Source organism: Mesocricetus auratus, unplaced genomic scaffold, assembly GCF_017639785.1.
Source record: "Mesocricetus auratus isolate SY011 unplaced genomic scaffold, BCM_Maur_2.0 Super-Scaffold_100004, whole genome shotgun sequence".
In the NCBI taxonomy this organism is placed as follows: Eukaryota; Metazoa; Chordata; class Mammalia; order Rodentia; family Cricetidae; genus Mesocricetus; species Mesocricetus auratus.
In genome coordinates, this window is record NW_024429189.1 from 35,824,967 (window position 1) to 36,742,573 (window position 917,607).

At 37.7% G+C, this 917,607-nt stretch overlaps 2 protein-coding genes, 2 long non-coding RNA genes and 1 pseudogene across 8 annotated transcripts; 2 read left to right on the forward strand and 3 right to left on the reverse strand.

Annotated features, from left to right (window-relative positions):
• Positions 1-167,685: 167,685 nt before the first annotated feature.
• On the forward strand, positions 167,686-253,390 carry Xirp2 (xin actin binding repeat containing 2). 2 transcript variants are annotated; one of them, XM_013119849.3, is made up of 9 exons: positions 167,686-167,885; positions 201,813-201,961; positions 206,796-206,933; positions 233,643-233,729; positions 234,111-234,183; positions 235,421-235,551; positions 236,304-245,634; positions 247,644-247,777; positions 251,536-251,673. In XM_013119849.3, exons 2-8 carry the CDS (start codon positions 201,905-201,907, stop codon positions 247,736-247,738), a joined length of 9,912 nt encoding a protein of 3,303 aa, XP_012975303.1. In that variant the 5' UTR covers positions 167,686-167,885; positions 201,813-201,904; the 3' UTR covers positions 247,739-247,777; positions 251,536-251,673. The 2 variants fall into 2 exon arrangements, with proteins under 2 accessions (XP_012975303.1, XP_040601428.1); XM_040745494.1 differs by lacking the exon at positions 236,304-245,634 and having other exon boundaries at positions 167,712-167,885; positions 251,536-253,390.
• A 43,419-nt stretch (positions 253,391-296,809) lies between these two features.
• Positions 296,810-857,348, forward strand: B3galt1 (beta-1,3-galactosyltransferase 1). 4 transcript variants are annotated; one of them, XR_005877172.1, is made up of 7 exons: positions 296,810-297,133; positions 472,644-472,747; positions 599,586-599,650; positions 720,876-720,923; positions 804,724-804,848; positions 852,444-853,743; positions 854,335-857,348. XR_005877172.1 is itself a non-coding variant. In XM_040745497.1 (7 exons), the coding sequence occupies exon 7, from the start codon at positions 852,673-852,675 to the stop codon at positions 853,651-853,653; it is 981 nt and encodes a 326-aa protein (XP_040601431.1). In that variant the 5' UTR covers positions 296,810-297,133; positions 472,644-472,747; positions 599,586-599,650; positions 720,876-720,923; positions 740,296-740,337; positions 804,724-804,848; positions 852,444-852,672; the 3' UTR covers positions 853,654-857,348. The 4 variants fall into 4 exon arrangements, 3 of the variants coding, with proteins under 3 accessions (XP_040601431.1, XP_040601432.1, XP_040601430.1); XM_040745497.1 differs by adding an exon at positions 740,296-740,337 and having other exon boundaries at positions 852,444-857,348; XM_040745498.1 differs by having other exon boundaries at positions 296,810-297,138; positions 852,444-857,348.
• On the reverse strand, positions 432,335-434,623 carry LOC101844869 (annotated as a pseudogene).
• On the reverse strand, positions 642,295-751,574 carry LOC121140371. The gene is made up of 5 exons (XR_005877173.1): positions 750,856-751,574; positions 749,712-749,793; positions 675,327-675,430; positions 643,868-643,929; positions 642,295-642,695 (listed from the first exon to the last, which is right to left on the reverse strand). It is a non-coding gene; the product is annotated as an uncharacterized LOC121140371 (long non-coding RNA).
• LOC121140372 lies at positions 772,157-777,092 on the reverse strand. The gene is made up of 2 exons (XR_005877174.1): positions 777,052-777,092; positions 772,157-772,440 (listed from the first exon to the last, which is right to left on the reverse strand). It is a non-coding gene; the product is annotated as an uncharacterized LOC121140372 (long non-coding RNA).
• Positions 857,349-917,607: the final 60,259 nt, after the last annotated feature.

Consider the following 917,607-nt stretch of genomic DNA (forward strand, 5'->3'; position numbering starts at 1 on the left):
GATTCTCATTTCCCCTATTCTACCCCCACCCCCTCAACTTCCTGTTCCCCCATGACCAACTCCCTTCCTCTTTACCCCCTCTATTCTTCCCAGGTCCCACTCCCCCCCTCCCCTCGCCGTGTTCCCCATCCATTCAGAGGATCTTGTCTCCATCCTCTTCTCTTGGGTACTATGCATATATGCATATCTTTTAGGTTCTTTCCTGTTTCCCAGACTCTCTATCTGTGGAAGTGCAGACTGGCACTATCCTGATCCATGTCTAAAATCCATATATAAGTGAGTACATACCATGTTTGTCTTTTTGCAACTGGGTTACCTCACTCAGGATGGTTTCTTCCAGTGCTATCCATTTCCCTGCAAATTTCAAGATTCCATTTTTTTTTCTGCGGAGTAATACTCCATTCTGTAAATGTACCACATTTTCTCTATCCACTCTTCAGTTGAGGGGCATCTAGGTTGCTTCCAGGTTCTGGCTATTACAAACAATGCTGCTATGAACATAGTGGAGCAGATGCCCTTGTTGTATGAACCTGCCTCATTTGGATAAATGCCTAAGAGTGGAATTGCTGGGTCTAGTGGTAGATTAATTCCCATTTTCCTGAGGAATCTCCATACTGATTTCCAAAGAGGCTGTATGAGTCGGCATTCCCACCAGCAGTGGAGGAGTGTTCCTCTCTCTCCACATCCTCTCCAGCATAAATTGTCTTTGGTGTTTTTGATTCTAGCCATTCTGACAGGAGTAAGATGGTATCTCAGAGTTGTTTTGATTTGCATTTCCCTGATGGCTAAGGATGTTGAGCACTTTCTTAAGTGTCTCTTGGCCATTTTAGCCTCCTCTACTGAGAATTCTCTATTTAGCTCTGTACCCCACCTTTCAAGTGGATCCTTTGGTGTTTTGGTAACCCCCCTGTTTTAAAAATAAAAGAATTCAAAATGTTAGAAGTATTTTTCCTGAACAATCTTATGCCCCTCAAATCAAACTCGGGCATCTTGCAGTGGCATGTAAAGACATCTGGGTCAATATTACTGAAACAGAATCACAGTGAGTCTCCAACATGAGGTAATTGCAAAGAACCTTATCTGATGAGGTATTTGGATATGTAACAGACCTTGCACTTGACAAATAACCAGAGTTCATAGCTGTCTTTTCTCACAGCCACAAGGTTGGGTACAGTAACTTTAAGGCTGGATTTTATTTACTATGTGAACATCCTTTCTCTCTAGACATTCTTTCATTATCTTGTTTTAATTTCTCCCTATCTATACTGCCTTGTGTTCAGTGAATCATGTTTCATTTGTTTAAATTCATGAGATCTCTGTTCATGGCAGAGAAGCCCGCAGTGGCTCTGATTGATTTAATACCAAAACAAATCAGATACCATATTTATGATGCTTAAGACTAGCTCATTAATCAAATATTACATAGGGTTGGTCTCAGAACCACTATTAGCATAATGTACCATTGCTTGAAATTAATACACAGATGTATTACACTGTGGTTACAATTATGATATTTCAATAGTTTATTGGTCTTTAAAGTATAAAATTATGTTCCTATGAACTGCATGGTTAAAATAATCTAACTCAATCTCAAATTCCTGCTCTTTTTTCCTTCCCTTCCCTTTCCCACACTCTTGTGTTTTAGTGAGTAGAAACTGAACATCAGACTGCACAAGTTGTAGGAAAGAATAAGTTATCAAGGCAAATGGTAGCTAATTGCATACAAATACTTCTACAGACTTAATGCGTGACAGCATCTAAATATTTCAATAAATTATTTCACACTGGCTAGATTGAATTGGAAATGCAAACCAAATTCTAAAGGTAGTATAAACAGCTTGATTAAAGTAGGTATCTGCATACAGTACTTATTTATGTAGTCACTGAAGTGCCCTCCCTGGTTGTTTTGCTACTTGAAGGATCTTCCTAGAATCTCAAGTACTTGTTGACACTAAGGGAAAAACTAATTTGCTCCCCATTATAGTATCTGTCTTCACAGTCTCATGCTTAATTGTGTTGAAGTCTTGGGAGTAGTTCCTGGCTTTTATGCAAGGGAAAATAAGAGTTGAGTTGTTACTTTTGACAGCTCACAGATAAAAACCTGATGGAAAATAGTTTGGAAATCTGAATTAAATCTAGATCATAAAAACTTTAATTAGTAGGAGCATAATTATAGGAAAGTACTGTAGAATAAAATCTAAGTTGTATTAAAATACTTTTCAACTGAATTGAAGATAAGGGGAACAAAATCAGATTTTATACTTTAATCAATTTCTTTAAATTACTGCCCTGTACTGAATTCTGTAATTTAAAATTAAATGCAGGAATAGAAGCTCATTTTTATTTGTTGTTTGCTTGCTTGAAGTAATTTGATAGGGCAACTTTGATCATGGTTAAAGCAGTCTAATAAATTTTGAAGCAGTCATGTCACTAATTATTAAAATGTGCAGAGGATGTAAAAATCTCTCAAGTCATTGAGTATTTTCTAATTAAGTAAGCCAATATCACAAGCATTCATAGCCCAGTGCCCTACTTAGTGTATATAGTCAGTGGTACTTAGGAGTGTGAACACAGTCTAGATTTCCTCTTACTTTGTTCTAAAACCCTCTCCACAGTGACATTAACAAAGATATAACAAAAAAAACAGTGGACAATGGGAGGTAACTAGGAGCACTCGTTTATTATCACTCTACACCAATAAAGTCATTTATAAGGTTAACGTTCTCTTGATTTTTAAGGAAAATATTTTCTGTGCATGGTGAGGTTCCCATGTTTCTAGATTCTATAAAGGAAGGACCCCCACATATATAAATGTCTAAAGGAACAGTAAAACAACTACCAATCTCTATTCTCTTCATTACTTAAAAAATGACTTGTATTTAAAACAAACAAATAAACAAACAAAAATACCAAGGAAACACGTTGCAAATGTTGTGAGTTCCTTTCAGCATGAGAAACTGACAAATCCTTCATGTCCCATTCACTTAGTTTTGGTTTTACTCATTTGTTTAATTTTTGCCATGGGTTTGACAAAATTCCATTGGTGGCTCTAGCTTAACAATCCCTGCAGCAGAGCTGGAATGCTACTGAGATCTTTCCAAACCAGCACACGACTGCTGTCCTTACCACACACTCCAGCCATACTGGACCGGTTATCATCTCAGACAAGAGCGTGTTTCAGAGAGCACAGGTTTGAGCTGGAGGAGATGTGGGTGGAGGACAGAAATTTTCATCTGGAAAAGGGTCTGAGGAAACAGTGTGATTTATACAAAAAATATTGAAACCGTATTTTCTTAAACTCTACCTGAAACATACTTTCAGTATTTCTAAGGCATTATGATCTTTGGACTTTTTGGAGTTAATTTTGTTTTTGAGTTTAAAAAGCTTTAGCAAACTTGTTCTGAAAATTGATCATGTATTAGGAAGGTGGGCTCCACAACTAGTATTATGAAGTCCTGAGTACCATTTGCACTTTGCAAATCACTCTATTAAAACTGATCAAGATTGAGACAACGACATGTTTTAGCTTAGATAATATGTGAACTCCTGATGCTGTAATATGATAGCATTAAACTCATGATCTAAGTTATTTAAGAAAAGCTCAGTAGAGATATGAAAAAAAACCTCTTTGAAAACTTTGAAATTATGACAAACATATGTAGGACTACACAAATTTCACACCTCTTCTTACCTAATACTTTTTTACCTTCATCAACCCCAGTCCTTCTCAGATTAATAGTAGTCTCCCCATGGGACAGGGTGAGCTATAGTCTTCCAAAGAACTGCGTTCTCTCACAGTTTTAATAAGTAAAAGTGTTAAGAGAAGCTTTTGCTTGAGAGGAGCCTTCCCGCCCGCCTGGTTCCAGATCCGCATCAGTCCCAAATAAACACACAGGAGGCTATATTAATTATGAAGCTGTTGGCCTTGCTTGTTTCTAACTGGCTAGCTCTGACTTAAGTAATTACCCCATAATTGTTAATCTAAGTATGTCTCTTACCGGAGAGGTTTCCGGGCTTCCTACCCCAATGACGTTACATGTCGACTCCCGGTGTTTGTCCTTCCCAGAGTTCTCCTGGACTCCTAGTCCCTCCTATCTTGGTTCCCTATAGGCTCAACAGTACTTTATTGACAAATGCACAGGACTTCCCCCAACATAAAAGTGTCTAAAACATGAAAGATCATTTATGTTCACCCTTTTTCTGCTTCTCTGCTTCAGAAACCATTGTTCTGAGTGGCTCATTTTACATAAAAATTTAATTTTAGATGAAGACTAGGCTTCAATAAGTAGATAATGAAGTCTCTAGAACAGACAATTAAAACAAACGATAAAGTCTTTAGTTTCATCATGTCCTGTGCATTTTTAGTACACAAATATGTACCAAGACAAATTCTAGTCTATAAATTGTATAAGTATTTCCATAGATCAAGTTGTATTAAACTATTATTGCTAGGATACACATATGTCAAGTAACTGTACAACTATAAAGTAAATGAAATGTTTTTTTTTACAAAAAAACTTTACCACTTCCGGAACTGACTCGAGAACCTCTAACTGCTGTGCAGGCATTATGATAGAAACAAATATGAACACATTTCTGTCATTCCACACTGTGAGAATTTATAGAAGAACAATAAACTCATGATGTGTGGGGTTTTCAATGATGCAATTTGCCAGACAATAAAACTTTCCTTGATAACCCCAGGTAAGAAAGAAGAACACAGGTTCTTATACTCCAATCTCAGGGAATAATGTTAATTCTCAGAACATGCATTACACATTAGCACATATATGAGTGTGTGTGTGTATATATATATATGTTTTACATAGTATGTACATATGTGTGTGCAAGTATGTGTCTATACATGTATGTGATTGTACATATATACATATGTATGCATATGTACCTATAGTATATATATGTATATGCATCTATATAATATGTGTTATATGTATGTATGATATATAAACATATATATACATATATGTTTGTGTTTATTATATAGTGGCTATAAAGGTCAATGGACTACAGCAGAGTTTGAGGAGTTTCAGAAATCCTTAGGAACAGGAAAACAGATGAAGATGAAAAATCAAATTTGTCCTGATAAGGATCTGTACCCAGTGCCAAAAAATCAGGGAGAAGCTGTGGGACTGATTCAAGCCACTGCTGGTCACAGGTTGGAGAGCAGAGCTGTAGAGCTGGATCCAATTACAGAGAAAAGGAGCCAGAATAGGTCTAAATAAAAGAATAGACAGCATTCCTGGTGAGACAAAAAATAGGATCAGCAGACAACACTTGAGTAGGAAATACCAACAGCAGGGACCATGCTGAACTCAAGTCCAGGGGGCAATCTCTTGTTACACACACAGACTGGTCAAAAGACAGTAGCACAAATTCTAATTGGTTTTAAAAATAAAAACCTAGAGTCAATATAGGGGATAATGCTGAAAGATCAGAGAAGCAGAACAGCCAGCCACTAGTTCTTACCAAGGCTGATTCCTCAGAGCAAAGGAGAGACCCTGTCCCTATGAATCCTCAGACTGAATGCTGTCTCTATGAAACCTCAGACTGAAAGCTCCGAGATCCTGTCTCCTCCTGCAGTATATTCCCCTCTCCACACAGCCACATCTCTCCTGTCTCCACCTCCCTAGTCCTGAAGTTAAAGGCATGTGATGCCAGGTGCTGGGATCAAAATGTGAACTCTGTTTCCCTTTTAGACTGATCCAATCTCATGTATCCCAGGGTGGCCTTGAACTCTGTCTCTATCACCCGAGTGATGGGATTAAAGGTGTAAGCTACCACTGCCTGGCCTCTGTGACTAACTAGTATGGCTAGCACTGCACTCAAAGATTTATTTGTTAGATCACAAGTAAAATATCACCATAGAAGACAGATAAGTACAGCAATTGCCATCACAGTGCTGGGTGTCTAAACCCATGTGGGGTCCAGGTGAGGGAGTTGTGTCCTTTCCATGGTTTGAAATATCTGATAAGTTCATGAGCCTGTTTGGTTTCCCTAATATGATGTTAATACTCCCATGTGGATGTTACAGTCTCGTGTGAAACTTCTAAGGTGTATCTTTTATATTCCTGGCAATAAACAATATATAAGTTTGTTCCATGTGAATGGTGCCATTCATCCATCTACCCAGGTACAGGGTCACCCTCTTTACTCACAATGGAGAATGGAAGAAAAGTGGAATCTAAGAATTGTGCACAATCTGAGAAAATATGATTATATTTTACAAAACGTAATGTAATTTAGAGCAATGTACAGACACAACCCAATCTTAACACTAATAAGGACAGTACTGTCTCTGCTCTGCTATATCACACAAATATCACCTATTTTAGAAATTTTTGGAACATGAAAATGCACTGTGTGCATCACATTTCCTCAAGCAGAATGCAGGCTAATGCAACTGCCTTTTCCAGAGTTCAATATTCAAGAGAAGCACAGTCCTATTGACAACTCCCAGGATATCCCCTGGGAGTTTATACTCAGGATATAGCAATGGTATAAACATGTATGAATGGGGCATGGATTGAGCAAATCTAGATAAAAAGTTTTACTCTTTGATTTGGCTAACTAGATCAAAATTTTTACTCTTTTATTTAGCTAACATGGTATCATTTTTCCGAAAGGACCTGGAATAATCAATGAGTTCTGAAGCTATTGTAGGTGCTCAGGAGGGAAGGTATTGGCTGTTGCCTTCAGCACCAGGGCTGTAGAAAGGACCCTAATTCTGAACTCAGACTTTTCTCCCACTGCTTTCTCATGATATTCTTATAGCCTCTCAAAACATATCTGTCTCCCTTGATTTTAATTAGTTCTGGGATTATGTGCCAGTCAATTAATCTCTTGCTCTGTTGACCAGACATCAATGTTTTCAAGAAACAAAAACAATCATGTTGCAATCTGACAAAAATACATTGAAAGACTCCTATATGTTTGAAAGCAAATTATATGGATTACCACAAAATAATATTTTCATTATAATTTAATCATAAAAAAGTAACAATGCATTAAGCGTATCATTATAAGCAACAGATATATTTATATAAATTTATATAAATATCTACATATAAGTCACATGTATATTTGACAGTCAGTATGTAGGCACTGGAAATAACATGTGTGTGGGCCTAAGAAAGAACACTTGAACTAAACATACAAAGCTAATCTTAATAGTTAATAGCAAAATCGCTTCTATGCTTTGGATTAAAAACAAGTGCAATAATCAGTAACTAAAACTACAAATGTTCCATCCTATAAAATGATGAAAACATTACAAACCTACTGGCAAATAAAATGTATATGGAATTTTAATATAACACACATGTATTCATCCTACTATGAAACATAATGATTTAGAATTAAAGTGTTAACACAATCACATTTCTAAGTGGCATTTCTCTTAAGATGCTAACTTTCTGAATGACTAAAATGTCTATCCGTGGTTAACAAGAAAGATGACATGTGATAGAGTTGTTCAATTAAATGCTATTCAATAATAAATTATTAATTCATGATATGACATTGGTGATCTTATAAACTGTGATGCTAACAAAATACAGTAATAGTATTACATTCTCACAAAAGCTCAGAAACTGGATGAAAAAAACCAAAATACCAAAAGAAGTATAGTGTGATTTTCCTAAGAAAATGTAAAGAAATATGATTCCACTCAGATAAGGAGCTAAAGTCTGTTGTGAGTAATGAGTGCACTACAGTATAGTGAATTTTCACTTCAAGCAACCATTCATTTGTAATACACAAAGATAACTAAAATTTGAGATTTCTGGGAAGAGTCTAGATTAACTAACTGAACTCTTGTATCTTAGATGTATTCATAGTTATATTGCACAAAGTAAAGTCTGTTGTGTTTTCGTTTTTTTGTGCAGTGTGTATGTGTACTTGTGGTCATCGTTTTAAATAATTTGAAATGTTGGTAATAATATGAGTGGCCTGCAGTTTTTGTGGTCAGTTGTGTCCTCTGGTGTAAGTAGGGTGTCTCTGCTGTTCTTTTGGGTGCCTACATGGCCTCTGATAATGGAGGGGTCTTCCACCAGAGTTGTGGGCTGGGATATAGTGATAAGGAGAGTAGGGACATTGGGGAAATGGCTGGGTGGACTCTGAGGAAATGTTGACAGTCTGAGGGTGGGGTCTTACCTGGGGTTCTGGGTACCTGCATGGGAATTAAGAGCTAAGAGAGAGATCCCAAAGGACAGTAGTTTAGACAGATTAGCCACTTACTCTTCTTCTAGGGAAAACAGTCCAAGGCAGAGAGTTATCACTCCCAAGCCCCATCTCACTCTGAAGTCATCTATTGACGCAGAAATATAGCATTTACTGCAACAAGGTTAAGAGACATATTATTCTGTAGACAAACAAAGATTTAGGTTACTCCAAATTCCATAATTAAGTGTAACAGCTTGTGGATGGAGTTTCTGTTCTGCCTGGTCCCACAGCAGTTTAGGCCCAAATAAACACAGAAACTTATAGTGATTATAAACTGTTTGACCCATGAATCTGGCTTTGTATTGTCTAGCACTCTCTTAAATATTAACCCCTTTCTATTAATCTATGTATCTTCATGTGGATTTTGCTTACCAGAGAATGCTCCAGCATGTAACTCCTTCAGCAGCTACATGGAATCTGTTGGTGGCTCACTCCCTATATATTTTAATCCCAGAATTTGCAAAACAGAGGCAGGTTGATCTCTGTGAGTGTAAGGTCAGCCTGGGATACAAAATGAGTTCCAGGATAGGCTCCAAAGCTACACAGAGAAACTCGGTATGGAAAAACTAAAAATAAATAAATATTAAATAAATATAAAGTAGCTTCCAGCCTGTTGGTTGCCTTCATCAAAAGATTGTCACAACACATACATATACAAATACACACTTCTGAAGGAGGTACATGAAAAAGTACACAACTTAAGGTCAAAGTTATGCATTAGCTTATTAGTTAAAGCTGATTGTGTGTGAAACTCAAAGCATGGTAAGGTTGCTAAAGTTGTTCTCTTAAAGGAAGGCTAAAGTACCCAGTAGGACAGCAGAATTTTTCCTCAATATATGTTTTTATTTAAATTAGAAACATGAATGCTGCACATGTCAATCCCAGCTCTCTCTCCCACCTCTCCTCCCTTGTCCCTGCACCAGCCCCCAACCCAATCTCCACATCATTCCCCAGGGAGGGGGAGGCCCTCCTTGGGGGGATCTACAGAGTCTGCCATTTCATCCAGGGCATGACCTAGGCCCTTCTCCATGCGTCCAGGCTGAGAGACCATCCCTCTATTTGGAATGGGCTCCCAAAGATCAATCATACACCATGGTATACACTGATCTACTACCCAATGCCCCAGTGATTTCTGTGGCCTCCTCACTGAGACTACATTCATGGAGATCAGGCCCCTGTTGGCCTCTCAGTCATCAGTCTGGGACTCAAGAGCTCCCCCTTATCCAGTCAGCTGTCTTTGTGGGTTTCACCGTCAGGGTCTTGACCCCTTTTCTCATCACTCCTCCATCTCTGTCACTAGGTTCCAGGAGTTCAGTTCAGTGTTTAGCTGTGGGTATCTGTCTCTGTTTCCATCAGTCACTGGATGAAGGTTCTAGGATGGCATATAGGTTAGTCATCAACCTTATCATCAAGGAGGGCCTATTAATATAGTCTCTTCACTATTGCTTAATTTGCCAGTTGGTGTTATCCGTGTAGATCTCTAGAAAGCTCACTAGTGTCAGCTCTCTCCTCAAACCTATAATGACTCCATCTATTATGGTATCTCTCATCCTGCTCTCCTCTATTCTTACCTCGACTCAACCTTCCTGCTCCCCCATGCCTTCTTCTCCTCTCATCCCCCTCTCTTTTTCCTGGTTCCCTCTCCCCTCCCCAGATGTTCCTAATCTGCTCAGGAGATCTTGCCTCATTCCACTTCTCTGGGGTGTCATGCATCTCTCTTGGGAACCTCCGTTTTTCCCAGACTCACTGGCATTGGGATTGTAGGCTGACACTCCCCTGATCCATATCTAAAATCGATATATGTGTGAGTACATACCATGTTTGTCTTTTTGTGTCTGGGTTACCTCACTCAGGATAGTTTCCTCTAGTGCCTTCCATTTGCCTGCAAATGTCAAGATTCCATTGTTTTTTCCTCTGAGTAGTACATTGTGTAAATGTACCACATTTTCTCTATCCAGTCTTCAGTTGTGGGGCATCTAGGTTGCTTCCATGATCTAGCTATTACATATAAGGCTGCTATGAACATAATGGAACAGTCATCCTTGCTGTGTGAATGGGCATCTTTTGCCTAAGAGTGGAATTGCTGGGTACATAGTATTAAGTCACATTCCTAAATTGGTTCTTTGGTGCAGCAAAAATGCAGTCTCTTTGGAGTTCAAGAGATATTTTCAGAAAAATGTATCACAGATGGAGACATGTGGCCTGGAAGTTTGATATTGTAGCTTAAAGGGTTCACAGCTGAGAAAGACATGAAGGCATTTCTTCTCTAAGAGTTTTCACATCCATCACTGATGGGGAAGTCCTGTGTGTATGTCAATAAAGCACTTTTGGCCAATAGGGAAGCAAGATAGATGGGACTAGGAGTCGAGGAGTACTCTGGGAAGGAGAAACACAGGGAGTCATGATGTAGCTGCCATAGGTATAATAAGTCCAGACCCATTCTCCGGTAAGAGAAATACTTAGATTAACAATTATGGAGTAAACACTTAAGTCAGAGCTAACCAGTAAGAAACAAGCAAGGCCAACAGCTTCATAATTAATACAGCGTCTTGTATGTTATTATGGGACTACAATGTGGCAGGGGCCAGGCGACTGGTAGGGAAAAACCAAAGTGGCTGGCAAGGAAACGTCTTTACTCAACACATCACCTTTCAGAAATATGCAATTTAGCCAGTAGAGGAGAAAGCATCCACTTCAGTTCTAGATGAGTTCTCTGTGTCCTGTAGTCAAAGTACATAATATTTTCAGCAAGAGGGTCTTTTCAGTTAGTTATGGTAGACAACATAAAGGAATGGCAAGAACCTGCATTTCTTTGAAAACCTCTAGGGTTTAGGACCAACAGCTTACAAAGGGTATATATTAAAACTCATAAATGGAGAATATATGTTCATTTACAGTTGTGATTCAATAAGTGGATGTACCAAGTGATTTAATATAATGATTACCTTTGTGTTTATGAATGAGCCTGATGGTAAACACAATGTATATTTTATACATGCAATTTAACTGTACATGGTTTTCTGGAATAGGGCTTGAATATAAAATGCAATCTTTTAAGGCAATCAAAGTGCTCCATGTTGCACTTATGAAAAAGAGATTGTTTCTTATTCCCATATTCATCAGGTAAACTCTATCTTGAGACATTTTTTAAATCAAGCCATGTAGATAGAATCATATAAATGATTTAAGGTCTCTTCTAGGGAAACTTTTTATCAAGTTGAATTTCTCATCAAGTCATTGACTTTATAACCCATGTAAGATGTTACTGCACTGTAAAATAGTGTGCCTACTCAACACCTGATTTCCCTTTGAAACTGTGTTGGCAACTGCCTGTGTTATATCTTCTTCTTAATGTGATTGCTAGCTATTCACTATGTATTGATATGTAAGTAGAATTACAAACAATTCTCAGAATCCAAAGTGGTTGGAGAGACAGAACTGAAGAGTAGTGGTTTATTTGGGAGAATAGAAGAGACTGCTCAATTTTCTTAGACTACAATAATGAATATCAACTTATTGCTTCTCATTCCATTATAAATGCCCCAATACACATGGCTTTGTGATGATGAATCAGTAGGTACTTAGACACATTCCAGAGAGTTGTAAAGGATAGTCATTAAAATGACTAGGAAATTATATGAATTGGATACAGATGCAACAACAAACAAACTGATTAATTGCAGAGAGTAACAGGTAAATCCAGTGGAGAAGATGAAGGGTGGTTTTGTTTTTGTTCTCACAAATGGGCAAAGCACATTGGAGATGTGGAGTAATAGACTCAGGCAAATATTGGCAATGCTGATCTGGTGCTGTACTGACCATGGACCTAGAACTCCAATGTGTGATCATAGGTATATGAATAAACCATACTGTCACTGAGTTTTTCTATATATAAAAACAAAGAAAATATAAATTTGATAAATATGATTAATAGTGCCAGTCTCATAGCAATATACAGTTAGTGCTATCGTCTCTGAGAAAAATGTCAGACAGTTGAAAGAGCTCATTGTTACATGTGTAGCTTTTAGTTTTTTGTTTTTGTTTTTAATGATCTAAAAATGTTAGCTGAAAGTTGTCTTTCTATGAGGAATTGTTTTATTCTGTTTTTCTCCTTCAATGTAAATAGTTTTTTTCTGTTATCTTACAATTTAGGTAGCTCACCTTTCACTCATTTGGCTATTCTCATGGAACGTCAATGGTAAAGGAACTGAAAGGTAATATACATATCTTTTTTTCATACAGGGAGAATTCCATCTCAAGCTACTCTGTCTTCTACAGTGATTACTTCACATCCCATAATACTTTGGCAGGAACACATCTATTTCCCACAACTTTTTTTATTTAAAAACATTATTCTTCATTTTCTACACCAACCCAGTCCCGCCTTCCTCCACTTCTCCCACCATCCAGCTCCCCTCTTCCCACCCCCATTCCACTCCTCAGATAGGGTAAGGCCTAGCAATGTCTAGCAAACCAAGTTGAGGCAGGAAAATGTCCCTCCCACCCTGTATCAAGGCTGAGCAAGGTATCCCACCACAAGAAATGGGCTCCAAAAAGTCAGTTCATGTACCTGGGATAGGTCTTAGTGCTGCTGCTATGTCCTCCTCCCACAACATATCAAGCCACATAACTGTTACCCACATTCAGAATGTCTAGTTCAATCTCAAGCAGTTTCCCAGCTGTCAGTTCATAGCTCATTAGCTCCCACAAGCTTGGGTCAGTTGTCTCTTAGGTTTTCCCCATAATGTTGTTGACACTCCCCCACCCTGTTCATATCTCTTCCATCTCTTCAACTTAATTCCAGGTACTCATCCCAGTGCTTGACTGCGAGTCACTGCATCTGCTTCCATCAGTTACTAGATGTAGGTTCTATGGTGACAATTAGGGTAGTCACTAATATGATTAAAGGTGAAGGCCCATTCAGACACCCTCTCCACTATTGCTTGGAGTCTTAGCTGGTGTCATCCTTGTAGATTCCTGAGAATTTCTCTAGGACCAGGCTTCTCCCTAGCCCCATAATGGATCCTCTGTCAAGATATTGTTTTCAATGATCCGCTCCTCTGTCCTTCCCCCAACACAGTCTACATGATCTTTCATGTTCCCATCCTACTTCACCTAACTTCTATCCACTCCCAGTTTACCCAGGAGGTGTTAACTATTTTCCCTTCCTGGGGGCCCTCAATGTGTATCCCTCTTAGGGTCCCTCTTTTTACCTAGCTTCTCTGAGGTTGTAGATTGTAACCTTGTTATCCTATCCTATTAAAAGTGAATACATATTTTTGTCTTTCTGGGTCTGGGTTGCCTTACTCAGGATGTTTTTCTATAGTTCCATCCATTTGCCTGAAAATTTTATGATGTCATTTTTTTACCACTACTTAGTGTAAATATACCACATTTTTTAATGAATTCTTTAGTTGAGGGGCATCTAGGTTGTTTCCAGGTTCTGACTATCACAAATAATGCTGCTATGAACATAGTTGAATAAATGTCCTTGTGGTATGATTGTGCATCCTTTGGGTGTGTGCCCAAGAGTAGTGTTGCTGGGTCTTGAGGTAGATTGATTCCCAGTTTTCTGAGAAAATATACTGATTTCCAAAGTGGCTGTACAAGTTTGCACTCCAACCAGTAATGAGGGAGTGTTCCCCTTAATTCACATCCTCTTATCTCTAGAATAAGCTGTAATCTATCTTTTTGATCTTAGCCATTCTTATGGGTGTAAGATGTCATCTCAGAGTTGTTTTGATCTATATTTCTAGTTCCCACAACTATTTTTGGGGGGTTTTCAAGACAGGGTTTCTCTGTATTGTTTTGGAGGCTGTCCTGGAATGTATTCTATAGACCACGCTGACCTCAAACTCATAGAGATCCTCTTGCCTTTTCCTTCCAAGTGCTGGGATTAAAGGCATGCACCACCAATGATCAGTTTTCCTATAACTTTTTAAAGTAGAAATATTCCTAAAGATTGATGTGATTATCATCTTGACTCAGGAGACCATAACCTTGTGTGTTTACTGGTAGCACCTGTATTTCTCCTCTCACTAGCATCTTTAATATGTATCACCAACGATTTAAAACTAAATGAGTGTGTATGTACCTGATGTATAATAAATAAATAAACAAACAAATAAATAAAGCTGTCTCTTTCATTAAAAAATCAAGTCTTGAGAAGTGATACCTGGAGAGAACCAGATAAAATAAGGAATACAGATGCCTTCCCTGGACTAGTACAATAATTTATTTTTGTGCATTTGGAATGAAAAGTTTCTCCATATAGCTCTGCAGATAGGAGCCAAGTGCAGTTATGTGATTAGATTTTTAATCCCATTTACTCTAAATGCTTCTCATAAGACCTATATTTACAGTATGTGTACTGATTTATAAATGGAAAGGAAAGGGAATGTGATGAAATGTTTCCTCCATTTTGCATGGGAATCTAAGAAAGGAGTACATAGGAAAGCTATGGAGAGCGCTTCATTTAAAATTTACTTATCATGATTACATATGCTTTGGGATACACAAATCCTCATAACCACTCTGAAATTGCATTCTGGAATAGGGTGTCATCCTCAAATTCATTCTTTGTAGTTGAACTTTGACATCTTTGTTGTACTTTTGGTAGTTGGGCTACAAATTCATGCATGAAAGAAAATAAGTCTCCCAGTTTAAAAGTTTTTATCTCAGAGGGTATAAATCCAACAACCCTTTCTGTATTTCCAGACAAGGTCTATTAAACACAAACCTGACCCTGTGGAACTGATAAACACTGCCATTTTAAGGAAATGGAGATGAATTGTGCCTGAGGTTTAGAAAACGATAAAGGATAATTGAGTAAATTAAAAATAGTTTCAAATAACAATTATAATAGTGCATCATTATTTTCACTGTGGTATTCTCTGTTGCTCAGCTACAATATGAGAATTTCCACTGTAACTAATCTTACTATTTGAAAAATGCTTAGCAATAAACCTATTTTACTCTGTATAGTATCTATTAGTTGTAAGCATAATGAGATAAAAGTAATATTGTTGTCAATTTTACAACTTGGTAGAGAGAGGATATCTTAATTGAACAGTGAAAATCTTGAGACAAAAAGAATAAGTGGAAAATAAAATGCCAACAATAATAGCCTCTTATGTAAAGCCCAGATAGCAAGGAGAAGAATAAAAGATGAGAGGAAGATCAAGTATGTGAATCACCCATTTTCTTAGGGCAGTCAGAGTTACAAAACAAAAGGCAAAAGAATGGATCTAAAAGTTAGATCTGGAACCTCATGCTGAAATCCCATTGGATCTGTCTTTGAGCCACTATATTTGCTGATTATGTCACAAGGGAGTCTCATCCATTTCAAACTGAAAATAATTATTGAAAGGGAAAATTTGTAAGGAGTAATGAATATGTGTCAAATATCCTATGAATCCCAGATTTCAAGACATCTTTTTTTTTTAAGTAAACTTAAGTTAGCATGGAAATCATAGCTTCGTTGGGTATTTTATTCATACATACCACTCAGAAAAATTGGAATCAAGATGATTATCTCACTAGAAGTAGACATCACATAATTAATAGTTGTAAAATACTTAATAGTGAAAGTCAAGTCTGAAGCCTTTATCAGTGAAAGCAGAATTGAGATTCTTCTGAGCCTCCTACTTGGAAGCACTTATTGTTACATTGACACCCTTCTGACCTTTGTCTTGTTCAGGCTTGTATTAAATGCATTGGCAGGACACTAGCTTGTGCCCTCAGAGGCCCATTATTGCCATTAGAGAGCTCAGTTTAAGTACCATCATTGCATCAGATTGCTGTACTTGCCTAATTAGCATAGCATGAATATGAAGAGTTCTGCTAATACAAAGTGCCACTGCACACTCTGGTTCCCTGGGTCTGTCTATGCCACAGATTTGCTGGCAAACTTGCAGTTAAGAGATTTCTTTGCAGACATCAGTGTTAACCCTTACTTCTGGGTGAAAAGAGCAGAACCATTAACAAGGAGAGTTGAGCCATTTTGTAATAATTGCCATTTAGAACTTGTTCTTCCACAGACAGATAATGACCTTCCCAACATCAAAAGGGGCTATGCCAGAGAACATTTAAGCATGCTTCGTCTACATTTATGAGAATGTCATCAGTAGACTTTCAGACTACTTAATGAAGATGCTTTAGTTGGATGCCAGTGAATTTTCATGCTGTGGGGTTGTCTATACATCAGCTACTTTTGAAATATCAGAAACAACTTCAAATCTGAAAGATAGATTTTTGTTCATTATTTTGTTCGTTTCTTTGTTTGTTTTGCCACTCCGATAACTTTAGTTGAGCCAATATCAGTAATTCAAGATATGAAGACCTCTGACTTTCCAAGTAAAAATTCTCAGTCTCCTTAAATTCTATTACAAATAGCTCAAACATTTTAACAGGGATATTAGCTGTTTTCTATAAAAGGTTACATATAGGAACAACATCCATATATCCACCTTAGAACAGAATATGGTAAATTTTCCCCATATTCTAGTATCCAAATACAAAGCTAACAACTTAGCAAGAAAATGAGAAAAAAACCAAATACAGTACAATCTGTAATACAATTTTTATCATATTCCCATAACATCATCCAATATCTGAATTAACTGTATTTTGACAATCTTCCTTACATTCATTCACTGATTTTAACTGAGAGAGTTTCGGGCTCATAGGAACCATCTACCATTCCTAAGGAGTTGCATGAGCAGGGAAAAGAGACTAAACAAGTTAATGGGGTAATCTGGAATGGAATGTGGTGTTAATGAAGGCAATACAGAGTGTTAATGAAAAGATTTGTTGGAGGAGAGAATGTTTCACAAGGGACTGTAAGTGAAGGGGATGTTTAGACAGAGACCTCACTGAGCCATCACACAAAGACTTTGGATAAGAGAAAACCATACGGAACAATTAGAAACAATTAGTCTGGTAAAAGCACTAAGAAAAACACGAGATAGGTGTAAGCGTTTCAGATCGGGATGGAACAGGAGTGAGTCACAGAATACTGAGTGTTACACAGATCAGGTGGAATGGTATCCTGGAGCTTGGAAGCCAAGGACCATCACAGGCTGCAGTAAGCTTAGCAGCTTACAGCCTCGCCTCAGAGAAAGGCTTCCCTGGTGTATAGGCTCCACTCCAACAGGACAGGGTCTTCTAGCCAGGGATGTTCGCCTAGTGTAGCAGTTTTGCTCGGTAGAAGGTTTCTCCGGCGAAGTTGCTACAGAGAGCGGAGAGCTGGGAGCAAAGTGTAACAACTCCGCTCTGCCAAGGGAATGTATCCGGAGCAAATGTTACAGCCCGGGCTGCTCTGCTCTGCTCTGCCCAGGGTTGCTTCTGCTCTGTCATCTCTGCAAAAGATCTTCACCCAAAGCTCATTGAAGGGGTTTATTGGAAGGGAAGAATCCAGGAGAGTGGCTGCCCTCTGCCAGAGTGGCAGAGGACAGCCAGGTAGCAGGAACAGACACAAGCTGAACAGACACAGGGTTTATATAGGGCTTCCAGGGTGGGGATTGGTCAGATTTTAGTGCTGAGCTCAGATTGGCTAGAGCTCTGCTCAAGGATATGTTAGTTTTCTGTACAGGATTAGGGTCACACTTGGCTCTGGTTTCAAGTCCAAAGTGTGTTTCTTTCTCTGGTCTTTTTTAGCCTTTTGGCTCTAATTTTAGGGCCAGGGTGCATTTCTTTCACTGACTCTGATTCCAGGGACAAAGTGTGTTCTTTTGGCACTGGTTTCAGGGTCAGGGTACATTTCTTTAGTTCCGGATTGCAGGGTCAAAGTGTGTTTCTTTGGCTCTGCTCAGGGTGTGTTTCTTTGACTGGTCCCTTTTCCCTACAATAGGGATAAAGAAACTTCCAGAAAGAAAACAGAATAGCTGACTCAGTTAAGGAAAATACTAAATTTTCAAATAAGAAATCAATTAGGGGAGGAGAGCTTATATGATGGAGAATTGTGATTAATGGTAAGGATGCTTTACTTTATTTTGAAACCACTGAAAGGCCTGAGACTTTTCTGTTGTTTGTTTCTTTTTATTTGTTTTTATAAATGTTGACAATATTAAGACCTTTTTAGAAGCGAGTTTCCTTTTTTTTAATTGAAAATTGTTCTTTTTTTCATACAATATATTCTGATTGTGGCCTCTCCTTTCAGTTCCTCCCTCCCATCCAGATTCACACCTTTTCTGTCTCTCCTTATAAAACAAGCAGGCATCTATGGGCTATTAATACAATTAAATAAAACAGAAACTAAACCCTAAGAAAACAAACAGAAGAGAAATAGCCAAAAATAAAAGCACAAGAAATGAATATAGACTCAAAGCCAAACGTGTTTGAAGAGATAAACATTTTTACACACATAGGAATACAATAAAATCACAAAATGAGAAGTTATAATATATATGATAAGGACCTTTAAAGTTAAAAAAAAAGACTCACCATTATCAGAGACGCCATGGGGTTTGTTTTCTGTTGGCATGGGACCTACCCTTAAGAATGGTTTCTTTTTCCAGTGAGACTTCCTCAGAGAAAAATAATTTCTCATTTGCAAATAGCTAGTAACTGGTAATTGCTTCTGGATTAGAAATGGGGGCATATAAATGATTTTTCATTTTCAATATATTTTAAAACTAATGATTTGATCTGGAAATTTGAATTATAAATAAGTATGTACTTCAAGCTTGACTTACTAACTACAACTTTTGCTCAGATAACAAACTACATGCATTTGTTTGATGCTGGTATTATACACATGTTTGTTATATAACTTTTGGATGTATTTAGTATGTTTACATATGAACATGTAGTTGCAGACAGTCCTTGGCATCTGTGGCTTCTATATCTATCTACTGATACTGAATCAAAAATATTTTAGAAAATTCACCCACAGTGAACATAATTTCCTTGTAATTAATCTCTAAATGATGTAGTATAACAACTGCTTAAAACTGATATCTTTGTTTTATGCAATATGAGTAAAGTGATGGTTTCAGTTACACAGAGGATGGTTACTGATTACAATAAATTACTGTGCCATTTTATAAGCATGATTGAACAAACAGCATTTTTTTCTCTATGGGAATCTTGGAATTGTTTGTTTCTTGTACTAATACTGAGGTAAGTAAACAGATAGGAAAAGATGTTATCACCCTTTGCTCTTGTACCTAATATGTATCCTTATTTTCCTTTATGTTCCTCCTCTAACCTCACTTTTGATATCTTATTTTGATTTCCCTCCATGTTATAGCTGTGCTCTTCTTTGAACAGTTCTTTTAATATAGTTTTTGGTTTTTATTTGCTCCACTTAATTGTGGTACTGCAAAGAGACAGATATAAGACATGGAAGAGTAAAATCTCTCTGTTTATTGGGTTGTTAGGGTGATAAGAAAGTTTGCAACACAAAGACCATGCAGACAGGCATGCTGACTTACTCTCCAGCACCTTGTTATGGGGTATATGGCATATGGGCCATAAATATAAATGTCATCTAGAACTCTGTCAAAATTTCAGGCACAACTCAACATCTAATCAGTCCGATTGCAGTTTTTGACAAGGTGCTTATATGACTCGTATGAATCATGAGGTTTAGGGTCATTGTTTCTAGTAAATACATTGCTTTGCTATACACTACACATTGTTCTTCTTTCTTTGAATTCCATCACAACTTGTGGCTTATCACAGCCTTACCCTAAATATCATAGTTGTGAGATAAAAATCATTTCACCACTCTATTTAAAGCTACACATATATATATATATGAAATATGCAAGAAATTTTCATAAAAGATAAAAATATCACTAGATCCCAATTCTCCAGCTCAAGTAAAAAGAATTGCTTTAAGATATTGGTAAGCACCTGGGCAGTGGTAGTTCACACCTTTTATCCCAGCACTTGGGAAGCAGAGGTAGGCAGAATCCTGTAAGTTCAAGGCCAGCCTAGTCTACAGAGCAAGTGCGAGCACATACTCCAAAGCTACACAGAGAAACCCTGTCTTGAAAAACAAAACAACAACAACAAAAAGATACTGGTATATTGGTAATCCTCCTTGGGTTAGGAAACCAAATTTCTCAAATTACACGAAATTATTCAAAGCAATCATTGTTGTGTGTTCTATATAAACTTCTTATAAAGTGAACACACATTACTGAGTCATTGAGCACCTTTTGTTGGACTATAATGCTGATATGGTTGCTTGAGTGTGTAGTGTGTGTGTGTGTGTGTGTATGTCTGTGTGATCTTTTTGTGTGATGTATGACTGTGAGTGTACAGGTACAGTAAATGTACATACAGAGGCTACAGAAAGATCTCCAGTGTCTTCCAACTTCACTCTGGCTTATTGCCTGTAGATACAGTCTCCCACTACACTAGAAACCCCAATTCCCTTCACTCTGGCTAGACTGACCAGCCAATGAGTTCTAAGTTTGACTTAATTATTTTATTTAAAAATTATAATCCACAAATGATATGTTGCTAAACCATGTCAATTTATTTATTTATTTATTTTGGTGTTTCGAGACAGGGTTTCTCTGTATTGTTTTGGAGGCTGTCGGTCCAGCCTGGCCTCGAACTCATAGAGATCCACCTGTCTCTGCCTCCCAAGTGCTGGGATTAAAGGCGTGCGCCACCACCGCCCGGCTCCATGTCAATTTATTTGTTGATCTTATTTGTCCTTGCAAGGTAGTCTAGGATCCTCTGAAAGCATAGAGACTACTCTGTAGTCAGATACTAGGTAAGAAATTATATATTCTGTTCATAAGTAGCCTTGCATAGATATATAATTTTCTGAGAACCATTTTGTATGTGCTTATGATGAGGAGTATGACTATCAATATTGAAATATTTCACTTCAAAAATAATACTTGTATTATTTAAGTCATATTTCACATGACTATGTCATATTAAAAGGAAAATAATTTCATTTATATAATTGTAAAGATCATAGTGATGACCATTAGGTCATTAGATCCACACTAGGAAATAAATGGTTATAAACCATTAACTTGTGTAAACTATTGTACATTTTATGAATATCAAATACTTGGGATGAAGTGATGAAGATACTCCCTGTTAGAGCTATAAAAATAGAGAGAAATTCTCAGGAAATGATCACAGGACCTTAAGGTTAGAGGAAGTAGCTAATCTAAATCTGTTGCAATGTCATTTAGGGTCTCACATACAGTAGGCAAGTGCTTGGCCCCTGAGCTATAAACACAGCTTCAAGTTATTTTTACAGAAAAATAAATATAAAAAATAACATCCATTTTCCAGCAGACTTCTATGTTTTGCATGCTCATCACTTTCAAGAATATACACAAATCATGGTAAACACTTTAAAGATGACTGGATGCTACCATTCCATGCTTGCATAAACTAGCCCATTAATATGTGAAAATATTTTAATCAAGAGAAACACAGCATTCATTGTTCTGTATCATCACACTGATAACTTGCCAAAATTCATTAATATCATTTATGAAATCCATATTCTTTTTCCCCAAAGGAGATTATATAATAAAAGAGACAAAGCAAAGCCATGCAGAGTTTTGTCATGGCAGTGGCTGCATTTTTGTGCAGTACATCTCCATGTGTCCACATTGTCCTTAGACTTCATGATGGGAGCATCATGGTATCTGAAGTTCCTGAGACTATTTTATTCTCCAGTCACAACCAGAGGGTGAAGAAAACCACTGGGTGGAAATTTGAAGAAACTTTAATGGGAATAAAGGAAATAGATGTCATCCCCTGAAGCAATCATATCAGTGAGATGATGGAATCTGTTTCATCCAACCTTAAGACCATGACACATTAAATTGTATCATAACGGGTTTTGAAGAGCAACAACCATTGTGAATATTCATCAACTATACAATGTACAAAAACAGGGCATGATTAAAGTGGTCTTTAAATTTAACAATTAAGAACGTACTAATATCAAATTTGAGAATCCCTTAAAATTTGTTAAAAATCCTACTGGGTTTTATAGTGCCTTCTGTAGTATGAGCAAAATAAATCTTATTACATTAGAAAAAGAGCCCCCTTTCAATCATTGTTCCTTTAAAGCAGTTGGAATTTTAGAGCTTTAAATATAAATTTTCTAAAAATATTTTAAAGCATCTCAAATGGGAAGCAATTTCATGCTTGCTTTTTAAAGAATCTATTCAAAGGCCTCATTAAAACCATTCATTTAAATAATCTCCTGGATGCTCATTATACTATGTCCTTTGGGAGAAAAAATAAAATATGAACTTCTGCCAGAAAGCAAATGAAGGGAACAAATGTTAAATGCAAAAGGTTAGTCCTTCATGAAAAGAGTTCAGAAAATGATCAACTATCCCTGGGCCCCAAAAACCTCTTCCTGGAAATATTTATACACGTATAGAACAGCAAATTAAAAGAAGAAAAAGATAAAAAATAAATATAAAACATCATCATGAAATGATAGTAACTATTAGCATGGGAACATTTTAGTTTTTTGCTTTTGGTTCCAAGTGAACCGATGGATCGAAGTGTGTGCACACAGTGCTAACAATCTGCACACACCTAAACAAGGATCCCAGAATGGAAGAGAATGCTATGGAAAATGGCAGTGACTATGTGCATTTTACCTAAAATCTTCATCGAGGGTACACGGTTAATATTCATTGTGTTCCCTTACTTTTAAAAACTGTTATGGCTTTGACAGTTTCCGTAGAGAGGACATAAGTCTTTAAGATGATTCAATTTATCTTCTGGGAATGGGTTTTAAAGTGATAATTCCTTTACATTGATTTCTGGCCTACACACAGAATTAGCATAATTTTATTTTGTTCCTGATTGTGTCTTAGATGACAAAGCCAGATTAAATATAGTTGTTTTTCCTTAGTTTCTCACAGTTGCATTTTTTGCAGTCCCCCCTTTAAAGTTTCTGTGGCATGACAAGAATGGGACAATGGTGGAGAGATAGACTGATCATCTCCATTTTATTTTCTTCTTTTTCAAATGCCATTAGGAGCTATTCCCATTTCTACATGTCCTTTATCCCAAGAACATTGTTTCTTCCCAGGGAGAGCAGCTGAGAGACTCACAGGAGACTAGAAGAAATGTAAAGTCACTGGGAACTTGAATAGGGAGCATTCTAAAGAAAATGACAACTGTTTTAAAGAAACTCACAGTGATCCTAATGAAATATCAGTAATGTGTTCTTTCATTAGTTGAGAAAATCAATTTAAAAATTCGTATTCATAAGTATATTATATAATACTAAGATATAATGCCTTGATAAGTAAAATATACTGATAAAGAATATATATGTGTAATCTCCATATATATATATGTATATAATCTTTTTCAAAACTTCATGAGTTACTTTCATTTTCTCATATATAATAGATGGCAAGAAGTCATCCTGAGTTTTAAGTTAGTTACATCCTTTGAAGTAAACTGTAGGACATGGAGATATAGCTCAACAGAAGAGAATGTCAATAGCATGCCTGGGACCTTAGGTTGGTTGGTTGGTTAGTTAGTTAGTTAATTAGTTAGTTGATTTAGTTACTTAAACAGGTGAAATACATCTTTAGGAAATGTGAGAGTTAAGGAAGAACCCAAGTATTGTGAATGAACCAGAAACAAATGTGAATCATTAGAAGAAAATACCTGGGGAATTTTTTTATCATTTCACTCTTTCTTAACTACAAATCTCTACCTCTGAGTGTTTCATAAAATGGTAAATTTACTTTAATATTTTCCCATTTTAATTTATTTCCTCTCTCTTGCAATATATATATAACTCATCGAAACAAGAACAGAATGGTTTTGCCTATTGTTTTTAGAACTTGATATTGTACCTGATTCATTGGATAATTCACTAATTTTTTTGGTGATTAAATTAAAACTTACATAAAAATTCCAGTCATGTAGGAGATATTTAAAGAAATAGAGGTTGGATGTTTAAGCTACTGGCTGGGTTACTCTGATACTAACAAGGAGCGTTTTTTTTTAAATTCAAATATTTTGGTCCATTAGAGCACAACATGGTTTAATTACTTTTGATATTTCCACTCCCTGCTCACTCACTTTCTTCAACAACCTTGCAATTTATGAGCCTATAAGTGAAAGAATTTACTTCCTTAGTATAATTAGTTTTTTTAATGTACACCATTATTCTGATATCTTGACATTTTTCTTGGTAGACATTTTTCATTGGCTTGTTTGAAATTATTCTACAAAATGAAATATTGTCCTGTGTAATTGAATTCATGATTATATTATAAAATTAAAGTTTTTGTATTCATTTAGGAAATTATTTTTAATAATCAAAATTTTGTAGAGAGGAGAGCAAAATAGCATGTACATAGTTGTAAGAGTAGTTAGCAACTTGGGCTAAAGTACTATTTATAGGAAGTTTAGTAGCACTATACCACTTCTACATGTGTATATCAGTAAATATACATGAAGGAAATTGGATGTGAGCTCAAAGACATGTGTTGTAAGTTGAATATTTATGTAAGTTTAGGACAAAAGCATATAACCCAATGGTAGAATATGTCCCTTTATAAGAGGGAGAGACCAGAGCCCATCTCTTTCTCTGTCTCTCTCTGTCTCTCTCTCTCTCTCTTGTATGCATGCATGTTTGTGTGTATGTCTGTATGTGTGTGTGTGTGTGTGTGTGTGTGTGTGTGTGTGTGTGTGTGTGTGTGTGTATACATATGTATATATTGGAGGCAAACCAGGAATAGGGCCCTAACAAATGACTGAATTTAGCTGTGGAAAATAGTTGTTGTATATGCATACAATGTGGCATTCAATTGCAACAGCATAGAGTGATTTGCAAAACTTATTTGTGCTTCCTTTCTCCTGTCCCTGAGTGATCTTATGAAAATGAATGATTGGCAGCTTGGTGATGCCAATGGGAAAGTGACCATGATGTATATACCAGCTTAAACAGCATCTCGACCTATTACTACATCACATTTCCAGACTAGAAAAGATTCTGGATGGAAGAAATGAGAATGGATTCTGGGCTAATGTAGGTTAGAGTCCACTAAAGCATGGTCAATAGTCTACTCATTAAATATTTTTAGTAAAACACAGTTACACGTGATGCCACAATGAAGGCAGCGGGGAACTTTGCCTCAATATAAATTCCTGTCTGACAGAAAACTGGAGCTCACAGTGACAAGAAGTTGCTGTCCCAGAAAGATTCTATTCTTACTGAGACAGGGAGGCTTTGGGAATAGCTTTCCTAAAGGCTATATCTTCATCCCTGTTTCCTCTCTCTCCATTCAGACTCAAGGCACAGCAGTTAACAACTGAGAATTGTAAATCCAAGCCCAGAATTGATTTTGGCAGAAGTAAAGTGGAAACTTTGGTAATTAAATATTTTGTATCCTGTGTATTTTAAAAATTCATCAGTACTTGTCTAATGAAGTGAATTACGGCAGTACACTTCTCCCTCGGAGTGATTTTTCACGATGCTTTTGTTTTAGAACAACTTTTTTTTTCTAGGAAATTCTTTAAAGAGCCAAGTGATTCTGCCTTGAATTGCTGCTGCTTTCACACCATCTGATCTGTCAGACTTTCATTTCCTCTCCTAACATTGGCCACACTTGGAAATCAAAAAGTTCCTCACGGAAGGGTACTGTGGTGTTGAATTCAGCAGACACAATATTTTAAGAATAAATAATGAAGTGAAACTCGATATCTTAAATTTCTATACAATCGTTATCAGAAAATTCCAAGAAAACCATTTTGTCTTTGGTGTCATCCACTGGAAAATGCTGTATTCAACTTGGGAGTGTTGCAGTCATCCATGGCCTGACTTCGGTGTGGCCTGAGTCTTGCTAAGTGGGTAGAGTCAGTCTTTGTCACAGGTGAGTGTGCAGAAGTTACCCCAATTAACTCCCTGGGCAAAACCACAGAGCACCATGGTCTTGGAGCAGGACCTAGGCTCAGGTCAGACTGGCTGTAATTACTGATCGAATGTCTCTGCAGTTCTAGTTGATATATCTGGCTTTTAACAAAGGGTGTTTCACCTTAGGAGCCATAGAAGCACTATGGAATCTGAGTCTCAGACTTCAGAACTGGAGTATGCATTCTGCTAATACTTCACTAATTTGGAAGTTCTCTTTTAAATAATTTAAGTCATTAAAGAAAAATCTTGGCCCAAAGCATATAGGCATATGTTCACTTCTCAGTAAATACTTCTGAAAATATTTAATTATTTCCAGACAGATGATTCCATTAATTTTTCCTTGAAGTTGTAGGTACATTCATGCCTGATGTTTATTTATCTTTGGAAAACCACATGATATTATAATATGAAGTTTAAAATTGGATAAGTGAGGTGTTCTAATGTTAATAATGGTGCTGTCTCTTAGGCTAATCCGTCAGTAAAAAAATGAATTTAGCATGAATTGAAAAAAATCACCCAAAGAACTAACTGTAAAGAGACAAGGACATATTTTTACACTGAAGAGAGAAACTCTCTAAAAGCAGTATCTCTTTACGTAACATTTACCCTAAATTCACTGCTTTACTATAGTACAAAGTGGGCAGAGAGATGCAGGCATCTCCAGTTATCTCCTATCCTAAGGTTTCAGAGAACAGAGTTAACCATGAACTGGAACCGCAGCAAATGACAAATGCCATCCTCAGGGCAAACAGTGACCCCAGGTTTGAATTGTGCACCAGCCTCTCAGGCAACCCTTACCCATTGCCCACAGGAGCATGCAGAGGAGGAGGGCTGTGAATACAGCCTAACAAAATCGTAAATGTACATAGATGTTCTGCTAATTTTGGGGATATTTTAAGTCACTTGCATGGTTCTCAGTGTGACCATGGCAGTATTATCCCGTGCCACATGTGAAAAGTTTAGGCACATCTTCTAGAGAATCTAGTGGGGTCAATCAGAAATTAATATGATCCTAAATTAAGTTATTTTTATTTTAAAAATTAAACGATCTATGTAAGCCTTAAAAAGTCATATGGTAGGATTTATGAAGGAATTACGTAGATATACATAATTACCTATTAAATTTAGGTAGAATTGTGAATATACATGGATATGAAATTATATTCACTAATCTGATAATTTTTGTAAAGTGGTATGATACTAATTTTAAACTGATCACTATAAGGATAAATATATAAATATTACTAATCTAATAAATAAAAGATAATATTTTAAAATCTAAAAGGAATCAAAGTATACTGGGTACGATCATGTCATATATGAAATAGGATAGAAATAACAAAGTAGAGAAACAGATGGGACACTTTTTAAAAACGCAAATCAAGCATACTTTTTCTAGCCCATCTAATGTATTTCAGGCTTCTGCAAAGTGGTGTGTGTGTGTGTGTGTGTGTGTGTGTGCGCACGCGTTTGTTTTGTTTTGTTTTGTTGAGATTATGATTATATTTCTTCCTTCCCTTTCTTCCTTCTCAACACTTCCATATAAACTTCCTTGCTCTCTTTCAAATTAATTGCCACTTTTCTCATTATTGTTATTACATGTATATATGTATATACACACACATTCAGACATGCATACACACACACGCACACACACACACACACACACACACACACACACACACACACCTAAATATAAACTTTTCAGTCTGTGTAATGTTACCCATAAGAGTTTTCAGGCCTGACCATTTGGTATTGGAAGAACAATTGGTGTAATCTTCCCTGGGGAGGATTACTTCTCCAGCTCTCATCATTCTTTAGTTGCCTGTAGTCCTTTGTGAAAGGTTGAGGCCTCCTGAGCTTTTCCCATTCAGTCTGGGAATCATTGTTGCCATTGTTGAACTCTGATTTGGGCAGCCATATTGATGAGATTTAATGGATGTCACTTCTGACGTTACTGGGAGACAAAACATCATTGATCCTCCTTGTGCCTTTGACTCTTACAATGTTTCTGACCTGTCTTCCTAAATTTTACCTGAACCTTAGGTGTGAGAATGTCTGTAGATATATCCACTGGGGCTGGGTTACAAAGCTCTGCATTTTTAGTGGCTGTGGTTTTCTGTAGTTGTCTCTGTCTTTTAGTCCTCAAATCATTCCACTGTTCTTGTTTGCCAATGATGCTTTCAATGGTGTTTCTATTTCATTTATCAATTCTTTCATTTTCAATTTTTCTGCTTGGTGCACACAGCTGAATTGCTTTTCTGAAACATCCTCCCTGATCAGGAATGTTTTTTTTCCTCCAGCTTATTCTTCCATCCACTTTGGTAACTTCCTTGTCTTGATCTTGAACAGAGTTCATTATTTTTTTCCTAGGGCCTGATTTAAATTCCTCATCTGTTTGTTTGAGTTCTTTATTTGTTAACTGATAGTTTTAAAAGTAAGATTCTGTGCCCCCCATCCCTGTGGTAGTGAAAGCTGTCTCATAATGTCTGTGTTTTATTGCTATGTTTTGTTCTTCTGCTAGAGTTTATATAGCTTCTGGCTGTAGTCTTCCTACTTTTCCACTGTTTTTTTTTATTGTTTCATTTTTTGTGAGCCTTCCTGGTGGGTTGGCTTTACATGAATTTATGAGTACGGTAAAGCTGGCTGCAGTGACAACAATGATGGTTTGACAGAACTCCCTTCCCAATGTTTGATCATAGAATGTCCTAAAACTACAATAAGAGACACTAGTTACTAGAAACTCTTAAAAATATGTCTAAATTATTTATAATTGGAATATTCTAGAAAAAACCTTGGATTAGAAGGCAGAAAGATTGTAAGAGCTATGCTGGGCATGGAAGACCACAAGCAGGAAACAAGGCCTTTTAGACTCAACAAGATTAATGAACATATGAACAGTACTGTTTGTACTGTTTTAGTTCTTAATTTTTAAAATTTAATTTATTTATTTATTTTTGGTTTTTAGAGACAGGGTTTCTCTTTATTGCTTTGCAACCTCTCCTGAAAATTGCTCTGTAGAGCAGTCTGGCCTCGAACTCACAGAGATCTGCCTGCCTCTGCCTCCTGAGTGCTGGAATATAAAGGCACTGGATCTATTCATCCCTAGTACACAAATGGGCTTTGGGAGCCCATTCCTTATGGAGGGATACTCTCTCAGCCTAGATACACAGAGGGTGGCCTTGGTCCTGCCCCAAATTATGTGACAGACTTGATGATCCCCATGGGAGGCCTTACTCTCCCTGAGGAGTGGATGGGGGTGGAATCGGGGATCAGGTCGTGGGAGGAATGGGAGGGAGGGAGAACTGGGATTGGTAAAATAAGATTGTCTTTAAATAAAAATAGTTTAAAATTATTTAAACTTAATAATCTGAGTTAGTATATTGCATATTAAATTTATCAAGTAATTTTCACATCATCCTAATCCCTACTCTGAGCCTTCAGGATTTAAGCTGTTTCTTGTTCAAGTGCTGGAATAAAATGTAACTACTAATATTAAAAAAATGTTTGGACTGGAGCTCTTATGCCATTGTCCACATAAATGATAAGTGATCTTAGAGGCACATCTCTAATTCCAGAAAGAGAAAATGGGATACAGGAGCAAACTGGCTAAGTAATGTAGCAAAATTAGTGAGGTCTGAGTTCCAGTGAGAGAAATTACTTCAATACACAAGGTGAAGAAAAATGAAGGAAAAGAAAAAGCTAGCATCAATTTCTGGCTCCTGTGTAGTACATGCAATCATATACACATGTATACCTGCATGTTCACACTTACATGACCAAACAAATTTAAATGCACACATCACACCAAAAGAAATTGTTTTGTTTACTAATTTCATTTTATTTGTTTTCTTTTTTATTTAAAAAGTAGTTTTCATTTTACATCCAGTCCCAGTTCTTCCTTTCCTCACCTTCTCCTGGCCCCCCTCCACTTCCCACCCTTCCCACCTCTATCCACTCCTCAGAGGGAGGTGGCTTTCCTTAGGGAATCAACAAAGTCTGACATAACAAGTTGAGGCAGCACCAAGCCCTTCCCCCCTGTATCAAGGCTGAACATGGTATAGGGAATGGGCTCCAAAAAGTCAGTTCATATACCTGGGATAGGTCCTGTGCTATTGCCAGTCCCCTTCCCCCCCCTCCCCTGCCATGACAGATCAAGCCACAGAACTGTCACCCAGAGAGTCTAGTTTGATCCCATGCAGCTTCCCCAGCTTTAAGTCCATAGTCTGTGAGCTCCCAGTAGCTCAGGTCAGCTGTCTCAATGGTTTTCCTCACCAGCATCTTGACACTCCCTAGTTCATATGAACTCTAGGAGCTCAGCCCGGTGCTTGGCTATGGGTCACTGTATCTGCTTCCATCAGTTATTTGATTAAGGTTCTGTTATGGCAATTAGGGTATCAAGATATTTCTTTCATTACTCTCCCACTCTGTTTCTTCTCCAACTAGATCTTCTTGGTCACTCATGTTTCCATCCACCGTCCCTTCTCTTCTACTCCCTCTCCCAGTTTACCCAGGAGATCTTAACTAGTTTCCCTTCCTGGGGCCTATGGTGTATTATTATATATTCACCACATGAAATCTAAAATTAATAATTTGCTATATTTGTGTTATATCTTACCAACTTTTATCTATTTATCAGGTTGTTAGCTCATTTTATAATATTTTTGGCATTATAACTCAAAACGAATAGCAATAAGCAAATCTAACCTCTTATTGCAAACAATAAAAACAAAAATAAAGATGAAAACAGGATTGGGAAGGAACTGGATTTATATATGCAGCAAGAGAAGCTTCTCATTGAAAGATGGTTGCTGGAACAAAGGCCTGAAACCCTGGAACTCTACACACCCACAGATTCCAGGCCATTTTACAGAGATAACCAGGCACAAATAACAGACATGGAGTATTAATCAAGGAGTATCTTACCTTAAGAACAAGGAAAATTAATCATCAGAGAAGTTCCTCCTGCAGTAGATGGGAACAAATAAAGATACCTACTACTGGACGGTGAGTGGAAATTGAGGATTGCGGAACTCAGGTCTAAATGGGATATCTCCATCCAATGCCACCACTCAGGACTCAGGGAACGCCTTGGATTAGGAGACAGAAAGATTGTAAGAGCTATGCTGGGCATGGAAGACCACAAGCAGGAAACAAGGCCTTTTAGACTCAACAAGATTAATGAACATATGAACTCACATAGACTGTGGTAGCATATACAGGGCTTGACAGATGATGTACCAGCCCAGTGAAGAAAAGTGGAAAGTGGACACAAGTCCTCCATATTGCAGAAGCTATCTACAATTAATAATCTCTCTGAAAGGAAAAATTAGTTTTCTTCAAAGGAGTGTCACTGTGGAATACAAACCACACTTAAGGGCAGGACTTATGTGTTTCATACCTACCAGAAAATGGCCAAACAAAAAAACCATTCAATGTGATTCCTGCAGGGTTTTGGCTTATAATGTTTTATCTAAGTGTTTCCATTTTGCTTTACTTTTTTTAACATTATAGATATTTTGCTTATATGTATTTCTGATTTTATGTTTTTTGTGTGTACAAGTATGTAACTCTGTTTCTGTATGTTTCTTGTGCTTTTCTTTGGCCCTTTTTATGTTTGTTTTTTTTGTCATATTTGAATGAAGTGAGGACATGACTGCTCCAAGGACTGGTTGCAGGTCAAGTTTTTATTAGAGATAAGGAGAGTACAGTCAGAAGCCCTGAAAGGGTCCAGAGGAAGGAGAGAAAGCATTAGACTAAGCATGGTCAGTAGACTGAACCAAACATGAGTGGACAGGCACAGGGAGCAAGAGAGGATGAAAAGAGAGGTTGGGCAAAGGAGACCAAGACAGAGCCAAGAAGGTGAATGGCAGACAGGATAGGTTTATGTAGAAGTGGGAAGTTAGGGGATGGGGAGCCCATGAGCTGGAGAAGTTTAGGGTTGGGGCAGGGTGAGAAGACCAGACAAGAGCCAGGTTGCCAGCATGGACTCTGCAGCAGGCCCTTGCAATGCTGACAGAGCTTGGAGGCCAGCATGTGCTTCAAAGTGTATGCTAAAAGGCACTACAGCTAGACAATTGTCCTGAATTTCTTTATGACCTGACACCATTCCTGTTTACTTGTTTGTTGGATAGTTTGTTTTTTAGGTGTCTAATTGTTTTCTTATGAGTGAAAGCAAGAAAATGGATTTGGGTCAGTGGGGAGGTGGAAGGATCTGGGAAGAGTTGGGGGAAGGGAACCATGACCTGAATATATTGTAGGGAAAGTACATATTTTAGATTTTTTTTAAAAAGAAAGGAGCATATTTATATTCGGTATCCTATTTAGCAAAGGTACCTAAATATAAGCTATAACATTATCTTATTGTCAATATACTTTATTGATGGGGAATCATCTTTTGTGTATAAATTTGTCTTATTGGTTGATGAATAAAGCACTGTTGACAAATAGGGAAGCATAATAGGTGTGACTGGGAGATGTGGCAGATTCTGGGAAACAGAAACACAGTCAGTCACTATGTAGGACTCAAGAGGATTAAGAAGATGTCTGTACCCTTTCTCCTGTAAGAGAAGACCATATGGAAATACTCTAAGATTAGCAGTTATGGGTTGATATTAAGTCAGATCTAGCCAACAAGAAATCATAGCAAATGGCCAACAGCTTTGTAATTAATATAGTGTCTTGTGTGTTATTTGGGGGCTAAAGATGCCACAGGACCCTGGCAGGAATTCCGCAACACTTTATAGGTAACGGGCTATGTTTATGATCCAGCCCTAATTCATGTTTTATGTGTGCAGCAAAATCATTTATTTTTGTCTAATGTAAACTATTTTTTCAAAATTGTTGAAAATGTTCCTTAACCCATAGGGAATTTAAATGACCACATAGGTGTGAATTTGTTTCTCTTTACTCAGTTGTGTTTCATCAATCTGCTTCAAGCATTAACATGAACTTTACCAGTTTCCTTTTTCTTGTGGCACTATACAATGTAATCAGCAGACACCTGACATCTTCCAACTTGATTTCTTCTCATTAAGATTGCTTTGGATATCTTTGTTCCTTGAATTCTACGATCTTTTCAGGACTACCTTATCAATAAATACAACGAAGACTGGTCAAGTGAGAATAGGCTAGTGGTAAATGACTAGATTGTTTTACTGAGAACTGACAATATTGATTCCTCCACACCAGGATGGCACTTTCAAAACTCATTTCTGCTTTTCTTGTCTTCAGCAAAAAACAGTTAACTTATATTTGGATCTTTCCAATGCTTTTCAAAATATGAGGAAATCTGTGATTCACTAGAGAAAATAAATCATTTAGTGAAATACCATTGGCTTGACATAATCTCACTTAGCTTTGAAGGCTCAGAGAGCTCAAATGAAATCTTGTTTTAAAATAAATATATTTCCTAATTTTATTTAGTAATATTTTCTAAAGATATATTCTAAACTTTAGCCTTTATATATGCAAAAATAAATACTCACATGCACTCTAAGATAAATTTGTTCATAAGCAAACACATTCTGAAAACATATTTTATTTTGGATAAGCTTAAGTTTTTTAATGCATTCCTGGGCATCAGTTATAAAAGTTACATTTGAAAAGTTCACAGTATATAAAGGAAGATATATTAGTGGAAATCTGAGTTAAATGAAGCAAAAAGTACTTCTAATGATGATAAAGTTGCTGGTGACAAAGATGCTTGTAAAATCTTTGAAAAATATTGTTGCATGAGTTGGATTTTTGTCACACAAATAGGAATCCTGACATCTGGGTTAGTGAATTAGACAAAAGCCATATCATCCATATGATTACACATTGGTGGGATAATACTGAGTTCGTAAAAATGACTCAAAGTTCACTTTTTAAAATTATTTTCAACTGCTGTGTTAAATACCTTGAACCATAAACCAAGTGATCTCATATAATCATAGTCATTCTAATTTATTCACAGTTTCATTGAGTGTAATAATTGCCTGTGTGTTCTGTACTCTCCAGAGACCTTGTTCCAAGATGTGCTAAATGATTATTTAGTTTTCTTTTCATCCTTTGGAAAAGTTAGTCACTAATCAATATTGATTGGAGTAATACTGACCACATGATGCAACTATTTTTCCACTTTTGTCATCACAAAAAATGGAAATCAATTAGAATAGTTAACAATTAAAGCATTTACAGCCATAGATAAGTAACCCAGCAACAGGCATGACCAAGAAAGAGAAAAATGTAATCTGCTTACCAGAACTGTGAGTATGCGCATGACTCAAATATGTCACTTATATTACCTAACTAGCTAACATTGCTAACATGTGGTACTTAGAGTATTACTTTAAAAAAGAAATTTCCATCATTGTTACAATGTCTTTACCTAAATTACCAAGCATTGACTTGACTGATCTGGGTGCATTGTGATGTTGGGAATTCATGGTAACATCTCTAAAAGCAAAACTTCTAATGCTTTCAGGCTTCAGAGCCCAACAAAAGGAATGTTCATATTTCCAAATCAAGTGTCTAGTCATTTGTGAAGAGAAGACTGAAAGAGCATGGGACAAAATTAAGATATTGTTTAAAGGATTAGATATCCACCTTTATTTTCATGCTACTGAAAAGAAAGGGCTAGCACAGAAAAAAGACTGCCTTGGAGAAGGGATCACACTCTGCAAGAAACCAGCTGTGGAGTAGTTAACCATAATTGTCAACTGGATAGGGTTTTGAATCACCTAGAAGACAAGCCACAGGGCAATTCTGTAAAATGTTATATAGATTAGATTACCTTCCGGTCATGCCCTTGAAAGATGATCTAGATAGAAGTGGGAAGGTATGCACACTACAGGCAGCAACATTATATAGCATGGCTTCCGACACTGAATAAAAAGGAGAGAGAAAGCTAAACAGCAGCATTGGTTGCTTTCTGCTTTCTGGATGTAGATGCACTGTGACCAGCCACCTTCCTGCTCCTGCTTCATGGTTTCCCTGCCATGATACAATGTATTCAGAAGACAGACAACTAAAAAACAAACCAGAATAGGACAGGATGAGCAAACAGAAAAGAAAACATGAACCAAAGAAAACTCACAACAAACACACACACATGAAGATACAACACATGGCACAAACCTCTCTCTCTGACATTGGGGGAATGAAAATCAAAAGTACTTTGAGATTTCATCTTACACTAGTAAGAATGGCTAATGCCAGTCCCTGCTGTTGAGGATATCAGGTAAGGGGAACATTCTTCCATTGCTGGTGGAGTCAAACCTTGTATAGCCACTATGGAAAGCAGTGTGTCAGTTCTTTAGGAAGCTTGGGATTGACCTACCTCAATCAAGATCTTGCTGTGCCACTCTTGGGTTTATACACAAATATCACTTCATACTATTAAAGAAATGCTTGATCAAACATGTTCATCGTTGCTCTGAAAGACCTGAAGTAAGCAGGCTTCAGGCTGAATACTCCAGTGAAGTTCAGAGCTCAATAAACAAACTGTTGGATGCAAACCGCTAGAGGTTTATTGTTCACACAGGCATCTGTGGGCGATTCAGCAGCTTGGCTAACTGAACGCGCCAGGCCCTAGGACAACTTTCTTTTTATATACATAATTTTGGCAAGCAAAGTAATAGGGGTATTCTAAGGAGTGGAGCTACCGCAGGTGCAGATCTGGGCAAGCAATAGGGGATTGTCAAAAGCGTGGGCATAACTCATCCTCCTTGGAGAAACCACAAGGTCAGATTTACACTTATCTGTACAGCCTGCCGGTTTCCTTCATTAGCACTCTGGATCTGACGTTCTTTCCAATCAGAATTGGTTCCCTGCTTAGGGGAATGGACCTTGGGGAATTTTCCACTGAGGAGACCTTCTGAGTCTCAAAAAAATGGGGGGGGCATATTGAGATTTTTCAGCACTATGCATAACAGACAGATATTATAAGTAATCTGTCTGTCAACAGAAAAATGGGTCAGTAAAATTTGGTACATTTACATAATGGACTATTACTCAGATGTAGAAACAAAAATCATGAAATTCACAGTAAATAAATGGAACTAAAAAAAATGAGTCAGAGTGAGGTAACCGAGACCTCAAAGAAATATAAGGAGAGACAGGTTAAAATTAAAAAACATTTGAGAGTTCATATGGAAACCTATTATAGTAGAAGCTTCTTAAAATGCATTTATATATGAAAGAAATCTAAGTGAAATCACCAAATAAGGGGAGAGAAAGCCCCACCTCTATATCTCTCTGTACCAAATGTAACCTCCAGTGGTAGGAGTGGGTTACTGTTGAAGAGGTCCTTTCCCACCAGCCTGGTCCTGCAGCCATCTTGCCCCAAATAAGCATACAGACACTATAATAGTTATAAAACTGTTGGCCAGCGACTAGGGTTTCTTATTGGCTACCTCTCTCTTAATTATTGACCCATTTCTATTAATCTAAGTACTTCCATGTGGTCTTACTGGAGAATGCCTGGTGCATCTTCTCTTCCCAGGCTCTACATGATGACTCTATCTGCCTACATATCCCAGAATTCTCCTCATATCCTATACTTGTGTCTGGCCAATCAGCCAATCAGTGTTTTATTCATCAACCAATAAAAGAGACCTTGCTTCGGGTTACACCTAATGCTGGCCAAAGGAGTCCCATTCAAACCCCATTGTATCTTTTGGTTTCCATAATTTCCTTAATCAATCCTTATCCTTTGCCCCACAACACATTTCAGTAACCTACTCTAAGTTGCTGGAGGTAAACTAGAAAAATAGTGCCCAAGATCAAAAAGGTTTGGTGATCAGTAGCAATACACATTCAAAGAAACCTGGTCCGTGAAAGTCTTCTCTGTGAAATCTGTCTTATCATCTATGAAATTAGTGATGGCATTAGCATTTTCTATTATATTAACTTTAAAGAAACTGAGAAAAAGTCCTTCTGGGTCTTCTACGAAATTAAAAATAGATTTCAATTTCTTCATCTCTTATAAAATGGAGATAAAAGGCACCATAAAAACAATTATCGTAGAGCAATTTTGTTATAAAACTGATTTTAAAATATAATTTTCAGAGTAGACACTGAATACTGCTGATCTTTTATGCTGTTAATGAAATTTGAAGGATATTGGGAATATAAGGAAATTCCCTGCACTCAGCTGTTTCCTTGGGGAATCATGTGACCTCTTCTTCCAAATTGTCTAGTATCATTTTGGTCTCAAACTTGTGCTTACACAGTTCCCAGGTCTTTCTTCTTCTATTTTTAACTCACTTAAAACTGCCTTTTATCTTTCTAGACTCATGTCTTCATTAACAATGCTTGATAGCTCCCTCTCTCTCTTTCTCCTATGCCACTCATATGCCTGTTGAATAATATGACTGAGGCCAGTCATAGTACCTTGTAATTGCTACTTGATGTGTTGAGTTCCCAGCAAAGCACTAAGCTCCTTGAAGTAAATGGCTGAGTTTTCTTCTTTCAATTTCCCTAGTCTTTTTGAGAAATCATGATACATAGAGGCATATAGTAATTATTTGTGAGAATTGAATGAATCCATCAGAGAAAATAAAGTAGCTTCAAATCCTAAAATTTACAAACCAGACTGGTTCATAGCATTTGTAAATGTAAGGAAACTTATATGATATATAATAGAGTATATTTCACACTTCACAATTCCATATATATAGCATCATACAAAACACTATAGTTATCCTGACACTCTTATTCATCCCCTAACTCATAGGAAGCTTTAGTTGTCTGTATGTGAACCTGGTCTCACACACATTCAAACTTTGAATAATAATGCTTCTATTCTGCTGGAATCTATCATCATTTAAAGATTAACCTTTCTTCTTCCATTTCCAGAATGACTATGCTTCAAAATATGAACATTGTTTGCCCACATATCATTTCGTTTGAACAAAAAGATTTGAATACAAAAATGTAACTAAAATGGATATTGCACGATTTGTCAAAGAAAATAATAAAGTTGTTTGTTTTGTTTTGTAAGATGGAAGATGCCTACCCTTGTCATACATCGCGGCCAGCTCTACATATGTGATGATGATCAAAATGTATTTGTCAGTAATGCATTTCAAAGTGGAAAGGTTAGGTTCAAGAGGTTTCAGCAGATGGCTACTTCTCCAAAATAGTATTCAGACTTTAACACATTTCTGAAATTGTTTTAGTTATTGTTTGCCAGCCAAATTAAAATATAGGCAAATAAAGCAATATTATTAGCAAATATACTGTAAATAAAACACTTAATGGAATTAATATAATTTTGCCATTGAAATTTATCACAAAATGACAAATTACTACTAAAATTCATGACAAACATTAATTAAGAAGAAAATGGCAAATCTTTTTCATCACTGTAATCATTTTATGACAAATCAGAGTGCTCAACCAAAGCATAAAAGATTAAAAATTCAAAAAGACTTATCAATGTCAGTGTTAAATATGTGAAACCTATGCCCTAGCGCTTATACTAGGCCTTCTTTTTAATAATCTAAGAAAATACTTTCTGAACTGAGACTTGTATTCACTCTTAGTTACCCAGGCAAATAATTCTTCATAAACTATACAGGCAGTAGCTGTGCATGGTATGTTATGATTGTTTGGAATCCCGGGACTTGGAACACAATGGTACAGTGAGCTTGCGGACAGCCAGGTGCAAAACAAGTTCCAAGATAACATGTGCTCAATATAGAGAACCATGTATTACATAGAGACAGAGACAGAGAAACCCAAAGACAGGGGGAGAAACACACACACACACACACACACACACACACACACACACAGAGAGAAACAGAGAGAGAACAAAAGTAAATAATTATAATTATAATTCAGGTAATGAAACTAAAACTAAAATGTATTTTAATGTGGTAAGTTTTCTTTGTTTAAGGTAATCATGGCTCAAAGCTAAGTAATTATATATAATGCGTATTTTATTATAATTTTGGCACTAAACTCAAATAGTAATAAGAAACTCACAGGCCAAGTTATACCAATAACTACAGTTATTACTGAACTGTTATGATTCTATACATGTAATCCTAAGAGAATCAAGTGAAAATTTGAGAGCATGAGACAGTGGAGAAACATGATCCCACATTATCTTTTATGCCTACAGCATTCCAAACCAATATAGACTTAGCTGTTTTATGTTCAGTTCCTAGTTCCAGCATTCTTATTTACTGTTGTTTTGATGGCTCCAACTTATAATAGTCTGTTTGCTTTTGTAGTTAGTAAATTTTATAGAGAGCACATATTACTTGAGGCATTTTGATTAGGAATATTTTCCTTCAAACCTTCAAACCTACCTTTATTTGTTTTGTTTTTGTTTTACATGCACAGAAGTAATCTGTGGCTTGGAGTCTCTGCATTTATTACTATTATTGCCTGATTAGATGATTGATAGCACTTAGTAGCGTAAGTCTGTGCCTGTGACTACGTGGGAAGCTTTTCATTGGAAATTCTTGGGTATAAAAATAGAATTAATTGTAAATACCATTTTTCACATAAAGGAGCAGTAAATAAATGTATGTGCTTGTGTACATATGTATGGGTATGGGTGTGTGTGTGTGTGTCTGTGTGTGTGTGTGTAGTATATATCTTGAGAACTGGAATGGTAATTTACCATGTGTATATTCCAAAATAAAACAATAGAAGAAATTAGACTTTGTTGTTGTCATTGTTGATACTATTCATTGGTAAAGGAAAAATACCTTCAAGCTGAATCCCTGAATAAATCATAACTAAAATGGGTTATTTCTGTTTTCTTCTAATGGTTTCCCCCATTTCTTATATTTCAGTTTGAATATTATTAATGCTTTTAAACTTGCAAGCAATGTAAAAGTTTCTGAAATGGAAAATTTGCTGGTCATCTTATGGGTGAAAATCCTGAATTTTTGTTTCTTTTTTCAAAACTTAATTAAAATTTAAGCACACTGTCTCTCCTTCTCTTAACTCCTATTCTTTGTGTTAACCATTGTTATAGGCATATAGAAATGTATCAGCATATAAACAAACCTGCAGAGTCCATTCTGCGTTGAATGTGTGTCTGTTATTCTAATAACGGCCACTTGGTATTTTATAACCAATGAGGGGGCTTGTGTCTAGAGAGGAATAATTATCCCCTCTTCAACAGTGTCATTAATCACCTATACCTCTTTAGCTGATGGAAGAGCCTCTTAAATGCCCCCATCTACATCAGAATGTCAAATGGTACTTGGAATTGTTCAAGTCTCATTTAAGCAATAATGTCCCAAAGGTTTTATGGGTGTACCTGCCTTGTTATTGTAACAAGACACAGTTCCACACATTTCCTGGTGCTCTGGCTTTAACAAACTTTTCTTGTCCCCTTTTGTGATGCTTCCTGAGTCTTGGGCACAGGAGCTATGTTATAGATGTGCCATTTGGGGCTCTGCACCACAGGGTCAATTTTCAGTAGTTCTCTGCCTTATAATCAGTTGTGACCTTTCTAATGGTCTCCATCTTCTCCAAAGAAGTTTCTTTGATGAGGGTGTGGGTGTGAAAATAAGTATTTAAAATGAAAATAAGAGTTATTATACTGGCTTAAGAAAATTGTGGCACGGTGGTAGTAGATTCTACTCTAAGATGCATGCCTAGCTAGCCATGTATGTTGGCTGGGTGTATAATACCAGATGTGATTTCCATCAGATTAGTTGGATTTTGAGTACAATAACTAACAGCAAAGAAGTCATTCCCAAAGACTAAGTAGGCTCCACACAAGTTCTCACGCAGAATGTACATGCTAATTTAGTCTTGTATGATCTACTACATATACAATTTTAGAATTTATACCTCACTTAAGGAGCAGCTCTGCCTTTATTGAACCTACTACTGTAAACTAACAATCATTTATAGAAGATTTAACTTAAAATAATTTTAACTATAAAAGCATCCATGAAATCATGGAGCAGTCAACAAAGTACCACAAGATATAATTGTCCTGTTAAGAACATTCCCTCTTAGCACTGGTGAGCAAAGCTTAGAAGCATATCAAATATTTCTCATGTGATTTCTATAAGGGATGGTGAGCATTTTCTACAAATTTTATGCAGTTGATATTTTTTATACTGGCCTTTTAAAGGAAGCTATTTTAGGAAAAAAGTTCACTGAGAGCTCAGAAAGAACTTTATATCTGTTAAATCACTTTATAGCAACAATATTCACTTTATATTAACTTAAAATATTTAATAGTATAAACTAGGCAAATGTAACAGATGATTAATTCACATTTGAATGTGTGATCACAAAAATCCCAACACTGATATTAGTATAAAATTTTCTTTGCCAAGTAATTTTCTGTCATTCACATAAAAAGCTCCAAAGTTTCGAAAGGTAAAAATATTTCATAAGAACTATTAGCAAACACATTAGACAAACATGATTGAGGAAATTGGAATTGTTGCTTTTAATATCTTTACTAATTCACTGTGTCTTCTTTGGAAAAGAAAAATAATTTCAAATGGCTACCTCTTGAATCAAGATGGCCCACATAATAGTAATTTGTTAAAAGGGGAATTATATGGCAGATAATACGTTTTGTTTCTCTTCAAGAAACCTAAATAATCATTCTATAGTGTTTCCCAGGCTACTACTTTTCAAATTGCATCTCTAAATTACTTAGATTTCTAAACATCCTTCAAGGAATGAATTAGATAAGGATTTGTTTGTTGACTTGGTAATTTGAACTGTGGCCAATGATATTTCAGGGGTGCATGTTCTTCTGAGACGAAAATCACATGTCTCTTTCTCTATAGTCCTGTCTGTGGATGTTCAAATCCATAGATAAGTTCAACATAATGAGAACCCTGGTTATGCAGAGAAACTTCACTCCAAATACCTCTTCTTTATCCTGAGTTACATTTGTCCAAGCAAGCTGAATGACAGTTCATCTTTCTCTTTACCATTTTTTCTAATAATAGGTAGTCTCCCTAGCATTGTTCAATTTCTCCTAATAATTGATACAAATTTTTGCCTTGGTTTTGAGTGTAACTATGCATAAGACTCTGATAGTCAGTTAAGGAATGGAAAAAATAAAAGAAAAACAAAAACAGAGGTATAAAGCATATTCCACATTTGGCTTGATTTGTTTAACTTCGGCTATCACTATGAGCAAAATCTGCCCTAACACAGTTGCCAATCTAACAAGACAAAGAAATGCAAAATCCCTAACCCAGCTTGCAATTTAGAACCTGCCCAACCAAGTGCAATATAGATCCACCATAAAGACAACAAGGAGCAATAAATGATTATTGTTTAATCTACAAATTTTCATTGTAGCACATGTTAAATTTTATTTAGCAATTCATAGTGCTGTGTTAGTATGGTGTAGGATTTATAAATTTAAATGTAATTCATATGAAACCACCTTCTCATTTGTTCAAAGTTAAATACTAGAAAAAGTTTATGTGAAATCTTTTTAGGTGTGGTCCTCATGGTATTAGGTATTAGTGGTAATTCATGGTACCACTTCAAACATTAAAATTCCCATGTCTTATTCAAAAGCATAAATAGGGAAAAATAAATACTGTATCAAGATGTGGTTGACTGAGTAAAGGAGCCTGCTTCCAAACCTTGTAACCTGGGTTCAGTCCCTCGGATTCACATGGTGGGAGAAGGTAACCACCTCTGGAAAGTAACTTCTAACACACACACACACACACACACACACACACACACACACACACACACACAAATAACATGCAACAGTTTTAAGAAATGACATAAATGAAATAGTTGGCAAAATCACATGGAAATTCTGATTATTATTTTCCCTCATGTTTAGTTTGATATTTTATTTACAATTATACAATGAATTCTTTAAAAGTAAAATTATGTAAAAGAGAAATGTCTTAGTTCTGCAAGTAGTCTAAGCAAGGTTTTTCAGTGAGGATAAATAAACAACTTCAACACAAATGCCAAAGATAACATCAGGAGCTATTCTTTCCCAAATAATAGCCCATTTGTCGAAGACCATATCATTGATTCTTAAAATATGTAATTAGTTCTGGAAGTAGTGATAACCATTAATAAGCTGATTAGAGACTTCAATTTGATTATGTTGCCAATAAACAATATTTCAAATTTTTTACCATTTCACACATGTAATTAATATTAAACTGTGGTCATAAAAGTGTTGCTTGCAAAATATCAACTCGGCAAAATTACCATATTAGAAATAATGTCATTACCTAGTGATTGCTTATTAATTACATTATAAAATACAGAAGTTTTCCTCCCACAAATATCCTGTGATTTTTGCCAATTTTTGAAATAAAAACAAAATAGCCTCTAAAAGTGAAAATTAGTTAAGCTTCCATAGACAGACTTTCAGATATCCCTGTGTTTCATGGCTTTACTATGTTGGTGGTAATTCCTCCTCACTAAGATGCTGCAATTTGCCAAAAATGAACACAGCAAAATGAATAACATTAGGATTAGAGAACGAATACTCTTCTCACTGCTTTAGATGTTACTTCAGTAGGTCTTATTTCTTTACTACATTATGTTAATCAACCACATGCTAAAAATATACTTTAATACCAATAACATAACTTGATGTTTAACATATACCTTTAAAATATTTATTTGGTTTTTGTTAGTCTAAAATAGTGTTATTTGGAAATCTGTCATCATATTATTCACTCCAAGAAAGTTACACTTCCTAATATTAATACTCTCTAGGAGATTATGGGGGCTAGTTACATTCTAACTATCACACAGATATAAAAATAAGTGAAGAGAACCACTCAGACAACTAATCATTTATAATCTTTATAAATCAGATAAGAATTTATTTTTAACAATGCATCATTTGGGCAAATCAATGAGTTGGACACAGTATCAGGTACTGACTTTACTGGACTTTTCTTTCCCATCAGCTAACTCCAAAATAACCACACAGAGACTTATTATTAATAATAAATGCTCAATCAATAGCTTAGGCTTTTTACTAACTTGGTCTTACAACTTGAAATAACTCGTTTCTGTTAATTTACATGATGCTATGTGACTGGTTACCTCATTTTCTATGCATACTGATCCCTCTGTGTCTGGCTAGTGATTCTGACCTTCTTTTCCATGTTCTCTCAGTCTGCTCAGTCTGCCTCTGCCCTACAAACTCTTCCAGCCAAGCCATTGGCCAGGAAACTCTTTATGGAACCAATTAGAGCAACAAACCTTCATAGTTTACAAAAGGATTAACCCACAACAACTGACTATCAACAGTGCAGCAGTTATCATACTGGTTTAATTTTAATTTGAGTAAGTTGAAATCAACAGAGCTGGACCCCCAAGGGTTAAAGACAACAACCATACAAATATTTAAATGTCAGTAATTTTGCAACATTACATATCTAGACACTTTTCATGTCACATGATAAAACCACGTTTTTCTTCTATATTTCAAAAATGGAAATTGTCTTTGCTTAAATTTAATTTCTAATGTATTTTATTATTACTTCATGAAGTTTATAAGTTTCTGGCTTTCTTATATGTAATCTTTATCTCACAAGTTAAAATTCATGGGAGTAAAAATATGTATCAAGGCATTAGGTCTGATATCTTACACATAGTATTTTTAAATAAATGTTTATCTAGTGAATAAAATATTAATTAATGGATATAATATTAAATAATTTTTGGAACTGTCAGTAAAAAGAAAGATGATAATATTTTCTCTAATAAATAGCTGTTAAATAATCAAATGCAGTTAGTGTGATATCCATGTATCTTGGGACAGACCTGTATCCATTGATGCTTTGATTGCCAGATGCTCATTGTTTATTAAATTTGTAGTTTATGGAATTTGAAAAGACAACTTGTTAATGAATTTGAATATGTCTCATATCATTGTATATTATATTTCTCCTACTGAATAATTCATAACAAAACAAATAGCTTTGAAGCAGAAATATCAAGAGAGAAAGTATATCTATATTGCAAAGACAAGAAAACAAAGATGTAATTTGATTAAATTGTAGTGCTTATGAATTATAAGTATATATTATGTAAAAGTGCGCCTCATGTATTCTTACCACAACCATTTGTGCAAAACTTGCATAAAGAAACAGATGGAAAAGAGGAGAATGTGTTGCTGTAGAATTTTCACAGTTAACATAGAAGATAGGAATATGACATCTAACCTTGTTACTGTATACAATACAGTTTACCAGGAAATTCATTCCATGTGGAGAAACGTAGTTAGTGCTAGCCCAGACCCAGCAGAAATGAAAATTTCTAACAAGATGGAGTTTTAAAGAAGTAGGGATGAGATCTCACCAGAACAATTGATTGTAGCTTACAAACATGTTTGAGAGCAATTGAATTGTCTGTACCAAACCAAATGACACAAAAATAACATTGGAAATAAAGGACTTTAAATGAGTCTCTAATGTTTGACCTTTACCCTCAAAGCAATGGAAAGTTGTTAGAGGATTTTAGGTGTTAAAGAACAAAGAGAAATTCATGATTATATCAATAACTCCACTTGAAGCTACAAATGAGAGTAAATACAAAAATATGTTTAAACATGCTTTTTGACTCTATGCAAATGAATTGTGTCTGCAAAGAATTTCAATCTGTATTAAAACAAATCAAATAAGTAAAAATAGAAGTATAAAACACATGGTCCATAAAAGAGCACAGCTAGGCTAATGTCAGATTTTAAATTATGTTATTCTAGGATTTATAATTAATTCCAGGAAAGATATTATACATCATAAAATCTCCCCATATCAAAAGTTATCGAATGATAAGAAAAAGTCTTTGATAAAGTTTGGCAATGTATTCTAATTATATGAAGTAGTTCTTTTGTTAGGATGTCTACAAAACTCTATATAGTGTACTTTGAGCATATTTATCCCCACTTCTTTCTCTAAACCCTCTCATACTCACCAAATGATATGTCTTCTACATTTGAGTCTTCATTATTCATGGAAAAATCTAGACTGAGAAAACACAATCCTTCTGACTCTGGCTTACCTTGTTGAGCATGGTGACCTCTGTCCCACTTACTTTCCTATAGATGATATAACAGTATTCTTCCATGAAGATGGGTGTGTCTTGGTAAATAAACCACGGTATAGCCTTTCAACTGTTAATGTGTACCTAGGCAGAGTCTACAATATTATTGTGAGTAATGCCTAGCAAGGCTGTCATAGTTAGGGATTCTATTGCGGTGAAGGGACTCCATGACCACAGCAACTCTTAGAAGGGAAAACAGTTAATAGGCTATCTTACGTTTTCATTGGTTCAGTCCATTATCATTATGGTGATACAAGGCAGCATGTAAGTAGACATGGTGCTACAGGTATCTAAGGGTTCTGCATCTTTTTTTAACCTTTTATTATTTATTTAAATTGGAAACAATCTTGCTTCACATGTCACTTCAAGTTCCCTCGACCTCCCTCCTCCCCACTCTACCAACCTCTCAACCCCCACATCCAATGCCCACCCAACTCTCCAGGGAGAGTGAGGCCCTTCATGGGGGATCTCCAAAGTCGACATATCATCCTAGGCAGGGTGTAGGCCATCCCCCATGGATCCAGCCTGAGAGAGCATCCCTCTATTTGGAATGGGCTCCTGAAGTCCATTCAGATGCCAGGGATAAATACTGATCTAGCACCTGAGGCCCTAAAGATTGCGAAGACCTCCTCACTGGCACCCACGTTCAGGGGTTCTGGATCAGTCCTATGCTGGTCATACCTTCTCTTAGTTCCTTTGTTTCTTTGTTAATTTTCTGTCTGGAGGTCCTGTTTAGTGGTGAGAGTGGGGTGTTGAAGTCTCCCACTATAACTGTGTGAGGTCTTATGTGTAATTTGAGTTTTAGGTTTTAGTAATATTTCTTTAACGAACATGGGTGCCTTTGTATTTGGGGCATAGATGTTCAGAATTGAGGCATCTTCCTAATGGATTTTTCATGTAATGAATATGAAATGACCTTCTTCATCTCTTTTGATTGATTTTAGTTTAGCTGTGGGTATCTGCTTCTGGTTCCATCAGTCACTGAATGAAGGCTCTAGGATGGCACATAAGGTAGTTATCAATCTCATTATAGGGAAAGGGCATTTAGGTAGCCTCTCCACTACTGCTAAGTTTGCCAGTTGGTGTCTTCCTTGTAGATTTCTGAAAATCACACTAGTGCCAGATTTCTGCACTAATCCTTAAAACAAAACAAAAAATAACATGCATTCTATAACTTTCTTCAGAAGATACCATAGCCAAGGGCAAGGGTACTGTCTTTTGTTTGTTTGCAGTAATGATCACTACAGGTTAAAAAGACATCATTACTTCTGTCAAAGACACCAGGCAGTGTCATGGCATGCTCTCATCATGTAGAGATGTAGGAGATGAGACATAAAGACATGATAGTCTCTAGGGGACTGAAGAATTTGGAAATTTTGGGAATTATTTAGAATAAGTGAAACACTTGGAAGTAATTAACAGATTAAGCTTATCCAGTATATAATACAAAAAGCTGTAGAAAGATTGACACTGTACATTACTGAGGAGTCAATGCAGCTGTTATCTTCTAGGAGATTATCATAGAGGAAAATGTTTTTCTGACATAAAATGATCAAATATCTGAAAAATACTACACAGTTTTTCTTGTGTAAGCATTATTCTGCTAGGTGTGGCCATATGCACCAGCAGCTCCTACTTCTCAGACTCAAGGAAAGGATACAGTGTGTTCAAAGACAGCTTGGTCCACATAGTGAGGTCCTGTCTTACAGAACAACAATGAAAAATATGTCTTCGTGAAATATCTAGCTATTTGCTCAAATGTCTGTTTCCTGAGCCATATCTGAACTCAGCCTGGTTTTAATATACATCTGGTTTATATCAGAGGAGTGCTGTGTGGTGTAAATTCTGCTTAGGCCTGCCTGTCTGATCTGTTCTCAACACCACCATTGTAGAAGTGTTTATATAATATAATATAATGCCTCCATCTTTAAGAATATAAAATTCCTTACAATAACCATTGTGTTGATTTTTATTCATCACTGTCTTGCAGAATTTGTTATTGTGCATGACATGTTTTACATTCTCCATATTATTCTTGTGCCAATATAAGAAAAAGAGGTCTGTTGTTGAAACAATTGTCATAATATGTTTTGGGTACCTTTTTGTAAGGTAGAAAGCAGTGAAAAATAATGTTGAAAATCTTTCTACTTCTGCTTTACATACATGGCAAGTCATGTTTGAAGATGTCAAGGACTTTTTCAATATTGTAAATGAATAAATGGGTGACAAAAAACCCATATGTTATGGAAGAAAGAATATAGTTTTGCAAAGTCTCTCAAGTCTTTGAAAAAATGCAGACAAAGGAGTCTAGTAAGTGCAAGGCAAGAAAGAAACTATATTGGAGGAAATATGGCAAAACCATTACAAAAAGAACAGACCCTTCCACCTGGTTGCTGATGAGGGCTGTTCTTCTGTGGAAACAGAATGTGTTTCTGTCATTTACATTTTTAAGATACAAAACATGATATCACCATGAGATTGTTCAGCTGGATGATGGGCAAGGTAGTCCCTACAGAGGCAAAAAGTGACTACATGGTGTGCTATTTGCAGCCAAAACAGAATGCATAAAAGGCAATGGCTGCAAAGGAGACCAAACATTACAGCTAAAGGCCCATGGCTTTCCTGTCAGTGACAGAAGAGAAGCTCCTTAGGGTGAACTGAAAACACCATTAAAATTTCAACACAGCTGTATGTACCTTTTTACTTGTGATATTTGTTTTTCTTGTTTAAAGAATAACATTTCATAAAATTTAAAGTGAAATACACTGCTGCTTCCCAGCTCTTTTCATAGTCTTGTTAGCCCTCTCCTACTCCTTCTCATTGCTTTAAAATTGTTTACTTTTTACTTCAGTAACTGCAAAAAGGATAAGAAAGTTTATAAGAGAGCTATGAAGAAGACACACTGGACTGAGGTTTAATCTATTTGAATGCCACATGCCTGGAGAAAAGGAGTTGAAATAATTATGTAATAAACAATGGCTTCACATAAAAACATCATCTTACTTATCTAATTTGTTAATCATTTGATATTTGAAAAGTACTGAGAAATGTTTTATGTTGCTAAAGCTAGTAACTAATAAATAATAAGACTGATTTTAACCCAAATTAATCATGTGCCTGGGAATCACAATCATTATTATGTAGAAAATACAGCTATTTTCCCTAAAATAAATTTTTTGGGTTTGGATTATCAGCTATAAAAAAAATAAATTATAGAAATGAATCACAAAGTTTTTGAAAGTTAAAGCATCATAGTAAAGGTGAACATGAGGGATCGAGAAGGTCAAATTTGGGCAAGGACACAGGAAGAGCAAGGAAAGAGTTATCTTTACAGAGGGAGCTACTGTGGAGTTCATGACAAACCTAATATAGGGAAATTACCGGGATGCCACAAGGATGACCCCAGCTAAGAATCTAAGAAATAGTGGAGATGGTACCTTAAATTCCCTTCCCCTGCAACCAAATTGATGACTATCTTAATTGTCATCAAAGAACTTTCATCCAGTAACTGATGGAAGCAGATCCAAGGATTCACAGCTAAGCTCTGGGCCAAAATACTAGAGTCCAGTCTTAGAGAGGAAGGAGAGACAGTGTGAGCAATAGGTCAAGAGCATGATGGGAAAAGCCACAGAAACAGCTGCCCCAAGCAGGTGGGAGCTCAGTGACTCCAGAAGGACAGCTGGGGAACCTGCATGAAAAGAAACTAGGCCCCCTGGATGTGGGTGACAGTTGGGTGGCTTGGGCAGTTTGTGTGGACACTAGCAGGGGAACCAGTATTTATTCCTAGTGCACGACCTGGCTTTTTTGAACTCATTCTCTATGCAAGGATACCTTGCTCAGCCTAGATATATGAGAGAGGGCCTTGGTCCTGTTTCAAATGATGTGACAGAATTTGATGATTACCCATGAGAGGCCTCATCCTCTCTGAGGAGAAGATGGGGGTTATGGTGAGTAGAAGGTAAGGTGAGTGGGAGAATGAGAGAGAGGGAACTGATATTGGTATGTAAAAGAAGATTGTTTTAAAAATAAAAAATAAATTTCAAATCATTGAAAATATGGTCCACATGATAAACTTTAGAACTGAAGTGAGATTATACAGTGTTTAACACAGGCTCAAAAGATTTCAAAAGATTAAATAACCAATAAATTGTCTTGCTGAAAACTGTTTCCAACTTAGAATTTTTAATATATAATTAACCTTGTGTAACATTGTTATAACAATGCAGGATTAACAGGTAAGAGTGAGGTTGGAGTTTTAATAGTGAAGCAGATATATCTGTAAGATTGGGAACTAGCTTATGAATATATAGTATACTTCTAAGAAAAAATGTACTAAAATTTCTTAAAATATAACAGTATATATGTTCATAACCTTTAGTAAAAGTGCAATTAGAGAAGCAATTAGATTATTTTTCAAAACACATATTTTAAATAAAATCTTTACATGAATTTTGCAAACAAAAAGACCTAGTCCTTTCAAATATTCGTAGTAGAGTGTCAGAATATCTTCTGAAGAAGTAATATTTCCAAAACAGTTGAAGCTATTTTTAATATTTGGTACATACCAAGCATAGTGACTCACATCTTTAATCCTAGCATTTGGAAGGAAGTGGCACGTGTAACTTTATGAGATCAAGGCCAGTCTGGTGAGTTCCATGACAACCAAGACTACATAGTGGGACTCTGTCTCACAAGATACATACGTACATACATACATACATACATATGTACATTTCACAGTAGAAAATTCTATAAGATTCTTCTCTTAAAATTATGTAATGATTTAACAAAGTGAAAATAATGAAAACGACAAAGACACAAAGTATTGAATAAGTGTATGATGCACTACACTAATTAAAATGTTTAGTTGTGTGGGAATTTTGTTGTAATAGATACCTTTTTGTTTGTTTATTCTTGAGGTAGAATGGGCTCTGCCACATTCAGCTAGATATCTGTTTATTCAAATTTTATAGATGAGTACTGCATTTAGATCATTTCCCTCTCTCATTCTTGCACTTCTCCTCCTCTCAAGTCTTCCTACTCCCTCTCAAATTCATGATTTCATTTTTAATTATTATAGGTGTGTGTATGTGTGAGTGTGTGTGTGTGTGTGTGTGTGTGTGTAAATATAGCCTACTGATTCCATTCACTGTTGCAAGCAGGTGTAGGCATATGTATTTAGGACTGACCACTTAGGATTGGAGAACCTACCAGGAGGCTTGTTCTTGTAGAAGAATGATTCTCCCTTTCTTACCAGTCATTAATTGCCTGTAGCTCTTTATCTAGGTGTAGAGTCCTCCAGATTTCCCTATCCACAATGACATGTCAACTAGTGCTTTCATTGTACCAATCCTGTTCAGGCAACCACATTACTGAGATTTCACTGGTGCAGCTCCCATATCTTACATATAAGACACTGTCTTACAGCAGACATCCTGGTTCTCTGGTTCTCATGATCTTTCTCCCTTGAGCTTTAGATTTAGGGGTGCTATTATAGATGTATCACTTGTGGTTGGTCACTCCATAGTCAGTTGTTCACTTTATGTTTTTGGTTTCAGATAAAGTGTCATGGTCTCCTATGCTCCAAAAAGCTACTTCTTTGATAAGAGGTGAGAATGACCCTTATCTGGGCATAAAAATGAGAATGTATAATGTAGTTAGCACTTTATCACTCCTTCTTATCTTTTGAGAAGTTGATAAATGTATATAAAGAAATATCATCTCATCCAACCTCTAGTTCCAACTCTAGCTCCTCACATACCTTTCTGACATACGTCATTTTCAACTTCAAGTTTTTTTCTTGCGTCATACTGAGTCCAATCACTGCTTATTATTTCAGAGAATCATGGAGTTGCTCTGGTTTAATTGCCTTGAAAGCCATGTGTCACAGATTTGTTTGCTTGTTTTTTTTTAGCCTAGAGTCCATGACTTCTAGGTCACTATGTGTCTTTCAGTTCCTGAGAAACCAAAGGACTCCCTAAGGCAGTGAAACATTGAGGTCACCTGTGTTTCTCTTTGTGCCTTAGAAGTAAATGAAACATAGAGAAATTTGACAGGACACGTTGTGGTAGACATTAAACTTGTATATCCTGTATAGCATGAAAACATCATAGTATCCTGGAAACTACCATTATATTCTATTTCTGATAGGGTTATAAAAAGTCTAATTGCTAGCAGTAAACTTCTCTCAGCCTCAGTCTTGTTAGGTTCCTCCATCTTGGCATGGTTAATACTCATTTCTCATCCACCTTACCAGGTAACATTGGCCCAATAAATAAGCCCTGTACATCTTATTTGTACATAGGTGTAAGGCCACACAATAGAGCATGAGAAACATAGCACTCATTAGTCACACCTTCAAACAAGGAAACTCTACTGCCCAAACAGCTGTCAACTGCCATGAGTCCCTCAGCAAAGGGCCTGGAGAATTCATCCCCCATCTTTGTTTGAGTTTGTCTGGGTTGATCTCCTGATGGTCTTGTGCAGATAACCACAGCTGCTGTGAATTCTTGAGTGTGTAGGTCAAGCTGTGCCCAGAATAGCAATTCACAGCACTCACCCCATCCTCCAACTCTTACATTCTTTCTGTATCCTTACCTGTGTATCTCTAATATTCCCTGATCCATGCAGGGCAAGAGGAGGTCAATAAAGTTATCTCATTTATGACTGAACATTTACAGTCTTTTATTCTCAGGACTAAATAGAAGTAAATCTCTGCACTGACTGATGCTTGCTGTAAAAGTTTCTCTAATGACTATTAGAAGTGACCATGTATATTGGTAAAAGCATAAATTTTTAGATGACGTTTTGACATGACCATTTAGCAAACAACAATAGTAGGTACTAACCTGGAGTCTATGACCTCTAAGTTTCTAATAGCAGTTCATGAAATTCATTTTTCAAAAGGTTTATAGTATTGCTTACTTCTTTTCATCTTCCCTCCTTTACTCTTCTCTCTCATCCCCCTCTCTATTTAATCCTCTTACTCTACTTTCCCTTTTATCTGTCCATAACATTATATTCTGCAGCCCAGAAGCTTCTTGTTACCATGATTGATTTTTTATATGCAGCATCTGTTTCTCCACTGAATTCATATGTAACTTCACTTTTCCATGTTTATCCTTTAACTACTTTTCTTCTGAAAATTCAAGACAAGAAATCACTCAGCAGCATCTTGTGTCTCAGAACGCAATCACATGTTATCTAGCCTGTCAGTCTGGATATGCTTACTTAGGTCGTCCTCATTAGCAGCCCCTCTAAAACAGGCAACTGCAAATCTCCAGCGTCCTATTATTTCCAATTCATCAATTGGATCTTACATGAAGATTAAAAATTAACACACTAATCGTAAAACTTCTTGTCAGTTGTTCTTCTTTCTTGGTGGTAGAACTGACATCAGGACATCAATTAAAATGTAACATTTATCAGCCAACTTGCTTCTCAGCTAATTCTCTGGAAACCTTCTCTCCAGTCAAAATGCCCCATAGGACTGCATCTTATTTCTAATCCAGTATTTTGTTTCTTTGCCTATGTTTTTTTGTGAGAATTTATCACTTCTGTTACTAAACATGTAGATATTCATGAAAATACATCACATCAAAAATGTTAGTTAATGATCTTCATAAGCATTTTTATTTTCTTGGGTATATTATTCCAATGCATCTAAAATCACAAAGTATAACTTTTCAACATAAAACAAATAATGAAAGAAAACATTTTATATGGTGATGTTCTGTTTGTTACAGTCCCATTCTTAGGTGGGTGAGGGGAAAATATTTGAATATCATTCTTATTTTGTATATCATATAAAGTACTAAACAAGATACTGAATCAAACATCTATGAGTTCAGTGTTTTGAACTGAACCTCTTGCAGTTCAGTTTTGTGTCCTCTTTGTAGATGATTGTAACCATTATGTATCTGAAGCTTTGTTTTTAAAGTGTCAAAGCTTTTTGAATTTTATGTATCCTTTTGTGTGTATTTTAGTTTTAGTTTCTAAAATGCCAATTTCTTAATTTTCAGTTAAATTTATTTCATAAATTTATATCTAAATTTTTACTTATTGGTGGGTTACCATAACACCTCATTATAAGTGTGCATTGTATAATGAGTAAACATATCAACTAGAACATTTAGATTTTCTTTATGATGGAAACACTGTGAATTCTCTTCTAGCTTTTTCAAATGAACAATTTATTATGATTATGATTATGATTATCTACTGTCACCTTACTAAAAGGAAAATGGTGACTTTTGATTTCCCCAACCAAGTAGAAAAGAAACCTTCAGACAAAACCTGCTTTAAAAAGAGTCCAATAATCCTCAAAAGTGAAAGTATTCTTTTACACAAGTTAAGATCATTCATTGGCTAAAAGTAAGACAAAGATGGCTTTGATCTGTATGTGTACTTGAATACATTAATGTCCAGGGTGGGATGTCAGTCAAATGCAATCCAGGAAGTGGGAGATCTAAACGGATTCTAATGCCTGCCATAGTGCATGTCTTATAATACACACCAGACTTCAACACATGCTTCTGAGATTGTTTCCATGGATTTCATGAAGATGGGAAACAAATGAAACAAGCTGTAGTCCCTTTCCTGATGTGAATTTCACTTCTATAACTAGTATGATTGTGCCTTGCTTTGTAATCTGTTGAAACACCTGAACTCCAACCTGCCCATATCTTATTGGATACTCTGGTTATGAGCCAAATATTTTTTCTGCAGGTCTGAATCAAGAGAGTTTAAGTGGATGACATGAAGGCTCTGATTGTCTACATTGTGTTTAAGAGATGTGCTATCATCTTTGCACTTATTTGTTAAGTCCTTTGACACAGCAGCTACTTTCTATCATCATCTTACTAAAAAGGAAAATGGTAACTATTTAAAAAGCTCACTATGATCTAGGAGCATGGCTATTCTGTAACATAATGCATCAATTTCTGGCAACCAAGCCATTAGACCTGAATATCTGAAATGTATAAAGAAACAAAGTGTTTTCATCATTAGCAACTACATTAAGGGAGGCTGTCCTTACTTTAACTTTAATCCCTGCACCCAAGTACAATCTTATGAGATATGATGCATACAGAAACTTCTGAGTAAAGTTATATCCCACATTGTGAATAGTGGTGTTCCTTTTTCCCCAAGGTATTACCACCCAAGTTTCACTTTTCTTACATATTTATATTACAGTTTTTGCTCTATCATGCCCACTGATCATAGACAGAGCACCATGCTCTAGTATATCACTTCTTCACAACTGTGTTAGTTGCTATTATTTTTTAAAAGATGCCTGAAAGAAACAATTTATAAGAAAAAAGATAAATTTGGCACGCTATTTGAGGGGCTATAGTTTACTGTGACAGAATATGTATGGTGGTTGGTGTTTGATGTAACACACAGATGTGACGGCAAGAACAGGAAGCTGCTTGCTCACACTTCAGTGGACTAGGAAGCATATCAGATGATCAGCCACTAATAACATCAGACCATCACCCCTGCAACCTACCTCCCAGTGATTGAGTTCCACTACCACAGCTTGACCTTCTAAAGAACCACAACTTCCCATCATCGCCTTCTGGAAACAAAATTTTCAAACACATGAGCATGTGGGTGACTCTTTAAATCATAGCATCCTCTTTGTTCTCAAATAAATCCCTTGGTGGCATGGCATTTTATACCAACAAATCATTAATCCCAGAAATTCTGATGCACTTGACAGATTAAGAACCTACTGTGGGAATGATTTTAAATAAGCATCATCTAAATCCAAATTACAATACCCTTGGATACAAAAGGAAACTCATGGCAGATCCACAGGCAGTAGGTTTTCTTAAACACACACCTTGTAATTCACCCTTGTAATGGCACATTTTCACAGGGTAGCTATCTCTAAGTCTCACATCAATGTAAATTCAAGCCTTCCCTCTGTCCAGCAATCCTTGAAATGCCTAAGTAGTGTCCTGTCTTTAGTGTAAAAAAATCTTTCTAAATAAACATAGTTCCCTTGGGAGGAAGGATTGGTGGTATCAAATATATACTCAACACATTATAACAGAATAACTCTGCCTATGGACACAGCCATTCTTTAATGAGGTAGTTTTATGTCTAAAAAGTCTATTTGATCAAGAATTGAGCAACACGTAAATACATACCTTGGAGTGATTAACCTCATCTATTGTTCTCCATGCTTCCCCTTTTTGTTGTTTTTGTTATAGCCGACAACTTCCATTTTAGCTGCCTGTCTGGTTTGTTACATAAATCCCCTTCCCTATTGAGCTTCTCCAGCTCTCTATTAAACTCCCTATGGTCCAAAACATCCCCTTGCCTTTCTAATTCATCACAATAATTGCAGTCTTATGCAATTAGTGTGCTACTGCTGGCACCTAGTTTCAGTTACTGAGAGAGAGGGTTTATTTCTTCATCATGTAAGTGACCTCAGCTCTGTGATTGCCTCTCAAGATTCATTCCTAACCTGCACAGTAAAGTCATGACTGAACTTTATGATGGTGCTGGCAGATGTCCTAAGGGCATTCTGATGACCTTCCTCAGGCGTGTGCTCTATGTAAATTACTATGGAATGAAAACTTCTGTTAGAGTCTTCAGTATAGCATTATATATCTAACCCAAGTACCATAGTCTGCTTATTAATTCCTCTAGTATATTCCTGGGAAACCCAGGAATTTCAACTGTCCTTAGCGCAAGGCACTGATTCACCTAGAGCCATGGAATGACTACATTCATGTAAGCCTCTAAAATTATGTCAGAATCCATTAAGAAACTCTGAGTCCTCGACTCCCAAAAAGCACCTTAATCTGAATGAATTCTTAGTGACTAATCATTCATTTTCTCTATTTTCAAAGTTCAACTGTAGAAATACTTTATTCTCTTCTTTCAGTAATGAAATAACTGAAATCACTCAGGTATATTCTGGACTGGATGATGTTGGATTTAATTTGGCCCATGGAAAGGGAGACAGGAGTAGGCTTTGAGAACTATGTCTGCTCCTTTGTATGAAAAGTCCCCGCAGTTCTAGCACATTGAAGTTTCCAGTTCTAACTACAAAAAGAAGGGCCTGCTCAGCAAGCCCTGATGATTCAGTATCCTGTCACATGATAATATCTTCCTGGACTCCAAGGATGCACTCTTCCATAACAGGAACTAAACAAACAAACAAGCTGTGCAAAATACCTCATTGGTAACTTAACGGTTCTCATGACAGCCTTCTGCTTTTTATAAAATTGCTGACTTTCTTATCCATTTGTAAGCACCATATTCAAGATTCTGCTGCCTAGTGGAGCTGGAACAATGAAATCTTTGCCAGTTTTCTGTCTTTCACTGCCTCAGCCTGGCTGTCCTGAAACTTGTTCTGTAGACCAGGCTCACCTCAAACTCAGAGACCGGCAAGTCTCTGCCTTCCAAGCTCTAGTATGAAGGGCATTCACCATCACACCTGGTTTTAAACTTTTTTTGAGTTTTTTTTTCCACAAATTGGAAACTTAGCTTCATGGGAAAACTTGCTCTGAGGATACCACTCCCTTCACTAAATCCATTTATCTCCTTGAAAATAGGATTTAGTTCCATTCCACTTCCTGGTGTTCTTTTTCTCTTAAAAATGTACTTTTTATAATTTACCCTGTTCAGCTTGCTCCTTTCAATATAAATCTCCATTAGAGGTACCACTAATACCACTAATATCCACAGGACAGATTCTTTCTAGGCTGTTTTGAGATTTCCTCCTCCAATGAAATCAGTCCAAAATTCTTTACTTTAGCCCTAACATAGACTCTTTGGACATGGACAAAAGCCAGTCAGTTTCTTCACCATAATATCAAAAAAAATTATCTCTAGGCAACATACTAAAATTCTTCTCTGAACCTCCTTGAGTGTGACCCCGAAAATTCAAAAAACTCATAGTACTTCTGTGTTCCATACTTCTACTAGTATAGTCGATTAAGCGGGGCTTAAGGCATTCAAATACTTTCATAAACCAAAATACCAAAGTCCATTTCCTCCAAACAAACACATTATCCAACATATCACAGCAATACACCAGTCTCTTGAACCATCTTCAGGTTGTCTAAGAATCAGACCAACAAATTGTCATAAAAGTGGCATATGTCTAAAATAATTAAAAGATACATAAGAAGAAGAAAAAATAAAGGACATCATTTGCAATATAACGAGAGGTTTGAAATATGAAGAAGGAAAAGGGAAAAGTGAGATCTGATAGAAAGATGCACGGACATCAGGACATCTGCACAAGGGTCTGTGAGGCCTACTATGTGTAAAGAAAACATGAACTACGAGAGTTACTGTCCTTACAGTAACAAATCATCATAAGTACGCCAGGGGTGTTCATGAGAAAATTGGGACAAGGCGAGAAAAGGGTGGCCTTCATGTGTGCACAGACACAAGTCTTCAGGGGTGGTTGGTGAGGATGTCAGTCAACATCTCGTACAAGAATATCTGAGAAGCACATTTTTTTTGGCCAGCAGAGACTTGAAGAACCATTCCCATCATTTTCTGACATTTACCGATAATTTAAAATTTACTTTAGTGTTTATTTCCACTGAGAAACCATCTCTTCCTGCTTCCTTTCTCTTTCCTATATCCTTAAAACACACAAAGCTTTAATCCTTCCCCCAGGATCTCAATGAACACAATTGCTTCTGTGCTTTAATCTTTTATATGAACATCTGGAGGACAGGATTTTTTTTTCACTTTTAAAATCCAATTTCTAAAGGCACAGTGAATGTTGAATAAGTGTTCTCTAAATGAATAAATATATATCTGAGGGATCAAAATAGATATGCTTAGGATAAGCACTAAAAGGGTCATAAGATTAAAAACAAAGCACCAAGAAAACTTTAGTATCTTTCTGTAAGAACTACATTCAATATATTAAGAATATCTAAGAGTCAACCTATTGAAAGAATCATGCTGTATTAACAAGATATACACTTTAATTACAAGGAAGTAACCCTGGTAATATCATGAATGAGAAAGGTCAACCAAGGAAATAAATGACAACAGAGAGTGCAAAGAATAGATAATGCCATCTCAAAGCGAAAGAACTTGGAAGTGTAAATACATCAGGCTCTGACCTCTTTGTTACAAATCTGATCTCTGGGACAGAGAGGTTGTCAGAGAATTTTTTTTTACTTGTTAAAGAAGACAAAGAAATTGAAAAAGAACAAGGCAATGGAATAAGTATCACATATACTCAAGAATCTAGGTGGGGATAAGACCTTCAGTCTGGAAATTTGACTTGGCTTGTGGTATTGGCATTCATTGTTAAGTGGCAGCCAGCTCAGAAGATTTTTTCTGCTTATTAAAGCAATATTAATCTTAAGAATTTCATATACTTGTATTTTTAATAATAAGACATTTGCTAAAAATATCATGAAGTGAGTTATGTTTACCCAGGGCTATGAATTACTGAAGTCATTACTTTCCTCATTTGAAAAAATCACTTTTATGAATGCATTAAAATGTAGATACATTTACAACAGTAATTTTCTATTCTCAACTAATTGCTTCATTTGAAGTAAGATGATGTTTCTAAAAGCTTATGTTTTTGTTTTCTAGCTCTCCATACACATGCTATAGCTCACAAATGAAATATTATCTTTAAGGAAATAAATATTATTTTCAGTCATTCTCTTAAGCATGAACAAGACCATAATCAAAAACTTGCACTGATCAGTTTCTTCCCATCTAAATTAGAGTGTATACCCTATCCAAAGAGTTCCATGAAATTTTTGTGAAGGCAAAACTAAAAGTGTAAAGAGAAACCTAGGATGAAGAAAACTTATTCCAGCTATCTGGATCTTTTGAACCAGAGTGCACCAATGGATGCTGTAGTTATTTGCATAATACGAAGTAATATGCTTACATAGGGTTTGGATTTTCAAATAATAATTAAACAGAAAAAATAGCCAATCAAAAAATGAAGACAAGTATACTGTTTTCTTCCTCCACCAATTCAGATCATTATTTAAGCATTTTAGCATTTAAGATGAACTTGAGTTTGTGTATGCATGTGAATAGTATAGTATATGTTTTCTATAATATCATACATGGAAGAATGTTTTATTATGGTTTCTTAAATATAAGAATCCATTTGTTGAGAAAAAATATGGCTCTCCTATCTTACAGTTGATGATTCAAGTTTTTATCTCAGCTCAAGGTTTACTTTGAAAATCCTTCTAAACCACTTAATAGAGGATTTTTTTTTGTTCCACGGATGGATTCCTGTCTTATTTCTTGTTTCATTAACTTGATATGTTTATTGTGGTAACAACCTTATTGCTTCAAACAAGTAATATTTATTGCAAATTCCTACATTCTATTTTTAATAAAGTTTTATTTTAAACTGTAATTGTACAAATTGTTCACGAGAAGCAATCAATTCTTGTGATGGTCTTCAGAATATGACTCTTGAATCTATCTGGCTACGGTAATCCATGAGGCTGGTCTCCCTCATTCCTCTGGCTTTTGTCCCAGGTTACTTCTCTGCTGTTGTGACAAAACACTGGTCAAACAATGGGAAGGAAAGGGTTTATTTCAGCTTACAGTTTACAGCTTACAGACTATTACTAGAAAAAGCCAAGTGAAGAACTCAAGCAGGAACCTAGTACAAGGAACTGAAGCACAAACCATGGAGATCAGCTGCTTCCTCTGACTTACTCATCATCTTTTCTTCTACACCCCAGGTCTGCCTGCTTAGAGATAGTTCTGTCTATAGTGGGCTGGGTGTTCCTACATTAGTGGTTAAGAAAATACACCCCAGACATGTCCACAACCCATTCTGATGGAGGAGGATACCTCAGTTAAGGTTCTATCTTCCAGGTGACTATAGTCTGTGTAAAGTTGACAAGCACTGAGCACACAATGCTTTACATAAATACTATATTATGAATATTTAAAAAAATTATCTTGACACCTTCAATACCCCAAAGATTATAATTTATTAGTAAATATGAATTTCTATGATTTATTGATGCAAATATTACCCTTATTTGTGAGTATTGAGATATTATCTGAAGATCTGTTCAGAAAGAATTTAGTTTGGGGATTTTTCTTTCCATTATGTAATCAGAACACAATATTTAGTAAAAAAATTCCTTATTGCTTTCTTGCTTTTTTCCAATACATAAACAGTAGGTTTAGAATAATAAATGTTTATTATTATTTTAAAAATATGAATGCCTTGTATTTGTTCTGATATCAAGAATTGATAGTAATATTTTCTTGGTGATTTTTAGGTCATTGCTACTAGTACCATCCTCATTCATCTTAAAGTATTAGCCTTCACTACTCTGTTTGTAAAATACCTAACATTAAAGCAATAATGAGTATTTAGGAATTACATAATTATGAGCTCCCCCTTGTTCTGCCTGGTCTTGATCTCTTTGCTAATAGCTGGGAAACCAGCATAGGACCTATCCAGACGCCCTGAGCATGGGTGTCAGTTAGGAGACCTGGGCATTCTATAGGGTCTCTGGTAGTGGATCAGTATTTATCCCTAGTGGGAATGGAATTTGGGAGCCCACTCCACATAGACGTATATTTACATGCAAATCCCAGCTCCCTCTCCCTCACCTCCTTGCCTGCCCTCATTTAATCCCATATCCCATCCTCTTTCTGCTTCCCAGGAAGGATGAGGCCTTTGATGGGGGATCTTCAGAGTCTGTCATATCATGTGGAGAAGGGTCTAGGTCCTCCCCGATGTGTCTAGACTGAGAGAGTATCCCTTTATTTGGAATGGGATAAATACTGATCCACCACCAGAGGTCCCATAGATTGCCCAGGACTCTAAAATGACACTCACATTTTAGGGGTCTGGATCGGTCCTATGCGGGTTTTGCAGCTGTCAGTCTGAGGTCCATGAGCTTCTCATTGTTCAGGTCAGCAGTGCCTGTGGGTTTCTCAAACCTGGTCTTGACCCCTGTGCTCATCACTCCTCCCTCTCTGCAACTGGATTCCAGGAGTTCAATTCAGTGTTTACCTGTGTCTGCTTCTTCTTCCATCAGATACTGGATGAAGGCTCTGTAAGGTAATCATCAATCTCATTATTGGGGAAGGGCATTTAAGGCAGGTTCTCCACTATTGCTTTGATTCTTAGCTGGGGTCATCCTTGTGGATCCATGGACATTTCCTAGTGCCGGATTACTCTTTAAATCTTTAATAGCTCCTTCTATTATGGTATCTCTTACCTTGCTCTTCTCTATTCTTCCCCTAGCTCAGTCTTCCTGCTCACTCATGTCCTCCTCTCCCATTCTATTCCCACCTTCTTTCTCCTAACTTCTTTTCCTCTTACCCTATACTTCCAATTAATTTAGGAAACCTTGTCCCTTTTCCCTTCTCGAAAGAACCATGTTTGTTTCCCTTAGGGTCCTCCATTTTTACTAGCTGCTCTGGAAGTGTGGATTGTAAACTGGTAATCCTTTGCTCTATGTCTAAAATCCATATATGATAGACTACATACCATGTTTGTCTATTTGTCACTGGGCTGCCTCACTCTGGATGGTTTCTTTTAGTTCCATTTATTTGCTTGCAAATTTCAAGATTCCATTGTTTTTTTTTTTTCTGCTGAGTATTACTCCATTGTGAAAACTGTACTATATTTTCTTTATCCATTCTTCAGCTGAGGGGCATTTAGGTTGCTTCCAGATTCTGGCTATTACAAATAATGCTGCTATGCACATAGTTGAACCAATACCCTTGCTGTATGAATGTGCATCTATTGGGTATAAGCCTAAGAGTTAAATTGCTGGATCTTGTGGTAGACTGATTCCCATTTTCCTGAGGAATCTCCGCGCTGATTTCCAAAGTGGCAGTACAAGTTTGCACTCCCAGCAGCAGTGGAGGAATATTCCCCTTTCTCTATAGCCTCTCCAGCATCATGTGATTTCCTTATCACTTCGCTTATCCAGTGGATGACATTGATGGATTTTTGCATGTTGAACCATTCCTGCATCCCTCAGATTCAGCCTCCTTGACCAGGTGGATGAGTTTTCTGATGTGTTCTTGGATTCGATTTGCCAGTATTTTATTGAGTATTTGTGTATCAATGTTTATGAGGGATACTGGTCTGTAGTTCTCTTTCTTGGTTGTTTTCTGGTGGCTTGTGTACCAAGGTAATTGAAGCCTTGTAAAAAGAGTATGTAAATGGCCTTACTGATTCTATTGTATGGAATACTTTGAGAAGAATTGTTATTAGCTGATCTTTGAATTTCTGGTAGAATTCTGCACTGAAACCATCTAACCCTAGGTTGTTTTTTTTTTTTTTGGGTTGGGAGACTTTTGATGACTGTTTCTATTTTATTAGGTGTCACAGGTCTATTTAAATGGCTTATGTGTTCTTGATTTAATTTTGGTGAGTGATATCTATTCAGAAAATTGTCCATTTTCTTTAGATTTTCGAATTTTGTGGAGTACAGGTTTTCAAAGTATGTGGTGATGATTCTCTGGATTTCCTCAGTGTCTGTTGTTATTTACCCTTTTCATTTCTGGTTTCATTGCATGTTCTCTCTATGCCTTTTTGTCAGGTTGTATAAAGGTTTGTCCATCTTCTTGATTTTCTCAAAGAAACAACTCTCCATTACATTGATTCTTTGTATTGTTTCCTGTTTCTACTTTATTGACTTCAGCCCTCAATTTGATTATTTCCTGTCATCTACTCCTCCTGGGTGAGTTTTCTTCTTTTTGTTCTAACGCTTTCATTTGTGCTGTTAATTTTCTAGTGTGACTCTTCTCCATGTTCTTCATGTGGGCACTTAGTGCTATGAATTTTCCTCTTAGCACTGCCTTCAAAGTCTTCCAATAGTTTTGCTATATTGTGTTTTCATTCTCATTGAATTCTAGGAAGACTTTAATTTCTTTCTTGATCCAAGAAAGGTGCAATTGTTCATTGTTCAATTTTCATGAGTCTGTAGGGTTTTTTCAATTTTTGTTGTTGAATTCTAACTTTAAAATCTGGGGGTCTGATAAGATTCAGGCGGTGATTCCTATTTTTTGTACCTATTAAGGTTGATTATATTGCTGAGTATGTGGTGGATTTTAGAGAAGATACCATGTGGCACTAAGAAGAAGCTATATTCTTTTGTGTTTGGATGGAATGTCCTATAGACACCTTTTTAAACCCAATTGGGTCATAACTTCTATTAGTTCCTTTGTTATTTTGTCAAGTTTCTTTCGGGTGGTCCTGTCTAGTTGTGAGAGTGGGGTGTTGAAGTCTCCCACTAGAAGTAAGTATGTGAGGTTTTATATATGATTTGAGTTTAAGTAATGTTTCTTTTACAAGTGTGGATGCCTTTGTACTTGGGTTATAGCTGTTCAAAATTGAGACTTCATTGTGATGGATTTTTCCTGTGATGAATATGAAATGCCTCCTTCTGCACTTTTTGTTGATTTCATTTTAAAGTTAAATTTGTTAGAAATTATGATTGCTACACCTGCTTCTTTCCTGGGTCCATTTTATTGGAAAATCTTCCCCAACCCTTAACTCTGTGATACCATCTATCTTTGAAGTTGAGGTGTGCTTCTTGTATGAAACAGAAGGATGGATTCTGTCTTTTTATCCATTCTGTAATCCTGTGTCTTTATATAGGTGATTTAAGACCATTAATATTGAGATATATTAATGACCATTAATTGTTCATTCTTGTTTATTTTGGATTTGGTGGTGGTGGTGTTGTGTGTGGATTTCCACCACTTTTTACTTTTTGCTGTTGGTAAATTGGGATTATCTATTGCCTATATTTTTATGAATCTAGTTAAATTCCTTGGGTTGGAGTTTTCCTTCCAGACCTTTCAGACAGAATGGAGTAGTGAATATGTATTGTTTAAATCTGGTTTTGTTGTGGAATATATTGTTTTATCCATCTTTAGTTATTTAAAGCTTTGCTGGGTATAGTAGTCTGTGCTGGCATCTGATGTCTCGTAGTGTTGGTAAAATATTTATCCAGCATATTCTGGCTTTCATAGTTTCCATGGAGAAGACAGGTGCAATTCTGATATGTCTGACTTTAAGTTTCTTAGTCTTTTTCATGTGCTGCTCTTAATATTCTTTCTTTTTTCTGTATGTTTGGGGTTTTGTTTATTATGTGGCAAGGGGACTTTTGTTGTGGTTCACTCTATTATGTGTTCTGTAAGCTTCTTGTACTTTCATTGGCATGTCTTTCTTTAGGCAGGGAAAGTTTTCTTCTATGATTTTGTTAAATATGTTTTCTGCATCTTTGAGGTGGGTTTCTTCACTTTCTTCCATACCTATTATTCTTAGGTTTGGTTTTATCATGGTGTCCCATTTTCCTGGAAATTTTTTGTTAGAGATTTGTTGGACTTAATATTTTTGTTGTTGATGGGTGTATCTTCAGTACTTGAAATTCACTCTTACATTTCTTATATTCTGTTGGTTGTGCTTCCATCAGTAGTTCCTGATCATTTATCCATCTTTTTTAATTCCAGCATTCCCTCAGACTGCATTTTTATTGCCTCTATTTCAGCTTTCAACACTTGCACTGTTTGAATTGTTTCTTGCAATTTTCGGTTTCTTTTCCTGCATTTCTTGAATTTTTGTTTGTTTTTTTTCTTCCATTTCTTTAAAGGTTTTCTCATTAACTCTTTGGGGGTGTCTATCATCTTGATAAAGTTGTTTTAGGTTCATTCTTTTCTGCTTCATTTGTTTTGGGATCTTCAGGTCTTGCTGGGGTGGAGTCCCTAGACTCTGTGACATCATATTGATCTTTCTGTTGTTGACTGTGCTCTTTTTTTTGTTTTTTGGTTTTTTTTTTGGTTTTACGAGACGGGGTTTCTCTGTATTGTTTTGAAGGCTGCCGGTCCAGCCCGGCCTCGAACTCACAGCTATCCTCCTGCCTCTGCCTCCTGAGTGCTGGGATTAAAGGCATGTGCCACCACCGCCCAGCGTTGACTGTGTTCTTACACTGTTGTCTCCCCATCCCTTCTCCTGGTGGGTATTGGTGGGGTCTCTCTCTTTTCTGATGGGTGCAGGCAGGTCCAATACTCAGAAAGCTCTCCTCTTCCCATGGGTGGAAATGGGATTAGGATGCTGGCACTCTCTGAATTTGCTGGTCCACTGGGATAGGTTCCCTAGAGCATAGTCCCCAGACCTCAGGAGTTTCCAGCAGGGCTCCAGAATGTAAGCCCATGCTTACCCCCTCCAGTTGGTTGAGGTAGGACTAGGACACTGGCAAGCTCAGGATGGGGTGGCCCACCAAGGGGTATTTCCCAGTGCACAGTCCTTGAGGCTCAGGAGGCTCCAGGAGGGCACTGGAAGTCAGACCTTAAACCCTCATGCCTGCCCTTTTAATTCCTTTCTAGCTATCATTTACAAGTAATTTGCCTTTGCATCTCCAAAGTAATTTAAAATTTACGTTAGTTTTTCTATCTTATTACTGCCATGGTTTTGTCTTTTATCTCTCTCTCTCACACACACAGAGAACTGCTAACCAGGACTCTCATGTGTGGTACTAATATTATCCATGAGAGTGCCACTCTACTCTAGATTATGAATTCTGGAAATTCTGCTTAATTCATTTGTTTTATTCCCAGTTTTCCTGAATATTTAATTAAAAGTTACTTTAAATTTTGATATCATGATTATGTACAATATTATCCAGTCTATTGGAGAATACATAGATTCTGGAGGATGCTGCTTTCCTTCTAAAAAGATTCACTGTTTTCTTCTACAGGCAAATAGAAAGCAGTAAACCCTATGGAATGCAAGGGTGAAACTGTCCTAAGCAGGACTTCAATATTCTGCTTGATGAGGCTTGAACCGTGACTATGCTCGTGTCCCCTGATCACTAATGGACTTCCACAGAAGTTTGTTGTTTTTTTGTTTTTGTCAGTTTCTGGTTGCTTTCTATATTAAAGTCTCATTTACCAAAACAAACAAACAAAAACAACAACAACAAAAAACAACACCTTTAAGAAAACATCATCAATGCAAAAACTGGAATGCTATTCTTAGTTGTGTTTACCACCCTCACCCACCCCCGCCCCCCATAATCTTGCTTTGAATTTCTGGCCTATGGTGCTTCTGTGGATAGCATTTTTTTCCTCTAGGGCACTATAATGTGGATGAAAGCCCCGCCCCCTGCCTTGGTCTTCTAGATCATTGGCTGCTGTCCAACTTTCTTACTTATTATCAAAAAAATTAAGACTAAGCAAATGTCAATGGGAAGTAAATATGTGAAGTATTAAATTCACTCCAATGAGATAATTTCTTTCTCCCTGTCTTTCTCCCTGTCTATCTCTCTTCTCTGTCTATACACACACACACACACACACACACACACACACACACACACACAAACGCACACACACACACACACACACACACTCATCACTTATGTTTCTGTGCTGTTTGGAACACCTTTAAACACAATATTTTTACTATTATTATTATTAGTGTTAATTAATTCTACAAATTAAGAGAGTTATTATGATATTTCCACACCTCATGCTTAAATAATGCTCTCATGTCCATTTGTCTTCTTTCCTAACAGTAATTTTCCAATATGTGGTAGAATATGCAATATTTGTCTTTGTGTCACACCTAGCTTTTAGCCATGATTCTCTAACTGTTCTCTGTGTTAACGGTGGCTTGCTAATGGATTCTACTATCACATTCATGTAATTAGTGCCAAACGTATTTAAAACTATTTTTACTTTTAAATTTTGTCCATATTCAGTTTACTAGCAGAAGAAACCCAGTGTTATATTTAGCCAATAAAAATATTATCCATCTTTCACTTTCATATTAAAAAAAATTAAGGACAGGTTCCTATAGTTTTTATAACTTCTCTAGATTCACTTTATATGTTATATAGACTTTAGCTGTAAAAATGAAAAGAATTTAGCTCATTTTTCTTCATCTAAAATATGTTGATACTCCTTTACAGATCCTATTTTACAACTTCTGTGTCCATAATTTAAAAATGTTAGCACAAGTAACAACTTTTTACACTCACAATTTGTTTTTAAGTGAAAATTTTGGAATTATTTTGCTTGCTTCTCCAGCTTTGTACTGGGGAATTTGCTTCTTCAAGTGCTTTTTTTTCTCAAAGTTCCAGTGAGTTCAGAGGAAGAGATGTTTGCAACCAGTAGGTAGGCAAATAAAGAATTGTAGTGTGGAGTTCAATAAAAGTAGTAATGGAAACTTTGGCATATGCTGTGCCTCACTAGGAGTCGCTGAAGACAGTGGTGGTTGCTTTACTTTAACTATGACTACTTACAAAATGATAGATTTAAGATTTCACATGCCCTCGGGCTTCAATTTGGGAGAAGCCATCTCAGAAATGAGTTTTAAATGCTGGCTGAGTTGTCACAGATTATGGCTATATGTAATGACTTGAACACTTGACAGTTTAAGGCATCTGAGGTATCTGTATGAAACAGTATGTAACTCTTTTTTGGTAGCCAGCTACCTGTTTATTTGAGGTTTTGCTTTCTTATAAGTTCTTTGTACAATTATTGAGGTATAACTACCACAGGACCTTGATTCTTGCTATTTTTTTCTTAAAAGCTACCATTCATTTGCTACAGACAAAGATAACACAGCTTCTTAGATGGGACTTTTGCAGTTACCCCATATAAATCACTAGTGTTTCCAGGCTACTTGGTTATTGCATGTTAAAGCAATAGTCATATGAATTCTGTGAAAACAAAGGCTTTAGTTAATATATATTTAAGACAATGTACTTACAATTAATTGTCTCTGCGTCTTATCTGTGTCATTATCCAAGAAAAACCAAAGTGATGGCCATACTAAAAGTAGGAAACATGAATCACATTCCTAGGAATTTATCACAACTCAAAAATGCTAGATTTTGCTTGACATTACAGAAGAGAATTGCTGAAATGGTGAATATACAAGTCCTGATGATGTAAATTAAAGAAGTGTAGACTAAGGGAAGAGGGAGCCCTGGATTGCTTCCTGTAGACCATGCTGTTAGAACTAAGAATGGAAGCTAGGATATCTAAAATCTAGGTGATAATCCAGTTAGCTGTAGAACAGAAAATTTAGTGGGAGGGTAAAGCTGGACATTTACCCCCAACCCCTGTGTGTTTATGTGCTCACACTATAATCCTCCTTCACATTTCAACACAAACCATCTGGCCAACTTGTGTGAGAACTTGATGAAGGCTTTATAGCTCACACGAGCTAGAAACAATGCCACATATAAAATCTGCCAGACACTTGCGTAATTTTATACTGCCAGTGTTCACAATTAGCATACATACCATTAACAGTGTACCATCTATTTCGACTCCTGTAAATTCTTTGTATATAAATACCATGGACTGTAAACTTGTATTGTGCATGAGGCTTTTAACAATCACTTGTGCATAACAGACATTAAATAAATGGTTTCCAATAAATATGTGGACAATTAAAATTTAAACAAATTATTTTATTGTGTTTCGTAGGCAAATGTATGTTCTGCTTTCTCCTTTCAACTTGATTCTTTTATACAACTTTTAATTCATCCATGTTAAAGGAAAGCTTTAAGACAATGTAACAAAATGGTACCTTTTGACTAAATTAAGGTGTTAAATATGATTAGATTCTGATCACTATTTGCCTGCCTTTTAGATGGAAGTTTCTGTCCTGTCTGGTCCTGCTGCCATTCAGTCCCAAATAAACACATAGAGCTTAAATTAATTGTAAGTTGTTTGGCATATTGCTTAGGCTTATTGCTAACAAATTCTTATAACATAAATTAACCCATAATACTTATCTATGTTTAGCCATGGGGCTTGGTACCTTTTCTCAATAATACATTCTCATCTTGCATCCTCTGTGTGTGGCTGGCCACTGCATCTCTGTCTTTTCTCTTCTCAGAATTCTTCTAGTCTGGTAGCCTTTCTTGTACTTCTTGCCTAGCTACTGGACAATCAACATTATATTAAAACAATACGAATGGCACATCTTTACCGTGAACAAGATGATTATCCCATATCACCTTGTTTAAATAGTCTTATTATCTAATAAAAGCATATCCATAACCAAGGTAGTCTATTTCAGAAAACTTGTTCAGTCATCTCAGGAGAGATTTTAAATGATAATCCATTGAATGATAGTAAATTATATGGTTCTTCTCTAACTGATTTGCATTTAGAATACAGATGATGATACGGGATGAAAAATAAGCTGTTGTGTTATAATCTACCTTGAAAAGCTGCTATACAGGGAGTGTTTCCTTGATTTGATTGTCCTTTTGAGTGTTGAGGAAGACTTGAAGTTAATCGTTTTCTTACTAAGAAATGGAAAGTAGAGTGATGTCTATAAGTGAAGGATATAAAGCACAAAGCTATGCAAAACAGAACCTTTCTCTTCAAGGATGTTATATTCTGGTAAGAAAAACTGTTAAATTGGAGCCACTGTATTAACATGGTCCATACTCAAGATGACCTTTAAAAAGTGCTCTTATTATTACAAATAAGAAGTGTAGCATGAACAATAAAAACCCAGAGACAGATATTGGGGCTAAAGCTGAAGATTAGAGAAGCAAAGTGGTCAGCCTCTAGAGCAGTTGCTAGCTTTGGACTCTGAATTTCAGACAAGTTTCATTCATTAGATCATAATCAAAAAGTAACTGTTTGCTTTTAACATACAAGAAAATCACAAACACAGAGGTTATTTTGTACTTCATTGTATTTGCTATTAAAAATAAATCTATTGGAGTGACTTTTAAGGAGTGGACAGTTAGTACATTAACCCTGGCTAGCCCATTTAAATTTTATTAGTTTTTAATGATTTATTTGTTACATTCTCTAAGAGCATAAACACAAATGTGGGGTGTAATAGAAACTATTGCACCATTAATTGTGTCATGCTGGTATTACCCTCAATGACCAATTCTACTTAAATGGTCAAAAGTATTAACGTGGATTGTTTAGGCTTCAAGACTGTTTTTGTTTTTTGTTTTTTGATTTTTTTGGTTTTTCGAGACAGGGTTTCTCTGTAGCTTTAGAGGCTGTCCTGGAACTAGCTCTTATAGACCAGGCTGGCCTCGAACTCACAGAGATCTGCCTGCCTCTGCCTCCCGAGTGCTGGGATTGAAGGTGTGTGCCACCAACGCCCAGCTCAAGATTAATTTTTAAAGTGAAATAATCACCATATTCCCCTTGGATACATTACAAATGGCAATTTAATCATTATTTTTATTGAATATACTAGACATATTCATTTGAATCTCTTATATAAAGATTATCCAACCACTGAAGAATAGTAGGTCCAGATAAGAAATTAGATTAGGTTGTGATACATAAAGAAAAGTGACATGCACCACTGTAAAATAGAATAAATATTCTAACAAAAATACACTCTTAAATTACTTATAGGTTTGTTCTTTAATTTAAAAAAGAAAGCCTTTATTTCTACTCTGACATCCAATTACCATACCACTTACCATAGATACTACTTACCACAGATAAAATTGTATTAGATAGAGCTAGCTATCTTAAAGTCTAACTTAGTTTTCCATTAATTCAAGCTTTTTAAATTGCATGTACCTATAGGAGTTAAAAATAAATTGCAGCTTTCTGCTGACAGTGTATTGGTCTATGTATTCATACTGTGGGATTCTGTGTGTAGTACCTGTTGTAAATATGAGAATATGCAGGTTCATAGAAAAGACAAATTTCCTAAACAAACACACAGAGACTTATGATTACTTATAAATGACCTGGCCTTAGCTTGGCTTATTCCTAGCCAGTTTTTCGTAAATTAAGTCATCCAGTATACCTTTTGCATCTGGGCTTTTACCTTCCTTTATTCTACATGTCTACTTTCTTTCTTAATCTGTGGCTGGATATGTAGCTGGGGGGCTGCCCCCCCTGTGTCCTCCTCTCCTTCCCCCTTTTCTCTCACCTCCCTCTTCTCATCTTTCTACTTATTTTGTCTGCCTTCCTGCCCTGCCTATCCTTTCTCCTGCCTAGCTATTGACAGCTCATCCCTTTATTAGAAGAAGCAGTTATTTTAGACAGGCAAAGTAGCATGGCTTCACAGAGTGAAACAAATACAACCTAAGTGAACACATCACATTTTTTCATCATTAAACAAATATTCCACGGCATGTGACACACCTTAACCTAATATTCCACCAAAACTAGTCTCTCTCTTCTCTCTCTCTCTCTCTCTCTCTCTCTCTCTCTCTCTCTCTCTCTCTCTCTCTCTCTCTCTCTCTCTCTCTGTGTGTGTGTGTGTGTGTCACTGTCTCTGTTTCTCTCTCTTACTGTTTTTCCTTTATATCTAATTTTAAAATCAACAGGACTCCACATCTTGATGTAACAATGGCGTGTTAGCACATCAGAAACCTCAAATGAGGTGTGGTGGTCCATACTATGGACCCCCAAAATTCTGCAATGTCACAGGAGCTTATCCTCATCTACATGTTTATTGGAATGTGTGTGCTATGAATTTGATATATAGCTTAATTTTTCACTGACAAAATATGACATTCATATATATATATTCAAATATCATAAATAACATGCTTCAGTACATCATTTGACATTGTTAAACACACTGGAACATGTTTAGGGTTTTAATTTTTCCATCTGGATCTGTTTTGTTTTTACTGTGTATAGCTCTTTTGTCTTATCTGCACTAACAAAAACCTACGAAGCAGCATGGCTAGGCTCTCAGCTACGGCTTTTGTGGCTGGCTTTGCCCACTTCTCCAACAATGAAAGCCAAGCCTAAGGCTCATGGTCCTGGTCAGAGGTGAGTGACTGAAAACTGTATTCAACCCCCCACCCCCAAGTTCTAGAATGCCAGTGTCATGCAATACTTCACATGATATTTGGGTCTTTTTACTAATATTTGTATTTTAAGCCTAATCTTTATGAGATCAATGGCCAAGTAATGTATTTACTTCAATATTAGTATCTGGCAGAGTTTCAACTATAACACAACTATCAAATAAAAATCAGATAGTGACCACTATATATTAGAAAGTCAACTACAAAGCTCCAACTTTATATATAATTCCTCCCTTTGTTGTGTGTGTGCTATGTTGAAAATAACTAGTTTTGTGGCGAGTGGGTCATTTTATTTCAAACACTTGTCATTCATCATGTTTTGTTCAAATCATTCTGTACAGTTCTGGGGTCATTAAACATTAAATTTTCTGTTTTCAATTACTGCTCTTTGACATTTTACATTCTTTCTGATTCTCAAAATATCAATCATCAAGAGTGCATTACTTATGATGTGTTTGTGACTGTGATAGTTTGGAAGAATAAAATATTCTTTTTTATGTATAAATTTTATTTAAATTAGGAACATTCTTATTTTACATATCAGTCACAGTTGCCTCTCCTTACCATACTTCCATTCCCCCCATCAACCCCACAGCCTATCCCATCTCCTATTCACTCCCCAGGGAGGGTGAGTCCTTCCATGAGGAATCAATAAAGTCTGTCAAGTCATTTGGGGCAGGACTTAGGTCCTCCTCTATGTATCTTGGCTAAGAGAGTATCTCTCCATGGGAAATGGACTCCCAAAGTCCTCTCGTGCACTAGGGATACATCCTGGTTCCACTGCCAGAGGCCCCATAAGCTGCCCAGTGCTCCTAAATGACACCCACATTCAAGGGGCCATGTTTGGTCCTATGTTGATAACCCAGCTGTCAGACTGGGGTCCATGAGTTCCCACTTGCTCAGATGAGCTGTTTCTGTGGATTTTCCCAGCGTGGACTTTACCCTTTTGTTCCCTAATCTTCCCTCTCTGAAACTGGATTCCAGGAGTTTGGCTCAGTGCTTGGCTGTCAATCTTTGCTTCTGCTTCCATCAGCTATTGGATAAAGGCTCTAGGATGGCAATTAAGGTAGTCATCAATCTCATTATAGGGGAAGGGCATCAAAGGCAGTCTCTCTACCACTGCCTAGATTCTTAGTTGGGGTTATCCCTGTGACTTCCCTACCATTTCCTCTGTGCCAGACCACTCTCCAAAACTGTACTGGCTCACTTTATTGAGGCAACTCCTTTTTTGTCCTCCTCTATTCCTCCCCTGTCTCAGTCCTCCTGTTCTCCTACCCTCTTTCTTCCCACCTCCCTTTTCCATCTCCCTCCACTCTCCACCATGTTTCCAATTTGCTCAGGTGTTCTTGTCCTCCTCCCCTTCTTTGGGAGACCATGGGTTGTTCTCTTGCAGTCCTTCCTGTATCCTGGCTCATCTGGCAGCGTGGATTGTAGGCTGGTAATCCTTTGCTCTATGTCTAAAAACCATATATGAGTGAGCACATACCATGTTTTTCTTTTTGTGACTGGGTTACCTCACTCAGGATGGTTTCTTCTAGTTCTACCTATTTGTACCCCACTTTTTAGTTGAATTATTTGGTGTTTGGTGACTTGCTTCTTGAGTTCTTTGTAATTTTGGAAATCAGCCCTCTATCTGATGTGGGGATAGAGAAGATCTTTTCCCATTGTGTGGGATGCCGTTTTGTCTTGTTGACTATATCTTTTGCCTTATAGAAGTTTCTCAGTTTCAGGAGGTCTCATTTTTTAATTGTCAATCTCAGTGTCTGCAAATTGCCTTAGGTTCAGGAAGTGATCTCCTGTGCCATTTCATTCAAGGGTACCTCCAATATTCTCGTCTAAGAGTTTCAGTGTGACTGAATTTATGTTTAGGTCTTTGATCCATTTGGACTTAAGTTTTGTGCATGGTGATAGATTTGCATCTATCTGCAGTCTTCTACATGCCAGCATCCAGTTATGCCAGCACCATTTGTTGAAGATGCTTTCTTTTTTCTACTGTATGGTTTTAGCATTTTTGTCTTAAGTTGGGAAAGTTTTCTTCTATTATTTTGTTAAATATGTTTTCTGCTCCTTTGAGGTAGATTTCTTCACCTTCTTCTATACCTATTATTCTTGGGTTTTGGTCTTTTCACGGTGTCCCATATTTCCTGGATATTTTGTGTTAGGGATTTGATAGACTTAAGATTTTCTTTGGGCAATGAATCTATTTCCCCTAGTGTATCTTCAAAACAGGAGATTCTGTCTTCCACCTCTTGTATTCTGCTGGTTATGCTTGTATCTGTAGTACCTGACCATTTGCCCAGCATATCTATTTCCAGCCTTTCTTCAGACTGTGGTTTTTTTTGTCAGCTTTCAACCCTTGTACTTTTGAATTGTTTCTTGTAATTTGTGCTTTGACTTTTCCTCTATTTCTTGCATTTGTTGAAGTTTTTGGTTTGTTTTTTCTTCCATGTCTTTAAGGTATTTTCTCATATCTTCTTTGAGGTCCTCTATTATTTTCATGAAGTTGCTTTTAAGGTCTTTCTCATCTGCTTCGTCAGCAATGGACTGTTCAGGTCTTGCGGGTGTAGATTCTCTAGTTTCTGGTGGGGGTCATATTGGATTTTCTGTTGGTGGGTGTGTTTTTGTATTGTCTCCTTCCCATCATTTCTTCCTGTGGGTGCAGAAGGAGTCTCTTCCTCCCCTGGTGGGTATGTGACCCCTTTTCAGTGGGTGGGAGCATGTCAATACCCTGGTGGCTTTCCTCTTGCGTGGATGTATACATGGATGTATGGGTTAATATGAGGGTCTTCAATTCAGTTTCATAGGTCCACTTGTCTATTTTGTGCCAATACCAAGCTGTGTTCATTACTACAGTTCTGTAGTAGAGCTTGAAGGCAGGGATGGTATTGCCTCCTAAAGTTCCTTTATTCTACAATGGTTGTTTGAACTATCCTGGGTCTTTTGTTTTCCCATATAAAGTTGAGAATTGTCCTTTCAAGATCTGTGTATAATTGTGCTAGGATTTTCATAGTAATTGCATTAAATCTGTAGATCGCTTTTGGTAAGATTGCTATTTTTACTATGTTGATCCTACTTATCCAAGAGCATGGAATATTTTTCCATTTTCTGGTATCTTCTCTAATTTTCTTCTTTAAAGACTCAAAGTTCTTGTTATACAGGACTTTCGCTTATTTGGATAGCATTACCCCAAGGTATTTTATGTTGTTTGTGGCTATTTTAAAGGGAGGTGTTTCTCTGATTTCTTTCTCAGCCCATTTATTATCAGTATATACTACTGAGTTAATTGTATCCTGCTACTTGAGTTTCTCTCTATTTAGTTTGATGTTGGCTGTTTGCTTGCTGCATATTGCCTTTATTATGCTTTTGCATGTTCCTGTTATCCCTGGTCTCCGCAAGATCTTTATCAAGAAGGGATGCTGAATTTTGTCACAGGATTTTTCAGCATCTGGTGAGATGATCATGGGGTTTTTCTTTTTCAGATTGTTTATATGGTTTATGTTACATTGATGAATCTTCATATGTTGAACAATTCCTGAATCCCTGGGATGAAATCTACTTGATCATAGTGGATAATATTTCTGATGTCTTCTTGGATTCTATTTGCCAGTATTTTATTGAGTATTTTCGCATCAATGTTCATGGGGGAGATTAGTCTATAGTTCATTATATTAGTTGTGTCTTTTTGTGGTTTGGGTACCAAGATAATTGAAGCCTTGTAAAAAGAGTTTGTCAATGGTGCTTCTGCTTCTATTGTGTGGAACAATTTGAAGAGTATCGGTATTAGCTTTTCTTTGAATGTCTGATAGAATTCTTCACTGAAACCATCTTGCCCTGGACTTTTTTTGGTTGCAAGTCTTTTGATGAATGCTTCTATTTCCTTAGGGTTTATAGGTTTATTTAAATTGCGTATCTGCACTTGATTTAATTTTGATAAGTGATATACATCGAGAAAATTATTCATTTCCTTTAGTTTTTCCAAATTTGTGGAATACAGGTTTTTGAAGTATGATCTGATGATTCTCTGGATTTCCCCAGTATCTGTTGTTGTGTCCCCTTTTTCATTTCTGATTTTTCTAGCTTGCATGTTCTCTCTCTCTGCCTTTTGGTTTTTGTGAATAAAGGTTTGTCTATCTTGTTGATTTTCTCAAAGAACCAACTCTTTTTTCCATTGATTCTTTGTATTCTTTTCTTTGTTTCTAATTTATTGTTTTCAGCTCTCAATTTGAGTATTTCCTGGTGTCTACTCCTCCTGGGTGAATTTTCTTCTTTTTATTCTAGAACTTTCAGGTGTTCTGTTAATTCTCTAGTGTGGCTGTTCTCCAGTTTCTTCATGTGGTCACTTAGTACTATGAACTTTCCCCTTAGCACTGCTTTCAGATTGTTCCATAAGCTTGAATATGTTGTTCATTTTCATTCAATTCTTTGGAGTCTTTGATTTCTTTCTTTATTTCTTCCTTTACCCAGGAGTAATGCAGTTGAGCATTGTTCAATTTCCATGAGTTTATGGGGTTTCTGCAATTTGTGTTGCTGTTGAATTCTAATTTTAAGCCATGTTGTTCTGATAAGATATAGGGTGTTATTCCAATGTTTTTTAAAAATCTGTTGTGGTTTGCTTTATTAACGAGTATGTGGTTGATTTTATAGAAGGTTTCCTGTGGCTCTGAGAAGAGGGAATATTCTCTTGTGTTTGGACAGAATGTTCTATAGATGTCTGTTAAACTAAGTTGGGTCATAACGTCTGTTAGTTCTTTTATTTCTTTGTTAAGTTTCTGTCAGGTAGTCCTGTCCAGTGGAGAGAGTAGGGTGTTGAATAAGGGTAGGATTTAATGTGTGATTTGTGTTTTAGTAATGTTTATTTTACTAATGTACTTCTTTTGTATTTGATGCATAGATGTTCAGAATTGAGACTTCATCTTGATGAATTTTTCCTGTAATGAATATGAAATGACCTTTTCATCTCTTTTGATTAATTTTAATTTGAAGTCCAATTTGTTAGATATTAGGATAGCTATACCTGCTTGCTTCTTTGGGCCATTTGATTAGAAAAATCTTTTCCCAACACTTAACTCTGAGATAACGTCTGTGTTTGAAGGTGATGTGTATTTCTTGTATGCAGCAGAAGGATGGATTCTGTTTTCATTCTGTTAGCCTGTTTTTATAGGTGAGTTAAGACCACTGATATTGAGAGATATTAATTACCATTGTTTGTTGATTCTTGTTTGGGATTTGGTTTTGGTGGTATTATTTTGTATGAGATTTTTCCCCTATTTCTGGCTTTTGGTAAAGAGGGATTATCTATTGTCTATGTGTTTGTGAGTGTAGTTACCTTCCTTGGTTTAGAGTTTTCTTTCCATAACTTTCTATAGGGCTGGATTTGTGGATATGTTTTGTGTAAATCTGGTTTTGTCATGGAATACACTGTTTTTGCCACTTATAGTAATTGAGAATTTTGCTGGGTATAGGAATCTGGGCTGGCATCTGTGGTCTCTTAGTGTTTGTAGAACATATATCCAGGACTTTCTAGCTTTCATAGTTTCTGTGGAGAAGTCTGCTGTAATTCTAATAGGTCTGTCTTTATATGTTACTTGGCCATTTTCCTTCACTGTTCTTAATATTCTGTATGTTTCATGTTTTCATTATCATATGACAAGGGGACTTTTATTGGTCCTTCTTCAGTTTGGGAAAGTTTTCTTCTATAATTATGTTGAATATGTTTTCTGCACCTTTGAGCTGTGCTTCTTTGCCTTCTTCTATACCTATTATTCTTAGGATTGATCTTTTCATGGTGTCCCATATTTCCTGGATATTTTGTGTTATGGATTTGTTGAATTTAAGATTTTCTTTGGTTGATGAATCTATTTCCTCTAGTTTATCTTCAGACCTGACTTTTGTCTTCCATCTCTTATATTTTATTGGTTATGCTTGCATCTGTAGTTTTTGATCATTTACCCAGCTTTTCTATTTCCAGCATTCACTCAGACTGTGTTTTATTTATTGTCTCTATTTCAGTTTTCAGGTCTTGATCTGTTTGACTTGTTTCCTTCATCTGTTTGATTGTGGATTTTTCTTGGCTTTTCCTGCTTTCTTTAAGAGATTTGCTGATTTCTTGCATTTTTTGGTTTGTTTTTTCTTCCGTTTATTTAAGGGATTTTCTCATATCCTCTTTGAGCACCTCTATCATTTTCATGCAGTTGTTTTTAAGGTCATTCTCTTCTGTTTCATCTGCATTAGGATTTTCTGGTCTTGCTGGTTTAGAGGCCCTAGACTCTGGTGGTGTCATATAAGTCTTTCTGTTTTTGGATGTGTTCTTATACTGTTGTCTTCCCATCTCTTCTTCCAGTGGGAATAGGTGGGCTCTCTCTCTCTCTCTCCTCTTAGTTATGGGTTCAAGGCTCTATCCTCTCCTCTCTCCCAGATGGTGCATGGACAAGACAGGAATAATGGCAGCTGATGTTGAATGTTTTGTTCTTCCTCCAGGTCTCTCTCTCTCTCTCTCTCTCTCTCTCTCTCTCTCTCTCTCTCTCTCTCTCTCTCTCCTTTCTCTACCAGAGGATGGAGAGGCAAGAAAGGAATAGTGGCTAATGATTTTGGCTGCTTTGTACTGCCTCCAGCTCCCTGTGAAGGATTCAGTGGCAGAAATGGTGTGCAGCCACAGTTCAGATGACTCAAAGAGGTAGAGTTGGGCTAGAAGAGCCCCTGGGACTCACCTGTCTACTGGAGGATGGAAGGGTAATATAGGATTGGCAGCCAATGATGCTGGCTGCTTTGTTCTGCCTCCATGACCCTCTCTCTGTCAGAGAGTGGGGACAATGAATCAAATAAAATATTCTTTCAGGCAGAGGTTTACATTAAAACACACTAAAAATTGTGACATTTTAATAGTTTCTTAAACTTGTACTTCACCTAAGTAATCTGTATCAGAAGAAAAATGTTGTACTGAATTAAAAAATTCTAGAAATATATTTGAATTGCAATTGCAGCATTTTATACAAAGTTCTAAGTCTAAAATTCAATAAGCATCAATCTAATGGCCACAGACTATTTTGAATTGACTACTTTCAAAACTACACAAGTGTAGTTTTATAATAATTTTACTTTTGAGATCCAAAATATTTAGAAAACAAAGTTTTCTCTCCAATTATTGCAGTTATTTTATTTGCACTGACTATGACACATACTCAGAAAGCTCTGGTCATTGAAGATCTGGGTGTTGTAAGAAGGTAATTAGCATCTGTACTTAATATTTGATCAAGGCTCTTATTAGATAATTGAACTGATGCCATAGTGATTAATATGTGTTCTGTGGTCAAATGGGATCAAGACCAGCATTTATTCAAACTTTTATTTGCTTTGTCATACTTGAAATAATCTCTATTGACAAGGTAATACATATAATTTACTAGAACAAATCCTTTGTTTGTCTGTCTGTCTGTCTGTCTCTGTCTATGTCTCTTTCTCTCCTTCAAAATCACAGGACTTCAAAGGTGATAGTATTTGAAATTCATCAGAATGGATTATTATGAATCTTTTTGCAGTAATAACAGATTTTATTAAGCTCACACTTTCTATGGATTGAATTTACTATAGCTAGCTCTGGTGTTCTTCTGATGTCTGAGTTCAACTACACTAATTCATGCATCCTCAGTTCTTACAGGTGAGGAGTCATGGTAAAACATATAATGATTGATACTTCATGTCACTTCTAGTTCTTTTTGTCATACTGCAGTACCTTACCAAATTTAGAACATCCATTCATATCTTTAATAGACTCTATGTCCATTATAAGTGAGAATTATACAAAACAAAATGACAAATAAAAACTAAAAAAAATCAAACAGTAGTGTGGAGTAGATAAAAATAAAAATTGAAATTCAAGAGCAACAGACATAAAATGATCACCAGGAAACTCTCTTCTTAGTGATTCTCTTTCTAGATATAAAAAGCTAATAATTTATAGGATAATTAAATTATGAAAACATCCTTTTATAAGGAGATATTTCCATCACCCTCCCTTGGGGGAATGAGGGAGTATTGGGAGGTTAGTGGGAAGGCATGGGAGGAGGGGAGGGAAAGGGAGAGGGACTTGAGATTGACATGTGAAGCAACCATGTTTCTAATTTAAATTTAAAAAGAAAAAGAAAAATTATGTTGTATAAATCATTTAATTTAGCAAAGTGATATAATTAATATTGTTTGCTAATCTTGTGCAAAATGAGAAAATTATGGTGGTATTATACTGTATGACTTAAATAAAATTATATTACACAGTCATAGTGACAAAAGCACCTTGTCATCATATATGTGGGCTCAGCATTCTTATAACATTTTATTTACTTATGTGTCCACACATTAAGCTATGTGTGGAATGATAAGTCAGAAGAGAAGCAGGTGGATAAGTTCATATATGGGACAGAAGACATATAGAGTTAATTCATTTTTCACAACATATTGAAAATGTGCATTGAAGAAAATAAAACGTGTTCAATAAATTTTCCTGGAAAATTAAAATCTTCACATGGAAGACAAAATTAAACACAAAATAAAAACATGTCAAAAACCTCCATAAGACTGAACACCTAAAACTTGTGTGCCCATTTACATAATATTAATTCCACTAGACATGAACATAGAAGATTTTCAGCTGAGAGTGTCTTCCTTAATTTATTTCCTCATAGATTTAAATTTTTCATTGTAGAAGTCTTTCACCTACCTGGAGAGGTTTATTTTGAGGCTGTTGTTGAGATTGTTGTGTCTGGTGTTATTGGGAATGGCTTTATTTCCCTGATGTCTGTCTTAGCATGCTTATTTGTTACATATAAAAAAATTACTGAGTTTTGTAAGTTAATTCATATCCTACCACATTATTTAAAACCCTCTAGAAGGGTTTTCATGGAATTTTGAGGGTTTCTCATTTTGAATAGCATATCATTGACAAAAAGAAATATATGCATTTCCCCTCCAAGTACCAACCAGGCCAGAGCCTGCTTAGCTTCCAAGATCAGATGAGATCCGATGCATACAGGGTGATATGCCTGGAGACATCCTGATATTAACCAAAACACCTACGAACACTTGCTTTTCAAAAAAGAAGCAAAAATTATACTATGGAAAAAAAGATAGCATCTTCAACAAATGGTGACAGCATGACTGGATGCTGGCATGTAAAAGACTACAGATACAGCAAAGTGGCAGGCTACAAGATCAACTCAAGAAAATCAGTAGCCCTACTATATACAGATGATAAAAGGGCTGAAAGAGAAATCAGAGAAACATCACCCTTTACAATTGCCACAAACAACATAAAATACCTTGGGGTAACGCTAACCAAACAAGTGAAAGACCTGTATCGTAAGAACTTTGAATCTTTAAAGAAAGAAATTAAAGAAGCCCTCAGAAAATGGAAAGATCTCCCATGCTCTTGGATAGGTAGGATCAATGTAGTAAAAATGGCAATCCTGCCAAAAGCAATCTACAGATTCAATGCAATCCCCATTAAAATCCCAGCACAGTTCTTCACAGACCTTGAAAGAACAATAATCAATTTTGTATGGAAAAACAAAAGACCCAGGATAGCCAAAACAACCCTGTTCAACAAGGCAACGTCCGGAGGCATCACCATCCCTGACCTCAAGCTCTATTATAGAGCTATAGTCCTGAAAACAGCTTGGTATTGGCACAAAAATAGACAGGTAGACCAATGGAATCGAATTGAAAACCCGGGTATTAACCCACACACGTACGAACATCTGATCTTTGACAAAGAAGCTAAAAATATACAATGGAATAAAGAAAGCATCTTCAACAAATGGTGCTGGCATAATTGGAGACTGGCATGTAGAAGAATGCAGATCGATCCATGTCTATCGCCATGCACAAAACTTAAGTCCAAATGGATCAAAGACCTCAACATAAATCCAGCCACACTGAACCTCTTAGAAGAGAAAGTGGGTGGTACCCTTGAACGAATTGGTACAGGAGACAGCTTCCTGAACATAACACCAGTAGCACAGGCAGTAAGATCAACAATCAATAAATGGGACCTACTGAAACTGAGAAGCTTCTGTAAGGCAAAGGACACAGTCAGCAAGACAAAAAGGCAGCCCACAGAATGGGAAAAAATATTCACTAATCCCACATCTGACAGAGGGTTGATCTCCAAAATTTACAAAGAACTCAAGAAGCAAGTCTCCAAAACACCAAAGGACCCTATTAAAAAGTGGGCTGCAGAACTAAATAGAGAGTTTTCAATAGAGGAGTCTAAAATGGCTGACAGGCACTTGAGAAAGTGCTCAACATCCTTAGCCATCCGGGAAATGCAAATCAAAACAACTCTCAGATACCATCTCACCCCTGTCAGAATGGCTAAAATCAAAAACACCAATGACAATTTTTGCTGTAGAGGATGTGGTGAAAGGGGGACACTCCTCCATTGCTGGTGGGAGTGCCAACTGGTCCAGCCACTTTGGAAATCAGTGTGGAGATTCCTCAGAAAAATGGGAATAAACCTACCACAAGACCCAGCAACTCCACTCTTAGGCATATATCCAAAAGATGCCCATTCATACAACAAAGATGTCTGTTCCACTATGTTCATAGCAGCTTTATTTGTAATTGCCAGAACGTGGAAGCAACCTAGATGTCCCTCACCTGAGGAGTGGATAGAGAAAATGTGGTACATCTACACAATGGAGTACTATTCAGCAGAAAAAAATAATGGAATCATGAGATTCGCAGGCAAATGGATGACACTAGAAGAAACCATCCTGAGTGAGGTAACCCAGTCACAAAAAGAGAAACATGGCATGTACTCTCTCATATATGGATTTTAGACATAGATCTGGGGAGTGCCAGCCTACAATCCTATGGCCAGAGAGTCTGGGAAACAGAAACTTTATTTAGTGGCTGTTCGAAGAAGAAGCAGACTCCCTTGGTTAAATACTGAGCTGAACTCAAGAAAGCCAGTAACAGAGAGGGAGGACTGATGATCAAAGGGATTAAGACTGGGCTGGTCTAACCCCCAGAAACAGTTGACCAGACAAAGGTTAACTCTTGAATCCCAGGCATTAGCCTGGGAAGTCAGCATGGGACTGATCAAGACCCCCTGAATCTGAGTGTCAGTGAAGAGGCCTAGGGATTCTATTGAGCCTTGGGCAGCAGATCAGTACCCATCCCAAGTATACACACGGACTTTGGACTCCAATAGAACAATGTGAGGTGCACTCTCACCCTGAACTTTTGGGAAAGGGTCTAGGCCCTGCCCTATATGAAATGACACACTATGGACACCCCCATGGAGGGCCTCACCCTCCCTGGAGAAATGAGGGGATAACGGGGGGGGGGGGAGGGCACGGGAGGAAGGGAGGGAATGGGAGAGGGACCTGGAACTAACTTGTGAAGCAACCTTGATTCTTATCTAAATTTAAACTGGAAAATAAAAAAAAAAGACTACAGATAGATCCATCTTTATCACGTGCACAAAACTTAAGTTCAAATGGATCAAACACCTCAATATAAATCTAGCCACACTGATACTCTTAGAAGAGAAAGTTAGAGATACCCATGAATAAACTGGTACAGGACACTGCTTCCTGAACACAACACCAGTGGCACAAACACTGATATTGACAATTAATAAATGGAACCTCCTGAAACTGAGAAGGACACAGTTAACAAGACAAAAAGGCAGCCCACAGAATGGGAAAAGATATTCATTAACCCCACAACTGACAGAAGGCTGATCTCCAAAATTTACAAAGAACTCAAGAAGCAAGTCTCCAAAACACCAAAGGATGCAATTAAAAAGTGGGATACAGAACTAAATAGAGAATTCTCAACAGAGGAGTCTAAAATGGCTGAGAGACACTTAAGAAAGTGCTCAACATCCTTAATCATTAGGGAAATGCAAATCAAAACAACTCTGAGACATCATCTTACTCCTGCCAAAATGGCTAAAATCAAAAACAACAATAACAGCTTATGCTGGAGAGGATGTGGAGAAAGGGGAACACTCCTCCATTGCTGGTTGGAGTGCAAACTTGTACAGCCACTTAGGAAATCAGTATGGAGATTCCTCAGAAAAATGGGACTCAGTCTACCAAAAGGCTCAACAATTCCACTCTGAGGCATATACCCAAAAGAAGCATATTCATACAACAAGGATGTCTGTTCTCCTCTGTGGACAGCAGCATTACTTTCAATAGCCAGATCCTGGAAGCAACCTTGATGCCCCACAACTGAAGAGTGGATAGAGAAAATGTGGTACATTTACACAGTGAAGTACTACTCAGCAGAAAAAAAAACCCAATAGAATCTTGAAATTTCCAGGCAAATGGATGGCACTAGAAAAAGCCATCCTGAGTGAGGTAACCCAGTCACAAAAAGACCAACATGGTCTGTACTCACTCATATATGGATTTTAGACAGCCTGCAATCCCATTGCCAGTGACTCTGGGAAACAGGGAGGTTCCTAACAGAGATATGCGTGATACCCCAAAGAAGGGGAATGAGGCAAGATCCCCTAAGCATATTGGGAGTATGCAGGGAGGGGAGATGGAACCCGGTAAAAGATATGGGGAGAAGAGGAAGGGAAAGGAAGACATGGGTGAGCAGGAAATTTGAGTCGGGGGAAGAATAGAGGAGAGCAGGATGAGAGATACTATAGTAGAGGGAGTCATAGGTTTGAGGAGAGAGCTGATACTAGTGGGATTTTCAGAGATCTACAAGGATGAAACCAACTGGCAAACTAAGCAATAGTGGAGAGACTACATTAATTGCTCCTCCCTGACAGTGACATTGATAACTACCTTATATACCATCCTAGAACTTTCATCCAGTAGCTGATGGATGTAGAGGCAGATAACCACAGTTAAACACAGAACTGTACTCCTGGAACCCAGTGACAGAGAGGGAGGAGTAATGAGCAAAGGGGTCAAGACCATGCTGGTGAAACCCACAGAGACAGCTGACCTGACAAGGGGGAGCTCTTGAACCCCAGACTGTTGGCTGAGAGGCTAGCATGGGACTGATACAGACCCCCTGAATATAGTGTCATTGAGGAGGCCTCAGCAATCTCTGGGACCTTGTGTAGTAGATCAGTGTTTACCATGGCATAAGAATGAAATTTGGGAGCCCATTTCGCATTAAGGGATGATCTCTCATCCTGGACACATGGGGGAAGGCCTAGGCCCTGCCACAAATAAAATGACAGATTCTAGAGACCTCCCATGGAGGGCCTCACCCTCCCTGAGGAAAGGTGTGGTGATAGGGTGGGCGGCTGGGGAGGCTTGGGAGGCTGGCGGAGAGACAAGGGAGGAGGGGTGGGAGAGGGAACTGGGACTGACATGTGAAGCAAGTATGTTTCTAATTTAAATTTTAAAATATATTGGTAAAGAAACAGTAATTTAGGTTGCTGAGATGACTCAAGTAAAATATTTGCCATACAAACCTGATGACCAGGACTTGATTCCTGGAAACCCCTGTGCAAGGAGAATATTGACTCCTAAAAGCTGTCTTCTGCCCTCCACAGACATGTGTACACACACATACACACACACACACACACACACACACTAATAATAGTAATAGTATAAATAATAATAATTATAATAAACCATCTACATAAAAAAGAAATAAATGTGTTTACCCACATAGCCACAGATGAGCATAGCTCTCAACCCTCATCAGAGGGGTTTCCTATGGCAGTGGACAGTGGATTTCACAGCAACGCACAGCTAATCAAAGAGAAGAAAGTAAGTGATTCTGGGGGAATGAGCAGCTGCAAATGTGACATTTGTGTTACCTATTCCACCCAAGCCAAAAGTATAATAATAATAATTGAATGGGAATCTGAAAGCTTGGAAGAGCCTAAGATTGAAGGCTTTTTCAAAATATTTTTATAGAATTGACACTCATGTGTGCACGGTAGCTGTGGAAACCTATGTAAGACCTTGATATGAATAAATCTCTCAACATTCCAGAACAGGGTGGGTCACAATGTCCCAACACTAGCTTAGCAGTTAATGACTACTAAGGGAATCAGAGTCAGAATCAGGGAAAGTGGATGTGATTGCTAGTAGCTTGACCATGCCTCATTGGGTTTCCCAACCTGTACGTGGATACAGCAATACTAACTGAACTTTGTAGATTGTATAGAAAGTTGATTGGGGGAATTATTGCAGGGTCTGAATAACTTGGAAGGAGAGTGGGGTTAGCAATAATTGAAACGCATTATTGGTTTGTATGATATTCTTATTAAACAGATGAATAAATAAAACACACAAAAATACAAGCTATGTCTTACGATCTCACAGGACATGATTTTCTGAATGAAACTCTAAAAGCTCATGAAAATAACTATAACTATTAAGTTAAAACCTATAATATTAAAAGGCTTTGCTCAGCAGGGGAAAAATAAACAGAGTGAATAGAAAACATACAAAAAAGAAGACAAGCTTTGTTAGATATATGGATAACTAGGTACATGTGTTTAAGTAGACGTATTTAGACATAATCAAGGAAAAGCAAATCAAAGCTACGCATTGCATCTCACCCCATTATCAAATTCTGGAGAGTATACCAGACAAAACAAAGCCTTATCTGTGAAAAATATGTCAGTTCATCTTCTATGAAAAACAGTATGGATGTTCTTTAATATATGTATATATTAAGGAATATAATACATTAATATATATTAAAGAATTTAATATGCAATATATTAATATAAATTTAAGAATTTGGTATGCAACATATATTAATGAATTTAATATATAATATACATTAAAGAACATCCATACTGTTTTTCATAGATGATGAACACACACACTCACACACACACACACACACACGTCTATCTAAGTATATTTTGTTAATCTTGAAATCTTACCTAATATTATGAGTTTGATTATTGCAGATGACTATTTAACTGTATTTCTTAATTAGACATTATATTTTTAAATAAGCTGCATAAGCAGAATACTCCAAATGAGAGTAAAATATACATACAGTATAACAAAAATAACCTTAAATTTGTATCAATAAACCAAAATTCATAGCTAGTTAAGAGTTGCTTTTTAGATTAAAGTAGATTCAGTAATTGACCTTCTTATCTCGTCATTTTTATATTACATCCCCCTTTTTTCCTTAAAAAGAGATTATTGAATTTAAGTTTTCCCAGACCATAACTAATATCAAACAACCCCCTTTAAGTGATGACAAGTATCCATAACCCATCTTTTGGAAATGCTTCCTGTTATTTGGAGGCACTGACATCTCGGGGGAACATTGAGAAAATCAGGATAATTGTTAAGTCTTGGCTAGAGCAATCTGTGAGGCTTCCTTGAAGATGTTCTAGATGCAGAACTCTGAAGAAACTGCAACAGAGGTACTCTGAGATGTGGGATCAGCTTGGTCATCCATTTTCATGGTGTCTGGTCCCCTTTCTCCAAAAACACATACACTTTTAAAGATAGTCTACATATCTGAATTAATGCAAGTATAGATTGTATGTTGCACACAGCTAGCCAAAGATGATTATTTTGTTTTATGTTTGGTAGGCTAAATGTGTTATATGTCTTGTAACTTTTCTAGGTTTATTTCTTTATGTCTGTAGACAGGATTTCCATGGTTTCTACCTCAATCAACTTTGATATCTATTACTATTGAAGGACTATGAACTGCTTTACATATTCTGTGGAAATAAAAACAAAACATATTCTCCAAAGCAACATCTTTTTTATTCCATTTTTGAATCCAAAACATTGTTAAAATGTATAGGTCCATTTAATCCAGCAGCTTCTTAATCAAATGTCTCTTAGCAGCTTTGGCTCATTCATCAGCAATCAAAAAATTTAAAGAAAACATCATAATATAGAGTATCCAAATTCTCTTTGTATTTTTCTTCTTTATGTGGCTTTTTTCCCTTTATATAACTTTAATTTTTCTTTAAAGGATTTATTATTTTTAAACTATGACTCTCTATACCCTTTCTCTTTTCTCTCCCAAGCCTATGTACATTTTTAAACACACAGCAACCCATTTATAGTTTTTTTTTTCCAATCTGGATCTGTCTTTATTGCGTACTTGTAATATTTTCTGTCTACATGAGCAAAATTTAAACCCACCATGTGACTTAGCTCACAGTGTGATAGCAGGGCTTGGGGTGATACCTCAAAGTCCTAGGCAGCTAGGAGGCATATTTGTGTACTACTGACTTCACGAAAGACATGTGACTAGGAGGCCACATTTGGTTCTGTTTTTGTGTGTTTAGAAACTGTTTTTAAAGCTTACTCAGATTTTATGTGGATGTAGGTACTGCATATGTGGGCACCATTTGTAGGTGGGGTTTTCTGTGCCAGGAGCCTGTTCCCAAATAACCACACAGAGACATTTTATTACTTATAAATGCTTGGCTAATAGCTTGGGCTTGCTACTAACCAGCTCTTACAACATAAATTAACATGTATTCTTATCTATGCTCTAACATATTGTGGTGACTTTTTTCAGCATGGTATGTTCATCTCCATCTACCTCTGCATCCAGTTGGCAACTTTGCTTTCCTTCTTCCCTGGGCTCTATTTTTGTCCACAAGTCCTGCCTAATAACTACCTGCCTAGCTACTGGGTGTGTAACCCTTCATTAAACCAGTGAGAGCCACAAATATTCATTGTACACAGCACAGGTGTAAAGTGAATAGGTATTCTTATCAATTATTGCAGAATATACTTACCTTGACAAAGAATAAAAACTGATAAATTATTTTATCTCCAAATTTGCATGTTTCACCTAAGCTTGAAACAAAAGAAAAATGTTACAGTGTAGGTGCAGTTTATTAAACATGTATAAGGATTAAAAGGAATAATTGTACTAAATATGAACCAGAAACAAATGGTTAACTGATTGAATGCAACTGATATCACATTAATCAGTAGGCATGCTATTTTCTCAATTTACATATGTGGTAAGGCAAAAAAGAAAGTGTTCTCTGATATTCTGGACTAGATACCCTAGGATTTAATTTCATATAAAATGCATTAACATATTTGTCAATTAAAATAAGACTCAATTTTATAATCATGCTTTAAACTGTGAGCTCTTCTTTTACAAATATATCAGACCTTTTCTGTCAACTTTGTTAGCTTACTTATCTTCACACTTAACAAGTAAAATCATTTTTAACATGTATAGTATGAAGAATTAGGCCAGTTCTTTTTACAGAGTGCCTTAATTGGAAGCGTTTTAATAGGAAAAGTATGTAACAGCGGGGGTGGCAGTGACTGAAGAAGCTGAGAACAGGGTTTATTGATGGGGTTGGACTTGTAGGTCACAGGGGAAAAATAAAAGAGGACAATCTTCTCATTTCCTGCTAGAAGCCTGAAGTTATAAAATCAATGCTCAAACATAAATGTGAAATTGCATTTTTATGGATATATTTCAGCTAGTTGATTTAAGCAGTTGTTTGTTCATTCCTATGTGTTTCACTCAGTACACTAAAGTCACAATACACATCTCTAGACACCGGAAGTCCTTCTGTTTAAATTGCTAGGATAAAATTTAAAGCTCCCTTCTAAATAAATACTGCATGCTCCCAGTTAATGTAAACTGTACATGTTGCCTTTTCCTTCTGCAAGTCCTTCTCCAAGAGATATGACAGAATGGTTTTCAGTGAGCTCTGCATTCCAAATCACTGTGCTAACATTTAGCAGCTACTATTGTGAACTTTAGCCCTCACTGAAGGTTGCTGAGTATTTGTTTCTTCAGTAACAAAACACAAATAATAACAAAAGTTCTCTTGCTGATATTTGATTTTCTTTTCTAGGATAAACAGGTCTGAAGCGTTCTTTGGTACTGAAAGTATCAGATGTCCCTCCCTCACATCTTTTTTGTGATTTATAAGGAAGATAGCTTTGATTGCATAACTGAGGATGAGTTGAGTATGCCTGGGAGTCATCAGACTTGAGAAAGTAAATGAATTTAGACATGCTCCTCATCAAATAGTAGAATGGTATTAAAGCTCTTATGATAGGAAGAATGGAAAACAGACATGATTTTCTTGGAATCTTGTTTAGTCTTAAGCAGTTAAAACATTCTGACTTTCCATCTGTAAATTAATTCTGATAATAATACTGTCTCATAGAGTGCCTTCAAATTCAAATGAAGAATTACTAATAATAATTAGCAAGAACATCATAACTATCATTGTCATCCCCCAGGGTAAACTTTAGCCAAGCTAATCTGTTTCAAGATCCAAAATAATAATGTATGGGTAGGAGACTTCCTTTCCTTTTTGCTCTTCCTGGGAAATCATGTCAAGATTTCACCAACTAGCTGGGTGAGATGTCACATGCCTAGGAAACAGAGGCAGGAAGATTGCTACAAGTGTGAGAGTCCATTGTTATACATTGTGAGTTCTAGAACAACAATGGCTATGTCACATAACCATGTCTGAAACACGAACCAAAAGGAAATAAAAAAAAACAGATCACTACTTGAATTTTATAAGCATAGGAATGAATGAGTGAAACCAGCATAGAAGGAGAACATAGTCATTCTTTGTTAGCCACAAAATAATAAGGTCAGGAATATCTGGGTTGCTTATCAGTCTTAGAACAGTTCATGATTACTCAAGAAACAGTGGCTGTAATTATTACCAGTGAGTCTATTATCTGCTCTCTGCCAAGCCCAGAAAGCTGAAGAAGATGTGGACTCTGCAAAGAACTTCAATCATTTGCAACAGTGGTTTCTTTGGCAGATTGACAGTTTACAATCACTTGGGCTTAACATAATGATACAGTGTTTTTTTTGTGGCTGTTTAACTAAAATAAAGACAACCACAAATCCTGTAGGATTTTCTGCTCCATCAGAAGCAAAGAAACAAGCAAAAGTACATTGGGAAAGCGGGATTCGATTATTTATCACCGTTCTCAGAGCTTAATATCTCACCATCTTGACAGATTGTGGGATTTAAGTGGGCAGAGTACTTCACATTCTGGAAGAAATGTGAAAACAAAAGTCAACCACATCAGAGGCAAAGTGAAAAAGAATTCACAGAAACCCAGTAGTCCAATTTGTCTGTGTCTAGTGTTGGGAAGAAAACAAGGTGTGTATGCAAATGGTTTGAAATACATGATGAACTTGAATGAAAATGTCCTTGAAGCCCAAAACTGTCTGAAATAAGTAGCTCATTAATAATTAAAAGATAAAAGGATATGTTACTACAAAAATATCACTATATACAGAGGGTCACAAAGAATATTTTGAAAAAATATATACTCCAGTGAATTGGAAAACCTAGAAAAAAAATGAATAAAATTCTAGATACATATAATCTCCCAAACTTGAACCACCACCATATTAAGTGAAGTAAACAAGACTCAGTAAGCAGTCCATAATTTTTTCTCGTGTATTTTTCAAGACAGTCTTCCTGGGTATCCATGGCTTATCTAAAACTCATCATGCATGAGAAACGAAAAAGGCATTTAGGGAGGAAGAATGAAACTGAGAAAAGGATGCATGGCGAAAAGAGAGTAATGGGAGAGAACATAAAAATACAATTTATGCATGTGTCAAAAGACAATAAGAAAGAACAGTATTTTGTATAGTTAATAAATACTCAAATAAAATGTATTCATTGAGTTACATTTTTCTTTAATTGATTTCTATTTTTCTGCATTAATTTTTACTTCCTTACTGGAAACTAACTCTATGCTTTTTCTTGGTTTGTAGATAGATCCAAAAAAATCAACTGGTGTCCAGGTTTTTTTAATATTTTAATTTTTTATTATTTTAATTTTAAATAGCTGACCTTACATGTCAATCCCAGTTCCCTCTCCCTCCCCTCCTCCCGCACCCCCCACCATCCTGCCCAGCCTCCCACCCTAATGCCATTTCCCTCCACATAGGGGATATCTAGAGTCTGTCATTTCACTCAGGGTAGGGTCCAGGCACTTCCCTAAGAGTCCAGGCTGAGAGCATCCCTCTTTATGTCATGGACACACGGTGTCTGTTTGTATGCCAGGGATAAACACTGATCCACTGCCCAGGGCCCCATAGATTGCCCAGGCCTCCTCACTGACTCTCACATTCAGGGGTTCTGGATCAGTCCCATGCTGGCCTCCCCGCTGTCGGTCTGGGGTACAAGAGCTCTCCCCTGTTCAGATCAGCTGTCTCTGCTGGTTTTGCCAGCCCATTCTTTGCCAATTTGCTCATCGCTCCTCTCTCTCTGTCACTGGGTTCCATGGGTTCATTTCAGTGTTTAACTGTGGGTGTTTGTCTCTGTTTCCATCAGTCACTGCATGAAGGCTCCAGGATGGTTATAGACATCAAGTTCATTATCAGGAATGGGCATTCAAGGTGGTCTCTCCATTATTGCTTTGCTTTCCAGTTAGTGTCATCCCTTTAGATCACTAGAGGTCACACTGGTGCCTGATCTGTCTTCAAACCTATGATTCCCTCTTCCCCCTATTCTACCCCCCACTCAACCTTTTTAAAAATTTTCTAATGAAGTAATTATTATTTTCTTCAAGAACTGCCTAAGATACATCTTTATGATATTATACTTTATCTTCAGCTTTCAAAACATTTTTTCTTGTGCTATTTTGTTGCTCAGAAATTAACTGCTCAATAGTTAAAAATTTTAGGAATATTTCTCTTACTAATTTCTAGTTTTATTTCATTGTGTTAGGATACCACATTTCACATGATTGCTATCATTTTATATTTACTGGGACTTTCTTTGTGGGTCACAATATGATCTGCTTGGCATGACACTTTTTGTGTACTTAACAATGCTGGTTTGGGAAGAAGTGAACTACATATCTCAGATTGGATAAATGTGTCAATATTGTTCAAGTGAATCGCATGTTTATAGATTTTCCTTATACTGATTTGATTAATGATGAAAACAGAAGATTGTAATTCCCAACTGTAATTGCCAGAAATGCTCTGCCTTTCTTGTGCTCAGTCCTTGTGTATTTTGCATGTGTAAGAATTACTTTGTCACCACAACTGGCAGATATGTGACAGTTGTGTAGCTTGGTCTTCTTTTGGGATTCCTAATGGTGGCTGTTAGGCTAACTCTGATTCTTTTGCTAGCATTTGGGAATCCATTCCTCATACTGGGTAACCTTGCCCAGCCTTAAAAGATAGTAGGTGCTCAGCCTTATTACACCCTGATATGCCTTATGTTGTTGACATCCATGGGAGGTTTGCCCTTATTTAAATAGAAATAGATAAGTGGATCCTGGAGGAGTGTTGCAGAAAGGTGGGAGGGCGGGGACTGGGAGGAAACGAGGGAGGGAAACTGCAGTCAGGATACAAAATAAATTAAGAATAATTGCTTCGTCTTTTGATGATGGCTGTTTAATTATATAGTGTCTCTTTTTACTATTAAAAATCTTCCTTATTTCAAAACTATTTACAACTCATATTAATGCAGATGCTTCAACTACTTTTTAGTATATTTTCAAGGTTTAGGATTTTTTGTTAATCTATTTTTTAATCTTGGTTATTTATATTTCAAGTGGTTTTCCAATAGAAGATCTACAGCTTTTTGGTTTATTTATTAATTGAATGACTTATTTCATTTGTAATTATGTCTAGTTGCAGGTATATCTGTGTGTGTGGGTGTGTATACCTAACTGTAGAGGTCTGCAGAGGCCAGATGATGGCATCAGAACTCCTGTAACTGTAGATATCCTGCTACAGTTGTTGTCACTAGTCTTTCCAATGCAATATTTTTGTGGGAGTAGGCTACAATATCCCTTTGATAATAAAATATACATTATTTTATCCTTTACAGTTAAATACTGTCAAGGAAGTGAAGAGGATGGCTTGTCTCTCTACTACAGATGAGAAAACAAAATTATGCATTTCTTGTGGAATACTATCACAGTCCCTCCCTCAATGGGGTAAATATTGAACTAATGTAAAATTCAGCTATCTCATACTTGGGTTTGAAATTAAGATACTAAAGGAATATATATTTCCATATTCATTGGATCCACTGTAGCTAAAAAGAATTTTAAAATGTCTGTTAATGGTTGTTATAGCTTGATTATGAAATGGCCATCAGAGATTCTTACATCTTGGCTTGCTTTCCCAGCTGCTGGCGCTACTTGATGAAGTAGGTACAGGAAAATTTAAGAGGAGCCTGTCTGGAGGAAGCATATTGCAAGTTGTTTCTGCCTTGACACCTTCCCACATTCCCTCCAATTTTCCTGGTCACCATGAGGGGATCAGTCTTATTCTTCCACACCTGCAAGGACAGGACTTTATACCATATATCATCCCTCACCACAGGGTGAGTTGACCATGTACTGAAACCTGTATGGGCCCAAAGTATGGGTCCAAATGAGAATTCCTTTCTTTAACACTATCTTAGATATTCATCACAATGATGAATTCTGTTAACATAATGCATCCACTAGTGTATAAAGCATGCAGTATTAGATTATATTCACTGTTGTACATTTAATGTCAACTGTTGAAATATATCTTTACCCATTTTCATTCTGCTTCTATATTGCTGGTTCTCAGGGATTTGATTAAGATACACAGTTCTGAGGGATTTGATTAAGATACACCTGAATGTGGTGAAATGCTTATGCCCCATGGTGTCACCCAGACCCCAGAGTCCATGAGTCTAGAGTTATCAAAAGTTTGGATTCTCCTCATCCATTATATGCTGAAAAGTTTGCTGCACCTCTATTCTTTACATTTTTTCCTAAGACTCCAATTCCATTTTTTTATTTCCTGATTATACTGAGTTCCTGATAAACTGTATACTTAGGTCCCTATCTCTTTTCTTCTGACTTATTTTTAAGACTTTCAATTACTTTTTCAAGTTCACTGATCTGTCATTGTTTAAGGAATATTTAATCCCCTCTCTGTTTAACTCCAACCAAGCTAGTTTTCATTTTGTATACTATCATTTCTATCTTTATGTTTTTCCTTTTAGCTGCCTATGGTATTCATTCTTCTGAGGCAGGGGAATTTTGAGTCTACAGCTTGTCTGGATTATATCACAAGACAATCTCATAGGAGAAAAAGAAAGGAAGAAAGAAAGAAATTTCCATTGGTATTCCTTAGCTTTATTGTGTTCATGCTTTCTTCTACCATCTCAAGTGTGCATGTGTGTGCCTGTGCGTGGGTATATGTGTATGTATGTATCTATGTAAACTACTAAGATATACATAGTAGATCAGTCTTTAGACTGTGATTTATTTACTATAGATTAAAACTTACTTAAAGATTTTCCAAATCTTCCTAGAAATCTCCAAAATTCAATAATGATGCACCTTTCTTTTCTGAAGTTCTGAAAATAGTTCAGCTACTAGTTCCTAAAACTTCCTCTGTTCACTTTTTTCATCCACTCTCTCTACCGTTTATCCTGTAAGCCATGTTAGTCCTTTTATCTTAGACATTTTGTACATTGCTTGCTTTCATATATTGTTTACTTTTATAGTGTTGGGGATCAAACTCAGGACCTCTTGGGTGTCATGGAAGGCTTTATCACTAGACTGTCCCAAATTGTAATATATAGCTTTCAGTTTCCCATAATGCAATTCATTGATCTTCTCTATGTTGCTTAAAGTACTTAAAGTGTATCAAAATAGGTAACTATATGTAGAATCTCCCCACTTAAGCCATTGCCATTTATCCAGAATTTTTAATCAAAGGCAACATGCAACCCCAGATCTTTTCTAAATCCAGCACTCTAATCTTTGTTTTATCAGAATTCTAGAAGTTATGCTTTGCTTTCCACGGACTTCCTGCGTAGATCTTTTATACTCTCCTTGCCTATTGCATCTCTGGCATTTGGAGAAATTCCTGAGTAGAATATTGGCTCTCTACATAAAGTCTGTAACCACACAAACACACACACACACACACACACACACACATACACACACACACACACACACACACACACACCACCACCACCACCACCACCACACCACTTTGATGCAGAGTCCCAGCATACCCTCCAGAATAACCTTACAAATACCATTTTTCATGGTTAATTCCCCTTTGCCATTTAATTTCTCCATTTGTCATTGCTTGTACAATTCTCCGCTTGCATCTAACAGCTGACCTCCATATTTTATTCCACTTTCTTGAGTTTCCCAGTGAAGGATGACTGCTGCTTACTATCCTGCCTGTCCAACTGAGAACACATCTCCTTAAGATGGCTCAATATTTAAAGAAAATTTCATCAGTATAGACTCCCAGAATATGACCTCACCCTATATTCTATGCAAAACTGAAATGTGAGCAAAGTGTACTAACATTCCATCTTAACCGGCTGAATGGTCTGGATATTCTCCCAGGGTCCCTGCTTAAACTCTTCTGTCCTAGTTCTCCGCTTGAAGTGAGAGACCTGATAACACTTCTCTTCTATCATGTGCTCTTTGATATTCGGGACTGAGTTTTGCTTGAATTTAAATTCCCCATGCCTCATAGCTCAGGGTTCTACAAATAGCAAAAAACTCAATAAATATTTGATGTTCTCAGTTGAATAGCCTATACTTAGTGTTTTGGTACCCTTTACCCTTTATGTCTGTGACCTCCTAATACAGGAAAGTTCAGTTCCAGATAAGTCTTTTTTCAGTTAGATTTTTTTCCAGGCAAAAGCATCTGAGCTCTCCAACCTTTGGGTTAGCCACACAGGACCAGAAAAGTAGAAAATCACACATATAAATGAATTTTAGTTAGCTAGCAAGCTACTGAAATAAAAATATTTATCTTTCACATATTTACAATTTAATGACTGGATTTAGTTTAGAATTTAGCATTTATGCATATTGTTCTTTAAATATCAATAGAACCTCAAGTAGTTGTTTCTTATCCATCAATAGAAATAAACTTTCTATTTTTTTGTTCTTTTATAAGTTTTATCATATAAGTAGATAATATTTCTACCAGTAGAGAGTCTGTGATTGATATTCATATTAGGTGCAGGGAAAGCTGTTAAATGTATACCATGATTGGTGAAATTTTTCTTTAAGACACAAGTTCATCAGCTGGGAGGTGGACACCATTAATCCCAGCACTTGGGAGGCAGAGGCAGGTGTATCTCTGTGAGTTCAAGTCCAGCCTGGTCTACAGAGCTAGTACCAAGACAGCTAGAGTTCTTACACAGAAACACCCTGTCTCCAAAAAGCAAACAAACAAAAAGAAACGAGTTCATCTTGATGCACTTTTGCTAAATTGATTAAAAATACTAAAGAAATAACAGTTGATACTAACAAATTTGCCTCTTGGATTCTTATGATGTTGGCATTATTGTACTAAGTAACTGCACAAATTACATTTTATTGAAAGTTCACAGTAGCATAATGAGATAGATAGGCACTCTTACCATGCTCAATTTATGTAGCAGCCTACCTAACAAACATCCAGCAGGTTTCAGGATAAATGCACACTTTATTTGAATTGAGAAATCTATGTGCTTGATACTAAGAATCTTTCGTTGTGTGCTTAAAACATGAAATCAGCAGCAATGAATTCATAGGGAAGAAACCAAAATGAATCAAAATGTTATACATATGGTATCTTGAAGGTTGAACTATACTAAATTAATATTACATAAATTAACCTGTGTGAAATCTTACATGGAAACATATTACTAAGAAAGTGATTCATTATACCATAGCAAACCAGAATCCTATAGGCAAATAAATCATTTTCAGCCTTATTCTGAATCTCTCTCTCTCTCTCTCTCTCTCTCTCTCTCTCTCTCTCTCTCTCTCTCTCTGCGTGTGTGTGTGTGTGTGTGTGTGTGTGTGTGTGTGTAAATCATGAAGCTTCCTTTCCCCTTGGGTTGCAGTAAATGGAGAGATGAACAACTCCTTAAGTGTTCATCCCTAATATAATCACCTGTACCAAGCCTTCTCCCAACACACACAGACACACACACACACACATGCACACACTCACCAAAGATTAGGGAAGTCTTAAGGAAGTGGAAAGAATTTAAGAGACAGGTGATGAGAAGAGTTTTCTGTTTCCTGGAGTGACTTTGTTAACAATCATGAATTTACAGAAGCACTGGTTACTTGCATAAGACTGGTAGAGGACCAAGCTAGCCTAAATTACAGTAGAGGTATGGTGGTCTCTCTAGGCTCCAAGCAGTATGGAGGGCTATTGACATGTGATAGTTTGTCCTATGAGAGAGAACCATTCTTTTTTGAGGATGTGGCAACTGATAGGATTTCTCTTCTCCAGTAGATGCCACCACACCCATCCACAAATAGGCAACAATAACTGAATTTAGTGGGTTATTTATTTTTATTTTGTGATTCAATTATGAGTTAGATATTTGTAAACTATGTAATACAGATTATGTAATGAATCTATTTAACATGTATAACATGTTTTTAATGTGGTTGTTTTGTATGTATGTGTGGGTACATACATATGTATAAATTTTTCTAAGCAGAAAAAGTGAGTATTTTCTTAAAAAATGATTTATTCATGAATATTTTATTGGGAAATATAAGTATAAAACAGTGTTCTTTTGCAGTGTCATTTATATAATGTGATAAAATAAAAATATATAAGAAAATGCAGAGAATTAATAAATTGCCATTCCCTTTCTGGATGATCTTCCCTTCATTTTCTTCCTGGTTGAATGTACTTCTTAGCATTAAAATATGTTCTTCTCCTGCCATGGACCTGATCAAATCTCTTAGCTACAGGATTCTTCAGCACTCTCTTGTCTGTTGCTACAGCAATGAATAATCCCTTTATAAGACGTGACTTGTGTTACCATCACAATCAGATAATTATACGACACTCTCTATTCTCAGCCTAAGAATTGCATCACACACTCAATAAGTGCAGTTGAGCTGTGTGATTTCCCAAGACAAAGCTTTCTTCCCAAAGTATCTAATAAGAGGGTATTAGTTCAATTCCCCAATCAGTGTGTACAGTGTGAGTATTATCTGTTTATGTTTAAGGTCATGTTAAAATTTCCAATCATAAAAATGTAGCATTTATGTTTCCTTTAGGAAAGGGAATGGCATGAAGCCTCTATCTGTGAGACATTTAGCCTAAACATGCAAAGGGCCACACATTTTGAGTATAGAATATGTCCAATACATGAAAAAATTTCCAAGATTAAACTATCTGAAGCATTCTTCAGGTCCCAATTTATTCTCTGGGATAATGACAGCAAGAAAAGATTGAGGAAAAAAATCATATAAACATGAAGCCCTTAGTAAGCTCAAACAATTGTTTTGACATGAATCTAAGATAATTATAGCAATTTACTGTAAACACCTTCCAAGTAATCATTAATTTGAGCTTCCCACATTGGAGTTATCATTTTTAATGCAGTTTCTCCTTTTTTATGAGTTGTCCAATTAGTTTTTGTATTTGACCCTTAGTTTCTTAACTTTTGTCTGCCTTATATTTCTCTAGCAAGAGATTTGCTAATATAAAAATATATAAATATCACAAAATAATCACTTTAACATAATTTAAAAATATTTTACATTTTGCTTTTAATTCTGTTTATGTGGGTGTATGGTACACATAAGTGCACGCCGGTAGAGGGCAGAAAAGGACATTGAACACTGTGGCACTGGCATTGCAAGAGGTTGTAGGCCACCAGATGTGAGTGCTGGAAATTAATTTCAGTCCTCTGCAAGAGCAGTATGTGTTCTTAACTGTTGAGCCGTCTCCCCATCCCTGATAATTACTTTATAATTTGAAAAAAATTACTATAGAATAGTGATTATCAGATTCTTAATTTACTTGTAAAAAGACTACTAAACAAACAGACATTCCATGTAAAAATGTATGCTGCTGTTTCTTAGATGACTCCTACATACACATACTCATGTGATTCAGACACATTCCTTGGATTCACTTGCTTGTGTCTGTCATTTGATTTCATTTCAGATTTTGTCATGACCTTTGATATATTGGTGATCATATACCACTACTGTCTTGTTTATTATTTAGTGCTTCATCAATATGCCATATCCCCTTACAAACAAGTGACTCTCTGGTAAGCCTACTAGAATTAGAGGTACCACCGAGGAACAATAAATTTAATTTAGGAAGGAATCTATCAGTCAAAATTTCTAGGTGCTCATAAACATGAAATACTTTGATATATACAGCATCTGAACCAAGAAGGCTACCTTCTTCTTTTATATTACTAAAAGTAAACAATGTTCTCATTGTTAAAAATGGCAAAACATAATCTTAAATGGAAAACACCTTTAATTTAGTACTTAATCTTTGAAACTCAAAATAAATCAAAGTTTTAAGTATTTAGCTCAGTTTAAATTAAATTAAAATCCTTTCATCACTGTGAGTTGGCATTGAACTAGTTAAAAGCTCTGTTGCTCAAGAGTATATGTGTTAAACTCTACAAGACCTTGCCATACCATTGTATACACTTGAGACAGTCACAGGCAACAGGAGAGAAAACTCTTTGATGTATCTAAATCTGAATTTGTGCCTGGCTTCATCATTCACTAGAAAGTTGATCAGGGGCAAAGAGTTAATTTCTCTGGGATGATGCCTGGTCTATTAGTCTGAATTAGCAATATGTACCTAAAACAGTTTTCAGGGTTAAATGAGAAAGCCATGGGACATTCAGCTAAAGGTAGTCACCATTATACCCATTTCCAGGGTTTTCTCAGTCTTTTTAATTTTCTTTATTTAGTCATTTTCTAAACATTAGAAAATTCAGAATTCGCTAGGCGTGGTGGCATACGCCTTTAATACCAGCACTAGGGAGGCAGGGGTAGGTGGATCTCTGTGAGTTTGAGACCAGCCTGGTCTACAGATGAGTTCCAGGACAAGTTCCAAAATACAGAGAAACCCTGTCTCGAAAAACCAAAAAAAAAAAAAAAGAAAAAGAAAAAGAAAATTCAGAATTCTTCCATTTATTATACTCAGTAATGAATAATATTTTCCTCACAAAATTTGTTGTTTTAATATTTTAAGATGTCATACAATTTTAAAATTAATGTTTCCATACTTAATATTTTATGAAACTGTTTAAAAGTAAATGAATTGGACCAGGAATACTAAATTCTAGTTTTTAGTATTACATTTACATGGCTTACTCAAGAAATTACTTCTGAGGTTTGCTTAGTGTGCGTGGTGGTGAGAGTGAACCCAGGACTTTGTAAAGAGAAGCTTTTTCTTTGAGAGGAAAGCCTTCCTGCCAGCCTGGTTCTAGAGCCACATCAGTCCCAAATAAACACACAGGAGGCTATATTAATTATGAAGCTGTTGGCCTTGCTTGTTTCTTACTGGCTAGCTCTGACTTAAGTAATTACCCCATCATTGTTATTCTAAGTATGTCTCTTACCAGAGAATAGTTCCGGGCTTCCTATCCCACAGCGTCACATGTCAAACTCTCCTGTGTTTCTCCTTCCCAGAATCCTCCTGGACTCCTAGTCCCACCTATCTAGATTCCTATTGGCTTAACAGTGCTTTATTGACAAAAGACTTCCCCAACATCTCCTCTTTTCTGTTTAAACAAAAAGAAAGGTCTTAACTTTAACATAGTCAAATTGTATATGACAGGACAGTTATCAAATAAGAACATAGTTACAATATTTTAGCAAGATTTAAAGAAAATATCATCCATCCCATCCTTGTGAGTCCAAAGTTCTATATGTAGCTTATCTTTTATCATAACTAAGGAAAACTATAATTATAACTATCTGTCTTCAACTCCATCAAAGAACACAGAAGGATAATATATAAACACTAGGATTGACAGAGATATCTTATTGCCTGGACAGTCACCCAAAGTTCCTCTGTAACATTGGGGCATCCATCTTCAGCCCATAGACCACAATGTGTCCAGAAGACTTCTCAGCAAAGCAGGAAATTTCAAACTGTCCATCTGCATTGGCAGTCTGTCAGTCATTTTTCTGTGTCCTGCAGAAAGTCTGGTATACTCTTCCATGAATCAGGAACCCTGTAAGACTGAGTTCAACAGTCACTTTCCCATGGGTCCTGCATGTCCAGTTTATGCAGCAACAGTCAAAGAGTACAGGCAAGAGTAGTTTCTTGCCCAAATGGCTAATCTTGTCATGTTGAAAGCAAACTCCATAACGAGTTTCTTCGATGCCCATCTACCTCTCAGACGTAATTGGTGCCGCCAGGAGCAGACATTTCTCATTGTCAAGAAAAACCCTAAACCATTTTAAATGCCATTTTTCTGAAGGTCTTTAAGAGGTTTGAAGACTATCTATCTGTCTCAAATATATTTGTGTATATCTAGAAAACCTAACTTACCTAACTATAAGTTCTGACTATTATAAGTAACTATCTATAATCTGTATTTAATTACGCATTACATTTTAAAAGATCAATATAAGCACAATACTTAATCAAGAGGAGAAATATACGCATCACAAAATTGACCTTGAATTTGTATCAATAAATGAAAAACCATACTATACCATAATTCCCCTTTTTACCATTAACAAGAGATCGGCTGTGATCATTAGCCAATTATAAACAACCCCTTTAAATGAAAATAAAGATTTATAAACAAGATGGGAATTAGGACGTCGCTCATTCCAAACTGTTTCGTGCTGGAAGGGGGCGCTGTTCATACCATGGGGATCATGACAAAACTCAGAAACCTGTATAAGTCCGTATTTTGAGGGTCTGTAAAGCTGCATCATCTTAGCTGTTTTAGTTGTTGGTTCACTGCTTCTGGGGGTCTTGGTTCGTCAAACCACAGAAGCCTGGAAGGAATCCTCAGCTTTTCATTTTCTGTAGAAACATAAGTAAAATCTCCTTTCCCAAGTAACATATCATTATACTTAAATTTTGAAGTCAAGGCATTTTTAAAAGATAGAAGTTGGATTAATTTAACAGCATTTATAATCAAGTGTACTTTAGCAGCAGTTCCTTCCTGAGCAATGAAAAAACCAAAAAACACAATAGCATACAGTATCCAGACTTTCTGTGTATTTTCCATCTTTACGTGGCTTATTTATTTATCTATTATTATTATTACTCTATTTCTTTCACTTTTATTTATTTTTTTCCGAGACAGGGTTTCTCTTTGGAAATCTGCCTGCCTCTGCCTCTGGAGCAATTCCTACCGGTGTGAGCCACCACAGCCAGCTTCTTTATTTTCTCTCTCAATCTGACATATAATTTTAAACACACTGTAAACGTTTAGAGGCTTTTCTTTATCCAAGTCTGACTTTACATTAAATCTTTATGTTTTTCTGGCCACGTGTCTTATCTGTTAAAATCGCGGCAGTTTAAACTGCCTTTTCTTTTTTTCAAGATGGCGGGCGTAAGCGTGATTTCAACTTACAGCCTCAGTCCATGCTGACATCCAGCAAAAGCTGCCACTTCCAGCTATACGTACACACCTTTCAATTGTTAGCAGAGTCTCTTAAAACAACCTTGGTGGGTTTTTTTTCTTTTAATGCCGAGTCAGGAAGACTAACTTAAACCAGCCGCGAGTCTCTGCTTGCTGCTAACAAAACAGAGCCCACCTGAGAAAATGCTGCTACGAAAAATCTGAGCTTCTCTCCATTCTTCTGTTTCTAAAATTCCTTTAAAGCTTTTGTCATTCTACGTGGAAATTCAATCCTGCTTCTGACAACCATTTTGTAAAGAGAAGCTTTTTCTTTGAGAGGAAAGCCTTCCCGCCAGCCTGGTTCTAGAGCTGCATCACTCCCAAATAAACACACAGGAGGCTATATTAATTATGAAGCTATTGGCTTTTTATTAATGGTGTTGGTAGACGATCTTTCAAAACAACCTAGTATTTATTATGCCATGAGGTTATTAGAGACCAGTCTTATGCAGATCTTTAATGAAAAGGAGCAAGCTGAGTAAGGAAAAATACAAAATGTGAAGTTTGAAGAGAAAAAGAGAACTAAGAATTGGAATGGAACTAAGTCCTGTGTTCAAGGAAATAGACAGATTAAAGAAAAACTGATGCTAAATGGAATAAAGGATATGGTGACTTCATATTTTTCAGCTGTGAAAGGGAATTAAGGTTGTAGACCTCTCAATTTCTCTTCTAGTACCGTGTCTACCTACAGGGTGCCATTCTACCCTCCATGATGAAAACTTGCTAAACTTGTGAAATTATATGCAAGTCCAAACTAAATATCTTCTTTTAAGAGGGTTGCCTTGGTGATGATGTCTCTGCACAGCAACAGAACACTGATTAATACAATATGACACCACAGGTTTGCTTACTGCTAAAGCACTTTTGCTACTGTTTAAAAGGAAGAAAAAGCAGTTGAAACAAAGGACATAGAAGAGTACAGAAAGCAAGAAGGATAACAAGACAGAGGAAGAAAGGAGAGGAACAGGGGCGAGAAAGCAGCAGAAGCAGAGAGAGAGGGAGGGAGGAGGAAGAAAGCGGGGAGCAGGGAGGCAGGGAGAAGAGAAGGGGGAAGAAGAGGGGAGATGGAAAGGCTGAGAAATGTGGCAATAAAAGACCTCCTGCCTACTCACTGAGCCTTTCACATCACACTACAAATCATCAAAAGAAGGTTTGGCCGTCCATTTTGCTTATTGGTGACTGTGAGCATTTACATTCTCTGATCATTTTAAATATTATAACTTAAATTCAAAACAAATGACATAAAAGATATTTCAAAATTATGTTTTCCTTTAACAAAACCCTGCTGTTTGTGGATGCCTGGTGAGTGCCTGTTTCCCCTACTGCAGAGCAGGCAATATTTACTGAAGTCTTCTCTGAAGGAAAGAGGTCAGCAATCCTAGAATGCATCCTTAATAAAACACAGAGCATGGTTTCATGAGAGTGAGCAACAGATGTTTGCTAACAGTCACAAAAAAGAGTGGTTCATTACTATAGCTCTTTTTAAAAAAGAACTATAAAAAAATCTCAAAACATTGTGAGCTCCAGTGACAAGCAAAAGTGAAGGTGACATTTCTGAAGGGATTTATATGGCATCAAAGCAATATCTTTGCTAGCGTAACTCCAATCTTTTATTTTAATGCTGACTCTTGGAGTCTTTGATATACAGCTGAAGTTAGAAAAAGAGTGAAGGAGGTGAATACATTGTCTTAAAGTGCATGGTGAATTTCCAGAAAACATTAGTTGTCTGTTATAGTCAAGTAAAAACTCTAAAAGAGAAAAATCATAAACTTGTGAAATGAATGAAAAAAATTAAACACAGGCAGCTAATTCACCAGAAAGCAATTGCAGACTGGAGAGGGTTTTTATTTAAGAAAGACAAGGTCATTGTCCTCATCTTTATTTACCATCAAAAACTGCCAAGTGCTGGTTCTTTGCATCTTGGTGGTACTTTGTTAGACTTCAGGTTAAGAGGTCTGTGCACATTGTTAGCATGTGTAAATGTGATAATTATTGTTGAAAGGAAAGCTCTGCCATGCTCACCTTCGTTGAATATAGATCTCTGTGTAAAGAGCACCAAGAAAACGCTTTTCTGTGTTAGATAATAGTCACTGTGCTTATTTACTTATTTTTATGTCATTTTTACACATTATTCAGGTGACCTTTGTCAGACTGCTTTTAAAGGCTAGTATTTCAAATCATTTTAATGAAAGTGTATGCTTCCCTGATATTATGGTAATTATCACTCTTTTCTTGTTGTCTATATTAAATTATTTATCCAACAAACAATCTTAACAGTGTCTATTACCAGACAGCTGTTAGTCCAGACACAGAAGACAGAATAGTTGAAAAGAAAAGCTAAACTCACACTGTTTAACAGCTGACATTTAAGTGGGGAGACATAAAGTAAATAAAAACATAAACTCTGTGTCACAAAGAAGAATGGAGAATGCAGAGGCCATAAGAGCTGCATAGACTGGTTGGTGATAGTGAATACAGAGAGCATGGTCCGGAACTGCCGGGCTTGTATCCAAGAACACATCCAAAAACTGTGAGGGGGCTCATCATGTGGAATTCTGGGGACAGAGTGCTTCAGTCTCAGAGAACAGCAAGTACTGAAGTCTGGAGGGAGGAGCATGCTCAGGGTATCAGAGAAATGGAACTCTGCTGAGGCTTTGGGCTTTTTCATCCGGAAGCTGTGAATGGTCATGAGAAGAAAGGTAGCCATGCCTTGGCATTGGCTTTTGTCATAGTTACTTTTCTTCTTGCTATAGTGGCAAAATGCTTGACAAAACAAATATAAGAGCAGAAAGGTTTATTTTGGCTCACTCTTCCAGAATACAGTCCAGCTTCGTGGAAACCACAGTGGCTAGAGCCAGAGGCAGATGGTCATGATACATCCCCCATCAGGAAGCAGACAGAAGTGGCTGGTGCAGTTCAGGCTGTTTTCTGAGACCCAGTTAATGGAATGACACTGACTACCTTTCTGGTGGCACTTTCCACTTCTATTTAACCCAGTCTATACATTCCCTCATAGACACCCAAGAGGTTAGTTTCCATGATGATTCTAAATCCATTCAAATTGTCAGTGAAGATTAGCTATCACAGCTGGCCTGTTGTAGCTGTCCAGGGACAATTAAAACAATGCAACTATGACACTATTGTTATAACGTAGATGAAATAAAATTGAGGCTTAAGTTAACTTGGAAGGCAGGGAAAGGGTAAGTAAGAAGTTGCATTTTAGCTACCTGTTTGCTGTAAAAGTGGCCTTGTTTATTTAAACAACTCTAAAAGGGGGGGCAATAAAGGAAATCATAGCATGCAGAAGTTAGACTGAGTGGGCAGCAAGCCTCAGAAAGAAAAATCCCAGCCTGGTAACAGGACATCAGCCCTGCTCTAGGCTAGAGGGAATGTGCTGATACCATGAGATTACTGTGACTGACTGCCAGGAGTGGAAATAAGAAATTATGGCCAGAGGCTCAACGGCAAGAACCTAATGGGTGATGCACACAGTGAAGTAGAGTGCAAAGAGACAGAGCCTGGTAACTGTGAGATTGGCTGGTGGAGGGGGCCAACGGAGGATTTGACCTCCGCACCCCACAGTTAATGGGCAGAGATGGAAGGAAGTGGGAAAACATCAATTTCATCTAGTGTCTAGAAAAATACGTTTTTCTATATTTATTAATGGTTTGTTTGCTTTATGAATATTTATTTATCATTTGTTTATAATCCTGGATTAAAATAATTTCTTGCTCTGAATTAGAATTCCAAGAGAACATTTTCATCCACTGAATAATCACTTCTGAAGAGAAATTTGGCATTCCAATATTCAGAAATTTTTTTAAACTATAATTTATTTAAGATTTTAACAAACACAGCAATTAAATTAATGATATACTTCAGAAGAAAAATAATAATTACTTAAACCTTTTGTGTGAACATTTTGATGGTTTTAGATTTTTTTTAATTTTGGGTTTATGTGCAAGTGTGTGGTGTGTGTGTGTGTGTGCGTGTGTGTGTATGTGTGTGTGTGTGTGTGCCCCAGCTCTGTGTGCACAAGTTCTGTGTGCTAATGCTCACAGAGAATGAGAAGGAAGCATCAGATCCCAGAAAAAGACAAAGGAGTCAGATCTCCCAGAGCTAGAGTTATAGGCAGTTGTGTACTAACCAATGCAGAGCTTGGCTCTGTGATAGATCAGCAAGTTCTCTTTTGAAGGTTTTGAACAATTCCTAATGATTTAATAATTATATTTATGAATAACTGAGGTAATTTAAAAAGAATATAAGATTTGCTTTTTACCTACTACTAGTTATTTAGTTAGTTTTATGAAGTTAAGGTTTATTAGATAAAGGAAACTAGTACCTATCCAAAAGTAAGTATAGGCTTCTCAAAAGACAGAATTGCCTCAATCTACACAATCCATTTTGTAAATTACAGAGAAGGAAAATAACTAAAATTGTAAACTAAATAATCATCATCATTCAAGCTATTCAATGTTGAATATTCAGAGAGAAACCAGAAATCTTCATGTTTTACAGCTAAGGAAACATAGAAGTACATTGCATAGTGCTCTCAGCAAGATATCACCTTCAATTAAGGGAATGGCAATTCAAGAATTCCAGAGTGTTCAACTGAAATTCACCTAATGTCCTCCTCTGGGCCACACACACACACACACGGGCGGGGAGAGAGAGGATATATGCATACAATAAATTAAATGAAATAATTTACAATTTAAAAATCAGTGAAATATCTTCACACAGATTTAGGTACCATGTATGTATGTATGTTTGAGGACACCATAAGAAAACCCACAGAATCAGTTAACCAGGGCTCATAGGGTCTCATGGAGACTGGACTGACAACCAGGGAGCCTGCATGGGACTGACCTAGGCCCTCTGCACATATATTACAGTTATGTAGCTTGGTTTCTTGTGGAACTGCTAATGATGGGAGCAGGGCATATAGATTTAAAATGTATTATTTATTTCTTATAAAAACTTGGTCATCTAGGCATCATATGGAAAGTATTTCAGTGGAGTCAACTACACTTCTGGCAAGAGAGACCTTTAAATATTTCCTTTGGAAAAATAGAAAAGACTAAAACATACAAAGTTATCAAATGAATTGTGAAATTTGATAAAATTACATAACCTTTTATATGGGAGCGAGCCTACATCATTTTACACATAGACTGCCCTGTGTCCCATCTCTACAGCAACAGTTCTGTTGATAATGGTCCATTCTTTCTCCTTGCAGACCTCAGCCATGCATTGGTCTCCACTGTGGCCTTGAGACTCATATCCACTGCAATTCCGGCTGAGGAACATTTTCAAATCTCCCTGTCACTGTCTCATCTGCAGTTGTGTCAGCATCATCTTTCTTCTGCACTGACTGCCTTGGACCTGTTCACTGAGGTTCTAGCATCCTATTTGGTCTCAGTCTAATCAATTTTCAATGTTACCCCCAGAATGGATTTTTAATGCTGATTTTAAAATGTCAAAGCATAACATGACAACATTAATTCACTAGCATATGTTTTAGGACAAACTTCAATTTTCATATATTGTCCCAGAAAAGTCTACAGTCTTCTGGTTATTAATCACTTCTCTTTATATTAAACTTCCCTGTTCATAGGGCTCTGTGCGTTCTTGCTGTTCTTAAACTGTTAATCTGTATTACTTGTTCTTTCACACTTCAGGCACATTAGTTGTTTTTTTGATAACCAAATCTTGCAGGTTCAGTTTCTGCTTATTACTTTAGTTAGTTAGTTATTTTCAGAATTAGAATTAATACACCACTTAAAATGGATCTCCTTGACAGTGTGATCCAAGTTTCCCCATACTTTTATTATGTCCTTCATCTTACTTACTATACTTTAACTTGGATAAATTAATGATCTGATAAAAACAGAATTGTAGCCATTGAACTATAGTCATGTCAACTCAGTATGTCAACATGAATCACTTAGCAAGAAGCTGTCATAATCTCAGAAAGCAATCTTCTACCTTTGAAGACTCTTAACTCTGTTCTGGGAGTCTTACCCGAGGGGAAAATATCCTGTGGATACCAAAATACACTATCTCATGGTTTCTTGTATAGTTTGTCATATCTCTCTGAGACATTTATCAAATTTCAAAATCTTAACAACCATGAGTCATCTGTTAATTATTATTCCATATAAAAACTCTATATGCCACACTGAAGCAATGAATTTAACTCACATGTGAAAGTCTCTTGAGTGCATTTCCTAGAGACAATCACCGCACTTAAGTAAGTAGTAAAAGTGCCTTTTGCTTACATCCAATTTTCTTGATGAATATAAAATATGTATATATGAGTATTGGGATGTAATAGAGTCAAGAATTTCTACTGCTTGGCCACTGCTAATTTTTTGGAGACAGAGCCTCATTATGTATCCCAAGGGCAACCAGAAACTTTTAAGTAAGCATTTACATGTATCTGTAAAGTGTCTGCTACTAATTTGTTTATGCCATGTAATATACAAGAATTCACAAACAATAGCTCACACATGAAAATGAGACCATGGGTAGTTTTATTTTTAAAGGAAGTTTTTAGTGGACCATAGCATAGCTAGGCCAACTTATTAGTGTAACATCTGAAGATGTTTTTGCTACACAACTGGAGATATCAGTAGTTAAGAAAAAGACTCTGTGGCCTGAAAATCACAAAATACCTCTTAACTTGACCTTCACAGAGAAGAATATTACTGGTACCTAGGATGCGGACTACAAAAACACACTGAAAGGTAGTGCAGTTTGAATGTGCTGCTTTTGTATTTGGCTAAGAAGCACTTTGTTCTAACTCTGTGTCTCATTGATGTCAAATTCCGTCATAGTGGGCAAAGCAAGTACTGACTCAATGCTATTGTGAAAGTATTGCATTTTTATCATCTATACCCCCAGCTCTAGAGGTCTCCATGCCCTCTCTGATCTCCTTAGGCATCTGTACTCACACACATACCCACACACTGACACACACCTGCCTACACATGAATGTAAAAAAATTTTTTGAAGCATTGTTTTCTGAATTCAGTATAATGCCTTTGGAGACTCCATAGGCTTATGGACAAGATTTTAAGTCAAATAACTCTTATCCAACTAACCTCATTTGATTAGCACGCATGAGAGGAAACAAAATTCTAAGAATAATTTTGTGGAAATTGCTCTTCTGGTGAATCTCATACCCTGACATACGCTTGCCATTTTCCTATATCGTAACCTAAACTCTATAATAAAAAAGCAGACACGATGCTATAATTTACAAGCATGTACAACTAAGGAAATACTTTCCATCAACTTCTGGTTATGTTTACAATATGTTGCTGTTAAAATATTCTTGGAGAAATGCTAATTTCTTTAGAACAAATTTTTTAAGTCACTAATTTTGTCAAGCAAGCTGAACGCCAATCCTGAAGGTTTTACTTGATTAGTAAATTTTATAACCATCAGTTAGGGGCTGATAAGGCACAGGTCATAGTTTTGCCTATGCAGAATCATTGTACTGAGCACATGCTCTCCAATCCAGTACCCCCAAAGTCTCTCACATAGAAGCTGTGCATTAAAATATCTGGCACTTCCTTTAAGAACAATGCTACCTTTATCTTTAAGATTCCAGCACACTCTTCTAGCAATCACATTCTGTAATCACTCATCTGGAACTTAGCATATGTTGTGTTGGATTGTCATTTGTGTTTCTAGATTAAAAGCAAGTGTCTTCCCTGAAGTGATTTCTCAGAAAATGAGGACTGACATGAAATCAAAGCACTCCATCTTACAGGATCTATGTTACTGTGATCTGGACCCCACTTCCCTCTCCTTCCATCATTAGCAATTCCCAAATAACCAGACAAAGTCAGATCTTACCATAGCTCTGCATTGTTTGCCAGAGAAGGCATGTTATAGAAAGCATGAGGCAGAACTTTATTTTCTAGAGCATAACCTAAAAAGAATAGTTTTGTCCTGTCTTTAACTCAACTTTACTGTGCTTTTTGTACATAACCTCAAAATTGCTTCAGTAATAAGAAAAATGAAACCTCTTGAAAACATACAGGTTTTAATTTTGCAAAGTCCAGATTCATCACCATGCAGAAGAGGAGGAAGAAGGAAAGGAAAAGTTGGCAGTTTTACTATGTTAATCCTACCAATCCATGACCATGGGAGATCTTTGCATCTTCTGATATCATGTCCAATTTCTTTCTTCAAAAACTTAAAGTTCTTGTCATACAGGTCTTTCATTTGCTTGGTTAGACTTACCCCAAGACATTTTATATTATTTGTGGCTATTGTAAAGGGTGTTGGTTCTTTCATTTCCTTCTTAGCCTGTTTATCATTTGTATATAGAAGCCATGCTGATTTTTTTAAGTTAATATTGCATCTAGTCTCATCCCTGAAGGTATTTGTCAGATATAGGAGCTCCCTGGTAGAATTCTGGGGATCACATGCATATCATATCTGCAAATAGCCGAAGTTTCAACTTCTTGTATAATTTGTATCCCCTTGATGTTTTTTTCTTTTGTCTTATTGCTCTAGCTAGAAATTTGAGTACTATATTGAATAGATGATAGAGTGGAAAACCTTGTCTTGTTCTTGGTTTTAGTAGAATCGCTTTGACTTTCTCTCCATTTAGTTTGATGTCAGCTGTTGGCTTGCTGTATTGCCTTTATCATGTTTAGGTATGTTACTTATATCCCTGATTTCTCCAAGACCTTTATCATGAAGGGGTGTTGGATTTTGTCAAATGCTTTTTCAGCCTCAAAGTGATGATCTTGTGGATTCAGAGAGTCTTCATCCAGTAGCTGATGGAAACTGATGCAGAGATCCACAACCAAGCACTGGGCCAAGCTCTAGGAATTCTGTTGAAGAGAGCGAGGAAGAAGGCAAGGGGCTCAAGTCATCACAAGGGAACCTACCGAAACAACTGTCCTGAGTTCATAGGATCTCACAGACTCTGAACTGACAGCTAGGGTTCCTGCATGGGACCAACCTAAGCCCTCTATATTCATGTGATTGTTGTGTAGCTTGGCTGTTTGTGGGATGCCTCACACTGGGATCAAGGCCTATCTCTAAAGCTTGAGTTGATTGGGAACATCTTCCCCACATAGGTTGCCTCACCAAATCTTAATAAAAGGGAGGAGGTAATTCCTACCTCAACTCAATATCCTATGCTTTGTTGAACCTATGGAAAGCCTGTCCTTTCTGAACAGAAACAGGAGGATTGGATAGGAGTGGGTAACGCAGGCTGAGGGGGCAACAGGAGGAGAGGAGAGAGGGGAGATTGTGATTGGGTTGGAAAATAAATGAAAAAAATTTAATTGATAATTTTTTAAAAAGGCAGAGTGGATGGAAACCAGGCCTTCTCAGTTAACATTAACAATGATCGTATGAACTCACAGAGACTGAAACAGCATGCATAGGGCTTAAAGTTCAGTGTTTTTATGGCCTTCCTGAGTATGTGAATAAGTGGATCTCTAATCCTTATATTTTTCTCTTATACTCTCTTCCTTCTGTTTGTTTTATTCAACTTCAATGTAATGGATTTTGTTTAATTATGCTATAATTTTGAAAATTCAAATTCATTTTACTCATCTCCTACTTGTACTCTAATTTCTAAAGCTATAGCTCAAAATGTTGTTTATGTTATACGCTGAGATAAAGTTCAATTTTGGAAAGAAATTTTCTACAAGTTACAATATAACTAATTTATAAGATACTTTATTAAATAAAATTAAGATATAAAATACATAAAATATGATCTCATGTAAATTGTTCGAAAGGTACGTATAAATCACTAATTGAATTGAGTCAATGTAAAGAAAATGAGATCTCATTTGTGATTTCTGTTTTTAAGGGAAAATCTGTCAATCATACATTTTTTATAATACTTGAAAGCTTTATGTTGTAGTTAAAGTCATCTCAAACCATCATTCAAAATGTTTCAAGATTTTTCAAAAGAAAACTATATGGGCCACAGGTACAGCTTCATTCGAGAATAGCTTATTAAAGTTCTATGATGTGTCAATAGTTACACTTGAGTTTTTCTCAGAGAGAAAGTATTGTGGGGGAGGCAGTAAGCTTCTATGGGACAGCAAAGAAAGAGGGAGTTTTGAACACTGCTATTAAGAAGTAGAAGTAAATGCTACTCTGACTGAGATGACTCTCATCCCCCACTATTCATGAGTGGCCTTCATTTAAGAGTTTAATTAACAGGGGAGTCAAGAAAGTACATGAACCATAAGGAATCAGTTTGAACATTAGTGATGACTGTCTGAGACATCAATTCACAGGCAAACCAAAGATTAGAGACGTGGGCTTGTCAAGCTAGAGATGTGGATAAGCTCAAAAAAAAAAATTGCATGCAGTATCTGAGTTATCCAAACTGAGGCAGCTAGCATATCGCATTAAAAAATTTGAGACTATGGTTTTAAAATTTTATTCTTTCCCTTCAGGCATCAAAATGCACCATTATATGGAGGCATTCCAGGAACTTGCTCTCAAAACATTACTGCGAAAATACACAGATCATCATTAATATAAGCCACTTAACATAAACATGAATTTTGTAGGCAATCAATTTTAAGAATTTTGATGATTATATTTGAAAGCATTTTATGCTGAAGCTGAACTTCCTAAGCTGCTAACATATTTCTACATAGTCCTGTTATAAATGTGGCATGTAAAATGTTTACTATGCATTGTTTTCAAGTAGAATAAAGTGGCAACATACAATCTTCCTTTAGCCTTTTTTTTTTTTTGGTTTTTACAAGACAGGGTTTCTTTGTATTGTTTTGGAGGCTATCAATCCAGCCCGGCCTCGAACTCACAGAGATCCGCCTGCCTCTGCCTCCCGAGTGCTGGGATTAAAGGTGTGCACCACCACCGCCCGGCCCTTCCTTTAGTCTTTATAAAAGAGCTACCATTCAATGACTCAAAGAGCTAGGGCTGGTATGATAGTTCAATTGACAAAATGATTGCCTTGCAAGCAGGAGGGCCTGAGTTCAATCCCCAGGACACACAGCAGGAACACAGGATGTCTTTATTTATCTATACCAATACCTGTACCTATACATATACCTATATCTATACCTATACCTATACCATCTATATCTATATCATTTGTGTTTGCTTATAATTCCAGAACTGAGGAGTAAGAGAGCAGGTTCCCTAAGACTTGGTGGCCAATCTACTTGGTGAACTACAGGCCAATGAGATAATTTGTCTTAAAACAAATAAATAGACAAATAACATAAATAGCAAGAGAAGAACAATGGGTTGTTCACTTGCCTCTGCATGCACAGGAACAATTGTGCATGAATGCTCACACATACAGATGCAACTTCACATACACTCCCATATATAGAAAACATGTTGAATAAGCTTTAGTGACATCAGTTCATTGTTTACTGCACACATTGCTGAGTATGGTCATTACAGACCATGTCACATTCACTCTGATTCCCTTTTCCCTGTAGGATATAGCAACTCCACTGCTAGAAAACGTTTAGTTCTGTAACTAGTTGATACCAAAATGAGTTAATTTTTTTCTTTTGGAACCCAGTATTATCCTTTATCTACTGAATCACTTTATGAAATTACATTTTCCTATAGCTTTCCGCTGAGACAGAAGATTAATTTCTGTTAAAAAAGAAGAGCAACTTTTGAAATTTGGCTACTACCTGCTACAAGATTAGTTTTAATGTTATGTTATTGTTTATAAATAACACAATTCTTCCTTCTATTTCAAAAGGTTTTGGAAAATTTTCCTTTTTCTAAACAAAAAATAGATATCAATTTAAAAGAAAAAATAGCCATAGATAGAATTGTTGTTTTTTTTTTTTTGGTTTGGTTACATTTGTCTTCATTGTTGGTCTTCAACTGGAGCTTTTACATACTCACAATGACATTATTCTTTCTTGTCCATACCAACTTTTCCTCTAATTCTCGAGACTTAGAGTCACTGTTGCTTCTAGGAAACATACCTTGCCCATACTCTGTGGATGAACAGTCGGTGCTGTGGCATTGCTAGGGGCTATGGGAAAACTATAATTGACCAGATGTCACTACAGAGAAGAAAAACAGATTGTACTTGTATTTTCATCCTGCAGACACTTTTCATTAAGTTCTGATACCTAAGGAAATACAGAAATCTGAGTGTCAAAAAACAGTTGAGAAAAATGGAGTCAAACTCAGACTGGCATGTCTTGATCAGATTTGTAAAAAAAAATCTATTCTTTTTCTTTATAGGAAAAAAAGAAATGGTAAAGTCTCACTGTCTTTAATTTTAAACGAGATACTCTTATCACTAGACTCAGTTAATTGACCACATCACGAACTTGTTTTTCTGCCCTAACATGTAGTTCTGCTGTTGGAAAAAGAAGTGTCAGCCACTACTCTGAGACCATGAACTCAACCACACTTTTTTCTGAGCAGACTAGTGGTCCTCTGCTGCAGTAGTTGAACTTTCTCTAAGAAGATGTTTTGAAATGCAAGCAATGACAAAATACTGTAGACATCACCATGACATTCAACAAAAGCCAAGTACTTGTGGATCTTCTCCAAGATGATCCTCTGCAATGTTTCCATAACTCTGTAGTCCTCTAAGACCAATACGTGGGCCTAAAGGTGTTTCTTTTAGCTCTCATGGATTGTGTTATTTTAAGTAAAAGCTTTTGGTTGTTCAGCTCTGTCAATTTTCAATATTTGACAACGTTTCTGCATTTTGACAGGTGATCAAATACTTACTGACTAAATATCATGCTTGATGCCCCAAATTTTTCCAAAAGCTATAGGAAAATTCCAAATCAAAGCACGCTATTCCTGAATTAAGAAATTTGAGCACTTCTTAACATGGCACATGCTACAGTTCAGCAGTTTATAGGACAATTTTGTTCCTGCATCTCCTCCTTCTTGTTGCAATTGTCACATATGTGAAGTGCTGATATAATTGGCCTGGGAGAGAACCCTTTTCCTTTCATATCATAAAGATGTTAGCTAGGTAATCCACTTAGAGACTCCCTTCTGTGCTACTATATTTAAAAGAGCTTGTTGTGTTATTCACGGGGATTCTTAAAATGTGCTTCTAAGAGGAGAGAAATTACTGAGTACTGCTGAAACTTGAGCTTTTCTCTTTGCCTTTGAAAGCCTTTTCCTCAGTCTCAGTCACAGTGGGACTGGTTTCCAACAATGCTTTTGGCCATTAACAGACTAACAGTGCAGAGCAGGGACTCTCCTCAGAAAGGTTGAGAAAAGATGAGGTATTTTTGTAGCCCCATGAACTTCCTCTCTCTGGGACTGTTTCTCACCTCCTATGGCCCCTCATTGTTATTTTTAACAGAATGTGCAATCCTCAAGGAGAGGGGGTCTGGAGTAAACTCCTTGTGCCATCTGTTCCGTTTCTCCATGGTATTCAGTGTTGTGTTCCCTGGGATCACCTAATGGCAGCATTAGAGGTTAATGCCTTCAAGGTACTTTTACAAACAACCCTTCCTCTGAATGGCAGCACAATGGTTAACACCATGGACTTCAAGGATTTTTATGGTCATTGTTTGTGATAATGATTCTAGTTATCACCATAGTTGGCCTGAATTATCACCACTCAATTTATGATAAATAAATTGAGTTTCCAGAGATTTATGATATATTCAAGTTCCTGTGGCTTTCACTTTTGAGACATGAAAGAAGATAAAAGTGCATCTCCTTTTTTTGATAATTATAAAACTGTCTTCTATAAAACATGGACAGCCAGCAGCTTCATAAAACTGTGTTTCTCAAGTTCTCAACAAAGTCTCCACATGGAATAATTAGCTCATGAATATAAATATTCATATCTTAAGAGTTTTATACTTCCTCTGAATATTCAGCTTAGTGTCAAGAAGAGAGTCCCCAGTCAGAAATCAAATACTCAGCCCAAGGAATCTGCGAAGTATTCCCTGAACTAGGACACAGTTTTCTTCTTAGCATTTCACTGATATAATTGTGTGCTGAAACATGCACCATGTGACTTCACTGGATACATACTCCGCTAATGCCATGTTGACATAATTTGACAGATGATGATACCAGCCAGTAGAGGTGAAATAGCTGTTATGTTCACTATGCTGTAAGAAGTGAAAGTGGGATTTTAGCTCACATGTGACTGGCTTCTAGCTATATGCTATTTTGCTCCTTTGCTACCACAACAGAACACACACATTGGTGTATTTATTTCTTAGGGAATTCAAGATTCAGTTTGCCCAAGTGTTGCTAGCTCACCATCCACACACATATACATACTTTTCACCTCTTTTCTTATTTTTGTGATAGTCTGAATACAGAAATGTGTTTCTTAACTTACTTGTGAAACTCTTGGGAGTATCATTAAGTTATCTCATTTTCAAAAACTTAAGAGAGGTGTAATGAAAAAAGGATAAAAGGAAAGAGAGAGAAAATACTTTGCATGCCAGCACCTAATGCAAGTGGCACACCAGCTTTCAAATGAGTTAGAGTAGATTAACTTTAAAAGGTTTAGCCACTAGGGATTTTTCCCTACCAGTAACATGGCCAATTGAATCTAGTTAAAATAACTTCACAGAATATTTCTTTTCAATAGAATACTTTTAAGACTGGATATACTCTTCCTAATAAAGATAATCACAAAATAATTTAGGGTCATTTTTAAGGAAATGTGAATTGAGTAGGACAATTCGTTGAGAATTTAAAAGGCAGGATTTCTACTCTATATAAAAAATTAACTGTCAAAGTGTGACGTCTATCATGGAAATAAACATTTAACACAATAAAAGTTCACAAATATCTCTATGCAGGTGATAAATAACAGGCCATAAAGACACACTCATCCAATTAAAACTCAAATGATAATGAAAACCTTTACATAGAGGAACTTCAGTGAATGGAGAAACAAATTTCCTTCAGTTTTACATCCTCCCTTTAAAAAAATAAAATGATCATGCATATGTCCCACTCCTAAATGAGATCAGTTACACCCTTAGTCAGCTTTTCTGTCTTTGGAAGAATATTAAACAATGACGCATTCACATAGTCAGGATGTTTTACTCTTAAATATTGTGACAAATGAATTGGAGACTATCTGAAATGAGCTCTGAACTAGTATTATTGTAACCATATCTTTTCTGTGCTATCTATCTTCCACCTTTAAAGTGGATTTTAGTAAAGTATTCACTACTTAAGGCACAGAATGCTATTTGGCTTCCATACTGTGAATATATTTTGGGGTATGCTTTTTAGAGATACAAAGATAAAACTCCTTATTCTGTAGAGAACTAAACAGCATGGGTAAATTTATTGACCAAATTAGTTAATAATGGGAGTGTTGACACTCAGGCAGGAATGTGAGTGTGTTGACCCAGATTTCTCAATAATCTGGCCTCTCTGGGGAGTATAGGTACTAATCATTCCTTCCATGATGACTGAGATCCCTATGGATGAGCTCTCTCAACAACTAGCTGTGTTTTTTAGTTAAAGGTCCTCTTTTGAATAAAACATACTTATCAATTGCTTCATCAACTTATTAAGGACCAACAGGTACATCGCAGTAGCCAAAGTATAGAATTCCAAGGTGGTGTCTTCAAGAATGTTCATCAGAGTGTTTCTTGTCTACTCTTAGCACTTTACAGAGCTCTGCAGAGGAAGGGCAGGGACCAGAGGATGCTGTGTGACCTGATTTAATAAAATTGACTGTGATGTTACACAGTGTTGTTGAAAACATATTTTAAAATGTAACAAGCATTCTTTCTGCCAGCCTGGTCCCAGAGACATGTCAACCCCAAATAACACACAGAGACTCTATAAGTTACAATGTTGTTTGCCAATGTCCAGGACTTCTCATTGACTAGTTCTGTCTTAAGTATATACCCATAACTCTAATATGTATATGTCTATAAGGTCTTATCTTACTGAGGACACCAGCCTCAGGCCTCCTCTCTTTCTGGGATCACATGGTCACTCTCCCCTCTCAACTACATTTCCCAGACTTCTCCTTAACTCCTAGTCCCACCTATCTTGCTTTCCTATTGGCCAACAGTATTTTATTTATCAACCAATAATACAAACATATACACAGAAGGGCTAGGACTCCCCCCATCATTAAAATGTCAATAATGTACCCAACTCGACAGACAATTTTTATGTATGTTTGATGGGGTCAGAGAGACAGAGGCTCTCGCACATAAGCCTGATGACCTCAAGTCAACTCGTGGATCTCATATACAGTAAGATAGAACTGACTTCCCAGGGTTAATCTGCACACACTACTTAGCATGTACACAAAAGTACCCATGCATAAGTGTGCATGCATGTACATGCACACATGCACGCACACACACACACTCACACACACACACACAAATAAATACAAAAACTAAATATAAAATAGGTATTAAAATGTATTCTAATAGTTTGTCTCTGGCATAGAGCTGATATAAAATATATACCATATATAAGTCTTCTATTCAGTGCAGAGTAAATATAGTGGATTAAATATATGTACAAAAGATGAATACACAATTGTGATGGTGGCTTTATGTATCTCATAGAGGTAATATGATACAGGAGTGATTATTAAGGAGAGCTTTGTCTAGCTATTAAGGCACACTAAATAAGGTTAATATTTTTTATTAAATTTTTTTATTTTTATGTTTAAATTTAGATTAGAAACATGTTTGGTTCACAAGTCAGTTCCAGGTCCCTCTCCCTTTCCCTCCCCTCCTCCTGTGCCCTCCCCCAACCCCCCCCATTATCTACTCATTTCCCCAGGGAGGGTGAGGCCTTCAATGGGGGTGTCCATAATCTGTCATTTCATCCAGGGCAGGGCCTAGACCCTCCCCACAAGAGTTCAGGGTGAGAGTTCCTCTCACATTGTTGGATGTGAGGCCAAAGTCCATGTGTATACTTGGGATGTATACTGATCTACTGCCCAAGGCTCAATAAATTACCTAGGCCTCCTCACTGGCACCCCCATTCCGGGGGTCTTGATCAGTCCCATGTTGGATTCCCAGGCATCAGCCTGGGATTCAAGAGTTAACTCTTGTCAGGTCAGCTGTTTCTGGGGTTAAACCAGCCCAGTCTTAACTCCTTTGGTCACCAGTCCTCCCTCTCTGTTACTGGTTTCTTGAGTTCAGCTCAGTACTTAGCCATGGGAGTCTGCCTCTTTTTCCATCAGCCACTGAATGAAGTTTCTGTTTCCCAGACTCTCTGGTAAGCTTAATATTTTTAAGACTTTCCTTCAATTGATATTTTTAATAGTCAGTTATAGACATATTCCCCAAAGTATGAGTGAAACAAATTAGTTCGTTAGGGCTGTCAAAACAAAATAGAACAGAGTGGAATAGCTTCAACAACAGGAATGAACAGAGATGCTGTTTGTCTGTTTTTTTGTGTGTGTTTGTTTTTCATGTGCAGACAATAAGGTAAGAGAGTCTTTACACACCTCTCTGTCCTCTCTATCTGGGTTACAGGTGGTTGGATCTATCCTCCCTCCTCACATGGACTCTTTGTGAGCATGTCCTTGGTGTCTCTGTGTTTAAGTTGCTTTTTCCTATAATGATGCTTGAATCTTCTAAGAAAATCAGTCAGCCTCGTCACCCTAATAATCTCATTATAACTGAATCACTTGTCTAAGGGATGTATTTTCATTATAAGCATGTGCGGAGTTCTGGGGAAGGGGAACACAGTTTAGACAAACTCATTCATGGTGAAGCCAATGATCTGGGATGCAAGACATACAAGAAGAGGCTGAAGAACCCAGGTAAAACATATATTAGACTAACATGGGCAATATTGTTATTATATCACTCAGTAAGACTGAGAATAATTATTTGGTGCAGCACACAAAAATCAGCATATGTTCTTCCTCACAAACATGGAAGCTTTGGGGGTGAGAGAAAAAGACAGCAATTAATTGACTGTTACAAACCCACTGAGGCCTTCATCTCTGGCCTGCTGGACAAGATCCGGGGTGTGCAGAAGCTGAGCACACCCCAGAAGAAGTAGGGTTCTGACCCAGATGACCATGGCTCTCACAGGACAATCGCTGCCCCCCTCGTATCAATAGCAATACCAGGAACTTTGCAGCCAGGCCTGGTGCCATGAACGGGGATCCTCATGCCCCTGCCTAAGGGCCACTTCCCTTGCCCTCAGTTTTCCAATTTTGAAGTTATTTATTGTCGTTAAACTGATGGAACTTTAAAAATAAAAAGAATGCTTATTGCTCTATCAGGGGTCCAGAGTTTAGATCACAGCTACCACACCAGTCAGCTTAGACTATCTGTATTACAATGGGTCTGACACCCTCTGCTAACATCTATGGACAGAGAGAGAGAGAGAGAGAGAGAGAGAGAGAGAGAGAGAGAGAGAGAGAGAGAGAGAGAGAGAGAGGTAAAAAGGTAACATAAAAATAGGAGCTGGTAGTTTTTCCTTTTAATATTTAAGGCTTTCAGAAAGAGCAGGAATAGTAAATTAAACAACTGTCTTATACTACTTCAAAAAACTCGTGACTTCTAGCTTATAATTAACTTTGGATCTCGTAATGTTTATTGAATGTACCTTTTAGGTTTAAGAAAAATGTATAGCTCAATAAGAAAATGACAAGAAAAGAAAGACACTAAAATATGTAAATACAAAACGCAGAAAATTTCAGTGCTGAGCTCTGCCTAGAGGAATATTTGCACAGCACTGGCAATAAAATGTGGGTTAACCAAGCATATGGGTTTTGTTTTTCCCTGCCTCTTCAGTGGTGTTAGGTTCTTTTATTTCTACATGGTATGCATTCACCATTATTTTTACATATCTAGAATCTATTTTCTTCTGGTGGTTCCATATGAGAATAAAATACATGAAATATTTAAGCACGTGTGATAGCAGCTAGTGGGTGCTCATCAGTTAGGAAAGGAGGTATTAGATTCAATGTAGGTAATGCAGGTGAATAAAATATTCACTTGATAAGACGACTCTACAGGACTAAACAAGATGAGTCAAAACTGGCAATAGTACCAAACAGAATGACAGAAGATAATGAAGAGTTTGCAAGTTCTAGAAGAACTCAGACGTGGCTGTGAATATTTATGACTGAGCAATCTGGGGAAAGCCTCCATAAGTAAATAACTTCATGTGAAATGACATTGTCCAGTGACAAGTGGAGCCATAACAAAGAACATTCTCTAGAAATACATGCATGGGGTTGGAGAGATGGCTCAGCAATTAAGAGCACTGCCTGCTCTTCCAGACGTTGTGAGTTCAATTCCCAGCAACCACACGGTGCCTCAGTTCCAACTGCAGTGAGATCGCATGCCTTCTTCTGGCCTACAGGCACACATGCAGGCAGAACACTGTATGTATAATAAATAAATATTTAAAAAGGAAAGAAAGAAATGCATGAACACAAATGGAGAGGCAGAGAAACCAGAGATGACCCAAAAGACAAATGTATGCCATTTGGGTAACATTCACAGGAAGCACAATGGCCCAATATGAATAGGTTGGGCCCAGTGGAGGCATGTTATAGAAAGAAAGTTTCTAAAAAGTTCCACGGCTCCACTCAGCCTTGTTAATCTATCAACTAAATCTAACATCTATATGCATTATTAATGCATGGATAAATTAACAATGAGTCATATAGGATTTTGTGTCCTTTAAAGGGTTTGAGGGTTTGTACTATAGAATATGGAATATGACAATCACCATGATTTTTCTACCTAATAATTATATTTGTCTATTTTCTTGATTCTGACCTCGGATGCCACGTGGATATAAGATGTCATCAGATTGAAAATTCAGCTCGATCTTTGTTAAGTGCTGTAGTAGGTGAGACAGAAAGCCAAAATACAAGGAATGAGACAAGTAGACGTTAAGATATCGATTTATCTGCCATTCCATCTCATTCTATTGTAAGCTGTATTATATCAGTTTCAAAAATAATGAATACGTTACACTCCTTGCATGGTGTAGTCACTAAAAATACCATTTTAGAATCACACTACAGTAGGTTGAAAACTTTCTTGCCTTGCAGCCTTGTACAAATTACTTAAATTACTTAAGCTCTCTGACCTTTTTTATTGTAAACTAGGGGCAGCCACATTATTAGCATTATTAAATGTGTCACGGAGAACGTGTACATACAAAGCAGAACATGTGGCACACAGTACTATTTAGGGGAAAGCAGCCTTTATGATTTCTCCATAGCACTATGCATATAGTGTCCCACTCCACATGCAGCTTCCTTGGGTCTGGGAGGAATTGTGATGATCACAGAAGCTGAACAATATGAGACACAAAAGGAAAGAAGTATTTTTCATCAGCACTTATCAAGCCAACTGAAACTAGTGACAAATGTCATTTCTTCCTAACGACCTGGGAGCTGACTTTGCTAAGCTAGGGATGCTTATGTATTTCATGATATTTCAGTCGAATATGAGCTAAGGTTACATGGAGACTACAGAGTCAAACTGCCCAGAAGTCAAACCTACATTGCAGGCATGTATGTGAAATGAAGTGCCTGCAAATGACCAGTCCTTTGTTCCTGCTCTCTCTCTCTCTCTCTCTCTCTCTCTCTCTCTCTCTCTCTCTCTCTCTCTCTCTCTCTCTCTCTCTCTCTCTCTCTCTCTCTCTCTTTCTCTCTCTCTCTCTGTCTCTGTCTCTCTCTCTGTCTCTCTGCTCTCTGTCTCTCTCTCCTCCCTGTCTATCCCTGTAAATCAGTGGTTCTCAACCTTTCTAATGCTACAACCCATTAATACAACTCTTCGTGTTGTGATTTGCAACCATAAAATAATTTTAGTTGTTACTCCATAACTGCAATTTTACTACTGTTTTGAATTGTAAATATCTGTGTTTTCCAATGGTCTATGTGATTCCCATGAAAGAGGCCTTCAATCTCCATGGGTTCTCAGCTCACAGGTTGAGAACCATGCAAATGACTCAACAGGCACAAATCAAAATTTTGCAGTCTGTTGAACAACTGGTCTATACAGACAATATCATATGTGCCTTGCTGCTCTAGTCCTTGGCAAGAGCAATCCTTAAGCCCATTTAAGAAATAGACTTTATTTTTGGATGGAAAGTGAAAAATGGCATTATACTTGAAAACCTAGGAAAACGACAATTAGCCAGATTCCCAGATTCGACATCAGCTCCTGTTGTTCTCTGAATCTCAAGAATGTAATAGGACAGCCGAGGTCAGTTTATTATTAAATGGATGAGATTATCATTGAATATTGGTCATCAATTGTTGTTGAACAGTACTCTTCAAACCCAAATTTAGTCCAAAAGCCAAGACAAAATGCAAATAACCTTTTTGGGAAAAACCAATCCTTGTCTTGCCTCATATAGCTCATAGTTGGCAATACATTAAGGGGTGGCTCAACATTAATCGCTCAACCTTCTACACCTGTTCCTGTGTTTACCTAAAACCCCACTTTCGTTGCTGGTGTCCTTGACTCTCCTTCTGTTACCCTACTTAGTTGACTATAGAATGGAAAAATTAGCACTTTTTCCCCTAGAAACAAGTCTTATTTAGGGTTTCTATTGCTGTGATAAAACACCATGACTTTAAAAAAAAAGTTAGGGAGGAAATGGTTTGTTTCATCTTATAGCTGCATAACACAGTCCATAACTAAGGGAAGTTAGGGAAGGGATACAGGGCAGGAGTCTGGAGTCAGGAACTGACTTAAAAGCCATAGAGGGATTTAGCTTACTGTTTTTTCCTTGTGGCTTTCTCAGTCTGCCTTCTCAAAATTGGCACTGCCCACATCAATCATCAATACCATACTCTACAGACTTGCCTACAAGCCAGACTTACAAAGGCATTTTCTTAATTAAGAGTTCTTCTGAGAAGACTCTAGTTTGTATAAAGCTGACATTAAAAACTATCCATCACAGCGCTAAACAAATTGCATAGGTTATACTTATGTAAAATATTTGCACCTATGCTTCATACATAATCAGCATTGAATATTTTCTAGTTGATGTTATGAGTGGTGCCACTCAAATTTCTCAGAATAATAATGGCTCTTTCTTTTTTTTCTGTCTTCCAATATCATTTCTTCAGCATTAACAAATTGATACTCCTTAATTGTGCAACCTAGGGAATATTTCATTGTTTGTTTATCTTCCTTAGCTGCCTGCTGCATTGAAATAACTTCCTTGGCATTCATGACTTTGCACTTCTCTCTGTCTGCCTCTGGCAGTTACATGCAATTGTTCAAGTTTCAAGTTGCTTGAAGGTATGTGTCTAGTGAAAAAGACTACTCATCAAAATGAAGTTCAGCTGCATAGTATGATGGCTTTCCAGTAGATGGCAGTAACATGATCTGCTCTGACAAAAATTCTTAGCATTCGCTAACAGATGGACATGAAGTCTTGAGGAGAAACAAACTCCAGTTTATGAAAAGACATCAAGTGGCTTCATGGTAGCCAAAGCTTTTGCAGGTGATCCTCATCAATTTTTACCAAATAAAATAAACCTTCCCTTGTCCCTTAAATGTCATTAAGGTTCTTTTCTCCATTTACTCTACATTAGTGGTTCTCAAACTGAGTGTTAAATCAGTCTTTTACAAAGTCATTTGGGTCAAATAACTCTTTCACAGGGGTAACCTAAGACAATCCAAAATCGTGGGTATTTACATTAAAATTCATAAGAGTAGCAAAATTACAGTTATGAAGTAGCAATGAAAATAATTATATGGTCAGGGTCACTATAACATGAGGAACTGTATTATGAAGGTTGAGAGCCATGCCTCTGCATACTCATATTGAGTGATTTAATAGACTCTCACGGTTTTAGCTGCAACTATCTATTGAGTCATAACTATTTCCCTTCAACACCAAATCCCTTGAGTTGCAACTGCCTAGCAACTTCCTGAACATCTTTACCAGGATCTTGCAGAAAACTCATATTTAATGATTCTGTGATTTCACAGTTCAGTTCACCATCTCTAGCTCAGAAGTGTAACCCAGGTGTCATCTTTAAAGTGAGCTAGTTCTTACACTTATCAACATTGGTACAGTGAAGTTCAGTTTTGATATAAAGAAGCATGCATTGTGAATGCCAGCAAATACGTGTTTGGGAGGTCCCCTTTGTCTACCAGCCATGGGAGCATGGAATATTGTCCTGAAATTGAGAGCATTGAAAGTTCTCAAATATGAGTGTCCCATCTTCATCAACTGGATGTTGAGAAGACAGCTCAAGATTGGCCTCTACCTCTGGGAGTCAGTGAATAGTTCAGAGACATGATTCCTACCACTTTTTTCATTTTTGTAGAGCATAAAGAGATTAGAATTATCACAGCTATACCTGTATTGTAGCAATTGCTGTTGTAATGTCTCAGTTTTTGGCTTGTTATCTCTTCTTTGCACAACCTTGTATATATTTTTCTATCTCTCATCTGCAGATTATAATAAAGCTATTTGGTAAGATTCTGCCATTGTGTCCTTTATCACTTATTTTTGATACAGCTGGCAGGTATGCCTATATAAAGTACAAATCTAACTTGGTAGCCCTATGTAATTCACTTTCTCTTTCTTATCACCTGATGGTTTGAATTCAGGTATTTCTCATGATTTAACTTCATTACCTCGTGTAGAAAACTTACTCTGAACTTCTGAGAATCTCCATCTGTGTGTTCTGGATGCCTTCATTTCTTACTGATGATTCTTTGGGGCTAAACCCTTGCCTCTACACTAATATCTACCTGAGAAACCCACCTGCACCTCAGTCATCTTTGTCTTCATGATGCATAGAACATTTCATTAGCTATAATTATGTTGTATGTATGGAATAAATGAAAGATTAGAGCATGAAGAGACCACACTAAGGTAGGAAGGGCTACTCTTAATAAACTGAAAAACCAAATACCTGAAACCTTTCCAGAAAAAAATAAAGATTTAAAGAGGAATGCTAGGAATTCAATAACAGGAATAAGCAATGGATTAGCTGAAGCCAGGTGAGACAGTAAACAGCAGAAGTCAAGTGAGATACTTCTCTTGTCTTTTATTTTGGTAATTTTCCTTTGTTTCTGTTTTCCTTTTCATACTGGTACAAAAGTCCTTTATGTTTATTTCAATTTTTATTTATCTAAGGGCAAAACTCGTTGAGTTTGTGAGTACACAAAAGCTGCCTCATATTTTAAAGTCAGATCCATATTTTTATAACTGTCCATGTTTATTTTTATTTTATTTTATTTTGTACTCTTAGATACATACTCATGGGAAAAATGCAATCTGTTTTCCTTGGGGATGTCTGTAGAGTAGTTTAACCATTCCCATTGATCTTTGCTCCTAGATCTTGGGTGTTTCGCATTTTACATTATTTCATTAAAATATTATTTTAAGATTACAGCAAATTAAAGCTATAAACTGCATAAGTGATAAAGAAAATCATCCTATCAGTTTTGAATTTTTACTGTTTTCCATTCAAGGTACCTTTCCTGTTGGGTGTGGAGGGTGTTAGATTTTTGAGATAGTATCAGACCAGCTGTGATCCTCCAGTTTTAATTTCTTAAGCAATGCAGTTACAGGCTTCTTCCACAAGAGGCTTCACAGTATCTGTGAGAACAAAGGAAAAGGAGATCCTGAATTTGAAAGAGAAAAAGAGGTATATATGGAAGGGTTTGGAGGGAGGAAAGGAAAGGGGGAAACAATGCTATTATATTATAATCTCGGGAAGAAGAGAAATTTTATTTAGACATTATTATTAAAGTGAGATCATCTACCATATACTGAAGCCTCCTTCTGGGCCTTCTACCTCACCTGCAAGTGCCTCCTCTATCTTCTTGCCCAGAAACAGGGTATCTTTTTCAGATGTTATCTTCTTTATATCTTCTCATATCTGGAGGCATTCTTCCTCTTGGCCATATGTCAGCTATGCTATGATTTAAAATCCCTCACAGTTGAGACTCATTCTAATTACATGTGCCAGTTTTCACTAGCAAAGCATCAACTCATCATACTGTTTCTCTCCCCCCCCCCCCTTTCTCCCTTCTCCCTATCTCTGTCCTCCGTGTATGTGCCGGAATGTGCATTCAGACTCAGTTCTTCTGTAACCAGAAGAGGATGTCAGATCCCCTGGATCCAGATGTAAGCTGCCCGGTGTAGATGGTAGGAACTAATTCCTATTCTTTTGCACAAAGCAGTAAGGGCTCTAAACTGCTGAGCCATCTCTTCAAGCCCTGTTACCAAATTTTAATTAAATTCCCATCTTTACACAGTCCTTCCTTCTCTGCCTTCCAAGGTTATCTACTCTGCTGAGACACTTATCATAGTCTCTGATACCTAGACTTCCATAATCGAGGCTTTTGCCACCACTCTTAACTGTCATTCTTACAGTGACAACTGTATTCCCACAGTACAACTGATCTATGCCATGACATGAAAGTAAACATTCTCATCGATTTTTATTGCCTAATTACATTTCCAAGAGTCACAAAGCAGTGCTTGTTTAAACTACTTTATTAATCCTTCTGTCTGTCTCCCAATCTACCCATTTTCCCTTTCTTTTAGTTCAACTTAAATACTAGGTGTGTCTTTTTTTTCCGAGACAGGGTTTTTCTGTGTAGCTTAGGAGCCTATTCTGGCACTCTCTCTGTAGACCAGGCTGGCCTCAAACTCAGAGATCCACGGGCCTCTGCCTCCCTAGTGCTGGGATTAGAGGCATCCACCACCAAGGCCCGGCTGTGTGTCATTTTAATCACTCTTCTTCTTTCTAGACTAAAGCTCTTTCTCTGTGATCACTTCCTCAAATCATACCATACACATTTTCTTTCTTTTATTTCACTTCCCTTATAGAACCCCTCCCAGGCTGAATTGAACTGTCCCTTTCTCATTGTTTGAATTAAAATTATGTTTCATTTTATACGTAGTCATTCCACAGACCTTATTGATCATTTGGCATTCCTAACCTCAAATTGACCTCCAAGGCTGCACAGTCATGAACATCCATGTGTGCTTATCTCTCATTAACCCATAGGAAAAAACTTTCTTCATTCCCTTCAAGTCCTAATTTCAGCAAATTTTGCATCTTAACTGAAAAAAAAGGTTAAATTCAGATTGCAGAAGCATTACCTTGAAACTACAGCACATACAACCAATTCGTGCTCACATTGAGTTTTCCTTCCTCTTCTTTGGTGACAACTTTCTGTTCCCCTCTCTTGGGGCTATATATCTACTCACAGTTTTCATTCATCTCTCACCTCTTTCAGAGATTTACTGGATTGAATGTTCTTTCCCACTTTCCTGTAGGCAACTCTTTCCATTATCACTAAATTTCTCTGATTGGTTTTCAAAATATTTAAATCTCACCTTCTAAATATTTGAATCATCAAGGTACTGTGATGCTTCACCCTTCCAGAATAACAAAGTGTTTTCTTTATTCCCTATCTCTCAGCCACTCCTTCAACCATAAAGGTCAGTCCATTGTCATTTTCGTTCATTCAAAGCAATGCCGGTCAATAGTGAACATCTGTGTTACCTCAGATTTTATAAAGTTTTCATGTCATTTACCTTCTCAATAAAAGCATCATTATAGAGATTCTTCTCTTCTGATTTTCCACTTTCTCTACTTCACTCTCTGCCTTACCTTTGATGCAGGCATTTTGAGGCTTGTTTTTGTGCTTTCTCTTCATCAAGCTCTATATGCTCTCTCGAGCAAGTTCAACCGAATTCATTGTCAGTAGAAACTGTAAGTCAGATGAGTTCTTTTTGAAACACTCATATAAGTGCTGGAGCTCCATCTCCAATTATCCTTTGGATATCTTGGTACCCAACTCATGTTCTATCTAATCTCACAAAGCAACCTTCCTATGGGTATTTTGACATCATTTAGTGCTAATACATTCCACCTTGTTCTATACACAGGAAAGAATTAAATTCTTCTCCATTATGACCACCATGCCATGTCTCAGATTCTATAGCCTAGCTTTGTTCATGTTTCATCCCTAGGAACTTTCACATTAACCTGTTTCTGTCTAGCTCCATCTCCCACTCTATCCAAGATTGCCGTCACTCTTGTAGAGTATAATTATCCCTCTATACCTTTGGGTTCTACATCTGAGGACTCAACCAATTAGACATTTAAAATTATTTAGACAAAATTAAAATAATAATATAATAAAAATAATACAAATAAAGTCTACAACTTTTCATATAGCACTTAGAGTAGGAATTATAAGTGATCTAGATATAATTTAAAATATAGGAAAGGATGAAAATAGATTTTATTCAAATGATAAGCCATTTCATATGTAGTATATGAGCATTTTCAGATTTTACTTCCTTCTGCAAGGTCCTAGAACCAAATCCAAATGAGTACCAAGGGGAAACCAGCTTCTGTGCCATAGTACATATCCTAATTTGTCTTCCATGTATATTTTGAAACTGTTTAGTATAGCCCATTATGCAGTTGTAGCTTTCTATCAGCAGTGAATAGTTCCTCATGGGAGATTCGACAATCTGAACTTCCTATGACTGAATACATGTGGGTAGGAGTTGCTGACATCAAGTAAATAAAACCTGGAAATACTGACTAGCATTCTAAGCATAGAGAATAATCCTCTGAAATAATGAATTATACAACCCCAAATGTCAGTAGTGTCATGGTTGACAAAATATTCAGTTACTTTCCATTTGACTAAGACCAGAATAGTCAAAACATCCTCCCAGCCCCTTAGTAATCTGTAGGTCATTTAGCCCCATGTTTTCTCTCAAACTCCTGCTAACCAAAGTTCTGTGAACTATGATTTCTCTTATATTAGGGTATTTGCATAGGTCTTCTGTATCTGGAAAACCGAAATTTATTATTTAAAGATTTACTATGTGTTATTTTCCTTGGGGAACTATTTCCATGACGTCTTCACTAGGAAAATTCTTTTGTATCAGTCTATGTATCCATAGAAAATTTTATGTGATTTATTGCACTTTGACACTTACCAGGATGGAAACCACAAATGTGGGTAGTATTTCTTTCAATTTGTTACCTCAAATAAAATAAAATTAAGATGGTAGGTGTTGAACTTAAACTTCAATACTTAATCCCTGACCTGATAAAGGAAAAGTAGTTACTCTGCAGCCAGTGACAAGTTTGACTCAGTGGTCCTCATTGTCAAGTGCTTCATTTATTTTTCCCCCCAACAGGCATTTATATACTTATTTAAGTATGTGGAGTTCTACTCAAAATACTTTATGTAGAGGTTAGTACATAGAACAGATTAAGAGAGATTAATCCAGATCACTGTTTTGATTATTGACAGCTCAGTACAATCTCACCTAAGAAACTTTTTACTGTGTATCACGGCCCCCAAGAATATAGATCAGAATTTCAGGGTGGCTGAGACTCAGACATAGGCTCTGAATTGACATGTGAAATATCAGTGGCACACTAGATACAGCAAATTTCAAATTGAGAATATCATTATTATATAAATCACTTTCACCATTGGCTTAAACGGTGTCACGAAATCACACTTTTGTGCTTCTATATGAAATTAATATTATTCTTTCAAGTCACCAATCTCAGTCCATAGATCCTGTTTAATTTTCAATCCTATTTCAAATCATAACTTTTTTTGCTGATCAAGAGTATCATTTTTGGGGCCTGGCACTGGTGGTATACACCTTTAATCCCAGCACTTGGGAGGCAAAGGCAGGCAGATCTCTGTGAGTTTAAGGCCAACCTGGTCTACAGAGTGAGTTCAGACAGCCTCTAAAACAATCCAGAGAAACCCTGTCTCAAAAAAACACCGAAAAAAAAAGAGTATCCTTTTTGGCATATTCATGTCTTTCTTGGTATGGCTGGCATCTGCTCCAGCATGATGCGTCAATACAATCTAGCAACATTGGGATATTTAATGATTCATGGAAACACTAATGTTAAAAGCAATGCTTTGGAAAATATAGAAAAATACAAATCTCTTTTGCTGATTTCTCCTGCAAATGAATTTAGCCCAGTTAAAAGACAAATTAATTAAGCCTGTATATTACATATTTTGGGAGTATTTAATAAGGAAATAAATATTATATAAATGTATGATTAGAAAACATAGAAACAGCCAGGCGTTGGTGGCGCATGCCTTTAATCCCAGCACTCGGGAGGCAGAGGCAGGCGGATCTCTGTTAGTTCGAGGCCAGCCTGGTCTACAGAGAGAGTTCCAGGACAGCCTCCAAAACAATACAGAGAAACCCTGCCTCAAACCCCCCCCCCCAAAAAAAGAAAAGAAAACATAGAAACACATTGTTTTTTTCAGGTGTCTTGCTTGTCCTAACCAGGGAATTAAATTTTATCTATCTCTGAAATTTTTAGCCATGCCCTCAACTTGACTCTTCTAGGACAACTTTTTAAAGGCAAAGGGTATTTACAGCATTGTTTGAATGTTTGTCATTTAGAAATACAGCCTCCATTTCAACCATCTAAAACTTGTAAGTAGCTATTAAAATATGTTTAGTGTATTAGTTGAGTTAAATTACATAATTTTGCATTATTTTTAAAATTCCATAATTTCATGGACTATCTTTGTTCATTTTCTGCCTTCTATAATATTACTTCAAGTAATTTAGTATAACAGGCTTGGTGTGTTTGTTTATATTATTTAATATATAAAATGTGGAATGCTAGACTCTATGTTTAAATATTTTTGCCTTTTTCTTATGGAATTTTTTTATCACTGCACACTTGATTACTCTCTGAAAGAAGCAATTTCATAATCTTTCGGAACTGACAAACTGTACACACTATATGGTGGTTGAATGTGTTGGTAATTCTGGAGCTCTGTAATTGCTAAGATTATCATTATAGGGCGAGTATGACATTAAAAAAACTCATTTCCTTCTGTCTTTAACATATAATTTTGATATATGGCTATTTTCTGAAAGTCTCTCGTTGACATTTTTCAGGCCTAGGAAGTTGCATCTATTAACATATATTACTCTGTATTGTGACCCTTATTTTCACTTTATGAGGAGAAGAGAACACATACATAAAAGAAAAGCTAATTCAGAGGTGGAACCCAGGGCAGAGAAGTAAACTAAGCGTCAGATGTGTGTTTGCAGTTATTGGCAAAGTTATCAAAATCTTCCCCAAAGCATATTGAAAAACATCACTCACTCTAGAAAGCCTTCCTTCCCTTATTCCTGGTTTCTAAGTCCCTGAAAACCACATCTGTTCCCCCTGATAGCTTTTAAAATATATGCCTTTAATGTCTCCTAACAGGAAGAGGAAATTGGACGAAGTCTGTGTTCACCAACATTTAGGAGTCACCCCGAGCACCAGACAGATGATTCTGTGAAAGATTCAGACCTGAAAAGGGAAGAAACATCATTGCACAAGATGTCACCCAAGAGTGGTCATAGCCACAGCATTGAAGGTTAGCACAAACATCTTATGTTTTCTGATATGCTACTCTGCAAAAAGAGGGCTTGATAAATGAAATATATAAGTGCTGCAATTAATTTATCAAGAAAAATGATGGAAACATCTACAATAAATAATAAATCAGTGATAAACAGCTCTATATGCTAATGCTTCCATATATACTAACATATATTTTTCAGGTCAACATGTGTTTTCAATATTAGGCTTTGAAACTATGCATTTTACCAGAATTTTCCTTTTGTGAAAATAAAAAATTCATAATTTACTTTCTCTGTGTGAGTTATAAAAAGATAAAATATATGTAACTGTCAGTGCAAAATAAAGCAGGAAATAGCAATGCGCTGAGTGTGTTTTACAGACAACTAGGCTAAATGTGCCTAATGAATTTTGAATAAAAAAGAGAGATGACATTGTCACATAGTAGGAGAAAGACACACAAATTTGATAAATTATTTACCGGTGCTATTAAATATTAGTATCTCATATGTTAGCAATTGAACTATTAATATATTTTTAACCATGATAATAATTTATTTAAAAGTACAGTTGTCATTTACCAGTTATGAGACATGTTCAGGATTTTTTCAGGCTTAATCTACAATAATCCATGCTGTGGGTTTTGTATTAGTTGCCAAACATAATTATTTTTGCTTTCTGACTGTCAACTGGAATATGTATAGTAAACTATCAAATTTCCAGCTCCCATGAGCAATGGAGAGTAGTCTGTGGAATGTTCCACTTTATAGTTTTGGAAAACCATGATAGTCTCTGCTGGAAAGCTTTTTTTAAAATGTCTACTTGTGGGTCACTCTATAATCATAACCTGGAATGCTATTAGAGATGCGGAATTCTTGGGTATGAAGTAGTGCTACACAATCTCAAATGGTTCTCATACACATTAAATCTTAAGAAGCTGTATTTTATGACAGTAGGGGCTGCTCTTTAGGGTAATTTACATATGGTTCACCCCATTATATTTCCACTTAGCTTAAGTATGTAATTTAGAGTGGGCAATGGGTGTGGGAAGAGGAAAGGGAAGTTTTCTGATGATGGATGGGTCTTTAAGTGCATACAAATTGGTACCTCCATCTCTACTCATTTTAAGTTCATTTTGGTATACCCAAGTGATATCCTAATTCAATTAAGTATCAACCTTTAAGACTTTCCACCTTGTATATTTAGCCCATGATTAAACTTAATCTGTACTATGTTGAATGTAAATGAATGAAAAGAAAAGTAAATTAGCAAAGTCCCAAAAGGGGAGCTTTGCAGAATGGGTCAGATTCTGATATTGCTAGCCTATGGAGATATTATCATGGGAAGGCGAAACTGAGGCTGTCTTGCCTATGGAAGCTATGAAACAGTTAACCCACACATTCCATCTGCTCAATATTGTGGTTTTTTTGGTTTTATAAAACCTAAGAGATGGCATTCTGCAGGATATTTATTATTTGTTGTCAAGCATGGTGAATTTTAAGGTTATATTTTTATTAGTCCTTCAAGAATTTCAAACAGATGTTTTGATCTCTTTCCCCAAATTTCTGACAGATCCACTCTCATTCCTACCCTACCCAGTATGTGACCTTTTTATTTTTTTTGAACCCACAACAGCCAATGAACTAAGAGGAAACAAGGTTTGTATGTAGGTATATTTCATTAAAACTGTTTCTGAGACAGACTTTATCAGCTAATTTTTGTAATGCCTCTCAGAAGATTTGGCTTAATAAATTTAAAAATAAAATCTGGAATTTGACGAGTATGGATAATGTTATAGATATCAGACAAAACAATAAGAATAAATTATTTTAATGGTATAAAATAACATTTTTTTCTTTTTATTTATGAGATTCCAATGTAAATATTTCTCCCTTCCTTTACTCCCATATATGTCTCCTTTATATCTTCCAAATTAATGGAGTCTTTTGTTATTGATTGTTGTTACACGCAAATATATAATTTATTGAACATGATATATATATACATATATATGTGTATGTATACATATATACACAAGCTTTTATGATTATAATTACATAATTATATATAAGCATACTTCCAATACGAGAGTGATATTGGTTACCTGATATCTTATAATTTTAATAAACATCACAAAAAATAAATGTGCCTGCAAACACACACACAATACTGTTATATATATATATATATATATATATATTCACTTCTATGTATGTTTCAGGGCTGACCATTTGGTATGGGATAACTAATTGGTGCACTCTTCCCTGGGGAAGGTTATTTCTCCCACTCTCATCACTCCCCAGTTGCATATAGTTCCTTGTGTAGGGTTGCATTTTGAACTTTTACTTCTATACACTTCGGCATATCTATTGGTGCCATCCCTGTCCAGCTCATATTTGAGAAGTCATGTTGGTGAGGCTTTATGGTTGTACCTTCTGATATTATTAGGATCCTACAATCTTTCCATCCCATCTCCTACAATGTTCACTAAGCCTTAGGTGCAGGAGTATTTTGTAAATGTATGTATCCTTTGGGATTGTGCACCACAACTCTACAATTTATTTGGTTGTGCTTTTGTATAGTAGTCTCTGCTGGAAAGAGAAGAAAAATAAACATCTTTAACAAAATTTTCTAAAACACGATATGCTTTAAATCTCAAGTTTTCAAAAGACCAAGCACACAGTTTTTTTTTATTTGCTTTTCTGTCTCTAACAAATGAACATAGCTAGCAAATATATAGTAGCATATTGAGTACCATATGATAGATACTATGCTATTTCTTAATGTTATTTGACACTTTTGCAGATAGATTTTCATAATGAATTTTAGTCCATTTTATCCTCTGGTGCACCCCTCTTGTCCATTTGTTTCTCATTGAAATCCTTCTGAAGAAGAAGTCCACCACCACCTCCTCCTCCTCTTCCTCCTTCTACTCCTATGTCTTCTATTCATGTGTGATCTATTAACTTTAATAAGAATATCTTAACTGAGTGTAAATAGAAAGACATTTGCTGGAGTAGGGGGAAATTATCCATGGCCTCAGGGTTGAATAAAATGGAACTCCTCTGTCAATGATTATTGATAGCCAGTAGTTCCCAGGGATGGGTGGTATTCCATGTATCCTTCTATCCACTGTTGCTTGACGTTCTCTGGGCAGGTGTGTAAAAATAACTCTTATCCCAGTTGTACCACCAATGAGAGCAAAGCAACAATTCCACCCAAGTGTATCTTAATGAAACTATAGCATTACTAGGTTTACTTAGAGGAAAATATGAATGACTCAAAAGTGTCATCATTAAAATCCCACACCAGTACACGTGAAGACTCATAAAGCTGTATCCCTGGAGCCCCTGTCTAAGTTTCAGGCCTTTCCATCAAAGAGGCTCCTTTCTCCCATCCACAGTTGACAGCTTTTTTAAATGTAAGGTAGATAGGGCCTCATTAGTCTTATAAGTTCAGTGAGCTTCCTGAAACTTGTGTTTCATTCTCTTACAAAGTCTTGAGAGCTCCCTTCTTTGATCTAGGCATCAATGTTTTAATTTGGAGGAAATATCTCAATAGCAGATACTATAAGTGGATGATTCCACACCTGACCCCATGAGATGGATTATGGTTAAAATATATGGAGGAAAATGGTGTGTAAAACTACTTTCAAAAGTGTGTATAAGCTGTGTATGAGCTAAGCACTGGTGGCACACACCTTTAATCTCAGCACTGGAGGAGTCAGAGGCAGGAAGAACTCAGTGAGTTCGAGGCCAGCCTCGTATTACAAAGTGAGTTTCAGGACAGCTAGGGAAACACAGAGAAACCCTGTCTTGAAAAAATCTGCATATAAAACATAATGGCTTTTGTGCCTAAATTTCGGTCTTATATCTAAGATGTCTCATTACATACTTGCAAATGTTTTAAAATCTGGGAGAATATTACTTAATCTACAACACTTCTAGTCTCAAGAATTTCAACATGGAAACATGACCTGTATTGTGATAATATAAAAATTTATGTAGTATATTCTTCAGATGTCTTTAGCTTACATGTGGAGCAGTACTAAACACTCAAATTTTATCTGTCCAAACACAGAACAAAAATGAATCCATAGTTTTATTGGTAAAAGGAAAGTAGCAATGGCATGTTCCCTGGGAGACTGAGAAAAGTATAAAATGTGGACCCAGGCATACTAGCTTAGCTTACAAAATGTTGAAAAAGCACCCTTTAAGAGACAAATATATACTTCAAAACTTTCTAAATTAAATGATACTCCAAATATCATGGGTAATTAAGTAATCCTCATCAAGTGTATATTATCTGGCTTTATTTATATGACAATGGCTTGCTTTTTACTTTTATTCTTTAAATCATAGTTTTTAATTTTAAACTTCCAAATCATCAGTGTGAAATGATAGATAAAATATATATTCAAATTCACTAACTCAGGGATTTTGTTACAAGCCTTGGGAATTACCTGCTGTATTTATCTTTACTCTGCTTAATTACAGCTAAATTCTTACTCTTATAATTGCCATTCATCTCTGAATGATTTTGCAAACTGAATATTTTGTCTTTGTCAATATTCTTATACGTTTAAAATAGTGAGATTCTTCCTGTTATCAATAGTTCTAAGAGAATGAAACATAGATATTTTATTTCATATTTTGTTTTTCATTTAAAATTATGCATTGCAGATTAATACTGCTTAATAGGAATTTACTAAAAATGAAAATAGTGTTCTATTTCTTTGTTAGTGGTAACTACTAGCCAAGTGGCTATGGTGCCTTTGAGAAGTCAATCATACCCAGATCCCTTACTAATCCTGTTGACCTTCTTAGTGACGGTATGTGGTCAGCACTATTAGAGGTCAATGTATTGCCAAGGAACTTACTGTTCACCTTCCCAAATGAAGTCATTAAGATGCTAGTTACTTTTCTCATTTCCTTTACATGAAAATGTGCATTTAAAAATTGTATGGGTGTAAGTATAAAGAGAACTCATCAGTAATATGGATAAATAAGTAACAGCAATTCATGTATTAAAATGTTTTCAGCACCACTGGTAGTCTCTTCCCTATAGCACTTTCTTTCTCTGAGTTCCACAAACACCCAACAGTTTTATCATTGGAAGTAATATGCACTGATAGCCTTTTCAAGTATCTACAACATCAGTTCTACAGCGTATGTCTCTTGATTCTGTGACTCTTCACGGATCAGAAAGGAAACCACTTCCTAAACACTAAAAAGTCAAAACAAAGTTAAATGAAATTGAGTAATAGGATATGTGAAAATGAATAACCACACCATTATTAAAAACGCTTCAGTTGGAAACATAACGAAGTCTACAGTGAATCATGGAGCAACTTCAGGTTAGATCACTGGCAGCATTTGCTCAACCCTGGCTGACTCCTTCCTTTCAAAAGCACTGAGAGCACAGGCTTTGAAACACCATTTCTGAATACAGTGTACCTGACCCAAGACCCACCCCATACTTATCTCAGGATATCTTCTTTAACCCCTCATCCTCTATTGCAGATCCCAGGTCGTTTCCTGTCTTGTAAAATGCACATCATATACATTTCAGTAAGAAAAATATTTTAAGTGAGTCATGAAAAGTAAAGATTGTTTATTCTTATCGGTAATCATGTTCAATTGCTTTTTGTGGTCAATTTTGTTTATTTCTTTCTTGCTTTTTTTCCTGTTTGGTGCTTCTGACGATGGAACCCAGGGCCCAAGCATGTCAGGCAGCAATCATCTGAGCTTTATCCCAAGCCTTCTTAATGCATTCTTGAAAAGGATTCACCTGCAGCTTTTCACTAACTTCCCTACATGCTTTTTTGTCACTATCAGACATAGTCAGTGAGTGAATGCAAATTTCAGAGTGAAATCATGGGCCCAGTCAGAACAGATTGTTGAGAGTTGGCTGTTCCTAGCAATAGGTAATGAAAGGACTATTCATGAAGTATTCACATAGTAACTACAAGTCAGTACTTTGGAATGCTGGAAGGCATCCACTGGTTAATAATCACAACCCCAGGAACTCATTTTCAGCATTGCACAGTCATACTTAATTTTAAAATATGATGCCATCACAACAGGGGAACACCCATAAATATCCTTGGAAAACATTCATGCTTAAAGTTGGAAAGAACTAAATAATACGTTTTCAATATTCTGACAGAAGAATATAAAAATGATTTGAGAATGCTATCACTTGTCCACTCACCATTCATTAAGTAAACATTTTCAGTATTTATATATGCCCAGCATTAGGCTGGGTATTTGGAATATTAATGACAAAAACAGAAAATGAATAAAAACAAACATCTTTTTAAGTAACTTATAGTTTAACAGTGTGGCATGTACAATGGATAATAGCAATAAGAAAAAAGATACATCAAAATGATACAAATAAAAAAGAAAACTAGGAGCAAGGGGAAGAGGCATCATCAAAGTTAGGCTTGTATAATCAGTCACAGTGGAAAACGACATTTCTGTAATGCCTTAAATAAAATGGTTTGGTTTTGTTCATTTAAAAAATATGCGAATTCATATGTTGTTAAAGACAAATTTACCCAGTAAAGTTGGTAGAAAAGTCTGAGCAATCAATTCTCTACAATTGGATTGAGTTTATTCTTGGGTTCTTTGTAGTCATTTGAGATTAGAGCAAACACACATAGGATCATTATAGCGGCCACTCTCCCCCCAAAAAAGTGTTGGAATCCTTCCTTCCTTGGTTTTTAACTCTGCATCTTGAACTACTGGCTATCGTTCAGTTCTGCCACTGAGATAGGACAGCAGAGAGCAAGGATTTCAGTCTGAATCATCGAGCTGGCTAACGATTTGGAAGCCACACATGGGAACCACCCCAAGGTTAGTTATTCTAGGCATGCTTACATGGGAATTAATTGCATAATAGTTTTGAAATTAGAATGTTAGTACAAAGGTGAAACTCAAGATGCCTGAATCTTAAAGGGAATTCATGACTCCATGTGATTACCCAGACTGGTATGGCTCACATGACTATCAGGGTTCTAAAATAACATAATGGGAGAGGCCTACCCATGTAATCAAGTCTGCACAATCTTGCAATCAATGATGCAAGCATAGCAAGACCAAGTTTAAAAGAAGAAATTATAAAAAATATCTAGTATCTGAGGTATTGAGTTTTTTAGTTTTGAAAGGATAGAAAGAAGCAAAGTATGACATGGAAAGAGGGAAGGATGAAGAAAGAACTAAAATCATACAGAACCACAAACAGAAGAATAAATTGAGAAGTAAAAAGGTAAAGGCTTTCTGAAAAGCTTTAGAGAAGAGCTGGGATCCAGTCACTAAAGAATTATACCCATATTGTGGTGATACACACCTGCAATTACAGGGCATAAGTGTAGTCAGGAGGATCAGGAGGCATCCTCCTCCACTATACAGCCAGAAATGTAAGCCTATCCTAGGCTAGAACTGAAAGGAGAAAAATAAATGAAAAGAAAAGAAAACATTATTAGAGACAAATAGACTAGCAACAGCCACAAGGCTTAGCAAACATTCATGCAGTATGTACTATGAACCAGCCTCCTAGCACAGGGATTGCAAATATTTTAAGACAAAGACTGTGTCCATGTGCAGTTTGACACTTAAGTAAACTTTCAAATGCATAGAAAACAAGTAGCAAGCAATATACACCACAGAGGACAACAGGAAGTCTCCTACTATGCCTGGGCACAGAGACACTGTAGGAGACTATTTAGTGGGAAAGTGTGCACATGTCCTTGAAATGTGAATGGGAGCCAGTGAAGAAGAAGAAGAAAGGATTTATGAAGAGAAGGAACAGAAAAAGGAAAGGAATTCTAGATAGAGCCAATAAAGTGGTGGAGGGACATCAAACATGAGGAATTGGGAGAAATAGGAACCCTTCCTTATGGATCAGGCTTAATGGCTCATTTCAATAAATATTCATGTTTCCTAATGAGCTGCAGACAGGGTGGACACTGGATTCTAAGCTAGAGGTGAAATAATTAAGGCTGAGGTTAATTATGCTCCACTTCTAAGTGAGGAATACTGAACAGAGTGAAATGAGAATACTCTATCTTGGGATTTTCTAAGTTGATCATAATGTACGTTGACATATTTTAGTAACTTTTAAGAATTGGAGAGGGCTATTTTGACTACTTTACATCATGGTTAAAAACTCCACTGCTGTAGAAAAGCCTTCAATCTTAGTCATTTCATACATGTAGAGTGGAAGAAATTGTTGCTTGTGTTTGCTAATTAGTAATGTTGAGTTATAAATTCATTTTCAAAAACTTTGAAGTTTTCAATAGTATTTTCCCGAGTTAAATCAGATAGTTTATTTAAAATGCCTATTTTACCAGTTTTTTAACATTCAATATACACTATTTAAAATAAATAAGAAAACACAAGAGATAGGACATGAACCTTCCTCTTAGTAAAGTTATATTTGCATAGTCACGTGTTTTACATCTATAAATATGGGACAGAGCTAAAATAATGTCCTATGAATAAATTCTGCATGTGATAGCTATGACTCTTCATTTAGAATCTCTAAGATGATGAAACAATATATGAGCACTCAATTAGAAGGGCACATGAAGTCCTAGGCAGAGGCACTTAAAACTTCATGAACAATAGTACAATATCTCCATATTGCATGTGACAGAAAGCCATGTCCACAAACTTAACATCACCTTAAAAATTAATATTTTGTCAAATGCAATAGGAAATTTATCCGGTTAGTGGTTTATTTGGCATAATATTTCAGTTATTAATATCATAAATGGTTTCAGACTGATTACTAGTTACATACTCATTTCTCAGAAAAATGTCAGGACCACTGATTTTCATAATTATCAAGGAATAATTTGACACATCACTTTCAAACTCATTTTGTGTCATTGATTCATGATGCTAAGAATCCTTATTTAAATTTCTTCACTGGCCAGTCTTAACAAGGTTGTACTACTCTTTCAGAAGATAATGTCGCATTATGTAGTCCATGGCATTAAATTGTATTTAATATTGAGAAATATTAAATTTTAATATCCTCTCCCAATATCAAATGGAAATATTTAGATTGAAAGTTAGGAAAAGAATTAAAGGTCAGAAAACTATATATTTTGATTAATACTTTTGAAAGTTCTGCTGAATATAAATAGATAAAATGTTTTAAATTGAAAGAATTCACTTGATTTGTTCCTAAAATGTTTTATTATCTTTTTTTATTTAAATTAGAAACAAGATTGCTTCACATGGCAATACCAGCTCCCTCTCCCTCCCCTTGTCTCCCGCCCTCCCATCCCCCACCCCCACCCAATCCTCATTCTGCTCCCAGAGAGGGAGGGGCCCTCCATGAGAGATCTCTAGAGTCTGTCATTTCATCGGGGGTAGGGCTGAGGCCCTCCCTCATGTTTCCAGGCTGAGAGAGCATCCCTCATTGTGGAATGGGCACCCACAGTCCATTTATATGCCAGGGATAAATACTGATCTACTACCCAAGGTCCCATAGATTGCGAGGCCTCCTCACTGACACCCAAATATAGAGGGTCTGGGTCAGTCTCATGCTGGCCTCTCAGCCATCAGTCTGGGGTCCAAAAGCTCACCCTTGTTCAGGTCAGCTGTTTCTGTGCCAGCCCGGTCTTGACCCCTTTGCTCATCACTCCTCCCTCTCTGGTACTAGGTCCCAGGAGTTCATTTCAGTGTTTAGCTGTGAGTGTCTGCCTCTGCTTCTATCAGCCACTGGATGAAGCCTCTAACCTCAATGCCCTTCCCTGATAATGAGTTTGACAGCTACCTTATATGTCATCCTCGAACCTTCATCTAGTGCATAAATTTTTTGTAATCCTTATCCTCATATGTAGCAGCAAACTATCTTATTTTTATTTATTTTTGATATTTTATAATCATAGCATTCCATAGGTGATCTATATTTCCTGGTTAGACACTTCCAAATACCCATTTATCTAATAGGAAAAGAGTGAAAACTGTGGACAATTGTATTTTGTGTATTTGCAGGAACAGATTTTTTTAAAAAACGGAACTTTTGTTGCCAATTGTCATTCCAGTGAAAAAGTTCTAACATTTTGTAAATAGCAAAAGTTTAAAAAAAACAATAAAAAGGGGTAGAAAATGGAATTTATTAAAATGTAAGCCCAAAACCTCCATAACAGAAGGGGAGGGGAGGTGTGGATTTCCTGAACACATGCATGAGAATAGGGAAAACAAAACCAATACAAATTCTATAATGGCTCTCTCTATTATGGTATCTCTTATTTCCTCTCTTTTATTCTTCTCCCAACTCAACCTTTCTGCTCCTTCCTGTCCTCCTCTACCCTCCTTTTCTATCCTTCTGTTTTTCCTAACTCCTTACCCCGTCCCCGCATGCTCCCAATTAGCTCAGGAGATCTTGTCCCATTCCCCTTCTCAAGGAGACGATGTATGTCTCTCTTAGGGTCCTCCTTGTTTTCTAGCTTCTCTGGCGGTGTGCGTTGTAGGCTGGTAATCCTTTGTTCTATGTCTAAAATCCATATATGAGTGAGTACATACCATGTTTCTCTTTTTGTGACTGGGTTATCTCGCTCAGGATGGTTTCTTCTAGTTCCATCCATTTACTTGTGAATTTCAAGATTCCATTGTTTTTTTTTTCCCACTGAATAGTGCTCCATTGTGAAAATGTGCCACATTTTCTTCATCCATTCTTCAGATGAGAGGCATTTAGGTTGCTTCCAGGTTCTGGCATTTACAGATAATGCTGCTATGAACATAGTTGTCTAAGTAATAGTGAAGAAGCTACCTTAAATGGCCTTCCACAATAATGAGATTGATGACTACCTTATATGCCATCCTAGAGCCTTCATCCAGTTTCTGATGGAAGCAGAAGCAGACACCCATAGCTAAACTCTGAACTGAAATTCTGGAATCCAGTTGCAGAGAGGAAAGAGTGATGAGAAAAAGGGTCAGGACCAGGCTAGTAAAACCCAGAGAAATAGCTGACCTAAACAAGCAGGAGCTCATGAAACCCAGAGTAATGGCTGGGAAACCATCATAGGACTGTTCCAGACCTCCTGAATGTGGGTGTCAGTTAGGAGGCCTGGGCAAACTATGTGGACTCTGGCACTTATCCCTAGTTCACTATTTATCCCTAGTACACTAATGAACTTTGGGAACTCATTCCACATAGAGGGATACTCTCTTAGCCTAGACACATGAGGATGGGCCTAGACCCTGCTCCAAATGATATGACAGACTTTGAAGATCCCCCATGGAAGGCCTCATCCTCCCTGGGGAACAGAAAGGGGATAGGATAGGGAGTTAGTTGGGAGATAGGGAGGAGGGAAGGGAACTGTGATTGACATGTAAAACAGCTGGTTTCTAATTTAAATAAAAAATAGAAAAAAATTTAAAAATCACATATTAGTATAAAACAGATCAAATATGTGCATAAATACATACAAAAATTACACTGGCAGAAATACACAAGAAATTCAAATGGAGAAAATTATTTAAAAATTTTTATTGTAGATTTTCCAGTTGATCATACTACATAATCATTTTCACAAATTGCTAAGAGATGAAGCAGTGTCAAGACTGCTAGGAGCTCCTTCTGAGTTCTCTTGAACTCTCCTTTGTGCATGTTTTCCATTTTCTTAACTGAATCTATATGCTTCAGCTGTAAAAAAGAATAACTGAGGGTAAAATCTTTTCTGGGTTCCGTGAGTGCTATGGAATGGGTGGCCTGGAAGGGATCTTGAGGACCTCAAACTCAAGGATTCAACTGTGAACTAAAATTTCAAATGACAACATGAAATACAGAAGTCATGTGATCAGCAAATCTTTCTCAGATTTATAAAATCTGTTGAAAAAAGAAAGTGATTAAAATTAATTTTGTTTAGTTGAAATATTGAAGTTTCTAATATAACAAACAAAACTTTTACATAAAATAGTTTTTAAACTACTAGGGAGGAAAAAGAAACCATTAATAACTTAAAGGAAAGCCATAAAAGAGTACACAAAATCCACATACAACTTGAAGTATCTGTAATATAAAAAATGGATAGTTGAAATAAGTGTAAATTGATTATAGTCTTTATAAATGTGCTCCAATTCTTTACTGGTATGACTGTCATTTGTACTTTATAAAAAAAACAGCTTATAACAGACACTTTCAAAAACTGGAATATACTACAAAAGAAAAAAGGCTTGATAAATAAATAGTAATCAAAAGCAAATAGCTCTCTAATCAGACTTAAGACAGTTCAACAAGAGGGAATCATGCCTTCTACTAGAAACCTTGCCAATGTATGACCTAGGACTAGTGAAGTCATAGTTCTTGGAGGAGAACAGACAATCTAAATTTTTGAAAGCATCTTAATTCCTAAATAAACACTTAATATTTGCCCACATACTCACATATTAGTATAGTCTTACCCCTCATTAAGGAAACTTCTTCCAAACACATAGAGATCATTGTGGAAAACTACAGCCAATCAAAATGAAGAGTTGTGTATCCCAGTACCAATGGATACCTATACAACACAACTCCTGTAACTAAGGCTCAGGGATCATTGTGTAAGAGCAAAAAAATGTAAGAACTAGAGGATCGGGAGTTTGCTGTGAAATTGTATCTCCAGAAATTACAGAACTATGCCCATAAAGTTGAACTAATATGCCTAAATAAGACCGAACAGGGAAGATACCAATAGATGTATTAGCGTGGATTGGGGAAAAGCTTCAGGGGACTCAAAGAGCTACAGGTAACCAAAGAATTCTGAGAGCTGATAAGACAGTCAGATTTGAGACCTTGGAGATACAGCAAAATCACACTTCCTTTCCTGAATTTTAAGTAGATCCTTTAAACTGATGAAAACAGCAAATTTCTCTGGAGCAATAAAACTAAGGTCTCATAATATCCCTGGCATTAGAAGTTGAAACTTAAAGAAAGCAAAATAACTTCTTTTTGAGAGTACACAAAATTTATTTCATGTGGTTTTAAAGTTAAATACAACTCAGTCCTCCACATTGTAAGAAAAAATTGGAAAAAACTGCAGAATAATAGTGCATTTCATAGAGCATTTATAAGGAACATGAGAATAAAATTCCAAAGTGTTAATGTAAGAATAAATTATCATAAATGCATTTAAGCTTCTGCTCCATAAACAAAAGACTAGAAAATTGAAAGTAAGTTCACAGTACTTATAAATATCAGCATGTTAATATGCTTCTATCAAGAAAAGAATCAAAAATAAAATTGGGCAATGATTAAAAACCAAAGAAAATTAGAAACAGATAAAATCATATGAAAATGTGAACATCGCTATTAATAAATAAGGCAAAAGCATTTTCATAATACTCAGACACATGCTTTCTTACTTGAAGAGCAAAGACAAAGGAGTATTTAACAATGTGTGACTTGGAATGTCTAAAGAAAGGTGTTTGCATTAGTACAAAAATAGTCTAATCTCTTGGGAGATAGTTTAATTAACATTCAGAATATCATTCAGCTGCAATCAACTTTGATCTATTTAGCTAAAAGGAGGACTGCACCTGGGTATAGTCCCTAATGATGTAAGATATATATTTTATTATTGATTTTTTATGAAGAAAGATTAATATAGTCTATATGTCTACCTTATCTTGGAATGACTGAAAAAATTGACTTATCCGTTATGATGAGAAATTCTATTTAAAAAGCATGACAATTTTCAGCTGGCATAACACAGAAAACATCTAAGATGTATTAGCTTAGTGTGTTCTTTTAATGTAGTATAGAAAGAATTAATTGTATCTTTATTACAATTATATGTGATTATATGTGTACCTTTATCCCATCTTATCCCTCCTGGATATTTTTCTACTTCATCAAAACAAACCATAAAATACACAATTTTTCACCAATTGTTGGGGTTTTCACTTCCTCACTATGTTCCCTTTGGGCCCCACACACACAAAAAGAAAGGAAGGTAAGAACAAAAAAAATTAAAATTAATTTGTGTACTCTTCAATAGCTAGTCTCGTTTATTTTTTATTAAAAATTGATTTTCCTCTCATACAATATATCCTGATTATAATTACTCTCCCCTCTATTCCTACGAGTTCTTCCTCACCTCCCTGCCCCCTCTTCCACAATGATGCCTGAACCTTAGATGCAGGTCTTGTGCTGTAGAAGTATCTGTTGGAACAGGGCTCCACAACTTTAAACTTGGATTGACCCAATGTTTAGGGATCAAAGAAAAGTTGGTGTCATCACCTAGCAACCTCAGAATAACAGAAAATTATGATACCCGCCATTTTCAGGTACTTTCTCAAGCGTAACCTAAGTTCCCACACCTCATCGGCACTATCTGTGAACACGAACTTGACAATTCTGACATGTTTTATGCACCATACATGCTTCAATAGCCTTATGTTATCTAAATGGAGTATATGTTCAAAATACTCAGTGAAAAGTCAAATGGCTTAAGTGTTCCAAAGGGAAAATAGGAAGATCAGCAAACATAGTTATAGCTTGTAGTTATATGGGATTTTTTTCATATATAGACTCAATTTCATAAATGGTTGAACATGAACTGTGATTATAGGCAAAATGTATAAGATTTCAATTTGTTCTTTGAAACTTTAATATTTAAACCTTCTTCTAGACATCACAAATTACATAACCTAAAATGTTACTAGTAATGTCAATGATTAGGATGTAATTTCTTCTTAGAAGGTAGCAAGATTAATACTATCTCTTAGGTACTGAGATAGTATTACCTTGAAGTGTTACATATAAAATAGCTTTCACACTGTGTAAGTTCAAAACTATGTTGATTTTGATAGAATTTTCAAAATGTAAATTTTACTTACATGAAAGTAAATTTTTGGAAAATTTTCTTCAAGGTACATGTAACTATGGTGAATTATTTTGTGGTATGTCTTTCAGATATGTACTCTGAATTTGTAAATTGTAACTCTGTTGAGTGTAAGACAAACCCAAATATACAAGAAAAACAAAAGAAAACCAAACCAAACAAACAAACAAAAAGAAATAGAGAGAGAGAGGGAGAGATCTGGTGGAAGCTGTAGTGTAGCCTGTTGGATCACATCGTTTACCCTTTAATTCATTTATATTTACTTGTCAAATGTTACCTAGAAACATTTAGTATACGGTATTGGATTTACTAAAAGTGCAGAAGTAAGCATTGTCAATGATGATGAAGAACAATACTTACCATCCACAGCATTCTTGAAGAAGTAGGAATAACAAGGACTGGGATTCTTCCTTATGCAGTGTTGATCTAACCCCAACATCCTTTCAAATTTCAGAAATTAATTCATGTGACCATTTGTTAGTTTGTTTTTCTATTTGCTGTTCTATTTATCCCACAGTCTATAAAATAACAATGTTTTACCTGTATTTTAGCATAATGCATTATTCTTTATTGGATATAGCTTTAATGCTGGTTTGTTCACTGGATGTTCCTCAATCTTAAAGTCAAATTCAAATTTATACTCAGGTCCTTAATCTGCATTAAGCAGAGTGAAGAGTGAAGAAATCTACACAAATATTATAACATAAGTCACCATGCATTAATTCTTTGGAAGTCAGCTTATTCTTCTCAAAACACCAAATAGGATGGCATAAAAGGTAGTCATCAATCTCCTTGAACATGGGTGTCAGTTAGGAGGCCTGGACAATCTATGGGGCCTCTGCTAGTGGGTCAGTATTTATCTCTAGTAAATGAATGGACTTTGAGAGCCCATTCCCCATAGAGGGATACTCTCTCAGCTCTCAGCCTAGATACATGGAGAGAGAGCCTAGGCTCTGCCCCCAAATGATGTGAGAAACTTTGATGAACCCGCAAGGAAAGCCTCACCTTCTTTGGAGAGCAGAAAGGGAATGGGATGGGGGATTGGTTGGAGCTATGTGAGGATGGGAGGGAGAGGGAACTGGGATTGACACGTAAAATAAGATTGTTCCTAATCTAAATGAATAAAAAGGAAAAAAACAAATTAAAAACTACAGAGAGAATGAAGACACTAAAATAAAAACATTTGATATTCCAGACACTTTGCCCTTTCTTCCTCCTCCAAACAGTATTTGCACACCACCATTATTTTAATGTACTTTGAAAGGAAACAATGAAGTTTGATTGGTAACTGAGGGTAAATATTAACGTAATTGTAATAGACAAAAACATATGTCAGTATGTAATCCCATGTACTTATGGAAAATGTAAAACTGTGTGGTTTCATCTTTGTCATAGTAACACAGTATAGCTTGATATCTGCTTGAAATTTTGGTAAATACAGTCTAGAAGAAATTATTAAGTGTGAACAAAAACCCAGGGTAGGCATTTCTTTTCACATAAATATGAAGTTATTCATCAATGTGAGGTGCTTTACCACACTGCTCTGCTCATGCTGTAACATGAACAGTGTTTGCCTCTAGAATCTACAGGTTGTATTGGAAGGTAACAAAGGAAAATTGATAATTGTGTGACTTCCTTTGTTACAATGTGTAAATATCTTTATAATGCAGCTGAAACAGCTAAGTGAAAATGCACCGACATACTACCATCTGAAAGGACATAGTTTTCTCCATATTTTCTTTTATTTCTCCCTTATAACATTCACAATATAAAGAATTTCCCTAAATTTCTTTTCCATAAAAGCAACTCAAGAGAGAGGGTTTACTTGGATTTACAGTTCCATTCTGCTGGATATTAGCAGCTACAGCATAAGGGAGCTGCTCACATGGTACCCACAGACAAGAAGCAGAAAGTGATGAATGCATGCTTTTCAGTGTCCAGCTCACTGTCTCTATTTTATACAATACAGTATAACATGCCCAGGATATATCGTCTTTCACAATTAAGATGGGGTTTCTCACATCAATTAGTATAATCAAAATTGATTCTATTTTCCATCAAGCTGACTATTAATAATGGCCATCACATGCAACATATAGCACACTGTTGTAGAATATTATTTTTAAGATTTGTTACATTTGCTTATGCTGTGGAACATTTATTTAGATGTGTTGCATTCTTTTATATTACATTTGTTTAGTTCTGTGAAGCTGTGTTACTCTGTCTAAAGCACTTCATTGATCTAATAGAGAGCTGAACTGCCAATAGCAAGGCAGAAAAAGGACAGGCAGGGATGTCAGGCAGAGAGACTAAATAGTGGGAGGATTCTTGGAGGAGAAGATCAAGAAGCAAGAAAAGGAGGAGAGGAAGACTTGAGGGGCCAGCCATCCAGCTACACAGCAAGCCGTGGAGTAAGAAGTAAAGAAATAAATACCTAAATAGAGAATGACAAAAGTCCAGAGGCAAAAGGTGAACAGCATAACCTAAGAAAAGATGGCTAGAAAGAAGCCAAGCTAAGGACATTTATAAATAATAATAAACTCCCATGTGTTTATTTGGGAGCTGGATAACAGGGCCCCCAAAGAACAAAAAGCAAAGAGTAAAGAAACCAACAGATGTGCATGGGAAAGAGAATCTGAAATAAGCCACGTCCATTCAATGCCAGTATACCAGGCTAAATTGGAAGGGTTCAATGAGGCCCAATGTGTGAGGAAGTCCTCCTCTGGAAATATGTATTGGAATCATCCTAGAAAATTATCCTTCAGGATACAAAGTAGATACCATGGAGAGATGCCAGATGCCAGTAGTCAACAAACACCTCAGGGACCCTCTGGAGAAATGTTACAAAAATTAAGAGCCATTTCTCTTCTACTGTCCCTCGAGGAACCTTTCCTATCTCCAGAAATAAGCTCATCATTTCACCTTCTCTCAGAGGAAGAATGATCTAAAATCACAGCCTGAGCCACAGAGGGTGGCTTTGGAGCAGAGAGTGGTGGAGGAACAGCCAGTGCATTGGTATATTAAGAGTACTTAGAAGCATTGTGTCATTGGGTTGCCAACCTATAGTATAAAAACACAGTTTATCATATCTAAAATGAAGTCATTTAAAATAATGTTAGACAATTATTTCTGAAAGATAATGTAAAGCTTAATGATTTCTCCATTACTACAGAGAATAAAGCTGATAGTCTTATAATTCAAAGAACTGAATTTAGTATAAGCCTATTTTCATCAAGATTTGACTGTTAAACGCTGAGTAAATATGTTGGTAAATATACTTAACATTCTTATGTCTCTGTTAATTCATAAAACAAACAGGAAAAGGAATGGCAAACCATATATTAACACATATTTCTTATGCAGTTTAGAATATGGTGATTTTTTCTAAGTCTAGAATGAGACTGGCATATATACTCGCCTCATATTATTATTCATTGTCATATGGTGTTGAGCTACTTTTCTCATTAAAATATCTCGAACATCTAGAACAAAGAATTAAAAAGCTAAAGAATTTTGGAAAGAAAAATCAGCTACCCACAAATCAACAAAGGTCAAGCAGTACTCAGAGTATGTCTACATTATATGACATACAGAGCAAGGATGACAGATGAGAACCTACAGAGGAGGTGATTAATAAATTATGCAACAAACAAGATAGGCTCTTCTTACTCATGTCAAAATACGATAGAGAAATAAGATATAAAAAGTAACAGTCCGCAGGAAGCTCATCTATACTATACAATGTATAGTGTTTGATCAAATGACAAATAACCACATACCTCCTACTTTTAAAAATGTATTTATCTGGCCTGTTGTGTCTCTCTGCTTCTTTTAACCCATTAGAATTACTCTTTAGTAAAAGTGGGACTCTGGTTGTAAGGCCTTATGCAGATTCCAAAATCCACAGATGTCCCAATCCTTTGTATAAAAATAGAATTATAGATACCATTCCATATATTTTAACTTTTTCTTTAAGATTTAGTTATTTTTATGTTACATGTAAGGATGTTTTACCTTCACATATGAATGTGCACCCACACAGATGACACAAGAGGTCATTAAAGCTCCTGAAACTAGAGTGACAGACACTTGTGAATTCATGCCTGTGCTAGGAACCAAACCAGGTTCTCTCTATGCAAGAGCTTTAAGTACTCTTTTTTTATTTAAAAAATACTTTTCATTTTACATAACAACCCCAGTTCCTCCTCAATCCCTTTCTCCTGTCTGCACATTCCCCCTTCTCCCATCCACTCCTGAGAGGAGGTAAGGCCTTCCCTTAGGGAGTCAACAAAGTCTGGCATGCCAAGTTGAGGCAGGACCAAATTCCTCGGTCCCGTATCAAGGCTGAGCAAGGTATCCCTTGATAAAGTCAGTTCATGCCCCTGGGATAGGTACTGGTACAACTGTCAGCCACTACGAAGAGATCAAGCCACATAACTCTTACCCACATACAGATGGTCTAGTTCTGTCCCATGCAGGTTCCTCAGCTGTCTGTGAGCTCCCACTAGCTGGGATCAGCTGTCTCTGTGGTTTTCCCCATTATGCTCTTGACATCCCCTTGTTCATATGATCTCTTCCACCTCTCTTCAACTGAACTCCAGGAGCTCAGCCCAGTGCTTGGCTGTGGATCACTGCATCTGTTTCCATCAGTTACTACATGTAGGTTCTATGACAACAATTAGGGTAGTCACTAATCTGATTAAAGGAGACACTCTCTCTTTCATTGTTAGGAGTCTTAGCTGGAATCATCCTTGACAATTCCTGGGAATTTCTCTAGCAACAAGTTTCTCCCTAACCCTTATCAAAATAGGTCTTTCACTGCTCTCCCAATCTGTCCCTCCCCCAACTGGGTCTTCTTGATTCCCTCAAGTTCCCATTCTCTATCCCCTCATTTCTACTCCCCCTCCCAGTTTATCCAGGAGACCTTAACTCTTTTCCCTTCCTGGGGCCCTTATTGTGTGTCCTTAGTAGGGTCCCCTTTTATATATATTTTTATTTTACAAACACTCTTATTTTACATATCAATCCTCCCATTCCCTCACCCTCTCCACCTCCCACATGTCCCACAGACCCCTCCAGCCCATCCCCCACCCACTCCCCAAGGACAGTGAGACCCTTCACGGAGTGACATCAAAGTTCATCACATCATTTGGGGAGGGCCTAAGCCCTCTTTCATGTATCTGGGCTGCAATAGTATGCCTCCACAGGGAATGGGCTCCCAAAGTCCATTTGTGTACTAGGGATAAACACTGGCTCTACTGTTAGAGGACCCATAGACTGCCTAAGCCTCCAAGCTAGCACCCACATGCAGAGGGCTTGGTTTGGTTCAGTGCTGGTTCCTCAGCTTTATGACAAGGTCTCTGTGATCTCACTAGGTCAGGTCAACTGTTTCTGTGAGCTTTACCGGCATGGTTTTGGCTCCTTTGCCTATCCCTCCTCCCTCTCTACAACTGGATTCAAGAATATGGCTCAGTGTTTAACTTGAGTGCCTGCTTCTGCTTTGATCAGCTACTGGGTGAAGGCTCTAAGAATGGCAATAAAAGTAGTCATTAATCTCATTATAGGGGAAGGGCATCAAAGGCAGCCTCTCCACCAGTGCCTAAATTCTTAGTTGGAGTCATCCCTGTGGAATTCTCCAGTGTGAGACCTCTCACCAAACCTATACTGGCTCCCTCTATCAAGGAATCTCCTTCATTGCCCTCTGTTCCTCCCCTGTCTTAGTTCTCCTGATCCTTCCTGTTCTCCACCCCCTCCCTTTTTCCTCCTCTCCCCTTCCCACCTTCCTCTTCTGCCCCCACCCCATGATCAGTGGTTCTTGTCCCCATGCCCTTCTTCAGGGTATACGGTTCCCCTTTTAACCTAGCTTCTCTTGGGTTGTGGATTGTAGCTTTAAGTACTCTTCACTGCTGAGGCATCTCTGGCACCCTAAGTTCCCACCTGATTTAATGCATTTCAAAGACACTCATAATAACTGCTAAAATGTTTTATCTAAATAGTTGCTATACCATATTTCTTGGAAAAACAGGCATGCAAGTTGCAGTTCTCTGTAAATGTTTCTTGTCTACAGTAGGCTGATGCACAGATCTAGTCTTTGAATACAGGTCAACTGTGTGCCACTTTCTATTGAAATATAGAGAAAAGTTTCAACAGTCATCATCACAAATACATCTTCCAGAGGAAAACACCAGTTTACTGCCCCCTAGATATTTTTCTCTATTTATGTATATGTAACTAAATCCATTGAAATCTGCATTGCTAAAAAGTGTTATGGGAGCTAGAGAGACAATTGTTGGTGCTTACAACACAAATATGAGAACCCAAGATCAATTCCATGAACCCTGGACGGTCAATGGGAAAATTCACAGTGGCCACACTTGTAATCTCAGAACAGTAACAGTGAAAACAGGGAGATATTTAGTGGTCAGTAATTAGACATTCTAGTCTAATTAGTGTTCCGAAGATCCCAGTCAGTGACTCTTGTCTCAAAAATCAAGGGAAAATGGCATACAAGGTTGACCTCTGGGCTCCACAAGGTAATGCACATACACACTAAAAATGATAATTTTCCCATGCTATCCAACCATTTTTGTGCCATGCTGATGCTGCAACGATAAACGGCATACTTGTTGAGGGTATAGGTAACTGTTTATTGTAGAAATTACTCACAAGAGAAAAATGAGCAACCCAGATGTGTCAAGTAGTTTTCTGCCACCGAACTGGAAGCCAAAAGAGAGCAAGCACTCTGCTGTTCTGTCTTTTATTGCTTCCTCCACCCCTAGCCACACCCAGAAGTGGGCCTGGCTTGTGGCATAGTTCCACTGCCCTGTCTTTAGTCATGCCCAAAGTGGGTGTGGTTAGCAGCGTGGTTCTACCCTTTCATTACCACATCCGTATGTGTCTTTAGAGCGCCACGTGGCTAACGGCTGAGTCCTAATTTTCCCCCTACACCATGCTTTTTATTATATAGATGCTTTCATCCACTTTTTTTGGTATGTTATTTAAATAAATTTTAAAAAATAACTAAGCATAAACACCTATTTTAATCACTTTTCACCACTGTGACGATATATGGGAAAAGCAAGTGAAAGAGAGGAAATGTATTTTAACTGACAGTTCTAGAAGTTATAGGAAACATTCATTTTCCTCCATTATTTCTGAGTGAAGTAAGGCGATATGTGCTGGAGCAAAACCTCCTCCCAGGATACAGGAGGTGAAGAAAGACAGAAGAGAAAGGACAAGAGAAAAGACAGATCCTACAGTCATCGCTCCAGTGACCTACTAATTTCAGCCAGCCTGAGCCTCCTAAGACTTTATCAGTAGATTTATCCACTGGTGTAGTTGGAGACCCCGGGATCCCCTACCTGCTAGCCAAGCCTTTAGCATATAACAAAGTTCATACGTGTTGACATCCATTTCAGCCAGGTTTGTTGCCTCAGAATGTTCTCTAGTGCCCACTCCCGGTTAACCAAACCCAAGACAGAAGGGGCTACCATTTGATTTTGATCATATCTCCTAGTTTTTCTTATTCTAGAATTTCATAAAATTAGGTGTCGTTTTCTCTTTTCCTTCTGTGTGATTTTGTAATTTATCTAATGTGAATTATGTTTATATCAATCCACCAATTTATTTTCTAAATATTATAATGTCATTTTTTTTTTTGGTTTTTCGAGACAAGGTTTCTCTGTATTGTTTTGGAGGCTGTCCTGGAATTCACTCTATAAACCAGGCTGGCCTTGAACTCACAGAGATCCACCTGCCTCTGCCTACCGAGTGCTGGGATTAAAGGTGTGAGTCACCAACGCCCGTCTACAATATCATTTTTATGTGAACACACAAAATAGATATTTCATTTGCTTTTTTATTGATTATCAGGTTGTTTCTTGTTTGGGGTCAATAATAGATAAATTGTTATAAAATATGTTTTATATATTTGGGAGTATCTGGATTTTCTTGTATTGTATTGGACATATGATAAGTTAAGATACTGCTTTATAGTTGGAGAACCATGAACTCTTTTTCCATCATGGCTTGGTCATTTGCACTCTTATCAGCAATGTGACAAAACTTCATTTATTCTACATCTTCCACATCATCTTTAATAACTGCTGCTGGTACTTAACCATCCTAGTAGGAATATCTCATAGTTTACTGTACACTTAATTACCATTCTCTGGCTGACTATTGATATTACATACTTTCCATGGGTTCTGGAGCAGGTTTTATGTTTGGTTGATTGGTTGGGTTTTTGTTTGTTTTATGTTAGTGTATTTTGTGAAGTATCTGTATAGGCACTTCTCTATTTTTAATTGACTACATCCCTTTTACTGTCTTAAAAGCTTTTGTGATTCTTTTTTTACTTCTTTTTGAGAGATGCTAAGAACCATAAATTTTTTCATCTCAAATCCTTCATTAGTTCAAGCCCTATGTCTTTTATTTGAAGTCTAATTATTTATTTCTTTGCTAGTTTTTGTCTTCCTCAAAAATAGATTTCTTTGATTTTGCCTCTGTCCTTCATACCCATCATTATCTAGGTCATCTTTGACTTTGGTCTTGTGATATAGAATTTAAGATTTTCTCATATTTCATTACATAAATTTAATTTTTGCATTTTCTCTCTACTATTTCAAGTAGCTTTTCAATTTTCTTCCTGGACTTCACATTTTTCCCAATGCATTTTATTTTTCTTTTTTTGGGGTATGTGTTTTCAATCCACCATATTCTTTTTTGAACAAACATCTAATATAGTTCTTTGAACAAACATATAATATAGGAAACAAGATATTTCCATGGATGTTTTTTAAATGAGGTTTATGAAAATAATGAGATATTTTAATGTTTTAATTTTTAACTAAGTTTATCATTCTCATACAAAATATTATCATATGAATATACCCTCATGAGGTATCATGTAATGTTTTTGTGCATGCTTAAATTGTACTATATAATTTTTAAATCACAAATAAGATTACCTCTTGAACCATTCTTTTTATATAAATTATTTTATTTAAATTAGAAAATAATCTTATTTTACATATCAATCCCATTATCTGCTATTTATCTAGGCTGAGAGAGTTTCTCTCCATGGAAAATGGGCTCCCAAAGTCCATTGTGCACTAGGAATAAATACTAGTTCTACTGCCAGAGGCCCTATAGACTACCCAGGCTTTGTAACTGACACCCACATTCAGGGGGCCAGGTTAGGTCCTATGCTGGTTTTCCAGCTGTCAGACTGGGTTCCGTAAGCACCCACTTGCCCAGGTCAGCTGTTTCTGTGGGTTTCCTCAGCATGGTCTTGTCCTCTTTGCTCATCACTCCTCCCTCTCAACAACTGGATTCCAGGAGTTCAGCTCAGTGCTTAGCCATCGATCTCTGCTTCTGCTTCCATCAGCTACTGGATGAAGGCTTTAGGATGACATTTAAGGTAGCCATCAATCTCATTATTGGGGAGGAACATTTAAGGTAGCCGCTCCCCTATTGCTTGATTGTTAGTTGGGTTAATCTTTTTAGATCTCTGAACATTTTCCTAGTGCCAGATTTCTCTTTAAACCTACCCTGGCTCCCTCGATTTCCTCTCTTGCTCTCCTCTATTCTTCCCCCGACTCAATCTTCCTGATACTCATGTTCTCTGCCCCTCACCTCCGCTCCTTTTTATCCTACCTATGTCCCCACTTTTCTCCCAGTTTGCTCAGGAGACCTCGTCCCTTTCTATTTCTCCAGGGAAATATTATTTCTTTATGAAGAAACTTTCAATATAATTTTTCTAAGTCTTTGCTGTCACCTATTACCAATTGAATGTACAATCTCATACCTCATCTTGCTATTGTTAATAAACTCTGACACTCACTCATATCATTAGTAGGTTCATGTCTATAACCTGCCTGTATTCTCCACCCATTATGCTGCCAGCCTTTCTATGAGATCAGTTTCTTTATGTTTTCCAAATATTTCAGAATAAGTTCATTTGAAGAGCTATGCTATCAACTTCCCTGGTGAAGCAGACCAGCAATGGTATGTGAATTTATGTACTTTACACTTATTGACCAATATTGGTTTACATGTGGCATTTCTTTTAGATGAGTTCAATGATTCAGTGGATCAATTTGTCTGGGTCTGTTGTCACTAAATATATCCTATAACTTGATTATATATTTATCATCTTCTCCCCTTTTAGTTACACTCAAATTCTTTAATGTTTGAGCCTATAAAATTTGCTAATAGGCTTGCAACATATATTCTGCTTTAGGCTGTAAGTGTGCATTCCTTTGCAAAGTACATAGCAAGAACTATTGTAGAGCCAGGTGTTGGTGGCACATGCCTTTAATCCCAGCACTCGGGAGGCAGAGGCAGGCAGATCTCTGTGAGTTCGAGGCCAGCCTGGTCTACAAGAGCTAGTTCCAGGACAGCCTCCAAAGCCACAGAGAAACCCTGTCTCGAAAAACCAAAACCAAAACCAAAAACAAAAACAAAACCAAGAACTATTGTAGAGTTCTGCCCTCTACTCTCTGAAGTCATTTCTTAGTCATTTAGCATTCATCCACTAAATTTCTGTCAAAAGGGAAGTAGAAGTTTAATGAGAGATTCATTTTATAGATGTATTAAACTTGTAGGTTGGAATGGTCCAGACGTTATATTACATAAATTTGGTGAAAAGTCTCTTAGTTTTCGAAGAGCAAAATGGTGTGATCCAAAACATTTTCTACAACTTGGGAAAACCCTGTTCCCTTCTGACTATGACAGTGCTCTTTATAGTATGGTATCCAAATGTGGCTGGTCTGTATTGCTCTTAATGGTGATCACTAATGGAGCTATAAAAATTTCAGCATATTTTGCATTGGCTAAATACATTAAGGGTACCCTTTAAGGCATCAAAATGTGTCAACATAGCATTATGGAATAAAAACTCATCACTTTCCCTTGAATCATTAAGACCAAGAGTGGGACCAAGTTTTACTCATCCAATTCACTCCTAAAGTCTTCCTTGTGTCTGTGGTTTGTGGCTTCTGTCTTGTCTGTAATCTTTCTGTCCTGTGAATATGACATTTTGCTATTCCCTGTATGCCTATGGTTGCCTCTACTCTATTTTATTTTTTCTTACTTTACATTTATTGGCTTAATACTGGTTTACATGTGGCCTTTCTTTCAAATGAGGTGTATCAGTTTATACTTGTATCTAACTGTCCTTAAAGCTAATGTTAATGCTGTCCCTACCAAAGAACTTTATTCTGTATTTATTGACCATCACAGAAAATACCCCACGGGGACAGAATGGGGAAATAGTTTACAAAACATTTCACATGGTTTTACAAGAAATTAATTTACCCAAAGCCCTCAGTCGCCAACATGCCCTTTCATGTTATATCTATATGAAGCTTTTAAGATTTGTGGCAGATATTTGTTGTCCAAGTTTGTTTTTTAACCCATTTGCTTTTTTCTAAAAATATTTATCATAACACACGCACATACACACACACACAAAGATGCACACACTCTCTCACTCTCTCTCTCTCTCTCTCTCTCTCTCTCTCTCTCTCTCTCTCTGTTAGGATATGGTACATAAAGCCTAAAATTCACTTAGGTTATAAACAGTGATTGTGGGAAATCCAAGGTAAATAAGAAATAAGTTTGGTTTTAATATTGTTCTCTTAAAGGCAGGTTAAACAAACAGTCTGGGGACACACATGATATCAGCCAAGTCTTAAGTGACCTTAAGTTATTTCAGGAACTAGACTGTGAGAGCTAGCAAGTCAATTTGAATGTAAGGGATATTTTCATATAATTTTATTACTATACCCCTTCATCTTTTCCCTCTCTGTCTCTGCCTGTCTCAAGCAACCCAAGATACTATATGAGTACTTTTAAAATTTAAATTAGAAACAAGCTTGTCTTAATGTCAGTCCCAGTTCCCTCTCCAGTTCCTTCACTACTTGCCCCAACTAACACCCTACCCCATCCCTTTTCTGCTCCCCAAGGAGGGTGAGGCTTTCCTTGGGGGATTTTCAAAACATCCCCAAAGTGTCTAGGCCGAGAAAGTATCCCTTTATGTGGAATGGGCTCCCAAAGTCCATTTGTATACTAGGGATAAACACTGATCCACTACTAGAGCCTCCATAGATTGTCCGAGCCTCTTAATTGACACCCAGGTTCAACGGGTCAGAATCAGTCCTATGCTGGTTTCCCTGCCATCAGTCTGCAGTGCATGAGCTCCCCCTTGTTCATGTCAGCTGTTTCTGTGGGATTCACCAGCCTGGTCCTGACCCCTTTGCTCATCACTGCCCCCTGTCTGCCTCTACACTATTGCTTAGATTGTTATTTGGGGTCATCACTGTAGATCTCTGGACATTTACCTAGTGCCTGATATCTCTTTAAACCTGTACTGGCTCCCTTGATTATGGTATCTCTTTTCTTGCTCTCCTCCATTATTCCCCTGACTCGATCTTCCTGCTCCGTCATCTCCTTCTTTCCCCTCCTCTTCTCCCCTTCTCTTTCTCCTAACTCTCTCCCCCCTCCCACCATGCTCCCAATTAGCTCAAGAGATCTTGTCTCTTTCCCCTTCCCAGGGGTATCATGTATGTTTCTCTTAGGGTCCTCCTTGTTTCCTAGCTTCTCTGGGGTTGTGGATTGTAGCCTGGTAATTCTTTGTTCTATGTCTAAAATCCATGTATGAGTGAGTACATACCATGCTTGTCGTTTTTTGACTGGGATACCTCACTCAGATGGTTTCTTCTAGTTCCATCCATTTGCCTGTTAATTTCAAGATTCCATTTTTTTTCCTCTGAGTTTTACTCCATTGTGTAAATGTACCATCTTTATCCATTGTTCAGTTGAGAGGCATCTAGGTTGCTTCCAGGTTGTGGCTATTACAAATAATGCTACTATGAACATAGTTGAACAGATGTCCTTGTTGTATGAATGTGCATCTTTTGGGTACATGCCTCTAAGAGTGGAATTGCTGGATCTTGTGGTAAACTGATTCACATTTCCCCGAGGAATCTCCATACTGATTTCCAATGTGGCTGTACAAGTTTGCACTCCCAGAAGCAGTGGAGGAATGTTACCCTTTCTCCACATCCTCTCCAACATAACTGTCAATGTGTTTTTGATTTTAACCATTCAGATAGTAGTGAGATGGTATCTCAGAGTTGTTTTGATTTGCATTTCCCTGATGGCTAAGGATGTTGAACTCTTCCTTAATTGTCTTTCAACCATTTTGTGTTCCTCTTTGAGAATTCTCTATTTAGTTCTGTACCCCACTTTTTAATCATACAAAGAATTCAAGAAACTAGTAATTAAAACACCAAGTACTACTTTGTTCTTTGTATAATTTGGAAATCAGCCCTCTTTCAGATGTGGGTGAATATCTTTTCCCATTCTGTGGGCTGCCGTTTTGTCTTGTTGACTGTGTCCTTTGCCTTAGAGAAGCCTCTCAGTTTCAGAAGGTCCCATTTATTAATCTCAGTATCTGTGCTACTGGTATTATGCTCAGGAAGCAGTCTCCTGTATCAAAATTCTCCCAACCAAATTGACTAAATTTTTTCTATTTTAAATTGTTTGTCAATAAAAACACATTTGTCATGTGTGTTTCTTGCTATTTTAACTAAGAACCATTCTGAACATATTATTTATTTTTCATGGATCTAATTAAAATGTTCTGTAAAGTTCTCTCATCCTTCATTATAAGATTGATATTCAATCCAATTTAAAAGATAGAGATGATCTCAAATGCAGTTCTCAGTATGAAAACTATTTTTACTTCAGTGTTTTTTATGGAGAGATGCATCATTTGAAAATCCCTCAGTGTGTACTCACAGAGTGAGTCAAGAGCATCTACATTTGGTTTATTAGTTAAGTGTTTACAGATGTCTTTGCCCCAGACAGCCCCAGCTTACACTATGTGTTGGCATAGTTATTAATAGTGTCGATTTCATTCTCTGAAGTTACCTAGTTTGCATTGTCAAGTACATCATCACTCTATATAAGATTATGAGATATGATTTAAATGAGTCATATATACATAATGACCTTATCATGCTTCCTTAATATCATGACATACTTTTAATGTGATTAAAATTTAATAGGTAAAGGTTGTGATTAATCAAATTCAGTCATAATTCATTTTACTAAGACTTTATTCCTGCTCAAGAAATACTCAAATATATCACTGTGACACCTATAGTATTCAAAGCAGATTCGTAGTCCTACCTGGCAGACAAGTGTTTTATATATGCTGAGTAATTAATTATTTATTCTAATTATAAAGCTCTTAAATTGGCCCCTTTGGTAACTGAAATATAAATAGCCCAAAGTTTAGTCAGGCCCCTCCTGTCCCTGGAAAGCCCCTGTAGCTTACCTTGATGTCCTGCACTGAAAGCCTAGCTATTGCATGCATGCAATGAGCCTTCATCTCAGCATCTATTAATATGGGGAAGATTTTGTCCCTCTTAAATCTTATTACCATGGTGCATAATAATGTTTGGAAAATTTAAATTACAGTCAGTATACATAATGTCTCTAAAATGTGAACCTGGATAGTCAGCAGAATTAAGTTCAATGCCCATTTTCTGCTTATTATTAATTTTTATATTTGAAAAGGTGGTTTAACTTTCCTAATCCTCAATTTAATAGGAAATAATAAGTGTCAACGTGTTTTCTTTTGGAAGAAATAGAATATAAATGTAAATAACACAATAAAATCAATGGCATAATGCTTTTTATACAGTTCAATATCATCTTTAAGAGAAAATTACAGAAATAAGAACATATATGACTTTCCTTGTAAAGTATCAATGGACACTTTGTAGAATGGTTTTAGATTAATAACAACACTGAACAGAATGAAATTTTCTGTCTATCTCCCCCCCATGCATAGACCTTCTCCCCATCAATGCCCTAAGAATAGACCATTTCTTATGACTTTGATGAATCCATACTGACACTCTTTGATCACAAAAAGTACATATATTAACATTTATGATCTGGGATTGATGGGTGCATAATATCACATATTCACTAGTATGATGTCATTAAGAAAGAGCCTCAATTTGAGATTTAACCTAATGCAGAAATATTAATCTACATGAAACAGGGATGCCCTATGATATTTTATTGAGGAAGAAATCACTTACGTGAGAAGCCAAGAAAGATGAGAACCAAAGGTCCACAGGCTGCTCTCCGGGCCGCAACCCCAGAACCCAAAGATAGAAAAGTGTCCCCTCAGCCGGGCGGTGGTGGCGCACGCCTTTAATCCCAGCACTCGGGAGGCAGAGGCAGGCGGATCTCTGTGAGTTCGAGGCTGGGCTGGACCGATAGCCTCCAAAACAATACAGAGAAACCCTGTCTCGAAAAACCAAAAAAAAAAGAAAAAAAAGAAAAAAGAAAATTGTCTCCTCCCCCTAGCTCTTTTATCCTCACCCCTTGCCCCTGTACATTCTACTTACCTGTGACCACACCCAAACAGGCATGGTCAACACTATGGGTTAAGTAGATCTCTCTCTCCATTAACATTTAAACTTTTGTTTTTACATAGTTTTGCTTTTCTCAGGATGTCATAAAATTGAATCCACATAGTGTGCAGATTTTCCTTTTTCTCATAGCACTGAGTAATATTCCAATTTTTAATTGCACCAAATTTTATCGATCTAATAAGAACAAATATGTTGATTGCAAGTTTTGGAAAGTATCTCCTAAAATGGTGTCTACATCCATGTGTATGTTTTTGACTGGATGTGAGGTTTTAATTTCTTTCAGGGCTACAACTAAGAATATATTAGCTTTTTATAAGCAACCATCAAGTACCTTCTTTGGTGGTGGTTCTTTTTGCATTGTTACTATCAGTGAACTAGGGTTCACTGCATTGGATCTTGATAGGCACTGGTTCTTTTCATGTACTGGATAAAACACTTTTTCTAACAGTGCGGTAATCATACCTCACTGTTGTTACTTGCATTTTCCTAATGAAAAATGATGTGAAGTCTCTTTCACAAGCTAACCTGCTATCTTAAACCACCTCAAGTATTTTATGTGTTAATTTCCTGGGCACATTTTAAATTTTAATTGAATTATTTTAGCCTATATATCTATACATACATATATATGGAAATTGTGCTATTAATGTATACCATGTGATACTTCAATACATATACACATTGTGTAGTATTCAAACAAGGATAAATATATCTATGTCAATCATTATTTTGTCATATGTTGTATACATATTTGAATCAGAAATTTTTTCATTGAAAAGCCAAAAATAGAAATTCTGAGAGAGGAGATCATTGTGAATGAAACTTGTGGAATCAAATCAAGAAACTAGTCGCTGAAGTAAAAAAGAATGTGTTTGAATAAGAGAGATGATGAAGTCAGACATTAGATATTAGAGCAATATACCATATTTTAAATGAGCATCATTAGTAAGAAAACAAAAAAGAATAAATTTTACCTCATTTATATTTTAAGACCAATCTCATAACTATTATGATTTTAGATCTACTATCATTTTCTTATGTATTATCATTGTTTGCTGAGAAATATTATACGGGAGTAGTAATATTATACATGTATTAATCAAATTATTGTCTCATTTAATTCTGGAAACAACCATACAAAGATTCTTGAACTTACCCTAATTTAGTCAAAGATGAATATATCAGAATGTGTAAGGATATGGAACTTGTCCAGGTGACAGAGCAGAACAAAATTTGTCTAAAGCTGTGCCGAGACCCTGTGTGACATGAGCAATGCCGAGTAGAATTTTCCAAGTTGGATAAGCATTCGCAATACAAAACCACATGTCACAAGTGGAGACTGGGTACTTGAAATGTAGTTAGTACAATTGAGGAACTGAATTTTAAAATCTCATTAAATATTAATCATTTGGAATTCAAATGGCCTAATGACTAGCAGCGACCACACATAATTTGTCAGTAAAACCTAAAATAGACTACACCAAATATCCTTGTGAATATCCAGGATCGTTTAATAAACTTTTCTACGGTTAATAAGCCTCAATATCACTAACTCTACTACTTTTAAGTGAAAACTAATATTGTATGTGAAAAAAATGTGCTGGTTTTCTTTGAACATAATATGGTTAGATGCTTATTTGTGCTATGGATGTAATAAACAATGTGTTAGTAAGATGCTTTGTTCAATTTGGGGGACAATTTGCTTTATTTGGGTTTGTTGTGAAGCCAGCCAACATAAAAAGGACACTACTCAAGGGAAATTATAGCAGATATGACTGAGCTGGGTACTTTATATTTACTTAGAATGTGTTAGACACCGACAGTATGAAGCTGAAGGGTAACAATAGTTGACTTCTATCTGTCTCCAGTTGGGCTACCAAGGTGTGCTGAGAAACCAGGATGGTAGCAATGAGCTTTTAATAGAATTCTCTCAGGAAAACGTCAGATGACTCCTTTCTCTGCCTGATCTTCCTTGTGTCAGATAATTTGACTAATAATATGTTTGCTTCTTTTTCTTATTCTCTCTACAAAACCTCTCATCCCTTCCTTCTGTACCTTCTGCCACAAAAAAAGGAAACAAAGGACGGGACAGGACAGGATACGAAAGGAGAGGAAAGGAAGAAAGGTCTTCCTTTACTTGTAAACACTGCAGTATGGTTTTCTTTATTTAAGACTTGAAAATGTTTTACTTATGAAGAGTATGAAAATTGTAAATTAAAAAGAAATTTTCTATGTTGATCCCAGGGTTATCCCCCTATAATTCCAGCCTCCTTAAGATGAGGTAGGAGGATCCCAAAACTCCTGCCAGTCCATTCCTTACAGGGAGAGCCTACCCCTCGTACAAAATAAAAGAAAAGAACCCAAGTTAGTATTCACTATCTGAACAGAATAAATAGAATTCATTTCTGCTTGTTTTATTTTCATATCCTTAATTCTTAAATGAGTAAAATTGTCTTTACACGCAAGCAGTTGAAAGCTACAATAGCTGAACTTCTCTCACAATTTATTTCTCTATGTTGGGGAGCTAAGCCTTTGGTGTGGTAGTGGCGGCGAGGCCGTTTGATTGACTGCACATGTGTGAGGGCTATGCGTACATTGCTCAGGACACCACTAAGCAACATGCCCTCAGAGACGCACTTCTGCAAAGAGTGGTTGACTCAAGCCCCACCTATACACAGCTCAGTTCCTAAAAATAGGCGCTCAGCTGCATCCTTTGGACACAGGGCTAAGATAAATTCAGCAGCCCCATCTCCTTGCTTCATAGACTTCAGTGGAGCTGGTCTCCACTCTGCTGCTAACTTTCAGGGGACTGGGAAACTTGCTGTATGTGAAGCAGGGAGGAACCTACTAAGTGAAGAATCGTCTATAGAGCATTGCCACGGAGTTAGGGTGGATTCTGGTACAAAGGTATGTGAAATACAGTCATGTGTATATGTGCCAAGGATATAAATGTTCTACTATCACCAAACATCAGTGAGAAATAAGTGTCAATTGTCATCATTATAAAGGAAAATGATCAGTTTGTATGTGTTCTTACAATTGTGCTTAGCATTGTTGGGTGAGAAATTAGGACCTCCTATGCTAATCTCTTTACAATAAATTATTTTCATGTTTAATATTAAAGAATAATGAGCCTAAAAACCAGTCATGAGCTAAGTGATTCTACAGTTTACATTCAGAAGGGAAATTGAAAAAAATGGCTTGTCCTTTAAAATAAGAAACCATTAAGAAATATGAATGATATATCATGGAACTGGATGAGGAACAGGAAGAATCTTAAATATTTTCAACTGTTTCAGCATTCTCACAGAAATGTAGGAAAGTTATTCTTTCCCAGTTATAGTTTGATTTAGTATATTTTGCTCTAGCTGTGGGCTTATGGCCTCTGGGAGTCTTACTAGAGTAAGGATTAAAGAATCAGGTTCCTTCATGTTTCTCAGAATTAAGGAAAGCACTGCCAGTTAGATAGATCTGCCAGCCCTAATTATGGTAACTACAAACTCAAATAGAGGAGAGGGAGATCGTACTTTGAAGGTATCATGCCCTATATACACTTTCAAATGGATTTTTTTTCTGTCTTCAATTGCCTGTGAACACCTTAATTTGGTCCTGTTGTGCTGTGTTTAGATGTTAAGAGACTGAAGTGATTTGGGAGTGACATTAGAAGAGAATCTCCTAAGACAGGGTGCAAAAGCAAGGACACTTTAAGATTGCATAATGCATGGTTTAAATTTAGCCAGCTGGTGCTGAACTGAAAGATATTTTATTTTTACCAGAGCTCTATTTGGTCACTGACACGCTGCACATTATTTCAAACATTTTAAAATTATGTGCTAAAGAGCCAAAGGGCAAGTAAAATATTTACCTCAACCGTATTCAGAGTTATGGACTTTTTAAATGAAAGAACACCTGTTGAGAATTTTAGACAATATTACAAGGGAGTGGAAAAGGTTGGAGCAGAAATTAGAAACTCTGCATTGTATATTTAAATATCTTTCTGCTCCTTTGATAGTTGAATATTTTCTCTTCCCGGTATCAACACATCAGCTCAGAACAAGATCTGTTTTTAAATATCACTCAGTGTTTCAGATGTCTGCAACATGGCAAACTGCCAGCTGCTTAGAGGAAACTGCAGACTGGAGTTTGGATGGAACCGGGTTTCTTTCACCCAGCATTGGGCATCTTTTTAGGTGCAGCTTCCCTTAAGCTCCTGAAAAAATGAAAGCTGACATTCTGTAATGACCATGGGAGGCTTTGCTTCAGAATGTGTTCCTGCAAAAACATCAGCACAGGCTTGCTGTCACCTGTGGTTAAAGAGAGCAGATGAGTTGCGTTTACGCAGGTCTGCTTTTGGGGAGAATGCCCACCAAGTTCATGGATAATTTACTGCTACTTACAGAAGTGCTGTCCCTGCTGTTTAATCCAGAATTCCAACTCTCACTGTGAATTTGCTCCAATTGAAAAACTTAACCACTTCCATGCAACAGGCTTGGTTTTGCTTACTTGAAAACGATTAAGCCTGATGGAATAATTTCAGGCCTTCCCTTGATGTTCTCTCCCTGACCTGCTCTCTCTCTGTGTCTCTGTCTCTGTATTTCTCTCTGTGTCTCTGTCTCTGTCATCTCTCTCTCTCTCTCTCTCTCTCATACACACACACACACACACACACACACACACAGAGGCACGCACACACTCACACACACAAAATCCTCCAGTATTAAAAAAGACCGTTGGGGAGGTCCATTTATAGCAAACAGACATGTAATTTCTGAGGCAGATTGACAAGAAGTACATGACAATATAGTTTCAAGATTTTCATTAGCAACCTGTGAGACAAGACTTAGTTGTAATTATCATGTCCTTTTTTATTTGAATCCCACCCAGTATTCAGAAAATATTCAAGTTACCCACTTGGAATTCAACTAAGTTATAATTTGCTTTTTATCATCTCTAAAAGAAACATTGGTTCATTCAACTGATGGTTTTATCCCTTGTAGAGTGGTAGGAAACATCACTCTTTACCAAACTAGAAAAGTCTTTTCTAGAACACTGATCTATTCCATGAAGATATGTGGTCTCTATATGGTTGAATTAAGTGTTTTCTTGTCCAATTCTGACGTCACTTCTAAGACATACATTGTATCCTTTCCTGAAACAAGCAATACTCCTGTTCCCAGATTCCAAATGAATATATTACACACTCAACACAACTCTAATGCTAGTACTTCACCTTACCAAGTGCCCAGAAGATATAGACTGAATCACACAAGATTACTTTGCCTCTGCAACCAATAGCTCATGCTTCTGGCATTTCCTCCTAGCTAAGTACTGATTCATGGTTTGCCACAGACCCTCCTCCTGTCACATAGTGAAAATGGCTTAGAGCACTTAGGAGTATGATCTGGTTTCTACCACTGTTACAATGAATAGATTATACTTACAATCTTTTATAAGATGGAAGAGATGCCCATGGCAAAGCATTGACTGATAGGCGAGAGTTTCTTACTCAGGCCACTCCCAAGACTAAGGGATCTCTGGAATGAACAGATTCACTGAGGTGCTAATAATGTTAATCAGAAAAGAACCAATCCCTGGAATAAGTTCCACAACTACCAGGAGCAAGCATAGGTAGACATTGCAGAATGTCTGTGGAAGCTAGAGTGAAGAAACATTTTAAGGAAAATCTTGGGGGAAGGGAGTTATGTCTTGTGTCTTCTCAGCCTATACTAGTTTCAGGTGTCAGAAGAAGGATTAAGACAGAACAGACCACCAAGAGAAGTATGAAATTGTTCCGGAAAGGTTGGGGAATTAAATATTTCAGATGGATGGGCTCCTTAAGGGTTACCATTTAGGGTTTGGTGCCAGCCTTTTATTTAGTGTCATTATTACATATTAATATTATGAATAAAAATATTAAATATATCATATGGTCAATATATTTATATCCTAAATATAATAACTATATATGGGGGACATACAATATATTTTATTGATTTACCTCATTAACTGTCCTTATCTTTACTATTTTACATCCTTCATGTGTGCCATTAAACTTGGAACTTTCACAATTTTCCTCCTATTATCCCTGACATAGAAACTTACCAAATCCTTCCCTTGGGATTTCTATGGTAAAACTCAGTTTGCATCCTCTCTTCCTTATGCAGAAATTGGAGGGGGAAAGAGTATTCTAAATATCTTATCCCTTGATCTAGTTTCTGAGCAAGCTACTCCCATCCGGAAGCTATGTCCCACTTTCCATCCCGGATTCTCAGGCCATCACATAAACAACACCACCACCAAGGATATCCCGAAGCTTTCAATGACATGAATCAGAAACAAAGAACAGATATTTGTTTCAAAATATGTGCTAAATATCCACAAGAAGCCCTTCTCTTTAAAATGCCTCCTACAAACTGCAGAATTAAAAACCTTTGTCTGTCCTCATTGGAATCCATCTCCTGCAAATTTTACTCCCCAGGGTGTTTTTCCATTTGCATCAGTAAAAGCACGAAGAGTAAGAACAATTAGGATGTGACTGACGATTGACTGTAGCAAAGATTTTATTTCCGTAGAATAAGCAAATATAGTACTTTGTGTTTCTTTTGATACATAAAATGACAATGAATTCATATTTAATAACATTTGAGATATTAGCAACCTCGATGAGGATAATGAAAATAGTCTAGGGCAGAGCGATTCACAACCTTCCTAATGTTGCAACCCTTTAAGCATTTCCTCATGTTGTGGTGACCCCTACCATAAAATTGTTTGAGTTGTTACTCCATAACTATAATTTTGCTAGTGTTATTAATGGTAATGCAAATATTTTTGGAGATTGGTTCTGCCAATAGTGTCATGACCCACTGGTTGAGAACCATTGATCAGGTGGGAAGGTAGCAGGGTAAATAACCCAAATTTCTGCTAGTGTAGTTTTATCTCTTAAAATATTGCTAATAATAACAGAAGTTTACGTTGGTAACACAAAGAACATCATGGCTGTTTCAACAACTGAAAATGCTAACTTACAGAAACAGAGCCCCTGGAAAGAGTTACCCGGAGTGTCAAGACAAAGCCCCTAGAAACCTACTACAGATTGCTGAGCTCAATTCCAGTGTTACTGCGCTTGCTTGGAGTCGTCATGGAATAGCAGCGCTGCCCTACACATATGGAGTACATTCGAGAGGAAACATCTTGAGAAAGTCTTTGCTTTGATTTGATTTTTCTTTTTTTAAAACACAAGCAACATTTTGTTGCTTTTCATATTGTATTTCATGTTTCTCCTGAAAATAAAACAAATTATCTAGAAGGGAACATAGTCACATAATCTGCAAATACTAAAAAAAACTGACAGTTACCTTGTGCTCCAGTTTTACCCTAGTGCTTTTGTTCCTTCTGCTTAAGATGAGAGCCTCTCCCTCACCTCTGATGATTTGTCTCTGTGAAATTGCCATTTATCTCTGCTCTTTTTGGCGAGCAGTCAAGTCCACCTTTTTCTTTCATGATTTTTCTAATTGGACTCAGAATATTTCTGCATTTTCTGGATGTGTCTGGGTATAGAAAAGTAGATAATTGCCAAAGTGCTTCAGGTATACATATAAGATAAAATAAATACAACACAAGAATTCATTGTGGGGATTGTTACTGTTTTATAAACATCCAATGCTATCTTCCCCCAAGTTGGAAAAAGTTGGCATAGATATTCGTACATGACCATTACTTATCAAAAATAATCATGTCACAAGTTTAATGTGCTTGAAGGCATGGTTGAATATTATAGCTTCTATCCACACATTTGATATGTGTCAGAAATTCGGTAAGGGTAGACTGGATATAAAAAAATGTTTAGATAGAGACTTTTACTCATATTTTTAATTATAAGAACTTACCAGTATTGAAATGAGATGCAGGTAGACCTCATAACATAAAGCACATGGGGTTTGGATAAACAGTGTCATGTTTAAAGGACTTAATGCATTATAACTTCATCAACATGGCTATTTGGTTGGTTTTGTCTGGTTTTAAGTTAACACTGACATAATAAGAATTCAGATTTAAAGTAACTAACTTATAAGTCACTTACACAAGAAATAGATGCATATGAACAACAAGTTATATAATTAAGTTTACCAGGGAAACAATGACAAATCTTTTTTGTAACGTTAAAACTCCCCCTAATGATTTGATTCAATGATTCTAGACAAGTGTGTGTATTCCCAAAAGGGGGGAGATTATAGCGAGTTTGTTCCATATCAGTAAAGGTTTTCAACTGCAGCTACAAGCTTTTCGTAGTTGCACTGCCCCTGCTTCCTCTGCACCCAGGCATTCCCCAGCATGCTATGGAGGGCAGAAGGCAGGAGACAAAAGGCAGAAGAAGGTAGAAGCAGGTGTTTTTCAACTGAACAAAGACCAGCAGGAGTCTTCATTGGAGCATGGAAACCAACAGCGACAGTCAGCATGTAGACATTTCTCTACGCTGCACCTTTCCAAGGTGCTCAGAAAATAGGCAGGACCCCTTGAGAGCCATGACTTCTTTAATAGGCAACATTGTCTGTGACCTGTAGGAATGCAAAACATTTATTTAGGGGTGGTATTGTGTGACAGCATGTCCACTTTCAGTCACTGACTCAACCTGAAGCAAAAATAATTTCAAGATTCATCATCTCCCCATCATACAGAGCTGGGCAACAGCTCTGCTTTGACTCTAAAACTTCAGAGAAGTGAAATTTGGAAGACATGTGTCTGTATCTAAGACACTACCTTTATTTTTCAAAAGAAATCGAATCCATCTCTGGCAATTTTTAAGTCAAAGATAATAAAAGTTCATCCTTTTATTTACTTTGTCATCCATGTTTAACTGACAACAGCTTCTTGATCCTGCCTTTTCTCTTGTTATTTCTTTTTCCTAGTTACATTCTGTTACCCTTACAAATACACACACTATTTATTTTTGTATTTTGTACCTATTCTTTTCTGTAAAGCATAGTAGTACCAATGCTTCCATATTTTTCTCTGTTTTTTCATATTCTTGATCAAAAGTCACTTGACTATTCAAAGAGCTATGGATAGTCCTCAGATAACAACCACTATCTGTGACATTATAATTATACATCATGTTATTTTGTGCAAAAAATTAAGGAACTTGACATAAATTTGTGTAAATATTTGAATTGATAAAGGTTAAAGTTAAATATGAATAATAGCAAGACAGTTCCTACAAGATTATTCTTCTAAGGGAATATATTGAAAAGGAATTCCAGGGTTGGTATATAAAATGGCATTTATGAATACAGTCTTTGTGTCTAAATCACTTAAAGTTAGAAAATGTTTGTAAATAATTGCTTCTGTCTCTCTCTTACACACACACACACACACACACACACACACACACACCTCTCTCTTTCAACCTCTCACCATTCAGTGCTAAAATACTTAGTTATGAAAGACCTCTGAAACATGTTCCTTTTTCTAGAATGCTAACCACTCTTGAAGTGTGTGACAGTTCCTTCAGTAGATTAGAGTCACACAAACAGTGTCACCTAGAGTCATAGGAAGTCCATATAACATTTCTCTAGGGACTATAAATGCTATTGTGTTCACCCTCACAGGTCAAACATGAACATTAGCACCAGCTCCTTGGGTTTCACTACTGGTTCCTACACTGATCAACTGCTGATATTAATCAGATGGACAACTCCACTCATTACCTAACTTGAAAATTAGATGCTGATAGAGTTTTTCCCCACAGCACTGTTCTAAGGATGGATATACCCATATTTGTAAAGTGACCACAATCATGTATGGCACACAGTATTAAGATTTGGTCTTTCATACCATGATTAGTATTCAATGGTATCATTATTGTAACTTAGTAGTCATTGTCAGTGTGTTACCAGGAAGCAGAGTAGGAATATCAAAATTGTAGGTTTCTCTGCTTAATCTTCAACACATCAATGCTCCAGAAACCTGTTTAAGCAAGAATTGTCTACCTGATTGAATAGGTGACTCTGTTGTTAAAGCAATCCTCACTTTTCACAGACACACTCTTCAGTTCAAATTAAATTTCTGTGCTTGCCAGAGTTGCAGAAAGCTATTACGTGCCCTCCTCCATTACAGTTATCCCAGCACTTTAAACAAATAACCTCTCTGTTATTCTTAGTGTCAGCATCACATTACCTCAAGAAACTAAACTCTGCACCAACCTCAGACCCAGTGACTCCAATTTTTCATCTGGAAGAACCACTGCCTTAGTCACTATTGTATGGCTGTGAAGAAACAGAATGCTGCTGAGAAAGTTGTTGAGAATTCTGTATCTGGATCCACAGGCAGAAAGAAGGGACTCTCTGGGCTCGGCTTGACTTTTTGAAAATCTAAAATTCTGTCTCCAGTGAAACATTTCCTCCATCAAGGCCACACCTCCTAATCCTTTCAAATAGTGACACTTCCTGGTGACCAAGCATTTAAATCTATGAGCCTGCGGGGCCAGTCACATTCAAACCACCATTACCACTCATTCCCATGTTGAACCTTGCAAATATTTTGACCTAGTTGCTGCACGCATAACATATTCTCAGATCATTATTTTGAATCTTCCGACATCTTCCACTCCTCAGTCACAATGGGAACTGATTGTGACCCTCGGGCCACTGTATGCATCCTCAGCCTGTAATGCCATTGCACCTCCTGTTGCTTTGGTCACCTCTTTTCCTCTGTGTTAGATGCCTTCACAGTCTCAACTGCAGTGTAACTGCAAAAAAAGTAAGAAGATCTCACACAGGAAAGAGGAAGTAAGAGGGAGAAAGAGAGCTGGGGGCCAGACTTTGGGAATCTTTGACAATCCACAGTAGACTAGGCAAAGCAGAATCCAATCACCCACTTAAGAGAAAGCAAAAGAAAGCAAAAGACAGTGAGCTCATAAAATGATACAATGCATTAGATGTGAGACAAGAAAGCCATGGAGACTAAAACAAATCATCAGATCAGAAATAAGGGAGATCTTGAGTCTTACACACAAAAAGCAGAAAGCAGAGGGGTAAAGATGGAAATGATGTGAATCTTTTGAATCTTTGAGGCTGCCTCCAGTGACATACTTCCTCCAGCAAGGTCACACATTCCAATACATCACTTGCAGTTCAAGTATTCTGTAACATGAAAAATAAAAGACCACAAGAACCCAAAGCTTGTTTTCAAGCTGAAGGTAAGGGAAGCAAAGCAGCTGGCCACTAGCTTCTTGATTCTACTTCAGGCTGCATTGGGCTAATCCTGTCTCTAGGAGCTCTCACCAAACCTCAGACTGTAACCTCTCCTCAGCGTGGTTGGAGAACAAAAGCCTCTTACTGAGACCTTGCTTCTGTCTTATGTACTTCCCTAATGTTGGGATTAAAGGTGGGAGCTATAATTCTCTTTTAGACTGATTCTTTCTTGTGTATATCTGGGTGATCTTGGACTCACAGAGATCTATCTGCCTCTTAATCCTGAATCCTAGGATTAAAGGTATGTGCCATCACCTCCTAGCTTCTGGATGCTGGGATTAGAGGTATGTGCCTGGCTTCTAAGACTTGTGGCTAACTTTGTTTCCTGAATCCTCAGGCAAAACTTAATAGAGCATAAAATAATGTATCACTACAGTATTCAAATACCCAAGACTTATGAGAGACATCTTATTCCAACCACCACACAGTGTGAATACTAATGGTATATGTTGGGAGTAGCAAGAATAAAATAGACTAAATGAAAAAGACAGTTTGGAAGGAGTTCCATAGGTTATCCATTGGGGGGTGCCATAGTGAGTGAGTGGAGGGACATGTGTGCATGCGTGTGTGTGTGTGTGTGTGTGTGTTTATTGTTTCCTGTCTAATTCTCTCAATAACTACATGCTCAAGCCTGAAATTTTGATGTGCACTGATACTTTCATTTCTCCTTCTATGAGACTTTCTCTTAGGCAGCCAAGTGTTTAGCCTGATGCCGTTTATCACATAGTCCTCAGAACCTGTACTGCTAATAAGTGTGGCTTTGAGTTTTGTGCCAAATTCTCTTTCCTCAGTAAGTACACAGTTCAAGTGTGTCTAGGGACATGCCTCCAAAACTCAAAACTCACAGATCAAGGAGAGGGCTGCTTCTGAGTACATGGTCCTTCCAAAAAAGATGGGATATATGTTTATGTAAGTGTTCACAAGCACACATGTACTGGTATTGTATCTCTTGTCTACATCCAACTCACTGGACTAAGATGCTGAGAGTGGTCATGAAGATATTCATGGTAAGAATTTTAATTGATTTTAATAATAAAAACCCAGAGTTACATATTGAGGTTAATTCTAAAAGATCAGAGAAGCAGAGCAGCCAGACACTAGTTCATACTTTTATGGAATCCTCAGACCAAAGAGGAGATTGTGTCTCCAAAATCTCAGACTGAATGCAATGAGCTCCCATCTCCTCCCACCTTATTTTTATCTCTCTGCCCAGTCATATCACTCCTGTCTCCACTTCCCTGGTTCTAGGATTAAAGGCAAGTAACTCCCAAATCCTGGGATTAAAGATGTGAACCGATACTGTCTCTCTTTCTCTTTTAGACTGGATCAATCTGGTATAGCTCACGGTGGCCTAGAACTCACAGAGATCCACCTGGCTGTCTCTCCAATGCTGGGATTAAAGGTGTGCACCACCACTGCCTGACCTCTGTGGCCAACTAATGGCTAGCTCAGTGCTCTAATGTTCAGGAAAATTTTATTTTCTAATAGTATTGTGTGGCTATATAATAACAGAAAAAATATCCTGGCAAAAAATAAATTGGAAGACCAACACTCACAGCAAACATTTTTTGCACAATTTTAATTTTCACATGCTCATGCGGTATGCTTATTTCACCCATACTCATAAATGGCAAATTTGGGGTGACAAGTTGGGTTTTATTGTGGGAGACTCATGGTTTCCCAAGCTAGGCATTTGTTTTTAATCTCTTAGAATCTTGAATTTCAAATTTCATATAAATACCCTGTTTTTCTTAAGAACTTCCATTGCAGAATTTGACATGCTTTTTAAATTTAATTTTAAATTAGAAACAAGGTTGCTTCACATGTCAATTCCAAGTCCCTCTCCCTTTCCCTCCCCTCCTCCCATGCCCTCCCACCAAACCCTCCAATATTCCCTCATTTCCCCAGGGATGGTGAGGCCCTCCATGGGCGTGTCCATAGTCTGTCATTTCATCCAGGGCAGGGCCTAGACTCTCCCTCAAGAGTTCAGGGTGAGAGTGCATCTCTCATTGTTGGGAGACTTGCTTTCTTACTTTGTGCTAAAACACACACACACACAGAGAGAGAGAGAGAGAGAGAGAGAGAGAGAGAGAGAGAGAGAGAGAGAGAGAGAGAGAGAGAGAGAGAGAGAGAGAGAGAGAGAGAGAGAGAGAGAGAGAGAGAGAGAGAGAGAGAGAGAGAGGAGAGAGGAGAGAAGAAAAACAGTGGGAACTAATAAATAATGGATTTTTAAATGTTATTTCAAGGTAAATTCAGGGTACTCACTGTATGTGACATGCAAAATGTTAAATTCTTGTGAAATTGTATTAAAATATTTTCATCTGAAACATCAGTTTGCTTCTTAGCAATCAGGGAATTCTAGTCACAGATAACAATAAAAATTTAGTAACATGTTCTACAAAACTGTTTGGATAAATTTGTCCTCACTGTTAGGAAAAACATCCACTTTTGCCTCCTAGAAATAGGTTTTACTTGTCCCATTCCCACAAGAAAGACCTGTAACAACCATTTCTGGTCACTGGCCAGCCATTGGAATTGAAAAACATATATCCTGCCATTTTGAAAACAGAGATTATTGAAACTATGGAAGACATGGTTAAACTACAGATCAGTGTGTTATGCAACAGAAGGAGGTATTTTATTGCTTAGAAAGTAGTTTAAAGTGTCTCAGATATTAAAAATAGCTTTGGAAAAGAAAAGAAATGATATCTAGCTGTACAGAATAAGCTCTCCTTTAGGGGCATTTCCCTAGAGGAGTAGGAGGGCAAACTATGTTGAATAGACCCACTGATAGTTTTTTGGTGGAGAAAATCAGTTTATAATCAGAAAGATATACAAAGCTGTAGATATATGAAGACTTTGCATGGAATTGTTAAAGAAGTCCAATCTACACTCGTCTTTCCTGCACTTGCTCTGTTGGGCCTCACTTTCTCTCCCTTCCTCTTCTACTATACTTGAATTTAAGTAGAATGAATCCAGAAAAACTTTGGCTTGAATGTGTTAATTGTGAAGTTAGGTATTGTTCTTTCAAGGTCTGTAAACAATTGTGTTAGAATTTTGATGGGGATCGCATTGACTTTTTGTAGATTGCTTTTAGTAAGAGGGCTATTTTAATATGTTAGTCCCACCAATCCATAAGCATGGGAGATCATTCCATCCTCTGATATCTTCTTCAATTTAATTCTGCAAAGACTTGAAACACCTGTCAAACAGGCTTTTCACTTGCTTGGTTAGAGTTACACATGGGCATTTTATTTTATTTGTGTCTACTGTGAAGGGTTTTTATTTCCATGATTTCATCTCAGCCCATTTTTCATTTCGATATGGGAGGGCTACTGATTATTTTGAGTTAATCTTGTATTAAACCACTTGGTAAATGGTGTTTATCAGCTGTAGGATTTACCTGGTACAATGTTTGGGGTCTCCTAGTATACTATCTTACTATCTGCAAAGACTGATGTTTTGACTTCTTCCTTTCAAGTTTGTATTCCCTTGATCTCCTTGAGATGTCTTATTGTTCTAGATACAATTTCAAGTGTTATATTAAATAGATATGGAAACAGTTGACAACTTTGTCTTGTTCTTGATTTTAATGGAATTGCTTGGAGTTTTTCTCCGTTTAATTTGATGTTCTCTATTTAGTTGGCTTTCTGTTTATTGCTTTTATTATGTTTAGGTATATCCCTTATATTCCTTTATCTCTCCAAAATTTTGATCATGAAAGGGTGTTAGATTTTTGTCAGAGGCTTTTTAAGGATCTAATGAGATGATCCTGTGGTTTTTCTTTTTCTTTCATTTTGTTTATATGGTGAATTACAGTAACAGTTTACTCATATGTTGAATCATTCATGCATCTCTGGAATGAAGCTTACTTGATCATTGTGGATTATCTCTTTGATGTGTTATTAAATTCACTTGACAAGTATTTTATTGAGTATTTTTGCATAAATGTTCATTAGTGAAACTTGTCTGTAATTCTCTTTCTTTTTTGAGTCTTTCTATGTTTTGTACATCAGGTTGAGTGTGGCATCATAAAATGAATTTGGTCTGCTTCTTATATTTTTTGGAATCATTTGAGAACTATTTGTATTAGCTCTTCTTTAAATGTCTGGTAGAATTCTGCACTAAAACAATCTGGCCCTGAGCTTTTTTGGTTGGGAGACTTTTAATGACTGTTTCTATTTCATTAGGGGTTTTGGCTTATCTATCTTAATTTCACTTTTGTAAGTAGTATCTATTAAGAAATTTGTCTATTTCTTTTAGATTTTCCAATTTTTTAAAGTACATGTTTTTGATGTATAACCTAATGATTCTATGGTTTTCCTTGCCAAACCAGCCACATAACCTTCAAACGTCAATTTATCTGCCTACAAGATCTGCTGGGGTATAGGTGGCACAGAAATTATGGGAGTGGCCAACTAATGTCTGGTTCAGATTTAGACCAATGCCAGAACAGATAACATATCACTTACACTCTCGGAAGGATCAGGACCCAGAAGCTGAATAGCCCAGAGAACTAGGATAGATCCAAACATTCCTGGCAAAAAAATCAAAGAAATGATTCCTAATAATATTCTGCTATACTCAAAGATTGGTACCTAGCCCAATTGTCATGAGAAGCTTCATCCAGCAACTGATGGAAAGAGATGCAGAGACCCACAGCCAAAGATTAGGCAGAGTCTGGAGAATCCTGTGGTAGAAAGGGAGAAAAGATTATAGGAGGCAGAGGGGTCAAGGATACTACAAGAAAACTCACAGGGTCAGCTGACCTGGGCTCATAGGGGGACACAAAGGCTAAACCAATAACCAGGGAGTTGACTTGGGATTGACCTAGGCCCTCTACATATGTGTTATATTTGCATAGCTTAGTCTTCTTGTGGAATTCCTGACAGTGTGAGTAGGAGTTGTCTTTGACTCTTTTGGTGACCTTTAGGACCCTCATCCACATACTGGGTTGCCTTATCTAGCCTTCAACTTGATATGCCATGTTTGCTTGATATCCATGGAAGGGCTACCCTCCTCTGAATAGAAATTACAGATGGAATTTTCTTTGAGTCACTAACCATCTTCCAAATAAAGACATGTAGTCTTACTAATTATGAATGCTCATCCTAAGGTTAGGTTTGTCCCATTAGCTCTTTTATCTTAATTTAACCTGTTTCTATTCAACTTTGTTTTGACTCAGAGCTTTTTAACTTTCAATCTATATGGCCTACCTCCCTGCTTCCCCCACATCTGTCTGGTTGACTCCTGGAATCTCCAAGGTTTTTCTCTTATTTTCTTTTCAGGACTCTAAATTCCTCCTCCTACTTTCTCTCCTAGCACAGGAGTCCCACCTATACCTCATCCCTTGGTATTGGCCATTCAGCTTTTATTTAGACTAATCGGGTACCATAGACAGGCAAGGTAAAACAGCAACACGTTTATATAATTAAACAAATGTGACACATTTTTGCATAGTGAAATATTATGTGACATTTCTGCCATTGTCCAAATAAATATAAAGGATTTAGCCTTAACATAGTAAGAGTATATACAATAAGATCAATTAAGTAAGAATTTCATTTACAATATCCAATCCATTTTTATTTGGCAAAATCAGAGAAATACTCCATTACCTATTCTGTATTAGTGAGTCCAAAGTTGTGTACTTTGCTTACTTTGTATCCTAACTTAAATTATCCACCCAAAATTAACTTTTTAGAATTCAAAACCTTTTCTTAGATAAACAATTTTAGCTTTTATGTTTTTCAACCTTATAAAATGAGTATCTCTTATGTAAGTTTCTTTTCTGCATTTGATAATATTGAAAGCTATAACTATAACTATATCATTTTCAGCTCAATCAGAGACCCAAAAAACATAGTATTACATGAGAAAACAGGAATTGCAAAGCAAGAAATTCTTCTAAAACTATAGAAATTGACAAAAAATCTGGCTTCCTTTGTGTCTTGTTTGTCCAGCAGCCCGGGCAAGGACAGTTTCTTGCAAAAATGGCTAGTTTTGCCACAATAAAAGCAAATTCCATATGAATGTTCCTTTTATGCAGTATAGTGATGCTGCCAGGAGCAGACATGCCTCACTGTCATGAAAAGTCTTTGGTTATTAAACATTTTAAATGCCATATTCTGTAGGTCTCTGAAGCATTTGAAGATGACCTATCGATCTAAAATTGTTTAGCTTTGAAAACATACTTAAGATGACAACAAGTTTGATCTTTATAGATAACTACTAACTTGCATTTATTAATTATCCTATACAGTTTGTAATAATATAATAGTATCTTTCAGAGACTAGAACTTTATAATGTACTTTTAAATGAACTGCATAGGCACAATACTTTAAACAAGAGTATATATATATATATATATATATATATATCATATATATATGAAAAGAACCTAAAATCTGTATCAATATACAAATATCCAAACAACATAAAATATTTGAGATGAATAGTTGTCTTCTTATCCTACATTTCTATATCCCCACAAAATGAAGACAAATATGTATGACCAAAGCCACCCACCCCACCGCTTGAGAATGTGGGCATTGTGTTCTCCAGACTGCTTCCTGTTGTCTGAGGGCAGCAGCATCCACAGGGAACCCTAAAAAAATGGAGATATGGTCAAGTCCTAAGGAAACTAGCTGTAAAGTTTGTTGTCCAGTCACTGTTTAATTGTAAAGTGCAAGTATTATCTTAAGTCCTGGCTAGAGTAGTCTCTCAGTAGCTGCAGTTTACTCATCAGCATTCAAAAACTTCAAACACAACAAATCACCATACAGGATCCAGATTCCTTGTGTATCTCCATCTTTGCATGGCTTATTCTTTTTATATTACCTTATTCTTTTATTAAACTCTTTACTTAATTATTTTTAAACTGTTTATTTTTTCCTATGTCGGTCTACATCCATTTTCTTTTCTTTCTGAAGCACCTAATTAATCTGCTTGTAAGTTTTTGTTTTGTTTGTTTGTTTGGTCTAGACCTGTTTTACAGTGTACCTATAGCATTCTCTGACCATGCTCTCTACCATGTGGATCTGGTGTGGTTAGATCTGACCCCTTTTTTGGGTCAGGGAGAGGTTATCCTTGAGATCAAAGGTTCAGTCAAGATCTGTATTTACCAGGAACTACATTTAACCACCCCAGCTCTGGGAAGTGGGCCACACTCTGGCAGGTGTTTTACTTAGCTTGCTGTTTCTACTTGCTTAGCGTTTCAGCTGCTCAAATGCTCTACTGCACAGCAGTACCTCTAAAAGGAGCTATGTCCTTTTTTGTTTCAGCTTTCTCATTCCCAATGTACAAATTCAAGCCACACAGTGAGCACTATTTGCAGCTTGCATTTTACTTGGGCTACTAACCAGCTCCCAAGGAAAGACAAGAAGACTTATTAATTAAGAGTTCTCGGCCTTAGGTTAGGCTTATACCATTAGCTTTTAAATTTTAACCTGTTTCTATTCATCTACATTTTGCCTTAGGCTTTTACCCTTTCTTTCATTCTGTGTGTCCTATTTTCCTGCTTCCTCTATTTCTGGCTGGCTGGTCACTGGCATCTCCATGTCATCTCTTTTTGTTTCTTGCCCTCCTACTCTAAATTCCTCCTCCTCCTTACTCTCCCTGCCCAGAAGTCCCACCTATATCCCCCCTTGCTATTGGCCATTGAGCTTTTAATTAGACCAGTCTCCTGCCTTAGTCAGACAAGGTAAAACAGCAACACATCTTTACATAACTAAACAAATACAGCACATTTTTACATACATAAACAAATGTAATACATCAATGCATAATTAAACAAATAATTCACATTTGGAGGTGAAGAGGGAAGATGGGGGAGACTGGAAGGAAAGGAAGGAGGGGAAACAGCAGTCAGATTCTAAAGTAAATAAATAAACATATAAATAAAATATTTCAACAACAAACACCCTTTGAAAGAGATCATGTACACTCCTAGTTACAGTAGCATCAATTCCAAAAACAAATCTTAGAATAAACCTTTAAAAGTGTTAATTAAATCTTCATGTTGATGAAAGTAGCTATCTTGATAGGCATAAAAAAGAGTAGTAATCGTATCAACCAGATAATATCTAAAGACTGACTTTTATGCTTTCCTCCTGTAAAGACAGGAGTGAAAGGAGCCACATATTCAGAGTTCCTTCAGGTATTGCCCACTTAATGGATTAGGCTTTGGAGCTGAGGAATAAGAACAAATGTGACTGTGATAGTTTTATGAATAAATAACTGCAAACAAATTAAGGGCCGATGAAAATTACTAATTATGCTTACCATGTGTATCTCAATCAGGGAAGACTATGGAATTACTTCCACTCTTTTGACTGTTTCTAGTAACACTATATCACTAGGAATTTGACATCATGGATTTCTGTTGAAATTACATACTGAAGTTAGATACAAAGGGTATTTAGGTCATGCTAAAAGTGACAGGGGAGACTTGTCCAGTACCTGATTAATTCAAAGTTGATACTTTGGCGTAATTGTTACTCTATCTGCAAACCTGCTGACAAAGTAAATATCAGTTTTCCTCCACTTGGTTTATCAACTACACTGTGCCAAGGAGTTACTGGCCAACACAAAAGATCTCAGTGATATATTTGTGGACTCCTATTTTTGTTTTGCTTTATTGGTATTTGTGTGTGTGTGTGTTATTGGTTTTTACCTAATTGTTTTAATTATTGTGTTTTGTGTGTTTTTTGCTTTTTGTTCTATTTTGTTTGGTTTTTTATTCTTTTTTTTCTTTTTTAAGAGAGTGAGAGAAAGAATGGAAAATTGGGTGGGTAGGGAAGTGAGTAGGATCTGAAAAGATTTGGATGAGGAGCAAATGTAATCAAAATATACTGCATAAAATTTTATTTAAAATAAAATAAATCATTATAGCTTTAATTTCTAAACATCTTTGCTTTAATTTTTAAAAATATATTGCTTTTATTGTACACATTACCATCTCTTTCCCCAGATGGGGACAATAATGAGAATTCAATCTTGACAATGCACATTCTGAAACAGGATGCCAATTGCCTCTTATTTTATAACAACTTAGAGCTTTTAAGAAAAATAATATCCCACAAGGGATTCTTTATATTTTGCTTCCCATTAGTAGTTCTAACATCCTATCCAAGAGGAGCTAACATAATAGACATAGTGTTTGGGATGTATTCACGGCTTTGTGCAGAATTTTCCTGACCACATTAGTGTTTTAAAGGAGTGAAATTGTTTGCAGAAAAAATAGGTTGGTAAACAAGCAATGTGGCATTATCTCAGTGTGTGTGTGTGTGTGTGTGTGTGTGTGTGTGTGTGTGTGTGTGTGTTTCTTTTTTCCTTGATTGCCTAATTTTACCAAATAATATTCTACAGAGAAATTATATGGAACAAATATAATATTTGTGCTTTGACTGAGTCTATCAGTCATTAATTTCAAAAGGCATGTTATCAATGTTCAGTGCAGTTTTGGGGCTTGAGAGAGAAAATGTTTTAACTCAAAACTTTCAATCATTAAAAAGTTTGATCAGACTAAGGGACTGAGTTTCACTGAGACAAAATTAGATTGATTTAAGTACATTTTACTTTTCAAAGAAAACGTGTTATTAGTTGAAGAAAAGGCACCATAGCATAGCTAAGTTAATGAGATTTATAATTTGATGAGCCAGATCTTCTTTATTATGATTCAACAGAGTAAATTTTAGTTTCTAGTCTTAACAGAAAGGTAAAAATTGACCAGGCGGTGGTAGTACACAACTTTAATCCCAGCACTTGCTAGGCAGAGGCAGACAGATCCCTGTAAGTTTAAAACCAGCCTAGTATACAAGAGCTAGCTCCAGGACAGTCAGCCAAGCTACAGAGATACTCTGTCATGAACCGGTACCCCCGAAAAAAAGAAAGGTGAAAATTAATAGATAGTAAAGAATTGGGAAATTCCTGACAAGGGAAGAGGGTCTTGCTGATCCACTGTGCTCTTAGCATAGAAATAGTTAGCTAATTTCTGCATATATTCTGATGACTTTAAACCTGGACTTGCCAGGAAGATGTTTGTCAAAGCTACAAATTGTTAAAGTCTCATCTTTGTTACATTGCAACTGCTTGTTTTGGGTCTTCGAGCATATTGTTGGTTAATCATGTCAATTTGTTAAGACTGGGAACACACAGATTTGTAAAATACAATTCTGAATTCTGTCACAGAGCTTCCTGAGACAATTAGATGACAAAGGGTCTAATCTAGTGGATGGATCAATCTCTTGATGGAGTTTTATTATCAGAGGGGAAAGTAAAGGCTTGTTCAAGGAAATAGATCACTGTAAGTGTCACTGAGGCCTGTGTCTTGCCATTTTCTCTACTTCCTGATGCCAATATGAGCTATTCAGTGCACCAAGACTTTCCTACCATGATTGACTGACACTTTGGAACTACAAGCAAAGTAAGCAGTGCCTCTTTTTAAGCTATTCTCTATTTGGTCACAGGAACAAAATTGTAATCAGAACAAATGTTCATGGTACTCTTCACACTTTGTTCAAATGATCTATGGAGCTTTCCCATGCCCATGAGAGATAATGCATGACTGTTATAGGAAAAGACATATTTTTTTCTTTTTTTTTATTAATTTTTTTTATTTTCCATTTTAAATTTAGATAAGAAACAAGGTTGCTTCACAAGTCAGTTCCAGGTCCCTCTCCCTTTCCCTCCCCTCCTCCCGTGCCCTCCCCCCATCCCCCCCCCCCGTTATCCCCTCATTCCCCCAGGGAGGGTGAGGCCCTCCATGGGGGTGTCCATAGTCTGGGAAAAGACATATTTTAAGTTGACATGTATCGGTCATCCATCTACAATGATCTTGTATGCTCAAAATATCAATTTTTGTGTATTCTAGAGATACCTAAGATATTAGTAGTATAGGTAGATATTTTCATCTATTTAAGAGATATAACATTTTCTTTTAAGATGAGTAGATCTTGCCCATGATCTCTTCATAGTTGAGGTGCTCATGTTGGGTTCCTATGTCTTAAGACTCAATTTCTAGCATTGAGAAACAGAAAGAAAAGAAAATCCTTCTCAGAAGACACAAGGATACACAAGAGGGAGGATTTGGAGAGATAAAACTCAGAAAAATTTAGGAAGATCAGAATGAAGCAGCAGTAAGGGTAATACTTCAGAAACAAAGTAGGGAAGATGTTAAATCCAAAGGTAGAAACTCAGTAAGAGGTAGAATTGTAGAATGATATGAATACTAATGTTTTTCTAGAACAAGGACCTTAGGAGGGTAAAAAACAACTTAAATAGAACAAATTCATAAATAGAAAGAATGCCTATAGCCAAACCAATCAAATACAGCACAATCTTTTTATGTTTAATGCGCTTTTTAAGCAATGTAACATTACTTAGTAGATAACATCATGAACAATGTGTTGAATCATACATAAAGAATGGCAGTGTCTTCTATTTCTCCTTGGTAGGTAACCACAGGGTAACAGGGACTTGAGTTGATTTATTATCATCTGGTTTTTTCCAGGACAAGGTGCAGGAATTTCTCTGCTTGTGGGCCTTTGGAAATTAAAGCGAATGAATAGTCCTTTACAGCTATTATAGTGATTGTTTTATATTTCCTAAAATATGTGAAGCAGGAGAGAACATGAAAAGTCATTTGGAAGGCAGCATGGCCCATCCTTGAAATAGTACATCCTAGAATATCTCTGTGAATCTTCTATTTTCACATGATTCTTTTGGTGCTTGCTTGTGTAAACTTGGTTCATTACAAGAAATTTAGATAAATAGAACCAAGTCCTACCTTTGCTACATACTAATTTCACTGTTTATAATGTGCCTTATCCCTCTCTCTAGATCTATGTACCTATGTACCTTTTATGAATCTATTAATCCATATACTTCATCTAGTGTATATAATAATACTTGAGTAGTTGGAAGACAGAAACAGCATTTATTTTACCCTATGAAAGCTACTCTGTGAACTCTTTGATTTTATAAGATGACATATTGTCTCCTCAGGCATCTGTCTAGGACCCATTGTATTGGCAAGAAACAGGAGGTTTCAAATCATTAAACATTTTATTTAAATTCAAACCTTAAGTGCCAGAAGAAGACTGAAAATCACAAATTATGAGTACAGAGCAAGTTGATAGTCTCTGTGGACTCTGACTTCCCAAAATAGGAGGTCCAACAATGAGTAATATAGATTTCCAAAAAGAATTCTAGAGTGAATTATATTCTGATGAAAGATGAGAGAAAGGGAAAGTAATAGTGTCTGACACAGACTCCATAACATATATCTTTTAGAGAGATAAAATCCCACCATATATGCCAGGTTTCAGAATCAGGATCTTTCTGACTCAGCCTTCCTAACACTGGTATTTAATGTGTTCAATCATGCTTGAGTTAGAAGTATAATTCCTAAATATTAAGCTCCATTATCTAAATGGGGAAAAATGGAAGATAAATTGAGTTGCTGCTAGACTAGTTTTAATAATATTTTAATTCCTTCATCACTTTGGGCTTTATTCATTTTAGCCTACTTTGTAGACAAATCAGTGTGGTTTGGAGTGTTAGCAAAGATGTGTGCAATGTATGCCACCAACTTCTTGATGATAACTCATATAATGATGACTGCACATGAGATGTCTTCAGAGAAGCCAGCAAGATGGACCAAATAAGATTTTTTTGTTTAACTCAGAAGCCAGAAATAAAATGACATGATTTGTTTTATTTCTAATTTTAGAAATAAGGTCTTCTTATTTCTTAGGATAACATATTTCTTGATGATTCCCTTACTATTTTTCTTTCAAAGAAAAATATGGCTGAACATAAGGATGATAATCTGTCTCCTTGGCACTGACTAGTCAGTGATTGACTACCCCGCAAAGACAGGGTATCACTTCCCCTCAATGGTGGGGGAGGGTAAATTTAAGCCAAGGGAAGAGAGGAGCATCATTCCACCGTTCATCTGGGAAATAGAATAAATCTCTAGAAAACAAAAGCCATGACCCCTGCAATGCATTTTCTTCTTTTTGCAGTGAAGTTCATTCCTTTCCCTGTTGTCTGAGTACTATACTTTGCCTTTCATTAGTGTGATCTCTGTAACAACCAAAACAATGTAGCTGAACAATCTACTGTGATTTTTCACCAATAGATGCAAGCCTTCTAAGAATGAAAACAGACCCACTTGGAGCTGTAGAAACTCAGTGCACTGTTTTCCCTTTAATCTGCCTTAGATTAGACTGAAATCAGTATGTAGAAATGATAAATATGCATTTATTTTGGAAGGAGGAAGGATTAATGTCCTTAATTTAAAATTTACTAGGAAATGTAAACCTGTTTTAATAAAAATATCTTCACATAAGAGAATGTGCAGGGCGACTTAAGTGCATATGCAAAAACTCAAGTAGGCTCAGCCACTGTGCATTTGTTTCCATAGTTGTATGTACATGTGTAGGTGTGTGTACAGTGAGTGTATGAGTGCATGTTCGTGTGTGTGCACATATGCATGCTGGTCTACATGCACGTGAGTTCCAGAGGTGTCAGGTGGTCTATTGCTGTTTGTTTCATTTCGAGAATCATCTTTCCAGAAACCCAGAGCTCATTGATTTGCCTAGTCAGTTGGCCAGTTGCTGGAGGGATCCACCTGTCTACCCATTCAGTGTTAGGATTACAAATGTATATGCCCAGATTTTAAAAGTATTTTAATGTATTCTAGAGAATTTCATACCTGTGTTGTTGTGGTCAAATCCACCTGCCACTCTCTCCCCACAAACTCATACTAAAACAGCTCTATTACTATTCCTTTCAGTTGTGTGTTCTATTTGGTAAAACCCTGAGTTCATTAGCACTCCCAGTATATGCATGGGTACATATAGGATCATTCACTGAAACATGGGCAACATGCAAGGGCCACATTCTAGGTTTCCTCTCAGGAGCAGTTAATTACCTATGCCTCCTCAAGTGTAGGTGGAACTTCAGGAGGCCTTGCTTTATTCTTGTTAGAATTTTGACTGATTAGGTCTTATACAGGTCTTGTGCATGAAACCAAGGGTCACTACAAGTTCATGTGTGCAAAGGCCTTGTGAATTCTGGAAATCACAGTTTCAATCAGTCTTCCAAAACATTTGGGTCTTACACTAATTTATATGTGCTTGAGTGATCTAAACTTAAGTCTTCATGTACACAAACAGGCACTTTACCACTGCAATGTTTCCCCAGACCTTGATTTAATCTTTTATTTATTACTTCAGCAGTAAAGCAGGAATAAAATCCCTACCAAATATGAGAATCAATGTATAATGCAAAGAAAATAAGGAGCAGGTAATAGGCACTCATTAACTGACAGCTTATTATGAGGCGAGAGGCCTGATTGTTCTAAAAAAGAAAAATGACCAACAGGAAGCTATGTTGAGAAATATAAAACATCTACAAGCATTTAATGGTTCAACTTATTTGACTGTTTTATTTAAACTTAAATCATTTTGTTCAATTATTGATTTTTTAAACAGGCCAATTCTCTAAGCTAAGCAATTAATTAAAAATGTTTAATAGCAGTGTGATTAAATTCTCAAATATGCCCAAACTGGCAATATTTTCATTCTAGTGATTATCAAATTTCCTCTTAAATCCTGTTCATTCATAATTGCTCTCCTACCAGAAGTCATTCCCATAGTGTGATGGGGTCTTGAAAAAGAATGTAGAAAATCTATAGAGAAAATTATTGTCTGCAAATTATCGATTACAAATTAAATGGAATTTGACCCAAGTGTAGTGCACTCTCCTCTCTCTCTCTCTCTCTCTCTCTCTCTCTCTCTCTCTCTCTCTCTCTCTCTCTCTCTCTCTCTCTCTCTCTCTCTCCCTGTCACATATATGTGTATGAATTCTTACTTGGACAGCTATCTGTGTGTGTGTAATAAATGATTATATTTGATTCTGTCACAGTTAAGTTTTATATTGCTGTGATAATGAACTTGACCAAAAGCATTTTGGGGAGGAAAGAGTTTATTTCAACTCACAGCTTGGAATTCATCATCCAGGGAAATCAGAGCAGGAATCTGGATGCAGGAGCTGAGGCAGAGGCCATGCAGGAACACTGCTTATTGGGTTGCTTCCCAAGACTTTATCAGTCTGCTTTCTTACATACCCAGGACCATATGTCCAGGGGTGATGCCACTCATAATAGACTAGTGTCTTCTGTATCAGTTACGAATTAATAAAATGCCCCATAGTATTGTTCACAGGTCAATCTCATGGGGAAATATTTTTTACTAAATAAATTTAGGCTGTGCCAAATTGACAGAAAAACAAGTCAGTACAATTTCCTGATGCTTTAGTCGCAAGTGACCACAAACATCAAAAAAATTGTTATACTACAGTTGTAGGAATACTATGTCCCAAAGGAGATTCATTGTGTAGAAATAAAAGTGCCTTCTAGGCCAAGCTCCTCCCTCCAAGGATCTCGACAAGGAGCATCTATCTCCTGCATTTCATAGCTTTCAGAAGCCAAATCCAGCCTGCAATAATTTTCCTTCAAAGACAGCAGTACAGAATCTCCCCCTTCCTTCTTCCCTCCATCCCTCCCTATGTTCATCCCTCTGGCTCCCTTATTCCCTCCTCTCTCTCTCTCTCACTCTCTCTCTCTCCTCTCTTTGTCTCACTCCCTATCTCTTGTCTCCTTCTTTCCTTCTGTCCTTACTCTGTTATTCTCCTGTATCTCTCATCTGCAAAAATTATTTTATTTTAATTTAACTTAATATATGTTCTAAGGTCTGGTATATAAACATCTTTAGGTCAGCTCATATTTTGTTCAACTTAGGCTAACTATATTCTTCTTCCTATCCTGGGCAACATCATTCACAGGCTGTCTTGTCATATCTGGTAAACAAGACAAGTTGGAGAAAACCTGATAAAGAGACAAGAGCCAGTCCACTCTATTGCAATGAAGAGATGTGTCTTTGTGAATGACTAAAGTCCAGTGCAATTGGTTGCAAGGATGGAATTAGGGAAAGGTACAAGTACACATGCAACAATATGACGTATTGGGAGGAAGTAAGATAACAAAGTGATGAGGTGGAAAGACAGCCTGTCCACAAGTTAGGAGATGCTGTAAGACAGTTTTTGTGCTTCTGTGCCATCCATTGGTGCTCATTTTATCCCTCTCTCTCCCTCATTGTGGTTTAAAACTCTGATTTATACAAGTCTGGGCTAGCCACTTGATCTTTCATTTTATTATCTACTTCCTGGTTTTAGAATATTTAAATAAGGATAAGAATATAAACTCTCAAGTTAATTACATGTTTGGCATGACAAAAGTACTTTGAATGCTTACAGAGATCAGTTTTCTTTTTAGCTGAGTGGTATGCAAATATTAAAATTAGAGAAAAATGTATGCCTGCTAATGGAATGCTATATTATGTCTAATGGTGTCTTATTCTGCACACAAATCCAAACTTGGTTATAGATCATCTCTTTAGATTTGATAGAATTTAGCTCAGCACTTTTTCCATTCAATTCTAAATCAATTTCCCAAGCAGTAAACACTTGGTTTCTTTGTAACACATCCAGAATAAAATAGCAAAGCAACTGCTGCAACACGGAAATGGGAATTGCCTTCTTGGTTGCGGTATCTAAAATATCCTTGGCCTCACAAACATCCATGGGACCCTCCATCACATACTTGCCTGCTTCTTGGAACCAATTGTTGACATCAGAAAATTTTCATAGAAAAATAGTTCAAATCACTTTTTCCTTCTAAGCTGTTTAACTCTTTAACTTGAGTTTGAACCTTTGAATCTCTTTCGATTCATAATTACAACTGTGTTAGCTATCCACGAGTCTGTTAAGTGGTTTATTGTATCTGTGATGTAAATCAGTTCACAACAGAAGGAAATTGTATTAGTCAGTGTTCTCTAGAGGAGCAGAACTGATAGAATGTGTTTTTATGTATTCAAAGGGGATGTATTAGATTGACTTGCAGGCTGTGCTCTGGCTAGTCCAATAGTGGTGTCTTCTGGGGGAAAGACCAAGAATCCAATTATCATTCAGTCCACAAGGTTGGCTGTCTCCACTGGTCTTCAGTATATATCAGAATTCCAAATAAGTGGACTCTAATACAAGAGAAGGTATGTCTCAGCAACAGAGCAGATGAAAATGGCAGTGAGACTGAAGGTTGGCTGACAGAAATAAAATCTACCTTCTTCTATGTCTTTTTATTTGGCTGTCACCAGAAGGTGCAACTTGACTTTGTAGTGGGTCTTCCTACCTCACATGATCCAACCAAGAAACCCTCAACATGTGCCCAACTAATTGGGCTTTAGATGTTTCCAGATGTGTTCAAATTGATGACTATTAGCCATCAAAGACATCTTCTTGAATTTGCCTTCAGGTGGTAACTAGGGATGTTAATAGTTGGCTGGTGTCCAGATACATGTCCTTCCTAAAAGATGACTGAGAATGGTGACTAAGCAATGGAACTGGACAGAGAGCCCAGCTCTACAGCCCACCAGCCATGTGACAAGAAGGAAGTTTTAAACATCTTCTGTACTTCTGCTTTCTTGCCTGAAAAAAATGTCTAAACATTTCTTCCCTTACAGCATGATCAAGAGTATTCAACAAAATTGTCTAACTTTACAGAGGCCTGCTCTCTCTCTCTCTCTCTCTCTCTCTCTCTCTCTCTCTCTCTCTCTCTCTCTCTCTCTCTCTCTTTTCACTTGTAAATCATTTCCATTTCTTTTCTCATGGTTCATTTATGCTGGCTTGTCAGTGATCTTTATTGAAATTGAGCACTTAAACCCATTACTTATTCTCCATTTCTAGTTTTCTTTCCTCCTACAAATTTGTCTAAAATATTTGACTTTGAAATTTTTATGTTACTCACATCCAATCCCAGTTTTCTTCCTGCTAGAAACTTTGTGTAAAGGTTTTGATGTATTTTTATCAGAACATCCTATGGAAATCATTTAATAAACTGCCCATGGTCTTCTACAGATTTTCATCACTTAAAAAAATACTTAACACCTCATTCAAACCTGTACTTCATTATCCACATGTGGTATCTGCAAAGTCACCACCCATTTTCCTCTGCACAATTTCTTGATGTTACTGTTGTTTCATATTCCTGCATCTTTTTCTCTGTCTCTCTCTCTGTCTCTGTCTCTCTCTCTCTCTCTCTGTATCTATCTATCTATCTGTATATCTATCTAACTCTCTTGCATACCTGTCAGATGCTGTCCCAAACAAGGTTCCCCTAACCCCAACATCATACATGTGTTGCCTGCAAGCTCACAAGTCACCTTGTAAAAACAGACTACCAGGTAGGGATGTTGTTTTCTGCCAAGAAAGTTAGTGCTCTGTAGGATAATAAAGACACCCTATGTTCTTTGTAGTTTTACTAAAGTAAACATTATTGGCGATGTTATTAAAGTTATTTATTTTTAATTTACTCTGACAAAATGAAAGGAGATAGTTATAGGCACCCATTCCTAAATGTCCCTTTTCTTATTGCTGATCTTATCTTGTGATTTTTGTACAAGGATAATGAGCACATGGAGAGCCACAGGTATTAGACGGGTGATGTCTTTCATCAATAGAATGGTCTTATGTCTCATTCAGTACAATATGCTTCCACGAAGATTTTGCCTGCCAAGACTACAAATTGGAAACCTTTTCTTTATTTGCATTTATTTTATTTTTATTATTTATTTTTAAATTTCAATTAAAAACAAGGTTGCTTCACAAGTCAGTTCCAGGTCCCTCTCCATTTCCCTCCCCTCCTCCTGTGTCCTCATCCCAACCCCCACCAATATCCCCTCATTTCCCCAGGGAGGGTGAGGCCCTCCATGGGGGTGTCCATAGTCTGTCATTTCATCCAGGGCAGGGCCTAGACCCTCTCCCAAGAGTTAAGGGTGAGAGTGCATCTCACATTGTTGGATGGGAGAACAAAGTACATTTGTATACCCGGGATAAATAATGATCTACTGCCCAAGGCTCCATAGATTGCCTAGGCCTCCTCACTGACATCCACATTCAGGGGGTTTTGATCAGTCCCATGCTGGATTCCCAGGCATCAGCCTGGGATTCAAGACCTAACCCTTGTCAGGTCAGCTGTTTCTGAGGGTTTAAACCAGCCCAGTCTTAATCCATTTGGTCATCAGTCCTCCTTCTCTGTTACTGGCTTTCTTGAGTTCAGCTCAGTGCTTAGACATGGGAGCCTGCCTCTTCTTCTATCAGCCACTGAATGAAGGTTCTATTTCCCAGACTCTCTGGCCATGGGATTGTAGGCTGGCACTCCCCAGATCTATGTCTAAAATCCATATATGAGAGAGTACATGCCATGTTTCTCTTTTTGTGACTGGGTTACCTCGCTCAGGATGATTTCTTCTAATGCCATCCATTTGCCTGCAAATCTCAGGATTCCATTGTTATTTTCTGCTGAATAGTACTCCATTGTATAAATGTACCACATTTGCTCTATCCACTCTTCAGTTGAGGGGCATCTAGGTTGCTTCCAAGTTCTGGCTATTACAAATAAAGCTGCTATGAACATAGTGGAACAGACATCTTTGCTGTATGAATGGGCATCTTTTGGATATATGCCTAAGAGTGGAGTTGCTGGGTCTTGTGGTAGGTTTATTCCCATTTTTCTGAGGAATCTCCATACTGATTTCCAAAGTGGCTGAACAAGTTGGCACTCCCACTAGCAATGGAGGAGTGTTCCCCTTTTACCACATCCTCGCCAGCATAAATTGTCCTTGGTGTTTTTTATTTTAGCCATTCTGACAGGAGTGAGATGGTATTTCAGAATGGTTTTGATTTGCATTTCCCAGATGGCTAAGGATGTTGAGCACTTTCTCAAGTGCCTGTCAGCCATTTTAGAATCCTCTATTGAAAATTCTCTATTTAGTTCTGCAGCCCACTTTTTAATTGGATCCTTTGATGTTTTGGAGACTTTCTTCTTGAGTTCTTTGTAAATTTTGAAGATCAGCCCTCTGTCAGATGTGGGGTTAGTGAATATTTTTTCCCATTCTGTGGGCTGCCTTTTTGTCTTGCTGACTGTGTCCTTTGCCTTACAGAAGATTCTCAGTTTCAGGAGGTCCCGTTTATTAATTGTTGATCTCACTGTGCTACTGGTGTTATGTTCAGGAAGCTATCTCCTGTACCAATTCGTTCAAGGGTACCACCCACTTTCTCTTCTAAGAGTTTCAGTGTGGTTGGATTTATGTTGAGATCTTTGATCCATAATGGACTTAAGTTTTGTGCATGGCGATAAACATGGATCAATCCGCATTCTTCTACATGCCAGCCTCCAGTTATGCCAGCATCATTTGTTGAAGATGCTTTCTTCTTTCCATTGTATATTTTTAGCTTCTTTGTCAAAGATCAGATGTTCATACATATGTGGGTTAATATCAGGGTTTTCAATTCAATTCCATTGGTCTACCTGTCTATTTTTGTGCCAATACCAAGCTATTTTCAGGACTATAGCTCTGTATTAGAGCATGAAGTCAGGGATGGTGATACCTCCAGACGTTGCCTTGTTGAACAGGGTTGTTTGGGCTATCCTGGGTCTTTTGTTTTTCCATACAAGATTGATTATTGTTCTTTCAAGGTCTGTGAAGAATTGTGCTGGGATTTTAATGGGGGCTATCGGTTGGAAACCTTTTCTTTATTTGAATTTAATATATTTTTGTCCAACATTTTCTTTCTAAATGGTTTTGGGTTTATTTCCCATTTCTTCTAAGTTTATTTTTAATTTCTGTCTTTCAATATTAAGTTCAATCAATAGGAAGTTATTGTGTTAGTTATTCATGAGGAAATGCTAGCTAAGAACCTTTCCTTGTTTTTACTGGTTATGGCCAGTGTGAATGCTTTTATTCTTTTTTTCACGGTTATCAGTTTAGATTCTCACAGACTCTTTGGGTTACACAACTACATTTTCATTAGCCAATATCTGGTTATATAGTTCCACACAATGGTCAATGTATAAAAGGAATATCTAAGAGATTCTGAATATTGTTCTTCCATCACAGAAACTCTCCGTATGTCTGGTTAATTATAAATTTCTGATTGCATCTTAAACTTGAAATGCTCACAAATTTTTAGCAATAAATTGATATGGTATTTGATTAATTTCTGGGTTATGGTAATTATTTCCATTTACAATGAAATTTCATCTTCAACAATTTTTCTCTGCTCTCTGTCATCTGTTTCCCTGCTGTTGCGAATATGTTACTCATTTTCAATTTATGTGCCTTAATACTTCTGGTTTTTTCTAAAGTCTTTAAGCTCTCTTGTCTTTTATTTCACCTTGATCTCTGCTGAGAATTTGGATTGGCTGATATTGATTATATACAATAATGAGTTTCATTGTGAGACTTCAATATATTATAGAATTTTGCATCGTGAGTGTTTGTAGGCAAAAGAGAAAAATGATATGATTTACATACATTCAAGTTATATGCAAATCAGTCCATTTTAAAGTGTCTAATGTCTAATGCTTGCATTTTAAAGCATGGAATCTATTATTTTATTATGGAGTCATCCTTTTAATAAGACTTTTTCCAGAGCTACAGTCTGGGAATGTGCCTTCCATATTTCAAAAGCAATGAGAAGTATTTACGTTTAGAAAACCTGCTGACAGGGAATCTGGCTTTATAAATGAGACAGTGACAAAGCACTTGTCTCTATGAGCCCTGACACATTGAGCATTTTATGTGCAGACGTTTTTATGATTCTGGCAGCATTTTGTAGTAACGCACTGACCCTGAATTTATGTACCAGGATGCCAGCCTTTATTTCACAATGCTACTGTAAAGAGATATTAGGACTGAATTTACAACATTTAATATTTTAAGATAATTGCATAATGAGGTATGCCTGTCACCTTTTATTTTTATGCTAATAGGTAACTTGTGTGAACTGTTTAATACCAAATTGGAAACATTCTAAATGACAAGTTCATACTTGGATAGTTCATACTAAATGTGCAAATGACCCTTTGGGAAGTTTATTGATAGGAGTCTCTGCATATTTTTAAGTCCTCATCCTTTGACAACAGACATGAGAATGTAGGAGAAGAACCCAGGTTTAAATAATCTCATTGGCTGTCCCTTGTTATAGTTAGTGTTTGACCACTGAGAGTCATTATTGTATCACCTCAGAGAAACACTGACTGGTAAATCCACAATCGTTCTGGATTGATTGTCCAAATGCGAATAATTGGTCAAGAATTCTCACAGCATCAATATTGCACCAGTGTACTTTAAAAACTACTTTAAACATGAGCTCTTTATAGAAAGGAAAGTTGAGACTAGTATAATGAGTTTGTGTGGCCTGGGGAAAAATAGTGAACTGATTGAGTTTGTTTCTAAAAGTTGTAGAAGAAGCCGGGCGGTGGTGGCACACGCCTTTAATCCCAGCACTCGGGAGGCAGAGGCAGGCGGGTCTCTGTGAGTTCGAGGCCGGGCTGGACCGATAGCCTCCAAAACAATACAGAGAAACCCTGTCTCGTGAAAACCAAAAAAAAAAAAAAAAAAAAAAAAAAAGAGTTGTACAAGAAAAGCATAAGTGTAATGTCTAGTTGTATGACGTTTTGTGAGGTACTAAAACAAGAATGGACATAACAACTTGGATTGAATGTATTATAGGATGAATTATATTACAAAAATGGTCATGTACATCTCTTTCCTAAGAAAAGTAGAACACTTAATGAAAGGCATTCTTGTCTTTGGTGTCTGAAATTTGTCTTTGTGACATTGTATTTTTTAATCATTAATTTTCTTTCAAAGTATTTCTGTTTGTTATCTCTTTTTCTGTTATTTATTGGGTTACATAAAGAATTAATGTTTTAATGAATTGGCAATTGCGTTGTTATAAGTAATAAAGGAAACTGCATAGTTAGATGGTGATGGATTCTATGCAGAGAAATGCCATTAGCTCAGGAAACAATGGGATCCACCCTACTTCTGTGGATACAACTTTACTTACCTGCAAAATAAATTACCTGTAAGGCACGTAGAAAACTTCTAATAGCTTCCTTTTGTGACAATAGTACTTATGAGGATTCCTAACAGCGTATGTCCAAATATTTGGAATTTTCTCTTCTTCATGGGATACCTTGTTCTCTTGTCTTATTTATGGCAATCATTTTCATCATTTTCTACTTTTCCATGGGGACTATTTGATAACAAACATATTTAGTTGTTCTGTTATTGCCTTCTACTTTGAAAAAATATTCTAAATTCCTTTGTGCTGTTCTCCAAACATGCTTACCCCCATGTATTTTTAGATCAGGGAATGGTGAACTACAGCGGCTCACCCACACATCCCTAAGGAAAGAAAAGTCTAATCAAGGCTGAAGTACCATGCTAGATGCGATCAGAATCACATTCAGAGTACATGGTACCTGGCTTAGACAGTAAGGAAAGGAGCTTCGTTTTGTTTCTCCATGAAGAAATTAGCAGGTGTTGACTTAGAAGATTTGGAAGCATCGTGGTTTCCTGTTGGTTCACTATTTTTCTGCTATTCTGTGCTCCTAAGAGCATATGCAGTTTCTTGTGAGCAATGGAAAGAAAGGTCGGAGAACACACCAGGAATGCAGCCAATAGGCTCTGAGTCAATGAGATCCAAAGTTCTGAAAACTCAGGCTACTGATTACTTTAATAATAACCTTGAACACTTTCCCAGAAGGTGAAATAAAAGAATTGAATACTTCCTAAATAAACACTATCTGTAAATTTTAGCAAAAATAAACAGGTTGTTAGGCTAAGATTAATCACAAAGGTATGATATTTGTAACTAGTATACAAAATAATATTTATAATATGAAGAATGTTTAGTGAGTCGTATTCCATAAAAATCTATATGGTTCTTACTTATAATGAAGTGAGACTAGTGCAATTGAACACAAGAGAACATCCCTGTGAAGATGGATTTTGCACAGGGAAAGATTAGGATATCTCTTCTTTAGCATGTGAAGGACTTACAGTGATTGTGGCAAACATTTTGTCAAAAATGTTTGTTGCAATCTTATATAAGATTTTGGATGACAGTTGAATTTCAAGATAGATGATCTTTGTGAAACTATCAGTGTAGTAGCATCAATCACAGTACTTATAGAATCCAACTTCTTGATACTCTACATTTTGTATTTTAAAAACATGTTAAATAAAATACTTCTATTAAAACATACAAAGATATATACTTGAACAAGAGGTCACAAATACATAGACAGGGAGTTAAGATGCAAGTTGCTCTAATTATTATTGAGCCACAGAAGCTGTGTTTATCAACCATTGTGTACATAAATCTAGAAAACACAAAGAAAATAAAAGTGAAGTGCATAATGAGATATTTTAATATGAGGGCTAAGGGTTGAGAAGAAAGTAGGAAAGAAGGAAGTGGGTTGGCACATTATTGCTTGTAGTGATGATTTAGGCCTTGGTCCAGAGTGGTTATATTAAACCACCTACATAATAGAATATACCAAAAAGTTGTACCTTCTTTGTCCTAGAAGCTACAAGTCTTTTGAGTGGGAAGTATGGGGTGCATTTTTAAGGGGTGAATACACATTTACACACACACACAGACACATATATTGGAGTGAATACTAAACCATCTATCGAGTGTTATCACAAAGATTAAATAAGGAAATCCAGCTTTGAGAGAAGTTATGGACCCATGAGCTGTCTAACAGTGGACAGTCAAGTAACCACAAAAGTCCTCATGCTCTTTTTACCAAAAAGTAATACTGAGGCACATGTTGTCTTATGTTTAAGGATACGTTTACATTGCCTTAGAGTTGCTGAGGTCCTTCTGCTTAGTCTTTTGCTCTAGTACCAGATGTGTAGCTGAACTCTTCAGTGCCTGGTAGATGGTTTAGTAGGAAAATAACAAACTCTCTAATATGGGTGACAGACAAAGCTGTTTCTAACAATACTAGTCATCATTCTTATATAGCTCTGCCTTTGCAAAAAAAACTTAAGAGTCCACAGTCTGTAATCCTCAGGGTTAGCTACATGTACCTCCTTCAGTGTTGAGGTATAAGGAAAGATGCAAGGAACATTTTTTACTTGCTCAATATTTATTCCCTCTGTATTCAAACCTGCCCCTTAGGATTATGCCATCCTGGGGAGGTTCTGTGTTGCTGTTGTTTGCGTTGCTGTTGTTTTAACTACTCTGTACTTTTTTTTGCCTATGTAAACTTTAGGGAATAGCATCTATCCACAAAATTGTTAGAGATGCCAATGAGATGTTTATGCAATATTTAGCATAAATGCAGCATATAGTGCTTGAAGAATGTTAATTATTTAGATTATGTCTCTATTAATAAATCATCTGTTTCTCATCACACTATCTGCAGAAAGAAGGGATGGGCAATAATGGTTCTATGATAAAGTCCTCCTGCATGGGCATTTTCCAGCTTTGCCTGGAAGCTTGGAGAGGAAGAAATTAACAGAGAAAACTTGAAAATGCTGTGATATTTTTCAGTTTGGGTTAGGAGACCAAGTACATTAAAAACCCTTGCTAGTCATAACTTAATGCTGTTTTCTTCTCAAGATGACACCTATCTGAAAATGCCACATTTGTTTTCAGTGACCTTAAACCTTACAAAGCCCGGAGAAGCCAGTACTGCTGAGAGCAAAGGCGAGTCTGAGCTCATTGAAGCCCTCTCCTTGAAGGAGCGCATGGCAAGGTACCAGGCAGCTGTTTCCAGGGGTGACGCCCGCAGTTTCTCAGCTAACGTAAGCAACTCTGCAGAACTTTGCATGAGGTGATATGCATGTTGTCTGTACATACCTCTTAATACTTTTGAAAGACAAGATTACTTCTAGGCGTTAGGATACTTCTTACATAAGAGAAACAGAATAAAAATATAAATAAAAACGTGAATCGAATTCAGACCTGACTCCAAGAGAAGATGTGCTGTTTGATGGTTGGATGAACCTTAACTATTTTCTTGACCCCCACCTGAGATTCATTTTTCAGTGTTGAGTGGGAATGCCCATCTACTACACAGGGTCTTGGGGAAGAACCGGGGAGATAATTTATGTGGAAGCCAGGAGGCACTGCATAAATGTGTTATTATTGTCATGATTACTACTTAACCTATAGCTATTCTCCTCAGGAAGGTTGAGAATTAATTTCATATTTTAATAAGGCAGGCTTATGTGCTGCCCTCCTTCATCTTGTGTATCATCCATTTAAATTCTCTTGCAGTGTAATTTCTTTTGCTTTTCTCTGTACGCACTGAATCCATTAGGAAAGGCTTAATCAACATAGAAATGAGAGAGATTATCAATGCAGGCACTTTACTAAACCAATTATGATTATGGAAAACTCTGAGATTCAGAAAGACCACCAATTTTAGAGCCAACCCATAATAAAGTGATGTTCAAAAGAATTTGTTGGATTCTATATTCTGTGCCCTTCAGCTTAATGAAATATAAGAACATTCTTTTATAATTATAATCCACAAATTAGCCATGAGTGTGTGTGAGAGAGACAGTGCATGAGAAAGAAAGAGAGAGAGGTTCCCAAAGGTAGGATTTAAAAATAGCTACTCAACATTTACAAATTATTTAGAGACAAGGCTGACTGTGCCAAACTCATTAACAGTCCTGCAATTGCAGATGACATTTAAGTTTCTAGATAGTCATTAAAATACATTTTAGATACTGCATAGATTTAGAATGGGTGTGCAGAATTGACATGAGTAACTAGATCATTTCCAAAACAAACAGTATCAACTCAACATCGCTTCCTGATAGTCTTCCTAGTGAGCACCCCCTGCTGGAGTATTTAAGAATGTCACCAGTAATTTTGAATTACTAGGGAAACAGTCAACATCGAAAAACATAAAACCCTAGGAAAAATATTGTAAGCTATCAGATAGTGTCTAAGATGAGAAAATGCCTCGTTAAATATGTGCTATTTAGTAAACAATGGTTTTACTTAGGAAGACTTAGATCTTTTCCCATAATTGTATAATATGTCATAAAACAGATTAGCATCATGGTATGGTTTATACTTCTAAATTGTAAAAAAAAAAGCAAGTATTAAAAATTGACACACAGCTAACTTTAACACAAAAATTATAGTAATTAAAAATAGTTCCATAGAGGATGTTAACTGTTTAGTCATTGACTGATCTGTCTCTAGCCTTAACCTTTTTTGATTTATTGACCTCTACTGCATTTATTCTATCCCCTCCATAGTCTCACTGCTAGGAATACCAGCTTTCCCTAGTGCACTCATACTCAGTGTTGTGCTTGCTACTGCTCATGGTGGATCCTTGCACCTTCACATGGGCAAACTATGAAATACTACAAAGAGTTTCTTTGACCTTAAAAGTCCTCTTTTGTAATGGGAAACTAACTCTTTCTTCTTGGCTACTGAATGCCTCACTAAAACAGGCACAGATAAGTTAAATGATTCTGGTTCAATAAATAACAAAAATTAGGATGGACGTGGAAATTTTCTGCATAAAAGAAAACAATAATTATTTTTATTTCTGCCTATGTTTAGGCTGAAAATTTAGTGAAAATTGCTTGTAAAGGATTGTAAAATTACTAAGTTAAACTCCGAGATCCAGGATGCCAATGTTCTTCTAATCACATTTAATGATCCGTTTTCATACAAGACAGTGTTTTGGCCTTCAAACTTCAAATGAGTCTCAAATATCATGACCAAGAAAATATTTCAATGAAGAAGAACATTTATAAGCTCAAAAATCCCAGTAAACAATAAAATAAAAGTCTTGTTTGTCAGTGGCCTCAAATGCTGCATACTTAACCGAAATAGGCAACTTGTGACTCTCTACACAGCTGACACAAACATTGCAAAAGGAAAATCTAAAAGCCACAGATTCAACCCGAACCAAGTCCAGTATGCTTGAACAACTAACAGTAATCAACAGTTCCCATTGTGCCAGCTGCCAGCTGGCATGGGTGGCGCCAGATGCACTCCATGTCCATGTAATAGCAGCAATCTGCAGACAGCTCTAGAAGAATGAAACGATCGTGTGCAGAGCAACAAATTAAATGCCAGATTCTACAGTGTAACTTCACTCTTTATCTTTTTTAGCACACACCATAAATCTGTAAAAAGACATATTGCTCTGTCCAGTTTATTAAAAAAGTAGCTTCAGGAACTTTAGCTCAGGATTTTTATCAGAGCTAGGAATTGTCAGACTTCCCAAATTATACTGCTTCTCTTTAGTCCTAGTACCCAGAAATGCATTCTTTGTCATTGATTACAATTTGCATCTTAAAATGGTGAATGTGTAATATATTTACCTTGGTTTAAGTACAGAGCATTTAGATTAACTCATTATTATTGATATACCCATTAGATTGAAGATCTTATTTCCAAGCCCAAAACTCAGTTATGAGGTCATTAAAAGTAATATACACTAGTTGAAGCATTCAGAGTAACGGTACTAAACAAAGCCAGGCCACTGAGGTGATTCTATGAGTAGGCGTCGCTCCAGATATGGTCATAAACAGCAAATCCTGCCGTCTCACATGGGTAGCCATTCCTCTCCAAGACTAGTTGAAAGCAGTCTTAGCGTCATTATTATCCTCCTTTGGAGAGATCTGACTCAGTTTGACAAACAGTTATAGTGTGTCAAGGTGGCACCAACCATAGCAGGGGAAGTAGTATTCACAAGGTTATAAAAAGTCAGCAGCTCTATGCTCTTGTGTTTGTGTCATGTGCCTGCTCCCAAAGTATATACCAAAGAAAAGAAAAGGATGGGTACAGCTGTATTTTAATTCACATGGTAGGTAAAAGGCAAGCTGCACAGGCAAGCTGAGAACTGATACTTCTTTTAAGAGTATCCTGTGTTTAACATAATTACTGAGGCTTAAAATAATTTGCATATGATTGGGCATTGCTTATAGTTTTTTTTAAATAATCAGATCCTTGACAATAATCACTTAATTCCTATAACCTAAAAGATATTTTATTTGCAATATGGTGTATTGAAGGAGATCACTTATTCAAAATAATGGTAGATGGGATTAAAGGAACTCTTGTGTCCTTATTTCACATTTCTGTTTCTTTTGTCTCTTAAAATTCAAAATGGATAACAAACTTTTTTGTGACCTTAGCATATACCAACTGCCATAATTGATAAGGAACTGCATTTAACAGTTTGAAGAATTGCAGAGTATTTATAAAATACATAGAGTAACACAGCCATTTCTCTTCCCTTTGAGAAATTCTGAAATGACTGAGAAAGCATGAAGCCAGAGAAAGGTTGTTAAAGTAATACAAATACTCTAATGCTTGACAGGAATTCATATAAGTTTGCATGAGTTCAGACTCTAGTACTTCTGTCTCAGCTCCTGAGATAGATGTATTTTTCACATCCTTTCAAGAGACCCCAGGATATGAACCTAACTGTCAGGACTCCTGTGAATCCATTATGAATACCGTCCTAAGTTCCCAGGGCTATATCTATCAGCACTAGACCAGATCTCAGGAGTCCTGCTGTAGTGTGAAATCTCACTGAATCTCCACCCAATCACATGTAGAGCTAGAAGAATCCCAGGCAAAGGGCTGACTTGAGGTTAGGTTGCTTGTCACTTGACATCCCATCTGGACTTGAGTGCCTTCTGGGCTGTGGAGTTGTTGAATCATCAAAACGAAAGCCCTAGGCTGTTTTGTACTTCCCCATGAGACATATAATCTGACAGGGCTCCTTGGTACCCTGCAATCTGTTCCCCAAACTATGTATGGAGATCAGTTTTCTCATCAAAAGTATGCGCTTGTAGTCAAACCTCCTATTCATACTACTTAGTTCTGACATGCCAGTGCTCAAGGCCAAATTGAGACACACTGCTCTAGTGAGAAGCAGCTGTTTCCCTGTCTAGTCATTGAGGCTATGACTGAGACACACAGGTGTAATTCAGATTTGATGCCTTCACTTAATGTTTCAGAACATAAGCTGTTTCACATCTCTGGGGCTCAGCTTTAGATTAACATGTAGATAATTGATAGGCATAGCTCACAGAATTCCAAGAGCATGAAATGATGGAAATACAATGTATCCAAAACTCACCTCACACTGTAACTCTGGAAGTTGCTGTTTTGACTAATAGTTTTAAGTCATTTTACATAAAGACTTTATTTTGTTCATCCAAAATAACTGAAATAAAGCTTGGTGCTACTAAAAAAGATTTGAACAATTATTCTTGGTAACATGTCTGTTGCCTGTACAGGTGTTTGAGATTTTAATGACAGCTTTACTTTGAGTTACAATTTATTTCATTATTCTCATACCTACAAGTCATCTTATATATTATTGCAGGAACACAGTACTCAGTGTAATACAGACATCAAAATTTAACTGGAAGAGGGTAATATTATTCAGTGTTTTGAAGATATATTATATAAAATTCTAGTAAATGGCAAAGCTGGACAGTTTAGTTTCAGTGAAAGGCTATCATAATAATTTTATGTTAATATCTCTTTTTGTGTTCCACTCATCAATAATTCTCAACTATAATGCAAAAATATCCTGAGCATACAATCTACACTGATGAAATGCTGAATTGTCCTCTAAATCCATAGGTCATGGAAGAATCAGAAGTGTTCACAGTGCCTGGTGGTTTAGCCAAGATGAAGAAACAATTTGAAAAGGATGAAGTGACTTCAACTTGTAATGCCATTTCTGAATATCAATACCAGCACCAGAGCAGATATGAACAGGTAATGTCACTGTGGGTGATGGACAAATCATTTAGAGACAAATCTGCTCTCACCAATGTAGAAACATTCCTTTTATGGTGGTAGAATTATTTCCATTGCTCATTTAAAAATGATCATTTAGAAAATCATTTAAGTGTATTGATGTGTTGGTTTACTCAGCTGGAATATTTTGCCATGTGAGGCACATTAGAATGTTCTCTTTCAGTGTCTTCTGTTTCCATACATAAATTAAAGTTAAATAGTATAACTTAGTCAACAAGAAAATAGGAATGCTGAGAGCAATGCTTGCATTGAGCTTCTGTTTCTAGGTTGTGATTCATGATCAACTATCTGTTGCTTGTTTGCATAGTTGAAATACGAAGATTTATTCAGCATTTATCATGGGGAGTTTTATTTTGTTTCCTTTAAAATCATCAAACATTAAGCAGTAGAACCCAGATGTTACATAAAACCACATAATAGGACTTCTGTTACATATAACTTTTCCTATTCTACTACTTCAGTATCATATATCATCAACTATTTTCATGAGATATAATGGGTTTTAAAAGTGAAAATCCAAGAAACAAAACCCACCAGACAAAGTTTGGCAATCATAAAAAGCACAACTTCAGTGTAAACAGCTATACTTTGAGCCTGTGTTTACCATGAGCATGAAAGTAACTGGAATGTGAAATTTTGTAATAGGAAATAAGTGGGTGTGTTTCATTTTTAAAAACCCAGTGTAAACGCAGAGCTAAATAAATTTTATGAATACAAAACAGTCAGGTGCTACATTTGTCAAGTAATTGTCAAGGCATCAGGTGGAATTATTAAAAGTCTAATACCTGAATAATAATTACCTTGTTCTAACTCTGCCTAGATGATGGAAACATATAATATAGTTCGCTAAATGTACTTACTGCAGTAACTCTAATGATGCCTAAGGGCATATAATGTGAGCAAGAAAGTAAGACATGGTATATCTGTGATTCCATATATAACTGTTGGAATATAGGAAACTAAGTGGGTCAACTGTAGATGGGGCATTTAACTGCAATTTGTCAAAATGTAAAATATAACTATGTTAATAAATTAAGTAATAGATTCCTCACAAATGCAAGAATTTGTTTGTGGACACGTTACTTTTAGGAAACTTGAGTTCTCTAAAACCATAAGTTTTGGGGATTCACAAATCAGAGTTCAGTTCAAGCCTTGATACTCACCTGTTGAATAGCATAGACCTAGAGCTTCCTTCTTTGGTGTACACATTTTTGCAGTTGCATAAAGTCTTCCCACCTGGCTTAGGAGGACCTGTGCTTAGTTTAACACTGTACTTTCCATTTTGAAATTTACAATAATAGCTTTCAAGGTGACTACATGTTTTCATTTAGTTTAGTTATGAATATGATATGAAATAGCTACATGATTGTGAAGTTGTACTCACATTTGGAAGCATAAAATAAATCCATGGTCAACCTAAATCTCATTCACAGATGAGTAGTTGATTTAGGCTCCTGTCGTGTATCAGAGCTTACTTGTAAAATTCTCTAATCTTTACATTTGACGGAAAGTTTGCAAAAACAGATATCATTTTAATAGCTGGAAGATCGGCATAGCGTGGCCTCTTTGTAGTAGTCAGGGACACAGATAATAGACTCAGAGCAGAGGTTCAAGTGTCTACTCCTTTAGTTATCTGGGAGACACTTGGCAGGGCCCTTAACTTCTCTGTGATTTAAGATTATAATGGAATCTAGCCCCTGGGTGTATTTACATAAACAAGTTGACATTCATAAGGATGAAAGCAATTCCTAGGACTTGAAGTGAGGTAACTCAGTGATGAAGAGTATATACCGCTCTTATATTTGCATCATGAATCACAGTCACCTACTTCTAAGCTCCTATGGATCCATCACCCTCTTTTGACTTCTACACACACTGTTTGTTCACAGGCATGAAAAAACCTACATACACACACACACACACACATACACACAGACACACAATTAAAATTAAAAAGAAAAATTCAAAAGACAAGCCAATGTCTAGACCATCAAATTAATGACATAACAGTTTGTTTACTTGTTTGTTTGAAGTACCTCTTTAATTACATTTCTTCTTATCATTAAACTATTAAGCAGCATTTTTAAATGCCTCTTGCATATAGAATCCTATGAGAAAACGAAACAAGTCACCTCTACCTTTACAAAACAAAGGCTTTAGTTTAAATCTTGATTAGAAATCTGAGATAAATGTCAAATTTGATTCTAGAAGTGAAAGGAAAAATTGTTTTTGATATCTACTTAGACTTTTTAAACAATCTAAATGTGTCTTTAAAATGTGTACTTTTTTTCTCAAGGGATGAAGAACAACATGCTTGCCAATAGACCGGTAGTTAATTCTGTCCTTACATAAGATATTGTCAGCTCAGATAATATTTGCAATCCTTTGGCGTATTGAAAGCATTTGAGATTTATCTTCCTGCTCAATCCTCCTTTGGCCAAATATATTTAATTTGATGACATGCAGTAACTAATTTTAATTTGGAAACCAATTTAATTAGGGTGAAGAGAAAGAACATTTGTGTTGGGTTTCTGACAATATTTAGTGTCACTGTTAGTAATGTTTTCATTAGTTGTAATAATTAAGTTCAATCTGCCCCTCTCCTTTCTAATGTATTGAAGTCAGAGTTTCAAGGTAATTGGCTATTTGGTAACAATTTGTCTTAGAATCTTCAATTGGAGTAAACTAGGCTTGAAAATTGAGTTCTATATGAAATTAGAAGTTCCTTATACTTACTTTATACCTGATGTAAAGAAAATAGTTATTTTTCCTGTGACAGAACACCTGAGGAAAAGACCATACGGTTGGTATAATTTATTTTGCCTCACAGTTTCAGGGAATTTAGTTTCTTAAGGTGGAGAAGGCAAGCAGAGAGGCCTGGCCTGTGCCAGCAGATTGCTGCTCCTCATATTGGGGAAGATCAGGAAACAGACTGTTCAGAACTGGAACCAGAACTAAATATAAAGCTCCATCACCATTGGCAGCTTTGTCTGGTAGTAAGCAATGCATCAAGGATTTCATACTCTCCCCAAACACCACCACCTGCTAAGAATGAAGTGATCAAATCCATGAGTCTATGTGTTACCTTCAGCCAAAACAGGGGAACCAAGTTATAGAAACATTCATTGATGCCAAAGGCATTAATCAGGATGATGCCTCATCTCATATGTGGGACTATTCAGGCTATATGGTTCTATTTAACAGCAGCATCACTGCTGCCCAGTGAAGGAGCCAAGGGAAAATTATTACAGGCAACCTCAGTCCCTGGGAGAAGAGGGATTACTGTTGGGTAAATTCACCTTTGTAGAAGAATAGAGTTGGGGCTGTATGGTAGAGCATGCCTGTAATCCAAGCATCCAAGAAATTAGAAGAGGACGACCACAAGTTGGAGACAAGCCTAGTCTATTATGCAAGTGGCCAGCCTGGGCTACCTAACAAGGTTGTTACCTTAAAAATTGTGTGTGTATGTGTTTGTGTTTGTGTGTGTGTGTGTGTGTGTGTGTGTGTGTTAGGGAATATATGTTGTCCCATTGATTACTAGATTAATACTAGTTTTAATAGGTAGCACCCATGTATACTTTGCCTTTCAAAAAACCATTTTTGCTTCTAGTAGGAATGACTGACATCTATCTCATCTATCTCCCTCTAGGCATATTGAGCCACACAAAACGCCTCCTGTTTATTATTTATGTCAGATTTATCCTATCAAGCTTTTTTTTTTAATTTTAGGAGTGAGTCTTCAACATTCTATTTTAGAAAAAGTAGTTGACCCTTCATGCTAAAAGGAAAATACATTTAAAGGAACACATTTTTTTATTTTAATTTTTATGTTTTAGAATTATTTATTTTGTTTGTGTAGTTGCTTTGCCTGCATGTATATATGCATACTTTTTGTCTGTCTAGTGCATACAGAGGACAGAAAAGGGCATCAGATGATCTGTAGTTGGAGTTACAGATGGTTGTGACTGTAATGTGGGTTCTGGGAACAGTTCGGGTCCTCCGTAGAAGCAGCCAGTGCTCTTAAACGCTGAGGCATCTTTCCAGTCATAGAGGACAGTTTTTATTCATTCACTTACAACAGCCTCTGAGAGGGGCATCTTAAAAATTTGGTTCTCTCAGTCTCAAACAAGAACCACAAAATACACAGTGGAGCAGCTGCGTGAATGAACTTGTAATGGGAAAGACTCCCGTTTGTCTCCCCGTGTTCGTGCTTGTGTGCCTGCCTACGGTTTCTGCCCAGTGTTCTTAGGGGTTTCATCATCTTGTAGAAGCTCCATTAACATATTATTTGCATGCCATAATATCCACCCACTTTATGCATACAACTAGGCGACAGCTTTATACACTTGCAGAGTTATTTAATGTCACTGCAGCCTAGTTCTAAAATATGTCCAGCACAAAAAGGACCTTAAGATCCCGTAGAACTATCTACCATTCTGTGCTCGTCTCAAGCCTGACGTTTGCCTTCCATCTGCCTAAATGACTTTCTTCATTCTCTTTCCTCCATCTTTGTGCACCACTGAAGAGGTCTCTAACTGCTGAGTCCCAGAAGCCTCTTCCTCCTGGGAGCTGCTTGGTTTCTTTCTGTTTCTTGAGTCATTGTGTGGCTTCAGTGAGAAGGAACCCCCATGGTCCATACATTTTTGAAGGGCTCAGTGTGTTGGGGCAGCCAGGAAATAGTTTTTCTATGGAACTGCTGCTGCCCTGAACTTCAGTAAGAGCTTAAAGTGTCCCTGTCTCCCTGCTGCCCCTTCAGATGTAGTAGATGATGGCACACTTTCCATATACATCTGCTGTTGCAAAAATGCAAATATAAACATCCATAGTCTGAAAGACTACATGTCTTTGGGGGGACCCCTGGATGATTTTAGGTCTAAGGAAACATTTCTGACAGCTTGTGACAGATGAGCTCTGACATCTGTGCGTTTTCAATTCTATAAAGGTGACCTGCAATAATTTTCAAGCAAACTAAATATACTATATGTCACTTGGATGTGCACATTGTAGAGTTACTCATATTTTAAAACTACCTTTAATTTATGCCACATACATCATTTTTCAAGGTCATAGATTGATACTACCAGCTCTGCCTGACCCAGATCACCATTGAAACAAAAGGTTGTGGCCAAGAGTGTCTTTTATTGTATTTTAATTATATGGACTATTTTAAATGACTATTATAAGTGAAAATAATAGCATCCAAAATAAAGCGGTCTGGAGTAACTGTTGGCCCCTGGTGCCCAAGTAAGACAACTATATTATGTTGCTAAACATAATACCACAAACTGGTTCATTTATAATGATCTGCAAAATAGACGTTCATATTTCTGGGCGGTGGTATCTTAGCATCAAGATTCTGGAACCCAGTAAGGGTTTTCTTGCTGTATCATAACAGCAGACAATAAGAGCAGGAGAAAGAGGTATGAAGAGAGATAGAAAAAAGATGGGGAGGGGGTTCAGGGAGACCCAGATTAATTGAGCAGTTCATACATGTTAGGCATTTTACTGAGGATAATCATTCTTAGAATATGACTTTTTTAAAATCTTTGTGCATGTGTAAGGAAATGAGAAGTTTCTTTTACAACTTAACATTCTTGTCAGTTCTGTGTTTGGCTCTAGGTAACAACAGTTTCTTAGGAACTCCAGAAATAATTAGAAGTTAGCTTAAAATGAGCATACCTCTATGTGCTTTGGGCATATGTTGTTCTGCAATCATCAGAAACACTGCTGAGTGCACATTTTAAAAATTAGAATAGTAAGCAGGTCTTCCTCTGAAGAAAAGTGCTTAACCTCATCCCAGAAATGAAAAAGATGATGTGTCAAACCTCTCAGAACACGGAGGGAAGGGAAAAGAATAAAGCCCCTTTTGTGAAAGCATTGCATGTCTACAGGATGCCACTGTGAATGGAGTTTGATTTTTAAGTGGAAGCAATTGAATAGGCTAGCACTGACTTTTGGATACCACTTTGTTCATGGTATAGTGGCAAGAAATATGAGAAAAAGATGATTTAGTTATTGTATGAAGTGGACCAGGCAGAAAAGGAAAAGCTACATTATTTGAAGAAATGAAGAAAAGACAATGAATAGAAAGGGTTTTTGCCATTTCTACTAATACTGAAACTACTATACTGTGTGCAATTACTTCCTGGCACATTTTACTTATTGAGTGGAAGGGAAAGAAATTTGTAATGGGAAGAGAATAACCTGTGGTATACTATGGTTTGTGCAGTTGGAAAAACCAGCAGGGATATTAACCCATAAATAAGGGTCCTTATAACTTTGTCAGTAACAGGCTTGCTTGGTTAAAAATTAAAATTAATGATAAATCATTCTCAGTTCCATCTCCTTAAATCTAGCACTTTAACCTGTTTATTCTCTATAGCTCTTCCTTTATGTCTCTCACTGAAGTAACAAAAGATTAACTTAGTGCTGACTCAGAATCAAAGACCAAGTGTTTGCTAAATGGTACTCCGTGGGCTCCTCTGCTCATATCTGTAATACTCATGTGACCCAATCTGCAGGAGTTGCTGCATGCAGACTTCAGTTGACTCATTGGTCATTATGTGAACATTCCAGGTTTCGACAATACCTTAGCCAGCAACTGTTGATCTACACATTTCTTTACTATTCCCTGAAGTTTAGAAGATAGTAAAGTGCCAAATCCAATCCCATTTTGAGCTTATAGGTACATTTTCATGATTGATTTTTTTCCTCCACTATTGCTTTAAGAACTTTGTGCCAGGCTCATGAGTGTCCATATCCACGGTTCTCTTGCTGTAGAATATTGCAGCTGGCTGTCACAGTCACCTATAACCCAGCGTTTTCTATCTTTATAAGACATGGCAAGACCCCCCCACACTATTTTAATAGAAAGTGAATACAATAAAATTATATCCTAAGGAAATTGCTTTTGCTCAAGTTGTAAAGTATATTCACTGCATTTTGTACTTCCTATACCAACTCTGTGAAGCAAATCACAAATCTAACTACAATAGGATTTGTATTTCTCAAGATGGAAAAAGTGAGTCACCTATTTTATAATCCTCTGAAAACCACTAATTTTTCCCTTGTCGGCTTGAAACAAGCCATCTATCTGGCCATTCAGGCTTCTTGATCCTCCATCTATAAGAACTTAGCATCAAGGCATATTTCCTATTGGTCTGGGTCTGGAAGTCTCAGCAGAAATTTTGGCATCAAAGCACATTTCCACTTGGACCTATACAGTGGAATTCCTTGGACACTCTGGGGGCTGGTTCTGATTCATTAATTTGAAAGTTCAATGACTGGGAAGAACATATCTCTCAGAATCACTTTGCATGTTGTTTTATTTGTTTGCGAACAACAAAGCCTCATAGAGTCCATGCTGGCCATGAACTCAAGTGTGTAGCTGAGACTGCTTTTAACTCTTGATTATTTTGCGCCCCCCCCCAATATCCCAAATACTGGAGCTACAGGCCTGTGCAGTGTAGCTGGTTTTCTGAGTCATTCTAGTCTGTTACAATGAACATGCTACATATCTGAGTTAACATTCCTTATTTCAGAACTGAAACTTCTTTCTCTCTCTTCTCTCTCCCTCTATTGTTTCCCTTCCTCCCTCTGCCACTCTCTCTCTCTCTCTCTCTCTCTTTCTTTCTCTCCCTTTCTTTTTCTGTCACCTGAGGCTTACCTCCTGCCTACCCACTCTGGCCTTTCCCAATAGTTTGACCTTTCTGCTCATGTGGTCCTCTCTTGAGATGCCAATTATAGTCAAAGAACAGAACATGAAAAAGAACATGTTCTAAAGAAAGCAGGGCTCTAAAGAAGCTTTGGTTAAATGTAAAAACATTAATTAGAGAGCCAAACAGCCAATTTTTAAGAAGCCCAAAACCCAATTAATATGTTTCTTAGTCATAAACTATATTGAAAATAGTATATTTGTTCATCTAGATGATGCATTATAGTTTTAAAATACATTAACTAGTATGATACAATTTAAGGGTATGTTAAAATATTAAACTAAACTAGTATAACAAAAATCCAAAGTAATGAATAAATTCATTAGCTTATTAATTTGGTATTCTACAAATTGATTAAAACTTGCTTTTAATGAGCTCGTTATTTCCATCTGTAGTGAAAAATGCACTCCCCACTTTTTATAATCTGTGTGCTTAATGTCCCTTGGATATGAACCTTTGATATTTTTGTAGCATTAATAATATTTTGTGAATGACACAGAATTTTATTTAACCATAAGTGCAAAGCTTTATTAACTAAGTATGTGAAGGTATCTATAGGATTTTAGATCTTGACTAAACCAGTATGTAATCTTTCCCTGGGATACAAGGTGTGCTCATAAATAGTATAAGACAGACTTTCGTGATCTACTCACATCAATTGCTTTGCTCTATAGTCATGCATGATAATTTGCAGCCTCTGCTGTCCTCAAGTGAAGTTGATGGTAATTGCTAACTGCCTGCTGAGGCATGACTGTAAAGTCTTGGTCATGGTCCCTTCATAATTTGCCTTTCAGCTTTGTGAGGTGGAACCTGTTGGTATATGAGTTATCCTGCTGGAGCATAGAGGGGCTGTCGCCTCCCTCCTCCTGAGAACACAGCAGCACATTATGTTACCTCATTATAAAGGGAATCTCATCTCCCCCTGCACTGTGCAAATCATTGCCCTGAGTCTTTTATGGAAACTCCATCGTCCTGGTAAAATAGTGCCATTTGTATGAACATCCATTCAGTGTCAGTTCCTCTACTGTTTAAAGGGGGGGAGGAGGGAAGATAGATGAAGTGATCTTGGTGGCTTCAAAGAGTTTAGAAATGGTAATCTATGGAGGATGCAGTGAATGGGATGAATAGTCTTAAGAAAAACTGTGTTTGAAAAAATATCATGAAACAGTTCCTTTTCTTTTTGAAACTTACTTTCTTCATTCTTTCAAATGAAATTTGTAGGAGCCAGTGCCCACCCCAATTGTTGGATTGTCACTGTACACAGCCTCCTTTTCCTATGGGGTGGGGCCTTGGGTAGTATTTATCCCCAGCATACAAATAGACTTGGAGTACCCATCCAACAATAAGGGAGGCTCTCTCAGCCTGGACTATTGAAGGAGGGCCTAGACCTTACCCTGGATAACATGAAAGACTCTGGAGATCCACCATGGAGGGTGTCACCCTCTCTGGGGTTCGGAGTGGAGATTGGATGGAGGACAGGGGGGCCTGGTGGGGAGGGATAGGGAGAAGGGGAGTGAGAGGGAGCTGGTATTGACATGTGAAACAAAGTTGTTGCTAACGTAAATTAAAAGAGGAAAAAATTAACTTTACTTAAAACAATCTTATTCTTTTCTTTTTAATTCATTTTTAAAATTTCAATCGCAGTTCCTCCTCCCTTCTCTCCTCCCATTTCCTGCACTCTAACCCTCCTCCACAGACAGGGTAACACCAGCCCTAGGAAGTTTACTACGTCTGTCCTGTCATCTAGTTGAAGCAGGACCAAGGCACCTCTCCACACCCACACTCCTGTGTCTAGGCTGGACAAGGTATCTCTCCATATAGAATGGGCTCCACCAAGTCAGTTTGTGCATTAGTGTTAGATCTTGGACCCACTGCCAGTGGCTCATATATTGTCCTAGTCACAGTATATTAAGGTAGTCTAGTTCGGTCTTAGCAGGTTCCTCATTTGTCAGACCTGAGTCGTTGATCTCTTACTAGCTCAACTCAGTTGATTCTGTGGGTTTCACCATCATGGTCTTGACTCCTTTGCTCATATTATTGCTCCTCTCTTACTTTGATTGTATGCTAGGAACTTGGCCCATTGGTTACTTGTGTAATTCTGCATCTGCTTCCATCTGTTTCTGGAAGAAGGTTCAAGCTTCTCTGGGGTTAGGGATTATAAGCTGTGTATCTTTTGCTTTATGTCTGGTATCCCCTTTTGAGTGAGTATATACTATATTTGCCTTTCTGGTTTTGTATTACCTAACTTAGGATGTTTTTTTTTTCTAGTTCTGTCCATTTGCCTGCAGATTTTGGGATGTCATTGATTCTTACTGCTGAGTAGTACTCCATTGTGTAAATACACCACATTTTCTTTATCCATTCTACGGTTCAGGAGCATCTAGGCTGTTTCCAAGATCTGGCTATTACAAATAATGCCAGATAAACGTAACTGAACAAATATCCTTATGATGTGAATGTACCTCCTTTGGGTATATGCCAACAGTCATATTGCAGGGTCTTGAGGTAGTTTGATCCTAATTTTCTGAGAAACTTCCATATTGATTTCCACAGGGGCTGTACAAGTTTGCACTCTCACAAGCAACGGAGGAGTGTTCTCCTTTCTCCACATGTCTCCAGAATGAGCTGTCATTGGTGTTTTTTACCTTAGCTACACTGATTGGTGTAAGATGAAGTCTCAGAGTGGATTAGATTTGCATTTCCCTGATGACTAAGGATGTTGAGCATTTCCTTAAGTGTCTTTCTGCCATTTGAGATTATTCTGTTGAGAATTCTCAGCTTAGATCTGCAACCCATTTTTATTTGGATTATTGGTAGTGTGATTTCATATTTCTTGAGTTCTTTGTGTATTTTGGAGATCAGCCCTCTGTCAGATGTGGCATTGGAGAAGCTCTTTTAGCATTCTATAGGGAGCCATTTTGCCTTGTTGACCATATTCTTTGCTTTACAGAAGCTCCTCCATTTCAGGAGGTCCTATTTGTTAATTTTTTAACTCATAGTCTGTACTACTGGTAAAAACAATCTTATTTTATATACCAATCCCAGTTATCTCTCCCTTCCATCCTCCCATTCCACCCAGGTCCCATCCACTCCTCAGGGAGGGTGGGACCAAACATGGGGAATCATCAAATTCTGTCGCATTATTTGGGGCAGGACCTAGGCCCTCCACCATATGTCTAGGCTGAGAGAGTATCCTTCCATAGGGAATGGGATCCCAAAGTACATTTGTGCACTAGGGATAAATACTGGTTCCACTGCCAGAGGTCACATAGACTGTCCAAGCCTCCAAATTGACGCCCAAATTGAGGAGGCCTGGTTTAGTCTTATGCTGGTTTGCCAGCTGTCAGACTGGGGCACATGAGCTCCCACTTGCTCAAGTCAGTTGTTTCAGTGTTTTTCCCCAGGATGGTTTGATCACTTTGCTCATCACTCCTCCCTCCCTGTGACTGGATTCAGGAGTTCAACTCAGTGCTTAGTTATGAATATCTGCTTCTGCTTCCAGCAGTTACTGGATGCATTTAAGGTAGTCATCAATCGCATTATAGGGCAAGGTTATTTAAGGTAGCCTCTCCCACTATTGCTTAGATTCTTAGTTGGGGTCATTCTTGTGGATCTCTGGAGATTCACTAGCAGATTTCTGGTCAAGCCCATTATGGCTCCCTATATTAGGGTATCTCTTGACTTGCTGTCTTTCTCTGTTCTTCCCCCAACTCAACCTTCCTGATCCGTCAGGTTCTCTTCCTCCCTCCCTGTCTCCCATCCTGCCCCCATGCTCCTAATTTGCTCAGGAGGTCTTGTCCCTTTCCCCTCTCCGGCAGGAACAATGTATGTCTCTCTTAGGTTCCTCACTGTTTCCTAGCTTCTCTGGGGTTATGGATTGTAGGTTGGTTATCGTTTGCTTTATGTCTAATATACACTTATGAGAGAGTATATACCATGTTTTTCTTTCTGTGTCTGAGATACCTCACTCAGAATAGTGTCTTCTAGTTCCATCCATTTGCCTGTGAATTTCAAGATTTCATTAGGTTTTTTTTTTTCTGCTGAGTAGTACTCCATTGTGTAACACATTGTCTTTATCCATTTTTCAGTTGAGGGACATCTAGGTTGCTTCCAGGTTCTATCTACTATAAATAATCCTGCTATGAACATAGCTGAACTGAAGTCTTGTGGTATGAATGTGCATCCTCTAAAAGTGGAATTGCTGGGTCTTGAGTTGCACAGATTCCTATTTTCTTGAGAAACCACCATACTGATTTCCAACGTGGCTGTAAAAGTTTGCACTACCACCAGCAATGTAGGCTAAGGATATTGAGCAATTCCTTAAGTGCATTTTGGATGTTTGAGACTTCTCTATTTAGATCTGCACCCCATTTTTAAATTGAATTATTTGGTGTTTTGGTGACTTGCTTCTTAAGTTCTTTGTATAATTTGGATATCATCCCTCTGTCATATGTGATGAAGATCTTTTCCCATTATTTGGGCTGCTGTTTTGTCTTGTTGATTGTGACCTTTCCTTACAGAAATTTCTCAGTTTCAGGAGGTCCCATTTACTAATTGTCAGTCTCGTTGTGCTGCTGGTGTTATGTTCAGGAACTAGTCTCCTGAGTCAAATCATTCAAGGCTACTTCCCACTTTTACTTCTAAGAGGTTTAGTGTGGCTGAATTTATGTTTTTGCCTTTGATTCATTTGCATGGTTATAGATATGGATCTATCTGCAATCCTACATGTCAGCATCCAGTTTTGCTAGCACCATTTGCTGAAGATGCTTTATTTTTTCCATTGTATAATTTTAGCCTACTTGTCAAAAATAAGGTGTTCAAAGGTTTTCAATTCGATCCCATTGGTCTACCTGTCTGTTTTTGTGCCAATACTAAGCTGTCTTCATTTCTATAGCTCTATACTAGAGCTTCAAGTCAGGGATGATGATACCTCTGGAAGTTTCTTTATTGCACAAGTATGTTTTGGCTATGCTAGGTTTTTTGTTTTTCCATATAAATTTGAGTATTGTTCTTTCAAGGTCTGTGAGGAATTGTGCTAGGATTTTCATGGGGATTGCATTGAATCTGTAGATTCCTTTTGGTAAGATTACTATTTTTACTATGTTGATCCTACCTATCTAAGAGCATGGGAGATCTTTCCATTTTCTGATATCTTCTTTAATTTCTTTCTTTAAAGATTTAAAGCCCTTGTCATAAAGGTCTCTCACTTGTAGTAGAGTTACCCCAAGATATTTTATGTTGTTTGTGGCTGTTGTAAAGGGTGATGTTTCCTTGATTTCTTTCTCAGCCCATTTATATATCCATATATATAGGAGGGCTCTTGATTCTTTTTAGTTAATCTTTATTATTTAACTTTTTATTTAAATTAGAAACAAGGTTGCTTCGCATGTCAATCCCAGCTCCCTCTCCCTCCCCTCCCCCTCCTCCCACCAACCTCCCAGCCCCCCACCTAATCTCCACTCCTTTCCCCAGGGTGGGTGATTCCCTCCATGGGGGCTATCCAGAATCTATCATTTCATTCAGGGCAGGGCCTAGTATGTCCCCTAAGAATCCAGGCTATTAGAGCATCTATCATTGTGGGATGGGTATCCAAGCTCCATTTGTATGCCAGTGATAAATACTGATCTACTACCCAAGGCCCCATAGATTTCCTAGGCCTCCTCACTGACACCCACATTCAGGGGGTCTAGATCAGTCTCATGCTGGCCTTCCAGCCATCAATCTGGGGTCCAAGAGCTTCACCCTGTGCAAGTCAGTTTTTTCTGTGGGTTAGACAAGGCAAGTTTTGACCCCACTGCTCATAAATCATCCCTCTCTGTCACTGGCTTATAGGAGTACAGCTCAGTGTTTAGCTGTCAGTGTCTGCCTCTACTTCCATCAGTCATTGGTTGAAGGTTTTAAATGCCATATAAGGAAATAGTCAAATGCATTATTAGAGAGGGACATTTAAGGTAGTCTCTACTATTGCTTAGTTTGCCAGTTGGTGTCATTCTTGTAGATCTCTGAAAATCTCACTAGTGCCAGATCTCTCCTCAAACTTATAATGACTCCTTCTATTATGGTATCTCTCATCCTGCTCTCCTCTATTCTTCCCCTGACTCAAACGTCCTGATCCCTCATGTCCTCTCCTACCTTCTTTTTCTCCCCCTCTCATTCCTCTCTACACCCTGTTTCCACTCCCCTCTCCCCCCCCCATGCTCCCAATCTGCTCAGGAAATCTTGCCTCATTCCCCTTCTCTTGGGTACCATGCATATCTCTCTTAGGGTCCTACCTGTTTCCCAGACTCTCTGACAGTGGGAATGTAGGCTGACACTCCCCTGATCCATGTATAAAATCCATATATGAGTGAGTACATACCTTGTTTGTCTTTTTGTGACTGAGTTACGTCACTCAGGATAGTTTCTTCTAGTTTTGTCTATTTGCCTGCAAATTTCAAGATTCCATTGTTATTTTTTTCCACTGAATAATACTCTATTGTGTATATGTACCACATTTTCTCTATACACACTTCAGTTGAGGGGCATCTAGGTTGCTTCCAGGTTCTGATTATTACAAATAATGCTGCTATGAATACAGTGAAACATATGTCCTTGTTGTATGAATGTGCATCTTTTGGGTATATGCCTAAGATTGGAATTGCTGGGTCATCTGGGTAGATTGATTCCCAATTTCCTGACAATCTCCATACTGATTTCTGAGTTGGCACTCCCACCAGCAATAGAGGAGTATTCCCCTTTCTCCACATCTTTTCCAGCATAAACTGTCATTGCTGTTTTTGATTTTAGACATTCTGACAGGAGTGAGATGGTATTTCAGAGTTGTTTTGATTTGCATTTCCCTACTGGCTAGGGATATTGAGCACTTTAAGTGTCTCTTAGCCATTTTAGACTCTTCTATTGAGGATTCTCTATTTAGTTCTGTACCTCACTTTTTAATTGGATCCTTTGGTGTCTTGGAGACTTGTTTCTTGAGTTCTTTGTAAATTTTGGAGATCAGCCCTCTGTCAGATGTGAGGTCAGTGAATATCTTTTCCCATTCTGTCAACTGCCTTTTTGTCTTGTTGACTGTTTCCTTTACCTTACAGAAGCTTCTCAGTTTCAGTAGGTCCCATGTATTAATTGTCGACCTCAGTGTCTGTGCTACTGGTATTATGTTCAGTAAGCAGTCTCCTGTACCAATTTGTTCAAGGGTACCTCCTGCTTTCTCTTTTAAGAGTTTCAGTGTGACTGGATTTATGTTGAGGTCTTTAATCCATTTGGACTTAAGTTTTGTGCATGGTGATAGACATGAATATATCTGCAGTCTTCTACATGCCAGCATCTAATTATGCCAGCACCATTTGTTGAAGATGCTTTATTTTTTCCATTGTATAATTTTAACTTGTCGAAGATCAGGCGTTCATACATGTATGTGTTAATATCAGGGTGTTCAATTTGATTCCATTGTCTACCTGTCTGTTTCTGTGCCTTTACTAAGATGTTTTCAGGACTACAGGTCTATAATAGAGCTGGAAGTCAGGGATGGTGATGCCTCTGGATGTTGCTTTGTTGAACAGTGTTGTTTTGGCTATTCTGGGTCTTTTCTTTTTCCATATAAAGTTGATTATTGTTATTTCTAGGTCTGTGAAGAATTGTGCTGGAATTTTAATGGGGATTATATTGAATCTGTAGATTGCTTTTTGCAAGATTGCCATTTTCACTACATTGATGCTACCTATCCAAGAGCATTGGAGATCTTTCTATTTCCTGGTGTTTTCTTTAATTTCTTAAGTTAATCTTATGTCTTGCCAATTTACTCAAGGAATTTATCAGCTGTAGGAGTTTCCTGGTAGAGTTTTTCAGGTCACTCATGTAAAGTATCATAACATTTGCATATAGTGAGAATTTTACTTCTTCATTACCAATTTATATCCCCTTTATTTCCTTTTGTTCTTATTGCTCTAGCTAGAACTTCAAGCACAATATTGAAGAGATATGGAGAGAATGGACAGACTTGTCTTGTTCTTGATTTTAGAGGAATCACATTGATTTTTTTCTCCATTTAGTTTTATATTGGCTTTTGGCTTGCTTTTTATTGCCTTTATTATATTTAGGTATATTCTTGTTATCCTTGACCTCTCCAAAGACCTTTATCATGAGGGATGTTGAATTTTGTCAAAGGATTTTTCAGCATCTAGTGAGAGGATCATGTAGTTTTTCTTTTTCAGCTTGTTTATATGTTGGACCATATTAACACATTTTCATACATTATACCATCCCTGTATCTCTGGGATGAAGCCTACTTGATCATGGTGGATGATTTTTCTGATGTGTTCTTAGATTCAAGTTGCCAGTATTTTATTGAGTATTTTCGCATCAATGTTCATGAGGGATATCGGTCTGTAGTTCTTTCTTAGTTGTGACTTTGTATTGTTTGGGTACCATGGTATTTGTAGTCTCTTAAAAAGTTTGGCAATGTCCCTTCTGCTTCTATTGTATGGAACAATTTGAGAAGTATTGATATTACCTCCTCTTTGAATTTCTGGTAGAATTCTTCACTGAATCCATCTGGCCCTGGACTTTTTTTTGGGGGGATGGGAGGCTTGAGCCTCTACTTGTTACTGTTATTGTGGGTCTGCTGTTTCTACAGACCTATTGGTGCTTATAGAACCTGGTTTCAGCTTCATTTACAGAAAACAGTTCTTTTACATTTGAATCTCTTGCTCTTTTCAAGTTCAATGAGTCAGAATTGCTTTACCAATAAAGTATGCAGTTATCATCACAGTGCCAGGACCAGGCAAGCTACACTGAGTCTTCTTCCTAAAGACAAAAGATTGTAACAGAATGGCCTCTCCACACTTCGCTAGGTGCTTTTAAAGTATTTACAGTTGATAATTATGTGAAATACTTCATGAAAGTTTGTCTCTTATTAGAGCTAATGGACATTTAGGAAAAGTTTAAATGGTATTACAGTTTCTATCAGAAAATTCAGACTGTCTTAGAAATATGGGTCATCGTTTTGTGTAGCTGTTATCAAGTATATAGATGATATTTTCTAATATACTAGTAAATTTACTGTGCTTTTTGGTTTTTAAAATTGGAAGAGCAAGCTATACAACCTTCGGTTCCTACATTTGAGTATGTGGTAGGAAACAAGGAAAACATAACAACAAAGAAAACATTGGCATTACAGAATCATTATGTTCAAAAAACTTAACTGGAATATGCAAAATGTGTTTTTTCCCAAAGTTACTTTTGTAAAAATAGGTGTCTATTGTAAGTACTTGAATTCAGGGGACATTATTAGCTGTTTCTGGTACAGTTCTCTGTCTGTAGTTCTCAAAATAAACCCTTTCTCATGGGTCTTTGTAAATGATTGGACTGAGTGGATCTTGTCTATTCTTCGGATGTTCATTATTTATAAATTTGCATAATTACAAAGAAATTACCCTGATAAAAAAGAGCTGGGAGAACATAAGGCTTGAGAAAAGGAAGAGGCACTCGGTGATTCTGTCCAGAAACAATGCTGTTGCAGAAATATGTTTGGAAATTTTTTCATTTCTCTAGTTTCTTCATAAATCTCACCATTTCAAAAGAGAAAGTATGACTGCGTCTTCTAATGGACTCTCCTTGGATTTGTTTTTCATCTTTCCCTCTGGGTAATCTACCTATAGTAAAGAAAAATTTGTTCATCTCATTAGTAACAATAAGCAAATGGAGGCCTCTTCATGTCCCTCCCCATTGTTAGAACAGGTTATAAAATATATCCGCTACTCAATCAATAACAACAAGAGACATTTAGTCCACTTGGTGTGTCTTATCCTGGGGTGAACACCAGTGTCCTGAGTACATCCTGCTGTAGTGTCTGAAATATATTTCCCCTTTTCTGTATATGAATTACAAAACATATCAACATTCCAAAGCATTTGGAGGAAATATTGCAGGCTTCAATGAGGTCACTTTTTTAGTTTGTCATTCTATTTATGAGTCTTTCATCACAAGAATCATACACTATTATTTAAAAACTGTATAAACCAACTAAATCTCAATTTTCTTCTCTAATTATCAGCTAAGGTTTTCGTTTCCCTTGTAGCTGTTAACTTTTTTACTCACTACTCTATAGGGATTATCATAATGAGAAATTGTAACAACTCTGTACTTTAAGAAGATTGCAAATTCATATCGGCTGCTTCATTTATTGTGTTCAAGTGCTAAAATATTAGTTTAGTGGGATGCTGCTTAATATGCTGTATTCCTAGTACATCTTCAGGTTTTTCTGCTTGATTTCTTAATGAATATTTTTAAGACAGTGTCACACTGTATAGCAAAACTGGCCTCAAACACATAATCATCTTGCCTTAGTTTCAGGTATTTGTCATCACCCAGCTACTTTTGTAGGTTTTTTTAATTGCATATTTTATTTCTCCTTTAACTCCATTTGTTGTTAAAATGATGTGTAATCAGTGTGTCTAAAATTAGAATTATTATTTTCATGCAATTGGGTATTGTAGAGCATATTTGGCCTTCTGCATTGAATGATATATTTCAACATGCTTTCAGGAGCAGCTCTGTCTCCTTTGGCCCTTCCACAACTTCTGCCTCAAAAGCTTTGTAACAGGAATTCTAAATGAGGGTGAGATTAGTTATGACTTTTTACCTCATTTCTCACTTCAACTGATGATGAACTCAAGGAACAATCCAGCAGTTCTGTCTGTCACTTTAAGCTTTATTTTTTCTCCGTGGGAGTCACAGGTAGACACATTCATCCATGCAATTACAGGCATTCACACTTTTTAAAGACAACCCAAGTGATCAACAGAATTCATCATTAATTATAATTAGCCTTTACAATGAAATGTTTTGTTTGCACAGACAAACTAGAATACTTTTGTGAAAGCCAAATCTATTTTCTTCTGCACCTTTCTTGTTTGGATTTTTTACAAAGATTAAAAATGTCATTTTACCCAGTGAAAAACATTGATGGCCGTACTGACTCAGAAGGAAGATGCATTCAGACAGGCTTGTGTAGGAGGAACGTTTAATGACTTTCTTAGCAGGCAAGTTGTACTGTCAAAATCTGTATATAGTTCTTATAAAATTAATTTCAAATAAAGAAAACACCTTAAAATCAACTCCCTCGAAGACTGAGTAGCACTTTCTACTGTGTTGTCTAATGTCAAACGTGAATGCCATGGATTCTCTTTTGTTTTCATTTGGTTAAGAATACTTCAGAATTCATGATTAATACTTTTTAGAAAGAGAAATGAATGGTCATATATTTGAACATTCACACTTTCTTTGATCTCACTGCTCAATGAAGCAGAACATGTCAACACTAGGAGAAACTGTAAGATTCACAGCCTTCCTGGAATCCTGGATCTATATCTGTGAGTTAGACATCACTGATCAGACCTCCAGCTGAGGGTTGGCACAACTAAGTAAGTTAAGGGATATTGCTAAGCAAAGTGTAGATTCTTCCATTTTGGCTTATATTAATTAGTATAGGAAAAACTCTTGCCTCTGACTATCTTTTTCTTGGAATATTTCAGCCTTTTTAAAATTTTTAATAGATAATTTTCATAGCTTTTACAATTTTGGCCACTTTCCCTTTGCTGTATTATTATGTATAAGCCCAGTTTTCCTTTGATTGTAAGGTGTTTTAGTTTAAGTGGAACTGAAATATTATATATGTATATATCTTAACATATTTCTACATAAAACCTCTAGAGAGAATCTTTTATTTATTGTCAGTTGAATATTTATAGTAAGCTGTTTTTCCATTTGTCAAATAAATATTGTTATTTATGTAACTAATATGTTTGATGACCCAGTTGAGAGTACATATTTCATATGCTGCTTTTATGAATCTTCAGGCCTTTTAGACTCAGGCTTGATGGCTCTATAAATAAAACGCTTAAAGACAGCCCATGCTTCAGCACTTAAACTTAGCATTGAACATTCAGAAGCCTCACTGAGGAGGATAACCGTTCTTTTTCACTTTTAAACAAGCGTTTTTTAAATTTAAAACAGCAGTTGATATTATATTAGAATAGGACCAAAATCTAATTTGATGAAAGAGTTTACATTAGTTGGGTCATAGTCCTTTCCAAGATTCTTGCAATAAAATTTCATGATCACAGACACATTTGTATGTATTTAGTATTTTTGTCTAAAGTTGATATATTTTATATGATAAATATATGCATAAATCAAATATCTCTAGAGAAGCCAGAGAGATTAATATATAGAGATTACAGATAGTTATACATGGATGGATGATTGCATGATAGATAGATATATAGATAGAGAGAGAAGATAAATAGATGGATAGCTAGTAGACAGATGCATAGACAGATGGTAGAAATATGGCCACATAAACTTACTATAATAATGTTGTCAATGATTAGCTCAAATACCTGGAGATATTTTTGCAATATCCTGGTTGAGCAAATAAATTCATATGTCATCATGTGAGAAAGCAATGTTTTTTAAAAGAAAAATCAGTATCTCAAATTTTTAAATATTTAATTGTCAGCCTCAAGACAAAATATGAGATATTTGCTGGCTAGTTCTCATAATTTTAGTCATGATTGTTACTAGAACAAGCAAAATTTTGGTTCTCAGTATATTGAGTCATATAAAGAATCGGGACTTGCCGGGCAGTGGTGGCACTTGCCTTTAATTCCAGCACTCAGGAGGTAGAGGCAGGAGGATCTCTGTGAGTTCGAAACCAACCTCGTCTACAAGAGTTAGTTCCAGGACAGCCTAAAAAGTCACAGAGAAACACTATCTCAAAATACCAAAAAAAAAAAAGTCCAGGCTTACAGTTGCCATAACATTTTTTCTCTAATTTTTATGAGTTTAAAATTAAACAAAGCCCTTTTCACTATTACAACCATCACAACCTAGTTTTCATGTCACAATAATCTTCCCAATGCACTCTAGTACCCTTTTAATGTGGTGTTTGTTGACATATAAGATTCAGCTCTGTGAGTTAAAACACTTCACTAAGAAGATGAACAAGAACTAATTTTCTCAGTGCCATTAATATAATTTTTATTTCTTTAAGATTTATTTTTTATTATATGTACAGTGTCCTGTTGGCATGTATGATTTCATGCCAGAAATGGGCAGCAGATCTCAACATAGATGGTTGTGAGGCTTCATGCGGTTGCTGAGAATTGAACTCAGGACCTCTGATAGAGTAAGCAGTGCTCTTTACCACTGAGCCACTTCTCCAGCCCATTATATATTTTTAAAAGGCCGTTGAAAATATGTTTTCTTGGTGTGAAGATCCTTTACCTGCTTTTATTCCTTGCTTGTGTGTGTTTTCCCTCTAATGACAAACATTGTCTTTCCCCTTAGAACTGCACTGTCCTCACTGTCCCATAGGCATTCTGACCACTTGAATCAAGCTCCATTTGTCTGAGTGAAACTTGTAAACAAGCTGATGTGTTAATAGTATACACATTAACTTCAGTAACCTCACCTACCAATTATGCCTGCTAACCATAGCTGGGCACTGTAATAGCTACATGAGAAATATGTGAGCGGTTGCAGGAAAAAAGACAATAGAGAAGCAAGAGTCACTAACTGTATGAAGAAAAGTCAGAAATTCTGGAAAGGAGAGAAACAATTGAGGCAAGCCTTCAAAGAATATAGTGAATATATTTTAAAAAAAGAACCATTAACCTGACAAATGTATGTCACTTGCAGATCACGACTTTTAGCAAACTTTTAAAAAGTTTAAGAAAGACAGCAAAGAAAAACATTTTAACTTGAATATAGGCACATCAAGACAAATGTCTGATTCAACCACAAGTTTTTCAACTCAGACCTGAAAAGAAAAAGCTTCCTGCCCCATCAATCTTGAATCCACCGGATAACGGCACGTTTGTGTATTGTTTATGATGTTTGAGAGAAATGCAGCTAAGATAGCATGCTACATCCCTTTCTACTTTCATTACAAATGAGATTAGCTGTGAGTAAAACATCTCAACAGCCATATAACAAGAACTATTTTTCACTTTGAGAGACAGGTAGCCATGATTCTGCCAGTTTTTCTTCATTTGTTTTCATTTTGCATAGAGATCTAAGCTCATAATAGTGTTAGCAATTTTTCAAGTTTAATTTTTAATTTAATTGTCATTCCAACCACAGTTCTCCCTCCCACTCCTCCCCCCTTGGTCACACCCCCAGCTTATGCCCCACCCACTCCTCCGACAGGGTAAGGGATCCATTTTTTTTAAGACTTGTTTGTTTCTTCTTGATAGCCTTGGAATAAATATGCATTTTGTTGGTAAAAATTAACAATGTCTTTTCCTGTAATGACAATGACAGATTGAATATGAAGAATGTGGGCATTCTCCTCACTAGCAAATTTTTCTAAAAGATTGAGTGTAATACTCCTAGCTCATATATGAGGTGACATCAAATACATTACATGTAAGCCATGCACACCTTAATAATGTTTTGTAACTGTGCTTAAAAATCTGTCTTTCAGATTTCATGGTTCAAGTATTTATATTTTCTCTTATTCGTCCTATTAATGGCAACATGCAATGGAAAACCTGAATTTAAGTATGATTTAGTAATTTGCCAAAGATTACAATGTATCCAGTCCTGGAGGAAGTTAATATTGACTCCTCATTCTTAGCTATTGGCTAATCTACCTGAGAACAAAACAGCATGTTTTTCTCATTCAGCCCGGTCTCTCCTTGTGTTTAATTTCAGCAACCAATTTCATGAATCGTTTCATGTGAACTTGTGTGTAGTGTTCTGACTAGAATTCCTTATTGTATTTTATTTGTGTAATTTGAGTTTCTGCCTGCGCATTATAATGATATATCCTTTTACCTGATCCTACAACTCTAGAAAACAAAAATTAGAAGGAAGAGAGTCAAATTTAAAATTCAAATTATACTACTTGCGAAATGAAAACCAGAATAAATGATAGAAGCGTGATCCTGGAATACTTTAAGAAAGATTTTGTGTAAGTTACAGCAACCGGCAGACAGTAAAATTGATGCACTGGCACACACATATCAAACTGGCATAGCAATTACAGTTCTACTTAGCAATGGCACATAGATGCTGAAGTTGAAATCCACATCCATAAATAAAATTGATGTGCACTTGTATTGCTTATGTTGTCCCATCTCCTATAAGAAAATGCCTTTGGAGGTGATAAGTACTGGCTAGTTTTCTGTTGCATATGTACATGCTCACTATATTTTTCCCTCTGGAAAGTGATACATTTTTGAGCCACACATCAAAAAAAGCATCATTTTCCAGTTTTTAATCACAAATATTTTGCCTTTGTCTCCCATACAACAGAGAATTTTGTCACTTTATTCTTTCAGAATAATGATTGGTAGCAATACCAGAAGCTATCGTTTCTATGGGTACCAGAATAAAAGCATATTTTAAATGTCATTTTTGAAAAATAAGGGAATATAAAAGGGATATTGGCTCGATAGTACATGCCCCATCCAAGAAGATTGCCAGTACTTTATGTTGGCCAGATACTGCTAAGTTGAAGTATGAACCAGTTATCATCAGATATTCACCTTTCAAAAGGTGAAGGAAGCATTAATTTTTGTAGTGTGAACTAATCCAAAATATTAAAAAGCACTATGTAGAACAAATACAGTGTGTTAAGCAAATGGCACTAGCCTATGGGCTTCCAAACCCCTCCCGATTCAGTGGTTGTGATCATGCTGCCCTGAAGCTACTACTGTGGTGCAGGTCTGTTTCTAAGTTCCCCATAGCTGTTTCCCTGTCCATTTGGCATTAGGAACATTACAGGAAGCTGTGCCTACTTCTCTAGGGATGGGAAGTTCAGCCGCTAATAAAGAGTTACCAATTGTCCCCCTGTGTTTTTTCACACCTCCTGTCTTTGGTGGCTCTTATCATTCTGTCCTGCACAATGCTTCCAAGACCATTATGTAAACCTAACTATGCAAGGCATCTCATCACATGGGACTCTGATTCTTTGAACTTACAAGAAGCAACATAGATTGCCTATTTTTAAAGCACCTCCTTGAAGGAATAAAGATTTTTTTCTTCCTTCTCATTGTTTTGTCTCTCGGTGTCTATAACACACCTGGCAAGTGAGTTTAAATAGAATAAATGTACTAATGGGATTTTGCTATTTTATTCTTTCTTTATGTTCTGATTCATTCATAGTGTGAACTTGTATTTAAGGGAAATTATGTGACAAGCATATACTTAATATCCTTTGAAGCACATAGCTGGTTAATTAGGATGGGAAACTATTCTCTTTAGAAAAACATATTCATCGATCTGCTTTATTTTAATAAAACAAAACGCCACATGTTTTAAAGTAAAAAACCAAGATTTTCTATTATATTTTGTGGGTTTCTTTGCAACTTTTTCTTAATATTCCTTTATGGAAAACTATAACAGAACCAGATTATACCACATAGGTAACCCACCACTTAGCTTATTGGATGCCTTTCCTTGCATGCCAAATACCTTTGTGAGAATGGAAAACCACATATTACACCCTGTGTGTATGATGTAATTTACAAAAGGTACAGTCCAGAACTATCAAAAATAGTATTAATCACTTAAACACAAATGTGATATTTCAACTTTGCATAATTCAAAACACATGCATTCTCATAGAACCAGCTATGCATAAGCCCATTTTCTATTTCATTAGGAAACTTCATTAGGATTGCCTTCATATATTTTAGGAGGATTCCACTTGACTAGGTTTCCATACTCTTCAAATGCCCCTCAATTCTAACTGAATTTCTTGAATTCTCTCCTTAAGCACATCTCTCCTCCCATAACCTTCTCCCCTTTCCCCATACTTCCCCACCCCACTCCCAGTCTACCCATAGAATCTATTCTACTTCCCTCTCCTAGGGAGATCCATGTGTGCCTTCCTCTATATCTAACACCTCTGGAAATAGATCCCTAGTCCCATTCTCTATACCAAACCTTTCTGGGTCTACAAATTGCAGCTTGGTTATCATATAGCATGACTAATATCCACATATAAGCAAATACATACCATATTTATCTTTCTGGGTCTGGCTTACCTCAGTCAGGACAGTTTTTTCTAGTTCTGACCGTTTACTTGGAAATTCTGTGATGTCAATTTTTTTTACAGTAATACTCCATTATTTAAATGTACCACATTTTCTTTAGACATTCTTCTGTTAAGGGACATCTAAGTTGTTTCCAATTTCTAGCTCTTATAAACAGAGCAGCAATGAACATGGTTGAACATTACTCTTTTCTAACAGTAGGACTTTAACAGTGTATAATCACTTTGTCATCTGTGTCAGAACCACACTCTATAGTAAAAGAAGGGCAAGGACTGCCAAGATTATCTGGAGCATCAGTTCAGCTGGGATTCCTATCCTAACTTAAGCAAAATAAAAAAAATGTCCTCAGGCAAACATGGACCCTGAGCTAAGTACCCTACGTAAACCTTATGGTTGTATAGCTTGGTGTTCTTGTGGGACCCCAAACAAAGGGTGTGGTGTTGTCTGACTCTTTTGCCTGTGCTTGGGTCCTTTTCCTCCTACCGGGTTGCTATGTCCAGCCATGAAATGAGGACTTGTGCCCAGTCTTATGGTATCTTGTTGGGCCGTGTTCTGTGGATATCCTGGGATGGAGGCCTGCTTATTTTTATTTCAAAGGAAAATAGGAAGAGTTGATCTGGGGAGGAAGAGATGTGGGGAAGGGACTGGGAGGAGTGGAGGGAGAGGAAGGAGGTCAGGATATAATGTATGAAGGAAGAATAAAAGTTAAAGCATTTAAAAAATATATCCCCTGTACATATTGTCAGCGTTTAAGAATATCTGTGTGTCTCATCATACTGGATAACCAATGTAAAAACTGTAGGATGCCATGAACATATGATAACATATCTAATAAGCAATACAATCTATTTTTAAGTTTCATCTTCATTCACACAATGTCACAAGCTAATCACAGGGGGAAATAGATATGACAATGGCTACTAAGGATATCTTCATCTTGACCTCCAGAATATATGAACATGTTAAATTATTTTGCAGAGTAGAATTAAGATTGAAGATTAAATAAAACTACCAGTCATAGCTGGGCGGTGGTGATGCACGCCTTTAATCCCAGCACTCGGGAGGCAGAGGCAGGGGGATCACTGTGAGTTCGAGACCAGCCTGGTCTACAAGAGCTAGCTAGTTCCAGGACAGCCTCCAAAGCCACAGAGAAACCATGTCTCAAAAAAAAAAAAAGAAAGAAAGAAACCAAAAAAAAAAAAAACCTGCCAGGGCCGGGCGATGGTGGCACACGCCTTTAATCCCAGCACTCGGGGGGGGCAGAGGCAGGCGGATCTCTGTGAGTTCGAGGCCAGGCTGGACCGACAGCCTCGAAAACAATACAGAGAAACCCTGTCTCATAAATACAAAAAAAAAACAAAACAAAACAAAAAAACCTGCCAGGCCAGTCATGTGGTTTTATGATGAGAAAATACAGTCCAGCATAGTAACAAAGGTCCTTAGAAGTTGCAAATGACATCAGACAGGAAGGTAGGTGGTAGTAAGAAAGAACCTCAGCTGGATAAAATAGGAGGCTTTGAGCCAAGGAGATTGCTTCTAGAAACTTGCAAACACAAAGGAATGAGACATCCCTAAGACCTGCAGAAAGGAGTTAATACCTTGTAACACTTGTCAACATCCAGTGAGACATACTCAGAATTTCTGAACCTCTTAAGTATAAAGCAGTTAGATTGTATCATTTTAAGTAGATATATTTATGGCTGTTGTTTGGATAGTCAAACTCGAAAAAGAAGCCCCTGCTGCTGGTGCTCCTGCTTGGGCTCCTCATGGTCCTCCTCCCTCGCCTTTTCAGAATCATCTTTCAATGAAATCACATTAATAAAATAGTTCATTTTTCAGACTCTTTCAAAGACATTGTCTGTCTGTTTATATGTCTATTTGTTCATTTTCAGGAAGCTATCCACAGCAGTCAAGAGATGAGAAGGAACGAGCAAGAAGTTTCTAAAGCACATGGAACTGATTTCTTCAAAACAGAAACGGTAATTGCTTAGGAACACAATAGTTTTCAAATGGCCTCCAGGACTGGGTAGAATTTTTTTTATTTTGCAGTAAACATACGCTTTTACTATGTGTACTTAGTATAAATATACAGCAGTGTGTCTAATCCTACTTTCCAGTTAGAACTATTTTTAAAAATGAAACAAATGGCCTACAAATAGGCCTGCAGTGAGGTGCTGTACACATATGTTCTGTTGTAACTTGAGCATACATTAAAACAAACAATAGATATAATACCTAGCCTCCCTCAACACTTACTAAATTCTCAGAAGAAAAATACTGTAAAATAAAGATTATTTTCAATACTTGAATAACAGATTTCTTAGAAATAATTACTCTTTTGAAAATGTCTTTAAAAACAGGTGTCACATGTGCAAGAACACACTGAGGAAATAAACCAAGCTTCACAGTTTCACCAATATGTTCAAGAAACAGGTAATGGTCTGGGATTATTGGTCCCTTTCTACCTTTGTCCTTTCTGTGTATTTGGGTTTGGAGGACTTTCAAAAGCCAGTCCTTCCCACTAAGTAACCTTGGTAGCTGTGACTCATGTTTCCAAAGGGGGCAAGATTGCATTTCTGCATATAATTAGATTTTGCCTGCAGTAGTACATGTAATATTTTCTAAAATAGCTCATTGCCCATCAGACCTATGATAAATTCACCCTAACCCTCAAAAGGTGGTCATCTTACCTTTTTAAAAAACTTGGAACCTAGAATAAAATTCATTGCTTATAAAACACTCTCTCAGAAAAATTGCCTATATTTTATTAATATTAATAACAAATTTGGTAAATAGTATGTTTAAGTCTAAACCCACAGGTAGGAGGTTATATTATGTGGAAATTTCTAGATGTTTGCAGAAGCTTAATAAAGTGCAGCTATTGACTTACTTGTAAAAGGGGGAAACCACTTGCTTCTCTGATGTGATAAATGGAAATAATTAACCCCTGATGTGACCGGCACAGTATTTGAGTCTTTCTATGTAAGAAATTCAGCATTCTTCTTGCTGGTCTTAAAGACACATGTTTGTAATACTGGCATTTAGAAAACTCAAGAAGGAGGATTGTGCAGGCTGTGCTACATAATGAGAAGTAGGCTATAGAGCAAGAATTTTTCTCAAAATTTCCAAACAAACAGACAAGAAAAATGATCCCCATGACACTGTCTTTTGTTCCTTAAGATGGATTATTTTTCCCGAATGATGAACTAGAACACAGTTGCAGAAAATCTGAAAATATCCCTATCCAAAGATAGATGCTCTAAAGTCTTTTATAGTTTATTTTGTGGTTTTGTGTGTGTGTGTGTATGTGAGAGAGACAGAGACAGAGACTGACAGAGAGAGACCACCCAGAGATCAGAAGACAGCATCAGATCAACTACAGTTGGAGTTCTGGGAACTAAATTTTGGTCCCTTACAAGAGCAGCAAACTCTTCCAACTGCTTTGCCATCGACCTGCACCACCACCAAAATTTTTTTCCTGTATTTCTTCCTTAATATTCCTTGCTTCACATTTGAATCACTAGATGAAATAATGCCATGTACATAAATTTGTCCTTTGAAGCTTTTTCCCTAATTTACATTATAAGGAGTTTAATGCTGCATAGTGTTTCCTTCTCAAATACCATTTTATTCATTGTAAAGTATCCCTGGTATCTACTTGTTTTTGCAGTCATTGATACACCTGAGGATGAAGAGATTCCTAAGGTTTCCACTAAGATTTTAAAAGAGCAATTTGAAAAGTCTGCCCAGGAAAAGTTTCTCTATTCTGACAAAGAGACAACTCCATCTAGGTGTATAAAGGTATGGTAATTCTTCTATATAGGAACGTATTAAATGTTAAAAAATCATACTTAAATATACTTGAATTTTTGTGGTATTTTCTTAACAAAAATTTTGAACTACCATTTATTCTGTTTCATAAGGAGGGTATTGATCTATGAGGTAAAGTAATATCTCCTACCCACTGAAGAATATAAATGAAGCAAGTCATATATACTTTACAGTATATAACTAATAATGAATAAATTAGCTAAGTCGATTTCAAAACCCACATAGTTACCTGTTTTGTTTTCAATGGCAAAGAAAACAAAAATCCCACAAAAGCACTTCAAGACCTTTTTTTTTAACCCTGTAGATCACTTATCAAGTAAAGAGGGGCAAATTAAGTATGTATAAATGTTAAACCAAGCATAGTGGCACATGCCTTTAGTCCAGAATTTGAGAGGCAGAGACAGGTAGATAGCTCTGGATTTCAGGCTCCTCAGGGCTACAAAAAGAGACCCTGTCTCAAAAAAAAAGTATGTGTAAATATGTGTAAATGCTCAAATCCTGAGCCATTGATTGATAAATTGATGGAAAAACAATATTATTAAAAACAGAATGATATTTATTAACACATATTGAGTATTCTCCAAAGTATGTTTAAGCACAGTACATACCTGTTTTTCAAGAAAGGCATCATTAAAGATGTTTGTGGACAGGTGACAGGTTGGGCCCAGGAACTCTCCATACTATAATCATCGTTATAAGCTTTGATTTTCTTTCCCTTAAAGATTGAAAATGACAGTGAAGAACCCTTAAAACCATCATCAGCTGTGGGTACCTCCTCTTCTTACACTTCAGCCAGCCAGAGGAAGGAAACCTCAAACTTGAGTTATACTAATCACAGTGTCACTTCAACAGCCCTGACACAAGTTAACGGCAATCCTTCAGGAAGGATGGAAGAATTTCCTCCTCCCCCACCTGATGTACTTCAAACATCAATGGATGTGACAGCATTTTCCCAGTCCCCTGAATTCCCCAGCCCTCCTAGAGGACTACCAATACCCAAAGATTTATATTCCAAACAAAGAAATTTGTATGAACTAAACCGTTTATATAGACATATACATCCTGAGTTAAGAAAAAACTTAGAAAAAGATTACATCAGTGAGGTCTCTGAAATTGTTTCTAGCCAGATAAATTCAGGAAACCCCATTTCAGCAGATGTACAACAAACTCGGTATATTTTTGAAAACACAAATGACAGTTCTCAGAAAGATCTGAACTTGGAAAGAGAAAACCTGGAATGGGATGAAATTCTGAAAGGAGAGGTGCAGTCAATGAGATGGATTTTTGAGAATAAACCATTAGATTCCATCAACAATGATTCTGCAGATGAAGGGTACAGTTCTAAGGGTGTTGCTGACCAAGAACTTATTGCTGGGGGTGACGTGAAGTATACTACTTGGATGTTTGAAACTCAGCCAATAGAGGCACTGGGTGGTCTTTCTCCTGGCACTGAAGGAAACACAAAGAAAATTCCTGAGCTAGCTAGAGGAGATGTTTGCACAGCAAGGTGGATGTTTGAAACAAGGTCTTTAGACTCAATGAACAAAATGCACGAAAGTCAAGAAGAAACAGCATATACTGCTATGAATGATATAACTGGGGGAGATGTCAAGACTGTGAGATACATGTTTGAAACTCAACATCTGGATCAACTTGGACAGCTTCACTTGGTAGATGAAGTTAACTTGTTACAACTCAGGTCTGAACTCAAAGAAATTAAAGGAAATGTTAAGAGAAGCATAAAGTGTTTTGAAACTCAACCATTGTATGTCATCAGAGATGGTTCAGGCCAGATGCTAGAAATTAAAACTGTGGAGAGAGAAGACATCGTAAAAGGAGACGTGAGAACAGCACGTTGGATGTTTGAAACACAGCCTTTGGACACAATTAACAAAGATATCACAGAAATTAAAATTGTTCGAGGAATATCCATGGAAGAAAATGTCAAAGGTGGGGTGAGTAGAGCAAAGTGGCTATTTGAAACTCAACCCCTGGAGAAAATCAAAGAAGAGTCCGATGAGGCTGTCCTTACAAAAGAAGCAATCATAGGTACAGATGTTTCTAAGAAGTGTTGGATGTTTGAAACACAGCCACTAGACATTCTAAAAGAAGTTCCTGATGCAGATACTGTATCACCTGAAGAAAGAATAGGAGGTGATGTAAAAACCACCAAACATCTATTTGAAACACTTCCAATAGAAGCTTTAAAAGACAGATCTGATATAGGAAAGCTTCAAAAAATCACAGCCTCTGAAGAAGAAAAAGGAGATGTTAAGCACCAAAAATGGGTTTTTGAAACTCAACCTTTAGAAGACATTAGAGAAGATAAGAAAGAGTATATAAGGACAGTGAGGCTAGAAGCAGTTGACAGAGGTCATGTAAAGAACTATACACATATCTTCGAAGTCAATAATTTAATTAAGGTTGATGCATCACATCAAATTGAGGTGGAAGGAGTCACCAGAGGCATTGTGGAGTTGAATAAATCTCTCTTTGAGACAACCCCACTGTATGCTATTCAAGATCATCTTGGAAAATTCCACCAAGTAAAGACAGTCCAGCAAGAAGAAATCCTAACAGGAGATGTAAGAAGTTGTAGATGGCTTTTTGAAACCAGGCCCATTGATCAATTTGATGAAAGCCTTCATAAATTTCAAATAATTAGAGGAATATCTGCTCAAGAAATACAAGCAGGGAGTGTGAAATCTGCTAGGTGGTTGTTTGAAACTCAACCTCTTGATTCAATTAAATATTGTGGCAATGAGGAAGAAACAGAAATCAAAACTGAACAAACTACAGATATTGTTAAAGGGGATGTCAAAACTTGTAAATGGCTATTTGAGACCCAGCCAATGGAATGTCTTTATGAAAAGGTTTCCTTGATAACAAGCACTGAAGATATCAATAAGGGTGATGTCAGAAGCTGTACAAGGCTTTTTGAAACTCAACCACTTGATGCTATAAAAGATGACTCTGAAGCAACAGTCAAAGTGCAAACTGTAAAGCAGGAAGAGATACAAGGTGGGGATGTTCGGACGGCATGTTTTCTTTTTGAGACAGAAAATCTGGACAACATACAGGGAAATGATGGGAAAGAAAACAAGCCTGTGGAGGTGGATATACAAGCTGGGGATGTCTCTGGCATGAAGTACAAGTTTGAAAATCAGTCCTTAGATTCTATCAGTTGCAGTTCAGAGAATGTTTTGAAAAAGATCACAACCCTAAAAGCTGAAGACATTCAGAAAGGCAATGTGCTAAATTGTCGGTGGCTATTTGAAAACCAACCAATTGATATGATAAAAGAAAATCAAGAAGGTGATGGATTGGTTAAGACAGTTACAGACATCCAAGGTGGAAATGTGAGAAAGGGGTGCTTCATTTTTGAGACATTTTCTTTGGATAAGATTAAAGAAGTATCTGATGGCATCAGCACCAGGGAAACAAATACTGAAGAAGTAATAAAAGGTGATGTTAAAAGCTATAGAATGCTCTTTGAAACACAGCCACTCTATGCAATTCAGGATCAAGAAGGGTTTTATCATGAAGTAACAACCGTTAAAAAAGAAGAAGTAATTCATGGAGATGTACGAGGAACACGGTGGCTCTTTGAAACAAAACCATTGGACACAATAAATGAATCAGAAGATGTGTATGTTATTAAATCTGTCACCCAGGAAAACATTAAGAAGGGGGATGTGAGTTCTGTCAGATACAGATTTGAAACTCAACCCTTGGATCAGATTTCAGAAGAATCATGTTATACTTTGCACACTAATGACTGTATTCAAGGAGGCAATGTGAAGATGAGTAAACAGTTCTTTGAGTCTGAAAACAGTGACAAGAAGAATTATATAAGAACAGTTAGTGTCAACGAAATACAAAAGGGCAATGTTAAGACTTCTACCTGGCTCTTTGAAACTCACAGCATAGATCAGTTGGGAGAAGGGTCTGGATATGAAAATTTCAAGACTGTCACCCAGGAAGAGGTGCAGAAAGGTGACGTAAAGAATGCAGTCTGGCTTTTTGAAAATCAAACATTGGATTCTTTTAAGGAAGTAGATGAAAATGATGCAAAAATTTCCAAAGAGGAAATTCCTCCATCAGATGTCAAAACAACAACATGGCTCTTTGAAACAACACCAATTCATGAATTTAATGAAAGTAAAGTAGAAAAGGTAGAAATTATTGGCAAAAGCATTAAAGAAACCTTGAAAGACCTGTACACTCAAAGAGTTATTGAAGCTCCTGGAATTATCATAGAAGCTGATGAAGTGGGAGATGTTCGAATGGCAAAATATAAGCTCATGAACCAAACAACTCCTGAGATACAGAAAGAAGATGTTATTAGGGCAGATCTCAGAAGCATAATGATGAATTTACTTTCCCAAAGAGACTGTACAAAAAAAGAGATATTTGTCAGTGAAGAGGAGAAGGGAAATGTCAATTTGACTAAAACTCAATTATTAAACAGATCAACTGAATTTCATGCTGAAAAGGAAGAGATAGTGAGAGGGGATGTAAAACAAGCAATAAAACAGCTGTTTTCAGAGGAAAGATGTGTAAAGAAAGGCATCCTAATTCAGGAAGATGAAAAAGGAGATATTAACATGACTATCTACTGTCTTCTACATGAAAATGCTGGTGACGAGACTCAGCATAAAGACATAATAGGAGGTGATGTAAGACATATCATTCATAACCTGTTGTCTTCTACATCAAATGGTAAAATACCTGAAAGGACAAAAATCGATGCCTCAGAGAGGGGAAACGTTCAGTTTTTCACAACATGCATAGAAACTGGAGCTTTGGATTACCTCAAACAACTCCAAACAGGGACAAATGAAATGCTCACACCTAGGAAACAAGAGGGAGAGGAAGAAATAATTGGTGGTGATGTTGAGGGCACAAAACTGTTACTAAAGAAAAGGCAGTCACTGTTTGAACGTACTGTTAATGAAAGTGAAATCATCCCAGGAGATGTGCATAATACAATTAAAGTCCTCATGACAGGGCCTCAGAGTTCATCTTATAAGACACGGAAAGAAGAGTTTATAAAAGGTGACGTGAAATCAACACTGAACTCTCTCAACCAGGCCATGAATCAGAAAACAGTGGCTAAAACAGAAGAAATTATAAAAGGTGACACGCTGGCCACATGGGAGTCACTTAAGGAGTCAGACAACAGACAGAAAGAATCTAAACAATCTGGTGGCATCCCTAGTGATATCGAACAAGCTATTGAGTGCCTTGAAAAGGTTACAAATACAAGGACTGAAATATTGAAAAAAGAGCTGATACTAGATGATCTTGAAACATCATTAAGGTCTTTGAAAGAAGCACAACAGGGTTTCAAAGATGTTGATAAAGCAGGAATAATCAAAGAAGATGCACTACCTGGAATGGAGGGATTCTCAGCCAGACAAAAGATAGGGGTTCAACCAGCAGCTCTCCAGAGAGACAAAAAACATCTTCTTCAACCAATGCCAGGACCATTTGAGCCAGTCACCAGACTGCAATCAGGATCAGGCACTATTGATAAAACTACCCAGAAATACCCCCACAGGTCTTTAATAGAGGAAGGATCTGAGGTTAATCTTCCCAGAGCTCCTAAAGGCACAGTTAAGATTGTCATTGATCGTGAACAAAACAATGATGCTCTTGAGAAAAGTCTTAGGAGGATGTCTAAATCAGAACACAGAGCTATGAAAAATAGCTTAGACATGGATGACAGAACTGGCATGTGGGCTGAGAGCAAAAAAAATCTGTGTGGTGGCAATGATATGAGCAAACAGCTATCTACAATCTTGTCAATGAAGGGAAATCTAAAAACCAAGGAGTCAGAGGATGTGAGAGAATCAAAGGACAATGTCTTTAATTTTACTCAGTCTGTGGATAATACATTTAGAAAGCAGAAGATGCAAACTTGTGAACCAGTAAATGACCATCGGAAGTCTCAGTCCCAGAATTCCTATGGAAAGAGTCAAAATAATATGAAAAACATGAGTATATCATCAATGGTACAAAGTTATGCACCAGATACCACCAAACATGTCATCAACCAGACAGCTGGAAAAATGCATGGGACAACAAGGGCCTTTCAGAATCAAGCCTTGCTAAGTCAAGAAGCAAGATATTCTAATAAAGATATGAAGAAAAATGACATGAGTCTTCAACCTTTGCCTGTAGATAAGGATGTACAAAATGTAACAGGAGTGAGAGTCTCTGGAAAAAGCCACAAAAACATTCAGGCAACTGACAAAAAACAGAAAATTGACGTATATCTAGAAAGCCAGGACTTTCTTATGAAGACAAATACTTCCAAAGATTTGAAAATGGCAATGGAAAGGTCCCTTAATCCAATCAGCCTTCACCCTGAGTGTAATATAAAAGAAAATGAGGACTCCCTTCCACCTCCATCTCCCCCTCCTCCTCTACCTTCCAATGCATCATCTGAAATTGAATTTCCTCTCCCCCCTCCACCACCTTTAATGCTGTTGCCTGAAAAAAATGAGTTGCCTCCCTCTTCATCCACAGAGAAGACAAGGACTGAGTTTGAAAGCTTCCCAAGCCTCCCTCTTCCTCCACCACCAGTACAGGAGAAATCTGAAAGAGAAGGTCTGTCAGCATCCCTACCTCTTCCACCTCCTCCAACAACATCTCGAGCAGCACATCTTCTTTCCTCCTCTGTCCTAGAAAAACACAGTGAAACCTTAACACAGCAGAATTCTCAAAAAGAAGTCTCAGGCTCTCAGCAGATTCACTCTCAGACTAAAATATTAACAGGAAAATCACCACCTCCTATACTTCCCAAACCCAAACTTCCCAAAAGAATTAAAGATCAAATGAACCAGCCATCCACAAATAGCAAATTGGGGAGGTCTCTGTCAGATATGGAATTTAAAACCACCTTATGCAAAGATGAGAAAAGATCAGTGGTGTCAATGAGCAGTGAGCACACAGAAACAAAGCAGGAAGTATTCACAAAAAGTCTTGATGAAAGACAGTTGTCCAAGGACTCAGCAAACTCCCTCTCTCAGACAGTTCTGGAAACCCCAGAACCAACGGAAAGACAGACAGTACCCCTTGTTAAATCCCACTCAGTTCCATCAGGCTCAGAACAACAAAGTCCAAAGCCTTACATGAGAAAATTTAAGACACCTTTAATGATTGCTGAAGAAAAATACAGACAACAAAGGGAAGTGCTTGAGAAACAGAGACAAGAGAAGTCTTGTCACAGCATTGTCAAAACAGAAACCTACCACCAAAACATAATAGAGAAGGAGAAAAAAATAGAGTCAGAAAAAGAGGCTGAAGCAGTCCCCATACCCAGAAAGGATTTGGACTTGACTAGGACACAACCCAACCTGGACTCTAAGAATGGAGCTGTGCTTGCAGGTATGAGAGCTGACAGCCAGGTATCCACAGCTTCTACATTGACAGTTGCTACTGAGAAGCTCCAGCATGTTCTAGCAGCTTCGGAAGATAAGTGTACCATGGGAAAGAAAGGCATACAAAGCTCTAAGGACATGCTACAATGGAAATCAGCTTGTGAAACTAGCCAGAGTCACAAAGAGTGTAAGACACAACAAACACTTGAGCAGCATATGGAGAACTTATCATTTCCCCAAAGCAAATCAACTTTTCCAAGTTTCAAAGTGACAACTATCAAGCTTCCAACTCTAGATCATTCATCGACTGAAACAGATCTCAGTTCTGAAAGTCACAAAAAGCAATCTGAAGTTCATGTTCAAACCACTGCTAAACAAATGAGTCAGGAAATCAAGAAAACCCAAGCAAGCACACAGTGTTATAATAAGCAATCCGTTCTTGAAAAATCTTCTCAATTACCTAAAACAGAGAAAAAGGTGACAATACAAAAGCTTGAAGAATCTTCAGAGAAACATCATAAGAGTAAGCTTAAAGCAGTTCCCAAGAAGCAGAAGGGATTTGGGGAGTTTGACAGAGGGAACGAAGAAAGTAACCAGGACTTACCGATGAGCAGTTCAAAGGAAGACAGATTAATAGTTAGAAGAAAGCAAGAACATCTGCAGGACCAGAGAGTACCAAGGTTGGTCCAACAAAAGGTTATCCATGCATGTCTGGACTCAGAGACTCAGAATTTTCAGCAGACACTAATACAAACTTCTGAAAGTATAGCTGAGCATAAAAAACTGCCCCAGCCACATAATGATCTGCCAGAGAAAAAATGTCTTGAGGACAAGGGCATACAACAGAGACATGTCTTTCGTAAAACTGAAGATTCAAAGCAAGAGATTACACAGAGCAAATCTCCATTTTCCTCTGTGAAAGAATCCCAGCACGATGATGGAAAATGTACCATAAATATATTGGAATTCTTGAGGAAACGTGAAGAACTGCAGCACATTTTGTCTATAGTAAAACAGTTTGAAGCAGAGTCAGACAAAAATGGCCTTGAAACATTTCAAACACTGCTAAATATTGTTCCAGTATGGCTGATAAGTGAAGAAAAGAGAGAATATGGAGTTCATGTTGCCATGGAGAATAATTTAGAAAAAGTCAAAGAAGAAATAACACATATTAAAACTCAAGCTGAGGATATGCTTGTGCACTGTGAACATAAAATTCAAACAGCCATGATGGCCTCCCAAACAGGAAAGCAGAGAGATAAGCCTACCCGCCTTAATGAAATGTCATTGAAAGTGTCTAATGTTAATGCTAGCTCTATTAAATGCACTGAACAGAAAGAAAATAAAATTTTAGAAGAAAAATCATCACAGCACCAAGTAGCAATGATACATAATCCTGCTAAAACACATCAGGAGAATAAGGGAGAAGATAATAAGATTGTCCCTCCCTCTTTGAAAACACGCCCACCATCACCAACTTTCATTACAATCGAGTCCACTGCCCGACGAGCAGAAGTCACCACTAAGAATGAGCATTCTATGTCACCTAAAATGATCAGCTGTACTGAAGCTCCACCCAGAAGACCCACAGAGCAAACATCTGGACTTCACAGAACATGTCCCTCTCCATCCCCACCAAGAACTCGCTCAGAACAACTTGTTAGACTCAAAGACACCACTGCCAGGTTAGCCAGAGGTACCATCTCATGTTCACCAGGGACCCCAGTTCCAATTGTAGAGACCAGATCTGAAGTTGTCATGTCTCCAGCCACACTCCGCAGGCAAATTAAGATAGAATGTCATGCCAGGGACTCTCCACCTACCATCACAATACCTGTAAGTGTAAACCATGACATTAGCAGTTCCTTCCGAGAATCTCTAGAAGCTCAAGAGGCAATGAGGAAAATAGAGCAAAAGGAAACTTATGTTCATAAAGATGAAATGAGTTCAATCAACAACACAATGCCAGAGACTGAAAGCTACGATGCAGTTGAAATCATTCGCAAAGTGGAAGGGCCTCGCTTATCAGAACACACAGAGAGATTTGAAGCCACCAATCAAACAGTTCAAATGGCTGAACGTTTTCTGAATGGTCATGAAAATGAAATAAACAGATGGTTTAGAGAATTTGAGAATGGCCCAGTTTTTGGAGCAAAGACAGATAGAAGAATGTATGCAAATGGTGAAATAAACCACAACGTGAAACAAGAGACTCACACATTTTGTAAGGAAAGATTTGGACTAGCATCTTCTGAAAATGCTAATTTTACAGGTTATTCATACAGACATCCTAGAGAACACCAAGAAAAAGTTCCTGCAAGGCAGCCCTGGGTTCACTCTGAAGCAAGGTCTGTGAGTGAGCATTTCTTAGGAATGGATGCATTTGACAGTCAGATTGTTGGGTCAAAGGTAGCAACCTCAGCATCGTGTAGCTCAGAAGCGAGCAGATCTGGCTTTGACTTCAAGCATGCCCCACCAACTTATGAAGATGTGATTGCTGGCCACATCCTAGATCTTGCGGATTCACCTACAAATCTCAGAAAAGATTTTCAGGAGACATGGCAGGAGAGTGAAAGAGTTTTTAGGAGAATGGGATATGAAGCCTCAGATTCACAAGCTACTGAAATGAGCAGGGACTTCCAGGAGGAATCTGCCTTTAGAAGTGGTAAATGAGATTGAAGAGTGTGAAAAAAGATTAACCCATTTGAAAGCACGTGTGTCAAAGCCAAATGATTTGCAATTAAAACAGTGTGTGGAAATAACTCAGTAACAAATTAGGACTAACAGCTACCCCTGTAGGCTTGTGATTTTTTGCTGCCCTTGCTTTCATTACTTTCTTTTTAACAATAACATTTAATAGGATCGATCTGCAGTATGCATTACTGAAACCTGTTCTTCAAACTCAAGTTAAGCAGGAGTTTGAAGAAATCATCAGACGTAACAACTGTTGTGGTGGTTTTCAAAACAGTGGAACTATTTGCTTGCTATAGAACAAACTCACTATTAAAATTTCATAATACAATTTACTTCATTCAATAGTTTATGGTGGTATCAGATCAAAACCTTTGGCCTGGTATTGACATATTTTAACTGAATACTGAAATAGCTTCTGCAGTGAATTCAATACACATTAGTAATAGCCTCAGACAGTACATATATATATATGTATATGTTTAGTATTTTCATCAATATATTAAAGGTGTAGATGTAACATTACACATATAATATGTTTAGCAATTGCAGTTGAATTGAGGTGGTGGTAATATCCCCTGATACCAACGTTTTCGACATTTTCATGGAGAGTTCAATTGACCTCATTCATAGATGAGGGTAAACAATACATATTATAACTTTATTATGTTTGTAATATGAGAGGTTTAAATCGCAAGAACATAATACATGATATTTTTAACATCTGAGGATAGTGTACTCCATTTTACTTCCCACACTTGTTACAATTAATGAGTTTTCATGATAAAAGGATCAGACATAATTAATTGGCATCATTAGTATAGTCCATTCTTTTAGACAGATTGAAAGAAATAGCAATCTTAAAAATAAAAATCACTGAAATTAATAATTATGCCTCTTATATTTACAACATATGTGTCTAGTTTATCAAGTTAATACGGTTTCTTAATGTGCTTGCTTCTGGCATAATTATGCAAAGCTGTCTAATTAATTTCAAATGCTCAGTTTTTGTTAAGGCAGATCAAAACCACGGAAAACACAAAGAAGCTGGTGTTAAATACAGAAATGTGTCCCTGCCGGAATCACAAAAGCAAAGTAGTCCCCTCAGTCATGGAGAGGCAGAGTGTAAGAACTAAAGTGGTTTTTTTGTATGAAGGACCTTGACATACCTGCTTTCATAGGTGACACATACAAAAGCTTAGTTATTCTCAGGAGAGAGAGTGAAAATCAAAACCAATATTTAATTGGTGTTTCCATGTCCATTGTAAGCCACTGGAGAACCCTGGTTAGTGATGTAGCTTCTGTTGTTTATAAAGACTACCTTTCACATAAGAGCAATGGCAAGTGACCGTAGGTACTGAGTAAGGGAAGCAGCACTAAACAGAAGGAATAGATGTAAGAGTCCAGACAGCTGTAAAGTTCAAGTCGGTTGGGAAAAGAATAGAGGTCCATCCCTGCTCATTTCATGTATGGGAGACTATTATTACAAGAAAGTTGACAGCTGGTGTCATGAAGAAACCCTGATATTATTGAGATAATACTTAATCATACATTATAGAATGCCTTGGCTCATAAAAATATGCATGTACTTTATGCATGTAGTTTAAAAATTAAAATTTCATATAAAATTTTATATGTATGGAAAATCTAGTTGCTTCAAATAATACATTTTATTAAGGTTCCCAATGATTGAGTTTACTATATATATTCAATGTATTAATGTGAACTTAATACATATTTATGTGTTTGTTATATAATAATCTAGTTTCTATATGGTATAATGGTAGAGGCATTAAATGTTTGCACCAGATCCTCAAATTTCATGTTAGTGTACACTGTCCAGAGAAAGGGACTTATAAAGAAAATTATTAGGGATTTGTCACTTTATCAGTGTGTCCAGTTAATTCATTATTTATTTTTTGTGCTATTGCAATTGTGATGGAAAATAGAAACACATAAGCCTTTATCAATTTTTATTTTTAGAAACTGCTGGTCCAAGAAAAGGAAATCTGCATAATTTGTCAAAAGATAGTTTACCCAATGGAGTGCCTCATAGCAGACAAGCAGAGTTTTCATAAATCGTGTTTCAGATGCCATCATTGCAGCGGTAAACTGAGGTAAAATGTCATGTTGAGTGTGTGTGCCACATAGATTGAAGAACCTTGGAGCACATATATACTATATAATCTTTGGAGAGATGTAGAATTCTCCAGATCTCACAGCTGCCCTCAGTGGCTACAGTTACATGGGGGTGCAGGGCATGCAGGGAGACACAGCATTGCTCAGGTGGACTATCGACACTTCCCTTTGGAGTTGGGGAAATTGTGCTGGTAAGAAAGCATCCCCAGTCACTGTGCAAGTCAGGATTTTTAAGTGAGTCTGGTGTCTGAAAGTATTAGCTCTAGATTAGAAAAGCTGGTAAGCTCTTTCTGTAAAGGTCAGATAGTGAATGTTGTTATTTGGCAGGCTATTCTGTTCCCATCAGGACTCGTGTTTCATTGGAATCCAAGAATGGCTGGTTGGAGAAGACGGGTAGGTGTGGCTGTAAATGAATAGGCTTGGATATGTTCCAGGGAAGCTTTGTATCACATAGCAGGTGATGGAATAGAGATTGTCTGTTTGAGCTATAGCACATAAGTTAAGAAATAGAATTTGGAGTAATGTTAGTGACAGGTCAAGGAAACGCTGTTTATTCCTGAAGCAAAGGAAGCATGCTAATCAACACAGTGTCATGATTTTTCCTTTTCCACACCTCTCAAAATAGATGCACTTAAGTGAATGTGACATTTGGTAAGGATATAGTTCGAAATGCTGGAATGGAATTTATTTTGCTGAATCTAATGTGCACCTCTCAGACTATCACATTCCTGATTTTAATTGGCAGTGTCAAATATTTCTCATTGCAACATTATTTTCTACTTTCCCTTGGTTTCCATGGCAATATAACATAATGATCCCCCTCTATTTTGGGGGTACTTCTTCTCAGGCACTTTCAAGGGTGACTCTGACCATCAATGTGATGCAGGTGTTTCGGGAGCCTGAGATTTGGATATAGCCTTCTCATTGTTTCTTTTTCCTTCTGGTGGAGCCCACACCATCCTGTAACTTCCATATGGGGATGACTCTGAAATGTGCACTGCTGGGCTAGATTGCACCTTCTGTAAGCACAATGACATCAGTAGGACCCCTATTCTTCTCCCTGTTGCCATCCATTCTCTGGATGGAGTTTCTATCCCTCTGTAGCAGTAAGTGACTCTCCTTCCGGCAAGTATTGTTTCTCACTTGAGCTAATTTTATTGCCAATAATACGGTCTTCCATGTCCATATCTCTTAGCAACACCACTACCAAAACACCATCCTAAGAATATATTCTATAATGTAGTAAAATGATCTCTCTGAAACACAAATTTTAAACGACTTCTCTGTTTAAAAGACAAAATAGCTTCCCATGTCCATGAAAAAATATCTAACATTAAACATGAATTAACTTTCAGGTCAAATCTGGTCCTTATTCCTCCTCAATTCTTCAAGCATCCCTGATCCTTCCCGGTTACAGGTTACTCTAGGAATTCTTCTAGTTCCAATAAATAATATTTTTCTCTCATACTTCTAGCTGGGTCCAGATTTCATCCATACTCCTTCTAGGAATTTTTAATATCCATCTTCCAGATCTGTATCAGTCTAATGCTCATTCATTCATTTTTTTTCTTCTTCGGACAAATCAGGTATCCTTACCAATTATTCTTTAAAGCATCCCCTGCACTTTCCCAAGGTCAACATGGGAAAGTTATCATCAGCATTAACTGTGGTAACTTTGGTTTCCCAGGGTCTAGTAAAGACTTGCATATAATGAAGAGTCAAAATTACACATCCAAAGACTGATACTTTTAAGGAATGAATCAAAAATACACAGAAAGTCAAACAAGCCAAATGCATGGTACAATAAATCATTACAGCATAAACAGAACTTTGTTTGACATATTGGAAGACCCTTTTATGTATTTTATTTTAAGCACAACTTCCACTCATTCCCATGACTAAAAATATCCACTTCAATAATAATGTATTTTCATTTCATTGTCACCACCCTTATATATTTTTATAGTGTTCTATCTTATTTTTATATTTTGTTGTGTCTTCTGTATTCATTTTTAATCTTTAAGCTTCCCCTACATTCCCTTCCTGCCTCACCACTTATTTCTTAAGGGCACAGGACATATGGCCTAAAGGATGTTGCAGTCTTTAGTTGCTGATTGCACACTCACTAAGTAGTTCAGCCTTCTCTTTGTCCTAGATACTTCAAAGCTTTCAGATGGGACTAGATTTCGCATTAGATCTACAGGTGTGTACTATTCCTGGCCACACAGCCAATTTTTAGGGGAAAGAGTATGGTCTTCATAAACTTACAAATCAGAGTGGGTAGGAGTGGCTTATTGGGTTCAGTAAAACATATTGACAGGTGCTCACCTTTCCTCTGGGAAGAGGAATCTCTTCTCTTTCAATTGTAGGCTGAGTAGTTTTTCCATGACCTAAGTAAACTTTAGAGACTTCCTCATTAGCTGATAGATGCGGGCTGTCTTTACTTCCCTGTGCTAGTCCTGATTCCATCATTTCTCTAAGACTTCTTTAATGATATGTGCTACTTCAAGACAACACTCTTGATGCCCATTTTATTCTTTCATTTTTTTTGTGTTTCTAAGCTATTTTGGTGTGAACCACTAATAAACAATTACCTATATTGTACACTATAAATTCAGTGATATCTCCAATCAAATTTAAAACTTATATTTGTAGCTCCTTCCCACCTATGTCTATATGTCCTTTCTTCCATCCCTCAAATATAAAGCAGATAGAAACAGGTTTGGTGGTACAGACATGTGTTCAAAGCTACTTTGATACTGAGACATTAAAATGACCTCAAGATTACTTTGAGCATCCAAATGACACCCTTGAAAAGCAGTATTTCTGTTGCTGAGTGTGTTTTTGTATTGTCTCCTTCCCATCCCTTCTTCTAGTGGGTGCAGAAAGAGCCTCTTCCTGGCCAGGTGGTTAGGGGACCAGAGCTGCCTTTAGGTTGGTGCAAGCACGTCCAATACTCTGGTAGTTCTCCTCTTCCTGGTCCTAGTCCAGTGGAGAAGTAGACTAGGATGCTGGGGTGCTTAGGCTCCTGCCTGGAGGGGAGGCTCAGTGGCAGTCCCCAGGCACTGGGCCACTCTTCACATTTTTAAAGTTACTGTATCATCTGTGCCAGATCCTTTAGACACTGTTCCCTCTCTGCCTCCTTAACCTTTCATTTCATCCTCCAAGTATGGTGACATTAGTGTCTAATGCTGAGCCTAGCACTGTCCCTTCTTTAGATATTCTGATTATTCGAACATATATTCTATGACACTCATTATTTGTGGAGGCAGTATTCCCTGAATTCTGATATGTTTGTAATATTTACCCTGTCTTCCTTGTGCACACCATCACGAATGGAACACAAAGAGTTCTTTATCTCTGTAATTTTTTATTAAAAGTTTGGTGGTTTTAGCAGAACAGTTCTTGGCACTAGTTATTCTGCATCTGGAAGGTAGTGTCAGAAGTCATTGCCTTGGCAAGGTTTGGTACCATCAGTTTAATAGCATGGGCTGTAACTGAGAACATCTATTAAACCCCTAGTGATATGCAGGATGGAACTCTAAATACTGAAAGGCACATATCACCGTAGTATTGGTGATAATTCACCTAACAGGAATTCCAGTTAACAGGACCATTCCTTTTGGTACTGAGTGGGTTATTGAATTTCTGACTCATTATTAAAATAATTCTGCAATTCTCTATGAATTTATAGTAAGTATACAGAGCACTAAATATTATTTCTTTCTTTTGTCAGTTTGGGAAATTATGCATCACTTCATGGACAAATATACTGCAAGCCTCACTTTAAACAACTTTTTAAGTCTAAAGGAAATTATGATGAAGGTTTTGGACACAAACAGCATAAAGATCGATGGAATTGCAAAAATCAAAGTAGCTTAGTTGATTTAACTTCCAATGAAGAACCCAATGTGTGTGAAAACCCTGCAACAGATACACTCTTGTTTGGGGATCTTACTAAACACACAGATGTTTATAACAGCAAGTGGCAAAACAATGATTTAAGAAAATGGAGGGAGAGGGGGAAATTAAAAATTGTTTGGCCTCCTTGCCAAGAGATGCTGAAGAAGAACTTTCCCCCTGATGAAGACCTCAAAGTGAGTAAACCCAAATGGCCGCCTCAAGTGACAATTCCTGTTCCCTTGGAGTTTAAAAGGGAGTCGCTACCAGAACACGTAAAAACTTTGGAAAATCAAGGACAAGAGCAAGACAGCTTTCCTGTCTTACAACTGGGTCAAGACTTGTGTCAGAAAGGGGACATCAATGGAGTCACAGACATGAAAGTGTACGAAACAAGAAAGGATGAGAAAGAAGGAAAGAGAAATGTGCAAGATAAGCTGAAAGAAGCTGAGGGCATAGTGACTAAGAGGAAAAGTGGGGTGGAGATTACTGACAGTATTGCGTATGTGCAGAATGATGAAAAGGAAAAGATAGGGCATGCTAATGAACCTGGTGGCACAGACACTTTACAAGTTACAAGCACTGATGATGAGGTAGGGCCAGAGAACCACAGAGAGAACTTCAATAACAATAACAATAACAATTCAGTAGCTGTCCGCTCTCTGAACAGTGGCAGGCAGGGGACATCTATTTTAGAATGTCCTCATCTATTACAACCAGCCAGTGAAGCAAACTCTTACCCAAGTGAAGTCCAAATCAATAAGCTGAAACGTGCATCCAGGATTTCAGAGTCGCTTGGTGTATTTGAGTCTGAAAACTTGTCCTCCAATAATATCCTAGCCATGGCTCTGGAGAAAAAGGCTGACAGAGTGACTGCAGGCAGTCCTGTGCAGTTCGCTCTGGAGCCAGGCTTCCAGCAGGGCTTATCAGTTAAAGGGGAAAGCTGTGCAGCCTTTCCTGATGCAAACCTCTTACACATTAAAGAAAACCATGACAATAGCAAAAATGTACACCTTTTCATTTCTAACGTTCTGAAAATCTCCTCCTTTCCCAAGAAACACCACATCCTTGGGTGTGATTTAATAGATTCTGTTGATCATCTTAAAAATATGTCATGCTTGTATCTAAAAGAACTTGGAAAAGACATGAAATGCTGGCATGGTGAAACAACAGGAGCAGCTTGGAGTGATGGGAAAACAACGGGTTTTCATGCTCCAAGCCAAGGGAGTGTGACTAAGCCTGTGTTTCCCAGAGTGCAGTGCCAGGCTGAACATCTGACTGTTGAAGAGCAGATTAAACGGGACAGGTGCTACAGTGACAGTGACTGAGATGTCTCTGGTCACTTACAGTTCACACTCAAGCACTGGAGATGTTCTCAGATAAGACCTTGGAATCATTGCTCATCTTTTGATGATTATAATGATAATGTCTCACAATCTCCTCTTTCACAGCACATTATTTCTTGTATTGCCCACCATAGCTGTTTTTCACAATTCATTTGAATTTAGTTTTGATCTGACAGAATGCTGAGATGAAACAAGGTGGCCATGTTTTCCTCTCAAAAGGCACCTATGTGACTTTTTTTCTGTACCGTACAGTGAGTGAGAGCCTGTACTGCTGGTATTTATCGCTATTCTTATACCTTCTCTGTAATTTCTGATGAAATAAAATTGAATCACCTGAGATAAAAACTGCTATAAATCTGTGTTTTATTTCTATTCTATATATTTCCATACTGATTATTATGTTTTCCAACATTTGAGAAATAGATAGGACGAGGGGTGTGGTCACTCATGCAGTTAATTCCAGTACTCACGAAGCAGAGGCAAGTATAACTCTGTAGATAAAGAGCTTAACATGAAAACATGAGGCCTGGAATTCAGATTTTCCAGCCCCTAAAGATTGTCAGGAGCTACACACATAAATTCTCATTATGAAGACTGTCTAAACATAAAGTGATCAAGGATAGCCCCAGTAGACATGCCAACATGGGCATCAGAAGCTAATGAGACTTCTACTGTACAGACAACAGCCTTCCTCATGGAAGAGCACACCAATTGGTTATACAATACCAATTATTCAACCCTGGAAACTGTCATGTTGTACAAACTATGTTCACATTGTTGTATTTAAGAACACACACACACACACACACACACACACACACACACAAGGTGATATCTTGCTTTCACAAATAAAGCCCGTCCAAAGGTCAGAGAGAAGGAACAAGTAACCATCACATCTTAACTTCTTTGTGTCTCAGCAGACAAGAGAGTGAGTTCCTGTTTCTCTCTGCTTGTATTCTGTTTCCGCACAGCTATCTCACTTTGGGTCTGTCTGTGCAGACCACCAGACCTCTATGGCTAGCTAGAGGCAAGCAACATTCTCAGATCTTCAGACAGGCTTTATTTGTACAAGCAAGATATCACCATACACACACACACACACACACACACACACACACACACACACACAATTTTGGAGGGACAAGTACCTAACCACTGTCTTCCTCCCTTCCCAACTCAAAACGTAGTGTTAAAAAATATAAATCAAGCATATTAACAGTGAATATTTTTTCTATTTGTTTATAATTTAAAAACATAATTATTGAGGTTGTTTTAATAATTACCTAAAATATGATAGAATATGCCTAGAAAGATTCAGCAAAATTCTTGAATTTTCCTCCAAAATAATGTCGATTGTATACTCAGAAATCAAATCAACTGAAATTTTTAAGAAAATCACTTAAAGAAAGTCTACACATTTGTATTTTCTTGCTTACTCCAAGGAATATGTTAGTACAAAGATGTATAACTACAGCTTGTCATGCTTTAAAAATCATATTTGATGAGTTTTTTTTCCATTACACAAACACTCTTTTGAAAATTTGGCTTCTGAATTATCTGCTGATTTTGTCTTTCCTCAAATACATCTGATGATCCTGAGGAAAAATAGCATGAATATAAATGAGTGGCTTCACATACATTTGGAATGTGCATGTATGAAACAGACTTTAGCCCTTATTCTTCTATATAAACACGTATTTCTAAGGCAGTCTTGGAAATAATGTCTTTTATAGAAAATGTAACAAATTCCTTCTCGCAAGTAATTTCTCAGGCAATAACTGAGACCCACACAGTACTAGATCCTCAAGGCCGCCACAAAAAAAAGGCATCATAGACTGGAAAGTGTGTTCTTTTAAAGCAGAGTTAAAGTTTATTTTTTAAAAATTTGAAGCTTAGAAATGGACAAAAATAAATAGTGTTGGAACGAAAGTACGACAAGGACATGGGCTTCTTAAATCTTTCCAAGACTGAGGATTTTAAATTAACAAATCATACTTCCTCATGGTTGTGTAAGTGGTTCAAGGTCCAAGTAGAGACAGGCAGAGACACTGACCTTTAGGCCTTCCTAGCTGACCTGTTGGTACCTCTCTACTCATTGTGGTTCCTACATTATTTTCCCTTTGTATTCTCTGTGTATTCACACCACAGAGGACTCATGAAGTATCAAGTCTCCTTGAGTTAGGGGCCACTTACCTGACTGCATGTAGCCTTATTAAATTTTTTTATTAATATTTTTTTTATTTTCCATTTTAAATTTAGATAAGAAACAAGGTTGCTTCACAAGTCAGTACGAGGTCCCTCTCCCTTTCCCTCCCCTCCTCCCGTGCCCTCCCCCCCCAGCCTTATTAAATTTTTAAAGTCTTATTTCCAAGTGTAGTCACGATGGGTGCTTGGTTAGGGCTTCAACAGATAAATTTTATGAGGCTACAATTGAATTCATAACACACATTTCTATCCAATTTAATAAAATACTGTGAAATTCTGCCAAGAAAATGGTAAACTATGGAGCAATCACAGAAATTTCTATTTAAATTGAATTATTATACTTTTCATTATTCTTCATAAATTCTTAATAGCATGGCATTATTTCTACAATTATGCCAAGTTAAAACAAAGTTTCTATAGAAGAAGGAATAATTCATAAAACTCATGACTTGATATTTTGAAATATAGATACTTAACACCAGTGATCCTTCTAAAAATTTGAGTCACGGTTTACAAAAGTCCTCTTATGGGGCTTCACCCATTTAATCTTGGTAGCAGAGGAGTTTTTTGCACTTATATTAAAGTCTAACATAAAAATAGGCTAATATCTATACCACTGAAAGTGTTAATTCTTTTATTTATTTTTCACATAAATACTGTGATGACCAAAGTTGTATGTTAAGATTGTATCACTGTGATTAGAGATCTACACAACAGAACTGCCTCAAACCTGTTAGCCCCACTTGCCCAAGGATAGAGCACTTCATGGAATACTGGGGTATTTTCAACAAGATAACAACCCATGTGTTTTTATTTCTATGAACAATCTTCTTTGCACCAATTTCACAGGATGTGCTTGATCACATGTAGAGGAAAGTATGTAGTGAGGAATTACACCAGAATGTATGCTTGCCCCTGATTGGATGAAGGTGGGAAGTATAGAATCTTGAGGGTTCTATCTTTATAAGTCCCTGTTAATATAACTGGACACAATACTATGGGAATCCTGGTTAAAGTCCCGGCCTGTGTCCATGGTCCTGAGTATGGCCCTGGCCAGTATTTAATAAAGCTTCCTTTAAATGTGGATCAATAGTAGTGGTAGTGGTCTTATTGTTGTCCAGTAGGATTAACGACACCAAATCAGTTTTTGAAAAACACTCCTAAATTAGAAATGGCATCCCATTGTTAGTGTTTTCTATATTGACATTCCTGGATAGTACAGGAGAACTTTTAAGAATTCAAATATGCTTTAACAACTCAAATACAGTTTTACTACTAATGAGATCATATGTATTATGACTAAACCTTTCAGCTAAACATCAAGCTTAGTAACTAAACAAGAAGATTCAGAGAATTTTTCCATTGTTACAGGTTTGTTTTGTCTGTCAAGACAGAATACCACAGACTGAATGACTGCAATCACCACATAAATACATTCAATTCTGAAGACTAGAAATGTGCAAGATCAAGTTGTCTATAAAAGTGGTCTCTATTAAGGCCACATTCTTCAAGTCTTCTCTTGGCTTCACTTTGTGTGTATCTGTGTCTAACTTTGTTACCCATGGTTAGGGTTGAGTCAGGTATTTCCAGGATCTTTCCTCTTGTCCAAAGAACTGAAAATAAGGGCTCATGAATATTTACAAAAGCAAAAAGGTGACTATATTTGAGTAGAGCAAAGGTACAAGCTAAAGAGCAGTAACTGTCAAAAGATGCATGAGTAGGGACACTCAAAGGCACAAAGACCCACAGCCTGGGTCTTACCTTAATGGGGTATAAAAGAAGTTAGAGTAAATCTTGAAGGAGGAAGCAATAGTATGGAATGATCTAGTCTTTGAAGCAGATCAGAAATGCCATGCCTTTAACTCAGAGGCATCCTTTTTTAATAGAAAACTTAAAGAGCAGAAAAAGTGATGTTTTCCTTTCTAGTGTTACCAGGAAAATGAGAGGTGAGGTCAAAAGCAAACTAAAATTACAGCTTAAAAGTAAATCACATAACTTCTCATTTTCTTTTTTAATTTTTATGTGTGTGTGACAGAGAGAGGGAGAGAGAGAGGAGAGTCCATTTAGTGTTGCTCATAGTTACATGTGTTTAGTTAGAACTGATCACTTAAGACAGCATAAACTATAGCGACTTATGCCTGGAGAAAACGTATTCTCTCTCTGTTAGCAGCTGTTGATCTGGTAACCTGAAGCTCTTCATCTCGCCATGGGGCTTTTGTAAAAGTTCCTTTATCATTTCAACTTGTGGAGGGGTATGGGAGGAGTGGGAAACAATAAAACATATATAACTTATATTCAAAATGATTTTAAAAACTAAGTGAATCTCAGAGTGACACAGTTCTGACCTGTAACCATTAGCTTTTAAATGTATAACCCTTAGCATTATATAATAATTTTCCAATAATTATTACCTTAGGACTTAAATCACAGAAGTATGTAAAGCAGTTATGCTATGAAATTAATGTTTCTGGCAACACAATTCTCTTATGAACATAGACTCATGATAGACCAAGAACTACGCGGAGGGGACACAGGCAGATTTGGCAGAGGAGGACCATCTTGTTATTTATTCATGACGGGGCCTCCCAATGAATCTTGTAAAAAATGGTCCATCTCCCAGGAAATTGTGCTGAATTGTCTTTTGCTGCTTTCACACAATCAATCCTTGTGACAGATTTGGGGCTCTAGGCAGCACAATCTCTGAGCTGGAACAATGGTTCTCTTACAATGCCCTGAAACCGGAGAATACAAACACACCACCCCTTCTCAAATATGCAGCCACTGTGTGTGTTTGGAATTTTCTCCTCCAGACAAACAATTTTCTACATGTATCTCTATAGTAATTTCTAAGGGCATATTATTTTTTTCAAGAACCTGTAGAAAAAGAATATGACTCAGTTGCTGTGTTAGCTACTTATGACTGGCTAGTGGCCAGTTGTAGAACCGGAAAACTTCCTGTCACCAAAATAGGACTTTGAAAATATAATTGCAGACATTAAATGAAAAGAGACTCTGTCTGTCTACCTCTCTCCCCTTAACCTCAACCACTCCTTCTCTCCTTGTCAGATGATTTCCAAACTTAATGTAGTGGTTTTTTTAATCTATAAACAACAAAATAAGTATGACATCAGTTTTCCAAAATATTAATTGGCACGAATGTGAGCAGACTTTGGGCCGCCAGCTCTCAAATAATGACACAGAGTCTTATTATTAATTATGAAAGCTCTGCCTTAACTTAGACTTGCCCCATTGTCTCTTATAACTTCAATTAACCCATATTTTTATTACTCTACATTCTACCATTTGACTTTCACCTCTCTCCCATTCTGTGTGTTTAGCTCATTCAGCGTCTCCATGGCATCTCTCTCTCTCCTGGAAGTCCTACCTATACCTCCTGCCTAGCAATTGTCTGTCCTTTATTAAACCAACCTTAGCAATATATATTCACAAGGGATATAAATATCTCACAACACATGAAGACCATAAACTATCTACACATACTCAGATTCAAATAAGTAAAGCCAAGGAAACTTTGGAGATTGCTAATAAATGCTAGTTGCATTCTCCAAGAAGTTAATAGAAGATGTTTTAGAATAAATACACTCTAAAAGTAGTTTAACCTTATTGTATCAGTACATGTTGGCATTTGCTGAGTACGTCGAGATTTCCAAGTGTTTCCTGGAAAAGGTATTGGACAGGGCCTTGTAAATAGTAGCAGAAGAAGATGTAGCTTATTTAAAAATATTGTACTTCCAAAGAAGGGAAGTGGGCCAGAGGTAGGATGAAGATTAGGTGCTCAAAGGTATCATGCTGAGAGGGTAGTGACCTTCATGGATCATTTGCATAGTGTTAGTTTCTTGCTCATTTGCATAACACCAACTAGCTGCACCTCTTCTGGTCCTATCTGGTACAAATGAGTCCTATTGGCTAGGCTCTCAGTCCTCTGGCTGGTTTCTTTCATATGCTAATTACACAGGCCTTTTGCACACCTCACTCACCTGCATCATCAGCCTGGATGGACATAGTCCTGTGGCTCATTTAAGTTACTGCCCATCATTCATTGCCTGTGGATATTTTCTCCTAAATTATTTTGGAAAAATTGTAAACCCATAAATATTTGTATATACATGAAGTCATGGGGGAAACAATGTTAGAATATCTTCAGGTTGATGTTATCAATTAATGTAGTATTTTTGTAGACAGTAAAAACAAAGGGGTACAGATGGAAAGCTTGATGAGCTTTTCAGTGTGGCATGCCTCAACTGTTCCACATATATGGAGCCATTGTTATGTGTAGGGAGAGTGAATAAGAGAAGAAAATAGTTAAATCTTTATTTCTTCCGCATGATGCTCTCAGACAAGAAACAGGCAATCAAATAATGAAAAAAATTACTGTATCTCATAAGGATCTCAGGAACTCAGGGAAATATATAACCACAGAGGTGTTTGTTTGTTTGTTTTGTTTACTTTTTAACCGAAATGTGGTGGGGTAAAGAGAAACAGATAGGGAAAGTGATGCATGAACAAACAACCTCTATTTACCTTTCTTTAAACAATATTTTTATTGAGTTTTTGAAAATTGCAAACAATATTTTAATCTTTTTCCTCCACCTGCTCCTCTCAGATCCTTCCCCACCTCCATATCTTCCAAACTTTACCTTCCCACACTTTCTTTGAAACTTATCTTTTGGAGGGTGGGGAGGGCCAGATCTCACTCTGTAGCTCTGGCTGCCCAGTATGTCACTATGTAAAGTTGGCTAGTCTTAAACTCATAGAGATATGCCTGCCTCTGACTCTTGAGTGCTGAGATTAAAAGCTCAGCCATCATGCCTGGAAAGATTGCTCTCCGGGATTAAAGCTCTCTTACACAAATGTTGAGTTTATGGTTCACCTACAATCGTACCTCTTAGTCCCTTACAACTTTGCTTCTGCTGACAGAAGCTATCTATCAAGTGTGGGCTGTATGGGAATTATGATCATTGTAAAGACAATTCAAGAGCTGATACCTCTGCAGGGCTGGCCAAGGCCTGGCCTTAGATACTCCTCAGCTCAAATTCAGTTCAATCTCTTCTTCACCCTTTATAATGAGAACACAATAAACATACACTTTCTTTATATTAATCTTAAAGGCCTGTCTTTGGAGAGCCCAGCATGGGCCTACTGCTGACAGGTGTGGTCTAAGAAAACCAACATGGGAATGGTATTCTAGAAGAAAGCATTTTCAGCCTAACTGACAATGGACACAAGGTGGCAGTGTTAAAACTCTTAGTTGTGAGGCACTCGGCAGTTAGACTGGTTGAATAAATTCTATTTGGTACCATGTATCAAATATATGAGATAAGGAACAAGGTAGCAGTTCTAAAAATAAAATAAAATGGAGTTGGGTTAATGGCCATTGTTGAACTTTACTGAATAAATAAATGAAAAACCCACTGCGGTCATCTAGTAAATAAAAGTTGAGGGAGTGCAATTTGATTGTGAGTGTAGTTGAGCACAGTGACAAATAAAACCATTTTCTAACATGAGGGAGATATTTTTAACCAGATATTCAATATGAGTAGAAACAAATGGCTGGCAACGAAAAATCTTTGTTATAAGAACTTTCCTCCAAAACCTCAAGTCCCCACAGGCCGAACCTCCTAGGTCCTACAGCCCAACCAATTAGCCAATTAAAGAGTTAATTACGGTGAAAAGTAGAGAAGGGAGGTTTACTCAATTTGGTCATCTTGCAAAGAAAAAGAGATGATAGTTTCAAGGTATTGGCATGAGATTTAGGTATAAACAGAGGGAGGGATATGCATGATGAGTTGCAACCCACTTAGATTTACCTTGTTCTTATTTCAGCTCCAGACCTGAAAGGTGACTAGAGAAATTGTTAAGAGGCAGCACTCTCAAGAATAATTGTACTTACTGGGGTGGAGGTGGGTAGACGGGTGAATGTATCTGTTCTTGAGGTTTTGTCCTTCTAGAAACTCAATATAACTCAGGGGAAGAAGCTAAGGAAAATGCGTAATCTTTGGCCCAAGCTCCAGTACAGACACAAAATGAAGACAGAGATTCTGGGTTTTTAACCCTGACTTTTGTTACCTTATAGGCTCAGTCTGTTTCAGAAAATGCCCCATAGGGTACCTAGTTCTTCACATATAGGTAATTCTGTAGGGCTATATTGTCAGGCCTAGCACAAACTAATACATAATGCTGCCTGTCGTCGCTGCCACATCAGGTCTAAGAGCAAAAGGAAGAGGTGATATGTGACTCCAGAGTACTCAAACGGTAACACTAGGCTAAGTGTTGAAGGACACAGATTTAATAACTTTTGGCAACCTTTTGTCAGTGTGATATAGCACTGTCATGTATAACTGCACTGGGTATATTGGGCACATTGACAAGTATGCTAGATCCATGTGTCAAATGGATGCAGGTCCAGCATACTTTTTAACATTTATAAAAAGAGAGAGAACATACATATCCTGGCTAGTTTTATGTCAACTTGATGCAAGCTAGAGTCATAAAAAAGGAGTAAATATGAATTGAGAAAATGCCTCTATAACATCAAATGGTAAAGCATTTTCTTGTTAGTGACGGATGCAGGGAGGGCCAAGCGTACGGTGGATGGTTCTATCTCTGGGCTGGTGGTCCTGGAGTCTATAAGAAATCAAACTGGGCAAAACCATGAGAGCAAATCAGTAAGCAGCAGCCCTCCATGGCCTCTGCATCAACTCCTGCCTCCAGGTTCCTGCCCTCTTTGTATTCCTGCCCTGACACCCTTCAATGACAGGCTATGATGTGAAAGTGTAAACCAAATAAACCTCTCTCTAACCTGCTTTTCAGTCATGGTGTTTCCTCACAGCAATAGAAACCCTAAGACCATACAAGGTCAGGGACATACCATCTGTATGCCTCCAGTGTGCCTCGTGGAGCCTCTCTGAAACTGAAATTAGTGAAATCACTGCACGTCTCCATACACTTTCCTTCTTGCTGCAGTAGCTAATAACAAACCCTGACCATTGGGGTCTGAAATTTAAGACACTTATGGGAGCAAAAAGGGGACAGCAAGTGAAAGACACACAGGAAGAGAGAGAGGGAGGGAGGGAGGGAGGGAGAGAGAGAGAGAGAGAGAGAGAGAGAGAGAGAGAGAGAGAGAGAGAGAGAGAGAGAGAGAGAGAGAGAGAATGGCTACATAAAATCCTTACCCTGTACCAAATACAGAGTGTCCTGGTATACTGGCTGGCCCTTTCTAAGCAACATACTTAGTGAGCTGCCTGCACATTCTTTAGCCAGCACAGTTTGTCTTGACAACACAGAGGAACCATGAAGTGATGCTGACCCTTCTCTCAAACTACTGTTTTTACTTAATATCTTTCTTAGTGAAGATTTAAATGATTAAAAGGAGTAAAGACTGGGAGGTGGTGGTGCATGCCTTTAATCCCAGAACTTGGGAGGCAGAGGCAAGTGGATATCTATGAGTTCAAAGCCAGTCTGGTCCACAGAGGGAGTTCCAGGACAGTCAAGGCTACAGTGAGAAACCATGTCTTGAAAACCTCAGGGAGGGGGGAGAAAGGTGTAAAAATTGGTAATCACTGCTGATGAAAAATGATAAACTTTTATGCTGTATATATCCTCCATTAAGTCATTTTTCTTTAAGACTTAGGCAGGCTAGCCAAATAAAAATATCTTTCTCATTGCCTTTATTTGCCTCGATAGATGTTAGGTTTTTTCCCCCAAAAAAATAGTTAAAAAGTGAATTCCAAAATAATTCATTATTTCTTGAACTCCATCTAACCTAGAGTATTTATTGCTCAATAAAAGCTTCAATGATTTTATAATTGAGATGATATATAAAACACAATTAACACTAGCAATCTCTAAGAACAAATAATGTAAAAATTATTAAATGTCATGCCCTAGCTCATTAACTAATTAAAAAAATAATTCCCTAGTTTAATGCTGTGTATATGTTTAGATATATGAATGTGTGAGTATGTATTTAATAGTTCATGCCAAAATTATAAAAAACATCAATATCAGCAATTTTCAATGCTATCCAGTCTATTTCCAGCAAACCAACACATTTTCTGTAAACACCATCTACTTACTAACTCTGAATACAAATTTCTTATAAATAAATAAAAATATTAGTTCTATGTGCTTTCATCAAGTAGATAAAATTTATCTTCTCAGCTGCATTATTCAGTTTGTACACTTTATTCCTCTCAATCCACAAGATTCCTGCATTGATCTGCTGTGCCTGGTATAGTAACTGTGCTTATGTACCCAGATAAGCATACTGCACTTGTTTAATATGTCCAACTAATATCTAATAATTCCACCCATGCCCAAGACTTCAAGTAGCTCCTTAATATCACTGCCTTCCCCTGTGTTTCCTCCTCTAAACACTGGATTTGTGTAAATAATTACTACGTGGTAGTCTCTTTTGAATATTTCAATGGCATCTTAAATGCTGTGTGTCCATATGAAAGCATCACCCACATCCAAGATCAGATTTGTCCCTCTTCCAAAATATCCCATTTAGACACCAGTATCTACCAGTTGCTAAGAACATGCAAGAACTGTTACCTCCTTATGTTGTTCAGGTTCTTTCACCCGAAATCCCTCCAAGCACAGTTGAGTTTTATTCCTTAAACATTTCTTGTGTTCAGCTTTTCTGCCTAGTGCCTATCTCATTTGTACTTTTTTGTTGTTTTATAAATAACTGTATGTGTGGAAGACTCCTCCCTCTCTTCTACTTGCTGAAACTCTGATAAGGACTGAGATCTGAGTTTATAATTCAGGTTTTTCAATTCCTACCAAAATCTTTTAAGATGTGCTCTTGATGCCATGTACATCCACAGTTTGAGTTTTTGTTAATACTCTTAGAGCAACACTGAGACATTATAAAGTTATGATTGGAATATTTTGTGAAATGTTAACCACAAGTTGTGCTGACAATACATCCAATCAATAGTTCCAAAAGAATTGCAGGTCTAGACAGGAGGAGAAATACAGGTAGCAATAGCTACACTGGGCTTAAGAACAATGAGCAGGTGTGTCCATTTTATTTTTGCAAGCATTTATTAGGCAAACTTTAGAGGAAACATATGTATTATCTCAATATAGTAAAAATCAATATAATATTGAAAAATACTTTATTTGCTAGATCATAAACAAAACATTGCCATAGCCAGGTTTACTTGACAAGTGTCTTCCATGCTGAACGATCTTACTGGCCTTAGAAGTTGATATTTTATTTTAACTTTATACAATATTCTGGGTCCTTGGTCCTACTGCAGCTGTGATTTGTGTTGTTGATGTTTATGACCCATTGTCATCAAAGGCCACACTGATACCTGATTTCTAGGCCACAAACTGGGATGATGTTGGTGTCCAATGGCCATTCTTTCTCCATGGCCATGCTGATCTGAGTGGCCTGTGTTTCCACCTGGGGCTATGGAATCCTCCAAATCCAGGTTGCTACTGAGGACCTTGTTTGTGTCCATGACCCTCCACCAGCCAGGGTCTGATTTGATATCCATGTCCCATGTTACCATAGGGGGCCATGGGTACCATGCATGGTGAAATCCAAGGGCCATCCTGGGCTGGCCTCACCCTTCACTGTCTCTGAGACAGCTGGCCCTGTCCCTCCCTCCTGGACACTGCAACAGGAGAGCTGGCTCCCTGAACATAGAAGAGGTGGCCCCCTCCTTTGCCTAAGGGTGAAGTCCAAGCAGCCTGGTCTGACCAGCTCAGATACCATCCAGGCCCACATCCTGGGCCTTGCATTGGCCCACCCTAACATCTACCCCATCTATGACCTGCTGGGGTGTGTTCACCGACAGACCCTGAAGAACTATAACAGCAAGGTATCCGTGACCAGTTTTGGTGAGGGTCCAGTGATGATGGTATGCCAGAGTCTGGAGGCCTTGAGCCAGATCAATGACTCCTTGAATTGAACATGTGGGTGGGGCTAATTAGACAAAAGGGTATATTACATGACACATCACAGCTCCCATTGCCACTAGAAGGAAAGAAGAGGTGTTGGACAAGCAGGGTGGTTTGCATTGTCTGTTTTTGTTGTTGTTTTTTAATTAATTTTGGGAGTAGGTTGGGAGGGTCACTACAGGGATGAGGGACAGATATGGAGATACTATGAAGTGAGTGGTATTGGAATGTGTCAGGCTAAACTCCTAAGGAATTATGTTATATTAAAAAATTAAGCTCCCCAAAAGAATATTTAGATTGTATAATCAAATCCTAGACTAATGGTAAGTTTTTGACTTGAAAATTTCAAAAAGATGTATATAAACACAATGGTGTTATATGGAGAATTTTAAGTGAGCCAATCATTTACATGTTTAAGGTATAATAATACTGCTATTATTTTATTGGTTATAGTTCCTTATATGTGATATATTTATGATTATTTAAATAATAGCTTAAAATCTTTTACCTCAACAGGATGGAAAGATTCCTAAAAAGTAATGAAAAGAAAACTAAATAGAGATTACCTTATTTAACTAGAAAATTCAGACATACATGGGACCAATTATAGTTAGACATTAACTATATATATAAAAATAATATACTACTCACATGAAAAACAAATGGCATCTTGAAATTTGTAGGCAAATAGATGGAACTAGAAGAAACCATCCTGAGTGAGGTGCCCCCAGACCCAGAAAGACAAACATGGTATGTACTCACTCATAATTTGTTATTAGACATGAAGCAAAGGATAACCAGACTGCAATCCACAACCCCAGAGAAGCTAGGAAACAGGGAGTACCATAAGAAAGCCATGCATGGATGCCCACCTCCCAAAGAAGGGGAAAAAGACAAGATCTCCTGAGTACATTGGGAGCATGGAGGGCAGAGTGAGAGAGATAGGAGAGAGAGGAGGGAAGAAGGGGAGGGGGCAGAAAACTTGAGTGATCTGGAAGGTTGAGTTGGAGGAAAGACAGAGAGAGAGAACAAGGAAAGGGATACCTTGACAGAAGGAGCCATTATGGGGTTAACAAGGAACCTGGCACTAGGGAACTTCCCAGAAATCCATATGGACGACCCCAACTAAGAATCTAAGCAATAGTGGAGGGGTACCCTAATTGCTCTTCCCCTATACCAGGGTGATGACTACCTTAAATGCCATCATAGTGTCATCATCCAGTAGCTGATGGAAGCAGAAGCAGAGATTCACAGCTAAGCACTGAACCAAACTCTTGGAGTCCAGTTGTAGAGAGGGAGGAGTAATAATATGAGCAAAGGGGTCAAGACCATGTTGGAGAAACTCACAGAAACAGCTAACCTGAGCCAAATGGGAGCTCACTGCCTCCACACTTACAAGTGGGGAACCTGAATAAGACCAAAGGAGAGACCCTCTGAGAGTGGGTAATCAGTTGGGGGGCATGGGCAGTCTATGGGGCCGCTGGCAGTGGAACCAATATTTTTCCTTAGTGCCTGAACTGGATTTTTGAAGCCCATTCTCTATGAAAGGATACTTTTCTCAGCCTAGATACAGGGAGGAGAGACTTGGACCTCCCCCAAATGTTCTGACAGATTTTGATGATTTCTCATGGGAGGTCTCTTCCTTTCTGAGGGGCATATGTGGGGTGGAATGAGGAGATGGTGGGAGTAGTTGGAGGATAGTGGGGAGTGGGAACTGGGATTGGAATGTAAAATAAGATTGTTTTTAAAAGAAAAATAATACAAATTTGGATGAAAGTATAACTTTCATGGTCAAGTGGTAACATAGTATGCACAATACCCGGGGTTTGATCCCTAGCACTTACACATTTTGAAGTGCATATACGTTATATATGTAGAAACAGTGGCACGTGTTTGTCCTTTGCTGTGATCCAAGCTCACAGCAAGGACAGACATCATGATCCTTGGCTTACTTTTCTTCAGGAATATCTCATGGATATGCTGTAAGGATTTAGTAAGGTTAAATTACCTGAACAAGTTTGATTGCCTGACAGATTAATATTAATTCTCATTGACAAAAAGCCCACAAAATATGACTTCTTTATGAAAATGGTTTAACAGTTTATTAAATCCATAAATGTATGCAGGTATTCATGCATACAAATGTCTATAACTATCTCCCAGTATTGTCATTCTATATATTCACACATACAAATATCTCCCGGTGTTGTCATTATAAATATAAAGACAGATACATAGTGAATACTCACTCCTTTTTTAGCATTGCATTTCTGTTTGTTCATGGTTGTGAAAGTGTCTCTGTTGTCTCTGTGTGTGTGTGTGTGTGTGAGTGTGTGTGTCTGGACTCACACACACTATGCTGTGGACATTTCCATGTGCCCATGCCAGCGTACTCCAAGGGTACATGCGTGATGCAAAATAAGAACAACCAAAAGAAAAAGGGTTCTTTATTGAAAATGTCATCAACTGCTGGGAATAGATGTGAAGGAAATACATCAATTCCCTGACCTCCCTTAAAGGCAAGCAGAAAGCAGAACTGCTCTTTTTAAATCGATGAAATTAACAAAAGCAATTGAATGTGGCGGGGAGGAGATGTCAGGTAGGAACGCTCACATGTGGGACCTGAAGGCGGTGAATAACTTAGAGAGAGACATCAATTCCTCTGCTGCTAGTGATTACCTCACTCTTCGTGAGGCTGTAAAACACGGCAGCAGTTTGTCCCTGTGCCAGGAAACGTCAGAACTTTAAACATTCAGTCCTGGTTATGTGGAACAGAACAGGAACTATTTGCCCTAAATACTAAGCCTTTTAATTTCAAGAGTTATGAAATATTTAAGCCAGAAATATTCCCAGGAAGATGTTTAAATGGCTGCTTTAGAAAGAAGAAAGGAAGAGCACATGCCTATTTTTTAATTCATAAGAAAATTATTAAATCACCGCCTTTTCAAAGAGCCCACTTTCAATTACCCACAGAGAGATCGCCTACAGAAAATGTTTAACTCCAGGCTGGCATCTCCATCCCGCCCAGACCACAGCGTCCCTTAGGCTTTAGCTCGTGTCCTCGGGGGAATAAGAACGAACTTCAATATCAGCAAAAGTAAAACATAATGACCACATTTATAGAATAATCCCCGCTGATATTTTCATTCTGGTGCAGAAGGGAGTCATGAGCATGCCTGTCTCACCTGGGTGTCTGCAGCTTCCGTCGGCAGCAGCCTTTTTGCAGGACTCATGGACATGCTTCTCTGGGTCTTCCCTGACCAGGGCTCACCTCACACACCAGCTTTTCTGGCTTCTGTCTGTCCTTACTTCTGGACTCTGCCTACTTAACACTAGAATGTAATGAATACTAAGTGTATGCTTCCTGGGAAGGAAAAGACAAAGGGAGGGAGGGTAGGACATGCAGGTTCTTGAATGAAGCAAGGGACAACACTTCACAGAGAAATCAGTTCTTTGTTCCCAGTGCAAACCATAGAAATGTCAGGGGATAAAACAGGGAAGGAAGGATGATTTGATGGGACATTCACATTTTGTGCAAGTTCAGACTAAAAACATAATAGTTTGATAATATCTATTGAATATTGGGGTACATGTTAGAATCATCTTTTGTGGCTTACATGATCAAGTTTTAATGTATGTTTTGAGAAAAACACAAAGCCCTGAATAAGCTAGAATAATTTCCCCAGGTCATCCTTTCAAAAACAGCAAGACAACAGTTAGATGTGGGTTATCATGGAGACACTGGCCAAACTTAGAGTATTTAACCCTAATCTAGGGTATCTAAAAAGTAGACATACATAGATAATAGAAAAGCTATCCGGTAAAAATGGCACATGTGTGAATGTTTGTAAGCATGTATTCATGTGTATAAATATGTTTATGTATGTACATGCATATATACACACAAATCCATATAACTGTGTGTGTTTCTGTGTGTGCCCTGTGTGTGTGTGTGTGTGTGTGTGTGTGTGTATACATGTGGGCATTTTTGTATGTGCTTGTGTTTTATGTGTGTATGTACATCTGCCTGTATACATATATATGGTTATATGCATATATGTGTTTGTATATGGTATATGTATGTTTGCTAGGTATGTGTGTGTTTTGTTTCCACTTCCACAGCAGTGGTCAGAAACGGGTCGAAAACATTTACTTATTGGTAGAATCTCACTGGCTGGCTTGGACCTCTCTATGTAGACCAGGTTGACCTCAGACTCACAAAGATCCCCTGCTTCCACCTTTTGAGTGCTGGTGTTAAATGTGTGCACTACCTCAACCAGCTTTTCTCTTGCCACCTTCAAATTACTATTATTACTATTTGTAGCAATAACCATGGATTTGAAAATATGACTGCATTGGATATTGAGATCTATGAATATATGCCCAGGAGTGAAACTGTCTGGTTATGTTCCTTAAACTAGCTGTACAATACTAGTTTTATTTGTGAGCTAGTTCAAATAGAGCATGTCAAATACACAGATATTGTTTAAAGGTTGTGCCTTCAGGATGTACAGTATCCCTTTAACAAGGATCCATGGAGGTAGTTGAGAGGTTGAGCAACAAGGATCTAGAGGAGCATACAGCTTCAGGTATTACAGTAGGGGGGGCAGAGCCTGGCAGGCAGACAGAAGGTAGGAGGGAAGGAGAAAGGTTAGTACACAGGGACCCTAGTAGAACTGGGAGTTGAAGGTAGCTGTGGAAGGCTTATGCAAGAAACAAGCTTCAATGGCTCAGCATAAAAGGAAGAGTTTGGCACAACTAAGGGCACTAGCATGCCCCTTCAGGATAGACTAACCTGTTACTCTTCCCAAGTTTGACACATAGGAGTCTTTCAGAATCCACTGTCAGACTTGGGACTTTATTACTAAACCTGCAAGTATGTGGAAAGCTGGGTGTGTATAAGAAGGACAGAGTTTTGAAAGGGTTAGTGTAACTATGACTCCAGCCTCATATTCTGAACAGATCACAAGTACCTAGATGACATGCTGGGGGAAAGGCATTCTAAATCCTAATCCAAATGCCTGTGACATTGGCACTGTCTCCTGATTTGCATTATCTGTGACCTCTCTCCTTTGCCTGAGCAGATGATGGGAAATTGCACATTTTTGGAGCCAGGCAAAAAGTGCCTGACAAATCCATGTGTCACCTAATACTGCTGCTACTTTGGCCACTGCACTGGTGCCTCTCTGACCCTCTGCCCTCTGCAGAGACTTCTCTCGTGTTCTGTCCATCTAAGACATTTCAATTGAGTCTCATGATTTCTGTCCATATTTTGACTGTCCCCTTGTAATTTTCCTTGCAAGTTATTCAAACTGAATCCCTAGCTAAGCCTTACAAATATAAAAATATGGGGATATTTTGCAGGTGTGAACTTTACTTTCAATTCATGTTTCACAGTTGTTGAAAGATACTTTATCCTTGTTAAAGAACAGAAAAATAGTCTTTCATTTCCTGGGTACATGGAGCATAATATATTGTTAATACACCAATGACTAGTTTTCTCATTCAAGAATTAAAATGTAGTAGTATTTATAGAGATGCCTGGCTTTGATGCCTAATAAGACACAGATGTTTTTGAAAGCCTCTTTGAATTCTAATTGTTGACTTACACTTCAAACATATTAACTAACAAGTTAATCCAGCTCTTATTAGATATAAAATTGCTACCACCTATTTTGCATAGTAAGTTGGAAGAGTTCAGAGAGAAAGGAAAATGCTCGTGGAAGAGGAGGTGGAAATTTATTTATCCCCATAAAATAAATAATTTAGGAGACACTACACAGGAACTCAGTAGATACGTTCACAAAAGATGGAGCTGACTTCTTCACTGATGATTTTTAAAAGGCACCATTGACCCACCATAAAAGTGAGTCTATATTTTTGAGCACTTTATTATACTGTACTTAGAACTATTTGCATCTTGCATAAGCGTGTCAAAGTGGTAAAACATCTCTCATAGTCTTTATTTAGACTTTACTTTGTTGCATTTTTATTATTGACCAGATGGACGAATTGGAAGCTTCTGTTTCCCCATATCTAAAGCTCCAGAAACTGAATAGTGCGTCAGCCATCTTCTCCTCTGCTGCCTTCTCTGGGGGCTCTTCCCTCAGCTCTTCTTCGTTTTCCTTTTAAACCTGTACTCTTCCTGCCATTTTCCCATCACATCCTTCTTAAAGGAAAGCAATGCTCTCTAGACCAGGCATTTTCTTTTACCTAGTGTACAACTCCTCTCTTTCAAAGTAACCACTGCCCGAAAACACCCTTCTTAGTTGTAGAGTTTCTTCCCCATTTTTCACACATTGTTCCACCAGCTATGAGCTGGACTCAGGCAACCCTGACATGTGACATGTGGGTACAGAACCCACAATCAATTTCAACCTCTCTCTTTCCTCCCCTTCCCTTCTCTATCTCTCCCTCTCTATTCCTCCACTGTGTCTATTCCTCTTTTCTAGAAATCCCAGGACTCCCCAGTACCGGGCCCTGTGCATGCTAGAAAAGTACTCAGATACTGTCAATGGTCTAAACACTGGACTCTGGCCCTTTAATCTTTAACCACACCCTGTTTACCTGTTTTGTAAATGGTTTACTTTGGCTATCTTACTCTTAGCTGTATATTCACACACTCTATCGGTTCCCCTCAACCCTATGAGGGAACGTTATTTGCCCTTCTTTTGGAATCTTGAGCTATTCTGATCTTAGATTCTTCCTCTACTGTTGTCCTGGGGTTCTTCCTGAATGCTGTTCCCACTGGCCTAGTCCCTGAGTATTGACATTCTCCCAAAGCTGGTCACTGGAAAGTAACCCCTAAAGGAAGGGGACCATGTGATCATGTCTGTTTTCCACTCTAGTAACACTGTGGGTTATTCTCACATTTTAACCATGTTCTATGTTCACTTACCTGGCTTCTATTCTTGTTGCCACTGGCTCCTTCTCTGTCCCTGCTTGGAAGATCAAATTTATGGACTTTTTTCTTTAGAACTCTCCCCTCCAATCATGTTTACTATCTGTGGATAAATCCCACAGGTGTTTCATAGCCCTCAAATCAGAACCTACTCCAAGAGTTCTGGCTCTTTTTCTCTGTGTTTATGCTTCATAAAGACCTCAAGCATAGTATGTTGAGATCATGTCTATAAACATTCCTCTCTTGTGCATGTGTTTATGGATCTGCATATTATAATGTTGGAATATTATGTGTCTTTCTTTTCTGCCTTCTTCTCCCCTTCTCCCTCCCCCCAACTCCTCTGTGTTATTCTGTCCTTTTTTCTTGGGTGTCTCTTCTCTTGTTTTGACTGTGTTGATATGTATCACATCTCTGCCCTGCAAACATCAATGATTCATTTTGAAAACATTTCCCCCCATCCTATACTACTCAGGATGCTTGTCCTCTTTGTAATGAATTTTCAAGGAGATATAGTTCATAAAAATGTGTTATAGCCTGTTTATATCTTTCTTTTTGTAATGTTTTCATTTAAATTAGAAACATGAATGCTTCACATGTCAATCCCAGCTCCCTTGTCCCTTCACCAGCCCTCCCAGCCCCCCACCCAATCCCCACATCATTCCCCAGGGAGGGTGAGGCCCTCCTTGGGGGTATCTCTAAAGTCTGTCATTTCATCTAGGGCAGGACATAGGACCTCCCCCATGTTTCCAGGCTGAGAGAGCATCCTTCTATTTGGAATGGGCTCCTAAAGATTATTCATAAACCATGGTAAACACTGATCTACTACCCAAGGCCCCAGTGATTTCTGTGGCCTCCTCACTGAGACTATATTCATGGAGTCTGGATCAGTCCCCTGTTGGCCTCTCAGGCATCAGTCTGGGATTCAAGAGCTTTCCCTTATCCAGTCAGCTGTCTTTGTGGGTTTCACCATCATGGTCTTGACCTCTTTGCTCATCACTCCTCCATCTCTGTCATTAGATATCAGGAGTTCAGTTCAGTGTTTAGCTGTGGGTATCTGTCTCTGCTTCCATTAGTCACTGGATGAAGGTTCTAGGATAGCATATAAGGTAGTCATCAACGTTACCATCAAGGAGGGGCATTTAATGTAGTCTCTCCACTATTGCTTAGTTTGCCATTTGGTGTTATCCTTGTAGATTTCTGAAGATCTCACTAGTGTCAGATCTCTCCTCAAGCCTATAATGACTCAATCTATTATTGTATCTCTCATCCTGCTCTCCTCTATTCTTACCTTGACTCCAGGTGGTCAAGGATATAAAGTCCAAGAAATAGAAAAAGTGCTTTGGCATAAAAAAATGTGTGTGGATGTAGAGGCGATGCTTGCAGAATGCATACGTGCTGATGGATTGAAAGTATCAGGATAGTGGACAAGCATACTACATGTTGAGTTTGCAAAAGAAAAAAAATTAATGCAGGTATCAGCTGCTGTAGGTAAACTGATAAACAAGAAATCCACATAAAGCAGAATCATGAAAACACATTCTCACCAAGTGCCATACTCCATAAAGAATAAATATAATCTCACATATTTGAAACAATGCTTTTTTTTTCACCTTGCCAAAATATGAAGTGGGATTTCATCTTTTTAAAAAAGAACTGATATGAAAATTAGAGTAGAATAAACAGATAAATAATAAATTTACTAAAATAAGACACCAGAGGCACCTTGGGACTGAGAATAAGTAAACATTGATCTGATTTCCATATTTTAAAAAAGAAGATACTGTTTGCGGCACTAGTTCCCTCTCATTACTAATGTTTACACTTGGACTACTGTCAGGCTGTTTTTGTTTTGTTCCTCTGCTATGGCAAGTTACTAGATAGTTAGTGGCTCAAGCAGCAAAAACCTATGATGCTACATCTTTGGAAAATGAAAAATACTAAAATTAAAAAAGAAACAAAGGAAAGATTGTCTTCCTCAATGGATACAACAAAGCATTAGTCTCCTTGACTTTAATTTCTGGAAGCTCCCAGACCCTTTGGCATGTGTGGGTCACCCAAAGCATCACTTTAGGAATTGAGGCTAGCTCATACATTTAATATAATTACATCATCTCACTTGAACCTAGTAATTAATATACCAACAGGTCCTAGGGATGAGACCTGTATATGAATATGTTTGGAGAGATTAGTCTCCCAGGGTGAATTCTCATGATCTGTATGGCATTTTCACTCTTACAGCTGTTGGAAGGCTTTGATCCACTCTTTGAGTGACACAGGGAAGATAAGACATTCATCCTGTTAGAGACACATGTACTCCTGGGAAAATTGTGCATTACTCACAGGGACAATGATAGTGAGGAACATATTTATAAAACAAAGCTATGTTTTTGGTTTTTAAAACTATTTTTTTTGTTTTTAAAATGATAAATAAAATCAATAAAATGTATACATATTATGAGGCAATATTTGATGTTTCAGTTTGCACGTACATTGTGTAATGACTGAGTCAGGTTAAATGCATCTGTCTCCTCATTTATCATTTCTTTATAATAAAGAGTACAAGAGGTAGAAGAGAAAATCTCAGGCATTGAAGATACACTAGGAGAAATAGATTCATGGACCAAAGAAATTCTTAAATCTAACAAATCCCTAGCACAAAATATTCAGGAAATATGGGCCACTGTGAAAAGACCAAACCTAAAATAATAGGTATAGAAGAAGGTGAAGAATCCCACCTCAAAGATGAAGAAAACATATTCGACAAAATCATTGAAGAAAAATTTCCCAATTTAAGAAAGTAAAAGAAGCTTACAGAACACCAAATAGAGAGAACCACAAAAAGTCCCCTTGCCACATAATAATCAAAACCCCAAACATACAGAATAAAGAAAGAATATTAAGAGCACCTAAGGAAAAATACCAAGTAATATGTAAAGGTAAACCTATCAGACTTACAGCTGACTTCTCCATGAAAACTCTGAAAGCCAGAGGGTCCTGAATAAATATTCTACCAACACAACCTAGGTGCCCCTCAACTGAAGAGTGGATAGAGAAAATGTGGTACATTTACACAATGGAGTATTACTCAGCAGAAAAAAACAATGGAATCTTGAAATTCGCAGGGAAATGGATAGCACTGGAAGAAACCATCCTGAGTGAGGTAACCCAGTCGCAAAAAGACAAACATGGTATGTACTCACTCATATATGGATTTTAGATATGGATCAGGATAGTGCCAGTCTGCACTTCCACAGATAGAGAGTCTGGGAAACAGGAAAGAACCTAAAAGATATGCATATATGCATAGTACCCAAGAGAAGAGGATGGAGACAAGATCCTCTGAATGGATGGGGAACACGGCGAGGGGTGGGGGAGAGTGGGACCTGGGAAGAATAGAGGGGGTAAAGAGGAAGGGAGTTGGTCATGGGGGAACAGGAAGTTGAGGGGGTGGGGGTAGAATAGGGGGAAGAGGGAATCATAGGATGGAAGACAGATCAGGCACCAGAGTGACCTTGAGTGATCTAAAGGTATAACATAAATTGGCAAGCTAAGCAATAGTGGAGGGACCACCTCGAATGCCCATTCCTGATAATGAACTTGATGTCTATAACCATCCGGGAGCCTTCACCCTGTGACTGATGGAAGCAGAGGCAAACATACAATTAATCACTGAACTGAAGCCAAGAAACCCAGTGACAGAGAGAGAGAGGAGTGATGAGCAAATTGGCAAAGAATGGGCTGGCAAAACCAGCAGAGACAGCTGATCTGAACAGGGGAGAGCTGTTGGACCCCAGACCGACAGTGGGGAGGCCAGCATGGGACTGATCTGGACCCCCCCAAATGTGAGTGTCAGTGAGAAGGCCTGGGCAACCTAGGGGGCCCTGAGCTGTGGATCAGTATCTATCCCTGGTATACAAACTGTCTTCATGTGCCTATAGCACAAAGAGAGATGCTCTCTCAGCCTGGACTCTTAGGGGAGTGCCTTGACCCTACCAAGAGTAAAATGACAGACTCTAGATATCCCCTATGTGGAAGGATTTGGCAATAGGGTGGGAGGGAGGGGGGAAGGGGAGTGCGGGAAAAGGGGAGGGAGAGGGAACTGGGATTGACATGTAAAACAAGCTATTTAAAATAAAAATAAAAAATGATATTAAAAAAAAAAGAGACCGTGATGTCAGCCTGCTTTGCTGGGTACTGTAGTCCAATCCTACAGAAAGTTCTGGAAGGAAAACTCCAATCCAAGGAAGTTAACTATACCCAGAAAAATATGGGCAATAGATAATCCTACTTTACAAACAGCCAAAAGAAAAAATAAGGGTGCAAATCCACGCACAATTCCACCACCACCAAAACCAAATACAAAACAAACAAGAATGAACAATCAATGGTCATTAATATCCCTCAGTATTAATGGTCTTAACTCACCTATAAAAAGACACAGGCTAACAGAATGGATACAAAAACCGAATGCATCCTTCAGCTGCATACAAGAAACACTCCTTAACTTCAAAGACAGACCTTACCTCAGAGTTAAGGATTGGGAAAAGATTTTTCAATCAATTAGACCAAAGAAACAAGCAGGGGTAGGAATCCTAATATCTAACAAATTAGACTTTAAACTAAAATCAATCAAAAGAGATGAAGGCAGTCATTTCATATTCATCACAGGAGAGATTCATCAAGATGTAGTCTCAATTCTGAATATCTATGCTCCAAACATAAAGGTATCCACATTCGTAAAAGAAACATTATTAAAACTCAGATCATACATAAAACCTCAAACACGTTTTTGTTTTGCTTTTTCCAGACACGGTTTTCTGGTGTAGCTTTGTAGACTGTCCTGGAACTGGCTCTTGTAGATCAGGCTGATCTGGAAGTCACATAGATCTGCCTGCCTCATGCTGGGATTAAAGGTGTGCTTCACATACTTATAGTTCAACATCCTAATCTCACTACTAGATAGAAACTTAAAGAAACAAAGGAACTAACAGAAATTATGACCCAATTGTGTTTAACAGACATCTATAGCAGATCCCATCCTAACATAAAGGAATATTCCCTCTTCTCAGCAGTACATGGAACCTTCTCTAAAATCGATCACCTACTCAGCAACATAGCAAACCTTAACAATTACAAAAAAAAAATGGAATAACCCCATGTCTTCTCAGACCATCATGCTTTAAAGTTAGAATTCAACAACGACACACATTGCAGAAAACCTACAAACTCATGGAAATTAAACAACACACAATTGCACCATTCCTGTGTCAAGGAAGAAATAAAAAAAAGGAATTAAAGACTTCCTGGAATTCAATGAGAATGAAGACACAGCATACCCAAACTTATGGGACACTTTGAAAGCAGTGCTCAGGGGAAAGTTCATAGCACTAAGTGCCCACATGAAGAAACTGAAGAATAGTCACACTAAAGAATTAATAGCACAACTGAAAGCTCTAGAACAAAAGGAGGCAAACTCACCCCACAGGAGTAGACACCAGGAAATAATCAAATTGAGGGCTGAAATCAACAAAGTAGAAACTAAGAAAACAATACAAAAAAACTCAGTGTAACAAAGAGTTTGTTCTTCGAGAAAAATCAACAAGATAGACAAACCTTTATCCAAACTAACCAAACGGCAGAGTGTGAACATGCAAATTAACAAAATCAGAAATGAAAAGGGGGACATAAAAACAAACACTGAGAAATCCAGAGAATCATCAGGCTGTACTTTGAAAACCTGTACTCCACACAAACAATAAGACAAAAATGACAGCCCACAGGAATGGGAAAAGATATTCACCAAGCCCACATCTGACAGAGAGCTGATTTCCAAAATATACAAAGTACTCAAGGAACTAGTCATCAAAACACCAAGTAATACAATTAAAAAGTAGGGGGCAGAACTAAATAGAGAAGAATCTAAAATGCCTGAAAGATACATAAGAAAGGATTCAACATTCTTAGCCATCAGGGAAATGCAAATCAAAACAGCTCTGAGACACCATCTTATTCCTGTCAGAATGGCTAAAATCAAAAACACCAATGACAGTTTATGCTGGACAGGATGTGGAGAAAAGGGAATACTCCTCCACTGCTGGTGGGAGTGCAAACTTGTACAACCACTTTGGAAATAAGTATGGCAGTTCCACAGGAAAATGGGAATCAGTCTACCACGAGATCCAGCAATCCCACTCTTAAGCATATACCCAAAAGATGCACATTCATACAACAAGTGCATCTGTTCAACCATGTTAATAGCAGAATTATTTGTAATAGCCAGAACCTGGAAGCAACCTAGATGTCCCTCAACTAAAAAATGGATGGAGAAATGTTGTACATTTAGACAATGGAGTACTAATCAATGGGGAAAAAAAGGAATCTTGAAATTCAAAGGCAAATGGAATGAACTACAAGAAACCATCTTGAGTGGGTTAACCCAGTCACAAAAACACAAACATGCTATGTACTAATTAATATATGGATTTTAGACACAGAGCAAAAGATTACCATCTCCACACATCCAGAGAAGCTAGGAAACAAGGAAAACCCTAAGAGAGACACAACATGTTCCCCTGGAGAAAAGGGAGAAGAGGAGAGGAGAGGAGGAAATGAGGGAGCAAGAAGATCAAATAAGAGGAAGAATAGAGGAGAACAAGAAAAGAGATACCATAATAGAGGCAGCCATTATAGGTTTAAAGAGAAATCTGGCACTAGGGAAATGTCCAGAGATCTACAAGGATGATCCCAGCTAAAAATCTAAGCAATATTTGAGAGGCTACATTAAAGGTCCTTCTTCAATAATGAGATTGATGACTACCTTATATGCCATCCAAGATCCTTCATCCAGTAGCCCATGGAAGCAGAAGCAGACACCCATAGCCAAACACTGAGCTGAACTGGAATCCAGGTGCAGAGAGGGAGGAGAGATGAGCAAAGGGTTCAAGACCAGGCTATAGAAACTCACAGAAACAGCTGACATGAACAAGTGGGAGCTCATGGACCCCAGACTAATAGCTGGGAAACCAGCATAGGACTGTTCCTGAACCCCTGAATGTGGATGTCAGTTTGAAAGTCTGGTTAATCTATGGAGACTCTGGTAGTGGATCAGTATTTATCTCTAGTACATGAATGGAATTTGGGAGCCCACCTCTCAGCCTAGACACAAGGGGGAGGGTCTAGTCCCTGCTCCAAATGAAATGACAGACTTTGAATATCCTCTATGGAAGGCCTCACCCTCCCTGGGAAGCAGAAAGGGGGCTGGATAGGGGTTGGAGGGGTCAGGGGAAGAGGGGAGAGAGAGGGAACTGGGATTTATATGTAAAACAAGCTTGTTTCTAATTTATATTAAAAAAACAAAGCCAGGGATTGGTGTCACAGGCCTTTAATCCCAGCACTCTGGAGGCAGAGGTAGGGGATCTCTGGGAGTTTGAGGCAAGCCTGGTCTACAGAGGGAGTTTCAGGACAGCCTCCAAAACAATACAGAGGAACCCTGTCTGGAAAACCAAAAAAAATTGGAAAAAAATTGAATGTATAGCATTCATTTTTCTCGTGTGTGTCTTCTGTTCCTCTCACCAGTGTTTCCTGTATTTTTTCTAGAGATCTTTACATCTGTGGTTAAATTTGCTTAGATATATATTTGTGGGTATTATAAATGGAATTGTTTTTCTCCATTTCTATTTCAGATAATTTACTGCTGACATGTAACAACACAACTGATTTTTTAATGTTGCTTTTATATCCTGCAACTTTACTGAACTCATTTATTAATGTGAATAGGCTTTGGCAGAGGTTGAGGTTTTTCTGCACATAAGATAATGTCATTTGAGAACAGTTATAATTTGGCTTCCTCATTTTAAATTTGACTACCCTTAATTTTTTTCCTCTTGACTAATAGACTAGACTCCCAGCACTTTGCTGAATTAAGGTCGTGAAAATGGTTATTCTTGTCTCTACTTTTTTGTGGGGGAGGGGGTTTTGAGACAGCATTTCTCTGTGTAGCCCTGGCTGTCCTGGAACTCCTTCTGTAGACCAGGCTGGCCTTTAACTCGCTGAGATCCATTTGTCTCCACCTTCCCAGTGCTGGGTTTAAAGGTGTGTCTCACCACTACTTGTTTCTAATTCTTAAAGGTGGTTTTTCGCTTTTCTCTATTAGCAAAATAGAAGTCACTGACTTATTGTTAATAGTCTGTGATGATAGTGTACATTTCTTTGCTACCTAGTGCTTCAGTATCTGTTGGCAAGTGATGTAGAACACTACCCACTGCCTTTCTACTTCTACTGAAGTCACCTCATATACTGCATTCAATCTATTGGTGCTATATTATGCCTATTTATTTGCACATGTTTAGATTTATTTGTAGTCTGGACGAATTTAACTTGATCATGGTAAAAAATTGTAGTATGCTGTTAGTTTTAATTTCTCAGTAGTTGCTGAGAGTTTGAGCATGTATTTTCATCTAGTATATTGGGCTTTAGCTTTCTTTTTATTGTTTTATTTTTAACTTGTTTTGTATCAAAATACTGCCATAATTACAGAATATTTTTGGAAGGATTATTTCTTCTCTGTGTTGGTTTGAATAAGAATGACCCACATAGACTCATATATTAGATTACTAGATTTGCAGTTGGAGGAACTGTTTCAGAAGGATTAGAAGGTGTGGCCTTGTTGGAGGATATCTCTAAGGGCTGGCTTTGTGGTTTCAAAAGCCCATGCCCTTCCCAGTTACCTCTCTCTGCCTTGTGCTTATAGACTGAGGAGTAAACTCTTAGCTGCTAGTCCAGCACTAACCCTATCTGCTTCTGCCATGTTCCTTACCACCATGGTCATGAGTCACCCTCTAAAACTGTAAGTCCCAAATAAACTCTTTCTTAGGTATATTTCCTTGGTCATGGTGTCTCACCATAGCAATAGAAAAGTAATTAAGACATCATCCTGGTTTTGGAAAAATTTAGCCAGAATTGGCATTAGCTCATTTTTACATATTGGTAGGACTGAGCTAAAAGGCAGGGAGGTTCAGGGCTTTTGCTTTCTTTTTTTCTTTCTTTCTTTTTAATAGGAGCTTTTTCTTTCTCAACTGCCCCAACTCCCAACTCAGCCTCATTACTTATCATTAGTCTGTTCATGTTTACAACTCAATTATCCTTTCTACCACCCCATAACAGGGAAACAGCAGAAACAAGGAAGAAGAGGCATATTAATATTAATCTAACATGATACCTTTACTGAATACATTCTTCATTTTGAATAAAAATGAGAAAGCTGAACATATGTATACACATCTCCAGCTTTGTATTGAAGTCTGAAGCATAGCCTGGTATTAGAGGAAGAGGACATAGAAAAGGTTGTAGACCTTAGCACTTCTCTCCTGTCCCCTTGGTTACTCAGAAGCCTATCCAGAGTCTGATGGAGAAAATGGGGGTTGGGTAGAGCAGTAATGATGTGTATGAAAAGTAGCTAATACTAAACTCCCAGAACAGGGACCAGAAGTGAGTGGCATAACCTCTGCTTTCCAACCTAGAAAAGAGATTTTTTATGAAAAATTTTATTAAATTGCCTTTACAAAAAATTCACATAAGGATAAACCCTAAATTTAGAATTCTTCCTATATAAGGAGAGCTAGAATTTAAATCTGTTTCAAGACTTTAAATGGCTGGAGAAAACTGGTGTGGAGGTAAGAAATAGCCTGTTAATGTTAATGACACCGTTAGTTTTAGAACATTGATTATATGGAGAGTTAGCAATGGAAAAGAGTAGAACACAATGCTGTCTACACTGTTATGTTTTCATTATCAAAAAGGGGATGTCATTCACTTTAACACCCTCTTCTAATCTTCAGGAAAACCTTCATGGTAGCATTGACAATTATCTCAAAACAAATCAATTAATAGAAGAAAAAAAGGTAGACATTCTGTGGGCTGGAGAAATGGCTCAGTGGTTAAGAGCACTAACTGCTCTTCCTGTGAACCTGGGTTCAGTTCTCACCACCACCCACATGGCAGCTCCATGTCATTAACTCCAGTTCCAGGGGACCTGACACTCGTGGCAAAACACCAATGCATATAAAATAATAAATAAAGATAGATGCTGTGGTCCCAGGAATAAAATAAACATTTCCCACAATTTATTTTAGGTTTATTTATTTTCATCCATGCATCTGTATGTGGGTAAATGTACGTGTGTGTGTGTGTGTGTGTGTGTGTGTGTGTGTGTGTAGGTGGGCACAGGGAAAAGAAGGTTGTGAATATTCTTGAGCTGGAGTTACTGAAGGCTACAAGCTGCCCAGAGTAGGGTTTGGAGAACTGGTATAAGTCCTCTTGTAAAAGCAGCAAGTATTTTTGACCAATGGAAATTTCTCCAGCCATGCACTTTATAAAATATTCTAGAAAAAAAGAAGTTCCCATTACCAAAATGCTTGGTTTTAGGGACGTGGCAAGAGCTTCTAGAGCAACATATTGCTGACTACACTATGAAAGTATTCTAATATTCTAACATAAACTAAGCCACATTGTTTTTAAATAGTGAGAGTAAGACAGAAGTAATACTAAGATTCTTGTGCCCTGTAAGCCAAGTTAAGAGAAAACCGAGGGTAAGAGAGAGAGAGAATACTAGGGATGGAGTGAGGTTCTTCTGTGCCAAAAGCTACAGAGCAAGTAAATCACTACAGAATGGTAGCAAGCAGCCCTGATGCCAGTACAAACTTGGATGACATTGACAACAGCTGTTTGCTGCTGTGACATCATAGGAAGCTGGGGGGGGGACTAATAGGAATCTACATTGTAGGGTATAGGGAAGGCTGATGATGTCAGGTAGAGGGATTTGGTAACATAGGAAGACTTTCCTTCCTGGTGTGTAAAATTGGAGGCTATGGGCAGAAATGAGGGAGATGCATACTCCTCTATGTGTGGGAACTCACTGCCAGTGTGTTGGTCTTGGTAAGAAGTGGCCTTAACAGGTATATCTTTGATATCATGGGATTGGAAGTCTTTCTAAGTTTTGAAAAGAATAAATTGTGTGAGCCAAGAAATATTTCAAGGCTTGGAGTTTTGATATGAATACTTACATCTAGTATTTTTTATGATCACTCTAACTTTCATAAATATCAATAAAACACACCATCAAGAGTTAATAACTGCCACCTACAGGATACATAGTGGATTGCCTTAGTTGGGGTTTCTACTGAGGCAATGAAACACCATAACTAAAGCAACCAGGAGAGGGAAGGGTTTATTTTGGCTTACACTTCCAAATCACTGTTCACCATAGAAAAGAATCAAGATAGGAACTCAAAAAGGGCAGTAAACTGGAGGCAGGAGCTGATGAAGAGGCTATGAAGTAGTGTTACTTACTGATTTACTCTCCATGACTTGTTCAGCCTTCTTATAGAACCCAGAAACATCAGCCCAGGGATGACTCCATTGACAATTGTCTTGGTCCTCTCCCATCAATTGATAATTAAGAAAATGTCCTACAGGCTTGCATACAGCCTGATCTTTGGAGGCATTTTCTTGAGGTTCCCACTTCTCAGGTGACTTTAACTTGTGTCAAATTGACATAAAACTATTCAGTATATGGATATAAAGTATATAAACACATATTATCAATATAGTGTATACATTATATAGAACATGAATTTTTTGAGAAGTATATGGTTCGAATTTATTTATAGAAATAAAACTTCCATATATTTTCCTAAACACATTCATTCTGCCAATCTCATAAAAGATTTTTCTTCTAGTTTTGTACATATTTAGCTACACTCTTTTCGCTATAAATTTTTTGAATCATGAAAAATATGAATCTCTATGTAACCACTCTTGCTTTGTGTGAAAGTGTTCACTACTCTAAGAAATCCTACCCATTTAGCAATCCCAAATCCAATCCTTGGCATACACTATTTTCTCACTTTCTCTGTAGTTTTGCTTTTGCTATTATTGTAAATACAAAATAACTTGGCATTCAAACTTTACTGGGGAGGTTTTTTTTCAATTAACTTGCAAGGTTTGAATTTACACATACTTTTGTATACTCTATCTGTTTATTCCTTTCTGTGCTGTGTATAACATCCCATTTCATACATTAAGATAGCTTGTATATTCCCTCACTTACTGAAGGGCATCTTAGCTCATGTGAGGTTTTTATGATTAAAAAAATAAGTTAATAAAACATGTATAAGGATAAACATTTTGACGTCTAATTTTTCAATAAATTAGGTAGACACAAAGAAGCATTACTTCTGTGTCATTTACTCACTGACAATTTTAAAGATGATGGTGTGTGTGTATTTATGTGTGTGGTGACTATGGAATGTGTAGTGTATATAAACACGTATATGGTACATGCATAAAAATATGTGGCATACACATACACACACAGAGGTAAGTGGAGGACATTAGACCTCTTCATCTATCTCTCTCCACTTTATTGCCTTCATACTGGGTTTCTCTCTGAAGTGGAACATTGCCATTTCACCTAGGTTGGCTGACCAGTCTTGAGCTCTCTGTATCTGCCTGTCTTTAAGTGGAATTCTGTCTGTATTTCCTTGGAGAGGAGAGGGTTCACTTCTGCTTCATATAACCCAATCTGGGTTACAAGAATCTGAGTTACATACATGTACACATTTAGACTTTTATATGTGTAAAGAGAAGCCTTCCCGCCAGCCTGGTTCCAGAGCCACATCAGTCCCAAATAAACACACAGGAAGCTATGTTAATTATGAAGCTGTTGGCCTTGCTTGTTTCTTACTGGCTAGCTCTGACTTAAATATTTATCCCATAATTTTCAATCTAAGTATTTCTCTTACCGGAGCAATGTTCCGAACATCTTATTTCTCTGGTGGGCTACATCGTGACTCTCTATGTTTCTCTTACCCAGAGTCCTCCTGGAATCCTAGTCCCACCTATCTTGCTTCCCTATTGGCCAACAGTGCTTCATTGATATATACACAGGACTTTCCCCATCATCTCCTCTTTTCTGTCTAAACAAAAAGAAAGGTCTTAACTTTAACATAGTTAAATTATATATAACATAATAGTTATCAAGTAAGAACACAGTTACAATATTTTGTCTATCAACATTTAGCAAGATTTAAAGAAAATATCATCTATCCCATCCTTGTGAGTCCAAAGTCCTATATGTAGCTTATCTTTTATCATAACTAAGGAAAACTATAATTATAACTATCTGTCTTCAACTCTATCAAAGACCACAGAAGGATAATATGTAAACACTAGAACTGACAGAGACACTCGCTTCCTGGACAGTCACCCGAAGTTCCTCTGTAACGTTGGGGCATCCATCTTCAGCTCATAGGCCACAATGTGTCTGGAACACTTCTCAGCAAAGCAGGAAATTTCAAATTGTCCATCTGCATCAGCAGTCTGTCAGTCATTTTTCTGTGTCCTGCAGAAAGTCTCGAAGACTCTTCCATGAAGCAGGAACCCTGTACGACTGTTTGAGTTCAACAGTCACTTTTTCTGTGGGTCCTGCATGTTCAGTTTATACAGCAACAGTCAAGCAGTCTAGGCAAGAGCATTTTCTTGCACAAATGGCTAATCTTGCAATGTTGAAAGCAAACTCCATAACAAGTTTCTTTGATGTCCATCTTCCTCTCAGATGTAATTGGTGCTGCCAGGAGCAGACATTTCTCATTGTCAAGAAAAACCCTAAACCATTTTAAATGCCATTTTCTGAAGGTCTTTGAAAGGTTTGAAGACTGTCTATCTATCTGTCTCAAATACATCTCTAAATATCTAGAAAACCTAAATTACCTAACTATAAATTCTGACTATTATAAGTAACTATCTATAGTCTGTATTTAATTAGGCATTATGTTTTAAAAGAAGAGTATAAGCACAATACTTAATCAAGAGGAGAAATATATGTATCACAAAATTGAACTTGAATTTGTATCAATAAATGAAAAACCATACCTATACCATAATTCCCCTTTTTACCATTAAAAAGAGATTGGCTGTGATCATTAGCCAATTATAAACAACCCATTCAAATGAAAACAGAGATTTATAAACAAGATGGGAATTAGGATGTCGCTCATTCCAAACTGCTTTGCTCATACCATGGGGATTATGACAAAACTCAGAATCCTGTATAAGTAATTATTTTCAGGGTCTGTAAGGCTCCATCATCTTAACTGTTTTAGATGTTGAGTCACTTGGGCCATTGCTTCCAGGGGTCTTGGTTCATCAAACCACAGAAGCCTGTAAGGAATCCACAGCTTTCCATTTTCTGTAGAAACATAAACAAAAACTCTTTTCCAAAGTAACATATCCTTATACTTAAATTTTGAAGTCAAGGCATTTTTAAAAGATATAAGTTGAATTAATTCAGCAGCATTTATAATCAAGTGTACTTTAGTAGTTGTTCCTTCCTTAGCAATCAAAAAACTGAAAAACACTAGCGTACAGTATCCAGACTCTCTGTGTATTTTCCATCTTTACGTGGCTTATCTATTTATCTATTATTATTATTCTATTCCTTTTACTGTTATTTATTTCTCTCTGAGACAGGGTTTCTCTTTGGAAATCTGCCTGCTTCTGCCTCTGTAGCAAATCCTACCAGTGTGTGCCACCACAACTGGCTTCTCTACTTATTTACCACTATGCCGTTTCGTTTTCTCTCTCAATCTTAAATATATTTTTAAGCACATTGTAAACCTTTAGAGGCTTTTCTTTATCCAAGTCTGACTTTACTGTAAATCTTTATGTTTTTCTGGCCACGTGTCTAATCTGTTAAAACCATGGCTGTTTAAACTGCAGTTTTTCCAAGATGGCGGGCATAAACGTGACTCCAGCTCATGCTCAGCCTATGCTGACATCTAGCAAAAGCTGCCGGCTCAGAGTTGTGGTCACTACCATTTCCAATTGTACGTACATACCTTTTAATTGTTAGCAGAGCCTCTGAAAAGAACCTTGGTTTTTTTTTTTTTTTTTTTTTGCTGAGTCAGGAAGACTCCCTTAAGCAAGGCACATGACTCTGCTTGTCACTAGCAAAACAGAGCCCACCTGAAAAAAATGCTGCTACCAAAAACCCATGGTTTTTTCCCTTCTTTTGTTTCTAAAATTCCTTTAAAGCTTTTGTCATTCTGCATGGAAATTCATGATCCCACTCCTGATCACCATTTGTAGAGTGAAGCTTTCTCCTTGCCAGCAGCTTTGGTTTTATCTCCCGCCAGTCTCCTGGGCTCTACCACATTGTAGTACCCAAATAACACACAAGATGCTGTATTAATTATAAACCTGTTGGCCTTGCTTATTTCTTACTGGCTAGCTCTGACTTAAGTATTTATCCCATAATTTTCAATCTAAGTATTTCTCTTACTGGAGCAAAGTTCTAAACATCTTATTTCTCTGGCAGGCTACATCGTGACTCTCTGTGTTTCTCCTACCCAGAGTCCTCCTGGAATCCTAGTCCCACCTATCTTGCTTCCCTATTGGCCAACAGTGCTTTATTGACATATATACAGGACTTCCCCCATCATATATGGGTTGAGATTTGAACTCATGTTCTCACACTTGCAGACCAAGTACTTTATCTCCCCAGGCCTTGGTTTTGTTTTTTGGTTTTGATGCAGGGTTTCAAATAGTTTAGGCTGACCTCAAATTACATATGTAGCTGAGGGTGCCCTTGAACTACTGAGCCCTCTCTCCTGAATGCTGACATTACAAGTGACCATGCATTTCTGTAGAAGATGATGCTGTTGGCTCCAGGCAGCACTTTGAGGATTTCTGCCCTAGAATGACCTCACTAGGACTCAGGCTTGCTTCTTTCCTCTACTCCAGACCTGCAGCTGCAGGAAGTGCTGGCTCAGGCAGTTTGCAGGACTTGCCTGCAGACTGCAATTCAATAGGGACCCTTAGCAGTTGTCAATCAAAGCTGTACTTAACAGTGGGAGGGGTGTGGTGGAATATGGATCCTACCTCACAGTCATCTGGATGTTTAACTAGCTCCCCAGGTGATTGTCTTGTATTGCACTGTTTGGGAATCTGGCTCTAGTATAAAAGCTCAGTTTCTAGACTGGGGATATAGTTCAGACATAGAATGTTTGCCTAGTGTATTAGATACCTTTTGTTGTTTTAATGAAACATCATGACCAAAAGCAATATGGAGAGGAAAGGGTGTATTTCACCTTACACTTTATAGTCCATCATGAAGAGAAATGAGGGCAGAAATCCAAGTTAGAAACTGGAGGGAATAACTGACAATAGGTGCTTATTGGCTTGTTCCCCACTGCTTGCTGAGTCTGCTGTCTTATACAAGGAAGAACAGTGGGTGGGTCCTCTTACATCAATCATAATCAAGGAAATGCTTCACAGACTTCCCTACACACCAGTAGTGTTTTTGTTTTTGTTTTCTGTCCCAGAACTCACACTGTAGACCAGGTTGGACATGAACTCACACATATCTGACTGCCCGTGCCTCCCAAGTGCTAGGATTAAAGACATGTGCGCTACATCTTCCTGGTCATTTTCTCAATGCAGCTACTCTCTTCACAGTCTGTAGTAGCTTGTGCAAGTTGAGAAACCAACCAACCAACCAACCAACAAACAAACAAACAAAAACAAAATAGTCAGAATGCATGTTAAGCAATTATTTCCCAGAAATTATTTAAAATAGATAGTATTAGACCTGTTTATCTAGCAAGGATATTTGACACAGAGGTAAAAAGTAAAACAAAACAAAAACTGTCGGGGTCTCAGATCCTGTGGTATACTTAGTGTTTAAGCTGATATTGGCCTTTTCCAAGAACCCACATTTTTAATCGTATTTATTAATACTAAATACTGTTGTTTAGAAAGGAATACAGTTTGAAATTCCTGTGACACTCAGTGGGTTGATTAATTAGGCAAATAAATAAACAATGAGGAAGATATTGGGAAGGAGATATGATGGGAGATCCTGGATTGAGCTGGAACATGGGGTATGTGGCTGGATTTACACACAGCCTACATATGTACAAAATTTTCAAAGAATACATTAAATCATAAAAATCTCTTGATATAACCTATTTGGTATGAATGAAAATGTGCACATTCAAAGGCTGGGTTTCTAAAGTAATCCAAATTATGATGTTTAGCAAAAGGTACTCAGTTGGTCAATGAAAGGACTATTCATTTGACTTCTTTTTCATTCAGCTCATATCCAGAAAACCTGTAAGGTTACCTGTGCTCATATCAACTTTCACTCACTGTCCTACTGAAGCTAATATAAATATACCCCAATGGCTAATAGTCATTAGATTTTATGAAGTTAAGCACAAAAACTGGCTTAGCGCATGCTAGTTCTTTGTTTTCTCTTTTGACCATCTGAATCTGTACCTCATGTGATTATTCTGTTACACTGTAGAAATTTATGATCCTCTTGTCTGCAGAAGCTGGAGCCCAACCACAGTATCTGTGTTCCAGTGCCAATACCAGCTGTTACAAATTATCTTCCAGCTCAAATTTCATCTGTTGCTTTCAGATTTCAGGGGTTCCTCTTGAGTTCCCAGAAATAACATTTTTTCCCAAGGCTGAAAGACACTAATTAGTTACCTTATAGAACCTCACTTAGTGTACTATTAAGAGACTTAAAAGTTGCTACAAGCACTTGAAAACTTACATAGCATCTAATAGGTAGTCTCCTTATACCATTTCTGGTGCACTTGGGCAGGGGGTGTAACTCCAGGTTCCTATTAGTGAGGCCTGAAATGGCATGTGGTTTAGCAGTGGATTTATTCAGAGAGATTTACACGAAAGACTTAAAAACCAAAAGGAAGTGGCTGTTTGGGAACTGAGCAAGCAGAGGCTATGTTCATAGTCAAGTACAAATAAAAAATATTCATATCTATCTTTCTTATAGTTAAACCTTAACAGAGATCTTAAAATTCACCCCGTTGAGAAGCTAATTTATGCCCCCATATGCCTCCATGGTTTTTCACTTTCCTATTGTAATTATTTATAATTGATACTCCAGTAGAAAGGTGTTGGACGATAATGTGAATTGCCTTTCCAGGAATGGAACACTTGAGTGAAGAAGTACTATATAGGTCTAACTATTGAGTATAATTATTCATATGTGCATTGCATACACATAGAAAACCACAGCACCCAAAAATACAAAAGGAAAAGTCATTATGGGTATCATTAAGAAGGCACTCTGTGTGTGTGTGTGTGTGTGTGTGTGTGTGTGTGTGTGTGTGTGTGTGTGTGTGTACTAACATATGTGCAGGCACATGTGCTTTAGTGAATATGAGGAGGTCAGGGAGTTTGCTGGAGTCAGTTCTCTCCATCCACAATTAGGATCATGGAGATCAAATTCAGGTTATTAAGCTTCATAGCAGAAGCCCTTGACCACTGAGCCAGCTGTTACCGGCTGTTACCAGCTGTTATAATTTCTAAAGGTTAAGTAAAATAATGCGTTTTGACTTTTGAAATCCCGAATCAAATTGGTAAGAATTTGTATCTCTTGGAAAATCAAGTCATTCATATAGTCTCAGAAAGCATTATGAACCTGGAAAAAACAATCTAGAAAATGAAATTAGATTATTCTAATTATCCTATGCCAGAGTCTAAGGAAATTGTGAAATGTGAAAGTGAACTCTTCACTTTGTGACTTTTTAAAGAATATTAATAAGTAAGTAGAGTTTTCTACCACTGTACAAACTATTACTTCCATTTTTTCTTTCTGATCACAACAGAAAGTCTTTTCCCACTGCCAACTAAAGGAAAAGGGGCATGTCTGTGACCACCAGAATGTAACTAGCACTTAACATGTTACTAAGCTCATAAACATACTTTCAGTTTCTTGATTTAGTTTAAGAGCCTCAAAAGTTCTTGACCTAGCAAAAAGATATAACATATTTTGTTGGGTATTTTTACTTTAGGGTTCAATGGGGTGATGTTTAAGGCCCTATCCCCCCAATGGATATAACATATACCCCACAGGGGTCTTGCATGATTCACTTACCAACTCAACAACCTACCTACTTGCAACTGGCTTCACTAAGTCAGCGGCTACTGTGCTAGCATGCTTTATAAAGGGTAGTGAAGCATTCTTTCTAACCTGGCATTATAGACACTCAGAAAAGTGGTTTGAAAGAGAAAGGGGATTAGTGGAAGGGGACAAGAAATGATAACTGCATACTAATATTATCAAAATACATCAGGTACATAGATGAAAATGTCATAATGGAACCCACCATTACATATGTATACCAATAAGACATTACATCTATTTAAATTAAAAACTCAATCAGATACAGAATATGAGTGTTCTGGAAATACAAAATATATTGTTTCTTGAACATAATTTATGCATGTGGACAAGAAACAACTGAAAAAAGAATGGCCGAACGAGAATGCCCAAGGTTTTTCTTTCCTTGCAGGTACTAAGTCTCTCAGAATGGAGGCTTTCAGAGAAGAGAATTATTTCTAAAGAAAAGAAAGCTTTTCAAACTTGATTTCTAGAAAGTAATTATCAAACTGCATGGTAGCATAAAGTCCTATTGATCTAAATTTCTCTCTCTGTATGAACTTCACAGACTTGCATGACTTGGCATCAGTAAAAGCTAATGATGATTCATGCTATTAGCTTCAGGAGCCCAAGTCCTGAGGAACTCAGTTTTGACCTTTTATTATCACTTTTCTCCTGAGGCAAGTAAGATCATCCTCCAGACACTCTCTAATCACCCTCCAGTACCTGGGGAATTAGTTAAAAACCAGAAAGAGTGATGGGCTTAAGTGCTGCAGAGATGTAAAGTTTCAGTCTAAGGAGAGAATGCATCTGATACTATCTCTGCCCAGCCACCCAGGGAAACCCTAGAAAATAAAACTGCATGCTAAAACTTAATTTATATAGAACCAAAATGATCAAAATTGTAGGAATGCATGCTAAATGCTACAGTCGGTTAAATCTCCAAGAGTCTTTCCCTTCTTCTTCCCAGCAACCCCGTGGAAGGTTCACATGTTCTTTTATTCTTGATAAAAGATGAATTGGGATCCCAGCACTATGCTAGGCACTTAAGTTACAGTCTGTTATGGTAACATGGAAGTAATTAGCTTTTTAAAATTAGCATTTTAGTGTCCTCTGCTTTAACTAGTTCCTGATGCAATTATTGACTAAAGAGGACATAAAGAACAGGCACACAAATACCTTGAGAACTCTTTGCTGATCTTTCTGATTTATTCAACCTCTCTCTCTCTCTCTCTCTCTCTCTCTCTCTCTCTCTCTCTCTCTCTCTCTCTCTCACACACACACACACACACACACACACAATTTTCTTTCCATTTTCCCATTTCAGGTTCAATCAATGTGATGTGCAGCTTCTCTTCAGTGATCAAGGCAAATTAATTAATGCATTTAGAAAACTTACTAGAAGAGATTTAACTCTCTTCGTCAATCACATAAGATTTTTAACTACATTTTGCTTAGTGTGTGTGTGTGTGTGTGTGTGTGTGTGTGTGTGTGTGTGTGTATCATATGGCACAGGAGTGGAGGTGAGAGAACAACTTGTAAAAGTCTGCTCTCTCCTTCCACCAGATGGATCCCCAGGGCTGAGGTCAGGTTGTCAGATTTGGTGGCAGGTGTCTGCTTTCTGAGTCACCTTAGTTCCAAATAACCTATTTTTAAATTGCAAAAATTGAGGGCATAATCTAACAAGGTAATGGGGTATCTTTGTTGTAATTTTAGTAATAGTTTTATTTTCTTAAAATATAAACAAATACTCATTTAATACTAATACCACGCCGGGTGGTGGTGGTGAACACCTTTAATCCCATCACTCAGGAAGCAGAGGAAAATGCATCTCTGTGAGTTTGAGACCAGCCTAGTACACAAGAGTTAGTTCCAGACAGCTTCTAAAGCCACAGAGAAACCCAGTCTCGAAAAAAAAACAAAAAGAAGAAGAAAACAATATTGCTACTTTATATTAATTCAAATCCATCAGATCAATTAAACCATGTAGAGTCTTTTAAGCAATACTAGTCCCTAATATACAAGAAACATCTTGTTTGGCTTATTTTTTTATTCATCCTTTGTGGGATCTTGACTTTCATGTCAACAACTATAATATATCCTCTTTTATTCTTTCCTAGTACTGTGTTGTTTTGTCAATATTTGCAGCCCAGATTTAATATGGTCAATTCCACTGTTTTACTGACTATATTAAAAATTACTCAGAAATATTTTGTTTTGTTTTGTTTTGTTTTTTGAGACAGGGTTTCTCTGTATTGTTTTGGATGCTGTCCTGGAACTCGCTCTGTAGACCAAGCTGGCCTCTAACTCACAGAGATCTGCCTGCCTCTGCCTCTGCCTCCCGAGTGCTGGGATTAAAGGTGTGTGCCATAAACTCCTGGCTAATGTGTAGCCCAGGATGGTCTCAAACTCGTGATTCTTCTGCCTCTGCCTTCTTCAGCAAATCTTACTGGCATGTGCCACCACAACTAGCAATATTTTTATAATATAAATAGTATCAACTGTTATAAGTATTTTAGCTTGAACTATGGGGCTCTTTGTCTTGGAGTTAGGCAGTTAGTTATATTATTTGGGTGAAATAACAACATTAATGGTATACTTTTCAAAAAGATAATAAAGCAAGTGTCTCCTTTGTAGTATTCAAGCTTTTAAATCTCATATTTTAATTATGCTGGGTGTGTCACAGGGAAGAATGTTCAGGAAAAATTCTTGCCAGAAAACATCAGCCCAAAAAGCATGGTGTACCTGATAACCAACCTGTCTTAGCTTTGGCAAAAGAGTCACTTCAGAAATCAGTACATTCACCTGTGGAAATAGGTATTTCCCACCCACAAAGAGTAGCTACTGTGAGAATTAAATTATTTCACATCTGGGAAAGGGTAATATTCATGTTCTTCATCTCTTTCTTTTCCTTCTTACTGGCAGGTATATGTTAGCTTTTGCTTTTAGTCTCCATTTTAAGAGAAGGAGTACTGTGGAAGTTTAATGACTGACTTGTGAACACTCAGACAGATGGAGTGTGAGGTAGAACTAGCCAGATTGCTCTGACCCCAATAGATTGTCTGCAGTCATTAATGTGAAACTTCTTGACCAACTCTTTGACTAGGTGAATTGCTTTAAATAAAGAGTAAAGCAACTCCTTTAATAACGGAGAAAACCCAGACATATGTAATGAAAAATAAACAAAAACAAAACCCCTAAAACAGTTTTCAATGAAATATAATCAGCTCATTAAATAATCATGTAACACTGGTCTTTCTAGCCAATGTATTCTGATTGATACTCATGGAAATGCAGGGAAATCCAGCACCCTTTTCAGCTATCTTTATAATTCATTCTTTCTTCCTTTGGTTCTTTCTTCCTTTCTTTAAAACAAACAAACAATAACCAAAAAACTTCATGGATCTTAAATATTGCACAGTGTTAAATTCTGAAGATTAGGTCTTCTCAGAGCTGCATATAAAATCACTGATGTGAGATATTAGTGTTACATGCATGAGGATGTTAATTATTTTTAAGCCTTTCATTTTTTTCATGATCACTCCATTATCTTAATCACTAAGACTATACTACATAGAATTCTTAATCTTTAAGAAGTAGCACTAGCTGCACAATATTAGAAAATAATGTAAAATCACATATTTGGTAAGATATACAAAGTGAACTACCTATTTGTGGACTTTGGCTTTCAAGATCCTAAATGACCTACCTCTTTTTTAAGGTGGAAAGAACTTTTTATTGAAATTCTTCTTAAACTTACCTTTTGGCTAGAGATGTTTCTAAGTTGTACCTGCTTTTGTAGAAGATGAATGCTTTAACAAAACAGCACATATTTCTATTGTTAATTTTATGTGTATTTATGTGGACTGTGCACGTTGGAGTATGTACACTTGAGGGAAGCACTTCTTTACTTCTAACGTGGGGGTCTCAGGGCTTGAACTCAGATGGTCAGGACTGGCAAGTGCTTTTACCCTCTGAACCATCTCACCAGCTTCTAATTGCTTTTGGACTTTCTAACTTTAAGATTTGTACATTTTACACATTTTACAGATATCAATTACTCCTCCTAAAATGTTGAGTACATTTTTTCTTCATTTCCTATACTTCATTCCTATATGGCTATCCTTGAGTAGTTCATGAAGATACTCTTTCCTTTCTCATTATGCAATACGAATGCATGTTTGCATAATTTTAAAAATTAACAGTGTCAAGACCCTAAAAAATAAGTCAAAGGAGTGTGGACTACATCTCAGTTTTTAACTGCAAAAGAGCATGGAGGGGGGCTTTTAGCACAGCCAGTTCTTTATACAGAGATGGCCTGGCTAGATGGGTCAAATGGCTGAAAGGAAGGAAGGCACAGAAAATTGAGGTCTGAGGGTAGTCTCTGTGGTGAAAACGTGGTGATATAAGGCATGTCTACTGTACCGTGAGCATTTCCTTATAAGAGCCCCAAAAGCTTGTGTAGGGTTTGTCTTGGAAATCACAGAATACCCTCCTTTTTGTCTTTTTTTAAAAAGAATTGTAAATGAAGAAACAGCTGCTTAGTGCAGTAAAAACCGAGCCACTTAACTAGCAAACTGAATAGTGACATAGATATAAAAATTTAGGATATACTGAATTTCAAGTCATTGAACAGAAAATGATGGAGCTAAATTTCAACACCTGATTTTTTTTTTAACACAAAGAAGTCTTGCGAAGTGGTTCTTACTATCTCCATTGGAGAGCAAGGACCATTTTGGGGTGTCCCTTTCCTCTTCAAGCCGTTGTGTAAACGTTTTGATTTTGCTTTTGCCTTTCTTTGTTTCTAGAAATTAAGTGCGGAAGCTTTTAAGTAGTACTCGATAGCCATTTTGACAGATCTGCACTGAAAACAATTAAAATACTCTACAAGCAAGGATTATTAGCGTTTGCGACGAGTGGAATATGCGAGGTTTCTTTTTTCGTGCCCTTCTAATAGTTATCACTTAGTGTTTAGACACTTGTCGCATATGCATTCTTAAAAAAATCTCCTGAATCAGATTGACTTGATTGTTCCAAATGAGTAAATGAAACCAACGTGCAAGTGCTAGGTAATTAAGTCTCCTTAAACCGGACGGTCTCTGCATGGTTTCTGTTGCTTTTCTGTGGCGGTTGTCTTGCCGGGTTAAAGTTTATTTGGAAAGCAGATTAAGGAAGGTCCACTCTGCCAGGAACTTTGAAAACGTTTCTCAGTGTGTCTTTCCTAGCTTGGGCTAGTCTAGGCGGTTTACTAGTAGAGGTACCACTTGCCAGCTGCCAAATCGAGAAGGACGGGGGCGCTGTCTGGTGACTTTGCTTGCTTCCTGCAAGGCACTGACCACCTCCAGGGATTTAGGTCTCCAGAAGCGCTGCTTCTACTCCGCTCCCCAGACCGCTGCACAGTGATGCCAGGACGCAGAACCTAGGTGCCAAGGCTCTGGGGACAGTCACCCGGGAATGTCCTGTCACGCCAAGACGCGCTCCGAGGGCAGTCAGAAAGCGCCCTCGGTCCAGATTTGTGGACCGGGCTTCTTCCCGACATCTTCAGCTAAGGGCCCTGAGACCCCCACCCACCACTCCAGCCCTGCCTCCCCCTTATCCCACACCCCAGCAGCATCCTCTCCCGGAAACAAGCCTGCTGAGCAAAGGCGGAGGCAAACCTTGGGCCTTCCGCTCTGATTGGTCTCCCCCCGCCGCGCGGGGCGAGGCGGCGATTGGCTGCCGGGCGTTGTCAGTCGCCGAGGCCAGAGCCATCGCCGGGGAAGCTCAGCCGGGCTCCGGTGCTCCGGCTGCCGCCGCGGCTGCTCGCCTGGTGCAGCTGAGCGAGCCCGCGCGGGCGCCACCGCCGCCTCCGCCGCTGTCTACCGCGCGCAGTGAGCTCCGCGGGGCTTGCAGGAGGCCGCCGGGAGGGGCGGGCGCGGGAACGGAGCACGAGGAAGCGGAGGCGGGGGAGAAGTGATGCTAGTGCCGGGGATCCGGGCAGCGGTAGCGGAGACTAAGCATCTTCGGGACCCCGGCTGCAGCGTCCCTTTGGCCCGCGGGCCAGCTGAACGATCAGAGACCCTGCGTCCCGCGGGTAAGGTGCGGCTCTCTAGATCGCTTTGTGATCTTAGGGTGCTTAGGAGGCATTTAGCAACCAGGGCATCCGGACAAGGATGTTTGGGACCTGGACAGAGAGTCCTTTTGCCTGACCAGGCTGATGCTCATACTGGTGCGGCTTCAGCCCCTGCCTTCTGGCTTAGGCAGTGACAGACTTTGACAGCGCGTGGATGGCATTGTGTGTGAGAGAGTGTGGGTATGTGTGTGTGCGCGCGCACACGCACGAGGTTTGGGGCACTTTGCAAGGAGAGGAGTAGGTCCCCTTTATGTGGACTAGTGTCCTTCAAGGATCCCGGCTGGGAAAGAGTGAATCGGGTGTTTTTAGTTCTTCTGGAAGGAGAATTCGGCGCCGGTGCATTGGAAAGTATCTCCTGACTCAGAAGGAACCGGACAAATTGAACTTTATTGCCTTAATGAAAAGGAGCCCTTGGGTCTGGCGCGCCAAGGGAGAAGCGCATTCACTGAGGTTCCCCAGAGTCTCACTTTAGGCCAGGGACTTCGGAGTCTTGAGTAATGGTTGTTCCACCTTGCTGAAAAGAAGCAAAGCGAAGTTGATGAGGGACCAGGACCAGAAGCTAGGCTTGGATACTGACCATTTTTAGATGGCAAAAGCCCCGCATGAGAGGCTCGGTACACTTTTTAGGAGCGCAGATTTGGGATGGGGGTATTCCGCTCCAGAGAATTGGAGCCTTTGGGCGACAGGACCACAGGGTAGAGGTGGAGTGGAGCCAGTGTGCATGTTGGAGGTCCTGGAGGGGACACTTCCTTCCCGACCCCCTTGACAGGGGCGTTTTCCTTACTTGGGACTGGCATGTCCTGGGGTAGATGGGAGAGCTGCTATGCACTCAAAAACTTCAAGACTGCTGGGATCTGGGTCACCAGACTTGGGAGTACATTAACTAGCAAAGCTGAGCAGGTTTCTGTACCCAGCCTTTCTGGGCATATGCTGTTTTTGTTTATGTTTTTCTCGCATGATCCGTATTGTAAAGCCATTGCGAGAGACTTCCATGAACGCTGCAACCCTTTCCGCTGAAGATGAATTTTATGCGCAGCTGCAACTGGGTATTGCTCTCCGCTGAGTACTGATCTCCATAGCTCACTGCAGTGGTTACCCCATCCCTGTTTAGGACGCACAAACTTAGAGACTGCTTTCACTGGGATCCTTTGTCTCCATAGGAATCTCTGCTTTTGAAACTTCACGAAATATTTCAACACTAAGTCACTTTACCTGCCATGACTCAGAAAGGGGAAAGGCTCTGTGTGTGACAGGGGGTGGGATTGCAGGCAGCTAGCTTTCAAGGTGGGGAGGGCAGCTCCCCTGTCTGGCAGTGTTGGGAAAACCAAAATTGGCTCAACAGAGGGAACTGGATCTTGAACTGGCTACTTTCCCTGTTTGAAGCTGTGTTGCCTTTTAAATTGGAGGAATCGGTTGCTGAAACACAGAACAAATCAAACACAACAACAACAACAAAAGGCTCAGACTTAAAACTCAGAAACTTCTTTGTTTGGGTTCATTTCTGGTTTGGTAGAAAGCTGAAAAGGAAAGTAAGGCACCCCATAGGAATGTTATAGACAGCAAGGAGACAGTTGTTTAAAACTCCGGGCCTTTGCCTCTAAATATTTTTGTAGTTTGCAGAGTAAAGATTCTATTTTCCTTCAGTTTAGTAACTAAGTTATTCAGAAGAGATGAGCCATTTACAATGAAGTAGCAACAATGTTAATTTTGTATCGGAGGATAGTTGCTTTAATAGAAATTGCTACTAAATACTTGTTTTTAGTATTTATGACTTCTGGCTCCAAAGTCTTTTTTTTTTCTGGTACATATAAAGTATATATTGTTAGATTTCTGATCAAGATTCACCTTCCTCCAGGTGATTTTTTTAATTATTATAGCAACTTTTAAGTTACTGTAACATCCAGGACTTTGTGGACTACATATTAAATGGTAGGTTTTAGTTTTGTGAGTCTTTTTATGCAAACCTGTGGACTGGCAAAAGTTCGTCTGTGTTCACTATGACTTGGTATGATCGTAATAAGATTAAAATGTGTTACACATTATTAATAAATAACCTCAAATAAACTTAAATTTGAAGGAAATAAATAATGGAAGCCAATATTAAAAATGGAACTTCTCAGGAGAATTTTAACAATTTGGCTAATAAAGTGCCTTTCAGTATGTATCAAGTAACTTCTAAGTAGACTGAATTATATATCAGGGTAAGTTACAAGTCTTAAGTTAGAATAGTGTACTCATTTTATGGTGGCCCTTTTAAGGGGGCTTATACTTTGGAAAATATTTCTTTTCATATCTATTTGTATATATACATATGTATCTTATGAACAATTAAAATAAATGTACTAAAGTTTAGAGGAAGGCATGTATGCCCATTAATTAAAATAAAAGTAAAAGTATGTTTGTGTACAAGCTCAGTGAAGCTGCCTGTCAGAGTCAGGAGGAGAGAGCAGAACTGGTTTGTGGGTAGTAGACTAGTCATTTAGTTTCTACAAGCAATTTAAGTCTTCAGATTTACTTCAATTATGAGTCTTTTGGCCTCAGTGTAGCCCATGAGCTTAGACTACCTTCTACTATAGACAGATTGTACTAATCAAGTAAATGTCAATTGCCAAATCTTCAGACCACTAAATTCACTTCTGACCTCTACCAAATTTTATTTTAGTGTTTAATAATTAATCCTTTTAAGAAGATCATGATTTATATGACAATGCAGTAAGTCCAGTAATCTTATGAAACAGAACGTATATGGTGATGAAATCATTTATTTTGTATAAATTTCTTTTTATTTGTGATGAAATCATTCTTTTTTTAAAAAAAACTAACAAGTTTAGAAGAGTTGAAAATCTCAACCAGCAATAAATCATAGTTATTTTTATCCTGTCTTTGTTACTTTGAACTTTTCTCTCCCCTTGCATACATGTGTATGCTGTAAATACACACACACACACACACACAACATGCACCCACACACCCACTCTCTCTCTCACACACACACACTCTCTCTCTCACACGCACACACACAGAGCTATGCATTTGAAACAAATTAACAAGTACATTCTGTGTGAGAAATATTATTCATTTGGCAGTATTGTCAACCCTTTTAGTAATCTGTTATTGATTATGGTGATGGCTTAGTAAAGCAAATTTTTAAAAAATGTACTTTGTTCCTAATGTGTGCATGAATGTTCTTGTAGATTAAAGAACTTTATCACGGAATAAATACAGAGACAGTCACCATTGTGTGCTCTTCAGATAAATAGATTTTAATTAATAAAACTAATATACTGATCTTCTACTGATGTGTATTTTCTCCACCACCATGACTCAGTTTTTTCCATTTAATTATTTGTTCAGCTAATACACATTAATTTATAAATCCCTCTCCAATACTCGAATTAATGTTGAAGCTGCCTCAAAGATAACCCCATGCTTCCTGGTCTTGCCCACAAGAACATCCATTGAACACGAGTGTTAAGGTAAAAGTTGGTGCTCCAAGACAGCCAACTAGTGAAATGACAAACTATCTATCCTTTAAAACCTTTAACATTTTGTCAGGTGTGGTGGCATCCACCTGTAAAGCTAGCCTTCCTTTAATAAGCTGAGGCAGGGAAATTACAATTTTGAAACCATTCTTAACTACCTAGTGAGACCTTGTCTCACAATACTTTAAATCATCCCAGAATATTTGTCCAAGGAACTAAGGAATAAAACATTTGACCTTTAGCATAATTAAGTTAAACCAATTGCTTTTAAGAGGTATTTATGACTATCCAAATTCAACTTATATATAAAAAATCATCCAAAGAGTTTGAATGAGATGACGGTGGCTAAGGATGCATTCAAAGGCATAATTTTAATGAAAGAAATCCTACCTCTTCTGTGCTGAAAGTGTCAAATCCATGGCATTTGGAAAGGCCAATCACAAGCCGTGGATTTTGGAGTTAATGTTGCCATTAAGATTACCATCAGTAAAAGACTTATGATCCAATTCTCTCATAAGAAATGCAGAAACAACTGGAAAGCTTCCAAGAAAGTCTGCCTTTAGTTAAAAACCATGTTGGTTATCCAGACAGTCCAGTTACAAGTAAAACTCGTCAAAATTGTACCTTTGTTCAGTTTTCAGGAACGTGTGTGTAATTTTAAATGCAATGTCATTTTTCTGTGCTTCCTTCCATTCCATTATTTTCTTGAAAGTCTAGCTTATATCCAGAAGGATAATTATCACTTACCTGATGTGAACAGTGGACCCAGGGTAAATTTTAAGAAACTAGTTTGTAAATAATAAATTCATAGTAGAGGAAAGTGAAGTCTATGCCCTCAAAAAGCTGAGCTGCATAATAAGAGACTGCCAGCTTGCTCTGCAACCATAGTGTGACAGAGAATCTGTATGAGATGTGTAGTGTTACCTGTCATTTCTCAATGGTTTTCCATCATCCAAGAAAACGTTCAGAATTTCAGTGACCCGGACTAGGTTTATGAGCTGTGGACAGCCTTTTTATATTACCTCAGTATTTTATTCTCTAGAGCCAAGAATATGTACGAATCACTCACTTAGTATTTCATGCCTTCTGTGCTATTTTTTCCTTTCCTATCTTTCCTAACTATGAACTTTAGAAAACTGGTGTTTTAAAAAGAAAGTTAGTATGCCAGGTGGCATTTGCCTTCATTTCCAGCACTTGGGAGCCAGAGGCAAGTGGATCTTTGTGAGTTCAAGGCCAGCCTGGGATACAGAGTGAGTTTCAGGACAGGCTCCAAAGCTACAAAGAAACCCTGCCTTGAAAAGCAAACAAACAATAGGTTAGGAGGTGATCAGATGATTATATCTGACACACCCAAGGTGAGGTGAAGTGGTTTGATGGGAGCTAAACAGAAATCAAGTGTTTTCACCCGGGAAGAACACAGATGTGTAGGCGAGCTTCCTCACTGAGTAAGGATGAATTTTACTTCTGGAGCTAGGTTTAGAAGCAGTGTATGAAACACCATTTGTCACCATATACATTTACCCTGAAAGTTAACATTTTGTAAAATAGCCAGGAAAGAAGAAATGACTGCATCTAATTATTTACATATAGTATCTTAATACATGACCTAATATTATATTTTATTAATACTACAGTAGAACCAAAAAAGTGATAAATTGTGATGTCACGTAAAATTTATTGGGTTGTATGTAGGTTTGCAATGATGCTTGTATTTACGTCAGTTTTTTACCTATAGGTTATAGATGTATATGATCTCTAATGTTACATTTATAGACTCATAGAATCTGCTCTACATGCTAAGATTCCCAAACTAAATTATCTTCTTCCAGGGTCTCTAAAATTCAGGGATTAATTGATGAATTTCGGGGACTCGGAGAAATCTCCAATTGTTGCAAGATTTATTGTGCTTGTTCTTAGATGTTTTAGAATAAGGAAACTGTGGCAGATAAAACTCTAAAAGCTACTTTTCTGTTAGTTTTATAAAAGGAGATGAGTAACAGCAATTCACCACACATATCATGAAAGGAAAATTCAGAGCAGAAAGGGAAAACATGAATGAGTGATGAGGGGATTTTTAAAGAATTAGTTTTTGCCTTTTAGTTCTCATAAAGAAGAAAAAAGTGGCTAAAGTCCATCATAAAACACCCTGAAAACAGTAAAATCTTTGTCATAAAAAAACAAATTTCTAGCTGAAGAGATGGTTTATAAATGATAGATACTGAATTGTTGTCTCTGGCTTATTTTTAATTCTTTTGTGTCCAGTGGTTTCCTTACAGATATAAATGATATAATGGTTGAGTCAGTTCCCCACGGAGCTAGACTTTTAGGAAATTTCTCTCTGTCCTAGCACTCAGTAAGGAGAAATCCCAGAGGCAGAGTTTCTTAATATGCAATCAATTTTAAGTTTTGATGCTGTTAGACAAGAAGGAACATGCTAAATATATACAGGTGTGCCGTGGGCTCATGAATGCTGTTTAAGGACTACACTGAGGCTATCTTTACATCAGTAGTAATCTAGTACATATACATTCTGGACCATCACTACTTTAGCTCATGTCTATAAAATAGTGCATCAACAAATACTTGTATTTCAATATTACAGATATACACGGACCAAACATAAGTAATAATGTTCATTTCTCTGAGTGAAAACAGCTATCTAAATACAAAGGAGACAGGTGCTACATTCTAAAATAAACAGCAGCTAACAAACAATGAACTGCATCTCTAAAACTATTTTAGTAACTATTTTGTCCTAATTTCCTAATGATAATCTTTTAGTTTCTAAACTTGCTGACTAAACTACAAAATAGGCCAATCCTGAAATTACTTGGTGAGCTAAAAATAGTGATTTCCACCCTGATATGTTGTTGATTTTTCTATTTGATGCACTTCTTCCTGCAAATGACCCCTCCCCTCCCCTCCTCTCCCTTTTCCTTTGTCCTCCCTCCCCTCTCCAGCTCCTTCCCTCTCTATCTCTCCTGGATACATACATACATATATTTATATTTCAACTCTTCATATGATAAATGTTACCGTTATTCAGTACTGTGAAATTTTCTCCTTTATATGAAGTCAATATCAGAGTATATTAGAACTGAACACTTTGTTAAAACATATTTGCAATAAATAATTTCTAAGTAAGTGTGTAGGTGCCTATGTGTACATATGCTCAACTGGAATTATACAGAGACATCACATTAAGTTCAAAGAGGCCATCAAGAAATTTACAGAGACTCTGACATTTACCCCAGACTGGAGATGAAGGTAAGTGACGGAGCACTGCCTCTCAGCATGTTGGTGGCTCAGTCCCAAGCACGGAAATATATTTTTAAAAGAATTAAAATTTAATGGAATATCAAGTAGATTTTATTAACAAAATTTTTTTCAAATATAAATCATTCTGAGAAGTTAAGTTGTCAAATATTTAATGATACCAAAATTATAGTCATTTCTCTACCCTTTACCACTGTCTTATTAGCAAACAAGCATGGAGATGAGAATAAAGAACACAGACACACTCTTGAAAATAACGTACACTGTTAAATAAATTTAAAACTATGTGAAACTAAAAAATGGGATTAGTGTAGGATTACATGTAATAGAGTAATTATTTGAGACCACGTATGATCATGTCGCATTCTAAATTAAAGAGCACATGAAGTGGTTAGCATAAAATGGTCTGAAACTAAGTGAAGCTAGAGACCTATTATCCATAAATTTATGGAAAAATATTAAGTTTTAATCTTATACAAATTAACATTTCACCTGTAAAAATGCCTCAAGCACAATTATAAATGAATTAAACAGGAAATTTTCTTAGCTCAAATTGCTAATAATGATATACAACCCACCCTTGTAGGAGCTTATGCGTGTTTTCCACAAATAGAGGTTTTTTTCACTGTTATAATTCTCAACTCCTATTTATCCCCCTCCAGTGGACTAAAAGTTAATTGAAGAATGAGATTCATGTTCGTTATTTATGCAGGAACATTGAATGTAATTAGCACAGTGAGTATCATTATAAAAAACACCTTTAAAATATCACAAAAGCAAGGGTGGAAAGAAAATTTTTTCATACTTTGTAAACATATAAACCCAACAAGCATTTAAGTACTAATTTGGTGATAAAACAAAGGTAAATTTTTGATGAAACATTTCTAAAGCTCTTACTGAAATAGAAAACTTCTTAATGAATGTAGGTTCATTTATAAAGGTTGATCAATACAATAAGGAAGAAGTAGAATGCAGAGACTCCTGGACTTGTGGTGAGACTGTTCATTGGCATTCGTACATTTCTTTAGCTGTGCCCAACAGAGGCCACTCACCCCTACCTTAAGGAATAAGAAGCACAAGAAAGGGATGGAATTTGTAGCCTACAAAACCAAAATCAATGGAGAGACGCAGAATGTTACAGAGCTCCTATGAGAAATAGATGAATTCTTTTCCACGTCTAGTCACCAATGGGAGGAATCATCATCAATTCTTTTCAGTTTTCCTTTGCTTCCAATCAACATTCCTAGAGTGGGGAATGAGCCTGGACCACTTCAGTTTGCATTCCCATGCCTTAGTCAGAGGGCATCTTGAGTTTTAGCTCTTCAAAACCACATTTTAAGGGAAACCAGAGAACTGTTGATCTCCAGAAGGGAACGTAGATACAGGACAGGTCAAAATTTCAGACATTCACTGTGTGTATGAAGAGCCTTTCAAACTCCTTTTGTTTCAGTGCCAGAACTTTATTAAATAATCTGTTATCCAGTAATGGGGGAATGGGTACAGTGTGCTTCACACAATTAAGTCTTATTTTTACCTTGGATCTGTTGTATTTTGAAAGACTAGCAATTACATTGGGCCTTGCTTATGAAATAAAAAGATACAAAAATGTATTATGAAGGATATAAATTAATTATATATATGTAAGCTTAGATACAAAATACTAGCATTTATTATTTTGGATAATGTAACTGTGGACATTATAGTTTTTAGTATAAGAAATGATTTTGATAGTGATGGGTACAACATTATAATCAACTGTTTCATGCATATTGATAATAAATCATAACTTCTAAAGAGAATGAAATGGTGGTTGGGTATATATGTTAGTGCTGAAGCACTTGCTTAAAAGGTTCAGTGCCCCAGAGTCATCCTGACCTAAGCAGAGAGCTAATTGACTTTTATTCAGCCTTTGTGTTCTGTTCAGATCCTCATAGGGTTGGATGATGCCTACTCTTAATGGTGAGCAGGTCTCTACCTGATTTCCTAATCAAGTTCCTATTCGTTCCATGCTCCAAAATGCAAGGCAATAATACTTGCCCCAGCCACCATAGCATTTAGAATCCAAGACAAATGTTGGCATGTAAACTAAGCATGGCACTTCTTCAGAGATTGCCAATGCTTATGCAGAAACTACTTTTTAAAACTTTTTCTCTAGTTTTTATGCTGATGTTTGCCTTTCTCATAAATGCTTCTTTCTTTTTAAATCCAACATTTGAGAGGACTGACAGAGTTTGTACACAAAGAGCCTCCTTAAAACTCAGTGACATTACTTTTGTTAAAAGTACTGTAAAGTGTTTATTATGAGACAGTTCTTTCCTGACAAAGAGTTACATGGCTGTGTGTTTGACTCTTTGGTCAGCATAACCAAGGCCTGATCTTATGCAAGGGGTCTTAGGTTGTAGAAAAGGAATTGATGGTTTGAAGTGCGGTTTTGTGTTGATTTTAAAATAGAGTGCATGTGTTCATTTTCATATTGGATTATGTGCCTTCTATTTCAGTTGAGTGGGCAGTTAGTGCTGCTGAACAGGACTGCATCAAAGACCTGGTTTGTGACATTTCCTCCACACATTTCTCTGCCCACATTTGCACTTATCTATCTGCATGCTTTAGGTACATGCAAATTATTGTTAACTGATCTTACTTGGTCATCCCTTGGGATCTGTGAAACCATCTTGACCACAGATAGCAATAGAATATTGAAGTTTTGTCAATTTTCCTAATTTTGGATGTTCACCTTTCTCGTCTTGTAATTAAATAACTAAATAAATTATATGAACAATGTGATGACTATTCACCTGCTAAATGACAATTTTAAAAATAATCATGTCTCATGTTGGCAGGAATAAGTGGATCTAGTGCTTTCTGACAGTCCATTGCAATTAAAATTGGCACAGCCCTTTTGGAAAGAAATTTGGCATTGTATGGGTGAAAACCCATAAAATATTCATGCTATCTAATCTATTAAAAACCTTCTGGGATTCTGTCCTAAGGAAATGGTCCAAAGAATGGAAATGGCCATAAATTTGGAAACATTAGTAGATTAAACATGTATAACAAAAAGAAGTAGGTAATCAAATGGCTAGTAATGTAGTTTGCACAAACATTAAAGGCAGGTACACAACAATGGCAAGCGGACTTGAGGATTATACTAAGCTGATGTGTATGTAGTAGGGTGTTTCTTGAGGAAGAAATGCGGCACACAATTACATGAAAATACTATAAAAAACTGGTCAGCCATATATGATAAAGTGAGTTCCAAATGTGTTTTAAAATACCTACCTCTTACCGGGTGGTGTTGGCCCAAGCCTTTAATCCCAGAACTTGGGAAGAAAGAAGCAAGTGCATCTCTGAGTTTGAGACCAGCCTGGTCTATAAGAGCTAGTTCCAGGACAGGCTCTAAAACTACACAGAGAAACCCTGTCTCAAAAAACCAATACCCCTTCTCTCCCCCATTTTACTCTGACTTTGAATTTAAAGCAAAAACTTAAAAATCCCAGATGTATACTTTTTTATTTAGCATCCTTGTACAGAACATTAGTCATCACTTTGGTCAGTTGTCATTTCTTTTTTATTTGTCACTCCTCAGTGGTTTGGATGATTTTTATCTCTTCTTATAAAGGAGAGGGCATTCCTGTATTTGGGATGCAAACTCAAGAAAGTTTGCCCTCAAAAGAAAATTCTTCACTGTGTCAGCACACATCTAATACCCCACTCCCTTTCAGCCCCTTTCTATGCACTGTTCTTCTTGTAAGAGAACAAGTTTAAATACGGAATGGCCCTGAACGGACTTTGTGCCCACTTTTCAAATTGACCTTCCAACCTTCTCCCCTCTATATATACCTTAAGGTCTCCCTATGAACTGTTTTTGACTTCCTCAAGACCACTGGGAATGACGTTCTATTTTTAATTTTTAAAAGCGATATTGTGTCTCTTTAAGTTAATGATCTTTAAAAAACACAACTAATTAAAATAAGGAAAATTAAGGAACTTTTTTAGAAGAGTTCACTCACTTGGGTTGACTCTTAATCCTTCATTGTATATGTTTCAATAATTAAACAGGAAAATTTAATAAGATGATAAAATATATACATTAGGTGATATCGCCTAGGGCCATGAAAATAATTAAAATGCAGTGATAAAATACTAATTTTTCACGAGTTAATTTATTACCTTGTTGAAAAACAGGATGAAAGTGTATTAAGTGTGTATCTTCACCACTAAATGTGTGAAGAAGATGCAGCCATGATGGTTCTTTATTGAAGATTATTTCATATCACAGTCAATCTTGTTACTTCTGATTGCTGGTTATCATATTCTCTCCAAAGTATTAAGTTCACTGTTAATTTCCAAGAGGTTACAGTGAGTACCAGAGTGCCATGTTTTATCTGAAGCACTATGTCTTATACGTGTAGGTGCTTATCTTTCTTGTCAAATAAACTAATCCCCAATTTCTCCATCATAAAGATGTTCTTTTCTAAGACAGACCTGAGAAGGAGGAGGCGTGGTCCTTGTGGTCCATGGTGGAGGATGGTGTGGGTCTGTCCACAGATCCAGCTGAAGTTCTACTTCATTCTTTCGCTTTCCAATACTGCATCGGAGAGCACACTTATGTGGAGCTAAAACTTCTCTTTCCCTCTCTACTACAGCTTCCAGGGATACCATTGACATATTTTTTTTCAAGAATTCTCTTTTCTTGTTTAAAATCACACATTTCACTGTATGATCCCAGCTTCCTGAGTAACCAGTTGATGATGAAATAATTGTAGACTTTTAACAGCTTCCAAAACTATAAAAACAGTTTCATTTGTAGTTTAGTGTTCAGTTCATTATTATGAGTAGGAATAACATAACAAAATTTGAAAACTAAGTAAAATATCATTTTAGTAAATGGAATTATTATTCCTGTCTCATTAAGTTTTTGTTGAGAATAATAAAAGCTGGTAATTTTGGAATTATATTCAGTTTTTGATACAGAATTGCTAATCAGTTGACAACCATTATATTATTTAATACTTAGCAAAATATAAGGTAACAGACGCTATTATTATCTCCATTTTTATGGATATTGAAACTGAGAACAAGAGGTAAATTATTTAGCATTTTTAGGATGGAAACATGAATTTAACACCTGGTATAATCCATGACAGGATAATACAAGAAGCCCACCTGTAGATCACTTAGGAGACAGTGCAGGAATACAAGATAGTTGGGAGAACTGGATGAGAAGCTTTTGCGGTGTGTCCAGCATGTCTACATATAAGTCCCCTTTACTCAACATCGTATTGAATGGAAAGGTGTTATCAGAAACGATTTTATGTGTTTATCATGTGTGTGCTTTTAATTTCCTGATGATACTTATTAGTAATTAAGACATTGAGCAGTTTTACTATTAAAAATTAAATGTACTAATGACCATTTTAATTTTTTACTCTTCCATAGATTTAGCTTCTCTTATACCATTTTTCATTTGATATGCCTTCTCTTCCATATTAGGTTATTGTTCTCTGATCTGAAAGTATTCTACAGTTGTGTGCAGAATTCTATTTTGAGCATAGACTTTGTATCTTTTGTAATCACTACAGAATACAAAGTGTTGAAAACAAATGCTTATTAGAATAACTTAGAAAACATAACTACCTTGCTAAGCTAGGCAGTCTCTGTCATTATTTGAAGCAAATCATGATCAAATGTTCAAGTAATGAGCCTGTCTCTTTCTGTCTATCTGTGTGTGTGTGTGTGTGCGTGTGCGTGTGTGTGTGTGTGTGTGTGCGTGTGTGTGTGTGTCTAGATCTGTTGCTAATGATAAAGGATACTTCTTTCACCCTGAATTATTTTGTTCTTTTTATTTACACTTGACTTAAATCTCAGATACTTTAATATATGTTTCTCTATTATAAAGAAAATGTTCATACATGAAAGTGTAAAGCTAAGATCAGAAATGTTATGTTAATTTATTCAACTCAAGTAAGGTTACATATGTGCTACACATTGTTCTCTTGCAACTTTACTGGAAACTTCAAACATTTTTACAATGATAAATAAAAATAGACCTTGCAGGACTTAAATTATTGAAATTATCACATATAAAGTATAATACTACTACTGGAAAATAAAGTGATTTATTTTTATTGAAAGAAAAACAAAACATGAACATTCACATAAGGCCACATAAAAATCATATTGAAATTGTGAATGAAAAATGAAGTCATCTAGACTAAGATACAGCATGAGTTTAATATCAGATTACACAACAGAAGAGAAAAATTGGTTAACTGAATTGTGGGCAAATAAATAGTGATCATTGCATAAAAACAGGTAGAGGTGACAGGAAGATTTTGCTTAGAGTTGTAGGGCAGAAAAGTTTATGAGCAATATTTGATGAAAGGATACCTGAAAATTTCCTGGAACCATTGAAAAAGTTTAATGTACTTATCCAAGGAATCATAGTAGAAGAAAACAATGAAGAAATTGGGCCACACTTTAGGCACAGGAATAAAAGCGAAAAGGTTACATTGCCTTCAGTAGATATTTTTCTTATCTTTTCACTTATTGTTAAGATTATAATTTCATTATTTTACCTCCCCTTCCCACCCTCAATTCCCATTCATATACTTCATGTTCTTTTTCAAATTCATGTCTCTTTTTCATTAAATGTTGTTACTTGTATCTGTGAGCAGATATATGTATTCCTGAATACATGAACCCAACATGCTCACTCTGTATAATGTTAGTAGTATGTAAGTTTCAGGCAGACATTTAATATTCAATAACCAATTGGTGTGCTCTCCCCTTAGGAAGACTATTTCTCCTACTCATGAAACTTCATTGTTGTCTGTAGTTCTTTGCATAGGTCTGAGGCCTGCTGATCTTTTCTCCTTCCACTTTGGCATGTCAATTGCTGTTGTCCTTGGACAGCTCATGCTCGGGAGACTTATTCATTATCAAAAATGCAAATGGAAGCCAGGATACAATAAAATGTACTCAGTATAGCAAATGAAAATGACAACTAAACCATACGTTTATAGTTAGTGAAAATTTCCTTAAAGCAAATCACAGGATATCAATTTTAGATAAAAGAAATACAAAATTCCTCCAGAGTTTATCGCTAGCAATACTTCTTTAAAGGAATTGTTTATGTAAGGGGAATATTAACCCAGAGAATCAGGAAGCTGTAAAGAGCAATGAGGGTGATAAATGTGTAAATAAATCTAAATGAAATTTGGCCTCATAAAATAATGCTGAAATTGAATAAATTGAATGGAGGGATGTAATGTACAGACGGAAAGCAAATGACACAAGGGAATGTTAAATGAGGTTAAATTGGTTCTTTAGTCTGAGAATTATCTGAAGAGGACCATCAGACTTTGACATGTTAGGAATGTGTGCTGTAAAAGCAGAAAACTATAATAATAGTGATAAAATTGAAATGCAGATTAAAATTAGCACTCAGATGTAAGATTGTGCAGGCACAGCCAAATATCCTATTAATGACATAAAATATAAACTGGTAAACGTCCTTGTTTAGTGACAAAGACTGTCAGACTGTATTTTAAAAGTCCAACCATGCCCTAGTTTCAAAGGATTATGTAACTATTAGGATGTACAAAGTTTGAAAGAAAGAACATAGGAGGTGATATCACTACTCATGTTTATTCCCAGCAGGTAGTGACAGATCTCAAGAGAGTATGACAGTATTTTTCTTTTGTGGTAATAAGTAGTAACGGTATGAATAGGTTTCACCATGACACATCCACACACATATGTATTATGCATTTACTGTCTCTAACTTTGTCTCTCTTCTGCTCTCTTCCTTCTGTCTTTCTGCACATTTTTCCAGTCCCTTACTGTCTCTCTATATTTAGGCCATCTTTAAATAAATTAGTATTCTACATACTTAGAAGACACATGATATTTGTTTTTGTGTGTCTTACTTTTCCCAATATCACCCTACATTTTCATGGTATTCCTAAAAATGACAGGAATTGATTCTTTGTGGTGTAACAGTAATCAGTTGTACAGTCTTCAGTTTTCAGTCTATTCCTCTGTTGATACCTGAGCTGATTCCCTATGTTGACCACTGTGAACAGTGCTGTCGTGAACAGAGAATGTAGGTGTCTCTCTTGCATTATGATTACGTGTCCTTCAGGATTTCACCTAATAATGGAACAGCTAGATCAGATTGTCCTCTCTCTTCAGCTTCAGTTTATTGTTTTTATGGAACATTCATGTTGTTTTCCATAGTAACTGTAGTATTTGCATTACCACCAACACTGTCAATACATTTTGCTCCAGAATTTATTGTTTTCAGCATCCTTTTTAGGTAATAGTCATTCAGAGATGACACACAAATACAGTGGGGTGATTTTTTTTTTGGTTTTTCAATATAGGGTTTCTCTGTGACTTTGTAGGCTGTCCTGGAACTAGCTCTTGTAGTCCAGGCTGGTCTCGAACTCACAGAGATTCGCCTGCCTCTTCCTCCCGATTGCTGGGATTAAAGTCCTGTGCCACCACTGCCCGGCTACAGTGTGGTTTTAATTAACATTTCTCTGTCTGAATTTGATTCATATACTTGTCCATTTGTATTTCTCCACTTGAGAAGTATATTCATTTTGGTATTTATAAAATTAAACTACTTGTTTGTTATTGTTTATTGTATTTTTTCCAGTATGATTTTAATTGAAATAGAATTTCATTACTTATCTCCTTCCCTTTACTCCCTCCAAGCCCTACTAAGAACCTTCCTTGTAAATTCTCACGTGTCTTACCATTCTCAAGTTGATAGCTTTTTTATTTGATTATATATATGTATATTCATATACATATATAAATGTATGTATATATGCTTGGATTTTGTGTGGGAGTACAAATACATAAATATATAACCTACTAAGTCCACTTTTGCTGTTTGTGTAGGTATGGCCTCAGGGCTGACTACTCTACATTGGACAACCAATAAGAGGGTTTCATGTCTGGGAGAGGCTAATTCTACTTCTTCCAGTAGTTATTCGTTACATTTAGTTCTTTGTGTAGGTGTTGAATTCCACAAAATTGTCTCTTTCCACATCAATATCTGCATTAACAGTTCAATCCTCCTAGTGTTGTCTATCCATCTATTTCTAGGAGAGACTGTTTCACTGAGACTTCCTGGCATTCTTGCTTTTACAGTATTTCAGCTCCCTCTTCTGTGGTATTCCCTTAGCCGTGGATGCAGGAACAGTGATACTGATGTATCCATTAGATCTTGTTATTTTTAAAAGTCATGTTGTACTTTAGTAGTGTGTGTGTGTGTGTGTGTGTGTGTGTGTGTGTGTGTGTGTATACAATTGATGAAAAAAGAGGATAAGAATTGTAAAAGAGTTAGGAGGTGTATAAGGTGTATGGTATATAGGGGAACTTGGAGGGAGGAAAGGAAAGGGAGAAATGAGGTTACTGCACGCATACACACACACACACACACACACACACACACACACACACACACACACCAGTGTGTGAACTCTACTTTAATAATTTGTTGTTTCATAAATGCTCAAATAAAAAATTGTGAGTATCAGACCTACATAAAAACACCCATCCTCAAAATTATAAAAATAACAAGGACCACCAAAAATGCTACTATGATTGCCCAGAATATTAGTAAATAATTTTAGATAACTTGGTTTTATACAACTGTGTAGTAATACAATGCAATGTGTATTTATGCAATAAGTGTTGATAAAAGAAGAAAAATGGACTGGAGATTTTGCTCAATAATAGAGTAATTGCTTAGCATTCATGAAGCCTTCAGTTTAATTCCTAGTACTACATACATTCTTTTTCAAATGCTTTGTGTATTGATTTCAATCATTACTGCTATAAACACTTGGGAACTTTTCCGATATTGATGTAATATATTTTGAGATTGTCATTGCAATGATCATATTTTTTATTTGATTATGTCTTGCAATGTGCTTGAAAATTAATGTTTAAATTCATTGTTATTAATATTAGAAATGTGAGTAAAAACTTGTATTTATTTATCATTTTATATATCTGTATATTTGTTACATTTATTTCATATATTAGTTATCTATAAGTTCTGGATATTAATCTTATGTGAGCTGCATGGAAGTAATTCTGTGCCTTTATTCTGTTGTTTGCTTATTTACATATTCTGGGTATTAATCCCCTGTTAAGTTATTATCTATACAGATTTTCTCCTGTTCACTGGAATATCTCTTCACTCTGTCATCTGATTCCCTGTGTAGAAGTATTCTTTTTCTTTTTATTCTTTGTGTCTTTAACATCATGCCTTCTGATTCCATCTATCTCCTGTCCCACCCCAAAATAAATCAAAATAAAGTTTAAGAGAAAAAGTGGACGAACAAAAGAAAGAATAAATGAAGGAGGGGAAAAATCTTGTCATGGAATCTGCAGCATGACAATCATGCAGTAAATCCCTTTATCCATACATTTTACATTTGAGCATTTATCAAAAAGAATCATTGGTTTAGTTCAAGATCCCTGGTCTCTGCTGCACCATCAACACTGGGCCCTCACTGGGACTCTTCTTGGTCATCTTGCTGCTGCCTTGTGTTAAGGAGATCATGCAGTCCTTCATTCGCAGGACTGACAACCCTCTCTACCTTCCTACACTCCACCCAGTACCTCACAGTACAAAAGCAGATGTGGGGGATGTTGGGGTGGGCTAACATATAACCCTGGTTCTGGAACTGGATAGTTGCAGGATTTGATTTAAATAGCCATATCCAAAAAGATAACTGACAATTAATAACTATGGTCAAGATGTTATATTACTAACTAAATCAAGTCGTTAGTAGAACTCTTTAATTTAAATTAAAGCAGATAGTTGAATAAAGAAAAATAAGGGTAGGTTTGTCATCTGTGTCCAGTCCAGATATCCAAGTGCAAGGGGGCTATGTGGACGGTGGTCTTTGACATTTCTAGTTTGGGAAGTCACATAATGGTTTGTTAAGGCAGTGAGAGAACACAATTCTCACCTGGCTGTTTGGAAACACTTCCATGACCTCAATCTATTTGGTAGTGCCCATCAATGGGAGGAGGCTTCTGCTCTAATATCATTCCATCAACTATCAATGGGAGGAGGTGTCTGCTCAACTATCTGTCAATCAATTATCAATGAGAGAAGGCCTGCACTCTAATATCTGTCAATCAATTCCTTCTTCCCTCTTGTGTTTTTGACATATACCCAACAAGTGATTCTTCCTAATAGAAAATACTCTTTCTTTAAAGATGTGTCAAAGCATTTACATTTTTCTTCTTAAAAAATACTATTCTTGTGTTCGTGCATGTATTTTGTATGTCTCTATGAGAGAGAAAGTGTGTGTGTGTGTGTGTGTGTGTGTGTGTGTGTGTGTGTGTGTGTGTGTGTGTGATGGCACACCTGTGAAGGTCAGATGAAACTTAGTGGAGCAGTTTCTTCCATTCCACCTTCGTATTGTGTTTCAGAGATCAAACTCCTGTTGGCAGGGTTACACAGCAAATGCCCCTACTCTCCCAGCAGTCTCACTGGCCCTTTCAGGATTTTTCTTGCTGGCTTTCCTCTTTGACCAAAAGAAGTGCACTTGTCTCATTTTATTCCCCTTCTTAAGTCCTGCAATGTGTTGAGTATCTTCTTGTTCTGCTCTCACTAATAGTAAGATGGCTTTGTGGCTGATCATATCCCATCATGAGCTTCACTGGCTAAATGATTTGAGGATCTTAATCCTCAAGGATAAAAAAATGGAGAGGAAGGTGTCACCAATGAGAGTGTGTGGCATTTTTAAGTGAGCTTGTCAGCAGACCAATTAAAATTTTGTATGTGAGGGCTATATAACATATAGTTGTTATATATGTTATGTAAAATAATGTTATTTTGTGGTATGTAATATATAATTTCTATGTATATGCTGTTATACATATGCATAATATATATGTATATGTGTTACATATATATGCTGCTTGGTTGACTTTGACTTAAATTGTAACATGATCAAAGTATTGACTACAAGTTTGGCTAACTTTAATTATACATTGCATCTCTCAGAATGGGAAAGAAAACCAAAAACCAGGCCAAAGTTGGCTTGGCCTTATTATATGTTAATCTAGCTTCCTACTCACAGTGGACTCATAGTCACGGTGACTGGAACATGTGGATATCACAAGCTAGGTGGTATGTGCCAGTGAGTTCTTTAGAAAATACCCCTTTGGTTTAACATGTTTACCAGATCCTCTAGTGAAGACCTGATTGGTTTCTAGAGTGCCAGTGCTGTGCCATGATATGCCAATCATACTCATGCCAAATTAACTGCTTGTGAGGAATCAAACCATGGATTCATTTTGATGTTATCAAAAGCCAAAATACTATAAAAGTTACTACTGGCTATTTAACATTCTTGATGATCGTTTTTGCTAAGAAATCATCTTTTATCTCAGCTTACATGTGATTAGGATGTATTTGTCCATGGATGCATATTTTTTCTTGATTATGATCAGGCTATTAATCTGAACTGTTGCAATGTTTCAGTATATTTTTATTGTATAAAATAATTGTTTCATTTTAAAACATTTCAAGATTTTTGGACCTTTTTTCCTTTTCACAAATGGCAACCAAAGTATATTCAAATACTTTGAATATATTATGTGGCTGTATATGCTCATATCCTAATAAAATTCTCTTAAGTCTACACAAATAGGTTATTAAATATTGACTGCTAATAATTAAAGAACTGTTCACAACTCAGTTTTCTGTGTGATGATTGCCAGACATCTGTTGAGTGGGAATACTTAATATACTTGCTTAGTTATATTTCTTAAGAATTGTTATGGTAAATCATACAGTTCAATGAGAATCATGATAGTGTGATATTCACCATTTGATTCTTAAAATTTAACTGAAATATTTACCACTTAAAGCTTCCCAAATGAAGGTTTAAAAAACTTTAATGTCGAAATGATTGTGTAAAATACCATTTGTTATGTATAAATTACTGAAAGAGTTGTGAACTTTTTATTTCCTGTTTACCATGTCTGGCAGAGAGATTCACAACCCATAAAACTTTATTTATGCAATGTGGAGAGAAGTAGTGCTTTGCCTTGTCCAAAATTGTTTCAAGAAAAGAAAACAAATTATTAGTATCTTGAAAGTTGGGACTGATAGACTACTTTGTAATTTTTATTTAATTCAAAATATCTCCCCCAACCCACACCAATGCCCTTTGACTTGCTAAGTGAAGTAAAATTAACTCCGTATTTCAAATTTTATTTCTGTTTTTCAGGTTACCTTAAGGCAGCATGTTTATGTTGGTAGGAAATCTTTTCAAAATATAGTGATAATTTTTATTTCTTCACAAGCTGAAAAAGATGTTCTGCTTAGGTTGACTCAGTGGGGTGTATTTTGAAGCATTTCTAGTCATTGTTTCACACATCAGAGTGTATCTTATATCTACTACCTACTAATAAATTGTAATGGTCATATGTACACAGGTCTTTCTTTGGGATGCCAGATAACAAAAAAATGACATGGAGACATTATGAACTATGAAAACTCAAGCCTATAGTTTAGGCTTGTCCCATTAACTCTTACAACTTAAATTAACCCATTTCTATTGATTTACTGTCTCTCTCATGACTTTATTACCTCATTGCTCTAGTGCCCATTCTCCTTGCTCTACATCTCTTGTCATCTCTGTCCTTCTTCCCAGCATCCTCTGTGCCTGGAAATGCTGTCTAGTTACTAGACATTCAGCTTTTTATTAAACCAATGAGAGTGACACATGTTCATAGTGTACAAAAAATTGTTTCATAACAGTGTTAATATATAATTTCTAATAAATGCCATGTTAGGAATTTAGAGGTTCCAAAAGCTAATTTTTCACCTTTAACCAACACTTGGAAATAAACACTTAAATCACTGCTAGAATTCTGGTAGTTTGATGCTTTCTGCAATGTCTGTGCTTTAGAGACAACGTTGATACTACTAAAATTTTGTGTTAAAAACATGCCACGACAAAATTATTTCAACATTTTCCCCCTTTGATTGGAAATATTAAGGAATTAACCTGCTTAAAACAAACTGAGGGGTAGGGAGGTGATTTATGAGAAAACTTTCATAGGGTTTTTACATAGCTGGTGATTTCTGGCTAATGATAGGCAACCGAAAAATAATTACTTGCATTAATATTGGTTCTGTTCCTTTCATTTAAATAATAACTTAAGATATCAAGGCATCATACAGGAAGTATAATGAAGCATGGTCACTACTCTTCATTTTATTTTTTCTCTTGGCACTCAACATTGGCCAACATGTCACATATCATTGTTGCAAGTCTTGTGATTACATCACATTTTTCCTCAACACCTTGCAAAGCAGATGAGATGCCTCAGAATTACTGCCTTAGCTAATAACATGCTCAAGCTATTAGCATTTTACTTTATTTCCAAAGTGAATTAACTGAGGCACATTCTAAATTTTTACTCTTCTAGTCCAGGTAAGCAATAGCCAATGTTATTAGCCTATCTCACCCTGACCCTGCCTTATGCTGATTTTGATGGCTTCTTCATCTCATTTCAGTTCTCTTCAATCTTTCACAAAACTAACTTTCATAAGAGCTATATGTGCTTTCACCACAGGGCCTGATTCTTTCAGATTCCAAAGTAAAATATTCAGAATCTTTGCAATTCTAAAAACAGTAGTATTGATGGGACAAAGTATGAGTCTTGTTTAGTGTATACTTTAAAAATAATTTCTGCCGGGCATGTCTTTAGTCCCTGCACTCGGGAGGGAGAGGCAGGTGGATCTCTGTGAGTTCGAGGCCAGCCTGGTCTATAGAGTGAGTTCCAAGATAGCCTCCAATACAATACAGAGGAACCCTGTCTCGAAAAACCAAAAAAATATTTTCAATTTTGTTACACTGAATTTGATCAATATAAGTATTTTATTATTTTTTTGTGGCCAACAGGAACTGAATGTGAGTTGAAAAGAACAACTGAAGAAGAGAACAGCTCTAATCATTTCATCAAGAAGCATTATGCTGGGAGGGAAATATGGATTCGGTTTACTCTTGGAGTTCTTAGTCTAGTTAATAACATAATTTAAGAATAGAATCACAAGGAAGCTAATGTGCAGTTTTATTAGAGTTCAAAAGAAAATAGATGAAACAAAACTCTGAAGCAGGCAAGCTTCCAATCTCTGCAACTGTCCAGAAAAGGGAGATAGACAGACAGATAGGTAGGTATGTATGTAGGTAGGTAGGTAGATCGATAGATAGATACACAGAGAGATAGAAAGCTGCACCCATTTTAGTTAGGTAATGAGGTTAGGGGTGTGTTGGGTAAGCAGTCAAATATTAAGAGGGGAGGTAGCATCAGAGAAAGAATAAGGGAGCTCAGGGTATCAGAAAGCGCATATGAAGGCTCTGGTCAACATCTGAAAAGAAATACAAATGAGAAGAAAATTACTTACATTATTTTGAGTCTTTGAAAGAATAAATCCCTCCATCCTATTAGCATAGCCAAGTGTTTCTGCCTCCTGGGGTCTGCTACCTTAGCCTGGTGATTGACCTGCTGAACTGAAATGCTAAATCTCCACTAAGGCCAGAGATTCCAGTCTCTTTAGCAGAAGGAATTTATTTTCCCTTAATGGATCTTTACTGCCGAAAGTAACAACAGTAGGCGTTTGATGCGACACAATAAATAATATGTTGATGTCAGGAGATGGACTGAAGTATGTAAGCTGCTCCAACTTTTATAGATTGGCATATGGTGCTATAGAATCCATATATAAGGTCAGTAACCTAAAATAGAGTAAATGAACAAACAGGTCTCAACAGATAAAGTACAAATGTCCAATAATCATGAAAAAATATTCAACATCTGTAGTCACTAGTGAATTATAAATTCAGAGTTTATCTCTTGTCAGAATGGTTCACTAAGGAAACATATCAAGAGATTTTTTTGAGATTCCTTAGTAGATAAAGATGCTACCTACTTCGCCTAAGACCTGGAGTTTTGAACCCCAGAGCCCACATGATGAAAGGAGAGAACCAACTCCCCTATGTTGTCCTGTGACTTCTACATATGTTCCATGGTTTAGTAGCTTCTCCCCAAATAAATACATTCTAAAAAATTAAAGAAAACAAATCATTAAGAAAACAAATAACACAAATAACAAATATTGTCAAGGGTGATAGGGGAAGGTAATACTTATCAACAGTTGGTAGGAATGTAAATTAGTCCAGCTACAATGGAAAACACTGTATTTTCTCAGTAAACTAAAAATGGGCTACAATATGGCAGCTATACCACCTATGAGTACATACCCAAAGGATTCTAAATCAGTATCCCACACTGCTATTCAAAATAGTCATGTTATAGAATTAGCCTAGAGGTCCACATCAAGATGAATGGGAAAAGAAAATGTTTCATTATACAGACAACTGAGTTTTATTTGGCTTTTAAAAAGAATGAAATCATGTTATTTGTTTGAAAATGCTAGGAAAGTATAGGGAAAATCACTTCAGGGTGTAAACACAGAGGAAGGATTTCTGAATAGGAGTCTAATAGCTTGGGAAATAAAAACCAAGATATGACCAATGTGATTGCAGGAAGTTGAAGAACTTATGCCTAACAAAGAAAACAATCAAGAGAAGGGTCAGCCCACAGAATGAAGGGTCAGCCTACAGAATAGGAAACACTCTTCCTTGCAAGTATATAGTTTCAAATATCAGAAGTCAAATGATTAAAGGTAACTTTCATCAGAGAAATTACAAAAAAATTATTCTTATGGTTTTTTTCATGCAAAGAATGCCATTGATTGTGCATATAAAGGGAACGGCAGATTTTTTTCCTAGAAGTTGAGTCCTGAGAAAAATTTATTTTCAGAACTCTGGCATGATAAGCTCCACATAGTGACTTTAGTAAATTTCTACATAAAAAAACCCTAAAATTCATTAATTAGGGACTGTGATTAGTTACTTTTTATATGAAAACTGACTGATAAAAGCAATTTTGTCTTACAGTTTTGGAAATCCAATCTGTCATGACTGGGAGGGCATGACAGAGCTCTTGTCATATGTGGGCAGACCAGGGAGCAGAGGGCAGGGAAATGCTGGTGCTCATCTATTCCCATCTGATTCTGCCTAGGACCCAAGCCGTTCTGGGTAGATCTTGTTTAACTAACTTCTATAAAAACTACCACAAAGACACACCCAGAGGTGGTTCATCTAGGTGATTCTCACTCCCATCAAGTTGTCAGTGAAAACTGAGCATGACAGATTGCATAAAACTCAAGAGTTGTGTAAGTATAAAGAAGAATAGCGTATTTAAGCCCAGTTTCTGAATTAACACAGATGACTGGATCATTTGTGCCTTCAGTGCTCCCGTGCTTACAGTAACGATAGCATTCCCTAACAAGTCTAGCTGTCTAATTGGATTGCTTGTTTGTTACTTTTATCAGATAGGTGATTGAGTCACTTCATACCTCTGGATCATCATTTAGTCTCCTATTAGAACAAAGTGCTTGCGAAGGGAAACTAAATATTAACTTAGGTTTTAGAACTGATTTTCCATATAAAGTTATGTTTCCTTTAGTTTATATTTTATTAGTTTTTAGTTTTGTGTGTACTGGTGTTTTGCCTGCATGTTTGTGTGTGTACCACATGCATTCCCGGTGCTCTCAGATCCTAGAAGAGAGAGTTGGACTCCCTGGAAGGAGAGTGAGGGATGGTCGTGAGCCATTGTGTGGGTGCTGAAAACTGAACTGGAGTCTTCAGGGAGAACAAAAAGCCTTCTTTCCAGTTTCAGCATATGCACTGCTGAGGCAACCACAGCAACAGGCATTCTTAACTACTGTGCCATCTTGCCTGATTCTATATGTTCCTAAAAAATTAAAATCCCCCAAGATTTCATAATTATTTAAGTTAATCTTTGTGTCTGAATTATCCCCTTTGGTTCAAGAATCTAAGGTATTGCAATGTCACTCTTTTACTGAGGAGAAGAAACACACTCTGGCTCCAGCATTATGGAGTCCCTTCGTTTCCTGGGTTCTAGACCAGGATCCCCAAGAATTATACCTGGTGAACATGAACTATAGACTTCCTGAGTGCAGAGGCTGTTAAAAAATCTCTCTGAAAATAAAGCTACAGAAGTAAAGCAAGTCAGAAACAGGACAGTAGGGTCTGAGAAATGCAGAGGATCTATCCCTCAGTCTGCAGGGTGCCAGTTGCTGTCCATAACTCTTTTTTGTTACCTTTGCTCTCCAAAGAACCAGGACCCATTCTATTTATAGTTTAGAAGGAGGAGGCTGACTTGCAGGCAGGTCAAATGGGCACTGGAAGTCTCAGCATTAGAAGCCATTGGCTTGCTCTGTGATGGTTTTAGGACTTTGCAAAGAATAATAATGGCCAGGGCAGGCAGAAGGTTGACCTCCTTTTGCTCATGATGCCAGTATGGAGTGCATTAGGAACAAAGCCAACACTAAGCTCCATGACCTTGATTTAGTTTCTACAGTAGGAAAATCTGCATGTAATGTCTCTAAACTTTTAAGGGAGCATTTCTAAATCTTTCCCTTTCTTCTACACACTAGTTGTTCATAAATGTTTCTTTTCAGAAAGCCTGGATTGAGTTTTTCCATTGGCTGGTAAGGATGGAATAAGCATGTACAAATTCAGCAAAATCTTAGAATGAATTTCTCTCAAATACCTGTGCAGAGAAGCAAATGATGATCATAAATATTTCCAAAAACAATTGTCACTATAATCAGAAAACAGATGCAAGGAAGTTACATATGAAAGTTTTAAATTACTCTAATATAGGCCATACAGGAATAATAGACTCATTCTTCTTTGTCAAGAAAGATAAAAAGAAATGCCAGGAAAGAAAAAACAGTTGTTAAAAAGTGCATACAGTTCTTGCAAAGAACCCAAGTTTGGTTCCTAGCATGCATATTGTGAGTCCTGCCACTGCCTATAGCTCCAGCTCCAGGAGATCCAATACCCCGGAGGGTGTAGTATTCCACACACACACACACACACACACACACACACACACACACACACACACACACACACACACCTATTTAACAGCAAATAAGACAAAAAGAAAACAATGCCAATACATTAGTTATATCTCAAAGAAGCTTCTAATGTTATATTTTCATTAAGAAGGACCCATGCAATGTTTGTGATTTCTCATATATGCAGACATTGTAATGATTAATGATGATTAATCAACCAAGCATTGTCACATGCCAAGCACTTTGCTGATCCCCTTGTTAGGATTATTGCATTGAATCCTCTACACAATTCAGTGCCTTAATTCCAGTTGGCAAGGTAACTCAGTTCTTTACTTACCTAGGGTTCCATGATTTACAGTTGAAGGAATCAGATTTGAACTCAGTATATTAGACTCCAGGTTGTAATGATTAACCACTGTCAACACTACTCATTTTGTGGTGGAAACACAATAGTACCTGTCCTTCCAAGATAGTTTTGAGATTGTTCTAGCATTGTGTATTAATTCAGTGTTTCTCTATTTGTGCAATCCCACAGCCTGAGGTATTGTTTGAGACTCTATCTCTGCTGGTCTAGATCAAGGCTTCCATACACAGTTTAGGGCTTGACATTGCTAGATCTGTGATGTTACTTATTATCATGTCATCCTTCCTCTCTTCACAAAACCCTCACCCCACACATAGATGCATAAGATCATTTTTGTGCACATTAATATTTCCTGTGGAAATTATAACCTGACATCATTTGACATTAGTTTTAGAAAATAGCACTTCATAAATGCATTGGAAATGTTAAATAAATGAGAGTCATAGAGTCACACATTGTAGCTAACTAAGGACTCTTTAAGAAAGTTTCCATATCATATTTAAATACACTGGTTCCCAGAAGCACATCTCTCCTCCCAAACACTGAAAACTAGCAAGTCATCTTCTTAGAGGTTATGTTAACTAAGGCATAAAGAAAAGGGAACCAAGACACAAAGTACTTAGAATGTGTAGCTACCATTACCCTTTCTTGTCACTATCTCCTCACTTTTATCTGTCCTATTTTACTGTGACACAGACAGACAGACAGACAGACAGACACACACACACACACACACACACTCTTGGGAGTTAGAGAGAACATGGCATTATTTTTGGGATTTAGAGAGGACGTGGTATATTTTATGAATTTAGCTTTCTTTCTTTAAACAGTGATGATCTCTAGTTACACCCATTTTCTGGCAAATACCATTCTTTATTGCTGAATAAAATTCCACCATGTATATTGATACACAATTTTCTTTGCCTATTTTGGGGTCTCTAAATTAATTTCATATATCGGTTACTTTGAGAAGTGCAGCAACACACAGATGTTGGCTCTGAGAGAGGTCAGGATTCAAATGGATGTAGATGGAACAAGAAGATATGGAAGTGTCTCTGAGAGAGGCCAGGATGCCAGTGGATGTCTATCTAGAAGTAGTAATTGTTGGACCTGGAGTAGTTCTATTTTTAGTTTCTCAAAAAAACTTAATGATGATTTCCACAGTGCCTTCATTGATTCATATTTCCACCTGGAAGGTAAGGAGTCCTTTATAAGGACCATAACCTCAAGCCACCCATGAAAAGCTAGGTGTATCTTACATAGTATAACAGGACTATGTTAAATCCCATTAGATTGAGTTATGTGGGACAGACTACATTTTTCAAGTTCAAAAATATATGCCCCTTAAATTTACAAACTGTTAAATAAGAGCAAACAATAACATTAAGGATCCTCAGAGATTATATAATATAATTTTAAAAATATAATGAAGTTTGAATGGATCCAAGCACCAAGCAATGACATAATGTCCCCTAGTGAGAAAGTAACATGACAGTCTCTCCTCTTGTTTATTATGTTTTAGACACAGAAGTATAGTTTCAGGCAAGTCAGAAACAGGTAATTTTGAACACTGAAACATACTGATGCTTGTGAAATTGCCTAACTTTTATGAGTAGAAATTCTTAGTTTAGGATACATTCTTATCTAGTATATTTTGAAGAGTTACCTTGCTAGATGCGGTTTCCTACCTCTGATTAAAACTTACCAGAAAATGTGATTAGGAGTTGTCTTTCCTAATCCCAGTAGATGAGCATCATAAATGAGATTCAACTCCCAGAAATCCATTACTTTTGCTAGGTACTAAAATTTAATGATAATGTCTTTTGAAAATTCATAACATTCATGAAAACCTTAAGGCAAATGTTATTACTATACAATTAAATACATGCCTAAAATAATTGTTTATAAAATCCACCTCACCAAGCAGAAGATGTCATGTCCCTATAATGAATGGCATAATTTCAGAACTTACTTGGTTAGTAGTTAGGATAGTTAAAATAAGTGTTTTGAACATTGAAAAATACTTGGTCATTATTTTGCCAGGGGAAACAGTGAGGGACCTGCATGGTCAGGATAATGGAAGTATATCTTATTCCTTGAAGCATTTGTCAAGAGAGAGTCACAAGTTTTTTTCTCTTCATAAAAGATCCGTGGCAGATGTATAGCTGCCATAATGGAAGACTGATACTGGCATTCGTTTTAACCTCGATTTTTAGCCTGATAATTTAAATGCTTGTTTATTGTGTTCATCAGTAAAATGGGCATTTCAGACCAAATCTTCAGGTGTAGAAGTCAGGAAGTTCCTTAGCCTGAGGTTAGATTGTGTTTTATTCCCTTACAGTTGGAAACATACCCAATCAGTGCAGAATTCATCATTTTGGCAAAACTATCCATTTCCATTTTGTGTCAGTTATCCAATCTTCAAAACAATGCTATTATTTTCCATTTTCTGGTCTTTTTGTTTTGTTTTGTTTTGTTTTAAAATAAGAGCAAAGCAAACTGAAGCATTATTATGGTTCCTGAAACAAATATATATGTGAAACAATATATATGTGAAAAAATATATATGTGAAACAATATGGTTCCTGAAACAAATATATATTATGTGAAGCATTGTCATGCATCGCAGGCAGGCAGGAAGGTATTCCCTCTGTTCAATTGTTTGAAACATTGCTTCAGCAGTGAAGGTTATAAAGGTCAGCATCTAGCAAAGTAAAGAAAATGTAAGTATTTAATGTATAAAATCGAACTTGGAATGCACGTTGGAAATAGGAAATGGACTTTTGTGATTAAAGTGTTTCCCAAACACAGATGAATGTGTGCCCTATAGCATCTGAATTAAAAGCCAGAGCATGCTTAATTTATTCAGAAGAATTCACTGGATTTTTGTGAGTAGGTTGGTATTCATAGCATATTTATTTAGTGTATGTTTGATTAAGTGGACAAATGAAGGTTTTGGGGTGGGGATCTTGTTGGTTGTTCTGAGGCAGGGTCTCACTGTTCACCATTGGGTGGCCTGGAGCTTTCTATGTTGACTAGATTTGCATTGAACTCACAAATATCCCCTTGCCTCTGCCTTCTGAGTTCTGTGAATGCATGTTTCCTTAGAAATAGCAGTCCTGTAGAAACATAGCCACTGAGCAAGGTAGTTACTCACATGCTTCAAGGACTGGGAATGTTTTTCCGTTGGTTACTTGATTATATGTAATGTCTTCTTGGCTTTAACACTGAGCATTCTTCCCTTCCTCCCTCTCTCCCTCTCCCTTCATAAAATATGAGTGGTTTTATGTTTTCCAATGAGCTTCTGTGTAAAATATTTTACTCCTTGTTTTATCTTTGCTAGTCACTCCTTACTCCATGCTTTCTTTACCTTCATTTGTCACTCCAGAGTCTGAACATTTCTTTCCTGACTTGCATATTCATGCCTTTCTTTGCATATGACATTTGTGACCCAATTATCCAGAGTTCCACATTGAGTCTGGAACTTGACATTGCCAGTTTGTTGTCCACCCCCCTTTGTGGTCAGAGGTATTTTCTTGCTGATGAGAGGGAGAAAAAGCAATGCAGCTCACCCACACTTTAAACGGCCATCCTGCGCAGATACATACATCACTAGGCCTGAGGTGTGGTCTTTGGGTATAACTTTTTCTACAATATTCTGGCTAGAAATGTCTTAGTATCCTGCTTCAACATGAACACTAATATTGAATTCAAATATAATTAGTTACCAACCCATATACTAACTCTGCTTGCAGCTCCTATAGACTGTGGCCAGATTTAACATACTCATAGCTTTTAAGCTTTTTATAAGCTTAATAGTTGGAATTGACCATCAAATTTATGTAAAATAAGTTCTAGACAGGTAGATGGAAAAATCTTTATCTTTGAGTTTCCTTTCTTGTCCTAACTACTTCAGTTTGTGACATTCAGTTCACAGTGCAAGCTACATTACATTATGACAGATAATGGACTGTCAGGTTGATAATGGGGAGTGATTATTTATTTATGGATGTCCTACATGGCATCAGGAATGTGCTTAGCATTTTCTCCTGCTGGTACCTTGTCTTTGATATCATTGCTAAACTTTCTGTGTGTGTTGAGATTAACTAACAGTATTTTTTATGACTCACAACCAAGGCCTTTATCTTCTTTTACATCTCAAATTAAGGTAATTAATTTTATGAGGTAAACGCAGTATACCAACATGTCAAATAGAAATTGCTGAAACAATAACATGAAAGGGTGTAATTATGTCATCATTTGATGCACTTCCAGGTGTAGTAGTTCAATGATAATGAAGGAAGACTAACAGGATCAAAAATGACAAGTACCCAGATTTATAACTTATTACAGGAGAAATGACAGAACATAACAGCAGCATTCCATTAATGATAGACCTGACCTTCACTAGTTAGTTACCAGGAAGGGGCAGGAAAGGTCTGGTTCAAAATGCCATAGCCTTCTACAGGCCATTATCAGATACAACTTTTCTTTAGGATACAGAATGGAAGACAAACACTTTGAACATGTGGTCCCATAATAGAGTTCTGGCCAGGTAACACTACTGGCTAGGCAACAATGTCTTCTACAGGACCAATGCAGACCCTCCTAGGTCTCATAGAGAACAAATACAAATCATTGTTTTTAATAAGCAGTGCTGGGAAGCTAATGCAAAACTCCAAGAAATTCCGAGGACCCATAACTACGATACAGTACTATTAGTCAGCAAATTGTATGATTTAATGAGATGCCAGAGCTGTTCAGGTGCATTTTACATTTCAGTAACACAGCTAAGGGATGATGCAGATCCACTGCAGATAACCAGGTGTTACATGTTTCCTGAAATGGGTTTAAGAAAATGTCAGTCTAGGTAAGATAGACAAGTGGATGTGTTTATTTGTTTTCATTTTACCCCTAAATCCTGTTGCAGTGATAATATGGACACGTGTTTTTTAAAGTTCTGAACTTACTAAGAAAAAAAATCAGAAGAATAAACAACAATCCAATTTTAGAAAAAAAAAGTCAATGAAAAAATGAGTGGTAGCCAACATGTCTGTCCTAAGAACGTAAAACTTCAGTGATTATACAGAGTGACACAAGCTGTATAGCTCAAATCACAGATGCCAATGGCTTTACCTGGAGAACTAGAAGTAAATGTAAAATCAAGAGAATTCTTTGATAGTCTATATAAGAACCAGTGAAATTGTGGTGTCCCACACTGCCTCTGGTTGGTAAAAGCTGTGTACATGGATGGAGAGTCTGCAGTTGTGAAGGCCACTTCCATGTGAGTATTTTGAGTTATACAACAGGCTGCCTCTCTTAACTCACATGGCACTGAATGATGGAGAACTCATCAGTACTGTGTTCAAGTTCCTTGCCACCTTCATAGGAACTGCCTTATAACCTGCATTGGCCCTATGAGGGACCCACTGAGGTTACAGATCAAGATTTGGACCTGGATAAAATCATGAGACAGGACTGTTTGGTGGTTTGTAGAAGAAATTAAAACTCAGACCATGTAAGTTTTTCAAGATTTCATGGATGACATCAACTTAAATATCACAAACTATAGTCAGAACAGAGGTATAAGGGCAGATAATGACTTAAAGGACAACTACCTACCTTCTGAGAGTTGTAGTTGGTATCCCGGAGAAAACTTCTCTAGGTGTAAAGAACCTTTAGAAACTTGCAGTGTGAGAGCATTGCAGCTTTGCCACACTATATCCATACTTTCTAGGTAAGGTTTGCTATGACCTTTATTTAGGTACTTTTTTATTACTTATTCTAGCATTGGTTAGTATATTATATAGTATATTATGTAATATAGTATATTATAATTAATAGAATTTAGCACATTGCAAATGCATATAGCACATCAATTCAAATAGCTTGGATTATATAATTATTATACATGATATATAATAATTATAGTACTTATAATTAGTCTACTATTGACCCTCCAAAAGACTTACACAGTATCCACAAAGTTGCTTAATGGTAGCATGGACCATTTGACATTTGACTGCCTTTAAGATTAGTATGGATGAAACCTAACCATCTGTTATCTCCTCCTAATCTTCTTTTAAGAGGAATAATAAGTAGGAAAGTAAAGGGACTTTATTCACTTTTAAGTAGTCCCTGCTAGGTGATTTAAATAGGCTTTATAATTCATTATGTTAAAGACAGTTGATGAAGCATGAAGCAGTCATTTCTGAAGTTAGTTTTAAAGGAGGTCATGAGCGATTTTCAAGTTTTCAAATGCCCTATGAAATCAGCTCTGAACTTAAAGTGTGTGTGTGTGTGTGTGTGTGTGTGTGTGTGTGTGTGTGTGTGTGGCTTCATAGTAAGGGATATTTTCTTATTAAATGTTTATTGAAAGAAGAATAAGTTGAAATGGGCAATACAAATAATAAAGAGAAGTCTATGATCCTTGAATAAAATGCAATTTTATATCATCTAAAAATAAAAATTTAGCATAATCCCTATGAAAAATATGTATTTGTTTATAAAAATCAGCTAAAATATGATAATAAGGTGAACACTGGGTTGATTTTACAACTTAAAGTATTTCAATATAATCAAAAGGTTATTTGTGCAAACTAACACTTGAAGCATCTCTTGCAAATTATATTACAGATATGAGATTGGATTTCTTTGATTGTGGCTAAATAATTTTCTTAAAACTATTTTCTCTTGAGTTCCAAATGATTGGATTCTGTAATTTCATTTTTTAAGTATTTGCCTTTAGCTCATGTTCTTGGATTATTGGATTCACTGTTGCAACTCCACTACACAGTTGTCTTGCCTAGGGTACTTACACTTTTTATCTCTAGCTTTATATTTCAGTTTAAGGTATAATCTGTAGCTTTCCTTACACAATTAGTTCTCTAGGCCAAGCTCCATTCTCTTTAAGTAGCTCCAAATACAGTTTATTACCTCTTAATTCTTGGTTTGTTTTCTGCAAAACCTTTCCCACAGTGGGGGAAAAAGGTGAAACAACTGATTCGCTACTGAAAAAGGAACTGGATATCTATGTTTCTAACAACAAATATAAGGAGCATCTCTTAGTTTAATGTAGAAGTTTTACTTATGTCAAAAACTACTCCTCAACATATTACCACTTTCCCTAGCTTGGCATGCTAGAGATAAGTACTGTGAAGCATTTTCTGTGTAGCTTGTAATCACCATTTAGCAGATAGCACACTAAAAAAGTGCATAATTCCTCTTTATCTTCAAAAACTCTAGTGTCTAAGCACTGCAGTAATTTTTAAAGATCTACCAGCTTAATTCCTTCATTTTAGATATGAGAAAATGAGGATTTGGGGAAATTTGGACTTTTAATCAGAGTTCTCTAGCTGAATAGGAACAGGCCCTGACATGTTCATTAATTTATTGGTGATAAAAATTAGGAAGTAATTTTTTTTTGCTTAAAGGGAAGCAAGGTGGGTTACATGCATGCTTGCAGGGTCTGCATATAACTAAGTTGTTTTGTCACACAATCGACTCTCTGCTACTATCTTGGTAGGAGCTTAAGCAAGAAACCCAGAGGGAATTTACCTCTACAGATTTATGGCCATGGAGTCAAACATATTGAAGTAGTTTCCTACGTGCCAATCACCATTTTGGAGGTCCAGCCTGGCAGATAAAGTTTAATTTACCTTAGAGGGTTTAGCATGTAAGACAAGTTTAAATTTCAGAATATACTTGCTCTTATGGCCATCAACAAATTGATTAGCTGGTGTTCAGTCTCACATCTACATGACCTTGTTGGTGCAGCACTGTGAGCTCAGGGTTAGGTCAAGGACATTGTCCTAGGACCACTGCCTCCCCATTGGGAAGAGAAGGTTGTTCTTTGCTCACTGATGGTTATTTTTTTTCTCTTCCTTGGTTTGGGTATGCAAATTTTGCCAGATAGTTTCATTTCCTTAGACTTTTCTTATCACCCTTTAAAATATAGATGTTTTTTAACCATTACTCTATGTCTTGTTACCTTTAGTTCTTCACTACTACAAAAACCTATGATGTAAAATTAAGTCAGAATAATAAATTTAATAATGTTCCCTAAATTAGCAGATAATCTACAAGTCTTCACACTTCTAAACCTTTCCCATAAGGACTTACTCACAGGAATTTGTCCAGAACTTGGTCCAAGAGGCCCAGCCAACTTTAACTTCTGATTGCATTCACACTACTGGAGCTCCATCTGGAAATCGCTCATTCTTCAGACACTAAGGCATTCATGTGAATAGTAAGACTCCCACAATTCTTCCCAGGCTATCTAAGCTTTAGTCTTCTTTGTAAATCCACTGTCCCCTTTCCTTGGACAGTAAAGTGAGAAATCAACACTGGTTAGAATTTGGAAGGCTTAATGACTGATTGATTCACTTGAAGTCTGACTTAAAACTACAGTTGAGTGTGAATTTTCCATTTAAGTTTAGCTTAAAAAATATGCTCTGCTCCAATACTTTGAAGTAGAGATATACTATTTTTATGGATTCTTGTAAGGCAGATACTTACTGGTGATCTAGCAGATATTCTGTAAGGATTTTGGTATATTAAAGCATTCTATAACTCTTTAGTGTTCAAACACCACCACACACACATATACACACACACTGATGTTCTCAAAATACTTGAATTTTGAAGAAATACTTGACTAGCTGGGTTTCTTGTGTGTAATTTGACTTACTTTCTCACAATAAAAATTGGCACTTGGTGCGTATAAATTTTTTTCAGACTGTTGAAACAGATTTATTTATTCACTTTATATTGTGCTAAAAATATAAAAAAATAAAGTGTACACTTCCTTTAGTTTTAGATGTGCTTTCCTTGAGTAATTTATGCCCTGAGATAATGTTGTTAGTTTCAAAGTGGCTGCATTGGATATCTGTGTTTCTCAATTGTCCCTTTGTATTCAGTGGTTTTTGAATCGTGTACTGAAAGCTGTCATCCATATGCATTGGTTTCATCAAGTTGTTAATGTTAAGGGACAATCAGTTTTATTAGTCTCATTGGAGACAATTTTCTGGTTTCTCTGGAACCAATTAGAGGGAGCTTTACAAGCATACGATTTTTCTCCTCCTGCCTGCGGGAAAACCTGAAACCCCTAAAAACTGACTGCTACGGATGGGGCAATGCATGTGTTGGATATTTCCAAGATTTTTTTAAAAAATATTCTTTACCTATCCAACTTTGTGTCCATATTTATTACTTTTTTAAACCCTTGGAGCCTATGTACTCAGGTGTGTGGCCATCCAGAGAAGCATGCTAGACACACCAGGGGTCACACCCTTAAAGAAAACATCTGACAATTAACAATAGCTCCTCAGCTGGACACTTCCTGAGCCCCAGCCCCTTCCATAAGATGTTGTCTAGTTTGAACTTATGCATGTTTTGTCTCTGATGTTTATAGGTGAACCACTGTGAATTCATAGGGGCAACTACCCCATTGTACCAAAACATAACAAAACAACAACAACATAGTTTTCTTGTAGTCATCCACCTCTGGCTCTTACCTTATTCCCCTCCTCTATTCTAAGGTTATCTGTGAACTTTTGGAGGAGGGGTCACCAGTGGGCATATCTTGTCAGGCAAATCATTATTGTAGCTTAGAGAGTGCCCAGATGAATAGAGTTCAAGATTTCTTTTCTCCTGTAGGAACACACACAGCATCTTCTAGCACTGGAAAAGCTAACCTGAATGAAGCTGCCAGATATCACCCAGCTTGCCTTCTGTGTATTCTATGACTTAAGTATGTGATGTTGTCAGAAACAGTATCTTCCAGTCAAGTTCAGGAGGTTAACCAAGGGCAATGGTGTTCAGAGGCAAGCATATGGACACCTGAAACTTTGGAAGGTACAGATGGCATGACAGATTAGTGAAAGACTGCCAAGGGCATTGGCTCCTCATGTAAAAATATAAACTTAGATGCATAACTCATACAGTTTTAGATAATAGTAGGTAGAAATAAAATGCACAAGGTAAGAAATTTTAACTTTTAGAAGGAAACAATAGAGAGGAAATGTTTTGTGTGTCCCCCTCTGTGTGTGTGTGTGTGTGTGTGTGTGTGTGTGAGAGAGAGAGAGAGAGAGAGAGAGAGAGAGAGAGAGAGAGAGAGAGAGAGAGAGAGAGAGAGAGATGACAAATTTCACTCTGCATATGACTTGCTGGAATCTGTTCTCACCTTCAATATGTGGCTCCTATAGATTGACCTTAGGTCATATGGTTTCTTAGCAATCATCTTTGTCTGATCATCTTTCCTGTCAAGGTATTATTCCTTAACCAAGACAAAAGTGTGTAATCTCTGTTAATGTAATTATACAATGAATACATTGAAAGTTTATATGCCCACATGTTTAAATGTCTAGTAAATATAAAACATAGTGTGAAAAATGATATCGTAACACATACAATCCAAAAAGCATCAATAGTTAGCGCAGGTAAAAAATCTCATGATAAAAAGACATAGACAGTATAACAAAATGAGACATAGACCAATGTCATCAAATTGGACAAAATGTAATTTCTAGCCCTAACCCTAACCCTAACCCTAACCCTAACCCTAACCCTAACCCTAACCCTAACCCTAACCCTAATGTTTTAGTAAGGGAATAGAGGAAAAGAAAGTACTTACAATATCAATTTTGAGAGAAATTTGCTCAAATTTTAAATGTGATCTTTTTTTTTCATTGCAATTCTACTTTAGGTACGGTCTCTAAAAATTCTTACATGTGTGAAAAAAAATCCCTACTAGATTACTCTAATTAGGATAGCTATAATAGGATTGGAACAATCAGCAAGATAATAGAAACAGATATGCATAAAAGTATATAACAAAGGCTACAGGTATCACTACAATTTAGTTTCAAACCAAGCATTTTGAATTTTACAAACCAATTTTCACAAGGGATTTCAACATGTAAAAAGTTTATATTCAAACAAAATTACTGTGCAGTAAATTACAAATTCAAATCATTTTTTAGATGAAAGGGAAGAATGGGTGTGGTTGTTAAGATGGCATGGCCCTGCCACCAAGCTTCCCACTAGCTTTTGACCTGTGCTTCTCTTGTTGGCCCCCACTTGGTCATTCCGTATGCAGAATAATTCCTGCTGCCCATTGTAGCTGTGTCTTTTGGGAATAGACACTTTAAGATTCTGTTGCATCCCAAACCACAAGCACCAACTCAGGTTGGGAAAAAGACATTGTGTTCCTCCACTGGAGGCCTGGAATGACAAGTGCTAAGTGCAAGCTAATAAATATTTTTACCGTGAGGGACATTTATAGAGGAGCCTTCACATGTACTCATAGTACCCTACTTATTGACTTGGGTCAATTTGCAAACTTTTAAAAATGAGGGGGAGGTACAGTAATGTTTGATAAATACTTTGTTTCTTGTTAGTCTAAAATAGTAAGCAAATGAGAGTTTCTGAGGGAAACCGGCAGTTCAAAACAATGAAAATGTTCCAGAAAGATGAATTAGTTCATAGTAGGTCAAGACTTTCACTAAAAAAATGATAGAAAACCAACTTGTAAAGAAAAGAGGAGGAGCAACCTTCGCAAGATGAGCTGAGGATCTGCAATAGTTTCTGGATGGGGTTACCATGTCTGCACACACAGTGTAAGCTGTAGACATTATAGGCTAAGAAAATGAGCCAGTACTACCACTTTAGAGGCAGTTAGCTTATTGCAGTCCATTGAGGTTAGAAATGCAGATGGAGTTTTAGGACTCAAACACATGTCAGGTTTCTAACTCTGGCTTTGTTTCTGAAGCTGTACAAGAGGTAGACAAAAACTTTGGGAAACCAGAATAAGTTTCTACCCCATGGTGTTCAGTGTCAGTAGAAGGTATGAAAAGCAGAACTTGAGGATGACTGGTAGGATTGATGACAACTGACCTGATGATTGTGTCTTCTTCATGCACAGGGCCATAAAAAAATATGGACCCAATGAAAAACCACTCCTCCAAGATTTTCCCTTGAAATACTGCAGAGAACACGCAGTCTGTTTTTGAAAACATTTTTCAAATTCTGAAGCTACTAGGTCTGAAAAAAAAACTAGGTCAAAAGAAGGCTAAAAGAATATTAAATATTTGAAGAACATCCGGGCTAAGTAAACAAAAATTCACAAGCATTTCCAAAGAGATTCATAAACATTATCTTTGTAAATAAAAGGTAATGGAGAAGGATACTGAATCTACAATAAAGGCCCTCCAACTGCATTGTGATTATCAGTGTTGTCCCATAATCACAGTAAAAGCTCTAGTAGAAGAAAAATAAAATGTACTTTAGTAGTCAAAGAAAAAAACTTCTGGACACTCTATCATTTCATAGTTGAAGTATATCATACTTAATACATTAAAAACTAGTAAATATGAAAAGAAAAGCTTGGTACTGAAAAAAGGCAACAGACAAAGCAGCTATTAGCCTGCGTGTTTCCTTTTGACAGACTCCCTAATGTGATTAAGCTGCTCAGGGTATCAGAGGAAACAGGGAGGGAATGAGATGATAGAGTCCTGTCTTGATTTATACTTAACTATCAAAACAGTCAAATGGAAGCTACAGTTTGAAACTGGAATTAAAAACGCAGTGAATGGATATAACAAGCAATGCAACGTAGAACCCAGAAGCTGAGTTCCAAATAGACATTAAGTTTATCTAAATGGAACCATGTTTGGAAATGAGAAGTGTTGAGGAGAAAGACATTTAGAGTGTGGAGAAAATGAATAACATTCAAACAGGTCAACAAAATTGACTCACCCAGCTTAGCCCCAGGGCTTCTGTGGGATGTGAGGGTGCTCTGAACAGACGTTATCTAGAGTCTGATGCAGTTAGAAAATTTGTTCACCAATTCACTTAGAAGACAGGGTGAGAACAGGAAACTTTGAAAACAGGGATCTTTCAGCCCTTTCTGTCAGAAAACAGTTGAGCTTTATCACTAAAGATAATCTTGGCTCAGTCCTGTGCTGGTACCCATTCCACACATTTTGCCTGGACAAGACTCTGTTGATACTTTAATATGAATCCGAGAAAATTATAAGGTTTCAAAATCTAAGACTCTGGGGGTGAAATAAAGTGAATAATATTAAATGAACAATACGTAACAACAATGGAACACACTTTGATTGAGAAAGTATATGAAGAGTAAAAAGATCCTGGATTCAATACCTCCTGAAATGAAATAGATTCTATTAGGAAAGAATCACTCTTGAAGAATAGTGTTCCCCATGCCCATGTCACATTCCCTCCTCCAGACTTTTTTGAAAAATGTGCATAGTTCCAAGTCCACTGTCCACAGTCTGGTTGTGTAGTGATACTGAGGCTATGAATGACCTTAGGTATACCTTTTGTGGACATCATCACAGTGTGTGAAGCCTGGATGTCATAATTAATTTTCATTATCTCAAAACTATGTCTGGACTTATGAGGACTTGCTCAAAAGAGGAGACAAAAGACCAGTAAGGTCTTCTAGTGATCACAACCAAGGCCACCTCTAGCAAACATTCAAGGTTTATTCATGGTTCTTTGCTAGACAAGTTTTTTGTCCTCACTGGATTGAAACACCACTGAATATTATACAATTTAAAAATTCTGTTGTGTGTCATTTTTATATAAGAGAGCTACTGATTTTGCAAGTTAATTTTGTATCCAGCCAAGTGGCTGAAAGTGTTTATCAGCTGTAGGAGTTTACCAGTGGAATTTTTAGGGTCATTTATGTGTACTATCATATCATTAGCAAATAAAGATACTGTGACTTCTTCCTTTCCAATTTGTAGGCCACTGATCTCCTTCATCTGCCTAATTCTACTAGCTAAGATTTCAAGTACTACATTGAATAGATATGGAGAAAGTAGAAAAGCTTGTCTTGTTCCAAATTTTAGTAGAATAGCTTTGAGTTCCTCTCCATTTATGTTGATATTGGCTATTGGCATGATGTAAACTTCCTTTATTATATTTAGGTATGTCCCCTGTGTCTCTAATTTCTGCAGAACTTTTATAATGAAGGGGTATTGGATTTTACCAAAGGTGTTTTCTAAATCAATCTAATGAGATGACCATGAATTTTTTTCTTTCAGCTTGTTTACATAGTGGATTACATTTATTGATTTTGTTTATTAAACCATCCCTGCATCTCTGATATGAAGGCTACTTGATCATAATGAATGATCTTTAGGATGTGATCTTGGATTTGGTTTGCAAGTATTTCAAATCTTGTGGGAGTAACCAACCAACATCTGATATGACTTAAGGTCCACTCCAAGAGATGTAACCCATATGTGACAATGTTTGGTTGAGTAAGAACCAGAGATTTGATATTCCAGAGAACTCTGATAAAAAGCAAATACTGCTGGTCAAAAAAAAAGTAACAACAAAATTACTCATAGTGATATTTTTGCTATACTGACAGAGTGGTGCTGTATTCAACCATCATCAGAGAGGAACAAAAACAGAGATCCACAGGCAAAGATTATCAAGAGAGAAAGAGACCTTGAAGCACACCCTTCAGATTTCAGAGAACCATGTGAAAGAGGAGACAAATGGAGTAGGGGAGAAGGGACAGAGGAAACCAGGAGAGCAGGGCCCTCTGAAACAACTGAGCAAAGCTCATATGAACTTACACTAAAGCAGCAAGCACAGGGCCTTTAGGGATGTGCACCAGGCACTTTTCATGAGTACTGCAGCTGTCAGTTGGTACTTTTATGGGAGTCCTGAGTGTGTGCAGAGTGGGTCTTCTTTGATTCTTGTGACTTCTTTTTGGGCTATTTGTTGACTCTCTCTTGTTGGCTTGTCTCGTCCAACTCTCATATGATGGTTTTGTCTTATCTTATTATATTTTATTCTGATACGTTTTGTTGTTGTCACTTAAAAGCCTGTTCTTTTCTAATGAGAGACAGAAAGGAGGGGATCGAGATAGAAGTGGAGAAGGGAGGAACTAGGAGGATAGAAGGAAGGAAACTGTATTTAGATTGTATTCTATGCAAAACGAATCTGTGTAATAAAATAGGGACACACACACACACACACACACACACACACACACACACACACACACACGAAAACCACTTGTAGCCAGAAATATCAACATATTTTTGTTCTGTCTTTTTTATGCTATTGCATGAATCATAGTACAAGTTTGAAACAGGGTAACAGGAATCTCAAGAGGAGACTTAGAACCTTAGAAGCTACATTAGAAAATTGTTTACTCTGATGCAGATCAAAATTTATAAAACTAGGAGGTGATATATAATGAATGCTAAATAAAAATAGTATATCTGTGTATTCCCTGTATTTGGCAATAGAAATGCTTAGAGAGTCAGAAAAACAAACAAGAGAGGCTCAACTCCATGGAGTTATTTTATCCTTCCCAGGTGGACATGATGATTTATTGATGTAAGAAGGAACACAGTCTCTTTGCTTCTTGGACAGCTCATATCATGATTATGAGGGAGGGAACATTTTTCTTGTAAGCAAGATATTTGGCTCTCTGTAAGTTTATATTTCCTTTTTTTCACCCCTAGCTGCCTATTATCACCTATCCCTCTAAAACCTTCACATTCATTTAATTTCAGTATGTTTTATTAGTAATTAAAACCAGAAAAATTAATAATAGATTTAGAATATTTGGGTCTATTACAGTTGTCAGGTTTTCATCATTATGGCTGAGTCTTCTGCTGTCTGTTCTCTCTTTATTTTTAGGATAGATTAGGAGGGAAGCAGATGTAGCTAAAAGGCAATGCATAAAAGAAGATAAGTTTTGAGAGATGCTTGCCAAAGTTACATCCCCCAAATTGATTTTTGTTTATGTTTTACTAACAAATGCCAAAATACATGTACAATTCTTTCATGTACAGGAGGAGACACAGAAAAGAGTCCTGGATGGCCAACTAGTGCCTACCCGTTATTGACTTGTTTTTTTCTTGGTTTTAACAGATGATTAGAAAAGAAGGCATGGCAATTGTGACCAAAGGATATGTATCTGTAGTTAATGGGGGATGTGGCTATTACTGTAGCTGATGTAAGTGCCTTCACTCTGAAAATGGGAAAGGATAAGCAAATCTGTGTCACTGTGGATATTGGGAATTATTTAAATTCACTTAGCATGCTACCACACTGATATTTTATTTTGATCATGTGCTCATAATCAACATCCTTTTTCTTCCGGTTGCTAATCAAACACTCTGAAATCAAATTATACTCAGGGCCTGGGTAGATGAATACAGTGACAATTGAGTAATTCTCCTTGGGGATGCTAATCTTGGGGCAGAGTGACTTGCTAAGTGTGTGTGAGAGAATAAGAACGAGGAGCCAGTGGAGGGAGAGCGAGTTTCATGGATACTGTAATATCTGTTAAAATAAGAATAGGATACAAGCTTAGTTAAACTTCTGGCCAGCAGTGGTGTCATGTGCCTAGGATAATCACCTATGTGGTAGGAGAATTGGGAGTTCAAAATCAGTCTGGCTTACATAGCAAAAACCTTTCCTCAAAAGGACTTCTGTATCAAAGTAAGTAGTTCTCTCCATCATCTAAGTGGAATTATTATTTCTTTTCCTGTGGAATTATAAATTTCTAGTGAGGTCTTATAAGAAATATCACATCAAAGTTAGCAAAAAGAACACTTAAGTCTATGATTTATTAAAATACCTTAGAAAATTACTCAAAATTTGTATTCAGTGTTTAATATGGGGAAGTTATCTAAAACATTAATATTTTATCTAGAGGACTCTGAAAGTATGAAAATATAATTCAAAATTTAACTTCAGTTAAATATTTATGTCAATTTTAGGAATAAAGAAAGCTTTTATTTTAAAAACGCTGTAATAAACATGGCTAAAAACTACACAGGTCCTGTCAAATGTGAGACTATCACTAGAGACAATTCCTTAAATCCTGGGAGAATTTAAAAATTCTAAGTTACTTAATAGATTTCTAAATACACTTTCCTCTTTCATAAGAAAATACATTAGAATAAAGTATCATTTTAATTATAGATAATTTGTAGCAAAACAGTATTGGCTAGGGGAAAATTTTTGGCATTTACTCAAAACTAGGTATAAGATACTGTGTCATACAGCCAAACATTAGGCCCAGCTTGGGGAATCCTGTTGAAGAGAGGGAAGAAGGATTGTATGAGACAGAGGGGTCACAGAATCAACTAACCTGGGCTCATAGGATTTCACAGATTCTGAACCAATAACCAGGGAGCCTGCATGAGACTCACCTAGGCCCTCTGCATGTATGCAACGGTTGTATAGTTTAGTTTACTTGCAGAATTCCTAACAATGGGAGCAGGGGCTGTTCCTAATGTTTTGGTTGGCTTTTGAGAAACTACTTCTCATACTGAGTTGCCTTGCCCAGCATTAATACAAGTGGAGGCACTTAGTCTTACTGTAACTTGTTATGCCATGCTTTGTTGATGTCCATGGGAAGCCTACTCCTTTCTGAATAGAAAAGGATCAGAGGACTGGATTAAGGGGGCAGATGGGAGGAGGGAGGGAGGAAATAAGAGGACAGAAGGGGAGGGGAACCTTTGGCGGAGATGCAAAATAAATATATAAATTTAATATATAAGGATAAAAAGGATACTATATCGAAGTATGTTGGGGTATTCCTTTAGTAGTATAGATAACATAATGTTCCTGATTATTCCTTGTGTTGTATGAAATCAGAGCTGCCCTTAGTGTTTTTCAAAGAATACTAGATGTCTGAGAACAACAAAATTCCATGCAATGGCAATGTTGTGTATTTCTCCCATAGTGAATATCCAGCTCCCTCACTGACGTCCATTCTGTCACTATTAAGTTTTATATTATGAAGTTGTCCAAATAAATGATTAGGCTACATACTTACTCATGGGACATTTTATAAGAACTTACAACATATCAATTATTAATGTAAACACTAAGGATAGACTAACCAAATTACTAACAGAATTTTTGTGTCAGTGTGGGTATTACTCAGAGAAAGAGGACACTATATTCTAAAAGGGGACTGAGTTTCTCCAGAGAATTTATGAAGGCAATTCTGTCAGTCTCTCCATGTTGTTCTGGAGCCTCTAGAAAAGAAGGGATTTCAATGATGAAATTAGAAACTTTACAGCAAGAGTATGACACACAGGTTATTAGGCTGATGGAAAAATATTGAATTCATAGGAGCCCCACGCTAAAGAGATCACAAGTCAAAACAAAATAAGTTAAGGAGACATGACATATCAAAGCATCACAAGTAATGCAGAGACAGAGTGAAAAGGAAAACAATTATTGATTCTCACAATGATTTCATTATGAGATAATCCGATTTAACTAATCGGGGTAAGTAGGAATGGGAAGATCCTCAGTAGATTTTTCATCTGTTAGGTCACAATTGGCTTTAGGGAGATGAATTTGATGAGGATGGATTTTTTTGTATGTGTGAAAGACTTAAGTATAACTAAATCCTGAGATGAGACTTTCAGAGTTCATGGGAGGTGATGAAAATATGTGACTGCACTGAAAGAGACTGATTAAACAATCTACAGAGATTGACACTACTGTAGATACTTTGAGCAACTGAAGGACAGTAGTCACAGAAATAACTTACCGGTATGGGGTACTTGATATTGGACGGGCTGGATGTGTGCTCTGGCTTAGTTTCAGTCCATCAGGAGACATCTAAGCTTCTAGTACCATGCGGGATCACCCTCCCTGTCTGCATATGTAAAGAAAGTAGAGCAACCCAAGGTCCAGTGGAACAGCGAAATTGATAGTTGTTCAGTTAGGAAAGGAACAGCTCCAGCTCATTTAATGTGTGTCTTTAGGCTTTGAACCCATAGGCATAGATACATCAAAGTGTGAGGAGTATCAAACTGTATGTGGCCATGGAGAGAGACAGAGATAGAAACAAAAATGTGGTAGTACAAAAATGTTTAAGTTTTTTGAGTTTTTGCTGTATGATATTTTCTAAGTATTCCTTATTAACGATAAATCCTTACCTGATCATGTTATGTGTATACCTTATACTGAAAGAAAAACCGGTAAAGCTGTTAAAATAGAAAGTCAAAAAATTATGTAGAAGGAAGTGAAGGCAAATAAATTAAGCTATTACACCAGTGACGTTTCTTTAGTTTTCCAAGAGGTAAGTTTTTTTTAGAAAGTAACTGTATTCAGATTTGATGATTAAAAAAATATGCCTACTGGTTCTGGTATTGACAAGATAAAGTCACTGATATTTGTTTCCTGTTGTAGGACAGGCATGGGGAAGCTCTTCCACAATTTTTCTCATCCTTTCAAACAAGCATGAAAGTTGGGTTTCCTCCCCTGTAGAGGAGAATGACAGTGAAACTCAGAAAATGTCACACAGTGATCCAGAGCCCACTCTAATACTGAGTGGGAGAACCGGGTTTGTTATCAAAATCCAGTTTACCATCATATGATTATTCATGCTAATAATATTAAGCAAGATAAATGAGTGGGTGGGTTTGAATACTGAATTTATATAAGTAAGAATAATTTTCATTTAGGGACATCTAATCTAGAATTTTGATAAGATAAAGAGAAATTAAATAGTATAAAATTCATTAAGAAGTATCTGTATTTTTGTTTTTTGTTTTAGTTTGTTTATATGGTGGATTACATTGACAGATTTTCATATGTTGAACCATCCCAGCATCTCTGGGATGAATCCTACTTGATCATGACAGATGATTTTTCTATGTGTTCTTGGATTCGATTTGCCAATATTTTATTGAGTATTTTTTCATCAAAGTTCATAAGGGAGATTGGTCTGTAGTTCTCTTTCTCAGTGTCCTCATGAAAAGAGTTTGATAACTGAAACCATCTTTTCCTGAACCTTTTTGATTGGGAGAATTTTGATGACTACTTCTATTTCACTAGGGCTGATAGGTTTATTTATATTGCTTATCTGTTCTTGATTTAATTTTGGCAAGTAATACCTATCCAGAAAATTGTCCATTTCCTTTAAATTTTCCAATTTTGTGGAGTACAGATTTTTAAAGTATGACCTGATGAATTTCTGTATTTCCTCAGTGTCTGTTCTTATGTCCCCCTTTTCATTTCTGATTTTGTTAATTTTGTTCTCTCTTTGCCTTTTGGTTAGTTTAGATAAAGGTTTGTCTATCTTGTTGATTTTCTTGAAGAACCAACTCTTTGTTTCATTGATTCTTTGTATTGTTTTCTTTGTTTCAATTTTATTGATTTCAGCCCCCAATTTGATTATTTTCTAGCATCCACTCTTCCTGGGTGAGTTTGCTTCTTTTTGTTCTAGAGCTCTCAGGTGTGCTGTTAATTCTCTAGTGTGACTATTTTCCAGTTCTTTATGTGGGCACTTAGTGCTATGAACGTTCCTCTTAGCACTGTTGTCAAAGTGTCCCATAAATTTGGGTATGTTGTGTCTTCATTCTCATTCAATTCTAGGAAGTCTTTAATTTCTTTCTTTATTTTTTCTTTAACTCAGGAGTGTTGCAACTGAGCATTGTTCAGTTTCCATGAGTTTGTAGTGTTTTCTGCAATTTATGTTGTTTTGGAATTACAACATAAAACCGTGGGGATCCAATAAGATATAGGGGGTTTTCCAATTATTTTGAAGCAATCTAGATGTCCCTAAACCAAAGAATGGATAAAAAAAATATAGTACATTTACACAATGTTATACTACTCAGTGGAAAAAAACAAAACAAAACAAAACAAAAACCTCTGAGGCAAATGGATAGAACTAGAAGAACCATCCTAAGTGAGGTAACCCAGACACAGAAAGAAAATCATAGTGTATACTCTCTCATGAGTGGATATTAGACAGAGCAAAGGATTACCATCCTATATTCCACAATCCCAGACAAGTTAGGAAACAAGGAGGAACCTAGGAGAGACATACATGAACTACCTGGAGAAGGCCGCTGGTATAGCTTCTTATTGGCCATCTGTCCTACTTATTAACCCATTTCTATAAATTTCTGTATTTCAAGGTGGTCTTAGCTTAGGAGAACTAAGAGGAAGTGGTCATAACCCATCTGAGCCGTTTGAACTCGTTGGAGCCATTTGGAACTGGGTTGAACCAGTTAGAACCAGATTGAACTAGTTTAAACTGGTTTGAGCCGGTTGGAGCCAATGAGAACCGGTTTGAACCAGTCTGACCGGGGTGTAACTGGTCAGAACAAATTGTACCAGTTAGATTACATAAGCAAAAAACTTTCAGACTCAAAATGCTCATGTAATACAAATGTTATAGCTGTCAATGATGTCTAGTCTAAGAAAAATAGATCATATGTCTGAGGGATGTGTCCTCATAGCCCTATGCCTCTCCTGTGTTCCAGATAAGAACTTTGTCCTTTTGACAGGTTTGCTGGAAGCTTCATAAACTGTGCCAAGAACAAGGGATGCTAATTGGCTGATGAACACCACAGGTGAATACTACCAGAGTGAAGGATGGAGTCTGGTGGAAGTGATAAGCTACTCAGTTCTTCCCAGAGGAAGATAGATAGCTGCCATATAATAGGGTAACAACATAACTATCATTTTCTAACAATGAGTCACAACACCTTAAAGAATAAACCTTGAGGATGCTATGTGCCAAGAATGACCACTTGTATATTGTTGAATTTTGAAAAGTTCTGTGGGTCAACCCAATGGTACAGTGAGTAAAGGCACCTGGCCCGTGCCCAATAACCTCCGTCCAACTTTCTAGGTCCTGCCTCGTGCAATCAGAGAACTTACTCTAATAAATTATTCTCTGACCTACACATGTGTTCATAGTTTTACCCCAATGATGAAAATGTCTTAAGGTGGTTGGTATATTTGAGGGTACAAATATTTGGATTCAAGATTTTTTTTCAACTGTATTCACTAAAATTTGAGCTGCCTTATTGTTAAGCTCTATCAAAGATAATTTTATTTCAAGGGTCCAACTGAGTGCCTTGTGATATCTAGCTCTTTTTACATACTCATTCTCAATATTGCAAGGTAGGATATTTTCTAAGACTATGAAGTGTCTTACCCATTCAACAAAACTCTGCTAGCAGAGAAGATGCAAGTATCATAAAAGAGTATTTTTATTTACTGCTTCTTATGTCTTTGCCTAGCTGCAACACATCCAGCAAATTATAACAATAATGTAAAAATGCATGCTGAATTTTAGAATCAGATTGAAATAGTTCAGTTTATGGAACTACCATGTGTTTTTCTAATTCCTTGTTTCTTCACTGTATTTCGTCAAAATTAATATTCTGGCTGAATCACTTGGTAATAACTAACACTTGTCTCATAGGTGTTTTGCTTTTTGATTAGCTGACACCACCTGCAGGTTTGGGAAAATAATTTAATGTTGCGTTTTGACTGATGGAATGTTAAACTTCTGTTTATTTCTTGTGATAAAGGAGAGGATAAATGTGTGTCATCCAGTAATAATAGTTAAGTCTTAAATGTGTTGTTCCTAAGATCATGAAGTATATATATGTACATGTATATAATGTATGTATGTGTATATATATATGTATATATATAATGTATAACTTTAAGGTTGTTTTTCTGGAGAGATGATACCATTTTGACATCCATCACATCTGCAGTAAAAGCATGAGGGCTTTCAAATACCTTTGTGTAGGTTCATTTATCTAATATTCATATCCTATAGCAATACACTGCCCAGATTGTCAATTCTATAATAAATTTCTATTATATGCAATTATTTTTCCTGTGTTATCATTAAGCCAGTATTTTGATATCTCTGAAATGACCAAAACATTGAATTACTACTCTGTGTTATTTCCTCCTGTCTCAGGGTGGTATACCAACAGGCCGTTGTTTCTTCTTTGATAATGTGAATTTTTTTTCTACTTTCTGTTTCCAAAGTATAAGCCAAGACCATGACAACCTACTACCCAGTTTACTTAGAGCTACTTACTGGACTCTGCCATTCTGTGTCCCACAGTAATTCAAGCTGTTATCCACTCCTTCAAAATCCTTCAGTTGTTTTCCAGTGATTCTGCTTCAATTACTATCTGCCTTCCCAGGTTTATTTTAACTTACTTCCTCCTTTAAAAAAACAAATTTTCCACCATTTTGTTAACTATTCCTTTATTCCATTTTGCCAACATACTTATGTTTCTCAGTATCTTTTTTTCTTCCTAAAACAGATTGGTTAATCCTTCTGATCCTTCATGACCATCTTCAGGTTTTATCTCCTCCATGATGCTGTTTATAATAGGCCCTGAATAAACGAACAAGAGGAACAAACTGTATTTGTTATCTAGAAAGTGCTAAGCATAAGTACCATTTCTTCTCCCTACTTCAAACATGGCTCAAGATGATAATTTATTTCCAGTTGAACTTTTGTGTATGAATCTTTGAAGGACTTCTCAAGGTTCAGAAAACCCAACAAGTAAGTTGAAAATTATAGTTTGTCTAGAGATGAAGAAGAGTTTAGCTGACCTTTCTGGATCATTATCGTGGAAACTGGATTGATGCAAACTGTATTACTTAAGACAGGACCGAGGAGCTGAGCCAAGATTCCATTCGGTTATCTTAACTTTAAATAGCAGAATATAACTAATAACTGTTAAACATACACCTATGTCCCATATTTAACAACTTGACAGGCCATCAGTATAGCATGTTTTCTGCAAATAGTAATATTTATTTTCAGGGATCCCAGGAACCAAAAAAATAAAAATAAAGAACCATTATACCTGCAACTCCTGTTCACATCAGTCTTCCATTGTTTATCTTCCATGAAAGGCACTTAATAAAATTTATCCCTGTCATTATATTTTGTACTTTTGTAATTGAGAGTATCTTTCTTTCAAGCCAAATGACTGATTTTCTCAACCATTAAGTTTGAAATGAATGCAATTAATTTGAACATTTATATTGAATACCAATCATGAACATTTTAACTAAAAGTAGAAAACCAACAGTGAGGTTTTGCTTTTCTTCAAAAATTAAATGCATTGAGATTTACAATTAGAGCAATCAGGGCCCGAGGGTACCTTTGTTTTCCAAGTAGAGGAAAGGGATGAATCCTGGTTCTAAATTTGATTCACAAAGCTCCATTTAAAATTGCTCTGCAGAAATGCTTATAGCACTTAGCAAGCCCTTTTAGGAAACAAGAAACTTTGAATCTCAGGATTGGCCAGATCTCATCCGTCAATTGAGTTGCTCTCCTCACCCTGGTCCTATGGAGATTATGCTCTGTTTGTTTTGAGAGTCAGCATCTCACTTATAACATATCATCAACAGTGATGTCTGAAGTGGGGATATTTTGCACATACCTTGGAATCTCTGGTCCCTTTGCTCTCCAATTGACTAAACAGTGGCAATTAGAGGTTCTATTATAAATATCTTTGCTCAAAAATTTTTTGATAAAGATGTAGATTGTTATTATTTATTTTTTGTTGTTGCTGTGGTTTCATTGTGTAGCCTTGGCTGTCCGAGAACTCACTCTGTAGACCAGGCTAGCTTAGAACTCACAGATATCTACCTGCCTCTGCCTTCCCTGTGCTGGGATTTCAGGAATATGCCAATACTGCCTGGTAACTTTTGATTTCTTAAGGCATAATTACTTTGAAATTATAGAAATTATAGATAAGGTATTTTATTTTTCATGGTAGATAAACACATTTCAGTATAATTGAGCTAATGTATGTGTCTTGATTTTATGACTTTAAGTTAAAATTTGGGATCTGAAGCATTATGAATAAGCTGTGGTCCATTGTATCAGGCTTGATATTTAATGAAGAGTTGAAAATATTCTTGTAAAGTGAAATTTTTTTATTATTTAATGTCTTATTTTCTTTGATACTTAGTAAAATTTCATACTTTTAAAAACTTTCCTTAGAACTTGTAATTGATAAAACTTTTAATAAGATTTAAGTTCCAATATAAAGTCACTAAATATGTTTGTATTTATTTTATTTATCATGTATGTCATTCATTTTTACTTTTTGTCTATTAATTTATAGTTATTAAAGATATGCATTTAAAGAGCATAATGTCACTATTTTTCACATAATAACTGAGTTAGTAATACTAGGGTGGAATTTTGTTTACTAGATGGAGACAAAACAATCCTCAAATTATTTAAAAATACTAAAATCAGAAACATTATTAAACTAAATTTTTACAAAAATGCTGTTTATAATTTGCCAATTGTAGTTTGTTTGGACATATATATATTATGAACTTCTGATAAGGCACACAAAAATTTATGCTAAATATCAATCAATATATTTGTTTAATACTATTTAGATATATTTATTAAATTTTGTCCTGAGATTTGTTTTCTTTTTTCCAGTTAACTTTTACATGGTTCATAGTAATAGCTATTAAAGTAGTGTGCTTGATTAATTACTAGAGAAAAAAATCTAAGGTTAAATTTTCTAGGCATGGTAGCACATGCTTTTAATCTCAGCATTGGAGGCAGAGACAGATAGGTCTCTGTGAATTTGAAGCTAGCCTACTCAACAAAGTGAGGTACAGGCTGACCAGGGCTACATAGTAAGACACTGTCTCAAAAACATGAAACAAAACAAACTTGCAAAAACCAAACACTGAAAAAAACAAAAACAAAAGTTTAATTGATTTAAAAACTTTTTTTATTCTTTTAGGATATCATTATTTTTGTTACCATTACTGCAGGAGAAAAATAAGTCCCTAACATAATCTTACTGATAAATGAGCCTTGGTTTTACTTAAAATAGACCATTTGATGTATTGAATTATATTTGGATACTATTTGTTACTAGGTATTTTGGGTATTTTTAAGGAGGAATTTTCATCCTCTTAAGTCTGTCACTACAATTTTGTGTCAAAAAGCCAATCAATTCTATCAGGGTCTGGGACAGTGCTTAAGAAATTGAAAACATTTCTGCTGGCGGGTTCACTATTCATTTCTGACACTAGCTGGTACAATATCGAGCACTTTAATTTATTGAAGTTGCTATTCAGAAAATAAAAACCATACATTCTCCTACATGAAACCTATTTCAACATTTCTTTTTATCTGTTTGGACACAGTTCATAGCTTTTTAATAAAACATTGAACATAAATCTTGTTAAACTCCAATAAAAATGATAGGTAAAACTGTAAACTAATTTGAATTCAAGGCTTGTTTTTAACATTTACAGAAATCATGGACTATCAAACTAATGACATTTAGAATATGAGAGTAAGTGAATTCCTGTTTTACTCACTCTGGTCATATTTTTACAATTTGTTTGTATTCAAATACAATACAATAGCTGTCTTTTAAAAGGCCACTTTGAAGGCAAAGTTATCATTGCTGCTTTCTGCACTGAGTAACATCTATAAGATCATGCATGTTAATGTTGGGGACCAGAGTAGTGATGGCCAGATACTAAGACTTTTTGTTAGCCATGAGTCTTCAATGCAACCAAAGTAAACACAGAATCTTGTCAGCAGAAGTGTGTGTAGGAAGCACAGACATTTATCTGTAGAGAGGTAGGAGAAGTCTGGGTGATTCCGATGTATGGAGAAATTCTTGTTTCCTTGATTAGACATGGGCAATTTAGGCTAAAATGGTTATAAAACATCAGGTACCATCTTCTTGGATGTGTTTTTTCTCGTTGGAGATGGCTATCCACATTTTTTCATAGTTTTTTTTGTTTAATTAATGAAGCTAATATCTAATAAATGTTGTAAAGAATGTTTGTGAACACATTAATAACTTAAATCTTTTATAAAAATTCAATTTGAGATTGTCAAGTTGTGTAGTCATTAAGTCATAACATTAGTAATCCTTTCTGATGTGATGTTTGGATTAACACTGTATACTATACACTCTACATGGTATTTAAATTATTAATACAGCATGCCACAATGCAATCTTAGCAAATTCCACCATTTAGATTGCTTATTTCCTATGATCAACTAGACAAACTTATTCTTGTTAATGTAAGGCATTTTTTCAAAACTTTTAAAATTGTAATAAAATTACAACATTTCTCCTTTCCCTTTCATCTTTCCAAAAACTTTCATATACTTCTCTGTGGTCTCATTCAAATTCATGGCCTCTTTTTTCACTAATTATTATTCCATGCATGTGTGTATGTATAAGCATATTTATGTAAATGCCCACTTATGTATACCTACATATAAATATTTATATATATACATATATATATATATATGGAGAGAGAGAGAGAGAGAGAGAGATGTTCCTAGATATAACATGTTCATTCCATATAAGGTTACTTGTACGTATGTTTTCAGAGATAACCATTTAAAAATTTTAAAGCAGCAGTATTATTTGTATAAGCAATATATTATACTCAGACATCTATTAAAATATCTTCCTTACTAATGAAACAAAAAGGCTCAGAACATATCATTGCTATGGTCATTTGTAATTTTTTAATGAACACTGTGGATTTTAGAATATGTGAAGCAAGACCTATATCTATTGCAATAGATTGACGATAGATAGACAACCACCCTAGCTTATACTAAGCCTTGCATTTAATCTGTATTACCACAAACAAAATGAAGCACAGCAATAAAAACCTATTGAACTATCATTTAATACATTCCCCTAATACAATTTAACAATGCACAATAAAGGTCTTTGTCCCTATAATTTTAGTGTATCTAGGTTAGAATGTAGACTTTCAGTTATGGTTATAAAATAATCAATTGCTCATGTTGTAGGACTTGTAAAGACACACATCTTACACAAATCCTGGGTAACTCTATGCAGGAGACCCATAGACCACATTTTTATATCATTGTAGTCTCTCCAGCAAACATCACTCACCTGCCCTGAGCCATCAGCAGCTCCCTTTGACTGACAAAGGAAAATTTCAAGGCAAATTTGAACACTTAGTATTTATTTTACTTGTCCAAGCAAACTATGTAGACCCACTGCCCAAATCATTTGACCAAGTGAATATCAACAAAAACCATTGTTTGGTTTTCATCATCTATTCTATAATACTTCTCTAAGTTCATGAAGAAAACGCTACCTCCTGGGGTTAAAAATAAAACAAACAACAACAACAACCAAATAGGAATTACCACACCTGGTAAGCATACAAAGTAGTGTTAGTATTAAATTAGGAAAGACTAAAGCATTACTTGTTAAATGAATTAAGAGGAAATACTAAAATATTGCCATGAAGAGACATTTAAAATTCTCTTCCAACGTTCAAGGAACTTCTTTGTACCCTCTCTACACATGTCTGCCTTCCTTGTAAAGAAAATAGAAAATAATGGTTAAAATCCTTCAGACAATGATTCATATTCACTTTGTAGAAAGTTCTGTTTTGTCAAGATCAACTGGAATATTACAGAGGTACATGGTAGAGAATACATTATAAAGTATAAACTTATAATATTTATTTAATTTGTATTTTTGCATATTTCGATATAAAGTTTCTTATATTCTGCTACATGCAAATAAGAAGATAGCAACAATTAGTGTCCTGTTTATGATGGTGAGGAGTATTTTCCATGTTCTCTCCAGTCAAAGGTCTGAACATGCAGCATTGTTGTAATAGATGGATTTTATGCCCATTTATTGTTCACTTATGCTCAAAACACCAAATCCTGGAGAAAAGCCTGTTTGATGTGGGTGATTACAGCATCACTTCAACATGTGGTCTCCAGACCTTTAATCTCAGGAACACAGCTCCTGAGTCTCACTCCAATCTACTGAATCAAAACCTAGATGGAAGTGGAAATCAGCTTCAATTATGCTTGTCAGATGATTCTGATGTGCAGAACTGCAGCTCTGAATAAATGGAGACATCACCGATGACGGGAAAATGCAACCAGTTGTACATCCAGAAAGCAAAGAGATGATCTAATCATCCAAGTGTAATGAGTCATCTTTCCTTAATGATAAAAGAAAAGTTTTTATTAAGGAAACAACAAAGGCTAACAATGTACAGTTGTGTGAGAACAAGAAAGAAACCCAACAGTGCTTAGAGTCAGGTGTTAATGTCCTGGCAGTTACACAAGGCAGATCTCCTCTCAGGAGCTTGCCATACACGAACAAAATCCCAAAGAGGATATTGACGTAAAAAATCACTGCCGTCTGTTAGAGCATCTCACTGCTTAGCATGCTTGGTGACTGTTCATATGTTTCCTTCCTGTCAGTGTGGTGACAACCAGCACCAATCGCTGTTTATTCCTGCTTCCTTATTTCTTTCCTTTGCTTTTCATTCGAAACAATCCTTTGTCCCAAATCAAAGTTTTAGATCCTAAGAAAATTACCTGGCACTGTAGCCGATATTAAAAATAAAATACACATTCCACAGTTCAAAGGGGTATAGTATTTTGTAAATCTTCTAGTGAGGAAAAACTGTTGTTTTTTTTTTCTATTTTTGACTTTAAAAAATCATTGGTTACTGCATGCCTGACAAAGATAAGGTGATGCATAAAAGATGAACTGGATTTAAGTGTATTGAATGCAGTTGAACTTCTCCCTTGCTCTGTGCTTCTTGCATTCACACTCTCACTTCCTTTTTTCTTTCCTCACATTGACTTCTTGGCCCTCTTCAGTTATCTTTCATGTCATCATATGCCTTTGACTTTGCTCCTTTCAAAGTATTCCCTATGGAGGGATACTATTTCAGCCCAGATACACGGAGGAGGGCCTTGGCCCTCCCAAAAATTATGTGAGAGACTTTGATGATTCCCCCATGGAAAGCCTCACCATCCTTGGGGAGCTAGTGGGGGATGGGTTGGGGGTGCTGGTAGGGGGTTTGGAGGATGGTATGGAGCAGGAACTGGGTGATTGATATGTAGATTATTGTTTATAAATTTATAAAAAGAAAAATAATATTAAAGATGAAAAAACCTTCCTTTTTAATAAGAGAGTTTCTCCTAGACTCAAGCGTGTACTTCTTACTTCATTCATTATTTCACTGACTTTCCTACAATTTTTATGTCTTTGGGTTCATTTTATTCACAAGTCTGTTCTTTTATGCCCATTCCTTTGTCTCTTCCTACTTTGATCTACCCTTTTCGTGATTAGTTTCTCTTGGCTGTCTTTGATTTCACTTTTCTGAGAACTATCTATTTCTTAATTTTTTACATTTTAAATTATCTACAACTCTTTTTCAATAAACTAGTTAATACTGTGAGTAAAATGTCCTTTGTGTGTGGAGGTAACATAGATCTCATAGAAAGATGGATAAAGCCACAATGAAAGTAGCATGCTCCATGACTTATGCCACCAAAACATATCATGTCCATTACTAGCTAATCCCATTTAACTCCCATTTATACTTAACACCCTTTTCTTTCATTCAGGACTACTTTAGTGTGGACTTTCCTTGAGCGTAATTGTTGACATGAGCTCATTTGTTGTCTTACCATCTAGTTTGCAAGCCACATATATTGTTAGATTAGTTGAAAGTGAAACTATAAAGGAATCTTCTTATAACCCACTGTAATACTGTGGATATTAAATATTGGTTGAATATGTGACTTACAACTTCCTGAGCTGAGTAATAATAGCTCATTAGTAACCAAATTTCCCTGGACGTCAAAAGTCTAAAATGTAACAGCAATAAAACTATATGCTGCTGAAATCTGCTATTCTGATGGGTAAGATCCTGTACCCGATGTAAGATATTAGCTGATGAACAGTTTCCGTAACCATTTAGGGTTTCTTGATATTAGAGTCCAGATTTTACAGAATAACTAGAGATTGAATTTAACATCTTTGTCCATTGCTTTTCATAAATCAGGAAGTGAAGTCTTAAAACATTCTTGAGATGGGTGGAGTTTAGAAATAATTGTGTTCTTTCTTCCCTTTCAGAATAATTATCTGGTAAAGTTGCTTAGAAACATGTTCCATGAACTAGTCATAACACTGCCGGGTAGCATCATTTCTTGTCACTAATGTGGTGTGAAGAACTTGCTTCATTGTGGAAACATTAGAGCTATTGGTTCTCAAATGTATACTTTGGTTGTTGTTGCCACGGTGTCTATACTGATATGTTTCCTTCTCTCTCTCTCTCTCTCTCTCTCTCTCTCTCTCTCTCTCTCTCTCTCTCTCTCCCTCCCTCCCTCCCTCCCTCCCTCCCTCCCTCCCTCTGTGTGTGTGTGTGTGTGTGCGTGCATGTGTGTATGTGTATTTGAGGACATAGTGTCTCTGTGTAACACCCTTGTCCTGGAAAACTCCCTTTGTAGACCAGGCTTGTCTCAAACTCACAGAGATCCACCCTCCTCTGCCTCAAAATCACTGGGATTAAAGGTGTGAGCCATGCACTGTATGATATTTTTATTAATCATCCCTTGTTTAACAGGTTTTAAACATGAAATAGAAACCATATCCTTTCCCCAAGAGAGTTCTTATTTATACTACAAATATGCACATATGCTAAATGAATGCATACAAACAAACTACACATAGGAGAGAGTCAGGGAGAGCAAGACTTTCCTTTGCTGAATTTTCAGTTACAAAAGAAATTTGTTCTTTGTGATGCTATTTTTGAAGACTAGTTTTTCTTCTTTATTATGTCTGACAAAGGATATAAAAGTAGATTTGCTTAAATATCTCTAAACCATAAATGTGAATGGGTATGTACTAACAGGGCACAAAAAAAAGAAATTCAGGTATTATGATTGACAGCTGTCATTCTCTAACTGCTCCTGTAGAGATTCCAACAATAAGTACTTAGTGAAGTCATTAAGCCAGTGATTGTTCAACCATAGATGGAACATCAGTCTCAACAAATGCCCTTCACAGCTTAAGGAATATCATGTAAGAGAAGGTGGAAAAGATGTAAAAACTGAAGGATGAGAAGGAATGTCCTGAGATGTTGTCTTCTGGACTTTGACGAACAAGGCAATTCTGCAATAAATCTCTCTGTTCTCTATCTATTGTAAAGAGGATTTTCCTTGACGAAGAGTGAGGACTACACTTATCTGTGAATATAAGGATGAGTATCTAGAATGCAGTTGGGAACTATGCTGGTTATAGGTTCTCCTCTAGGATCCATGACTTCATTATCCCTGGGTAGTTGGCTAGGGTTCTAGACATAATTTCCCTCTTGATAAGCAGGTCTTAAGTCCTATTAGTGAACTGCTAATTACTGCCAAGCCAAGGTATACATGCAACTATTGCACCCTTAGGGTATCTTAACATACTTGTGGTTCATAGGCACCATAGCTGTGTAAGACTGTTAGTTTCTTCCTTCCTTTGAAACCTTATACTGTGCCTAAAGAAAACCACAGCCAATCAAAATGTAGAGCTGTGGCTTAGTCCCAAGGGATACAACTACAAAACAACTCCTGTACCTGAAGCTTGGGGAACATTTCAAAAAAGGAAATAGAAGACATCGTGTGTCCATAACACAAAGATGGTTGCTCTCTCTGCCTGGACTCTTAGGGAAGTGCCTGGACCCTACCGTGAATGAAATGATAGACTCTAGATATCCCCTATGTGGAAGGAATTGGCAATAGGGTGGGAGGATGGGGGGTGTGGGGGGAGAGGAGGGAGAGTGAACTGGGATTGACATGTAAAACAAGCTATTTAAAATTAAAATAAAATAAAATAACATAACATAAAAAGATTGTAAGAGCCAGGAAAATCAGGGAGTTTGCTGTGAGACTGTGTTTTCTAGTATTGTCAGAAGCTTCACCAACACTACTCAATATACATGAGCTGAACACGGACAGTCACAAAAGATGTGCCAAAGTTGATGGGGGAAACCCAGGAGGCTTCAACCTCATTCAAAGAACTACAGGCAACTAAAGAATGCTGAGAGTAGGGGAAAGAGTCTTCCCAAAGGGGAAAAAAATACACCAACTAGTATTTCAATATCAAATGGTCAGTCATGAGAACATACATAGAGAGACATTATACAGACTGAGAAGGTTATATTTAGGAATATACACACATATATTCATGTAATAACAATTAATGAAAATATACGTCATAATTTTGAAAGAAAGTAAGGAAGGGTATATGGGAGGGTTTGGAGGTAGAAAAGGGAAGGGAGAAATGATGCAATTATAATCTGAAAAAGAGAAAAAAATTAAAACAAAGGAGGAATCATTAAAAGAATTCCCTGACCAAGGTTTAGATCAGGACAAACCTATGAATATAAACTTAAGTATTTAGAAGGTGGGTTGGCAATATGATCATCTAGAAAACCAGTATCATTAGATTCTTTCCTAGGATCTATGACTTCTCTAACTATGGGTTTTGACCATGTTTACAATACTGAGCAGAAATAACCCTCTGTGCATCAGGCCTTAAATTCAATGAAGAAAGTAATGAAGATAATCATTAGTTATGTGCAAAACAGTTTTACCCCTACTGTACTCAGGGGGACATGCAGAAATGGAAAGTTGGAATTGTAGCATGTAAGACCAGTGCTAGTTTAACCCATTGGTGTCTTTTCTCCCTCAGCAGATTGATTGCCTTGAACATTCCAGTTCTCTGTAAGCTGGTCAGCAGGTAGATTTCCTTGGTCAGTACAAGACTGATTTATCTGTGTCTTACAACAAAATGGTGTAGTGTCTCTGGCAATAAGTTCTTACCATCTACAAACTTCTTGTCTTGTTGGATGCCTCTGGGGCCTCTTTAACCAGCTACTCATAGTGAGGCAACCTGTGCCTAGCAATGATTTTCATTTAGTAATCCATTTTTTTGTTGGTTGGGTTTTGGGTATTTTTTTTTTGTTTGTTTGTTTGTTTTTTCTGAATTATAAAAAGATGTATTTATGAAGAAGTATACATTTTTCGTAATTTATAATTGTGAAAACTATTTTTTATAATGCTTTAAATTTTATTTTTATTGAATTTTTCCATACAATATGTTATGATGCATTCCATCTCACTCCTGTCAGAATGGCTAAAATCAAAAACACCAATGACAATTTATGCTGGAGAGGATGTGGTGAAAGGGGGACACTCCTCCATTGCTGGTGGGAGTGCCAACTGGTTCAGCCACTTTGGAAATCAGTATGGAGATTCCTCAGAAAAATGGGAATAAACCTACCACAAGACCCAGCAACTCCACTCTTAGGCATATATCCAAAAGATGCCCATTTATACAACAAAGATGTCTGTTCCACTATGTTCATAGCAGCTTTATTTGTAATAGCCAGAACTTGGAAGCAACCTAGATGTCCCTCACCCGAAGAGTAGATAGAGAAAATGTGGTACATCTACACAATGGAGTACTATTCAGCAGAAAAAATAATGGAATCATGAGATTCGCAGGCAAATGGATGACACTAGAAGAAACCATCCTGAGTGAGGTAACCCAGTCACAAAAAGAGAAACATGGCATGTACTCTCTCATATATGGATTTTAGACATAGATCTGTGGAGTGCCAGCCTACAATCCTATGGCCAGAGAGTCTGGGAAACAGAAACTTCATTTAGTGGCTGATCGAAGAAGAGGCAGACTCCCTTGGTTAAGTACTGAGCTGAACTCAAGAAAGCAGTAACAGAGAGGGAGGACTGATGATCAAAGGGATTAAGACTGGGCTGGTTTAACCCCCCAGAAACAGCTGACCAGACAAAGGTTAACTCTTGAATCCCAGGCATCAGCCTGGGAATCCAGCATGGGACTGATAAAGACCCCCTGAATCTGGGTGTCAGTGAGGAGGCCTAGGGAATCTATTGAGCCTTGGGCAGCAGATCAGTACCCATCCCAAGTATACACATGGACTTTGGACTCCCATAGAACAATGTAAGGTGCACTCTCACCCTGAACTCTTGGGGAAGGGTCTAGGCCCTGCCCTATATGAAATGACAGACTATGGACACCCCCATGGAGGGCCTCACCCTCCCTGGGGGAATGAGGGGATAACGGGGGGGTGGTTGGGGGGAGGGCACGGGAGGAGGGGAGGGAATGGGAGAGGGACCTGGGACTGACTTGTGAAGCAACCTTGTTTCTTATCTAAATTTAAATTGGGTATCTTTTGTTTTTTTGAGAGCAGCATTTTTCAACGTGGGGTTTCATATGGTCACTTGATACTTCCTTACTTTTGGTTAACCCACTGTTATCCCTCATGTCACCCATGCTTAAATCTTTAGCCCTCCTTATTCTCCACCTGTTCTTTCATTTCTCAAAGTTCTACTATCGCTTCATGTTTTATTTTATCTTTTACTTGTATTGTAAGATCGTAAGTTCCTACTTTGATCTTGTGTACTTCATTTTGGTTACCATTCCCTTGCCCTTCATTTTCCAATCCTCATCAATAACTTTAACCCTTCTGCCCCCAGTGCTATCTCTCTCCACTTTCATTTCACCAGTATTCTAGTATTGCCCCTTCCTAAATGCGTATCTCAGTCAATGATCAATTTTCAGTTTCCTAGATTCCATGTATACTCTGTGTTAAAAGCACAAAACAAAGGATTTGACACTAGATCCTTTTTGTGACAGAGAGCAAACATACAACATTTGCATCTTTGGGGACGGGGTGACCTTACTCACTTATTTGAAATTTTCATGATTTTATTTTTTTTTTTGAAATTTTTTTATTTGAAATTTTCATGATTTTATTTTTCTTTGAATGGAGTAGTAGTCCATATATGTATGCAGAATATATATATATATGCAGAAATAGAAAGTTGGAATTGTGACAAGTAAGTCCAGTGCTATATATGTGTGTGTGTGTATATATATCACATTAATTTTCATTGTATAAATTGATCCATATATAGTTGACTTCATTTCTTAGTTATTAAAAATAGACTAGTCATGACCATAAATGCACAAGTGTCTCTGTCATAAGATATAAATTCCTTTGGGTATGTACCTAGGAGTAGTACTGAGTTATATAATAGATCTATTTTTAATTTTTCAAAATGTTGCTATACCATTTTCAATTATGTCTGCACTAGTTTTCACTTGGCAATAGTGTCCCCTTTCCCCATGCTCACATCCATAGTTATTGCCATTTCTATTCCTGATCATGGCCATTCTGACTGGGTTAGAAAGAAACTTAAATTAGTTTTAATCTTTGTTTTCCTGATGGTTAAGGATGTTGAACACTTTTCTAAGTGTTTACTAGTGACTTGTAGTTATTTGAAAACCTTTTGTTCAGTTCATTAGCCCATTCTAAAAATCACTTCTCAAAAATATTTTACTAAGTCTTCAATCATTTCATGTAATATATTTTGAACATATTCAGCCTCTACACCACCTAACTACTCCTCTCATATTCAATTCCCAACCCTTCCCAAATTCATGTACTTTTTTCCTCTTCTTTTTTTTTCCAGTAAGCTATTGAGTTCAATTTGTGTTACTTCAACTCCTGAGTTTGAAGCACGGATGGTGTACTCAGCAGGAACCACAACCATAAAGAACCCCTTCTCCCTCCCCCAGAAACCATGAACACTCCATAGCTCATCAGTTAACAATAAGGGCTGCTGAACCTTTCCAACTTGATCACATTTTTTAATGAAGTTGTTTGTTTTCTTGGTGTCTAGTCTTTTGGTTTTTTGGGGGGGGGTTGTTTTGTTTTGTTTCTTTGGTTGTTGGAGGTAGGGTTTCTCTGTATTGTTTTGGAGGCTGTTTTGGAACTTGCTCTGTAAATCAGACTGGCCTCAAACTCACAGAGATCCACCTGCCTCTGCCTCCTAAGTGCTGGGATTAAAGACGTGTGCCACCGACGCCTGGCTGGTGTCTAGTTTTTTGATTGGTTGTTTTAGAAACTAAACCCATTTCAGATGTATCACTGCAAAACTTCTATGTGGTAACTAATCACTTTATTAGTCATTTCCTTTGTTGATTTCATTTAATCCCACTTATTTATTGTTGGTTTTTGTTTCTCAACTATGGGAGCCCTGTCATGAAAGCTCTTATCTGTGCCTACAAGTTGTCGTCTACTCCTTACTTTTTCCTCTTACACAAATTTTACTTTTATTTGGAAACAGATAACGAAATAGACTTTGGAGTTAAAGGAATATGCTAGCAGTGAATAGATTAAATTGGACAGATGAATTTTTAATACACTGGAATGTATTCATACACCCTATAATGTATCAGCAGGCACAGTATTCAAGCAACCAGATCATAAATAATTCACCTTGGAATAGTATCTAGATATCCTAATGTCTACTGTATAGTTCAAAATACATATAATAATGAAACAGGAATGATTAAGGGGTAAGAGATGGGAGGGCAAGGTAAAGAAGAGAATACAGAAAGTGTTATTTTAAACTAAATGCCCTTTGGCAAAGCCATGTGGAAACCTACTGCTGAAGAAGCTTTTAAAATTACACACATATATAAATTTTTAATGGAGTTATTCTATAATGGGGGAAGGAATGTCCCAACTAGACACCATATGCTAGAAAATAAGTACTCTAGATTTTATTTAACCAGGAATGGGTTACTTCTTTTTGAGTTGTTGGATAATGGGCTTCTATAGATACCCCCAACATTACAGACTATTGCCATTGCTCTTAGATTTGATTTATAACTTGAAAGTAAGATGCTATTGCAATAAGCATCACACAATTTGAGTTGCAGAACATGGAGAAATCAAGCTGGAAGCTTCGCCACTACTGGCTAGTTTTCATAGTATCGATAGATACTGTGCATACTATTGGAGTTTTAAAGTAATCATTAGTTTTGTACAGCTGTGAATCCTGCAAGATAACATCACATCATGACAGACTTGACATTTGCTGGTTCAATCATGGCATAAACGTTGTAAGAGTAACTAACCACTTTCTGATTAGATGTAAAGACTGCTCTATAAGATGGAACTCATATCTTTCGCTATTAACAGAGCCAAGAACCTGTTGTTATATATGTCAGAGAGCCTAGTATGGAAGATATTACTATTTTTTCTTCTAAATTTTCATAAAACTACTAGTACTTTCTTATTGTAATAAACATTGATGGTGTGTCTCTCAACACTCATCAGAGAAATTTCCTCTTGCAGGAGAAGGCAATTAATACAGAGACCCTGAACTGGACAACATGTAGATAATAATAGGTTGGGGGAGTGTCCACCAATAATAAATGAGACAACTATATCATATTCTTTCTCCATAAGGCTCAGGGATCCTTGCCAAAGAAGTAGTTGATTGTAAAAGCCAGAGGTTTTAGATGACTTCAAGGACATTCTGTTTTCTGAACACAACATGGAGGTTGCATATGTGGACGTACAGTGATTGTGACATGCGCAAGACATAAGTAGGCTCAAACCAGGAAAAATCCTGGCATGTTTTGGGAAGGGAGGCAGAGTCTCATCACCAGCCAAGAAGATACTGATATTTGTAGCAGTTACAAGAGTGACATCAGTTTTCTTCAATAGTGTACATCCTAATAGTTATCAGGCCAGGCCTGATACCCAAGAGTAGTTGAATGAATCAAATTGAACTACAAGGGTTTAAAAAAATAAATAAAAATGAGAAATCATAAATGTGTAGGTAGGGAAATGAGGATAGATATGGGAGGAGTTGGGTGAGTGTGATAAATATGATCAAAATACATTATGAATTCTCAATATGACCATTAGTCACAAGGCAAAAATCAATGGTTCAGTTGTTTGCTATACCAAAACAGACTCAGAACAACAGAGATTGTTTATTTTCTCATTCCTCTGAAAATTACAAAGGAGTTCATGGGTAGCTCGTCTTTTCTGTTCAAGATGACAGCAGGTTCAGCACATTTGGGTTGAAGGAGCCACTTATAAAGTGGTTCTTGCTTGTGTTTGGCAATCTGGTATGAACTTGTGACTTAAAAACCCTCTGGAACCATCAAAAGAAACATTCCGCGCCCTCATCCTTGGATTCTCCATAAGGTTTAGAACACAAGTTTTTTTCCCTGGTATAACACAAAGGTAGAGATGCCAGCCTTGAAGATTTGGTACTATGTCAAATCACCATATTCTGTTGGTTCAAAGTGGACGTGGCATAATCCAGACACAAGGAGAGTAAAGCACACATGGGTGAGTAATGGGAATTTTAGGCCACTGGAAACTAGTGCTGTTACAGACACCATGATAACTTCAGAATATTGAGAGTAAGCAGGAAAGGGAAATTGTACACTGTTGAAAGATTTCCCACAGGTCATACATATAATCATATATCTCAGCTAATAATGAATAGCACTAAAATAGTAAATACTTCATAATATGAAAAATCCTCTGAAACAGAACTTCACTTTTTTTTTCTTTTTAGCAATATAATTATGATCCGACTTCAATTTAATTTGGGGGAGAGTGTGATGGCAAAATAGCCATTGTTTAACAATGGGTTTTCTTTGGGCATACATTTTTACCTTCTCTGCATTCCCTACTAGGTAGAGATCCACAAGAGTGGCCTATCATTCATGTTATTATAATATTTTAGATGGATGCATCAGATTGCATAGATGTCACATATTTAGGACAATTCACTTATTAAGTCTTATTCACTTATTATACCTTAGAGATAAGAAGCAAGGCAAATGTTTTCTGTATGTAGCTAGAGATATTTACAATTTTACTAAGAATTGGAGAACCAGTCACCGTCATTAACAAAGTGTCTGGGAAAGATGTAAAATTCCTTGGATAGAAATTCTTTCTCCTTTAACTTACACTAAGTCTGAAAAGGCTTGATCAACAATTTAAGCAATTACCTCCAAATTAAATTAAAAAAAAAGAAAAGACATGCTCCTCTCCCCTGAGCAAGTCTAGACTCCTTCCTAGGGTATTTATATCAAATGGTACATCTCCCTGTCACATATCTCATTACTCTTTTATGTTATTCTTAAATATAAACTAGAGTCTCCAGAGTGTTTCAGAGCACAGATTATAAAATGTAACTGGGCTTCAAAAGGCATGCATTTTCTCATGTATTCCTTTACCGGTGTTGTATCCAGGAAAGGGAATTCTCTTTCTGTTAGCACCAAACTGTGCCAGTCTGATGCAACTGCTCCCTCATATAACAACTGGGCTGGAAACAAGAGTACCAAATAGGTGTAAAGATGTTTTACTCCCAAGAAAAAAGACTGCATGAGAATTTCATGTCACATATCTATGGGCCAGAAGATGTGAAGATCCTGGGAGCCACTAAAAGAGGGCTGAGAAATAAGTAATTTAAGAGAGAAATTGCTTTTTGTGAGCAAAGTACTCAAGTCATGTAAGTTTTAGGCTTGAAATGTTGTATCATGTGGTTTTTTTTGTTTGTTTTTGTCACTCAACAATAAACGAGATGTAGACTCTGAAGTCCTGAAGACTTTTGTGATAAAATGTAAATCATGAGGGTTAGAGTAAAATTTGGGAACCCTTAAATCCAACTGCATCCTGCCTGCTTCAGGGACAGTGGCAAAGACTAATCTGATCCCTTCATGGTTCTATGAAGATTATAAAGAATAAAGCAAAATTCCCATCCAACTCCTGATGCCAGCAACCTCTTTTTTGTTTCTACATAGATTTAGTGCTTTTATTGAATCTGTCCAGATAGTTTTCAGAGAGGAACTGCAATATCTGATTATGAACTTATAATTAAGACTTCCTGTAAGTTACAATCATGTCTCTAAATTTAGCTGTGAATGTGTGTATATATATATATATCTGTGTGTGTGCGCATGAGTGTGTGTATGTCATCCATACTGTTCATTATGAATTCATGTATTTTGGCTACTAGAATACCTGTACTTAATCATTCCCAAACCAAAACACTATGTTATTTGACTATTGGCATCCTTTTTCCTCAACTCTTTATGTCAATATTCCTAAGATTGTTGACAAGACAGATGACAGACATTTTAAAAAGAGGAGTTAATCATTATATTAATTATCCAGACCTAGCTTGATTATTTTTAGCACATAATTTACTTTTTAACCCAAACAAGATATTTTTGTAGAAATAAACAACTCATTTTCAAATGCATATATGGTGTGTGTGTGGGTGTGTGTGTGTGTGTGTGTGTGCCTGTGTGTTCCATATCTTTGAAGAGGACAGTGTTTGGTCTATTTTATATGTGCTTGATTTTGGACACGTACACAGCCGAATACAATGAAGCTAGTTTGGACGTTTTACCTTCTGCTATCTCCAAATTCAAAATAGTAGGAGAGGAGAGAGTAAGAGTACAATATTCTTTGGAGTTTGATCCAGAGTTGGAGGGGGTGTAAGTTAAAGCAAAAGTTGCTAAGAAAGTCATTGTTTTCAATATTTTGTTTTAACTTGCCATGTGATAAAGGGATGGATTTTTCATAGAATGATATAACACAGAAATGCTTTATTTTGAATGAAAACAGGCAAGATTAGAATTTGAAATATTACATTAATAAAAGAAGAGGTATTTTACATTAACTCTACCAAAACAACTGAGCTTTGAAATAGGTGAGTAAAACTATATGCTTTTCAAAGAGTAGTGATCACAATGCTCAATTTTGTTTGAACTATTCAGGCATATATTAAATAGAGGAGATGAAGCCAGGGTGATTTTGTAGTTTTGGAACAAGATTGCTCTTAGCTGAAATACAAAATGTGTTTCAGCCAACATGAAAAGAGATATTCGATATTAAATATAATAGTGGTTATGATCAAATAAAAGCCAAGTCTTAGAGTATCTTTGCAGGATCCCATCAGACTAAGGACACAGGCAACTACAATATAGTGCGGACAGATAAAATTAAACTTCCTGGCAGTTCTTTTTATTTGTTTAGTTTTGGGAAGGTGCTAAAGTTCCTTTCTTTTTACAGTTCATTGAGAAAAAATCATTCTGTCTCAGGTTTTGGCATCAAAATAAACAAACTAGAAAAGAGGGATTTCAATTATTGAGCCTCAGTTATCCTTTATTTGTGTATTTGCATATATTATTTTAGTAATGGAAGCAGTGATGGCTGAAATTAACTGTACTTTAAAGTAACTGCAAAACAAGTAAGTGTTAGTTTTTTTTAACTGAACTTTCTATTGCTATATGAATGTTAGCATATTCTCCTTGCTTGTATTATGAGACTTTTATATACTTTACAGCGAATATGCAAATATTCCATTCTTATGTGCACATAGGAGTTTAAGTCTGGGCTGCAGGCTCCTAAAAGTTCCAGGATAGACCATTTAGCTACTGGGCCTGCGCTCACAAAGATTTACAATGCTGAGCGCACATTTTGCAGGGACACCTACTATACCTAAAATTACATCTCTAAGATCTGAAGGCTATATCTAGACATCCTTTTCCTTTCTTTAAGCAGACATTTGTTAACTATCACTACTGTGGTAGAACTAACTGTGCTAAGGCCTGTCAGAAGAAAATGAGGGAAAAATGTGGAGTGAACTCAGATCTGAGCTCCATCGTATTGACTATACTGTAGAAGTATTGGTCTGATGGAGGAATTAGAGAAATAAGGGTTTATCCCTTCTGGTGGAACACTGGTGAAATAGGTAAGGAGATTAGAAAGCACTAGTCAATTAGGCAGTGGTGTATTATTTATTTGGGCTTCACCTCAATAATGTACCTTGGTTTTTAAAGTAAAATATCTTGTTAAGCAATTATAAGTATCAATGAAAAAGCTGTATCATGAACTGTGAATTAAAAATTTCCATATATGTAAAATTATCAGTAGGAATTGAGGACATTGTAAAATGTAGAAATTGTTGGGGGCTAAAGGAAGACTAGGCAATGGAAGTAGGTACTACATATTTCTTTTGTGAATGTCAGTATGAGTCACTGTCACTATGAGTTTTCATTGGCATCCACAAAAATATTTGTGCTGGAAAGACAAAGTGTGAGTGTGTGTGGATGCATGTGAGTGTGTGTCCACTTCTCCAGTGTCTCATGCACAGGGGTTTCATAATCATTTAATAAAAGTTTACAGAGTATGAAGTACAATTCTTAAGTCACATATCCTTTATTATTGGGAACATTTAATAAACATGATTATACCAAAGAGTAGATATTACTATATCGGCAATGTTTACAGAGAACTTAAAGATCTATTTTGTCTGGTGTTCAGTGGTATGAGTAAATAACCAACACTGAGTCTTCATTCCATAGAAAATGAAAACATTCCAAATGCCTAAAATTTCCTTGTGGAAGTACTTCTTAAACTCTCAAAACTAGATAGTGTTATTTATGGTTACAAGTAAGAAATTTTTATTTAAAACCTACAAAAATATTTAACTTGAGCTAAAAAAGTAATTAAAGAATCTGTGCCCCCATAAGCTGTTGAATTTGGATTGACTCTTTAGAGGTTCTCTGTCTCACATGTTGAAACTTGAAAGAGTCTTAAATTATGAATTGCCAACTTTCATGTATTCATGGACAATAAGCAAGCTGTTTTTCATAAGTTGTATAGTTCAATTCCAGATATCTAATAAGAGAAATATTTTAGCATGCCAACTACAAAATTTTAACCAGGGATAAACATCTTGTAAATTAGAAGTTTACAAAACCTTGTAAACATCAAATGAGTTCAGGTGTGTGATTTTAAGATTACATATCTATTATAAATCAGTATAACTATAAAATATAGTTAAAAGAGATTGTTGTATTTCTAAAATGGGTTAAATCTACAATCTAGAATAAGTTATATTTCCTTTATAGTGAATAATTTAATAATAAAAATTCTCATAAAGCCCAGATTGTCTCATTGTTTAATTAAAAAAATAACATGGACTCTATATAAATTCAGTCTATTAACATAGGTAAAATTTCGTTACAGTTATCATCAATGTATTATAAGAAAAGGGCAAACACTTATTCCTCACTGACATAGGACAGTCCATATTACACTATTAGCTAATGACACAGCAGGGCACAAATGCTAAACCCTTTTAATCCCTGAGATGAGATGTTTTAACATCAAAAAATCACCTACTATAGTCACTGCATTTACAGAGTAAAAAACAAAAACTGTAAGATTATTTCAACACATTTATAAAACCATTTGATCAAATTTGACATTCTGTGACAATTAAAACTATAGGAAAGTTTAAATAGATAGAAACATCCTTAATCTAATAAAGAGAATCTATGAAAATATTAATGATATCATATAAGAATGTGATATAAATTATTTTCCTCATATGGTATTATAGCAACATGGTACATTTTGATGACATCCATTCTACCTTTTTTTTAAAAAGCTAACCAAAAAATAATAAAGAGAAATATAAATACATAAATAACAGGTCATGGTATTGTAAGTGAAGAAGTGACAAAAATATGATTTTTACTTTATAACTCCTAAAGAACATAAAGGCCTCATAAATTTTTGTATGTATTTGCTAGTATTACAATTAACTACAAAATAATTTTATTAACTGTATATGATAGGATCAAACAGAATGAAATTGTAAGAAAACACTTATAATAATATTGAAGCATAAAAGTACAATGAAAAACCAAGAAACTGAAAACCATGATTTATAAGATATTTCTAAATGATGCTAAGGAAGGCTTATCTTCTATGCATAATGAGACATATTGTGCCTATGGATCATAAACTTCTCCCTGACTTATCTTCTAATTAAATGTGGTTTCCAGTAAAATTGCAGCAGACTTATGGAGATTTGTGAGCCTAAAAGTATGTGAATATAAAAATGACCTCACATAGCAAAGCGAAAACAGTTTTAAAAGAGAAAAAATAAGTTGTTATAATACTTAAACAACCTAATTTCAAGACTTAGTTGCATCTGTAACAATAAGGTAGATAGAATGGCATTTGAATAAAGATTAGCACACGTACCAATGAAATGTAGTAATAGATGACTTTGAAATAGTCCTACACATGTCAAACCAGTTATTTTCTTAAGACAATTCCATTGCAAAAGGAACATGTTTGGAACCTTTAGACATGTTTCATAGAGCTTATAAAAGAAAACACAGAAATATATATTTCCAGCTTCTGGGATAGCCAAGAAATAAAGTACAAAAATGTAGAATTGATGACTGGAATTTTACCTAAACTTAAAGTGCTTGTTCACATTACAATGATTTTATTTTCCCCAACCATATTTAAGAGCTTGTTCCTAGGTTCCTCTTTTATTCACCATAATGGCAGGATTCACTTACCTTTTGAGTCCAACTGTAGCATTCCACAGTCCCTTCTTCTGTGTTTTATTCCGATGGGAACTTATTAATTTATAAACATTTACTACTAAAAGGCAGAGTAACCATGGTTCAATTCTAAGGAATGATATCTAAAGAGAAATCCTTGTCCAAAATGGAAGTTCTGAAAGAAGCAAATATCACGGTCCAAATCGATGATCTGTCCTCCAAGCAGGAAGTCTGCAAAGAGTAGGAAATGACTTTGTTTGTTCCACTGTTTAGAATTTGCTCCTAGGCTTCTCTCTTAGTTAATTCCCCGCACAGCCAAAGACTAGGTGTTCTGGCATTCTCTGCCTTCCTTGGCTGTAGAGACCCAGTTGGGGGCCTCGCCCCTCTCCCATTTGGTGCCACTTCTGTTTGCCCTCACAAGAAACACATGGTACTACAATGTCTTGTTGAATGCTTTCCTCAGTTCTCTGAGCACAGTCTGGAAATGATCTTTTCAACCCAGAAAAACACGTGTTTCTCAAAGTATGGAACACTTTGTAAATGTTGAATAACTTCTCTTCAACCATTGTTTGCCAGCCATTCAGTCTGGCTGGAGTAGCTGTTGAGTGTGGGATCCCAGGCCTTGTTCAGAGCCAGTGGGCCAAGCTGTCCCCAGTTGTTTCGAGTATAAATTCAAATTCAAAGTGTGTCGCAGCAATTTCCTAAATGAGCTTCTTCAAGATTCAAGTTTTTTGATTAAAATTTTATATATATATATGTATATATATATATATATATATATATATATATATATATGATGCTGCTCAGAAACCTCTACGGTAAGAGAAATACTTAGATTAGCAATTATGGGATAAGTACTTAAGTCAGAGCTAGCCAGTAAGAAACAAGCAAGGCCAACAGCTTCATAATTAATATAGCCTCCTATGTGTTTATTTGGGACTGATGTGGCTCTGGAACCAGGCTGGCGGGAAGGCTTCCCTTTACATATATATATATTTTTTTTTCTGGCTTAAAAATCTTACTGTGCACTTTAGAGCACAGTATAATATTAACTACCAGACTTTCTCCAGTAGATTTCATACTCTCAAAGTACAAGAAACCTGCACGTATGCATTTGCTTATACATCATATAAACATTAAGGTCCATCCAGGGCCTAGAAGCAGACTGGGTTTGTATTGAGATCACCGGCTCCGGCTCCTTCAGTCACCAGCTATTCAGAGTAGAGCAAACGTTTTACTTTTGAAACGATGACAATAAAAGCTGATCCCTTTATGGATGTGAGGTGGAGTTCAAGAGCCATAAAGATGACACTGTTGGCGATTAGTGAGATGGTACTGTCTATCTATTCTGAACATTAAAGCCAATCTAGGAGGCATCCTTTCTCCCTGCATGGGGCAGGTGTATACTAGATAAGCTTTGTGGATTGACACTGTGCATTTCCTTGGAGAGGCTGGTGCAGCAGCTAGTGCATATTGGATGCTATCAGAATGCCCAGGTGATCCATGGAACTCCTTAGAAGGTTAAGTTTTAAGCTCTTAAATTTTGAAACTCTTTCCTGAACCCCATGTACTCATTTCCTCCTATACTTTCTGTATTTACTTTTCCACCAACTAAGCAGAAATTGCTATCCTGGCAGCTGTCCATTCTACAAACCTCTGAATTTCCTTTGTCTCTTCCCAGATGTCACCAAGTCACCAGATTCCTCCAGAATGTTTTCCATGTTCGCTTTACCCTCTCCTTTCTGTACTGAGGTCATCTGAAAAAGAGCTACACTTTTATTTGGAAATTTATAAGACTGGTTGGATGATAGGAATTTTGTGGTTTTGTGAAAGGTTGGAATGCTACCAAAATATCTTGGCCCATTTCATCTTATTTATAGCCATTTATTGCCCAACTCTGCATCTGATCTGACATCATTGTGAGAATACTTAGATTTGGGGATGTAGTGATTTAATAGATCCCTAGCTTCCACAAACACAAAAGCTAAGACTGTGTTACCAGATCATATCTGAAGCCTCTAGAAGAGATTTCTCTGCCTCCCTGAAACCTACCTAGCAGACAGTTCTACCAATGTCTTTGGAAAAAATAGCCTTTATTAATGACTGCTTTTTAATTCTATACATATAAAACTTACTGAGATCATGTCCACATTGGAATATGCCTTTCAATGTAATCCCATGTAAATGAGAATTACTAGGAAGAAGGGTTGTCTTCAAACATCAATTAAACTGCGGTAATGGGGTGGTTGGCATGTTGAAGGTTGAGGGTTAGCACCTTATCTCAGGCTAGCTTTAGCCCCCATCCCACCACCAGTCATTCCTTGCCCACCTTCATGTCAGATCTAACATCCTGTGACAGACAGATAAAACCCTTTGTAAATCTATTAACTTAGCACACAACCAAGCCCAAAGCTAAGAATGTCATCCAGTAACGTTCAAGTCCTATAGGAGCATGCCCCCACCTTGCTGCAAACACCTCTATGATATTTCCATCATTGTTTTTTTAATCTTTTTTATTTAAATTGGAAACAAGCTTGCTTCACATGTCAATCCCACCTCCCTCTCCCTCCCCTCCTTCCCCCCACCAACCTCAGCAACCCCCCACAACCACCCCACCCAATCCCCACTCCAATCCACAGGGAGGGTGAGAGCCTCCATGGGGGATCTCCAGAGTCTGTCATTTCATTCAGGGCAGGGCCTAGGCCCTACCCATGTGTCCAGACTGAGAGAGCATCCCTCCATGTGGAATGGGCTCCCAAAGTCCATTTGGATGCCAGGGATAAATACTGATCTAGTATCTGAGGCCCCAAAGATTTCTGGGGCCTCCTCACTGGCACCCAAATTTTGGGGTCTGGATCAATCCCATGCTGGCCTTTCAGCCATTAGTCTGGAGTCCATGAGTTCCCTGTTGTTCAGGTCAGCAATTTCTGTGGGTTTCACCAACCCGGTCTTGAACCCTCCCTCACTGAAAGTGGGTTCCAGGAATTCAGTTCAGTGTTTAACTGTGGGTGTCTGCCTCTGCTTCCATGAGCCACTAGATGAAGGCTCTAGGATGGCATATAAGGTAGTTGTCAACCTCATTGGAGCCATTGTTGCTTATATTTGGCTAAAATTCACCCCTTACTCTTTTTTTTTCTTTTTATTTTTTTTATTTTTTTGGTTTTTACGAGACAGGGTTTCTCTGTATTGTTACTCTTGATCTACGTTTGAATCATTTGTTCCTCTGCACATCTCTCTGCACTGTTATTACCTTAACCTCTGCTCAGGCTCACCCTAAGCACCTGGCTTTTCTCTTCCAAAATGTATACTCTTATCCTTGTCTGGTATTTTGTCGTTATGGTAACTATTGTTCACATATAAAACATTTATTGCTGTATCCAGAACTGCTCCCAAGATTGACCTGACTGGGATTGCAAGGAAATGATAATGGATAGACACAGGGACATTAAAAAAAAGCTGGGATAACATGGGCTTGGCTGCCTGACAAAAAGCCTCAGAACCCTGGAAGCTCAGGGTGTTTTATTGTATGTGGTTGAATAGAGGGGCGGGGCTATTGCATACAGCTGATCTAGGGAGGCTGTTTAGCTAATCTCAATAGGAACAGTCTTTGTTCAGGAGCAGTATTCAGGCCCAAACTTTGGGGGTAGGTGAAGAAAACTGCATTTCTGGGGTATTTTCTGCACAGACTATCAACATCCACATAAGGACCAGGAAAGAAGTCTGTCATTTTCCTTAACCTTTCTCAGGGAAGTTTTTGCCAGTTTCCCACGAGATTTTTGATATGCTCTTAGGACTACACTTGCTCCCTAAACTTCATCTCACCAACTTTTGTAGACTAAAATCTCAGACTTCTCTAACATATTCTAAAATCTTTTTGAAGCCAGGAGGTCCCATTTTTTTATGTGTTTGGTGCCTTCTCTCCCTCCAGATCATCAGCAGGTCCCCAACATCATATAAGACACCACAATAGTAGCAACTCCCTAATGCTGAGAAGCAGTTATCTCATTTACCATAGTGAAGCCCAGTGATGCTACAGAGGGGGAAGTGAAGAATATTGGAGATTTTCCACATAGCCTCAGTGCCAGTCCCTACAGGAATCAGCACTCTCCCAGCCTCTGTTTGACCATGCTTATCTTTCTGCCTTGCTTCCCTCCCTTTTCCTCAACTTCTAAATCTGCCATTAGAGATGACAACATCTCACTTCAACCCTCCTCTTGAAGTTTTTCCTTTAGTAACTGCATCCAACACCTCAACTAAAATGATTTTTTTCTAACAGCACTTATATAATTAATGATTACTTCCTTTTCTAAGCCGAATTATCTCTGACACATTGCCACCACCTTCCATTTTGCTTGTCACCAGTGATGCAGTCTTTCTTATTATGTATTGGTAAATATGCATTGAGTTTGCTGTATCACATTGAAGGTATAACCCCAGGCCTATGATGGAACAGCTAGTGTAACAATGGGAGAAACAGTAACCAGCATCTATTTATAGCTCTTGAATCAGGACACCAAGAACTACAAGGCTTGTAGAGCTTCCAAAAGTCACATTACTAAGAAATAACAAAATTGGACTGTGAAATAAAATACCACAATTTCAGGGATACTGCTGTGTTACACAGCTTTCCCATGACCAAAATAGTTGCACCAAGAAAAGTTTGGAAGTCTATCCAAGGCAAGGCCTTGATGGCCATAGACTTCCACTCTGCAGCTCAAACTCAGCCTAATGCCTACCAAAAGAGCAATCAGTGCATGTCCCAGTTACTACCTACAAACTCAGTAAGAAATAGAACTCTTTATAAACCTCCATTTATATTTATGGAAAGCACTCCATGTAACTGGATCCTTTGATCTTTCATTTTTTCCCCTTCTTTGTCATGCTGTTTGCAGTGGTGAAGTGAAAACACGTTGATTCCCTGCACTAAGCCTTGAGTGGTTTTGCTAATTGATGTAGACTACAGTTGAAGCAGACGCACAGTGGGGATTCTGCTTATCTTTTCTCCAGCAGGAATCTAGCACAGTCATTCCTCTATAGATGCTAATGAAGTGCAGCTAGGTTCCTGAGCTCTCCTGGTGTCTGAGCAGGCCATTTTGTGCACCATTGCACTGCTCATTCCCTCTGAAGAAAAAAAGGGTAAAAGTGAAATTCTTTTTCTCAAATCTAGCTTATTAGATCACCACAGAGACCCATCTTGTGTTGACTGTCTCATATCTACAATACTTTGGACCACGAGAGATTTACATTGTGGATATATTTGGGGTCTTAAATCTGAATAATAATGAAGAAACTTTAGGATGGGAGCCAAGGCTAAACTGACATTGATTTGCACTTCATGTACACCATATATACATAAATTTAAGGTAATTTTACACAATATGTTTGCTTTGCCTGTATTTTGACTACAATCTGCCCTATGACACTAAGTATCAAATACTCATTTGTGTCATGTGAGTATTTAAATTTCAGATTGTAGAGAACATAAGATTTTCCAACAAAGCAGGTTGAAGCAGTATTAATTTTATACTGGGAAACTACATTGAAGACTGAGAAGAGAAAATATAGAAAAATAATGCAAATGATGCTTCTTAATTGAGAATGAACAGCAGAATAGCTTGAGAACATGTTGCAGATTGTACACCAACACATTCATCTCCCTTCCCCCAAATTCTGGCTCTGGATACCAGGGGTATTGCCAGGTATTAGAAGCTTTCCAAGTAATTCTGATATACCAATGAAAAATGGGACTGATGATCTCTAGCTATGTAACACTCCATATCTGTTACCATCTAATATTAACGTTTGAGACAATTTCTTCTGTTGACATGCAGATCCTGCCTCCCTGAGACTTAGGACAAATCACATAGGAGTTGAACTCGCCTGCTACTTGAAACTGAACAAGGTGCTGGTCTGTTCTTATAGCGATTTTCAAAAAAGATACTGTTTTTATCTTTTGAATTTATATATAATTACATATTTCCCCCTTCTCTTTCTTCTCTTCAAACCCTCCTATGTATACCCCCTGCCCCAGCAGACACTCCATTTAAATTCATGCCTCTTTAGTTTTAAAACCAGGTTTTAAAAATAAATATTCATTTTTTCTCAACTAAAATTGGTTCAATTATAAAATAGATGAAAGAAGAGTCAGATTGAATGAAATGGAGCCTGTATAAGTGCTAGCTAGAGCCTATAGCCCTCTAGTTACACTTTTATTATCTGGAGGCTCCAAAGGGTACACTTTTAAGCACTGGCTGGCTGTCTAACACTCATTTCCCAGGGTGTGAACCTGAGGTTAAATGGAATGAAATCACTGGCCTGAAAACCCCTGTTAGAACAGGATTCCTCAGTGCTAGGAAGATGCACTGCAATTTGTTGTATTTATTTGCTTCTGCCAAGAGAGGGCATTAAAAGATGCAGTGGGAAGCCACTGTCTCCATTGACATCTGAACAACAGTATGCCATTCCTAAACTTGGATATATAATTACTCACGTAAATGGAATAATACATGTAAAATTAAATTAGTTTTATTATCCCATTAAAAGAACCATTTGATTTTGTCAGTTGGGAAAAATCTTATAAAATCAGATGTTGAATTAATTAAGTAGAGTAATATAATGAAGCTTCAATGTGTAAAATCAGATCTGGATGAGGTCCTGTAGAGGAGGCAATGTGTTAGAGTTTCTATAATGAACATCAAATTGCAAAACACAGGCTATTAGGTATTTCATTCCTTATACCATCGTAAGACTGATCCTAATGACAAAAAGAGTGATAATAAGGTCAGGAGGCTGGAGAGGTACCCCAGTTGGCAAAGTGCTTGCTGGGCAAACAGAAGGAACCAAAGGGTCCCCGCAACCTTTTAAAATTCTAGGTGTGGTAGGTAGCACATGTCCCTAATTCTAGGCTGTGTAGCCAGAAACAGGTGGATTTCTACAACTGACTAGCCAGTCTCTTGGGCTGGGTAGATGAACTCCAGTGTTGGTGACAAACTCTGTTTCAAAAAATAAAATGATTAAGAACACTTACTGCCCTTGCGGAGGACCCTGGTTCAGTTCCTAGCACCTACACTGTAGCACTCAGCCATGTGTAACATATCCAATTCCAGGGAATCTGAAGCCATTTTTACTAGGTTTCCTGCATGCATGTGGTGCATATACATACAATCCTGTGTGTGTGTGTGTGTGTGTGTGTGTTCACGTTTGTGTGTCTGACACACACATAAACAAACATAAACCCATAAATGAAACTACCTGACTTAATGTTATCTTCTCTATCAATTACTACACTTGATCCTTAATATTCCCAACGAAACTTATTGCAAAACTTTGCACTTAAGTTGTCAGTAGAATTGGTATTTCATTTTAAATGTACCTATTCACTGACAGATCAAGAGATTATATTAATTTACCTGTCCTCATCCCTTAAAATATTGTGGACCTATCTGTTTGGAAAGGGAGAGAAGTGGTTAATGTAAATCACGACCAACACTCCCCAGGAAGTATTAAACTACTTTGGCTTTTGCAGTTGACAGAATCCAGATAATGCACTTGAAGTTTGATTTTATTTTGTGACAGCATTGAAGGGTATTTGAAAGGAAAATATGTCACTTAATGGGATAGCATTTAATATATCACCAGTGGCATTTCCTAAAGAGCAAAACTTGAATAAAAACATAAAATAAATATTGAATATTTTTAAATAGCAGGTGGTATTGGGCAGAGAAACAGTTTTCCTGTCAGTAGCTTGCATTTTTAAAAGGCACATTCTATTTGGAGGAGACCTTTGGAAGTGATATAAAATGAAATCCTGCATTTATTGAAGGATGTAAAATAATGAGATATATAGCTCTCACAAAATGAAACAAAGATGAAGACTGCCGCATAAGATGCTGACAAGGGTGGTGTCTGCTCTACCTGGCAGGATTAAATTTGTTGAAATCTCCTGAAGGATTCTGTGCAATCTGGGAGAAGACTTTAGCCTCAAATCATGAAGTGAGTTAAAAATAGCAAAGTGTTTTGTTAAGACAAGCCATCTGTTCTAAAGCGTCAGCAGTCGGGAGACTGAGGCTGTCTCCAGGAAGGCTCCTTGGGCTCTCAAGTAGAAAGATGGCTGCACTACAATTGATTGTCTCCTCAAGTTTATCATTCATTCCAGCTTCTTCAGAATTGGAGGAATAGTGATGAATCCTCCATTTCAAACAAGGTTCTATGCCAATCTGGAGGAGAAACAAAGACAAACTGACTCTGTAGCTATCATTTTCAATGTTGGCTAGGAAACTGAAAAAAAAAAACCTTCTGAGCTCTGGCCTCTCTTTGGGTCAATTAAGTGGAAGTGCGCAGAAGAGAACACTGACACTTTGGGAGGATGTGTTAAATACACAGCAGGTGAGTCAGTGTTTAACCAGACTTGAGAACTGTTCTATAATAAGAGGAATGGTTCTCCAGATCCAAGGAGAGGCCTCTCCTGATAAAACAACAGTAATATTTGGCAAATTTGACTCCTACATTTTAACTGGAGGACATGGAAGTCTTGACCCTTGATGGAAAATTCATCCATTTCTTTGGTGGACAGAATAATTTTCTAGAGTGTAAATGATATTTTATCTTCTTTTTACAATTTGGAAGACATAGTTCAAAGAACATATCAGGTTTTTGGCTGTCGGGAAGAAGTCACAATCTTGAGGGACACGCACACATGAGAGAGAAAGAGAGAGAGAGAGAGAGAGAGAGAGAGACAGACAGACAGACAGACAGACAGACAGACAGAGCACCAGTATGTTATATAAGAAGAACATCATGTAGATTGCTAGATTGCTGAGTTCTAGGAGTCTGGTGTGCCATGGATATTTTTCATGGTGAAGCTAAGCCTTAGAATCTTTACCTTCACTGCCCCCATAGCTCAAAATGCAGATGAAACATTTTGTATGTTTAGTACTATATTTATTCTACTTGCAGGTTAAATAGGAAGTTCAGATGCTTAGACATCAGTACTATCATACAATAGTTAGCAGGTGAAAAAAATGAAGTGTAATCTCAGTATCCACAGGTATGACCCAGGCTGTTGTCAATTATGTTGTGTCATTGGGTTACTTCAGGGTCAATCTGAGAAACTGAGAGTTTCTCAGATAGGAAACAACTATCCTAAAAGCAGTGCAGTGAAAGAGCTGAATTTTCCAGCCTGCTGATGTTACTAACCTCTAATGAGGTTGACCAGATGCATGAAAACTTAATAAAGAGCAATCCTGTAACTCAGACCTTGATAATGGCCTAGAAATAGGAGATGCAGGGAAGGGTCAGGGCCAGAGACGAGAGATTTGAGATGATAGTACAATGTAGTACAATTACATGGGGGTTTTAGGAAATAAGCCTATTCACAAGTAATTCTGGTCAGAAACCAGTGTTATAATAAGCAAAGACTACTTACCTTTAGGAAAAGCCAGCAGATATGTGAATTGTCAAGAGAGACTGAACCAACAGCCAGGGGGCCTGCATGAGACTGACCCCGACACCCAGCATATATGTTGCAGTTGTGTTGCTTGGTCCTCTTGTGGGACTCCTAACAGTGGGAACTCTTTTATTGGCTTTTGGGATCTTACTCCCTACACTAGGCTACCTGGCCCAGCCTTAATACATAGGGAGGTATTAGTCTTACTTCAGCTTGATCTGCCAAGTTTTGTTTTCTTGAGATTCCTGGAAGACCTGTCCTTCCCTAAACAGAAACCTAGCAGGAGTGGCTTCCAAGGTGGGAATGGGGTAGGGGTAGGAGGGAGAGATTGGGAGGAGAGGAACAAGGGGAAGCCTCAGCTGGAATTTAACTAAATAAATTTATTTTTAAAAAGTACAGTTCAGTGAGGAGAGGTTCTGGAAACATTCCCATTCTGAAACATATGTAAGCTGTTTGAAGGAGAAATCATGGCAGAAGCCTGAAGTAATATCAGCTAAACATTTCCAACATGCCATTGATGTAGAAGTGCTGTAGAAGACAGCACTAATGCTTCAATATATGCTGATTCATCTAGGATCTGTTCAGGTGCTGGGGCTAAACTTGGGTGTTGTTGGGCAACATAGGTGATTCGATTGTAAGGAGACAGAAAGATCCAGAAGAAATGAACTGTTGAGGCAGTTGTTTTTGGTACAGATCATCCTCATCTTGCCATTTCCAGAAATTACAGTCTGTAGTCCATCACTTTTCTAGAAAGAAAACGGAAAGAAAGAAAGAAAAATAAATAAATAAAAGAAGACACCCCACCTGCCAAAAAAATTCTTTTGCCTCCTCTACTCTCCCCAATGTTAATGGAGAGAAAACACCAAGGAATATTGATAAAGCAGATACTGTCTGACCAGGGCTATAAGCAGAGCTCTCAGCTCAACTCTACTGATTCCTACCATTTTAGGAGCATTGCCAAGATAAACACAACCTACTTTGTTTCTTTCCTTATCTCTAAGAAATGTTGCAATGTCCTTGTCTCCCCTCTCTCAGCTTATTCTTTTCCAGGGTCTGAATAAAATGCACACGTAAGCTCTTCCACATCCTCCATGACCTTCATAGGAAGTGAGCTGTGCTGCTGATTTCTGGGAGAGAAAGTGCTCTCTGTCATGATAAAGCACTTGGGAAGCCTTGGTGGATTCTAGGGCAGGCAAGGGTAACACAGGTGTGGGATAAACATGCCAGGCAAACAGAGCTTAAGTGGAAAGTTTTATTAGAAAGGGAGGGAAGGGGGAAGGAAAGAGAAAAGAGGTAGAGACACAGACACAGATACATACACACTCCCACAGAAAGAAGTGGGGAGAGGAGAGGAGAGGAGGAGAGAGGAGAAGAGGCAAGAAGAGAGGAGGAGAGGAGAGGGGAGGAGAGGAGAGGGGAGGGGAGGGGAGGGGAGGGGAGAGGAGAGGAGAGGAGAGGAGAGAGGAGAGGAGAGGAGAGGAGAGGAGAGGAGAGGAGAGGAGAGGAGAGGAGAGGAGAGGAGAGGAGAGGAGAGGAGAGGGAGACAGGAAAAGTTCTGTCAGCCTTAGGGAACAGCAGGAAAGAAAGTAGGAAGAAGAGCTTAAGTGGATGGGGGTCTTTCTTTTAAAGGGGTTCTTTGCACCTGCATACAGACTACATAACCATGGAACTCTGGGTGACCAGGGTACTGCCTGAGTGCATTCTTCAAGGTGACAGGAGCAGAGCAGCAGAATGCCAGAATCCTTATACTCTATATTTGAAGAAAAAAGGAGGAATTTAAAAAATTCATAAATTAATTCACTTTTGTTGTAGTGGCTTTGGGGTTTTATTATACTTTGTTATTTAAAAATATTTAATTTAAATATTTTGATCATGTTCTTCCCCTCCCCCAAGTTCTTCCAGATCCTTCCTACTCCCTATTCACCCTACTTTACATCTTTCTCAAAAGAGAAACAAAAGTCCAGTGCAAAAACAAAACCTACCCAAACTAAGAAAACAAAATAAAACACCACATAAAAATAAAAAACAAACAACTATCACCAAATAAAATGACACAAAATAACTGTGCAGTCCATTATATGTTGGTCAGCTACTCCTGAACATGGGGCTTGCTCTGGAGTGGTTGGCATACCCAGTGTCGCTCCATTGGAGAAAATCAATTTCCTCTCTCCCAGCAGGTATGACAGTTATGTTGGTACCTTTACCATATGACTAGGTTTTCCTTTTTTCCTCTGTTCCTTCCTTCCCTCCTTCCTTCCCTCTGCCCTTCTTTCCTTCCTCCCTCCCTTTCTCCCTCCCTCCCTTCTTCCCTGCCTCCCTTCCTTCCTTTCCTTCCCTTTAAAAAGTACTACAAAATAAAATACCCAAATAAAAAATAAAAAACCCAAAGCTATTTCACTGAAGTTGAACAAGACAAACCAACAGAAGGAAAAGAGCACAAGAGAAGCCACAAGAGTCAGAGAACTTGTTTGATCACTAAGGCATCCCATAAAATCCCTAGACAGGAAACCATAATGTAGGTGCAGAGGACCTGGTGCAGATTTGTGCAAGCCCTGTGCAGGCTGCCTCAGTCCCCCCCCCCCCCCTTTTGACTCTCAAGCTCTTTTAACCTCTTCTCTCTTTGTTTTGTTTGTTCCTTGGCTTCTTTGATGTGGTGACTGATTTCTCTTTGTTTTCCTTGTTTGCTGGCTTGTTTATTGTAGTGACAGATTCTAACATATCCCAGGGTGGCATGGAACTCTTTTTGTAGATGGGATGACCTTGAATTCCTGATCTTAATCTAAAAGAGTTGAGATTCTCTGTGTGTGTCACTTAGCACAGCTTATGCAGAGAGTATTTCGGGAACTTTATTAGACCTGCATAGTTCCCGAAATACTCTCTTTTAACTATGTGAACTGCCTTAGAATATTACATGTTGCTTCTAGTGAGTCTATGAAATGCACTTACAAAGATTTCGAGAATAATTGATAGAAGAGTAATGAATGCTCTTACATCCACTGCTGGCTTCCTTAATGATAGCTCTTATTAAAAGAGATGTGACAACCTAATGTAAAAGACTTTTATGGCAAATTTGAGCTTTTAGTTTCCTAATTTCTGGAGACCAATAATATATAGTATACTTTTGTTGTTGTTGCTATCTGTGTATGAAATTTTATCAGCATTTTCTACTGCCTTTTATTCGTTTGCCTTCCCACCATAAGTGGACAATACTGTCCACAATGAGAGCAGATGACCGGCCTATCTCCAGGTAGAATGATGAATATGTTAATTAAGTATACAGAATATACAGTGAACACTAAATTTCTGTAATCCTTATTACAACCTATTCTTGAGGTGAAGGTGATTGTGAATGGTGGTTGTATGCATTGGAAATGTGACTGTGTGACTGATCGATTCTCCAGCTCTCCTGGACTTAACTTTGTCATCTCTGTAGAGCTCTGTGTTTTCCATTAGCTCTGTAGGTGTTCTCTGCAGTGTTTGCACTGTCTAGGTGGCTAGATCAGCTGTTTTTATCTTCCTGTCACTCCTCTGTCCTTTGGGCGTTTTGAGTTAACCAGATCAGAAATAAATCTTCCCAATTTTACCATAAACTCCTTCTTTAAAATAATTCAATAAATTGAGTAGGAAGTCTCTCTGCCTCTAGGACACAGTGTTGTAAATATTAAAGGATCCAGGAGAAGGGAAGATAAAATAATACACTAACAACTCATCGAATATGGCAATTTTTAAGGTTTGTGACACTGTGCTTCTTGAGGTGGACACTTGGTTCTTTTCAAAATCTTCCACTGGAAAATATTGTAATAGATTATAAAACTTCTGCAGGGATTTTAAAAATTAATGTTATAAATAACACAATTTTACTTAAATACTACCCATGTTCAACAGACTCATTGGGGATTTTAACTTCTAAAATATCTTAGAATTGTGTACTGTATTATTAACACATTCTATTTTGATTTTTTAAATATTTATTTTATTTTTATTTTAAGTGTATGTACTAGTAGCCATATGTATGCATGTGTACCATATGTGTACCTGGTACCCTCAGTGGCCAGAAAAGGTCTTAAGATTCTCTAGAACTGGAGTTGCAGGTAGTTATGAGCTACCTGATGTGGGTGCTGGCTGTAATCTGTACCCAGGGTTCTCTGCAAGATCAGTGAGTTCTTTTAACAACCCTAGCCCTGTTTCAGTTTATGTTCAGAATATGTAAGATACAGTTAAATCTCATCAATAAATTTAAGTAGTTACTCTATGTTAGAAAAAAATGTAAGCACAAAACAAGACAGTATCTCAATTATATTGAACAGAATGTTATATCTACTGAACATACTTCTCAGTATGTAACATGATAAATAAAAGACCCAGAAACAGATATTGGGGTTCAAGCTTGAAGCTGAACATCAGAAAAGCAAATCAACAAATCACTAGTTCCTTCCTTTAACTCAGGTTGAAAGGACTGATCTACAAGCTCTCCACCAAGCCCCAGAATTCTGCTTCTCCTCAGAGAGTTTGGAGAGAATCCATTGACTTCCTATCCTCAATGTGGCTAGAAAATGAATGACAGCTCTGACCTTGCTCCTGTTTTATATACTTCTGAAATGCTGGGATTAAAGAGGTATATTAGGTATGTGATCACTGGGATCAAAGACATGAGCTCTGTTACTCTTCACTCTTGTGTAGGCCATGGTGACCTTGAACTAACAGAGATCTGCTAGTTCTTAATCCTGAGTTCTGAGATTAAAATGTTAAGCAAAAATCCCTGTACTGAAAAACATACTAACTAAAATTTAAAATATGATAAATTTCAATCACAGGGTAGATAAAATAGAACAGTGAACTTCTATTCTTAAAGACAGACTGAAACTGTACAGACAAAAGAGGAAAAAAGAAAAAATGAAGAACAATGATTGTGGGCACAGATATTCAGGTTATGGGCTTTCAAGTAAGACTTAAGAATGCATTGGGTTAGACAGATTATTTGAAGAGAAAATTGAAGAAAACTTTATAAACCTAGGCAATGATAGAAATATCCAGGTCCAGAAGACAGAAGGTCACCAGACTAAACTCTTGTAAGTCTAACCCAAGAGATCAAAATCCAAGCGGTATGCAGTGAGAGAGGAGGAGGGGATTCACACCATAACAAGAGAACACAAAAGTTCACAAGGGTGACTTGGTTCAATTGACACCTGACTTCTTGGCAGAAACGTAGCAAGCCAGGAAAGAGCAGTGACACTTTCAAAGTACCAAAGGAAAGAAAATTGCAGGCTGAGAATAATGAACTGAAGAAACTGTCGCTATCATTAAGAAATGGGAAGTAAGAAGTAATGCAACTGAGGTCCGTGTGCAGATCCCTTACTTCAGTTTTCAAAAAGACATTTTTATTTATTCTTTAAGCATTTTGTACATGTATGTAGTTGGTTTTGATTATATTCACTCCCATGATCCCCCTTCTACCTCCCCCCTCTGAGCTTCACACTGTTTATGAAGCAAACTTAATTATGTATGTTCATTTTGAGAGGGTAAATGGTTAAGGATAAAATTACCTTGCATTCCTCCATTTTGAAGTTGGTTGTTTTGCTCTTGATGACACATTTCTATTTCTAACCTGTGAAGGTTGTCTAAATACCATCTTTCAATATAATGCACCAAGGTTTTTCAGCTAAAAAGTGTGTCATGTCTGGATCACATGGTGCAGTATTTAAAGAGAGTAAGTAGATCAATCTATGCTTCATTTTTGAAATCTGTCTTAGTTACTTTTCTAATGTTGTGACAAAATACCAGGACCAAGGAAACTTATAAAAAAAAGCATTTAGTTTGAGTCTCACATCCCAGAGGGTTAAAGTCCATGACTATCATGGTAGGATGCATGACAGCAGCATGCAGGCATGACCCTGGATCAGCAGATGAGAGCTTATATTATGGTTCAAGGCACCAGAGAGACCTAACTGGGAACAACATGGACTTGTCCCCAGTGTTGCTGTAACAATAAACAGCACACTTGTTGAGAATATAGGTAACTGTTTATTGTAGAAATTACTTGCAAGAGAAAACGGACAACCTAGATGAGTCAAGTAGCTTTCTCGCCACCAAACTGGAAGCCGAAAAGAGAGAGTGCAGCTCTGCTGCAGTCTTTTATAAGAAACTCCGTAAAGCCTCTAGCCACGCCCAAAAGTGGGCCTGGCTAGTGATGTAGTTCACTGCCCTTTCATTATCACATCCATATGAGTCTCTAGTTACATGCAAAGTGGGTGTGGTTAGCGGCTCGGTGAACTGCCCTATCATTACCACATCCTTATGTGCCTCTAGCGCACCACATAACTAATGGCAGAGTCCTAAGTCTCCTTCTACACCCCAGTGACACACATTCTCCAACAGTGACTCACCTCCTAATCCTGAGGACCAAATATCGAAAAATATGTCTATAGATGTCATTCTCATTTAAACCACAGTAGTACTCAGGTATTTGACTTTGTAATAAGTTATCAAATTAGCAAGGCTTAGTCTGCCTGGCATCATTGTGTTTAGATATAAAAATTAGGTTTTTAATCGTTTTGGTCTCTGCAGATCTCATCTAGCCAAATTTTCCCCTCTACTTTGGGAGCTGGTCTGTTGAATTAGATGATTTGATGGCTCACCTTCCAAAGATATGGCAATTTTTTCCCAATGAGAATATTTAAAGTAAACAATCCATTCTATATATTCATTTGGATTTTTGCTATGAGATTAGTGTTGAGTAAATATCAAAACAAATTGCTGCCTTTTGCATCCTTTTAACAATATGATCTCAATGGACCTCTGAGTCTTATGGATTTTCGGTGAAGTTATGTAAATTTGGATCCAAAGAACACCCCTGGAGCTTAGCAGTGCTTCTACTAATTTAAATGTTTAGGATTAAGGTCACATACATTTAATTTTCTTTATCTATGAGGTTTTGTAAATTAGAAGATATTGTAAATCTTCTAAATTACTTCTATCATTACACACGTCAGATTATCTTGAAGTAATCTCTGAATCTAACTTAGAAATAAAACTACACCAAGTTTTCAATTTTTGCAAAATGTACTTAGCTAAATTTAAGAATAATATAGATAAATTTTATAATATTACTCCAATATTTATATGATAATTTGGTGCTGTAGATTTGTTATTACACTAGTAATGCTGGAGTCCTTTTTTTATATGTCATAATCCTTTGAATTAGTCCTTCCCATAGGAGTGATGTAATGTGAGGGTATTTTCAAAAAAATGAATTATTTCATTATTATTAAAGGAGAGGCAGTATATCTACCTTCTTTCAATCTGGAGACATATTGTATCCAGTGCTCGTTTGTTCAATGAATTGGGATGGTGTTTGCAGCTGATGTAAACACCCAGAAGTAAAACTGCATACTTGAATGTATTATCCTCTGTCATTGAAGCCTAATGGAATTTGATCAGTTGGAGTTGAAATTACCTAGGACCAGAGATTCCTTTCTCCTTTCAATTTTCCTCCCTATACGTTCGTAGGCTCTACAATCATTTTGTTTTGGAAGCAAGCCATTTGGTCTATAATTTTACAAGTCCATGTAAACAGAGGAAATTTTCCTTGCAATTGCATACACCTAAAATCTCAGCCACACCTGATTTAGCTGACTTTTGGGGAAATTTATGACCTGAAAATGGACTTTGTCTCAATTTCGTTTTTTTTTTTGTTTTTTGTTTTTTGTTTTCTGTTTTTTTTTTGTTTGTTTTGTTTTTTGTTTTACGAGACAGGGTTTCTCTGTATTGTTTTGGAGGCTGTCGGTCCAGCCTGGCCTCGAACTCACAGAGATCCGCCTGCCTCTCCCTCCCGAGTGCTGGGATTAAAGGCGTGTGCCACCACCACCTGGCTTGTCTCAATTTCTAATCTCTACATTTTGATCAAAAGCGACTTGGGGAGGAAAGGGTTTGTTTTATTCTACAGCTTATACATCATCATTTAAGGGAAGTCAGAGGAAGGACCCAAGGCAGGAACCTGGGGGCAGGAACTGACAAGGATCATGCAGGGGTACCACTTATGGCTTGCTTCTCATTACTTGTTCAGCATTCTTTCTTTTAATACTTAGGACCACCAACCCAGCGTTTACACTGTCCACAGTGAACTGGATCTTCCCAAATCAATTATCAATTATGAAAATGTATCGTACATTTGCCATGGGCCAACCTCTTGGAGGCATTTTCTCAACTGGGGTTCCCTCTTTCAAAATGCCTCTAACTTGGGTCAAGTAGTTGACATAAAACTAGCCAGAACAGAAACTATTTTTAAAATTAAAAAAACCCTGTTTTTATTTTGAATTCATTTTGTAACGGACTGAAACTATGGATGATATGGAAGTATATGTGATGGATATGGATCTTTGGAAACCAGAATATAACTGAATAATGGTTCACAAGAAATGGTCATATCCTACCCCTAAACTTCTTAAGGTTTCTATAAAATAAACTTAAAGTGATTAGCTTAAGGGTCTTGCAATGAATAGAGAGTATCATGGATTGTGTTGGTGGGCCAGATGATACCACAGTGGTCCAAAGAGAGACTCTGGGGGGATATGGCCAAGAACAGAGATTTGTGGTGACACAAGTACCATAGTCCTGTTTTGGAGATGGAGTAAAGAGGTATAGCCATAAATATAGTAAGAGTAAGGAAGGAATATGAAAAAATGTGACCCCATTTGAACTTCAGCAAAGAGCCCATGCTTCGTGACACCTTAATTAATCTCACTAAAATTGAACTGCAAGATTATAAATGTGCTGTTAAAACCAATAAAAACATTGTAAGTTGTACAGCACCTAGAAAATAATGTTTGCTATCATGAATGACTTTATCATGATGAATTCTAATAAAAGACTGATGGTCACTTCTTGAAGAATTAAAAGAAAAGTAAATAATATGCTACCTAATAGAGTTGAGAGTTAAAGGTGGAAAGGCCAGTATTATCTATCATACACATTTCTGGTTACAACTTGACAAGGTGATTTTAAGTATAGTGCCAATGAAAAAGGAGAGAGTGAGAGAGAGAGACAGAGACAGAGAGAGAGAGAGAGAGAGAGAGAGAGAGAGAGAGAGAGAGAGAGAAGGAGGAGGAGGAGGAGGAAGAGGAGGAAGAAGCAGTACATCAAGAATCATGGTTAGTTTTTCTGAATGTTTGACCTTTGATGCCCTCATCCTAATCTTGTAAGATTTCAAACTGGTTTTTACAAAGACCCCCTAGAACAGTGGTTTTAAATCGGTTGGTTACAATCCCTGTTGGGTCGAACACCCTTTCACAAGAGTTGCCTATGACCCTAAGTAAACACAGATATTTACATTACAATTCATAACAGTAGCAAAATTACAGTTATGAAGTAGCAACAAAAATAAATTTATGGTTGGGGTGTCACAACAACATGAGGAACTGTATTAAAGGGTGATAGCATTAGAAAGGTTGAGAACCACTGCTCTAGAAGGTTAAATGAAGTTCAAGGATGCTAATTCCTGGTTTCCCTACTGAGACAAAAGATACACTAATTAATGGCCTTTATGGAGACTTGGATTTACTGCAAATAAAATCAAATAATTCCTCTGAAGAGTTCATTACTAATTTCTATTTAGCATAATTTGATTTGAATTTCTTATGGAAAACAGCTGAATAGAAAAGTGTTTATTATTGTGAGTCCAAAAATGGCTTTATCTTAGTCACACTATACAAGCAATAAACACTTTGTAAATTTTGTCTTGGGTATATTTCCTGTTTTACAGGACACTACATGGGGAAACGCCTACTAAAGAACATGCGACTTAGAAGAAATGTAGGCCTTAATTCACTGAGGAGGCCTTTCAGAAAAGTGACATTGTCAAAACTGACACTTTTTTTTCTATAGGACTTCTCATATTAAATATCTCTATGTACACATTTGCATGTATGTTTTCTTTTTACTTAAGCAATTTGAATGAAAACCCAATAAATAATTATCATTTTGTGAGTTTTAAACATATATGATTTAAGCTTAATCATATGATTTCCTCAGTGATGGCATACCGATAGTAACAAATCAAAGGACAAGGACCACAGAGCCTTTGTGACAGCAAAGTGCTCATGAGGTCCAGGGGATAGTCAGAAAGCATCATCAGGATGCAACAGAGCTTTCCAAAAGCCTGTGTATAGAAGTAATGCTGGTAAGACCGTGAGTGTAGCTCTTAGCAGTTAAACATGAGGGGTACAAAGACAGCAGCAATTGATGTGTCAAAGTGGAAAACCATGATGCTTCAACCCTATGCAAAGAACTACATGCACCCAAGAAATATCAAGAGTTGGAGAAATAGTCTTCCCTTGGGAAGAATGTATCAACTGGGTAAACAGTCCTAAGAGGTCACAGACTGAACATGCTATATTTGGGAATGTATATGTGTTTATGTGTACATATACCTACACAAATACATATACACGTAATAACAGTTAATGATAAAAGAGATCATGCAATTTAAAGAAATCAAGGATGGTTATTTGGGAGAGATTGGAAGGAGGAAAGGGAAGATGAAAATGATATAAGTATATATCTTAAAACCAAAAAAATGAATGGAAAAATCCTATTCACTAAGCTATACATTATTACATGCTACTGTTTTATTATATAATAAACAAAGTTTTGTTTTCAGCCTTTAGTAAATATAATGAGGTCAGTTTATATGATCGGTTAGTAGTTGTGGAATTGAATGGACTACAGCACAAAGAACGACCCACAATCTTCACTATATTATCAGTTTAGGTTGTCTGAGAACAAATTCTAGTAACTAGAGATAATATTTGATTTGATTTACCATCTCATCTCTTTGCTTTCTGTAGAAAGAGTTTTTTCCTGCCTGGTCCCACAGTAATTTAGACCCAAATAAACACACAGAGACTATGTATTAACTATGAACTGTTTGGCAGATGGTTTAGGCTTCTTACTGTTGGCTCTCTCTTAATTATTAACCCATAACTATTATTCTATGTATTTCTTCATGGCCTTATCTTACCAGAGAATGCCTATCTTCCAAGTAGCTACACAATGTCTTCCTGTTGCCTCTCTCTCTGCTTTCCTCCTCCCAGAACTGTCTTTATCTTGTAGCTCCACCTATACCTCCTGCCTGCCTACTGGCCAATCAGTGTTTTTTAAAACCAATAGTTTTAACCTCAAGTACCACAAAAATTCAGAAAATCTTTATTGAGAATTGAGTGTGTGTCATGTGTAGACCTTGTGCCCATAGACTGTTTCTCGGTAACAATAAAGACTAAAACATAAAACAATTGCTCTTCTTTATTCTGTTAGAAAAGATATATATTAAACATTTAGAAAATGTAAACCACTCATGAGAGTAATAACCATCAAGGATATCTATGACAGGAATATCTACTGAGGTTATTGTTCTGTTAGAAAAGCTGATGGAAATATGTTTACTCACTCAATCTCTTAAACTTCTCCTTTCCTCACTTCATTCAGCTAGTACATTTTGGGGGCTTACTCAGTGTCAGAAGTAGTACAAGTAACTATAGGTATAAAGCAGAGAAAAGTTCAGTTTTATGTACCACAATCTGCCTGGTCCTTTGGTAGATTCCATGTTCCTGTCCTGGAGTTCCTACTTAAGGGGTCTCTGGTCTGATACCACTGTGTCTAATTCCAAGGAAACATCCCAATACCGGCCTTTATATGGTAAGTCCTCGCAGACTGTGACCAACAACCTTCAGAGGTCCCTGATTTTTGAGCAGTCCTTGGCACATCTTGTGGCCATAACTAAATCTTGGTGATGCATTTTTTATAGCCATTACAGGCTGACTTCTCATTTAATTGAGATGCTTTGGATGTGAACAGTGCAGGTAGCTTCATTAGGTGTGTAACACAATATAGTCAGTAGGTATGCTCTGAAATACTATAACTGCAGGCCTGGCTGCTGTAGTTATTAAAAAAAAAGTCGCATAGAGAAAAAGATGCCATTCAACAGAGTTCAAGCAGAGTTTTTTTTGTTTGTTTGTTTTAAATTAGGAGAAAGGGGTAATAAAAAGTGGAAAGGGGAAGGGGAAGCCAGCCTTCAGGGACAGGAGTGCGGGGAATGAGAAAGATCAGCGACAGAGACAGAGAGAGGCAAACATACAGAGGGAGAGGGGGGGGATGCGAGATGGGCAGGGCCCTTTTAAAATGGAACATATTGAATAGGCACAGGTGATGCTCTTAGTGGCAGTATCTGAAGGCATATCCTTTCAGAACTCCAAAGACAGGTCAGTACAAATGCCTAAATACTAACCCTGGCAGTATAAATACCCAACAGTAATTGAGTTAGAAACTCTACCCCAACAAGGAATCATTATCAAAGTGTTATTTTTTCATATTCAAAATAATTATTGATTTGTAAGATGGCTAGACATGAAATAATGTAAGAACATTTAATTGTATTTTCCTTATGATATTATTACATGTCTAATGTAATATTAGCTTCTGCCTTTGGCAAATACAGTAACATCACCAATTGTTTCAAATTTAATCTTAATTTCCTTGCCTTTAGTTTACCCCTAGGTATTCTATTACTTTGTTTTCACTGGTTCTTTGACACATACTGGATTTCAGGTTATCCACTTTTTCATTATGGAATAATGGAAATTGCTCACTTTTCTCATTATCCTGTTCCTCTTAGAAAAATCCTTCTTAGAGTCCTTGAGCAGCTGCCCCATGAACTAGTTGTTTTCTAATTAAGCTGAGTATTCTGAAACTTCTTTGACCTGTAGTTTGGTGCTAAAGAAGCGCTATTTTCATTTTCTGTAACTTTGCCAACCTTGTGTTCCTGCCCCCCCCCACCATCACTATTTTGGAGTACACCCTCAAGATTCTTTCTCAGAAATGGGAAATAATAAGTTAAGAGGTAAACATGCTAGTTGAATGCTATAAACCCAAACTAATTTCCTTTAATATTTGAATGTGTCATCCCAGTGTTAGTTAGCATTTACTTCTGGTCAACATCAATCTTACAAAAGATATTTCTCTTCAGGTGATCTGAATTTTAGTCTCCATATGATTTTCTATTTTTCATTGAAGGTATGGTATTATGTATGTATTGTGTGTGAATACTGGATCACATCTGTTCTTAAGCTCAGTCATTTTCATCTTAGGACTTGACCATGTCACTATTGTCTAATATTATGGCCACATTTTTTATGTTCTCCTGTCCCTTTTTCTTGAAATCCTTTTAGTGACAACTGTGACCTTCAGGAAATTCTATTCTTTCTTTTATTTCATTCACATTTTCTGTCTTAATTTACATTTCATTATGAAGTGTTCAATTACCTTTTACTGATCATTGCCTACTCTTCCAGTGCTAAGTATTAGGCTTTTTATTGGGAGAAGATCTGATAGATTCCTATAGTTTACTAGATCTTCTTCTAATTAGGTGACACACCCTCACTGAAGATTATGTTTTGCATGGTCTGTTAGCAGAAGTATGTCCATAAGAACCATTTTGTAATCATCACATCATAGTTTTTATTAAAAATATGATTACATTTTAATTTTTGTGTTTCTGTGGGGTGCATTATACCATATTTTATGTGTGGACATCAAGGAAAACTTAGGAAGAACATGTCTTCCTGTCTTTCTAATCATGAAGGTTTTGGAGATTGAACTCACATCATACAATTTGGTGGCAGGTGTTTTTTCCAGCTGAGATGACTCTCCAACCACTCAATGCTGTTTTCTTCTGTGTTGTAGAGTTTTGTTTATTTTTCGTAAGTCTTCTCAGTCAGTTCAGTTTGGTTTGGAATGGACTGGAAGGATAATCCTATATAACAGTTTGGCCACAATTGAGTTGAGCTGAATAGGATATGCATTTTAATAGCTTAATTAAGTGAGTAACTAACTTAAAATCTGTCTTTTCTTAGAAAATCTATCCCAAAAGACAATCACAGACAAGAAATAGAAACTGCAACATCAACTCACATAGACATGAGTCATACCAGAAATTGTCTGACTTACTTCTACAACTAGAATTCTAACCAACTTTATTTGGCTTCATTTGTCTGATTTTCTAGGTTTTTTCCTCCCTCCTGCTAAGACATAATTAACTTAAATGATTGTGCAGTTTTCATATATAGAATATTTTTTTATTTTACTATTGTTACCTCCTTAGTCTACTTAATGAGCAATTGTATCGTACTGGAACTGGAAATCCTAGACCAAACTGTCAATCATTTGAAGTTACCCAATGACTATGTTACTAAAATTGCTCAGATAATAGTATGTTTTCTAAATTTTATTGTTAAACATTCATTCTTTGACCCTCTGTCCCGGTCAAAATAATCTCACCTTCTACTCAAGTGGGGCTGGTAGACACTTAAGATTTCTACTGAAGTTAGTGGATGTTAAGAGTAGTTCTTTCAATGGGAGGATGAGTGAGTTTGAGGAAGCACCTCCCTTTGAGGTCTATGACCATCTTTGCCTTCAGATCGCCATTGATTACGTTTGACATATTTCTCCTAGATACACCTACTGTAAATCACCTCAGCACACTTCTGTCTCTCTCTGTCTGAGAGAGAGCATCCATGTTAGCAGGATTATTTCTACAAGGCTGCACTCCATTTTAACTGCAAGGTGTATTTATACATCCAGGCATCCAAATGACTCCCCAGCATCTCTGCCACTTTGTTTGATTAAAAACAAAGCAAGAAAGAAGCAACAACAACAAAAAAAAACTCAGCCACCTCTTGAAACTACCTATTCAGAGTAGATTCCCAGCCCTGCCCTTTGAGAAAAAATCTCAAAACACGCCCATCATCATGCTGTCTTTCAAAACTGTCCAGATCTGTTTTTCCCCTTTATACTGAACCCAAACTAGAAAGAATCACATTTTGACAGCACAGGCTAATAGGATTGAGGGAAGTTTGAATTGCTTTTAGGAGACTTTCTTCAATAAAGAAAATTATTTAGACTTGAATTCTGTGACTTAGAATTTCACTAAAAAGCAGATGTTACTGCTGATAAATATTTTGAGGAAGTAACCACTTTAAACACAAAATGTCAGTGTAAGTTAAGTTTGGACCAGCTTTTAAGCCTTGGGACCCTTTCCTTGCCTCATGCAGCATGGATATGAGAGTTTGTGGCTAGTCTTATTGAATCTTGTTACGGTATGTTTGGTTGATATTCCTGGGTTGTCTGCTTCTATATGAAGGGGAATGGAAAAGCAGTGAATCTGGGTGGGAGGGGAGGAACTGGAAGAAGTAGGGGGAGGGGAGACTGGTCTGGATGTATTGTATGAGAGAAGAATAAAGAAAAAGAAGGAAAAATTTAGGTCCCAAAATTTTGAGAAAAAATTGATTAAGGAATAAGTTTGATGATGAAAATATTATAAACAAATCCATTAACAGATCTAAACAGAAGGAGATATTAAAATATCTACTGACCAATTTCATCAATGTGTTTCGATTTCTAGATCAAATTCATGGGATGCTATGCTTTTGGATTTATATGAATTATAGAAACCACAAACTTAAACACCTCAGAAGTACACCAAGAACATTGCCTTTTTGCCTTATGAAATTGACTTTTAAAAGAAGTAGAAATATTTGTCAAACAAGGAATAACTTTGAAATATATATGTATATGTGATCCAAGATGAATAAATTCACTGATGTCAATTTTAAGAATTGGTTACAGGTTCATATGTCAGATCCTTCTAAGTAATAAATGCATCTTTATAAACTCTAGTAAGAAGTGTATGAGGTAAGCAGTAAAATTTATATTGTATAGATAAAGAAACTTGGTTTACAGAGTCTAATGATTCCTGAAAATTCCCCAATCACTAAGCAGCAGAAGTTGAATTAACCATCAATCCAGCTAGTGTTAGAGTTATACTCTAAACCTTTAGGCTTCTAGAAATGGTTCTTTGAGAAAGTGGAAGCCATCACATTGCTTGATTTGGTCACCAGCTTGAAGTCAAACTCAAGATTAATGACAAGTTCCATAATTTGTCATGCTCCAAATCCTGAGGTTTTAGACGATTATTTCAAGACATAAGGAATTTTTCCAATATGATTCAGAAACAGCAATATAATTTGAGAAAAAATACATTAAGAAAAAGATATTACTAAACATGTGTAATTAGCAAGGCTTAGCTAAGTAGGATATTTTAAGAAAAATAAAGCAATTGAGACAGAGATCTGAATGTAAAAATTTTTGCTGGGCTTAAGGCCAGGGAGATATGTGGAGGGGATCATGATGTGTCCACACTAGTGGTTTGAGAAAGGAGTAGCAATTTACAGAGAATGGAAGGTCTTTGTAGTCTGCACTGACAGACCTGTGCACATGCTGACCCATTTGTAATAGACAACACCTGAGTGGGAAGGACCTGAGAGCAAGTGAAAAAGAATAATCTTGGAGAAGTGAAGGAAGGAAAAATGATTGCATTGTTTTTAATGCTGAAAAGTAGCAGTGTATTTATGAAAATACATTATCAGTTTTGTTTGGTTTTGTGTGTTTATATTAGATTTATATAAACCAGAGGGCAGTGGATGTAAGTCAAACAAAAACTTCAGAGAAATATAGCAAAGTAACTACTCACAGTTGACAAAAAATAAAACAGAAAATTAGAGGCTAAGTATTCATCTAGAAAAGATTCAGTTAATTAGAAAATTGTTCTATTTTGCTGGCCTTTTTCTTTACTGTAAATGCTACTTGTTTTCCCAGTATTCTTGGCTGATATGCTCACCTTGGCTAATTTATTTTGAAATTGTGAGGGTGTAACAGAGTCAGTATCAATACATTCACAATAATTTTCAGTGTGGAAATTTATGTTAGATGGCACAGTCATTCTTCACTTGGTATAGTTTTCTCAAAGACATCTCAATTAACAAGAACATCTTACCTTCATGTAGATTTCAAATGGTTTGGTGATTTGTACTGTGATGAAATAATGTGAATCTTGGCAGAAAAATGAACGGATGCCTCCTGGCACTGTGTACACACAGTTCTCAGAGTTCATGATCATTAGCATGCTGTCTAATTGCTGTGCATTTATATCTGCTAGATTGTGGCAGCTAAAGGGCAGCCTGCAAGCCATGTGTGTAACTTACATAGATCAACAATGAACTCATTTTGATTTTGTAAGATATCCAGTGGTTTTCTCTATTTCCAACTGCAAGTCAGTGTATTAATTGCTGAGGGTACACTGGTTCTGTTTCTTTGACAGGATAATGACAGGTTAATTCGACTTCAGGATTGTCTGGGTAATTTCAACCAATATATGTGCTTTTGAGATTTATTATAGGCTCATCCAGTTTGCAAATAGCTATTTAATATGATATAGCTGCCAATCATATCAGGAAGACATTTTGTGTCTGTATCTATTAAGTAATTATTACAATTTAAAGAACTGTTTAGCAATTGTTTTAATAATCTTAAGTATATGTAACCATGTGTTAGGTATATTAAAGGATATCACATTTCTGAGAGTTGCTAATATTAACTATTAGAATACAGCAATTACATCCCCAAAACCAATTTCATTATATGAGGTTTTGTTTGTTTGGTTTTCTATTTTGATAAAGACAGCTTCTTGGAAGTCTTATTGGTTCAGAGTGTGTCAGAAGCTGAGATAGCTTCATTCTTTCATGAAAGTACACAGTAATGACTGGATGTGATCAAGGTGCCAAATCTACCTTTGTTCCATAGCTGATGAAGGGATTTGTTTTTTTTTGTATTATTAGAGCTGTAGATTTGTTTATTTTTGTAATATTCATGTTTATCTTTTTTGTCTGAAGTAAAACATTAAGCAGAATGTATAGATTTATTTAATACCATTTTTCTTAAAACTTATTTTGTTTTTGCCTATGATTTAAATTGAACTTCTCCATAGAGAATCATTAAGTAAACAAATATGACTATTATATGGAGAAGTGCAAAAGAGCCCTAGAATTTTATACACTCTAAGGACTGAAAGAGTGGAATTATATCCAACAATGTGGCTGAATAAATGAAGTGTGATGACAGTATGGATGGGTAGTCTGAATGAAAGACAATGATTGGAAAGAAATATTGGGAAATGAAGCAGTGTCTCATAAGGATGAATGGTATCTGGATAAATGTTTTTATTTTGCTAAATTTTGAGATAATTGAAATATGTTAAGCAATCATCCAAAATGGGCACCCAGTGCAATTACTTGACGTTAAGTATTCAAGGGAGGAGGGGATAGGTGAGAGCTGGAAGGAAATATCTTAGTAGAGACCTGGGTTAAGAAATACATACTTTTCATGCTATGTCAGCTGGTATCCAGAATCCTTTTTGTCTCAGTTTGAAAATGGCACTATCTGAAGGATTGAGTACCGCACGTTTGGTCTAATCCTCTGCAGCACATCACTGCTCAAAGAGCATCACTGAGGTGCCAGTTAGGAGGCATTGTGGGTACTTTCCCAGCAAGAATGGGGATGTGTCATTCATCACTCCCAAAACAATACAAAACAACAAACAAAAGCATTAATTTAAACTGAAAGCAAACCAAACCAGAATTTCTGGGATTGTCCCTAGATTTAAAGTAGAATGTTAAATAGTTATAAATTGATGATGCAGTTCATCACTCCTGAATGTGAAAATTATGGTAATATCTGAAACTGTGACCTCAACTTCAAGAAGATAAAATTTTGATTGATAGTCTTCATGGTGCCTCTGAGGTTCATTGGTCTAGGAGATCCCCTCTTAATTGAGGGTATTAGAATCTGCCTCAAATCGTAAGCATTTGAGTGAACAGAGAGGGCGACATCCCTGCATTTCCTATTTTCTCGAACTCACTATGCCATATGTCAGATACCTGTGTTAGTAAGACCTTAGTCACCATGACAAAATAGCTGACAAGGCAACTCTAGGATGAAGGCTTTGTTGAGCTCACAGTTCTCAGGTTTGAGTCCATCACAGTAAGTATTGTGTGGTGCACCAGAGGAGCTCACATCAGCAAAGGGGAGTGATTGCCCTTACTATCCTCACCTTTTGGTCTATCTGATCCCTGGCAAAAGAGATGGCTCTATGGCACTGGACTTCCTTGCTTACATAATCTCCCTTGTAAATGACTTCCAGATGCACCCAGAGATAGTTATATGTTATTGTCTCCTTGGTTCTCTTCAGTGCAGCTGTGTTGATCATGAAGATAAACTACTCCCCCAGCTTATGCAGAACCAAATTGATTTTTCCCTCCTACCACAAAACAGTTCAGTAGCTGATGGATGATGCCATTTGTCAATTTAATATTGATATATGTGCTTCTGGGCTAAGATGAGAAAAGTGTGTTTCATTCTTGCTAATAAGAAATGTTTAAGGCCATGAATCCAATCTATAGACCCCTTAAGAAAACTTTGTTGTGCTGTTTTTAGAATAGCAGTTTATTTCTCTGTTCTAGAACACCCCAACGACTTTCTTTATTTAGTTCCTTCTGTGGCACACATTCAGCAAGCAGTGTTTTTCAAGAGGTTGAAAGGGCACATAGGCATGAAGTTTAGAATGACATATCTGTACAACCAACAGACTCTATTCCTTTAAACAGGTTCCCAATACCTTAAGCATCATAGGAAGTCATGCTAGTGGTTGGAAATTATTTCCAAGTGTAAAGAAATGAATAGATTGTTATTACATTGTGTGTTTCATGTATGCAAGCTGTCTATTTCAATTATCAGATAAAATATAAAACATATAGCCACCATCTTCTGCCTAATGTTATGGCTAATTGGAAGAGGCCATAAATTAGGAGGTAAGATTATGCTTAAAAAATTAGAAAGATTCGCTGGCGGTGGTGGTGCACGCCTTTAATCCCAGCACTTGGGAGGCAGAGGCAGGCGGATCTCTGTGAGTTCAAGGCCAGGCTGGACCGACAGCCTCCAAAACAATACAGAAAAACCCTGTCTGGTAAAAAACCAAAAAAAAAAAAAAACAAAAACAAAAAATTAGAAAGGTTCCTAGTACCTAACTATTGTGCTTACCGTAATTTCTCAATCTAAAATACAATTTCAAACTCTTTTGTTGCAGCTTGGATGTAGCTTATCTGGGTCTGAATCCTTGCATGACAAATATTATTTTATTAAAAAATCATAGTTTTATCTATATTAGCTGTTATTGCACTGAATACACAGAATTCCTTGAGTTTAGATATTGGAAACATAAATTTAGAAATGAAAAATAACATTGTTATTGATGAGATGAAAATGTAATCATACAAAGTTGATTGATATTTATGTTTATTCTAATTGATCAGCATTACATTGGCTTAATTCCCTTCATTAGTTCTTGAGATATAAACCAGAGGTAGAATGATTGCCTAGCAAATTTAAAGAATTAGGTCTAGGAGTAGGGAAAGAAGGAGAAGGAGGCAGCACTGGGGTGGAAGATAAAAATACTTTAGCTATAATAAATTATTATTAAAATTTGGCTCAACAAATTTAATTTTTATAATACACCATGTCTAAGTGAAATTCACAACATTATCAAAGCAAGAAAAGGGAAATAAGTCAAGCTTAAAAAACAAAACAAAGGTTTGGTTTTTTTTATGTTGTCTCAGATTTCCTGTATGTTCCTTTATTCTCTCTCCCTCTCTCTCTCCCTCTCCCTCTCTCTCTCTTCCTCCCTCTCTCTCTGAGCTGGTATGTGTGTTTATTTGTTCTAGATCCTCTACTTTTTCTTCAAATCCTGATTGCCTATCTTCTGCTTGATCCACTCTACTTGCATAGCTACCTTTGAGACAACATCAAAAAAACAAATCTTTTAATTATAGGCATAGATGAAGTAGACGAATCCCAAGTCAATGGCACAGATAAAATCTTCAACAAAATCATAGAAGAAAAATTCAATAAACTAAAGAAAGGCACACCCACAAAAAACTGTGCATTTATTTAAATAAAGCAACAAAACTAAGAGAATTCACTCTTGTCTTATCTTGGATCAGGGAACATCCACAATTTCTGAGAAATACCTGAGTACCTCTAGGTTCCTTTAAAACTTATGATGTCACAGCAGCAGGAGACAGTATAACAGTCCCTCATAGCGATGTGGATCAAGCATCCTCTCTTGGCAGTTGACTGTAGCTAACTCTGACTCAAAAACACTTGGTGACAAAAACTTTCACTTTGGGTAATTAGTTATAATTTATAGGGCACCGGGTTCCAATTAGGGTACAATGCTCACTGTGTGGCAATCATTTTTGTTAAGTACGTGTGATGTTACTTCGAAAGTGTCACATAATTAACCATTTGTCCCCTTCATTGCTAACAGCTTCTTATAGCATCTAATAAAATTTGAAGGTTTCTGTGGTTTCAATGCAAAAGAGTAAAGTGAACTTTCCTTATAAAAAGCTATTTATATGAAATGTGGAATCATTCATTTCTGTGTAGCCAGCACAGAATTCAAGCCTTTCAATGTACTATGCAAGTTCTTTTAACGTTTCTTCCCAGTGGCTATGGATGTGTTCTCAATGTATACCTATTGGAAATACTCTTGGACAATATCAAACAACTCTTTTTAATGTCACCAATGAAGTGGCAATATCCTCCATTCATTCAAATGTGCTTTCATTTTTCATTAAGATTTCAAAATGACTATACTAATCTGATAGCCACTGGGGTGATTGTATACAGACTGCTGAAACTTCTATTTTGATGTAACACACATTTTTGGAAAGTTAATATATATTAGTGCTTTCCAAGTAAAAAGCAAACTACATTTAATGTTTATTGGATATCTTATCTGCTCCTTTAATTATGTAGTTATTTATTGAGATACATACATTTTTTCCTTCCTTGTGCTCATTGAAAACTATATGTCAGAGTAGTTTCATGGTTTTACTTACTCTGTTATATCCCACAAATTGCAAACTATCAGATTCATAGTCACTGGAGATAATGACTTCTCTAACAAACACTAAATTCTCTGAAAACACATTTTCTTAATGTGGTAGTGTTTCTGGTGCTATAATGAGTCATGGGCACATTTCATACAGTAATTGCACAGTATGAATTTTGAAGCACTATCACCTTGATGTATTGTAATAGTGCCTCTTGAGGTTAAGCACTATCTACTGTGCTGCAAAATTCCATTTTGCTCTGTAGCCTAAAAGTTTCATAGCTTTTTAAAGTAGCAATTGTTGGTCATGGTTTAATAGTCACTTACAGTTGGCCTATTACTTATTTCCATCTTTGACCTTTAACTTACAAACTTATAACCACTTTAGTCTCTTCTGATTGAAAACAATTTCAGAATCACTTATATTTATTGTTTTCATCAAACCATTGGTTACCAATTGACACACAGACCACAGTTTCTGTATTTTCCTAGAGTTTCTGAAATTCTCACATCTCCAGAAATCAATGAAATAGACTTCTGTCTTCTACTTTATCTCACATTCTCTTCTTCAACGGGCATATAAAGCATTAAGGTAAATAGAGAAGAGAGCATAATAAAATAACTAATAGTGTTCCTAGCTCTGAAAAAAGCAGAAGCAGAGATAAGTCATGAACAAGGTGTAAGGGTTGTGGAAACAGCAAGCTTCATTTTCTTTTGGTGGTTTAATGCAGATTAATAGGCGAGTATCCCATTGCCTTGCAGTCATACCAAACCAACTCTGCCTGTCTTAGGTGTTATTGAAGCACAAACTTGGATTCCAGTCATCCCAAAGCCAACTGTAGAATCTCATGTGTAATCTGGAATGGATGTTCAGCATTCTTTCACAAACAGTACTATGGTTGTATAGAAGGCCATATAAAGCTGTTTTCTTAATTCTTTCATCTTCTTCTCTCTTTTCTATCCATTTCAATGCAGAGCTATGGGAGCCTGGCTAGAGTATTTGTTTTTTTTTATTTGAGAGTATACCATGTAGTACTTACCTTTGTTAAGTAGCTATAGTGTCCCAGAAACTATCTTACCTTGTGATATTGAGGTTGTCTCAATTAGGGTCACAATGTAGGAATGATTACATATTTACCTCACCCTACCAGGAAACAGGAAAGGATTAGAAGAGTGACAGTGCCTTCTGATTTAGTTAGAAGTTAACTAACTAATATTTATTATCACAATAACAAAAAAAGTAAGCAACACATAAATAAAAAGATACATTTTCCTGAACAATGGAGTCCATAGTGTTATTTAAAGTATGGACAACATTACTTCATTAAGTGAAGTATGAATATTTAATTACTACCCATAAATATAGCAAACACCATTTAAATTTCCTTGATAAGAATGGTTTGCTTTACACATATGTAGGGAGTGACCTACACACTTGTAGCCCTGCCCAAAACGGACGTGGTCAGCAATATAGGTGCCTAAGTCTCTTCCTAAATTCATTCCATGTCTGGGGATAATGGTCAGCTGGCAGATAGAACATGGTTTCTAGAAGACAACTTACATGCCATTTAGATAATATCTAAAGTGAGAATATTAAATGTTTGGAATCACATATAAATGATGAATCCAAAATATTGACCTATTCTATGAAGTTCTTAGAAATTTATTTGACCCAAGAAGTTCAAGCACTCAGAGAAACAATGGAGAATAGATTACAGGTCTTAGAAGACCTCCAGTCTGATACATCAGAATCAGACATTTAAAAAAACAGATTATGAAAGAGTTTTACCTTTACATATCAAATGCCAGGAAGACCTTCCTAAGGTTGCTATGCCATTTCCTATGGTTTTCCCAATATCTATGACTGAAAAACCAGAAACAAAAAACCACACAAATGGTTTTGTTACATATCAGTGGGAGCCAAAACAGCCAAAGGATTTGAAGGGAATCAAGGAGGTGGTTGTCTCTTATGGCATACATTCACCTTATGTCAAAGAGTTAATGAAATCTTAGGCAAAGATGAATAGGGTGACCCCAAAGGATTTGAGCCATCTAATATCAGTGGTGCTCAAAAATTTGTCTCAAATACAGTGGAGGGCTTTATGGAGGGAAGAAGCAAAAGCCCTTGAGCTTCAAGGCTTAAAGAAAGGTTATGAAATTCCCCAAGATAAGATTCTTGGTGAGAGTTTGTATTCTGATCTACAGGCTCAGGCTGCACATGATGAACACATCTTGTCTTTGTGCTGTACAGCAGCTTGAATGCTTGGTATAAGGTTCATGAACCAGAAGAGAGAATAGAACCCTATACCAAAGTGATACAAGGACCAAGAGAATGGTTCACTGAATTTTTACAAAGATTATCCAGAGCAGAATTACAGGTTAACTGATTCAGATTCTAGGTGACTACTCATAGAATCTCTAGTTTATTAGAATGCGAATCCACAATGTAAACAGGTACTTTGGCCATTAAAGATCAGATCAGTGCCATTGGAGGAATGGGTTCTGTATACAGTTAACCTTGACTATAAAGATCATGACACAGATGTTTGGGTAGGAGAAGTGATCTAATAAGGTTTGAAGAGACACCAAGATGCCAAATGCCTTAATTGTGATAATACAAAATCTTGGGTAGCATAAGCAATCTCCTGAGGTTTAAAAAGACACAAAAATACCAGATGTTTTAACTGTGGTAGAATAGGATATCTAAGAAGAAATTGTAGGTAAAATATTCCTAGAAATAATGATCCTCCTAGGAAAGTCTCAAACAGAAGGCTTTAGCCTTCTGGATTATGTTGATGTGGCAAAGGTCGACAGTAGACCAATGAATGTAGGTCAACCACAGACAATGTAACCCTTCCCTTTACAATTGGGGAACTGCTTGGAGAGCCTATCAAAGACCCCCATGTCAAATCATTCCCAGTCACATTGGAGAACAAAATCTTCCAGGACAATTAGAATATCCACTGCCTATTGAAAAGAAAAATACTGCTCTGGATGAGAGATTAGCTACTGAGGATGTATCAAATGTAACTGGAGGAAACAAAAATCTTATATTTTGGCAAATTCTATACATGATCACAGACCCAATTTAGCATTTAGGGCAAATAAGGTAATTCTCAGCCTTTTAGACAGTGGAACTGATGTCATCACTACTCAGAAATCCTGACCTTCAAGATGGTACCTACAATAGGTAAATGTTCAGTTCTTAGGTATTAGAACCTTATCTCAAGTAAAACAAAGAATGAGATGGGTTGGCTGTATAGGGCCAGAAGGACTTCCCCATCACACATATTACTAAAAGAACTGACAAGTATATCTTTCTTAGTTACTATATCTGTCCAGCATAATAGTGGATGCTAAGATACACAAAGGACATATGGGAGGTATTTCTCTGCTTGTAAGTATAGTATATATGTAAGGAAAATATAGAAGACATTGCTAAATTGCAAACATGTGACAGCAACAAATGCCTGGGAATTTAGAAAACATAAAAGGCTGACCAGAGGTTAAAAACTGGAATTGTCTTCAGGGAGAAATGAGGGTAGAATTACTTTATTCATATCACCATATTTGAACTGATGTATTTCAATGCACTAAGATGTATCTGATAACTTCTTCAACTCTGAGTTGTGGCAAGATAATTGCATTTGCTGTTTTCATTAGTTGTTGTCTTTATTCACCACCTTTATTCAGAAATATTGCCCTGGGCTTGATTGTGTAACTATCAATGTGTCTGATAATGTCATTTCAGAGCAGGTTCTAAAAGTACTATAATACTCTAAAAGTTATCTGACTGGACTAAAGCCACTGTTATAATGAGCATGGCTGGTTTTAAGCAAAACATATTTTTTTCTTTTGGAATTTGTCCTGAAAATTTAAAAGGCAATTACATATCAACTTGATGGTCTACTTCTGAGATTAAGCCCAGCGAACTGTTATCTGGCTTCCTCCCATCACTAAGAGCATCTGTCCAAAAGAAGCTCTAGAAGGAACTGAAGATTATTGCAGCAGTCTCAAGTGGTGTATATGCTGCCAACTTAGAAAGATTCAAAACTCACAGGTGACATTGTCCATTCACATGAACATCTGTGCTGCTCATAGATTCACATCACAAGGTAGAGAAGAGAAAATCACAAGTTTGCCCATAATGTACCTAAATCAATAGCAATTCACTTAAATTGGTGAATAATGGATAGCAGCCTAGCAGCTAGAAGTCTTGGCTGACTACTGAATGATAGTTTAAAAAATAGGAAGAAATATGCTCAACTTGCTAGATAACTAAAAGGAATCTAGAGTGTTCTCAGTAAGCCCTCAAAATAGCCATGTTCAACATCAAGCTTTTAGAAATGTTGTATCTTGTACTCTTTCTTGTGTCTTTTGCAGCACTGGGATGTGACAAAATGAATCTACAAAGAAAAAAAAGACATCTGAGTCACCCTACATCCAGCATGCAAATGATAAAGTATATTACTTATGATGATTGGTTTCAATCATTTCACTTGCAATGGCTCCTCAAATTCAGGTGCAAAATCTTAATACTTTGTGTCATAATATGTGGAGATAGGTTTTGAGTAAGTTAGTTTAGTTGATAAGAATGGAACCCTCATGCTGGAATTAGAGATCCTAGGGGACAGAGACTCCAAAGTGCCTCTCCCCTTGTAATGAGAGATCAGTCTACCAGCCAGTAAGCAAGCCTTCCATGGTAATTGGATCTCGTCCTTTTCAGCCTCTAAAATTATGAGAAATCAACAGCCCTTGTGTAAGCAAATCCAGCACCCTATGGCTCTTTGTTTGACCATTTTTTTTTGTTTAGAGGGAGACATTGTCCTGGTTACAGGCTCTAAAACCATGAAGAAATAAACAGCATTTTGTCAGTAATATGTTTGTTGTGCTAACAAGTGTTTCGTCTTTGAATACAGAGTTTATTTCCTCCTCTTAGTTCCTGAGTGAAGTAATTCCATGGATATCTTAATATCTTGAGTCTTCTGAAACCTGAGAAAATAATTATGAATGCTGGACACATACCTGTAAACTGACAAAGTTCAGTGACTTTAATGTGGAGTGGACTATGTGTTATTGGAGCCAAGTTTGCTCTGATAGGATCTCCAGGCCAGGGATAATTTGGGCAATCATACATTTCCCCATGTTCCTGAATCCAGTGTGGGTTCCAAAGAAGGAAAGCAAGCTTGTGTCATCCTAAAGAAGATGCCAGCTATAAGTCATATAGTGAATAACACTTGGGGATGAAGTAATCTTACTGAGGAAATCATACAGGATGGAAAACTACAAAACAGGACCAAGATGAGATAGACCTCTCAGCAAGAAAAGACATCAATCTGTCAGAGATTTGCATCTTGGAGACTTCTAACACCAGGAGTCTGAAAGTCCCTCAGAAACAGGTCAGAGGGAAAAAGCCAACATTTGAGCATCAAAATCTGTAGGACACAAAAGTTGGGCTGTTAGTCGTGTGAAGTTTGACTATTTTCTTTCCATGACTTTTATTCTCACTCTAGTCTGGAGCATTGAAAGTCAACATCCTCATTCAGTGAAAGGGGTAGAGGAATCAGAGAAGCTGACAATGCCTACTGTATATAAATATGGTGTACTGACCTTAGCTTGGGCCTCAGCTGGTAGAAGGGAGAAGATAAAAGCAAGATTTGTTATTATATTAAATTTGACTGATCTGTGAAATGTCAGGGAGTGAACTTAAAAAATCAAAGGAGAAGAGGAAATATATTGTAGACATTACTTACAAGGACCTTGGTTAGGAAAATAAACCTTTCTACCCTCAATCTACTATGACCTGTCTATCCAATCAGGCACATACATTAAACCCTCACCTCTCCTAACAATTAGTGACTTGAAATCATTTTTTAATGAAGGGTTCACCAAATGCATATGAAAAGTGTTGTACAAGGTAATATTTCCAATTCAGGTTAGCAAAAAATTTGTCTGTATAAGTTTGTTGCTATTATTTATCGCAGGAATTGGTATTCAACCAAAGACAGTCATTAACGCAGGGAACCAGAAGCAGGGCATGGAAGACTTGACAAATAAGTCCTCTTCTTTGAGTGCTCATGAGAGGACAGAATCTCACAGTTTGCGTTTTCACATCAGCCGCGGGAACGTTTGTGTGGAGTAACAGCAACCCCTTCACCCCCGTTATGTGGGGAAGTTTCTCTAAGTTCTTTTCTCTCAGTGCTAAGAGAATGCCCAGAATGTAGGATATACTCAGTACATCTCGAATGCGTTCCTTAAATGCCTGACTCCAGGAATTCTATGAAGATAAGATGATATGGTAACCATTGCAACAGGTGTTAAGTTTCGCATCAAAGCCAAATGTGTCCATGTGGTATAATTACATAGGATCTAGTCACCCAAAATATCCAGATGTCATGTTCCTGAGGTAGATTTGTCATCTTTACTCATTCAGCTACAATACATTAAACACCTAGTATGTTAAATTGTTGGCTTTGACAGCCTGGTCCTGCCTGTCTAAGGACCATGTGTGCCGTAAGTGAAAGAGTATTTAAAGGAACCAAAGAGGTGATGAGAAAGAAATTTCAAAGCAGAAGGAGTTTTCCTAAGATTACAATAGAAAGGATTCAAGGATATCTCTGATGCAAACAAGAAAAGATGCTAGAAGACCTGGTTTTTATAGAACCTCTAAATGATGGTGACAATAATGTAATTCTAGATCAGTGGATTGGCAACCATATAACACACTGGCTTGCACAGATGCTGGGGCTTCACTGATCACTGAAGTGTCACCTGCTGAAATGCCAGAAGGAAGGCATAATTGAAATTATATAATCCAAGGGAGAGTTTTTCTCCAACTTGAGTCTCTCAGCAGTGTTCTCTGTAGTGATGCACATGTGTGTGTGAGTATGCCTCTGTGTCTATGCGTGTGTGCGTGCGTGCGTGCGTGCATGTGTGTGTGTGTGTGAGTGTGTGTGTGTAGAGGTTTAAAAAGTGGTGAGGTAGAAATGGCATGCATAACGTATTTAGGTAGAGAGAAATCTGTATGACCTAGGGCACTCTAACTCACTCTCATGTTTTCTTTAGCTGACACTGTAACAGCCATCCTCTTGTAGCCAAGGGTTGTTGTGAGGGATTGTAAAGTTACAGCAATACTTTACAGCAATACAGTAATAGAAGCCTTACATATACTATGCCTGATTTCTAGCAGCAGACAGACAATGAAATTTGAAAGTATCAGGTTTAAATTCAGTGCCCTGAGGTGAACACAGGAGGAAAAAGATAATTCTCTTCCCATCATTTTGAAGTCAGCATTGCATTTTAACCAAATGCGCACACATATGCCTGCTCTTCTCTCCCACCTGCTCCTTCTGGTTAACTTGTTTACTTCTAGAAGATACATCTTGTCAGTGGTTTTATCAGCTCCCCCTGCTACTATAAATCTACCCTGTTACCTAATATCTAGCTGAAAAGAATTTGTTTTGTGACTGGAAGCCATGCTGGCACCATGTCTGGTTGCTGTCTGCTTGGAAATGCCTGAAGCCCTTCCGTGTCCACAGCAGACAGACCCCTGCCATTTGTGTCTTGCGCATGACACAAATTCCCTAGTGTGAACTCTGAGCATTCCTTTGACAGTTGCTGTTAACATCTTCATCTTGAGGAACACAACTTTTTGGAGGGTGTTATTTTGTGGGTGATTTATGTTTTCCTTGTGGTGTCTAAAGGAGTAATGTGGGGCAAGTTGCAAGAGACAAGTAAGAGATTCTGAACTGTGGAATAATAGAAAAACACATGCCAGCAAAGGGAGAAAACATCTCTTTAAAAGAAACATTCATCTCAAATAACATGAGGTTTAATGGATTAAGAACACCATGGTGCTATGCTTAAGGAAAAAAAGTCACCTTTTCATACGTCTCCAGATGATATGTAATTCTCCCAGAGCATGCTGTGCAGACCACTGCTAGACTTGGGTTATCTGAATTAACTCCTCTGGTAAATTAGTATGGGAATAAGAGAATTGCTATGCTGCACTGCACAGCCTTTTACTTGCTATTCAGTGCCAGATTTTCTCAGGTTCCATCTTATTTTCTTTTTGTTCTGCCTTATGCACACAAATGTATGTTTGTGACTGAGTACTGTAACTATAATGATTCAGGGCATTTGGACATGATTTACATGTACTAATTTTGTGATTATGAGCACAGTAGATGTGTGTGCAAAAGTACAGGTATTCAGAAAGGAGTACCCATATGATTTAAATGAGATCAGAATTCTTTTTTAAAACTAAACTGATTAAACATTGTTCTGACATCAAGCATAATGCACTGTTCTTTCCTGCTTCAAGATAACTTTGCTTCATTCAGTCATCCCTCTGTCAACCTAACTACCTGCAACCTACAGCCAACAAAGCAACAACCCAATAATGTTTCCTATTACTTTAGAAAATATTATGCATAGGTATTGCACATCTTAAGCCAATAGAAGGGAAGAATTATGTGACCAGCTTTTGAAAATGATCTCCCATCATCACCAGAAAGATATATTCATTTCTGTGCTGCTATATTAACACTCGGCTGAAAGAAAGAATATTCATAGCTCATGGCAGTCTGCATCCTAGGGGACACAAGTTTATCATTCTTCATTCTCTGTTGTGTTTACCCTATATTCTGGTGACTAGGACAATACTACTGATGTGCAGTTTTATGTGTTAGTGATGGATGCATGATTTAGTAAATGAAAATAGTAGCCTAATTAATCTGCCACATTTAAAATAGCTGGAAAGGCCATGTTCAAAGATGTAAGCATATACGTTTGTAGGACTGAAAATGACATAGTTTCAATTTAACTATATCCATGATATGTATGTCTGAAATCTTTGCATTCCACATTCTCCCTCAGCTACATGTCTTCTATACAATATATGCTTGTGCTGTAGGATCATAGAAAATACATTCATTACATATTTTTCAGATAGCTCTAAGCTGTATTCAGTGTAAATGACCTAAACAGTGGCATATATAAGTAATTGTGATGTCAGAGTGCAATAACATTAAGGGAACAATTATGGTTCCTATTTTCAATACTGTTGAGCAAAATTGAAAAGAACAAAAGAAAAAATATGAGTCCACTTATGCAAAGTTAAAAACTAACCTATGGTATTTCGGTAAATTATAAAGAAAAATGCACCTTCTTTCTTTAGGAAATTAGTGATGTCTATATAGTTACATAAAAGAAGAAAAGGAGCATTGTGATTGGAGTTGGGCATCTGTGATTTAAAGGAGTGAATTAGTGATGTCCTATGTTTGCTTGCTAGGGACCACTCTATAACATTCATTAAACTTTCAGTGAGGCTTTCTATAAATCTATTTCACACAATAAGAAGGTAAAACAAAGTTAGTTACTCAATGCAATGAATGCAAGACAGTCTTGCCTCCAGAGTAGCAGATCTCTAATAACTTCGCTAAAAAACTGTTTATAAATAGTTAAGGCTCATTTGTAATGTCAAAATCAGAAAATACTATGTCAGCAATCAACACAGTCCAACGCTTTAGTCATTTTCTAAAATTCATCAAAAGAATTGGCTGGAATTAGGCAAACCTGTGTAGTTGAAGCCAAAAATTGACACAGTTTGTCTAACTGTACCTCTGTGGCATGTTAGTCCCAAATTTTTACATTGACAATACAGCTATTAGAAAAATGTCACTATTTCTCCATATCTGATTCTACATGACTGCTCTTTTTGACCAAATGACTCTTTATTATCCTTATAATATGTATTAGTTTTCCAAGACTTTTTCCTCCAAAATCTTGTTTCTGGAAGCTTACTTGGACAAGGCTATGGCTTCATAGCTTTACTAATTACTCAGTGAACTATGCTGTGCACCAAATATATCTGAATTATGTTCTTATTGAAAGGGATTACATGGAGATTTTCCTGAAAATCGAGGGGTGTGTTAATGTTCTCAAGCTACCATCATTATGTTGGGATGAGTGAACTGTAATAGATCTTTCAATATCTCTTCAATATAGTTAGATTTTTTATTTGTTTGTTTGTTTATCAATTTGACAAAAACCTGAACATATATGAGAAGAGGAAACCCTCAGTGGAGCAATCACCATCATCAGATTGATCTGTGACAATGTCAGTGTGGCATCTTCTTGACTAATGATTCATATGGGAGGGTTCAACTTAACTGTGACCAGTGTTCTCTCTGAGCAAGTGGTTCTAGGTTATATAAGAAAGCATGCGTAGCAAGTCATGGAGAACAAGCCATGAGAATCAGTAAAATAGAACCCGTCCCTAGTCTGTGCTTTAGTTTTTACCTTCTGGTTCCTGCTTGAGTTTCTGTCCTGACTTCCTTAAATGATGAACTATGACCTGGATGTATAAGCCAAATGAAACCTTTTCCTCCCAAAGTTGTTTCAGTGCATGGTTTTTACCATAACAATAAAAATCAAACTAGGACATTGCTTTTGTAAAGATTCTTAGAATTCTGAAACTGGTGTTCAAGTGAAACACATATTAGGCAGATTTAACTGACTTGAAAACATAATGGATTGAGAAACTTCATAAACTGAAGTTTCTTAGACACTGAGCTACTCAGAATTTAACCAGACATTTTATTTAGCTTCTTTATTAGCATGAATTTTCACTTATCTTCTGTTTATAGTAATTGTTAATATTTATAAAAGGCACACATAATTGAAGCCACAAACACATCATCTTCTACTGTAACAGTTTCTCAAGAATTTTTAAATAACCGTGAGAGTTTATGCCTATACTTTGTGGTTGTTTTAGAAGTAATAATATGGCCATTACGTAAAATATTTTGATATACTTTTAGTTAATGAATATTCAATCTTTAAATGAGTATATTAAATCAGAAACATTATTGTTTCTAGTGATTTTTGAAACTGCTTATCAATGCAGCATATTATGTAAATACAGAAGTAGGCAAAGATCTCAAGTTTCACAGGAAATTGTGCACATGAGTAACAGAATACGACCACAATACTGATATCTTCCTGTCCTAAAACACTAAGCACAATAGCAAAGACATGTAGTCCCTCAGAAACAGTTAGGAAATAACTGTATGAAAAGCTAATTTTATTGGTTTCCTGGGAATTTAATCCTCTGCTTCACAGAAGTGGTCCAAATATTTGTTACACCATGTTGCTCCCCAGCATTACAGGAAGGGAATTACTCTCTAGTAGAGAAAACACTAGAAAAAGCTGTAATCTTTTGCAAGAATAATTTGTCTACCCATACAAGGGACCAACATTTATATAAGCATGGAAAGTTAATATAAGATGGAAATTAACTCAGAACCTGATTGTGATAATTGTTATTCATTTCTCATATGTTGTACCTGTATGCAAAAACAAACAAACAAAAGAAAAAAACAACAGAAACAAATGGAGGAAAATGATGCCTTAGGATCCTGTTTCAGAATTTGTTTTTTGGAACTGAAATTATCCTATAAAACTAGTGATAACTATTTAGCCTTCAAAGGTATTTTACATCAAGTTATTAATTGTTCCTCACAACTGCACTAACATATATGAATCTTGTAGAACCAGAAATTTGATATTGTAGTTTTTAATTCTGCCTCCAGGATATTCAAATACAAGAATATCTGAAAAGAGTTTACAATTATACCTTCAGGATAGTATCTTCCTTTCCTAATTGTAAATATCAATCTCCCACTCATATTGATTGATTAATTTGTTTTGTGTCTAGAGCCAGAAGTAATCTGGAGTTGCTTAAACAGGTAGGGAACATGACTATTAGTGTACAAACTCAGGTTCGTCACAATTTATACTCCAAAAGAAATGATTTTCTATGACTCAGTTCTGTTTGTGACCCTGAAAACTTGGGACTACCAGAAATCCACCCTAGTCATTCCAGGAATCTTATCCCTGAACTACTGTCCACCTTGGTAGCCGTTCTTGTACCCCACCATCAAATAGAGGCTGAAAGGAAGCACCATTGGCCCTGGCTTCATTACAGCTATCTGTTGCTCTTGAGTTGATCTGGGACGTCTGCGATTTTCTGAATGATCAGAGTGACCAGATTACCTAGACATTTGTAAACAGTACATTTCCAGGGTTCAGCTGCCACTCAGTACTGCCAGAGACTGTAAAATGCAAGTTCTAATATCCTGTCTATGCCAAGTCATATATCTTCCTCCTGACAAGCTCCACCCTCTGATCTTCAGACATGCTTTATTTGTAGAAGAAACTGCTATCAGGCCGTTCTCTGCTTCCTCCTATTCCATCATGACTGTTGCACACAAATATGCTCCTTCCTTCTATTTCCTACTCCCACAAAAAACATTTCCATTCAGTTAGACTCATGGGTCTCATCTCTGTCTTGATTCATGCTTTCTCTGAGGCTGTGGGAAACAGTCTACTGGCTGCTAGAATGGAGCAGAAAGGTACATAAGGATTGAGAGAGAAAAGAAAAGGCCTTTTGATGGTTACCCCAACAAAGATATGGCTAACAATTAGAATAAAGAAAGATTTGAAAAACTGACCGAAGTTGTGGAAGACTGTGGCTCTGGAAGCAAAGTCAGAATGATTTATGAGGTCTTACATGGCTGTTGAGGAGGTAAGAAAAAATATGGGTTTTGAAAAAAATAAGATCAAGACATAATTCTGTGAGTGTTCATGATAGAAAGTGCTTCTTTGGTTTTAGTTTTGGTTTTTTGTTCCTCCTGGATAACCTGCAGGATGTGAGAAATCTGTTGTCATTCTTCATCTCACACCTATTTATGTAGGGTAGACAAGATCCCAGGCAGCATTTTTCCTTTGTGTTGAATGCCTGCAAGGTGTGTCTTACAGATTTGGTGCTGTTGGTTTTGTGTGTCTGCTGTTCTGTAATTCTCATTCAGAGGACAATTTGAAAAGGTCATTTCATCCCAGTACAAAGTAATTAGCTAAAAGAATAACAAATATTTGTATTTAATTAATACATCTGTTGATCTGTATTGCTATCCTACTCTAGAGTGCATTTTGAGAACACCATACAAACACTATACAACTTAAATAGAAAAGAAAAAGGGAATTAGAAAATAGAATAAATCCAAGCTTGATAGGGCATGAACCAATGTATGGTACAACTTAATCTTGGGGAAAAAAGAATACCACTCCCGAACTTACTAGTGAAGAACCCAGAAGGAAATAAAACTATTTTGCTTCTTAAAAATATTGAAATTATATAATAAATGAGAGAAACAAAGATTGAAATAAGAAAACTTTGTTTCTTGAGACTACAGAGAAGATTATTATTACAAATATCGAAAAATAAACACAGCAGATGTCTTATGATTGTCTAATGAAGGCAAAATATGTAGTTGAGGGGTAAAGGCTAAATTAAGTATCCAGCTCTGCATTCATGTCTGTGTCACATCTAGTAGTGTTTTCCCTGTGAAGACCCTCAGAGACTTCCTACAGAAAGTAAAATCACAGTCTCATAGGAATATGAGAGAGAATTATTTATCAAAAAAGCAATGCCCAGCCAAAATGAACTGCCAATTTATATTAGTTTCCAATGGTGCTCTTCTCCTTTGTCGTATTTGTTGAACGTTTCTTTATGTAGCATACTATTCTAGACACTGAAGATATTGCAGTTAGCAAACTAGAATAAAATCACTGTCAAAAGAGAGCGTGAATAAAATTAAATAGCTCTTCCATCTGTAGAAGATGGGAAGAAATACAGAGATGTGCAGCCAGATATCATGGAGAGAGACAGACAGACACTACAGAACACATGGTTCTAAAAGTGATGTCTCTACCAAATTCTTGACCTTATAACTCAGGAAACCCTCTGGAAAAGGAGATGGAAAGAAGGTAGGAGACAATGGGAATGAAGAACACCAGGAGAACAAGGCCCTTTAATCCACCCGAGCAAAACTTATTGAACTCACATAGTATGAACTCAAAGAGAGTCAAGCAGCAAGCACAGAGCCTACAGGAGTCTGCACCAGGTCCTCTGCATATATATTATAGCTTTCAGTTTAGTATTTGTATGACTCCTGGGTGTGTGAATGAGTGGGTATCAAATTCTTTTGAGTTCTCTTGAGTATTCTTTTTCTTCTGTTGGTTTTCGTTGTACAATTTCAATGACATTTTTTTCTCTTGCCTTATATTTTATTTTGTTTTATTTTTTAAGGGAAATAAAAACCTAGAGGGCTACTTACAGCAACCAGAATATGTAAATAAAGGCACAGTATAATGGAACATCATAAATGATGTGGGAGAAAAAGCAAGGAATAAGATAAAGAGTGCCATGAATGGGTGACATTAATTAAAATAATGCATGGAGAAAAGCCTCTTTCGAGTGGTTTTAGGCATGAAAATACCTGGATGTGAGTGTTTCTGAGAAGAAGCAGAATGTGGTGCTCAGGAGAGTTTGAGGAACGCCATTAATATCAGTTTGGTTGAAGCAAGATGACAAGAAGCCTGGCAGGCAAGGTTAAGGAGCAGAAGAACGGCCAGACCTTGATGGACCTCGCCTTCCATTTGTAGCTGCTTGAGTGAGACTGGACACTGGAGAATCTGCAAAGTGTAATATCATCTGAATTACAGTTTAACAGGACAATCTTATTTGAATGTGGGGGATTGTCTCTCTATAAAGGACAATAAGGGGTTAAAAAGCAATCAAGAGGCTTTGGCACTTATCCTAGTGAGTCTGTTTTTGTCGCAATGGTAGCAAATGAAACAGTGAAACATTTTTAACAGCTACATATAATTCATTTATTTTTAAATTAATTAATTTTCATTAATGTCTATGTACATGTGTTTGAGTGTGTGTTGATGAATAAAGCTGTTTTGGCCAATGGCCAGGCAGAATACAGTTAGGTGGAAAATACAAACAGAGGAAAAGAAGGCAGAGTCGGAGAGATGCCGTGTAGCTACCAGGGAAGGAAGATGTGAGGTAACAAGCCATGATCCTCGTGAAAAAATTTAGAATAATAGAAATTGGTTAATTAATTTGTGAGAGCTAGGCAGTAATGAGTCTGAGCCATTGGCCAAGTAATTATATTTACTAATAGCCTCTGAGTGATTATTTTATAAGCAGCTACAGGGACAGATGAGAAGGAGAGAAACTGGTCCAGTGGGAAAAACTTCCAACTACTCTATTGTAATAAGCACTAGAAGTTTCTATTGGCATGAGTACTAAGCAGATGAAGTCATGGAAAAGCTAGGAGAAGATTATGAGTGGAGCAGCTTTAGAGAGGATATGTGACTCATTATGCCCACTGCTGTTGTTTATTTAAAAGCAAAGAGAGTGCATATTCCAGTCCACAATTCAGAGAAAAAACACAAGTGTGTAGCATATTAAAAGACTAAGGCAGTGATGAAACTAAGGATAGTAGGAGAAATAAATGAACTACTTTTCCTTTAGGCAGTCTTCTGTATTCTTTTTTGGAATTCAAATTTGATGATATTTGTACAACAGAGAATTTTTTTTGGATTAAAGCTATAACATCCTTTATGCTACCACCTAGAGACAATACACACTCATCAGTACTCAATTGTGGGAACAGCACCATTAATTATCTGCAATGAAATGAAAAAGAGTCTGGGTTGAAAATAGCATTACATGTACAGAGAGAGAGGTGGAAAACTAAATGATCAGGAGTAAATAATTTTTTTCTCTGGAACTAATATTGAGGTAAACAAAACCCTGAAATTGTTTTCCATTGAACATGTATCTAATAATTTCAGCCTGGTAAAATTTCAAGCCAATTTACCAGTCAGAACCAAACAAAAATTTCAATAATAAACATATGGAATTTATTATGTTAATTTTAATGTAGTATAACTTCTTGTGGAATTCTTCAGAACTAAATTACAAATGGGGCATCAGTGAATACTTGCATGAGTTTACCAACTAGATCTCACTGTTCCATGCCTTTTAGTACTTGAAGAACACCTCCTAAAATATAAAGACTTTGCTTTTCAAATACTAGTTCCAATATGTATTTTCTTACAATAACTGGGTATCTCATTCACTTGTATAGCAGGACTGCCCTTACTTTGGCATAATAAACATGTATCATATGTGATACTCTCTTAGAGAGATGTAAACATGAAAACTCTCCCAAAGCATTGTCAGCTAACTGGAAACATGTTGAGGATAGGCTGTCAAAGCATGGTGCCCTTCTTTTTTTTAATTTTTAATTTTAATTTTAAATAGCTTGTTTTTACATGCCAATCCCAGTTCCTTCTCCCTCCCCTCCTCCTGCACCCCCATCCCCCCCAGCCTCCCACCCTATTGCCGATTCCTTCCACATAGGGGATATCTAGAGTCTGTCATTTCACTCAGGGTAGGGTCCAGGCACTCCCCTAAGAGTCCACAGCCACTTTGGAAAGCAATATGGAGATTCATCAGGAAAATGGGAATCAATCTACCACAATACCCAGCAATTCCACTCTTAGGCATATATCCAATGAGGCAAATTCATAGAACAAGGGCATCTGCTCCACTATGTTCATAGCAGCATTATTTGTAATAGCCAGAAACTGGAAGCAACCTAGATGCCCCTCAACTGAAGTGTGGATAGAGAAAATGTGGTACATTTACACAATGGAGTATTACTCAGCAGAAAAAAACAATGGAATCTTGAAATTCGCAGGTAAATGGATAGCACTGGAAGAAACCATCCTGAGTGAGGTAACCCAATCACAAAAATTCAAACCTGGTATGTACTCACTCATATATGGATTTTAGACATGGATCAGGATAGTGCCATTCTGCATTTCCACTGATAGAGAGTCTGGGAAACAGGAAAGAACCTAAAAATATGCATATATGCATAGTACCCAAGAGAAGAGGAATGAGACAAGATCCTCTGAACAGATGTGGATCCCGTCGAGGGGTGGGAGGGGGGGAGTGGGAGCTGGGAAGAAGAGAGGGGGAGAAGAGGAAGAGAGAGTAGGTCATGGGGATACAGGAAGGTTGAGGGGGGTAGAATAGGGGGAAGAGGGAATCATAGGTTAGAAGACAGATCAGGCACCAGTGTGACCTCTAGTGATCTAAAGGGATGACACCAATTGGCAAGCTAAGCAATAGTGGAGAGACCACCTCGAATGTCCATTCCTGATAATGAACTTGATGTCTATAACCATCCGGGAGCCTTCATCCAGTGACTGATGGAAGCAGAGGCAAACACTCACAGTTAATCACTGAACTGAACCCAAGGAACCCAGTGACAGAGAGAGAGGAGTGATGAGCAAATTGGCAAAGAATGGGCTGGCAAAACCAGCAGAGACAGCTGATCTGAACAGGACCCCAGACCGACAGCGGGGAGGCCAGCATGGGACTGATCCGGACCCCCCCCGGATGTGAGTGTCAGTGAGGAGGCCTGGGCAATCTATGGGGCCCTGGGCAGTGGATCAGTGTTTATCCCTGGCATGGTACCCTTCTGATCACCAAGAATTATCTGAAATGTTGTCAGTCTTTTGGAAAGAGAAGTTGTTTTGAGATGTTATTTGCGGATGGGGATGGTCCTTCTTTATGGTAAGAAATATATCTAGAAGTTAAAAGAATACGGGGAACTCTACAGCACAATACTAACTAAAGCCAAATTACCATAAATAACTTAAAATGTGTTCTACATGAATCAATGTCAATGACTTCATAACTAATCTTTTACTCTTAAGTTCATGGCCTGGAGAAGAAAGATCCCATAGAAGTATACAACATGATGGAGAAAAACAGAATTCTGAGACTGGTGACATAAATCCCAAATAGTGTCACATAGGCCAACAGATCATATACATTGCAAGTGCTCTGGAGCTGCAAACTCATGGTAGCAAAAGTGGAAAATATATATAGCAATGAAGAATGTACTTAGTGCCTTTGACTATAGATTAAAATAAGACACTAGTAACTGTTGATCTAGGAAGCTTATTCTGGTATTGACCAAGAGATTTATTTGATGACCACAAGCCATCATATTCAGAAAATGGCATAGTTTAGAAATCTATTTGATTTGTTTGGCAAGAAATTTCAACCTGTGTTTCCTTTGTTCTTCTTATGAATATAAGGAAAAATTTTGAAGGATGGAGATATTATTAAAATGGGTGTTTCTAAAAGACAAACAAAAGATTGAAGATATTAATATCATGGGCAAGTAAAGCTTAGACACTGTGAAAGAATGTTTAATTGTTTCAAAAGTAATTAAAAACCAATGCTATAGAATGAAAAATATAAGCACTTTAGACCTTGGGATGCAGTCAGTAATAAACTTTGCATAGCAAAAATATGTTTTGTGGAAAACAACATAGAATGCCTGAGTAAATCAGAACAAATTAAACCAAATAATACTTAGGCATGCAATAGGAAAAAATATTTCAAAGCTAAAGATGTAATTTGTCACATGGCAAGATTTATAACATTAATTTCCAAAGACCAAGACGTGGCCACAGTGAAGATATTGAAATTTAAGCAAAAGGAATCCAGCAAGCATTCTGGCAGGAAACAGTGAATAAATAACATTTTTTCTTGCCAAGTAAACAGTATTTTTAGTTGTCTCTTCCACAGTTGTGGAAAATATAAATAGCCTTTTCCCCCATTTTGTTCCATTATGAAAAATTCTTTGTTCCATTATGAAAAATGTATACAAAATACACAAAACTAGAAGTATACAAACACACAAATCAAAATCCCCAGTCTCAATATTTATCAGATATTGCAACCTGGTTTTCCATGTATCTCTATTCACTCCTCCATCTCTAATCTGATTACATCCAAAGTGCGACTTCCTGTTGATTTTAAATACCTTTATATATGCCTTTCTTAAACTTTAAGCTTTATTTTTTATTTGTTCTTTGTGTCTTTTATATCATGTATCTCTATCCCATTCATTTCTTGTCTCTGTGTGTATCCACACTCTGCCCTTGTAGCCACCTCCAAAACAAAAATTAATAGAAAAATTAAATGAAAAGAAAATCTCATTATGGGAGCTGTAGTATGACATAGTGAATCACACATATCCATATATCTCTTCTTGCAAGTGTTCATTTTAAAGACTCATTGGTCTGATTTGAGGCCTCTGATTTCTGCTACACTATCAATGAGGGCCCTCTGGAACTCCTCTTGGTTATCCTGCTGTGGAAATCCTGCAGCTTTTATATGTAGACTGGTACCTTCATGTGCTTCAGCAGATCACATATGGGATGGATGTTGCTTGGGCTAACACATAACCCTGGTTCTGGGCCTGGGTAGAAGCAGGGTTCTTCAGTCCTCCAGCTCTCCCTGTCCTCACCACCAGGGTGATCTCCCTTTCATTGCCTTGGTGAATTCACCCTTTGCATCAATGAGCAAGAGGCATTGCTTCCATGCCCTTAGAGTCAGTTCTCCCACACCTACACATTCAAGGTCAGCTCTACTGTGTTGACCATGCATGGCTTTGGGGCCACTCTCCCTAGTACTGTAGCAGACAAGGGACAGGAAAGGATCTCCCATTCTTAGGACCTCTTGGCCAGCTCTTCCTCCTGCCTCAGGCATTGATGGTGGATGTAGGTGGGGGGCATCTTCCCTCCACCCACTTAGACCCCTGGCATATTAGTAACGGCGACAGTTCTCCCATGCTGGAAATTTCAGGAGTAGCTCACCCACACCTCTGCCAACAGAATTGACTCTTTTGTGCTCCCGAGGCAATATGTGACTTATAAACACAAGAACTGTAAGAAAATATAAGTACAGATTATTATGATACCTAACACCACACCCTTCATAAAATATGTCAAAAGCCAATGTTTATTCTAAGTATAATCGTAACACACAAATTTTAAATGCTGTGTTTCTAAAGCCTATATAAGTCTATAAATGTCTTCTCTCAATATTTTTTCTGTGATTTAATTGTTGGAGAAAATTGTTATTTTAGAGAATTTTCATGGAAATACTGTGGTTTCAAATGTCTACATCTTCTCTACTAGCCTCTTATTTGTGCAATTAGAAAATATTTTTCCTTAGAATGCTAACAAGCAACAGCGTGCATACAAGCAGAGAATTTCAACTTTTGAAAAGTTGTTATATAAAAAGCAATCATAATAAGATTATTAGAAGTAATATAATTTGTAATAAAAGGTAAAAATACAACATCTTGTTCTTACATGGAAAAATACAGTGTAAAATTTTATAATACTCAATGATTTTTTTCTTTTTAAATTAGGAGTTAAAAACAATCTTTATTCTTAAGAATTTTATACATGTATAAAATTAAATATGAACCTAAATATGATAATTCATGTCTTTAATCCCAGGACTCAGGGTGCAGAGGCAGGTGGATCTCTGAGTTTGAGGTTAGCATGGTCTACAGAGCAAGTCCCAGGAGAGCTAGAGTTACACAGAGAAACCCTTCCACAAAATGAAGGAGGAGGAAAAGGATAGGAAGGATGAAGAGGATGAGGAGGAGAAGGGACTAAAGGGTTTCATAGGAACCTCTTTCTTAAAGAATATGTTCAAGGAACTCCTACTGAATATTTTCTCATGTTGACTTATGGATTTGTTCTCATGGTGCGATAATGCAGTCTGTGGATCATTAAATGATTGTCTCCCAAGAGCTACTCATGGACTTTCACATTTGTGCCTCTGCGTTTCTTCTCCAGAAAAAAAAAAACTTATGATTTTCTGTAAGAAGAACCCCTCTGCTAGCAAAATGAACTTAAAGGAGAGAAAGGCCTACATCTGTAGTCATAGAGAAAGCTTCTTTAGTAATTCTTCTGGCCATATAAATGAATTTGTACTGGACAGAATGAATGAGTAGACTCAGATGTGTAAGAAACCTTATATCAAACATGAGTGATGGGGAATGTTCTTCTGTGTATATGTTTGTCTTATTGGTTGATGAATAAAGCACTGTTGGCCAATAGGGAAGCATGATAGGGTGGCCTAGAAGTAAAGAAGGATTCTGGGAAATGTGGTAAAGATAACATGCCATGTGATCTAGGCAGGAAGTGACACAGAAGAATCAGAATATAAGCAGAATATAAGCAGGGACAAGCTCTCTTCTCTTCTCTTCTTTTTTCTCTTTTCTTCTCTGCTGAGATGCAGAACAGATGTCATGTAGACCCCAATGGAGTAATAGGCCCTGAACTTTTCTCCGGTAAGATAAGGCCACATGGAAACACATGGATTATTAGAAAATGGGTGGATAATTAAGACTGAACTAGCAGATAAGAAACCTTAGCCAAAAGGCCAACAGCTTTATACCAATAAAGCATCTGTGTGTTTAATTGGGGGCAGAGAAGGGCGGCGGATCCTAGCCAGGCCAAAAAAGCCTCACGTTACACATGAGAAAATGTTTTCCATATGAAAGAACTTTGGATCACAATGATGACCTTTATTTAGTGTAGAGAACTCTCATGAAGACCCTAAAGCTTTAATTTACATTGCTCCTTTAAGGTAGCTAAAATAAAAATGCTGGGTGGCAATTGTATGGATATATGGAAAAGCCTGTAATGCATATTGTCATTAGACAATATCAGAGAGAGCCCACATGATTGCCACAAATATTAAAGAGTCTTTATTTTATTTGGGCACCTGTATTGACACCAGAAAATTCAAATGGGATTTGGGGGACTATGCAAATATTATGTATGTGGGAAGGACCACATTCAGGAAAATAGCCTTTATTCTCGGTAAAGAAACTCTGTATTTGTAGACATTTGAAGATTTTCCTCAATAATTTATTCTGTAAAAATCATGGAAAAACTTACCTTCATCCAGTCTGTATTTACTGGACCTGGTGCATGAGAACTTTGTAGACTGAAACATCCTAAGAAGTATTGTAACGATGTATTCATGCAATGAAGACAAGGTACATTGGAGTCCAGGTGAACAGAGATTACAGTGGAATGTGGAATCAGAAAAGAAACTGTTCCTGGACTGTGTCTTTTTATTTATTTATCTATTTTTAGAATATAGTTTCCCCTCCCTCTACTCCCTCGCTCTCGGTTCTTCCCCACCTCCTTCCCCATCCAGATCTACTCCCTTTCTATCTCTTATTAGAAAAGAACAGGAGTCAAAGAGATAACAGCAAAACATAACAAAATAAAACTTAATAAGATAAGATGAAAATCATCATATCAAAGTTAAACAAGCAAAGTCAACAGAAAATTAGGAGCCCAAGAGATGGCACAACATCCAATGACCCATTTGTTTTCACATTCAGTAGTCCCATAAACGTATTCACTGAAAACTACAGTGCATACACATAGGACCTGAGTTAGACCCGTGTAGGGCCTGTGCATGCTGCTTTCATCTGTGTGAGTTCATATGAACTTCTTTCAGCTGTTTTAGGAGGCCTTTTCTCCTGGTTCTCCTCCACCTCTGTTTCCCCACCTCCGTCTGCCTCCTCTTCTGCAGGGTTCTCTGAGCTCTGATGGAAGGGATTTGATGGAAACATCTCACTTAGAGCTATGTGTTCCAAGGCTTAAACCTGTATCTTATAAAGTTCAGCTTCCCAGTATTATAGTCTGATTTTATTTGAACAATAAGAAGACTGGGTATATTGACACTAATTTAATGAGAACTGTTAGGGTATAATCTACTTGAAATATTTTAGTGGGTTAAATTCATGGTTCATGGATTATCATTAATTTTGAGTTTAGTTTCATTGTGACATGTATCCATTTTATTTTTTACAATTAAATTTAATTTCCAAGTAAATGTTTCATTTTTATAAATGTCTCATAAGTGCTTGAAAATCAAACTACATTGGATTATTTGGGGTTTTGGTAGCCTACTTCTTGAATTCATTGTATACAAGAAAGAGGTCCTATCCCCCCCTCAATGATGTGACAGGCTTTGGAGATCCCACATGGAAGGACTCATTATCCTTGGGGAGTTGGTGAGGGTGAGTTGGAGGGGACAATGGACGTCATGGGAAGATGGGAGTGCTAGGGAATGGGGGCATTGATATTTAAAATAGTATTATTTCTAAAATGCTATCTTACACTGGCCAGAATGGCTAAAATAAAAAACCACCAGTGCCAGTCTATGCTGGAGAGGATGTGGAGAAAGAGGAACACTCCTCCATTGTTGGTGGGAGTGCAAACTTGTATGACCACTTTGGAATTAAGTGTGGCAGTTTCTCAGGATCCAGCAATTCCACTCTTGGGCATATACCCAAAGAATGCACATTCATACAAGTACATATGTTCAACTATGTTCATAGCAGCATTGTTTATAATAGCCAGAACCTGGAAGCAACCCAGATGCCCCTGAACTGAAGAATGGATGCAGAAAATGTGGTATATTTACACAATGTAGTACTACTCAGAAGAAAAAAAAAACAATGGAATCTTGAAATTCACAGGCAAATGGATGGAAGTAGAAGAAACCATCCTGAGTGAGGTAACCCAGTCACAGAAAGAAAAACATGGTATGTACTCACTTATATATGGATTTTAGACATAGAGAAAAGGATTACTAGCCTACAATCCACACTGCCATAGAAGCTAGGAAACAAGGAGGACCCTAAGAGAAATGAACATGGTCTCCCTGGGAAAGGGAAAGGGACAAGATCTCCTGAGCTAATTGAGAGCATGGGAGGAGATGAGAGGGAGTTAGGGGAAAGAGAAAGAGAGAAGAGGAGGGGAGAGGAGGACATGAGGGAGCAGGAAGATTGTCTCAGGGTAGAATAGAGGAGAGCAAAAAAAGAGATACCATAATAGAGCGAGCCATTATAGGTTTAAAGAGAAATGTTTATATATTGGTCTCTGTCTTTTTTCACCACTACCTTACATTCATGTGTATTTTCACACATGTGCACAGATCCGCATATGGGCTAAGTCAACACAGTCTATGTTCTCCCATCCAATTCCTGCAATTAACCTTTAGTAATTTCCCTGACTGGCATAATATACCTTGTAGTCTTCCTGGTCAGAATCAGATATCATGACCCTCCTTTATGCAAAGGGTTGGTCTCAAAATAAAACTCAGGTGTTTGCAAAGACCTGTAATAGATTGGAAAATCTGATCTTGAATTGTTCTTCTGATGTCATGGCTCCTTCCTCCCACTGCTCCAGTCTCCCTGTTTCTTTTGTCCATCTTCCAAGAGTAGGCACACCACAGGACTCTTAAATTCATTTTTCCTGCACCCTTGTACAGATATGTGTATAATGTGGCCCCTTGTGATGCTTGGGATTCTACTCTGGTTTATGATTACTAGGAGGAGTTAATTGGCATTAAAGAAAAGCAAATACAGATTCTTGTCCTCTTAAACATATTTAATTTTCTTTTTATTTTAAAAGTGTGTGTGCATGCATGTGTGTGCCCACATGTGTTTGTGTGTGAGCCCTCTGGAATCGTAATTAGCAGAAGATTGTATTCATCTTTATCTACATGTTAGGGAACTGATCTTGAGTCCCCTGCAAGAGCAGTTACTTCCTTAACCCCTGAGTCATCTCTCTAGCTTCAAGCTTGTTTCCACGTTGTATCCAGTCACTGTCTGCATCATGGAGAATTTATATGTATCATCTTCCATTCTCCATTGCATGTAAACTGTGTCATATTGTCAGTTTCCAGAACAGGGCATTTATAAAGCAAATACCTGGTTAGCAGATAGGATTCATTCTCCCTTCTTGGTTTCTGTATGTGTCAAGTTCATACCACTCTAAAATGAGATTGTTGTGTGGCTTTTGGGAGCCTTCAATTTCACTCTGACTCAGCTCATCTAGAAATAGTGTTGATTCTAACTGGGTACCATTGTTTGTGTAGTCAAAATCCCACTGAGAGCTAGAAGTTTTCTTTCTGAAGTGTGTCTGAAGCTTTAGCTTCATACTGGTATCTGGAAATGAGATCTACTTCATTTATGCTATACAGAGGCATATGTACAACTCTGGTATGGTTTCAACTAGTTTGAGAAATGGATTATACTTTTAACACTTATCATGACACTTTGGAGGAAGCCATTTTCTATCAGGAATAGGTTTTCACTAAATTTCCTTTATTGAAAAAAAGATCTCTTTGTAGATAGCAAGATTGTTCTGAATTTCTGATCCCCTGTCATGCGGGTCCCTTTCCAAAAATTCTACATACAAACTTTTGGTTTGCATTTTCTGATCTCAGCAGAACAAGCTGTTGGTCCACAGAAAGTGTTAGATGACTTCTGACCACTCTTTTTAAAGGTCAATGGCTGATGTAGTGTTTCCTTTGGTACTAACTTACAGGCATATATATTTATCATTTTTCTTTTCAAGATCATCATGCTTTTATTAAAACAGGATACTTCAGAGACATTGTAAACAATTATATCCAGACAAATATGCATCTCCCTAAATAAATTCTTGAAATGTCTCCCTTTTATCTGTATTTTGGCACATATCAGTTCAAGTCCTTAGAAAGGCTGAACGAAAATGATTACATTTTGAAACTTCACAGTACTCACATATGATTATTGTCTAATTCAATGAATTTATTCAACTAGGTATAAGTGTTGGGGCTTGAATTTTCCTTACCTGTTCAGTTTTTGATTAGGTGTAACTGCACCTATATCTGCTTTCTTTCTTTTTTTCACCATTGTTCTTTGCTTATTTCCTTCCCCTTATTAGCTGTTATTTCCTCTCTCAGCATGGACTTTTTGCTTGCTCTTAGAACTATTAAATTGATACTTCACATCTCAGCTTCTTTTTTATAGATGTCTTTTCATTGTGCTGTGAAAGAGTTTCTGGTTTTGATGTTTTTTTTGTTTCCTTGCTGCCTTTGATGTATGTTTTCCTCTAGATGCATGGCTTTCATTCTATTTAATCTTTCTCTGTGAGCTTTGAAAATAATTGCTATGTATAATTTTTGAGCATTCTAATTAAGCATGATTGCTGATTGTCATTTTAAAGGACAGAGTCTAGGTTGAGCTTACTAGATGCTAGACTTGGTTTATTTATGTCTAAGGACACTCAGGGTCAGTTAATCCAGATTCCAATGACAAGATCCTTGGCTCTCACACATTGGACTGAGCATGTTTAGCCAAGAGGATTCTATTCTATTCAGGAGTCGTTTAATGTCAAAGTTCACAGAGAGATCCAGTTTCCTAGGGCATGATTTCAAACTCAGACCCACAGGAGAAATAATATGTGGAAAATGATTGCTTTCTTTAGAGATCATCTTTTTCATCTTTACCAGAGGAAAACACTACAGCTAGTAATTTGAGGAGCCAAGCAATTACTTTTGTAACCTTTTTATTAGTGGGACACCAATTGTTCAGCATTTAATTCTGCTCTGAAGTCATGGTCTTTATGGCCTCTGTCTCAAACGATCTTCTGAGAAACTTCAGTCATGGCAGTCCTTTGTTCTACTATAATGCCTTCTCAAAATTTACAAGATATTCTCCCTACTATTCTAATATAATACTATTTTTTCTGTGATATATTCATCAAAATTTTATTTTATTGGGGCTTATTTGCTAAGTATTACCAGTATTTATCTACCTTTTAAAATTTCAATGGGTATTCAGAGAAATGAATATGTTTAGGTTCCTTCTGTTTTTTTTAATCACCTTTTTAAAAAATCATTTTAGACATTGGAATATTATAAGCACATCCTTTAAAGGAAATGTAATGTGCCTTGCAATATTTACAAAGTAAGCATTTATGGTCCTTATCATTCTGACATCTACTTGTCTAAGCAGCCTGACTTTGAATAGTCAGTGTAGGCTAGTTTGCTAACTATGACTTCTCTTTATCACATTCCTTAATTTACCTAAATATGTAAGTAGAATGTCTGCCAAAGTAGCTGATTCAGAAGAATATATACCCAAAAAATATTAGTTTTGACTTCATGAACACAAATCGATGCGTTTTATCAGTTGCTTATAGCCTTCTAAACAACCAAGGGCACCAGGGTGTGAGAAGAGGAGAAGTGCCTCTTTTGACACCACAAATGAGTAACAGTAACCTTACACACAGCTGCATTTTGTGGTTCATTAAAGCAAGCTTATTTTAAAGTTATGAGTTAAGGTGGGAAATTGAGTCACAAAATGCCTGGCATAGCATCCTAAAAACAACTTTTTTGTCTTCAAAGTCATATCTGCAACACTTTGTTTCAAATCGTTCTCCAGTGTTAGCTCTTTCTTCCCGAGGCACATGATGAATCAGGATCCTACATTTTGGTGACTAGATGTTTTCTATCCTTTACCAAAACTGATGGAATCTTTCATGACCTTGTTATGCAGAGAAAATGCATGTATAAGCACCCATTTTTATTACAGGAGAAGGAGAGAATATATATATATATACATACATATATATATATGTATATATATATATATATATATATATATATATATATATATACTGGGTGATTTTAAAATACTTTGTCCTTCATCCTGGGAGACACTTCCAGTTTTGCAGCTTCCAGAATGTAAACAAACAAACAAAATGTATGAATGATTTATCAGTAGTATTATTTTCAATTTTGATGTGGCTTATATGAAGTGAAAAGTATTCAGAATATCTTTTCATTCAAATTAATCTTCCTTGAATCCCTCATACATTATTCAGGATTCTGTTGTGGACTGAATGATTTTGGATGAACACAGTATTTTTTCTTTCTTTTTAAATGGGGCTATATAAACAGTCATACAATTTAAAACATCTATAATATTTTAAATATCTGAAAAATATTTTTAAAGATTTATTTGTTTGTTTGTTTGTTTATTATGTATACAGTATTCTGCCAGCATGTATGCCTGCAGGCCAGAAGAGGGGATCAGATTTTCATTATAGATACTTTTGAGCCACCATGTGGTTGCTGAGAGTTGAACTCAGGACCTCTGAAAGAATAGTCAATGCTCTTAACCTCTGAGCCATCTCTCCAGCCTTATTTTAAATATCTGAAAAATATGTTTTTCTAAGCCTTTTTAGCAGCTACATTTACCTCTCTTGTATCTTGGCCACTAGATTACACCACACTCATTGAGAGAAATTTAAACTGTCTCATATTTTGTGACCAATCCAACACCATGGTTGTCAGCTTCTCCCAAGAGCAGTCACAAGACCTGGTGGCAAAAGAGTTGTGGCAAGATGGTAACAATGTAAAGTTAAAGTAGGCTGTATGCATACCCAAGGGTTCATAATATTCAGATGATACCAAGAAACATAGATTATAGCATAGCTCAAATATGTAGTCATAATATGACATCTTGAGACACATAAAGCAGAGTGTTTTAGGGGGAAAAGCAACTAAATAAGTAACTTGTTAATATCCACATTCTGATGCAGCCAAATATAGACTCTTGCCTCTGCCCCGAGAATCTGCATGTCTCAAACTCCCCAGACAGAACCAACACTTCTAATTCAGAGAAGCACACTTCACAAAGAAAAAGCGCTAGAAGTCTCTGCCCCTCCTTATAAACCCAACTATCCCGACTTGACCAACTTACATAGGAATAACACAACATAGCCACAAGGTAAGAGGGCACTGTGTAAGGAAACTTGTGGGTTTATTATGGTTTCAGTTCTCACCCCATGTATCATTAGAATCACATTTAGACAATTCCTACTTATGCCTTTCCTCAGGCAATACTGGAGCAATTGGTCTGGAGTCATACTAATTTATGACATCAGTGCTTGTTAAAATCTTTTGCTTTATCTTTAATCCCAACACTCAGGAGGTAGAATCAGGTGGATGTCTGATAGTTCAAGGCCAGCCTGATCTTCAGAGCAAGATCCAGGACAGGGTCCCAAGCTACACAGAGAACCCTGTCCTGAGAACAAACAAAAACAAAAACACAGTAAAAATCCCTTTGGTTCTTGTGTTGTCACACTGAGGCACCCTGAACTGCACCTTGAAGGCTGAACACTGAGTTATCTAATCACCCCATTCTTTTTCCTAAAGACAAGTCTACATAGGAAAACTGTATAAAGGTTGTTATTTGCCAGAGGAATGTGGAATGTGAAGTGTGACATATTACTCAACTAAAACACAGATTCTTTTATGGGCTTCTCCAATGGCTCTGCCCTGTATGTCAAGCTCTTATTGTGTATATGGACAATGCCTGTTGTAATTTAAAAAACGTTGCATGAAAGAGAAATATGATATGCAACAGAGTTCTAGTGTAGGGTTTTGGGGAGTTTGTTTTTAATTAGAGAAAGGAATCATAAAAAGGGGGAAAGGGAGGGGAGAGACTGGCCTCTGGTGACAGTAGAAACAGGAGAAAACAAGAGAGAGACAGACAGAGAGAGAGAGAGACAGAGAGACAGAGAGACAGAGAGAGAGAGGAGATAGGCCCCTTTAAAAGGGAAAATAGTGAATGTGCATAGGTGGTGCTCTTAGTGGATGCAGCTGAGGGTGTATCCTGTCAGAACACCAAGGAGAGGCTAGTACAGATGCCTGAATACTAACAATGCCACCCTTAATAGGTTCCCTCTTGAAACCGGACTTTCAACATCATTTCACATAAGATTATAATCTACTTCATTCCTATTAAACTCTTCTTTCCAGCTTCCTTAAGTTCTTTGACTCCTAGACACAAGGTTGGTGGTCCAGTGCTCCCTAACTCCACTTCTCAGTTCAGATCTTAGGGTGTGTTTTCTTTATATAAGTCAAGTATTTCTGAGTAGAGTTCCACCTGTTTAATGCTCCCAACCCACCCCAGCAAATAAGCTTACTTGTAGGTTTGGGAACATCTTACTGACTTTTATGATGGGGTGTCCTTTTGAGTGTGTGTATATGTGTATATATATGTTGCTTTTATTGGTTGATAAATAAAACACTGTTGACCAATAAGGCAGGAAAACGGGCTCTAGCCATTAGCCAACAGTTTTATAATTTATAATAGTGTCTGTGTTCTGTGGGCTTATTTTGAGTTGAGGCAGTGCGGTGGGACCAGGTAAGACAAGAAACCTGCCACAGCAAACTTTATGTTTCTCACACCTTTTATTTATTATCAACTAGATAAGTATGTGGAGTTAGAATACAATATTCTACTGTCCCATAGTAAAAATCTGAGTACAAAATTGAGACATGTCTGTAGAAGATACCTTGGTTTAGGATGAGAAAATGTGTTTCTGTTATTTATGAGAATGGGTTTAGTATAGCATTGTAAATACACATTTAAAAGCACTTTATTGCAAAATTGTTTTAATCTGAAAATAGATAAATGCAAAATGAATGTTTACCTTTCAGTTTTAAGTGGGAAGACCGTTGTTCAAAATTTTTTCTAAACCGGGCAAACTTTTTCTATCATAAGCTCATTGGCAATTTTACCAACAGATCATTTTGAAAACATGTAAAAAGTAGGAGGCAGGATTCAGGACTTCTTTGTCAAGTCTGTCAGACTAATTGAATTTTCCTCTGTCAGAATGATAGGCCTGATACATCAGTTAAAGCAGCAGCCGTAATTTACCTTGACTTTAAATGAGTTCTGGCTTCACCTTGTTTGGCATACAAATTACAGACGCATTACAATCTGTCAGGGTTAGAATTTTATTCTTCCCCATCTGAGACTTTCTCAAAGCTAAGATTTGTGTCTCTGTGCACTAAGGAATTTTAATTATAACTGTGCCCATTTCATAGCTGCATATTCTCTAAACACAACTGCAGGTGAGCCAGCTATCAGACATACAAGGAATTAGGAATGTGTGTGTGTGTGTGTGTGTGTGTGTGTGTGTGTTCTGTAAAAAGAACACCAGTGGACTGGAGACTGGTCTGGAAAGGCCAAAATACAGACAGAAAACGGACAACTACCGCTGCCTCCTCCCTTTCCAAATATCTGTCCTGTCTACTATGAAAAGTAAAATTTTTTTTCTGTTCGTCCTGGAAAATTAAAATAAGCCCTATCATTGCACAAAGGTGAATATAAACAGAATAGGAATCTTGGGATTTCTATTATAGGATACATATTTTCAAAATCCAGAGACAAATGCCTCAGACATCATTAATACAGCAGGAGAGGTGTGGTTCCAATTATGCTTTATGCAAATTTCATCTGCTTATTTAAGTGTCATCCTTGTTCTGGAAAGCAGAATCAGAGAGGTGAGTAATGATAGACATAATAACATTTACGGTAGAGCTCTGTAGTAACAAAGCCAGATTCCCATCTGTTCTCATTTTCTACATGGAGCATCTCTGAGATGGGATGACAGTCATCGCTGCAAGACTGCCTTAATATGAGAAAATGGAACCTGTAAATGTGAGTCTGCCACGCCACAGATAATGATTTAACATGCAGGCATTGGATGCCTGCCACTTGAGAAGCTATGTTCATGTCCCTTTCACTCTCAGGATACAGAAAGATGTGGAGGCATACTCTGAGCCTGCAGATTGTGCATTCCAGAGAAACCAAGCAAAGAGGAAACTCATAGGCACCCAGACTCTTCATTGGAGAACATGCTTCAGTGTACTCAGGTTATATCTTTCTGCCTACTGGCCAGCTTCAGTTGAGGGAATTACACATACTTGAGCTCAACTTTTCAAGATTAAAACTCATTGGTGAACTTCCACACATGGGTGTGTTACCCTTTTTCTATGCCACAGGGTATTCCTAGATCAAGAAATTTTGGTATGATCTTACCATGCTCCTTGCAGAATAATATTTGCTCTTAGGGAAAATAACCAGCTCAAACTTACCTTTTAGTGGTTTTCATAGAGTTGAATTCAAGTTTTACTATATTTGGAAAATGAACCTAATACTATTTTGTCACCAATATGTGAAGGAATTTAATTTTGTCTTCGAGGCTGGGGATAAAGCAAAAATGTCATTGCACCATCACCATGAGGCAAATTTCTCCAATCAAAGTGCAAAACTATTAGTAAATATTTTTTCATCTGTACACACATAGACAAATATTAAAGTACATACATAAAGGTATAATATACAATTACATACAGGTTATACAAGCATATTTATGTATAAGTTTCACTGTATAGGTTTACATAGATATAGAATTATAAAGTACAGAATGCCACACTTCTTTAAAATTAGGTCTAATGAAATTTGTGCTCCAAAAATTTTTCAAAAACCTATAATATAGGAAAAGTGTTTTTTAAATCAATGGTAATATAGACAAGAAAAATTAATATGACACACAGCCAAATCTATATGTGATTATTTAAACAATAAAATTGTTTGAACAAAAATGAAAATAAATCAACCATGGAAAAGCAGGTTTCTTAAATGAAAATTATTCTTTATGATAAAGTAATAAAAAGGTAAATATGACTATTTTTAGTTGACAATTTTCTTATAGAACACAACACAGTGGACAATGAACATATATCAATTGAGAAAAATAAAATATTTTAAAGATATAAATATTTTAAAGGTAAATGTGATTCTCCAAAGCACACAAAATACTAAAAAGATAAAGCACATCCTTGAACTATAAATGAATGGATGTGATGGATGGAGGGAGAAATATAGATAGATATATGATAAAAGATAGTGGATAGATAGATGAAGATAGATAGATGATAGATAGATAGATAAGTAGATAGATAGATTGATGAAAAAGTAAGTGTGTAAGCCTGGAAACAAATGGAGGGAACCCTTCTGAAGTACAAAGGCATTTTGTCAAAGATGTAAGAAGACAAACTCTAGAAGCAACTGCCTCATATATAATCCCATCAGACATTGCAATAGGAAATATATCTGTAATGTTGCTAAGCTTGCCATACTTATAATCAATGTGTCTATGATAAATCATATTTTCTGAAATAAACATCATGTCAATTAAGGTCATGTACCTTCAGTACCTTGTAGTACAAAAGTTAGAGGGTAATTTATTTTGAGAGAGAACGGGCAATACTTAAGTTTTCATTCCTTGTGAGGACTTCCCTTAGTCATAATAATATTCCATAATATGTATATATCACATATCATGTCTATATATCCATCTGTGGACATGCCCATGAATTCAGTGTTCTAATATTCTGAATAATGCTGCTAAGAGCAACAGGTGTACCAATATTTCCTTGAGACATTTCATTTTTTAAGTGCAATGTTTTTGTTCTCTGTACACATTTTCCATCTTCAAGTATTGAGAATGCCAAGTAATTTATTGTTATCAGTTTAAATTTAAAAACACCACGGAACTTTGCTAAATTTGGGTCCTTCAAATGTTTCCCTATGGAACAATGCGACATCCAATGCTTAGATGGAAGGCCCTGAAGAAGCACCACCAGATGGAGGAGCTCCAGCACCAGGGAAGCCCCCAGACATTCCTCTAGGTATACCACCAGCATTCTGGTACAGCTTGATAAGGATGGGGTTGCAGACTTTCTCCAGTTCCTTCTGCTGGTGTTCAAATTCTTCCTTTTCTGCTGTCTGATTCTTATCCAGCCAACTGATGATTTCATTACACTTGTCTAGAATCTTCTGTTTGTCCTTATCATTGATCTTGTCTTGAAGTTTCCCATCTTAAACTGTTGCTTTCATGTTGAAAGCATAGGACTCCAGTTAGTTCTTGGAGGAAACCTTATCTCTCTGCTTCTTATCTTCAGCTTGTACTTCTCAGGTTCCTGGACCATATGTTCAATATCCTCCTTGCTCAAGTGGCCTTTGTCATTGGTAATGGTGATCTTGTTCTCCTTGCCTGTGCTCTTATCTACAGCAGAGACATTGAGGATGCCATTGGCATCAATGTCAAAAATGACTTCAATCTGAGGAACACCACAGGGTTCTGGAGGGGTGCCTGTAAGTTCAAACTTTCCAAGTAGGTTGTTATCCTTGGTTATGGCCCTTTGACCTTCATAAACAAGAATGACCACACCAGGCTGATTGTCAAAGTAGATAGTGAATGTCTGTGTCTGCTTAGTAGGGATGATGGTATCGTGCTTGATAAGGATGGTCATGACAGCACCAGCAGTTTCAATACCAAGGGAAAGAAGAGTGATATCCAACAGCAGAAAATCCTGAACATTATCAGACTTGTCTCCAGATAGAATGGCTGCCTGAACAGCTGCACCATAAGCAACAGCTTTAGCGGAGTTAATGCTCTTATTCAGTTCTTTTCCATTGAAGACGTCTTGCAGAAGTTTCTGAATCTTGGGGATTCTTGTAGACCCACTCACCAGGGCAATGTCATGGATCTGAGACTTGTCTAGTTTGGCATCTGGAAGGGCCTTTTCTACATGGTTCTGAGTGCCTCGGGAACAGGTCAGCATTTAATTCTTCGAATCAAGCACTGGTAATGAGTACAGAAATCAGTTCTCTCATAGAGAGAATCAGTCTCAATACTGGCCTGGCTGCTGGAGGAGAGGGTGTGCTTTGCCCGTGCACAGGCAATACGCAGATGCCTGACAGCTCTCTTATTCTCGCTGATGTCCTTTTTGTGCTTTTGCTTAAACTTAGCTATGACATGGTTGACCATTCCATTATCAAAGTCTTCTCCAACCAAGTGGGTGCCTCCAGCTGTTGATTTGACTTAAGAATTTCATCCTCAAAACTGCAGATTGACACATCAAAAGTATCACCTCCCAGGTCAAAAATAAGAACATTCCTTTCAACTCCACCCTTCTTATCTAGCCCATTAGCAACAGCAGCAGCAGTTGGTTCATTGATGATTCGAAGCACATTGAAGTCAGCAATAGTTCCAGCATATTTTGTTGCCTGTTGCTGAGGATCATTGAAGTATGCTAGCACTGTGACCACAGCATTGGTAACAGTCTAGAAAATACAGTAATTACACAATTGTTAGCTTAACAAATTCCAGCACTGAACAGACGAATGCATATTGAGGTAAAAGCCACCCCAGCTTGACAGCAGTTAAAACCTATCATCTTGAGATAGACTTCTGCAATCTCCTTCATCTTAGTCAGAACCATAAAAGTTACCGCCCCTCAGTAGAAACATTTTGCCTCTCATTTGTACTTTACTTGGACCTTGCACCTGCCTGCATCGTTCACCACCATGAAAGGTCAGTGCTTCATATCAGATTGAATAACAGCATCATCGATCCTATATCCAATCAGACATTTGGCATAAAAAACTGTGTTGGTAGGGTTCATTGCAACCTAAGTCTTCACAGCATCCCGAATTAATCGTTCTGTGTCACTAAAATCAACATTGCTTGGAGTGGTTCAGATACCCTGGTCATTGCCAATTATCTCCACCATTCCATGCTGGAAGACATCCACACAGGAGTAGGTGGTGCCAAGATCAATACCAACTGCAGGTCCCTTAGACATGGTTGCTTGATTTAGGCCAGGCTGTGCTGGCAACAAGACCACACAAATCCCCGAGAGTTGCCTCTGCGTTCAATTAGAGAGAGATTTTTCACATTTGATTCTTTAATATATATCCACAAATGGAATCAATAAGTTCTATGGTCATTCTATTATTAATTATCTGAGAAACTTTCATATTATTTAACATAGTAGTTATATCATTTTTGAAACATGTTTTATTATATATTTAAATTATAAACAAGCTTACTTCCCATGTCAGTCTCAGCTCCCTCTCCCTCCCCTCCACACCTGCTCCCCTCCAGCTCCCCCAGCCCCCCAGCCCTCCACCCAATCTCCACTCCATTCCTCAGGGATGTCATTTCGTTCTGGGTAGGGCCCTGGCCCTCCCCCAAGTGTCCACATTGAGATAACATCCCTCATTGTAGGATGGGCACCCAAAGACCATTTGTGTTCCAGAGATAAATACTGGTCTACTACCCAAAAGCCCCATAGATTGCCTAGGTCTCTGCACTGACACCCACATTCAGGGGATCTGGATCAGTCCCATGCTGGCCTCTCAACCATCAGTCTGGTGTCCAAGAGCTCCCTCTTGTTCAGGTCAGCTGTGTCTGTGGGTTTCACCAGCCTAGCCTTGACCCATTTGCTCATCACTCCTCCCTCTCTGTCACTGGGTTCCAGTTCAATTCAGTGTTTAGCTGTAGGTGTCTGCCTCTTCTTCTGTCTGTCACTTGATGGAAGTTTTAGGATGGTATATAAGAGAGTTGTCAAAATCATTATCAGGGAGGGGCTTCTAAGGTAGTTTCTCCACTATTGCTTGGTTTGCCAGTTGGTGTCATCCTTGTAGATCTCTGGAAATCTCACTAGCACCAGATCTCTCCTGAAACCTAGAATGACTCCCTCTATTATGGTATCTCTCATCCTGCTCTCCTCTATTCTTCCCCCAACTCAACCTTCCTGCTCCACCATGTTTTCCTCTCCCCTCCTCTTCTTGCCCTCTCTTTTTCCTGGCTCCCTCGCCTCTCCCCCTCATACTTCCAATCTTATCAGGAGATCTTGCCTCATTCCACCTTCTCTGGGGTACCATGCATATCTCTCTTAGGGTCCTTCCTGTTTCCCAGATTCTCTGGCAGTGGAATTGTAGGCTGGCACTCCCCTGATAGTATCTATTTATACCATGTTTGTCTTTTTGTGACTGGGTTACCTCACTCAGAACAGTTTCCTCTAGTGACATCCATTTGCCTGAAAATTTCAAGATTCTATTGTTTTTTCCACTGAGTAGTACTCCATTGTGAAAATGTTCCGCATTTTCTCTATCCACTCTTCAGGGGCATCTAGTCTGCTTCCAGGTTCTGGCTATTACAAATAGTGCTACTAAAAACATAGTGTAACAGACATCCTTGTTGTATGAGTGGGCATCTTTTGGGTATATGCGTAAGAGTAGAATTGCTGGGTCTTGTGGTAGACTGATTCCCATTTTCCTGAGGAATCTCCATACTGATTTCCATAGTGGTGGCTTTATCATTTAACATTTCCACTAGAGATTCACAAAGAATCCAATGTTAGTTTGCATTTTTTAAATTGTTGTCTTCCAAACAATTCTTATTGGCATCTTATGAACTTTTGATTTGCATTTTCTCAGTAACTAGAAATTGTGTGTTATTTTCAGTGTGTTTATTCCCCAATTTTTCATGTTTGTAGAAATGTCAAGATGCTTGCCTGTTACTTAACTAACCAATTAATTAATTAGTATGATTAAGTTATTAATTTTTGTTTTGGATTTTTAAAATTTTTTTTACTTGGCATACCAATCTATTATCTGAGGCATGAGTCACAACTGTTATCTGCAATACTGAAATCTTATTTCTTACACTTTATTTCTAGGTCCATTTTTATTTTCTTAGACTCATTTTTTAACTATATTATCTTTACTATCCATAGGTGTTCTAAATTATCTTTCTTTTATTCTTCTATCATACAATACTCCCCACCACAGTTTCCTCTCCCTCCACTCCTCTTAGCTCCCTCCCACACACTCACCAAACCTCTCCCACAGATCCACTCCCTTCTGTAAAGAACAAACCACACAGGGATGTTTTCACGGAAATAATTCCACTCCTTGGGAGACTAAGGATTATAACAAATTCATAAACAGCCTGGTCTACATAGTGAGTTCCAGGACAACCTGTGTGGGCGAACTTATACCAATAAACTGTGAGTTAGAGTTGTGTGAGTCAGGAAGGGACGAGATAAGGTTAAGGGTTAGGGAGGAAGGGAGAAAGGGGGGAACTAATTCATTGAGTTTAATTTGTTGATTTCTTTAAATTTGTAGCCTATGTGCTTTGTAATATTTAAAATAAACCTCAGTCCTAATGACTAAAGTTATAGTTAAGGTGCTTGCTTATCTAGTCTATAAAAAACCCAGTGTGTGGTCCTGTATGCTGTAGTCCCAGAACTTGGGACATAAAGATTGGAGGTCAGAATGTGAAGGTCATCTGGATAGCAAATTTCATAACATCCTGATATACATGAGACACTGTCCCCAAAACAGACAAACAACAAATGAACCCCACATAAAATAGTTACAATATTTCTACCAAGGAACTTAGTTTCAGGTCTGTGATCTGTGTCATAGTCAGTGTTCTGTTGCTGTGAAGAGACACCATGGTCATGGCAACTCTTATTTTAAAAAGGAAGGCATTTAATTTGGGACAGTTCCAGAGGTTTAGTGCATCTTAAACCAACACCTCTAAGACATTTCTTTTTGTTCTTTTTCAAAGTGGTTTTGATGTACTTGACGTCCCCTCAGAGTAATGTGAAGTTATTTCTCAAAAGAAAATCATTGTGATTTTGATAGGGATGAATATCATCGACTTTGAATAGTTTTAACAGCATAACCAAGTTAAGAAAACAAGGTTAATGGACATGGGATTTGTTTCTGCTTGTTGATTCTCTAATTGGCCATTTTCATTTCATAACTCTTACTGCTCCTGCTAATTTATAAGCACTTGATACCTTTAGTATTGTTTTGAATGATACTGTTTCCTCAGTACTCTTGAGGATGTACCTGCGTTTCTTGGTTGATGTTGCATTGTACTTCTTTGAAGCTCATGCCATTTTGGTTGGTCTGGTGCTGGTGTGCCTTCTGAGTACCAGTGCTTTCATGGAATGTTCCATGCATCCTTTCATTCTCTTTGCTTTTGTATTGGTCTGTTTGTTCTTATATAGTTAAATGTTGAAATTGTTTTCTTATTTCTTTAACTATCTTATGTGAGTTTGCTGTAGAAATTACGCATAGCCCAAATTTTGACACTAAGTTAAATTTATGTCTACTTAAAATCACTAGATGTTTCTTGAACTTTTAGAGTGTTGTCTACAGCTCATTTAATGTTATCGGTGTCATAAAGTCATATGTTTTATTTTATCTGTCCCCAAACATAAATTAAGAATTTTTTAATGTATTCATCTGTCTTTTTCAAATGTGTTTGGGTAAAACAAATGTAGAGTTACAAATCAAAGTTACAATACTTGGCTTTTAGGTTAATAATTGAAGTGTATTAGTCTCTTAAATACCACAGAAAATAAAAAGTAGATTTAAAAAGATTTTACCATAATTGCAGCTTCTATAATATTCTATGTCTGTGCTTTTATTCTCCCTCTGTAGGGTGTATGATTGTGTTCATGTTGTTGTGTGCATGAATGAGGTGAATACCCATGTAAAAATATAGAGAAACCAGAGTTCGATGTTGAGCATTTTCCTTGATAGATATCCATCTTTTAAATGTGTTTTTAGTTTAAATGGAATTGCATCACTTTCTCTCCTCCCTTTCGTCCCTCTAGCCTCTGCCAGCTACCTGTCCTAAAACAGCAACATATCACACCAGCTCTCAAGTTGATGACTTGTTTTCCTTTATTATTGTTACATACCTGTATGTGCATCTATATGTATGTATGTATGCATTTATGTAAATTCACCTTGCTGAGTCTATTTTTATAGGAAGTGTAGAGGATGTAGTGTAAGTATACCCATTATGGCTAGGCTCCTGTGATCTGTTGATCTTGACATTGTGTCCAGTTGTGACTTCCTGTGATTTTCTGCTGTAGAGAGACTTCTTTGGTAATGTGTGGGAGTTACACTTTTCTGTTTGCATAAGGAGAAGATGTAGGTCTAGTAAAGTGGTAGTAGTTGATTCTTTTCTAAGGTTTATTACTTTACTAGCCAGGAGACATGACTAAGGTTCCATGGCCAGAAATAATTTCCCTTCTACTGAGTGGACCTTAAACCCAATCAGTCATCTGTGAGTTGCGAGGGGTCAACTCCACCTTATCCTTTGAAACTGTGTCTGTCTCCAAACCTGGTTCTCAAGGATTACTCTGCCTAGACAATGAAATCCAGGAATGTATCTGTCCATTGGAATTACAGATGCACAATGCTGTGGACACCAATGTTCTCAAGTTTGTGTACCAAATAATCTTTCACCTGATCCATGCCCCCTGCCCTATACATATTCTTTTATTGGTGGTTTAATTGCTTCATATTGTTTCAAATTGTTTCCTAGTCTCCTTTCATTTTATACTACAGAATTCCCTTGAACATTGTGTGTGTGTGTGTGTGTGTGTGTGTGTGTGTGTGTGTGTGTGTGTGTGTGTGTTGGGTTAGATTGAAATGAATTCCCACAGCTCTTGTTTATCTGAGACTGGCATAATATCTCCCTCATTTATGAAAGAGGGTTTGGCTAGATATGAAATCCCTGTTTGACATAAGTTTTTTGTGCTTATTTTTATTTAGCTCTTTGATGTATCTACTGACATCACTCTAATTTCCAAAATCTGATGAGGAAAAGGATGCAGATAATACTGAAGATATTTGTGATGAGCTATTGCTATATGGCTTTCTTCCATATTCTATTTTGACCCTTTGTGTTGAATATTTGATTAAAAACATCGATTTGTGTCAGTTTTTCTGAGTTCATCTGACTTCGTGTCTTTTACTTTCAATGATCTGTTTTTTAATCACTCTTTATTTTAAAACAATCTTTTCTCATTTTACAGATCAATCCCAGTTCCCACACCTTCCCCTCCCCCTCCATTCCTCAGAGAGATTAAGGCTTCCCATGAGGGGTTTCCAAAGTATGACAAGCCTCTTTGAGGCAGGACCAAGGCCCTCCCCCAATATCTAGGCTGAGGAAGGTATCCCTTCAAAAAAAATGGACTCCAAAAAGCCAGTTCAAGCACTAGGGATAAATCTTGGTCCCATTGTCGGTGGCTCCACAGACTGCCCAAACCACATAAATGGTCACCCACATTCAGAGGGCCTAGTTTTGTCCTATGCATGTTCCCCAGCTATTACTCCAGAGTCAGTGAGCTCAGGTCAGCTGTTTCTCTAGGTTTCCCCATCATTGTCTTGACCCATTTGCTCATATTATCATACCTTCCTCTCTTTGCCTGGATCTGCGAGCTTGGCCCAGTGCTTAGCTGTGGGTTTCTACATCTGCTCCCATCAGTTCCTGGATAAAGGTTCTATGATGATAATTAAGGTAGTCATCAAACTGGTTCTTAACCGTTGTTACTTCAAATATTTCACTCTATCCCTTTCTCTCTCTGGTCTTCTTATGTGAGCTCCACAATATATATGTTGTTCCTCTGATAGCCACCCACAGGGATCTTAGGCTGTGTTCACTTCTGTTTTTCAGTATGTCTTTCTTTCCATTTATTAGTCTCAGTAGTTATCATTGTCCAGTGTTCACATGTACTGATTCTTTGGTTTGCACACTCCTTTGAAATTCCTTCGTTGAATTTTTACTTCAAAAATGTAACTTATAATTCCTAATTACTTTGTTTTTGAAGTGTTTTATATCTAGTTGGTAATTCAGTTTTGGTCAGTCATAATTGTCTTGAAATTTTCCATATCTTGTTTTAAATATTTGAGTTTTAAGAGCACTAATGTCTTCAAGTGACAAGTGTACTATCTGGTCACTTCAAAGAAGAGTTTCCATTTGTTTGCTTAATCTTAGTGTTTACATTGCACTTAACTTGTTGTTCACATTGAACAAGCCATCCTGCAAGCTTTCTTTGTATCCCCATGGTTGTTTAAGTGTTCTTACTGAAAATTGGACATTTGAACTCATTAATATAATTGGAAATCAGTTCTTGTTCTACCTTAGGGATTATTTTTTCTTGAAATTGCTTTTGTTTATTGTTTTGGGTATATTTATGTATTTACGTTTAAAGAACCAGAGTGAATTGTAAACTTAAAGTATTCTGAGTCCTTCTGGAGTCTATCTTCTTTTCCTTATTACACTAATTATTCCTGAATATGCAATTGCTTTTTCATATCCAACTCAGTAATCATATGTTCCTCTTTAGATTTGTTTACATCATTTGGTTAAAACTGGGAGGTCTGATCTGTGTGATTATACTATTACTTTTCAAAAATGCAACTAGATTTTTGAATATATTGAAATCTGTGTAGAAATTAGAACTGAATATTAAAAAATGGAGTATAACATTATGATATTTCATGTCTCATTAATATATTTATACATATAAAGGTATATATTTTACCATGTTTCAGCATAAAATGTTTAACACTTCTGTCTGAGAGCAAAGTATCCTATATTACAGAGTTTTCCAGTTTCTGCTGAGTAAATAACATGCTCCTGTATGGACAATGCCTAGATATCAATTTTCCCTAGATAAGAGAAATAATACACACACCATCATGTCATATTTCAACTATAAATGGAAGAATTTGTCAATGCAAGTAACTTTAAAGGCATTTATAAAACTGCAAATAATTAAAATATATTTTGGATATTTACTACTTTTAAATGTAATTGATTTAATTTAAAATTGTATAGCTTAGTGTTTAAATTGACTATCACTAAGCCTCTCACACCATGGCTGAGAATTTAAAACTCACTGTTAGGAACCAGCCCCATAAAATTTGAAAGTCATCAGTTTAGGATATTTACCATGCTCCTTACTGCTGACTCAAACTTCATGAGCAAAAGTGACAAAAGTAATAAAGCAATTCATGACCCTTGTCATTTCCCTGTACTGCACAAGATTGTCTATTACAAGAATAAAATCTGATTTTTCAGCCACTCAGGTTTTACCTAATTAAATCATTTTCTACCTCAAAAGCACCAACTATATCTGTTTGTCTAGTACACGACATACTACTATCCCAAAACACAGTGAATTTAATTGGGTCTCTGAAAGGAAGAGAAGCATTGAAAACTTCCTGACATTCAAATGTTGTATCATATTGTCATTAGCTTCAGCAAGGAATTGTAATAGTAGTAATTTTAATGGAGGTTGGCCTCTGTTGGGGAGTTTAGTTCTAGTCTACTAAGAATTCAGCCATATAAATTCTTCTCAGATAATCTGTGGTTCACTACAGTAGATTCTGTAACTTAAATAGTGGTGATAACTTTACCCTTTCCGTCTACATGTTATCTTAAATCTGTATGGAAAGGCTGTCAATGAAAGCACTTTAATTGGTGAGTTAAATTACAAATGTTAAGTGGGTAAGTGCCACATGGATTTCTTCTATGGCTCTTTCTTCAGAGAATTTTTTGCATGTTAATTATAAATCAAATGAGGGTTTATTCTGAATGAAACTCAATTTTCCCTTAATCTCCTGGAATGCTCAGAAACCTTCCCCTAGAGCACAGCTACATTCCCACTCTTCCTTGCAAAATCTTTTCTAAAGACTTGCCTGGGTTTATTTAATTTTCTTATTTTTCTTGCACTTGTTTTCTTTGTGACAAAATTAAAATTGCATTGTTCTCAGGCCTTCATGTTTTCTGAGTTCAAATTTTGAGAATATTTAGAACAGAACTCTAAGTTTCTCTGTAAATCCCATTACCCCTATCACTATTTAGAATATAGAGTGTGTAATGCCTTTTAAAGTATGTTCAAAGTGCCAAATTCTGTGCATATATGCACAATTATTTCACTCTGATAAAATTAATAGTATCTGACTAGCCTATTTTAATATTTACTAAGCATTATTCCAAGTGTTTACATGGATTTTCCATATAGTTCTCCTGACAAACTTTAGGTAATAGATGAAAGCAGTCCCAGGAATCTATGGGCAACGACTGGCACACAGAAAGTTTGACTCTATAGTCTGGACCCATAATCACTTACTCTACCATCTGACCTCCATATCTGATTAAGCAGCAGCAGCAGAATGCTTCAACTGTCTGCCACCAGAAATGCTGACTGATGGGTTTCGGTGCTCTAAAGACTCTGTGAAAAAGGAATTTAAAGTTTTTAAAATACTGCAAAACTAGCCAAGGAAATGCCAAGTATAAGATCAAATGTAAGAGAAGATATGAAAATAAAGTCTGCGTAATGTAGACATCAGAATTGAACATTTTAGAGAGTAAGATGCAAGAGATGGCCGCAATTCATTGCATTTTTACTAAAAGGACAGGAGGCATTTGTAAGACCAGGCTTGTCCTTTTGAACTCTAGCTCATGATTTCTCTATATGAGCTAACCAAATGTTCAGACAAACCAGCCATCAGCTGGATCTACCTTCCCATTTCTACCCCATGTAAGTTGAGAAACTCTACTATTCCATCTTTAATCTTTAATTCCCCCTCCAATAGAAAGTCAGTGTGAAAGTTTCAAAAATATAGTTAGCTTAAACAATTTATATGAAGAATTTCTAAGAACAACAACAACAAACAATTGCGCATTTTTCAGAGTAGAACACCTGCCTATCAAGTGGCCTGGGTTTGATACCTAGTAAAGCAAAGCCAAAGTATCAAAACTCAACACATCAGGGGTATGATCATGTATGCAACTTTTATGCTTGTTGTGGCTTGTTTTCTTGTGTCTTCTGGATTTTCTGAGAATTGAGTGTGCTAAGCAAGCCCTCTACCACTGAATCACATGCCCACTTGCCTCATCCTCATATAATATTCTTGTTGTATTGTATCAGGTATATATTAAAGACAGTCACCTGAAAATAAAGCATTAGAAATTTTCAAATTTACTTAGTAATTTTTTTCTATGACAGATTCATGCCTGTATAAAATGTGGTTTGATTACTTCCCTTGCCCCTCATTTATCTCTCTCCAACTACGAATCAAGGCCTGTCCCCTACGTGACTGTTTTCATGATACAATTAGTTGAACCAGGACCATCTGTGTTACCTTTAAATTGAGGAAAGCCTATGGAGCATGAGGTCACCAGTGGGCATTTCCCTCTCACTGAATCTATTGTGAGTAAAGTTCAGTAGTGCAGGCTCAGGCTCCTGATCCATCTCCACTAGGTCCATCTCTGACTGTTGATGGATCCATTCTTATGCAGACCCAGTGGCAGCATCTGCAGCTGCAGTGAGTTAGTGATTGCAATGTTTGCCTTATACCCAGAAGATAACGTTTCCCGTCCTTTTCTGTATCTCCTGACACTTAGCTTTCTTCGACTTCCTTGGCATTCCTCCCTGAAACTTAGAGGGGATAGCAAGAATGCAGACGTATGGAAGTTTGGTATTCTCTCTGGTGCTAAGGACTTCACCAACAAACAAAAGTTTTGATTTCTATGGAATATTATTTTGCTTTTCAGAAAACAATGGAACTGATAACACTTGAAATTCAGGGCCTATTTTTGTAAAACTACTGTTTCTTAAATCTGTTTTTATCTGATCAACTGAAATTTTCATCATGGTATAATTAAGAAAAAATAGAATCCAATATATTCCTAGAAACAAATGTGTAGTTTGAATGCTGGTAGTGAGCACCCTGTGCCTTTTTAGTAGATTCAGAATGCCTCAAATGTAAAGTAGATCATAGCAATATGGTACAATGCTGTGAGCAGTGGACTGAGGTCAGTTGCTTTAAAACCCTGGCTTTAAAATCTCTGGTTTCAAATTAGACAAGAATGTGAATGAAGATGTTTATGGAAACAAAGAATCTAATGGATATGAGAGGTGAGGGTAATGAGTAGAAGTGATGATGTTAGATATAAACTCAAGAGTCCACTTCTCACTCATGGGTTATTCACAGCACAATTGATCACAAGAATATTTTCCAGATTGCTGTTGGCACTGTGGTCCATATACTCAATTCTTCATGAGTTGACATAAATAACTCACAAGTTTGTGAGTATCCACCTGGCTCTGGAAAGGCGTCATCTCCTACTAAATAAATAAATAAGCAAATGAGTGTATTGCTTTCCCAGATATTGATCCCTACAAGTTCCAGAGGGAGGTACTAACCACTCTATTTCAATTGTATGTGTGAAAAAATTCCTCCCCCGTACCCTCTATAACACAAAGATTAAACATACAGTAGCCCTGGTGTTATAGGCCTGTAATGGCAGCTTCCTGGAAGGCTGTTCAGGAAAACAACAAGCTCCAGGACTAACTAAGCTACAGAAGGACTAGAAAGACAGCATAGGCAACTTAAGGTGCACTAGGCAGTATGTCAAAAGAAAAAGACAAAATGAACGAAACAGAAAGTGTGAGGGGTGATGAGAGAGTATAGCTCAAATGTGGAATGTATGCTTAGAATGCAAGAAATTCCAGGTTCAGTCCCAAGAAATAAAGAGGCAGATGGGAACAAAGAAAAAATTGCCAACTGATAAAGAAGGTTTTAAGAAAGACATAAATGAGAGAGAGAGAGAGAGAGAGAGAGAGAGAGAGAGAGAGAGAGAGAGAGAGAGAGAGAGAGAGACCGCATATCAGCAGCTTAGCAAGAAGCTTTGAAGCCAGGGGACAGAGAGATTACCAGAGGCCAAGCCAGCAACCTGGAAGACAGGTCAATGTTTGAGTGAGAGGCCTGGAAGTAGCAACAGAAGTGGCTTCCAGAAACTATCTTAAGAAGTGCCTCTGTGCACATGGGGAGACAGCATGAGCTCCTGGGCTGCCCAGGCCACACTGGAGACTGCAGCAGCTGCCAGAAACTATTGGACCACTGGAGCCTCAGCCTCATCCCAGCTTGCACCTACAGGCACCTTACCACTGCCTGTACCTGGAGAAGTAACCATTGGAATCATGCCCCCCACCTACACCAAGATGAGAGACCATCAGAGCCTTGGGACCATCTATACCTGGAGGAGCAATCACTAGACGATCAGCCTTCCCTGCACCGGAAGTATCATTCAACAGAGCTACAGTGCCCAACTACACCAATTGGAGGAAGAGGAAGCCCTGAAGCACAAGTTCTACCTATACTAATTAGAGGGAGAGATGGGGAGACAACAAGGTAAGGATACCCTCAACAACACAGAAAGCAATAATAGAGCACCACGACAAACTAGTGGTTCTACAGCAACAAGGCCTGATAATTACAATGCGGATGAAGTAGAAGAAAGCAACATTAAAAATAACTTTATGAAAATGATTGAGGCCCTTAAAGAGGAAATGAAAAATTCTCTTAGAGAAATGGAGGAAAAGATCAACAAAAACTTGGAAGAAATCAACCAACAAAGGGCAATCAAACAGGTGAAAGAAACTGTTCAAGACTTGAAAACTGAAAAAGAGACAATAAAGAAAACACAAACCATGGGAACTCTGGAAATGGAAAATCTGGGTAAACAATCAAGAACTACAGATGCAAGCAAAAACAATAGAATAAATGGAAGAGAGAGTCTCAGGTATTGACAGCTGAAATAAATAAAATAGAAACAAAGAGAAAAATAGAATCAACAAAACAAAGAGTGATTCTTTGAGAAAATCAACAAGACAGACAAACACTTACCCAAACAGACCAAAAAGCAGAGAGAGAGAGAGAGAGAGAGAGAGAGAGAGAGACAGAGAGAGACAGAGAGAGAGACAGAGAGAGAGAGAGAGAGAGCATCCAAATTAACAATAATGGATAGAAAAGGGAAAAAAACAAAAGACACTGAAGAAATCCAGAAAATCATCAGGCCATATTTGAAAACCTGTACTCCACAAAAACTAGAAAATTTAAACAAAATGGACAATTTTTTGGATAACCACCACATAACAAAATTAAATCAAGACCAGATATACAAATTAAATAGATCTATAACCCATATGGAAATAGAAATAGTCATCAAAATTCTCCCAACCAGGAAGATCCCAGATGGTTTCAGCACAGAATTCTACCAGAACTTCAAAGAAGAACTGATATTAATACTCCTCAAATTGTTCCACACATTGGAATCAGAAGGAACATTGCTAAACTCTTTTTATGAGGCTACAGTTACCATGATACCTAAACCACACAAAGACACAACTAAAATAGAGAATCACAGACCAATCCCGCTCATGGACATTGATGCAAAAGTACTCAATAAAATACTTTCAAACCAAATCAAAGAACTCAACAGAAAGATCATCCACCATGACCAAGTAGTCTTCCTCCCAGAGATGAAGGAATGGTTCAGCATATGAAAATCCATCAATGTAATCCACCATATATACAAACTGAAAGAACAAAACCACATGATCAACACCCCTTCATGATAAAGGTCTTGGGGAGAACAGGGTTACAAGGAACATTCCTTGCAAAACCCATTAAAATCCCAGCAAGTCTTTACAGACCTCAAAGAACAATACTCAACTATAAATGGAAGCTTTTTTCTTGTGAGAAGCCTTCTCGCCAGCCTGGTTCTAGAGCCGCATCAGTCCCAAATAAACACACAGGAGGCTATATTAATTATGAAGCTGTTGGCCTTGCTTGTTTCTTACTGGCTAGCTCTGACTTAAGTAATTACCCCATAATTGTTAATCTCAGTATGTCTCTTACCGGAGAAATTTCCGGGCCTCCTACTCCATGGCATTACATCTCGAACTCTCCGTATGTTTCTCCTACCCAGAGTACTTCTGGTCTCCTAGTCCCTCCTATCTTGATTCCCTATTGGCCAGACAGTGCTTTATTGACAAATGCACAGGACTTCCCCCAACATCTATGAATAAAATCCCAGGCTAACCAAAAGAGTCTTGTACAATAAAAAAAAAATTAAAAAAAACTACTGGATGCATCACTTCAAACTCTACTATAGAGTTATAGTAATGAAAACAACTTGGTATCGGCATAAAACAGACAGATAGACCAGTGGAATTGAATCAAAGACCCTGATATCAATCCACATACCAACAAACACCTGGTTTTTGACAAAGAAGGAAAATTATAAAATGGAGAAAAAGAAAGCATCTTCAACAAATGGTTCTGGTATAACATGATGCAAATAGACCCATTTGCACAAAACTCAAGTTCAAATGGATCAATGACCTCAGCATAAAACTAACCACACTGAATCTCATAGAAAAGAAAGTAGGAAGTAGTCTTGAACACATTGGCACAAGGAGACCACTTCCCAAATATAACACTAGTAGCTTAGAAACTTAGAGCAACAATGAATAAATGGAACCTTTTGAAACTGAGAAGCTTCTGTAAAGCAAAAAATCTAGTCAACAAGACAACACACCATCCTACAGAATGGGAAATGATCTTTACTAACCTCACATCTGACAGAGGACTGATCTCTAAAATATACAAAGTACTCAAGAAACTAGACATCAAAAGACCAAATAATCTAGTAAAAAATTGGAGTACAGATCTAAAAAGTGAGCTCTCAACAGAGAAATCTCAAATTCCCCAAAGACACTTAAGGAAATATACAACCTTCTTAGTAATCAGAAAAATACATATCACAACAACTCTGAGATACCATCATAGAGCTGTCAGAATGGTCAAGATCAAAAATCCTGATGACAGCTTATGCTGGAGAGGATATGGAATATAGAGAACACTCCTCCATTGATGGTGGCAGTGCAAAGTTGTACAGGAGTTTCTCAGAAAATTGGAAATCAATCTACCTCAAGACCCAGCAATACCACTTTTGGGCATATACCCAAAGAGTGCATACTAATAGCACAAAGACATTTGCTCATCTATTTTCATATTCGCATTATTCATAATATCTAGAATCTTGAATCAGTCTAGTTGCTCCTAAACCAAAGAATTAGGTAAGAAAATGTGGTACAGTTACACATTGGAGTACTACTCGGCAATAAAAAAGGATATTTTGAAATTTGCAGGCAAATGGACAGTACTATAAAAAGCCATCCTGAGTGAGGTAACTCATACCCAGAAAGACAAATATAATATATACTAACTCATAAATGAATATTAGACATAAATCAAAAGAAAACCAGCCTACAGGCCACAACCTAAGTAACAATGAAGACCCCAAAAGATACATACATGGATCTGCATAGGAAGAGGAAAAAGAAAAGATCTTCTGTGGAAGGTGTCTATGGGTGAGAGTATGGAAGTGGTGGGGGAGGATGGAAGGGTAGTGATGAAAAAATGTATAGCTCAATAAAAAATTGGCAAAACAAAAAGATGAAAGACATAAACTAGCCATTTGGATTTAATTGGGTGCATTTTATATAATGCTTTAGAATGCTCATAAAATGTCCAAGGATATTGCCTTACTCTATTCATGCCAAAATAATGAATGCATCCTAGAATTGGTATTTTATAAATAAAAGATGCCTTCTTGCTTTATTCTCATATGGCAGAATAGCAGAGGAATAAACAGATCCCACACAGTATTTGTTGCTAGTCTAGTACTCTCATTTAAATGGGTACTGCCTTCATAAGTTAATCACCTTCTGAAGACTCTATCTTATAAAAATACTTGAGAAAAAATAAAGAAAATAAAATCAAAGGAAAGAAAAGAAAATGATCAAACCTAAGACTGCCCCACGGGTGGTGAGACGCTAGCCTGTGAATTTATGGCCACGTCCAGACTACAGTAAATACATATGTTCTCATGCATTTTATAAAGAAAGCTGAGTCTCAGACAGGAGTTGTTTACATTTATTTCAAACATTACCCTGTAATTGAGATAAAACTATAAAATTTGATAACACCAAGTAATAAACCGAAACTCCGTATCTCTAAAGGGAAGCTGGCCAATTTAATAAAGATCTGACTGAAATTTCTTTCCTTCCCTTCAATGAGGTTATTTCTTTCCATCTCCAAGGGCATCTTTCATAGCGACCTTTGTGAGAGAAAGCTGCAATGACATTGCCTGCAAACATCTTCTGCTGCATTTCATTCAGCCATGAGTCTTGCTTCAGGACGAGGAAATGCATTGCTCCCCTTAGACTGAAGTGTGCCATCCCTAGGAGACTCACCTTACTATGAACGCCAAAGCTACATCTGTCTGTGTATGGGATTCTAAAGAGAGAAATAAGATGGCATGATTTCAAGAAGAAACTAATCAATTTTGTTTTTAATTATGAAGATGTTTGTGATATATTATGAAACTGGATGCTTCTCATGAATGTTATAAGCTGGCTAATCAGAAAGAGAAAAGAAAAGAGCAAAAGCAAACACATTGACTTGGTCGCAATAAAATGTGTGTACCTTGATTGCATAGTTAACTGCTATCATAGTCTTTGAACTGTAAAGAATGATGCTACTGTTCTGTGACTTTCGAATGCACAGAGATTTGTCCACACTTCTTCAGTCCATCTACTGGCGAGCAGGGATAGCAAGATTTCACATTCCAGAGGTGAAAACGTTAAGGGAAATCTCATGTCTCATGCTCAGTAAGGAAAGAGCAAAGTGCTTGTCCAATCCAGGTTGTCATTAATACCTGGGATCTTTAACTGACTTAATCTGTTAACTATCCCTTGTTCTGCTGAGAAAACATGAAACAATATCTACAGAAATTCAAGTGTTTTCTGGATTAATAGTTAATGTAATGTTTTGTCTAGGTATTACTATGGTACTTGAAGAGATCCCTAGGAGAACAGAAACTAAGGAACACTGATTATACATTAAAATTCTCAAAATAAAGCTGCCTTTCCCTTTTGGTTATTATTAACTATTTTCAAAAATCCCTACTCATAAGCTGTTGGTTTATGACTTTTTTGTTTTGTCCTGTCTGCCAGATTACCGACATGATGACAAATGACTGGCAGGGTTATGTTTTCTGTAAAGGATCAGGGCAGAAGACTGCTATAAAGATCATGAGGGGATAATTAAGTTGACTTTAATATAAAATTCCATTTTGATACATTTTTTGTTAAAAATAGCTGTTTTGTTTTACATCTGGAAAAAATTCAATCAGGTTATCAAGTCAACTCAATGCACACTATAAGATATCAATACTTTATGTGGATTTAGATAAAACCTTGAGTACATAAGTGAGATTATATATGTGCATTAATTATTAAAACGTGTATACACACAGGCACACCCACACAGTGTCTTAAGGTATTTAAGGCATGTTTGAGGCACTGAAGTAAATCACAGATTCTACTTCATGGAACTTAGAGTCTTCTATATGAAAGTAGACAAGAAAGCATGGAAATTACACACAGTTTACGTTTAATGGTGTCAAGCACTGGAGAAAATTGTAAGATGATGTAAGGGGGTGGAATGGAACAGCCAGTGCTGTGTTTGCAGCTCTGACATATATATACTCATGGACTGTGGACTATGAATTGGATTTTTTTCTGAAGTAATGCCAACTTCCTGAAGATTCTGTAGTCTGATGATTTATCCTGTCCAAGCACTGTGACTATATTGTACAGCATATGATGGCTTCAGGTCTATGATAAACAGTTTTCAAGCTAAATTAGGTTTGGGAAAGGCCTGAAAAATGTCTTTTAAATCAAATCTAATAAGAATTTGGCAGAAACATTATATAAAAAAATAGTGCCTGAATCTTCTTCCCAAAACATAGATGGTAAAAAAATAATCCTTACATAAAATATTCCAAACCAAATTCATTGCTACAAAAAATAAGAGTAGCCACAATGATCCAGTTTTGTTTGCTCTTACTTGCCAAATTTACCAAATGAATGTCCCTCTAAATACATACAGAATGAGAGTTTGTTTAACCTTACTATTTTATCATTAAACAACAACTCTAGATAGAGAAATGTGTTTTTCTAATCTGACAAAATTTCTTATACAGGGATTAATTATAAATTACTTAAAACTAGTCTCGGGTTTCTGGTTTTATATAAAGTGTCAGGTATGGGTTGTATGTCATGGAGTAGGCCTTAAATCCAATCCAAAAGTCATTGGTTATTCCTTAACATTTGTGCCACTATTATACCCATGGATATATCTTGAGAACAGGTCACTGCTGTGGAAGTCTGGGCTTGTTACTGGGTGAGACTGATATTTACCTTCTGCTGTTTCATAGAACTTTTTAGTACTACATGTGCTTGTTAATAGTTGTTAAGTTTCTAATTGAATAACAGCTTGAATGTTCCATGTTCAGTTGCTTAAGTATGTGAGGTCTTCAGGAACAGGTCTTGCCATTAGATTGTGTAGGTTAAACAATGGCTTTGGTAATAGCCTGTGTAGGTAGACTTTTCCTGTCCTGTAGCTGCTCTCAAATGATAACAGTTCTGGACTATTACTAACTATCTCTTACATTTTAAGTTAATCCATATTCCTTATTTATGCTCTGCCATGTGGCAGGACCTTTAACAACATGTTCAGCTCCTTTTGTGTCTGGTTGGCAACTCCAGACTCTTCCATTCTTCCTTGTAGCATTTTCCTTGTCTGGCTTGCCTGCCTGACCATATTCTGTTAAACTATTGGCCTGTTTATGAACCCAACCGCAACAACACATATTTACAGATTGTACAGGAACATTCCACAGCATTCCCCCCTTTTGTCTAATTAAAAAGGAAGGTTTTAACATTAACCTAGTAAAATTATATGTAACAAAAGCAGTTATCGAGTAACAATTATAGTTACAATTTCCAGTCCATTTGTATTTGACAAATTTAGAGAAAATACAGTCTAAACTTTTATACTTCATTTCCCTTTTAATCATAACTAAAGAAAACTTTAAGTCTAATTATTTAGTCATTAACTCCACCAAAGACCGCAAAAGGGTATAATGATACTTAACAATAGGTGTATCTGGTTGCCTGGACATTCACCCCAAGTTCTTCTGCAACACTACACATTCAAATTTGATCTACACTCCTAGTATATCTGACAGACATTTTTGAGAAGCAGGGAATCTCAAAGGACTTGCCCACCATGTCTTGGCAAAGTTTGGCAGTTGCTATTCTTGTGTCCTGCTAATCCAGTTTTGACAGTATATTTCCAGAAATGGAGGTAAGGGCAGTTTCTTTGCACACATGACTAGTTTTCAGCATAAAGAAAACAAAAACAAACTCGATGTGAAGTTTCTTTGATACTTGTCATCTTCTATTGTAGTAACCCACCTTACAGGAACATCTGTTTGGCTACCTGAGAGGGAGGTAGAGATGGAGGAAAGGGATATACAAGAGACAGGGGATATAGTCAGGAAGGCACTCAGTATATACAGAACTACCCATGTTTATTGTTCAAAGTCTTTTTATATGCCCATCAAAAGAGGGAAAGAAGGCAAAATCTTCCTTATCATGATACAAAGAACAAGCAAGTGTGATTACCTTCTCAATACCCAAAACATCAAGTAACCATATCCTGAATTAAGTGTTTTGTTATTTAGGCATGACATGCAGCTACCCACATCCTAGGCCAAACATAATAGGCCAGACATCCTTTTGTCAAGATAAAACACACAATATTCATACCTTCAGCCAAAAATTCTGTGGTTTGACCTTGAAGGAGCAATAGTAGGCCCGAACTCTCTGACCTTGTGGTCCCTGACATTCTCTGGAAAATATTGGTGCTATCAAGAGCAAATGTGTCTCACTGTCATGAAAAGCCTAGGTTATTACACATATTAAATGCTATATTCTGTGGTCTTTGAAATGTTTGACAATCATCTGTCTATCTAATATACCTTCTATGACCTTGAAAACATACGTAACATTACTGTAAGTTTTCATAATCCAGAATATGAAAATTCAAAGACAATACAATAACATACATGATACAGAGTCTCTGTGTAGTTTTCATCTTTATGAGACTATTTAAAAAATACTTCATTCCATTTTAAGGACTTCACTATCATTTTAAAACTATGTATTTCTTTTTATGACTGTTCATGTCTTTTCTTTTCTGTCCTAAGCCTATGTATGTTTTTAACAAACTGTAAGCTGTTTAGAGGGGTTTTTCTGTCTGAATCTATCTTACTGCATTGTTTTTTGATCATATAACACAATCTTAAACTGATATGTCAGCTACCAGCATTGTTCAGCTTAGCACATGGCTGGAGCGCATGGTGGTTGGGGAAAGCTGTTAGGAGATGCTTTTCTGTATTGTGGTTGGCATTAGAGACTGCAGTAACTTGCCTTGTGGCTTAGTTCATGATGTGCTGGTAGCTTCCAGGAAACTCCTCTCCGTATTGCAACTGGAATGATAAACATGAGACTAGGAAAATGCATTTGTCTCTATTTCTGTACATTTAAAAACTTTTTAAAAGCTTTACAGAGCTTTATGTGAATTATGTGGCCCTTGACATTGGGAATCATTTGTAGGCAGTGTTTTCCTGTCCTGATGACCTGATCCCAAATAACCAACATGGAGACTTAAGATTACTTACAAATGCTTGGTCAGTAGCTCAGGGTTATTCCTAACTAGCTATTATAACTTAAATTAACCCATTTTTATTAATCTATACTCAGCAACATGGTTCCTGGCTTTACCTGTCTTCCTGAATGTCCCATTCTCTCTGTGGCTCCTGGTGACTCTCTAATTTCCCCTCTTCTTTGTATTGTTGTATTGTGTTTCCATTTAAAGAAATTATTTTCTTTAAGAATAGATTTAGAATGTAACATTACTCAAATGTAGACTCTCACAAGACAATATAATTAATATTATGTAATAAGCGTGACCCCATAGGGTCAGTATGTTTATCAAAAGGAAGGTTTGGAAACACACACACATACACACACACACACATGCACAAGCTCATATACACAGAAGCACACAATTACACACACTCAAAATACATGCACATATGTACAAACATACTCAGGAACATGACCGTGCACATGTATGCACACACACATACACCCATATAAAGAAGCATACAATATTTCACACATGCACTAAAGACACACATGCACATACATACACACATATACATATACACTCTTGCACACAAACATGCACATATGCCTGAGTGTGCTGCGCGCGCGCGCACACACACACACACACACACACACACACACACACACATTTGATTACAGAGAAGATAACAAGAATACTTCAGAAAGGTCAGAGAGAAGACCATCATGAGATTAGTGCTGCATTCCCAAATAAAGAGAAGCATGGGCACCCAGTAAAGGATCAGGTAGACTCAAGAACAATACTCACTGGACTCAGTATCCTGTTTAAGACTCTATAGCTTGAGGTGACTTGTCTTTAAGCCATGTATTGTGTGTATTTTGCAGGAGTAGAAAATCAATGTAGTTTCTGTCAACATTATTTATCACAATTAAAATGTTTGGAAACAATCCAGGTGTCCATCAATAATCGTTTAAGAGTTTTTAAACTGTTGCATGTGTGCAAATAGGCATGTGTGTATTCTTGAAATACAATAAAAATAAAAATGAATAAAATGCTACTGTGGAAGATGTGTAATAGAAGTAGACAGAACTTCTTGTATAATATTTAAAAATAAAGTCCTCTTAGCCATTAGAAATCCGGGGAAAGGGACACTTTGGATGTCTATTGTGATGCCACACTTCTTGTAATAGCTTGAAATATTCATTCCAGTCAGAGAGAACTGTGGAAGGCAGAGATATATCACAGCTAACTACTTATATCTGAAATTCCATAAAATTTTGGAATCTGCAGTCACCCTATAGAAATGTAAAATCTCCAACATCTCCCTCTCACTTGCAAACTACAAGTGTTGGGTTCTTACTTATTTCTTTAAAAATCCAGCTTCTTAATTGTGATATGAGAATAATGTTTACTTTATAGGGTTTTTAAAAATTAAGGTATATAGAGCATTCAGAATATTTCTTATACAGACTTGGTGTCCATTTATCCATCACATATTATACAGTAAAAATGAACAATTTGATCTTTGACTTTTTATATTTAGCTTAAGTGTTAAAATGGTCTTTTCATTTGTATTACTCATATATATTAGTCAATAGACTAGTAGATACTCAAGCATGACTTGTGTGACAATGTCATCATATGGTTTTGTGAAGTTCTTGGTAAATCATTAGGACAGTACTGAATATGTTATCTAACAAATGCGTGTTATTATAAATTAAAATTAAAAATAGCACCTGTAAGAAGTTGAAGGACTTTGAAGGCATAAGACCATCCTAAAAAACGATCGTGATCACCAACTACATTTGAGTCTAATTTATTCGTATTTTAAAGTCATCATGCAATTTAATTAATTCATGTGTGTGTGTGTGTGCGCGTGTGTGTGTCTGTAGTAGAGGATGGTCATTAAAATTCACAGAAGGTAGGCAAACCACAACATGGGTGCTGACTATTGAATTCTGCTCCTTGGAAGAACAGCCAGTGCTCTTACCTGCTGAGCAATCTTATCCCCCTTATTGATTATTATTTTAAAAATGTCTTCTTTTTGTTTAAAAACAATTTTATGCAATACATTTTGATTGTGATTTCTCTTCCCCAACCCTTCCCAGATTCGCCCCTCTTTCTTTTCTCTCTCCCCCAAAAGGAAACCAAACAAAAGCACAAAAAACAAAGCACCCCAAAATAACAACAAAGTAGCAGCAAAAAATAAAAAATAATCCTAAAAGAAAACAAATGTCTGCAAAAAGAACTGTGGAATTTGTTTTGTGTTGGCCAATTCCCTGGTTATGGCTATGGTTCCTACACTGGCCTATGAGTGATATACCCCGTGAAACTCCACTGAAGAAAAATTATTTTCCTTTTTATTTATATAAGCCTAATTAGTTTTGTTATTTGAGCATTTCAGTCATTTCATTACTCTTATCTCTCAGAGTTTACCAAGGAGAATAGCAAGAGTCTGTCCTGTTTTGGTGCCTGAGGCATTCCCGACTAACTCATAATTAATGGGATCATAATTGGGGATGACTAAATCAGTAAACAGAGTGACTTTTTGGATTATTAAATCAGGTTCTAGCAGAGAGACATAGGGCTCAGCATGCATCCACCCAATTGCAGCCCCATGTCTCTTTAAGAGATTCCTGCTACATTTCAAAATAATATATTCAATGGTATTAAATAATCCAGAAAAGATACTGTTGTTCCTATTAATTAACTTTTGCTGTAAAATCATTTCAGAAACCCCTAAAATCTGTTATCTCATTTGCTAAGTTTTAACAATTCAAATTTGGATAGGAATAATCATTTTTGTATGTTCCATTTGCCATGTTTTATGTAATAGATTTTTAGCTTTTGAGTCCTAACTTGTGTGTGTGTGTGTGTGTGTGTGTGTGTGTGTGTGTGTAATTAATTAAATTCACTGGACTAGAGTAAAGACTTAGACTTTAAGTAGTGTTTTAAAAGGGGCCATGTAGTTGCTTAATAAGGATAACGAATTTTAAGTTGTTTTTAATGTTGATGTCTAAATTATATTTGAAACAGACTTAAGTGACTGAAACCAATTTTTACAGCTTGAGATTGGGCCCACTCCATCAGTTCTTCATATAACCCTTGACCTACTGCACAAAAACATGAGCCATCCAATCTCTCTTGAAGACTTTTCAGCACTGCTCTTTGCACCACTCTCAGCTATTACTTTGTGATATATAGTACTTTCTGGGGGCTTATTGCTTTTTAAAAGAACTTTGAAAAACCTTGAGAAAGCAAAAAACTTAAAAAAGGAAACAGGTACCTACTTGTCCATGAAGGTGGATCAGCTTTACCCAGCTCTTGTAGTGGGAGCATTCAGGGCGTTGTCCTGGGGATTCTATGTTGGAAGGAGGCTTTGTGGCTTCTGGCAGCTTAGTGTTTTGTTGTCCTCGTGCACTTGGGAAGAAGAGTGGGCTGATGGAAGACATTCATTATAATATACTTCTAGCTCCTCGATCCTGTCCAAAGAGAAAAAAGTGAAAAGCAATCTGCTAAAGATAGATAAGCAGCATGCTGGGTAAACAAAATGAGGCAACCCTTTCTTCTTCGTGCTTGTTTCCTGAAAAGGCTGTTGGGAACTGTTATTTCTAAACAAGACTGGCAAGCCAATTAACACATATTAAATATCTGTGAGATTGGAAAATAAAAACTGGCATTTGGCTTGTTTATAACTACATAAATAGAGAGGAAACTCAGTGAAAATCCAGTTTTATACACCAATCACCCTTTTATGGATGGCATATTTTAGCCTTCAAAGTTAACGAAAAGGAAGAAAAACCCGTATACCAAACCCAATTCTCCAAATTACTCCCGTTGAAAATGAAAAATAGATTTTGGAGTTGAAGATTTAAAAGAGCAGATGTAGAAACTGAGATTTTTGGCAGCGTGTATCATAATTAATGAGCTTTGGGGAAACCCAGCTGATAGAGAATCAGGGTAGATTACTATCAAAGCTACAGGGTCTAACACCTGCAGCGAACCAGCTTCAAGGTGGTTCATGGAAGCGGACCAGGGTAGGCTTTCAAATTACTTCCAGGATTATCCCATATTATCAGAAGCTTCCTACTTCATTAGTCACTATACCTCACATTAGCTTTTTCATCAATATATACTTCACACATGCATTCCTTCAATGAAAACTTTACATTGCTTCACAATTACAGGGTCCACCAGCTGGTAAAACTATGCGTGACCTTTCTTTTTGTGCTTGCCAGGCATGTGGATAGTACCCAGCTTGGGGTAGTCAGTCTTAGAGGTCTGGGCAGATTGTAGAATAATCTGGGTAATATTATGTACCACTGTATGAAAAGAATGTGCTATAGCAGACCATGGAAAGTTAGACTTCTTAACTATGTAGGAAAGATTCCCTCTCTGCTACTGGCTCCTTTAATGGTTTTGTAAATCACTTCATTTTCATGAATGACTATACACTAACTAGGTAATTTCAGTGTGTTGGTCCTAAATATAATTAGTACTTACATGTCTCAGCTATTCCCACACATCTGGATGCAGGTTTTCCAGGGCTACACAAATTAAGCAATTGCTATCTATATGTTGTTGCTGATAAGATGCTGTTACGGGACTTCGAGTCAGAATTCATACATAAACATTTTTTGGTTGCTCAGTTCTGCTACATTGATCTGTATGTTGGAATGATTTGAGATAAAAGTGTATATGGGGGATTTTAGCAAGTGTTTGTAACATTCTTGTGCCAGAGACTATGATTTAAGTTTTACTGAGTTTTCTAAGTCATCGAAGAGTCTACCAGCACCCTCCCAGCCAAAGAACCTAACCTAGTGTTTGCCAGAAGTGTGCCCTTCACCTTGGGCACTATCCCTTGAATGTACAACATCTACGCTTGTGATTCATAGCCTGCTGAACCTTGAGTGGCTCCATTATAGTGGAAGATGAAGCTTAAATCTCAGGTCAAAGTCTAAAAGGCTACAAAACTCACCCTTGTCATTTAGATGCACAGTGTTGTGCCCAGGTCTCCTTTCTCTTCTCTAAAGGTTCACACTCATAGCACAGAACTTTTGCCTCATCCCAATGAGTCTTTATATGGAGGCATCAAAGGAGCAGAGCTGTCAAATATGAAGCAAAATGTGGTGGGGAAAAAGGGCAAGCGCCTGTGTGGTACCAGTTCTTTCATTTGTTTGAAATTATTTAAGACAAATTGTCATTTACTTGTGGGAATCACCCTAAATGACCTTCTAATTTTCAGGAAAAAAATAAGGAATAATATATGTCATTTTTCCACTTGAAACATTAAACCTGTGTGAAGTCAATTTACCTTGAATGTGGTGCCTAAATTATATTACAAATCTTCAAGTCTGTAGTAGCACATTTTTATTGAGAAATATGCAATGGTTTCTGCATGTGCCTTCATATCTATTTGAAGAGGCTTATGATGAATAATTTTGTAAATTTATTATTTCAAGCAGTAATATTTATTGAACAATGGTCATATACTTCTTTCTGTAAGCTAGGGTGCTAAATTCCCGATATTTATGTTGACTTTTATAAAAATAAGCAAGAAAAATAGATACCTTGGAACTATCCAGTAAATGTACTTTACTTCCTTGAATATTACCTTCACTGGTGTCATGTGCTTGTCACTTCACTGAACACTGAGAATGGAGATTCCCTGATTAAACCAAGCTCAGGCTTTAAGGGATATAGATTAGAAAAGAATACGTTTATATATTACTATGAGAATAATATTAAAAGCTTGTTATAGTATGGGGTTATCTTTTAATGGTGAGAGAGGTGTCAATGACACCTCATTAGGTAGACTTTCCTGGGCTTTCTGATAGTGTTTCAAAAATATGAATGCTTCTTTTCACCATAGAGTGTCCCTACATAGCTGGAGGCAGTCACCTGAGTTCCTTTCCTGCCACTTCCTTCTTAGACACTGTGTGCCTTTAAATGATGAGATAATTCTTCGGGATATCAGTGGCACTGAGAAATGGACTATGTGTGTGACCTGGTGCTGCAAGAGCTTACTGGGAATAATTTAAGATGAAGATTTGAGCAAATAAAATTAAGAAGTTAGATACTTAAAAAATATGGCTCTTCAAATCTATGTGTCACATTTATGGTTTGAGGAACTTTAACTATCCTGAAGTAATGCAGAGAAATATAAATAAATGTGATCAACCCCTTACTTTATGTCCTGGCACTGAGCTATACAGGACACAGAAAGTCAACTGCACCCTTCCTTGAAAAACAAAGTGTGAAAGCAGAGCATCAGAGGCATAGATTCTGGGTGAGGACCTAACTCGGTTTGTTTCTTAGAAACTTGATATTGACCATCTGTATAAAATGCAGATATTAGTATAAGAGTCTATGCATTAGCCCTCCAGGAACTTCTAGTCAACTAATGAATTCATAATTGCAATGTCATTTTGACTTGTTTATGTAAAATTGGCAAGTTGACCACCTATGTGAATTGACTTCTCATTGACAAATGTTTATTTATAGAGTGAAAAAATGCTGATAGGAGGGAGATAAGCTAGATTGAGCCATCTAGATCATTCTTAATACATCTTAACAATTTCATCAGTCTTTTCCTGTATCTTAATTTGTTTCAAAATTATGGTCTAGAAAAATTGTAAAATTACAATTATGATCTAGAGTCTTTGAGACTAGTTCTATTATATCTGAACTCTATTATCACTTCTATACCAGGACTGGAGTTACAGAGTGGCTGGCAGAGGTTTAGCTTCTGGACCTATTATTCACAGTAGGTCATTCTGTATTAATCTAACATTTGACCTTCAACATGTACTTTCTGCTTTAAAAAATAGGAATCCCAATGTTCCCTAAGATTCATTCCCAGTAAATCATGCTTTTACTCTTTCTCTTACCTCTGATATAAAATCTGTGGTACAAGGTAAGAATGATGTCAGTGGTACTCAGTCAGCTCTTGAAGTCACATTGCAGATTCTTATTTTCACCATTTGATAGACTACTAAAATTTGATGTGACTTTCAATATCCAGGTTTTAAAATGAAAATTATTCAAAGTGTATTTTATTCTCTAAGCTACCACATCAAGGTGATTCAAAAATGATTCTAAAATACAGTTGAGTTCACATTTCAGTTATAATGACCAGATGTTTAAATTTTTATCATGTCATAATAACCACTTAATATACCTGCTGTGCACTGCAAATATTAAATCAGATTTTGTATACACCTATGAACCAGCGAGATTACTGTGCCAGCAGGGATCAATAATAAAGTACCAAAATCTTCAGGTGTCAAACAATGGAAAAGTATCATCTCACCACTCTGGGGACTAAAAATCCAAGACATGTGTAAGACTAGTGTGGTTCCTTCTAAGCGATGTGAAGAAGAATCTGTGGTAACCCCTCCCCTGTCCTAGTATTTTCCTCGAAACTCTTTGATGTTCCTTGGCAGCTATTGTATATCCTGGTTGTTGCTTTCATTGTCTCTGTGTGGTGTTCCTCCACTATATGTCTGAAGCCACATTGCCCTTTCTTACAAAAATACTAGTGATAGTAGGTTGGGACCCAATCACCTCCGGTATGATTAATTCTTAACTACTAATATCAATGCTAATTTTTGTGGGTCACATTCTATGGCCTGGGGTGTTGACATTTAAGCATATTGGGAAGATTAAACCCAGAACAGCTAGCACGAGGACAACGTTCAGCATTTATGCAGTTGCCCTGTGCCCTTTTGAAAGTGCATAACAGCCAAGCAGGCAGCTCTACTCATTTGTTTCCATTGGGCTAAGCTAAATTCAGGTAGATAAAAATACTGAGCATTGTTGTCAGGATTTATTTGAAGTTCAGAAAAATCTCCTATTGTGTCTAACAGTTTATGACTTTAAGTGACATCTCAGTTTGGGGACTTGTAACTAAAAGTATTTATAAATGTTTTGCTACTGAGAAATCCAAACCATACCTTAAAATATCCTATAGTTGCTTGGGGTTTTCCTTTAAGTGAAATCCTTAATAAAGCACTTTAATGGCTAGGTACTTCCACTTTGAAAAGTATAATGTCCTTTATAAATAAAATTTGAAACTTGTGTCCTGTACATTGCTTATTGAGATTATGGTTGCCTTGAATTTTTATACAAAATTAAGCAATTCATTTCATCTTGTATGAGCTGTCATTAAAAACAAGAATATTAAGGAAAGTCAAGAAAATAGAAAGGCAGGGCCGTTCACTACAAGTGAAAGGCAAAACCACTTTTGTTTGAATTCCAAATGCCTCTTTTAAAGAATCACTGTAGTTCTGTAAATAATTCTGTCTGCAGATGATGAGAGGAACAGACTGGCCGATGGCTTTCTGACTGTTGTTTGTTTGATTGTATCAATGTTTTCATTAATTATTCAAGCTTTAAAATTTATCAAAGATTCCAATTGCTGCACTAAAAGTAAGAAGTAAAAGCTAAGGCTTTGGCAAGTTTTTTTTTCTCCCACTTTGAAGTGTTTGTGCTTTTGAATGTTGGGATGACTTAAATCCTTCTACATAGGAAGGAGCTTGGCAGTTAACCTTTGGACCAAGGATAAGGAGGATATAAATTGAAAGTGACTTAAAGGACATGGTGGGCATATGATGGCATAGCAAGAGCATGCTTTCTATAAATCAGAAACCCTCATCAGACACTACATCTGCCATAAATGCATCTTGCATTTCCAGATTGTTGAAATGGGAAAAGTAAATTGTGCTGTTTGCTAAAAGCCAACTAAACAAACCCAATCACAGTCAGAATGACAAGTTCCAGGTAGGAAGGTATGAGGAAGCAGAGTCTTTGGGTTCCATCCTGTGTGTCATCCTGAATCTGGATGTGCATATATTGCTCCAACCAAGAAATGACTGATACACAGAGCACTTGATCCACAGTCCTTAGCAATTCCCAGATTGTAACTTTAAGAAACAAAAGAGTGAAATGGTGGGATTGGGTGAAAGACGAGGAAGGGTGGTGCAGTAAGAAGTTATAATGTGAGAGTGAGCTGGAAAGAAACATTTTCCCTGAGTTTGGGATATATCGCTTTAGTTTTATGTCAGTCGTAAGTTACCAGACCATTTTATGTGCACATAATGTCACCAGAAGTGCCTGTCTAACAGAATAAGAATGCATTACCAATTCAACTGTGATGACTGCAGCACGGAAACTATTAGACCCATTTGTCAATGTGGCATGGTGTCTAATGGTTTTAAAGAATGGGAAGTTGTAGCAACTGTATGACATTTTAAAGATACCATTTCTCCTCAAACATATACCATTGACTCATCAAGTTTGAGTCTATCAGTTTGTCTAGCCATGTCATTCCATGGGGCTAATAGAACACAATGAAACACACTTTCAATAACTAAGTGTGAGTTACCTCTAATAAGTCTCTCTCTTGTTTTAAACCATGTTGATGTTTTATTATTATTACTCAGGTGCTGTGCAAGTTAGCACAGAACAAGATTGTATAAATTATGTACAAAACAGATCACCTAAACTGAAAATCTGCTTTTCCATAAGATACCCAGATGATAAACATCTTCTGTTGCCCTTATAAAACACCATGGGTAAAAGAAACTTAGGAAGGAAAGTGTTTATTTGGCAAGGCTTGTTTACAGGTTACAGTCCATCATCACAGGAAGCCAAGGCAAAAATCAAGGAATAAGCCTGGAGGCAGGAATGAAGCAGAGTTCGTGGAGGAACGCTGCTGACTGGCTTGCTCTCCATGGCTAAACAGCCTACTCGCTTATACCAGTCAGGAACATCTGCCCAGAGGTGACATTGCACCCAGGCCTGTACCTACCCTCAGCAATCATTAATCAAGAAAATGCCCCATAGAATTGCCTACTGACAAGTTGAAGGAGGTGTTTTCTCAGCTGACATTCCTTGTCTGAGATAACCCTAGAATATGTCAGGTGGACAGAAAATAATTCTAACTAGCACAATAGGTAAAAGTAACATTGTTCTAAATTTTTTTTCAAAACTGACACATTCAGCAAGATTTGCTTTTGGTTTCATTTTGTTTTAAATGGGCAGTGTAAGAAGTTTATGGTAGTATATTCACAAAAGGGGTTTGCTTTACCAACTATAAAGTCAACCTAACTTCTGCTCTTGTATTTTCAATCCTTCACAATCCTGAAACACAAGTGTTCTTCATATTTTAGTTAATTATTACTAAAATGAGTAAGGAAATCAAGAAAAATATTGAATATGAAAAAGGAGGGAATTTTCCTTCCTTTCCCCACCTAAACAGTGAAAAACTGGTTAGCTCTATCTCATTGAGTCTGTTCCACCAGTTGTTGAAAAGGAAAAGAGATGTGTAGTTTAACAATTTCCTTTAGATCTATTTTATGAGATTAAGGGAGGGAATTAAATATGACAAAAGACAAACACAAACAAGTGACAGTGTATATCCAATTCTCCAGAGTTTCTTACATCTTCAGAGACACTTTTCTAAACTAATACTCAGCATCTCAGTATTGTAAAATTTGCACAGCCTCAGATACTCTGTTTAATAGATTTAGGACCCTGGGTAGTTCCCATAGGCCCTATAACCTGTATTCCAAACTAAAAATAATAGTATTCATACCTGTAGTGTCTGTTAGTCAGATAGGTAATAGGTAATACAGGTAAAATAGGTAATACCAGAAAAACTTACTACCTCAAATTATTCAATAGTATTCTATAGCTTTTATTATCTGTTGTTATTAAGATGATATAACTAGCCACTATTTTTTCTTTAGTTTCCTATTCAGAAATGTTCATAGAACATCAAATGTTGGTGACCCAGTAGCTACAAGAAAGTCTTTTCTGTTATTTACTATTTATTTAAATTTGAATTTATATATCTTTTTCTGGAGAACATAGACAGTCCATGACTAAAATTGAGGTCAAAGAAAAGCACAGATTCAGGTCCTTGCTAGCTTGCTTTGCTTTTCTCCTATGAAACCTATAGTTTTAGGGAGATACCTCCCCCTTGACTGGGAATGGCCAGCCTGTGAATTTTTCAGCTTTGGAATCAACTAATTTCAAACTGGACTTTGCTGATCTTCTATTCATATCTCACCTTTGTTCCAGCAGTATTAATGGAAACTCTACTCCCTCTAACGTCTGGGAGATACAGAATACTTAGCCAGAAGGAGAGCATCTTTGTCCTTCTCTAGACCCCTTTGGTGATCATTCTGCCTCTTGTCTAGTTTGACAAAGATGAAATACAATGGTTTTTGTTTTATATTTGTTGCTGTTGTCGTTTGTTGGTTGGCTTGCTTCTGTTTTTCCTCTCCCGTTGCAAAGTTGTTTGGAAGCTATGTCCTCAGTGAAAATTATTAACTATTTGTTGAAGTTTCTGTCCTCCAAGTCCTCAGTCAGTTTCAACTCCAAAGAAGATTCTGAACACAAGGCCACTCTGATCTGCAATCTTTTTGGTTTCTAGTCACCTTTTTTTCTGCTTCTTTCCCCTCTGTTTTTCAGGGAAACTACTATGCATACTTACCTTTTCCACTTTCTTGGTTAACTAAACCCCTGTCCAGGTGCTCTGAGATTTGAGTCCCTTGTAATGTTTTTCTCTGTAACTGGAGGTACTTTTAATTCAAGCCATGGCTGTAAAGACTGTTGTCTGTGCTGTTGATTTGCAAAGGTCAAATTAATTGCTCAAAGCCGAAAATCTGGTTCTTTAGTTTCTCTGAATCAACCCTAGCCAAAGGCACTGCAGAATTACTCTTTGGTACTTAGATATAGTAGAAAACTTGAAGTAAAAGAAATCGAAATCAGCAGCCTTGTTTTCACATAGAAATACTCCATAACAATTATCTACAGTGGAATAAAAGAATAGTATATGTCTGTTCCCATATACTAAAATAAAAAAATATGGAATGTGATACTCATGGGTACCTGAGCTCTAGCTTAAACAATGTTCCCTGGTTAAAAACCAAGTGAAGGCACAAATGTTCTTCCTACCATAAAGCTGCACACAGTATCAGTGAAATTGATTTTTCAAAATCTTTCACCATAAGCATACTGTCTGAACCCAATCAGGTTAGTCACAATATCTCCTATTCATGCTTATGTGCCTGCTACTGTGAACAAGCACCAGTGATAAGTGAAAAGGAATGATGGATAATTTGCTACTCCACTAAATGCTGAGAATAAATCCTGAGATTTCTTTTCTGGCCTGGGAATATCATGTACCAGAAGAGAACCTCCTAAGCAATTTCTGATCAAACCTGGAACCTCCTAAGCAACTGTTGATCAGACCTGGAACCTCCTAAGTAATTGTTGATCAAACCTGGAATCTCCTAAGTAATTGTTGACCAACCTGGAACCATCTTCACTTGTTTTCTGGTAAAGGTTAGTCATGTGTTTGTTATTTCCTTCTCCACCACTAAAGCAAGTACTCTGTGGACACATACCCTACAGAATCTTCTCAACACACATGGTATTAAGATGTGGATCCACAACCAACTCTTTTAAGTGGAGAGTACACAGAAAAAATGTTTTTTTTTTTTTTGGAAATGTAGGCACCAAATGGTAATTCAAATATATTGGAATACAAAATTATAGTTTTTAAAAAGTCCCCTTTGCTTCTTTGAATTTTTTTATTTGAATTAGAAACAAACTTGCTTCACACGTCAATCCCAGCTCCCTCTCCCTCTCCCTCTCTCTCCTTTCCTTCCCTGACCCCCATCAGCCCCACTAGCCCTCCATCCAATCCCCATTCCATTCCCCAAGGAGGGTGAGGCCCTCCATGGGGGAATCTCCAGAGTCTGTTATTTCCTTCAGGGCAGGACCTAGGCCCTCCCCCAAGGGCATCTCTCATTGTGGGATGGGCACCCAAAGTCCATTTGTATGCCAGGGATAAATACTGATCTACTACCTAAGGCCCCATAGATTGTCTAGGCTTCGTCACTGACACCCACATTCATGGAGTCTGGATCAGTCCCATATTGGCCTCCCAGCCATCAGTCTAGGATCCAAGAGCTTCCCCTTGTTCAGGCCAGGTGTTTCTGTGGGTTTCACCAGCCCAGTCTTGACCCCTTTGCTCATCACTCCTCCCTCTTTGTCACTGGGCTCCAGGAGTTCAGTTCAGTGTTTAGCTGTGGGTGTCTTTCTCTGCTTCCGTCTGTCATTGGATGAAGTTTTTAGGATGGAATATGAGGTAGGTATCAAACTCATTATCAAGGAGGGACATCTAAGTTAGTCTCTCCACGATTGCTTAGTTTGCCAGTTGGTGTCATCCTTGTAGATCACTGGAAATCTCACTCGTGCTAGAACTCTCCTCAAATCTATAATGACTCCATCTATTATGATATCTCTCATCCTGATCTCCTCTGTTCTCCCCCCAACTCAGCCCTCCTGCTCTCCTATGTCCTCCTCTTCTCCCCCTTTCTTTTTCCGGCTCCCTTTCCCTACCTGCCACCATGCTACCAATCTGCTCAGGAGATCTTGCCTCATTCCCTTCTCTGAGGTACCATGCATATCTCTCTTAGGGTCCTTCCTGTTTCCCAGACACTCTGGCATTGAGATTATAGGCTGGCACTCCCCTGGTCCTTGTCTAAAATCTATACGTGGTGAGTACATACCACGTTTGTCTTTTTGTAGCAGGTTTACCTCACTCAGATGGTTACTTCTAGTGCCATCCATTTGCCGGCAAATTTCAAGATTCTATCTTTTTTTTTTCCAGCTGAGTAGTACTCCATTGTGTAAATATACCACATTTTCTCTATTCACTCTTCAATTGAGGGCCATCTAGGTTGTTTCCAAGTTCTGGCTATTACAATAATGCTGCTATGAACATAGTGGAACAGATGTCCTTGTTGTATGAATGTGAATCTTTGGAGTATATGCCTAAGAGTGGAATTGCTGGGTCTTATGGTAGACTGATTCCCATTTTCCTGAGGAACCTCCATACTGATTTCCAAAGTGGATGTACGAGTTGGTACTCCCACCAACAGTGGAGGAGTGCTCCTCTTTCTCCACACCCTCTCCAGTATAAACTGTCATGGAGTTCTTGATTTTAGCCGTTCTGACAGGAGTAAGATGGTATCTCAGAGTTTATTGATTTGCATTTCCCTGATGGCTAGGGATGTTAAGCATTTTCTTAAGTATCTCTCAGTCATTTTAGACTCCTTTATTGAGAAGTCTTTATTTAGCTATGTACCCCACTTTTTAGTTGGATCATTTGGTGTTTTGGAGACTTGCTTCTTTAGTTCTTTGTAAATTTTGGACATCAGCCCTCTGTCAGATGAGGGGTTACTGAATATCTTTTCCCATTCTTTGGGCTGCCTTTTTGTCTTGTTTACTGTGTCCTTTGCCTTAAAGAAGCTTCTCAGTTTCAGGAGGTCCCATTTATTGATTGTCAATCTCAGTGTCTGAGCTACCGGTGTTATAGTCAGGAAACGTCTCCTGTACCAATACTTGAACTCCTAATTCTTCAGCCTTCAATTCCTCTAAGTTCCAGAACTACAGTCCCTGCACTACATCTGACTCCAAAGTAGGATTCTTTTAAAAACGACTTTAAATTATGTACTTCTCTTAAATATTAAATATGTGAAACCTATAGAAATTATTTCTTTCAGCTTGTCACAGACCAGTTTGAGAAAGCCAAATGTCTTTCAACATCTTAAGCCAGTTTTCTCATTGCAGAGCTGTCTAGAATCCCAGATGTTTTCAATTGAAGTGACCATTTTAATCTTTGTATTTACTTATTTATTTTTATCTATGTGTTTGTCTGTGCACATATTTGTGCACAGACGCTCACATGTGTGCTTGCACCCAAGTGCTGTTGTTTATAAAACACCAGAAGAGGGCGGAAGATCTCCTGGATGTATAGTTACAAGCTGTGTGAACAAATATGTACGTGCTGGGAACTGAAGTGCAGTCATGTACAAAAGTAGCAAATGCTCTTAACCACTGAGCCAACTGCCCAGTCCTTTCAATTGGCCTTTTCTATCCTGTCAAATAATATTAAACAAAACCTATTTCCTGACCAGAGCTTGAGAAAAAAAATACCAGAGAGAAGGCAATGTTAAGGGTGTTAGTTGGCTTAATGTAGAATGCTTGTTATTCATTGGTAGAATTCTTACCAAAAGATAATTTTTATAGATTTTATTTAAATTAGAAGCAGTTATTTTACACATCAATCCCAGTTCCCTCTCCATCCCATCCTCCTATGCCCCTCACCAGGAAAACTAGACTTTTTAATACTTTGTTCTTTCTTCATTCATTCTTCCAAAAATTATATTGTTTTTCCTCTAGACATTGAAGTATAAGAATACTTCCCCCCAGGATTGGAGATTTGCTAACTTAATTACATGGGTCATACTTAATTTTGGCATAATTATATTCTTTCATCTCTTTAATCTTATAATGACTCCTCCCTCTTAACAAGAATTTTAAGTAAATTGGTTAAAAACCCAAAAGAGACCGAGAGGATTTGCAATCCTAGACAGGCTGTGGAAATTTTTCCCTAGCTTTGAAAAGGATATTATCCACAAAGGGATATCACTTGGAAGTGTCACGGTAGGGGCAGTGAGAGAGACAGGTTTACCTAAAAGGGTCTGGTGTCAGATTAATCTATTTGTCAGTGTATTTCATATATCAAATGCTGCCAGTCATAGTTTGAATTTGTCAAGTCTATGCATGCTGCCTTTCGTTAAGAGCACATGCATATCCCTCACTGGCAGAAACAGTGCCAGACATAGATGCACCTGGCTTCCCAGCTGGCCTTTGCTCATGGGAAAGAAGGTCACTTAACACCATTTTATCCTCCCGGACAGCTGTATATATACTGCCTGAAGGTATAAAAGGCCTAAATTGTGTCTAAGAAAATAACAACGACGACAAAATGGTCTTCAATGGCTGAGCCAGGTTTAGCTTTAAAGATAATTGCTGTTTTGATTTTTTTAATTAGGGAATGTGCTGGCTTAGTTTAATAGAAGAGTGCTGTGGTTTTTATTGGTCTGAACACTCCAGCAGCTTTTACTGACTTGCTGAACATCAATGTCTTCACAGGTTATCTTGTGGTTTGTTAGAAAGTGCTCTGGTTTAGTGCAAACCTTAGCTAAAGATAGATTCTATCTCAGTAAAGGCCATAATTATTTGTTTTTGTGGTATTCGCATTTCAATTTTTCTATTTCACACAATAAGCTGATCTTTGTAGAGTAGGCTACTTCTCACCTTGTTAACTGCTAATTTTCTTAGAGCACACCACCTCCGTAACATTGTAGATTATATGTTTCATTAATAAGTATCTCTTATGTGGCAAAACAAACAAAGCAATGAAGAATTTACTTCATTGGCCAAGAAAAGAGTAAATATTCCTTCTCACAAGAGCTTTGAATCAAAAGTCTTTCTAAAAGTGCAGAAATACCTTTGAGACTCGTTGGTTTTTATTTATTTGCTTAATTGAGAAACAATTTTATTTTACATATCAATTCAAGTTCCCTCTCCCTCCATCCTCCCATGTACTCTACATACCCCCATCCCATCTACCATCCACTCCCCAGGGAGGGTGAGGCCTTCCATGGGGGATTATCAAAGTCTGTCACATCATTTGGGAGAGCACCTAGGCCCTCCTCTGTGTATCTGGGCTGAGAGAATATCTCTCCATAGGAAATGGGCTCCCGAAGTCCATTTGTACACCAAATACTGGCTCCACTGCCAGAGATCCCATAGACTGCCCAGGTCTCCTAACTGGCACCGACATCCAGCGGGCTTAGTTTGATCCTATACTAGTTCCCTAGCTTTATGACTGGGGTTCCTGTGCTCTCACTTGGTCAGGTCAGCTGTTTCTGTGGGTTTCTGTAGCACAGTCCTGTCCCTTTTGTTCATCCCTCCTCCCTCTCTACAACTGAAAGAGAAGGGGGGAGGAGAACATGAGGGATCAGGAAGACTGAGTAGGTGGAAGAATAGAGGAGAGCAAGAAAAGAAATACCATAATAGAGGAAGCCATTATAGGTTTAAAGAGAAACCCAGCACTAGGGAGACTCCCAGGAATCCACAAAGATGACCCCAACTAAGAATCAATAGTGGAGAAGCTGCCTTAAATGCCTTTTTCCTACAATGAGTTTCATGACTACCTTAAATGCCATCCTAGAGCCTTCATCCAGTAGCTGATGGAATTAGAAGCAGATACTCACAGCTAAGCACTGAGCTGTACTCCTGGACTCATTGTTTTTAATCAAGATATGCATTAATTTACAATAGGATGTTCATTTTTAAAGTCATAGTTCAATAAGTTTTGCCTAGTAGATGTGTCTGTGTGATCAGTATCCTGATCAAGATATAGAATTCATTTATTGTTAACAGACATTCCCCTATGATGCACCACTGTTAATTGTGTGTAGCCTTGGTTCTGCATGATAGTAGAGCTTATTTTTACATTTCCTAGAACTTCATAAATATAACCAAAGACAATACGGTCTTAAAAAAATGTGACTGGTTTATTTTATTCAACTTAAAGGTTTTCATTTTTATCTACACTGGAGATGATTATTCTGATTATTACCCATATTAAAGATATGTAAAGATCAGTAATGAAAGACTGTAGCATTACAGACACCTGATTCTGAGTTTTAGGGTTGATTTTCTGAGTCTCCACTGATTTGCTGTTGAGAGCCCCAAAGGTACACATAATGATTCTTAACAAAGCCACAAAACACGTGTTTTCATAGTACCAGCCATTAGAAACAGATTATATAAGCCAACCAGATTAGGAGTCATGCTTTTAGATTAGGAAGCAGCTGGGGCATCCTAATATCTCCAGGTTTCTTCATAGCTACACCTTTCATGTCCCTTTGCATTCACACAAACTTCCACTAGAAGTCTTTCTTAAAATACGTTTTCCATGGCATAAATATTTAAGGTGGTAAAGGATAGTTTGGCTAGAAGTCTTAAGTAACATCATAAAGCAGTGTTGTCTATTTACAGGAGTGTAAGAGGCTTTCCAAGAATAGCTTGTAGAAAATAGATTTATTGAATTGAATTAGAACGGTTTGTGATTGACAGCCAAAGCCAGCTTAGTTTTCACTAGTTCCAAAAAGGGACACATGGAACTTGAATTGATATGGGAGACTGTCTTATAGAGAATGTTGCCGGAGGAACAATGTTCCTCTAATTCAGGTCAGCAATATTGCAGGCTGGATGGGGTATTTAGGATTCCACCAGAGATTTTTAGGCTAGAAAAAATAATTGGCACCAAAATGTGTTAGCCCATCTCATAGACAGGTAAAATGACAACTCAGTTTTAGGAAAGTCACAGACAAGTACTATGTAAGCCTGACAATTTTCTACTCCTTCTATGGAAACCCTTGGTATTATTAGTAAGATTACAGAATAAGTAAGTAATTGTTGAAAATAGTTTAAATGAGTTTGTACCAAGTGAAGACAGCATTCCCTAAAGGTGAATTATTTAATGATGAATGATTCAAAGAAAAAAATAAGTCCTATATAAATGTTCTCTGAATGCAAATGTTTGTACATCAGCCTGATGTAAGATATGTGGGAAATTTAATCAATGGCATAAAGATAATCTGAACACACAGCAGAGTGTTCATGTTTCTTATGTGTTTTTCATCCTTTCAGATCTACTAGAGCAAAGTCAAGGACTGCTGAGTCCAGGAGTGGAGGAAGGCTTGTGTGAACAAAGGGGCTCTGCTCTCAGAAGAATGCAGAAATTCTCATCACAGGTACCGGCTGATTCCTATCTTTGGTTGCATATTCTGCAAAAATGAGTGAAACCTTGGTGCAAAAATGAATGACACCATGGGGAACACTAAGAGGTTTGGAATTTGATTTTCGTGTGTTCGATTTTCATGGTTCTCATTGTTCGTGTGAAGTTCTTTCCAAAGTCATTACTCAGCAGATATTATCCTCACATTTGAATTCGGGAGACATGGTGAAGCAAGCATCATTACAAAGCAGTGAGCGGGCCACTTTGGACTTGAGTCACCAGGGGGAAGGACTGGGATGGTATTTCCATGTGACACCTAGGAGGCTGCTCACAAGAACAGTCAACTGGCTCCACTGAGCAGCTCCAGGGCTGACATCATGAACCTTAGTGCATCTGTAAACAACAAATAAGAGGCAGAGTCCTGTTGAAGGACAGTTGGTTGACATTTCTCTTTTTGAATCCTTCACAGGTTTTCCTGCTTTTGATGTACTTTGGAGATAGGACTCTTAACTTAGAGGATTTGATTAAACAAAAATACTTCGAATCTTATATTTTGAGTAAAATTTGTTTTGTCTAAATATTGCCCATATTCCCGATCTTGTACCAAGGAATTTGAGCTTAGGTCTTCCTCCTTCATCCATCTTAGTCACAGTGGCAAAGCAGCCCTTCTCTAGAGGGAACAGGGGCACAGTTTAGTGCTGACAAGATCTACCATCCCCAGTCTCTGAGAAAGTTTACAGCAGACAAATTCTGTTCTAAGGGTGAGGGAGAGACTCCACAGTCTCTCATCATTGTATTCTTTCCATACTCACTTCAACATTTAAGTTATTGTAGGTGAGTCTTCAGTCTGTTATCATTGCAGTTATTCAAAAAATGAGAGAGATTTCAGTGAAGTGGGACCTAATGCAAACTCTGATTGAATTCTTTAATATGAGAAGCTGCAGATTCATGGAACCTAAGCACTGAGATCCCTGTGTTCACTTAGCATCCACTTTAGTAGCAAGAGCTGTCCACTGACATTCCCAGTGGTAGTATCATCATGAAAAGTGGCAGAAAATGTCCTCATCACAAGTTACACTTCGTTGTTGTATTATCTTAGCAATAACTGTCCTTACCTTGTTTGTGTTTGCTTTGCCAAATTCTGCAATTATTTTCTTTTGTTGTATCGATCTTTACACAGTCTGTCTTTAATTTAAGACAGTTTCATGTTTGCTGAAAAAATTAATTTGAAAATACAGGGAATTTCTATGTACAATCTTTCCCCAGCCCACACAGTTTCCACTGTTATTCATATCCTGTATTTGTGTAATAATTTGTTATAATTAATGACTCAATATTGACACACTCTTAGGTCCATCATTAAGCTATGGTTCCTTACTAGTATGTCTACTCAATAGGTATTGAGAACTATGTAATGACATATTTGCATCACTACTGTGTTTAAGCACTGCTCTAAAGTGTCCTGCTCCCCTTATAAATCCCTCCTTTCTTTGCTGACATTCTGACAAGTTACAATGTTTTTTGTTTGTTTGCTTGTTTTGTTTAATTTTTTTACTCCATAATTTTTTCTGTTCCAGAAAGTAATTTAGGTCACAGTGTATATAGACAGTTCATATTAACTTCTTTTATTTAGCAAAGGTGGGGTGTGTGTGTGTGTGTGTGAGAGAGAGAGAGAGAGAGAGAGAGAGAGAGAGAGAGAGAGATTGTAGATGATTTCTTTACATATCACAGTTTATTCATTCATCTGTTCAAATTACTTCTAAGTTTAAGAAAATGCTGAAAACATTTTTTTTCAAACTTGTATAGCAACCTAATTTCAACTCATTCACTTGTATACTCAAGGATTATAATGACTAAATCAAATATTAATAGAATATGATTTTGTGAGAAATTGCCAAACTACATTGTAATGCAGCTGTCACATTTTACATTCTTCCCAGGATGTGAGAAAATTCCTGTTGTTCCTAGTCCTTGCAGACATTACCTGTTGTCAATGCATTGTGTCTCACCACTGTAATGGACACTCTGTGCTTTTTCACTGTTTATGTATGAATAGAGTTAGTCACACATTAATTCTATTAAAATTTATCAAAACTGGACACTTTACTGGTGGCATCCTCTTGAGAATTTATTATGGAATAACATTAAGAATTTGAACTTTTTCCTGGGATGTACTATTGTTATGCTCTTTTATATGACATATGTGCTTTACGTCACAGTGTGACCTAGTATTCATTGTCGAAGTTAACAAAGACTCTTCACATTATAAATTATTGTAACTAAACTGTATACAATACACCAAATCTTTTTGCTTATAACCAAAACATGCATATTCTATGGATCATCATTAAAACAAATCATGTCTGAGGATGCACAGGAAGAGGTTTCTGCCATGAACAGCATTGCATGAAAGACCATACAGCTCAGAGTATACCCAATCATCTAATCTGGAAGATAAGTGGGATTGAACGTAGTTAGCACTGGGATGGGAGGCTTCAACAATTAGACACATCTGTGATTGTTATAGATAGCCCTAAACTTCCAAACATTCGATTTATGACTTGTACACTTGTATTGTAGTATGAAACTAATTCACATCAGTCTCTACATGTCCAGTGATTACAGTTTTGATCTGAGCAACCGTCACATGACAGTGTTGAGAGAACTGGACTTTGAAACACAAACTCTTGAAGGCACCTCTCTCCTATGCCCCACATCTTTTATTTTCTAGTCAGCAATATAAACTCTCTACAAACTCTGTAGAATTTTCCCTCCAAGGACAGCCTTGGTTCTAATGCAAGGATGCCCCTGCAGTTGTTTTTTTGTTATTGTTTGTTTTTGTTTTATGTTTTATAACTTTGTGGGGTCCTCTACCCAGCTTCCAAATAATACCCGGAGACGTATTCTTACTCATGAATGCCCAGCATTAGTTTGGTTTCTTGCTAGCCAGCTTTTCAATCTTAAAATATCCTGTTTCTCTTTAACAACATTTTGCCTCCAGACTTTTACCTTTTCTTAAATCCATTTATCTTTCTTTCTTTCTTTCTTTCTTTCTTTCTTTCTTTCTTTCTTTCTTTCTCCAAGGCTGGCTGTGTGGCTGGGTGCCTGGCCCCTGGCATCTTCCTGTCCTTCTCCTTTTCTTGCCCCTTACTTTCGTCCCTAGTTTCTCCCCCTATCTGATCTCTATGCCTGCCAGCCCCACCTGTCCTTTCTCCTGACTAGCTATTGGCCATTCATCTCTTTATTAAACCAATCTGGTGTTTTAGACAAGAAAAATAACACAGCTTCACAAAGTTAAATGCAACATAGAAGAATTCAGTGCATCCTTGCATCACTAAACAAACATTCCAGAGCACAAATTAATGTTAACACATCTTAAACTAATTTTCCACAAGATCACCCTGATCAGAGATGCCTCTAAGAATTTGGGGATGGGAAGACACATGAGACCTTCAAATAACTGTTTCCCACCGTAAGGAAAGAGTAAGGTAAATAAAGGGAAAGCAGAATATGTGTGGAAAGATAAAGCACTATTATTTGGGATTCAAAGAAATAATAGTTTTAAGCAGCATGGAGTCAATCCCAGAGTGGGATGAGCTTGACCTTTACTTATAGATAAGTTATTTCCCCAGAACAGGAGGTTGGAGCTAAGAGGAATTTGGTAATGAGTCTGTTTACTGAGTAAAAGTCAGCCATGTGTCTCTCTTCAGAGGCTTCAGTTTCATTTTTGTGCAAGTGTTTTTTGTGCTTTCATTCTTATCTTTCGTCTTATCCAGTGACAAAAAAATCTTTTCTACCACATATACAAGATCCACTCTCCCAACCCCCCAGCCCCCTACTCCATCCCTCCTCTGCTACCCAGGGAGGGTAAGGCCTTCCATGGGGGATTTTCAAAGTCTGTCATATCATCCCGAGGCCCTGCCCCATGTGTCCAGGCTGAGAAAGCATCTCTCCGTGTGGAATGGGCTCCTTAAGTCCATTTGTATGCCAGGGATAAATACTGATCTACTTTCCAAGGTTCCATAGATTGCCAAGGCCTAATCTCTAACACCCAGGTTCACGAGGGTCTCGATCAGTCAGTCCCATGCTGGCCTCTAAGTCATTTGTCTGGGGTCCATGTGTCCCCCCTTGTTTAGGTCATCTGCCTCTGTGAGTTTAACCAGGCAGGCCTTTACTCCTTTGCTCCTCACTCCTCTTTGCAACCAGGTTCCAGGAGTTCAGTTTGGTTTTTAGCTGTGGGTGTCTGCCTCTGCTTCCATCAGCCACTGGATGAGGGTTATAGGATGGCATATCAGGTAGTCATCAATCTCAATATCATGGAGGGCATTTAAGGTATCCTTAATGGCAGTTGGTGTTATTCTTGGAGGTCTCTGAAAATCTCACTAGTGTCTGATCTCTCCTAGAATCTATAATTGCTACCTCTATTATGGTATCTCTCATCCTGCACTCCTCTATTCTTACCCTTACTCAACCTTCCCACTCCCCCATGTCCTCCTTTCTCCTTCTCTTCTCCCCCTCTCTTCTTCCGTCTCCCTCTCTCTGCCCCTCCACCCATGCTCCCAATTCCCTCAGGAGATCTGTTCCCATTCCCCTTCTCCGGGTTACCATGCATTATCTCTCACAATGGAATAGTACTCCATTGTGTAGATGTACCACATTTTCTCTATCCATTCTTCAGTTGAGGGGCGTCTAGATTGCTTTCAGGTTCTGGCTATTACAAATAATGCTGCTACGAACATAGTTGAGCAGATGTTCTTAGTGTATGAATGTACATTGTTTGGGTATATGCCTAAGAGTGGAATTGCTGTACCTTGTGATAGACTGATTCCCATTTTCCTGAGGAATCTCCATACCTATTTCCAAAGTGGCTGTACAAGTTGGCACCCCCACCAGTAGTGGAGGAGTGTTCTCCTTTCTCCATATCCTCTCCAGAACAAACTGTCATTAGTGTTTTTTATTTTAACCATTTTCAACGCCTCTTTTGAGATTTCTCTATATTCTACTTTTTAATTGGCTCCTTTGGTGTTTTGGAGACTTGCTTCTTGAGTTCTTTGTAAATTTTGGAGATCAGCCCTCTGTCAGATATGGGTTTGATGAATATCTTTTACCATTTTGTGGGCTGTCATTTTGTCTTATTGACTGTGCCTTTGCCTTAAAGAAGCTTCTCAGTTTCAGGAGGTCCCATTTATTAATTGTCAATTTCAGTGTCTTTGCTACTGGTGTTATGCTCAGGAAGCAGTCTACTGTGCCAATTCTTTCAAGGGTACTTCCCACTTTCTCTTTTAAGAGGTTCAGTATGGCTGGATGGATGTGGAGGTCTTTGACCATTTGGACTTAAGTTATGTGCATGGTGATAGATATGGATCTATCTGCAGTCTTTTACATGCCAGTATCCAGTTATGCCAGCACCATTTGCTGAAGATGCTTTCTTTTTTCCATTGTGTAGTTTTACCTTCTTTGTCAAAGAACAGGTGTTTGTAGGTGTGTGGGTTAATATCAGGCCAATGCAAACCTGTTTTCAGTATAGTAGAGCTTTTAGTCAGGGATAGTGATGCCTCCTGAAGTTCCTTTATTTTACAGTGTTGTTTTGGCTATCCTGGGTCTTTTGCTTTTCCATATAACCTTGAAGATTGTCCTTTCAAGTTCTGTGAGGAATCATGCTGGGATTTTGATAGGGATTGCATTGAATCTGTAGATTACTTTTGGTAAGTGTCATTTTTATTATGTTGACCCTACCTATCCAAGAGTACGAGAGATCTTTCCATTTTCAGGTATCTTCTTTAATTTCTTTCTTTAAAGACACAAAGTGCTTGTCCTACTGGTCTTTCACCTGTTTTGGTAGATAAATACCCAAAGATATTTTATGTTGTTTGTGGGTAATGTTTCTCTGATTTCTTTCTCAGCCCCTTTATTGTCTATATATAGTGGAGTTTTTTAGTTAATTTTGTATCCTACCACTTCCTGAAGGTGTTTATCATCAGTAGAATTTCCTGGTAGAATTCTTTGGGTCACTTATGTAGACTATCATATCATCTGCAAATAGTGAAAAGTTTGACTTCTTCCTTACCATTTGTATACCCTTGATCTCCTTTTGTTGTCTTATTGCTCTAGCTAGAACTTCAAGTACAATATTAAACAGATATGGAGAGAGTAGACACCCTTGTCTTGTTCCTGATTTTAGAGGAATCGCCTTGAGTTTCTCTCCATTTAGTTTGATGTTGGCTGTCAGTTTGCTATATATTGCTTTTATCATATTTAGATATGTTCCTGTTATCCCTGATCTCTCCAAGACCTTTATCATGAAAGGGTGTTGGATTTTGTCAAAGGCTTTTTCAGAATCTAGTGAGATGATCATGTGGTTTTTCTTTTTCAGATTGTTTATATGGTGGATTACATTGCTGGATTTTCTAATGTTGAACAATCCCTGCATCCCTGGGATGAAGCCTACTTGATCATGATGTATGATTTTTTTATGAGTTCTTGGATTATATTTGCCAGTATTTTATTGAGTAATTTTGCATCAATATTCATGAGGGCGATTGGTCTGTAGTTCCCTATCTTGGTTGTATCATTGTGTGCTTTGGGCCTCATAAAAGAGTTTTCCAGCGATCCTTCTGCTTCTATTGTGTGGAAGAATTTGAAGAGCATTGGTATTAGCTCTTCCTTGAATTTCTGGTAGAATTCTGCACTGAACCATCTGGCCCTGAACTTTTTTTGTTTGAAGACTTTTGATGACTGCTTCTATTTCTTGGGGGGGTTATAGATCTATTTAAATTGTTTATCTGTTCTTGATATAATTTTGTTAAGTGATATATATCCATAAAAGCGTCCATTTCCTTTAAATTTTCCAACTTAGTGAATGAAGTACAGGTTTTCAAAGTATGACCTGATGATTCTCTGACTTTCCCAGTGTCTGTTGTTATGTGTCCCTTTTCATTTCTGATATTATTAATTAGCATGTTCTCTCTCTGTCTTTTGGTTAGGTTGGGTTAAAGTTTTCTCTCTTGTTGATTTTTTCAAAGAACCAAATCTTTGTTTCATTGATTCTTTGTATTGTTTTCTTGTTTCTACTTTATTGTTTTCAGCTCTCAATTCGATTATTTCCTGGCATCTAATCTTCCTGGGTGAGTTTGCTTCTTTTTGTGATAGAGTTTAACAGGTTTTCTGTTAATTCTGTACTGTGATTATTCTCCAGTTTCTTCATGTGGGCACTTAGTGCTATGATCTTTCCTCTTAACTCTGCTTTCAAAGTGTCCCATAGGTTTGGGTATGTTGTGTCTTCATTTTCACTGAATTCTAGGAAGACTTTAATTTCTTTTTTTTATTTCTTCTTTGACCCAGGAGTTATGCAATTGAGCATTGTTCAATTTCCATGGGTTTGTGGGTTTTCTGCAATTTGTATTGGTGTTGAATTGTAATTTTAAGCCATGGTGGTCTGATAAGACACCGGGGGTTATTCCAATTTTTTTGTACCTGTTGAGGTTTCCTTCATTGCCAAGTATGTAGTCGATATTAGAGAAGGTTCCATGTGGTGCTGAGAAGCAGGTATATTCTTTTGTGTTTGGATGGAATGTTCTATAGATATCTGTTAAACCCAATTGGGTCATATCTTCTGTTAGTTCCTTTGTTTCTTTGTTAAGTTTCTCTGTGGTACCTGTACCATGGTGAGAGTGGAGTGCTTAAGTCTCCCACTATAAGTGTGTGGGGTTTAGTGTGTGATTTGAGTTCTAGTAATGTTTCTTTTATGAATGTGGGTGCCTTTGTATGTGGTGCATAGGTGTTCAGAATTGAGACTTCATCCTAATGGATTTTACCTATGATGAATATGAAATCACCTTCTTTATCTCTTTTGATTAGTTTTAGTTTGAAGTCTATTTTGTTAGATATTAGGATAGCTACACCTACTTGCTTCTTATGTCCCTTTGATTGGAAAATCTTTTCCCAACCCTTACCTTTGAGGTAATGCTTGTCTTTGAAATTAAGGTATGTTTCTTGTATGCAACAGAAGGATGGATTCTGTCTTTGTATCCATTCTGTTACCTTGTATCTTTTTATAGGTAAGTTAAGACCATTGATATTCAAGGATATTAATGACCATTGATTGTTTGTTTTGGATCTGTTTTTGGTAGTGGTATTGTGTGTGAGTTTTTCCCCTATTTCTGGCTTCTGGTAAAGCAAGATTGTCTATTACCCATGTTAATAGGTGACTCTTAATTTGGCCGGTACCTACGTTGAAAGGACCTGAAAGTTTCTAAGAAGACAATTTCTGACTTTAAAGAAGAAAATCAGCCAACAGTAAAGGAAAAAAATTAAAGAGAATGAACAGGGAATGTAATTAGCATGCTAATTAGCTAATTAAAGGAGCAGAAACCAGTAAGGTACTATAGGCTGTGCAAAGGGAGAGGAGGTGGCAGTTTACTTAGAAAGATCTGAGTTAACTATGATATATTTAGTGGTCACCTACTAGATACTTAACTCTGTTCTAGGCTTTTATAAGTCAGTAACAACAGTATGCTACCTATTCTAATTGACTGCTGTGGACAAAGATGTTTGTGTCACCTTTACAGTTTACACCTGAAATCCTGACTTCAGTCTATGTGGTTAGGCAGTAGAAACTTCAGGAGGTAATGAGTATTGTAAGAGTGAAGAACTTCTGTCTACCACAGGAGTGTAACTTAGCACCCAGAAAAGACTTACAAGCACCAGAAGTGTGATTCCTTTGACTTCAGCCTTTTAACCCCTAGGGCCTTCAGAAACAAATCTATGCTGTTGATAAGTCATTCATTTCACCCAACTAGCAAATTAAATAATGACTAGGAAAAATTTAAAATGTGCATAATGTGCTGAAATTTGGGAATTTAGTTCCGAGGAATGCAAATTTGAACAGAGTTAATGAAATACAGGGGAAATTGTTAGTATGTTAAAATGTTAAATATGGCAGTAGTTGGGTTCTCACTGAGAAGCCTAGGCAGATATTTAAAGAAAGTGATGTTTGACTAGTACTCACAGGAAGAGAGAATAGACAAAAAAAGAACATAGTAGCTCCCACTATTTGGAACACTGAGGCAGCAGGATTTCTACAAGTTCAAAGCCAGCTGGGACTGTATGGTAGCTATATCATGAGTTCCAGGCCACTGGAGCTAAAGAGTGAGACATATTTCAAAAAACAAGTGAGCAAAGGAATAAAAGATCCTCACGTGGGATTCAGCTGAGGATATTCCAAGAATAGCCCCATTCTGAATTAAAATTCTAACTCAAGGCAACTTTACTAATACCCAAATACTAACATGGAGACTTTTTCTGCTGCAATAAAGTTCCTCTTTTGAAATCTTGCTTCAGGTCAAAGTAATTCTGTGCACAAAAGACAAAAAGGATCGAATAAGAGAAAGTTAAGCTGTAGCCCTTGGGCCCTACCTAGGCTTAAAGTCAGAGTAGGCCAGGGACCTTGGGGAGTGAAGGAAAAACAGAGTCAGGCTTTCCCTTGAATCTGTGTATTAAAAAAAAAGGCTTGACTAAGAAAAGGAAGTACCACAGTGCCCAATGCAACTTCAAGATGTAAGGATAAAGTTAAAAAACAAAAACAAAAAGAAAAAAGAACAACAACAAACCTGAAAAACCTGTAGGTAAAGCTGGAAGCAGGAGTCCTGGGGACTTTAAGACACTGACCATAGGGAGCAAATTTAGCAAATTTAGTTTACCAAGAGAACAGGGTTCAAAAGCAGTAGTGGTTCCCGTAGAGACACAGTGAAAAGTCTGACCTGCAAGAATTAGTAATGCCTTAGGTAATGACTGTGACTCTTTTTACTGTACATTACAGGCAAATGTTAATGATGTTTATAATCTGTCTTTGCTAAAAATGTCCTGGCATGTTTGGCAGAATAACTTTACATATGTTGTGCTGGAACTAAAGGACAATGTTCCCCCTTGTCTCTGATCCCCCTGTGTGCTATGATTTCATCACAAGGCACACAGGACTAAGGTATGTTTCCATTTGTAGAGACTTCACAAACCATAACACAATTTTCTTCAGGACATCACTAAAGGCTGTGTTTTATGAATGCATAAAGCTTATTTATAGGACTGGCTGGATTTCCATTTCTTCTAAAGCCTGATGAAGCACAGAATTGTAATAAGATTGGGTGTGTTGTTGGGTAGGACTGGGAAGATGATTCAGCAGGTAAAGTGCTTGCTGTATAATTATTAGGACATGAGTTCAGATCTCCAAAACCTACATAAAAAGTTGGATGTCGCACCTGCTGTGCGGCCTGCATCCAAGAATGTAGCGAGGTGGTCGGGATAGATGACAAAGAGACCGGTCGGTTGCTTTAAGAAAACTTTATATTTCCCAAGTCAGCTTAGGAGGAGACCCCAGTCCGCTTAGGAGAGCTCTCAGGAGAAATCTCAGGAGAAATCTCAGGAGAAATCTCAGGAGAAAAAAGAGCTTCCCTTTTTAAGGACTTTTGCCATCCATTTACATACCATTCTTTCCACTTCTCACCCTCCTGGCTGGTGGTTTAATCTCCCGCCCCAGAATCGGGGAGACACCACAGGGGGCAGGGACAGGAAGAGGCATCTAGCCATAGGGGGTGTGACAGTCATGGTATTTCAGTGAGCCAGCCCTTATCTGAGCCCTATCAAGCTTTAAAGCACTGAATTGTTTTCAGTAAACATTACATAGATGCCTGCTCCCAGGCCGAAGGGGAAGTGGGTTTCTGCTCAAGGTCTGGTGTCCCCACAGTTGGATGTAGCATCATTACATCACCAAAAAAGAAAAAATAAGAATGTGGATCTACATCCGTTGTCCACCTCTAGCTTCAACACATTCTCTCATAGACAAACACAGTCACAGAGCTTATACATACAAGCACTCATAACCACACGCACATGCACACGCATACCTCTCAGGCTAACAATATTTGATAGTCTCCTCAGTAGTATCTTTTTAGGTGTGCAATAATTAATATACAGCAACAAGTAATGGATGATTCAACATATTTCTTAGAATGTTAATTAAAATGTATATTGAAGTTGGGGATTTATGTCAGGACAAGTCACATTTGGTTAGTGCTCTCTCTATAGCATAGATTTTATTTCAAAAAGTATCTTTCTATGATACATAGCAAGCCTTTCAGAAAACAGCTGCTTTGAGAGAAGTGAAAGATTAGATATATTAAAAATGGGAACATGTCTTAATATAAAAAGGAATGGGCTTATTTTTCTTGGAAACAATTTGAGAACATGTGTCAAAGTCAATGTGGCAGATGGCAGGAGGTACTTGGGATTTTGGTATTAGTTGTTAGGGACATTCTAAAGAAAATCAAATTCACATTCAAGGTGAATGCAATGACTCTTCTCTTTCCTCTTCCTTATCATCCTGCCTACTATAATCCACTCTCAAGAAAGGACCCATAATCAGTCTTTTGTAACTTCATAACTCCTTAGGAATTCAAAATAGCATCCCCTTTCTCAGAAGAGCATTTATCACTTAAACAAGAGGCAGGGGATGAATATCTTTGTTTAAAATAATTTTGAAACAACCTACTGAGTTTCTATGTAAGACCTGGGATTTTTATTGCTTTTTTCTTGTAGTTTCACTTTGATCTTTATTTTTTTGCATCTATTTTACATTAAAAGAACTGTGTAGTGCTCATAATTGCAACATGATGCGATTCTTATTGGCTTTAATTAACCTGCTTTATTCTTTCTCAAATCCACAATTAATTTGCCTAAGTTTGTTATCAAATGAATGACTTTTTTAAAAAAATGTGTTGCTATTGGTTTTGTGGGAAATGTAGTTGGAATAGGAAGATAATAATCTAGTATATTTGTATTGAGGGGCTCAGGTATTTAGAAGTAAAAATAAATCTTAACTTAAAAAATATGACAAATTGCAGTTAGAGGCATAGAATTGAATTGCTTAACTTGGCAACATTAGAAGTGGTTACTTAAAATAAAAGCTTTTAAAAAGCTTTTTATTTTGATTAGTCACCATAACTTCATCAAAACCAGAATACTTAATTTTTATAAGCCCAGAAACATGTATGGGACTTTTCTCCTGATTTCAATCCCCCCCCCAAATACTGAAGGCATATTCTTTGCAGAAGCAGAATGAGAGAAAATAACACTTACCAAACATCTGAAAGCCTATACAAAAGTTGAAATGATTGCTTTACTTTTCCCAACAAAGAACAACTGAAGGACAATTTTGGAGGAGTTCAGTGAATCAAATATGTGTGTGGCTGGGCTGATCCTCGCGTGCTTTAGTGAAGTTAGACTGATTGTCTGCTCTCCCACTGGTGTCTTGTGAGCAACTCCTGGGGCTGGGTGTGCATGCACATACAACTGGGTGCTTTTGCATATGAGAGTCCATGACATAGAAAATGTCTTTTGTTGCTTTGGAAACATCATTTTAACCTCTTTGCATCTGAATTTTTCTGAGAAAAACATCCACTTAATCTCACAATGGCCTCACAGAAACAATTTAATAGCTCCTCTAAAAGCCTGTAAGGACTCTTAAGGTAGAAGCTGCAGTTTGTAAAGGTGTCCTCAGACTCTGTCACTCTTAATTTAAGGAATTGCAAGCCTGATGGGCTTATTTATCAAGCCATCAGTTTCAAAGAACAGGAGACAGAAGGCAGGAATACTTCTAAAGAAGTTGTTAAAATGTTATTCAAATCATGACCAGGAATTACATGTTGACTTTGTGTGCTGACTGTAACCTATAGGCTCATTATGGACATTGTAACTTCCATACCTTAAAAGACAGGGAACTCTTACAGCTGATTAACACCTTCAGCAAAGTGGCAGGCTACAAGATCAACTCAAGAAAATCAGTAGCCCTACTATATACAGATGATAAAAGGGCTGAAAGAGAAATCAGAGAAACATCACCCTTTACAATTGCCACAAACAACATAAAATACCTTGGGGTAACGCTAACCAAACAAGTGAAAGACCTGTATCGTAAGAACTTTGAATCTTTAAAGAAAGAAATTAAAGAAGCCCTCAGAAAATGGAAAGATCTCCCATGCTCTTGGATAGGTAGGATCAATGTAGTAAAAATGGCAATCCTGCCAAAAGCAATCTACAGATTCAATGCAATCCCCATTAAAATCCCAGCACAGTTCTTCACAGACCTTGAAAGAACAATAATCAATTTTGTATGGAAAAACAAAAGACCCAGGATAGCCAAAACAACCCTGTTCAACAAGGCAACGTCCGGAGGCATCACCATCCCTGACCTCAAGCTCTATTATAGAGCTATAGTCCTGAAAACAGCTTGGTATTGGCACAAAAATAGACAGGTAGACCAATGGAATCGAATTGAAAACCCGGGTATTAACCCACACACGTACAAACATCTGATCTTTGACAAAGAAGCTAAAAATATACAATGGAATAAAGAAAGCATCTTCAACAAATGGTGCTGGCATAATTGGAGACTGGCATGTAGAAGAATGCAGATCGATCCATGTCTATCACCATGCACAAAACTTAAGTCCAAATGGATCAAACACCTCAACATAAATCCAGCCACACTGAACCTCTTAGAAGAGAAAGTGGGTGGTACCCTTAAACGAATTGGTAGAGGAGACAGCTTCCTGAACATAACACCAGTAGCACAGGCAGTAAGATCAACAATTAATAAATGGGACCTACTGAAACTGAGAAGCTTCTGTAAGGCAAAGGACACAGTCAGCAAGACAAAAAGGCAGCCCACAGAATGGGAAAAAATATTCACTAATCCCACATCTGACAGAGGGTTGATCTCCAAAATTTACAAAGAACTCAAGAAGCAAGTCTCCAAAACACCAAAGGACCCTATTAAAAAGTGGGCTGCAGAACTAAATAGAGAGTTTTCAATAGAGGAGTCTAAAATGGCTGACAGGCACTTGAGAAAGTGCTCAACATCCTTAGCCATCCGGGAAATGCAAATCAAAACAACTCTCAGATACCATCTCACCCCTGTCAGAATGGCTAAAATCAAAAACACCAATGACAATTTATGCTGGAGAGGATGTGGTGAAAGGGGGACACTCCTCCATTGCTGGTGGGAGTGCCAACTGGTTCACCCACTTTGGAAATCAGTGTGGAGATTCCTCAGAAAAATGGGAATAAACCTACCACAAGACCCAGCAACTCCACTCTTAGGCATATATCCAAAAGATGCCCATTCATACAACAAAGAGGTCTGTTCCAATATGTTCATAGCAGCTTTATTTGTAATTGCCAGAACGTGGAAGCAACCTAGATGTCCCTCACCTGAAGAGTGGATAGAGAAAATGTGGTACATCTACACAATGGAGTACTATTCAGCAGAAAAAAATAATGGAATCATGAGATTCGCAGGCAAATGGATGACACTAGAAGAAACCATCCTGAGTGAGGTAACCCAGTCACAAAAAGAGAAACATGGCATGTACTCTCTCATATATGGATTTTAGACATAGATCTGGGGAGTGCCAGCCTACAATCCTATGGCCAGAGAGTCTGGGAAACAGAAACTTTATTTAGTGGCTGATCGAAGAAGAGGCAGACTCCCTTGGTTAAGTACTGAGCTGAACTCAAGAAAGCCAGTAACAGAGAGGGAGGACTGATGATCAAAGGGATTAAGACTGGGCTGGTTTAACCCCCAGAAACAGCTGACCAGACAAAGGTTAACTCTTGAATCCCAGGCATTAGCCTGGGAAGCTAGCATGGGACTGATCAAGACCCCCCTGAATCTGGGTGTCAGTGAAGAGGCCTAGGGAATCTATTGAGCAGCAGATCAGTACCCATCCCAAGTATACACACGGACTTTGGACTCCAATAGAACAATGTGAAGTGCACTCTCACCCAGAACTCTTGGGGAAGGGTCTAGGCCCTGCCCTATATGAAATGACACACTATGGACACCCCCATGGAGGGCCTCACCCTCCCTGGAGAAATGAGAGGATAACGGGGGGGGGGGGGGAGGGCACGGGAGGAAGGGAGGGAATGGGAGAGGGACCTGGAACTGACTTGTGAAGCAACCTTGATTCTTATCTAAATTTAAACTGGAAAATAAAATTAAAAAAAAAAAAAAAGACAACAACGTATGGGAACATCCCTGAGGTACCATTGAAATGACCTTTGGAGCAGCTTCTCTTCCTCTGTATGTTTCTCTGAGTGGTGGAACTTGTGGGACCAGTGTTGACTAAACGCTAGAAGATTCCATGTGGACATCTGGATATTCTCCTAATGTCCCTTATGGAGAACCTGAATCTCAGAGGCTTTGCACCATAGTAAGCTTGCAGATAGAGCATCACTTGGGGGTCATATGCTCCAGAGGTGTTTGTTATTAAGGTCAGAATGTTTTCCCTTTGATACATGTGTTAGTTACTATTTCGTAACTGTGAGGAGACACCATGACAAAGACAACTTGTACAAATGAAAATATTTAATTGTGGCTTGCTCACAGTTTCAGAGGTTTGGTCCATTATCATCATGATGGGAACCTCTTGTCAGTCAAGCTTGGTGTTGGAAAAGCAGCTGGGAGCTACAATCTAACCCAGAGAGAGGGGGGGAGGGAGAGAGAGAGACAGAGAGAGGGGGGAGAGTGAGAGAGGGGGGAGGGAGAGAGAGAGAGAGAGGGAAGGAGGGAGGTAGGGAGAGAGAGAGGGAGGGAGGGAGGGAGGGAGGGAGGGAGGGAAAGGGAGGGAGGGAGGGAGGGAGAGAGAGAGACAGAGAGAGGGGGAGGGAGAGAGAGAGGGAGAGAGAGAGGGGGAGGGAGAGAGAGAGGGAGAGAGAGAGACAGAGAGAGAGAGAGAGAGAGAGAGAGAGAGAGAGAGAGAGAGAGAGAGAGAGAGAGAGAGAGAGAGACTGGACCTGGCATGGGTTTCTGATATCTCAAAGCCCACTCTCTGTGATACACTTCCTCCAATAAGGCCACACACCTCCTAATCTTTTTAATTCTTTCAAAGACTTGCACTCCCTGGTGACTGAGCATTCAAATATGGATCCTTTGGGGATCATTCTTATTCAAACAACCACAGTGTGTACTTTAATAAACCTCAATAATTCTTTAATGAATTGTTAACACATAAATAAGATGAACATGACTGATGATCTTTTTTAATTAATGATGTCAGACTCTTGTTCACTTGCTGATCCAAACCAACTGCACGAACACATGGCAAAGCCCTTTAGGATAATGATGGATGAGAAGAAGTTGATTCCCATAAGGTATTAGGATCATGGGTTATGGGATGCTTAATGACATTTGGCAGTTAGGACAATAGTCCTTTGCTGATAGCAATTCAGTTAGACTATGTGAAAACTCAGTGCCATTAATTTAAATGTTTTTATCATTATATTGCTGTGCAATTTTTATTAAAACAGCAGAGTACTTTCAAAATTGACATTTAAGTGTACGATGGTACAATAAACCCCAGGGACATTTTATTCAAATGCAAATATCTGGTAAATAAGTGTCTTTTTAGCTATATAACATGGCTTGAGGTAGAAGCAAGAAAAAATGTTTTTAATTTCACAAACACTACTCAAGAGCATTTTATTTTTAAATTCATAATAGATTTATTTTCATTATCTCATTGGCTCCAAATTTGTCATATTTCTCTATACTGTCTAATTTTCAATGTCCAAGTCTCCATGTTTTCCCACTTAAATATTTTTTAAAGTATTTTCTGGGCTGGAGAGATGTCATAGCAGTTAAGAGCACTGTTAGCTCTGGCAAAGGAAGCAACTTCAGTTACCAGCGCCTACTTGGTGTGTCATGCCTTCCTCTGGCCTTTATAGGAGCACATGTGGTATACAGACATACATGCAGGTAAAACATGCACACAGAAACATAAATGAATAAATAAGTTGTTAAGCTATTTCCTGACTTCGATGTTAGAGTTCAAACTGGAAAGATAGCAACAATAATAATTACAAAATAAAATATTAAATTTGCACAAGACAAAGGAAGGCTTGAGTAAAAATTTAAATTTTCCTTTTACTTGTATTGTCCATATAAAACCAAGTTGATCACATCTAGATTTGAAGGTCTTTCGTTACTAAAGGCAAATATCAGAAACATTAATTCCTGTGTCTATAACAGCAAAAAACGCAATGAGGCTGAGCGACTCTTGTAGTAATTAAAAGCCTTGGACTTTACTTCAAAGTGTCTACTTACCTCTCGGCCTTAAGCATTCAGTTTAGTATCGGGTTTGAGGCAAGTACATGAGTGAATAACACATGGCATTTAGGGCAAGTCTCTGGCCTGCCATTTCTATTCTAAACCCTTAAAGTAGTGAAGGCTTCCAAGTTTTAGGAATACTAGTGAAGTAAGCATACGTGGAGGCTCCCATAACTTCTGTATCCTAATATTCTCTCTTTGTAATAGAAGCAAGTGATGGGGAAAAACCCAGATGACTTGTTTATTCATTCAACAAATATTGACCGAAAGTCTCCTACATGTTCTGCCCTTTATGTGATACTGAAGGCCAATTTGGGGGCGGCAGGGGGGGTAGGGGGCAGGAGGGAATATACATTGATATAGTTTGGGCATAAAATGGCCTCAGAGATTTGTGTGTTGAAAATTGTGTCCCAGCCTGTGGTACTATTGAGATACCACCTCACCATTGATTTGAAATAAGGCTATGAGATGGGCCCTGGTTAGAAGAAGTGTGTCACTGAGCTCTTGCTTTTAAAGGATCTAGCTTGTTGCTGGTCCCTGCCTGTCTATTTTCACACATTGCTGCCCCACCCTGATATTTTGTCATTGCACTGGACCTCAAACAATGAAGCCAAATAATCATGGGCAGAACTCTCTGAAAATGTGGCAAAAATACCTTTTTCCCCTTAGGTTGTCTTCTCATGGAATTGAAAGTTAACACAGACACTCTCATTAAAGAAATGAAATTGGTCAATTTGTTTTCATAGGTACCATAATTAGAAACACTCTGAAGAAAAGAAAAAAGATGAGATGACCCAGTGGAACAGAACACCTCAGCATAAAGGGTGTGAAATTCCCAGGAAAAAGACAGGCAGAGCAAAGGGAAGAGCCTGAGGAAAACAGTGTATTCTAGGAATATGTCCCTATTGTTTCTTGACCAGAAGTGTAGGACTTCAGGTACAGTTGTACAGGACTTTACTTCTCTGTAACACACAAGAGGTCCTAGTAACTGTTAGTGTTAAGGTTATAGGCTGAGTGCTGTGATGTGTTCTGGTAATGCCATCACTCAGGCATGATAAGGTAGGAGATAGAGAATTAGAAGGTTGGGCTACACAGGGAGACCCTGAACAAGTAGAACTAAGATTATTAATCACTTACCAGTATAACTTGGCAAATACCCTCTTCACAATCCTCCTTCTTACCCAATCACAGGCCTACTTAGCGTTTATAAAAGCAGTGACTATGCCTGTTGGGTGTTTATAAAAAGCAGATAGGAAAAGTTTAAGGTTGTATGGTGTAAGCTGACACCTACAGAGGATCTGCCTTGTTTTTCCCTTTTATTTGGTTAACCTTGTGAAGCTTCACTAAGTCTCGGTCACTAGAAAAAGATTACAAAAATAAGTTGAATGTTAAATCTGTGTTGTGTTAGTTTAAAGTCGCTAATAAGTGGCATCTTTTATGGGAGTATGTCAACGATAATAGTTCAGAACTAAACATGCTCCACAGTGAACTCTGTCTATTGTTTCAGCAGAGCCCCCACAATTCCCAACACAAATTCCAGTTTTTGACTAAACTAGCCAATCAACCTTCTCTATTGTACTTTAAGTTACCTCACATCTAAGCACATTGCCCTCACTCGTCAAAATGATCTATCATTTTTTCTTCTGTAAGGCCATGTTCAGTCTTCATGAAACCATCACTCTCCAACCACCCAACCATACCAGAGCTTCATGTCTTCCTGGTTTCCAGTTTTAAAGATTAGAGAAGGTGCTACTTGCTCCATCTACTGTGAGAATGAAGATCATTCTGGACAACCAGACTTGGCATTCCAGAAAATGTTGCCATCACTCTATAGGGGTACACAGTTTTCATGAAGGGCACCAGAGGAACCAACCCTGCCACAGATCTTCAATCACATCAATATAAAGATGAGTATCCTTGGAAATAAAAACAAGAGGCTCCTGGTTGGCAAACCCTGGGAAAACAGAAAGAAAATGGCTACTTTATGAAATATCAGTAGTCATGTTCAGAACACAAATAGTGGTCCCACACTGGATTTCTTAGATCTGTTTATGCTCACTTACACATCAATATAGTTATTCAGGAGAATGGCTCTTCGGTTGAAATCTGAAATTCTTTGGGTGAAAACTACATCCTTAGGTTTCCTGTAAGGACAGGTGTTATTTGTCTGTTTCTCAAACCTAGAGGTTGAATTAATTCTTGAAGAAAATTTTGTTGAACTTGGATCAAATTTATCAACTTCAATTTAACAATGCACAATATTTAAAAATCAAGGATACTCAGGAGACAGAGGCAGGTAGATTTCTGTGAGGTTGAGACTAGCCTGATCTACAGAGAAAGTTCCAAGGCAGGCTCCAAAACAATATAAAGAAACCCTGTCTTGAAAAACCAAAAAAACAAAACCCAAACCAAAACAGAAACAAAACAAAATATATTGGAAAGATTTTGGATGGATCTGTGTGTCTGTAAAAAAGTATAGTATTCAACATGCCGAAGAGTAAGACCTCAGCTACACAGTTCCAGAAGCAAGATCCTGGATTGTAAGTATACTTTATGATGCTTTGGAGACAAACAAAATGATTCTATTGTGAAATAATTATTCAAGTTCTTCAATGTCATTTCATAATCTTGGATGCCTCTTGCATGAGTAAAACTTACTTGGTCCACCCTCATTGTGCCTTTACTTAAAATATACAATATGTTTTTGTTACATAGGTAAATTTCACTCATATGGCACACCCATATCCTTTGTATTTTTGCCCACTTTACATTTTAAATTAATTTTCTGCCTAGTCTTTAAATGCTTACTACTTTTTTTCCATAGTCGGTACTGAGTGAAATTCATGCTGCTGGGTTGCTGAAAGATAACAATAACAGAAGTGCTGCATCATCACTAAGAAATTTCAGGATGCCTGTGTTAATATGGAGTGGTTATGGTTCCATAGCAGATTAATTGCTTCCAATCATGAAGAAGTTAAAATTCTCTCAGAATGTAGAGCTATACTTGAATAACAATGAACTTTTCCTTTTAATTCAGTGTCAAGTCCAAGGATTGAGTGTCTACTATTGCTTAGCTGACCTTATTAATTTAGTGATAATCATTTCTTAAGACTGTGTTGAACATTGCATTTTAATTGATACAATTCCAGCCTACAGTATATATTGTGGAATATTATATATATGTATATATATATATGTAATGTGAATTATTTATAAGCAGCCAAAGGTTACATATTGTATATAAGGATATGTCAACCATGAAAGCATGAAAGTAAGCCTCAGCCTTTTTCAGGATCTCAAAATAAAACATCTACAAAGGTACCAGATTTGTCTGTTTGATTTCTGATTATTTTTCATGGGACAGCAAAATTTCAGACTATTTGGCACCTAAAGATGCTCTTTTTCTCATAAACCAGATGGAGGGATAAAGAAAATGTAGAGAGAAATTGGTTTATCAGAAATGAATAGGTTCATTCAATTTTTGTAATGGAGGGCCTTATTAAATTATACTGCATATATTTCATATAGCTGAGAGACTACATACATATTTGTCAGTATAGAGATATATAAATGTCACTAATATGTATTATATGAACAAAGCAAGGTTCAGATAAGTGTGTGATATGCTACCATCTATAAGTTAAAAGGGAATATAGAGGCTCCAGTATATGGGCAAAGGATATGATGAGAAGTTTATGGTTAGGTTGGCTGTGTTTGGGGATGAAAGCAAAAAAGTAAGATGGAAACTTCGCAGAATTAATTTTCTAGGCACTCTATTTTCTAAAATCTGAACCGAGAAACTGTCATAACTTAATAACTATTTTTAAAATAGAGGAACTAAGAGAACTAAGTTTATCTATGCGTGATGAAGCCAATGGAAGTTTTTGTTTGTTCATTTGTTTATTTTGTTCTGAAACCAATAATAGGCATATCAAGGCTGTAGAAACCTATCTGATAAAACAGCTTGAAAGTTCTTCTTATTGATCTTGTTGACACAAACTTGTCAATTCTTATAGATGTGTGACTAGAAGCTCCCATGAAATGGAAAATGGGATAACATACAGTTCTCTAGGAAAAGGCAGGAGAGTGAACTGTATAAAACTGATCTAATTATGAGATATTTGATTCATGCCAACTTTGAACATTGCTAAAGAAAACTGAACATTGGGAAATTACCTAGAGATCCTCAATAACCCTTTCTGGACCTGCGCTGTTGTACCCACCTCACAGGGGAATTGTCTTTTCATATGACCATAATGCTTAAAGAACTTATCCTTATATTCTTACCTGATAAAAAGCACAAGAAATCTCTCCATCGCTCCCATTATCAATCTCATTTATGAAGGCTCCACACTCATGTACTCACAGCATCCAAAGGCACCCAACCATAAATGTGTGTGCTCACACTGAAGCTGGGACCGAAACACTTCGGTAAAGTAGGTGGATCACAACCACATAGTCTACAATTATAGAATTAAATTTTAATCAGAACACTTCTTTTTTTAAGACATGGTCATCAGTACTGTTTTCTCATCCTTGGATAATAAAGTTGTTCACTATAGAAAACCTAACTTTTTAAGGCTCAGCATATTCCCAGTTTGGAAGTGAATGATATACACCAAAATACCTTCTAAAGCAGCATTAAATGGTCTATTATGAATACAAAGTTTATAAATGTTTGAAAGATAGCATATGGTGCTATGTATTCTCTAAAAAGTATATAAAGAAATCACAAAGAAAATGTTTAGTAGAATTTAGCCATTACATTTTTGTGCAGTAAGTACATCAAAAGAAATTCATTTATTTCAAATTCATCAAAATAAATTCCAAGACAAATTAGTATAAAATGCATCTGTGGAGACTGTCAGTGATGTATCTGCATAGGAAATTAATTAGCCTATCTCGTTCTCTCCCGGATAGTTTAAACAAAAAACGGATTACAGGCTTACTGGTTACCTTTTATTCTCAGAAAAGGATGACATTTGGGACTTTTACTATAAAAGTGTAGGAATGGATGTCAGTTAACTGACTTGGGGATGGTGATGGGAGAACAGCATCTTTGGCAGAAAACTGCAACTTAAGATACAATTAATAACTCTCAGATGCAGAAAGTTCTTATAAATCAATACAAAAAAGATGAACACTTTGAAAGAAATATGAACTGTAACACATAATTAATTTCAAACTATCCATGCAAAACCCAGCTCTCACCTAGAAGAAATTAAAGAGTTTGCTCTGAATCCAAATATGAGTGACTATGCCTTAGAAACATGGATTGGGCTACCCAAAACAATGTTCCACTGTCACAACCAATTTACCTACTTTTTAAATTACACAACAAAAGGAAGTCAAAAAGCAGGGCATTTTCAAATACAGTGATGAAAACATCAGGTATACAGGTTACAGTAGAGCAGAGACATGTCTGCTAGAGGTTAATATCTGATGACACTCTGAGTTTTTGGATTGCTAGACTCTATTGGTCTGTTAGGTAATACATCTCATAATGTAGACAGTGGATGGCAATTAAGAAGGCTAAAGCTATCTCAAGGTTACTTGGCTTTAAATCTGTAACTTTGCAGCTCTCAGTAATCATGAATTTTTAATCAGTTACTCAGTCTTACAGTTTCTTTAATATAGGTATGTTTTATTTCCGGGAAATTCTGTGCACAAATAATGTCAAATAGCTACAATGCATGTAATAAAATTCAAGCTTATGTGTAATGAAATGGCATTAAATAATATATGTATGAAACAGTTATTTTACATACACACTTAAAATATCAAGCACTTTTCTCAAATAAAACTGATATATTAATACATAAAAAACAATTAAAATTCTTCCTTGCGGGAACTTTCCCTACAGTGAGAGAGACAAATAATGAGTATAAGTAAGGAAAATATATGGTATATTTCTAATCATTTCTTTTATTTTTGAATTTAGAGTATATGCAGTAATTCTCACTTCCCTTTCCTCCCTCCAAACCCACCCATATATTTGCCTCCTTGCTCTCTTTCAAATTCATGGCCTCTTTGTTCATTAATTGTTGTTTCATATATGTATGCAAATGTATAAATATACAATTTCCTATTTGATCTGCTTCATCTGTACAATGATACTTGTGCGTATGTTATCAGGAGTGACCATTTGATATTGGATACCTAGCGTGCTTTCTCTTCCCTGGAGAAGACTATTTTTCCCGCTCTCAGAATTTTTTAGTTGCCTATAGTTCTTTAGGTAGGGTTGAAGCTTCATGTGATTTTTCTTGTATGCTTTGGCATGTCTACTGCTGCTGTCCTTGTTCAGCTCATGTTTAGAGATCCATGTTAGTGAGACTTGTTGATTGTAGTGTCTGACATTCCTGGAAAACACAGTCTCTGTGCCCACTCTTCAATGATCCCTGGACTCAGGTGCAGGAGTTCTCTTATATATGTATCTATTGAAATTGGACTCAACAACTTGGTATTTTGAGTTGTTGTGTTTTTCTAAAATGGTCTTTGTTACAAAGAGAAGTTTTCTTCATGAGGGGTATGGACTACACTTGTCAGTGAGTATAATAACAAATAACATATAGTTAGGGATTATGCTAGTTTAGTAAAAGGTACTTCTCCAATATCCATGACATCACTATCACTGAGTAGTTGACTAGGTTTCCAGTACCATGCATGGTTTTCCTTTTATTGGGCAGGTATTAAATGGTGACAATTACTATGGGAAACAAAAGCAGGGAAGATGGATAGGGAATATTGATGTCAGAATTATACCAACAGAATATAATCTTCTATTAAGATCCCCAAATGGAGACCTTCCTAAGAGGAAAAAGATAAAACAACAATCAATTAAACCTTTAGAAATGAGACAGCAGACATACCATGCAGAAAGCCAGCTAGAATCATCTGCAAGTGCACATATGACATCCAGTGTGGCATTAGCAATATAATTTGAGGTAGAGGAATAGGAGATGAGATCAGAAAAGCTAAGGGGTGAAGCAATTACAAGTCACATGATCTTTGCAATTAAGAAAAAAAAGCACATGAACTCGGAAAGGTGAGTAAGGATTGGATTGTTTCGACTAAGAAAGGTTTCTTCTATATAACATCTTCTCTGTAAAGTATAGAATGAATGAGGTCAAGTACAAAATGAAGCTATCACTTAGGAGATTAAGAGAGAAACATCAGTGGTGGTAGTAGCTTGGGAAGAGGATGTGAGGATATATTGGAAGGTAAATCTAGTAGGATGTCCTGACTCTCAGACACGGAAAGTGAAAGAAAAACTGTCAGACTGCCTATCAATACCTACTCAAGTCAAATTATCCCCCCCCCCCCACTTTATGTTTTCCAAGCACCGGCCAGACATAAGGGAAGCAGATTTTCTTTTAGTGCTGTCTGCACTACTCTTTAGAACATGATCTTTTCATGTGTAAGCACAAGCTCTAGTCTGAATTCACACAAACCCAAATGAAACACAGCTTGCACAGAAGTCATTTCAATTATGAAGCATCTTCTTTATCTGATTAATTATGTAACTTAAAACATTTTTCCTGTGGAACTGTGGCTTACCAGTCACATACCTATAACACAGATATTCTACATTCCACTGAAATCACTCTGTAGAAGGACTTCCTCCAACTAGTAAGTACCATTTGTTCTACTAGGAACTTCAATAAGGTGTTTCCACAGTGTTCTAACTGAGTTACCTCTTCCCAGAATTATTGCAGAACTATATTTTACCCGTGTTGCTAATCCATAGCTTCCAAGAGAATCAAATGTGACTTTCAAAAGTCTCCCCTAAGACACCGAATGATAGAGTAGTAGTTAACTGCAATGGGGCAGTCCCTGCTCAGGGAAAGGATGGAAACTCAGTTTGCACAATCACATTTGAAACACAGATTATGTATTCTGGTAGAGACATCAGTTCAGTAATTGCTGTGGGACACTAGAATTCAGGGAGTTATCTGGAACCTTGGTATAAATTTGGGAATCATTAGCATATAAATAGTATTTAAAATCATGAGATAGGAAGTGATCACCAGGAGATTGAGAACAGATTGAAAAAAATGAAACTTAAAATATCAACTCCAGAATAAATAAATGGAAGAGGTAATATATTAATCATCTGAATATTAAATAATTTTAGGATTTAATTGGAAATTGTATATGTCATCCATGAAGTATTCACAGAAATGAATAAAGGTATTTTAATAGTATTTCCTATACATAATAAAATACTTAAAAGAATCAAATGGTAGAAAATAGATGATTTTGTGACTAAAAGGATAGGAATCAAGTAAAATAGATTAAAAATCCACTTAATTTTAAAAACACCAAAGTACATTTTTTGCATAGACAATTTGTTTTAATTGGGAGAGTTTTCCAAATGTTAATAAGGAATTATTCATATGAGGCAAGCTTTCAGGGAATAAATATATTGTACATCAAAAAACAAGTAAAGCAGAGTGAAGTATGAGAATAGATCAACTTTTGTTTAAAGTTTTAAAATAACTCAACATTTTTAAAAGCATGAAAGATGTTTTATAATTATATATATGCAATCTATGCTTGAAATTATTTCTACTATTGTAATTGACATTTATGTCTTTATCCTTCCTGTTTCATGGTTTACTTTAAACAAACAGCATCTTCAAAACTAGCAAGTATTTTATGAGCATTTTTTTTTTTTTGGTTTTTACGAGACAGGGTTTCTCTGTATTGTTTTGGAGGTTGCCGGTCCAGCCTGGCCTCGAACTCACAGAGATATGCCTGCCTCTGCCTCCCGAGTGCTGGGATTAAAGGCGTGTGCCACCACCACCCGGCTACGAGCAATTTTTATACATTTAAACCACATTTCAAAGTAGAGGTCAACTTGTAAATAATCATTATAAAAGGAAAACAATGCTTAGAGCCCAGTAAAAACGGCATTGTGGTTTGTAAAATGATTTTAACCTATTGCTATTTTTGCATAATACTTTTTCTATTTATCTTTTTGCATTTTCTTTAGCTATGAGATGATAATATAATTAAATAATTTCTCCTTTTCCTTCCCTCCCTCCAAACCAAAACTCTACTTTGATCATATTTTTCCCTAAAATTCTCCCAGGTCTTCCTCTCCACTCCCCGCCTAGCTTCACATGGTGTCCATTTTGTGTTGGCAGCTACTACTACTGATAAAATCTTATTTTAATTTTTCTTCTTTTTTACATAGTCTCACTAGATAACTAGGTTTCCTCAGACTCACAGTGATCCTACTGCTTCATCTATCTGCATATGGGGATTGCGGGCATGGATTATTACGTCCAGCTATATGATATTTACTTTTGGTCATTCCTTGTAAAGAAACAGGATGTCCCTTCCCACCCATCTTAAAATTTCTCTTTTTCTTTAAATGTCCCCTTGTCCCCAATCAAAATAATTCCACTGGAAGTCAAATAGCAACTGAGAGATAAAGTTCACTACCACTTGCTATAATTGACAGGACTAGCTACAAACAAGTGTATTTGGAATTGAGATTTAATAACAATAGGAAAGATGAAGATCTCATACCTATTAATCTGGTATTATAATTAAACAATGTAGAACACATAAAGGAGTAGCAATGTTGCTTGATTCTAAGATCAACATTGCTACTTCTTTATGTGTTTTGGTGATTTAGCAATATTTCCATACTAAATCGCCAAAATGCTCTAAACCACAGTATTTTTTTATCTATAGTGTGTGGCTAATAATTAGATCTATTTAAGGTTATGAAGAAGTGAGTAGCAGCGACTGATCATAACTGTAAAGTGCTGTGGTGTGCTTCTTACACTAATTATCTTCCTATCATAATCATCATGATGATTTGTTTATTTTATTATAAACCAGAAGAAAAGTTTAGTACAAAATATGAATATCAGTATTTTGATAATTAGGAAACTGATTTGACTGTTTTACTAGCATCATTTATTTATTCATTTTTATGAGTTGTCAGTTTCATCTGATACTGCATGCATTCATCAAAATAATACTGGCAGCAAAAATAAATAATGTCTTCCTCAATAACTAACATATTATAGAGGCTGAAATGTCCTGAGAAACTTAACACTTATTTTTAGGTCAAGGAAGCAAATAGATTTCAGCTAGATACTTCTAGCAACGAAGTATGCTCTGACTTCAAATGTTATTATTGTACTCAGCAGCTTGAGGCCAATCAAGCATTCTTGAAAAACCAAATACTTGAAATGGGAGGTGTTTGCTTCAAATTGTCATCATATTTATGTTGGAGTTTACAAAGGAATTCTAATGACAAGCCATCACATAGTGTCAGTTAACAGCTCTACTGATTAAACATTGACTCATAAGTCATAAACTTACAGTGAAATATAAATAAGAGTGCAGGAAGTGCCTCTGCAAACTGATTGCACCTCAAGGATGATGAGACTCTATTTCTTGTTTGGTTTCTACGCTGAGAATAAAGATGCCTCCAATGATGTTTAGCAGTATGGAATATTTGTATTAGCTGTGATTTCACCTCGTATTTACCCCAGATCCCTTATTTTCCTAAGGAAATCCAGTGCATCATAAAGCATTTCTAACATGCATGCTAAAATGTCTTCACTTTTGGAGCCTCCTTCGGGGTAATATTTAGCTAGTAAATCTCTTCAGTTTTATTGAACCATCAAAATACTATATTATAAAATAAAATTTGTGGTCTGTGGTTAATTATTATCCCCATCAAATAATAGCTTCTAAAAAATACATTCATGCTAAGTCCTAACAGTCTACCTAGACTTTCAAGATCTGCTATCTAAGTATTCTGATGATGCTATCCCAAAGCAAACATGGGAAAATCATTTTATTTTGCTCTTACCATCATTTTAGATCATGTGTGTCCATTTACAAAATATTCAGTTTCCAACTAGTTCCTTTCTAAATCTATTTTTCCTTATCAGTGATAAACTGTTTAAAGCTGGAGATTCTGTCGTGCATGCTGATTTAAAATGATTTGTGTTTTATTCAGTGGGACTTTTTCTTTAATTAAGAAAAAACTGCCATTTGATTGCTCTGCCTAACATCTTTCCATGCTGCCTTTGACACTCCTGCCAGAGGGAAGTCTCTAAGCATATATTGGAATTCTGGGTTTGTTTTTTGCTGAAAACATTTTGGTGAATCTAAATTACGTTTTTATATAGGCAACCGTACTCACCCTCCTAACTGCCAGCCCTGCCCCACAGTGGTCATCACCTGTGCCACAATAAAACAGTGCATTGACACAGGTTAGCACTGTTATTTTGCTATTGCTGTTTCAGTCCATCTTTGTGGTACTCCCACCCCTGCATATGCACCCTTATAAACAAACATGGTGCTGCAGCCATGATAATATGCTCATACCACTGAGTGAAACTTTGAGTGTCTTGTCGCTGAGATTCATGATGATTCTTCATTGAGTTCTGTGTCTGATCATCCTAGATGACACATAACTACTTCTTTATATATCAAATTCACTATTCTTAAACGTATACACTATCTGAGTGTACATACAGGCATGTATTTGATTTGTTTACTTAAATTCTACAATTGCAACAGAAGGATCTGCCTTTCATTGGGTGCTTGCTTCCTACTTGAATAACGGCTTTTGTGACATGGAGATAAGGAAGCAAAGTCTTCTCTATTAAAACAAGGCATTCTCATTTCTTTCTTTGGCATGACATTATTGGTGTGATTTCTTAGGCAGCTGGAAGGAAACCCAACGCCTGTGTCTCCCTTCTCTACAGAGTTAACACAATAGCAGCAACAAAACCCAGTTAGTCCTTGACAGAGCAAGATTTTCTATTATCTAGTAGAGATATTCCTGGCTTATAGAAATTACAAGAAAACCTTCTCAAAGTAATATAGCTTTCCAATAGAAAATAGATAAAAAATGCCGCAAGTAATTACAGTGAATGGATTTATCTTACCAGCTAATCCTAGTCAGTTTGTAAACTGCCCATGTAATTAAGAGCTGGTTTCTGAAATATTATATGCACTTTTTATTTCTTATTTTATAAGTAAGCCTCTTAATTTTTTCATTGATCTCCATTTCACTGAGAAGAGCCATGGTCCAGAAATAACCCATGAATTGCATTGTCTAATTTAATTAAGATAAACTTGGGGTTTCTGTAAGGATTCAACAGCCAGCAGACAACTAAAAGTGAAACATTAAACTACCTTTGTAGTGGGCATAAGCTTCTGCCATCTCCTGTCATTGCACCTGCTTTTGGTACTAAACAGAGGTTATGAATAATTCCAGGCACCATTCTGGATTTCATGAGCAAGGCTTTTTCTGTATATCAATCCATTGCTCAGCCCCTAACAATTCTAGACTAAAAGTCCTGTCTCAGATTGCCAGATCCTGATCTCTTTTTGAGTGGCCCTCAAGTCAAGAAAAACTATCCTTTTAATATAAACAGTAAAAGCATACTTGATCTCAATATCTGAATTCTCCTCTCCATGGCTAAGCAGAGAATACAGTGTACTTGCAGCACTAGACATTTGATCATAAGTACATTTTGGGGAAAATATGAGATGCCGATAAAAAGAAAAAGGTTAAGATTAAGAAAATTTAAAAATTCAGGCATTAAGCCGGGTGTTGGTGGCACATGCCTTTAATCCCAGCACTCAGGAAGCAGAGGCAGGCGGATCTCTATGAGTTCCAGGCCAGCTTGGTCTACAAAGTCAGTTCTAGGACAGGCTCCAAAATTACACAGAGAAACCATGTCTTGAAAAACAACAACGAATGAGACATTAACAAGGTTTCTTCAGCACATCAGGGCAGACCTTGTATCCTAACAGATAGGGAAGGAGAAGCTTATGAACAAACTGAAAAAACACTAGGCTGTGTTCTGATTTTCATCTGAATAAAGCAAACACGCATCTTTCAAAGAGACAATGAACAGTGGCTACAGAGTTCCCAAGATGATGTCCTCAGTGTCAGTATGCTGAAATTTACTTGGCAATTTTCCCATTGTTTTCTTTCTTTGTTTCTTTTCTCTTCTTTCTTTCTTTCCTCCTCACTTGTTCACCCAATTCTTCCTTTCTTTTTATCTCTTAAAAACATTTCCTTTCTTGAAAGTAGATTCTTTTCCCACACAGTATATCATGAGTACAGTTTCCCTTTCCTCTACTCCTCCCAGTTCAACCTATTCCATTGGATCCACTCCCTTTCTGTTTCTCATCAGTAAAGAACAGGCTTCTAAGGGATAACAACAAAACATAATAAAGTAAAATATAATAAGATAAAACAAAAGCCATTACATAAAAGTTGGACAAAGTAAACCAACAGAAGGAAAAGATCCCAAGAGAAGGAGCAGGACACACTCTGAATCCCCATAAAAGTACTAAACCCAAAGCTGGAATATATTCACAGGACCTGATGCGGACCCTTTCAGGCCCTGAGCTGGCTGCTTCACTCTCTCGGAGGTCATGAGTTTTGTCCATCTTATTTAGGGGGACTTGTTCTGGTGTCCTCCATCGCCTCTCATTCTCACACTCTTTCTGCTTCTTCTTTCTGGGGCTCCTTGAGTTCTGAATTGTAGAATTAGTTTAATTGTGATCGATGAGTTGTTTGACTTGCTCACAGTTTAGTATAATGCCTCGAAGAGTTGCTCTTTAAGTTCATTTTACTTTTGTTTCTTGTAAGAGTCCAAAATAGTCATGTAAAAGTCTAATAACTTCTATATCTTTCATTACTGTAAGCTTTTTGCTGTAAAGAGTAAAATGAATAAAATTTACATTAAGCTTAAAGAAATAATTTTCCATTTGTTGATTTTTGAATAAGCAAGTAAGACTCAACTAAGTTGGCTTGACATGATGCTAATTATATTAAAATTGTGAGTTTTATTCCCATATAGGGAAGTCATATTTGAAAGAAAACTATTCAAAGACCTTAGTTTGGATTCCCAGTGAAATTACAAGGAAATAAAATGCATATCAGTTGTGAAAAATGTGAGGAAAACCAAGTTTCACTTTTTAGCTAAGAGAATAAATGTATACTTTAAAAAATTTAAAACACGTAGCTCATCAACTGGCTGATAACAACATCATTTCCTATGAAGGTACTTATCATCATTTAAATAGGCACTTAAGAGAGCATGGAGCTGGCTCATTCTTTAGCTTCACACCACTGAAAATCACTTAAAATCCCTGGGAGCAAGAGCTGCCAAATACAAAGGGTAATTGAGAAATGTCCTCCTGCTAGAACAGTTATTAAGAATTATTCTTTAATTACTGTAAATGTTCTATCAAACTGAAAAATACCACTTGAAAAATATTTATATCTACATAAGCTATGTATAAACAGACAAACAATGAAATTTAATGAACTCTTACCCTTTCCCTTTCCAATCTGAACAAATCTATATGGATAATATGCTTATACGTCATATTTTTCTACTTATTAGTGAATTGTTAGTATATTAAAAGTAAAACTTTAAAAGGTACAACTTCATTTTAGAATTATTGAAAATATTTTTCTATTTGGTTTTTCAAACTTGAAACAAATTATATAAATTTTTAAATAAAACAGAGGTTCATTGTGAAAAATTTTGAAAATATATAAGAGAACACATTAAATGAAGATATAAAATATTCATTATCCCTACCATTAAACATAACCTGATCAATTTACTGCCTTTTTTATTTTAATAAAAGCCAATTTATTAAAAGGAAAATTAGAATGAACATAGCACAGAACAAGATTGCAGCCTACATGTTTCTCTTCTATAATTGTTTTTATAATAGTTGTTCTGTTATACAGAATATCACCTTAATGACTGCATAATATTTTGACTTGCTTCCACTATTAGAAATAATGTTTTTGTGGATTTTTTGTTACAAATCTCCTCACTTTTTGTCTGTTCTTTGGTTAGAACTGGAATGTTAGTTCAAAAGTTTGAAATAAGGCCTTTTATCACGAAGTGCTGAATTTCTTCTCTTTTTTTGTAAAGCCTTCCCAATTAATCCTTTCACTGGCATCATACAGTTCTTAATTCTCATTTTAAATCTTAAGCACTAAGAGTTAGTTCGTTTCCTAGAACTTGTTTTCTACAAACTTGCAGATTTCTATAAAATACATATAGTTTTTTTCCATATTTTATTACTGTAAGACAAAAGTCAGACAGGATAATTTTCTCCTTTTTTGGTTTTTCGAGACAGGGTTACTCTGTGTAGCCTTGGAACCTATCTTAGCACTCACTCTGTATACCAGGCTGGCCTTGAACTCACAGAGATCTGCCTGCCTCTGCTTCCTGGGATTAAAGGCGTATGCCACCAACACCTAGCCAGGCAGCATTATTTTCAAAGATTTATTTCAGTCGTTACAGAGTAATATAATCTAGTAAATTACCAAATACAGACATATACAAAGTTAAATTGTTTATTTTGTGTCATTCAAAATGTAAAATTACTTAAATGTTGCCTAAACTATATTCAATCTTGAAGAATTATGGCAATAAACACACTAGTTAGCATCTCTGTGCCTTGGTTTCTCATGTATGTCATATCCTCATTGAAATGTTCTGACATGAATGGACAACCTGCCTTAAATAAATGTTTCATTAATTCATGACTTTGGGTCCATGGAATAATGGTAGTATGTGTTTAACAAAAAAGGCAACTATATTCTATTTTGCTGGAAATAAGAGAATAGATATTAGAACATTTTTTAAAATTTAGTTTCGTTATTTTATAAGCAGGAATCTTACCCTTCTCAGGATTTCTAGAGGTCCTTCTGTTTTTCAGTGTTGTGTTTGACTGTGATCTGCTTCACACCTCTGTGTCCTCTTAGCAGCAAAACTGTTCCAAGGGTTGTCTACACCTTGTCTATGATTCCTTCCTGTCGACACCTTCTCTATACGCCCTGCCATCACTCTGCCTTTTATTTTTATTGCTTTCTTCCTACTATTACACTGACTCAGAGTTTCTGGTAGCCTCTGACTTTGGGGAACATGTGTCGATTATTAGTTTTTATTAGTTTTCATCTTACTTAACCTGACTACTGTCTTCCACACATTGATCGTGTGATCATCACCGAAGACTTTCTTCATTTGCCTCCCACACATGTGCTCCCTGCTCTTTCTTCTGTGTCTCCAACCAAATCTTCTCAGTTTCTTGATCACTAACTAACGCCGACCATGTCCCTAACTGTAAATTCTGCCATATCTCATGAGGAAAGCTTGAAGTCTACAGCTACATTCTCTTTCTAAGTGAATTATTTTTAATATCTTAAAATACTAGGTGTACAGTGGCAACCTCCAGGTTATTATTTCCACCTCCACCTTGATAATCCAGTCACATCCTTCATAATTACTGCCTTGTAATATCCAATGGGACACCTGATGTGATTCTCAAATCCAGCATCCAAAACTTGTTATTGCCCCAGAAGAGCACCACCAGAACTTTTATCACATTGATGGCAAATTTATCTTTCTGACGATTCAGCCCAAAGTGCTTAGAATCTTCCCTTTCCCTTCACTTCTTTATATTGATCAAGTCCTATTGGTTAAGTCTTAAAAGATATGGTAGAACTCACCCACGTGTCAGTACAGTTTGTTGTATCTGCTCCCAGCACTGGTTACTATCATTCCAGTTCAAGCCACCACCATCTCTTTCCTGGGTTCTTTCTGTATGTCTTGAGACCTTTCCCATTACACAGTTCTCTGCTATCACCTTCCTAGCTGAAAAATCTCACTATGTTTTGGATACTATCTAATATCATTAGTCAAGCATTCCTTGATTAACCCTCTGGTTACTTCTCTGTATGAATCTCCATGCGATGACACTTTGCTATAACATGAAAATTTATCTGCTTTCTACGACATTAACCTTAACTTGAACTGTCTTCCTTTAGGTATTTGTAGAATTGCTCTCTCATTCTATATAAGATTTTGCTCAAATGTTTCCTAACTTGCTAAGACTAACAGGCATTAACTAAAACAAATCTCATAGGTCCTGCTGTTTCTTACCTGAGTCACTTTTCTTTACTACACCTGTATTCCTTGTCACTGTGATGATAAACTTTTCCAAAGACAGCAATGAAGGGAGAAGGGTTTGTTTCAGCTCACAGAATGAGATTCTCCTCCCAATTCAGGCATTTGAATACTTGGTCCCCAGTTGGTGGCTGTTTGGGAAAGCTGAGGAGGGGTAACCTTGGTGGAGGAAGTGTATGGAGAGGGGCAAGTACAGGCTTTGAGACTCATATTGATTTGAGTTCCCTTTCTCTGTTCCCTGCTTTGATTTGAGATGTGAACTTTTAACCAGTGCTTCAGTTACCATGTCTTACTTGCCTGTTGGTTCTCTTATTCACTGTTACGATGGTGGACACATATCCCGCCAAAATGCCAGACCCATAAACTCCAAAGAAAGCCCTTCTTCTATGAGTCACTTTGGCCATAACATTTTATCACAGTAACATGAAAGTTAGTAACACACTTCAAACTACAGTCCATCTTAGTAAAGAAGTGATGGCACCAGGATCTTGAAGCAGCCAGTCACATTACTCCCACAACCAGAAGGGAGCAAGAAATGCAGCTTAGAACCCTTTCTGGGCTGATGTAGTAGACAGGATACCAGCCAGGGAATGACCTCACCCACAATAGGTGTGTCTTCCCCTCTCAAATAATGCCATCAAGATAACCCTCCCTAGGCATGTCCAAAGACCCATCCCTAGTCTTTTCTAGATTTTGTTAAATTGGCAATATTATCACACATTTTTATACTCCACAAATAGTATAATATAATTTCATGAAAGCATATTCTTTCCATAATAGTTCCCAGCTCTAGATCTGAACACCTCATGGAGAGTAAGCATCCCCTTTACAAATGTTGTATATACATGGTGCTATAATTGTTGCTCGAATAACGCCTTAATCTTCTTTTGTCCTGAATGAGACAATGATTCATGTTCCATGAATTTGGTATTTGTTTTAGCAAGACCATGAAATGGTTATTAAAAATGTAAGAGTTAAGCACAGAAGAGAACCCAATCGCTTGTCTGAGCCAGCTATCACTCTTGACTGTGATGAACTCTAGCAGCTATCTGTCTTCATTAAATGTTTGTCTGTCCTTTATTACTCTTTCTGCCTTTCACACCCTTTATGGACAACTTGCTCCTATATTTAATTATTCTTACAAATGAACACATTAAATGTTTGTCTGTCCTTTATTACTCTTTCTGCCTTTCACACCCTTTATGGACAACTTACTCCTATATTTAATTATTCTTACAAATGAACACATTAAAGAAGGGTTAAATCAGATTTGGCCACAAGATTTTAAACTCTTTCCTTTTGTCGATTTGGGGAAATAAAGAATTCTGAATGCAGACTGTTATTCTGCATATTCAGTGTAGGCATGGGTGACAAGAGCACTAATCCTAATTAACTATTATAGAATGAATTACATGTGGACAAGAAAGGAAATTCTTTCAGCCATCTCAAGCATCAGATGGCTTTAATCAGGAGAAGTTCTGAAAAATCAATTTAATTAATCTCGTTTAGTTGTAAGTACTGTTTCATTCTCTGGCGAACACAGACACCACAGCTCACAGAGCCCATGAGCTTTACCAGCTCTGAAATTTGATTTCACCATCTTCAATGTCACTGCAGTGAAAATCACAACTCAATGAAAAGTTTTTAAATATTGTTCTTCACTGCACTGCTGAAGATAGTCAACATAAATCTGAGAACAAGCTTGGGACAGTCTAGAAGAGGATACAGAGAGGAACCCAAATAGAAGTAAAGATAGTGTCTGTGTTTGATCCATTGAAAAAGATGACATTTGTAGCAGTCTTTTTCATAAGTTACTCCAAAGTAACTCATGTTTTGTTGCCCTGCTTTCAGTTATGTGTATTCTTTTATACACCTTATGTTCAAGGTTTCAAGCTCTGAGAGAGAATGACTTTCATCACTATTTTTAGCACTCATCTAGAAGGAATCTTTCTTCTTCTGTCCTTTCTCTCACCTTCTGATATTCCCATTTGAAAATGGTTGGACTTCCACATTCTATCTGCCACACCTTTTAATTCATTCTTCATATTCTGCTGTTTGTTTTCTTTTTTCTGAATATCAATAATCTCTATAGATCTATCTTTAGTTCAATTACTGCTTTATAAAATAGGTTGTGTTGGTGGGGAAGACATAAAGGAAAAATCAATGAAACTTTGTGTAATTTGTCATTCCTTGTCCCACCTTGAGGATAATGAACTAAACCTCTGAAATTATAAATCACCCCAATTAAATGTTTACGTTATAAGAGTTGCTATGGCCATGGTATCTTTTCAAAGCAACCAAAATCCTAACTAAGACAGAAATATATGTGTGGATGAGAATTTTAATGGACAGAGAACTTGTAAACTATTAAAACATCGTGAAGTATATGCTACAATTCAAAGTAGCAAATGACATTCAAAAGGTATAAATAAGTACATTTCATGTTATATGGAATGACTCAAACAATCTCGATAGGAATGGACATAACTATGAACCACCACAAGGATCTTTAATCTCTTTCAAGTAGCCAAAGAACACAACCATGCAGAGAAAATTGTATGTGTGCATCCTCTCAATCTGGAGGATGTTAGCTTGCCACTATATTGGATAATTCTAGGCAAGTTTGTGAAGAATTGGTGGGGGTTAGTGTGCCTACAATTTTAGTAATCAAATGTGGACTGGTAAACAGAATGAAGAAGGAAATGACTGCTTATTAAGTATTCGTGATATTATGTATAATGATAAGTTTTAGATGTGGAAATGCTGAATATCAGGGAAAATCAAGTTCTGTCCCCTGACAGAGACAGTGCGATGCTTTGATTCCTTACTGTCAAGAAAACACGCCTCACACTGGAAGCAGCAGCATAGTCCCCAAAATTTGTTCAGTCTGAAAAGATGGCAAAACAGCAATAAAAAGGTAAATAGAAAATTCAGTGATGTTAGCCGAGGCATTTGAGGTCATGACTAGAATTTGCTACGGCACTATCTAATAGGTATAAAAGACGGGCATTAATTGTTTCTGCAAAGTAATTAGGCTTTAGTGTTTCTCTTTCACATAAAAAACAAGCTTAAGATTCTGCCTGTAGTATTTCTGAACAACTTGTACCATATAGGACATGATAATAAGAGCTATTAATGGTCAAGTGGTATTTTCCATGTAATTAGTGGTATACAAGGCCTAAAGGTCCACTTTCAAAACTGTCTTACTCAACAAAATACATTCAGTACAATAATATATTAAAGTTATATTAGAAATCCAGTCTGCTAAATGTTAGTTGAACCAAAGAAAGAACAAAAGAAATTGAAAGAGGGAATGATTAGGAAGTGAAGAAGAGAAGAGAGAAGATAAGAAGACAATGTGTTAGTAATAATTTAAAAATCTTTTATGTTTATTTTGATTTTCATTGGGTATATTCATTGTGTATACTGTATGTTATATAAGGACCATCTCACATAAGATTTACTTTCCCAACAATCTTCTACATTTTTTCTTCTCCCACTGCATTGATATATTATTTATGATTTACTAAAACTTGACTGAGGATTCAGGAAAGCAAAATCAGTCACAAGCCTTAGAAACCAGGCACACACCTTTAATCCCAGCAGCAAGAAGCTAGGAGGTGGTGGTATACATCTTTAATCCTAGGACTCAGAATTAAGAGATAGATGATGCATCTCTGTGAGTCCAAGGCCACCCAGATATACACAAGTGTGAATCAGTCTAAAACAGAATTATGACTCAAACCTTTTATTCCAGCATTAAGGAAGTACATAAGACAGAACAAGATCTCAGAGAGGCATTCATTTTTCAGCCACACTGAGGAGGAGCAGCAGTTTAAGACTTGGTCAAGAACTTGTGCATAGATCAGCCCTTTCAGCCTGAGCTAGAGGTGACAACTACTGACCAGTTACTTTGCTTTTCTAATATTCAGCTTGAAGTTTGAATCCCAATATCAGTCTCTGAGTCTTTTATTTATTCATGTTACACCTCACCTTTCATGTTAATAGCCTTTGTTTCCCTACAGAGTTTCAGTTGTACTCACATGTATAATGTACATATGTGATTTCAAATACTTATACTGACATGTGTCATTGAAAAGGCATGATATCTTTTGTTTCCTTTTGATTTTTTGTTTCTTTCGTTTGTTTGTTTGGTTTTGCCTTTTTCTTTTCAAAACAGGGTTTCTCTGTAGCTTTGGAGGCTGTCCTGGAACTCTCTCTGTAGATCAGGCTGGCCTTTAATTCATAGTGATTCGCCTGCCTGCCTCTGTCTCCCCAGAGTGATGGGACTAAAGGTATGTGTCACCACCACCAAGCTTATATATCTTTTTATAATGTAGATTGTTTAAAAATTTGTTTCTCCTAAAATAGAAAATGTGTTAATAAAAACACAAAATCTTAAAATTCCACTAATCACACCTTCACCGTGGATGTTCCTTGGTGTATCTCATTGCTGTCCCCTTGTCTTCCTCCTTATACCATGGAATCTTATTAAATAAACTCATGTGTTAGAGATTCAAATGTAGTTTTGTGTTGAAAGGAGACAGAAGAGGAAGGAAAAATGTGCAACAGAAATAGAAAAGATATCTGGTCCATTGTATACAGGATTTATGCTTCAAACAATTACAGGTGAGAAAATCATTCCATGAGAGGGATAACCCTGGACCTTTCTACTCTGTAACTTCACTCAACGGAGAAGGGCAGAAGCTTCTGCCACATATGGAGGCACAACTGGGACCAGACACACACACACACACACACACACACACACACACACACACACACACACAGAGAGAACCCAAAGCCCAGCTTCCAAAGTGCTGACTAGCCAAACAGCTGGTGTTAGACTGAAACTTATAAAGGAAATGATAAAAAACACTAAAAAGTTTTGAAACCTAGAGAGATTGATGATTAGCATTATTCCTTCTATCCTTCCTCCCCTAGTTATAGAAACTGAACGATAATCTACCCCTTAACTGAAGCCACACTATAACTGTTCTTAACGTACTTTAAGAATATAGTTAATATATTGAGTATGTTTGTACTTCAGCATCTATGTGAAAGATACTTCCTGAGCTACAAATTATTGTTCTGTCACTTGCTTTAAAATGCAAAGGAAACAGAAATGATTGTACTTGATTTGCAATAATTAGCGCACCAATGTTATAGATGTAAACAATCTGTATACTGTTTGTTAATTGTTAAGAATACTGTGTAAATATGAATACATATGAAGGAAAGCAAGAAACATAGGCTAAGCTTTCTGACCTGATGTGTGAACTGTGGCTGCCATGCTGTTGATTCTTCAATGGTAGGAGCATGATTTGAAAACTCAAGATGTGTTCTGGTGAACCATGGTCATTTACTTTCCCATGTAAATGTCTGAACTAGAGAAGAGTTAGTGTTATCAAAGAAACTAACTCTACAGTTCAGTAAAAAACAGACAAATAATACCTCCAAGGACAAAAGCTTCTGAAAATGCAAACATTGGATCGCTTCCCAGAGGATTAAAATATACATATATGTATACAAAGGTTAGACAAAAAAAATTAATAGTGAACAAACCCAGAAACATATATCACTTCACAAGGTAAGGTTGCTAATAAAGTGTTCCATATTTTGAATCATATTCTGGTACGATGTATGGCCCTAATATGTTTTGGAGAAGAGAGAATACTGCTGATTTTTCTTTGACATTACAATCTAAACTGTAGGTCACACTTAGAATAGAATTACAGTAAAATCACTTACACTGCTATTCCCATGTCACTCTGTTCATAGTTAGCAAAAGCTATAGCTTTTACTCAGGTTTTACAGCCTTCCTTTGGGATTTCTAGAAGAAAAATGAAAGAAATATAATTCGGTTTATACAAAATGTTAATGAGAACAGGACATAAACAGGTATGATTTTAATTTGAATTAAATTTAATTGAAGTAGCTTCCTTGAATGTCGGTAATTATTTTCAGTTTTCTAAGCCTCAGGTAATAAATCTATAATGAATTTCTTTTTCTTCAACAATTAAAATGCACCGCTGTTCTCTACAGGAGAAAGAGCATGTTGTATATGATTCTGATTGTATTTATTAAGAATACATTCCATTAATCAAATTAGCCTGAAGTAATTAATACATGATCACTTCCCAGTCTTGTGCTTACAAAGTGATCATCTTTTCCTTTCACAGAGGAACTCTGCTGTCCTGAGTGACTCAGTCACCCCAGAATTGTGTCAGTAAAGAGTATTATGCCTGGAACTGAAGGTACCCAGATTTCTCAATTCAATTCATCCACCACACACACACACACACACACACACACACACACACACACACACACACACACACACACACACACTCTCTCACATCTTCTGTTTGTACTTGAGACAAGCAGCAACCTTGTTAATAGGCAGCTTGTTGGAGACACAAAGATCTCAGGCCCCAGTGCAGAGCTACTCAATTAAAACTTTTATTCTCCTCAGGTTGGAAGGTGATCCTTAGGCCAGTAAATTTGTGAGAAATTTTCCTCTGCATGGCTACCAGATGTTTGCAAACTCTGTCTGGTAATCCTTGTGCTCGTTGGTTTTCTTTCCAAGTATTAAACAGCATGTATCACACTTCTTCAATCCAATGAATGCCCCCAAATAAGCTGGTTACTTTCTGTTAATTCTCAACAGTACCAACAGGTGTGGAATGGATGTGTGGTTTTTACTGCTGTTTTTTTTTTTATCTTATGTCATTGGCTTTTTCAGGTGGGCAGGTTTTGCCTCTCATGGGTTTTTAAAAATGTACCAATAGGTCTAATGTTTATCTCACTCCCTGAAATTTAATTATAGAGAATTAAATTATTTTTTCTATGAAGTCTTGACAAAGAGGAACTCAGGATACTGGGAATATTAAGGTGACCTCATTCAAACCAGACTACCAACTAAATGGCAGTATTGATGTCAGTATTACCTAACCATTCTCCAGTCTTGGCACACAGAATCGTCAAAGCAATACAAAATAAAAGCGGAATTTGTTTCACGAGATTCTGAAATCAATTATTTTATCTAGCCAACCGCTGGTAATTTTAACTATACTGGATGCACTCTCTATACGCATGGCCCTGTTCCTGAGCTTCTGGTGTGACCAGGCTCTGTGTTTTGCCCTTTTGCTGTTGCATGCTTCCCCATAAGGCAGAAAACAATTTATTCCCTTTCTGATTTTGCTCTGATTATATGATCAAGAAGATAAAATGACAAGTTTAGCTTTTCTGACTCACTGTGATTAACGATGCTGCTTTTTGCCCAGCACATGTTTCTATAATTTCTATTCTCCCCAACACCAAGAACTAATTCACTTTATAGCAGCTCACATATAAATGAAATCAGTTGAAAATTTAAAATCCCTTTAGATAAAACTGAAGCTGAAACATTTTGGCAAGAGGCTTTTTACACTGTTCCATGTTATTCTTACTGATATTTAAAGATGTCTCACCAAAGTATTTGCTACCCACACAACCAGGAAGAGGATAAAGTCTTGAAGCTGCTGAAGCCTTTCTAGAGTAGCCTTGATAGTTCACTTCTCACTTAGAAAAAGCTGAAACTTTAGAAATTCACTTCAGTTCTCTTCTTCATTCTTATTTATCCTGGCAGGAATTCCCGGCATTGTCACACTAATTCCTGTAGCCTATTGACTGGAGACCAAATTACATCCTTATATACAGTGATTGCCAATCCCCATGATTGACTCTGTTCAGCACAGATTTCCAATTGTTGCTTCAGAGGATGCAATTGTTTTGCTTATTATTTCTCATTGATATTTTTGCATTTTCAATGTCATTATCCTCTTTAATAAGACTCGTTCCTGTAAAAGATAAGTCATGTAGAAGACACATGGAGGTGATAACATGCTGCTCTGAAAATCATTCTGGACAGATGCTTCCAGGTTCCACATTTAAGTCAGTATTAAAATGAACATCAAACTTGCATCAAATATTTGAGGACTGTAAATACTTCCTTCAATTTCTTTTGAACCAACATTTTGATCAGTGCAGACCATTATCTGTTTTCTTTATTGAATTGTTATACATTTTTCTGTATTTTTTTATTGAAGGGAGATTCTTTTCTCATAAAATATATCCTCATCATAATGTCCCTTCCCTCCACACCTTCCAGTTCCTCCCGAACTACCCTTTCATACAAATCCACTAACCTTCTGCCTTTCATTAGAAATGAACAGACTTCTAAAACATAAAATGCAACATAACAAAATAAAGCATAATAAGATAAAACAAAAGCAATCACATTGGAATGGATAAGACAAACTAACATAAGGAGAAGGACCCCAACAGAAAGCACAAAATCAGAGACCCAGTCATTCACACACTCATGAGTCCCATAAAAATATGAATGTAATAGCTACAAAATATAAGCAGATGACATGGTAAAGACCCATGTAGGCCCTGTGCTTACTGCTCCAGTGTCTGTGAGCTCATATGTGCCTTGCTTAGTTGAATCAGAAAGCCGTGATCTCCTGGTGTGCTCCATCTGCTCTGATTCCTACAATTTCTTTCTACTTCCTCTTCCATGGGATTCCCTAAGCTCTGAGGGGAAGCACTTGCTAGAGATCTATCCTCCATTTACTCTTTCTCCACATAATTTCTGGCTGTTGGTCTCTGCATCTGTTTCTATCTACTTCTGGAGGAAGCTTCTCTGATGATGACTGGGTAAAGAACTGAATATAGCAGTGGGTATGAGTACAGCAATTTATCATTAGGAATCATTTTATTGATTTTTTAGACCACTCGTGTTTATTTTTAGCCTAGTTCTCTGGGCTATATTGTCAATGGTTTTTGGATGCCCAAGCAGTGTCAGTATGGTTCCCTTCTCATGGATTGGCCCTTAAGTCAAATCAGATATTGGTTGGCTACTGCAAGTTCTGTTCTATCATTGTCCTACCATATTTTTCAAGATTGTAGGTAAAAGGTTTTGTGGCTGAGTAGTGTCCATATTTCTCTTTTGGTAGTGTGCAGAGTACCTTCCTGCAGCAAAGAGATTAGAATGTAGAGGTTAAGGCCTCTGGTAGGCAGCAGATTGACTTCTCCATGTTCAATGGGTTGTGTGGGTGTTGTCCTTAGCAATGGGGCCCCACTGTCAGCTTGCAGAGAACAACCCTTTTATTTTTTAACATCAGCCTGGATTGCTTGGAGATTTCCATGTGATCCTCTTGACAAACAACTCAGTTGAGTACAACTCAGTCCCTCCACTGGAAGCCTTCCATGGCAAATGGAGATGACAAGTTGAGATTCCATATCTGCCATTACTAATAGTTTTTTTTGAAGATCATCTTCATAGATTGCATGAAGTTTCCACTGAACTAGGTTTCCATACCTCCCTAAATACCTCCTAATTACAGCTGTCTCTCCCAGCACTCTCTACCTCAACCCCATCTCCCCCACTTTATCCTTTCCACCCCAGTCCCCATTTGTTCCCAGTCCACCATAAAATCTATTCTATCTCCCCATCCCAGGGAGATCCACATGTCTCACCTAGTCCCCTCCTCTTTACCTAACTTCTCTGGGTCTAAAGATTGTAACATGATTTCCATATTCTTAACTGTGCTTAAGCTTGTATCCAGTCACTTCACTGAAAGTGTTTATCAGCTGTCAGAGTTCCCTGGTGGAATTTTAAAGGATCAGTTTTATATATATATATATCCATATCAACTGTAAATAATGATACTTTGACTTCTGCCATTCCAATTTGTATCTCTTTGATCTCCTTCAGTTGTCTTGTTGTTCTAGCTAAAACTTAAAGTACAATATTGAATAGATATGGAGAGTAGATAACCTTGTATTCTTCCTGATTTTTGTGGAATTGCTTTGAGTTTTTTTCCATTTAATTTGATGTTGACTATAGGCTTTCTGAAATTTTTCTTTATTGTAATTAGGTATGTGTGTTTTATCCCTAATATCTATAGGAGTTTTATCATGAGGCAACATTAGATTTGTCAATGGACTTTTCTGCACCTAGGGAGATCATCACTTTTTTATTTTGTTTATATGGTTTATTATATTTATTGATTTTCATATATTGAACCATCCTTGCAGCAGGGTTCTCAACCTTCCTACTGCTGTGATCCTTTGATATAGTTCTTCATGTTATGGTGACCCCCCCATAACATACTACATCATACCTGTCATTTATCTACTGTTATAAATCATAACGTAAACATTTTTAGAGACAGAGAGGTTTGTTAAAGGGGTAGTGATGCACAAGTTGGGAACCGCTTCTGGATTGAGGCCTACTTGATCATGTTAGATGGTCTTTTTTATGAATTGTTGGATTCAATTTGAAGGTATCTTAATGAGTATTTTTGTGTCTATGTTCATAAGGGAAATGGCCTGTTAAGTTTTTATGTGGTTTATGTATCAGGGTACTTATGGCCTCATAAGATGAATTAGGCAATGTTCCCACTGCTTCTATCTTGTAGAATAAATTGAGAAATATTGGTGCTAACTTTTCTTTCAAAGTCTAGTAGAATTTTGTGCTAACAACATCTATCTGTGTGATAATTTTTGATGTTGTTGAAAGACTTTTAAGGATAGCTTCTATTTCACCAGAAGATATGGTTTTATTTAAATTATTTATCAGAACTTGATTTAACTTTGGCAAGTGGGACTTATAGAGAAAATTATCCGTTTCTTTCAGATTTTCCAATTTGGTGGAGTACAGGATTTTAAAGCTTATCCTATGATGCTATATATTTCCTTGATGTATGTTGTTATGCACTCCTTTTCATTTCTGATTTGCTTAATTTTGATATTATCTGCCTGTCTTTTAGTTAGCTTGGATAAGGGTTTGTCTATCTTGTTGAATTTCTCCGAGAAGCCAACCTGGTTTTCTGGTAGCTTTATTTGCCTTTTTAAATATTTCACTTGTTATCCTAAATGAATTATATAGAACAATGGCTATTTCTGCTTTACGGGAAAAGAAAGCACCTACCTTTTTAAACTTGTATTAACTTTGTGTTTACATAAAGTTTGGCCAGCTGTGTTTACTATTACAAGATGTTTCATGTCTTACAAAGGCTTGGGAAGTGATTGTGAAATAAGGTATCTCAAAAACCATGTAACTGTTTAGTTGAGTACTAGGTTGAGGTTAAGTTGTGATAAGTTTTAGAGTGTGTTCAAGGCAATCTTGCTATCATTCTCTCTAGAAATGTTCCCTCTCTAGAAGAGAAATGCAGGTAGTCTTGTAGCTTGTTAACACACCATGGATTTCTGTTTATGTGTAAAATAAAATAAGGTATAAATTGAGCAGAACACTTTTACAAAGAAAGGGAAGACTGTTTGAAATGACACTCACTGATCTACTTTAATAAAACTTTACTTTTTATGGAGGAAGGGAACCAAGTCTGTAAAATGGAATTCTGCTACTCCATGTGTTTTCTGAAATGTACAGGTCACATAGGATGAACAGAATCTTCTCAGTACTGTAATATTATAAATAGATATAGATACATATACAGTATCATACTTTTAAGTTTAGAACAGCATTCTAGAGTAGAACATTATGTATATAGTTCATATGAAAAATAGCTATAAATATTCTCATATATTGTTTTCTAATTACATATGAATAATTAATTGGAATATAATGATCAATTTCTAAATTGATAGATTTTAAGCTGATCAGTAACAGAAGGACACACACACACACAGAATGGCGGAACAAAGAGGGAGAGAGGAAGAGAGAGAGAGACACAGAGAGAGACTTTTCCTTTGAGACATGGTCCCTTGCCTAGGCTGACCTTGAACTAGCCAATATGAGCTGTGTACCCTTGATCTTCCTGGCCCACTTCTTGAATATTGGGATTATATATGTTTATATTGTTCCTCATTGCCAATTGTGGACCCAGGTCTCACAAAAGGTAGCAAAGAAACAGTCACTGAGATGTGTTTCCAGTCTCCAGACATTACAGGATAAAGGAATGACTTGTATCCGGTAGATTTTTTTTAAAAGTGATGCTTATTTTAAAAATAAATCATGAGCTATATTTAGTACTCATTCAGAAATGCAGTTAAATGTTCTTGAAAATAAAATGGCATCTGTATGTGGTAGTGCACGTTTGTAATCTCAGAAGTCAACAGACTGAAAGAGGAGGATCCAAAGTCCAAAGTTCAAAGCCAATGTGCTCTATGTCAAAAGACATTGCCTCATAAATAAATAAATAAATAAATAAATAAAATCAAACAAGAAGCAATTCATTTTGAGTGAAGACTGCATAGACACTTCCAGGGAATAGCAATCAGATTATCAATTTTGTTGATTTCTTTGAAAGAATTAATCCTGTGGATTATGTAATAACATCTTTTTTTATTCTGTGTATGACATGATTATACACCATGTTTGAATATGCTCAGGATGATGGAATGCAGTTGATGTACACTAACAGAAAAAAAATCATATAATTTTAAGGGAAATACTCAGAAGGTCACATTGGCCAAATTATGTTACTTCTATGTTCTAGAAGTAGAATTTTGTTCTTCATATAACTTTAATATGAAGTCTATAATTGCAATTGTTTTATTAACCTTAAACAACAGTATATAGGCCATTGTACCTATTATTCATCATAAAATAAAAGATAAAAATTGAGGAAACAAAATGTATTGGCCCAAGTATTGGAGTGGGAATTAGGATATTTCATGCACCCCATGACCTTGAATGTGGTGCTTTCTTTGTTCATTGCTGAGAACATATATCCCTTATATTTAGCTGCGAACAATGATAAAAACAGGTGTTGGCTCTGAAGAAATACAGGTTTATTTTCCCCACACAGTGAGGAGTCTGGAAATACGCAGCCCAAGGCTAGTGCAGTGACTGAACACTTTCATTGAAACCCCTGGCTCTATCTAGCACTACCTAGCATTTTGTTTATAGCCTTACAGTTTGCCCTCCAACCATCATGGCCTCTTCAAGACAAAGAAAAACTTCATGCATATTCTCAGGAAGTTAGATATTTCCCCTCTAGAGAGCTCATCTGTCAAATCCGCTTACTGTTTGGTGGCCACAATTAGAGCAAATGACTCACACGATAAAAAGGGAGAGCACAAAGTAGAAATGCTATGATTGTCTTGACCAAACTTGTACTGGCCCAGTGATATCAAAAGAAAGCAAAATATGCTTTTGAAATGACTACCTGGGAAAATCTATTGTAAGGAGAACAGAGATTTTTAAATAAGTAAGGTTCTCAGAGTTAAGATAAAGGACAAAGTCTGCCAACTGTTTCTGACATCACTTGCACTTAGTTTGCTGAAGAGCAAATGTGGGGGCACACTCATTAACCTGACTTCAGCTTTTCAGGCAAAAGGACACCTATCATTCCAGACTAATCATTACAGCATCACTTCAGCCACTTGCTTAACACAGTAAATGGAAATTATTTAGGACCAACCAAAGAAAACAACACCTAAAGTTAAGTCAAGGAAGGGCTCCAATACAATTATGTTCTCCTACTGGAGTTCTGCATGGCATTGCTCCTTTATCTATATATGACACAATTTAGAGCATCAATAACCAGAGATAATGGCCTTAGCCTTGGTGCCCAGACTTTTTCGGGGCTTAGTCACATTCTGCTCATTTGCTTGTCTTTGCTCTATCCTACTGCAAAGGTCCTGGATTGATTGAATTTCTGGTTCCTCCCAAGGTCAAAGCTGATGAGGTCTGTATCTAAGCCTTAATCCTATATTACATAGGCTATCATTACTGAAGCTCCAAGGCAAACAAAGACATTACAGGGGTTTAGATATGACATCCATCCCCGGTCTTTGGGTTTAGCTCTTTTTGTTTTCCAGTAAAGCCGGTTCTTTACTGCACAATGAAAACTGCAAAGATTTCATGCAGTGCTCCCATAATACATCCAGGTATCTCCCCTGCTCCAATTCACATTGTTCAGTGTCTACTTAATGTTGAAGAAAATCTCCCTCCACACCCTTCTTGTACCTTTATTATAGTGATTTGAACTTTGTGTCCCTATGTTGTCCCATCAAGCCACGAGCTTGGAAGATTAGGAAGCCACCTTAATCTTGAAGAAAACAAAACAATATTATCTCACGTTTCAGCACTCAGCTAAACCTCCTCAATGTCAAGATGTAACCTCATCCTTCACTGACTTTACTGCCCTGTGTCATCAGCAATTCAACACCACATCCTGGGCTGTGTTACTCAGTTCCCATGAGCTGGGCACACAGGCTGCTTTCTGGGACTAATCTGTCACTGGTTCAGTCTGCTGAGCTGTCTGTCACCTGTACTGGGTCAGTTCCACCCAGCAATGCACATTTATTCTTCTTAGTACCACACAGTCCCTTGGTGGCAATGCAAAATTGCAGCCACTGATTTTGGTACCCTCCACCTTAGGAACAAATTTTATTTTATTTTTATTTTGGTCAGCCTTTATGAAATCTCTTAGTGTGAGCAGGGAGACATGTTACATTATTTCATTGGTATGCCTATAGAACTTTTACAGATAAGGAGACCGAGACTAAACTGTAATCATTTGGTAAAACTTGTCATGCCAGGCCAGAATGTCTGACTACCTTCCAGGTCTCCCTGCCAAGAAAACTGGATCCAATAGATCTTGCTAGGGAAATTTGTTCTTTGCAGAAAATCATGGACAATGTCAAAGTGGCAATTTAGATTGACCAAGAATAAATCAGTCATCCCATTCTGTGAGTCTGGGAATTCTAACCTTTCTCTAGCTCAGTGACCTAGTCATTTATCATTCTAGTCTCTAGAAAGTTAAACTCTTGAACCTTTTCCAGTTCCATTCCATAAAACTACTAGTTTTTCTTTACTCCTGAGAAAATCATTGAATTTCAGATTGCTTGAAGAATGTGTCTTCATTTTACCAAGGGCAATCTAGGTATCTAGCTACTAAAACAGAATGAGAAATAAGAGCTGTTACTCTTATGGACAGGATTTTAGTTTTCTCTCTTCAGAAGGAAACAAAAAAACAAAACCCCAGAAACCAAACTCCTCAGATGATTTATGCCCATTTCCACCTCCAACCAGTATCCATTTTCTATCAGCTCTAATAGTGTTTAAAGACTGCCTTCCAGTGCCATTGACCTCAGTACAGTCCAATGACTAACATCTGGTAATGGGACATGAGCAAAACATTACCTATTTATGGGATGCCTTAAAAGTGGTAGCTAGGTTCTGCCCATTGGGTAGGATGCATATACCTTGTTTCATAAAAATAACTGTGGAAACAATAGCATCAAGATAGAAAGAAGCTGTGTTCTACATTCTAAAATTGAGGTGTCAATCTAGTCCTGGATTGCCTATCCATATGTGTGTGAGGTATATGTATTTGTTTATATATGAGAGATTTTGGATTAAATCTAAATGGAGATTGTACTTACTTGGGTTTCCATGAAGCCAGCTGCACTATCCAACTAAATATCTAAAAATAGAATCAACCTAAAAGAACTGAATTTATGCAATCTCTATTTTAAAGTTTTTGATCATTATGTTTAGTAGTTTCTGTTCATGAATATATTGGATTTGCTTCAAATTCTTGCCTTTTTTCCCTGTAGTATTCATCATCTATAGTCCATTCCCATTCTTACTAACATTTAATTTTATGTTAATATCTATTGTTTTCCTGATATGCCTTGCTTCTCTAAATACTTCCATGTGTGGCTTCCCAGTGAGGACATTCTGAGAAGTGGATTTCATGTAGTTATTTAATCATTGTAGGACTATTATAGAACATATTTATGTAAACTAAGATGACAATAAAATGGCTGTAGTCACTTTAGCTGATAAGCAACCACTGTCATATGTAGCTTACAGTTGTTCAAAGCATTGATTTGGGACAAAGGTCCAACCACTTCTCAGAATATTTTATATTGTCTAGATCATTACCAAGAGCATACAAACCACTCAGCAAGTCCTCAGAGATTTGTATCAAGTGAATTATTGATGTTTTATTAAAAGTTATTTTAATAGTTTAAAATAGGACAGAGAATAAATAAGAGTAGAAGAGAGAGATCAACTGAGAGACAGACAGACAAACAGACAGACAGACAGAGAATGTCTGTGGCTCACAAAAATATAACTATCTCCCTGTTTTTCTAAAGAAAAAGGAGTTAAGATGTTTCATCACCTGTGTTCCAACCATCCAAAGGATACTTACCTTGGAAAAGAGAAAGACATAAATAAATTCAACCTTCAGAATGTATACATAGTGGCCATTTCCTGTCACATGTCTTATTCATTATCTTTAAAAATTGTATGTATTAGTATTTTTATAGAATGTATTTTGGTCATATTATTTCCTCTCCCCCATTTCTTCCCATATCCTCATATCCTACCCACCCAACTTCATGATCATTTGTCTCTCAAAAAAGAACGTTAAACAAAAACAAAATGAAAATCAAAGCAGACAAACTTAAAAGAGAAAACCAATAAAGCCTACTATACCAAAACAAAACAAAATCACACAAAAAACATAGAGTCCATTTTGTGTTGGTCAACTACTCCTGGTCATATGGCCTACCTTGGGGAAAAAAATCTATTACTATTATTCTTCTAAAGGAACATAACAATAAAATGACTTCTAATGACATATTTCTATACCCAGAGACAAGTGCCTTAATCATCGTCATTGCAGAAGCTTCCTGAATTAGATAGTAATTAACAAACAAATCTACAACTGGACAATGTGCAGAGACTAAGAGACTTTGGAGCACTCAGGACTAAACAGGATGTCTTTGTACTAACCCCTCCCCTCAAGGCTCAGGAATCTACATAGAAGAGAAAGCAGGAAGATTTTTAAGACCCAAAAGTGTTGAATGACTCCAAGGAAACAATATGTTCTAGGTACTACAGGACTGATGCACGTATGAGCTCACAGAGACTGTGACAGCACACATGAGACCTGCACAGGATCAAACCAGATACAATCGCAGCAATGAAGATAGGAAATGGACATAAAGTTCCATCCCAATCCAAGAAGCTGTTTATAACTGATACCCTGCTTGGGAAAGAGAAAATTGGTTTTCTTTGATGGAGTATTACGGCTATAATTTTAACACATGCTCTTCATTTTTTTGTGAATTTTATGCATGAGTTTGATGATAACAATCATGTCTGTCCTCCAATCCCCTCTTCATCCTCCTCCACCCCCACAAACTTCCAACCTCATGTCTTTTTAGAAATTCTTAGATTTTGTTTTGTATTTTACATTTTTAGAAAATTGTGTCACACAGTAGCACTTTATATAGTCAGATAATCCGAGTCCCTATAAAATACAGAAATTTTCCCTTTTTCCAATATAATTTTAGAATCAATATTAACATTGGAATTGCTTAATTTCATTTTCTCTTTTACTCTTTGTATTAGCTTCTGCTCAAACAGAAGTGCTTCCAAGGGAACAGCAAACCTTGAAAATGTTCTTTATTCTTGATATACCAAACCTGTCCCTCAATTTGATATTCTCCAGTGTCCTCTTTTAAGTTGTTGGCTTTCAGTTCCCAGTTTTTAATGTTAGTCTTCGATAATCTCTAATCATATTTCCTTCCATTTTCTACTGTACTGTGAAATTTTTTATTTTATTACCGACTCAAAAGGAATCACAACAGGCTTTTTCACTCTCAGAAGTAAATACCCTTCCAAGTCTTTATATTACTATTCACTGAGTGAGTGGGAGGAAACAGATGGAATATGAAAGTTCATCTCAGACAGTGAAGTAATTTTGTGTACTGTGCACTTCCTAAAAATTAACTGTACTTAACATCCTTCATATGAAAACCTGGAAATTTGTAAAGAAAGCAGTGACATTTGAGCTGCACTCATTCCATATAAGATGCAGCAACTTCCTTCAAACCAATTTTTCCCTTGGGAGGATCCTATGACAGTGTAAGGAAAAAAGGAAAAAACTCCATGTATCATTTCCCACTGTGAAGAAATATCCCAAGCCAGGAAACCCAAGTGAAGGAGGTAGACATCCTATGACAGTACACACATCAGTTTATTTTCATGAACCAATGCTACTTTTCACTTTCCTGCATATCATGGTCGTCTGGACATCTGGTGTCATAGTAGGAGTCTTGGGCTCTAGTGATTAACTCCCTACAGGAGCTTTGATGACAGCTTTTTAAAGGTTTATCTGAGATAAACAGATAAGCATATAGAGAGCTGCTACAGAGTGGTGGCCTCTGGGGGTGAGGGCGATTGAGGTGATACACCCCCAAATGGTTTTGTTTTAGAATGGAGCAGGTTTGAGCATGTGAACTCGGTGGGCTCAGCCACTTCATTCCATGGACTTAACCCCAAAGCATGCTCATTGATACCTCAGAACAGTGACACCAGCTGCACAGATTCAGAAATCAAAGTTCCCTCTGTCAAGGGGTCTGTTGAATCAAAGAGCCCAGAAAATGGCTACTGGATCTTTTGTACTGAAAAGAGAAGCCAATAGGAAATTGTATAGGTGGCCAGACCGGCTTGTCTAGTGCCCTTTCCACCATATCTTAGTGACAAAGCACCTCTAATTATAAGGGAGCCTGGGAAACATGAGCTACCTGTGTGCCAAAAGAGAGAGCAGTGAGCATGCCACAAGCCTCAGCCACAGTATGAAGGTAGGGTAGAATAAAGTCTGTATAAATAAAACAATGAAAATACATGAGGAAAAGACAGAAGGCACTGGTGGCACGTCACTGTTGGGAAAGCAGTAGAGAAGCTGCTTATCTGACACTGACAGTGATGTGTGTGCCCATAGGCATTTGAGGACTCAGGAGTCAGACAGCAGGGTCTAAAGCAAGATGGCTGTCTAGAGGAGAGTACCTTGTGTAGTAAAGACACTACCCTGCCTGGAAATCAAGAGGGGATGGAAAGGAGCCAGGAGTCTCTCCAAAAGGCACTCTCTAGGATGTTTCTGTACCTAGGTAAGGTCACTTTTCACTACACAAAGTCATCCTGTCTGAGGAACCGAGAGTCTCCCAGGTGAGCTTCCTTTTTTTTTTTTTTTTTAACTTCAGTCACCCAGAGGAACATCACATCAGCAATTACCACAGAGGAGCAGACAGCACAGCAGGACCATAGATTAGGGGTGACCTGGAGGAACTTAAAACAGATACCTGGGAAGTGGTGTCGTGCATGCCAGGGTGGGGGCCTAGGAGACTACTTGGAGGACTGTTAGACAAAGGTTCCAAACCCTGTGGTTGTACATGTACATTTTATCTTTATTATTTTAAGAAAAATGATCTTTCTTTCCAACATGGAACATTCTGTCTTGCTCTAGGTTTTAAAGACACACTGGTAGATTGCTTGCTCTTCTGTGAGCCTTGTCTTCACTGCTGGTTAGAGGGAAGAGATTTCCTTGCAGTGGGAAATACCCTCAGCCCAACTAGCTGCATTGGCCCACGCGGCTTTCTCATCTTAGGTCTACATTGTGTCACCTGTGCAACGCCCTCACTCAGTTCTTGATGGTGATTATCTGAGTGCACGAGTATGATTTCCTGTTTAGATCTGGCATTTCTAGATTCCAGAATATGTAACAATGACAGTGTTTAGAACAGCATATTTTCAGGTAAAAATATCTGAGGATTTTCACATCTGGCAATGTGCAGCCTTCTGTGATAAAGTGCTTTGTTTGTTTGTTTTGCTCAGTTTTAAGACAGGGTCTCAGTAAGTTGTAGCCTGATTAACCCAAAACGACAGAGAGAGAGAGAGAGAGAGAGAGAGAGAGAGAGAGAGAGAGAGAGAGAGAGAGAGAGAGAAGGCTGACCTTGGTCAACTTACCCCTGCCTCCTGAATGTTGGGATTGAAGGCATATCCTGCCACCACCCCAGTTTATATCACAGATTTATGGAAATGCCCAAAATACTTTATAGTAAAAAATACCTTTTTAAACTTGTATAAACTGCTTCATAGTAGTAACATAAAGCAGGTAAATAAAAACCTAAATTTATAGCACAAATGTTAATATGTGTTCACTGATTTTGAAAATAATGCTTGTTCTATAGCAAATACAACGTGTGTGTGTGTGATTGTGTGTGTGTTATAGTTAGTATTAATGTGTAGAATAAAATTTCTTCTCAGGGAAAAATACTACAAATTTAACATGCTAATGGAATAGAAACACTTCAGAGTCAACATTGCATTTTAGCAGAGACTGGAATGTGTTTCAAGGTCCCTTTATTCTGATGTAGTTCTGACCTTCTCCAAGGATACAATGACTCTTTACCGAAACATTGCCCCCCTTTGGGCAGACCAGTGGGAATGACTAAGTATACTAAAATGGTATTATATATTTCCAAGCAATGCATTATGGTTATTTAATTCTACAGTATATCACATTTTGTTGCTTTGGGAAACTTGTTTTTAGTCCCTGAACTTTATCATTGCTCATGTTTATTTCCTATCTTCTTACTCCTTAATAACAGATCTCATCAAGGATTCTGTATTCGAATGCGTTGTTGAACATCCTCAGGAAGTTACTATTTTATTCTTGATTATATGATGTCATCAAATATTAATTATATCACCATTATTAAGATACATAATTCCTATGCAAAAAAGAGTGTTTAGTGACTTTAGTTTCATATAATAATGTCATGTTATTCAAAAACTTTCAAGAATAACCAAATCCCAAGCAAGCCTTAATTTTTACCATAAAAGTTGTTCATTTCCTGAAATCCAAATGAAGCCAATAGCTTGAGTAAGGATGGATAATTTTAAACATTAGTGAGTAATAACAAAGTCTATCTGACATTACTGGATTGTTCATGACATAATGAAAATTAGGCTAATAAAATGTCAGACTTAGCACTAAACTGAGAGATCAGAAACTAGGCGGGTTGTTTGTTGAGGGGAATTGCTGTTGTTTGTTTGTTTGTTTTCACAAGAGGAAATCTAACCAGAAGAATTGGTGACTACTCAAGCACATCATTTCAGTAGCACCTTTCAATGTGCAAGACCCCTGACTATTGCTCAATTTCTTTCTGTTTTACATGTCTCCAAGCCATCACATAGAATCTCATGGCTGAATTCATATCCCAGTTTCACCTAATGGTATACCCTCAGCACAAACAAGCTTTCTGGACAATTTGTAAGTTGTATAACTAGAACCCAAAAGGGCTTATGAATTTTGAAGACAGTAATTGTTCTAATTCCCTACAATGATGCTTTATTTTTCTTAGTAATAGAGACCAGATATTTTTTCTTAAGCAAAATTTAAGCTTGTGATTATAGAACTGTATGAATATGAGGCTCTTAATCATCAAGGCATTTTTTTCCTAGACACTTAGGCTGATGCAATTTTCTGAAATTTAGAAAACAAATTTCGCAATCACTTTTCTTCGTGATTGAAAAGAAGGTAAAAGGACAGATCAAAAAGGCATAATTGCGTGGTACATTTAGTCAACAACTGTACAAGCAGAATGTCAAAAACCATGCATTTCAACTGATACATGATTTATCATGATGTGGATTTGCCTAGAGAGGATCCATGTGTTTCAGGAGAGTGACAGCATGGCCTAGTTCACAGCTTAACCTCTGGTCCCTAGCCTAGATTTCAATTGTTTGTTCACCTACAAATTGTATGACTTTGAGCAAATCGTTTCTCTAGACTTTGTGAGAACAGCAATTATGTGAGATTAAAAGATGAACTTTTGTGATATATTTAGGTATGCCTATTATACTTAACATGTAACACTTTAAAAATATACTTGCTGAAAAGTTCATTCCTCACTGTGCCATAGGTTAAATAATTTGATTATTGACTCTTGTGTAAAAGGAAGAATGATTGGTAAGGACAATTACATCACCAAGTAGAAAATCATCATACTTAATGCCAGCACTCAGAAATGAACACTCTGTATGGACTAGTGTTTACATGGCCAGTTAACAAGTCAGTATCACTGCCTGTGCTTGGGCTCTGCTACTGCGGCAGGAGCCAAGGTACCTTAGTCTTCTGCTCCACCCACTGGACTAAGAATAGCCTAGCTGCCTGTGCTTGGGGTCTACCTCTGCAGCTTGCATCCCGGCAGCAGGAGCCAACATACGCCAGCATCATACTCTCTTGCTCCACCCACATGACTAAGACTATCAGGGCCTATCTCCAGGCCACACTCCTGTGCATTGGGTCTACCACTGGGACTCCCATACATCCCAGTGGGATCCAAAGCACCCCAGCATCCTAGTCCATTTCTCCACCCACAAGACCAGAAAGGGGAGAGCTACCAGAACATTCAATTTGCCTACACCTGCCAAAAGGGAACCCTGGTCTGAAACCCACCAGGAGATGAGGAGGAACCTTCTGGAACCCACTGCAAGAACAGATGGGAGGGAGATAATATAAAAACACAAGAAGCAACAGAAAAACCAATATGACACCACCAGAGTCCAGAGACCCTACACCAGCAAGTCTGGAACACCCCAACATAAATGAATCAAGAGAGAATAACTTTAAAAACAACTTCATGAAAATGATAGAGGCCATAAAAGAGGATATAGGAAAATCCCTCAAAAAAATGGGAAGAAAAAATAAACCAAAAAATGCAAGAAATGGAAGAAAAGACAAAGCAAAAATTGCAAGAAACAATTCAAACAGTACAAGGACTGAAATCTGAAATAGAAACAATTAAAAAACACAGTCTGAAGGAATGCTGGAAATAGAAAGGCTGTAAAAATGGTCAGGTACTACAGATGCACATATAACCAACAGAACACAAGAGATGGATGAGAGAATTTCAGGTGTTGAAGATACACTAGGAGAATTAGATTCATCGACCAAAGAAAATTTTAAGTCCAACATATCCCTAACACAAAATATCCAGGAACTACTGGACACTGTGAAAAGACCAAATTTAAGAATAATAGATATAGAAGAAGTGAAGAAACCCACCTCAAAGGGGCAGAAAACATATTCAACAAAATCATAGAAAAAAACTTTCCCAACCTAAAGAAAGACGTGCCAATGAAGGTATAAGAAGCTTACAAAATACCAAATAGAGTGGACCACAAAAAAAATCCCCTCGACATATAATAATCAAGACCCCAAACATACAGAATAAAGAAAGAATATTAAGAGAAGCTTGGGGAAAAGGCCAAATAACATATAAAGGCAAACTTATCAGAAACCTGAATTGTGCATGGAAACTATGAAAGCCAGAAGGTCCTGGATAGATATTCTACCAACATTAAGAGACCTCGGGTGCCAGCCAAGACTACTGTACCAAGCAAAGCTTTCAATCAGTATAGATGGAGAAAACAAGATATTTCATGACAAAACCAGATTTAAACAATACATATCCACTAACCCAGCCCTACAGAAAATTCTGGAAGGTAAACTCCAGCACAAGGAAGTTAACTACAACCAGAAAAACATAGGCAATAGATAATCCCACTTTACCAACAGGCAAAAAAAAGTGGTGGAAATCCACATACAATTCCACCACCACCAACCATTCCAAAACAAATGAGAATGAGCTATCAATGGCCATTAATATCCTTCAATACTAATGGTCTTAACTTGCCCATTAAAAACCACAGGTTAACAAAATGGATTCATCCTTCTTTTGCATACAAGAAACACACCTCGGCTTCAAAGACAGATGTTATTTCAGACTTAAGAGTTGGGAAATGATTTACCAATCAAATGTACCGAAGAAACAAGTGGGGGTACAATCTTAATATCTACCAAATTAGAATTTGAACTAAAATCAATCAAAAGAGATGAAGGAGGTCACTTCATACTCATCACAGGAGAAATCTACCAAGATGAAGTCTCAGTTCTGAACATCTATACCCCAAATACAAAGCCATCCACGTTTGTAAAAGAAACATTACTAAAACTCAAAGCACATATAAAACCTCACACACTTGTAGTGGGAGACTTCAGCACCCCACTCTCACCACTAGATAGGACCGCAAGACAAGGATATGAAATACCTAATAGAAATTATGACCCAATTGGGTTTAACAGGCATCTATAGAACACTCCACCCAAACACAAAAGAATATACTTTCTTCTCAGCTCCACACGGAACCTTCTCAAAAATCAACCACATACTTGGCAACATAGCAAACCTCAACAGGTACAAACAAATTAGAATAACTCCATGTATCTTATCAGACCACTATGCCTTAAAGTTAGAATTCAACAACAACACAAATTGCAGAAATCCTGCAAACTCATGAAAATTGAATAATGTACAATTGCACCACTCCTGGGTCAAAGGAGACATAAAAAAAAAAGAAATCAAAGACTTCCTAGAATGCAATAAGAATGAAGACACAACCTACCCGAACTTACGGGAAACTTTGAAAGCAGTGCTAAGAGGAAAGTTCATAGCATTAAGTGCCCACATGAAGACACTGGGGAATAGTCACACTAGGAAATTAACAGCACAACTGAAAGCTCTAGAACAAAAGGAATCAAAGTCACACCAGAGGAGCAGACATGAGGAAATAAGTAAATTGAGGACTGATATCAATAAAGTAGAAACTAGGAAAATGATACAAAGAATCAATGCAACAAAGAGTTGATTCTTTGAGGAAATCAACAAGATAGACAAACCTTTATCCAAACTTACCAAATGGCAGTGTATGAACATACAAATTAACAAAATCAGAAATGAAAAGGGACACATAACAACAGACAGTGAGGAAATCCAGAGAATCATCAGGTCATATTTTGAAAAGCTGTACTCCACAAAATTTGAAAATTTAATCGAAATGGGCAATTTTATGGATAGATATCACTTACCAAAATTAAATCAAGAACAGACAAGCAATTTAAATAGATCTATAACCCTTAAAGAAATAGAGGCAGTCATCAAAAGTCTCCCAACCAAAAAAAGCTCAGGGCCAGATGGCTTTAGTGCAGAATTTTACCAGAAATTCAAAGAACAGGTTATACCAATTCTCCGCAAAATATTCCATGCAACAGAAGCAGAAGGGTCTTTGCCAAACTCTTTTTATGAGGCTTCAATAACATTAATACTCAAGCCACACAAAAACACAACTAAGAAAGAGAACTTCATTATACCTCATGAACACTGATGCAAAAATACTCGATAAAATACTGGCAAATCAGGTCCAAGAACACATTAGAAAACTCATCCACCATGATCAAGTAGGCTTCATTCCAGAGATGCAGGGATGGTTCAACATATGAAAATCCATCAATGTAATCCCCCATATAAACAAGCTGAGAAACAAAAATCATATGATCACCTCACTAGATGCAGAGAAAGCCTTTGATAAAATCCAACACCCCTTCATGATAAAGGTCTTGGAGAGATCTGGGATAACAATAACTTACCAAAAACATCATAAAAGCCATATGCAGCAAACCAACAGCCAACATCAAACTGAATGGAGAGAAACTCAAGGCAATTCCTCCAAAATCAGGAGCAAGGCAAGGCTGCCCCTCTATACCTCTTCAATATTGTACTCAAAGTTCTAGCTAGAGCTATAAGACAAAAAAAGGTGATCAAGGAGATACAAATTGGAAAGAAAGAAGTAAAACTTTCACTATTTGTAGATGATATGATAGTTTACATAAGTAACCCAAAAATTCTAGCAGGGAGCTCTTACAGCTAATAAACACCTTCAGCAAATTGGCCAGATACAAGATCAACTCAAGAAAATCAGTAGCCCTTGTTTATATAGACTATAAAAGGGCTGAGAAAGAAATCAGAGAAACATCACCCATTACCATTGACACAAACAACATAAAATTCCTTGGGGCAATGGTAACCACACAAGTGAAAGACCTGTATCACAAGAACTTTGAGTCTTTAAAGAAAGAAATTAAAGAAGACACCATAAAATGGAAAGATCCCCCCTGCTCTTGGATAGGTATGATCAATGTAGTAAAAATGGCAATCCTGCCAAAAGCAATTTCCAGATTCAATGCAATCCCCATCAAAATCCCAGCACAATTCTTCACAGACCTTGAAGGAACAATTCTGAACTTTATCTGGTAAAACAAGAAACCCAGGATAGCCAAAACAACCCTGCTCAACAAAACAACATCTGGAGGCATCACCATCCCTAACTTCAAGCTCTATTATAGAGCTATAGTCCTGAAAACAGCTTGGTATTGACACAAAACTAGACAGGTAGTACAATGGAATCAAACTGAAAACACTGAGAATAATCCACAAACCTATGAACACCTGATTTTCGACAAAGAAGCTAAAAATATACAATGGAAAAAAAGAAAGCATCTTCAACAAATGGTTCTGGCCTAACTGGATATTGGCATGTAGAAGACTACAGATAGATCCACGTCTATAGCCATGCACAAAACTTAAGTCTAAATGGGTCAAAGACCTCAACATAAATCCAGCCACACCGAACCTGTTAGAAGAGAAAGTTGGAGGTACTCTTGAAATAATTGGTACAGGAGACTGCTTCCTGAACATAACACCAGTAGCACAGACACTGAGATAGATAGTTAATAAATGGGACCTCCTGAAACTGAGAAGCTTCTGCAAGGCAAAGGACACAGTCAACAAGACAAAAAGGCAGCCCACATAATGGGGAAAGATATTCACTAACCCCACATCTGAAAGAGGGCTAAACTCCAAATTTGACAAAGAACTCAAGAAGCGAGTCTCTAAAACACCGAAGGATCCAATTAAAAACTGGGGGACTGAACTAAATAGAGAATTCTCAATAGAGGAATATAAAATGGCAGAGAGACACTAGAGAAAGTGCTCAACATCCTTAGCTATTAGGTAAATGCAAATCAAAAAAACTCTTTCTTACTCCTTTCAGAATGGCTAAAATCAAAAACATCAATGACAGTTTATGCTGGAGAGGATGTGGAGTAAGGGGAACACTCATCCACTGAACATGGGAGTGCAATCTTGTACAGCTACTTTGGAAATGAGTATGGAGATTCCTCAGGAAAATGGGACTCAGTCTACCACAAGGCCCAGCAATTCCACTCTTAGACATATACCCAAAAGATGCTCATTCACACAAGGGACATCTGTTCCACTATGTTCATAGTAGCATTATATGTAATAGCTAGATCCTGGAAGCAACCTAGATGCTCCACAACTGAAGAGTAGATAGAGAAAATGTGATACATTTACACAATGGAGTACAACTCAGTGGAAAAAAAACAATGGAATCTTGAAATTCACAGGCAAATGGATGGCACTAAAAGAACCCATCCTGAGTGAGATAACCCAGTTACAAAAAGACAAACATGGTTTGTACTCACTCATATATGGATTTTAGATATGAATTAGGGGAGTGTCAGCCTACAATCTCAGTGCCAGTGAGTCTTGAAACAGGGAGGTTCACAAGAGAGATGCATGATACCCCAGAGAAGCAGAATGAGCCAAGATCTCCTGAGAAGATTGGCAACATCGGGAGAGGGGAGAAGGAACCAGGAAAAAGAGAGGGGGATAAGAGGAGGGTAGAAGAAGGAATGGGGGAGCAGGATGGTTGAGTCAGGGTAAGAATATAGGAGAGCAGGATGAGAGATACCATAATAGATTGAGTCATTATAGGTTTGAGGAGAGAGCTGACAGTAGTGAGATTTCCAGAAATCTTCAAGGGTAACACCAACTGGCAAACTAAGCAATAGTGGTGAGACTACTTAATGGCCCCTCTTTGATGGTAAGGTTGATGACTACCTTATATGCCATCCTAGAACCTTCATCCAGTAACTGATGGAAGCAGAGACAGATACCCACAGCTAAACACTGAACTGAACTCCTGGAAACCAGTTATAAAGATGGAGGAGTGATAAGCAAAAGTATCAAGACCATGCTGGTAAAACCCACAAAGACAGCTAACCAGACAAGGGGGAGCTCTTGAACTCCAGACTGATGGCTGAGAGGCCAACAGCAGACTGATCCAGACTCCACGAATGCAATGTCAGGGGGGAGGCCTCAGAAATCTCTGGGGTCTTGGGTAGTAGATCAGTGTTTACCATAGAGTATGAGTGAACTTTGGGAGTTCATTCCACATAGAGGGATGCTCTCTCAGCTTGGACACATGGGGAAGGGCCTATGTCCTTCCCTGGAAGAAATGACAGACTCTAGAGATCCCCTCAAGGAGGGTCTCACCCTCCCTGGGGAATGATATGGGGATTGGGTGGAGGGCTGGGAGTACTGGTGGAGGTATAAGGGAATAGGGGTGGGAGAGGGAGTTGGGATTGACATGTGAATCATTCATGTTTCTAATTTAAATAAAAACATATATTGAGGGGAAAAAACAAGTCAGTATCACTGAGGATTGTTTTAAAAACAGCACACTCTTCAGCCTATTGCATCATATTTTTTTTTCCTTTTCTCATCCCCTCTATTACAGGGCTAGTAAGAGGAACATATGAATGCATAATTGAAATAAATAATAACATAACAGTTTTGATCACATACACTATTCTCGTTGCTAACACATAAAACTCAGCAAATATTCTGCAAATTTTGTTCTTCTTTGTCTTCACTTTATATATTTTTATTTATTTATTTATTATTTTACTCTGTTTCTAGTCAGGTTAGTGAATCCTCATCTTTTGAGTGAGTTCCAAGACACTTACGCTACTGTAAATCTGGGTAATCCTTTATGTTCTTTCGTAGCATTTGTTCATACCTCTTTATATTTAGCCACCACAGAAAGCTTGTATGTCCGTTATGTAAATTTTATTTAATCATGTGTGTGACCTGTGTAATAAAATATAGGGTGAGGAACATTATGTTCCACTATCTGGGTTTTCCAGAATCAAAGCAAAGGAACAGAACTAAGAAACCCTAACCTCATTGCTAGACTTGTACTTCATCTTAGTGATATGGACAGGGTTTGCCCCTGTTTGTTTGTGGCCCATGTTGAGCAGCTATCCGTGGGAACCCATCTTTTGGGGGGCTTCAGTCGGATGCAACCATGTTGCCTGGTTCGTACCTGAGAAGGGGAGTGTGATTTGAGAAAACTGTTGTGTCCAAGTTGCAAAGTCCCCAGAGACTACCAGGAAGACAGATCCACTAAACTGCAAAAGCAGCAGCCCACAGAGGGAGTGAAGTTCCCTGTCTACTGCTAGGCTTTAAAGACTAAAGTTATAGGATTACATCAGTAGGTATGGGTTGGTTTCTGATTAGTTGACATTTGGGAACAATCAGGAGAGTTTCTCAAAGTCATATTTTGGCATGAAATACCTGTGTACCAACTATTTTCATTGGTCAGTTCTGAGAGGGAACATTCTGTGGTTTCTATGGTATTGTCTTGTTACTTGCAGGTGGCCTGTTGCATGTAGATACCAATAGTTTTCAGAACTATATCTTGGAGATTACAGGGGAGGTTTTTGTCTCCCCTGGAGTTTCTTTTGTGGCCAAACAGTTCTCAGTAACCAAGTATCTAGGAGGCTGGGGGTGGTGATTCTGGAGTTTCTTTGTGTTCACTTTTGGTCCTAGACTCCAGGAGGCCAGAGGATTTGTGGTTTCCTCGTGTCAGAGACCTACGTATCTTTTCTGTACCCTGTCATGGTTAATACTGAATACCCCAACTTTATTCTTCAACATTCTTAAATACCCCAACCAGAGCCAGGCGTTGGTGCCACACGCCTTTAATCCCAATACTCGGGAGGCAGAGACAGGCGGATCTTTGTGAGTTCGAGACCAGCCTGGTCTACAAGAGCTAGTTCCAGGACAGCCTCCAAAGCCACAGAGAAACCCTATCTCGAAACCCCCCCAAAAAATACCCCAACCAGAAAGGGAAAAATGGCAAAAGACTTCTTTTCCATGATACAAGGAGCAAATCAGACTTGCTTCCTTAATTTTCCAAACATTCAGCAGACTAACTCTCTTGTTATCTAATCTCAAGGGTTCAGAGTAACCACGCCTTAGACCAAGTCTCTTGTTATTTAGATAAGACATCCACACCTAAAACCAAACATCCTGCAGTAGCTACGTAAGTCATTTAGGACTTATGACGTTAACGTTGAAATACTAAGGCTAGTTTTGAACTCTCTGATCTTAAGTCAAGATGAAGTAGAGCCATCTTCATGGACCCCGACAATGGACCATGCCAGGGCATCAAAGACTTGAGTATATGAGCCAATCTCCATCTACTTCTTTAGATAAATATAGGGGCCGTTTAGAGGATGAAGAAGTATGGGAACAGACAATTGTTATGTATACTACATACTAATTCTATGAGTGGCAACAGGCTTTAGGAATACAGAGCATATTATTGTTACAAAAGTTCATCATAATTTTAAAATGTGTTCTTCTCTCTCTATGCTCAGAAAACCATTTTTCCACAGCTCACATTATGAGTCACAATCTGAGATAGAGCTATAATGTCCAGGCTGGTGAAATGGCTCAGTAGGGAAACAGACTTGATGTCAACCTAATGGCCTGAGTCTGTCTTTGGAGGTGACACATGAGTACACACACACGCTCACACACACACATACACACACCACAAATAAATAAATCAAATGTGATATTATTTTAATATCAAATTGAATCTGTCGAGTCCCAGGTCATTCCACTATGCCATGATTTCAGAATGAAGTGAGTTTCCATCTTTTATGGGCATTTTCTTTTTCCCAGCATGTAGCTCTACTTCTTGTTGGTGAATTACCACATCTGGAACTATTTCAGCTTTTTGCTTACATTTTGTTTTTATACACTGTTATAAAAGCTGCATTCCAGGAAGAAACATAGGCTTTTATTCAGATATAAAAATAGGCTAATGGCAATGACAGGGATAGGCTGTGAAGGGGGAAGAAAAGCAAGGGATATTGCCAAGTGTATGTTAGGAGTTACAGTCTTCATTAGAAAAGAACCCAAGCATGTCATATAGTGAAATAGCATATGATAGAAGATACAATGTGCTGATCCAATGGAGCCCATTTACCATATGGTGTGTTAATACAGCCTGTTTCCTTGGGGAATGCAGGAATGCACTATGAATGAAAGAGGAGTCCTTCAAAAAATATCCAATAATCATCTCAGTCTGAATAGATTTTCAGTACAGCAACATGACGATGACTCAACAAGGATAATGAAATACCAGATTCTGAGTGCATGTTGCACTACCCACTGGTCACACCACCTGTCAAATGGTAACTATTTCAAAAGCATAGAATCGCAAAGGATTATTCTACAAACTTCAGGAACAAAAGTTTAATGCTTGTAAATTACTGTTTATTAAACAATTACAAATAAAACTTCCCATTTTAATTTGTAATCAGAGGGATGAAATGCATATTGGAAAGAAAAATCTCTATGGAAAAATTCAGCAACCCCATCTAGAATAAATTTAATAAGATGATTTGGACATAATAGGGCATCAACCCACTCAGAGTTTAGATTAAAAAAACAGCAATTTAATCATGATCCCTCAACAGTACAAATGAGGAGGGAGTGGAGGAAGATAACCACTCTCTTAAGAACTGAACAAAACTCTTTAAATGATATACTATCTGTCTGCCTATGGCATACAACAATGAGGAAGCAGTGATTATCAATCACAGAAGCTGGAGTATTTAAAATGCAATTTAAGGACACCATGAGGAAATTAGAGTTACTTAATGATGTCTCTAGTAATTGCCATTTTTAAAATGTCACCTTAATTTTAAAATTCAAATGGTTTATTTCTAAGTTTTTTAAATACAGGATTGCACAGTTTTCTTACAGACTGCAACTGAGGCACTGGAGGGATATTTACCAAGCACCACAAAACCAATACAGTGAGGAAAATGTTTATCTTTCATCTTCTCTAGTCAATGGAACCCTTAGTTGAGAAATTTCTTTACCAACAACTTTGTGGAGCAACATACATTAAGGCCATTCTTCTTGGTGCAGACTATCATTTAGGCATGCCTGTCCCCTTGTGGAAAGCCTGCTGTCATCCTCATCAAGGGTCTGTTTCCTAAAATGGACTATTGATTCCATTTGACCCTACATACTAGAAAGGAGGTAATGTGATGACTGCCATGCAGATAGAATTGAAGGGGTGAAAATGACTGGAGAGAGAAAAAAATGGTACCCCTGAGCCCAGTGAGGGATAAGTTCATGACCTCTATAATTCTAGAAAATATGAAAAATATTGTTAAGTCACTCTAAATTTTACAGCTAAAAGATTTACCTAGTACCAGAATAACTTATCTAGGCAAGTCTTCTCCATTAGTTAACAATCCATTTTTTAAAAAGAAACTCTGTTTAAATTTTCAAAGTAAATTATAAAGACTATTTGGGCTTGCCCTATATAATCATCATCAGCTTCATTTAATCATTATTAGAAGAGGAATGTCACCTCTTCTAATAAAAACTTAGGGATTGCTCTTTTACTTTCATAAATAAGGCCATATCGCTGTGATTCAATTTGATAACATATCTGGCCAGAGTATATATGCTACTCTACCTCACTACGAGTTTTTGTTTGTTAACTACTATGTAATATTAAGAGTTCTCATCTCCAAAATGTTCAGTAGAGAAGAGAATTATGGTATCTTAAATTTCAAAGCCAACCAATACTTGGCAGGACACAGATAAGCCCTGGTTCCTTCTTCTTTAAAAGTGAAGAATCTAAGGGTGTGGTACTGACCTCCAGCTCTACCTTTTATGAAAGTGACCACGGCCGGCACATCACACACAGGCATCCTCCAGTGTCTGTTATTACTCAGTAGCTGAACTAAAGAAATACTCGGGATTCTTTAACTCTCTGAGAATGAATAAACATTATGTATTTACTGTTCCACATAAGCAACTTACATTGGCTTGACACAGAGAGACTTCATTGAAACTTTATCTTGGAAGGGAAGACTCACATCTTTTTGCTGGCTTAATGTTTCCAGGAGATTATCATTGATTGGAGTCCATTGCCAGCTATGAAACTGCACTTAACTTGCAACTGCTTTCTCCATTCAAAAAACATGAAAGGAAAAACCCCACCATACATTTTGTAAGCGTTTTGTCGGGATGGGTCAGGACAGGATGGAACAGGAGTGGGTCAGGTATTCTGGCACTCGGGAGTCACAGAATACTCAGTGTTACACAGCTCAGGTGGAAAGGTATCCTGGAGCTCGGGAGCCAAGGATACTGAGTGTTACACAGCTCAGGTAGAAAGGTATCCTGGAGCTCGGGAGCCAAGGACCACCACAGGTTGCAGTAAGCTTGGCAGCTTACAGCCTTGCCTCAGAGAAAGGCTTCTCTGGTGTATCAGCTCTGCTCCGGCAGGACAGGGTCTTCCAGCTGGGGATGTTCGCCTAGTGTAGCAGTTTTGCTCCGCAGGAGGTTTCTCGGGCGAAGTTGCTACAGTTCAGCTCTGCTCCTGGAGAGCTGAGAGCGGAGAGCAGGGAGCCAGGAGCAGAGTGTAACAACTCTGCTCTGTCAAGGAAGGTTTCCCGGGCAAGTGTTACAGCGCTGCTCGCTCTGCTCTGCTCTGCCCAGGGTCGCCTCTGCTTGCTCTGCTCTGCTCTGCCCAGGGTCGCCTTTGCTCTGTCGCCGCCGCAAAAGAAGATCTTCACCCGAAGCTCATCCAAAGGGGTTTATTGGAAGACAGCTGGACGAGCCAAGCTGAACATACACAGGGTTTATATAGGGATTCCTGGGGTTGGGGAAGTTTTTCCAGAGTAGGGATTGGTCCGATTTCAGTGCTGAGCTCAGATTGGCTAGAGCTCTGCTCTGGGATTGGTTACTTTTCACACAGGATTAGGGTCAGATTTGGCTCTGGTTTCAGGGCCAACGTGTGTTTCTTTCTCTGGTCCTTTTTAGCCTTTTGGCTCCAATGTTAGGGCCAGGGTACATTTCTTTCACTGACTCTGACTCCAGGGACAAAGTGTGTTCCTTTGGCACTGGTTTTAGGGTCAGGGTACATTTCTTTGGTTGTGGTTGCAGGGCCAAAGTGTGTTTCTTTGGCTCTGCTCAGGGTGTGTTTCTTTGACTGGTCCCTTTTCCCTACACATTTTATCACTTTTTTTTTCTGTGCATTTTCCCTTCTTGACTGGAGGACTTCCCAAGTCACTCACAAATCTAAGTTCAGCCAAAGGTCAGGATTGCTAGGTCTGGTTAAAGAGGTAGTCCCTGATTTTTTACAGTATGTCCTATATCTGAAATTCTATGGGCCTCACATGTAGTAAAGTGTAAAGGACAAGCCTTGTGTTATCAGAAAAATGTCCTTTAGAACTCTTTCTGAAAATATGCAGTTAGGCTAGAATAACATGAACGGTAGAAGTGGGAAGAAAAATCCAATTTGTGCCAGGTTGGCAGAATTCTGGAGGCAGTTTTAAAGCTAAGATTCTACATGTGATGCAACTTCTTTGACTGAATAAGATAGGTATTGGGACTATCCTTTCCAAAACCATGCCATTGGATCAATTTAAATGAAACAAAACCTGGTTTCTCTTTCTCGAATACTCTTGAGCACTTTTTGAATACTGGAATCATGAGAATCATGAGTCACTTAATCACCTTCACAAAGTAGAGATTCTTGTAGTTCATGTACTTCCTGAATAAAATAATCTCCGGGAAATATCTGCCTTTTTAGCATCTCTTTGATGAATCATGGGTTCACATGCTTCAGGATGGGTTTCTGAAGAAGCTGCCTTCTAAAAGGGGTGTTGACTTTTCCCTTGCAAAGGTTAAAAATGTATCTTTTTTTTTAAGCAGAAGAAACTGTGCCTCCATTAATTTGTTATTACCAGGGTGTGTTTGGTTAGAAAACTGACAGTGTCTTTTGATTAGAAAACTGGATTTAAAAAAAAATTAAGGAACATAATTAATCTGCAAAACTATGAATAGTAACCTTTGATTATTTCAAAATGTGCTCAGTTGAATGTAATCCTTTTTTATAAAAACAGGAATGGTCTTCTGTTATTCACACAGTTGTTACTTAGTTTACATAGTCCAAGGCCATCTCAAGGATGTGATAAGCTCTCTGAACCATTTGGGGTTCTTTTTGTTTGTTTTTTTTTTATTTGTTTGTATGTTTGGTTTTTGTTTTTTTGTTTGTTTGGTTTTTGTTTTCTGGCCTTGAACTCACAGAGATCTGCCTGCCTCTGTCTCCTAAGTGTTGGGATCAAAGTGTGTGCCCCCAATACCGGGCTTCTCGGAATCATTTTTACAAAGGCACAATTGTTCAAGTTTTGAACTGTAGGTAATCTGAAATGATAGTGACAGTGATAATTAAATTGAGTTTTAAAAATATCTGTTAAAATTTTGATGTTTTGCTTGAGGCTTTATTATGCTTCATCTTCTTTTTTAATTAAGAAATTCACTGTTTTGAAGCAGGTTTAGATTTTTGGTACAGCTGAAAGCTCAGTAATTTCTCCCATATAGGCATGTCCTCATTATCAATAGCTTCACTAGAGTGGTCGCTCAGTTAAACTACCTCAATGCACCACATTGTCCTGTAGTTCTTAGTTTGCACTTAAACTCTGTACTAGAGTTTTGCATATATAAATGTATGCAAATATAAATGATATAATCCATCATTAAAATATCATGCAGAATAATGACACTATCCTTAAAATATTCTGAGTTACATCAACAGCCCCAAACCAAATGCTTATCTCTGGCCCTTTAACGGCAGTCATAAAGTAGCATATAGTCTAAAATTTTTCAGATTGGTTTCTTAGTGATATATGTTTAAATTTCTTATAAATCTTACATGGCTTGGATCTCATTTACCTAAGTGTTGAATTGCTTATTACCTATATTTTAGCTTCAGCCTTTTTGGCTGCCTTCAAGTTCTGATAATTGTGAGTAATTCTGTTATAAACATCCATGTGCAAGTTTTGTGTGAACATAACATTTCTATTTCCTATATGAACATGATAGTGTTATAAGGTCAAAAGTTATTTCCATGCATCATCCCCAATCAGATAGCAAAACATTGAATCTCTCACCATTCAATATCAGACCAAGAGTCATGTTATTATAGTCATACTCTACTGTCTAATGGTTTCTCTTGCTGTGAACAACACCGTAGCCACCACAACTCTTGTAAAGGAAAACATTTAATTTGATGGCTTACAGTTTCAGAGGTTAAGTTCTTTATCATCATGGCAGGACAGGGCAGCAACATGCAGTAGAAACATTGCTGAAGAGGGTTCTAAGAGTGGAGAAGGAGTTACATCTTGTTTCCACAGGCAACAGGATGTTGTATGAGACCCTGGATGTGGTTTGAGAATATGAGATCTCAAAGCCTGTATCCACAGTGACAAACTTACTCCAACAAAGCCACACCTCTTAATATAGTAACACTCCCTATAGACTTACGTGGGACAATTACATTTGAACTACCACACCTACTTTATTAGGATTTCTGTTTGTTCTGTTTGCACGCTTGCTTGTTTGTTTTTATAGGTAGGTATTAAATTTTATCATGCGTTATTGTTGTTGCTGTTGTTGGTTGTTTTCCCTGTGTGTATTTTAGGATTGTGTGGTTGTTGGCTTTCTGTTTGTCCTTTTTAGCCTGACAATTCCTACACTACACTAGTTGATATGTGTATTTTAAATAGGCTTACATTTGGTTTCATTACTACTCACTTACTGTATCATTGGCTAGCATGAGAAATAGTGGTCTGTGGAGTTATTTTCTTAAATGGTTTGGCTAATTTTCATACTACATACTACATACTCAAAATGATTCCTGTTGTCTCTGATTCCTTATCCAGAAAGAGAATGTAAAAGTTGAAAATATTTTTTCTTAAATATTTGATAAAAATTCTCAATGGGCTCAGCTAGCTATGGTATTGTTTTTTTAGGGTATTGATTATTGATCTGATTCTCTAAATTGGTACATATATGTTTCTTCTGATGTGAGTTTTGGCAAATTGTGTCTTTTAAGGAGTTGGTTCATTGTACAAAGGTTAGGATATTTACAGAATAGGTCTTAATGGTATTAGAATGTTTCAATTAATCTGTGACAAGTTATTCAGGCATGATGTGTTTATATGTTATTTGTTTCAAGACATTGTAGTGGATAAATAAAAGGCATTATAATTTCAATGCAATAGAAGTTATGTTAAGAAAAGAGGTATTTTTAATATGTTCACCATTATATTTAGAACTGTGCTTCTTAGAAGTCATAAAAATGAGTACAAAAATCTATATACTAGTATTCAAACCATAAATAACGATTTTAATCTCTCTTCTGAAAACATTAAATTATGTCATATCATATAGTGAGCAGATTAAATGTGGCTGTGAGCTTACTAGGGATGCTCACTATGTATTATCTCATCAGAGTCTTAAGAACATCTTACAGTTAAAAAGAATCTTGGTTCAATTGTTGAACAAATTTAGTTTCCTAGGCATAGAATTTTGTCACTTTTCATATGTAATTACATCCCTCACAGTAACTTTATTTTAAAACTATTTGGTAACTGTGAAGTTTCCTAATTCTCATCCCAGTAAAGGGAAACATTGTATCTTCTGTGCATTTCTCCTAAACATCACACCTGAAATAAATCTACCATGTGGCTAAAGGGGGCTTCTATATGGAGACTGAACAACCTAGTAAGACTTCAAGAGCAAACACAAAGTTCCTTGTATCATCTTGTCTTGAGTCTGCCCTCAATGAATGTCTCCACATTCACACTAAAAGGCCATTCTGTGTAGGTTATTATGTCATGGAGGATTCTCCTGTAAGTCATATACGAGTCTCTCCAGTCATGTAACTTGACACATGACACGACACATACTGTCTAGAAAGGCCATCTCCTTTCTATTAAATATCACAATGACAGCCAAATGTTTGCTTGGTCTGCAGAGAGCAAGGGAAGACTGTTTGTAATCTACATGTCTAATTTAAAGGCAATGTGAGAAGGCAGGGCTGGCATTTAACTATAGAGAACAAGAGGAATCTCTCCTGGAACTTACCCAGAGCCCTTCAGAGCCATGCTACAGAGCTCACTCTGGAAGTGTGTGCTTCTCGTCAGATGCCATAATTATATGTCAAGGCGTGAACCAAATTTCAAGCTATACAAGATTTTATTTAACCTGAAGTCTTCAAAGACCAGGAGTAACTAACTGTCCAAATCAACCAGAATAATTGTAACTCCTGTTCTTGTTCTGTATTTAAAATATATTGCACATTAACTATTCATTACCAGCATGGTTTAGCCAAAACACATAATTCCAGAGAACTGATAGCAATTAACCACTGCCTTTAGTGATTTAGACAACTGAAATTATATGATAGTATAAAATAGGGATGAAAATAGAGAAAGAAGAATCCAGAATCAGAGTAGAATGCGTACAACAAAAATATTTCATAACTCCATTGTAGTAAAACTGTCAGTGACAAAGAAAAAGTATCCTTTATATTAAGGCAATTTTAAAGCAGGATGGAATAGAACTCAGGACCACTATCTATCTGCTTTGGCTTTGAGAAGTCACTAATGAGCATAGGCGTAGTTACTACAAATACAAGTAAAGGAAAAAACAATAACTAAAATGAAGGCCATCCCACTTGCATTACTAATAACTTAGGAAGTTATATAAAATACTATACATTAAAATTCTAAACAAGTACCTTTGCTGTGACTTTTCCAATCTTTAACCATCAGACATAAACCCTTGTTCTTTCAAGTGATTGACATTTTCAGCTGTATGAGAAAAATCATTCAGAATTTTCTTTTTCAGATTTGTAAAGTGGAGGAAGCACATGCTGTCCTTTTCGTAGTTTATTAAACACTCACCATTCAGTTTGGTAACCTTACAACAGTCATATAAAATGGAATGACTCTCTTTTCAGCCATATTTCCCCCACCAAACAACACTTGAGACTCATGAATATTCAAGTGAAGCATGTGAGTCTGTTTGCATATCTAATGCAAATCTGCCTAGTAAGGTCACTATCTTCACTTTACAATGTTTTTTCCTCAAGGTTTAGGCCTGGTGTTATTGTGTTATTGGGTTAAGCAGGCTTGGTTTTTGACAAATACATTTAGTTATTTTTCATTCTAAGGTCACTTTGTAGCTGTCAAAGGAACTCATAATGACTTTTGATGGGACCCTGTGGCTCAGACAAAGATCCTGGTACTGCAGTAACAGGAAAAGAAAAACGCCAGTTGCTCTGTTAATTAGAAATAATAAGGGAAGCTAAATTAAATCCTGCTGTTTCCTCACTGCAATTCAAAGAGACATTGATGAATTGAGGCATCTCAAAGTTTCCTCTCATATTATCCCCAGGGTGTCTTCCCCGTGTCTTGCATGCTATGTAGGAAGGTGATCTATGAGTCAGATGGATACTCACCAAGGGAAAGCAGGTGTGAAATACAATGGGGAGATTTTTCTCATATGCACAGAGACAAATTCATCCAGGATGTAATTTCAGCAGAAAATTAAAAGGCCCTTTAGCTAAGAAAATGCAATACACATATTTACGAAAATATTATTTCAGTATTACATAAGTGTGCCAGGAAACTGCTTCCTGTCTCTCCTAAGTGAGTTGAAACATGAAAGTGTATAAACTTTTTAAAGATTCTTTAAAAGATTATCGAATTTTGTTTGACACTAGAGATGACAGGCAATGTGATTAATTGCCACTCATAATTGCAGTTTCATTCCACTGGTTATTGCTTGTCAGTATCAATTAATAGCTCAACAAAAACCTCATTCATTCCAGAATATTAAAGAATGACGGCTTGTGGGAATTGTGCTAAACTAGCACTTTCAATTAGGTTTTGAGTTTTATAGGGTACTGAATAATAGTTTATGAGTTTATAATAGTAAGTACCAGTGAGTTATTGTTAAGTTATAATTACAATAATTGTGCATGTTTACCTAGAGAATTGTAATTGGTATTGTCTTCATGCTTAAAAATAGTCTATTGTACTTAATTGTTCACATAATGTATAGGTTCTGAAGTTCATTATCACAGGGAATCAGGTACAAAATAACATATTAGAGTAATCTATCAGAAGAGTATAGATCATAACTATTGGCTTATGGTGCTGGGGGCTATGGGAATATTATAAGTAGACAACCTGAAAAGATTCAGTTCAGTTTCAAACACAATCCCCTTTGAATAGTCTGAACTCTGTGTTCCAGTGTTCTTTTCCTATTGTATAAATAATTCACTATATGAATTTGTAAAAGCAGCAATATATAAAACAAAATGGTGAGGAGATTAAGATTTAAACTTTAGTATGATCCCAGAATAATTGCATTTGTTTCCAGAATTACTTTTTGCTTATATAATTTACTTTCTGCCAATCCAAAAAAGATAAAGGGTATATATTTTTCAAATTAAATGCCATAAAACCTAAGGTTTGCAGTTATTAATACTTCATAAGGAGAACAATCTGCAAGGTCATTTTAGCATTTAAATAATACCTTCAAAAAACTAGTCAAGAGAGTCCATTAATCAATCTAAGTTTTAAAATTCAAAGGAAAATCTGATTAAAATTATTAATCCCAGATGATCAGCATAAATGGAAACCTTCTGAATCACAGTCCAATTCTAACTTATTAGTGTTGTGGCAGCAGCATTCAACCTTCAAGAAGAAAAAATATGAACACTTTGATCAAATTAAATGAGTGTTAAAAGAAGTATTGATTACTTGGGAAACTTCAAGGTCATTCAGTAGATTATGAAGCAGTTGTATAACTTATGTGGAAAGGAAGCTACAACCTTCCTTTATCTGGCTTGTTTCTCTCATCCACCACCATACTCTCATATTTTGGCACATTGGATTCAAATTTTACCATGTCTTGCTTTATGTTATTTTTTCTTCATGAATGAATGAAGAACATTTATCAGTGTGAGAGAAGTGTAAAATGATGTGAGATGAAAAAATAGAAACACGAGAACGTTAGCTTTCTATTTTTATTAATTAATCAATTAATTAATTTTCCAAGCCTGATAATTGTTTCTCCTCCCTCCCTTCTTCCTCCCTTCCCAGTCCCTCCCCCCAACTTCCCCTAGCCTGCCCCATCCAGCTCCTCACCCTTCTCTTCAGAAAAGGGTGGGCCCCCATGTGTATCAACCAGCCATGGTGTATAAACTTGCAGCAAGGCTAAACAACTCCTCTACTATTAAGGCTGGAAGAGTCAACCCAGCAAGAGGATAGGGTCCCAAGAACAAGCAATGGAGTCAGAGACAGCCCCTCCCAATCACATTCCACCTCATTCCACCTTCTTCCCCACCCTCTCTCTTGGTCAGGAGTCCCACAAGACCAAGTCACACAACTGCAATACATGAGTAGAGGGTCTGTGTCACTCCCATGCAAATTCTCTGGCTTGGGGTTCAGTTTCCTTGAGCCTCATCAGTCCAGGTCAGTTGACTCTGTGCTTTCCTATGGTGTCTGCCCTTGGCTACCTTCTAGCTCCCATAATCCTTCCTCCTCCAGTTCCACAGGATTTTCCCCATGGTTTGCCTAATGTTTGGCTGTGGGTCTCTGCATGTTTCCATCAGTTGCTGGGTGAAGCCTCTCTGATGACAATGGGTCAAGGTAATGATCTATAGGTATAGAAGAATATTATTAGGAATCATTTTCATTACAAAATATTTCACTGACTCGTTGACTTTTTTTTTGGGGGGGGGAGGTTGGTTCTATCCTAGGTCTCTGACCTGTCCAGCCTCTTATCCCAGTTGAATTTCTTCTATAAATGCTGTTTGAGATTCCATTAATTCTTCCAACTTAACTGATGCTTTGTGTATAAAATATGCAAGCAAGTATGTGAACCCTAGTGTGTCTAAATCAAAACTTTGTTATTGATTTCATTAATTTTATATAAGCGATTGGACTGTCAAATGTTTGCTTCACTGTCTTGGTGGAAGAATGGACATATATTTAACTGACTACGGGTGCATGCTGTTGGTTTCTGCCCATCATTCCAGCCTACCAATTGACTTCACAACCATCATGGTATTCTTTTTTTTTTTTGTTTTTTTGTTTTTTTGAGACAGGGTTTCTCTGTATTGTTTTGGAGTCTGTCCTGGAACTCACTCTGTAGACAGGCTGGCCTCGAACTCACAGAGATCCGCCTGCCTCTGCCTCCCGAGTGCTGGGATTAAAGGCGTGCTCCACCACCGCCCGGCACCCATCATGGTATTCTTACATAGCTCTGTGACATGTAAAAATATGACAGAAATGTCTTCTACATTTTCATCAAAGTCATTCATAATAGTGTTTATCAGCACATGGCTGAGTACAGAGCTGGTGGCATACCAGCAGTGTCTCTTCGCCAGAGAGAAGCTGATCCACTAATCTCGCCCTCTGTATGAAGTGGTTCAACCAGCTTTGCATCGGTTTAACCAGATTATCACACAGCTCGCACATCTCTGTCTTGTATGAGAGCACATCGTGGCTGATATTGTAAAATGGCTTTCTGAAATACATCCTTAAAACTAACAGGGTCTGGCTCTAAACAGCCACCTACTTAGGCTGTAAAATATGCGATCCTTAGGCTTTCTCAATTATCTCATCCACTGGAAAATACCTATCTCTAGAGGGCGAGCCAGTAGGAAACAATGTTACTATCATTATCACATCCAGAATCCTGGAGATTTTCCTTTTTCAAAATTTTATAAACTGTGCTATTTAAAAAAAGAAACACTTGCAAATAAATCAAAATATTACTCACCAAAACTAAGCAGATACTATACAACCTACTGAACTTGGAAATATGCATACAGATATAATTGACATTGGAAATGGAAGCTGTGAATCTTTACCTTAAATTTTACATCTTTACGTATCAAATGTGTTTTATTAAAATATTAAATTATCAATTTTATTTACAAAACACAATTTACATTTTAACATATGATATATTCTAAATCCGAGCTATCTTTTGGCTTTCAATGTTTTTTTCTATCATGGATTATCATCTCTAAATAATCCTGTATTGCTAATATGCTCTATAAATAAAGTCTGTACATCCCACAAAAGAAATTAGGGCTAACATTCTTAAACATGTCATTTAATAGGTTCTATTAGGGTCTAGGAATCTGGTTTTTATTCAAGGTGACTTTAAACACTGTCAATAAAGCTTTTTATTGAAATATTGTCAGTAAAATGGTCGCCTTTCCCAAAACCACTCATTGCAGGTTTTGTAATAAATATGCTATTTTCCTTCTTATTTTAAGAATTAAAATATCTGAAATTTACCCTGTAAACAATTTCTTGATGACATAAATATTGTATATGGAGAAATAAGCCTCTACAATTAAAACAGTACATTTTGAAACTTTAATTAGACTGCTCTGATTGACTAAACTAGATAATTGCTGATCTCAATTATAAACTGAAAAGACACAAGCTAAGGAGAATTTTAGGGAAGGCAAGTTTAGTAGGCTTATTATAATATCATCTTTTTTCCCCCTGGTTCTTTGAGTGATTAAAGAAAAATGACATCCAGGAAAGAGGTACTAGCAAAAAGTTTCAGATCCGATAAATGGCTTGAATAAGACGCTCCTCTACTAGCTATCAGCAGCATGAGAGATTGGAGGCGGCACTGCTATTGAGGAGCAGAGCCTATTTGCACTTACTCTTCTGTCCTGGCTCAATTTCCCTTCTCCCTGTCTAAGGTTGTGTGATCGCCTTTGCAGCAATGCCACTTGCTCTAAGACTGTCCATACACTATACATTAGGAGTGAAGGGTAAAGGAAATGATGCCACCATCACTACAGTCACACCTCTTGATCCTGTCACCTTGCATGACATATCCATCTTTACAGCAATCACACAGCTTAAGGAGGAAGTAAGTGTTAGAGAGAACAAATGCATCTTGAAGGCGAGTTCTCCCACCTCTCATTCTTTCGGGTTTTCAGTAACATTGTACTTAACATACTTTAGATCTGTCACATGCCAATATCTCCTGCCATTCTCTTATCCCCATACACTGGGCATTCTCTTTTAAAACATGTGGCTACTTGGTTGTATAAACAGGTTGTGAAAATGATTTCATGGTGTAACTTAATATGAAATCTTAATAACCCTAAGAAGCAACAATGAAACCTCTTTATCTGCCTTAGGTTATGTGATATTTCTGTCATGTTCTGTACCCTACCCACAAAACCAAGATATTTAAGAGATGTTTGGTACATATAAGGAGTTGTATGAAGGGAAAAACTATTAAATTAAAAATACCTAGCTTGATCTCTAATGTTTATAATTATATTGAAGATTATCTTCTTTACATCTAAAGCAATCTATTTGGTGAACATAGATGAGAATAGATTAATAATGACATATACATCAGTTAAAACCAAACACGCTTATATTTATATTGGCAATGAGTGTCTGGATATAGTGGTAGAACAATATATGACTAAATATGGAGGAGATGATGCCTAGAGGCCTCTGGGTCATGAATCTGAAGTATATGTTGTTTCGGCAATAGGCACTAGCCTTCAGCATCTAAATGCAGCTAAGGTCAATAGCAATTGTTTAAGTTAGTTTAGGAGTCATTTGGACAACCCTGACCAAAAAATTCAAAAAAATGTCTTTTTATCTTGGTGTTAGGATATCTTTTTAGATGGTCTTTGAATTTTGAAAAGAATTTTATCAGTACAGTTGGGAATTTTTTATTTAAACTATATATTATATTTGTATACCATCCTACCTTATAGGTATTTTTAAATATATAATTAATAATTTGATTCCTTATGAAAGTTTCAGATACATTTACTTTATGTGTATGTGTATTTATCTTCTTTTTGTATTTATCTCCCTTCTCTTCCCTAATTGTAGACTTCCCTCTTTGTCTTCCTGAGAACTACTTTTCATGACCAAAAGATGCCATGCTGTTGATAGAAGTTTCTGTCCCACCTGGTACCACAGCTATCTAGTCCCAAAGAAACACACAGAGGCTTATATTAATTATAAACTATTTGGTCAATGGCTCAAACTTCTTATTAGCTAGCTCTCTCTGAATTATTAACCCACTTCTATTAATCTGTGCATCTCTACATGCTCTTGGCTTACTGGAGAATGCCCAGGCATCCTACCTTCCTGGTAGCTACATGATGTCTCTCTCATAACTCTCTTCTCTCCTTTCCTGTCCCCAGGATTCTCCTAGTCTGGTAATCCTGCCTACTCTTCCTGCATGGCTACCTCTGGCTGGTCCATTGTCCAAAACAGCTTTATTCACCAACTAATAAGAGAAACATATATTCACAGCATACAGAAGGACATCCCCCATCACCATGAAAACTTCCAGAGAAAAACAACCAACTATACAACTATGGCTCCTATCAACAACAAAAACCAGCATGGCATGATAACCCTAAAGAGTGCAGTAGTCCCACACATACTTTGGTGGTAACCAACAGCTCTATAATAGGAATTAAGACTCATGCTATAACAAAGTATCCACACCTTGTACTGAAAACCTAGTCTACTACCAGGGTCTAGTGAAGTCATGAATCTTGGAAAACTTACAAATGCCATTTTACTAAATCAGTATAATCCTTAGATACATTCTAAATGTTTGACCTTATACCCTAAAAAGAAGTGCATCCTCATTCACCATTAAAGGAGCTTTAATTTGCAATAGTTGAATACAATCACAGAAAATTACAACCAATCAAAATGCAGAATTGTTGAGGATTGTACTCCCAACTAATATATCTACATTATGACTCCTGCACCTAAGGCTAGAGGATCTTAAAGAAAAGGGTACAGAAAGATTTTAAGAGGCAAAGGAACAGGGAGTTTACTGTGGTTCTATTTCCCAGAAATGACAGAATCTATACCCATGTCTCACTAACATAGTTCTCTAGACATAAGCTAAGTGAGGAGGACATCAATAGATATGCTAATGTTCACAGGAGAAAGCCCAGGAGGCTACAACTCTACAAAAAGAATTTCTGACAACTAAGGAATGCTGAGAGTATGATAATAGTCTTCCTTAGGGAGAAGCACACCGATTAGTTGTTCAGTACCCAGTAGTCAACCATAAAAAGATATAGGTAACATTATGCAGACTAAGCAGATTGTGCTTATTTAGGAGTTTGTGTGTGTAAAACAACAATGAATGGAAAAATAGGTTATGAATTTGAAATAGAACAAGAGTGTTTGTATGGAAGAAAGGGAAAAGGAAAAATGATATAATTATCTTCAAAAAGTAAAATAATTTTAAAAAGTGAAGGAGCTTTCAAGCTGGAAAGATTGTTCAGCCTGTAAAGTACCCAAGGGATGCAGACGTGGGTTCAAGCCCCGAAACTCACACAAAAAGCTGGGCAGACTGGTTTGTTCTTATAATTTCAACTATGAAGAGAAGAGGAGGCAGATAGAACCCTGAGACTCATTGGCTTCTTAACTTCCACTTAATCTGGGGGTGCCATTTCCCATTTAGAGACCTTCTCTTGAAAATAAGGTAGACAGCTCCTGAGGAATCACAGCTACAGTTAGCTAGTTAATGTGTGTTTGTGTGTGTGCAGGGCATGTGTTCACATCTACACACATGCCCTGCACACACACAAACACACATCATGAAGAATATGCTTTCAGGGGATATCAATTAATCAATACATATGCATTGATTGATCATTTAAGCCACCCTTATATATGCATTTCTCTTCCTGATTCACATCCCTCCTTATAGCTCAATCGTGTTTCTGATTTGTCTCTAATATATTGGTATTTAGCGCACGCGCGCGTGTGTGTGTGTGTGTGTGTGTGTGTGTGTGTGTGTGTGTGTGCAGAATGTGACTTTGGGGATTACAAACGTTCAAATTAATTTCCCACAGGCCAGGCAATGTTTTTGAAGAGATATCAAGTAGCATGAGAAAGTTACTTCATTTAAGAACATTCTTAATTAGTGAAATTAACTGAGCTTTCCCATAGTAATTTACTGAAAAATATTAAGATAAGTCAAGCAAAATGTTTCCTGGTGAACACACAGAAACTTTGCCCCTCTAACCCTATTATACACTTAACTAGTCAAACTGTCCTTCAAAAATTATTATATTAAAACCCTGAATAAATGAAGCAATAAAAATTGCTCTTACTTGGATGATTCTATTCAGATATGTATTAGTATCTACCATAAATTATGAGCAGCAGACACAACTATTTTTCCCATTGTTAGTGCTTAGCATTAAACTAAACATAAGAACATCACTACTGTATGCTTCTAAAAATCACACATCAAGACCTATAAGAGACCACTCAGTTTTTACCTTTCCTAGATCCTCTGTACCTAGAACAAACTCAACTCAAGACATTTCAATGAAGTAGAAAAATTATTTCAAAGTCACAGCTGTTAAAACTGAGTCAAAACTTCTAACACTTTCCAAGTATAAGCCAAAATGCAATGGCACTAGTAGGCTGTCTAGCAGCTGTAGATCACTTAGATCCACGTTACATGCATTAGCACTGTATACCTAGTAAGAAACTGAACCTTAAACTGCCCCAAGGACCATGCCTAAAACAACAACAACAAAGAGAGCAAACAGAAGAAACAAACAAAAATACACCAGGTCAAGATATACCCCATTTGAATCATTGCATTCTACCACAGTCAGTAGTTGTTAACATCCCATACAGGGCACACGTGACTTTCAACATCTGAGTTTCCCCTAGAATATGTTTAAATAAGAGAAATGATAATACGAAACCCTATGAGTACACTTTCATCCCCCAGCCAGCCTCTTCTTGTTTCTTCACATCCATTAACACAACTGCAAGGATTTTTAAGAGAACTACTTTACTCTTTGGAGAATATACATATATCAGAAGCTGGTAATATCTGTACTGACTGTGGTAGGGACATTTGGAGGGCAAATATTCTGCTTTTTCCTAGCAAAATTCTGACATTCAATTCATAGATGGATGTGTATAATAGAAAACCTAATATTATAGTGGGAAGCATTTCCTTTCAGCCGCAAAAAGAGGATGTTACAAAGAGAACAGATGGTGATACGCTTGCATAGGCCGAAACACTGAAGAGTCTTTGACAGATCTTGCCCACAGATAGAATAGCAGTGGTGGGACTCAAATCTGTTTTTATATTACTCAGTTTCTCATTGACTTATTCTGCCTACTCATAGGTATTCAGAGACTAAATTTGGTTTCCCTTTATCTGCTAATGCTACATGTCCTACATTGAATTTGTTTAACCATACCAACTCAAATTTGGCTTTCATACAGCTTCACAACACTTTTTAAGTGAAATTTGATAAAAAGAAAATATAACCCCTAACAATTATACTGAATTTACTCTGTACTACAGGTTGGCCTAGAAATCTCTATGTAGCATAGGTAGGCCTCAAACTTAGAGCAACCCTCATCTCAGCTTCCTAAGTTCTGGATTTAGCTCCTTTTATTTCTGATTCCCTACTTTGTTCCCACAAAATCCTTTATCTTAGAGATCTGGATAAATGTATTGCTTAGAAATTTTTTGTGGCCCCAATATTTAGTTATTTAGTTAGGATTAACTGTTATTGGGTTAAAAAGGAGCGTGAGTGTTGTCCTAATAAAGCTTTACTTGTAGCACTGGGGAACAAGAGGTAAGGGAATCTCATTAGTTCGAGTCCAGCCTCATCTACAGAATGATTTTCAGGATAATCAGTGCTATACAATAAGATACTGTCTCTAAAACAATACAAGAAAGAAAGACAGCCAAAAGAAAGAAAGAGAGAGAGGGATGGAGGGAAGAAGGAAACTGAAAGGAAAGGAGGGAGAGAGGAAGGGAAAAAGGAAGGAAGAATAGAAGGAAGGAAGGAAGGAGGGAAGAAAGAAAGGAAGGAAGAGATTATGCACACTCTTGTAGTTGGCCAGAGCAGCAGTGCAGCAGAAACAAGCAGTTTAACTGAGTTATCACAATTCCTTTTTCGAAAACATCATTTTTGCTTCCCTCATCTCTCTCTTCCACTCCAGAGATGCAAGCATCTTATTTTATTTTTTTATTTGTTTGTCTACTTCATAAAACAGATGGTTGAAAACCAATTTCTACATGGACAACAGAGGTAGGTCTTCTTATGTTGTCTTTGCAGTCCATTGCCTTTATATACGTGTTTGGTGGTAAATGATTGACATATGGTGGGTTTCAATGTTTTAATTGAAATTAACTTATTGGAATTGGCTAATTATATTAATTATCTCAAATACCTACCATTTTAAAATCATCTTTATAAAATATGAGTCACAGTGTTGAATAAAATAAAGATACTGATGAAGTTCCTCAACACTATTAGATTCTTGACTGTCAGATTCATGCTATTATCACCAAAATTAGACCCATGCAAAGGAATTTTTAAAAACATAGCTGTGTTTATGCTTAAATTAAGTACAGTTCTAAGGAAAACAGTATTGGAAATACGTTTTCAGATTATTTCCATTGCTCTTGATCGTGTAGACCAGAACTTGATGGTGAAACCTTATTGCTAAATATGCCAAATACATTGGTCATAGGAGATGGGAAAATCAAGTTGATAATAGTGGAGAAGCTATATTCCCTCCATTGACTTCCTCCTATAACCAGGCATTTATCTTGGTCTTAACAACCAAGAGAATCTCTATTCTTCCCTTATTTTGTGTGATTTTTCCAGCCTTGGGACTATGAAGAATGGGTCATCTTAGACCCAGCAAGAAACTGTACCTAGGATCACAAGTACATGAAAGACTGTGTATACTCCCTACTTAACTGCTCTGCAGACAAGCAGACTAAATATTAATATTTTTGTTGCTTATTAGTTCCTTCCATTTCATTTAAACAGAGTAACTTCATTCTCAATTTCTGGGATGTGATCCAATATCTACATTTAAAGGATCTGCTTATTGTCCCCAGTGAAGAAAGGATGGGGGGTTCCTGGAAGCTTTCTGCTCATGCTGATACCATGGTGGGAGAGGAAGAGAAATTTCTTCAAAGTTAGAGAATAGCATAGGAAGATAGTGATAGAAGTTTTATGTATATGATGAGAACTACAATGTGAGGAATTATAATGACCTCAAGTCTCTATTATAAGGTATATTAGCCTCTTCCATTCACCCTGCCAACAGCTTGATGAGTACAGTATTAGATTCTATTTATTAAAAAGTAATTCTTATAAAATATTTTCAAATATGGCATTCCAATATAATACATGCTAGAGGTTTCATCTGTTGGCACTCAGCAGCACTGACTGAGCACTACCATTGCAGTATGACATGAAAACCTGTCCTAGTCCAACAAGTGCTCAAACTTTCTTCGGGAGAGGACTGAGCATGTCACTAATTTCAGTATGATGTTCCATGTACTGCAGTTGGACACATACTCAGTTAACAGACATTATGTCTTATAATAGCTGATGGAAGTTACATATAGTTACTATACTCAGGCTTCTTCAATTGATTACTAATTTGGTCAATAATTTATAATAGTTTTCATATATTCCCTCTGGGATTATGTCTTTATTTTAAAAATACTTTTATTGGTTCCCTTGTGGTAATATGTTCTTTATGATCTCACATAAAGCTTGCCTGAAGATCAGAAAAGCAAAGTAATCAGCCACTAGAGAGCTCTTACCTCTACCAAGTCTGGGGTGATCCTGTCCTCAGCATGACTGCAGACTGAATACATAGCACTCCTGTCTCCACCTGCCTTATATTCCTCTCTAGTGCTGGGATTAAAGATGTGCACCACCACTGTCCAGATTCTATGGTAACTAGTATGGCTGTGGGGATTAAAGGTGTGTGCCACCACTTCCTGCCCTCTATGGCTAACTAGTGTGGCTAGCTTTGCATGCTGATCTTCAGGCAAGCTTAATTTGTTATATCATAAACTAATACCACTGCATTCCCTAATGTCATAAAGTGATATAATGTGTTTTGAGTATGAAATAATTTGTACCCTAACACTTCCCAGATCAACAATGGCCTCCCTGCCACACCAGCTTTGTGTCCTCTTATTTCTTTAATAATCCACCGAGTTCAGCTTGTTGTGCCCATATGATTCATGGCATGGGACTGTCCTCTGGAGTGTATATGAGCTGAGTTTCCCTCCCTTAGAAACAGTTAACTGTAATAATTTCTCAGGTAGAGAACAAGATGGTTGTCCCTTTCCACTTCTTTGCTGGAGTGTTGATTGGTTTGAACTTGTGCAGGTGTGCAAACAGCCACAATCTCTATGAGTTTATGAGTGCATTGGCCTTGTCAGGTTAAGGAGACACTATTTCACTTTTGTTCTCTGGACATTAGAATTTTTGCAGTCATTCTTGAACTTCAGTTTGTGAGAGTGTGATACAGATATCCTATTTGTGGTTGAGCCCTCTACTTAATTTCTACACTTTGAACAATTGTGAGTTTATACATTAACCAACATACACTACTTAAAGAAACTTCTCTGATGAGGTCTGAGAACTGCACTAATCTACAGGCAGAGAGATCCTGGTAGTTGGATACCATGTCCATTTGGTAGAACAATAGTAGCTGGCTCACTCCTGAGACCTGTGAGCTCCCTGACAATGGATTTCTGGTCAGATTTTCAGTACCAGATATGTGTTTCTTCCTGTGGAGTAGGCCTTTTAAATACAATCAGAAAGTGGTTGGTTACCTCATAAAATTCATACCACTGTTTCAAGGTTGGTCAATATTGTAGTTTCCAGGGTTCACAGATTGGTTTAGACTGTTGGTGATTTATTTTTCCCAAGAATCCTATATTAATACCCCATAATACTATAAAAACTGGACAGCAAAAACATGGAAAAAATCAAGCTGGTGATATCAAGGAAGCTATACCCTTGCTAGCTACCTTTTATGTGGAACCAGTGGCTTATTTGATGAACAGGAACACCCATTTCAATTTTATATTGAAATAAATCCAACTAACCTCATTCTCATTAAGTTCTGTTGGTCTTTAGGAACCATATGCTTAAGAAATAGTATGTTTCCATAAGGCAGTTTCAAATGTCTTTATGGTAAGTTATGCCTCTCCCAATCCTCTTCTCTTCCCTTCCTTCCTTCTCCTCCCCCAACTTAAAACTCCCTCTCCACTATTCACTACTTACCATTCCCGGAAAGCAACTCTGTCCTTGGTACAAATGAAATAGACTAAACTTCTCTCTTATATTGTCTATTGTGTTAAGGCATTTATTCAAAGAAAGTATATCTATACACGCCTAGATTTCAAATAAAATTCTAATGAATGGGACATTGTCTGACCCTAGCCATGGCAAACCTCCTGTGTTTTTCATTTGATTAGATCGAGTAAAAATCATGACTAGTGAACAATGGCAGTGAACTGTATTGCACATCCAACACAATATCCATTAATTCAGAACATTAATTTCTAGAACAAACTTTTGAGAAGACAAAGTATGGCAATATGGGCTGCAAATTCCTTAAAGAACTGCGTTCCAAATATTTACATAGAGTAACTATGCCTTCTATTTATGTATTCGTCAGTTGGAATTTACATGGGCATGAATATTTGAGTATTCAAAAGGCCTTTATTATGTCTGCATTCTGTTTGTGTTTTGACTAGATGGGCACTTTCCACTACACATGTGTGTCTCACTGACAGCACGATGCTCTTTACCTGCCGCAGGTTATCAGCAGCCTGCAGAGTGACAGTACTGGGATAGGAGATTGCTCTCCAATGGACTGATTTACAACAAAAGGAATAACAAGCCCGTGGTTTTTGGTCTACCTCCCAGATTATAGAAACTGACTATCTTGTTAGCGATTAAAATGCCAGCTGTTAATGTCTTAGAGTCAGTTGATCAGTTTAATTTTCATGGAATTTGGCCAGATTCCTTGTCTTTTGGCCAGCATCGGGATTTCATTCCCTCCAAGCTTACCCTCAAAAAAAAATCAAATGATGATGAAAAGAAATTGTTGTTGCCCACCATGAATTTACAGATGTGGCAAACTGTTCTTTTAGCTCTGGTAATAGGCTTCACACAACAGGCTTTTTTGTTTAGTGCCACAGTGGCATCAGTAATTCGTTTACATTATATTTAGAGGAGCCAAGAAAACAATGAACTTACTCTAACACCATGCTGAAAGCTAAGAACAGAATTAAGATTGAGGCCAATAATTTTGTCTCTCTAGATTTAAGAGTTCATTTAGATAAGCTATTTCACTTTGTGGTTTTTTTTCTTTATTTTTATATTTCCTAAGACATTGTTTGTGTTCTGGCTTAGAACCCATGGTTCACTATGGGCATACAAAAGATTTTAAGAGATGTATGTCAAGAAATTGAGATACAGCAACTAAACATGCATTTTTCAGTATCAAATTATGCTAATTGAAGTTGTCTTAACACAGTCATGGTTCTATGAAAACTGAAGCAGAGTTCAAGGCCATATTCAGAACTGACAAAGAATTTACTTTATTAACTGGACAAGTAATTTGACTAGGCACTTCACCAAAGAGGCTCTCCAAAAGCCCATGAGGGAAGATGCTCATTATATTAGCTTCCACTAGTGTTCAGAATTTTTTTCTAATTAAATACGAATATAATAGTTACATGCCCAGCATGATGGCTAACATTTGTGTACACTTTGGAAAACTGTTTGACCAAGTCTACCTACTATAAATAAATACATGTGCCCCAAAAGAGATTTCTAAAATGTTTACAACCATGTATATACTAAAAATTCAAAAACTTCAAATAGTCATTTATTGCGTAGTAACTAAATTTTAGAATCATACTCAGAAGATTTTTATATAAATATTACAGAAGATTATATAGTAATAAAAACCACAAGATGATATTGCAAATATAGTGTTATGCAAACTAAGAAGTTATAATGAGTGCCAAAGAATACATATAGTGTTTGACTGTTATTGTGGGTCTCAGAGAACGTGATTTTACAGTTGTCATGCTTGGGGAGGACTTTATCTACACTAGTAGGATGTAAGTTCCTGGCTAGTGGACTCTTCCTTGGAATGGCTTGTGTTCAGACACAGAAATTCTCACTTCATAAATACCAATAAGGCTATGTACTTTTCTTCTGTGTTTTTATTGTATTTCAACAATTTAACAATGACTTTTGCAAGAGTTTTCCAATTTCTAGGAGATGCTTTGTTTTGAACAAAATCCTTTAATCCTTTGTTATTCCAGTAAGCTGTGAAGAGCAAAACTCAGGTCTTTTGGGGGCATTCAGTACAAAACAAAAAAAGTCCAGTATTCACAGATATCAGAGTTGATCAAAACAAAGAACTAGGAAATAGCAGTAACATATTAATCAAGACATAATATAGTAATCATGCCAGGATATTAATAAGTATTTTCAAGATGAGTAAGGAGCATGGGGTCCTTTGAAGATTATTCTATTGTATATTTGGAATTTGGCACAGCATATTGTTAATTATAGAGTTTGATAACTAAAATTTAAAACAGTGACAACAATAAAGATATTTAAAAAATAGACTCCTATGAGGACTCATAGAAAGACTACCACATCAACTTTTGAAGAGAAAACTTGATTTTGCATTGGCTAAATTGTAGTTAAGCATCTTGTACTCTTACCTTCTCTTTTTTTAAATGTGTGTTTGTCAAAATCTCTATGTGTGCATGAATGTGTGTACATATGTGTGTGTGTACATGCATGCAGTATATGTGTATTTGTGTTCATGTGACAAGGAAAAACTGAGGTGTCATTTCTTAGATGTTTTCCATGTTTATTTTTGAGAATGGCTCTGATAGTTGAAGATCACTGATTCGTTCATGCTGCATGACCAGCAAACTGCTAGGATCCCCCTGTCTCCATCTCCACAGAGGTGAGATTATGAACCGTGGCCAGCTTTTTAACCTGAGATCTTGGATTTAAGTGTTCATGCTTGCTATGCAAGCACTTTGCCATCTCCTGGGCCTCCTACCTTCTTTCAAGTAAACTGAATGGGTAGTTGTATCCCTCAGGACTTATTTTCAACCTTCCTCTCTAAGATCTCTAAGATACCTTAATTACTACTGTTGCCTCCAAACTCCAATTGTTCTATTACGTGTCACTTAATTGATCTTCATTATCTTGTGCGTGTACTGCTATACTCGTTATGTTTCTATGAAACAGGCTATTATTCTCTAAAACGGCTTACTGAGTGAAGTTAAACCTTGCTGTGTCTAGGGAATATTCAACACATTTAATTTTCAATCTTTTGGGGGATTCCCCTCCCCCTTTGTTGAAAAATAGCTTCTTTTCTCATACAATATATCCTGATAACAGTTTCCTCTCCCGATACTCCCTATGCTCCTCCCTACCTCCTTTCCCATACTGATCCACTCCCATTCTGTCTCTTATTAGAAGAGAAGTGGTTTCTAAAACATAAAAACAAAATAAAACATTGTAAAAATATAAGAGAAAACAAATACAATCACATCTAAGATGGACATGTCAAACTGAAAGAAGGAAAAAAATTCCAATAGAAGGCCCAAGAATCAGAGATCCAGTTGTTCACACACTCAGAAGTCCCATAAAAACACTAAACTGAAAGCCATAAGAAATACACGGAGGACCTGGTGGAGACCTCTGTGGGCTCCCTGCTTTCTGCTTCAGACTCTGTGAGTTCATTTGAGCTTTTCTCAGTTGATTTGGTAGGCCTTGTTCCCCTGGTGTCCCTCATCTCCTCTGGCTCCTTATGCTTTCTTCCTCCTCTTCATCTGGGTTATGAGTTCTGAAGGAACCCATTTGGGAATATCACATTTAGGGCTGAGCGTCCCCAGGTCTGTCTCTCTGTGTGTAATGTCTAGCTGTGGATCTCTGCTTTCATCTGCTACATCAGGAAGCTTCTCTGGTGATGGCTGAATAAAGCACTGATCTATCAGTACAGCAGAATATCCTTAGGAATAATTTTATCACTACTCTGTGTTTTTGTTTGTTTGTTTCCTGTAGTATTTGCATTTACCCTAGATCTCTGGGCTATCTAGTATCTGGTAATTGGTCACCCAAGCAGTGTAGGGTATGGGTTGCATCTCCTGGAGTGGGCCTTAAGTCAAATCAGACATTGGTTGGTTATCCCACAAGCTTTGTGCCACTATTGAACTAGCACCCTGAAGTGAGGACATCATGGTAAAACAAAGGGTTTTGTCTGGGTTAGTGTTTACATTTCTCTTTTAGTAGCCTGCAAAATATCTTCCCATACAAATACACTAAAACATAGGGGTGAACGTTCTATGTAGGCACCAGCTGACCCTCTCCATGTTCAGAGTTGTGTGAGAGTTGTCTTTAGCAATGGGCCTTGCTGTAAGTTTGTGGAGAGTAACCTATTATCTTAGTAACAGCCTTGGTTGTTTCCAATGGACTCCTTTAGCCAACAACTCTATTGGACACAACCCAGTCCAAAACTGGAGGCTTTGTTTTGTGACACGACACGTCCAGTTAGGCTTTTGTCTTCTCCATTATTTGGAGACTTAATTAGGATCGCCTACATATGTTTTAAGAAAATTTCCTCTTCACCCCCAAATGCCCCTTAATCTGGTTGACTTCTGCCTCATTACCTATTTCAACATGTTTCCCCTCCCCCATCCATGTAATCTGCCTATTGCTGTCTCTCAGTCCATCCATAAATTCTACTCTACTTAACAACCTCATTTAATTATCAAACTATTATTTATCAGCATCTTTTAAAATATGGTATTTTCTTTTCAGACATCACACATTATTTGTTTGTTTGTTTGGTTGGTTGGTTGGTTTTTGCTTCTGTTTTGCAAAACAGAGTTTCTCTATGTAACTTTGGAACCTACCCTGGAACTAGCTCTGTAGACCAGGGTGGCCTCGAGTCACATATAATAAAACACATACAAACTCACTCTTATCCTCATTTTAGGAATAACTGATACACACAAAAATGAGGAAATCACATGTGTGCAGCTCCAGATATGAATTATTTTTTGTTTTGCTTTATTTTTGAATGGTGTGTGTGTGTGTGTGTGTGTGTGTGTGTGTGTGTGTGTGTGTGTATAGGCTTCTATGGAGATCACATGTAGTTATTGGATGCCTTGAAGCTAGAATTACAGGTAGTTGTGAACTGTGTAGTGCGGGTGCTAGGGACCAAATCTGGGCTATTTCCAAGAGCAGTAAAAAACAAGCAGTCTCTCCAGCCTTCTGACCAAAACTCTTGAGCCTACCATATGCCGGCCCTGTTAGGTTTTTTACTCTATTTTTATTTAAATTATAATCACGCTTGTTTTATACATCAATCCCAGTTCTCTCTCCCTCCCCTCCTCCCCTGCCCCCCACTAACTCCCTAGCCCATCCCCTTTCTGCTCTCCAGGGTGGGTGAAGCTTTCCATGGGGGATCTTCAAAGTCTGGGGTCCATATGCTCCCCCTTGTTCAGATCAGCTATTTCTGTGGGTTTAACCAGCCTGGTCTTGATCTCTTTACTTATCATTCCTTCCTCTTTGCAACTGGATTTTGCAAGTTTGGTTAAGTGCTTAGCTCTGGGCCTCTGCTTCTGCTTCCATCAGCTACTAGATGAAGGCTTTAGGATGGCATATAAAGTAGTCATCAATTTCATTATAGGGGAAGGGTATTTAAGGTACCCTTTCCACCATTGCTTAGATTCATAGTTGGTGTCATTTCCCTAGTGCCAGATTTCTCTTTAAGCCTATAATGGCTCCCTCTATTATGGTAGCTTTTTTCTTGCTCTCCTTTATTCTTCCCCCAACTCAACTTGCTGCTCCCTCATGTCCTCCTCTTCCCTCTTTTTCTCTTCTTCTCTCCCTCCATGCTCCCAATTTACTCAGAAGATCTTGTCCCTTTCCCCTTTTCTAGGGGACTATGTATGTCTCTCTTAGGGTCCTCCTTGTTTCCTAGCTTCTCTGGCAGTGTGGATTGTAGGCTGGTCATTCTTTGCTGTATGTCTAAAACCCACATATGAGTGTATGCCACGTTTGTCTTTTTGCGACTGGGCTACCTCACTCAGGATAGTTTCTTCTAGATCCATCCATTTGCCTGTGAATTTCAAGATTACTTTGTTTTTTTTTTTCTGCTGAGTAGTACTCTATTGTGTAAATGTACCCCAGTTTCTCTATCCATTCTTCAGTTGAGGGGCATCTAGGTTGCTACCATGTTCTCCCTATTGCAAGTAATGCTATAGCTCTATAACAGAGCTTGAAGTCAGGGATGGTGATGCCTCCAGAAGTTCCTTTATTGTACAGAGTTGTTTTTGGCTATCCTGGGTCTTTTGTTTTTCCATATAAGTTGTGTTTTGTTCTTTCAAGGTCTGTGAAGAATTGTGCTGGTATTTTTTTTTAGTCCTAGCACAACAAAACATACAAGGTGCTTCAAGAATCCCAGGTATTTTCTTTCTTTCACAGTGATAGCTTTATTTGAGTTTGTCCAGTTTTCTTTACTTGAGAAATTTCAGGATACAAAATCTCTTCTGAGTGAACACTGAGTTTGAATTTCTTCATGAAACCATTTGTATCGCATTACCAAATTTTCTTTTTTTTTACACCTAATGTTTGGCTGTTTGTCATGAATTATTTTATTAGTAATGTCTCTGTTTTAATATCCCATTATACTAATAGAAAGAAAAAGTAAATACCTACAAATCATGTGGCATAGCTGAAGAGAGAATTTTCATGCATCACATTACTATCTTAGGAAACAGAATTCCAGCTTTTGGAGTCCAGAAGTTTCTGCCATGTTGTATTATGGAGGTTCTTTAGACTAAAGTTAGGGCCACTGTGAACTATTGGACAACCAGCACTGACAGGAAGCGATCAGAATCTATTCACTGATCCTGCTGAAGTCGTTGTACTTACCAAAATTTGCTTTATTCTTCTTAGTTGCCATATTTTTAATGCATTCATGAAGTACATTGTGATTAAAAAACAGCCATCAGAGTGCAATGCCCAACCATGGCTTTTGATCAAAACAAAAGCACACAAATAGATTTTATTTAAATAACTTGTGATCTCAGGCACCCATAATTACTGATAACAATCATGATGTCTTCATCTCTATTTCTTAAACAAATTCAATATTATATTAGGTAAAGCAGAAGAAAAAAACTGGATGTCATAGATTATACCTGTGTTTAAAAAAATAGATAAATTCTATCTATAAAATAAAAACTTGCTCAAATTGATGTACATTTTCAGACCTTTTGTACATATCAGTTTCTTGGAATGGAATTTTGACTTAATAATGAGTACCATAACATTATATGACATTAATTTCTCACTTTCATATCAAAGTAACTATTATTTTCTACTTTATTTGCATCTCAATATTTAATTCTATTAATTTTATTTAATGGTGAGATAGCAGAGTCTTTCCATTTTTGTCAACATTTGAGTTTCTTTCTATAGCAACTTCATGCCATTCATATTCTCATTGATTTGCAATGTTTCTTTAAAATATAATAGTCTTTCTCTTTGTATATGTATATAACCATTTAGTAGACATTTTATATCTTTTTTTCTATTTGCTATCTTATCTTTTGTGTTTTTGACACATAGACTCTGAGTAATTGAGGAATCAATGCTGCTTATATTTCCTTGAATAGTCTTGGTCTTCAGTGTTATTCCTAGGGGAGCTCTCCATGTCACAAATTTTAATAAATATACATGCTAGTTCTGTTTTATGATTCTGCTTTTTACTTTCAAATTTTAAATTGTGAAAATTAATTTTGATAGTAGTTGTAAGATAGAAACAAAAAACATTTAGTTTAGTAAAAATTTTCCACTCATTCTAGTAATATTTGTTAATTTAACCGCACAATTAAAATTTATATCCTAATTTATCACATTTTTAACATAACCAGGTCTCTTTTTGAATTTTTTTACATCAATCTGCCTTCCTATACTGATAATAGTACTGCTTTGTATTTTTGTTAGGCTTAAATAAAATTACATTTTAGTTTATTTTAAAAAAATGTTACTGTAACATGCTTAATAACTTTATTATAACTACAATTATTCTAACCTCATTGATACTGAATGCTGTGTTAGTCTGGATAATCAGAAGCCTTCCAATTGAACTTGGGTCTATTTCAAATGATCCTACAGTGCTTTCAGATGCACATTTTTTATATTAACCCTATCATTTGCTGCATCACATTTCTCTGTCTCTTCTCAGGCTCTGCTGCCTAATTTGTTTACTTAAAAACTTCTGTGTACTGTATTTGCATCTGCAAAACACTTTCAGTCCTGTTCAGAAGTGATGTGAAAGTACACACAAAAGCTTTCAACAGATTGTCTGTGCACTCATGACTGCAAAGGTTAAGAGCCAAAGTTCTAGACAACTTAAATTATTTCATGCATGGCAAATAAACAATAAATATCATTTTACAGATTTCCTGACACAAATCTACTTACAAACCCCATATCTCAGATGGCTTTGACATCATTAGAGAAAATTCATGCAAAAATAAACGTTAATGTCTATAAATTTGATGCCAAAATAAAGACCCAACTGCAATATCTGTACAATATTCCCTATTTTCTGAATATTAGCAATAAGAAACTCCATTTGTGAGGCTGAAAAGACACGGAAGTTAAGAAGACTAACTGCCCTTCCAGAGAACATGGGTTCAATTCCCATCCCCCTCCTGGTGGCTCACAAATGTCTGTAACTCCTGTCCCAGAGTCTGGAGTATCACGCATGCACATCGTACACAGACAGACATGCAAACAAAATACACATACACATAATTAAAAAAGTTACTCTAACCTGCTTTATAATTTTATTATGACTACAGTGAAATCAATGAATTTGGAGAGAAGAAGTAAGGTGGAATGGGGGGAGTAGAGGGAGGAGAAACTCTAATAAGGGTATATTGTATAAGAAAAGAATCGATTTTCAATAAATGGGAAAAATGAAAAGAAAAAGAAAATTCTTTTTTAAAAGTTCCATTTCAATACAATGAAAATATAAAATGACAGATGATGTGTGACTCATATCTCCTACCATAATGGGATTGACAAAAATTCATTCATTAATTCATCCATCCATTCATCCATAATTTTCATAAGTTTTATTCAACTCCATAATTATCAGACTGTATGAATAGACCTAGATGCATCAGTAAGAAAAACAAACAAAAAGTAATTTCCACTTAGAGTCTACATTATTACAAAAGGAAATAAAACAATTAAAAACTTAAAATGAGGCAAGTTAGATATTACAAAGTGTAGTGGGGAATAGGGATGTTGATAAGGTACATATGTTAGAAGGTGGACATTGTGACCATAGTATGCAATAAAGTCTTGCTTTTTTAAAACCCCATTTGGGGAACATGCTGCCAAGGAGGTAGTATAGCTGAAGATAAGTGACGCATGGAGAGAAATGGTGGGCAGTACAGTTAGACATCTCATGAGGGAATCTTATGGTTCCTTGTACACCTTTTCTCTCTTACAGAAACTTTGCAAGGAATATAGTGAGGAAGCTAACTTTATCTAGCCCGCATTCTTTGTGGCTCACTGTAGATGCTGCATTGGGAGTAAGGAGGGAAGACAAGAGTGCAGCAGCCAGGATGGAGCCTGCTTCGGTGAGCCAAAGGAGAGAAGACAGTGTTTCTAATGGAGTGTTAATAAAAGGCATAGCAAGAGCTGATCAGATTCTAAAATTGGTCATGGATAGCTCTAACAATGGGTAAGCTATAGATTTTCATCAAAGGAGATGAACTACTAATAGAAAAATTAGTGACAAGATTCTGGCCTGAGCTAGAAATATCCTGATAGGGGAATTCTAAGGGTGGCACATATTGGAAGGGGAAGGAACATTAACTCCAAGTACGGGTGACAATAATGTTGAGTATGTGTGATTAGTATTCAGTCTGAGATGAAGACACCAAATCTTTCTGTATCCTTGGACAAGTTAAATCTGTGAGATCAATGCCATTACTGACTGCCTGCCCTTGCAGTTAGTGCGTTCCAAATTCATTCAAGTACATGGTCCCTGATGTAAGAGAAACTTCCCCATCCATTGCCTTTCATCTGACAAGCCTTCCAGAAGAAACTCCTGGGAATAGCAGAGAAGGGTGGCATATACCTGTCTGCCTCCTTTCTATTGTACTTTGGGAATGAGAAAACATCACTAAGTATGTAATGAAAGACCCAAGGAGTTTAACAGACCTGGTGATTTTCTGCAATCACAGCTCTCAATTGCTTAATCTTTCAATCTCTTTCCATTCAGTGAGTTCTATGGGCTGGTTATCAAAGCCAGAGACATTGCACAGTGCTAGCTTCGAAGTGTAGAATCCTTTCTATGAATTTCTGCTTCAAACAAAAAAGACCTTTGTTCCAAGTCCTCCATCCCTCTCCTTAACCATCTCCATCTTGTCCTTTATTCTACCCAGTTCCTAACTCATGTAAATTATAGCTACAGCATTGACCTTGCATGGAGAAGTTTAGCTAGTCTCCTCCTAGAAAAGGCTGTAGCATGAATAATATGAACTCAGATAGACATTGGGGTTCAAGCTGAAGATCAGAAAAACAAGGCAACCAAGCTACCAAAGAGCTCTTACCTCCACCAAGACTTGGGAGATCCTGTCCTAAAATGTGGCTGGAGACTAATTGTCCACACTAAGACACTGCTTCTGTCTTTTATACCTCTCTAGTGCTGGGATTAAAAGCGTGTGTCACCACTGCCTGGTCTATGACTAACTAGTGCGGTTGCTGGGATTAAAGGTTTGTGCCACCACTGCCTGTCCTCTATGGCTGTGGCTAGCTTTGCATTCTGATCTCCAGGCAAGGTTCATTAGATCATAAACAATATATTGGCACCACATAGTACAGGAAAAGAGATAATAATTTCCTTTACAAATACAACAGATGCGGCAAAGTAGGATATGTAAAAAGCAACAGAAATAGAAGAAGATGGCCAATGATAAACCTAGGAAGAAAAATGAAAGTAATCACAATGGCATAACATTCACCAATCAGGATGACAAATGTGTGTATAGGAGTAGGAATAGTGAGTGACAGACAGAGACATTGAGGGAACATATGAAGTCATATGAAAATGCTCAAAAGTATAGATGATATATTATTAGCATAAGCTTTGTATAAGCAATGTGGAAACTGAAAATATCCATAACATCCAACCCATAATTAAGTCTTAAATAATGCTAAGCAGAAGAATGTTTATACAAGGGCATTGAGTCACTGTAGTAGAAAAAAAGAGCAAATGTAAATAGCACATGTATAATGAAAGGAAAGGAGCTGATACAATATACACAATTTTCATTTGATATATGCATGCATGGAACCCCTAGCAATGCAAGCATCTTCACTGAGGACTGTATGGGAGGAACAAGTGGAAGCTTAAATTATTCAGATTAGAAAAATAATTTGCAACATCAATCCCACCAAAATGTGACTAGGACACATTTTTTAGATGCATTTTTTCCTTTTTTTAATTTAAGTTAGAAACAAGTTTGTTTCACATGTCAATCCCAGTTCCCTCTCCCTCCCCTCCTCCTCATCCCTCTCAACCAGTCCCCCACCCAATCTCCACTCATATCCCCAGGTAGAATCTCCATGGTGGAACTCCAGAGTCTTCCATCTCATCCAGGTCTAGTCCCTCCTTCAAAAGACTAGGACACAATTTAATAATGCATGTGTGATTTAAAATATGTTTTGCATTCTGATACACTACAAATTAAAGTTGATTTTCTGTTTATATTTCAAAACCCCAAATGAGTGAGAGATTTAAATGACTGTTTTGTCTCCTTTTGTGCCAGTATACATGTAATGATTTTTTGCATTCACTCCAGCAAGATTTGGGCTTTTCCATTCTTCTGACTTTCTTCTTTCCTTTAATACTGCTGTTTTGTAAGAGGAGTGAAGTAGTCCTGTGAGCCTTCTTGGAAGATATAATTGTGCATGACTCCCTCATCTCCTCCTTCAGCTGCTAATGGTTAATTAGTTTGTGCACTTGCAGTTTCGTCTCCTGAGGAGAGAAATTAAATGTCTTCCTTTTAGCCTAGAAGAACATGGATATATTTCTAATGTTTTATTTTACTTAGACTGCAAGGCAGTGCCTTGAGAATCAGCTGAGGGGGATGCTATGAAAACAACTTAAGCTTAGAGACAGATGTGGCATTTTTTGAGCATGCCAATTGTAAGAGGAAGTACTTTAGTTGTCAGGTGTCTTATTGAACATACCTTCTGATTCTACCAATGAATTGAGACACATAGCCTTTTCACATACTTGTCTATTGGATTGAAAGGAAAAACAGTGGGTTATACTTTAGAGAATGTTGGTCTATTAGAAAATATTAGTCTATACTTTAGAGAATATTTGGAGTCACTTCTAAGTTCTAAACATGGTTCTGTAACATACTAATCATGCAGTGTTTAAAAATATTCTTGTTTCTCATATTAACATTAAAGGTGGCATTAGTACCAACTGAAGTATATTTGAATTAGAGTATGCTATACTTAAGATGGTATGTACCCTACTAAATAATTAAATCATCTATAAAATTTTTGTCATTGAGATCTACATAGTTTCTCTGCCTTTAGATATAAAGTAAAAAAGAATATTTTGTTATACTTTAATTCACTTAAATACTAAAATTAATATTAGTATGGCCACAGCAGAACCTATAAGCAGCTGAATAATTGTGACAAAACCTAAATCATGTGGTTTTTTACGTGATTGTCAAGGCTTTAGTGTATTATTTATATCATAAGAAGTGCATAAGTTGAAGAATTGCATGAACTAATAGCATGATTAACAATATCTTTCAAGCTATAAAAATTAGGCAAATATAAAATTGACCTTGGAACACAGTTTCAAGTTCACACAATTCTGTTAAAGATGAGAAAAGCAACCAAGGAATCATGACATTGTCCGTGGCCACACTTACTGAACAGTTGAGTAAATCCCCAGATTTAAGTACCAGTGTTCCATACTAGCATCCACCATGGCTGACCATATACTAATTGTAGCATGATAATAAGCCATTTCATAACATTCTGGCTCTCTAATACACCATTTTCATAGATGTCTTTCAAGGCAACGTGGGTAAAATCAGGATGAAGCAATGTGGCTAACAGACAGAGGTTTTTTTTATCTGCCTTAGAGTAATAAGGTAGTTGTAGGACTTCTACAATCCACCTGTTACTTAGCTTCTTTGGGCTAGCTCCAGTTTGGCTAACCATTACAAAGACTGCCCAGATCACACATGGAATCAAGAAAACTGAAACAAGAGTTTATATGTTTCTATTAAGGAAACAAATGTAATTTAAATCTAGGTAGCAATCTCATAGGTATCTGGTTAAGGGCATGCTTTCAGCTCCTTGGTCAAACATATAAGATGAGATCTCTGTGATGCCATCTGTGAATACAATAAATAACTTGGCCTGTCCCCCAAGAGCCAGACATTCCAAAGCTATTAGAAAAAACTGAAATATCATTGGATATCTTTGTATATAAAGAGTAAATAATACTGAGAGATAAAAGTCAAAGGTTGGCCTACTGAGAGCACTCATGAAATTAGAAGAGTGGAAATTGATTTCTGTATTTAACACCCAGTCTAAGGAGAGCTGAGGCCTCGGTATTTCATTAGTCTTCATGTATCTAGAACCTAGTTCAGAAAATAAAATTCCCATGTATTTGTTGAACTCTTTGAATTTAAACTCATAGATGAAACTAAGTGTATCCCATTATTAAAGCAAAACTAAAATCCATAACCTGACTAGTCAATTAGACAAATTGAGCCGCCCATATGTTCAGACTTTGAATATGATTTTCTGTGTGATATATTTCACATTGTATATGGAATGTATGTTTGAGTATCTTGAGGATTTTTTAAATCAATAAGCTCAAAAACTTCAAGGAACCACAACATGAGCAGCACAAACACTGAGTGTGAATCAGCTCAGATACCATGTGTTACTTTTAATGAAGGTTTTTGTCTCTATAGAGGGTACTCATAAAATGAAAACGGGAAAAAGCCTTCCCTATTCCTGAAAAGAGATATTCGGAAAATGTTCATATCATGTACTTGAAACACAAGAGTAAACTAGTTTTCTCTAGCACATTCACAGGTGATATGTCAGTAGCAATGTCTTTGGTATAAGGTTTTCTTTATTAGATCAGATGCGTATTACATGTATAGCAAGTATCTTTGCAATGATACCTGAAATGACTTCAATTATTCCATTTTATAGGCTTAACAACATTATACTTAACACTCTTAGTATGTAAACTTGATTATAAAAGGAACTTAATTAACATGTGATAGCAAGGGGTGTGCATTTTCTGGTCTTCATTGGTTTTCAAACAATCCAGTGTGGTCACAGAATTATAGAAGTCTAGATCTTTGAAAAGTGTTATAGGGAAGAGACCAGCCAAAAAAAGCTCCCCAGCATTCCTGAAACCTCTTGGTTAGTGGCTTACTCGCTGTGAAATCACAACAGACTCGGGCCTCTGTTCAGACTGCACTGCATCTGTCTGCACTTACTTTAGCACAACAGTTAGCAGTTCTCTGTGATTCAGAAATTACCATAACTAATATTTTATGAAGGAACCCTATTTCATGTCTTTTCCTTGTGGTTTGCCTGTGGAGCATAATTCATCATAATTGAAGATAAAATAACCTAGGAAGTGACACATAATGAGATTCCTCTTTAAGAAGATAACAAATCCCAAACCAGATACATCCTATTTCTTGTTTTGGTTTCTGTTATCAGCTTCCTTACAGATTAGAATCCACATGGCATAGGTGTCAAAGACAGGCAAGTTTTCATTATTCATGCATTGCAGAAAGGAGTAATTTTTTGTGGTCTGTTCTACCCACATGTCATAAAAATATCTCCAACTGAAATATTTTTATTCTATGTCACCAAACTCTGTGTCAGCTTGTGGTAAAACATTTCATTTTGTATCTTATACATAATCAACATTAAATAAACATAAATTAAACTCAGATTTCTTTCACAGTATATTCTCCTTACTGCCAAAATTGTTTTTGTTAAAACATTGAATAATTTGGATACACTACCAACTGTGCCTGTGTGTCCTTTTGCATTTCTAAGTGGTTATCTTTGTAGGAAAGTTGGATATCTCTTGGATATTAAGTATTTCCTATTAGTCATCCATTATAGTGATGGAGAAAATTAGAAGAAAAATGAGACATTTATCTTCATTTCTTTGTTATGTAGTACAAATGTATCTTTCATTTACAGCATATCTTTATAAGTAAGCATTTGATTCAACACATTACCAAACTAGTTTTGCATTATTTGATGAACAATTTATTTCTGTCATACAGAAAGCCAATTAAAGGTAACAAAAATTCCCAAAAGGGGAAACATTCCTCAAATACAATTAAGGGAGAAATAATAGAGGAAATGTTCAGCAGAAAATTAAGAAATAACTATGGTATTATCTGCCCAGCATCAGTCTTTACCCTTTTACCAAGGACATTGTACTCTCCAGAGAGGCAAGCAACCTAGGAAAATGCTAATGTTCCAGGGCTTTTGTTGGCTTTTCATATATTGAATTCCTATTACTTTTAATTTTATGGAGGTAAATTCATATGCTATAGGATTAACTAGTTCAAAGTATAGTCCAATGGCTTATAAGCTCCTCAGAGGGTTGTATACTACCATCACAATAAATTTTAGACAACTTTTGCTGTCTCACAAAAGATCCCCGTTCCTTTTTGTTATCCTTCATCAATATTTTCCCATCTTTTCTGAGCAAGTGCTAATCTATAAACATGTGCTGGTCATTTCATGAAACAGAGCCAGAGAACATGTGTGGTTTTTTCATACTGGCTCTTTAACTTGGTATAATATTTACAAAGATTATCAATAAATTAAAATAAAATTCACTTTATACCTAGCTGATTTCCCTTGTCAGATTTTGTTATTTGACCTCTGCAGGGGTCAATTACATCTTCCTCTATGGCTACTTTTTAAGTCATAGAGGAAATCATAATATCTCCTTGCTTCAGTTCCTGACTATGCATTTCCAACTCCCTAAATATCCGTATTTAAAAAAAAACTTTCCTTTATTTTTTGAGATTTTCATAAAATATTTTTATCATGTTTTTCCAACCCAAACATCTCCCAGACACGCCCTTTTATTTTTACCTATTCAATTTCATATTCTTTCTCTCTTTAAAAAAAAGTCAAAACAAAACAAAAAGTCACTTAAAAATGGAGTCTGATTCACAAAACAAACAAACAAACAAACAAGTAATCATCAATATTCCCCAGCTATGGACTTATAATCCGCAATAGCCACCTGTCTGCAAGATATGTTCACTGGTTCAACAGTGGCTTAGATGTCACTGGAGTAACCTACAACTGTGTAATTGGATTTAAAGGACATTCCATCTTTCAAATTTTTAAAATCAATTACTCTGTTTATATTTGCTTCAGCTAAATCCTGCCTTTATAGCTTTATTACTAGCGTCTATATTACTGGTAAACCAGCTTTCTACTATGGAGATTATAACACTGTTACTGATCACTTGCTAAATTCAGACACCATATTAAGTGTCTACATGCATTTCCCTAATCCTAAAACAACATATAGGATAAAAAGCATTATTACAGGTGAAGGAAATGAAGTTCAAAGACTTGGGTAACTACTCTGGTAATTTACACAAAGCCACTTAAAGACATAGTGGAAACAAAATTAAAATTGCATTAGTTTGCTCCTATTGCTGTGACAAACACCATGACCAAACCAACCTGAGAAGAAAAGAGTTTATTTCCACTTACAGGGTACAGTTCCTCTTCAAGTAAAGTCAAGGCAAGAAATGAAAAACAGACACAGAGGAACACTGCTTCCTGGCTTACTCCCTGGACTCACAATCAGCTACCTCTAATACAGAGTCCAAGATTACCTGCCCAGGGATGGAAACACCTACAGTGGGTTGGACCCTCCTACATCAACTAGCAATCAAGAAAATACCCCACAGACATCCCCACATGCCAACTTGTAGAAGGCAGCTCTTCCAACCTATGTTCCTTCTTCCTTAATATGTCAAGTTAAAAACATGATTAGCTTTCACAAGTTCACCCCTTGTCAACTTGATGCACAATGTAACACTTAAACTTTAGCCTTTCCTAGTTCTCAAGATCTCTTTTGAACATCACATAAAAAACACAGTTCAACTTTAAAGTTCCACCATCTTTAAAAAAAAGTTCAGTACTTCTTTTTTAAAATTCGAAGTCTCTTAATTATAGTTTCCAATAAAATAAAACATAAATTACTGTTTTCTTAATAATCATGGCACAATTATAATCAAACCAACGAAAATTCCAAAGTTAAAGAACCCAGCAAATATTCTCCATGGGGCATTCATGCAAGAAGAGGAGGCTCTATTGAACTGTCTGTGAGATATTTTCAGTTAAGCATCTGTGGAAGTGAAAGATTATGTTTTTCTAGGATATGAATGCTAGTTAGTTAGCAGAAACCAAAAATCAGCTATGATTAATGAAAGACTAGCATTATTGAGGCAAAGTCTTTTGCAAAGTATGTCCCCATGGTTGACATACAGGTACTGTGGTCCACAGGGGCCAAGGCTGAATCTCAAATTGGCAACCAAACTTGATTATGTGTAAGATTCTTCCACATGGTTCTGTTTCTGAAGGCTATGCCCTCATAATTCACCTTCAAATTATGTGACGTTCAAAAGAGGTCTTGGAGACTAAGAAAGGTTATGGATTAGGCTTTATGTTGTGCATCAAGTTGACAAGGAATGAACTTGTAATAATCTTGTTTTCAACTTGGAATATCAAGGAAGAAGGAAGAGCTGCCTTTTTCAAATTGGCATGTGGGGATCAGTTGATAGGATTGAAGTTCATGAATAGGCTAGGAAAGACCATTAGTGAATGTAAAGCATCAGTTGGAATGGGGACCCCAGCACAATCAGAAATGTAATGACTATAGAATGACTTTATGGACAGTGTCAGGTATGTAGTGAACTGAGCCTATAAGATAAGCTATATGAGCTGTGGCTCATAGAGCTGGAGAATTAGAGTTGCCCAAGTCAGTTGGAAGGGATAAAAGATTGTGAGCGAGTCCTACATGCTGGACATAAAGCTACACAATTTGCTTTACACTACTAGGTATTATGTTTGGTCCCTATTTCATAATAGGAACATGAAACAAACCAGGAAAGAAACCATATATATATTTCAAACGAATAAGTTCAGCTCCTGTGCCAAGCTATTGCTCAAAAGAAGTAGGTTAACCTAAGTAGGTTAATAGCAGATGCATATTCTCTTCCAAACCCTTTATGTTTGCTCAGCTCTTAATTCCAACACAGACTTAGAGGAGAGTGAGCATGAAATATTGAAGGTTAACTCTGTAGCACGCTTCAGAAAACCCCTGGCATTGTATATTAAATCGGTAACTTTCAAATTATTTTTATCACACATCAAAAGGAGAAATGTCTTTTTATCATAAATCCAAAATAGAAATTACAAGTTTCAATCATGACTAAAACTTCTGTACACATTCAGGAACCACATTCTTGAACCAAAGTCTAAAAACATTGGTGAAAAACACCTGCCATCAAAACAGACTGTTACTTCTCTTTATAGTTCGTTTCCTACTGGTCTGAAAGTTACTTTTTATGAAAACAATCAGGGACTGTGAAAACCATTCCCATTTTCAGGAGAGTGTGAAGGAGCTAAGTAAAAGATGGGAGGCAGATTGGAGCAATAGCAGTGTACTGAGAGCTTTAGCTACACTTTCCAGAACTAAATGAGCTCCAAGTAAAGAGAGTATGTTGAGAGAAAGAAAGCTACAGTGTCAACAGATGGAGAGTTCCAGAGGATTCAACTGATGGTGGGCAATGTATGGACGGAATAAGGCTGGTATATACATAGGCCTACATTTCTATTTTTAATCAACTGCAGATTTGGAAATAAAACACAAGTATATTTTAAAAGCTTTCAGCAAAGGAAACAATTTTATTATAAGGACACAGTGAGGAAAAGTAGGTCGGCCAGTGAATAATATGGATCCTGATATTCAAACTAGTTTCAGTAAGAAAACATGTCAATCAACCAGGCATACCTAGAGATGTTTTTTAACAATTGCTTATTAATCATAATCTTTCAATTGCCTTTACAAAAATTCTGAGGTGGAAAAATTTTCACAGTATGTTGATGTATGCATATACCCTACCATTTAGGAGACTGAAACAGGAGAATCATGAATTATAGACCACCTTGATACATCTTGAGATTCTATCAAAACAAACTATTACTGTTACCAGGGAAGGCTCTCTTGATGATTCTGTTGGAAAAAAAACAGCTTCTATAAATCATTGCCAATAAGATAGACAGCAACCCTTGAATATTCCTTTAGCAAGAGTTATTCTATTTGTGGTTCACTGTACTTATGAATAAATCCACAGAATTACTCACTGACTGGCATAATAAATAAACTAACATTATTTTACATATTCTGTTTAGAGACCTTCCTTGGTCCTCATGACCAGAAACAAGAGTTACACACAAATGTAGTTTTCAGTATATATGGCATCCAGATTTTAATGAAGAGATGTTTAATGAAGCATACCTCCTTTTAGGATAACAATTCCAGTTATTTGTTAGCATTGAACAGATATTCACTTCCTTGTCTTTCTTTTAGGGGGGGTCTTTCCTCACCTCTGCTCATCTATTTATCCTTTATGTATTCTCAACTTAGACACACATTAAGGATGACACCCCCCCACCACGAAGTTCAGAAACCCAGAACGCAGAAGACACAAAATGCTAGGTCTTTCCTATTAACCATGCCTTAGATTGTCTTCTAGTGAAAAGAGTAATATTAGGAAAGCCAGACGTTTTTGAGCCTCTGTTTCCTCAGAGACAAGAAGGAAAACCTTACAATCCTGACCACTATGAAGGGAATCTTAAGAGGACTGCATAAAATAAAGAACACTGATGATCCTTGTAGGTTTAACATTACTGCAGTATTGTAAATATGAGAGGATCCCTTTTAGACAGCCTCTTTCTTTTACCTGCAGTCTTCGAAGTCTGTCCGTTTAAATGTCAATACCAGAATAATGACAAGTAATCAGAACAGTGGGCTTGGATCCTTATTCAGGTTTATTCAACAAAGCCATTTCTTTATATATGTTTGGTGTTCTGACTCTCAGAATCATACCCCCTTTCCCTTGAAATTTACATAGTCTTCACTGGGAGATTTTACTATAATTAAAATTAAAATTGATTGCCCTCCAAAAATTGAAATCACACAAAACAAAACTACTACAATGTTGATTAACTGGAATTTTCTATTCTTCATTGTATTCTCTCAATCAATCCACAAAATCAGAAAAATTTCTAAGACTAAAGTGTCCAAAAAAGAAATAATTGCTATGTCTATGAGAAAAATTCTTGAAGCAAACGTTTTCATGCTGCATGTTAAACTATTTTAAATCATGATAATCATTTTCTCCATGTTGAAAATGCATAGTTAGTACACACTGAACATGACAAGGAATTGCCCTCCACTAGAAACAGAAAATTTCACAGTATTCAGAGCTTAATTACTGATACTTTGGCACTTAGTGAGGATACAGGACATACGGACCTGAAAGCTTAGAAGGAGAAAAAGGAGCAACAATGTACTTTCATTTCCCCTATCAAGAAGGGAAAGAGCAATTGCTCTTTGTGACTTACTGCTTTTTAATGAATAACCCAAACTCATGAGCTTCAGGAAATGAAACTACTGACATTTCTGATGTGTCTATGAATTGATGGTATATGTGTTGCTAAGTGGCTCTACCTTTCCATGTAGTGTTGTTTAGGACTTCAGTTCTCTTGAGGTTTGGCTGGTTATGTGTATTCAATACATTCCCTCACATAACTGGAGTGGTATTGGCTGTTTCCTGGACACTAGGATAATGCTGTCAACACCAGAGCCTTCTGAATGTTTTGAATGTGGTATCTCTCATGGAGTGATGGCTGGAATCAAAATAGAGCATTCCCAGCATAACAGTTGCAGATCTTTTCAGGTCCAATGACATTGAATGATTGAATATTATTGCCATATTCTTTTAATTAAGGCAAGTGTTAGAGGAGGCCAAGACTCAAGGTAAGTAGAAGTAGACTCTACTATTGCTGAAAGAAATAGGAAAAACTATGTTATTTGACTCACCACACTGCAATAACTCTAGACAATGTACAATATATAAACCTCAAATGCATAGTTAAATATAATATCCTCAATTTTTGTACTTTACAACTTAAAACTCAAAGATGTTAGAATATAGAGATAAAACCAAATTAGAGGTCTGTGATCCTCCCCATATGCTTGTTAAGCCATGAGAAAAGCAATAGATAAATTTTGTGGCTGCAAGTGGATCCCAGCCACCAAATATACCCTGGGGACTTTCCCCCAATCCTAGCATTTTCTATGATTAGATAGCACAAACTTCCTCCCCTATGTCTTTGCCTCTTTTAGTGTTTCTCCACAGTTGGGTATGTTGAGTTGTCATTCATGAAGTTACAGATAGACATCAGGGCAGATTGTTTGCTGGAAGTTTTTCAATCATGCCAACTTCTGGACTGACCAAATATTCTTTTTTTTAATTTATGTTTCAGTTTAAATTTAGATAAGAAACAAGGTTGCTTCACAAGTCAGTTCCAGGTCCCTCTCCCTTTCCCTCCCCTACTCCCGTGTCCTCCTCCCAATCCCCCCCATTATCCCCTCATTTCCCCAGGGAGGGTGAGGTCCTCCATGGGGGTGTCCATAGTCTGTCATTTCATACAGGGCAGGGCCTAGACCCTCCCCCAAGAGTTCAAATATTCTTAATTGAAAGAAATCTATAGGCAAGGTGCCTAGCTGATTTGAAAATTGCTATTGTTGTAAGTAAATTAAATTCAAACAAACTATAAAATTTGCATAGGCATCTAACACCTTAAAACCCTTGAAACATACTATTCATATAAAAACCTTCATTAGAATTTCCTCAAGTACTCCATTCCAAATTTTGTTCTTAAAAAGCTATGAAAACTGTCCAAGAAAGTAGCATCCCATTAAACACAGTTTTTTTCTAAATAAACAGATGGTTGAAGGGATATCTCTTCTACTTTAGTTTACTTTTCCACCAAATAGATCAAGTATATCACTAAGTCTTGGGAGAGATGTAACAAAATCAGAACTGTTGGGAGTTTTCTAAATAACTCATTAAGAAAGATTAAAAACACTGTTGTGATCTGGTTTATCCTTTAAAAGGGACTGAGGGAAACTTCAAGTATTTGAAGAACTGAATCATACTGTAAGGAAAACCAATTGGAATCATGGAAGTGGCAATTACACAGTTGGTAGAACTCCTTGCAGGCAAATATTGCTAGAAAGATATTGCAAACTATGCATTTGAGTCTTAAAAGTGTAGAATCTTGTTCCACCATCTCCTTGTAATGTGAACCACATTCTCATGTAGTCTAAGGCATGTACATGGAGAAGTAGCCCTGCAGTGGGTCCAAGAGGTTGTGATTTCATAAAATGTATGGGTACGGATTATTAGATGATTGGCAATGGGCACATTAATGAAGCTAATTAGATATTAACTAGTTAATTATTGAAGAGTTAGAAACAATGATAGCACTAAATCAGACTCTAAAATGATTTAAGATTATCTTATATTGTTTTGTCATTTATTTCCCTTACTGCTAGTAAACATATCATGCATGCCCAGTAAGTTTGTAAGTTTGTGTCTATCTCCGTGTGTATATTTGTGTGTGTGGTTCTCTCTCTCTCTCTCTCTCTCTCTCTCTCTCTCTCTCTCTCTCTCTCTCTCTCTCTCTCGTGTGTGTGTGTGTGTGTGTGTGTGTGTGTGTGTGGTGTGTGTGTTTGTGTGTAGAGGAGAAAAATAATAGCAAAACTGAGACAAAATCAGAATTGGCATTACTTTCATGAACTGTGACATTACTGATACAACACCAGAATGCACTAGTGCCTCAGGCATAAGAACACTTTCAATTCTTTAAAAACACAGTTTGAGAACAAATGTGTAGTTTTTTCGGTATGGACTTCTACTATATTTTCATTTCAAAATCACACTTGCTGTGAAATTCTCGTGGCTGAGCAATGAAATAGTGTAATTTTTAGCAAGTGCCAACGATTTCCATGTGAATGGTGTCTTTATTGAACATATTTTAACACTCCTGTGGATTAATAATGTGTTAGCAGAAAAAGGCATGTTGAGCCTGGTGCAATTATCCTTCCATCCCAATTATACTGTGACATTAAATCTTGTGACATTTAATAAGAAAGGCCATTTCACCCATGGCTACCTCTAGTGCAGACGATTTATGCAACTGTGCGCCCATAGACAAAATTATGAAAAGAAGGCCTTCCAACATGCTGATATGTCTAACTGTCCATGTAAATTAAATAAGGTGTACCAAAATATATAAATTGTTAATATTATGATTACCTGGTACCTGAGACAAAAGAAAAATGAATTAACAACCCTGACTTTTATCTGTTGCAAAATAAAACAAATGGCAATGAGTGACTAATGGGATGGAGACTTTCTATGAGAATCAGGACATTAGCCTTCTGCCCACAGGGGTCTTTTACAGCACAGTTCATAATGTATATTTGGTTTATACCATAATACATAGGAAGACAAATAAGTTTGACATGAATTATAAAATTCCGTGGGAGTCTGAAATTGAAATTCTAGCATTTGAGATTAAATTACAGATCAATTAAGTTAAGATAACTTTAAATATGTGTTTGTGTACTTAATATCTCAGAAGGTGCATTGCATAGTTATATCCAAAGTGACAGTCTAATGCTGATTCTGAATTAATTGGCATTTTACTTGGAAGCTATTTGTTTGGCATCAAGCAATGGGAAGGAAAGTATACCATACTGATGAAATATTTATGAAAGTTAATATTTAGTCTTCTTTTCAGCCTTTATATGTTTAATATGATATGAAGAAAAAATAACAGAAAACAAACTATCGAACTATACATTTAAAGGCTATACTAGTCCCTAAAAGGCTCAGGATACACTAAGACCTAGTTCTCAGCACAAAGGAGATTTATTTGACCAAGAGGAACAGATTCTAGGGAATAAGAGCCAAAGACAGGAGATAGGGAGTGAGAGATAAGGGGAATGAACCAGGGAGGAGGGATATGTATCACAGATGAACAAGGAAATGCCTCCGAATCAAAGAGTAGACAGATCATTAGGAAAATGGCAGTATATAAAGATAAAAGGAGAAACTCCATATTAGGATAAGGTGTTTCATTTTAATTGGGCATTTTTATTAGGAAAGCCAAAGGGGACTTTTCATTGCTGGACTTCAATACTTTGATTGCTGGGACTTTTTAGTAAGCCTCAGGATGAAGGATTGAACAAATAAGAAAGTAGATCTGGGTGGCTAGCTTAAGGAATGTAATATCCTGAGCATTAGCAAGGCAGAAGGAACGGCTACCAGAGCCATTTTTGCTAGGCCTGGGCTGGCTGGGGTCCCTTTGGTTCTTAAATGGCCAAGAGGAAATTTTATTTAAAGAATTTGTCTTGGGTACTCTTGGCTTAAAATTTAAAAGAAGAGGAGAATGAAGAAGAAAATGAAGAAGTATTCAAGAGAAATAGCTAGATTTAACAAAAATCCAGACTTTTAGTATGCTAAAAAATTCATGTCATAACAGTGTGTCCTCCAAATTGCTTTGGTACCATGTTGCCTTGGGGGTAGCTGTTCGGGATCCGAGGCTTGTTCATCATTTGCAAAGCAACTGTCATACTCACGGATGTATTTATTGCTCATTATCGTCCCACAATTTTCCTTCATGAAAGTTGTACGTAGGACTTACTTATCTCTATCAAAACATGACTTCTGCCTGGTCTATTGCCAGACACTAACATCTATATAAGTTCAATATCCAAGGTATTTAGAGACAGAGACCAATAATAAATAATATTCTCCCTTCTGTTTCCTTGAGTAACATTTAATTACTGACCACAGAGAAGTACAATGGTTCCATTACAGATCACTTTCAACAATATGAACACTTTTACTGTTCTAACCATGAATAATGGGAAGGAAATCACATCTTTTTGGATCTCTTGGCTAAAAATCACAATAGAAGATCACTTTAAAGTGATTTAAGCAATAAGGAAGCATAAGACAGGCAGGCAGCCCAGTGCTTCCAGCATGCAAGGTCTTGTCTCTCTGCCTGCCTTACTATACTGATCATTGTCTGTATCCTGAGTTTGGTTCCTTTGTTACTTAGGACAATGTCTCAATCATGTCCCTTTGTTTGTGTCTAGAAGAAAGCTCAGGCCTCGTTTTAATTGTTGTCTTCCGGAGGTGGAAAAAGTTTCATGGATGTCAACAAGCACCACCTCATTCCTAGTTCATTGTTATTGTATTGCATACTAATCTTGCACTCATCAAAGGGAAAGAAGATGACTCCACAAAGGTCCATTGGTACTAAGTTAGTTCCACAATTTAACTTTTGCTTTTTTATGACAACGAATTAATGTTTATGTAATTGAGGTTAATATTAAGATACCAACTGCAAAGTTTAACAGGATTGGAAAGTACAAAAAAAACAACAACAGGAAGCAAATGAAGAGAGAAGTGTGAAGAAATTAAGGCATTGGAAGGCTAACAAACCAGTCATTTGCCTGAAGGAAACACAAACCAAGCAAAATAGTTAGGAATAGAAATGCTAATCATGGGCAAGTCAGAAGTACTTCATTGAAAAAATAGTCAGTGACCTCACCAGCCCCAGATAAATGGCTAGGTTTCCAGGACCAGATAGGATTTAGCCCTTGCTGAGTGGACCTTAAATCCAATTAGATAACTGTTGCTATCTCCTAGAAATGAGAAGGTAGCTTCATCCATGAAACCTTAACATGACTACCTAAACAGGAAATGAACAAGGACAACATCAATAGAGACGCTAAGGTGGAAAGTAGAAAACTCATGGGGCCGCCCTCCTAGATAAAGGTAAGAAAGGGTTGCCCATAGTGGAAGAAGCAGTCTCCTCCTTGGAGGAGCTCCTTAGTTAGCTGCCCAGGACCAAGTAGCCAGCCCTGAAATCATTTACACACAGCACCGAATGAGCTCAGCAGGTTGTACCTATATGCTTATGTATGTATATATGTGTGTATAAATTAGGGAAGAAGGTCAGGAGTTTGGGGACAGAGGTTGGGGACATGGGAGGAGTGTTTTAGTAAGACATCATGAGTGGAAGTTGAGAATGTAGTAAAGAGGACAGGAACAGACTGTGCTGTCTTCTTGTTAATTTGACTGGAGCAAAAGTCAGACTCAAGGAGGTATCCAACTCTTCCCGTATAAGGGTGTATTTCATCTCTAGGGAAAGTGTTTAAATATTGGATGGTGTTTTACAAATTAAGCAGAGAACAGATGACATATTCAAGTTCTCCTGAAATCAATTTTGTTTTGCTGCAATGAGCCTTTTACTGCACATATTGCAAAACATAGTTGGGGTTTTTTTTTAGTTATGTAGAAAAATCTATCACCACATCTCTCTCTGAATTTATGTTTCTAGAAAGAGAAGTCTCATTATGTAATCAAAAGTATGTGCATTTCCCAATTTCATCTGGACATGATTGTTGTCCACATAAACTCAGGACAGGGACACCAATGTCTCCCTTCTCGAAAGGCAAGGTCCAGGAGGCAAGGAGGGCCTAAGTCACTGTTCCTATCTGTAAGATTTACTCCAGTGAACTCAGATGGAGGAAATAAGAATCACACCCCAAAATGGTCATCATTCCAAAATGCATGTCTCTTTAACAAATTTAATTCTGAGCTGATCGCAGATCTCAAAAATTGCGATAAAGAGAACACATCTGAGTTAGGAAAAAGGGCCAGTGTCTAGCAGTGGGAAGTCACACAGAGTCTGCAAGCCAAACTGTGCATCACAAGCTAACCTGTCGCATGCTCAATATTACTGTCAAGCTTAGGGGAAACATTTTCAGGAAATTCTCTTCCTGGTTTATTTGTGGAGAAAGGAAAGGGAGGCCTGTTAGTCAGCTGAATTTGATATTTGCTTCCCATTATATTACCTATGCATCGTAATCACAGGCATAGGCATACTTTCTCAAAGCAGGTTTGATTTTAATTTACTCAGCCCTTTATAATAGAACATTTTATGTCTGTTAAATATAGGTCTTACTGACTTTCTGGAGATTACCTGGGGCCATTCATCATTTTTTTAGATTTCACTTTTTGGCCACATTTAAATTTTATGATTGAGTTTCACTTACAAACGTGTTGAAAATAAAAAATAATCATTTTTAAAGTACCAGGTAAAATATCTGTTTTCTAGAAATGCACATATATGGATTATGGATGGTGTGTACAGACATTGCCCAGGAGAGGAAGTTAAGAAATTGCCTGCCTGCAGGGCCCAAGCAGAGAAGCAATGGGCATATTGCTGAGTGTGAATCACAGAGTTAAGGTGTACCACCAGGCCACACAGTTCCCTGCTGTTTGAATAAGCTGTGTAGTAGTGAAGGGACAATAGAGTTACAGAACTGTAGTGAACTACAAAACAATATCCACTGTCAAGTAAAAGCCAGTGTCCTCAGATTTAAAACACATTGCTTCAAAATTGAGCATCTAGGTAAGCATCTAATTTCCATTCCTTAGACCCATTGTGTTGTATTGTAGCAGAGGTAAGTTGAGTTAGTGCACCTTAAACATCCGTTTAAGGATGACTTTGTCTTATGAAAGGTTTTTTTCCCTCATCTTAATAAATAGAAAAAGAAATATTCAAATGCAGATACTCAAAAATCACTTTGGGACTAAGAAGCAAAAGCATCATTTTTTTTCTTTGATGAAAAAGAACATGTAACAGATTGTGTAATGTGATAAAGAGAATAAGTGGTTTGTTGATAAATCTCTTTAGTTCCCAACGTTACTGGGAGACAGCTGATAAAAATGCCTTCATATGTAATCATTAACAGTGGGGCTTTTTAAGATGCTGGTCATATTTGTGGGTAAACAAGAGTGAACTTACTTCATTGCAAAGCAGTGAGCAGATCCATCTTCCACTATTAAAGGGCAGTTAAGAAAATTGCCAATTTCTTTGAATGATCTAGTTTGTGGTTTTTATCACTAGATGGTTAATGTATGAATAGTGGACCTAAAAAATCCAATATTTTTCCCCTGCAGTAATCTGTTTGCAGTAAATGTGACATTAACCTTTTAAAAGCTTTTTCCTGAGACCAAGAGTCAAATGGTTTTAGTAGATGTTATTAGGCCTTTTTTATTATTTTCATTTTCTTTTTGTAGTGGTAAAACATGCTTCTGAGTACAGCCCAATTACTATGCTTTTGCGTAATAAATCAGCATAAAATTCTATAACACAAACTAATCAGGTTTCTGTTATCCTTTGTACAAACATATTGGAATCTGTGCTCTCCATTTCCTTTGTGTAGATTAGGTAGTCAAGATTTCTTTGTGTCTTGAAGTCCTACAATAAGATTCTGTTATCTTTTCTTTCATTTTTGAAAAGTATTTAATACATCTTATAATTTCTCAGATATTCACAAAACTAATGCTTAGGTTTTATAATAGAAATGTTTTCAATCATTTCATAGTAAAGAATAACAATTTTATCTTAGAAACAATGCCAACTTATAACTATAAAACATGGGGGAATGTATAAAGATTTAATAATTAACAACTCCTTACCTCTACTTAAATTCTGTAATAGCTTCTGTCATTTTCATCTTATATCGTAGGCTAGATTTAAATGTTCTATCACATTTGGGATGTCAAAATTAATTTATATTAATAGGCTGTGTCATTATTCCATAATATCTTTCTTCTATACAGAAAATAAATGTCGTTTTTACTAGTTTTACAATAGTCTCCTCCCTGAGATTGATTGTATTTGTGTGTTTGTGTGTGTGTGTGTGTGTGTGTGTGTGTGTGTGTGTGTGTGATGCTGAGATTCAAACCCAGGACCATGGCCATATTGAATGCTTTATTATTAAGCTATACTACAGTCACAATACTCGACTGCACTGGGGATGTTGTAACATCCTAGTTGTAGACACAGTCATACAGTTTTATTATAACAGGCCAGGGTAGGATTTTTTTCTTGTTTGTTTGTTTTGGTCTTTCGAGACAGGGTTTCTCTATGGCTTTGGAGTCTGTCCTGGAACTCACTCTGTACACCAGGCTGGTCTTGAACTCAAGAGATCCATCTAGCTCTGCCTCCCCAGTGCTGGGATTAAAGGCATAAGCCACAATTGCCTGGCTCCAGGGTAGGTTTCATATCATAACCGTATACATGTTCAAATTTGTGTGTGCAAAGTGGGACTCCATTATTTCATTCTTCAAGTTCCCTGGTATTCTCTCACTTTTTTTAAGAAAAAAATATTTGTATGTTTTAAAAGAAAGTTCACCTCAAAATAAACACATATTTTGCAATCTAGAATCTAAGTTATTTGCTAGGCATGATGAAGTTCCCAGTTTAATGGCAATTCATTCAAAATTGATTTGCTTTATTTTACTGTAAAATGAAATTATATTGTCACAGATAAAATTTCTTACCTTGAATATTTAAATTAATAAAACATTAAAAGATAAAAATAAATAAATGTGTTTTCATGTATGTATCCTATTCTATATCTGTGTCATAAGCAGGAAACCATTTAGAGACTCTTGGAAATACAACATTCTTAAGTCCCATACGTGATGGTTCCAACTCCCATCACAACTCTTGGAATTGGAAAGTGTGGGATTATTGACAAGCATCTAGAGACTCATAAAGAAAACAATTATTATGTGTGAAGAAGTAGAGAACTGGTCATCTGGCACTTTCTGAAAAGGTAATAGAGATAATAGAGATAAAAAATAAGGAGATGTATTCCCCAGGAGTAGAAAGGGAAGATTGTTGGCATTCTGTACAAAGGTTAAAAATTACGCACACCTCAGAACTGCTCTTCACTCGAAATTTTATGCTGCATAGATATTTCAAAAATCTCGATACTAAGAATGGGTTTTAACAGGTTTTTGCAATATAGGAATTTGTAAAAGCAAAAATATCCCATTATAGGTAGATGATCATATGAAGTATAGTATATTCATAGAGTATAATATTAAGAAGACATGGCTGTGAAATTATAATGAAATGTATTATGATATAGAAGGCTGTTTATGGCACATATCAAGCAAAGAAGACAGTTTTTCTATATGTAAAAATTATGCATATGTATTAGAAAAAAGAAACGATATGGAACAAATGCCCACTGTGCCAGTTACCTCAGAGTTGTTATGTTCCTTTTATCGCATTTCCATTTTTAAATTTTGTATATATAGTATTTATATTTATTCTATGTGAAAGATGCTCTTATTGTTTGACAGATCAGGAAGATACCTTCATACATAAAGAGCACAAGAACCTTTTAAAGAAATTTTTCTTTAGTGAAGATCTTATATATATTTACATATGTGTATGTATATATTTGAAATCACATATGATGTGTTGTGTATATTGTGTACTTATTTCATATTATATATTGTGCATATATGTTGTATTATATAATGTATTTTATGCATAACAATATAATTATATATAATGTTTTTTATATATAATCACATGTAGGATTTGTGTATTATGTGTGATATATAATAAATTATCTATAATTTACATATCATATTGTATATCATTCTGTTATATGTTATAAATGTGTTCTAGTTAGGATATCTATTGCTGTGACAAAATGCTATGACCAAAATAAGAGTTGGGGTGGAAACAAAGGGTTTACTTAACTTACACTCCAGCATTGCTTTTCATCACTGAAGGAGGTCAGGACAAGAACTCAAACAGAGCAAGATTCAGGAGATAGGAGCTGATGCAGACAAAGGCCATGGAGGAGTGCTGCCTACTGGTTTGCTTCCCATGGCTTGCTCAGCCCATCTTCTTACAACTCCAGGGACCAGCAGCCCAGGGATGACCCCACCCACCATGGATTGGGCCCTCCTGCGTTGATCACTAAATGAGAACATGCTTTACGCTGGGTCTCATGGAGGCATTTCCTCAGCTGAGCCTCCTTCCTCTGATGACTCTAGCTTGTGTCAAGTTGACACATAAAACCACCTAGTACAAAATGTAATATATATTGCACAGTAATACATAATTATATATGATGCATGATATATGATATATTATATAATTATATATGATCAGTATAGATATACCATTGCATATATAATACATTATTTATCATGCATTACTATAAATAATACTATATATTATTTATATATATGTATAAAATTACTATGTATATAAGTTTATATATATTATTTTATATATATAAAATCTTCACTAAATAAAAAATGCTTTTAAAGGTTTCTAGCTCTTTCCATATGAAGGTATCTGCCTGAATCTGTCAAACAATAAGAGCATATTTTACAATTGGTAGTTATTGATTTCTTTCAGTTTTTCATCTTCTATAAGCCAAAGTAAAAGAATGATAAGATGTTACAAAGACACTATGCTCTGGGTATTTTATTTTTGGAAACATTTGTGCTATATAAAAGCTCTTGCGCATGTGGATTCAGAGTGCATCCTGAACTTACAGAGACCAGAAAATCTTTTTCCTTACCCAATTTAGGTGACTTGGAACCATCTGTATGTCCAGCTCTAGACATCTCTGGCCTCTGTAGTAGTCTACAGTCATAACTATATACTCACACAGAGACACTTATAAGCATATAATTAAAAGTAAAAAAAATAAAATAAAATATCTTTAAATTTATTTCAAAAATATGTTTGTTCTAAGAAAATAACCTTTTCTATATAAAGACATTTTTAATGAATTAGTTAAAACTCAACAATTTCTAGCAAACTAGAACAAAAGTTGTTTTTTCTTGACATTGCAATCCTTCAGAACCTTGGAATCAAAGAAATAAGAATGCCATGTTTTTAAGGTATAGTATAAAACCAAGTTAACTAGTAATATAGTCATTCATCTATTTGTGACGTTCCACAAAATAAAATGAGATAAATGTGCAAGTATTGCAAATAAGGATTAAATTAATAAAATTATTAACCTTTGTGTATTACATATGTTGTGACCAGACTAGACTATACCATGACCAAAAGCAAAAGCATTTTGTTTTGGTTTATGATTCTGCAGGGATAGTGTCTATCATGGCAAGGAAGACATGACATAGGAAGTAAATAAAGAGAACAGGAAGTAAGACAAAGCCATAAACCCTTAAAGCCCAACCCTTTAAGTCCTACAGAACGTTCCACTTCCTAAAGGCTCCATACTTCACCCAAAAAAGCACCAAAAACTGGGACCAATGGTTAAAATAAATGAACCTACAGGGGAAGCTTAACATTCAAATCATAACATTGGCCAATACTGGAGTTGTAATCATTAAAATATAGATATGTGCCCAAAGAAGAATAAGAGGCCAATAGATAAATCCGTTTACAACAAAGGTGATATGAAAGCCACTAAGCTCTTTAAAAAAGTTAAAACAATGATTGTCTTCAAAGAAGAGGGAAAAAAAGGAATTAAAATCTAATTTTTCACATTAGTACAGATTAAAATGTTGAGCAAATCTTGGAAGTTGAGGCCCAGATCTATAGGACCTTGGAGAGTAAATCAGTATTTATTCCTGGCATACAAGTGGACTTTAGGAAATAATTCCACATGGAGGGATGCTCTCTCAGCCTGGACACATCGGGGAGGACCTAGGCCCTGAGTGGGATTATGTGATGAACTCTGAAAATCTCTCATGGAAGACCTTAGCCTCCCTGGGGAGCAGAAGGGAGATGGAGTGGGGTGGGAGGTTGGGAGAAATGGGGGGCTTGTGAAGGAGGGGAGGGAGAGGGAACTGAGAGTAACATGTGTAAAAAGTTAAATAAAAAATTATTATATAAAAAATGTTGAGTAAATCTCCCAAGAACTTTGACTCAATGAAACAGGGACTCTTTTTTATTTTAAAATTTTATTTTTCATTTTACATAGCAACCCCAGCTTCCCCTCCCCTCCCCATCTCCTGCCCCCCTTACCACCCCATCTACTCCTCAGAGGGACTAAGGAAATCTGGCATCCCAAGTTGAGGCAGGACAAATCAAGAACTAATAAGCTGTGCTGGTGCTATGTAAAATTCATTCCATGTGCCTTTGTAAACCACAAAAATATATTCTTTTTTTTATTCTTTTTTTTTAATTTTAAATAGCTTGTTTTACATGTCAATCCCAGTTCCCTCTCCCTCCCCTCCTCCCGCACTCCCCTTCCACCCTCCCTCCCACCCTATTGCCAAATCCTTCCACATAGGGGATGTCTAGAGTCTATCATTTTACTCTTGGTAGGGTCAAGGCACTCCCCTAAGAGTCCAGGCTGAGAGAGCATCTCTCTTTGTGCTATAGGCACATGAAGACAGATTGTATACCAGGGATAGACACTGATCCACAGCTCAGAGCCCCATAGGTTGTCCAGGCCTTCTCACTGACACTCACATTTGGGGGGGTCCAGATCAGAAAAATATATTCTTTAACAGATACTTTGATCTAATAATTATTGCCCTGAACAAATTACCAAGCAAATGTGTGAGTGTGTGTGTGTGTGCAGCAATAGATAAATACACTTAAAATGCTAATCATTATTTTTGTAGTATTTTTTTCTTCTATGTTTTCTTGAGTCAAAATTAGCATATACTTTTTAAACAATCAGAAAAGTTGAAGACATGTTTTCTTGACAGTGTATGTATTATTTCAAATTTCCTCTATCCAAGGTTATCCTTATAATGTTTTAGAGCAACTAATGAGTTAGTAATGCTATTGGCTATGAAAATTACAGTAATCATTTTTGTCTACAAAATAAAAGTATTTGATTATACCATGTAATTTCACTGTTGGAAGTGGAGATTCAAGATTAGATCTAGTTCAGCAGTATAAAATAATGAAGAATTTTTATTAATTTAATTTAAATTTTAAGGTTTACATGAATATCTTGCCCGCACAATGTGTATGCCTGGTCCATGCAGAAGACAGAAGATGACATTAAATCCCCTGAAATAGGAGTCACAGATAGTTGTAACCATTGTATGAGTACATGGAACTGAATCCAGATCCTCTGTGAGAACAGTAAAGGCTCTTAGTTCACGACCCATATGGTCAGATATGATAATGAAGAATAGTTTTATTTTATGTCCCACCCCAAGTGTGTTGACTTTCCTACATAACACTTAAAAGCTCATGATCAATGGTAACTACCTCAGCTCTATCTCCAAACAACTACATTATCATAGAAAATATGGAAAGAATGCAACCTCTCATGAATTTCCAACTTTTCATCTGAAACAAAATCTTTCTCAAAACCACCCTGTGTTAGCATGCTTACCATTATCCTAGGATAAATTTAAGCCTGTGCTTTAAAGGGACCATCACAAAAAAGGCAAGAGATTTCCATTATTTACTTAGAATTATTTTGACTGACTACAGTGAAGGAAGCTCTAACTTGTACAAAACCAGGGTTCCCTTAGCTGGAGGGTAGAAGAAGCCCATTAGGTTGGCCATAAGAGATATCTGACACAAAAACCAAATATTTTTGTTAACACAAGGAAACAAAACCACACAACTTTGAATAAAATTGGTTAGCACACCTTTAATTTGTTATTTGGGAGGTACAGTATCAGAAACTTAGAAATCAACATGTCTTCTATTCCATGTAACACGAATAGTATACACCCAGAGACGGATATTGGGGTTCAAGCTAAGATTAGAGAGGTAAAACAACCAACTGCTAGCTCCTACCTCTGCCTCAGCTGGGGCGATCCTACCCTCACTGTGGCTGGAGACTAATTGCCAGAATACCAGACCCTGATCCTATCCTATATGCCTCTCTAGTGCTGGAATTAAAGGTGTGGCTCTGTTTCTCTTTTAGACTGATTCACTCTCCTGTAGCCCCGGGTAGCCTTGAACTCACATAGGTCCATCTGCCTCTGTTTCCTGGGTTCTGGGATTAAAGATGTGTACCACCACTGCCTGTCCTCTATGGCTGACTAGTGTGGCTGTCTTTGCATTCTGATCTTCAATGGCCTTATTAGATCATAAACAATATATCACCACAACTCCAGACCAGCTGGATGTAACTAAAGAATCAAGTATATTTTCCCGGTTTCAAATTCAAGGCTTCCCAGGAGTTTTTATCTTGCATAATTGAATTTAGAATATTGAAAGTGATGCTGTGATAGGGTTCTACTCACATTATCTTATAACACAGTTTTGATGCTTATCAAGCCTAAAAGTTGTTAACATTTACCTTGGTATTTCTCTTCAAAGTAGAAGAAAATATGAATCTTGTTTGCTAATTCAATGAACTTGTCTGTGGCGTTTTCCTGGTGAATCAAAACCATGCATATTCAGAAATATCATTAAAGATATGTACTTACTCTTGTGGTTTTTCTTTTTATATGGTGATTTCACACACATCTTTCAGTTATTCTGGTATCATTTGCTTTTTGTTATGACTCTTGAATTTATTTAACCTTCTCCTCGGTCCCAAATATTCTTTCCAGTATTCCTTGTGGATTTAGTTTAGTGGTCATACATTCTTTTAATATGTTTTTATAGGGGAAATTTTTATTTCACCTTCAATTTTACAGATAGTTTTGCTCGGTGTAATAGTCTGGATTGCCAGTTATAATCCTTTAGAAATTAGCAAATACCTAATTTCCACTTAATGGTCAGAACTTATTCTAATAGATCTGCATTTATATAAGATTTGGTCGATTTTGGTACTCTTCTTTAGTCATTATTTTCATTGTTTTAATCTTCAAATCTTTTTCAAATTGCAAAAATGTTCATTAAACAATAATATTTTTCTGGTCTACACCAATCCAATAGAATATGATGTACTTGGTTTCGTGGATCTTTTATTGTGATTGGTTAGTTTTCTTGATCTTTCTACTGTTATCCAGAACATTTTTAAGTTGGTCTCCAGTTTAGTACATAATTGTATTTTCCTCAGTGAGTAAGAAAGCAAAGGATACCATTTTGGGGTTTAAATAACTGTGTTAATGCTGATGATTTGATTCAAAACAAGTGTTACTAAATTTCTGCTGCTACTTATTTTTTTAATCTTAGTAGGAAATACTTTGACACAGTATTAGTATTCTGCTTCTCATGGACTGTATCCACTATTTTGCCTAAATTATTAGTAAGATGGTAACCAATGGTTTCCTACCTGTATCCTACCCATGTATTAATTGGCATCCTACTATAACAGACAGATTTCCTTGTATACTCTTGATTTATTTATTTTTATGATGATGTATTTCTGGATATTTATTTACTCTCTAAAATTCACTTTAATTATTATTTTGACATTCAAATTGTTCTGGATTTTACTAATAGAAGCTCGTTCTTGCTTTAAGAAATGATGTGTGTTCCTTTCCAACAATGGTCTTTATGGCTGATATACCCAAAGCAAATGACATAGGCACTATAAAGCCCAGACACATTGATCAAATGGAAAATATTTCAATGTGTGCAACACTTAACACTATCTCAAAATCTTCAATCCTAGTGGCATGACCACATGCTAACACTCCTGTCTCCCTCAAAATACTAAAAAATGCACACTAATTATTATTTTTTGACAAATATATTTCTAGAGAAATGAGAATGTGATGCATGGTAGTTTTATTGAAGTAAGCAGGCTGGTTTGTTCTTCCTTCTAATTGTGTTGTATACATTTAGGGAATTTAGAACAAGATAATGTGGAATACTATAACAAGTTGTATATGCCTAGCCACAATTGTCTGGAGTATATGTGAGGAGTTTTTGTTTTGCTTCTTCCATTTCTAAGTGTGCTTATTCAGAATCAACACTCCCCCGTGGCTTTAAATTAAACCTGGCTCTGGTGATACTTGTAAGTAGAGCTCCAAACAGAAATGTATTTGCTTTTCCCTATCTCACCCTCACTGAATGCCCTCTTAGCACTTTTACCTTACTTTCTAGTGCACATCACAATTTGCAATTAGATAATTATGTGTAATTATGTGTAATCATGTATAATCACCTCACACTACAGGGCACTAGATACTAAGTGCATGAGGCCAGGGACCAGACCTCCCATTCATTCAACGTACAGTGGAGCACCTACATAATAGCTGCTTTCGAGAGAAAATATGTGTATCCAAAAGATATTCATAAGGACATAAACCTGCATAAGCATTGCACTGTACTCTCCCTAGCCCCTGGAATTGTCACTGAAGGGGGAAAACTATCCTGATTGATGAAGATAACAAATCAAGAAGTAATTTGCAGTTTGAACAGTTTCTGTGATTACAAAAATAGTTATCTTCCATATTTTCTGGCGTGCTTTTGTGCGCTGCTCCCAACACGTAGGAATATCATTGTTTCCCAGAGGGCTACAATGTGATAGTATATTATGCATCACTGTTATTGTCTGCTTTAACATCTAGCAATGTGTTCCATGACTGAGATTGCATGCAATGCTATGAAACTTTTGGATGTGAAATCAAGTGAATTCTATCACATCCTCTCAGAAAATCTTAACCTCAGCTACTGGCAGGGGCGATATTCATTATCTATGATAAACGGTCAGCTCAGTAGCCTGATGCCCACAGTATTTGTGTCATACTACATTTTGGAGATAATTGTCACCCGTTTATCCACCTAGGCTGTGCAAAGAGTTGATGAAAGGTTTGTCTTAAGTGAGCTTTTTCAGGCATTAATTATCTATTGTGAGAAGTTTTTATGTTGTTAAAAAGTAATTAATCCTTTAAAACATTCATGCATTCGTGCCATCGGGGAGGTAATATTATTTCAGAGGCTGCAGCTGCCAGGCACAAAGGAAAGGACAAACACATACTTGTGATAAAAAAAAATGAATGGTTCCTCCCTGCACAGAGCTTGAAATCCACTGACAGTGATAGATACTTTAAATAATATATTCCTGGATATTAATTAGGGATAGATAAAAGAGTGCTGTGAGAGATATTAGCAGGAGGGCCCTGTTTTGGCTTGGGGGTGCATAAGGAGTCATCTCTGAAATAAGGTAATTTGAGGGAAAGCTGGTTGGTTTATGTTTGGTTATTTGTTTGTCTTTCTGACTAGGTTGACAAGCAGGTATTTGTCTCTTGGAGTTTTAAAGACTTGGATGTCCAAACTCAAGGAGCTGACAGATTCAGTTACTGATGAAGATTCTTTTTCTATATTTGAGGAAAACCAGCATTCTCACTGCATAAAGTAGAGGAAGGAATATTAGTCTCTCACAGGGATAAGCTCCCTTATTTGTTGTCCAATGCAGAGTGCCCTGGAAACCATATACACACCACCAATAAAAATGTACTCAGCATATTTTATTGCCAAATATTTGTAATACTCATGTGTTTATAATAATAATCAGATAAAAATAGTCTATCAATTTGAAAGAGGGCGGGACATGGGGGGCTTGTGGGAGTGTATCGGGAAGGGCTTAAAATAATTCTATTTCGATTAAAATGTATTAGATAATATAGAAATAATCTTACTAAAAAGAAACAGCTTAAGGGGAAAAGGACTTCTTTGGAATCACGGTTTGAGAGCAGATAGCACATCATGGTAAGAAAGGCATCGTGGTTTATGGCTATGTCATACAAACGAATGCATACATGCATCTGTGTGGGTCATGAAACAGAGAGAGACTGAATCAGAGTAGAGGACATGTAAGAGGTCTTAAGTACCCCCCAGTCCAATTATCCACTTCTTCCTTCAAAGCCCCACTTCCAGCAGTCTTCACAGCCTCTCAAAACACACTGACTGAAGATTAAATGTGCAGTCCCAAGAGCCTGTTGAACACATTTCATACACAAACCATAGCAACAGAGAAAGAGAACACTCTGGTGTTCGCTCCTAGAATGAGATTTTTTTTCAGTTGATTCACAGAAAACAAAGACCAAAATTTTATTATGGAGGTTAAAGTTGAAAAAAATATAAGTATGCAATACCTGACATATCCACAAAGCAGATTAAAAGTCCATGTGGCTAAGGCACCATATGCAAGAGGCAAGGTCAAGAGCAAGACAGACATTTGGATTGGAGAGGTATTATGCAGACCCTTGGTGATGTGGGAGTTAGAATTCTACAATTTACTGAGGAAAATGAGGAATCATTACTGATTTTAACCAATACCAACATATTCCTTTGTATTTGAAGATTCCATACTTAGTTGCAAAATATTTATTCATTACACCCAAATTATTTTTTGTGACACTTTTGTGGTCACCTTGGTGTATCCATAACCAGCAGGCATATATGGGTCAAGGTGACACAATCTGTTCCCTTTTCAGTGCTCAGGTTTCAGTGTTTCTCAATCTCATCAGTGCCATGTTTTCAAACATTTGTGCTTTTTAATTTTGTTAAATGTTCTATTTCAAGTGGTACTCCATTGTAGCATTGGAAGGCTGTCTGATGTTCATGAATGTAAAGGCAACCTGTATGGGACTTGAGTAGAGATATATACAGAGAGAAAATAGTGCCTAGTATTAACCAGACATACAAACTTGGGAAAATTTCTTTGGGTCTTTTTATGACCTCATCAGTTGCTATTTCACATTCCCAGAGCACCTACAAATGTTCATAGCATGTAACTCTTACATTATGTGAGGATAAAATATGCTAATAACTCATCTATTTAATTCATATATACATGTAACCATTTAAATCCTTAGAGCATGACATTGACACTAGCCATTTCATTTAGACTATGTTTGGCATTTGTTAGCGCGAGTTTAATTCATTTATTCTTCTGACATATATTTAATGTCAAGATTAATGAGTCTTAATGGCTACTAAAACAGTCTCTACTAGGCACATCTTCTTCCCTGACTTGTATTACTGTTATTAGCCAGCCTGTGCTAGCAACGATTCACCCTATAATCTAGCAACCTTGTATAGAAATTTTCCTTGCCATCATCAAGCTAAAAGATTCATTTCTCTACAAAGTAGAAGATTTAGTAGACTAGGAAAAATAGTTAACATTAGCTATGAAGTACCCATCTTTTCTATTTTTAATCAATTCAATGTGATCTGAGAGGTTTCTAAAAATAAAGTAGTAAATGATGAATGTCTTGGTCACTAATCATGAAGACAAAAATTTTTTAAAAACTTCAAGTTAAATATCAGAACATTTTAATTACAAAGATTGAATAGCAAAGGCACAAAGACCAAACATTTTACATTAGCACAAAACTGACTAGAAAAGTATAGATATAGCAGAAATGTATAAATAGAGCATAAATGGTGGTTATCTTCAGAAATTGATGTTTCTTCTGGTTAGTAGCAATTCAGTATTTGTCTCAAATGCCTATGTTCTGAGAAAGACACCCTATCCCCACCCCAGTGATTTGATTTGAAATTTGTTTTTTTTTTCAATCCATACATACTTGCCCCGTCATCCCAACAAGGTCAGGAACACCATTTTCTGCAATAGTGTCACACACCATGTTGTTTTAGCGTTCCTCTTTTGTGTTGTTTTCATGACACATAATTTTAAGAGGCCAAGTTGGGTTTTTTGGGGGTTTTTTGTTTGTTTGTTTTATTTATTTATTTATTTTTAATTTATTTTTCAGTTTAAATTTAGATAAGAAACAAGGTTGCTTCACAAGTCAGTTCCATGCCCTTTCCCTTTCCCTCCCCTCCTCCCGTGCTCTCCTCCCAACCCCTCTATTATCCCCTCATTTCCCCAGGGAGGGTGAGGCCCTCCATGGGGGTGTCCATAGTCTGTCATTTCATATAGGGCAGGGCCTAGACCCTTCCCCAAGAGCTCAGGGTAAGAGTGCACCTCACATTGTTGGATGGGAGTCCAAAGTCCGTGTGTATACTCGGGAGTGATTTGAAATTTAAACCAATATATCCAACAAGATGTTTCATCTCTTCCACCCAGGATTGACTTGGAAAATTTATGCGGATTAACTTTGGCCAAAGAAGCATGAAGACTAGTCAACTACGGTAAGTTGTAAGAAAGACTGTTCACTGATAAATAGACATGAAAAATCCACATCTCTCATTGTAGGATATTGTGAGCCACTGTTGCCTGGAGATATCGATGCAAAGTAGAGCTACATCTTTGAAAGTATGGGGACAAAAGCTAATGCCCAAAAGAAATATGTTAAATGACCAAGATACTAATGATTCTGAATCATTGAGTTAATCAAACCTACAGACAAAAAATTGTTATCTGCAAATTATAGTTATTAGTGTTTGACTCATTTTGATTTGAGCCTCCTATGCCTTGCTGGCTAAAGCATCCTGTGATGAGTAATCATTTAGAATATGTTTTTTCATATTTTATTAGTTGCAAAATATACATTTGTATGCTTGATTAACACATCAGAAAAGATATTGCATCTTACAACTTAGAGCACCTTTGATTAAGAAAATTTTAACAAAAATAAAACTAATTAATTGACTACAAATCATTGAATTCCATCTATGAACACTTTCTAGCAGAACACTTTCATTGGACATGAGGGGAGTACTATATTAACTAATAACTTTTTAGGAAAGATAAAGCATAAACCTAAGCAAGTATAATACTTGAAAGTATTTAGATAATGGTAGCTACCATTAACTGCTATCAGACCACCAGTGAAGCAAAGTAGACTCTTTTTCAGGAACTTTGCAAGGGAAGATTCATTTGAAATAGGTTTTTAAGGACATACTAGACAAGTTAAATGCATTAGGCTAAGCAAATAACTTCTCCAACAGAGTCACAGGACCTAAAGTGACCTCAGAATCTTTCAGGGACAATGAGGACCCAGAAAATTGTAAAATAGGAGATGAGTTGGGAGGTATGTTTCTTCTCCAAGGTTTTCCAACATGTGCGTGTGTGTGTGTGTGTGTGTGTGTGTGCTTATAATTAGAGTTTTAGAGTTTAGGCATCTACATGTGACATAGCATATGCACACAAGACAGACAACAACCTCACATGTCTGTCTTCACTTTCCACTTTGTTTAAAACAAAGTGTTTTTGTTGTTCCATACTGCTTATACCAAACTAGCTGACTCCAAAGCTTTCAGGGATGGCCTTGGCTCTGCATCTTCCATATAATAGTAGGAAGAGTGGGACTGCAGACATGCATGGCTGCATCCTGCTTTACACAGTTCTGGGGTTTGGACTTCGGTCTTCTTGCTTGCACAGGAAGGGCTTTACCCACTAAACCTTTCCTTAGTCCTTCTATACTAATTCTTTTAAATTGTCATCTTACTCTTGATATTTACATTTAAATGTATCAAAAGTAGTGCCTGATTCATCAAATGTCTTTAATTTGTCCCATAACTGTTCCTCCAAGAACTTAAGACAACACAGGACATTATTGAAAACTGCAACTGGACACTCATTGTCACAATAATTAAAAGGAAAGTCAAAACAATTCCATTATTTTACATGCCACCTCAGGACAGTTATGTGACTTCAACTGGCATTCAAACTCTTGGAGTGGCCGGGCAGTGGTGGCGCACGCCTTTAATCCCAGCACTTGGGAGGCAGGGGCAGGCGGTTCTCTGTGAGTTTGAGGCAGGGCTGGACTGATAGCCTCTGAAACAACACAGAGAAACCCTGTCTCGTAAAAACAAACAAACAAAAAAAAAACAAAAAAAAACTCTTGGAGTAGTGAGGATGGTTTCAATTATGTGATAAATGAGTGCATGTATTCCTTGCGTACGTTCAGTTAGAAATCATAAACTAGATTTTCCTCTAGGGCTGTCTCATTCCCAAACTCAAGCTTATATCCTGAATAAAATATTGCCTCCCAACTTCATTGAGGCTAATTCCACGTTTGGTCATGCTAAAATGGGATTAGAGATAATTTTCTTTTTCTTTTGGTTTGTTCTTTTTGTAACACTTTATTTGCTTTAGTGTGATATTTGCATTATATTATATGAGTATTATTAATGAGAAATACATATTTATTATTGGAAAATAACCTATAATACCATTTTAATTTTTAAATTACTGAATAGCTGCATAAATTTTCTTCAATCCCAACTGATCAGGCAGCCACTTACTTTACATCAGTCTAAAATTTTTACTGTTTTCTGGGCCAGATTTCATCCTGTAAAGAACAGAGGGCTGAGCCTAATTGGGAATACATTTCACAAATGCATCATGAAGGGTATAAATTTTATTTTATTCTCTACAAGTAACTTGTCACAGCAGCACCCTGGATTTCAGGAAGGTTTCTGTAGCTCTACAGATTAAAAGTACAAGTAAAACAGAAATGCGTGAACCCATCTATCTTCTCCTTTCAAATAATTTGAAACCCAAGTCATGCACTTTAGATCTTTTTGAAGTGTACACCAGTCTGGAACACCAAAGGCCACAAAATGCCACAGAAGTGAGAGTGGCTGACTGACCTTTGAGTCAGTCTTGTCTGGCCACACTTACTCTGACCTGTATGGCTCAGCCCTTTTTACAGCAACTTTAGAACTCCTTTACATGGAATGCTTTTAAGTAACTTCCCAATGGTTGAAACAGTTCCCCTAACTGATCAGTACACACTGCCGTGAAAAACACAATGACATACACACAGCCTGCCTGTTTAAAAGGCAAAATGAAAACATGAAACAGATAAACACCTGAAGAAGAATTTGGTATTAAACACTAAATCAAAGCAAACCCCACACTGATTTGTATTTTACATTTAGAAGAAATTCACTGACAACCATTTTGCTTGTGAAAAGAGACCTTCAGATCAGTGTTGTGATTAAACAGATGATATGATGTGTTCCACACTGTAGCTTAACCATTTGTTTGTAATTAATTTTATTCTTTGTAATCTCTGAACATTGATTATTCTTTCTGACTCCCATTTAAATTCTGTAATGCTTGCCCATTGACTTATAAATTATCTTGGGCATATGATACAGGTACACTGAGGATATCAATGAGTATGGTTGTAGCTATGGTACTGTTTCATTTTTGCTTGAAAGGGAATCATGTAAATATGACACCACACAGGATAACAGAAAACATCCAGGCGTCTGTGCCTAAATATGTCTGAAGGTGAGTGTGTGTGCATGTGTGTGTGTATGCTTGTGTGTGCACACTTGTGTGTCTGTCTGCATGTGCCTGTGTGTGTGTCCTCACTAGAGGGATTTAAAAATTGAAATGGTGGCAATGTTTGTGAAAAAATCCAAAGCAATTTCATTTTGAAGGGAACAATTTTCAGCTCAAGTGAAACTGAAATAAAGGGTTAGAAAAAAGAAAAAGACAAAATTTGAAAGGAAACAGAAAGTTGGTCATGATGAGAATAAAAGAAAATATTTTAGTAAGTATTGTACCTTTTTTCCTTCTTTTGCTGTTATAATCTCAATGGATTCTAGTTATATCAAGATATTTATTTGAATTAAATAATAAATATATAAGTAATAGATTCAGAACAATTGTTCTTGTTCTAAACTAAGCCATCCATGGATCATCCTGCTGCTCCCCCATCTACACTGCTCCTCCCCTGCATCCCACAAAAATCTTTGCATTCAGTACCAGTGTGTTTACCCACCTGCTCCATCCTGGTGATATCACAGCACACCTACTATTAGGAGTCAGGGTTTCTCCGTCATTCCACAACAAGAATGTTAAGGTAGATGACATCTTTTCAGCAATACCATTAGATTAGGCTAAAATTATTGCCAAGTAGGAAATGTTTATTAGAGATGAGTTTGAAGAGAACACACTTCTCCTATTCAGGGACCAAAAAGCAAGGACATATCAAGAAAAACACAATTGCCCCTTTCTTCCTTCTATGACTGCTAATAACTCATTAGTGGGGGAAGTTAAAACAACTGAACACATATGGTAAGAATTAGCCCTGTGTCTCTTTACAAAATGATTCTGTGAGATGATAATAGTAAAATTATTTCACAACAAATACATTTACTTTTAATCACTGTGGAGACTCTTGAAACCCTTGTTTTGTAACATCTTAGCACACATCAGCATGCTGCAGTAAAGCAATGGGATAGACATTGCCTAGAGTTCTACTTGCAGTGGAAGACAACAGACCTTCTCCCACATGACGATTATCTTCATTTGGGAGAAGCATTTCTTTAGCTAGGGTGAGTTTTTTTTTCTTGTGTGTGTGTGTGTACAGTTCCCTGGGATTCAGTTCCCGTCATGCAAAGGAGGCCATTCAAGATTGACCTATGGACACTTCTGGGAAGTTAGTGAGTCACTGTGTAATTTTAGTTGCAGAGCGAATAGGGACATCACTGGTTGGATCAAAGTTCAGCTCTGGTCAAGAGCTCAGAACACGAGGTTCTTGTGCCCAATTTTGTGCTATCAGATTATTTCATTTCACAGCTGGCAGTTTGAGATTCCTGTACCAAATTTATACAATTCCCTAACTGGGGGCTGGTTCTATTTTCTAGTCTCTCATTTACGGTGTTCCCTATGCACATGCAGTTTCATGCTTATACTGTGATTTAATTCATAGCCCCACTAGGGGAAAGCTACAGAAAGATGATGTGTTCATCTACTATTTTTGCTCATTTTATTTCTAGGGCAGTGGAGTGAGGGCACATAGATGCTGGTGGTTTAACTACTTATGAATCAATAGTGCAGGTATATGTAACTATGTTTGTATAAGAGGGCTTATTGTTTTAGCATTTATATTCTGTATCTTGCCCTTTGTAATGTATATCACTCTAGAAACCTTAGTAAACCTATTTATATAGTTGCATAGCTCCACTACAATCAAGGTTTCTTCCTGCTCCTGTGTAAGAAATACCCTCTACCATCCATTTTCTCCTATACATTATAATATTAATCAATATCTGTCATGATGTCCTGGTCTTTCCAGAACAATATATAGATGGAATTATATGGGCATGTAATCCTTTGAGTCAGGCTTCTTTGTTCTAGCATGGTATACCTAAGATGGATCATTGTTGCTACACACATTGGGAGTTTATTCTTTGACTCTTGTTCAGCAACAGACCATTAGATGAAAGGACCATAATTTCTCTGACTTCAAAACATTAGCGTTTTTATTGTTTTTAGTTATATGTATGCGTCCTGATGTAAGTACAGTGCCCACAGTGGCCAGAGGTATCAGATTCCCTTCAGATGGAGTTACAGGTTGCTGTGAACCCATGATGTGGGTACTGAGACTCAACTCAGATCCTCTGGAAAATCAGTGCATTCTCTTAACCACTGAGCCATCTCTTTAGCCCATGCTGGTTGTCTTTTTAATGACATTTTAACCTACCTAGCTAAAACGTAAGACTCTGTAGAGCACTGGGTGTCTTGGAAAATTCTTCAGGAGCCATAGCCAAATCTAGACCACCAGGAGTTGAAACAGACTCTGCAACAGAACCTGTGTCCTGGTCTAATGCCCAAGCAATTGCTTGGCAGAGAGGTTCTGGAGACTACATGAAGTGACTGGGGAGTACAGGTATGAAGGTAGGGCAGGACAGGCACCATCATTTACCGGGACCAGGGTTGGAGGCAATTAAAGGGGTAATGTGGTGGTTTTCATGTCAGGGATTTCATAGATTCCACATCATTATATGTACAAAACTTTATCTGTTTTGAGTGAAAGCAAACTACTAAGTGGTGTGGAAGAAATTGTGTTCAATGAGCAAAAGAAATTTAGGCAAAGTCTCTAGCAGCCAATACTGCCATTATTTGGAGCCTACCATGAATTAGACATAGGAGTAGTGAAAGTAACATCACTGAGTTATATTCTATATCCATGACATATGGGCTTAGAGCAAACATGGCTAATAATTCTTTAAAGGGCAGAATATCTGGTCAGATGTGACTTTACAGTATTGAATGTGAGCAGAAGTAGTCAAGCAGAAGAGTGAATTGGTCATCTTGTAAAGTTTAAGTAATATGAGAGCTCGGGTGGCAGTACTTCACTGTAAAGGTCCCAGTGAGTGTCAAGGCCAGCACTCTTCTAAAGATGAATGAACTTCATGTACTTTGCCCGAAGTTATTAAACCTTGGAATCATTTAAATGACTTTCCTTGTTTTAATTTCAAGGTCTGCCTACAGGCAGATAAGTCACTCATCACATAGATGAGAGTGCTGTGGCTCTTATTTCACACCCAGAATGAATGAATTTGTACTTATGTTATACTCATATTATAATTATGAATCTATACAGTTTGTTTCATGCATGAGTTATGTTAACAGGAGTTAACCATAAGGCAGCTTCTATGGAGAATCCTTCTCTTTCATCCCCTGGGGTTTCTCCTTCTTTCCATATTTAATATTGTATATCATTATTCTGTAGTCTTTTCATCTTAAATTTTTAAATGAACTTACCTATGTTTTAATAAACATTAAAATAAAGAATAACATCAAAGGTTATATTGCATTAATCATATCAACTAAGTAAGACACATAAAAACTAGTAAATATGAAAATGAAAATTCATGGACCTTAAGTTGTCCTGCAGTTGCAGACCACTGTTAAAGATGTGATGCGTACCTGTGACCTCTTGGTGACATTAGATCACTAAGTACCTTTCACATGTAGAAATTATGTGCTAAATAACTACATAGTAGGAATGTCACATAACTGGTATCTTTAGAACTTTATTCCTCACATTTAAAATCAGATACTTTCCAACTTTTAACTCTATTTTGCTCGACAAGATATTGTTTAGATGCAGATAAAGGGGAAACATATAGACAGCATGTAAACTTCTCTCATCTGTATGTCTTACTAAAATGATATTGTTAATATCTCTGTATTGTCTTAAGAATTTAGTGACATTGGTTTCATGACATCTGCTTTTCATAATTCACACAATGTGGGCAATATTGGTAAGTCTATTATAACATGTGGCAGAAGATAAAGATAAATGATAACATGAGGAAATTATCAAGCTATGTTTCTTCAGAAAGGCAATGTAATTTTTTATATCCCCAAACTTTTGTTTACTTTTTCTTTTTTATTTAAATTAGAAACAAGCTGTTTTACATGTCAACCCTAGTACCCTCTCCCTCCCTGCTCTCATACCAGCCCTCTATCCCATCCTCTTTCTGCTCCCCAGGGAGGATGAGGCCTTCCATGGGGTATCTTTAAATCTATCATATCATTTGGAACAGGGCCTAGACCTTCACCGGTGTATCTAGGCTGAGAGAGTATCCCTCTATGTGTGGAATAGACTCTCAAAGTCCATTTGTGTACTAGGGATAGATACGTGCCCACTACCAGAGACCCCATAGATTAACAAGACCTCCAAACCAACAGCCAAAAGTGAAAAGTGGTGGAAATCCACACACAATTCCACCACCACCAAAACCAAATCCAAAACGAACAAGAATGAACAATGGTCATTAATATCCCTCCATATTAATGGTCTTAACTCACCTATTAAAAGACACAAGCTAACAGAATGAATACGAAGACGGAATCCATCCTTTTGATGCATACAAGAAACACATATCAACTTCAAAGACAGACAGTACCTCAGAGTCAAGGGTTGGGAAAAGATTTTCCAATCAAATGGACACAAGAAACAAGCAGAGGTAGCAATCCTAATATAATTTTTTAACTATGGAAGAAAACATTGTTCCAGTTTATGTTACCTAAATTTGGTATGCTGTGTTTAATTAAGTGGATGATCCAGAGCAATCAATTAATAGAAATTAAGAAATATTTGAAGATATTTTGGTAGTCAGTGGATATTAAGATGTGTTTGAAAATTATTGCTAAATTCATCAGGCATGACAAAGGCTATAGAGGATTATGTTGGAGAGATATGTAGGCACTGATGAATAAACAGTCATTCCAGGACACCTGCAGTTCACTTTGAAGTGACTCAGCAAGAGTGAGAAGAGAGGGGAGAGAGGAAATGAGAATAGAATAAGCAATTATAGGCAAAAATTTTGTAATTTTCATCTAGATTATTGTATTATGAGTGGTTATTATGCAAAAATTTATATTTCTTGTGAATGTGAAAATTCCTACATAGTTTTTAAATGGTGCATCTGCATTGACAAGCAGTTATGTCCAAGAAACATAGAGAAAAATAAAGCAAATGGTCAAGGGGGTGTGCAGGACTATCTCATTGTGTGTATTTCCCTCTCTACCATTCTAGTTGCCTTTGTAAGTTTGGAATGATAAACAGGAAAATCTGAGTCTTGACTTATTTTTGTTCCAGAAAATCTAGTAGTATTATAGGAACTAAACAAGAAAATTTACTTTTCATGATGTTTTCAATATTAATTTGTGCAGATTCATGTATAGCTTCAGTTTTATTTCTAATATATATATATATATTAAAGTACTATTCAAAGTTTTTGAGTTAATCATGATTAGCCTTTTACCCCCAAATTATTACTGTTTCTCTGAAATAGAAGCTCCTCAAAAATATGATTGGACACATACTCTTAAAGAAATGGCTTCATAGAAAATGCCATCTGGCCATAGTGAAATGGCTATGAAGAAAAAAGACCAACCAGGACACAAAGAGCTGAAGAGAAGACAGTAAGCTGAAGATTCGCCACATGTCAGAATAGAAAAGGTATCTAGGTAGCTCTATTCTGTACACTTACACTCACACTTACATACATACATTCACACCCACACTCCCCACACACTCACACCCACACATGTGTTCACAAGACACACCATGCATACATAAAATACGCCCACTTTCAGACACGCATCCACTTGACTCAATTGTCTCTTTCACTATTACAGCTTTAAATTTTCTGTTGATGTGTATGTTTCTCTGCTAACTAGGCTGCAAAGTGGGTTTTTGTTTTTGTTTTTTGTTGGATTTTTTTGTTTTATTTTTATCCAGCCTTTACATCCTTCTCGTTCTTACCTAGCTCTCTTTTCCTGAAGAGAGTAAAGACTAAATTGACTGAAATAATGGGCAAGCTAAAAGCAACTTTGTCAGTAGGCAAAGAGATTACGACTCTCAAGATGCTACTAACTCTCTGATCTTTCCTCAGCCTGGTCTGGTGGGGGCAGATAAAGGCAGAGCATATTTGCAATTAGGGAGATAGATGCTAAGGTCAGTTCTGAAAGGCCTTCTGTGGCAATCCTTCCTCAATGTGCTCCAACAGTTGATGTCACCAGGACAATTGTTACTGTCCATGCAATCCCAGTTTGTCCATGCAATCCAAACATTCTGCCATGACTGGCTGTGTCTGTAGGCTGCACACTCATATATTCAATTAAGTTGTTGTTTTCTTGCCTCCAACTTTTGTGTGTGGCAACTATGCTATTCTGTAAAACATGAAGCATTATGAGGGTTTTGTTGTCACTAATGTCCCACTGCCCAGCACTACTGGCCATACTGATGCCCTGAGTGGCAAGATGTGTTATTTTCAGTTCTTTAGGGATCGATATGTCTGTGTACTGTCCTCAAGTACTCTAAAATTCTATATCAAATCCCTTCCCACAGTCACTGAGTCAATAACAAATGTAAGTTAGGTGATGACTAGGTAAAATAGGCAATGATGAACAAGGCCTGAAGTATCAAGCAAACTGCTTCCTCTGTGGACTTGTGACAAGTATTTATCAATCATGGGACACTCTAAAGTGCTTCATAGGATTAAGAAAAATTAGCATAAGTAAAGTGTCTATAAATTGCAGACATTCAGATGTACTGGTGAGATGGTTTTATGTCTGTACTAATACATTGGGTTTGTCTAATCAGGATCAAAATTAAGCCCAAAGAGTCAGTACTTCATAATAATATATCTGTGATACTGTGTTATGCATATTTCATGTAGTTTTGCTAAAATATAACAGCATTGGAATAGCAGTCTTAAATGGAAACACAGTTTAACTAAATGACTTTTTGTGAATTTAAACAGGGCCACCCTGCTTACACTAATTTTCTTGGGTCCTTGTCTCCTAGTAGTCAGCAAACCATCTTCTGTGTTACTGCATCTTCAGTGAGGTTTGTGTTTGCAACCATATATATCAGAGGGAAAGAGAGAAAAGAAGGCAAATACCCATAGGATTAACTGGCACAATGATTACTAGGGCTCAGAGTAGAAAACAATGCCAGAATCTCAACAGCCTTTCAGATAAAAAAAACCAAAATGCACAAATAGTTTGAAAGTAACATTGATTTATGGCATTCAATTTTGTTGTCTATTTTCTTTCCTTTATTAAGTAAAAGGATGAGTAGCAGTTTAAGCTGATGAAGAAAAGAAAAATCAACATCTTATTTGGAGTTCTTGAGTATTTCTTGAATATCATTTTAGAGTCTTTTATAGATTTGAAAGTCTATTAATACAGTAAAAAGCAAGTAACACCAATGAAGGATACCAGTTGTAGCCTTGCCATTGATTCACTGTGTAAACTTAGACAAATTATTTTTCTGGCCTCTGATTTTCTGGTCAAATAATTCAGTTCCAACATACTTTGCCTGGTCATACCCTTTTTTTAGTGCCAGTGACCTGTCTATGGTAAAAAGAAAGAAGCCATGCTAGGATAATAGTGCCACAAATCTAAACTTCTCATTGAGACATAAATGATGAGGACTGAGCACTTGGATCAGTGGTTAAAAGCACACTGGCTGCCCACCCAGAGAATGGGGTCTGGGTCCCAGCAACCACATGGTTGCTCACAGTTGTCTATAGTTCCCGCAGTAGGGGAATCTGCTGCCCTCTTAGGCCTCCACAGGTACTGCACACATGTAATGTACAAATAAGCACATAGGCAAAGCACATGTATACATAAAAATAAATCCAACACCCATTCATGATAAAGGTCTTGGAGAAATACCTAAACATAATAAAAGCTATATACAGCAAACCAACAGCCAACATCAAACTGAATGGAGAGAAACTCAAGACAATTCCTCTAAAATCAGGAACAAGACAAGGCTGCCCCCCTCCTAATACCTCTTCAACATTGTACTCGAAGTTCTAGCTAGAGCAATAAGACAAGAAAAGGAGATCAAGGGGATACAATTTGGAATGGAAGAAGTAAAACTTTCACTATTTGCAGATGATATGATAGTTTACATAAGTGACTCGAAAAACTCTACCAGGGAACACTTACAGCTGATAAACACCTTCAACAAAGTGGCAGGATACAAGATCAACTCAAGAAAATCAGCAGCCCTACTATATACAGATGATAAAAGGGATGAGAAAGAAATCAGAGAAACATCACCTTTTACAATTGCCACAAACAACATAAAATACCTTGGGGTAACGCTAACCAAACAAGTGAAAGACCTGTATTGCAAGAACTTTGAGTCTTTGAAGAAAGAAATTAAAGAAGACACCAGAAAATGGAAGGATCTCCCGTGCTTTTGGATAGGTTGGATCAATGTAGTAAAAATGGCAATCCTGCCAAAAGCAATCTACATATTCAGTGCAATCCCCATCAAAATCCCAGCACAATTCTTCACAGACCTTGAAAGAATAATTCTCAACTTTATATGGAAAAACAAAAAACCCAGGATAGCCAAGACAACTCTGATCAACAAAGCAATGTCTGGAGGCATAACCATCCCTGACTTCAAGCTCTGTTTCCCACAGATTGGGAAAAAATATTCACTAACCCCACATCTGACAGAGGGCTGATCTCCAAAATTTACAAAGAACCTTCATCCAGAGACTGATAGAAGTAGAGAGAGATCCACAGGTAAACACTGAACTGAACTCCTGGAACCCAGTGACAGAGATTGAGGAGTGATGACTCGACAAGGGGGAGCTCTTGAATCCCAGACTATTGGTTCCATGAATGCAGTGTCAGTAAGGAGGACTCAGAAATCTCTGAGGCCTTGGGTAGTAGATCAGTGTTTACCATGGTGTATGAATGAACTTTGGGAGCCCTTTCCACATAGAGGGATGCTCTCTCAGCCTGGACACATGGGGAAAGGACCTAGGCCTTAGATGAAATGACAGACTCTGGAGATCCCCCCAAAGAGGGCCTCACCCATCCTGGGGAATGTTGTGGGAATTGGGTGGGGGGCTGAAAGGGGCCTGGTGGAGGGACAAGTGAGGAGGGGTGGTAGAGGGAACTGGGATTGACATGTGAAGCATGCATGTTTCTAATTTAAACTAAAACATATATTGAGGAAAAAACAAAAATGTATAAAACAAAATCAATGAGGTATGAGATATGAGATACCCACAGGAGTTCCAATCTCTCAATATATAATATCATATCTATATTGTGTGCATATATATATATGGGTATTCTAACTTATATGGACTAAGAACTATTACTTTGCAAACTAAATATTTCCATAGCACAATTAGCACAATATTAGATGTCAGATATCTGATTTGTCTATGATAACAGAACTAATCTACATTTTTATTAATGAGCTTATGTCCTTATTAAAATTATTTACATGTGAATACCTAGTAACAAGACTGAAAAATCACCTATTCAAAACAGACACACATCAAAAAATGATTCATTTGGGTAACTTTAAAATTATTCACTGATAGTAAATTTTTAATTAATTGAAATTCTATCACTCTTTCCTATATTGTTATAATTCAATTTAACCTACAAACTAAGTATTAAGTAGTCGTTGTGGACTTACACTGATAGACAAACAAGGGGATGATGGACTATACTATCTCATCTCCTTACAAGCGCACAGATGAATAACTTTGCATTACCAGTACACTAAAATTTCTCTGCTGTCTTTTTGGCAAGTTTTTGAAGGACACACAAGCTTTCTCTGGCCCATCTGTATATACATGATGTCTCATTCCCCAGATCCAGACACAAAAGGAGCCTGCTGCCATTGTTGATCAAAAGAAATAATTTAACTGACACTCAAATCATTGAAGAATTAGCTGGTGCCTGTATGTGGCTAACACCTCTATTCCAGGTGCCCTTGATGTCAAATGCCAAACACCCTACCAGGAGAAGCGTGCACTACATAAACTGGATGAAAGAGACCTTTATTTGAGCTTGTCTGTCACACCAAAGAGGGAAAATACCCACTGTAAGATTAAATGATAGATTATAACATTATTTTTCAGAACTGGAACTGCCAAGAGTCTATATAAAATGATGCTCCAAATAACATCTCTTAGGATAGGTTCTTTTGAACTAGGCAGTATGCTGTGAGATGAGCCAAGTAGTCATAAAATATTTACCTGACTCTGGAAGATTCTCTTTCCTTTAGAATAAGCTGACCCCACTTCCTCCTACTTCAGTGAATGCCGCTCAAGGGTGTCACCTCAGCTGCTGCCTCGGATTGGGGGCAGGAGTCTTACTTCACAAGTGTGTTTTATCCACACAGTATACCACGTCCCGGGGTTTTTCTTACAATGCACAGTTTTCCATACTGCTCTATATCTACTGCTAGCAATAGCAGCTTTTCATTTCTCTTCTCACCGAAGTCCTTGAAATACAAGTATTTTGTTCTCCAATGGCTTTTATTTTTTAGCTATCAATTTCTGTCCACAGTTCTGATAAACTATGTCAAACTCTTTTGTTTATTTGACCTCTGGCTTGGTTTTCTCTCCAAGAACCCTCTGTTTCCTAGTTATGATGCCATTATGCAAAGTTGAAATCACAAATTAGTGGCTTTGGGCCAGACATATGTAACAAATGTTCTTTTTGCATTGGGCAATGTCATCGAAATAGTTGGATTAATTTTAACTAATTGCCTTAAGTGCTAACACTTAAAGTGGCAGAGATTACTCATAAAATATCTCAAATTCCTGCTTTTCTTTAAGATGTTCTGATCCTCTCATAAAATATCTTCTAAATAAATTTGTTTCCCCTCATTTCTATTGTATACAGCCTGGTGTATGTAGGGTTTTGGGCTTTGAACCTCATTTTAAACAGATAGAAGTTACATACCATAAGGGAAAATTTTAAAATATTTTGTGTGTAATGCATGTGTTTTAATATTTGTGTACAGGTTGCATGGGTGTGCATGGAGGCCACGGGTTGACATGGAGTGTATTCCACTAATTATCTTCATCTAACCTTTAGGAATGGGGTCTCACATGTACCCACCACTCACCACTTAACTGGACTGGCTGGCCAATGATTATTGGACATACCGCTGTCTCTACCTTCCATGCACCAAGTTATAAATGTGTGTGACCATACTCAGCTTTTACTTGGGTGCCAGGAATCTAAACATGCCTCCTCAAGCTTATGCTGCAACCAATCAACTGACTGAGTCATCTCCCAGCTCCCATAAATGAGGATTTTTAACAAGTTTCAGAGCTAGCATTTCATATGATTCTATATCTTAAGGAAAGTATGAGCATGTTTGAAATTTGGCATAAATATTCAAACCTTATTTGAAAGGCATTTCCAAATGAGTCTTTTTCATTGATTTCCTAATCTAGTCCCTAATAAACATTAACTTAGAACTCTGAGAGAGAACTAAAATGTAAACTGAAAATACAAATGTGTCCTTAGAGTGTCTACAATTCAATAGGAAAGACAGTCACTTAAGTAACTGTTGGTAATGATTTACTAGTTCGATTTTAATAAGACAAATCATCTTGCAAATCTCTACCTTTAGACACAGTAGCCTTATGTGTTCTTACTTTTTCCTTTCCATTCATGATAACTCCATTCCACAATGTACTACTGAACTACTTCTGATTAAGCCTTCACTTTTCTCCATTTTCAATAGTTGGACAGAATACAGAGGATATTCTACAATTACATCTTGTGTAATATTTTGACAATAACAATACCTATGAAAGTGTGAGTCCTGTCAGGATTAAACAGAATAATTCATGGACACCTTTAAAATAATGTTTGCCAGATTATGGTGAGAATCATGTTAGCTTTTATTACTACAGCATTTCTTCTTCATTCTCACTGACAGCATTGTTGGCACCACTGGTCATTCCCTACTTGAAATCTTGCCCTTTGGTTTGCCTTTCTGACACCACACTATCAATTAGCAAAGCTTTTCTTTGCTGGCTCCTTCTCTTGCTAGATTTGCAAATGCTGGGGTATTGCAGGGTTTAGTACTTGGCTTTCTATTCTCTGTCTACTCCTTCACCATAGTAATCGTATATCATGCATGACTTTAAAAACTTATGGTGGCATATTATTTATAATTTATTAAAGCTTGCCTGAGGATTCAGAAAGCAAAGTCAGTCATAAATCATAGAAGCCAGGTATACACCTTTAATCCCAGCAGCCAGAAGCTAGAAGGTGGTGGTGCACACCTTTAATACTTGGACTCAGGATTAAGAGGTAGACAGATCTCCTTGTGTTCAAGACAACACAGGGATACATGAGATTGAATCAATCTAAAAGAGTAACAGATCACATGTCTTTAATTCCAACACTAGGGAGGTTTAAAAGATAGAAGCAGCATCTTGAGTATTATCAGGATTCATTCTCCAGTCACATTGAGGATTGAGTATTCATTCTCCAGCCACACTGAAGAGAGGCAGTAGTTTGAGGCTTGGTGAAGAATTTGTGGATCAGCCCATTCATCCTGAGCTAGAGATGAGAGCTAGTAGCTGTCTTCAACTTGAACCCTAATATCTCTCTCTGGGTCATGAACCCCTCCTTAACCCCCAACTTGTATAACTACATGCCTTCTCTCTGCGTCTACCAAGCATCTCTAGTACAAATTCCTGATTTCCTCTACACATTCCTTCCTCCCATTTTGATTTATTCTTTCGAAGATGTTTTTTCTACAAAATAGCAGCATGGCTTTTTCTTAAGCTTCACATCATCCAATGCTTCTATGAAGTTTGACTGATTGTCATGGGCATCACATAGTATTAATATCTGGCAAATACCTTCGCTTCAAAGTTGGTGAAACAAAAGTTCAACAGTCACTACTTTCCAACAAATCCCTGGCATTATTACTTACTATTGAAATTGTAGAAAAAGAATGGCAGTGGTAGCTACAGACTTTTCACCATCAGAATTTTCAAGCAGGAATTTTATTTCACGCTAATAATTCAGTGACTCTAAAACTATATCTTAATTTGTATTCAAGCACCATGAGGAAATATTGTGTAAAGAGTGCAAAAGATGTTGGTTTAGTCCCTATTGCCAATACCAAGCAAAACACAAACAGACAGAGTGCAAGAAGCCCTGGTTTTGAAACCGGTGGCTGCTAATAAGCAAAACACAAACAAGTGCCAATCAACTGAGGCATGCAAGCCATTTGTTTTGTCTACCATCTTTAGAGATTCCTATTACATTTCTCAGGGCACTTTTGGACTAATGACAATCCAATAGAAGATTGATCTTTCAGTGAGCCTTGGATTTTTCCACCTGGTAACCAGCATTTAAAGTCTGGTCTAATGTCATGCTATCAGAGAAGCCAATTTAACTGGTGCTCCATTGCTTGGAGATCACCCATTACAATTGGAGGGTGTTGGGAGCAACCCTAAAACTAGCTTAATCTTCGAAGATACTGCATTTTTCACTTGAATGGTTCATACCAGCAGATGATGTTTTGGTTGCTATTGTCCCAATCTTTCTTCTCAAGAATGCAATATCTTCAGCAAAACTGGCTTCCTAGTTTGTGTCTCCACCACCTACAAAGTCTACTAAAATCAGGCATCTGGTAAGAAGGTAGGGAATGCAAGGGTGAATTAATGCTTTCAACATGCAAACTGCTGCACATCGTTTCAGCACTAAAGTCTAAAACCATGATTATGCATAAGGATGAAAATGCTGTGAACACATTAGGCATAGAAGGATTCATGAATTTAATTCTTCACATAAGTAAGCCTTGTGAAATTCTTAGTTAGGAAGAAAAGTTTTAAAGGGAAAATCATTTAGCTACATTAACAGTGAGGGATTTAAACGTCTCCTAATCCTAGTTAATTATTCAAATATTTTTCTTGAGTTTAAGTTCTAATTTTAACAAGTATTAATTGAACATTTAATTGGGTACACTATGATATTTTAACACATTCATACAGTGTGCACCAATTTAATCAAGGTGATTAACATTTTCCATTCACCCCTACTTATCTTTGTCTATTCTTTCTATCTGTTTTGGTAAGGTCTGTCTGTGTGTGCCAGACATATGAATACTGATCTTTCTGTCACAGCTTTCCAGTTTTGCGGATTATAGATGTGCATTACCAAGCCTAACTTCTTCCTCATTTCTTGATGGTTGGAACCTTTACACACCTCTCTTTTAGGTCTTATACCTAAAACAATACACTTATACCTAACCGGATTCGGGTATAAAATACCCAATATATTTTAATCAATACCCCCTAGCTCACTTTCCAACATCTTAGAATTACCATTCAACATTCATGGTGACCTGTTTGTGGCTTCCACACATATAGAGGAGATGACAGCAGTTTGTATTCTGTGTTAGGCATATTTCTTTGTGTGTTCCCTACAGTTATGTTCATGTTACTACAATTGACATAATTTCATTTTACTTTGAGCTAAATAATATTCTTTTAAAATATACATTTTATTTCTTTCATCACTAGTTGGTGGACACCTATTTTAACCTTACACACTACATTTTTATTACGTACTAGAATTTTTCTCCTTTCATCTTTGTTAATATTTACTTTTTATCACAATAATAGCCATTCTGATCATTCCTTCTATTGAGACATGTCTATTCAGATCATTTATTTAGCCATTGTTATTGGATTACCGAATGTTATTTTAAAATTAATGAGTATATTAATGGATGTAATACATCATATCAACACGATAAGGGATGAAATAATCTGATCTTCTAAATAGCAACAGAAAAAGTATATCGTAGACTCCAACATTTCTTCATTATGAAATGCCTAAATGTCAGGCAGTAGTGGCATGTGCCTTTAATTCCAGTACTTGAGAGGCAGAGGGAGATGGATCTCTGTGAGTTCAAGGCCAGTCTGATCTAAAAAGCTAATTCTAAGACAGCTAAACAAAGAAACCCTGTTTTGGAAAAAATAAATAAAATAAAGTCATTGAACATAATGTGTATACAAAAGTGAAATGACAACAAAAAAGGCACAATATAACAATCTTACAGGCACCACCATACTGAATAAGGAAAACATGAATGCATTTCTCTAATAGAGCATGCACACATATATTGATTTTATTTAGTATAACACAGGAACCTTTATCAAAACCATTTAAGAAAGAGAAAGGAATAAGAGACTTGCAGAAAGCCAATGCTAAATTATTCCTGTTCTCAGATGGTGTTACTTATACATAGAGAAAAAAATCTAAAAACTACAAAAGACTATTAGAACTAATTAAAGAATTTCACAATATTGCAGGCTATGAATACAACACACAAAAGTTAGCAGCCTTTTAACCTATAAGAAATTTTGTCAGGAAAAAATTATGAAAACAATCCCATTCTTTATAGCTATAAAAATAAAATATTTAAAATACTTAACAATAATTGTGACCAATGATGTTACAACATTGATGAATAAATTGAAATATAAAAGGAATGACACACATACATGCACTTTCATGAACTGGGAAGACAAATGTTGTTAAAATGTATCTGTACTGGTTGGGTTATGTCAATGTAACACAAACCTAGACATATCTGGGAAGAGGAAATCTTAGTTCAGAAAAATAACTCCATAAGACTGGCTCATAGGCGAGTAATGGGGGTATTTGACAGGTGATTCTGTGTTAAGAGGGTAGGCTGGGAAAGCTCCGAAGAGTAAACCAGTAAGCATCATTCCCCCATGGCCTCTACTTCAGTTTCTGCCACCAGGTTCCTGCTCTGAGTTCCTGCCTTGGCTTCCCTCAATTAAATCTCACCCAGAATATGTAAGCCAAATAAACCCTTTCCTCCCCATGTTGCTCTTGTTCATAGTGTTTTATCAGAGCAGTAGTAACCCTATATAAGACAGTACCAAATGTGATTATTGATTCAGTGTAATCCCCATAAAAATACCATGGGTACTTTTCACACAACTAAGAAATAAAAGAACAGTCCTAAATTCTTTATGGAAGCACAAGAGACCTTTAAGACATAAAGCAATCGAAATAAAAGAACTAAACCAAAGGTACTACAATACCTGACTCCAAGACATACCCCAGAAACATGATAAAACAAACAAAAAACAGTATTGTATTGGCATAAACCTGCACCATTAGAGAATAATCGTGATCCCAGAAATAAAACTACAACTAAAGCCAGCTGCTTGTCAAGAGAGTTACTGGAAATATACTCTGGTGAAAGAACAGGTTTTTTTCCGATAAATGGTGTTGGGAAAATTAAAACCTATATTCAGAACAATGAGGCCAACTGTATCCCTCACCTTGTATTAAAACCAGCTCATAATGGATCAATAGCCGAATACACAACCTAGAACTATTTACTAAAAGCAAAGGGTGTAAACACTAAGAAACTGTAAGAAGTGGTTGTTTCTAGACAATTACGAGCAAAGTCCAGGAAACAAATGTAAATACAAATAAATGGAACGTTGTCTCTGTCTCACTTGCCATGATTATGGCCAACATGACATTCATATTGAAATGGCTCCAAATACAAGAGACACATGCTTCATCTCCTCCACACATGAGAATTGATGGTAGTGTAGCTAAAAGGGAATCTCCTGGGCTCTTAGACTACCTTTTTGGGTTAACCAGTAGAGTCAAGACAGGAAAACTGAAAGCCAAGGAGTCTTTGGAGAGTCTTCACAATCATACTGAAACCTGAATTTAGGATGCTGCCCAATGCTAGAGAAGACAGAAAAACAGAAGGAAACAAAAGTCGGGGATGCTTCATTTTTCCAGACTAAACCATCCCATAGCCTCTTCCTCATACCTGTCATACTGACTGGGAAAGGCAGACACACATATCTACCATTCTTTACAGAATATGCTATTCCAAAAATGTTCACTTTTATGAGATTCATTGAAATGGAGCATTTCCTATTTGCAAATGTTGGAGACACAGATTATTTAGGAGGGTCTGGGAAAATCAGAGCCAGCCTTGTCTTTAGGGTGGTTATACTCCTAGCTATGACCCTCCTGGCAACCTGTGTGTGGTTCTTTCTCTCATGATGAACTAGATGCCCAAGCTGTTGTCTTGAACTAAATCACCTACATCTCTCTTGTGGGTGTAGACATGGTCAAAGTTAGTAATTGACTGTGAGTAGCAAGATCGAATAGCACAGAATGATTGAAAGTCTAGTGTACATGGTACTTATAACAGTGTTTTGAATCATTAGCAGTGATTATTGTTACTTCAGTTATTATACTAAAGCAGTGTTGGTATTTTTGATACTGGAAATCATTGAAATCTGCAGGTTTTAAAGTCATAAAGCATAGTGTTGTGCCTAAAGCAATGTTATATGTGCTCAGTTGCATTGTACCAGATGAAAGAGAAATTCCCACTGGCAGAAAACCAGCAAAAGCCAGCAAAAGCTTGAAACTGTTGGAAGGTGCCGCTCCCTGTAAAATTAAAAACAAATATGCTCATTGATTTAACTTGTATCTTCTTCCTTAGAAAGCCCAGAAAACCCTGAGCCTGGAGATAATGACAGATCCATTTCTCAAACTCACCTACTAAAATATTTTACCAGCTTTTATTCTGACTGATATATCCCTAGTGAATTTTCTTTTGCTCTCCCAAACTGCAACTTTATCTGCCAGAATTTTCTATACTGAATTTGTTTTCTAAGTTTAGTACCCATTGATCTGAAAGCCCTGTTTACCATAAAACTTAATTGCAATTAAACATGTATTAACTAGAGAAACCCCAAAAGTTCATTTTTAGATTGTTTTTCTATATTCCCATTCCTTCAGAGGACACCACTGCGAGCATTTTTGCACAGGGACTGCCTTTGGTTCTTGCTGGATTCTGACACTCCGGTTCCTTTAAGCAAAATTGCAAGATTTACAGGGGACTACATGTGAAATGAATTAATTCATCCAGCCACTGAGGCTCAGGAAAGGTTACCTGCTAGCCTGGCCACCATGTTCTGGCACCTTGATTCATTTCTCAGAACTCCTCCATATTTTTGTAGCAATATCAAAAGAAACAAAAGTGAATTACAATAAAAGAATAAAATACTTACTGTTCTTAATAATATCTAATTCTTCTCTGAATACTTTTTTTCAGCAAAACAAGATTATGCAGACAAGATTTCAGGAATAGAAAGCCATGGGCATTGTGGTGCATTAAGCACTGATGGTTGATGACTGGGTCATCAATATGGCTGAACACCTACAGTGGCTACATACGCATTGAAACTCTTCTACTCTTAGTCATTTCCAATAAAAGTTTATAATTAGTGTGTGGGCTGTGGACAGATGTCTACTCACTGCCTGGAGAATGACTGAAAACTAACCAAGGGAAAGATAACAGTGGCATGTGGGTAAACCACTCCCTCCTGAATGGCATTTCTGAGTGACAAGTTTTCCATTCCTTTTCTGAAATCTCATGATGATAAGCAGGCAAAGAGCTCAGAGTTTATTTCTTTTGACCTTTACTTTCACCCAACAGCATCTGAGGCATGGCTAGAAGGAGCATCTTTGTAGAAACGGTGAATCAGACTTCCTGACTAGATGCTTGAGAGGCTGCCATGAGAATCCCAACCATCCTTGTTAAGATCTGAGAGCTTTTCCCAGAGAGCCAGGTTCCCTGGGAGCAGAAACAGAAGGTTTCCTTGTTTTAGACCTCTCATTGCTTGTGGGTAAGACTTGTGATTTCTGCCAAACTTGAGTTCCGTTCAGTTGTCTTGATTAGAAGCAGCTCTTTTCTGGCCCAAGAGGGCAGTTATTTTATTACTACCCTGTGCCTCTTCACCCTATTTCCCGTAAACCACTTATATTATAGTCTCTTTGCTTAATGCAACAATATAATTACCCAGAAAGCCAAAACTAACTTTACCTGTCTTTCTGGTAGCTTTGTTTTCCTGCCTATCCTCAGCTATCATCACATGATCCAATTAGACTCTTAGCCGCCGCGATGGAAAGTCAGATGCTTGTGACAATTGACCTAGTTCTGAATCCATTCATTTACTGGCAAGAATGTAGATCTCTTCAGTCATTTGAGAAAAAAAAAGGCGGTTTAAGATGTCAGCAAAAGAAAATAACAGCATCAGGCTAGTCAATGATCATTGGCTCACTAAATATTATGTTTGTCTGACAATCTGTTTTGAAAGAGAAGGTCATTAACATATTTGTATGCTTAGTTTGTAGCAGTTGGAAGCTCTTAAAGTGAAAGAATGGTTTGTTTTTTCTGTGCTTAAACAAGCATATTACCTCATGGACTACCAGCTACAAGGTGTGTTCTAACCATTTTGCGTAAGGAGTTACTACCAGCCATTAAAACTAAGCAGTGTGAATAGGTGTGGGGTAGCAGGTGTCTCTATAGGAAGCAGTTTACTCCTGCTCAGTGCCCCATGGCAGCACCCTCCCCCATCTCCTAATAAATATATATGTCTTCGTCACTCTTCTCAGCATAGGCGTGCAAAATGTACTGATTAGACAAGGTGCTATTTATTCATTCATTCAGAGTGTCTGGAAGATGCTAAAGCCCCTGAAGAGAGTACTGGAGTGACCAAGCAATGGCTCTCAAATCTTTATTTCTCAGTCTGCATTTACCCTTATTTCCTGTCCTGGATGTCTGACCCAGAGAAACTCTCACTGTGATGTCCTCCTGGCATCTCACACTCAGAAAACCCAACGGGACTCCTTGCCCATGATCCAAGTCAGTTCTTCTCCCTTTACTCCTTGTTAGGAGTGGTGCTCCCCTTACAAATCTTAGAATCACTGTGAATTTTCACTTTCTTTTTCTTTATTCTTTTAAATTTCATTTTACATTCTAATCCACCTTCCCACCCCTCTTCTTGCTGCCCTCCAGCCCACTCTCAGTCTACTACTCCTCATGGGTAAGGGCTCCCATGAGGAGTCAACAAAGACTGGCAGAACGGGTTGTGGCAGAGCCAAGCCCCTCTCCCATGCATTAAGGTTGAGCATGGCATCCCACCATAGGGAATGGGCTCCAACAAGCTAGCTCATGTACCAGGTTTGTATTGCATTCCTACTGCCAGGGGCCCTTTAGCTAGTCCAAGCTTCACAACTGTCTCCCACATACAGAGGGCCTAGTTTGGTACCCTAGAGACTCCACAGCTCTCTGTCTAGAGTTCATGAGTTTCCACGAGCTTGGTTCAGCTGTCTCTGTAGATTTATCCATCATGATCTTAACCTCCCTTGCTCATATGTTCTCTTCTCCCTCTCTTTGACTGGATTCCCGGAGCTCGGCCTGGTGCTTGGTTGTGAATCTCTGTATCTTGTTCCTTCAGTTTCCAGGTATTCACCAATCTGATTACAGGAGTAGGCCAGTTCAGGCATCCTCTCCACTATTGCTAGGAGCCTTAGCTGGGGTCATCCTTGTGAATTCTTGGAAATTACCCTAGTACAAGGTTACTCCATAACCCCATAGTGGCTCTCTCTATTAAGATATCTCTTTCATTACTCCTCCACTACATTCCCCCCCCAACAACCTTCCTGCTCTCTCATGTTCTCTTCCACCCTCCAGAGTAAATTGGAGGTGAGGGAGTAGTAAGGGGGAGAGGAGGGGGATGAATTTTCACTTCTAACTCATCTTTTACTGTTGATCTAACATTACATTCACAGCAACATAGTCTACTTTTAAAATTAAAATACAAATTATTTATTTGTGTGTGTGTATGCATGCATGCATGTGTGTGAGTGTGTGTGTGTGTGTGTGTGTGTGTGTGTGTGTGTGTGTAAGCACCAGTGCTGTGGCACAGATGTCAGAGAATAACATATGTGAGTCAGTTCTCTTCCAGTATTTGAGTCCCAGAACCAAACTCAGATTGTCAGGTGTAATGGCAATCACTTTTACCCACTGAGCCCCCTTACTGATGCTATTTTTCACTAGGAACCATCCTAGCCTAGTGATAATTTTAGTGGGATTATATCAAAACACCCTACTCCCCCAATATAAGCTCTTATGCTTTCAATTCATCCTAAATACTATTCAGTGGTTCTTCAAAACAGCTGCTCATATCACATTGTAACCCTGCTCTAAACTCTGATGTAGTTGTGTCTGCTCTCTAGTTACTGGCATCCAGCACTTTGTTCTTCTTGTCTTAGGTTGCATATCCAAACCTCCGTGCTACAAGAAACTCTTACGCCAACACAGCTTCACAACGTCAGTATCTATGTTCATTCCACCATTTAGTAATAGTATACCTATCCCATCTAGAACTGAACCCTGAGTCTTCTCATTCACTTGTGACCTGTGCTAATCTACAAATTCCTCCTGTATTTGGATAAAGTTATACACAATGTAATACTGTATTACCCACTCCATGCACTCGTAAAGTTCAGTGATTTTGTGGTTTCCCTTAATGCATCCTGCTTTGGCCATTAAAGATTACCAAAACACTCTGTAAATATTTTTAAATACCCTTTATACTTACTTTAATATGTTGTCAACTCATCCTACTTTTTGGACATTTTGCATTTCATCAGATTTCCCCAAACTAATGGCTTTACACGATACTTGTGCTGGGTCTTCTTTACTTGATGGTGTGTTGCCACTGAATTTTGATCTGTACTTCCCCATTTAGTAGTCTTCTCAGCTCCCCTCAGCACAGACACTTGGCTGGGACCAACTCAGAATACTCATCCTTGGTCAATCACAGTGATGTTTGTCTGTCTAGAAGAAACTTCAGGTATACAGTTGGCTAGAACCAAACTGATAATGGCAGAATAAGTGACAGGAGAGTTTTCTAGTATTTCAGTTGCTCAAACAACATGGTGCCATGATATGGACATTGTAGGAACAAGAATGCCTTCCAGTTCACTCCAGGGGTCTGTAGTCTGCAAGCTATTCCTGTGAATCAAACCTCACTCCTGTAGCCTGTCCATTGACAAATGGTTTTAGTCAATTTGGGAATTTCTTTTCTGTGAATTCTTTGTTGAGTGTTTTCTTATTGGGAATCAGTGTTGGATTTTCTCATTTTTTTTAAACATCAGTATCTGTATTTAAAATAATTCTGGCCAGTAGTTTTCCCTTCCTGTGGAAAGTTTATCTAGATGTAGCCTCAGGCAATGCTAACTCATAAGGTAAGAGGGAAAGTTTTCCCTCTTTTTCAGAAACATTTGAAGAATACATCACTCTTTAATATTCAGTAAAACTCGCCAGTGAAAATAACTGACTAGAGCTTTTCATTGTTGGAGGGTTTGGATCACTCATTCAATCTCTTGTTATAAGTCTGTTCAGATTTTCTATTTCCTATTAAGTAAATGTAGTAGCATCCAGATTTCTAAGATTTCTCTCCTTTATGATCACATGGAATCTTCCCTGCCATCATCAAGGTTTAAATAATTCTGGAGTTCTGAATAAAGACTCTAGCCTTTTAAAAGGAAGTCAGAATGGAAATATGTTAACAAAGCTAAACAAATTTTCTCACTGAAAGAAATCAAAGGAGACAAGAAACCATCTTTATCTTTTGTATAATAAATGGGTCTTAGTGTCACCTCTGCTGCGCGGCCTGTGTCCGAGAACGTGCGGAGGGTGTCGGGTATTGAAAACACAGAGACTCGTTCAATGATATAAAGAGAACTTTAAACAGGCTCCAAAAAGGTTCAAGAAAAACTTCCTAAGAAAAGCTCCCACCAGAGAAGCTTCTGCTCTCTCCTCTACCCTGGCTGGTTCTGCTCTCACCCAGAGGTGGATGTGTGTGGGTTTTTGAAGGTGCGGTTAGTCTCTGGACAAGGTCGAGGTCAGGGCGGTTTCCGTGGGAAGGCCTTTCCCAGGAACTTATTGTATCATTTTTAGTAAACATGTTTTTACTAAACATTGTCTTACAGCTGCCTACTCCCAGGCAGAAGGGGAAGTGGCCAGGAACTTATTGTATCGTTTTTAGTAAACATGTTTTTACTAAACATTGTCTTACAGCTGCCTACTCCCAAGCAGAAGGGGAAGTGGGTCTCTGCTCAAGGTCTGGTGTTCCCACAATTCACCCCTTTTTATTTTTAAATGAGGCACTCCTGGCTTAGGTCAAGTAGGGTCACCCTCCCTTTCCCGTCTTTGGGGGACCTTGAACCCCTGTTTTAGGTGGGAGGGGTCTTCCCCACAGGTTGCCCGTCATCGGAGATACCCCAACCTTAAATCATCTGTAACCAACCTTCATGGCTATCGGGATTGTCATGGGCTAAGCTAAGCAATACTTGGTTACGGATCTCTTGTCTCTGGAACAAGGCACGTTTGAGCTCGGCATAAAGCCAGAATGCCTACTGCCACTGACACCATTTCCAGGACCCCCATTGACATAGCGCCTCTCCATTACCATACCCATCACCAGATCTGGGCCATAACATTCTACCAGCCTTTGTCTGTTACAAGGGTAACCTGCACGTGATTTACATTCTGTTACAAGGGTAACCCGCATGTGATTTACATTTACAATTTGATAAAGTTTTCAATCGTTTTAAGATCTGCTCAGGAAAGCATTTAGAAAGTGCACTTGCACAGATACATTAGGTACAATCATTGATGTTACACATGTAGCATTACGAAAAATATGAACAATAGTTGTCACATTAGGACAAGTTGCATTTCTCCAGAAAAATACATTGGCCTAGTCGTGATTCCAGAAATAGGAACCATCAAGTCTGATATTTCAAGTGACCATGTCCTGTTCAAATACTGAAAAGAGGCTTTTGCCACTCATAGTCCATACCAATGTCTAAATGTTTTAAATGGGTCCTTTTTTCTCTGTTGGCTTTACGATGAAAACTCATGGGTCTGGAAGGTTGATGTAGCAGGTCTGTTGAGAAACTCGAAATCTCGAACCAACTGTTTTCTTTCTTTCTTGGGCTGTAGATTCGATGACATCAAGGGTCAGGAACACTGATTTAGGAGATCTCACTCAAACTGGCTTAGGTAGGCTCCCATGGTCTCAGGTCCAGTTTTTCTCTGCTCCATGCATCTCACTAATTGGTCTGACAGCTGCCGAAGCTTTATTCTTTTCCTACAAGAAAACACAAACATGTCCTCGACCCCAAATTAGGGTCTTCTCCACTGTCTAGTGTATGGATGTCTCCATTTGACCTGAGCAATGGTTGCTCAAGTTCCATCATGCCAGAATCTGTCTGAAGCTCACTGGCATTTACATTATAACATTTTAAAATGAGGAGTGTATTATTTGATGAGTCATGTGGGGACTGGGGACATTATTCCCCCTTTTTTATTTTTTAAAAAAAGTTTTTTTTTTGAACTGTTGAAGCTGGACCATAACAGTAGAAGGATTTGTCTACCCTCCTTGGTTGACTATCTAGGTAAATTGGGATTACTACTTAGATTATTTGTAGATGCCCATTAAAAAGGACATATCCATTAAATATTTTCCAAAAACTTTTGAAAATCACTCAAAGATTGTAAACTATACTGTGTCCAAATAAGTTTTTAAAATTATTTGAAGTCTGTGAGCAGTCTTTCCCAATCTAACCTGTAGAGCTCTCACTAGCTGACAAGGCCTCGTTTGTATCTTAAATTTAACAGACTGGCTGGATGTTCCTTTTGGCTATATTTAAAGTAATCTAGGTAGCTTTTTAACTATTTTTGAAGGGATTTAAGTATCCTTTTAATCATATAAGCAGTTTACACTCACGCATTCACAATCACATTTCATACATACCGGTGTGGCCACACCATACATTCAGAACATACATGTATCTTTTAGTCATCCTTTTTCCCTAGGTCATGATTAGTCTGTTGCAATGAAGCTTCCTTAATTGAAATCTATGTAAAAGAACAACTCCAGCCAATCCTTGAACTAAAAAGGTTAAAAAGTCCTATATGTTTTTATCATTCCTCCATTTGAGCTACAGTCATGGGGTACAGCCGTACCTACTCCTTGTAACTCTGTAGATGCAAGGTAGAGAGGCCAGGCTTTTGGCCAAAAGTTTTTAGAGATGACTCACAAAATAGAACTTAAATGTAAACAAAAATTTTCATTCCATATACCTTTGTCTTTTTCTTTTTCTTTTACTTAATACCAGTACCTCCTTTATTAACCATTACCAATTTTTAATTTACCCACTTTTAATCCATCCTCCAACTGAGGGTGATCTCTCAGGTTCCCCTTTCTTTCCTGACCTTGGTGTCAGGCGAAGGCCTGGAGATTTAATCCAATCCACCCCCTCAACTAAAGGCGATCTCTCAGGGTCCCCTTACTTTCCTGACCTTGGTGTCAGGCGAAGGCCTGGAGATTTAATCCAATCCACCCTCCAACCTAGGGTGATCTCTCAGGGTCCCCTTACTTTCCTGACCTTTGTCAGGCGAAGGCCTGGAGATTTAATCCGGTACCCCTAGCTTGGTACCCCTTTTTAACACATCCGCATAGCCTTACTGGCCAGCCTTTTAGATCTCTCAGTTCCCCTTTACTTTCCTGACCTCAGTGGATCAGGCGAAAGACTGTAGATTTTTTATTTTATTTCTTATTTTACCATTTTTTCATTTCTTTTTTTTTTCTTTTTCTCTTTTTTTTTTTTTGAGACTGGGTTTCTCTCTATCCTTTTGGAGGCTGTCCTGGAACTTGCTCTATAGACCAGGATGGCCTCATTCCTTCTTATCTCTGCCTCCCGAGTGTTGGGATTAAAGGCGTGTGCCACCAACACCTGGCTCTCTGAATATCATAGCAAACATCCTCCCAATCTGGGACATTTAAGCCTTCTCCAGTAATGAACCATGGGCTCCCTCGTTCAATCCATTTTAAAAAGCCTGCCATGGTTGTAGTCCCCTGTTCTCCAAGCAACTTTTTTACGTGATACTGTAATTTAAACTTCCAGGGACTATTTCCCATTGTTTCTTTTCCTATTTTTCTCCATCTGTCCCTGGCTGGCAAAAGGGACAACCCCGTCCACTTACCTCGCTTTCACAATCTCGGTGGGACCTCCATTTGTCACGTCTGCTGCGCGGCCTGTGTCCGAGAACGTGCGGAGGGTGTCGGGTATTGAAAACACAGAGACTCGTTCAATGATATAAAGAGAACTTTAAACAGGCTCCAAAAAGGTTCAAGAAAAACTTCCTAAGAAAAGCTCCCACCAGAGAAGCTTCTGCTCTCTCCTCTACCCTGGCTGGTTCTGCTCTCACCCAGAGGTGGATGTGTGTGGGTTTTTGAAGGTGCGGTTAGTCTCTGGACAAGGTCGAGGTCAGGGCGGTTTCCGTGGGAAGGCCTTTCCCAGGAACTTATTGTATCATTTTTAGTAAACATGTTTTTACTAAACATTGTCTTACAGCTGCCTACTCCCAGGCAGAAGGGGAAGTGGCCAGGAACTTATTGTATCGTTTTTAGTAAACATGTTTTTACTAAACATTGTCTTACAGCTGCCTACTCCCAGGCAGAAGGGGAAGTGGGTCTCTGCTCAAGGTCTGGTGTTCCCACATCTTAGTCATATATCCTCTGTTCCTTGAAATAAATTTTTAAGGAAAATAAATATCACATTTACCTTTCCAAGGGCTTGTATAGGCTTACTTTATTTCCCCGTAAAAGAGACTGTTCTGAAGCTTCAGATGAAAAGAGTAAAAAGTATTAATAAAAATAAATGGTTGCTGTGAAATTCATAATATAATTTGTCATTTTCTTCAAATGCTCATATACCTAGAAATTGTTTAGAACCTTTGCATACATATCCAAATCTGGAATATTGGATTTTAAAGAGTCTTGGGTGACACAGAGTAGATACTTTGTAATTACTAACCTCTGTGAAAAAGTTTGAACAGGAAGTATTACTCATACCTTATTACCTGCAACTTCCTTATTTTGCCTAAACATCCACTACTTCTTAAATAGTTATATATGGCAGATTCCTCTATGAAGCAGTTAATTATGAAGAAATATCCCATCTTGCTCTGGCAAAATTCAGCAGTCATTTTCCTGTGTGTACTTCAGAATGTCAGACAGACTTTTCTATGAAACAGTAATTTTGGAGGACTGTACCCATCTTATCTTGGCAAAGTTCAACAGTCTTTTTCCTTTGTGTTCTGTTTGTTCAGTTTGTACAGCATACTATCCGTAGTCAAGACAAGAGCTGTCTCCTATTCAAATGGCTATTTTTTGCCTCAAAGAAATCAAACTCCATATACAGGCTCTTCAATGCCCATCATGATTTTTGAAATAAATTGGTACTGCCAGGAGAATATGTGTCTCATTGTCATGAAAAGCCTATGTTACCATTTTAAATGCCATATTCTATAGGTCTTTGAAGTGTTATAAGATCATTTATCTATCTAAAATATATCTCTGTTTGAACTTGAAAACACACCTAACATGACTACAAGTTTGGTTGTTATAGGTGACTAACTACTAATCTGTGCTTCTTTATTTTCTTAAATAGTTTGTAGTAATAACATTCAAGCACTAGAAATTTTTATTGCATTGTTAATGAGGTGCATAGGTACAATGTCTTAGACAAGAGTAGAAACATATGTACAGTATGGGTTATCAAAAATAACCTTAAATTGTATCAGTATACAAAAATCCATACCAATGTAAAATATTTGAGACTAGTGGTTGTTCAAAAGTAGACTCAACACTCCACCCTCTTATCTCATCATTCTTATACTATACCCTTCCCCCTTTCTCTTCAGAAATAGATCCCTGGATCTAGTCTCTTTTGTCAAGGTATTTTTATCATGACCAATAACAGTTTGTAACCAACACCTCTAAACAATGAAAAATATCCATAATCCACCCAATGACCATAATCCTCCCACCCTATCTCTTTGGAATGTGGGTGCTGTGTTCTCCAGTCTGCTTTCTGTTGTCTGAAGGCACTAGCAACTTTGAGGGACCGTGAGAAAATTAGGATAATGACCAAGTCCTGAATATAATAGTATGTGAGGCTGGACCATCTCAACCAGCAGCCTTGAAGCTGTACTGGATACAGAACTCTGAGGAAACTGCAACAGAAATACTCTGAGAGGTGAGAGCTGGGTCACATGTTTTCATTGGTTCCTTTCTTCTGAAAACACACAAACGTTCTAAGTTTGAATGTACATATATATGTTTGTGTGTGTGTATATATATATATATGAACATATGCATTAACACAATCATGAAATGTGCAGTGTACATAAGTCAGTTTTGTTTTTATGTTTGAGCAGGTAAAATATATGTCATCTTGTAGGTTTTTAGGGTTTTTTTAATGTCTGTAGCCAGAACATTTTCAGGGAGACTTCCTTGATCAAATATGATCTCTATCTACCTTGAATAAATCCATAGCCTTTGTTTGAAGTTAAGACATTTTTAAAAATATATGTGCTGGTTTAATTTAGCAGTTTCCATAATCCAATGTCTCTCAGCAGTATCATTTCTTCATCAGCAGTCAAAAATTTCAAAGACAACACAATAACATATAGAACCCAGACTCCCTGTGTATTACCCATCTCTATGTGACTTATATTTTTTATTACTTTACTCTTTCTTTAAAGACTTTGTTATTTTAAACCATTTATTTATTTTTATGACTGTCTATACACTTTTTCTTTTGTTCTTAAGTCTATGCACATTGTTAAATATACTGTAACCTGTTTAGAGGATATTTTGCATATGAATCTGCTTTACTGTATAGCTGTAGCCTTTTCTGTATGAATAAATCTTAAACTTTTGCATGGCTTAGCACATGGAAGGCTGGCATCTGGCTCCACCCCTTTGGTTCTCGGAGAGTCTAGCCCCATGGTGGAGGTACTGGAGGGAGCCACATTTACCCCAACTCTTTTCCATGCTGCTGTAGGCCTTTCTACCTACTCTCATGCCAACCAGTAGCACACTGCTAATTGCTCATAAAATCCGTTGAAGTACTAAGTAGCAGGGCCTTTGTATGCCTCTGAGACTACCCAAGAGACCATGGTCACCAGGAAGACACATTTGACTCTGTTTTGTGGGTTTGGAACCATTTTAAAAACTTTCTCAGGTCTTACGTGAAAATATGTGACCCCATTTGGCTACCATTTGTTGTTGAACTTTTTCACATAGACTGTTGGCTCCCCAGTAATGATACAGAGACTTATTATTAATTATGAAAGCTCAGCCAGTAGCTTAATCTTGTTTCTAACTAGGTCTTATAACTTAAATTAACCCATTTATATTAATCTACATAGTGTCATGTGACTTGTGGCTTTTAACTCTCCTCCTGAAAGCCCTGCTTCCTCTGTGTCAGGCTGGCGACTCCTTCTTCTTCCCAGCTTCCCACCTTCTTCTCTGTGTCCCGAAAATCCTGCCTTGATACTGGCATTTAGTTTTTTATTTAACCAATCACAGTGACATGTACTTACACAGTGTAAAAAATATTAACATTCCCCAACAGAAACAGACTTGTTTTGTCACAGGTTCAGCTCATATTGCTTTTATCAGAGGTTGGTTCTTGGGAATCTGTTGTTCATCATGTCTAGGGTTCAGCAATAGAGTTTGTTAAAACAGTTGGAGGCTCACATAGAATAGAAGTGTAATGTAGCTATGGCCCTGTGCTTCTCCTGTCTGGGAAACAGTTAATGGTGTTACCCAGGAAGTATCATGAACTGCACAAAGGTGCATGCATTTACAGCTTGCACACTGACAAAGAAGCAATTCTTCCTGCTAAAGAGGGTAGAATAAATCTTCCCTTTGCCCTATCACACCTGGAGCTGCTGATCCAGCAGAGAACGCTGAGTGCTCACATCTACAGCAGGCTGCAAGGTCAGCCGAAGCAACAAGATCCATTCCAGGGGTTAACCAGGAAAGCACAAAACCAACATTTTGCTGAACATATTGTGGAAAGCAAGGCTTGAAGCCATTGAGAAGAGCTGTGCCCAGAAAAATCTCAACAACCAAGAGTTAAAGAGTCCAACTATAACAAAGAGAGACTAAGGAGCAGCCAACCTCAGAAGGGACAGTCTGGGAAAAGAGTGGCTACACAGAGGGTGCTGCCTTGAACCCAGGCCAGATGCCCTTGTCTCTGTGACACAGAACTGTGGATAGTCTGAGACTGAGTGCCAGCTCCACCATCATCCTGCTGTGACATTGTCTGGGTCATTGAACCTTTCAGAAGCTTAGATGTTTCACCCGTAAAACAAGCTTAAGGACTGTGAGAAAGGGAGAAAGTAGATGCAAAGTAGGCATTGGTTAAAGAGCAGTTGCTTTTCATTCTGAAGGGGTGCTCATATGCCACAAAGGAATTCTTCAGTAGTTTTCTCAAAGCGGCAACCTGTTTTCTGCTGTTCCGTGTCAGGGGTCAAAGCCAGATGACTGCTTTGCAGCTAGATTTTAAATATATTCATTCTCTTTTAGTAAGGTACACCTTTTGATGAGTTTCTTACATGTTTTTCATATGTTTACCTTCCTAACCCTCAATGCTAGGTGTTCCTTAGGGACAGACACATGGTGTTATCTTCGTTCCCACTGATCGTCATACTCTCACACATGGTGGGTACTTAACAAATATTTAGTATTTTGTATGCCTTTCCTTTCTGATATCATGTCAAATGTTTACATTTTGTTTTAATAGATCATGCAATGTTTAAAAGAAACCTTGCAGGGTTTTATATATGTACATTACATGTATGTTAATACATGTCTATAGAAGCAGGGGAGGACCTCACCAGACTGGTAGATGATACCATCCCTGTTCATAGGAAGGAACGCTTACAAATGGGATGTCTAAAGTATTCATGTGAGTTAAATTCTAGAAATATTACAGCGATATGAGAAGATTCCTCCATACTGCTTCAGATGAGAAGCACTCATTCAGTTGCACGGAAAATTGTTTATTTGTTACACGAAAAATACTTACTGTAAAAATATCTGGGGAAAATAAGACTTAAAGCAATAGTTGGAGTCAGTGTGGACCCTCACCACACTCCCTCATTTCTTGTTTGTTGTTGCTAATTTTAGCCTTCAGGCTCACAAAGAACAGTTTATTGAAACCCAGCGTTGACCATGATGATCTTGCTGTTAATGATTTTTTAATATGTAGCTTCTCTCCAAGCATTGCATAATCTGTTTGAATTGTTATCATTAAAGACAGGAAAGATGGAAAGAACAGTAAGCACTTCCCTGGATCATAGAATTACCACGGCTACAGAGCAAAGGCCCTTAGAAGTCAAAAGACTTATACCCCCATGTTCCTTGCTTCATCCTCCTCACCGCTACCACCTACACAGGAACCGTTGCAGGCCTGTCCTGATGGGTCAGCCCATTTGGTGAGCAACACCTACATCCAGAGTCGGCGACAGCACCTGAGTCTCCTTGAAGCCACAAGAATTAAAAATCTCCAGACCGTTTTAGTAGCTGTGCATTATGTGTGCCACCACTGTCATCATCATAGTTAGAGATCACCAGCTGACTTCACCTAGATTCTGTTTGCTCAGTTTGTGAGTACAAGCTGTCCAAAATCTCACTGTTCACTTTTTGGGCAGGTGATGGTACTGAGTTATTGGTTTGAGGGGTTGGTGAACAAAGTCCTGGTCTTGGTAAACAAGAAACTGATGAGACAAGGCTGGCTGTTGAATAGGTTATTTTGGAATGGGAGTAGAGTGTTTGTTAACAGTGTCTCCTTGGTGGTCAAGATGAGTGGCTAGTGCCATTCAAGCTTAAACCCTTACTGGTTATAGTGTGACCTTGGGGAATCTTCATTTCCATGTCTCTATTCCATAAAAACACAAATAATTATGTGGGAAATAGGATTGTGGCAAGGAGGAAATAATACTTACAATGTCCTTAGATTATTTGGGATTTAGAACATATTCAGCCTCAATAGTAACAACATTAAACCTCACTGAAGTGACATAGAACAAACCACAGGGTTTCTATCATTTCTGCTCTGTTGACAGGCTCTGTAGCTGAAGGTTAAGGCTGAGTTCTGGAAGTCTACCCTGTGAATCTCTGCCTGTAATTCCTTCCCAATTGAATGAGAAGGAAGGTTAAATTCCACAAATCTCCATCTAAAATTCCTTTCTTTTCCCCAAATCAACACTCCCCTTTGTGTTTTCAGTTTTACTTTACACTCTCCTCTTTAGGCCGGTGAGTTCTCTAAAATACCGTATTCCCTCTAGAATGAGAAACTAACCACCAGATCAGTAACATCTAATGAGTGCGTCCATCTAATTGCCCAGAGAGCAGAGGGAAGGTCCCAGTGGTAAAATTAATCAACAAATTCTACATCAGTAAAGAGAAGCAAGGGAACTGATTAATATACTATAAAACAGTATTTTGTCATATAAATTTGAAACTACAGTTATAAAGAGATTTATATTAATATCTTTTTCAAGTCTAGTTAATTCTGAGAGGGAAAAGTACTATATTCAGGAAGATATACAAACCCCATTTGGTGAAAATAATTGGCTGTACATGTTTTTATATGGAATCTTAACAAAAGTAAGCAGATAAAGAACGATACTCTTTAGCTTTATAATCTAGAATATTAACCAAATTAAAGCCAAACACAGACTAGTGCTTGTTGGGATTCCATAATACATCCCAGAAATCCAGCTGTTACCTAAATGGAAAGACATGCACTGAAGAGCTCAGAAGAAAAATACCTTAAGATATAACCCAATCATTTGGACAAATATGGCTTACTGTTCTCCATTCCTTAGCCACAGAATCACTGACTATATTTAATTACTATTTAAATCCTAAAAGTTAATGAGATATAGCCGGGCGGTGGTGGCACACGCCTTTAATCCCAGCACTCGGGAGGCAGAGGCAGGCAGATCTCTGTGAGTTCGAGGCTGGGCTGGACCGATAGCCTCCAAAACAATACAGAGAAACCCTGTCTCGAAAAACCAAAAAAAAAAAGTTAATGAGATATACACATATAAATTATAGAAACACATGAAAATGAAGCACCATTCCTCCCAAGAAAGCTCATAAAATATAATTTGGGCAGTGAAAACTTATTTTGAGATGAGAACATGAAAATCTGTTTAGAATTCTTTATTAATGGTCGATAAATGGTTTTTCCCGTTTTTCTCTGTGTGGGTACAGATGGAAGTAATATCTTCCAAATCCACTTATCAGCTATACATATGTGTAAATTAGCCTGTGAACATTACAGGTTTTCTTATGTGCCTTATTAAATTCTGCCAAAGCTGTTATTAGAACTGATTTTATACTGTTGAATATTTGAAAAATTGACAATACAAGTCTGTGAGATAACCCCTACAAAATACTTTTAAAAATGTTTGATCAAATGTCAACAAACTAATGAAATGTCCATAAATATAAATATCCAATCTCAGTCACCACAAATACTTTCACTTGCACTATTATTAGACTCAGTTCAGTAACTGCTAGATCACTGGTTCTCAATCTGAGTCACCACCCCCACATAGGGTCACACATCAGATATTTACATTATGATCCATAACAGCAGGAAAAATTACAGTTAGGAAGTAGCAACAAAATAATTGTATGGTTGGGCATCACCACAACATGAGAAACTATTAAAGGGTTACAGCATTAGGAAGGTTGATAGTCACTGTACTACAGTATACCAGGTACTGGGCCAACTATTATGACAGCTTCTCTTCTTGGTGACCCAGAGTATTTCATTGTTAGTCGGTCATTTGGAGATCTAGTGGATGAAGATAATACCACTGTCCCTCTGTCCTCTCCAATGGATATCTACCACATGAATGTGCCTGTAGAATCTTAGGATTTCTGAACTGGAAGAAGAATTCAGAAAACTACTTAATATTTGTCCTCCTGACCCAATCTTTCCCCCATTCATACCATATAGTCCCACCTGGCCCAAGTTCTGGTACAACTTAGTTTCTCTTTAGAGAAATTAATCATTTTTGGATCTTATCCATAGTTCTCAATATTTTCATATTACCACATGGATCCATAAAGATATTAGGGAAAATTAGAAATAAACTGTGGTGATATTTTATTTACAATATAACAAACAAAGCTTGCCTGAAGATCAGAAAAGCAGAGTAGTCAACCACTTAGAAAGTTCTTGCCTCTCCCAAGGTTGGGATGATGCTGTCCTCAGTGTGACTACAGAGTGAATACCACTGTACTCCTGTCTCTACCTTCCTTATATACCTCTCCAGTGTGGAATTAAAGGCGTGCACCACCCCTGCCTAGTTTCTATGGCTAACTAGTGTGGCTTCTGGGATTAAAGGTGTGCACCATCACTAACTGACCTGTATAGCTGACTAGTGTGGTTAGCTTTGCACTCTGATCTTCAGGCAAGCTTTCTTAGATCATGAACAAAATATCACTCCAATACACAAAGTAACCACAAAAAAGTAAATATAAAATTTGTTGTTGAAAAATTTCAATATGACTTTTTCCAGTGTAGAATTAAACTTTGTAGACTTGACTTTTTTCTAGCAAACTGTTAACTCTTTCAATCCCCTTCTCTATGAATTTCAGTTAAAACTCTAAGGAAACTAATTTGAAGCCACTATGCTATTAAGGAAGAAGAATTGTACTTCAGTGTCTTGTGCTTCAAGCATGTAATTGGAAAGAAAAAGGCATCAAAAACAAGAATAATGACAAGGCAGTCAGGCATTGAACTGGCGTATTTGAAAATTGTGACTTATCCTGGATTAGCCATCCAAAGCTTATTGTCTGTGCAGCAAAGGGAAAACTGATTACGGTGTATAATCTGTACCAAATTTGACCGAGTTCACTTAATAAATACTCTATTTTGGCAACTCCCTAATAGATGTACTATCTAAATTTTGGAAAGGAACAATGTGGTGGTATAAATGAGGGATGTATCCCCATTGACTGATGTATTTGAACATTTGATGCCTATTTAGTGGTGTTATTTTGGGGACAAGATGCCTTGCTGAAGGAAGTACATCCTGTGGAGGTGGAGTTTGAAAGTTCATACTTCTGGTTCACTGTCTCTGCTGCCTGCTGATATTTTCCTCCCATCATTATGTTCTTTCCTTTTGGATCTATAAGTTAAAATAAAGCTTTCTTTTTGGATGTTGCCTTCGGTCATGCAAGAAACAAAAAGGAGTGCACCAACCACTTCTTCAGTACCTTAAATCCCAGTGCTCAGAAAAATCTCAAGAACATCTGTTTGTTATGAACATGGTTACATGTGAAAGGTGCCACTGAGGAAGAAAAAAACAGGGAGAGACCACTCAGAAAGAACGTGACAAAGGAGAGAAATGGTGTTCCAAATGGATGGAGGATAGCACTATCTTTTGAGATAGGCAAAATTGAGAAATAATAATGTAACCAGTGTAGAACCAGAGAAGGCATATTGACTTTGTACCTGTCCTTTGAAATACCTGTAGGATATTGAAATGGAGGCATGTGGTGAGTAGTTTAGTTTGATTTTTTTGAATTGCAAAATAGATATTTGAGCAGGAGAATGAGATCTGAAGGCCTGTCAGCTATTGGTCACTGAATCCTCAAGACAGGCCTAGATCAAGAGAGGAGATTATACAGTATGAAGAAAGGAGAGTTACAGAGAAATCTTATGCTCCGTTAGTGTCTAAAGGTGGAGGTGGTAAGGGAATGCTGTATGATAACCTCAAAGTGGATAACATCAGTTCTGAAGATATATGTGAGCATGTCTATGAAGCACGAAGAAAGAAAGGATCACCTAAGTGAGGTATTCAAATATCTATTCTCAGTATTTTAAAGCCACAAACTGTATACAAAATTGTATAGGTTAAATTTACAGTCATATGCAAATGATTATTTAGTAAATTTAGATAAATACCTGATAAATCATTTACCAGAAGTTACAAAGAATGAACAGGAATATGTTAAAGGATTTTTTTTATTCCTTGTGGATCACTTAGAGTTAGTGCATTCATCTATCAATAACCACAGATTTAACTCAATATTAAATTGTAACATTAAACCATATGCTATGTTAGTTACTTTTTCTCATCACTCCAACAGACATCCCTAAAATAGGGCTGAGGAAATGGTTCAACAGTCATTTCCTCTGAATGGTGGTTCACAACCATCTTTTAACTCCAGTGCCAGGATATCTGATGTTCTCTTCTGACCTCCACAGGCACAAGGTACATTCATGGTGTGCAAATGTACATGCATGCAAAACATTAATACATGCAAAAGAAAATAAAAAAACTGCCAGAGGCAGCATACAGGAGAGGGAGTATATTTTGACTCATACCATGGATGGTTCAGCTCATGGTAGGGTAGGTATATCAGTCTGTGGCACTGCAACCTCCAAATGCCGTTATTTCTGTCTTAGCCCATGTTGAATCAGAGTGTCATGGACAGAACCAGAAGCACATTATCAGCTTCAGAGCCTGTATCCAGTAACCAACTTTGTATATCATCGCTTTCAAGATCTATAACTTGTGACCCATTTCTTTTCACTTAAAAAAACAGTACCATATTGTATGTAATGCGCTGTAGTCATATTATCTCCAACTAAAAACTCTTTTACTAGGTCACACTGTATTCAAAGTCTTATCATTTCTTTTCTACACTTGTATATTTTTTCAAAGGTTTATTTGTCTTATTTTATGTGTGTATATTGCAAGCATGTATGATTGTTCACAACATATGTGCTTAGTGCCCATGGAAGTCAGAAGAGGGTGCAGTTACAGATGGTTGTACACCATCATTTTGTGCTGGGAATTGAACCCAAATCCTCTGCAATAACAAATGTTCAATGAACCATTTCTCTAGGCTCTATTTGTTACTCTTATTCTTTTCAGTTTTACTTTTTTACTAGACCCAGACTTTCAGACTTAAAAGTAGACACTCTTCATGGGTCTTCAAAGTACATTACTTGGCAATCTGTTCCTAGCAGTTTTCTTTGGTTTCCTATATCCTCTTGAACAAAAGATGAGCATATTCTGCAACCTCCTTCCTTTTTTCTTTTCTTCTTGATGCATTTTATTCAGAGAAATGTGTTCACATTTGTTTTGCAGAATATGTGGAGTATCAAGACACTGCATCTTCAGTGTTTTGGTCTTGGGCTTTTAACCTCTTTATCTAAGGGTTTTCTGACAACATATTAGCTGACATCTTCTTTAGAAAGATTGAAAAGTGTGCAGTTTCAGCGAGCTCTTTGGGATCCCAACCACTGAAGCACAGTAGTATCTGTCAGCATCTTTCCCTATTTACAACTAAATTAAGAACACTCAGAATGGCATCCTCACACAGACTTGCTCTTTCTGGCTCCAGCTCTCCTTGGTCTGTAACAAGAATGACCCTTACTCAACAACAGGAACACTCTTGCCATGGATCAAGACAACTTGCTTCATGGGAAGACCTGGTTTGTTGTTCTCACTACAGATTCATACAGCATAGTTCTTCCCCTCTTCATCCAGAGCATCAGCACCAACTTCTGTGATCATGCACTCCTTATAGAAAGCACAAATTTTGCTTTCATTGCCCTCTGCAATGAGTTTATCACAGCTGGTGACTGAGAAGGAGATGCTCACTTTCATGTCGATGCAGCTAAGCACCCTCAAGCTTCCAAGGAGGTAAGAAATGCTGCCATGTATCTTAAAAGTTCTACATAGAGTGAAACCAGTGAATTCTGGTAAAAAAAATCATCCCAGACTGAAGAAATTGATGATTTAAGATGGGAACATTTAATTGTAGCAGTGGAGAATTTACATCTAGAGATTGTCCATGAATGAATAGCCTCATTATAGTAGCAAAAGCATAGGACTGTTTGAGAAATGGGAACAAATTAGATACAGATATAACCAACATTACTTTCAGAGACTTCACTGTGTGAGCTGAAGTCAGTATTTATGCCATGGGAATTGCAAAATGGCACAAATCAGAGGCTCAATTTTTGTAAAATTGACCAAATGTAGGGACACGTTGACACATTTGAATTTTAGGAGACAGAACATTTTTGCCTAGTGTTATCTATTCCTGTCTATGAAAGACGAAGTAGTGGCAGGGCAGTGTAGGTGATTGGAGCAGATGAGTGACATCTATATGGTTGTTGACATTGATGTTGTATAGCACCACACATCCAGAAGAAGTTTGAAATACATGATTCCAGCCATTTTAGCTCACTTGAAAATATATCATTTTATCATAAAACAGAATGGTAAGAAACAGCAAACTCAGAGCTGAAGAGATGGCTCAGAACGTAAGAGGACTGCTTGCTCTTCCACAAGGATCTAGTCTCAGGTCCCAGCACACATGGTGACTCATAATCACCTGTATCTCCAGCTCCAGAGGCTCCAACACCTTCTGGACTCTACAGGCATTGCATGAATGCACTACATAGACATTGCATGAATGCAATACGTAGGCATTCATGCAGGCAAAATAGGCATACATGTAAAATAAAATAAATCTAAATAGGCGACCAACAAATTATATTTCACTTTTTAAACTGTTTCTAAAATTTCAGCATAAAAGTATAAAATCATTCATAATTTCCTTTTGTGCTTATTACTACTTCCCAATTATTCATTAACTTCTGTTCAAAAAGCCTATAGTTCTATGATTTAAAACTGTACTGCAATTTTAAAAAACAAAGGAAAACACAAAAGCACATAAGTATTTCAAAAGTTAAAATCATGAAACTTGTGTAAAAGCTTTAGTTAGAAAAAACTGGGCCAGTTTTATGTACTTTTTAAATTTGTAATTTCTCATTTTATTTAGAAAATTAATTGCTGGTCTTTGCCAGCAGCTATTCTGTTCTGTTTCTTTGGCTCCAAGTGTCAATGTGAGTACTACTGGGTAGTTCAATATGTATAATTAGACAGAAGCCCTGGGCAAGTAAACAATCAGAGGAAGCCTCAGTGCTGAGTTCTTAGTAGATGAAAGTATTGAAATTTTATCAAAATCAAACATCAGAGAAATTTTAACACTTTACAGTATACAAATTAGTCATTTTATTCTACCTTTTATAGAATATTAATTTTGCTCAGTAGTTCTTCAACAGCATATAAAACATTGATTCCTTGTGTCTGTGCACACAAATTATTCAGAGCAGGTGAAAATAATGTGAAGCAGCACCCCATTCTCTCTTGCTCCATGGTAAAGGCAAAGAAACTTTTATAAAGAGACCATTTCAACCACTCCATATGTATAGTACATCATTTGTCCAATGCTTGCTGGTGTAGGGTTCTTTGGAGTCTCACCGAGGCTGTTCTAGTCCCTGCCATATCAGATATTACTGAGTTTCAGGGCATTTCAGAAGGAGAAAAACCTGTCTGCTCCTGCTAGCGAACAAGAATCAGTAGTGATAGTTAAACCAATATTTGGTGTGACTGCTCCCTGAATACAATATTTACCCCAGTCTCAGAAGCTTTTAACCTAAATCTGGTCTGATCTCTTTAGCAAGCTTTCTGTAAGGCCACCAACCAGCTCCCAAATGATGACACAGAGACTTATTATTAGTTTTGAATGATCAGCCTTAGCTTAGGTTCTTTCTCGCTAACTCTTACAATTTAACCCATTTCTCTTCATCTACATTTCACCTTGGTTTTTTTTTTTACCTTTCCTTCAGTGTATCTTATTTTCACTGATTCTCATGCCTGACTGGCAGCTGCCTGGCTTCTGGTCCTGGACATGTCCTTGTCTTCCTTTCTTGTTTTCTCCTCCTTGTTCTTTCTGGAGCCTAGATTTCTCCTCCTACTTAGTCTCTCTGCCTGCCAGTCCCACCTATCCCTCCCCTGCCTAGCTATTGGCCATTCAGCTTTTTATTAGACAAGTCAGTTGCCTTAGGCAGGCAAGGTGAAGCAAATGCAACACATCTTTACATTATTAAATAAATGTAGCACAAACAAACATAGTTAAAGTAATATTCTGCAGCATAAGCAAATGTAGCATATCTTTGTCCAGTTAAAATAATACTCTGCAACAGATCTCCACCAAATTATTTCCTGCAGAGATCCTATGGCATGCAATTGTCATCCATCACTGGTCCAACTTCAATGTGTGTCTACTTGTAACTAAGCAGATTTTGGAAGTGTAGTGGAAGTGCCTGGCAGGGAAATGATATGTCTCTGAATCTTCTGGATGCAGAGTTTACCACTTAAGTATTTAGAGTGCTCCCTTATTACAGGTTTTCCTTGGGAGTCATTACAGAAAGGTGTCTATATTTATACATTTACCCTTACTTACCTATATATCTTCCTGTTTATGGAAATGGGAAGGGTGATAGATACCTGGCCCATGTTTGAAGAGCCTGTAAGTAGCAGGATACAAGAGAGAAGAACTTCAGTGACCTTCCATTCTATAGAGGGAACAAGCTTACAGTTCTCTAATGCAGAGGTGTCTAGGGAAAGCATTCTGTTGCTGTGATTAGTCTTTTCAGGTCTCAGGAGCCTGGACACTTTCCATATCCTAACTGCTTGCATATTATTTCTAGAATAATTCATGAGGAGATGGTAATATCTGTGAAGAATCTATCAAAATATAAATGGAGAGTTGAGGGCGCTGGCCTTCCTTTCATTCTGGTTGTGAGTCCCACTGTGTTCATAAAATGTCAATTATCCCCTTGTGAGATTGTCTGCTAAGTAACCAGATTAATGATTAAGATTCACTGACACCAACAAAATTTTCTTTAGTTACAGATCACGTGTGTTTCATATAATACACCAAGGCTCCTGCCTGACTTACTTAGCCTATAAGTACATTGCATTGTAAGATAAATGTTTTAGAAAGGCTAAAAATGTGAAAATATGTGTGGCTGAAACATTAAAAAGGAAACAAGGGAGAATTTTCTAGACTGCCTCATCAGATTTGTACATCTGATAAATAGCCTCTGAAGAATTATTCCTGATAGCTTGTCATTGCTAATACAGTTTATAGTCTTAGACATGTGTTTGATCAAGTGGAATGAAAATGAACAAAGATATTCTGTATTCTATAGTTTCTGTTTTCTTCATAGTTCAATGAAACGTAAATTCACCATGAGGATGGACAGTTGTCATCATCACTCACACTATATAAAAAAAGTTAATTTAATAGGTGGGGAATATTTTTTGCATCTGGAAAGCAATATTGTCACCCTCTTATCCTTCAATTACAATGTGTGAAATCTTGTTAGAATTTTATTGAAGATATTTTTATAGCTCTTTGTATTTCATTAACTCCCAAAGCAATTCCTATAATATACTATGGCTAGGGCTGAACTCTATTGAAAAGCCCATTCACCAGAAACATTAGCACATGCCCAAGGAAGACCAATTTGTATAGACTAATTGCACCATTTCGGTGACTCTAAACTGTGTCTCCAGAGTAAGGCTTCCTAGTCTCACTCCTGCTGACACTTGGGAAAAGTGTCTATATTTATGAGACCTGCCTAGTGTAGTACTTTCACATACTCCTTACCTCTGTACACCAGAAACAACTCACCTCAAAAATGTGTCCATCAGAAATGTCTTCAAGCTCGGCCTGAGCACATCTCTGCAATCCAGCTGCTCATGAGGCAGAATAAAACAATTAAAAAGTTAAGACCTGCATAAACTACAGAACAAATCCTATCCATCCTGGGTACCTTAGTGAAACCATATCTTAAAATAAAGGTAAAATCAGGGCAAGTTATGCCCCTTAATGATGTAGTGCTTGCCTACCATGCAATCCCTAGTAATCCCAAACCAACCCTAATTAAGCGTCTTTGTCAAGATGGGAAAAGGCCCTGGGAGAATCCATCTCACCTGCGAAATAATGGACATCAAATAAGATGAGAATGGGATAGATAAAAAAGTCCCCAGATTCAGAATGATAGGAGCTTTCAAGATTTATGCTCCAGTGTTACAGCATGAAACTGTGCTCTGAGTCAAGTTTGTGTCAGATCTGAGTTTAAAGGCAGGGGTTATGGTATCTACTTTTCCCATCATGGTTTTTTCTGTAAGGGAAATGTTAAGTCTACAGCATGAGGAGTAAAATAAGTCAGACACAGAAAGGTAAGTAAAACAGGTTTTTTCCCATGGAGGTGAGCTAGAGTAAGACACACAAAACACAAAAGGAAAGCAGCAGAGTGGTATTGAGTGACTATTCTTGGGTAGATGTTAGCCAGCATCTATGTACTCCAGATGAGGTACTGATAACAAACCAAAAAAGGACTCTGTTTAAGTCTATATTAAAGAAGTGTAACACCAGTTCTAATTGGTCTTAGTAATAGAAACCCAGAGTCAGATATTAGGGGGTAAAAACTCAAAGACCCGAGAAACAGAGCAGCCAGCCACTAGAGTTCTTTCCTCTGTGAAATCCTCAGACCAAAAGGAGACAGAGCTCTTATCTCCTCCTGCCTTAAATTCCTCTCCCCACCCAGCCATATCACTTCTTGTCTGTCTGTACAGACCTCCAGACGTCTATGGTTAACTAATGGCTGTCTCCACCATCTTATCTTCAGGCAAGCTTTCTTTGTTAAGAGTACAAACAAGATAGTACCACAAAGAAGCCTTGGTTTTATTGAGAGGCACTTCCAGATATATAAGCAAGGGATTATCTAAAGGAACATGAAGGACTCAAAGGCAGCTTTGTCTCTCTCTCTCTCTCTCTCTCTCTCTCTCTCTCTCTCTCTCTCTCTCTCTCTCTCTCTCTCTCTCTCTCTCTCTCACACACACACACACACACACACACACAAAGGAAAAAAATACCACCACCGCCTGGCATGGGAAATTATTTGTGAAAGCTATAGCCCTTTGCCATCTGAACAACTTGCAGAGAGCTGAGCAATCAGAAAGTCTCTTCTCCCCCATAAAGTATTAGGACTACTCATAACAGCTAAAAGAGGGCCCTTGTGAATCTTCTAATCTTCAGGAGCTTCCTGAGATTCCCATGCCTCACTCATTTCCTTTGCCTTGTTTCATTTGCTTTCTGAGACTTGTAAGCCCCTTTCTCCCTCCAGAGAGAATGTTTCAATTTAGAGAAAATGAATATAAAGCACCTGCCCTCCAACTCCAGATTATTTTGTGTGTGTGTGTGTGTGTGTGTGTGTCTGCCTGTGTGTGTGTGTTTGTCTGTCTCTCTGTCTGTCTGTCTGTCTTTCATTTTACCCTCCATCTCTGTCCCACTGAAACCTGTTTCTTCCCAACAGGTTTTTTTCCCCAACAGGTCATCCTACCACCACTTTGATATATTTCGTGTATGTGACCCAATGAATGATTTTACTTAGAGCTGTTGGCAAGAGAATGAGTGGAAGATTATTTACTGGAACAAAGGCAACTTATCAGTGGCTACAGTAATGAAGAAAGTTATTAATAAAAAGAGTAGCAATAATATATAGAAAATAATACAATTCCTAAAACATGTAGATTCTCAAAACTTTGATTTTTAAGACCCACAGAAAGTTACACTTCTTACCTCAACACTCTCAGCTGTCAGTTTATAATATTTTCCGATTATCTTCCTTAGCCTAAGATTCACTCTAGGCCATTTTAATAGAGCAGAGGTTTTCATCCTTCATAATGCTGTGACCCTTTATTACAGTTCTTCATGTTGCGGTGACCCCACAACCATAAAATTATTTCATTGATATTTCAGAATTATAATCTTGCTACTATTGTGAATCGTAATGTGAGGGATATCTGATGTGTGACCCCCTATGTGGTCATGACCCGCATGTTGAGAACCACCGATATAGATATTTCTAAAAGAAGTAGCTGCCCAACTATATTCTCAAATATTACAGTGATGAAGTAAGAGATTCGCACTAGAGGAAACGTTGTATATTGGATAGCACCCAATTGGATAACATCTCAGAACAGATGTGGTGAGTTTGACACATGATTGTTCCTTAAGATCACCAGTGGAACTTTAAAGCTTTGAATAAGGAACTGAGGCTATTTACTAAGTTAATACTGTCCATTAACATGTAATATTTTCTTGCCGGGCGGTGGTGGCACACACCTTTAATCCCAGCACTCCGGAGGCAGAGGCAGGCGGATCTCTGTGTGTTCGAGGCCAGGTTGGACCGATAGCCTCCAAAACAATACAGAGAAACCCTGTCTCATAAAAACCAAAAAAAATGTAATATTTTCTTTATTATATCATTTCATTTGTGTAGTCTTAAGTGTTCTAAGGTGGTGCTTTCTGAGGGGTGTGATAGATTTATGATAATGTTGGCTTTGTTGACAAGTTACATTGGAAACAACCATGTTATTTTATTAAATATTTTAGAAATCTTATTATTCCCCTTTGTGAAAATTGCCATTCCCCCTTTGATGGGAATTTTCACAAGGACACACAACTGCCCTTGAAGAGCTGAGTCAAATTAGCCCTTTGAACCATAGAACCAACTGCCCATTGGCAAAATTGAAGGACCCAATTTACAAAAAAATTAGAATAATTGTACATTTTTAAATAAAAAAGAATAGGGAAAGTAATACACCAATACTATTAAATTCTTCCATGAAATAAGATTTGCATTGCAAAATACTTTGAGTTTGCACAGTCAAGTCTAGCCCTGGAAATTCATAGCCTCTCAGAAAAGTGTTCACTTTATTTCTACTTGACTCCACAGCACACTCTGGAGATCTGTGACAAGAACAAGCCTCCTGGTTTTAAGAGAGGCAGCAATACTGTAATTAAATGCTAGACTCCAGGTGTGAAATCAATTCTACTGTATACTTGTGCAAAAGGCCAAGTTCTTGGTGCCTAACTCTCTTCATCTATATAATAGGAGAATGATAATCCCTTGGCCTATGCACATAGTAACTTCTGTATCAAGATTCATAAATAAAAAATTATTGTAGTGTATAGAAAATTGAATTTACAAATTCATAAATGATTGTAAATTGCTAAAGGACCCTATTTTATGAATATGGAAAACAGAATCAGATTACCTAAATTAAATAATTGCTTAACTATTTTACTTGCAAATCTGTTATTTTCATTTAGCTAATTCTTCAGCTTTTGTGGAAGGGCTATAAGACACCAATATATTTTCCTGGGAATGTAGCAAGACAATTGTTTATATGTGAGTGCTAGGATGAAACAGCACATTCTCCAGAAAACAAAATGTACTAGGAACTAGAAGACATGTAAAGATAAGGAACCTGAATGCTTGATAGAATGGGATGCCATAGGAAGGCGTGGGAGAACATCATGGGGTTCTAAGCAAAGAATCCCTTCATACTGGCAGACCTGGGAGAAGGTGCTATGGATAAGGCAATGGCAGAGGGTAAGAGGCTGACAAGGAAAAGGAATGGGTAAACAAATTTCTAACTGTTCCTAATGAGCCTTAAAAGGTAGATTAAGTCATTGACCTTGTTTATTGGGAATATAAAAACAAATGAGAGGCAAAAGATGTTCTCTCCTTTCAGATAAGATCAAGGCAGCTCTTACTAATAGACTCTGACTTTTGAAAGAGTAATCTTGGCTAATAAGTTGAAATCCCCTCATTCTGTGCCTTTATGTCCAATAAATCTGGCACTGAGAGAACACACAGGAGCAAGCAAGCTCTGTATGTTAGGCATTGCCATTTGTGAATAGCTATTAAATAAATACTTATAAAAATAACACCAGCATTTTTACACCAAATTCCCAATGAGTAGTCATGAGCTATAAAAATTATCCACTTCAGAATTACCTAGATATGTAGAATTCAAAATATAAATATTGTTGTCTAAAAAAAAGTTTGTGAATGAACTATTTGTAACTATCACTGAATAACCATAAAATGCCCCAGTATACTGCTAAAAATGATAAAAAGTAATTATTAATCATTACAACATCAACTATGCAGAATTAATTCTAATGGATAAGTGTAAGTTAGATATTAACTAGTTCTGAGTTAAACTTTCCTATTTTTCCCTTTGAAGTTATTGTTTTCAATAAACAGCTTCACTAAGAGTAGTAAGTAGTCTAAGGATTAAATGAGGGACTAGTTACCAGGATTTAAAAAATGGGTACCTCTAATATTGGGGTTAAGGAGCAGGGAAATTTGCATCCATATATGGGACTCCAAGAGTATTAAGCAAGTAGTTTTGCTGGTTATTCAGATAGTACCTGCCGACAATTTGTCCAAAAGCCCACTAGAGTTTAAAAGCAAGAATTTATCTGAGTTTATGAGTGGGAAGTTAATGAGATGAAGGCACAGTCTCTGCCACTATTTCCTAGTTCATCACAAATACACATCTTTCATTTTCCTGAGGGAATGATGTTCCAATGTATTTTCTGCAGTCAAAAGAATAACACTTACAAATGCATTAGCAACACAAGATGGCCAGTTAGTGGGCACATGGCCATGTTTGGACTAAAATGTCTTGATACAGTCTGTTGAGAAGGTTTTAACAAATAACAAATATTTTATTAGCCAAATAGTCCATCAGGAGTTTATCTCTTCAGTGCTGTAGAGAGCCAGGTTGACTAGAATGACTCTACAGTAGTCTGCAGTGAACATATGTAAATGACATCCTAGAAAATGTATTATAGATATACTGGATATAACAATAAATACATTAGGACAAGGAGATGAAGAACTGAAGAAGAGAACTACAATTCTTCTCACTTTTATAAATTCTGATTTTTAAAAAGAATTAGGATCTTTACCTATTTTGACATCCTGGAGAGTGTGACAGGTACAGATTACATATAAAATATTTGCCAAATTATTTTATAAAGCCTTGCCTCTAATCTAGAAGGCAAAGATGCTCTACACGACTTCCTGAAATTGCATTTGACTAGGTTTCAAGATAAGCAGCTGCCATGGGACCTGATGCTGAAAGTGTGTTTTCAAGCATTACAGACAGAAAAGCTGCCTCAAGCGTCTTGTCCACGACTATTGTCTGGACCTGCCAAAAGAACCATGTGCCACTCAATGTCCTGGCTCTTGTGCAATGCAGGCACCAAGGTCTTCTTGCTTCTGGCATGTTTCACTGTCTTCCACTTTTTACGGTAATGTGAACTAAAATGGTTTCTGCTTGGAAACATTAAAGTCAAATCAAGAAATGAAGCTGATTCCCAGTTCACCACAGCATAAGGAAATGAATGGTTTGAGAACAGTTTTATGTTACTTTGGCTCATTGTCGTATTCTAAGTCCTATTTTTATAGCAGATAGTTTATGAGATATCTTTATTCTCCTCAAAGAAATGCAGGGATAAATCAGCTGCACTGACTATTTCAATGAAGTGAATATAATGCCCTATATGTGATAGAAAAGAGCTGTCTAGAGATGAACTACACTGAAGGTATAATGAAGTCATCAGATATGAAACTATGCTCAAGAAAGTCCAGGTAGTGTCATGACAGTTCATCAGGCCCAAATACACAGACTGATTCTATCAAATTCCATCAATGCTATCATTGTCTGTGATGTTACTTTCAAAAGCAGTGAACAACTCCTTGTTTTATATATGTGAGATATATATATATTTTATAGCTTTCATCTATTAATATATTATATATATATATCCCTTAATATAGGAGATATAGATCTTTCCCTGAACAAAATGTCTCTCACCTTTCACACAACAGCTCTGTCCTTGAGGAATAGAGAATTTGTTAAAGCCATGCCACATATTTCTATGTTAAAACATTTTTGCAAGTAATATAATTATTACTAGGTTAGTCACCTTCAGGAATCAGCATGGATTGTAGTATTTGTGTTGCAGTGTATCTGCAATCTCAGTAGCAACCACTATTTTTATGGCAATTAAGCCATGTCCATAGATTCTGGGAGTACTCCCCAAGTCAGGAAAACTGGAGACATTTTTTTTGATTTTTTTAAAATTATGTATTTTTAAGTTTAAATTTAGATTAGAAACAAGGTTGCTTCACAAGTCAGTTCCAGGTCCCTCTCCCTTTCCCTCCCCTCCTCCCGTGCCCTCCCCCCAAGCCCCCAATACCCCCTCTTTTCCCTAGGGAGGGTGAGGCCCTCCATGGGGGTGTCCACAGTCTGTCATTTCATCCAGGGCAGGGCCCAGACCCTCCCCCCAAGAGTTCAGGGTGAGAGTGCATCTCTCATTGTTGGATGGGAGTCCAAAGTCCATGTGTATACTCGAGATGAATACTGATCTACTGCCCAAGGCTCAATAGATTACCTAGGCCTCCTCACAGACACCCCCATTCAGGGGATCTTGATCAGTCCCATGCTGGATTACCAGGCATCAGCTTGGGATTCAAGAGTTAACCTTTGTGAGGACAGCTGTTTCTGGGGGTTAAACCAGCCCAGTCTTAATCCCTTTGGTCATCAGTCCTCCCTCTCTGTTACTGGCTTTCTTGATTTCAGCTCAGTACTTGGCCTTGGGAGTCTGCCTCTTCTTCCATCAGCCGCTGAAAGAAGGTTCTGTTTCCCAGATTCTCTACCCATGGGAGTGTAGGCTGGCACTCCCCAGATCTATGTCTAAAATCCATATATGAGACAGTACATGCCATGTTTCTCTTTTTGTGACTGCATTACCTCACTCAGGATGGTTTCTTCTAGTGTCATCCATTTGCCTGCGAATCTCAGGATTCCATTGGTTTTTTCTGCTGAATAGTACTCCATTGTGTAAATGTACCACATTTTCTCTATCCACTCTTCGGTTGAGGGGCATCTAGGTTGCTTTCAAGTTCTGGCTATTACAAATAATGCTGCTATGAACATAGTGGAACAGACATCTTTGTTGTATGAATGGGCATCTTTTGGATATATGCCTAAGAGTGGAGTTGCTGGGTCTTGTGGTAGGTTTATTCCCATTTTTCAGAGGAATCTCCATACTCATTTCCAAAGTGGCTGAACCAGTTGGCACTCCCACCAGCAATGGAGGAGTGTCCGCCTTCCATCACATCCTCTCCAGCATAAATTGTCATTGGTGTTTTTGATTTTAGCCATTCTGACAGGAGTGAGATGGTATCTGAGAGTTGTTTTGATTTGCATTTCCCGGATGGCTAAGGATGTTGAGCACTTTCTCAAGTGCCTCTCAGGCATTTTAGACTCCTCTATTGAAAACTCTCTATTTAGTTCTGCAGCCCCCTTTTTAATAGGGTCCTTTGGTGTTTTGGAGACTTGCTTCTTGAGTTCTTTGTAAATTTTGGAGATCAACCCTCTGTCAGATGTGGGATTAGTGAATATTTTTTCCCATTCTGTGGGCTGCCTTTTTGTCTTGCTGACTGTGTCCTTTGCTTTACAGAAGCTTCTCAGTTTCAGTAGGTCCCATTTATTAATTGTTGATCTCACTGTCTGTGCTACTGATGTTATGTTCAGGAAGCTGTCTCCTGTACCAATTCGTTCAAGGGTACCACCCACTTTCTCTTCTAAGAGGTTCAGTGTGGCTGGATTTATGTTGAGGTATTTGATCCATTTGGACTTAAGTTTTGTGCATGGCGATAAACATGGATCGATCTGCATTCTTCTACATGCCAGTCTCCAATTATGCCAGCACCATTTGTTGAAGATGCTTTCTTTATTCCATTGTATATTTTTAGCTTCTTTGTCAAAGATCAGATGTTCGTACGTGTGTGGGTTAATACCCAGATTTTCAATTCGATTCCATTGGTCTACCTGTCTATTTTTGTGCCAATACCAAGCTGTTTTCAGGACTATAGCTCTATAATAGAGCTTGAGGTCGGGGATGGTGATGCCTCCGGACGTTGCCTTGTTGAACAGGGTTGTTTTGGCTATCCTGGGTCTTTTGTTTTTCCATACAAAATTGATTATTGTTCTTTCAAGGTCTGTGAAGAACTGTGCTGGGATTTTAATGGGGATTGCATTGAATCTGTAGATTGCTTTTGGCAGGATTGCCATTTTTACTACATTGATCCTACCTATCCAAGAGCATGGGAGATCTTTCCATTTTCTGAGGGCTTCTTTAATTTCTTTCTTTAAAGATTCAAAGTTCTTACGATACAGGTCTTTCACTTGTTTGGTTAGCGTTACCCCAAGGTATTTTATGTTGTTCGTGGCAATTGTAAAGGGTGATGTTTCTCTGATTTCTCTTTCAGCCCTTTTATCATCTGTATATAGCAGGGCTACTGATTTTCTTGAGTTGATCTTGTAGCCTGCCACTTTGCTGAAGGTGTTAATCAGCTGTAAGAGTTCCCTGGTAGAGTTCTTTGGGTCATTGATGTAAACTATCATATCGTCTGCAAACAGTGAAAGTTTGACCTCTTCCTTCCCAATTTGTATCCCCTTGATCCCCCTTTGTTGTCGTATGGCAATAGCTAGAACTTCAAGTACCATGTTGAAAAGGTATGGAGAGAGTGGACAGCCTTGTTTTGTTCCTGATTTTAGAGGAATTGCGTTGAGTTTCTGTCCATTTAGTTTGATGTTGGCTGTTGGTTTACTGTATATAGCTTTTATTATGTTTAAGTATGTGCCTGTTATCCCAGATCTCTCCAAGACCTTTATCATGAAGGGGTGTTGGATTTTGTCAAAGGCTTTTTCAGCATCTAGTGAGATGATCATGTGGTTTTTGTTTTTCAGCTTGTTTATATGGTGGATTACGTTGATGGATTTTCGTATGTTGAACCATCCCTGCATCCCTGGGATGAAACCTCTTGATCGTGGTGAATGATTGTTTTGATGTGTTCTTGGATCTGATTTGCCAGTATTTTATTGAGTATTTTTGCATCAATGTTCATGAGCGATATTGGTCTGAAGTTCTCTTTCTTAGTTGTATCTTTGTGTGGCTTGGGGATCAAGGTTATTGAAGCCTCATAGAAAGAGTTTGGCAAAAACCCTTCTGCTTCTATTGTGTGGAACACTTTGAGAAGAATTGGTATAAGCTGTTCTTTGAATTTCTGGTAGAATTCTGCACTGAGGCCATGTGGACCTGGGATTTTTTTGGTTGGGAGACTTTTGATGACAGCTTCTATTTCCATAGGTGTTATAGGTCTATTTAAATTGCTTATCTGTTCTTGATTTACATTTGGCAATTGATAGCTGTCCAGGAAGTCATCCATTTCCTTTAAATTTTCGAATTCTGTGGAGTACAGGTTTTCAAAGTATGACCTAATGATTCTCTGGATTTCCTCAAAGTCTGTTGTTATGTCCCCCTTTTCATTATTAATTTTGTTAATTTGCGTGTTCACTCTCTGCTGTTTGGTAAGTTTGGGCAAAGGTTTGTCTATCTTGTTGATTTTCTCAAAGAACCAACTCTTCGTTGCGTTGATTCTTTGTATTGTTTTCCTGGTTTGTACTTTATTGATTTCAGCCCTCAATTTGATTATTTCCTGGCATCTACTCCTCCTGGGGGAGTGTGCTTCTTTGTGTTCTAGCGCTTTCAGCTGTGATGTTAATTCTCTGGTATAACTGTTCTCCTGTTTCTTCATGTGAGCACTTAGCGCTATGAACTTCCCCCGTAGCACTGCTTTCAAAGTGTCCCATAGGTTTGGGTATGTTGTGTCTTCATTCTCATTGAATTCGAGGAAGTCTTTAATTTCTTTTTTTATTTCCTCTTTGACCCAGGGATGGTGCAATTGAGCATTATTCAATTTCCATGAGTTTGTAGGTTTTCTGCAATTTGTGTTGTTGTTGAATTCTAATTTTAAAGCATGGTGGTCTGATAAGATGCATGGAGTTATTCCAATTTTTTTGTAGCTGCTGAGGTTTGATATGTTGCCAAGTATGTGGTCGATTTTTGAGAAGGTTCCATGTGGTGGTGAGAAGAAGGTATATTCTTTTTTATGTGGATGAAATGTTCTATAGATATCTGTTAATCCCAGTTGGGTCATTACTTCTATTAGACCTTTTGCTTCTTTGTTGAGTTTCTGTTTGGTATTCCTGTCTAGTGGTGAGAGTGGTGTGTTGAAATCTCCCACTATAACTGTGTGGGGCTTTAGATGAGATTTAAGTTCTAATAATGTTTCTTTAACGAATGTGGATGCCTTTGTATTTGGGGCATAGATGTTCAGGATAGACACTTCATCTTGGTGGGTTTCACCTGTGATGAGTATGTAATGTCTTCCTTCATCTCATTTGATTGATTTTATTTTAAAGTCTAGTTTGTTAGATATTAGGATTGCTACCCCTGCTTGTTTCTTGGGTCCATTTGATTGAAAAATTTTTTCCCAACCTTTAACTCTCAGGTAATGTCTGTCTTGGAGGGTGAGGTGTGTTTCTTGTATGCAGCAGAAGGAAGGGTTCTGTCTTCAAATCCATTCTGCTAGTCTGTGTCTTTTTATGGGTGAGTTAAGGCCATTAATATTGAGGGATATTAATGACCATTGATTGCTCATCCTTCTTCGATTTGCGATGGTTGTTGTTGGTGGAATTATGTGTGGAATTTCACCCCTTTGTTCTTTTGGCTGTTGGTAGAGAGGGGATTCTCTAATGCTTATGTTTTTCTGGTTGTAGTTAGCTTCCTTGGGTTGGAGTTTTCATTCCAAAATTTTCTGTAGGGCTGGGTTAGTGGACACATATTGCTTGAATCTACTTTTGTCATGGAATATCTTGTTTTCTCCGTCTATAGTGATTGAGAGCTTTGCTGGGTATAGTAGTCTGGGCTGGCATCCATGGTCTCTTAGTGTAGGTAGAATATCTATCCAGGACCTTCTGGCTTTCAGCATTTCCATGGAGAAATCAGGTGTAATTCTGATAGGTCTGCCTTTATATGTTACTTGACCTTTTTCCTTAGCTGCTCTTAATATTCTTTATTCTGTATGTTTGGGGTCTTGATTATTATGTGGCGAGGGGATTTTTTTTTGTGGTCCACTCTATTTGGTGTTCTGTAGGCTTCTTGTACCTTCATTGGCATGTCTTTCTTAAGGTTGGGAAAGTTTTCTTCTATGATTTTGTTGAATATGCCTTCTGCCCCTTTGAGGTGGATTTCTTCTCCTTCTTCTATACCTATTATTCTTAGGTTTGGTCTTTTCATGGTGTCCGATATTTCCTGGATGTTTTGTGTTAAGGATTTGTTGGATTTAAGGTTTTCTTTGGTTGATAAATCCATTTCTCCTAGCGTATCTTCAACACTTGAGATTCTCTCTTCCATCTCTTCTATTCTGTTGGTAATGCTTGTATTGGTAGTGCCTGACTGTTTGTCCAGCTTTTCTATTTTCTGCCTTTCTTCAGATTGTGTTTTTTTAATGACTCTATTTCAGTTTTCAACCCTTGCAGTGTTTGCATTGCTTCTTGCAATTTTCTGTTTATCTGTTGCCTTTTATGAATTTTTTGGTTTGTTCATTCTTCCATTTCTTGCATTTTTTGGTTTGCTTTTTGTTCCATTTCTCGCATTTTGTGCTTTGTTTCTTCTTCCATTTCCTGCCTTTTTTGGTTTGTTTCTTCTTCCATTTTTTTTCCTTTTTTGCTTTGTTTTTTCTACCATTTCTTGCATTTTTTGCTTTGTTTTTTCTTCCATTTCTTTCATTTTTTGCTTCATTTCTTCTTCCATTTCCTGCCTTGTTTGGTTTGTTTTTTCTTCCAATTCTTGCCTTTTTTGGTTTGTTTTTTCTTCCATTTCTTGCCTTTTTTGGTTTGTTTTTTCTTCCAATTCTTGCATTTTTTGGTTTGTTTTTTCTTCCATTTCTTTGAGAGATTTTCCTATATCCTCTTTTAGGGCCTCTATGATTTTCATGAAAGTGCTTTTAAGGTCGTTCTCTTCTGCTTCGTTCACATTGGAATGTTGGGGTCTTGCTGGTGTGGAGTCTCTAGAATCTGGCGGTGTCATATTTGTTTTTCTGTTGCTGACTGTGTTTTTGTATTGTCTCTTTCCCATCTCTTCTTCTAGTGGGAGCAGAAAGAGCCCCTTACTGGTCTGGGGACCAGAGTTCCCTTTTTGGTGGGTGCTAGCAAGTCCAATAATCTGGTGGTTCTTCTATTCCTTGTCCTAATGCTGGTCCCGTGGGTGGAGAAGAAGAACAGGAATCTGGGGCGCTTATCCTCTTACCTGGTCCCCTGGACCCTTTGCTGGGTCCTGTTGTACTTGATCCAGAACAGCTGCTCCCCTGGTCTCCCTGGGTCCTCTGGTTTCCTGGTCTCGTTGGTGGGAGAGAAGACCTGGGGTCTGGGTGCTTGGCTCCCGCCGGGATTGGGAGCTCTGTGCAGGTCCCAGGCGATCTGCAGGCACTGGAGCACAGGCCGGGAAGCCGGCCTGTTTACCTGATGCAGCCCGAGGAACAGCTGCTTCCCTGGACTCCCAGCCTCCTCTCCTTTCCTGGTCTCGTTGGTGGGAGCAAAGATCTGGAGTCTGGGGTGCTTGGCTTCCGCCGGGATTGGGAGCTCTGTGCAGTTCCCAGGCGATCTGCAGGCACTGGAACACAGGCCGGGAAGCAGGCCTGTTTACCTGATGCTGTCCGAGGAACAGCTCAGGGGTGTTGGATTTTGTCAAAGGCTTTTTTTAGCATCTAGTAAGATGATCATGTGATTTTTGTTTTTCAGCTTGTTTATATGGTGGATTACGTTGATGGATTTTTGTATGTTGAACCATCACTGCATCTTGGAACACAGGCCCGGATGCTGTGCTTGTTGTACCAAGTCCTGCCAGAACAGCTGGTACCCTGGTCTCCCTGGCTCCTCTGCTAGAGACATTTTCAAGAGCCATACCTGAAACTCAGCATGTCACTTTATCACCCCCAATTCAGCCCTGCTTTGTTCCCAGCATGTCAAAGCTCACTCACACCACTCTCTACCTATAAGAATGTAAGACAAGTCTTCTCTGATCTGTCTGGTCCCCCTCAAAGATCCTGGGGAACTATGCATACACATGGATGAAGAGCACTTCTGCTCTGCACACATCTTTTCTAGTCTCACCTCTCATTTTGACAAATTACAACTTACAAATCCAACATTCAAGATAGTGTAAAATTTTTTTATCACCAAAGATCTTTTAAAAAATTGTTCTCAAAAACATACAATGGGAATTTCAAAGTCTCAAAGAAGCAGAAAGTCCTGAGAGTAAAGGGCTTCTTTTTTCTAAGTGAGTGTATAAAGGCTTTCATAACTACAGATGCATCATTGAGTGGGGAAATCTCTATTTTATTTTTCATCTCCACTCATCCAGCTTCTATTTATTAATATTCATGAAATGTTTAGAACTCTTTCTGGCATGCTGTAAGTTTGTTAAATAATTAAATAAGCACTCAGAGTTATTCTTAAATCAAGCCCTAACAATATTTCTTCTTTGATTATTAGCTTTGCTGGATTTTTATTTTGAATTTAAATATTTTCAAGGAATCCAAATATAAAGATATAGAATAAGTAGTGGTTACCAGAGTAACAATGTGGAAGGGGAAGGGGAGAAGGGACACAAAATAGCAATTGTGCAGATGAACAAGCAGAAAGATCTCCTGCAAACCCAAGGGCTACAGAGGAAACAATATTGTATTTGTATCCAAGATTTTGGTTTTGGGTAGACTATGCTGTTGTTCCTCCGATTAGTGTGTCAGGAGAATGGAGGCTAACGAGGATACACCTATATAGTGGTAGTCCTTTAAACTTATAACAGAGCTGAAATTTTAGTTTCCCTTCCCTGTGTTCATATATATTTAAATACACACAAACTGCTGTGTTGCAACTGTGCTGCAGTATTCAGTATAGTAGCATACAGTTCAGATTTGTAGCCTATGAGCAATAGGCTATGCCACAGAACCTAGTCATCCAGTAGGCTAGATGACTAGGTTTTCAGGAGGGATCTCAGACTGTCACACAGGAAACAAAACAGGCCAATAAGACATCTCTTAGTATGTACCCTCACAAATAATCAATGTTTGGCTGTGTATGAAAGAATAAAAAACATCTCTTGCCTTGGGTGAGTCCTGTGCCGTCCTTGCTCAAATCTCTGTAGTGCTGCCTGCAGCAATTCTTCAGAACTTTCTACCACAGGAAGGCATTGCCTCAAGCCCTCATAACGTGCTCTTGGCATAATTTATAGCATACAGACTCTGATTCCGGAATCTCTCCATCAAGAGGACTCACACTGCAGTGCCCAAACATTCCTTTTTGGGAACATTCACTAAGTGTCTCAAGTGTCTCTGACCTTTGTTCCTGTGTTTCCATGACTACCTTCCATGACCCTCTTATCATAAGTAAGTAATCTCCTACTCTCTAGGACAATCTTCTCAACACTACATAGTCAGTCTCTTCATCTCCCATTCCACTCTCCTCTGACAGAATCTGTCATGTCAGCATATATTGGCTAAACGTTCTCAAGTTACCAGGGACAGTTCTAAATTGTCCTGTTTTAACATGTGTCTTCTGCATAGTAATTCTGTTACATGGATATTAATAATGCCTTCTTTTTATAGATTCTATTGATCTGGAGGTTGGAGCATCTGGGGTCAAACTGGGGTCCATGAGTTCCCACTTGCTCAGGTCAACTGTTTCTGTGGGTTTTCCTAGTATGAACTTGACCCTTGGTTTGTCACTCCTCCCTTTCTGAAACTGGATTCCAGGAATTTGGCTCAGTACTTAGCTATGGGTCTCTGCTTCTACTTCCATCAGCTACTGGATGAAAGTAGTGGGATGGCATTTAAGGTAGTCATCATTCTCATTATAGGGGAAGGGCATTTAAGGTAGCCTCTCCACTATTGCTTAGATTCCTAGTTAGGGTCATCCTTGTAGATCTCTGTGCAATTCCCTAATGCCATATTTCTCTTTAAACCTATAATGGCTCCCTCTATTTATGTTTCTCTTTTCTTGTTCTTCTTTATTCAACTCCCACTCAGTCTTCCTGATCCCTCATGTTCTCCTCCCCATTCCTCTTATCCCCCCCTCTTTCTCCTACTTCTCTCCTCCCTCCCCCATGCTCCCAATTTGTTCAGGGGTTCCTGAGCCTTTCCTGATTGTTTCCTAGCTTCTCTGGCAGTGTGGTTTGTAGACTGGTAATACTTTGCTTGATGTCTAATACCCATATATGAGTGAGTACATACCATATTTGCCTTTTTGTGATTTAGGATGGTTTCTTCTGGTTCCATCCATTTGCCTGCAAATTTCAAGATTCCATTGTTTTTTTTTTCTGCTGAGTACTACTCCATTGTGTAAATATACCACATTTTCTGTATCCATTCTTCAGTTGAGGGACATCTAGGTTGCTTCCAGCTTCTGGCTATTACAAATATTGCTTCTATGAACATAGTGGAACAGATGCCAATGTTGTATGAATGTGCATCCTTTGGATATATGTTTAAGAGCGGAATAGCTGGATCTTGAGGTAGACTGGTTCCCATTTTCCAGAGAAACCACCATACTGATTTCCAAAGTCAATATACAAATTTGCACTCTCACTAGCTATAAAGGAGTGTTCCCCATTCTCCATATCCTCTCCAGTGTAAGCTGTCGTTGGTGTTCTTGATTTATCCATTCTGATGGGTGGAAGATGGTATCTCAGTGGTTTTTTGAGTTGAATTTCCTTGATGGCTAAAGATGTTGAGCAAAATTTCTTAATTGTCTTTCAGCCATTTTAGATTCCTCTATTGAGAAATCTCTTTTTAGTTCTGTACTCCACTTTTTAATTGAAGTGTTTGATGTTTTGGTGACTAGCTTCTTGAGTTCTTCGTATATTTTGAAAATCAGCCCTCTGTCAGATGTGGGGTTGGTGAATATCTTTTCCCATTCTGTGGGCTGCTCTTTTGTGTTGTTGACTGTGTCTTTTCCATTACAGAAGCTTCTTAGTTTCAGGAGGTCCCATCTATTAATTGTCAATCTCAGTGTCTGTGCTACTGGTGTTATGTTCAGAAAGTAGTCTTCTGTACCAATTCGTTAAAGGGTATCTCCCAATTTCTCTTCTTAGAGGTTCAGGGTGACTGGATTTATGTTGAGGTCTTTGATTCATTTGGAGTTAAGTTTTATGCATGGCGATAGATATGGATCTATCTGCAATCTTCTACATGCCAGCATCCAGTTATGCCAGTACCATTTGTTGAAGATGCTTTCTTTTTTCCATTGTATAGTCTTCTTTGTCAAAAAACAGGTGTCCATAGGTGTGTGGGTTAATATCATGGTCTTCAGTTCGATTCTATTGGTCTACCTGTCTGTTTTTGTGCCAATATCAATCCATATTCATCGCTATAGCTCTATAGTAGAACTTGAAGTCATGGATGATGTTGCCTCCAGAAGGTGCTTTATTGTAAAGGGTTGTTTTAGCTATCCTTTTTCCACATAAAGTTAAGTATTGCCCTTTCAAGATCTGTGAAAAATTGTGCTGGTGTTTTTTTTAATGGAGATTGCATTCAATCTGTAGATTCCTTTCAGTAATATTGTTATTTTTACTATGTTGATCCTACCTATCAAAGAGGATGGGAAATCTTTCTGGTATCTTCTTTAATATCTTTCTTTAAAGACTCAAAGTTCTTATTATAAAGGTCTTTCACATGTTTGGCTAGAGTTACCCCAAGATATTTTATGTTGTTTGTGGCTATTGTGAAAGGGTTATGTTTTTCTGATTTCTTTCTCAGCCTCTTTATTGTCTATATATAGTAGGGCTATTATTTTTTTTTAGTTAATCTTGTATCCTGCCACTTTACTGAAGGTGTTTATCAGCTGTAGAAGTTCCCTGGCAGAATTCTTTGGGTAACTTATGTATTCTATCATATCATCTGCAAATAGTGAAAGTTTGATTTCTTCCTTTCTAATTTGTATCCTCTTGATCTCCTTTTATTGTCTTATTGCCCTAGCAAGAACTTCAAGGAAAATACTGAAGAGATATGGAGAGAGTGGAAAGCCTTGTCTTGTTCCTGATTTTAGAGGAATTTCAATGAGTTTCTCTCCATTAGTTTGATGTTGGCTATCCGTTTGCTGTATATTACCTTTATGTTTAGGTATAGTCCTGCTATCCCTGATCTCTCCAAGACCTTTGTCATGAAGAGGTGTTGAATATTGTTGAAGGATTTTTCAGCATCTAGTGAGATGATCATATGTTTTTTTTCTTTTTCATTGTGTTTATGTGGTGGATTACATTGATGGACTTTCATTACTGAACTATACCTGCATCTCTGGGATGAAGCCTACTTGATCTTGGTGGATGATTTTTCTGATGTGTTCTTGGATTCAGTTTGCTAGTATTTATTTTTTGAGTATTTTTGCATCAATATTCATGAGGGAGATTGGTTTATAGTTCTCTATCTTAGTTGTGTCTTTTTGCACCTTTGAGCTGGGTTTCTCCACCTTCTTCTTTATCTATTATTTCTAGGTTTGGTCTTTTCACCATGTCCCATATTTCCTGGATATTTTTTAAATATTTTTTTACATTTAAATTGGGAATAAGCTTGCTTCACATGTCAATCCCATCTCCCTCTCCTCCTCCCCTGTCCCCTCACCAACCCCCCCAGACTCCCACACAATCCACACTCTGTTCCCCCGAGAGGGTGAGCAACTCCATGGGGGATTTCCAGAGTCTCTCATTTCATTTAGGGCAGGGCCTAGGACCTCCCCCAATAGTCAAGGCTGAGAGATCATCCCTGGATATTTTGTGTTAGGGTCTTGTTGGATTTCAGATTTTCTTTGATTAATGAATCCATTTCCTCTAGTTCATCTTCAGTACCTGAGATTCTGTCTTCCATCTCTTGTATTCTGTTGGTTATGCTTGCATCTGTAGTTCTTTAAGAGATCTGATGATTTCTGGCATTTTTTGGTTTGCATTTTCTTTCATTTCTTTAAGGAATTTTCTCACATTCTCTTTGAGGGCATCTATCATTTTCATGAAGTTGTTTTTAAGGTCATTCTCTTCTGCTTCATCTGTTTGGGGATATTCAGGTCTCGCTGGTGTAGAATCCCTAGACTTTTGTGGTGTCATATAAGTCTTTCTGTTGTTGAATGTGTTTTTAATACTCTCGTTTTCCCATCTCTTCTTTCAGTGGGTACAGGCAGGTGTCTCTCCCTTTCCTGGTGAGTATGGGTTTAAGGCTATATCCTCCCTTCTCTCCCTAAGGGTACAGGGACAAGACAGGAATGGAGACCAATTCTGGATGCTTTGTTCTGCCTCCAGGTCCCTCTGGGGGATTCAGTGGCAGGAAGCTTCTGGCGACTGCAGGTCTGAGGACTTGAAGAAGGAAATGTGAACTGGAAGAGCTCCTGGTACTCCTCTAGCAGAGAGTGAAGAGAAAGGACCTCACCTTGCATTTTGAAAATTGATTTTTAACACTAGATGGCGGCATCTATATTAAAGCCTGCTTGAAACATGTGTTCTTTCTTACTTAACTGCCCCTACTCCAATACCAAACAAACCTAAGAAGTATGTTGAAATAATCAAAATTAGTTCTTCTTCATTAGGTCAATAAACATGGCTAATGGCTTTCCTATAACAATCTCTCGTTTTTTCCAGTTATCACTACCTTCTATAAATTGATAAACTAAGAATGCTAGATCACAATACAACGGCTTGCAGCTCGAGTGATAATAGAAATTGAAAATATTTAAAAGTAAACTCAAGTAATGCACTTATAATTATTTTGTGAATAAACATTGCAAATCTTATTTGATTGAGATCTGTTCATTCAATATGTGTATTTATATTTGAATTATTATTTTAAGTAAGCAATCCCCCTATAAAAATATCATTTAAAAATGAGACAGATTCTCAAGTGTGTGACCCAGCCTCACCTCAAGTTTAATATTCTCCTGTCTGAGTACTGGGATTGCAAGTACATCCTACCACACCAGGCTTGTATAAAACATCTGAAAATGTAAGGGATGAATATATTTCTACTTTTTTTCTAAAGATGTAGTTAAGCATTATATATGACTTGCATATATTTTCTAGTCTTTTCAGCCTATTCTTCTCATCCACCAGTTCATGGCATTTATAATCTTTTCTCTGAGAGATGGATAGCTAAGAATGTACGCATTGGACTCCTTCAACCTCTGAGTCTGCCTCATACTAGGTGAGCAGCACTGAATGAAGCTACTCACTACTTCTGAACATCAGTTTTCTCATCTTTAGACATCGATTTTCACTATCTGCAAGATGCTTAAGTTAGCGTCCAGCTTTAGCATATTTTAGAGTCAAGGACTGCTTTCAGAATGAATGTCACAAATTTCTGATAGACATGGAAACCAATGTGTATCTTCTGTCACTTCCACTGAAGCCAGTGACCTGTATTTCTTTTTAAGTTTCAGGTTTTTTTAATAGAATGTAATACCTGATGCTGGTCTTTCTTAATTTATACACATGAGTTTTTTCTACTTAATAAACCATATCAATGTCTAAATTACTTTTGCTTTACATTGTTCTTTGGTGAAATTTTGGAACTTGGCATTTTTTAAAGCTAATTGCTTTCTTTTCTCACTCAGGCAATTCATTCCAAGCACATACTTTTGATATAGAATTAGTTCTACATAAGTGTTTTTGTGAATAGAAATTGTCACACAAAAAGTTGAATCTCAGTTTCTGATGCAGAGAACAGATTAACTGATATGTATCATAGCTTCTAACGTTGTTGAAAGATCAGGACATATCTGTTTCAGTTCCAACACTCCAGGAGACTAATGACAAGTAAATATCACAGAAGCAACATGAGAAAGAAAAAAATTTGTTTCATCTTACAGCTTGTAGTTGTCATCCAGGAAAAGTCAGGGCAGGGACCTGAGGCAGGTCGTGATGCAGAGATCTTCATGGCTTCTGATCCCAATTTTCTGAAGTATTTTTTCTACACTTTCACTCTAAGGTGGTGCCTATGTTTAAAGGTAAAGTGAGTGTCTAGTAGACAATGGAAAGATAAATGTTAGCTCTTACTAGCTAGCCTGCCTTCTTATTGGAGAATTGAGGCCATTAATGTGTAATGTGTATTTCATCAATTATAGCTTCATTTTCTTGTCTGTGTTTAATCTTCTTTGGTGTGAAGTGTTGCTTCCAGTATTCTATTTAGATTGATTTTGCTAGACAAGATTTTTTATGCTGATTGAATCATGTGAAGTGCTTCTTTATCTGCCCTCTATGGATTGTAGTTTTCTCAGTTTCCATAATCTAGTTTGACATTCATGGTATTTTAGAACTTAGAATGCATTGCACCAACATCTTCTACCTTTCAAAGTTTCCATTAAGAAGGTAGCTGTCATTTGCATGAGTTTTCTTATATATATGACTTTTATTTTTGTTTTTCTCTTTTATATTGCAGATTTTCAATATTTGAAATTTTCACTATGCGTTTAGTGCTGTGGGGAATTTCTCTTTTGGTATTGTCTAATTGGCTTCGCATGTACTTTTTGTATATATATAGGTACCTTTCATTAAGGGAAGTTTTTTTTCTATTATCTTGTTGAAGATCTTGCTTTTGCCATTGATCTGGGTTTCTTCTTCCTTATCTATGCTTATACTTTGAAGAGTTGATCTTTTCATAATGTGCTACATCTCCTACATATTCGTCATAAATATCTTCTACGTAATCCATTTGACCTGTAAAGTATGTTCCACTTGTAATGCTTTTTCTTACTTATAAGGGGTTTTCTAGTTGGGTTATTGAGATTTTCAATTCCATCTTCATTTCAGCTTGAGTTCTTTTTAGCATTTCTAACTCTTTCCTGAACCCTGTTTTCAAATCCTGAATTTTCTTCATCATTTCGTTCATCATTGTATGTCTTGACACCACTCCAGCATTTATTGCTAACCTCTTGAAGTTTAATGAAATATTTGTTTGTGTCTTCTTTAAACTGCTTAAGTTCTTCAATAAAGTTTGTTGGTTATTCTTTTAATTCTGTCCTGATATTCATCTAGGTAATTCCCATTAGAGAACCTCTTTATAAGACTAGTAGGTTTGATGAAAAACATGCTATCTTAGCTATTCATCTTAGCTATTAATATTTTGTTTTTGTTTTTGTGATGTGTTTTTTACAATTATTTTAAAAAGCATAAGGCAGATTAACTTACCTTGTACTAGTAACTGCAGTGTTGTTATAATCACTATCATAGTTTAACTAGAAAGCAAAACACATATATAGAACAATTACTGTAACAAGGTCCCAGTTTAACCAGCGGAGGGTTGAAGGATAAGAAACAGAGAAAGGCAAGCCTCCTACACTGTCGCAAGCTCACATCTAAGAGAGGGCCATGAGATAAATATTAACTTGTATAAATCATGTTTTGTTATTTTAAAAAATAGTGAAGTTGTAACCATTAACTACAGTTCTCTATCAGTCCCTCAAAGTAGAATTTTGCCCTGGATAAACAGGAAACTTGAATCAAATTGGTTTGTCTCTATCTCTTTTTTTAATGAGTCTCTGAAGTCTGGGGAACCATCTGCACTGTAATTGTATTAGTTACTTTTATGTTGCTGTGGTTAAAAAAATGTCATCACCAAGATAAATCAGAGAGGGAAAAATTTATTATGGCTTATAGTTCCAGAGGGATGAGTTTCCGTCATAATGGAGAAGCATGGCAGCCAGCAGCAGGAACATGATGCTGAGTGCTCACATCCTTTATTGCAAACACATAGCAGACAGAGGGAACTGAAAGTGCTATAAGCCTTTAAACTTCAAAGCCTGAATCCAGTGACATATGCCCCCCAATAAAATCACACCACCTAAACCTTCTCAAACAATGCAATCAGCAGGGGACCAAACATCCAAATGCCTAAGGTGACAGGAACATTTTTCATTAAAACCACCACAGTGAGTTATCTCTTTTTTTTTTTCTCTACCGCAATGAAAATGAACCCTATGAACCCCCAGAAAGATGAGTTCTTGGCAGCCTATGAGACTTTTAAAGGGGCTTCATGGTGTTCCTCTTTGAGATGAATGTTGACACAGTAAGCAAAGATGAACTGTGGGTCACACAGATCCAGGTTTCAGGGCAAATTCTAAGCTCTAACTTTTTTTATTTGTTTCTCAGCAAGTTATGTGATATTTCTGAGCCTCCATTTATTAAAATTTAAATATGGAAAGTTGTACCTCATATATTAACCATAGGGTTTTCAAGGCTTGGCATCCAGGATGGGGGGATGTACCTCAGCTGTGGAGTGCTTCCCTGGAATATGAAAGGCCCTGGGTTCCATTCCAGAACTACTTAGAGGGAAAACTGGCAAGCTTGGCTTCAGCGCTGGTGCTTAGACAAACTTTGTACAAATGTTTTATTGTTTTCACTAAGCCAAGCTCATTTGAAGTTACTTTCATTTGACAATAGAAGTTTCTTTCTCAATTGCACCTCGTAATAATTGGTTTGCATAATAAATAATTTGTTTTCATACAAATGGACTTGCTCACTAAATAACCAATAATGGTGTTTGGTGGTGGTTTATATTAAAGTTACCTGCCTGGAGAAAATTTTATTAATCTCAAGTGGTCAATAAAATAAACAATAATGAATATCAAAGAAATTGAAGAAAATGAATTTTTTAATTGAATGAGCAGTTGGTGTAAGTGAGAGAGAAGCACTAGCACGTAAGGAAAACAAAGTTAACGGAATACTCAGGCACTCACCAGACTGCCCTGAGACCAGGCTGTAGACCTGGCCCTAACCTGTGACCCAGGGACTGCAAAGATCACATAACTTTCATGAGTCTAACTCTCCTATATAAGACGAGGTGTGATTAAAATCATCTACTCAGATTCATTCGATTCTGATGTTTGACAACTGGTTTTATTTGGAAGAATCTTAGTCATTAAAATCTTAAAAGATAATCCCAAGCCTTAAACCTTCCAATCTTTATTTTAAAATTCCATTCAGCAAGTATAACTGCTAAATATATCCATTCTTCCTCTCTGTTTGTGAAAAGGTTTGCAGGCATACCCAGGTCATTTCTCCAAAGTCAAACTGACAGCTGCTGTTAACCACTACAAACATCTGGAAAGCCATCTGCCACAATTTATGCTAGAGCTCTCAGAGTCAGTCTATGCCCTGCATGACATACAGTGTCCTAAATAATAGTGTGACAGAGAGGAGCACCTTGCTCAGTGGAAGTACACTTCCAGAGGACAACTGATCTCACAGTAGGGGCTTGAGGTATGACCTTGCTTCAGACCAGAAGCATCTGTTAACAGGTTCTCAGCATGTTATTTCAAGCCAGAGAGTGACATTTCAAATCAGAATAAACATTAATGAATCTATTTGTGTATTATAAGACCATGCCTGAAGGGACTGACATGTACACATTACTGTGGCTCTATCAGACAAACCCAGATCCTGCAGCTGGGGTGCTTGTGACATAGGACAAGAGTAAGGCAAAGAAGCATAAAATGTCAACACAGTGCGGTGAGAGCCAATGCAAAGGATTGGGCATTACACCCAAACTTGATGTGCAAACTGTCAGAACCACTGGTTCTTTTTAGAACAGTGAAAATTTATCTTTAGCTCTACATTTTAAATTTGGGTGGAGGCATTTAGAAAAGTTTCTCTCTGTAACAGTCCTGGCTGTCCTGAAACTCACTTTGTTTTTTGTTTGTTTGTTTTGTTTTGTGTTTTGTTTTTTTCATTTGATTGGGAAATCTTTTCCCAACCCTTAGCTATGAAGTAACCTCTTTGAAGCTGAGGTGTGTTTCTTTCTTTTCCTCAATATATTTTTATTTAAATTAGAAACATGCTTGCTTCACATGTCCATTGGAAAAAAACAATAGAATCTTGAAATTTGTAGGCAAATGGATGGCATTAGAAGAAACCATGCTGAGTGAGGTAACCCAGTCACAAAAAAGACATGATAGGTACTCACTCATATATGGATTCTAGACATGGATCAGGGGAGTGCCACCCTGCAATCCTATTGCCAATGAATCTGGGAAGCAGGGAGGTTCCCAAGAGAGATATGCAAGATACCGCAGAGAAGGGGAATGAACCAAGATCTCATAAGCAGATTGAGAGCACAGGGAGAGGGGAGAGAGAACTGGGAAAAAGAGAGGGGGAGAAGAGGAGAGGTGAGGAAGATATGGGGGAGCAGTAAGTTTGAGTTGGAAGAAAAATGGAGGAGACCAAGATGAGAGATACTATAATAGAGGGAGTCATCATAGACTTGAGGAGAGAGCTAACACTAGTGGATTTCCAGAGATCTACAAGGATGACACCAACTGGCAAACTGAAACTCACTTTGTAGTGCAGGTTGGCCTCGAATTCACTGGAATCCACCTGCCTCTGCCTCCCAAGTACTGGGATTAAAGGCTTGTGCCACCACTGCCCAACTAATTTTTTTAAACCGGGCTTGCTATGAACCATTTCCATGAAGTGATCTTATTAAGGCAAAACTACATTAAACCAGATAGGTCTTCCAAACCAGTAACTTTTTTTTGCCTAGAAATGTTGCCACAGCTATTTTTACTGCCCACCCTTCAATTTAATTGGAGGCTATGTCCTCTCATGTACCTTAGTGTTGATGAATCCCCTCTCCTCAGTCTTTTATCTTTGCTTTAATTCCTTTGCTCTTTATGCCTCGTTTGTGCAACTACACAGCAGAGTTTTTGTCACTCTTCTCGTCTAGATGTCCTCAGTTTTTTTATTACCTGATATTTTAAGTATATGTTATGTTCCAACTGAATAAACGTTTACCAAAAAAATAAGCAAAATATGGACCTTCTAAATAAAATTTGAAATTGTCAAATAGACTGTCAAGTCCTAAGTATTATTTTATTTCTTTGAGTCTTTCTATATTTCATTCTATAACTGAGACTACCATATCACAATGTTTCAATTTGCATTATGGAATGCAAACACCCTGACTCCCTCCATAGTTAACAGAGTACTCCTAAAGCACTTGCCCCCTCACCCTACGTTCTTGCTTCTAATTCTATAATAGCTTTTGTTTGTCAAAGAAAGGTTCTCTAACTCAAGTAAATGCAGTTACTCTAGGAGCTTTGTAAAATGTAATTCTCAAGGCTGGGCCTATAGTTCAGTAGTAATTACTCATCTAGCATCCTTGAAGCCCTGTGTTTGATCCCTATGCAATAGTGCCATGCATGTATGTACACACACACTCTCTCTCTCTCTCTCTCTCTCTCTCTCTCTCTCTCACACACACACACACACACACACACACACACACACACACACACTCATGCTCACATGTGGTAAGTTCTCAAACCAAACCTTCCTGGAAGACTCTGACTGATTAGAGGTTCTAGGATGCATAGCCCAGCAAGGCTGAGGTTCTTTGGTTCCTGGAAACTCCTCCAGTTCTACCTTCTTTCTCCCTGTATCACTCCCTCTCCTCTAGCTAACAATTCCTTTCCGATTGCATCTATGTCCCTGGCATCTAGCAATCCACTTAGGAAATGGATGCCTCCCAGTAATTATCTTCAAATTAAGAAAGGAAGCCCTGCTTAACATCATTGTGTCCAATTTGATAGAACTAGAAACTGGTGACATTTTAACAACTACCTTGAATAAATGCACCAGTTGTACTAGAACTTAAAAAAAAGAAACAGGAAGAACTTTAGTTGTGATTCACATTTATTTCCGTTTCTCCTGTTGGGAGGAAATTCTAATTTATGACTATGATTATTGAGATGACTCATAAACTTGTAGATATCTAGAAAAACAATTCACTTGTTTTTCATTTCAGAACTGTTAATTTATAGTGGAACAGTTTCCCTGGCTGCTTTCATTAGTCAGTACACAAGAGTGCTTTGCTTCACTCATAACTGTATATGGGTATTGTTGGGCATGGTGCTTCCTTACTTACTGACTTTATTTAAAATTACATGGAGGCCTTAGGCACCAAAGACCCTCCAAGGAAGGTATGGGATGATCACACTGAATGTGAACCTGGTTTTTTCAATTCAATGAAACACTGATTCCAGTTTTACCCATCGGGACCTCACAATCTCCTCTTCCAGGGGTGTGGGAGCTGTTATCAAATGAGAGTCTAGCATATTTCTTATCTCTGTTTTGGCTCTAGTAGCCAATTCATATTGACTCGGTGCTTTTCGCTCTACCCAGTGGATGGATACAATAATACATTCATATTGGCAGTGCTTTTAGCTCTACCTAGAACACTTTCTTCCCTTACCCAACTCTCTCATTTTCCTCTTTTGGACCTCAGCTTTGCAGCAGCATTTCACCGCAAGCTTAAGTCTCTCTAGCCTACCTGCCACCGTCTCTGTGCTCTCCACTGCTGTCATTATAGCATCACACAATGTATCAAATGTTTGAAGTCCACCAAGCATGGTAGTGCATGCATACAGTCCCAGGACCAGAGAAGTTAAAGCAGAAAGATCACAAGTTTGAGAATGGCATGGGCTTCATAAGCAAGGTCTAGGCTAGCCTTTATTACATAGCAAGGCTTTGTCTTGCAAAACTTTAAAATAAAGTAAAACTTTACTGTACATTTATTGAGTCTTCTCTCCATTTGATTGTGAGTTTTTAGAAAAAGAGATGCTGTGATCTTTCACATTTACTTCTAAGGCCTAGAGTACAACCTTCAGCAAAATAGGCATGTGACTAGCATGTGCCAAGTGAGTCAACAGCTTATTTGTGTTTAATTCATACAGAACACTGACTATAACCACAATGTACATGTTACCTGAATGCTGCCTGCTAATTTTTGATGCCTTCAAACCCTGAGACCCTACCCAGGGTTTGGTTTCATTTCAACACAGAAATAAATTTTACAGAGTGAAAGATGAGGAAGGGAAGAAATCTGTGTGCTCAGTCCTGGCTCTCCCCTAACTGGGTAAGTTCCCATGTTAGATATGATGACTTCCTGAAACCATTTTCCTAACCTGAAAGAGCTTATTTCTACTCCAAAGATCTTACAAGTTCAAAAACAAGGTCTTCATATTTTAGGCAAAATACCAGCTTTGATGTTAAGTGTAAGTATCTATTTTTTATCTCCTAGGCTATAACAGAAGTATTATGATAATAGCTGTATAAAATAAAGACACAGTGTTTGAACCACAAAGCATCATCACAATATTCTAAGGGAAGGTAACCCAAATGAAGAAAATACATGGCTTATGTCCTGTGGTTATGGCAGTGACTTGGTACTCAGACCACTTTGTATTCATGCCAAATGCTGAAGGATAGGCTCAGAGTCCACACATTAATCTGCACTCCATTCGTTACTGTCCATCCATTAATCAGAGTCACGTGGGTCTCAGAAAAATGGACAAATTACATCGAAGGCCATCAAAATATAATCAACCACAGTCCCTCAGATTTGGGTATATGTCATTGCAAGGTCACTTCTTACTCTAAGCTGTGACAATAAGCACCATATTCCCTAGTTTAATTGCCTCTAAGTCTAAGCTTACAAGATCCTATATATGAAGACTATGCAGTGTCAGTTTTTAATCAAATTCAAACTGATAGGGACTTCCTCCTGTCAAATAACTGGGTAGTTATTCCATCTATATTTTGGAGGCACATGTCATAGTTCTAAAAGTAGCCCAGCCATACTCCAAGAGGTCTGCTTAATAGAAGTTCAGAAAATATCTGCAATTGGGCTTGAGAGCGTTGCAGATCTGATCTGATGACTATATGTGATGACCATGTATGCTGGATATATTTATGTCAACTTGACACAAAGTAAAGTCATCTGAGAGGCGGGAACCCAACTAAAGTGATGCCTCTGTAAAATCAGGCTGTAGGCAATCCTGTAGTACATTTTCTTAATTAGTTATTGATGTGACAGGGCCCAATCCATTGTGTGTTCTGCCATCCCTGGACTGAGGGTTCTGGGTTCTATAAGAAAACAGGCTGAGCAAGCCATAGGAAGCAAGCCAGTAAACAGTACCCCTCCATGGCCTTTGCATCAGCTCCTACCTCCAGGTTCCTGCCCTGCTTGAATTCCTGCCCCCACTATTTTTGATAATGAACTATGATATAGAACTCTGAATACAATAAACCCTCTCCTCCCCATATTATTCTGGTCACGGTGTTTCATCAAGCAACAGTAACCATAAGACACCTTGGCACAAGAGTGTGCTTGATACATTTATGAACTGGAAATAGTATGGTGAAGGTAGAGAGGAGAAAGAGATGCCCAAAGGTGAAATAGGAGCCATGGACAGGGGTTTTATGGACCAAGGTAAATTGTTTGGATTTTAAAACAGACATGGCAACACACCTATGTAATCCCAGCCCTCTGGGAAGTGAGGTTGGATTACAAACCCAGTTCAAGGACAGTCTACAAAACATAGTAAGACCTACTCTAATAACTAATAACAATAATAATTAATAGGGATAAAGTGTTCTTTTTTCCTAGTACTGTTTGATGGAGTACCACTGAGGAGTTCTAAAGATGTGTGGGTTTTACTATGTGGCTCAGGCTAGCCTTAAACTAGTGAACTCCCTATTTTAGTGTCCCTAATGCCATGATTACAGGATTAGAGGTATGTGCAGCAGATCTGGCTCTGACCTACTGCTCCTTAAGCTTCTTTTTCCTGAAGGACTAAGCAGGTAAGCCGGAACGGCACCTCTCAGAAATTTTTAAATAAAATAAGGACACCCGCTGTCTTGTTTGCTTTCTTTCTTACACTTGTTAAATATTTTATTCCCCAGCTTTGCTTAGATGCAAAGGTCAATTTTAATTTATTTATTATTGGTTTTCTTTTCTGAAGACTGAAATAAGATCAGGGGTCATTTGCAATAAGTCATGACTGTCACTCTGTGATCCTGGAACGCAAAGGAAAAGATTATTCGAATTTTCCCTGCCTCAGCTTGTTAATAATGATTAGCATTCTGATTTGGAATAGCTGGAGGTAGAGGTTAGATAGTGCATTAGGGTTTGTGAACAGCTGATTTTTTAATAGATTTTTTTGGAAATTAAGTTTACTGATAAAAACATGTCTTGCGTATCATTGCAATATTTTCGCACAAATGAACATCCATGGTTATTTACTCAACATTATAATTTCATATATATTTAGTATCTGGTCCCATAATTTAGCCTAGGTAAAACCTTATCCATTTATTAACACCATGCTCTAACCAACCAACTAATCTCATCCGTTTAAGTGAAGATTTTTTGTTTTTGTTTTTGTTTTTCGAGACAGGGTTTCTCTGTATTGCTTTGGAGGTTGTCCTGGAACTCACTCTCTAGATCAGGCTGGTCTCAAACTCACAGAGATCTGCCTGCCTCTTCCTCCCGAGTACTGGGATTAAAGGCATGTGCCACCAATGCCCGGCTGAAGATTTTTAATAAGGATTGAAGCATGGTTTTAGAAAATTCAGTAGAACTTAATACATTTACATATATTTATGCATGCATAGATGTTAGAAGAATATGGATATACTTACTATACCTTCCAATTCCATAGTGTTAAAGTCATTATATTTCAAGTTCAAGACAAGTTATCAAAAAAATTAGAGTTATCAAAACAGTGACATCACTACTTTCTTAAAGGCTTTTGTGTATATTTTCCATTGACAGAAATTGAGGGTGATTTTCCTCTACTTCAAAGCCAGTCAAGTTTTTCTAGACAGAATTTAAGTAACATGGAGTGTGAAAAATCACCCTGGAATCAGCTCTATTCCATGCTGATTCCAACGTGCCTGCATACACACATACACATACTCATAGGGAACTCCTAACCAAAACCCCTAAGGTGGAAGGTTCCCAGATAGAGATAACCCAGTGTGTGCTTCAGGATCACCATTGTTGTGTTTCTGTAGAACCACCTTGCCCCCTTCCATTCTGAACTCCCCACAGTTATGTTCAACTAGCTTCTGCTACCTCCCTGAAAGGTGACACACAATCAAGAAGTGAGACATGGAGGGAGAGAGAGGAGAGAGAGAGAGAGACAGAGACAGAGACAGAGAGAGACAGAGAGAGACAGAGAGACAGAGAGACAGAGAGAGAGAGAATAAAGTAAAAGCCTTTTATTATCAAGTTGTTTAAGTATTCTAGTGTGAGTATGAGGGTGGTTTTAAAAGGACTGGTACTAGAGATTAAGTAGAAAAATAATGCCTCGTGAGTCAGTGAGACAAATACCTACACAGATGTAAGAAACTATCTTAGACAAGTGTTACCTTTTTAAAAAATTTAATTTGCAGTGATTATGGGTGTTGTCCACTCTTCACAGCTAGTAAGTTTCTTGCACTTATTCTCCTTGAAAGAAGGAACTTGAGACTTATCATATAAATACTATTTTAAACAAAAAATTACAGAGCATTTCAAATTGCTTAAGTCACATTTCTATTTAATACTGAGAATATTTAAATGAAGATGAGCTAAAAGGTTTGGTAGCTATGGCAACATGATGTGAAAATATACCATGTCATTCAAGTCTATTAGGAAAAAGAATTATCATTCCAAAGGTTTTTGTTGTACTTTGAATACTGACTGCAAAGGAAGAAAAATAGAAAGGAAAAGGGACTTGAAGGGTATGGAATATATTTAATACTTATTAGGAAAATACTGGCTTGAAAATAATGAGATCTAAATTCTAAATCTATTTAACTAAAACCAAAATTGATGTTAGGATCAAGAATATGAGAAAGAAACAGAAAAACAAATTGCTTCTTTACAAAAATGTGTTGAATTTAATTCTTGTAAGAGTCTAGGAATAGAGAGAAATATCAGAATGTCTTTATCATTTAAATGAATTGCTTTTAAAGCACATAATTTGTGATAGTGATCAAGAAACAAAATCCCTAAATCACAGATTTACACAACCAAGTTACGTAAGGCACATAGACTCAAAATGGAAACCATCCAAATTATATTCATTAAAATCCAGGCTAACATTATGAAATCTATTCTTAACTTCTTTCTTTGCCAACAACCATATCTAGCTGTGTATTTTTCCTTAAAAATAGAATAACACTATACATATTTGGCAGTGAATTACATGTTTAAGAACCACACTTTGTTTTTGTTTGGGGGGTTGCATTATTTTATTATTCCTTAAGGTTTAGGGGTTTGTTTGTTTGTTTTGTTGTTGTAGTTTCGGTTTGGTTTGGGTTGTTTTATTTTATTTTATTTTTTGCTGTGATGTGATTTAAATTTTTTTAATTTAAAAAGTTACTTTTCACTTTACATACCAGCCCCATTTCCCACTCCTTCCCCTTTTCCTGCCTGCACCTGCCTGCTTCCCACCCCCATCCACTTGTCAGAGCGCTTAAGGCCTTCCTTGGGGATCAAAATAGTCTGACATACCAAGTTGAGAAGAGCCTCACTTGATCAGAAGCACTTGGTCATAGTGTCAGTTCCAGGCCTGATTTCCAAAGATGTGTTCTGTGATTCATCAAAGCTCAAGTCTCCTGCATGAAGCAAACAAACACAGGCATAAAAGCCCTATAGCAAACTGTGTCTTTAGGCAAAGAAGATACTGTACTGCTGGGAAGGGTACTCAGTGTATCTTGCAGACCTGACAAAACAGAGTTCTCAAGCAAAGCTGGTAAAAGAGCTAAGGTTAAAGTGCAAATTAAGACAAATGAGAGCAATGGATTTATGGTCTCAAAAAGAACAGAAAATACAGAGAATAACAGAACAAAAAAAAATTGGATCTGAAGATATATATTAAGATTCTACATCAACAATAGCCAAAAGAATGGAGGGGACAGAGTGGGGAAATTAATCAGCTTAAAACAGAACAATAGAAAATGTTCAATGTGAGCATAAAAGAAACTAAATGAAAGGAAGACAGAGAAAGAAAGGAAAAGGGAGTAAATTGCAAGGGGAGGGAAAGTGGAGGCAGAAAGACTGAGAGAGAGAGAGAGAAATGGAGGACTTAGCTCGAGAATCTGTAAGATTACGAGAAAACAGGTAGCACTCTTATCATCAGATTCATAGAAGGAGAGAATAAGGAAAATGGTCCTTAAAAAGTATTAGAAAAATGATGGCTGAAACTTCCCCCAATTGACCAAAAGGCCACAAAGGTATAAATTCAAAACTGCAGACCAAAATATTAAATAAGGTAAGCCCAAGCAAAGCATCACAAGAGGCTCTCTAGTCAAACTTCCCCCCTAGAAACACAAGATTATTGGAAGCAACAAGAGAAAAATGATGTAATATTTGGAAAAAGAATATGAATGACATGAAAATTTTCATCTAAAACCCAGAGTACGTAATGCTGTCTACCCCCTTCATTGAGAGGTCCCTCCTGCCCCTTGGTCCCATACTAGTTATCTAACCTCCATGGGTAAAGAATAAAAGCCAGCATTCACACAAGAGGAAGCATTTAATGTTTATCTTTCTGAGTCTGGGTTACCTCTCTGAGGAGAACCAAACATATTTTTAATTAACAAACTAAAACTCTATATTTGTAGATATACATACATACATATATAATTTGTATGTATACTCATACATATAGACACACAAGTACATTCACTCACATACTCATTGAATAAAAAGAGTATTAAAACATCTTCACATGAAGAAAAATTAAAGTATATTTTTCATCAGCATTTACCCTAAAAGAATTGCTATGGTAGTTTTCCTAAGTAGAAATATTGCAATAGTAGGATGTTGGAGCATCATCAGGGAAGGAAGAACATGGAAAGAAATATATGTCTACAATATAATACACTTCCCTTGCCTTCTTGAGTCCCCACTAAGATATATGTATATGATTGCTTACTTTGTACTTGTACTTGTAGGCTTTGAAAGATTCAGAGAGTCATTGGAAGAGCTGGAGCGGAGAAGTAAGTTGATCTAGCCTGAAATTTGTGAGGGTCATGCCAGTAGCTCTCAGGACTCAGAAACAAAGAGGCTGGGCTATAACTCAGAGTGAGACGACAGAACCTAGAGCAGGGCATCTGTGGAGAAAGTGTGAGGAATATTTATTTTCTGGATGTGCCTTGATGACACTGTGGAGGATTCACTACTGAACTATTCAGATGAGAAGAGATTTCCTGAAGGATGGGAGCTTTAGTTTCAATAAACACAAAACAAAGATTTGAATCCACTGACGTGGAAAAACTCTAGTGGGATAGAAATGGGGAGGAAAGGATGAGTTTAGCAAGTCAATGAGAAATGATATTTACAACATTTACATCATGTCATTATCTTCATCTTATGTGCAGACATCCATAAAGCCACAGTTATGTGTTTGCAAAGTAATGCCACCCTCAAAAATGTGATATTTTGAAAAATACGCCATTATGTACGTTTTGAGACATATATTAACCATCTTTCAATACCAGAGAAAAGAGCAATTTAAAAAATGTCAAGAAATCATATTTAAAATTTGACAAATGATTATTTTAATATATAGGTGTTAAATCCAATTAGAGAGACATTGGTTACTCCCAAAGTATATGTGCCACTACTGCAACCCTAGGGTCATTGCCATGCTGTTTTTGTTGTGTTCATGGCATCATAGCTAGATAGGACTGCTGGTTGCTTTTCTCCTTTGGAAGCTTGAATGACACTTTCTGGTGCTATGGACTCTAGTGCTCTTTAGAAGACTTTTAGGTAGGTCCAGCTGAGGGACCTCTATTCCTTGTTTCTGAAATGCGTAGTATTTTAGCCATAAAAAAACTGGGACTGGAAACCTAATCAGACATCCGAGGCTAGTGTGATCCTGGATCATGAAGGAGAACCTACAAAATGGTCACTTGCTAAACTAGCATAAACGCTAACTATATTTTAACTGTTTGAGAATGTAAGACCCTCAGATAAATGTAGTCCCTACCCCTCATCAAGGAAACTTGTCTTTGCAACACATGGATACCATTACAGATAATAGCAACCAATCAAAATACAGAGCCGTGGAGTCCAGTCACAATGGATACAACTGCAAAACAACTCCTCAGCTAAGGCTCAGCTCACATTGCAAGCCAAGAGACAGAAAGAATATAAGAGCCAGAGGATCAGGGAGATTCCTGTGAGACTGTGATTCCTACTGATGTCAGAAGCTGTAGCCATAAAGTCTCACCAACATGACTGCCTAAACATGATTGACAAGGGCAATAGCAATAGACATGCTCAGGTGGACTTGGGAAAGCCCACAGGCACGAACCCTACACAAAGAACTACAGACAACTATGGAATATGGACAGTGAGAGAAATAATCTTCCTTAGGGGAGAGCACACCAACTGGGTATGCAATACCAAATGGTCAGCCCTGAAAACATACATACAAGTTAACATTATACACACTGAACATGTTGTATTTAATAATACAGATAAATATAATAACAATGAAAAAGTAGCTATGCAAGTGAGTAAGGAGGGACATGGAAGGGTGTAAAGAAAGGGAGAAATAATATACGATCTAAAACAAAATAAATAATAAAAAATTTTAAAACATAGGTATTACAAAATTAAGCAAAGGCAACTATAAAAATGAATGAAAAGCATAACCAAATTTTCAAAGGAAACACTCAAAAATAGTTACAATAAACTATCCAACACTTGAGATTGCCTACAGAATAAATTATTTTTTAAAAAACACTGAATAGTATAGGAAAATGGCCAGTAATTTGTATGCTTCTGAAAAGTGAAATCTTCTAGACCAAGGCTGCTATTAATGAATTTTGAATATATTGTAGAGAAATCTTTCTAGTTCTAACCAAAAAAATATCTTTCTCAGTGTAAAAGGGTTAGGTGACAAGTGAAAACACTACATAAACCTACTCTAAACTTCTTCCTGTCCCTCCTTATTGTTCTATAATTCTAACTTATTAGCATCTTTGAAGATCATTTGTTAGCAAGGCTTTGCCATTTGTAGGAGCTGCAGTGTTTTTGAGTGAAAATTGAAATTTGTGTTTCAAAAAATATCCTCTGAATTTATCTTACTTTTGTTTTATCACTAACAGATGGCAAGCTTACTTTTCAGAGTCATTGAACTAAAACAGGAATTAACTGTACAATAGAGAAGCTCTGACCCAATGATTTCCATAGTTCTTTTCCTTCTATAGATTATTTTCATGTAGAAGAATGCAGTCTAGGCAGACACACCTTCTCCATATGAAGTTTTAACGAGTTTCTAACTATGGCTGAATCATAAGATATACATGACTAAAATTCATAGTTTAATCTTGAGTAAGAGTAAGAATATAAATAAAGGGCTGAAGGTGTAACTCAGTAGTAGCGGACTTGCCTGGCAATTCCTCCCTGTAATCCCAGCATTTCAGAGGTTGATATAGGAGGATTGCATGAGTTTAAGACCAGCCAAGACTACATAGTGAGTTCAGGACCAGCCTGGGCTACATGCTGATTCCTAGTATCAAAGAAAACAAAGAGAGAGGAGATACACAGCTGAAAGTGCCAGAATTCTAATTCTCTATAGTAGTGTAAAATATTACATACAGAAATGAAATATTTATATCCACTGATAATTACCTTTTAATTCTAATGTTTTAGGTAGCTATAACTTTAAGAACTGAACATCTTACAAATAGTTATAACTTTCTTTTCTGTTTCCTCTTCTCTTCCTCCACCTCTACTTCTTCCCTTTCCCCTCCCCTGCTTTTCCCACTTCTGCTTCTTCCTCTGAGACAGCCAGTTCTCACTCACCTTTGTGTGTAATCAGTGTGATTTTTAACTGTCTGCACTGTTGAGCATCCCCTCCATAGTCATTGCATTTACTCTACTGCCTTCCACTGATAGTAAAAGGGGAAACATATTGTCACCATGCAATCACTTTTCTTTCATTATGACAATGAACTAAAATGCAGCTACACACTTTCTCTTAAGTCTTCTCTCTTTAATATCAAAGATTAATGTCAAAAACATAAAGATGACTTGATAAGAAACATATTTACAATGATATGATAACATCTCCATAAATTTTATCACTCAAATCTGGTAGAAGCTCCAATGGGTCAGATGTTCATCTTGTCCCCTTGCCATGTCCTCAGCACTTGGATTTTGTCCACTGGGTAATAGAAGTTAAATTCATATTTAATAAAAATGCAGTGAATATTTTTGCTGTACTTTAGAATATTTAACTCTGTTGTGGAATACAAAAAATAAGATGAATATGTCAGGCATTGATACTGAATAATTTACCACTTGATAATGCATGGGAAAACTTCATGGGCTGTGTTAGGTAAAGATAATGAATAAATAAGGAGCTTTTGAAACAGGCAGAACTTATGTGTCCTTTTTAGATGTGTCAGTCAGAGTTCTCCAGAAACAGACCAATATGATAGATGTGGATATAGGTCCAGATGTGAAAAGAAATTTGTAAAGGAAATGAGCTCACATGATGATAGAGGCTGAGAAGTTTCATGAAGGCCATTTGTAAGCTGGATAACCTTGGATGCCAGGAGCATGGGACAGTACAAATCCAAAAACCTTAGACAGAGCATCCAGTAGTATGATTTCCAGCCTGAGACCCAAAGCTTAAGAACTGAAGGACTAGAAAAGTAATGTCCCCGATTTAGGAAAGGAAATAAAATACTCTTAATTGGTTTCTTTGTCTTTCTGACAACACCTATCCACAATCAGAGTAGATCATCTCTTTTCACTACATTAATTCACACATCAAAATCTCTGGAGATGCCCACACAGACACACCCCAAAAGAGTACTTTACCCTCTCTCTAGGCATCCCTTAATCCTGTCAAGATGATACCAAAATTAACTTTTGTTAAGGCATTAACAACCTGCACAAAGGAGAGCATGTATGCTCTAAGTATCTAGCATGCATCATCAGCTAAGTACACAGAAGCTGCTGGGGTACTTGACATGTTTTGAGTTGTCCAATCTTCTTGACACACATTCCAGAAAATGAATTTCCTCGTGTCTCACTGCTTACCTTTATCTTTGCACATGTCCCTCTTTTTAAAAGTGTGTGTTCGCCGGGCGGTGGTGGCACACGCCTTTAATGCCAGCACTCGGGAGGCAGAGGCAGGCAGATCTCTGTGAGTTCGAGGCCAGGCTAGACTGACAGCCTCCAAAACAATACAGAGAAACCCTGTCTCGTAAAAACAAAAAAAAGTGTGTGTTCATCCATGTGCCATTCACCTGCAAAGTTTCTTTGTCGATATCTTATCTTTGGTTCTTATGACCAGACCCCCTTATGGGGAGAAAAGTAGATTATGAAAGACTGTATTAGCCAGAATTCCAGTAATAGACTCCTGCTCTGTTGGCACTTTCCCTACTTTGCTTCTTCCCTCTTTCTTCTCATTATGTGCTTAAATTGATTTAATGAACCAAGTGATTTAAAGTATCTTAATTTAGTCTGTGTACCTTTCAGTTCCCTGGCCCTAGGGGTAATTTGCTTAATCATGTACATAAAGTATACCTAGCATCATATCTCAAGAGTTACAATTTTCATCATACTATTGTATATGCAAATACATATTACTTTATAATAAAATAATATTCTTGCTCATTTTCTGAAATCTGGGACTCAGCAGAATTTCCTTTTCTTATTTCCCAATGAGTTGGTTTGAGAACCAAAGCACAGTCCTTATTAACTTGCTGCAAGCTCTGTAAGTGCCTGGTAGTTTAAATTTTATGTCCTTCTTTGCACTTCAACCGATATTTTAACTTCAAGGATTCAGATATTTTTTCTGATTAAAAGTAACTTAGAAATAATAGAACTGTTCAAGAGTTCTTCAATTACCCCAAATCATAAAAACCAAATGCCAAGTGTCATCTACTTGATAACATAATGATACATGACTCTAAAGGAAAATAATAATATCTTAATATTTTAATCATTTGGGGCTATACTTTTCTTTTTAACTTGGTGAATTCACCATGGCCTGTGGGTAATCCAGGAGAAAACTAATGAGATGGGCTCTTCTTTCAAGTTCCCATATTTGCAGATCAGGACAATTTCCAACAATTTTGATGAGCCAAGGAAAGGAAGGAGGACAGTCAGAGCTCAGACTAGCAGCATGATAAGTCAAATTACAGCCCTTAAGGAAATGAACAACAGAAGGGGCAGCTGAACTTGTGATTGAATCTGCTAAGGCTCTCAGTGGGAGCATTGGGATGTTGGTCCCAAATGAGAATTCACAACACTAACATACCCAGGGTCCTGGGGCAATGCCCTGCAGAGAGTATGGGTAAGTGCTTACTTAATTTCAGTCATTTTGAGGGTCCTAGTTAAAAAAAGACAAACTTACAATTGACTAGCAACTTGAAAATCAGTAGGAGATTGAAACAAAAAGAGATAGTAGATGTTGCAACAGATGTTAATGAGCACAACAGACACTTATAAAGAAAAAAGAAAATCCAGGAAATTAAGAAGCAGAGATAAAAGGCACAGACACTTTTTGTTGCATTTATTTAATCCCCTTAGTGGAAGACTGAAGGGATGATCGTCCCTTTCAGCTATTACAGCAGACTACCTGGGGCTGAGAAATGTAATCTAGAAAAGGGAGTTATTTAGCTCAAGTTTTATAGGCTAATAGTCTAAACAGTGTGGCATTGTCTGGTGAAATGCCTTTCTAGTTGTACTTCACCATGGTGGATGGCATCATGGCAGGAAAATATGTACCAAGGGGAGATCAAATGATGGGATAGGAAGCCATAGAGAAAATGAGGTTCCTTGGGAATCTGTATTATTCCCCTCTGAGGGCATGCTTCCAATGACCAAAGACATCCCACTACCCCACCCTGAATACTTCTGCCACCTGTAACATCCCAGCTAGAGGCCAAGCTCCCAAAACATGACACACTGAGGCACAGTTAATTCACATCCATACCATACAGTGAGCTTGGGAAAGTTTCAATGGACAGACAATCAAGGGAACCTCAGCCTATTCCAACCTAATGATGAGTGATGAACCAAGACAAATACTGTGTGCTACAGGATGCTCAATGTACAGTTTCATTTGTGAATATAATCACATTTCAAGGGAGAAAAATCCTTACAGTAACACTTCTACGGAGAATTTTAAAAAAAGGAAAATGTCCTTTTTGCATACTAAGACACTTAACAAGTTGGCATATTTACTTTGCTGACTGACAATGCTCATACTAAGCCTGACATGCTATCATACTTCTTTATAACATCTGCTAATGTAGATTTTCTCTACTTTACATGTTTTTCTTCTGTCACACTGCATGATTCTGATTACTCTCCAGCCCATGCAGATGTGTGCCTCTTCCATTCTATCAATTAGCTGTCAATGCATGAGCAACCACCTCGAAGCATGAAACCTTGAAACCACTAATGCTCAAACTGAGCATTCAGGACAACCACACTCATTTGTTCCAGCTTTGCAGAATCTGCCTTCCCCCACGTTCTCCTGTAGACTGTACTGGACATGTAGGATCCTTAGGTTATGGTCTCCCTATGGTTCCCTCAGAGAAAGTATAGTCCACAGAACAGGCAGAGCCTCCAGTGTTGTACTCAAATACGGGGCTTCAGATATAGTGTCAACAGAGGCATTAGCAACTTAGAGGGCAGTGTTGAGCCACACAGCCCTAAAGGTTCTCACAGCTCTACTCTTACTCATAGGTTCTTCAAAGAAGGGGTCCTCCTTGTCTTCATACCTAGTGTCCCCTTATGAGTTAGCCCTATACCAATCAAGATGGAGGAGAATCTTTTGATTAAAGCATGAAGCACATCCAGGAATTTAAGGGACACCTAAGACTCAGGCTGTGAGACACAACCTATTTCTCAACGAGAATAGTGTTGAAGAGTTTGCAGCCTTCTTTATGTAACACATGTATCTATGTCTCTTCTGTTTCTGAGCCAGCAACCATTTTTATTGCTGAAGATGTGGGATTTGACTTCCCCTTCTCCTTAATTGTTGTGCTTAGAAAACTTCATGAGACCACTATTTAATTATCTGCCTACATTTCAAAATCTATCCATTCTGGATTTTTTTTTACTTAGACTGAGCCATGCTTCTTTATTTAGGCTCTGCCCACTGTATTCTCTATCACAGACTACTTTCTCTTTATCTTGTCTGCTTCTAATTAATCTCTTGTCAGCCCTAACTTGAGCAACACTTCTAGAACCTTGATTATGCTGGGTGTATTCTACTACTTCGTTCTCTAAGTGTTTATTCTAGAGCCTCGCTCTCAGGCTTTAATGTCTTATTCTTTAATTCAATCCACCCTGATGTTAAAGTATCCAATTTGCATGTTAACAATTGCACATATAAATGACTGAATAATATAGCTCTCATTTTCATGTTCTGGTTCCTTCTTATAGACATGCCTCTGAATGATTAGTTAGCTATTTTAAGCCAGGGCCTAATACTAAAGAACAGAATTTTTAATCACACAACTCAGGCTACATAATCAATATGCACTTGATGCTTGAGCAACCTAATAAGCGAGTATACAAACCCCCACTTCTCTTATTTATGAAACCTCAAATCTATTCTACTAAATATTATGAAATCTATGTCTTATTCCACAGATAATGAGTAATGTCATAGTTGAGGTTGCTGCTCCTAGAGGAAAGAGTATCACACACAATAAACATTGGCCAGGTCATCTGTGAAACACCATGCTACACCTAGAAATATGAATAAAAGTAATGTTGTGTACAGGCAATTGGGGAACACTTGACCATCTCTTTTATCGAGAATTATTATTTTTCTAATCTGAGTTTAATATAGCTGCTTCATGGAACCTTGGATACTTACTTAATCCTTAGGCTTCTGATTTTGTAATAAAAAAAACAGCTTTTTGGGAATTTTGTATAAGAGCACACTGTATTTACATCATTTTAAGCCCTCCTTCTCCCACTGCCAATTCATATCTTCCCTCTGGGATTTCTGGTCTGTCCTAGCCTTGTTATTGTTATACATACATATCACACACACACACTTATATATACAACCTGCAGAGTTTGTTTAGTGGTGGCTATGTATACATGTGTTTGAGGCTAAGGCTGACCTGAGGAAGACTGAACTCCCTCCCCCAACAAACATTGACTGTCCTTAGTTCTTCATCTAGGGGTGGAGCCCTGTGAACTTTCCCCTATTCCTATATATATATTGACTGGTATGGTCATAATTCAAGTCTTATTTAGACAAATGTATTGTTGATATTTCATAATATCTGTGAAGTCTATCAGACACCATCTTAGAACAGGCATCCTGTCCTCTGCTCCTTGCAATTGTTCTGGATACTATTCCACAATGTTCCCTGGACTGTAGATATAGAGATGGTTTTGTAGATGTAGCAGCTCAGCCTTTGACCCCAGTCACTCACTGTCTGCATGTTCCATAGTGGCAGAAAGAAGCTTCTTTTGCTGAGGGATCAGAGCTATGCTAATCTTTGGGTATAATGATTTAGAAGCTATGTTTATTTAGGAATACATTTAAAAGGTATGCTTATTTAGGAAAATGACAGGATCATGTTCTCTTCTGAGGTCTATGCACTCTCCAGACTTGAGCAATTGACTAGTTTCTCAGTATCAGGCTGGATTCCCTCCTAGTGTATGGGTCTCCAACCCAATTAGATGACCTTTGGATTATATGTAAGATAACATTGCCGCTATTGCACCATCGGGGATATCTTGCCAATCAGATCGTTTTGTAGGACTATTGATTCGTTTTCTCCCATGGCAACTTGTAGAGCACCTTCCAATATTGTGAAAAGTATCCCTCAGGGAGGAAGCTTCCATAATCAGTTTGATTCCACCACATGCTGGATCCAAAAATTGCTGCACCTTTAGCAGTGGGGTCTTACCTTCAGGTTCAGGGAAGCAAGCAAGGGGAATGTCTATATTGTTTTGAACTTCTCTTGAAGCCTTCTAGCCAGCAACTTGAAGGGAACATTTCCATGTCTGGCACTGGGGTATTTCTTAGTCTATTGCTCTTTGGGGAGCATTATCCACAACATGTGGCATAGTTCCATTTTAATAGATATTTTACACTCCATTTTATATATAAATAAATTTTATATAAGCTTATAAAATGTTTCTCAAGAATCATTGCTGTTATGTATCCCCTTTTCCTCCCTTATTTGTGATACTCTCTCCTTGGCTTTAACAAGTGTTCTTCCTGACAGCCTGGTCCCAGAGCCATGTCAGTCCCAAATGAACACTCAGGATGCTATATTAATTATGAAGCTGTTGGCCATTTGCTGGTGGTTTCTTAATGGCTAGCTCTGACTTAATTATTAACCCATAATTGCGAATATGTATTTTTATAAGGTCTTGTCTTTCCGAGGATGCAGCCTCATGTGTCCTCTCTTCCCGGAATCATATGGCGAATCCCTACCCTTCACCACATTTCCCAGAATCCTCCTCGACTCCTAGTTGTTGGGGAAGTCTTATGCCAATAAAGCACTGTCTGGGAGTCAGAAGCGTGGCTGGCTTCCAGGAGAAAAAAGGGAGGTTCCTTCTTCTTTCACTTCCTTTTATATCTACCTGTGTCCCAGTTTACATGTCTCCACCCTCATGGGTGGATAGCCTTCTGGGGTTCACTCCTACAATTCCCCTTTTAGTCTAAATAGAAGATTTAAATTTGATACAAACTCAAACATATACAACATATATACATAGAGGGTGATAATTAAGTTATAATCTACTTATCCTAAACTAAACATATCCATTCCACCTAAATTCTAAACTTATTTGAAAAGGATGCCTAAGTCTGAACACCTCCTTCCAATCCCAACCTTAAAACAAGAGATATTGGAAAATCCCTCAAAGAAATGGAAGAAAAAACAAACCAAAAAATGCAAGAAATGGAAGAAAAAACAAACCAAAAAATGCAAGAATTGGAAGAAAAAACAAACCAAAAAATGCAAGAAATGGAAGAAAAAACAAAGCAAAAAATGCAAGAATTGGAAGAAGAATCATACCAAAAAAGGCAGGAATTGGAAGAAGAAACAAAGCAAAAAATGCAAGAAATGGTAGAAAAAACAAAGCAAAAAATGAAAAAAATGGAAGAAGAAACAAACCAAAAGAGGCAGGAAATGGAAGAAGAAACAAAGCACAAAATGCGAGAAATGGAACAAAAAGCAAACCAAAAAATGCAAGAAATGGAAGAAAGAACAAACCAAAAAATTCATAAAAGGCAACAAACAGACGAACAGATAAACAGAAAATTGCAAGAAGCAATGCAAACACTGCAAGGGTTGAAAACTGAAATAGAGTCATTAAAAAAAACACAATCTGAAGAAAGGCAGAAAATAGAAAAGCTGGACAAACAGTCAGGCACTACCAATACAAGCATTACCAACAGAATAGAAGAGATGGAAGAGAGAATCTCAAGTGTTGAAGATACGCTAGGAGAAATGGATTTATCAACCAAAGAAAACCTTAAATCCAACAAATCCTTAACACAAAACATCCAGGAAATATCGGACACCATGAAAAGACCAAACCTAAGAATAATAGGTATAGAAGAAGGAGAAGAAATCCACCTCAAAGGGGCAGAAGGCATATTCAACAAAATCATAGAAGAAAACTTCCCCAACCTTAAGAAAGACATGCCAATGAAGGTACAAGAAGCCTACAGAACACCAAATAGAGTGGACCACAAAAAAAATCCCCTCGCCACATAATAATCAAGACCCCAAACATACAGAATAAAGAAAGAATATTAAGAGCAGCTAAGGAAAAAGGTCAAATAACATATAAAGGCAGACCTATCAGAATTACACCTGATTTCTCCATGGAAACTCTGAAAGCCAGAAGGTCCTGGATAGATATTCTACCTACACTAAGAGACCATGGATGCCAGCCCAGACTACTATACCCGGCAAAGCTCTCAATCACTAAAGACGGAGAAAACAAGATATTCCATGACAAAACTAGATTCAAGCGATATGTGTCCACTAACCCAGCCCTACAGAAAATTTTGGAAGGAAAACTCCAACCCAAGGAAGCTAACTACAACCAGAAAAACATAAGCATTAGAGAATCCCTCTCTACCAACAGCCAAAAGAACAAAGGGGTGAAATTCCACACATAATTCCACCACCAACAACCATCGCAAATCGAAGAAGGATGAGCAATCATTGGTCATTAATATCCCTCAATGTTAATGGCCTTAACTCACCCATAAAAAGACACAGACTGGCAGATTGGATTCGAAGACAGAACCCTTCCTTCTGCTGCATACAAGAAACACACCTCACCCTCCAAGACAGACATTACCTGAGAGTTAAAGGTTGGGAAAAAATTTTTCAATCAAATGGACCCAAGAAACAAGCAGGGATAGCAATCCTAATATCTAACAAACTAGACTTTAAAATAAAATCAATCAAAAGAGATGAAGGAGGTCATTACATACTCATCACAGGTGAAACCCACCAAGATGAAGTGTCTATCCTGAACATCTATGCCCCAAATACAAAGGCATCCACATTCGTTAAAGAAACATTATTAGAACTTAAATCTCATCTAAAGCCCCACACAGTTATAGTGGGAGATTTCAACACACCACTCTCACCACTAGACAGGAATACCAAACAGAAACTCAACAAAGAAGCAAAAGGTCTAATAGAAGTAATGACCCAACTGGGATTAACAGATATCTATAGAACATTTCATCCACATAAAAAAGAATATACCTTCTTCTCACCACCACATGGAACCTTCTCAAAAATCGACCACATACTTGGCAACATATCAAACCTCAGCAGCTACAAAAAATTTGGAATAACTCCATGCATCTTATCAGACCACCATGCTTTAAAATTAGAATTCAACAACAACACAAATTGCAGAAAACCTACAAACTCATGGAAATTGAATAATGCTCAACTGCACCATCCCTGGGTCAAAGAGGAAATAAAAAAAAGAAATTAAAGACTTCCTCGAATTCAATGAGAATGAAGACACAACATACCCAAATCTATGGGACACTATGAAAGCAGTGCTACGGGGGAAGTTCATAGCGCTAAGTGCTCACATGAAGAAACAGGAGAACAGTTATACCAGAGAATTAACATCACAGCTGAAAGGTCTAGAACACAAAGAAGCACACTCCCCCAGGAGGAGTAGACGCCAGGAAATAATCAAATTGAGGGCTGAAATCAATAAAGTAGAAACCAGGAAAACAATACAAAGAATCAATGCAATGAAGAGTTGGTTCTTTGAGAAAATCAACAAGATAGACAAACCTTTGTCCAAACTTACCAAACAGCAGAGAGTGAACACGCAAATTAACAAAATTAATAATGAAAAGGGGGACATAACAACAGACTCTGAGGAAATCCAGAGAATCATTAGGTCATACTTTGAAAACCTGTACTCCACAAAATTCGAAAATTTAAAGGAAATGGATGACTTCCTGGACAGCTATCAATTGCCAAAATTAAATCAAGAACAGATAAGCAATTTAAATAGACTTATAACCCCTATGGAAATAGAAGCTGCCATCAAAAGTCTCCCAACCAAAAAAAGCCCAGGTCCAGATGGCCTCACTGCAGAATTCTACCAGAAATTCAAAGAACAGCTTATACCAATTATTCTCAAAGTGTTCCACACAATAGAAGCAGAAGGGTCTTTGCCAAACTCTTTCTATGAGGCTTCAATAACCTTGATCCCCAAGCCACACAAAGATACAACTAAGAAAGAGAACTTCAGACCAATATCGCTCATGAACATTGATGCAAAAATACTCAATAAAATACTGGCAAATCGGATCCAAGAACACATCAAAACAATCATTCACCACGATCAAGTAGGTTTCATCCCAGGGATGCAGGGATGGTTCAACATACGAAAATCCATCAACGTAATCCACCATATAAACAAGCTGAAAAACAAAAATCACATGATCATCTCACTAGATGCTGAAAAAGCCTTTGACAAAATCCAACACCCCTTCACGATAAAGGTCTTGGAGAGATCTGGGATAACAGGGACATACTTAAACATAATAAAAGCTATATACAGCAAACCAACAGCTGACATCAAACTAAATGGACAGAAACTCAACGCAATTCCTCTAAAATCAGGAACAAAACAAGGCTGTCCACTCTCTCCATACCTTTTCAACATGGTACTTGAAGTTCTAGCCATTGCCATACGACAACAAAGGGGGATCAAGGGGATACAAATTGGGAAGGAAGAGGTCAAACTTTCATTGTTTGCAGACGATATGATAGTTTACATCAATGACCCAAAGAACTCCCCAGGGAACTCTTACAGCTGATTAACACCTTCAGCAAAGTGGCAGGCTACAAGATCAACTCAAGAAAATCAGTAGCCCTACTATATACAGATGATAAAAGGGCTGAAAGAGAAATCAGAGAAACATCACCCTTTACAATTGCCACGAACAACATAAAATACCTTGGGGTAATGCTAACCAAACAAGTGAAAGACCTGTATCGTAAGAACTTTGAATCTTTAAAGAAAGAAATTAAAGAAGCCCTCAGAAAATGGAAAGATCTCCCATGCTCTTGGATAGGTAGGATCAATGTAGTAAAAATGGCAATCCTGCCAAAAGCAATCTACAGATTCAATGCAATCCCCATTAAAATCCCAGCACAATTCTTCACAGACCTTGAAAGAACAATAATCAATTTTGTATGGAAAAACAAAAGACCCAGGATAGCCAAAACAACCCTGTTCAACAAGGCAACGTCCGGAGGCATCACCATCCCTGACCTCAAGCTCTATTATAGAGCTATAGTCCTGAAAACAGCTTGGTATTGGCACAAAAATAGACAGGTAGACCAATGGAATCGAATTGAAAATCCGGGTATTAACCCACACACGTACAAACATCTGATCTTTGACAAAGAAGCTAAAAATATACAATGGAATAAAGAAAGCATCTTCAACAAATGGTGCTGGCATAATTGGAGACTGGCATGTAGAAGAATGCAGATCGATCCATGTTTATTGCCATGCACAAAACTTAAGTCCAAATGGATCAAAGACCTCAACATAAATCCAGCCACACTGAACCTCTTAGAAGAGAAAGTGGGTGGTACCCTTGAACGAATTGGTACAGGAGACAGCTTCCTGAACATAACACCAGTAGCACAGACAGTGAGATCAACAATTAATAAATGGGACCTACTGAAACTGAGAAGCTTCTGTAAAGCAAAGGACACAGTCAGCAAGACAAAAAGGTAGCCCACAGAATGGGAAAAAATATTCACTAATCCCACATCTGACAGAGGGTTGATCTCCAAAATTTACAAAGAACTCAAGAAGCAAGTCTCCAAAACACCAAAGGACCCTATTAAAAAGTGGGCTGCAGAACTAAATAGAGAGTTTTCAATAGAGGAGTCTAAAATGGCTGAGAGGCACTTGAGAAAGTGCTCAACATCCTTAGCCATCCGGGAAATGCAAATCAAAACAACTCTCAGATACCATCTCACTCCTGTCAGAATGGCTAAAATCAAAAACACCAATGACAATTTATGCTGGAGAGGATGTGGTGAAAGGGGGACACTCCTCCATTGCTGGTGGGAGTGCCAACTGGTTCACCCACTTTGGAAATCAGTATGGAGATTCCTCAGAAAAATGGGAATAAACCTACCACAAGACCCAGCAACTCCACTCTTAGGCATATATCCAAAAAATGCCCATTCATACAACCAAGATGTCTGTTCCACTATGTTCATAGCAGCTTTATTTGTAATTGCCAGAACTTGGAAGCAACCTAGATGTCCCTCACCTGAAGAGTGGATAGAGAAAATGTGGTACATCTACACAATGGAGTACTATTCAGCAGAAAAAAATAATGGAATCATGAGATTCGCAGGCAAATGGATGACACTAGAAGAAACCATCCTGAGTGAGGTAACCCAGTCACAAAAAGAGAAACATGGCATGTACTCTCTCATATATGGATTTTAGACATAGATCTGGGGAGTGCCAGCCATCAATCCTATGGCCAGAGAGTCTGGGAAACAGAAACTTTATTTAGTGGCTGATCGAAGAAGAGGCAGACTCCCTTGGTTAAGTACTGAGCTGAACTCAAGAAAGCCAGTAACAGAGAGGGAGGACTGATGATCAAAGGGATTAAGACTGGGCTGGTTTAACCCCCAGAAACAGCTGACCAGACAAAGGTTATCTCTTGACTCCTAGGCATCAGCCTGGGAATCCAGCATGGGACTGATCAAGATCCCCTGAATGTGGGTGTCAGTGAGGAGGCCTAGGGAATCTATTGAGCCTTGGGCAGCAGATCAGTACCCATCCCAAGTATACACACGGACTTTGGACTCCCGTAGAACAATGTGAGGTGCACTCTCACCCCGAACTCTTGGGGAAGGGTCTAGGCCCTGCCCTATATGAAATGACAGACTATGCACACCCCCATGGAGGGCCTCACCCTCCCTGGGGAAATGAGGGGATAACGGGGGGGAGGGCTCGGAGGGAGGGAGGGAATGGGAGAGGGCCTGGAACTGACTTGTGAAGCAACCTTGTTTCTTATCTAAATTTAAACTGGAAAATAAAATTAAAAAAAAACAATTGCAAAGTAACACTAACAGGTGTAAACTATCCTCTAATGTCAATAGTAGGGAGAGGTGACGTGGAATTCTCAAATTTACTTCCTGCTGAAGTGGGACGATGACAATCATGGGGACCTGTGGGAAAAATTGTTAGTGTAACAAGAGTCTTAAATAGGTCAGTTAGTCTCTGTTTTGCAGGGGAGGCTTGACTGAAGTTCCGGATTAGATTTCAGATATTGATTGAGGCTCTTGGCTGAAGCTCTGATCCAATTGTAGAAGATGCACTGTATCAGTTCCTTGGCCTGACGATGTGTCGAGTGATGTAGTTCCAAGCTGGTTTCAGGATGGTGCCTGTCAGGTGGGGTTGATGATGTGGGACAGTTTAGATGTATCCAGTCGAATCAGGCGGAGTCGGGAAAGTGAATCCACATTCTCTTTCTGAAGCAGTTGAAGATCGCTGTCAAGCAATCCCTTTGTCTCTGGAAAACTGAAATATTAATGTTAGCACAGAAATTCTTAACTTCTATGTGTATGAATACTGGGAAAGGCAACCCAAGGAAGATAATACACATGAAGGAGATTAGAGTTTTAGAAAAGAATCAAATATACACAGATGACAGTCCCCATATATGTATATCTTTTTTGATGTCGTTGTTTCTGTCTTATATCAATGGCTCTTTGATATAATACAGAAAGTCTGAATTGCATTTTAACAATATGCTTGGGTTTAAAGCAGGAGAGCCAATCCAACTCCAAAGCCAGCAATAATTGGATGAATTGGGACTCAGGCATATTAACCTAGTCCCCCCTATCTTGTGTCCCTATTGGCCAACAGTGATTTACTTATCAACCAATCAGACAAAAATATTCACAGAAGGACATGCCCCATCACTTGGCTCCTGTTAAGCTGCTCTCATTTCGTTCTTTTCCCCCATCTATAACATCTGTGTCCTACTATCCCCCTCTCTGTAGCTTCTCAGGCCTATGCTTTTCAATCTACAAAAAACTGTGATTCCAAGTACATCACTGTATCTGCAGATTAAATGAGAAAGAGAGCAATATAGCTTTGTACAACTGCTTAAATATAATAAGGGCTTAATGGTGCTGAGCAGCTCTTGTTGATGCTGTTGTTTTTCTTGTTCTACTGATCTCAAGACAAATATTACCTTGATTGAGTGATTCAGTGTCTACAGTACATTGCAGAATTTTGAAGAATTGGCTTGAATTAAATAAAATTGAATATATTACAAGAAATGACTGCCATGGAATGTAATGGCTTTTGCAATTATATGCCCATTTTCAAAGTTTAAATATGATCACTGAAGTTGCTTATGATTAGAGGACAGATGGAGATGAATGAACAAAAAGTGAACGTGTGTGCTGGGCAATTTGGAAGAACTACTCTCTTTTGTCCAGATCCCAAACTTCACATCCTAGCTTAGTTCATTTGTTTGTTTGTTCATCTGTGTGTTGTATTACAACATGATAATTGTGCAGGGCAATTTCTGGTCTTATCCTAGGTGGACTTTTCTTTCCCACCAGCTAGTTCCCAAGTAAACACACAGAGACTTACTGTTAATTGTAAATGCTTGATATATAGTTAGGCTTGTTATAACTAACTCTTTCATTTTAAATTAACCTATATTTCTTATTTACAATCTGCCATGTGGCTCAGAAACTTTTCTCAGTATGGCAAGTTCATTCCCTTCTCTCTACTTCATCTCACTATTCTGAGACTCCTCCTCTTCTTCTTCACAGTCTTTTTTGTCTGCCAGTCCTACCTAACCTCTCACTGGCTATTGACCAATTAGCTTCCTTATTAAACCAATCACAGTGGCATACATACACACAGTATAAAGGAATATTCCCCATTCTCCCCTTTTTGTCTAATTAAAGGAAGGTTTTGACTTTAACATAGTGAAATTGTATACAACAAAAAATTATCAAGTAAGAGCTATAGGTACAATATCCAGTCCATTTGTATTTGGCAAATTTAGGGACAATATTATGCATCTTATCTTTGTGAGTCTAAAGTTTTACATTTCATTATTTATCATAACTAAGGAAAACTTTTAATCTGGTTATTTAGTCATTAACTCCATCATAGACCTCAAGAAGGGTGTAGTGGTACCTAACAACAGGGACATCTGACTACCTGGACAGTCACATAAAGTTCTTCTGTAATATTTGGCATCTAACTTTGGTCTATGGGTCTAATATTTCTAACAGACATTTTTGAGACTCAGGGTATCTTGAACAACTGTCCTACATTGTCTTGGCAAAATTTAAGAGTTGCCCTCTTTTGCATTCTGCTGATCTAGTTGGGATAGTATACTGTAAACAATTGAGGCAAGGGTAGGTTTTTGCTCAAATGTCTAGCCTTTGCCATAAAGGAAGCAAACTCCATATGGAGGTTCTTCAATGCCCATCTTCTTCCTTGGAAGTAAATTGGTGCTGTCAGGAGAAGACGTGTCTCATTGTGAGAAAAGCCTTAGATTATTAAACATATTAAATTCATATTCTTATATCTTTGAAGTATTTGAAGAACATCTACTTATCTAAACATATTTGTTTAATCTTGAAAACATTCCTAATATGACTACAAGTTTGATAACTATAGATGAATAAAACTAACCTTTTTTTTAAATTATACATTATATTTTTAATGAGTTGTATAAGCATAATATCGAAAACAAGAGTAAAAATATGCATACAGTACAGCAAAGTAAGTTTAAATTTGTATCAGTAAACCAAACTCCATAACAATATAAAATGCTTTGAGATTAATAGTTGCATTTTGGATTAAAGTAGATTCGATAATCTAACCTTTTCCCTATCATTCTTTTTTAAAACTCTCCTTTTTTCTTTAGAAAGAAATATTTGATTTTTTACTCCTGTGTGTTTCTCTGACTGTGACTAATAACAACCTGTAACCAACCCCTCTAAACAATGACAAACATTTACAATCCAATGAATTACCAAAATACACCCATGTCCCAACTCTTGGGAATATGGGCACTGTTCTCTAGACTACTTCCTGTTGACTGGTATCCTTGGATGAACCTTGAGAAAATCAGGATAATTGTTAGGTCTTAGCTTGAGTAGTTGGTGAGATTGGATCATCTCAGCCAGTTGTCTTGTAGCTCTTTTGGATGTAGAATTCCGAGGACACTCTAACAGAGGCATTTTCAGATGATGCATTACCTGGGCCATCTGTTTTTATTGGTGCCTGATTCCTTGCTCTGAAAATGCATAAAGTTTTAAAGGTAATATGCATGTCTATATTAAGACAAGTATAGAATGTGTGTTGGATGTTTAAGAAGTAAAATACATGTTATATGTTTTGTAGTTTTTCTAGGTTTCTTTCCTTATGTTGGTAGCTAGGACTTTCAGGGGGTCTTTCCCCATCAAACCTGATTCATATCAACCTGGAATGAATCCATATCCTCTCATTTCCTGTGGACATAAAAGCATAATCTCTTCCCCGAAATATCATAATTTTTGACTTCCATTTGAAGTCAAGATATTTATATAATATATAGGTTGGCTTAATTTAGGACTTTTCATAATCCATTGTATTGTGTCTTAGCAGCTGTTGTTCCTTCATTAGCAATCAAAAAACTTTAAGGACAACATAATAACACACAGGATCCAGACTCTGTGTATTTCTGATATTTATGTGGTTTATTAGTTTTTAAATTTTACTTTACTCCTTTTTTAAAGCCTTTATAATTTTAAACTATTATTTAATCTATGACTGTATATATACTTTTTCTTTTCTCTCCCAAATTTGTATATACATATATATATATATATAGGTATACACACACACATATATATATATACACACACACACACACACATACACACACACACACACTGTAACACATTTAGAGTTGTTTCCCATCTGTATTTGTCTTTACTGAGCATCTGTATTGTTTTTTGACCACATGAGATGAATCTTAAATTGTTATGATAGCCACTGGCATTGCTCAATGAATGGTGCCAGTACATGGTGACTGGCAGTGCCTCCTCTCCCCTTGGTTCCCTGAGAGCTTTGCCTCATTTCAGAGGAGGTAGCAGCAGCAGGAGCCATGCTTACTGCTTCAACTCTGGAACGGTGTTGGGTGCATGTTTCCACCAAGTAGTATGCTGTCCACTGCTCATAAACACCACCTACCTGTTCAATAGCAGGGTCTCTTAATGAAGCCACACCTGTGTTAGTCACTAGCACTAAGTCAGGAAGTTGTGCCTCTGTTTGCTGCTAGCATCAGGCCTATCTGAGAAAAGGTGATTATCAAGAAGCAGTGATTGACACTGTTTTGTGTGTTAGGAACCCTTTTTATTTAAGTTTTCTCAGATCTTATGTGGATCTACATTTCCTCATAGTGGGTACCATATGCAGGTGTACTTTTCCTTTCCACCAGCCAGTTCCCAAATAACCACACAGAGACTTGTTGTTAATTATAAATGCTTGGTCAATAGCTGAGGTTTGCTACTAACTCTCACATTTTAAATTTACCCCTATTTCTTATCTACAATCTGCCATGTGATTTGGTACCTTTTCTCAGTTTACCAAGTTCATCTCCTCTCCATATCTCTTCACTACCCTGAGACTCCTCCTCTTCTTCTCCACAGTCTATTTTGTCTGCCAGTCCCACCTAACCTCTCACTGTCTATTGGCCAGTTAGCTTCCTTATTAAACCAATCACAGTAACATATATTCACACATCATAAGGAATATTACATACCTTCCAGTGACATAACCCACTACTTTTCTACCTGTTCATTTGACAAATGTGCTGTCTTCTGAACCTATGGACTCTTCCAAACAACTTGCTGCCACTATACTAGATTCTTTAGTATTCTTCAGTGGCTTCTGACTGATCCACATGTCTTAATAACACAGCTTATTCTGGTACTAGCATCCAGAAGACACAGACAGAGAAGGAGCTAACCAGAAAACCAATGAAGTGTTAATTTATACAAGATTGTGACCTAAGCAACCCATGAAGTAGGTTCTGGTCCTTTGAAGAGAGAAAAGATGATCAGGAGCAAGCCCACACATTTTCCTCGGGGCAGTAGAGATAAATTCTTGAAGGCATTGGTTGTGGTGATCCTTGACAGCAAAAAGAGTACAAGTTCCTTTTGAACTGGTCTTTCAGCCACCAGTGCATCTGCTTCCAAACATAAGCAGTTCTGGTTTTCTTGATCTCCAAAGGAGAGGCCTTAACATCTTTAAATTATATACCATTGACAACACTGTTTCAGTCGTACCTTATGACAATGAGTTGGTTCAGGACCATGTTTATAACTTTGCCCTGTTTCTTGCCTGGTCTCAGAAACCCTGTGACTGTATAGAATGTTATGAAATTCAAATGACTAGTCTTGTGCAAAAAAAAGGGGGATGTGCTTCACATGCTACTGCTCATTATGGTATTGGGTTTATCAGCAATTAAAAGTTTCATTGATTTGAATTTTACTTATGGTTCTACAAGCCATTCATTCAGGTTCAAGCACAGTCTAGGAAATAATGAGTAAAAACATAGAAAATTATTTTTTAAAGCAATTACTTTAAGGTCATCTGCTTCCCATTCTGCCATCTATTAGTGTTTAAATGGATTTAGATATAAAAGATATTTAAAATGTGGTATTGGAGATTATCTCTGTGAAGTCCCTTATATTATACACTGTCACAACAATTCAAGGTCATGAATCCTACCCCATACATGCAAAGGCTGAAACAGAATTCCTTCTCTGGGCTTTTTTCCACACCAAGTCCTTTCGGTGTTCCTAAAAAGTAAAATGGACTAACTGACTTACTGGCTTTGTTATTTTGAACTGCAAAAAGTTAAATAAACCACAGTATTCTGACAAGTTCATTCAAGGATGAATGCTGCCAAGAAAATCTTACTGAAACAAAAATATTAGAGAATAAATGTTCATAACAAACTAACAAACACTGACTGCTGGTCAAGGACTCTGGCTTTTGGATGTTCAGCATTTGCATTTTGACCCTGAAGGCCCAGGGTTTGCCCTAAGGCTGGAATTTGGGGTTTGCTGAATAACTGTATTTTAATCCCCTTGCTTTTAATACATAATAGTATTCTGAGGACATTGCTTGTGGACTTGCCATTTCCAAAAGGAATCATCTTCATTGTTCGGAATAGAAATGGAAAGAAATAGAGACATATCAAGACTGGTTTCTCTTGTTATAAAATAAGTTCTAGAGTATTTATTCTGTATTTAAGGAATCACAGGGCACCAAAAAGACACCTCTCTCTTTTTCCATTATTAGGAAAATCCTATTCCATGGGTTCATTATGACTTTGCAAGGATCTGGGATTTTCTCTTCTTTGAGACAGAGCATTCACTGTCTTTTTCATGGTGTTATGATAATAAGTAAAAGTCTTGTTTCTACACAATTAAAAATTGTGAACAGGCACAAATGTATATGGAGTGACATGTAAACATCATTTATGAAACATCAGCTTACTGATGTTGCCAGGATATACATGATACATAATTTAGAGTTGCTTGGCCATTATAACCAATTTCAAATCCATCCAATAAAGCATAATATCATAAATAATATTCACATAGGTTTTAACTGAAAGAGCAAAGGATCAAAAAATATAAATATAATTTCCTATAAATAGTTCCTCAGATACAACAATGAAAATTCTGATTCATCTGCTTTTTACATTTTTAAGTATATGGGTGTTTTGTTCCTATGTGTGTATGTGTGCCACACGTGTGCTTGGAACTTCTATAGACCAGAAGAAAGTGCTGGATCCCCTGGGACTGGAGACACAGAAGCTTGGGAATCGACATATGGGTGTTAGGAATCAAACCCTGGCTCTCTGTGAGAGCATCCAGTACTACTAAATGCTGAGTTATTTCTCCATCCTCCTGTTCAATATTCTATAATACCCATGGCCAAACACAAATATGCTTTGAACTTCATGAAAAAAAAACGCTTCTAATCATTGTAACATCTTAGAATACACTTAAAATTTAAAGATATGAGTGTGGAACTATATACTTCACACAAATTTTAAATCAGAATTTAATGGAGTGATTGCTGTATAGTTCATCAAGACAAATTTTCTGACAGTTGACCTGAATAAAGGGTTGCTCATGGACCCCAGACTGATGGCTGAGAGTCCAGCATGGGACTAATTCAGGCCCACTGAATGTGGATGTCAGGAAGGAGGCCTCCACAAGCTTTGGGATCTGGAGTGCTAGATCAGTTTTTATTCCTGGCATCTGAATGGACTTTGGGAGCCCATTCCACAAGGTCTGATGCTCTCTCAGGCTGGACACATGTGGGAGAGCCTAGGCCCTGCCCGGAGGATATGACAGACTTTGGAGATCCTCCATGAAGTGCCCCACTCTCCCTGGAGAGTGGAGTGGGGATTAGATGGGGATTTGGAGGGGTGGCAGGAGTGGGGGAGGAGGGGAGGGAGAGGGAGCTGGAATTGACAGGTTAAGCAAGCTTGTTTCTAATTTAAATAAATTTTAAAAAGAAAAAAATTTCTGTGTATCAACCAACAGGGAATTTGTTTTCCCATATTTTTTCACTAGGGAAATAATACAGAAAATAATTCAAAAGAAAAACTGTTTTGTCACCAATGATAAGGTATTATCTTTTTCTGAGTTCCTTTTGTTTTGTGGTTCTTGAGACTGAACCCAGGCTCTCCCATACTTGAGGCAAATATTGCACTTCTACCTGAGCTGGTCCTTTGAACTATCACTCTGGAAGCTGGTCTGTATGGGAAGGAAAATGCATTTACCCCCTGAGGTTTAAAGCCCAATTCCTGATGGATGAGTTTCTAAAGTTTGCTAGTATTATAACCACTTATCTGTTCAAAGAAAAGCTAAGGGCATAAATTAGCATTTCTTTACTACCGTAACTCACATTGTTCCAAAGAATGTCCTTGCTTCTCAATTTTGAGAGAAAGGAGAATGAAAGTTGGTGAGGTTGAGTTGAAAAGAGGTGTTCTGAAGCACCACCCAGATTGTGGCAATACCTTGGTGGCTCACAGGCTTTACAGAAATCCAACCCTGGGATCAATTTGGCCTGGCTCTGAATCTAAGAGTTTCACTTGGAAACACAGGCATGCAGCAGGGTAGTCTAGAGGGACTTAAATCTCCAAGGAAGTAGAATTTATAATCACACATCATGAGACCATGATTCAGGAGACTGTGCTTTCCCAGAACCAAGATGCCAGCCCCAAGTTTCATTATAATAAGTTTCAATGTAATAAATTTTTATGTTTATCAAGAGCACTTTTTGTCTAGCACTCATCAAAATTCACAACAAAATTGTGTGATAAGCACAAACCACAAAAAAGCCATGATGAGGAATTGTCTCATCAAAATCCTTAGGACAATGATTTCTACCAGGACTTGTGTGGGCTTGAAGATGGTGCAGGTGAATGATGCTAGCCCCCTGGTTTCTGGCCTTGCTAGCAGAGGATAAAGGTTTGGCCATCAGCTTTGATCAGAAGACAGGGAGAGTTGCCCAGAAAAGTCCTTGGCACCCAGTGGCAAGACAGCTAGCTGAAGGTTTCCAACACAACAACCTATGGAAAAGAGACCAAGGGCCACCATTTACTTTTAAGGAAAAAAAAAGTTCTTATAAAGACACCTACGCTGAACATGAACTTTCCTTTCTGAATATAGTAATGAATCCTGGGTTTGAAAACAATAAAAATAAAGTAAGTCTTGACCCCGATTTCCTCCCACAAGGGTTGACAAATGAGAGAAAAATGTTAAAAGACGATGACTTCTTTATGTTCCTTTGTTTTTGCTGAAACAGATGGCCTTGATCTATCATAATTAGTTATGATAAAAAGAAAAACCCATGGGGCTTTTTGATAATAGCAAATAGCATTCACTCAGTCTGCCAGGCTATATTTTTCTTTGACTAAAATTCAGATAAGGATTCAAATTTGGCATGATGCTTCCCAGACAGGCATTTTGAAGGCAGATGCTGTTTGGCAGGTACCAACATACTCCATCAAACCTCCTTTGAGTCTCTTGTGAGACTTTTCTTTCTTTACTGCTACCTCTGCTACATTTGGACCTCTTAACATAAGTCATGATTTTAGCCATTACAAATTATGCCTACCAAACTCTGACTTTTCAGTTATCAGCCTGAGTCATAATTGAATTTTTAGGAAGGTGAGACTGTTTTGAAATAATTTGAAAAACAAACCTTACACATTCACACATGTGGTTCTTTTGCTAAATTGCAAAGCCATGGCTTATACAATTGTGTTGATTTGATCCAGTCCTGTCTTTACTCCCTAGCAACCCAAGAAACTCTCACCTCACTCAAATTCCAGCATGACAGCAACAGAATTCTCACTGGGTTGCTACTGAGCAACATTTATCAGCCAGAATAGAAGAAAAAGAACCTCATACTTTATAGTCAAGACTGAGTCAGTCATTCCTGTACCTGATCAAGTGTTGCATATTGTCCCTGAATTATATATTTCTAAGAATTTTCAGAGAAGTGATATTCTTCCATATTTAATTTCCAGGAGAATGGGATTAAAATAATAAGCATCAGTGTTGAAGAGCAAAGGGTGGCATTGCACAATACATATGGAATAGTCATTGGTTTGTTTTATATGCTATGCATTTTTAATAAGCAAATTCCCATTTACAAGAATTAAATGTTCCAGATATTGACTTCAGAGGGGTAATACATAATATGAAAATGATATCATTGTGTGGCTATATGTAATACAATATAGCTAGAACCCTGGAAAGTGAATAATAAGGCCATTCCTGTTGAAATACTTCAAAAAATCAAATGCATTCCCTGAAATGCAATGCAATAAAATTGAAACAATTTTACATGATTTATGATACTCTAATTCAGACTTTTAAAGTGATTTGATGTCAGAAACAGGGGATTCTTTCTCCCATGCTGTCAAATACTATAATATTCTGTAATGGCATAAGAAAAGCTGCAAAAGAGGTATCGTGAAACAGATGTGTTCCTATGTTTGTTGTAGTGCAAGCCTGCCTTTTAGATAACAAAATATTCATATGTTATGTAAGCGAATCTGGCTTAAAGCTTAGTCACTTGTGGATTTTCTCACAAAATAAAGCAATGTCCATTATTCTATTTCAGGAAACTATAGAATATCCTACTATATTCACATTGGCTCCCAGAATCATTAAAGGGGAAGTTCCTCAGATATGTTGAGTTCCCTGCATGTCAAATACTCTCCTAGATTATCCCACACCCCTTCTTTATCCCTCAGGACTCAAGGAAATAGTCATCTTTTGTTTTGGGTTATTTTTTCATTCCTAGTTGGAAAGGAACAAAAAATGAGACTCAATAGAGGTTTGTTAAGTTGGTGAATGTCATGTAATACAGTAATGAAGATATCAAAATGTGTTTTTTATAAATATGGTGTGTTTGTGTGTGTGTGTGTTGTAAGTATGTAAGTATGTCAGGGCAAGCATGTAAATGTCAGAGAACAACTTATAGAAATTGGCTCTTTCCTTCCACTCTGTTGGTACCATGGATGGAATTCACATCTGTAGGCATCTGATCTGTGGACCTGTAACAGTGGCCACACTCACTTGGGTGTGGCTTCAGGCGGAGGGAAGTAGAAACAGAGGAGCTTGAGGTGTGACTTTCCTTAGCGAAACACTCCAGCAGTTGTATTTTTCTGTGTAATCGTTTCCCAATAAACACCCATTTATCTTTTATCTTGGGTCTAGTGATATAATTACATCCTTGCCTTCACACATCCAGACTAGTAGGTCAGTGTTGTTTTCACACACTGAGCCATAGTACCCACCTTTAAAACTCAACCAAAGTCAATGCCCTGACCACTGTGTTAGACACCCAGAAAGTAGACAACAGCTCAGCTTGGAAGACTGACTTCCATGGATCGCCATGAATATTGTTTATGATATTCTGGGCCACGTATACTAAATCACAAAGGAGGAAGTCTACCCTTGGAAACCTAGTTTGTAGTTTTTCTCATTGACAGTTGATACTGGTAGATAAGGTTATCTTAAGGTAAAAATCAGGAAAATTTGAGCATTGCTAAAAGAACTCTTTACTATTCAAATAGATGACATCTGCTGCCCAGCTACAGGTCATTTTTAGGATGACATGAATGGTGCTACGAAGACCATGATCCTTTAGTAAGGAAGGCATAGTCATTTTTTACTTTAAGTGGCATCTTTTACTGTAAACTGAGCTAATGCTGGAATGACTATATCGGGTTACAGGAGTAGATCATTTTAAAGCATGAAATGCATGGAAATTAAGGACCAAGAAAACAATTGAAACTCAAGAAATAGAAAAAACACCAAACTACTGAGTTCTAAAATATTCCTATGAACCTCCTCTCCAAGAGTACCCTCATGTCTTTCTTTTCCTACTCTGCAATGGGAACTCATAACTAGAAACTAGCCAACTGTGACAGCCTGTCAAAATATTTGAAGTATAGTTATTAGTGGACTTTTATCTTGACAATTTTAGTTATGAAAATAATGCTTACTTCTCAAAAGGATGAAATGAAGAGAACACAAAACCACTGCTTCCTAGAGATGAAGCATCCTACCTCCTCCCCTGGGCAGACACAACCACCAGAATTTATATATGTAAATAGAGTCATGGCTCATGTGCACACACCATTCTCTAACCTGCTTTTCAAAAAAAATAAAACATGCACCATTCATTTAAAGATTTGGCATATAAGAATCTTAAATGCTGACACTACGCTGGAATGACTTTATACAGATACCGCTGAGCTCCAAATAGGATAAGTCCAAAGAAATTGATGTGAAATTAGTGTGTTTCTAAGTATATGAACATGAAAGGTTTTAAGAGAAAGAAAAAAGATAACGAAATTGATGCATTTAGACTAATTCTTCCATTACAGCTTTGGAATATCAAGTAAGCTATTAAAGATCAAAATTAGTAATATCATTTCTAGTTAACCATAGAGGCTGATTCATTTGCATTAAAAAATTATGATTAAGAAACAGTTTCTCAAAGATGGAGGTAAAGGAGAGAAATATCAGGCCATTAAGTACCATCTTTCCATGGATAGAAAATGTTTGTTTTTGGTTTGTTTGTTCTGTTTTGTTTCGTTTTGTTTTGTTAAAACATTGGTTCCATTGTCATTACAAGAAAAGAAAATGAGAAATACAGAATATAAAGACCTGGGTTGAAAAGAATGAGGAGAATGGATACACACAAACACACACACACACACACACACACACACACACACACACACAGGTGTGGAAAGCAGAGACAGAAAGAGGATGGGTTCTCCTACTGGCCATAGCTCTTAATTCTCCTAAAGTGAAGGCAGATGGTGTCCTACTTTGTACATAAACTTATAGTATTTTAACATTTCACTCTAGGCTTAACTATGTGAGTTACTTGAGCATCTGACATCTCTATTAGAACTCACCCCAAGGCATAGGACATAGCCAGATCTGAACCTGAAACATAGAGACAAATTCAGCTGTAGTCAGTCAAGATAAGTTGAACCCAGACAACCGCTGCTTGTTTGACTTGTGAGCCACTGAGTTTTATGGTGATTTGTCACACAGAATTAGTGTCGAAATAACTGACTTACAGAAATGATACAGGCTTTGCTAGCTTTGCGGCAAGACCTGAGGCTTATAAAAATCAAGATGCCAAAGTATTTTACACGATGAAGTCACTAGCATAGTCATGTCTTTAGTGAATGAGGTAAACCTCATAAAACAAAAATGTTTACTAGCAGAAAGACAACATCCTATTAAACTATCCATGCCCCTTGTGAGCTCTAATGACTTCAAACTTTGATACTTAGTATTGAGACACTTTTCAGAATAGAATGATGGACAAGGAAGTCAGGCTAAGATTCCAAACCACTATCACAGTGCTACTAAACTTTGGTACTATTTAACTCTCACTTAAATGAAATGAATTAGACATTACTCTCTTAATCAAATCAGTCATATTACAAAGACTTGGTAACTACATGGGCAGGTAGATGACTCCCTGGATTTCATAATACAGAACTCTTTCACCATGGAAAGAGTTTCCATTGATGGCAGTGATGGGAGACCAGGGGCAATTATCAACTATGAGATCAACATACAGAAACTACTTTAACTGATATAAAAGGTATCCAGTATAGAGCATTGAACTTTTGCTATTTTATCAATCATTCTGGTTTAAGTTTTTACCCAGAAGAGACAAAGATAAAGATATTAGGTAAAGAAGGCAAAAGGGCAAAGGGGACTTTAATCTAACTGATGGTCAGGTGTGACTATACCAACTCATATAGCTGAACAACTAAAATTGCCAAAATGTATAGAAATCTGAATTCTGTTACCATGAATCTGAATGGAATATACATAATTGACTTCAGGTAAGACTTGTCTTGCAGTATCCTATTTAAAAAGAGAACAAGGAACTACCTGAAGAAATAACATTCTATTTACTATTTCTTTACAATAAAATAGCAAGAGAAGACAGGAGTAGCCATTCTTCCTTTGTTTCAAACTAATAGAGATCGGATTATTCCTTGATGAAGAAGGCACAGTGGAAATAACTAATTTAGGGAATGGAAATCCCTAAGACAAAGCTGTGCATAGACAAGAGGGGGAAATATAATGAAGATGGAAACGGCATGTACCATGTAGCAAGCACAAAGCTGATTTTTAAACGCAACTAGAGAAACCTTATCATTTCTGTAATGGCTAGTTTTGACTGTCATCTTTATGGGATTTAAAGTCACTTTGGCAATAAACCTCTGTGGAAGATGAATTATATTAAGTTAATTGAGTTTGGAAGGCCCACGCTGTGTGTGGGTGGTATCCTTCCATAGTTAGGGTTCTGGAGTGAATTACAAGTAGAAAGCTAGTGAAGTACAGGCATTTATCACTCTCTGCTCCCTGATTGTGGGTACAATGTGACCAACTCCTTTTCTTGTCTCCATGAGAGACTGTGCCCCCCTTGAACTGTAAGCAAAGCAAGCTCATTCTTTCTTAAGTTGCTTTTTGTCATGTCAAAGCAATGAGACAAGTAACTAACGCAGTCTCTGAGGAATATTACTGAAAGACACTATGCAAAGAGGGGCAATTTTTACATAAATGAGTGTTGCAGAATGCACCTTCTGAAGATGCTCTCATTCATTTACCCAGCCCCACCAGCATTATCAAAACTTGCCAGTTTCTATCACAAAGAGGAATCTATGTTTGCTTCCCTGGAACATGAGAAGATAAACAGAGTACGGCAGAAATGAGATCACATCACATTCGTGCATCATTTGACAATAAGGATGCATTTCGACTTGTATTACTGGGCAATTTTGTGGTTGTATGAACTTACACAAAATGAGATGCCATCACCTATTGCTCCTAGGTTGCAAACCTATGTAGCATATTGCCATTCTGAATACTACTGGCATCTGTAGCATAGTGATATTTGTGTATGTCAATATAGAAAAGGTACAGCAGGACTCCACTGTAAAAGATAAAAAACTAGTATACATTTCCAGGGCCATACCATGAGCGGAGCTAGCAGGACTAGATGTTGCTCTAGCTGCATCAGTGAGTGATTGCTAATAGGATATAGGGGTTCAGGACATTGCTGCCTACTGCTGTACATTTGACAAACTCTTAAGGAGTTGCATTAATTATATATAACTTGTGGTAAATTCACCTTAACATACTTTTACATTATAAATGCTTTAGAGTAGTTTTTGTTCCAGCCTTTTTCTCTTTTGTAGTAGCATTCAGTTTTAAAAAATCCTATGTGTCTTTTTACTTTAGAATATTTTTATTATTTTTTAGATATTTTGGTAAAAACCTGGATGCAAACACCCACATTAGTGGAGGTCTGCACAAGGTCAGGATCATCAGCAACATGATGTCCCATCTGGTGTCTTGTCTCACTGGAAGGGCTTCAGGGTCAATAGCACGATGGGGCAGCTGCCGTCAGTGCTTCCTTCTCCTCCCATGCCCACCCCAAGACCTTTGAAGAGGTGTCTCTGGAAAGAAATGTTCTCCCACAATTAATGCATCTAGAGTTTAATAAAAATCCTTCAGCTGACCTCATAACAACATATTCATATAGAGCTCTCACTTTTACATTAGGCGATGTAGCATGATAAATGAAAGACCCAGAGACTGATAGTCAAGCTTCAAGCTGAAGATCACAAAATCAAAGCAATTGGTCGCTAGCTCTTACCTCTACCTCCGCTAAGATCAAAGGGACGATCCTCAAACTACTCCTGACTTCACTGCTCCTCAGATTCACTCAGACTGCTATGCTGTCCTCAACGTGGCTAGAGTCTCACTTTCAGAATCCAGCCTGAGACACTGGACCCCTGGCTTTTATATACCTCTCTCGGGCTGAGATTAAAGGCTTGAGCTCTGTTAGTCTTCACTCTTGCATAGGTCATTGGGGTCTCTGAGTAGAGAGATCCGTGTGCTGAGATTAAAGGTGTGTGCCACCACTTCCTAGCTCTATGCCTGATGGAATTAAAGGTCTGAATCAATGCTGCCTGACCTCCGTAGATAACTAGTATGGCTACTTTGCTACTTTGATCTCCAGTGGATTTAATGAATCATAAACAATATATCACCACAAGGTAATGAAGGAAGACTCTGAATCATTCAGACCACCCTGAGGTAATGGTACACTATGCATCATGGTGCACCTTTGCTTTACAACACTGCATACCAATATTTTTCTTTGGCTCTGACATGGAGATGCGTCTGGTCTTCAATGTAGGCTCTAAGAGGTTTTTCTGTGTTGGATACACACCTTCCCCAATATGTCCTTGTCTTCAGTAATGTAGAGGAGCAGATTTTCATATTCCAGGACCACGACTGTGGTGGGTTGGAAATTTCCTGACTTGAGAGAAACCTCCCACACTGATTTCCCACCTTCATCTTTAATTGCTCTTGATTTCATGGTCAGGTCAATCACTTGACATGGTTTCTTACTGGAAAGATAAGCAGTGGGCATTTTATACTTAAGGTCCATGATGAAAAGAACAACATGGGATTAAATAAAGTACAAGAGAAAATGATGAAATCAGGAGACAGAATAATGATGAAATGTATGAGGCAGCTGCCAGAATGACTCAGCATACAGTATTAAACATACACTCTCTAAGTAGAGGGATCATACTCTAAAATGATAAAATATCATACATTCATGCATAAACCAATGAATCGTTTATGTAGGTGATTCCATGTGCCATAGATACCTTGATACTCTTACATCACTAAGTGATATGAATTTCTTAGTTCCATTTTATTTTTATAGAATCACCATTGGATATGTGATTTATGATCTGTCAAACCACAAATTCTGCAACAGAATGTGACTGCATATTTCAAACTACGTTGTAACAAGGTCATGCACTTCTGCCTTGTTATTTCCCTTTGTTCCCTCAGCTTCCTTGATCTTACTATTAGCCTGTATTATTATATGGAAGTACAAATAGCCCATGGAAAGATGTGTGGAAAGGGAGTAAGTGTCTGATCCCACAAACCAGCTGAGCTCTAGCTGACCACCCATCAGGCACATAGTGCACACTTCTAACCATGGGAGCAATCTCTCCTGAAAGTAGACTTTCCATGCCCCAAAGAAACACCTAAACTGAGACAAAGTACTCCTTTCAACCCAACCAGACTTTAGATTCACAAACTGGACAAAGATTGTTGATATTTAGACCACTAGATTTTGAGGTGGTTAAGCATGTAACAGTAGGTAATAGATTCGAGATATTTTGCTCCCATTAGCGGTCAGTTGCTTCAGTAATTTACAATTTTGTTGTACAAAAGTTTACAAGCCTAGCCTGAGTCTCACTAGGCTAAAATCATGATGACTAGAACTAATTGTAGAACCAATTGTATCCGCATTATAGTTGTAAAATAAAATTAAAATTGGTCAGTGGTCTCTAGATAGTCACCAGACCATCTGATCCCTGGAGATATCAGTGAAAATGGCATAAATGTCAGAAATAAATGGGTTTTTTCATTCTTTGTAGTTGTTTCAGGCCTTATTTTCTGGGGCACAGGATAGCTCACATTGTACCCAGTCTCTATTTTTACATTTTTACATCTTCACAATTTGCTACATTTATGAATTTTCTCACCATCCCACACACTGTCCCTGCTCTGCACTACACCTCACTAAAATATATCTGCCTCCTTTCCCTCAATTGCCACATAATAGCTAATCTAATCAAACCAAATACAATAAAAGACATAGCCCACAGCCATATTTTATGAAGTTTGTGAGGAGTCAGAAGGAATACACTTAACTAGAGCAACACAAATCCAGTCTTAACCACTCCCAGTAACTGACAGAGCTGCTAACTCAAGTAAGCCTCCATCTATGGCTCTGGCGAAAACCTAGAGGGAGTAAAGGATCCTTGCTTCCTGTAGAAGGAGGCAGTGCCTTGAAACCTCTGAACCCCAGTTAGCTGCAGCCATAGCCTTACAGACAGAAAGCTCATTGCTGTTCCGTACTTCTCATACCTCCTCATCTCACCAGTGTCTGCATGAGAGAGAGAGAGAGAGAGAGAGAGAGAGAGAGAGAGAGAGAGAAAGAGAGAAAGAGAGAGTGAGAGAGAGAGAATGTCACCATCTTCTGCTAACCTCCCAAGAAGGCACAAAAATGTTACTACCTTTGATGAGCTAAAATGTAGTTTCCCCTTCAGTTATATGAACATATAGAAAATTGTTCATGTAACTTTGGTATTTGGGGAATCTTGCAAATTCAGGTGGCCTGGGTCCTTGGAACAAACTTTATTTCTTCTGAGTATTTTTTTCTTCATATTACCTATTTTTTCTCCTGCTGCCGCCCCCCCCCATGCCTTTTTGGAACCATAGTTCAAAAAGTAGAGGCTGTTGCTAATCAACAGGGCAAAGTACCTGGTGATGTGTGTTTAAGAAACGAAGGGGGAGGCATCCATGCCAGGTGTTGGCCTCAGCCCAGTGTAGTGAGTTGCCAAGGGCAGGGAGGATAAAAAAACCAAGTGTCAACCAGAGTCTACAGGAGAGCTTCAGCTTTTCCAAGGAAAATTAAAAACCCGTAACCAGATTACACATTCTGATCTCTGTGCCCTGTGGACTTCTACTGAATTCTGGATGAGGTGAGAAAGAGGGAGGAGGAAGGGGGCGCCCAGACAATAGACCAACAGCCACAGGTGTGGTATTAGCCTTGTTTCTAACAGAGCCTGAGGCCTTGGGAGTCGTGTTGACTTTGAGTGTGCTGAAACTGTGTTAATATTTGTATAGTTAGACATACTCGGTTATGATAGAAAATTTAAGTTGGGCAGAGATATGAATAATTTTCAATTTTAGAAAAAGCCACAGCCTCAAATGGCACCAAAGGCACAGGGATCTCTGACATCAGGATGCTTCACAGGACAGCTAGGGGGCTACGCACTATGTGGTGATAAGTGATTTTCACATATCATATCAACTTAGTTATGGCTCACAGCAAGAAACAAGCATGCTTCCTATATTTCCTAGGATACAAGGCTGGCTCAGGAATCCAGCAGGATTCAGCTACAGTCCTTGCTCTGTCATATGACTAGATCCAGTTAGCTGACTTGGGCAAGGAGATAAATATGCCCACCACTTCTCAGATTAAATAAGGCGCATGCAAAACTTCCCATCACCATATAAGGTATCACCATAGAATGTGTTCCGTAATGATAAATAAATGCTTTGATGGATGAATGGATGTATGGATGGACAGATGGATGGACAGACAGACAATAGATAGAATATTGTATGTGGAAAGTTATGGCAGCAAAAGAATTCTTTACTAGAATAAAGAGTAAGATGCTATTTGGGGTTTATGAACTTCTAAAGAAAATAGTTTACCCCTTGGATACAAAGGGTAGACATGGTGTTCAAACAAAACCAGCATTACTTGCTAGCACTCAAGAAGGACCGTGTGTGCTAAACTAATTTCAGGAGTGAAACAGGAAAACAACTCACCTGCACTGAGTCCTTGAATGAGTATAACTTGCTTACAATTTATGGCGTAGATACCCAGAGTCCTGGAATAGACCCACTGGGGTACTAAGACACTGAAATTTCCAATTAGAAAGGGCTCAAGAGAGAGTTGAATTCAAAATTATTTTTTAAGGTGAGGAATGGGAGATTTTTTAGGAGTGAAGTTCTTGGCTATGCTCTACTGTGCCCAGTGAGATAGTAAAGGGACTGGGGAGGTTTCTGTGAAGACATTGCTCTATCCACTTCTTTCGACAGGCTGTGCTCCTCGGAGTCTTACCTGGCTGGGGTCCCTCCTCATGGACAACAAGTCTGACCACTTGGCTGCAGGCATACAAATGAAATGACATACATTCAAAACAAAAAGCAGTGATCACAGTACTGGAGTTGCAGATACATCTGTTTTCCACTTGTTTGGAAAAGTTAAAGTATATTTTTGTTGAGATTGTTTAAGTCTAACTTAACCTGATTATCCTTGAGTCTACTCTTTCTCCTTTCTTCCTACCCTATAAAATCAGTCCCTGATGAATATGACTTTTGAATCTTCCACTCTGGTCCAAATCTTTTGATTTGGATTAAGTCTATATCCTCACACCTGGTCTCCTCACTTTCATCTTGTCTCTCATGACAATGATCTCTTTTAATGAACCCGTGCAAAGCATCCCAATGTTTTGTGCTATATTTAGAATAATATCCAGGTGATTTGCCCTGAGTAGAGTGTCCTGTGTAATGTAGTCTCTGTGTCCTTCTGCAAACTTACCTTTTCCTCATTTTCACTATGATCCTGTTCTTGCCTTGTTCTGTCCCTTGAATATGTTCAGTTCATTCTTAGCCTTATGTGGTAATTCTATTTGTAATATTTTTCTACAAGTCCCTCTGAAACCTAATTACATCTTCTCAGTCATCACTCCATTTACATGTTACCTCCTTGACGATACCTTCCCCAACCACCCAGTTTATGTGCGGTTCACAGCCAAATACCATTCTATCACTGTCTTAGTTTCATTGTAGCATCTAATACCTCCCAGACTTATTTACTTCAACATATTACATGTCATGTATCAATGCATGATGCGCTAGCAAATGTTGAATAAATATATGTACAAAGAATAAGAGTTAGTTGCAGTATGGGTGGCAAAAATGTCACATAAAGGTCCCATGAGCTCCTGATGAAAACACCTGAGAAGGATACCTGATACACCAAATAGGATTCTGATTGAAAGGATGAATTTATGTCACTCAGTATTTTTCCCAAAGCAGAAGTTACTATTGTAATTTCCAAATAGTAGGATGTTCCTAAGTCTCATAAGTTCAAAGATTAAGGAATAACTTTCACCTTTTCCTTGGGTATAAAATATGAAATGTATTAGTCTTACTATGTTAAGTTTGCTTCTCTATGTATAATTTCCATCCCTCATTCTTTGAGTCTTCCAGAAGCATTCTTTCTGAATAATCGAGCTTTCCCAAATTTTTGTGGGTTTCCCAAATTCATTGTGGATTAATCTCCAAATCTCAACCCAAGCTTTCTAAAATGTCACATTAGAAAAACAGACAGCAACTAAATAAATATTGTTCCCAAACTTGAATTTGCCTCCCCCTTATTAGCCCCTATTTTTATGTGTACACAAACCTCTAAAGCTACAGGGAGAATAACCACAGTGGCTGCTTGATAGCTTCCAAAGTGCAAGTGCATATGTGATAAGTACTTGAAAAAGATGTGAGAGCAAAAATAACTCGGACTCCAGAGTGTGCCTACCTGCAAGGAGTATCAAACACAGTGAGCCTCCCAGCAGACAGGCATACCTCCAACACAGGCAGCTAACAGCCTTGGGAGAGCAAAGCCAGCATCACCTCTGAGAAACCCAATCCCCAGATGTCCCATGCTTGAAACACATATTGCTTCTTCAATTTTACATCCTCTCTCACTCCTCCTCCCCCCATTAGCTCACTGTATTGAACTAAATCTAAATCTTGCAAATTGGATTACCCTGTACTTACTTATGAGCACTTGGATAAGGGACAAGGCTCTTTCCTTTGTCTTCTAAATAACAACATGAGCTCCACTGCCCATGAACCTCTTTGGGCCTGAAGAAGGCTGCCTGCAGTGAGGGAAGAGGCTATCTCCATCCAACCAAGGAAAAAATATTGTCTTCTCTCTAATAGCAGAGATAAGGAATCAGTGTGTTCAAATTTAATTTTGCTTTAATAGGTGTATTACCGTCTCTGCTGTCAGATAAAAAGCTCAGATGGTAAAGTCGATGCCACCTCTGAGTAGAAATGCCCATATGAAAATATTTGATAATTAATCATTGGAGAGGTTCATACAGATTTTGAGGTACACATGTGACAATTACTGTTGCTTATTAGGAAGGAGAAGTCAGTATTTGTTCTCAAAATATTAGTCACAACCCAAGATCCATTACATTTAGTGCTGATTCCTGAAGTCTAGGGCCAAATCATTTCACAGCTTATTAACTTACTACAAATTCAATAATAACTATGATGCAAGAACACATACAAATTCCAGGATGGTTGTGAATAAGGACCATGTTAAAATTTTCTCACAGAGGGAAATGGGGAAGATAAAAATTATTTGAAATGAGAGATAAAAAATGCATTACAAAATGGTAATTATTTTATAAAATGCATAAAGTATCTTAGTATATTTGGAAAATATGTGCAGAAACTCCTTCATCCTAACAAGCTACTCTATGTTTATATTTTAAGCATGTCTCCAGATGTGTATACTATATATAGTTTGACTTATATTGATATGTAGAATTTCCTCTTTGACCTTTCTAACTAGATTACTGGAAGTGTTCTCATTAACCCAGGCACAAAACTTTGACCTACAATATGCCCTGTCTGCAGGATGTCCTGGGTTAATGTGGCACAGAACTTGTGGGAGTGGCCAACCAATTACTAGTCCACCTTGAAGCTCACTGCACTAGAATGATCCAGTCCTGGACACTGCCTTGATATCCAGGAACAGGAACAGTGCCTAGCCCAATTGTGATCACAGGGGCATTATCCATCAAAGGAAGCAGATGCAGAGACCCACAGCCAAGTGCTAGGAGGGACCAGTGGAACCTGCAGAAAATGGGGAGATAAGACTGTAGGAGGTAGAAGGGTTGAGGACATTATGAAAATACACCCCGCAGAATCAACTAAGCAGGGCTCATCGGGGCTCACAGACACTGAACCAACAATCAGGAATCCTAAGATCGGTCTTCTGCATATATGTTATGATTTCATAGCTCGTATTCTTGTAGGACCCCCCAGTAATGGGAGTGGGGGGTGTCTTTGACTCTTTTGCCTGCACTTAGGACCCCTTTCCTCCTACTGGGCTGCCTCATCCAGCCTTGATATGAGGGTTTTTGCCTACACTTATTGTAACTTGTTAGGCCATGTTCAGTGGATAGCCCTGGGATCTCTCTCTCTCTCTCTCTCTCTCTCTCTCTCTCTCTCTCTCTCTCTCTCTCTCTCTCTCTTTATCTATCTCTATCTCTATCTCTATCTCTGTCTCTGAAAATAGAGGAAAATAGAGGAGGAGTGGATCTGGGGAAGAGAGGAAGTCGGGGAGAGACTGGGAGGAGTGAAGGGAAGAAAACTGCTGTAAGGACATAATGATGAGAGAGGAATAAAGAGAAAAAAGAAAGCATTCTCCATTGTCACACTTATCCTCATAATTTACCCATTTTACATTTCAGCAAAATATTCTTTCAGTTTTCTGTATGACAAATTTTGAGAAGTTAATCTTGCTGTATTGTCCAAGCTTGTGTAAAACTTCTTGCCTCAGTTTCCCTACTTGCTGGGGCTACAGATGATTGTCAACACTCCAGCTCTGCTAGCATAATTTAGTTACTATCTCCACTCGTGAGTGATATTTAAGTTTCTTTCAATATTAAAATCATTTCCTGAGAGTGGGAGAGATGGGAAAGAAGGGGAAGAGGGGAATGTGGTTGATAAGCAAAATGGATAAAATTTTAAAAATAAATAAATAGAACCATAAATAGAAAAAAATCAATATCCGAAGTGGACATTTTTTAGGACATACATGGGCATAATGAGGATTCTCTGCTCCTCTTTTTATTTCTATATTTAAGATAGCTATTCTTAAGTCTATGCCTGAATATTTTTATAATTCTTGTAATTCTTTAGGCAATTAATTATTCAAAGGTCATAATTAATTCTCCAGTCATATGTGAGGATATTAGATTCACTTAAATTTCACCAGCAAAATCTATCTGTCTTCTCTGCAATATGAAAGTTAAATACCAGCTTTTCCTCCTGTGTTCCTGGTCATTTCTATGATTATTCTTGCAACCATCCTAACATATTTGGGAATGGTCATGTGTCTCCTTTTTATGCTCTGATACAGTCTTCCCAATGAGTTTTCCTGTCTTGGTAAGGCCTTTCAACATAAACTTGGGCATCTGTAGATGTGTGGGAGGAAATGCAGAGGACATCAGTTTATTTGGATTGTGGGCAAAGCAAAATATAAAAACACAAAGTACATAGAACAAATCCCAAAAGGAACAGGAACTTCGGCAAACACATGCAAGGACCTTTCCTTTTGAGTGCTGGTTCAGATATAGAGTACTAGTTCTTAGAATTTATCCCAGTTGGTTCACAAGCAAGCAGCAGCAAATTCCATTTCTTCTCTTCCTCCTGACTCATGAAACAATTCAATCTGTCCTGATTTTCCAGGATAGACCTCTGACATAAAAATAAGTTAGTATTTCTACACATGCTGAATGTGTTCTTAATAAACACTGCCTTACAACCTCAATGCTAGTTTTTTAGCCAACTGGATTTTAGTGTAAGAGAGAAAAGTGAATCCTTTCATAGCCATAGCTAGGCTCATGGCTGAGACCCTTGTAACAAGAAAAGATGAGCCAAAGACTGACAGGTAGATTCTCTCCCTGTAACTTTTGGGTGGTGTGAGAGCCTTCAGAGAGTCTAAGGAGATGTCTCCAGTGCTGTTTTGTGGACAGCATATGGTAAGAGAACCAGGATATCATCTGTCTGTTGGTAACAGATGGGGGTATTTGCTTAGATGCTGTTGACTTTTCTTCTGGATAACAGAGCAGACATTATCACTTAAGGATTTCTAGCAAAAAAAGAGAAGTTAGAGTGGTCCTCCGAGATTCTGTGGCTAGTTCCACAAGAATGTTTCTCCCACAAGGATGAAAGAAAGAGACTCCCATTCGTGACCAATGTGTCATTTGTGGGTAACTTGTTTGGAACTCCATCAGTAGTTCACTAAGAACTCTAGTTTACAATTGAAGAATGTCACGTTAACAGGTAAATATTTGGTTACCATTTTCTCTTTAGAAGTAGCTAAATGGCAAAATCGGTTTTTGTTAATGGTAAACAACATCCCCCATGACATTTTCTGGCAAAGAAATAGAAAGAAAGCCAGAGAAAGCCAGAGACAGAGAGAGACCAATAAACAACACAGACTAATATACTACATTTTCACGCAGAAAGGGAAGGAATATGTTGTTTAGAAAACCCTGTACAGTATTTTAACTCAAAATTTTATGCCAAATAGTCAACAATTTTTACAAGGATGGTAAATTTCTCTTTGAAGAACTTCGAGTAATGCAATAGCCCAATGCTGTTTATTTGTTTCGTTCCGTTGGAGAACAAACCCAGAACTCCACCATGTCAGGCAGGTACTGTAGCACTGAGCTGCATTCTTGGCTCTAGGATACTGTTCTAGAAGTTGCCCTAAGTAAGAAAGTATCACCCACCTGGATGATGTCCTGAAATCTTCATTATGAGCATCCTATAGAATTAATGCTCCATGATCTATTCATATCTCCTCTCTCTGTCTCTCTTTGTGTCTTCTCTCTCTCTCTCTCTCTCTCTCTCTCTCTCTCTCTCTCTCTCTCTCTCTCTCTCTCTCTCTCTCTCTCTCTCTCTGGCTTTCTCTGTCTCTCTTTCTATTTCTTTGCCAGAAAATGTCATGGGGCTGTTGTTCATCATTATAAGTAATCCCTGCTACAGACAACTTAGTTTATGGGTTACAGCAAATACATAGTTACAATTTATTTAATGCATCCAGGAATTTCTGGTATCTAATCACAGCTTGTAGTTGTAGCAAAGGGAGCTGAGGACAGTGGAGTAGAACTTAGCAGGTTGTATGCAGAGATGAGAGAATTTGTAAGTCATATTCCTTTTGCTTTTGACCATGTCCTGTTATGGAAAGCTGTCTTCATACATAAATAAGGACAGGAGCAGACAATAGTAGTATCACTCAGTATTCTTTCCTTGTTAGAGAAAATCAGGTATAATTTAAAAGAGGCAGAACATGGTTTCTGGATGCTCAGCCTGTGGGAACAAGAACCCAACCCCAAAGTGAAGAAGGGAAATATGTGCAAAGTCCCTCGGCTGAAACCATGGTTTCCAAAGAAGAAAGATCTAACTCTGTTGAGAAGAAAGCCAGGTAGATTTCAGCAGTCTCACTGTGACTGACACAGCTGATACACAGAGAGCCTGCATCAGGCCCCCAGCACACATGGGTCGGTAAGCAGCAGTGGCTCTCTATCTGGGCAGGACTGGTCCTACAGTAGATAAAACCCAGTCCAGTAGGAAAGTAAAGGTTGCAAGAGGCAGGGACAGGCATCTTCCTGTTGGAGAAATCATTTGCTCATCCACTTCAGGGAAAGCTCATTTTTCACCAGTCTTCTCCTAATGATCAGTTTTATGTTTGAATTCATTTCTATTGTTTTATTTCCAAAAACCTTCCCCTTGGCTGTAGTTCTGCCTCTATTGCTTTTGTTCTCAAAGAAATCTGTTTTGTGTAAAGACGACAAAGGAGTCAACTAATTAGTTTTCTAAAGTGATAATTGCAGAACCCATTCCTGTTTACTTAGAATCTGTATATAATTATCAAGAGTCTTCCATCCGGGCTGTCTCAATGCACTACAATGTAAATATAAATTGCATTTGTAGTCGAGCATTTCCTGCAGAGATCCTGTAGAATTAATGAATCTGGGCATGTATTAAAGACTGACTGATCCTTCCTTCTCTTGATAGGATGTCAGAAGACTGTAAGTTATATAAACAACTGATTCCTCTTCTCAAACAAAACTAAAAGGTTAAAACAGCCCCAGGAGAAACTCTTAATATCTTTGACCTGGCATTGACCATAGTTTTCAGCATTCCAGATGGACTTAATAAGTAGAGACTATCAGAGACCCAAAAATCCTCATCCTCTTAATTATCTTTTAATTAACTTTCTGTGTCCTTTAATGAAGGTTCCAGTTTTTATAATCACACAGAGTTCATGACTCCTGAAAGTCTTTGTGTCATGGAACTAGAATTTTACATAATAATTGGTTACTTAAAAGACTATAAGCTGATGGGTCTGATTTAGCATGGTTTTTGAAAGGTGTTTGTTCTGCTGGCCTGGACTGAGATCCTTGAGGGAAGAATTGTTCAGAGTTTCAACAAACCTAGTAGTAAATGTTGAAGTTCCTTAAACACGTGGTACAGATTTTACTGAAAGAGAGAAACTGTGAAGTTGGCTTTATGTCAGAAGTAAGGCTGTCTCTAGTGTACATCAACTCTTTCCAAGGCAGTCTGAGAAAGGGTGATTATTTCTTTTTAGTTAAGGATATGGGAATGTTAAATCTCTTGAATTGATAATTGCACATCAAATACATGGATAAAAATCACAATATCCCAGACATATGTACAATCAAAATAATAACTAATTTTTAAGAATAAAAGAAGAACAACACAGTGATGAATGAGTTGAGATTATCTTATGGAAAAATCTAAATTCTCTAATGGTAAATATTTCCACTTGCTTGCAACATGGTAATTCTCAATGAAGGCGGCCCTGAAGTTCTTTGCAGTGTCACCTACCTGATATCAGCATTCATTGTTCTGTGATGATCTGCTCTACCACGGTGAGCTACTTTTAAACTTCATACAGTTTACAATGTACCCCCAATTAGTTATTACACAGAAAAAACATATTAGACAAAAAGGAAAAAGGCATTTCCAAACTTCATCAGGAAAACCTGCTCATTCTGTCTAACTGAACACAGAATCTTAGAGCTACTAGTTATGATGACAACCACATCATTTAGTTTAATGTAAAAATGAACTGGAAACTGTATCAATTACTCAGAATTTCAAATAATGTGTCTTTTTCTCATTTAAGTAAATCCAATAATACTTATGCTTTTAAAAACTCTGTTATTTAAAACTGTAAAAAGACATTAGCTACAAATCAGCAATACTTTATTTATTTTAGTATTTCATTTGAAAGTATTACCACTCTAGATTGATTTGTATAGGTTTATCTTGGAGTTTGTCTCAATTAGCCTAGTTTTCTGAGATTGGCCTACACTCATAAATATGTTTGCTCTGAAGATGGAGCTTAGCTGTGCTGTTTACTGTTTCCAGTAAATCGCTCCCCAATGAAATACTGAGGGATATTTTCACACTTTATACATCTAACTGATGAGATTTCAACCAGCAACCTGGAGATAATATTTCAAGCTGTAATATTTCACACCACTATCAATAGAGGATCTTCTTTGTATTAGTCTCAATTTTTGTTCACGCAATTCAATAATGTGTATGTGCAGTTCAGTTGCTCTGGTCCTTGGATTACTATAAAGGCTAAAATGAAGGTGAATAGTGTGGCACCCATTGGTATTGATTGCCTGTCAAGGCTTACTCAAAGCTCAAATCCAATGTAAGGCGGTGGGATTCAGAACTCTGAAAAGTAGGCATTACATTCCTGTTTGGTCAGCCCATTCTATACCAAATAAATAACCTGGAGAGTAGTCACTACATCTCTAAAACAGCATAACACATGTGAAATCAGAAACCAATATTCATTTTTACTGTTACTAAATGTCTGATTACTCTTTCAGAGAGATTTGAATTAATAGCCCTCTATAATAGTACTTTTTGAGCCTGATCTCTTTATACTCAATTTGAAAACATCAGGGACTGTTTATATGCAAACTATGTCTTTATTAATATTTAACATGTTAGAAAATAAATCTGAGGAAGTTAATACCAATAGTTTTAAATAATTTTATGCATCAATTAAATGACTTAATTTCAAATAAATGGTGCTTTTTTAAAGGAAAACTAACTTATTTCATTGACCAATCAAATTAGTAAGAAGATGACTTTGAAAAGTGGCCTTACTGAGAAAACCATAAAAAAGTTCTGGATCCCACACCCAAGTCAAACCGAGATGCCAATGAGTTTTGTTCTTTATGAAGAAGAACCAATTCAGAGCAGTTCTGTCCAAAAATGTCATTCTTGATCTACAACTGGAAATATTAAATGGCTGAAAACCTTATCCTGATATTGAAGGTTAGATATGAATGAATAGATTTTAGTTCTCTAAGACACCATAATGGATAATCTTCTATTGCCTTCTTTTCAGGAAGGAAGAAATGGGTTTCCATGGAGCTGTGGATGGTGTTCATCTCAGGTAATAACTTTTCACCTTTCCAGGTTAGCTTAGTTTGTCCTGCTTTCAAGTACTTAGACAATTCCAGGCATCTTGGTTTGATATGCCAAAATTATTTCTCAAATCTTTGCCTATCCTTTGTACCAAAAGATGCTATAGTGGGCTAATATGGCCACCGTTCCTTACAACCTGATCCTCTTCTGCTCTGACATAGCTTTGTCTTTGCCAAGAATCTATTCATCTACTTCAGTTGCTGGATCAGTTTCCACTGATCCCAGCTTGAGACAGCAATGCCCATGACACAGCTTAAAAGTTAATAATAAAAATTGAAAGACTTATACGATCTGAAGAGAAGCAGAGAAGACACCTACAGCTGAACACTAAGCTGAACTGGAATCCAGTAACAGAGAGGGAGGAGTGGTGAGCAAAAGGGTCAAGACAAGACTGGAGAAACCCACAGAAACAGCTGACCTGAACAAGGGAGAGCTCATGGACCCCAGACTGACAGCTGGGAAACCAACATAGGACCGACCCAGGCTCCCTGAATGAGGGTGTCAGCTTGGAGGTCTGGGCAATTTATGGGGCCTCTGGTAATGGATCAGTATTTATCCCTATTATACGACTGGACTTTGGGACCCCACTCCACATGGATTGATAGATACTCTCTCAGTCTAGACACATGGAGGAGGGTTTAAACCCTGCCCCAAATGATATGACAGACTTTGAAGATCCCACAAGAAAGGACTCACCCTCCCTGGGAAGCAGAAAGTGGTTGGGATAGGCTGTCTCTGTGGGAGGCATGGGAGGAGGGGAGGGAGAGGGAACTGTAATTGACATGTAAAACAAGCTTGTTTCTAATTTAAAGAAAAAAACAGACAATAAAAGCAATAAGAGACTTTGCTCTGATAAAAAAATAGAGATAATAGTAAACATGATTTAAAGAAAACTAGAAAAACATACCCTGTTCCAAAGTACCTTCTTTTTTGAGATGTACAATGTGACCAATTCCCATTTGGGAATGTATCATCAAAGAACAACTACAGCTAAATTTATATAGGCCACTGGTGAAGACATTGGAAATATGAAATTTGTTTAACTAACAGTTGCAATATCTTTATAACATATATATTATTAGTACTGATTTATAGTTGGTAGAAAAATATCTCTAAGGCTTCAGTAGCTTCTTGAATTTAACACAAATAATACATAGTATAAGCAATCTCATATTTATTCTGTCTGAATCTGCTATACCATGGCACTCACTTTACCTGGCAGAATAGAGTCTAAAAGAACCTCCAGAACCCTTAAGTTCATTGTAGTTTACATGTAAGCAACGTTTAGCATTTTTCCCTTAATGTCTTTTATTTAAGCACCTTTTCGCTTCTAGGTTGTGTGTTCATTCATGCTTGACCAAGAGTAGGGCAGATGCATGTTCTTTGCAGGCTGCTTGATTGAGTGCAGAGGTAAAACTCTGTCATGAGCAACCTCTAACCCTTTTGTCCTTGCCAGGTAATAGGAAATTAAATCATTGTGATTTGCTCCAGGCCAGAAGAACTTCATTGACCAGGACAAGGTCCCTTTACTTACTGTTTTTTTTTTTTGCTTAAAGATACCATTAACATGATAATGCCCTATAGCCAGAACAAAGGAACTCTTTCAAGGGATGGATATAAGGTTTGTCCTTAAAGAGTGAGATATATGTTATATCCATCAGTTTTTGTTTACACTTTTAGATCTCATTTTCTAGTTTGACTTAATCTTCAGTGTTTTCTAATTTAAATCTCTAATGCTTAGGGAGCCAACCTTGAGATAAATACTTCCTTGGCCAGTCAGCTGGTTAATAACATAGGATAATCACTTCTTGTCAAGATCTTCAGTTAAATAATATTGTTTGACATATTAGGTAATGGGGAATATTTACAGAAATTAGAAAGAAAATAGGTCTTGGAGTGGAACGTATTTTCAACTTATCATACCCTCTGCACACTGAAGATTTATGTCAAATTATGCGGAAAGCTCATTCACCCCATTCTGGCATCTCCCAAATCTCAACCTGCCTCAACATCAATTCAAAGCCCATGTATGTCTCAACTGAAGCACATCTATCATTGTCTTAGGCAGTCTAAGGTAATTTAGGTTTATCATCTCAAACACTCATACCAGGCATGTGTGAGATGCTAAGTAGACTCCATCCTTTAGCAAGATTCCTTTCTTGTCACTTTCTATGACATATTTCTCTGCACCTTCAGGGAGATCAGAGAGTTCCAAAAGCCTGTCTGGATTTTAAAATTATTTACTTAGGTTCAGGTATGTTTTTTGATTAATTTTACTACAAACTGATAAAAGTTATACATCTCTAGAAAGTCAGCCTGAAAGGTTCAGTATGTTGGTAGCTGGAAGAAAAATCACAGTCTATGACTGAGTCACAGTAGCTTCTGATTTTGACAATTCCATATACACCATTCCTGAAGAGTTCTGGAACTCTTGGGTCTTTATAACATTTTCTAACTAGTGAGAGACAAAATGTTCTTGATACACTATTTTTTTCTAGGTCAAAGTTGCATTAACAAATATTTTAAGACAATTACATTGAGTATTAAAATGACAGTGGAGTGTATAAACTTAAATGATAATTTCAAACAATTAGGGAACAAAGATAAGCATAAATCTTTCTATATACAAGGCAAAATCTTATCATCTGCTTAGTGGCTGATGAACTGTTCAGGGTTTGGTTGAGAGATAGTTCCTTATTCCAGCATCCTTAAAAACACAGTGTGGTCTAGATAAATGATTCACTAAGTAAGGTGTTGCTGTAAGCCTGAGGACCTGAGTTCAATTCCTGAATTCCTTTTGGTAGAAGAAGAGAATTGACTCCTGATGCAGTGGTTGTACTATGACCTCCCAATATGTACTATGGTATATACACATACACACACACACACACACACACACACACACACACATATACAAACACACACACACACTTAATTAAATTTATTTTAATTAAAAAACAAAATTACCTATATATTTGACTTGAATACATATCACTTCCTTTTGAGCACCTCTTCTTTTATAATGCCATTTTAATGCCTGCACACTGTTCTAACACTAGACATCACTAGTGTCTTTTCTATTTCTGTGATAAAACTCCATGACCTAGACAACATACAGAAGAAAGGATAATGGTCCATCCATGCAAATAAGTGTGGCAGTGGCAAGATACGGTGACTGGAGTAGTAAACTACACATTCACACCTCAAATCCCAAGCAAGAAACATAGAAGGAACAGGGAATGGCACATGGCTTTGAAATTTCAAGGCCTCCCCCACTGACAAATTTCCTCCAACAAAGCCACACCTCCTGAGTCTCCCCAAACAGCCACCAACAGGGAATCAGAAATTCAAATGCCAGAACCTATAGAGTCTCACTCTTATCACCACACCATCAAACTCTGGAGTGATTTCCAATACTTGTCTAATTGGAGTTTGCATTATAGACCTTTATTTATTCTATGAAGTATCCTAATGATACTTATAACATTATCTTATGTATAGTATCTCTACCCAATACCAAGATGCCAGCTCTGAAATTATATACATACAAGAAACATTATACATACAGAAAATGGTGTATTTATATATTTAGTACTATATATTTCATATATAAACAATTAAAGAAAAAGTGGCCATGAACTTGAGAAAGATCAAGAAGGCTACATGAGAGAGGTAGGTGGGAAGAAAGGAAAAAGGTAAGGAATTCTAATTTAAATAAAAATATAAAAACATTATTTGAATTAATTGATAAACATCCAATGCCATTTTAAAATTCCTGGTTTATGATTTGCTTCCTTCTTAGCCCTCATTAAAACTTTTACATTTACAAGCACTGATGGGGCAGCCTATCAATTCATTATCAATAATAGATGCCTTACTTAGATAGCTGATTATTGGGTGCATCTTAGTGTGCCAGAATAACCTGAGGAAGAATATGCTACCCATGTGGTTTGTGGGGCAAGAGAAACAAGGGAGAAAGGGCAATGAGAGAGAATGCCCACACCAAGAGGCATCTGAACATCATGAATGGACCAGCCTGTTGAATAGATAGTTGGGTCCAGGTTATAGAAAGATTCATGGGGGCTGATGGAAGACAGGCATTGTGTGATTCTAATTCACACTCTGATATTCATGTGTTTCCTGCTTCCCTTCCTCTACTTTGCAAGAGCAGGTGCAGATGCCCTAGGAGGAGAGAAGAGAGCAGGGAATGGAGCCAATATGTCTATCCCTACACTAAGTGCTGTTTGGTATGGGAGGAAGGGCACAGTCCAGAAGTGTATCCAGGGTTACACCTCAGCAGAATCTGGGTTATGACCTTCTGCTGAGAAAGCCATGTCTTCCTAGTCCTGCTATATAAGGCCACTATTTAAATCTTCAATACATGAAATCTTGCTTTATTCCTTAGCAAACTGCCCTGTCAAATTTTGTTATTTGTCACATGTGATGGTGCATGCCTATATTCTCCGCACTGGGGAGGCTGAGACAAGCTTGATGATAGCCTAGGCTACGGATGGCAATTCAACCTCTAGACAGACAGACAGACAGACAGACAGATAGATAGACAGACAGCAAGTATTTTGTTAAGTTTTTATTCATCACTACATTCCTCCAGCTTTTCTGCTCTATTTGCTGCTATGATATCATCTCTGCTTCCTTTCTATGCATGTGGACACAAGTAAATAATGTGCAGAGGTGGCATATCCCAAACCCCAGGACACAGGGACAAAAATAGCTCAGGGACATTTTGTTAACCCACAAAGCTGCAAATGTGGCATTCCGCAGGCAATCCTCCTCCCATTACACTCATTTCTGCTTCATAGATAGAATCTGAACTGTGTGTGTGTGTGTGTGTGTGTGTGCGTATGTACCTGCGTGCATGCGCGCATGCGTGCGTGTGTGCGTGCGTGCATATGTGTGTGTGTGTGTGTGTGTGTGATAAAGTACCATGGCCCCCTTGCTGACCTGCAGTGCCCAGAAGGGTGCTCCACAGACATTGTTCCAAAAGGAACAAAGGAGCAATTGTTTCTTTATACAAGCTCAAAATAGAAGTGCCCTTTTCAATACTGCTTGACATTGCAAAGCTCCTGTCTTTTCTTCTGACTGACTGTAACCACTGGGTCACTCATCCACAGCATCACTCTCTAGATTCTTCTGAGTCCTTTGCTCAGACACAGCCAGCTACTTTTTTAAAGGTTGAATCACATTTCATTTTCTCGTTTGTTTTAAACTAAATTTAGTACTGTGTGTCTCAGTTCTTAATGGTGTCTGTAACAAGTCCCAAATTAGAAAGCTCTTCAAACTTCTCCAGCAATGTGTTGTTCCTTTGCTTTTGCAAATCATCTCACAGTGTTAACATAATAACTAATATTTGTACAATGCCTTACAGTTTACAAAATACTTTCAGACCTATCTTCTCTAAAAAGGAGATATTAGGAACTCTCTTCCAGAGCTAATACAGCCTTGAAAATACCAACTTGCTTAGGATGAGAATATATGTCAGTGGTCCAGCACTTGTCTGGCACCTGGCCCTGGGTTCAATTATTAGTATCACTTTGCTCCACAAAATATTATGTAGATTGTGTTTATCAAATGCTATACTGATGTAGACTTTAGATTAAATCTGGTCATCTGTCTCCAGACACCTCAAAGATCATCGTACAATATAGTCAGCTCTCTTGGCCTTCCTGTCTAGTGATGGTAAACATAACAGTTATTGTTTGATAAGACATAAAACAAACTTTTTATTGAAAAAGACATTTCAAAAGCAAATTGTATGTTTTTGTCAACCTGAACTCAAGATATAAAATCAGAGCCATGATCTTTTACAGACACTAATAACAAACATTTATTATTTATAATGTGCCACACTTCACACAAAGTCCTTTCCAAACTTTACATTACAGTCAGAAGAATGATGGATCTATGAGAGTAGTACCAAAATCCTCTTTTCGAAGTGGGAAACTCGGTTGTAAGAGGCCATGCAACTCACTTGAGCTAGAAGGTGGTGTGGTGGGGACTTGAACCCAGTACACCCAAGTCCATTGAACATGCCCTTAACTCCTAGGCCATTGAAATAAAAAGGCTGGCTCTATAATCAGCTTTCAGTTATAACTCCAGATGTCTATTTACTGAAACCATTAATGGAAAATATTTTCACTCTCCCTAATTTAGGTTTTTTCTGTAAAATGATAAAACATGTTCTAAAATTCAGTGCCTAGTCACTAGTTAATAGATGTCTACTTGCAGTCTACTGATACTAACTGTCCTTTGTGTTTTATTTCTGGGATGTGTGATGAGCATATGCTATGTGTGCCATTCTCTATTTTCTGCTCACTTGGTTTATAAAAGAAGCTCCCAAGGCCACCCAACCATACGTCCCTCTTCTCTGTACTTAAACAATTGTTTCTGTATACAGAATGAGAATTCTTCTTTTTTCTTGGCCTTTTTGCTGTTGTTTCAAATGAAGCATAAGCACGCTATCTTGTCCAGGTATTTTTTTCCCATTCAAAATGCCTGAAGTTTTGTGACTATTTTCTAGGACTCTTTCAGTGTGCTGTTATTACATGCATAAAAGAAATCAGTTTTCACTATGGTCTCCTCCCACCTACACTACATTATCTTAAAGCAGAGGTTTCCTGCAGAGGATGCCTCTTTTTTGGATCCGTCTTCTTTCCTACAGATAGACTGGATCGTAGAAAAATCGCTCCTGCTCAGGGCAGTTGTAGCTGATGGTTCCCTGCTCGTAGTAGGATTTGTTTTCAAACACCTGCCAACCCTAAGGTTCCATTGTCTTTCTCCAAGATTTTAACTTGCTCTTTTCCTTGGCCCTTAAATTTAATTGGACAAACTTTCTCTTTGCTTTTGATCTACAGTGACTTGGTAAAACACTTCTCTGAAGCCTCACTTAGAAAAGGAAAACTTTATGTACAATGTCATGACTTGAATTGCATTTCTCTGTGAATATTGCCAAGAACCAAAACTCTGAGCTCAATGTCAAGCCTGACACCACTGTGATAAAACAAATTTGAAATTCCTGTAATTGGAACAGATGTTTCATCATCTGAATATTTCTGTAATCTCAGTCCATACAACCAATATAGCCAAGATTAGAAAACATTAACAAGCATAAAATTATAAATCGGACATGTGGATGAGTGTTATTGGTATTGTAAAACATTATGGTAAGATTTTCCATCAAAAATTCTCATTTTGAAGCACTACATTTAAAATACACTGAGAGTTGAGTGGCACCAACAAATTAGGAGTTAAACCTAATTGGATTCATGGTGTGCACTCTAGACAGTCACATCTTTAAATATTTAGACGAGGGCCAGAACTAAGACTGGTGAGCCTTTCAACAGTGATGGAGCTATCTCACAGTATGAGGGACCATTGACAAAGATTTCATTTCACCTGGAAATATGCTTGTGGATGAAAACTGTGTCTGAGAGCTGTTTTCAAAGGGGAATCCTAAGAGTCTCTGCACAGAACTAAAGGCATGGATAATTTGATGGTAAGCCTATTACTGAATAAGGGAGTAACACAGTAAATAGAGGTATGTGAAACTAAAGAATGGATTACTTTGTGTAGAGAAAACAAAACCTTCATGGGAGCAGTTACCTATATGTGTGGTTCTGGTGATGTGTTGGCATGTTACAATAATCTATCATACACATATATTGATATAACTGTGTTATAGTGTTCATCATTGTCATTACATAACTGAGAGAAACAATAAAGGAAGGAAGGATTCTGGTTTTAGGGATTTCAGTGCAGCTCAACTCACTCTGCTTTTTCTGGATCATGGTTGTGGAGAACAACACATCAGAAGGGCAAGTCAGAGAAAATACATTATCTCATGGTATCCAAGAAGCAGAGAGAAAGAGAATGAAAGGGCCAAGCAAGATGCACCCTTCAAAATCACACACACACACACACACACACACACCACACACACACACCACACACACACACACACACACACACACACACACACACACACAGTAGTTTAGCCCAGGTCTGACCATATCTATGCACTGTATCATTGATTAAGTAAGGCTCTCCTGATCTGATAATCTCTAGAACAGGCTCACAGACAAGCTCAGAGGTGTGCTCCATTAATCTCCTAGGCATTCCTCTATCCCATCCAATTTATCATCAAGATTAACCATCAAAATAATGAAATGGAAAGCAAAAGAACAAGGACCACGCTTTTTGAGGCTTGTGAAATTATACTGCAACAGAGAACACCTTTCAGATGTGTATCTGTCAGGCTGGTGCAAAGTTCTTAATTGTGACTGTTTTAATCCTCACATTTTGTGTGATAGACACTGTTTGTATTTGAATTTCACACCCAAGGAAAGTGAGGTAAAGAAACTTTTCACAGCTAACTGAAAAGAACATGCTGCATCTCACATAGGGGATGTAGTTGTGACCCTAAGAGGAAAGCTTGAGGAGAGATGGTAGACAGAGAATGCCTGTGGAGAGCTACACTTCAACATCCGCATCAAACATTTTAAGTTCTCTTTGAAGGCTTCCTGTCTAAGCTGTTACTTTTGGGTGGGGAGGGTTAGGGTGGGGCTTAGAGTTATCACAAAAACCTTCCTCCCATGTCAGTTCCTCTCAACTGTGCATCTGGAGTCAATGATTGATAGCACAGCAAAATTAGGCTCATTGCTCTTCACAGTCAGCAGGAGCACTGTAGCTGGAGTCCATGTCAATGTCCATGGCCCATATTACCACAGGAAGTCATGTGAATGCCCATGAACTGTGCTGCCACCTGAAACCATGTTGACATCTGGGACATGCTACCACTGAGGACCCTGTCTAAGTTCTTGATTCTACTGTAACTGGGTTCGGTGTTGATATCCATGACTGAGTCCACTGTCCTACTACAGGTGGAGGTCATGTTTGTGGTTTATGGTGTTGCCAACCTTGTGGTAGCCCAGTATACTCTTAAAGTCACCTCTTCTACATATTTTATTCAAATGGTTTATGACTTTTGTTTGTTTGTTTGTTTGTGTTTTCAAGACAGGGTTTCTCTGTGTAGCTTTTGGAGGCTGTCCTGGAACTAGTTCTTGTAGACCAGGCTACATTCAAACTCATAGAGATCTGCCTGCCTCTGCCTCCAAAGTGCTGGGATTAAAGGTGTGCACCACCACTGACAGCCTCAGATGGTTTCTGACTTTTTAAAAGCAACAAAAATGAGAACAGTCTGATTGCTCAACAAATATGTCAGACACATCATCTTCATTTCTCAGACTAGCTGGGGAGGTACAGATAGAACTCAGATGAGTTAGTGAATGCACAAAGTACTGGTAACATTCCTAGGAAAGCTCAGTCCATCATTCTACCTATGCCATGAAACTCATTCTCCATATTTGGCTCAGGTTTCCACAAATCAGCTAGGAGGATGCTTCATCACACCTCTAATGGTCTAAAAAGATCTTCTGTGGTGGATTCCATGATGTGTAGTATCTGTGTGGATGATGGCTTAGAACATGGCAGTGTCACTGAACTAAAACCAGCTGAGTATAACAGGCATTCTACTATGCTTTGGTTTGGACTAATATTATTTAGCTTCTAAGTTTAAGGAAGCAAAAATTGGTCACTGTAAATGGAAGGTCACAGAGTGTATCACAGAGAAGTTCCAAGACTGTTCAGTCTCTAAGCAACATGTCACCCTCTCTGACTACAAAGGTTGGTCATTGAACTAAAGGGTTTCTTGGCACCTGAGAGTCATATTTATAGTTCTGTCAACTGTCAGTTCTTATAAAAATTCAGAAAATCCTGTTTAGGGTAAGTTCTAGAAGATTCTCCCTAGTCAGATTTTTAGAGAAAATTAATAAGGAAGTAAACATATGTTGGTCCAGTGGCTATTCATCCTAACCATAATGTAAAGTTTCTTTAAATAATGACAGTCTTTGATCTTGTTTCCTTCCAGTTTATAAGTTTGTTCCTTGTGGGTGCTACTGTAACATGAAGTTAAAGTAATTTCTTTCCAGTTTACAGCCCATGATTGCTGTAAGCTAAGAACAAATTTTCAGTTGCTATGAACATGGCCTGAATGCCTGGAAACATTTCCTAGACAACTCAGACAGCAAAATATGAATGAGGAAGAGTGTGACACATCACATGACTCTTTAGTTAAGAAAACGGGAGCATAATCCATTTTACCTGTGGCATACAAAGATGTGAAGAACATCTCAGTATCTATGAGGTCATGTTTTTAAAGTTCTCAGATGTGGATCAGAAAGAACCCAGAATAAACTACTAGCAGTTCTCCCTTAAAATAACTTTGTAACAATCCAAAAATCTATTTCCCCAAGATCATTCCTGGAATGCATGTCTGTTAAATCAAATAGATGATGTCAAGTGGCAGATAAAAGACATGCTCAAAGTCAGCTGGCTGTTTAAAAAAATCACATCTCTGAATTTCTCTTTCCTCTAGTTTTTCATATATATAGATAGATATAGATACACACTATCCATCTTTGTTTGATTTCCAGTTTTCTTCAAATACCCCATTCGTGATTGTCATTTTTCTGCCTCTATCTCATTTTTAACACATTCAGTATTTTATTTCCTTTTGTACTTTGCTTGGACTGCCAGCATCTCACTCCATTCAAGTAACTGGATTTGTGCGTGGTTTTATATTTTTAAACAATCTCTCTAACAATACCCCAACTGTCTCTAGAGGAAGGAATACAATCTTAAATATAAATCAGCCTGAGCCAAGTGAAAACATGCTCAAGTAAGGCATTCAATCCCCCTTCCGATTTCCAAAGCCATGCTGAGAAATAGCTGGGACCAGCTACAGAGATTACGGCAAAGGTGAAAAATGACAGTGTGAAAAGCCCCTGGTTATATCAAATTTTGCTTTTTATTACTTTGGACTTGCCAATAAATCTGAGAGGCCTGCCTTTTTAATATGTTTCCTGGGTCTCTGCTAACTCCAGCATTTGGCAAGATGAAATTCCAGTAGACTGTTTAGAGTACTCTTGCTCCTACAGCAGCTGAACATCTCAGTGGGCCAGCCACAGAGCAAGAACAGTGAGAGTGGCACTCCAATCTGTTTCTTTCCTTCCTTCCTAGATGTCCTAGCAGGGACTGCTAATGTCTGATGTATATTTGAGAAACATTTCCAACAGGCTCAAAGCATGTTGTTCAAAAATAGGCAAGCATATCTTTCATATATATTATGTATGTGTATGTCTGTATGTACATATAGTTACATATATATAGACAGGAATTGATATATACAAAAAGAGAAAGATATATATATCAGTAAAGAATGGAAAAGTGCTTAAAGATATGAAAATACATAATATATGATGGTCCATTGAATCCCCAATCTGCTCAAAGGGGGGGGGGTGATTAAATGACTTGCTAATGGTCTGCTAGTGAAAGCATACAAAGACAAAGAATGGTAGGAGAAAGGAGAGAGAGAACTAGGTGTTGATTCAAAGCCCATATGCAGCATCTCTTATGTGTTACCACATTTGCACACATGTTATTCCCTTTAATTTATTCATTAAAGGTCAAAGGACGATAAAGATATTATGTGTCTCAGTCAAAAAGCTACTGGATTGAAAACCGGAGAATTTATAGCCAACTGTGTATCCTACAGTGACAAACATAAATTCAGATTTTTGCCTATGCAAATATGTTTCTTGATGCTTTCAGAAAGGAAACTCAGTACACATGAAAAAATTGTTAATACTTCATTTAAGAAACTGGCATTTGTGTTTACGTATAACAAAATTTCTGGGTCATTCAGTATACAAATAACATACCAGTGGGATCCGAGGCTGTGGCTGTGTGAAAACACAACTTAAGATGCCCATCTAGTTCCCGAACATCTTGTCTTCAGTGCAACACACACAGGACATCCTTCTGAATGAATTAGGGCACAAGATAGTAATGGGTTGGAGAAAAAGGGTGTGGCCTGAAAATTACAAGGCCAGCAATGTAATAAGCTCCATCACTCATGCAGAATTAGACTGCTGTTGTGCTAGATTCATAAATTCAAAAGATTGCAGAAACTCAGCTAGAATAAACTCAAGATATTAGGACAACACAGAATTCAATCAGTGAACTCTTTGTAATAAATTCCTTTTCTAGCAGCAATTAATGATGACTATTTTTTCCTTTGTTGAGACTGCTCCCAAAGATCACAGATGAAAATTTTTCCCAAAAGTTATTTTCTCTTTAACTCTTTAAATTTGTCTTCACAGAATCAGTTTTAAAAACGTAAAGTTAAGAGTATGTGAGGTCAAAGGTTTTTGCCTTCACTGTGTATGTACCCTATGCCAGGCATTCTGCTAGGTTCTTTTCCTGAGGAACGGGCAGGTACTATCAAATATGTATTGAATAGGTAGAGAAAATGGCAAAATAGCATCGGTTATATTTCCCAAGTCGTATCAGTAAAAAACGAACTCTCCCCATCAGACTCAGACTTTTAGACTGAGCTCTGAAACGATGCTCGGTGAATTCACAGCTGTTCAAATGAGTCTATTCAGAGGAAGTAGATCACGGCAGCAAGGAAGGGCTATGCACTGTTTCAGCCCTGGATCTTACAGCTTAAAAAAGATACAGATAAACTGGAAATTGCTTAGAAAAAGAGCAATCTAAATGGTGGAGGGCTCACAACTACCTCGCTTATAGAAGGATCTTGGTGGTTAGTAATACTCAACCTGGAGAAGAAAAGGCTAACTACTCAGCTATCTTAATATATTTGAAGAGCTGTGCTTGAGGAAGTGAAAGGAGCCAAGTAGAGCTCATGAGAGATTGTCTACAAGGTTCTTTGATAGACTATTTCTATGATATATTGCTCAGGACTCCAAGGAAGTGGAGCCATTAGAGAAGACTGGTGAGATGAGCCTGAGACTGAATTTTTTGTTAGTGCAATCTGATGGTGGCTATTGAAACTTAGATTTAATTCATCTGTGGGGTTTCTGGTGTAGGCCACAAAAGGTGTTGTGGGAAGGATGTTTAAATATAGAAATATTCATGTTAAGCTAAAGGCCTTTCTCAGGCCCAAGAATAAACATGTAAATGCTTCATGATCACAACACCTCAAAATAATGTGCTAAGATTTCTTAGGCAGTGAGAGCCCATATTTTCTCTTCTCTTCCTGGGAGGCTCTGTGGTGAATTTGAATGAGAATGACCTCCAGGGGCTTATGTGTTTGGATGGCTGGTTCCCAGTTAATAGTACTATTTGGAAAGGATTGGGTCCTTCCTAGTGTTTCTCAACCTCCCTAATGCTGTCACTCTTTAATACAATTCCTCATGTTGTGGTAACCCCAACCATAAAACTATTGCATTGCTACTTCATAACTATAATTTTGTTACTGTTATGAATTATAATATAAATATCTGTGTTTCCCGATGGTCTTAGGTGTCCCCTGTAAAAGGGTAGTTCAACATGCAAGGGGTCACAACTCATAAGTTGAAAAGAACTTAATTATGAAGTATGATCATTTTTTTGAGGAGGTATGTTACTGGAGATGATCCTTAAGGCTTCAAACACCTCTCCTCCCTTCCCCCATCTCTCTCTCTCTCTCTCTCTCTCTCTCTCTCTCTCTCTCTCTCTCTCTCTCTCTCTCTCCCCTCCCTCTTTCCGTCCCTCCCTCCTGCCTTTGAATCTAGACATAAGCTGTCAATTATTGCTCCAGTGTCATGCCTGCCTACCTACTACCATGCTTCCTACCGTGATGATTATGAACTCTAACCCTTTCGAACTGTGAGCGTCAGTGGATTGTTTTCTTTTATTAGTTGCCTTGCTTATGGTGTCTTATCATAGCAATAGAAAACTAACTAAGACAATCCCTTAAGGAAAAGAAAGTCTATGAGAGATGTGTGAGTCCAACAACATCAGCCTTTCAGTTCTGCAATAGGGTTCTAAAATGGTAGGCACAGGATTGTGGGGAAATACATGAAAAAAATAATGAGATAGCTCATAAAAAAGTTGTAATACAAAAATCTGTTGAATCTGTTGAAGTTATAGGGCATATCACATGTTTGCGAGGAAACAGTTTAGTCCAGTTAATACAGTCTCTTTCTTAACTAAATGTCATTGTGCAGTTATCTGTAGAATGGGTAGATGACTTAAGTATTTGAGTTAATTAATTGAAAGAACAAGTTCATTTTTAAAGTGTAGTGACATTGTCTTAATGACAAACACAAAGAGAAGGTATAACCAAAACAAAGACCTAGCAGGCAGAATCAGTTACAACAACATCATCTTTTATTGAAGTGATCTTCTCCCCAATGAACAGCACACATAGTTTTCAGAAGTCACCACAGTCACATTCCTGTCATGTGTGTTTCTCTTTTGATCTCAAATGCTACTGTCTAAACCACATCCAAATGGAAGCACAAACACCAGAGATGTTCAGTATGTGACTCAGACCACAGCACACTTCCATCTGAAATGTCAAATAGCTCCTCAGATTTCTTCACCTTTCCAAAGAGCTACGCTGTTTTCACTGGCCAGGTTATGTAATTTCCATTGTGAGACTAACTGTGATCTATATTTGGAAGCAAGAAACAACTGAATTTTAAACTTCATATATCCTTGAAATCTTCCATTTGCTAACACTCAATATCTTTCCAAGTTCCCCCTGATAGTTCTGGATTGAAATGTACAACTACAAAGACATCAGGATAAACAGTCACTCCCTTATGAACAGACTTGAAATGTTCTGACTCCCTATGCTATTCTACTGTACTTTTCAATTTCACAGAGATTAACTTCAGCCTAGATTCCAACCCCACATCTTTCTTGCTCAAGATGAGATTTATACTTTCAACTTCCTAAGCCAATAACAACACAGAGTACATAGAAAAGGATAAATTGTCCATGTTTCTAAGCCATACTCTGTGAAACAGGGAAATGTTTTTAATTGAATTGTTGATCTTAACTTTCTCCAAGTAACAGTAATTTCTAAATTAGAATTCCCAAATGCTCCCAAATTTTCAGGATTAATCTCTAGCATGAAGATCCCAAACATACCTATAAAATGTAGTTACTTACTTGGGTCAACAGAGAAGCTCAGGGATAGTGAGTGAAGATAGGAATCAAGAGATGTTTGTTCACAGTTCTGACATCAAAGACTTTTCTTGAGGATAACTATGTAAAAACTATGATTCAATTCCACTGTTTCCTACATTTTGAAAAGTATAGGAAATTACTTTAAAAGTCTAAGAAATTATTCTCATCAACTGTTAAATTTTCTCCATATTTAGAATTTAGCTTGCTCCCTTTTGAAGGTTGGACTAATTTACCTTTTCATAGTGCTCCCTCTTCTCTCACATATATTTGAATCCATTTATCAGCCTCCATAGCACTAGACTACAGATTTCTCATATTCTGAAGATTAGGCCATAGTGGATCAATAAGTATAGGTATTTTCAACTAACAATTTGGTTCAAACAAAATAATTCCACCATAAGTTGAACCTATCATTTCATAAATCTACACGGTATTCAATACACACATAACCATGCATCCTCACAGTTTATAATGGAGTCCAGCATAGAGCATTAGTTGTTTGTCACCTGGATAACTGAAAACCATAGATCTCTTTCTCTGCATTATGAGAGACTCTTAAACCACACATTTCTATCCCAGGAAAATATCAAAATTCAAAAATATGGTTTCTGTTAAACGAATATAAATTGAGGACCAGTTGGACAGTATCTGTATTTGTAGAATGAAGAATTAATGAATAGCAAGACAGTCTATTTTACTAATGTCCACTTCACTCTAAAGCAGTTCTACTGGTGGAACTTATGAAGCTGTACATTGGGTCCCACTCATATTGAGACAAATGGAAAACACTTAATATCTCTTCAAAGGAATCTGCTTTTGCCAGTGAAGCTAGACAGTGCCTACAGCCTCTTCAATCTCAAGCAGAAAGTGAAGCATATGCTATAGAATGTAAGTCTGGATTTTCAGAGCTCATTGGCCTATTTCTCTGCAGGAATATTAGTAATACTACCACTGGTCACCAGTGAAACCACCATTTTATATGGTGTGCTTGGAAAAAATTGTTACTATTGACTTGGATTCAAAATGATAACTGAAAAAGAAAACCCAAGCTTTTTCAATCATTTTATATACCAGTCATAGTTTCGTCTCCCTTCTCCCCTCCCATTCTTTCCCCTCATCTCCCTTCCACACCCTCCATCACCATCCACTCCTCCTCAGTCTCCATGTAGATGGGCTAAGGCCTCCAATGGGAATCAACAAAGCATGGCATATCAAGTTGAGGCAGGACCAAGTTCCTCCCCCCCTGCATCAAGACTGAACAAGACTTCCCACCATAGGGAATAGGTTCTATAGAGCCGAATCAGGCATCAGGGCCAGGTCCTGGTCCCACTGCTAGGGACCTCACAAAAGATCAAGCTACACAACTGTCACTCAAATGCAGAGGGCTTATGTCGGTCCCACACTGGCTCCCTAGTTGTCCACCCACATCTATGAGCTCCCACAAGCTCAGGTCAACTGTCTCTGTGAGAATAACTCAACTTTCTAAACTTTCTTGTAATCAAATATAACAAGTAAAGTGCTATGATTACATGATAATAATGAATAGCTTTGTAAATGTGTTACAGGAATGGCCTCATGGATAGGTTTCAATAAAAGTCAAGTACAAATACCTTTCTTAAATAGTCCTTTGCATATCAGCAGGGGAAAAATAAAAATCATCTTTATGTAAATGCTTAAACATTAAATATTATTAATATAAATTAGCAAATAATACAATTTCTACAAATAGCCCACAGACACTGGATCATGTTTTAGTTTTTGCTCATGAGATCTTCATAGTCTGGCTTCAAAGTGGGAACCTCACACTTATTTCACAGTTAGTCACACCTATTCTCAGGGTAGGCAATGCCATGGAATCTCAGCGTCTATCACCACCTCATCTGATTGACACAATGATTCGGTCAGTCTCAGGGTCTCCCTCCTGTCCTTGTTCCAGATGCTTTTTGATTCAGCGATAAGCCCATGACAGGGCCCAGGCAAGGCATTGAGAACAATGTGGAAGTTCTAAAAAAAAGCTTCTCTGCTTCCTGGAGAATACATCTGGGATTGTGTTTGCTTAGCTCTCACTGTCTAGACAAGGACCTCTACATCCATTAGCTGTTATGTACTCAAACAAATCTGGTAGAAAAAGCAAAAAAACAAGGTGAGTGGCAATGTAGTGAGAATGATCTGGGAGAGCATTGCTTGCAGAGCTTTGCAGAAAGAATGCAAACTGACTAACATGTAAAGCCTGGCAATTCTCAGTGCTAGCGGTAAAGACCTCTCCCTCCCCAAATACTTCATTCTACAACTTCTAAATTCCAAATTTAGTAAATCAAGATTAAATACCTATTTATGAACCAAACTAAAAATCCATTAGTCAGTTTACTCTTACTGAAAAACATCTCATGATTTTTTTGGAGGAGTGTTTGGGCAGTTCTAATCCATTACTGAGTGGCAAATTTGAGCTTGGACTATATAGAGGCAACACATCATGGTAGATCAATGACTATGGTAAACCACTCACTTCGACACCCAGGAGGCAAAGGAAAATGATAAAAACTCCAGTCTCCTATGAGGTCATGTCCTTAATGACCCAAAGAGCTTCTCTAGGCTCTACTTCCCAAAGGCTCCATGACCTTTTTATTAACACAAGCTGGAGTCCAAGAATTTAGGGGAGACTCATCCAAAACCACAGCAATATCATTGTTCCTTGAAGCTTATCTGTTGCAGAAATAACCCTTCAAAGCCCTTCTTTTTGATCAAATGAGAAGCCAAAAACTTGACTACAATGATGTAGTAGAACTATCTAGCTATTATAATGGTGACAGTGGACCTATCTAGCCGATTACTGTATTAAAGCTACTTAGAAATGAATGAAGGTACATAATAGGATCAGAGAAATGATATGCCACAAAAAATTAATGGTGTAAAGCAGCTCATTCATTTGTCTTTACTGAGGTGGGAATAATATCTCTTTACCAAGAACATCTTTTTAAAAAGATTAATGAACATGAATGACTCTAAAATATTTTACTACAGCAGCTTAATTTACCAATGCTCTCTTGCACATCTGCCTTTCACCTTCAATCTAATACTTAGGGGAAGGATTCTTGCTTTATTATAGCAGTAGAGAGAGTTTTTTAAAAAGATTTTACAATTATCTATTTTTTGTTCTTTAATAGTTTCACACCCCTTTATAATAAAGTTTCATCCTTACCAGTCCCCATACCTCTATCTCAGCTCCTTTCATCTTCTTTGGAAACTTTTCTTCCTAACCTGCCATCTTCCCACTTCCTGTGTGTGACTCACTGAGTTATGTAGGGATGTCTGCATGAGCATGTGTGGCAGGTTCTTCACTCACTGCAGCTGAAGTTACCTGAGTACGACCTACACAAGATTCTGCCCAACCATATCTCATCATGGAAGGAAGAAGGGCTCATGAGGCCCCATGCCTTTTTGGGAGACCATTGACAGTTAGTTAATGGTGGCTAGGCAAGGAGTGTCTCTTCTCACTATATGACTATGATAAAGCACCTGTGCTCCACTAATGGATTATCTTAAATTCTTGTTTTCCAATGAAGTACTTGTACCTGCCAACATTTGTTTTAAGGGTATTCTTTAGCCACTGTGAAGTGAAAACCTGTTGATTCACCCTTACCAATGGGCTATTTCCAACCAATGAATGTGGAATAAATTGTAATATAGATGCAAGTTGTATAACGTGTGGAGCAAAGCTAGAAAAGTTTGTTCTCATCTGGGAAACAAAGCAAGCCGAAGCCTACAAGATAGAGAGTGTTCTCACAGGGACGCCCTTTAAGAAAGTGGAAGAAGTGAAAGCTGAAGAAACAGGTTAGGAAACGCTACAACAAAACATGAACATCCGTTAAAACAGACCAAGGCAACATGGTCAACAGTGCGTGTGAGGCACGCCATGAAGTAAGGCAGCCTGTTGTGACTTTGCAGATGACAACCAGCCATAGCAGAAAGAACGTGCCCTCGAGCTCCATGCTTCTTACATAAGTTATCTGAGAATAGTTTTGAAAATTTTCATGACATCAATTATATAATTCTATTTGACAATTGTCTTAGTTAGGGTTACTGTTGTGATGAAACACTTTCGCCCAAAGCATCTTGGGGAGGAAAGAGTTTATTTTGCTTACTCTTACTTATTACAGTTCAGGCAGTCAGGGAAGAAACACAAACAAGCCATGAACCTGGATGCAGGAGCTGATGCAGAGGCAATGGGGGAGTGATATTTATGTACTTGCTCCTAACGGCTTCCTCAACTTGCTTCCTTATAGAACCGAGGACCACCAACCAGCCCAGGAAAGGCCCCACCCACAGTAAGACACTTTATATAAATCGCCGTTTAAGAAATAGCCACAAGGTTTTCCTACAGTTTCATCTTTTGAAGACATTTTCTTCATTGAGGTTCATTCCTCTCAGATGACTCTAGTTTATGCAAATTTAACATGAAACTAGCCAGCACTTCTAGCTTGTAATCTAAAATAAATGATTGTACAATATATATATATACATATATATATATATATATACACTGTGAATAACATTACCATCCTAGAAATGACTGTCCAACTTAAACAACCATATCAATTCTTACACAGTTATATCTGTACTTCATTCTTCTCATTTCCACTGCTCTGTGCTCAGATTGGTCAGCCTACCATAAGGAGTGTTGTTTTAGCATTTCTTTGCTTTTTATTTAAAAAAGATGTCATATCTATATCCCTGAACGATGTGTTGCTAGGTTGCTGATTTGGTTCTGATTTGGTACTTCATACTAACCATGTCATTCTATGTGGTTATCATGATTTGATTTTTTTCTTGCATTTTTAAAAGACTTGTTCACATACCATATAGCTATGCTTCGCTCATTTCTACTACCTAAGGTTCTAGATTGAACATACTGTGTTCATTTAAAATCCTGCTGACAAACATTATGTGTGTCACATTATCTGGTGAAATGGAGAGTTTACCAGGTATACCTAGGAGAGGAACTGATGGGAGTTTGGGTTTAAAATTTTAAATTTTATAAAATAGTAAGTTATATTTCTTACATCATCTGCATTTAGTGTTAATCAGGCTTCTATATTAGCCAAAAAGGAAAATAGTAAGATGTTTATAACTGTAACATCAACTTGAATGTCTGTGACTAATGAAACTTTCTATCTACATATTATTTCTTCCTTTTTAAGATATGAAGGTTGTTGTTTCCTTCTACTGTTCATCTTAGATGCCTGCGTAGTTATGGCACTATTTCACTTTTCTGTATTTTAAATCTATTTTTGATAAGAGTATGCTGTCTGTCTAATTTGCCAAATTTTTAGATTATTGCCAATTATCCTTTATTTGAATACTTTTTCATAATTATTTGAATCTGACGCACATATACTTCTGTTCTTTGTTATATTTCAAGCATTTCTTAATTGTACATTCTATCTTTTTCTCTTGATCCAAACACGCTTTTATACATCTTAGTAGGGGAAAAACATTGATTTGTTAGCATCCTTTAAAATCTATTTCTATTCGATTTATCGTTATTATCTGTGTTATTATATTTTCTTGGGAAAATTTTTTCTAGCATTTTATTTGCCTTAGACATTTTAGTATGTATGAGCCCATGAAGTCTAATATCACTCAGTGCATTAGTCCTACCTTAGGAGAACAGAAGGCTCTTTTCATGGCCCTTTATTATCGTTCATTATGATGCTGTTTGTCTTTAATTCCCTGAGTTAGATATAACTACACATGCCTATCTTGACACAGTGTTTTACTAACATTCATCTGACATTGTCTTTAATTCCCTGAGTTAGACATGATTACACGTGCTTACATGAACAGTGTTCATTTTTATTTTCTTCTTTGGTAACTGGTCTCTCCCCACTGTTTCTTCTTATATTTGAGACTCTGTTAAGATCATTTCTTTTTTCTAAGAAGACAGAATTTCTGTCGTCTCTGATGAAGATGCAGGAAAACCCTGTTTTGTTGTGCTGTTTTTTTTTTTTTTTTTTTTTTTTTTGGTTTTTCGAGACAGGGTTTCTCTGTATTGTTTTGGAGGCTGTCCTGGAACTAGTTCTGTAGACCAGGCTGGCCTCTAACTCACAGAGATCCACCTGTCTCTGCCTCCCTAGTGCTGGGATTAAAGGCGTGTGCCACCAACGCCCGGCTGTTGTGCTGTTTTATAAAATTCTCCGCAGCGTAAGTTGTTGAGATGAAACTGTTTTTCCCCAGCACGTTGACATCATCATTAACAGACCAGAGGGAGCCATTAGTGTTTTGAAAACTTAATGGTCAATTTTTTCATCCTCTAGTTTTCTTCACTTTCTGTCCAGGTACCTTAAGGGTCATTAAATATTTTAATATTCTGAAATGTAAATGGCTGTGTCTGGGTTTGGGTTTCTGAATATTTATTCTGATGCCATGTATTATGCCTCCCTACATGTGAAGCCATATTTTTCATCCATTCATGAACATTTTGAGCTTTCACATTGCACCTCCTGAATTATCTCTAGTCTACCTTAATGTTACTGCAACTGTACAAATATGATCAATACTCTTTTTCTATTCTCCTTTCATATATTACATCCCAACCACAGCTTCCCCTCCCCTGATCAATACTCATACTTTTCTCTACATCTTCTATGTCTTCCTGGTTACTTCTACCTCCTTTTATGTATGTCATTGTATTAAGCCTAAGTGTTATTTGTATCTCATTTTCTGATTTTCCATGTTGATTGTGGGTAGAAATGGATAATAAAAGCAATTATGAAACATGCAATCATTTCAAGGCTAGAAGAGACATCAACTCCTTTCTAGGTGACCTACACTCATAAACAGTCCTTAAGGTTTCTTAGAAGATAGCCATAAAACTGGTATGTACAATAATTTTTTCACTTTAACAAAATTACAGCTCTTATATTTCCCAAGTATCATAGAAAACCATTTTTATTCTGAAAACTATGAGATCTTTACTTAACCTCAAAAATCAGTCTGGAGACTTAAAAGTCAATGTAGCTGATGCATTTGCAGCATGCTGCATTGATTTATGTGACATGAAATCATCTCACAAGTCTTTCTCATCTTTGCCTCACCTCTGTGGTATAGCATGCATGACTGAGTCAAAGGCCAGCATGATAGTCTGTAAGGTGGTAGTTTATGTTTCTCAAAAAACAGAAGACAAAACAAAGTCCTGAGTTCATTATATGTATGTGAATTGACCTGCTGTAAAACAAATTAACTTATTAACTTCCTATAAAAATGCATGTGACCACAGTGTTCTTGTTCTACTAATCTTAGCAATGTAAAAATAACCACATACTTCAATTAATAACAATTTGGTTAAAATCCCAGAGGTATTTTTGGAAAACTTAATAAGCTTTCTTGTAAGCATACTTAAGCTACAATTTAACCTGTATAGTATTCATTTTTAAGTTTCATTGTCATCTGAAATGCAGTTTTTATGTTGTTGTATATTTGTCACCCCCTTTCCTACAGATTTTATAGATCAAGTAAATTGGTATGTTTAATATAATCTCAGAAGAGGTTATTAAATGATACTCTCTATATATCTAGTAATATATATATATATATATATAGTTCCATTAAGATTTAATAGGTAATTTGTTTGTTATCTGTTTCTGATGCTCTCCCTGATATCTTCCTCCATTTTCCATGTCCCACTTCCCCACACATATACAGGAATAATTTGCAGTTCAGTCTTAACATCTTTGTCTCTTTGTATGGCTATTAATATTTGTTAATGTTAGCATGTGGGGCTTATGCCTAAACAATGTCTTGCTTGTTCATACTGGTAAGAGGACAGAATTGTACAAGTAGCAGGTTTTAGTGCTCTTAAGAGTCAATACTGTGGTGTTAGAAGGCTTTTTGGCCCTTGATGCCATTTCTGAAGACTTAAAGCCTACCAATACAAATTTCTTCCTTTGGATCAGGGCAATATCTCTTACTAAAATGCAAATCCCTCTTGGCTAGAAGATGCCTTAGCCTATGACATTTTTGTTGCTGTCATTCTTGTTCTTGTTGTTTTTCAAGATGGGGTTTCTCTTTAGTTTTGGACACTGTCCTAAAACTTCCTCTGTAGAGCAAGCCACTCATATTGATCACGTTGAGATATTTTTCAAAAGAACTGGGCTTAGAGTGAATTTGGGAGATCCAGAGATCTAGTGTGAAAGAAATTCAGCACTGAATGAGGCCACTAACCATCTGGAGAACTGTAGTAAGCCATTGCTTGTAGAGAAAGGGTGAGCAAGAATGATTGAGGCCAGGAGGCTGACAATAAACTCATCTGATTCCTATTTCCCTAGTCTTTACTCCTGAGTTATATTTTTAAATGAACAAAACAAATCCACATAATTATGAGTCTAACCCAGTGGACATAGTGGTCTGAACAATTTCCTCCTAGATCTCATTATACAATAGGTTCAGAGAGTAGAGAGAACCCGTAGAAATTAACTTACAGAGAATCAAAACCATGGAAGTATCAAGGGTAGACTACATCTTGCTTGTCGTATTTGTAGGGTTTTAAAATGCATATGTAATTCTGATCCTGCCTATTAAATGTAAGCACAAAACTCATCAGAAATCATACTGCAAGCTGCCAGTTAAATATTCATTTTACCAAACCAGAATCGAATATATCCACATACACTCACATTTTCTCTGCTTACAATTTTCCAAGTTCACTGTCAGCATTCTGGGAATACAATGAATAAAAAAAGAATAAAAGAGCTGTTCCTATGTAGATCCTAAAGAAATGTAAGAGGAAAATAAGACAATAGACGCAATGTCTGTCAAGAGTTTGATGTGTCCTCTCTGGAAAGTACAAATGAAATGCCGTGTATAGTATGTTGAGTACTAAGTAATATTCATCCCTTTAGTTGTGAATAACCTTTTAGCCATCATCAAAATTGCTGGCAATTGGGGGAGGCAGGTACTGTCATGCCAATGACCTAAGATAAGATGTTGATATCCACTCAGATGAGACACACACACACACACACACACACACACACACACACACACACACACACACACACACACAGAGAGAGCAATGAAGAGTATGTCCCCACATCTGCTGGAAATTCTCAAGGTTAACAAACTCTCAAAGCCAAAATTTGACTGTCCTTTAAGCTTTCTCTGGGATTCAGACCCCTCCTTATTGTAGTAGGCTTGGCCACTGAGAATTGCCAATCTGCTAGAGGGTAGAGCACTGGCCTGAACTGATGTTGCAGAAGACATGATTACTTAAGAATCAGGCTTTGTGATGTGAGTTCCATATCTACTTCTTCCTCTTTTTTAACTTGAGTTCTATTAAGTTTCTTCTGATATTCTGAATCTCACATCACCACACAATAGCATCTTTAGAACTTCCTTTGACCTATATGTCTTCATCCTAGATCTTAAGATTTACTTTTATGGAATGTTTTGTGAAAATGGAATGAAGTCAGATTTCCTGGGCAAAGGACTAAGACAGTGGCTCTCAATCTAAGGTTCATGACCCTTCTGGGGTCCCATATCAGATATTTTACATATCAGATATTTATATTGTGATTCATAATAGTAGCAAAATACAGTTACAAAGTAGCAAAAATATAACTTTATGGTTAGAAATCACCACAGCATGAGGAACTGTATTAAAGGGTCACAGCATTAGGAAGGTTGAGAACCACTGGACTGAGAGAACATTGACCAGCAAATCAAACTAACCCAGGAAGAACAGCATCTCTATCCTTATGCTTATAACTGCTCAACAATAAATGATAAGAGTCATTCTTTTAGTCATTCATATTCATATGAAGCAATTACGGTATTCCAGGTTCTAGGCCGAGTGGACACAGAAACTCAGCCAGAAGCAGTCAGCACCTGAACCTGAGATCTAAAGTAAAGGTTTCAAACACAGTACAGATAGAGCTAAATTGTTCCCATTTTCATTTGGTTGGCCAAGAGCTAGCATTAGAAGACAAGTTGACTTTTCAAATCATCATGACTAAGATTTTCATAGAACTCATATGATTAATCATGAAAACTCTTTGGTTCCCCACCTTTTCAGACACAGATGTTTTATAACAATCTAGCATTGAGCGCGCATATCTTGAAAGACAGTTGAGCAAAACATCACTAAGCTCGTTCATGTAACATTTAAGGAACTTTGGGATTGCCACATCTGTTCTCTAGCACGTACATGCCCAGCCATCTGTTCCTTTCACTCAAGATGGCAGAATCCTATTCCATGAGCTGGATTTTCACTTCTCAATATAGAACTGTATCTTACATCATGGTCCAACTGACTTCCTGATAATAAATCACTTTGAATTTGTAAGAGACAACAAACATTGACTTTGTTGTTAACATATATAAAGCTTTATCCATTCAATGGACTACATATTTTAATCACCAATGAGTGTCCTAAGATTACAAATGATAATGTCCTGAAGGATTGTCTTTTAATCCATTATTGTTTACAGTTTGAGAAGCCTGGTGTCCAGATTAGATGCAATGTGATTTATGTCGTGGTAAGTGAATCTTCTCTTGAAGTCTGGATGGTGTTTTAAATGAGTAAATGAAGCTTTTCTAACAACGTTTGGAAGCTTGTGACATTTTGTCCTAGTTTTGTGGTGTAAAGGATTCCTTAGCAATGTGTTGAGAGACAGCATGAGTTCATTCTGAGTCTTTGATTATGTTTAATTGCTTCTCTGTCAGACAGTGAGTCATGATCTTTCACTTCTGTTTAACAGTTTGTATTTACACCTCCTTGCATTTGATAAAAGCAGTGATGGGCTCTGCTCATTGTCAATGGTAACTCCTGCATTTTAATCAGTTCAGAGGAAAAAATAAAATAGCTTGATGGGGTGTAAAATCCCTTCCTCCCACTACTTTAAATTGCAGGAGTTATATACACACCCATGCAGAAAGACTGTGGCAATAGCTGTCAGCCAATCCATCATTTGATTTTCATCAGAAGTTTTCCATTCATTCTATGAGCCTCAATTTAACAAATGAGGTTGAGAAAAAAAAAGCATTTTCTATTGCAAGCCTAGCTGATACAAACATTCATGAGCACATCTTTGTAATAGTTTATCTAATGGGAATGAGGTGAAGTCAATCTGATTATTTCCCCAATGCAGTATAGCTAGATTTACTTAGCAGCAGGGTGTGGTCAGAGCACAGGGGCTCTAAGAAAAGCATCCACTAAGAAGTGGTCCTGATGTTTCTGAATAAATATCAGACTAACTATTAAAAATTTATCTCAAGTTTATTTCTCACTAGACTTCCTTAAAAAATAACTTCTGGATGTAGTTGTATATGTGCTTACTTTGTCCGAAACTACATTTCATCTTTTGGGGATGAAAGTAAATTGGAGTTGGAACTTGACTACCTGGTCCTAACATGTCTGTCTGGGTTCTGTTTAGGATCAAGTAGAGAGATGAAGTATGGTAGAAGAAAAAATTAATCAGGCTTTTTGGGTAAATGGCTGGATATAAATATTGTCAGGTTTTGTGAGAAATGTTGTTAGAACATGAATGTGAAGCATTCCCTCTAGGCTTGTGTTTGGTCACTGGTCCCCAGGCAGTGCTGCTGCTGCTGCTCCTGCTGCTGTTCTGGGGAGACCTGCACAGCCTTCAAGGGAAGGTTTCAGCTAAAGAAAGTGGGGCCAGTCTTATGCTTGCTTGTCTTGATGACCTATAGCCTAGACCTGCCAATCAAAATAAATCCCACCTCTCTTGATTTCTTTTCTTGTACTTGGTTAGTTAGACAAAGGAGAAAAACAACTAACACAACCCTGCCACACCTACTTAACTCTGCTGTTGTGTCATGAAAACAGATATAAGCAACATAAATGAATGATAATGGCTATGTTCAAATAAAACTTTATTTATAAAAACGGTGGTAGAAAGTATCTGGCTTGTGAACCATAGTTTGATTACCCCTAATAAATGATATCATCTCCCTGGGGATATATTTCAGCACATTGATAAAGAAATAATGACTATATTTAAAATCTTGGCCTTTTCATACAGAGAAAATGGTAGAGTCTCCCTAGATTTGAGTGTAGATAAAATTTGCCATAACACCAACAAGCCCTTTTTGTCAAGGTTGGGTTAAAGACAGAAGTATCAGATAGGATAATAGCACAGATATGAAACCACTATATCCAACTATGTTCTACCAAGTGTTGCTAGTATAGGGTGAAGAATATTGAAGCAGAGGAAGAGAAGGGTGTCTGGCTATGGGAAAGGACTAGAACAGGGGATAATGTTTTCAATAATTCCATTCAAAAGAAGAATCCATGATGCAGGAATTGTGGTGATTTGGACTCTAGCCTCAGAGACATTTCAGGTAGGAGACTCAACCAGCAGTGATGGATAGCTTATCCTTCAGATGACTCTGTGAAAACTAACAGCAAGCATACATATGGGGATAGGGGTGGGAGTGGGAGACACTTGAGGAATCACAGGAAGTGAAAACTTGAGAAAAAGCATCACTAGGTTTAGGAGCCCTGCAGGAACACAGAAACTTGTGCTACAAGCAGCTTGCTCAGTCAGTCAAGTTCGTCCCACAATCCCTAATCTCCAGGATATTGTAACATTTAATGAAGGTGCCTCTAGATTGTGTGAACATGTTTCTGAGGAGCAGGTCAGGTAGAAGTCAGCTGATACCACTGCAGAGCCGGGGAAGGAAGATAATGATGACCCAAGAGCCAGGCAGGGGCTGACTGACTTAGAGCTGAAGGCATTGTACTCATATAACAAAGCTGTGGCAACCTAAAATGAACTCTCCTTATAAAGTCTCATTTATATCTCTGCATGAAAATCAGAAACCAAGCCCAATGCTGCATTGTTCTGTGACTGTTACCTACTGTAAGTCACATTGCCAACCCCTTTTGACACATAGGAACTTTTTAAAAAAGAGTTTGAGATGCACTGAGAATGTAACTTGAAAATTGAAGCATTTTCAAGATGAATAAGGAAACAAAGGGGAGTACAGTAGATATGACACACAGTAGACATTTCAAGCTGACATAAATTGTTTTAATATGGAATGATTCTAAGGAGAACATTTTTAACCATATATGTGTGTATATGTCTATATATATCTACACATATATAGACATATACATGCATATATGGGCATATATTCCATATGGAAATATATATTCACATGTCAAAGGCATTTCTACATTTTATGAAAAATAAAAGTAAAAGGGGATACTTGATGGTGAGTCTACGAAGGTCTACAAATGTAAAGCATATAGCCTTTATACTCATGAGGAGATCCATGGGTGTGACGTTGTACACCATTTATGTATAGTCAATGTAGACTTTCTAAAAGAAATCCTACTGCTGTTTTAAATGAAGTGCAGGCTCTACCATAAGTGGAGAACAGCAGTTCCCCTTTCACATCACAGTTAGGTGTCTCTCTGGATAAGATTTGCTTGGGAGGAAAAGTGTACCACGGTTCCAAGAAATGAACATATGCCAGGCAAAAGAATGTTCAAAAGACAGAGAAAAGAAAGCTTTTGTCTTGGAATTTCACAGTACTTAAACACAACAGGGCAGAACATCCTGTGTATCTTTGGCAACTACATTTGGGCAGCTGTAAATGCAGAGAAACTGAATTTGAGCAAATTAAGCTGAGGGGAGCCAGAGTAACCAATGAATGCACATAGTGCTGAGTTTACCTGACAGCCCGAACAATGACAAATCCAAATGGGTGTGTCTAAGACCCATGTTAGGCCATCTGCCTACACTTCCAAGCAGATTCTGAAAAAAAAAAGCCGTACAAATACCTGTACAAAACTTGCTTCTGTGTCTACATCACTTGTTATAGAACCTGGGAAAACAAATGCAGCAGCATAGCTGAATTTGAAACATAACAGATATACTCAGCATTTACTTTGCATGAAGAAAAATAAAATACAGGAAAACTAGGATAATAGCACAATCCCCCACCCTTTTCTGAGCTGACTGTTGGAGATTAATAATGCTAGGCCAGGATGGCCTCTGAGTACCCTTACTGAAACTCTCACAGTTCATGCAGAGAGAGGAAGTCAGGCATCAAAGCATGTAAGTCTCTGCTGAGACCGGGTCCTATTGTCCACTGTCCTCATAGTCCTCTTCTCTTTCTGTGGAAATGTGAATTGTCTTCCTAAATGCTTTGTCTTGATATCAGATAAAGCGCTGTTTTCATCAGAACCAAGCAGTTGATTGTGAAAGCTGTATTCAAACTGCCTCATCACAGACCTCATATAATATTGTCTCCTATATTTAAGGTCTCTTGTAGAACAGGTTCTGGCTGCTAATCTGAGACAGATTCCTCAAGATCACACTTATCTTCCCCACTCAGTTTGCGCTGTGATAAACTAGACTTTGTGAGTTTTGTGCCTGCTTTACACAATAGGAGATTGGAAATGAGATGAATGCTTGAGAACAAAGGCAATAAAGTGTTATTATAGTTGATGAAGGAATGATTTGTTTCAAATGTCAATTGCTTAGAGCAGGATTTAGTAAAAATCAAATAATAATGGCTACCATATTGGCAATGTATTTTCTTATTGATCTTTCATGGAAATCAGATTTCAGACTAGAAAAAAGCCTACCATGCTTAAGACCAGATCTGAGAGCAAGGGTCTGTGATGAATTGGTATCAAGTTTCCAACTGCTTACAGTACATTTTCAGAAGTGCCATGATACTTAGGCTCATAACTTTTTTATGTTACTTGATTTCTAGATTCTATAGGCCAATAAAATTGAAAACTTAAGGTTTTATGTCCCAGAATAAGGTTATACTGCAGCAAAATTCTCTGACATCGGCATTAGTCTTACCTGGGGAGTTTATTTAAAGGAGATCCCCAGAACTTCACCCTCCAACAGTTGCCACACAGAGGTTAAGGAGAGACTGAGATGCTGTACTTTTATACTTGTAGCTCATGTACCAGGAGGCTTATTGATGGGGGCTTGAGAAAAATGACAATAGCTGCATCCTGCCTTTGAATCTAAGAAAGAGGACAGGAGAACTAAGAGGCTTAAAATAGCTGAAATCAGAACTGATATCAGACTTCAGGTTCAGATTGCCAAAACCCTTTCAAAAGAGAGGGAAGGGATTTTAAAAAAGAATGTGTAGCTGAGCCACTAACCTTGCCCCCTACTTCAACTGATTCACCAACCCTAATCCCCTTCAGTCTCTGATGCACCCGCTGGGTTTAGCACCATGTGTTTCCAGAATCAAGGGAGGTTTAAGCAAGAAGTACTAACCTTGCAGCACCTGAAGACAATAACAAAACTGACAGTCACATAAATACGTCGCTTACCCACAACTCACTTTCAAACATCTGGATGGTGTAGTTAATCTACATTCATCCAGATGTTGCAGCTTTGTGCACGAAACCGTCTACACATTCCAGCCGTCTGTTTCAATGTGCATTTCCGTGCTTGAACAGCGTCTGGTGTAGGGTGATGGTGTGCTTAGAACCTTGCAGTTCTCTTTCCAAACAGAGTCAGTCCCAGTAGGTGATTTGTAACTCAAATATTCACACTCAGAGCAAAGTTTCCTCTGGAATCATGTTACATATGGTGTGCAGTGCTCAGGCCAGCCCACAGAAGGCTTCTTAACATAACATAACTGACATGGGGTAAAGACTAAAATACCCAGTGAGATCTCAAAGTCCATTGCTTCTCTGAAACTTGGAGGAAGAATATGCGGGGAGGATTTTTCTTTCTTTCTTTCTTTCTCTCTCTCTCTTTCCTGTGTCTAGCATGACAAGGGCATCATCTTGAGAACAAGATTGTAGTATCCACTATATTGGTTATTCCACTGTCATCTCCCTGGCCCTCCTCTTCTCTCCCTCCCTTTCCCTCTGGAGAATCCTGTGTCCCCATGTTACCCACTCCCATACTCAAAAATCACATTCTAAATGCAGTTGTCTGAGCTATGTAGTAAAGACAGAGGTCTGCGCAGATGTGACCCTAACATTTTAAGAAATATTTGTCTTTTGGAAGAGACTGATTATCTTTCAAAAGTGAGTCTTGTTTCGGCTGTTGCAGCGGCACTCCACGTGGCATAACCCAAGTACATGAACCTAAATATTCTTGTCAGTCCTGGGAAAAGATTACCCACTGGCTAGGTTGGACTTAGGAATCTCCTCCAAAGCACTCTGTAGGCATCCTGCTCACATTCATACCAAACCCCTTCTGTGATTTCACCTCTAAGTTTTTAGATTTTGCACAGCTCCTAGGTTGTTCTTTGAGGCAGCCAATAGGAAGCCACTGAGATCACAGATATTACTATCAAGGGCAGGGCCTTGAAAGAGGCAAAAGGGACAAGCATTTGAGACCATGAAGCATTTCCAAGGTGAATTCTGCTACCACTAACAAATGCATTGGCCCATGTAGACAAATATTCATGTTGAGCGTGCCTGCACAGCCCAAGCACAAGTGATGGGCTACATTAGTTAACAGAAGAGCATTTCCCAGTGATAGGCTGGGATCAGTGTGTTCCATGTGGTATTCAACTCATGTGGGTGCAGCTTGCTAAAGTGGCAGCCTTCAGCTGCACAGGAAAAGGGTTTGAAATACGCATTGCTTTGCTGTAGACTCAACTAGTGAGTGACTCACCTATCTTTGGGGGGTAGAAGAAATCATTTCACATCACTGCTCTGTGTTGATGTATTCAACCAGAGAAGTCTGCAGAAAGGGAAAAGCATAATCACTGTAGAATTTAGGAGGTCATAAGGAAAGAAACTGTGTCGATGTCCAAGGAAATCTTGAGCAGAATTCATCCAGAAGGAAGGGCCAATTCCCTTTATTTTTTGTTTAACTGACTGAAAATCTCATACTCGCAGGCTCCATTCTGTTCTATCTTTGTCAGAGCAGAAAATGTCTTTTTCTAATGTCAGGACAAAGTGGATGAGAGCAATAAACAGAGGGGCTCCTCAGACCCAAATAAGTAGGTTCAAATCCCATCTTTTCCCCACCCCCTCAGCCATCTTGCTTAGGACAAAGTCCTTGTTCTCTCAAGCATCCTTCAGGTCTGTAACACGGACTAACAATAGTTATTACCATCCACTACCTCAGAGGAAGTGGCGAGGAAGAAGATGTGCTGAAGGAGCCTACTACCCCATAAGCAATCACCAAGTGGACCTATTAATAGCTTGAAGGAAATAAATTGGTGGCCTGCTCAGTTGAGTGTAATAACCGGCAGAGTGAAGAGCATTTCAGTCTAGCCACGCAGACAGAATCATTACATTCTAAGGCAGCTCTGCTGTCCCCATGATCATAGGTCCAGAGTAGCAAGATGCATTGCTTCTCAAGGCTTCCAGTCAGTGGTGTCAGGTTTCTTGCAGTAGATTAGTCACATGCTGGGAGAAGATGAGTGATTAGTCACCTGGAAGGTTGTGACCATCTCCATCATAATCTTAGCACAAGACTGATTGCAATCTGAAAGAGAGAAGGACCTTTTCCCAGTGAGGCCATGTATATCCAGAGGTCAGCCTGGGGTTGATTTAACTTGATTTCCTATTTGCCTTTTCACCATAGACTGAAACTGGCTGTTAACTTCCAGTATATGCCTTACAAAGTCAGCCTCAACTCAGGCCATGATTCTAGCTCCCTCAGGGAGAAGACATTCCCAGACTCCAACTCTAGATGTATGAGCTTGTCACATGTCCCCTCCTCATTATGCTCTGCTACAACTCGATTGTTTTTTATCTCTCACTCTACAAGAGCTCACTCAAAATATGCAGATAGTTCTTTTATTAAATATGATATTAAGAAAGGTTAGCTTCTCTTTTAGCCCTGTGGGCACTTCCTGAAATATGTGAATTCAAATAGGAGTAGAAATAAAATAGGTTCTCCATCTGTCTGTCTGTCTATCATCTATTTGTCTCTAGCTCTTTTTCTTTTTGTCTTCCAACATTATACTCATTCCTCTCCTTTTCATTCTTCCAGCTGTCAGATAAAACCATAAAGAGAATACGAAACTGCATCCCATGAGTCCCTGTGAGCCTACACTGTAATTGAGTCCAGCCTATGTCAGCACACATAATCTACCTTATAATCACCCATCCACTCAATCTGCCATACTAAATCATGTATCACCAGGGTCATAGGTTTTCACCATCCTTCTGTAACCCAGCTTCTGGTATAGAGATATTCTGAGTTGATTTCAATGACAGGACATAGGTGGGAACAGAAAGGAAGTGAGGATATTCAAGGTGTATACCCAGTACCTTGCAACCTGGTATGTCTTAAAGACCAGTCACACTAAGGGCCCTCCAGCACTTTTGCAGGCCCGTTGCTTCATGTCTTCCATGGCCTTGACTTCAGTACAATGTTTACAATGTTCAATGGCGATTTTAGTGTTTTTCTTGATATCCATGTTTCTGTGTATTTCTGAATATAGTTCAGTGGAACTAGACCAACAGGCCTACTTACTTAGGCACAGTGTACTTCCAGAGGTCCTCTGTCAAAGAGGCAGGTTTGGGTGTGTCAGCACTCAGCCTCTTAGCTCCTTCCCTCCAGTGAATGACAGTGAACTCTAGGAAAATGTTTTTTGGATGGCTACCTACCTGTGGTGGCTGTGGTGGCCTTGGGCATAGCCAGTATAGGTCAAGCACTTTTCCCGTCATGGGTTTTCTACTCACTGCTGAGTAGTCTCATTTACTCGGGTTTCCCATCTATTATGTAGGGTTTGGTCCAGGGCAGAAAGGGAGGAAGGAATACAATAAGCCTAGTAATATATAAAGGAAAGAAATGTATTTAGGCACATAGTTCTGGCAAGTAGAAGAAAAACAAAATCAGACTGTTACATCTTGGAAGGGTCTTTCACCCTACACCATGGCAGCAATACAGAGAGAAAGGACAAGCATGTAGGTCAGAATTTAGACCAAACTGAATCCTTCAAGGAAAACATAAACTCATAAGCTCTTCACCCACAACACAAGAAGTTTCCACCAGGCACCTCCCAAGAATGCCCAATATATAAATTTGAGGACAACCTACTTGACCCTCACACCTAAGAAATGGGTTCCACTGCCCCACATCTTGGGGTTTCACAGTGATCTGGAACAAACAAACAACAGCCTCTTCCGTAGAAAATGCTGTAAATTGGTACATGAGGCATTCAGCACCGTGCCTGGCACACAGAGAACAGCCATGTATTTCCTAGGGAACCTAAGCCCTAACTGCTAAAATGGAAGCATTCATAATACATGAAGGAACCAAGGAGAAGCTGGGTGAGAGAAGTCTCTACTCAGAACACATTCATAGGGAGAAGGCAGCACTCAGTAGACTAGAAACTGAAATCTATGGACTCAGTATTTTTGCGCCAGTGTCCTCCTGAGCTACTGCAGCTTCCCTCTCCACTCTGACGGGAATCTAGAGGCAATCAACTACAGGGGGAAACTGAGCGTGTGCGTGTGCTAAAGGGAAATACAGTTCTGTCTGCAGTAAGTAGCTGTTTTCCTGCAAAGGGCATATCCTGCTATAATGGGAGAACTCAGAGCATCTATAGATTTGCATTGATTTTTGCGCTCATCTAGGCTTTTTAGGGTGTTGTTATAGCTGAGCAACTATTTGGAGGGTTTGTTTGCCTAAGTTTAACTGCTCTTAGGCAAAGCCCAGCATGAAAAATACATGACTAGGCTCAGACTTATTTAACTCGGCTTTTCTGTTGTCACTGGGAACTAGAACCAAGGTATTTGTTTAAAAGTCTAAGGAACAGCCAAGAAGGTCATTAGTCCAGGAAGTTCATGTAAGGAGACAGCTACACTTAGTGTAAATAACATACAAAAAATTAAAGAAAACTCTTTAGTCACAAAGATTGAGTTTTGCTATGTGATTTTCTTTTAGAACAACTGGTGGGAACTTACACTTGTTTAAAATTCCAATTAAACTAAAAAGACATGTTTCATGATAAACTAACATAATGGAACTGATTTTTGACTAGAAGGCACAACTCATAACACTAACATGACAGGTGTGTGAATTGTGAACATTGTAAGAACCGTGGGTGTGGAGAAATGAATTGTTTTGATGAATGAGGGAGCTAGATGTCATAGCAGCAATTGTCCTCTATAATAATCAGGCCAACCTACTACTTGCAACATGCTGAGCAAGGAGGTGATCGGGGACAGAGCGATGCATTAAAGTGACAAGGAGGCTTAGCTGCAAGCCAAGCTTGGATCATCACATCACCATTTTTTGTAGCGTGATGTAAAATGCTGAGTTGTGTAAAGTCCTTTTTCTTTTCTTTTCTTTTATGCACAATTATCTTCTATTGGATCAAATCAGTGTTACCCTATAGATTTCCTAAGACATGTGCTAGCATAGAGAATAACAGTTGACTACTGCAGGAATCCGAGTTCTCCATTCCTTTCTTAAGCTTCCTAATAAGTATATATCATTTTATTTGCACAGAGTGCTTCATAAGCCTAATGGCACAATATCATAAAGTTCTACAAAATTTAAGAATAAAGGGATTGATATGTTACCCATATTATTGGCATTCGTGTTGTAAAGGGTCTATAATGTCTTGACTATTGACACCACTGTAAACACGAAAGATGGATTTTGATATGGCACATTTAAACTGAAAGTGCAGAACGCACCTTATAATTCAATGCCGTGTATTCCTGTTGACCTTACCCTGAGAACTTAAGGCACATGCATCAACAGCATGATTCCAAGGCTGTAAAAAGCCTTGCCATCAGAGGAGACAATATAAAATATTGTGGAACAGTGATCACATAATAATAGTTACCTACTATAGCATATTTTTCAATAATAAGAAATTAATTTTGGTAGCAGGGATTTTTTTCTTCTAGATCAAAGGAGAGATATTCTAAGTATGACACTGACTGACACAAAGATTGAATTTTCTCTGGATACTGCTGTTGTGACTATCTGATCATATCTTTCTGGAGAAATAGCATACATGGAAAGGGACTACATTCATAAGCAGAAGAAATAAAACTGCATGCTTGACATGTATTCTGAGAAAGAATGTGTTTTGGTCAGGAGATTTACTACATTGTCCCTATTTATCATGTGTTTATTTAATTTTATCTCTTCTTAGTGGTGTTTAGTTATGATAAGGCAAAATAAGGCATTGTATTTCATCTTTCCACTAGATATTTAAAGGAAAGAAGAGAAATTGTGTGAAAGAGCTGGTATCTGGCAACCCAGGACACTGAACCAGTACTTCACAGATGTGAAAACAACCAGGGCACCATAAGCTCTGATATTCACAGATATCCTCCTGGCATTTTGTTCCAAGCCATTCCAGGAGAGATCAGTTCACCATATGGGAATGAAGATAAGAAATCAATTCTTCCACCTGAAACCTCTCCACAGGATAAAAAAGTTTCTGAATCCTATAGACATATTCATCCGTGGAAGTTAATCTATATACAGCAAGGTCTAATATTGTAGGCTCTCATATATGTTACACATGAGACACTCTCCTTCTTTTCATTGTTGATCCTCTACCACACAGCCCAGAATGTACACAGGAAGTAAATACTAATTGACTAGACTCAGAAGTTTGAGGAGAGTGAGTAATCCTACATTTGAAAAGGAAAGTATCCAGGTGTAATGTCTTCTTTTCCCTCTACTAACTAAAAGAAAAAGTACCTATTAGGTACTATTTTACATATAGAAGGAAAATGTGTAGGCTGGATCTTTTTTTTAATATGTCACATAGAAAAATAATTTAAAAGTGAATATCCATCAACTATCACCCATTGATTTTCATCTTCTTTAGTTTACTGTCATGTCATAATGATGTGTCACTCAACCTGTGATTGAGATTTTAAGAATATCTTCACGCAAATCCATGGAAACCACATCAATACATGAAATTCAGGTTTCCATCTCAAGAACACAACATTTTCAGCGAGCACTGTTCTTTTCTCCATCCTGGTTCCTTTGCAGTGGCAAGTATCTTTTCTGGGAAAATTGACCATCCTCTTAGCAATGCTGAGAATATAAATCCTGCTTTTCCTAGAAAATCGAAACGAGTCTTCTCTGAGCAAGCCACCAGCTTAGCTTCTCAGGTCAGCCAAATGTCCTGCAGTTCTGAGAGCTCTTTAAAGAAAGAGGTTTCTGTGCAAGTTCTCCCCCCCCCAAACTGAAAAGGTGCAACTTAAGAAAGCACCTACTAATCCCCTACTTAGCCTTTGTCTTAGCTGCTGGCAGGAATAGAACTTTAGTTTTAGGGGTCTGTTTCCTTTTTTTCTCGTTGTGACCCACCTCCTAAGCTCTGGTGGTCACCCAGCTGTAGATTCTTAAATAGCTGGGGTGAAAAGCATGGGCTACCATACCTGGCCGGAGGCTTCCTTCTTTAGAAAGAAGGAAAACTTCAGCTATTTTTTTTTCCTCTTGAGGGACTAGACGGGAACTTTGGTTAAATATCTCATACAAAGGATTTCAGAACGATTCCATTTAACTAGCTTAAGCTTGAAACAGGGAGGCTGGGAACAAACCTTTTACCAACAAAAAAGAAAAACCTGACTTTAAAAGCATAAAAATAACTCGGATTGTGATTTTTAAAATCTGTTATAATTTTTGCCCAGAGGCTGATTAGACATGAAACCCATACATGAAATTTGCATGTATTTGGTAATAAAAATTGTTTTTAAAGCCTTCATAAGAGAAGCTGTTCTGTATTCCACAGTGATTGCATTTACTTCCTTATCAAGTTGTACTTATGGCTGACATAGCTTAAAACAACAAAAGTTCATGAAGTACACAGACTGTATACAGAGCAACAATGACTATTCTGATGATTTATAAATGAATAACTAAGACTTTACCTTTAATTATAAACTAAATGTTGAACATTGTTATGGAAATAAAGCCTTGGGAAATTAATATTGTATTATAATCTTCAGTGGTCTTATGAATGATCAGAAGGGCATAAAAGAACAAGTTTGGGTTGGTAAGCTTAATGAGTTTATATCTTGTAAATAAACATTTTGGAATAGACATAGTAGCTGTATGTATTAATCTAAATATACACTAGATAATATCTTTGGAAACAACCAAAGGAACCAATTATGTTATGGTTTTCCTTCTCTGTAACCCACTCTATGCCCAACATAGTCATGTTAAGATTGCTGATCAACTAACTACTCAAGTATGAAAGTACAACTGATCACTGTATGTATGTCTAGATCATAAAGTACTAACTAGCCTAAAGAAGAAAAAATAAAATGTGTTATAATCATACCCTGAAGACAAACGACCATTGTCTTTATGAGTGTCTGTGCAGGACCAGTGCTATGAGTTAAGCTGTACTGAAGAGGCCTTTTCATGGAACTGTATGAGAGGTTTTGAGAAATGAAATCATTCTATACATAAAAGATAGGCAACATATGGATTGGGTCTCCATTTTTGAGTGAGAAAATGTAGTCTGCAATCACATATACAATTACCTCTGCTTTCAACAAATAGTAAAGTTTGCTGTAATTCAACTATTTAGTCTTTTTTTTCATGTTTAATGGCTCCAAATACCATTGAAGCATGCATTAGACATCAAGTGTCTTTTCAAAAAGTTTTCCCATCTATTCACTGATTCCAAGTACTTCCGACTAGAGGTACCAACATTAGTCCCCATTATCATTTGTTGAAATTATTCTAGCATATTTATGACCCTTTCGCTTGTATGGGGTATGTATGTGTTTCACTAGCACAGTTAATAATACAGGGTGTAGAGTAGCCACTGTCTATCCAGTGGAGGATGAACTGTGTACCCCTGCATAGGTATACGTAAGTGTAAATCTAGGGCTGATGAAATTAATTAATTGCTCCCAGAAATAGTCTTCCACACTTACATTGTTCTATAAAGCTTTAAATTAAGATTATGCAAACACAAAGAACCCTCCTATTTTTGTTTATGCATCTTGAATGCACTTTTATTAATATGCAAAATTAATACTTTTTGAGAGCTTAATAATTCTATCCCTAGATAAGCACACTTTTCGATAAGAAAAAGAAAAGCAATTATTTCCTGATTTATTTCAAATGAGCTACAGGGCCTAAAACATAACACAGACAATAATAAATATAAATTAAAAAAAGTTTCCTTCAGCCCCTGATTTATTAGAACACGAAGTTATAAAAATAATGGCATTCCACACTGGCATTCTTCAACTGCTATAGCCTGATTATTAGGTCTGAACCCAAGATGCTTGAGTGCCCTTTGCTTTACAATGACTAGGAAAAGCCATTTAGAGACAGTACTGTGCACCCTTTCTTAAGGAATTACCGTCACACCCTGTTTTTGAGAAACTCCTCACTAGATAATGTCAACATAGAATTGTGTGGGTCAAACTTCTCATTGAAATGAAAATAAAACAAATCTGTGTAAGAATTTACAATATGTGTTCATCTATTCAGTATGCATGTGTGAGTGCACAAGTGTGTGTCATGGTGTTCATGTGGAGGTTAGCGGACACATGCAAGGTCACTCCTCTCCTCACTGTGTGGGTACCGGATATTGAACCTAAGTCATCCGGCTTGGCAGCAAGAACTTTACTCAGATGAACTAATTTATTGGCACATACATAGCAAGATAAAGGAAGAAATTATTTACTGTGCTGTGTGGTTTCAGAAGCTTCAGCCAACAATCCTTGGATCTTCTGCTTCTGGGCATGTAATAAAGAAGGATATCACAGCAGCAGCAGCATGGGACAGAGGGTACTCATGTGGCAGATAGGAAGGAGATAGCAAGGAGGGGACCTGGGAGCAAACATAAGAGCAACCTCCAATGATTCACTTCCTAAAGGCAGGCTCCATCCTCAAAAGTCCATCACCTCCAAAAATAGCACCAACACCTGGATGCCAAAGGTCCACATACTGTCCATGGAGGACACTTCACATTTGTGCAGAAGCCTTTCTTTACCAGAGAAAACACTCCCTGATGCTATTTGGATATAAGCAGAGAGTCTGTACTGTTCTGAGGTCATTAACTGGATCCCTGTGCAAAGTGGCTTAGCTATACACATAGTCTGGGGTACCAGCAGGGTATGTGTTTGTGAGGAGCTGATGCCAGGTCTTGCTATGCATCATGGTTTCTGGTCACCAGGGGATTCTTGAATGCACTGTCATTAGTGTTTGCATGTGTGAAGGATGTGCAGTCATGCTGAGGGAAACAGAGGCAATGTAGAAAGTGTAGCAAAAAGCCCTCTCATTGCACGTGGAGCTACCTCTAGTGTGAGTCCAAAGGGAAGTGAGAGTCACTCAGGCATAATTCCACCAAAGCTGGCTGAAATAAGTGGTGTACTGCTTATGAGAAAATAGAATAGTCAACAAATCCCTAGCTCTTGATCCAAGATAATTCATAAAAGACATGTTTCTAAGTAATCGGATTCATAAATATTTTATTGGTTATAACTATTGATAAAAGAACAATTTTTTCTTATCTTGTTTACTCATTTGATCATATAAAAATCATAAACATAAAGATAAAATACATTTTCACTGAAAAGTAGAACATTGCATGGCCAAATACTTGATAGAAAACACTACACAGACAAAGGATTTGTTGTGGGGCTCATGGTTTTAGCAGATTTGGAGCATGGTGGTTGACCATATTCATAATGGTTTGGCGAGTAGGAGTCAGAGGACAACTATGAATTTTATGGATGAAAGGAAGCAGGCATTGAGAGCACAAAATGCTAGGGAAGAGGCAGGCCAGGAAGAAGCCTGGAACAAGATACAGCCTCCAAAGACACCCCCAGTGACCCACTTCCCTCAGCTAGGTCCCTCCTAATGTTCTCAGAACTTCATAATAGCACCACCAGTGGGGCCCGAGCCTCTAAGAAATACATTGGGGTGACACTTCGTATCAAAGCTATAACAAATCTCAAGATAAAACTCTGGTATAGCATCTTAGAAGATGGTCTTCTTCCTCAGGTGAAGGTAGAATTAACCAACCTGGATCATGTGGTCTGAGACATAATGTTTATTGCCACACCCTCTCGTGATAGCACTCATAATCTGGCTAAGGATGGCTCACAAATTCTCAAACTTGCTTCGGTATCACGGTACAGAATTTAAGAAGTCAACTACACACTTCTGACCTTTGAAAACATACAGCCTTGACCAGGCAGCTAGCAAGCTTGCAAGACTTCTATCCAGTAAGGACAGGAATAGGTATGGAGCATGATTGTTTTAAGCGTTCCAGAGTTTTGAAATGAACTCTCCCGGTTACTTCTGGAAATCAGGGTGCGAGGCCACTGGACTCCCTTCAATTATCCATAGCTGTAGGGATCCTTCCAGTTGTGTGGTTTCATATACAAAGAGGGAACATATATATACCTGTTTTGACAGCCCTAGCAACAGGAAATCAGAGTGGAAACTTGTGTCAAAGAAGAAATTTATGAATGGCAGGAGAATCATGTAAAATTCAGTGATCTGAACTCGCTGATGACCCCTGAGTCTCCTAGCATCATTTGTATTCATTACTCCTAGGAAATGACACATAACTCAAAGAAAGAAACCTTTCTGGGGAAACTACAGCCGTGTAGAAAAAATTCACATATATTTGCTAACTTGCCATGTTGAGATGAAACCTAGCAATTTATTTGAATAAGCCTCTACCAGAAACACCTCCAGAATAAACATGACCTGTTATCTGCATCCCTAGCCCAGACTGACAGAAAATTAACCACATGGATGGTATCTGTCAAATATTTGAATAAATGTAACACTGCGACAATGTATTTACTCCATATTCCTAACTAGCCAATGTTTTTCTCTGACCTAAACAGGAGAACTGAGTTTATTAGCAACTACTTGGAGCCTTTTGTTTCTGTTTGTTGCCTTTGTTTTTGGTTGGGGGAATTTTCTTAAAATAAAATAAAGTCAACTTTCGGGAAGATGCTAGATTAAAAAATCTTCTCTCTTATTATTTATGTTATTACCTCCTGATGAAAGTCTGATAACTTCTGTCACATATTGCCTCCTGGTTCGGATGCTATGGAATGATGATGTAATTACAAATTCCCCTGATAATCAAGTCAATTATTTTAATAGCAGGAAAATTTATTCTTGAAGATATCATAACAGAAATTAAAATGTTAGGCACTCAGACTGACATCCAGAAAAACAAAGGTTAATCCCAATGTGCCGGGTGGATATTTTGCCTCTGACAAATTCATAAAGTTCACCTTTCCCTAAGCTTTGTAACCAGTAAGTCACCCAGACACCTGAAATTCCCTACCTTTAAAATGCACTTAAAGTATATGACAGACATTTGAGGTTGGTAAGATTTCACTGAACATAATAGCAAATGTGTGAATAATCTGACAATAGCCAAGGTGCCTTTGGACACTGTTTGCTTCCAGTAAAGCCTGTATTATAACTCAGAGTCTTGTTACTTCTGCTGTGTTATCTAGAAAAGCTCTGCTTAACAAGACCTTAGTCCTTCCAGAAAGGCAATATGCCTTCAAAATTACCTCATTTTCTCACCTAATTCTCTTGTAATTGAATCAACTTTTAAATTTTTTCTATCTAATCTGTCTTTAAGGGGGGTAGATGGAATAAGCACAAAATATATTTGGGGCTGTATTACACAATTGGATTCTCTTGGCAGCATCTGATGTTCTGAGCCAGACACCCCTCCTCAGCAGGAGTACTTTCAGAAGTCTCTGAGAGCTGAGTCGTAGTTGTTGCCACAACTTCCAGCTGCACAAATACCACACTGTACAGGTGTAGGGTGCTGTGGGAAGTGTTAGCCTTCACTCTAGTGTGTTTTCCATCCTTCACCGAGGCTAAGCAAGGGAGAGTCAAATCTGAATCCCATAAATCTTGGGGTCTTCTTTGTGGTGGCTTTGAGCTTTCATTTCCATCATCATAAAGTTTATGTACAGTAAAAATTACTTTCTGGTGCAGGCCTTTATGACAAGTGACAAATGCATAGACCTACATAATGACAGCCACTATTAATTCACAGAGCAATTCTGTTACCCTCCATACCATCACGCAGCCCCTTTTAGTCAAAGCCTAAATCCTTGATGAGTAGAAGAGCTATTCTCTTCCAATGTACTTTTGTCCTTTCCAGAATACCATCGCTACAGTGTGGATCCTAGATGTGTTCCAAAAGCCTACTTACTGGAGGGTGTTTCTAGCCTGTGGAGCTACTGGGTGGTAGCAGAACTTTCCTAGGGTGGTGTCAAGTAGAAAGGAACTAGGCCATTAGGGTCATGACCTTGGAGGTGATATTGAAACTCCAATCCTTCTTCTTCTTATGTCTCTGTCTTCATAGGTCACTTAGGTGACTAAGCCTCCCCCATATCCCTCTGAGAGAATCAGTCTGGATTCTACAGGATGAAACCATCAGGGCAGCATAGCCATAGACCGAAACCTCTGAAAACATAAACCAAGCTGACTTCCTTCTTAGAAGTGAATTATTTCAGACATTTTTCTATAGAAACAGAAAGTCAACTGGAAGTTCTCCAGGCTGAGTTTCTTGGCTCAAAACTAAGGACTAGTGAAAATAGATAAATAAAGTCATATAGTATATGCTCTGGCTTCTTTTTTTCATAACATAACACTCGTGACATTCAGGTGACATTTATACATGTGCACAGATTAGCAACTAGCTCCTTGCATTTTTTTTCATAGTATTCCATCAGATGGATGGATGTGCTACCCATTGCTTAACGTACCTCAGTGAATTACAGAATTGGATACATTTGGAAATTACTCAATGTTTTATGTAAACGTGATTTCCATTTCATTGTAATTATCTGTGAGCAAAATTTCTGTTTCTCATGGTAAGCTTTTGTTTAACTTCATAAAGAAATGTCAAGCTGCTTTCATAGACAGGAGAGACTACACATTTGGCACTTGTACCAGCAATATCAAAATTTCTCATTGTTCAGTGACTTCCTTAGTACTGGATTTGGGGTCATTTTGTTTGGTTGGTTGGATTGAGTTTAAGTTGGCCATTGTACTTAAGAGATATTGACATTTTGTTGTGGTTTTCATTTGCATCATCCTAAGGACCAATGAGATTACAAACTGTTTCATGGACCTACTTGCCATTTCTTTACCCTGTTCGCTAATGTATCTGCTCAAATTTTTTGACTATTTTTAAGTGAAGTTTTTGGGAATTCTTTAGATATTGAGGAAATAAATAATCTCACTTAAATGATTTGGAAATAGTTTCCAAGTACATGACAAGTGTCTTGTTAATAGCGTCTTGGTGTGAAAAGAAAAAAAATCTTAATGAGATCGAATTTATCAACTTTTTTCCTTAAGGGAAATCTAAAAAGTCTTTACTGAGTCCAAAGCTGCAAAGATTTTTCTCTTATGTTTTCCTCTAAATAACTTACAGTTTCTCATGCCACCATATCCTCTTAATGGGGGTCATTAAGTGTTTTGCGTATTTTGAGTGTTAGAAAATAAAAGGGAAGAATTACAGTAGCAGGGAAGACCTTTTGATTCTCAGCTTGATTTTCAGTTCCTTGGAGACAATAGCTTCATCTCACAGTGACATCACTGTGTCCTTTCTTGACCCCCTCCTTGTCAATGCTGGATTATTAACTGTTAGTCTTTACTGGTGTGCTGGCTTCATATTTCAACACTGTACAGTAAAACAAGGATGAATTTACAGATAGCTGCCTGTCTTGTTTGGGCATTCATTTTATTAAAGTTCTCTAGAGGTCCTAGACAAAGAACTATGGATAATTATGCATTCTGAGACAGCTATGTGAGGATTGTGTGGATATGTATGAATGTATATTCATACTGTTTCATATATGTTGGAATTCTATAAAGAGTTATTTTCTTCCTGTACCCTTTTCCATCTCAGTCTTGTGTGTATTGTTCTAATGGACAAGTAGCTATAGTTATAAAGAACTAACATTCCCATAATGCTGTGAACCAGTGTCCTTTGTATTTGCTCTTTCAAGATCTTCTTTGGTGTATCTGTGAATTTTAGCAAAGAGGACCAAAATGGCTCAATGTGACCATTTTCAGTGAGTTGTCTTAGAGCCACCCCCCTAATATATAAATGTTGAAGAGATGTAGAGGTCCTGTTTGAGACATGGAAGAAGCAAGAAAAACCTGGAGGGTAGCATTGTGAGAGGACTCCTCATAAGTGTTGGGATTTGGCAAGAAAGTCTTCCTCAGAATCTGGCAAACAAAAACATAATCAATAATTAAATACAAACTGAGGGAGAATAATCCTACCCATGGTTCCTATACCAAATCATCACCATCATGTTATGTTATAATTGCTTTTTAAAATCCTAGGATATTATCTACTGAAATAAAGAGGACTCATCTGTTCAGAGGGCTTGCTAATGAACAACGAAAAGCAATGGGAAGAGTGGAAGAGAAAAGGGAATCAGGACACCAAACCACTATGTTACTTCATTGACAAGCCACAAAATAATCCCCAAATTAAAGCAGCTTGAAGAGGGGCCAAGTTGAAGTTAAAATCAACTCTTTTGAGCAATGATCTGAAAGATATCTTTTTTGTTTCCTTGAGTATTCGATAGATGCTATGCAGTGTTGTTGAGGCTCTGTGCACATTTTCCAATTCACCTGTAAAGTGGGTGTTACTCTGCTTATCTTTTGAGCATAAGAAGTTCAGGGTTAACTTAAATATCTGCAACAAGGTCATGCAGCTAAAATGTTTCTAATGTAGAATTTGAACTCAAGTTTTAGAGTGGAGAGTCCCCCTGTCTTGAACTATCATTTATCACCTTACCCTGAATGCTTGGAAGCTTGTGCAAATGCTCTCTGAGCCATGCAGGCTACACTCAGAAATGCAGTCAGCTGGTGATGTTTCCGACTCTTAGATATGCGGCACAAGGCCTTTGATTAGGTGCATATGTATTTCGTTCGCAATTACAAGATTAAAGGTCACTGTAGTTTTATATTTCCTTATTAACCTCCAAAACATTTTAGCAGTCTCAAATACATGACTTGCAAAGTATGTTACTCTCCTCAAACCTTTCTAAATATATACGGTGAGACTGATTATACATTATTGATATCTGTCAAAAGGTAATTATCCCTTAATGGAGCTGTCCGATGTTTCTTAATTTCCTCAATGCCGTATTTCCCCAGCCAGAAGAAAACCTTGGCTTAACCCATCGTGCAGAGAGGATCTGGAGTCTGCTATATCACTGCTATTTAAAAAAAATGTCTGTGAGCTTCTTCAATAAGGAACAGAATTCTGTTTGTTGTAGCTTAGTGCATAACTCTGAGGAGATAACCTGTAAATATCTGGGATGTGGATTCATGAACTAATGAATAAATGAATGAATGCACTAGTCTGTCATAAAATTGTGATACAATACATGATTATGGGTGGATGAGCTAGAGAATTCTTTATTCTCAGTCCCTAGAACTTAGCTGTTTTTACCTACTAAAAATGAAACACCGTTGGTACTGTGTTTTATATATAAATCTAAAGTGCTAGAGAGCTGTTGCAGTAGGCAAGAGCATGGTCTGCTCTTCTAGAGGACACAGGTTCAGTTTCAAGCAACCCCAGTGTGGCCCATAACCTTACATCTGGTTTCCATGGGCACCAGTTGTGCATTGATACAGAAACAGACATACATGCAAGCAAAACACTAAAACACATAAAATAAATTAAAATGATTTTTAAAAATTAATTGAAGGTAAAATTACAAAGATATTCATGTATTAAGAAAAACACAGATATCAAGCATAATTTACCTTAATATGCTCTGTATCTTTACATAACACTCACAACTCCTGACTACATCATCATGATTAACACTTTTAAATACTTTCCTAACTAAATCACCTACACAAAAGATTTCTTTAAAAGACTCGTGAAATAGTATGTCACTAGCAAAAGATATGTCTTAGTTTTTGGACTTCACATAAATTCTAGTAATTAGTAAATAAGTTAGCTGAAGAAGAGCAAGGCCTGCATATACGGTAGTATAAAGACCCTTCAATTTTACAAGACCTTCTGCAGCTGACACTATGGAAGTCAATGACCATACACATATGATTCTGGCCTCCTATAACATGGCATACATCTCACTCCATAGAAGCGACTCATACTCATTGGCAACCCAGTGTTTCTCCCAAAGGCAATGGGAGCCACATACAGCATGGTGTGATCATCTCTGCTTTATTTACTTGTTAGATGGCTCCCGAGTAAGACTGCCAGGGAGTTCTCATAACCAAGTCATACTTGCCAAGATGCTAATCTGCGCAGATCCAGAGATAGTCCATCCCTAAGTCTGGGCGTACGGTTAGTGCACCCATAGACAAGTTAAGCTGGTAGCTGATTGATTCTGAGTGCTCATTTCAAAGACCAATAGCTCATACTTCTCCATCTTTATGCATTTGAAAGTGCTGTTTACGCCTAAATGAACAGTTCCCTTTTCATAATCTGATGTTCACTTGTTTGTGTATTGAGCCATCATGTGGGTGTTTAGCAGGTGATAATGAAATCGCTGAGAAAAAAATTCTATTTGGTTCAAGAATCCCACAGAACAATAAACCAACCATGTGAAAAGCATGCTCGATTCTCTAATGATTCTCATTTGAATATTGTCTCAGTGTCAGAGTGTATTTCAGAGCAAAAGGCCCTGACATTTCTCACAGACTACCCTGCTAAGTGTCTATAAGTCACATTAAAATAGGAATATTACTTGAAATATGCAAGATTCAAAACTCATTTTGATTGCCATTGTCATTCCTGGGGTTTTCTCTCTCTGTGTGTACTTGAGAAACCACTAATCTATGGATTCTTGCCTTTTAACATCCCTGATTTTATTCTTAATCTTGAGCTTAAGGTAATGAGCTGGGTTTTCTTAATTACCTTAATAAACTTTTTAAAATCAAGCCCACTAACAATCAAAGGAATGCAAATTAGAGGAGCAATGGGATGTTATTATTTGCCTATTAAAGCAGAAGTTCTGGTATTTAAATGATAATGTTAAATGGTGATGAGGTTACCTTTTTTGATAATCAAGTGTGGCTTGAAATAATGTAAGTCTTTTGGAAAGACTTAAAATGTTTCCACCTTTTGATCCAGTAATCTGATTTTTAGAACTCTGAAATGGAAGACAAATTTAGATGGAGATGGTGGAGACAGATATTTTCAAATAATGAAATGCACTGCTATTTGAAACAAAATTGTTTAGCTACCTAAATAATCATAATATGAAAATAGTTGATTTGGGGTATGTATACATGGTGGCACGTATTTCTCACAGTGAAAGCTGTGTTGAAAACTAAGCATTTTGGGCCTTGAAAGATGATTCAGCAAAAAGACCTTTCTGACCTTGGAGAGGACCTACCTGGCTTTGCCTCCCACACCCATACCAGATGGCTCACAAACCACCTGTTGCCCCAATTGTCCTAGATCTGATGCCCTCTTCTGGCCTTTGTTAAAATAAAGAGTTCATAATGCTGTTATACTAAAGTATAAGCTTTAGAAAATATGATTTTAATTTCCTTGAGTTACCTTTATTTTTCTGGGTTTTATTTGTTTGATTGTTTGTTTCTCTTTCTTCATGTACCTGTCCATATGAATTTTTGCATGTGTGTGGATGAATGTGGACATGTGTGCAGGTATATAGGTACATGTGCATGTGCACATGTGGATTACTGAGGTTGATGCTGGTAACCATCTTTTATCAACGATCCCTCTTCTACCATCCTCATAAGGAAGAAAATTTCCATCAAACCCATAGCTTGCTTAGCCTACTTGATCTGGGTAGCCTCTGTCCCTGCCCTTCATAGCTGAAATTACAAGCAAGTCATTATGTTCAAAAGCTTTTACTACTAAGAAATCTCCCCAACTACTGTGTTAATTATTTTAAAACAGTGTCATGTAGCATAGGATGACACTGATTTTTCTATATAATATAGGATGACTGTGAACTCCTGATATTCCTGCCTCCATTTTCCAAGTGCTAGGATTACAGGCCTGGGCCACATACCATGTTCATGTGTATATTTGAAACTACATGTGCATGCAGAGAAACTTAGATAGGAATCTCCACGCACAAATAAATGAAGAAGTAAGATGTCTATATTAACTATTTATACACTGCTGACAACATGGTCATCAGATATTTTATTTAAATTGAAAGATAATAGGTTCTACTCTACTCACTGTTAAAAGAACCAAAAAAGATAACAGTACTTATGTTCCACGGGTCTCTTTCTCAGAATAGAGAATAGAATACAAACAGAACGTCAGAACAATTATTAGTTAACTATGTAAATGGGTTGTTATGAACACATACCAGCATTTAGAATGTTTTCTCACCTTCACTGAGACTTTTCTGACAACTATGTTGAACCGTGTTCACCACCAGCACCTCCAGGCTTCCACATAGTCTTTCTGTCTTTGAGCATGTATGTAATTCACATGCTTTGACATACATGGGTGAATAGGGAGATAGAAACTATGTGTGGCAGTGATTTGTGAGGGAACTTGCACACCATGTTACCCCAGACATCTCTCTGTAATGATTAATAAGGGATAAGAGGGCCAAAAGACCATCTTCCACATCTCAATTCTACCCATCACCAAGTTTCTTAAGTTACATTACGGAGCCTGCCACCTCTTCTCTACAGGATGAATGACAGACTGAGGCTCCAGGGTTTTCTTGACAGCAAATCAGAGAAGACAAATGAATGGGACCGAGTGTAGTGTTGACCCAGAATTGACACTTGAAAAGTTCACTTGAAACTGGGTTCAGAGCCAAGACATGAATGGACCAGAAGTGGACAGGATGTTAACTCCTCTTTGACATGCTCTCTGAGATACGTGTCACAAGAAGTTATTTTCACCTGCACCCTGACTTAGGTTCCTGGTCTCTGAAATGGAATACTATGTAACTGCAATTTCTTCTTTTAAGTGTCTGAGGGGCTACAGTGGCTGATATGATTTAAATAATAAGACAACTGGAAATGACATTTAGAAAGCTTGTAAGTGCCTTTTAGAGCTGTTCACTTTGTGCTTTTTTTTTTTTTTTTGGTTGGGGAGAAAAGAGTCGCATAAAACCCCATCCTTTGCTGTTGCTCTCCATTTACATGAGTCATTCCTCCTGTTTGCATGTATACTAACTAGAGCTTGGTTTCATAAAAACAGAATAGAACAAAAACCTCCAAATCCTGGGCTAGTCATAGTCCATACCAGATACCTCACCAGGGACTGTTAGAAAATCAGAATAAGAGACAAAGTCACTATTGAACTTGTCTGAGAATCAAGAAGCTACCAGAGCTGGTGAGGCTCAGCGGTAGAGCACTTGCCTAACAGGCAGAGGCCCTGGGTTCAATCCCCAGGACTGTAAGGGAAGAATAACATATTGGAATCAACTCAAAAATAAAAATATATAGTTCCATTGTTTAGTAGAGTTTGAGAAGTACAGTATTTAGTTCTTCCTTTTTTCTTTATTGTTGTATGTGTCTTTTACATCATATATCTTGATCCCATTCATTTCCCTGTCCCTTTGTATCTGCCCTCTGCCACTACACACTCCCCAAATAAAACAAAATTAAAGAGAAAAAAGGGAACAGAAAAGAAAGAAAAAACCTAAAAACCTCGCCATGGAAGCTGTAGGATGACACAGCGAGTCACTGTGAACCCCTTTGTCCATATATCTTTATTTGCAAGTGCTCACTGCAAAGTGCCATTGGTCTGGATTGAGGCCTCTGGCTTCTACTATTCTATTGATGCTGAGTTCCCACTAGGGCTCGTCTTGGATATCCTGTTGTTGCCCTGTGCTGTGGAGATCCTGCAGCCTTGGGTCTGCAGGTCACATGCTCCAGCAAATCATAGATGGGGTGGATGATGGAGCAAGTCAATCATATCCTTGGGCTTGTAGCTGGACAACTGTAGGTTGGTTCGCCAGATGTGAAATGTGAACAACTCTCCTATGTTTACAACTTTGCCGTTGGCTCACCCTCACCTGCACTAACAGGGTTGACTATTGTGTTGCCCTGGTGAGGTGCAGGGCCTAAAAGGAGAAGGATATTTAAGAGCATTTATAGTAACAAAATCATAAAATGAACATATAACTGTATATGTAATCTTTAAATGGAAAAGCATAGCACTTATCCACATGCAAATTATGAATGATCATTATAAATAATCACAGTAACCAATAAATAATATTTGATGGCAAACACCTTTTATTGAGATAGCATTCTTGAGAAATAGGTCACTGGCAGGAAAGCCAATCATTCCTCAACTATAAACAATACACCATGTATTTGTCCTTATGTCTAAACAGCCTTATATTACTAATTTCTAAGTGCAGTACATGGCAGTAGTAGTGAGTTCCAGTGCAGATCCAGGATAGTGGTTCTCAAACAGGTCCTCCAGGCACTGATGCCGTATCCTTGCATGTGGTGAATACCCAAGGGAGTTGTCACTGAAGTCACACTGACTTTCTGTGTGGTAACAAAAGATACAAAGGCTTTCCTCATCAAGTCTGAATTGATTGGCTCCTTTCCTCACTTTGATTTTATATTCTACCCTCTAGGGTCCAATCTGTGTGCCATTTTCTCCTCTATCTTCCTCTGCTTCTTTCCATGAATGCCCCAATGCTGGTTTTCTCTCGTTTCCCTGCATTATCCTTCCCCACCCCTCATACACGTTTCACCTTTCTGACGTATTAAAATATATCCGACTTGGCATTTTCTGATCTTAGATTAGTTTTAATCATGTAAATCTGAAGTATTTACAATTCTTCCCTGCAAGCCAGGTGGTGGTGGCACACGCCTTTAATCCCAACACTTGGGTAGACAGAGGCAGGTGGATCTCTGTGAGTGTGAGGCCAGCCTTGTCTACAGAGTGAGTTCCAGGACAGTCAGGGCTACACACAGAAACCTGGTCTCATAAAGCCAAAAGTAAGTAAATAAAATTCTTCCCTATCAATAAATAAATTATGTGGAAGCACAGAAACTCTGTATTATGTTTCCTGGATTCAGGTGGGAGGAATTGTAGAGCTTTCTGCTAGCACTTATTAGAAGAGATAGAATCTGTATTTGCAGCTATTTTATCCTGGTGATAACATTTGAAGAAAACAGGATACATGAGCAACTTATGTCCTTTGAAGGAGCTGAGTCTTGTGGTGTTTTTTTTAAGTCACATTTTCACATGGAGGGGTAGGAAAAAAACTGATTTATGCATAGCAGCCTGAGCAAGTGCATGTAGGTGGCAAATGCTTCAGCCTAACATTCTGCAAAGACTCATAAAAATATTTAAGCAATGAATTTTTCTTAACTCAGCAAATGCTATATGGTTGATGACAAGGGTCTGAGGAGAGAAATATAGCATCTGTTGGGCTACAGTTTTCACTCTCATCTTCTCTTTACATCCTGATGAAAAAGTGACAGGTTTTCCTACAACATCCAGCAGATCCTACAATTCACAATAGAATCACGTGTGAGGTCTTTGGCCACAGAATTGGCAGGGGACTAGGTCTCCATTGAAGGAACAAAGAAACTCACTCAAGAAAGCATTGAGAAAGACTTGCCAAACAGAAAGACATCATCAATTCCCCTTTCTTCACCCTCACATTGAATGAATGAAATGCCAGACAGGAGTGAAGTATTTAGACTGTGTGCCCAAGGCTTTCAGAGGCTTTTAAAATAGAACACATAGAAGAAGAGAGACATTTGGAGCCACTTAGAATTACTTGCATGTAGATATAATCTGAAGTAATGAACTGTATGATTGGGGAGAATGACAGGATCATCAGGATGCAGGTGAAAATGTTCAGTGTGGTAAATATTTTTAAGGCCAATGGATTTCTTAAGTTGCCTGCTACAATAGATGACATTCATTCCCACTTTTTGGAATGGCTCTAAGTTGCATGAAATATATCCACAAGTAATTTTCCGGTTTTCTGATGCAGTTAGCCATGATCAATAACCTTTCTTTCATTGTTTTGTATTTATTGATCATAGACACTTAACTGAGAATTATTGTTGAAATACAGACCAAGACATGCTTTCTGATGGAACATTAATTAGAGCATCTAGTAATTTGTAGACCCTGGTCATTACATATGCTCGAGGATTCTGCAGCTCAATGCCTAGCAGGCAGAGCCAGCTCCAAATGCCTGCTTGTGAAAGCCCAAAAGAGAAGTAGGAACGAAAGCTCCACATACTTGTATTGTTCTCTCTGTGCTGATCGAACTACAACTGTTATTAATTTTAGAATAATCATTGGATGATAGTGTAGTAACCATTTGTTCAGAGAATTGTAAAAAACTAGTAAAAATGGGCCACAATTGTAGTCCCTTTGACTTACATATCCTAAGGCAGTCAACATATTTTAAAGTATATTTCAAAATAGCAATTTGAACATTAGGAAAATTATTTGATTGCTAACTGTCAAGATTTTATTGTATATATCAAGAGCTGCAGGCATTTTTCAAGCAGATTTAAGAAAAAATAATACAAGAGGTTTTTGTTTTGTTTTGTTTTTCCTTTGCAGTGTGACTTCCATAATATTGTAGAAAGTAACCCAGGTAGTTAATTAAGAGTTCTAAGGAGGTTTTACATACAGACTTTTATGTCTAAAGGATACGGAAATGACTTATATTTATAGAGGATAATGTATAGCACATGGTGTTTTAGATCAGAGCTTCCAATAGGGAGAGATACTGAACTCTGAACTTGAGAGTGGTCAGATCCCATAGTCTATCCATTTCTAGGCATGACCAACTTAACTACTGCGCCCAAACACATTCTCTTATCATTTCCTCTGGGCAAAAGTTCTGCTTTCAACTGTCCACTTGGATGATCATGTTGTCTGTGCTAAGTTACAACCACTAAAGTTGTATGAAGGCATTAATGAAGAGGAGGCAACCACTATGGCGGCATCTAAGCACAGCTGTCCACCACAACACTTTCACATAAGTCATTTGCAACAACCATATTCTACCCATAAAGTCTTTAGCTACTCTGACTTCATTTTTCTCCATCCTTTCTTCTTCTCTTCCTTCCTTTATTCCCTTCATTCCTTCCTTCCTTCTCTTTTTATCTGGTTTGGGGACTGAACCACCAGACATGCACTATGTCATTGAATTATATCATCTCCAGATTCTCTTATACACTCTTTTTTTTTTAAATTCAAGGGAGACTTTTACTAACTTGACAAGACTAGCCTCGAACTCATTTTTTAGCTCTGGCAGACCTTTTAAACTTGTTATCCTCCTGTCTCAGTTGCTCATGTAGCTGTGATTATAGGACAGACCTGCCAACCCAGCCCTGTTGGTATGTCCCTATGTTCTCATGAATGATATATACCCTGTTAATAAAGTTAAGAGTGTAGATGCTCTCTGAATTGTTTCCTGACAGAAACTGCTACCTTTCTAAAGCCCAAGACATCATTCTTCCTAAGGTTTCAGGTACGGACTCTAACTGGATTTCAGCTCCATGGGTATTATTATTTCTGACAGGTAGGCTCAGTCAGTGTGTGAAGTGTCACCCTGCAGTCATTGACAGAATACATTAGAGTAACTCACAGAAATTACTATACCAACATATAAGAATCACACACCTGAAGAATAATAGAGAGCAAGGTTTTTTTCAAACAAACAAACAAAAAAAAAGAATCTCAAAGTTGAATATCTCCAACAGGGTATGGCTCTTTTTTTCCTTTTAACACCATGAGGACTGGCTCAACGTTATTGCAGTGGTCACATGACAGAACAGGGATCCTGAAGCTTTTGGCTAAATGTATAAGTTCCACACTAGCATGGTTTTATAGAAGTATCAATTATGGCTCCGTGGTTTTGTTAGTTTTGCATTTATTTTTCAAATCATGTCTGGGAAGAATTAAAGAGTCATGTGCTATTGAAAAACAAGAACAGGCAAGCAGTGTAGCTCAATGGTAGAGAAGCCCTGAGATGACCTCCTAGCACTGAGTGAAAATAAAAGGAATGTGAAGGCCTACTATTGACTCGTGCTGTAAGACAGCTGAGTCACAAAGGCATCCTGATAAACTATGCTGAGTGAAAGAAGCCAACACACAAGAACATACTCAGATAGGCACCACAGAAACAGAAGTGCTTCCAGGTGCTGAAAGAAGAGCAGAATTGGGAACAACAGCTTCATGTGTATAGAGTTTCCTTCAAGGGTGGTGGAGATATTCTGGAAGTCAATGATAGTTATTGTTGTATAGAATTAACAATGTATCGATTTAGTGAATTGTCCAGTTTAATGCACTTGTTTATATCATGTGACTTTTCCTACAAGTTAAATAATTCAGAGCTTTTCAAATTCATTTGAAATTAGAGAAATATGATATTAGATGGAGCTTAGAGCTAACCTAGTCTAACACATGCTTGGCAAAAAAATTCTTTAGGGACACACACAAAAAAATACATAAATAAATAAGCATAAGGTTTATTGCTGATCTATGATAAATTAATGACTACATCATATCCCTCCTAAGGATTTTCAACTTTTTTAGGATTCAGGGCTCTGAAACAGGGTGAAATATAGTGATTTCTGACCAATCTTTAGATCAAGGAAGGAAAAATATTTTAGTTAATGACTCCTAAGAGATGCAGTGTTCCCTCCCTTCAATCTAATAGATTATTTTAATAAGATCTTTCCCAGAGCTTAAGATTTGTCCTCAAACTCTAATTTGAAGATTACCCATATGGATACAGTCCTCATTTTAACTGAAAGTTGTGTCTGCTTACAACACTTCATTAACCAAGCAGGAAAAATAATAATGCCAAGAACTTGGATATCCTAAAAGATGTAGCCTCAAATGCCAGTAATCCCTTATTCCTTTCTGGAAGGGAATGGAGCATGATTAGTTTTATTCTGTCTGTACTCTTTTGTTAAGAGAAGCTTTTTCTTTGCTAGCCGCTTTGGTTTATCACCCGCCAGCCGCCTGGGCTCTGCCGCATTGTAGCCCCCAAATAAACACACAGGAGGCTATATTAATTATGAAGCTGTTGGCCTTGCTTGTCTCTTACTGGCTAGCTCTGCTTTAAGCAATTACCCCATAATTGTTAATCTAAGTATGTCTCTTACCGGAGAATAGTTCCGGGCTCCTACCCCAATGGCGTTACATGTTGACTCTCTTGTGTTTCTCCTTCCCAGAATCCTCCTGGACTCCTAGCCCCACCTATCTAGATTCCTATAGGCTCAACAGTACTTTATTGACAAATAACAGGCAAATAACAGGACTTCCCCAACACTCTTTGGTCTGTATAATGTGTAGGCTGCCTTTTCTCCATGGATATGATAAGAGAATTCAGATGTAAAAAAACAGAAACTATGGTTCCATGTCAGAGCTGAAAGGTAAAACTAGAATGGAGTGTCCTATGCTATCCCAAGGTAAGGACCACACCAGGACATTAACAGGGTTCCTGGTTCTAGTCAAGAAGCAGGGAGGAGTGCACAACAGCAGAGCAGGCAAATAGAAGTCCCTAGGGAATTCTAATAAGGACCTGGGGTAGACTTGCTGATGACTCTGATGCTTTTATTTAGCATCCCCTCATGGCACTGGGTGAATGTTCATGGATCTCAAGTAGAATAGACTGCAGAGTTTGGACATCTCCTAAGTACACAGCAAGAACTTTCAAACTAGGCATGGGGGCACATTTCTATAATTCTAACACCTCATAGGTAGAGATAGAAGGATCAGGGATTCAAAATCAAGCTAGTATATATAGCAAGTCCTGTACAAAAGGAAAGAAAAAAAACAGAGATAGGGAGGGGGAGGGAGAAAGGAGAGGGAAAGACAGAAAATAATCAATGAAAGAAACAAAGATAGATGAATAGACAGACAGACAAACAGACAGATAGATGAAGGGGAGGAAGAAAGGAGAGAGAGAAGGAAGGGGTGGAGAAAAGTGAAATGCCCATATTCATTAGATGACCTACAACTCATGATTCCCTGGATCCAGACTTCATGTGCTCTACATGAACCCTACTGTAGCTTTTCAAGCAAAATCATCTTGAGAGTTTTCAGTTCAACAGTAGCACAAAAGTATTTTCTCCTTCACATGGATATAGTGTACTTAAATTGATTGTTCCATAAGTAAAACAGGTAATGATATGCCCTTCCTTGTGGAGGGAGTTTGCATGCATGTTAAGATTTTCAACAATTGCTTCTCTAAATACAATTTCTAAAGAACAATAGAATTATTTGTGAACTCCTTCTGAACATTCATAATTGTATTTCCTGTCAATGTTACTTTGAAAAGATATTTATAAACTCATAAAATTATTTCAGCATTAAAATAGAGATAGCAATAAGATTATATTAAAGAAATACACATTTTCGATTAAAACCTAGACATGACTTCTGACTCTATGCTTTATTTGATTACCAGGAAGCTATCATTCCCAAATAAGTGGTCTCAAAGCGGTGGGATTCTTAATTCATGGTAGTTTGGCAGAGAAGAAGAAAGCAAGCTGTCTGCTACAAATTCTCTATTCGTGGGGGAATAGGGCAGACAATTTTAAATTGAACACTCTGCCTTCCACAATGCTCCTGATTTCATACCAGCCAAGTAAAGTTTGAAACAAAAGCAGAAGTGATTAGGAAGAACGAAGAGCCTATAAAAAAAAGAATGCCTCTTTCAATGAGATTTAATCATGGAACTCAACAGGACTACACGGAAGGAAAAAAATGCCAAATGTTTGTGGCGCACCAGGGGATATTTTTCTACTTATCTTCGTGTCAGCTAAAACTGATGATGGTGAGAGAGGAGATGGTAGAAGCTGAGGCGCCCTGTAATTATTATTTCCTTGAGCCAAGTGAGGTGCAAGATCCATTATAGTCCCTTCCCACCTCTACCTGACGCCTGACTCTGAGTCACTGTGTAATGCTTCCCCCCCGCAGAGTGGGAGTTATTTTTCTGGAATCTGAAGTGGGAAAAAGTACAGTCATTTCCCACACATTCTCTTACCCTGAAGCTAGTTGGGAATTTATTTTCTTGTACCCGACAGAGCTGATATCTTTAAGAGTAAATAATGAGAAGGGGCAGGGTGACTACTTATCACGGAGTGGGAAGGGGAAGAAAATGCTGATCCTGACCATATTGATTCCCTAGAGAGAGAGAGAGAGAGAGAGAGAGAGAGAGAGAGAGAGAGAGAGAATAATAATAATAGAGGGATCAGAGTCTATGTGCTCTTTTGGTTCTTCTTGGTTTCAAATGCCAGGTCTAATGAAATTTAGTGAAGGTGCTGAGGTCATTAAGTTACTCTTTCTTTAGGAAACCACCCACCTCATTAGACTTAAAAACAGTTTTTCCAGGCTAGTAACCTCTGGTAGAAGCCAGGACTAATGACTACACACAGTAGAAATAAACATGGTCATTTGCAGGGTAACACTGGCAAGATGTAGGGAGGAACCAACAGAGACGACTACGAATGAGTACGGAGCTTATGGTGCTGAGGAATTTAGAGCTGTGGATACCTGGAGAATTCCTAGCCTTCTTACTTCCAAACCATTGTCCCCTGACTCTGTCTACTTAATGCTCCCCACTGTACCAAATCCCTGCACACCAGCCCAAATTCACAAACAATCAGAGACACTATGAGCAGTATACCATGGTGCCTAGGATGTCTACTGCTGGGAGACAAATTCTTCTGCAATGCAGTCTTCATGACATGCTTGGTTGTCTGTAGACAAGGTCTAATAGAAGAGGTGGTCTATTGCTTTTGGAACCATCCAAAGTTCTGTCTCTTTTATCTTGATGGTATAACTATTCTTAGATGTTAAAAAAGAGACAAAGAGAGAGAGAGATGCCCAGGTGCCCTCTTCATTAACAGTGGCACTGTTAATTAGGATGTTATTTTTAGAGAGCATTCTGGCACCGCAAGAGCTCAATAAAGTGATCATGCCCCTTGAGCTAATCATTCCCACCTTGGGGAATTATCAAAAGCAGCAACATTTAAACCTACTTGAACAAAGATGTTTATAGCCACCCTATTTGTAATCACACACAACTGGAAACAACCCAAACGCTCAACAATTAGGGAGTGATTAAGCAAACTTTAGAACTTCAATAAGAAAAAAAACCTCTGTGCCAATAAAAATGATAAGTACTGTAAAAGTACTGTAAAAGCCAAGGTAAAACAAATTTACATTACAAAGGATATCATTTATACTATTATAAGTATAGTATAAAGTTATGTACTTGATTACAGCAATGCCAGTCTTATCCTTAACAATAAGAAGGGACCATAATCTGGATGAGGTCATGTATCCCTAACCCAAAGTGCTTAGAACCAACGTGTTTGGATTCCAGTGATTTGGGAAAATTTGCTTATATATAATGAGCTTACATAATGAGCCATGTTTGGAAGAGGACCCTAGTCTAAGCATGGAATTCAACTATTACATGGATACCTTACACAGACTGAAAATGATTTATGCAGTATTTCCTGCTTTTACTAGGACCAGTCACAAGAGGTCAGACATTTATAAAATCCCAATGGAATCCAAAGGTTTTTGAGTTTAAAATATTTCAAATTTTGTGTATTTGAATAAGGACCATTCCATCAGTATATAGTTACTTGTCAGAATGAATAAAGATTATGTATTCTTACAATAGTTTGTGTTTTTCCATATAAACTATAAGCCAGTTTTAAGATATATTCTTAAAGGTACTAGAGTGGTATAAAATGTGCTGAAACTATGTTTGTTTAATACTCTGCATGTTCATTTATGGTATACTTCTGATATATACCACAGGGTCAATAATTATTAGTGGCCATAGAGGCCAGGGCTTTAAAACATTATATAACTGAAATTAACTAGAAGTAAGTACAAACTTGGCCTTCAATAACATTTACCAATTGCATTAAGATAAAGCAAGGTCAAAAATTCTGTAGCTAAGCAGTCAAAGGGGGGCTCAGAGCCTGGAGCTGAGTAAGAAGTACAAAGCAGAGATCAGGAAGGTAGTGGCAATTAGAGATGGAAAGTGGAGAAAGAATGTCAGACTCAAAGGCTGCAATAGAGAACTGAAAAAAGCTCTGTGTACCGGCGCCTCCAAATGGCAGCTTTTAAAGGATATATATATATATATATATAATCTACAAGCTCCAGGGTAGCAAAACCATGTCAATTCTAAGTCTCAAAAGAACAGTATCATTTTCAATGGTGGGCACCTTGATTGGTCTGTATTAATGATATTTTATTTAGTGATTTACCATTGGAATGAATCACATAGCTGATTGTAGCAAAACACATAGAATCCCTGAACGTCATGCTTCACTGGGTGTTTTACAATAGTGTGTATCTAGAATTATTCATGTAGGGATATCCTTATGAGTGCAGTAGTCAGTCAAACTCCAGCTCCCTGCTGCTGGGAGGCTTCTGCTTCGGGAAGCAGCAGCCACCTGATTATTGTTCATGAAGTCAAATGAGAGATGTCTGCAGCCCTTTCTGAAAGCTGACAATGCTGTGTTCACCACTGGGACTTTTCCACAACTACATTTCCAATTTTGTATCAGTAAACTTTTAACTGTTCAAATCAACAAGAGTCATTGATTCCGGGGTGCTGTGTTGAATCAATCTCCACTGGTCATTTCCGATCACTCCCGACAGTCAGCCTTTCAGAATGACTTCAGATGTTAAAGCAACACAGATACACATGAAAGGCTTGCTTCCTACCCAAATGTGCGGGAGCTGAAATTACAAAAGATACCTTGAACCCAGATCTTCCCTGTAAGTACAGAGTGGTAGAATGAGGACAGTTTTTGAAACTGGATTTGAGCTCGAACCTTGGGTAGGCTTTTCCCTGCAAAGAATATCTGGGTCTTCACCTGTAACATAAGAGTAATGTCGCTCACTTATAGAACTGCCACAGGATCAGATAAAACACACAAAAGAAGCAGCAGGTCAGCTTTTATATGACATTATTCGATTCTCTGTAAGAGAATGGGGCTGTGTTAGCGTGGGTTCATTGTCTACAATATTGTCCTTCTTCAGGGCATATTTAATGATAAGACTTCAGGCCATTGCTAGAATACCTTCCTTCTGTTTTTTTTTTGTCCTTGTATGTTATAGTAAGGACTTTATTATGCTAAATGTTAATTTGAAGTAAGATAAGTTACAAGTACTAATACATATAACTAAATGCATCTCCATTCCTTTGTCAGATATATTAGCACATAGGGGCACACAGACTCCAATGGTTGTTAAGGAAGTATCAGAGTTTTATGATGGATTATTTCTTTCTCGATGCCAATATATCTACTGGCACTTCTTGAAAACATTTTGTCTGTTTTAGTCATCACAATTCTTATAGGTGTTTAAAGTAAGCAGGGAATGACTTGTAGCCATGAGCATAAAGGAGTTTGGGGCACTGTGGGCAAAGCCAGTTCTCTGGTCCAGAGACTCTTAGTTAAGCAGTTTAGCATGAGCATGGGCCTCTCTCTATCTCTCTCTCTCTCTCTCTCATACACACTCGCACACGCACACAGAGAGAGAGAGAGAGAGAGAGAGAGAGAGAGAGAGAGAGAGAGAGAGAGAATCCGTGCATACATGCATTTAATAACGGCAACTGCTTTAGATGTTTGATGAGAACCAAGGACATTCTTGCCTGGTGAGTGATTGGGTCATGCTGCCCTTGGGAGTCACCTGCAGCACATGGAGAAAGTCCCTATCATGTATCAGGAAGTGAGTGTCCTAGAAAGTTCTCAAAACAATAACAGCACAGCAGTATCTGTTGATGATTAGAACAACAAACCAGGACACCCAAAATCTTTGTCAGCAATGGACGGGTGGAATAGAGAAGATCAGGAAAAAATGGCCTTAATACTACTGTTAGAGGCTAAGGTCTACCAGACAGGTCAAAGAAAAAAAGATGGCATCTAATTATATTTCTCTTGAAATAACTAAAGACTCAAAGGACTTCTCCTTACTGTCTTAAGTCTCCACTGTAGCCTAAAAGCTGACAAATGAGGAACTCAGGTCCCATCCTGAACAGAGAAGTGTTCTGTTCATCAGGGCACGTCACTGTGAGGCAGAGTTAGTTAAGTTACCCGTCAGCTGGAGCAACATAAGGAATATTGCTAAAAGTTGCCAAAACAGAGTCATTTCCAATGACCCATTCGCTTAGAGGCCTCCCTTGAGGACATCCCAGGAGCTGAGAATGCTCACTGGAGAAAGCACCATGTGTCAGCAGTGAGGACTGTTCAAGAAGATCCTGCAGATGTAGGTGGCATGGTGGCAGAGACCCAACAGAACTGTAAACCTACCCTTGAGCCAAAGGTCCAAGAACTAATGATATTGATGCTACATCACACTCCATCAACTCAGGTGTGATCTCGCTCTTCCTTGCATCTTCTCCATTCCTTCTCACAAGGCAGAGACAGCACAGAGTGGGGGCAAGGGGAGGAAAGTATCTGGGGTAAGTGAAGGAGTGATGCCAACGACACAGCCACCCCTCATCACTGCTTCTGTGGCCTGAGCTGGGATACAGTGTCCTTAAACCCAGTAAGAAGTTGCAATTTTTATTAAGGTGGACTTGAATTTTTAATAACATGGAATAAGACTTTCTAATGTTACACAAAGCAGGCAGAAAAATCTATGGAATATACACAGGAAAATGACCAAGGAGAGAAAGGTAGAACAGAATTGGTGCAAAATGTGAGAAAAGTTGAGTTCTAGTTCCTGACTGCATTCCAGTGGGTCCAGCCCACTCCATATGCTTGTGTCTATTCCCTGAGCAGAGAGACAAAGGCTCCCCTGCCACCTCCAGACTCAAAATTCGAAGGGCTCAGACAGTTTGAAATGGCATTTGTCCTCTTCAGAAACAAATCTCTCATTCTGTAAGGACTCCTTCAATTTCCTCCAGGCTGAAGACTTTTCTGACGTTTTTAAAACTGGAGGAACCATTGACTCACGTGTGTCCCACAATTCATTTAACTCTTAGTCAATCTGATAGACCAGGTGACAGGTCACTGTACCAATTCTCGTGTGTGTGTGTGTGTGTGTGTGTGTGTGTGTGTGTGTGTGTGTGTGTGAGAGAGAGAGAGAGAGAGAGAGAGAGAGAGTCTGTGTGTGTCTCTCTGTCTCTCTGTCTCCCTCTCCCTCTCTCCTCTCTTTGTACAGATGGCAAAACTATATAGCTCTCCCGTGAAATCTACTTCTGGTAGTGGTCCTGCCCCTGATAAAAACAAGACTGTAGATGTTGAGGAACACAGGCCCAGGAGTCAGACTTTGTGACTTAAATCTGCCTCTGCCACCATCTGAACTCTATTGTATTAGTTGTACATCTCTAGCCTCCATAGTATTGGTTTTGGTGTGGTGCACACCTTTAATCCCAGCACTCAAGAGGCAGAGATAGGAATATCTCTGTGAGTTTGAGGACAGCTTGGTCTACAAAGTGAGTTCCAGTACAGCAAGAGTTGTTACACAGAGAAACCCTGTCTCAAAATACAACAAAAACATCATAATATCTGCTTAATGGGTTTGTTTTAATGACTAGATTCAGTAGTGCCTTTGACATGTGTCTGGGACCCACATGCTAAATGATGGTAGATTGACAGAGCTCTACAAAATGATGATAGTGAAGTTAGCAATAATAGCAATCCATATTGAAAGGAGACTGCCAAAGCAAACTGATACATTCACTATTGGGTTGTAAATGTTATTACACCGACACAAAAGGACATTTGCTTTCCTTTGCACATGCTGGGGAAGGGAACTTCTCTATCTGCCTCCTCCCCCACAACTCTCAGCTCCATCATGGTCAACAACCTCTTTGCACCCTGTGGTCATTAGCTGTAAAGAATGAACCCAGGCCCCCTAAGATAGTGTTATCTGTCTTGAACAATTCATAACAGGGATGAACGAGGCAGATACATTATGCTTCCACTGGCTCCCTTTGGTTTTTTGTTGTTGTTGTTGTTGTTGTTTTGTTTTGTTTGTATAACACGCAAGGACAGACAAGTGGCTCAAAGACAGACAAATGCTTTGAACTTCTCTAGAGAAGAGCCCCAACTAAAGAGACTGGATAAGCAGGGAGACTTTTTCAGCCCCATGTTTTATTTGGTACCCCCTAATCTGAGATATTCATCATCTCACTGGCAAGTCCCAGAGTCACACTCTGTTGCTAGTCTTGATGATCTTAGATCAGTTTGACTCCCTCTTATTTTACAAAGAACACCCTCCCCGCACACACACACATACACACACACACACACACACACACACACACACACACACACGTTCCAAGAACCCCATTCTCACCCAAGAGGGTCTCAATAGACATTCTAGCTTCTTTTCCTGCAGGCAGAGTTGTTCAGTCTGGAGTCCTTTCCAGTGCTGTCAACTGGAAACATCAAACTGAGTTTTGAATTCTGTGTCCCACACAGTGTGCCCAGAATGTCACGCTGTGAATCTGGTTCTCTGGGGAGAAAGAGAGAGTTCTCGAAACTGAGACTTGTCTGAATCTCTAATAGATGAATGTGGGGCTCGTCATCCAATCCCACCTTTCCATCTTTGGATCAAAGCCACACCCTGTACAAGCACAAACTGTCTCTCAGACATCAGGTTATGAACTTGATGGAACAGGCATTTCTCCCATTTTGAAAAAAGCCAAAAGAAAACAATACAAACAAACGAAAGCACAAATGAATGACACCATCTCCTCATGCCCCCCACCGAAACGTATCAAATCTCTATAGTAGGACAGAGCCTGGCCAGCTTCTCCCATCAGCCTTGCGTTCCCTTTCTTGTCTAGTGCCATTCCATGTTGATTAAAATAATGAATTTCCCTCCTTCTAATTGATGGTCCCTTGGCTACAATTGAGGAGAAAAAAATGCTCAGCTGAAGCTTTGAGATAATGGTCTGTGTTGACCTAATTAAGTTCTTAAGCAAGGTACTTCCGCTTTTTCCTAGTTTGTATTATTTATTTCTTCCTAGCTGCCCTTTTATGGAGATGTGGCATAAATTCAAGGAGATCCACTTCAAATCCATTTGCTGGCACTGCTTCAAGGGTTGAATACAAATTACTGTTTATCCACCAAACACTTACATTGCATTCCTGCATGCTGGGCAGCATCCTAAGTGTTTTATAAACATCGGCGCTTTTCACATTCGCGACAACTCAGTGGATGGGCATTCTCATCAACTCCACATACATGTACACATGGGAAAACAAAGCACAGGTGGGTTAAGAAACCCAGCCAGTGCCACACAGCTGGCTGTAACAGGATTCACAACCAGATAGCCCTGCTCTGGAGACCATACTCACCAATGGATGATCCTACCTGGTTTTATTATACATAAAGCGTATATATATATATATATATATATATATATATATATATACATATATATGTATGTATACTCATATATACATATATGTATGTATACTCATGTATATATATTTATGTATATATATGCATATGTATATATATACATACACACACACTCTAAATCAAAATACATCCTTGATCTAGGGTATTTGTCATCATTTTTACATAAGGAAAGAAACTAGTATCTAAATGTCTAAGTGGCTTTTCCAAGTAATAAATAAGCAGTTCTGAAATTCAGTACATTGCTTGTACATCCAAAACCCAGCTACCTTCTGCGTGTCTAGGTCAAAACAGGGTATCTGAAGAACATACACAAAGGAATTTCTTCTATAGAATCTCATTTCCTTACTTGACTTTGCTATCAATACAGTCATTGGATCAGGCCTTTAACTAATTCAGAGCACATATGCCCAAAGGGTCCTGTAATGAATCCATTTGTAAATTACAGAGAAAGTCATAAATTATTTCCACATAAAGAGAGCATAGATCAAGGCTGCCATATTCCTATGAGCACTGTGGTACACCCTTAACCTAAATCATATTTTCTCCTTGTAAATGGGAAGGAAAATTACATTGTCTTGACCTTTGGATCACTGAATCTTGTATTTATTTTATATATTTCTCAAAAGAATTCACAAGGAAATACAGTCACTTAACCTTCTCCTAGAAAAGTGTACAAAGCAAAAATCCTAGGCATGAAGTAGACATACAGTTACTGCTCCTTTATGGATTGACCTATCGAACAACTCATACTTTGATCATTATTTAGCACAATTTATGACTTCTAAGAGACCATTTATCAATAACTCCTCAATGATTTTTTCAAAACAAGTACAAATAAGAAAAGGACAATTTACTCTAATCTCTTTGATAGGACCCTGATTATTGTCTTATTGATCTCAGCGTGCCGTGACAGCATTGTTAGCTCTAGGTTGAGGCCACAGAGATACAGGGTACCTTTCTCACTATACTGTTTACAGAGAGGGGTCAGGGCGAGAGTACCTACATCCAGTACACATTCCACAAAATGTTAGTACATGAATAAAGTGCTGTGACTTGAAAATAAATAAAACATGACCCCTGTACTCAAGAATTTTGAGGACTGGTGAGGAAATGGAGTTACAAAGATTATCCTAAGCCGGGTGGTGGTGGCACACGCCTTTAATCCCAGCACTCGGGAGGCAGAGGCAGGCGGATCTCTGTGAGTTCGAGGCTGGGCTGGATGGATAGCCTCCAAAACAATACAGAGAAACCCTGTCTCGAAAAAAAAAGAAAAAAAAGATTATCCTAAGACAGGTACTGGTACAGTTACCTATAAGGCACTGAAGCGACATGAAAAGAGGGTTGTCAGCTAGCCACACAAGCCAGCCAGCATTCTATCTTTTTGCTGGATTCTGAAAGGTGAGTAAGGGCCAGTTAAACAGTGTCTAAAAAGAAAATTTTATGATATGAAACTTGACAAGACGTAGATCATACAGCACCTTTTACACCATGAAGATGTTTGAACTTTGCTCACATTTCCCAACAGTACACATACATTAAAGAATTTGAGAGAAAGGATGACAGGACATTGGTCCTTTACTGAAGAAAAAACTGAGTGTGCTAGATGGATGGAGACTGGGGGGGTGGAGGTCAGTAAGAAATCATCCTAGGAGCTCAAAAGAAAGGCAACAGAACAAAACCAAGGCAACGGGACAGCAATTAGGAGATAAATTGCTAGAACTGAGAGAATGACACCATGGAAAGTCTAGTAGATGTCATTTATTATGTGACTTGCTGTGAGGAAGGTAGTGTCATGCTCTAGATTAGGTCAGGTATTAATCACTTTGGCTATTGACAGCATCAAACAACAAGAAACTCCATTAAGGCATCATAAACTAATAGAGACTTTATGACTTCCAGGAAGCATAGCACAGAAACCATGTAAGGTCAGGATTGGTCCATTCAGCCACCCCTGCCAGAGTCCCTGTTTTCTTTCTACTTGTGGTTCCATCTTTCCACCCTCCACACTGCTCACAAACATGGCACACGCATATAGCCCCAAGGATTTCACACCAACCTATGGCACTAAAAATAGGAAAGGAGCTGTGCCTATTTCAGATAAGGAGCTCTATTACCAGGCTCCCGCAGCTGCCCACTTAAGTCTAGGTACTAGGGCAGACAGAATCCAATGTCCTACTCAGCCCTGCCTTCTACAGAGGAAATGGGGACCTGCAGAGCAGAGCCAGGACCAACTTTTCATAGCTCGTGGTAAGGACAAAGATGGGGAAAGTCTTCTACTAAAAAAGGGCCCAGAAGAATGAGGCTGCACAGGAAATGGCCTGAGTTGCTGCAGGGAAAACAAGAATTGAGCAATTCTTCCACAGCCTCTTGTGAAGGTAAGGCAAGTGGGCCCAAAGAAAAACTATAAAACCAAGATGAAAAATGAACAGAAAGACCGGAGAACACTCAGCCTAAAAATAAAAAGGGATGTTTCCATCAAACCCCTGCCCCCAGTGCAGGGAACTATGCAGAAGTGGAGGTGGGAAGAAAAGTGTACCCCAAAGGGGGTAGGAGACACCAACAAATCAAGGCCTTCTAGACACAGCAGGGCTGGTGCATATATGAACGCACAGAGACTGAGACAGCAGCATACACAGGGCCTACATAGGTCTGTACCAGATGGGATCTTAGAGCTGAAAGGGCAAGGGGAGACATGCCCTATCCCTAACCCAGAAACTATTTCCAACTGATGATCACTTGAAATGGAAACAACAGTTTTCTCCAAGAGTCTCACGGCGAATACAAACCACTCTCAAGAATAGGCCCCCGTGCCCAGCAGTCAATGACCAATACAAAGCAAACTCAATGGCCTCTTTGGAGGTTCTTTGTCTCATTACATTGTCAGGGCATTTTCTTAACCTTACATGTCCATTGTGTATATATTATGGCTTCTGGTCATATCTTTTTATGGGATTCCTGTGTGTGCAAATGTGTGTGTCTACATATGTATGTGTGTCTTGTGCTTTTTCTTTGGCTCTTTTTCTTGTTTGGTTGCTTTGTCCCACACCAATTTGTTTTGTTTTATTATATTCTATTTTGCTATTTTTTTGGTTGCCTGTTTATGTTCTAAGGAGAGACAGAAAGGGTGTGAGTCTGGATAGAAGGAGACATGGAAACGAACTGGGTTGGGGGTAGAAAGGAAAGAAAACTGAAATCAGAATATAGTGTATGAAGAAAATCTATTTTCAATTAAAAGAAATTTCAACGTTCAAAAAGTTTCCAAAATATAAATAAACAAATAACCCATGTTTTCAAAACTGTGAGGATCAAGCTGGTAGCTTGCATACTTTTGATTTATAGTCATAAGAATTTAGGCTTCCAGCTGATGTTGGGCTGGCACATCTCACCCCACACACTTAGCAGCTACCTGGATCACAGACACTCACTTCCAAGATTTCAAGCATCAGGGTTTCTGTAGCCATCAACTCCATTTCTCTATAATGTCCTCATAAGGGAAACAGAGAGATATTGGACCCTAGACATTGCTTTTACTCCAGTGTTAGCCCATTTCCTCAAATGGGATTTTGGAAAAGTAAGGAATTTGGGAGTTTCTCCCCTGCATCTTTTAGTAAAGAGGCATCTCGAATATTGTTTTGTGCCCTCTCTGGCACTGAAAGCCCTGTGACCAACAAAGAGACCTTAGTGCTCTGAGCCCTTGTCATAGCCTGGAGAACTGCCTCTATCCCAAACATTCTAGTGCTGCTTGAAACGAAAACGTGTTCTCCTGTGTTTAACATCAGTCTGATTCAATTACTTTTCAGCTTTATTATTTCTAAATAAAATGAATCCTCACAGTGAGCCTGACAAATGTCATGTTTTTTAATAAAGAAATGCACAACCTAGAACATCTTGCTTTACTTTGTGAAGTAGATTAGAAATATTTCTGTTGATTTACAGCTGTGTAAAAAAATCACAGTAGAAGTATCTGCTGTGTTGCTTAACTTCATATTATTTTTAATCAGATGACTTAATAAACAAATTATGTTTAGAAAATTCCCTCTTTAGTGGTCACACAGTTTAACTGATATCTTAAACTGTTGACCCTTCCCTGGATAACGCAAAAGACCTGAAGGTCAAAAAGCTGTGCTGTGTCCCTAATTTTCTTTACTGTTGAAACATACCCACAATGCATTTAGTAAAGCCACTTTGATATGTCAAAAGGTCAACTTCATTGTCACTGTTTTTATAACATGCTATTTGTTGAACAAATTCTATTTCCCTCTGTAGATATTTAAGTTGGAATGCACTAATGTAATAAACTGCTGACCTTCATCCTGGTCACCTAGTTATACAAAATCAAACTCATCCAAGACCTATCCCTTGCTTTAAAATCCCTGCCTCCATGGAAGTTGGAAGGTAAATAATCATACAAGCTCCATATACCAATGGCAAGATAAAAGGAAATGGCTCTCTTTTTCCCCCTTCAAAATTATAAATGGATTGATGGAAAATTGAATACGTGCTTTGCTTGCTGATTGCAAACAGTGGATTACTAACAAGAATAAATAAATTGGGTGACTCAGTGGGCACCCTCAGAGAATAACAAGAGTAGGGTGGGTCTCCACTGTCAAACCCAGCTTTGCCTATCATTTTGAGCATTTACATTAAAATTGTATTGGCAAATGACTATTCTTATAGTTCCAAGAAGATGTAAGATTAAGAGAGCTGAATTAAAAGAGAGATTAAATTAAAGGGAAAATAAGAAACAACTCACTTTACTTCACCCTATAACAGAAATCGAAGGGAAAGCTATTTTGGGACCAGCTGGTGCTAATGCTCCCTTTTGAAAGTTATAAATAGGAAACATTGGTTCTTAAAGCCTATCTCTACACCCGCTTGCACCTTTCCCCCGGCTTTCCACACCTTTACCAGAATTGTATTTTCATTTGCCTGAATTCACTAAAATAATTGGTCACTTTTTTATCTACATTTAAAAAACATTCCTACACCCAACAATGTTCTGTTCTGTGGTATCATTCAGTCCTCTCTCGTTCAAGCCCTACTCAAACCCATGCTATTCTCTAAGGAAAACCTTGAAGCCTGGGCTGACCCCTATTCTCAGATCAGTGGCTCTTACCTGACACAAGGAGGGCCCATGCTGGGTTGCAGCCTCATCTTTCCAGGGAACAGCTAGTCCTTTTAGTTGTTTTAAATCCCAACACATTTAAAGCCAATCAGGGGTACTAAAAAATTATCTGATATTTTCTTCTGACAAACTGAATCTGTCATGTGTACAGAAACTTCTGATGCTTGCATGAGAGTAATTTGAGAGAACACAGAAGGTAATCATGTTTGGTTAATCATATTTTGTGCCATGAATTCATATTATAAGGATCTGATTCCTGTTGAACTGCCTGCATTAAATTGTGTTTTAATATCAGTCTTGGGCTTTTATGGAGTTGATTCATTAACTGATTGGAATACGCTTCATCATGTTGGATGGTACTCATGATATAATTTATCTCACCCTCTGTGAAAAATAGTTCTAGAATTTAAATGAGAAAAAACTTATCTATCTATAGAAAGCACCATGCTTCCTTTTTTATTTTCAGATTTTAAAAATCAGTATATAAGAAACTTATCATATTTGTTATCTTTGCACTGCCTGCCAGGGAGCTCACTTCAAATTGTGGGAAGGCTACCCAGCCACCAGTGAAAATAATATTTCTTACAGATTACATATCTGATTCTTTCATAACTTGTGTCTGTTTTCCCATTTATTATTTGCCTTGTGATTATATTTTATGCTTTTAAGTCTTGATGTAATGACATGGGGTGTATGTGTAGTAAGTCAACAACTAAAATGATCTTATTGTGGCATAAGGATTTTCAGAATTTACAGCTTATAAAGGATTTTTTAGAGAATTACAAACAAATATTTTATCCTTTCTTCTAAAAACAGAGAAAACCATGAATGAACATGATGGATAATATTAGACATTAAAAAGCAATTAGTAAAAATGAAGAAATTTTTCCCAATGAGGTCGGTTGATGAGGGAAACTGGAGAAAGATTTTTCCAGATGTCACAAAATAAATGGAGAGTAGTTTTACAAACTTTTGTGTCATCTTGAATACGTGATCATCAGAGCCTGAGCTCTACTTAAGACTGTTGATACTTCCAATTTGTCTCTTGAGATTATGCTTCATCATTGGGTCATTCCAGTGGTACAGAACAGTATGCTTCCTGCTTTCATTAGTTTTCTACTTGCCAAGAAAAGTCAGTGAGGAAAGAATGGTTTGAGGGCACAGTCCATTGTGGCAGGGAAGCATGGCAGCAGGAGTATAAGGTGGCTGGGTCCAGTACATCCATAATTAGGATCAGAGAACGCTCATACCCCCATGTCCTCCTTTGTATTCACTCTAGAACCTCAGCCCGTGGAAGAGTGCTCCCCAAATTCAGGGTGAGTCTTCTCACATTGTTTTAAACCATGTGAGACTCACCTAGGGGTTCATCACCTAGATGGTTCCAAATCCTATCAAGTAAATCATGATGATTGGCCATGACATAAACTAGTACATCTTTTAAAATGCCAAACAATTCTTCGGCTGCACAAGGCTTCTCTCTGAAAAATATTTCAGGGAGCTTGGAGGTTTCAAGCAATGCACTTTCATCTTATGTTGCTATAGATACCATTTCCTTAATATGGCACTTGTTATAATCCTTTGTGTTTTTTTAATTCATTCATCTAAGAGTAATAAATTATCAAATTAAAAGACACCTACATCCAAGCATTTGTCTGTCTGTTGATGAAAAATCAACTCCAAAACACAAGCAATTGTTTTTGAGACCTAGAATCAACAGCAGAATTAACATTGGGGATTTTTTTCTTTATTAAACTTTTACTAAGAAGGATTTTCTCACAAGTGTAAACAGACTTTAGAAATTGTTTCAAGCCATATTATTAAACTTGATTTTGAGTTTTGAAAAGTCACACATTCTGGAACACTCTAACTGGCGGGTCATGATTTCATTTCTTTGTCTGGTGCCTGTACTTATCAAGCTTTGAAGAGACTATAATCTCATTAAAATTTGAGGTGCAAGGTTTAAAGCAAATGTTAAAGGGCAACCTAATTACTTTATGAAATCTGAAATATACGTTCAAGACCCACACACAGAAGTTCTTAGTTTTAGCCACAATTCTGACCTTGTCAAAAGTTCTATTAATGCAATATTTACTCTCTCTCTCTCTCTCTCTCTCTCTCTCTCTCTCTCTCTCTCTCTCTCTCTCTCTCAAAAAGCAGGGATTTTATTTGCTTTGTCCACTGTGTGTGCAACTCCTAAAATAGTCCCTAACTCAAATCTACTCCCAGTCCACATTTATTAAACAAATGTTAAGAGTCCAGAATGAGAGAAAGTGAACATTTCATTATCAACTCCACTGATGCTCATTTAACTTTTACCCATCCTTTCATGTTAGAGATACAAAGCTGTCCTGACAGGAAGTCCCAGAGGAAACTCACAGTCACTGAAACATTTCCCTGGAGATCAGCGCTCAGCACCATTGTGTGATGCTTCCAAAAGTTTGGAACCTCAGGATTGTTCATCCCCATGATGAAAGAGCCTGTGGAGTCTTTGCTTACTGTTAAAGCAAATGTTTTGGGAAATACCATCAAAATCTCCTCCCTCACAATGCATTATTATCCCATTCTGTCCACAGTCTTCCCAAGACCTCCTCCACAAGTAAGCAAAATCAACAAAATATAAAGATATGAAATATAGTCACAGCCTGAAGGGAAAATACTAACTACACACACACACACACACACACACACACACACACACACACACACACATTATTATCTGCCCTATCTAACCACAGACTTTTCAAACTATAGAATTATTTGTTGGTATCTGAAACTCCTTTGGCAACGGCTAGTAGCGACATACCTTATTTTTTGAGCTTTAGGAGAGGGGCTTCCATTGAGGATACAAAGAGAGACTTTGGGGGATTAGTAATTGTCTGGGTGAACCAGGACCTCGGGGAGTCCCTAGACTGTAGAAAGAGCTCAGATGCTCAGCTTACATGATCCATCCTGGAGGCCCAAAGAGGATGAAGTGTTGAAAGACTGAGTTAATAGAAGGCATCTATAGAATGGAGACACATTCTGAACCTGTACTTAGAAACCAAATGCAAAAGGATGACTGGAAAGGAGTCCCTGGCTGAATACTACTGAGAGTTGTTTACATAGACAGACTCATGAGGGAACAATCAACCACACATATAAATTAGGAGCTAATACCTTAACTTCTCAACAAAGGATCAATTTCAAGAAGTCTGTTGGCTAGTCACACACAGAGATTTGAAAATATAGGTCCTTCAGGACAGTAGTTAAAAACAAAGCAAGCTGATTCTATTTGCCCTAAATCAAATAATCTGCCAAATAGACAAGCAATTCAATCATTTCCTTGTCTTATCTTAGAATGAGTAAGAAACATCACTGTAGACATAAGAGGTAGGAGAGAAAATGTGAGCCTTAAATAATTGCCTTTTGCCAGACTACTCTTAAACTTAAAGGTGAGAAACATATGCCTTATATTAGTGATGTTTTCCTTCACTACATCACATATGCCCATTACTAAAATTTGGCTAATTCCTTAGGAAACACCTAATAGTATATCCACATTCTATTACATTTCCTCAGAGGATTTAAATGTTTCTTATTTTCTACAATGAGCAGCTTCAATTTCATGCCACAAGACAGCACAGATTTTAGGATAAGTTAGCATGGGACATTCTGAAGGGGTTGGAAATAGTATTTTGTTTAGGTTACCATAATACATCATCAAGGCTTGCATGTAAATTTCAAGAGCTTCTTGAGTAAAAAATGTATTTAAAACCATGTGACTCCTATGCATTCTTAGCATCAAGCACCACTTTCATAAAATTATCCTCAGAGAAAGCCCCCATGATAAAGCCAACTATTATCTCTTGGTATCAGGCAGGAGAGGGTTCCATAACTGTTTCTTTAGTGTCCCAGAACAAGTTGAATATCAAGATGAAAGAATTATTCATTCTCTTTATCTATAGGTAAGTATGTCACAGATATAGTAGAGTAACACTATAGTCCTGAGGGCCTAACATGAATGGTTAGCAGTATGGTGTCTTGGGCTGCATTCCTCCTGTGAGCTCAGGCTTCATGGAAAGAGTACAGCCCAGTCAATGCCCAGCATATGAATTTAGAACCTAGTCAATATGATGGCAGGCAGTTTCAAAAACTATAAGATATAAATGTAGTTCTCAGATATGGACTGAAAACCTAGTGTAAAATAAGGTATAAGAAAGAGAAGGCCTGGAGGTAGGTACTCACAGACCCCAGTGGGGTGGTTGATCCCACTTTATTAGATTATTTCCCTGTATTATTTTTAATTATAAAATTAATATTTTGCAAGGCATTTGTAGCACATGCCTTTAATCCCAGAACTGGGGAGGCAGAAGCAGGCGGATCTCTGTGAGTTCGAGGCCAGCCTGGTCTACAGAGCGAGTTCCAGGACAGCCTCCAAAACAATACAGAGAAAAAACCAAAAAGAATTAACATTTGAATTCATATTGTTATAAATAGTCCAAACAACACAGAGCATACGAATTAGAAAAGAAGGCACTTTGCACTGGCTATTACACCATCCTCTCCCCTTCCCAGAGGTCAAGTCTGTTAATTATTTCCTAAGTGCTTTAGTTTGGGATCATGCCTAAATATTTAATGTAATACAACCAAGTGTTTCAGCTATTTACATAATGGGATGCAATTGTAATTGAAAATCTCATCATATTTATCATATCCACATTCTATTATACATCCCTGTGACATTATAGCTGCTTCGTCAGGAATTCTAGAAAGGTTTGTGGAGTGTATCTAATCCAGGAGAGATGACTCCTTAATATTTAAAATGCTGTTGTCAATATGTTGTTGCAATGTTTTTATGCTTCTCAGATTGAAAAATAATCATAACAGAACCCTCCAATGAAGCTGACAGTACTTCAAATGAGTTTGTATTTTTTAATCACACAGGTACATATGCATATTTGAAAAGTTAATGGTGCCTACATGTATGAGACATAATTGAAGCTGTAAATAATGACTGGCATAAAGATGGATTGTAGGAGGACCACAACCACCCCACAAGCTCTGCTACAACCATCACCACTCACATACACCTTAGCTGGGACATATCAGTATCAGATTTTACCAAGTTCCCATTGAGCACAGAAATTCACTTAAAGTTAGGCACAAAACCATGTGCAATACAATTCTAAATGGGTCATTGTTTGATTTTCAGATATTTATGTGTTTTGAAAAGCAGATAGATTTTCTATTTCAAAATAGCTCGATTATGTTTTGATTGCAGCGTCAGATTTTCCAAGGATCTCACGTCTCAAATGGTGTAATCACTTATACATACGTTGATAATTGCTTTACAAAAATAAAAACTGTTGCTGTGGTAGTATGGGCCTATGGGGTGTTTTCTCTCATCCTTCAGGTTCCACAATATGCTTAGCTCTATTATTTTGGAAAATATGTTGCTGGATTCTGGATATAAAGGTATCTGCAGTCTTACTGTATGGAAGGGAGGAACTGACACGTGTGCCCGTGTTTTCTGTTGGAGTCTTGTCCAAGCCAGGTCTATATGCCTGCTTACACATCTCTCTGACCTTCAGCAGATGGTTTTGCTCTGCTTCCTTGGTTTCATTAGCTTCCTGAGCGGAAGCCCGAGAAATGAAAGAACGCTCATTCCATTCCTCCAAACCTCTCCCTAGGAACACATTTCTGTTTATAGGGTACACTTTACTGACCCATTCATGCTCTCATTCTACCACATGGGCCACAATTCAACTGAAAAGTGAGCAGGGTAGGAATGGCCTAGAGATGGCCCCATGAAAGAGTTGTTTTCACATGGAGGTAGAATTCACAGGTCTCGTGTTCATTACTATATTTTTCCATAAAGTATTCCATGAAATATGTACACATATGCCCTGAATATATAAATCCCCAAATTGTCTTAATTTATCCCCCAAACAAAGAGAAAAGTCAGCTTCCAGGTATTTGGAAGTCAGACTAAGAAAGTTTTAATCACTTCCTTGGAGTTACTATTGTGATTAGTGTAATGTATACAGGTAGAAATGAGTAACTTGGGGTAACTGTTAAATCTAGCACTGATCACTCTAGCCATCTGTGTACTACAAAGCGCATTGTGGTTTATTGCCTAGAGTTGGAGATCAAGCTGCATCTACAAAGCCTCCTGGCTCCCACTTAATGCCCCCACACAAGAAAAACACACAGACTCAAAGACAGCTTATCAGATAATTTTTAATAGAGTCCCAGAAAACTCTGCACATATTCCCCAAGGTCGTTGATAGTTATCTTGGCAGAAAAATAGTTTATTTACCTCATATCTGTTCAGTTAAAATGTATAGCTTCCTCATTGTGAGTAATACGGCAAAAAATAATAACACAAGAACAAAGCATGAGGACTTAGCATACATACCCTAATCCAAGCCAAAACCAGCTTCCCAGACATCACAGACATTCAAGGCAAAAAAGCAGAGAAAGCTGACATATTTCTCTTGATAGAGAAAGGCATGAGTGGCTGCTAAGACCCTTAGCAAACAGGATTCTAGAATGCACAACTTGGAAAATAAAAAAAAATTCAAGTATTTATGAAACGAGGTAGATAGGAAACTGCATTCATGTAGTATAATTGTAGGGGATGTGTTAAGACTGTAAATGTTCTCTTATGAAATTCTTTCTTTTCTAATGTATATTGCATTTATTTATCTGTATGTGTGCAATAAGAATGCCTTGCAAAACCCATAGGATGTTCGTAATTTTAAAAACTAAATTTGATCATCAACACAGGAAGATGCAATAGTTTAAAAGTCTGACAACCGAGTATGTATAAAGATTTATCTCATTCTTCAGTGTTTTCTTGGGACAAACTTGAGGGTACAGAATTATTTGTAAATAACTCATTTATCAAGGCTTATGTTTTCTAAGTCATTAAAACTTTCATATTCCCCAAAAGTATCATGAATTTTTATCAAAAATTTTAAAGATGCATGATATAATATATACTTGAATGTTAGACCTTAAAAACAAGTTGGACTTTCTTCATTTTAAATCTCCAAGATCTAGCATTCAAATTACATATAAAGTGAAATGGGAAAACAGCTGTTGAATTACTGAAAGAGTAGCTCCATTTAAAATCTGAAGAGAAGACCAGATCATTCTCAGGAGTCCATGCTACATTATTCAAGAGTCCTTTTAGATGAACAGAAGCCTCAACTTCATCAAAGTTCCTTGTCACCTGAATTATGCCTGTCTTAAAGGGACACAGGACTGTGAAGATGGCTTAGTAGGTAAAATACTTGCAGGGTAAGCATGAGGACTAGAGTTGAGAACACATGTAAAATCTAGGAGGGCAGGGTGTCCTGCCTTTAATCTCAGTCCACAGGAGGCAGAAATGGGAGGCCCCAGAGTAATTTGGCTATCAAGACTAGCCCAAATAGCAAGCTCTTGGTTTGGTGATAGTTTCTTCCTTGATATATAAGGTTGAGAGTGATGTATGAATATGCTCAACATCAACCTTGTGCTACCACATGAATGCACACACAAGAACTTGCATACAAAAACTTGCATACCAATACACACATGTGTGCCTGCAAACATACAGACATATGCTTTCATGCATGCATATTAAATAATTAATACAAGTCCTTTTATATTCCCAGCTTTGAGAATAAAATAACAATATTGTTCTTTAAGTAGTGAATAATTCAGAAAGGAATTGTGATGGTTAATATTGATAGCCAAGGTAACAGGACCTGAGAGAGACAAACTTCTAAACATGCCTGCTAGGGGTTATCTAGTTTGAATTAATTGGGTAGGGAAGCTCACTATAAATGATGCAGGCACCATTCCTTGCACTAGGATCCCTGATGGAATAAAATGGAGAAAGTTAGCTGAGACCCAACATTCATCATCTCTGCTTCTTGACTGTGGATTCAATGTGACCATCCATCTCCTATTTCTGTTATCATACCTGCCCTGCCATGATGGACTGTATACCCTGAAATGAAGCCAGAATAAACTTAATGCTCCTTTAAGTTGTTTTTGTCAGGTATTTGCCACGGCAGCAAAACACATGACTAATACAAGACCTGAACAGATTTTAGAGTCCAGATGTGGCCCAAATTGTATGTAATTCAAGTGAGATGAAGACATTGGCATAGACCGAGCCTGGACCCTAGTTTTGAGACCTGTGTTAAGTTGTGATTTGTAAGTCAGAGTAATATTATGCAATGAATGAGCATGTTTTGGAAGTGTGTATTCCTGTTCTCATTGATGCTTGCTGAAGAAATATAGCGGATGACAGAGTAGACACACTCAGTTCTGAATTGGTTCTTTCTGGCTCTAGTCTCGTGTGCTAAAATCACAGCTGCTTAGGCTGGGGAGATGGGTCTGTTGGTGAAGTGCCTTGCTGCACAAGCACAGGGATCTCTAGATCCTCCATAAAAGCCAGATGGGGCAGCAGGTCCTTGCATTCCTCATGCTGGGGAGATGGGGGCAGAAGATTCACGGAGCTTGCTAACCACCCAGTCCAGGCAAATCAATGAATCCCAGGTTCAGTAATGGACCCTACCTCAAATAATAAGAGAAAAAGATCCCAAAATAAGCCCCCAGCTCGTTCACACACTCACATTTGTACTTGAACAGATGAGGAGCAAAGCTGAGAGGAATTTCTGTATGGTCTGTTTGTCTGTCTGTCTGTCTGTCTATTAAATCCCTTGTCTCTCTTTGTTTTGCATGTGCCCTCTCTGTGGGATAGAAAGACACACACAATTCAAAGGTAGTTTTGAATACAGAACATTGTAGATAAGAAGATTTATTTAGATTGTGCCCTGGAAAGTTTCTGCTGCCTCAGTTACTAGTGAATTCTCTCACATCAGCTCTCTGAGCTTCCTAAATGTATAGGTACCTGCTTTAGTATGCCTTCTTAGAAAATACTTGGAATTATTTAATCCAAAATCTTGTGTAGCTTGGACAGCAACTCTAACGTCTTCTCCCAGTTTATGATATATGGTCTAACCTGACTCCAAAAATATTAATGATGTTATTAAACAAAGAATTCTATAATTAGTGTCCTTCCACCTCATTGAGATAAGTAAACAGGTTTATTAGTAGAGGATGGTAATATCATCTAGCTATATCATTTTAGGTTTTCTTGCAATTATATTTTTTTCAGGACGTGACTGAGTCAGAACTAGTTCTTAAACTTTGACAACATAACAGAGAATTTGAAGATCATTTCATCATGTGGTACCCATTTTTCAGAAAGGCAGACATACACATCTCTGGCAGCACAGTGGGGATAAAATAATAACTTGCATAAACTCCTAATATGATATATGTTTCCCTCTCTGTAACCCATATAAAAATAAGAACTGATCACAGGATTCTGGACATGGAGGCCTATAGAAACATTAGATCTAGTTCAAAATTTACTGGTCCACCAGTTTTCCAGGGAATGAGGGCTAGAATGGATACCTACCTTGATTCCTAGCATTTACCTATGGCTGTGTTACAAATGCCTCATCCCTGCCAGCATCAAAGTGACTAAACCTGATGCTGTAAAGAGATGGGAACCACTCTGTCCTTTGGAGCCTGTGCAAGCAGGCAGTAGCAGGCACTAGACTCTGCAGGCCCAGCTCGGATCTGCTGTGATGGGGCCTCTAGTCTCACCTCCACAGCAGGGTTTGTTCCTACCAACAGGCCCTAATGGACTTCCTGCGCAGAAGTCTTGGAGTCGCAGAGTCTATTTCTCAGAGATGCCCACTATGACAAAGAGAAAGTGAAGTTCATTATTGATGAAATTTAGAGCTAGGAAGCCCTCTGTTCCCTCACCTAAATCCACTAACTAATGAGATCAGCTGTTTTCTCCACCTCGCTTCCCACTGAGTCACAGAAATTACCTGGGTAAGCTGGTAAATAAGCAACTGAGCAGTGTGTTCTGTTTTATTCAGTTGGTCCCCAGGCACTTCTTTTATCCCACAAAGCTGGATCCAGTGTGGCCAGAAGCTGAGATTAGAAACCGGCATGCAAAGTCCTCTGTTATCACAGAAGGAGGGAGACTGGAGAAGCTAACCCTGATGTCCAAATTATTGCTATCTTATTTACCCCGATATGTCACTAAGATTCTCACTTAGCTCACACTTGCAAATATTCTCACAGAAATTTCTCACCCATAATTGGCACCGGCAAGATTTCTTCTTGCCAAAGGGAACTAAAAAGAAAGGACAATGCTGGTGAACATAATAGAATAATGCACTAGAAGAACTATCACTCCTGAGTCTGGTAGAGTGAAAATTAAATTAAAATCTGGGTGACAAATGTTGAGTCTAAGTCGTTTCCCTATTTAAAAAAACACAACAATTTATGTAGTCAGTTTTCAGTGATTCGCCCAAAGAGAAATAGCAATAATGGCAATTACCCAAAAGGATAGACGGTGAACAAATTAATTTCTACTTGACTTTGAAATACTGTTTTGTATTCTAGCATCTGAATGGAGTTGTATTTTACATCCTAGAAAGATGCAGTGCCTCTAGCTTAATTACTGAAATTGCATGGGAGAAGTCAAACTAGAAAGTGACTTGTACATTTCCTCTTGTCCTATAAGGCATGTCTTCATGTTCTATATTATTTTTATGAATTAGATGTCGTTGCCTTTTAGAGAAATATTGTTTAACCTAAAGCACAACAAAAATGCATCAAAGTTTGTTCTGGTTTCTAGTTTTCTGATATTGGTGGAAATGAATTACTTTGGTTAAAAGAAACACTCCCCTCTATCTCCCTCCCCCCAAACACACTTTTCCTTTACATTGTCTGGTAAACTTTAATTCTTTTAATGTGCTAAAACAATAAATAACAGCATAACAACTTCAGAACAGGTAGTCAAAATACAAATTATGTCTAAATAAGACTTGAAAAGTTAAACTACAACATCTGCCCACAAAAAAATTTGCAAACTTTTCACATTCTTTTTGTGGTTGCAATGTTGATTTTTTCCTTAGTAAATGAGTTAAAAATAAATTAAGAGTGGCTGGTATAGGGTGTCATTTATGGTTTTGCTTATTTACATAATTTCCTTCAGCCTTTGCTTCCTTTTCATCATTCCATGATTTTTTAAACGTTCAATGTTAGCACTGCACATAATTCAGTTTTATGTTATATTTGCCTCTTTATTTTACATAGATTTTTTTATAAAAGCAAAGGTAACATGTAATATTCTAGAGAAAAAAATCTTCCAGGTGTTATTTTCCATGAGTATTTTCAGTACTCACATTAGTTATTAAAAGTTATGTCTATGGAAATTATTTTACCATGCAAATAATGTACTAAAAACTGTGGAATTTTAAAATTCATGTAGCCTAAAAATCAGCTACATACTCTCATATGTTCTTAGTTATTTGATACAATCCCATTTCATAATAATAGAGTTTCTCATATGATAAGACATTACCAAGTATTGTGGGGACTTAAGATGCTTGCTATGGGACTTCTTTGTAGTATTTGATGTTTGACCAAATTTAATTTGCTACTTTTGACTACATGAAGGATACCTTGAACTGAACATTGACAGAGCTCTGGAGAGGTGGGCTAAGCAGTGGAATACTGAATAGACCTGTGTTCAAACAATGTCTCCTCTAAATATTCTGCACAAGGCGTTTAGTTCTCAAAGGACAAATAACGTTAAAACCTAAGAAGACTCTGGTGATAGTGGTAGATAACAATTATAATGGTATTCAAGTATAATCCACATTCAGTAAATGTGCTATTGCTACAAATACTGCTTAACACTTGTTACCAATATAGTGAGCATGTTTGCTTACCTTGTGCAAATACTATTTTATCATCAGTTCAACTCGCTGATACAGATAGTGTTGTTTCCCTTGCTTTGAAGTAGGACCTAGATCGGTTAAGTTATATTTAAACCCAACCTAAACACATCCATTACTTAAAAATAACAGTCATGTAAAGACAATCGGCTTCTATTTGACCAACTGGAACCAGCATATAACTTCAGGAAACCCACTAGACAATGCTTCTGTTCATATGCCACCTTCTCCTCCTCACAGCTGACTTCTTTGGCTCAAATCCACCCAAAAAGATCCTAGCATTGGAGCCATGCTTCAGATGTGGGACATTATGTGGTGGTATTCTTCTTATGATCTAACAAATAGAGCTAGCCTGAAGATCAGAGTGCAAAGCTAGCCACACTAGTTAGCCATAGTAGCCAGGCAATGATGGCACACATCTTTAATCCCAAAAGCCACACTAGTTACCCATAAAGGCCAGGCAATGGTGGTGCACACCATTAATCTCCCCAGCACTCAGGAAGCAGAGGCAGGGGGATCTTTGTGAGTTCAAGGCCAGCATGGTCTACAGAGCGAGTTCCAGGGCAGGTTCCAAAGCTACACAGAGAATACCTGTCTTAACCTTCCCCTCCCCCACCAAAAAAGAAAAAAAAACAATTAGGATTTGTTCTACAACAATAGGCATTGTAGTCACTTACCTTCTCAGCACCCTTCCAACTATGAATGGTGAGACTAGAATCCCTCCAGTCCTCCATCAGGAAACTTTGAACACTGATAGTTTGAAAACACTGAATCAGATCCAGGAAAGGCAGCTTTTTATTGGCTCTCAACCAATTATTTAAGCAAGTCTGATCAGTTTCAGCCAGTCTTCGAGTGGCCACGAGTGAAAGTAAAGATCCTACCAGAAAGGGTGACACTGCTACCTACCTAACACCTTAGCTTTGCTTTGCTCAATCGGCTTCCCATCTCTGGGTGCAGTCAGTCATCACCTCGAAAGTGTGATGCATTAGAGCATGGGTAACCCTGATCCTCATTAAGCCTTTGACATTACTGTTGCCTATATGAAGTTTTATTTAATGAATTAAATCCTAATTTGTACAACTCAAGAAATTCCCCCATAAAGTTCATATTTCTAGTTCCCTTGAAAATCAGGTTATGACATCATTGTGCCTTTTTCCTTATGGCATCAATGACAACTGTCAGTTCAGCCTGAGTCACAGCTGGCTCTCCAGCAGGTCTCATAATCACCAGACAGACACACTCCTTGTCACCTCACACCCAGACTGCTTATCTTCTGTCTACTCACCTGACCTTACATGCTGCCCTGGAACTGGCTCAAACTCTGTCTTATGCTTTTTTACATTTTTGAAACTTTTGTTCAAAGTGTGCCCATATCTTATTCTGCTAAATAGAAATCTTTTCAAATTAGGCAATCCTACCTTTGTTCTCTCAAATCCAACTAACTTCTGTTATATGTAAAGTTTTCCCTCTTTCTCATGTCTACTTAGGATTCTGCAAGTTGGTGAACAGCAGCTTCTGGAGTGAACCTCTCCAATGACCAATGGATACCGTGCTAGATGCTCTCTGCAGCTGGGGAGAGAAGAAAACAGAGGCAGCAGGCGTGGTCCAGCAGGTAGGAGAAGAGCTTGCAGCTCTGTTTGTGGAGCCAGTCACAGAGGAAATTCAGCACAATGCTACAAGAGCAGAAGCCATTCTCTAGTAGCTAGTGAGTGATAAGAAATGCTGATCCTAGCTGGGCATCTATGGCGCACACCTTTAATGCCAGCACTCGGGAGGCAGTGGCAGGCAGATCTGTGTGAGTTCGAGATCAGCCTGGTTTACTGAGCAAGTTCCAGGACAGGCTCCAAAACAATACAGAGAAACCCTGTCTCGAAAAAATGAAAATAAAAAATAAAATAAATGAATGCTGATCTTCATTTTATTACCCTCTCTTGATGCACTTGGCCATCACTTGGCTGTTTCACTAGAACTTGGGTAACTCTGACACTCACTAGGCCTTTGGCTCTCTTGTTGCCTGTATGAAGTTTTATTTATTTAATTAAATCCTAACATGCATGTAAAATACATGAGAAAGACAAGAGAATAATCATAGTTTAATAAATGCAGCCTTAAAAACCAAAAACCACAAGTATAGATGTCTTTGACACTTTGGACTGGTTTTAGTAAATGACCTCCTTGAAAACGAATTCCTGGGGACCACCGATTTCCTTCAGGTAACCTGAGACAATTCCTCCAAGGCCATTCATTGGTTCTTGAATCGTTGCTGAAATAACTTTGCCTCACAAGACAATTGTACTTGTCACTTCTTTCTTATTCAGTTAAACATACGAAATTTGTATATTAAAATGATGGCAGGGTTATTAAAAATATATAAAATGCAAATGGTAATAAAATAATATTACTAAAAGGAATATTAAGGAAAACATCCTTATATGTCATTTGCCCTAAATGGCATAAAATTGTTGGCAAACTTTGTGCAATGTGGTTGGGGAAAAGAACGCAGTCTCCACAAGAGGTCACTGGATTCCACTTGCTCCTCACCATAACCTTCTGATGATCTGTGACTGGTCTCTTATCTTGTCTAAACTACAATTTCTTTATCCATGAAATGACCAGCTATGACCAAGTACCTTCTAAGTGCCAGCTAGACCATGAGGACAGCTGCCAGTGCAAGGTGGGAGACAGCTCTGAGTAAATCCCAGCAAACCAATTTTCCAAAATCAAACTCAACAACATACCAGTATACTGTGGTCCTTCCTCTTCGTCTTTGTTTATGGAAATTTGCAGCAGTTATATTGGTTTTCACTACCCTTTCTGACTTCCATGATGCTCTAGTGGGTGGGCTTTGACCCTTTTCTTTTTTTATTATTTTAATTTTAAATAGCTTGCTTCACATGTCAATCCCAGTTCCTTCTCCCTCCCCTCCTCGCGCACCCCCCTACTATCCCTCCCAGCCTCCCACTCTATCGCCACTTCCTTCCACATAGGGGATATCTAGAGTCTGTCATTTCCCTCAGGGCAGGGTCCAGGCACTCCCCTAAGAGTCCAGGCTGAGAGAGCATCCATCTTTGTGTTATGGGCACATGATGTCTATTTGTATGCCAGGGATAAACACTGATCCACTGCCCAGGGCCCCATAGGTTGCCCAGGCCTCCTCACTGACTCTCACATTCAGAGGGTCTGGATTAGTCCCATGCTGGCCTCCCAGCTGTCGGTCTGGGGTCCAAGAGCTCTCCTTTGTTCAGATCAGCTGATTCTGCTGGTTTTGCCAGCCCATTCTTTGCCAATTTGCTCATCACTCCTCTCTCTCTTTCACTGGGTTCCATGGGTTCAGTGTTTAACTGTGGGTGTTTGCCTCTGCTTCCATCAGTCACTGGATGAAGGTTCTAGGATGGTTATAGACATCAAGTTCATTATCAGGAATGGGCATTTATGGTGGTCTCTCCACTATTGCTTAGCTTGCCAGTTGGTGTCATCCCTTTAGATCACTAGAGGTCTCACTGGTGCCAGATCTGTCTTCTAACCTATGATTCCCTCTTCCCCCTATTCTACCCCCCACTCAACCTTCCTGTTCCCCCATGACCTACTCTCTGTTCCTCTTCTCCCCCTCTCTTCTTCCCAGCTCCCACTCCTCGCCATGTTTCCAATCTGTTCAGAAGATCTTGCCTCATTCCTCTTCTCTGGGGTACCATGCATATCTCTCTTAGGTTCTTTCCTGTTTCCCAGACTCTCTGTCAGTGGAAGTGCAGACTGGCACTATCCTGATCCATGCCTAAAATCCATATATGAGTGAGTACATACCATGTTTGTCTTTTTGTGACTGGGTTACCTCACTCAGGATGGTTTCTTCTAGTGCCATCCATTTACCTTCGAATTTCAAGATTCCATTGTTTTTTTCTGCTGAGTAATACTCTATTGTGCAAATGTACCACATTTTCTCTATCCACTCTTAGGTTGAGGGGCATCTAGGTTGCTTCCAGGTTCTGGTTATTATAAATAACGCTGTTATGAACATAGTGGAGCAGATGTCCTTGTATGAATTTGCATCTTTTAGACATATGCCTAAGAGTGGAATTGCTGGGTCTTGTGGTAAATTGATTCCCATTTTCCTGAGGAATCTCCATACTGATTTCCAAAGTGGCTGTAGGAGTTGGCATTCCCACCAGCAATGGAGGAGTGTTCCCCCCTCTCCACATCCTCTCCAGCATAAATTGTCTTCTGTGTTTTTGATTTTAGCCATTCTGACAGGAATGAGATGGTATCTCAGAGTTGTTTTGATTTGCATTTCCCTGATGGCTAAAATGGCCAAGAGACACTTAAGAAATTGCTCAACATCCTTAGCCATCAGGGAAATGCAGACCCTTTTCTTCTTGACAATATTCCTAGTCTATTTCTGTCTCTGCCCTGTCATCTCAAGGCCAGAGGTAAGATGAGGCATAGTGGAATGGAGTCAGCATGCACTCCAAAAGGGCAGATATCAACTGACATTCATGCCATTATAGCCATAGGATTCTCCAAATTTAAACCAATGTATTCAGTATTTAAATACACAAGGCTGATTGAGCACAGAGTCAAACTGCCCACACTGTCTTTTCTTGTAGGGATCTAAGGGGTCAATGGAAACCAACTAAACACAAAGCTAAACAATAAACCAATAAGACAACTTCTAACTGTGGCAAACAGCAGGAAAAAACACAAGTGCTCAGGCTGTGCGAGTGAAGGGAAGAAAGCCCGAGATCTGAGAACACAAAGAACTGTTTCCAGGCGCCTCACCAGAGGCATCATAGATACCATTCTCTGTGACAGTCTATCTTGTGATTTGACTCGGAGATGTGGTTACTCTCCCATTTGGAGCCTCTATGACTCAAAGGGTCCCAGCAACCCACTGTGAACAGCACAATCAGCTGTATCAAACCAGCACCATGAGGAAGCTTTTATTAATACTGTATAGAACTGAGCCTGCCCCACCCATTCCAAGAGGAATCTGCAAAGAGGACTGGGGATAAATCACAGGGGCATGTTCACACCAGAAGCCTTAGTCCTAGCTGCCTCCCAGAACTAAAAAGGGGCCAATATGGCTAGATTACAGTAAATTAGGGAAAAGGAGCAAACCTCAGAGATTTTCCTACCCCAAGATGCCTCAGTTCTTGGCTCCTCTGATGTTTATATTCCTGGAAGTGCCTTAAACAGATTAAGTAGCTTGACTGAAAATGCCTTTGATTTGTTTACCCAAATCAAACTCTCATATTTTATCGCCTGCCTCTAGATTGTGAGCATTTTATCAAGAACTTTGCATGTGGGCTATTGATATGATAATGCAATCCTAATGCCTGTTTGGGAGCTAAGGGCTTTTTTTCTTTTCAACCCACTCTGAGCTACACTGAAGACTAGGAAGGGCAGCCCACAATATTTTCCAATGAATAATGTGTAATATTGGGCAGTTTTTGAACTCTTAACTTTTGTATCAATTCGTAAAAATTTTCTGCCAACAAAATCCAGGAAAAGGTACAAACTTTTAAAGGACTGTTCACTGAACCTTTAGTGTTTACATAGCAGGTATGTCTTTTGCACTTAAGATCTTGTTTGCTAACAAAACGCTGCTGCCCCCTCCCCCACCACACACACACACACACACACACACACACACACACACACACACACACACACACACATTCAGACAGCAAAAGGCACATTGCATCCTGGCATGCAGTTCATTTTCTTTGGAAGGGAAGAGCTGAGGGATGGCCCCTGGGATCAGACTGCCCAGGCACTTCTTCATCGCTGACACTGCTCAGCTGGAGCCTCTGATGTGGTCAAGCCCTTTATTGGGCTTCCCAGAGTTTAGAGGAAATGCACTCATCTGGTACCTCAGGTATTCTTGTAGCATTCCGAACGTCTCAAGGGTTTTTATTTGAAATGAATGAGATCTTCATAAAGGAGAGGAAAGGTAAGGGGAAGAAGAGAAGGAAATGGATCTAAGATTAAAAGTCAGTTTTCGGTTCAGGGCCCCAGCTCTGTGAGAATGTGAGAAAGAGCTCACTGAATATGATCACGAAGCCAGGGAGTGGGGGAGCACCAAACAGCAGGGTTCTTCTCCATCTGGGCCTGCTGTTTGCCCTCTACCACTAGAGGAGATGGCCAAATCTGGAGTTTCTAAAGTCTTCAAAGGATCCCTCTAAAAGACGAATCCCAGGTGACTGTTGGTCTAAGAGACACAGTTCAGCAAAGCATCTGGACCAAGCTGCCTTGCAGGAAGCACTGCTCTGCTAATTGCACGGCTTCCCTTTGTTCCACCTCATCCTCTATAATTAGCTCAGTCTTGAAAACAGAAGTTGTCTACAGCGTTAAACTCCTTACACAGCACATCCCCTAATTATTTCATATCTTCGCATTAGGGGCTAAGATACTTGTGGTGAAGGGTTGGATCTGTTTGTTATTTAATTACTTAGAGAAGGAAGACAGGAAAGGCAAAAAGATTATTAAAATAATCTCTGGTTGACTCTGACACATACAAAAGCTGACTTTCCTTTCTGTCCTTATGCCTTCCCTGCCTTCATCTCTTCCTGTCACCACCCCTTCCTGTCTCCACTCCACCCTGTCCTCTCTCCTTCCCACCCTCACTCCTTCCTGTCCTCATCTTCTTAGCATCAATCAGAGAGTTCATTTTGGTCATGATAGTTGCATGTTACCTTTTCCCATGAAGAACTTCTCTGTTTTTTCTTTAACCACAGGCATTTTAGATGTTGCAAGTTAGCCCCAGTGTTTCCCAATCAACATTCCAATGTTCTGTGCGCTGATTTTTGGCATTCCTTTGCCTTGCTTGATGGGGTAGAGTAGAGCAAAGACTCCCAGAAATTTGCTCAGCTAGTTCTCCCTCCCCATTTTTTCTTTACCCATTGACAAAGAGCATTTTCTAGCCTTCCATAGAAGTCTTTAAAGCTGGACTCTCTAGCAAAGCAAGTGGAAATGACGCACTTCATCTGGGGCCAGAGTTTTGAGGAGGCAAACGTACTTTCTCAGGCTCTTTTTTTTCTTTTTCTTTTTTTTTCTTTTTTGCACACAGTGGGAGAACTGAGGTAGCAGCACTGGAGAGTCCTAGCAGGATGAAACTGGACTCCTGAATCACCAGGGGAAAAACTATCTGGGCAAGCATTAAAACCACATTAGGCCATTGCACAAGTAAGAAACAGCCCTCTCTTATTTAGCCTCAGAAAACTGAGGCTTCTTGAACAACTGCAGGTTTAGACTTACCTAACACGAGATGCACATGTCTGCGTGTCACTGTGAGTGTGAGATTCACTCTTTCTTTCTGAAAGCCCCAGAAGACTAGCAACGGAAGGAGGCTTTCATCTTGAACTGTGAGTTTAACTGAATTGGTGCCTCATTGGAAGTGGAACAGATGGTCATCAAAATGAAGAGTGGAGGGTGCTCTACACCATCTCCAGGACTGTGAATGCCATTTTTCTCATTTGCAAGCATCTGTCTAGAATTGTGTAAACAGTCTCATAGGTGACTGATTTGGATTGCAGAACAAAAGGAATACCCTGTTCGTTTCCATATGAAAATGTGTCGTACTTCATTACTTATTCAAATACTCATTATCCCAATCAGCAAATACATAGTGGGCACATTTTACATGCCAAGCTGGCTTCTAACAGGATTGATCAGTAACAGACCTGGCTTCAGCTCACTCCAATCCTAAATCCTCTGGGAGATCCAAGTATTCAGAATTAAAGGATCACACAACTGAAATTGCACTCAGCTCATGGCTTAGGCTGCTGGGTTCCTCCTACAAGAAATATGGTATTGCCTGTCTCTCAGATTTTGCTGTGAGTTTAGTTAGATGATATTTAAATACCATGATTGTGAAATCATTAACACTGTGGTTAACTAACACTCAATACATTGTATCTGTTAGTGTTCATATTAATTTAGATAAATATTATGAACTTGATTAGCCTGTTAGAAGGACACCTAAAATCTCCCTTGAAAGTGTCCCTAGGTGTGGTAACAGAGACCTTCAAAGAATGTCAAAATGTCCTGGATGTTAAAAACTAAAATAAAAAATTTAAATAGTAGATAGAAAGGATCTATATGGCAGGAAGCACTTTGAAAAACTGAAGATGAGATGTCAGAGTAGCTTTACTATAGATAGCAAGGGCGCTGTGCAGGAGGAGGCCACATGGAGTCCCGGGAGCTACCCTAGCAGCTGGTGGCACTGAGTGATCTGACTGGCTTGGCAGTTTAGGAAGATCATTGTGATCCCAGAGGAATCAAGAGGAGCTCCTCATAGCAGAGTACAGGAAGGTGTGATTCCAGAGAGAAGTGACTGCATGTGAACTTTCTGCAGTGGCACTGGCAGGTCATACTGGTGATTAGGAACAGAGATAAGGGCAGAGTTAAGAGCATTTCTAGTCTTACACACACACAGGGAACACCGAGGAGAACAACGGTAACGAATTTGCTTTTGTGCGTGTTGCCTCCAGGTGTCTTTGAGATAAGCAAGTGTGCACTCAAGCACTCAACTAGCTATATGAGCCCAAGACACATTGATACTTTTCAGATGCTACTGGCATACAGATTATTACTAAGAAATTTTTCCTTAGAAAGCAAACAAAATTCAGGGAAGGAAGAGACCCTGGGACTTAGCCTTTAGGAACTTGTAAGTCAAGGAGGCTCTCTGAGTCAGTTTCCCAGAGAAGCAGAACCATTTGGCAGGAGCTTCCTGATTGCAGAATCTAATAGAGAGGTTCATAGAAGCTGGAGACATGGGAAAACAATATCATCCAAGTTCAAACACACAGCTGGAAAACATAGAAGAGCTGATGATGCCACTGAAACAGGAAGATGGTGACTGAAAAATTCCTGCTTTTTGCTTTGTGTGGGCCTACAAAGAAATGATACGTTGAGCTTCACCCTTATGATAGGACAATATATATCTATGTAAATTTCATCCAAAAACTCCCTTAAAGACAAATTTCAGAATAACATTTGGCCAAATATCTCAGTACTGTGACCCAGTTAAGTGGACTTGAAAAATTCACTGCCAAATACAAGAATGGAAAACCAGAAATAGTTACCCCTTTCCAGGTGATATAGTAAGTACCATTAACACAGCCTGTGGCATGGTTACAATGCAAACCCAGGGATTTGACAGCCTGAGTTTCTATTATAACTTGGTCATTCACTTGTCTGTGACACTAGACATAGCTTAACAATTTAGCATTCTTGTAATTTAAAAAAAGCAGCACTCAAGAGAAATACACCATGCAATAGAGCTTGAGTGATGGGAGCTTTTATTGGGGGAAAGTAAGTTGGAAAAGGGAGGAGATGAGAGGGAAGACCAACCTCTAAGGACAGGAGCAGCAAAAGAGAAGAGAGAGGCAGAGAAGTGGGGGAAGGAGAGAGAAGGAGAGACAGAGAGAGACAGGCAGAGAAGCAGAGAGAGAGAAAGAGGGGAAGATGGGAGATAGATGGCCCTTTTAAAAGGCAAGGTAGTGAATGTGCAAACGTGGTGCTCTTAGTGGCTGCAGCCGAGGGCATATCCTTCAGAACCCCTAGGTCAGGCCAGTACAGATGCCTGAATACTAACAAGCATCTCATCTTTAAAGCATATATAGAATTCCCTAAATTCCCTACCTCTGAGAGTCGTAGAAGCTACATTATTAAAAAAAAACAAAACAAAACCTAAAGGGCTCAGAAAAAAAATGCCTGAACATAGTCAGTGCACAAAGACCCTTAAAATACATAAAAATGTTTTTTTTTGGAGGATAGATGTAGACATCACAGTTCAGATCTGTCTACAGTGGTAAGGAGGAATGGCAAGAACACAGCAACGGCAAAGAAGGAAATGTGATAGAGGCATTGGGCTTCACTTCAAGTGAGGAGCCTGTCAACAAAAGGAGAAGGCAGCTTCCTCAGTGCTTTAGGGAATTCTAGAACATTCCACCCTCTCCTCCCATTCCATAACAACTGCACCAGGAATGAGCTATGACACTTGTCAGATAAATCCGTCCTTGTGCTCTCCAGAGAGCCTTCTAAAGATCTCCTGTTGAGATACAAGTTCTGACAGGCCTACTAAAGGGTGTCTATAATTCCGGCTACTCGGGAGGCTCAAGCAGGAACATCATAGGTTCAAGATCAGCCTGGGAAACTTGTGAGATCCTATCTCCAAGTAAATAAGAGGTGGTACAGCACTTGCTTATCAAGTGGCAGCTTCAGTCCCCAGAAATACATAAGAGAAAGGAAAGGGGAGATGGAGGAAAGGATGAGAGAGAGAAAGGGAAAAAAATGAAGCAACACACAAAGGTTACTGGACAGACACCAGTAGCAGCCTCTGGTAGAACTATGTGAATTCCTTTTCTGATAAATCACTAGGTTCCCAACAGAGAAAGACCCCTGCACAGGAGATTTCAAGGAGGCCTGAAGAGGCTTCTGGAAGGTAGATAATGACTTGGAAGGCAGAGGAAGTTAGGTGAGAAGGTCAGATGAAGGATGGATCAGGGAGACTGGAAGACTGTAGCTACCCTACATGTCTATGGAGGTCATGAGGCACCATGTATGTATCCTGCCTGCATAGGATGCACTTAAAACAGCTTCCAAATCCTTGGATTGCTTGTTCTAAATAAGCATTGATTTTAAGAGCTTATCTCCCCTACAGTAAACCAAAGGAATTTTCCCAGAGTCAGTTTTCTTGCCAACCCCACACTGTCCTACAGCCCTCGGTTAAATGATTTCCTGTCCCGGCATCCTTCTCTTCTCACTTCTGAGGGCAGGATTCTCTGCTGAGTCTATGTTGCTCAGGAGAGTTGAGAGTGCAAGCCACTCTTCCCTCTGGAGCATCCCCTCCTCTGAGTCTATCCAGGACTTGCAGAAGGAGATCTGGAGTCACTTTCCTTGAACATGCTTTTCATTTCTCCAGGTACTGGGAAAATGCTTGTCAAGCTACAGGGTCAAGAAATCAGCAGCCATGGTGAGGTTGGAAGGCTGTTTGTTTTCCTTTTAAATTAAATACTTAAAAGACTTTGGACCATGACAAGTCAGAGCAAAAGATTCACAGTTATCCTCTGTGCCATCCTTTCAGTGCTATAGGGTAAGACCTGAATGTCAACACCATTTCCTGGCTCAGAGTATAGGCTGGAGTCACCCAATGCTCCTCAAGTTAGACAGCCTTTATCAGGGCAGGAGACAAGTTATTCCTATGCATGGTTTCCATAATTATCAGCCTCATGTCCTCGAGTGGCTTTAAGCCTGACACACAATAGGACTGTGCTGGGTCACCTGAACCTGGTCCCGTTCTCTGCACTCACTGAGCTCAGTGCTGAGCTTGTGGCATGTGCCTCCCCTGTTGTTATCCCAGCACCTGGTCCAGCTTCCTCCACATCTCCAGAGCCTAAGAAAGCAGAGTTCAGAAGCACAGACATGTGAGCCTTTGGTGTTGATGAATATCTTCATCTGGAACAGTTGTCCAAGCCAGCACCCAAAAAAGAGGAATAATGAGAAACAATGAGACAGACCCCATCCCTGGGTTCTGCAAACAATTCAGGGAGACAACACTGTGTCATCTTTACTAACCCCGAAAGATTGTTGAGGGCCAAGCACTCAAGAGAATCCCTGTCAGGGGTGGGCTGAGGGTATTGGGGGAGCTGATGAGAGGTACTAAATAAGGACAAGAGGACACTGGAGGCCAGGTATGGGGTGAGAGGCATGAACTTATATAATGCAGGACTATTTGAACATAAAACAGTTTTACAGTGTGACCTAAAAAATGCACTTTGCAATAAGACAGTCAAGCTTCCTGTTCTGAGGCAGAGCAGTCCAGGTTCCTGAACACCACTGTGACAGAGCTTACAGGGGTTGTATGAACTCAGAGACTGCTGTCCCACACTTGGCCTTTCTGATGGTTGGTGTTTGTTTAGGGCCTTGGATAGACTGTGATAAATTCCTCCCCAAACTCTGCCTCAGCCACTGAGAACACTGGATCAGAAAGTATCCTAGTTCCCAATCCCTGGCTTTCAGATGTTTGAAAAGTCACCAAGGGCAGCTGTTGAGTGAGGTCTGCCCACATCACGGTGTGCTTTCCCCAGGAATCAGTGACAGTTATTCTCAGCAGATGTCACTAGTCTCTAGAGAGACTGCTGGAGAGGCTGCACAGAGGATTCTGGAAGCACAGTAGAGACTTCTGCAGGCCATAAACCTGTCACAGCCAAAGCCATCATTTCCTCCCTGCTCTCTTAGGGCAAGGTGTTCTAAGGTCTCTAACAACACCTAGAATAAGTAGAGGCTTATTTTCCAGCCGGTTCTACAAATATGTATTCGGCTACTCAGAAAGCTTCTTGTTCAGCTCTGCCATGGTTCAGCACTGGCTTCCTAAACCCAGAGCTCAGAGCCTGAAAAGACACCATGGCTTTGCAAATGCCAGTTGAGTGAGCCAGCGTAGACCCAAAGTCCCAGAACATGGGAGTGGAAAACTGTCCTTCATGAATAAGTCTACCTACCACCTCATAAACGACTTCTATCATCTTCCCTAATGGCATAAAATATTCTTCACAGGCTAATGAAATGTGTCTAGTGTTTGATGGACTGCCTTATGAATTAATGAGCAACTGCCGCATGGAACACTGTCTGTGGGCTTTTGAAAAAGCCAGAGATCTGATCAGGAGAGACCATTTGGTTGATGAGACCGACTGTAGTGATGGGCAACCTTTTCCTGTGTTATCTACATAAGAGCTGAGTTAGTCACAGTACCACAGTCCCAACTGAGCAGTTCAACTGTGTCCCTTTCTTTGTCAATTAGGAAAGTAAATCATAAGGCAAGTAGACAAAAAGGGAATTTTATATAGGCGAACTTGGTTTTCACAATTCTAAACCTAACTAGGGAGATCATTATGCAAGGTTACTGTGTGCTGTGTGCTGTGCTGTGAGTGAGCTTTGCCTGTAATATCAGATCCCACTTGCATTAGAAATAAATCAGGGTGTTCGGTTTCTTTGAACGTTCACTGTGCAGATTAGAAAACAGGACTGCCAAGGTTCTAAAAGTAATGAATTCACATGGAATTCAGGCCTTTACATTAATGTGCTCAAGTTTCAAACCCTGGTGACCATAATAAGTTGAGACGTCCCTCACAACTGACTGGAATAATTTGTAAATCATAAATAACACAGAATTTTATTACAAACCATTTCTGTTTCTATAAAAGGGATCTCACTCGCTTGTTCCAACCCAATTCTCTTATTATTGATTTAAGTCACTTTAGCTCTTGAAAAACAACAATATAATAATAACTTTTACTGTCAGCTATGTTTTACTCACTTTATCAGACATTTTATAGATTTTTTTATACAGGGTCTCACTATGTAGCCCTGGTTGTCCTGCAACTTGCTTTGTAGACTAGGATAGCCTCAAACTCACAGAGATCTGCCTGCCTCTACCTTCTAAGTGCTGTTATCAACGGCAGATATCACCATGCCCAGCCAGAGACATCATTTGTAACATGTGTACCCATCTAAATACTATATCTGATGTTTGAGAAGTGCAGAAACAAGAGGGTGAAGACTCACTTAGACATTAGCTGCACCTGGCCTGAACCCTTGGGTCCCTCCTTTCCTTACCCTGGAAAGTCTCACTCAGGACTGCTCTTGCCCACCGGCCTCATCTCTAGTCTTTCCCATCACCCGAGGACTCAGGCTATCCTTTACAAATAGGCCACGACAAGATGGGCTAATGTGGGAGAACAGTCCTCTGAGACAAGTAGGAGAAAGAGAGACAAAGCGTAGGAGGGTGAGACAAAAAATACTGTCAGAAAGGGAAGCCAGAAGAAGGAAGTGTCCTGAAGAAGGTCCAAATCCCAAAGAGAGTAGAGGAGGGTGCGTGAGTAGCGTGGGCTGTGAGCAAGTGCAGCTCACTGTGAGGAGCAGCTCTTCCCAGCAGGAAAAGCCAGGAGGACAGAAGTGTTGGCTCTGTGCTACAGAAACCTGGTGTAGGAAGGGGAGAACTCTCTAGACTCTAGAGAAGTGCTTTTCAGCCTCTGGGTTTCGTCTCCCTTGGGGCTTGCATATCAGATATCCTGCATATCAGATATTTGCATTACGATTCATAACAGCAGCAAAATTAGTTATGAAGTAGCAGCAAAGCAGTTTTCTGGTCGGGGGTCACCACACCATGAGGAACTGTGTTAAAGGGTCACAGCATTAGGAAGGTTGGGAAACCACTGCCCTAGAATCCAGAGGGCACCAAGAGACTTTTAGTCAGGAGACCCACACAGAAAGAATAAGCAGTAATAGTCCTTCCCAATCAAAGCTCTGACATTAGTGTGTAAGTTATGTCAGTAGATGACTAGATCATGTCTCTCTGTCTTTCTCAGCAAACACTATTCCATCTGGAAGTCATGGCATGGAGACACACATGAAAATGGCTAAGAAAAAGTGAATTCTCCCCAGCCTTATCACTAGAGCAGGCTCTTGAGTGATGAGCTGCACAGGGATCAGGCCTTTTCAGAAACCAGTGAGTAGGGTTGGGAGTGGGGAAGTGATGGGGCAAGAACACCATTGTGAAGAGCTGGAGGAAAGTCAAGGACCAAGTTTCTCAGGCCTTCCACAAAATGCCTCCAAGTTTCCCACTGAGCGATATGGATGCTCACTCACTGCGTGTTAGCCTGCAAGTTGGAACAACCCCATCAATCTGGGCACATTGAGCTGCTGCACATCTGAAAATGATGCTGTCAGCCCTAATGGAAATGCTTGCGTAGATCCAGTGGTGCCTTGTGTTGCACCAAGAACTGACTTCCATATGGTCAAAATTGAGAGTCTGAAGCAAAAATAAGTAAGTTCTTCTTCACGAATGTTTCCATGAAGAGTTCATTTAATCTCTTTGATTTTTAAATTAGCAAGTCAAAAGATCAGTCTATTTGATTAAACGCACATGTGGCAGTTAATTGATTTGCTGACTAGACTTGATTCCCGGGAAGAAGCAGCATGGCCTGAAGCTAAGACGGGTGGCATATAAGTCAATCGGCATAGGCTTGGCCCTGGCTTCACCTACAAGCCAGCTGCAATAACAAGGTGAACCTCTGAGCAGCCAGTATCTGTATTCTGAATTCTGATGGTAATCAAATACAAGACAAAGACTAGTTTGAACAAGAGAAATTTCTCTTCAAAGGAAATTCATCATGGGGGGGGGACAGAGAGATGGCTCATTAATGAAGAGCACTTACTGCTCTTACAGAAGACTCAGGTTGGGTTTTGTGCACAGACATCGGGAAGCTCACAGCCACCCATGACCATAACCCCAGCTTCCGGAGAGATGACGTCATCTTCTGGTTTCTGCCACACCCACATGCATGCATACACCTGAATTAGCACAGGCACAAGCATACACACAGACAGAAGTTAAATAAATCTTTAAAAATATTATCCCTATTGAGAACTGTCACACAACCCAATTCCAGTTATCCATCAGTGCTTTGGAATACCAACTATATTGGTTGCACTAACTCACAGGATCCTTCCCATGTTTGACTCTTGTTTTTGTCATTCTTCCTAACAGTTTTAACAGCACCCTTTATTATCAATTTAATCCAGCATTGTACACCCAGAATCCCAGCAACTAATGCGAACTCCTATTGCCATGGGTTACATCTGTAGTGACATCTGTCTGAAGCCCAAAAGAGGATTCAGTGTTCATAAGAAAATTGAGTAATTACTATGTAATTACAATGTAAGTTGTGTAGTCGTTCATATGCTCTCAGAATTCCTGTCTTTTGGATATACTGAAATTTAAAACCACCTGACTTCTGATGGGGAATGATCTTCTGTGTTTATGTTTGCCTTATTGGTTGATGAATAAAGCACTATTTGTCAATAGGGAAGCACGAGGAAATATATAGGTTAGTAATTATGGATTAAGAATAAGTATCCCAAGTCATCAGCTAACAGCTTATAACTAATATATCATCTGCGTGTTTCTTTGGGCAAGAGAAGGGCGGTGGGACCCTAGCCGGGCCAGAGAAAACCTCATGTTACAGACTTCTTCCAGAAAAAGTAAGCATGTTCTTAAAAAGACCCATAAAGAACTTGAGGTAAAATCTGTGGCTCAGACATTAAGTCTATTACTTCAATAAGAAGGAAGAGAAAGAATAAATAATATTGTGGGAAGAAGTATGAATAGAGGGGGAAAGCCCCAAGAGAGATATTTAGAACTGGATTTCTGTTTTCTTAGTTATCTCATAAAATCTGTGAAGACATTAAATATTTCTAGAGAAAACACAGAAGAGAAATAACGAAAAGAGGTCAGGTATGCAAAATGTAATTTGTTACAGGCATGGCCCATGTTTGTAGCAACTATTGGGGGTGGGTCTCAGAAAACCATACCACATGCACAGAGTAGGGAAATTAATGGTTTAAGGAAGTATCTAGACTGGGGGAGTATCTTAGGAGAGTACTTGCCTAGCATGTGGGAGTCCCTAGTTTCAACATACACACACACACACACACACACACACACACACACACACACACACACCAACATATGAGATCATACACAACAGACATTTTTTATCTACATTGACCTAAGGTGGTAAAAATTAGAACCAATACTTTGCTAAATACTTGCAAGACAAATTGGTGGCATTTCTACTGAAACCACAATTAAATGTCAAATCACCTATTTATTAGTCTCCTATTATGTTGGATGTGTAGTACATACTATCCGGACTATGAAAATAGGCCCTTATGTAAACAGGCAAGTCAGTAGTATGGATGGAATGTTGACATTGTATCATCCTAACACAAAACTGAATCCAGAATTCCCCAAGTGGCCAGTAGGGAACTGGCAAAGCTGCTGGTGTTCAACCATTTTGATAGTTATGGTAATCTCATGCACCTCCACCACATGGGATTAGAAGTCACAAATATACCAACCTTCAACTTCATTGTTTCTTAAAGTGACATTAGGGGACACGTGACTAATCTGTTAAGCAGTAGAAAGAGAAGCCATTATAATGAATTATTACTGTACATAGAAATGGTGGAAGAAGTGTAGAAACCCCTAGCTTCTGTCCCCCGGAGTACATACTAGGTGATACTATTACTAACAGTATGAATGGGGACAAAGTAGAGAAAATGCAGCAAAAGTTGCAGGAGCTTGCTTTTGACCATCACCTATTTAACAATAGGAACAACACCAAGCTCACAAAAAAAAAAAGAAAAGAAAAAGAAAGCACACTCATCTGCACAACTATTCGTCCAGGTTCCAAATTCAAATTCTATAAGGAACACTCACCTGCAACCAACAGCTTGCTTAAAACCCGTGGCCCTGCAGCTCTGCTGATAAGGAAGGATTTACTGCTATAACAGCTAAGTACTTTCTTAGCAAATATGTCCTCTGTTGTCTTCTCGGGCCTGCTTAGGAGTGGAGTGACTCCTAAATTTAGCAGTTTAGTTTAAAGGAACAGATTCTAATCCAGTGGATCCCAAGAATAAAAGTTATTTCCTTTAGGGAAGTGGTGGCCAGTGGCCACAGGCAGCAGCAGCATAGGTAAAATGTAGAAATAGCCAGAGGCATTAGTCAGCTGGCTAAGTAGCAACAGGAAGCGAGGATAGTGGAATGGAAAGGTCCCTGCCTGCAGAATTGATACAAAGAAAACCCATGTGCTCTTGAGTGACTGTGGACTGTGCATAACTTCACTTTCCTTCTCTAAATGTGCCTGTACATCAGAAATGAATCAACACCTTAGAATATACATTATGCAAACGACGGGAATGGTAGCTTGGCACCTAAGGCACTCTCCCTGCCAGGGTAGTAATCCACTCCCAATGTTCCCTGTGAAAAGTTAAAACAGGTATGGCCCTTTCCCTCACTGCCTTCTTTGCCCTTGGAATTTAGCTTTCTGGGCACTCACAACTCAGAGTACAAGCTATAAGGCAGATGGCAAGGCCTCCTGAAGAGGGAATAAAACTGGAACTCACAGGTTAGGGAATAAATTGGAATAAAAAATGGAAGCACCAGCGACTCTTGCAAATCAGACTATGAGTACCCCAGGAAAATCCACTTTCTGAAAGGAGACACAAGAAGACCCCGAAGATGCTTTAGTGACCAAAGTTAAGTAAAAGTCACTACCCTGGGGTACTCTTGCCCTGATTTGTTCATTGCAAAGTGAGTATGTGTGGAGTAAACTCTTCCTTCTCTCAACATAGAAATTTGACTTAATCTGGAGACAAAAGTTGAAAGCTGTCTGTCTCTCCTCACCTATGTGCTATAAAACGTCATGGACCCATCCAAACCCATTGAAAACCTGCAAGACACATATGAAATTATGCAAAGAGCTTGTCCAAATAAGAAAAGAGACATCTTATAGAAACTTGACTGGGTCCCGGCACTAATTCCCAGAGGAATAATAAAGATTCTCTCTGTGTGTGAATTCAAAGATCCATTTGCATCTAAATGATTGTTTATCCCTTAGGTAAATGATGATTGTCTCAATCATCTGGTGATACTGCTTCCAACCCTAAATTTTTGGCTTTAAAGATGGAGCCTGTTTCTAACACATCAAGCTTCATGCTGGGTCCATTCATCACTGAGGGACTGATCATAAAACATAATTGCCATAGAGTGGTTTGTTACTGAAAAGAAACTTGCTGGACAAAGTAAAGTGTATTAACTTTCATTTCAAATCCTTTTCTAACTTCAGTCAAGTGCAGCCAATGATGTTCCTGTGGCCTGCAAGATCTTTGCTTGTGCTCTGAAGGGTGTGTGTGTGTGTGTGTGTGTAGAAACTAAAATATCTATATTGATGTATCCCTGAAGCTAATAAATACAGGCTATTTTTCCCTAAAAGGAACCAGTACCTGAGTAAGGGCCTTCACCAAGCACCTCCTTCGTAGGCAGTAGAAGCACAGAGGGCAAAAGGTCAGTTTGCACTGGCTTCCCTGTTCTCAACATGCTCACAGGCATGTCTTGTCCAGAGGTTATCAAGTCTAGGGGTAGACCATAGTCTCATCCTCTAACTCAGACACTCCAGACTCTTTCCTGGGGTCACACATGGTTTCTTCCCATAATGTGTAGTAATGAAATCCTAAACTAACTGTGCTCATAAACACGTCCAAGTCCTGTTATGCAAACATAGTGTCTAAGCTCAGAAACCCAGCTTCTATGTAATATCTTGTCATTACTTTCACTAAGAGTAACAACTCCGTAAACATACCTCCATGATGCTCCCAACCTTCTGAGATTTCTTGAAATGCACCTTTCAACAGCTTTCTAAGAACAGTCCTCCGTATCCAGTGTTGAGACACAATGTGACTGAGCAGGACTTTGCTACCTTTACAACAGGAAACAAACGCAGCATCTCACTAGTTAATCAGGACCTGGCATTTCATCAGCATGAACCATATTTGTGTCCGAGGCCAAAGTTTTGGATGATGGCTTTAGGTCAAGAAAGACAGTGGGAATAAGCCTCCAGTGTGGCAAGTTCCCCAAAGACATTGAGATCTTCTGAAATGTTCTCACATTCTCCAACCAGCAAACCTGACCACAGTGACAGAACCACATTTCCTGAGCAGCTGTGGTAAGGCATGCAAGGGGGAAAAATAAGTCTGACCGTAAGAAATAAACACAGGTGGAGACAGAGGAGGAGTGGATACAGAGGGTGATAGATGGGAGTAGAGGGGGAAACAAGAGGAGAGGAGAGAGGAGTAACTGGGGTCAGTATGTAAAATAAATGATTAATTAAATAAAAAGGAAAAAAGGAAATAAGGACAGGAAGATTGGTACATTTAGGTAATATGCAGTACCCTATTATATTTCCTTTAAAATAATAATTGCCTTTGCTCTGGGCTTGTTTTTGCTTAATTGAATACCAGAAGCTATTAACTTAACTTTGTCTGGTTCTTTAAGCTATTGAATGGAATGTGGTTAACCACAAATGTAGGCGTATCTAAAAAAAAACAATGAATTAAAACTTATTCCTCTGACTACATTATATAAAGATATGTTATTGCCCAGTTACTTTATATGGAGCAAGGTAAGGACCTATTTTACAGCATGTTCTGCAAAAAGAGTAAAGGTATTGGTCAAAATAAAGTAAAACCATGTTGAGTTCTTACTGGTTCTTCAGGCTTGATCCTGATTTCTAAAAGCCTGGAGGGAGGCAGCAGCCAGAGTCCATTGTAACTCTTGTTGGTGTGGTCTGTCTGACAAGCACAGTACCTCTGTGCATGCCATGTGACCCCAGTAAATTTTCCCAAAATTTGGCCACACCATACAATGCATCTTCATAACCCTGCATTTCTACACTATATTGAAGTGAATCAGAAGTGATTACCCTCTAATCATCTCTATTGTCCTTCAAGGACCGTATACCTGGATATGTTTGGCACAATATGAGTACCAGCATTTATAATGGTTAACAGATGATATTAACATATTTAGATGCATTTTATTTAAATGCAGGAATTATAAGTTATATTATGTACTACATGCCTGCTTGATATTTATTTCATTTTCCGTGAATCTAAAGTGGGCAACCATGTCCCAATTTAAAGTTGAATAAATTACTGTAGAGTAATGATACTGCTAATAAACAGTAGAATTTGGGAGCAACTCATCTTACCAGGTGATCTATGGCTTTAACATTCCATAGCGAGGCCTTCTGGCATAAAGTGCTATAGCTTTTATAATACACAGTGAGGCCTTCTGGTATAAGTGCCTTAACAGATGTTTTCCAAAATTACTGACATGATCTATAATCAGAAAGAGTAAACCAGATTGATAGCTGCAGATTTTCATAAATATTTGATCCTGACATATACCTAACATATTCCTAGTCCAATCTATCTTTGCATGAAATTTTATTTCAAGATGCTTTACAGTTAGGAAAACTAAAGGAGCCGGGTGTTGGTGGCTCACGCCTTTAATACCAGCACTCGGGAGGCAGAGGCAGGCGGATCTCTGTGAGTTTGAGGCCAGCCTGGTCTACAAAGTGAGTTCCAGGACAGCCTCCAAAGCTACAGAGAAACCCTGTCTCAAAAAACCAAAAAATAAATAAAATAAAATAAAGGAAATTCAGATCTTTCCCCCACAACTTAATATACCTGGAGTAGAATACCATTAGGAAAAGTCAAATCCAGCCTTTCTGGCCCCATCCGGTCCTCTGACTCCCTGTGGATTCCTGTGATGACTCTAGAGATAAGAATCCTCACACTTGGCAATCAAATCAACTCATTGTTGAGCTGACTTATCACAAACGCCCCATAATCACTGATTTCAGCCTCTAAAAACTTCCTGTGGTGCCACAGACACCATAGGAGATGTGTACATTCACCCTAGAATAAGCTCTAAAATAATAATGTGGAAGACTTCAAACAAAAAAAAATAATTTTATGCTACCATCAGAAAGATAGCAAATGCTATACTGTTTTCATACCGGTGCTACAGGTGTTAATATAGTGCTTGTCTGTGGACTTGGCCCCTACCTTGTAGATTTCAATGGCTTCCGACATTTTTATGACATATGCGTGGCCCTGGACTAAGTCATAGTCACAGATTGATGATCCAGGTAGGGAATTCATGTCTGTCACTAGTACTATGAGTATGATTTGAAGGACTCTAGGCTGCAGCTAGATCATTGTTAGTGCCTTTGTTCTGTGACACCACAATTGAGACATGTGAAATTTCTAGGACACCAGGAACACTGTCATCTGTTCTAAAAAGTCACTTCACCGCAACCCCTGAGAATACTAATAGGGTAAAGTTGGAAAGAGTAGGGAGTCTATTAGACTACAAATCCAACCGTGGAGGAATGATTGCACAAATGGAATACAACAGTCACCGAAAATAAATGGCACAAGAGTAGGCAATAGCGTGCAAGTGTTGATGATGCTTGTTAAATGGAGGGGGAAGAAAACACATGAAAGGGTACAGACAACATCTATAAATGAAACGACATAAAACACAAATAGAAAAATAACCCCCTGTTATATCTCCACAACAGGATTACAGTTGACTTTTTTGTTTTACTGTTTGTTTTCTGCCCTGTACTTATAGCATCTGTAAACACTAAAAGCCTTTTTAAGAACAGCAGTGCTTTAAACTGTACTGTCAGAAAGAGAAAGATTAAGAAAATCAAGATTAATGATGATATACACAAATAGGATTATGGTTATTACATTTACTACATAAAGAATTCAAAAGACTGCCCTCAGTCCCCATTGAACTAGACTTCATTTGAAACAAACAAACAAACAAAACAAAAAACCCAGTGTGACAGTCATTTAGAGTTGCAGGTGTGAAATCATGGGGTATCCTAACTGCCCACTTGAACACAGCATTCCAAACTATGCCCCTAAAATGTTTCTATTGACAAGAGTCTGTAGCTATGTTATAGTTTTCTCTGAAATCTTCGAAGGAAGAGATTGTTATGTCAAAGGGTCTACGTTGTCCTGCAGTGAAGAAATCTGGTGAACTTTGTTTAGCTAGTAGTGTTTCTACCTATTAGCATCTCACAACCCCAAACAGTAAGTCAGGATCTTGAAATTTTTCTTTTAGACCCCAATGAATATTTTAATCCTACGGGGCACTTTTGTGATGAGCTCTCCTAACCAAGTAGAGATAAGTAACGATTCTGATGTCTTGTTTGTTCCCGGTACCATGTACTAGGGGTCCCCAGAGAAGCAGAGGCAAGGACACTTTCCCATTCATCTTTTGGTATTGACAGGGGCTATGAAGTCCATTTGTGCAGTGTGTAGTGCCTTGAAATTTTTCCAGTTATTGAAGGACTATTTTCACCTTATCCCTATCATCCCAAAATGCCATTTATCCTCTTGAATCTGGCAGCAAATGGCCCTGTAAAAACAATTTCAAGTATATTCTAACCAACTTAACAATGGCTCTGAAGAGTCCTTCCAGGAAGGCAATCTTGGCCATGAAGTTACATCACCTCCAAACTTCTCAATGTAGAAATTCTTCTCATTAGTTTGGTTGTGACATGAAGCAAAGCACCTTGTGAGGGGACTTCATAGGAAACCCAGCACAGCAGCAATCACAAATCATGGCTGTGGTGTGGGAACCCAAGGTGAAAAGCACCATTTGCATCACTTTATCACTCCTTGGAGATGCAATTTACACATGTTACTGCTGTAGCTGGACAAGATGGATAGAATTTCAAATGGCCCACCACAATAGCAAGCCGGATAATTTATAAAAATCAGTTCACAAAGACATTCAGAAAAGAATAATTCAAGAATTTGACAGTTGACAACCTGTGAAAAACTGAAAAATATTTGGGAAAAGTTCAGGTTCTATATTATATGTCCTGAATTTCTCTTGTACGTGTGTGTGTGTGTGTGTGTGTGTGTGTGTGTGTGTGCATAAACATGCATATGTACTGCTTCCCACTAGAAGTGTTCTCCTTAAGAAACTCAGTGTTTTACCCAGAACCTATATTTTTAATCTAGAAGCATTACAGTGAAGTTATAATAGGTTCAGGAATTAATTCATAGACATAAATTTCCCTGGAAACAGAGAAGTTATATACACAAAAGCAAAATGCCTCACATGTATTTTTAATATCACTGAAATATTTTCTTAAGACATAGTTTCTTTATCTTTAATATCTCAGCAAAGGACCCTTGCTGATGCAACTATTTGATGACAGCTTACTGGTTGTGGCTACCTGGAAGCCATCTACTCCATTACTTATTCATCAAGTACAGTATTTCTTGCACTATACTATTATGCTAAAGTATAGTGATAAACATAATTATGAGAGTGATAAAAATGGAGAGAAAATCATATAAAAATCTTTGGCTTTATAGAGGTTACAGCTTATCAAAGAGGCATAGTTAAGAGCAATTGAGAAAATTAGCCTATTGATTGAGACATCTTCCCAAATAATAAAGTAAACAATCAGCTTGAAGTACAATCAATTGTAAAGTTATGAAGGCATATTGAAGATGGAAAAGTAGAAGTAAATAAACAAATACACTCATGAGCAATAAACTTCCTATTCTTAGCAGAAATCACATTCTGCTGCAAACCTAATAACCCACCACATTTGAAAAAACAAGTAACTTAGCCCTTTTGTTTCTTTTTAAACACTCTCATCTTGCCAGTAAATGTCTCATGTAGACAACCAATTTTCCATAGAAAGCTTTTGCCTATCATTTTTTACATTTGAGATCCAATTCATGAGTCATCAAATCATTCTCCATCAAGAATTAGTGCTTATAGTTTCAGTACCATACAATTTGTACCTCTAATTGTCCCTTACTTCATCCTACATAGGTGATTATCAATTTATCTTTTGACTTCTTAAACGCAAAGACTTTGTGGTTTAATTTTCATAATTTGTTAACAAATTTAAAGGTGTGATAGTTGAGGGTGGAGACATAGTGGCTTGATCAGTTAGTGTTTGTCTGCTGCACAAGTATTCATGAGGGCCTGAGCTTGATGCCTAGACATCACATAAAAAGACAGGTTCCCTGGAGAATTGGAGACAGGTGAATCCCTAGGGCTCACTGGCAAGCTACTTTTGCCTAGTCAGGGAGCTCCATGGCAGTGAGGATCACACACACACACACACACACACACACACACAGAGAGAGAGAGAGAGAGAGAGAGAGAGAGAGAGAGAGAGAGAGAGAGAGAGAGGGAGGGAGGGAGGGAGGGAGGGAGGGAGGGAGGGAGGGAGAGAGAGAGAGAGAGAGAGAGAGAGAGAGAGAGAGAGAGAGAGAGAAAGAGAGAGAGAGAAACACCTCGAGGCGGACAGCACCTGAGGAACACCCAATATTTTCCTCTAATATCCATGTGTGTATACAAACAAACATAAGCAAAACATAAAATTGTTATATGTACTAAATGAATAAATATAAAGACAAGCATAATGGTCCATTTTGAATAGAAAATATGGAGAGAGAGTAGTAAGTTTTCAGTACATTTCCACATTCATCATTAGGAGAATGTATGCTGACATATATGATTAGATACTAAAATTAGACATCACAAAAAAGAACCAAATGAATTCACAGCAATTTAAGTAGCATACTTATGGTGGCCTATTTTTAAATGAAGGAAGACTGTATATCTCCCAGTGAATTCACATTGAGGCGAGAGTTTCCTAAGAAAGGCAGTTGTCATTCAGGGCATGAGTACCCGATGGCCATGGGACATCTAGTCAAAGGAAAATATGATGCACATTTTGAAAATTAGACTTTTCAAGTAAAATCATCAATTAAAAGGGCACTTCCTTACATGAAAATGCACCACTGTCCAATATAAACACAGCAAGAATCTATCTGTTTTGTGCTGGCTTTCCTCTTTTGAGAACAATATAAATTCAGGTAACAAGAAACTAGTATAAAGAATTAAACTCTGTGTGCCATTTTAAAGTAGACCTTGGACCTCACATGAATATTCTCTTAATCTCAATTCATGTTAAAGAAGTAGAAGTAATTCTATTCAGCATGGGATTCTCAGTTGCAAACAACAAAACCCACTTTATAAGGCTAAAAAGGAAGGAGTGTCTTAAAAGATGCTGGCATCCATGACCTTTGAAAGGGTGTGATGTGGTTTTGGTAAATGAAGAATCAGCATAGCATGGCCATGAGCAACATAGGCCTCAGTGCCGGATGATTCTTTGAGAGCTAGTTCAGTAGATGTCTAATCACTGCCAACATTAGCAAACTATCACTGCTGCTTCAAGAGAGTTTGCTGTATTTGTCACTCTTTATGCTTTCTAGGAGAGATCCAACAGCCATAAAGTGACTGCCCCTGGTGTTCCTCACTTCTGCTTGAGTTTTACCCAGAGACATATGTTGAGTGGAAACCAACAGTGTAAAGGAGCCCAGGAAGTCCTGTTAGGAGTTTTAGTTTCCTTTACATTGGCCCATTTCCAGGAAGAAAGGCTAAAGGGGAGTTAAAATGGGAGACAAACTAGCCATGCTACCAAATCTTCTACAGATGAAAAGTTTCCTAGCCCATAGTCGTCCAGCTAGTAAATGGTAGCACCTTAGTTGCCAAATTACATGGTCTTCCCAAGATAAAGGGAAGGATAGGTAGCTCATTTAATCTTTAGAGCATAACTGAAACCCTAGGAGAAGCTACATTCTCCTCTTATAGAATAATAGGCACTCCTGACGGTCGTTACTGACATGGTTAAAAAAGTATCTTAATACTGTGATAGAAGCAGCCCAGTGAGTGGGAGTTCATAAAAGATGTATTTTTCATTCCTCACCTGATTCTCATCGAAAATGTCAGCTGTCACAGCTGTGTGAGGTAGTGGATGCCTGTAATCCCAACACTGGGCATGTAGAAGCAAGAGGAACAGGAGTCCATGGTCATCTTAATCTGAGCTATATAAGACCTTGTCTTAAAAAATAAATAAATCTGACTACCTCAAGGCAGGCTAACCTTTGAATGCAGAAACTCAGAGACAAGATTCTGTTCCAGAGAACCCAGTTTCAAGTCTCAGCACCCATCCAACAGCTAGCAACCATGTGAAAATCTGTTTGTAAGAATCCATTGTACTCCTCTGTCCTCCACAAACACTGCACAATTGTGACACTCACACACACACACACACACACACACACACACACAGGCAAAACATTCACACACACAAAATAAAATGTTTTTTAAAAGACAGAAAACACTATGTTGTGATGATCCACATACTTGCAGTTCAATAGCCTGTATTCAAATCCACGTTTAATCATCCTATAGTCATATGAAACTTGGGCCAGACTGTCTACTTCTGAGAAGTGTTTCTAACATTGTTTCTGTCTTTATTTCTTTCAAATGAGGTCTCAGTCTTTTAGCCCAGGCTACCCCCAAATTCATGACACTCCTGAAATCTCAAGTGCTTTGATTATAGGTATATTAGCCAGGGTTCTCTACAGAAAAAGAAATAATAGAACAAATATATATATAGAGACACACATATGCACATAAACATATATTTATGTACATATATTAATATATGTGTATACATGTACACACACAAACACACACACACACACACACACATATGTGGTCAGGGTAGTCAAACAATGACTGTCTCACACTGGAGACACTAAGAATCTGATGATTGCTCAGTCCACGAGGCTGGATGTCTGAGCAGTCCTAGTCTGATGCTGAAGGCCTGCATGACTCCTGGAGAGCTTCTGGTCTTCAGTCTATGTTGGAAAGGTGAGTAAGTTGGTTGTCACAGCAGTGCAGAATTGCCATGGGAGCAATTACAGGTGTGAGCTACTACACCACACTTTCACAAGATTGTATTGCTTTTTGAAAAGGATTTTGTATAGTGCTAGGAAACTGGTAGGTACTAATTAAAACGGTGATCCTTCTGCCTGAAAGCACAGAGGAAAGAACAGAAAGTGAGATGTATTCTCTTTAGTTTCTGATGAACTTATGTTTGTATGGTCCTCTATGTTAAAATGAAAGAAATGACTATTTCCTTTACAACTGACCTGATTCAAATTGTACCTGAGACCTTTCCTAATTTCCCCTTTTACAAGATCTTCAAACTGTCTGACGAACTTTCAAATTGCGTGCTAAGAAATGGAAAGCAAATAATTTAAAATTCTTAGAAAAAATCACTTGTACCATCTGTCCAGTACATGTTGAAAAAAATGACTATTAAAATGAAGCCTTTAAATAAAAAATAGCCTCAGAATTTCACAGAAAGTCATCTCTAATGGGCCAAGAAAAAAATTGCTTTAAATGAGACTTTTTACAACATACAAAGAGTTTCAGAAACAGCCTCTCATGGCAAATGTAAAGAAAAGTAAAACTTGCATCTGTGTAAGGGCATGAGTTGCACAGCATCGTGTTTAAACTTATGTTGTCAGGAGCAAAACCTGCACCATCTACTTGTTTAGCTTGTCTATGAGATACTCTCACCAGTCCAAAAAACTGGATTGAAACCCTTGTGCTGTGAAATTTATTTCTGGCAGTAACAAAGCCAAAAGAAAACAGAAGGAAGCCTTCTCCTTCAACACAAGCTTACCTTTGTGTCCTGTGGAAGAGGGCACGGCTAAGCATGAGAAAAAAACATGCCATGCACCAAGCTCTGTGCCGCCTTTCCGTGCACATGCCTGGGAAGGTGCTATCAGAGCCTCGTTTTTAAGGACGTGGGTGGCCTATGCTGATGATACTGGAGCGGGACAGAGTCCAGGACTGGGGAACTGGAAGAAAGGGAAAGAAAGGGAGTTGGGGCAGTTGAGGAAATGCACCTAGTAGCAGGGAGGCCAGTTCTGGGAATGTCACAGGCACCCTGCCAACAGACTGCAAAAGCCACAGAAGTTAGGCCTTGAGGTAAAGCAGGAGAGAACGCTCATTTGGGTGCCTGGGTAGAGACCAGGGAGGGAAGGGTGTCCAGCATGGGAGGTGATGCTATTCCACAACCAATGGTGGTCATGCAGTCACCATCCTGAGTAAAGCAGCCCATGGTAACAGAGACAATAAAAACTCTGAATGTGAGGACTTTGCTTCTTTCAGGGCTTTTCAGGGCAAATACAAGTGGCAGGACTTCTGACCAAGGAGAATCAATGACACTTTTAGGAGAAGAGATATTTTTAGAGGAAGAAATTCTAAGGAGATTTGGTTACAGACCTACATCTACAGTCTTAATTTCTGTGAAGTGTGCTTGGTCTCTGACTCTGAAACTTCAACCCCAGAACACTCTAAAGCCCAGGTACAAGGAGAAAGATAATAAACAATAATAGAATTGGGAACTGAGATGAGGTAAATAATTGTGAATTGAAAAGATAAGGACAAAGAGAGTTTAAAATTGCAATCTCTGGTTTCTGGTTGTGGAATCTCAGTTAGAGGAGAAACAGCTTAAAACTCATGGAAGAGTGACTTAGACATGACAGTGATGAGTTCCCACACCAGAAAGAAAAAAAAATAATAACATTTCTCTGGGTCTCTAACTATAGATGGAATACAAATATTTTGTAAAAAGAAAGTCTGAAACAAAAAATTAAGGGAGGGGAGTTTATAGATATGGAAATTTATGTAGAAGGTATTGTTCAATGCAGAGAAAGATGAACAAATGTTTGTTGATTGGCTTGCAAGTTATGAAGCTGAGGTCAGGCAGAGGTGAGGACAGTGAAGAAGTGGCCTTGATGACAGGGATAATCACTAAACAGAAGAAACAAGTTACATCTTATACAACATGTATGTGCTAAGAAAATCAGGTACACAGCCCAGAGTTTAGAAGGAAAACAGTGGCTGTGTAGCTTCTGTTAAACGTGCCACATGCCACATCACTCTGGCTTTCATCTGTAAGCATTCCTATAATAATTCAACTGTTTCCAGTACCTAATGCTGATAGATTTTGGGGGGCAGTTGACTGGGTGATGATATACCTTGCAGTGCAGCATTCCAGATAGGTTTCGTCACTGCCTTAGCAAGCTATGAAGAAAAAGTACAGTTACATTTTATATCAACTTTCTGAAGCTTAAAAAATTCGTGGTTTAGCTACTTCAGGATATTTTAGTGTATTTATAATATCAGTTATAACTACATATATGCTGTTTAGAAGGCTGAATTTGAGGACTTTCAGTATTCTAAAATTATACATGAAAAACTCTAAAACTTTGTCACATAGTACTAATAATGAATAGTCATGATGACATTTCCTCTAGCTAATATGCTCCCCTTATTATATAATTGCATGATCTTTTTATAGAATATTATAAAATGAAATTGAAAGCTTCTTATGAAAAGAGTCAACGTGCAGGCTAAGTTTTACTTTTTTTTTTTTTTTTACTTTTGAGCAACAGCCAAGAAAGAAAATGTTTTTTGCATCAATTACTCAAGATACATTGGCTAATATTTGCTCATGAAACACTAGTGTGCATTTGTGCACACGTTTGTGCGTGTATCTGTGTGTCTGTGTGTGTATCTGTGTCTGTGTATGCTTGTGTACACGTGGAAAGATGCAGGCAACGCCAAAGGACGACACTGGGTATCTTCCCCATCACATTCACCTTAGTTTTCTGAAACAAGGTCTCTCACTGAACTCAGAGCTCCAGGTTTGGCCAAACTGCCTGACTATCAACTCCTGGGACCTGCCCGTCTTTGTCTTCCCTGCCCTATGCTGGGGTTACTAACACAGGTGGCAGCATTCAGGATTTTAATGGGACGCCGAGAACCTGAACTCAGGTCCTCATGCTGGTCCAGCAAGCACTTCATTTGCTGAGGCATCTCCCCAACCACAAACATTTTATAAGCAATGAGTTTCTGTACTTGGCCATGTTTGCATTAACAGTGATAACGCTTTGTGTTCCTGTAGTAAAAAGCAGCTTATATGAGATTTGCCAATAAGTTATCTCATGACACCTTACAGTGACCTCACAACGCATGGCTGTATAGGATTTTTCTTATGTGATTGACGAAGAAATAGAGGCGTAGAGCTACAGACTTCAAAACTGATGACCAATATTCTGGAAGCTAAATCTAGGCTTTCCCAACTGTAAGATTAAACTCCTACAGAATCATTTCCACTGATAGCAGCTGCATAAAATTATTTTAAGCTATTATGGTTTCTAATAAATTGTTCCGTAAAGAAATATTTCAATTAGGAAACAAATGGGGAGAAAATTAAAACTCACAAATTCTCTTTTGGATGTTATCCGTTGCTGTATAGTACTGGTCTCCTTCTGTTGGCGAGCTAAGAATTTTCTCCCTATACAGTATGCATTTTACATATAGTAAATACACTGACATTTTTCTGGTTTGTAAACACATCCATTTATATCAGCTTCAGTCCCTCCCCCAAGAGATGAAGCAAATGTGTGTTATTTTGGTATTGCCGAGTTCATCAATTGTTAAGTTGTCACAGCTGCTGTTTCTGTGTAGTTGGATGTCTTTCCTCTCCTCTTCTTCCACAGTTCTAATAAAACCTACTGGTGGTCTCTTTTTCAGTAGAAAAGCCGCACACAGGCCAATCAAGTCGCCAAGCTTCCAGGTGCTCCTGGCTAAATAGGTACTTGCCCTGCCAGCTTCTAAAAGTATGTCCTCTATAAGGCATCCACTGAATCAGTGACTACAAAGGAAGCAGAGCATTTATTTAACATAATGAGATGTTCTCATTTTCATTTTTCCCTGAGAGCATTGTGGTGATGGGGCGGGCGGGGGGGGGGGGGGCAGGGAGAGCACTTCTCCAAACTCTAGAACTAAGGCAATACATTGATTTTGAGAAAGCTATAATCTCCCTCTCTAATTTGAAGTGCACATTATCTGTTGCTGTGAAATAGAAAGTGGCTTTCAGACTGCAAGAGCCCTGAGCTTACGCAAAAGACATGCTCACCCAGTCCACTCCTCCCCCAGGTTGGCCCCATTCTTCCAAAGGCAGGGATTTATAAAGACCTTTGCCATAAATGTCAAAGTGTATTAAACTGGAAAGGAGAAAGGTACAAATCTTTTTTTTTTCCAATCTGGGGAGGAAAATGATTTCAATTGCCACTTCCTAACAAATAGTACTTTTTGCTTTAGGCTATTTCCTTATTGTACATGGGGCCTCTCTGAAAAGACTCATAATTAAAAATTTAAAGGGAACAAATTAGCGCTTTGCCTGTCAGCAGCAGAGGAGTCAGAACTTTTACTTCTGCCAGCATCCAGGGACTGTCTCCAGTGAAAGCATGATTTCTTTCATAGCACAGAGTCTGGGTAAAAGAACAACTAAGAGAAGCCAGCATGCTGAGACTCAGAAAGACAATCAGTCAGCAGGTTGGATGGCATAATGGTTTATGAAATTTCCTTCAAGGACTATTATCTAGTGTTAGTAGTTTCTTCCTCTTCTGTGCTTATTTACAGCGTAATTAGAAACAGGAGAGAATGATAGGGAGCCAGGCATGGACACAACCATATGGTGAATTAACACAGCCTACTAGAAGCTCCACCCTGTGGGGCTCATTTGTCCATTAGTTATGTTGTAGACTGAGTTGTATTTCCACACAGAATGAAGAGGCTTTGACACCTTTTCTTCGTCAGAAAAGATCTTTTGTCCTAGTCCTTATCATGATACAGGAGGACACAAGCAGCTCCTCACCCATTTCAAGAGCATTCTCCAACCCTCCCTCCTTCCCACTCCCTCCTTTCTTCCCCCTCCCTCTCTCCCTTTCTTACAATTTTTATTTTCTTGTCTTGCATAGCTTTTACCGAGTTTTCTTTATTTCAAATGCTTTATTTTCCTCCTACTTTTCAAAGCTCTTTGCATAGGTCTCTGTGTTAAAGTATTTTTCCAGTAGCATGCACTCTTGTGCATATTTTAAACTGACTCTGAATAACAGAGAAGCTGCTAGTTTGGGATGAGATTGGAGAATTGCTGTATCTAGACCCCATGCCAGTGAAGGTTTAGGAAACCAGTCACAATCCTGACTTAACTTGGTCAGCAAATGTGAAATCTTCCAAGACTCAGAAGAAAAATAAACAAGGTTGGTAGGCGCAAAGGACTGCTTCTGACTATGACACAATCATCATGTGGTCCTGTACCGGGACGACCTTTCTTTTTTTTTTTTAATCTAAATATAGACCAAGTTTTCAGTTCCCTTTCACACTCGAGTTTCATTCTTTCTTGAATGCTAATTACAAATTTTTCACCCTTTGAAATCTTGAAAATGAAATGTGCAGGAGGGAAGCTGTGTGGCAAAACATCTCATCTTGCTGCTCCCCAGGGAAGCAGGAGATGCGCTCAGTGGGCCCCCCAGGAAGACACATTGGCTCTTGGGTCCCCATACCTCAGGATGTAATTTTATTCGTAACAGTCTTCATGATTGTGGTTCAGATGATGTAAGGTCATTATGGTGACCCTAATCCAATATGGCTATGTCCCGGTATAGGGGAATGCAGGGCACAAAGATGTATGTTCATGACAATACCACATGCACATGTGAGCAGAGATCAGGCTGCCATCTACAAGCCAAGAAGTGCATGTGTCGGGGTGGGGGTGAAGTATGTGCGCCAGCAACTACTAGAATCCAGAGTACAGCCCTGGAATAGATTCTCCCTCGTGATTCCCTGAATTCCCTCAGGGTCTGCCCCCTTCTTTTGGATCATCTCTATCTCCACCTTTTAGTTAATTTAGCTAAGGGTTTTCTTGTTGAATTTCCCCCAAAAATTCTTCATTTCTTTGACTCCTTTTTAATTAATTTAATTAATTTTTGTCTGGGCTTTTCAGGGTTTGGGTTTTGCTTGTTTATTTCCATTTCATTGATTTTTTTTTTGCCCTGGGTTTATTTCTTGCTATTACTCCTTTGGGGTATTATTTCTCCTTGTTCTAGAGCTTTCAGGTGAGTCAATAAGTTATTAACATAAGATCTCTAGATTGCTTTGTTTTGTTTTTTAATATAGGCAGTTAGTGCTATGTAGTTGCTTCTTAGAACTGCCTTCGTTGTGTCCCATCGGTGTGCATATGTTGTGTTTTAAATTTTGTTCAGTTCTAAAGCATTTTTAATTTCCCTCTTTATTTCTGTCCTGGCCCATTTTTCATTCAGTAGTAAACTGCTCCGTTTCTCTTAGTTTGTTTCTTTTCTGCTATTTCTGTTGTTGTTGATATTCAGCTTTACCCCCATTGTGGTCAGATAAGATGGTTTTATTTCAATTCTCTTATATCTGTAGAGTCTCGCTTTATGTTCCAGGTAATGGTCAGTTTTAGAGAAAGTTTTGTTAAGTGCTGAGAAGAAAGGACATTCATTAGTGTTTAGGTAGAATATTCAGTTAGGTGATTATTATGTCCATTTGGCTTATGGCGTTATTTAACTCCAACATATGTTCATTTACTTTTTGTCCCGATGGCCGATGATCTGGTTAAAGTGAAGTACTGAAGTCACTTACTGTCACTGTGTGAGAGTCAATATGTGATTTTAGCTGTATTAGTGTTTCTTTTATGAACTTGGGTACCCTCATGTTTGGTGCATAATTGTTTAACATTATAACATTCTCTTGCTTGGTTTTTTCCTTTAGTTAGCATTTAGTGTTCTATTGCTTCTGATTAGTTTTGGTTTGAAATGTATTTTGTCTGATATTAAAGTAGTTACAGCAGCTTGCTTCTTGGATCCAATTACTTGGGATATTGTTTCCATCCTCTTACCCTGAGGTAATGTCTATTCTTGATGATGAGGTGTGTGTTTCTTGGATGCAGCACAAACATGGATCCTGTTTTCAAATCCAGTCTGTTAATTTATGTCTTTTTATTAGAGAATTGATATCATTAATATTAAGAGTTATCAATAAGGAGTGTTTATTGATTTCTGTTATTTTGTTGTTCTGGTGGTGTAGATTCTCCTCCCTTTTGATTTACTGTTCTGTGATTGTTTACTCCTTGTATCTTCTTGGGTGTGATTAATCTCTTCAGACTCAGGTTATCCTTCTAGTGCATTTTGTAGAGCTGCATTGCTTCTCTGTAGCTTGTGATTGACTGTTTTGCTGAGAAAAGCAGGCAATGGTCTCCTACAGTTTGTAGAACATCAGGTTCTCTCCGGATTTGTAGAACATCAATCCAGGTCCTTCTGGCTTCCATAGTTTCCATTGAAATTTAGGGATTATTCTAATGGCCCTGCCTTTATAGGTAACTTGGTCTCTTTCTTTTGCAGCTTCCCACAACCTTGTTTTGTACTAGATTATTATGTGTCTTGGGGAATTTCTTTCTGGTCCTGTCTATTTGCTCTTCTGTATGCTTCTTGTATCTTGATAGACACCTTCTACTTTAAATTGGGGAACTTTTCTTCTACAATTTTGTTAAAAATATTTTCTTTTCCTGTGACCTTTGTTTCTTCTCATTCCTCTGTCCCTGCATTCCACAGGTTTGATCTTTTCATGGATGGTGTCCCAGATTGGATATGTTGTGCCTGCATTTTTTTTCTTTTTTTAGATTTAACATTTTTCTTTGACTGGAGTATCCATTTCTTCTACCTTGTCTTCAGAATAAGAAATTCTTTTTCCCATGGCTTACAATCTGTTAGTCAAGCTTACCTCTGAGGTGTTTGTTTTACACCCTAAGTCTTCTTTTACAGTTTTATTTCACTTTGACTTGTCTTGACTGATTCTATTTCTACTTTCATTCTTGAAATGTCTTCATTATTTCACTCAAATATTTGTGTTTTCACATTCTTCATTAAGGCATTTGTTCATATCCTTGTTAATGTCCTTAAATATATTCATAAACTGCTCTTCTGAATTCCTTGCCTTGTGCTTCAGCTAAATTCCTCCGGGCCTTTTGCAGTATAGTTACTGGCTTCTGGAGGAGCTACATTGTCTTGGCTGCTTAAGTCTATGAGTGTTCTCTTCTTTGGTTGCTCTTGTCCATTCTGGATCCTAGGCAAGTGTGATGGCTCTGGGGCACCTGGAAGAGAGTGCTTCTGTGGATCAGTGGCTGACACAAAGGAATGGAAATGGGTGAAGAAGAAAAGCTTTAAGGGGCAGCAGGACTAGGGTCTGCACCAAGAGGAAGAGTCCCAGGGAGCGGAACTAGGATGAGGGAAGGGCTCCTTCAAGTGGACTGCTACAGGACTAAGAATAATTTTGGAGAGACAAGAATGAAGGGCACAAGTGGTAGTGAATATTACCTACCTACATGCCAGCCCACTGTGGTCAAAGGGGTTTCCTGGTAGAAAACATTTCTACAGGTTAGAAGTTGGCATAGTGGAATAGAAATGGACTAAAAGGAAAGGCTTCCAGAAAGAGATAAGGGTATCCTAGGTCTGCACTACGTGGCAGGGGAGCTTTTGGATACAAGGGAACCTACAAAAATGACCCCAGCTAATATTCCTAGAGATGGTGGATAGGTAGTCTGAACTACCCCAATTGTCATCACAGAGCCTTCATCCAGGACAGATACAGAGACCCACAGCCAAATATTAGGCCAAGCTCAGGGAATCTCACGGAAGAGATTATAGGAGCCAGAGGGGTTAAGGACATTGCAAGAAAATCCACAGAATCAACTAATCTGGGTTCATAGAAGCTCACAGAGTCTGAATCAACAATCAGAGAGTCTGCATGGGACCAACTTAATCCCTCTGCATATAGGGGACAGTTATATAGCTTGGTCTATTTGTGGGCCTCCTAACAATGGGAGCAGGGGCTGTCCCTAATGCTTTGTCTGGCTCTTGGGAACTTATCCCTCATACTGGATTGCTAGCCCAGATAAAAGGGACATACTTAGTCTTATGGCAACTTAATATGCAGTGCTTTGCTGATAACCATGGGAGTTCTGCCCCTTTCTGAACAGAAACAGAGGCAGAGTGGCTTGGGGCTGGGGGTCAGAGGGGAATTAGGAAAGGGAATGGGAGAAGAGTAGGATGGGGAAACTGCTGTGTTCAGAATGTAAAATAAATAGGAAGGAAGATAGGAAGGAAGGAAGGAAGGAAGGAAGGAAGGAAGGAAGGAAGGAAGGGAGGGAGGGAGGGAGGGAGGAGGGAGGAGGGAGGAAGGAAGGAAGGAAGGAAGGAAGGAAGGAAGGAAGGGAGGAGGGAGGGAGGGAGGGAGGGAGGGAGGGAGGGAGGGAGGGAGGAAGGAAGGAAGGAAGGAAGGAAGGAAGGAAGGAAGGAAGGAAGGAAGGACAGAAGTTTTAGGAAAAGAAGAATGGAGGTCTGGCAGGATACCAAAGGACCACTTGCCTGTATCCCACCCCAGTGTGGTGCCTGGAGGTCCCTGGTAGAAAGTATTTCTGCAGATTGGCAGTTGTCACAAGAAAATAGAGATGGGCTAGCAGGAAGGACTGAGAGGGCCAATGTGAAAGACTTAAGAGGATCCTGCTATTCAGGCTCTTAGCAGGTTACCTAGCACCCACCTTTCTTGGTGAGATAATATTTTCATTCTCTAACATGTCTAATGCTTTCAACACCTGAGAAGACACACAGGAGCTCTCTGGGCATCCTTTAGCCCAGCTAAGGTGAACAAAAAAAAAGTAGTTATCACCCTGCCTGTCCCATGACGGACATGGACACCCAAGTATTTGGGCGTCAGTGGTGACACTGACCACTTCCTTTTAGGCTTTGCCTCTAGTCAAAGAAAAGAATACTTTTTAGCAAGTGTAGGGGTTTTAAAATTTAAATTATTCAAAATAGCACACAATCCACCATGCCATTTCTAAGAGAAACATGTGTTTGTTAAATTGAAAATTCTGCCCCATTAACTCCCTGAAAGGTGAAGGTGGGTGTTTACTGGAAAACTCTGTAAGTGGGCTAATCTTCAATACAGTGAGGCCCCTGGAGGGAACATCTTTCAGTTGTTCTAGCTGAATGTTCCTATTGGAGGGATTTGTATCTAACGGGTGACAAGTTAATGTGTCTTCAGTGTCTTGCAGTTGTGGTAATGCTACTAAAAGGCATGATAAATGTTATATGCACAACTTTCTATCACAGTGATATATTAACTTGCCCATTAAACAGGATTCTAAAAAATCTTGCCCAACTCACCAGGAGGCTGTGCTGTGTGGAAGTCAGTACCTACCTTGACTTCCCAGCTGGCTTTGTTCTTTCCTTTTGAATTCTTTATGGCTCTCTGGCTTTCAGTTTTTGAGGAAGGAAAGGGGTTCAGGAACATCTCTATTGTATTCTCACAAACCTAGGACAAATCAAAACACTGATCGAACCCTTACCCACTTAAAAGAACCAATCAGAACCAATCGATTTTCATGCTCAGGGTCCCAAGCCATGAACTTAGAACCTATTAAAATCTTCCTGTTTGCTGAATTTTAGCAAAACCTTTCCCCCAGAAACAAGTGATTAGCAATGCTTATGAAGACCTCTGACACAAATAAAATAAGCAGGGTGTTATGTTCTTATTTTATATTTAAGGCCCCATGAGACAAAGAGAATCTGAATTACAACATAGCAAGACACAAAGAGTAAGTGAGAACATGCCTGGCCCATTACCAATCACTTCCTCTGGCATCCATGACATTAATCTCTGGCACTCTGATTATTATGTCACTCAGGATCATCTTTTGTCACGGTACTTCCTCACCACTTCCTAACCCAGAGGCATATCTTTGTGTAGTCACCCAAGAAATCTGTCTCGCTTATCCCCTATGAGTACACATTACCATTGGCCACTCTTCATATGATACTGGCTCCCTTTCATATTTCACATTCTCTAGTTCATGATTCTAATTGATCACAAGCTGACTTGCATTTAGTATTGATTGAGGTATGATACCATGCCTATATCTGTCTCAAATCTGATGAAAAAGTTCAGTCAAGGATGTGATTCACTCAATGTGTATATGGGTTTCTGGACTTCAGAGAAATGTACTGCAAAATGTTTCCAGCTCCTTCAAATATTGTTTTTTCCTTGCACCCTCCCCTCCTGTCTTTAAGTGCTCGTGTGTTTTTTACGGTGTGACCGTTCCTCTAATCAAAACTCAGTGTAATGCATCACATACCAGGATAAACCACGTAGTGTCCTGGAGTTTACATGTTTTCTCTCATTGTATGCCTTTTGCGTATACGGTTTGCTTTGCCTGAAATGCCCAAACTCCTTCCAGATGATTCCTGCTTGTGATTCACATTCCAGCTTAGCTCAGTTGAAATGAAAATCCAATAGACCACAAAGAGTATAGTAGCCTTAAATATACCAGCATAAACTAGGATGGATTTTCTATCTATCACAAGGCCTATTATCCCAAAGAACCTTAGGAAGTTGGAGGGTGGTCACTTACTGGCTATGATCTGTTTAGCATATCTGAGTTTCCTTTCTCTCCCTGAGGAGTGGAAGTAGACATGCCTTTCTTGAATACTATGCAAAATGGTGCGCTATAAAGCAAAACAGAAAGCCACAGAATACAGCACATTCCAGGCCACCTATGTATGCAGTTCATTCTATTTAATATGTATGTGTGCTTTGCCTGCATGTGTATCTATGCATCAGTTGCATGTCTGGTGACTGCAGAGATCAGAAGAGGGAATTACATCCTAAGGTCCTAGAGTTACAGATGTTTATGAGCTGCCATGTGGATCCTGGGAATTGAACTGGGTCCTCTGGAAGAGCAGCCGGTGGTGCTCTTCATTGTTGAGCCATCTCTCCAGTCCCTTGGCACCTTCATTTTACAATGAGAGATAGTGAGCTGGTGTGGTGGTGTATTTCTGTGGTGTTAGTGCTTAGAAGCAGAGGAAGGGGGCCACCAATTTAAGGCCAGCCTAAGCTATGTAATAAGACCTTGTCTCAAAATAATAGTAATTTGGAATCACAGAAATGAAAACTAACAATAATAATGCTGAGATTCATCATGTGCATTTGCAGTCTAGGAAAGAATTTTATTTTATTATTTTATTTTGGTTTTTCAAGACAGGATATCTCTGTGTAGCACTGAAGCCTGTTCTAGAACTTGCTCTGAGACCAGGCTGGCCTGGAACTCATAGAGCTCTGACTGCCTCTGTCTCCTGAGCTCTGGGATTAAAGGTGTGTACCACCACCACCCAGCAAGTGTTTATTCTTCTGTGAAGAATATTTATAAGGGTACAAGCTTTCTTAACACTCTCATTTCTCTCTCTTATATTTCTAAATTTTCTATCTACCTGTATTTACATTATCCTTTTATCCAGACAAGAATCTCACTGAAAGATATCATGAAACTAATTCTCACTCCTTTAAGAGTTAGAAGTGTGAAGTAAAGAAATCCTTACTATAAAGGAATGGATTGCTATTGAAATCAATGGCCAGGATCTGGGGAAGGTAAACTCCTCCCTTTTTTTATTAGAACACACAGGTAAGCAATGGATTCTTAGCTCAGAATGGTTGGTTAATGGATGGAGCTTACCACAGGACCACTTCATGTCGTCTCACTAGTCCAGCCCCTGCTTCATGTCTCACTAGCCCCGCCCCCACTTTATGTCTCACTAGCCCCGCCCCCACTGCTCTCATTCACCAACTTGTGCTCTCTCTTTACCCAGCTATTACAGTCTCTGGTGCATATCATGTTCTTTGAATGTGTCCTTTCTTTTGTCTGGGCAACCAATATCTAGATAATTCTTAGTGTGTTTGAGGATTCCACTTAGCTCGCCTTTTCTGATTCACAGCCTCCATTCATTGTTCCATGTATGCTTGACTTCTAGGATGGGTAGAAAATGGGGCCCACTCTGTGGCATGAGTGACCTCTGGGGTTTTTCTGTGCCTGGTCTACTATATGGTGCCTTTTTCTCAAATACTCTTTTCTCCACATCTATATCCTGCAAAAACCCCATGTTGACAATTTTGTTTGCTTGTAATCTAGCCTTTTAGCCCATGACTTCCCAGGGTAGCAATTTGGGTTCAAATTCTCTTTTCCCAATACTCAGTTGCTAAAAAGTATTAGAAGTATTTGATTAATTGGTAGATTCATGGTTAATGAATCCACAAATGAACAAACAGATTTTGTATGAAGTCAGCTGTGAAATGGGGGATAGTAATTTGACTCTGTAAGGACAGGAAAAGGACCATAGAAAATGAGATTAAATAATTAACGAAATCCTCCATTGCTTGTTTGATTAATTTTCCCTGAAGATGACCTGGCTCCACATCAGGCTGCTTCAAAATTCCTTGGCATCTTAGTAATAGTTGGCTCACAATTTATCAGGGAAATATGCAAGGGCTAGGGACAGTAGGCTGCTAACGGTAGGCTTGTAAGAATGGGACACACAAGGTGAGATCATGGCAAAGAAAAGTCTGGTTTCCTATAGCCTCTTGAGACTCATTCACCAGACTTTGTGATTAAAATGGAGTCAGTACTTGTACATGCCAAGTTGAAAAACCCCTTCCTACATTCTCTCCTACTAGTTTTTTCTCAGTTCCTTTTCTTACCTCTAAAGAAGTGGTTCTCAACCTTCCCAAGACAACAGTTCCTCTTGTTGTGGTCACCCTTAACCATAAAATTATTTTCATTGCTACTTTATCGCTGTAATTTTGCTACTGCTATGATATAATGTAAATATCTGATATGCAGGATATGTGTTAAGCAACCCCAAGGGGTCGAGACCCACCAGTTGAGAACCAGTTACTCTAAACTATCAAAACCTCTTTATACATTTGAAGCCATTCATCATGACCTTCTTGTGATCAGCTGTAGCGTGCCTTAAAGCAGAAATGTCCTCCAGGAGGCCAGGAATACCGGATTATCTATTACAGAGCACTTGTTACTAGCTGCATGGAGACCTGCCTATGCCAAAAGTCATGTGTCTTGAAACCACTCTACTATACAATTAGAACAATAACCAAATGAATTATTGCTGATCTCACAGTTACCTCTAAGCTGAGACAAGAGTATGAGTTGCATTTTTTGTCTCAATACGATATTGAACTTAGAATTATGATTTTTCTGCCCATAATCACAATTAAATTCTTTCAACATATGTATTTAAGCACAAATCTAATTTGCATCCTGTTGTTCTGATAAACACTATAACCACCATCCTAAGTGAGGTAACACAGTCACAAAAAGAGAAACATGGCATGTACTCTCTCATATATGAATTTTAGACATAGATCTGGGGAGTGCCAGCCTACAATCCCATGGCCAGAGAGTCTGGGAAACAGAACCTTTATTCAGTGGCTGATGGAAAAAGAGGCAGACTCCCACACCTAAGCACTGATCTGAACTCAAGAAAGCCAGTAATAGAGAGGAAGGACTGATGACCAAAGGGATTAAGACTGGGCTGGTTTAACCCCCAGAAACAGCTGACCTGACAAGGGTTAACTCTTGAATCCCAGGCTGATGCCTGGGAATCCAGCATGGGACTGATCAAGACCCCCTGAATGGGGGTATCAGTGAGGAGGCCTAGGTAATCTATTGAGCCTTGGGCAGTAGATCAGTATTTATCCCGAGTATACAAATGGACTTTGGACTCCCATCCAACAATGTGAGATGCACTCTCATCCTGAAAACTTTGGGGAGGGTCTAGGCCCTGTCCTAGATGAAATGACAGACTATGGACACCCCCAAGGAGGGCCTTCCCTCCCTGGGGAAATGAGGGGATATTGGGGGTGTTGGAGGGAGGGCATGGGAGGAGGGAAACGGAGAGGGACCTGGAACTGACTTGTGAAGCAACCTTGTTTCTAATTTAAATTTAAATTTAAAAATAAATAATAAAAAAATGAAAAAGACAAAAAAAGAAAAACGGAAAAATTCTTTCAACATATGTATTTAAGCACAAATCTAGTTTGCATCCTGTTGTTCTGATAAATACTATAACCAAAAGCAATTTGGACAGGAAAGGGTTTATTTGGGCTTATAGATTACAGTCCATTACTGAGAGAAATCAAGGCAGGAACCTGGAGACAGGAACTGAAACAGAGACCATGGAGGAACACTACTTATTAGCTTGCTCCGTTTCATTGATTTATTCACCCCAGAGTCACCTACTCTGGTGGAATCACCCACACTACACTGAATCATCCCGCATAAATTATTAATGAAGAAAATGCTTCACAGGCACACCAACAGCCCAATCTGATAGAAGAAATTCCTCCATTGCATCTTTGGCTTCCCAGAAAACTTTAATTAATGTCAAGGTGGTAAAAGGTAACCATCCAAAGCATGTAGTTGTCTCTGAAGGAGACTTTCTTAAATTAGTATTCTGTCTTCCTGGGCTATTAAACTCTGCACCAGCGAGGGAGGGATATTTTGTTTATTGATTTTTATTTTCAATACATTCTGACTTCAGTTTCCTTTTCCTCCACTGCTTCTAGCTCTCCTTTTCCCAGCTGCCCCTCACCTACCCTCTCACCAAGATCCACTCCTTCCTTTCACTTCAGAAAGAGCAGCCTCCAAAGGGATGTCCACTGAACACAGCATAACAAGACACAATAAGGCTAGGCACAAAACCCCATATCAAGCTTGAGCAAGGCAACCCAGTAGTAGGAAAAGGTCCAAGAGACAAAAAAGTCAGAGACAATCCCCACTCCCACTGTTGAGAGTCCCACAAAGATTCCAACCTAATGATGATAACATATATGCAGAGCACCTAGCTCAGACCAATGCTGGCTTCTTGATTACTGCTTCAGTCTCTATGAACCCTACTTAATCAATGTCTGTGGGCCATGTTCTCCTGGTATTCTCAACTCCTCTGGTACTTGAATTTCTTCCTTCACCTCTTCCATGAGGTTCCTCAAGCCCAACATGGGAGGAACCCAATGGAGGTTTCCAATTTGGGCACTCCCTCCACCTAATGTCTGGCTATGGGTCTCTGCATCTGATCCCATCATCTGCTAGAGGAGGCCTCTCTGATGACAATTGGGCTAGACACCTATCTATGAGAATATAAGAATATCATTAGGAATAATTTTAGTAATATTTTTTCTATCATAGATCTGTGGGTTATCTAGCCTCTGGTTCCTGGTTATCCAGACGGTATCAGGCATAAACTACTTCTCAAATTAGACCTGTCCTTTATCAGCTACTCCCACAAGTTCTGTGCCTCCATAGCCCCAGAACATCTTGCAGGTGATATAAATTGTAGGTCAAGGGTTTTGTGGCTGGATTGGTGCCCCAGTTCCATCAGAAGTTGACTGAATCCTTCATTCCTAGAAGTCATTGTTAGGGTTCACCCTAATAGACTCCTGAGATTTTTCTACTACCCCTATGTTTCTCTATCAACTCCCCAAATGTCTTCCAATTTCAGTCATCTCTTCACATACTCTCTTCATCCATTCTTCACACACACCTGACCGCTCCTGTTCTCATTTCCACCACCACCAATCCACTGGGAGAATGTATTCTAGTTCCTATTCCCAAGGAGATACATGTATCTCCCTTAGAGCCCTACTTGTTACTTAGCCTTTCTGGTTCTGTGGATTGTAGCATGGATATCATTTACTTAACAGCTAATGTCCACTTAGAGGTGAGTACATATCATGTTTGTCTTTCTGGGTCTGGGTTGCATCATTCAGAATGATTTTTTTCTCGTCCTATCCATTTGCCTGCAATTTTCATGATGTAATTTTTTAAGCTACATTATATTCCATTGTGTAAATGTACCACATCTTTATCCATTCTTCAGTTGAGGAACATCTATGTTGCTTCCAATTTCTGACTATTATAAATAAAACTGCTATGAACATAGTTTAGCAAGTGTCCTCATGGTATGATCAAGCATCCTTTGGGTATATACCAGAGTGGTATAGCTGGGTCTCGAGGTAGAACACATCCCAGTTTTCTGAAGAACCACCATTTTGGTTTCCACAGTGATTGGGTAAGTTTACACTCTCACCAGCAATGAAGGAGTGTTCCCCTTGCTCTACATCCTTACCAGCATGAGCTGTCACTTGAGTTTAGATCTTAGCTATTCAGACAGATATTCAGACAGATGTAAGAGAAAACCTCAAAGTTATTTTGATTTGCATTTCCCTGGTGACTCAGGATGCTAACCATTTCTTTAAGTGTTTCTTTTTTTTTTTTTTTTTTTGGTTTTTCGAGACAGGGTTTCTCTGTGGCTTTGGAGGCTGTCCTGGAACTCGCTCTGTAGACCAGGCTGGCCTCGAACTCACAGAGATCCGCCTGCTTCTGCCTCCCGAGTGCTGGGATTAAAGGCGTTTATATAGAGAAACCCTATCTTGAAAAACAAGAAAAATAAACAAAAATCTTTTCCTATTCTGTAGACTGCTGCTTTGTCCTATTGATCATATCCTTTGCTTTATAGAACTTTTTCAGTATCATGAGGTCCCACACATTAGTTATTGTTCTTAGTGCCTGGACTATTGGTGTTCTTTTCAGAAAGTTGTTTCCTATGTCAAGTGCAGTCGGTTTTATGCTGAGGTCTTTTGATCACTTGTACTTCAGTTTTATGGAGGGTGACAGATATGAATCTATTTTCATTTTTCTACATGCAGGCATCCAATTAGTCAGCACCATTTGATGATGATGCTTTCTTTTTTCCATTGTGTATTTCTGTCTTTTTATTTAAAAAAATCAGGTGTCCATAGGTGTGGATTTATGTCTATGTTTTCAATTTTATTCCATTGATCAAGGAATCTGTTTTTATGCCAATACAATGCAATTTTTATTACTATATCTCTGTAGTACAGCTTGACATCAGGGGTGGCGATACTGTCAGAAGTTCTTTTATTGTTCAAGATTGTTTAGCTATCTTGGGCTTTTTGTTTTTCCATAAGAAGTACAGTATTTTCCTTTCAAGGTCTATAGAGAATTGTGCTGGAATTTCTATGGAGATTGTGTTGGAATTTGTAGACTGCTTTAGGTAGGATGGCATTTTTACTACATTGATCCTACAAATCCATAAGCATGGGTGATTTTTCCTTCTTTGATTTTTCCTTCTTATGATGTTTTCTTCGATTTCTTTTCTCAAAGACTTGATATTTATCATAAAAATTTTTTGGGTTTCTTTGGGTTTTTGTTTGTTTTCTTGTTTTTTAGTTTTTCAAGACAGGATTTCTCTGTGTAGCTTTGGAGCCTGTCCCGACACTGGCTCTGTAGACCAGGCAGGCCTTGAACTCACATAGATCCATCTGCCTCTGCCTCACATGTACTGGGATTAAAGGTGTCTACCACTACCACCTCGCCTCATACAGCATTTTGTTTGCTCGGTTATATTTTCTCCAAGAAATTTTATATTATTTGTGGCTGTTGTGAATAGTGTTGTTTCCCTGATTTCTTTCTCGGTGTATTTATCATTTATCTATAAAACAACTACAATTTTTTATTTAAATTAGTAACAAGCTTGCTTCACATGTTAATCCCAGCTCTCTCTCCCTCCCCCTCCACTCCTGTTCTCTTCCAACTCCCCCAACCTCCCACCCAATGCCTACTCTGCTCCCCAGGGAGGCTGAGGCCCTCCATGAAGGATCTTAAAAGTCTGTCATTTCATCTGTGGCAGGCCCTTGGTCCTCCCCCATGTGTCCAGGATGAGAGAGCATCCCTCCTTGTGGAATGGGCTCCCAAAGTCCATTCATATGCCAGGGAAAAATACTGGTTTATTACCTGAGGCCCCATAGATTGTTGAGGCCTCCTCCCTGACACCCTAATTTAGGGGGCCTGGATCAGTTCCATGCTGCCCTCTCAGCCATCAGTCTGGGTTCCATGAACTCCTCCTTGTTCAGGTCAGCTGTTTCTGTGGGTTTCATCAGCCCAGTCTTGACCCCTTTGCTCATCACTCTTCCCTCTCTGGAACTGGGTTACAGGAGTTCAGTTCACTGTTTAGCTGTGGATGTCTGCCTCTGCTTCCATCAGCCATGGGATGAAGGTGCTAGGATGGCAACAAAGGTAGTCATCAATCTCATTATAGCAGAAGAGCATTTAAGGTAGCCTCTCCACTACTGCTTAGATTGCCCATTGGTGTCATCCTTGTAGATCTCTGGAAATCTCACAAGTGCCAGATCTCTACTCAAACCTATAACGACTCCCTTTATTATGGTATCTCTCATCCTGCTCTCTATTCTTCCCCTGACTCAACATTCCTGTTCCTCCATGTCCTCCTCTCCTCTCCTCTTCTCATTCTTTCTTTCTCTATGCTCCCTCTCACCTCCCCCATGCTCCCAATCCACTCAGGAGATCTGTCCCATTCCCCCTTCTCTGGGGAGCCATGCATATCTCTCTTAGGGGAGGACTACTATTTTTTAAGTGAATCTTGTATCCAGCCACTTCAATGAAGGTATGTACCAGTTGTAGGAGTTCCCCTTCCCTTGTAGAATTTTTGGGGTCACCAATGTGTGTTATCATATCATCTGGGAATAGCAATAATTTGACTTCTTCCTTTCCTATTTGTATCCCCTTGTTCTACTTTAGTTGTCTTATTGCCCTAGTTAGAATTTCAAGTACTGGAGTAGATATGAGAATATTGGATGACTTTGTCTTGTTCCTGGTTTTAGTGGGATTGTTTTGAGTTCCTTTCCATTTAATTTGATGTTGGCTATAGATTTGTTGTGAATTACCTTTATTATGTTGATGTTTGTTCCTTGTATCCATACTCTCTCGAAGTCTTTTATAATGAAGGGGTATTGTATTTTGTTGCAGACTTTTTGTTTTGTTTTGCTTTGTTTTCTGGCATCTAATGAGATGACCAGACAGTTTCAGCACAGAGTTCTTTCAAAGAAAAGCTAATGCCAATACTCCTCAAATTATTGCACAAAATAGAAACAGAAAAAATACTGCACAATTCATTTTATAAGGCTACCATCATCATGGTGCCAAAAACCATACAAAAATTCAACCAACAAGAAAATTACAAACCAACTTTCTTATTAACATAGATACAAAAATATTCCATAAAATACTTGCAAACAGAATCCAAGAACACATTAAAAGATCATCTACATGACCAAGTAGATTTATTCCCAGAGATGTAGGGATTGGTCAGCATATAGAATCAGTCCGTGTAATCTAACATATAACCAAACTAAAAGAAAAAGAAATATTTTATGTAAATGAACTTTGTAATCTGATACATATTTTTGACTGCGATAATGTTTTATAAGCCCTAGAAAACCATGATGGTTTTAGAAAAGATTAGTGTTTCAAAGAACAATTCCATTTGAACACTAGTTTGTCTTCTGTCACATCTCCCTAGAACTTGTGGACTTCAAACTCAATTGTTCCTCAAATTATACTCATCCAATGTGTATAGCCACATATCAATAAGTAAAATGAATGAATGAATGAATGAACAACCCAATGTAATTTTCTCAAGGAAATATGTAGAGATACTGAAAACTGAGCAACTTTGAAATCAACACAACCAGGATGGTTAATTAGTTTCCATGTGTTGGTTATTTTCATGTAACTACAACCAAAGTACTTCAGAGAACAACACACAAGGAAGAACATTTATTTTACCTTATAGTTTCAGAGGCTTGGCTTCCCATTCCTTGTGGACCGTGAGACCACAATTGAAAGAATCTGGGAAAGACCTGTAGAGCATAGTGTAGAGGGTAGGTAGAATTTGGCGCACAGAAGAGCAGAACTCAGTCTGAAGGGAGATAGAGGATAATGGTCACAGGGACCAGAGTATCAGTCTACATTTTAGGAAGGCTTTATACCAATTCTCAAGTCTTTCAACAAGCATCTACCTGAGGGACTTTGTCCTAAGCATTCAAGTAGTTGGCAGAACATTTGGAATGACACTTATGGGAGGGAACAATGATATGTCTTTTTTTTTTAAATCCGAGAAAGTCTCTTGCAATGCAATATGCAGAGTGTTTTAGGCTCCTGGAGCCAGACTTAAATAGTTACCTGGTACTGATATCCCAGGCAGTTTAGCAAGGCAAATCTCTTCCCATAGTGAGATTTAAGGCTCAGGTCCCAATCTTCTGACCAGTTATTAGAGTCATGAAATTCCAGTCTTTTTGTTCTCTTCTCAGCTGTTGATTATGAGGGAGGGGTCTCACTCGGTGTCCTCCAAGCCTACTAAAGTTTAAGTAGACACCTGACAGTGAGAAAGAAGAGCATGGTGGTGGGAAAATATAGACATGGACACTGTTCACTTCATGAAGGGAAGGAACTGGAAAGTGAGGAAGGGATCAGAGATGAGAGGGATGCTCATATGTCTCTTGGGACTGCCTTCCTCCATCTTTCCATTGTAGCATCTCCAAGAGAGTGCTACCAGTCAAGGCCTAAACTTTCAGTAAATGAGTGTCTTGGGAAGACATGCTACACCCAGGCATAAAAAAGGGTAAGAATATTTTCTGAAGCCTTGGAGGAAGCAAAATTATGTGGTAAGAGCTGTGCCCAGTGCCAGATCAGGAACAGGCTGCAATGTTTCCTGTCTGAGTCAAGGAAGCATGGTACTAGCAAAGGTTTGTGGGTGGTGATCAAAACAAAACATTTCCAAATGCAGAATTGAGGAAGCAAAGCAATGTTAAGAATTGATTTCTTTATCAAAGTCAAACAATTAAAAGCTCAAAATTGGACAAATATAAGATATATGTACTGTAAGTGAGCTTCGCTGAAAGATCTGAGAGCCAAAACAGTGACTAAATGCAATGATGGCGCCTTGTGAAGAAGGGAGGCCCTTTTAGAAAATCACCAGCGTTAGTTTTACTCCCTAGCCACCTCATGCTCATGGTCAATGTATTCAAGTATTAAATATAAATATGTATAAACAATTTCTGTTCATGGGAGAGGAGAAGCTAAGAGGTTATGTCAGGGGTTTTTCAAGGCTTATGGAAATGAACGATCGTGTTTATTTTAGTCATCACTGGTAATTCTTACACCCTTATTGTATTTATTCAAGAATATGAACATAGCTAAGTAAACCTGAACAAAAATGTACTTTATTGATTTTGCAGAGTTCCCAGGAAGATTTCCGAGGCATGGAGCTGCCATCAGGTTTGAAATAAAGCACAGTGAATGTGATGGTGCCACAACACGACTGAGGTCCATGGACGCCCACCAACTAGCTCCTCTCTTGCAGCATTTTTAGATTGCTGTGTAATATGCTGCCTTTGCAAGAGGACAAGAAACTAGTGCCCAAAAGACGTGTTCTTCAGCACTGGGACTAGACCAGTTCTCAAGACAATGGCTTCAAAGGTCTCTTGCCTATATGTTTTGACCGTTGTGTGCTGGGCCAGTGCTCTCTGGTACTTGAGCATAACACGACCTACTTCTTCCTACACTGGCTCGAAGCCATTCAGTCACCTAACAGTTGCTAGGAAAAACTTCACCTTTGGCAACATAAGAACTCGACCTATAAACCCACATTCTTTTGAATTTCTCATAAATGAGCCCAACAAATGTGAGAAAAACATTCCTTTCCTGGTGATCCTCATTAGCACCACTCACAAGGAGTTTGATGCTCGCCAGGCAATCCGGGAGACCTGGGGGGATGAGAACAACTTCAAAGGGATCAAGATAGCTACACTTTTCCTCCTGGGCAAAAATGCTGATCCTGTTCTGAACCAGATGGTGGAGCAAGAGAGCCAGATCTTCCATGACATCATAGTGGAGGACTTCATTGACTCCTATCACAACCTCACCCTCAAAACCTTAATGGGGATGAGATGGGTTGCCACTTTCTGTTCAAAAGCCAAGTATGTTATGAAAACAGACAGTGACATTTTTGTGAACATGGACAACCTGATTTATAAACTCCTGAAACCGTCTACCAAGCCAAGAAGAAGGTATTTTACTGGTTATGTCATCAATGGCGGGCCGATCCGGGATGTCCGCAGCAAGTGGTATATGCCTAGGGATTTGTACCCTGACAGCAACTACCCACCATTCTGTTCAGGAACTGGTTATATCTTTTCTGCTGATGTGGCTGAACTTATTTACAAGACCTCACTCCATACCAGGCTGCTTCACCTTGAAGATGTGTATGTGGGACTGTGTCTCCGAAAGTTAGGCATACATCCTTTCCAGAATAGTGGCTTCAATCACTGGAAAATGGCCTACAGTTTGTGTAGGTACCGCCGAGTCATCACTGTCCATCAGATCTCTCCAGAAGAAATGCACAGAATCTGGAATGACATGTCAAGCAAGAAGCATCTCAGATGTTAGGGTTTTTATCACTGTAAATAAGTTTCTTTTCTAAGAAATGGGGACTAAGGTGTTGGCATTTTACAGGTGTCACCAAGGGAAAATGAACTGGTAAGGGGTTTTGTGAAGTTTTTGCTTCGTGATCCTAGTTCCTTTCTTGAATCACTAATTTACAAGTATTGGGCTCAGTCATAGAAACAGTGAGTGAGTTAGAAGGGACAGATTTCATTCTCAGGTCCTAAGACATTGCTATTTGTTTCCAAGAGTGACTCTAAATAACTGCTAGAATTTATGCATTGTGCTTCTGAGATCGAAATCTGGGTCAGGAAATGGGAACTCACTCTAAGGTCTTCATACCATCACTGCAAAAATACATAGTAACTCTTAATAATAAAAGAAATCAAAAGATACATAGTCAGGAAGACACACTGGATGTGATTTTTAATGCTGTGTGTTATTGTCACATTGGATTTTTACATATATTGCCGTGGAGTGCATACAGAATTTGTGATTCTACCAGTAATTGATTTTACCCCTGGTAGGGAGACTGTGATGAAATAGATTGGGAATTGGAACTTGAGAATCAGTTACTCTGTATGTACAGAAAACACCTAGGTTTATATTTCCAAGGATTAAATCTGGTCAGCAGGTGGGATGTACATAAAATGCTATTTTAAGTAAACAATCTTTTTTCTTTTTCAGAACAAATATTACATGGTGCCACCAAGGAGACTGCCAAACGTAGTACTGTCACCTGTTTCTTTCCGTATAATGCCTTTAAGTGCATTTTCCAGTTTTTGGATCAGGCAGGTGGATGTCTCCATGTGTAGAAAACGAGTTGGTAGAAGGCTCAGAAACAATACATAGCAGTTGATTAAATGCAAATTTAGGTATCCATTTTAACTATCATAAGCTTAGTAATAGTGTACAATGCCCCTCTCACATATTTGCAAAGCATGTGAGAAAATCTTTAACAGGTAACAGTGTTATTGAAAGATGTAACCCAGCTACCAACAAATGTAATATTCTCATGACATCTATAACATTTAAGTGCTTATAGGGGCAAAGCTGTTTTGAGATGTTCTGGAAGTTCTGTGGCTGAGATCCAAGGGAAGGAAGAATGGGGAAGCCTGAATTCAGATTCCGTTGATGCCACAAACTTATATGGACTATATGAACGGGCATCTCATTTTTTATGTGATTCTGTATGCTCACTTGTAAAATCGCTAAAAAGAAAAATCTACCTCACAGATACTGTGAGAGCAAATCACATTTGCTAATAAGCATTTTGAGGTCTTTAGTTTAAAAGGTGCTACGTAATGCCATGTATCATGCATTATGCTAAATGCTAAAATTATTACCATAATTATAAAGATGGCCATCAGTTGTGGTAACATCATCTTAATACAACAATTTACAAAATAAAGATTGACTGTGAACTATCAGTGTACCTAATTCTTCCAAGACTTTAGTGTTTCCTTGGCTATAAATCAGTTGATTGTGGAGGCTTCAATTTCTCTGCCATGTTGCTGGCTTTGGTGGCGAATCGGTCACTCCATTGTGTTGCCTTGGTATCCCAAGATGTTGAAAAGAATTTGCTTTGCTTTAGGGAGGAGACTTGCATATGCCTTGCGAAATGCATCATCACAACTTAAATCATAGGAAACATTTGCCCTGCATTCTTAAAACTCTTTACGACAAGTAGAGCTAATGTACTCCACAAAGAGGAATAAACACTCAGCACACCTACCATTCATTAGGGAACTCACTGTTGTCATGCAGAGAAAGTCCCACACCTGAAAGTGGTCTTTTATCTTTTTTCTTTGCACCTTGATGGCTGGAATACCCCCATAGAAGCTGATAGCGATCCCACTAAGGAGACAAAAAGAAGAAATGGAGTCCCATAGTCACATTCTCTCATTAGCCCCTAGATACTAACTGACACAGGACTTCCCATTTTTTAATATTAATTTGATTACAGCACAGTGTCAAGTGTTCTGGGAGGACATGAAGCAGGACAAGGTTAGCCACCCTTCCATCATCCAGCCTCAGCTGTCCTTGAACTCCAGTCCCTGGGAAAGCCTCATTTGCCTCCCAGTTGCACAGCTGAATGCAGTCTCTGTCTCCTACGATGGCTTTGCACCTACCCCATGCTCAGCCAAGCCACTTTTCATGTCCAAGAATCTCACATTATAATAACCATGTCTGTACATCTATGGATGTTTTATATGTATGTGTGGAATATGCATAGAGCCCTAATCTTGAAAAGGAGTAAAAAATCAGAAAACCAAGTCTTAAAGAAATGTTTCTTCACTTTTTTATGCTACATAGTGCCCGTATGACAAACATGTAAATGGACATCATCGATTACATGTACATATTTTAAAGGAGCTGTTTTCTTCAATTGTACGAACAGCTAGAATCTGCTTGATGTGTAACATTTTCCTCTGCATGGAACTTGGTGAGGCAAGGCCATTTGTCCAGTATTTCAATAGCCTTAAGCATGTTTACTCTTTGCTGGTTTTTTTTTTTTTTGGATGTTCAAAAAAATGTTTAACTTGTCAAGAAAAGGCTCTTATTTTCTCCTTTTGTTAGTTCTGTGACAAGAAACTGGTCAGATTACTGTCATGGTTATTTATTAAGCCATTCTTATCATTTCTTTAAGAAAAAAGTCATAATAATGGCAGTATTCTGGGGCTGGGGTTGCAACCCAGTGGTAAAGCACTCGCCTAGCATACAAAGGGCTCCGGGTTCAGTCCTCAGCACTGCAATGATGAGGTCAAAATAGTGACGGCACCAGTGGACCAGGAGTCACTCAAGTGGTTTTCTTCTAAACACTGTCTGGCTCCCCGTTATTTCTTCATTATGTACTGGATAACATCAGCGTCTATAATCTTAGAGTTTCTTCATTTATTTCTTAGAGAAAAAAAATGTTTTCTCTTTGGTGCCTCGTTTATGTGACTGTGTGTCTTCTTATCTTGGAGCAGTTTCAATATACAACAATATGACAATGTACTTTCAAATAACCTGATTCAAAATATGAAGATCGCTTTTGGTTTGAATTAAATGTGGATGAACAAAACCCCTATGTGATAAGATACAGAGGGGAAACACACTCTTTACAGAGAAGTCAAGGAAGGAGTTTTTTCAATCAATTTTCTTCTAACGAAAGACAATGTAATATTTATGTACAGTGTCTGGAATTCATTTTCTACCTTTCCTAATATGTGGGTCCGGTGTGGGAATTGATTGTATCATTTCTGTAAAGGTGAAGAAACTTTTTATAAAGCAACAGGTAACTTGTGAATGGAAGAAATAATTTACTAGAAGCACTTGATGATAATTGACATTTAGGTATATTGTTATATATGAATGATTGTATTTATGTATTTATTTGTTCAAAATTGTACATATGGCTTTGCCAAAAGTAACCGTGTTAAAGTGCACTCTCTGGGTTTGTAGTACTATTTAGGGTTATATGGGTTGCCAATCAAGCTGCTAATCAGAAAACTATTTTTTTTTGTATCAGTGTTACAACATGTGACAAATAGATAAAGCTGTCTTTTCATCACTTTCTTTACCTTCCGTTTGAAATGTAAACTGTTGGTTGAAAGCACGATGCTAATGTACAGGCCCATCTGTTAAGGGGAAGGTCACGGTTTCATAAAGCTGATTTTTTTTTAATTCCTGGGACAAATAAACAAAAGAAGAACTCATTCTATTTTTTTCTGCTTCTTTTGCATGGCTCTCTTTGGGGAGATATGATTGCTGAGAAAAGCTGATGCCTACCTGCCATAATCTTCCTAAAATTTTCAACACAGGCAATGGTTTAGCCAACTCAGAGCTCACCCATAACAGCACGAAACAAATTAGTGATCAACTTTGAGGCTTTTTTGCTCCAATAAATAAAGCACAGACTACCCCTGGGTAGAAGAGACATGTTTCTCAATTGCTTCTCATTGGCTTCAGAGAAGTGTTTTTATTGGCCTATTAAGTGTGTGTATTGAAAATTCTACCTGCAGAGGAACATTCTGTTGAGAACTTGCTTAGTACACCAGGGCAGGTTAAATCTAAGGCAAAACATCCTTTAATGTTTCACCTATATAATCTGCTTATGAGTATCACATGCAACTTTATGAGTTTATGAATGGGAAAGTTATTCCAACAGATGGGCAGATATGACGCCTGATTGCTAACTGTAAGCAAGAGACCAAGAGCTAGTTAAGAAACAAAAGGGTTTTTACATTATGATTAATTTTGATCCAGCTAAACTGATCTTCACTTTCTAAAGGAAATATAAATTTGGGCTTAGCCCCCTCTTTGCCTTATACCTTCAATTTCACAAAGGCAAAAACATAAGCTGAAATGTGTGAGTCAACAATAAAAACATAAAATATGCAGTTTATTTTTAAAAGAGAGCAATATTCTCAGAATCTTGTAACCTGATCAGAAAAATCCTATTCATTTGCAGACGCATTAAAAATTCCAATTTGTTATCTGTACCACAAACTTGAAGATGTAGCTCAGCAATCTATACTGTAGGTGCCCCAGACACATGTCGAAGTCAAGGGTACAGTTCTAAAGTGGCGACAGTCATGCCACAGTCTATGAACTACATCCACCCCATTTCCCATGAGCTAAGAAGGATTTCGTAAAGAATATGTCGGCCCTTTGATTGGACTCAGTCTATGCAATGTATTACAACAACACTAGGTGGTCTGTTCTTTCCAGTAGTATATGTGTTTTGAAAAATGAAAATCATTGCTATATTTATTGATGAAAATTTTCATCAATCCAAAAAGCATGCAACTCTACAGGTTACAGTTTGCTTTACAGTTCTGGTGTCTTAATCTAGAAGTTTAAAATATTAGTTATATGGCCATTTTTCAGAAAGTCTTGCCATCTTTGATCTAAAGAGATAGAGAAACACTGTAAAAGATGTAAGACACAAAAAATTCTGCATGTATATATGAGGAATCACATGGGCCAAGCATACTAGTATTGTCTCCTCCCCATGTAGCCAGAGGAATGACAATGTGGTCATGATTATGAATTATGTTGAAAATCAACAGCTTCAAGTATTTCTAAAATGCTTCTTTTCTCTCTTTGAATGATTTTTAAAAATTATAAAGCTTGATTTTAATTATAACAATTACCCATAGTTTAATTAATATATTGCTTAAAGATGTGTGGGTATCAAACCAAAGAGGGTAGGTTTCAAATAGCTTGATTGTCATAATTACAAACATTCTGTTTCCTCATTTACTTAATTGATTGTCATAGATTTCCAGATGAATTCACACTAGTGGAAGAGAACTGAATGCATTTCTAAAAGTGGGAGAAAAAGTATAACAGAAATGGGGCTGTTCAGAAAACATCACATAATCCATGTGAGCATGCAAAATTTCCTTTGATAACATCTTCTTATCTCTTCACTGGTTAAAATGATCACTTTTTAAGTCCAAAAGAAATGAGTTTTAAAGTATTATTGATTCAATACATCTGTAGTAACAGAGACTCTACTATGTCAGCTAGAATTGTCTAAAACTCAAGAAACTCTTCCATTCCATTTTCCTTATGGGATCTGTTAGTTTATATATTATGTCAATGATTCCTTAGGCCTCTTGCAATACCCTCAGCCCTCATCTGAAGGTAACATGGTATGTCTGGTAATATATTCTCCCTCTGAGATGTAGTTCAGAGTGTTTAGTAAGCAGTGGCCACTGGACATGGAAGGACTGAAGGGGTTCCGTTTAGTTAGCAGTAGTGATAAAGACTTTTTCAAGAATGATCTCAGCAAGTCTGAGATGAGGGGGAGAAACACACCAGAGAATTTCCACTATTACAATATCTTCAAATGTATTTAATCTTAGCTGCAGCCCTGTGCAATGGATGCTGCTATCTCCACTTGACCGATGGGGAAGCAGGCAGCAGAGAATTTTGTAATTTAAAGTGTGAATTCGGGCCTCTAGCTTTAAAGTCCATGTTCATTACCAAAATGGAAAAAAAAACATAAAGAGAACAGAAAACAACAAAATAAAAAATCTGAAAGGAACATTTAAGCAACATGTAAGTGAAAGATTCGGGAATGTTAAATCATTGACTTGATTCTGTCCAAGTCTAGTGAATATGAGTAAGATCAAAACTCCATGACCTCACTCACTTAGGTAAGCCCATTTCACTAGGAAGTTTAATAGATATTCTAGCCCTCAGAGCTCAGACATGTTTCAGTAGAAGGAATGGACAGTCTATAAATTCAATTACATATATTCCCCTGTGGAAGTAAAGGGTTCTTTGGAGAGACATCCATCATAAGCTACCTAGTTAAGAAGACAAGTACTCTGTACCCTTGGTCTATCTCCACATCTGCATCCTGCCTCAGACCACACTCATATGGGCTCTTCTCTATTTTTCCTTCCCTTCTACTGGCTTTTACAATGTATGTTAGATACCCTTTTCTTTTGGGAAAAAAATTCACAACTACAAACCTCAACTAAAGAAGCATCTGGGATAACCTGGAAAGCAAGCCATCTATGATAAGACTTCTTTTCACTTTGGAGGGTACAAACCACAGGCAGCATGTGTGTGAGAACAAATGGATAAAGGAGTCTGGATTCCTCAGATTGCCCTATGCCAAACCGCTACCTGAGAATCTTACTAAAACCACGAGTTGTGGGGCAACCCAACATTCTGACTTTCTTTTCTGCTCTCAGACAGCGCTGATGCTATTGGTAGATGATTCTACTGAGCTAGATACTACAAAGAAATACTACCAAAGGCAGTGTGTGTGTGTGTGTGTGTGTGTGTGTGTTCCCTTTGTAAACATTCACAGAGATACATGAATTTTGGAAAAATTAGACATTAAGACCTTGAATCTCTGTGTGATCTCAGAACTTGGGAGTTAAAAGCAGGACTTCAAGATCAGTCTCTGCTACATGGTTGGTTTGATGTTATCCTGAACTCTATGAGACCCTTGCCTTAAAGCAAAACAAAACAAACACTGATGTAGTTTAAGTCAGAAACTGATTCTCTCTCTGTTTTCTTCTCTGTCTCTGCCTTTCTCCCCACCCCCAGTGTGTGTGTATTCATGTGTGTGTGTGTGTGTGTGTGTGTGTGCATGCACATGTGTGTTTTGTAGCAGTTTTTTTTCTAAGACCTGTTGAAGTAAGTTGAGGTTCTACAAGTAAGCAATACACACAAAAAACAAAAATAGCTGAAAGGAAATCATTGTACCACAATTTTGCTAAATTTGTTGTGGTTTAAGCAGTAACAACTAATAAGCAAACATCTCAGGTACTGGGAGGTTGGTTCCATGCTTATGGGTCCAATCACTCACAGGTAGGTTAACTAATAAATTCATCAATTCCCTAATGGATTCATAATTTTATATCCTGGTGATAGAAACCATGCAGAAGGAATTTGTTACCTGAATGTTACCAGTATCTGTGGCCCCCTTCCTGTCTGCATTTTTGGTTTGTGGCCTCCACAAGGCCAGCAGATTTCCACCATAAATTTCTGCTTCTTCAAGACTCAAAAACAAGAGTTGACTGCCCGTGCTCATAAACCTCAGAACCTGTGAGCTCTAATAAATCCTTTCTCCTAAGACAAAGAGTTTACAAGGAGAAAGGATTTATTAGAGCTCACTGAATAACACAAAGAATGGATGGGATAAACACGTTTAACTAGGCTACCAGACTTCTGACTCCAGAGCACCAGGAAGCTGGAAGAAAACAGTGGAGAAGGTCACAACAGTCTGTTCTATGTCAACAAATGTTAACCAACCCCCACACATGCCATATAAAATGCCAATGGTTCCCCAGGAATATGACCATTCCAATTTACACACCTCTTGGAAGGACTAATGTTTGGGAGAGAGGACAGACGCCTGTTTGGGCATGAAAAATATCAAACAAATTCTAAGCTAGACCTATTGTGCCCAAATTCTGAACCCCCAAATCACCAAGAGGCCCATTTCGATGCAAAAGCAAAGAGTCTTTTATTGTAGATGTTTAACGAGCTAACCCCATTAGCTCAGGCCCTTCACCCCACCACCATGGTGAATAGCTGGAGAAAGACCCCAAGCAACCTCGAGGCAGGGATCTTAAAGGGCAGCATAAGGGGAGTGTTTAGGGGTATGAAACAGTCTCAGGTTTGGTGCACTTCCAGGTTTGGATGACCTGCTCTGTGTTGATTGGTCAACTAGTTGTTATGGCCCATAGGCCCTCCCAAGACAGTTGCTATGTTCTGAACATCACTGTTGTGCACTGTCCGTTAAGCACACCCAAAGTCATAAAGCACAACCCCCCAGCTAATTTCTGATTGGTTCCTTGCCATGAGGAGGGCATCTGACCTTAGTGACCAGGACAGGAGCGGCAAGGTCATACAAGCCCATGTTAGCCTGTAATGGCTGCTAAAATGGGGGACTGGTCACTACAGACCTACTCCCAAAATAAATTCAATATTTATCATTTCTTCCATTAGGTAACTGAGAAATCAAGAAATTAAGTAGACTAGAAATTTTTTTGATGATAGAGAGAAATCATCCAAATTCCATGTCTTTTGATTTAAGATCAATGCTCCAGCTCAACTATATTATACTGTTGTCAATTCCATTTAGCATTTTGAAAATAAAGTACGGGAAAATCCTAGAGTTAAATTCTAATGCATCCAAGGTCAAATGGGTAGAACAGTGCTTGAAGTTTACAAACAAGCCTTTAATGCAAGAAAAAAAGGGGGGACAGGGGTTGAAATCAAGGCATGAAGCTCAAAGAACATGCAAATGGATAGACAACAGGGCCAGAGTCTATAGAAGAACCAGAAGATTCAAAGACAGAACCCATCCTTCTGCTGCATACAAGAAACACACCTCAGCCTCAAAGACAGACATTACCTCAGAGTTAAGGGTTGAGAAAAGATTTTCCAATCAAAAGGACCCAAGAAACAAGCAGGGGTAGGCAATTGTTTTTCAAAGAAAGAAGTACATGAATTGCAATTATTTATTGTGTATTTTCCATTTCAATCCATTAATAAAAAGGAAGAGAAAATGACATATTAGAGAGCTGGTGATTAAGATGATGAGAATTTTCAAAAGCAATGATGGAGCAGAAAGCAGAAGAGTAAAAACAAAAAGCAGCAGTTCAGGGTAAAAGGGGAGAGTTACACCTGAGTAAGAGTCCTCCACTTGTGGGAAGTAGCTGTCATGGAATCTAAACCTCTTTCAAGTCAAAGTCTATTCCAGATAAGAATAGATATGAGGGAGGTATTCCCAAAACTAAATACCAATCTATTCTTCTTCTGAAGAAGGGTTTGTATCAATATTTTTCTATATATGTTTGATTTTTTGCATGTGTCTCTTTGCTTTGCTTCTGAGATCAGTAGCAAAATCTCTTCTCCTTTTTGCATTTAACTTTTCTCATGTGCTGAAGATTGTATCTCAGAAATTACACATATGACATGCCTAACATTGTAAATGGAGGAAGTTGTTTTCTCTTCATGTTAAAAGGTTGTTACAACCCAAATAATCCTATTTTAAAGTGAAATAAAGATCTTCACACAAGATTTCTAACAAACCTTATGGTTTTGAAATGGTTTCAATTGAGACGCTTGTCATCTTGTATTTGTCACTTGGGTAATAATACCCTTGGGCAGGATATTAACAGAAGTCTCTGGAGGCATCTCCGTTCATTCAAGTGTTCTTTCAAAAATATTTCTTGGCGTCTATTGAGGAAGTAGACACAGTGTTAACAACAAGCAATACACATTTTAAAAACTTAGTTGGCAATATTCTTTTGAAAGCTCAAGCTTATTTGAAATAATATTCAAGATCAGAATATTTCTCCAAATTCCTAACTCATGGATGCCTTCATGCTAGCAGGATTTGTGATTATACTAACCAAATCAGAAGTTTCCGTATCATTATCCTTGGGATCAACATTTCTTTCTCTTAAGAATAAACTCCAGTGTATTAAATGTCTATTAATTGGAGAAGAAATGTAGTGATATACTTACCAGTATTGTATATTTGTGTCTCCAATTCTTATTTCCCAAACCCATCAAAAATGTATTTTAAACATGCCTGTGGTGGCACAGGCCTTTAATCCCAGAATTCAGTAAGGAGGTAGACCTCTTAGTTTGAGGACAGTCTGGTCTACACGGAGGAGCCCCCCACACACACACCCATGAAGAGTGTGTTTTAATCAACACATTCTGGTGACTTTTTTATTTATCTTTGAACTAATGAAAGATTATATGGAATACTAATTTCTTAACAGGTTTACTAATGTAAAATAAAAATATATTTTGTGAAATTAAAATAAGCATATTGCACCATGGGTAATGTATATAATTCAATGAAATCCTCCAGGGAGCAGACCTATCTCAGCCCTTTATCCTAAGTCACTATACAAGTAGGCATGGTTTGAAATCTTACATCATCCTTACATTCTCAAGCATCTGTCTCACCAAGTTTGATTGACTATGAAGTGAATAAGGAATAAAAGATCTTTTGAAGTCATTTCTCCTACACAAAGTAGCTGTTCCGTGGTCTAGGATGAACTTACATACCAAACTTAATTTCCCCAAATTTTCAGACCGAACCCAAATGCTACTTACTTGTGAAGTTCTTTATTATGTTTTTATCATGCTAAAAACAAACAAACAAACTAATGAAAAGCACTCAAGGGTAGTAATCAGTCATGTATTATGAGGGTTGTGAGATCTCAATACATTCAATGATGACCCTTAATCTCCCCAGTAAGGTTCACCAGATAAAATGTGTCACACTTATCCAAGAGCTGGTGAGTTTCTTCAGAATGGATCAAACTTATAATTACCAACAGTGGACTTTACAAGTCTGTTTTATCTTCTCCACAAACCTTCTTTTTTCTAATTTTTCCCATCCCAGTATTTGGCTGCTTAAGTTTCAGTTACATTGGAAGTTCAAGAATCATCCTTGACATTTTCTTCTATCTCATGCAAAATCTGCATCCTAAGGTCCTCTCATTTTTAAAATATAATTTTCAGTTTTGGGGATTATAATATAATTACAATTCCCCTTCCTCTCTGCTCTTTCATGTATCCCCCAAGTTCTCTATTTCAAAAGTATGGCCTATTTTTCTTTAATTGCTGTGAGATATATACATATGTGTTTGTGTGCATGCATGTGTATTTATGTATATTGGAGTACATGTATAAGTATAACCTGCTCAGACTGTGTGATGAACTTGTGTTTATATTTCCAGGGATGACCATTTGTTATTGAATAACCATTCAGTGTGCTTTTCTCTGGAGAAGACTATTTCTCCATCCTCAAATTCCTTAATCGTCTTTAGTTATTTGAACTTTCCCCTGTCTACATTATCACATCCATTATTGTTTTCTTTGTTCAGCTTCTGTTTAAGTACTGTTGGTGAGATAAATGGGTGTAGTTTCGACACTCCTAGGAGACACAATCGCACAGCATACTCGCCAGTTCTCTGGCCCTTACAGTCTTTCCATTAGTCTTTTCTCAGGTAGTCTTGTCTCTCACAGGTACCCTTCCCATGGGCTCTGAGAACTTCCTCCCATGGATGACTTACTGTAAGTGTCTGTCATCAGAGAAATTGCCCCATCTGAAATCAATTCTTCTTATTCATTTGTACAGTCCTCAGCTCTACTAGCTGAGCTATCGAAGGGACACATTTGTACAGTACTTTATTTGATTCCTTTATCAGAATTACCAAGATTTATAGTTGTCAGTTTACTTGACCATTCATTTGTTCCATCTCCATTCACTCTTTTCAAACGCAGTCTCCATGAAGGCCTGTGCCTGTTTTGTCCACCACATGTCTAGCACCTAGCATGGAGTTAGACAAGGACAGTGTCCAAGAAGTAATTGTGGAGTACCTAAATCAATTAAGTTCACAGGCAACTCAAGGAAAATACCAAAATTTCAAACAGTTCTCAAAGCAAAAGATTTTCCCCATCATTCTAATTTTATTTTAAACTTACTTTGTCCTTTAAAAGTAGCAAAAGTCTTAAACATAATTTGGGAAGTTTAAGTATCCAAATGTATGCTTGACCACTAGTGATTCAATCATGAAGGCAGGGAGCTCACACCCAGGCCCTGGGTAGATTGCTGACTTCTTTTAGCTACTAGAAAATAACTATCATGCTGACCCTCAGTCTTCTATTTTTTTCCATAAGCCTCCTGCTAGCGAATATAATCTGTCTAACACTCAGAGGTCTGATTCTATTATCTCTTACCAGTTACTCTTTAAATGGGAGAATGAAGGATGAAGGCAATGTGATTACCTGATCCTTGGGGAGCCAGCCCCTGCTTCCTCAATCCTCCCTTAGCATCCTGTACTCCAATCTTCTCTTCTTGTGCATTTTTCATATGTTATCTTTTCTGCTTGAAACCTTCCTTCCCCCTCCCTCTTATGCCCCAACCTGTTCACCTGGAAGTTGATTCTCACACTGCAGTTCCAAGCTCGGAAACTTTCCTTCTGGAAGTTGTCCTCAATGCTTTTCTTTCCCTGTCTAGACGTCTATTGTAGATACACAAAGTGGCATGTTCTGCTTGGCCATTGAACATCAGTCATTGTCCCAGCACCTCTGTGTATCTCATCTAGACAGTGCTCCACAAGGGCAAGCATCAAGAGCCTTCGTCCTTTTGTCTAGTCCAGCACACATGTATGCACCAAATGTTCACTGGTACGTACTACTTGTGAGACACATAATATGAGCACTGCGGATAAAGCAACAAACAAATAAACCAACAGCAAAAGTCCAACCACTACAGTTGTGACTTCTTGATCAAATAATCCTATGTCCAGTTCCCAGAACAATGCTGGGCCAAAGTTGTGATTCCCTAGTCTATCGATCAATTCAGCAAAGACATACTGAACATTTACTGTATGCCTATCTCTAGAGCATTGAAGATGATGGCAAAAAGGCAAATAAATTGAATCTTTACCATAGGGTCTTAGAGTACAGAAAAGACAGGTTTCAAGCTAATAACATATAATTACACAAAAACAGACTTTGGATACCTTACTGCCAACTGTTTATTTGTACCATTTTATTTTACACCTCCATTAGGGTAAAGGTCAGCAAAATATAACACCCTGTGCCTTTGTAAATAATGCTCATTGGGACATACTGACCATAAGCCTCTCTTTGCAAGTTGTTTGTGGATACTTGGCCTCTTCAAGTCAGAGCTAAGCCTTTGTAACAGAGATCTTTTGTCTACAGAGCTTACAAATTTACTTTGTGCCTATTTACCATCAACCTTCACATCAGAGGATAATGAAATCAACTAGTTGGGCTCATTAGTACTTTTTAAAATGAAATAAAGTGGGACAGAATGGTTCAAAATTAGATGAAATAGGTAAATATTGGTGTGGAATGGAAAGGAGGGGAGGAGAGGGGAGGAGAGGAGAGGGGAGAGGATCGGAAGGGAGGGGAGAGGAGGGAAGTGGAGGGAAAAGAAGGTGAGGGAGGTAGCAGGGAGGAGGGAAGGGGAGGGAAGTCAAGCCCTAGCTATGGCAGCCAGAGTGGGCAGCAGCTATTCGCACTGCATTCACAGGCAGGAAGCAGGAAGAGAGAGAGAGATGAATACAGCTATTGACCTCACTCCCTCCTTATTCAGTCCACAACTTCAGCCCGGAGGATGGTGCTGTCCACGTTCAGCTTCTGTCATTTTTACTCAGCTAACACTTCCTCAAAATACCTTCACAGACAGACCTAGCTGTGTGTTTCCGTGGGTGACTTTAAGCATGTGGGGTTAATAATGAAAATCAACCATCAGGTTAGGACTGGGATGTACCTCAGGCAAGGGTGCTTACCCAGCATGAGTGTGTGTAGCATCCTAAATGTTAATTTTGGCAGTAAATAGTTTTCACAACTATTCTTATTTCCTTTAAGATGAAACAGAGTTTTAAAGTCTTATTCCACAATTACATGAGATAATATTTGACAAATCACTCATGCAAATAACTGATAAGTGAATGATATGAACCCATGAATGAATGCTAAATATTTTTCATTTAATAAATATTTGCAATTATTTATTATATATCAAAACTTTATCATAGTGTTGCCTATATGAAAGTTAGTAAGGCAGCACTCTCTTCTGGGAGGACTGAGAGTGTGGAGAAAGAGTAAATCCTGATTATATATAACATGATCATTTGTGTATTAGAGGTATATAGGGAATCATGTAAAGACGAGAAAGCAAAATTAAGCTATAGGGCTTTGTGTAACCATAGTAACATAATATAAACAAAGTAAGATTGAGTCAAATCTTATCAAGAATACACATATGTATTATAAATAATAAAAACCCAGACATAGATATTGGCTCATACCAAAAGGGGCCATCCCATCCTCAGCATGACTGCAGATTGCCTGAGCTCCTGTCTGCTCCCACCTTACTTTCCTCTCTCATGCTGGGATTAAGTGCATGCACCGCCCCCCCAGCTTCTATGGCTAACTGCCCCTACCATTGGGATCGTTGGGACATTCATTGTGGGAGCTGGAGAGCACTTAGGAGAAAGATGGAGACAGGAGATACGAAGAAGGGCGACAAGACAGGATTCTGATCAAGGTGACAACTTTATTTCACGCCAAAGGGATTTATGTAGGGGAAGGGAGGAGGGGAAGGAATGGGGGTGTGCTGCAGCTGCAATGAGCCTGGCAGAGCAAAGTTCAGTGGGAGGGGTAGGTCATCCTGTGTCCTCTGGTAACCTAACTGCAGATTCTAATTTTATCTTTCACATTCTACCTTCTATTGTTCAAGCCTGTGCTCTAGTGAGTAGGCAGATAAGCCACAGGTCTGTTTCCTCAGAACTTGCTTCCTCTCTTGAGAGGGGGGTATTTTAGCAATGTGACCTGGAGTCAGGACTTCTCAGTGAGGAGGGCTTGATAATACTATGGCTGAATTATGGCGAAGGCCCCAAAAAGCTAACCAGTGTGACTGCTGGGATTAAAGGTTTGTGCTACCACTGCCTGGCTTCTATGACTAGCTAGTGTGGTTAGCTTTGCACTCTGCTCTTTAGGCCAGCTTTATTTGTTAGACAAATATTTGTTAAACAAAATATCACCACACAAGGAAAAAGAATAGTAGAGTGAGAAAAAGTAGGAGAAAAAGCCTGCTGCTAGCAAGTTTTTGAAACTTAATGGCTGCTCTAGAAAATGGGAAACATAATTACTGAAATGTCTTAAAGCAGAGTAACAGTAGCACTGAGGTATTCCAGTCTGTTTTGGATTCCATTGAACATCTATTTGGACTTAACTAACAAAGGGTGAGACTAGACCATTGGACTGCAGGACTAAGTGGGCAGGTGCAGTTGTGATTGCAGCTGTCACATGCTAAAGTTCCTCCTTGGTGAGATATTTTTGTCAATACTGCCTGCATGGCAGATTACCTCACACTTAGTAGAACAGTCTAGGTATGTTGAGTGGTGCATCACTCATAAATCAATTAGCAAGACTAACATTAAACCTACATTCAACTCAAACCTCTAGATCTTTCCTATAAAAGAGCATACGCGCTTCTTTTGTTAGTAATGAAGGAGCGTTTGGGGAAGGGGTGAAGCAATGTCGAAGTGGAAGGAAAGGACAGGCAGGTGGAAGTGGAGGGAAAGGATGGGGTGGGGGTAGAAGAGGCCACTCAGGTGGTTAGGTGATTGCACTCACCTGGCGTTCCTTCGTAACTAACCACTTTCCAAACAACTTGCAAGCACGCACACACACACACACATACACACACACACACACACACACACACACACACACGCATGCACGCAGCATTAATCCTACCACACTTACTATTCAATATGTTTCTCTTTTTAATTGACATGTATTAATTGTATGTATGTATGGACTATCATGTGAAATTTCAATATATGTATGCAGTGTATAATGATCAGGTCATAATTGGCTCTCTGTTACCTCAGTTTCTCATCATTTCTTGGTTTGGAAACATTCAAAATCTCTATCAACTGTTTTGAAATATTCAACTAGCTGTTGTGAGCCATAGTTATTTTCCTGCTGATGCACTTGTTATTTAGTGTATTCCCTTAATAATAGTTTTCCTAGGTCTATTGTTATTCATTAATGATAACATTAGTGATATTTTCCACATTATCTTGAATCCTATTTTATTAAAGGCATACATATTTATGTGTTTTTCACTTATCACATACATCATGCTAATGGACACATTATATCTCTGCTGTGGTACATATAATTTAATCAAAATGTCTCCAACTATCAGATATTTCTGACAAACATTGTGAATAATCATTCCAAGAAGACAAGCAAGAATTCCTCCTGGGTTAAGAAATTGTGTATTAAAATTGCATTTTCTTGCTTTCAAGATACAACTACTATCTGCCATGTGACAGCACTAAGTTCACAGAGGAAGCCCGAATAGAGAAGTGCAGCTTGCAGTTGTACTTGAAGAATGGGGCATTCCTCCCGTGCCTTGGGGGAAGTCACGCTGCTGCTGCTGTCTGACTTGCCTAGTAGAAGCCTGCCTGAGCAAAGCTTGGCCTTTGGCATTCCGAGGAAGCAAATTCTTCCAGCAGCACAGAAGTCACTAGCATCCAACCCATCACATTGATCTCAGCCTCCCCCGCAGAGACCTGGGTAAGTCTTTATTTCTCACAAAGGGGAATCAAATGCCTTCATTTGAGCAGGAAAGTTTATGTGGTCTGGGCAGCTCTCTGCCACAGTTATCTCAGAGTTTATTGTTCTATTCCCAGGAAAACAGTCTGTGGAAATCATTAGGCAGAATCTGCCTTGCAGAACCCAGTGTACCCTCTTCACATGAAGGTCTCCTTCAGTTCATTTCAAAGTAACCTCACACTGGGAAGGGCTGCTTTTCTAAGGCTTGGAGAAAGAAAGAGACAATAGCAGGCAATTACTTAATTACTTGCAGGTTCAGAAACGATAAAGCATCAAAATACATGGCTATCCCATGTATTAGATAATTAATAGTGTTATACCTTTATCAACTACCAGTGAGTCAAAATGATGTATGTTTCTTCGCAGTATTCCCATTTCTCATTCCGTTCTTCACCATGAGGTGTAGGTGTGAGGCCAGAAATGATCTTTTCTTTTACCTGACAAAGCTCCATCTTCAAAGGCTCAGACCCCACGTGGAAGTCTGGGATGACTCTAGGCACATAACCAAAAAAGTATTTCTCTGTTGCAAGACGAATAGAAGGAAATAATCTCAGTGATGGAAGAATTTTTGAGATGATTTACCCCATGATTCTCCAATGCCTTCCACTTGCTGGGCCCCCTGACTACAAAAAGCCTCACTGCTCAAACTTTCAGAAATACAGACAATCACATCCTGGCCCCGGGGATTCTGAAACAACAGGACAAGATCATAGGTTACTCTCCTGCTAAGCCATGTCTAAAAACCAAGAAAAGAATCCAACTACTATATTGTCATAGAAGAATGGACACCAGAGAGAAAGGTATTCAACCAGCTGCTTACAGGGGCAAGAACAAAATCATAGACCATAAAACTGTATTTCATAAAACTGTAACTACACGATAAAACTTTCAAACACAACTTTAGGGTTCCCTAAAATGAATGAAATAAGTAATCAGACTAGTGGGCTATGTATTCACTTTTGGAGAATAGTTATGCTTTCTTCCCTGAAAAAGAACCTTGGTGACCAATTATAGAGAAGTAGAGTGCTAGTCATGGTGTCTCCTCTCTTTCCTATGCCCTTCCTTATTCGCTCAACACAGACTCTCACAGACCAAGGCACAGAAGGGCAAAATGTGTTTAGAAAATATTTGTAATGGAGTCTAGGCACCTCCAATTATATCAGACTTTGCTAGGCCCTAGTGATATAATTAATGAACAACAACAAAAGAAACATTCCCTGCCACAATAAAGTTTATGCTTTAATGGGGGTTTAAGGATAATTAAATAGGCAATTTATAATTTGGGGTAGTGAATATTATGATAAGTTAATCGGGTTACAGGGAGTAACCAAACCTTTAAACTCTTCCTATAATTACAAAGAAACAGTTTGCACTTTCAGACATTCCTACAGATTCATAACACTCAGAGAAAAACCCTAAAATGCATAGATAAGTAGCTAGAATTACATCAGCTCAAAATTCCATCCAGGGCTATGATGGATTAAACAGCTTCTAAACACTCCCTATAAAAAATTCAATAGGACTGGATAAAATGATCAAAGACAACTCTTCCAGAACTCTGGAAATGAGCTAACAGTGTTTATTCATTTAAAAAAAAGCTGCTGGAACTATATGCAACAACAGTGGCAATCACAGGCCTTATTGCCTTTGGGTTCCTGTTCCTCCCCCATCCCGCTCTCAAACCCTTCTCCCCCACCTCAGCTAAGGAGATAGTGCTTTTGCCAGGGTGAGGCTAGTCCTGGAGTGAACACCATCACCGAAGGGCACTGACTTGCTCTGGAATAGAAAGTACAAACCTGTGCTGTCAGTAAAGGTAGGTGCTGGGGATCAGTAGCTCTAAGATGATCAGCAGCTGGGCTCTCTGGAAGGGACAGCACTAGCTGGGAAGATAGGATGACCTGGACAGCAGAGATCACCAAGCAACATTGCACCTAGTAGTGAAATGTCACTTTCCTTTAAAGACTGAAAACAGGCAATCACTTATGTTTAACATGCCATTGGGTGTTTTAGCAAGTACAAGCAAAGCATAAACTAGACGTTTACAGGATGAAGAGGAAGAAATAAAAGTGTTTATGTCTAGATAATGTGAGCTTGTGGGTAGAAAATCCCAAGGTACGACAATGAGCAAACAAACCCTCCAAATTACCAGACACTATCAGAGAATTTAGTGAGCTTTTGCTTGGTGAGATCTCTACACAAAAATCAATTGCAATTCCTTACAGCAACAGTAAAAATTCAACCTGAAAGCTTAAAGCAATTTATTGTCCAAAGTATCAAAAGCAATGAAATATTTAAATTGTTAACAAAAGTAGTTTAAGAGCTGTATATCGAATATGATAATAAGTTACTGAGTTAATAAAAAAGATTAAATAAATGGAGACATCTCATGTGTGTGGCTAAGATTCAGCAACCAAAACCCTCACTACGTTTTGTTTTCTTAATTGAAAGTTTGACTCTAAAGCTTACATATAAGGGATCTTAAACTGAATAGTCGAGACAATTTTAAAACAAGAACTAAACTTATATCAACCAATTTAAAACTAATGCAAAATAGATCAGTAAATCAAGATATTGTGATATTAGTGTAAGGATAGAAAGTGAGTTTAGGAAATAGAACTCAGAATTCTGGAAGGAACCCTATAATGTAAAGCCCAAACAATTCTTTTCTTTTTTTTTTTGAAACACTTTTTATTATATATTTAAATTAGAAACAAGCTTGCTTCCTATGTCAGTCCCAGCTCCCTCTGCCTCCCCTCCATGCCCGTTCCCCCTCACCAGACCCCTCTGGCCCCCCATCCAATCCCCACTCCGTTACCCAGAGAGGGTTAAAGCCCTCCATGAGGGATCTCTAGAGTCTGTAATGTTGTTCCAGGGAGGGCCCAATCCCTCCCACAAATGTCCAGACTAAGAGAGCATCCCTCATTGTGACATAGGCACCCAAAGTCCATTTGTGTGCCAGGGATAAATACTGATCTACTACCCAAAGCCCCATAGCTTTTCTAGGTCACCTCACTGACACACACATTCAGGGGATCTGGATCAGTCCCATGCTGGCCTCTCAGCCATCAGTCTGGGGTCCAAGATCTCCCCCTTGTTCAGGTCAGCTGTTTCTCTGGGTTTCACAGGCCCAGTCTTGACCACTTTGCTTATCAGTCCTCCCTTTCTGTCACTGGGCTCCAGAAATTCAGTTCAGTGTTTAGCTGTGAGTGTCTTCCTCTGCTTCCGTCTGTCACTGATTGGAGGTTCTAGGATGGTATGTAAGATAGTCCTCAAAATCATTATTAGGGAGGGGCATTTAAACTAGTCTCTCCACTACTGCTTAGTTTGCCAGTTGGTGTCATCCTTGCAGATCTCTGGAGATCTCACTAATGCCAGATCTCCCCTCAAACCTAGAATGACTTCCTCTATTATGATATCTCTCATCCTGCTCTCCTCTATTCTTCCCCCAGCTCAACCTTCCTGCTCCCCCATATCCTCCTTTCCCCTCCTCTTCTCCCCCTCTCTTTTTACTGGGTCCTTCTACCCTCCCACCCATGCTCACAATCAGCTCAGGAGACCTTGTCTCATTCCCCCTTCTCTAGGATACCATGCATATCTCTTTTAGGGTCCTTCCTGTTTCCCAGATGCCCGGAATGTAGACTGAAACTCCCCTGATTCATGTCTAAAATCCATATATGAGTGAGTACATACCATGTTTCTCTTTTGTGAATGGGTTACCTCACTCAGGATGGTTTCTTCTAGTGCCATCCATTTGCCTGGAAATTTCAAGATTCCATAGGTTTTTATTTTCTGCTTAGTGGTACTCCATTGTATAAATGTATAACATTTTCTCTATCCACTCTTCAGGTGAGGGGCATCTAGGTTGCTTTCAGGTTCTGGCTATTACAAATAGTGCTGCTATAAACATAGTGGAACATAGGTCCTTGTTGTATGAATGTGAATCTTTTGGGTAGATGCCTAAGAGTGGAATTGCTGGGTCTTGTGGTAGACTGATTCCCATTTTTCCTGAGGAATCTCCATACTGATATCCAAAGTGGCTGTACGAGCTGGCACTCCCAACAACAGTGAAGGAGTGTTCCCCTTTCTCCACATCCCCTCCAGCATAAATTGTTATTGGTGTTTTTTTATTATAGCCATTCTGACAGAGGTAAGATGGTATCTCAGAGTTGTTTTGATTTGCATTTGCCTGATTGCTAGGGATATTGAGCACTTTCTTAAGTGTCACTCAACCATTTTAGTTTCCTCTATTGAGAATTATCTATTTAGTTCTGTAGACCACTTTTTAATTGGATCCTTTGGTGATTTGGAGACTTGCTTCTTGAGTTCTTTGTAGATTTTGCAGATCAGCCCTCTGTCAGATGTGGGGTTAATGAATATCTTTTCCCATTCTGTAGGCTGCCTTTTTGTCTTTTTGACTGTGTCCTTTGCATTACAGAAGCTTCTCAGTTTCAGCAGGTCCCATTTGTTAATTGTCAATTTCAGTGTCTGTGCTACTGAAGTTATGTTCAGGAGGCAGTCTCCTGTACCAATTCGTTCAAGGGTACCTCCCACTTTCTCTTCTAAGAGGTTCAGTGTGGCTGGATTTATGTTGAGGTCTTAAATCCATTTGAACTTAAGTTTTGTGCATGGCAATAGACATGGATCTATCTTCTGTCTTCTACATGTCATCATCCAGTTATTCCAGAGCCATTTGTTGAAGATGCTTTCTTTTTTCCATTGTATAATTTTAGCTTCTTTGTCAGAAATCATGTGTTCATATGTATGTGGGTTAATAACAGGGTTTTCAATTCGATTCCATTGGTCTGCCTGTCTATTTTTGTGCAATACCAAACTGTTTTCATGACTATAGCTCTACAATAGAGCTTGAAGTCAGGGATGGTGATGCCTCCTGATGTTGCCTTGTTGAACAGGGTTGTTTTGGCTATCCTGGGACCTTTGTCTTTCCATATAAAGTTGAGAATTGTTCTTTCAAGGTCTGTGCTAGGATTTTAGTGGGGATTTCATTGAATCTGTAGATTGCTTTATGCAAGATTGCCATTTTTACTATATTGATCATACCTATCCAAGAGCATGGGAGATCTCTCCATTTTCTGGTGTCTTCTTTAATTTCTTTCTTTAAAGACTCCAAGTTCTTGCGATACAGGTCTTTCACTTGTTTGGTTAGCGTTACCCCAAGGCATTTTTTGTCGTTCGTGGAAATCGTAAAGGGTGATGTTTCTCTGATTTCTTTCTCAGCCCTTTCATCGTCTGTATATAGTAGATCTTGAGTTGATCTTGTATCCTGCCAATTTGCTGAAGGTATTTATCAGGTATAGGAGTTCTCTGATAGAGTTTTTTGGATCACTTATGTAAACTATCATATCATCTGCAAATAGTGAGTTTCACCTCTTCCTTTCCAATTTGTATCCCCTTAATCTCCTTTTGTTGTCTTATTGCTTTAGCTAGAACTTCAAGTACAATATTGAAGAGGTATGGAGACAGTGGACAGCCTTGTCTTGTTCCTAATTTTAGAGGAACTGCTTTAAGTTTCTCTCCATTTTGATGTTGGATGTTGGTTTGCTGTATATAGCTTTTATTATATTTAGGTATGTTCCTGTGATCCCTGATCTCTCCAAGAACTTTATCATGAAGGGATGTTGGATTTTGTCAAAGGCTTTTTCAGCATCTAGTGAGATGATCATGTGATTTTTGTTTCTCAACTTGTTTATATGGTGGATTACATTCATGGATTTTCGTATGTTAAACCATTCCTGCATCCCTGGGATGAAACCTACTTGATTATGGTGGATGATTTTTCTGATGTGTTCTTGGATCTGATTTGCCAGTATTTTATTGAGTATTTTTGCATCAATGTTCATGAGTGGTCTGAAGTTCTCTTTCTTCGTTGTTTCTATGTGTGGCTTGGGTATCAAGGTTATTGAAGCCTTGTAAAAGAGTTTGGCAAAGACCCTTCTGCTTATATTGCATGGAATACTTTGAAGAGAATTGGTATAAGCTGATCTTTAAATTTCTGGTAGAATTCTGCACTGAGGCCATCTGGACCTGGGCTTTTTTTTGTTTGGGAGACTTTTGATGACTGTTTCTATTCTTAGGGTTTATTTAAATTGCTTATATGTTCTTGATTTAATTTTGGCAGGTGATATCTATCCATAAAGTTGTTCATTTCCTTTAAATTTAGTACAGAATTTCAAAGTATGACCTGATGATTCTCTGTCCGTTGTTATGTCCCCCTTTTCTTTTCTGATTTTATTAATTTGCATGTTCACATTCTGCTGTTTGGTGAGTTTGGATAAAGGTTTGTCTATCTTGTTGATTTTCTCAAAGAACCAACTCTTCGTTACATTAATTCTGTGTATTGTTTTCCTAGTTTCTACTTTATTGACTTCATCCCACAATTTGATTATTTCCTGGCATCTACTCCTCAGGGGTGAGTTTGCTTCTCTTTGTTCTAGAGCATTCAGTTGTGCTATTAATTCTCTAGTGTGACTATTCTCCAGTTTCTTCATGTGGGCACTTAGTGCTATGAACTTTCCTCTTAGCACTGCTTTCAATGTGTCCCACAAGTTTGGGTATGTTGTGTCTTCGTTCTCATTGAATTCTAGGAAGTCTTTTATTTCTTTTTTTATTTCTTCTTTGGCCCTGGAGTGATGCAATTGTGCATTATTCAATTTCCATGAGTTTGTATGGTTTCTGCAATTTGTGTTGTTGTTGAACTCTAACTTTAAAGCATGGTGGTTTGATAAAATACAAGGAGTTATTCCAACTTTTTGTGCCTGTTGAGGTTTGCTATGTTGCCAAGTATGTGGTCGATTTTTGAGAAGGTTCCATGTGGTGCTGAGAAGAAGGTATATTCTTTTGTGTTTGGATGGAATGTTCTATAGATGTCTGTCAAACCCAATTGTGTCACAACTTCTATTAGTTCCTTTGTTTCTTTGTTAAGTTTCTGTCTGGTAGTCCTGTTAAGTGGTGAGAGTAGGGTGTTGAAGTCTCCCACAATAAGTGTGTGAGGTTTTATGTGTGGTTTGAGTTTTAGTAATGTTTCTTTCATGAATGTGGATGCCTTTGTATTTGGGGCATAGATGTTCAGAATCGAGACTTTGTCTTGGTAGATTTCTCCTGTGATGAATATGAAATGACCTCCTCCATCTCTTTTGGTTGATTTCAGTTTGTTAGATATTAGGATTGCTACCCCTGCTTGTTTCTTGAATCCATTTGATTGGAAAATCTTTTTCCAACCCTTAACTCTGAGGTAACATCTGTCTTTGAAGCTGAGGTATGCAGCAGAAGGATGGATTCTGTCTTCGAATCCGTTCTGGTTGCCTGTGCCTTTTTACGGGTGAGTTAAGACCATTAATATTGAGGGATATTAGTGACCTTTGATTACTCATTCTTGTTTGTTTTGGAATGGTTGTTGTTTGTGGAATTGTATGTGGGTTTCTACCCCTTTTTCTCTTTTGGCTGTTGGTAAAGTGGGGTTATCTATTGCTTATATTTTTCTGGTTGTAATTAACTTCCTTGGATTGGAGTTTTCCTTCTAGTGCTTTCTGTAGGGCTGGATATGTATTGTTTAAATCTAGTTTTGTCATGGAATATCTTGTTTTCTCCATCTACATTGATTGAAAGATTTGCTGGGTATAGTAGTCAGGACTGGCATCCGTGGTCTCTTAGTGTTCATAGAATATCTATCCAGGTCCTTCTGGCTTTCAGAGTTTCCATGGAGAAGTCAGGTGTAATTCTGATAAATTTGCCTTTATATGTTATTTGACCTTTTTCCTTAGCTGCTCTAAGTATTCTTTCTTTATTCTGTATGTTTGGGTTCTTGATTATTATGTGTCAAGGGGACTTTTTTGTGGTCCACTCTATTTGGTGTTCTGTAGGCTTCCTGTACCTTCATTGGCATGTCTTTCTTTTGGTTGGGAAAGTTTTCTTCTATGATTTTGTTGAATATGTTTTCTGCACCTTTGAGATGGGTTTCTTCACCCGCTTCTATACCTATTATTCTTAGGTTTGGTCTTTTCCTGGATATTTTGTGTTAGGGATTTGTTTGACTTAAGATTTTCTTTGATCAATAAATCTATTTCTCCTAGTGTGTCTTCGACACCTGAGATTCTCTCTTCCATTTCTTATATTCTGTTGGTTATGCTTGCATCTGTAGTACCTGACTGTGTAGGGAGAAACCTAGGACTCCGCCATCAGCCATGTGTCGCTCTAAACGCGCATATGGATGTGGTAATGAAAGGGTGGAACTGTGCCGCTAACCACACCCACTTTAGGCATTACTAGACACCAGTAGCCAGGCCCACTTTTGGGCATGCCTAGGGGTATTTATGGAGGAAGGAATAAAAGAATGAACAGCAGAGCGCTCACCCCTTTTCGGCTTCCAGTTCGGTGGCAGAAAATTCTCTTGTGAGTAATTTCTACAATAAACAGTTACCTATAGCTTCAAGTGTGCTGTTTATTGTTGCAACATCATGACTGTTTTCCCAGTTTTTCTATTTCCAGCATTCCTTTACACTGTGATTTTTTTTATTGTCTCCATGTCAGCTTTCAACCCTAGCACTGTTTGAATTGTTTCTTGTATTTTTGCTTTGTGTTTTCCTCTCTTTCTTGCATTTGTTGGATTTTTTGGCTTGTTATTTCTTCCATTTCTTTAAGGGATTTTCTCATATCCTCTTTGAGGGCCTCTATCATTTTCATGAAGGTGCTTTTAAGGTCATGCCCTTCTGCTTCATCTGCATTGGGATGTTCAGATCTTGCTGGTGTAGAATCTCTAGAATCTGGTAGTATCATATTTGTTTTTCTGTTGCTGAGTGTGTTCTTATATTGTCTCTTTCCCATCACTTCTTCCAGTGGATGTAGAAAGAGCCTCTTCCTCTCCTGGTGAGTAGGGGATCAGAGTTTCCTTTCGGTGGGTGCAAGCAAATCCAATACTCTCTGTCCTCTGCCCTCTGCCCTGAGTGCTGGCAGGAATAGACTGACTCTCTCTGCATGCTCCTGGTCACTTGGTCATCCAGGGGCGAGTTGACCTGGCTGCAGTCCCCAGGCCAGAAGATCCAGAGAGGGTGACCAGGAGGAATTCGGGTCTAAGATAGGGACTGGATCTCACCTCTGCCCTCTGCCCTGAGTGTGGGCAGAAGTGGACCGGCTCTCTCTCCCAAACAATTCTTAAAAAAATAATCATTAACTATCAGAGAGCATCATAAAAAAGAAATCACTTTAGACTTGTACCTCTGCACACACACACACACACACACACACACACACACACACTCACACACTGTAACTAAAAGAGCTGCAAATGTAAGGGGTTACATAAAACCTAACATCAGTTGGCAGATAGATCGGGCAGACACCTGTCCATATTCTGGAAATTTCTCTTGACTGAAGGCAGCCCTTGAACCATTGGGAGAGGCTTGCCTGATTACTAGCAATCTGTGGGGAAGATTCTGGTTTAATGAGGAGAAGAAGCAAGACAAGGATTCCCAAATGTGAAGAAAGGGACACTTTCTACACCTGGCAGCACACTACCAGGACTGTGTCTTCCTCGAAAGCTTCATTTTGTCCTCACTGAGCACACTTGGAGAGCAGAAAACAAACGCCTTCGGTTGAAAAGGGACACACTGTGATGAAAAGCAGCTTTAAAGACGCTTTAGCGCACAAAGCCTTTGAGCTACATCACTGACAATGCTTCACAGATGTATTTCCAATTTGCAGTTATGCTGAGCAGACATTTTGGGGCTGTGCAGCGACAGTTCAGGCTGTGAGCTGCAGCACTTCGGCTCACTGTCTGCAAACATGCAAGAGTGCATGGTCACAGGCCATGAGGCACAGGTTTACCCAGAGGCATCACCTGCATGATGGCCAGCCAAGAGAGCCCCAAAGGTATTTCCTCACCATTTTCTCTAAGTATACAACTCCACGAAAGCAGAAGTCTTAGCAAAAAATTTTTCTGCACAGATAAAAAGGCTTTGAAGAGAAGCAAAGAAATCGTGAGTTTTAACTCCATTCCTGAATCCCAGGCCTGGCACCTGTTAATTGGCAACCCTTGAGCAAGTTATGTGAACTCTGTGAAGAGGACAACCTCTTTTCCACACTGTGGGAAGGATACCTGGTTTATAAAACAGTACTGCAGAGAAAATCAAAGGAAATAATAGCTTTTATTTTCCTATGTTCTATAAAAAGGGAGGATATTTTTGGTCCACTATTTTATCCCTAGCAATTATCATTGCAGTGGCACAAAAGAGGCCCCTAATAACCAGGGGCTGAGCAGAAGAAGGTGTGAGTAGACACTCCCTAGTCTCTGACATTTGGGGACATAGCAAGACTCGTTTCTTTTATAATAATTCTTTTTATTTTTAAAACAATCTTATTTTACATACCAATTCCAGTTCCCTCTCCCTCCCATTCTCCCACTCCCCCCACTATCTTCCCACCTCACCCCTCCCCCATTCACTCCTCAGAGAGAGTGAGGCCTCTCATGGGAAATCATCAAAGTATGTCACATCATTTGGGGCAGGAGTAACACCACTCCCCATATATCTAGGCTGAGGAAGGTATCACCCATTGGGAATGGGCTCCAAAAAGCCAGTTCATGCACTAGGGATAAATACTGACCCCACTGTGGGGCCCATAGACTGCCCAAGCCCGCTGACTGACATCCACATTCAGGGGGCTTAGTTTTTTTCTTAATTGTTTCTCCCAGGAGAAAAAGCAAGCTCTCTCTGTCTGTCTCTGTCTCTGTCTCTGTCTCTCTCTCTCTCTCTCTGTCTCTCTCTCTTTCTCCTTCAGTCCCTCTCTGGGGTAACTGTTCTTTAAGATTGCTGTGTGACTTTCATCCTTGGAATTGCTTCAGATACTTCAGATTCTTCAGTTTGCTTTGTGTTTTTCTGCTCTCTGTATCCTGTGCTTTCTACTTAATTAGCATATTCCCTTCACTGAGCTTTCTGAAAGGAACAAATTGAAGGGAAACTCGGAGTGGCTTCAGATCGAAAGGCGCTCAGTTCTATGCTCTCACTGAGAAGTGAGTAGGCCGCTACAGAAGTTCTGGATTAAGGTTCTTCCCTTTGAAAGCATAAAAGCAATTTCCCATAAGTTAGTATTAGAATTAGCAGAGTTTTTTTTAATGTAAGAGCTGGAAGAGATTCCCACTCAAAAACAACCCTGTTAATGTTCCTATATGTTCCCCCCAGAGGACACAACACACACAGTCATATTTTAAGTATCTTCTCTCTCTCTCTCTCTCTCTCTCTCTCTCTCTCGCACACACACACACACACACACACACACAAATGCATATAGTATTACATCCTTTTTCATATAATGCTGTGCCATGAAATTCTCAAGTCAGTGTATATCATTAAGTTATTTTAAGGCCCCCTTCAACACCAAGATCAATGATTCTATGATTTGTTAAGGCTAGATTGTCATGTATGGATGGCTTCAGTACAAGTAGCAGACAGTTCAGGAGTTGGATTCATTGATACTAGCATGAAATAGAACTGTGGCTGAGGAAGATAAGGTTAACTACCTGCCAAGTGCTTTTCATTTAAGGATACAGAAGGTTCTCAGAGAGCATAAAAGAATCAAAGACATATTACAGATGGGGTTCAATAAATCACCTGTGACTAGCCTCCAGTCAGGAAAGGCATGTTAGGTTTGGAGAAAAGGGCACAGCGGGTCTCTGGAGGAGAAAACACATTGTGCCTAGCCTTTAGGATAAAAGTGGGCCATGTACACACAGAGTGCACCAGGTTGTGAATTTGAGGCAAGCGACTAAAACCAGTTTCAAAGGCCCACAATTACAGATGACAAGTAGCAACGTAAGCAGCAGCCCAACTAAACACAGAAAGGCTTTGGTGCAGTAAGAGTTCCTAGCCGAGATGGGCTTCTGCTAAAAATGGAAGAGAAACAAAGAAGAGGGAGGTAAGGAAAAGCAAAGCCAGGGCCAGGATGAGAAGTAGTGTACAGAGAGGGCAGCCCCAGCTAAGGACACAGTCACCTCCACTTCCACAGGACAGCTGCCTTTGCAGGGCTGGTTTCCAGATTGAGGCAGCGGTACCCGTTCACCCCTCTCAGCATTCTGACTGCAATAACAATAAAAGACAGAGGTGAGTCATGGAGGTGGGACAGCGTTGGAAATTGGAAATATTTATCAGCAAGTTGACAGTCTGCAAGAAATTTCTACTGACAAATCCCAGTGCGGAAAATAACAGCAGAAGGCAGATGTTTCAACATGGGAGATGGACAATGGGTCCATTCAGCAAGAAAGGGGGAAGCACGGAGGGAAGATGGGGGGTCAGGTCGGGGATCTACCTCCTCCCTATCCGAATTTATGAGCTAGATAAGTACGGGTTCTAGAGGACCGGTGACAATTCACGTTGGTCTCCATCATCTCTACTCACTTGGCTACCATGACATCCCCATTATAATTATTTGCCAACCCCAGAAGCTGATTCTGTTGTAACAAATTACCTAAAATGTAGCAGACTAGAGTGCAAGTCTATTACTTTATGGTTCTATGGATCACAAATCTTACTGGGATCTTAATGGCTGTAAAAAAGATGCTGATAGTTCTGTATTCTGCCTACTCCAGAGAAAAAGTGTCTCCCTCTCATTTGCCAGCATCTAGAGCCCACACTCAGTATTAGGACACAGCATCCTCCCTACATCTTCAAAGCCAGCAAGGGTGGTCAAGCCATTTCTTCATCACATCTGTCACCTCTTCGGCTGTCCTCTTATACTCCCAAGAGCCTTTGTGTTTTCTTTCCACGCAGTAGCTAATCCAGAATGATCTGCTAGTAATAGTCAACTGGCTGGATATCTTGATTCTGTGCTACCTTAATGCCCCTCTGCTGCCTAGAAAAATATATTTGCAGGTTTCAAACATTAAGATGAAAACCTCTTTGGTATGTACTCACTCATATATGTATATTAGACATAGAGCAAAGGACTCCAGCCTACAATCCATACCTCCAGAGGTCTACATACCCATAGCGCTGAACACACAATTCACTTAAACCAAAGTTGGCTTTGGAGTTGAATTTGGCTCTCCTCCTGTAATCCAAGCATGTTGTTAAAATAAAATTCAGAGTTTCTGTATTATATGAGGGAGCCAATTGATATAAGACAGAAGAAAATAAAATCTAGGGACTGTCATCTGTTTATAGTCAATTCTTTCTCTGAAAATCTAATTTCCCTCATATTTACTATCTTCCTTATTGTTGCCTTTCCCGTTATACATACATATAAAAGTTGAACTTTCTTTGTTGACATTAATGTTTGAGTTTTCCACAGAGAACAAGGAATTTCCTAACAGCAATCTTCAAACACTTCGGAAAGAAAATGGGACTCCACATCATGGACTACACCTGATCTGACTTGATGCATCTAAACTGACAAGTACCACCCTGAAACTGGTTTGGGACTACATCACTCTACACAATTCCAGACTAATTAACTTATACGGTGCACCTTCTACACTCTGGCCAGAGCCTCAGACAAGAGCTTCACTCAAGATTAGAACTTCAATCAAGAACTACAATCAACTGTCTGCTGCCAAACAGAGACTGGGTACAAATGTTATAGCCTGTCCACTCGAGACTTTCACTACACTTAACATTTTCTTCCTACAGGATCCCATGAGGTTATCGGCATCCCATTTCTTCAGGAAGTAATTCTGAGAATATTACGCTTTTCCTACTGTTGACATTACACTTATTAGATGTAGTTTTCAGTAATTTAGGGTTGAGATTGGAAGGAGGTGTTCAGACTTGGGCATCTCTTTCAAATAAGTTTAGGGTTTAAACAGGATAGATATGCTTAAGACAGAATATAGGTAGACTATAATTTGCTTATCAGCTACTATGTATATATACTTTATACATGTTTGAGACATTTTGTATATTGACACAATTTACTTTTGTTTTAGGTCTAAATCTTTAGACTAAAAGGGGAATTGTAGGGAGAAGTCTGTACCTGTAGCACTGACCACACCCATTTGGGTGTTTTTGCAGGTACGTAGAACGTACAGGGGATAAAAAGAGCTAGGGGAAGGAGAATCTTTCTCTTTGGGTTCCGGTTTTGGCCTGGAGAGCAGTGTATGGACCTCTGGTTCTCGGCTTTCTTGACTTCTCACATAAATGATTTCTTCCTCAATAAAGTATCATAGGACATCGGACATCCCTATTTTTTGTATCTTAATATTTCTGCATTAGCTAGGAAACAAGGAGGGCTCCAAGAGAGACATGCATGGTCCACCAAAGAAGGAAAAAGGGACAAGAGCTTCTGAGAAAATTGGGAGGGGGGAAGGGGAGGCGGTAGGAAAAAGAGAAGGGGAGAAGAGGAGCTGGGAGGAGAACCTGATGGATCAGGAAGACGAGTCAGGGAAAGAATAGAGGTAAGAAAGAAAAGAGATTTCCTATTAGAGGGAGTCATTATAGGTTTAAAGAGAAATCTGGCACTAGGGAAATGTCCAAAACCCACAAGGATGACCCCAACTAAGAATCTAAGCAACAGTGGAGAGGCTACCTTAAATGTCCTTACCCTATAATGAGATTAATAACTACCTTAAACACCATCCTAGAGCCTTCATCCAGTAGCTGATGGAAGCAGAGGCAGACACCCACAGCTTAGCACTGAGCCTAATTCCTGGAATCCAGTTGTAGAAAGGGAAGAGGGATGAGCAAAGCGGTCAAGACCATACTGGAGAAACCCATGGAAATAGCTGACCAAGTGAGAGCACATTGACCTCAGTCATAAAGCTGGGGAACCAGCATTGAACCAAACTAAGCCTTCTGAATGTGGGTGCCAGTTAGGAGGCCTGGGCAGTTGGGGGGACCACTGACAGTGGAACCAGTATTTATCCCTAGTGCGCAAATGGACTTTGGGAGCCCATTCCCCATGGAGGGATACTCTTTCAGTCCAGATATATGGAAGAGGGCTAGGCCCTCCCCCAAATGATGTGATAGATTTTGATGACCCTATGGAAGGCCTCCCTAGGGAGTGGATTGGGGGGGTGAGATGGGGGGTTAGTGGGGGAAATGGAAGAATGGGAAGGAGAGGGAACTGGGATTGATATTTAAAATAAGAATGTTTCTAATTTAAATAAAAATATCTAGAAAGAAAAATTCAAGATTGGGTAAATCTTGATTACTAGAATTAAAAGAATTTAGCAGATGGTAAAATAACAATAATTTTATAACAGCTATACAACTAAATATATCTTAAAATAGAAATTAAATAAGATCCAATATTAGCAATAATTTCAAAGTAGTTGAATGAAAGTACAAATGTAAAACAAAATTTGGAAGGCACTACAAAAATTAGAGAAAATTAAGATTTCTATAACATCATTTATGTTGAAAGGGTCAACATACTTTGCTTTTATGACTATTCAAATATGTAAATCAAATTGAACTTCATATAAAGATTGCAGGTGTCATAATTTTAAATTATATGTATATGTTGCAAGTTAATAGAAAATAATGATATACCTGTACTCCAAATCCTCAGAAGAAAATGGGCAAGAACATTGAGAAATACTGAAAATGAATGAAAATATTACCAAGGAATATTAAAAAAAATCAAGCACAAGAGAACACAATAACACTGCATTAAAAAACACTGCAAAGGAGACTCATGGAGCCAGAGAGAACCCAGTGAGATAAAAAAATATGGAGCCAGAGAGAACCCAACGAGATAAAAAAGATCACCTAAATAAATAAAGTCATCCAAATAATAAGCACACAGAGAGAAGGTCAGAATCACCAACACTATGGAGTCATATGGAAAGAAAGTCACAAAGAATATTAAGACAAATTTGAGACAAAGAAAAATGTGCTTCATGTTTTTATTACATCTTTTGAGAAAAGAGCTTGCTTCACATGTCAATCCCAGCTCCCTCCCCTCCTCCGGCACTCCCCCACCATCCCCTCAGCCTCCCACCCTATCCCCACTCCCTTCCACATAGGGGATAACCAGAGTCTGTCATTTTGTTCAGGGCAGGGTCCAGGCACTCCCCCAAGAGTCCAGGCTAAGAGAGCATCCCTCTATGTGTTATGGACACTTGAAGTCCATTTGTATGCCAGGGATAAACACTGATCTACTGCCCAGGGCCCCATAGGTTGCCCAGGTCTCTTCACTGACTCTCACATTCAGGGGGTCTGGATCAGGCCATGCTGGCCTCCCAGCTGTTGCTCTGGGGTCCAAGAGCTCCCCCTCTTCGCTCCCTCTCTTTTCCCCAGCTCCCACTCCCCCCATTCCCCCTTCCCCCACTGTGTTCCCAATCTGTTCAGGAGATCTTGCCTCATTCCTCTTCTCTGGGGCACCATGCGTATCTCTCTTAGGTTCTTTCCTATTTCCCAGACTCTCTGTCAGTGGAATTACAGACTGGGACTCCCCTGATCCATGTCTAAAATACATATATGAGTGACTATATACCATGTTTCTCTTTTTGTAACTGGTTTACCTCAGTTACAAACAGACGCCCTTGTTGTATGAATTTGCATCTTTTGGAATTGCTGTGTCTTCTGGTAGACTGATTCCCATTTTCCTGAAGATCTCCATACTGATTTCCAAAATGGGTGTACGAGTTGCCACTCCCAACCCGCAGCTCTCCCCACTTCTGCTTTCCAAGCTCCAGGTGACCTCCAGGGACCCCTTCTCTGCCCATCACCCAAATGTACTTCATTTAAGAGGACTCAAAATTGGGATAGTACCTTCCCAGATTCCTATTAGGAATAAAGGAGATGAGGGGTTGTTTCTGGGTGCAGTTTTGGCTATTCACATACTGGATAGTCCATGAGGAATTACTTGAAATGAGAGTGCATATATATATTGGCTAGGCCAGCATAAACTAAGGTTGGTAAAATATATTAGCTTCTGAAAGAAATGTGCAAAGAAGGTGAGCTAAGGGTCCACTCTAATTGTTCAGAAGAGATGGCCTAGCCAATCCACTGCCTGAGACAAGCCCTGCAGGAAAAACCTCCAAAGTAAAATATTTGAAACTGTAATTGGATTAAGGTCCACCCAGGAGATGGAACTGAAACCCGACACTGCTAATGTGGCCAAGAACATGAGACTAGATAGATCATGGGCCTTAGGGGAAAAGCTACTACTATCTTTCTGCTGAAAGAATATAGCAATGAAAGGCCTCCTCGTGTTATGTTGCTGTACCCATAGGGTCAACGCCTCCACTCCACCGACATCAAAGAAACTACGTTTTGCAGCAGATAGGAATTAACACAGAGAATCACAAATGAAAACTTTGCAATGAGAGAGAAACTTTGGAGTACCCCATCTTAAACTTGCTGTCTTTATGAAACCCCGCCCCTCAAGGCTCGGGGATCTGTGTGGAAGAGGAATTAGGAGGAAGGACTGCAAGAGCCAGAGGTGGCAAACAGCTCTGAGGAAACAGAGTCATCTAGATAAAACAGGGTTAATGCAAACATGAGCTCACAGCATGCACAGGACCTGTACAGGTTCAAAGCAGACAAGATACCAACACTGGGAAGGGAAAGTGGCACAAGTCCCACCTCTAAACAAGAAGCTATCTGCAACTGATATCTGCTGGAAAAGGAAAAATCGGTTTTCTCCAACAGAATGACCCTCGATGTATCAACTACACTGTAGGGCAGGGCCTATGCTCAGGAGTAGTTGGCCAAGAGAAATAAGATTCTGTGGACTTTTTGATTGTTTGTTTTGGATAGGTTTGTGATTTTGTTGTTGTTTGTTATCTAATTGGTTTATTTGCTCTGATTATCTTTCTTTACTGAGAGAGGGAAAGAGCATAAAGTTTGGTAGGTAGAGAGGTTGGGGAATGGGAAAGAATATGATCAAAATATGTTGTGTGAGAAAACTTAAATAGTAATTTTTAAAAGGATACAAGAGACCTTGCCAAACCTCAATAAAAAAATCGAAATCACTGTGACATGTTTAGAGAAGGACATGACTTCACCCATTTTAAGAGGCCAGAGCATAATTATGTGAAAGGAACTTGGTTAGCAGTATTAGTGCAATTAATTTGGAGGCAGGAGAAAAGTTGTAAAACATAAAGTAAAAGGCACAATCTTTTTTTGATGATACTATGAAATTGACAACAATTCATTTATTAAAAACTGGAGAGTCAAAGTTCATATAGAAGAGCAGACAAGTCCTTGCAATTATAATAGTTCAGGCAGGAAGTCCAAGAGAACATCCATACTAACCATTTTATAAAATGAAGATGTCATCTATAAGAAGAAATGGAGTGCAAAGAAATCCGGCTTTTACCATAACTAGCAGTAGCTGGTAGTATCTGAAGCATCCCATTTCTCAATTAAGAGTAAAACCAAGAAATTAGAGGTGAGAGTTAGTTCTTCATTGCAAAGGAGTACAAGGATATGCATACCTGGAAAGTAGAAAAGTAAGAGACCTTTTTCAAAGATAGAATCTGTATAGTCATGTACTATGGATAAGAAGGAAGAGTTGCTGAGGATGGTGGCATAAGCCTGGAATCCTGGCACTGAAGAGGTAGAGACAGGAGGATGTCCACAAGTTCAAGGCCAGCTGAGTCTACGGAGTAAACTCCAGACTATCCATGGCTACACAGAAAGGCTTTTCTCAAAGAGAAATGGGGAAGGAAAAGAACGGTGGGGCACAAGGACTAGGCAGATAGCTCAATGAGCAAAGTGCTTACCTCTCAACATTAAGGCTACAGTTTGGTCCCCAGCATGCACATAAGTGATGGATGGCAAAGTGGCCTGGATTCATCCCAGGGGCAAACTAGCAATATAGGATTAACAGTATATGGTAAGCTCTGGGTTCAAGGAGCCCTGTCTCAATACATAAGGTGATAACTGAGAAAGGGAGATACCCATTGTAAACCTCTTGCATCCACACACTCATTGGCTCTCTCTCTCTCTCTCTCTCTCTCTCTCTCTCTCTCTCTCACACACACACACACACACACATACACGGACACGGACACCGACACTCATATACATGCAAGCTCACTGACACCCTTTAGAACATACATACACACACATGCATGCATACACTACAAACACATGCAAATCTCCCCAAACAAAAGCAAGTTTATGAGCCAAATAATATCAGTAAAGGATTTCGGATGCTGTGGAAGGTGAATTTACAGGTGATGGATGATGTGGAGGTCTCCAACCTCAAGTAAGGGCAGAAAAAGCCTGAAGACAGGAAGGACAGAGGAACTCTGGCTAGGCTGAGCAATGTGATGAAGACTGACTGACCCAGAGCAAACTGCAGGCACAGCTGAGCTGATCTGGCATGTTAGTGATCTCCTCCGGCAGTATGGTGTCCTTGATCCCCCCTAGAAATACTCTGAAGCCCAGAAACTGTAGTCGTGAGAAATCGGGCAGATTTGCCAACATGCCAGTGGGATTTCCCCAAAAAGGATGCTTTCGGAATAACTCTGCCAAGGTTCTTCTGTGCAGCCCACTACATTAGGACTGTTGGATCAGAGCACAGTTATCCATAGTTCCTTCCCTTCTGGCTCAGTACCCTGCAGTTGGGAAGCCATTATCCTCTCCATGGAAGTCATCAGAACAGGCACCTGGCTCCTTGGAATGGAGGCCAGGAAGCACCTCTGCTAGCCAGAACTGTCTCTGCAGATAAGCAATCCTATTAGAAGCTCGTCCATGCTTGCCCTAGATTGACTTAGGCTCTCCTCTGACCTAGGAAGTTCCTGCTCCTGCAGGGTCTGTCTAATCAAGTCTCATTACCCTTCACAGCTTAGCCCATCCCCTATCCCCAAGGCAGCCAGGCCTGACTTCTCTTCGCAGTCCTAGCACATCAGTGCACACAGTGACCAGAATCTGGTCAACAAGAAGTACATTCAATCACTATTGGATCTTCAATACAGAGGAAAGCATCTTGTAATAAATATTAGATATGTGAGTGGATGGATGGATGGATAAGTGGCAATCTCTCAGAGGAATGATACTTTGCAGCAGTAATTCTCAGCATGGTTCCTCACCCTCCAATAGCAGCATCACTTTAAGATCTTGTTAGAAATGCAAATTCTGACTCCCTAGCTGCATCAGCCCTGCTGAGTAAGCCTCACCATCTACTCTACATTCTATTAGGAGTTCCCAGTGATTTTAGTGTTTGCTGAGGTTTAAAAGTCACAACACTGTAGATAGTACTAAGCTGGTCTCTGGTTTGGGATAGGGGCAAATGACAGAGCATTAAAGAAGCAGGTGCAGAGCTGCTGGGACAGCTGGGGACTGTGGTGAAATATAGAGCAAGAGCAAACACCCCTTCGGAAGGTGACCTGCTGCTCCGCACTCTCAAGTTCTACATGCAGGCACTTTCTGTTTTCTAAGAGATTCTGGGCAACTTATTTCAATGTGACATTTATGAATGGTTAAATTTTAGAGGCTACATGCAACGCATCGGCTGGTTTGATGCAACCTGGGTGTTGTGCTACCTTAATAAACTTATACAAAGAATCAAATGATTTGTGTTTATTGCTGGGGGTCTTAGTCGAGGTCCAAGCAATAGGAGAAACATGCCTATGTGGTATTTTTTTTCCTGGCCTCGTTCCTGGTTATGAGACAAAAAGAAGGAAATATTTGGCTTTAACCAGCTAAGTCAGCTTTAGCCCAGCTTAGCAGAAGACTTATATAAAAGCCTAATCAATACCACCCCTGCTTGTAGAATTCTCCAGAGAATTGCATACAGAAATTTCGCAGGAGGAAAGGCTGTAATACACTTACAACAAAATGATACGTTTTTACTCTGAATATCATCCCAACCCCAAATTATGCAGAGAGAGGTTGGGATGAATATCAAGAAAGATTTAATAGTTTAGTTTCATTTTCAGACAGATTTTTTTTTCATTTACTGTATGCAGTTCTTCAAACTTTTATGGCTATAGCTAGATCATTAAAAAAAACATCGAAATAAGCATAGCAACAAAAACAACAGTAACAATCCAAAACTCCCTAAAATAAAAAAAAACTCATTCTGCAAGTGCTTTCCCAACCCTTGCTCTGTCACTAAATGCACACAAAATCACCCGCACACTTCATACAGTGCTGGAGATGACAAGGAAAGAATTCAATGAAGAAAGGCCCTGCCTGGGCCACAAAGCACAAATCCTCAGAGTGCTTTATGGAGGCTGTTTCCAAAAAAATGGTTTTAATTTCTTAAGAGGTTTTGTAATGATAGCTAGTGTCTTTCCACGTCAACTGGTAAAAGGACAGCAAAACCTCAGAGGAGTTCTAGAAAAATTCACCCATAAAAACACTAATGAGACAGCTAAATTATCCATTGAAGGAACAGAAAAGCCAAATCGACAGGTTTTTATTCAAAGGACTGTCCTTGTCTTTCAAATAAAAGAAAACTAGTGAGCAAATAAAACGGGAAGAAGAATGCCTGCATGCCTAGGATGCTCTGCTGAGGAATTCTTAGAAATGAGCAGCTACAGAAACCTGTAGGCTCAGTAAGGTTGCATACAATGGTGAGGCTGTATACAATGGTGAGGCTGTATACAATGATGAGGCTATATACCATGGGAGGAGCCTGTGTAAGATGGAGAGGCTCTGTATTATGGTGGAAATACGTACACAGTGAGGTTGTGTCCCGTGGTGAGGCTGTGTCCCATGGTGAGGCTGTATACAATGGTGAGGCTGTTTCCCTTGGTGAGATCCTATACAATGGGGAAACTGTATACAATGATGAGACTGTATACAATGGGAAAACTGTATACAATGATGAGACTGTATACAATGGTGAAGCTGTATACAATGGTGAGGCTGTGTCCCATGGTGAGGCTGGGTCCCATGGTGAGGCTGTGTCCCATGGTGAGGCTGTATACCACTGGTGAAGCTATGTACTATGGTGAAGCTATGTACTATGGTGAGATTGTATACCATGGGGAGATTGCATGCCATGCTGAAGATACATATGAGGCTGAGATTGCATGCCATGATGAGACTGAATAGCATGGACTTGAAAAGAAGCAGGCAGGAGGGCCTGAGAGAAAAGCGCACCTTCAATAGTGTGAGTACAATCACCAAGTTCCCCTCAGATGGCAAGGAAGAACATATACTTCCTAGGTCTCTGCCAGAATACAGAGACATGTGACGAGTACTGTCGCATTCTATTTCTCTTTGCCTCTTACATGTTGAAGATTAACAGAATATTTTCAGATCATATTTTCTTTTGTTCTTAATAAATACCAGAATTGTCCTATAAATAACCTATAACATTTCACTTTTAGAAAAAAATCATGTTTTAAGGTTATAGAAATGATATGTGTAATTATGAAAACTTCAGAATAAAAAAGCACTAAAAAGAAAATTACAAAAACATGTATAATACTTCTACTTGGAAGCAGCTACTGACATTTTATATGCATCGCCTAGCATTCAAGTAGCTACATTAGACAGCCAGAGATATAGCTATACATAGGCATGGGTTTTGATTTTGAGACCAAACTCAGGCAATTTTTTTCATAACTGACCAAATTGCTTACTATGTTTTTGCATCCTTCCAAAGATAATACTATCCATCCCTTTCAACATTGTTGTCATTTGGCACTCTTAGTCAATCTGACTATAATGTTTCTCTTTATGTGTTTTGAGTGTAGCATACTTTAATCAATTCCTTTTATTATTCTTGCATGTAAATATTTGTCAATACCTCTGGCTTTTTTCTCAAGTAAACAGTTTAGATTGGAATTGTTAATCTCTGCAGATGATCCCAGAGGCATTTCTCTGAGGGAAAAAATGGTGCAAATACAAAAGGAATAAAGAAAAGTTTGGCCATAAACCAATGGGTACAAGACGAAAACAAGAGCGAGCTGTGGACTTCAGGCAGGTCACGGGGATGGGTGGAGCTGTCCCATCCCGCTGCTTTTCTTGGGTTTGCACAGGGTGAGCATCTAGCTCTTCACTCTTCAATTTTCCTTTTCTCTCTTTTATAAAAAAAGTACCTTATTTTACACCCCCACTGCAGTTTCCTCTCCCTCCTTTACTCCCATTCTCTCACGTGAATCCACTCCACTCCTAGGAAAGGGGCAGCCTCCCTCCATGAGTATCAACAAAGCATGGCATATCAAGCTGCTATAAGACTAAGAACTGCACTTGTGTTTAGGCTGGGCAAGGCAATCCAGTACAAGGAATAGGTTCCTAAGAGATAGCCAAAGCAAATCTTTGGTGTGGTGGTGGTGGTGATGGTGGAGTGTGTGTGTGTGTGTGTGTGTGTGTGTGTGTGTGTGTGTGTGTTTATACATAAGGAATTTAAATGGAGTTGCACTGTAACCAGGTAACAATGTCCTTCCTAGACACCAGAGGCTAATGAGTGAAAAGTTCAGTGCCAGGAACTGGTTACTTATTTTGCAGTTGTGGCCAGTGAAGTCCCATAGACCCCCAAACATTATAAGTTGCCTGTTGGAAGGAGTGGGTGGCTGGTGGACTGGGGGGTAGTCAAGGGGTGAGAAAGGAGGGGTGGGAGGGAAAACTTTGGTTGGAATGTTAAATGAAATTTTAAAATCAAAATATTCCCAGTGGGACAAACTAAGCTAGTTCATTTAATAATAAAAACCAAAATTATTGGGGGGAAAAAAGCAGGTTGAGTGTAAGAACATGACCCAAGAATGAATCTGTGTGAGGAGAATTCTGAGTACTTGTGAGAAAACTCCAAGAAAAGAATAGTCTTACAAGGTCAGTGTTTTCAAAATATGTAATTGTTCTTTGAGTATAGTTTTGTGCTCCATTTAGGTGTAGTAGATAGGAGTAAGTTTACTTCTGATTATTCATTAAAACTGGCTATTTTTATTTTTTGTATATATCTACGGGAAATATAAACATGGTTTTGCCATTTGCTACTTGTCCTTGCGATTGTACATTTTACTCATGTGACTTCTCTTAGCCTTCAGATTACAAATTGTCAGGTGCTCTGAATAAAGTTGGTTGTTGCATGTGACTTTAGTCTGCCTAACTTATTGGCATTCTCTCTGGTCTCACCGCCTGTAGAGTGGTGACAGCTGAGAAAGTCGTAAGGAGTAATCCAGTAAGTAATACTCGTTCATGACCTCTGTATCAGTTGCTGCCTCTATGTACTGCCCTGCTTCAATTTCTGCCTTGATTTTCCTCAGTTACAAACTTTGGCCTGAGAGTTGAAGGCTGGAATAAATCTTTTCCTCCCCAAGTTGATTTTGGTCTTGGTGTTTTATCACAGTAATAAAAACCCTAACTAAGACAGCTAAGACCGACCCTATTGCTGAAGACACCACACAGTTGAGTCATAAAACATGAAAAAAAAACCAAGTTGGTACTGAGCTCACAGCTTCATCTCTGCTGGCTAGATTTCATAGACGCAAAGCTGTGAAGTCTGAAATAATGACTTGCCTCTGAAGGAATGTCCACTGGTACAACAGTGGCATGAACATCATGAGAGTACCCAACCACTTTCTGATTGTATTCAAGACTGACTCTAGAAGATGAAACCCATATCTGGCACCATTATCAGGCCAAGAACCTACAGTTTGACAGATAATGGACTCTAGAGGAGAAACTGCTGCTATTACTTCGTTTAATGAACATTGAAACAAAATCCTAGTGACTTATTATTTATTATGCCTGTAGACCTGTACATTTCTCAGCTCTCAGCAGAGAAGTTTCTATTTGTAGTGGATGGTGATTAGCACTCAGACTCACAGTTGGTCAATGTAAAGAGAGCAAGAGATTGCAGATTGCTCAACCCTCAATGGAGTTTCTATACTGCCCCCTCCTTCCCAGGTTCAGAAAACACTCCAGAAGATGAGGTAGAAAGCATAGAAGAGCCAGACGTGAATGTCTAAAAGGAAACAGTGTCTTCTGGATACAGCAGGGCAGTTGCACATAAGAACTTTCAATGGTTGTGATGACATGCACAAGACCTGTGCAAGATCAAGCCAAGCTGAAATCCATCATGGAGATGGAAGTGGCTCATACAGTCTACCCCTAGAAGAGGAGCTGCCAGCAAGTGTTAGCAACTAGCTGGGAGGGAAAGAGTTGGTTTTTCTGAAGAGTATGGCCCCTGGTAAGTCAACAATTGTTCAATGGAAGACCACACATCAAAGAATGTTTGGGCAGCATAAATTGATCCTGATGGTTTAAAAACAAAAAAGCAAACAGAACACCAAGTTGGGTTGGAAAGGTAGGAGTATTGGGTCTGGGAAGAGTTGCAGAAGGGGAGAATATAATCAAAATGCATTCTATAAAAATCTCAAAGAACTAATTAAATTATTTTAAGAAAAAAGTAGGAACCATGATTTTAATATTTTAAAAGGTATAAATAAGACACAGGAGGTATCTAAGGTTATAAGGCAGCAACTCATTAATAATATCAGGCAGTCTGAGTAGTTATAAAAACACTAAAAGAGGCAAGATGTTTGAAAAATTATTTCAAGTAGGAAGGCTTTCTAATTAAAATTCAAAACTTGTGTGCTCTGTCTGAAGGTTGACATAGATGCCTGATCCCCGCACTGTAAAGCAAAACCTCCCAAATTAGAAAAGACTGACAAAGTTGACTTCATGGCAAACGAATTGCTAAAAGTAAACACAGAAGATAAAAGAACAACTTTTGGTGGTATATTAATTACTTTAACCAATAAGAAGCAGAGAAGCCTAGTTCAAAAGACACAGCACATATGAGAAACTAGAAGAAGCAAACTCCAGATGACTCTTAGAACACATCACATAAAAAGATTTTCAAGTCCATTCGTGATAACTGCGGGTAATATGGAGGCAAGTGTTCTAATCTTGACTCTCATCCTGGATTCACCTCTTACTGGTCGTTTGACCATGAACACATGATGCCTCAAGTGTTTTCATATCAACAAATTAAGGGCAGTAGTAGAAAAAGCCTCTCTTTAGGATACTAGCCAAAATTGAATGAGCTGTTATTTGTAAAGTGCTCATGAAGGCTTGGCAATTAGGAATAGCAGCCACACACTGTTAAGGAAGTGGAAGAAACAAATGCAAATTAAAGTTACAATAAAATGTAATTGTATTATTTACCAGATGTGCAACACCTGAATCTTTGACCATCGGTGGAAGCATTGAGGAGACTGGACTTTACACATCAGTAAGCCTGGAAAACCATGTAGCCTGTGTTTTGTAAAGAACAGCCATACATTTCTTGAAAACTACCAATTTCAGAACTAGGTGGGGTTATAACTCAGTGGTAAAGTGCTTGCTGAGCATGCACAAGGCCATAGGTTCAGTTCTCAACCCACACACAATAAATTTTTAGGAATTACAGTACATGTATGATTGCATCTAGATGAGATAAAGAATGCAGTGTTTGTAATAGCATGTGATTGAACCATAATGTGCTCTGATTCTAATTGTTCTTAGTAATACAAACTCAAAGTCAGATATTGGGGTTAATGCTGAAGATCAGAGCAGCAAAGCAGCCAGCCACTAGAGAGTTCTCACCTCTACCGGTGCTTAAACCAAAGGGGTGATCCTGTCCTCAGACTGCATCCTCAGACTGACTGCTCCTCAGATTGCCTGCTCCTTAGACCACATCTCTCTCCTGTAGCTTCCTGTCTTATATTCCTCTCTCCACTCAGCCGTATCACTCCTGTTTCCAGTGCCTTAGTGCTGGGATTAAAGGCATGTCACTCCAAGTGCTGGGATCACTTTTGTGTAAGTTTTGTTTTTATTTTAGACTGATTCAATCTCCTGTAGCTCAGGGTGGCCTTGAACTAACAGAGGTCTGTCTGCCTCTGTCTCCCGAATGCTGGGATTAAAGGTATGTGCCACCACTGCCTGGCCTGTATGGCTAACTAGTGTAGCTAGGTTTGTACTCTGATCTTCAGGCAAGCTTTATTTGCTAGATCATAAACCAAATAGCACCACAATATAAATATCTACAAATAGGCAATGAGTTAAAATGTTATGTATCCATATATAGTGCAGCCCTTAAAACATTTATTTTTAATTTAAATTAAAATTTTCCTAGGTAAAAAGCAAGACTTATACATATTGTGATGTTTTATATGATATTTTGATAAATGTATGCAATTTAAATCAAGTTCAATGTGTGTCTCTTAGATATATTTCTAGAAGGTGAGACATTCAAATCTTTTTTTTCTAATTTTAAAAAACACACAGTACATTGTTGTCATCTACAATCTCCAATTTTCTGAGAAACCACCATATTGATTTTCAAAGAGGCTACACAAGTTTGCACTCCCACCAGCAAAGAAGGAGTGTTCTCCATGCTCTACATCTTCTCCAACATGAACTGTCATTTGTGTTTATGATCTTAGCCATTCTGACAGGTGTAAGATGGAATCTCAAAGTAATTTTGATTCTCATTTCCCTAATGGATAAGGTTGTTGAATATTTCTAGTTTTGTAGGCCATTTCGGATTCTTCTGTTGAGAATTCTGTTAAGATCTGTACCACATTTTTAAAATCGGATTATTTGGGTTTTTGGTGTCGAGTTTCTTGAGTTCTTTATATATTTTGGAAATTAGCCTTCTGTCATATGTGGGGTTGGTGAAGATCTTTTCCCATTCTGTAGGCTGCTGTTTTGCACCATTGATAGTGTTCTTAGCCTTATAGAAGCTGTTAAGTTTCATGAGGTCCCAGTTTTTTAATTTTTGATCTTATTGTCTACATTATCAGTTTTCTATTCAGGAAGTTGTCTCCAGTGCCAATATTCAAGGCTTTTTCCCACTTTCTCTTCTATCAAGTTCAGTGTATCTGGATTAATGCAGAGGTTTTTGATCCACTTGGACTTGAATTTTGTGCAGGATGATAGGTATGAATCTATTTGAACTCTTCTACATGCTGACATCCAGTTAGTTAAGTACCACATCCAAATTCCTATTCAATATTACAGCAATATTTTCCTCTCATAATTCATCTTCTAATTTTATTCATGTCTTTTTATGTTTTCAAAATTTTTAAATTTTGGTAGCATATCTTTCAGTTAATATTTTTGAGCATTAGGTATGTTGATAATATGTGCTGGGTACAATAAGATGTTTCAAGGAAGAGTGAGGTGGGATTATTGGCCTCAAGGTCATAAAATAAAGATAAAATACATACTTATGAAGATTATTGTTAAATAAGGTAACTTTAAAATACATAATATAGTGCCCAAACTGTAACAGCCTTCCATAATTTTTTAAGTTGTGAAAAAAACATCTTTCCTATTAAAATAGAGGCATGAAATAAGAGGCAGTAATTGACAGTCCTTGCTACAGAACACGGAGGAAGAAGATTATTCTAGAGGAATGTGGTCATGCTGTATTGATTGAATACACAAGAATGGAAGCTACTATCCGCCAAGGAGTGGGCTGTGGAAAAGAACTGGAATGGAGTTTTAAAGATAGAGACGGTGATACAGACAAAGAGAGAGCTGAGCATCTTTGCACATAAGCAAGAGCAAGAGCCCACTTGCCATAGAGCACATGGGACTGGAAAGATAAATTATGGTCAGATTAGAAAGGCCACTAAATGCCAGGCTGATGAGGTTGGGTTATGCTCTTCAGAAGCTGCCTTGGATTTCTGGGCAGGTAGTAACATGATGGAAGTAGCATTTCAGATTGATGACATTTTGGCAGCCAGCCATATAGATTGGGGTCAGGAAGAGAGGGAGGAAGGTCAGAGTCTGGCTTCAACTATGGGCTGAACATGAGCTAATAAGGTCACTGAAGGGATGCTTGGGAATGAAAGAGGGGTGTCAGAAATAGGAAATGTGGAAAATACATGAATTAGATAAGATCGTGATGTATGGTGGTGATGAACAAGCCCTTCAAAGACTATCTATACACTGAAGCCTGGGTAGCCAGACAAGGAACAGCACTGTTGAACACAAACAGAACAATGCCAAAGCCCACATATCTATAGCAGAACTCCACTATCCATTTGAAATATCCCATCCAGCATCAAAAAGGACAATGGATCTGCAGAGTTTAAACCTAGGACTCATAGGCAGAGAACACGCTGGGAGGATGAAGTAAGGGCCAAGACTCTTTGTATTAACAGTTGTATTGCTCACATTGGCCCATGGCGGAGAATGGCTAGACATTCCACTAGTGCATGTTTTGAGAGCCAAAGGAGGGAGTCATAACTGAAGGTAGAGATGGGAGATTAACTGTGTGAGAGACTGCAAAAAGGATGTAGAGAATGAAAATTTAGTAATGTCAGTAGATTTGGCTCTTGAGAGGCCAGCACATGTTCTCCATAAAAGTTCAGGACGCTGCAGTGTATGGTCCAGGGTGATACAGGAACCAAGAAAAGGCTAAACGAAAGTCTAACAAGAGCTTTGGACCTTGAGATCAGATTGCCTGGGATTCTATTTTACATGTCCTGACTTTGTGATCTTTCTGCTTCTCTGTCCCCTATTTTTAAAACCATAGAAGCAATGGCTATCACAATACTTCCCTTTCCGTGTGGGTGAGACTAAGGTGATGAGTGTAAATTTTTTATTTTTTTTAATTAATAGGGTCCATAGTAGCACTGAAATGTACTTGTTCTTGTTACTGCTGTTAACTGCTATTGGAATGGTATTGGCTGGCATTGGGCCCAGGATCTTAGTAGGAAAAACCAGAAGTAAACCAGCAGGATGTCTGGGAACTTCATCCAGACACAGGTGTGCACCTATCTGGAGGCAACTAGGGTAGTGCCAAGGCAGGAGTGGAGGCTGCAGATGCCAGAAGGAGGGAGAGCAGAGCCTCTGGAGAGCAGTGGAGCAGGCTGGGGGCTGAAAGGATCAGACGACCAATCGGTCTAGGGAAGAAGAGTCAGATACCTCCTGAGATGGAAGAAAAAGAGAGGTGTCACAGAAGGACAGCATTTGAGGAGCCCCGAGGAAGCACATACAACCATATGCATTTGTCCTTTAGGTAAAGGGGACAACAAGGGCATTGGTGGCAAGTGAGAAATGCTAGATAGGAAAGAGACCCTGAACACTTGTGCAAAGATTTATAGAATCTAGTTTTGAACTGCCTTCAACCTTTATTTTTTCCCTTTGTAAAATTCTACCACTTGTCCAAATAGAAAGTAAAGAACAAAGGAGAGTTCAAAGCAACCAGGCATTGTGGTAGGAGTAACCTGGTTCTACCCTGCAGTATTGATATGGGAGCTGGCAGTGGAAAGCAGCCCTTCACCTGGCAAGTCCATGTCCTCCTGCCAGGAGGCAAACCAAGAAGAGCCACCCCAAGAGGAGGCCACTCTCCATCAAAGGTCTACACAAACCACACAGATACCATTTCATCTGCTGGCGTGAACAGTGATCACAGTCCGGAAGGCTGAATCTTCAAGGTCCTTTTAGATCTATGATTTTAAAGAGTGTTCCATGTTGGCTTATAACAGCAGTACATACTGGGTGGTCTCCAGCTTTTAACACACACAAAATAAAAACTGTCCTAAATAATAATAATAATAAAATCATTTAAACAAAAGCTCTATCTACTGTGAGCAAGCCAACTCAATCTGGCAGTTTGGTCCTTTGTTTCCAAAGTGATGCTGGCCAATTGGTGGGCAACATGTCATCATTTTCAGCAATGGGCCTCATAGTCAAATGTCACCCATAAGTGCTTTGTGAGCTTTCTCTATACAGCAATTTCTCATGGTGCAATTGCATCAAATATTAGCACAGAAAATGCATAGGAGAGAGCTTATCCTGCAGGGCTACAAGCCCATTTGATCCTAAGAGCGTATGAGGGCTTCCGATGCTGTAAACAAGCAAAGGGAAGGACCTGATGAAGATAAAGTGCTGTGTGCCATAGCTCCTTGTTCTGAGCAGCATTGAGGCTGTGTGCCCATTAGACTTGTTTCTGGTTTTGCCATCAATACTGCCCTGGAGATGGCTTATTTGTAAAAGGAGCAGGATGTAGGGTATGCATTCATTTGTAAAAGATGCTGCCACACACATTCTGGAGCTAATACTGCACTCCTGAACTTTACCTGCGACTAAATACATTTTATTTTCTTACAGCTGAGCTTCAGTAATTGGTTTTTGCAGCCTCAGACACATCCAGCAAGGAAAATATGAGAAGCCTAGCATTCCTCCCTGCTTTCTGAAATGGCTTTTACTGCAGATGGGACAAGCCATCTCAGCTCTAAGCTGGCAGTTCCCAAGGTCAAATCTCAGACAGCTGGCATCTGGGAATTCAAAAGTGAGGAGCAGGTGGCTTTGGAAAAACAAATGACCCTAAGGGTGGGCAGCCAAGGAGGGGAGAAGCAAAGAGGAGGCAAGGGAGGCTGTGGTCAGAGAGGAGGAATGGCCAGAGTCTCCGCAGACATTAGCCTCATATCGACAGTTCATGGCAGCTCAGCATGGTTTGTTTTCCCAGTTCTAATGCAATCAAAGATGTCTGGAACTGCTTAGTAAGCCATCAAATCATACAGCACAGTCAATTCCACACCCAACTACCACTGGAGGTTGGGGAATCATTCTATTTTGTGAGATTCAGCTGTGAAAAGAAAATGTGGGCTCATCCAATAGATTGGCTCTTTAAATTCATTCAGAGGGAGGGGGGAGCTAAATATGCAGCATTTGCTTTGGCCTGGAAAAACTGAATCACACACTGCAACAGTGTGGCTCATAGGACCTACATCACCAGGAGACTGTCACTAGAGGCACAATTCCTATGCTATCTGCGTATAGACTTGAGACTAAAGCAAGCACTAGTATCTTAAACATGCATCAGTGGATAAGCAGAACATAGCAGGTTCCCCCCTTCTGGGCTACATTCATAGTACAATTAAGGACTTTTGTAGTTTCCGGTCTCTTTCCTAAACTCTTCTTTGTCTATGGCTTTTTCCCTTTGGCGAGGGACTCCTTGTTGTGGACACCCTTAAGGCCCAATCCTTTGCAAACCCCTTCCTCCCTGAAGCTCACGTATAGATCATTCCACCCGATACCAATAGAGAAGGGTCAATGAAGAACTCCTTTCTTGGTGCTTTTTGTATTTTTCACAACCCTCTGGCCCTATATAAAAGCAGGGCCGGGAAGGAGATGTTGGGTAGAGTTATTTGTAGGGCACCCAGGAGGTTTAAACATGTATTTTTAAACACCCTGGTAACAGAGGTATAGATATTAAGCCAGTAAATGAAACTTGCAATCAATCTGGAAGAAAAAGATATCAATGACCTTGAATGACTATGTCAAAGTGTCCCTCATTTTTTAACAGAACCTCAGACTCTAGGAACTTAGCTACCAGGTGACTCGCCACAGGAGGAGGAAGACTTTGCTGGCTTCCAGAAAGCAGCGGGTGAGACTATGAATGTGCCAGTGACAGGGCTTGTGAGAGAGTCTTTTCTTTGTATCATGTGTATTCAGAAACCCCATACCAACCTAGGCCCGGGCTGCACCTCCCTCTTGTTCAGAAGGTTGCAAATGAAAGCTGATGATTGGATTCCTCACCAGCAGTGCAGTATACCCAGCACACCATGATACTCATCACTGTTCCAACTCATACAGGAGAGTCTCGTGGATCAGAAGACCCTGTAAAGGTTCAGGAAAACTGAATTGATTTTTATTCCCATTCTGTTTGCTTGGGCATCAGTCGCTGTGAAGAGATTTATAAAATCAGTTCCTTTCTGTCTTGTCCTTTACTTACATTATTACAGACTGCATTCCAGAACCCAAGCTTGATTCCTACAAATTATACTAGTAAAGTGACCTGATTCTAAGCCCAACTCCTTTGGTTATTGGAACATAAGATGTCAGCAAGTAATGAACACTGCTGTGCATAATTTCCTTCATCTATAACATGGGGTTTATATCAGTGCTGGATGGTGTAATGTGTTGAAAGCACTCAAAAACATGCCTGGCACATTGTAAACCATGTGTCTATATTAGTTGATGTCATCCTTCCCTTTCTTTGCTGGGTACATTCATCTTTCTAGTTCTTCACTCTAAAATTCAGGAGGAAAGAGCTACAGTGTGTTTCAAGAACTATCAGGGATATCCTGGACACACACAGCACGCAGTGGCCACTGGCATAATGAAGCTGTTTCCTTCCCAAGACTGGGAGGCAGACTCTGTGCAAGGGTCAGTGTTCTTTCCTTGTCTGCCTGTCAAATAGTAAGATGTCATAAGATGGGACACATCCTCTGTCCCGCATGTCCTTCACTGGTGTGGAAAGGAATATGGGTCTGCAACACTCTCTAGGAAAGTCTTAAAAAGCATCCTTATACACTTGGTGGGTCAGGTCAACATGTAGGATACTGAAAACAAATGGCAAATCAGCACATGTGCAAAGCTGGGGTCATGACACTTGGCAGCTATTACCATGCAGGTAGCTGAAATTTATATATCATCATTTGTATGTTTTGATATGTGTACCATCACATTCTTGTGGAGGTAAGAGGGTAACTTTGTAGAGTCAATTCTTTTTCCACATTTTAGTAGGTTCTAGAGATCAAATTCAAGTTGTCAAGCTTGCATGACAAATGTCTTGCCCACAGAGCCATCCCACAGACCCACAAATGCTAGCATTTTAAACTCACTACACATCTCCCACCCACCCACGGTAAGTCTAGATCTGAATTAATTCTAGTGGTAGTCTTAGGGCTATTTGGCTTTCCAGGTGATGCCCTCTCTTCTCTTTAGTTAATTTTACCAGTAACTGTCAAACTGATTTTCCTGGGCTTATAACCACTTCACCTTCCTGACAGAAAACTTCCAATGGCTTCCCAGGGGACCAGCTGCTATTGTAAATGAATGAATTTGTTGGACTATGATAAAGATACACCTTGGATCTGAAAGCCATCACTTCTACAGGGACATATAAGGCCTTGTGGGTTTACAGTTGCCCTCCCATCTTTAGTCAATACCACATACTGATAGAAGAAATTACTCAATTTCCCCTTTACCATATGAAAATAAGGTCACCCAGCCCAAAGACTAAGTTTGTTTTAATCAGAGAAAAATTATAGCAGTTCTTGGGCGATAGTCATAGTTATCATCCACATGAAGGTCAATGCTGGTAGGTCAGGGTGTGGGGACTCCGCTTATTTGGCCAAATGAAAACCTATATCTTTGTCACATCAAAAGAGACCTAGTCTTCCTCCTTATTTTCCTCAGTTGTGACTCTCAGAGCAATGTCTAGGGACTCTCAAAGGTATTTGAGGCTAAACATCTGCAAAGTCAAAAGTAGTGAGATGCTTTTTGGCCATTCCCAGTCTCATTTTCCAACCCAGTTTATTCCTGCATTCCTAGGATTATTAAAAACAATAATGAACAAGTTTGAACTTAGAAAGTTCACTTTAATATGCTTAGTAGTTTCATACTTATTTGCTTTATAGCTGTTTATTAAGCACTTGTACAAGAATAGCTTGTATTTCCTTAACATATATTATGGTCCAGTTCCAGTAGGAGCAGCTGGTGATACAATGAAGAGCAAGAGATGTGTCCCTACTTTTAAGGTGGCTAATGATCCTCAGTCTAAGACTGTTCATGATCAAGACAGTGTGTCCAACTTTGGCAGCTAAGAAGACATTTCTTTGGGCATTCCAAGATATTCATTGTTCCATCCTCCTTTTGTATTGTTGATAAAAGGAGTCAAAGAGACCCCCAGAATAATACAGACTATTGCCACCTTTGTTCTTGGTTGCATCTCAGAAACTGAAGGTAAGACCTTATTGTTGAAGACACTATACAATTCAGATAAAGGATTTGGAGGAATTGAGCTGAAGATGACCTGAAGTCTCCTCCCTGAGGAATAGCTCTCACAATACAAGCTGTCCAGGGAGAAAAGCAATCCATAGTGCTACCCAAGTGTAATGCTTACAAACAACAATGACCATACAGGCAAGATATCCTGAGAAAGGCAATAGTGGTATTTATATCCTGGAAGCAACCAGAAAATATCTAACTGGATTTAAGGCCTCTATAATAGGAAGGAATTCATGTCTGATACTATTAACATATCCCACAACCCATGGCTGATGAGGCTATGAACCCTAGCAGAGAACCTACTACTGCCATTTCATTAAACCTAATTTCTAAATGAATTCTAAATACTTATTCTGTCTACTGCCATAGCACCCTGAACACACCCAATCTCGTCTTAAATACTTATCCTTATTCACACAGATGGGTGTAGCTCTCACTCCTCATCAAAGGAGCTCCTTTTTGTAGTAGATGTTGACCATTACAGAAAGCCAAACCTGGCCAAAATTCTGAGAATTGACTCAAGAGTGCCCAGTCACATGTGATATCTACAACACAACCTCTACACCCGAGGCTCAGGGAGTATCACAGAAGAAGGACTGGAAAGATTTAAAGAGTTGGAAGACCAGCATAGACATCTGCTGCAAGATAGTGTCTTCTATGTATGACCCACAGGCTCTACCCCGGAAACCGCAACAGTATGATTGCCTAAACAAGACATTGAAAAATCAACAATTAACATGCCGATGTGTACGATGGAATTCTCATCAGGCTTTACCCCTAGAAAAGCTAGAGACAACTACTGGTGGCTGAGAAACAGAAAATCTGTCTTCACCAGAGGCAAGGCTCCCCTAATAGGCTAGCCAATCCCAAGAGGTGAAGGTAAGTACATGCAAGAAACATTAAATGACCTCAGTCAATTCCATCTGTAAATTTATGTAAATATATGTGCAATTGTAATTAATGCAACTATAATTAAATAATAAGAGTCCATGAATTTGAGAAGTCGGAAGGACACTAGAGAAATGAGATGGGAGGGAAGGGAGGGGGCAGAATTATGTAAATACAGTGTTTATGTATGAAATTCTCAAAAATGAAAATAAAAACTAAAAACAAGGAAACTTCTACTTAATGCTTTAGACAGTACTATGGACTGAGTTATGACTTCTTTCCTTCTAGCAAAAGATATGTTGGGGTTGTAAGTTTCAGTATGATCAGATTGTGATCTAGTTAGATATGATTTATACAGATGTAATTGGCTAAAAATGAGAACATTTGGGCTTTAGTCAGTAATACCGGATGTTCTTATTTAAAAAGTGAGTCTGGATATAGACACATATCCATGAAGAATTCCACATGAAAACTAAAGTAGAGATGCCACATTTACAAGCTAAGGAGTGCCAGACATTGCCAACAACCCACAGGAAGCTGTAAGGTCATGAACTGGAGTGTCTCTCACAGGCCTCAGAGAGGACCGAGTCTGCTGAGTTTTGATTTTGTACTCGTAGCTTTCAGAACTATGAGAAAATGAATTTCTGCTCTATAAGCCCCCTGGTTTGTGGCACTGTATGATAGGCCTCAAAAAGCTAAGAAGAACAAGAGAATAGCTTGCCCGATGAGTGAAAGTGACAATCAGTCCTTGGCGGCAGTGTGCTGGTGATTTAAAAGATACCTTCTGGAATTATTACTTATAGGTGCCAGCTTGCCTGAGCTGTTAGGTGCCCAGGAACTGGGTTAAACATCATCAGGAGTAGCAACTGAAGAAGTATTTCTGGAAGACATTAATGATTAGTAAACTGAATAAGACAGTGTCCTCACCAGTGTGAGCACCATTGCTCCCCTCCTACAGTGTGAGTGGCCCCTATCCAACCAGGCTGAAGAGAAACAGGTGGACAGCAGAGAACTCAGCCTCCCTGCTGAGTTTATGCTGGGACATCTGCTTTCCAATATTTGTTTATTATTATGTTATTATTATATTTACTCAGTGATATTACTTACACATTAGTGTGTTTTAACACATTACAATATTCCTGTACATACCTGTACTGTATATTTTGATCATATCACCATTTACCTACAATTTCTTAGCCTCTCATTTCTCCTTCCCCTTTTCTCTTAAAGGCCATCTTTGATATTTAGCTCATTTTATTTTTTCACATGTGGGAGAAAACATTTTATAGTTATCTTTCTGAGTCTGGCTAGCTTTGTTTAAACTGTTTCATGCATTTTTCTGTAAATTGCATTATTTCATTTTTATGGCTAACTAATTAGCCATAAGACGTGTGTGTTATCATTTGAAGAAATGTTTTGTTTGAGTCTTGAGGTAATTGACCGTCAGGTCTCACTCCTGACTTGCAGGACTTGAGATACAAACAGGAGCTATACAATTGCTTGCCTGGGTCTCTAGCTTGCCAATATAGAGTTTTTAGTGTTGTCAACATCTGTCATTATATAAGCCAATATCTTATTCTCCAAATCACGATGATTCTGTTTCCATGGAGAACTCTGATTAATATGTCTTCTATGTGTTTTTTAAAGTTCTGTTTGCAACATCTACCTGTGTTAAGATCAACAAGTTTTGTTGATGTCAAGACCATCTTAGGATGTCCTCACTTTCAGTTGTAAACATTTATATATTAGTATGATGCTTGCCTTTCTCATACATCTACTAGATTGACTACAAAAGGAGGAATTAGAAGTCTATTTTAAGGTTCCATTTAGCTGTAATTAATTCCCTGTCAGCAATATAATGGCTGACTTGTGCAAATATAATAACTGGTGACTCATTGTACACAAGACATTAAACAAATATAATTTAGCTTCAAAAGGAAAATAAAGCATTCTTTCTTCACATCAAAATATACCTGAATAAATCTCTCTTTTTCTCCTTCCTCCTTTCTCCCCAACCTCTCATTTCATTCTGAAATCCATAACACTAAACAAAATATGATCCTTTGACTTAAACCTTGAAAATTCAGGCTGAACCCTTGAAAATGTTTGCCATGCCTCAGCAACTAAACTTAGACAACATATAAGTGGACCAGTTCTCAGTTCTAAATTTAGTAAGTCCAGCCCACGGCCTGTTCAACCTTCAGGACTCTGGGAAATTCACAGAGAAGATGATGCATTGATGTTTCCATCCCCAAAGCCTTTGCCAATCCTTCAGGTGATTTAGCATTTATAGAGGGTTGAAGGTCATAAAAATAGTGGTCCAAAGGTAAGTGTAGCAAAGATGATTCTCTGGTCTCCTGAAAACAGAAAAAGTGTTAGTTCCCAGATGAATTCATTTGAGTCCTAGCTTTGGCTAGCAACTTGTGAGATATCAAAAGTGAACTTGGAACAGACATGACTAGGACAGAGTGTATCAGCATGATGGTTTCTGTAAAGATGTTCTCCTGTTTGTACTAAAGCTTCCAAGTGTTTGGATACCATTATTTTTATCATGCAAGAAGTGGAGGTGGGATTTCTGTTTATCTATCCTTTTTATTCAATAGATATCTATAGGGTATCTATTTCGACAATAGCCATTATAGTCATTTGGAGGAACATGATTATTGACTGGAAAGAATTGATATTTTTCTCTAGCTTGTTGGTAATTGAGACTGTAGAGAAGCCATGTGTGCTGGTTTCGGCTATATTCATGTGAGATTTCAGAGACCCTGAACAGGTTCATTGAAGATCAGTCTTTATCTATCTTTTCACCAGATCTGAAAAGGTTCACATTTGGTGTTCTTTGGAATTAAATGTGGGAGATTTTCTCCCTAGGTACTTTGTACTAGGTACTCCTAGATTTGATATACTGGTTTCATTTTAGGCATCTTGATTCCTGTTACTAGTCCATTTGTTTTGAGTGCTGTGTTAGTTCTGTGTCACTATGACCAGAACACCTGACAGAAACAGCTTATAGGAAGATGCTGTTGGCTCTTTCACTATCTCACAGTTTCAGGGGAAATCAGTCTACCATGATAAGGAAGGCAGGTAGAGTTCATGACATTGCCATTGTGGACAAAGAAGTGGAGAGAGAAATACCAGAATCAGGGACTAGTTATGGCATTCAAAAATTTACACTTAGTGAACTCTTTCCGCAAATTAAATCCCCCCCCACGAAAGGTTCCATAGTTTCCCCCAACAATGTTACCAGCTGGGAACAAACACCCAATTCATGAGCCTGCGAGGTCATTATAGATTTAGACCACAACATATTTTATAACAACAACAAAACAATGGTAGCACATTTCATAAACACACACACACACAGAGAGAGAGAGAGAGATGGATAGATAGATAGATAGATAGATAGATAGATAGATAGATAGATGATAGATACATACATAGACACACCAAGATATGTTTGACTATTATTCTATGCTAGAGTCACAAGAATAAGGAATAAAGACATAGCCTATTCAAGGCTGTAGCAAAGACAATGACTGGAATGCTTTTTACTAGCTTCTCATTACTTTGCCCATTTGATAGAGTGCCTTTTATATGCTGAGTTTTCAGAGAAATATGTTTAGAAAATATCAGCTTTAATTCAGAGTTGTGGGACTTTATGACTTTATTTTGTGGCATCGTTTTCATGAAAACCATCACAGACTCATTTTTGCATCTTTTGTTACTGCAGCAATTCCGTCCCCAGCATTTAAATAGTTTTAGGAGAAACATATGGAAGAACAGGCTTCTCAAGAAGTCATCACAGGCATCTAGAGTTGTTACTGGGCTGGGGCAAGCAGAAAAATAGAGCCTACTCTCTCACCCTACTTTTCTCTTACATGCTTGCTGTTTATAGGCTTCCTTACTCAATTTCCTCTTTGTGACACCCAATGAAAAACTACTTACGAAATCTGCTCACTGAACTGAGCAGATACTGAATTTTTAAATTTGTGGCTCTTTTCTAGAAGTCTTCCAAATTATGGCACATTAGGGCTCTTATGTCCTGTCCCTCTTCAGGCAAAGAGAGGCATTTATTGCCAATGTTTTCCCAATTTTCACCCAAATTATTTATTTTGCACCCCCAAAAGGCATTTGGCAACAGAGAGATGTAATGTTTGTTCACATTAACCCATTTTAAAAACACTTAAGGAAACAACGTGAAGTCGCCTAATCCCCATTATAGTGCTACCAACTAATGACAGCTCTCCAGGCTCTGGTTTTAGAGGGGAAAACAAGTGGTTTATTTTGTGACAGAAACAAACCAAGCATCGTCTCTTATTTCTTAAAGGGTATGAGGTCTAATGGTAAGGCTGTTTTGCTAAAGAAAAAGAACATGAAATTCTGAGTACACTCAAAAATTGTATTTCTCGATGGGAAAGTTTGGCACACTTTCCTGATCATGAACAGTCTACTTCAGGCTAAAATAAATAATTTTATTAAGTTTTTAATTAAAAAGATCTCATCTGACTCTTCTTATATTAGAGGTATATATACTCCCTAAATGTGATAAAGGCTCTGATGGGGTGGCATTGGGTGGGGGACAGCATTTCTGATGTAAAATAATGCCTTGCAGCTTTCTACCAACAGGTGACTTGGAGACACCACCAGGACCTTGTGAGATATTGCCAGCGTGTAAACGTAGGACAGGAGCCTCCACTCAGCCACTTGCTGGAATCCTTGCCACCAGTTCTTACTTTGAGAACCAGAGCCGTTGCCTAAATAGCAAAACTGCAGATCAAAGGTACCCTGCCATGAAGGGGGTATTATGAGAACACAATGTAATCTTGCTTCTGTAGTGTTTCATAAGGAGTGCACAGTTAACTAAATGAGAGCCAGTGTTATTCATTGCAGAAGCCTTGAAACTCAGAGTGCTCTGTGGAGGGGGTTTCAACATTTCTATACCATCATTCCCTCCATTTGGCTCACACGCTGCCTAGAGAGTCCATGGGTTTTCTCATCATTGCTGACTCAAAAATTCTCAAATCATTCTACAAATAACCACTTGGTTTCTGGGCAAATGACAGGAAAATGACTTTACTTAGGAGCCCTATTGTGTGAGAATTGCTATAATGATCACAAACTTTTAAACATAAGTCCCTTAATGTACCACTGTTTCTGCCAGTCCTGCAACCCTTCACCATTACCACACAGTTCTTTGTTTGGTTCATTTGTGTGTGTGTGTGTGTGTGTGTGTGTGTGTGTGTGTGTGTGTGTGTGTGTAATATCTGAATGGTAAGGCATGATATGTTGAATTTAAAAAGTCTCAACCATCAACAGTCTAACAATCATAAAATAGCCATAAAGTAGTGTTTGTGTGGGTTGAAATATTGGCACTATTCGTGGTGGCCAAATAAATTATGGAAGTGCCACAATGTTGGACAGCAAAATCTGGACAGCTAATCAGCTGGGCCAGCCTGGATGGAGCTGTATGGGAAGCATAGACTCATTCTTTCTGGATGAAGCAACCCTGATGAACATTTTCAGTCTCCTGGCAAAAGATGCAGCAGGCGCTCCAGGAAATCAAAAGCCCATCCCCATTCCTATTTAGTCCTTTAGATAAGTTCCTGCTGGGCATATTTGGGCACATAGGCTACACCTGGCCAATGTATGTCAGTGGATTAAGGGAGGAAGTCAATCACCTAAACAAGTTTTTTCTTGGAGGGATTTTGAGACAGTCACAGAAGGGAGACATTAATATGTAAATGTGATGCTCCATCCCCATCTCTGCAGACTGAGCCCTGCCATGCCGCTTTCTGCCTCCTAACTTGCTCTGAGCAAGGTTTTCTATGGTCCCTAAAGTAGTTTATGTTCCAAAGTGCCTTAGTGTCCCCTTGACATTCCTGTTCTCATCAGAAAGCTGTTGTCTCCTAGAGTCTAGCAGAGTAATGAGCTAAGATGATTGCATAGTAATGCTTAGAAGCTGACAGTCCTTGCCAACATCGCTATGCTATTTGTATTTTAAAAGATAACTCCCTTAAATGAAATAAATCCATAATTGGTAAAAAAAATTTTTAGTCAGCATGAAAACAGGAAATGATCTCTCAGGAAAAGCTTCACTGGGTGGTTTAGATTGCTGTTGCTGTTGCTTCCCAGCTTCCCAATGTTTTTACCTAAGAAATCCTTCATTTATCCATCTTCCAATATTTACTGAGGGCCCATAATATCTTCCTTACTGTTCCCAGAGCTCAAATACATCCGTAAATAAAACAGGGGTCTCTAAACTCAGAGAGCAGCTGACACAGTGCATACTAACATAAGTGAAGTTTGTAGGGCGCTGGAAGGTAAGTGCATCTAAAAACTGCAGAAGACAGGAGGAACCAGGAGTGGACAGGCAGAAATCAGCAAGGCCTTGGGCAGGAAGGGATACTTGGACAATGACTTGAAGTAGGAAACGGAACTGGCCCTGGAGATCTAAAGAAGCTTGCCTATAGAGAAAGGGTTACAGCAGTACTTGTGTGTTAGGGGAGCAGCAAGGCCAGTGGATGGCATTGAGGGAACAGAAAACACAGAAGGTGGTGGAGCCAATTGTGCTGCTTGGGTTTCTTGTCAACTTGATACAAGTCAGGGTCATCTGGGAAGAGGAAACCTTGACTGAGAAGATGCCTCTGTCAGTTTCCTCTGCAGGCAAGGCTGTGGACCATTTTCTCCTTTATTGATTTATGGAGGAGTAAGCAGACCACTGTTGGTGGTGCCATTCCTGAGCAGGCAGACCTGAGAGGTATAAAAGAAATGGTCGAATGTGAGCTAGAAAGCAGGCCAGTAAGCAGCATCTCCCCAGAGGCCTCTGCTTCAGTTCCTGCTTTGATGTCCCTCAGAAATGGACGGCAATTGGGATGTGTAAATAAGCCCTTGCCTCTCCATGCTGCTTTGGACCATGGTACTTATTCCAGCAATAGTGAATCAAATTAAGACACTACTCAAGGCGCATCTCAGCTACCCACCCAGACTTCTAGCACAATGGGATCGAGGGGAGGTTCTTTATCAGAATACAGAAGTAGGGCAAGGGAGAAGTTTTAACCATGTATAGTGGTGCACACCTTTAATTCCAGCACTCAGGACGCTGAGGAAAAATGACTCCAAGTTTCAGACGTAAAGCATAACTCTATATAAAAAAAAAAGTTGGGTCAGGGACTGATTATATTTTCCCAAGGCCAGCACAAAGTCATAGCTTCATATCAACATAAGGAAGGGAGGTTGGAAAAAGTCTGAGCCTACACTGTCATCTTCATGTGTTCTGAGCAAAGCAGACGATGTGTTTGAAGACTGTTTGAAAAAGCTGTTGTAGTTGTGTGTTTGGATTTCATTCCTCTTCTAGATGGACTTTGATCAGACAGGTCCTTTGACCACTCATTGTACACACATTGACATCTCATAGCCATCAGTTGCAAACCCAAGGGCAGGGAATGAATACAGACCCTTAGCCTCTATACTCTTCAACACAGAATTCAGGTGTAGAGAGAGCTCCCTGGCTCAGTCACTGTTGAAAAATTAATCACCGCTCTGCAGCTGAGGGCTTCGAGGTGATTTTGTAAAACTTTAGGCTTAAAAATCAAACGTCTGCTGTATATTTTTGTGTTCATTCCAGACCAGATATCTCTCGGATGACGTTTTGGGATCATTCTACCTTTAATATATTCTCTCTTTGATTAAAAGCTTCAGTGACCTCTGGACCCACTCAGAAAATTATCTGAAAGATCATTCTCCTTTAATACCAGGGAAATTATTTTCTGTGCATAGTAGTAGAAACATACGATTGATAAAGGCTGACTTCCAAGGAAGACTTCTGGGAGAATTAATCACATGATCATTGAAATCCCATGACTCATTTAAAATATACATATTCGATGAGTCTAGATTTGAGGAAATTAGCATCACCCAGCTATGGTATTAATTCATTCAATAATCATTAAATTATCATCACAAACCGAGTCTATTTATATGCATGTGAACACAAGGCTTTCATGTGTTCGCAGTACTTCACCAATGTCACCATCAAGTAGTCAGGGTTGTCTTACTGGATGTGGTCAATGAGACTGGGAAGGATCAGCCATGAGCAAAGTGCCTCACACAAATGGAGCAGGAACAAACAAACTGGTGATGTTCTTTCTGTCTTAGCTAGAGCTTCTATTGCTCTAGCTAAGAGACACCATGACCACAGTAATTTTTATGAAGGACAACATTTCATAGGGGCTAACTTACAGTTTTGGAGGTTTAGTTTATTGTCATCGTGGCATGGTACAGGCAGACATGGTGCTGTGTCGGGAGAGATCTTATGTAACCATAGTGCTGACCACGCCCAAACTGCTGGAGAAGGAGCTGAGAGTTCTACATCTTGATCTCCAAACAGCAGAAGGAAACTGTAGGGAAAGATCTACATACCTGTACCACTGACCATGCCCATTTGGATTTGTTCACAAGTATGGGTGATAAAAGAGCTAAGGGGAGAAGACTCTCTCTCTCTCTCTCTCTCTCTCTCTCTCTCTCTCTCTCTCTCTCTCTCTCTCTCTCTCTTGGATTCTGGTTGTGGCCTGGAGACCAGCGTGTGGACTTTTGGTACTCAGTTTTCTTGACTTCTCACGTAAGTGTTTTCTCCATCAATAAAATATCATAGGACATCCCTATTTTGTGTTGCTTAATATTTCCTCATTAGGAAACTGTCTTGTACTGGCCAGACTTGACTTTTTTTAACCTCAGTTTTTCTTCCATTTATTGAAAGCTATATCTATCCATCCTCCTATTGGACTATGGAACCAAAATAACAATAACAACAATAATAATAATACAGTAGATTCCATGCACTCATCCATTTTTGACAGAAGATGTGCACCAAGACCCACAGTAGGTGCCTAAATCCTTAAATAATACCAAATCCTATGTGTGAGCACTGAGTTTCCACAGAATCTCAGACTTGAGCTTTTAAGACCTCAAAGCCCACCTCCACAGTGACATACTTCCTCCAACAAAGTCACACCTACTTCAATGAGGCCACATCTCCTAACAGTGCCAGCCACTATGGACCAAGCTTTCACACATGAGTCTATAGTGGGTATTCCTATTCAAACCACTACACTTTCTAAAAGACAGTAATGCTGCTTCCTGAAATGAGGAGGGTATTATAAGATAGAGTCTAGTATCATACCATTGTTCAAAACAAGAAGGCAAAGGGCTGTCAAAATGGGGGACAGAAAGTCTTGAAGTTCAAAGGTAATGATCTCTTATCCTGGTCAGCATCGTTCAAATGTTACTTATAAATTAACTTTAAACATTTTTTCGTTTTTTTTTATCATGCTGATACAAAAAGTTCAGTGAAAACAAAAGATGACCCTTAAGGTCCATCTAGTGATAGGCATGTCACTTCTTTTCTCTCAAACAGCACAGGATCTCCTGGCTGTTCTTTTTCAGCAATTTGATACTTAAAGTCTACTTACCTTTCAATCACTCCTAAATTCCTTTCACGCAGTTGATGCTGGTACTATGCATTTCTCTCTTAATGTATTCAATAGCTGATGTGACTTGGAAAGGCTGCCAACCCAGAGGAACAGCTGAGAATGTTACTCCCCAGCCAGACTGTAATGTTCTTTTCTTCCTCAGTCTGACACAACCATTCGCAATTTGTATAGTCTAGATCCATTGCTGGTCTGACTGCAGTCATTAGTTTTCTACAATATACTCCTCTTGATGGATTGTTTTGTTGTCTTGGGCTTTGGTTTGCCTTTTATATTATTGGATTTTCCAATACATTGAATGATGAACTGTGTAGCAACTCTAAGCTTCATTTGAAACTATTCCTATAAGCTCACACCCTCTTGTCAGGTTGAAAGGCAAGCAAATGACATAATAAATATTGGGACATGCAGATTTAACTGCCAGGCAATATGGCACTTCAGGAAGATACCAGTATGTTGTGATCCCAGTACTGCCATGTATTACCTCTGCATCCATGGATAAGTTACTTAAATTCTTAGAATTTCATTTCCATGGTCTGAAAAATGGACACAACCATTGCATAAATAAGGTAAGCTGAAATAACAATATATAATGATCATCTGAAGTGTATAAGTAGTATTGTGACTACTAATTAATATTAACCACCTTTAATAATTTTGATCTTTTTCAATTTTATACTTTATTGTAAAAAAGATTGCAAATAAGCTATTTGTATGAAAGTGCCAGAAATGCTAGGGATATGCAGTTTCCAAGACATGGGGGTTTTGACATGGACTCAGAAGTCATCAAGGGACACTATGACAGCCTTTACAAACATATTCCCACCCAAACTCTCACCCATGCCTAGAGGAAAAAAAGTCGAGGCAAAAAGATGTCTCAGATAATAACCTAGGTCCTGAGAGAAGCCTCTACACCTGTTCCAGGAGTCTGTTGGCTTTGTCTTCTCAAAGGAAATAATTCAGTTGAGAGACATATATGTGGGGAGCCGCCCCCACATTCTCCGTTACAAGATGGCACCGACACCCGTTGTCAGTTGGAGTAAACAACCTTGGTGCGCACGTGCCTGCTACTTTTCCATCCCTTACTCTCTGCCTCTCCCGTGGCGTCATATGGGCTGACAAGCAGGAGCCAGTCAGGAGATGACACGTCCGAGGCGGGGACTGCTGAGCTATATAAGGGTTGGGCTTTTCGCTCCCTGGGTCTCTGCTCTGTAAGCTTATGCTCTCCCTCTCAAGACGCATTAAAGCTGTTCTGCAGAAGGATCTTAAGTGTGCCGCGTCGTTCTTGCTGGCGAGACGGTAGCGCAGGACACATATATTTATTTATCAGAGTCTCTGAAGAGAGACTAGAGTGAGTGGAGTGGTGTAACATAATTCTTCCTGCGGCCTAGTCCCGGTGCTGCGTCAACCCCAAATGAACACACAGGAAGCTATATTAATTATGAAACTGTTGACCGTTTGCTATGGTTTCTTAACGGCTAGCTCTGACTTAATTATTAACACATAATTACTAATGTATATTTTTATAAGGACTTATCTTTCTGAGGACGGAATCCTGACATGTCCTGTCTTCCCCAGGATCAAATGGCGACTCTTTACTTTTGACTACATTTCCCAGAATCCTCTTAGACTCCTAGTCCCAACTATCTTAGTTCCCTGTTGGCCAACATTGCTTTATTAATCAACCAATAGGACAACATATACACAGAAGGACTTATCCCATCAGGGTGGCAGCATGTTAGGCTCTGAATTGTGGATCTTGCCTTTTTATTACTATTTATGAGGTGGCCAGTATATTCATGGGGTAAGGGCACCTTTTTCTAACCCAAATAGTGGTTAACCAGATCTCTCTTTTGGGCTATTTGTTGTCATTATCTTCTAGTAAAGACCACAGAAATGGGAAGGGGTGGTGCTAATAGCTATATGGAATATGATGAAGTGTTGTGTGTTTTGAAGATGTAGAGACTTCATTAGAACATGTGTGGGAAAATGCCCTGGAAACTTAGCATTGATGCAGTGGAAACTATGTATCTGCAGCTTCAAGGACATTTAACTATGGTGGGTATCCTAATCCTCTAGACACACAGCTACTAAGAAACTGATGTATTTCCTTGGTTACTGCATGCCTAACACCTTTTAAGATTCCTGAAGATCCCGTGATTGATCTCATGACTGTCAGTTGAGATATTCTGTCATTTTTTTTAAACTGAGGTTGAAATTACTTGCCAGGTAGTACAAATGGGAACAGGACTTGGACTGGCTCCTGGGATGCCCTGAGA

Coding starts and splice junctions, on each gene's coding strand:
- Xirp2 (XM_013119849.3), top strand. CDS start 201,905: ATGGCAAGGTACCAGGCAGCTGTTTCCAGGGGTGACGCCCGCAGTTTC. Junction 201,962..206,795: donor CCCGCAGTTTCTCAGCTAAC/GTAAGCAACTCT, acceptor CTAAATCCATAG/GTCATGGAAGAATCAGAAGT. Junction 234,184..235,420: donor CCAATATGTTCAAGAAACAG/GTAATGGTCTGG, acceptor TTGTTTTTGCAG/TCATTGATACACCTGAGGAT.
- B3galt1 (XM_040745498.1), top strand. CDS start 852,673: ATGGCTTCAAAGGTCTCTTGCCTATATGTTTTGACCGTTGTGTGCTGG.